Source organism: Giraffa tippelskirchi, chromosome 10 (assembly GCF_054371585.1).
Source record: "Giraffa tippelskirchi isolate mGirTip1 chromosome 10, T2T-mGirTip1v1.2.pri, whole genome shotgun sequence".
NCBI lineage: Eukaryota > Metazoa > Chordata > Mammalia > Artiodactyla > Giraffidae > Giraffa > Giraffa tippelskirchi.
This window is the reverse complement of record NC_137284.1, coordinates 130,389,220-131,467,862: the sequence shown is the minus strand read 5'-3', so window position 1 is coordinate 131,467,862 and position 1,078,643 is coordinate 130,389,220. Positions and strand designations below refer to the sequence as shown.

Below are 1,078,643 nucleotides of genomic sequence, written 5' to 3'. Positions count from 1 at the left end.
GAGTTTTGTGGAGTAGCTGTAAATATTTCTTACAGTGTTCTAAAGCCTCTCTCTAATAAGAGTAAATTATGGTTAAAAAAAACAAATGTGGAGATGGAGGTTGGGATGGCAGATGCTGTTGACAGATTTGTTCTAGAGGTACAGGCATCACTTTCCATCTACACCTGAGCTTTGGTGAACTGAAGAGATGCAAGCAGTGCTCTGCAAATGCAAGAGTGATACTGAGCCTCATTTTTCTCTTCCTGTTTTTATTTTTTACAATCCATCTGTTTTTCACTTCTACCATCTGAATGGCTGATGGAGTACCTTTTTAAAGCACTCAGAATGTCAGCTTGTGACTTGAAAGATGCATCACACTATAATTGCATGTTCTCAAGGAATTTTCATATTGTTAACTTTTATTAGAGTCTGATTAAGTGCCCCCTAAGAGACAGAGCCACAATATCAGAATTATCAAAGCAATCATCACCAGTATATCTTCTAACTCTTCACTATGAAGAAATGTCAGCTTGTGAGTTAGGAGATTCAATACTTTCTTGTTGACAATTTATAATCCCTTTTCAGCTCTCTTAAAAAAATATATAACAAATGACAATTTAATCATGTCCTCTGTCTCTCCAAGTATTGTTCTGAATTCCTGTAAAGGTAAGTATGAAAATTCTCAGAAGAGTTGGAAAACCAGCTATTTTCCTTTTGTTGTTGTTTAGTCACTCAGTCATGTCTGACTCTTTTCGATCTCATGGACTGCAGCATGCCAGGCTTCCCTGTCCTTCACTGTCTCCTAGAGTTTGCTCAAACTTATGTCCATTGAGTTGGTGATGTCATCCAACCATCTCATCCTCTGTTGCCCCCTTCTCCTCCTACTCTCAATCTTTCTCAGTATCAGAGTCTTTTCCAATGAGCCAGCTCCTCGCATCAGGTGGCCAAACTATTGGAGCTTCAATTTCAGCATCAGTCTTTCCAATGAACATTCAGGGTTGATTTCTTATAGAATTGACTGGTTTGATCTCACTGCTGTCCGAGGGACTCTCAAGAGTCTTCTCAAACACCACACTTCAAAAGCATCAATTCTTCAATGCACAGACTTCTTTATGGTCCAACTCTCACATCCGGACATGACTACTGGAAAAACCATAGCTTTGACTATGTGGACCTTTACTCAGTTGTTTCCTGTTTCCCAAAGGTTAGAATTAGCTTTGGGATGATTTAACCCATTGAACAAAACATAAATCCAAAGAAAGACCTTGTGATGGGTTCTAGGATTTCTTCATGAAAATGCATCACTGTAATATATATTACTGTCTTTCTTAGGGAAAAATGTTAAAAATCAACAATGATATTCTGGAAAAGACCATAGAGAACAGACTTATGGACATGGAGGTGGGGAGAAGGAGAGAGTGGGATGAAAGGAGAGAGTAATATGGAAACATATGCACTACCATATGCAAAATAGATAGCCAAATGGGAATTTGCTGTTATGACCCAGGGAACTAAAACTGGGGCTCTGTAACAACCTAGACAAGGCTGTGGTCCCTGTGATCAGGCTGGCTAGTTTTCTGTGATTATGGTTTCAGTGTGTCTGCCCTCGGATACCCTCTTGCAACACCTACTGTCTTACTTGGATTTCTCTTATCTTGGACGTGGGGTAAGTAATGCTCAAAATTCTCCAGGCAAGTCTTCAGCAATATGTGAACCGTGAATTTCCAGATGTTCAAGCTTGTTTCAGAAAAGGCAGAAGAACCAGAAATCAAATTGCCAAAATCCGCTGGATCATCGAAAAAGCAAGAGTTCCAGAAAAACATCTACCTCTGCTTTATTGACTATGCCAAAGCCTTTGACTGTGTGGATCACAATAAACTGTGGAAAATTCTTAAAGAGATGGGAATACCAGACTACCTGACCTGCCTCTTGGGAATCCTGGTATTACCATCTCTTTCAGAATTTTCCAGTTTATTGTGATCCACACAGTCAAAAGCTTTGGCATAGTCAATAAAGCAGAGGTAGATGTTTTTCTGGAACTCTCTTGCTTTTTTGATGATCCAGCAGATTTTGGCAATTTGATTTCTGGTTCTTCTGCCTTTTCTAAAATCAGCTTGAACATCTGGAATTTCATGGTTCACGTATTGCTGAAGCCTGGCTTGGAGAATTTTGAGCATTACTTTACTAGCGTGTGAGATTAGTGCTATTGTGCGGTAGTTCGAGCATTCTTTGGCATTGCCTTTCTTTGGGATTGGAATGAAAACTGACCTTTTCCAGTCCTGTGGCCACTGCTGAGTTTTCCAGATTTGCTGGCATATTGACACCAACACTTTCACAGCATCATCTTTGAGGATTTGAAATAGCTCAACTGGAATTCCATCACCTCCACTAGCTTTGCTCGTAGTGATGCTTTCTAAGGCCCACTTGACTTCACATTCCAGGATGTCTGGTTCTAAGTGAATGATCACCTAGATCACCAGATTATTAGGTTGTATTATTCTTATTACATGAGTTGAGTATCTTTTTTACTTTTTCTATTCTCTGGAATCATTTATATTAGACATAGATTGTCATTCTTCTAAGAATGAGAAAAATTTACTACATATTTAGAATTTTCTTCCAAAATTTTTATTATGAAAATTGTCAAATAAACAACAAAGCTGAAGGAATTTTAGTGAACATCCCTGTACCTATCACCTAGATTCTACCATTAACATTTTAGCCCACTTGCTTTACCACATGGAGAAGGCAATGGCACCCCACTCCAGTACTCTTGCCTGGAAAATCCCATGGATGGAGGAGCCTGGTAGGCTACAGTCCATGGGGTGGCTAAGAGTCAGACACGACTGAGCGACTTCACTTTCACTTTTCCCTTTCATGCACTGGAGAAGGAACTGGCAACGCACTCCAGTATTCTTGCCTGGAGAATCCCAGGGACGGCGGGGCCTGGTGGGCTGCCGTCTATGGGGTCGCACAGAGTCGGACACGACTGAAGCGACTTCGCTGCAGCAGCAGCAGCTTTACCACATATGTCTGTTCACCCTTCTATCCAATAAGCTTTCCAGTTAGTAAATTGATTTTAAATGTTGATTCTGCTTTAATGTTATAAATCAAATCAAATTTTTAAAAAATTTGTTATGACTAACTTTTGCTTTAGCTTTCAAAATTGTTGGAATAAAGTTTTTAACATTATCCTTGTTATTTTGTCTACGGTATTTGTACCTATGCCCTATCTCTCTTTTTTGTTTTTATGAATTGATTGATCATAAGCTAGTTCACAAAACAAGTTTCAACAAATTACAAAAAATTAATTTTAGACAATGTATTCTAACCAGAAGGTCACAAAATAAGTAGCTAATAACAAAGAGGTTATTCAAAATAACTCCATATTTAGAAATTTAAAAAACACTTCTAATTTTAATGCAACTTGAATTGCATATTATGTGGTTGTGTGTGTTATATATATTCTATATGTTATTTGCCAGAAACAGGTTTGTGCTCCCAGCATTTATTTCTCCCATCTGATCTGCAATTATATTCAATATGCATTTTCCTCTGTACTGCATTTGTTCAGATCTCATTTTATGCACTTTAGTCAGCCTCTATAGTTTTATTCTTATAGGTTCCATGCTGGTTTTATGTTATTGATGTCATTATCAGCAGAACAAATACTTCTTAGCTGAGCTACTCTTTCTGTGGAATTCCATACAATATTCCACCGATTCACCATAATCAGCACACACCTCCCTTTGCTCATCTCAACATGGCTAAAAACTGTCATTCCATCTGTTCTTGCTGGGAGATGGCATGTATCGTTGATTTTTCTTACTCAGATTTCTGTTCATATTCAGATTGCCTATGCTTTTTCTGACTGAAAAGAGGTTGGTTGAAGAGCATTTGCTGGACATGAAGAATAACTGTTGTGTATTGCTCTTACTGGTATCTCGGAAAAATATAGTCCTCTTATAAGTAAATAGGTTTTCCCCCAGGTATTTTCCCCTAATGTTTAGAATCAACAACATGAATATTTCTGGACTGAGAAGACTGCACTTATGCTTTTTTTATTTGGTTAGTCACAAAATACTTATTAGCTTTAAAGCCGGATTGGGACTTAGCATTAATAAAAACAGTATCTCACATTTACTGAGTGTTTATTGTGCAGCAGGCATGGTTCTAGGGGATATACATGTACTCATACTTGCTCATATATATGAGATGTGGATATTTTATTTCACAGTAAATCATAACACTTCACTTTCTCCCTACAGTGAGATACATCTGATGTTTGTCGTCCCAATTTGTTAAAAGTGGAAAATGTAATTTAGTTCAGATTCAATGTCCACAGGGCTAGTTATAAAAAAGTTTTCATCATTTTCCTCTTGCCCTTTTGGTTAAGATTAAGTTAAGATCGCCACAGTGTATTAGATTAACATAATTTCAGTTATTATTTGCATAGACTATGAAAAAATTTAAAGTCAATAAAGCATAATTTAATTATTTGGACTTTAATATACTTAAAGTCTTGTCCCATTGACTATAGAAGATTATAAATAGTCCTCATGATGTTTTTTATTATTTTCTTCTGTATTCATTTGATGCTGTTTACTAATGCTATATTCACTGCCTTTGTGTGCTCACTTAATGGCTTTTGTTCACATTCAAATAGATGAGGGCAAATTACGTATATAGTCCTCACGCATTCTGTGGAGACAGGATCTGGCTTTATTGTGCTTTACTGAAAACTGAGATCTCCATTAGGGGATTGTTTCCTGATGTTGGTAACCGTGTACTTGCCTTTCCTTTTTAAACTACATGATGTATCCATTGGTTGCAGAACCACCAAGTCCAGGGTTTTAACCTTTTTTTTTTCAAGTGGGCCATTTTTAAAGTCTTTATTAAATTTGTTACAATATTGCTTCTGATTTACTGTTTCACGTTTTGCTTTTTTTGGCCATGAGACTTGTGAGATCTTAGCTCGCCAACCAGAGACGGAACCCACATCCCCTACATGAGAAGGCAAAGCCTTAACCACTGTACCACCAGGGAAGTCCCTTAACTCTCTTTTGAGTCAAATTCGCTTCTTTTTTAGTTCTTTTGAATTTTTAATTCTGTTTTGGGGTATAGCTTTTCAACAACGTTGAGAAAGTTTCATGTGAACAGCAAAGGGTGAGTCAAATTCTTCCAGCTAATTCTTTGTCTTCTCTATCGTGGGCAAGAGCTCCTTTTTTAAATCACTGGAAAGGTAAATGTTTGCTTTCAGCCAGGATTTGTCTGACATCCGGTCTTGTACAGCTTAGTGAAGAGGCAGGGGCCTCTCCACCAACCATTATGAAGAGAAGAAGTAAAACAAAACATGCAGCCAGTGACATGCTTTAGAATTTCTTCTTTGAGGAGACCCTGTTCTCTGTTACACATCTGCTCTCTTTGAAGAATTAGTTTACCAAATCATCTTTGAATGGCTTTCCTCTCCCTTCAGTATAATTCAGTTCAGTTCAGTTCAGTCGCTCGGTTGTGTCCTACTCTTTGCAACCAAATGGACTGCAGCATGACAGGCCTCCCTGTCCATCACCAACCCGCGGAGTTTATGCAAGCTCATGTCCATTGTGTTGCTGATGCCATCCAACTGTCTCATCCTCTGTCATCCCCTTCTCCTCCCACCTTCAATATATCCCAGTATCAGAGTCTTTTCTAATGAGTCAGTTCTTTGCATCAGGTGACCAAAGTATTGGAGTTTCAGCTTCAGCATCAGTCCTTCCAGTAAATATTCAGGATTGATTTCCTTCAGAATGGACTGGTAGGATCTCCTTGCAGTCCAAGGGACTCTCAAGAGTCTTCTCCAACACCACAGTACAAAACCATCAATTCTTTGGCATTCAGCTTTCTTTATATTCAAATCTCACACCCATACATGGTTAGTGGAAAAACCATATCTTTGACTAGATGGACCTTTGTTGGCAAAGTAATGTCTCTGCTTTTTAATATGCTGTCTAGGTTGGTCATAGCTTTTCTTCCAAGGAGCAAGCGTCTTTTAATTTCATGGTTGCAGTCACCATCTGCAGTGATTTTGGAGCCCCCCAGAATAAAGTTAGTCACTGTTTCCATTGTTTCCCCATCTATTTACTATGAAGTGATGGGTCTAGATGCCATGATCTCAGTTTTCTGAATGTTGAGCTTTAAGCCAACTTTTTCACTCTCCTGTTTCACTTTCATCAAGAGGCTCTTTAGTTCTTCTTTGCTTTCTGCCATAAGGGTGGTGTCACCTGCGTATCTGAGGTTATTGATATTTCTCCCGGCAATCTCGAATCCAGCTTGTGCTTCATCCAGCCCAGTATTTCTCATGATGTACTCTGCATAGAAGTTAAATAAGCAGGGTGACAATATACAGCCTTGACATACTCCTTTACCTATTTGGAACCAGTCTGTTGTTCCATGTCCAGTTTTAACTGTTGCTTCCTGACCTGCACACAGATTTCTCAAGAGGCAGGTCAGGTGGTCTGCTATTCCCATCTCTTTAAGAATTTTCCACAGCTGCTTGTGATCCACACAGTCAAAGGCTTTGGCATAGTCAATAAAGCAGAAGTCAGATGTTTTTCTGGAACTCTCTTTCATTTTCGATGATCCAGCGGATGTTGGCAATTTGGTCTCTGTTTCCTCTGCCTTTTCTAAATGCAGTTTGAACATCTGGAAGTTCATCGTTCATGTACTGTTGAAGCCTGGCTTGGAGAATTTTGAGGATTACTTTGCTAGCGTGTGAGATGAGTGCTATTGTGAGGTAATTTGAGCATTCTTTGTCATTGCCTTTCTTTGGGATTGGAATGAAAACTGACCTTTTCCAGTCCTGTGACCACTGCTGAGTTTTCCAGATTTGCTGGCATATTGATTGCATCACTTTCACAGCATCATCTTTTAGAATTTGAAATAGCTCCACTGGAATTCCATCACCTCCACTAGCTTTGTTCATAGTGATGCTTTCTAAGGCCCACTTGACTTCACATTCCAGGATGTCTGGCTCTAGGTGAGTGATCACACCATCGTGATTATCTGGGTCATGAAAATCTTTTTTGTACAGTTCTTCTGTGTATTCTTGCCAACTTTTCTTAATATCTTCTGCTTCTGTTAGGTCCATACCATTTCTGTCCTTTGTTGAGCCCATCTTTGCATGAAGTGTTCCCTTGGTATCTCTAATTTTCTTGGGGAGATCTCTAGTCTTTTCCATCCTATTGTTTTCCTCTGTTTCTTTGTATTGATCACTGAGGAAGGCTTTCTTATCTCTCCTTGCTATTCTTTGGAACTCTGCATTCAAATGGGTCTATCTTTCCTTTTTTCCTTTGCCTTTTGCTTCTCTTCTTTTCTTAGCTATTTGTAAGGCCTCCTCAGACAACCATTTTGCGTTTCTTTTTATTGGGGATGGTCTTGATCCCTGCCTCCTCCACAATGTCATGAACCTCCATCCATAGTTCTTCAGGCACTCTCTCCATCAGATCTAATCCCTTGAATCTATTTGTCACTTCCACTGTATAATTGTAAGGGATTTGATTTAAGTCATACCTGAATGATCTAGTGGTTTTTCCTACTTTCTTTAATTTAAGTCTGAATTTGGTAATAAGGAGTTCATGATCTGAGCCACAGTCAACTCCCAGTCATGTTTTTGCTGACTATATAGAGCTTCAAATCAAGGTTCTCAAAAACTACATGGTTGACATTTTAGTTCAGCTAAGTGTTTTGTGCATGTGAGTGAGGAGCTGTCCTGTGTGTTGGGGGTATGTCTGGCATACCGTCTAGATCTACCCTCTAGATCCCAGTAGCTAATGCCCTCCATTTGTGGCAACCAAAAATATATCTGAACTTTGTAAAATGCATCTACACAGGCAAAATTACCCCCAGCTAAGCACCACTGACATATATTTAATTATGTATACATGTAATTGCAATTATAGACAATATTCACCTGATTTTGTTGTTGTTGTTTAGTTGCTAAGTTGTGTCCAACTCTTTTGCAACCCCATGGGCTATAGCATAGAAGAAAAATAATTACAGAAATCAGAGTGGCTGTTATAACAAAATATGGCTTGAAATTTTATACTTAAAAGCAAATACAATATTTTTAATTGATCATATTGACAAAAATGTAAAATAATTTATGACCAAGAATATTGCATGATAGCCACATGAGTGTAACAGCTAGCTGCTAGGCATTTGTGTTCACTGGAAGGACTGATGCTGAAGCTGAAACTCCAGTACTTTGGCCACCTGATGCGATGAGCTGACTCATTGGAAAAGACCCTGATGCTGGGAAAGATTGAGGGCAGGAGGAGAAAGGGATGACAGAGGATGAGACGGCTGGATGGCATCACTGACTCGATGGACATAAGTTTGGGTGGACTCAGGAAGCTGGTGATGGACAGGGAGGCCTGGCGTGCTGCGGTTCATGGGGTCGCAAAGAGTCAGACACGACTGAGTGACTGAACTGAACTGAACTGAAATACACTGCTCATTCTTTTTTTTTTTTTTAATGATTTTATTTGTTTATTTATTGGTTGTGCTGGGTCTTCATTGCTGCAGGGGCTTTGCTCTAGTTGTGGAGAACAGGGGCTGCTCTCTAGTTGCAGTGCAGAGGATTCTCATCCCAGTGACTTCTCTTGTTGTAGAGCATGGGCTCTAGGGCCTGTGGGCTCAGGAGTTGTGGCTCCCAGCCTCTAGAGCACAGGCTCAGTAATTGTGGCATATGGCTTTGTTGCTCTGAGGCATGTGGGATCTTCCTGGATCAAGGATGGAACCCGTGTCTCCTGAACTGGCAATCGGATTCTTTGCCAGTGAGCCATCAAAGAAGCCCTACACTGCTCATTCTTTCCTGCAGCAATTGTGGAGTGATTCCCCTGTCCTAGAAACCGCAAAAGACAAAGATTCCAGTCATGAAAATGAAGCAAGACAGTCCTTTTTTTCAAGCAAAATGCTGCTCTCAAATGTAGTTTTTCTAAAGATATAATCTTCATAAATTTAAAGAATATAAGTGTAGTATTGAACAAAAGTTTAATTCTAAATTTTGTCAATTTCTCAGTTTTTGCCAAATTGCTATGTCCCTTGCAGGTATCCATAAACAGTAAAATTACACTAATTTTACTGGACAAAGGAAAAGCTGTTGTAAGTTTTCAAAAATTATTTAATAAGTCTTCTTTTCTCATTTCCTAGTGTTATTCAAACTAATAAAAATCTGCTACTTCAAAATTTTAGAAATCAATTTTAATGCCTAGAAAAACATGATTTGAAATTGGTTCATCATTTGTTCATGATTGTACATATTTCTTTAATTTACATATTTTCCTTAATATTGTATATATATATTCAAAACATAACCTGATATTACATGCATTTCATTCATTTTCATGAAACTAGGTTTCTTTGTATGAATATACCATGAAGTATTTGTATTTCCCACTGATCAACATAGAGAACATTTCCAGTGTTTGTGCACTTGTATGAAAATTTCTTTTCTGTAGATGTTTAGTGCTATATGACTAGCTTCATCTTTACTACATGTTGCCAAGGACCCTTGAAAGTAGTTACATCAATTTCAACTCCTACCAAAATTCCTGATAATTTCCTCTCATTTGAAACATTAATACAATTTTCCTATAAGCCTATAAGCAAAAAAGCCAATCTGGTGGGTGGATAACTAGTATGGGCTTCCATTTTGCAACCTTGTCTCAGGCCCCACAAGTGTTAGGGATGTTCTGCGTCCATGTGTGTTTCTATGCTTTCTATTCTGTTTCATTGGTCTATTTGTCTGCTCCTATCCTAATAGCACACTGGCTTAAGCAAAATGACAGCTAATCAAAAGAGCAATTTCTGCACCAATTTTGTTTGAAATTATCTCATTCTTGTCTCTCTTTTTTTGGAGGAAGCCAGTAAAATTAAGAAAAAAAAATCTTCAAACTATCACCTTAAAAATCAATGATTTTATTCTCCTTTAAATGTGAAAGTTTCCTTTTAGGCAAATTTATGAATTGTGTCATATTGAAACTTCTTCACTTTAGTTCTGTCTTGACCTCTAAGTCAGTGGTTCTAGATTAGAGGTGATTTTGCCCTCCAGGGGACATTTGGCAATGTCTGGAGATATTTTTGGTTGTCACAACTAGAGTAAAGAACGTCCCTGGCATCTATTGGATAGAATCTGGGATGCTGGTAAACTTTCCACAATGCACAGAGCAGCCTCCACAATACTCTGTTTGACCTAAAATGTCAATACTGCCAAGATTGTGAATCTTTACTCCCGATAACATAGGACATGTAGCACCCATTATGACACACACATTTATATCAGTGTTTGTATATGTTTGTGTGTATATGTGTGTGAATGTATTTTAATCAGTACTCAGCCAACTACTTTCTTATTCAATGCCCTTTACCTGAGATTCTGAAAGCAATTTACCAACATTATCTTGTTAATCCTGATCCAGTGCTCTAGAAACAGGTGACAACTTGATTATGCTTGTTTTATTAATTAAGTGTGCTTTGCCAGTATTCATTACAAAAGAAAAAGTATTGAAAAACTATATCTTATGAAGTTCTCTATGTGGTAGTTGATCTTTTCCTTTCTTCTGCTTATAAAAGTTGGATGACTGTTTTTCAGGCAAAAATATTCTTCCCACTTTTCAGCATGCTATTGAATTCTAAGACCCTAATTCTTAGCACAGAAAGGAATCTAGTTTTAACACACATTTAAAATTTTTATTTCGATGGGTAGAAATATTTTCATGCTTTAATGAAACTCTAAGGAAAACAATGGTTTAGTAATTAGAATCCTCTAGGAAAGCCAATATTGTAAAGGAATTTACTAAACTAATCAAGATAAAACAATGCCACTAGGTTTTAGATTTCATTAGACTTCATTTCAAAGCTTGATGTTTGAAAGCAAAACATTTTGCAGGAATTCTGAAAGGATTATTATGAAAGTGTTTGATGATTCTTAAGGAACCATATATTTGAATGTGGCTGTAAAAGAATATTTCATGCTGAGGTTATTGGTTGTAAAGGCAAGTTCATCATCCTTGTTCTCATAGCTGGTGGGTGGAGGTATACTTGAGAATGGGTCATAGTTAATTTTATATGTCAGCATGGCTGGGCTATGGTATCCCAATCTGCAGATAAATATTTTTCTGGGTATTTATATAAGAGTGTTTTTGGATAAGAGTAACATTTAAATTGGAATTTTGAATAAAGAAGATTGCCTTCCAATGTATGGGTGGGCCTCATCCAATCAGGTGATGTTCTAAATAGAACAAAAGACTGACCTCTTTTGAGCAAGAGGGAATTCTACAGCAGATGACCTGTGCATCTGAACTGCTGCATCAGCTCTTCTCTTGGTCTCTAGCCTGCCAGCCCACCTCAATAAACACATGAGCCAATTCCTTAAAATAAATTTCTTTCTAAGTTATATACACATCCTATTTATTTTGTTTCTCTGGAGAACTCTGAATAATACCATATATAAAGAAGTGATTTATGATGTATAAGCAATATGTAGAAAGATAGATGGATAAACATATACTTTGATCTAAGCAGACTTAGACACAGTGTTGAGTAGCCACTTGTGGTTTCTTTTATTCAAACTATTATTTTACATACTTTTTCCATCTTCTCTACTTTCAGATCCTATCATACGTGCTGTGAGTTTCACAAACATGATGAGATAAATACTACATACTCAACTCTCCTTCCTTCCTGGACACATGGGAAACTAAACTTCCTAGGAGTTCTTGCAGTTAGGGACATCAGAGTGACTAGTCTTGACCAAGAAATGTGCATGGAAAGGACTGTGTCATGTGCAGGATGAAGGAGTGAAAACCTCTCTGTGCAATTCTCCAGTCTCCCTCTTCCTCTCCTGCAACAAACTCTGAAACCTCATGTTGAAATGTCAATGCCCCTCCTACGAGAGACTTGTTGTGACTTTGTGGAGCAGAGCCTGCCTCTGTCCAGCTTTGAACATGTGACATGATACAGAAATAAACTTTTATTGTATTAAACCACCGGAATTCATGGCTAATGTTTTATCACAGTATAACCCGCCTTATCCTGACTAATACATATGCCAGTGCTTCCTTGCTCACACTATATAAATACTGCAAGGAAAGTCAATTGCAACTATATCCTAATGAAACATGATAAGATTCTCTAAAAGAACAAGTTGAATACATAATTAATATAATAAATAATTAACATAGTAAAGTTTTAATATTAATACTACCACTGTTATTTGTTGTTTTGACTGAATTCAAATGTATTTAAATCGTTTTCTGTGTACAGACACATCTCTTCTGTCTCACACTTTTTCTGACATTGTCCAAATAATTTTAATTCCCTGTGCCACTATTTTCACAGCATAATGGTACAAAAATTAGAAAATTAACTAGTTTTGGGGTAGTATAAGCTTCTCAGGAGAAAGCACTTAATAGATAACAGCATAAGTTTTAGCTGAAGCTGATCTTCCAAGGCACAAAGAGGTGGTGGTTACATCATTTTAGACACATATATGTATCATAAGGTGATACAAATTGACATTATATACCTGACTTAGTTCTTTCTTCTACTTCCTCTCCTCCTAGCAATGATAAAACACAGATATCACAATATTTCTCTAGTTCCTGAGCTAGGCTTCCCACCTACAAGACAGAGATTTATTTTTCAGGGGGAAAAAAGCCTCACACTTTATAGCTCACACTAAAAAAGGCCTTGGTCATTTGCACTGCTGGAATAAAGCACCTTTCCAAACCTAAAAGGAGTGAGAAGGGTGCTGGATTCATTTTACTCCCTGGGTTCAAGCCCTAGATCTAAAAATTCTTATTTTGTGATGTTGAACTGGTCATTTAGTCTCCCTTACTTTCAATTTCCTCAATCTAAAAATACATTGATAAGTATGTAGTTATATGGTTTCATCTGGCACTTAATAATTACACAAAATTATATGTTGATGGAATAAACACAAAAACATATGGGTGGGTAGTAGTTATGAAATAAGATTGAAGTAATGTTTATATAAAATATTTTCTAAATGATTAGGTACTATAGATTTATAAGGTATTATCAATAAATAGTTTTGAAAACAATATTTTTAATGTTTGTTAGATATGATTCTAAACACCAATAGGTTATCAACATAGAAGAATTCTTAGGGAGCATGTAAGCATTTAGTGAATTACTCAAAAGTTGGGGAATTCCCTTCTGTAGCAGCCTAAGCAACAGGGGCTCCCATGCCCCACCCCTGCCTATCCCTTGACATGCATGTTAACATCATATTTGAACTTCGAGATGGAGATGGAGTGTCTGCACTAGGAAGATGAAGGTTGGTCCTTAAAAGTAATGAATCAGAAGTAGTTTGAGAGAAGCCAGAGGAAGGATGCCTGTAGACCTCAACCTTGTATCATACTCACCTCTTAGAGAGGCTTCCCTGTTAGCTCAGTTGGTAAAGAACTCGTCTTTACCAATGCAGGAGACCTGGGTTCAATCCCTGGGTTGGGAAGATCCCCTGGAGAAAGGAAAGGCTACCCACTCCAGTATTCTGGCCTGGAGAATTCCATGGACTATATAGTCCACGGGGTTGCAAAGAGTCAAACTTGACTGAGCAATTTTCACTTTCACCTCTCAGAGAAGCTACATTGTCTTGAAAATGTCCATCCCAAGTTTCCCTTCACTCACCCTGTCCCCATCCTCCAGGAAAACACCTGTTAACCACACTAGTTCTATGAGGCAGCTGATAGGAACAACAGAGGATTTCATGCCCAAACAGTCATTCACATTTGGCCGTCAACGCAAAAATTCTGCCAGTCAAAGTTAAACATGTAAGGAAGATTTTATTCAAAGCTATTAAAACAGTTGCACAAGGCCAGACCTCAGTCTGAATTCATTGCTACTGAAACAAAAGGCAGGAGAGTTTTTAAGCGATGAGGTGAGATTATGGAAGAGTATTGGAGGACACATCGCAGGAAAGTTTGGTTAATGCAATGTCTGGAGCCATTGAGTTATTCCTCGGTTTGCAAATAAATATTTTTCTCTGTGATTATGCCATCTGTATTTGCTAATAGGCACCCATACCTGGTGGTTCAGACAGTAAAGAATCTGCCTGCAATGTGGGAGGCCTGGACTCGATCCCAGGGTTGGGGAGATTCTGTGGAGAAGGGAATGGCAACCCACTCCAGTATTCTTACCTGGAGAATTCCATGGACAGAGGAGTCTGGCAGGCTACAGTCCATGGGGCTACAAAGAATAAGACATGACTGAGCGACTAACACACCCATAGATGTTAAATGGAACTTCCTAGGTGGCTTTAGTGGTAAAGAACTGCCTGCCAATGCCAGAGATGTAAGAGACCATGGGTTTGATCCCTGGATTGGGAAGATCCCCTGAAGGAGGGCCTGCAACCCAGTCCAATATTCTTGCCTGGAGAATCCCATGGACAAAGGAGCCTGGTGAGTTTTTGTCCATAGGGTTGCAAAGAGTCGGACAGGACTGAAGCGGCTGAGCACCCAGGCCGTTTTAGGTACTACTGAACTAGAAAGTCTCCACCGTATAATTTTTGGCAAAACAAAATTTAGTGGATAATGGACTTTTTTAAACTCCACACAAGAAGGTTTGGTCAAAGAATGACCTCACTGGGAGAAGTTTCTCCTCTAAGTTGGATCTCCACCAAGCACATGTTGAAAACTACATGATGCCAGCATAATTTTCCAGTCTTCCCAACTACTGTGATTAAAGCATAATACTACTCACTTTCATAAAATTAAGTTACATACATGGTTTAAATGACTTGAGGAAACAGTAATTAGTTTCTGGGCACTTGCTTTATGCTAAGACATATGAAAGAATCCTTGGACCCTGTGCTTCTTTTTAATAATGTGCAATGATGAAGTTGTTAGCTTCTCTCCACTTTTATATATCACAGAATAAAGTTTGTTATAAAACATTAAGGACTTTGATTTTCATTCCCAGCTCACACCCTTGACATTTTTTAAGTTGAGGAGTTTATTTATTATCTTGCTCTTTAAACACAATTTGAGTTTCTTTAGGCACCCAGAAGCCAGAAAGCATCATATAATAAAATTAACTGCATTTTGAACCAGGCTCTAGGCTGCTTAATGGAAACTGAAATGAATTGCTTCCAAGTGGAAATCAACTCTCATCACTGTAACTGGGAACATCAGTCCCAACAAACAAAAGAACTGTCTTTCAAAGAACAGTTTTCTGTAGATAAATCTCCCTATGTATTTCTAATCATACTTATTGTCACACAAGCAAGTATGTTAGAAAGAAGCTCAGTTCCCCATAGGCGGATCTCGGTTTCCTAACACTCACCCTCAAGGCCGTTCTTTGGATTAATCACCCACACACACACAAATTGTGCTTTGTAGTATTTTTGCTACTATCAGCAGTCATCAAAAATGACCCAATCTCAAGATTAGAATATTGCTGTGATTGCTGCTTCTGTAGGAATGTTTCAGAGCCAAGCTTTCACTGAACTGCTTTCTTCTAAGAGGTGTGGTTTTTTAGAATTCCTATGTGTTTTCTCTTTTTCTTTTCTAAGCTTTATTGAGATACACTTGACATGTAAATTGTGTAAATTTAAGGTATCTAAGGTGATGATTTGATATATGTATATATTGTGATATGATTACCACATAGTACTAGTTAATGTCTCCATCATCTCAGATAGTTACCTTTGTGTGTGTGTCTGTGTATGTGTGTCTGTTGTGTGTGTGGTGGGAACATTTAAAATCTCCTCTTTTGAGTACACAATACAGTTTTGTTCACTCACTGTAGTCCTCAGGCTGCACCTTAAATCACAAGAACTTATTTATCTTACAACTGCAACTTTTAAAAAAAATTTTAATTGGAGGATAATTGCTTTACAATGCTGTATTGGTTTCTGCCATATAACAATGTGAATCACTCATAAGTATATATATGTATATATATATACACACACACAAACACACACATATATATATATATATGTATATTCTCCCCCTTGATCTTCCATCCCACCCCTCTAGGTCATCAACATTTTGAAAACTCTGATTTCCCACATTTATTCTTAATTGAAGTTTTAACATTTCTGGGATAGTTAAGATAATGGTCATCTCTTCTGAAGGAAGTGCTTCGACTGCCAGGCAGATGTTTGGGGCTGGCTGTTATAGATCATAAAGTCCAACTATTTTAAGTGTATGATGAAATAATTTTTAGTTAATTTACTGTACTGTACAACCATAATCACAATCTAGCTTGAGAACATTCCCATCATTTCCAAAAGATAACTTTTGCAGGTTTTCAGTCAATTTTCATCCTAAATGCCACTCCAGGCAGCCGTTCATCCGCTTTACACCTCTGGAGATTTGAATTTCCAGACACTTCATATAAATGGAATTATACCACAGATAGTATCTTGCCTCTGACGTCTTTCACTTCAGACAATGTTTTTGGCTTTCATCCATGTTGTGCTGTGTATCAGTTCAGTTCAGTTCAGTCGCTCAGTCGTGTCCAACTCTTTGCGACCCCATGAACTGCAGCACGCCAGGCCTCGCCGTCCATCACCAACTCCCGGAGTCTACCCAAACCCATGTCCATCGAGTCAGTGATGCCATCCAACCATCTCATCCTCCGTCGGCCCCTTCTCCTCCTGCCCCCAATCCTACCCAGCATTAAGGTCTTTTCCAACGAGTCAACTCTTTGCATGAGGTGGCCAAAGTATTGGAGTTTCAGCTTCAACATCAGACCTTCCAATGAACACCCAGGATTGATCTCTTTTATTATGGATTGATTGGATCTCCTTGCAGTCCAAGGGACTCTCAAGAGTCTTCTCCAACACCACAGTTCAAAAGCATCAATTCTGCGGTGCTCAGCTTTCTTCACTGTCCAACTCTCACATCCATACATGACCACTGGAAAAACCATAGCCTTGACTGGATGGACTTTTGTTGGCAAAGTAATGTCTCTGCTTTTAAATATGCTATCTAGGTTGGCCATAACCTTCCTTCCAAGGAGTAAGTGTCTTTTAATTTCATGGCTGCAATCACCATCAGCAGTGATTTTGGAGCCCCCCAAAATAAAGTCTGACACTGTTTTCACTGTTTCCCCATCTATTTGCCGTGAAGTGATGGGACCAGATGCCATGATCTTAGTTTTCTGAATGTTGAGCTTTAAGCCAACTTTTTCACTCTCTTTCACTTTCATCAAGAGGTTCTTTAGGTCTTCTTCACTTTCTGCCATAAGGGTGGTGTCATCTGCATATCTGAGGTTATTGATATTTCTCCTGGCAATCTTGATTCCAGTTTGTGTTTCTTCCAGCCCAGCGTTTCTCATGATATACTCTGCATATAAGTTAAATAAGCAGGGTGACAATATACAGCCTTGATGTACTCCTTTTCCTATTTGGAACCAGTCTGTTGTTCCATGTCTAGTTCTAACTGTTGCTTCCTGACCTGCATACAGGTTTCTCAAGAGTCCATCCTTTTTTGTTGCTGAATAATATTCCACTGTGCACATGTACAACAGGCTTTTTCTCCAGTTATTTAGCTCTTCCTTAGCCCATAGTTTCTGCTTGATGCTACCTATATTCAAACTGCCTCCTTGGTGTAATTAAACTTGGGCCTTTGGTGCTTTTGTTTTCAAATATGAGTGTTGAATACTGGCTGATTAGAGCCCATATTGGAGAAGAAAATGGCAACCCACTCCATTATTCTTGCCTGGAGAATCCCAGGGACAGAGAAGCCTGGTGGGCTGCCGTCTATGGGGTTGCACAGAGTCGGACACGACTGAAGCAACTTAGTATGCATGTATGCAGAGTCCATATAACGTCTGCTCCTCAGGAAGTGTGGGTGTTTTCTTAAAGTTTCCCCTTTATTTCCTTCCACTGATCTCATTGTTTCTCAGAATAACCAAATATATTTAGCATTTATATCCAGCAGAATTCCTTTGATGTTTCTGTCACATGATGACACTTCTTAGTTTCTAACCTATATGATTTTAATACTATTTTACATGTCCTTGGTCTATTTTGTTGAAAATTTAGGAGTGTAAGAGAAAGATGCCTTTGCTCATTTTTCCCACTCAGCTTTACATGGATGTCTTTTATGTAACACTTTGATTCTAGAGCAGCTCAATTTCTACTCCTGTTTAGATAGTCTCTTTATAGATTTCCCCCACCCTGTTCACCTTTTGGAACACTCTTCATAGCTCTGGGTACTACAGCAGCAGACTTGCAGTGCCCTTTATAAATATGTGTCTTCCTGGAAATAGACACTATTGGGACCAAAGTGTGCTGCAGAGATAGAAACCCAGTGCCTCTTTGAACAAATATTCTCAACAAAGTTATCTTAGTGAAAGTTTGACTTTGTTATCTTGCCAGGGGCAGTAAGATCTGCAGTGATGGTTTCCCGAATATCTCATAGTTTGGCAAGCTATGAACACCAGGAAATCTTAGTCATTATGCAAACCATCAGCATGAGCCTTTTTAGCCCTCACCACTTCTGATAGATTTCAAGAACCCTCCTTCTCTGAGCCATCTCACCACCTGCTAGCTTCTGCAGCCCCACTGCCTTTTGGGACTAACTTGTCAACCCACAGCTTCATCTGAGGATGGACATATCTGAGTCATATGACTTCATTTGAGTCATATCTGAGGAGGCAAAAGAGGAAGCTTCCAAACAAAGAACTTATTGCTCTGTAGTTTTTAAAAGTTGAAATCTACAAGATCAAAGACCAAACTTTGGCAGAGCATCTGGGGAGGAGAAAATCTAACCCTACAAAGAAAATAACCATACCCAGGACTATTAGTTCCTTTAGGGCAAGAATCACACAGATTGTGTCAACTGTGGTATCTAATGTACTATTCAGCATATAGCACATTCTCAAGTGAGTAAATCAGTCGCTTCACTATTTTCTCTTTAAGTTCCTCTTTAATTTGGTAGTGTAATAATGAATACCTATGAAACCTAACTCAATTAAAAATGTTTTATTAGACAGTTTTTAAAAGCTAGAGGCAAAATGCTTTCCCCTTAGGTTAATGGCTACCAAGTAAAAGTTAAAAAGGATGTTCAATGAGTAAAACATAAAGTCTACTCTATTTCAAACTGTACATAAGTACGTTCCATTGTACATGACCTATGAGTTTTTAAAATTTTTTAATGTTCCTTGTTGTATATTTGAAGGAACCATCTGAAATACATACTAAACAGACCAAATCATACCTTCTTTTACTAATGTGGCTCGTGAGATAAACAGCTGAAGTTGTCCAGACTGATAACCTTCAAACCCCAAGTGGTTTCTTATACTGAGTTCAGAATGATCTGTTGTTAATGATTGATGAGAGATATTTTCTATACCTACTATGTTTCTGCTTCCTCTCCAGAATCACAAATTAAACTTCAAAAGAAAGCAAAACTATAATAGTTAAAAATGATACTGAACAACTGTAAAATAAAAAATGCTAACAAAAATTATCTAGTCCCAATGCATCTAAGTTGAAACTTAAGCTACTTAGTGTATATATACATATGGACTCTATTTTTCATTTGTTGCTTAGTTGCTAAGTCGTCTCCGACTCATTGCGACCCCATGGGCTGTAGTCTGCCAGGCTCCTCTGTCCATGGGATTTCCCAGGCAAGAATAATGAAGTGGGCCACCATTTTCTTTCTCCAGGGGATCTTCCTGACCCAGGGTTTGAACCTACATCTCCTACATTGGCAGGCAAATTCTTTACCACTGAGTCACTTGGGAAGCCCCTGTGGACCCTATTTTAGCAACTAGATTATGATCACCTAGAACAGTTCTAATACATATATGGTGCAAGCTACATGTGTAATTTTAAATTTTCTACTAATATAGTTTAAGGAAATAGAAACAGGTGAGATGAATTTCTATAATATATTTTACTTAATCCAAAATATTGCCAACTTAATCATGCTATACTATCCATCCTCCTATCACATTTCAAGTATGTGCTTAATCGTCACAGGTGACTAGTGGTTTGGGAACTGGGTATTACAGATCTAGACTGTTACATATGGTGGAAACTGTGCCATATTTAGATGTATATTCCCTTTTGCCCAACGCAGAAAGTACTTGATAAATAGTAAGTGAATAAGCACTCAATCATATTGTTGAATCAGTAGCTGGAAGAATATCTTGCTCGACATCACTGGACTTCTTCCATTTTCAGGTTTTCATCAAGGTTGAGGATTTTGGGTCATTGAATTCAAGTATTTTCTCCTACCTAATCTCATTTTCTTTTCTTTTAACATTTATTTTTATTTATTTATTTATTTGGTTGCACTCAGTCTTCATTGCAGCATGCAGGTTCTTTTAGTTGCACCATGCAAACTCTCAATTGTGGTTCATGGGATCTAGTTTCCCCACCAGGCATCGAACTCAGGCCCCTTGCATTGGAAGCTCAGTGTCTCAGCCACTGGACCACTAGGGAAGTCCCTATTCTCATTTTCTTATCCTGATACTTCAGGAACGTGTATGTCAAATTATTGGCACAAATCCCTGAAGGACAATTTATTTTTCTCCAATCTTTTTCTCGGTATTCTTCTGACTGGAAAATGTTTATTGTAATACCTTCAAGGTCACTAATTCATCTTCCACCCCCCTAAATCTTCTGTTAATTCTAGCCAGTGAATTTTCCATTTTAGGTGGTATACTTTGCAGTGTTAGGATTTGTAATTTTTTTATAGATTCCATGTCCCTGCTGAGATTTCCTTTTTAAATTTTTTTTAATTGGAGAAAATTTGTTTTACAAAGTTGTGTTGGTTTCTATCATACAACAACACAAACCAGTCATAATTATACATATATCACCTCCCTCTTGAGCCTCCCTCCCCTCCCCCCACTCCACACCTCTAGGGCATCACAGAGCACCAGGCTGGGCTCCCTGTGTTTTATAACAAATTCTCACCAACTATCTATTTTACACTTGACAGTGTATATCTGTCAATGCTACTTTCTCCATTCATCCTCCTCTTTGTTCCCTTATGAATAAAATACTTCTCTTTAGTCATTTGAATACAGTTTCCATATTTTTTTTTGTAATCTTACTTTAAAATATGTGTCTGCTAAATCCAATGTGTGGTCTGTCTTAGAGGGGAGGAACATTAATGACTTTTTCCCCCTTTGAGTCATGTCTTTCTGCTTCTTTGCATGCTCAGTAATTTCTTATTGTGTACTGCAGTGCTTTTGAGGATGAATGCTGTAGAGACCTGGATTCTGTTAGCTTCCTGTGAATAGACAGTCCCATTATAGGATGATCACCTTGAACATGAAAAGGCTTGCTCTTACGTTTGTTTCTCATATATAATAGAATGCCCAAAATGTTTCCCAAGCCCCTCTAATTTGGTGGTTCTGAAACTCCAAAGGCTATCTCCCGGATTCCACTCTTTCTACCCTATCTGGGCAACACCTAGAAGGACTTACTCGTTAAAACATAAATAAGAACATATCACTCTCCTTCTTAAAACTCACCAGTAGCTTTTAATGTCTGTGAGAATAGAATCCTTTCTCCTTATAATTGTCTACAAAATGTGAGTGGCTTGACTTTTCCAACCTCTTTTACCTCAACTTTCTCACTAATTTCCTGCTCTCCAAAGCCTTCCCCCAGTTTCTGAAATATGCCAAGCTCAATGCTGCCTCAGACTTTTTGCACATCTTCTTGTCTCCTCTAGACATTTGTATGATTGGCCTCTGAATTCAATAAAAGTTTGTTGTGCAAAGTCTTATCTAACCTGCCCAGTTCACTCCAGACAGTCTCAGATATATTGCTCTGTTTTAATTTCTTCATATCAGTTATTATTACTCAGAATTAGTTGTACTGTTACTTGCTTACTTTGTGTCTCCACACTTGAAAAGTAGGTTCCAGGTGAGGAAGGAATTTATCTGACTTATATTCCTAGCACCCAAAACAGTATCTGAATCACCGTAAGTGTTTAGTGAATATTTGTTGAAAAACATGAATGAATAAATTCTCTTCTGTTACCTTGAAAACTATCCAGTTTCAATAAATATTAAATAACATGCTATTATATACAGCAACATATACAATCTGTATTACTGTACAGATGTACAGCACACATAGGTATGAATACAGGTATACATGGTCCATATTTGAGTGTGTATGTACATGTGTGTGTTTAGAACCAGCATGACATTAAGATGTAATTCTGGTAACTATCCAAAAACCAGCACAGCAACCTCAGAATTGAATTCTCTCTTTCAGCTGCCCCATGGGTCCAACTTCTTCCGAGAAGGATAACAGGTTATTTACCTTTTTTTATCCTCATGACTGCACTCTGCCATCAGTTTTCCTTTCTTACTGCAGCTTGGACAAATTGGGCATGGGATGAAGAGATATTTCCTCCACGGAGTCTCAGTGTTTCTGGATTTAATTCTGAATGTCTCAATCACACTGAGGTCTGTGAGTACCAAAGAGCTCTTGCTGAAGTGCTATCAATGATCTCATTTGGAAAACGTCCCTTTATTAAGAAAGCAAATCTAGGGGTACATGGTAGGACTCAGATGCTGGATAGTGAGGGGGTAGTCAACCAGGGGAAGAGCCTGCCTCTCTGCTCACCCAACACTTGCTTCAGTGTCTGGCTGAAGGGTCTGGCTTCAGTATCCCTCCTTCTGTCTGCCTCACCTCTCTGCCCTCAAGTTCACACCAAAGCTCTGGTCATAATGGCCGGTTTAGTCCGACGCCTTGCTTTTATGTTTATACTTAATTGGTAACTTTACTTGTAGCCAGAATTCAGAGGGTTTGAGGAATATCTAAGTTTGGTAGGAACTCTGGGTCATCTCTGCGACCCACACTGGCTTAATGCAGATATTTCGGTTTTACTAAACTGCACTTTACAATACCTGATTGACTGGATCCCTGTCAATTCCCCTTAAGCCTAGATAGAACACATTATGACCTTTCTGTAGACATGCAGGTATGATTGGAGAAGGCAATGGCACCCCACTCCACTACTCTTGCCTGGAAAATCCCATGGACGGAGGAGCCTGGCAGGCTTCAGTCCATAGGGTGGCTAAGAGTCGGACACGACTGAGCAACTTCACTTTCACTTTTCACTTTCATGCATTGGAGAAGGAAATGGCAACCCACTCCAGTGTTCTTGCCCAGAGAATCCCAGGGATGGGGGAGCCTGGTGGGCTGCCATCTATGGGGTCGCACAGAGTCGGACACCACTGAAGTGACTTAGCAGCAGCAACAGCAGCAGGTATGATTTCAACATGTGAACTCGGTAACTACACTTCTTGCTTTCTCCTCTGTGACTAAAGAGCATCCTGCTACAAGAATAAAAGTGGACATAATTATTTCTTAATGCTGGATCCCATGGACCACCCCATTAACCCAAGTCTCTGCTTAGCCCCCAAAATCTGCAGATATTATTACAATTCAGTACATTTTCTAAGCATGAAATAATGCCTTCTTGCCTCAGACCTGACACAGTGATGATACCTGTGAAATTCCTGGTAGTATACAACTTAGAGCAGTGTTAACCAAACCTTGGCAGCTGAGTCTCCACGGGATGATCTCAGCTACTGACAAGGTTCCAGTGTAATAATGAGTGTCAGAGACCTTGATTCAATTTCTGGGAGGAACTCCAATTCTTAAATAAATTGTGTGTGTGAGGGAGGAAAGATAAAAACGTGTTTCCAGCCTACAAGTCTGAAGTAAAACTTCTTACATCTTTCACTCTGGATATCTCACATAAAACTGCCTAAACCTAACTCAGCTGTGTGTGGGAAAATCGGACCAGAAAATTTGAAATACAACTTTTATGTGTATTTAGGAAAAAATGAGAAGATCATCAATCAGAGACCAGGGACTGCCAAATCTCATTTCTTGACATATCAGTATACAGTTCAACCCAAGTTTCCCCCACATACATCCTCAGGAATTGCTTTAGGATCCACAGTGGCAGCTGAGCCTTTAACAAAAAGAAAACAAACCTCATAAGGCCAATCTATTTCCAAAGAGACTCAAGTATATATGTGAGAAGAAAGGGAGCCAGAAACATTAAAGACCAAAGATGAGGTCTATGTAAAGGTTTTAATGATTATTCAAGGGAGTAAACCATTCAGAATATTTTCATTGCGTTTTTACATTTAGAAAGTGTGGCAAAGCTCTATTGATTACTAGAGGGTTGGTTTCCTCTTCAGTTCTTTAATACATCAAATTCCAGACATTGCATTATCACAATGGTTGTAATTCCTATTGTAGATATGCTTCCATAATCTTCCTCTTGTTCTAAGGTGGCTGCCTTCTATTCTTTCAAAACCGAAAATCAAGCAGCTACAAAATGTGATGTTAGAGGCTACCAATTTGATCAAAGTTGCAGAGAGGCAAAGCAATATGACCACAAAAAAACTGGGTCCCTTAGGGATGAGACATGGTGGTGATGTATCAGAAAAACACATAGATACACACCACAGAAAGAGTTAGTCATTCAGTCATCTCTTTGCGACCCCATGGGCTGTAGCCCACCAGGCTCCTCTATCCATGGAATTCTCTAGGCAAGAATAGTGGAGTGGATTGCCATTTCCTTCTGCAGGACATCTTCCCAACCCAGGGATCAAACCCAGGTCTCCTGCATTGCAGGCTGATTCTTTACTGTCTGAGCCACCAGGGAAGCCTGACACTCCACAGAGATCTATCTAAATATTTCTCCTTAAATTTCTACTTTTGGATGTGCTGTGTGCTTAGTCGCTCAGTTGTGTCTGACTCTTTGCAACCCCATGTACTGTAGCCCCCCAGGCTCCTCTGTTATGGGGATTCTCCAAGCAAGAATACTGGAGTGGGTTTCCATGCCCTCCTCCAGAGGATCTTACCAACCCAGGGATCAAACCAAGGTCTCTCACATTGCACGTGGATTCTTTACCATCTGAGCCACCAGGGAAGCCCAAGAATACTGGAGCAGGTAGCCTATCCCTTCTCCAGCTACTTTTGGATACAGGTAGTCAAAAATTGATCCATTTCTCTTCCCACATTATCCTTTTTAAGGCCTGATTTGCTTCTTCCATTTGCTTTCTTTCTTTTTAGGACTCCTCCTTAGAGCCCTAGCCAACCTGTAAGCCATCCTCCTGCAACAAGTTCTTGCCGTGGTAGGAGAAACTACCATCTGCTTGGGCTGGGTTTCATGGAAAGAAAGAAAAAAGGAAAGAAAGGAGGGAGGGAGGAAAGGAAAGAAGAAAGAAAGACAAAAGCAGCCTCTTTGGAATTCCCCAGCTTGAATGTGTGAAGCAGAGTTTAGATTTTGGCCATTTTGAGTCAAGTGTAAAGACTCTTCTTACTGACCTTTCAGGCAATATGGAGAAACCCAATTGCTCCTTCTGCCTTGAGGCCACCCAGATGGTCCTGATTGGGAATATTTTCTCCTCACTCAACTGTGGCTTATAACAGCATATTTGTAAAGTAACTACTTTCTCTCCTTTTTATTTACTGCAAAATAATGCTTTTGGGAAACTAGATAAGGGAAATACACAAAATAAGTGTAAAGATACAAAACTAAATTCTAAAGTTTCACAGTTGGTGTCCTGGCGCCCAAGTGGATTTCACAGTTCACTTCTAGACCTAGGCTTTCTTAGGCTCCCTGGGGGCTCTCCTGTTCTCTAATTCTGGTTCCCTGAGACTTGGTAGAGGCAGTGAAGTTCCATGGTTATGAAGGCACATTCTGCGGGTCCATGCTCCCTGGAAGTTAGTTAGCCAGGGCTCTGTGACTCATTTCTGTACCAGAAATGATGGTCGGCTGGATGCAGTGGCCTCAGGACAGCTGTTCGCCTGCCTGTGATGACATCCTGTGATGCCACCCTCCCCTATGTGTGTGTAGATAAAGCCTCATTGCTAGGTTAACCCGAGCACATCTCTTCCTTGCAGTTTTAAAGATTCTGAGACCCTATTGTTCACATGAAAAACTCTGGAATGCACTCAGGCTAAATTTTTCTTCAATGTATGAAACCACTTTAATTTTATCCAGAACAGTGCCAAAAAATTGATCAGAAAGTAAATAAATTATCGTAAAAAGAATTCTGATGCTTCATAATGTCATCTTTTTTTTTAATTTAAAGTTACATTACAGTTTTCCGTAAAGAACCAAGAAACTATCTCTTAATGTCAGTCATTTTGAAAGTGATTTTCTTTCAATTCAAATGGTTTGAAAATTTTATTCTCTAAGGAATTCAAGACACCCTGGAGGAGAAAGTTATAATGCTTTCATTTAAAGTTTCCATATTTGTCAAAAGGAACTAATGTAACTTTCTTATTTCCTGAGATTTTTTTTAAGTAAATCATCCTTTTATTACATGAAAACTTTGTAAAGAAAAAAAAGTCAAAATTGGTAGAAACTAGCTCACCTAGCTTCCTTTCCAAAGCATACATTTTTAGTGTCTTGCACAATATCTTCTCTGTTCCAGATTATTTTTAGTAAGAGCTTTTTCAATTTGGTGTTAATTCAAGATAGTCTATGAACTATTTTCACTTTTAGGTTACACATGGATAGACTTCCATAAATTATCATTAATAAATGGTATTTAAATGGAAATTTTAGTAGAAAAATATGACTATGATTAATAGCCATTGTTGAAATATCAAAGCATGACACATTCTTTTCACATCTTATGGCTGTGATTAGCCCATTTGGAGGAAACGTATGTCCCTGATATGTTGTCTTTGAACTACAAATTTTCCAAAGATTATTTTAAATCATGTTTGCTCCAACTTTCTGCTTAAGTGACATTGTCTCAGAAATCAGATTAGCTAGAATACCAGATGCCTGTGTGGAATGGGACTTTGCAAAAGCAATGTGCCTTTTAGATCAATCCAACTCAGTGCCATACATTAATTAGAGTCACCTGGGAAGGGTTTTTGTTTTCCTTTTAATAATAGTAGAGGAAACAAAAGATTTTAATTTAATTGGACAAGAGAGTTGGGCTTCCCTGGTGGCTCAAACAGTAAAGAATCGTCTTGCAATGCAGGAGACCTGAGTTCGATCCCTGGGTTGGGAAGATCTGCGGGAGGAGGGCATGACAACCCACTCCAGTATTCTTGCCTGGAAAATCCCCATGGACAGAGGAGCCTGGCAGGTTGCAGTCCATGGGCTTGCAAAGAGTAGGACATGACGAAAGCGAGTGAGCACGTGCTGATGCAGGGCTAAAGGGCTTCCCAGGTGGTGCTAGTGGTAAAGAACCCAATGCAGGAGACGTAACAGACTGAGGTTCAGTCCTTGGGTTGGGAAGATCCCCTGGAGGAGGGCATAGCAACCCGCTCCAGTGTTCTTGCCTGGAGAAGCTTATGGACAGGGGCTACAGTCCGTAATGTTCGCAAAGAGTCTGACATGACTAGAGCAACTTAGCATGCCTGCGTGCAGAGCTTTAAAATGAACCAAGATTTGACTGACTGACCACTGATTCTTTTCCTCAAAGGGAACATTGAAGAGTCAGGAAAAACTGTAAGACTAGGAGTCGGTTTGTACATTGCTTTATCTTTATTGATTTTGGGGACCACACTTGGACTCCTCTGTGTGTGTTCAGTTGTGCCTGACTCTTCGACCCCATGGACTGTAGCCCACCATGCTCCTCTGTCCATGGGATTAGTTTGTATCTTTTGAGTCCATAGAGGATTTAAGGCTAACGGATGGTACAAAAATCCCTTCTTTCTTCCCATATGTTTGCTATTCCTATACATTTTCTTAAATTTGGTCCACCCAAATTCATGCAGGGCCTTTATTTTTGACCAAGCATATGGGGACAGGAAACTTAACAAAGAAACTAAGAATGAGCCATCTTACTTTAGATGTGAAACTCACAGACAAGCTTCCTTAGATGGCGATCTGGACCAAAGCTCTTTATATGGTCAGCTTAGGACTTTAGCCTGTAGCATCTAAGGCCTTGTAAAAGGTGACAAGCCACAGAATACACTATGCTTCTGATTCCAAAATGGAAAGTCTGATCATCTGCTGGTGCAGAAGATAGACAATCTTAAGAAACAAGAGAGAAGAATCAGGCCTGGAGTTGTGGAAGGCCTGGGCAGAAATATCAAAACCCATATTACTCATACACCCTACTTTACAAAGTATTTGTGTTCAGTTGCATTTTGCTCATCCAAAGATCACATTTCTGGCAACCTACCCAACACCTGTCACATAATAGATGCTCTGTAAATATTGGGGGAATTGATTAGAAAAAATGGCAATAATAAAATCTTCAAACCCACAGGAAAAGTCCTCTTTTGAGCCTTAGGTAAAAGTCCATTGATTTACAATAATGAAGAAATATTTTTTTTTAAATTTAACAAACTTGGTCATCTGTGTCCCTAGACTACAGAGAAAACAATATTTTGGAAACAATGGCCAGACTGTTGTGCTAGAAGCTGATGATGAGAAAGAATAGCTCATATAAGACCCAGAGCTAGAAAAATAGGGTCTCACTGTGTTCACAATAAAACTGAAACAGTTAAAATTTATCACTGAGTTGCATAACAGAAGTTTATATTTTGTTTAAAATACTGCACTTAAGAAGACAGGAAAATATTAATGTGCATTAAAAGATGTGATTTAAATATTTAAATGGTTAACTATTACAGTGAATAAATTCTAAGCCTGAATTATTTAAAGCAATTTTAATTATGGGAAAACAGCTCATTTTCTGATAAAGTTAAATAGATGATAGTCTCTTTTTTTTCTTTCTATATGAAATTAAGACTCCTGGACACAGAGCAGATATATACTATCCATGTTCCCACTGAAACACAGTAATTGGCACACTTCTTCCTGTTACTGATCTAGCAATGAATTGAACGCCAGTCAATGTTAGCTACTGACTCCTGGGGGCTTCTGAAGCTTGCATGCTGACTCTGTAATTAAAAGCCTGTGCGAGGAAGCAACTGTCAGCTCAAGCTTTCCCTCCTACTGTTGGATGTCTGTCAACTCAAGGATTTATTTTTTTAATATGAGAAAATGTCAGTTGCTGTCCGAAATAAATTTTTCAATGATTCAAGCAAACTTTGAATGCCTGGTGGTTAAATAAGAAAAATACAACAACGCTTTGAAAGCGACTCCTTTCACATTGTAAAGAGGATTTTACCCAAGATCTCAGGATAAATCGTAAATGTTACATATTCCCAGGTTGTAAATGAAGGAATATACACACACTTTAAATAATGTGTGCATGCATAGTATTTCTTAAAGCTTTTGTCTGTATTGAGGAACTGATTAACTATCAACTATTATAAAATTACAAAAATGTGTGATGCTAATAAGGTCATTGTTGAAGTTTAAGTCAAGAATTCCATTGTCTTAACTGAAGCCCAAACTTTTGGCTTTCACCTTTTCCTAGGGTGTTAAGAACTTGGGTAGGGACTAGATGGACATGAGTTTGGGTAAACTCCGGGAGCTGGTGATGGACAGGGAGGCCTGGCGTGCTGCGATTCATGGGGTCGCAAAGAGTCGGTCGTGACTGAGCAACTGAACTGAACTGAGTATTTTTAATAGAAGAACCTAGAAGAAGTCAAGATCTCTTGTCACTGCATCTGTTCCTATGAACACAAAAACATTCTTACTAGGGAAACACTATGAAGTTTAGTTACAAAGATGATATTAATTCATCATGAGCTTTAACACTTGCAAACAATAGAAAGCTTATCCTGATCTCATGTCAAAATAACAGGCTAATATTTTTAGTCCAGGAAAAATAAAAACAGCTCCCATGTTATGAATATTTGCCCATAATGATATTTCCTTATCAAATTCAGTCATGTAAGTTTCAGTATCACTTATCTACATTAATTTATAAAAGCCAGACCTATGATTTCGATAGAGACAGAGTAATGGTAATAGCTCATTTCGCTCTTGTTGCCCCATCAACTCAAACTTCATCCATGCAGATTCCCAATGATTACTTTTGAGATTCCCATGAATCACATATATTCTCCATTCTAATTCTGTCAGACATCACTCCTACCCCACCACATTTCTTCCCCTTAAAGCCTTCCCTAAGAAGGACCAACAGGGCCACCGGACGCTAATATTCTCACCATGCTGTGGCTCAGCCAGTTCATATGTTCTTCCTGAAAATGAGTCATTCTTCACTGTGCATATCCTTTCTCCCACAGAACTTTTGGCTGGAGACACGTAGGACACTGTCTCCTCCTCCCCTCTTTTCTTTTCCTTCTACCTGAGTCCTTCCAGCACTTCTTCCACTGTCATCAACAGAAGGCTGCACACAAACAACCCACCCAGATCAGTCCCTTTAGACTCTACCCAAAAGACTTGCTGAACTTCTAAGTCACAGGTAGAATACCTGGTACGTATTCATTTCTTCAACAAGACTTTCCTGAGAGTTTTCAAATTCTTCAGTACATTGGCAAAAAAAACCTCTATAGGATGAAGAGTAGTGATAGGATGTCGGGAAAGATAAGCTCATTAAAGTAAGAGAAATATTTCTCTTCCTAAGCTAGCTTAGTAGCAGTAGGTGTCCAAGTGTGATTACACCCAATATCTGCTTTTATGAAGTGCCTCTAGATGACTTCTTTATAAACCTTAAGAGCAACAATTTCATCTTTATTTCATAGTTTTATGAATATATCTAGAGACCAATTTGAGGTGTACACTCCATAAACCCAGTTAATAGCTAATAACTCTCTAAGATCATTCAGTTGCTAAAAAAGTGGCACATGCTAAGTTTTTATTTGCAGGCACTGAAATAAATTATGACATTTTGATTTCACACAGCCTGAGGTAAGGATTACTAAAGATGCTAAGCCCTATTACTAATCTCTTTCCTGCACAATCAATACATACATTTTTGGCCTTCTGTCCTATATAAGAAACTCTTGTCGGGTATTTTGATGCATTAAAAAAAATAAAAATAAAGCCACTGACTTGAAGATAATATCTAGTTTGGGAAGAAAATCACATATATATGTATATATATAAAAGACCATATGCTATAATCCAAATTTGCAGAATTGATAAAGCTATGGAGATTTAGAACTTTCTTTAAAAATAGACACTGTGCTTATACAAGAGCACAGACTCTTGGTTAGTAACTGTTCAGAGATAACTTCTGTGGTCCTTATCTTTTGACATAAAATCTCTATGTTGAGACCTTGTAATTGATATATCATATACAAGAATAATATAGCATTGCCTTTGAACTGAAAACATGTTTTCTTTGAAATATATTCCTGATTTTTTTGATACATAATGTATTCACTTGGTAGGATATTCAAAAGGTAAAATATAAACAGTGAAGGATAAATCTCAATCTCTTTTCTCATCCATAGTTACAACCCACCCCCACCCGCCCCTGACTCCCAGCTAATACTTTAACCAGTTTCTCGTATATGTTTCTATAGAAGTGTTCTACTTTGAAAACTAAACATAAATACTCTGATTTTTTATGTAAATAGCAGCATACTCTACACACTCTTGTCCCTTGTTTATTCACTAAATATCATAACCTAGAGTTATTATGATATGCATCCTATTTTCATATTAGTCCATGTAAAAGTCGATATGCCATAATGTTCTTAATCAGCTCCCAGTGAAGGACATTTAGTTATTTTCCAATTCTTGCAAGCACAAGCAATGCTTTCATGAAGATCCTTGTATGTACATTTCACACACAAAGTGGAACTGCTGGGTACATTTTAAATTTTGATCGGTGCAGTCAATTGCCTTTCAACTATAAAATTCTTTAATGGCAAATCCACTTAGGAGAACAGCAAATCCATGGAAGGTATCTCTACCTTAACATAACGAACCCTCTTGTTCTTTAGGGATGTAAACATCCTTGTCTTAATGAGCGGGAGCACTTGGGGTATAGTAAATTTGTTGAAAACGTATTTTTCAAAAACTATGGAGGGGGAAGGGAAAAAGAAAATTACTGGTTCCCACTGATTGTATAAAAATTAATTAACATGTAGATGTTTCTGTGGATTATCAAATTCTCCTTGCTTTTTACTCTGATTATAGAGTCATCATCATTCTTGAGGTAGGCTTTAGATGTTCGAGCACTGCCAAATTATTTTTGCAAAGTGTCATTGGAAAAGTTCATAACGGTCAAGAAATACCAGGGACACATAGATCTTCAAGCAAGAAAAACATCTGTTTTCTTATGCAAGAGCCAGGTGGTTTGAAGTCTTAAGTTTACAGACTATATCTATAATCAGAGTGGTAAAGCCAAAATTATTCAAGACTTATTTTAAATGTAGCATCTGTCTTCAAAATTAGCCACAGTCCATAGAGTATAATTGTCAAGGAACAAATTTTGGGGACAAATTTTGGGGCTTTTATTTTTACTAGTACTAAAATCTTAAGCAGGGTAAATGGGAAATTTTTCTGTTGGTAGGATATATAAATATGGTCTAATAATTTTTCTGAACATTTTCTCAAGGTATTTATTTAAGTCAACAAACTACTTGATAAATATTTATTGACATGTATCTATCATGAGTCAGGCACTGTTGTAAATAGTTACTGGGTACAACAATGAATATTTCATGGCCTTTGACTTCTATTTTTCTATAGCCTTGTACAGGGAGAACAACATGTTAGCAAAAAGGCAGTGAAGTGTTACAGAAGTGTTAACAAGGATCAGTGGATACACACAAGAAAAGATCAATTACTTTGGAGAGAGAAGGGAAGACTTCACAAAGGGGACATCACTTGAATTGAGTCTGAATGGATGAGTTGATATTCAACATGCAGTTTTGGAGAGGGGATGACATGAGAAGGTAGAGGCCAGAAGGATGAAAACATCTGCGATATTCCATGAAAAAATTCAGAATAACCAGAGAGAAAAAGCTATAGAGACAGAGATAGAGATAGAAACACACATATATATTAGTATGTATGTATACACATATGTATGTATATTTACACAAATATAATATTAATACATCATATATCTATATTTGTGATATATGTGCAATACATCATATGTGTGTGTGTGTGTGTATAACCATATAACGGAGGGTAAGGGAAAGAGCAGAAAAGGAATGAAGCTTGGATAAGATTGGAAGGGAAAGCAAAGACTGGATGAGCTTTCTATGACATGTGTAGGTATTTTGACTTTGTATCTTCTAAACCAAAATTTCCCAAACAACATCCAATTCATAGGCTGACTCTATTCCAGGCACCCATTCCAAGAACAATTCAGCTCTGGGATGTCTGAGGGTGCAACAAAATCACCATGGACAAGTCATCTCATCCATTTACCCCAAGATAATTTTCTATGTGAGCCATGAAAAGGGAAAAATAGAGACATTCTTCTGTCTAGATAATAAGGAGCTATTTAAGACCTTCTTTCCAATGTTTTTTGTTGAAGTATAATTAATTTACCATGCTGTGTTAATTTCTGCTGTGCAGTAAAGTGATTCAATTATCCATATACATAATTCTTTTTTATATTTTTTCCATTATGGTTTGCTGCTGCTGCCGCTGCTGCTGCTGCTAAGTCGCTTCATTCTTGTCTGACTCTGTGCGACTCCATAGATGGCAGCCCACCAGGCTCCCCCGTCCCTGGGATTCTCCAGGCAAGAACACTGGAGTGGGTTGCCATTTCCTTCTCCAATGCATGAAAGTGAAAAGTGAAAGTGAAGTCGCTCAGTCGTGTCCGACTCTTCGCGACCCCATGGGCTGCAGCCCACCAGGCTCCTCTGTCCATGGGATTTTCCAGGCAAGAAAACTGGAGTGGGGTGCCACATTATGGTTTATCATAAGATACATTGAATATGGTTCTCTATGCTATACAGTAGGACTTTGTTGTTTATCTGGACTTTTAAACTAGCAAATTAAATGCAGTTTACAAGGCTCAGTAGCAGCTGCATAAAAGATAAAATAGTTTTAAAGACCAAGTGAAAAGTTGAAAATTGCTAACAAGAAAGTATCATTAATACATCCAAGGAAGTAAAAGGATACACCCACGTTTTGGCTTCATTGATGAAGAGAATAATGATGCCTTTCACTGTGTTGAAGAATAAAGGATAAGAAAAAGCTTTTTGTGAGAAGAATGAGTTGTACAGTAGAGTCCTCACATGTCAAATGCCAGTGGGACATGTAAGATACTGTGCAATGTCAATATAAATATCAAATATTGCTATTAGATATATGGGTACTTAAAATCAAATAATAGAAACTATAGATACAATTATCCAGCTCCTGTTAAAATCTACCCGGATTATGAATAACAAATACGTGAAAAATTGGATTCAACAAGATAGAGATTTCTTTCCCAGGAAGCACAACTGATCTGGAGCTGGGTATTCCAGGGCTCGATGACTCAGCTCCAGTATATAAGCAATGACTCAGGTATCCCAAGCTTTTCCACTGAACTATGTTTTCTGATGGTGTCCAGCCTTAAAGTCATAAAGCAAGGTCATAAAATGGCCACCATTTTTCTAGCTAAAATGTTCACAATCCACAAAGGAAGAACAAGAGGAGAGGACCAAGGGCACAAGCCAGCTGAGTTTAGTCACTCTTTTAGGATTTCCCCCGGATCCTAGCCATTAACTTCTATCCACACCTGGGTAATCAAAACTGTGACATGTTAAAAAACATAAATAAATAAAAAAATTGACTACATGTGGCTGCCCTTTTCTGCAAAAAAATTCCTGGGAATGTGGTTTTTCAGTTGTGCACATTACTATCCCAACTAAACCTTAGATCAGTCAGAAAGAAAATAGGGGGATTAAATACTGGCTGCTTTGCTATAGTAGTTCCTGGCACTCAACCTGCTAGATGAAAAAGAGGAAAAAAATCATTTGAACTCTTATTTTGAAACCATGCTACTCCACAATGACACAAAGGTGTTTTTTTTTGTTTTTGCACTTTTCAAAGTACTTTCTCAAAGCACATTATCTTACGTGATCCTCACAACCACCCAGTGAAGTAGGTGGGAAGTAATGTTTTGTCAGTTACTTTAAAGAAGCAACAGAAAAACCAGAGCTAGTAAGCAGTGAAAATAAAACAAGAAGTCAAATTTTATAAGATTAGGGTTTCTGCCATGGTAATAAGGAGCAAGACTGATCGGTTTGTAACTGAATTGACAGGATATCTTTAATATTAGGTAGGCCCAATGTTTCTCTCCATCCTTCAGAAGGTACGGGAAATTGCAGTAGTTTATTTTCAAGTTGATATCAACTTGGAAAAAAGCAGTCTACCATTTGCCTAAACAATTCCAGGTCAACATTAGGATGGCATCTCAAAGCCCCTTTAAATATGCATTGGGGTGAGGTGGGGGGCTTCCCTGGTGGTCCAGTGGTTAAGACTTCGCCTTCCAATGCAAGGTATGTCTTCAATCCCTGGTCAGGAAGCTAAGATCCCACATCCCTCATGGCCAAAAAACCAAAACATAAAACAGAAACAATGTAACAAATTCAATAAAAGACTTTAAAAATGGTCCACATTAAAAAAAAAAATTTTTTTTAAATAAAGTATGCATTGGGATAAGGAGATGTCAGGAAAATGAATGATTAGACCTGTTGTTCCATTTCTTGCCTTTATTCTCATATACTTCTTACTGTGATCAAGGGGCTTCAGTAATGCAGAGACTTTGTTCATTTAATAAAATATTACCATGAGACACAATTGAATGTGTATATTGTAGATAGTCCATTCTGAGAAGACTGGAAAGAAGAAGCTCTTTTTTTGAGAGATGAGAACCCATCATGATATAGCCGTAGGAACTGCCAGTCACCCTTACCCCAAAGATGTTGAAACTTGCCTCTAGGTTAAAGATGGACCCTGTAAGGGTGACAGAAGCCTAGAGAAGTCAGGGGGACACTCTGAAGGAAGAGGAGAGCAGGAGGCTGAAGAAAGAAAATATCTGCATAAGAAGCTGACTCAGTGTGTATGGCAAACAACTTGGTATGAAAAGTTAAGTTTTAGCTTTCAAGGAGTTTGAACCACTTGTCTCCTTGTGTGGCCCTGTAATAAACTTTTCTCTGTTTAACACACACACACACACACACACACACACACACACACACACATAAGTTTTACCCACCTATGCATCTTCATTTGCATCTGAATCAGCCTATAATGCATTTGTTTTCTAAGTATTTTGCTGTCTCTGAGATTAGAGGTCCTTCCCAGCTGACAGTGAATTTAAACATCTTGGTGTAGCTGGGAACAATATTCAAAGAAATTAGGACTTGAACACAGGACTACATAAAGAGATCACAAAATGAGAAATAAAATTAGAACAATCTCCACCTTCTTGGTCAGATTAGAGCTCAGATATTTTCTCTGGGACTTTTCAGAAGCTTGCCAACATTTATAGAAGACCAGAAAATTTAAGAGAAATAGAATAAAGAAGAGTTGCTTGGGAGTCTTTTAATTCCAGAAAGAAAAAAAAAGGTAGCTTCATTTAGGGGCAGTCTTTTTCCCAGTGGTACTTCCTTTGCTTTTGTCCATTTGGAATGTTTGTTTGCTGGTGAAATGTGTTAGTCGCCCAGTTATGTCCAGCTCTGTGATCCCACGGACTGTAGCCCTCCAGGCTCCTCTGTCCACAGAATTCTCCAGGCAAGAATACTGGCATGTATAGCCATTCCCTTCTTCAGGGGTCAGACCCATATCTCCTGCATTGCCAGTAGATTCTTTGCCACCTGAGCCACCAGGGAAGCCCTTGTTTGCTGGTAAACATGCCTTATAAATCAATTTTCTTAGTTTGTAATCCAGGGTCCTCAAGGCCAAATGTTATTAGTAGAATAACAAAATTTACTGAATATTGCATACCCTTCCAAAAAAACCTTTTGATATTCTTTGTCTAAACAATTGCCCATTAAATAAAAATCACTTATTATGGTCATGATTATAATAAAAACAGACAAACTCTTGACATTTCTGTTTTAAAAAATATATCCATCAATTACCCTACTCCTTTCAATATTTCTCCTTTGGTGACTCACATGTTTCCTTTTTAATTACTGTCCTGTTTACCTTAAAAAGTAAATTAATACTCTAGAAAAAAATGTAAGTGCTATGACAATCTCATGAAAATAATCCCACACAGAAGCTTTAATATTTTTTTTTCCATTTACCTCCATTGTGAGAGTTTTCATTTCTTGTGAAAGGGAAATTGATCATCCAAGAATTACAGTAGTTTAGGAAATGGAGCCATTCTTTATATCTGTGTGTATTCTCTCAGCTCAGAGACATGTCCAGACCTCTCTGAGTTGACCACATATTAATGATCGGTTGGGTGCTTCACATTCTGTAGTTCATTAATAATAATGACTGCATTTTTTTTTAAGTGGTAAATATTCCTAGCAGCTCAGGTAATCTTTCTGGGTTTTTTGTTTTGTTTTCAGGAGGGTTTTTTTGGTATGTGCTTTTGGAAGAACTTGTCTGATCTTTTTTTGGGTTTGTCTGTTCCTTCTGCCTTCTATTTTCTTCTTCTACTTCTGACAGCCAGGAAATAGAGTATGTGTCTTTTACTTTCATTCTTGAATTTTCAATCTTGCACAAAAAGTGGAGAGAAAAATATCTGAGGTTAATGAAAGGCAATTTTTCCTTTACCCACTGAAGAAATTGAAAATCTAACCTTTTGAGAGACAGCTTAAACTCTGATAAAATCTACATCAAATTAAGTGATACACCATCCCATAATTGCTCATCAAGTAGTTGAACTCACTCAGTATTACTCAGGAACCAGCTTATTTTGCATAATTTACAAATACTCTCTCCTTTTCCCCTGTGAATTTACCCCTTAGTTTCAGTCCCATTACTTCTCTGTCGTTTTTCAGCTTTCACCCATTTGCTGATCAAATTACACAGCAGCCATCAGTAATCTTGAACATCAATTTCCAGTACAGTAAGTTGAATAAAGAAGCTCATAGAAATGTCTCCTTTGCCTGAGAAGAGCATCTTAATTTTTATGCTGGGAAGAAGGTCTATATCCTATTCTGGGTTTAGATGTGACTAGTAATTTAACCTGCATCTAGTCCCATTTTTAAATTATGAAATAGGAATGAATAATCCTCTTAGGATTATTGTCACACACTAGCAAAGTAATGCTCAAAATTCTCCAAGCCAGCCTTCAACAGTACATGAACCGTGAACTTCCAGATGTTCAAGCTGGATTTAGAAAAGTCAGATGAACCAGAAATCAAATTGCCAGCATTCATTGGATCATCAAAAAAGCAAGAGAATACTAGAAAAACATCTACTTCTGCTTTATTGACTCCACCAAAACCTGTGGCTGTGTGGATCACAACAAACTGTGGAAAGTTCTTAAAGAGGTGGGAATACCAGACAACCTGACCTGCCTTCTGAGAAATCTGTATGCAGATCAAGAAGTAACAGTTAAAACTGGACATGGAACAACAGACTGGTTTGAAATTAGGAAAGGAGTACGTCAAGGCTGTATATTGTCTCCCTCCTTATTTAACTTATATGCAGAGTACATCATATGAAATGCCAGGCTGGATGAAGCACAAGCTGGAATCAAGGTTGCCAGGAGAAATGTCAATAACCTCAGATATGCAGATGACACCATCCTAATGGCAGAAAGCAAAGAAGAACTGAAGAGTCTCTTGATAAAAGTGAAAGAGGAGAGTGAAAAAGTTTTCAACATTGAGAAAACTAAGATCATGACATCCGGTCCCATCACTTCATGGCAAATAGATGGGGAAAAAATGGAAACAGTGAGAGACTTTATTCTTTTGGGCTCCAAAATCACTGCAGATGGTGACTGCAGTGATGAAATTAAAAGACACTTGTTTCTTGGAAGAAAACCTATGACCAACCTAGACTGCATATTAAAAAGCAGAGATATTGCTTTGTCAACAAAGATCGGTCTAATCAAAGCTATGATTTTTTTAGTAGTCGTGTATGGATGTGAGAGTTGGACTATAAAGAAAGCTCAGCGCAGAAAAATTGATGCTTTTGAACTGTGGTGTTGGAGAAGATGCTTGAGAGTCCCTTGGACTGCAAGGAGATCCACCAGTCCATCATAAAGAAAATCAGTCCTGAATATTCATTGGAAGGACTGATGCCGAAGCTGAAACTCCAGTCTTTGGCCACCTGATGCAAAGAGCTGACTCACTGTAAAAGACCCTGATGCTGGGAAAGATTGAAGGCAGGAGGAGAAGGGGACGACAGAGGATGAGACGGTTGAATGGCATCACCGACTCGATGGACATGAGTTTGAGTAAACTCTGGGAGTTGGCGATTGACAGGGAGGCCTGGCGTGATGCAGTCCATTGGGTTGCGAAGAGTCGGACAGGACTGAGCGACTGAACTGAACTGAACTGAAATCTTTTAGGGTGGTTGCGAGAGTAGAGGAAGGTCCTTTTACATGATCCATAAAAAATAATATATTACAAGAAGAGTAATAACAGGAAGTAAATGATAGTCTAGCAGTTTCAGCAGTGCAAAGGGGTTTCACATGTAGGTTTCATACATGTATACCATCTAACTTGACCTCACAAGGAATTCAAGAAGTACATAGCTAGAAGATATGACCAATGAGGAAATACAAGAGACTTCAAGTATCTTTATCAAGGCAAATCTTCTTCGTTAAGAAGAATCAAAACTTTGACTGAAGCAATCATTGATTTTTACTCTCCAAACTGTTTTTTTAAATTAAAATAAAATAATATGTAACTAAGTCTACTACTCTTCATTCTTAAAATACTACTGTTCTGATCATTGAAAAACAGCCTCTTAAAGTTAGAAAATTCTTATAGCCCAATCTGTGACTCTATCCATAAATCTTTTCCACAACATATCAGATTCTCTGGATTCTTCTTAAATACCAATGCCAGGAAACATTCCATCTTGTTTATGGCAGCTTGGTCCACTGTTAGAGTTTTCCTATCTTTTGTGGAGTCAGTATTTTCTTCCTCTCAGCTTCAAATTATATATGTCATTTACCCTCTCCATGTAGGACAGTCTGCCTGGCATTTGGCTATGTTCTTTGGGCTCTCTTACCTTAGCCCATTTTACATTCATGAACATATAAAATGCTTGACAGAAATCTGAGGTCATCTGTGGTTACTACTCAAGTGAATAAAATCATAGGTCTTCCATCGATAGAAGAGATAGATTTCACTCACATATTTGGAGACAAATAGACTCAAAGATCATTAGCTCTCCAGAGGAATTTAAGGTCTTGAAAGGTTGCTTGCTGAATCACGAAAAGACGTTGAGATTCTTGGCCTCCGGAGGAGAAGAATTCAATCCAGGGCCAGAGACGAGGCTTGATTGCTCAGAGCTTTTGTGTAATAAAGTTTTATTAAAGTATAAAGGAGATAGAGAAAGCTTCTGACATAGGCATCAGAAGGGGGCAGAAAGAGCACCCCCTTGCTAGTGTTAGCAGTGGAGTTATATACTCTAAGATAACAGTATTAGCCAGGTTTAATCCAGAGACTGTTCTCAGGCAGGATATATTATTGTTATATAATCTTTGTAAAGACAGACCTACTCCCATAATTTACATTTTAAGATAACAGAATTAGCCAAAAACTTTAATCTAGAGACTGTCTTCAGGCAGGATACATTGTTGTTATATAATCCCAAGGAATGTAGAGAGAGAAAAAAAAGTTTGTCCTTTCTTCCTCCTTGAGAATTCCAGACCCCTCTCTCCTTGGGGACCCCTAGACTTCTTATCAACCTGCCTAGGAAAGGACTCTCTCAGTCTCTATAGCCCCATGAAAATTAAATCCTTTTTTTTTTCATAAGGACTATTGTAATTCAAATCATAATGATGTTAAAATAGGTCTTAGCTATTAGCTAAGCAGAATCTTAACTAGGTCTCAGCTATTAGCTAAGCTCTTAGCTTAGCAGAATCGTACTTGCCTGCTATAATAGACATGAAAACAGAAAAATATTGTCAAAGCATCTCCCAACACTCAGACAGGTGGGAAAACTGGCCAGAACCTAGGATAGAGGCACACTAAATAACTGATTGGGAGAAGAAACAACCAGTACTTTTCAGGCTTTCCTCGTGAAACAGAAAGGACATGGAGACCATACACGCTACAGTGTCCAGCCTCTACTTCACAGACACTGAGTACAGCGTCCAGGCAGGTGCACCTGGACCAACTCCACTTGCAGAATACCGCTTTGGAATCACTCAGTACCTTGCAATGTGTACCTTGTAATGCTCTGTACCATCTTCTTTTAGGACTTGGCCAAAATGGGATGACACCTTATTTCAGGTAGATCTGATTGATTTGATTTTTGAATATAAACAATGAGATGGAAGCTTTTAAATACCAGGGAATGGAATTCTGTTAAAGGAATCTGTCAACTTACACTTTTCAGTACCTATCATTATCGTTGTTCAGTCTCTAAGTCCTGTCTGACTCTTTGCAACCCCATGGACTGTAACCCACTGGCTTCTCTGTCCACAGGATTTCCCAGACAAAAATACTGGAGTGGGTTGCCATTTCCTTCTCCAGGGGATCTTTCCAACCCAGGGCTTGAACCTCTGTCTTCTTCATTGCAGCGGATTCTTTACCACTGAGCCACCAACCCACCAGTACCTACTAAGCAATTCAAAATAACATTCCACTTTCTGCTTGTCTAGATTCTCTGAGAAGTCAATATCACAGCAGGATTACATATGCAAGGAATGTAATACAGGAAATGCCTATGTGAAAAAAAATAGAGAGTTGGGAAAAACAGAGAAACTAAGATTGAAGTCTGGCTTCAGGTGAAGGAGAGTACCCATGTTTCTCCATCCAGCCAGAGACCCCCTGCTCTGGAAATAGGAATATCTGGTTCTAGATCCTGCTAATCTGGAGAAGGAAATGGCAACCCACTCCAGTATTCTTGCCTGGAGAATCCCAGGGATGGCGGAGCCTGGTGGGCTGCCGTCTATGGGGTCGCACAGAGTCGGACACGACTGAAGCAACTTAGCAGCAATCTGGATCCCACTAACCTCACTCTGCTAACTAAAAGTTGCATGACTATGAATGAGTGAGCACTTCTCTAAAACCAGTTTCTTCAGCAGTTGAACAGGAATACTAATAGTGTTGCCCTGCTAGAGCTGTGCTAGTGAATGAAATAACAACTGTCACTCGGTGTCTAGCATAAGCTAAATTTTCAATAAATATAGTTATTGAAAAAAAAACTTGATTACCTCAATTTTCTTCTAGATAAAAAGAAAAGAGTTTCAACATAACTTCTTCTCTTTTGAGATGCAGCATAGGATAGTGAAGGGTGACAAAAAGATATTTTAAAAGCATAGACTGCAATCCCAGAGACCAGAGTTTGAATCACATTTCAGCCCCTCAAAGCTTACCAACCTATTGCAGATTAATCAAAATATCTGAGACCTTTCTCATCTGTCAAATAGGGGCAAGAATAATATCTATAGCACATAGTTGTATTAAGGATTAAATGAGATAATAAATGTATTACAAATGCCTAACCAGTGCCTAAAACTATAATAATAATATATAATATAATAATAAGAACTCAATAAATGTCAGTTATCAACAATTATTCAGCTCAGTTCAGTCACTCAGTCATGTCTGACTCTTTGCAACCCAATGGACTGCACTATGCCAGGATTCCCCATCCATCACCAACTCCCAGAGCTTACTGAAACTCTTTCTATTGAGTTGGTGATGCCATCCAACCATCTCTTTCTCTGTCATCCCCTTCTTCTCCCACTTTCAATATTTCCCAGCATCAGGGTCTTTTCTAATGAGTCAGCTTTTTGCATCAGGTGGCCAAAGGTCTGGAGTTTCAGCTTCAGCATCAGTCCTTCCAAAGAATATTCAGGACCGATTTCCTTTAGGATTGACAGATAGGATCTCCTTGCAGTCCAAGAGACTCTCAAGAGTCTTCTCCAACACCACAGTTCAAAACCACCAATTCTTTGGTGCTCAGCTTTCTTTATAGTCCAACTCTCACATCCATACATGACTACTGGAAAAACCATAGCTTTGATTAGACCAAACTTTGTTGACAAAGTAATGTCTCTGCTTTTTAATATGCTGTCTAGGTTGGTCATAACTTTTCTTCCAAGGAGCAATCGTCTTTTAATTTCATGGCTGCAGTCACCATCTGCAGTGATTTTGGAGCCCAAGAAAATAAAGTCTTTCAATGTTTTCATTGTTTCCCCATCGATTTGTCATGAAGTGATGGGATCAGATGCCATGATCTTAGTTTTCTGAATGTTGAGTTTTAAGCCAACTTTTTCACTCTCTTCTTTCACTTTTATCAAGAGACTCTTTAGTTCTTCTTTGCTTTCTGCCACAAGGATGATGTCATCTGCATGTCTGAGGTTATTGATATTTCTCCCGGCAATCTTGATTCCGGCTGTGCTTTATCCAGCCCAGTGTTTCTCATCACGTACTCTGCATATAAGTTAAATAAGCAGGCTGACAATACACAGCCCTGATATACTCCTTTCCCAATTTGGCACCAGTCTGTTGTTCCATGTCCAGTTCTAACTGTTGCTTCTTGACCTGCATACAGATTTCTCAGAAGGCAGGTCAGGTAGTCTGGTATTCCCATGTCTTTAAGAATTTTCCACAGTTTATTGTGATCCACACTGCCAAAGGCTTCCATATAGTCAATAAAGCAAAAGTAGATGTTTTTCTGGTATTCTTTTACTTTTTTGATGATCCAACGTATGTTGGAAATTTGATCTCTGGTTCCTCTGCTTTTTCTGAATTCAGCTTGAACATCTGGAATTTCATGGTTCACGTACTATTGAAGCCTAGCTTGGAGAATTTTGAGGATTACTTTGCTACTGTGTGAGAAGAGTGCAATTGTGCGGTAGTTTTAGCATTCTTTGACATTACCTTTCTTTGGGATTGGAATGAAAACTGACCTTTTCTTGTCCTGGGGCCACTGCTAAGTTTTTCAAATTTGCTGACATATTGATTGCAGCACATTCACAGGATCATCTTTTAGGATTTGAAATAACTCACCTGGAAGTCCATCATCTCCTCTAGCTTTGTTCATAATGATGCTTCCTAAGGACCACTTGACTCTGCATTTCAGGATGTCTGGCTCTAGGTGAGTGATCACACCATCGTGATTATCTGGGTCATGAAGTTATTTTTTGTATAGTTCTTCTGTGTATCTTGCCACCTCTTCTTAATACCTTCTGCTTCTCTTAGGTCCATACCATTTCTGCCCTTCACTGTGCCCATCTTTGCATGAAATATTCCCTTGGTATCACTAATTTTCTTGAAGAGATCTCTAGTCTTTCCCATTCTGTTGTTTTCCTCTATTTCTTTGCACTGATCACCGAGGAAGGCTTTCTTTTCTTTCCTTGCTATTCTTTGGAACTCTGCATTCAAATGGGTATATCTTTCCTTTTCTCCTTTGCCTGCTTCTCTTCTTTTCACAGCTATTTGCAAGGCCTTTTCAGACAACCATTTTGTCTTTTTGCATTTTTTTTTTCTTGGGGATGGTCTTGATCCTTGACTCCTGTACGATGTCACAAACCTCTGTCCATATCCATCTATCAGATCTAATCTCTTGAATCTATTTGTCACTTCCACTGTATAATCATTAAGGATTTGATTTAGGTCATATCTGATTGGTCTAGTGGTTTTCTCTACTTTCTTCGATTTAAGTCTGAATTTGGCAATAAGGGGTTCATGCTCTGAGCCACAGTCAGCGCCCAGTCTTGTTTTTGCTGATTGTATAGAGCTTCTCCATCTTTGGCTGCAAAGAATGTAATTTATCTGATTTCAGTGTTGACCATCTGGTGATGTCCATGTGTAGAGTCTTCTCATGTGTTGTCGGAAGAGGCTGTTGGCTATGACCAGTGTGTTCTCGTGGCAAAACTCTATTAGCCTTTGCCCTGCTTCATTCTGTACTCCAAGGCCAAATTTTCCTGTTATGCCAAGTGTTTCTTGACTTCCTCCTTTGCATTCCAATCCCCTATAATGAAAAGGACATCTTTTTTGAGTGTTAGTTCTAGAAAGTCTTGTAGGTCTTCATAGAGCCATTCAACTTCAGCTTCTTCAGCATTGCTGGTCGGGCCATAGACTTGGATTACCGTGATATTGAATGGTTTGCCTTGGAAATAAAGAGAGACCATTCTGTCATTTTTGAGATTGCATCCAAGTACTGCATTTTGGACTCTTTTGTTGACTATGAGGGCTACTCCATTTCTTCTAAGGAATTCTTGCCCACAGTAGTAGATATAATGGTCATGTGAGTTAAATTCACCCATTCCAGTCCATTTTAGTTCGCTGATTCCTAGAATGTCGACGTTCACTCTTGCCATCTTCTGTTTGACCACTTCCAATTTGCCTTGATTCATGGACCTAACATTCCAGGTTCCTGCGCAATATTGCTCTTTACAGCATCAGATTTTACTTCCATCACAAGTCACATCCACAACTGGATGTTGTTTTTGTTTTGACTCTATCTCTTCATTCTTCCTGGAGTTATTTCTCCACTGATCTCCAGTAACATATTAGGCACCTATGGACCCGGGGAGTTCATCTTTCAGCATCCTCTCTTTTTTCTTTTTCATACTCTTCATCGGGTTATCAAGGCAAGAATACTGAACTGGTTTGCCATTTTCTTCTCCAGTGGACCACGTTTTATCAGAACTCTCCACCATGACCTTGCCATCTTGGATGGCCCTACATGGCATGGCTCATACTTTCATCGATTTAGACAAGGCTGTGGTCTTTGTGATCAAATTGGTTAGTTTTCTGTGATTGTGGTTTTCGTTCTGTCTGCCCTCTGATAGATGAGGATAAAAGGCTTACGGAAGCTTCCTGATGGGAGAGACTGACTGAGGGGAAACCTGGGTCTTGTTCTGGTGGGCGGAGCCATATTCAGTAAATCTTTAATCCAATTTTCTGTTGATGGGCTGGGCTGTGTTCCCTTCCTGTTGTTTACCTGGGACCAAACTATGGTGGAGGTAATGAAGATAATGGTGATCTCCTTCAAAAGATCCCAGGCATGTACTGCTACACTCAGTGCCCCTAACCCTGCAGCAGGCCACCGCCCACCCATGCCTCCACCAGAGATTCCCAAACACTCACAGGCAAGTCTGGGTCAGTCTGTTGTGGGGTCACTGATCCTTTCTCCTGGGTCCTTGTGTGTACAAGGTTCTGTTTGTGCCCTCCAAGAGTCTGTTTCCCCAGACCTGTGTAAGTTCTGATGGCTTTATGGTGGGGTTAGTGGCAACATCCTCCAAGAAGGCTTATGCCATACCCAACACATTATTCTCTATTTTTTATATAATATTATTATATTATACTTTGATGGGTGATGAGTTAAATAGAGTCATCAAAACCTAAATTCAGACACTGCAATTTATACCCTCAAGATTTTCATTATCCCTTTTAAAAATGTTTTTCAGTCTCTTACTTTGTTGTTATTCAACACTCATGGACTCAAGAGTCATTCTTGTCATCCTTACCAGTGACAAGGTGACCATTGTAGGGATTTTGTTCCTTCTTAGATTTTACTTCTACTCTTCTAGGTGCCTGGTAACTAAAGATACAGATTTAACCCAATTGTGTATAAAATAAGGATAAATATATTATGATGAGAGTCTGGGAGATTTTCTTTACGCAATATCGAGCTTGCATCAATACCAAGACATCAATGAGAAGCATTTTATTTTCCAAAGGTCATCTTCACATGCCTCCTGACTTTGCGCTTTATCCCCATCACAACTCTCAAGCAGGTTGTGGTTGCTAACTGCAGTCCTGTGTACATACGAGATGCCAATAGATGGTTGTTAAGTGAATGAAAGGAATTACCTTGAAATTTAGTAACATTTATGGCCCTTTTTTCAGTGTAATAGTGTTACAGACTAAACAGTCTATAAATGTTCATATTGTTTTATTTCTATCAATCACTTCACATATCTGGCCATGTGCCTTTAGTAACTTTGATTCTCTACCATATTACTAACAAAAGAATGAAAACTGTGCTAGTCCTGGCACTTCTCTTGTGTCTGATTAGGCATGTATTGGCATATGAACCTGCCTTTAGTCATGGCAAATATTCAATAACTCTCTGCTTATTTGGCTTTAAAAAGGTTTGTGAAGTGTACGTCTGGGTATCCTCAGCACTTCATTTTCCTTCTTTTCCAAGTGGCATTTAATACTAAACAAAAACTGATCAGAGGTTTAGAATTATCCTTGGCCCATTGTGTTTCCATGGTTACAGGTCTGTGTTGTTCATCTTCCGAATTCAGCCTCAATGACTTACCCTGCCTTTGTGACCTGTGCTTATTAAATCTTGATTACTATGTTCTCTCTGTGTCAGCCTCTTATTTATACACTACAATCACTTCTAAAGGAGATAGTCTTCCCACATCGTGATTGAAGCACCTGAACACAAACACCCCTTTTTCAATATTTCTCACCTCTCATGGCAAAGTCCACACTAAAATAACTAGCCCATTTCCAAGTTACTCTTTGATGAAAGCAACATTTTTCTAAATCTCTCTTAGCAATGCTACTCTTTCCCTATTCTCTCCAATGGATGATTAACCACCCACTGGTCTACCTTTCCACTTAGCAAAACTATTATTTGCATGTTTGTTTCTTACCAAGGTAATGAATGGATTAATGTTAAATAGAAGATAATGAGATTGTACTACCAAATTAGTAGAAAGTTATAACACTAATTAAAAGAAATTTTTCTGAAAATAAATGTAACTCAATTCATTTGGAGTGCCTACTACACTTTGTGAGTATGTTTTAGAAAATCTTAGATAAGAAATGCAAGTAAAATAGAGAAACTTAAAGTAGATTATTAGAGGAAGGTAACTGAAAAGTAGTCTGTGTTAGCATGTAACAATCATAACAAAAATAACAAGAAAATAATCTCATCTTAAGGAAAATAAAAATTTATTTCTCTCACAAAAGAATCCTAAATGTTGGCTGTCACTGGAAACAATAGCAACTCCACAGCCATCAGGGATCCAAGGTTCTTGTACCTGATGCCTCTGAATCCTTAATGGTCTCATTTATGATTCAGTGTGGTTGCTGGAGCTCCAGCTCTCATATCCACAGTCCAGGCAACAAGATGGAAAAAGGGGAGGACTCCTTGATACTTCATACATCATGAGTACTTAACATCTCTTTGGCCAGAACTTGGTTATCTGATTACATGTAGTTGCAAAAGAGTTTGGAAAATGTAGTCTTTTAACCAGACTGCAATGTAACCAGCTAATTCTGTTACTACAGAGAAAGAGGGAAATCGATATTTCCCTGTTTTCTAATAGCAGTCTTTCCCACGAATTTTAAAATACATAGCTTTAAAAACATAAAGAATACAGTGGACAAAATGCACCACAGACATAAATGATATTCATATAAGCTTTGTAGCACCACACACATACATAATATTTCAAATTCTTTAAAACAAAAGAATATTTCAAAAATTAAATTTTAATCTTTTCCCCCTTCTCATCTCTGACAGTGTCACCTGTATCTTTGGTAGGCCATTTGATAGTAAAGATAATTGACATTTATTGAGCATTTATTAAGTTCTAGGCAATGAACTAAATTTTTTACATGGACTTTTTTTAAAAACCCTCAAGCCAAACTTTTGATGAGACTGTAAGTAATTTTCTTTCCATTTTATAGAAAACAAATTTAAGGAGGTATGCAATTTGGCCAAAGTCACAGAACTATTAAGTGGGGAAGCCAAAACTTTAACCCAGTTCATCTGACCAGGGAATTCTCTTCTCACTATACTGTGGCCTTCTTCATTAAATGTTAGCGTTTGTCTCTTGTGCTACTCCTATGCACAATTCTTATTTCCCTTACCTTCTGCTTTTTATGTCCAGTTACCTTTTCCTGCTCATTTTCTAACCAGCACTCAGTAAATAACCCAAGCTTTCTACTGAGATGCAGTCTTGAGTAAATTAGTGTGCTTATTGTCTAATCCAGCCTCCAAACTGCCTAACACAGACCCTTGCAGAAAGAAGGTGATGCTAAATAATTAGGGTCAGAATAATAGAAAGTAATGGATGACATACTTGTGACTGCTTTGGAGGCAAATTGTTCAGGAAGAAATAGATCATAACGTACGAGCAGAAATAGAAAACAGAAATTAGGCAAGTCTACACTCTGAAGTTTTGTATTAAAACATTACGGGTTGAAAAAAGGCTACAAGGACTAGCAGGATTTTCTGCAATTTTGATTCTGACCCTTTAGTTTTTGTTTGTTTTGATTTTGTCACCTGGGAATGTTGAGAATGTTTGAGTGTGTAAAAAGCCTGATGAGACAGAATGATAATATTGGTAAAAGAGAGGAAAAAATATGAAAATAACTCTGAAGGAAGTAGGACAGGATGAGATGAGGGGTAACATGAGGAGCAGAATCTCAGCAAGGAGAGAAAAATCCATTTTCCTGAGCTGCATAAAAGGATCAAGACATAGGATCAATGAATAATGTCCTTTACAAGGACTTTGTTAGGCTCTATTGTTAACTGAAGAATCAAGAGTAGGAGAGGGGCTTCCCTGGTGCCTCAATGTATGCCTTAGAGCAACTAAAGCGGTGTGCCACAACTGTTGAACCTGTGCTCAAGAGCCTGGGAGCCATAACTACTGAGCCCAGGTACCCTAGAGAAGCCACTGCAATCAGAAGCCCATGCACCACAAACTACAGAGCAACCCCCACTCACCACAACTAGAGAAGAGCCTGCAGAGCAACGAAGACCCAGCACAGTCCAAAATAAAAATAAATAAATGAAATTAAAAAAAAAGAGTAGGAAGGAAAATTGAATAAAATGTTGGTGTTGAGCCATGAAGTAACCTAAAACCTTGACATGGGAGCTTAGACACAGAAAAGTCATCAAAGAGCACTGCTACCGATGGACAAGTCAGGATGGTGGCAAAAGACATACTGAAAGGCTCATAAAGAAGTCACCAGGGAAAATGGAGCAGATGCAATGGATGAAAATAAAGGGTACTGAAAACCAACCCCAACTGGGTAAGGTTATCTGAAAGAAAAGACCGAGGTAAGCAGGGGAGGTGAGAGATGAGTGGACTTCTCCTCTGATAAACATTCTCTCATCAGGTCATTGCATTCCAAGGTAGTTTGAAAAAATCTGCTATTTTAGCACATGTCAACAAAAGAGGAAAAGAACATCTTGTACAGATCTAATCTTTGAGGATATTCAAAGCAGCAGCATATTGTTTATTATCGCATTTCATAATCACAGAGTTATTGTACCCAACTGACATTTTCGTCAAGTACTCCCTTTATTTTCCTCACCACCTCTCCTTTTGACTTCTGATACTGTTTAGAAATTTATCTCTTTGGTGAAATGAGATCTTGAACTATTGCTCCGTGAAATAACTCATCAAAGAGTACATTCTCCACACACAAGGCCAAACTGCCCCCAGTGGCAACTTTCAGCTGCATAAATGCCAATGCTGGTTATCTCCATGAAAAGATCCTTATGGTTTCAAATGGTAATTATAGCATTTGTGTTGAATTATTTCCCCAACATGAGATATATTTCCAATCCACATTCCTTCATATGGTCCTCTGTGATGAGAAAATATTTCTGAGGAGTTACGCTTAAACTAGCATTAGCAAAATTCAATAGATCATTCAAGAAAATATTCACAGGGCTTATTTTGATCCCACCACTGCTGCAGGCACTGGGAATACAGCAGTGCATAAAACAAAGTTTCTGTCATCATGACACTTTCATTCTGGTGCAGAGAGTAGACATGAAGCAAGTAATTTAGTATATAGAGTATCAGTTGGGAAGAAGTGCCATGAGAAAAAAGGGAGGAAGAGGAGATGAATGAAAGTTGCTCAGTCATGTCCAACTCTTTGCAACCCCATGAACTACACAGTCCATGGGATTCTCCAGGCCGGAATACTGGAGTGAGTAGCTGTTCCCATCTCCAGGGGATCTTCCCAACCCAGATCTCACCCTGCAGGCGGATTCTTTATCAGCTGAGCCACCAGGGAAGCCCGAAGGTAGGATAGGACTGGTGAAATAGGGCTTCAGTTCAGTTCAGTCACTGTGTTGTGTCTGACTCATTGCAACTCCATGGACTGCAGCACTCCAGGCTTCCCTGTCCATCACCAACTCCCGGAGCTGGCTTAAACTCATGTCCGTCAAGTCGGTAATGCCATCCAGCCACCTCATTCTCTGTCGCCCCCTTCTCCTCCTGCTTTCAATCTTTCACAGCATCAGGGTCTTTTCCAATGAGGCTAGGGAAGAAGAAATTGCAATCTTAAATAAAGGATAAATAAAGTCTCCTTGTTGAGGGGGATATATGAGCAAAGAGCAGAAGGAGTTCAGACAAAAAACTAGAAACCAGAAGAAGATGGGGAGAGTGAAGGAGGAGGAAGAGGAGAAGGAGAAGAAGTAATTAAGTGGGACTGGGAATAATGATGAAGAGACCCCAAGAGACTCTGAAGATGGAGCCTGCATGGTCAGAGAAATGATGGGGTTGGAAAAAGAAAAAATCTTGTAGAGTCTTTTTTTTTTTTTTTTGCAGTTTACATTTTAATGCCTTATTTAATCCTTTCTCTCCACTTTTCAGAGCTGTGGTCCACTCTAGATGATCTCTTTCCAGACAAATTTCCCTAGATTTGATGTTAATTGTTATCAACATTCCTATTAGATTTTTTAAATTTTCTTTTAAAAGCTCTTTTTATTGTGAAATATAAAACATGGATAGAGAAATATATAATATATATTATATACAATTATATATATATTGTAAATTACAGTCAATAGTTATGTAATCATAACTCAGGCAAAAAGCCTTGTAGGGTCTTGTAGACCATTATAATACAAGAGGCTATTGGAGGATTTTGTGCAGAGGAGTAACACAGTAGGACTTACACTTTTAACAGATCACTCTGGACACTGTGTTGAGAAGAAATAGTGGATGGCAACAGTAGAGTCAGAGATGGTAGAAAGGCTATTGCAGCATTCTTGAGGTGAGGAAGGATGGCAGCTTGCTCCAGGATATTAGTAGCAGAGGTAATAAGAAGTGATAAGCTTTGAATACCTGTATTTGCTAATGGATGGGATGTGAGATATGAAATAAAGGAATAAGCAGTGACTCCAATATTTTTGCCATGAACAAATGAAAAGCTGGCATTGCCATTCAGGGCCATGGAGGTAATTGCCCAAGGAGCAAGCTTGCAGCTTCTCTACTCATGGGAGGTTCAAAGACGATAAATTGAAATGTAAGAATTGCCACATAATTCTTCCAGATGGCTTGATTAACTAGAGGAATGAGGAAGGGGTTGAGGGTCATTTATTCCAATCCAGTCACACTGAATATTCATCAAACCAGACTTTTGAAGAAAAACCCAATTTTCATTTTGCTCCAAAGAATAAAGTAGGAGTGAGAGGCACCAGCCTGTATGACCTTATGGCTCTTATGATGCTACTGTCACTTGTGGCCTTAAGAGAGTCTCTTCTCTCAGCCAGGGTATCCCGTCCCTCAGGTTGGGGGTTGGGGAGCCATGGCTATAAGGCTAATTGCTCCTCTTGCTGTGTTGTTGTTGTTCTGTCACTAAGTCGTGTCTGACTCTTCTTTGCAACCCCATGGACTGCAGCATGCCAGGCTTCCTTGTCCTTCATTATCTCCCGGAGTTAGCTCAAACTCATGTCCATTGAGTCAATGATCTAACCACCTCATCCTTTGTCATCCCCTTCTCCTCCTGACCTCAATCTTTCCCAGCATCAGGGTCTTTTCCAACGAGCTGGCTCTTCACATCAGGTGGCCAAAGTGTTGGAGTTTCAGCTTCAACATCAGTCCTTCTGGTGAATATTCAGGGTTAATTTCCTTTAGAGTTACCTGGATTGATTTTCTTGCTGTCCAAGGAACTCTCACGAGTCTTCTCCAGGAACACATTTCAAAAGCATCAATGCTTTTGTGCTCAGCCTTCTTTACGGTCCAACTCTCACATCTGTACATGACTGCTGGAAAAACCATTGCTTTGACTTACGGATGTTTGTTGGCAAAGTGATGTCTCTTCTTTTGGGGGGCATCAGAGAATGAGATGGTTAGACAGCATCACCAACTCAATGGACATGAAGTTGAGCAAACTCCACGAGACAGTGAGGGACAGGGAAGACTGGAATGCTATAGCCCATGGGTTTGCAAAGAGTTGGACGTGACTTAGTGACTAAACAACAAACAACATGGTAGGTGTGTGCTTAACTTTGTAAAGAAACTGCCAAACTGTTTTCCAAGTGTTTGGAAAACATCATTTCACATTCCCACTAATAATACAGAAGAGCTCCAATTTCTCCATGTTATTGCCAGCACTAGATCTGGTCAGTCAGCTAATGACAAATTCTTTCAGCTTTCATATGTCTGAAAAAGTATTTATTTTATCTGAATTTTTGAAAGATTTTTTTTATGGTTATAGAATTTAAGCTTGAAAGTTTTTAATTTTCTTTCAGGGCATTAAAATTTTGCCCCACTACTTTCTGGATTTCATTGTTTCCTACAAGAAGTCTTCTATCACACTTAGTTTTATTCTCTATTTAATTCATCTTTTCCCCCTGGCTACTATGTTTTCTCATTAGCGCTGGTTTTAAGTAATTTCATTATTTTAAGCTTTGGCGTAATTATCTTCATGTTTCTTTTGTTCATCAAAATTCTTAGATCTGTAAGTTTACAGTTTTCATGAATTTGGAAAATTTTCTGACCATTATTTTTTTAATGGATTTTACTTTTTAGAGGAGTTTTAGGTTTCACAGCAAAATTGAACAGAAAGCACAAAGTTCCCGTATACCTTTTGTCACCCCACCATCCCAGACCCCAGACATGTACAGCCTCCCCTACTGTCAACAGCCTGCCCCAGAGTAGTAACATTTGTTACAATCAGTGAATCTACACCACCCAAAGTTCTTAACTTGCAAGGTTGACTTGGGGTGATACATATTCTGTGGGTTTTGCCAAATGTACAGTGACATGTACCTACCATTAGAGTATCATACAGAATAGTTTCATTGTCCTAAGAATTCTCCATACTCCCCCAACCTCTGATAATTGCCGATCTTCCATAATTTTGCCTTTTTCAGAATCTCATACAACTTGAATTACAGACTTTGTAGCTTTTTCAGGTTAATTTCTTTCACTTAGTAATATCCATTTCAGTTCTGTTCAGTTGCTCGGTCGTGTCTGACTCTTTGTGACCCCATGAACCACAACACGCCAGGCCTCCCTGTCCATCACTAACTCCTGCAGTTTACCCAAACTCACGTCCATTGAGTTGGTGATGCCATCCAATCATCTCATCCTCTGTCATCCTCTTCTCCTCCTGCCCCAATCCTTCCCAGCATCAGGGTCTTTTCAAATGAGTCAACTCTTCACATCAAGTGGCCAAAGTATTGGAGTTTCAGCTTCAACATCAGTCCTTCCAATGAACACTCAGGACTGATCTCCCTTTGGATGGACTGGTTGGATCTCCTTGCAGTTCAAGGGACTCTCAAGAGTCTTCTCCAACACCACAGTTCAAAAGCATCAATTCTTTGGTGCTCAGCTTTCTTTACAGTCCAGCTCTCACATCCATACATGACTACTGGAAAAACCATAGCTTTGACTAGATGGACCTTTGATGACAAAGTAATGTCTCTGCTTTTTAATATGCTGTCTAGGTTGGTCATAACTTTCCTTCCAAGGAGTAAGCATCTTTTAAGTTCATGGCTGCAATCACTATCTGCAGTGATTTTGGAGCCAAAAAAAATAAAGTCAGCCACTGTTTCCACTGTTTCCCCATCTATTTGCCATGAAGTGATGGGACCGGATGCCATGATCTTAGTTTTCTGAATGTTGAACTTTTAATATCCACATAGGGTTCCTCAATTTCTTTCCATGACTTAATAATGCATTTATTTTTAGCAGTGAATAATATTTCATTGTATGGATGTATTAGATTTTATTTTTCCATTTTTCTACAGAGACTATTATTGTTCTTTTCTCTTTTTAATACATCTCCAAATGCTTCTCTGTTCCTTCCCCTCTCCCCCACCTCATCTTCTTCAAGGACTCCAGGTACATGTATATTAGGTTACTGGAAATTGTTCTATAGCACTGTTCTCTCTCTCTCTCTCTCTCTTTGGCTAAGCTTTTATTCTCCCTGAGTTTGGTTTCAAGTATATTCTCTTGTTGTTTCTTTAAGTTCACTGATCTTTTCATCTGTGGAGTGAATCTATTATTTTTTCCAGCTTTGTTGAAATATTATAAACATATATCTAAGTTAAGGTGTACAGCATGATAATTTGATACAGGTATATATCATAAAATGATCACCACAATAAGGTTAATTAACCCTTTCATCCCCTCACACAATTACCATTCTTTTTCTGCTGATACATTTAAGATCTAGTCTCTTAACAACTTTCAAGTATATAATACAGTGTTGTTAATTATAGTCAGCATGCTGTATGTTAGATCGCCAGAACTTATCCATCTTAGAGTTGGACATTTATCTGCTTTGACCAACATAGCCCCATTTCCCTCACCCCTCAACCCCTAGCAACCACCATTCTATTCTTATTTCTATGAATTTGGCTTTTGTAGATTTCACATATGCTATATAATATTTGTCTTTCTCTGTCTGACTTATTTCACCACTAGAGAAATCTTTAGCATCCAGGCTACCATATTCTGCCAGGGACTCTGTGCCCTAATGTTTGTGCGAGTTTAGTCATGTCCGACTCTTTGCAACCCCATGGAGCCTGCCAGGCTCCTCTGTCCATGAAATTTTCCAGGCAAGAATACTGGAGTGGGTTGTCATTTCCTTCTCTAGGAGATCTCCCTGACCCAGGGATCTGTGCCCTAAATAACCCTCATATTGAGGTTGTTCGCCTGCTTGGATATGAGTGAGTCAGCCCAAACCCCAACTGATGACCTGTTTCTCATACCACTCCTGGTACCACTTGTATGTTAGTTCAGACTTCCAAAGAGCAGACTCCAGAATAGTATTAGATACGCAAGAGATTTATTGGAGAAATGGCTGTGAAACAAGAAGATGAAGCTGGAGTCTTGACCTCTGTGAAGGGGTAGAGGGAAGAAAGAGGTTTATGGAGTAAGCTTCTTAGACTGCAGCTCAGTTCTAAGAAAGTTCTGGCCTGAATAAAGAGTGTCCTTCAGCCAAAGTCACAGTTGAGGAGTCCTCCATCTCACAGGAATGAATCTGCATTATTCCACCTTTTACTTCTGCCACGCTCCATCACTAGGTGAGTGCAGCCCATGGGAAGCATGGCTCTTCTTGCAAACGTGATTGAGGATCTGGAGGTGGGGCCACCAGTCCATTACATTCTCAGCAGCAGGAAACCTGAGCAGCACATTTTCATAACCATGGATGCCACAGCTTCTCACTGACTACTCTATGTAAATACTGCCCTCTAGAGTTCTGAAAGGTGTCTCTGACTCCTAGTATCTACTGCACAAATTAGCCTCTGTCTTTAAATTCCAACCTTTAGGACTTCCCTGAGGGCTAAGTGGTTAAGGCCCTGGGCTTCCAATGCAGGGAGCAAGGCAAGTGCAATCCCTGGGTGGGGAACCAAGACCCCACATATGGCCAAAAAAATAACTAAATAAATAATAAGTAAATAAATTCCAACATTTTGGTCCCTTCTTCATTCTAAAATCAGGGAACCTTGCTTCCTACTTCACTGAAGAAAAAAAAAGGCATAATAAGAAAGGGACTTCTACATATTATCTCCACATGTATACTTCTTTTCCTCTTGCTCCTAGGGGAAAAAATATCCTTTCATAGAGCAAAGGCCAACTCTTCTACTTGAGCAAATCCTACCACCTCTTGCTTACTAAAGACAAAGCTCCAGAATTTTTAATTCTCTCTCTTTCTCTCTCTCCTGAAATCATCAACTTCCCTCCTCTACTAGGTCATTCACACCATACAAAATCTTGCTATTATTGATCTTTTTAAAATGTATGAATTTATGAGCATGAAGGTGTGTGTGAAAGTGGCTGGTCCCAGCGGGATAGTCACATGTGGTTGACATCTTTATCTTTGAGAGATGCTTGTTTTCAAACTCCAGGAACATAGTCCTTTCTTACCTCTACAAACAGGGCCTAGACAGCCTGTGAACAGCTCCTAATTCTAAAACGGAACAAAAACCAGTAGGTTTGAGAATGCATGTCCTCTTTCTCTTCAAGTCTCACTCCTTTTTTCTTTATCTTCCTGTCTTCCCGTCTTGCCAATTTCACTTTCCCTGTTCTGTTGTTTTTTTTCCTAATCAGATCCTTTGGTGGTCCAGACCATCCAAGCGATCCTTGAGGATGGCTCCTCTGTGTGTGCCTAGTGCTGGCTGGGTCACTGACCTTGTAGCTGTAGTTGAGAAAGATCCAGAAGGTAACCAAGTGAAGGGCTCTTACAGCTCTCCTGTAGCCAACCTACCTCTCACTTCCCATTACCACATATTTTTAGTGAAGATTTATTCCAGAACCTCTCTTTTCAACCTTTGAAAATGTTATGCTGCCCCAAAACTAGAACAAGGAAATTTTCACAGTGGGATAGCATTTATTAAAAACCAAATCAAAGACTTCACTTCTTTTATATGTTGAGAAAGTCTCAGCTTGGGGCAACGTGGTACCTTCCATTGAAGTTAAACAAATCTATTTAACTGGAGTTTGCAGAGGATTGGCCACGGGGTAGCCCATTCTTATAACCCTGTTACCCTGAGCACTCCCTAGGTTAGAAGAAACCAGGCATGACATGTTTATGTTTTCTCTATTCAATGTTATTTTTTTGGCTGTACCACACAGCACAGCATGTGGAACTTCCCTGAGCAGGGACTGAACCCTGCAGTACAAGTGCAGAGTCTTAACCACTGGGCCACCAGAGAAGTCCCAGACATGAAGTGTTTAAATCAATGATTCTCAAACTGCATGAAGCATCAAAATCACCTAGCAGGCTGGTTAAAATTCAGATTGCTGGGTCCTACTCCCAGAATCTCTGATTCAGTATGTATGGGTAGAGCTCACGAATTTGCATTTCTAACTCTTCTCCAGGAGATTCTAATACTGTTAACCCATAAGAATCTTGGCTTTAGACCCTGTAATAGAGCAGTGTCTCTGAGGGTAGTACTAAATCTTTCTACCTTAACCCCACCCAGTCTCATGGAGTTGTGCTATGTCCTAGGGAGAGGGACAAAATATAGCATCTCTGAGGCTCTGGAGCTGTGCTTGGCTTTTGTTCCCCTCTAATTGAATGTAACAGGAGCAGGAGAGAGTTATTCTCCTGCACATTATCTCAGATCACCAGAGGCTCTGCACCTTGACTCTTGAAGTGTTCTAAAGCATCAGGGCCAGTGCCTGGGAAGAGCGATGAAAGCAGAGGCAGGGGTGAGTGGAGTTATATCACCTGAATCACAGTTATTTTGCTATTGATGGTTGAGGATGGTCTTTAACTCCTTTTCGTCAGAATTTTGCCTAAGGCCTTTGGATGGGATCATTTTAGTATTAAATTAGAGTTCTTGTAGCTTCTATAATTTGCAATTTGCCAGTTGACTGGGTACATGCTCCCAGGGTTTCAGTAATGTGTATATTCAATAATTGGAGACTAAACAAATTAATGCTATGATTCTTATTTAAAGACTGTGATAAAAAGCAGAGAAAAAAAAAAGAACTTGCTTCAGGCTGCACAGGTTGGTGGCAGAATTCGAAATAGAACAGAGAATGAGTTTGGATCCTATGCTTGGACCATATTAGTTATTATTAGATATTCTTTTCAAATGCTGACACTTCGGGAGCCATCGCCACACCAAAAAAAAAAATCAATTCTGAGTTTTCCTGAATGCTAGTTATACAAGGAAGAAAATGTATTTGGCTAATTGGGAAACATCTGATTACACCTTTGGGGGATCTGATTTGGTATTGCTTTAACAAGGGTCAAAGGTGAAACTTTATGACAAGCCTATGAGGAAAGGCGTCCTATTTTTCAGGAAGGGGAAAAAGGGAGACAGGTAAACAAAAGTGTACTCTTCATTTTAAGATGAGAACAAAATCATGTTTCCCACAGCCTTCAAGGATGGATGCAATCTTCCTCCACAGAATAAATACATCCTGGGGAAAATGAGACTAAGTACAGACTGAAAAGAAGCTTCCCCTGGATTCCTTGACTCAGGACTCTGATTTCTCCCTTCTCATTGTCTCCTTCTCTGTCTCTCACCCTCCTGCTTCCTCTTATAAAGACCTTTGTAATTACATTGGGCCCATCCAGTTTTCCTGGGATATCTCCCCATTTTAGCACCCTTAACTTAATCGCATCTGCAGTCCCTTTTGCCACAGACTGTAACATATTCACAGGTTTGCGGCATTAGGATGTGAATATTCTGGGAGGAAGTCGTTAAAATGTAAATAAACTACCACATTGTATTCACATTGTTGAGTTTGTATTGTATTAACTTGAGGTCCGTTTGCCATTCCCACTGGTCCAAACACTGATCAATAAATGTGCATTCACAGAACTGCTGATCATGGGAACCACTCTCCACAATGTCACCTATGGAGAATTTATAATCACCTTTTGTCCCATTCAATTTCGATGCATTAGTTCAAATTAAATGTCCAAGCCACAAGTTTTTCCCTAAAAACTAGCTGTCAATTTAGCACCTGTGTCAATTTCAATAATTCGAATGACATGAGAGTGTAATCACATGTGTGCATTTCTCGATTATGCTAGGAGGTTTGTTTTATGATTTTCAAGGCCCTTGCTCCTGTGATACAGTAGGTCACATGCTCTGCTCTCCTTGTTCTCATCCTGCCTTCAACAGCTGTTTTCTAAGTACCTACTAGGGCCTGTCGTGTTCTAGTTGCTGATCCCAGAGTTTGCTCGGCAGGATTCACATACTTACACAAGAAAAGAGCCAGCCTTTGAACTGCTAACTCCAGGAAACATCAACCACCAGTTAGGATGGTTTATATGTCTCACATTCAAACTTGCACAAAGAGAATCTGGGTTACTCGAGTGGTCACTATCATTATAGAGAGTGCCCCTGTGGAGTACAGTAGTCTGGGTCCCCAGGGTTCTCAGAATAAGGCACTGTATACAGAAGGCAATGTGCCTGGTGTATCTAGTGAAGAAAACAGATAGTAATGCTTTTGTTGCATATTTCACTTACCATCATTCCTTCTCTCATCTTTCTCCCTTCTTATATCTGGATCCATGTCAACCAAAATTCACCTTTTAATTGCAAACTATTGTTTTGTCATCTCCCTTTTAAAATTTCCTGCTTCTTTCATTTTGTTGAGTATGTAGATCAGCTTTCTAATATTCTGTTTCCTAGTGTAATTTTTAAGTGCAGTTTACCTTTGCATCAGTGGTTTCTTGTCTTATGTTCAAGAATGCTAAGGTTCATATTGGATTACTTCTGCTTTTTTCTTCCTTGAATGACCAAAAGTGCATACAGATTTGATGCTTATCCCACACAGGGTCGATGACTTTCACATTGTCTCCTTTGTCAACTATAATTACCAGAATTATCCTCTCAATTTTGAAGGCATTAATTAAATATTTGGTGTCTACCTGGTGTAGTTTTCCAGAACTTATTTTCTGAATTCATTTTTTGGTCTGCCTACATAGCTATAGATTCCTAAATATTTAGATATTTAGAAGTAATGTGTAGTTTTGATGTCGCTGTGTTGTTTAGTCACTAAGTCGTTTCCAATTATTTTGCGACCTGATGGACTGTAGCCCACCAGGCTCCTCTGTCCATGAGATTTTCCAGGCAAGAATACTGGAGTGAGTTGTCATTTCCTTCTCCAGGGGATCTTCCTGACTCAGGGATTGAACCCACATCTCTTGCATTGGCAGGTGGATTCTTTACCCCTGAGCCACCAGGGAATCCCAATGTGTAGTTTATCGGTTGTCCAAAATAACATCGAAAGACTACAAATTCACAAGTTCCCTGCTTATAGGGCTCTTTTTGTCTCTGAGGTTTTTTTTTTTTTTTTTTTAAATTGTATTAGTGCATATTTATGTGTCCTCAGCCACTCACCCCATGGACTGTAGCCCAGCAGGCCCATGGGATTTTCCTTGCAAGAATACTAAAGTAAGTTGCCATTTCCTTCTCCAGGGGATCTTCCCAACCCAGGGATTGAACCCACATCTCCTGCAGTGCAGACAGATTCTTTACCGCTGAGCCACTGAGCAAGCCTGGTGAACATTTATACACACATAGATAAGTTGAAAAGACTAGAGACTCCATATAAACCAACATTTATATTTTTCAATAAAGGTGCTAAGGAAATTCAACAGGAAAAGGATAGATTTATCAACTAATGGCCTAGAAAAATTGGATTTTCTTCTTTTTTTTAGTTTATTTTTAATTGGAAGATAATTACTTTACAATATTGTGTTGATTTCTGCCATAATCAACATGAGTCTCTGAGGTTTTCTATTACCATCTTCATATTCCAAGGTGCCACCCCCCACCAGGCATTCACTTCCACAGTAGCAACACTGAATACTTGGAATGTGGGCCTAGAATCTTGATAGAAAAAGAGCTTGCCTCAAGTGGGTGCTACTGTAGTTGTTTGAAAGTGAAAGAGTTAGTCGCTCAGTTGTGTCCAACTCTTTGCGACCCAGTGGACTTTAGTTCACCAGGATCCGCTGTCCAAGGGACTTTCTAGGCAAGAATATTGGAGTGGGTTGCCATTCCCTTCTCCAGGGAATCATCCCTACCCAGGAATCTAACCCAGGTCTCCAGCCTAGCAGGCAGATTCTATACTGTCTGAGCCACCATTGTAGTTGTTTGGACAGCTGCAAATCAAATTTGCTTCCAGTGAGACTACAAAGATAGAAGGGCAAAGAGTTAAGCTTCCAAGTTTCCTCAAACAGCTCAGGGTGGATACTAGGCTGCTCCCCCACAGACAGCCGGCTAGTTCTCTCAGCCTCAGGGCCTTTAGGGGTGGAGATTTGAGCAGCAAGAGCACAAGTAAGAGATGGTGGAGCCCAAACTGGGTCCCGCAGCTGGACAGGAAGCAACTGCCACTTGACTATCCTCAGCGGGTGCCTGACAGAGCAGCCCATCCCGCATCCGCTGGGGTCAGACTCGCCTGCGAGCCCACAGGAGACACTTCCAGAAATATCTAGTGGGGACTTTACGGCGAGTTACAATTTCACAGAACCAGATTACACCGGAGTCAGGGACGTTTGAAGTTACGATCATCAGCAATTCTCTTTGTCTCCACAGGCTGGTCAGGGAAGGGGAAGCTCAATGACAATAACTACAGAAACAAATGAACAAAGAGGGCAAGTCCTTTAGGCTGCTCCCTTCAGTAGATGTCAAGTTTAAAAATTGTTTTACTAGTGGTAAGAGGGCCCTCTTTCAATTCATCTTGAGCAATGGGAGCAGTGATAAACATAGCCTCACCACATAAGAAAAAAAAACAGTAATGATAATGGAACAAATGGATATATATATGTAGCTTTTATATATCCTAAAAATATATTAAACATGAGCTCAAGGTACTGGAATCAGCAAAACAATAGCCAAGGAAGCCACCTCTCAATTTTAGGGAGTGAGTGAGAACTGTGAGGTGATTTCTCTGAATTAAGAAGTCCAATGGTCAGCGAAGAAAATGGCCCATCTTAGATGAGGAGACTTGACAATCTCAGCTTCCCACAATTTCTTGGGTGGACTCTCAGAGCAAAGACTTTCTTTATTGTTTCTTATACAGATTCAACGGAGAAGGCAATGGCACCCCACTCCAGTACTCTTGCCTGGAAAATCCCATGGATGGAGGAGCCTGGTAGGCTACAGTCCATGGGGTCGCTAAGAGTCGGACACGATTGAGCGACTTCACTTTCACTTTTCCCTTTCATGCACTGGAGAAGGAAATGGCAACCCACTCCAGTATTCTTGCCTGGAGAATCCCAGGGACGGCAGAGCCTGGTGGGCTGCCATCTATGGGGTCGCACGGAGTCGGACACGACTGAAGCGACTTAGCAGCAGCAGCAGCAGCAGCAGCACATAGATTCAAGGACTTCCCAGGTGGTGCAGTGATAAAGAATCTGCCTGCCAAGCAGGAGACCTAGATTCCATCCCTGGATTAGGAAGATACCCTGGAGAAGGAAATGGCAACCCACTCCAGTATTCTTGCCTGGGAAATCCCACAGAAAGAGGGGTCTGGCGGGCTACAGTCCATGGGGTCACAAAGACTCAGACATGACTGGGTGACTGAGTGCATACATTAGAGAGGTTCAAACTTTGATTGCGGCATCTGTGCCAGCAGCTGCAGAAGCTGAGGAAACAGGGTTTTTGAAGCTGACATTGTTACAGCACTCAGTGAGCAGACTAGAAATATTACCTAGGACATGAATGGACAGAGAAGGATTTATCTTTCCTGTAGTTAAAGTTTTAGGTATAAAGAGTGAGACTATCCTATTGAAATGATGGAGAAATAAACTAAAGACACCTCAGAAGATATAAACAGCATGTTTATGAAATAGGGATGTCTTATATTGGAATAATCAAATCACCTCAGAAGCAAGAGTCCACATTCCAACCACATTTCCCTGCATCCAGGCCTGATAACAAACCAGCAAGCAAAGCATAAGCAAATCGTGCAGCTAGGAAAATGGCAAAGTCAAAAATAAGCCAGGGAAAATTTGCATCAGGAGGGAGGTATTTTCTTGCATGAAACACTAATGGGGCCAGCAACCTGGTCCCAAACTGGAAACTGTGGCAGAGATTCTGAGTACATGCCCAGGGAGTTTCTTTGGAATAGAAGGATGATAACCAGCCAACTCTCTGTCTTCTTCATGATCATCTATATGCTCGAGTTCTTGACAATAACTGGGCAAAGCAGCCTGATTGTCATAGCGCTGGGCAGAGAGTGGGTGCAGGCTCAAAGGCTGCCACCTGTGGACATGATTCTCACCAGCCTGGGCATCTGTCGCTTCTGTCAACTGTGGTCATCGATGCTGTACAACTTTGGCTCCCACTTCCACCCTAATTACAATTTTTGGTATTTTGGGATCGTCTGGGAATTTACTAACATCCTTTCTTTCTGGTTGACCAGCTTGCTTGCTGTCTTCTACTGTGTCAAAGTCTCCTTCCTCAGCCACCCCGTCTTCCTCTGGCTGAAGTGGAGAATTGTGAGATTGGTTCCTCGGCTGTTGCTGGGCTCTCTGCTGGTTTCATGTGTGTCTACCATCTTTTCAGCTACTAATTATTACCTCAATATTCAATTAATCTCCATGAAGCATTTCTCTAGAAACAGCACCATGCTTGAGAGACTTGAGGCATTCCTGTGGGATTTTTCCACACTGCAGAAAGCAGCTGTGTTGGTTATACCTTTCCTCCTGTTCCTGGCCTCCACAGTCTTGCTCATGGCCTTATTATCCCGACATCTGAAGCAGATGAAAGACCTTCACACGGGCCCCTCCAACTTCAGCCTGGAAGCTCACTCTGCTGCCCTGAGATCTCTTGCCATCTTCCTCATCTTGTTCACCTTTTATTTTCTGATCGTGCTCCTCTCCATCTTGGATGTCCTATTTAATAAAGAGTCCTGGTTCTGGGCCTGGGAAGCTATCATCTATGCATTAGTCTCTATTCATTCTACTTTACTAATGCTGAGCAGTGCCAAACTGAAAAGAGCTTTAAAGGCAAGGTGCTGGAGCCTAGAAGCTGCCTGAGGCATAGGGGACAAGACCTCTGGGCAAATGAGCTTTTGCACTGATACAACTAATACCAATAACCAAACTGGCAGGATTTTGACAATCCCCTGTGTGACAATGAGAAACCATGAACGTCAGCCTCATTCTCTTTGCCCACAGCCATCTATCCCCAAACAACCAATCCCTTCTGTTCTATCCCACTGCTTCCTTCTGCCGTCCGCAGTCTCCAGGTTGGTGCGAACTCTCTCATGACTTCCTCCAGCTCTCTATCTCTGGGATCCTTCTCCCAGTATATTCAACACAAGAGACTTGAAATCATGGAGTCCCCATCTTGTTTTTATTTGACCTATTCTATGACTGCCAATTCTTCATATACTAATATGAGTCCCTTCCCTATACGAATTTATTGCCCATACCCTGAATGTTCTCCATACTAAGCCCTTAATTTGCTTTCCCTACTTTAGTCAAGAAGAGATCTTGAATATCTCTCTGCTGCTTCTGAACTTTTATCCTATAATATGATTTTCCTTATTTGTGTCTCTTCCAAATACAGTGCCTTTATGCTTTTAACACTCAAGTCAAATTTTAACCCTTTCATTTTCATTTGCTAAGACATTACACTTTCCTCAGAAAAGGAGATGACCAACACAACCTAGGTTCATCCCGGAATCTGTTCAAATATTGGCAATTTAATTTGACCAGCTGATTCCCTGGCATAGGAAACAGCAACCAATTCAAGTCTTCTTGCCTATAAAATTCTGTGGATAGAGGAGTCTGGCAGGCTACAGTCCATGGGGTCACAAAGAGTCAGACACGACTGAGCGACTAAGCACACACACACTTGCACACATACACACACACACACACACACACAGTTTCCATTGGCTGGATTCTTGCCTCTTCAGTGTACTACAAAATGGAATGAAATTTCTAGAAATATTCCCAGATTGAGGCTTAGCTGGTTTTCTTCCACGCATAACTCAGATGTCAGCTGGAACTCCTCTTCATAAAATCTGAGTGACATTGGCTTATGCCTTCTATAATCTTCTTTGCTCTCTGACAGTCTAAACTTCTTTCCAAATGGACAAGAATATAGGAACCACACAGGAATCTAGTTAAAATCACCTTTAGGACTTAAGTCCTTTTCAGCTTCCCCAATCCCACAGGTTTCTCTCATACTCTTATCTTTGTAGGACCAAGTCCTACCTTATCCTCATGGCATCTCTCTCCTTCTTTCTTTCCTCTCCACCCTTACCCACCAGCAACAAAATGTCTTAGTAACTGCCAGCTCACAGACCTTTGAGTCTCAGCTTCCATAAGCTCCAGCACTTATCCAGGTATTGTTCCTAAGGGCAACTTCATCTCTTAAAGCTTTCTGATGCCAAAGTTAAGAATACACTTTGTTCACCTCATATATATTAGGGACGTCTGGTGAACTGAACTTCTGGTTCTGCCATGAGAAGACTTAAGAAAGCAGGTATCTCAAGTTTGACTGCAAAAGAACGCTTAGTCCTGGAAGCAAATGGAAATTCTTATATGGTCTTGGGTCTATCACTCTGATTTGTCTCGTCATCTCTTGAATTCATATTTGAAACCAAGGGTGTGAAATATGAGTACAAATCGAAAGAACTTTTTCCAAAGACTCTGTTCCATCTAATATATCTCAGTGACATTTCTGCTGTTGCATTTGGCATTTCCCAAGGCCCAGTGGTTCAAGTAGTGGAAAGTGGGACAGAACCCAGTGAATGCAGTAATGTCAATTGAGCAGAGTCATAATTAGATGAAATGGCACTGGGTAGAAAAAAGAAAAGTAGAAGGTAGAAATCAACTTTGTGTTATCTGATCAGAGACCCCCAAGAATGCTTAGGAGACTGGTGGGCTGGTGTGTTGCTAGAGTTTGGGAGCCTGCCAGAACAAGTGGGACAAAAAAGCAACTAAAATTTGAGTGATTGCTATTGGCCATTTGTATCCACATATTGCATGTTCTAAAGTCTCAGAAAGTTGAAAGAAACAGAAACTGTATTCCTCACATATGTGTAAATAGAGAAAATGGACAAAATAAAAGCCTTTTCCCTCTGCTCCCAACTATCAAATACACAGATATTCTTCTAGAAGCTGTTAAATATCTGTAATACTTTCATTGTCTTCTTCGGAGGAAGGTGCAATGGAAAACGTATCCGGGAAAAGCATGAGGCAGGGATATAAGAGCCAGTGGAAGGGATCCAGAAATTAATAAAATAAAATGAAGACACAGAAATAACAACCTCCCCTTATCATTGCGGCACCTAATAGTTCACAAAGAGTTTCCACATGTATTTAATCATTTTCAACTGGATAAGGTAGGTCATGGAAAACAATCCTGGAAAACAAAACTACAAAAGTCATGTGAATTACCTAAGTTCATACTGCTGGCTAATACCAGACCTAAGAATTAAAGGAAAAGGGATGGAAACCAAGAGGTAAGTTTTAAAGGCTTGAAGAGTTTTAATTTGGAAAAAGATGGTTAGGATTTAAAAGGGAGATACTTTACAAAGAATAACAGAGGTGTTTGGAGGAAGAACAAGTATACCGTTGAGAGCTTGAGTTAGCTAGATATGAGATGAAGTCACCAGTGGGCTGTGTATCTGTATTATCCAACTTGTAAGCAGTCTATCCCATGTAACACTCATTATTCATAGCACCTTCTGAGGTGATCATTTGATTTTATCTTTCATTCTATTAATATCACATTTATTGATTTGTGCATGCTGAATCATCCTTGTATCCTGGGGATAAATTCCTCTTCATTGTGGTGTTTGATCCATTCAATGTACTGATGAACTTGATTTGCTTATATTTTGTTGAGGGTTTCAACATTTGTGTGCATCAGTGTCCTTGTCTAGCTTTGCTATCAGGGTAAGCTAGCTTCATAAAATTACTTGGAAAGTGTTTCCTCTTCTTTAATTTTTTGGAAGAGTTCAAGAAAGATTAGTGTTAATTCTTTAAACGTTTGATAAGCTTCACTAGTAAAATCATCTGGTCTTTGGTTTTTTTCTTGTTGAGAGGTTTTTAATTACTGATTTAATCTTGTTACTCATTATTGATCTATTCATATTTTCCTCTTTCTTCATGATTGAGTCTTGGATACTTTTATGTTTCTAGAAATTTATTCATTTCTTCTAGGTTACCTAATTTTTGGCAGGTAATTGTTCATAGTAATCTCTTATGACCCTGTGTGACTCTGCGGTGTCATTTGTAGTGTCTCCTCTTTCATTTCTGATTTCATTCGTGTCTTTTTTTCCCTTGGGTTTGTCAGTTTTATCTTTTAAAAAGCAGCTGATGGTTTTACTGATCTTTTCAATTATATTTCTAATCTCTACTTCATTTATTTCTGTGCTGATCATTGTTATTACTGTCTTTCTACTTACTTTGAACTCAGTTTGTTCTTCTCTTTCTAGCTCTCTGAGATGTAAAGTTAGTTTATTTATCTGGCATCACTCTTTTTCCTGAACATATACATTTGTCACTGTGAATTTCCCTTTAAGAACTGCTGTTGCAGCATCCCATAGATTTTGGTCACTGTGTTTTCATTTTCATTTGTTTCAATGTATTTTTTAATTTCCTTTTTGATTTCTTCTTGGATCCATGTGTTGTTCAGGAGTATGTTGTTTAGTTCCTGCAGGCTTCTAAAGTTTCCAGCTTTCTACTTGTTAATTTATAGTTTCATACTATAAATCAAAATAGAGCTATTTTTAGGAACCTGTGGAATCTATAATACCCAGAAGAGGTGAGAAATGAGGCTCTCTGGTACACGTTTGAAGGCAAGGTTGGAGAAAAACTTGTTTCTTCTGAGCTGTCTATTCAATAAAATTGTTATAGGAGACATAAAAGTCAATAAGATGTTAAATGCCCCTACGTTTTACGAGATTGTTTATCAGGTGCTGTGTATTACATTCTCCTTATAAATTGACCCTGAGATGAATTCCTTTCTCAGAAGGTACTAAACCAAAAGCCAAGATAAAGGTTTGCCTCTGATAGTCCTTTGTTTTACTGCCACCACAGCTTTCATGATTCCCTTTACTTGAATCCAGATAGAGTGGCCTTAAATTTTGGACTTGAGCACAACAAGTTTCAGTGTGTAGTAACTCATGAGTAGAACGCTGAGTTCTGCTCTTTTTTCCATTTTGGTGTTTGTGTTTATACTTTGTTAAACCTGTTACTGTTCTTGTGTTAATGGTCCTCATTGTTCTTGTGCATGTGCCAGCTCAGTTGTAGCTGACTCTGCGACCCCATGGACTGTAGCCCGCTAGACTCTCTCCATGGAATTTTCCAGGCAAGAATACTACAGTGGGTTACCATTTCATACTCCAGGAGATCTTCCTGACCCAGGGATCAAATCCTCATCTCCTGGTCTACTGCATTGGCAGGTAGATTCTTTACCACTAAGCCACCTGCGAAGCCTCCATTGTTCTCGTATTTCTATCATAAACTATGTCAAGTTCTTTCCAAAATTGTTCTTGATAAAGGTAAAGGTGCAGAAGAGAAAGAAAGACTATCAAAGACAATAGCATGAGAAGTATTGTAGTCAAAAACCAATCATAACATACCTGGACTTGTAAACCTTTTTAAAAAAATTATCCAGATTTACTTCAATTCCAGAAACACACATTAAGGGAGAGAGTTGGGAAACTTTCCCATAAAGCCCCCAGGAGTATCTACAATATATTTTACAATCAGTACAAGACAACTTATTCCTGTGACTATTCATAATGTCAAAATGCTTCCTAATAGGAGGGGGGGAAGCATCATCTTCGATTTATCTAGACAGAGCTTTTAATAGAATCCTTGAGGCTCATTCACCATCTTTCAGCCATATCTCAAACTCCCCAAACAACACTTGTTTAGGATGATGTTCTGTTTTTAATAAAAGTTACAAAATTGATACTAAGTGTGAATTGACTTTTTGCTAGTTTGGTGGCAAAGATATAATTGTATAAACTAAACTTTTTGCAGTGCCAAGTTTCTTCAAATATTTTTTTAGATAGAATATGTCAAAAATGACAGGTCACATTGGTTAGATAAAAGATAAATCCTATATCATGACTGAAGTTTTCCTTTAAATCTTAAACTAAGATTTAAATGTTAAATTTTTTAAGATTAACTTTTATTAAAATATGCTAATTTAATAACTGAAACACAGCCAAGATATAGTCAAAATGACTGAGGATAATCACTTGCATTTGTAGGAAAAAATAGATTCTAAAATTTAAGTTTAAAATTAGAGGGAAGATAAGTTTCACAAGCCTTCATTCTTAAAGTCTAAAGATAGGGTGTGTAGGTAGATATTTCTTGAGAATATTGGCAGATTGGTGTTGTCAGTAGTTGATAGTTTGAATGAGATCCACTCTAAGCACTTAGAAATAACACTGTCTTTGGAAGGATAAATCAAGAAATCAACTTTTCTCCCTATCTCTGCTCTAAATGTAGGAACCTAAGAATTAACCAGAAAAAGGGTGGGTAGAATGTGTTACCATCAAACCTCAAGATTAATGTCTAGACAAAGTCCAGATTGTAACATATTACTCAGCATGAGAAATAAAACATGTCTCAAAATAAACAAACAAACAAACAAACAAATAGGTAAGAGATTTGAACTTGATGATATTATTCCAGGTCTGCCCACAGTGGGACAGGGCATGTTTGGTCAACCAACTTGAAGCTTTCTAGCCCTATTGATAAGTCCTTCAAGCTATCATCTGAGAGATTTGTCACAAGGTCATACAAACCCTTCCAGTTTTTGCTCTATGTTCTCTTGCTCATTCATTATTATGATTTGGCATTTTATGTTATGATAGTCTCTGACTATGCCTCTAAGTGAACATAAACGGAAAATTCATAGATCCTAAAATGTGGGTACAAGTAAGGAGAGGATCCATGACATACATGAGTATAGCATGGCAAGACTTTCAGGAAAGGTCCTGGATATTAGGACAAGTGTCTGATATCCACACCAACTGCTCTGCCACCTTCTCTGCATTCTGAGAGCATCCCCTGAGACACAGAAGAGAGACTCTGCAAGGCTACTGTGCAGCTGAGGTTATCATCATGTTTTTGACACTTGATAAATATTAACATATTGGTTTCTGTGAGGTTCATTTCTGCCACCTTCTTTCTCAGTCCCAGTTGTCTCTACCCAGACTTAACATCATATAGTTTGAGTTTAGGGTGAAATTTCCCTGACATCTTGATCATTTAATTAACATGCACGCTTATGCTCACCTCAACCTCATTTGTCTTTGTGTCAGTTTCAGTAGTATGAGTCCATTTCTTTTTCTATTGAAGAATATGTATGTTCTTCAATAAAAGGAATTTTCCTTTTATGTCCACTTAGAGGCATGGTCAGAGACTATATATATATATATATATATATATATTCCTTTTCAGATTCTTTTCCCTTGTAGATTATTATAAAATACTGCATATAGTTCCCTGTGCTGCACAGTACATTTTTTATTGGTTATCTATTTTATAGACAGTAATGCTTATAAAGTTGAAAAGTGTTAGTTGACAATTTTAACACAATAGATCACTAGCTAACTTAATCTAGAAATAAAAGGAAAAAGCAAAATTATACAAAATTTTAAATGGCAAAAAAGAAATAATCACTAAAACATAAGAACTTTTTAATAAAACTTATGAGACCATTTGTAAAACTCTGAGTAAACAGTTTTAAAATAAAGATGAAATAAATTATTTTCTAGAAAAATACAATGGGGACTTCCAGTTTTCTCTTCCACATGTAAGGAGATTGAAAGGTGCCACTCTGTCCCAACAGCAAGTAAAAAGCTAACAACTGAGCCCTGGCAAATATTACGTAGGCCAAGTGATCGAGGCTAATCTCATCAATAAGGCATGTTGCTAGTATGGGCCCTTGTTATAAAAAAATAAGAACCACACTTAAACTTTGTGATGTTCCTCCTAAAACTCTAGTCTAACCATGAGAAAAACATCATAGACAAGCCCAAGTCCAGGGGCAGTCTACAAAATATTCAACCAGTACTCCTCAAAACTGTCCAGTTTGTCAGAAAGTTGGAGAAATTGTCACAGACCAGAGGAGAATGAGACTAATGAGTAAATTCAATGTGATTTTGTGGGTAAGATCCTGGAGCAGAAAAAAAATTAAGGAAAAACTAGTGAAATCTGAATAAGCTTCAGAAGTTAGTTAATAGTAGTGTATCGTTAGTGTTAGACCCTTAGTTCCAACAGATGTATACATGTTTCCTATATATCCTAACAAACAATCAAGGAAAACAGGTATTAACATTCTTTGTTCTATCTTTGCAACTCTTTTGTAATCTAAAAGTGTTTTTAAGTCAAAGTTTATTGTTAAACAGCAATTAAATTTCCCTGTCTAGTACTTCTAACATTTGGGTCATTTCTTTGTCTCTTGAAAATGATATCATTTTTCTCGTGTGTTTTGTAATTTTTTATTGAAGGCCAGACATCTTGCGTAGACTTGTAGAGGCTGAGGTAAATAATATTTGTGTCTAGAGACAGTTGTGCCATCTGTACTGTCAGGGTATAAGAATGGTGGCTGGCATCTCTTCCTGCCTTGCTCTACACAAGTGATCCATTCTACACATTCCTTCTCTCTTTGGAGGAAGTTCTCCCTCCATCAGTTTAGATTATTCAGTTCCTTGTATCGGTAGTTCTCTGATAGGTTCAGAGAAAGTTATAACTTTGTCATTTATCCAGCTGTTCTCATTGATAGATATGAGCATGGCTTTTTTTGTTTTATTTTTTTTTCCCCCTGCTTCCTACATACGTTCTAGGATCAAGCAGAACATCAGGGTTTTTTCCTCCTTAACTCTATGTATACTGCAGTCAAACATGCATGTAGGAGGAATGAAATGGAGGAAAAGGATTAGAATACTATTTGTTTTAAAAACAAGAGATTCTGAATGTTTGAAAAATCACATAACCTTAACATTGAAAGGAATGTATTAGAAACCATCTATCCTAGATTTAAAATCTTTTGAATCATGTCTTCTTTTGTTAAAATTATATTTTCACTCCTCATATTTCCTCTAGAAGGAGATTTCTTCTAGCTAAAAATCACTTTATCTTTTGCATATCTCCACCAGTCAAAAAGTATCTGCTGCACTTTTAGCTGATATGAAAAGCACAGAAATAATTTTTTATTTATAAAATAAATTTAAAAACTTTAGTTTTTACAAATAAAAAAGTATATTCTAATATTGAGAATGTTTTCAAACTGTGTACCCCTTTCCTGATTCTGGTACACCATATGGAGCACTTCCCTGGTGGTCCAGTGGTTAGGTATCTGCCTGCCAACTCAGGGAACACTATTCAAACCCTACTCTGGGAAGATTCCACATGCCCAGGGACGACTAAGCCCACACACTACAACTGCTGAGCCTGAGCTCTAAAGCCCTGGAGTCACAGCTACTGAGCCTGAGTGCTGCAACTACTGAAGGCTGCCTGCCCTAGAGTCTGCGCTCTGCAACGAGAAGCCACTGCAGTGAGAAGCCTGCATACCACAGCTAGAGAGCAGCCCCTGCTCACCACAGCTAGAGAAAGCCCATGTGCAGCAATAAAGACTGCAGCCAAAAATAAATAAATTTATTTTATTTTGCAGCCAAAAATAAATAAATAAAATAAAATTTTAAAAACAACCATATGGAATCTCCTTCACCTCAGTTTGAAAATAATCTACTGTACCAAACACTCATCAAAAAAATATTTCTCTTCTGTATATGTACCTATAGGCTTTCCTGGTGGCTCAGATGGTAAAGAATCTGCCTGCAATGCGGGAGACCTGGATTTGATCCCTGGGTTAGGAAGATCCCCTGGAGGAGGGCATGGCAACCCACTCCAGTATTCTAACCTGCAGAATCTCCAAGGACAGAGGAGCCTGACAGGCTATAGCCCATGGGGTCGCAAAGGGTAGGATACGACCAAAGTGACGGAGCATAGCACATGTGTCTGTAGAGAGAAGTGTATTATGCATCAAATTCTTTCTACTAACACATCAACTTATCACAAGGATGGGAATATATAAAATGGGCAGAGTGGGGGGGTCAGGAATATACTTTTTGCAAGGAGGTTAAAATATCGGCTGTATAAAGCCGAACCGACTCATCTAAGGATTCAGTGCATCTAAGCCAAAAGTGGTTAAACACCAAAGAACCAAGGTGATGGAACAGATTCAAATCAAGCATGTCTATCCTTTTACCAGAGGCAGGAATCTATGTGAAGAAGAAATCAGAAGCATCCACAATGTGAGGCCTGAAGAACACAGCCCCTCTTCCTTTTCTATAATTCCTAAATGCTAAAGAAAAAAAGCCTATAATGATGACCACTGATCAGGAAGATCTAATGTTGTAGCAATGTCCTCTCATCTTACTTGACCTAAAGAAGGTCAAGTAGCTAGTTTCTTGATTAGAAGAAGGTCGATGACCTAGCTTCTTCTTAAAAAGAAAGATTTCTGGGAACCATTCCAGACTAACAAATCAGAGTTTCCTGGAGAAGCTCCTAGAATGTGCACTTTTAACCAAATTTCATGGGATTTCTTGGATCAGAATTATTAGGGAAACAGTATTAGAATACATTCTCTTATAATTTCTCATCCTAATCAGTGTTTTCGTATTGCTAGCTAATCATTGCTGATGATCAAGGCATGATCAACGTGATGCTTAACAATAAAATATTAAATACCAGGAGCTGCCTGAGTGCTGGTTAAATTATAATTTCCTTTCTCAAAGTATAAATAGAAGAAACTTAATATTGAATTCACCTTATAGTAAATTTTAGTGAAAATCTTGGAGCAAACATGTATTTTCATTATTTTTTGCCTGGATAATTTTCTTTAGAAAATTATTCAAGGATAAGAGATAATCTTTTTAAAGGAATTATTTCAAGGCAGGTAAAATTATACGAGCAGGAACAAATCAAAATTTATTCATGAACACATGACTGACAGAGGGTAGAATCATCGCTGAAACCTCTGGAGAGTATGTCTCAGACTGACTCTGCTTCAAGAGCCTTTTTGTGAAATATCCAGTGCTATATACTTCAGTGGAAATGTATTTGCTTTACAGGAAAGCGAGAGTTTCTAATGAGGAGAACTTGGCCTTTTGTGGGAAAGACAAAAAGCATCGAGGCTTGATTTTAATTTGGGGGAAAGGGCTGATAAGACTGTAGAGAGCTCTCTGAATTTTCCTGCAAACTACTTCTTGAGTTTTCACTGTTGACCCTCAGGCAGTGTTTCTTAATGTTTGGCTCAAGACTATCTGAATCAGAACTATTTGATAGAAGTGTCTAAAATGCTAATTCCTAGGCCTCTACAGATTCACTGAATTAATATTTCAAGGATGGAACCCAGGAAGATACATTTTTTTAAAAGTATTCCAAATGATTTAGAAGAACATTGAGGTTGGAAAACGAGTGCCCTTAAGCAGAGATCAGCAAACCTTTTCCAGAAAAAAAGCATTTCTAAATGTTTTATTTTACTTCTAAACCACTTTTTTGAGGTGTGATTGACATGTAAAAAATAGTATGTATTTAAATATTTATATATATTATATATAGCTTGATGAGTTTTTTTTAATTAGTTTATTTTCTATTTTTCAACTTTACAGTATTGTATTTGTTTTGCCATACATTGACATGGTGAGTTTTAAGGTAAATGTATACCTCTGATATCATCATTAACAATAAGGCCATAAATAAAGCCATATTCATTCAACCTCCTAAAGTTTCCCCATGCCCCCCTTATTATTATTATTATCATTGTTTTTGCATGTGTGATAAGAACACAACATAAGATCTATCCCCACAGAAAATTTTGTGTATAAAACAATGTTGATAGTTTTAGGCCCTATGCTATATGACCAGAACTTACTTATCTTGCATAACTGAAACTTTGTATCCTTTGACCATCACCTCCTCCATTTTCCTCTCCTCCCAGATCCTGGTAATCACCTTTCTATTTCTTACTTCTGTCAGTTTGTTCATTTTAGATTCCATATATAGATGAAATCATACACTATTGATCTTTCTGTGTCTGATTTATTTCACTTAGCATTATGTCCTTCAGGCCAGGCCAATTCAGTTCAGTTCAGTTCAGTCGCTCAGTCGTGTCCAACTCTTTGCGACCCCGTGAATTGCAGCACGCCAGGCCTCTCTGTCCATCACCAACTCCCAGAGTTTACCCAAATCCATGTCCATCGAGTCGGTGATGTCATCCAACCATCTCATCCTCTGTAGTCCCCTTCTCCTCCTGCCCCCAATCCTACCCAGCATTAGGGTCTTTTCCAATGAGTCAACTCTTCGCATGAGGTGGCCAAAGTATTGGAATTTCAGCCTCAACATCAGACCTTCCAATGAACACCCAGGATTGATCTCCTTTAGGATGGATTGATTGGATCTCCTTGCAGTCCAAGGGACTCTCAAGAGTCTTCGCCAACACCACAGTTCAAAAGCATCAATTCTGCAGCGCTCAGCTTTCTTCACCGTCCAACTCTCACATCCATACATGACCACTGGAAAAACCATAGCCTTGACTAGACGGACTTTTGTTGGCAAAGTAATGTCTCTGCTTTTAAATATGCTATCTAGGTTGGCCATAACCTTCCTTCCAAGGAGTAAGCGTCTTTTAATTTCATGGCTGCAATCACCATCAGCAGTGATTTTGGAGCCCCAAAAAATAAAGTCTGACACTGTTTCCACTGTTTCCCCATCTATTTCCCTTGAAATAGGACAGTCCATGTTATCACAAATGGCAGATTTTCCTTCTTTTCCAGACTGAATACTATTTTATTGTTTGTATACACCACATTTCCTTTATATATTCATCTGTAGATGGAACATACATTGTTTCTATATTGTGGCCATTGTGAGTAATGAACATAGGAGTGCTGATATCTCTTCAAGATCCTAATTTCAATTCTTTTGGGAAAACATCCTGAAGTGGGATTGCTGAATCATATAGCAGTTCAATTTTTTAACTTTTTGGCATTTTATGGTATTTAACTGGTATTTATGGTAATAACCTGGTATTTAACTTTTATGGAGACGATACAGTTTTAGAATGCCTTTAGCTAGAGGGATAAACCAAATTATACTTTTATCCAGAATGTTTTGTGTTGTCTATTTTTTAAAAAAACTTAATAACCTAACTGCATTTTTAATAAGAAAACTCACTTAGATATGCTGCTGCTGCTAAGTTGCTTCAGTCGTGTCCGACTCTGTGCGACCCCATAGATGGCAGTCCACCAGGCTCCCCCATCCCTGGGATTCTCCAGGCAAGAACACTGGAGTGGGTTGCCATGTCCTTCTCCAATGCATGAAAGTGAAAAGTGAAAGTGAAGTCGCTCAGTCGTGTCTGACTCTTAGCGACCCACTAGTCATAATGAAGTGCTTATTCTTTTTAGCTTATTTTAGATTCCACCTATAAGTGATATCGTATGGTATTTGTCTTTCTCTTTCTGACTTATTTTACTGAGTATAATAATCTCTAGGTCCATTCATTGTGCTGCAAATGGCATTATTTCATTACTTTTTGTGGCTGAGTAGTATTCCATTCCACACATTCTTTATCCATTCATCAGTTGATGGATATATAGGTTTCTTACATAGCTTGTCTATTGTAAACAGTGCTGCTATGAGCATTGGGGTGCACGTATCTTTTAAAATTATAGTTTTCTCCAGATATATGCTTAAAAGTGGGATTCCTAGGTCATATGGTAGCTCTATTTTTAGTCTTTTAAAGAAACTCCATGCTGTTTTCCATAGCGGCTGCACCAATTTACATTTCCACCAAACCAACAGTGTAAGAGGGTTCCCTTTTCTCCACATCCTCTGCAGTATTTGTTATTTGCGGATTTTTTTAAACAATGGCCATTCTGAGAAGTGAGAAATGACCTATGAGAAGTGATATCTCATCATAGCTTTGATTTGCATTTCTCTCATAATTAGTGAGTTGAACAGTTTTTCATATACCTACTAGTAGTCATCTGTATATCTTCTTCTTCATAACGTTTTGTCTCTACCCTATCCTTCACCCTAAGATGACTGTCTTAACACCCTAAGATGTTCTGTCTATGTATGCTATCCTCCCCATCCCCCATCATGCGCGAAAAACTTTGATCCTCAAGTCAATGATTTGATTCACAGGTTAAACAGTAATACAACACATTGGATTACAATCCATTTTCCTAGCCTGTTCTCTTCATAGTCTGGTCTGGTGTTGGCCAGAGGAGTAACAGCAGTTTCATGCCCTCTGGTTCCATGCCCTGTGAGCTCTTTCCAAGGGGAACTGTGAAGCTGAATGTCTTCCCTTGCTCACCTTATAATAGCACAGCCCCGATGGCTGCACTGTTGCCCGGGTTACAGGTTGATTTGCATGAGACACATATAATCTCCAGGAACTGAAGGGTCCCGCAGAGCTGATCATTTCAGGAGACAAACCGTGTAAGAAGGGTTTTTGCAAAGTGATTGTTCTTTCATTCTTAAAACAGACACTAACTTCAAAGATAAAACATCTTGGAGACAGGGAAGGCCAGGAGGAAAGTACAGATAAGAACTTACCTTTCACTAAAACTTGAATATTTTACATGTGAAAACTGAGATTAACTTTTGCTCTGGTGCTTGGATTTTATTCTCCGGGTAGAATTTGCTTTTCTCAAAGTGTAGCAGGAAGATTATATAATACAGCAACATTTCCTAACAGTGTCCCTCCTGTGCTGCATTCAACTGTTGCTGCTCACCTGTTCAGACTGTGCTTCAGACTGCACATAGCAGTCATTATTAATATCTCAGATAGACGCTTTATGAATTATTGTCAATATTTGCATTCTTAGTGGAAAATGTCTCCCTAGTCTTCTTTCCCCATCTACGTAGAGAAGGGATGGGGCAGGAGAAAATGATTATAAACTAAAGGCAAGACTATGAGTAAAATATTCAGCCATCTAAAAATATACATTTCGGTCATTTTGAATAAACAGCTCTATGAGCATGTAAAGGTCCTTATGTTTATGTGGATTACAGCTTGTTTTTATATACAATGTGATGCATTGATCTGTAAACACTTGAAGTTGCTGCAGCCTCTCCCTCAGGAAATAATACCTATATCCTCGGTGCCAAGGGACTAGGAAGCTCTCTACCATGTCAGGAAGAAATCATCCAAGGGGAAGGAAGAAAGGTTGCAATAAGAATGGAACCCTACTTGTTTAAACTGGATTAACCGACTTGAAGTCACAACCAACATTAAGAAAAACAGTTTTTGCTTGCAATTAAGAGAGGGGGAAAAAGCAAGCTTAAGATGTCTTGTCAAACCAAAATGAGAATGTTAAATTCTGTCTTATGAAACTTTGAGCACTAATAATCTGTAATTGAGTCTTCTTTAAAGGTACTACAGATAATAAAAAGACTAAAAAGAAAATTATGAATAAGTTTATATTATATCTCCCTGATGCCGGGAAAGATTGGGGGCAGGAGGAGGAGGGGGCGACAGAGGATGAGATGATTGAATAGCATCATCGACCCAGTGAACATGAGTTTGAGCAAACTCCAGGAGACAGTGAAGGACAGGGAAGCCTGGCATGCTGCAGTCCATGGGGTTGTAAAGAGTCAGACATGACTTAGCAACAGAACAGCAATCTCCCTGAATCTGTGGATGCAGCCTGCTGTATACAGTGTAGTAGGAGTAAATAGGCACCAGTCACTGCATACATGGATTTAGAGAGCTTTTGAAGGGTGACAAACTGTTTTTATGTTTGTGGTGTGTGTTTGTGTGTGTTTTCTTAGGGTGTATTAAAGTTTGCTTCATTTTATAAAATAAAGAAAAAGAAGTCAGAGAGATAGAAAACTGAATGTGATAGAAATGAAAATACTAAAAATCTACAAAGATTGGACATGGGAAGGAGGAGTTGATGACCAGCTTCCATTCCACTTCTGCCTATATTTTATCAAAACAGTTGGATCTCCCTTTGAACACAAACTTGATCTTTTCCGGTAGCCCCTTTCCAAATTTGTTTCCCTTGCCTCCAACTTTCCATATCAGTCCCTCCACTCTTCTTGATTCTCTTCTTTTCCTCCTTGTCTTATCTTTCTTCCTCTAATTCTTACTTGTCTTCCCTTAATCATCAGAAATATGCAATGTGGAAGGACTGACGAACACAACAGAAGGACTGACGCACAGCAGCACATTTAGGGGATCTGCTCAGTTCTGCTCCCCTTCTCCTCTGCAAAAACAGAACAAAGAAGAAAGTGGGGAAGGAGATGAAGGAAGATAAGGAGGAAGAGGGAGACAAGGAAGAGTGGAGAGGGAAGTCTAGGAAGGGGGAGGGAGGAGGAGAAGAGAAGTTCCACAAAAAATATCCAGTGACATTTGGGGACAATCAGACCTAAGCTTGAAGCACTAAGAAGTGATGCAGTCAAAACGTGGGGGATCAACAGAGAAGAATAAGAAAGGGTGTCCATGAAGAGGGCAGAGATTAGGATTAGTCATGAATACAAGCAGGAAAATGTGTAAATTGGATTGTTAAAATTTATATTCAATGCTTTTAGTTATTAAAGCAAAATATGATAATTCATTATAAAGGCTTTCATTCTAATAGTATCAAATGGCATACCAATTAAGAAGTGAAATTGCAGCTAAGCACATTGTTTTAAAAATATATTAGTAACACTTAAATGTACAGCATATACAAATTCTTAAATACTGCCCACTCAAAACCATGAATAATTCAGTTTAATATGTAGCTGCTAGTTCAGACAAATGGCTTCAGCATACTTATTTAAATAATGAAAGACTTCATTAATTATGAAGGTTAGTAGTGGGATAGAAAGACGTTCAAATTGGTTTTATTCTATGATATGTTCTTACAGAGAATGTTAAAATCCTCTAGGTTTAAGCAAAGATGAGATTTGCAGTCTGTTAAAACATCAAAAACTAAGGACTGAAATACTGCCAAATATCTACTTGTATTCAATATAATGCCATAGTAGAGGACTTTATTTTTTTTTAAATTTGAAGGTTATACCCAACAGATTGTATGATTGCTATACATCCAATTATCTTGTGAAATTTCTAAAGAATAAATTTTCAGATAAGTGGGAATATAACCAGGTAAATTTTTTTCATTAAGTAAATCATACATTAGGATACCTAGAGAGGCTAGCAGTAAATTTAAATTTTATTAATAGGACAACTGTGTTAGAGAGAACTAATTCAATAATCTGTAAAGGGACCTAAATGTGTTTTAAATATATGTTATATAATTCAGTCAAAATTGCTGACCATCTACTCTTTATTTAAGACTCTGTATTAGGCATTGTGTGTGCCTGCTCAGAAGTGTTTGATTCTTTGCAACCCCATAGGCTGTAGCCCACCAGGCTCCTCTATCCATGCAATTTTCCAGGCAAAAATACTGGAATGGGTTACCATCTCCTACTCCAGGGGATTTTCCTGACCCAGGGATCAAACCCACATCTCCTGCACCTCCTGTATTGCAGACAGATTCTTTCTTACCAGTGAGCCACCTGGGAAGCCTGAATTAGGCACTAAGGTGGACAAAATATTTTATCCAAGAAACAAAAATGCAAATAATTGCAAAACTACGTTTGCTTTTATGTACACTTTAATAGTTCAACAATACAGTGGGAGAACAGATATAGGAGAGATTAAAATAATAATAGGAGGATCTGGAAAATCCCTATGGATTGATGAGAAGAATGCAGTGCCTCCAACAGATATAACAGGATTAGGAAGTTTCAAGAAAGTGAAAAACAAGAGCTAAGACCCAGAGGTAGTCATGCTTTTATTTTTGAAGTTTCTGCACTGTATCAATTTGAAATCAGTTCCCCCGTGATTTCAACCCACTGATACCTCTCCTGTCTCTGGGGTCACACACACTAAAACTATTCATTGCACTAAAAGAAAGCTTTTAATAATGACTGATTGTGTCTGAGTCTTCTGTAAGAAAAGACCTTCTGTTCCTTTTTAAATGACATTTTTAAAGTGTTTCTTAGCTGTCAAAGTTTTGAATCACTTTATTATCTCCATTGTTTTCCTCTAAATCAGTTCCTGATTGATAATACTGTTTCAAAAGTGTTGTCACAAGTCTTTTTCACGGTGACAAAGCAAAACTGGATTATAAGATCTCTTGCTCCCAAATGCAAATTAAACAACAATCAAAAATGACAAACCCATTACAATTAAAGAAAAAAACAGAAAATTCTAGGGGTTTTGTATGTTCCTCTGAACCCCAAGAAATATTACTGAATTTGTTCTTGAAAAAGTAAATTTGATGAAATTGTAAGAATTCTCACTAATATGATCAATATAGAGAGAAATGTACTATAAAGTTGGTGGAGCAGAGGAAAGCTTTGAGAGTAGAAGAAACCATGATTGACATCAGGCTCTTAGAACCTCAGAAGAGGCAGAAAAAATTATTATGGATCACACTGTCTAGGGGTTAATTTCAAAACAAGGGAACAATCTAAAGCCTGAAACCATTGCCTCTTGAAAATATAACAAACCTTGAGCTAGATAGTGTAGACTCTACAAAGACAGGAGTGGGTTATGAACAAAATATTAAATGAGAACTCAGCTCTCAAGTCCTGTGAAGAAGGCTCCAGCTCACACATATTATTTCAAGTTTCACAAAGGAGGTAAAATACATCCCCCGTCTTCAAGCAGAAGATAAATGAATCTTAGGCAAAGTGCTAAGGCTGCCAAAGAAGAACCCAACCACTTTATATCAAAACATTGAGAATCTGGATACAACTGCCCATATTAAATATCAGTAAGCTGAGGGAAAAGAGCAAAAAACAACCACAAAGAAAAAACAAGCAAAGATATTAGAGAGAGAATGAGAGGAAAAGAGGGATGAGGACAAAGCATGCAAAGACAGATGAAGAACCTTACATGGAAGAAAACATTATCCAAGGTAAAGAAAAGCCCCCCAAAGTGTTTTGAACCATAGAAAAATAACATGAACAGCAATACAATAAAAAATAAACTAAAAAAGATGATAAAGCAATTATACAAATGGCTTAAGAAATAGCATTACTTCAGAGCTAATTACTAACTTGAAATTAGCAAGGAACAAAATTGACATGGCTGAAAATCTATTAATTATACAGAAGAAAGGCTTGAGATAATCCCAATAAATGCAAAAGATGAAAAAGGAATTAAAATAATTAGCTAAAACATAATACATATATTGCATTGCTAAAAGTAGAGGTCTGAAGAATAATTTCCCTGAAAGGAAAATACAGGTATATAGATCAAATGGGTACATTGTAATCCAAGAAAAAAATGAATGTAAGATTATCTATACAAATATGTTCTAGTTAAATTGTGTACTTCAAAAATAGAGTTCCTTTATGCATGCATGGGGGCAGGAAATATATGGAAGATCTCTCTACCTTATTTTTAATTTTGATACAAACCTAAAACTGCTCTAAAAAAATAAAGTCTTAAAAAGAAAGTTCTTCACTTCAGGAACAGGATACTGCCCAGATCTCTCTCTCCCCTCTTGATTCCTCCCTTTCTACTCATGCTCACCTCTATTACCTTCCTCCCCCCCTCTCTATGTATCTCTGTGAACCACTCTGAGGGTTCCAAACTGTGGAAAGCACAGAGAGAAGTGCTTACTGGCTAGATTGCTCTCTCCACATTTGAATTCCCCTCTTCCCCTCCTGGTCACCTCAAACCACCCCCCACCTCATCTCTCCATGTAACTCAGTGAACCTTTCTGGGTATCCCTCACTGTGGAGAATCTTTTCACCATTAACCTAAAAGTTTTATTATTGATGCTGTATGGAAGGAGAAGTCTTGAGGCTACTGCAAGAATAAGACTGAAAGCCAGGGGAAACATTAATTAATAAGAGACCATCCAATAGCTTCCATATATACACTGAAACCAAGCTCCACCCAAGAGCCAATAAGTTCCAGAGCAAGACATACCACGCAAATTCTCCAGCAACGCAGGAACATAGACCTGAGCATCAATATACAGGCTGCCCAGAGGCACATCAAATCCATAGACATCTCAAAAATTAATACTGGTCACTCCATTGCACTCTAGAGAGCAGAAATCCAGCTCCACCCACCAGAACACCGACACAAGCTCCCCCAACCAGGAAGCCTTGACAAGCCACCTGTCCAACCCCAACCGCAGTGAGGAACCTCCACAATAAAGAGGAACTTCATACTACCAGAATACAGAAGGGCCACGCCTAACACAGCAATCTAAACAAGATGAAAAGACAGAGAAATACTCAGCAAGTAAAGGAAAATGAGAAATGCCCACAAAGCCAAACAAAAGAGGAGGAGATAGGGAATCTATCTGAAAAAGAATTTAGAATAATGATAATAAAAATGATCCAAAATCTTGAAAGCAAAATGGAGTTACAGATAAATAGCCTGGAGACAAAGATTGAGAAGATGCAAGAAATGTTTATCAAGGACTTAGAAGAAATAAAAAGGAGTCAATATAGAATGAATAATGAAATAAAGGAGATAAAAGACACTCTGGAGGGAACCAACAGTAGAATAACGGAGGCAGAAGATAGGATAAGTGAGGTAGAAGATAGAATGATGGAAATAAACGAAGCAGAGAGGAAAAAAGAAAAAAGAATCAAAAGAAATGAGGAAAACCTCCGGGACCTCTGGGACAATATGAAACGCCCCAACATTCGAATCATAGGAGTCCCAGAAGAAGAAGATAAAAGGAAAGGCCGTGAAAAAATACTCGAGGAGATAATAGTTGAAAATTTCCCTAAAATGAGGAAAGAAATAGTCACAGAAGTCCAAGAAACCCAGAGAGTCCCAAACAGGATAAACCCAAGGCGAAACACCCCAAGACACATATTAATCAAATTAACAAAGATCAAACACAAAGAACAAATATTAAAAGCAGCAAGGGAAAAACAACAAATAACACACAAGGGGATCCCCATAAGGATAACAGCTGATCTTTCAATAGAAACCCTTCAGGCTAGAAGGGAATGGCAGGACATACTTAAAGTAATGAAAGAGAATAATCTACAACCCAGATTACTGTACCCAGCAAGGGTCTCATTCAGATATGAAGGAGAATTCAAAAGCTTTACAGACAAGCAAGAGCTGAGGGAATTCAGCACCACCAAACCAGCTCTCCAACAAATGCTAAAGAATCTTCTCTAAACAGGAAACACAGAAAGGATGTTTCAACACGAACTCAAAACAACAAAGTAAATGGCAACGGGATCATACTTATCAATAATTACCTTAAATGTAAATGGGTTGAATGCCCCAACCAAAAGACAAAGGCTTGCTGAATGGATACAAAAACAAGACCCCTATATATGCTGTCTGCAAGAGACCCACCTCAAAACTAGGGACACACACAGGCTGAAAGTGAAGGGATGGAAAAACATATTTCATGCAAACGGAGACCAAAAGAAAGCAGGAGTCGCAATACTCATTTCAGATAAAATAGACTTTAAAATAAAGGATGTGAAAAGGGACAAAGAAGGACACTACATAAAGATCAAAGGATCAATCCAAGAAGACGTAACAATCATAAATATATATGCACCCAACATAGGAGCACCACAATATATAAGGCAAATACTAACAAGTATGAAAGGGGAAATTAACAATAACACAATAATAGTGGGAGACTTTAATACTCCACTCACGCATATGGATAGATCAACTAAACAGAAAATTAACAAGGAAACACAAACTTTAAATGATACAATAGACAAATTAGATTTACTTGATATTTACAGGACTTTCCACCCCAAAACAATCAATTTTACCTTTTTCTCAAGTGCACATGGAACTTTCTCCAGGATAGATCACATCCTGGGCCATAAATCTAGCCTTGGTAAATTCAAAAAAATTGAAATCATCCCAGCCATCTTCTCTGACCACAATGCAGTAAGATTAGACCTCAATTACAGGAAAAAAACTATTAAAAATTCCAACATATGGAGGCTAAACAACATGCTTCTGAATAACCAACAAATCACAGAAGAAATCAAAAAAGAAATCAAATTATGCATAGAAACGAATGAAAATGAAAACACAACAACCCAAAACCTATGGGACACTGTAAAAGCAATACTAAGGGGAAGGTTCATAGCAATACAGGCGTACCTCAAGAAACAAGAAAAAAATCAAATAAATCAACTAACTCTACACCTAAAGCAACTAGAGAAGGAAGAAATGAAAAACCCCAGGGTCAGTAGAAGGAAAGAAATCTTAAAAATTAGGGCAGAAATAAATGCAAAAGAAACAAAAGAGACCATAGCAAAAATCAACAAAACTAAAAGCTGGTTTTTCGAGAAGATAAACAAAATTGACAAGCCATTAGCCAGACTCATCAAGAAACAAAGGGAGAAGAATCAGATCAACAAAATTAGAAATGAAAATGGAGAGATCACAACAGACTCCACAGAAATACAAAGGATCATAAGAGACTACTACCAACAGCTATATGCCAATAAAATGGACAACTTGGAAGAAATGGACAAATTCTTAGAAAAGTATAACTTTCCAAAACTGAACCAGGAAGAAATAGAAGATCTTAACAGACCCATCACAAGCACGGAAATCGAAACTGTAATCAGAAATCTTCCAGCAAACAAAAGCCCAGGACCAGACGGCTTCACAGTGGAATTCTACCAAAAATTTAGAGAAGAGTTAACACCTATCCTACTCAAACTCTTCCAGAAAATTGCAGAAGATGGTAAACTTCCAAACTCATTCTATGAGGCCACCATCACCCTAATTCCAAAACCCGACAAAGATGTCACAAAAAAGGAAAACTACAGGCCAATATCACTGATGAACATAGATGCAAAAATCCTTAATAAAATTCTAGCAAACAGAATCCAACATCATATTAAAAAGATCATACATCATGACCAAGTGGGCTTTATCCCAGGAATGCAAGGTTTTTTTAACATCCGCAAATCAATCAATGTAATACACCACATTAACAAATTGAAAGAAAAAAACCATATGGTTATCTCAATAGATGCAGAAAAAGCCTTTGACAAAATTCAGCATCCATTTATGATAAAAACCCTCCAGAAAGCAGGAATAGAAGGAACATATCTCAACATAATAAAAGCTATATATGACAAACCCACAGCAAACATTATCCTCAATGGTGAAAAATTGAAAGCATTTCCCCTAAAGTCAGGAACAAGGCAAGGATGCCCACTTTCACCACTACTATTCAACATAGTTTTGGAAGTTTTGGCCACAGCAATCAGAGCTGAAAAAGAAATAAAAGGAATACAGATAGGAAAAGAAGAAGTAAAACTCTCACTGTTTGCAGATGACATGATCCTCTACATAGAAAACCCTAAAGACTCTACTAGAAAATTACTAGAGTTGATCAATGAATATAGTAAAGTTGCAGGATATAAAATTAACACACAGAAATCCCTTGCATTCCTATACTCCAATAATGAGAAAACAGAAAGAGAAATTAAGGAAACAATACCATTCACCATTGCAACAAAAAGAATAAAATACTTAGGAATATATCTACCTAAAGAAACAAAAGACTTATATATAGAAAACTATAAAACACTGATGAAAGAAATCAAAGAGGACACAAACAGATGGAGAAATATACCGTGTTCATGGATTGGAAGAATTAATATAGTGAAAATGAGTATACTACCCAAAGCAATCTATAGATTCAATGCAATCCCTATCAAGCTACCAATGGTATTTTTCACAGAACTAGAACAAATCATCTCACAATTTGTATGGAAATATAAGAAACCTCGAATAGCCAAAGCAATCTTGAGGAAGAAGAATGGAACTGGAGGAATCAACCTGCCTGACTTCAGGCTCTACTACAAAGCCACAGTCATCAAGACAGTATGGTACTGGCACAAAGATAGAAATATAGATCAATGGAACAAAATAGAAAGCCCAGAGATAAACCCATGCACATATGGACACCTTATCTTCGACAAAGGAGGCAAGAATATACAATGGAGAAAAGACAATCTCTTTAACAAGTGGTGCCGGGAAAACTGGTCAACCACTTGTAAAAGAATGAAACTAGAACACTTCCTAACACCGTACACAAAAATAAACTCAAAATGGATTAAAGATCTAAACGTAAGACTAGAAACTATAAAACTCCTAGAGGAAAACATAGGCAAAACACTCTCCGACATAAATCACAGCAGGATCCTCCATGACCCACCTCCCAGAATATTGGAAATAAAAGCAAAAATAAACAAATGGGACCTAATTAAAATTAAAAGCTTTTGCACAACAAAGGAAACTATAAGCAAGGTGAAAAGACAGCCTTCAGAATGGGAGAAAATAATAGCAAATGAAGCAACAGACAAACAATTAATCTCAAAAATATACAAGCAACTTCTGCAGCTGAGTTCCAGAAAAATAAACGACTCAATCAAAAAATGGGCCAAAGAACTAAACAGACATTTCTCCAAAGAAGACATACAGATGGCTAACAAACACATGAAAAGATGCTCAACATCACTCATTATTAGAGAAATGCAAATCAAAACCACAATGAGGTATCATTTCACACCAGTCAGAATGGCTGCTATCCAAAAGTCTACAAGCAATAAATGCTGGAGAGGGTGTGGAGAAAAGGGAACCCTCTTACACTGTTGGTGGGAATGCAAACTAGTACAGCCACTATGGAGAACAGTGTGGAGATTCCTTAAAAAACTGGGAATAGAACTGCCATATGACCCAGCAATCCCCCTGCTGGGCATACACACCGAGGAAACCAGAATTGAAAGAGACGCGTGTACCCCAACGTTCATCGCAGCACTGTTTACAATAGCCAGGACATGGAAGCAACCTAGATGTCCATCAGCAGACGAATGGATAAGGAAGCTGTGGTACATATACACAATGGAATATTACTCAGCCATTAAAAAAAAAATACATTTGAATCGGTTCTACTGAGATGGATGAAACTGGAGCCCATTATACAGAGTGAAGTAAGCCAGAAAGAAAAACAACAATACAGTATACTAATGCATATATATGGAATTTGAAAGATGGTAACGATAACCCTATATGCGAGACAGAATAAGAGACACAGATGCATAGAACAATTTTATGGACTCTGAGGGAGAAGGTGAGGGTGGGACGTTCTGGGAGAATAGCATTGAAACATGTATATTATCATATGTGAAACAGAACACCATTCCATGTTCGATACATGAGACAAGGGCTCAGGGCCGGGGCAATGGGATGACCCAGAGGGATGGGATGGGGAGGGGGGTGGGTGGGGGGTCCAGGAAGGGGAACACATGTAAACCCATGGCTGATTCATGTCAATGTATGGCAAAAACTATTACAATATTGTAAAGTAATTAGCCCCCAACTAAAATAAATAAATTTATTAAAAAAAAAAAAAAAAGAAAGTTCTTCAGTTGCTCCAAACACACACACACACACACATGTCACCATAAGGGGAAGAAAATTGTTCAATAACAAAAGGAGTCAGTGAAGTTCTACAAAGTTCTGATATTAAAAAAATACATAACTTCAAATATTATCCTCAGCTTAATTGCTTGCCTTAGGGTATATAAAATTTTTTCCATATACCTATCTATGAATCTACCCTTTCATAAATATTTTAAGCCTTTAAATCACCTTTTTTCCCCCCAGTTACCTGTGTATTGTTTGGAGTGATATTCACCTAAAGTTAAAATAGTGATTTCCAAGTTGTGAATAAAGATGATCTTTTGCTTTTTTCCCTTGTACTTCTCTGTATTACTTGAATATTTTAAAAAAAGTATTCAAGAAAAGATAGCACCTGAGAGTCTTCCAAGAGAACCTAGTAAAACTTTAAGGATTTTTATATCCTAATCTCAGAAATTCCTTCTTCTATATTCTCCTGGTCAAACAACTTGAAAAGGCCAGCCCGATTCAATGGGAGGAGATTTAGACTCTACTTCTCAATAGAAGAACAGCTAAAAATTTGAGACCATTCTTCATCTACTTTTAATCTACAGATACTGACATGCCTAAAATCATGAACTAGTTCCTTGAACTTTATAGCTCGTAATTATCTTCATGCATTTCAGAACAGAACTGCTTTTAATGACCTATAAATATGAATTACCTTGATGACAAGTTAGGGGACCTAGTTTACAGTCCTCACTTAATAATTAAGTGAGGTGAAGTGAAAGTCAGTCAATCGTGTCTGACTCTTTACAACCCCATGGACTATACAGTCCATGGAATTCTCCAGGCCAGAATACTGGAATTCTCCAGGCCAGAATATTGGAATTGGTAGCTTTTCCCTTCTCTAGGGGATCTTCCCAACCCAGGGATTAAACCGAGGTCTCTCTCATTGCAGGCAGATTCTTTACCTGCTGAGCCACAAGGGAAGCCCAAAAATACTAGAATAGATAGCCTATCCCTTCTCCAGTGGATCTTCCAGACCCAGGAATCGAACCAGGGTCTCCTGCATTGCAGGCAGATTCTTTACCAACTGAGCTTTCAGGGAAGCCCTAATGATTAAGTAATTTTGAACAAATCATTTAAATATTCTAGTCTCAACTTTTTTCACCTATAAAAGAAGAATGTTGGGTTATGTTAACCAAGACTTTACTCTGGAAATCTTGAGCTGATGCCTGGAGAGATGCTGATACTGAAGTCCTAGAGCAGTGTTAGGAGAGGGCAGTGCTCTCCTTCCTGCCCACCTGGAGCAGCAATGGGGCTGTGTGTTGGCAGAACCACAAGAGCATCTGTCAAGTGGGTACCTGGCTTTAAATGGTTACTCTCTCCACTTCAGCTTTAGAATTATCATCTGTTATTGAAGAGGAAAAGTTAAAATTTTACATAACCTCCTGCTTGTTCTGCCTCTGTAACTCAACTTGCTCCTTGCAAAGTCTGGATCACGTAGGTCACATAGTCTCAGAAAGTGGGGACTTATAATACTAGGAACTGGAGCTTATCTCACTCACCCTTGTCCTGCTGTTTGCAATTGCCCAGCCCCTGAAAACCTGCTTAATCATGCCTGTCCATGTAAAGGTCAGGCATTCACCGCCCCATCTTGACTGCTGTTCCTGTGCACGTAAAACCCCTTAGTTTAAACCAGCCAATTAACAGCTAGTGTTGCCCACTATAGTCTGTCTATAAAAACTCTGTAACCCCTTTGTTCCGGGGCTCAGGGCTTAGAGTGCTAATTCCTCTGGGCCCGCCAGCATAATAAACCAGAGTTCTTCAACTTTCCGAGTATGGTGCTTGGTTTCTTGATTACTGGTTTCTGCAAATTATCGGTAGTAGGTCAGATCAACCTGTATTCATTTGTGGATAACATCAGTGGGTTAACACAATAAAAGTGTATTTCTTACTCATAGGGAGTCCAAACAGCAGGTGCTGGGGATGGGAACCGATTTGCTCCATGAAGTCGTTCAGGGACAAAGGCTTTATACATTCTGTAGTCCCACCATCTGTTAGAAACTCATAGACTTCCACTGAATTCTCCAAAGCCATTTGGCTGACAGAAGGAAAGAGAGAAAACAGGGAAAATCACACAGCTGCCCCTTCTGCACCAGTCTGAAAATGACATATAACCCTTCTGCCTTCCATTTGGCTGGAACTCGGTTGTATCTGCTACACTTAAGAGTGGGAAAAAAGGTCTATCTGTGACGCCGAAAGAAAAAGGAGATCGATTGTGGTGAAGATTCTGCTGTCTGACACACTGCCTAATCTTTGAAGCAGGGAAGCACCATGGTGTTGTGCAAATCCAGATGAATTCATCCAGTTGTCTTTTAGAATGAGAAGAGAGAGGAATTTTTTTCAAGATCTCTGCCTAAGGGATACCAAATATTGAATGCTACAAGGAGAACTAAACAAATGAAACTCCTACTTGTTCTTTTCTGTGTTACAAAGTTTTCAGTTACAACTAGAAATGTTCATAAGATGTACTATGGATGTTGAAAATGCTTCAGAACATGCTCAAGTTCCTGTTAATGGCAAATGAATACCAGTAAAATTATCAACCCTTTCTTGATGACCTGGGGCATAAGAGAATTCCTGTTGGGAAGCTCCCATGACATCTGTCCACACTGTGCTTGCTTTCATAGGCAGCACTTTTAAGCTGCCACTTTGTTAGGCAGGACATTTACACACCATTCATCAGAAATGCATCATTGTGTGCCTGCAGTTCCCAAACAAGAACCTCAAAGCTTTGGAAAGATTACTCTGTAATCAGAAACCATTCAAATTAAGCAAATCTGTATTTGCTTGTAAAATGACCCCCTCTCTTTTCATCGTGTTCTTTAATGAGGCTTATTATTTTCATGCCCAAGGTTAAATGTCCATTCAGGCTTAACCAGTTTTCTCTTGATGTTCATTTCAGACTTGTACCCCAAGGAGGTCATGATGTCAACTCTTGGGAGTTGGAAGAGTTACTGAAGTTATTTTTTAAAGTATTTAATGCCTAGCTTTAAAGCAAAAATATGAGGAGATATGACAGGTAGCAAAGACTTCAAGTCTTAAAGCAGTTGGCTATCTTCATATCTATTTTCAAAGCAAGAAATTGACACAGAAAGAGAACTATACTACAAGCTAGAATACATCTGGTACCCCACCATTCAACATCTTTTTCTGATCATTGCTATCTTTTATTTATTGATAAGAAACAACATCAGAGTCTATAATTTTTTTTAGTATTTTAGTGCTGTTATTTTTATAATTGCCCTCTTCTTACTCCAAGTCATATTAATTTTCTATTTATATACGTTATAAGAAGTCAATTTAAACAAAATATTACATGTTAAATAAGTAATATTAAAAGTGGACGTGGGTATGGCAAGTATTCTGAGGGTGGTACAAGAATGAAAAACTTTGGGAAACAAGGAATGGGGAAATTATGCAACACACATTCAGCTATATCTAGAGCTGTCATTGCTGTAAGTAACATGCAAAAAGAGGCAATAATGTAAGAGGTCATTTTCTTTGTACTAAACTGCAAACTATTATATTTACAGTTTGTATTGTTCTTCACAGGGGACTTTTCATGCTAAGGAATCGTTATTTACACATGTAAAAGCAGATAGAATTGGCTATTAGACAAGTGCTTCCCGGGTAGCTCAGTCTGTAAAGAATCCACGGGTAAGGTTTACTTTCTTCTCCTCTAAAAGTCCTATTACAAGTGATCCAGGAGATTCTCATGTTTGTTTTTCCTCTTCTATCCCTGGAGCAGCTACAGCTTCAAAGATGCCTCACCACCCTGTCCACATCCCATATAGCAGGATAAAGGAAGAGACCAAAAGAACGAAAGCTCCTTTTCTTTAAGCGCTACATCTCTGTAAAGACTAACTCAGAATGGCCACATATACATATAAAGGAGGCTGATTGGTTGGCCATATGGTCCACTGAAAACTCCATTCATATAGAAGAAGAAGAGGATGTTGATGAACAAATAGCAGTCTGTCTAAAGATTTGAGTGATTTCTGAGAACAGAAAAGATGAAATTATATTTAGTATTATTTTATCAATGCAGCACTTGAGATTATCTTACTGTTCCATTCCATACCAAGTTACATACAAACCCCTTGGCCTAAAGCTGAAGAACCTTCACAGTTGTCCACAGTGTAAAAATGTGGCACTAAGCTGAAAAATCTGTTTGAAAAGGCAAGAAGTTAGAGCAGCTTTTTTTTTCAAAAACTTTACAATGAGACTGACTTTATCTGGGTGAACCTGATAGTTAAGCAAGATGGGAATTTGAGCATTAAAGAGCATGCATATAGGGTTTATTTAGTAAAGATGTTAACTGACACTAAAGCCTAGAAAGGTATTTTTATATTTTTAGCTCTGCTAAATGACCAGCAGGTCACAGAAGGTAAACTTAAGACTCCCACGGAAGAGGCTGACACTGACAAATGAAAATGAGGTTAAACAGAAGCATTATAAAAATCCCTCTGGTAGAATTTCAGAAAAACAGAAGTTAAAGCCAGATGCTTCTATTACCCAGCTCATCCAATTTAAGTCTACATAAGAATCCAAAATGCTTGATTCTGAGTCTTCATAGAAAATGCTTAGGGTTTGGGGAGTGTCAGGAGGCTTGGTTAGCATTTGCCAACACTGGGACATTTTGTAGGAGGCCCCAAAATTACATAACTAAATTTATAGAAGTCCCTGAAATCTGTTCTAGAGATAATAATTAAATAATATTCATCATCATGATACCACCATTGGGAAAATAACTCCCAAACTTTCAGTATCCTGGAAATAATTGTGACACATGATAAATAGAAAGTTTTGCCATATTCTCCAAAGAGTAACATAGCTTTCAGTCCAGTATAAAAATGAAAATAGTGTGGAAACAATGATTAATTAATAGAACAGAGTTGCAGTATTACTCATTGTTCAAATGCTATCTGAATATAAGAACACACTTAAAATTGGTGTAGTCACTATGAAAAACAGTAAGGAATTTCCTCAAAAGATTAAAAATAGAACCAGCATATGACCCAATGGCTTCCCAGGTGGCACTAGTGGTAAAAAACCCACCTGCCAAAGCAGGAGATGTAAGAACACAGGTTCAATCCCTTTATTGGGAAGATCCCTAGGAGAAGGGCGTGGCAACCCACTTTAGTATTCTTCCCTGGAGAATCCCATGGACAGAGGAGCCCAGCAGGCTAAAATCCATAGGGTTACAAAGAGTTGGACATGACTGAAGCACCTTAACACACACCATATGTCCCAGCAATTTCACTTGAGTATTTTTCCAAAGAAAACAAGAACACTAATTCAAAAAGATAAATGCAACCCTATGTTCATTGAGCATTATTTACAACAGCCAAGATACAGAAGCAACCCAAGTGCACATCAATAAACCAATGGATAAAGAAGATGCAGTATATATATTTCAATGGAAAATTGCTCAGCCATAAAAAGGGTGATATCTTGCCATTTGTGACAACATGAATCGATCTAGAGGGTATTATGCTAAGTGAAATGAGTCAAACCGAGAAAGACAAATAATACTTCACTAATGCGTAGAATCTACAAACAAAACAAATGAACAAACATAACAAAACAGAAATAGACTCATAGATACAAATAACAAACTATTGATTTCCATAGGAGTGAGGGATGGAAGAACACGAGAAATAGGTGAGGGAGACTAAGAGGTACAAACTTCAAGTTATAAGGTGAATACCACCTCCCAGTGACATTTGTAATATACAAAATAGGAAACATAGTCAATAATATTGTAATAACTTTGTGTAATGAGAGACAGTAATCAGACTTATCATGAGGATCATTTTAAAAAACTATAAAAATTTCAAATCACTGTGTTGTGTACCTGAAACTAAAATAATATTGTAAGTAAATTATACTTTTTGAAAAAAGAATAGGGATGCAATGTACAGCTTGATGATTATACCTGTAGTCAACTTACATGCAGAATCTAAAATATGACACAAATGAACTTATTTACAAAATGGAAACAGACTCACAGATTTTGTAAACAAATTTATGGTTACCAAAGGGGAAAACTGGGCCGTGGGAGGGAGATAAATTAGGCGTTTGGGATTAACATACACAGCACACGTATATAAAATAGATAACCAACAAGTACTTGCTATATGATACAGGAAACTATACTCAATATCCTGTAATAACCTATATGGGAAAAGAATCTGACAATGAATGAATATATGTAAATGTATAACTGAATCACTTTGAGGCACACCTGAAACTAACACAACATTGTAAATCAACTGTGCTTCAATAAAGTTTTTTAAAAGGTAATGCTGAGAAAATTAGCTTAACTGGGTATTAGGTATAGCTTCACACATAATTGCAGAATAAGTAGAGCCTCTGTCCTTACTTAGAGCCTAGCTGTTCTGCATAGAGCTTTAAATTCGCAGCTCAAGATCAAAAGAATGAACCAGAATGTTTCCTTAGGTCATATAGCCAAATGGTTGATATTAACATTTCTAAAAACAAACCTAAAGTCCAATCCAGCAGGCAGCTAAAAGATAATGTGTGTGGAATTCACAGCCATATATCTTCTTACATTAAAGTTGAAGCATTGATTGGAAAAGAATGAGAACCATGAAAATCTGAACGAGAGCAACTGGTTAATTCTAGAGAAGCTGGGGAGCTTGAACTTCCAAATTCTGCTTTGCTACCTTTGCCAGTGGAAGCAGCCCATTCTTGCTTTCTAAAGAGGTTAGACTCTTCTCACCTAAAGAACCAGTAATGATCTTTCCAAGAGAGTTTTCTAGCAGGAAAATGTTAATCTTCCTCTTCTTGTTACTCCTGATGTATAATTTTATTAAGATCCAAGATGTTATGCACAAAGGAAGAGGAAGTAGTACACACAATGTTGTAAGACTTTGCCAATATTCACTAACTGAAACCTGAGGAATACTTATCATAATGCATCCTAAGGGGCTAGAATCACGTAGAAGGAAGGCAATATTGGATGAAGCTAAATTTATTGATACAAGAGAAATTACTAGAAAATTTGAATTTAAGGTGTTAAACAAAGTACCCTGGATTGGCTGGTTTGATTGCTTGCCTAAGATTTAGAATCAAATATGGTTTGTGCTAATTGGGGCTGAAAAATCAGAACTAACCTACTATTTTTTAGTGAAAGGTATCAAATATTTAAGGTAATTAGAATGCTTTGGTGATGTTTTAATCACCCAGCTTCTAATTATGTCCCTAGGGAAGGTCTGGAGGGTATCTCTTTCATAAAGGCTTTGAGAAGCACAGTAAGGGCAGGGAGCACAAGCATCCAGAAGTCCTCTGGAGTCCAGGATTTAACAGAGAGGGAAATGCTGCTATTAAAATAGATTCTCTGCATTCAGTGTGGTACACAGGTGTTGAATTGCTGAATGTCTTTTCTCTATACTTCTTAGAAACCATCAAGAGTAGCTTGCTGTCAATTCTCCATCCCCATTATATTTAGTCTTCAGGGACTTTGAAAACCTATCTATCCCATAGTATATAATGCTGATTTAAAGCAATGCTATCACACTGATTGGACCCTCCTGGTAAGCAGGAAGTAGAAACCTTAGTATTTCACATGAGGATCAGAGAATAGGAAATATCCCCCAGGAAAATTCAGGGGTTTGACAATTCAGTGAAATTTCTGGGAGCCCAATAATCTGGGACATGTTGATTGAGGCTTCCATGGTGAAAAGTCCTCTTTAGCTACTAAGAAAGAGGCTAATTAGATTCTCTGGGTCTCTTGGTGGTATTGTATGTTTTATTGGGGTGTAATGTTCCAAATCATCTCCTGAGAAACCAGAAAGGCTGCACATTTTTTTTTTGTTTTGTTTAATTTTATGCATTTATTTATGGCTATGCTGGGTCTTTGTTACTACGTGGACTTTTCTCTAGTTGCAACAAGTGGAGGCTACTCTCTAGTTGTGGTGCACAGGCTTCTCATTGCAGTGATTTCTTTTGTTGCAGAGTGTGGGCTCTAGGACGTGCAAGCTTCAGTAGTTGTGGCTCCTGAGCTCTGGAGCACAGGCTCAATAGTTGTGGTGCATGGGTTTTGTTGCTCTGCAGCACGTGGGATCTTCCCAGATCAGAGACTGAATTCATGTCTCCTGCATTGGCAGATGGATTCTTTACCACTGAGCCACCAGGGAAGCCCCCAGCTGCAAGTTTAAGTGGGTCCAGAGAAAAAGATAGCTTAGCAATAGTTTCAGGCTGCTGTGCAAATTATTCTGCCACTTGATCATACAACTCAGCAGATCCATCTGTGTTTCAAATGTTTGTAGCAGATAGGAATGCTATATGGAGTCTTTGGCCAGACCCTGTAAGTAAAATGCATCACAGACATTTCAGATTTTAGGGCAACCAGTCAATCCTAAAGGAAATCAACCCTGAATGTTCATAGGCAGGACTGTTGCTGAAGCTGAAGCTCCAGTACTTTGGCCATCTGATGCAGAGAGCTGACTCATTGGGAAGGACCCTGATTCTGGGAAAGATTGAAGGCAACAGGAGAAGGGGGCTACAGAGGATGAGATGGTTAGATAACATCACCGACTCAATGAACATGAATTTGAGCAAACTCTGGGAGAGAGTGGAAAACAAGGGAGCCTGGCGTGCTACAGTCCATGGGGTCACAAACAGTCAGACACAACTTAGCGACTGAACAGCAACAAATGTTATCATCTGCAGATAACTATTTTCCTTAAAAAAAATCTTATGACTTGCCAGTGAGGGTAAATAGAGACTGAATGCTTGATCATTCGCCCTCAGGTTGCCGTATTTTCTAAGCTGCCCATGCTGAATGGGGAGTTGTCTGACCCTTGAGTCAGAAAGTTGAATGTTCACAGAAACAATCCTCATCAGGAAAAAATAGTATAAAGGAGATGAGAATTAGATAGGTCCCAAAATACAAATAACAGCAAATGACTCAGATTCCTGTAACTCCTACTAGAGCCACATCTTCTTTATCTCAGCCTCATGGGAAGTTCCTAACAACCAAATGATGAAGAAAATATTCAGACAGTTTTGCTCACTACACTGGAACCTCCCAAATGGAAGAGTTGCAGGACTGCAGCTCCATTCCAGCGGTAGCCCTGAAGCACAAGAGTGAAAGGAAATTCTCCCAGTGGGCAGGATTTAGAACAGTACTTTTTATTTTTAATTTTGCCTGGAAAGAGAGATAGTCTGATCCATGTATCGACATTGATTTATAGGCAATGGTAATGGTTTGGCTAGCTGTCACAAATTTGGAAGAAATACAGTTAGAAAATTGATGGCAAGAAGGCCTGGGGATGAGATAGTGACCTCTCTGAATGAGCATGGGGTGTAAGAATATTTATATTGATGTTTAGTCTCTATGTCGTGTCTACCTCTTTGTGACCCCATGGACTGTGGCCCGCTAGTCTCCTCTGTCTATGGGATTCTCCAGGCAAGAATACTGGAGTAGGGTTGCCATTTCCTCCTTCAGGAGACCTTCCTGACCTTGGGATCAAACCCATGTCTTCTGTATTTGCAGGAGGGTTCTTTACCACTGAGCCACCAGGTAAGGCTAAAGGATATTTATATCATATGTAAAATCACGTGAATGAATAACTTCAGCAGAAAAGAAATTTAATGATCAAATGGAGCAGTTAAATCACTCTGTAGATGTCAGTCAGACTCTTGAAAACCACTCTATCCTTGCCAATAAAGGGGTCATGACAGCAGGAATGGAGGTTATGTTTTCACTCAGTTTTATGAATTTTAATCCCCAAAGCCAATATGTCTCTACTACTTTTGGGTTCCCAGCCTGCCAGTAGCAGCAACCAAGACTGATTCCCTGAAATAGCATAATTCCCTAGGAAATATGGCACCTGTGGAAAAGGAAGCATTTTGTTATCATTTGGACAGACACCTATTATGAAAATGTATTTTCCTTTCCGGAATGCACTATTTTGACAGAAACACCATCCAAAGATTTACAAAAATCCTATTCATCACTGTGGTGTTCCACACAGCATTGCTCCTGACCAAGGAACTCATTGTAAAGCAAACAAATTTCATCAATGGCTTATGCTAATGGAATCCACAGAGTTGGCCTCATACTATAGTGCAATGGACTTTGGAAGACTCAGTTACAGTACCAGCCAGGTGACAAAGCATCGTGGACATAGCTAATATCTTCCGGCATGAGGTAATGCTCTAAACAGTGACCAGTATATGGTGGTGATTTCCTTACAGCAAGCATTCTTAGGTCCAGAAATCATTAGGTAAAAATGAGAGTGGTTCCTCTCACTATTACCCCAATGACCCTCCAGAAAAAGTTATGCTTTTCATCACCACAACTTTGTAGTCTGACAGTTTAATAATCTTAATTCTCAAGATATGAGTGCTTCCACAAGGGAACACAACAATTGTTCCATTAAATTGGAAGCTGAGAGTGCCACCTGGCCATGTTGTAGTACTTATACAGCTGAACCAACAGGCAACACATGTTACTGCTCCATCCGGGGTTATTAATCCTACTTGTCAAGGACAATTAGGGGGAGGGGGTTGTTTGATTTTTATACAGTGGACTAGGTAAGGATTCAGGAGATCTCTAGAGTATGGATCAGTTTCAGTCATTCAGAAAGCATACACTAATACACAGTTAGAAACACAAAAGAATTAATGAGGCTATTCCTTGAGAAAACTTAAGGAGAAAGGAAATAGGAATAGACAAGGAAAGCTTCAGACCATAATTCAGATCTGACATCTGTGAGCAGAGACTGGTAGGTCAAGCCTCCTACTGTGAGTCAGTTTGAGAAAGTCCTGGTTAGCCCCATAGGGAAGTTTAGCCAAAGGTTTCCTATAGAGTCCCTTATTTGGCCAAATAGTCAGGCCCTTCTACCCCAGGATGCTCAGTTATGGGCTAGGAGCTCCCTGGAAGAGCATGGCCTGAGTCTGAACGCTGTAGCAGATCCTGAAGGTGCTACAGCTGGAGGCTGTCAGCTCACTGAACTCCTTCTGGCAGGTTGTCTCTTGAGCAGACCAGAGTGTTTCATCTCCATGACTGAAACAGTCCACCCACCACACTGTGCAGACACGTTTCTTCATATACATTCAAGAGAAGATCTTCTATGGGTCTGGTGAGCCTCTCCCCTTGAGAGAAAATTTATTAGTGGGAACAACTTTAGCCCTCATCACTGAAGCTGGTCTTCGGTCTGAAGCTGGTACTCAATATCTTTTCCCCCCACTGCTGCTGCTGCCGCTGCTAGGTCGCATCAGTCGTGCCCAACTCTGTGTGACCCCATAGACGGCAGCCCACCAGGCTCCGCTGTCCCTGGGATTCTCTAGGCAAGAACGCTGGAGTGGGTTGCCATTTCCTTCTCCAATGCATGAAAGTGAAAATTGAAAGTGAAATCGCTCAGTCGTGTCTGACTCTTAGCGACCCCATGGACTGCAGCCTACCAGGCTCCTCCGTCCATGGGATTTTCCAGGCAAGAGCACTGGAGTGGGTCACCAGTGCCTTCTCCGTCTTTCCCCACTATTTAGTCTAAATTTTTTTCACCCTTACCCATCATCTTGACAGTTCTTCTTATCTAGTAGTGTGACATATACCTTCTTCCTAAGAGTTCTGGTCCTTCACATATACTTTTAGGCATAGATTGTGTCCTTTGTCCATTTATAATCCAAAAGTCAGGAGGTATCTAAGTGGACCAACAAAGTCCCATAATTATTCCTCCCTGCCTGTACTGTGTAACTGCATTTCCCCTTCCTCCTGATCAGAGTCAATTATCCCTGCTAAGATGTTACCTACCCTTCTCTGCTTGAACAAAAATACAAGGAATCCAAAGTACTCAAATGGTAGCCATGGTTATAGCTCAGTGAGTCCTTTGTTGTGTCTTGGAGAAACAGTAACCATCCCTTGGGGACCAGGACTTATTACTTTCTAGAGACTAGAGTTGAGATGGGAGGCAGAACATCTTCCAGCAGGTCATTGGAGTCGGTGCAGCCCATACTGCTTCTATCCCTTGGTTTCTAGACCGGTTCAGTTCAGTTGCTCAGTCATGTCCAACTATTTGCGACCCCATGAATCGCAGCACGCCAGGCCTCTCTGTCCATCACCAACTCCCGGAGTCCACCCAAACCCATGTCCATCGAGTCGATGATGCCATCCAGACATCTCATCCTCTGTTGCCCCCTTCTCCTCCTGCCCTCAATCTTTCCGAGCATCAGGGTCTTTTCCAATGAATCAGCTCTTCATATGAGGTGGCCAAAGTATTGGAGTTTCAGCTTCAACATCAGTCCTTCCAATGAACACCCAGGACTGATCTCCCTTAGGATGTACTGTTTGGATCTCCTCTCAGTCCAGGGGACTCTCAAGAGTCTTCTCCAACACCACAGTTCAAAAGCATCAATTCTTCGGTGCTCAGCTTTCTTTACAGTCCAATTCTCACATCCATACATGACCACTGGAAAAACCATAGCCTTGACTAGATGGCCCTTTGTTGGCAAAGTAATGTCTCTGCTTTTTAATATGCTGTCTAGGTTGGTCATAACTTTCTTTCCAAGGAGTAAGCATCTTTTAATTTCATGGCTGCAATCACCATCTGCAGTGATTTTGGAGCCCAGAAAAATGAAGTCAGCCACTGTTTCCACTCTTTGCCCATCTATCTGCCATGACGTGATGGGACCGGATGCCATGATCTTAGTTTTCTGAACATTGAGCTTTAAGCCAACTTTTTCACTCTCCTCTTTCACTTTCATCAAGAGGCTCTTTAGTTCTTCTTCACTTTCTGCCATAACGGTGGGGTCATCTGCATATCTGAGTTTGTTGGTATTTCTCCCAGCAATCTTGATTCCAGCTTGTGCTTCTTCCAGCCCAGCATTTCTCATGATGTACTCTGCATTTAAGTTAAATAAGCAGGGTGACAATACACAGCCTTGACATACTCCTTTTCCTATTTGGAACCAGTCTGTTGTTCTGTGTCCAGTTCTAACTGTTGCTTCCTGACCTGCATATAGGTTTCTCAAGAGGCAGGTCAGGTGGTCTGGTATTCCCATCTCATTCAGAATTTTCCACGGTTTATTGCGATCCACACAGTCAAAGGCTTTAGTCAATAAAGCAGAAATGTATGTTTTTCTGGAACTCTCTTGCTTTTTCGATGATCCAGTGGATATTGGCAATTTGATCTCTGGTTCCTCTGCCTTTTCTAAAACCAGCTTGAGCATCTGGAAGTTCACGGTTCACGTATTGCTGAAGCCTGGCATGGAGAATTTTAAGCATTACTTTACTAGCGTGTGAGATGAGTGCAATTGTGCAGTAGTTTGAGCGTTATTTGGCATTGCCTTTCTTTGGGACTGGGATGGAAACTGACCTTTTCCAGTCCTGTGGCCACTGCTGAGTTTTCCAAATTTGCTGGCATATCGAGTGCAGCACTTTCACAGCATCACCTTTGAGGATTTGAAATAGCTCCACTGGAATTCCATCACCTCCACTAGCTTTGTTCGTAGTGATGCTTCCTAAGGCCCACTTGACTTCACATTCCAGGATGTCTGGCTCTAGGTGAGTGATCACACCATCGTGATTATCTGGGTCATGAAGATCTTTTTTGTACAGTTCTTCTGTGTATTCTTGCCACCTCTTCTTAACATCTTCTGCTTATGTGCATCCATATTATTCAACTCCTATGCCAACAGGCGGCAACTGGGCCCCTAAAAACTTTATGATATATCAAGTTTCTTAATCTTCATTGGATTTATCTCCTATACTCTGGAGGGTATGTGCCTTATTAATGCTTCCAGCAAGCTAGCCTCTTGCTCATTCTGTCCAATCAGCATGATGTCGTCAATGTAGCAGATCAATGTGCTATTATATACGATGTTCATATGGTCCACATCTCTGCCTGGGAGTGGTAGGAGCCTCCCACATGGCTTCTGCCGATACCGTGGAAGGGGCAACCTCAATACCAACAGACAGGAGTGAAAGTCATTACTGTCTAGCAGGGAGTATCCCAGCAGGGAAAGGAACGGATGCCTCTTTATTGCTGGGGGTTGTGGAATCTATTTTACCTGTGAAGTCTCCACTGACGCTTTGGGGTGGGATGTCTCATTCTCATTACTCCTGGAAATGAAAGTCCTCACTCCCTGCTTAGACTTCTCTGACACTACCCCAGCAAGGGAACTGAAACGCCTCCTTACAGCATGACAATAGCAGAACTCTAGGCTTTTGCTGTTGTGAGAGGAGGGAGGATAAAACCATAGCTTTGTTCCCATGATGTTTAGTGGAGTAGAACAGTTATTATCCACAAGTTTTCTGTCTTGCTGGCATACCTCTTTCCTGGTACTCTGACTAGCTGAAACAGGTTTCGTGGGAGTTATCATTATCTGTGCCTGTTGGCATTTCCAGGTCACCGATTCTTTAAGTTTGGGATCCATAAGACAAATATAAAACCCAGAGAATTCACCACTATGTTATTCCTTGAGTACCAAGGTCCCTAGACAGCCATCTTCCCACTTTTGAGGGATTTCTTTTTTTTTTTTTTTTTTTATTTTTTATAAATTTATTTATTTTACTTGGGGGCTAATTACTTTACAATATTGTAATAGTTTTTGCCATACATTGACAAGAATCAGCCATGGGTTTACATGTGTTCCCCTTCCCGAACCTCCCGCCCACCTCCCTCCCCCTCCCATCCCTCTGGATCATCCCACTGCCCCGGCCCCGAGCCCTTGTCACATGCATCGAACATGGAATGGTGCTCTGTTTCACATATGACAATACACATGTCTCAATGCCATTCTCCCAGAACGTCCCACCCTCACCTTCTCCCTCAGAGTCCATAAAATTGTTCCATGCATCTGTGTCTCTCATTCTGTCCCGCATATAGGGTTATCGTTACCATCTTTCAGATTCCATATATATGCATTAGTATACTGTATTGTTGTTTTTCTTTCTGGCTTACTTCACTCTGTATAATGGGCTCCAGTTTCATCCATCTCAGTAGAACCGGTTCAAATGTATTTTTTTTAATGGCTGAGTAATATTCCATTGTGTATATGTACCACAGCTTCCTTATCCATTCATCTGCTGATGGACATCTAGGTTGCTTCCATGTCCTGGCTATTGTAAACAGTGCTGCGATGAAGATTGGGGTACACGCGTCTCTTTCAATTCTGGTTTCCTCGGTGTATATGCCCAGCAGTGGGATTGCTGGGTCATATGGCAGTTCTATTCCCAGTTTTTTAAGGAATCTCCACACTGTTCTCCATAGTGGCTGTACTAGTTTGCATTCCCACCAACAGTGTAAGAGGGTTCCCTTTTCTCCACACCCTCTCCAGCATTTATTGCTTGTAGACTTTTGGATAGCAGCCATTCTGACTGGTGTGAAATGATACCTCATTGTGGTTTTGATTTGCATTTCTCTAATAATGAGTGATGTTGAGCATCTTTTCATGTGTTTGTTAGCCATCTGTATGTCTTCTTTGGAGAAATGTCTGTTTAGTTCTTTGGCCCATTTTTTGATTGGGTCATTTATTTTTCGGGAATTCAGCTGCAGAAGTTGCTTGTATATTTTTGAGATTAATTGTTTGTCTGTTGCTTCATTTGCTATTATTTTCTCCCATTCTGAAGGCTGTCTTTTCACCTTGTTTATAGTTTCCTTTGTTGTGCAAAAGCTTTTAATTTTAATTAGGTCCCATTTGTTTATTTTTGCTTTTATTTCCAATATTCTGGGAGGTGGGTCATGGAGGATCCTGCTGTGATTTATGTCGGAGAGTGTTTTGCCTATGTTTTCCTCTAGGAGTTTTATAGTTTCTAGTCTTACGTTTAGATCTTTAATCCATTTTGAGTTTATTTTTGTGTACGGTGTTAGGAAGTGTTCTAGTTTCATTCTTTTACAAGTGGTTGACCAGTTTTCCCAGCACCACTTGTTAAAGAGGTTGTCTTTTCTCCATTGTATATTCTTGCCTCCTTTGTCGAAGATAAGGTGTCCATATGTGCGTGGGTTTATCTCTGGGCTTTCTATTTTGTTCCATTGATCTATATTTCTATCTTTGTGCCAGTACCATACTGTCTTGATGACTGTGGCTTTGTAGTAGGGATTTCTTATATTTACTTTATATATAAAGTTTAGGATTTTTCATTTGTACTTTGTAGGAGGAATCGAGGGAAAAAAATCACATAAGCTTCATCTTCCTGGAAGGGGAAATCTAGCTTGTGTCTTTTAAATTTTAAGTCTGATTGTAACACTCAGTGCATTAAACTCTCCAATAATCTGCCTTAATAGCTAGAGTAAAACTCAAAGTCCTGATAACACCCAACTAGGTCTTATTCTAATAGATATCTGTTTGCCTGACATTATCCCCATGACTCAGTCTCTGGTACCTAGAAGAGGCCTGGCCCCAAATAGGTAATCAATAAATACTTTTGAATTAATGAATTGAGTAAGTGATCTCTTTTTAATATTGAAGACAATCACTTGAGCAGCCACATTCCCAGAGGGACAAGTCTCTCATATCTCTCTTTGGACCTGCATTCCCTGAATTATCCAAGAACCCCAGAGGCTTGATTATCCCAAAGGGTCTCTAGTAGAAAGAATTCTAAAAATATTCCCCCAACATTTCTTTCCCTAACACCAGGGACTGCGAATATGATAAAATATCATGCTTATAAATACATCATGTTGCGTGTCAAAAGGGCTGTGCAATGAAATTAAAGTTACTAATTACTTGACCTTAGGTTATTAATTAGTTGACTGACCTTAAGATACAGTGTTCTGGATTATCCAGTTGAGTCTAACATCAGTCCTTTAAAAGCAGAAGAGGAAGGCAAAGTGGAAAGCGTGAGAAAGACCTGACATGCCATTACTGGTACAAAGATAGAGGGTCCATGTGAGAAAGAGAGTGAATTAAAAAGTTGAACGAGGCCCTCTGGTCAATTACTGGCAAGGCAACAGGAAATCAGTCCTATAGATGAAAGGCACTGAATTCTGCCAACAGCTCAAATAAGGTCAGAAGAAGATTCTTCCCCAGAGCGTCCAGGTGAGAGTCCAGCCTGATCAATGCCTGGATTCCAGTCTCTGCGACCCTGCGCAGAGAATCCAGCCATGCTGCAGTCAGACTTCTGATCTATAGAACTGTGGCTAATAAATGAGTATGGCTTACATCTCTTCGTTTGTGGTGATTTGTTACGCAGATATAGGAAAAAGAAAAAAAATATATATATATATATAGGGACCATTCATGAGTCCAAATGCCAGAGAAAGTGCTAGAGGAGTTAATTGTTTCCTTATTTCCTTTGTACATAGTAGTTTTCTTCTGTCATTGCTTCTGTTAACATGTGTACACTATTGTTATTGAAAAAAACTCATCTTGCACTGTTAACACGTCCTTACCCACCAGTGTGGTGAAGCATATCTTATCCAGTTCTCACAGCAGCATTATTATTCTTAAGGAAAGCTCAAGCTCACAAGCTAACAACTAAAGAATTACAACTGAAGATTGTACTTACTGACTCAGTCATTGTTTTTCGAAGAACGCTACTACTCCAAGGTGGCTTAGTCCAGAAGTCCAACTGCAGCCATGACTGTGCTGGAATCTCAGTCCTCAACTGGTCTAGGCCAGTGGCAAGAAAATGTTAGTCACACAAGATGAAGAATGGTTTTGATTTGCCATCACACTTAAATATTGTTTATTATGAATGGCAGGTATTGAATTCTGTTCCCCCAAGTCCATCGGTTGAAGTCCTAATCATTGGTACCTCAGAATGTGACCTCATTTGGATATATCATCTTTTTATTTTTAATTTATTTATTTTTAATTGAAGGATAATTACTTTGCTATACTGTGTTTGTTTCTGTCATACATCAACATAAATTAGCCATAGGTATACATATGTCCCCTCCTCTTGAATCTCCCTCCCACCTCTCACCCGACCCCACCCCACACCTCTAGGTTGTCACAGAGTACTGGTTTGAGCTCTGGAGTGATACAGCAAATTTCCACTGGCTATATATTTTACACATGGTTCAGTTCAGTTCAGTCACTCAGTCGTGTCTGACTCTTTACGACCCCATGAACCGCAGTACACCAGGCTTCCCTGTCCATCACCAACTCCCAGAGCTTACTCAAACTCATGTCCATTGAGTCGGTGATGCCATCCAACCATCTCATCCTCTGTCATCCCTTTCTTCCACCTTCAGTCATTCCCAGCATCGGGGTCTTTTCCAATGAGTCAGTTCTTTGCATCAGGTGGCCAAAGTATTGGAGTTTCAACTTCAGCACCAGTCCTTCCAACGAATATTCAGGACTGATTTCCTTTAGGTAGTGTATATGTTTCCATGCTTCTCTCTCCATTCGTCCTACCCTCTCCTTCCCCTCTTCCCCCGTGTTCATATGTCTGCATCTCCATCACTTCCCTGCAAATAAATAGGTTCATCAGTACCATCTTTCTAGATTCCATATATATTCGTTAACATATAATATTTGTTTTGAAGATACAGTCTTTAGAGAATTAATCAAGTTAATCAAGAAGTAATCAAGACCTAAGTTAGGGTCATTAGGTTGGGCACCCAGACAATGTGACTGGTTTCCCTTATTGCAAAGGGGCAGGTCAGGCCTGCAGCCTTTAGTCCTTGGCTGTTATCCTGAGATCATTATCTCATGACAGCACAAGACTGGGAGACTGCAAGACTGAGAGACTGCAAGACCTTGAGACCATTAGCCAACAGTAGGCCAGCAATGGTCCTCGGGGGGCGGAGAGTGCGGTAAGAGATGGATTGCCGCCTTCTCCCAGGGGCCCTTCGAGCCCTCTAGTCTTCAGCTGGCAGGTAAGCTGGGAGGCCTGGGGGCAGGCTGAGGGCTGTGCCCCACAGAACTCCAGAGCCCTGGCCATGGCTGGCTGTGCTTGAATCAGTGGTAAACCTCTCTCCCATTCCCACCTCTGTGCTTTAATGGTGGTGTTGGTCTCCATGGATTGTGATCAGAGGGACTCAGCCCATTTTGGGCAGTCTGAGAAGCTTGGCTGGGTCCTGGGGACATGTTTCCCTCAGTGATGATGGTTGGGCAGGGTCTGGAGGTCTGTCCCTGAAGGCCCTGAAATCTGCCTCTTTCGCTTGGCCTTGGCACTGGCAGAAAGACTCAGACTGGGTGCTGGACAAACACTCTTGGGCATGAGCAAATCTCCTCCTCTCAGCCAGGACCTGGACCTTGGAGGGTAAAATTCAAGCCTTGGGATCTTGCCCTTTCTTATTAGACCAGAGAATAACAGTAACATTGGTTTTGGTGGAGGTTTACAGGAACATCATGAAACCTTTCTTTACTCTAGACTCCAACATTTTAGTATCATTTGGCCTCACTTGCATTCGATAACAAAGTGAAGAAACATAGGAAAGATGGCCACTTACAAGTCAGGGTTCAGTTTAGTTCAGTTGCGCAGTCGTGTCTGACTCTGCAACCCCATGGACTGTGGCACACCAGGCTTCCCTGTCCATCACCAACTTCCGGAGCTTGCTCAAACTCATGTCCATCGAGCTGGTGATGCCATCCAACCATCCCAGAGAGAGAGGCCTAGAACAGACCCTTCCCTCACAGCCCTCAGAAGGAATCAACCCACCTAACACCTTGATTCTGAACTCCTAGCCTCCAGAATGTTGAGACAGTAAAAGTATGCTATTTATGCCACCCAGTCTGGGGCATAAGGCAGTTCTAGCAAGCTAACATAGCAGGTATGTACACTCTACAAGCAACCTCCAGTTGGGCTTCACTGGTGACTCAGATAGTAAAGAATCTGCCTGCAGTGCAGGAAACTTGAGTTTGATCCATGAGCCAGGAAGATCCCCTGGAGGAGAGCATGGCAACCCACTCCAGTACTCTTGCCTAGAGAATTCCATGGACAGAGGAGGGCTACATGGATGGTTACTGTCCATGGGGTCGCAGAGTCATACATGACTGAGCAATTAACACCTTCACCCTCTCTACAAATTACACATTGCCTTGAATCTTATAAGCCACGGCTGTACGTATTTACTTTACCTGCCTAGACCCCTGAGGAGGCTTGCATTTGATGGCCCTAGCAGTGAAATTGGATGAACAATCCAGACCTACCCTTCCCTTTGATGAGCACCCCATGATACCTTCATTCTAGTTTGCCCTGGACTTTCTCAGTTTTAGCACTAACCATCCTGTGTCCCGAGAACCTCTCAGTCCCAGGCAAACTGAAATGGCTAGTCTATGTCCTTTCCTGCCAGAAAGTCTTAATTGGAATTATACCAATCAGAGAAGTTCTAAGAATGTTGAACACCCCAAATGCAGGGTTGATATCTTGATCTCCTTGCTCCCAGGAGACACATGGGCTCTTAACCAAATTTCCCAGCCTCCTCTTTAATGTTCTCTTCTCTGAAATCACAGTAATAGAAAAGAGTGACTACTTTAAGCTGCTTTACCACGTATTCCCAGAGCAATGTGTAGTGCCTTGTGTTAAATCAATGCAAACAAGGCAGACTGTTGAAATTATTCTTTTAGAGCAAGTAAATGTTGCTCCAAGTCAGCTTACTACCTCCAATTAAGTCAATATGTTGCTGGCAATTTGAAATGGAATCTTTCTCACAAAGAAAATTTTGAAGTTCTGTTACCATTCCCCACTATGTTGAGAACTCTGAGAGCAGAGACTGTGACATGTTCATTCCTTTGGCTCTATAATGCCCAGAACCATTCCTGGCAAATGTCAATAAGGTTTTATGGAATGAGTCCAAGCATGAAATAACTAGGGCCTAGACAGGGGATTTGGGAATAGAACACAAATGAATTGGTGGATTAAGTTAAATTAGCAGGAAAGTGTTGTGACAAGGGCACAAAGCTGAATAAAAGATCAAAGTTTTAGATTTGGGGAACACGCAGGCAGCAGTGGAACCATGGACAAGAAGGGTGAGAGCTCTTCTTCTCCAACTGAATTTAAGGTTGAAAACTAAAATTTTCCTAGAGGATGGTAAGAGAAATTTCAGAAATAGAGAAGTCAGAGGGATGTAATGCAGTTTGAGAGGTGCCTATGAATATAAGACAGATATATATTTGAAACATGAGCTCTTAGAGGTACTTAGGATCCCAAGGAAATAGTTAGTCCTCCAGAAAGGATCATAATCAAATTAAAGGGGATTATGCAAAACGAGCCAACAAAGAAGAAACTTCAAGAGCAAATAAAGAGATAAATGGAGAAACAAGAAAAAGGTTATTGTGTCAAACCAGGCAGTGTACAGTATTGTCAAATAGGGAGAAAGAAGGATAAGAATAGACACTGATTTAGGTATCTCTGGTCACTTTTTAATTTAAATGTTTTCTGTAAAATGGAAACAGTGGAAATCACAATAAAGAACCACAAAATTTGAAAAAAGTAGGAAGTGACTGCAGGAATATTTTGTTTGATCAAGATGAAATGGACAGAGAAAGTACTGGATTGGCCAGAAAATTCGTTCAGACTTTTCTGTATGACATTGTGGAAAAACCCAACTGAACAACCCAATAAAAGCATACAATTTGGGTACATAAGGGACAGAAGCCATACCTCCACGTGTTTGCATATAGCAGGACAGGAAGTTATGGAGGATGGATACAACAACAAAAGAGAAAGCAGGAAGCACAGCATAGGGACAAAGTTGAGGACAGGCGGGTGCGTGAATAATAGGTATGTCGCTGGAGAACAGCTGGCTTATCATTATGGTGTTGGGAGATTGGGGAGAGTGAAAAAAGATTAGGAGCCACTATCAATGATGTTTGCCCTGAAGGCCACCTCAGGAATAGAAAGAAAGCTGAAGATGTTAGAAAATTATGTATTCCTTCACCTTGATTGGCCTTGTCATTCTTTTAAGCTTTTGTTTTAACTGTATTCTGAGTATTGCACTAGATCACAGTCATGCATTTTGGATTACTGAATATTTAACAATAAATATCATGACTTTGGTACTAAATTATGCTGTATACTTAATCTCAATTATGAAACGTAATTTTCCAGACTATAGCAATTTTCCAGTTCAATAACAAGCTACATTCACATTACCAAAGTCTTAACAGCCTACACATATAAATCCCAAATTTGAAAATCACTGATACCATGCAATCTTGGATTTGGAAGAAATGGAAAGATTTAAAAAGTGCTCCTTTCTCTTGCTAGTTCACACTATGAGATTAAGTAAAGTTACAGAGACTTCCAACTGCAAGGAAGCTTTTCTTTCTTGGACATTTTTCTTCCACATTTGTTATTCCTACTTTCAATCTAAAAACTCAATATAGCCTTGACATAGCTTAAGTTTGTTTATTATTTTCACTTATTTTCCTCATCTTAAGAATTCTAAGAGAGAGGAGGCAAGGAGGAGTACTCTTCAAACTTCTACACTAACGCTGCTTTCATTGAGTAACTTTCAATTAACTGGCATCTGAGCCCCAGAGCTATACACATCTCCTGGAAAAAAAATCAAAATTTCAAATAAATGCCCAGTAAGCATGCTCAATAAAAGATGTCCAGGTGTTTATTATCAAGATTTTGTTTTCACACAAATTAGGTTTCTGGTTTCATAGTTTTTCTCTTTTACTATTAGAAGAGAGCAGACATAAATATAACAAGTTAGTAGAAAGTAGAATATTTCTAATAAAATGAATTTTGCCTTGTTTCTGTTATTGATGATCTCTCTCCTTTTGTTGGTACTGAATGGCAACTATTAAAAGATTTTTTATACTAATTCTTTGCTAAGCTCTCTGAGGTTGCAAGGAAAAGATAAGCCAAATTATATATTAGGTTATTATAAAGATACCCTAGAAAATAAAAAAAAAGCATGGAAATCCGTCATAGCAGCTATATTTATTCAGAAGTGCATCGTGACTTTGAGGTCCATGAAGAACCAGAACAAAGGCCCATTTTCACTCAGGATATTTCAGACTGAGGCCTAGAAACCCACCTCTTATTGAGGCAGCCTCCCATTAATGAGATTATCCAATATGGAACACCCCAATTGGGCTGAATTTTGCACCAAGCTATCTCAGTAGCAGATGGCATACCGTATGTCCATACCATATAAATTTACTTTATGCAGAGCATCTATCCGTGGCTGAATCCCTGGGTGCTGTATCTATTTAATTTTATGCACCTGGCATAAACCATGGTCTCTTAAACAGAAGCTCATGTCCTTAGAAAGGGTCTGAAAGGGATACTTACCCACCATTCCTCTCTGATTTTATATCTTCTGGAGGTAGGTGCTGTCTAAATAACAAAACATCAGTTCTCAAATATGAATATGTAAGATTAACCTCTAATGTTTATTTAAAACGTGGATGTCAATCCACAGTGCCTGGATGTTTTCATTGAATAGATCTAGAGGGAAACAAGGATGTCCATTTTTAAAAAGCACCTCCAGTGCTTTGATGAAGCTGATGAAGATAGTAGAGGGCCATACTTTGAGGAATTCCTAATAGAGAAGACTCAGGAATTGATGTTTTCTTGGTGTGCTTTGCTTTGTCCAGAATTCAATTGAAGTTATTCAGAATTTAATTTGGTCATATAATCTTGCCCTGAGATTCTTTAAACACTTCAGAATAGGAATCAGAAACACTTTAGATATCCACAGAAAGAGAAGAGAGCTCCTGAGAGAAATAAGGGGGGGAGGGGTGTTAGACGTTACCTATCACATCAAGATTAGAAAAAAAATGTATATCAGAAATGATTCTGTGCAAAGTGGCCATAATTCACCATCCTCAGCACTTCTAAACTGTTAGATGCTGTTAGAATGGGGGCCGTTAGAAGACTCCATCCAGCTGGACTTGGAAACTTGATGAGATCATAACCCAGTGACAGATGGTAGCAGGGAAAATAATGCAAAGCACAACTAAATGATAGCTGGAAATGAGGGTTCATACTGGGAGGTAACACACCATGATCTTTAACTAACTAATGAGAAATTAAGTTCACTTAACTAAACTTGTCTAAGCCTTCAGTATTAGGTTGTGGCAAGTGTTAGGAAAAAAAAAAACTTTGCCTAACAACAATAGGCCATTTCTTTTATAAAGAACTTAAACATAATGATTTGTCTTCTTATGTGGATGGTTAGATATTTTCATTACCAAGCTTTCCTTGTAATACTTTTTAATCGATTACTTCTGTTTAATAGGTAAGTGTTTATAAAGCATCAGAGGGAAATTTTGCTGCTAGGTAGTCATATAAAACTTATGAATCATTTGTTAGGAAGCAGTAGAGGTGATCTCTCCTCTACGTGTAACTCGAGCTAGAAGATTAAATGGGTAATACTCCTAAAATATTATGGAAGATTTAATTAAAACTAGGTGATTCAGCATATAGGATTTGCAGAAGCAATGTTTGTCAGCAAGAATGGGAAGACGGGCACTGGAGAAAAGATCAGAAAGCTAAGCATGAAAGAAACTAGAGTCGATTAAGAACTAAGACAGCACAGGAGCCCAATGACAGGGTGGTTGAGAGCGTAGATATTTTTTTCTCTCTTCCCCCCGCCCTCCCAGGTTCCCTATCTCTAAAGCAGGGATAATAACAGTATCTGTTTCACAGAACCGCTGCAAATAGTCAATGAGCCAACATTGGTGAAGAGTTTAAGCCAGAGCCTGACACACAGTAAGTTTCAAGTAGCTCTTGGCTCTTATTATTAACAGGAGACTCCTGCTACTCTACAACAGGGGGGTTAAATAATAAAACCTTCCGCATAGGCAAGCCAAAACCCTTCTTCTCTTTCAATTTAAACTCATATTCTCTTATTCTGTCATTTATGGCAATAGGGATTAGCTGGACACTTTTTTCTGCATGATGACCCTTTACACTCTGAATAGTTTCCTGCAATGGGAAACATTTGTGGATGTAGAGCTCTTCAGGGGAAAATGTGTCCCAATCTAATTTCACAAAGTAATGTCAGGAAGGAAACAATCAATGAGGTTACTCCAAATCAAAGTGGTTTAGGGAAACTCTTTTAATCCATCTTTAGGCCAGTAAAGCATAGAGACTCACTGATGTACAAGAGATGTATAAGAAAGGTGTTCTTGCATCTATGTTTCTTACTATATATTGAGGTAAAATGAAAGGCTGAGGAAAGGTCTAATGTACTAAATCAGAGTAATTTACAGTCTGCTTCTGTATTAGGCTATCAGAATATTAGTTTTGAACCCTGGGTTTTATAATCCATGATTTTACCTTAGTCTAATTTTGGTTTTAGTTTCCTATTTTAAATAACAACTTAAAGGCAGAGGACAATACTTACACATATTTGGATTCTCACAAACCCAGCAAATCTTCTACCCACTTTAAGTGTTCACTAAACATTAGTGCTCAATGAGTCCATAGTGGCCAAGCCAGAAATTTAGGAACTAACTTATGATTTCTGAGCTGTTTATTGAAAATAATGGCAACTGGTGAACATCACGCAGTGGTGTACATTCCATATATACACTGTTTTTTTCAACCAGTGCAGGCATATAGTAAACACAATGGAAACCACATTGTCTTTAATGAGCCCTGAGGGTGCTCATGGGCCAGTTGGGGAACTGTGGGTGAGGTATTCCGGGGCCTCGTGTGTGGGGCTCTTGGTGGAGTCAGTAGGACCCAAGCCTCCTTACCGCCCTCTGAGAATCCTCTCTCTTCTTCTCCCTCCCTCTTTTTCTCCCTCCTGTCCTGCAGCTTCTGACTCGGTGCTCTATGAAGCTTGTGTCTCGCTCATGCATCGACATTCCCCCATTGGAGAAATCACGGGTCAGGAAGTCCCCACTTGGCCCTAATCTGTGCCATTTTTGGCAGGGTTTGGCATGGGGTCTAGGGAGTGACCCAGGTAAATTTCCTCTTATCCTCTATAATGCTTCCGGACTTCCATTGTTTTTCTCCAGTGGTGTGTTGAACTTCTCCACTGGAAACCTAGGAAACAAAAACTCTCTCATCCACCGGTGACTGGTCCAAGACACTGTTCTCCAGGAACTCCCAAACTGCAGTAAAGAGGGGCTGGAGCCAGTTCACAGGCCACTGCTGGAGTGCACAGACAAAGGCACTTTGATCTGTGGATTGATACCAAGTTGTGGTTGTTGAGGGCGAGGGAACTAACAAGAGTCTTAGCCAGCCACACCGCTGACATCATCCTCAAACATATACTTAACTCATGCAGGTTCCTCCCTAATGGAGCAATATGTTTTGTTCCCTATGTTATATCATCAAGTCACCAGTCTCCATGGAATCAACACTGGCTTCAGGCCTTCCCTGACTTCATTCTCACTCAGTTCTGAGGTTGTTTCTCAGATTACTCAAATCCCTATAAGAAATAAATCAGAGCCTTTGGCACTATAGACCCAGAGTTCTTCCTTTCAAGTAGCATCAGGATATGTTTTACATGTTAAACATAAATATATACAATTCTTCTCCTGTTTCCCATAACAAAAAATTGAAAGATATGTAACAAAATAGAACTAGAATGCTTCTGGGTGATTTTCCCCTAAGAAGTCTAGAAAGTTTTAAAAAATTTTATTATCAATCATGTCATCTCTCCCATATGTACTTGGGAAATGGTAAAAGAGCTGCAAATTACTGGAGATCATGTGATATGAATCTAAATATTAAAATCTAATGACTACAACCCATGTGAATTACAACTGTGCAATAATCTTCCAGTAATTGCAAGAGCGTAAGTGTTTCCCTTGCATATTGAATCCTTTTAACTGTAAGTTTAATCTGTTATTTTATGTTCTACAGAATTTTACTTTGCTTTTATTTATGTTTGTTTTCATCTTCTATGTTTATGGCTTAGGCAGTTCCTTACTGAATTGTCATCTGCAGGTAAGGTTGGTGAATAACTGCTACTGATATTTGAACTGTAAAGAATATACAAGTGCCCCAAATATTCCTCAACTGCATGAACTTTCTACTCTTTTAAAATTAAAACATTTCATGTCAATGTATGGCAAAAACTATTACAATATTGTAAAGTAATTAGCCCCCAACTAAAATAAATAAATTTATAAAATAAAAAAAAAAAAACACACACATAAAAAAAAAAAATTAAAACATTTCATATCCATTAAACTCCTATTGAAGTTCAAATATGATGCTTGGAATAAATGATGTTTTAAGTTGTTATCACTTAGTCACTACCTCATCTTGTAATCAACTTAGTAAATATGCATAGTTCATTGAATCTTAAGTAGGTAAGTTTTATAACCTATTCAGTTCATCTTTTCATGAATTTATTATTTTTAGTGCTATTTATTTAGAAAACTGTGTTTTAGCTTTTGACTAAATTAAAACAGATTTATGTGCAATTCCTGATAGGTTAATGAACACTTATTTCAGTTATAGACTTTTAAAAAATAAAATAGGAGGTTGAGGGGAGGAGGCAGAAAAATTAACTGAAACTTCAATGGTACTTACAAAATAAATATAATATTAACTTAAATTGATAGGTCCAAGAATCAAACACTAAAACCTAAAATGGAAATTTAATAAACTCTTTTCAACTGTTACAAGTTACTCAAGTAAGGAACAACTCTATAGAAAAGAAGCAACGCATGCACACAGGACCAGCCAATGTTAAAAATTTTCCACTAAGTTTTTACAAATAAAATGTAGTTTAAAACAGCAATGTGAAGTTTCTACCTCAATTTGTCATATTTTAAAAGTTGAAACAACAATTGCACTGAGAAAAAATGGGTAGTCCCTTACATTGATGGAGGGAATGTTAATTGATGTAGCCTTCTTGGCAATTGGATGATAGATATGTACACAAACTTACTGGCAATTCAAAAATACATACCAAATAACTTGAAATACATGTTTATTAAGTCAGAAATACCTCTCCTAAAAAAGCTGTTCTGAGGAAATAATGTATCTGCAAAAATGTAGCTGTGTTAAAGTCTGACAATGTCCAATAATATGGGTGAAGTAACTATGTCATAAATTATTGGATAGCCTTTTAAAGGCTCAGATGGTAAAGAATCTGCCTGCAATGCATGAGACCCAGGTCCAATCCCTGGGTTGGGAAGATCCTCTGGAGACAGAAATGGCAATTCAGTCCAGTATTCCTGCCTGGAGAATTCCATGGACAGAGGAGCCTGATGGGCTACAGTCCATGGGGTTGCAAAGGATCAGACACAACTGTGACTAACACTTTCACTTTCAGCTTTTTAAAATAATGTTTACATATTTGCTGATGAAACGTATTTGTTGGCATGTAAAATTATTTACAATTATTGTTAATGTGAAAAAATCATTTTTAAAAGAATATAACTATCTATGCATATAAACATAAATAGATGTAGTTTGGGGAATACATACCTGTGTGGTGGGACTTTGCATAACATCTTTTTTCTTTTTACTTTGGTTCATCTATATTTATAATTTTGTTCAGTGAACATGTACTTAAATTTTTTAAGTAATCTAATAATTATTATATACAAATGGAATATACCTTAAATACATCATCCCCCCCAAAAAATCTCAAGTTGTGATCCTTTTTAATGAAAGAAAATTAGAAAATGTATTAGAAACTCTTTAAGCCATATACTCAGTGTAGTGTCCTCATCTCTGACAACTATTCTTCACCCAGGTGGTAGAGCCCAACAGCTGTATTTATAATGGCTAATGCTGGTGGTATCAAGTGTAGACATTTGTGCAAACAAATCCACTCAGGATTTCCTCCTCTTCTGAAAACTAGAATTCATATTGACCCCAAAGCAGGTGTGTTATATAGAAAGGTAGAGAAAATAAATTTACTGAGAGAGAAAGAAGGTGAAGAAAGAGTAGAGAAGATGGGAGACCATAGAGTACCAGGAAGAAAAAAAGGACTAATCTTAGTTTCAGGCTGTTTTCTAAAGCTGATCAGGCCTGATTGTACTTCCTGTTCCAGGATTCCAGGAGAAAAACTATATTCCACCATAGTCTATTTTGTTCTTCACCTAGTTTAAGTGAGTTTTTGTTACTTGCAAAGAAAAACCATAGGTTAAGAAATGATCTATCACTTAAGAAAATAGGAATCACACCAACTATTTTAACAAGAGAATGTAACAGAAGGAATTGACTTAATAGATGGTGGAGAGCTGAAAGACAAATAAAGGAACACTGGAGTATGGTAGAGGAAGCTACCACCCCTAGAGCTGAGATGATAGAAAGAAGAGAGTGGGAATCCTAGAAAAACTAGTAGTTTGAGGACAGATTGCCTGGCTGGGGCTTATAACTCACAATCCTAGAGGATAGATGTCAAGGAGCTGAGATTCAAATATGCAAGGATAGGATGCCAGCCAGCTGGTGCTGGTCTCCTGGAGAAGGCAAAATGAGGCAGATTGCTTAAATTTGGGGAGATGTAGAAACTAGAACCAGCTGCTGCCGTACCTACTGCCAAGGTGAAAAATCATTGCTCAGGTGATTTTGACAGTCGCAGGAAGCAAGACAGGAAAGAACATGCCCCCTTTTCCTGCTCCAGTCTCCGAAGACAAGGAGACAATTGTCAAAACAGAGAAGTGATTTGCAGAGCCCCGGCCCTAGTAAGACAAGACAGGGTATAAAAGAGTCAGTTTAAAACAGAAACAAGATGACTTAATAACAAATAACTATGGTAAAAGTACATTTTATTTTGCTTCTTAATTTTATGTTGATGCCAAATACACAGTCTAAAAAATACTTTCAAAAATGAATGAATAACTCTGTATAGAAATCATAGGAACTACTCAATAGATAAATGAAAAAATTCAGGGAAAATTTCCTCTTTTGGCAGCCTATGTCCTACTAAAAGACTTTCAATTAGCTTTATTTAGCCCTAAATATAATCAAGTTTGTGAATTTAGAAGCAATTTAGTATGTTTCAGTTGAATAAAAATGAAAAAATAAGTTGATAACTTTTTTGTTCACATTGAATTCCAGTAGTACCAAAATGAGTGTAAGACCAGAAAGTCAAAAATTAAATGGTAACTATGTGAGATGATGGATGTATTAATGATGGATATGATGTTAATTGGTTTGATTATGGCAATCATTTCACAATGTATGCATATATCAAAACATCCGTTGTGTTCCTTAAATATTTACAATTATTTGTAAAAAAACAATTAAAAACTAAATACTTCTAAATATATTGAAGAAATTGAATCAACTACTTTAATAAAACAAAGAAAATCACATTCTTCAAAAACTTCACTAGTGAAAATTCCCAAGTATTTAGGCAAGAAATAATATCAATCAATTTTAGATGAACTCTTTAAAAGAGCAGAAGAGTAAATATTTTCCATATACTTTATACCAACATAGATATTATAAAAAATTAAAATTATAGACCACTCTCTTGCAAATGTAGATGAAAAAATCCTTTTAAAAGTTGTTAAATCAAATATAGGCTTACATGAGATGAATAATGCATCCTAACTAACTGGAGTTTATCCCAGGAATGCATTAAAAATTAATTAATGTATATTCTACCTTAACAGGGTGAAGGAGAAAAAAAATGATAATTTTAAGACATGTGAAAAAGGTATTTGATAAAGTTCAACACCTATCTGTGATTTTTAAAATCTTAGCATGCTGGGACTAGAAAGGAATGTTCTTAAACTTATAATGGTTGTCTATGAAAACCCTATAACTAATATTGCAAATTTATTGCAAATATTGCAAAAAATATTAGAAAAAGTAAATGCTTCACTCTGAAGTCAGGGATAAGATTCAAATGCTAGTCTCACCACTCTTATTCAGCACTGTACTAGAGGTCCTGGCATGTATAATAAGAAAAGCAAAAGAAATAAAAAATACAGAGATCAAAAAAGAGGAAGCAAAACTGTTTATTTGCACGTGACATATGTGTGTATATTTTTTAAACCAGATAAAATATATACAAAAACTATTAGAACTAATAAATGAGTTTGGCAAAGTTGCAGGATTAACAAGGTTAATAAACAAACATCAATTTTATCTTCTGTGCTGGCAATGAATCAGTAGAAAGTAAAATATTAAATCAACATCATTTACAACAATGTCAAATACCTAAAATTAAATCTAACAGAAACTGTGAAAGACCTTTATGATGAAAATTTAAAAACTTTATTAAGAAAAAATTAATTAAGCATGGCATTCACCATATTTATAGTTTGGCAGGCAGACAATATTTTTAGAATGTCAGTCCTCCCCAAATCAACCATGATTTCAAGGCAATACCATCCAAAAGTGCAGAAAGGTGTGTGAGTGTTTGTCAGGGTGGAAACTGGCAAGATGTTTCTAAGAGTCACATAAAAACTCAAAGAAACTTGAATAGACAAGGCAAACTTGAAGCAAATGAACTTGGAGGACTTTGACTATAGTATTTCAAGATTTATTATCATGCCACAATAATTAAAAATGTGGCATTGTACAAGGGAAAATAAATGGAACAAGGGAATCAAATAGCCATGGCACAACAGCAAGTCAGTGGGAAATGAATAGTTTTTCAATACATTGTTCTGAATAATTGGATATCTATATAAATGTTTTAAAAGACCTTAACTCCCTGCTTCATAAACTATATAAAAATTCAATAGATGTATCAAAGGCAAATGTGAAAGGTAAATAAATAAAGCAAACAGAAAAAAATAGTGGACTGTATCTTTAGTATTTGGGATAGACAAATACCTCTTAATATAGCACTCAAAGAGCAGTAGCAATTAAAAAATGGATTTGTTGGACTGCCTCAAAATTAAGAACTTGTAATCATCAAAAGATACCATTACATGATATGAAAGCGTTACTGGTGAATGATGTTTTCAGTGTGTCTAACTGTCAAGGGCTTGTATCTAAGATATTTAGCAACTCAAAGACAGATAACCCAAGAGAAAATCAAGCCATAAACTAAAACAGGCATTACAAAAAGAGGCAATTGAAATGACTAATAAATGTGTAAAAATATGTTCAATTTTATTTCACTGCGACCTCCATGAAAATGTCAACATGAAAAGAACAGACAAAGATGACAAGGATGTGGAACAATTGAAACTGTCATACACTGCAGTAGTGATGTTATCACTTGGCAAAACTGTTTGGCAATACCTACTAATGTGAAATTTACACACACGTTATCAAGCTTCTATTCCTAGGTATGTAGCCACCATGTTATGAATGTTAATATGAAGAACATATATAAGAATTATTCATAGCAGTGCTGTTTTAATAGCTCTAAATTGAACAAATATAAATGTTTATTTTCAATAAAACTGATAAATAAATTGTGGTATTTTTTTAAAGGAACACTACAGAAAAATGACAATGATCAAATTACAATTTCATGCAACAGTCTAAATGTATTGTTATATTGTTAAAAGAGAATATATGCTAAGATTCCATTCATAAAAAGTCAAAAAGAAAAAGTAAAAAACAGACAAAACTAACCAGTTCTATTAAGTCAGCATATTGATTGTTCCTGTAGTGGGAAGAGAGGCTGGGTGGGGCATAAAGAGGCCTCCTGAGATCCTGGTAAAGTCCAGGGTATGTGAGTGTGTTCATTGTGTGAAAACACGTTAAGCTACTCTTAATAGCTTAAGATGTGTTGATTTGTGTATTTTTAAAATGTCTATTATAATCCAATCATATTTGCATTAGCAAACCTGAATGGAAGTACTAAGCAGTTAGTTAAAGAGAAATGAGGAATAATGAGGTAACTGGAAGACAGATCCAAAGAAACTTGATAAAATCAGAAGAAAAATAGAAGCAATTAAAAGATGCAGAAAGTAAGATAACATGTGCTAATGTACAGAAAATGGGGGCTTCCCTGGTAGCTCAGATGGTAAAGAATCTGCCTGCAATGCTGGAGACCCAGGTCCAATCCTTGGATCAGGAAGACTCCCTGGAGAAGAGAATGGCTACTCACTCCAGTATTCTTGCCTGGAGAATCCCATGGACAGAGGAGCCTTGGCAGCCTACAGTCCATGGTGTTGCAAAGCATTGGACATGACTGAGTGACTAACACACACATACAATGTATATAAAATAGTATTCCAGAAGGATACAACAGAGAGATTCACTGGAGAACTCATATTGGAAAAGGTAACAGTTCATCATTTACTAAAGCTAATGAAAAATTAGAATGTTCAGTTTGAAGAACCACAAGAAATCCAAATGAGGATAAATAAAAACCAACACACACTTCAAGTGTAATGAAATACAAAACACCAACAGACACCTATATACATACACTTAAAATTCAAGCAGCAAAAGGTAGAAAAATTATCTTTAAAAGGAATGACAATTATCCTGGAAGCCAGAAAACTGTGGAAAAATATCTTCAATCTAGACATGTATAACACGTGCCTGTACCCTAGAAGAAAGTAAATCTGGGAACGTGAATGTACTTGCTTCTTGGGAAGGCATAATTTACAATGTAGAAAATGACCAAAAAGTAAGAAGAATGTTCAGAGATGTGGGACAGCTCCATCTGATGAATATCTTCTAAATCTCATCCCTTGGTTGCCCATCCTCAGCGTGCTAGACATCCAAATATTCATTCTCTCACCCCAGCAGAATACTGCTTCTGCAAAAGCAAAGCGAAATAAAAATATGCTCATTTCCTCCCTAAACAGGTTCAGAATAAGCCTCCCCCTAAAGTGCCACTTTGGCATGTGCAATCATGATTGCCATGAGCTAACGACAATCAAGACCCTGTGGGCTCAAGAGAAACTTCTGTTTTTCCCGTAACTACCGAGAGGAATTTAAATTGGACCGTCTTTCACAGAATAAGAATTATTACCAGAGACAAATTGTATCTGAGTGACCTATCTGTATTTCAGGGCAAACATCAAATTATTATGCATTTGATCTTCTTTTTATTGTCCTGTGAACTGCCTTCCTCCTCTTTGAAACCCCAGGCCCTATTCCCATTCCTTGGTTCAGGATGGCATACCTATCTCATTTTACACTTCTGTCTTGACATAATTTTTTTTCCAGTTAATCTGTCTCATGCCCATCTTTTCATGAAATGTTCCCTTGGTATCTCTAACTTTCTTGAAAAGATCTCTAGTCTTTCGCATTCTATTGTTTTCCTCTATTTCTTTGCATTGATCTCTGAGGAAGGCTTTCTTATCTCTCCTTGCTATTCTTTGGAACTCTGCATTCAAATAGGTATATCTTTCCTTTTCTCTTTTGCTTTTTGCTTCCCTTCTTTTCACAGCTATTTGTAAGGCCTCCTCAGACAGCCATTTTGCTCTTTTGCATTTCTTTTCCTTGGGGATGGTCTTGATTCCTGTCTCCTGTACAATGTCATGAACCTCCATCCATAGTTCATCAGGCATTCTGTCTTCAGATCTAGTCCTTTAAATCTATTTCTCACTTCTACTGTATAGTCAAAAGGGATTTGATTTAGGTCATACCTGAATGGTCTAGTGGTTTTCTCCACTTTCTTCAATTTAAGTCTGAATTTGGCAATAAGGAGTTCATGATCTGATCCACAGTCAGCTCCATGTCCAGTTCTAACTGTTGCTTCCTGACCTGCATACAGGTTTCTCAAGAGACAGGTCAGGTGGTCTTGTATGCCCATCTCTTTCAGAATTTTCCACAGTTTATTGTGATCCACACAGTCAAAGGCTTTGGCATAGTCAATAAAGCAGAAATAGATGTTTTTCTTGTACTCTCTTGCTTTTTCGATGATCCATTGGATGTTGGCAATTTGATCCCTGGTTCCTCTGCCTTTTCTAAAACCAGCTTGACCATCTGGAAGTTCACGGTTCACGTATTGCTGAAGCCTGGCTTGGAGAATTTTAAGCATTACTTTACTAGCGTGTGAGATGAGTGCAATTGTGCGGTAGTTTGAGCATTCTTTGGCATTGCCTTTCTTTGGGATTGGAATGAAAACTGACCTTTTCCAGTCCTGTGGCCACTGCTGAGTTTTCCAGATTTGCTGGCATATTGAGTGCAGCACTTTCACAGCATCATCTTTGAGGATTTGAAATAGCTCCACTGGAATTCCATCACCTCCACTAGCTTTGTTCATACTGATGCTTCCTAAGGCCCACTTGACTTCACATTCCAGGATGTCTGGCTCTAGGTGAGTGATCACACCATCGTGATTGTCTGGGTTGTGAAGAACTTTTTTGTACAATTCTTCTGTGTATCCTTGCCACCTTTTCTTAATATCTTCTGCTTCTGTTAGGTCACTACAATTTCTGTCCTTTATTGAGCCCATCTTTGTATGAAGAAGACTCTTGAGAGTCCCTTGGACTGCAAGGAGATCCAACCAGTCCATCCTAGAGGAGATCAGTCCTGGGTGTTCATTGGAAGGACTGATGTTGAAGCTGAAACTCCATTACTTTGGCCACCTCATGTGAAGAGCTGACTCATTGGAAAAGACCCTGATGCTGAGAAAGATTGAGGGCAGGAGGAGAAGCGGATGACAGAGGATGAGATGGCTGGATGGCATTGCTGACTCGATGGACATGGGTTTGGGTGGACTCAGGGAGTTGGTGATGGACAGGGAGGCCTGATGTGCTGTGGTTCATGGGGTCGCAAAGAGTCAGACACGACTGAGCGACTGAATTGAACTGAACTGTCTCATGCCAATTGATTATTAGACCAGCTGAAAGAACCTTGTAAGGACTGAGGAAAATTTTTTCTCCCACACTTCCTAAAAAGGCACAATACATAAATTTCATTAGTTATTGCCTCCAACTCCAATTTCTGATTCCTAGGTCGTGTGCTCTCCTCCTTGGGATTATTCACAATGATGATTTTGTTGTTTTTTAAATTAAGATATGATTAACATAAAACATTATATTAGTTGCAGGCATACAACATAATAATTTGATATTTGTATATATTGCATAATGAACAACATAATAAGTCTAGCGGGTATTCATCACCATGCAATTACAGTGCTATTTTGATATTTTATAGTTTATCAACTAAATTCTAAAAATAATTACCAGCCACAAACCCTATATAAAATACTAGATGAAATGGGGGAAATAAAACTTAATTAATACTCTAAGTACCATTTTCATTTCTACAAATAATCACTAGAACTTAGTTGGTGTACATGACTTCCTTCCACACTATTCAATCTGTATTGCCTTTGTCCTCAGCCACCACCTCAGCTCATTAAGACTTTCTGACTGACAAAGAGAACCAACTTCATTCATTACAGAAGTGAACAACTGATGATCCTGCCTGGGTGAAAATGCTATAATGTTCCATTAATTCTAGTGAACACGATAGTACAGGAGGACACTAGGGGATCCCAAGTTTCCATCTGTGCTCCTTCCAGTCCTTATTGTTTACTTTGTACAAAACGCTCTGCAAAATACCTTCTGCTGCTTTTCAGTATCTTGAAAATACCATTTGTTTGGCACTACAGCTGAGAATCTTTGGAAAACTTGAGGCCAAAAACACATATACACACTCAAAATTATCTTTAGAACAGCATAAACAATATGTCTTCTCCATCTATGTACTGCTGTTTTTAAAATGTGTAGATGCTCTGCTGATTAATAAAACACAGCTTATTTCATTATTTTACTCATTCCTTTGTTAAGGGGATTCAGTCCATCTCATCAAGTGAAACAAATATAGGGGTGGAATGATGACCTCAGGAACGATTGTTCTCTTATCAGAAGAAAGGTAATACCTTTTGAGGCAAAAGCAGCAAATAGTCATCCCACTATTTTCAAAATCTGTATAAGCACGTAAAAGTGGGAATCAAGATTTAAGTTTTGAAAATCTGCCAATTATTATCTCTTCTACTTGAAATTCTGTATGCAAATACAAAAAAGAGAATGACCACTGTGATATAATAAAGCGTGAGGAATATTAGCTTTGGTCTTAGCAATATCAAAACAGAATTATTTAGTATCTATGTAAACAAGTTTTCTCGTTCTAAAAATGGAGGGGAAGGTCAAGGAGAGAAAGAATTGAATAAGCTAAGATCTATAGTATCGAAAACTCTATCACTATCAAAATTCTATGCTTCTTGATCTTTCAAGATTTTTAATTACAAAAACTCATTTTCCTTTTTCTTTTTAAATGGATATCTTTAATATGGCAGGCTTCCCAATCATTCGTCACATATATGCCATGGGAATAATTTTATTGTCTGGTATTAGGGTTTGAGTAAAATCAGAGCTGTACTATCTAATGACAAATATATAAAGAAAATTTTTTATGGAAGTCTAGATTCATATTTTGATGGGATTATTTCTCTGACCTGACTAACACGTGACTTGGATGCTTTTACTAGAAAAGGATGATGTGTTAGGAATAGATTAGAGCTCAGTATGAAAACATGTTGCACTAACATAAAGTACAGTATTCATGCATTAGAGTCCAGGAGAATAGAATCAAGCAAATGATAATTGTCATTTTTCTCAGTGAACTCTAAAAAGGATGCTTTAGAGCCCTGGATAGAAAGATAATAATAATTACCCTTTATTAAACATATGGTATGTGACACTATTTTGTATGTTCTCTGTAACACTCTATTATAAACCATATGGCAGTATTGTATGTAGTGACCACCAGCTAAAATTTATGTATGAGGAAATGATGAGATTAGGGCTCAAATAGATAAATTACACAACTCACATATCTGGTAATTGGCAGACATAGATCCATTCTCAGGTCTCTTTGATATGAGATCCCTGTCATTTCCACTTTGAAACCATGACCTTTTGTGATCTCCAAAAAGGGAGTGCTATGTTCCCTGTGAAACACCTCTGCCACATTTAAGTCTCAGATTTTACTTAATAAAAATCAAGTAAACCAAATGAGGGAAAGTCTATAAAAAATGCAGAAAGAATATTGAGGAGTTGCAGCTTTTGTTATTTAGTATGTGGTGGAGCGTATGAAATCTTGACATAAAAAGCAAACTGGCTTTCATTTCTAAATCCATAAGTGCAGTTGGTAGTGGTCTTGTAAAAATTGTCTTACTAGAATATCTAGCAGAAATAGAACATTTGGTTACTAATTTAGGAGCTGTTTAAAGCTAGCAGTTTAATTTCTCTTTGTTTTCCATGATAGCCAGAATAAACGATCTTATTTGGAGGAGGATGCCTCAAAAGCAAGAAGCACAACTAACTTAGCAGCCGAAAGTTTCTTACTCTTAAAGAATGGTGATTGTTCCTTATTAAATCAGTGGACACGGATCAGCAGAGCTGCCTCCAAAGGTAATTTTGGTCGAATGAAGCCCTCAGGGAACTGAGGCAAAGGTTTCATGTTAATTTGAGTATGCCTCACAGTGCCAAAGGCAATAACAGAACCCACAGCAAGGAACACGCTAATAAATTAGCTGGATGTACATATTGGAAAAGAGAAGTCGAATAGGTCGCTAGTCCTAGTTAAACCTGGGGATTTTTTTCTATTCTCGATTTTCACAACAAAGTGATTATACAAATGCAGATAAATCTCAAGAGGTTGAATAAATGATTCACAAGCCAGTTGGAATGTCTCTGTTTTAGATATAGTCATTGTTTTGGTAATGACATTGATTGCTTAATTCTGCCAGTTTCCTTAACAACAAAGGGAAACGGAAACCATTCCTGTAATTGCCAGTCCCCAGCTTAAAACAGAATCCAGTTGAACTGGAATGAAAGCCATGCCAGCTTTTCAGTTAATGAGGCTTCTCCATCAATCAGCAATAGTTGCTGAGTGACAGCTCCAGGGATACTCCTCCAGGTAAACTCTGGTTGGTAGATTTTCTATGGAGAGCTACAACAGTACCTCTCAAAAACTTGGAGGGAGGGGAAATGAGTTTGCTTTAAAAGCTAAACTTTGAAATCAACCTATTAAGCAGCAATGAGCAAATTTGCCTCCAAGAGATTGAATGGTTCCCCTGGCTAATTGTAACCTGATTGAATGAAAAAGCAAGTTATTTAAAGGAAGAACCTATTAATGAATGGAGAAATGAGTTTGCTGGGAGGGAGGTGGGGGAAACAAAGGAAGGAAGTGAAAATCCAAACATCTAGAGGAAAAGGAATCTGGTCAAAGCAAGTCTGAGCCAAATTTAACAATGGAATATTGTACCTTTGAGGACCAACACAAATCAAAAATAGGAGGCTTAATTCTTCCTATTGTAAATAAGAGAACTTTCCTCTTTCTTCCCTTTTCCTAGGGTAATTACACTAAAGTTTATAAGTTCTTTCTCTCCTTTTCAAAATGCATGTCTTTTCATTTTTGTAAATTTTTCAAAATTAGATATATTTGACCTATACCCTTGTGAAATGAAATATTTTCCACTCTACTCTGTACCAGTAAACTAGTCTTTTCCAAACACAAATTTCTGAGCCCAGGTGAAACAAAGCCAGACATTTGGAAGCCATCAACTACTTCCTCCCCAGTAAGTGCTGAGGAGCTGGGGGATATGAGAGGTGGCCAACCACCACATTTGCCTTCTCTCATGGTAAACAAGGAATTAGTATGTGAACAACAAAGAGAGCAGGATTGGCCCCAGATAACTAGATGCAGACGAAAGGTATGATTTCAGCAAGTGCAGATGCTTGCCTCTTCCCATACATAGAAGATGGCTAAATCTCTTCATGTGAGAGATTTAGTTTTCTCTTAATTAACAGTAATCTTTTAATATTCCGATTACCTGCTCCTTGCTGCAAACTTGTATGTAGCCTGGCTCCTCTTCTGCTTCCTCAGAGTCAGCTCTCTTGGGGTCACCCAGGATACTGTCTCCCAGGCTGGAGTCCTAACATTCCCAATGAATAAAACCTAACTCTCAACTTTTAGGTTTTTTTTAGTCAACAGCATCATATTAGTTTCAGGTGGTTTGCTATTTGTATGTATAGTCTACCCTCCATATCCATGGGTTGCACATTTCTGAGGCTCAAAAATATTTGAAAAAAACATTCCAGAAAGTTGCCAAAAGCACTTGAATTTGCCATGTTCTGTGAACGACTTATGTATTTATGGCTACTTACGTAGCATTTACAATTGTATTAGGTATTATAAGTAATCTGTAGGTGATTTAAAGTATACAAGAAGATGTGTAGGTTATATGCAAATACTGTGCCATTTTCTACAAGGAACTTGAATATCCCTGGAGTTTGCAATTCGTTGGAACCAATCCCCAGGATACCCAAGGATGACTGTATTGAAAAATTATCACCACAATAAGTCTAGGTAATATCCATCACTGTTCATGGATACAAATACAGTATATATCTTCTTTTCCCAATATGTTTTTTCTCAATATGTTTTATTGAGATATAATTACATATAGCACTGTGTAAATTTAAAGTATACAGCCTAATGGTTTGACTTACATACATTATGGAATAGTTACCACAATAGGTTTAGTAAACATCCATCATCTTGTTAGGCAGAATAGGAAAAAAGAGTCCAGAATGGCGGTGGCTAAAAGACAGAAGGGAAAAGCCTGTGAAAATAGAACAAAGGAAGGTCTGAGGACCAGAGTGAGGACCTCAGGTAAAACAAACAGCACTCCTGGCTAGTCCAATTTACATAGGGCAGGCCCGGGGGAGGAGAAAAAAACATATAAAAAGAGGAGCCAAAATTGGGCCAGGGGGCTTCTCTTCAGGTCTTTTGGGTCAACCCACCCTCACATATAGTGGATGTATTTGCCTCTGCTTGCCAATAAAACTGAGCTGTAACAGCTGTAACACTGATCCATCCGAGGAAATTACGCAGGGCTGTAACACTGGTCTGTCCATCAGTTCAAATTTTTGTTGCGATGAGACAGAACCGAGGAAATTACACACTCCCCCGACAAGCTCATATAGATACATTAAAGCAGTTCAAAATTTTTATTTTTCTTGTGATGAGAACTCTTAGAATTTACTCTCTTAATAATTTTCATTTACAGTGTCCAGCACTGTTAATTACCTTTATCATATTATATGTTACATCCTTAGTACTCATTTATCTTTTAACTGGAAGTTTGTACCTTTTGATTTCTGTTAGGTGGGATCAGAGCCCAACAGTGGCCAGGAGTCCTGGAGTGGTTCCCACCTGTCAGTGTATGGGCCCAGGTCCTGGGGCTAGTGCCAGTCCACTGACGGGCAGGCCAGATCCTGGGGTTTCAGGCTGCAAGAGGAAGAGTCCTGGAGCTGGTTCCAGCCCACCTGCCAGTAGTTCTGAAGCCCAGGGAGACCCAGGGCTATTGTCAGCCCACTGATGGGCCCTGATGGACCCAGGGTCCTTGGCTAAGGGGCACTGGGGGTCTCAGTTTTGATGTCAACTGGTAGGTGGGCAGAGCCAAGATTCAGGCGACCCCAGGGCTAGTGCTGGCCCTCTGTTGGGTAGGACTGGGTCCAATGGCTAGCTGCAGGCCGCTCCAGGGGCCCTGGGGTTAGTGCCAGCCCACTGTTGAATGTTCCTGCCCTCTGGGTTCCTCTGGTGGTGGGACTAAGTCTGCAGACAGCTATGGGCTAAGGGGGCCCTAGGGCAGCTGGCCTACTGGTGGGTGAGGCTGTGTCCCTGCCTAGTTATCTGCCCCGCCTGTCTTACGGCATCCCAGGACTGGTGCCCACAGGCTGGTAGGCAGGGCCAATCCTGGCACTAATAAATCAGAGAGAGGATTTCAAAACGGTGCTCACCAGCTCCACTGTTCTTGTGGTGGGATGAGCTCTCCCAGCTAGCTGCTGCCAGACTCTACATTCCCAGATTGAGTTCCAATTGCCTCCTACCACTCCAGGAGGTTCTCCAAGATCAGCAAGTGGGTCTGATCCATGTTCTTTTCAAAGTACTGTTTCTGCCGAGGGTCTCAGAGTGCGTGAGATTTTTGTGTGCCTTTTATGAGTCAGATCTCCATTTCCCACAGCCCTCTTTCTTCCCTGAAAATATGTTTCACTGGCTTTTAAAGCCAGACATTCTGGGGGCTCACCTTCCTGCTATGGGACCCAATTTGAGCTTGGATCTCTCACTCCTTGGGAGAAACTCTACAATTATAATCATTCTCTTGCTTATAGATCACCTACCTGGTGGTATGGGTCTTGACAGTACTATGTCTTCACCTGTCTTACCCCATCTAACTGTGGTTCTATCTTTATATCTTTAGCTGTAGAAGATCTTTTCTGCTAGTCTTCAGAGTGCTATTGTGGATAGTTGCCCAGCAAATAGTTGCAACTTTAGTGTACCCGTGGGAAGAGGTGAGGTCAGTCTTCTGGTTTTGCTATCTTAACCTGTCTTCCCACCACTCCCTCATAAGTCTTTTCAAAAGCTAAATTAGCTTCTTGCCAGCTTAAAGACCCAAGGATGTTTTTCTCAAGGACCTGGGGACCATCTCTTGGAATAGTACTAATCAAGGAAGGTAGCACCCCTATCTCCTAGCTTCTGTGGGAGAATCAGGGCCTAACTTCAGTGGGAGCTTCATTTCAAGTTGCAAAACTACCTCCTGTCATAAACATGAGAAGTTTATTTTTCTTTTGGATAAGGCCAATTAGCTGCCATTGCTGGTCACTGCAATTACCAAGTGAATTGAGGGTGAACTCTGTGAGACATGTGGTGCTAAGTTTTTTACTGAAGAGCTTACTGTACACCTTGAGAACAAGTGTGTAATGCATCGTACCCACTTGGCTGCACAAAATTTTTTTTTGTCTTTGCAATCTCATTAGCACATTGCTTGTGATGTGCACCACACTGTTGAATGCTTATTCAATAATAAAATGGTTTTCTTTCTTTTCTACCTTTGTGGTGAAGTTCTCTGAGTCAGGAGGATTTTGTTTCTCATTAGATTTTTCTGATACAACTCTCTTTGCTTTGATTTCATGCTTGGTACAATTTCTTGATTATAAATGGTTTTCCCCAAAAAGTCTGAGTTTAATGCATTAAATAGGTGCAGGAGTTTTGATTTGCAAGATTATTCTTCTCAGTATAAAATAACAAACATTTGATTACACACATCAGTCTCTATGAGTTTGATTATTGTCATCACTCTCTCAAACAAGAGTCCATTGTTAATATGCTATCAAGATTTTAGGTTTGTAAATCTGAGACCCAACCTTCAATTCCTGATGAATTGCTAAGATTAATGCTATTCTTTGAGGACACAACAAACAGCCAACAACCTTCCCTAGTGAATTCCTTTATACATGCAAAGTTTCTTCAGAAATAAGAATATATTAGATTGCAAAAAGTTGACTCCCTAGCAAGAGTTGCTAAATGTTAAAATAAATGTTGTCTGTTCAGGTCTTGCTCTAGGCTTTGGACTAAAACGAGGTACCTATTAGGAAGGTTTCAACTCTGTTTCTGTGAATTCTTCAAGGTAGAAAGGAACAAGTATTCTGTTAAGGAATTAAGAAAACAACTACAACATTATGTTGTAGTGTCCCTGTTCTAACATCTCTCAGACACAGAGCTTGGTAGACAGCAGATGGAAGGCACCAAAAATCCTCTTTATTTTGACCTTAGCATTAGGGTTAACTGCTCCCCATCTACAACAGTGTAGAGCTTTCGTTTTTGTTCTTTAAGTCAACAACTTCACCGTTTGGGGAGCCTGATACTCTGTGATTTATAGAGGTTTTATTGTATGTATCTCTGACAATTTTAGTCCTTGAAAATTATTGTTAAATATTCATATGCTTCACTGACTCAATGGACATGAGTTTGAGCAAACTCTGGGAGATGGTGAAGGACAGGGAAGTCTGGCGTGTTGCAGTCCATGGAGTGGCAGAGAGTCAGACACAGCTTAGTGGCTGAACAACAACAGTTCCTAGGTAGCATTGAAATTGAAAGAAACAGTTTTCTGGGAAATTTCAAGATACCATTGATTATCTGGAGCTAGATAACCTTTAAACTAGATAACATACTTGGGTCCCTTTGCTTGAAGTTCTAATAACAAGCTCTCATTTCTATTTACTCTTCCCATGCTCATTTTGTCATATAGCCTCTAAATATGCTGGCACATTTTCTCAGAGCAGCTCATCTTCAGTATATCATCCTTTCTCTGGACTATGTACAACCTAACACTATGATATATTTCACCAGGCTAGACAGTATAAATTCCTTAAGATATAAAATCACTGAGATTTACGTTCACATGAAATTTGAGGTACTTAATTTTGATTCTAGATAAACTTAATCTCCTGTTTTTTAATCACTGTTTACTAGGAAACTTTTTAGTTTTCGAATCCCTGATTTTTAGACTACCTTAAATTTTGAATATGACACATTAGGGAGGTGTGCCCATAACTAAATTTTATTATTCAAAATATGAATATTCAATTATTCACCTCAATCTCATCCAAACACTAAAAATATTTATGAAAATAGCAGCTAGTTACATTTTAATCTCATCCCTAGTTTCCGTGTTTTGTAAGAAAAAGGGTATTAGATGAATAGTCTATTAATTTCAAAGCCTTATCCCAACTTTAGTCTTGAAGTGTATAAAATATATAATCATTGTTAGTCATACTCATCAAAGGTAGAAAACAACAAATGTACAAAAAATGGGCATTTGAAAATGGCAAGCATAATCGGTTCATAGACTTTCTTCAAAATCTTCTATAAATGTTTTAATGGAAATTAAGCAGAGTGAAAAAGTATCAATATTAAAAAAAACACTTATATATTTAAACATACAACTTAACCTGTACTTCTGAACCTAACTCCATATATCACTTGCACCCATATACACACACACACATACACACAACATGATTTATCCTTTATTTTCTGAAATCCCCCATAATAGTTTGTATCCTTCTTAGGATTGAAATCAATGTCTGAGTTTTTCTACCTAAAGGTTTTAAAAAATTCTTATGAATATTGTTTTTCACTTGCTTAAAAATGTTCTGTTCCATCCTATATTATGCATAGTTTGTTACGAAGCTGGCTTTTTGCTTCACTATGCGTGCATGTGTTGCAAATTTGCATCAGTCATGTCTAACTCTTCGCTACCCTGTGGACCATAGCCCACCAGGTTCCTCTGTCCATGGGATTCTCCAGGCAAGATGTTAGAGTGGGTTGCCATTCCCTTCTCCAGGGGTTCTTCCTGATCGAGGGATCAAACCTGGGTCTCCCACATTGCAGGCAGATTCTTTGCCATCTGAGCCACCAGGGAAGCTCCTTGCTTCACCATAAAAGTTCATAAATCTCACTTAAAAATAAAGCACTTAAAATAAAATCCCCATCTCTACCTCCAAACAAACCCATCTGATTTTTAGTTATTCTTCAAGTGGAAGAACTTGTAATTAAGGTCTTATCATCTATTTTGTCTTATTCTTTCCAGTGTTAATCAGCAATTATATACAGAGAACATGATTCTTTCCATTAAATTATTTACATGATCACATCACAAAAAATGTGATTTCATAAAAAAAAAAACTTACAATAAAATTTCGTGATTTAAGTAGCTAAATTATATTTAGCAGTTAAAATGTAATTTCATTTCATGTTGTCTTAGAGGGTGTTGAAACGCTACATTCAAACATCGAGGCAGGAGGAGAAATTTGGGTTTAAATTGATAAACAGCAAGACTCTGACAAATAGGAAGATTCACTGGCACTCAGTAGAAATTGACATGCCCTGAACACTAAAATATCAAATTATTTTATCTTGCTTTAGTAAACCTGGTTCTCAGTTGCAAAAATTTCAAATAACCATATCTGATTACTTCAGTTCTTTTCCAGACTGGCCAGGTGCAGTCAGAAAAAGTTCACTGAAATTAACAGAAGCAGTGATGGGGTCTCTCTCCGGGCCAAGGTCTCTGGTTGGTCATGCACAGCTCCAGGGAGTGTCATTCACCTTCACAGTTGTCCTGGACTTGTGTGTTTACCGCTACAGTTGTCTGTACTTGTCTCAAGGAAGAGACGATTTTTTCCTAATAGGAGGAAAAGCACCATTCAGGCTGTGGGACAATAAACCAGAATCTCTATCTGATTAATTTACAGCTTCGACCAAACCTGTATCCTTTGTGAAAATATGTGGAAATTCAAATGTATTATTTCCACTAGAAAACTAGTAACTTTACTGCGGATACTCTATTCTGAAATCAAATAACAAAAAATGATTAGCTTTTATGGTAAAAATATAAATAGAAGTCTAGGGAACACATTATTGGTTCCCCTCTGTTGCAGTCAATAGTTCTAGTTGGTTTCAGTTGAAAAATAGCCAAGAATTTTGGACATCATAATTTGAAATGGAATAAAACTAGAAAATAAATTGAAAAAAATTTTAACAATCTCTATATTTAAAAAATAACCTAAGAAAGAAAATGAAAACAAAATTGCAGTGAACAAAATAATGGTACATTAAAATACTTGAGACTATTACAGAGAAGGAAGTAGTTGCTTATTAAATGTTATTAAAAACAATAATGTAGCAAATAGCGTGACGTTGTAAAAAAACATGTTAATATAAAGCTAAGAGGGAAGGTAAGTACTTGCCTTTACTCTTTTGTTCTCTTCATACCTCTGTTTTAGCATTGTATTTACAACATTTTTCTTTTAACTTTTTATATAGCTGCCTCCTTCACTAGTCTGTGCAATCTTCAATAATAGATTCCCAATATTATAGAATTTTGGATTTTAGAGCCTGCTATAACACCTGACACACATGCAATCAATATGTTTCTTGTATCCCTGGTTATTAACATCTTCTAAGGAAAGTGCCTAGTTTCTGCCATTCTGCTTAAAGATTAGGAATAGTTACCTTTCACTCCTCTATATACTTCAAATATTTGCAAGTCATGGTATTAAGACACTGCATTCTGCAGGTAGACTATCTATATTCAAATTCCAGCTCAGCTGTGTACTAACTGAACAACCTTGAGAGAGAATGAGAACGAAGGCATTTGTTCCCCAACCCTGGGTCTTGTTCAGATGTGTGTCTGTGAGTTCAGTTGCTTGGTCGTGTCAGACTCTGAGATTCCATGAACTGCAGCCTATGAGAGGCCATGAATCGTAGCTCGCCAGGCTTTTCTTGTCCATGGAATTTTTCAGGCAAGAATACTTATTCCGCCTCCATTTTTCTCTTCCAGAGGATCTTCTTAACTGAAGGATTAAACCTGCTTTTCTGTTGTCTCCTGCATTGGTAGGCAGATTCTTTACAGTTAGCATTACCTTGAAGAAGTTACCTAACATCTCCAAGTCTCGATTTCTTTAGCTGCAAAGTTGACATAATAATAGGAACTACTTCATGGGAGTGTGTACAAACCCAGTAAGAAAATTTATATTAAGGTCTTAGTAAAATGATGGCTTATAATGCACATTTTCACGTTTATGTAGATGGCAATGCTTCTGGGTGTAACTTTAGTTGTTATTATTACTACTGTTATTATTAGCCCCTTAAATTTTTTACTTCCAGTATGATTAGATATCACATTTCAAATAATAATGGCATTTTGTTGCTGAAGGGAGAGCTATGGACTTAACATTGGAAAAATTCCAGGTCATTTTACAGCTGAAAATTAACAGTATCAACAAGATGCATTCATGCCAGGATTGTACTCTATTGTTCATAGGCCGTCTGTTTGCAAGAAAGCAAGTTTTATATTTCTAGTCAGTCTTCAACTCATCATTTGAATTCACTGATGACTATCTTCAGGGTATTAGCAAGTGTCTATATTATTATACAAACTCTAAAATTCAAATAAAGGGCTGGCAGTGACAGGGAAAAATGTTAATAATATTTTGCTGTACATTCAAAATGCTGCAAAATTTCCCATATTTTCATGCATGATATATCATTGTGGATAGGTCAGGATTATGAAAGATTTGGAAAACTGCCCTTTAACTAAAAATGCTGGTTATTTGGTATTGTCCTACTAACTCTTTAATTTTTTCTTCCTAGTTTCAGCTCTTGAAAGTTTACAAATGTGGTGGAAATATGTGTAGGTATATATTTGCCATAGGAAATTTAACTATATAAATGCCAATGCTTCTAAGTGAAAAAAGAAATCCCCAAATATACAGATTCCTTTAGAATTTCAAAGAATCTCACTTGACTACGTTATAGCTCTTTAGTATTAGCCCTCTGAAATAAAATTGAAAAAATTAAATTAGTTGGAGCTTATAGAGACCATCCTGTTAAAAAGTTTAGCTGTGATTTTTGTTAGACTACAGAAAAACTGAGTTTATTTTGGAAACAGACTCATAAACCCTACTCTGTTCTTTGTAAATGTCATATGTAGGAAAGAAAAAACAAAATGTAAGATCAATTTGCAGATTCAAGTGTGCCAATTGTGAGAGGATAGTAACTAAAAATCAGCGAGTCTCCTCAGAAATAAACTCAATTAGGTCTGAATTTCATGAGCTTTTGTAAGCACTTATACTCTGCCATGACTTGGGAGTATTTTCCCTGAATTCTCATGACTGCATGTGAAATATTCAATCCTTTTTTTTTTTTTTTTTGGCCAGTACTTCCAATTGCTTTAATGGGATTACATGCACTACTGTTAGTATTATATTTTATTTTTACACCTGAAAAATTCTTCCTCCTCCCTCAAATTAATCCTTTTGTGTAATCAGCATTGCCTAAAATAAAAGATCTTTTTTCAACATAGGAAGAAGAGAGGAATAAAGAGAGAGAAGAAGGGAAACAATATCCATCTGCTCAGCTAAGGAAGTAGGGGGAGTAGAGTAGAGATGAGGCAGGAGGAAGAATTCATAGACTCAGAAAGCAGGATAAAAATAATGTATATTTGATTATGTGACCCTTCAAGATCTGTGCAGTGTTGATTTTTTAAGCACTAAAGAATTTTTTTCAGATATTCAGCAGTATTACTTTTTTTTTCTATTTTGTAATAAATTATCTGCCAATAAAATGGTAATTCTCTATAGGTCATTCCATCCCATGCCTTTTGGAAGACTTTTATCTTTAAAATCAACTTTATAGAGCTATAATTTATAAATAATGAACTGCATATTAACGATGAAATTGTTGAGTTTTGACATATATATGTATCTGATAAACTATTGCTACAAATCAAGATATGGAATGCTTTCATAATCCCCCAAATATTCCCCATGGCCCCATGCAATTTATTTCTCTCTCTGCTCCTGGCTCCAGGCAACCATTGATCTGCCTTCTGTACTGATAGATTAGTTTGCAATTTCTAAAAGTTTAATTAAATAGATACATATGCACTTTTTGTGTTTGGCTTCTTTCACTCATAATAATATTTTTGAGATTGATCCATGTTGCATGTATTAGGAATTTATTCCTTTTTATTACTGAGGAATATTCAACTATATCAATTCACCACTTAAAAAAAATCCATTCACCTGCCAATAAACATTTGGATAGCTTCCAGGTTTTGACTATTGTGAATAAAGCTGATCTGACCATTCATATACTAGTCTTTGTGTGGACACGAGTTCTCATTCTTCTAGGGTAACTTAGGAATGGTCACATGGTAACCTTATGGGCTTTCCAGGTGGCACTAGTGGTAAAGAAACTTCCTATCAATGCAAGAGACATTTAAGGCACTTGGGTTCAATCCCTAGGTCAAGAAGATCCCCTGGAGAAGGGAATGGCAACCCACTCCAGTATTCTTGCCTGGAGAATCCCATGTAGAGAGGTGCTTGGCTGGCTACAGTCCATGGGGTCACAAAGAGTCGGATACGACTGAAGCAACTTAGTAGCAGCAGAAGCAGCAGTATTAGAAACTGCCAAATAATTTTTCAAAGTGGTTGCACCATTTCACACTCCCATCAGTGAAATGTAAGTTTCATGAGTTCCACATCCTCACCAAGCATTGGTGTTGTTATTCTTTGTAACTTTAATTCAAACAGGTATATCAGTTTAGTTCAGTTCAGTCACTTAGTTGTGTCTGACTCTTGGTGATCGCATGAACCACAGCACACCAGGCTTCCCTGTCCATCAACAACTCCTGGAGTCTACCCAAACTCACGTCCATAGAGTTGGTGATGCCATCCAACCATCTCATCCTCTGTTGTCCCCTTCTCCTCTTGCCTTCAATCTTTCCCAGCATCAGTGTCTTCTCAAATGAGTCAGCTCTTCACATCAGGTGGCCAAAGTATTGGAGTTTCAGCTTCAACATCAGTCCTTCCAATGAACACCCAGAACTGATCTGCTTTAGGGTACACTGGCTGGATCTGCTTGCAGTCCAAGGGACTCTCAGCAGTCTTCTCCTACGCCACAGTTCGAAGCATCAATTCTTTGTTGCTCAGCTTTCTTTATAGTCCAACTCTCACATCCATACATGACTACTGGAAAAACCATAGCCTTGACTAGATGGACCTTTGTTGGCAAAGTAATGTCTCTGCTTTTTAATATGCTGTCTAGTTTGGTCATAACTTTCCTTCCAAGGAGTAAGCGTCTTTTAATTTTGTGGTTGCAGTCACTATCTGCAGTGATTTGGGAGCCCCCCAAAATAAAGTCAGCCACTGTTGCCAGTGTTTCTCCATCTATTTGCCATGAAGTGATGGGACCAGATGCCACGATCTTAGTTTTCTAAATGTTGAGCTTTAAGCCAACTTTTTCACTCTCCTCTTTCACTTTCATCAAAAGGCTCTTTAGTTCTTCTTCACTTTCTACCATAAGGGTGGTGTCATCTGCATATCTGAGGTTATTGAAATTTCTCCCAGCAATCTTGATTCCAGCTTGTGCTTCTTCCAGCCCAGTGTTTCTCATGATGTACTCTGCATAAAAGTTAAATAAGCAGAGTGACAATGTACAGCCTAGACATACTCCTTTCCTGATTTGTAACCTGTCTGTTGTTCCATGTCTAGTTCTAACTGTTGCTTCTTGACCTGCATACGGGCTTCTCAAGAGGCAGGTCAGGTGGTCTGGTATTCCTGTATCTTTAAGAATTTTCCGCAGTTTGTCATGATCCACACAGTCAAAGGCTTTGGCATAGTCAATAAAGCAGAAGTAGATGTTTTTCTGGAACTCTCTTGCTTTTTCAATGGTCCAGTGGATGTTGGCAATTTGATCTCTGGTTCCTCTGCCTCTTCTAAAACCAGTTTGAACATCTGGAAGTTCATGGTTTACATACTGTTTAAGCCTGTCTTGGAAAATTTTGAGCATTACTTTGCTAACCTGTGAGATGAGAGCAATTGTCTGGTAGTTTGAGCATTCTTTAGCATTTTCTTTCTTTGGGATTGGAAAGAAAACTGACCTTTTCCAGTCCTGTGGCCACTGCTGAGTTTTCCAAACTTGCTGACATATTGAGTGCAGCACTTTCACAGCATCATCTTTTAGGATTTGAAATAGGTCAACTGGAATCCCATCACCTCCACTAGCTTTGTTCGCAGTGATGCTTCGTAAGGCCCACTTTACTTTGCATTCCAGGATGTCTGGCTCTAGGTGAGTGACCACACCCTCGTGATTATCTGGGTCATGCAGATATTTTTTATATAGTTCTTCTGTGTATTCTTGCCACCTCTTCTTAATATCTTCTGCTTCTCTTAGGTCCATACCATTTCTGTCCTTTGTTGAGCCCATCTTTGCATGAAATGTTCCCTTGGTATCTCTAATTTTCTTGAAGAGATCTCTAGTCTTTCCCATTCTGTTGTTTTCCTCTATTTCTTTGCATTGATCACTGAGGAAGGCTTTCTTATCTCTCCTTTCTATTCTTTGGAACTCTGCATTCAAATGGGTATATGTTTCCTTTTCTCCTTTGCCTGCTTCTCTTCTTTTCACAGCTATTTTAAGGCCTCCTCAGACAGCCATTTTGCTTTTTTGCATTTCTTTTTCTTGGGGATGGTCTTGATCCCTGTCTCCTGTACAATGTCACAAACTTCTGTCCATAGTTCACCAGGCACTCTGTCTATCAGATCTGATCCCTCGAATCTATTTGTCATTTCTACTCTATAATCATAAGGGATTTGATTTAGGTCATACTTGAATGGTCTAGTGGTTTTCCCTACTTTCTTCAATTTAAGTCTGAATTTGGCAATAAGGAGTTCATGATCTGAGCCACAGTCAGCTCCTGGTCTTGTTTTTGCTGACTGTATAGAGCTTCTCCATCTTTGGCTGCAAAGAATATAATCAATCTGATTTTGGTATTGACCATCTGGTGATGTCTATGTGTAGAGTCTTCTCATGTGTTGTTGGAAGAGGGTGTTTGCCAAGAGAACAAACTGGTCATAGCAAGCACCCTCTTCCAACAACACAGGAGAGCTGACTGTTGTTTTCTCCAGTGGGTTTTACGGTGGTTTGTTATTCAGCCACCTAAGTGAGTGGCAGAAAGAATTTGAACACTGACAATACGGGTACAGAATCTCTATCATACTTCTACCTCTACAAGAAATAATGAATTCTTTTCAAATGTTCAGGTAAAGATAATTAGTTGGAGGACGAAGCAAAGGTCCATAACTCAGGAGAAAGTAAAATAGATCAGGAATTAAGAGAATATTTCATCAATTAAATAACTAAATCTTGGTAAATCGTTTAATCTCTCTGTACTTTCCTTGAAAGGCTATTGTGAAAAATAAAGTAATAACTGTCAAAGCTCTTTGAAAATGTTTATAGTGTTATGGAAATTGTAGCATTTCCTTTAAGTCTATTTTGTTTCCTGCAGAATCTCAGTGCCTGATGTCATAAATGTAAGTACATTTGTTAAAATAAATTGAAGTAAATTCTTTTCAAACAGTATTCTTCATTCATAAATAACAAAAACATAAAGCATATTTATTATAAGGGGAGTAATTAATTTCTATTTTTGACAAGAGCAGGAAAAAATGTCAAGGAAGTCCCTTCCTCTTGTAGCAGTTGACCCATATAGAATATACAGAAGATGTCGTTTCTGACCTCTACTACCCAACTAATGGTACCCAGACTGACATTGTATAAATCCTAACACTAATGAGAATGTTGCTGCAGTCTTCTAACAGGATGCCTTCTGCCCCAAAGAGAGTTTTATTAAAGGGAAAATATTTGAATTTAATATATTTTTTGCAGTTTAAAAAGTGAGTTTTATTTTAAAATACAGATAATTCAGAAAACAAGCAAAGGCGCTAGTGAATTCCAAAGCTAGGTCACTATGATAGGAAGAAAATGTTCATATATCCTTTTTCCTTCTCTGTTTACCATAAAGCAAGATATAGCCAAATGAGATGTCTCCTTTTTAATACATTTCACATTTTATTCACTTAGTATTCAGGCCAAGATAATGGTTAGTTTGGGTTCAGGTTAGGAGGAAGTTTGTTCCTCATACCAAATCACAGAGAAATTCCAGGTTTAGAGGTGCCATTTAGGTTTTTCTACTTTCTAACATAGGCTGCCTTTTTGTCCCAAAACTTCTCCCATGATTTCCTGAAAAAATTTTTGCTGATGTAGATAAAGAGTTACATCAGCTCCAAACTTTTCTGTTAAAATATTTTTTTTTTCGATTTTTTTTCTTCTTCTTCTTCTTTTTTTTTATAAATTTATTTATTTTAGTTGGGGGCTAAATATTTAACAGGAACATTTGAACAGTATTGCATCACCAACATGAAACTGACTGATAGTTTGGAAGCAATAAATTTCACTTAAATACCCTTCACTGTAGTGAGTGTTTCATCCTGTGACAGATATTCTCCAGTGAGGATTTTGGATGAAACTTTCTGTCTGAGCTAAAATCTTTTAATAGCCAATCCCGAACCATTTCTGGCCTCCTGTCCATATGAATTAGGAATGTAATTAAATCTATTGTTGTCATTATTATGAGTATTGAAAGAAAGGAAGGAAAAGATCAATCTTCTCATTTTTGCTGTAAATTTTCATCATAATGATTTCTTTGTTTTATTTATAGAAAATTTATTGTATCTGTGCAAAGGCCATATATTTACAATTGTTTGAAATGCTGGAAGATGACAGGAGGGATATAAACATCAGAAATACAAATATAACTGATATCCTGGATTCCTTGACAGGATCCAAAGTATTAAAGTTGGTTTTATTCCTTCCCTGGTATAGAGACACAGACATGGGGAACGGACATGTGATCACAGGGCAGGAAGGGGATGGTGGGACAGACTGGGAGATTAGGATTGCATATATACACTACCATGCGTAAAATAGATAGCTAGTGGGAAGTTGCTGTATAGCACAGGGAACTTAGCTCAGTGCTCTCTGGGGACCTAGAGCTGTGGGATGGAGCCGTGCGGGGCAGTTTGAGAGGGACAGGAAATATGTATACATATGACTGACTGATTTGGAGACGGCAATGGCAACCCACTCCAGTATTCTTGCCTGGAAAAGCCCATGGATGGAGGAGCCTGGTAGGCTGCAGGGGTCGCTACGAGTCGGACACGACTGAAGCGACTTAGCAGCAGCAGCAGCAGCAGCTGCCCCAGCAAAAAAGCTGGTTTTATTCTATTCACAAAAGTTTACCTAATTTTAGAGTCTCCACACTCTAGATGAAATTGAAACTAAATAGAAAGAATTTAGCACTTTCGTAGAGACTGTGGTAGTTGTTTAGTCGCCAAGTCATGTCCGACTGTTGCGGCCCCATGGACTGTAGCCTACCAGGTTCCTCTGTCCATGGGATTCTCCAGGCAAGAATACTGGAGTGGATTGCCATTTCCTTTTCCAAGGGATCTTCCAGACCCAGGAATTGAACCCAGGTCTCCTGAACTGCAGGCAGATTCTTTACCAACTGAGCCAAGAGGGAAGCCCATTGCAGGCAGATTTTTTACCAACTAAGCTACAAGGGAAGCTCGTATCAATATTGATTGTGCGTAGTCACTAAGTTGTGTCCGACTCTTTGCGACCCCATGGACCATGCGGATTCTCCAGACAAGCATACTGGAGTGGGTTGCCAGGCCCTCCTCCAGGGGTCTTCTTAACCTAGGGATTGAACCAGGGTCTCCTGCATTGCAGGCGGATTCTTTACCAACTAAGCTACCAGGGAAGTCCCTTGCAGTGACTTCAGTCTTTTAAAAGAGACAAAAGGGATCGAACTGCTCAAGATTCTGTGGTATGAAAACAAAAGCAAGTCAAAAATGTTAGTTCTGAAATCTGATAAAAACAAAAAATTTTCAATTAAAAGAATTTCTTAAGCTGAGTGCTGCACAAACTACAAAATTTGGGAGAGTTTCTTAACACTTTTTTCTCATCTTTGCCTAATATCTGCAAGATGTTCAAGCTATTTCAGTTGTACTTCCTCTATTTCTTTCCAGTCACTTCTTTTCCTTCATTTCCATCACCCTCGCCTACTCTTGCCATCTTCTAATCTCTGTAGTACAACCTGGGTGAATTTTATTGTAAAAAATAAAATATGTGAATATAACTCTGGTGCCTGACGCCCTACATTGCTCTTTGGATAAAGGTCAACACCTTTAGGATGGTCTACAGCACTCTATTCTGTCTGGCTTCACTTCTATGCATTGCAGCCACCCTAGCCTTCTTTCTGGCATTTGGAACAAACCAAACTCCTTCTTGCCTCAAGGTCTTCAAATATGTTCCACCTTCTGCCTGAAATACTATATAATAACTACATATATACATATACTTATTACATGTAAACACATAATGTGCTTCTTATTGAAATTGTCTAACATTCATATTAATATTACATGTCTCATCTTATTTTATCTATGGCACCACTCACCCTACCTTCTGGGTCGGGAAAATCCTCTGGATAAGGGATAGGCTACCCACTTCAGTATTCTTCGGCTTCCCTGGTGGCTCAGCTGGTAAAGAATCTGCCTGCAATGCAGGAGACCTGGGTTTGATCCCTGGGTTGGGAAGATCCCCTGGAGAAGGGAAGGGTTACCCACTCCAGTATCCTGGCCTGGAGAATTCTGTGGACGGTATAGTCCACGGGGTCGAAAAGAGTCGGACACGACTGAGTGACTTTCACTTTCACTTTCACCCTACCTCCACCCCCGATAATTTTGAAGCAAATCCCAGACATGTAATAAAGACTTTCTAACTCACACTTACCCTGAAGATCTCTGCTCAAGCACCAGCTGCTTCCCCCATCCCTCTGTCTTCTAGGTCGTACCTTCTAGTCATATGGTCTCATTTTACCCAGTGCGTCTACTTTAATGCTATTATTTCAGTATGTAATTATATATTTATGTGTATGGTTTTTTAATGTTTATCTTCACCCTATACTTCAGGTTCCATGAGAAAGAAATTTTGTATTTTTTGCTCATTATTCTACCTTCTCCACATTCACAATGCGTTTCTCAGAGTGAATTCTTAACAAATATACATTAATTAAGCTGTGGGGATTGTCATAATAGAACTCTGTCCATTGTTGCTTTCTTAGCATTCTTCATGGTCTTTTATTTTTTTAAATATATTTATTTATTGGACGGTGCCAGGTCTCAACTGCAGCCCACGGGATCTTCAATCTTCATCATGGCATGTGGAATCTTTAGTTGTGGTCCGTGGGATCTAGTTCCCTGACCAGGGATCAAACCTGGGCCCCCTGCCTTAGGAGCCCACAGTCTTAGACACTGGACAACCAAGGAAGTTCCCTTTTATGGTCTTTTAACATCAGAAGATTTCCTGCACATAGCTCCTGCTGTGTGGTACCTTTAGTTTCTCCCTATAGAGAATTTTATTCTCTCTTTGATTTCTTTTGAAGCACTTGACCAGGTATTATTTTACCAACAGATGCAGTCAGTCCAATTTTCAAAATGAATGTGCAAACAAAACTATAAGTAATATTTATTTTCTCTATCTTTTTAATGCTCACTAGCTTTAACATGGGGTCGCGAAGAGTCGGACACCACTGAGCGACTTCACTTTCACTTTTCACTTTCATGCATTGGAGAAGGAAATGTCAACCCACTCCAGTGTTTTTGCCTGGAGAATCCTAGGGACAGGGGAGCCCGGTGGACTGCCGTCTATGGGGTCGCACAGAGTCGGACACGACTGAAGCGACTTAGCATTATAATACTATTTCTCCCCACTTAATAATATTGTCAAAGAAAGCACTCTGGGAAGATGCCATCTACATAAATGTTTATTATGTATCATTGTATAACCAACACTATGTCAACTGAGAGGAAAAATATTTCATTGAAAGGCTGATAGATTATCTTAATGAAAATGATTGTTGACAACATTACTTGATCTTAGTTTCTTAATTTTTTAAATTTTAGACCATACAAATATAAGTTTTATTGTATTAGTTTATTTACATAAATGCCAATATTATTTGGATTCTCTATTTTAGTATAAGAAAAACTACATATCAAGAAAAATTAAGAAAGTGAAATTCTGGGAAATTTTTGAGAAGGTAAAAATGCCCCTACAGGTCTGGTATTACATATTTCTAAGAAATTCATAATTTCTTAGAATTATTTTATAGCTCTTTAAGACAATAGCATATTTTGATATTTTGTTGACAGAAAATTTTAGCCTAAAGGTATAATTCTTAATAATAATTGGTCACTATCTTGCAATATAATGCTATAGGGGATTCTCTGTTTATCAGTACTTCATAATGACTAGTTAAAAGTTTTCTGCAAAACTACTGCATCAGCTTGAATTAAGAGATGTAATAATGGTGTAATACAGAAGATGACACTATTCAAAGGAAGAGAAAATTTTAAGCAGTTGCTAGAAAAAACAAATCTATAAAATTAAATACGCCCCCAAATCATAGCAGTAAACATTTTATTAGAGATTTTCATGTAATTATGTGATGAAGACTTGGTTCTTGTCTTGGATTCACCCATATCAACCTTCATGACTCCAAATATTTCCTTTCCACATTTTCCCTTGTTACCTTGTCACCTCCACTGCATGGTTTCTATTCCTTTGGCATAAGATTGTTCATCTTAAAAATAAAATATCCTACAACCAATTTTGAATACTGTTTATTAAATCTGTTTATAAGTGATAATTAAATGGGATGTGAAATATTACCTCTCCTGACTGCATCAGCCTGAATCAGAAATCCATTCTATAATTAGCATATCTTAAATTACTTTTCCCTCTCTAGGTATATAATCTTACTAGGTAGAGAAAATGATTGAGTTAATTCCCCTACAGTTTTTTAACATTTGAAAGGAAGTGCTTGCATGCAATGTCATTTTTAATTTCCATCAAATTGGATGTTTCAAAGGACTTTTAAAGACTCTTATTGACCTTGGTAGAAATTGAAACTGTATATAATTCAACTGCTTCATTTGTCATATGTAGTATGTGCAAAGTGGCTGTTCAGAAAATGTCAGTTGAAATGAGAATTTCAGTTATTTTTTTCACATATAGTTGGCAACTAAATCTGGGCAAAGACGCTTTAACATTCTGTGACATATGAAAAATAATTATGTAAAGATTCTGATTATACTTATACTGACATTTTTACAGCAAAAGACTCTTTAAAGATCAAATTCTATAACCTAATCTTTTAACTGCATATGTAATAGATATATTTTAGCATTCAAGTATCTGACCAAATTAAAGATACAGCACCATCTTATGGATATATCTATATTTTTAAAATTTGGAAATATAAAAAGCTTTTGAGTTTGAGAATGCAAAAGCTTTATCAGTAAAATAATTGTAGGAGGAGAATATTTTACTGCAACAAGGAAAAAGGATGCAATATCGAATAACTTGAATGTGTATGTGGGCATGCAGGTATGAATGTGTGTGTTTATGATGGCATGGTAAATAAAGAGATTTGAAATTCTTTTTTCCTGTCAGAATTCAGAATTTGGAGCAGAAAAATAAACCGTTATCACAATACAAATTCATAGCTTTGTGAAATAACACATGCAGCTCAGAATACTGTCAGTCTCTAAATGACACTGGGACATCACCGATTATCACCTTGCAAAAATGTATTCTTAGAAAGACATGAACCACACTTTTTAGAGAGTGATAAGAAATTTAGGTATGATAATAAACCTATTTAACTACCTGCTAATACTACAGAACTGGTAATAAAGTCTCCTTATATTTATCTAGGATTTAAATGTTTTCATAAGTAATTTTTGTCCATTATTTTGTTCCAATTTTAGGTACAGATATTTTTGAATAAACACTTCCTAATTATCATTATTATTTTAATATAAAACACATTGCCATTTTAAGGAGATTATAGAAAAATTGATGAACAAAGCTCTGCTATTAATTATTAAGGTGGAGTCATAAGTATACGATTCATATCTTTAATACTTAGCTCACTTTAGCTATCATAAAGACTTAAGGCTCTACATGATTTACCCAGTTCATATCATGTAGAATTAGTCTATGCTGACCAAAACACAGATCCCATGGTTCTTGACATTTTGGTGTCTTGACCTTCATGATAAAAGCTTTGAAATCTCTCTTTTTCAAAAAGTTCATAGATAAACCACATTTTGCACACAATTTTAGGGACTTCTGGACTCCCTGGAGCTCATCCATGCTCTCTGATTTTAAATATTATTCTCCTTATTTTAACATTTGTTTCCTTAAGATGTAATACTGACAAGTAAAGCTGAGGAGCTTTATCACAAAAATGCAGTTTTATTGTGGTAGAAACACATAACTTTTACACACACACACACACTCCTATTGGGCTTTAACTCATTTTCTCCCACAACTAAACTATACTAAAAGGCCAGTATAAATAAAGAAGTTCTTGTTAGTTTATTTTTATACACACTTTATTTTCATGATATTTACTTGAGAGTGAGATGTAAAATATGACACTGACAACAAACAATAAAGAATTTTTGGTTTTATCCTCACAGAGTACTACAAGTTCCGATAATGTCCTGTTATGAATAGTTTTCTGTCATTTAGACTCGACTCTAAATTTCTAAATTGTGTTTCAAATGTAAACTTGGAACTGATTTGACAAATTAAGTTATTCCTGGATGCCCATATTAATAGAAAAGTGCAACATAAAGTTAAAAAATTCTAACTACACCATATATATATTTTTTATGTTCACTTCTGAGATGTGGATAAGTAGTTTATAGCTTAATAAGAAAACCAGAGAGAATGAATAGATTTATAATAGTAGTATTATATTTAAATTCAGATCTAAGACTCTACATTAGATGTTAAATTAATTTTTCATGTTATCAACTGCAGAATTATCATAATATAAAAGTTATTTTATTGGTATCCTAAAACCATCTTGCTAATTTAATACAATGCTTTAATTTTTAAGGGCAGATTTCATAAAAATTCATGAAAAATTTACATATCTGATAATTTAAAATAGAAATAAATATTTGCTCAACCTATACCTTTAACTGTAATAAGATCCATGGGATGGATCTATCTGCTCTACATAGTGTAATACTTACTTTGTCCTTAACTTGGGAGGCAAGAAGAATATTTGAGAGTTAAGTAATTGCTGAGTAAAAGAATGAGTTAGCTGCAATAGTAAAATTGGAGACCTAACCTTGAAAACTAAGGATTCTCAATGTAATGTCAAAACAGTTAAAAAAATAAAAAGAAGATCTATCATGCAGTAGAAACAGTGGATTCCTGCTGGAGCTTTAGCACCAAAATCAACTAGTAATCATTGTGTTCACTGTCATACACTCAACAGAAAAAAAAAAAAAAAAGCCAGATTCACTTATGAATATTTGAATTCACTTATGAATTCACTTATCAATATTTCACTTGATTAACCAGTAAAAAATATTGATTTTAAGAAATCTCAATCCTTGGGTACACATTTAAAAAGTAATGTGAGATGGAATGAAAAGTATACATAAAACACTTTTGCTGTATAATGAATGGCTTCCCTGGTGGCTCAGCTGGTAAAGAATCCGCCTGCCATGTGGGAAACCTGCGTTTGATCCCTGGGTTGGAAAGATCCCCTGCAGAAGGGAGAGGCTACCCACTCCAGTATTCTGGCCTGGAGAATTCCATGGACTGTATAGTCCATGGGGTCACAAACAGTCGGACACAACTGAGTGACATTCACTTTCATATAATGAAGTATGATGGTGTCTAGAGAACTGTTTGAGTTGCAAGCCGAACTATCCAGTTTTTCACAGAACACTGTTTTTACTTGTGAGAACAACTCAACAAACAAATTATAAATACTTCGCTATTTGGCAGACATTTTCTCAAATGAGTGTAATTAGTTTTTCACTTCGAGGAAAACAGCTGACAACTTTTGTTGTGCAAGTGATAAATTCAAGCTTTCAGGTGAAAACTAGAATTTTGTAAAAGGTTATCTGCCAAAGAAACAGGTAGTTTTCCAGTAGTTAATGACTTTTTAGATGAGATTATTGACAAATGTAATAGTTTTCCAGTAGTTAATGACTTTTTAGATAAGATTATTGACAAATGTAATTTGTTGAATACTATATAATAAAATTAAATGTGTCAACTTTTTGACAGTCTACATTGCCCGATGAACCAGTGTTTTCCAAATGACCAAAGACAGTATGAAATTATGTATCAGTAAAAGATCCATTCAAAGTTCAAGACAGACTAATGGATTTTTTAAAACCACAGAGTAAGAAAAATTTATAGATGTGGTTGTACATTCCACATTGCAACTAATCTTAAAGAAACTACCACTCATTTAGTTTTGGTTTAATATCAAAGAAGAATATCCACCATTGTGTGAAAAGACTATTTAAATACTCAACTCCTTCCTTTTCAATCACATATCTATGGTTATTTTTCATCTATTAGAAACAAAGCAATACATTGCAACAGATTGAGTATAGAAGCAGATATGAGATTGTAGAAGCACATGTAAACCAGACATTAAAGAGATTTCTGTAGTGTAAAATAACACAATTCTTCCCACCTTTTTATTTTATAAATATGGTGTTTTTTTCATAAAATATGTAACATGTTATATAACAGATTATTAAGTTAATTAATAGTCATTTCTAAATTTCCTTAGTTTTATCTTTCTAATATTAGAAATACTAATAAATTTAACCTATATACCAAGAGATTTTTGGGGACCTTAATAACATTTAAGAGGGTAAATTGTTCTTATACCTGAAAACAAGTGTGTTAATCACTGTTAGTTCAGTTCAGTTCAGTCTCTCAGACATGTCCAACACTTTGCAACTCCATGGACTGCAGCATGCCAGACCTCCCTGTCCATAACCAGCTCCTGGAATTTACCCAAACTCATGTCCATTGAGTTGGTAATGCCATCCGACCATCTCATCCTCCACCGTCCCCTTCTTCTCCTGCCCTCAATCTTTCCCAGCATCAGGGTCTTCTCAAATGAGTCAGCTCTTTGCATCAGGTGGCCAAAGTAGTGGAGTTTCAGCTTCAGCATCAGTCCTTCCAAGGAACACTCAGGACTGATCTCCCTTAGGATGGACTGGTTGGATCTCCTTGAAGTCCAAGGGACTCGCAAGAGTCTTCTCCAACACCACAGTTCAAAAGCATCAATTCTTTGGTGCTCAGCTTTCTTTATAATCCAACTCTCACATCCATACATGACCACTGGAAAAACCAGAGCCTTGACGAGATGGACCTTTGTTGGCAAAGTAATGTCTCTGCTTTTTAATATGCTGTCTAGGATGGTCATAACTTTCCTTCCAAGGAGTAAGCATCTTTCAATTTCATGGCTGCAGTCACCATCTGCAGTGATTTTGGAGCCCAAAAAATAAACTCAGCCACTGTTGCCACAGTTTCCCCATCTAATTGCCATGAAGTGATGGGACCAGATGCCATGATCTTAGTTTTCTAAATGTTGAGCTTTAAGCCAACTTTTTCACTCTCCTCTTTAACCTTCATCAAGAGTCTCTTTAGTTCTTCTTCACTTTCTGCCATAAGGGTGGTATCATCCACATATCTGAGGTTATTGAAATTTCTCCCAGCAATCTTGATTCCAGCTTGTGCTTCTTCCAACCCAGCGTTTCTCATGATGTACTTTGCATATAAGTTAAATAAGCACGGTGACAATATACAGCCTTGACGTACTCCTTTTCCTATTTGGAACCAGTCTGTTGTATGCCCAGTTCTAGCTGTAGCTTCTTGACCTGCATACAGATTTCTCAAGAGGCAGGTCAGGTGGTCTGGTATTCCCATCTCTTTAAGAATTTTCCACAGTTTATTGTGATCCACACAGTCAAAAGCTTTGGCATAGTCAACAGAGTAGAAACAGATGTTTATCTGGTACTGTCTTGCTTTTTCGATGATCCATCGGATGTTGGCAATTTGATCTCTGGTTCCTCTGCCTTTTCTGAAACCAGCTTGAACATCTGGTTACTGTTAGAGACCATGGTAATAGTAAATAGTTAATAAAGATATATTCTTACCCTCCCTGCTCAATATCATTAGACTATCTCTTATAATTTTCTCTGGTAAAAACTCAATTTCAATTTAATTTTCTTGAGCATTATTGTTGAAACGGTCTAAGGTATTTTTTTTTTTGGTAGGACTAGAATCTTCATCTCTTGAGACATTGGTTGAATTCCTGGCCAATCAACACAATGCTTTCTGTACAGTGTCCTAGTACAGTGCTTAATATAGTCTAGGCACTCAATAAATTGCATTGACTAGCAGAAAATGTGTTTAACAACAAAGTCAATAAAAGTGAAAAAAAAACTGTGAAAGTAGAGGGAAAAAATTTTCATTTATTGCTTCATCCATTTATGAGCATAATTACTAAATTTTATCCGTTCCCACAAAAATAGTTTGTATCTCTATTAACATTTAAAACACAAACACATTTTTGTAGGATAAGTACCTGCTTCTCTAGGAGATCTTAATTATCATCACATATATTATACATCTTGAATTAATGTAAGACTTTTCTCATGACATTTTGGGCCCATAGGTCACAATATGCTTTTACCTTTCTTTATTCCCTGTACTTTACAACAAGCTCATTTCTGTTACCTCCTCCAAATTTCTTACAAAATGGAAATTAAAAAATGGAACTGTAATCAATCATTGTTGAATGCTGACAGATTGAATAGGAACAGAAAGAAAGTAACTCCTTATTGTGGGCTCAAACCTTCTTATAAAATTATGAAATCTTTAAGATTTTAATAAAATCCCTTACCATATTTGGAAGTTCTTTTAGTTCAGTTGTTTCAAGGCAAATAACTTAGACATACAAACTATAAGCTATGTAAAAAAAAAAATCGATAAATAAATGCATTGAACCATTGACTAATTTATCTGCAATTTATTTCTATGGTTCTACAGTTTAAAGTGAGCTACATAATAAAGTAATTACAGTAACAATAAAGTACTTGGCATTTACTCTATGCTGCTGCTTAGGCACTCAGTTGTGTCTGACTCTTTGTGACCCCATGAGCTGTAGCCTACCAGGCTCCTCTGTCCATGAGGATTCTCCAGGCAGGAATACTGGAGTGGGTTGCCATTTCCTCCCCCAGGGTATCTTCCCAACCCAGGGATCGAACCCAGGTCTCTAGCATTGCAGGCGAACTCTTTACCATCTGAGTCACAGGGAAGCCCATTTACTCTATACTGGATAATCTTTAGTACTTTGGATATATTATCTTATTTAATCTTCACAACAAATTTTAACTGTAACTTGCACGTATAACAGTGTGGACTACTAATTTTTCTGAAATTTGTGTTGATCATCTGCATATATTTTTACCTGTTATTTGTAAAAAGTGGGAGGAGGGGTTTCACAGAACAATCTTTGCTAGGATTCAAATTCTAACCTGAAAGGTGAAAAAGAAAAAGCTGAAAAAGGTGAAAAAAAGAAAAAGGAAAAGCAAAGTAAGTAGAGGGATTTCAATGAAGTTGCCAGAAGGATTATTGCCTCATAAGATATACTCATCTTAAAAGTTTAAAAAAATGTGTTGTTTTTATCTTACTTTTACAAATGTATACCTTTTTATTAGCTAGGTTTGTGAGTTGACATTTTTCTCATACATATTTATGAAACTGGTCCTTCCATTTGACATGAAAAAGATTCCTCTATCTGTTGTAATATAATTTTAGCTATAACTACAAAAAATAATAGACTTCCAAAACACTTAAGGAATATTTTGTGAATTTTTTCTCTATTACCACAGGAGCATATATTACCATAACTTCTTATTTTGTTCATGTCTGTTTCACATGCACCCCCTCAGGGACTAAATTTTACTGTTTCTATCTACTCAGAATAGTGCATAGCCTAGAGTGGGTGCCCTCAAAATGTCTGTTCAGTGAAATTATGATTTCATCTGTGACTTGAAAGAGTTAATACCTTTCTTTCAGGTCAAATGCACAAATCAATTCTCAACTAGAAAACAGACCACCTATAGCTATTCAGGTCACACACCTGTTTCCTTAAATATCGTTGCCAAAACGCATTTGATATTCTATTTTATTATTGTGCATCCATCTTACCCTATCATTAGAGGTGTTTCGTTAAAAAGCAGTATAACTTCCATTTGTTTTTATGCTCACCTTGACAAAAATAAAAATGAATCATTGACTAAAGTATATTTTGTGTATTTATGAAATGGCATAAAGCAATCATAGTCTTATGTTAGGCATCATTTATTCAATTATCCCAGAGCATCAACTGATGTTATAATTACCTGAAAAGGTAATATTTAAGGAAGAAATTTGGCAAGAACATTAGTGTAAGCACAACATTGAAAATGTTAATTAAAAATTATTAGGGCTCTGTTTATCCTTAATGATCAGGTTTTCTCTTCAGATTCCTTTTCTTCAAACCATTTCTATTTTGGAGGAGAGGTAGTGAGGGTTCCTCATAGATGCATCATTGGCCATCTTCTCAGCTTGAACGCGTTTTCAGGACCTCATCATCTATACCTGCAGCTTCAACTACCACCACCATGCTGATGATTTCTTTGCCCAGGTGTCAGTAACAGGTTTGCATTTCCAAAATGGGTCTAGGAGCGCTCTGATAAGCTCTTCAAAACCTGATGTTTCTCTATACCTACATGTCCCCTAGAAGTTAATATTTTATCTATTTTCAGGTTGTCATCATATCCTGGGAATCATAGTCTACCCTTGACCCTCTTCCTCAGCATCTCATACATGTTCCATTAATTCCTTTGTCCATCTCTTTAGCTTTCCTCCCTTGCTCATTTCCATCTTAAATTCAAGCCCTCATTGTATCTGTCCCAGATTTCTTTAGTAGCTAATCTCAATGGTATCCTGCATCTTGTTTTACTGCCCCCGTATGGCTCCAGACTGACTCTTAAGAGTTACAGATAACCTTATGTTGTACCTTACTGTTTACTTTGTGTATATTCCCATTTTCTTCAGGACATAGTTTAAATTCCAAAGCATGACATACAGGGGCATGGACACCTGCCCCCTGTCTTTCTGCTCAAGGCTGAATTTGCCTCTGTCTGCTCTCTAGCCCCATCTTTCCCATCTTCATATGTAGCCTTTATTTGGGGCATGCTATTTTGTTTGCAGTTCTCCAGATGCGGAAAACAATTTCATAACTTTGCAAATGTGGTTGCATGGTCTATAGTGCCCTCACTCCAATAGCTATAAACCACTCTTCAAAACATCTATCAAGCATATGGGAAGCCTTCCCTTACTCAAACTTGAATAAGGTTTTTTTTCTCTATATTACCATTATCTCTCAGGTTATCAGATCTATCACTGGGTTGCAGTTCTAATATTTATTTTCTGTTTTTTTCAATGAATGTTTTTCTCTTCTGTCATTCTCTAACCTGTAATATTCTAAAGGTCAGAGACTATCTCTGGTAATTCTCAATATACCCTGCATAGTTTTAACAATGTTAGTTTCTTAACCAATATAAGTTTCATTAATTAAATTCTAAAACATTTTCTTTGTTGTTTTGGATATTTCTTTAATTTATGCCCTTTAAGCCATTTTCATCTTTATAGACACTATATGTTATTCTATAAATTATTAGGTATTTTCCAGTGGGATTTCCAAGGCTTGGAGAATCTTTAATTCAATAACCATTTTTTAATAAGAAGAGAATAATAAGCTATCACATCAAGCAATTTTAACTAATTAATAAAGGAAACAAAAAATACCTTTCCTTGGCAAGAAAAGGAAGGGAAATACAGCTGCTCTATATAAATTACACTTTTGTGTGCCTAGGAATTAAATTCTTAAGTTATCCATTTAATAAACATCATACATTTAATATACTGATTTATAATTAGACAAATTGTAATAAAAGCTACTATTTGGAACTAGAAAAAGATTCAGTATGTTGTGTCCTTGTTTTATTAGTTGTTGGTTCTGCATGAAAGGGTTGTCTAAGTCTCAGGATCCTTACCTATACAATGGAACTAAAAATAAATGGGATCAGGTTTATAAAGGGCTTAGAGCAGTACCTGGTACAAAGCACTGTAAATAGTAATCCTCATCACCTACCTCAAAAGGCTAGTTTGGTGACATTATGTACAAAACGTTGCCAAATGTAAGGTATACAGCATTAGACACTGTAACTTAAATGAATAAGCTTGTTATTTATGATTTACTCTGTCAAAAATGAAACATTGTCTTTAAATACATCAGTTTTTGAGATTTGTATTTCTTGGCAGTTGGAGCTCAGCCAGCTGAGCTCCTGAGGTGTCACACCCTCAGGAAACACCTTTAAATCACTGTCGGCGTCATCAAGGATTGATAAGTAGGCAACTTTCCCCAAGAGTAAATGCCTCTTTGTTTTTCTAAGTCTAAGGAGACTATGAGTAAATGCTGAAGGAAAGGCTCTCTCATGGGTAACTGTGGAAGTGGCTGCAAAACCAAAAGCTCCTATTTGGCCACGGGGTAGACAAGCTCAGAGCCGGAAGTTTTACCTGCCCGGTGATAACTGCAGTGAGCTTCAATTGCTTCCCCGCCAATTTGGCCACTGCACACGGCACCTTGAGTTGAAGGCACTGTTTTCCCTATTTCCTTCTTTGTCCGGATTAAGAACACCGGAAAAATCACAGAAAGAAATTCCTAGGTGGTTCTAACACCGGGACTGAGAAATCTGCGCAGATAAGACAGGCTTCGGGTGCTGCAACCAGACGCCCACTTGAGGCCGGAACCAACAGTGACCAAGTGTGTACTCCAATGCGCTGCGGGCTCCTCCAAACGCTAACAGCGCTGGAAACCCGGCTTGCGCTCAAATATTTACTAAATAAATGTCTGCACTGCACAACCTGTCTTGAGTCAAATGCATCCCAACCCAGAAAATAATCAAGCTATGTGATTATTATAGAGCTGAATCAGACTGCCATTTCGCAAATACAAAACCGATCTTGCTCATGCATCTACAGGAATAAAGACGGTTTAAAAAGAAAGCCTCTCGCCTTTTGTTTTTGCTTTTCTTTCCAAGAACATTCCTCTGACTTTTACAATATGGACTTCACCAGAGCGTCGGACAGCAGCAGAGCAAGAGACTTTTTAGAGTCTCTTCCCAACGCTGTTTGGAGGTAAACGGCTCCGGCCGCACTTTTCCGCGCTGGGGTTCAATCCTAGGTATCAATTTCAGGTCGGAGACGCCCGTTCTGACTGTTCCCCTCACCTGGGGCGGGGGGGGGGGTGGTGGTGGAAGGGGCAGCTCACTTGGGCCCCTGTCCGCCTGTGCCTCAGAAAGCTTGCGGAAGAAAAGAAAGGTGGTGTGATGAGGTCACGGCCATCTAAGCATCCCAGGTGGGAGCACGCAGAACCACCAAGCTGAGCGCCTCCGTATCTCTGCGAACCGCGCGCCTGGCACCCAGGCACTCGGCCCGGGTCGCGGCGGCGGCGCGCGCACGCGCACTCGGCCGCCCCGCGCCCGCTCCTCAACGTTCCATTCCACGTGTTGCTTGTTGTAGGCGCCACAGGTTCCCCACCTGCGCCAGGGCGCTCAGGCGGCCCCGCCTCAGCCGGCGGAGGTTGGAGAACTAAGAGGGCGGCGGGGCCCCGGCCCGCCGAGCAGTTCACGAGGCGCTCGGGCTCACTCCCGACGCTAACTCCGCCTATTTAATCCCGGCGGCCCCCGCCCACTCCTTTCGCCCTGGTGGTAGGAAACACTCCTGGGTCCAACCCGACGTGTCCGGAAAGCCTCGGTCAGTTTCCCTTTCGTTCTGCGGCCGCAGCTGCCAGCCGCTCAGCTCGTGCAGACCCGCGGGCGCAGCCGGCGAGAGTGAGGCGCCTGGGGGGCCGCGGATCGCGCGGCGGGGCGCCCCGAGCACCATGCTGGACCCGTCTTCCAGCGAAGAGGAGTCGGACGAGGGGCTGGAAGAGGAGAGCCGCGATGTGCTGGTGGCGGCCGGCGGCTCGCAGCGAGCGCCGCCGGCCCCGGCTCGGGAAGGGCGGCGGGACGCGGCGGGGCGCGCGGGTGGCGGCGCGGCCAGACCCGTAAGCCCGAGCCCTTCGATGCTGAGCGAGGGACGAGACGAACCTGAACGGCAGCTGGACGAGGAGCAGGAGCGGAGGATCCGTCTGCAGCTGTACGTTTTCGTCGTGAGGTGCATTGCGTACCCCTTCAATGCCAAGCAGCCCACCGATATGGCCCGGAGACAGCAGAAGGTGAGTTGCTTGCAGGACCCGGCGTTTCCAACCTCCACTTCTTCCCTGGGCTTTTGTCCTGGTAGGACTCTGGGGCCCCTGCCCGCTGTCCTTCTGCAGGACACTGTATTTTTGTTACTCTTGGAGGGCAAGGGAATCTTTGGTGTGTGTGTGGGGGGGGGGGACAGTTCTTTAGCCCGCCGGGTATCGGGTTGCCGCGGATGCGCCTTCTCCCCCACGGTTGGCAGAAGCGGTCAGTTTGGCATCCGTGGGACCGAGACCGACCCGACAGCCCGGCGGTGCGGCTGCTGCACCCGGCGGGCTCGGATCAGGACGCAACTCCTGTCAACTTTAATTTCAAAACAGCGGTGGTGCATTCCTGTCCACTTAGTTCGGCTAGAGCAGGGCTTTATCTTGGATCTGAATGAGTGTGGGATCTGAGCAAGAGGGAAGACTAGAGAGAAGGTGTAGAAATGTTCCCCAAAACAAAGCTAACCTGACAAGTTTTCCCGTACTGCTGTACAACTAGGACATCAAATCCTAAGGCAGAATAGTGTGCAGCTTGGAGAGTGGCTGTGGGATAGTAATTACTTGTCCCGGCAGGCCTTAATGAAACACGCTATTGATGAAAAATAGGGGAAAAAAAAGAAAAATAGGATTGGTTCATGGCCACTTCAAAACAACCCACTACACACCCCCGCCATTCCCAAAGAGGTAAGGCGTTTGTTTCAGGTGAAATGCATGCCAACTGTAGTTTTGAAACAAGACCCCCAGGAGTCTAATTCTGTAGCAGACAAAAGTAATGACTCAAATTGCCCTAATTGGGTATATGTTTTCAATAGAAACTAAGAAACCCTCTTAATAGAATGTGAACCTAGAAGGTTTGCTGGAAATCTGCACCAGTCACCTTAGCTTGGGACAGGATATGAAGACCCAGAGAGACTGTAATTTGCCCAAAGCATGCCTCGTTGCACAGAGATTTGTTTTCTGAAGCATTAACCTCAGAATGTGAGGCATTTCTTAGAAATTTGGCGCACTTCTGAATTGACTTGTGAAAAGCTGTATTTCAGAGTAAATGCGGTCCACCCATTACCCTTCACCCGCATTTACCCAGCTTCTCTAAAACAAGCCTAAACCAAGCAGCTGTCTTGAATCACTCTCTGGGCATGCTTATGGGATGATTCTGTACACCTGGAGGCTAATTACCCAGACCCTTCAGGTACCTAACCCTCTAGTTAACTCCGTCACAGAATGCTAGAGCTGGAAAAGAAACCTTGGGAGCCAGACAGGCCTCTCATTTTGGAGACGTATTTGAGTAACATTTCCTATTCCCTAAACAATTGGCATGATCAGAGCCACCATTCCTGAGGTCAGTTTGGAGGGAGTGTCCTGTGGAGTTCTTGGAGCCTTCCATTCTGCTCTCAGGTGAGTACCACACTGTTCTCCTTTGCTTGCATTGGGTTGCATTGCAGTCACTCAGTGCCTCTCAACTCGGTAGGTCAAGTGACTTTCAACTTCAGTAACTACTGTAAAATTACAACTAAATTTTGATGTGTGTTGTTTAGTCATATTAAGTTTATGATGATTATCCAGTCTCCAGTACCATTCATATTGCATTTAACCTTATTTTTGGTATTCAAGTATAAAAATAATGTGTAATGAAACTAAGAAACTATTCCTATCTGGAATATTGTCACTAAAGATGCTTTTGCAAAAAGTCACTTACTGGTAGCTGATTCTTACTGTGCATACTTGTTGCATTTTGTTAGTAAAACAAACACTCCTTTGCGTGTTCAAATAGTACTGATTTCTCTGACTCCTCTTGTTTAAATAGAATGTTTTTCCAGAAATTATTTGAATTGGCAAACAGGTGCAGTCACAATACCGCTGAGGAAATAATTTTTTATAACATCATTCAGACGTCATCAAAAATAATTATAAATAGCAAAAAAAGAAGCAGAACTCTGTGTTCTGTGCAAGAACACTTGGAAATTTGTTTCCAGATATTGAGCATTGAATGCTGTCACATGAAGTTTTGTGAAGAATGCTTATTTTTAAGGGGGGAGGCCCCCAAACAACTTAAGTGTTTTCCCTTGTTCAAAAAGCCCCACACTTTTTCTTTAAGCATGTTGCTTGCTGACGGGAGCTGGAGTAATTCTTGGCAGTCAGGTTCCCTCCTAGGACAAAATGAAATGGGAATTTAACTATATTCCTGTGAATTTGATGCTCAAGCCAATAATTAATGCCCAAAACTTTGTCTTGAATTATATAGTTGGATTATATAAAAGAAGTAACAGGATAATTGCAAAATCACTAATCCATTGTATATTTTTATTCTGTATCTTGAAGTAGTCAGACATATAGTAAAGGACTTAGTAGCTTAAATTGTCGGTCATTGAAGTGCATATTGCTGCTTACTCACTCCTCCTAACTTAAGAATTTAGAAACAGAGAAATTGAGATCTGAAAGGGTCATCATCTTTAAAAGAAGAAAACTAATCACAGGACGGTAGAAGCCTTATTCTGGCGGTCAAAGCTCTCTTGCTATTAGGTTGAGTGAGTTGGTTGAGTTTCTGTGAACCAACTGAGCTGCAGTGATTTTTGTTTTCCCACTTGGCTAAAATGGCCCACAAAGCTACCAAGAGGTTGTATCCATGAATTGAAAAATCGTAGTGGCATTAAACTCAGTTGACTCAAACATGTCTGTCTTTGCTTTTGGCTGGGAAGTTTCAGCTTTGAATAATAATGGTGGTTGGCTTATGCCAGTCTAACTTAGGACTTTACAGAAAATTCTGGAAGTGAATGTAGAGGAGACACTGACAAAGCTTTCACGAGGTGGTCACACCGCCTAAATGGTTCGCACGTGATACGAATGTGAAGTAACAAGCAGCCAGTGACAGAATGACTTCAGTTGTGGCTAATGCTTCAGCCTCTGCTTATTTACGTAGATTATCTTTGCTCTGTCAGTTAACAGATAATGATGAACCTTGGATGATTCCAGATCATTGGTTAAAGATGGAATCAGTGTTGAACTCGGAAGCAATAACAGCTAAAGCTAATCAGTTATTACTTAATAAAGGCAATTTGTCTTTGGACATCAGTTTTTACTTCATAAAGGCAGGTTGTCTTGGGAAAACATTGAGACCCTAAAGGAAAAATACAGTTCATAGTGGTTAGAAGGTAGGGGAGAATCTGACGAACGTAATGACCGCCATAGAAGAGGTTAAGTATATTCCATAGCTGTGGGCTTACAGATTGCAGGTCTCAATTTATAACAAATTTCAGGTGTGTATGCGAAGTTTTGGTTGGCCACTCCTTAGGTTTCCAGTCAGTAAGTTGCTTTTCTTTATTAAATTTAGTGACAGTCAGATATTAAAGCCAACTATCTTAAGCTAGAAATAATGAAGAGGGAATTTAAAAGATGGTACCTGATAACTCTCCATGGGATTCATATACCCATGTTCTTTGCATTTTTATGTGTCCCTGTAATCTTACTAAACTCCTTAAACCTCCTTATGTAATCACTCCCACCACTGTGCATAATTTTCCACACTAATTAAGTTTGAGAAATGTATACAAATAGTGTGAAATCGCAGATGGTGGGGAAGTAATCTCCTTTGGTAAAACTGATCAAGGAGAGAGCATCATGGGGAAATAGTATTAGGTGGAGTGACACGCAGTGGGTTCTTGCCTACATGTCTCACATGTGTCAGGCTACAATAAGTGGCTGCTTTTAGCCCTCTTTGGAAATGGGAGTATTTTCTGTGGCTTTAAAAAACAAAAAAAAACACTGCTTCTCACTGCTTAGGTGATATCCAAGCTCAGGGAAAGAGCCAATTTTACGGAGGAAAAACAAAAAACCAACTAGATTTATAAACTCCAGGAATAACATACCTTATGCTAGAGGTCATTGTGCCTTAGTGCTGTGCTGTGCTGTGCCATCTTCAGGACCTAAGATACGACTGAGGCCTGGTGTATAAGAACCTAGTAAATGCTTGTTGGATACATGAAATGTCAGATTTAGTCCATGTTTCAAAGACTTAGTGAGGTGTGTGGGCTTAGTCATTGCCGACTCTTTCTGACCCCATGGACTATAGCCTGCCTGGCTCCTCTGTCCTTGGAAATTTCCAAGCAAGAATACTGGACTGGGTTTCCATTTTCTTCCTCTAGTGGATCCTCCTGATCCAGGAATCAAACTCCAGTTGCTTGCATCTCTTGCTTTGGCAGACAGATTCTTTATCACTGAGGCCACTGGGAAGCCCCTCAGTGAGGTCAGGGTGGCAGAAAGAATATAGGAGGAAAGAGTCGACTTCTCTTCTTGGAAATTAATCTTCCTAAACATGTTTTGAGACCTCTTGGACTCATCCCACCCTCCATAGTTCTATGACCAGGGATTGGGAGCATGGAGTCTTTAGCCACTGGACCACCAGGAGGGTTACCCCACCCTCTCTAAAGAAAGCCATGAAAATGATAATACTTGCTGCTGTATAACTAATGACTTCACAGGGGTTTTCCCAATGCCACTACCAAATCCAGGGGGACAGGCAGTGTGGAAGCCTCATGATGTGCCTTTCTTGCTTGCAGGGTTCCAGGAGATATGGTGATAGTCTAAAAAGCCCAGCCTCTCAGGGAGTTGGGATAATTCATGCTTTACTACTCAGGCTTTGGTTCTTTATGGAGCAAACACAGAAGGGATGGGTTGTGTTGTTTTTGCTGGTTTTAATAATAGGGAGTACATTGTCCTGTGAGGAGTAAGTAGGAAACCACACATTAAAGTGAAACCTCGGACTGGACTTACACAGTATCTCAGAGAAAAAAAGTGCTGCTTGTTTGAACTGATTCATCTATCCCTCCAGAGGGTGTCTTGGGACCAAAGCACTTAATTTGGTGGAATGAGTTGTGCTAATGAGAACTCAAATGGATTAAGTGATGTTGGAGTTTGCTTCTTTCAAAAATGAAATCAGCAGTAATTTCTAATATACATTGACTGCTTATAAAGTGAAATATTGTGTGTGTTCCCTCTTCAGTTTTAAATGGAAGCAGTTCCCTCCATTTCTACACTCACAAGATAAATAGCATAGTTTGTAAAGTCATTAAAGGCCTTCAAAACAGAATTAAAGCCAGTTGCCAGGTTATTAAATATGGGAATTATGAATGGAAAATCCCATCAGTTATAATTTTCTATGATGCAGGCCTCTTGAGTTATTGTGCTGCTTTTTATGCATTTCAAATTAGACCTTTTTTGGGAAAGAGGGTGGGTCTCATTGTCATGTGTTACTGCCATTTCAGTTTTTAGCCTAGGGAAAAAAAAAACTAATGATATCATTACAACAGATGATATAGTCCCATGGTTTTAAGAGTATTCAAAAATCAAATCATGAAACTGTCCCAAATCGATAACATTTTTTTTAGCACCAGTGTTTAAGTGACTTACGTATTTTGATATTTCCTTTTTGTTGTTGTTCAGTCATGTCTGACTCTTTGCAGCCCCGTGGACTGCAGCATGCCAGCCTTCCACGTCCTTCACCATTGCCTCGAGCTTGCTCAAACCCATGTCCATTGAGTCAGTGATAACATCCAACCATCTTGTCTTCTGTCGTCCCCTTCTCCTGTCTTCAATCTTTCCCAGCATCAGGGTCTTTTCCAATGAGTTGGCTCTTTGGGTCAGGTGGCCAAAGTATCGAAGCTTCAGCATCAGTCCTTCTAATGAATATTTGGGATTGATTTCCTTTAGGATTGACTGGTTTGATCTCCTTGTGGTCCAAGGGACTCTAAAGAGTCTTCTTCAACACCACAGCTCAAAAGCATCAATTCTTTGGCGTTCAGCCTTCTTTATGGAAAGGCAGAAAGATACAATTTCCTTTCTTTACAAAAACAAAAAGGCAAAACTTGGGATTCTTCTCCTTAGCTGCACACTAGAATCATCTAGAGAGCTTTTTAAAAAAATTCTGTTATCCAGATTGTACTGCAGACTGATTGAACCAGTCTCTGGGGTTATAGTCTTAAAGCTTTCCAGGTGATTCCAATGTATCATCAGACATGAGATGCCCTGTTTTAAAGGGAAACTACAGGGAAATGACTGACAGCTTGTGTCTTTGTCACCTGGGCAAGGTGAAAATATTTGCAATAATGAGTTAGATTGCTCAGTAATGAAACCCATATTACACACGAAGGAAAAGGTAATAGGGATGCTCTAAGCAAGGAACAAAAAACATGTCAGTATTTTAGACTTTATTGAATCAATAGTGGGAGGGCAGTGCACATTTGGACTTTTAAAAGATCTTTAATTTGGTGAAATGCCGTAGACCATTAAACTGCATTAACAGTTATAATTTATATATTACAAAACTATGGATAGATTGCCAGGCTCACAACAGAAAATACAGCAGGGTAAACCTGAGTGTCTTTCATTAAAAAATGAACTGGAAAACCGAATATAGTGAAACCTCAAGTTGGAGTTGACACTGAGCAATGCCTAACTGCTTCCCAGTTGGCTGACTGGGATAGAATCCGTCTTCCAACGCAGGAGACATAAGAGACACAGGTAAGATCCCTGAGTCAGGAAGATCCCTGGAGTGGGAAATGGCAACCCATGCCAATATTCTTGCCTGGAAAATTCTATGGACAGAGGAAGGCTATAGTCCATGTGGTTGTAAAGAGTCAGACACAACTGAGCATGAATGCCTGAGTGAATTTCACAATGATTTGCTCCTAGGAGATCATTAGTGGGTGGCATTTTTCTTCACTGTGTGTGCTAAGAATGTATATGGGTTTTTCAAAAAGTAAACTTTAGAAGACATTCTTAAGTAATTGTTTTAAGTGAAGTAATTACAAACTAAGGACTTATCTGAGAGTGTCTTTATTTTTGTTCTCTTTCCAAGATTCTAACATTAGGTGGACAGGTAAGGAAAGCCTCCATTTTCCTCAAACTGTGTAACTTAAGTCTTTGGTTTGCATTTGGGAGCCTTCAACTTTGTAGAGCATCATTGATGCTTTGCTTTGCTTCTTGAGATTTTATCACATCACTTTTTAAACTTTATGGGTTGAATATTTTCATTTTATAACCTCCAAGTTAGTAATGAATTTTTATGAAGAAAATGTTACTGGGGCAAAGGGTATGAATAATTAAAAGGCTATCTTTCTCAATCTGATAGTTGAGATGATACTTAATTTGCTCATTTCTGATTGCTTGGGAGGATGAATGTATATGATCTATCCTTTTCCCTGCTTTTCTCTTGAGATCATGGTTTTACTTATTAACGTGTCCCCTTCATCAGTATGTTGAAGATAGTGTTCCTCTGGGGAGACTGTTTATACAGTCTGCCTTTCATTTTGTTTTTAGATATAGTTCAATTGGTCTTTAAGTTTCTTAAAAACTTATTTCTCATTTATGTTCTTAGATAATCAATTTACTATTTTGAGTTAAAGTTTGAATCAAGGAGTTGACTTGGCTTTTTTCCCCCAAATAGCTCAGCTCTTCTTGAAGCCTTTTGATTAAGCTTTATTTTTATTACTAAGGTGTTCAGTTCAGTCACTCAGTTTGTGCCCAACTCTTTGTGACCTCATGGACTGCAGCACGCCAGGCTTCCCTGTCCATCACCAACTCCCAGAGCTTGCTCAAACTCATGTCCATCGAGTTGGTGATGCCATCCAACCATCTCATCCTCGGTTGTCCCCTTCTCCTCCTGCCTTCAGTCTTTCTCAGCATCTCAGGGTCTTTTCAAATAAGTCAGTTCTTCGCATTAGGTGGCCACAGTATTGGACTTTCAGCTTCAGCATCAGTCCTTCCAATGAATATTCAAGACTGATTTCCTTTAGGATGGTCTGGTTGGATCTCCTTGCAGTCCAAGGGACTCTCAAGAGTCTTCTCCAACACCACAGTTCAAAAGCATCATTCTTCAGCATTCAGCTTTCTTTATAGTCCAACTCACACATCCATACATGACTACTGGAAAAACCAAAGCTTTGACTAGACAGACCTTTGTTGGCAAAGTAATGTCTCTGCTTTTTCATATGCTGTCTAGGTTGGTCATAACTTTTCCAAGGAGCCAGCGTCTTTTAATTTCATGGCTGAAGTCACCATCTGCAGTGATTTTGGAGCTCCCCCAAAATAAAGTCTGTCACTGTTTCCATTATTTCCCCATCTGTTTGCCATGAAGTGATGAGACCAGATGCCATGATCTTAGTTTTCTGAATGTTGAGTTTTAAGCCAACTTTTTCACTCCTCTTTCACTTTCATCAAGAGGATCATTACTATTTCGTTTTCTGCCATAAGGGTGGTGTCATCTGCATATATGAGGTTACTGATATTCCTCCTGGCAACCTTGATTCCAGCTTGTCCATCATCCAGCCCGGCATTTCGCATGATGTACTTTGCATGTAAGTTAAATAAACAGGGTGACAATATATAGCCTTGACCTACTCCTTTCCAGTCTATTGTTCCATGTCCAGTTCTAACTGTTGCTTCTTACAGATTTCTGCATACAGATTTCTCAGGAGACAGGTAAGGTTGTCTGGTATTCCCATCTCTTTAAGAATTTTCCACAGTTTGTTGTGATCCACACAATCAAAGACTTTGGCATAGTCTATAAAGCAGAAGTAGATGTTTTTATGGAACTCTCTTGCTTTTTTGATAATCCAGCAGATGTTGGCAATTTGATCTCTGGTCCCTCTGCCTTTTCTGATAATCCTTCATTATCAGAGTTTGCTCAAACTCATGTCCATTAAGTCAGTGATGCCATGCAAGCATCTCATCTTCTGTTGTCCCCTTCTCCTCCTGCCTTCAATCTTTTCCAGCATCAAAGTCTTTTCCAATGAGTTGGCTCTTCACATCAGGTGGCCGAAGTATTGGAGCTTTCTGCATCAGTCCTTCCAATGAATATTCAGGGTTGATTTCCTTTAGGACTGACTGGTTCATTAATCTACTTTTTCCTATTGCTAATGCCATAATATTTATAACTTTACCATAATTTAATATCTGATGGAAATCACTCTTGGCTTCAGAAGGCCTAGGTGTCATTCTTTCCTATTCATTCATCGTGTGAGCAAGGCATTTCATGTCTCTGGGCCCTTTTTCATTTGTAAAATGAGAATAATGACCTCATAGAATTCCTGTTATAATTAAATGAAATGATGTATATAGTAAGTGCTTAGTATAGTGCCTACTGGGTAGATTAGATGCTATCATTTTTAATTAATCCTGTTTGAGAAACTTTTTTATTCCATTCAGTCTTTTAGGAACATAGCATATCTCTTTAGTTAAGCCTCTTATGTCTTTATGATTATTTTGTAGGTTTCATTATATAGACACTTTGCATTTATAATCAAGGTTATTCTTAAGCATTTATAATTTTTGTTTTTATTGTGATGGCCTTCTGTATTTTATTATGGATAAATGCAGAACTCCTTTTTGGGTACAACTGGTTACATTATAGTACACTTCTGATTGATTTAGTAGCCAGTACCTAATTCTTCTAGATTCATCTAGGTGAATGAATCATCAGCTGGTAGTGATAAGTTCTGTCTGGTTCTCTCCTGTAACTGTACTTCTTGTGTTTCACAGGACACTGTCTTGATAGTGTCCAGAACAGTATATGTACTTGTTAATCAGTACTTTTGTCTTGGTCCAGGCTTTCCTGGGAATTCTTTTTGATAGTATTCTTCCAGTGAATGCAGTGAATACTTATCCTTATTTTAGGATAATTATTTGTATTACATTAAGAGGATAAAATATCAGAAATTAATTTTGAATATTATCACATTTCTTTTCTGCATCAGTTGAAGTGACTGCCTAGTTTTACTTTACTGATATGACACATTTCTAGGTTTCCTATTAAACCATACTTGGATTTCTAGGGTATCCTCTATGATCTGATACTTGGGCTTTGAAAGAATTCATTCATGAACTACATCCAGAACCTATTTTTTATTTTTTCATTTCCTTAGCTTATTAGCTTTTTTTTCTTATTTCAGGTTGAATTGTGATGATGCATAATTTCAGAAAATCGGCGATTTCTACATTTTCATGTATACTGACAGAGTTGGACATAATTCTCTCATTTGCTTGCTTATTTTTGTCAATATTCAATATGTTAAGTCTTCAGCTTTTAGCCTCCCTTAAATTCATTAGATATCCCAAATACCATAGTTTTTACAAATATACATGTTAACTTCATAAATTCAAAATAGAGTTTAATATAAATCATATAAACAAAATAAAAACATAAGTCATAGGTCTTAAGGGGGTTGGGAGACATAAGGGAGTAGTTCTTTCGTTTGACTTCTTAGTTAGGATTACTTCCTTCTTTGTAGTAAGAATGAAAGTATACACAGCTATGAATTTACCTCTAGATGTAGTTTGAGACCAGTTTGTTACATAAAGGAGTTTTATTTGTTGCTAAATCTGTTATTTCAGACCTTAGTTTTTCCTTGAGCCAGTATTTAATCAGACTATCTGAAAATTTCAAGTGTTTTAAGTTTTGTTTTCTTTTTAGTTCAGTCGCTCAGTCATGTCCAACTCTTTATGACCCCATGGACTGAAGCATGCCAGGCTTCCCTGTCCGTCACCAACTTCCAGAGCTTACTCAAACTCCTATCCATCGAGTCGGTGATGCCATCCAACCATCTCGTCCTCTGTCATCCTCTTCTCCTCCTGCCTTCAATCTTTCCCAGCATCAGGGTCTTTCCTAGTGAGTCAGTTCTTCACATCAGGTGGCCAAAGGATTGGAGTTTCAGCTTCAGCATCAGTCCTTCCAATGAATATTCAGGACTGATTTCCTTAGGCTGGTTTGATCTCCTTGCGGTCCAAGGGACTCTCAAAAGTCTTCTCCAACACCACAGTTCAAAAGCATCAGTTCTTCAGCTCTCAGCTTTCTTTATAGTCCAACTCTCACATCCTTACATGACTACTGAAAAAACCATAGCTTTGACTAGACGGATCTTGGTTGGGAAAGTAATGTCTCTGCTTTTTAATATGCTGTCTAGATTGATCATAGCTTTTTTCCCAAGGATATTTCTAATTTTATTATGCTGTCAGTGTGGCTCGCTGAGCTATTTCACTGTATATAATTAGTATTTTTACAAATTAGTATATATATATAGTCTGACTTTAAGATGTAAAGTTTTATATCTAAATCAGCATTATTGTAGTAACCCCTCCTATCTGGTCATCTTTGCAATAACTAAATTATCTTATAATTATGTGGACGGCTGACCCTTGAACAACATGGGTTTGAACTGCACAGGGCCCATCTGTACACAGTTTTTTCAGTAGTAAATACTACTGTACTACCTGATTTACCATTGGCCTATGCAGAATCTCAGATATGGAGGAATGGAGAGCTGGAGTGTTGGGTATAATAATGTGCTGATTTTCAACTGTGCCAAGGTTCAGTGCCCCTAAGCCCAGCATTGTTCCAGGGTTGACTGTATTTTCAATTTATCTTGCATTTCTAGAAGTATTCATGAATCTTAATGCTGGATTCTTTATATACTTAGGAATCTTTATACTATTACCAGTGAAAAGTAACTCCCTTTGATTCATAGTGTGTTGAGTAGAGATTCTGTTCAATATTTTTTCCAATTTTAGCATTGAAACAACTTTCTTTTGAAGAGTTTATCAGATATATCGTAGGTATCCCTAATTCATATACGTCTATACTCATACGTTCACCTATATATACTTACAAGCATTTGTATACAAATTATCTGCATATGTATGTATGTATGTGGGCTTCCCTGGTGGCTAAGTTGATAAAGAACCTGCCTGCCATTAGGGAGACCTGGGTTCGATTCCTGGGTTGGGAAGATCCCCTGGAGGAGGGCATGGCAACTCACTCCAGTATTTTTTTTTTTATTTTTATAAATTTATTTATTTTAGTTGGGGGCTAATTACTTTACAATATTGTAATAGTTTTTGCCATACATTGACATGAATCAGCCATGGGTTTACATGTGTTCCCCTTCCTGGACCCCCCACCCACCTCCCTCCCCATCCCATCCTTCTGGATCATCCCATTGCCCCGGCCCTGAGCCCTTGTCTGCTATCCAAAAGTCTACAAGCAATAAATGCTGGAGAGGGTGTGGAGAAAAGGGAACCCTCTTACGCTGTTGGTGGGAATGCAAACTAGTACAGCCACTATGGAGAACAGTGTGGAGATTCCTTAAAAAACTGGGAATAGAACTGCCATATGACCCAGCAATCCCACTGCTGGGCATATACACCGAGGAAACCAGAATTGAAAGAGACGTGTGTACCCCAATGTTCATCGCAGCACTGTTTACAATAGCTAGGACATGGAAGCAACCTAGATGTCCATCAGCAGACGAATGGATAAGGAAGCTGTGGTACATATACACAATGGAATATTACTCAGCCATTAAAAAAAATACATTTGAATCGTTTCTACTGAGATGGATGAAACTGGAGCCCATTATACAGAGTGAAGTAAGCCAGAAAGAAAAACAACAATACAGTATACTAATGCATATATATGGAATTTGAAAGATGGTAACGATAACCCTATATGCGAGACAGAATAAGAGACACAGATGCATGGAACAATTTTATGGACTCTGAGGGAGAAGGTGAGGGTGGGACGTTCTGGGAGAATATCACTCCAGTATTTTTGCCTGAAGAATCGCCATGGACAGAGGAGCCTGGTGCGGTACAGTCAGTGGGGTCACAAAGAGTCGGACACGACTGAGCGACTAAACACATAGACACACACCTGTATGTATGTACACATTTTGAGGTTATTTTGTATTAAAAATTATTACAGTTTTTACCTAGTCTTTACTTTTTATAAAAATGTTTTAAACATTTTTAGTCATTGCCATTATGATGTATTTAATCTTCTTTTCTATTTTCAGTGTTTTGTTTCCTTTGCTTTTTGTTTTGTCTTTGCTGTGTGGCATTTCAGCTCTCCCATTCTGGAGCTAGTAACAGGTAGAGTGACATGATATAAATCTTCCTTTGTCTTCCTCATGGGCTTCCCTGGTGGCTCAGCTGGTAAAGAATCCGGCTGCAATGGGGGAGACCTGGGTTCGATCCCTGGATTGGGAAGATCCCCCGGAGAAGGGAAAGGCTACCCACTCCAGTATTCTGGCCTGGAGAATTCCATAGACTGTATAGTCCATGGGGTTGTAAAGAGTTGGACACGACTGAGCGACTTTGACTTTGCCTTCCTCGTGGTTGTGCTTAATGTTTTGATTCACTGAGCAGAGCACACTTGTTTTAAGAGGACGTGTCTCCAATTTTCTTCATGGATTTTGAAGTTAGTGGACATTCCTCTGGAAAGTAGGCTTTCATTTTATATTTAGTCTGCAGTGTTTTTAAAAATTTTATGGATCTGTATGAGTATATTTTATTGGAAGATGGGAAAAATTAAATTCTGCCATGAAACCTGTATTCTTACTATTTTAACAAATTTAGGGAAATATATTCCAAATCTTATTTAAGGAGATGAGAATGTTGTTTTGGTTCTCTAGAAACATGCCTAAGACTAAAATGCTACTGTAGTCAAAAGGCTTACAAAATACTGAATATCATCAAGAGCAGTTCTGAAACATAACAGGATGAATCTAACCTACATTTGTGAGCTCTGGTTTCCTTAACCAGAAGGATTGCTTATATTGTTGAGCAGTGGTTAAGTAGGGAGAATGAGATAAAGCACATTTTTGTTCTTCCATCTCTGCTTCAATTAAGGTCACACTGCTTTCACATATTGGAACAATATACCTAAAATGACAAAGGGGAGGATGAACTGTCAATTATGAAAAATTTGTGATTTGAGTGTAAAATCCCATAAGAATTTCGAGAGTTTGATCACTACGTCCTAGAATCCTAGGCTTTCAATTTTATTTTCCCCTTTTATATCCTCATACATATTTGAAACAAGTGATGGAGAATGTATGGTTTAATCCAGCACAAATCTAATAGGTGAGGTATGGAATCTGTGGTCCTTCAAATAAGTAGAGATCAAAGGACAGTTGTTTGGAGCTCAGGGGAAAGATTGGTTTCAAAAGGTAAACTTGAAAATTGTCCTGTGAATAGTAATCGAAGTCATGGGCATGACTGTGGCCAAAATAGAATCCAGTAAAGAGGTTTTAATGACTTAGTCTTAAAGAACTTCAGGATTTAAAAGACAAGAGGGAAGATTGAGTTGGCAAAGGAAATGAGGAAGGAACAGCCAGGTCTATAAGAAAGTTAGGTTGACCTTTGTCACAGAAACTAAGAAGAGCTGTTTCAATAGAAAGAGGTAGAAAACGATGTCGGATGTTCAGAGGTCAAGTGTAACAAGATAGGGATTGAAAATGTTAATTGAATTTAGCAGTATGGAGATGACCTCAGTATTGCAACTCAGAAGCTGAAATTCACAGCCCAGTTTCTAAAATGTTGATTTCTAAACTATATTTGGTATGCTGAATTCACATCTGATGAACACCTTGGGTTGTAACACAGTGACTTTGCCACACAAAAGGTTGTGTTTGGATAGACTCTTTTATGAGGGACATTGTACAAATATAAATGTGTACATACATATGTATTTGTGCTTTTGTTTTATAGAAATGAAATGAAAATTATTAGTGATAAACCTATATTTCAAATATGGAACAGTTGAGACAGATCACGAAATGTGCTGCAACTAGCAAATCTTCGACATTAGTTGGGTACTTAAGTTTAGCTGTTCATCTGTTTTGAATTAAATGATCTCAGAATTTGTTCAAAGGCTGGAATGTGTAGAAAGTGGGATAAAGGACTTCCATGGTGGTCCATTGGTTAGGATTTTGAACTCCAATTGCAGGAGGCCCAGGTTTGAACCCTGTTCAGTGGACTGGATCCCACATGACACAGCTAAGACCTGGCACAGCCAAATAAATATGTAAAAAGGAGGATGAAATCTGGCTGGTAATATTTTTTAGCCTGATGGTAATTTATCTCTTCCCTGTTGTCCCCTTCCTCTTTGTTTTACTTTCCCACTTCCGGTGTCTATCATGTTTATGGGAATCTTGTCTGAGAAGACAAGCCCTTCCTTGTCCTCTAAATTGCTGTCTCCTTATCTGTAAAATGAGGCTTTCCAGGTGGCTCAGTCGGTAAAGTCTGCCTGCAATGCTGGAGACCTGCTTTCAATCCCTGGGTGGGGAAGATCCCCTGGAGAAGGAAATGGCAACCCACTGCAGTATTCTTGCCTGAAGAATTCCATGGACAGAGGAGCCTGGCGGGCTACAGTCCATGGGGTCACAAAGAGTTGGACACGACTGAGTGACTAACACTATCTGTAAAATGACTCATACTTGCTCAGTAAGATGCTGTGAAGATTACATAAAATTTCTGAAAAGTCCTTAGCACATTACCTGGCATGGAGTAGATCTTGCAGAGTTTTCTCTCGTAATTTTCATTCAGTAAGGAATTTTCATTCTGTAAAGTGTATTTCATTTAGCTGTCAAATACTGAGGCTATGTTTGAACAGATAGTGTATGCTAGGCCCAAATTTAGGCATTGAGAGTACAGGCGTAGACAGGACAGCCCCCATGAGACTTGTATTCTAGTAGAGGAGATGGATCATTAACATATGTGTATATGTATTAAGGGATATTGACTGTGGGGAGGGATGGAGGCATCAGCATCTATTTTGGGCAGGGTGGGCAGGGAGTGCTTCTAAGGAGCCAATGGTGGTTGAGCAGCACTTGAATGAAGTGAAGGACTGAGCCACTTTATGATGGGGGGTGGTGGGAAGAAGGACATTCCAGATGGCATTCACAGCAAGTACAAAGAACCTTGAAGGGGAATAAACAAACTTGTCTTATGAAGAACAGCTTGAGGTCTAGGGTGGCTAGGGTGGAGCTGAGAGAGGGCAAGTAGGAAGTGATGAGTCTAAAGTTGGCATGGGTTAGCTTGTGTAAGTTCTTTAGGCCAGTGGTCCCCAACCTCTTTGGCACCAGAAACTGATTTCGTGGAAGACAGATTTTCGGTAGGGGGTGGGGGAAATGGTTTCGGGATGATTCAGGTGCCTTGCATTTATTCTGCACTTTAGAATGCTGTTGCTGATCTGACAAGAGGTACTCTTCAATGGCCTAGAGGTTGGGGAGCCCTGCTTAGGCCATGGTAAGGTCAGAATTTAAGTGAGGTGTGAAGCTGTTGAGTACTGAGCAGGTTCAACAAGTGATCTGATTTACATTCTAAAACAGTCTGTATCTGAGAATAGCCAGTGCCACTGCATTGCACAGTTCTGGGGACCATCATTTATGCAGAATTTAAGACCACACTTCCAGGTTGTCCAGCCTTGAGAACAGACTGTCAAGGCAAGAGTGAGGGTCTGGCAGTGGTTCTGGTTTGAAGAAGGTGGTGGCCTAAAGGGGAGTAGAAGATATGGGTAGTATTTGCTCACCGTTTTTAAATTTCATGATTATATTCAAATGGACAATGTGGAAGTAGTGTTACTTTATATCTGTTTAAGTAAATTTGTTTCTGTGGTTAAAAATCTAAGCCTTTCAAAACTTGCAATAAAAAGCAGTCTCCTTTCCCACTCTTCCCCAACCCCAGTTACAGCCCCCGTGGGAACCCTTTGACTCTTCCCTCTGATGATTTTAATTCTTCTGGTGCATCCTTTATACATTGGAATAAGATGCACAAACCACGTTTCCTCCTCCGGCGCCCTAACATGTCAGCCATCACTTTCTGTAGAAGGGAGGGGAGGAAGTCGGAGAGGGCAAGCTCACCTGCAAGCACCTGGGTCACTTGCTTCTAGTTGGAATGTGGTTATTTACCATTATTGGTTTCTGATAGTTGACCCCAATAAGTCCAGAGTTCTAAGCTGGGAGCATGGCTACCTTTTCTCATTTTGTTCTTTTTTTTTTTTGGTGAACCATGGGATTGGGCATGATTATCTGCACAGAGTGTTGGACAAGAACACAGGCCAGGGGAATGTTGACTTTATTTCTCACACATGAGAATGGGGCTGGGTCCCATGAGACCATAGGTCTTTAGGAGAAATTACACAGGCAGTGTCTTTGTCCTTACAGAATTCAGAAAGTCAGGCCATGAGTGGCTGAGATTTGCTGAGAAGAGCAGACAGTGAGTCTTGGCAGACTGGAAGCAAGTATGTGGCAGACAGATTGTTGCCCCGAATAGTTAGGGCTGTCAATGGCCATCAGGAGAACAAGCGGGGACTCCCCCGGTGGTCCAGTTGTTAGGATGCGATGTGCCACTTTGATTGCTGTGCCAGGGTTCCATTCCTGGTTGGGAAACTAAGATCCCACAAGCTGAGAGATGCAGCCAAATGGTTAAAAAAAAAAAAAAAAAAGTCAGGGTCTGTTCTCTGTTCTGGCTTCTGGTGGCTGGATAGAGCCAGAAGACTAAGTTCAGGCAAGTGAGGTAAGAATAGAAGTGATCTGTGCCACCTTCTGGGCCTTTCCCAAAAGAGGGGCACATCCTCCCTTTTTCCCACAGGCTGGAATCCCCAAGTCAGCCACTCGATCAGCCATGTGGATGAGGACATGGTTGCTACTTGTTGAGGATCACAGCGCATCATGTTTGGGGAACCTGGGGCCCTCATAACTTTGCAAGGAAGAGCTGCCACATGCTCAGATCTCAGAGAAACAAACTTCTGTCATGTTTGTGCTAATTTTAGGTGATTTGGTTTTGGTTATAGTCTCTGCAGCAGAGGATGAGATAGTTAGATAGCATCATGGATCCAATGGACATGACTTTGAGCAAACTCTGGAGGTAGTGGAGGACAGAGAAGCCTGGCAGGCCACAGGCCCTGGGGTCACAAAGAGTCAGACATGACTTGGCAATTGAACAGCAGCAACAAATAATCTTCGTCGTATCCACATCATATCTACAATTAGTCTTTTTAATTTATGTAATATACTCATCCCTTTATTTCTCAGTTTTTCATCTATAGACATTATAGGTGTACTGTTCCTGCTGTTAGTGTTCATTACTGGCTGTTCATTTCCTCCTCTTTGCTACATTTCTAGCCTAGCTTCCCTGGCAGCCTTTGGTGGCCATGTCACAAGGTTCTGGGGTAGGAGACAGGAGACGATGCTCTTGTGGCTGAGGAAAACACTAAGGGAATTTGAGATGTGGGGTCAGAGACACTTGATTCTGAAACTGTTGCCAGCAGCCCCAGCATCCGGACTTTTTCTGTAAGGAAAATACCCTCCCCAGGTTGCTAATCTTATTTCACATTTTGTAAAAATCATTAAGTTGTCTGCTCTTTGAGTAGTTGCTTCTAGAAATTCAAGGCTGCTTAATGGAGTTGACATCATCAAGACTGTTTTTCACTGCGAAACCCCATAATACACTTGATTGCATTTCTTATAAAGTTATTTTTTTTGGAGTCTTTTTCTTCTCTACCCATCTCGTCTCCCTTCAGTGCTTCCTTAAGTTGTTCCAAATTATAAACCGGAGCTTATCAGCAGGGATGGTAATAATGCGTGGCAGACATTTAAGGAAAATGGAGTGTTTTGGGGTTTTCTCAGTGATTAGGGGATTGTCACTGCTGTTTAGTGGGTGGGCTCCAGGGATCCTAGAAATCCTGGAATGCATGCTGTGTTGTCTATCATACATGACATTTGAATGCCCAGTTGGACATTTCTGTAGGTAAAGCTGGTTTATAATTATTTGAGCCTAGAGCATAACTCTGTTTCAAAATGCAAAGTATTTTTTGCATGGGTTTAATAAGTTATTTTCCTAGAACTACAAGTTCTGGGTAAATTGAAGGAAGATTGGACTCCAGTAGGAACTTTCCTGAGTTCCTACCATTTTGAAAAATGTCACCAACAGCAGTGATGCTTCTGATACTATGTTAGCAATACACAATGCTTGTGTCAGCCTTCATTTTCAGTTGTCACATTCTCTTTGATATTATGGGTTGTATATGCAAACTATTTAGCCCTCATTTCAAAATGTCAACACTGTTCTTTGTTTTTGGACATCTTTCAGTTAAATATTGCCTAACTTCCCTTAAATTCTGACTTCTTCATTATATAAGGCTAGATGCATACATTCACTGTCTTGCAGACCAGCTCTGCCTAAACATTTACATACTAATAGCCATGTTATTTCAGTTATTGATACTTTATTGTTTCTGTTCCAGTTAGGATGTTTATATTTTTTAAAACATCTCTGCAGATAATATAACCTAAGTATAAATTTCATTGCTGCGGAGCAAAAGGATTATTGTTCTGTTGTCATTTGCAATTATAGGAGTCTATCAGTTAGTGCCCAGCAGGAAAGAGCGGTTGCACTCCAAGGGGCAGTTCACAAATGAGAGAGTTTGACAGGTTTAAGGGAGCCAGTGAAAGGAACGATGAAGCCCTTACTGCCCCTGGGCCTCCAGGGGCAGGAGGAAGGCTGCCTAACTGAGGCTGTGGGTGGTGTCTAGTCACTGAGACTATGCCTGGCAGGGAGAGAGCTAGACGTGTGACTCTCCCTTGTCTTTGTCTTCCATCCTTCCGATTCCTCTGATGCTGGTCCTTCACCAGAAAGAAAACCCAAAGACAAGGTGGGGAGCACAAGTGCTTGCTGGTGTGAGTCACTGGTGCCCCAAGGCACCAAGCAGAGTAGACAGTAAGGGTAAATAGGCCTGGAGGGTGAAGGGGAACAGCTAGCACAGGGAATGTTGTGTCTGATTAGCTTTGAGAGTCAGGATTCCGCAGAACATGCATCTCTCTCTCTCCAGTTCCCCCTAGATCTGTCCCTCGTGTGGTCTTCCTCTGGGGTTCTCTAATCTGAACTGGTGTTTGGACAGCAGGCTGCATTGTCATTCTCCTTTCATTGTTCTTTTGATTTGGTGACACTTTTTGTTTGAACCTTTTCCAGTTGTACCTTTGTAAGAACGTGATAAATTTTTCAAATCCATACAAGTCTGTAGTTACCTTTATTTTGATGGAGAAATGGGCTGGCCATAGAAGTCTGGGATGAAATCATTTTCCCTCAGACCTTTGAAGGCATTGCTTCACAGGTGTTGCTAATGAAAACTTTGCAGTCTGGCTTCATTTTTACCTGACCCATTTTTTTCCCTGTCTCATATGCTTCTACTGTTCTTTATTTTGAGGGGATTCTAAAATGTTACAACAGTCTTTTTAGTTTTTAAAGAATTTATTGTGCTGGGTACTTATTTACTCTCAATATGGCTGTAGGAGTGTATCTTTCAACTCTTGGACATTCTTGTATTTTGTGAACTTGAAAGGGAGGGAGGCTAGGTGGTAAAAGGTGGTGTTTGTTTACCTTTAGGTTGAGACAGCTTCTTAATCTTCCTGCTGTCCTTATTAGAACATTTAAAGTATTCTATTTCGATGAATTTTCTAATCATAATCTTGGGATTGTGATTAACAAACACGTGACTTTCTTTTCATCTGCCTCTTGGCTTTACTTCAGGAACACAGTAATATAAAATTCAAGAGAATCAAAGAACATAACAGTATTTATATTATGTGCATATTCCTTATTATATAATTTTCTATGACTTCATTTTATGTTTGACTCTCCTGTGCATTAATGAAGCTGTTAATGGGAATAAGACCCAGAGATCCTAAAATGACCTTGATATGATGAAATATAAACATCTGGCTGTAGAAAGGAATTTTCAAAAGAAATGTTCTCGTTCAGCATTTTTGCCTATAGGCATTAACGTAATGGTAAAGATAAGAATAAAATAAAAGGTTCTCACCTAATTAGTTATCCAGCTCATTTTAACCTGTGTGTGTGTATGTGTATGACTTCAGTCGCTCAGTTGTGTCTGACTTTTTGTGACCCCATGGACTGCAGCACGCTAGGCTTCCCTGTCCATCACCAACTCTCGGAGCCTGCTCGAACTCATGTCCATCCAGTCAGTGATGTCATCCAACCATCTCCTCTGTTGTCCCCTTCTCCTCCTGCCTTCAATCTTTCCCAGCATCAGGGTCTTTTTCTAGTGAGTCAGTTCTTCCCATCAGGTGGCCAAAGTATTGGAGTTTCAGCTTCAGCATCAGTCCTTCCAATGAATGTTTAGGACTGAATGTTTAGGACTGATTTCCTTTAGGGTTGACTGGTTTGATCTCCTTGCAGTCCAAGAGTTTGGGATATTTTCTTTAATGTAAAATAGTATAAATTTTCAGTTAAAACTAGGTTAAGTTGAGTATTTTAAGCAGCTTTAGGACATAACCAATAAGGGACTAATGAAGAGAATTAACTTATGAGGTAAGTGTTAAGGTCAGAGAGAGGCCTGAATTTCATTAGTAACTTTTTGGCAGAAGTTGGTTCTCTTTTTAGTGCAAGGCCCCCAGGCCCTGCTCCCTGACCATATCAATATATAATGGTTTCAGTAGGTAGTACCATCTGCGTTTTTCCCCCCACCAAGGGCCAGGTGACGGACAATGAGAACATTTACACTTTTTACAAACCAGCTTCTTGTATTCTCATTAAAGATGGCTGCTCTTCAGTGTGTTTGCTTAAGTACTGCACTTTTGACTTGGGTTTTTTCCCTCACCAGGGACTTTACCAGGCCCCCAGTGTTTTCATTAATTCCCGAATTATATATTGCTGTTCGGAGTCCTCACAGCAGAATAATCTCAATCTTCACAAAAATATATAGTCTAAAATGTCAACTCTACATAATGTGCCTGAAATATTAATGTTTACCAGGTGCTGAGATATTGTTCTTCAGAGCATGAAGGTTAAAAAGGGATAACACTCATGATGGTTTTTGAAAGAAATGAGAAGGATTAAATGGCATTTTTAAGTGTTTGAAGTTTGAGCTCATCTTCTTTTTCTGTATTTGCTCAGAGAATGTAAGCAATCTGCTTAAGGTCATTCAGTTTGTAAATGACGGTGTTTGAGTTCTAACTCAGATCTCTGTCTGCAAACCCTTGGATCTTTACTCAGGCACTTCCTAAGGTGTCTTTTTTTTTTCTTGCAAGATCAGAACGGCTGTTTCTGATATAAGAGCTCTTATTTAAAACTCGCTTATTAGGTTATACTGAAGTCAGGAGTACATGGGTCAAATCACGTGCCCCTGGAACTTTACTGTCTAGAGTAAAAACCTGGCATAAGATAACTTGGAGCATTTTTGTGATCTTCAGCAGTGGCTTTAAAGGGAAGTTTGTGGGGATCGTGTGAGAAACTGAGTAGGAAATCTAAAAATGTCAAGACCTCATAATTGGAATTCTGAATTCACATAAACTGTAACAGAGTCTGTCAGACTGCAAAGGAGGTTCTTGATCTCGATTCCAAGTGCCTGCTCTGGGGGCACCTGTGCCCAGGGCTTCTCATTCTGAATCTGGCTAGGGAAAGTTGTCATTTAAAATAGCTCAACCTAGGTTTCTCTTTTACAGTTTCAACTTTTACTGTCTTTTTCTCTATTACTTTTCAATTTTCAGAATTCTTTATATTCTGAATATAGAAATGTGTGCTTATAATAAAGTCCAGAAACATAAACTGGGCTGAAGTACTTATGCTTTATCCAGAGGGTAATGGCAATGAGTCCTGAGCAATTCATCCTTCTCCTTTCCACTTCTATTTTCCCCTGTTGATAATGCTATAAACTCAGTTTGGTACCTTGCCTTTTTCCGGAAAAAGCAGCACAATATCCTGAATACTTTCCAATTCAAAACACTTCTCTTAATACTTTTGAACAGTTGTGTACTCTTTCCTTAAATACATATCATAACTTAACATTTATGCTATGATGAGCATCTGTGTGTATCTTATGGGATGAGGGAAGGATTTCACAATTGTTTCTAGACTGAGAATAAAGAATGCACATATTGAGATTTGTAATGTGTTGAATGATCCTTGAACAAATGTACACACATATTCCTATGAATAGTTTATAACAAATACTTATCTCACTGTGTCCTTGCTAACTTTGAACATTGTCTTTATTTTTTATTTTTTAACAGACATCTGGTCCTTACTATTGCTCCAAAGTTAGAGAGCTTTGTATATTTGACACACATGGTGTCTTGTTTTATTTATTTTTTAAATGTTAAGATGCTCGCTTTTCACGTGTTTTGCAGGCATCATGTGAAGGCCCTTGAGGCAAGCTAAGAGCCAGGAGCTCGTGTTGGTGTGTCTGCCAAGTCTAAGGTTTGTATTTGTAAGAAGATTGGCAGCTTGGTGATAGGGAGAGGAGTTTGGTAGTGTCTCATTAGGAGAGCATGAAAGTGGTGAAGGTAAAGATGGATGATGGAGAAACAGGAGGATTGTACAAGATGTGTAAGAAGTAGAAGGAGAAGCAAACAGGGACTGATTGGATGAGGAGGATTTAAAGATTCTTAGGATCTTGCTGGTGCCGCTTGTGGGATGAGGAACCATTACCAAAATGAGAAACAGAAGAAAGGTTTGGGTGTAGTCCAGTGAGGATTATCTTGGCCCTGAACAGAACCCCTAATAGCTTAAACCACTGGACTGACTTAGCTCACTTTACAAGACACATTGGCTGGGTTGGTGGCTCAGATGCCATCACTATGCAGCCTCCTTTTGCTTGCTGCTCTTCCCTCCTTTGTTGTTCAGTTGCTCAGTCCTTTCTGACTCTTGGTGACCCCATGGGCTGCAGCATACCAGGCTTTCCTGTCCTTCACCCTCTCTGAGTTTGCTCTAACTCCTGTCTGTTGAGTTAGTAATACCATCCAACCATTTCATCCTCTGTCGCCTTCTTCCACTCCTGCTTTCAATCTTTCCCAGCATCAGGGTCTTTTCCAGTAAGTTGGCTCTTTGCACCAGGTGGCCAAAGTATTGGAGCTTCGGCTTCAGCATCAGTCCTTCCAGTGAATATTCAGGGTTAATCTGCTTTAGGATTGACTGGTTTGCTCTCCTTGCTGTCCAAAGGACTCCATCCCTGGCATGAGGCTTTTGCCTTCATGGTTGCAGCTACCTGCAGGTTTGGTATTTATTCCAGGAAAGGAAGAGCAGCTGTGGAGAGACTTTATTCAGGAAAGGAGTATCCCTCTCCATCTTGACTTCTTTCTATACCTTATTGGTAAACTGTAGCTATAAATAAGGCTGGGATAGTAGTTTTTTTTCTTACTGATCTCTCTGCTGGAGAAAAGGGGGGGGAGAGGGGTTTGGAGTGGGAGTTAAGCCACTGACAGTCTGCCAACAAGAGAGCAGAATACAAATATACATTTTAGTCATGTTTGTAAAAGAGGCTTTTATGGAATGGAAAATAGCATGTAGATTTCAGAAGTTCTCAGGACTTATGGACAAAGGTAGATGCAGTCTGTATTTGCTTCATATTCAATCTTGTAACTAAAGGACTTCAAATTCCTGTTTCAAGGTTTTTCTTCCCAAGGACCCCCACCCCGTACCTTCCAACTATAAGGCCAAACTTTCATGACATCCCATCATTCTGGTTCAGTTTACTGTTCTTAATTGCCCTCAGAATTCTCTTTGCTGTGCTTATCTTGTTTAGTGGTAGGGTCCTTTGTACACTTTTGGAATTGGAATTCCAGTCTATGATTTATCAGATATGACAATAACCACATTTTCCAATCACCCTCTATATACCTTTTCGTATCCGATGAAATAGATTGTTAGGACTAAATAAAATGTGTCTAGTAACTCACTTCCAATGATGGCTCGCTTCCTATCTCCCTCTCCACGATTTTGAGAAGCGAGCTAGCATCCAGGCAGAATACTGCTAGGGAATACTACTTATACCAATAAGGAAGTGATCCCCTCCATGAAATTTGCAACCTCTTTCTCTAGCATCATGCTTGTTTTCCCATCAGTCTTCCTCTCCTGCCCTGACTTCAAGCAGATGGGGATCAAAGTCACACTTGAAAAAGCTTTCAGACTCTACCACCAACTACTTCCTCTCTAGGGAGAAAGGCTTTTAAGTCATTCAGAGCTTTTATAGGTTATATTTATATGAGTTATATTTTCATATATAACAAGTCAGTAAACATTATCTAATTTTTTTAGACCTTGTATAAATATAGTGATGTCTCTTTTGTACTATGATTTTCAAGGACATGATTCCTTTTTGAATTAAACAAAGTGGTGACTAACAGGTGGAGTGCTAATGCCAGAGTTCTCTGTTCAGTACTCTCTTCAGAGGGTACCTGTCTTCCCCAGGGTCAATTCAGCATTCCCTTCATACCAAACACTTATGCAACACAGTATAATCTTAAGTGTTCTGCTGTGGGACTTGTCACTCTCTGCACATTCAGCTAAATTTTTTTGCCGTTGTTGATGTGTACTCTTTTATCTGCAGTGATAATAAGCATTAGCCCCAAGGTTGCTCATGGAAGTTCTGGGCCCTTGAGTGTGTGGAGCATGCCTGTGCCAGCATGGCTGAGCAGTGTGGTGGTGTGGGGTGCTTGTTTGATGTTCTGTAGCAAACGTGGGTGGTGGCTTTGTTTTGACACCTTAATGGCTCGAGTTTCTCTCCCTTTTCTATGCATATGCATCCTCTTCTGACTTGCCAGTTATTATATGTTGCATGCGAAGCATGGACCTGGTGAAAGTAAGCAAGCCCCTCATTTCTGGCAGCTCCTAGGACATTGCTTCAGAGCGCCTGGAGCTCAGTTACCTTGACTGATAGCGGCAGGCTCTCCCGAAGGACTAGGGTGGAGTGTTCTACCAGAGTTGTGTGCCAGGAGGCTCCTCTGGGGTTTCTACCTTAAGCTACAGGAAAACACTTACAAAGCATGAAACCTGATGCCCAGTGCCTGCCCTCCACCTCTTCTTCTCCCCACCTTCCCCCATCGTCCCCCCACCGCAAGTCCTCTTGTCTCCTGTCTCCCCATTTCTTCTTCCCCGCCATCCCTCCAGCCTGATTTCCCTAGGACAGATTTGGTATGAACGGTGTGGATCATGCAGGATGATACATGATACTGTTAAGATATTAACACAGTAGGAACATTTGTGTATCTTTTGATGTAGAAGTTCATTGGTCAGGATCCAGTTAGGAAAACAGAGACCCCAACTCAGTTTAACAGTGAGAATTGAACAGAGGGAACCTTGAAGGTATGGGAAGGCCAGAAGAGCACATGTGGATCTGTCATGCAGTGCAGCGGTCACGCACTTCAGGAAGCTGCTCCTGTCCCTTGGGCTAAAGGGACACAGGAAGGAATCGGTAGTGTCGGAGCTGGGGAGGGGAGCTGCCTGGTGGGGGCTGGACTGTAGCAGAGGAGCTGCCTGGTGAGAGCAGAGCCCAGGATCTCGGGTGGCCTGCAGCAGCTGGAACAATTAAGGAGATGGGGTTTTCTAAAATATATATATTATACATATTATTTATCTGTATGTATACAAAAGCTTTTCTGCTACATTTGATAAAGGCTTATTTTAGAAAGCTTGTGAATTTTTGCCTAACGAAAAAATTTATGACATTTTGATTCCACTTATTTGGCATGAATAGAATGCTAGATTTCTAATTAAATGAGGTATGCAACAAGCGGCAAAGGTTTACTGTATAACATAGGGAACTATAGTCACTATCTTGCAATAACCTATAATGGAAAACAATTTCAATACTATACGTATATGTAAAGCTGAATCACCTTACTCTGCACCTGAAGCATTGTAAGTCCACTATACTTCAATAAAATATATATATATTCAATTCAGAAAACAAAGGAAATGTGACTGCTGGAGGCGCTACCTGCAGGAGAGGAGATGGGGGAAGAAATACCCTGAACTTCCCCTCCTTAGGGTATTCATTCTCCCGCTCAGCTCCCACCAGCTGCCAGTCTGTCAAGGAGGACTACCTGTGAAAGGGGCAGGTAGAGGGGAGGGCAGGCAGAGTTTGAAGAGCTCTGGAATCTGAAATTTTACCAGGAAACTTCGTTGGAAATCTATAGCAATGGCATTTCTGCTGTCCTGAATACAAATAGTCAAGCTGTAAGAATTCATCTGTGCTGTAAGTGTACTTTTAAAGAGGCTTAGTAAATGAAGACCAAACCTGTTTTAGATATTCTTTGACGAAGCAGATTAAACGTAATGAAAATAAGTTTTCCCCCAGATATTTTACAGATGAAGAGAACCTCAGAATGCACTAACATACTTTGTAAACAGAGCTTTTCCAAAATTTGATAAACACAAGCTAGATTTGTGCTTATGAAAAAAGTGGACAATTAACACACTTCTTAATCACTGATAGAAATAGGAATTTCTGCATTGTCTCTAGATAGCTTAGTAAGGAGATGGAGTTCAGACTGAATTTCTTTCTTAGCCTTCAAATGAAAACAGTAGATGCAGAAGGTTGTGAAAGATGTAATAATCATCTATTAACCTGACTGGGACTTTGGAAAGCAGATTCCATGCTCTTGCATTGAAACTCTTAATAGAACATGAAAAGCTGTTGTAAGAGACTTCAGAGGAAGCATGTTTTTCCCCTGTGAATTCTTCAGAAACACAGTGTAGGGGAGGGAAAATAATTTTCCTTCTATCCTTCTAGGTTCTTGGCTGAGACAGTCCATGTAATAAAAGACAGGTTAACAGGAGAAAAGCAAACAGAAGTTTTAATATCACATATACTTCCTATGGACATGGACAGAGGAGCCTGGCGGGCTACAGTCCATCGGGTTGTAAAGAGTCAGACACGACTGAGCGATTAACACTTTCATTTTTTCATGCTTCCTATATACATGGAAAAGGCTCCAGAAAACTCCCCGTCACTCCCTTAAATGACTCAAGCTGCTGTCTTAAATATCATTTCCATCTAAAGACAAAACACATTTGGGGGAGGGAAGCCAGTTATGGGAGATTTTCAGGCAAAGCACAGTAAACAAGGGGATGGTTATTACTTAGATTTAAGTTAGTTGCCTTATCCATTGATAACTCGATGATGAACTCATTGGTAAGAGTTTCTAGAAACCTGATCCCCTCATTTCCTGGAATAGAGAGGGAGACACTCTTTTGCAATTGGAAATTTCCCTTATAAATGTCTTTCACAAGGGTAACTTCTATTTGGTTTTCAGAGATTCTGCTATTTCTTAAAAAATCAGCTCAAGATAATCCTTATGCCAAAGCAGCATATTTTTGGGGTGATATATTCTCCCCCTCAGTAACTTCTGGGTATAAATATCCAGATTTCCTAGATGTAGTTTCTCTTTTCCACCATCCACTGCTTCTGAGTTTGTCTAGTGTGGCTTGCTTGAAGCTACTGGTTGCCTTGGTGTGTCAAACTCTTGAAGGAAAAGTAAGAGCATCACATTTTAGACACTGATGCAGAGTATATGGCCTGTTAACTTTGGAAATATTTTAACTTGCAGCGATCTCAGAGTAAAACAAAATGCTGTGGAGGGCAGAGAGAACGAAGGGCACTCGGGACTTGGCCTCTGTGAGACGTGGTAGAGCTGGGTTTCTGCATTTGATCTTGAAGACCTTTGAGCCTTGGTTCCCTGGTGGCTCAGACGGTAAAGAATCCACCTGCGATGCAGGAGACCCGGATTCAATCCCTGAGTCGGGAAGATCCCCTGGAGAAGGGAATGGTTACCCACTGCAGTATTCTTGCCTGGAGAATTTCCTGGACAGAGGAGCCTTGTGGGCTACAGTCCAAGGGGTCCCAAAGAGTTGGACACAACTGAGCGACCAACATTTGCACTTTTTCACTTGAGCCTCGGGGAGCCCTTGCTCCCCTCGGAGGAAGGCAGCACATAGACTGGGTGCACGATAGCCTGTAGACACAGGGTCTCTGTTCTCTGAGGTTGCACAGGCCTTTGCCAGCTTGAGAGGAAACTTTCTGTCCTTTCCTCTCTTTCTGTGTAAACTGAGGAGACGTTCAGACTCCCTTGTCCTCTTTGACCCAACAGTGACTCAACGTCTGTGTTCTGTCTGAGGAAGGGCTTGTCCTGGCACACAGCCTCAGCGGGTACTTCTGTCTTAGTCATGCTAGCTGCTGGGTGGAGAGTAGAGGCATTGCTCTTCTGGGATATCTGTAAAACCAGAGCTTAGCTTTAGGCAAATATTGAGGTATGCTGATGGCGATTTAAAAAATCCACAAGTTATGAGTGAAGTTTTATTTGAGGCAAAATGAGAACTGCAGCCTGGGAGACAGCATCTTAGATAGCTGTGAGAAACTGCTCCGAAGAGTAGGGGGGAAGGTCAGTATATACACGGTTTTGGTGACGGGAGAGTACATGCCATCAAGCATATATTTTTCCAGAAGGTTTCTGCCTAATCACGAGGGACAGTCATCACCATGAAGGATTTTAGTGCTTTTCTAGATAGGAGGAGATGCAAGAATTGGGCTCGTGAAATTGACACCTGAAAATACTTCAGTATCTGAAGACCTTGACAGTTTCCCCTGCTAGCCCCGAGCATAGAGTGCCTCATTTCTGCTCTCTACTCTGCACTCATTTCAGGGGGTGCTGAAGGTCAGCAGCTGCAGAAACACATGAGTTAATCTTTGTAGAGGTAGATGGAAAGTGCCAATTTGTAGTTGGTACTGAGATCATCTCATGGCAAATTACCCTGGAGCTGCCGGATCACAGTAGTTACCTTCTGTTCCCAGCTATACTTCTGTTCTCTAGGCACCTCTTAGTTATTGGCCTTAACCAGCATTTAATGCCTTTACCACTCACTGCAGCTACTCCTGTTCCATGCCATGAACGTGTTGTTTGCTTCCTTTCTATATTGGGAAGCAAAACTTGCTTCAAGGAGGTTAAGTAAATAATACTTAGAGCAATAACTGATAATGCTGTCTGGGTTTGAATAGTAACTTTACTCATTTCTGGCAGTGTGAGTTGAAGCAAAATTATTTTTGAAAGTGTTTTTCCGTGTGTTAAATTGGCATAATCAGAGTGTCTTTCCTGTAGGGGTGGTGTTAATGATTCAATGAAGAAAAAAAATCTAAGTAGATCTGAGTATGTGTTGGCCATTTTTCAAGTAAGTAGAATGATGTAAAAACAGTAAGTGCAATAAAATGGGAAAAGATAGAGTTGTGCACATAATTATTGAAGAAAGTAAAAGATCCATCAGAGTTTGAAAGGAGTTTATCATAGACACCTTCTGGTAGGAGGTAAGTGAACTAGAAGAGGTGAATATGTGGAATACTGGAGAAGAGAGACTTAAGTTCTGGTCTTTAGAATAGTGGTTCTCAAACTGCAGCATGCCGGTCACCTGGGCATCAGGCAGAGTTGGAGATGTGCTTCTGTTTGAGTCTGAAAGCCTGAGAATTGAGGGGCTGATGGGCCTTCAGACTCTGACACACACCAAGAACCAAGAGCTCTGATGTCCAAAGGCAGGAAAACGATGGATATCACAGCACAGGCACAGAGAGCAAATTTGTTTTTCACCTCCTTTATTCTCCTTGGATCCTCAGTGGATTGGGATCCAATGCCCAGCAGCAGTGGTGAGGACAGTCTTTACCCAGTCTCCTGGTTCAAATGCTGATGTCCTTGGGAAACGCCCTCACAGACACACCCGGATACATTTTATTAGCCGTTCCTGAGCCCAGTCAAGTCAACATGTAAAATTAATCATCACATCACCTTTAGTGTTTTTTTGTGTTCTGTGTCTTGGGACCTCATTTTTGACTGCATTCAGCCTATTTGATCTTGCTTGTTCCTTATCAAAACGTAAGTCACTGGTCTGCCTCTTGCTTTACATTTTTGGCTATATATTTGAAGGGCTACCAGCAGAGTCTATTTCACAACTTATATCACAATTCCCTTCTATAATGATTCTCAGGCTGAATTTCTGAATATACATAGCTCATTTAAAAACTTGATGTGGCATTTCAAACCCCTCCTGATAGGTTTCCTGTTTCCTTTTACGTCTAACTTGGGCTTCCCAGGTGGCTCAGTAGTAATGAATCTGCCTGCAGTGCAGGAGACATGAGTTTGATCCCTGGGTCAGGCAGATCCCTTGGAGAAGGAAATGTCAACCCACTCCAGTATTCTTGCCTGAAAATCCCAAGGACAGAGGAGCCTGGCAGGCTGCAGTCCATGGAGTTGCCAAAGAGTCGGATACGACTGAGTGACTGAACAACAAACTCAGTTTACTTTTGAGATTTACAAAGCACACCTATCAAGATTCTCAACATTTATAAAATATTTACTATTTTCATTGGTATTTGAGAGATTTATACCTTTTGCTTTAGGCTAAATTCAGTATACTATCTTTTTAGCGTATGAAGCAATTTTTCTTCCACGACGTTGTTAAATCAATTTTATATCTTTTTATTCCTTTATAACTTTTATTCCTTAGAGTAGGGATGAATAAACTTTGCTTACTAGATTTTATGGTACCTTTATCACTTAATATTTGAACATCCTCAGCACTTTAATATGACTAAATGGAATATGTAAGATGCAGTGCTGGCCATTTATTACCTTGCATTACAGTAAATGTTCCAGAAACTTAATCGTGAAATTCCTGCAGATACATAAAGTCGCTCAGTCCTGTCTGACTCTTTGTGACCCCACGAACTATAGCCCACCAGGCTCCTCTGTCCATGGGAATTCTCCAGGCAGGAATACTGGAGTGTGTAGCCTTTCCCTTCTCCGGGGATCTTCCCAACCCAAGGATCAAACCCAGGTCTGCATTGCAGGAGGATTCTTTACCATCTGAGCCACTAGGGAAGCCCAATATGGGAACTCACCATATTTCCTTACTCCTGAGTTTTTCGAGTACATATGTACTCTAGTTGTCTCCTTCGATATTTTAACTACTGTGATGTACAATACTTTGTTTCCTTCTGTCTCTTTAAACATCTGGGTACCATGACTTTTCCTGGATAATAACTTATATATCAGATCCTCCTGTTGGCTCTAGTTCCATAAAGTTCATTTCAGCCATTAATGCTTAGTCCTGAGTCATAGACAAAACCCTAAGCTTCATTTAAAGTTGAGGATTGTCTCATCTCTGTGAAGGCCACTTCATACTGACGCCTGGACTGTGATGGGTGGTACAGTCGGCTGCTTCTCTCCCGACCAGCTGGCCTGATATCTGACTCTTAAAGGGGAGACTAACTTCTAAAACATGTGGCCTCTTCTATTGCTTGATAACGAAGAAAGGTGGTGGATGGAGAAATGAAGCATGGGACACTTTTGTTAGAGGGCTAATTTTAATTGGGGTGATGAGAAAAGGCTTTATGGAGATAGTGGCATTTGAACTAATTCATAGATAAAGCTTCTACAAATGGGACAGGTTCAGAGGAGGAGAAGTCTTGGCAGGTAGGTTGGGAGGACTTTGTAATATGGTGAGATTCGCAGCATGATGGGCATTGGAGGGGGTGAATGATGAAGTATAGTTGGAAAGGTCAAATTGTAGATGTCCCTGTGTCTGTGTGCACTTAATTGCACAGTCACGTCCAGCTCTTTGTGACCCCATGGACTCATGTCCTTTGAGTCGGTGATAGTATCTAATGATCTTATCCTCTGTTGTCCCCTCCTCCTCCTCTCAATCTTTCTCAGCCTCAGCGTCTTTCCCAATGAGTTGACTCTTTGCATCAGGTGGCCAAAATGTTGGAGCTTCAGCATCAGTCCTTCCAATGAATATTGAGGACTGATTTCCTTTAGAATGGACTGGGTTGATCCTCTTGCAGTCCAAGGGACTCTCAAGAGTCTTCTTCAGCACCATAGTTTGAAGGCATCAATTCTTCAGTGCTCAGCCTTCTTTCTGGTCCAACTCTCACATCCATTCATAACTCCTGGAAAAACCATAGCTTTGACTACTTGGATTTTTGTTGACAAAGTGATGTCTCTGCTTTTTAATATACTATCTAGGTTTGTCATAGCTATAATTTATACAAAATAGGTATGTTTTACTTAATTTATTACTTTCCATCCTAGTGTGTGAGTACCAGTCTTCTAAAATGCTTCCTATGCATTAATACAGGATATCCAAGGATATTTTAAAATTCGTCTTTTCATATTGAGCATGCTTTTGTTGCAGGAAAGAGATGTGGTACAGGAGAGGATGGTCACATCTCAGGTGAGTCCCTGGGACTCCCACCAAGTGTGTGGGTTCTTGGCTTTGTGCAGGAAAGAATTCAAGAGGGAGCCATAGTAAAGTGAAGAAGATTTATTTGGGGAGATACACACTTGGTAGAGTGTGGGCCATCTCAGAAAGCAAGAGGCCCCAGGGTATGGGGTGGTCAGTTTTTATAGGAGTGGGTAATTTCATAGGCTAATGAGTAGGAGGAATATTCTAGCTGTTTTGGGGAAGGGGTGGGGATTTCTAGGAATTGGGCCGCTGCTCACTTTTTGACCTTTATGGTTGGCCTTGAAATCACTGGCTCTTGAGGCCTAGGCTGATTCAGACTAAGCCCTTTGGAAGGGTTGGAAGCTAATAGTGTTATAAGCAGAGGTGTGGTTTTTTTTATTTTATATTGGTGTATAGTTGCAACAGTGTGTCAGTTTAAGGGGTACAGCAATGTAATTCAGTTATACAAATACACATCTATTCCTTTTCAGATTCTTTTCCCATTTAGGCTCTTATAGAATATTGAGTAGAGTTCCTTGTGCTATACAGTAGGTCTTTGATAATCTGTTTTATATATAGTAATGTGTATATGTTAACCCCAACCTCCTAATTTATCCCCCCCTTTCCTCTTTATTAACCATAGGACGTGCCTGTGAGTGTGTCATTTAGCTTACTGATGTGTTACAGTGAGTGCATACTGAAGCTGAAAGTCTAGTGGAAATCAGCTTGTCTGCCATCTTGGACCTGCTGGTTCTAATCAGTTTATATCGTGTCCTCGGGCTATGTCATTCTTTTAAAGGTTGTGTCTTGCTCCCTTCCTGTCTCACTTTGGTTGCATCTGCATTGTTATGGCATGCTTTTTTGAAATGGGAACTCTTAGAAATAAATCTTCCAAAGATGTTTCTTCACTTTATCTATTAGAAATCAGTGATTTGTTCGGTTGAAATTGATATTCTTTAAGGATCCCTTTTAGAGGAAAGGACAAGAAGGGTATTTGTTTTAACTTTAAAATTATGAAAGCTTACACTGATTTTAGAAGATGAATTTAATGTGAATGTGAAACCCAGGTATGTCTGGATTGTGTTTCTACTCAACTAGTTCTCTTGTATTCGTGATACTTGACCCCAACTTGAAGGTGTTGGTTCTCTTCAGGCAGGGATGTTCTCTTCCTATTGGGCCCTCTGTATAAGGAACTGGAAGCAGAAAGCCACAGAGTCAGCTTTGGGTTGGGTTTGTGTTCAGTCCTGTCCTCATCTTGGTGTCCCAGTTGCTTAGAAACTGGATTCCTGCCTTACTAATCTAGGATCATGTATCTGCTGGGTATCCCAGTTTCCTTTCAGATGCAACATACTCATCTTGAATTCCTTGTTCTTCTTTTTGCCAGACCTCTTGGCTCATAATACCTTCCAGCTTGCCTTCCACCTGGATCCTGTTTTCACTTTCAACTTTTGGCTTTTGAATGCTCCATCTTCTCCACACTTGCCCTTTGATGTTGTAGATTCATCTTCCCCAGTTAGATCTGCTGTGAGACCTAGGTCTCTTTTCTTGCTTTTGTATTCTGATCTATGTGGAATTTCAAGTCAAGCCTTTAATTGTCTGTCATGTCAGATGGCTTAATTTTATGGTTGAAATTACTTTTCCTTTGTTAGGTGTCATAACCTGGCATGATAGCATAATTCCTCAAGGAAGTTAACTCTTTGTTAGGCATATCACACGTGCCTTATATGTTGTGTATTTTCAGATATTATACATTGTATCAGACTGTAGCCCATGGTGACTCAGATAGTAAAGAAAGTGAAAGTCACTCAGTCATGTCTGACTCTTTGCGGCCCCATGGACTGTACAGTTCGTGGAATTCTCTAGGCTAGAATACTGGAGTGGGTAGCCTTTCTTTTCTCCAGGGGATCTTCCCAACCCAGGGATCGAACCCAGGTCTTCTGCATTGCAGGCAGATTATTTACCAGCTGAGCCACAAGGGAAGCCCAAGAATACTGGAGTGGGTAGCCTATCCCTTCTCCAGCAAAACTTCCCTAACTAGGAATTGAACCAGGGTCTCCTGCATTGCAGGAGGATTCTTTACCAACTGCCTGGATAGTAAAGAATCAGTTTGCAATGCAGAAGACCTGGGTTTGATCCCTGGGTTGGGAAGATCCTTTGGAGAAGGAAATGGCAACCCACTCCAATATTCTTGCTTGGACAATTCCATGGAGAGAGGAGCCTGGCAGGCTACAGTACATGAGGTCTCAAAGAGTTGGACACAACTGAGCAACTAACATACACACAGACACATCCTTTGTATCAAGTACTAGCTTTGTCTCCTTCGTTGTTTCCCTCTCCAAAGGATATCACTTTATTATCTGGACACAACTTGTCTCATGATTTCAGACCAAGTTATGTACATATGCGTGTATATGCCAGGTCTGTAGCTGAATAACTTAAAGCTCTTCTAGATCCCTTGGAGTAGGAAATGGCAACCCACTCCAGTCTTTCTTGCCTGGAAAATTCCACAGACAGAGAAGCCCGGCAGGCCACAGTCCATGGAGTTGCAAAGAGTCAGACGCAACTGAACACACACACAAGGGTTTAACTAAGGACGCATTCGAGAATCAGAGATGAAACTTAAGATGACATGTCCTAGCCCCTGCTAGTGTTTGATTCATGTACCTTTTTTTAAGAAGAATCTAAAAAACCAATTTTTTTGGAAATTATTTTTGGTTTTTTGATGCTAATGCAAAACCCATTAATGTGGGGCAGTGAGAGTAAGCTGATGATCTTCATCCCTGTTCTCTTGTCTTCTGTCCCCTGGGAAGTACCTCTGTACTGCATAAGCTAAGCCTGATTCTCATGATAGCTTTCTGCTTTCTATGGTTGAATAGTGGCTTTATTTGCCATGGGGCTATTGTAGTTGATGTCTGGAGGTTTAGGGACCTTGGAATATAGGGAAATAATGAGAATTCTTCTTGAGCCATGAGGGCAGAAGGAAATACCTTCCAAATATGTGAATGATTAAAACCTAAATTTCTAAAGAAAAGAGCTAAAAAGTAATATTGACGAACTAGTATGTAGACTTTTTTTTTTAAAGCAGGCACTTAAAATCAAAAGTGAGAACATTGAATCACTTACTAAGTCTACTAGTAGGACTAGTGCTCCCTTTTTAAAAAAACAATTTACAATAACACCATTTCTATCCTGAAATAGAATTCATGGATAATATATCTATAATATTTAATTATTTAAGCATATTTAAATAAATGTAAAATATAATTATACAATATAAATCAATGTAATACCATATCTATTGCATAGAGAAGTACAAATGACTTTAGAAAGTAATGGGTAAATCAGTATTCAGTTAACTTGGGCATAACTACCCTGAAGACAACATTTAAAATGGATGCACTCATGTTCAAACTGAAGGACTATGTTTGGCAATCATCAGTGCAGACTGCTATAACTATGTGCTATTGTTGATTCCAGTATTGTGGCCAGTAACACGATTTTCAAAGCCAGCAGATAACCACTGATAAATTTTCTTGTAAAACAGAACACTGCCTTTCATGGATTTGCATAGTGGTTGTGTTTCTGAAAAACTATATATTAAAACCATGCAGAAATACTTCATTTATACAAACTTGGCTTAGTGTTAGGCTCAAACAGTAGGTGAATTTTCTGTTAACAAGAATGTCCTGGAAGATGCCTGAAGCCCCAGAGTGTCCTTCATGTGGCAAATCATCTAGTAACTCTAAGTGCCACTTACCTAATGCCAGCTGTACCCCTAGTCATTGGGACAACCACAGATAACCCCACAGATTTCCAAACTATCTCTCAATGAAGGTGGGATATGGCCACCTTAGAGACCCTCTGGTTCCGTCTTTTGGCTGGTGCTTACCTGTGGGGGAGCTGCCTTGGGGCAGAAGCAGGTGGGTGAGGACCCCTGTGACCCTCAGTGTGAGAACTTCCCTCAAACCAGGTGAGTCTAAGGACCTGTCATTCATACACCTCAATGTCTCAAGTACGCATCATGTTCTTGATAATAGTGTTTACTTTTCTCTCCAGTAGAGAGTTCTGCTATAGAAACTTAAGCTTTGACATTAGAGCTACAATCTGGGTAAGGTAGGTTCTATGTTACAGTAGAAGCACTTCTAGGGTTCAAGGTTTGTGTGGTGAGGCAGTGACTTCTAGAAAGGAGCAGAGATAGTGGTTCCAGGATAGGGTGGGTGGGTGTGTATATTTACATTTTTTCCTTTTTTAGGTTTTTAAAATTTATACATTTTGGCCACACCGTGTGGCATGTGGGATCTTAGTTCCCTAACCAGGGATTGAACCCCAGCCCCCTGCAGTGGAAGTACAGAGCCTTAACCACTGGACTGCCAGACAAGTCCCTTAACTCTTAGGTATGGATTGACTTATACTTAAGTGTCCAGTGTAGACTGAGGTTTTTTTCTTAAAACACACGCAGTCATACTCCCAGTGAATGGGCAATGGGAGGAAGTTCCTTCTGCTAGCGCATGATGGCCTTGTGCATGTGACTTGCTTTGCCCAGTAGGATTTTACCAAACAATCCAGTCACAGCTGGGTTGATATAGAAAAGAAAGACTGTACATTTGGTTCATAGGGTTGTGAGGAATAATATTTCTTGTTTATATCCCTTAAGTTTTAGAGCAGTGTATAACACAGCTCAAGCTGACTAGCATAAGAATCAGTTTCCAGATAGGAACAGTGGAACCATTCAGCTGCCCAAATTGTTAGTACACAGAATTGTGAGCTATTACAGGATTGTTCCTTAGCTACTGTTTTGAGATGACTTGTTACACAGTCAAAGCTAATCAATAAATATTTGTGTGCAAGAGAAGCTTAGTTCTTGTTTTCTCTCTATACCCACTCTTCTTGGTTGCCAAAACTATGCTGCTGCTGCTAAGTCGCTTCAGTCATGTCCAACTCGGTGTGACCCCATAGACGGCAGCCCACCAGGCTCCCCCGTCCCTGGGATTCTCCAGACAAGAACACTGGAGTGGGTTGCTATTTCCTTCTCCACCAAAACTATGGCCATCTCCCTGATCCCTCTCCCTTGAGGTGTAAAATCTTACAGTTCCTTCCCTTCTCTTGCCTCTCTGTGATGCTTCTAGTAACATCTTTATAGTCTGTTGCTTCTTTCAGTTCCCGAAAACAATAGGCCCTTTTTAGAACCATCTGGCCAAGCATGACAGCTGTGCTGTAGACTTTGTTACAACTCAATCTCCAGATCTCCATAATCACATGTGTAACTTCCCAATGGGGCTTTACCACGAGAAAGATGTCATATAGCGGAACAAATATTAAATTTGAAGTCAGAATAGTCGAGTATAACCTGGCTAACTGTTAGTTGTGACCGTGAGAATTTTCTCTAACCTCCTCAAAATCTGAGTCTTCAGCTCTTTTCACCCATCACTTATTTTCTGTTTCAAACTTTGGCTTTGTTCTCTTCACTTCCAAAATGTTAATGGCATTTAACAACCCAGGCCTTTTCTGCTTCTGTCTCCTGTTAACTTGCAACCCCCAATTCACTGATAGAATTCGTATTTTAGAGTAGGGTCCTCCCTGATTTATGCTGGGGCTTGTGGTCATTCATAATCTTTGATTCTGCCAAGTACTGCATTCAGCAGATTAAGCTGGACTAAACGTGTCCTGGTCAAGATTTTTTTAGCTGCAAGTAATAAAATCTACTTGAAAGAGCCAAGAAACAAAAGGGGTAGTGATATTATTATAAGGAAAACATCTCATGGTGCTCAAGGGCAGGGTAATCAGCCAGGCCTCTTGAAAGCCTTGACTTGGGAACTGGAAACTCTTAGGAACAAAGACAGCCAGATTTGTTGTTCTGTCTGGGGCTGTATGACCTCTCCCATTTGTCTCTGGTCTCATTCTTAGTACTGCAGTCTGGTACGCTCAGTTTCTTCATGCCTAAGACTATGATACAGCCTTGGACTTGACATGTTATTAAACTAACTACCAACAGACTGCCTAGAAGAGGTGGTTCTGGATCCCTGGGAGAGGGAAGCTGACCTAGCTTAGGGCAGGTGTGCTGAGAAGTGTGATAAAAGTGTGAAAGGTTCACATGGGGTTGCCTCTGGCCAGGACAAAGAAATTCTCACAAGGACCTGCTATGAATAGGGCAGACAGACCATGTGTGTTTTCTTTTTTTCTGAATAAACTGATTTTTGCCTCTTTTGCCCTTAATTTATGAAGTCAGAATTCGCAGTGGAATCTATAGGGCTTGTGGGTGAAAAAAAAACCCGTTTTTTCAGTGTCTTCCCTTAACCTTTGTTCATACCTGATGATAAACAATAGAACTATCCTTGGGTACCTACACTGTTTGAAACTCTCTTGTTGGTCCTATAGAACACCAATGACTGAGGGTGGCAAGATAATGTCCATCTGGAGCCAGAAGAATGGTACTGTAGTACTTCTGGCAAGAAAAGTGGAAGTGGTTCAGTTGTGTCCAACTCTTTGTGACCCCATGAACTGTAGCCCACCAGGCTGTCTGTCCATGGAATTCTCCAGGCGAGAATACCAGAGTGGGTGGCAGTTGCCTTCTCCAGGGGAATCTTCCTGACCCAGAGATCAAACCCGAGTCTCCTGCATTACAGGCAGATTCTTTACTGTCTGAGCCAATCTGGCAAGAAGGGATACAAAATACTGTTCTGTTTAGTAGCTCTCAGCTCTTCAGTGGAAGTAAGAAGATGTGGCTCAAGTACTAGGATGTAGTCAGTGTGAGAAATCGATGCGGCTTCCTTCATTTCTCACTCAAGGCAGGGCTGGAGAAGGAGACAAACTTTTATGCTGCCCCATAGTTCACAGCCATGGTTTCACATTAGTGTCATTTGATAAGCCTTTAAGAAAAGCCTCATCCATACCAAGTGAATCAGAACTCTGGAGCTTGGCCCTTTCCTAAGCTCTGTAGATGATTCTAATATCAGTCACAATGAGAGATGACTTCTCTATCCTTTCTTGTTCCCCTTCTAGGCTGGCGCATTGTTCTGTCTAAGGCTTTTATGTTCTGGTAAGATTTCTGGGTAATCGATGTATCTAAAATGTGCTGGCTGTATGGATAAAAGGTTTTATTCGCTTGTTAAGCAAATATAAGAGATGAAACTTGACAGATGGGAACTAGACATGCAGAGCCTTTTGCAGGCCTTTGGGCTTTATTCTGTAAAATGAGATCTAGTGAAGAGTTTTAAAGAGAGAAGTATAGCAAGATCAGGTGAGTGCTTTTAGAAAGATTCTTGTGTGCAAAAAAAGGAAGATAGATTAGAGGAAGGCAAGGTGAGTATCTGGGGAAGTCCTGGCAAAAACATGACCACCTGAACTAAACTAGTTGCTGAGTAGGTGGATTAGAGATCCTGTGTTGACAGGATGAATAGGATTTGATCATGGATTGGATGAGTGTAAGAAAAAGATAGGGATTTATGGTGACTGCCATGTTTTGGATTGACTGATGGTGAATGGTGGTCGATTTCCTCGAGTTTGGGAATGCAGACGTAGCAGAGTTGAATCTGAGACTACTGTAATCTGGGCACTTTGATGGGACTCACTGGCTCTTGAGGCCTAGGCTGATACAGACTAAGCCCCTTGGAAGGGTCGGAAGCTAATAGTGTTATAAGCAGAGGTGTGGTTTTTTAATTTTATATTGGTGTATAGTTGCAACAGTGTGTCAGTTTAAGGGGTACAGCAATGTAATTCAGTTATACAAATACACATCTATTCCTTTTCAGATTCTTTTCCCATTTAGGCTCTTATAGAATATTGAGTAGAGTTCCTTGTGCTATACAGTAGGTCTTTGATAATCTGTTTTATATATAGTAATGTGTATATGTTAACCCCAACCTCCTAATTTATCCCCCCCTTTCCTCTTTATTAACCATAGGTTTCTTTCCTAAGTCTCTGAGTCTAATTACTGTTCTGTAAATAAGTTCATTTGTATCATTTTTTTTTTTTTAAGATTCAATATATAAGTGCTATCATGATATTTGTCTTTCTCTGACTCACTTCACTTAGTGTAATAATCTTTAGGCCTCTTCATGTTGCTGCCAATGGCATTATTTCATTCTTTTTAATGGCTGAGTAGTATTCCACTGTATACATGTACCACACCTTCTTCATCCATTCCTCTGTCCATGGACATATAGGTTGCTTCATGTCTTTGCTGTTGTAAATAGTACTGCAGTGAACATTGAGATGCATCAGTTCAGTTCAGTCGCTCAGTCGTGTCCGACTCTTTGCGACCCCATGAATTGCAGCACACCAGGCCTCTCTGTCCATCACCAAATCCCAGAGTCTACTCAAACCCATGTCCATCAGGTCAGTGATGCCATCCAGCCATCTCATCCTCTGTCGTCCCCTTCTCCTCCTGCCCCCAGTCCTACCCAGCATTAGGGTCTTTTCCAATGAGTCAACTCTTCGCATGAGGTGGCCAAAGTATTGGAGTTTCAGCTTCAACATCAGTCCTTCCAATGAACACCCAGGACTGACACCCAGGACTGATTTCCTTTAGGATGGACTGGTTGGATCTCCTTGCAGTCTTAGGGACTGTCAAGAGTCTTCTCCAACACCACAGTTCAAAAGCATCAAATCTTCGGCGCTCAGCTTTCTTCACTGTCCAACTCTCATATCCATACATGACCACTGGAAAAACCATAGCCTTGACTAGAGAGACCTTTGCTGATAAAGTAATGTCTCTGCTTTTAAATATGCTATCTAGGTTGGTCATAACTTTCCTTCCAAGGAGTAAGCGTCTTTTAATTTCATGGCTGCAGTCACCATCTGCAGTGATTTTGGAGCCCAGAAAAATAAAGTCAGCCACTGTTTCCCCATCTATTTCCCATGAAGTGATGGGACCGGATGCCATGATCTTAGTTTTCTGAATGTTGAGCTTTAAGCCAACTTTTTCACTCTCCTCTTTCACTTTCATCAAGAGGCTCTTTAAAAGAACTTCTGTGATTTATGTCAGAGCATCCTGCCTGTGTTTTCTTCCAGAAGTTCTATATTCTGGTCTTATATTTAGGTCTTCAATCCATTTGAATGTGGTGGTAGAGAATGTTCTAATTTCATTATTTTACAAGTAGCTGTCCTTTTTTCCCAGCACCACTTATTGAAGAGATTGTCTTTTCTCCATTATATGTTCTTGTCTCCCTTATTGATCGTAGGTATGTGGACTTATTTCTGGGCTTTTTTTTTTTTATCCTGTTCCATTGATCTATAAGTCTTTGTGCCAAAACAGTAGTGTTTTGATCACTGTAGTTTTGTAGTATAGTCTGAAGTCAGGGATGAGATGGTTGGATGACATCACATGCTGCAGTCCATGGGGTCACAAGCAGTCTGACACGACTGAGCGACTGAATTGAAGTCAGGGAGCCAGATTCTTCTAGCTCTGTTTTCCTTTCTCAAGATAGATAAAGATTCCAAAGGGAGTTGATATCCTGTTCCTTTTGAAACAGGATCATATCTGGTTAGAGGAGGTAGTTCCCTAGATCTGAGTCAATTTACCTGGCAACCAAAGGTCTTTGGAGGCCTTCACCTGGAGCTGCCAGATACTGTTGTTAATCAGTAGTACATCTCAAGTTTATCATCTCTTTGTGTTGTAACTTTTTGACAGTAGAGAGTGACATTTCATAGGTCAAAACCTTATAACCATACTATCAGACTATTTATATTGCTTCTAAACTTAATGTTTTTTTTTTTTAATAGCTCTTTCCATTATGGCAAATACATGTATATAAGTGGGTGGCTTTCATCCTCTCTCCTTATGTATTGAGGATAAGTTTCTTCTGTGTGTTTTGGTACTGAAGAAAAATATCTTGTTTACTGAATGAGTACAGTATTTTGCCTAGCGAAATTCATTCAGAAATGAGAGTCATCTGGTATTCACAGAAAGCATCATTCCTTTAATGAAGCCTTTTGTTTTTCCAACTACAGTACCCTTAGCCAGTTCTAAAAATCAACATAATCTCTTAAGTGCCTTAGTCATACGAAATGAAGGCATTGTTTTCCTTTGTGCCTTTTTCCACACTCAGATGTGATAGCTGTGTTTTTGATTTCTGCCCCTGATTGTGGTTCCCTTTTAAAAACACTTCCCTGGTGTTGTGGTTACTAAAAAGCTTAGCAGTCTCTAGCTTATTTCCTCTTAATTGTCCTTAGAGCAAAATTATGATTTTTTTCAAACTAAGCATTCCCCAGGCCCTTATTGGATAATGTAGGCAAGTGTCTCCTTTCATCGTTTTCTTTCTCCCCTTTATGCCTCTATCTGTATTTGTTTGTAGAATGGCCTTTGAACCTCTAGAGAGTATGTTGACATAACACTATCAACATATCAGCTTTCTTACTTTTCATTTTAATGTATATATTCACATGTTTATAACCTTAACATATAAAGGATGTGCTTTATTTTTCATATGCCACATTATTAGCATTGTTTACATTGGACTTAGTAATGAGCTTAATTAACTTTCCCACGTTGTCATATTTCTAGTTGTTACGATTATTTTGATGTTAAGCATCAAAGTCTCTAAGATGGCTAAAGAGAACAAGAGAAAGGCTTCATGTTATCAGGGGCCTTTCGCTGGGTTTCAAGGCAAAGCCTGAAACTGGCAAGAACAAAGCTGCAAAGCAGAGCTTTAAGCAGAAGAGAGATCATGAGGGTGGGCTTACCCTGTTGCACCAGATTTCCTTCCTTTGTTCCCCTAGACCCACCTTCTACTCGTCTCCAGTCTGCTCTCTGCCCCAGGGACTGACCTGTGTGGACGTGCGCTCTCCAGCTTCTGGTTGGAGTCTGGCCCATGTGAACCTGGCAGAAGGTAGAGGGAGGAAAGACGTCTAAGCATTCATTCTGTTTCCCCATGAAGGTCATCTGGAGGAAATTGTATGCCTTAGCTGAAATTCACTGCTCTGCACAAAATAACCAAGTGTGTGATGATCCCGTGGGTTGCAGCAACTGCTCCTTCCCAGCTACCTTTTCAGCTTGGGGGAGATAAGAGCTCTGCTGCTGCTGGTACAGGCCAGGGTACCATCCCTTGGTTCCCTTATACCCCCTCCTTGTCAATCACCCTTTTGTAAATAAACCCTCCTCATATTATCTCATTCTGAGTGTTGCATCTCTTGCGTGTGTGGCCCTGACTGATGTATTGGTTATACTGGATAGTTTGCTTAGAAGAACATTCTGGGTACCATGTGTGCGTACTACGTCACTTCAGTTGTGTCTGACTCTGTGCAACCCTATGGACTGCAGCCTGCCAAGCTCGTTTGTCCATGGGATTTTCTAGGCAAGAACACTGGAGTGGGTTGCCATCCCCTCCTCCAGGGGATCTTCCCAACCCAGGGAGCAAACCTGGTTCTTTTGAACTAGGAGACCAGTCCTTTAGATCTGATGTATTAGCAGGTGAGTTCTTTACCACGAGCACCACTTGGGAAGCCTCTGGGTACCACTTAATAGGAATTACACTCTTTAAATTTGAGTTTAGTTGACTCTGGCTGTGCTTATTCAGTTCTTTCTTATTATGATGGCTTTAGAAGGGATAGACAGGAATCCAGGTCAGTTTTTTGGGCTATTTTTTGGTGTGCAGAGAGGAGAGTTGGTTTTTTTTTTTTTTTTTTTGTGCAGTCAGATCTTTGGATCTTCTCTCTTTTGATTATTTTCGCCAGCTGCTTGCAGCAAAGCTTGAAGGAAATTAATATTCGTCCAAAAACCTAATAAATACTCAGTTTTCATTTCTATCTCTACTTTGATAAATCGGTTTAAAAGAAAATGTGTTTTTCTATGAGGTGTAGATTTAAATGGAAAGTTTTCTATGGTGATATCTACATAATCATGTAATTCTTCCCAATCCTTTAGTTTAATATGAAATGTATCATATTAAATTTTATATGATTAGGTTTGCTTTTCTAATTTTATGGTAGTGAGCTTGGGTTTTAATGATTGTTAATTTGTAATAAGGCTTTGCTCGGAGCTCAGTTGATAAAGGATCTGCCTGCAATGCTGCAATTTGTAATAAATGTATCAAGTAGGGCTATATTGGCTTATCTCTTTCATTTTTATTGTAGAGTATTAGACAACATTGATTCTTTAAAATTATTAATGAAATGCATCAAAATATAAATTTTTATTGATAGTTGATTAATATTCCAGAAAATATAGAATTAACTGAAGTAATTGACATTTTGAATATTCAGGTTGTTTTATAAAGGGACATTCACTTGCATTATTTCTTACACTTTCATAATGTTGCATAATTTTGTTTATGGCAAACTCTTACTCAGTATTTTATCATTTTTCTTGGTCTTGTGTGTTTTGTGTGATGTCTGCCTTGTTTAGTTGCTTAGTTGTGTCCAACTCTTTGTGACCCCATGGACTGTAGCCTGCCAGGCTCCTCTGTCCATGGGATTTCTCAGGCAAGAATAGTGTTGCAGTTTCCTTCTCCAGGGGATCTTCCCAACCCAGCGATGAAACCTGCGTTTCCTGCTTAGCAGGCAGGTTCTTTGCCATTGAGCCACCAGTGATGTCTACCTACTTGCTGGTATACAAGAATGCATTTTTTACTGTGTACATGGCTTCACTAAATACTGTTAGTTTTGCCATTATTCTGTAGATATTATGTCTGCAAATAATAGTCACTTATGTTATTTCTTACTCTGGTACATCTTTCATATCATAGTAATGAGAATTTTAAAAGGAGTATTAATGATGGTAGTAGACTTCTTTTTGAAGCTGATGTATTTGAAGAGAAGTTCTGCAGTTTTCCCTGATGAAGTATGTTTTAACTTTGGTATAATACATTTAACCATGTTTATCGACTTCCATTTTTAAAATATATTAATTTTAAAAATAATGGAAAAATTGTTTTATAATTTTTTCCCCTAGATATTTTGTACAGTAGCAAAACCCCACTTAAGTTGGAGGCTGGCTCTGTCTATGGAATGTGGCTTTTTGGGGGTAACTTTTATTAGTTTTATGTGTGCTATTGTTGGCTTCCCAGGTGGCGCTAGTGGTAAAGAACCCACCTGCCAATGCAGGAGACATAAGAGACACAGGTTTGTTCCCTGGGTTGGGAAGATACCCTGGAGGAGGGCATGACAACCCACTCCACTATTCTTGCCTGGAGAATCCCACAGATAGAGGAGCCTGGTGGGCTACGGTCCATAGGGTCACAAAGGTCAGACAGAACTGAAGCGATTCAGCATGCCCTCTAGTGTTACATTCTCAGATAGGCTAGTCCAGGGAATCTCTGCTGTTTACGTCTCTCCCTTGAGGAATTTTGGTATCACTTCGGCTGCCTTGAACCTACTCTCTACTCTGATACAGAGTAGAACAGAACAGAATGAAGCAAAGAAAACCAAAGGAATCTGGAAGATGGTGACTATGGATTTTTCTTTTCAGTGCTATTTTTGTAGAATGCCATGCTAGATTATATATGCCATTTTATGTCTTTTATCCAGAATTAAGAATAAATTCCTCTTAATGCTTGTACTGGTGTTATTTTTAAATATTTTATTTAGTGATGGTTGGAGATGATATGGGGTGGTGGTGAAGATGGTCAATATTACAACTGGAAAGTGGATCTACAGTTATCAGAGTAAATGTGTTATACAAATAAGAGAAGCCTGGCACATATGTAAACATGTGATAAATAATCTCTTGGCTGACAAAACAGTGTTATAATCTTTATTGTAAATAAAATCAAATTGATTAAATTTTTATTGGTACTTTTATAAACTGGATGCTGTTAATTATCTTTCCTACAACTGAATTGTTTATCCTTGAAAAATGGTCTGTGCAGAAAGTGAATAATATAAGATGTAAGATAATCTGTTTTATATCAAATCTAATATTATGTATAAATTCATTTTCACATGCAGTATTGCTGTTGAACAAGAAACGGAGGGATTAGGTAATTTTCATTTCTTATCACTACAAGTAGATGTGACTGAAGAGTCTAAGTCTTCCATTTGTTGTCTTTATTTTGTATCTTGCCGAAATGTAAAATCAAAGTTAACTTGCATTCTAACACTTACGGTATTCGTTTTCCCATAATGTAAAATTTATAAAAATATAGTTCTATTTCTTGGTTCTTTTTTTCTTTAAAATTGGATTTGCTTACACTGATAATTAATGCTTGCCTATCTTGTAGAAAAGTGCTTCATAATTTTTTCCATGTTATGTTATACTTGGAGATATGGTATTTGTGTACTTCCAGGTAACCAGAAAGGCTGCCCTTATTTGAGCTGATAGAACCAAGTGATTCTTGCTACCCTGGGCCTAGCCTTGTTCTGGTTCATGGCACATATGCTGTGGGGTCTCAGTGTAGACCTCACTACAAATTTAGCCAGCATAGTGAACGCAAGTTCAAGACTGTTAAACACAGAAAGCACTATAGGAGTGGGTCCAGTCACTGAATTGTTCTTCCTTGGCTGAGGACTCTGACTCAGATGGTTTTTCACTCTTCTCCAAACTCTCCAGTGGCTCCCTAATGCTCCCAGCAGAAAAACTGAAGTGCTTAAAGTGACCTCTGAGATGTTGGCCCTTTGACTTTGTGCCTTAGGGATCTCTGCCTCCCCTTCTTTTTCACTCACCATTGGCCTCTTTGTACTGCCTCACGTGCCCAGTGCCCTGAGAGGCTCCTCCCCAGATACCTGCATGTCTCATTCCTTTACTGCCTCGAGGTCTGGCTCAGATGTAACCTTTTGTCTGAGACCAACCTGACCCTTCTTTCAAAAATGGATATGTTGATTTTTTTGTTTTCCTTCACTTCCCTATATATTTTCACGTTAGCTAACACGGGACTTCGGTGTGCGCTCATCTTTTTTGGAAAAAGGTGAAGTGCAAAATCTGCAAGATATCTCAGCTTGCCCTTCCTATGGACATTGAGTTCTTGAATGTTTTTACCACTGAATCCATTGGTGTCTTCTCAGTTGATGTTCTCCTGCCCTTTTGTAGCAGGAGAAACTTAAAACTGGTTCCTCACTTGCTGCTTGTTTAGTCGCTAATTTGTGTCCAACTCTTTGCCACCCCATGGGCTGTAGCCTGCCAGACTCCTCTGTCCATGGGATTTCCCAGGCCAGAATACTGGAGTGGGTTGCCATTTCCTTCTCCAGGGGATCTTCCTGATCCAGGGATCGAACCTGCATCTCCTGCATTGGCAGGCGGATTCTTTACCACTTCCCCTTAAGGGAAGCCCTTAATTCCACCCTATTTGGAGTTCCATTTGTGAAGCTTTGATGGCTCTTCTGTTTTTATTTTCTTTCTTTCTTTTTTTTTTTTTTTGGCACTTTGGATTCAACTCTTTAAGGTAATTTCCCAAGGGTTAGACCTTCATTTTTCAGTTACTGTCTGTTTAGTTTTTCTACCTCAAGTATGTCACCTATGTCTATCATATTGCTATCACCTCTCTGTTCTTCTAGGCCTATCTTGGCTGTTATCTTCAAGGGCACACTTCCCTGAATAGTTTATAAGTATTGTTTTCAGCCAAACCTGTTTGTCAAGTTATTCTCTGCTTCCTGGTTGTCTTTTTTTCCCCCCACACACAGGTCCAAACCTTTTTTGTTCTTTAAGAACCATCTAAAAGCTGTTTGCCATCTGAAATCTTCCCAGAGCACTCTAATCTGATATTTCTTGAATTTTTACAGCACTTCTTAAGTCATGTAATTTTAGGGCCATGAATGGATCAAGGACTTATTGTTAACTCGAACTACTCTTAAAAAAATCCTTTTAGCTCTTGAAGCAAAATATTTAAGGGAAATGTCTTTGGATACCAGTTAAATACTAAGAAGTGGAAAATACTTTTAATGTTTTGTTCCTTAAAATTGTTCATTTTAGTGCTTAAACTTAAAGCATGATACATATCAATAATTGTTCCTTGAATTCCCAATTTAATTTTAGTATAGTGGAAAATGGTCAATTTCAGTCGGAATTAACACATTGAAAAAGAACTAGATACATTTTCATCTATTAGCAAAGATTTTGGATCCTGTAGTGGCCTGTCATGTTGCTAATAAAGTGGATCTCATGAGTACAGTTAGATAAAATAAAAGTGTTATGGGCAGAACAAAAATTGGAAGGAAATAAATGAAAATGTTACTAGGAATTGTACATAGACAACTCTCTGGACTGTTTACCCCATTTTTTGATAGGAAATAGTACCCTACCGCCATTCTGTAATACCATACTGTCATCATAAGCTGAGAAGGAAAATGCATTATTTCAGTTCACTAAACTGTTTTTTTTTTTTTTTAATTAAGACTTTTTTTTTTTGAGTAGTGTTAGGTTCACAGCAAAATGGAGGTGAGGGGAAGTTTCAGAGATTTTCTGAATACCCTCTGCTCATACACATGCCTCACCATTAGGGTGGTACATTTGTTAACTGTGAGCCTACACTGACACGTAGTCATTCTGAAGTCCATAGTTTACCATAGGGTTCCTTCTCGGTGTTTTGCATTCTCTGGATTTGGACAAATGTGAAATGACGTATATCCACTATTATGATATCATAGTATTTTTATTGCCCAAAGTGAAATGAGAGTGAAGGTCTCTCAGTTGTGTCCGACTCTTTGCGAACCCATGGACTATACAGTCCGTGGAATTCTCTAGTCCACAATAGTGAAATGGGTAGCTTATCCCTTCTCCAGCGGATCTTCCCAACCCAGGAATCGAACTGGGGTCTCCTGCATTGCAGGTGGATTCTTTACCAACTGAACTATCAGGGAAGCCCAAATTGTCTTTAAAATTCAACTGTCATTCTCATTATCAAAATTGCTTAGTTTCATGGAAAAGGGGACTTTGGGTGGTGATTTATGGTCTCAGCTATGTTTACGTTTATGGTCTCAGCTACAATGTGGTGGTTTCCATATTGTACTGTGATTTCTTCTACAGTTTAGCCAGCTGTGGTTTTGGATATATAGCAGCGTTTTAACATCTGTTCTTTTACATATGTGGTGATTACTTCACTGGTCTTTAAGTGGCAGCTGAGACCAGACAATAATACTGCTGTTCACCCCCCCATGGCTATGCTGGTAGATTTCTAGTAACACAGGAAGAGGTCGATTTATGTTCCATCTCCCCTTAATGCAGGTGGAAGATTAGACTCAGGGAAGCATGTCCTTACATCTCCAAATGACTTCTGGTCATTTGTGGTAGAATAAGATTAACTTATGGGTAAATAGGTTTTCACAACCTGTGTGTCACATTTGCTTTGGCGAGTGGTGCAGGCAGCGGGCCCACATGCAAGACCAGATTTCTAAATGCCAGTGATTCAGGATTCTTTTGTAAGTTTACCCTTTTATTTAGTAATTGCATGTATGCAAACATAGGTGATTTTTTACTTTTTTTATTAGTCTATGTAACTCTGTTTTATTTAAGACCATGATCTTGCAAACAATAGCTTTGCCAAAGCATTTTTCAGAAAGTGACTTGCAGATGTTTTCGAGGGAATGATATTATTTACCTGTCATCCTCCTCTGGCCCTGACTAGAATTCCATGAAGGATAGAACCAATATTTCATGTATATATTTTAACTATGCTTAACTACTTACATAGTAAGTAGTTTTACTGGTGGCTCAGACGGTAAAGAATCCGCCTGCAGTGCGGGAGACCTGGGTTTGATACCGGGGTTGGGAAAATCCCCTGGAGGAGGGCATGGCAACCCACTCCAGTATTCTTGTGTGGAGAGTCCCCATGGTCAGGGGAGCCTGGCAGGCTACAGTCCATGGTGTTGCAAAGAGTTGGAGTCGACTGAAGCAAATAAGCACACAGCAGTTAGTTTTGAATGACTTCAGAATGAAGGAAATATATGCATGTACATAAACAATCCTATACACTACAGTGAGTATTTTATAGCATAGTTTGTTACATTCATGATCTCTAGCCAGAAAGGAACCATCCTGTTATCTTTGCAATGAGTAAATATAGCTTTCTTTGTATTCTGTTAGCATTTCCCTTTGCCTAGACAGATTTTCATTAGTTTTTAAAGGGAAAGGTTATCATTTATTACAAGCTTCAGTCTCTTAATATTTGAAAACTACAGTGGTAATCCCAGCGTATGCTTTTCTGTATGGTGCCCTCTTACCAACCTCTTCATCCAGCACTTTGTCAGGTAAAAAGGGATCTTTGATCTTCGGCGGGATCTTTGATTGTTCAGTGTGAGAGCGGGTTTTCTTAGAAGTTCAGACTTTGCCCGGTGCTGAGGTGGAAAATTAGTGGTTTGTGACTAACATTTTATTGGCAGCAATCCCAGGGACTTAATGTAAATCAACAGCCACCCCATCCTCATTCCAGCAGGAATTGTAGAAGTACTTCCCCACTTGGGCATGTAACTCCCAGATCTTAAGTCTTTTTCACTTTAAAAAATGAGCTTTATCTGTCTATATTCCTTTGAAATTCAAATTTGATATTAAGTTCTGATGAAAATCTGTGATTGAAGATACCTAGGATTTGGAGACAGGAATATTTGTTTTTCAGGTATGAATGGTAGAGTTACATGTCTATTTTATTGCTGGGGGAAACCCCAAGTAACACCAATAAGATATCATATTTTGTTGCTTGAGGTGATGATGTAATACGTGTCTGAGTTGCTTGTTGTTGATTAGTCACTAAGGTGTGTCTGACTCTTCTTGTGACCATGTGGACTGTAGCCTCCCAGGCTCCAAACCTTTCTTAATTGTGTAATATTGAATTTGGTTTCCCTTTTACAGTCAGAGGAGCCAAATGACAGCTCCAATTGATCCTACTGGAGGCGAGGGATGAGGCCTGCTTTCTACTTCTTATTAGAACATTCAGTTTTGCCTGGTATTTCTTCCAGCTTCTGAATTTCTTGTGGAGTAGCTTAATAGAATGGCCCTTAAATGTTAATTTCTCCATTAAAAAAAAAAACCCACATAAACAAACAAAACCTTTCTGATGTTGTATTTTTCTATATTCACTTAAATCTTCTGGTTCTTTATTATTATAAGTTCTGTCCAGTGAAAGTCCAGATTGCTTTCTTTTACTGATGACACTTTAGAACTACCTTCTTTTGAGCTTCATGGTGTTACAGCTGAAACTTATAAACAGAAAACATCAAATGACTTTTTAAATAAATGAAGTTATTTTATAACTAAAGGATATTTATTGAACTTGGAAATATCTTTAACTTTTCTTTTACTTTTGCTATCTACAAATTGTTTGCCTTGTGATCTTTAGCTTTTCTTGTTTTTTTTCTGAACAACCTATTAGGTAAAAATTGAAGATACCCCAGTGTCCAGATGCAGATTTTTTGCAGGTATTACAAATGAAAAAAATGGAAATTATTGAAAAAATTTATTAAGCCTGTTTGGTTTTTTGTTTGTCCTCTGCTAATGCACTGTATATGGGAGCGATTAAATTTCTTTTTAGTTTATTTTGGTGTTTAGTGCTTGCTTACTTTTAAATGGCTGTGTATTATCCTGAATTGTTTGTCATCTTTGCAGACCTTTTGAAATCAGTGTGAGTGTTTACTTCCATTGATTTTAGCAGTATCAGAATAAGAAAGTTTTGATTTTGTGCTGTTTCTATAGCAGTGTCAGTGAATGAATGCTATTTATTTGTCCTTATTTCACTTAGAATCTTACAGATTTTATATTTACTTTACCTTTGTAGTCTTGCAGTAGACAATCTTGTGAATTCTTTTATTGCCCAGGACTGGAGTGTTTCTGCAGTGTAGTGTTAGGTTAGGAGCCAGGGACTCTGAAAACCGCCTGCCTGAATTTAAATAGTGATTCTGCTTCTTACTATGGTGTGACCTTGAGCAAGCTAATTAACATTTCTGTGTTGAAAGTATTCTTACTTTGAAATAGTACCGATAGGAACTATTATCCCTATTTTATACTAGTATGTTTACTGCTGTGAAGTGTAATGGATTGTTGTATAGAATGCCTTGTTTCACAGATTCATGTGTTCTTGCTGCATGTCACAGTTTTTACATAGTTGAGAAAGCTATTCTTGAGCTGTAATGAAGATAGCTTTATCTACCAGTTTAACCATCATTCTTCATTCTACAGAATAGTTTAAAAGATAGTTTTCAGTTTCAGTTTTGCATGCAAGGGCAGGAATCTGGGAGGCTGGTTTTATAATGTTCAGAAGATTTCTTTTGCTTTGAAAAACATTTGTTAACAAATTTGATCTAGTATCTCTTTAGCATGTGAAGGGAAGAAAACTTAAGTTTTGCTTTGAATTTCTCTGGGTGGAAGAAAAATAAAACATGTTAAAATTGATGAATACAAGTAATATGAATTGCATACATAACCTTAAAATGTGGGTGAAATCAATCAGGTTAGAGAGAGTGGAGGACAGAGCTCTCTGACCAAGGGAATACCTAGGTGTTACTGCACCTGACCTTGGGCTGAACCCTCAAGGTTGTAATGGCTCTGTTACTTCTTGAAGAAGGACGCAATACACCATTATATTCTTTTGCTGTTAAAATGGTGGTTTGGAAATGGACACTTTAGAACTATTTAAAATTTTTGTACACTTTAGTTCTAGAAAAGATGGTGTAGGAGACAACCCAGGGGAAACGCTAAAATGTGGTTAGGTGAGCAAAATTGGAACAGCACAGTGGCAAGTGTCTTGTGTCCCCTGCACCCAACAGAAAACCACCCACTCTTAGCATATCTTACCTGCAGCCTGGAATATTTTCAAGTGCTAGTAAAAACAGAACTATCTACTACAAGTTTTATCGTTCTGGAAAGATAAAGGGAAATAAGAACCTTCTCAGATGAAGAAAAACAAAGAACTAGTTGTTTAACTGACTTTTGCTCAAAGACTGGCTTAAGTTCTTCAGATAAAAAGTAAGTAATGTAAGCAGAAATCTTGGTGCATCAGGAAGGAAGACGAAACGGCATGGTGAGTGTATGCGAGAAACTAAACATTTCCTCATGACTTAAACACTTGATGATTGAAACAAATGATCACATCTGTATGCAAAACAATGATACTTAAAAGTAGGGGAGGCCAAAGGACCTAAGTGAAAGGGAGATTTCCACGCTGGAGGTGACAAAATTTTGGAATCAGTAAATTGTTCCGATTCATATATATAATACCCAGAGCACCCATTACAAACCTATACATAGAGACCCTGAAACAGTGAAGAAATCAAGAAATTCTAAAAAAAAAAAAAAAAGTTCAAGTAGCCTGAAGGAAGGCAAAAGAGAAACAGCTTGAGATCAGAGGAATGAAGAAAACAAGTACGAAACAAATAACAGGACAGACTTAAGCACTGACATATCAATTACTTTAAATTCTTATACCAGTCATTTACAGAGTTTGGCATAGTGGAGAAAAAAATTATACTCTGCTTACAAGAAGCTCACTTCAAATTCTGTGCTAGTGGGTAAGTTGAAAGTAAAAGGATGGAAAAATTATACCATGCTATTATTAATAAAAAGAAAATAATAGAAATGACATATCAGTACCTGGAGAGTTAGATTCCAAAATGAAAAAAAGTTGTTAGTGGGATGTTAACTCATGATAAAAGGGGTAAATCCGTGAGAAATACGTGCGTGTGTGCTCAGTCACTTAGTTGTGTCCAACTCTTTGCAACTTCATGGACTGTACTCCACCAGGCTCCTCTGTCCATGGAATTTTCCAGGCAAGAATACTGGAGTGGGTTGCCATTTCCTTCTCCAGGGGATCTTCCCGACCCAGGGATTGAACCTGCATCTCTTTCATTGGCAAGCAGATTCTTTCCCACTGAGCCACCAGGGAACCCCTGATTTTGTTTTTTTAATTTATTTATCTATTTTTTTTACTTTGCAATATTGTATTGGTTTTGCCATACATTGACATGAATCCCCCATGGATGTACATGTGTTCCCCTTCCAGAACCCCCCTCCCTCTTCCCTCCCCATTCCATCCCTCTGGGTCATCCCAGTGCACCAGCCCCAAGCACCCTGTATCATGCATTGAACCTGGACTGGTGATTCGTTTCACATATGATAATTTACATGCTTCAATGCCATTCTCCCATATCATCCCGCCCTCGCCCTCTCTCATAGAGTCCAAAAGACTGTTTTATACATCTGTGTCTCTTTTGCTGTCTTGCATATAGGGTTATCTTTACTGATTTACTAAATTCCATATATATGCGTTAGTATACTGTATTGGTGTTTTTCTTTCTGGCTTACTTCACTCTGTATAATAGGCTCCAGTTTCATCCACTTCATTAGAACTGATACGAATGTATTCTTTTTAATGGCTGAGTAATATTCCATTGTGTATATGTACCACAGCTTCCTTATCCATTCGTCTGCTGATGGACATCTAGGTTGCTTCCATGTCCTGGCTATTATAAACAGCACTGCGATGAACATTGGGGTACACGCGTCTCTTTCAATTCTGGTTTCCTCGGTGTGTATGCCCAGCAGTGGGATTGCTGGGTCATATGGTAGTTCTATTTCCAGTTTTTTGAGGAATCTCCACACTGTTCTCCATAGTGGCTGTACTGGTTTGCATTCCCACCAACAGTAAGAGGGTTCCCTTTTCTCCACACCCTCTTCAGCATTTATTGCTTGTAGTCTTTTGGATAGCAGCCATTCTGACTGGTGTGAAATGGTACCTCATTGTGGTTTTGATTTGCATTTCTCTGATAATGAGTGATGTTGAGCATCTTTTCATGTGTTTGTTAGCCATCTGTATGTCTTCTTTGGAGAAATGTCTGTTTAGTTCTTTGGCCTATTTTTTGATTGGGTCATTTATTTTTCTGGAATTGAGCTGCAGGAGTTGCTTGTATATTTTTGAGATTAATTGTTTGTCTGTTGCTTCGTTTGCTATTATTTTCTCCCATTCTGGAGGCTGTCTTTTCACCTTGCTTATAGTTTCCTTTGTTGTGCAGAAGCTTTTAATTTTAATTGGGTCCCATTTGTTTATTTTTGTTTTCATTTCCAATATTCTGGGAGGTGAGTCATAGAGGATCCTGCTGTGGTTTATGTTGAAGAGTATCTTGCCTATGTTTTCCTCTAGGAATTTTATAGTTTCTGGTCTAACGTTTAGATCTTTAATCCATTTTGAGTTTATTTTTGTGTATGGTGTTAGAAAGTGTTCCAGTTTCATTCTTTTACAAGCGGTTGACCAGTTTTCCCAGCACCACGTCTTTATTTTCTGAGGATATTGTGTTGTAAGATTGTAGGTTGACAGTTTTTGTTTCAGCACTTGTATAACATTGTGCCACTTCTGACCTCCTTATTTTCTGATGAGAAATCATTTTTTCCCCTATAGGTAAGGCATCATTTTTCTCAGCTGCTTTAATTTTTTTGTTTACTGTTAGATTTCAGAATTTTAATTATGTTGTGCCTTGGCATGGATTTCTCTGGGGTTCTTCGACTTAGGGTCTTCTCAGCTTCTTGAATTTGTAACTTTGTCTCATGGAAAATTCAAAATTTTTAGCCATTATTTCTTTTAGTACTTTTTCAGACTCACTCTTGTTTCTCCTCTGCTTCTGTGATTCCAATGAAAGTTAGATTGTTACAGTTCCACAGGTCACTACATTTTTCTTCCAGTGTTTTCTTTGTTATTTTCTTTTGTCTTCCAGTTCACTGATTCTTTCCCCTGTCCCCTCCATTCTGCCTTTGAGTTCATCTGTTGAGTTTTAAATTCTGGTTATTATATATTTCATTGCTAAAATTTCTATTTGTTTTTTGTCTTTCCTTTCTAGACTTCCCACGTCTTTGAGGTTTTCTATGTTTATCCCCATGGGTTTTCTTCCTTCATAGACTTCCCATGTCTTTCAGGCTTTCTGTTTTTTCCCATGGATTTTACATGTATTCACAAATGTTCCTTGAAGTACTTTTATGTTGGCTGCCCTAAAAATCTTTGTTAGGTAAGTCTAACATGTTATTTCAGTATTGGTATCTGTGAGATCTTCCTGTTTTTTTTTTTTTTTCTATTGAAACTTAGATATTTTTGTATCATGTTAAAAGAGACTCTGGATGTTATTTAACCTTTGTTTTAACTGTTTCTAATGGGGCTGTGGTTGGGGGAGAGGGATACTGCCTCATTACTGCCGGTGGAGATATAAGTCCAGGTTCCTCAGTTGACAAGGAGGGTGGGGACTCTTATTTACTGCTGGGATTTCTGACTCAGTTTCTCTCTCACCATGGATGGCATAGTGGTTCCCACTGGTTGATGGTAAAAGTCCTTAGTCTCCACTAGGCCTTTTCTGCCCCGACCTAGGAGGAGGGGAGGGGCCCACCCTATCGTGTGTGGGCTGAAATGCAAGTTCTCCATATTGCCTCGACTGACACAGAAGGTGCCTGTTACTGCCTAGTGGGCATGATAATCTTGACTCTCTACTTGGCCTTCTTTGGCATCACCCAGGCAAGGGCACAGGGAACATTGTTCATCTCAGGAGGGTAGAATTCTAGGTTTGCACTTGTCCTTTGCTGGCATGAAGGGGTAGGGCTAAAGGTTTTCTGTGGTGATTGGCAGAATAGAGAGGCTGTTACCTAAGTGTTTTCATTTTTGTTATGGTGCATATTTCCTGGTCCTTAGGCTGCATAGAGAAGCCTTCTTTACTAATTTTTTGACTAGGGGATGTAGGTCTCCTACATCTTCATCTCCAAGTCAGGGATATATGAGGTGGCAGATACAACCCCCATGTCCTTCCTTGGTTCGCATAGCTTCTATCCTGTCTGCTGTTTTCTCTTTACCAGTCTTATGCTTGTTTTATATATGATAGCAGATATTTTCAGTTGTATTTAGTGGTGGGAAAAGTATGTCTACTCAATCTTCCCAGGAGGAAAAGTACTGTATAGCATTCTGAAATGATACAATCTTGGAAATCATGGACAAATTAGTTTGCAAGGGGATTAGGGACCAGGTGAGGGGTGGCAGAAAGGATATGAAAGTGAAAGTCGCTCGGTCGTGTCCGACTCTTTGTGACCCCATGGATATACAGTCTGTGGCATTCTCCAGGGCACAATACTGGAGTGGGTAGCATTTCTCTTCTCCCGGGGATCGTCCCCACCCTGGGATTGAACCCAGGTCTCCTGCATTGCAGGTGGATTCTTTACCAGCTGAGCCACAAGGGAAGTCCAAGAATACTGGAATGGGTAGCTAATACCTTCTCCAGGGGATCTTCCCAACCCAGGAAGCGAACCATGTCTCCTGCATTTCAGGCAGATTCTTTACCAACTGAGCTATCAGGGAAGCCCAGAAAGGATATGGGTGGTACGTAAACTGGTGACATAACAAATCCTTATGTGTTTTGTGTCTGTAGGGTGGATATAGGAACCTTCACAGGTGATAAAATCATGTACAACTTAACTATGCACACATAAAAGCTGACAAAACTAAATAAGATAGATGGATTATCTGTTAAAACACTGGTTGTGATACCATAGGATAGTTTTGCAAAATATTACCATTGGAGCAAACTGGCAAAGTGGACATTAGATCTCTTTGTATTATTTCTTGTAACTGTGATTTTGTGTTTAACTCAGTAAAAATTTTAATTAAAAATAAGTTAATGTTTTAAAATAGAAAGTTTGTTTCCAAAGCTGAAAGTGTATAGTAAGGTAATATTCATAGAAATCTTGTTTCCAACCCTGGGCCCTCTCTCTTTCTGTAGGTAACCATGTTAATAGTTTTTGTTTTATCCTTGTGTTGTTCCTTTAGAGGAACATATTTTCCATTAATTTTGTATCCCCCATGCCCACTCATGAAGAATCATGAAAATGTTATTCTGCAGTATGCTTTTCGCTTAGCAGCCTTTGTCGATCACTGTATATAAACTGGTCTCTGTAGCGAGCTCAGACCTTCATCAATGGGTTGCGTGGATGAACCATATTTGTTTGCTCTTACAAGTAATGACGCAATATCTTTGTGCTTGGGTTGTTTTGTATTCTTGCCAGTGTGTTTTAGAATATACTAAAGACAAGATTTCTGGATCAAGTGTGAACATATTTGTATTATTTCCAGAATTCTAAAGATGTTATAAAATATTTAATATCTGCTATGGCTGGACCACCTTCCTGTTTGTGAAATTACTGTGCTTTTCCTGGCTATTCTTGCTATTTATTTTTCCACCTTGAACTTTTAAATCTATCTTGAAAGGGCATCTCGACTGTTTAGTTTTTGGCTATTGTATTGCACCTACATTATATGGTTTTATTAGTCAAAATTTAGTGTCTGAAAAAGATGGCATATCAAATCAGTGTGGAAAGATAGACTTTAATAAATGGTGTTGGAACAATTGGGTAGCCATATGGAAATATAAAATTAGATTTGTTCCTCACATAATACACAAGAATAAATTCCAAATTCAGAATAAATTGTAAATGCTGAAAATGAAATAATATAAACACTTAGGAGTGGAGAAAATCATTCCAGTGCCAGATTCGAACCCCAGAAGCTGGTACATGACTGAAGACATCAGGAACAAAGTCAAAATACCCAGACAGGTTAAGAAATTTTGTTATGCGTCAGAATAAGGGCTAATCTTGATTTGTAAGAGCTACTAACTGAAAAGTGAATGAAGCTCATTAGACCAAAAGCAAAAGAAAAAAGTGCAAATGGTCCTTAAACTTATTCAAGTATATGTAATCTGTAATTTAAAAGGGCATTTCTAAGACTCCATGTTCCCACTGCAGGGGACCTGAGTTTGATCCCTGGTCAGGGAACTAGATCCTTCGTGCCACAACTAACTCTGAGAGAAGCCAAATAAAGAAGTAAATGTAAAAAAAAAAAAGTCATTTCATCACTGTCAGTGGCAAAATTCCAAGTTTTATATTTCTCGTCTGACAAAGCTTTGAGGAAAATGGTACTCAGACATTGCCTGTGAGTTCAGATTCACCATTCCTGGGCAAGAGCTGTTTCAGGGTGTTGTAAAGAGCATGGGTATCATAACCAGGCAGGCCTCTGCACCTGTTAGCTCTGTGACCTTGCACAAACTTCTTAACCTCTCTTAGTTTGTCGTCTTGGCAATGAAGTGAGAATGGTAAAAATATTTACCTTGGGTTGGTTGCTGTGAGAGTTGAATGATACATAGACACACTCAGTTTTCATCACTGCCTTTATTATTATCACTGTTTCCTAATGTTTATGTTAAACAATGGGTACTAATCCTTAAGGGACCAGGAAAGTTCAGAGTAATTCATTTAGCTGAAGAGTAAGGAGCAGGAGGTTTGTTACTCCATGGACTGTAGCCTGCTAGGCTTCTCTGTCCATGGAATTCTCCTGGCCAGGATACTGGAGTGGTTAGCCATTTCCTTCTCCAGGAGGTCTTCCCAACCCAGGGATAGAACCCAGGTCTCCTGCATTACAGGCAGATTCCTTACCAGCTGAGCTACCGGGGAAGCCCACCTGGAGGTTGAGATTGGGTAATTGCACGCTGGTGCCTTTTGCTTGAGCTTGTTACCTGCCCTGCTGAGGCAGGTCCAGCAGAACCCTCAGAGAACTTTTTAAAAATATAGATCTACCACCTGCACCCCCAGTGTGATACCTACTGGAGCAGGTGGTGAGTAGGGATCTGGGGAGAAAGAGGAGAATGAAACTAGGTACAGGTGGGAAAGAGATTATCTCAGAGGCCCAGCTCCAGTTAGGTCTATTCCAGGTTATGCTTTAAGTTTCTGGAACAGACTCAGTGGAGTCTCTGTTCCTTGCAGCCAAAATAGCCCTTCTAATTGCAGCCAGTCTCCATCCATACTCAGTTACAGACCCTGTTACTTAAAGATCATAGACAGGCAAGGAGGATCAAAGCTTGTTAGAAATTTGGAATTTCTAGCTCCACCACAAGCCTACTGAATTAGAATCAGCGTTTTAGCAAGATCCTCAGAAGATTTATATGCATATCAGTCAGAAGCACTCTATTGGGTTCAGTTCAGTTCAGTGGTGTCCGACTCTTTGCAATCCCATGGACCACAGCACACCAGGCCTCCTTGTCCATCAGCAACTCAAACTAATGTCCATTGAGTCGGTGATGCCATCCAACCATCTTATCCTCTGTCATCCCCTTCTCCTCATCTCAACCTTTCCCAGCATCAGGGTCTTTTCAAATGAGTCAGCTCTTCACATGAGGTGGCCAAAGTATTGGAGTTTCAGCTTCAACATCAGTCCTTCCAGTGAACACCCAAGACTGATCTCCTTTAGGATGGACTGGTTGGATCTCCCTTCAGCCCGAGGGACTCTCCAGAGTCTTCTCCAACTGCACAGCTCAAAAGCGTCAATTCTTTTGCACTCAGCTTTCTTTATCGTCCAACTCTCACATCCATACACGATGACTGGAAAAAACATAGCTAGATGGACCTTTGTTGGCAAAGTAATGTCTCTGCTTTTTAATATGCTGTCTAGGTTGGTCATAACTTTGCTTCCAAGGAGCAAGCATCTTTTAATTTCATGGCTGCAGTCACCATCTGCAGTGATTTTGGATAAGAAATTGTTAATAGCAGTGACTTCCACAAGATTGTATATGTATGAGCTGTTTCCATTGGTTCCCCATCTCTTTGCCATGAAGTGATGGGACTGGATGCCATGATATTCGTTTTCTGAATTTTGAGCTTTAAGCCAACTTTTTCACTCTCCTTTTTCACTTTCATCAAGAGGCTCTTTAGTTCTTCTTCACTTTCTGCCATAAGGGTGGGATCATCTGCATATCTGAGGTTATTGATATTTCTCCTGGCAATCTTGATTCCAGCTTGTGGGTGATTCATCTAGCCCAGCATTTTGCATGATATAATCTGCATATAAGTTAAATAAGCAGGGTGACAATATACAACCTTGGCGTACTCCTGTCCTGATTTGGAACCAGTCTGTTGTTCCATGTCCAGTTCTAACGGTTGTTTCTTGACCTGCATACAGATTTCTCAGAAGGCAGGCAAGGTGGTCTGGTATTCCCATCTCTTGAAGAATTTTCTACAGTTTGTTGTGACCTACACAGTCAAAGGCTTTGTTGTAGTCAATAAATTAGAAGTAGATGTTTTTCTGGAACTCTCTTGCTTTTTTAATCCAACAGATGTTGGCAGTTGATTCTCTGCTTCCTCTGACTTTTCTAAATTCAGCCTGAACATCTGGAAGTTCACAGTTCACCTACTGTTGAAGCCTGATTTGGAGAATTTTGAGCATTACTTTGCTAGCATGTGAGATAAGTGCAATTGTGCAGTAGTTTGAGCATTCTTTGGCATTGCCTTTCTTTGGGATTGGAATGAAAACTGACCTTTTCCAGTCCTGTGGCCACTGCTAAGTTTTCCAAATTTGCTGGCATATTGCATGCAGCTCTTTCACAGCATCATCTTTTAGGATTTGAAATAGCCCGGCTGGAATTTCATCACCTCCACTAGCTTTGTTCATAGTGATGCTTTCTAAGGCCCATTTGACTTCACATTCCAGGATGTCTGGCTCTAGGTGAGTGATTACACCACTGTGGTTATCTGGGTCATGAAGATCTTTTTTGTATAGTTCTTCTGTATATTCTTGCCACGTATTCTTAATATCTTCTGCTTCTGTCAGGTCCCTACCATTTCTGTCCTGTATTGTTCCCATCTTTACATGAAATGTTCCCTAATTTTCTTGAAGAGATCTCTAGTCTTTTGCATTTTATTGTTTTCCTCTGTCCTTTTGCATTGATCGCTGAGGGAGGTTTTCTTCTCTCTGCTTGCTGTTCTTTGGAACTCTGCGTTCATATGGGTATATCTTTCCTTTTCTCCTTTGCCCTTCACTCCTCTTTTTTTCTCAACTATTTTTAAGGCTTCCTCAGACAACTCTTTTGCCCTTTTGCATTTCTTTTTCTTGGGGATGGTCTTGATCCTTGTCTCCTGTACAATGTCATGAACCTCTGTCCATAATTCTTCAGGCTCTCTATCAGATCTAATCCCTTGAATCTATTTGTCACTTTCACTGTATAATCGTAAGGGATTTGATTTAGGTCATACCTGAATGGTCCAGTGGTTTTCCCTACTTTCTTCAATTTAAGTTTGAATTTGTCAATAAGGAGTTCATAATCTGAGCCACATTCAGCTCCCAGTCTTGTTTTTGCTGACTGTATAAAGCTTCTCCATCTTTGGCTGCAAAGAATATAATCAATATGATTTCGGTGTTAGCTGTGCCTTTTTAATAGATACCCCTTATCTGTTTGAGGAAACTCTTTTCTACTCCTAGTTTGATTGTATTCCTAAAATGTCAATATTCACGCTTGCCATTTCCTGTTTGACCACTTCTAATTTACCTTGATCCATGGACCTAACATTCCAGGTTCCTATGCAATATTGTTCTTTACAACATCAGACTTTACTTCCATCACCAGTCACATCCACAGCTGGGCATTGTTTTTGCTTTCTCCGTGTTTTCCTTCTTTATGGTGTTATTTCTCCACTCTTCTCCAGTAGCATATTGGGCACATATGGACCTGGGGAGTTCATCTTTCAGTGTCCTGTCATTTTTCCCCTTCAAGCTGTTCATGGGGTTCTTAAGGCAAGAATACTGAAGTGGCTTGCCATTGCCTTCTCCAGTGGACCACTGTTTGTCAGAACTCTCCACCATAACCCGTCTGTCTTGGGTGGCCCTACATGGCGTGGCTCATAGTTTCATTGAGTTAGACAAGACTGTGGCTCATTTTACATATATGTTTTAGTACATATATGTAGAGAAAATATTTTCAGCTTCATGGGCCCGTGGTGTCTTGGTATCAACTACTCTTGTATCATAGTACGTACTACATAGCATTCATATTACATGAATGAATGAGTTTGGCAGTATTCCAATAAAACTGTCTACACTAATTTTATGTTATGCAAACCTTATAGGGCCATGAACAGGCCAACTCAAGTGAAGTTGCTCAGTCATGTCCGACTCTTTGCAACCCCTTGGACTGTAGCCCACCAGGCTCCTCTGTCCATGGGATTTTCCAGGCAAGAATACTGGAGTGGGTTGCCCTTTCTTTCTCTAGGAGATCTTCCCAATCCAGGAACTGAACCCGGGTCTCCCGCATTGTAGGCAGACACTTTACCTTCTGAGCCACCAGGGAAGTCACACTAATTTTAATTCTAAATAATTCTGACATGTCATGAGTAATATACTTCCAATTTTTAAACATTTCTATATTAGAATATCTTTCTTAATGCACAGGTCATGGAAAATATTTGCCAACCCCCATATTGTAGATTTTATAATTTTTACTGTTATATTTATGCAATTAAGATGGCTATTAGAGTATTTGTTTCAAAAGTCTGCATTCATTTTGGGCTTCTCTGAGAAGGTTTCATGTCATCATTTTGCTTATACACTCTGCCTAATATAGATCTCCTTCCTAGTGGGAATGTGAAGGGTATAGCCCACTTTGGATGATAGTTCGGCGATTTCTTACAAAACTAAGCATTCTCTTATCATACAGTCCAGCAATCGTTTTCCTTGGTATTGACCCAGAAACTTTCGTTCACGCAGAAATCTGCTTGTGGGTATTTGTAACAGCTTTATCATAATTTGCAAAATTTGGAAGCAACCAAGATGGCCTTAGCAAGTGAAGAGATAAATTGTGGTACATCGAGACAATGGAATATTATTCATTGGTTTAAAAAAAAGTGAACTATCAAGCCATGACTAAAGATGGAAATTTAAATGCATATTATTAAGTAAAAGAGGCCTTTAAATGCATTACTAAGTAAATCTGAAAAGGCTTCTGTATGATTCCAACTATGACATTCTGTTAAAGGCAAAACTATAGAGAAAGTAAAATGAGCAGTGGTTGTCAGGGATTAGGAGAAGGGAGAATAATGAATGGGCAGAGATTTTTAGGGTAGTGAAAATCTGTGTGATATTAATACCATCATTATAGATACATGTTATTCATTTGTCCAGACCCAGAGACAACACCAAGACTGAACCCTAAAGTAAACTGAGATTTGGCTGATTTTGATGTGGCAGTGTAGGCTTAACGATTGTAACAAACGTTACCATTCTGAAGGATGTTGAAACTGATGCTGTGTATGTTGGGACCAGCGTGTATGGGAGATCTGTTCCTTCCACTCAATCCTGTTGTGAACCTAAAAAACATTAATTGAAAGTTCTCATGGATGAGAAATACTACTTTTAAAACTGAGTCAGATCTCACTTCTCCCTAGCTATCGTTAATTTAAGGAAGTGCTTAAAAAAAAAAAAAAAAAAAAGCTAGGGAAGCTGTAACTTGAAAAGAAAGACTATTCCTTAAGTAATGGGTTGACCAAAATGTTAGTTTCCCCAAATCCAAATGAACATATTGGCCAACCCAGTAATTCCCAATACCCATTGTGCTTTTTGTGCTATACTAAAAATGGTGTTACCAATTAAAGCACTAAAAAGTAGTCGAGATGAGGCTGTTCTTCAGAACCGTATGGTATTAAAAAGCAAAGACATCACTTTGTTGGCAAAGGTCCATATAGTCAAAGCTATGGTTTTTCCAGTAGTCATGTATGGATGTGAGAGTTGGACTATAAAGAAGGCTGAGCACCGAAGAACTGATTCTTTCAAACTGTCGTGCTAGAGAAGTCTCTTGAGAGTCCCCTGCATAGTATGGAAATCAAAGCAGTCAATCCTAAAGGAAATCAACCCTGAACATATTCATTGGAAGGACTGATGCTGAAACTCCAATACTTTGGCTAGCTGATAGGAAGAGCTGACTCTTGCGAAAAGACCCTGATGCTGGCAAAGATTGAAGGCAGAAGGAGGAGCAGAGGATGAGATGATTAGATATCATTGATTCAGTAGATGTGAATTGGAGCAAACTTGGGGACGTGAGACAGGGACAGGGAAGGACAGGGAAGCCTAGCATGCTACAGTCCATGGGGGTTGCAGAGAGTTGGACCGGAGTTAGAGACTAAGCAACAACAACAATGTAGTGACATTGTCAGACTGTGGCTTTGAGGCCACCATGCATTCCCAGGCATTTACTTATGTTCAACATTTTATGTTAAAATTCAGTTACTAAGACAATTTCTGCACTTTGATAAGGCATAAGCAAGCAAGGTGATTTACAAATGAAGGTGGTTCTGAGTGTTTTTTGACTAGAGAACTATAAGAACTCCATTTTTTGGTTAATAAATAATTTGAAATGATGAGTTTTGATTTCACAATAACACTAGCAAAAAGACTTAAATGTAATCATTACAAATTAGCATAATTAAGCATTATAATTACAGAATTTTAATATAATTCTAAAATACTTATATAGAAAATGAAAGTGTTTCTTGATTTTGCTTTAAGTATGTCTTAAGTTGGAAGTGGGAAGAATAGAAAATAAATGTAAATGCAGGTTATTGATTTACATCTTGCAGGAAGGGTCAAAAGGCACGTGGTGGTATAAAGACATAATCAGCTTGCTTGTTTCTCTAAGATAATGAATAACATTGACTTTTAAAGTTTTTTCTGGGATATGTTGCTTTGAAAGCTGTGGGCAAAGAAGAATGGGCAATGATAGGCCCTTGCCCATTGGTCCTTTTATCATAGCTTTTCCTGTTGCATTCTACATGGATATAATCCCCCAAAGTATGTGAATTCTAACTTTATGACAAACAGTACATTGAGAGCCAACTGAAAATAAGTTTCCAGTGTACATCAAACAATAGCATTGGCTCTGTAACTTCATTGCAGGGCACTGTACTTTAAAAAAAACTATAGTAATGTTGATAGAATTAGGTTTTATTTTTAGTTTTGAATTTACTGTAATACCTGGACGCGAGTAAGTACTGAAATACGGACTGTGTAAATGCTATGCACTAGGTGCTGTAGAGAGATTATGAAGATAGGGCCAATGCCTTGTCATAAGTGTTTTAACTTATGTTATAGTATTAAACTTGTTAAAGTGTTTCAACACTTTATGTTAAATAAAGCATTTTATGTTACAGTGTTTTAACTTGTAATTCCCATGTTAGAAAGTTCTTTTTACACTAGTTTTCTTTTTTGTTTTCTAGAACATTTATCATCTCATAGACTTTGAGCTTTTAGCATCTATTCTAAGTTTTGCATCTGTAGCTAACTAGAAGTAAATGCTCTTTACATGTTTTGAAGTTCTATTTTATATCAGTGCCATGAAAATCCTTTAGAATAATGCTTTTCAACATGTAGCCTCCATGTAAGCATCATTTCCATCTTATACATGAGGAATTGATTTGCTTAAGAAGCCACTGAGTAAGCTACGGTTATAAATAGAATATGTAGTCTTTCGGGACTTCAGTTTACTGAGTTCCTTGAGAGGAAATACACAGGAGGGAAAGCAATCAGTGAAATCTCCAATTAACTGGTGACCAAGAATACTGGAATCTTAGAAAAGGAAAAAGTACCAGCAAATGATTTAAATGACTGAGTAGATAAATAAAAGATGAGTTTAGCAAATTTTCTCCCCAATCAGTAGTTAGTCCTGCTTATTAGCACAGTGCAATGTAATAAAATGTTCTTAGGAAAAAATTATCTTGCTATTTAAAAAACCACTTAGCGATAAGATTTTTCCATGTCTTTTCATGGCTTGATAGTTCTTATTGTGGATACTTTAAAATACCATATTAAAAAGCTGTTTTATACTAGGATGTGAGGCAGCATATTTTTATCTTAAGACGTTGCCATCTTTTTAATGTTGCAATTGTAGTTAAACATTTTTCATGATGTGAAATAGCATATATTTAGTATACATTCAGAAAACCACATGAAATAAATATAGAGATTAATTAGTTATTAAAGGCAAGTGCCCTTGTCTTGGTGACAAGGCTATAAGGCCTTGCCAGGTACCCAGAAACCTGCCAGTGTCCTCTCCTATTAAGATAAGCAACCATAGTCCTAAACTTAAATTGGAATTATCAGAATGAATTGGCCTGCATATGTACATATACATACACACACACACACACACATATATATATAAAATATCTATCTACATGAAACTAAAGGTAGATAAGCCCCTAGTTTTTACTCTTTCCTCTTTCTACTGAACAAGCATAGAAACAATAACCAAATGAGTGTAGTGAGTATCCCTAGTGCCAAGACTGAGGTCTTAAAATGCTGCTTTCCATAAACTTGTCCAGTATCTTATAATTTGTTGACCTGTAGAACATTATTGTGGCAAATGCTGGAGCATCAGAAGATGTCAGGTGGATAGTTTTCCTCTCTTCAGAGCTATCTGAATTTGATTTGCTTTATGCTTCTGTTGTGGCTCAGATGGTAAAGAATCTGCCTGCAATGCAGGAGACCCAGGTTCAATCCCTGGGTTGGGAAAATCCCCTGGAAGGAAGGCATGGCAACCCATTCTGGTATTCTGGCCAGGAGAATTCCATGGACAGAGGAGCCTAGCAGGCTACACTCCATGGGGTCACAAAGAGTGGGCCACAACTGTGCAGCTAACAGTTTCACACACCCAAATATTATGGGCTGCATTGTCTCTGAACTTCTCCAGATTCATGCGTTGAACTTCTAACCTGCAGTACCTAAGAATGTGACTATCTGGGTACCTTTTAAAGAGGTGATTAAATTAAAATGAGGCTGTTACGATGTGCTCAAATCCAATTTGGTCAGTGTCCTTACAGTGCGAGATGAGTACATAGAGCCAGTAACGTGTACACACAGGAAAGACACGGTATGAGGGTGGCCTTCTATAAGGCAAGGAGGGAGGTCTGAGAAGAAACTGAACTGCTAGCTACTAAAACTGAGAAAATGAGTTTGCTGTTGAAGCCACATAGTCTATGTATGTTTTGGCAGCCCTTGCAAGCTAATAAACCAGGGCAGGAGTGAACTTAGAAAGGGAGCCTCCTTTCTAAGCCTTGGATTCAGACCTCCTTGTAGAAGGTATGGATGCAGCCCATTGGGTGTTAGAAGTTGACAGAGTTGTCCAGGCCAGAGCTGGTTCACTATTGCCAGGCGAACAGGAAACCCCTCCAGGTGAAAGGCAACTTGAGACTGGCAGACAGGCAACACCTCTCAGGAGTTCAGGTGGACCCAGACTTGCGGGTGGATGCACAGAGGGATTCAGGCAATGGGAACTTGATCATGGGCTGAGTAGGGCAAAGCACTGGAGTGTGCGGTGTCAGAGCCATGGTGCTGTGCTTACTGGGCCAGGGTGGATCTGTGGTCTCACTGAGGTTCTATGGCTTTGGGTATGGGCTGGAGTGCTGTGTGCCTCCCATATGCTTGCTGTTTATTGCTCAGAGGTAGTACCTGGAAGGAGCTTTTGTTGTTCACTCGCTAAGTCGTGTCCAATTCTTTGCCACCCCATGGACTGCAGCATGCCATGCTTCCCTGTCCTTGTCTATCTCCTGGAGCTTGCTCAAACTCATGTCCACTGAGTTTACGATGCCATCCAACTATCTCCTCTTCTGTCGCCCCCTTCTCCTCTTGCTCTCAATGTTTCCCAGCCTCAGGGTCTTTTCAGCTAAGGCAGGCATGTTTGAATCAGGGAGAGAAAGCTCCTTCGTTCTGTAGTGCTCCCCTGGCCTTCACCACAGACAGAGCTTAACATCACCTTTAATGCAAAGGAGGAAGGCTTACCAGTGTTCAACTGTCTTTAAGGACAGGCAAAGAAGGGTGAATTTGGAGCCAACGGGTGATAGATTGACAGGTGGTTAAATTCTCCCTCTCCTAGAAACTAATACCGTCTGTAAATTTTTGGAGGAAATCATTAAAAAAAACTTTCAGCTGACTTCTTTGGTTCTAATATTCCCCATCTTCAGATCATAGGCTAAACTAACATATTTCTAGACTTGAATACACTTATGAATACCACAGAGGGAAGGGTTATGTAAGGGAGTAGGTTTGGCAAAAATTCTTTGTGCTAATCTAAGTAACTCAGGGTTTGATCTTTATTATGTGTACTGAGATTACCATATTAGACTATTTCAGGCTACTTCATGGTAAGCTGTGAAAGAGAAAATGATTAGGGTGGTTAATAGATGACAGGACTCTGGATGATCAAGCTGTATATCTAGGCACATTAGGTTATTTAAGTCAGTGTTAAAGTAGCATTTACAAATCCATTAACTGTCCTTGCCAGTAGAGTGAAGTTACTAGAGGAGGAATTAACTGGGCAATAAATCCTAGATTCTGGCCTTTATTTCCCAATCAGAACATTGTTAGATGTGTCCTTTTTTAGTTTGGGTGCAGGAGCAGGGGAAAAAAAAAAAAACAGGTCAAACTTTTATTGTTTTAAGCAATTTTGTTTCAGCATAAAACTGAGATCATCACAGAAGTGATTTATTCACTCAAAAGAGAACACTAATCTTCTACAGCCGCAGAAATAAGAAAACACTGATGTAGAATCAGTTTTTATAACTTCAATATAATTTTATAAGTGACCTTCATTATGAATAGCTTCTGACAACCCAAGTCTCATATCTGGTGGGTTGACCACAGCAGGAATATCCCAAAACCTGAAGATGCTACAGTTAGTAGCTCTTCTTACTACTTTCAGAAGCGATCATGCAGCCAAGGTTTGCATATCCAGAGTGCTAATACAAATATTAATATAGTTTAAAAGGCATGACTCCTACTTAAATGAGAAACTACTGTTTTGTTGGAGAAGACACTTTAAAAACTGCATAAAACATCCATAAAGCACTAATGTCATAGGTCAGTGTGCCTCCTTTTATCATGCTATTGAAGTTTAAGCACTGGTAGGAAATTAGTAGTATCTTTGCATATTTTCCTTTTCCTCTGTTGTTGGGGGTTGGGATTCTTTGAGTTACAGGGCACACATTTTCCTGGTGATTGCTATGTTGTAAGGTCGTCGCTGTTGGACTTTCACTAGTCCTTCAGAGTTCTGAGAACCTCAGTTGTGACTTCTCATACTTGTCCCGGGTACAAGTCGGATGGCTTGACTCATAATTGGGAAAGGTGTTTAAGTGACATGGCAGGGTTAAAGATTTAGAAGCGCTACAATTTAGCTTGGAAGCTCACAAGTGGTGGAGGATTTTGATCTTTGTTTCTACGAAGATCAAATGAGTCTTAACCCATCTGGACCTAAACTATGTAAAGTATAAAGGAAGTAAACAATAAGTGTAGGAGAATTCTTTCATTGTTAGTCACAGCACTCTGCTGAGTGGTAGCTTTGGGAGCACAAGGAGATACCCTGTGGATTTTGCCCTTGAGGAACTTGTAGTTAATAATGGAAGATAAGACCCACAGCACTAATATTAACTGGATAACCTATTGCTAGTCCATAGCATCACTGACTCAATGGACATGACCTTGAGCAAATTTCAGGAGATAGAGAGGAGGGGGGAAGCCTGGCGTGCTGCCGTTCATGGGATCACAAAGAGTCAGACACGACTTAGTGGCTGGAAACCAACAACCCGTTCCTAATAACTGGTATAATGAAGTCCTCCCACTGAAGTACAGAGCTTGTGATTGATAAGAATGCTCCTTTCTAATCCCCAAAGGTTATTTGTTGTTTCGCATGTGATTCTAACAAAGTCGGTGGCCTAGCTTTTTGTTTTAAGTGTTTGATGTTAATAATAGCAAATAGGTGAGAATAAGAGGTTCTACAGACAGCATAGTGATTAGAATGAAAACTGGTGGTTGACTTCAAGGCAGGAGCTAGAGAATGTAAAAAATGTGTCAATCTAGAAAATCTGGAGAACAATCCAGGAAATCTAGAGAAACAGACCTTTTATGGTATATTATGTCCTGAGGGCCTTTCTCTCTATAATGATTGAGAGTAATAATTGCCGTTCATGATAATAAGGAGTTTAAGAAAGGCTTAAATATTTTCTGTTCCATTGTCTTGGTACCACATACTCTGGTTATACCAAAATCCTTGGCATTTCCTTAGAATGCCATCAGACAAAATATTCTTTGAAAATGGTAAACTGGGTAATCTTTTGTCTTTAAACACAACGCATCATGATTCTAAAATTGTCATTCATTTGCATAGTATTTCAGAGATGCTGGATGTTTATCAAAACTATTTTCCTAAAAGAATAAAAGTATAACTAGTACATAATTTATACCTGTGGTTGTGAAAATGCAACATGATAGTCTTTGTGGTTGTGAAGTCTTCCATACTTATATCCAAATCACAATTTACAGATAGGCCTTGTTTGGCTTATAAGAAGTCATTTAAAAACAAGGTCACCAGTTTTCTCTTCTTAGAAGAACATCACTTATGCTGACATCCTGTTTCCTATCTTTACTCATTGGCCAGGGGGGATTCCTGACTTGAATATTTTAGTTGACTAACTTATGGCAGAAAGCAAAGAGGAACTAAAGAGTTTCTTGGTGAGGGTGAAAGAGGACAGTGAAAGAGCTGGCTTAAAACTCCACATTCGAAAAACTAAGATCATGGCATTTGGTCCTATCACTTCATGGCAAATAGATGGGGAAAAGTGGAAACAGTGACGGACTTTATTTTCTTGGGCTCCAAAATCACTGCAGATGGTGACTGCAACCATAGAATGAAAAGACGCTTGCTCCTTGGAAGAAAAGTTATGGCAAAACTAGACAGTGTATTAAAAAGCAGAGACATTAATTTGCCACAGTGGTTCATCTAGTCAAAGCTATGGTTTTTCCAGTGGTCATGTATGGATGTGAGAGTTGGACCATAAAGAAAGCTGAGCACCGCAGAATTGATGCTTTTGAACTGTGGTGTTGGAGAAGACTCTTGAGAGTCCCTTGGACTGCAAGGAGATCCAACCAGTCCATCCTAAAGGAAATCAGTCCTGAATATTCATTGGAAGGACTGATGCTCAAGCTGAAACCTCAATACTTTGGCCACCTGATGTGAAGAAATGACTCATTTGAAAAGACCCTGTTGCTGGGAAAGATTGACGGCAGGAGGAGAAGGGGACAACAGAGGTTGAGATGGTTGGATGGCATCACCGAGTTGATGGACATAAGTTTGAGTAAACTCTGGGAGTTGGTGATGGCCAGGGAAACCTGGAATGCTACAGTGCATGGGGTTGCAAAGAGTTGGACACAACTGAGCGACTGAACTGAGACTTTCAGATGGCTGAGAGTAGTGAAAAATGAGACTGTTTTCAAGAAACTTGTTCAGGGTTTTTTTTTTTTTTTTTTTTTTCCAAAGAACAGCAAGCCTGACTGTCAGGTATCATGCCAGTCCCTGGAGACTTAAAGAGACGGGATTCCTGCACTGGTGAAGCTCATGTTCTGGAGAGGGTGCCAGGCAGTGGGCAGGTGGACAGGCTGACATGGTTATGGTTTGAGATACACAGTGAGACGGACCTGCACCTCGGGTGCATCTGGGCACATGTGAATACTTGCATTAGACAAAATAAGAAGGCATTTTTGAGCTGAGATTCAGTGAGTGAGAGGACTTGATTACAACATTTGAGACAAAGAGTGGGATGTGCAAAGACCCTGAGGCAGGAATGTATTCAACATATTGGAAAGTTAAAGATCTTTTATCATCTGTTTCATTTTTTCTTGTTGAACGTGAACTGTAGATACAGTGTCAGTTTTAAAAAGCCAGGGTTTTTCGGTTTTTGTTTTTGTTTTTTGCATTTATAGGGTAATTTGGGAGATATTTTACTTATTCACAGTATAGATTCTTCCATAATAGAAACACAAATTTTTACTCCATTTATTCAGTTTATTTTTTTGTCCTTCAAGGATTTCTTTAAAAGGTGGATTTTTTTTTCATACTGTGATAATTTTTAGACTTTTAAACATTTTTTTTTTTTTCTGGAGACTTTTAGTTAATTGTATGTTTTACATTTTAATTCTTACTGGAGTCTTATTATTATAGTTACTAAGTTGATTCTTTTGGTGTTTACATGTAAACAGCTCTACAATTTTTTAGTTAAAACTTTTCTTCCTTTCCTGTGTATATATTTGATTAACATTTTCACTTTATTGCATTTAAAGCATCCAGTATGTGTCTTATAAGCAGCAGTGATAATAGTTGTCCTTGTCTTTTTCCTGATCAGATGGGAACATATCTAATATTTTACTATCAACTATTATATGTGGGATTTTGTGCTAGATATACTTTGATACTTTGTACTAAATGAAGCACCTATCTTGAACACTGTTCCTTGCTTGTTAGTATTTTGTTAGCAGAGGGTAGATGGAATCTTTTCAATCGTTAATATGATGACATGATTTTTGCCCTTTCATCTGCTGATGTAACAGATAATTCAGACATTTTTTCCATGTTAGACCACCTATGCATTCCTGGCATAAACCTTAGTGGATTTAGGCAGCATTGTTATCATCTGGGAGCTTACTAAAAACTCGGACTCTCAGGCCCCATCTGTGTCTCCCAATTCAGAACCTGAATTTTATTTTATTTTATTTTATTTTTTGGTTTTTTTTTTTTTTTTAATTTTTTTTTTTATAAATTTATTTATTTTAGTTGGGGGCCAATCACTTCACAACATTGCAATAGTTTTTGCCATACATTGACATGAATCAGCCATGGGTTTACATGTGTTCCCCCTCCTGGACCCCCCACCCACCTCCCTCCCCATCCCATCCTTCTGGATCATCCCATTGCCCCGGCCCTGAGCCCTTGTCTCATGCATCGAACATGGATTGGTGTTCTGTTTCACATATAATATACATGTTTCAATGCTATTCTCCCAGAACGTCCCACCCTCACCTTCTCCCTCAGAGTCCATAAAATTGTTCCATGCATCTGTGTCTCTTATTCTGTCTCGCATATAGGGTTATCGTTACCATCTTTCAAATTCCATATATATGCATTAGTATACTGTATTGTTGTTTTTCTTTCTGGCTTACTTCACTCTGTATAATGGGCTCCAGTTTCATCCATCTCAGTAGAACCGATTCAAATGTATTTTTTTAATGGCTGAGTAATATTCCATTGTGTATATGTACCACAGCTTCCTTATCCATTCGTCTGCTGATGGACATCTAGGTTGCTTCCATGTCCTGGCTATTGTAAACAGTGCTGCGATGAACATTGGGGTACACGCGTCTCTTTCAATTCTGGTTTCCTCGGTGTATATGCCCAGCAGTGGGATTGCTGGGTCATATGGCAGTTCTATTCCCAGTTTTTTAAGGAATCTCCACACTGTTCTCCATAGTGGCTGTACTAGTTTGCATTCCCACCAACAGTGTAAGAGGGTTCCCTTTTCTCCACACCCTCTCCAGCATTTATTGCTTGTAGACTTTTGGATAGCAGCCATTCTGACTGGTGTGAAATGATACCTCATTGTGGTTTTGATTTGCATTTCTCTAATAATGAGTGATGTTGAGCATCTTTTCATGTGTTTGTTAGCCATCTGTATGTCTTCTTTGGAGAAATGTCTGTTTAGTTCTTTGGCCCATTTTTTGATTGGGTCGTTTATTTTTTGGGAATTCAGCTGCAGAAGTTGCTTGTATATTTTTGAGATTAATTGTTTGTCTGTTGCTTCATTTGCTATTATTTTCTCCCATTCTGAAGGCTGTCTTTTCACCTTGTTTATAGTTTCCTTTGTTGTGCAAAAGCTTTTAATTTTAATTAGGTCCCATTTGTTTATTTTTGCTTTTATTTCCAATATTCTAGGAGGTGGGTCATGGAGGATCCTGCTGTGATTTATGTCGGAGAGTGTTTTGCCTATGTTTTCCTCTAGGAGTTTTATTGTTTCTGGTCTTACATTTAGATCTTTAATCCATTTTGAGTTTATTTTTGTGTACGGTGTTAGGAAATGTTCTAGTTTCATTCTTTTACAAGTGGTTGACCAGTTTTCCCAGCACCACTTGTTAAAGAGATTGTCTTTTCTCCATTGAATATTCTTGCCTCCTTTGTCGAAGATAAGGTGTCCATAGGTGCGTGGGTTTATCTCTGGGCTTTCTATTTTGTTCCATTGATCTATATTTCTATCTTTGTGCCAGTACCATACTGTCTTGATGACTGTGGCTTTGTAGTAGAGCCTGAAGTCAGGCAGGTTGATTCCTCCAGTTCCATTCTTCTTCCTCAAGATTGCTTTGGCTATTCGAGGTTTCTTATATTTCCATACAAATTGTGAGATGATTTGTTCTAGTTCTGTGAAAAATACCATTGGTAGCTTGATAGGGATTGCATTGAATCTATAGATTGCTTTGGGTAGTATACTCATTTTCACTATATTAATTCTTCCAATCCATGAACACGGTATATTTCTCCATCTGTTTGTGTCCTCTTTGATTTCTTTCATCAGTGTTTTATAGTTTTCTATATATAAGTCTTTTGTTTCTTTAGGTAGATATATTCCTAAGTATTTTATTCTTTTTGATGCAATGGTGAATGGTATTGTTTCCTTAATTTCTCTTTCTGTTTTCTCATTATTGGAGTATAGGAATGCAAGGGATTTCTGTGTGTTAATTTTATATCCTGCAACTTTACTATATTCATTGATCAACTCTAGTAATTTTCTAGTAGAGTCTTTAGGGTTTTCTATGTAGAGAATCATGTCGTCTGCAAACAGTGAGAGTTTTACTTCTTCTTTTCCTATCTGTATTCCTGAGAACCTGAATTTTAAAAAGACTCCAGGATGACTCCTATGAATGGTAAAGTTCAAGAATCACTGCTTTGAAACTCGATCAGTGTTTGTAAAGGTTACATGGGTAAAGGTTTTGGGGAAGAAAGCATATTATCTGTGAGGTAAAAACTTTTCTCTAATTTGGTTTGACAAGTTGTTAGGTTTAACACTCTGTGTTCTTTATTTTGAAAATCTTGAGATGTGTTAAATTTCCATCATTACTACGTTTATCAGAATATTTCTCATAAATAATATTTACATTGTGAGTGAAATTTCTGGTAGGAATAAAACTAGTATTATGACTCGATGTATTCACTTATTTATTGAGTGCATAATATTTTCCAGGTATTGGCCTCAACAGCAAATAATAATGTTCTGTGTATATGCCATTTATGGAGCACGATTTGCATATAGTATTGTGTACCTCCGGGGATAACTGACTGAGAGGGGTTATACCTCTGATGAGGATCTAGAAACATCCGTTCTAAAGTCTTCCTGGAGCTTCTAAAGGACACAACCAAGATGTCATTTCACCTCTTGATTTTGTGGTTCAGTAACTTTTTTCTCCTATCATCAGTAAATGTGTTGACTGAAAGAGCTATGAACCAAATCCTCCATAAAACAAAGCAAACAACTACCTAGTCAAGATTCAGTTGGTAGTATATATTCACTACTAGGAACGTGCAATGTTAATATTTTAATCTCCTTGTCCAGACTCCTTTTTGGCTCTTACATAGATTTTCGGCTTGCGTTTGGTTCTCTTTTTAATCCTTTAGGTTTAATTATATATTGTATCTTAATGAGCTATACTTATTTAAAATGCAAGTCTCTCTTAATCAAGGGAAAAAAAGAAAAAAATGTGTCTTGTGTTCGATTTCTTACACTATTTAGTCACCACATTTTGTAGATAATAATCTTAGATAAATTGGCAATATCTCAAAGCTGGCATTTAAAGAGAAAGTTCAGTATTCTTGGATGGTAGGAGGTTAACAAACTTGAATCTGTTTAAGATTTTGTTCGTAAAGCCATTTGTGATTTACGTACCCTGTGATTGCTGCTGCTGCTAAGTTGCTTCAGTCGTGTCCGACTCTGCGCAACCCCATAGACGGGAGCCCACTAGGCTCCCCCGTCCCTGGGATTCTCGACGCAAGAACACTGGAGTGGGTTGCCATTTCCTTCTCCAATGCATGAAAGTGAAAAGTGAAAGTGAAGTCACTCAGTCTTGTCCGACTCTTAGCGACCCCATGGACTGCAGCCTACCAGGCTCCTCCGTCCATGGGATTTTCCGGGCAAGAGTACTGGAGTGGCGTGCCATTGCCTTCTCCAACCCTGTGACTGAGTGAACGTGAAATAGTATTTTCACAATGGAAGACCATTTTCTAAATGTGAGGTACACCTGGGCAGGTGATGTCTTCCTTGCCATGGGTAGAGGGGTCTTCGTTGGGTCACACCTAGCCATCCATAGTAACTGTTAACTCCCTTTGCAGAAGGCACTTGTTTTCTCCCCTTCCCCACGCCTGGTCTTGGAACAATTGAGCAAATTAGGCAAATTTGCATAAATAATCTACAAACTTGGGAAGCCTCAAACATTCTACCCATAGTATCATTCTTTTATTTTCCTCCTGGGGCCAAGCACTTCATGAAGTACAGTTTATAATAAAACAGAGGTCTCTACAATCAAGTCAAAAAAAAATCTGTGATGAAAGCAATGGTAGAGTTTCCTGTGAAAGTGTTAGTCACTCAGCTGTGTCCAACTCTTTGCAAACCTATGCACTGTAGCTCACCAGGCTCCTCTGTCCATGGAATTCTCCAGGCAAGAATACAGGAGTGGATAACCATTTCCTTCTCCAGGGGAATCTTCTCGACCCAGGGATTGAAGTTGGGTCTCCTGCACTGCAGGCAGGTTCTTTACTCGCTGAGCCACCAGGGAAGCCCAGTTTCCTGTAGTGATTTTAATAAGATCTTCATTAAGTTGTTAGTTAGATTCTTCTGTTACATATTGAAACTATAATAAAAGTAGGCTTTGTGAAGGCTAGTCTTTGGTTGGCTTTGCAGTATTTGAGATAATAGAGAACATATATACAGGTTGATGTAGACAAGTGGTAAATATCCTCTTGCTAGGTGTGTTTCCAGGTTAAAGAATTGCATTGTTTCAACTAGTATGTCACACCTTAAATAATCTGGTTAGTCTAAGAGAAAGTGTATATGCTTATTTTGACTTTTTATCAAGGAGGGCGTTTTTACCTTGACCCAGACCTGGGTGAGCTACAGCCCTGGGCAGGCAGGGATGGTGGTATCAAGAAACAAGATGATGTGCTTGAGGAGTTTCATAGTATCTTTTTATGTTTTTCTTTTTCCCTTGGTAATTAAATAATTAGGGAAGGAAAGAGAACTCTGGTTGGAGCTACCCTGTAGTGTTAGAGTGCTTTTGTAGACATACTTGAAGGGATTGTAAGAATAAGAATTCTGTGTTTGAACTTCAAAGCATAATGTTCAAAGGTCACGGATAGGTGGGATGGAGTGGAGTTTTAATCAGTGGAAGTACAGATGGGGGAAAACTTGTAGAATCATAAAGAGCTGGAGAACTTTTTTTTTAAGGGAGAATTTTAGCACATGTAATGGTATGACTGAAAGGTACAGTTGTTTACATTTCTTACTCTGCACTCAGTACTTGTTGAAAAACAATCCGATAGGAATATTCTAGTTTGCACATGAATCACATTAGAATTGCCCAGATCCTATCCATGGCATATTGGGCTAGAAGCTAACAGAGGCAGGGTGCTATTAGGTAAACAGTTGATCTTGAGAGACCAGATGCTTTGCAGTTAGTTGTTTCCTGGCGTGGGGTGAGCCATCTACCTTTTTTTGTTCACTTTGTTCCTATTAAGACAGAACATCATGTAATTGGTTCACTTTCTTTGCTTTTTAAAGAAAATAGACTGTTTGAAAGATCATCATATCTAATTTACTTAAGATTCAAAATGCTGTGCCATTAAATACTTTTGAGAATCGTAAGAGTGCTTCTTTTAAAGACTGTTGCATTTTTAATAGTTAAAGTTAGTTTAAAATTGTTTGTTTTTCTACACTAGCTTTTATGTTCCGACAAGGGTCCGTCTAGTCAAAGCTATGGTTTTTCCAGTAGTCATGTGTGGATGTGAGAGTTGGACCATGAAGAAAGCTGAGCAGCGAAGAATTGATGCTTTTGAACTGTGGTGTTGGAGAAGACTCTTGAGAGTCCCTTGGACTGCAAGGAGATCCAACCAGTCCATCCTAAAGGAAATCAGTCCTGAATATTCATTGAAAGGACTGATACTGAAGCTCCAATATTTTGGCCACCTGATAAGAAGAACTGACTGATTGTAAAAGACACTGTTGCTGGGAAAGATTGAAGGCAGGAGGAGAAGGGGACAACAGAGGATGAGGTGGTTGGATGGCATCACTAACGTGATGGACATGAATTTGAGTAACTCTGGGAGTTTGTGATGGACAGGGAAGCCTGGAGTGCTGCAGTCCATGGGATTGCAAAGAGTCAGACACGACTGAGCAACTGAACTGGTGTTATCAGAATAATCACGTCTGTTCACCAAAAGATGTGTTTGAAAATTATATCTTGCTTGGTATAGTGTGTTCGTTTGATTGGCAGACACTGAGGCTGCCTTTTGTTTTAGGTTCCTGCCTTTTTAGCATTCAACACAGAAAGCAAATGTGATACGTGGGAATTGGTCTGTTTACAGACTGACTGACTTATTTGATTTAGTTACCTTTAAGGCATCAACATTAATATAAAATGTATTTTATTTACCAGTGATGATTTTGGGACACAATTAGATGCATATAAATCATTTATTTTTGCATTTATGATTTAATCAATGTATTCGGTAATTAATACTCATGTCTTTAACTTTGCACAAACGTTTTAGATTATGGATTATAATTAAATTGAGTACACTTAAAAAAATTTAAAATTTACTCTGAAATTGAAAAACTTCCAAGACAGACTGTTCTTGTTAAAAAAAAAAAAAGTTTTCCATTCTGTCTTGCTGTGCTTAGAATAATTAAATAGCAATGGAATACTGTTTAAGTTGGTAAATCACATTTACTTGTTAATGGCATCCTGTGTAGTCTGTCTTCAGGTAGTTTGAAAAGCTGCTGTTAACCTGGCAGCTGCTATCAGTTGCTCTGCTGCTGTAGATCCCTATGTGTTCAGTTTGTCCTTCTCCCACTTCATAACAAACTCACGTTTTATTTCACATTGAGAGTCAAATAATAAAATGACTCAAGGAAGATTAGAACGTTTGAAAGAAGAACCAAGAATAGTTAAGGTTGAAGAATTTATTGTTGTATGTTTGTGTGAATGTCTAAAAAGAACCCCGTCTTTTTTCATCTCTGATTTCCTCAGTGTTTCCTTCTGTAGTATAAAGTCAAGAAGTTACACACTATTTACTGCCTAAGAGAATTTCTTGTATAAAACAAGTTCAGGTAAGAACTTCAGCATCTGAACCTTATACATACATTACAGATTGGTCATCTGTATTCTTTCTTTCCCTATCAGCATTGTCTCCTCTAACTTATTTTGCTTGGTCCATCGTGGTCTGCAGTGCGTAAGAAAATGTAACTCAGACATCTGGGAGAATGGCATCTGTATAGACACTGGGGGCAAACTACATATTGAACTCTGGATTAAAATGCTTGCTTTTTGATTTTAGGTGCTGCCATTTCCTTATGTACTTTCTCATAGTAATTATTCCTGGCTTTTAGTGTTAAGACTTGGTGGCTAGGAAATGTTACAAAGATGGACTGGGAGAGCTTGGTTCCACTACAGCTTGGATTATATGCCAGTGAACTTTCAGGTATTGACTCAATTAGGCAGAACTAGTCATGCATTGGGAAATCTTTAAGAGCCATCTTGAAACAAATTTCAGACCCGAATGGTGTTCATGAGCTATAATTTGAAGAGTGACTGAGGGATGTGAGTACTTGATTTAGATACTTATTTTAAAAAACAATTTCCTGTGGATTAAGATGGATGTTTTATTCATAAGTGCTAGTTTGATCTTTATATGCCTTGATATTTTAAAGTCTTTACAGTTCCTGTTTTGAATTCATTTCTATATAAAGTCTTCATTTTCAAAAGTTAAATTGGACAAGGAACGATTAGTATTGTCTTGGGTTATAAGAACTTTAATAAAATTCCATTTGAGGAAAAATTCATCCACAGTGACAGGTTTTTCTCTTTTTAATCCACAGCTTTATCATTTGCAAACTTAGATAATGGGACCTGTGTTTCTCTCCTCAAACCTTCCCACTATGTGAACATGTAGAATTTGTCTTCCTTTAGCATTCTACCTTCAACTGTAGTTTATTTTTGTAGGAAAATGGGTAAGTGCCATTTCTATTTCCTTTCCTGTGAACTGATTATTCTTTGTTAAGGAAGATCCTTCTTTACCTCCTAGCACTGCAGATACTTCTCTGCACATTTTTGCCTTTCTAAATGGTGTTTTTATTTTTTGTCCTCACACATTTTAAAGTTTCATATAGTCAAATTATCAGTGTTTTCCTTTTGGCCGCTAGGTTTTATGTGCAAATAACCTTTGAAGGCAGTTGTTGAATGTACATACTTATCTTTAGATATCTTAAGCTGTAAGTTCTTAGAGCATACTGTTATGACTATTTGGTTGCCGTGGGAGGGGGATGGGTTAGTATTGATGTCCTCTGGGCTGGAAGACTAGAGACATTTTGAGGTTAGGATGTCATACTTCTAGTAAGTGGCTGAGGTTTTTGTATTCCTTAGCAGTTATCCCCTGCAAGACCTTTTTCCTCTTGAGTGTTTTCCAAAGTCAAGATAAAGTGGTTGAGGCAATTAAATAGGTGCTCTCACTTCTAATTACTGGGCCTTTGGAGTCAACGAACCAATTAGAGGCTAAACCTTCCTTGAAATGTTTGGGCCTTGGGGAAGTTGGGTAGTAGAGCCGTATGCCTTCCTTTCTGACAGATAAGGAAGAAGTTATAAAAACACTTAAGCCCTGAATATTATCTGGCTGCCATCGTTGGCATTCCTTCCAGTATGAATGATACCCTAATAGTGAAATCTACTCCTACTTCACGTCCTTACCGTCCTTACTCACATGGAAACCAGTGTGGCCAAGCCGAGGTCCAAGGGAACCATTATCATTGTCTCTGCCATCTGAGACTTCCCTCTCTGAGAACTCATGGATGCTGAGCTGCTGGGACCAAGAGTTGGAGAGGGAAAAGTATTGTCTCCTTCATGGTCAGTGTCCGATAAGAGCCAAGGTGTTCTGAGTGTTGGAAATGGTAAGGGTTAGTAAAAGGGAAGTAATGAACTGCTTCTACTGCTGGGGCAGGCATTTGCATAACCCTGGCGAGTGATTGAGGACTTAGGTCCTCTGGCGAGGACAAGTCCACTTAAGCCTGACTGAACACAGGTGACATCTCAGTAAACTAGTTTCATTGCACAAGGCTTTGCTTGAGTCTAAAGTCCTCTTAAATCATGGAAAGGGTGGTTACCACAAGACTTCATAAAAATCTTGCCTTAGCCCTCTTAGCCTAAGATCATCTGGGACATAGCTGCAGTCCAACGAGATCACTGACTCGCGGTAGTGAGGGTGACCACACGCCAGAGGAACCACTCATGGACTTCCTCCCAATGAAAGGAAAATAGAGTTGTTACAGAATTTTGGAGGAGGAGGGAATTCAGGTGAAATTTAAGTGAAGCAACATTTTGGTAGGTTCAAAGCAGAACAGGACTGTGTCTAAAATGGGTCAACATCCCTGCAAAGTGGACCATGGTCCTGTTTCCTAGGAAACTACACAGTTGAGAGCAGTGTGGAACGTTGTATCCAGAAGCCTTTTTCAGAAGCTCTGCACCTGGGCTGTAAAGCAAGGTGACTTCTGTGTCAAGAACAACTTATGTCTTCCAGGCAAGAAGGAAAGGCTTCATTCTGACTAGAATTTCAAACAGCAAAGTTTCTGATAGTTTGATTTTAGAGAATGAGGTTTCTCCGTGAGGAAGAAAACAGTAGACATTCTAAGAGAGGAGTTATTAGGCTACCTCAGACTAGCAGACTGTCCTTGACAAAAGTATAGCCTCCTGTCTGTTACTCCAACCTGATGAATGGCTGGGCAGATTTTTCCTTTCTTTGAGTGAATGTTTGCTTCTCAGTCTCCTGTAGCTTGCTGTGCCATGTGTAGAGCATCTATGCCATCCAGTCTTTGAGTGTGTGTGTTCAGTCAGTTCGATCACTAAGTCATATCCAGCACTTTGCGACCCCATGGACTGCAGCACACCAGGGTTTCCTGTCCTCCAGTATCTCCCAGAGTTTGCTCCAATTCATGTTCATTGAGTTGGTGGTGCTATCTAAACCGTCTCATCCTCTGCCACCCTTTTCTTCCTTTGCCTTCTATCTTCCCAGCATCAGGGTCTTTTCCAGTGAGTTGACTCTCTGCATCAGGTGGCCAAAGTATTAGAACTTCCACTTCAGCATCACTTCTTCCAATGAATATTCAGAGTTGATGTCCTTTAGGATTGATTGGTTTAATCTTCTTGAGTCAAGGGACTCTCAAGAGTCTTCTCCAGTCCCACAATTCGAAAGCATCAATTCTTTGGCCCTCAACCTTCTTTATGGTCTAGCTCTCACATCTGTATGTGACGACTGGAAAAACCATAGCTTGGACTAGATGGACCTTTGTCAGGAAGCGATGTTTCTGCTCTTCAATATGCTTTCCATATTTGCCATAGCTTTCCTTACAGGGAGCAAATGTCCTTTAATGTCATGGCTGCAGTCACCATCCACAGTGATTTTGGAGCCCAGGAAAATAAAATCAGCCAAATGATTTAAGATATTCCAGAAAGTTGTCCTACCTGCTGGGGCCAGATTTCCTGGAATGCAGTTACTTCTCTTGGCTTGCATTTCCTCCCTTTTCCCTGTCTCAGACAAGTAAGTGGAAGCCTGTAACGAGCTGTGCAATGTACTAGGTGCTTCAATTAGTTACTAACATGAACACAACATTATTTTCTTTGTAGAGCCAGTCTCTATTGGGGGAGATAGATACAGAAGCAAATTGTTACAGTGTGCTATAGTCAGCATTGAAGAACTGAACCACCTGTCTTGGGGACACACAGCTGGTGATGATTAATTGCCTGTTTCCAAATGTCTGTTCAAACTGTAATAAATCTTGAGTCATCTTGAATTTGGGCCTCATGTTGGGCTCAAAGTCTGGGCTCAAAGATGCAAGTTCAACTGTCAATTTTCAGAGTGTGTACATGATTCAGAAAGTTTTGTAATAAGGAGTAAATAGCTGATAGGCCTGTGGTTCTTATAGTCCTTTCTGCAGTGCCCCAAGGAAGTGTGGCTTCCCTGGTGGCACTAGTGATAAAGAACCTGCTTGCCAATGCAGGAGACTTAAGAGACATGAGTTCTATCCCTGGATCAGGAAAATCCCCTGGAGGAGGACATGGCAACCCACTCCAGTATTCTTGCATGGAGAATTCCATGGACAGAGGAGCCTGGTGGGCTATAAATCCATGGGTTTGCAAAGAGTCAGAAACAACTGAAGTGATTTGGCATGCAAGGAAGTGTATGCACAAGTTCCCAATACTTTGCTGTCAAATGGGCTGAAACACAGGTGACCAGACTTTCAGATTTTTTTTTTTTTGAGGGGAGGCATCTTGTAAAACCCTCATGAAATGCAGGAAGGTGAGAGATTTTGTCTCAAATCACTCAACTCCTGGAAGAGCATGGCCTATTCTTGTGCTCAAAGTTTTATTCTTTCTGGAATGACTTACCCAGAGACTATTTATGCAAAAGAGTCAAGAATGATGGTTTCTAAATAGTCCTTCATATTCTTAGGGGGTTTAATTCTTAAATATTAAACTAGACCTGCTTTCTCTAGCAATGGGGATATAGCTTTGAGAAAAATAAAGGCTTCATTCCCAAGGAACTCAGTTTCAGTTGGGGAGAATGGTTGGGGCTGGGAGCACTGGGTCACAAACAGGCTTCTGTTTTCCAGTGTGAACTTTTATTTAAACCTTTTTGGGGAAAAAATGTGGCCAAAACATGTTGGAAAACCACTTTTGTAGATGGGAAAAAAATTGAGTTTGGTGATGCTTCATTGTCCTTTGCTTTTTTCATGTAATGGCCAGAGCTCTGAAAGTAGCAGTTGGAATCCTGTCTTGAATATAACATTATATTGTTGACTATCACCCTTAGTGGAAACACTTACATCTCAAATTGGAAGGGAAAACTATTCACAAAAGTTGTGCTATGTGTTTCTTACCTAGACAGTACCATACACTCACTGTTGAATCTATCAAAAGTTCTTGATAAATCCTTACAGTCAAAATCTCCCAAATTGGCAAATAATAGAGATAGAATCACTTCAGATGGTGATTGCAGCCATGAAATTAAAAGACACTTACTCCTTGGAAGGAAAGTTATTACCAACCTAGACAGCATATAAAAAGCAGAGACATTACTTTGTCAACAAAGGTCCATCTAGTCGAGGCTATGGTTTTTCCAGTAGTCATGAATGGATGTGAGAGTTGAACTATAAAGAAAGCTGAGTGCTGAAGAATTGATGCATTTGAACTGTGGTGTTGGAGAAGACTCTTGAGAGTCCCTTGGACTGCAAGGAGATCCAACCAGTCCATCCTAAAGGAAATTGGTCCTGGGTGTTCACTGGAAGGACTGATGTTGAAGCTGAAATTCCAATCCTTTGGCCACCTGATGTGAAGAGCTAACTCATTTGAAAAGACCCTGATACTGGGGAAGATTGAGGGCAGGAGGAGAAGGAGACGACAGAGATGAGATGGTTGGATGGCATCACCGACTCAGTGGACACAGGTTTGTGTAGACTCTGGGAGTTGGTGATGGACAGGGAGGCCTGGTGTGCTATAGTTCATGGGGTCACAAAGAGTCAGACACGACTGAGCAACTGAACTGAATGTCAGTCCTTGTTCAGTCACCTCCAGATGAACATCCTTGTGTAAACCTAATCTATAAATGTATTGCTTATCGATTTGTCTGTGTCTGTAAATAATGTTGACTTTAGGCACTATCAGTCCTTTCTTGCAGTCTCTTGACTGCTTGATCCTCTGCCTTCCCCTTTGAAATTTACTCTTGGCATTCTTATGCTCATTATTAGCAGACTTGCAGTTCTTCCTCTCACCTGTCACCCCAGTGATGCTAATTTACAACATACAGGAATAAAAACTGTAGTTAGATGTTGACTATAGAGATGGAAACATAAAAGATCAAAGTGATATGATCCCTTCTAAAAGATAAGGTTTATTTCTTCTGGAGCCTTGTTACCTGACTCTTCTGACCCAGGAGGACTTAGATACAACTGGGTTAAAGGGGGCCTTGTGCCAGGTGGGGCTTCAAGGAAGGGAAATAGTTCATGTGTTTGGGGATGGAGGGCTTGCTGGGAGAACAGTGTTGGAACCCCAGGATAAAGAGCTCCAAAGAGGCAGATCTTGGGAAGAAAACCTTGTCTTCAGAAATCTTGGAAGTAGGGGTATGAAATTGTGTTGGATTTATTATTTGTAGACTTTTTGATGACCATTCTGACTGGTGTGAAGTGATACTTTATTGTAGTTTTTATTTACGTCTCGCTAGTAACTTAGTGATTTTGAACATCTTTACCTGTGTCTTTGGCCGTCTGTATGTCATCTACAAAGAAATATCTGTGTAGATCTTCTGCTCTCATTTGGATTGTTTTTTTTTTTTCTAAATATTGTGCTGTATGAGTTGTTGATTGTGAAGATTAGTATCTTGTCTCTTGCATCCTTTGCAATTATTTTCTCCCATTCTGTAGGTTGTCGTTTCATTTTGTTTGTGTCTTACTTTGCTGTGTAAAACCTTTTAAATTTAATTAGGTTCAATTTGTGTGTTTTTGTTTTTATTCTCATTATGTGATGGGTCAAAAGAGATCTTGCTGTGATTTATGTCAGTGTCCTGCCTAGGTTTTCCTCTAGGAGTTTTATAGTATCTGGTCTTATTTAGGTCTTTAATCCATTTTGAGCTTATTTTTTTGTATGGTATTAGAGAATGCTCTAATTTCTTTCTTTGACTTGTAGCTGTCCAGCTTTCTCAGCACCACTTATTGAAGAGACTGTCTTTGCTCCACTGTATTGTGTATTATTACCTCCTTTGACATAGATTAATTGACCAGAGCTGCATGTATTTATTTCTGTATGTTGTATCCTGTAGAGGATATGGAGAGGAGGGAACCCTCCTACACTGTTGGTAGGAATGTAAATTGGTACAGTCACTATGGAGGTCAGTATGGAGGTTTCCTTAAATTAAAAATTGAGCTAACATATGATCCTGTAGTCCCACTTCTGGGCATATATCCAGAGAATACCATAATTTGAAAGGATACATAGTCTCCAGTGTTCATTGCAGAACTGTTTACAATAGCCGAGATATGGAGGCAACCTTAATGTCCATCAACAGATGAATGGATAAGGAGGGTGTGTGTGTGTGTCTATAAAATGGAGTACTACTCAGGCATAAAAAAGAATTAAATCCATTTGTAGCAACATGGGTGGGCCTAGAAATGATTATACTAAGTGAAGTAAGTCAGACAAAGACAAATATCATATGCTATCACTTATTTGTGAAATCTAAAAAAGATACAAATGAACTTATGTACAACACAGAAATAGTAAACTAATGCTTACCGAAGGGGAAACATAAGGGTGAGAGAGAGAAATTAGGAATTTGGGAGTAGCATATACACACTACTATGTGTAATAGATAAACAACAAGGAGCTACTATATAGCGAAGAGAACTATACACAAGATTTTGTACTCACCTATATGGGAAAAGAATTTGAAAAAGTGTTATACATATATAACATATATATAAAATGTATAACTGAATCACTTTGCTGTGCACCTGAAACTAACAGTGTTGTAAATCAACTTAACTTCAATTGAAAAATAGCTGCTGGATATTTGACTCCCCAAATATCCAAGAAGAAGCTAAATGTCTAGATTGAGTCACCCAAGCTCCTGAGCCCAAGAGAGGACAAGTAGACCTGAGAACAAAGAGGCTTCCCTTTGCTGTTTATGCAGGAGCTGGAATGAGTGAGATTCAGAATAGCATTAGGGTTTTAGTCTCTTAGCTGGATTTTTACCTGGGGAATTTACATAAGTACTGATGCCTAAGTACTTCCATCAGTTCTCATTTAAATTAGGCATAGGTCACTAGGAGTCTTAAACTTCCCACCACCTAGGTGAATCTAATGTGCAGATTAGAGACCTTACATCAGACTGGAGCCGAAAGAGCGATCTGCAGAAGACCTGTAGGTGGAGAGAGGAAAATCTAAACAAATGAAGTGAGGTAGATTTAACTGTGGCATCTAAAAATCTTAATCATGAATTCCCGATTAAACGGTTTCCAGATAAAGGAGAGGGAGGTTGGTTGGTCACTGTTGAGACCTGATTCAGTATCTAGGAAGATTCAGTGCAAAAAAATCTCAAAACATAAAGCAAAGATATGAAAAGCTAAAATAGAAATCATGAAGAGAAAAATGAGAGTTGGAGAGTAGATTTGAGACTGTAAATGAAACAAATTGGAGTTAGCAATGTGAGTAGGGGACATAAATAGGAAAAGTGATAATTACATAATAGGAGACAATCTTCCTGACCTGAGCTAAAGGGAGAACTGGGCCTAAAAATTGAAAGGGCTCAGTAAGATCTAGGCTCACCTGATGAGAAAGGTTTACATATATTCTGACAAAATTCCCATTTTCTCTGTCCATATGTACTCTGCTGTATTTAGTCCCTCAGTCATGTCTGACTCTCTGTGACCCCATGGACTGTAGCCCACCAGGTTCCTCTGTCCATGGGATTCTCCAGGCAAGAATACTGGAGTGGGTTGCCATGCCCTCCTCCAGGGGATCTACCCAACCTAGGATTCAAATCCAGGTCTCCCGCACTGCAGGTGGATTCTTGACCATCTAAGCCACTGTGTGTATACTAAGTCACTTCAGTTGTGTCTGACTCTCTTGTGACCCTATGGGCTGTTGCCCTCCAGGCTCTTCTGTCCATGGGATTCTCCAGGCAAGACCACTGGAGTGGGTTGCCATGGCTTCTTCCAGTGGATCTTCCCAACCCAGAGATCGGACCCATGTCTCATTATGTCTCCTGCATTGGCAGATGGATTCTTTACCACTAATGCCACCTGGGAAGTCCCAGCCATACAGATCCAAGAAAAAAAAATCAACTTTAAGATAATAGTGGAAGGTAGCCTCAGCTGGCCATGGTTTTCTCATCTGCCAGGGAGTTAGAAAGAGATGAGATAGGGGTATCCATACATTATTGAGAGAAACACACCACAATCCAAGAATTTTACTTCCAGCCTACATCATTTATCTGCCTAGGTTGAAAGAAAGATACTTGAGTCTATGCAGGAATTCAGAGTATCACCCACCTGCCCCATCTGCTAACCAAATAGTAAATGAACTAGAATAGTTTTCAAGATGGGAAAAGGAAGGAAGTAGTCACAGTAAACCTTAACATTATAAGTACTCAGATACCAAGAAATTAAACCTCAATGGATGGAGATAGCTGTCTGGGGATTTGTAATCTAGTGCAAAATAAGGACACAGTGTTAATTGCTCAGTCGTGCCAAACTCTTTGTGATCCTATGGACTACAGCCCACCAGGCTCCTCTGTCCATGAGATTTTCAGGCAAGGATACTGGAGTGGTTTGCCATTTTCTTCTGTAGGGGATCTTCCTGACTTGGAGATTGAACCCAGGTCTACCCGCTTTGCAGGTGGATTCTTTACCCACTGAGCCACCAGGGAAGCCCATGCATACTGGAGTGGGTAGCCTATCCCTCCTCCAGAGACTCTTCCCATCCCAGGAATCCAACCAGGGTTTCCTACATTTCAGGCAGATTCTTTACCAACTGAGCTACCACAGAAGCCCCAAGGACACAGTAAGCCTCTCCAAAAATGTAAAAATAAACTTGATCAGACAACCTAAGTGGTGGAAGTGGTGGGCAGAGGAGAAGCTTTCTGAAAAGATTTTAGGAGAATGAGGAGAAAAATAAGAGTGAGCTTACTAGGGGATGAAAGAGGGTAAATAGAGGGTTATAGTTGGCAAACTCAGTTTCTTAAGCAGAGTATTTGTAATCTTGTTTCCAAAGAATAGTCATCTGATTTGAGAACAGGAAAAAGGAAGATGACTACTCACCAGATGGAAGAGTGTAGCAGAATTTCTAAACCAATGAGGGAGAAAATAACTTGACCAGCCCCTCAAAAATAAGGAGATGGAACAAAAATAGCAATATAAAATGACTGAAATACAAAGTAAATTGAAGGAATAAAATAACTAAAATGCCAGTCGTTATATTAAGAATGAACAAATTCAGTTATAAAGTCAAAAGACAGGTATGAAACTGGCTTAGAAAAGCAAACCCAGCTAGGTGCTGTTTATTGCTTTGTCGTTAATATGTCTACAAGAATGTTTGAAATACAGAGATGGATTAAAATGATACAAGGAAATGCAAAATATATTAAGAGAGCAGTATTAATATTAGAGAAAGAGACTAGGACAAAGAGTGAAAATGCAAGTTTATTTTGAGGGTAGATTAAAAACAATAGATGCACCAAGAAACATCAGTTAAAATATAAAACAACAAATGAAGAAATGACTTGAACAGAAAATCCTTGCATATAATTGATTATATCAGCACATTTGGTGTGGATGGCCCAAGACAAAAGGTATAAGAAAAGCAGCTATTGATATGCAATGACTTCTTCAGTCATTTCCAATGAAAATTAAAATAGGAATAGAAAGAAACAAACTTGAAGCCAGTCCTCAAAGTTTAGAACAAATATCACCAACTCGATAGACATGAGTTTGAGCAGGCTCTGGGAGTTGATGATGGGCTGGCGTGCTGCAGTCCGTGGAGCCGCAAAGAGTCGGACACGACTGAGTGACTGAACTGAGTGTTGTTTTAGTATCAGTCAAGTTATTTAGTCATATTATATTGAACATATCCTGGAAGATTTTATTAAATTTTAGTAGCAAAATATCCTGCAAAGGCATTGAAAGAGAAGATTATCTTTATACTAATAGATGTTATTTTTTATCTAGGAAACTCGAGAGTGTAGTTAAAGAATTTGATAAGGTTGCTGGAATTAAGTTAAATGTACCAAAATTAATAGCTTTTCTTTGCACTAAACATCTAGAAATGCAGATAATTTGGAAGAATGACAAAACTCGAGTTAGTGATAAAGTCAACAAGATAAACCTAAGACGTGAGAAGAAAACAATAATTCTGACATAAAATCAAATCTGAACAAATAGATTGACATTTCTTGTCCTTAGATGAAAGGTTCAGTGGCTTCAGTATGTAAATATCAAGTCATTCAAAATATACTGACTTAAAAGCCTTTTCATTTCAGATCCTATCCTTTTTTTTTTTTTTGATTAGAAGAAATAATTATACAGTTTATATAGAAGAATAAGTGCTTGAGAATAGAAAACTTACTGAGGAGGAAACTGGCTACTCAAGTTGGAATATGTCTAAATCCAGTACTATAAATTATCAATATAGTATTAAGAATAGTTAAGTCAGTGGAACAAAGTGAAATCTAGAAATATATTTTTATAGAATTTCACATAGGATAGTGATAATTCATTATGAAAGTAGGAGAGAATAGATTATTGAATGGTACTGGCATAGTCAAAGGAGATGTGAATTCTCTTGTGTATTAGAATAAAATAAGGCACAAAGGGGATAAGACATAAAAAATAGAAGCCTAGAAGTAGAGGAGACCTCCTTAACCAAGACTAGAAATACAGAAACGAACATTTGAGTTCATGAAATCTCTTCTGAGTAGCAGTGGATACCATAAACAATGTCAAAAGTCACCCCTGTCTGCAAATATGGTAAAGTATCTGTAACAATCCTATGGAAAATCCTTTCACTAAAAGACAAAGACAACAGGATAATGGATAAAGAAATAAATGCAGTTCAGAGAAGACCAAGTTGAAATGAACACATTTATGAAAAGGTGAAAATCAAAGTGGTAAAAATACTGCTTTCTACTGATGCTTTGTCTTTGTTTCACTGATGTGGCCAGAAGGGTTAGTCTTGGATGTAAAACTTTCTAGAGTGATCTGTCAAAATCTATTAAAATTAAATGTACCTTTTAACTCAGCATTCACACACATGGGAGTCTACTTGGTAGAGTAAAAACAGTGTTAAGTAAGGATACATGCATAAGAATGGTTTTTGGTATATTGTTTGTAATGTCATAAAGCTGAAAACAGTGTAAATGCTATCAGAGAGGGGAAAGTGAAAGTGAAGTTGCTCAGTCGTGTCCGACTCTTTTCGACCCCTTGGACTGTAGTCTACCAGGCTTCTCCATCCATGGGATTTTCCAGGCAAGAATACTGGGGTAGGTTGCCATTTCCTTCTCCAGGAGATCTTCCCAATCCAGGAACTGAACCCAGGTCTCCCACATTGTAGGCAGACGCTTTACCATCTGAGCCATCAGAGAAGTCGATGGCCATGTAAATTACAGTGAAGCCCTGTATCGTGGGCTGTTGTTCAGCCCCTAAAAGAATGGCTCAGAGCTTCAGCCAGATTTCTTGGAGGAGGGGAGGTTTCCCTGGAGGTACAGTTAAGTGAGAAATACAGCCTAACAAAAGCTATACAATTGCCCGTTTTTGTAAAACCAAAAACAACCATGGTTTAAAATACCTTCATGTGCAGTTGATGTAGTTGTGTGCGTATTTGCATCTGAGGCATAATGAGTATAGGGAAAACTAGTGAAAGTGTTATCAGTTCTCACTCAGGGGCAGGGTAGCATGGAGGTGGTGCTCAGAGGTTGGTTATAAGATTTGGTATGTAAAGAGAATGCTGATGAGGCAGTAGTGTGAAATCAAACAGAAAAGAAAAACAAATGGTTGTGATATTCATGTATTTATGTAACATAATGTATAGAGAAATGAATTAAAATTATCATAGTCTCTTTTGGACTTCCAATGTCAAGATAAGTTGAGCCTACACACTTTTTTCTCCTAAAAATGTTTAAAGGACCAACAAATATCTAAAAATTTAAAAACTTGGCAGTAGTGCTAGAAAACATGGAAGGATGCCACCAAGTAGCCTGAGACATTGAGGAATTTGTAGCAGTTCCACAGCAGATAGGATCAGATAAAGGGGGGATGCTGACTGGCCCTTTAGTCAACATGTGCACTGGATGGGACTCTCAAGCGAGTAACCACTCAGTGGATGCATTTCACCCCAAAGACTTAAGTCTTTAGTTTGAGTAGCCGGATATTGGAGCATCATAGGAAGGTGTGAGGCGGGTGGTAAAATGAAGGCTTTGGTCATGTATCAACAAATTCTGCACGTATGACTCCTCACTGAAGACTGCTGATACAATAAACAGGAGATTTGCCACAGTGGGCTTTGCTTTCCTTGAGCCTTGGATCTTGAAGACCTGGAAGGAATTGTTACTGGGGCCAGGAGAGGGGGAAGGGAACCAAGGAGTCTTTACTCAGTTGCATATTGTAGATGAGTATTACGATTTAGGTTGTTGCCTAGCAAATGCTCACTCTCCTCTATGCTCACTCTGGGCAGAGTGTAGTCCTGCTTTTTCACTTAAGCTTGGCCTTTTGACTTGGTTTAGCCAATGGCATGTTAGTGGGTGTAACATAAGCAGAGGTTTGACATGTGCTGTCGAACTGGGGTTGGCCCACTGAGAGCTACGGACTCCAACATGAGAAGAATTGGTCTTAGTAGCTCTGCCCGTTGAGCCTGGCCACAGCATGAGACCAGTAGAACAGTCACCACCCTGGTCCACCCCAACCTGAGCAGAGCTGTTCCAGTTGAAGACCAGTGAGCATGAAAATTAATGCTGCTTCCCTGCATGGAGAGTCTGTGGTTGTCACACAGTAGTAGCTGAATGAGACCATTTCAGTAGGAGGGAAATTGTTTTACAGGCCTTGCAACTATATGTTCCTCTACAGTTACAAACTGTAGGAAAAAAATTTTTGAACTTGGAAAAAGTGCAAGTTAAAAAAAAAAAAAAAGAATCCTAATGAGGAAAGAAGTGGAATGGAAGAAACAATAATGAACACTGAGGCTAGTAAAAAATTTACAGTTAAGTTTAATAACTGTTCATAAGAAGGTTGTGAATCTTAATGCAGCTAGGAAAGGATTTTGAAAATGCACAAGCTATCCCCTTGGGAAGAACATCAGGAATCTACTGTCAGTAAAGTTTATGTTGATCTGGAAGGGAAATGAAAACCTTGTTTACCGTTGTGTTTTATTAGGGGAAAAGATCATATATAGTATTAATCCTTGATGGTGATAAGCAAACATGGGTTCAGATATGCTAAAAAAGGATAACCACTAGTAAGAAAGACACACTGCGTCTTTTTCTTTAAATACTCTATCTCCTTCTGACACAGGGGGCAGATTTATTTTCTAACCAGGGTAATAAATTGCCTCCCTCTGGGATAAAGTTTGGGTAGATGTTCTGGTAGCACATTTAAAAACAAAGAGAAAATGACGTTCCTTAAACTACAGGATTCTTCAGCTGTAGTACAAACCCGCTGTGTGTGCAGCATCCTGTTCAGCCACCTTGCGTTACCCCTTTGGGGTTTGAGGGCAAGGAGGGCCCATGAGAACATGAAGCTAATGCCGCCTTCTGTGTTGTGAATAATAACATCCTTTATCTTTGATCCAGGAGTCTCATGTCTTGCGCCAGTATCTGTAAAGCAGTGGCAGGCTAATTTGTTAGCTTGCAGATAGAGTGAAATCTCAGACTCTTCACAGACGTTGTGCTGTACTGTTTAATTTTTTTATATCATACCTAGGTAAGAGGTACAGTATAATGAGACTGAGTTTAATTGTCATCAAACTTTTATAATGCAAAACAACACATCAACTGAATATATAAAATGGAAACCCCTAGAATACTATATATTTTTAGTATTTTAAGTCATAGTTGAGAGACTTTAACCAGTTCTTTCAAAATTTAACAACTGGTCAAATCTCCCAAAATTTATATTTGCCTATCTCCCTCTAAAAGCTGGAGTCAGTATATATATTGAATATGTATAGAGGTACATGTACCATATTTAAAAAGTAATGTAAATTAAGTGCCCATGAAACAGTTTAAAGCATTAAATATAGTAGACTTCAAAGGACATTTCAATACATATTAGAGTAGAAACAGTTCAGTCTTTATTTGCTTGCTTAAATCCACTTAAATTAGAAGTTTGGGACAAAAAAAAAATTCTAACAGAAATTAACATTCTTCTAACTTGGAGATCAAAGAAAATATCAAACAGGAAATTAGACTATGGGAATGATGAGAGACATGCTCTGCGGTGAAGGTTATGGTAAGTGGATAGACCATAGTTGATAGAAAATTTTTAGCCTGTGCTTTTATCAAACAAAATTACCTGAAAATAAATTAATTTAGGCCTGGAAACTAGGGAGTCTAAACTAAACCATTTTCCTTGGAAATAGTTCTGGTTCTTATTGCTAAATATAAGCCTGTGCTCACACATTGTTCCATTTTTAGAAAAGAAAATATAGCTCTTTCACTTTGAAGGAAATAAATTGGCTTGATGAATTTTTTGTCAGTATGTTTCCACTGTGTGTTTTTTGAATTTTACAGAAAGACAAAAAAATTTAGCAAGTTAAATTTTTATCTTCAGAAAACAACTTTCAGTAACTCAAACCTACTCTTAGAGAGATGAATACTTACTATCAATATGCAGTGGTTGAAATTAAGTGAAACTGAAAAGCTTTCTCTCTTTTAAAATCTCAAAATGCTTACGTGACTTTAATTCAGTATCTGTGAACTATATTGATTTTTTTTTTCTGGCTGTCTCTTTTCTACACCTTTAACTAAAAAAAACCTGACCTGTAATATTCAGAGTTTACACCAAACAAAACAAAGCAACCAAAAGTTCAATCTATATAGCATGCACAGCAAACAGGATTTCACAAAATGTGAACCCTAGACATCAGAGCAAAACTAGTGAGATCTGTCTTCATTCCTCTAAAATGTATAAAGTAATTTAAGGAAACTTCCTAAGAAAAGTGGGATGAGAGTTGGAAGTACAGTCATAGAAAGTTTTGTTTACTACAAGTAGAAAAAAAAACTTGTGTGTGCTAACCTTTTGCAGATACTAAAGCAATGCTAGTAAAAGTAATACTTGTTCATTGTGTAGCATTTAGCATGTGTGTAAACATGTAGAAATGTTGTGCCAGCAGAATCCTTTCCCAAACTTTTGGTCTGGATTCTGTTTGTTCATCTTGTGTCCAAGGTACCTTCTTCAGTCTTCTTTCATGGTTTAATGTACAGTAATAAAGTTATGTGTTTATCTTTATTTTCCTCTTAAAATAGATGGCCTTGAAGTTCAGCCTTCATTTTTTTTTAATATCAACAATTTAGTGCTGTCACTAATAGCACTCAGTAAATGAGCAGTGATTTTTGAATTATTGGGTCTGATTTATTTTAGAAGAGGAGCTGCATAAATAGAATAAATAATGAGCGAGGCTTAGGCCAACTAGCTTTTCAGAAATGCTCTGCCTATTTTCACACTCATCACAAATGTTTGAAAGCTTCCACACCACCAGGTCCTTTCCAGCATCAAACATCACAATTTTGAAATTGTTAATCTAATAAAAACTTACTATTTAGTGTTCTTTTTTATTAATAGAGCAGTTGAGCACTTAAAAGTATTAATTTATATGAATTGTTCGTATCTTCTCTATTTCAGTTCTAATTCTAGAAGTTAACTTTTGCCCATTTCGTGTGATGCAGTTTTCTTCCAGTTTGTTTGCTTTTTAATTTTCCTTGGGATCTGTTTTGACATATATCTTGTACATTTAAAATCATTGATTATTATTTCCGTTGCCTGGAAAGTTCTCTGTCAAGAGCCTCGATTTTTACCTTTGTTTTCTTATACCTTTATACGGTTTAAGTATCTTGTCTGTACTGGATTTTTATTAATTTTGCATGTAGATTTGTGAAGAACTGGCATTCACCTTCCCATCCAGAAACAAATGGTATGTTTTTCCAATTATTTAGACTTTCCTAAAAATCTGTTAGTAAAAGCTTGTGGTCCCTATGTAGGTCTTTGATCCTTATATTTTTTTTTTCCTGTTTTAGTTTGTGATTATATTTACCAGAAGAATTTTATATTACACTGAAAATTATTTTTGTTATTTAGGAAATCTTGATTTTTTTTGGAGAGGAACATTTTGATTCTATCCATTGGATTTCCTGAACTCCCTTATTTATCATTTAATTTAGTTATTCAATTAGCTCAGGTTTCCCAGATGGAAAGTAATATCAAAGTAAAGTGATATTCTTATGAGTGCTTCTTTTGTTGTATGACTTTTAATGGGATATTCTCTATTTTTCACCAAAGGAATACTTACTGTTTTGAGAGAAAGGTTGTAATGTGACTCTTAAGATTTATTTAATTAAGAAAATCAGGAGTCCATATTGAATTTGTCAAAAGCCTTTTTTAGCATCTGTTAAGCATGCGTTAAGATCATTATAGGGGGCTTCTCAGATGGCCCAGTGGTGAAGAATCCACTTACAATGCAGGAGACCAAGGTTTGATCCCTGGTTTCAGAAGATCCCCTGAAGTAGGAAATGGCAACCCACTTCAGTATTCTTGCCTGGAAAATCCCATGCACAGAGTGGCTGGCAGCTCAGATGGTAGAGAATTCCCTGGTGGGTGAGACGGTAAAGAATCTGCCTGCAGTGCAGGAGACCTGGGTTCAGTCCCTGGGTCAGGAAAATCCCCTGGAGAAGGGAACGGCTATCCACTCCAGTATTCTTGCCTGGAGAGTTCCATGGACAGAGGAGCCTGGCAGGCTATAGTCCATGGGGTCGTAAAGAGTTGAACATGACTGTGCAACTTTCACTTCACTTTCTTTCAGAGGAGCCTAGTGGGCTACATCCATGGGTTGCAAAGAGTTAGATACCACTGAGTGACTGAACACACACACATCAAGATCATTATATGGTTTCCAAAAGTTTGACCTGTTGAAGTGACATAATAATCAAATTTGTATCTTAAACTATTCTTGAAGAAATATGACCTAAACTTCATCGAAAACTATTTCGCTATACTACTAAAGTTGGTTCACTGATTTTCCAAAACGTGGTGGTGTTCAGTTTCTAAGTCCTGTCCGACTCTTTGTGACCCCATGGACTGCAGCACAACAGGTTTCCCTGTCCTTTACCATCTCTCAGAGTTTGCTCAAACTCATGTCCATCGAGTTGATGCCATCCAACCATCTCATCCTCTGTCTCCCCCTTCTCCTGCCTTCAATCTTTCCCACCATCAGGGTCTTTTCTAATGAGTGGGCTCTTCACACTAGATGGCCAAAATATTGGAGCTTCAGCGTCAGTCCTTCCTATGAATATTCACGAGTGATTTCCTTTAGGATTTTCTGGATTTGATCTCTTTGCAGTTCCAAGGGACTCTGAAGAGTCTTCTCCAACACTACAGTTCAAAAGTATCAGTTCTTCTGCCTTCTTTATGCTCAGCCTTCTTTATGGTCCAACTCTCATGTCCTGACTCCTGGAAAAACAACAGTTTTGACTAGGTGGAAGTTTGTCAGCCAAGTAATGTCTCTGCTTTTAAAATACACTGTCTGGGTTTGTCATAGCTTTTCTTCCAAGGAGCAAGTGTCTTTTAATTTCACAGCTGCAGTCACCATCTGCAGTGATTTTGGAGCCGAAGAAAATAAAATTTGCCATGCAATGATGGGACTGGATGCCATGATCTTCTTTTTCTGAATGTTGAGTTTTAAGTCACTCTTCTCTTTCATTTTCATCAAGAGACCGTTTAGTTTCTCTTCGCTTTCTACCATAAGGGTGGTGTCATCTGCATATCTGAGGTTATTGATATTTCTCCCCAGTCTTGATTCCAGCTTGTGCTTCATCCAACCTGGCATTTCACATGATGTACTCTGCACAGAAGTTAAATAAGCAGGGGGACAACATGCAGTCTTGAAATACTCGTTTCCCAATTTGGAACCAGTCCATTGTTCCATGTCCTGTTCTAACTGTTGCATGCAAGACAAGCAGGTTTCTCAGGAGACAGGAAAGGTGGTCTGGTATTCCCATCTCCTTAAATTAAAAAGGCTTTAGTATAGTCAGTGAAGCAGAAATAGATGTTTTATTTTGGAATCCCCTTGCCTTTTCTAGGATCCAGTGGTTGTTGACAGTTTCATCTCTGGTTTCTCGGCCATTTCTAAATCCAGCTTGTACATCTGAAAGTTTTTGGTTCACGTACTACTGAAGCCTAGCTTGATGAATTTTGAGCATTACCTTGCTAATGTGTGAAAGGAGCGCAGCATTCTTTGACATTGCTTTTCTTTGGGATTGGAATGAAAGCTGACCGTTTCCAGTTCTGTGGCCACTGCTGAGTTTTCTAAGTTTGCTGACATATTGAGTGCACACTGGAGCAGCAGCATCTTTTAGGATTGGGCTCTGCCCCAGACCAGTTACATTAATCCCTGGGGTTGGGCCTCAGTATGAATACTTGCAAAAACTCCCTAGTTCAAATGTGCATAAAGTGAAAATTTGCCTTGCCCACAAGTTCAGAATTTCCAGGGGCTGCCACATTCAGTCCATAGTGTGGGACCAGTGGCCCGTGGATTGGATACTGTGTGTGTGCGTATTTGCCTTGGAGTAGGTTGCTTTGTCATTTGCCAAAATGTTCCGCCTAATTCTCTTTTGTTATTGTTTAGTTGCTAAGTTATGTCCAACTCTTCTGCGACTCCAAGAACTGTAACTCACCTGGCTCCTCTGTCCATGAGATTTCCCAGGCAAGAATACTGGAGTGGGTTGCCATTTCTTTCTCCAGGGGATCTTCCTGACCCAGGGGTTGAATACTGTATTGGTAGGTTAATTCTTTATCACTGAGCCACTAAGGAAGCCTTCTCTTCCTTTAGGGTGAGTGTTTCTTTTTTTTCCCTAGAGGACTCTTTTAGTCTCTCATATTTTAAGTAAACCATCTATAACAGTGTTTTCTTTTCACATTTAAATTATTAAATTCATTTCACCATCTCCATGATGTAGGGTGATTTAAAGGTGGATAGGAAAGAAGGAAAAGAAATGAGCATCTCCTTGTGTGGCTGGCACTGTATGCAGAGTTGTTACACATGGTGTTCTCACTAAGTGAGGCAAGGCGCCTCTCTGAGGGTTCAGAGTTCTGCAGACAACCCTGAGTTCCACTTCTTGTCTCATCAGTTCTGTGCTTCAATTTCCCGATTTGTAAAATGGATACTAGTTCCCATTTCCTGGTTAGCCTTGCAGATTAAGTGAGTTAATTATGCAAGTGCTTAGAAAAATATCTGACATATAAAGGTGCTTAATAGATCTTCCCGGGTGGTGCTAGTGGTAAAGGACCCACCTGCCAATGCAGTAGACATAAGAGACACAGGTTCAATCTCTCAGTGGGGAAGATCCCTGAAGGAGAAAATGGAAACCCACTCCATTATCCTTGCCTGGAGAATTCCATGGACAGAGGAGCCTGGTGGGCTACAGTCCATAGGATTGCAAAGAGTCAGACACAACTGAAGCGACTTAGCACAGCGAGTGACAATTATAATAATTTTACCCTTAAAAGAGCCAATTGAGATTTGTATTACTGTCCTCATTTTAGAGGAGGAAAAAATGATTTAACAGCCTACGGTGTTAAATCACTTGTTCCAGGTTACCTAGTTAACAACTGTCAAGTTTAGACCCACATGTGTCTTACTGTGAAGCTCATACCATTTGTTTTATTCCGTCGAGTCCCTGAACGAGGTGAGGGTATTGAAACCATTAGTATTTTGAGGTCTGTGATTAGGAAGTTTTTAGTTTTTGTTTTATCTTAGAGACCATTAGGATATTGACTTCTGACAGAGGGACTGATAGTATTTCAAGAAAATTAGACTTCATGTATAAAAGATTTAGAGGAGAAAGGGGCTTTTGTAGGGCAGAGAATTGTCACTGTAAGGTATGATGGGTTTTGAATGAACAAAGTGATAGAGTTGGGGAATAGCACTGACACTGTGGCCTGGAGATGTCAAGGAGTCCTCAGAATTGTGCCATTGGGAGCTGTGGATCGAAGGGCTACTTCCCCAAGGTATAGGGAGCTCTGCCGTGTTACAGGTGGAAACAGATGCTGCCAAAGCCTCATCAAAAGGGAAAGGGGGAGATTTGGACTCTAGTTTTTGACCTCTGAATTTTAAAACCATTTGTTGGCAGAAGAACAGAGCTAAGTGTCATCTATCCAGGAATCATAAAACTAAGCTGAATTGTCTGAAGGGCAGTGCTAATCAGAAAGCAGAAAGTCACATTAGATGTCTCACTCAGTTACCTACTGAGGTCTCCAGTAAGTATGCAGTATGTATCTCATATTAAAAGTAGATTCAATTTGACAGTACAGTTTGAATGACAGCCTTGCTGTAATCTGGAAATATGTACTTATGGCAGCTGTGACTTTTTTTTTGATAGTGGTACTTAGCAGCATATGCTGTCTTTGAGGTTATCTACGTTTTTCCATCATAAGCTCTGTGCTTTGCAGCTTGGTTGTCATTCCTCATTTGGGTTTTCTTTTTAGAATAAAGTACATCTTCTGTGCTCTTGTGACTTTATATGCATGAGATCTTTGGGCTATTCAGTACTGAAATACAACACATAAAAGGCAAAATATTTGCTTATAAGTCTAAACATATGGCTTCCAAAGGAACTGTTATTACTTATATAATTATCCACAATATGATTTTCTTCACATCTAAGCAGAAATCTTAAAAATAGCATGCAGTTTCTTTTTGCAAAACCAGGAACATTATTTTGTCCTTTTTTTTCAGCATTTTGTTTTCAATTGAAGAACAAGCACAATTCTCTGTGACTGATACTGTTTTCAAGATCAGTAGTCAAAGACCAGTGGGTTAGCTACTTCAGAAACCTCTCAGGTTCCTCTTTTGTTTGACCTTAGGATTAAGTAGCCGTCTATTTGGATCCTATATTTGGTTTTAAAATATTTTAAATAGTTATAAGATCAAAGTGCATGTGTGCTCTTGTCCTTATGTCGTGTCTGACTCTTTGTGACCCCATGGACTGTAGCCTGCTAGGCTCCTCTGTCCATGGGATTTTCCAGGCAAGAATAGTGGAGTGGGTTGCCATTTCATCCTCCAGGGGATCTTTCCAGCGACCCAGGGATCGAATCTGTGACTCCTGCATTGGCAGGTGGATTCTTTACCACTGAGCCACCTGGGAAGCCCATGGGAACAAAGGAGGAATTTTAAAAATTTCTGTTTTCCTTAGACTTATAATGACTTGTTACATATTTCCGATATGGGTAACTCAATCCTCGTGTTATACCTTCACCCTCACTACTCAAGCATGCTAGAACATTAACTAGCAAATGAAGGTCATAGCTCTAGATTTGGGCTTGCCAGTATCACCTGTTTTCTGTGACTAATCTGTCAGGTGCTTGTCTCACTGAGCCAGGTCGGCAATATAGACTCTTGAAGGTGCCTGCTTTAAGCCATCCTTTATTAAGAGACAAGTTTGACTTTAATTATCACATTTCCTTCATTGATTTGTGATTGACAGCTGGCTACAGACTTTAATAAAAGCTGTATATAGTAAAAGCTATATATAAAAGCTTTCTCTGCCCCCCCAAGTCTTTAGCTATTTTCTAGATTTGTGAGCAAAAAGCAATGCAAGCTTATGTCTCCCCAGTGAAATAAGAAAACAAGAGGCAACAGGTTAGTTCTAGTAAGGGTATCAGAACACCAGCAGCTTTGCAGTACAGGTTATTGAAGTTCTATTAGGAAATGCTTCCTTCACCCCTTTTAACTATCATCACATGAATAGCCTGAAAATCTGGAAGTTCTTCCAATCAATAATATCTTCCACCATCATATTTTCCTAAAGGTAGTGGGAGTTAGATGATTCGGAATGTCCATGACTAATTTACAGTTAACTAAAATTATTTACACACCACACTGTCTAGAGGTAAGGCAGAGGGAATTTAAAAAAAAGGCACAATGGATGTGCCAGCTGTGTAGAATTGAAGCCTAGGTTGGTCTAACTGCACACTTTTGAATGTCTGTCTCAGCTATCGACTTTTCCTTTTAGAAATAACCACACAGTAATCCCTCTCCAACTGGGAAGTTAAACTTTCCTGAAAAGCACTGTGGTTGGCACAGCCATGGTCTCCAAGGAGAGAGAGGGTTAGGGTAACATAATGTTTAAAAGCATAAACTCTAGAATCAAACAGACTTTCAAGTTTGGAAACCCGGCTATATCATTTGTTGGCACGGGCAGTGTCTTAACTTCTGAGTTCACAGTTTGCTGTCTGTGAAATGGGGATAATATCTTTGTCACAAGAGTCTTGAAGAGGAAAGCACTGTTTAGCGTGGAAACCTGGGAAACATTCAATACAGGAAGATGTCTTTACTACATAAGAAAAAAGTTAAAGTGACATCAAAGGCGTGTTTAAAAACTCATTAAATCAAACTTCTAAAAGTTCTTCTTGAAAACAGTATATGTTTGACAAGCATTGAAAACCTACTGTGGCAGGTAGCCTTTTCCTGAACCTTTTCTTACGTTGTCTAGGGGCTAATTACTATTTTTTCAATTAGGTAGTTAATAAATGCCAGACATTTGTCTTTTGTACTTTATATGTATTAGTTCACTTCATTCTTATGTCAGTCTATTATCTCCACTTTCCAGATAAGAAAGGGAGCTGTAGAGAAAAGAGAGGAGTTCCTTTTCCAATAGCGAGCAAATGGGGGAGCGGGGTTTTAACTTCAGCTCCATCAATAGGACCTGAGTTTACCTGTCACCCCCTATCGTGTTAGCTGGGATATATCATCTGCTGAAGAACTTTCTGCCACATCTCAATGTTCTGAATAGCCCTTTTAAAAGCTTTTGAAATAACCCTTTCTTGCTTGAGATTTATTGTCTTGCACTGGCACATACTCTTGCTAACACCTAAGAAAAGATGTTAGCAGGATGGCTTTTCAAAATTACTTTGGTGTCAAAGAGCATGTTTTTTCTTAGCTGAATCTGTCTGTATATTGAAAGGGAAAGGAATGAACAGTCTGCCTTATTTCCCTACCGCGTGGTCCAGTGAGCATGGTCTATGGGACACGTAACAGAAATTACTGGGTGTGTTTGAGAAGAGTGAGCTGACTGACATGCTAGTTAAAATGATGAGATATAAGAATACTCTGAAATCTTTATAAAATATTTCTAAATTACAGCTGGATAACAAAGACTCTTTTGCATTTACATGACAGTGTTTCAGATCATTTCAAAAACTTCATATTGTTGGTTTACCTTCGTAAGAGATACACAAAATGAGCCCAGAAGACAAACACCTAGGATTAGCTCCACACCCATCCAGCTCTGTGGTTACCCTTGGAAACATCAGCTAGCTGGAGTATGCCTTCTCAGCTGTAAGTTGGAGATAATAAGGGTTACCCTGTAGGTTCATTTGCGTGAGAAAGTGGGTTTACGTTTCAGGTAGCAGAGCACGTTCTGGGCTTTCAATTGATAGCTGTTGCTTCAACTATCGGAGAAGGCAATGGCATCCCACTCCAGTACTCTTGCCTGGAAAATCCCATGGATGGAGGAGCCTGGTAGGCTTCAGTCCATGGGCTCGCGAAGAGTCAGACACGACTGAGCGACTTCACTTTCACACTTCACTTAAATGTATTGGAGAAGGAAATGCCAACCCACTCCAGTGTTCTTGCCTAGAGAATCCCAGGGACGGAGGAGCCTGGTGGGCTGCCGTCTCTGGGGTCGCATAGAGTTGGACATGACTAAAGTGATTTAGCAGCAGCAGCAGCTTCAACTATGATAGTTTTTATTGTTATTTGATACCTTTCTTTACATAGAGGGCACTTTATATCTCTAACAGAGAGTATTTGTGTTTAGTTTTAGAAATATCCAAGACAGCTTTGTTTTAAAAAGACATTGAAGTGGATGCTGTAGGAAGAGAGTTTGGGTACTTCTGATCCGTGGGTTCCTCACTGCTCCTGCCTCCCGGCCCCTCTCCCCCAACCAGGGGGTAGCTGGCAGTCACTTATCTAGGTGCTAATTGAATATTTAGATTCTTACATCTTCTGGGCGCTCTTCTGGGTACTGGCTCTCCATCCTTAGCTTCCTGGGTTTATTATTATTTTTAACACAGGTCAGAAGTAAGCCATGTAAGGTGACTAGAATTCTTTGGCCACTGTAATCAGTTGTCATCCGTAAGGAGGGAGAATTATATATACTATTGGGCTTGAACTAAAAATCCTTGATTTAGAGAGATTGAGGTCCTACTTGATATAATTTTAATTTGAGCCCTGACTTTTTGCTGGAGTAAAATCTAACTGTGAGCCTTCTAAATCCTGAGCTGGCCAATGTACTGTTTGGAGCACATGAACTCTGTTACATGCCAGAACATGTAGCCTTCAATTGGTATTATCCATCAGTGTCAGATGAGCCCCTCTGTTTGGATTAGATTCATGAGAGACAGAGTCAGTGAGGGACTCTGTACGTCTCAGAAAGCCAGCACGATTGGCCAGCTGTCTTCCCCAGGCTGAGTTGTGGTAGGAGGTGCAGAAGCCATGAAACCAGATAGCAGGATGAAGTCTAGGCGGCAAGTGTTGCTTTTAGTTTAATAGACGCCAGATTGTGTCGATGGGGAAAATAAGGCTTCGATGGGGTGAAATTATTTCATGCACGCTGTTTAACCAGTGAGTGACATGCCTATGCCTGCCTTGAATGTATCCAGTACATTGTCTTTTCTGGGCCATGCTGTTTGGTTATTTCTCCTTCCTGGAATAGTCTTCCCATTGATTTAAATGACTTTTCCATTTAGATCTCTACTCTTAATCCTTCCTTCTGTCATCATTCTAAATAGTACTCTGTCCTGTCTCTCTTTATCTCTTGACCCTGCTTAATAACACTGATCAGCATCCTTCCACTGTGTGTTATACAAATACATATATACAGCCAGCCCTCTGAATCCAGGAATATGGAGGGCTAACTGTACTCTTGTTGATATGTGCTCAGTCATGTCCAGTTCTTTGTAGCCCCATGGATTGTAGCCCTCTAGGCTCCTCTGTCCATGGAATTTTCCAGGCAAGAATACTGGAGTGGGTTGCCATTCCCTACTCCAGAGGATCTTCATAACCCAGGGATTAACCCCTTGTCTCCAGTGTCTCCTGCATTGGCAGGGGGATTCTCTACCACTGCGCCACCTAGGAAGCCTTGAGTGTACTACACCATTTAATATAAGGAACTTGACCTTCTGCAGATTCTGATATCTGGAGGGTTCCTGGAACCAATCCTCCATAGATACTGAGGAGCCCTTTTTTTTTTCACATCTTTCTGTTTCTCTATGTAAAATGTAAGCTTCACAATGGTAGACTATTTTTTCTTTTTACAATTTTATTTCCAATGCCTACAAAGTGCCTGGCACATAGTAGGTGCTAAATAAGTATTACTTAAATTAATGAACAAATGTATTTGTTAATCAAAATATATGTGCTTATGATTACCGTTTTGGTTGCTGAGGATACAATTATAAATAGGATAGAGTTACTGTAATCAAGATCTAATTGTCTAGTGGAAGAGAGTAAAAACCAGGAAATTGGTGTATTTTATGTTGTGATAGAAATATAAATACTTCATGGCAAATAGATGGGGAAACAATGGAAACAGTGATGGACTTTATTTTGGGGGGCTCCAAAATCGCTGCAGATGGTGACTGCAGCCATAAAATTAAAAGACGCTTGCTCCTTGGAAGAAAAGTTACAACCAACCTAGACAGCATACTAAAAAGCAGAGATGTTGCTTTGGCAACAAAAGTCTGTCTAGTCAAAGCTATGGTTTTTACAGTAGTCATGTATGGATGTGAGACTTGGACTATAAAGAAAGCTGAGTGCCAAAGAATTGATGCTTTTAACTGTGGTGTTGGAGAAGACTCGTGACAGTCCCTTGGACTACAAGGAGATCCAACTAGTCCGTCCTAAAGGAGATCAGTCCCGTGTGTTCATTGGAAGACTGATGCTGAAGCTGAAACTCCAGTCCTTTGGCCACCTGATGTGAAGCACTGACTCCTTGGAAAAGACCCTGATGCTGGGAAAGACTGTAGGCAGGAGGAGAAGGGGATGACAGAGGATGAGATGGTTGGATGGCATCACCGACTCAATGGACATGAGTTTGAGTAAACTCCAGGGGTTGGTGTTGGACAGGGAGGCCTGGTGTGCTGCAGTCCATGGGGTTGCGAAGAGTTGGACATGACTGAGCGACTGAACCGAACTGAGGAATATGAATAGGCTTCTGTAGGAACACCTAGGATAAGATTTCCAGCCTTGGGAATCAGAGAAGGTATCCTGGGAAATGTGTTATCTTAGCTGAGCTATCTTAGAAGCAGCTTGAATGAAGCAAAGTGTGGGAGGGGTCGTGAGGGGGTGCACCAGGCAGAGGGAACTCTGAATGGAAGCGTCTGAAGAAGCAGCAGCGCTTAGGGCATTTTAGAAGTTACGTGCCTGAGTGAGTGGATCTTAAAGTGTTCTGGCCAAATTGAATATATACATTTTTAGATATACTGATGAAATAAATATATATTCATAATATTTGGCTACACTAAATCTCATTTCATATAAAGTAATATTTTGAAAACCTTGCTTTTCCTGCTTTAGTTACTGTTTATACTTTTAGTGTGTATTTTCCATGTCAGTATTGAATAGAACCCTTTTGGTGTTTTCAGAGTTCTCCAGAGCTCATCATAGTTCCCTTGCTAGGGCCATCATATACCAGGCACAGTGAATAAAAATGGACAAAACCCTTTTCCTCTCATGGAAGGAGTTTACAGTTTGGATCTTGGTGATAAGGTGCTTTTTGAATATAGATGTGGTGTTGCACAGAGTGTTATCTCTGTCTATCTTCATCACCTTCAGAACCATTTTTGTTCTTCCCTCTTCTGACAGTTAATCATGCCTGTATTTCTAAATAATGTTGTTGTTGTCAATTCTAGTGTATTGATGAGTTTGGGCCCTTATCTGCTGGTTTCCTATCATCAAGGTGTAGGGTTTAGTGCTGGTACTAGTCCATCTCCTAAGTTTCCCTTCCCTCTTTTCACTCTTCCCATAGAGTTGTGTGAAACTTTATTCTCAAATCACTATATAATATGTATATGCCAATACTGTTCACCACTGGGAGTTACGTAGTACAAGTATATTTCCTTTTCTTTCTCCTGAAGCCAGTGGTGACTTGTTTGTTTCTTAGTTTTCACTTTACCAATTGCACATTTTCCCCCATGACCCAAAAGCCCCTCAACACTGCCTTCTACAAGGTTGGTCCATGCTCAGGAACATATCTTTTACTTTTCATGGTTTAATCTCTGGAGACCTCCATCTTACTAACTGGCCTGGTTGCTGTGCCTAAGACCTAGGCAGAGTCCTAGGTCTTCCTTCCTAGAACGTTCCTTTGCTGCTGTTCTAGTTATTCAGTTTGCCTCTTCTGAGTCATTTTTCCTGCAACCTAGATTTCCTGTCTTTTTCTTTGTCTTTCTTTTGTTAGGTCAGGACATATTCTCTCACAGCATCATCAGATTTAAAAGAAGGTATGAGAGCAAAGTGCGTTGTGATGACAACCCTTAACAAATCTGCCTTTTGAGTCACGGTGCTCCAATCTGGGCAGGGATGCTTTCTATGGCTCATGCACCTCTAATATCCTAAGTTTTTTCCATCTTCCTAGTTGAAGCTTCTGTTTTCTATGACCTTGTCCTTCCCTTTCTCAGGACAGAAGCTCCTTGTGATGAAACACATCTTCTGAAAGCTTCCTGAGAGATGGTGGTACATGGGAGGAATATTTTTGAAATTCTTGAACACTGAAAAATGTCCTTTTTACTCACCCACTCAGTTGATAGGATGACTGGATAAAGAATTTTAAATAATCAGTTTCCTGGAAAGTTTTGAAGCCCTGGCTCAGTTGTCGAAGTTGCTAGTGAAGAGTCTGAAGCTGTTCTAATTCCTCCTCTATTTATTACAGTGATGTGTTTGTTTCATGTTTGTTTCACCTTTGTGCTGGAAACTCAGCCTTAATCTGGAAATTCACAAATTTCCTTCCTGGGAGATTTTCTTGAATTAAAAATTATCTGTTGATTTGCTTTTCAGCTCTCCCTGCTCTTTGTCTGGATTTCCAATTAGCCTGGTTGTTTAGCGAGTCCTCCAGCTGTCACTTCTGTGTTCTGTATCTCTTTCTCTGCTTTCTCAGGGAGTTCTTGAATTTTTTTTTCCCCAGCCTCCCTGTGGAGTACTTCATCTCTGCAATTGTATTTTTCAAGAACATTTTTTGCTGAATTTTTTTTTTTATAGCTTTATGTTCTTTCATGTATCTTTTATTTTGCAGATAGTATTAGGGATAGATTTGTTGTCTTTCTTCCATAGTCTGTTTCTTCCAAATTACCTTTTTCTGTTTGTTTTTATTTTGTTTTATGTTAGAGACCCTTCTCACCTCTCTGGGAATCCTTGGTTGAGTGTATGTAATTATATATTATCCAAATATCTATGTATTTACAGGTACAACTGAGAATGATGACTTGTTTGCTTAATAATACATTTATATATACTGCTGATTAATTAATTATACAAGTTCATAATTACACAGCATGTATATACAGCTGTGAAAGTGAAAGGTGTTAGTTGCTCAGTGGTATCCAACTCTTTGCCACTCCAGGGACTGTAGCCCACCAGGCTCCCTGTCCATGGAATTTTCCAGGTAAGAATATTGGTGTGGGTTTCCATTCCTTTCTTCAGGGGATCTTCCCAAATATATCTGTAGATACTTAAATACACAATATGCATATACATACTGATTCTGTTATGTTCTATGAATTTATTCACTGTACATATCTACCTATATTCATATATTTGCCAGTGTATATCTATACACACACAAATCAATCTTGTGATAAATTCTGAATTAGTTGGAGAAAGATTCATATGTGTTATCTTCTCTTTTATAAGCTCACTTTAGGCATTAATCCAGTTTAGATTTTGATTTTTTCATTTGCTTACTAGACTTAAATGTTTGCCATATAATTTGAATATAATTAGGCAAAATAATACTAATATCAAATTACAAAGATAAGTAGCTTTCTTCAGAAATGGTGACAATTGGATTAATGGCAAAGGTCTAGGCAGGAAGGAATTCTGCATTTCTACAGTCTCATTTCTGAATAATCAGTTATCCATTAAAATCATTAAAGTCCTCTATAAATCAGTGTAATGGTTGTGTACTCTAATGAAATTAAGCTCTTCTACAGAATCTAGGCATTTCAATAGCCTTTTTGCAGTGATACCCCAACTTTCTAAGATTTGAAGAGCAATATCCCTATCATTTTCCTTTAATTTGCAATGTGATTTGTTTAATGAAATGTACCAAGCTAGTAATTCTTTTCTATTTGTACTTTTGAAAAATGAGAAATGTAACTTTGTTAAAATGGTATTTCATTTTGTTTGCTAACCTTTGCATTTCAATCCATACTTTGTCTTTTGTTTTAATCCTGCTTTTTTGTCCACTGACACATGCGTTATAACTTGTAAGAATGTACGCCTTTTCAATAAAATAACTGTTCATTACTCTGCATGTGTGCTCAGGCATATATGTCTGACTCTTCGCAACCCCATAAATTGTAGCCCACTAGGCTCTGTCCCGGAGAAGGCAATGGCACCCCACTCCAGTACTCTTGCCTGGAAAATCCCATGGATGGAGGAGCCTGGTAGGCTACAGTCCATGGGGTCGCTGAGAGTCGGACACGACTGAGCGACTTCACTTTCACTTTTCCCTTTCATGCACTGGAGAAGGAAATGGCAACCCACTCCAATATTCTTGCCTGGAGAATCCCAGGGTTGGCGGAGCCTGGTGGGCTGCCGTCTATGGGGTCGCACAGAGTCGGACACGACTGAAGCGACTTAGCAGCAGCAGCAGCAGCAGCAGCAGCAGGCTCTGTCCATGGGATTTCCCAGGCATGAAAACTGGAGTGGGTTGCCATTTCCTTTTCCAGAGGATCTTCCTAAACCAGTGCTTGAACCCACGTCTTCTCCATCTCTTAAATTGACAAGCGGATTCTTTACCACTGAGCCACTTGGGAAACCTGTTACTCAGTAAGAACCCTAACTTACTATGTCACTAGATCTTCATTTTCAGACAGTAATCAAACCTAAGTGAGACAAGCTCCACATTGGTTTTGGCAGTGCCTTGTAAGACTGTATAGACTGTGATAATCCATAATCAAATTTGTGACATTTGTCACAAATTTCATGGATTTTCCATAATCCATGAAAAAATAGTGAATTTTTTGTCTTCATGGAAATATGGTTTCCTCCTCTAAAAGTATCTGAATTCCTTAGCCTGTTATTTCTCTTTTAAAATCTCCTGGATTTTTCTCCCTGAAATAGAGAAGTTCTTAGAAACTGTTGTTAGTTTGTTAAAAGTAAAAATTTTCTTTCCAACAAAAGCACTCTTTAAATGTGGTAACTTTAGTGCCTTTTTATTTTTCTGGCCGTCCCACTGTCCCAACTCTGTTGATAAAGATTGATTTAAAAAACACTGGTGGTTTGTAGCTATCACTTTTTTTTTTAATCCCAAAGGCTTTCATGGTATAAAAAAGAAATAATTGAACTCCTTTCTCACTCTGAAGGGTGGCTTAGCATTAGCTCTGAAGATTGCTTAGCAAAAGGTCAGTAAACATGCAAATCCCACCTGCTATTGAATTTAAGAAGCTTTTGCCCCATGTCCCTGCATGTCTGATTTCATATACTATTTTAAGAGCCAGCTTAAAACTCAACATTCAAAAAACTAAGATCATGGCTTCCAGTCCCATCAGTTCATGACAAATAGAAGGGAAAAAAGTGGAAACTGTGACAGATTTTATTTTCTTGAGCTCCAAAATTACTGCAGATAGTGACTATAGCCATGAAATTAAGATGCTCCTTGGAAGGAAATGGAGAAGGGAATGGCAACCCACTCCAATATTCTTGCCTGGAGAATCCCATGGACAGAGAAGCCTGGCAGGCTTCAGTCCATGGGGTCACAAAGAGTCGGACATGACTGTGTGACTACCACTTGGAAGGAAAGCTCTGACAAACCTAGACAGCATATTAAAGAGCAGAGACCTCACTTTGATGAGAAAGGTTCCATACAGTCACAGCTATGGTTTTTTCCAGTAGTCATGTACAGATGTGAGAGCTGGACCATGAAGAAAACTGAGCACTGAAGAATTGATGCTTTTGAACTGTGTTGTTGGAAACTCTTGAGAGTCACTTGGACTGCAAGGAGATCAAACCAGTCAATCCTAAAGGAAATCAATCCTGAATATTCATTGGAAAGACTGATGCTGAAGCTGAAGCTCCGATACGTTGGCCACCTGATGCAAAGAACTGTCTCATTTGAAAAGACCCTGATGCTGGGAAGATTGAGGGCAGGAGAAGAAGGGGGTGACAGAGGATGAGATGATAGGATAGCGTCATTAACTCAGTGGACATGAGTTTGAGCGAACTCTGGGAAACGGTGAAGGACAGGGGAGGCTGGTGTGCAGCAGTGCATGGGTTACAAAGAGTAGGACATTACTTAACAACTGAACAACAACAAAAGAGATGATTTGATGTGATGTCCCTTTTTAAAAGGTCTTCCCAGGTGATGCTAGTGGTGAAAAATTCACATGCCAGTGCGTGAGACATAAGAGACGTGGATTCAGTCCCTGGGTCGGTAAGATCCCCTGGACAAGGAAATAACTTAGCATGTTTTGAGTAGGAAATCCTTTTAAGAGACATAGGTACTAAAATTCATGTCGTTGGTACTCAGATTAGGCTGTTGATTTCACCCCTTGGGATACATCACAAAAATATTATTTTTACAATCCTTGTATTTTACTCCAGTAGAAGAGGCTTTCAAAATCAAATGTGAAATTGCAATTACTGTCTCACCTCTGTGGTCACTGAAATACGTATGAACACATTTACAAACCTTAATGTGAATGCTCCAAAAGCATTTTTTAATTATATTTTACTTCATCGTCTAAAAAGTTTGCTTTATTTGCAACCTGACCCTTTTGTTCTAAGGTTGGTTACTTAACTGCAAAATGAGTGAGAAATTCATTTATTTGAGAGGTGACACACCCTATTAATGGAGAAAGAAACAGCAACCCACTCCAGTATTCTTGCCTGGAGAATCCAGTGGACAGAGGAGTCAGACAGGTTACAGTCCATGGGGTTGCAAAGAGTCAGACACAACTTAGTGATCAAACCACCACCACCACCACCACACAGTATAAAAATGAATAAGCCCTGGCCTTTTTTTACCAAAAGCAACTCCTAATTTCATGGACTTAGGGTGCTTTTGCTGCTGCTAAGTCGCTTCAGCCGTGTCCGACTCTGTGCGACGCTATAGACAGCAGCCCACCAGGCTCCTCCATCCATAGGATTCTCCAGGCAAGAGTACTGGAGTGGGTTGCCATTGCCTTATCCTAGGGTGCTTTTACATGTACCTAAACGACTGAGATTATAATCCAAGTGTATAAACATTACAAGGAAGTTATTAACAAAGTATAAAGGGAAACAGGTTTATCTTTTTTGGGTTCCATTTGCTTTTAAGAACAGATTTTATGCTTCTCCATTGGGAAAATATTCGGTTTTAAGTGTCATGTTGTCATGTGATTTTTTTTTTAACTTTAGCATTTTAAGTAGGAAAAGCAATCATTTGGGGAAATCATGACTATACTTGTACCTCATACTTCTGTCAATCTTTTTCTCTCTGACCTGTGTCAATATACTCTGGAAGATGGGCAGGCTAATAGAATCTGGCCTAGATAACCTTTTATAAAAACTTTTAAAAGGGATTTCTATTCTGTGTCAACAGTATGATGTGAGCAATAGCTACCTGTGGGGTTTTCATTTTTACTTCAATTATAATTTATTTCTCCTAATCTGCAAGTACTTCATGGGGTTTTCCAGGTGGCACTAATAGTAAAGTACCCACCTGCCAATGCAGGAGACTTAAGAGACTTGGCTTTGATTCCTGGGACAGGAAGATCCCCTGGAGGAGGGCATGGCAACCCACTCCAGTATTCTTGCCTGGAGAATCCCATGGATAGTGGAGCCTGGCAGGCTACGTACGGTCCTTAGGGTCACAGAGAATTGGACACGGCTGAAGCCACTTAGCACATACATGTCCAAGTACTTAGTAGTTGTTAGTTACTTTTAAAACATTCAACTAGAGATTGAATGTCCAAAAAAGAGTGTTATATAAGAGAACTGTTGAATCCTTTGAAATTTCAGCCAATTTCTCGGGGCATGTATATCAGGATTATCTAGAATTATAAATTACTACAAACCATCTAGACCAGGAACTGGAATTCTGAATTTGGCCAAGTGAGCCTGAATTTGGCCAAGTGAGCCTCAACCAGGGCATTCCTATCCCCTTCCTGTGCTGCCACAGAAAGCACTTTCAAAAGTAACTGTTTAACTTATGTTAACAGAAGCTGAACAGCAGGGTTTCAAAACATTGCCCCTTGGCCATGTTTCAGAGCTTTCCCACCAGTGTGCTGAAACACACTAAAAGAGGACATTTATAATACATACATACATACAAATATTGGAGAAGGAAATAGCAACCCACTCCAGTATACTTGCCTGGAAAATCCCACAGACAGTGTACCCTGGTGGGCTACAGTTCATGGGGTTGGAAAGGGTTGGACATGATTAAGAAATGGAGCACACATAGGAATATATGGAAAGAGGAGGAAAGGAGGCAGAGGGCAGCGCTGCTTTGCAGCACAATTCCAGGAAGTACTACTCACGTTTATTCAACACAAAGGGTATTCCCTGGAGGTGTGCAGGCCGACAGGACTGTGGATGCTGCACTATGAGGCACCACCTGGAGGGGATTGGGATACCTGAATGGGGTTTGAGGAAAGAACCCATGACTTGATCATATATCATTCTGTTATGAGACTATACTCAAGTGTTTGGAAACTCATGCATGCATGCTAAGTCGCTTCAGTCGTGTCCGACTCGGTGCGACCCTATAGGCAGCAGCCCACCAGGCTCCTCTGTCCACGGGATTCTCCAGGCAAGAATACTGGAGTGGGTTGCCATTTCCTTCTATATATTAAATGTATAAATATTTAAAAAACGAATCTTTTATTAACAAATGTACATGTTTCTTTTGTAATGTAAATAAGCTTCCTTATATCAAGAATTTCAAAATTATTCCTTAAGCATACTTGGAGAAGGAAATTGCACCCCACTCCAGTACCCTTGCCTGGAAAATTTCATGGATGGAGGAGCCTGGCATGCTACAGTCCATGGGGTAACAAAGAGTCGGACACGACTGAGCGACTTCACTTTCCTAAGTATACTTGGATGCTGTTTTGCAATGTTCAGATACAAATGATAACAGCTGAACAGGGCTTCAGTTCAGTTCAGTTGCTCAGTCATGTCCGACTCTTTGCCACCCCATGAACTGCAGCATGCCAGGCCTCCCTGTCCATCACCAACTCCTGGAGTTTACCCAAACTCATGTCCATTGAGTCGGTGATGCCTTCCAACTATCTCATTTTCTGTCGTCCCCTTCTCCTGCCTTAAATCTTTCCTAGCATCAGTGTCTTTTCAAATGAGACAGCTCTTTGCATCAGGTGGCCAAAGTATTGGAGTTTCAGCTTCAGCATCAGTCCTTCCAATGAATATTCAGGACTGATCTCCTTTAGAATGGACTGGTTAGATCTCCTTGCAGTCCAAGGGACTCTCAAGAGTCTTCTCCAACACCACAGTTCAAAAGCATCAATTCTTTGGTGCTCAGCTTTCTTTATAGTCCAACTCTCACATCCATACATGACTACTGGAAAAACCATAGCCTTGGTTAGATGGACCTTTGTTGGCAAAGTAATAGGGATTAGTTTTAAACTCACTTTCTGACTTGGATTTTTTATTTTGAAACCACCAACCTTGTCAGTATGCATTGAGGTATATTTATAGACTCCTTATAATTTTCAGTTAGTTCATTCTGGTTCTGTAGTGCCCATTAAGTTAGCCATCTTTTAAATCTATTCACATCCAGCAACAAATCTGCAAATGGAAGATAAAGCGTTAACAATTTTCTTAAAGAGAAAAATACTTTTTGCTTAAAACTCTTTACTAACCCTTTTGTACCATTAGTAAACTATGGTAGGAAACAATAAATAATGCACTAGTCCTGTTTCTTCACATAAAAGCTGAAAACAGATGGGACAGTGCAGCTTGGATTATATTCACTCTTTTGCTAACATAATTTCGTGTAGAATCCAGGCAAACTTCTATAGGAAGCCTTCTTTGGAAGAAAACGATGTGTTAATTGAAATGTTTTCAGAATAAACTCTTGGTGTCAAAGCCTTTGCATAGTCCTGTCAGTGTAGAACATAAACATAGGCCTTGTTTGTGTAATGTCTTATTGATTTCATGGTTTTCTTCTACCACACAGAATATTTTATACCCAGTATCTTGGATATTTCTCTACAGAGCAAGTAGTGTTATTACAAGCATCATGTCTCAGTGATTTAATTTTTTAATAAAATATTTTTAGTAACTGGGTATTCATTAATATGTAATGGGAGTCCTTTTGATAAAATAATTTGAATTTATGTTGTCTGTGTCATCTGACATCTTTGTTTCTACTAAGAGTTTTGACAACTGACACCTGCTTCACTCATCCCTTATACAATACAGTGTCCATATAGTACCATATTTATGACATGGTATTGATCATACGTGTAAGCTGATGAAATGTGTTTTGGTGAGAGATTTGGTTTTAGCTCTTATTTTCATGACCTTGAGTCCATGAGTTCAGTATGATACTCCTGTAACCCAGATCGTGAAACTGTTGCTAAGCTATTAAAATTCATAGATTTTTAGTATTTAAGATGGATGTGTTATGGGAAGGTATCAGCATGATTTGCTTGGTATTTTTGCTTAACTTGATAATGTTTACATGAAATGAAACTTTTTGTTTGCAGAAAATTGTTAGAGTACACAAATCTAGCTTTTGTATTGTTCTCATCATATTGCCTAATTAGTGGCAAAACTATTTGCAACTATCATCAGAGGACATTCTTTATTTAAAAAGTACTTTTTAGTGGAAAGAGATCCATAAAAAATCTATTTAAATACAAACTTTTGAAGGAGACTGAGCTGTGAGGAATTTAGAAAATTGATTTACAAAAATGAAACGTTTCCTGAAGAATGTGTAAAAATAGCCTATTCAAAAAATTTAAAATAGCATTAGGAAATACTGAGGTATGAATTTTATCTAATTCAGTAGTTAAAGTTTAGAAATTCACATGATACAGATATTATAAGCATAAGATTAAAATTTTTAAATATGTATTTCAAAACTCTCAAGATTCTTTTGCTTAGTCCTTTTAAGTAAATTGCATTAATTGTTTTAGAAGCAAACATTTTTTCAAGTGGTCCAGTTCATTTGAGTCAGTTTGTTTTCATTTTATTACCAGTTGTAGATAATAAAGTTGATAAAATTCACACAAATTCAACTTAGAAGTACTAAAATAAGAAGGAAATAATGATGAAGACAATATTAAACAATAATAATGATGTAGCGATGGTAACATCTTTATTTGTTAGAAGGAAAAATTGTGAAAAAGAAGCAAATTAAGTGAGAACTAAGCACTTTACATGTGTATGCTAAACACTTTTTGATTATGAAGGGATTGTGACTAAAAGAGGTCAGGGAGTCCACTGGAGAAGAAAATGGCAACCCACTCCAGTATTCTTTCCTAGAGAATCCAGTGGACAGAGGAGCCTGGTGGGCTGCTGTCCATAGGGTCACATAGAGTCAGACACGACTGAAGCGACTTAGCATGCATGCATGCGTTGGAAGAGGAAATGGCAACCCACTCCAGTATTTTTGCCTGGAGAATCCCAGGGACGGAGGAGCCTGGTGGGCTGCCGTCTATGGGGTCACACAGAGTCGGACATGACTCCTAGCAGCAGCAGGGAGTCCATGGGGTCATAGAGTCGGACACACGCAGAGAGAGAGATTTGTGTATGAATGTCCAGCACTTGATGGGGACTGCTCTGCATCCAGTTTTCTCTGCTAAAATGACAGTTACTTCATTAAGAAAGTTTACGGAGGGAGCTATTGAAATAATATTTAAATATGATCCAGCGGTTTAAATAGTGGTTTGAATAGTGCTTAAGAATAAAAAAAAGGGCCACCTGCAGTACATTGTTTGGAATGCTACACTGTGTAAAATATGACCCCCAGTAGATGGGTAGGGGTGTATATATGTCCACAAATTCATGCAAGCATATGTGTTTGTATATACTCAACTGAGTGTATTTTAACTTATTCATCATTTTTGACGGCCATTGCTATTGGCTAACGTGCTGTATTATAATCCAAGACCATAGGAAGAAAAAATTCTGCTTTCTTCAACCATAACTGTATTCGAACATTTCATTCAAAGTATTAGGTTATTTTACAAAGTATTGGAAAATGAGGATCCCCCCTCCAAAAAAATATCTCTATTGTTTGAGGGTAGGCATTTCTTTCTTGTCTTCCCTATCACTGTTGCAGTACTTGGAATATAGAAGGTTCTCAACTTGCTGAATTGCTCATTTGCTGAGTATATGAAGAAATGTTAAAAAGTTGAGACAATTAATGCTCTAAAGTTTAGAGTTTCCTGTTTGCATGCATTTAGAGAATTGTAGGGTGACACAATAATAGAGAAGCAAGCATCATTTAAGGCTTTAGGCCCCACTGAGTTCAAAAGTCTTTTCTTTACATCTCTGTCTCTTTTGCTGCCCTGCATGTAGAAACATTGGTACTGTCTTTCTAAATTCCATATTTATGCATTAATATACAGTATTTGTCTTTCTCTTTCTGACATACTTCACTCTGTATAATAGGCTCCAGATTCATCTACCTCATTAGAACTGACTCAGATGCATTCCTTTTTATAGCTGAGTAATGTTCCGTTGTGTATATGTACAACAACTGCCTTATCCATTCGTCTGCCAATGGACATCTATGTTGTTTCCATGTCCTAGCTATTGTAAATAGTGTTGCAGTAAACATTGGGATACATGTGTCTCTTTCAATTCTGGTTTCCTCAGGGTGTATGCCCAGGAGAGGGATTGCTGGGTCATATGGCACTTCTATTCCCAGTTTTTTAAGGAGTCGCTACACTGTTCTTCATAGTGGCTATACCAGTTTGCATTCCCCCCAACAGGGTAAGAGGGTTCCCTTTGTTCCACATCCTCTCCAGCATTTAAGCTGCTTTTGTGTTGTAAGGGACTGATGGGTTTACATACTAATATATTGCAGGAATATTTACAAGAGAGGAGTCCTACAAACAGTACTATACTCCAAAGCATTTGCCTACCAAAATGTCTGCATTCTGTAATGACAAATAATAGGGCATGTGACTAATATTTGGAAGATGTGATGAACCACAAAACGGTCTCATGGAAGCTTTTAAATTGTTTAAAAGTTACCCACTGATTTTTCACTTTAAAAACCTCATGTAATTCCTTGAGATATACTAATGATTTTGATGCTAAATTATATTTGTAATTGTTAATATATTGATCTCATTTTGATGTTATATTTATTCACCTCCCCTTGTAGCTAAATTTCACTGTGATATTCAGATGCATTTCAGGAATTTGTCATACTCAGGACTTCAGAAAGTTCTTCCGGAAAGTGTGGAATGTGCTGTTCTTTGCTACAAAAACAAATTTGCGTGGTTCTGTAACTTAGCAATGTAAATAGATATGTTGCTGCTACTGCTGCTAAGTCGCTTCAGTTGTGTCCGACTCTGCGCGACCCCATAGACAGCAGCCCACCAAGCTCCGCCGTCCCTGGGATTCTCCAGGCAAGAACACTGGAGTGGGTTGCCATTTCCCTCTCCATTGCATGAAAGTGAAAAGTGAAAGTGAAGTCGCTCAGTTGTGTCCGACTCTTCACGACCCCAAGGTCTGCAGCCTATCAGGCTCCTCCGTCCATGGGATTTTCTAGGCAAGAGTACTGGAGTGGGGTGCCATTGCCTTCTCCGAAATAGATATAGGATCAGTGGTATTTATTAACAGGATTTTCATGAGAGAAATTAACTGAAAAGAAACTAACCCTAGAATAATGTCTTCAGTATGAAAAAAAAAAAAATTCAGATCCACTGTAGCACAAAATATTTAAGTTTTCTGTTCTATATATGCACATCCTAGAATATCTTTTAGTTTTTGGCATCTTGAATTCCATTTGAGTTTTCTTGGACATCTGTTTTGTGATTTTAAGTTTTCTCCTATAAAATGGAACTGATAGTATTTCTAAATATTAATGAAGTGAATAAGGACTCTCCTTTCAAGCTGGCTTGGCTCTGTGTCTCCCAGTAGGTGGGCAGCAGATGGAGTTGAACCAAAGGCCACTGTACCAGGTGTCAGGGTTTCAGGACCAAAATGCATATGCTGTGACCAGAATGACACAGCATTTCACTGTTTACAAGTCTTTATTTATGTGTGTTTAGTATAGTTTTAGATTTTCTCTTTAAACCAGTGCATTGTGTGGTGATGCATGGGACATCTGGTCACTGGTGAGCAGCACTGTGCGGTAATCCAGCTCCACCTCTGTGGTTTTTGTTGTATTTGGAGGTTGGTTCTGTTTGTGTAGCCAGGGCCTTTCCATGTTTGTTCAAATTGCTTTAATTTCTCAACATTATAGCCAGTTTTCTATTCTTTTTTTTTTTTTTTTAAGCTTATAGGTTTAGTGTAAACTCACCAGTTTCTGTAAGATCCAGACAAGTTAAAGGTGAGGTTGTCCTAAATGAGAAGTTTGCTTCAGATGTCATCATTTCTAAGTTTTTCTAGCAGGCAGGATGTAACCCTAAGGAACGCTTATATCTTAAAATACAATTTATCATCACACTAACCAGAGGATGAATCTGCTCTTGTTTTTTTTGACATGGGTAAAAGCCTCATTTAAAAATTGATTTCAGTCCTGTCCTGTGTATCATGTGTATGTATCATTCCAGCTTAGGTGGGTCAAAAATTAAAATTCTGAAGTTTGTAGCCGAGTATTATGCCATGGACATCTTAATTCATTGATACCTTCCTACCATTTGATTTAGTTGAGTAGATTTGTTTAACTAATGAATACCAGGTTCAGCAAATATCTAACCTAGCTGAACATCAGCCCCTTCAGAGCTTAAAAACTGAATAGCTTTCCAGGAGGCTCCTCTATTCAGAATTCAGAAATAGTCAGTGTAGGTTAGATATTCAGTATGTACATTTTTGAAAAAGCTTCTCAAAGTTTGTGATTAGCCAGATCTGGGAAACTTGTTGGTTTTTTATTATAGAAAAATGACCAGACTTGCCTCTTTGTGGCATCTCATCTGTTTGCCTCGATTTAGTCTCGCACAGCAGGTTGAGCTCTGCTGTGGAAATTTCCTCTGAGTTTCCTTTGCAGGCAGCACTGAAAAGATTAAGAAGTTGGATGTGACTGGGACTATGAGACATTATCAAGTCCAAAGAGGCAAAGATAACTAGACAGAAACAGACAACCCGATGACTGAAAGAAAGATGTTATCAAAGACTTCGAGTTAAGATCAAAAGCTATACTACAAATGAAATATAGGATGATTAGTTACATTTTAATTTTAGGTAAATAGTGGATAATTTTTAGCTGCAAGTATGTTCCAAATGTTTCATGATATACTTATAGTAAAAACTATCTGAAATTTTTAAATGTTTAATCATTACCTGTTTATCTGAAACTGAAATTTAATGGGACATCCTATGTTTAGTTTGGCAGCCCTACCTTGGAAACCTAGGGCTTCCCAGGTGACTCAGTGGATAAAAGAATCCACCTGCAATGCATGAGACTCAGGAGACAAAGGTTCGGTCCTGGGGTCGAGAGGATCCCCTAGTGAAGGAAATGGCTATCCTCTCTAGTATTCTTGCTCAAGATTATCTTATGGAGAGAGGAGCCTAGCAGGGTACAGTCCCTAGTGTTGCAAACAGTCTGACACAGGTGAAGCGGCTGAGCATGCACAAGCCCACACACACCTTGGAAGCCCACGGTTTAGAAGGAGGACAAGGCACGCTGCTCAGATGAAGTGCAACACAGACCAGCTAGCTGTCCAGCTTAGCTAGCCCCAAGAGCAGGCTTTATTTTAAAATACCTGCTTTTGATCTAAAATGAAGACATTAAATTTTTATTGAGATATATTTATAGTATATTCAAGTGTGTAATGTAGTGATGCTAAATTTTTAGACTTTATACTGCAGATATTGGTGATAAGTCCCTGTGCGGGCCAATATAGCCTTTTAGCTTATTTTACAAATAGTAGTTTGTACTTCTTAATCTTGTATCTGTCCTGCCCTTCTCCACTTCCCTGTCCCGCAAGTAATCACTAATTTTTTTATCCTCTACATCTGTACTGTTTCTTTTTTATTATATTCATTAGTTTTTTTAGATTCTACATGTAGGTGGTAATGTATAGTATTTGTCTTTCTCAGACTTATTTTGCTAAGCATGATACTCTCTAGGTCTGTCCACGTTGTTGCAGATGGCAGAGTTTCATTTTTATGGCTGAGTAGGATTCCATTGTATATATACTACATCTCCTTTCTCCATCCATCCGTTAATGGGCAGGTTGCTTCCATATCTTGGTTATTGTTAATAATACTGCTGTGCATATTGGGGTGCATGTATCCTTTTGAATTCACGGTTTCTTTTTTTTTTTTTTTACTAGATGTATACCCAGGAGTGGAATTGCTGGTTCATATGGTAGTTCAGTTTTTAGTTTTCTGAGGAACCTTTATACTGTTTTTCATAGTGCTTGCACCAGTTTACATTCTCACCAACAGGGTACAAAGGTTTACTCTTCTCTGTGTCTTCACTAACATTTATTAATGATGTTCTTTTTGATGATAACCATTCTGACAGGTGTGAGGTGATACCTCATTGTGGTTTTCCTTTGCATTTCTCCGATTAGTGATATTGAGCAAATTTGCATATGCCTGTTGGCCATTTGTGTGTCTTCTTTGGAAAAATGTCTTTTCAGATCTTTTCATTTTTAAAGAAAAAGAAAACATTAAAAATAGCAAGGGAAAATAACAAGTTGCAAACAAGGTAACTACCATAAGGATATTAGCTGACTTTTCAGCAGAAATTCTGCAGGCCAGAAGGGAGTGACACTGTATGTTTAAAGTTATGAGAAGGAAAACCTACATTAAGATTACTCTACCCAGCAAGGCCCTCACTGAGGTTTGATTGAGATATCAAAAGCATATAGTCAAGCAAAAGCTGAAAGAGTTCAGCTCCACCCAGTCAGCTTTACAAGAAATGTTAGTATTTGTTGTGTTAATCACAGTGTGTCTTGGTATAGCCCTCTTTGGCTAATCTCTTTGGGAATCAGTGCTTTCTGGACTTGGATGTCTATTTTCTTTTCCAAGTTAAGGAGATTTCCAACTATTACGTCTTTAAATATGTTCTCTACCCCTTTCTTTCTTTTCCATTTAGAACCCCTGTAACATGAATATTGGTACATTTGGTGTTGTCCCTGCAGTCTCAAACAGCCCTCATTTGCTTTTATTTTCCTTTTTTTTAATTTTATTCTGTTCAGCTTCAGTGATTTCCTTCACTGTCTTCCAGCTCACTGATCTATTCCTTTGTCATTTAGTTTATTGCTGATTCCTTCTAGTGTATTTTCCACTTCATTTATTGTATTTTTCATCTGGTTGTCCTTTGTATTTTCTCTTTGTTAAAAAAATTTTTTTTCCCTAACTTTCATGCCTTGCTCATCCATTCTTCTTCTCCTGTGTTCTTCAGTCGTCTTTACAACCATTACCTTGAACTCTTACTTGGGTAGATTGCCTATGTCTACCTCATTTAGTTCTTGTTACTTCATTTGGGACCTGGACATCTGTTGCTTCGTTTTGCCTAACTTGTTTTTTTTATTTCTGTGTATCTGGGAAGTTGGTTACATTTCCTGGTCTTGGAGAAGCACTGTTTTGTAGGAAACATCCTATGAGTCCCAGCAGCGCATTCCCCTCTAATTCCTAGAGCCATATGCTCCAGGGTTGCCTTCGAAGTGGGCTGTGTGGGTCCTTCTGTTATGACAGGTTGACCACTGTTGGTTGTCTGGTAGGATATGGCTAGCTCCTGGTTTGGTTGGCTGTTAGATCCTGCCTTGTTCTAAGGCTGCCAACTGATGGGTGGACTAGTTCATGAGATGGCTGGTTGGGGAACCCTGGGGGTTCCTGGGACAAGTGCTGGCTCACTGGTGGGCAGAGTTGGAGTACAGGAGATTCTGAGGTTGGTGCCCACCCACTAGTGAACAGAGCCATGTGCTGACATCTGACTGCAGGGCACAGATGTCCCAGAGTGGCTGTTGGGCCACTGGTGGGTGAGGCCTGTCCCCAGTTGTTCTATAAATAGTTATAATTTTGATGTGCCTATGAGAGGAGATGAGCTCAGGATCTTTCCACTCTCTGCCGTTGTTGAAACTCCCTCTGTGTGTGTGTGTTAATTACTTGAAAGCTAACTTTGTGATAGAATGGACACTCATTTTGTTGTTCCCTCTTAAGCAGAAATGAACTTCGCTGGTGGCTGTGGTAAAGTGTCTGCCTGCAATGCGGGAGACTCAGGTTCAATCCCTGGATCGGGAAGATCTCCTGGAGAAGGAAATGGCAACCCACTCCAGTATTTAGCCTGGAAAATCCCATGGATGAAGAAGCCTGGTAGGCTACAGGGCATGAGGTTGCAAAGAGTCGGACATGACTGAGCGACTTCACTTTCTTAACCAGAAAATGACTATGTTCTCTTTTTTTGACCTCACTTGGTGAACAGATGTGCTAAGCATTTGCCTTTACCTAGGAGCAGTCTTTTGTATTTGAATTCAGAGTTGCTTTTAGAATCCAAAAATCTAAAGCAAATATTTATATCCTGTTAGTCTAGGTGGTTCAGCTCTTTTAATGTTAATCTTGAAGGGGATTTTTATCTGTTTAATCTTCACAGATCCTTGAGTTTGCTGATATGTATGATGGCTTAGAGGTAGTATGGAATTTTTTTGCTGGCTAAATTTTGTAAAGTTAAAGAAGGAAATGTGAAATAATCTTCATTGTTAAGGGAGTAATGTAACCCTTGCATTTTTGTCCCTAAGTATGTAGTATAAATGCAATAATCAATATGACTTAGTTTATTTGACATTTTTAAAGTTGTTGCAGTTAAGATTTCTGCTCTAGGTAGAGACAGAATTTTGTTATTTCTTAGGGAAATTGTGTTAGGCATTAGGAGATGTTAGTCGATTATTCTTTATGTGTATTTTGATTCATGTCTCCTTACTGGAAAGGTCAGGACAGAACAGCAGAGCTAGCTGACCACATGGTAGCTGTCCTCTATCTACTCTTCTTCCTTAACAGCCTTGGGGTTTTATTCAGATACATGGTTCCTGTTTTTTAAACAGGAGCGACTGATTTCTTCTTGTCTCTGGGTGACTTTTCATTGGTCAGCCATAATATTTCCTTTTACTTTCCTTTAGTGAGTTCTTTAGGAATGGATGCATGAATCGTTTCTGGCCTGTGACCTGTGGGGGAAAATCTTTTCTCCTCCCTCTGTTTCTTTTTCAGAATGGAAATATTTTCTTCCATCCTTCCTTATTGTTGTATGAGGATGCCTTGCATAGATTTGACATGGATTTCTTTGGAGACAATAAATCTGTGAACAAGCATACAGACTTACTGATAAGGCTTGGGTCCTCTATGACTTTATTGAGTCACCAAGTTAACTGACTCTGGAACCCTCTCACCTTTGGACTTGTTGAGATATGTGATAATAATCCTTCTTATTATTTAACAGGCTGTTTTGACTTGGGGCTTCTTCAGCTTTCAGTCAAAATTAATAGAGTAGACTTAATATTTTTCTTAATAGATTCTACCATGTGTACGTATGTCAGAAGGATAGGTTCACCAAGATGAGAAGCTGAAAATCCCTTACCTTCCTTGCTAGTCTTTCTTTTGTTCTTTACAGAGAGCCATTTCTCATCCATGATACCCCTCCGTTAGAAAGAAAGTAAAACTGCAAACATTTCTGTGGAATGCAAATTTATATCATGTTTTCTTCTTTCAAAAGAAACTATCTCAGACTACTTACTATCTACTGGAAAAGGCCATTCTGTGGCTTGGAGCTGGTCAATGTGTCTGAGCTTTTAGGCTAGCCTGTGTCTACTGCTGAGCCTGTCTGAATTCTTTATAATGAGTGTAAAATCACTGTTTCTTGCAAAGATGTCTCCAGCATACAGAACTTTGCCATGAAGTACCAGATGGTTCTCAGGCACAGAGTTCTTTCTGCCTGAGAACAATATCCTCTGCAAAACCGAACCACTCACACTGCAGCTCGACAAAGAAACCCTTTGCCTTCTCTTCAGGCCTCACTGAGTCTGGCCACGAACTTATTGGACACAGAAACTTTCTTGGAATTCTTTTCTAAGACTGTTTGTTCCCTCTTCCTCACTCAGTTTTATCTCCACCAGTGTCTGCTGTCATGGTTGGGATGGGATACAGTCCCAGAAAAGCAGTAGTGAATGGTGATACTCACTTCTTCCACTCTGGATTTTCTTCCCCTCTAGATAAATTCATAATCAACAAACATTTTCCTTAGTGGGGAAAGGGGACATATAGAGGCAACTGCCATTGCTGTTTAAGGAGTCTGCCCGTTAGCAAGGAGAAAGGCGTGTGAAGCAGATGATACATGTATGTGTGAGGTGCAGAAGGGACAGAGAGGATGGGTTGACTTAATATGGGGGGAGCAGAAGGAAGATGATTTCTGGGAGATTTCGTCTGAGTTATATTTGTAAAGGATGAGAGGATATTCCGGGCAGAAGGAAGTGTTTTCAAAGGCTCAGTGATGTGGAGGCGAATGATGAGATATTTTGGAGGTAAAGGGGAAGACGGAGAGCTTTCCCTTGCCTCTTCAGTCTGATCAAATCACATGTTTGGCTTTCCTAGACTCTGGTAGCCCTGTCTTGACCTGAGTATGAAGAATGGGATTTGGGGAGTTCCAGAAGAAACCCCAAGGGTTGCCAGTGGCTAAGAGCATGCCAGTGGATGTACCTGTCTCTGCCCCCAAATTGTATGAATTGGACCACTTGATTCACTTCTCTGTTTACTCCAATTTTAAATAAGGAACCCACCTTGATAGAAAGTTTAAAGTAATCCTTGTAATAGGTTAGAATCCTTCTAATGTGCTTGTTATGTACCTTCTAATGTGCTTGTTATGTATATGTAGTCAGCTAGTATAAGGTACTGGGTATTAAATTACACAATAGTGTTGGTCAGGGGGAAATTAAATTGTCTCAGAATGGCAGTTCCTTCATGATGTGTCTTGACATAATTCACTAGTGTTATTTGTAGGAAACCATTGGCTAGAGTTTGAAAGATGGCTCATGGCAGAGTCTTCAAACTTTGTAGGACTATAAGGTAGCAAAACTTGTCCTGAACTATTTCCTGTTCCTACCATTTTTCCATAGTAAACCTCCAAAATTACGTGTTTGAGGAAGCCTTGTTGAGTTTGTCAGACCTTAATTGGGGAGGGAGAGACTTTAATTAGAGTAAGAACATCTCAGAATGGCTCCTAAGGTTTGTTTCTCTTTGAACTTTCTACCCCGCCCCCTACCTCCAGCCCCCAGTTATCTCTAAATTGCTTGATTGCACCAGATTACTAAAGTTGTTATTATTTATGGTGATTGGTATATTAGTTTTCTAGAGAAACAGGCCCAATAGGAGATTATATGTGTAAATATAATACAGGAATTGGTTCAAGCAGTATGAAGGCCAGAATGTCCCACAGTCTGGCCTCTGCAAGCTGGAAAAGTGAGGAAAGCATGTGGTATCTTTAATCTTGAGTCCAAAGACCCCAAGAACCGGGAGCTGCAAAGTCCATGGGCCAGAAAAGATGGACCTATCAGCTCAAGGAAAGAGATTTGCCTTTCCTCAGCCTATTTCATTGTATTCAGGCTTCAATGAATTACATGATTCCTGCCCACATTAGTGAGGGTGGATCTCCTTATCTGGTGTACTGAATCAAATGCTAATCTCTTCTAGAAACAGTGATATACATTCAGAAATAACTAGCAGCCATCTGGGCATCCCCTAATCCAGTCAAGCTGACACTTAAAATTAATCATTGCCATTGGTTTTGCTTTTGATGAGCTTATGTTATAAATGTGGACCATTAGAAGTGATGTGGAAGACCCTACAGACTGTGGAGTATCCTGAATACAGACAGCAGTCTTAAGCTAGAGCTTGTGCTCTTAATTACTCACTCTAGTGGCCCATTATATATTGTTGTTGTTAAGTTGCTAAGTTGTGTCCAACTCTTTATGTGACGCCATGGACTGCAGCACACCAGGCTTCCATGTCCTTCACCATCTCTTGGAATTCATTCAAACTCATGTCCATTGAATTGATGATGTCATTCATCCATCTCATCCTCTGTCACCCCCTTTCTCCTCCTGCCCTCAGTCTTTCCCAGCATCAGGGTCTTTTCCAATGAGTTGGCTCTTTACATCAGGTGGCCAGTGTATTGAAGCTTCAACATCAGTCCTTCCAATGAATATTCACAGTTGACTTCCTTTAGGATTGACTGCTGTCCAAGGGACTCTCAAGAGTCTTCTCCAGCCCCACAGTTTGAAAGCATTAATTCTTCTTCAGCACTCAGCCTTCTTTATGGTCCAACTCGCACATCTGTACATGACTACAGGAAAAACCATAGCTTTGACTATATGGACCTTTGTCAGCAGTCATGTCTCTTCTTTTTAATATGCTGTCTAGGTTTGTCATAGTTCCAAGTCATATGTAACCTTGTTAATAAAGTGAGTGAAGATAACTATGATAGACTGTTTTCTCACCCATTGTGGTGGTTTAAGGCACTATTTTAGTAAGCGATTAGTGCTGTTCTCATCCTCAAATTACTTTTAGTGTAGAGGGGACTTTTAATAAGTGAATATATACAGGAATGACATACTTCTTATTGGGGAAAAAAGTGTGGTTATGAGGGAAACAGGATAATATGGAGGTTGGAAAGAATGTCCCCTTTAGATCAGGATAATGGTTGAGATTTTGTTCCATCGCTTCCTAGATGTGCAATTAGGCAAGATGCTTAACTTCCTCATTTGTGAAATGAGGATGAACTTCCTAGAAGATTTAGGGGGATTCAATGAGACATGTGAAATGTGCTCAGTACAATGCAGCAAGGAAATTCATAAAATCATGGATTTAACTTTCCTAGTTTCTGTGTTCACTAGAAGCTCCCCTCCAAGATCATCCCCCATAATGACTTGTAATCTTGCCAAGGCTTGAATTCAACTAGGAGGTCAGTGAGAGTGTGGGTAGAAGTCATATTTAGCAGCTTGGTAAGCCTTGCCTGGGGCCCATTATCCATGATGCAATGGGATTTTTCTGCTCTGTACTCATCACTTAGTATACGTGTTATTATAAAGTATGTTAAAGCAGTATTTGCAAACCTGAGGCTTTTAAAAGTTCCCCTTTTCAATAACTGGGGGACCAGTAAAACGCAGTCTGTCCAAATAACTTTATTTCTAGGCTGCCTCAGGCACTTGGAGTCTGGTATTCACTGTTCATTGGTGAAGTTCACTGAATGAGGAGTTTTTCATATAATATAGCATATGGAAAGAATATTTTGGTCTACTCATTGGAAAAGACCCTAATGCTGGGAAGGATTGGGGGCAGGAGGAGAAGGGGACGACAGAGGATGAGATGGTTGGATGGCATCACCGACTCGATGGACATGCTGCTGCTGCTGCTAAGTTGTTTCAGTCGTGTCCGACTCTGTGCGACCCCATAGACGGCAGCCCATCAGGCTCCGCCGTCCCTGGGATTCTCCAGGCAAGAACATGGGAGTGGGTTGCCATTTCCTTCTCCAATGCGTAAAAGTGAAAGTAAAGTCGCTCAGTCATGTCTGACTCTTCGCGACACCATGGACTGCAGCCTACCAGTCTCCTCCGTCCATGGGATTTTCCAGGCAAGAGTACTGGAGTGGGGTGCCATTGCCTTCTCCGTCGATGGACATGGGTTTGGGTAAACTCCGGGAGTTGGTGATGGACAGGGAGGCCTGGCGTGCTGCGATTCATGGGGTCGCAAAGAGTCAGACAGGACTGAGTGACTGAACTGAACTGAAATCAAGACAAGCTTTACTAGCCAGGCATGATAGTGCTAGAGTATTGTCTCCTTGATGGGGTATCTCATTGAGATTTCTAGCAGTTAGGACTTGGTTCAGCCACATGACCAGTGAGCCTGCCCCCACTCCCCCACAAGAGTGATCTGTTTGTGTGTGTGTGCTAAGTTACTTCAGTCGTGTCCAGCTCTTTGCAACCCTGTGGACTGTGGCCTGCTAGGCTCCTCTGTCCATGAGGTTCTCCAGCCAAGAATACTAGAATGGGTTGCATTCACTCTTCGAAGGGATCTTCCTGACCCAGCGATCGAACTCGCATCTCTTACATCTCCTGCATTGGCAGGTAGGTTTTTCACCCCTGGTGCCACCTGGGAATCCCAATCTATTCATAGAGATGTTTATTTCTTTCTCATATAAAAGGAAGTTGGGAGGTGGCCGTTCTTGTTTGTAGTGACTGCTCCACATTTGGGAGGGTCTTAGGCTCTTTTTATCTTATTGCTTCACCATCATCTTGGGCTAAGTGACAGTTCTAGTTAGCAGGTCAAATTTCAGCCAGTGGAAGCAGGAAAGAGAGGCGAGGAAGGGCTTGCTTCAGCTGTTCTTTATGGTTTCTTGGGAGTCACACACACACTTGCCTACATCTCTCGGGCTTTCATTTAGTCACTTGACTATGTCCGTTGTCAGGTGAGGATGCTATTTGTAGTCTTAGTTGGGCATATTCACATGTCCAAAATACGTGCAGCGATAGAACGGAGTGAGAAGTTATTTGGTTCAGTTCAGTTTATTCACTCAGTCGTGTCCGACTCTTTGTGACCTCATGGACTGCAGCACACCAGGCCTCCCTGTCCATCACCAACAGAGCTTACTCAAACTCATGTCCATTGAGTTGGTGATGCCATCCAACCACCTCATCCTCTGTCGTCTCCCTCTCCTCCCGCCTTCAACCTTTCCCAGCATCAGGGTCTTTTCCAATGAGTCATTTCTTCACATCAGGTGGCCAAAGGATTGGAGTTTCAGCTTTAACATCAGTCCTTCCAATGAATATTCAGGACTGATCTCCTTTAGGATGGACTGGTTGGATCTCCTTGCAGTCCAAGGGACTCTCAAGAGTCTTCTCCAACACCACAGTTCAAAAGCATCAATTCTTAGGTGCTCAGCTTTCTTCACCGTCCAACTCTCACATCCATACATGACTACTGGAAAAACCATAGCCTTGACTAGATGGACCTTTGTTGGCAAAGTAATGTCTCTGCTTTTTAATGTGCTGCCTAGGTTGGTCATAACTTTCCTTCCAAGGAGTAAGCGTCTTTTAATTTCATGGATGCAGTCACCCTCTGCAGTGATTTTGGATAGGAAATTGTTAATAGCAGTGACTCCCACAAGATTGTATAATGTATGAGATGGGCTGGAACTCCTTTGTTACTCTGTTCTGACAGGCAGTTTGGGGAAGTCTGTTTCAGAAAGGTAGAAGGCTCTGATAATTTTTCCAGTGATTTTATGCAAATCTTTTTGGCAGAGTGTCCATAGCAAAGGAAAAAGCAAAACCTGTCCCATAATCTTCTCCTGCTAATATCTTTTCCTTTGTCTTATTAACGGGAGTTAAAGCTATGCCTTTGTGCAATTCCGAGACCATCTTTGCCTGGAATAAACCCTTTTACCTCCTTGAAGAGTGTCTGTTTTTCTACTTTATTTAAGGTTTGTGTGCACACCAACCACCCCCCCCGCCCCCCCCCCACACTGGTCACCTGCCACTCTGCTGTAGAGTCTCTCAGTGGTCTCCTTCACTCACCAGGAGGTCATGCAGTGCCTGCCATGAGTGTTAACACTCATGATGAGGACTGCAGGTCAAGGCAGGCTCACCCAGTGGTGGCTGTCCAGTTCCTGAGTAGCATAATGGTTGGGCTCCAGCTTTAGTCAGGATTCAGGCTAATGCTTCAGTTGGTCATGACTTAGAATGAAAAGAGTAGGATATAATTTGAACAGGGAGAAAAATAAAACCCAAAGAACAAACCAGAAAAACCCCAGCACTCTAAGGAACATAAGCCATCTCTGAACTCTACAAGTATTTTTTCTGAGGCCACTATTATTATGAATAAATTATCACTGCCAGCTCAGATCTATAAAACTTAGCTTTTACTGTCAGTATTTGAAGTGTTCTTTATATAAGGCTGATTTCTAGCAAGGATATTTATGTTCTAGTTTAGTTTCATATAAAAAGCTCTTCTAAATTCCTATTAAATAATTTCAGGTGGTCAATCTTTTTTTTCTATTTTTAGAAAAATATTCATTTTTTAGTAAATAGACTAGTGTGAAGACACAACATGGGCGAAACTAAAATATAGGCTGACAAATAGAACTGGCTGCCCTCCAAAATATTAATCGGTTATGTCAAATAGGAGGTATGTATATGACAGGTTTCCCCCTTTGCTTAATTCTGAATTGATTTTTATAATGATCTGAAGACTGCAGATAGCACCTTACTATGTTAGTGTTATAACAACTGGGAGGGTTCTTTGGTCATGGAGTGAAGGAATCAATTCTAAAGAAAAAAAATCAACTGGAACAATGGATCAAGTAAGTGGAGTTAAGATGAAACATGGCTTAATGAAGCACACGTAAGAATATTTTAGAATTTTTGTTGCTTATAAGCACGATATGAGTCAGTTGATGTGACTGCCAGGAAGAGTTCATTTGTTTTAGTTTGAACTAATAGACACAAAGTGCTTAGAATGTGGGAAGTGTTCCTCCCCCTCACCTCTGTGTTGGCCACACGACCCTGGGATAATCGTGATCAGTCTATTGAGTATATTTGAGGAGGGACGTTGCTGTTCTAATGAGTGTCATGATGTTGTAGTTTTCAGAGTGCTTTCTTATATTTAGTAAGTTTTGCTTAACTAGGTAATGCTTAATTTACAGACAAACTGAAGAGTACTCTTAGGATGTTGGGGGAACTGGGAAAGTTTATTCTAGAGTTTAATTCTAGAATAGAAGTTTATTCTAAAGTTTATTCTAAGGTTTACTCTAGTACCTGTTTCCAAGTTCCTGAATGCCTGTGTTGAAGAAGAAGAGTAACATTTAGTTTGTTTGGTCTTAGATAGTATAGAACTAGGATTTATGGAAGGCATAGGGAAGCAGGTTTTTTTCCTTCATCAGTTCAGTAACTCAGTCATATCCTACTCTTTGCGACCCCATGGACTGCAGCATGCCAGGCTTCCCTGTCCACCACCAGCTCCCAGAGCTTGCTCAAACTCATGTCCATTGAGTCGGTGATGCCATCCAACCATCTCATCCTCTGTTGTCCCCTTCTCCTCCCACCTACAATCTTTCCCAGCATCAAATGAGTCAGCTCTTTGCATCAGGTGGCCAAAGTATTACAGTTTCAGCTTCAACATCAGTCCTTCCAATGAATATTCAGGACAGATTTCCTTTAGGATGGACTGGTTGGATCTCCTTGCAGTCCAAGGGACTCTCAAGAGCCTTCTTCAACACCACAGTTTTTCCTTCATAGCTGTCTAAAATTAAAATGAGCTTCATTGTGAGGTATAAAGGTAGCATGTGTATGTGTGTGTCTATTTTAGTTTTAATTGGCTCAAATGGAAACTGAGCGACTACTTGATATGGTAATGCATTGAGTAGAATGTTGAGTACCATGATTGTTACGTTTTTTTCTGTTTCTTTGAAGTCCTCAACCTTGAAATTAAAAAAAAAAAAAAAGTGTGGGGGATATACAGTCAAGTTCAAATCTTATAACTGAAAGGAGAAATGAAAAAAGTCAACTGGTTTGTTCAGCCTTTCTGCAGGATGATCTGATTTAAACTATGTGCAGGGGGTTATAATTGTTCTGAGTTTAAAAATGTGTAAAGTGGCTATTAAAACTTAATTTAAAAGGAAAATTAATTAAAATGTGAGTATATAAAAAGTAGCCTGTGATTTAAAACTTAAAATGAATAAAATGATAGCGATTGATAATTTTTTTCATCCTTGTTCTCCATGGTGAGACTTCCCTGGTGGCTCAGATGGTAAAGCGTCTGCCTACAATGCGGGAGACCCGGGTTCTGTCCCTGAGTCGGGAAGATCTTCTGGAGAAGGAAATGGCAACCCACTCCGGTATTTATGCCTGGAAAATCCCATGGACGGAGGAACCTGGTAGACTACAGTCCATGGGGTCGCAAAGAGTCGGACACGACTGAGCGACGTCACTTTATTCTCCATATGTCCAGTGTCCAAGGCCATCCTTCTTTCATAGTTTCTGTGTATGGAAGCAAATACATGTTCTGATTTTTCAGAATAAAAATGGGTGTGGTGGTTTATTTTATGTACTTTTCTATATTGTTTCCTTTCCCAAGATATTTTGAAGATCTTTTCATATCAGTACATAGGAGAACTTGGTCATATTTTTTTCATAAAAATAATAGTATTACCACTGTTTGCATGTAGTGTTATTTACATGGCAGAAAGTGAAGAGGAACTAAAGAGCTTTTTGATAAGCATGAAAGAGGAAAGTGAAAAAGCTGGCTTGAAACTCACATTCAAAAAACTAAGATCATGGCATCCAGTCCCATCCCTTCATGGCAAACAGAGGAGAAAAAAGTGGAAACAGGGACAGATTTTATTTTTTTGGACTCCAAAATCACTATGGATGGTGACTGCAGCCATGAAATTAAAAGACACTTGCTCCTTGGAAGGAATGCTATGACAGATTGAGGCAGAGCGTTAAAAACAGAGACATCAGATTGCTGACAAAGGTCTGTATAGTCAGAGCTGTGGTTTTTCCAGTAGTCAGGTACACATGTGAGGGCTGGACCATAAAGAAGGCTGAGCACTGCAGAATTGTTGCTTTCGAACTGTGGTGCTTGAGAAGAGTCTTGAGAGTCCCTTGGATTGCAAGGAGATCAAACCAGTCTATCCTGAAGGAAATCAATCCTGATTATTCATTGCAAGGACTGATGCTGAAGCTCCAATAATTTGGTTACCTGATGTGAAGAGCCGACTCATTGGGAAAGACCTTGATGATCAGAGAGATTGAGGCAAATGGAGAAAGGGGCAACAGAGGATGAGATGGCTAAATAGCATCACCGACTCAATGGACACGAATTTGAGCAAACTCCAGGAGATAGTGGAGGACAGAGGAGCCCGGCGTGCTGCAGTCTATGGGGTTGCAAAGAGTCAAACATGACTTAGTGACTGAACAACAGTAATTTGTGAAAAGTTGTTGGCTTTTTTTTATTATTATTATTTTAAGATACTATGGGTCTTGAGGTGTGGGAAGTGCTACTGTGCAGAGCTGAAATTGGTTAAAATTAACTACAGTTTCAACTCAAGCCTTCCTTGTCATGTTGAAAGCCTTAAAGGGATTCTAGAGTTCCAAAATACTGACATCAGACACATACTGCCAATGCAGTTGTTGTTTAGGTGGGAGACAGAATTCTGGTGCTTCCTATTCCATCATCTTCCCGAATCCTTCTGCTCTCATGTAGACTTCAGTTGGAAAAAGAAAAATGTAAATTGTTAGGCATGCTTTCATGACTTGATTCATTTCTCTGAGTGTATCCATTTAGTATCTGTTGGCTTATAGGTTAGACTCTTGTCAGTTTTTAGGATATGTGTGTTTGAAAATTAGTTCTTTAGGATATGAGTTGCAAATATTTTTTTTTTTAACCTGGCCTTTTTTTCCCTCAGTGATTTTGTTAATGCTAAATTTATTTATTTTAAAAAAGATATAATTGACCTATAATATTTTGTAAGTTTAAGCATATAATGTAATTATTTGACACATATCTATGTGGAAAAATGATTACCACAATACTGAATTTATTTTTAATGTTTATGCAGTTAAATTTAGGACCTGTAGATTTTGATTCATGGTTAAAAAAACAGACTTTCTCAGTGTTTAAAGGAATTCTCCCATTTCTTTATACCTTTATGGTATAAGAAATTACAGGTAATTCATTTGGGCTGTAACCTTGTGTTATGGTTCAATTTAATTTTTTCTGCATGGCTACCTAGTTATTCTAACACCATTGACTGAAGAAACCATCTTTTACTACTGATTTGTGGTGCCATAAAGGTATTTTATAGTACACTTCTGGTTGTATTTGAATCTATTTTTTGGGTCTATTACATTGGTCTCTATCTATTGATGTATAATACAGTTTATTTTGATAATGCAAATAGCTTTTTGGAAACTCTGCTTTCTGCTTTCCCACTGGTAGATTTTAAATTGCCTTTTTTCCTCCCTATCTCTTTTATATAGAATTGTAGACCTTTTCTCTGTACTAACAAAGTATCCTCTGATTGTATATCGTTATAATATAACTATCATTTTATGTCTTAAATGTAACTGCAGTAACTTTTATCCATAAAAAAGTTGAAGCCTCATGCTCTGGCATGTTTGTGAAGGACATGAGCATTGGTAAGAGTTTCTAAGAAGATGGTTTGTGCAAATCTCCTTCTCTCCATTCATATTCAGGAATGTTCCATGTCATAATCACCAGAGCATAACTCATCACAACAATGGCTAAACCTAAACACTGGCAAACTAGAAATTGCAGAGATTTAAAGGAGTTCCTGAAAAACAAATGCCTCTGATAGAAGAAAACTGAATGAAGATACCCCAGTTTCTAGGTTTTGAATAATATTTCTTTCTCAAACGAGGGAGTTGGGACAAATAATCATTGAAGTCCTCTCCAGGTCATTGTCACCCCCCTGAATCCCTTTCCACTGTTTTCTGAATACCTGGACACTTGGTTTGCAAATTGAAGCCCTCCTTGGCGGTTCCCAGTCCTGGCAGCTAGAGTGCTGTCAGCGGTCTCACTCTCAGCAGTTGCTATCCTCCTTCCATCTGGTCCCTTTGGTGAACTGTGTTTAGAGAGGGAAAGGCATGGGCTTAATTTGCCTTGCTAGTACACACACACACACACACACACAAGGTACCTGCTTTCCTTCTCTGTACATTATATAGAAATGGAGAATGTAATATGATGATGATGCTCCTGCTTTCCAGCTTGGTTTAGCTTTCCCTAAAATGGAGAAGATAACCTGACTGAAAAATGGAATGCTCTTCTCTCTCCACTGCTCAGGGCAAGAGGTTTTTTACACTGGTGCACAGTAGGACACTTCTTTACCAATTTGTTACTACCAGCAGTGGTTTTTTTCATAGGCTGTCTTGTTTGTTAGACTGCTAAATAAAACCCACATTTTTTTTTTTTTATAAATTTATTTATTTTAGTTGGGGGCTAATTACTTTACAATATTGTAATAGTTTTTGCCATACATTGACATGACTCAGCCATGGGTTTACATGTGTTCCCCTTCCTGGACCCCCCACCTACCTCCCTCCCCATCCCATCCCTCTGGGTCTTCCCATTGCCCTGGCCCTGAGCCCTTGTCTCATGCATCGAACATGGAATGGTGTTCTGTTTCACATATGATAATATACATGTTTCAATGCTATTCTCCCAGAACGTCCCACCCTCACCTTCTCCCTCAGAGTCCATAAAATTGTTCCATGCCTCTGTGTCTCTTATTCTGTCTCGCATATAGGGTTATCATTACCATCTTTCAAATTCCATATATATGCATTAGTATACTGTATTGTTGTTTTTCTTTCTGGCTTACTTCACTCTGTATAATGGGCTCCAGTTTCATCCATCTCAGTAGAACCGATTCAAATGTATTTTTTTTAATGGCTGAGTAATATTCCATTGTGTATATGTACCACAGCTTCCTTATCCATTCGTCTGCTGATGGACATCTAGGTTGCTTCCATGTCCTGGCTATTGTAAACAGTGCTGCGATGAACATTGGGGTACACGCGTCTCTTTCAATTCTGGTTTCCTCGGTGTGTATGCCCAGCAGGGGGATTGCTGGGTCATATGGCAGTTCTATTCCCAGTTTTTTAAGGAATCTCCACACTGTTCTCCATAGTGGCTGTACTAGTTTGCATTCCCACCAACAGTGTAAGAGGGTTCCCTTTTCTCCACACCCTCTCCAGCATTTATTGCTTGTAGACTTTTGGATAGCAGCCATTCTGACTGGTGTGAAATGATACCTCATTGTGGTTTTGATTTGCATTTCTCTAATAATGAGTGATGTTGAGCATCTTTTCATGTGTTTGTTAGCCATCTGTATGTCTTCTTTGGAGAAATGTCTGTTTAGTTCTTTGGCCCATTTTTTGATTGGGTCGTTTATTTTTCGGGAATTCAGCTGCAGAAGTTGCTTGTATATTTTTGAGATTAATTGTTTGTCTGTTGCTTCATTTGCTATTATTTTCTCCCATTCTGAAGGCTGTCTTTTCACCTTGCTTATAGTTTCCTTTGTTGTGCAAAAGCTTTTAATTTTAATTAGGTCCCATTTGTTTATTTTTGCTTTTATTTCCAATATTCTGGGAGGGTGGGTCATGGAGGATCCTGCTGTGATTTATGTCGGAGAGCATAGGTAAAACCCACATTTTGAAAGAGCATGTCTCTCCGATTTGAATGGCATTTTAACAAGCCTTTTGAACAGTTTTAAACTTACTTCATATCAGCCTTCTTTTCGAAGCCAAATCATCCCAGTTTGTTTAGTCTTTCTAATCCTTTAATCATTTTGTCTTCGGCATGTTTCCAAGTGCCTCACAGCTCTCTGTAGAATCCAGAACTGGGCTGAATTCTTTGAACAGTTTGATGAGGATGACTGAAATGGAGAGATCACTCCCTTCCTGGTCCCTATATATCTCAGGATTTGTTGTTTTCTCTGCAAGACTATGTTCTGTCTCCAGTTAAGCTTTAAATATATATATATGTATACATATATATATATATATATGTTTTGTGTGTGTGTGAGCAGTTTAGAGCAGCCACACGTGCTTCTGCTTAGAAGGGTCCCCTGCCTGGTTGAATGCTTTTTTGCTGCTGTCTTGAAATTCATTTTTTCAATAAGGGGCTCCTCGCTCTCGTTCTGCAGTGAGCTGTAGAAATGAAGTAGCTGCTTCTGCTTGTAGTTGATGACTAGAAGACGTAGTTAGTAAGTCATGGTCTGTGTCTAACCTACCCTCTGTAACCGTGGTAGATAGCCCCAGGTGAGCAAACGTGGTTGTAAACTTAACACTCCTCTCCCTGAGTCACAGCCTTCCCCTAGCCTGCCTGGAGATGCACTCACTGCCCCCATTGCCTCTCTGTTCCCCTCCTCCTCATTCCTTTATCTCAGCTCAGGCACTGAGGTGTGTTTTTTCATGATAATCCAAGCTTTTGGCATCCAACAGATGTCCTTTCCAGAGAATTCTTTCTCTGAGTCTCTCTGTCTTTCCTATCGTCTTGTGTTCAGAGCTGTTGGTTGCCCACTCACCTCCAAGAATGCTTATCCCTTCTCTGTTCAGGAGAGCTGGCAGTTAACTTCTCATTTGAATTTTAGATTTTTTCCCCATCTCTGCAAAGAGATTGGAGTGTAGTAATCACAAGAATGCTGTTTGGGGCAGAAATTTGGATTACGTTTTCAGTATCAGGTATTCCGAAGTCCGTGGAGCAGTAACTTAGAAGCTTTTAAAAACTGACCCATAAGTTAATTCTGGGTATCAAGTCTGAGACACAACGTGGCAAATATAACTCTAAAAAACCATTATGTGTCATGGATTAGCTAGTTTTTTTGATCTGACTCCCCCCCCCCCCTTTTTTTTCTTACAGCTTAACAAGCAACAGTTGCAGTTACTGAAAGAACGGTTCCAGGCTTTCCTCAATGGGGAAACCCAGATTGTAGCCGACGAAGCATTTTGCAATGCAGTTCGGAGTTACTATGAGGTGAGTTTGAAGAGCTTTGTTTCTGGCATTCTGATGCCTTTTAAAAGATGTTTTTAATGGCTTCGCGTTTTAAGAAGCTCACACGTATAATAGGAAGGCTGTGAGTTTGCAGCCTTCCTTGAAAGCATTGTCGATTCTCTTTTGCAATTTAAAAATTAATTCCACAGCCTGGTTTTGAGAGATAAACAGAATTGGAAATTATTCAGATCTTTTGTGGAGAACTAAGCTGTTTAGAAAAATCTTCTGCCACTGATTGATAGAGCTGAGCTTAGCTATCTGTGGGTCCGCATGCCTGATTTATCCCTTTTAATCAGGATCTCAATAGTAAATTCCTATCTTAAATAGCAGTTAATAAGCCCTTAAATATTAGTTGCTAATAGTGCATGAGCCATTCTGTTCACTAAACTTTTTATAATAACTAAAGCCAGTAACTAATTTTATGAGGATGAAGGGAACTCTTTTCTTGATAGAGAAATAATGCTACAATCCCAACTTTCTCTTTCTTCTGATTTTAGTTTGTGACTCATCAGGAATTCTCTGTGGACTTCCTGTGGGCATCAGTTTTCACACAGGGTCATTAATTACTTCAGTGAATGGCCAGTAGTTTTTAAGAGAGTTTCCTTTTTTTCCCTAAAGATTTCAGAGTCATTTTGGACGTGGATACCTTCCACTGTACACATATCTACACCTCTCAACTGAAGAACAACATGCAAAGGCGTATTAGGCTAGTACAGATGAAAAATGTAGAGGTGCAATGTGTCTGAACTTTTCTGAGGTAGGGAAATATCTTTGCAAGAATAACAGAGTAACTGGATGTGCAGATAATTTGGGGGGTTAGTAATTAATTGATGGTGTGTGTGCATCAGAAGTTGCTTAATGCAACTCTAGGGAGGTTTATGTTACCCAAGCCCAAACCTGTCGCACAAGATAAAAGTATAGAAGTCTTGCTTACCAGATCACTGTGTGGCATGAATCTAGAGGCAACAGTGGATGCTGTCTATCTGGACCTTGACTCAGAATATCTTAACAAATATAAGACATTACATTCCATCTGGTAAAACTCAAGGTTTGAGTCTTTGAGTTAAAGTCTTGCAAGATGAAATCATGGCTATGAGTCTCAGTAGAGGAAATGTAAGTGCCTATACTTGCATCATGTAATGAAACAAAAGAAAAGCCAAAGTCTGTTTAGGATGAAAGAAATGTGTTGGGGAAAGTAATTTCTGGAAAAAGATGTAATTAAGAAAACTCATTTTTGGTTCAGGTAGATGTACTGTGGTACTGTATGCGTTAACATTTGGAAAACAAGCTGGGTAAGGGGGCCATGGGGGCTCTTTGTACTACATGTGCAACTTTTATGTAAACCTAAAATTGCTCCAAAATAAATATATTCCAAAGTAAGTATTTTTAGTAAGGGTATTACAAAGAAGTAAGCATAATATGTTGTTAGTTTAGTAAAAGGCACGCTTAAGCTGTGTTAATGAGAATGTTGTTCCTGTAATGAAGGAGTATCACCATTGGTTTCTTTTTTTTTTTAATATTTTATTTTGGCTGTGGTGGGTCTGCATTGCTGTGTAGGCTTTCTGTGGTTGCGGTGCGAGGTCTTATTGCAGTGGTGTCTCTTGTTGCAGAGAATGGCCTCTAAGCTGTTTGGGCTTCAGTAGTTGTGGCACGAGGGCTCTAGAGCACAGGCTCAATCATTGTGGTGCACAGGTTTAGTAGCCCCATGGCACATGGGATCGTCCCAGACCAGAGATTGAGCCCATGTCTCTTGCATTGCAAGGCAGATTCTTAACCACTGTACCACCAGGGAAGCCCACCATTGGTTTCTAAATGAGAATGGTGTTCTCTTCTGGGTACTAAATATAAATGAAAAGATGTGGTAAATTTAGGGTTATCAAATTTGAAACATAGTATAGGTCACTTGAAGGGCCTAGAGACAGATTAGGCTTGTGTTGTGTGTGGCCCCAAGAGTAAAACTAGGCCTAACATGGAAACTGAAGTGGGCAAGATTTTAGCCTAACATCATTGAAGTTTGGTTGCACAGCCCACATATGGAGTGGACTGGAGAGTGCAGCATCACTGGTGACCAGATTCTGGCTCATGTCACAGCTTCTTGGGAGGCATTTTGCATAGATGGGTCCTAGGGCCCACTCCTGGGCTAACTGAATCAGAATTTCAGGATCTATACCTTTTAAAAGCTTTCCAGGCAATTTGCTTTCAACTGGTAGACTGCTGACCAATGGAATTAGATGACTGCTTGGCTGCGATTGTTGCAGAAAGAGATGTAAATGCTGAAGAGGTGTTTTCGGAATGGCTGCTGGGAAACAACTGGCCTACTAGAAAGTCACAAAATGTAGCTTCATATTAGACTCTTATGTTTACTAAATATGTAACACCACACAAGTCATTGACCCTCTGTGAGCTTCAGTGTTTCTGTTTATGTAATTGGGCTTCCCTGGTGGCTCATACAGTAGTGATGTTTAAGTAGTGAACTAAGTAATGAAGAGTCTTCTGTTCTTTGTGTAGTATTTCCAGCAACTGTTGGCTTGTGAAACTATATCCAACTTGGCTTTGTGGAGTTCTCATAGGAGTTAAGACTTCTATTATTAATGTCTATGGAGTCTATATTCCTGGTTTACATTTGGAGGGTTACCATTTCCCAGATGGTACACATTCCGTACTCAAACTCTTGATTGGATTAAGTACATTTTGTTGGGAAAGTGAAAGTCACTCAGTCATGTCCGACTCTTTGTGACCCCATAGACTGTAGCCCACCAGGCTCTTCTGTCCATGGAATTTTCAAGGCCAGAATACTGGAGTGGGTAGCTGTTCCCCTCTCCAGGGGTCTTCGCAACCCAGGGATCGAACCCAGGTCTCCCACATTGCAGGCGGAATCTTTACCATCTGAAGCAGCAGGGAAGCCCAAGAATAATGGAATGGGTAGCCTATCCTATTTCCAGTGGATCTTCCTGACCCAGGAATAGAACTGGGGTCTCCTGCATTGCAGGTGGATTCTTTACCAGCTGAGCTACCAGGGAAGCCCTTTGTTGGGAAAATAAGGTTAAAAAGAAACAAACAAACCTGTTTCTCAATTTTTCTCACATAAGACTTTCCCCTCTTTTTCAAGGATTGTATTTTCGTAATACTTTGCTATGACTAAGAATGCCGGTAGTCTCAAGTGAAGTCAGAAAGAAAAAAACAAAAACCATGTGCTACCACTTATATGTGGAATCCAAAATACAACACAAATGAACATATCTAGGAAACAAAAACAGATTCAGACATAAAGTACAAGGGGGGAGATCAGGTGTGGAGGGTAAGGAATGAAAGTGAGATTAGCAGATATAAACTAGTATATAAAAACAACAAGATTGTACTGTATAGCACAGGAAACTGTATTCATTATCCTGTGGTAAACTGCAATGGGAAAGAATATATATACATGTAACTGAGTCACTTTACTGTATAGGAGAAATGAAATACAACATTGTCAATCAACTATATATACATTAGTAAAGTTTAAAAAAAAAACTGCTGGTAGCCTCTACTATAATTACCTCTATGTAGTATTTCTTATAACTTACCAAAATGTTATTTTTTTATTCTAGTAACTTTGTGTTAATCAGTGACATTTATTACCCACAAATCACATAGAAACTGAAGCTCACAGAGGTTCAGTGCCTTTTCCAGTGTTATATATTTGGTAAGCTTCTGAGTTCAGTGTGAATCCAGATTTTCTGACTTTCATGGGGCCATTTTGAAAACACTTGTGCCAGGTACTTCAAAAACTTCAAAAATGTTTTTATTCTTCAGAGTAAACCTTTTAAGCAGAATTATTCCAATCTTGGGCTTCACTGATAGCTCAGTTGGTAAAGAATTCACCTGCAAGGCAGGAGACCCTGGTTCTATTCCTGGGTCAGAAAGATCTGCTGGAGAAGGGATAGGCTACCCACTCCAGTATTTTTGGGCTTCCCTTGTGGCTCAGCTGGTAAAGAATATGCCTACAATGTGGGAGACCTGGGCTTAATCCCTGAGTTGGGAAGATCCCCTGGAGAAAGGAAAGGCTACCCACTCCAGTATTCTGGCCTGGAAAATTCCATGGACTAGTCATGGGGTCGCAAAGAGTCAGACACGACTGAGAGACGTTGACTTCACTTCACCTCATTCCCATCTTAGAAACAGGGATAAGTGACCAGTGCCAAAGCTGCTACCTAACCAGTAGCAGAGCTAAAACATCACTCTTTCCATTAAAGCTTATTAAAAACAGATCTTGAGTTCTGTTCAATACCTATTGAATCAGAATTTCTGGGGATGGACATCAGAATTTTGAACTTGCACCTGGATAATTTTGATTTACTCTATATTTTGAGAAACATGTTGACCTAGATCCTAATGACTTCTAGAATATATGTTCCATGAAGGAACCATGTCTGCCCTGGTTTTCATCTTATTCCACAAATATAGCACGTATTTTATGGCACACAAATGTTTTTAACAGATTGACTTGTTGACTAAGTGGATGAGTATCATAGCACTTACTGCTCTGTGTAAAAATTATGTATTTTGTTTTTTCTTTATAATATTTTAAAGTATCACTTCGGTACTGCCATGGAATTTCTTCCTATTGAGATTTCAGTTTCATGGTTTTGTGCTTTGTCAAAGATGGCCGATGCCTCAGAAGCATGGTTGGGCTTTATGTTATTTCTAACTTAGTATTCTTTGATTTTATTGTCTTTTTTGGCTTCTATACTTCAAAATCTGTCTTTTCAGAGATGGTACATGTTTGCTGTGTGGAGCTCTGTTCAACAGTCTATCAGTGGTGTTTTTCTAATATATTAGATTTTTGTTAGTTGTGATGGCCATCTTTAACCGTGAAGATATATATGTGTGGGAATATATCCATATGTGTGAAAACCCTAGTAAATGTGTGTTACCAATCAAATTGAAAATATTTCTTAATACTGAGGGCTTACAAGTTCCCCAAAGTCTGTTTGTTATTAATTTTTTTAGCTTCATAAATGTTATTGCTTCAGTGATTTTATGTATAGTCTTTTCCATTTTGGTTGTATGTCTATATTTTATACAGACAATAAAGAATTATCTGTCTCTTCTTGAATTGGTTGTACCTTTGAATATTTGATTTAATTTACCACTCTTTAATATGTGGGATCTTGCTGGGCGACTCAAGATATTTCTTTTTCTCCACATTATTTGACCAAAGAAATTTCAACTAGATCATGACAGGATTCAATCTTTCTAGGTTTTCAATATGTGGTGCCTTCTGGGTGTGTGTTCCAATGTTTTTGTATATCTGTGTCAGTATTAAATATTTATCATGAATATTATTAAATACAGCATTTACTGTGAAGATAATTTTTATATGACAGTGCTATTTCTATCTCACCCATTTTTATCAGACATCTTAACTTCAATTTGAATCAGTTCAGTTGCACAGTTGTATCCAACTCTCTGTGACCCCATGGACTGCAGCATGCCAGGCTTCCCTGTCCATCACCAACTCTCAGAGGTTACTCAAGCTCACATCCATTGAGTCGGTGATGCCATCCATCCATCTCATCCTTTGTCATCCCCTTCTCCTTGCCTTCAATCTTTCCCAGCATCAGGATCTTTTCAAGTGAGTCAGTTCTTATTAGGTGGCCAGAGTATTGGCATTTCAGCTTCAGCATCAGTCCTTCCAATGAATATTCAGGACTGATTTCCTTTAGGATGGGCTTGTTGGATCTCCTTGCAGTCCAAGGGACTCTCAAGAGTCTTCTCCAACACCACAGTTTAAAAGCAAATTCTTCAGTACTCAGCTTTCTTTATAGGTCAACTCTCACATCCATACATGACTATTGGAAAAAACATAGCTGTGACTAGACGGACCTTTGTTGGCAAAGTAATGGCTCTGCTTTTTAATATGCTGTCTTGGTTGGTCATAGGTTTTCTTCCAAGGAGTAAGCATCTTTTAATTTCATGGATGCAGTCACCATCTGCAGTGATTTGGGAGCCCCAAAAAATAAAGTCTGTCACTGTTTCCACCTTTTCCCCATCTACTTGCCATGAAGTGATGGGACCAGATGACATCTTAGTTTTCTGAATGTTGAGCTTTAAGCCAACTTTATCACTCTCCTTTTTCACTTTCAACAAGAGGCTCTTTAGTTCCTCTTCACTTTCTGCCATAAGGGTGGTGTCATCTGCATATCTGAGGTTATTGATATTTCTCCTGGCAATCTTGATTCCAGCTTGTGCTTCCTCCAGCCCAGCGTTTCTCATGATGTACTCTACATATAAGTTAAATAAGCTGGGTGACAATATACAGCCTTGACGTACTCCTTTTCCTATTTGGAACCAGTGTGTTATTCCATGTCCAGTTCTAACTTTTGCTACTTGACCTGCATACAGATTTCTCAGGAGGCAGGTCAGGTCTCTGATGTTCCCATCTCTTTAAAAATTTTCCATAGTTTGTTGTGATCCACACAGTCAAAGGCTTTGGCATAGTCAGTAAAGCAGAAATAGATGTTTTTCTGGAACTCTTGTGCTTTTTCGATGATCCAGCAGATATTGGCAATTTGATCTCTGGTTCCTCTGCCTTTTCTAAATCCAGCCTGAACATCTGGAATTTCACGGTTCACGTACTGTTGAAGCCTAGCTTGGAGAATTTTGAGCATCACTTTGCTAGCGTGTGAGATGAGTGCAATTGTGCGGTAGTTTGAGCATTCTTTGGCATTGTCTTTCTTTGGGATTGAAATGAAAACTCACCTTTTCCAGTCCAGTGGCCACTGCTGAGTTTTCCAAATTTGCTGGCTTATTGAATGCAACACTTTCACAGCATCATCTTTGAGGATTTGAAATAGCTCAACTGGAATTCCATCACCTCCACTAGCTTTGTTCGTAGTGATGCTTTCTAAGGCCCACTTGACTTCACATTCCAGGATGTCTGGCTCTAGGTGAGTGATCACACCGTTGTGATTATCTGGGTCATTAAGATCTTTTTTGTATAGTTCTGTGTTTTCTTGCCACCTCTTCTTAATGTCTTCTAATTCTGCTAGGTCCATCCATTCCTGTCCTTTATTGTGCCCACCTTTGCATGAAATGCTCTGGTTTGAATATCAGCCTATAATATAATAAGAATAATAAAGCAATTTGATTTTGAAATTACTTCAGTGTTTTTCTTCTAAGTTAGTAGCATTGCTGGGGAAAAAAGTGGACCCAAGTGTCTAAACCACCTAAGTGGGCAGACTTAGTGATAGAGAGGAACCACAATAGGAAAAGAAGAAATGGCAGGTAACATACTCAGTTGCTTAATAAAAGTTAGCAGTAACAATCTTGATAATTTTATGGCTGCTAATTACTATTAGATTCTGTAGTACCTTCATCTTCTTTTCTTTAATAGATGTTTTCTTTTTTTTCTTCAAGCTTCCCTGACCCCCAAAGTAACTCACTGTCTGGAGGAAGACATACAGTGGACAGTAGTTCTATAAGTATGTTTTTTTTTTTTTTTCCTAGCCATATCTTTTCCCCTTGTTCTGTTTTTCCATTTAGGAGACTTCAGCTGATTCTGTGGATGGATAAACATAGGTCTATTGTAGTATGTTACTTTCCAAGTTGTTTTTCCCATCAGATATTGGCTTCTGTTTACAAAATTCAGGTGGACTTCATCCAAATGTAACCAATGACAGTATGATTTATAACAGATAGATGGAAAAGAAAATGGCCTTCCCTTTTTGGATTTCCGAAAGACAGTATATAATTGCTTACTAGCTGCTTTCAATGTAACAAATATTCAAGTTCTATTACTGTGCCAAAAATGAACATTGTAGTCTTCTCCCCCACCTTTTTGGTGGGTTAGCTTTGTTTACAACTTTTCAGAAGTGAGTGAAAGTCGCTCAGTCATGTCTGACTCTTTGCAACCCCATGGACTATACAGTCCATGGAATTTTCCAGGCCAGAAAACTGGAGTGGATAGCCTTTCCTTTCTGCAGGGGGTCTTCCCAACCCAGGGAATGAACCCAGGTCTCCCACATCGTAGGTGGAGTCTTTACCAGCTGAGCCACAAGGGAAGCCCAAGAATACTGGAGTGGGTAGCCTATCCTTTCTCCAGCAGATCCTCCCTACCCAGGAATCGAACCTGGGTCTCCTGCATTGCAGGTGAGTTCTTCACCAACTGAGCTATCAGGGAAGCTCTTCAAGAACTTTTTGGAAAGGATGCATATTTTTCTGATTACTTCCATTAATTTATGTTCTCTTCTGGTTCCTGAGAATGGATGAGAGTTAGAAGTTTTTAATGTTTAAAAATTACCAAAGTAGTATTAAAAGAAGTCTTGCCCCCATCATCACCAGGACAACCACTTGCTTTTCAGATTTTCTACTTTTATAATGATGCAAATGAGAATTCCTTCTGTAAGGAAAAAAAAAACACTCTAAGTGTGAATTTACAAATCTTGTATTAAAGGAAAAATTACTCATTTTCATCCCAAAATATTAAGCTCTATTTTTGGCATTTTTATTGTATACTTTCATTTTGAAACACTTTATTCTGGGATTCAAATGTTTTCTACATTAATAATACTTTAAGAACACTTTAATAGAAGTATTGTGTAATATGATTGTTAAGAGAATTTTTAAAACATTAAAGAGGAAAAGTTTCTGTAATTCTAAAACTGCTCTAAAAATAATCACTATTAAGGAAAGTGTTAGGTGCTCAGTTTTGTCCAACTCTTCTGCAACTGTATGGAATGTAGCCCACCAGGCTCCTCTATCCATGGAATTCTCCAGGGAAGTATACTGGAGTGGGTAGACACTCCTTTCTCCAGGGGATCTCCCCAACCAGGCAATTAAACCCAGGTCTCCTGCATTGCAGGCAGATTCTTTACTGTCTGAACAACCGGAGAAGCCCTAAAATATTAAAGAGGACATTAAATAATCCCCTATTATTCCAAAGCCTATAGACCACTCAAACAGTTTGTTGTTTCTCTTTTGTATATATGAAACTGGAATTACTTCAGTTTTGTTTTACGTACATCATGAACATTCTTTAAATATTCTCCATGAGTATGGTTTTAAGTAGCTGTGTAGTAGCCCATTGTCTGCCTGTGTCTCAATTTTATTTTTAGACACTCTAGTTTTCTTAAAGTGTTAAAATAAGTGCTGAGATGGTCATTTGTAATCTTACATAAATTCATCTTTGTTAAATTTCTGCATGTGGTATTCCTGGACGATAGAAGATAAATATTGCTTAAACTCTTATACAGATTACCAAATTGTTCTCAAAAGTGTTAACAATTTTTGCTACCATAACAGTATATTAGAGTGCCGTTGTCTTCCCCTCTTTCATACTTGGTATTATCATAAAATAAATGCCAACTGATTTTTCTTTTATTGTTAGCAAAGTTCAGCATTTCCATACCAGTCATTTGTATTTATTTCTTTCTGAATTATCTATTCTTGTCCTTTTTGTCCATTTGGATGTTCATCTTTCAAATACTGATTTACAAGTGTTCTTCATACATTAAGATGACTGTTATTCCCTTTTTATACTGCAGTTATTTTCAGAGCCTAGCCCCCCACCCATCACCCCCCCATTTTGCAGTTTTGTTAAGTTACCTTTCCTCTGATACTCATTTGTTTCCTGTTCTGGTAGAATGAAAGACATATTCATATTTCAAGTAGAGACTGCACCACATTTCGTTTCAATTTTATTTTCTTCATAAATTATTCATGACTGGTTTGCATCATGCTTTTCCATCCTCTCCTCATTCCATCTACAACCCTTCTTGGATTTGTAACTCTCAGAGTAGAATCAGTCAGTCAGTTCAGTCACTCAGTCATGTCCAACTCTTTGCGACCCCATGGACTGCAGCACGCCAGGCTTCCCTATCCGTCACCAATTCCCAGAGCTTGCTGAAATTCACGTCCATCGAGTTGGTGATGCCGTCCAACTATCACATCCTCTGTTGTCCCCTCCTCCTTGCTTTCAATCTTTTCCAGCATCAGAATCTTTTCTAATGAGTCAGTTCTTCGCATCAGGTGGCCAGAGTTATTGGAGCTTCATCTTCAGCATCAGTCCTTCCAATGAATATTCAGGGCTGATTTCCTTTAGGATTGACTGGTTGGATCTCCTTGCAGTCCAAGAGACTATCAAGAGTCTTCTCCAGCACCACAGTTCAAAAGCATAGATTCTTCAGTGCTCAGCTTTCTTTATGGTCCAGTGCTCACATCCATACATGACTGCTGGAAAAACCATAGCTTTGTCTAGATGGACCTTTTTCAGTAAAGTAATGTCTCTGTTTTTTAGTATGCTGTCTAGGTTGGTCATAGCTTTTCTTCCAAGGAGCAAGCATCTTTTAATTTAATGGCAACAGTCACCATCTACAGTGATTTTGGAGCCCAAGAAAATAGTCTCTCACTGTTTCCATTGTTTCCCTATCTGTTTTCAGAGTAGAGTATGTTGGTGAAACTCAGGTCTTGACTACTGGTCTGGTTCCCCACCTGTTGAAGAGGGAAGATAATTTCTGAAGCTCCTTTCCTCTCTGCAAGCCTCCAAGTGTTAATTTGTTTCTTTATTTCTTCTGTTTCTTGCCCCACACGCTTTCACATCTCCAAAATGTAAAGAACAACAACAAAAAGAGCAAGGCCTGATACTATAGCTCCAGGACTAAGCTCCAGGCCATGGTGGTTGAATTTTTATACACATTTATGTTGGGAAAAATCTGTATATACTACTTCCTAGTCTAGAGCATCAGGGAGCTTGACTCTCGCTGTTAGTTTCTTCCAAAGAAATTGGGAATGGCTGCCTCAGCTTCACATTTGCTGCTGCTGCTGCTTAGTCACTTCAATCGTGTCCGACTGTGTGTGACACTATGGACTGCAGCTTGCCAGGCTCCTCTGTCCATGAGATTCTCTAGGCAAGAATACTGGAGTGGGTTGCCATGCCCTCCTTGAGGGGATCTTCCCGACCCAGGGACTGAACCCGGTCTCCTGCACTGTAGGCAGATTCCTCACCACTGAGCCACCAGGGAAGCCCTACCAGCTTCTCATTACCAGCAGTCAATTTCATATCATTCCTTTTCTTCTACCTACTTTCTTTCCCCGACATTATGCCCTGTCCTTTAATATCTATTTAAAAAATAGATACAGTTGCTTAACAGTTGATTTGTGAAAACTGAGAGTCTTTTAAGTCTCTCTTGCTTTGTTTTTTTGTAATTACCTTTTTTAAATTAAAAAGTACCACCCAAAGGTCTTAGATTTTTATGTATGCCAAAATAGAGGGAGAAGGGCTGGTAGGTTTGCATTTAAATATTTTGGTGTCAGTTTTTTGTTAGCCCTTTACTTTGGGATGGAAAGATTTACTGTTCATATTCCAAGGGCTGTTTGACCTGTCAAAATTTCTTTTAAACTTTGGAAAAAAGATACCATGAAAAAGGCTATTTTTTCAGAGTGAATTGATGATCGCTAAGTAAACCAGGATTGGCATCCTGTGTCAGGAGGGTATGAAGAAAGGTCAGTGTGTTCACACATGAAATCCAGTAACCAGTAATGAGAAGTGAGGGTTTAAATTTTCGTGCAGCTCTGCAGATCACATTCTGTTTGTTATTTTTGATATTAGCCGTCTTGTTTCACATCACATTTTCTTAAATTCTAAGGATGGCATTTCAAATTAAGTATTTGAAAATGTCTGAGATTCATTTCTATTTAGGGTAGCTTGCTTTTTCGCTGCCTGTCTGTGTTCTGTAGACTTGCCTGCATTCTTGATGCTGTCCATTTTGTGAAGACCTGATCTATAGATTGCAGAAATTTGTGATGTGAGATAGCTAAGGAAATCTTGTTGGAGCATTTTTGTTTTCTCCTTTCTTCACGTATTTTCAGGAGAAATTGAGATTTTTTTCCCAAGCCCGTGGAGTGAATTTCTGTGGCTCTGGACGTGTTTTAGTCCTTTGTTAACTAAATCTTTTCTTCTGCATCTATGTTTTTATATAAAGGTATTGTATCTTTACAGTGGATCACAGGTTAGTCGACCTAGTACAGATTTCAAGTTTGGCTGACGATATGAACGTTTAATCCAAGCCAGGTCACCACAAAGGGCAGAAGCACTTCATTGTCTCATTCTGTAATCCTCGAATCCAGTGGGCAGATGCTCAAGTGTGGGTCTCCATATAGCCAAGGTAGGGTTTACCATATCTGTGGTGCATATTTCAGTGCTATGCTACAAGCCTTTTTGACACCATGATTCAGGAAGTTTCAACATACCTGCCCCTTCATAGACTCTTGGTTCTTTGAATAAATTCAGAGCAGCGGTATCCTCCTTCAGGGAAAGTGCGAGGTTGGTGTTTCCAGGATCTCTTCTGAGCAGTCACGCTTCTGCTTCCTGAGTAAGCTGTTTGGTCACAGATTACATTTTATAAGATTTCTTTCATTAGAAGGGGAAATGCTCTTTAACTTTGAATGTCTTCAAGAAGTTGCTTAGTTTCATTTATTTTAAATTTCCTTGTAACCATAAGGTTAAGTAAAATTTCTTTGAAGAACTGTATTAGGCAAATGATATTTTATATGGATTTTTTTTTGGTATCAAAAGTTCTTTCTAATTTTAGAATTAAATTTTTCGTTTGTTACTTTGAGCCTTGTTCAGTTTATAAAAGTTTTCAGGGTAAATATTCCTTTTCCCTGGCTTTATGACCCTGAAAGAATTATGAACTTTTTTGCTCATTTAAATGTCACTGTTAAGTATCTGGTGGCTCAGACAGTAAAGAATCTGCCTGCAATGCAGCAGAGGTAGGTGCCTACTATTTTTAGCTGAAAGTATAATGTCATATTTGTATGCATGTGTACCATAAACTTTCAACCATCCCTTCTGCAGGAGATGCTTGTGGTGCCCTCCAGGTACAAGGGTTATCCCTTGCTCCTAAGGAAGGTGCTAGTCTCTTAAGGATTAAGGCACATTACCAACATTCTAGTCGTGGTGTGAGGAGGGACCAAGAGGAGTGCTACAAGAGGCTGGTTTCAGAGAGAAAGTGATGACTTGCAGTATACTGATGTCCTTAATCTGGGTGGAATTCAGAAAATCTGTGAACTCAGATGAGAAAACATGACAGCTTTAATTTTCAGTAGCCTCTCACTGAAATTTAGCATTATCTTAGAATTAGGAATATAGGCAGTAAACCAGACTAGTTCTAGCAGTATCTGTTGGCTTTATCACCAATCAAAATATGTATATTTTGGTATCACAAATTTTATTGCAGCTGTCTTGAAATACTGTTTATGTTCATGAACTCCACTGAAACTGGTACTCTTAAATCCCTCATTACATCTTGCTAATGACTTCTGAAAGATGCACATAAATTGCTACAGCACAAATTTGTTTTTAAAAGTATTTTTATAACTGCAGTAAAACTGCTTTCCTTCATAATCCTATGAATTACTTTTATGCTGTTAAAAGCATTATTCTGAGAAGGTAATCATAGACTTTACCAAAATGCTAAAAAGTTCATGCTACAGAAATGGTTAGCTATCTCTGACTTAAAGGACCTGTGAAGGCTTCATCATAGAGAAGATGAGTTTAAATACAGGGGGAAACAAGTGGAACAAAATTGTTTCTATCTGTGTTGGAATTTCAACTCTAACACTTTGCTTCTATCTGTGTTGGAATTTCAACTCTAACACTTTGCATCTGTGAGACTCTGGAACTTGATCTTGTTGTTAGTCGCTAAGTTGTGTCCTACTCTTTGTGACCCCATGGATTGTAGCCTGCTAGGCTCCTCTGTCTATGGGATTCTCCAGGCAAGAATACTGGAGTGGGTTGCCATTTTCTTCTCCAGGGTATCTTCCCGACCCAGGGATTGAACCTGCATCTCCTGCATTGCAGGGAGATTCTTCACCACTGAGTGACCAGGGAACTTGATATTGGTGCTCTTCATTTTCTTCATCTTGAGTACAGATGATAATGTACCTACTTCTCAGGATTGTTGATTAAACCAATTATTGAATTTAGGTTGCTAAGCACAATGCTTAATGTGAACTGCTATTATTATGTGGCTTCTCCAATGGCCTTTAATCTCTACATGTTTTGATGAAGCAGTAAGTGATGATTTTTCTGCTTTTGTGATGTATTTGTCACACTGGAGTATATTTAATCCTCTATAAATTGCTGAGATTAAGATTTTAGCTTGACCACTTAGTTCTCTGTTCTAAAAGTTTCTGTCATATAGAGGAATTGAACTTCCTTCCTAGGTTACCTTTGTTTCTCATAAAATTACGTGCAGGTCTGATAGTGTAGCATGGACAGAAGGTATTAAGCTAGTGGCGATTACAAATGAATATGTAGGGGCATTCAAAGGGAAAGAGATTAAATATACTTAACCTTTGTTCCAGGCGTACTGGGAAGGGAGAAGGGAGACCAGCCTTCCTCTTTCTCCCTGGGCCCAGTAGCCTTTGATTTTTAAAATTGGCTCCTTTTCATGGTTTGGTGCACTCACATGTGATAGCTAGGTGTGAACCTGGCCTTTCTTCTTTGGATAGCCAGAGAAGGATGATGATTCTAGCAAGTGAGAGAGCAGAGAAGAAGGGCTGTGTTAGGGGGCTTGCAACTTGCTCCCCTCCATGCAGAGTTCCGCACGCCCATCAGGCTGGCGCCTTCTCTCCCCGACTCCTTTGTCCCTTCTGTTCCTTCTGCCTCCCTTTCTTTTCCCTACCTCTTCCTCCCCTGCTTTGCAGAGCTCTCAGCATACAGACTGGCCCCTTGGGGCCCCATAAAGTGGCAAGTTGTGAAGGTTGCTTCCTCCTGCACTTGAATCCCAACTTGCTCATGACCAGCAGGAGTACAAAGAGAGCCGAGAGTCTGCATAACAGGGAGAGATTGATATTTTGATTTGTCCTTTTCATGGCTCTTCAAAGTTGTGTACATTTGTAATGGCATAAGGTAACCATTCCTGAAAGGTTTATTATTGAAATAATAATTGGCAAGTGATCATACATGAATGTTGCAGGCTTGGAGAAAGCAGGAGAGTCTACATGACCATGACCTTAGATTGTTGTCCTCTGGTTAAGAAACAGGCTCGTTTCATTGTCTCTCTTCCCTGTTACACCAGAGCAGCTGGCAGAGTTCCTGGTCCCTGCATTGTTTCTGAGAAGTCGTCCATGGTCACTGCATCAGCCTCTCTGCTCTGCAGGGTTTTCTCCCTAAGCGTTGTGTTGTGATGCTCAGATTATACACGGACGGTAAGTTCCTTGTGAACACTTAGACCTTTGTGTCTTAGTCCATTCAGGCTGCTTTAAGAAATCATCAAATTGGGTGACTTACGAAAAAAAACAGATTTCTTAGTTCTGGATTCTGGGAGGTCCAAGATCATGGTTCTGGTGGATGCAGTGTGGTGTCTGGTGAGGACCTGTTTCCTGGCTCACAGATGGCACCTGCCCACTGTGTCCTGGCATGGCTGCAGGGCTAGGGAGCCGCATGGAGGCTTTTTGATAAGACTCTGATACTGTTTGTGAGGGCTCTACTCTCATGACTTAAGCACCTCCAAATACCCTACCTTCTAATACTCTCACATTGTGGGTGTTTAGGATGTCAACCTTTGAATCCTGGAAGTACCCAATTATATTACAGCACCTTGTTTCATTCAACCTCCTCATATATACTTGACTGGTAAGTGATGGTGGGGGGAAATGTGGTTACCTGAATATACTATACACATCTATAGTATATACTATACTATATACACTATACTATACATATCTTTTCATTATTCTGTGACTTTTTTCAACGGTTCCTGCCTTACTTCACTGTGTGTGACAATTTCTAGGTCCATCCATGTCTCTACGAAAGGCACAGTTTAGTTCTTTTTATGGCTGAATAATATTCCACTGTATATATGTGCCACAGAGAAAAATACATATTGTATATTAATGTATATATATAGAGAGAGAATCTAAAAAAAATTACTCAGATGAACCTGTTTGCAAAGTAGAAATAGAGGCACAGACATAGAGAACAAATGTATGGACACACAGGGGGAAGGGGGATGGAATTAATTGGGAGGTTAGGATTGACATGTATACACTACTACCATGTATAAAATAGACGACTAATGAGAACCTACTGTATAACACAAGGAACTCTACTCAGTGCTCCGTGGTGACCTAAATGGGAAGGACATCCAAAAAGGGGATATATGTATATGCATGGCTTCCCTGGTGACTCAGTCGGTAAAGAATCGGCCTGCAGTGTAAGTGACCCAGGTTCGATCCCTGGGTCGGGAAGATCCCCTGGAGAAGGAAATAGCAACCCACCCCAGTATTCTTGCCTGGAGAATTCCACAGACAGAGGAGCCTGATGGGCTGCAGTCCATGGAGTCTTAAAGAGTTGGGCACAACTAAGCAACTAACACTAACTAACTATGTATACGTATAATTGATTCACTCTGCTGTACAACCGAAACTAATACAACATTTTAAAGAAACTACACTACAACAGAAGTTAAAAATAAATGTTCCTGCCCTCTACTCTGTCTGTCCTGTAAGACTGAGCTCGCTGGCTGCATTCCTCCAGGTAACTCGCCCTCGTCCCCCATCCCTCCTCTCTCCACCTCTCCCTCATTCTTCCCCATCCTTCTCTCTCCTTCCACACCCCTTCCTTCCTCCTCCCTTTTTGCTTCCTTCTTTTCACCTTCCTCCCCTCTTTTCCTTCTCTCCTTACTCCCCCCTCACCATGATTTTTCCATGTCAAAAAATGTCTAGCTATGTAGAAATGTAATGGAGAGTGTTGATAGGAAGTGCTTTGAGTAGTCAGATTTAAAGGTAATGGTAGGACTTCTCTGTGGTGTAATAGATCAAAGTAATTGCTGAGATTTTTTTTTATTGTTATTATTTATTTTTATTGAAGTGTAGTTGATGTGCAGTTGAGATTTTCTTTTAAACAGCATTTAGCCATCGGAATATAATTGTTTTATGTGTGGGAGGGGAGAGAAGGAAAAAGCTCTCAAGTTAGTAGTGTCTAAGTATCAATATACAGCCAAACTTGTTAGGAATGCTATCAGTAAAACATAGCAGAATTAAAATTCTGTTCCACTGAATGCCTACCAAAAAAGGAGTAATGGTTGAATTGCTTAATGACAGTCACATCAGATGCACATACAAAGTTTCTATTTAGCAAACACTAAATATTATCTTTTTTTTTTAAGTAAAAAATGTGGGGTATACTGCCCTGGTGAGATAACGAAGTGGTATTTTAGTATTTTCTGCCCAGTAATTTTACTTCATGGGGAAAACGATTATGCCCTCTCCAGGGCATTCTTAAATTTAAGGCCTGTTCGGCTAAGAGATGGAAGGCTTGGAAAGATTGCAGTTGCCAAATGTTGTGTAAGATTTTCTACAGTAGACAGTCATTTCCTCTCCCCAATCTTAAACCACTTCATTATTACTATTAACTTTTGGGTATGAGAGTTATTACCTTTTCATTTCCAGGATAAATTTCTGGTGGAAAATCTGAGCAGTGTTATCTGTAAAGTGTTTGTGTGTGTTAGTTGCTTTGTCGTGTCCAACTATTTGCAACCCCATAGATTGTAGCCCACCAGGCCCTTCCATCCATGGGATTCTCCAGGCAAGAACACTGGAGTGGGTGGCCATTTCATGTTTGTAGCTAATATCTATTGGGAGAAAAAAGTTCTGCTTTTTAAATGTTAATGTGACTTATTTTTGTAAAATTTTATGTGGTCTAACCCATTTAATATTTTTTATTCAAAATTTAAATCTTGTTGGTGAGACCTATTTATGGGCTGTTTTTATGCCTTTGTACCTTCAATTTACACATTTCTGAAGCTGCCAGACTACTCAGGCATTGCTACTAGATATCTGTCATTCTCGCTTGCTTGGAGGGACAAAACTGAGTAAAGGAGAAAAGTGTTTAATTGGGTTCTGACAGGCCTGTTTGGGAAATTGATGCAAAATGGTAAAAAGTGATAGGTTATGCCAAATCTTGGCTTCCCAGGTGGCACAGTGGTACAGAACCTTCCTGCCAATACAGAAGACGTGAGTTCAGTCCCTGCATCAGGAAGATCCCCTGGGGTAGGAAATGGCAATGCACTCCAGTATTCTTACCTGGAAATTCCACGGACAGAGGAGCCTGGTGTGCTACAGTTCATGGGGTTGCAGAGAGTCGGACACGACTGAGCACTCATGCACGATGTAATGCCAGATATGAGAATAAGGTTGGGATCAGTCATATTCTGAATTCAAAAGTGCGAATGTCGATAATATTGGGAAAGATTATTTGTACTATGTAATGGGTCTTTGTTTTGCCAGTTAGCTACAAAGTTTTCTTAAGTGGCAAATTTTGTTGCTATATTGAAGGTAAGGTCCAATACATATGTTACAGAGATTGTCAACATTTGAACCATTATTTTCTGTTCTGGTGTAGTGAAGGCATGTGCATATTCCAAGTAAAGACTAAACTCCATTTTACTTCCTTTGGGCACTTAAATGATTATAAATAGACTGACACTGTTACAGGTCAGGTTTTTGACCTCAAATGAGTTTGCTGCAAACTTTTGGGGAAAAAAACAATTCTTAGGGTTTCTCATGTTGAATTGTGTGTAAAAGACTATGGCCCTTTGTAAACTCTGGGAGAGCCCAATCATATGTTTTTGTTGAAGTTTCTGTTAGGACCAGGGCAGACTTTAAGCTTCAATGGTAACTTACTAAGAGCAGAGCCATGTGGGACTTTTATTTTAGAACTTTGTAGTGTGGTTGGTTTTTACAGTTATACAGCCTGCTTGATTTCTCTCACAGATTGTGTTCATTTTTAAGCCTTAGATGCTGGAGAATTTGACCACAGCAGATGATTATAGCTGGTTTTGTCCTTGGGAAAGCAACTCTTTTTTTTTAGATGCAGGACCAACACTAGACTCCAGATCTTCAAAGGAGCATGAACTCTTTGAATTGCAGCTGGGCCGTGCAGTTAGCCTTGGTCTACAGGTTTGGAAGGACACTGGCATTTTCCTTGGAATAGGTGTGTGGAAAAGATGCTGGTGCTGGAAAAGATTGAGAGCCAGAGGAGAAGGGAATGACAGAGGATGAGGTAGTTAGATGGCATCACCAGCTCAAGGTGATGCGTTTGAACAACTCAAGGTTTGTTCAAGCATGAGTTTGAACAAACTCCAGGAGATAGTGAAGAACAGGGAGGCCTGCCGTGCTCCAGTCCATGAATTCTCAAAGAGTTGGACATGACTTAGCGACAGAACAACAAGGTATGTGGAAGAGAATCCTTTCATATCTTCTAGGTGTCAGCAGAACAATATCTGCTGCTTTGAAATCGCCCCCTACCAGTTTGGCTCAGGAGAGAGAAACTTCCAGCAGGAAGGGTTATGAGGCCTGACCAGTCCTAAGTAGCAGTCAAGCGTAGTGCAGTAATGTTCCCTCACTTAAGAGTGGTGTCCAGTCACTAGAGAGAACTCCTAGGCTGGCTCTTGAGAAACCTGTTTGCATGTCAGGAAGCAACAGTTAGAACTGGACATGGAACAACAGACTGGTTCCAAATAGGAAAAGGAGTACGTCAAGGCTGTATATTGTCACCCTGCTTATTTAACTTCTATGCAGAGTACATCATGAGAAATGCTGGGTTGGAAGAAGCACAAGCTGGAATCAAGATTGCCAGGAGAAATATCAATAACCTCAGATATGCAGATGACACCACCCTTATGGCAGAAAGTGAAGAAGAACTAAGGAGCCTCTTGATGAAAGTGAAAGAGGAGAGTGAAAAAGTTGGCTTAAAGCTCAACGTTCAGAAAACTAAGATCATGGCATCTGGTCCCATCGCTTCATGGGAAATAGATGGGGAAACAGTGGAAACAGGATCAGACTTTGTTTTTTTTGGGCTCCAAAATCACTGCTGATGGTGATTGCAGCCATGAAATTAAAAGACGCTTACTCCTTGGAAGGAAGGTTATGACCAACCTAGATAGCATATTTAAAAGCAGAGACATTTCTTTGCCAACAAAGGTCCGTCTAGTCAAGGCTATGGTTTTTCCAGTGGTCATGTATGGATGTGAGAGTTGGATGGTGAAGAAAGCTGAGTGCCTCAGAATTGATGCTTTTGAACTGTGGTGTTGGAGAAGACTCTTGAGAGTCCCTTAGACTGCAATGAGATCCAACCAGTCCATTCTAAAGGAGATCAGTCCTGGGTGTTGATTGAAAGGACTGATGTTGAAGCTGAAACTCCAATACTTTGGTCACCTGATGCAAAGAGTTGACTCGTTGGAAAAGACCCTAATGCTGGGAAGGATTGGGGGCAGGAGGAGAAGGGGACGACAGAGGATGAGATGGTTGGATGGCATCACCGACTCGATGGACATGGGTTTGGGTAAACTCCGCGAGTTGGTGATGGACAGGGAGGCCTGGCGTGCTGCGATCCATGGGGTCGCAAAGAGTCGGACACGACTGAGCGACTGAACTGAACGTTGAGACCTGTTTCTCAGAAAATTCCTTTCAAGATGCTAACTGCTCACTGACAGTGCACCTGATCGCCCAGGAGCTTTAATGTTTTCACGCTGACACAGCATCCATTCTTCAGTCCATGGATAAGAGAGATGGAGAAAAATCAAGTTAAAAACTTAAGTCATCTAGCAACAACTCAAGAGTTATAGAGAAGAAAGGAATGGTGAATTCCATCTCTCATTTATATACTTATAAGTTAAGAGGTTGTCACATGTATTTTTGGATAGACTGTATGACTTTTCCTCTTCAGTTATATGAAATCAGTCATATAGTTTTCCCACCTGTATAATCTGTTAGTATAATCTGTATCCAAGGAAAAAATCATGCCAGGAGAGCTAATCAAATTCTTGTTTTGATCTTGTTTTTATGGGAGGTTTGTGGGTGTGAAGGAACAAAAGCTGTTTTTCTGAAATTGGCATATACATTAAGATGATAATATTCACAATCCAGCTATATTTGCATGCATCCTTTATGAGTCATGAAATACCTTCTGTAATGGACAATCACTTATTAATCGTTTAGCTGGAGATATTAACAGGCACAAAAAGAGATCAGTAGTTATATATGGAAAAAATGATACTGAATGTTTTACGTCAATAGAGACTTCATTAGAATTAAAGGATTGTGAAAATCCTTTAAAGACCCTATTATCATTCTTATCTCATAAAATAAATGAATTAAGATTATAATGTAAAGATGGTGATAGTGGTGGTAACACATATCGGACTGTATATTGAACTGAACAGTGTTCTAAATGCTTTAGATACTGTACATTTGTTCATTTAATCCTCATAAGAGTTCTAAAAGGTGGGTGGTGCTTCTTTCCCTATTTGACAGGTAAAGAAGCCAGGGCATATAAGTTCAAGTAATCTGTTCAAGGTTGCAGAACGAGCATAAGCACAGGATTCAAACCCGGGAAGCTTGGCTTCAGAATTAACTAAACCTGAAGCTTCCCGCATAGCTCAGTCGGTAAAGAATTGGCCTGCAATGCAGGAGACTCGGGTTGGATTCCTGGGTCGGGAAGTTCCCCTAGAGAAGGAAATGGCAACCCACTCCAGTATTCTTGCCTGGAGAATCCCATGGACTGAGGAGCCTGGCAGGCTACAGTCCATGGGATCAGAAGAGTTGGACACGAGTTTAGTGACTAAACCACCACATGTAAAATGTAACAATTCCTATTCATGTTAAAACTGAGACCTATTTAATACTATGAAATGTGATATGAAACAAAGACTTGTTTTTAAATATAAAAATGTCACAGCTCCATGAGCTTCATGAACCTGAGTCAAAGAAGCTTTGTGTTGTGATCAGATGTGCCATTTGGGCTGCTCTGTCATCAGCGTCATGAAATACACTAGGGCATGTGGTGCCTTAGTGTAGGGTATCTGGGCAGTGTGTGAATACACTGCTCCATCTGTGGGCAGGATTTTTCCTTTCATACCTCTCTGCCACTTAGTTTACATTACTTATTTGTCACGTCAGAGTTCTTGGGTGAGGTACAACCTTGACTTCATCTTTGAATTCCTGGATACACAGGAACAATTGATTCATGAATATATTAAAAAAAAAAAAAGTTGTTTTTTTCCCTCCAAACTGCGAAGCATGTGGGATCTGGGTTCCCTAACATCCTGCAGTGGAAGGTGCTGAGTCCTAACCACTGGACCGCCAGGGAATTCCCCAAAACTGGGTTTTTTTGATCACTGCTCTAGTACCCAGAACTGTGCACATAAGCCAGTTCTTGATAAATATTTGCATGAATGAATGAAAGAATAACGTAGATATTGAGTAGGTGGTTTTTGGATTGTCCTCCTGGAGCATATGTGAAGAACAGGCGATGCCAAGCTCTTATGTCAGAGAATCACTTTTACTATGAAAAATCAGATCAGTAATTGATTTTATACAACAGTGTGCTAGGCTCTGAAGGAAGACAAACAAATATAATAAAATCCTACCCTCAAAGAACTTAGAATTGAGAATCAAAAAAGCCTTTATTAGAGGTAAGAGTAAATTAATGTTTTCAACACCTGCATAAAAATATACCCAGACAGTATATAATTTCCTACGAAAGGATGTAGAATAATGAAGAAAATACTGTTTATTTCTTTAAAATGCAGCTAGCACTTATTTTTACTTTAAAATGTACATATGTTGTATATACTGGTAAGCATAAATGCAAAACTTTTTAATGATAAAAAGCCAGAGGCAGTTCAGAGTAGAAAGAATATAATTTGTATTGGGTTGGGTGGTTTCTGGGTTTGCAGGATCTGAGTGTGTCTTGAGCTGGGAATAGAAGGTCTTGGGTTGTTGAGATAGTTAGTTGCACTTAGAAACTTTTTGCTTTAACTGTTACTGCTGATATGATAATAGGGCCTTCTTTGAAGTGCCAAAATGAACAAAATCTGGTACTTTTCTTTGGATAGTATCTATTTGGCTTACGACCTGATGCGTATTTATATAATTGTGTGTATATATATATGTGTGTGTGTGTGTATCTTGATATACAAAAGATAATTAAAGGAGCATTTAAAAATTTTTAGGGTCCAGTTGCTTGTATATTAGAAATAGTTGTTACTTATGGCTGTATATTACTCCCTTTTTGTATCATTTTTTCGGATTCAGAGATGTGGATGGAATTTATTCTTGACTTTTGGAGAGAAAATGTGAGACAGATGGCCTCTGATCCTGTGATATTAAATAAGCCTTTTTCTGGACAACTGTTGTCAAAGTAATTCCTAGGGGAGGGAAGACATGTCAAATCATTGCCTGTTCTATTTTTTTTTTTTAATGGATGACTGTATAATACAGAGGTTACCAAAAGCTCCTGATACCCCTTAATATTTTGAAGAATAAGTGCTTGAAAAGTCAAAGATTTGTTGGGTATCTTGAGCAAATTGCACTGTGCTGGTGTTGGGACAAGGGGGGGGAAACAGTTTACAGAAATCAGAGGACACTGCCCCTCTTGAGACATTCTACATCCAAAGTATAGCCATACATAAAGCATCTAGCTACACGATGTAACATATAGCAAAATTAAATGATTGTCAAGTAGGTGCAGAAAGAATATGCTTTAGTCTCTTAGTCATGTCCGACTCTTTGTGACCCCACGGACTGTAGCCCACCAGGTTCCTCTGTCCGTGAGGACTCTCCAGGCAAGAATACTGGAGTGGGTCGCCATGCCCTCCTCCAGGAGATCTTCCCAACCCAGGCATAGAACCCAGGTCTCCTACATTGCAGGTGGATGCTTTACTGTCTGAGCCACCAGGGAAGCCCAAGAATAGTGGAGTGGGTAGCCTATCCCTTCTCTAGGGGAACTTCCAGACCCAGGAATTGAACCGGGGTCTCCTGCATTGCAGGCAGATTCTTTACCAGCTGAGCTACCTGGGAAGCCCACAGAAAGAATAGGAGCAGGGTATTTCAACTGGGGTGACAGCAAAAAAGATGAGGATCATCTGGTTTTGTTTTAACATTGATTCATTCATTTTGGCTGTGTTGGGTCTTAGATGCGGCATGTGGGATCTTTTTTTACAGTGCAAGGACACTCTAGTTGTGGCATGCAGACTTTAGAGCACCGGCTTAGTAGTTGTAGCTCATGGGCTTAGTTGCTCCGAAGCTCATGGGATCTTAGTTCCCTGACCAGGGATCAAACCTACGTTCCCTGCATTGCAAGGAGGATTCTTAACCTCTGGACCACCAGGGAAGTCCCTGGGGTCAGTCTTGAAGGATGAGAAAACGTTCTTACGGTAGAAAACAGGAAAGAGCCTTCATCAAACTGGGAATAGGGACAGGACCCTTTTATTGAACTCCCACCATGCTAGCAGTGTGCTTGGTGAATTACAGAGATGTGAAATGGATCCTCTGATACTCAGCACAGCCAGGAGAGGCAGGCATTACTCCCCCATCTTACTTACACCCCCATGAGACAGCCGAGTCTCAGGGTGACTTAGCTTACACAACTAACACATGGCAAAGACAGAGTTTCGTGGCAGATCTATTACACACAGCCTTCTGCTTTAGTACAGTTTCTGCTAGTGTGATGGCTCTATTGCTGTTTTTATCCTTCTCTGCTGCCTCCCAGGAGGGATTAAATTCCCTAATAAATAAGTAAGGGTTTGTGACCTGTGAATTGGAAAAACTTAAGGGATCTAAGGGGGAAAATCCTCTTAATTACCACTGCCTTGCTGTTTCTGACTGCTGAGAGCTCACTCTGAGTTAACCACACTCTGGGGGACTGGTCTTAGGAAGACAAAGCTTATACAGACCTTTGATGACCGATTGCAGCCTAAGAAGGTCTCTAGTCTTCTTCATGGTTTTCGGGCAACTTTGAAACGACAGAGCTCCAAAAGCAGGCTTCTCATCCTCAGTGATTCTTAACTATAGGAGCAAAATCATCTGTTAATAGAACAGGGCAATTTCTTGTGGTTATTCAAAAGATTCTGTACCCGCCCCTCACCCTGCCTTGAGTATATTGCCTCTTATCCACCCCTTTGAACAAAAATCCAGTCTAAATGATTGAGTTAATATTAAAATTTTTTTTTTTCCCCCTTAGGCTCAGAGAAAGATAACAATACCACAATTACTGTCCTTAATCCTTAATCTTGTTCTTAAGGATGTTCAGCTCCTTTTTCTGCCCTCTTAATACACAGGCTGTGGTGTGAGGCTTTTCCCCCAATTATTTTCCAAACTACCAGTAATGTGTTTCTCTCTGTTGATTGTCATTCTGTCTTCTAAGATTGATTGAGAAGGAAAAGTTGTTCTCAATTTGATGTTCAAATGTTTTAATTCAGAATGTGGAAGAAAGTATAATTTGTGTAGGTTGATTTCTGCCTGTTAAAGTATAAAGGAATTTGGTTATATTCCAAATGCTCATTTATCTTAGCATTCAGATATGGCTATAAGAAATTCTGTTTTATGAGTGTTCAATCTGTAGAAGAATTAAAGGTTAACCACATTGTGCGTATTTAACTATTCTGTTGCTTGAACTAAATGATCACCCTTAAATGAAGATAAAATTAACTGGATCAGCCTTATTGTGTGAGTAATATTACAGGTTAGAATTTGGAAGATAAGACACTGGCAATTTAATTAACCTTCATTGAGAACCTATGATGTGCCAGAAGCTGAGTATTGAAAGAATGAGAGTAAGATTTAGTCCCATACCATGAGATTAATAAAGCAGAGCATTTTGTAGAGGGAACTGTATCAGTTGCTATCTAGAAACTCAATGTAAGGGTGGTGATTTTTTCATTTTTAATTGGAGAATTGCTGCTTTACAATTTTTGTTTCTGCCATACAACAATGTGAATCAGTATACATGTGTCCCCTCCTTCTTGAACCTCCCTCCCCTCCCAACCCACCCTCTCCTCATCACAGAGCGCCAGATTAGCTCCCTGTGTTATACGTCAGATTCCCACTAGCTATCTGTTTTACACACGGTAGTTTTTTGTCAGTGCTACTGTCTCAATTCATCCCACCCTCTCCTTCTCCCGGTGTGCCCACAAATCGGTTCTCTATGTCTGCATCTCTATTCAAGGGCAGTATTTTTTTTTTATAAACTACTTTTTAAAAGGTCAGTATCTGTCACTGCTCAGGAGTCTCGATGGGCTCAGCAATTGGTCTCAGCTGGATTCAGTCACATTTGTGCTGTCACCTCAGCATTAGGGAGACATGTCTGCTCATCTTGGGTGTCCGCACATATTTGTCCATCTGTGGGGTGACCTAGGCCGCCTTCGCTGCTACACTTGTGCCCTCCTCTATCAGGCTAGCCTTCTGTGCTGGAGGACAGCAGGATTTCAAGAGGGAAGGGAGGGAGCACAAAGCCTTCTGAGGCTTAGGCTTGGAACTGGCTCATCATCACATCCGTGCCAGTCTGTTCGCCAACTTGAGTTGCCAGTCTATCTGGCTTCAAGAGGTGTAGAAATAAATTCCACCTCCTGGTGAAGGGCCTGGCAAGTCACATTGCAAAGGACATCATCAGGAGGGAAGTACTTAGGCCCATTTTGTAATTAGTGCTCCTACTGTAAGTACAGTTTCATAAAAGGAACAAAAAGTCTAAGGTCTTTGTATAATGAGTGCCGCAATAGGAGCCCAGGAAGCTATAAGCCGTTTGAGTTGAAGAAGCATACATTTCAGGACTGATAATAGTGGAAAATGAGGTTGAATTGAAGGAGAGAGGACCAGGCTGGAGAAGTGTCTGTTGGCGTTTCTAGAAGCTTGGATGTTATCCTTTGGATAGAGGGAGCCATCTAAGGTTTTAGACAAACAGGAATGCCATCGTGAACTTCATTACTATTTTTTGTAGGTTGCTCTGGCAACAGAATGAATTCAAGGTGAGCAAAATATTGCTGGAGATTAGATGCTGTTGCCAAATTCTAGATTGTGGAATGACGATGATGAAGGCAGTGAAAAGTATTCACTCACATGTGGTAAAGCTGACCATGTTGATCATTCTTTCGAACAAACTCCTTTGAGGCAAGTGCTGTGCTTGGTGTTTGAGAAACGCTAGTGAGAATCCCCTTTCTTTAATGTTATAAATATTTCTTGGAGCTTTGGGCTTCTAGGAGCTCTTAGACAAGTTACCCTTTTCTCATGCATCTCACTGTTAGGGGTGCAGATAATAGAGGAGAATAGCGATCTTGGCTTACATAGCGAAGAAGTGATGGCCAGTGAGATGGTAATTTAAAATGTCTGTTTTGGCTGTTCTTTCTTTCTGATATATTTAGTTACCAGAGCTCTCAGTGATATTGAAAGTTATTATATTGTTTATTATAAAGAATAATGAATGAGGTGTTTTTGTTGTTCAGTCACCAAGTTGTGTCCTATTCTTTGTGACTCCATGGACTGCAGCACGCCAGGCCTCTGTCCCTCACCATCTCCCAGAGTTTGCCCAAGTTTTCAGTGAATGAGGAGCAGGAGTAGTAGTAAATTTTTTAATTTTCATGCATCTGTATCTGCCCCCTAGTATATATAGTGTGTGACTGTCAAGGTAATTCAAAAGCTCATATATTAGTTTTTAAATTTACTGTATTCCATTTAAGCATATTCAGAGCTCTTTCCTGGGTTCAGAAATAAATGGAAAATGCATTTGTATGTGAAAAACTTTTTATTGCATGTGTCTGAGAGAATATGTGACAGTAGTGATTAATTTATGGGAGAAATTTTGAAAAAAAGTAAGGAATTACCCATTGGCAATCAAATGTAATAACATCTTAAAATAATTTTTACCATTAGAATTCTTTAGAAATAGATACCTCTTTCAGAAAGTATTTATTCCCAGCCTTACTTGCTTTTTCTTGTTCTCAGTCTAGAGTCAGCATTCTGTTCCTGCTAAATCCCATTATGATGCATTTAATTACTCACAGAAACCCTATCCCGTTGTTATTCTCAAGATTAAAAGCAAATCCAGTGTGTTTTGTGGATTCCTAGAGATCTCTAATAATACTTGGATAAAGCAACTTCTGAGGTAGTTTATTGAAGCTTCTTCAGTATCCTCTGCATTTAGAGATACATTCACACAGTATTGCCCAGATAGTATTTAGCTATTTTTCTTATCAAAGTCGAGATTTCTGGATGTTTGAGCATTCTTGAGAAGTTGATGAATAGCGGAGGGATAGAGATCAGGTGATTTCTCTCCACCGGATTAATGAAAATTATAACCTTCTTGAACGTAATTGGAACCTAGAAATTAGGATATATATATGCATGTACCTAATTGGTGTATAACTCTCTTCTTCACCTAGATGATGACCCCCTGAGAACAGCACGGTGCTGTGTCCCTGGTAACATAGGCTCTGGCTCATATCAGTACCTTGTGTATAGTGAATATTACGTTTATCATGGTTAGTGGTTATATAGGTATAATTCCATTGGGTAAATCTCAGGAACTTTGTTTACCTACTCACCTTCCAGTTTGTACCCATTCCCTTTGGTGGCAGGACACTGACAAACTTCATGTTCCCTCCTGCCATGTGCTCAATCAGGGAAGGGGTTTTCCATAGCAGGATAAATCATGGTTAACCTGAGCCAAACATGATAATTATACCCTGATTACCAGTGGGTCCATTCAGTGTGGGTTTTCTAAAGCACTGCTACCCAAGGAGACGTTGAAAGAAATCTAGTTAGGTTTCTGGAAAATAAAATTGCCTTGCTCTTCTATGGAGAGATGTGAAAACAGTCTCTTTGTGCCTCTGAATGTGATCATCATTCTTCCCATTGAAACCTGGAACAACAGTAGCTGGCCTGGGGGATAATAAAATGAACCTGTAGATGAGAAAAATCAACTTGCTATACTTAGAGGTAGAGTGGCAAGGTGGAAGGGCAGGCAGGGATATTTGGAGCATGGGATGACCCAACCTTTGTATATTTCAGTCTCCTTTGGTTGAACTTTGCAGGCAGGCTAATGAAAGCCTCTTTAATTCTTGGATGTTAAAAAGATGGAAAGGTTAGATATTGAATAAATGGTCTGATAGAGAGTAACGTTAGTCATCTGTTTTCCACTCCTCCCCCCACCCCCACTGCCCAACTTCCCTTCTTTCCTGTTCAGACATCCTGGCCCCAGGATAGAAGACCCCTGGATCTGGTCCTGATAAAATGGATGCAGCTTTGAATCAGGCTTCATGGGATCATAGGCACTTGTGCAAGCGTCCGCTGTTTCTATCTCAAAGAGATCAGGAAACGGAGACAGGTTGGGGACTCCTCCTTATTGGATGTATTGCCAATTATAAACTTCACGATAAGAGCTCAGACCTGATTTCTCAGGGACAAGTGAATCTGGGGATGAGTCCTCCCTCCCAAGGCTGTTATCGACATTTTGGGTCAGGTAATTACTTCCTGCTCAGGGCTGTTTTGTGCGTTGTAGAAGATCCAGCAGTATCCCCAGCCTCTACACACTGGATGCCAGTAGTACTCTCCCACTGTGACAATCAGGAGTGTCTCCGGAAACAGCCAAATATTTCTTGGGAGACAAAATTACCCCCCACTTGAGAACTGCTATGTTGGGGGTAAAAAATTGTTTCTTACAGGTGCGTTTGTCCTAAGAGAGGGTGGAAGTTCTGGCTGCCATTGCCTAAGCAGTTCATTGTACAATGAGAAAGAGACAATGAATTATTAATATTAAGTTTTTCAAATGGATCTCTTCAACCAGATGAAGAGCCTTTAGATCTGAGATATTTTGAGCTAAAATATAGTTACTGCTTAAATTCCTTCAGCTTTCAAGATCAGCAACTGATCTTTAGCAAGCTAAATTGCATTGTTTTTAAAATCCTGTCTTCAGTTGTTAAATAATTGCATGTTTAACAACAGCCTCTGATAAGATGATAACTGTCTTCTTGGTAAGGCTTCATTTTGTCAGTGTTAATAAATGTCAGTTTACATTCCGCTCATGTTGAATCTTTAGGCCTGGGATGAGCATTTAATGTTGGAAGACAGAAGGAATGATTCATTTCTGCTTCCCGTGGACTGACTGGCATGTTGGGTAGCATAAAACCATACCTGAGAACTGATGACTGCCCAGAAACATGCACTCATATATGAATGATTTCTGTTTTGCCTCACAGATGGGAAAACAATGAGCAAAAAGTATTTAGGCAGCTTTTCAGTCTCTCCAGAACTAGGAAAGAAACTCAGGTATGTAAAGAATTATCTGTTTTTTGCTTTAGAGTTTATTCACATTAGCAAATGTCATGAGTCATGGCTGCCTAGCTTTTTGGCCAATAGGATTTCAGTATGCAGTGCATTCATATAAACTCTCGGATTGGCTTAACTGGCTCCGATGTCACAATTTCCCCCATTAGGAAGTCACAGTTTTCTTGAAATCACATTGTGCTAATAACAAATCCTGTTATTCTGTTTCATTATGAGGAAGATAATCTACCAAAAATAAAAATGCTGGAAGGAGCAAGATATCTTTGATCCATGCAGACCTTTTCCATTCCTGTGCTTTAATTATCTCCTACCAACCCTTGAAGCTAACTTCCTTACTTTCCTCTACAACGGATGCTGTTGTATTTTTCACGTTTGTCTGTTAATAGGCAAATGAAGGAATGAGCTTACTTAGAATTACTTCTTCAGCTCACAGTTCTGCTTCATCTCGACTGTGGAGGCTCGGCATCTTTCTACTACTAAGCCTTCCTGACTCAAAAGGAAAAGCCATTTGGACAGCCCACCTGAATATAACATTTCAGGTAGGGAATCGCCTCATATCAGAATTGGGAGAGAGTGGAGTGTTCGGGAATCATTCTCCTCTGGAAAGGGTGTCTGGTGTGGTGGTACTTCCCGAAGGATGGCATCAGAATGCTTGTAACCCTATGACCAACTTCAGCAGACCTGGGCAAGCAGACCCTTGGCTGGCCCTCATTGAACGGGGTGGCTGTACCTTCACACACAAAATCAACGTGGCCGCAGAGAAGGGAGCAAACGGGGTGATCATCTATAACTACCCAGGTACAGGCAACAAGGTATTCCCCATGTCTCACCAGGGAACGGAAAATATAGTTGCTGTGATGATAGGCAACCTGAAAGGCATGGAACTGTTGCACTTGATTCAGAAAGGAGTCTATGTGAAGATCATCATTGAAGTGGGGAGAATGCACATGCCCTGGCTGAGCCATTATGTCATGTCTCTGTTCACCTTCCTGACTGCCACCGTGGCCTACCTGTTCCTGTACTGTGCCTGGAGACCTCGAGGGCCCAATTCTTCCACCAGGAGGCGAAGGCAGCTAAAGGCAGATGTGAGGAAAGCCATTGGGAAGCTTCAACTGAGAGTGCTCCAAGAAGGGGACAAGGAGCTAGAGCCAGAGGAAGACAATTGTGTTGTTTGCTTTGACATTTACAAGCCTCAAGATGTAGTACGTATCTTAACTTGCAAACATATTTTCCACAAGGCGTGCATCGACCCTTGGCTTTTAGCCCATAGGACATGCCCCATGTGCAAGAGTGACATTCTGCAAACTTAAGAAGCCCAGAAGATCTCCTGAAGATGTAACTGAGTCTTTCCAGTGATTAAAGTTAAGATGAATTCTCTTTTAGCACTTTATGTAGAGAGAAAATTCAACTGCAGCTTCCCTACACAAGTACTAAAGAGGGTGAAATTTGTGTGTTTTAAAAATAAAACTTCGTATCATGTCCAGCTATTTGAACTGATTGTTTTTCTAGTGTTTTGCTATACATTTTTGTCCTTATCTAAGTAAGGACTTTAGTACATATTAAGCCTTGATTTTCAACTAACAATAATTGTGATATAGTTGTCACGGAGAATTAGTGATAATATTTTAAACTTTCTTTATACTAATTTTTATAGTTTGCTTCCATATGTTTAATTTTTGGTATCTAATAACACTTCTGTTCAGTAAACTTAATTATAGGCCAAGAACTTGATTTAATTTTCCACGGTTAATTTTATTAATACCCAGGAAATCTGGTTGCCAAATCTACTGACTGAGAAGGAAATGTGTTCTGAATAATTATTTTAGATGCTAGCAGTTTTGGTTATATGTCTAAAAATATTTTAAATTATTATAGGCCTCATTTAGGGCAGCATTATATATTAAAAAAAATTAACCTTTGTTTGCCAGAGCCCTTTAAATCCTAGCATAATGTATCAACTATGGTTCTAGGTTTTCCTTCTAGAACTGACTCTGGGAAATACTAAATGGTAGTATATCTTTATTTGGGACATTTTAAAAATATAGACCTACAGCAGAAGTAAAATTTTGTTCAGTTGCTTTTCAAAATTGTATATCTTACCTTTTTTTTTTCTGGTAGGTATCTGTATAACAATAAGAGGCCTAAAGATGTGGGTTTTGTTGCTTTGATGAAAATCTCTGGACAATATGCAAAAGCATTGATGTCCAACTCAAGTGGCACTTTGTGAGTCAACACACTGTGTACCTCACTGTCTGTTTTGAAGAGTGGGTGTGTGGAAATCAGATTAACAGCCTTTGGGAAAGAACATGGACCACTGTGAGCTGAAGGTGTCACATCAGTGTTTTTCTTTTAATGCTACTTTTTGATGGGCCCATAGAAATCTTTTCTCCTTTGTCTTTCCTACTTCACGTTGTCATGTTGCTAAATGATATTTCATTAGGATACAGTATCTTCTGTAGTTCTGGCAATATGGAACCTGAAGTATCTCTTAGTACCCTATGCGTAGTGGTCAGAGACATTTATGTACAAGGTCGAAATTCTTGGCTTTGGCTTCCTAGCTGGTGAATAAGAACCACTGAGCAATTCTCCCAAGAAAGTGTATGGCAGTACCAGTGAGTGCCCATGCATGTTAGTTCACATGTCATTCTTTTTGGCTTTGAAGTTATATTGTGCTCTTCGCCTAAGTGTAGCAGAAATAACAGGTAGAACTAACAGTGTATACGGGGCCTTCCACCAAGGATGTTTGCTGATTTAGGCAAACATTTTGTTAAAAGATTCTATGACCTTTAACAGTCGCTGATGTCAGTGGTTAAATTTAAGTGAGGACCTCGAAGTTTGTCTTTCTAAAATCTATAGCTACATTTTTGTTCAGAGTAAATTGTGGTAAACCAATATTGCTATAATCTTTTCCCCTACACTTGTCCTCCTCTTTCCTCAAAATATTGTTAAGCTACTAACAGATGTCAAGGTCTGCAGAGAAATGACATTGGTCTTTTCTGTCTTCAGTGCTGCCAAAAGTGAGGGTAGTGAGGCTGAAGAAATTGAATGGGATACCCTGCTTTTAAAAATTAAAACCAAACGGATCCAACAAACTTCTGAGCAAGCTTTGTTAAGTAAAGTTCAAAAATTTACATGCTTGATTAAAAAAATATATTGTATGGTGAAAATGTGAGTTAAAAACAGTGTTATTCACCACTTCTACCCCATACCTGGTCATAGTGCTAATTTTTAATTATTCATGGTTAAAACTTGGCATTTTGTAGCAGACATGTACTTCACTGATTGTGAAGGTCAGTGTTAATTGTATGGCTTTTCTTGCATATGTATTCAGGTTTTAAAATACGTGCATTATATAATTTTTGTATTTTTTAGTTTAATGTGATACCTGGTAACATAACATGTAATTCAGGGGCTGAATCTATCCTGTAATGTTGAAATTACCCATAGCAACGTTGAAAGCATTCAACCAATAAATATATAGCATGCTCTAAGCCCTTACCTAATTGGCTGTGTTGTCTTTTATGTCATAATCATATCACCCAACAGTAAACAGTATCTAGAGTTAGAGTAGTGAGACTGGGATTTTTTTTTTTTTTCAATCTAAAGTTTTCCTCTTTCTCTCTCTCAAAAAAAAAAATCTGAAACTCATAAGACTTCCTTAAGAATTTCTTACAAAAACATGCTGGAAGACAGTGGAACTTGTTTTCACCCAGAAGATATTTTTCATTTTAATAGTTTACATTGATCGTCAACAGATGTGGAAGCCACATCTTTTGGTTGGGTTGGTTCTTCAGTCACTTAGCGGAGAGAGAGATGCATCTACTCAGGGTTGGCACTCAGAGAAACAATGCTGCCTCTTCCTGGCTCATGAAATTCAGCTTCCTTTGGCTGCTTAGCCAGCATGGTTGCAGAACCAGCGCTGTTTGGACTGCTTACATGAACATATCGTTTCATGTTGGGAATCGCATGTTGTCAGAGTTGGGGGAGACTGGCGTGTTTGGAAGAAGCTCCACTTTGAAGAGAGTGGCGGGAGTCATCGTGCCTCCAGAGGGAAAAACACAAAATGCCTGCAGCCCCAGTACCAGTTTCAGGAAATTGAAGAACTCGCAGACATGGCTCGCCCTTGTTGAACGGGGAGGCTGTACCTTCACCCAGAAGATCAAGGTGGCAGTGGAGAATGGAGCCAGTGGAGTGATCATCTATAACTTCCCAGGAACTGGCAATCAGGTCTTTCCCATGTCTCATCAGGTATTTGAAGACATCGTTGTGGTGATGATCGGTAACTTAAAAGGCATGGAGATTTTGCATTTAATTCAGAAGGGTGTTCACGTGACCGTCATGATCGAGGTGGGAAGAAAACACATCATCTGGATGAATCACTATTTTGTCTCTTTTGTGATCGTCACAACCGCTACGTTAGTGTATTTCATCTTTTATCATATTCGAAGACTTTGGGTAGCAAGGATTCAGAACCGGAGGTGGCAGCGGTTAACAAATGATCTCAAGAAAGCATTTGGCCAGCTTCAGGTTCGTGTACTGAAAGAGGGGGACAAGGAAGTAAGCGCCAATGGAGATAGCTGCGTAGTTTGCTTTGAACTCTATAAGCCTAACGATACAATTCGTATTCTGACCTGTAAACATTTTTTCCACAAGAATTGCATTGACCCCTGGATCTTAGCCCATGGGACATGCCCCATGTGCAAATGTGACATTCTTAAAGCTTTGGGGATTCAGGTGGATGTTGAAGATGGAACAGAGTCCTTGCAAGTTCTAATGTCCAACGAATTGGCCGATATCCTGTCATCTAATGAAGAGGGCACAAATAATGAGCTTCCTCCTGCAGAAAGGTCAGATAAAGTGACCCATGTGGAGGAGGAGGAGCCCCTTCCTTCTCAGGACGTCGGCCAGTCTAATTCAGTAGCAGCGGACATCCATCCTCCGCCTTGACAGCATGGCCTTCGAGGAAGTGAATTAAACCTGTTTGTGAAATCACGTCCTAAATACTGACAAGCAGTTTGTCCAAAGTGTGATTTTCGTGTCTTTTTTGTTGGTGGTGGTGTTACTTTGGTAATTTTCTGCATTTGTCAAGTCTCAGAAAAAAGAAAAAAAAGGCCAGGTAGGGTTTTTCTGTTTTTGTTTTTCCCGTTTCTCACCTTTACTAAATGTAATTTTTTTGTCAGTGTATGTTGCTCCTGTGAGTATTTATCTATGTGCACATGAATTTTTTTTTTTTTTGGTCATCCCACGTGGCTTGCAGGATCTTAGTTCCCTGACCAGAGATTGAACTCGGGCCACCACAGTGAAAGTACTAAGTCCTAACCTCTGGACTGCCAGGGAATTCCCAACCAAGGACACAAGTTATTCCTGAATTTTTTTGCATATATATTGGGCTTTATTTTGGTAGGAAAATTGTTAATATATTTACATGTTCCTTATAATACAGAAACTATCAATGAAATCTGAAAAACATAAATGGACTTTTATAAACTAGGGAGAATAAAATTTATCTTTTGATATTTTTAGTACAATATGCTAACTTGAAAGTCATTGTGCTGTGTTCTCTTCATTCTTGGCGTGAAAATTTTGCTGTATGGAATTGTACTGTTTTGCCACATAATTCTGTTCAAGCCATTAGTACGTTTTATGTGATCTGTGTATATACAGTGATAGGAATTTTAGAGTTAAAATACCAGCATTCTTTAAGGGAATAGCAGATATTTCAGCACTGAGTATTGCTAATCATAATTGTTACATGTTCATAATGTATCAGTTCAGTTCAGTCACTCAGTCGTGTCCGACTCTCTGCGACCCCATGAACCGCAGCACGCCAGGCCTCCCTGTCCATCACCAACCCCCGGAGTCTACCCAAACCCGTGTTCATCGAGTTGGTGATGCCATCCAACCATCTCATCCTCCGTCGTCCTCTTCTCCTCCCGCCCCCAATCCTACCCAGCATTAGGGTCTTTTCCAATGAGTCAACCCTTCGCATGAGGTGCCCAAAGTACTGGAGTTTCAGCTTCAACATCAGACCTTCCAATGAACACCCAGGATTGATCTCTTTTAGGATGGATTGATTGGATATCCTTGTACTCCAAGGGACTCTCAAGAGTCTTCTCCAACACCACAGTTCAAAAGCATCAATTCTTCGGCGCTCAGCTTTCTTCACCGTCCAACTCTCACATCCATACATGACCACTGGAAAAACCATAGCCTTGACTAGACGTACTTTTGTTGGCCAAGTAATGTCTCTGCTTTTAAATATGCTATCTAGGTTGGCCATAACCTTCCTGCCAAGGAGTAAGCATCTTTTAATTTCATGGCTGCAGTCACCATCAGCAGTGATTCTGGAGCCCAAAAAAATAAAGTCTGACACTGTTTCCACTGTTTCCCCATCTATTTCTCATGGAGTGATGGGACCAGATGCCATGATCTTGGTTTTCTGAATGTTGAGCTTTAAGCCAACTTTTTCACCCTCCTCCTTCACCTTCATCAAGAGGCTCTTTAGTTCTTCTTCACTCTCTGCCATAAGGGTGGTGTCATCCGCATATCTGAGGTTATTGATATTTCTCCTGGCAATCTTGATTCCAGCTTGTGTTTCTTCCAGCCCAGCGTTTCTCATGATGTACTCTGCGTATAAGTTAAATAAGCAGGGTGACAATATACAGCCTTGACGGACTCCTTTTCCTGTTTGGAACCAGTCTGTTGTTCCATGTATAGAAAGACTTAAATAAAGAATTCCTGTGGTTAGTCATAGTGTATTTGTTTCACTTATGCCCTACCCCACTCCCTAGTTAATTTTTTGCAATTAAATAAAACACTGTAACTATATCATTATTTTGTAGATAATTACTAGAATGTAGAAGTCGTTATGACTTGCTGGGATTGTTAGTTTTGTTCAATCTATATTCCCAGGATCCAGCACAATGCCTGACTCAAAAATTTGAGTAAATGAATAATAATTATTTTTTTAATAATGTAATTATTATGTGTTAATCTGAAAAACTGAACTGTTTATCCAAATCACACAAAATAATGGGAACTTAATCCTGAAATTTTTCATTCCAAATCACTTTGATAAAACAAAAATTTAATTTTTAGCCCAGGCAGGATTCAGTATCACAGTTTAGCATGGATAATTTTACTGAAGAGCCTTGAACTCTCCAAGGCTGACACAGGGATTTGAATTCTTGTACAGCCCTAGAGAGAGCTGTATTAAGAGGAATTTTGTGAGCTGCTGTGTGCTATCAATATTGGAATGCACAGCCAGGCAGGGAGGCAGTAGTTGATTCTAACTGCAATGCCAAGGAAGATTGTTTAAAGGAAGAAGTATGCTCCTCTAAGACCAGAGAGACCTGAGACACAGAAAAAACTAAGCATGTGGCCAGGTGCTGGCAGTCCCCAAACCCAGGGTTCTCAGGTTATTATCGTTCTGTGTACTCTTGGCAAATTCACGTGGAGTCTGTGTTCCGTGTTAGACCTAACACTTGAGGAATTTGTTGTTTGCTCTTCACACTGATACTGACAATTGTCCTGTGCATCTTTCCACTACACACATTTTCTCCTTTCTCTCCCTTGCCTCCACTTTATTCATTATTGTCCATCTTAGATCTGACTTACCTTCATGTGTGAGAAATTGGCATGAATATGCTTTTATAATCAAACATCTCTTTGTTAATATGGTCATCAAACATTGAACACTGTGCTTATGATCTTGATTTGAGAATTTTCAACGGATGTTCTTTAGAGGATAGTTAGAGTCTGTTTGAAACAGAAGGAAAAGGTCCCATCAGGGAACTCAGGAGCTATGATTGCTTTAGTGCCTACCGGGTGGCAAGCAGCGGCCTGAGTTCTTTGCCTAGCTGTTTCATATGTCAGAACAAAACAGCAGTTTTAATCCTTGTCTTTAGAATGCTGTAAACAGATCAATAAACCACTTTTACTCTGGGTTTAATAACCAGAACCTGGAAATAGCACTGCTGTGTCAAATATCAGGTGGTTTTCATTGTAATAGTTTTTTTATACCTATTCTTTGGGCTACACTGTTTTCTCTTATACCTAGTGATGCAAATGTATTTTACCATAATGGCATGGGACCATAATATGAATTATTTTGCCCCTAATACCAGTGTCATATGAATTTCCCTTGCATTTCTCCGTTGTATGTATTTTTGCATTTCTCTGGTAATTGATTCCCCGTGCTCGCCTCACTAAGTAGGGGTTTGACACTCCTTATAAGAATGACACTTGTTTGTTTATTATGAGGATGAACTGGACTTAATGTTTACTGACATGAAAATGATTCTAAAGCACTTAACCCCTGATTGAGTGAAGCTACAGGTGAGTTTACCTATACAGTAAATCATAAGTGTTGCCTCATAGTAAAAGGCACAGTATGTTTATTGTATGTATCCCTGTTTCTTGGCTATAGAGTTACTCTAGTCATCCTATAGAGAGATGTTGGTCAGCCATAATATTTATAGTAATGTATTTCAAAGGATTTAGTGAGCCGGAATCTGGCATTTCTGATGGTATTTAAGCCTAGTATATACATTAAAGTGTTTTCTACTATCACACAACTCACTGGTTTTTGAAGCAGCTTGCATGAACAAGTGGGAGAAAGGATCAGAGTTTGAAGAAGCATTAAAGAGGAAGCCTTCACACATTGATACTGTGAAGTCCATTTAATGGCAGCTTCATGTTCCTGCTCCATCATTTACCGTGAGCACTAGTTTCTGTAGTTTAGAATTTGTTTATTTGGTTTTTGTACTTTTTTTTTTAATGTTTAGTACTTAGTAATGAAAAATAAGGATTATGGGTTACTATAATTATTAATACAGAAATGTGCATACCTAGTTTTCTAAACTGTAAGAATTTTGGGGGGAGAAGAGGGGTTGAATAATGTACTTTAAGTTAGAGACATGGTCTGGTCCCTGGGCACAGGTGTTGGAGTTGTATGTACACTTTACACTCTACAACACTTGTTGTACACTTTATTACACTTCAGTGTATATTTGTTGTTGTTGTTTAGTTGCTCAGCTGTGTCCAACTCTTTGTGACCCAGTGGACTGAGGCACACCAGACTTCCCTGTTCTTCACCATCTCTCACAGCTTGTTCATAACCAGTGTCCACTGAGTTGGTGATGCCATCCAACCATCTCATCCTCTGTCATCCCCTTCTCCTCCCGCCTTCAGTCTTTCCCAGCATCAGGGTCTTTTCTAATGAGACAGCTCTTTGCATCAGGTAGCTGAAGTATTGGAGCTTCAGCATCAGTCCTTCCAATGAATATTCAGGACTGATTGTCTTTAGGATTGACTGGTTTGATCTCCTTAATGTATATACTGAGCTCAAATATCATCATAACCTCACAACCAAAATCCCCCCCCCTTTTTTAATGGCGACACCACAGCTTATAACATCTGTCTTTACAATTATGCTGTCATTTTTGTCAGGCCTCTAAGATGTTTTCTTTGATTGCAACTGCTGGTAGGAATTTTTCTCCTCATTGTTGATGACCAGGGTAACTGATTTGGGAACATTCCTACATGAGTAACATTTATCTCCTAATTCAGCAGCACTATTGCTACTTCTTTGGTAGCTCAGATGGTAAAGACTTTGCCTGCAATGCAGGAGACCCAGGTTTCTATCCCTGGATTGGGAAGATCCACTGGAGAAGGCAATGGCTACCCACTCCAGTATTCTTGCCTGGAGAATTCCATAAATAAGGAGCCTGGCGAGCTACAGTCCATGAGGTCACAAAGAGTCAGATAAGACTGAGCGACTGACACTTCCACTTTCATTGCTGCCACACAAGTTCTGTCATTTCTAAAAACTTGCCAACTTAACGGCGACTTCTTCCGCATTCCTTCTCTGAATCCACTTGACCTTACTTCCTACCACTTGCTCTTTGTTCTCATCCCAAGCTGAGTTGCCCCTAACCATCCTTTCCCGTCCCATCTCATCTTCTCCAGCTTTAGCCTAGAACCAGTTGTAAGACATTTCAGTTTTTTTCTCTGTATCCCAGTGCTACCGAATTCCTTGTTTTCCACACTTTTTTTTCTATAGTATCATTCGCCTACTCTGAGTTGTCTCTATTGATATCCACCTGATCTTTACTTCTGTTTAAAAATTCTTATATTAATCTCAGCTATTTCTATTTCTCCATAGACCAGTACTTCTCAGCCTTGGATACACATCAGAACCTCCTGGAGAGTTTTTAAAATGCTCGGTACCCTGGCTGTACCCAAGACCTCTGGGATGGGGCCCAGGTACTGGGTACCCAGTTGTTTCCAACGTGCAGACAAATTTGAGCCAAAAATAAGGCTGTTCCAAAAGGCCTTTATATTAGTTGGGTTCCCAATTTCATCCTCTGATTCCTTCAGATTTACTTATTGTCACTTTCCTGAAAATATGTAGATAAACATCTAAATATCAAGTTATAAAGTGTTACATTTCATGGAGAGAAATTGATAAAGATTTCTGGGAGTATGAAGGAGTGGATTTCAACTAGAGAAGCAAGGAACTCTTAAATAAGGAAATAACATTTGAAATGGAACTGCTTGGTGGGGAAAAGGGCATTCTCATGGAAGAAACAGTGAACAACAGTGTATTTTAAAGAAGTTTGAGTGTCATGTAGAATCTTGGTTAAGGAAAATGAAGAACGGGAATTTTGGAGGTGGTTGCAATAACCTAGGAGTTGATAAGGTGAAAATATGAATGAAAACAGTAGTTGAATTAGGTGAGATGAATTGAAGGTGAGTCATGTCCCAGATAATATTCTTTGATTTTATTTGCTGATAGGAATTTTCTACTTCCTTTCTCACTAACCAAAGTAGCAGTGATTTCAAAATTTACCTCTACCCATAATTTTCATCTACAGTTTAGCAACACAGAGCGAATGCAGAAGAGAAGGGGGTGGGCCAGAAGGAGTTGAGGAGAAGTGAAGAGTTAAGGATGACTCCTTGGTTTCTGACCTGGGCCGATAGGAGGTGATGATATCATTCACTAAGGTAGAAAATATAGTTAGATGAAGCAAGTTTAAGGTAGAAGGGGAGTTCCAATTTTTAGTATGCTGAATTTGAGGAACCCAAAGAACTTACAGATGCTTTACTACATGTCTCAAAGTATAGGTCTCTGCTAATTAAGTAAGGTAAAATACAGCAAAAGACATGATATATGCTAAGTGCTTAATTGTAGTAATTTATTAATGACACAATTCACTTGTTGTTTACTTTCACATGAATTTTAATTTACTATTAAATGAAATTTAATGTTACTACTTTGAACCCATATCTCCATTTGCAAAGTTGTAGTAATAGGACTTTTTCTCTCTAAAATGTGTGGCAGTCTGAGTAAAGCTGATGATTGTCAAAATGATGATGAGGGTGGCAGTGATAGCAGGAGCTGCAGTACACTTACCGTTATATAAGCTTCACAGGTAGAAACCCACTAATCCTAACAGTAACTCTGAGGTAGGTGTTATCAGTACCCCCATTCTTTAGATGAGGAAACTGAGGCCCAGCCAGGCTAAGTAACTTGCCCAAAGTTAAACAGTCAGTATGTGGCAGAGCCTGTATTTGAACTCAGTTCCACAGCTCCTGATCTTTACCACTACACTACAGGTAGCTTGAAAAGCTGGTTTTTAAGTAATGGATAACATGTTTAGGTGAGTCTAATGTTGAGAACTTAAAGGATTGGGCCTTAGAAGAAAAATCCTAGCTATAGGCTCTGAAAGTGCTAACAGGAGGGGGTTAAAGTAGTAACTCATGAGATCTCAGTGTAATTAGGAAAGAGGCGTGTGGATAGACGAGGGTGTAGAAGGGGTATATCTGATAGAGTGAAAAAGGAAAATTAAGCTCTAGGAATGGCCCCCCAATTAGAGGTACTGATGCGGAAAACTAGTCATTCCCTCATGTAAAAACTTTAGTCAGAGGGGTTTTCTATACCCTTCCTTTCCTCTGAAGTTGGAAAGGGGCAAAAAAGGAATTTTTTATAATTCTCCTAATAAATCAGTTTGTTTTAGAGGTTCAGGCCTTGGAAGCACACTTGCCCTATTGAAAAGAACACCATGCTTTTCCATCCGATGACCTGCACACTCATATCCTTGCCCCAGGGCAGAACATCTCGGAACAGTGGTCCTCAGACCAGCAGCGTGAGCTTCACCTGAACTCATATAGTTGTTGGAACTACACAGTCTCGGGCCCCACTGCAGACCTAAACTCTGAGGGGCCCAGAATCTATTTTAGCAAGTCTTCTATTTGCTTCTGATGGACGTTCAAGTTTAAGAACCTCTCCTGTCTCAGAGGGTCAGTTCGTTCTCGGAAATGGATGCATCACACAGTTTTAATCAGGTAAAAATAATGTAAATGAAAATAATTGTAAATTTTAAAACCCTGCACAAATAAAGAGTTGTTAAATTTTCCAAGACACACGTTTAGGTGTATTTCAGATGCCACTGCTCTCAGAATTTATGAATAGCTTGTGCATTAATGCTTGCTCCTTCCTTCTTCCAGTTCTGATTTCTTTACCACCACTATCACATTGCCAAGAGAGTTGTAAGGAAATGAATAGATTGTAGATAGCTTATGAATTTCACAGTAGAAGGTTAGGAAAAAACTGAGAAGCTGAAACAGCTTGGGCAGTCCATGCACTGAACTAGGCAGCCCACACTGGAAAGGATAGTATTTCACACCACCTATCCACTAAATCCTGGACTTCCCTGGTGGCTCAGACGGTAAAGTGTCTGCCTACAATACAGAAGACCAGGGATCAATCCCTGGGTTGGGAAGATCCCCCTGGAGAAGGAAATGGCAACCCACTCCAGTACCCTTGCCTGGAAAATCCCATGGACGGATGGAGGAGCTCACTTTTCACTTTCTTTCATTCACTAAAGGTCTGAAAATAACTCAACATACAAAAACAGTGGGAAGTACATGAAGTTCAGAAAAGAAACATAAATTCTTAGGTTTGGGACCATAAAACCAGCTTCACAAACACTGGAGGGAGAGTCAGTGTCTTCCAAATTGTAGCTGAAAGTAAGTACAAGATGCGTCATTGAGGATCTAAGCAGTTCATCTCAAGGTGTTTGGCCTTTCCTAGTGCATTAATGGACCTCCCTGGTGACTCAGACAGTAAAGAATGTCCCTACAATGCAGGAGACCAGGGAGCAATCCCTGGATCAGGAAGGGAATGGCTACCACTCCGGTATTCTTGCCTGGAGAATTCCCTGGACAGAGGAGCCTGATGAGGTGCAGTCCATGGGGTTACAAAGAGTTGGACACAACTGAATGACTAACATATAACACACTGCGTTAATAGAAGCATTGCTTCTGTAACTAGAATTGCTGTTCTTTTCGCTTTAATAGATTTTACTCATATGGCATATTCATTGGTGAAGCATTTCATGCTTGCATTCATTAAATATTGATTTGCCCTGGAAGCGCAGGGGCAAGTAAACTCAGTGCCCTCAGATCTTTCTTTCTACTGGAAAGAAATTATAATAAATATAATTTATTGAATAGTTGTAAGTGCTGTGTAGGAAAACAAAACAGGATGGAATTGTCAGAGGCAGAGTTGGCAGTTTTAAGTAGAGGAGGTTTTGTCAAGAAGATGAATACTTGGGCAGAGGGCTGAAAGGAACAAGGGTCCTGTGCTAGAACAGAGAAAAAGTGGAGTGTGTGCCAGGAGAGCCCCCGTCACCTGAGGAGAGTTTAACCTAGAAGGCTGAAGACAGTGTTAGCTGCTGTTAAAACCTGAAGAATGGCCTTGGGGAGAATTTAGTCTCTGCTATTACAGAGGTAAGAAGTAGGTGAGAAAGTGACAGCTACCTGTGGAAACAAAGGACTTTCCAGTAGTTGGTCCTGTCCATAGACAGGTTGAGCTTCCCAGGTGGCACTAGTGGTAAAGAACCTGCCTGCCAATGCAGGAGACATGAGACATGGGTTTGGTCCCTGGGTCGGGAAGATCCTCTGGAGGAGGAAATGGCAACCCACTCCAGTATTCTTGCCTGGAGAATCCCGTGGACAGAGGAGGCTGGCAGGCTAAAGACCAGGGGGTCTCACAGAGTGACACAACTGGATTGGCTTAGCAAGCATGCACACACAGACAGTTTATTGTCCCCCCATGAACTGAGGGTTTCTCTTCCCTAAAGGAGTTTGGTGGTTTGGATGTCGTTTTAATGGTGGTGGCCACGGTGGTAAGAGAATTCAGGCTCTGAAAGGGTGATTAGATTTATATCTTTGAAGTCTTGTACAATCCTGAAAATCATATTCTGAGATTAAAAAGTATCATTATTCCACCCATAGTTGCCATCTGGTGGAAAAACAAATAATTACACAGTACAAACTGCAGAACTCACCCAACCCATTTTGATTGAGAGTCATTACTTGCCAGGGAGATGTGGTTCAAAAGGTATGGGGTTCATTTTTCTTTGACTTAAAGAATGTTTGCTTTTAAGATTGATTTACTTTCCAGAAATTCTTTCTTAGTTTTGGAACTTCGTCTGCTTGTAGGCTCTTGGCTCGTCAAGAGTAAATGACTTGCAGTCCTCAAGATTCATGTTTTCTTAGCTGCTGTCTGAAAGGGCAGTAGCTTATTCTCCAGTGCACTGATAGTCTTGTGGAAAATATAATTTGATTCTTAGAAATATCTTCTCCCAATTTCTGTGTCAACGTCTCAGAAAACTTTCTTGATGATGTATCTGCAGCAAAGGACTCATATTATTTTCAATCCATTGTGGATTATTTTGTTAAAACACAAGATCGTGTATTTCACTAACTCTGAAGTATATAATGAAAATAATTTGAGTCAATGGAGAAGACAGATAGTTACGTGAAAGAAAATCTGATTCTTGTTGAGGTTTGACAGAAAACAGCAAAATTCTGTAAAGCAATTATCCTTCAACAAATAATAGATTAATTTAAAAAAATGTTATTTGTGAAAACAGGGCAGGAAGTAAATTTCAGAACAAAAGAGATTGTTTGCTGTTGATTTTAACTTATGGTTTCTTCACATTTGATAATAGGATTGGTTAAATCAGTGATTTCCAAACCGCTACAGACTTTTTCAGTTTTTCTGTATGTTTGCACATTTTCATAACATGATGTTGGTATAAAATAGGGTACAGGAATGTCAGGGCAATGTATCATCACTGTAGGTTTCTAAAGATATACTGTCTGTACTTGTTAAGGGACAGGTAATGATTCGGGTGCTGGCATAGGTCCACAGATTCACAGTTTGCATAACTGATTAAGAGCATATTTTACTGTATTATTTCATGTAATACTCAAAAAACTGTGTGAGAAAAGTGATATTTATTCCTATTCCACCAGGGAGGAAACTGACCCAGCACGGCTCAGTCTCTCAGCTTGTCACACCTTGGACGCTCAGGTCTGATTTCCTTCTGGGTTTTGGTACATTCTTTCATGGCCAAGAGCAGTGCAGCAGACATGAGGGTGAGATAAGAAGCACTACACAAGATTGGAATATTGTAAACCTGGAAACCACATTTTCTTCCATACAATGAAGATAAATGATTTTAAGGATTTACTGAATATTAGCTAGTAAGACTGTAAAGTAATACACATTTTAAAATTTTATTTTCTATATCATTATAATGGCAAAAAAAAAAAAAATCCAAAAACAAGCAAACCTCTCCATAATTCAGGCAGAAGAAAGCAGCTCAACCTGTGAACTTTCCACTGTTGTTGAGTTGCTCAGTCATATCCAACCCTTTGTGACCCCATGGACTGCAGCACTCCAGGCTTCCCTGTCTTTCACGGTCTCCTGGAGTTTGCTCAAACTCATGTCCATCGAGTCAGTGATGCCATCCAACCATCTCATATTCTGTCGTCCTCTTCTCCTGCCTTCAATCTTCCCCAGCACCAGGGTCTTTTCCAATGAGTCAGTTGTTTGCATCAGGTGGCCAAAGTATTGGAGCTTCAGAATTAGTCCTTCCAATGAATATTCAGGACTGATTTCCTTTAGGATTGAGTGATTGGATCTCCTTGTTGTCCAAGGGACTCGCAAGAATTTTCTCTAGCACTACAATTCAAAAGCATCAGTTTTCAGTGCTCAACCTTCTTTAAGGAACTTTCAAAGTTTTCTTTAATTTTCTATAAAACTATGAAACATTGAATGAAATGGGGAAAGAGTGAGGGAATGGGTTGGAAAGTGGGAGGGTGATGCCTTTCTTTCACTGTATATATGCATATAGAAATTAACCTTTTTTGCCCTTAAGACTTTCAGTCTGTACAGATCAGAAGCCCCGCTAGTAGTCAGTCGTCATGCTTCTCTGTTTTTATTTGTGCTTGGATTGAGTAACTTGGTAGACTTCATTTCCTGCCCTGTAGTTACAGAGTTAAGGAGATTTTCTTCATCAGCTTAGGGAGATTTAAACTAGTCATTGAGCTGGAAAGTACCTATAAAGAAATACTAAAGGATCTCCTATTAGCTGATATTAGAAGAAAAAAGCTTTATAAAAATTTGTAATATTGATGATGGGAATAGCATGCATATTTTTTTCAAAAAAAAGGAGTTTTTTTATACTTTTCAAATCACATTTAAGTTCATCTGAATGTAAAGTCATCTCAATTCCTACGCAGACGAAGTGAGAAGCCTTTGGTAGTTTAAGGGGTTTAGATCTGCTTTAAGGGCTTTAGAGTTGATATAAGAAGTTTAGATAAGTTATAAGGCAGAATCTTTTGAGAGCATCTGCTTCCTTGTTTATCAAGGTCTAGGCATATCACTTATATATATATGTGTGTGTGTGTGTGTGTATATTTTAAGTTTGCTGTCAGTTTTAAGTTACAGTTTCTTAACATCTGTGAAGGGAATAGGATTGGTTAAAGCAGTAATTTCTAAACCTTGAAAATTCATGGATCCGAAAGGAAGAAAGGAAAAACCACCAAGGTTAAATATTTTTTGCCAAGAAAGGTCATGAACCACTACAAAACAAACAAAACTAACCCACCATCTACTGTTAACAGCATTGTATTACAGAGAAGTGACTTGTATCTATGATTTCTACAAATAATATATGGAATAAATTTAGCTTTATTAAAATTACTTTCAGTGTTCATTTCTTTACATTGAATCAGTGAAAACTTCATCCCACACTGGTGAAAACACCCCCATTTGGATTTAATAACTTTCCAAAATCCATTAGGACTACAGGGACCTCATTATTTTCTTCAAAATTTGCCTATCAAATGGTACCATACCGTACAGAGGCTTTTTAAAGGTGCGGTTCTAATGAAGTTCATAGTCTAAGCAGGAGAGAGATACAATGATGCTGTACGGAATTTGCTCACTAGAGGACAGGTATGTTTCCTACCTTCAGAGAGAATGGACAGCGCTAAGAAGGCCCAGAATGAACATGTGGCATAAACTGTGGACAGCATCACAGAGGAGGAGAGAAGGACAGGAGTATATTCTGCCTGATTCTCTTCATTCTGTCTGTTCCTTACTTTCTCCCCTTCAGTTTAATGAGCCATAAGTTGATAAATCATCACATTTGATTGCATGGTCTAGGCTTAAATTTTCACTCCTCTGTAGTTTGGCTGTGTGACCTCAGACAATTGTCTTTACCTCTCTGTGCTTTAGTTTCTTACCTTTAAAATAGATATCACCACCTACTTTATGTTTGAAAGTTAATATAGGAATAAGTTTCAGCTGTTTTCAAATGCAGTCTTTCTCATGTGACTCCCTGACTTAACCATTTGGATGGCATTCCATGCTCTGGGGATAAAGACTAGACACCTTTTGAGGACTTATAAAGCCGGTCCCTTCTCTCGTCACTGTAGATTCATTCCCTTCACCAAAGCCCACTGAGACCAGCTGTGTCCCACTCACCCCACTGTCCCTTGGTCTTCATCCCTCATTCACCTCCTCAGCGAAGCTCTGTGACTTCGTCAGACAGATTCACAGGCTTGCTACAAACTCGCATCGTGCCAAAAATATTCAGTTCCCAGTAACATTCATCAGCCCACAGTCATTTTAGTTTCTGTAGTTTGTTTCTTCCACTATAAGTTCTGTGAAGGCAGCAAACCTATACCATTTTGCTCACCAGTAAATCCCCAGCACTGAGCACATTGCCCAGCATGGAGTATGTTTTGTTAAATATTTATGGAACAGATGGATGTACTATTAGGGTGGAGACTGTTAGACGTTAAACAAGTATTTTTCTTTATTGGAACAGAAAGTATGTTCTTGGGAGCAGTGGAAGAGAATGCTGGAAAGATAGGTTGAGGGACACTTGGATGGATGGTACTCCTGAAATTATATAGTGCCAACAGGGAATAATCTGTCAACTAGCTTTAAGCATGAGAAGTGACCTGATAAGAAATAATGGAATTAATGCTGGAAAACTGGGAATTATTTGATATCTAGTAAAATCAAATTCATCCCTGTTACAAAACAAATTGATCATGTATTTGATAACACCTGAAAAATAGTTTAAGAAAGGGTTTATCCATGGGCCACATAGGTTATTGAAATTATTAGACAATGTGTTCTTTGTCATCATTAAGGAGAAAAAGGCATCTCTTGTAAGTGGGGCTCTTGTTCTTTCTCAGTGTTTTCCTGGCGGAACACATGTTGGCAGCCTTCCCAGGAACCATCTCATAGATAGCCACAGTGATTTGGCAAGCAGATAATGTTTTTTTCATCATTATACAATCCTTTTGAATCAAGAAGCAATGCATGTTTCAGATCAAAAGCAATATGTGAACAATAAGTACTTTTGTAAAAAAAAAAAAAAAGTGTATTTGAAGTTTTATTTGGACAGCTGAGCAGACTTAGCCTTTGCAGACATAGCTGCTTATTGCAGTCACCACACTTCAATTTTGTTGTTGGTTCCCCATGACTTGAAGATAGTAACTTCTGTGGTCTATAAACTTAGCAGGTGAGTGGGAAGGGTGGCAGTTGGTGGTAATCAGAGGACCCACGTACAAGTTAAAAGTCCCTAAGATGTGGAGAAAGGTAGCATGCGTACTATGTTAGTTTTCTGATGTCAGGACTGTCACACCTCCACCCCCACCCCACCGTGCTGAACTGGTGTGTTCAGTGGCTTTTTCAGAAGGAGGTCAGTGGTTGGTAATTCCATAAGTGTTGGCCAGCACCCAGCATACTATATGGCTCTTGGGGTGAACCCTTGGTGGGAGGAGAAGGGGTACAGTGGGGTGGAAGAGTGGGAAAGAAGACAAAGCAAAGGGATATTGCTTTTAAATTCCAAAGGTGGGATTCAATCTCTAGGCTCCCAGTAACTTTGCGATCTTCTGCTAGTCACTTCTCTGCCTACCCACTTGATCTGTCAAAGAGACTGATAATGAAATAAGGCACAGGGATGATGAGGATGAAAGGAGATAATATACGAAGAGTTCCGGGGAGATACAATCTGCTTATCAATGGGTGTGTTGGTAAACTAAATTCCTGAAGCCACTTCTGTGCCAGGATAGCCCCCGGTTACATGTTCTTCAGACAGAATTTCCTTAGAGACGAAGGCATCCTAGACACAGAGACGAGCATCTGGGACTAGCCTTGGCACAGGGTCACACTTTACCTGCCTTTTACTTGATAAGTGTTATTATGAAAGGATGCAGGAATCAAGATAGTTGCAACCTAATGAGACTAAACCTATCATTGTTACAGTTTCATAACTTACAACATCTGGAAAATTTAAAACGGTCATTTCTGCAAAAACTGCACAGGTTGAGAATTAGACAATAGTATGGTTTTTAGACAGCATACATCTTATTTTTCTCACTGAACTGGTTCTCTGTGACACCGCTTATTGTGCCTCTTTCCCTGAGATGTCTTTCCTTCTCCCATCATATGGACAGAGTCCATTTCCTATACTTCTTTCTTCTGTAAACATAACTGAAACTCAGTAAACCATACTGGTTAATTATTTAAATTATACAGTTGCATGGAGGGGAAAGATTGAATTATTAGTTTAACCATCCAAACTGTTTATTCCCCCTCATTCTCTGATTTGGTGGATACTCTCTAAGTGCTTGCCCTGGTGTTGGGTTGGCCAAAAAGTAAGAGTTTATGGGAAAACCTGAATTAACTTTTTGGCCAACCCAGTACTAAGTGCCACAAATACAATGGTGAGTGAAACTGTATTTGGTTTCATGGAACTCAGCCTCATGTGAGTAAAACGTAATAGAATTTACAATTAAATATTACAATTACAAAGTGACTTTGAAGGAAAAGGAAAGGGCGCTAGGATTGCATACAAACAATATAGGCTATGGATGATTCAAGGCATTAGTGGGGATCTGGAGAGCTCCTCAGAGGTAACTTGGGGGTTGTGAGATGGATAGTGTGAGGAGTTTGAAGGAAAGATGGTGGAGGCAGGGTATGGAGACTGAGTGACAGCCATTTGCAGTGAAGCCAGAGTGGTAGGTAGTTTGGGACCAGTTGAAGTGTAGGACCTCAAAGGCCTTGCTGATGAGTTTTGGTAGAAAGTCAGAGAAGAATTTTTAAGCTGGAGAAGAATTTAAATGATCAGACTAAAAATATATATATTTTTAAATGTAACAGTGAAGAGCACAACTTGGGGAAAATCAGAGTAGAGTGGCTGTCGGGAAAATTTCCAAGGCAGGAAGGCCAATTAAAAGGCAGCTATTCTTAGTCTCAGTGAGAGGCATGAGGAGGTGAGGAGGGATTTTAGAGGGATTTGGGGGTGGGTAGGATCAGCAGGGTTCAGTGAGAAGGTGTATGTTGGGAAATAAACATGGAGGAGATGTGGAGTTAAGAATGGTTTCCAGGTCTCTCCAGAAGGGAGGGAGCTATTGATACTCACTGAATCAGACGGGCAGAAGGCTGAGCAAATAATGGGAAAAGTCATGAATCCCATTCAAAGTTTGTTAGGGGTGTCAGTGGGATGTGTTGGGAGAGCTCATGAGTCTCTCGTGAAGTTGCCATCAAGCTGTCCACTGAGACCACACTTACCCTGTGGCTCAACTGGGCTAAAGAATCTGTTTTCCAGCCCACCCCCTTGGTTCTGGGCTGCCTGCAGAGGACTACTAGATGGAGAGCCGAAGAGCAGCTTACATCCACCCCGAAGCCCCGCCCTGGGCAAGGATGGGGGCGCGCACGGCAGGCCTCCATACGCTAGTCTCGCAAGTGGCGCCCTTCACTGTCCCCTCACCCAGACCTCACACCGCCCGTGTTTCCTGACGGGTCTCCCTCACCGCCTGCATGTCATTGCCCAGTTTCAGCTTTTTCCCTTCCTCGCATTTTCCTTTTTACCCACGTTTTCTAGAAAGACAGCTTACATTTGCTGTCTTAACTTGGTTACAAGGTGTCGTCTCCTGCTGCAGATCACTCCCTACTCTCGACCTGCCTTCTCTGCCACAGGTGACTTGACGGTGGTAGAGACAAACTTCTGCCGGTCCTGTGGTACTTGATTCTCTCTCTCTCAGAACTGTCTCCTCTCCTGGCTGCTAATGTGTCATATTTTTTTTTTTCCCGTCTTTTTCTGTGACACTACCCACCTCCCCCTGGATCCCATTCTTCTGTCAACTTACTAAATGTAGGTATTTCAGAGAGTTTTGTTCCATACTCTGGTACTGTTTTATTTGGCTTTCAAAGCTGGACGTTATCAAAACTGAACTAATAATCGATGACCGCGCCCCCCCATCTACCCACCACCATTTGCAACCCCTCCCCTCCACATGTTCTGTATTCTTCAATTATCTGTGGCTAGTGGAATCCAGAAACCCCAGTAAAAACTGAATCGTCCTGTTCTCCATGCCTTTCCGCGTCCTAGAACTCATCACGATGTGTTAATTGTCTCCCTTCAGCCTCTCTCTCTAGCCCATGATGCTTGCCCTAGATCAAGGCCTTAGTGCTTTTTGCCTCGTCTCCTGTGCTCTCTGGTAGCTGATCCCAGTCTCTGTTCTGGCTGATTGTCACCACCAGTTGTTTGTCTAAACCGTGCTTCTCAGTGTTTCAGCAACGAGGTTACCCAGCCATCATCCTGACCCTCCAGCAGAGCTCAGATTCCTGGCTTGGCACAAACTGCATTCGGCCATCTGGTCTCTGTTGGTCTGATTGGCACAACTTTTGCTCCCTTCACCCTTATATTTAACGTTCCTGAAGTATAAAAATTCTTATATTTCCCTCAAAAGGTCCTGTGGTTTTATACTTCTTTGCTTTTTCTGAAATGTATTTTCTTCTCCCTTTTCTCCTTACATTCAGATCACAGGCCCTTTGTCTCTGTCCTGTTTTTCCCTCCTAACTCCCTTTTCTTTCTCTCCCTCTGCATCACTCTAGTCCTCTAGGTTTCTGCGTGTCCTCTCTCTCTCAGGTGGTTTGAGCTATTTGAGAGCAAGGTCTTTGGTTCAACTTGTCTTTGTGTCCCCAACTCTTAGCAAAATGCCTGACACATTGTTACCACTAAGGAAATGTTGATTCAGTAACATGAAATTGGATTGAGTCAGTGTGAGTGTAGGTATGGTTTTATAGGGGAAATTAAGACTCTATAAACCTACGTTCGTCAGTGCCCTTGCTTCAGAAACACTGTTTGGTGACTTGGTAGAATTTAGTACTAACTGTTAAGCAGAAGAGATTGGAAAAAAAAAAAAACAACTGAAACCCCTGCCAGCTAAAAGCATTAGATATCAAAGTAATTAAATGTTTTTCTGAGGCCAGTCATAAGGTATTTATGTTGTACTTTAAAAATATCTTGCCATTCCAGCTTTATATGATTACTACATTTTTAAAAATTGTTTCGATTTCAAATGTCTTCCCCTTAGAAGTAGTCTTCCATGTAACATTTCAGTATTTCTGTATCATGGTGCAATCTGGAAACAAAAACCACACAATAATTGAACAGGAAAATGTATTATAGACAATGAGAGATTTGCTACAGTGGGTAAAGAAAATGCAAGAATATAGGAGTAGCAGACACAGGGAGGAGGGCCCCCAAGAAAGCAACAGATCTGGAGGAGGGTCCCATTCCCTTCATCCTAAAGGCTGGGGGCCACATCTCACTGGAGAAGATGTGGTGTGTCCTACACAGACATTCACCGCCGTGTTGTACAGTGGGACCCACGGAAGTCTGCCTTCTGCAGTGCCACACCGCGCAGCTGCCCAGGAGCTTGCCAGTGGGAGGAGTGCCTCTCTAAGCCAGCCTTGGGGTCTGCAGAGAAGCTGCCCCAGGGATGGTACCGTGTGCCTGTAAGTAGATGAAAAGAATTAAGAACTAGAGCCCTCTTCCTCCAGTGTCCCTCCAGCATCCTCTAAAATTGTGCCAGCTGCCAGAGGCAGGGCCATGGAAGGCCAGACTGGAAAGCAGTGGGTTGACACTAGCGGTGCAGTTAGATGAGGAGGAGAAAAGAGATGGAGACACCTCGGTGTATTTAGATGTATAATAGTTAAAGGCATTTTTAGGTAAAATATACTATTATGTATCTTAATTTCATTTTCCTTGATCTAAATAAATGCACTCGTCTTATACCTGTGGCTTAAGAATGAACTGTAATTGAGCCACAGCTGGTTAAAAAACAAAAGGAAACATTGTGTATATGTGTCATATGTTTGCCTGCTATAAAATTCACAACCCTTATAAGCTGTTGTTCAGTTGCTCAGTCATGTCCGACTCTTTGCGACTCTGTGGACTGCAGCATGCCAGGCTTCCCTGTCCTTCATCATCTCCCAGAGTTTGCTCAAACTCATGTCCATTGAGTCGGTGATTCCGTCCAACCATCTCGTCCTCTGTTGTCCGCTTCTTCTCCTACCTTCAATCTTTCCCAGCATCAGGGTCTTTCCTAAAGAGTTGGCTCTGCACATCACGTGGCCAAAGTATTGGGAGTTTCAGCTTCAGTATCAGTCTTTCCAATGAATATTCAGGATTGTTTTCCTTTAGGATGGACTGGTTTGATCTTGAAGTCCAAGGGACTCACAAGAGTCTTCTCCAACACCACAGTTCAAAAGCATCAGTTCTTTGGCACTCAGCCTTCTTTATAGTCCAACTCTCACATCCATACATGACTACTGGAAAAACCATAGCTTTGACTAGACAGATCTTTGTTGGCAAAGTAATGTCTCTGCTTTTTAATATGCTGTCTAGTTTTGTCATAGCTTTACTTCCAAGGAGCAAGCTACTTTTAATTTCATGGCTGCAGTCACTGTCTGCAGTGATTTTGGAGCCCAAGAAAATAAAACCTGTCATTGTTTCTACTTTTTCCCCATCTATTTGCCATGAAGTGATGGGACCAGCTGCCATGATCTTAGTGTTTTGAATATTGAGTTTTAAGCAAGCTTTTTCACTCTTCTCTTTCACCCTTACCAAGAGGCTCTTTAGTTCCTCTTCACTTTCTGCCATAAGTTAGTAAGTTAGTCAACCAAAATATTCAAGTCAGGAATCTCCCCTGGCCAATGAATAAATATAGAAGACAGCCTTTTGTACGAATGGTCTGAAAAAGGGAGAAATCAAGTGCGGACAAGGTTTAGGACATGGTAGCTCAGATGGCAGTCATTGGGGCTGCTTTGCATGGACAGTGTGTGCTGTTGGCCCGTATGCAGACAGACATGGTAGTAGCAGAGAACGGAGTGGGGTCTTGATTTAGGAGCACCTCGGTATCCTGAGTCAGTTCTTAGGAAAATGATTGATATTAACTTGTGTTCCAGAAGTCTTAGCAATAGATGGAACTCATGGGGGCTATGTTAAATAGTCCTGCAGGCTCTTTGGAATAATTTTTTGTTATTATGGGAAGAAAACAGGAATAAAATCAGTCTCATGTGACCTATAGAGGATTCATAGGAATATTAATGACAGAATTAATGTTTCGTGAATCCTGACTGATGTTTGTTGATAGTTGGGTCTTTGACTTAGAAGAAAGGAGAGATTTGAGACCAAGTCTGATGTCTCCCACACAGGATGACCTTACTGCTTGTCACCCATCTCCTCCTACCCATTTCACCAGTGTCTCTCTCCCTAGTTGTCATTGTGTATATTTTATTTCTTACCTGGCATTCGTGGACAGCTAGAATTTTCTTAGATTTTGCTTTTCCATCGTGGATTCTTCACAGCTGTGAGAAGTGTATGAGAAGTTGGGGAGCTGTGAAGTCATGGATGGGAACAGGTGTACCCCACCCCAAGCTGTGCAGGAGATGTGATTAGTACCTGGAGGATATTGACTTAGATACTAGACTTACCACACTGTTGGCTTTCAGTTTCTCAAACCTTCTCCTTACTGAAGAACTACTCAGAACTCCCAAGTACAGATAGAGAAGCTGGGTCATCTCTCCAATTACCTTCTCAATCAACCCTTAAGGGTATCAGTTGCAGAGATCCCCCCACATGACCTTCATGTGGGGAGTATGTCGGTCAAGGATGGATCATCTTAGGAGGTCCTCAAAACTCATTGTTTTTTCTCCTAAACATTTCAGCATTTTAAGAGAGATGATTTGGATCCTCCATTTTGTCGCTAGTTAGCATGTTTTACAAAACATTTGAACCACTGAAGAATGTTCAGTGGCATAACTCTTGGATTGCTAAAAGCAGTTGGTGTTAGTGGCCCTACCTAATTGTAAGTGGGTTTTTATTTTTTATTTATTTTTTGTTTTGTTTTCAGGTTTTTCTGAAGAGTGATCGAGTGGCCAGAATGGTTCAGAGTGGAGGATGTTCTGCCAATGACTTCAGAGAGGTATTTAAGAAAAACATAGAAAAACGTGTGCGGAGTTTGCCAGAAATTGACGGCTTGAGCAAAGAGACAGTGCTGAGTTCCTGGATAGCCAAGTATGATGCCATTTACAGGGGCGAAGAGGACTTGTGTAAACCGCCAAACAGAATGGCCCTGAGCGCTGTGTCTGAACTTATTCTGAGCAAGGAACAACTCTATGAAATGTTTCAGCAGATTTTGGGGATTAAAAAACTAGAACACCAGCTTCTTTATAATGCATGTCAGGTAAGTGATTATGCTATTTCCTATTCGGCTGTCTGACTCAGAAAATGAATACCAAGTGTTTGCAAGCTTATAAAGAGATAATTTACGTTCTCTCATCACTTTGTTTGAAAATTTGAGTGAAACTGAATTTTAATAAGTCAGACAATGACATTTGGAAGAAGCTTTACAGAATTATTTGATAAGAGAAGAAGAATATCTGTGCATTTTATTCAACAAGTACTTGTTCGCATGTGCCCTATCTTAGACCATCAGATTTGTACTTATTGGGTATAGATGGGGCATGCCCTGAATAGTAAAGTGAAAATCATTTGTTATCTGAAGAAGCTTGGCAATTTATAATAAATAGGTATTCCTCACTGCAAAATAATTTTTCATAAAGATATGATACTCATCTTCAGAGTTTTATGGCAGTGACTGAAATTTCAAAATTTTCCTTCCTTAACCCAGCCAGATAGAATGAATTGAAGAAGGTTACGAAATTTCATAATTTAGTAGTGACAGAGTAAATAATATATTTCCTTTTCAGTTGTTATTTTAATCATGCATATCAAAAATTTAATAAAATGTCAGGTTCCATGTCTTTCATCTTTAGAGTCTATGATTTGTCTAAATGTATGCCTTCCATAGTTGTATTTTGTTAGTGTTCTTGCCTGGAGAATCCTAGGGACGGCGGAGCCTGGTGAGCTGCCGTCTATGGGGTCGCACAGAGTTGGACACGACTGAAGCGACTTAGCATAGCATAGCATAGCACAAATGATTGAACTGTGCCCTAATAAACAATGTAAATTGATAAAATTCTGGCATTTTAAAATTTGTGTGTTCATTAACAGTGATACTTCTATAATGTACATCTGTTTACATTTATTTTAAATCTTTTTGCAAATCTACTTCTCAATTTCTGTATTCTATATGTATCATTTACTTTGCATTACTAATTTGTGAATCATTTCCAGTGAATAAATTAGCAGAGTTAATTAATAGCCAAGCAATGTGGAACCTTAACCCTGTGAACAATTCATGCATTCACTATAATTGTTTTCACTGTGTTATTAAACCAGGTGGTGGTTTTGATAATATTGGAGGATGCCTGTAAAGCTAAAATCTTCCATTGTAAAAGAAACACAACTGGGACTTTGTATTTTTAATGAGATAGTAACTCACTTGTATAGTTAAATATTGATGAACATCATTTATTAGTAAGATTCAGCTTTAGACATTCAGTAGATGTTTACCAACTATTCGTCAAAAACTTTGTTAGGTGTTGGGGAAACCAACCTAAACCAAATAAAATATTTGTTCTCTATATACTGAAGTCTTAATAGAGCAGATAGGCCTCTAAAATCCATTATTTCAAATTCTTTTACATTTATCCTGAACTTTACAGGGTCATTACATAAATTCCTGTGGACCTGTGAGTTTAAATTAATTCAAGATGTGTTAAATTTAATCTTTTGCTTACTTTTAAAGATGACTTCTACAGTAAGGGTTTTTTTGACTTTTGACCCCCTGGTTTCTGTCCTCTATGGTTTGGAACATACTTCTAGTTTAAATCTCCATCTATAATAATGCATTTATTTTTTACCTTCAGTTCTATCTGTATTTAACCTCTTGTATCTTGATGCTTTTTAGGTTCATACACATTTAGCATTTTATGTCTTTTTGTGGAATTAACCTCTTCATATAAACTCTAGTTTTGTCCTTGATAATCTTTTTTCTTTTTTCCAAAGTCTGCTTTGTCTCAAACTCATATGGCTTCTTCAGCTTTCTTTTTTAAAAACTTTTATTGGAGTATAGTTGCTTTACAGTGTTGTGTTAGTTTCTGCTATACAGCAAAGTGAATCAGTTATATGTGTACATATCCCTTCTTTTTTAATTTCCTTCCCGTTTAAGTCACCACAGAGCACTGACTAGAGTTCTCTGTGCTCTACAGTAGGTTCTCATTAGTTGTATATTTTATGCATAGTAGTGTACACTTGTCAGTCCCAATCTCCCAGTTCATCCCACCCCCCAACTTCCCCCTTTGGTATCCATAAGTTTGTTTTCTACATCTGTGAATCTTCCTTCTATTTTACAAGAAACTTCATGTGTACCATTTTTCTAGATTCCACATATAAACAATATTATACAATTTTTTTTTTTCCTGACACTTCACTCTTTTTGACAGTCTCTAGGTCCATCCACGTCTCTGCAGCTGGCACAGTTTCATTCCTTCTCATGGCTGAGTATACTTTACCTTTCTTTTGATTAAGGTTAGCATGATGTATCTTTTTCCACCTGTTTACTTTTGACCTATCTGATCCTTTGTTTAAAGTGAATTTCTTGTAAACAGCACATGTTACTTCTTGTTTTTGTTTTAATTGGGTCTGACAATCTGTCTTATAATGGGTGTGTTTCGACCATTGTATTTAAAGTGATGGAATTGGATCAAATTCCAGTCTTTGTAAGTGTTGGCACTTTTTTATGTTTGTTCTTTGTCTCCACTCCTTTTTGTTGCCTTCTCTAATTTTAACTGGATTTTTGTGTTGTTCCATTTTATAGCCTATTTTGATGTACTGCCTATCTTTTAAAAGTGTCTTTTAGTGATTGCCCTTGGTCTTACAATATGCATTTTAACGTAATGTAAGCTCATCTTCAAAGAACACTATAGGGCTTCCAGTGCAGTAGAGCTCTCGCATAGTAGAGAATTTTCAGTTCCTCACTCCCATCCCTTGTGAAATTTCTGTCATTTATTTCACTTATAATATGTTCTATTCACCCAGCATATGATTACTACTATTGCTTTTAACAGGTAACTTTTAGATCAACTAAGAATAATAAAAATAAAAGATACACACATATATAATTTCACCTTCATTTATTCCTCCTCTGACACTTTGCTTTCTTCATGTATAAGTTTCTGACCTGCATCATTTTCCTTATCTGAAAAACTTAACATTTCTTGAAAGGCATGACTACTGATAATGAATTCACCCAGTTTTTGTTTTTTTGATGAAGTCTCTTCCTCCTTTATGTTTAAAGGCTAATTTCCCTAGATATAGACTTATCAGCTTTTTTTTTTTCTTTTAACACTCAAGATTATACTCCATTGTCTTGCTTGTGTGGTTTCTGAGAAATTTGATCAAGCTCTTATACTTGATTCTAAGTAAGATGTTTTGTTTTTGTGTTTCTGTTTGTTTTTGTCCTCTGGCTTCCTTTAATATTTTCTCCCTGTCTTAGTTTTTTGTAGTTTGAATATGATATGCCTGCCTAGGTATGAGTTTTTTGATATTTTTCTTGCTTGGTGTCTTTTTCAGCTTTCTGAATGTGAGGGTTGGTGTCTGTCATTAAATTTGGAAACTTCTCATCCATTATTACTTCAGATATTCCTTATATCCTATCTTTACCTTATCTTGCTAGTATTTTAGGTATCTTTTTCTATGTCTAGTTATGTTACTCTTCATAGTTCTGAAATGTTCTGTTTTGTGTGTGTGTGTGTGTGTTTTCATTTTTTGTTTGCTTTTTAGTTCTTTTTCTCTTTACATTTCAGAGAGGAAAGTTTCAGCTGACCTTCAGGTTTGCTGATTGTTCCTTCAGAAGTCTGATTCTAAAGAAGGAATCAGCAGGTTTACTGATAAGCCCATGGAAGGCATTCTGTCAGTGATTTTGTTTTCTAGCATTTCCTTTTGACTCTTTTCTTAGAGTTTCCATCTCCCTACTTATATTACTCAGCTGTTCTTGGCATGGTTTCAACTTTTTCCATTAGAGCCTTTAATATATCAACAGTTACTTAAATTCCTTGTTTGTTAACTACATCTGTGTCACACCTTAATCTGGTTTGGAGGCACGATTTATCTCCACAGACTGTTCTTTTTTCTTTTTTGTCTTTTGACATGCTTTGTAACATTTTGTTGAAAGCCAGAAAATGATGTATCAGGTAATAAAAGCTGCGATATATTTGCCTTTATGTCAGCACTTATGTTAGTCTGACTGGGAGGTTGGTTGAGTTTAATGTTTGTTGTAGCCACAAGTACAAGAAGCTTTAAATTCTTCTAGTGTCCTTGTCTTTGTCTCTTGTCTTGACTTGGTCTTCCCTGAGTATTCCTCTTCAGCGTGTACCTTGAAGCTCTTTTAGCCATGGTCAGCTGTTATTCTGTAGCCACTGGTGGTGTGGTAAGGTGTTGGGGAGAAGGGAGTGTGTTCGTTCTACAATTTGATAAATTCTCAGTCTTTCAGAGGACCTATGTCACAAGAAAAGACCTTGATTCTGGGAAAGATTGAAGGCAAAAAAAGGAAGGGGGCAACAGAGGATGAGATAGTTGGATAGCATCACCGACTCAACGGATATGAATTTGAGGCAACTCCGGGGAATAGAGGAGGATAGAGGAGCCTGGTGGGCTGCAGTACGTGGGGTCTCAAAGAGTTAGACCCAACTTAGGGACTGAACAACAGCAACAGTATCTCAGGCAGTAACCTTCGCAGATGTTTCTATCCTTTGTCCATGAATATTGCTTTTCCTCTTTATCTACATCTCTTTATCTCCTTCCCTAGCTAAAGCATCCCTATGTATTTCCTTGATATCTTGACCCTGTTCACACTGGGTTTTTTGTTATTATTATTTCCTATAGACATGACAGAAAGACTGCAGTGGACTACAGAGGGCAGCCTCCTCCTCCTCTAGCTGGGATTTGTTTTTCCATGTTTTCTTCTAGCCAAGTCTTTCCCCCTTTGTTAGGGAGAAGAATCAGGGAGGTATAACAATGGCTTTTCTTCCCCTCTCCCTGCCAGGTCCACCTGAGAAAACTTCTTGGATCCTTACCATGAGAATTTGATGAGGTTACTGGAAAAAAGCCCAGGAAAGCGTAGAAGCTCCCTTTTGGTTACAACCCCAGGAGTTTCTCACTCTAGGCCCTCAGCTTCTAGTAATTTGCCCCAAATTACTAGTCAGATAAATGATTCTATATTTCTGGCATCCACTGACTTCTGCTCCAAATGTAGTATCTCTCTGTTTTGCCTGTGTTTCCAGATTTTGGGTTAGTGGTTTGCCCTGAAACCTCAGTTCTCTGATAAGTGAAGAAAAGTCATTGATTTTCAGCTTGTCCAACTCTTATTGTAAGGACAAGAGGGATGACTTCTTCCAAGCTCTTTACATGTCTGAACTGAAACTGGAGTTCTCTTCGGTTCTAAGATTTGAAAGAAAAGCTTAAAGATTTTTTGATTGACTTAAATTACAAAAATACTCATACATAAGCAAAGAGCTTTCCTTTGGAATAACAATCACTTTTCAGAAATGAGGAAAATGGATTGTTGAGAAAAACAGCTGAGATTCTTTTTTTTCCTCTCAAGAACCAATCTATCTTATCTGTTCCTTTGTTGTCTTTCAACAGAATTTAAAAAAGAAAAGATTATAGAAACCACAGAAAATAACCTGCCCAGTATAGGAAAGGAATGATGTGAGGAGAGAAATCCAAAGAGCAGGGCTTGGAGGAGCAGAGAGGGTCTAAAGCTAGCAGAGTGGCCAGCACCTGGCTCCAGGTATACGTTGGTGGAATTTTCTCCACTTTCCCTGGGTCTTAAGAAAGGCTCTGAGGCTCTTGCTAAGTGTAACACTCTTGCTTCTGTATTTATTTACCCTTGTCTGACCCCTTGTGTTTGCCAACAACATCCTCCTCGTTGTTGTTGTTCAGTCTCTCAGTCATGTCCAATTCTTTGTGACCCCATGGACTGCAGCATGCCAGGCTTCCCTGACCTTCACCATCTCCCCGAGTTTGCTCAAGTTCATGTCCATTAGGTCAGTAATGCTCCTAGGAGTGCCCTCCTAGGAGATCTCAAAGATGTGTTGTTGCTTCAGGGTGTGAAGCTCAGGATAGGAAGCTGTTCTGCTAGGACATGCAGGAAGTCTACAGCCAGACAGCCCCTGGGGACTTGGGAAGGAAGCGATATGAATGAGGAGACAGCAGCTGGCAAGAACCTCATGTGGTTTTGTAACCCTTGTCCCAGAGCCCTGGGAATCGCATCTAGAATGGAAAAACAGGAAGTCATCTTCTGAAAAAGCATAGGTGTTTCTATGACTTCCAGTCAAAGCCAAGAACTTAATAAATTCAGAATGAAGGCATCAAAGAAACTCTTAAAGCACTAATTTAGAAGATAGCACATATCACAATTAAGTTATGAAACCAGGGATAATCAAAAGAAAAAGTATTTACATGGTATCAGAAATAAAACATAAGAACAACCCACGTATGACATAGATGAGTGATTGTGCTATTAAAACTGTCAGATTTTGGATTCTTTGGTTTGAGAATATCGTGTTTGCATTGGAGCACAAAATGCTAAGGAAAAAAGATGGAAAAGAGCACAAAGTGTGCATTCAGCAATGAGCAGCATTACAATACCACAGTCGGACACCATTAGCCTTCATTTACTTGAATCAGGGTATTAAAGTAACAAGGGTGAAAGAAGCTCAATCTGTCAGTAGAAGGTTTAATTTCAGGGTAACTCTAAGCAAATGCAGTGGACTTCAAGTAAATACAGTTACACTTTTGGGAAAATGAAGCTAGTTGATATTAAAGCTATGTTTTATAGTCTTGGGTATAATTTTTATCTTTTTAATCACCTATTTTTGAATTAAAATACTGTTGCCTAAGTGGTACCAGTAATGAATCAGCTGCCTTTCTTTGAACGGAAATGAAATGCTTTTTAAAGATTATATAAAAATATGACAAAGGATGGTACGGTTTGTTCAGATCAATTAGTTAACCCATTCCGTGTAATCCTGTAGGGAATAGAGATGGGAGCATAGATGTGAGATCTGGTTATTTGCTAGCTTTGATTTAAAAAAAAGAAAAGCACTGCTGTACATGCCTCAGTGATGTGGTAAGTCCCTGATACACCTCCTCGAGGTTGAAGATGCCACTTTGGGGTGGACTGTGTAATCTTCAGGTGTGTCATGAAAGAGGGTCAGGAGGTCAAGAAGATGCTATGTAATCTGGGGGAGGGAGGAACATGTGCAGGTATGGAGATATAAGCAGACCCTGGCACCACGGGGAGCTGCTAGTATAAGGAGGGGTTGGGGCTGTGGTTTAAGGTGATATTAACACTTGTGGGTAAGGCAGTTGTAGATTGCAGAGACACACTCCTGAATGAAAATGAGCAGAGTCTGAGCAGTGGAATACACAGTCCCTGATACAGGCTGTCATTCTCCCTCCTCTGTATTTTAAGAGGATTAATTAACTGAATTTTACAGCCATCTAAATCCTGATCTCTTCTGCCAAAGGCAATCTTCATTAATCTTTCATAATCTCATTCCATTCACTGGAGAATGTCTCACCCATGTTTACCCAAGAGTCAAAGCAAAGTTAACTGAAATCTTCCTCTTTAAATACAATCCCCCACTCCTCCTCCAAATTCCTTATATCCTGCAGACTCTTAAGAACTGTGTTAAGTAATACTCCTGAATTGTTTGGATGTTTGTAAGGAATAAGCAGGAATATTTATGAATAATTAAAAAGTATTGTGTTCAGTCTTATGATTTCCTTTTGCTAAAAATTCTCAGCTTTGGAGATTAAGTGCTCCAGGTCTAGAAATTAAAAAATAAAATAATCAACAGAGGCAGTTGCAATGCCTCTTGCGTCTCCATTGTGAGAGTCTTCTTTTGAAAGTGCAGGAACCATGAGGCATTCTGTTCTGAAGACCCCCTATCAAAGTTGTAAAGGGAAAATAGGGAGAGATGTGCATTCTCAGAGGAAATTGATATCTGCCTTTCACCACTTTCATCTTTTTTCTCCACTAGTAGCACGTGGCTGATAATACATTTTAACATAATTTGTCTACTTTGGCAAAAATAGAAAAGCACATTCTATAGAGACAATTACATTTGATAACAAAAATCATTTGCTAGATAGGAAAATAAAGTTGAGAAAATGACTGTTAGCAAGGTATATCTTTCCTTGTGAGTATAATTTTAAGTCTCAAAATGCTTGAGGGAAATATTCAAGTGAATGCCATTAAATGACAATTGTCATGTTTTAGGAAACAGCAAGAAGCAACTGAAGATCTTGAGACTGATAGGATCTTATAATACCTGACTTTTGAAATCCTGAATTTAATCATTGGAATAGCTATAAAGTTTATATACATATTCACTTTTAAAAGTGAAGGTATCATAATATAAGTTGATGAATCTGATTTCAGTTAAATGAATTGGAGTTTGGTTAATAATATTGAATCAATTTATTCTCTAAAAGTTAAGGTTTAAAAATTGTGAATACCGCTGTGTTATATTCTTAAATCAATTTGTAGCTTTTACCAGTGTTGCTTCATTTGACTTTGTACTATTTTTTTTCTAATCTTTGGCCTCTGTGTAATTGTATACAGTGGCTCAGATGGTAAAGAATCTGCCTGCAATGAGGCAGCTTCAATCCCTGGGTTGGGAAGATCCCCTGGAGAAGGGAACAGCAACCCACTCCATTATTCTTGCCTGCAGAATCCCCATGGACACAGGAGCCTGGCAGGCTATAGTCCACGGAGTCACAAAGAGTCGGGACATGATTGAGTGACTATCACTTTCACTCATGTGTAGAGGAGCTACATAAAAATTTCTAAGTAAGATTTCTCCTAAAATGTTTTAATTTGTTTTTGCTTTGTCCCAAATCTCATCAGATAAAAATATAGGCTGCTATCAGACATTCTGTGCATTATTTTTAGGCTTTTCTTCTTTACCTTGATCTAGCCTATTGAAACTAGGATTTTATTCCAATATTTCCACATTATTTTAAATGATAAGACAACAGAAATCTACAGAGATAAGGCATTTTTATAATAGTAATAGAGAAAAGTGTATTTGCCAGTGCACTCTGACCTGTTTTCATCTATTTATGAATAAAAAATTATATGAATCTACTGTTCCAGGTATAATAATATGAGTGCTATTCTCAGTTTTTCATGGTTAATGAAAATATCCTATCAAAATTAAAATGAAATATATGTGATAAACATATTTCTTTTATACACTCAAAAATGCTTGTTGAATTCCTTCTAAAAATACCAGTTAACAATGAAGATACAAAAATGACAAGATTTTATACTTTCACTCAAGATAAAATGACAAGATTTGATTCTTTTCCTCACAGTGTTAGGTGTGGTCAGGAGACAGGTATGTGAACAAATCATGGTGAATGGTATAATTAATCAGTGTATCTCTGAGGTTATTTATGAGGCAGAATGTGAGCACATGGATGGCAGTATCTTAATTTGCTACTGGACAGTCTGCGTGGATTTCTTTAGTGCTCCTCCCCTCCACATTAGAATGACCTGAGGAGCTTTAAAAACCACTGGATTCCTGGGCCCCACTTCAGACTAAGTGAAACAGCCTGTGGATGTGGGGCCTAGAGTCTGTTTTGTAACAGCTTCCCGTGGGATGGCTGAGACTCAAGGACCCCTGACCTGACAGTTCATTTGAGGACGTCATGCCATGGCCATATCTAACTGTAGAGAAGGCTGGGATACAGTCTAGCTGTGTGCCCAGAAGAAGAAATGATTTGGAAGAATGGAAACTCAGTCATCTTTTGGAGCTTCAGTGAAGGTTCCGAGGAGGACAGTTCCTGAATTTTGGAAGCTGCACAGAAATTTAGCGAGCTGGAGGAAAACGACGTGTACAGAGGCACAAGGAGAATGGAATGGCTTGGTATCTGTGGGGTTTGTGTTTTGCTGAACTAACAGATGGGGCTACAGAATTAGGAAAGGATGTGAATATTAAGGACTTTGTATATGCTAGTTGGAAGAGCTTGGGATTATCACATAATAGGGAACACTGTTGGTCTGTGAGCGAAGAAAATGACAGGAGCGAGTTGGGGTTCTGGAAAGATCGATCACTCTCGTGGTCTAAAGAATGGATTGCCTGTAGCCCATCCCCTGTCTCACCTGACCTGTGGGCATGGCCAGCATTGCTAGAGACAAAAATGGAACACGACCTACATGTTAATCATTCAAGTAGATTTGAGGCTCTCCTTCTTGCCCTACTGTGCTCCTGTTTTCCTCGGTTGGCTTATGAAGTTCCTAGACAACTGGATTTCACTTGGGCATCTCCCTTCATGTTCTCTTGGATCCATACCCTGTATTATGGCTCAGAATCCTACTCTCTTCCCTCACTCGGAGCTTTAACCTGAGTCAGAGCACTCAACCACCTGCTCACCTTAAAAAGAAGGCACGTGTGGATGCTCAATTGTGTCCATCTCTTTGCAACCCCATGGACTGTAGCCTTCCAAGCTCCTCTGTCATGCAATTTTCCAGGCAAGAATACCAGAGAGGGGTGCCATTTCCTCCTCCAGGAGATCTTTCCAACCCAGGAATCAAACACACATTTCCTGCATTGGCAGGCAGATTCTTTACCACTGCACCACCTGAGAAGCCCTTGTCTTAAAAGGGATATGATGAAAGCCCAGGAATTCAAGCAGAAAATGGGACCAACTTGAGTCTATAGTTTAAGACATACTGTTCTCTAGAACTATGGATACCATCTACCTATTCCTCTCCCTCACATTTTATAGAAAAAATAGTATGCTTTAAGGGCTCTCTTCCATTTACTTTGCTAATATTTATCTGATACAGCATTTATATCAACCCTGGTCTAATAGGGGCATCGCTGATTCGGGTTTCTTTCAACATAGTACCCATTCTGTTCAGATACTGATCCAGGCTATCTGTATATGGTGGTCCTTCTTCCTATGGAGCAATGTTGTGGGGTAAAGGCATATGTGGGGAAAAATCAAGCATTCCATTGTGTACCTGATGAAATCAGAATGTTAGTTGTCCACGAAGGTAGGTGGTAGTTGAAGTCTGAAATTTCAACAAGAGATCAGAGCTGGAGATAAAGATTTGTAAATCATTTTGATAAAGGTAGTATTTTAAGTCATGAGACATGATGAAATCATGTTGGTAGAGTTTGGACCTCAAAAAAAAAAGGGGGCCCAGGACAGAGGCCTGCGGACACTAGGATTTAGAGGCTGCACAAAGGGGAAAGAGCCAGCGATGGAGGAGGAAACCAGAAAGGGTGGTGTCAGGAAAAGTCACGGGAAGACATTTCAAGGAGAGTGGTTACCCGTGCCACATGACAGCAAAGTGACCCCTGAGTTTGTCAAGTGGAAGACACTGTTGACAGGGGAAGCTTTTCTAGAGTGTTTGGGAGCAAACCTGATTGGAGTGGATTAAGAGAAGAACCAGGAAGGTAAAAAAGAAGTGTTAACAGGAAAACTTCAGGGAATCAGCTAGCAGTGAAGAATATTAGATAGTCAAGAAATTCCCGCTATCTAGTATATTGAATCATTTTATTAAAAAAAAATTTACTGAGTGCTTGGTATGTGTCAGGCTCATAGCATCAGACTTGACTCTTAGTTGTCTATTGCTTTCAGATTTTTAGAAATATATGGCCCACAGAACCTTGATTTCTTCTGGTAGGTGGTCAGGAAAACTTGTTCTTACAAAGCACTTTTTAAAAAAAAGAAACTTGAAAAAGCTAAAGAAAAGGGATTGATGCATGCTTACAAAGAGTATTCTGTGAATTTAACACTTTTAGCTGATTATTGGGGTCATGATATCCTGAATCCTCTGCTTAAGACCAGAAAGAGATGAAATACCTCCATTTTCCCTAATCACTTTAGATAGAGCAGGACCAGTGGATCATTATCTTAGTAATATTTTCCTTGTGTAATGGGTAACAGTGATTTTTCTAGCTATTAATATTTGTTACAGACTGGTAGAAAGGCCTCTTGTTAAATGTGTAAAAATGATGTCATATCCTATTTGCAGAGTGTTTTCATGATTCTGATGTGAATGTCTCCAGACGAATGGCCTTTATATCTTGTTTTATGAAGCCTCATCAGACATTTGTGAACTTACTATGTACATGGTATGGTACCTAGAGGAACAGTGTTTGAAAAATATAAATAGACTTGCTACCTTGTTTGTTGTTTGAGAAATCAGATGCTGTTAGGACTGTTGCAGTGAAAAGTATTGCAGATTTTTTTTTTTTTTTAATTTCACTATGCTTATTTTGAGTATCACTTTCTTTCACCCTGTTCACATGGATCAGCTCTTCTTTCCACTCTTTCTGTGACAGACTTCTGTATCTGAAACTTCTCAAAATCGGTAGGTTCAAAATGCTGTTTTTTTCTCATCTCAAACCTGGTTCTACTTATGTATATTCATCTTTCCCACTCATAACCAGGAGCCGTTCCTTTTTTACTGCCTTCAGTCCAGACAATAGCCTGGCAGTATTACTTTCTCTCTCGGTTGTATTGTCTGTTCCTGTCTTAATTCCACATCCATCCCCATAGCTGGAAGCTTCAGTACCTCTCTTATGTATCATGATGGTAACCTTTCACTTGCTTCCCTCTTCCGATCCTATGTATCTTTTTGCCAGATTAATATTATTGAAGTGTCATCCTGTTTTCATCATAACCCATGGCTCAGACAGTAAAGAATCTGCCTGCAATGCAGGAGACCCAAGTTCAATCCCCGGATCAGGAAAAACCCCTGGAGAAAGAAATGGCAACCCACTCCAGTATTCTTGCCTGGAGAATCCCATGGACAGAGGACTCTGGTGAACTACAGTCCATGGTGTAACAAAGAGTCGGACATGACTGAGCGACTTTCATTTTTCACCATCCTGTTCTCTTCATGACCCAGCTTTGAATAGGGAAAAAATATGATGGCTGTTAGCAGAATGAGATTCACCCCTTGGCTAACCGTTCAACATCTGTGGTGTTCAGTCTGGCCCCCACCTGGCTTTCTTATAGTCCTTCCCAGGGTCTCCCCCTGTAACTATTCTTTACATACCTCCTGTGCAACGTAAGTCAAGTCACTCCCTGTTCCTTATTAACACCCTGTATTGTCTTGACTTTTCATTTTGTCTCACTTTACTCTTTTCACTAGGAATCCTTCTCCATTCTTGAAAATGCAAGACAAATTCCACTTCCACAAATCCTGCCCTCACTCATTTTTCTTAAATATCACAAGAGATGGGGGAATTCCATGAGGAATATACAGTTCCCTGTCATACTCATGTGTATTAGTGTTAGTTGCTTAGTCCTATCCGACTCTTCGCGACCTCATGGATTGTAGCCTGCCAATCTCCTCAGTCCATGGAATTTTCCAGGCAAGACTACTGGAGTGGGTAGCCATTCCTTTTTCCAGGGGATCTTCCTGACCCAGGGATCAAACCCCGGTCTCCTGCATTATTGGCAGATTCTTTACCGTCTGAGCCACCAGTTTTTGTTCAGTCATTGTTGTGTCTGACTCTTTGCACCCGGTGGACTGCAGCATACCAGGCTTCCCTGTCCTTCACTATCTCCCAGAATTTGTTCAAGCTCGTGTGCATTAAGTTGTGATGCCATCCAACCATCTCATCCTCCGTCTCCCCCTTCTCCTCCTGCCCTCAATCATTCCTAGCATCAGGGTTGTTTCCAATGAATTAGCTTTTCCCGCCAAGTTACCAAAGTATTGGAGTTTCAGCTTCAGCACCATTCCTTCCAGTGAGAATTCAGGTTTGATTTCCTTGCAGTCCAAGGGACTCTCAAGAGTCTTCTCCAACACCACAGTTCAAAAGCATCAGTTCTTCGGTGCTCAGCCTTCTTTATGGTCCAACTCTCACATCCATACATAACTACTGGAAAAACTATAGTTTTGACTAGACAAACTTTGTTGGCAAAGTAATGTTTCTGCTTTTTAAATACACTGTCTAGGTTTATCATATCTTTCTTCCAAGGGGCACATGTCTTTTAATTTCATGGCTACAGTCACCATGTGCAGTGATTTTGGAGCCCAAGAAAATAAAGGCTGTCGCTGTTTCCACTTTTGCCCCATCTATTTGCCATGAAGTGATAGGACTGGATGCCATGATCTTAGTTTTCAAATGCTGAGTTTTAAGCTAGCTTTTCACTGTCAACTTTCAGCCTCATCAAGAGGCTCTTTAGTTCCTCTTTGCTTTCTGCCATTAAAGTGGTGTCATCTGCCTATCTGCTGCCACTGCTGCTGCTAAGTCACTTCAGTCATGTCCGACTCTGTGCGACCCCATAGACAGCAGCCTACCAGGCTCCTCCATCCATGGGATTTTCCATTCAAGAGTACTGGAGTGGGTTGCCATTGCCTTCTCCACTGCCTATCTGAGGTTGTTGATATTTCTCCCTGCAGTCTTGATTCCAGCTTGTGATTCACCCAGCCCAGCATTTTGCATGATAAACTCGGCATATAAGTTAAATGACAGGGTGACAATATACAGTCTTGATGTACTCCTTTCCCAATTTTGAACCAGTCCGTTGTTCCAAGTCCAGTTCTAACTGTTGCCTCTTGACCTGCATACAGGTTTTTCAGTGGCAAGTAAGGTGGTCTGGTATTCCCATCTCTTTAAGAATTTTCCACAGTTTGTTGTGATACACACAATCAAAGGATTTAGCATAGTCAATGAAGCAGAAGTAGATGTTTTTCTGGAATCACGCCCTTTCGATGATCCAATGGATGTTGGCAGTTTGATCTCTGGTTCCTCTGCCTTTTCTAAATCCAGCTTGTACATATGGAAATACTTGGTTTACATACTGTTGAAGCCTGGTTTACAGGATTTTGAGCATGACCTTGCTAGTGTGTGAAATGAGTGCAATCATGTGGTAGTTTGAATATTCTTTGGCATTGTCCTTCTTTGGGATTGGAATGAAAACTGACTTTTTCCAGTCCTGTGAGTTTTCCAGATTTGCTGGCACATGGAGTGAAGCACTTTAACAGCATCATCTTTTAGAATTTGAAATAGCTCAGCTAGAATTCCATCACCTCCACTAGCTTTGTTTGTAGTAATGCTTCCTAAAGTTCACTTGACATCCCACTCCAGGATGACTGGCTCTAGGTGAGTGATCACACCACAGTGGTTATCTGGGGTATTAAGAACTTTTATGTAGTTGGCATTTCTTTTTAATCTCTTCTGCTTCTGTTAGATCCTTGCTGTTTCTGTCCTTTATTGTGGCCATCTGTGCATGAAATGTTCCCTTGGTATCTAATTTTCTTGAAAAGATCTCTTGTCTTTACCATTCTGTTGTTTTCCTGCATTTCTTTGCATTGCTCACTTAAGAATGTTTCCTTATCTCTGAGCCACCAAGGAAGCTGACATAGCCATGCACACCTCTTTTATTGCATTGTAACAACTTGAACATATTAAAATATTTGAATCTTTGTACTGTTAATTTTACTGTAATATTTCATGTATTTCCTGTTGGGGGACTCATGGCAAGTGACCAACAGAGTGTAAGCTGGGGGTGAGGTGTTGGTGAAGGTGTAAGTAGTGCTTATGTTGAACCCTCAGGTCAAACTACAAGAGTCAGACCCTGGCCTTTCCAAGTATTAACTGTGTGACCTTTACCCTAGAAAACTGCTTAAACCTATCTGTGCTTCAGATTTTTCATCATTAAACTGGGATAATGATAAGAACTCTTCCATATGGTTGCTCTGAGGTTTAAATGCAGTAATGTTTACAAATGCTTAGAATAGTTTCTGACATATAGTGCTGTATAAATTTACTCTTATTAGTCCTGATGAGACTAAAGTTATAAACTGCCCTGCAGAGTTCTCTATAATTGCTAATAGTGTCTGTGTTATTTTACTTTGTGCTGAAATCTATTTCATTGTTATTTCATTAATGTGAATGTATATTTACTTATTCTATTGAGGGAAGTGTAGTTAGTAAATAATTGCTTGAAAATGTGAGCTCATGACTTCTGTCTAGAAGATAAAATGTTAATACCAAATGGAATACTAAAGAAAATTTCATGATGTGTAAAAATTTGCAAAGTTATACCTACCATTTTAGAGAATATATATGACTATTCTCTAGGCTATCAAAGTCCTCTAGTTTTTATGTTTGAGGTTAAATTTCTTATGTTCTTACTTTTGAACTTTTTGATCCATTATTTAATATAGTTTAGTTCAGATCACATAGGGCAATTTTATATCTAATTAACTCATTCATCTTTCTCCTACTTTTAAGTAGTAATGACAAGGAAGCGTAGTTTGGGGAAATTCATTTTTAAGACTCTCAGGAACTGTGCTACAAGAATCTGTGGCAGAACTGCTATTTCTGAGTCAGGTTCCTTATACATAATTTAGAAACTAGATATAAGAGTGTTCTCTAAAAGCTTTCCCTCCAGCAAGAGAGTGGTACCTGATTCATACATAACATCATACAGGCAATGTATTGCTCTCCAAAGTATGGGAATAACTTCATTTCCTTATGTTCTTTTTGTTGTATGAAATTGCACAAAGAGTTTTAGTTACCTTGTAGTTGCTGGCTAATTGTCAATGATCAGAATATCAGGGAGGAAGATTTTTGTTTGTTTCTTTTTTTGAGGGAGGGTGCTTCATGGAAGATGAGTCAGTCTGGAGGGATGTTAGGGTCCAAAAACCTTTCAAATACAGGTGGTATTATTTTCTGTATTTATTGTACGTTAAAACTGGGAGTAGTTATGTGAATCCCACCATTGGAGATGGATTGGTTTAGGCCTCTTGTCAGTGTGGTAGGATGAGCTAACAAGGGTCATATGTTGCAGTGTGAGGTAGAGGTCATAAATATCTGAGAAGCTGAACAATTAGAAGACAACTATGAGAGAGAGGTAGGTAGGTAGGTCATCTTTGCAGAAGATCTGGAGATTGATCTGGGCAGCGAAGGTAAGAAGAGCATCCCAGGCAGGAGAAACACAAGCAAAATACATGATTGGGAAAATGTAATATGTTTTGTGTATAATGGGCAAACTAATTTGTATAGATCATGTAACTGTCTGAGAGGTTAAAAAGTGACATTGGTACAAAATAGGGTGGACTTGAAAACTAAGCCAAACTCTCTGGGTATCAATGTTTCATTCACATCCATTTGTCCCTGTTCACTTACTCCCATCCTTCCATCACCTGCCCTTTACTCCTCCTCCTCTTCTAAGATGTTAGCCTGATCAACGGTAGTGAGAGTCATGTGCGGAAGTAGGGGAGCCGTGATAAAGAGTAGACTGTAAACAAGGGCAATTCAGTCTTAGTCGAGGCCATTGTTGGATGCCTGTAAGTAAAGACCTTGCCATCAATGGAAGATGAAGAGCTGGGACTTGGGAGAGAGTGCAGAGCTGTGTGCTAACTTGCAAGAGTGTATTGAGAAACAACTACAGACAATAGCTAAGAACCAACTGTGTGTGTGTTGAAGCTGAAACTCCAATACTTTGGCCACCTCATGCGAAGAGTTGACTCATTGGAAAAGACCCTAATGCTGGGCAGGATTGGGGGCAGGAGGAGAAGGGAATGACAGAGGATGAGATGGTTGGATGGCATCACCAACTCAGTGGACATGGGTTTGGATGGACTCCAGAAGTTGGTGATGGACAGGGAGGCCTGGCGTGCTGCAATTCATGGGGTCGCAAAGAGTCGGACACGACTGAGCGACTGAACTGAACTGAACTGTGTGTGCTTCAGGGCTGAGAGAATGAAGGGGTGAAGAGAATGAAAGAAAACAGAGCAGGAGTAATCAGTGAGGTGGAGTCGCACACCATCTTCATGATAAATAATTTGATCCAAGTAGTGGTAGAAAATTAACAGATCTGTTGATAAAGTAAATGGACTTGCTAATACTTGAGCTTTTTATCAGGGTTTTTCAGCTGTGTTACAAAATCTATGCATATTTGGCACTGTCAAATAAATCACTGGGCTATTAGAAAATTATATGCAAAAACAAATAAAAAGGAAAATCATATAATAAATTGTTGGGTAGAGTATTCTTTTGGAATCAGTGTTAGGATTGTGCCAATTACTTCTCTATATCTCCAGATATATAGGTAATATAAATATAATAACCAGCAAAAGAATTAATCTCAGAAAAAACATTAGGTGTATATAACAGTGCAAATCCTAGTCTACTTGTATTTTTCATACTAAAAGATGAAGATGAATATTATAAGAAAATAACAGAATATAATTTGTTTGAAAAGAGATGTGCCATAATTGGACTGAGGACTCAGAAAAAACTAATTTTTTTTCCAGTGGGAGAAAGAGGGGCACGATTGACTAGGGTTAGCATGTACAAAGACATCATTATGGAAAAACACAGCTATTAATCCTTCTTTTTAGTGATTGACAATATTAATGTGAAGACAATTATCCTGACTCTCAAAAATAGATTAATCATAGAGGGCAATGATGCTAAACAGTGCTACGGAAAGTACTTTTTATAAAAGGCTTTTTTTTCCTTGAAGATATGAGCAAATTTAATGAATTCAAGTGTTTGATGTTTGCAGCTTTTAAAGCATTAGAATGATATCACATATTAATACTATAAAATGAAGCTGTTGGGTGAAACTTTGTAAGATTATTCTCATGCTGTTTAAACTTTTCTTACCTATAAAATCGTTGTCTTCCAGTGAACTATTTGGGTCTTCATGAGGACTTCTACAAAGGGAGATTTGTTGGTTTGTAGGACCTCTTCTCAAACTGCTTCAATGGAACTTGAGAGGACTGGGCCCCAGTGAGCCCAGGATTTGAGAGTTGCAAGTCAAGACTAATCCATGTTTTCTATTCCTCAAAGTTCATTTTTCAATATTTCCATTGTAGCAATCCTTTCTGATATTATCAACCAGGAAAGACATATCTTCCATCACTGAATTCCCACAGTCCTTGATCAGTAGTTTCTTATGGCAGTTCTATTCTGTTTTAAATACTCTTTTTTTTTTTTTAACTGTTTTCTATATGAAGTGTGAACTCATAGAAAGCCACTACTTCTGTAGCTACTGAAGAGCCTTCAGTAGTACTTGCTGTATAGTAGGTGTAGAAGAAACAACAGTTGGTAAAGTAATCCGTGGATCATTCAGTCAGCATTTTTCAGAGCTTATGTCATTTCCAGAGCCAGTGTCCTTTCACAAAGAATTTAACACATCTCTGAAAGGGTAAGATTGGTAATGTGTAGGTATGAGGTGACCATTTTCTATTGCTTATGTTTGAAAAGTCATGCAGCCTCTTCTAGAATAAATGAATAGAGACTTCTATGAAGAAGATTCTCCTAGAGCCATGGCTGTTTATGTCTTTTGAGTTAACTACCCCTTTGAGTAAGTTATGAAATTCAGACAATTCCTCAAGGAAAAAAAATGCATACCTCTCCAAATTTTGTTCCCAACTTGAATGGTTCAGACTCCTGATAGTCCAGGTTAGGAACATCTTAGCCAAGAGAATTCTGAATGTAGAAATAGTAATTCCCATGTAATGAATAGAAAGAAAATAAAAGTACTAAATATTTGTCAAGACAGTGAAATATTTTGAATATTGAAGTGGTAAAATGTTCTGTATAATAGACACTGGAGGCGTTGCACAGAGTCAAGATATGTATGGGAATCTGTTATGGTCGGGGTTAAATGACCCTTGGTAAAGACCTGAAGAATATTCTGTACCAGGAAAAGACATCTGTGAGGTATAAGTAGTCAATTGTCATATAAACAATTGAAAGCTGTGTTAAAGTAAAAGAAAATGAAATTAAAAGATGTCTTTGTGAAGTGAAGACTTGTCTTTGGCCCCAGCCACCAACTCCGCACTTCACAAATTATCCTCATTGTCTTGATTTGAGAGCCCAAATCAGACTCTAGAGATGGATGTGTCACCAGCATTTAAAAGTATGATGTTCCACATTTATTAAAGCATCTGTTTGGGCTTTTTTTCTGCTTTTTTGTTTGAAGAGAAAGAGGAGAGGAGATAGTGTGTAAAACCAAGTTTTCAGAAAAGAAAAATAATTTTTCTCATCATAATGATGTATACAACTGTATTGGCCAACTGAAACGGACTTGAAGTGGCTAAGGGTGTACTCCATCATATACAGGGAGAGTCCTGGCCAAGGGCTAAGAATACCTAGATTTGGTCTGCTTTCCACTATGTGATTCTAGGTTTCACTACATGACTCTAGTTGGATTGATTGTGGGTTGTGAAGGAAAGAGAGGTCACAAATGACATGTCGACTTTGAGCTTGAACACATGGTAATTAGGCATGCCAATTATATGACATGGCATTATTCATGAAAGGAGTGATTGGGGTGGGAAGCTGGAAAGCAAGATTGTGTTTGGGGTATGTTAAATGCAATGTGTCTTGTCTTCATGCAAGTTGATATGGTAGGTGGTTGTTCGGTTGCTCAGTCATGTCCCACTCTTTATGATCCCATGGACTGCAGCACACCAGGCCTCCCTGTCCTTCACTATCTCCCGGAGTTTCCTCAATTTCATGTATATTGAGTCAATGATGCCATCCAACCATCTCATCTCTCTCGCCGCCTTCTCCTCCTGCCCTCTATCTTTCCCAGCATCAGTGTCTTTTCCAGTGAGCTAGCTGGTTGGATCTCCTTGCAGTCCAAGGGACTCTCTAGAGTCTTCTCCAACACCACAGTTCAAGAGCATCAGTTCTTCGGAACTCAGCCTTCTTTATGGTCCAATTCTCATGTCTGTACACGACTACTGGAAAAACCATAGCTTTTACTATATGGACCTTTGTCGGCAAAGTGACGTCTCTGCTTTTTAATACACTGTCTAGCTTTTTTTAATATACTGTCTAGCTTTTTTTAATACACTGTCTAGCTTTTTTCCCAAGGAGCAAGCGTCTTTTAATTTTATGGCTGCAGTCACCATCTTCAGTGATTTTGGAGTCCAAGAAAATAAAGTCTGGTAGGCAGTTGAAAATAAAAGACTGGGACTCTGGTGAGAGGTTGAAGTTACAGATACATACTTGAGGGTTATCAGTGAATAGATGGCTATTTATGGCTATAAGCTTTGACGAAAGGACCACAGAAGTGAACATGTAGATTAAAGAGATCTACAGTGTTAATAAATGTTAATTTCTCATGGGAGCACATCTCCAATGTAATAATGGAAATTAAAAGGAAATTTGTTGCCTTATTAAATTTAGTTTTGAAAATTCTGAAAATGAGGTACATTGTTGAAGTTAAACAGTCCAGGATTGGGTGAGGGGAGGTGGATGTGTTTATAAAAGGGCAAAATATGGTGATAAAGCTGATCAGTGTCTTGGCGGTGATGGTGACTATACAAACCTAGACACATGATAAATTGCACAGAAGTCAATACACACAGATACGTGTGCATGAAACTAAGGAAACTGGAATAAGCTGGATGACAGTGTCAGTATTCTGGTTGTATATGATGGTCTGGTTTTATAAGATGCTACCATGGGGAAAACTGGGCAGTACAGTGGATATCTCTCAATTATTTCTTATAACTGCATGTGAAACTGCAGTTATCTCAACTAAGAAATCAACCTTTAAAAAAGCATTCATAAAAATTATATAAGCTTTCATGTTATGAAAAACAAAGGTAATACTCAAAAGAAGACAAACCATATGGGACATGGAATGGTAAACTAAAATTCTTATTTAAAAAAGTCAATCAGCTGATTTATTAATACCTCCTTGAATTCTAACGTGTTGTCTTTATTGTATTAGCTTTTCCTTTATGTTTTTTTTTTAAACATGTTTTGGAAATATGTTTTTCTAGTTTCACAAAGTAACACTGTAGTCATCAAAGTTAATATCCTTTCTGTCTCTGAGAGACTGCTCTTAACAGACAGGTTAGTATAGCAGTGCTCTGCTTTTCTTTGTCTGTGTTTATTTCAGACACATGCAGTTAAGGCATTAATATTTTTTTGATTGTATTTATTTGGCTGCATCGGGTCTTAGTTGCAGCACGTGTGACCTTCATTGCGTTACATAGGGTCTTTCACTGGGGTGCAGGGACCCTCTCAGTAGTTGCGGCATGCAGGATCTTAGTTTCCCAACCAGGGATTGAACCAGTGTCCCTGCATTGCAGGGTGTACTCTTAACCACTGGACCACCAAGGAAGTCCCAAGTCATTAATATTTCTTAAAAATAATGGAAAACTCTCAGAAAGCACTGATAAACCCCAGAAGTGACTCAAACAACTCCATTTAAAATTAGGTAAGAGCTGTTAATATAAAGATAGAAATAAAGATGTTAAATAATATTTTGTGGTGAAATTTGAAGAATTTCTAAGATTTTAAAATGTTAAATGCTATTTCTTGGTAGAACTCTTTACTTTTTACATGCGAGTAACCATTTTGTTTCTTTGTGGAAAAATGTTTATCAGCGTTTAAGCAAAGATGAGATGATATCTCATATTATGTTTACTGTATTTGACCTACTGTAGTTAAACAAAATTTTGTTTTTAATTTTAATTTTGTTCTTAAACAAAATTTTTGTTTTTAGGACCATGATTTTGGTTACCTGGAATAGACATTTATCACATTTTATTTTCCTTAATAATTATATTAGTTTTTAATGTAAATCATTTTGACTTTAGACACAGTGAGGAGAAACTTGTTTAATTATGAATCTTAATTAAAATAAAAAGTATATTCATTTTTGAGATGACATAGAAACTCCTTTGTAGCAAGGATTTAGTTTAGGAAAATCCTATTATTAATCTCGTTTTTAAATGAACTTAGTTTTTTAAAATCAACTTAGAAACATTTTTCAGAAATTTAACCCCAGATCTGTCTGTTAAATAAACAAATTAGATAGATGAATGGACAGACAGAAATCTTTGTGTCCCTCTCGCCTGTTGTTTTTGATGGAGACAGACACAGTGACCATTATGAAGTTCTGCTTAAAATCTCTTGGTGAACTTCCAGTGCTTTAAGAACCAATTCCAAACTCCTTCATTTGGCTTAAAGCAGCCCTACCTCTCTCTCCAACCCCACCTCTCATTACCCTTCCCTCTTCCTCCCTGCCCCAGTCCATTCCCCACACCAGTGTCTGAGCTCATCTCCAGATGTTTGGTGCCCTCTTACTAGAGCATCTTTCCTTCTTCTTGACTTTTCATATAGTGCCTTCAGACAGGACCATCCTACTGACCTACTCATTTTTTTTCAGAATTTTTCTTTTTAAGGCCTTTTTTTTTTTAATGTAGCATGGTTTATATGTAGTTCTTCAGCAAATGGACAAGTTAGTCTGTATTATTTCGGGTGTCTAATGTTGTACTCAGTACTAATCCAATTTTTAGGTGGACTTTTACTAAAGTATAGTTGTATTGTGAGGTCTAGGCTTCTTGATGTTGGAAGTGAGAGAGGGGAAGGAATTAAAATGGAGCGAAACATCAGTCTGATCTATGTCTGTCATCTACCCAGTGCCTCCCACACTGTGCATGGCTCACAGGAAGAGGTTTCATAATGAACCAATAAAGAGATAGATGGAATCATGAGGAAAAGTTAAAGGAAGTTATAGAAAAATCATGAGGAAAAGTTGAAGTTATAGAAAAAAAGTTAAGGATTATTTCAGTGGAGAAGTTTAAGTAATTTTCCATGTAGATGGAAATATCTTTAAAAATGAGGCTAACATGCTAAGCTTTCAATCAAATTTAGAACAAGAGAGTGGAATTCTAATGTGGTGCCAGCCTGTAAAAGGATTTCTTGGCAGTATAAGCCTGTTGGTACTAGAATGAGGAGCATATGAAGATTTAAATGGTAGAAAGTGATAGCAGTCAATCAAATAGTACTTTGATAGTTTAGCACTAACAGAAATTTATTATACAAACAAAGGAGATATTTTTTGAAAGAGCAAGGAAAATAGTGAAACATTAGTATCTCTGTCTCCAGAAGTGCGTTCTGGGAATTTGAAAGAACAAGAGATTTATCTGTTTGGAACTACTTAACGACTGACATTAATGGAGGCGGAAGAATGAACTGAATCTTTTCTTAATGGTGGCGGAAGAATGAACTGAACTGAATAAACTTAATGACAACTTCATGCATCCTCAAGGAAACAAGGACTTCTTGGCTGAGATTTGTTGGGGATATATTTGGCAAAGGATTATTACATTTAGAGTTTTTGGTAAACTGAACTATTAACCTTAGAGATTTACTACCTTTTTTTGTGAGCAAATCACAGTGAAAAGTGTCCAAGAAATTTAATTATACTGTCAATCTAATTAAACAATTTTCTGTGTTCCCAATAGGTAACGGAGAAGACTTATTAAGTTTTTTCGGAGTCATTTTAGTGTTGCTTTAATCTGTAGGTCACTGCCATTAAGTAATCATGTATGTGTGATTTTCTGTTTTATTTTTAAGTTGGATAATGCAGATGAACAAGCAGCCCAGATCAGAAGGGAACTTGATGGCCGTTTGCAGTTGGCTGAGAAAATGGCAAAGGTAAATTGTTAACTTTGATATACTGTACCACATTTCTTTCTGTACTTAGATTTCTGTAAGCTGAAAGTTTTGTACAGATAAAGCCAGTGTAATTTTATCATTTTCTTGTTTCCATGCATACCTCTTAAGCTCAGATACCTGAATGCATATTATCTAAATGGAGCATACTATCTATTTTACATATCCATCTTTATATGATGTTTAAATTCAATGATAACTTTTGTAGATTATTCTTAAAGCAATGCCCAAATTTCTCAAACTGCCAGACTTAAAAGTTTAATATTGCACTAAGCATAATATAATCATAGAGAAGACTGTCCTCCCTGAAAAATCATGTAATATATCCCAAAGTATCTGGCACAGTCCTTGGCCCACAGTGGTGTCAACTAATATTTGAATGGCTGAAAAATATAATTTGAGGTTTGTAGTACAGAATCTCAGAGGATATATCAAATACAATATTTTATTTACTTTTATTTATACAGTCACTGTGTTTCTGTGAACAGAAATAGATTTTAAACAAAAGCTGTGCTTGTTTTTAATACTGAGGATTCTTTGTCTAAATCATTCACTAATAAATTGATGTATTAATTTACTTCAGTGGTTAAAGTAAAATTTTAGTCCCTTAAAAGAGACTTGAGGTTATAATGCTGTGGGTCTGAGAATGAGGTTTTGTTTTTCCTTTTCTCTTCTGCTAAATGAAATCTTTGAATATATGATAGACTCTTACTCTCCTTTCTCCCCTCTTCCCTCTGATTCTGTCTGTCTCTCTCTGAAGAGTCCTCTCTATTGGGGATTTTTTTTTCATTTTAAAAATTAAGGCACAGCGTGTGTATAGTAAAGTACATAGTTCTTTAGTTGACAGCTTGATAAATGTGTGTACACCCTATGTAACCACCTCCCAAATCAAGACAGGGAACTTTACCAGCAGTTAAGGAGATCTGTCCCACACTGCATTTGACAATTGAAGTTTTGTGTTTTTCAAAGAAAAATACATTTATTAATATGTAAGTTTTAAAACTGCTAATGTTGTATTTACTTTTTAATTGAATAGACATTTAGATAGAGAAATCATTGAAAAATTGGAGATAAATAGAAAAACATAGAAAAGAGAAGTTGGGTAACAGAGATGGCAATATGTTTTGACAGCCAAGCCAAGAGATGGCATGAGAAGGATTCTCCAGATGAAGACATGGGATGATGATATGAATTAGGGGCTAAAGAGTTAAATTCATACAAAAGGCAGAGGTTGAAAGGACAACACACCTTGTTACTACCCTCTGCATATCTGGAGAGTCACTGCATGATTCCAGAGATTCAAATGTGGAATTTATTGGCTAGAAATCAAGTAGCTTGAGGGTTTGGGATGCTTTAGGAAGAAAAATTGTTGTTTAGTCACAAAGTCATGTCCAACTCTTTTTGCGACCCCGTGGACTGTAGCCCACCAGGTTCCTCTGTCCATGAGATTCTCCAGGCAAGAATACTGGAGTGGATTGCCATTTCCTTCTCCAGGGGCTCTTGCAGACCCAGAGATTGAACTTGAATCTCCTTCATTTCAGACAGATTCTTGACCACTGAGCCATCGGGAAAACCTCGGGAGAAAAATGCTTTCCCCCAAATCCTAACCTGTGTTGAAAGCTGTCTAGAAGGGCATTGCTTTTCTTGAAGAACTGAGGCTAAGAGAGAATCCGGTGATGTGCCTGACACTGTGGGCAGGACTCTGGACCTGTGATCTGCATTTCTGAGTTGTCTCCTTGTATTTAGATTGTACCTAAGCTGTTCACACTGTCCCAAGTTCTTCTCCAAGGGTCTGGCTGGATATGTGATAATTTAGATGAATTTCCAGAGGGGTCCAGAGTAGGATGGAGAGCCTGGAGTGTCTTCTCAAGTTCAAGTCTGTGGAGAAGAATGTGTTTGTACAACCTCTGGGCTGAGTCAGAGGAGCGAGGTCAGTGATGCACACCAGCAGCTTCTCTTTGAGGGGACCCTGCTGATTCCATCAGAAATGTTGATAAAGTAGAAAAAGCATGAAGAAGGAAGGAGTTGAAGCCAATGGGATTGGAATGAAAAAAACCTCAAAATATAATGTCTTTTGGTAAATAGATGTTTGGTTGCTTTCTACTTCGTTTCACCAAATTGAAGCCACCTTCCTAAAATATAACGCTAGTTGTAATTTACTGACCTTGTTGTCTTAGATCTCTACCATACTCCTTTGAACTCACACGGGCAGGTGATATAATGAATTTATTTTATAGACAAGGAAATTGAGGTTTAGCCAAGATTACTTAATAAAAGACCTCAGACATTGGTCTTTGGACTCCAGAGCTTGGGTTTGTTTTTCTAGGCCCTGATGCCTCTTCAATCTCATAAATCCAGAAACGTGGTTTATTCATACTTTAGAGTTGGCAATCAACTATTAGGAACACCTATCACACTTGGTACCTATTATTACAGGAAATCCACATGGAACAATGAGAACTAGTGTTTTAAAGGTCTGAGTGGAGGTTTGAATCTGTTCTTCCTGTACAGTCCTGGGCACACTGTAGCAAGGATATCAAGTCAGTCAATCATAAAGGAAATCAACCCTGAATATTCATTGGAAGCACTGATGCTGAAGCTGAAGTTCCAATTCTTTGGCCACCTTATACAAAGAGCCAACTCCCTGGAAAAGACCCTGATGTCGGGAAAGTTGAGGGCAGGAGGAGAAGGGGGTGACAGAACATGAGATGGTTGGATGGCATCACTGGACATAGTCCAATGGACATGAGTTTGAGCAAACTCCAGGAGATAATGAAGGACAGGGAAGCCTGGTGTGCTGCAGTCCATGGGGTCACAAAGAGTTAGCAATAGAACAGCAGCAACTATTACACTTCACAACACAATACAATAACATTGAATTCACAGGGCAGAAATCTGTCTCAAGGGATGTAAATATTTTTTTCTTGTTTCTTTTTTCTTATCATTTTTTATTGGAATATAATTGCTTTACAATGTTGTATTTGTACCGTACAACAACATGAATCAGCCATATATATACATTGACTTCGGCTAAAATTATGCCTTTTAGCCAAGGCATAATTAGGAAGTAGTGATAGAAAAAATGTGGTGGACTGGCAGAAAATCCATGTTTGCTGTCTCCTGGATATATAACATGAGCAACTTATCTAACCTTTTAGAGCCTGAATTTCTCTGTTCATAAATTCAGTGAATAAATATTGAACACCTTATTAAAATAATCAGGTGCTGTTTTAGGCATTTGGGATACGTCCAGACAGATGTAGTTGTCTTAGGATAACATCAGACAAAAGTATCCCTGCCATGTCCTCAGAGAGCTTACATTTTATTTGGGAGAGACTTGGAATAAGCAGCAAACATGCTGTGTAACAAAATTATGGAAGGTGATCATTTGCAATTTAGAAAGTAAAGCAGAGAAGATAGAGTCAGGAATGTGGGAGTGAAGGAAGGTGTTGACAATTTCCAGTCAAGTGATCAGGGTAGGCCAGTTCTTGGCAGCACTATCTTTGTAGTACATCAGGCGTAAAAACTTGAAATCATATCTGACCCTTTTTTTGCTCATGCCGCGTTTGTCAGGAAATCCATTTGTGCCTCTCTTCAGAGTATTTCCACAGTCTGGCAGTTGTCACCGTCTTCATCCTATCACTCTGATCCATGCTTCATCTACTGGAGAGGGAAGAGCCCTTAAAGAGTGACTAAATTTGAATAATGGAAATTTTATGGAGCAGATTTTTTTTATGTACATAATGTGTTAGGGCTGGTAATGAGCTAAGCTGTACAGAAGACCAAATTAGAACACTAAAATGGTTTATAGGAACAACTCACAGTTAAGCTACAGAATAGTGCTATTTCTGATGATGTTCTAATTTAAAAGATCAAATTTAATGTGTACATTTGGTTTTGTTTCCAAGAAAGAGGCAACATAAGCAGGCTAAATAAAGTTTTAAGAAATACTATCAACAAACCTCAAAGCTTTAAAACAGAGTTGTTGTTTTTATTCCCCCAGAGAGAGAAAGAAAATTTAGTATAGTCTGTTTCCTGTAAAGTTTGAAAATGCTGATACAGTCGGGGTGATTTCTGCCAGTTTTCTTGAAGTATTTTTAATGAAAGCTAAATAAGAATAGATTTTTTTCATGTGCTGATATTACATTTTCCATGAAATAACACCTTGAAAATTTAGGGAAAATAACCAGTACACTGAAACTGTCAAACACATGTTGTAACTGCCTTTTGCTTTCCTAAAATATTTCTAGAAGGCAAAACTCTGATGGTCATACAAAAATAAAATGAATAAACAATTATTGTACTCAGTGGATAATTAATGAGCAAACTAGTTAGATATTAGAACCTAGTCTGAAGAGCATTTGAAAAGTAGGTGTTTTTAGGCAAAGTTAAGATCCAAGTAAAACCCAATAAAAGTGATTAATTTCTAACCAGGATTTAAACTATAATCATTGGATTGTCTTACTCACCAGACACACATTTCTTATATCATCAGCAGGCAAAATTCTACAAAGTAAAATGTAGCTTCAGCCATCTGGTGTCGGGACCGGCCGACGAGTCAACGTAGGCACAAACGCGGGATTCCTCGGCTGAGAAATAAGTAGATAGAGACGCAGCGGGGTTGAGAGGATCACTGCAGTCAGTGATGACTGTTTATTTTTACGCACAGATTTTATACCCTTCTACCAGGAAATTCTTATACAATACATTCTTTGCACCAAAGATCACATAAGGAACATAAAGCAATCAATCAAGATCTTAAGACTTTGTTTCTCAGGACTTAGGTCGTAAAAGCCATTTGTCCTGCGTCAGATGCGCTCCAGGGGCTGCAAGATGTTTCCTTAAGGTTAATGAATAATAAGGGGTGGCGGGACAGAGAGCTATGTCTGGAATTAGACCCTTGAGTCAACAAGGCAGCTCCCAAAGCAGATCCTGTTTGTTCTCAGGCTGCCCCCCACAATCTGGGATTTTATATCAATAGTAAACAGTAAGTTGGGGGCTTCCTTGGTGGCTCAGGTGATAAAGAATCCACCTGCAATGCGGGAGACCTGGGTTCCGTCCCTGGGTTCCGTCCCTGGGTTGGGAAGATCCCCTGGAGAAGGGAACAGCTACCCACTCCAGTATTCTGGTCTGGAGAATTCCATGGACAGAGGAGCCTGGCAGGCTACAAACAGTAAATTAAACTAGGGACATTTACCCTGCATGAGCCTTGGATGGTCTTTGCTCACATATGGTATTGAAAGGACCTATTCTCTCACCTTTTTGCCTAATATCCAAGTTTTGGCTGTTTTTTATGATAGCTTTTAAAATTAATTCGCAAATGTAAAAATGCTTTTATGCTTTATTTTTTTTCCTCTTTTGCCTGTATTGAAGAACTATCCAAATACTATCCCCCACCCTCATCCCCAAAAGAAACCAAGTTATTATGTAACTGATTAGGCGTGTGTTTTTTTCTAAGGATGCAAACTTACTACGTGGGAATGTTGCTTCAAACTATAGAGGAATATTAAAAGGCCACTTAAGCTTCCTTGGGAAAATTAATAATGAATGTAGATATTTAATAACTATGATAATAATTTGCAGTTTTAATATTGATTATATGTAAATTATTTTAAAAGAAATATGTCAAGGTTAGGTTGGGAGGAAAGGAAAACAGGTGGTTTGAGGCTCTGGGACTGACTCATGAGGTGGTGCCAGATGTTCCTTTCCAGCCCATGAACAAACTGGGGCGAGAGAGTCAGATGAGGTACAGGTTGATGAACACGCTCTGGACGTGTTCCATTCACCCTGGAGATGAGGATGTCTTAGGTTGCGGTTTAAATGATGCCAAAGAAAGCAGTAGTAAAGGCATTGATTTTCTGGAGCATTAGGCAGTCATCTGAATGACAGCTGCTTTAGGCCATCATTCCCCAGCCCATTTTGTACAGCTGTCATCCCATCCCTGGTGGCTCAGACGGTAAAGAATCCACCTGCAATGCGAGATTTGTGGGTTCGTGCCCTGGAATGGGAAGATCCCCTGAAGGGGAGGGCATGACAACCCACTCCAGTATTCTTGCCTGGAGAATCCCCATGGACAGAGGAGCCTGGCGGGCTACAGTTCATGGAGTCACAAAGAGTCAGACATGACTGAGCAACTATGCACACAGCACAAGGCTTTTAAAGCCTGGAGACTAAAGGATCGGGTAAATACATTATATTTAGTGTCACAGTTTCTAAGACAGTCAAGTATATGTACATAATATAGTGTTTTATGATGAAATTGAGAGCTGACTGGTGTAACATTGTTATTTTAATAATTATTTTCAAGGAAAGACGATTCCCCAAGTTTATAGCAAAAGAAATGGAGAGCGTGTATATAGAAGAGTTGCGGTCTTCCGTGAATTTACTAATGGCCAATTTGGAGAGTCTTCCGGTTTCAAAAGGCGGTCCAGAATTTAAATTGCAAAAATTAAAACGTTCCCAGAACTCTGCCTTTTTGGACATAGGGGATGAGAATGAGATTCAGCTGTCAAAGTCCGACGTGGTGCTGTCATTCACCTTGGAGGTAAGTGCCTTTATCCCATGTTCACTTCTGACAGCGTAAATGAGGCTGCAGGATAATTTCTGCTGACCTTTGTGATAACATTTCAAATTTAAAGCACAATAATATATTTTAAAGAGGTTGAATTATTCTTCATTGGCTAGACAATCAGATTGTGAATGCAAATTAATGCAAATTGTCCTTTAAACTTAACAGTTGTGTTAGAGTTAAATAATAAAACAATACAAGCTTTGAGGCAAGTCACTTGGTGCCAGCGAGGCCAGTGTAAGTTTATTGGTAGAAAAAGTACTGAAACACACTTGAGTAGAAATAGGATTTAAAACATATAATTGAATTCTCTATAATTTGAAAACTCCTTTCAAGCTTTTGGTTATTCTTGTTGTTAATCTACTTTGACTATGAGAATCAGATCACGTAAACCAGCTGTAATGTGTAATATTACAAAGACATTTACTCCCTGGAAGAAAAGTTATGACCAACCTAGACAGCATATTAAAAAGCAGAGACATTACTTTGCCAACAAAGGTCCGTCTAGTCAAGGCTATGGTTTTTCCAGTAGTCATGTATGGATGTGAGAGTTGGACTATAAAGAAAGCTGAGCACTGAAGAACTGATGCTTTTGAACTTTGGTGTTGGAGAAGACTCTTAAGAGTCCCTTGGACTGCAAGGAGATCCAACCAGTCCATCCTAAAGGAGATCAGTCCTGAACATTCATTGGAAGGACTGATGTTGAAGCTGAAACTCCAATACTTTGGCCACCTGATGCCAGGAGCTGAATCATTTGAAAAGACCCTAATGCTGGGAAAGATTGAAGGTGGGAGGAGAAGGGGATGACAGAGGATGAGATGGTTGGATGGCATCACTGACTCAATGGACATGAGTTTGAATAAACTCCAGGAGTTGATGATGGACAGGGAGGCCTGGCATGCTGCAGCCCATAGGGTCACAAAGAGTCAGACATGACTGAGCAACTGAACTGAATGTATACTATTGAGTACTGTAGATGATGAGAAGTAAAGACTTCTTCCTTTCTGGGACTTACAGTTTCCTTATAGGTACAGTAAAATTCTTTTTTTAAAAAGCGAGTATAAATGTTATACGTTTAAAATTGTGTTCCCCAAGACTTCACAATTTCATCCCTTGCATACAAAGCACTGGAAACCAAAGATAACTGATCACTGACTGCTGCTGCCGCTCCCTGTGGATATTTTTCATGATGCATTTCCTCACTGCTCATCTCTGTATATAGCTTTTTACACAACATCCACACATACGCTGGAAATATCTGGCTTAAATTTATAGCCTCTCAAAAATTAAAGCTTGAAGCTCTCTTCTTGCATTGTTCTATTCTCTCTGTGCTCGGGCCCACTATTGCTATTTGAGTCTGCTAATTAACAAAGCAAAGCATGTAGTCTTAGGAGGTACAGGTTTAGATTTATTTGTTTATAGTTCTTACACTTGGCTCGTTACCTTTATGGCAGAAAAAGCAAATGTCTGCTTCTGTTCCTTCCTCCACTTATTCAACTTGAAATTCAAGTTTGAGGAGAAGACAAGTGCATCTCTCTTTTCACCTCCAGCCTAACCTTTCCTTTGTAAGTTAATAGGTTAAATTTAGCGTTAGAGTAGAAATGGGAGATTTTCTTCTGACTCCAAACTCAGTTCCGGGATTAGCTAATAACTTTGCCAAGTAGCTTTGCTCCTGGGTTTCTTCTCAATCTCTTTAACCTCATAATCTAAGAATGTTTAATTTGAACCTAAGTAGTATCTCAGGTATAAAATTTCCCATTCATTCCTGAGTCAGGTTTCCTATGAACTTAAATGAAAAGTGCCAACTCCTTTTTTCTTAAGCTTTTGTACAAAACAAAATCAGGTATTTAATGGCAGTCTAACTTTTCCTACCAAGAGTTTGGCATTTAAATTTGTTAATGATAAAAATAATTTGAAGAGCAAATTATTTTTGTAATGTTTAAGCGTACCATTATTTCTGTAAGCACGCACAACAGAAAACGGTTCATAACACGTTCCCTTTTCTCTATTGTTTAAAAATCTTACACCATTGTAAATAATTAGCTTTTATGAATTCTGTCTCCCTTTTGAAAACAAAATTATACTCATGAGTTCATTTTTCTATGAATTGTTAGTCTGTGCTTTATTGCCAGTGTGTTCAACAGGGCTGTTCAGTTAACAATAAAAGGTGTTAGGAAGATAATATGAGTTAAAACTTCATTTAGCCATGGTCTAAGAAGCTTCCATATTTTTATAATTATTTTGAGATGCTCTGTTACTATGTCTATGTAAGACAGATATTTTCCTGTCATAGCGTAGTACAGATATGTTCCATAGTGCCTACAGTATTTTACATAGTTGTGTCTCAGAACAAATTGAAGTCACTTTCAAGAGCAGACTACACCATGCTTGTCTGTGGAACTCTGGAGGGAATGGACTAGGTACCTCCTCCAGCCCCAGGGGCTCTGACCTTTGCCTAGATAAACTGAATAATTATCCCTCACCCATTATCCAGGCTTCCCTCATCAGACACCAGATTTCAGCCTGAGAAAACTCCAAAAGGCAAGCAGTTAATCCATTTTAAGGGCTTCACATTTCATCCATCAGGTTGAATCTATGCAGCGGAGAAGGAATTTTTTCCTCCTAGAAACAGAAGTCCCAGTCTAAAGTATAAGTGCAGATTTGAAACACGACTCAAATTTTATCATCTCTGTAAAATTTCTACCCACTCATCCCGTCTCCCACCACAGCACCTAACATAAAATTCAGTTATTATAGTATTTGTTATCTGGTTTTCTTTACTAGAATGTAAACTTTAGGAAGTTAAGGTCTTTTTTTCTTCCGTTTTTGTTTACTGAGGTATTCTAAGAGCCTGGAAGAATACCTGGTCACTGTTTTTTGAGTTAGGGACTTTAATGGTATCAAAAATCGACCATTGGCCTCGCAAGATTACTTTAAGGTCTCCTCATTCATGAAACTTTCCGAGAGAATTATAAAGCAAAAGACAAGCTAACGCACAAAACACTAAGCTACACAATGGTATGTCAAAATTAAATAGTCAAGTGAAGTTAGGAAAGTACTCATCCAGGAAGTTATGAGTCTGTATGTTGTAAGGGAAATGGTGTCAGTGGCATGAATATAGTTGATTTTCACACTGTTTTTGTTGGTAATAGTGCGGCAGACCCCGTGACCTCCTCTGTATCTGGAGGTACGTTTATGGTCCCCTGTTCACCAGACTGCTCAGCTTCCTCTTACTACAACCTGAACATGCCTAAGTTGCCACGTAACTCTGTGGATGGACAATGTCTTATTCAGAAACATGCTATTTCATATTTTGTACATGCTTCCCTTCTTTATGCTTCTAGAATAACTTTGTTTTATCCTTATTACATCGTTCATCTAGAGAAATGGGAAGAGAAGACAGAACACAGATCAGTTTTATTTTCTGCAGTTTCATTATCAAGTTTTGCTGGGAATTGATTGAAACAGTTACCTAAAATTATAGGAGGTGATGGTCCATGGAATTCTTAGCTGCTTTTATCCTTCATAATTGAAGCTAGCTGTGCTTTTCAAATTCCTTTTGGAAGTCAGATCTGCAGAATATTGTTGTTTTATTTGTTTATATGTGTCAGCTTCCCCAGTGTCTCAGCAGGTAAAGAATCTGCCTGCAGGGCAGGAGACACAGGAGATGCAGGTTCTATCCCTGGGTAGGGAATATTCCCTGGAGGAGGGCATGGGAACCCATTCTCCATTCTTGCCTCGAGAATCCCATGGGCAGAGGAGCCTGGCAGACTACATGAGGTCACAAAGAGTTGGACCCAATGGAGAGACTAAGCAAGCACGCATGCATGGATTCACAATAGAAGTTACATCTTTTGAAAGTGGCAGTCCTGCAGGATAGAACATTCCCAACACAGACGGGAGCGTTGTTTTGAGGGGCAGAAGACTGTTTTACAAGTTGTCTGTTTTAGGTTGTCCTGTTTATAGAGGTAATGGAAATAATGGATAGCAGATGCTTCCTTTGTTCTCTCTTGCACTGTGGCTATTAAACACACAACGGAAAGAGATGCAGGACAGATATAATGTGAACTCGTGCCATCAAGATTTCTAGATTTATCTAGTGTACTCAATCAATTCTGTTTCATGTTTAGTACTTCACCTCAACTTCCTTGAGTGTTAGAGCTAATGTGAACGCTGTTACTATTATCTATTAATTCTCATAGTCTGTTTTCTTTGTGTTTATTTTTATTCATGTGTTGGTATGCATTTCAGTGTGACAAAATGATACAACCCCTGGCTGAGGGAAGAAAATGCTTCTGAATTTGACTTGTATTTTTGGTGATCAGTTTCCCATATGTTTTTTGTGGAAAAACAAAACAGTAGGCATTTGTATTTACAAAAAAGTCTTGTACCAGAACTAAAAGGAATAAAAGTTTTGTTAAGATGATTTGTTTCTTTGAGACTTTTTGCCTCAAGGTTCATATCATAACTCTACAAAAGGTATAATGATTTAGTGATGTATTAAAAAATCAATAAATGATACATACGTTCTTAGTGGATATTTTGGTAGCTACATGGCATGAATGCTATTAATCTTATTTGTACATATACAACAGGAGATCAATAAAATATACATATGTATTATATATATATATATGAATGCCATTGAATATATTTTATGGATGTTGAGAATTTAGGAAAATTCATGATGCAAATTTTTTTTAAAAGGCTATAGTAAATAATATTCAGCACTATTCATATTTTATGTGTATATCTAGTGAGAATGTTAGGTTACAATATTTTAAGATTGGCAGCCTTTTATACAAAGATAAAAAGCACACTTGAAAAGTATGTTTCCCTTCTTCCCAGGAGTTACGAATATATAAGCTAGTATCAGTCTTTCTACTCTTTTCCAGTAGACTTTATCAAATTAATGGACTGGGAAAATATTTTTCCTTGTCTGGTTAATAGTAAGATATTCTTGGCAAGTTATATTTTTTATATCGTCATAAGATATACATTGGCCATAAAGAAAATTCTTTTGTAAATGCTGATAATCATATAAATAAGTGAGTATAGACATTTTCTGATGCCATGTGTTGATTATCTGTGAATTGGTATCATGGTGACAATGTCTACCAATCACCTTATATGGAATTCAGCCTGTATTCTTGTAACACATTCATTGAATTTTCATCATTCTGCTTTACCTCATGCAGACCTGCCAAAATTGTTTTGTAGAATCTGAGTGTATATCTCACTTCATTGTGGCTCATATCTAGAGACTTTAACCTAATTGCTGGCAGGAGATGAATCTTCAGATACCAGACTTTTTCAAATTGTTATGTACTATACCTTCCGTGAATAAAGATGGGTTATAAAGAAGATAAAATACCATCGAGATTGTCAGATAATTACATAAATTGGTCTCCCTAATTGTAGTTCATGCTGCTGTCTCTGTTGCTAAATGTTGTCAATTTGACAAATCTGTGAAACATTTTTCTTGTCTTTAGATTGTCATAATGGAAGTGCAAGGTTTGAGGTCAGTCGCTCCCAATCGAGTTGTTTACTGTACAATGGAAGTGGAAGGAGGAGAGAAACTGCAGACAGACCAGGCGGAAGCCTCAAGGCCACAGTAAGCCCGCTGGGAAAAAATATTTTCCTTCCCTCCCAAAGAAACGTGCCTTATCGATTTTCAGAATTGTATGGTTTTACACTCTGAAACTGTTACTTGGCTACATTTGTCTCAACTGTGTTACAATCAGTGTGTGCCTTTCTGAATAATGAGGCTGTAATTAGAGCTATAGCAGAATCCCCTGTGTAGTGCAAACAGAAAATCCAGCATGCATATGTGAAACTAATTATTAGGCAATTAAATGTTTGTCAGTCATTCGTAAGGAAAGCATGTGTTACCATGTGTTATTTAAAAGGTAGTGCTCGATTCTATTTCAGTTACTAGTGATATAATCTATAGCTTTTCCATTTCAGTGGCGGTGCTGAGGTAGATGTTGTGGCTGATGTCTTGGGATGCTCCAGTGAGTAGGCTTGAGTTAGAGAACCAGTTCATGACTACCGAGCAGTCACTGGAGATGCTAACTCTGTTCATTGCTGGCAGTTGGGAATGAGAGATGCTGGGAATGAGTATAATTAAGTTTGGAAGATGTTCTGTTTAACTGATTTCAAACTTGCAAACCATCACAACCTCTGGTAGAAATAACCTTACGTTGGCCAGAAGAATTCAAATGAAGATCCCCTGGCCTTAATCTGCACACTGCCTTTCAATAACATTTTTTGTTCTATTTAAATTTCATTCAGAATTTCTTTACAGGACTTGGCATTTTTGCCTTATTACGGTGTCCATATGTGAAGTCTTCATTCAGGAAACCTCAACCTCTGAGCTTCTGGCTAATCGCTGGCTAGGCACTAGATAGACAGAGATGAACAGGAAACTTTGATTTTTCTTAGACGGAGTCAAAGAGGTATGCAGAGGATCACGTGTAACAGGGCAGATGTGCACAGAGTGTTACAGGGTTGAGAAGAAGCAAGCTGAAACTTCTCATCTTGCCTTACAAAACCCTACAGGTCTACCCCTGACCAGTCTCTCTTTAACTCTGGGACCTCACCTTAACCCTCTGTTCCTTTGGTCAGTCACTGTTCCTCCTCCCTGGACCTCATCAAGCTCCTCACACCTCTCAACCTTCTCTCATCATGGCACTTGCTTTTTCCTCTGCCTCCAGTGACTTTGCCTCTTATATTTTTAAAGCTGGATCCTTAGTATTGAGAAATAATCACTTGCTGAGCACAATTTATTCCTTTAAATAACCTATAGCTAAGCTGATATTTTCTGACTCATCACTTTATAATTTTTAAATTAATGGTTTTTCATCTGTGTATTTTGTATTGTTTCCCTTCCTCTGTCCTTTTTGGAAAAAAAAGAAAAAACTTATTTAGCTGCACCAGGCCTTAGTTGAGGCACATAAGGATCTTCAATCTTCATTGCAGCATGCAGGATATATATATATATATATATATATATTTATTTTAGTTGCAGCATGCAAACTATTAGTTGTTGCATGTGGAATGTAGTTCCCCAAGCAGGGATAGAATCCGAGCCCCCTGCACTGGGAGTGTGGAGCCTTAGCCACTGGACCACCAGGAAAGTCCCTCCTCTCTCCTTTTGAACAGAGCTCTTGTCCTATCAATCTTATATCCTAGTACCTAGTAGACACTCAGTCAGAATTTGCTAATTTGCGTGCCTGAGCTTCCTTTTATGCTTCATCATAGTAAATATTAAAAGATGTTGTATTTATTCGTGCAGCCAAATAGAATTGACTTATAATGTGACAATGATGTGAAAATAAGGAGGATAAACAGCTTTTTAAGAGGTTAAAACCTCTCAAGAGGAGGCTATGTGAGATGGAAAGGGAGATTGGAACCATTTCTAGGAGGGCATACGGAGTCAAGAGAGAGGTTTGGTATTTGTTTTAAAATATTAGCTGTTTTACTATATTCACAGTGTTATGCAACCACTATCAATTTTAAAGCATACTCATCACCTTGAAAAGAAACTCTCTTTTTAAAATGCTTTATTTATTTTTTTATTACTTGGCGTAGCATGTGGCCTGTTGGATCTTAGTTCCCTTTCAGTTCAGTCGTTCAGTTCTGTCCAACTCTTTGCAACCCCATGGACTGCAGCATGCCAGGCTTCCCTGTCCATCAGCAACTCCAGGAGCACACTCAAGCTCATGTCCATCGAGTCGGTGATGCCATCCAAGAATCTCATCCTCTGTCGTCCCCTTCTCCTCCCGCCTTCAATCTTTCCCAGCATCAGGGTCTTTTCCAATGAGTCAGTTCTTTGCATCAGGTGTCCAAAGGATTGCAGTTTCAGCTTCAGAATCAGTCCTTTCAATGAATACTCAGGACTGATCTCCTTTAGGATGGACTTCTTGGATCTCCTTGCAGTCCAAGGGACTCTCGAGAGTCTTCTCCAACACCACAGCTCAAAAGCACCAATTCTTCCTACTCAGCTTTCTGTGTGATCCAACTCTCACATCCATTTTTTTGATCTCCAAAATCATTGCAGATGGTGATTGCAGCCATGAAATTAAAAGACGCTTACTCCTTGGCAGGAGAGTTATGACCAGCCTAGACAGCATATTAAAAAGCAGAGACATTACTTTGCCAACAGAAGTCCTTCCAGTCAAGGCTATGGTTTTTCCAGTAGTCATGTAAGGATGTGAGAATTGAATTATAAAGGAGAAGGGGATGACAGAGGATGAGATGCCTGGATGGCATCACCGACTCAATGGACATGAGTTTTAGTAAACTCCAGGGGTTGCTGATGGACAGGGAGGCCTGTCGTGCTGCAGTCCATGGGGTCGCAAAAGTTGGACACGACTGAGTGACTGAACTGAACTGAACTCACATCATACATGACGACTGATAAAACCTTAGCTTTCAATGGACAGTCTCTTGTTGGCAAAATAGTGTCTCTGCTTTTTAATATGCTGTCTAGGTTGGTCATAGTTTTTCTTCCAAGGAGCAAGTGTCTTTTAATTACATGGCTGCTGTCACCACCTGCAGTGATTTTGGAGACCAAAAAAACAAAGTCTCACTGTTTCCACTGTTTCCTCATCTATTTGCCATGAAGTGATGGGACTGGATGCCATGATCTTAGTTTTCTGAATGTTGAGTTTTAAGCCAGCTTTTTCACTCTCCTCTTTCACTTTCATCAAGAGGCTCTTTAGTTCTTCTTCACTCTCTGCCATAAGGGTGGTGTCATCTGTGTATCTGAGGTTATTGATATTTCTCCCGGCAATCTTGATTCCAGCTTGTGCTTCAGCCAGCCTGGCATTTTGCATGATGTACTCTGCATATAAGTTAAAAAAGCAGGGTGACAATATACAGCCTTCAAGTAATCCTTTCCCAATTGGGAACCGGTCTGTTGTTCCATGTCCAGTTCTAACTGTTGCTTCTTGACCTGCATACAGATTTCTCAGGAGGCAGATCAGGTGGTCTGGTATTCCCATCTCCTTCAGAATTTTCCACAGTTTGTTGTGATCCACACAGTCAAAGGCTTTGGCATAGTCAATAAAGCAGAAGTAGATGTTTTTCTGGAACTCTTGTGCTTTTTCGATGATCCAACGGATGTTGGCAATTTAATCTCTGGCTCCTCTGCCTTTTCTAAATCCAGCTTGAACATCTGGAACATCACAGTTCACATACTGTTGAAGCCTGGCTTGGAGAATATTGAGCATTACTTTGCTAGCATGTGGGATTAGTGCAATTGTGCAGTAGTTTGAACATTCTTTGGCATTGCCTCTCTTTGGGATTGGAATGAAAACTGACCTTTTCCAGTTCCCCTACTAGGGATTGAACCCATGCCTCCTGCAGTGGAGACTTGAGGTCTTAACCATTGGATCACCAGGGTAGTCCCAAGAAACCCTTTACCTTTTACATATCAACCTCAAATCACCTCAGCCCTAAGCAACTACTTACTGACTTTCTTTCTCTATAGATTTGCCTGTTCAGGACATTTCATGTAAATGGAGTCATATAATATGTGCTCTTTTGTGACTGGCTTCTTTTACTTAGCATGTTTTTCAGTGTTCATCCATCTTGTGGCATGTGTCAGGACTTCATTCCTTTTTATGGATGAATGGTATTCCATTGTATGTATTCCATTCCATTTGAAAATCATGTGACCATAGATGCATGGGTTTATTTATATACTCTCAAATTTAGAAATTATTCCAATGATACATCTATATGTTTATTCTTATGCTGGTACCATGTCATCTTGTTTACTGTTGCTTTGTATTAAGTTTTAAAATCAGGTGTGGGTGTCTTCCAAATACATTCTTTTTCAAGATTATTTTGGCTATTCTGATTCTCTGTGTTAGTTTTAGGATCACTGTCAATTTCTGCAAAAACTTTGTAAATATCACCAGCTAAGATTCAGATAGGAATTGAATTGAACCTGGGGTCAATTTGGAGAGTATTGCCATCTTAACAATATTAAGTCTTCCTACTGAGGAACATGGGATGTTTTTGCATATCTGAATCTATAATTTCTTTCAACAGTGTTTTGTAGTTTTCAAGATATGTTTTTTACTTCTTTGGTTAAGTTTATTTCTAGTATTTTATTCTTTTTGGTGTTATTATTAATGGAATTGTTCATTTAAATTCATTTTTGGATTGTTTATTTCAAGTGTATAGAAATACAGTTGATTTTTATATATTACTTCCATATGATGCACCCTTATTGAACTTGTTTAGTCTAATAATTTTTACTGGATTACTTAGACTTTTCTCTATTTAACATGACATTTGCAAATAATGATTCTTTTACTTCTTACTGTCCAATCTCAATACTTTTTATTTAATTTTTTGCCTAATTGCCCTAGCTCCTTCAGTACAATGTTAAATAGAACTGGGAAGAATGGACATTCTTGTATTCTTGATTTTAGGGGAAAAGCATTGTCTTTTTCATCATTAAATATGATGTTAGCTGTGCCTTTTTATTAGATACCCCTTATCTGTTTGAGGAAACTCTTTTCTATTCCTAGTTTGAGTGGATTTTCTTTTCCATGAAAGAGTGTTGGACTTTGTCACTTGTCTTCTTTGCTTCTATTGAGATGATCATGTGGTATTTGCCTTTTATTCTATCAATATGGTACATTGCATTATATGGTATTGGGGGTGTTAAACCAACCTTGCATTTCTGATGTAATTGCCACTTGGTCATGATATGTAATTCTTTTTGTAACTGGATTAAGTGTTCTAGTATCTTGTTGAGAATTTTTAAAATCTATGTTCATAAGAGATTGGTCTGTAGTACCCCTTCTTTGGTGACTTCTGTCTGATTTTATATTGGCCTCATAAAAACTTCTTGGAAGGGTATGAAGAATTGGTATTAATTATTGTGTATGTGTTTGGTAGAATTACCAGTGGGACCATCAGGGGTTGGATTTTTGTTTGTAGGTCTTTTGTGACTACTAATTCTGATTACATAATGAACCATGATAGCCCTGCTAAGTTAGGTTCTTGGTGAAAACCTTCTTGCTGTGTATTCACATAGTGAAGAGAACCATCTCATTTCTCTTCATCCTCTTATAAGGACAACCATATTTTCATGGGTCTCTCCCCACATGACCTCATCGGAGCCCAATTACCTCCCAGAGGCCCTGTCTCCAAGTACAATCACATTGGGGATTAGGGTGCTGCTGCTGCTGCTGCTAAGTCGCTTCAGTCGTGTCCGACTCTGTGCAACCCCATAGACGGCAGCCCACCAGGCTCTCCCATCCCTGGGATTCTCCAGGCAAGAACAATGGAGTGGGTTGCCATTTCCTTCTGCAATGCATGAAAGTGAAAAGTAGAAGTGAAGTCGCTCAGTCATGTCCGACTCTTTGCGAACCCATGGACTGCAGCCTACCAGGCTCTTCTGTCCATGGGATTTTCCAGGCAAGAGTACTGGAGTGGGATGCCATTGCCTTCTCCGGGGGATTAGGGTATCAACATATTAATTTGGAGGGTTCATAAACACTACCCTACTCTAGCACTCCATGAGTTCTTAAGGGAGGGCAAAGGCCCTTAGAAGCTCAATACCATGATGTTTTTAAAGAATCTTTTCTTTTTTCAAGTTTTACTTATGTATAATTTATATAGCATAAAATTCTTTTATTGAAATTTAGGTGATTTTTAATAAATTTATATACTTGTGCTATCATCACAATTCAGTTTCAGGCCACATTATTTCACAAAATTGCTTAATTCCCATTTGCAGTCTTACTCAGTTCCAGGAAACCACTCATATGCTTTCTAGCTCTGTAACTTTTTTCTGAACATTTCGTATAAATGATATGCAAAATTTAGTCTTTTGTATCTGGCTTTTTTTTCACTTGGCATGATCTCTGCAAAGTGTATTTAATTGATATTTAAATATTTGTTCAATGAAATGAGTTAATTTTTACAAAGTTATTTTAACAATAACTTTTTCCATAAATAGTAAAACTTTCAAAAAATGCTTCCTATTTAATTTCTAGTAAATTCAGAATGTATCCATAAAGAGATGCTATACTAGGAAAATTACACATGGACAATTTAAATGAATTAAACTATTTTGTGTTAGAAAATATTACAGTAAGCCTCCAAATACTATTTTCTTGGGGGCTTCCCAGGTGGCACTAGTGGTAAACATCCAACCTGCCAATGCAGAAGATTTAAGAGACCCAGATTTGGTCCCTGGGTCAGGAAGATCTCCTGGAGGAGGAAATAGCAACCTACTCCAGTATTCCTACCTGGAGAATCCCATGGACAGAGGAGCCTGGTGGGCTACAGTCCACAGGGTTGCAGAGAGTTAGACATGACTAAAGCGACTTAATGCACAGACAGTCCCTTTTGTTACTCTTACCACAGGGAAATTTGGCTGAAATATCTTACGTGCGTTTCCTCATGAATTCTGAGTTAATTTTTAAGAAGAACTAAAGGATGTGTTTATTATTGTTCCCAGCACAGATTTCCTTAAAAATGTGTCTCCGAAATGTTGACTAACTGCAGCTTTTCAGCAATGTGATTACTTTTATCTTGAATTCATCTTACACAACAGGAAAGGGATTTATCTCCTCCATCATCATAGTGAATTATGCCTCGGACATGTTTTCTTAATTTTATTGTTTCAACAGTTTGTGCTTTGTTGGAGATCGGTTATCCTTCTGTCTGATATTAAAGTGCCTTAAGATTTCTAGCCATTGCCTATTTCATTCCTGTAATTCAGATTTCCTGCCAGCAATTAGGTAGAAAACAGCGTGTGAGGTTGGTACATAACTTAGAATATAGAACCTGGGATCTAATAAACATGATGTTTATAGACAAGTTTGATTCATGAAGAGTGGTAGTCATCTATTGAAGCTTTATTTTTACTTTTGTTTTCTTTTTAATAGAGGTGAGGGAATGTAGACAAATGGTATCGTCAGTGGAGAAAATTCGTTTCATAATCTCTCAGTGAACCTGGGAAAGTTGAGTTCTCTATAACAACACACAGAAGCATTGTTGCTCCACTTTTATAGCTTTTTGCCATTTTGAGACATTTCATTATTTCAGTTTTAGCCCATACCCTTAATGATACCGCCTGAACGGAAGTAGACGGGTAGTCAGACAACAGGCTGAAGCTGGAAGGGGCAAGGAGTGACTTGTTCTGGTCGTGTAGTGGTCACCAATCTCTTGATATGTGGTGATCTTAACACACACACTTTCCCTACAGACAATGAGCATTCTTCGAGTGCCTAAAACATAAGAGCTAATGATACCTTATGGAAGGCCAAGGTAGATCTTGGTTCTGGGGAAATAAATGCAAGGGAATTCATTTTTAAAAACAAATCAGGAACTGCTGGGAGCTGGGAATGGGAAGTTGCTTTTCAAAGAGTGCATGCTAAGTCACTTCAGTCGTGTCCATCTCTTTACAACCCCATGGACTGTAGCCCACCAGGCTCCTCTGTCTATGGGATTCCCCAGGCAAGAGTACTGGAGTGGATTGCCATTTCCTTCTCCAATGCAAGCAGTATAATGTTTCAAATATGCAAGGTGACTAAAATTCTAGAGATTTGCTGTCCAACATTGTGCCCATAGCTAACAATACTGTATTATTCTCCTAAAAGTTCTATAAGAGGGTAGATCTCATGTTAAATGTTCTTGCCACACACACAAAAGATCCTGGGAAGCAGCACTGTTTTTTGCAATACCCTCTCTCTCTCTCATCCAGAGGTGCTGTCTTATTAAAGACATTTGAAGGTTAATAGGTCTCTGTCCCCGACCCCCATCAAAGCAAATAATAAAATAGAAAGGCAAGGAACAGTAAGAAAAGCTACTGAGTTGCGTCATTAGACAAATATGCTTATTGGGACAGAACATTCTTCTACCTCATGGAAATGATGGGAAATGCAGACTTCAGTACTTGCTTCTGGAAACTTTCAATTCTGAACCAGAATTATAATAATCTGTCAAACTATTGAAAGATTATTGCCACTTACAGGAAGTTTAACAGAATGACAAGCTACTGGGACACATGTTTAAGAGAGATTAAATAAAAATAAACCAAGAGAAAGGTAACCATATTTTTCAAAAAAACATAGTTTTCGTTTTAATATCTACTAAGGCCAAAATTAGTTTTGAAGTGTAATTCACTCTCCAGCTGCTCTTGCTGACGAGAGATAGAATATACTACATTTTAAAATCATCTGTCAAAAGTATGCCTATTCTTAATGCATCAAAAGGAAAACATTCGAACCACACACATTTCATTTTTCTCATTTTCATCTTTAAAAATATGATATTCCTTCCTCATATAAATTTGCCAGAAATAACATTTTTCTAAAACTCATGCTACTGGTGCAGAAGAAAATGAAGCCTAAAGAGACAGACATTGGCCAAATACAGAAATTACATTCATTGAGAGTTTATTTGGAAGTAAAAGAAGCTGATGTGTGGATCCTGATAATTGGTGGCATCTGAATTAGAGGGAAAGCGTGATGGATTAAGATTCCAGATGCTTGCTGAAAAGCACTAATGGAAAACAGCATTGAGAGAGCTCAGGAGAAAGTACGTATCTGTGAGTCTCAACATCTTGAGGGATTTACAGTTTGTAAGTAAAAGTAAAAAGAAAGTAAAAGTTTCCCAGTCATGTCCAACTCTTTGCAACCCCATGGACTACAAAGTCCATGGAATTCTCTTGGCCAGAATACTGGAGTGGGTAGTCTTTCCCTTCTCCAGGGGATCTTCCCAACCCAGGGATCAAACCCAGGTCTCCTGCATTGCAGGTGGATTTTTTACCAGCTAAGCCACAAGGAAAGCCTAAGAATACTGGACTGGGTAGCCTATCTCTTCTCCAGCAGATCTTCCTGACCCAGGAATCAAACTGGGGTCTCCTGCATTGCAGGCAGATTCTTTACCAACTGAGCTATCAGGGAAGCCCCTGACTTCCCCTTATAATCCTTGACTTTTTTCCAGAGCAATGTTTTGGAGCTGTTTTCATCATTATTTGATCTATGTAGCCAATTTATTGAGTGGAAGACATTTCACAGAGTGTAAGTAGCAAACAACTTCTCTCATGGTACTGCTCTCAGACGTGCTCCAGAAATACCCTCCTGTTCTAGTGCGAGAGACCTTAGCAGAAACCAGAGCTTTGCTGCCCATTTTCAGGTGTCCAGTAACATGTCGGAAAGTGAAAGTGTTAGTCCCTTGATTGTGTCCAGCTTTTTGTGATCCCATGGGCTGTAGCCCACCAGGCTCCTCTGTCCATAGAATTCTCCAGGCAAGAATACTGGGGTGGGTTGCCATTTCCTTCTCCAGGGGATCTTGCCAACCCAGAGATGAAACCTGGGTCTCCTGCATTGCAAGCAGATGCTTTACCCTCTGAACCACTTTTCAGGTGTCAAATAACATGTTTAGGTATTCAAATTTTCCTATCACTTTAAATCAAAACCTACTCATTTCGAAAGGGTAAGATTTCCCTTGTTGGCTTCCCTGGTGGCTCAGATGGTACAGCATCTGCCTGCAATGCAGGGACCCAGGTTCGATCCCTGGGTCGGAAAGATCCCCTGAAGAAGTAAATGGCTACCCACTCCAGTATTCTTGCCTGGAGAGTTCCATGCACAGAGGAACCTGGTGGGCTACAGCACATGAGGTCGCAAAGAGTCAGACATGACTGAACAACTAATGCTTTCACTTTCACATTCTTTTCCTTTCTTTCCTCCCAGCATGCCCAGAAACCTGTCCTGGGGAAAGGGTACTATTGTTTGTTCCTCACTTGCATTTTGTTTTTGCCTGCTTGTATGTTCTTTTCTACCAATTTTGGGTAGGCTGGAGGAGGGAAGAAGTGAAGGGGCAAAATGCCATTGTATTAATATATAAGTGCTCTCTGTGGTCCTCTCTTGGTCTGCAGATGCCTTCTATCATGGAAAATGTCCACATTTAACTTTTCTCTGGTGCAGTTCTTTGGAGACACACCCTTTGCTGCCCAGAACTTCTGACCTCACCCTCTTCCTTTCTAGAATAATGCATCCTGTAGCCACCTTCCTTCCTCTTCCCCTGAGCCACTGCTTTAATAATGTTACCCACAAATCCTCTTCCTGCTTGAATCTAGTTTTCTCGACAGATGGCTCACATATTGGGTTGGCCTGAAGGGAGAAGAGGGTGGCAGTGGATGAGATGGTTAGATAGCATCACCAACTCAACGGACATGAATCTGAGCAAACTCTGGGAGTGAGTAGAGGATAGAGGAGCCTGGCATGCTGCAGTTCATGGGATCAAGAGTCAGACACAACTTAGTGACTGGACAACAATAAAAGTTCATTCAGGTTTCTCCATAAGATATTAATGAAAAATCCCAAAGGAACTTTTAGGCCAACACAGTAAATTGGAGACCTAGGTTTGATCCCTGGGTCAGGAAGATCCCCTGGAGAAGGGAATGGCTACCCACTCCAGTATTCTTGCATGGAGAATCCCATGGACAGAGGAGCCTGCGGGGTGCTGTAGTCCATGGGGTCACAAAGAGCTGGACACGACTGAGCGACTTCCACTTTACCTTTAATAAAATGGAAGTTCCTGAATACAAAGGCTGTATATAATACCTCCTGGTTCTCGTCTAGCACCAGCCACAAATAATATGGCCCATTTGTGGTCTGTAATCTAATTAAAATGTTTCCTCTACTACTTAGATTATTTTTAAAAAATACAGTCTCTCAGTAGATATCAGAGTATGACTCTTGAGCCAGCGCCTACCCAGATTAACAGGATATCCAGTCCTCATTCTCACACCCCAAGCTCCCATTTATCTAGAAGTTCCTTGGGAAATATATTCCCTTTAAAGGACCAGTTCTTCTGCTCCTGTGTGCTATCTTGAGGCTGGAATTCAAAAGCACTTTCAGATCTTTGTTACCCTGGCTACCCTGAGATGCGGGACCACTTGGGTAAACAAGAGGACTTGCCAAGGTATACAGAGGCACAAGTTTAGCTTTAATAGAATTGGTATGTGATTCTTCTAGTTCATAAATACTGTTCCCTGAAGCCCTTCTTTCTAAGGAAGAGCCTGCTAAGTGCAAGTTCTCTCTCAACCCGCTTTTCAGACTCCTTTCTTTGACTTTACAAAAGAAAGCTTCACCTCTCATCCAACTGGAATCTTACCATGACGTTTTTCCTCGAGTGGAAAACCTCCACGTCGCCATTCAAAAAGAAAAAAAAAATAATGCTCCTGGTAGTTTTGAGAAAACAATTGACCAATGATATAATAAATCCTCCTGCAAATTAGATGTCTTCTATTTCTCTGCTTTCAACAAAGTTGATGAATTTGTTCAAGTTTTAAACTGCTGGGTGATTGAAAAATAGTTTTTGCTTATCAATCACTGTATTTTTGTACATTCAAATATGAAGGGAACAAATTGATAGTGCTTTAATAATGCCCCATCTACTTATTTTCGTAGAGTTTGTAGGAAAGAAGGAAAACTTGGGTTAAAATTGATGTTGAACTGTCTCAGTGTAGAATTAAGCTACTATCATTTGTATATACATGAAATAATAGGAAAAATAGCTCTATCCATTTCATTAAGACATGCATTTCTAATGAATATTTTTACTTTTCATATTTATTAATATTCATTTATCATACTTTTGGATCACTTGAATAGTAAATTGTAATAAATTAAATTTAGAAGGAGTTTTACTTTGATTTTTATTTTGGACAAATTTTGTATGTACTTAAGGTGTCCAATGTGATGCTTGTTTTATGTGCAGATATTTTAAATTGACCTGACTATAGTAATCATTTCACATATTCATCAGCTCCCATGGTCACCTTTGTGTGTTTGTGTGGTGAGAACCCTTGATCTAGTCTTAAGAAATTTCAAGTATACACATTATTATTTGTCACTGTGCTGTACTTGAACCTTTCATAACTCAAAATTCATACCCTTTGATCAGTATATTTCCTTTTCCTCCACCTTCCAGGCTCTGGTAACCAACATTGTACTCCGTCATTATGAGTTAGATTTTTTGTTTAAGATTCCACATACAAGTGAGATCATACAGTATTTGTCTTTCTGTGTCTGGCTTATTTCACTTAATATAATGTCTTCCAAGCATTCAATATTTCCATGCTGTTGCAAATGACCGGACTTCCTTCTTTTGTAAGGCTGTGTAATATTCTGTTGTATGAATAACACATTTTCTTTCTATAGATGGATAGTTGTTTCCCTATGTTGGCTACTGTGAATAATACTGCAATGAACATGTGTTAGGTCAGTAACTAAGTCATGTCTGACTCTTTGCGACCCCATGGACTGCAGCATGCCAGGCTTCCCTTTCCTTCACTATCTCCTGGAGTTTTCTGAGGCTTACGTCCTTTGAGTTATGTCCTTCTCCTCCTGTCCTCAGTCTTTCCCAGCATCAGGGTCTTTTTCAATGAGTCAGCTCTTTGCCTCAGGTGTCCAAAAGTACTGGAGCTTCAGCATCAGTCCTTCCAATGCAGTGAACATAGGAGTACAGAAATCTCTTCAAGATGGGGATTTTATATCCCTGATTATATACTCAGAACTGGGATTGCTGGATCATTTGGTAGATCTACTGTTAATTTTTGACAAACCTCAGTAATGTTCTCCATAGCAACTACATCATTTTTATACATACGAACAGTGTTAGGAGGGTTCCAACTTTTTCAGATCCTTACAGTCACTTGTTTTCTTTTGTTATTTAGATAATAGCCATCCTTACACATGTGATGTGACATCCCATCGTGCTTTTGATGTGCATTTTTCTGATTACCGATGTTGAGCATCTTTTCATGTATCTGTTAGCCATTTGTATATCTTCTTTGGAGAAATGTCTGTTTCTGTTCTTTGCCTATTTTCTGATCAGGTTTTTTCCTTTTGTCATTGAGTTATACAAGTTCTTTATATTTTGGATATGGCCTTGTTATCAGAGATACCATTTGCAAATATTTCCTCCCATTGCATAGGTTACCTTTTCACTCTGTTGATTGTTTCCTTTGCTGTGCAGACACTTTTAGTTTGATGTAGTCCTGCTTGTCTATTTTTGCTTTTTTGCAGCTTGTGCTTTTAGTGTCATCTCTAAGAAGTCATTGTGTAGACTAATGTCAAGGAGACTTTCCCTTATGTTTTCTTTTAGGAGTTTTATGATCTTAAGTCTTGTTTATAAGTCTTTCATCCATTTTTAGTTGAGTTTTGTGTGTGGTATAAGATGTACCATCTGCACATGGATATCTAGGTTTCTCAGCACATTTATTGAAGAGATTATGTCATATGCCAACAGTTTTACTTTTTCCTTTCTGGCTTTCATACTTTTCACTTTTCTTGCCTTTTTCATTTTTATTATGGATAGGACTTCTAGTATTATGTTGATTAAAAGTGGTGGATGCCTTTACTTTCTCCCCATTCTTGGAGGAAAAGCTTTCAGTTTTTTGCTGCTAACTATGAATCTATGGGCTTTTATAATGTTGAGTGATATTCCAGAAGGAAATACATTCATTCATTCCCTCCTTCCTCTCTCTCCCCACACACTATGTAAAGCCTTATAATCAAAGAAAATTAAAATTTATATATATATTTATATATATGTAGGTACAGATAATTTTAAAGAGTTGGGTGTGACTGAGTGACTGCACAGCAGCTAGTTACGTTGCTGTTCAATCACTAAGTCATGCTTGACTCTTTGTGATCCCGTGGACTGCAACACACCAGGCTTTGCTGTCACTCATCATTTCCCAGAGTTTGCCCAAGTTCATGTCCATTGAATCAGTGAGGCCATCCAACCATCTTCTGCACTATTGCCCTCTTCTCCAGCCTTCCATCTTTTCCAGCATCAAGGACTTTTCCAATGAGTCAGCTGTTTGCATCAGATAATTATAAGAGCATCAATAAAATATTCAGTTCACTTCTGTCTGACTGTTTGTGACCCCATGGACTGCAGCATGCCAGGCGTTCCTATCCATCACCAACTCCTGGAGCTTACTCAAACTCATGTCCATCGAGTCAGTGATGCCATCAAACCGTCTCATCGTCTGTTGTCCCCTTCTCTTCCCACCTTCAATCTTTCCTAGCATCATGGTTTTTTCCAATGAGTCAGTTCTTTGCCTCAGGTAGCCAAAGGATTGGAGTTTCAGCTTCAGCATCAGTCCTTCCAATGAATATTCAGGACTGATTTCCTTTAGGATAGACAGGTTGGATCTCCTTGCAGTCCAAGAGACTCTCGAGTCTTTTCCAATACCACAGTTCAAAAGCAGCTTCGGTGCTTAGCTTTCTTCATGGTCCAACTCTCACATCCATACGTGACGACATAGCTTTGACTAGACGGACCTTTATCAGCAAATTAATGTCTCTGCTTTTTAATATGCTGTCTAGGTTGGTCATAGCTTTTCTTCTAAGGAGCGAGCGTCTTCTAATTTCATGGCTGCAGTCACTGTCTGCAGTGATTTTGGAGCCAAAAAAAAATAGTCTTGCACTGTTTCCATTGTTTCCCCATCTATTTGCCATGAAGTGATGGAACCAGATGCTATGATCTTAGTTGTCTGAATGCTGAGTTTTAGGCCAACTTTTCTATTCTCCTTTTTCACTTTCATCAAGAGACTCTTTAGTTCTTCGTCACTTTCTGCCATAAGGGTGGTGTCATCTACATATCTGAAGTTATTGATATTTCTCTTGGCAGTCTTGATTCCAGCTTGTGCTTCATCCAGCCCAGCATTTTGCATGATATATTCTGCATATAAGTTAAATAAGCAGGGTGACAATATACAGCCTTGAAGTACTCATTTTCTGATTTGGAACCAGTCTGTTGTTCCATGTCCAGTTCTAACTGTTGCTTCCTGACCTGTATATAGATTTCTCAGGAGGCAGGTCAGGTGGTCTGGTATTCCCATCTCTTTCAGAATTTTCCACAGTTTATTGTGATCCCCATAGTCAGGCTTTGGCGTAGTCACTAAAGCAGAAGTAGATGTTTTTCTGGAACTCTCTTGCTTTTTCGATGATCCAGCGGATGTTGGCAATTTAATCTCTGGTTCCTCTGCCTTTTCTAAATCCACCTTGAATGTCTGTAATTTCATGGTTCACGTACTGTTGAAGGGTGGCTTGGAGAATTTTAAACATTACTTTGCTAGCATATGAGATGAGTGCGCTTGTGCACTAGTTTGTTGTCAAGCATTAAAATATAGTAGGGTAAAATTCTGAATTTATGAGGAGTAAATAGAATCAAAGTAGAAATTCAAAGCAAAAAGAAATATCAAATTTTTTGTTGAAGAATTATAGAAGTGTTTTTTAATGGATGGTGATGAAATCATTTTTTGTGATAAATTCCCTTGAATCCACTTAAAAATAATATCACTGCTTCATGTTAAATGTCAGTGTTTCCAACACACCAGAAATCATACCCTTTGCAACTCTTTAAATTTATATTTAAAATTTCTAGATGTCAATTTAAAAATGTGTGAAGAGGGTACATAATTTTTCAAAATTATTTTAGGGCATACATGAGACAGCACAAACTTTGAAGGCTGCTTTTCTAGAACATGCAGTGTTTTGGAGCCAGGCTGAGTCCTGAGGTTAGAAGACTTTACTGTAGGCTGCTGAGCCCAGACAGTCAGAAGAGATGCCTTTATTCTTAACTATTCCTATACTTAAATCTGTAGTACTTACCAGCAGCCAAGGAGATATCTCTGGGGCTCACTTCCACTGATACACATCTTCATGGAAACCAGATGAGCATTTTAAGACCACACAAGTTAAGACTGTGTGCTCAGTAGCTCAGTGGTGTAGAACTCTTTGCAACTCCATGGACTGTAGCCCACCAGACTCCTCTGTCCATGGGCATTCTCCAGGCAAGAATACTGGAGTGGGTTGCCATGCCCTCCTCCAGGGGATCTTCCCAACCCAGGGATTGAACCCATGTCTCCTGCATTAGCTGAGGGGATTCTTTACCACTGAGCCACGAGGAAAGCCTCAAAATGGGAACGGTGGTGCCTGTGTGAAGGATTATATTATAAATAATTGACCTACTGTGCGTAGGAACACTTGACCCTGTTCTTCTGCTTTTATCTCACCCCATATACTCACTATTCTCTGTTTTAGCCTTTGTTCTGTTCATTTTCAATTTCTTTAACCTTGAGTTCATTTTCTACTTTCTTTAAACCTTTTCTCTTAGCACCCTGTTTTAAAGCAAAGAATCTCAAGGAGGGGGCTCATAGTTGAAAAAAGATTCAATGCTCTCGACAACACGAACAAACATATTATAAAACCAAATATACTTTGGTCTCCTGAGTTCCATCTGATTTTTGGCTTGGTTGTTTTCTTTGTTGTGTAAAATTTATTTGATACGAATCCCATGACCATTTTCTTTGGTAAGATGTAAGACTTAATTTCCATCAAAAGGAGGTAGTTTTCAACATGAATAATGCCCCAGTGTCAATCACGAATGGACAGCATTCTTCAGTTGTCACATATTTGCTATCAGCATTGGATTTGTTTCACAGTTGATGCCATCGAAGATTTATATCTGCTCTGGTAAAGCACAGCTGTCAAAGGATCACCAGCTCTGTGCAGCTGAACATCCCACTGCTGTTGACGGTGATTTTGCAACCGTGTCTTCCATGTTGGCACCATGTTAATACATTATGTGCGGGGCACTCAGCTGTGATGTGTACTAGAGCTGTGAAATAGAAATTCAGCTGGCGACTCCCACTACAATTGACATGTGGGGCCATAAAAGAAAGGGTAATCCTAAAATCAGTGCAACTTATATTACCTGGATTGTTTCAGATACAGGGAAATCTAAAACAGACGGTAAAAATGTCCTGGTGAGAAGGGAATACAGATGACTGTTTCTGCAAATTAGAGCATTCAAATGGCCTTGGTGACAGGGGGCCCCTTGGGGAGTCAGGGTCAGAAATGCAGTACTGGCGCGCCTCTGTGTGAGAACAGAGTGCTTCCCCCTGCCTTTCTCTGCTCAAAGAAATGTGGATAATGTTCAAAGATCAGTAGAACTTGGTGCAGGTTTTGCCCCAGGCTGATCTCAGCACGCTCTCTTCTTTATTAGCATTTTTTACTTAAACATAGTATAATTAAATATAGTATAAATACATAAACACAATTCAACATATTATAATCTATTTAATTTTTTATGTTCACCCTAATGACTGGTTATATATTCCTTCATAGAAAAACTCATTTTGGGGTTTGGGAGTAATATCCATAATGTGTATGTTTATGTATTGATATGCTGCTGCTGGTAAGTTGCATCAGTCGAGTCCGACCCTGTGCGACCCCATAGACAGCAGCCCACCAGGCTCCTCCGTCCCTGGGATTCTACAGGCAAAAATACTGGAGTGGGTTGCCATTTCCTTCAATGCATGAAAGTGAAAAGTGAAAGTGAAGTCACTCAGTCGTGTCCGACTCTTAGCGACCCCATGGACTGCAGCCTACCAGGCTCCTGCATCCATCGGATTTTCCAGGCAAGAGTACTGGAAAATATATATACCTATATACACACATTATCATGTGGAGATTTTTTACGTTGAGTAATGTATAAAATGTCATTGCATTAGTTGCAATGAGATCAAGACTGAGATTCTTTGCAGGTAAAAATTAGTTTTTATTCTAAAAATACACACACACAAAATATGGGATCTGCCCTCTTAATGAATTTTGAGTGCCCAATACAGCACTATTGACTATAGGCAAAATGTCATTCAGCTGATCTGTAGAATTTATTCTGAACTGAAAATCTGTAGCTGTTGAACAGCAACTCCATCTTCATTTCACTCCAGACCTGACAGTTACCATTCTACTCCCTATTTCTATGAATTTGACTGTTAGATACCTCATGTAAGTGGGATCATGCACTATTTGTCCTTCTGTGACTGACTAATTTCACTTAACATAATGCCTTCGAGGTTCATCCTTGTTGTCGCATATGGCCAGATTTCATTTTTTTTCAGGAGGGGGGGTGATTTTATTTTTTACTTTTTTAATTGGCAGAAAATTGCTTTACAGTATTGTGTTAGTTTCTGCCATACAGCAATGCAAATCAGCCATAATTCTATATATATCTCCTCCCTTTTGAGGGAAGTGTATATACTTCCCTCCTCTCCCTCTATCCCACCCCTCTGGATTATCACAGAGTGCCATCCTGGGCTCTCTGGGTTATATAGCAACTTCCCACTAACTATATTTGTTTTACACATGATAGTGTGTATATGTCAGCACTACTTTCTCAATTTGTCCCACTCTCTCCTTCCCCCTCACTTGGTGTCCACAAGTCCATTCTCTACTAGGTTCATCAGTACCCTTTTTCTAGATTTCATATATATATATATATATATATGCATTAATATACAGGACTTGTTATTCTCTTTCTGATTTACCTCACTCTGAATAAGAGGCTCTAGGTTCATCTACCTCACTAGAGCTGACTCAAATTCATTCCTTTTTATGGCTGAGGAATATTCCATTGTATATATGTACCACAATTTATTTATCCATTCATCTGTTGATGAATATCTAGGTTATTTCTATGTCCTGGCTATTGTAAATATTGCTACAGTGAACATTGGGGTACATGTGTCTTTTAGAATTGTGGTTTTCTCAGGTTATATGGCCGGTAGTCGGATTTCTGGGTCGTATGGTAGATTTAGTCCTAGTTGTTTAAGACATCTCCATACTGGTTTCCATAATGGCTGTATTAGTTTACATTCCCACCAGTAGTACAGGAGGATTCCTTTTTCTCCACATCCTCTCCAGCATTTATTGTTTGTATATTTTTTGATGGCCATTCTTAACTGATGTGAGGTGATACCTCATTGTAGTTTTGATTTGCATTTCTCTAACAATGAGTGATGTTGAGTATCTTTTTATGTGTTTGTTGTGTATCTGTATGTCTTCTTTGGAAAAATGTCTGTTTAGGTCTTCTGCCCATTTTTTGATTGGGTTGTTTGTTTTTCTGATGTTGAGCTGTATGAGCTGCTTATTATTTTGGAGATTAATCCTTTGTCAGTTGCTTCATTTGCAGTTATTTTCTCTCATTCTGAGGGCTGTCTTTACATTTTGTTTATAGTTTCCTTTGCTGTGCAAAAGCTGTTAAATTTTATTAGGTCCCATTTATTTTTGTTTCCATTAATCTAGGAGATGGGTCAGAGAGAATCATGCTGCAATTCATGTCAAAGAGTGTACTGCCTGTGTTTTCCTCTGTAATATCTTTATCCATCCTTCCATTGATATTCATTTAGGTTCTTCCATATTTTACATGTTGTGAATAATGCTGCAGTGAACATGGGAGTATAATGTCACTTTCAAATTCTGATTTATACACACACACACGTATATATATACACCCAGAAGTGGGATGGTATTGGGTCATATACTAACTCTGTTTTTAATTTTTTTGAGAAACCTCCATACTGTTTTCTATAGCAACTGTATCATTTTTTATTCCCACCATCAGTGTTCCATGGGTTCCAACTTCTCCACATCCTCACCAGCACTTGTTTTGTGTGTGTATATATATATATATATATATTTTTTTTTTTTTAAGATAATAGCCTTCCTAATAGGTGTGGCGTGATGTCTCATTGGGTTTTGATTTGTTTTTCCCTAAAGATGACTGATGTTGAGCAGACTTTAATATACCTTTTGGCCATTTGTATAATTTCCTAGAAGAAATGGCTATTTATGTCCTTTGTCCATTTTCTAGTCAAGCTACTTGTTTTTCTTCCTTCTGAGTTGTATGAGATTCTTCTATGTTTTAGATATTAACACATTATCACATTATCAGACGCAGTTTGTAAATATATTCTCCCATTCCATAGGTTGCCTTTTCACTCTGTTGATTGTTTTGTTTTGCAGCAGTTTTTTTTTTCCAGTTTGATGTAGTCCTAGTTGGCTATTTTTGCTTATATTAATACTTTTAGTCTCATATCTAATAAATCATTACCTAGGTCAATGTCATGAAACTTCTTCCTTATGTTTTCTTCCAGGAGTTGTTTAAATTCAGACTTTATATTTAAGTCCTTAATCCATATTCATTTGATTTTTGTGTATATGGTGTAAGAGACAGTTCCAGTTTTATTCTGTTGCATGTGAATATCCAGTTTCCCCAGCACTACTTGTTGAAGAGACTACCTTTTCTACATTATGTATATTTGATTCCTTTTTGAAATGTCAGTAGATTATATATGTAGGAGTTTATTTGGGGGCTTTTTTCATACCGTTCATGGGATTCTCAAGGCAAGAATACTGAAGTGGCTTGCCATTTCCTTCTCCAGTGGACCAAGTCTTGTCAGAACACTCCACCATGACCCATCCATCTTCGGTGGCCCTGCACAGCATGGCTCATAGTTCATTGAGTTAGACAAGGCTGTGGTCCATGTGATCAGTTTGATTAGTTTTCTGTGATTGTGATATTCATTCCACAAGCTGAATTTAGAAAAGGCAGAGGAACCAGAGATCAAATTGCCAATATCCATTGGATCATCCAAAAAGCAAGAGAGTTCCAGAAAAACATCTACTTCTGCTTTATTAACTATGCCAAAGCCTTTGACTGTGTGGCTCACAATAAACTGTGGAAAATTCTGAAAGAGGTGGGAATACCAGACCACCTGACCTGCCTCCTGAGAAATCTGTATGCAGCTCAAGAAGCAACAGTTAGAACCGGACATGGAGCAACAGACTGGTTCCAAATCGAGAAACAAATACATCAAGGCTGTATATTGTCACCCTGCTTGTTTAACTTATATGCAGAATATACCATGCAAAATGCTGGGCTGGATGAAGCACAAGCTGGAATGAAGATTGCCGGGAGAAATATCAGTAACCTCAGATACTCAGATGAAAGAAAGCACCCTTATGGAAGAAAGCAAAGAAGAACTAAAGAGCCTCTTGATGAAAGTGAAAGAGGAGAGAGAAAAACCTGGCTTAAAACCCAACGGTCAGAAAACTAAGATCATGGCTTCATGGCAAATAGATGGGGAAACAATGGAAACAGTGAGAGAGTTTATGTTTTTGAGGTTCCAAATCACTGCAGATGGTGACTGCAGCCATGAAATTAAAAGATGCTTGCTCCTTGGAAGAAAAGCTATGACCAACTTCGACAGCATACTAAAAAGCAGAGACATTACTTTGCCTACAAAGGTCTATCTAGCTATAGTTTTTCCAGTAGTCATGTATGGATGTGAGAGTTGGACTATAAAGAAAGCTGAGTGCCAAAGAAGCCATGCTTTTGAACTGTGGTGTTGGAGAAGACTCTTGAGAGTCCCTTGGACTGCAAGGAGATCCAACCAGTCCATCCTAAAAGAAATCAGTTCTGAATATTCATTGCAAGGACAGATGCTGAAGCTGAAACTCCAATACTTTGACCACCTAATGTGAAGAACCGACTCGTTGGAAAAGACCCTGATGCTGGGAAAGATTGAAGGGAGGAGGTGAAGGGGACAACAGAGGTTGAGATGCTTGGATGGCATCACCAACTCGATGGACATGAGTTTGAGCAAGCTCCAGGAGTTAGTGATGGACAGAGAAGCCTTGTGTGCTGCAGTCCATGGGGTCACAAAGAGTTGGACACGACTGAGCAACTGAACTGAGCTGATTTTGGGGTTCTCTGTTCTGTTCCAGTGGTGTATATTTCTGTTTTTATGTCAGTACCATACTGTTTTGATTACTGTAACTTTGTTATGTGTTTTGAAATCAAGAGGTGTTATGCCTCCAGCTTTTTTCTTTTTTACTCAAATTTGCTTTGGCTATTTAAAGCCTTTTATGGTTCCACTTGAATTTTAGAATTTTTTTTCTGTTTCTGTTCAAAACATTACCACTGGAATTTTGATAGAATTTGTAGATTGATTTGGTTAGTATGAACATTTTAATAATGTTGATTCTTCCAACCCATGAACATGGAGTCTATTCCAATTTATTTTTTGTCATCTTTAAATTCTTTCATCAGTTTCATATCATTTTCCTTCTATAAGTCTTTCATAGCCTTAGTTTATTCCTAAATATTTTGTTCTTTTTGGCACTATTCTTAGTGGGATTATTTTCTTAACTTCTTTGGATAGTTCATTATTTATTGTACAGAAATGCAGTTGGTTTTTTTGTATGTTGATTATGTATACCGCAGATTTATTGAATTTATTAGTTACAACAGTTTTTGTGTACTCTTTAGTGTTTTCTACATATAAGATAATGTCATCTGGATAATTTTACTTCTTCCTTTCCAACTTGTATGCTTTTAAAATTCTTTTTTTCTGTAATTGCTCTGGGTAGAATTTTTGTTGCTATGTTGAATAAAAGTGGTAAAAATGGACAGCCTTGCCTTGCTCCTGATCTTAGAGGAAAAGTTTTCTGTTTTTCACCATTGGGTATGATGTTACCTGTGAGCTTGTCATAAATGGTCTTTATCATATTGAATAAATTCCTTTTATTCTTAGTTTGTCAGTCTTTTATCATAAAAGGATGCTGAATTTTGTCAAGCTTTTTTTCTGCCTCTGGTTTGATGATCAGGTGATTTTTAGCCTTCATTCAGTTAATATGATATGTCACATTGATTTGTGTATGTCAGGCCCAGGAATAAACCTCACTTTGTCTTGGTGCATATTATGACCTTTTCACATCCTGTTGAATTTGTGTTACTGGTAAGCTGTGAGGACTTTTGTATCAGTATGCACAGGTGATATTTACCTGTAGTTTCTTTTATTGTGGGCTTCCCAGGTGGCACTAGTGGTGAAAATCTGCCTGCCAATCAGGAGATGTAGGAGATGTAAGAGACATGGCTTTGTTCCCTGGGTTAGGAAGATTGGGAAGGTACCCCGGAGAAGAAAATGGTAACCCACTTGAGTGCTTTTGCCTGGGAAATCCCATAGACAGGATCCTGGCATTCTACAGTCCATGGAGTTGCAAAGAGTCAGAACCCACTGAGCATACACCATCTTTTCTTGGGCTGTCTTGTGTGGCTTTGGCATCTGCATAATACTGGCCTTTTAAAATGAGCTTTGGTGTGTTCTCTTCTAATTTTTGGAAGAGTTTGAAAAATAATTATAATTCTTCTTAAAATTGTGGTATAATTCACCAGTGAATCTATCTGATTCTGGGCTTTTTTGAGGGAAGTTTTTGATTACTGATTCAATCTCCTTGCCAGTTACAAGTCTGATCAGATTTTCTGTTTCTTCATGAATTGGTCTTAGTAGGCTATATGTTTCTAGGAATTTTGTCCATCTCTTCTAGGTTATCCAGTTTGTTAGTGTATAATTGTTCCTAGTGGTCTCATATGACTCTTTTTAATCCCTGTGACATCAGTGGTAATGTCCTTTTTTCATTTCTAATTTTGAGTCTCTCTTTATAGTACATAGTCTAACTAAAGGTCTGTCAATTTAAGAAATTCCTGCTCATACCACCTAAGTGACATTCTTTTTCCCCTACTAAGGTAAGTTTTATTCATGACTGGCTTTCCTCATTAAATGTTACTTATAAGATACTTTGTCACTAATTATTTAATAAAATTAATTATAAGTTGATTATTTTTAATTTCATGTATTTTTTATTGCAATTCTAAGGCTTTCTGTATAGAAGAAAGTAGACACTTAAATCTTCTAAAGTATTGATAATTATCAGGTAATTTTTACTGAATGAGACCTATTGTTCATGGTATTTTTGCTTCTTTCTGAAATTTAAAGAGAACTCTTTATGTATGGAAGCTCTGTTATCTGGAAGATGTGGCAGTGTTTTTCCTTAAGTTTTCTTTTACTTTATAGAAAGAATAAATCTTATGTAAACTTTTGGGGGGTGTTGTTTGTTTTGTACTTTCCATCTTCTCAAAAGTATCAGCTCTGGAAATACTGCATCAAAGATACTGACATAATATCATTTAAAGAGAGTTTTGAAAGATGAAGAAAGAAGTCTATTCTAAAATTTCTCTTGTTCTCAGAGCAAGATCTCATTGACTTAAGATGACCAAAGAAACCAGTAAGTTTGGCAAAAGAAAAATGAAGAATTAGCCAATTTTTAAATTTTAGTTAGTTCATTAGTAAATTTTTAATTTTAATGCTATTATTATCCTGGCACAAATTTCCTTGTTACACAAAATGCACGATGAATTTGGTTGGCAAAGATTTGATACTTTGGCTTATAAAATAGCAAATTTTTACCTGAAGCAACTTTGTGAAACTCTCACTGTGTTCTAATGTTTAATTTTCCTCTCCTTGCCATAATATAGCTTTGCTGGCAGATGGCAACATTTGGATCATATTTAAATTGGCAAATTCCCATAGAAATCTTCAAAAATTTTAATATTTGAATGTGGGGGGGGAATCACAAATTTTACATAACTGCAAGAGTGGTAGAGACAAATTCTTAAGCATTTTTCTTCTGTTCATACACTGTATTACTTCATGTTTAAATAGGATAGATATCTAGAAAAAAAGTTAAACTATTTACTATGATTATAATCTTGAAAGTAAAAAGTGAAAGTGTTTGTTGCTTAGTCCTATCTGACTCTTTGCTACCCCATGGAATGTAGCCCACCAGGCTCCTCTGTCCATGGGATTCTCTGGACAAGAATACTGGAGTGGGTTGCCATTCCCTTCTCCAAGGCATCTTCCCAACCAGGGATCAAACCTGGGTCTCCTGCGTTGCAGGCAGATTCTTTACTGTCTGAGCCACCAGGGAAGCCCATGAATATATAATCTTAAAGTTGTGAAAACTTAACCGTTTGTCTTCCACATTTGAAAACCATGTTCTAAAATAACAGCTTAAGTTTTTGTTAACATAATATCAGTAGCTAAAAGTTAACATTTCTGTCAACGTCAAACAACTTTTCGTGTGGATTCCACCTAAAAATTCAAAACATTTTCATCCAATTACTTACTTTGCTAAGGATCAGCGTTTCAGGTTACCTCCTTCTCATGTTATTTCTTTGCAAATACTCCATTCTAGGAGAAAGCTCCAGAATGAACTTCTAGGGGAAAGACTCATTAGTTCTTCAGTATATAAAACCCTCGGCAAGTTGGGACGAGGACAGACACGTGCTTTTTCTAAGTTTGACTTCAAGTGAATTCATATCATAGCAGGAACTTGGTGGACTTCAGTATTTATTTGAGCTTCTTGCTTAAGCACACATCCTACTTGTAGTAGGACTAGAATGGTTAATGGCTTAAAGTAAGGGTCTTGATTTCAAATGCAAACTCATTAAAATTGCAGAAGTAACTATTTCTGGAAGGCTCAGAGCAGGTTTGTGGACTTAATGTGATGAGTCACTTTTGTGATGAGACATACTGACAGATGGACCTGTTTCTCTCATCATCAGAGAGATGAGTGATTACATTAAATTTTCATTGTTAATATCCTTGGGCATATCTGTGAATGTTTCATGGTTTGGTTTTTCAGAGAAGGTCCCCAACCAAGCCAGTGACCTTTGCTGTTTTTCCTCAGTTGGTGGCATCTTTAGAAAGAGAAAGCTTATTTACACCAAGCTGAGCTTGGCTTTGTTAGTTTGACTCCACAGGGCTGCTCTTTCTGTTCACAAAGAGGTTAATTCCTTTACTTAGCTACTGCATGTGTTATTTTGTTTTCTTTCTATCATGTAGCTTCTGATGGCCTGGGCAAAAAGTTTACATCCATTTTATACTCATCCTTTTCTTTAAAGCAATTCAAAGATGTAATACTTCACAGCACATTCTTCTAAATTGATCAAAATTGTTCACAGTTTTATAGCATCACTTATGTAAATTAAGACGTATTACAAGGAGGATAATTAATCTGATCTAGAAATATTTATCCATATGGCATGAATGAACAAGAATTTCACAGTAGAAAATATCATCACTCTCTTTTATTAGATAGGAGACAGATTCGTTGCTCACAAAAGAAGGCTTTCTTATCTCTCCTTGCAATTGCTCTGGAACTCTGCATTCACATGGGTGTATCTTTCCTTTTCTCGTTTGCCTTTCACTTCTCTTCTTTTCTCAGCTATTTTAAGGCCTCCTCAGACAACCTTCGTGCACTCTGTCTACCAGATCTGATCCCTGGAATCTATTCATCACCAACACTGTATAATCATAAGGGATTTGATTTAGGTCCTACCTGAATGGCCTAGTGGTTTTCCCTACTTTCTTCAATGTAAACCTGAATTTTGCAATAAGAAGCTGATGATCTGATGATCTGAGCCACACTCAGCTCCAGCTCTTGTTTTTGCTGACTGTATAGAGCATTTCCATCTTCTGCTTCACAGAATATAACCAATCTGATTTTTGTATTGACCATCTGGTGATGTCCATGTATAGTCTCTTGTATTGTTGGAAGAGGGTGTTTGCTATGACCAGTGTGTTCTCTTGATGGAACTGTGTTAGCTTTTTGCTCTGCTTCATTTTGTATCCCAAGGCCAAACTTGCCTGTTACTCGAGGTATGTCTTGACTTCCTACTTTTGCATTCCAATCCCTTAGGATGAAAAGGACATCTTTTTTTGGTGTTAGTTCTAGGCCTTGTAGATCTTCATAGAATGGTTTGACTTTATCTTCTTCAGCATTAGTGGTTGGGGCATAGACTTGGAAAATTATGATATAGAATAGTTTTCCTAGAAACAAACCAAGATCATTCTGTCATTTTTGATATTTCACCCAAGTACTGCATTTCAGAGTTTTGTTGACTCTGAGGGCTACTCCATCACTTCATGGCAAATAGATGGGGAAAAAGTGGAAACAGTGACATTTAATTTTTTGTGCTCCAAAACCACTGTGGACTGAAATTAAAAGACGCTTGCTCCTTGGAAGAAAAGCTAGACACACCCAGACAGCATTTTAAAAAACAGAGAAGTCACTTTGCTGACAAAGGTCCATATAGTCAAAGCTGTCGTTTTTCCAATAGTCATGTACAGATGTGAAAGTTGGGCCATAAGGAAAGCTGAGTGCCAAAGAATTAATGCTTTCGAATTATGGTGCTGGAGAAGACTCTTGAGAGTCCCTTGGACTGCAAGGAGATCCAACCAGTCCATCCTAAAGGAAATCGGTCCTGAATATTCATTGGAAGGACTGATACTGAAGCTCCATTATTTTGGCCACCTGATACAAGGAGCCAACTCATTGGAAATGTCCCTGATACTGGGAAAGATTGAAGGCAAAAGGAGAAAGGAGTAGCAGAGGATAAGATGGCTAGATAGCATCACCGACTCAGTGGACATGAATTTGAGCCAACTCTGGGAGATAGAGGAGGGCAGAGGAACCTGGTGTGGTGCAGTCCATGGGGTCCCAAAGAGTCGGACATGACTTAGCAACTGAACAACAACGACATAGTCTGGAACTCTCATTCTGGGTTGTAGTCTCCTCTGTCTGCTACCACCTAACTATGAGTTCCCTAAAGGCAGAGGTCAGGTCTTATTCAGCTTTGCGTTTCCAGTGTCTGGCTCAGTGCTTGACCTGTAGCTGATGAAGCATTTGACCTCAAATGATTAGCAACAAAATTCTGTTGAATCATGAGAGTAATCTATAAGGAGAATACTGAGTAACAAAAATTAGATATGCGTATACAACTGACAACCATCTAGTATTCGTGCTTGAGAATGTTGAACCAGAGTCTGAACAGACTTAAAAGCAGCTAGGAGCCAGTTGTCACCCTAATTTCCACCTACTGTACAAGGAAATACAATCTGCTAAGTGACGTTGTCCAATGGCCTTCTGTGGCCCAGATCTTCACAAATTGCAAATAGCACAACACTGACATCCTATCTTGCATATCCAGAATATTTGTGCAGCAACAGAAGCGTTATATATAATTAAAATCTCCTCTAAAAATTAAATGAAGTTTCTTGAAGAAAATGCTCCTTAAATTTAAGCTGGAATGGTAAAGTTCTTTAAAGCTATTATAATATTGTAATTTTTTTAAAGCACATAGGCACTTTTCAGAAAGACATTTTTGTAACAAGGTAGAATATTTTTATTTAACCAGATACACAACTGTGCTTGTTTTCACTTAAAAGTTTTCCACCCATATTGTTTACTTCTAATTTTGCATATGTAAAAAAGGATTAGTGAAGCAACTGCTAAATTTACATACATATTGTTAATTAAGAAGAAGGAAGTTGCAATTTCAAAATAATGAAATATCCAACCAGGCAACTGAATTCCACCTGTTTTGTAAATATATGATTTTGGTGGTCAGAGGACCCAGATCATATTTTATTTTCTAAAACCATATTATTCCCTTGAAAATATGTGAAATATGTCTTTACACAAGTTCTTTATGTGGGCATACTAAGTTGCTTCAGTCATGTCTGACTCTGTGCAACCCTATGGAGCATAGCCTGCCAGGCTCCTCTATCCATGGGATTCTCCAGGCAAGAATAATGGAGTGGGTTGCCATGCCCTCATCCAGAGGATCTTCCTGACGCAGGGCTTGAACCCACGTCAATCTTATGTCTCCTGCACCCGCAGGCAGGTTCTTTATCAGCTGAGCCACTGGGGAAGCCCCAGGTTCTGTATGCTTCCATTGAAAAAACATGACAAATGTGTCTTTAGCTGGTTGAATTGAAATATAATCCACAGTTAAATTTTGTGATTCTTCTGAAGTCATAAACATATCAGACACATGGTTTGATTGGTTAATGTTTGTGAGGTCTTCAAAGGGAAACTGGAAACAAAGTGTTTTCTGATTTTAAATTAGTGTTTGGTTTTATAATATGTACAAAATAGACCCAGGTGGCACAGTGGTGAAGAATCCACCTGTCAGTGCAGGAGACACAGGGGGTGGGGTTTTGATCCCCAAGTCAGGAAGATCCCCTGGAGTAGGAAATGGCAACCCACTCCAGTCTTCTTGCCTGGAAAGTCCCATAGACAGAGGAGCCTGGGGGACTACAGGCCATCAGGTCACAAAGAGTCTGGACACCACTGAGCACACACACAAATAGACTTTGCCTCAGTATTTCATTTTTATTTCAGGAGAAGCCCTTAGTAAATACTGTATCAGATTCACCTCATAGAGAAAATTGTGATTACTGCTTAGCCAGTCAGGTAACTTTTAATTCTTACGATGTATTCTATAATAATTCTCTCCTTAAGGAGGGCACAGGAGCAATGATGACAGGATAAGAAATGTGTGCCCAAAAAGACAAGTGGTAAAATACTACAAAATTGTTTTGTTCAAGCTCCAAAAAGAGCTTAAATAAATTTCAGCTCTCAAAAATTAAATGAAATGTTTATTGAATAAATTGCTAAAACACACCTGTCACTGATTAAAAATTTTTGGCCAAAGAAAGTTCCATAGCTTCACAGTTTACTGAGACAGAGATTAAGAAATGGACAGTAATCTTAGGTAAATACTTTAAAAATGTACATGTGTTGTTTATAAGTCTCAACAGTTCTGATATTTAGACATCCACTTGTTTGAGAATTTCTCTGAAGCGCTATAAATATATTAAAATTGCTGATGATATTATTTTAGTTAAATGTAATGTTATGCTTTAAATACAAAAATGGCTTTCAGATTCAACAACACCCCCTTCCACTTCGCATTGGCTGCATTATCCGTAGAACTGTCTGTCTGTAAACATGAAATATTTTCCATGTTTTTGTTGATATCAATGGAAGTCTGGTCTAGGCTCTGGTACATGCAACTTGTCCAGTTGTCCGACGTGGGAGTAATTAAAGAAGCACGGCTCCCGATCTTAATTCTCTCATCTATGTAAGTCGTTCCCTCGCACCCACGGGTTCCACGTCCACAGCTTCAGCCAATTGCACTAGATCCTCAGTTGGTAGAATCAGCAGATGTGGAACCCGCCAGATACCAAGGGTGTCCACTCTACCTGCACAATTTTATATGAGGGGCTTGAGCATCCACGGATTCTGGTATCTGAGGGACACAGAAGAACCCAATGTGTCACAGACACCAAGAGACAACAGTATAGCCCAGCAAAATATACTGTAAACCAAACTTGGTTATTCAACTGCTGACTCACTTCCTGGTTCTTTGAAGACTGGTTAGAATAAAGCATATGGTATCGTTCATGCAACAAAGAGTTACTGAGCTGAGCTCTACACTAAGTGTCACACAGGTACTGGATTTGAAATGGTTAAAATCAGAAATAGTAAATCAACTATACATAAACAGAAAATAAAAATTAATTTTAAACATGGCTATAGCAATGGCACTTGAAGTCTAAAGCAGAGATATACCTTAACAAGGAAACATCCAGGAACATATAATGACAAAGTAAGTAACTGCTTTGTAGAAAAGGAATATGATCCTAGGCAAAATAAATGGCACAGTAATCTTACTTCTTTGGGAGATTGTCCTGTGCTGCAGATGGAGATGGTTAGGGAAGTCTTTTTGAGAAAATAACTCTTGAGTTCTCAGCAGAAAGACAAGTAAATAGATCAAACCAGTCAATCCTAAAGGAAATCAACCCTGAATATTTGAATCCGAAGCTCCAATACTTTGGTCACCTGATGTGAAGAGCCAACTCATTGGAAAAAGACTCTGATGTTGGGAAGAACTGAAGGTAAAAGAAGGTGGCGACAGACAATGAGAATGAGATAGATAACATTGCCAACTCAATGAACATGAATTTGAGCAAACTCTGGGAGATAGAGAAGGATAGGAAAGCCTGGCATGCTGCAGTCCATGGGGTCGCAAAGAGTCGGACATGACTTAGCAACTGAAAAACAATAATTACCTCCACCATATGAAAAGAAGACTCTTGATAACCATAGTAGCTCAAGGGCAGAGTGAATGAAGGAAAAAAAGTGAAAACAAACAAAAAAGTCCCAATCCTCCTTCTGCACGTTCCAACCAAAAGCGAGGAGAGACCTGCCAGGTAGTTTTGAATCTTAAGAAATTCTTCTCTAGATCAGATTTCCCACTGGTATATTGATGACAAAAGCTATATACCTAGACTATAAGATTCTTAGTTTGACCGACATAAGCCATCTGCAAAGTACTGTAAGGACTAGAATTTTATTTTGTTTCAGAATTTCTTCCAAACAGAACCTGTAAAGATTCAGTAAAGATTTTAGGAATTCAAATTGTCTTACATCTCAGGCTTGGATGAGACATTCTGCAAAGTGCTTCCTACCTCAAGATTGGGTACTATGTGAAAATAACTATACCTTACTCTCACTAATGAAGGAGCATAGAAAGCAAAACATGCATCAGCCGTGTTTTTTGGAGCTAGTTCAACACAGATGGACTTCCCAGAAGTCAAAGAGCTATTAGCAAAACCCATGTTGTTACCACCTAATATGGATAAAATCTATAGGGTTTCAGGACCTGTCTTGTTTTGTACTTGATGTATTTGCTGCTGCTTTCCCCAAAAAAGAGAATGTGAGATCACTGTCTGGCTACTTGCCCACTAATATGAGAAATCAATCAGGAATTGGTCATTTGGACCTCTGTTCTATCAGGAGAATAGAGTGCTCGGGTGAATTGGGAACAATCATTTATTTCATATGCCCTTTTAATTTTCCAGACATTATGATAGATGTTTTCTTATTATCTTCATTCACTCTTCTGAACCCTTGTCAAGGAAGACTCATTCCTACTTTCTAGAGAAGAGAATGGATCCTCACAAGTTTGACATACCTGATTTAACTCAGCTATTGACACCCAGTCCTCTTAGGTTACAAAGTCTGTATTTTTTTTTTTTTAATGGATCATCATCTTCTCTCTTGGATGTGTAATGTGTGCTTGTTATGTCCAGAGCCCAGTGGTGGGTGTGGTAAGGGGTCCAGCTGTGGTTGCTCAGACAAATTGTAAACATAGAAGGGTAATGACATAGGTGGGAGACGATGGTCTTAATGTGAAAGCCAATGGGCACCTTTAATCAAAAGAATACTATCTGTCTCATGCTTCTCTTTTCCTCACAAGCTAAGTCCCTGAGGCCGTAGTCTGTTTTGTTTTATCTTTGTACTTTTAACATTCATCCCTATAATGGGCATATTCTAGGTGCTTATTAAATATCATTCTTGAGGTTGCACAAGTGAAACAAGAATTAGTGTCATTATTAAAATGTCTCATCAAGGGCCAACTCTGCAAGTTACAGGGAAAAACATAAATCACTTTAACTCTTTTGAAACCTTAACGGAGTTTCCACTATCGCATACGTATCCCACATTTCTTTAAAAAATCAATTTAAATGTCCTTAATTTTTAAAAGCATGTCTGTTTTTCATTTAAGTTGCAGAGTATCACAAAATTGAGTAATCACGGGCCATCAGAAGTCAACAAATTAGGGTTTCTCTTGCTGCATGACACAGGGTAGTTCTCATAGGATGTAGAAGCATCAAGTGCCAGCGGCAACTGTGGTCTGTGAAAATTACCAGATCCAGCTGCTTGCCAGGTGCCTCCTGAATCGGCCTGTGATGTCGCCTCTGGGCTGCGGACTGGAGCACAAGTCCTCATCTGATGCTCCTGGGGCTGGTTTGGATCCTCCCATGTTTTGCTTACTTTATTTAAATCCACTTTGTTTCTGCAACATACATTGTGCCCTTGTTGAGCACTTGGTGCTTTTGGCTGTCTTTTCAGTCCCCGTCAAAAATGGTTCCAGCTGACTGCAGTCCTCTCTGGAATCTGAGATGTTGGTGTAATTCAGAGACCTCTCCCTTGGCTCCCCAACTACTCTGCACTTGGAAAATATTTTCATTTCACCTAAAAGAGTCATTTAGGAATGAAAAAAAAAGTAATTTTATCTGCAAAGAGAGACCCCAAGAGGACTTTTTCTAGAACTAAAACAGACCTTTGTAGATGATTCAGTCTGATGTTTCTCTTTTAACCCGCTGCTCAGAGACACAGCCAAGAGTCTTTTACCTTTGGAGCAGCTAGGAACAGCTGAGGAGCTTTTGCTTTCAAACGTAAGTCACTAAGAATGGGATGCGCTAACATGGTATTACCCTAGCAATTCCAGGGCTTTCACATTAAAAATACATATAAATTTTCAAAACATTTTCATGCCGATATATTTAGCCCCAAAGAACATTAACCCCTGCTTGAAGTTGTAGCAAATTAGAGATTAATCATGGGAAGATCTGGTAAAGTGAGTTCCAGCTGACCCTTGAACAACGTGGGTCTGAACAGTGCAGGTCCACTTACATGTGAATTTGTTTTCAGTAGTAAACATGATTTGAGTTGGTTGAATCCACAGATGTGAGAGTTGGACCATAAAGAAGGCTGAGCACTGAAGAGCTGATGCTGTCGAACTGTGGTGCTGGAGAAGACTTGAGAGTCCCTTGGACAGCAAGGAGATCAAACCAGTCAATCTTAGAGGAAATCAACCCTGAATATTCTTTGGAAAGACTGATGCTGATGCTGAAGCTCCAATATTTTGACCACCTGGTTTGAAGAGCTGGCTCATTAGAAAAGGCCTGATGCTGGGAAAGATTAAGTGCAGGAGAAGAAGAGGGTGACAAAGGATGAGATGGTTGGATGACATCACCAACTCAATGGGCATGAGTTTGAACCAACTTTAGGAGATAGTGAAGAACAGAGAAGCCTGGTATGCTGCAGTTCATGGGGTCGCAAAGAATCGAGCATGACTTAGCAACTGAACAACAGAAACAGATGCCTGTATAAGAAGGGCTGACTATAAATTGTACTTGGATTTGGAACTTTACAGAGGGTCAGCATCCCTATCCCCTCTGTTGTTCAAGGATCAGTTGTACCAGTAACTGACGGACATTCCAACTTACTAATAACAATATACTGTACTGATTGGTGATAACTATAACCTAACAGTTGGAAGCAGTATAAATAGTTTAAATTTCCTTTTATTTTTAAAGGACAATACATTAATCCTGTGGCATTTTAAAGAGTTTTTTTCTGATTCCAGTTTATATAACACATTCACCTTTTATTTTCATGTCCAAAAACAGGACAAAATCAGATGGATGGTCTCACAAGTTTCAAAGGTGCAAGTATGAAAGCAGTATGAACATACATTGATAAATATCTGTAGGTGACTAGTGGTTTATGCAGTATGTTCTCATTTATACACCATTGCATTTTATTATTTAAACCTCTTAGGATTTGTGTGTATATAGCAGATTTTATGCTTTAATTTATCTTCTATATCAATTATTTAGTTTGTCTTTCTCTATGTAGGCTCTTAAAAATCTTGATTTCTATTTTATAAAAACTTATTTTTTGTACTGTCTTCACCAAGTAAAATTGTAATGCATGATGTGACAAATGGTTCCCTTTAAAATTAGATGCTTTAAGCTAATGTCTCTGAACTATCCTGCTTTGAGGGAGAAAACGAAAAATGCTTATGAGAGATTATATTTTCTTTCTTTTCTGAAACCTGATTTTGTGCTAACATGCTTGTTTGACTTGTTTAGAAGAAAATGTACAAATATAATGATTCTCTATACTCTGGATATGGAAGTTTAATGGCATTGAATACTTCATAAATGAAATGCAGACTTTTGAGATCCTGTTTTCCTTGAGGCTTTAGCAATCTTGAGAGCACTAAAATGGAGCTGTCCTTTGAAAGGAAAAATCCTACAGATGGTAAAAGTGAGAATGAAGGTGAAGACTGTAGCATTTTTCTTTCTTTATGAAAGTGATCATTACCCACCCAAAACCATCACCAAATATTGTTCTACCTTAAATTGCAACATACACCCCAAGATTTCTTCTTCGTCATGTTGAAGAAACACATAATTTTGTATTGTCTTTTTATCATTATAAAAAGTTTTAATGTGATGTTTTTGAAAGAGCCTCTCAAAACTTAGAGTGATAAAACTTAGTTACTTTAAAGGATGCTTTTCATTTCTGTTAAGATTTGCAGCGTGTCAGCTTCCCTGGTAGCTCCGCTGGTAAAGAATCTGCCTGCAAATGCAGGAGACCCTGGTTCAATTCCTGAGTTGAGAAGATCCCCTGGAGAAGGGATAGGTTACCCACTCCAGTATTCTTGCCTGGAGAATCCCCATGGACAGAGGAGCCTGGCGGGCGACAGTCCATGGGGTCCCAAAGAGTTGGACACAACTGAGCAACTAAGCACAGCATGGCACAGGATTTTAGACTGTAAATGGTCTTTAAAAGAACGATTAAAGATCATGTGCCAAAGTGGGTTAAGATTCAATGTACTCTAACGCTCTCCTGTCCAGATTGGTCTTTTGTTAATCCTCCTTCCTTTTCTCCCCCCTCTACTCTTTTTCTCCATCACTGTTCACTTCTTTACCCCTAATTTCTTTCCCCCTGTCTCTTTCTTTGCATCCCATTCTCAAGCATCTTTATTCCTTTTTGATCCTTGGAGCTTGTGAGGAGTGATACCTACCTTATCACCAAATATGAGTAATTGAAAATAAAATAATCCAAATCCAGTTTCTTGGGCAAATTCCCTGTAGGACAGCAGAAAGAGACCTCAGACCTATTTGAAGTCAAATGCAGAAAACTTGGAAACATTTTCTACTTTACAAGAGAGTGTTTAAGTCAGTGCTACCAAATATCTGATGCTTTGATGCTTAAGTTATGAACAGAAACTTTTATGTAGGCAAAGATTGTTGGGTAAATATTACATTATTTTAATCGTAAAATGCCAAAATTATGAGAATGCTAATTTATCTATAGTTTGACTCTTTTGTAAAGTAATTTCAGCATAAAACAGCTTAAGAATTAAGTATAATTCTTTAAGACTCACCTTTACCTCTGTAATTGGACCCTTATTTAATGTTTCTATTATAAAGTTAGCAATGTGTAGTGTAGAATTGTGTCATTTTTAATTGTTTTAATAACTCAATTTCTGTAATAGAATTAATGTTAATTTGGTGAAGACATCACTTGAAAAAACAGTCACTAGATTGAAAATAAAGCAAAACTATTTGAAAAAGGAGTTTATAACTTTCTTATATGACACCAATAGACAATATAAAGGAAAAAGATTCTTTAGAATCACAAAATAAGAAATACAGTTGACCCTTGAATAGCATGAATTTGAACTGTATGGGTCCACTTACATGTGGATATTTTTCAATAGTAAATCCTACGGTGCTTCGCAGCCAGTGGTTGGTTGGATCCACAGATGGCGAGGAACTAGATACAAAGGCCAACTATAAATTATATGGGGATTAACCCTCATGCTGTTCAAGGATCAGCTGTACTGTGAGATGAGTTCAATAAGCAATGTGTAAGACCTATGTGGAAGATGAAAAATATTTGTCTTTACCAAGAAATATTGGAATAGATTTAATTAATGGAGACTTTCCTTTTTCTTGATTCAAATATAATTTCAATTTCAAAGTTCAAATATAATTTGAAAATGTCTATTTTCTTTTTGTTCTAACAGATATCTTGTGAAGCTGTAATGAAACTGTTGTTTTATTAGCACAGTTCAAGAGAGAGATTTTTAGGACAGAAACTTTAAAACCAAACTCAAGCTTATATAATAATAAATATATTTGATTTCTAAACCAAATGAGATTGGGATAAAAAGAAAAGTGAAACTGCCATTTTAATATTACTACTGAATTTCAGACAACTTGAAGATTTAAACAGTGGAAATGTATGAAAGAAATATAGGTTAAATTTCATATAATCTTTAAGAAGAAAATTTTTAAGTAGGGTGTTAATGTCAAAAACTATGAATCAGATCAACAGAATTGGCTACCTAATATTTTTAAACCATGCATTTTAAAAAGCCATACATGAGTTAAGTAGAAAATAACCAAGTATGAAAATATTTGCCATATGTATGGCAACAGTTAATGTCTATTATACAAAGAGTTTTTAAAAATTGCCAATTGATAGAAAGCCTAGGAGAGAAACAGACAATGGTAATAAAAAGGCAAGCCAGAAATGCAGGTGACCAGTAAAAAGAAAGTGCTTGACCTCAGAAGTAATTTAAAAGTGTACTTTATAGAGCCCTGTTCAGTTCTATATGATTTGGTTTATTATTTACATTTGAGTTTGTATATTTGTCTCCCCTACTAGTCTGAGTTCATTTAATACGAGATCTGTCATCTAGATTTTTTTTTTTTTAATACCCTCTACCTTTCCCAATTCCAGTCACATAGTTGGATAGATGAAAGGATGAAAAGATAGTTGATGGATGAAGTAATTTTGGGGTTACATATATCTTTAATTCATTACTGCTGGTTATAGATTGAGACTGCTTTCAAGTTCTTAGCTTCTGTAACACAGTGCATTATGTATTCACAATGAATACGAATTTTGAGTTAAGGGATCTGAGTACTTTTTGATATAACTGCTTCACTGCTTATGGTTTTCAACATACTTTAAAACAAATACACTATTAACTTTTGAGAATTCTTTCAGATCACAATATAAATCTAGTTTTCTGGCTACTTTAAGAGACCGTGAGAGGTATCTAGCTGTTACGAATGCAGAGCAAGAGTGGAAAGAGACATATACTACAAAGAGAATATAATAATAAAATTATTTATGTCTATCATCTTCTATTAGAATGTATTTTTCAAGAGGTTAGACTTTGGTTACTGACACTAGAATATGTCTGGTACACAAGAGTTACTCAGTTTTTTGAATGAATGAAAGGCTCTGATTCTGTTTCTAAAATGGATTTATTTTAACTGTAGGATAATTACTTTGCAGTATTGTGATAGTTTGTGCCATACGTCAACACCTGATTCAGTTTTGTGTCCCCTCTTTTTTAGTACATCGTGCATGGTTTTACATCACCTTGATAACTGTCGTAGGTAGCAGCAAAAATTTCCATTGTATGTCACATAATTTACATAATCTTTCCCCTAATATTAGATATTTAGGTTGCTTGCTTTTGTTATTTATGCATAATGCTATGGTAGAATACATTCCTGCTTATACTTTTTTTAATTACACATGGTTATTTTTTAGGATAAATTCCTAGAAATAGCCTTACTGGGTGAATAGACTGAACATATTTTTTGGCTCCTGATACAAATTTCCAGCATACTTTATTAGCAAATACATAATAATGTCAGTTATTTCAGTTTGTATATGACCTGCCCAGTTTTCATTGCCGCAAAACTCTGCAGTCCTCATAAAGGTACTTTGTAGATATTTTATTCATTTGAATATTTACATTGGAAGTTTGAGTCCTCATAAATAATACATTCATAGAAGCAGAAAAAGGCAATGCATTTTTAGTCAAAGCAAATTGACAGCAAGGGTAGTGTATTCTTTCATCACATAATACAGAGAAAATAGCAAGAAGATAATAACTGGTATTAATTCCTGAAAGTGTTTAAACATGCCAATTAAGTAGAAAGCAAGGAAGTATCATGGTGAATATTGAAAATAGGCCTGTTATCTTTTTCCTTTCTTCCGTGCTGCCTTTTTTGTTGGAAAGGGATGGAGACTTTGTAGTTTTTAATTAACTCGTTATAGAACTCATGAGCATTTTTAAACTACATAACTTTCTAACTTTTTTTCCAGTGGAGAAATTATCAAGGTGGTGCCAGTTTGCTTATATCCTGGAATGTTGAAATTTATGAGAACTATCGTCGCAGTATTTTTATTTATGCACTCTTTTAAAACTGCACGTTTTTGTTGTTGTTGAATGCCTCTAAAAATTTAGACATCTGGCTGTTACAGTTAGGATCTGCTGATACCTTTGTGCCTTGGCATCTCTCTTCCTGAAAGCATTATTTAAGCTTTCCTCATTTCACAGGAGTTGACCATTAGCATTCGATACTCTGGACTCAGAGTTCCTATACCTTGTTTGTAGGGAGATGTACTCTCATGGATTGCCTCCATGCCTATGATATTCATCTATTTCCTATCTTTATTGGCATTATTGATTTTGAGACTGGATATCCTGGATTCCCTTCCAAGTTATATATTATCAGTAATTTCCCATTAAACTTTAGCTCTTTGTTTTCTAATTACTGTCTCTACTTGCAATATATTGATTTCCTTATTCGACTTCTCTAAGTTGGTTTTACCTTATCACTATTCCTAGCATAGTGTTAGTTCTCTATTTTTACACAAGTCTAGTGATTGAGAAGTAACATGACCATTGCATTTTGAAAAATAATAAACTATTCATACTTAAAGGATATGGTTACTATTGAAGACTTTCAGTTCAGTTCAGGCTCTCAGTCATGTCCAACTCTTTGTGACCCCGTGGACTGCAGCATGCCAGGCTTCCCTGTCCATCACCAACTCTCAGAGCTTGCTCAAACTTCTGTCCATTGAGTCATTGATGCCTCACTGAACACTTTACATCACCAAATAGGACACCGGAAGTTGACAAAAATATAAAAGGAAGTGTCAAAATTTCAGTCTTGGTAGGAGATCTGAATACCTATATGCTACTATTTAAGGGATACCAAAGCTCATCAAGGATAAAATAGATTTAAATAGCACAGTAGCAACCTTGACCTTATATCCATATATATCACACTGTACCCACAATGCAGAATAGTTTTCAAGTACTCATGGAAAAGTTAGACACACAGATAAGTATTTTATAATATGAAGCTGATTTTAATTATTTCAAAAGATTACTGTCATACAAATTTTATTCTCCAATATGATGCACAAACATAGAACTTAAAAAGGTGAACTTCACTTAGAAAGTTAGTTTTCCAAATTTGACCACATGATACTCGATAAAGGAAGGGGTATGTCATGGAAATCGACTCTGGAGTTACCATTCAGATTGCCTGACTGTATTAAGGCTTAAGATAGATCCCTCACTCTAAACTGAAAATCATTCTGTCCTTCCTTATTTTGATTCTGAATCTATTTTCATTTTTATTCCTGTTTTAGCTCTACTTTATCTCAGACCTTCTCAATTCTATGAAATGGCAAAAAGATTCTTTGCTAATCCCTTTCTAGAAATCGAAGACAGAAACTAAGTTGCTTTCCATCCTAAATGGATCTCCTCCTTCCCTCTGAAGTATTATGTTAATTTCAAAAGAACAAAATAACATCTTGATACTAGTTTCTTTAGTCATTAAAACGGCCTCTGCTTTTACTGAACATATATCACTGTGTTAAAAATTAAAATTGCTATCATAGGAGAAGATGTCGTGAGAATTCAATTTTGGTATATGTTTCTCATTTTTTTTATTTCTGTATTTAAGCTTTCTGAATAAGTTTTATAAAGTAAACTTTAGACAGTGCCACTACTTGTTTTTTTTTTTTTTAAGAAATTGGTGTTTTTATTTGGTGATTTATTTTTAATAGAATGACTTGGTATATGGTAATGCTGCTGCTGCTGCTGCTAAGTCGCTTCAGTCATGTCCGACTCTGTGCGACCCCATAGACGGCAGCCTTCCAGGCTCCACTGTCCCTGAGGTTCTCCAGGCAAGAACACTGGAGTGGGTTGCCATTTCCTTCTCCAGTGCATGAAAGAGAAAAGTGAAAGTGAAGTCGCTCAGTCATGTCCGACTCTTAGCAACCCCGTGGACTGCAGCCTACCAGGCTCCTCTGTCCATGGGATTTTCCAGGCAAGAGTACTGGAGTAGGGTGCCATTGCCGTGGTAATGATGATAATGCTGTTAATTAAAAGGTAAACCAAGGAAACATGTTATTTTGTTATGATGATTTGAAAAGTCAGATATAGACAGATTTGCTCTATTCTTTGGAGAGTGTACTAGGAAATCAATGGCAAAACACTCTTATTTTTTATGATGCTTATTTCTTTCCTTTTGACATGAGCTTTAAAAAAATCATATAAAGGACATGACAAGATAATTACCTCCACTTGAAAAAATATAAATAAAATGTCTAGTAAAGACTTTACAAGAAGAGATGGGGTGAAATTTTCAGCATGAACAAATGGTTTCTGAGACACTGCCTCTTATACTCAAACCCCTGGCAGTGTTACCCAGCCATCCGTAAAAATGGTATTGTAATTTGTATTCAAATTAATAAAATAGGTACCAATAGCTATATCTACAATGCTTTGCTTTTTTATGGAAGTATAATTGATTTATAATGTTGTATTCGTTTCAGGTGTACAATAGTGACTCAGTTACATATATATTCTTTAATGCTTACCTTCACCTAGATTCTTACGTTTTATAGTCTAATGTGCTAATTTTTTGACCAGCTGAATAATTATTACAAGCTGGAAAGCTTATTGTTATTTTCTTTCTTGACTGTGTCATCTGTCAGAAACAAAAGGGAAGATAAAAATTTCACCGAGCCACGAAAGATTCTGTATTGCTTGATGTGCCTCCTAAGGAGACACATCTATATGGAAGACAAAAATTAATGCTGCATTTTAAAGAGAATCTTTGTTACTTCACTGCAGGTGGGGAACCCAAGGAGACTTCACCACTACTCATCCACGGCCTGTGGTCAAAGTAAAACTCTTCACAGAAAGCACTGGCGTCCTGGCTCTTGAAGATAAAGAACTGGGAAAGGTGAGTTATGGTCAGCGCCACGTGTCCCAGGCAGCACGATTTTAACTTCTCTTGATTTAGGGTTGAAGTGGACCAGCAAGCAGTGTGTGAACTACATTAGTAATTTATTTGTAATTTCCTGTGAGCCCAGCTTACATCTGTGATTTAGTAAACACAATTGCTGTAATTAGACTGTATTGTGATAGGTCTTAGGTGTGTAAGGGGAACACATAAGGTCATAGTCACTGACGGAGTCATTCCTGTCACACGTACTTCACTGGCCAGCAAGGGAGTGATATGGACCGATTCATCCTTCTCGGTGAAAGGTAACCCTAATTTAAACGTTTCTGTCCATGGACTAAAAGCATCCTCTTTATATTTGAAGTCATCTGTTCCTTATATTGTGATTAGACTGATTACAGAGTATCTCTTAAGTGTATTTCTCTCTCATACCTATTTTTCTCTGTGCAAAGATTTTTGTCACATGCCTTTTAACACAGAATTATTTTTTCCCCGCTGTGGTCACCTCCTCATACCTAGGATGTGAGTGCTGAGTCACTTTAGTCGTGTCTGACTGTTTGTGACCCCATGGAGTGTAGCCTGCCAGACTTCTCTGTCCGTGGGATTTTCCAGGCAAAGACACGGGAGTAGGTTGTCATTTCCCCCTCCAGGGGATCTTCCCGGCCCCCTCTAATTCCTGTGTCTTTCGCCTGTTCTCAGCATCTTCTGACTGTAAAAGCACTAACGTTGACATGTTGTGCTCTCCACACCTCTCTGTGTGAAAGATTTTCTGCAGCCTTGTTTCTGAAGTAGATGTGTTCCGATGAGTCGTCTATAAAATTATCTTCTGTAATGTGGCCCTATTTTACTCAGACCTGAGCACTGCTTTCATAGGTATTTCCCAGAGGATAAAGCCTCGAGAAATCTCTCTCAGGAATTTCTCGTGATGGTGGATTGCTGCTGTGATGCTCCATGTTGAAGGACACTAGGATTAGTGTGTATATTGGATTTTTTCTCCCTAAAGTTAGGATTTCTATTGATTTCAAATCTTCCTCTTTTTCTGTCTACTTTACACCTTTGAAGTTTCTTTTCATTCCTAGAGATTTTGTGAATCTCTACTCGCAGTCCAGAGATTGTGAGTCTGCACTTACATTCTATATTTCCTCTTCCGTTTCCCTGTTCCATCTATTTCTTAATTACCTAAGAGAGCTAGACCGTAGTGTTCATTCATTCTTGTGCTTGTATGTTTCTGCATTTATTCATTCAACAAAGGTGTACAGGTGGCATAATCTAAGAGAATAACCCTGGAGATTCCATATGATCTGATGGATTTCTGAGTCCAAATTTTTCATTTAAATTATTGTTACATTCATTTTACCTTATTTCCTTATTGTGTTTTTCACTGTCTAATAGCAGCAGCCATTTAAGTCTAATGCTATAATGTAACTTGAGGTATATTTATTCTTCAGCGCTCTCTCTCTCTCTCCATATATATATATATATATATATATATATATATATAAAATTGCATATACATATCCCAAAGAAAGGCAATGCCAAAGAATGTTTAAACTACCACACAATTGCACTCATCTCACACGCTAGCAAAGTAATGCTCAAAATTCTCCAAGCCAGCCTTCAACAGTACGTCAGCTGTGAACTTCCAGATGTTAAAGCTGCACTTAGAAAAAGCAAAGGAACCAGAGATCAAATTGCCAACATCTGTTGGATCATCGAAAAGGCAAGCAAGTTCAAGAAAAACATCTACTTCTGCTTTATTGACTATGCCAAAGCCTTTGACTGTGTGGATCACAATAAACTGTGGAAAATTCTGAAAGAGATGGGAATACCAGACCACCTGACTTGCCTCCTGAGAATTCTGTGTGCAGGTCAAGAAGCAACAGTTAGAACTAGACATGTAACAACAGACTGGTTCCCAATTGGGAAAGGATTACTTCAAGGCTATATATTGTCACCCTGCTTATTTAACTCATATGCAGAGTACATCATGCGAAACGCTGGGCTGGAAGAAACACAAGCTGGAATCAAGATTGCCTGGTGAAATATCAGTAACCTCAGATATACAGGTCACACCACCCTTATAGCAGAAAGCGAAGATGAACTAAAGAGCCTCTTGATGAAAGTGAAAGAGGAGAGTGAAAAAGTTGGCTTAAAACTCAACATTATGAAAACTAAGATCTTGGCATCCGGTCCCATCACTTCATGGCAAATAGATGTGGAAACAATGGAAACAGTGAGAGACTTGATTTTTTGGTCTCCAAAATCACTGCAGATGGTAACTGCAGCCATCAAATTAAAACACACTTGCTCCTTGGAAGAAAACCTATGACCAACCTCGATAGCATACTAAAAAGCAGAGACGTTACTTTGCTGACAAAGGTCCATCTGGTCAAAGCTATGTTTTTTCCAATAGTCATGTATGGATGTGAGAGTTGGCCTATAAAGAAAGCTGAGCACTAAGGAATTGATGCTTTTAAACTGTGGTGTTCAGGAAGTCTCTTGAGAGTCCCTTGAACTGCAAGGAGATCCAACCAGTCAATTCTAAAGAAATCAGTCTTGAATTTTCATTGGAAGGACAGATGCTGAAATTCCAATACTCTGGCCACCTGATGTGAAGAACTGACTCATTTGAAAAGACCTTGATGCTGGAAAAGATGGAAGGTGGGAAGAGAAGGGGATGACAGAGGATGAGATGGTTGGATGGCATCACCAACTCGATGGACATGAGTTTGAATAAGCTCTGGGAGTTGGTGATGGACAGGGAGGCCTGGCATGCTGCAGTCCATAGGGTCACAAAGAATCAGACACGATTGAGTGACTGAACTGAACTGATGCAACTTTTAAATAATGTGCATGATTGGTATATTTTCCAGTCGTTTGCATATCTGAGAAAGGCCTTGTGCTCCTGTGTTCCCATCATACACGAAAGACAATTTTTCTATCTGTATAAGAGTTTCTCAACCTCAGCACTATTGATGTTCTGAGGAGGATAATTCTTTGCTGTTAGGAGCGCTCCCATGCATTTTATAATATTCAGTAGCATTCCTGACCTCCAGTCAATATATGCCAGTAGTCTCATCCCCTCTTAATTAAAGACGATAAGAAATGTCTCCAGACATTGCCAAGTGTCCCCTGGGAGTAGACCTGCTTGCAAGCCATATATCTATACTAATGACCTCAGTAGGTTCCGTGATTATAAATGTGTTCATGGGTTAATGACTTCCCATTTTTAAATTATTTGTCTTCCTTGGAGCTTTAGATTTGTATATCCAACTTGCATACTTGGTATTTCTAGTGTATTAATGGATATCACACACTAAATATTTTTGAAATAAGAACTTTTGATTAGCAACCCCATCTAGTCTTCCATAGAGGTTGTTGTCAAGTCAGTGACCTCAGCTTGCCCTTTTTTTCTTTTTTGACTAATATCCAGTCTATTTGCAAGTTCTGTCAGCCTTTTCCTAAATTTATACTGAGTTGGTTCACACTTCAACATTTTCTCTACCCTGATTCAAGACAGTTTCTCAGTAGTAGTAGTCCACTTACTGCTTCCTCATTTGTCATCCTGTCCCCTCTGATTCAGCTTTCACACCTCAGCCACTATTATCTATGTAAAATTCAACACAGAAGCACATCATTCTGTGTTTAAAACCTTACATTGTCTTCTCATCTATTTGGAATTAAAAAATCAGACTCTTCATCATAGTATGGTATGCCCAGGAAGGGTTCTCAAAGTGGGACCCTATACCAGCAGCATCAGCAACACCAGGAAGATGGTTGCAAATTCAGATTCTCAGGCCAAATCTCTCTCTGCTGGGTCAGAAACTTGGTGGGTAGGGTGCCACAGTCTCTTTTAACAAGGTCTCATAATTGGACACAACCAACATTGAAGAACTCCACTCCACCTGAACAGGTCTCTCTAAATTTATCTCCTATCACACCCACCTTGTTTACTGTCATTCTTCCTTCACGCTTGGCTTTCTTTCCTCAAACATAATCAAATTTTAAATTTGGGGTCAGGACTTCCCTGGTGGTCCAGTGGTTACGAATCCACCTGCCAATCTAGATGCTTGTATTTATTTTGACTGTTTTATTGCATCTATTGGGCTTCCCTGATGACTCAGATGGTGAAGAATCTGCTTGTGATGCAGGAGACCTGGGTTTGATCCGTGGGTTGGGAAGATCCTCTGGAGAAGGGAATGGCAATCCACTCTAGTGTTCTTGCCTGGAGAATCCCATGTACAAAGGATTCTGGCAGGCTACAGAACCTGGGGTCGCAAAGAGTCAGACATGACTGAGCAGCTAACAACAACAATTGCGTCTGTAAGATTCTCCACTACAGTGAATAGATATAGTGAAAGTGGACATTCTAGTCTTATTCTTGATCTTAGGGAAGAAACATTCAGTCTTTGAATATTAAATATAGAATTAATTGGGACATCCCTGGTGGTCCAGTGGTTTAAGAGTCTGCCTGCCAATTCAGGGGACATGGGTTTTATCCCTGATCCAGGAGGATTCCACATGCCATGGACAGCTAAGCCCATGCACCACAACTATTGAAGCCTGCTCTAGAGCCCATGTTTTGCAACAAGAGAAGCAGCTGCAATAAGAAGCCTGCATGCAGCAGCAAAGACCCAGTGCAGCCAAAAGTATATTTATTAATTAATTAAAAAAAAACTGATTCTTTAGACATGACCACATGTGACCACATATATATGACCACATGTGCACTCACACACAATTAGAAGAAAACGGTGGTCGTGTCTACATGGTAGAGCTGTTGGTAATGTTTTCTGTATATTTATCTACTTTTACATGTGGGGTTGCAAGAGTTGGACACAGCTTAGCAACTGAACCACTATCACCACACTTAGAAACAGCATAGAGTTTAATTTGAAGAAAAAGGCCTTACATCATCTGAAGTCTGTAGTCTAAAATTATATAATTCTGTATCTGGGGATCTTGGCTGAATGATGTTTTTAAATTAAAATTTAGTGTGGTGTTTGAAAGATGAGTAAACAGCCCTTAAAATAGATTGATACCACAAGGTGATACCATTAAATAACTGTAATATAAGAAACTGACAATAACAAATGCTGACAAGGATGCAGATCAAAAAACTTAAACTTACAGCATATTGTATGATTTATTCTAAAAGAGGCAATACTGTAGAAACAGGAAATAGATGAATTGACCCAGGTATTGACCCAAGGGGGGACGTGGTTGTCTGTAAATGGTATTCAGGGATCTTTTAAGGTGAAGGAGTATTTATGTGTGATACTGTGTATTGGGTATATGGATGTATGCATTTACCTAAACACATAGCACTGTGCATCACAGGAGATCAGTCAAGGTGGAGATGTAAGAGAATATGGAGCTCACATGTGTTTGAACGCATCAAAAATATACCTCCATGTCTAACAGTTCTCACTGAAAACTAACTGGAACCTGGCAGAAGGACTCCTGTACAGCCAAGGCGATAGAAAAGATACAAGTACCAGGTATAAAGAGAAGAAAAGCAATCTGGTTGAGCCTTGTGACCCTGGATGGGAACTTAGGAAAAAGCGAAAATACAGTTAGACCACTGCCTTAGGGAATGAGCAGTGAGAGCCGCAGATTACGTACCCTAGTCCTGGGGTCCTAAACAGGGGAGGTGATCCCCCTTGGCTGGCTGGAGAACTGCTGGGACAAACATGTAGACTCTGGGAACCCTAAACTCAGCTTGTGAGCAGCAGGAGTGCACTGGCTTCTCCCCCAAATCAGAGTGGAGGGAGGTCTGTCCTGGACACTGGACCTGAGGCAGCCACGATCGGGGAGAAGACTCAAGTGTGGGATGCAGAGGCTACCAAGTTCTGGGCGGGGCCTGGGTGAGGTGGTGGTGGCCATTGTTGAGCATTTACTTAAACAGCCTAGATCTCTGGGACAGCCAGTCCACCACCACTCACCACCCCATACGTGCTGAGAGTCCAGGTGGGTTCCCCCTCCCCACAGTGTTGCTCTACCACAGGACAAGGGTGGCGGAGGCTGGGGGCAGTGATCAGCTGTGAGCAACAAAGGGATTTGCACCCAAGGCTGTGTCTGAGCAGAGTGAGGGAAACAATTGTGGGTGCACACTCCGCACAGCCGAGAAAGCTTGGGCCTCGGTCTGAAGCAGACGGGAGCATAGAGCCCCCCTGTGTGTTCCATTTGCTTCAGCACTGCCCACTCTGGGGCATGGGTTTCCAGTACAGAGAAAGGGAAAAAGCCATCTTTAAAGGGAATAGAGCCAGCTCAGGCTCACCCTCAGGGATTCTGCTGCTTGGGATCAGACCCCTCTTCCCGTAGGCTGCCGAGGGTCACTGACAGAGGGGAGGAGTGGCCACACACCTGGCTCTACCCTGCCGTCTCCAGTCCCACCTCCTACCAAGGCCATAGCTGCCAGCACACCCTGAGCAGAGATGTGACTTGTGTTCACATCAAATCCAGCTCTCCTGCCAAAGGCATTGGGCACATCTGCATAGGGACTCTGCCACATAAGAATACTCCTTCAAGACCACAATAGGTAATTTTCACCTAAATTCATAGAGGCAGAGAAAATGAACCAAAAAGAGGTAGAGGGATTGCTGTCATTGAAACAGCAAGAGAAAACCTCTGAGCAAATAATGAAACACCTTGCCAGATAAAGAATTCAAAGCACTGGTAATAAAAGTGTTAACTAAATTAGGGAAAAACATAGGCACAGTCCATGAAAATGTTAATAGGGAACTAGAAAATAGAAAAAAGATACAATCAGAAATGAATGCAAGAGCTGATGTTAAAAAACAATCACACATGAAAGTATGAAGAGCACACTAAGTGATACAGAAAAACACATAAGTCACCTGGAAGATAGAATAATGGATATCACCCAATCAGAACAGCAAAAAATGAAAACAGTTTGAGATCTCTGGGATAACATTAAGCCTGCCAATACTTGCAGTGTAGAGGTCCCAGAAAGGGAAGGAGAAAAGGAGTTCGAAAATGTATTTGAGGAAACTGTAGCTGTAAACTTTCCAAACTTGAGGAAGGAAATACATATCCAGATACGAAAGCAGAGCAGATTTCAAACTTGGTGACCTCAAACAGACCCACACCAAGACATATCATAATTAAAATGACAAAAGATAAAGAATTATAAATCCAGAAAGACAAAAACCGTCAAATACAAGGGAATCACTACAAGGCTATCTTCTCTACAGAAACTTTGCAAGCCAAAAGGGACTGACATGATATGTTCAAAGTGATGAAAGGGAAAAACCTGTAACCTAGGATATCTTCCCAGCAAGATTATCATTTAGAATAGAAAAGATAAAGAGCTTCTCAGGCAAGCAAAAACCGAGAGTTCATTAGTACTAAACCTATTCTAACAAATATTAAAGGGTCTTTAAGATAGGAATCTATCAGTTCAGTCGCTCAGTTGTGTCTGACTCTTTGTGACCCCATGGTCTGCAGCATGCCAGGCTTCCCTGTCCATCACCCAACTCCCAGAGCTTGCTCAAACTCATGTCCAAAAGTCTGTGATGCCATCTAAGCATCTCATCCTCTGTCATCCCCTTCTCCTCCTGCCTTCAGTCTTTCCCAGCATCAGGGTCTTTTCAAATGAGTCAGTTCTTCACAGCACGTGGTCAAAGATTGGAATTTCAGCTTCAGCATCAGTCCTTCCAATGGATATTCAGGACTGGTTTCCTTTAGGATAGACTGATTGGATCTCCTTGGAGTCCAAGGGACTCTCAAGAGTCTTCTCCAACACCACAGTTCAAAAGCCTCAATTCATCAGCACTCAGCTTTCTTTATGGTCCAACTCACATCCACACATGACTACTGGAAAAGCCATAGCTTTGACTAGATGGATCTTTGTTGGCAAAGTTATGTCTCTGCTTTGTAATATGCTGTCTAGGTTGGTCATAACTTTTCTTCCAAGGAGCAAACATCTTTTAATTTCATGGCTGCAGTCAAAATCTGCAGTGATTTTGAAGCCCAAGAAAGTAAAGTCTGTCACTTTTCCTATCCTTTGCCACGAAGTGATGGGACTGGATGCTGTATGATCTTAGTCTTTTGAATGTTGAGTTTTAAGCCAACTTTTTCATTCTCCTCTTGCACTTTCATCAAGAGGCTCTTTAGTTCCTCTTCACTTTCTGCTGTCAATAGGAGAAGGAAAATCCCACTAGGAAAGGCAAATATATAGTAAGGACTGAGGTTCAACCACTTACATGAAGCCAGTATGGAGATTAAAAGACAAAAATTATAAAAGCAAGTATAGCTATAATAAACTGTAAAGGGATAAGTGTGAAAATTAAAATATGACATCAAAGCACTATGTGGAGGAAGGAAGTAAAAAATGTGGCTCTTTTAGAGTGTGTTTAAACTTAAGTGACTACTAGTTTAAAACAAGCAAATATGTGAACCTCATGTTGTTCACAAATTTAAAACCCACAATAGATACACAAAAACTAAGAAGAAAGAAATACAACCATACTACTAAGAAAAATCATCAAACCACAACGGAAGAAACAAGAAATGAACAGGTTAAGGGATAAATATTTTTTTAAATCATGACTTTACAGGTTCTCTGCAGCATCAATATAAATTTAATATTTTCTGTTTTATAATACATATAAATTTGTTCCAGAAATACTGTACCAGTACCACAACCAACAAAAAACTTACAAGTAATGGTCAGTATTTCTTTGCAGTTCCTTTTGTCCTTAGAATGTATCTCAATAAAGATGTATGTCTGATTACTTTATTTAAAATTGTGCCAAGTCGCTTCAATCATGTCTGACTCTTTGTGACCGTATGGACGGTAGCCCACCAGGCTCCTCTACCCGTGGGATTCTCCAGGCAAGAATACTGTAGTGGGTTGCTGTGCCCTCTTCCAGGGAATCTTCTTGACTCAGGGATCAAACCTCCATCTCTTAACTCTTCTGCATTGGCAGGTAGGCTCTTTCCTACTAGCGCCTCCTGGGAGGCCCTTATTTAAAAGTAGCCAGTGCAATAGAAAGGGAAAATGTCTTATTTATATTCTAAATGGTAAAAATCACTGAAAATATCTGTAAGTCCAGTCATTATAGAGATTTTCTTCAACAGATCTATCAGATAATAGTTCTCACCCAAACAACTCACTTAAGGATTTATTAGATCAATTTCGCCATACTAAGTAAGGTTGACTTTTTATTAGGCATGATCTGGGAGGCATTGACTCTCTGGATCTCTGACCCCTTGTCTGTAAACTGAGCTAGGTGAAATACAAATACTGTTGTCATTTCTAGTTCTCCTTCTCTATTATTATATTGCTTTACTGGTTGCTGTGACTACTTACTATTCACATATCCCATTTAATCCTCTTTGAAGAAGAGAGTAACAGTCCATGTTTAGTTAAAGAATGATAATCAGAGGTTAAGACCACTCAGCAATTGTAAGAATCTGGATTTGAACTTGAGCTTTCTGACTCCAAAGTCTGTTTCCTAAAATAATCATTAAATACTATGTTTGATAGGATGAGGAAATGTAACTATTTTACAAATCATGGTGTCAGTATGGGCCAATTTAATTTCATGACTTAAAGCAGGACTGAATATTATTTAAGCTAAAGCCGTTTCATGCATAGTGATTTTCTATCATTTTTATAGAGTGATTTGAAACATATTAGGGTACTCTCTGGCTGCTTTTATTACTTTCATTTATGATGGTGCATCTCAACTTGATGTTCACACACGGAGTGGTTCAGGGAGTGTTTGAAAAGATTCAAGTTCTGGGCTCCCAGTTTTAGTTGGTTTAGAATGAATCCAGAAAGGAGCATTTAAGCACTTCTCAGGAGCTAGTAATGTGCATATATGGTTGACAAACATTGGCACAGAGAGTTATCACTGATACTAATGTGCAGCCAGTGTTGAGAACTAGTAGCTCATTAAAAAACAAACCAAAAAAACCCCACAAACTATTGTACCACATAGTTTTGTGAAATGATACTGAAATTTAAATAGGCATTAGGCAGTTGAATGTTATGTTCTTTGGCAAATGCTTGGCATGTAGATTTTGTTAGCAGATGACAGATGAGAATACCTATTTATGGAAACTAGGTGGCATAAGGAGATTTTTCATCCGAATTGGTGGCCAGTCCCCCACCGGGTGCTGAGGGACTACCTAGAAGCAGAACAGGGTATTTTTCTTATTATGGGTATGTCCAAGCAGGTAAATAGTGGACCAGTGAAGCACCCAAAAATATACAGTTTATCATAATCTATTGTGCCCCCAAACTTGAAAAACAAGGCTTAGATAACATAACCGTATAAAAATCTAAATAATCCCACAAGGCATCTATTTGTGGGCAATGCAGTTTCCATTGAGTCTTTCAGGATGAATTATTGTTTTCTTTGGTACTGTTTAACTTGTCAAATGGTGTTCTTGAGTCCAAGATGGATTTTTGAAGTTTCTACCCAGACAACTTTTTAGTTTTAGAAGTGTTACTATGAACACATTCTTTGCGACAGTTGTTAGAAAAAGAACCTATTACCTGTACAAACTCTGGGAGTTCATGGTCTCGGTACCCCATCATCGTATACACAGGAGAGCACTGGTTCTTCTTCCTCCCTGAGGATAGAGAAGCATATAAATCAGAATCTATTTTCTTTATGGTACAGCGGAGCAAGAACGATGTCCTTTTTTCTTATTTGATTAAATGATATTTCAACATTCCTTAATATGGAGATGATCATAACCTAACAGTTCAAAGTGACAATCATTATGCATGTTTTACAAATGTAAATACTATATGGAACTTTCAGGTACATTTAAAATATTAAGATAAATCAGCCTTGCTCAATTGATTATTCCATTAAAATGAGCTATTATCTTTAAAACATCTTGTTACATATTAATGTAGCAGGTACAAATTAGCTTATATATGTGCTTTTTTCATCAAGTTGTTTCTTATGTGGCTTTCTGTTGCATCAAAGGAGATCCATCTGAAGAATTATCAGAATATGCACAATTTCTGTTTAAGATAGAGGCAATACAGTGTGTTCAAACATCTGTTTTCTTGGGGGATAATTACTGTTTCAGGAGCTCTAATTCATTGGTCAGTCTAATTTTCTTTTTTGCCCCTCTTGTTTTCTTGGAGTATATCCTTTTCAGTTTTTCTGATTTATATAGTTCTCTCCAAGCTGAATTCTAAGCTTTTCATTTATGTTAAAATGTTCGAGAGCTAACATATTTTTAGCCAAATCAGGATATTTAACTACACCCCATATATAGAACTGGTTAAGACCTATAGAGTTTAAATCATGTCTCTACATGCCTGGTTTATAGGCAGTCATACAAAGCAACAGATCAGGAATAGACTACAGATGTTTTATTGACTAACAATCCTAGTTTTCACAAATAATTATAAAGTCTTAAAAATCATTTTAGGCCTTCCCTTCACTCAAAGTTTATATTTGAGGATTAAACTTTCCATCATTATACAAATTTGATTCATCTACATATGCATCAAAACAGCTTTAGAGAAACTGCTCATGAAATTATAATCATAGGCATTTCACTATTTGAAAGCGAAATTTAATATCCAATTTTATTGAAATAGCTGGTACTAGATGACAGCTATTTTAGCCAGCAAATTAATATCATTTGCTGCAAAATGGAATGGAAATTTGTTTGCATTTCACATATATCTAACTCACATCACCACACAAAGTAAACTTTTATTTTTGTTGTTTTAACAAGTGGTACGGGGCTTCCTTGGTGGCTCAGCAGTTAAGAATCTGCCTGCAGTGCAGGAGATGTGAGTTCGATCCCTGGGTTAGCAAGATCCCCTGAAGAAGAAAATGGCAACCCACTCCAGTATTCTTGCTGGGAAATCCCATGAACAACAAGTCCTGTACCTTTTCTGTAGCCATTTGTCACAAGACTTTGATGTCATATCGCAGAAGCCATTCTAGTGACAGGAAAGGGAGCACAGACAGGTGATAGGCCAGAGATCAGGCATATATAGTGCAAAGTCTTTCTAAATATTTTTCTTTGCAGCTTACATCTGGCTCGTTAATCACAATCTGTAAAGTGTTAAAGAAGACTTAATCATCCTTGGCCAGACTTGGAAAGGAGACTGATAATGTGCATCACTTGTTCCTTAGTGAGTCTCCCTGAGACCTCCTCTGAGGACTTGGCCATCGTCTTCGCTGTAAAGTGAGAGGAAAGGATTTTCTTTCCTTCTCTGTGCTAAAAGAGCAAGTTATAAATAGACATTCTCCACAGTGGGTCCATGTGGGTAATTATAGTTGACATTTCAGTCTCCTCAGAAAAATAGAGGCCTACCTCGAACCTACTCAGGTTTCCCCTTAGCTTTCATATCACTTCCCCTAGGTTTTCCTCAGTGAACATTTTATGGGTGAAATGCACTAACTTCTTTTTTTTAACTACTTAGTCTTCCCTTAATCCATTGCTAACTCATCCATCCTTACTATTAAACTAAAATCACCCCTTTAAATTGATAATGGATTTTATTGTCCAATCCAATCTTTAATATTTTTTCTGCTGTGTTTTTTGGCTACTCTGTCCCCTTGAAATAGCACACTACTCTATTGTATGGGTTCTATTTGTTTTTTCTACATCATTCTCATTTCATTTTTTCTCATTCTCCTATCTTTTGATATCTTTAATTAGGGTCCAGACCCTCTTCTGCCTCAAAATTTCTACTCCTGTATCTTCAGCAATCACCTCCATTAGGGCTTCCAGATCTCTTTCTGCATCCCTGACCAGTAACCTGTTTAGTTTCTCATTTAGCTAATGAGTTAGACTTCCCCAGTGGCTCAAACGGTAAAGAATCTGCCTGCAATGCAGAAGATCCAGGTTTGTTGCCTAAGTCAGGAAGATCCTCTGGAGAAAGGAATGGCTACCCACTCTAATATTCTTGCCTGGAGAATTCCATGGACAGAGGAGCCTTGTGAGCCACAGCCCATGGACTCGCAAAGAGTTGGACACGACTGAACAGCTAACAACAGCAACCTTGATCCCAGATAGAATAAGTATTCAACCTATACACTATACCAAATCCTTATTTCTAATAGGTGTAGTGTCATATTGTGGTTTTAATTTATACTTCTGTAAAAACTAGTACTAATCATGTTATCTTTTTTGCATGCTTACGTGTCATTTGTGATGACTTAAGTAATAATGATTTACTTTGTCATTCTTTGAATCCGTTCAGACATTTTTCCAGTTTTTAGTTGGGTTGCTTGTTTTCTTATTCTTAAGTTTGGAAAGACCATAATAATCTATTGTTTGTGCATCTTTTACCAGAATTATGATTTGTAAATATTTTTCTCCCAGAATTCAGCTCATCTTTTCATTTTGTTAACAGTGTGTATCAAAGAGTGACGGTCTTAATTTTGAAGAAGTCCATTTTTTTTTTCTTTTATGGTTTGTACTTTTGTTGCCATTTGCTTGACCCTGGGTCAGAATTTTCCTATGCTTTCTTCTAGAAGTTTTATAGTTTCACATTTTTAGATTTAGCTCTTTGATCTTTTTATTTAATTTTTATTTCTAGAGCGACTAATAAATCAGAGTTGTGTAGAAGTGTCAAGTAGTTCTAGTACCATTTATTGTAAAGACTTTCTTCTCTTAGTACTTGTCGAAAATCAGTTGTCCACAGGTTTCTTGGGTCTACTTCTGGACTCTGTATTCCGTTCCACTTATCTAGTTTCCTATCTCAATGCCAGTAGCACACTGCCATGATTACCTTGACTTTATCGTAAGTCTTTTATATTAAGTAGTGATAGTTCTCCAGTTCTGTTTCTTTCTTTTTTTCTCTCCAACTCCTGCAATGTTTTGGCTATTATAGGTCCTTTGTTTTGCCCTGTGAATTTTAAAATCATCTGGGGGATTTCTACAAATCCACTGTGATTTCTACTGTGATCATATTGAATCTGTATATCAATTTGGTAATTGATTAACAAAGTTGAGTTTTCTGACCCAGGAACACAGTATACCCCTCTATTTATTTAGGTCTTATTTTGTTCTCCATAGCGATGTCTTAATAGTTTTCAGTGTACAGATCTTCTTGCATTTCTTTTGCCAGATCTGTCACTGAGTATTTCATATTTTTGTTGCTATTTTAAATGACATTATTTTGTTAGGTTTAATTTTTCAATTTAGATATTGTTATTATGCTGAAATGTAATTGACTTTTCTGTATTGATCTTGCATCCTGTAAGCTTGATAAACTCACTTAACTAGTTCTGCTGGTATCTTGGTAGATAATTTTTCCATAGACAATTTTGTTGTCTACTAATAGAGGTAATTTTACTTCTTTGCAATCTAGATGCTTTTATTTATGTATTTTGGTTGTCTTATTGTACTTATTTGAACCTCTAATACAATAGAAATGGTGAAAGTGGACATCCTAGTCTAATTCTTGATCTTAGGGGGAAAAAAATGAATCTTTGAACATTAACTATAACATTAGTTGTAGGTTTTTGGTAGATCCCCTTCCTCAAATTGATAAAATTCCTTCTGCTATTTTTTATTTAACCTATTTTGGCTCTAATATTTATTGTTTCTTCTGTATACTTTGAGTTTAATTCATGATACATTTTATTAAAGCTGAATCCAATGAGTTAAGAAAAATTTTTTTTCTGTTGGGTTGACCAGAAAGTTCTTTTTGATTTTTCTGCCATATTTTAAGATGCAAATGAACTTTCTGGCCAACCCAATAATATAGACATTTAATGCTCTAAGTCCCCATTCCCTAAATACTAGTTTAGTAGCAGCCCAGAATATTTTTTAAATATTTTTTTCTCATTTTCATCCTCTTCAAAATATTCTGTTTTAATTTGATTCCTTTGACCCATGGGTTATTTGAAATGTGTTAGTTTCCACATATGTGAGAGCTTTTTGGAGTTCTCTATGTTATAGGTTTCTAACTGATATCTAATTGAAGTCTATTGGCCTTAGAGAATATACTTTATATGACTTGGATCCTTTTTAAATTTATTGAATCTTATTTTATAGCTTATAATATGGTCTATCCTGTGAATGTTCCACATTCAGAGGTTTTTTTTTAAAAAAACCTGCATATTCTTCTGTTCAGTAGAATTTTATAAATGTCAAATAGTTCAAGTTGTTTAAATTTCTGTATCTTTACTAATTTGGGGATCTATTTTCTGAAAAGCAATTATTGATAGATTGATATTAACCTGAGTATAATTATGGACCTATTATTATTATTTTTTGATGCTTGTATTTTGAAGACATATTATATGCATAAATATTTAGGATAAATATTATGTACATAAATACTTAGTATTTCTATTTCCTCTTCTTTAATTGGCCACTTTGTCACTCTGGAATAACTTTGTATTATATTTCATTTATACCTTGTAATACCTTGTAATACACTTCACTTTAAAATCTTCCTTAATTTAGTTATCCAAGCTTTCTTCTTAACTAATATTAGTATATTATATATTTTTACATCCTTTAATCTGTTTGTTTCTTTGAATTTAAAAGCCACATATGGTTGGATCTTTATTTTTTGTGCAATCTGACCATCTCTGCCTTTCAATCAGTATTTAAAATGTATTTTAATATGATTATGGATATGATTAAGTTTAAATATGTCATTTAGGTTTTTTTTCTGTGTTCCATGTTCTTTATATCTCCTTTTTTTCTCTTTTAGACTAATTTAATATTTTTTGGTCCCATTTTTCTTCTTTGTTTGCTTATTATTGATTACTATTAAGTGTTGCTTTAAGTTTAGTCTAACTTCAAATGATAATATAACAAACACTTCATGTGTAGTTTATGAGCTGTGCAATATTATATCTCCATTTTTCATTGAAGGTAAGGCCTAGGACATATTATTTCAGCAATAGCATCTGTCTAACAATTTCTGACACACAATGCATGTCCAGTTATTGCTGAAAGGATGAATGAACAAATGAACCATCTCCCGAAATTTCAGTTTCATTTCTCCTTTGCATAGTTAGACAGTAGAGTGAGTCAGTTTTGTTTGAACACCTGGACTCCCTAACCAAGTGATAAACCTAAACAGCAATAACTGAATGATATATGATTTGGATTCTATTGGTTCTAGGATGTTCAGCCCATCTCCTAGTTATAATACACTGAAGAAGCAGGTTGAAACATCCTCACATTCATTCCTAACCTCTTCTTTTAGTTACTGTATCTGGGAACTAGCCAAAGCCTCTTGTTCAGTTGCTCAGTCACGTCTGACTCTTTTGCGACCCCATGGACTATAGCCTGCCAGGCTCTTCTGTCCATCAGATTTCCCTGGCAAGAATACTGGAGTTAGTTGCCTTCTCCAGGTGATCTTCCCAACCCAGGGACTGAACCCATGTCTCCTATATTGGCAGGTGGATTCTTTACCACTGAGCCACCAGTGAACCCCCCAAAGCTTCTTTGGAACATCCTATTTTATTGTCTCTAGCACCAATACCAAAAAGCTGAGTACTTTTATCTCCTGCTAGTTTTTATTACATGTATTTTGAGTCAAAAATAAAGTCTTTAGGTCAAAGGTCCAGCATTCAGATTGGTTGTTGAACATCACAGACTGAAAAGTTTGCAACCAGAAGATGTAAATTGTGGTTTTAGCTCTGCCTTAATACACAGTAGGGCATGAACAAATCACGGAAGCTCTCTCCCTTGACATTTATTCCTTGCCACTTCCATCTTATATTTCTCTGAATTTATGAAGTTCTTTGGAACAAGTGAAAATGTAACCTCACCAAGAGTTCTTAACCTCCTACTGGCCTATCTTCTTCTTTTCCATTCTTTAAAGGACTTCTTTCTAGTTTGCATACATATAGAATGACAAATTAGGAAGGTTTTCATGAATCTTATCATCTTGGCAGATTGTGAGGTTGTAATTATCAGCCCTTGCTTTGACATCTTATTCAAATGAAGAATAATAATTCACCTTCATTCTTCAGGGTGGCAGTTGGTTTTTAATATAAATACCAACACTTATCTGTAAATTAGTTCCCAAATACTTAGCTATAATTGTTTTCAGTTTAAGGATGCAGCTGAAGTAATCCAAGCCTACGTAGACATTATCATAACTTCCTCCTTCCTATCCCACCATCATATGTATGGATTGACAGAAATAAAATTGGTTTGACTCTAAGAATTCTTAGAGTACTTAATAACCAAAGAGTGAGAACAAAGCTAAATTAGTTATTATACTGTTTGTGAAATTATGAAGGGAATGTGTTGGGGAGGGGAAGTAAAATTGAAAGTGCCTATCGTTATCTTGAAGTAATTTTCCTTGGATATTTATTTAACTTCAGTGTCAAGTTATTTACATAACAAGAACAATGCCTATCTTTTAAGGGTGATGTGAGAATTAATTTAAATTCCACAAAGCGTTTTGAGGCAATGAGTTGAAAGGTTCTTTATAAATGCCAGGCATTATTATAACCAGACTAGTAAAAAGAAACACTCGTGATAAGGCTACTCATGCAGGGTCCTCTAATAGAAACTGTATTGGTAAGGAAATATAAAGGTTACTGCTATTCATAATTTATGGCTGAGGGGAATAGATCAAGACTAATAATAATGCTTTGCTGTCTAGTTAAGTCTTAAAGACACAGATGTAGCTGTGATGGAATACATTGCTCCACTCAAGGAGAAGTTTGAAATTGAGACTCTACAAGCAATAACAGTGATATATGAACATTATTTAAAGCCAGTGTCTTTAATTGAGCCAGGGAAAATACCATGACAAATTTGACTATGTCTTTCAAAGTCTTCAAGACAGACTTTGAAATGGAAGATGTAATCCTTTTTCATTTGGGTGTGTGCAACTTGACATTTGCTAGAAATACAGGCATGATGGTCTTCATTTTAGTAACCACCAAAATCTGTCTCAGTGTGAATCCTTTTTAAGTTTTTCTTTTGATTTATGATAAGAAAAGTGAAAATTTAAACACAAAGGGAGAAACATTTTTTTCAAAAGATTTCATACAAGCAGAATACTTCAGGAAAGTGAGAGAGACAATTACATACATAAAACCATCTTGTTAAAGTAATCACAGATAATGGTAGAAAACTATATGTAAAAATCTTTGAGTCACACAATTAGCTGAAGAAGTCTGGGAGGTAAATTTAATGTTGTTATGATCAAATCACAGCTTTTTTACCTGTGTATTGGTTTCCTATTGCCACTTCAACAAATTATGGAAAGCTTCGTGGCTTAAAACAACACAAAATTATTATCTTAGAGTTGTATTGGTCCAAAGCAAATCTTGGTGGGCTCAAATTAAGCTGTTGGCAGGGTTGTGTTCCTATCCGGAAGACCTAAGGGAGAATGTAGTTTTTTTGTTTTTTAACCTCTTCCAGCTTTTAGAGTGGAGAAGGCAATGGCAACCCACTCCGGTACTCTTGCCTGGAGAATCCCAGGGACAGGGGAGCCTGGTGGGCTGCCGTCTATGGGGTTGCACAGAGTCGGACATGGCTGAAGTGACTTAGCAGCAGCAGCGGCAGTAGCTTTTAGAGGCTGCCTGTATTGGGCTCATACATGGCCCTCTTCCATTTCCAAAACCAGCAATGGCTGATTGTTTCACACGTCACGTTGCTCCATCACTCCTTTGTCTTCTTCTTCCACCTCTGAGAACCCTTGTAATTGCATTAGGCCCACTTGTATAATATCCCTTTCTTAAGGCCTGCTAAATTATTAGTGACCTTAATCCCATCTGTTACCAAAACTCCCCTTTGCCAGGGAAGTAACATTGTCACAGGTTCTGGGGATTAGGACTCGGCATTTCTCAGAGATCAATGCAAAGAAATAGAGGAAAAAACAGAATGGGAAAGACTAGAGATCTCTTCAAGAAAATTAGAGATACCAAGGGAACATTTCATGCAAAGATGGACTCGATAAAGGACAAAAATGGTATAGACCTACAGAAGCAGAAGATATTAAGAAGAGGTGGCAGGAATACACAGAAGATCTGTACAGAAAAGATCTTCATGACCCAGATAATCATGATAGTGTGATCACTCACCTAGAGCCAGACATCCTGGAATGTGAAGTCAAGTGGGCCTTACAAAGCATCACTACAAACAAAGCTGGTGGAGGTGATCGAATTCCAGTTGAGCTGTTTCAAATCCTAAAAAATGATGCTGTGAAAGTGCTGCACTCAATATGCCAGCAAATTTGGAAAACTCAGCAGTGGCCACAGGACTGGAAAAGGTAAGTTTTCATTCCAATCCCAAAGAAAGGCAGTGCCAAAGAATGCTCAAACTACCGCACAGTTGTACTCATCTCACACGCTAGTAGAGTAATGCTCAAAATTCTCCAAGCCAGGCTTCAGCAATACGTGAACCGTGAACTTCCAGATGTTCTAGCTGGTTTTAGAAAAGGCAGAGGAACCAGAGATCAAATTGCCAACATCCACTGGATCATCAAAAAAGCAAGAGAGTTCCAGAAAAACATCTATTTCTGCTTTATTGATGATGCCGAAGCCTTTGACTGTGTGGATCACAATAAACTGTGGAAAATTCTTAAAGAGATGGGAATACCAGACCACCTGACCTGCCTCTTGAGAAACCTGTATGCAGGTCAGGAAGCAACAGTTAGAGCTGGACATGGAACAACAGACTGGTTCCAAATAGGAAAGGGAGTACGTCAAGCCTGTATATTGTCACCCTGCTTATTTAACTTCTATGCAGAGTACATCATGAGAAACGCTGGGCTGGAAGAAACACAAGCTGGAATCAAGATTGCCGGGAGTAATACCAATAACCTCAGATATGCAGATGACACCACCCTGATGGCAGAAAGTGAAGAGGAACTAAAAAGCCTCTTGAAAGTGAAAGAGGAGAGTGAAAAAGTTGGCTTAAAGCTCAACATTCAGAAAACTAAGATCATGGCATCTTGTCCAACCACTTTATGGGAAATGGATGGGGAAACAGTGGAAACAGTGTCAGACTTTATTTTGGGGGGCTCCAAAATCACTGCAGATGGTGATTGCAGCCATGAAATTAGAAGACGCTTACTCCTTGGAAGGAAAGTTATGACCAACCTAGACAGCATATTAAAAAGCAGAGACATCACTTTGCTGACAAAGGTCTATATAGTCAAAGCTATGGTTTTTCCACTAGTCATGTATGGATGTAGAGTTGGACCGTAAAGAAAGCTGAGCGCCAAAGAAGATTCTTTTTAACTGTGGTGTTGGAGAAGACTCTTGAGAGTTCCTTGGACAGCAAGGAGATCAAAACAGTCAACCCTAAAGGAAATCAAGCCTGAATATTCATTGGAAGGGCTGATGCTGAAGCTCTAGTACTTTGGCCCCCTGATGCGAAGAGCAGGCTTCTAGGAAAAGACCCCGATGCTGGGAAAGATTCAGGGCAGGAGGAAAAGAGGTAACAGAGAATGACATGATTGAATGGCATCGTTGACTCAGTGGAGAGGAGTTTGAGCAAACTCTGGAAATAGTGAAGGACAGGGAAGGCTGGGGTGCTGCAGTCCATAAAGTTGCAAAGAGTCAGACGTGACTGAACAACAACAACAAATTATTCTACCTGTTACAGTCCAAAAGTGAAAGATGAGAGTTTCAAGATATTTAAAGACTGGTAAGTAAGTGGCATGCAAGTTCTGGCATTTGCTACTGTCATTTTCTGTTATAAAGCTTTGGCAATGATTTAGTTGGCAAGCCTTTTTCTCTTTTCACCGCAGTGAGGTATCAGTTTGCAGTGTGCATCTTTATTTCTAATTTCTCTCAGCATCCACCCATCTATCCAACAAATACTTGATAAGTGTCTAGGATGTGAAACAATATGGATAGACCCAGACAATATAATGGTTAGTGAAATAAGTCAGACAGAAAAAGACAAATGCTATATGATATCACTTGTATGTGGAATCTAAAAAAAAAAAGTACAAATTAGTGTATATACAAAACAGAAACAGACTCACAGATGTAGAAAACAAACCAGTGGTTAGCAAGGGGAAGCGGGGCGGGGGGGAGACAAATTAGGGATATTGGAATTAAGATACAAGCTATTATATATAACATAAGTAAGCAACAAGGCTATACCATAGGACACAAGGAATTTATAGCCATTATCTTATAATAACTTAAAATAGAAAAGAATCTGCAAAAATACCAAATCACTATGCTGTACATCTGAAGTTAACACTATATTGTAAATCAACTACACTTGTCAAAAACAAAATAATGCCTTACTTGAATACATTGGCTTAAATTACCCTAGAAACCACTCTATCATTATGAGATCTTGCCCTCAAGGAGCATACTCTGCTAAATGCATTACTTGAGCCCCTTCATATAATCGTTCATTAAGTAGTGATGCCAGAAAAGATTTAAAAATAATTTACACACCTTGATGTTTGTTTTCCATGCTGTCTCCCCAATCCTCGTTATTCAAATATCAAAGCTTATATATCTCTCTTTAAAAAAGAAAAACTAAAGCTAATGCCAAGAAAAAAATACATAGTTCAGATAGTCCATGCTTATTCGCTAAATTGTGTCTGTCTCTTTGAGACCCCATGGGATTCTCCAGGCAACAATACTGGAGTAGGTAGCCATGTCTTCCTCCAGGGGATCTTCCCGACCCAGGGATCAAACCCTGGTCTCCTGAATTGCAGGTGGGTTCTTTACTATCTGAGCCACCAGGGAAGCCCCTAGTTTGGATAGTACTTTCTTTTTTTCTTGTTTAACTCATTTTTTGAAATGGCTTTTCTTATTTAAAAAAAGTACTACATAGAAGGAAGGAAATGTGTAATTTCCTGTCAGGCGAATAGCACACTTCTTTAAGAGGTTGCAAGTTTGACCAATTCTATATTGTAAATTCCAGGATTCTTTCCAGCTTTGAAAATACAAGGAACTGGGTTTAGCCTATAGACCATAAGTTGACAGATGACTTAATGCAAATCTTTCAATATGCAAAAAAAAAAACAAAAAAAAAACCCTTGTGAAAGTGACTAGGTTGCTCTTTGTTTCAACTAAGTAGAATAGGAAGCAATGATATTAAATCAAAGGAGAAATAATTTAGACTAAGCAACCTCAAGTGTATTAAAACACTGGAAAATGTCACTTAAGGATGTAGATTCCTCTCAAGAAAAATCATTCAGTTCAACTTCTTCACGCACTGAAAATATAGGACTTGAATATTGGAGAAAATATGCTAAAAATTTATTGAAATGAAGTCAATTAGTTAGTCCTTTCACAGTACATACTTTTTCAAGGTTCTAAGCGCTCAACAAGGTACTTGAAAGGTTCACCAGGAATAGTCATCATGAGTCTTTGCGAAACAGTAAAATTATTGTCAGTTGAAGGAGAAAGAAAGATGTCAACTGAACCCCCAAAGTCAAGGTTTCCCATAGAGAGAGCTCTACTTGTCTGGAGTGATGTCCCCTTGAACACTTCCTTAAAACACCCTGTGTCTCAAGGACATCTGATTGTCAGAAAAGAAAAAAAAAAAAATCACAAATTGAAACATTCTAGCTGAAACCATTTTTGGTCCCTTCTTACTGTTTTAAAGATACATTTTTAAAGGCCATTTCATTTCTTAACTGGATGTTAGACACTTGACTCCACATGACTCCTCTCCAGGAATTATACAGCTAGATAGGTGGAAATTTTTCTTTACACAGGAGTACGACATTTTGATTGTTATTCTCTGGTTTAGAAGCATCTTTTGACTACGTGTTATGGGATAATATACAAACTCTTTAGCAAAACTTACGCTTTTACAGTCTATCCCCAGTCTTCCTTTCCAACCTCACCTATCAGTACAACCTTCCTATTTCCTTACCCTCTTCAGTCTACATGGCCATATCCTCACCCCCTTTCCTGTGCACACAACGTCCCTTCCATCCAAAGTGATCTTGCTCATCTTGCCCCATCTTGTTCACGAAATAGTTAAGTGATGTCTTCCCCCATCCCTCAAACTGTTACACTCTGCCTCACCTAAAATTTCTCTTGCTGATATCTCTAGTGACTTCTCCATTTTTAAACCAAACAGTAATGGCCTTTCCATCCTCACTGTGCTGGCATCGATGGCCACTTTCTATTTCCCAAAACACTCACTGCCTTAAAGGTAGTAAATCCCACCCTTCTGGTGTTTCTTCTGCCTCCTTGACTTCTGGTTTTACTTACAGAGTTCTCTCTTTTCTTCACCCTTAAAAGTTAACGTTCCACAGGGTCTTCTCCTTCCCTTTGGATAAGGTAGAATATTGACATGGCAGAAAAATGTAATGAACATCTGTGTCAGTTGACGTTTTGTTGGTGGCCAACAGTGTAAACTGATTAAGCATAGGTCCCAGAGAACAAGGAGGTGACCAGTCAAGCTTGGGGAAGGGCTTAATAACCAAAGCTGGTGGTATGAATGTCAGTATCAAGATGGGACTGTGTGCCTGTTTCAGGGTGCCACTCTAAGGGTGGTTCAGTTCCAACAGCCTCATATCTTTAGCAGTCCTTCCCCTGTGTTTTTCTCTTGCAAATCATATCTGTTATTTTAGACTCCAAAATGAAGCAGTGATTCTTCTGTGAAGTCTGTCCTGATTCCTTCAAGAATTTGTTGATTGCACCTGCCTTTGAGCTAGATTCATATCAAATATGTAACTATTATTTTACTCAAAGACTGCAATGCAGTTGTTATGGTCGTGTGGTCCTTTTTTCTTCCTCTGGACTGAGAGATCTATGGGCAAAGGTGGTGAGTTCTTCATCTCACTCAGATCCTACTTAGCTCCCTCTCAGTTATTCTAGATTCCCCCCTTCCCAAGTTTTTAGTTTTTCAGGTTTTGAAACAGTTTAGGGACATATTAAGTTGTGAATTCATAGATCACAAAGTTCAACTAATGTGTATATGTACAGATGCACATGGCTTGGCTTTAATTAATGTACCTTAATAGAAGGAGATAATGTAGAGGTGTCACCTTGTACGAGTATATTTTAACAGAAAAATCCTTTTGAACTCCATATACTCTAAATATTATGTTTATATGCTTTTACACTTCTTCTTCCTTACTATTAAATTTGACAGAATTTTAAACAAAGCCTGAATAAAACTCTTTTTTGTTTTCCATAACACTTTAGCAAAGATGGAAAGTAATGTTTCCATTTTATTATGAAGAAGATACATTGGCTTTATATTTCAGATAAATGATAAAATATGTTGTGTTATGCTAAATGACAAGTCATTTCATGTGTTGGTGATAAAAATAAACTAGAAGACTAGAAACAGAAATGTGTGTAGAAAAGCTAAGAGAAATGAATAGCAAAGAACAAGCTATTTTGCTAAATAATATGAGAAGCCAACTATTTTGTACAGAGCTACGATTTAACTAAAATATGAGAAAAATTGTTGGGCTTTCCTGATGGCTCAGTGGTAAAGAATCCGCCTGCCAATGCAGGAGACACAAGAGACACAGGTTCAAGCCCTGAGTTGGGATGATCCACTGGAGAAGGAAGTGACAACACACTCCAGTTTTCTTGCCTGGAAAATCCCATGGACAGAGGAGCCTGTTGGGCTATAGCCCTTGGGGTCACAAAGAGTCGGACACAACTGAGCAAGTGAGCACATGATTTAACTAAAATACGACAAGAATCATTAGTAAAATATTATGTATGCTAAATATTTTAATTGTTGTACATAATTATTTATGTACATCAACATCAGATATCCATCTCTGAACATGAACTAAGTCCTCTTGAAGAAGAACTGCTTATCTACTTATGAAATAAAAATCTTGAAGCACTCAACTACCTGTGCAAGTCTCATGCAACAAAGCTCTGCTAATGTAATCTTAGTATACTACTATATGCTATAACAAACAAATGACAACATTTCAATATTTTAAAACAATTGTTGTTGTTTAGTCACTACGTTGTGTCTGACCCTTTGTGACTTCATGGACTGCTGCATACCAGGCCCCTCTGTCTTCCACTGTCTCCCAGAGTTTGCTCAAATTCATGTCCATTGAGTCGGTGATGTCATCCAACCATCTCATCCTCTGTCATCCCCTTCTCCTCCTGCCCTCAATCTTTCCCAGCATCACAGTCTTTTCCAGTGAGTTGGCTCATCACATCAGGTGGCCAAAGTATTGGAGCTTCAACATCAGTCCTTCCAGTGACTATTCAGGCATTTATCTTGGGTGTTCCCGATAGGTAGATTTCCTCCATGTGATGATTCAGGACTCTGGTTTCCTCCCACTTACAACTGTCTCATTTCCTAGAACATTGTAGCCCTCTGCTTCTGGCTAGCAAATAAGTGAAGAAGGCATCAGTTCAGTTCAGTTCAGTCACTCAGTCGTATCCGACTCTTTGCGACCCCATGAATTGCAGCACGCCAGGCCTCCCTATCCATCACCGTCTCCCGAAGTCTACCCAAACCCATGTCCATCGAGTCGGTGATGCCATTCAGCCATCTCATCCTCTGTCGTCTCCTTCTCCCCCTGCCCCCAATTCTTCCCAGCATTAGGGTCTTTTCCAACGAGTTAACTCTTTGCATGAGGTGGCCAAGGTATTGGAGTTTCAGCTTCAACATCAGTCCTTCAATGAACACCCAGGACTGATTTCCTTTAGGATGGACTGGTTGGATCTCCTTGCAGTCCAAGGGACCCTGAAGAGTCTTCTCCAACACCACAGTTCAAAAGCATCAATTCTTCGGCGCTCAGCTTTCTTCACCGTCCAACTCTCACATCCATTCATGACCACTGGAAAAACCATAGCCTTGACTAGACGGACCTTTGTTGGCAAAGTAATGTCTCTGCTTTTTAATATGCTATCTAGGTTGGTCATAACGTTCCTTCCAAGGAGTAAGCGTCTTTTAATTTCATGGCTGCAATCACCATCTGCAGTGATTTTGGAGCCCCAAAAAATAAAGTCAGCCACTGTTTCCACTGTTTCCCCATCTATTTCCCATGAAGTAATGGGACCAGATGCCATGATCTTAGTTTTCTGAATGTTGAGCTTTAAGCCAACTTTTTCACTCTCCTCTTTAACTTTGATCAAGAGGCTCTTTAGTTCTTCACTTTCTGCCATAAGGGTGGGATCATCTGCATATCTGAGGTTATTGATATTTCTCCCAGCGATCTTTATTCTAGCTTGTGCTTCTTCCAGCCCAGTGTTTCTCATGATGTACTCTGCATAGAAGTTAAATAAGCAGGGTGACAATATACAGCCTTGATGTACTCCTTTTCCTATTTGGAACCAGTCTGTTGTTCTATGTCCAGTTCTAACTGTTGCTTCCTGACCTGCATACAGGTTTCTCAAGAGACAGGTCAGATGGTCGGGTATTCCCATCTCTTTCAGAAGTTTCCACAGTTTATTGTGATCCACACAGTCAAAGGCTTTGGCATAGTCAATAAAGAAGAAATAGATGTTTTTCTGGAACTCTCTTGCTTTTTTGATGATCCGTTGGATGTTGGCAATTTGATCTCTGGTTCCTCTGCGTTTTCTAAAACCAGAAGGCATACTTATATCTTAATCATTATTACCCCAAAAGACTTACCACTTGTCTTCATATTCCTTTAGCTGGAACTTTCATGTGTTCCTACTTAGATGCAGGGGGCTGGCTAGCTGCTTCCTGGCACCAGTTCTGTACTAGTGAAAGCATGAATCCTGGTGGACAGTTAGATGATCTGTCATAGCTCACCCCTCTAGCCAAGGCAACAACAATTGTTACCGTTTCTCCCACCCATAGAACACTTTCAGTTCAACTCAAGGGAAACCGCCAAAAATTTCATCATGTCCTTACTTCCAGTCCAAAGTCCAGCATCTCAATCAGGTCTGGCTGTGGCTCTTTGGAGCCTGGTGACCAGTAAACTAGGGTTTATGTTAACTGCCTACTGTTCCCCCTCCCCTCCTCACTTTGCTCAAGCACAAATCCAATATATAGCAGCTTATCAGGGGGCAGGAAAGCTACAATCAAGTTTCTCATTGAAAAAAAGGTGAAGTGGGAAATACAGAGCAATACGTGTCCAATGAGAACAGTGAGATGCTGCCATGGCCAACCCTGTGAAGGCTCCATGCCTCGCAGTATTCAGGAGTTCTTGATTATTATGCATTTGAAATTATTGCATTATTATGTGTTTAAAAAGAATTTTTTCATCCTTTATTCTCCCTGGCACTTTGATCTCTGCACATTTGGAAACTTCTTCTTTGTCTTGTTGTCATCCATGGCTGAATCATGTAAAGGAGTATGATCGCTTTCTACTCAGAAACCTGGTAACCATTTCACAGAGTTTCTTTTTTAAAAAATTAGTTTATTTTCTATTTTTTAACTTTACAATATTGTATTTGTTTTGCCATACATTGACATGAATCCACCATGGCTGTACATGTTCACCAGTGCCATTTTTAGAAGCAGTAGATTTCATATCTGTGGGCCTTCATTTGTTTCACATGCAAGTATTTGCACCTTTAGTACAATGTGCCCAGAAAAACAGAAAATCCCAGGTTATTTCAATGGAGGAAATTTAACACTGGAAATTAGCTACATGTGTAATAGAGCAGAGACACCAAACAAATGATGTTGAATAAACTTAGAGGCTAACAGAATCAGTAAAGTGCTGCACCCCAAGGGATAGAAAGGTGGTAGAAGGAAGTGATATTACCATATATTATCAGAGTTTTTAGCTCCAATAGGAGGAAACCATCAGCTCCTTGCTTATTCTTTCATCTTTGTGTCCCCACATAGTAAACCTTTAAATGTTTAATTGAACAGAGATAAGCAATAAATCTTTCCAGAAGTCAGTTAGAGATATTCATCAGAAAATTAAAATGTGGCAGAGATGATGGTGCTCAGTACTGAGATGATCCTTAATTTGGGAATCAACTGCAAATAGTTATTTTTGGACCTTTTTAGTAACCTGTTATTGGCATTTAAAGAATAAGAAATTGTCAAAAGTTTTAAATATTCTCTTCCTGTATAAGACGTTTGGAGTTTGGAACAATACCAATTTTCATATCAACATAGAAGAATTTAAAAGGAATAAAGTCTGTAGGTGTTTCGTGCCAAATTCATTTTTTAAAGACGGGATAGGGAAAAATAGAAAAAGCTTTCCAGACTTGCCAGGAAAATAGCAGTTATAACTACAGAGGATGTATAGTTCTGTCTTAGTCTTGGCTTCTTCTTTGGAATCATCTCCTGAGTTAAAAATGACTTTCCTTTGCCGGCTGGTTTGAGCCAGAAATTTTCAACTCGTTTTCCTTTACCATTTGTTTAATAAAGTATCTGTAAAATATCCCATTGGATATTCCAGCAGTCAAAAAGGATTCATTCTAGAATCTGATCATAATTTTTGAAAACATCAAAAACACCATTTAATCTGCTGTTGGCTGAGCCTTCATATGCTTAAGTGTAGAAATGCTGGACTGAACCTGGTTATGGCTTCTAGGATGGGCTAGAGAAGAGTCTCCAAGTAGTAGATACATTTAACAACTTGGAGGTCGAGACAAGTTTGAGAAACTTTTATGATCTGACTGTGTGGTCTCTCTTAGAGAAAGAGCTTTGCCTGAAGATATCTTCGTGAATATTTTCACTTCCATGTGGAAACAAAGATTTTTTTCTATTTTCTGCAGAGTACAGCAAATTCAGTTGCCATGTTGTGCTTTGAAAGCATTTTATCATACCTCAGCATGCTTATAGGTCTCCCATTTGCTTAGAAACTTCAAGTTTATTCACTTTTTCACGTTAGTTTAAAATAAGGATAGCTGAAAATATAATGTCCTGAGTTCCATATGTTTTTTCCATTTAAAAATAATCATTAAGACTTGAATATAGGCTGTGTCTAAATGGTGTCATGACTGACTAAAAAGAGGACAATACTTTTTCTTTTATTGACTTGATACCTAGCATCTGAAGAGTATTTCTTGCCCATGTTGACTCTGTGGAACTGTGGGATTGTGAAATAATGACAATAGTTTGGCAGTTTTATGAAAAATAATTGTTTTGTTAGAGTCCTCATGATATCATTTTTATAGTTTTGAAAACATATAGTCAGGAAGCAGCTTCCTGGGTATTGACAGATGTGCGGTCATCCATCTTTCCCATCTCTAATTGAGTTGATTTCCTTTAATCCTGCTTTGCAATGAAAATATTATAACATGAGGTATACTTTTGCTGCTTCCAATAATTGGTTTTGCTTTTTGAGCATGCTATCTGTAATTTCAGAGAACATTTCTTTCTGAACTTCTTTGCCCTGAGGAGTTTAGAGTGGTCTTGAAATTATAGGTGTCTATTAAGTATTTTTCAACTGTCAAGTCAACTGTAGCTGCTGTGGTATTAATTCATTATGAAGTGACACAGGAAGAAAACTCATTATGTGATAATATGAAAACACATATTTGTCCAAAAAAAAATAAATGAGTCTTTATTGAAAACCCATTTTCTGTGTTGGGAGTGAAATAGTTTATCAGACACATTCAGGTGCGACACCGACTTTTCAGACAGGAAAATGTATAGAAAAGATTGCAGTTCTGCTCCTTAAAGATTCTGTATTATACACCTAAATATGTTCTTTTTTGTCCCTTACAGGTGATATTATACCCAACTTCCAGTAGCTCCAAGTCAGCTGAGTTGCACCGAATGATAGTTCCAAAAAATAGCCAGGACTCTGACTTAAAAATCAAATTGGCAGTGCGAATGGATAAACCGCCACATATGAAACATAGTGGGTGAGTGTGTGCTTGAAGGTGATTTTCTTCTGAATTACTCAATTTCATGGTATCACTTTTGTCATTTTCCTCAGAGAAAGTATCAGGCATTCACATGGAGTTCCCCCCCACCAAAATTACACTCATGAAAAGGGTAAAAGTGGAAGTATTAGTTGCTCACTAATGTCCAACTCCTTGCACCCCCATGGACTATAACCCACCAGGCTCCTCTGTCCATGGAATTCTCCAGACAAGAATACTAGAATGGGTAGCCATTCCCTTCTCCAGGGGATCTTCCCGATTCAGGGATTGAACCCTGGTGTCCTGCGTTGGAGGCAAATTTTTTACCATCTGAGCCATCAGGGAAGCCTCAAATTTCATTCTAGGTTAACTTAATTTTTTAAATGTATAGACATTTTTATAGCTAAATACATGAGTATTTAGTTAGTGTAACTGCATGCTAACACATTATTGGTACTTGATTACACTGGTATTACACATCATTTACATGGATAAAGAACAATGTATGGAGGTAACATGGAAGACATATTTTTCAAAATACAGTAATAGTTGAAACAAGCCTAGCTTTCAGATCACGAGAAATAAACTTACATAGACTACTTTAAAGTTAAATGCTTGTTCAGATATAACCCACAAGACTGTGTAAGATTTAATGGGAAGGGCATGAGTACTCATCCAATATGTGAGTGAGAAACCAGATCGATATGGGAGGAAGCTGATGCTGTGGATAACCAGAAGTGCAGGGACTGGCCCCTGGGGATTGCCATGGGTCAATGTCAGCTTTTATCTCTGAGGTTCTTTTTTACCTCGTAGCTGATGAGGAAATAGGCCTAAACTCATGAATACAATTCAGTGAGCTTTTTTTTAAACCCAGATCTTTCTTAGATTAATGCTTTATGACTGGCTATGGCCAAATTCTAGCCCAGGGTGCTAGCCATTAGAAAAGAATGGAATGATTTTCGTTACTAAAGTTTAGCTGCAGAGTACATCATGAGAAATGCTGGGCTGGATGAAGCACAAGCTGGAATCAACATTGCTGAGGGAAATATCAATAACCTCCGTTTATTGACTACGCCAAAGCCTTTGACTGTGTGGATCACAATAAACTGTGGAAAATTCTGAAAGAGATGGGAATACCAGACCATCTGACCTGTCTCTTGAGAAACCTGTATGCAGGTCAGGAAGCAACAGTTAGAACTGGACATGGAACAACAGACTGGTTCCAAATAGGACAAGGAGTACGTCAAGGCTGTATATTGTCACCCTGCTTATTTAACTTACATGCAGAGTTGTCAAATTAAACAGTAAATTGGAGGGTTAGGGATTTTTGTGCTTGGAGAGCTTTTCAGAGCTAGACATCTTTGGGACGTTCATCATAAAAACCTTTTCTCTCTTTTAATAGTCTGGGCAACAATTATCAATTTATCTTTCTTATATGAACTATTTTAACATAAATTCTCCTTTATTAATATATGTATATGGCCCTTTATTATCACTATGTACATATTTTTATTAATGTTATCTATATTTTATGTGTTTCTGACTACATAAGTTTCTTAGACCCATTTGAACACCTAGTACTTCCCACCGTGTGTAAACTAGCAAAGATATTAATAGGAATAGTGATGAAAGTGATAATAGTGTACTCCTTAGTGTCTTAAGAAAAAAGTAATGAATACATTCCCAAGTTAAAGAACTTGAAAGGTTTAGAAGTGATTTAGAGGATAGTGTATAATTTAATGTAAAAGAATACCTAAAATAAATTAAGTAAATGGTGTTCAGACCTCAACTGTTGTGTTTTAAAATGATCTTTTTTGAACCAAAAAGAAAAATAAAACCATTCTAAAACTCATGTTTCTGGCAATTAATCAGCCCATGTCTATACATTATAGTTTTTTTTTTAACAGGACTGACTATATGCAAATGAAAATGGATATTTAATTTGGGTAACATACTAAACATTACTATATGACACCTGATAAAATTTGGGTACATTTATTCTTTGGAGGTATGTCATATAAACTAATTACATAAACCCTTATATAAATCTGTTAAATGAATTTCAGTCTCGGTTTCGAGTGGTTAAATAATTTACATTCAGCTTTAGAATTTACTTTTCTGCTTTTTTTGGGTGGCTGTAAGATAGAAGTGCTCTTGAACAAATGGATTGTCCTTTAGCATAGCCTAGTGGCTGAGTGACAGTATTAACTTAAATTTGAGAACTGCTATCCTCATTTTTATTAAATCATGTTTTCCTAATTAAAACGTTATTTTTTCAGCCACAAGAAAGGCAAAATAAAGAGGAACTAATAAAGCAATGATTATTATGACAAATCTGCAACTGAAAAGGAAAAAGAAGAAACTTAAATTGTCAGAAATAGGTAGAAGCATTTTGATTAGAATCTACCAAATGTCTGCATGATGCTGATTTTTTTTTTACTATAAAAATAAAGAAAACTTTATAAGTATATAACTGTAGAATAATTATTTCACAGTTAAAATTGATAAGATAAACTGTCAGCCAAATCACTGCCATATAGCTCTCATCATCTTTTGTGTGTAGAGTCATGCTTGACAGTTTGAACATTTATTAAATGAATAGACATTTTGAAATACTTTGAGATTGTCATATGTAACACTCCTTAATTTGCATCATAAAGGTATAAAAGGCCCTGTCCATCGCTTGCTTCAGGGGCAAGACAGCGGGTAAGCTTCCAACGGGAAGAACAGGATAAGCCCGAAGCTGGCTGTGTTGCTGTTTTCCTGTGCTTCCCTTTATAGAGGAGCAGCCAGGCATGCAGGGCTGTGGTGTGGTGCTTAGGGAACCTTTCAGTCATAATCTTAATGTTCAAGTGTGGCCTTTGCTCCTAAAGTATAATGACTGTACTCTAATAAAGTTGCATTATTTTTTTATTTAAGGTTTATGATCTTCGAGTAATTTAGGGGACAGTCGAAGACCAAAAGGAGGAAAATCTTATCTTTGTCAAAGTGACCTTTACTTGGAGGGTACCTTATAAAAAAGACAAGTCTGTTTTTTTTTCCAGGGAAAATTGGTTCATTTTAATTGACCTTTTAGCATGACTTTTCTATATGCTTCTATATGACCTTGTCTAAAATTTTGACATCTGACCTTCATTCATCTGAATACACACACACACACGCACACGCACACGCACACACGTCTATTTGCTTTCCCAGTTCCCAATTTACTACATCATTCTGGCTTACCCCATTTTCATCGAAGTCTTACTCCTTATAGCCTTGCCAAAACTTCTGACAAAGCGTTTGCTAGATTCTTAATACATGATTGACTCTTTTTGTAAATATGATCTTTATAAGAGAAGAGGAAGCTTTAAGCACTGTTGTCTTGCTATAAAATCCTATTCACTTTTTTTCCTCTCTTCTGTTATATATTAGATACACGAACTTGGATTAGTCTTAATTCTTGGCCTGTCCCATATACCACAGTAATTATTATATGTAGCATGCAAGCTCAGTTGTGTCTCACTCTTTGCAGCCCCATGGACTGTAGCCCACCAGACTCCTCTGTCCATGGGATTTCCTAGGCAAGAGTACTAGACTGGGTTGCCATTTCGTCCTTCAGGAGATCTTCCCCACCCAGGGATCAAACCCCCATCTCTTGTGTCTCCTGCATTAGCAGGTGGATTCTTTAGCCCTGTTCCACCTGAGAAGCCCTTATATTTAATTATATGTATGCTATTTCCTGAATATGCTGATCTATAAACATAATTTATCCATTTTATCAAAATAGACATTTGAGTGATTTCCAAATTTGTCCTATTTCAGGCAGTGCTTATTATATCTCCTGTTGCACATATGTAGTTTCTCTTGAGTGTGTACCTAAGAGTGAAATTGCTGAATTGATGAGAATATACAGGTTATCTTTACAAGACAATACTACAATTTTTACCAATAGTTGTACCAGCATATATCTTCTCCAGCTATATATGTGAGGTCCTTTTCTTTTTTCCGGCTTTTATTACTTATACTTACATTTTTATTTGTCTTAAATCTATAGCTTTTTTGTTGTCTCCTGAGGCAGGGATCCTGGCTCTTCATTACTTTGCCCACAGGATTTAAATTCTGATAATTGGTTGATTTTATGTACTTTCAGATGAAGATCAAATGCAAAATTCCTTCATACTCCTCATCTTTTCACTTCAGTCTCCCAAATTTGTGTTCCGGGTACACTGAAGATTCTCTGTTACAGAATTACAGTTGTCCACAGTTTTGTTTGTCCCTCCAGCTAAAATAAACTCCTTGTAGAATGGAGTTTATTATTTACCATTGTTTGATCAGCCAATGAATACATACTTGGTTTTATCAAATTAGTAGATTTATTGATTACCATGTGCCAAACTCTTTGAATGAAAGAATGAATGGAAGGGTTAAATTTGCCATAAAATTATTGATGCTTAAAAAGAGGTATTAACCAGCACAGAAAGATACATTACATATAGTAGAAGTAATTACTTCTCCCACTGAAATAGAATAGCTATTAAGCTAATTGCATAAGCTAGAAAATGAAACTGTAAAATGGAAAACTATTTAAACTGGTAAAGTATAGTCATATATACAGAATGTAATGGACTACCAGGTATCAACTGCTTCTTCCATGACTTTACAACCTAATTAAAAGTATATCATAAATAAGTGGTTTGCAGAATCCCTTTAACTGGTGGTTTGCAACTGTTTCCAAAACCCTTATATCATAATTCAAAACAGTTTTAAAAATTAGCTCTTTTTATTACTGTTTTTCGAAGGTATTGCCCAAATTGGGCGAGTGTAGTTTTCATTGGTCAGTTCTGTCAGTGAAAGAATGGGGATATAATGATTACTTGAGAACAATGTATTGACTGAACAATATTGTCCATGTAGGTAGTAATTGTGAGGACTGTGTGTTTATGAGTGTTGAGTAAACTAAACAAACTTGACATATTTAAGAAGGGTGAGAATGGCTCAATCCCTCTTATGAAATGTGAAAATCTATAGCAGAAAAGTTAACCAAACCTGAGTGATCAGATTTCTAGACTGATGCAGCCTGTGATGACCAAGGCAGAAGAAATCACTGAAATGAATAAGGATTGGAAATGAGTAAAACTGCTGTTTTCAAAAATTGGAAAGTCATGTTACAATTGCAAATACTAGGGCAGAGAATATGGATAGCTTATCAGGCCCTATGTTGCCTCTTTTTGCATTGGACACAAATATACCTTTTTTAGTCAAAGGAAAACACGCTTGCTTGTGTTTAGTCTTTTGCCTTGACCTTAAGCAAGACACAGTTATGGACATTTGACAGGACCTGCTTACATTTAACAACACTTGTACTTAGTTATAGACAACCATATGTTGTTCACTCAGAGGTGTAACCATTAGATTTTCTAAGCATATCTGAAAGAGTGACAGTGTTAGGTGTGCTTATAGTGAAATGTATGAATAATTGAAACATTTTAAGGCAGTAAGAAGACCTCTAAAGGACAATGTAATGCCATAGCAATACTGCTTTGTTGGAGTGGCTGGAGTGTGCAGCCTGGCTCTAGCCCCATCACAGGGTACTCTTGGTGTAAATTTCTTAACCTCCTTGTGCCTCAGTTCTTCACTTGTAAAGTGAAATAGCAATTGCCTATTTCACAGGGTTGGTGCGAGGGTTAAATGAGTTAATATCAGTAAAGTGCCAGGCACACAATTGACATTCAGTACAGTTTAGCTGTTAACAATAAACAGCTAATTCACACTAATTTGCAATTAAATGTCATGGTTTTTTCTCACTGAATGAAAGGTTCTTTAAATTTGATAGTGCTTTACCGTTTTCAGAAGTTTCACCCACATGTGAATACCATATTTTAATTTTGTGAACTAGTATTACATAATATGAAATTTAATTTATGTAACTATTTTCCTATTACTGCAATAGTACATATTTAATATAAAAACTGGAATTAGAAGAGAATCAAGGACATAAAAGTTACCTCATGAAACCACTTTAAAAAAAAATCTTAGGTATAAACACAACATTATAAATCAAACTGTACTTCAATAATTTTTTTTAAAACAGTAAAGGAACTGGGTAGAGAAAAAAAATCTTAGGTATTTAAAAGTTAAAAGTAAAAGTGTTTATTCTCTGACCCAACCAGCCATATCAATAATTTTGTGCATGTATCTTTGTTATATTAATATATCCAATTTACAGTCATTTTAGATGTCTCATATTCCACCACTAATATTTTCTGCCAGCATCAATCACTCTGTGTATTTAATGTTCTGACTGTTAGAGTCATATCGTGAATAAATGGGTTAAAAATTATTTCTTAATTAAAAGTATCCATATGCTTGCATTCCAACAAAATCAATTGGTTATAATAAGTTATGTAAAATGAAAAATTGAAAGTTGTAAGACAGAGCACAAATTGCATTAATGATTGCTGGGTAATGAGTGAAATGAAAAATTATTAGACAAGGAGGAGAAAGTGTTTACCTTGCTACCAAATATTCAGTGAATGGATTATAGCTGAGATCTTGCCTTTAATGTTTCTTATGGTAATTGTCAGAAAGAGGTATGAAGAATCATGGGTCCTTAATAATATGCCTTGCCATTTTAATTGCCAAGAGAAGCAAAAGAATCTTAATTGCCAGGAGATGCATTACTAATTAAAGTGTCATTCTACATCCATTCTGAAATAATTAGTTTGAGTATTTATAAGAGCTGAGATATAAATTTAGTTCCAAATTCAAGAGCATACCCACGGCAGACTTTGTTAGAGTGATCTGTGGTTAGGAAAGGTTAACAATCATAAAATTTGAAATATTTCTTTAATTTGGCACAAGTTCATTTTTTATTGGATTCATTATTGAACTTTAACACAGTTTATAACATTTTAAAGCTTAGCATGTTTTGTGAATTGCTATAACGCTAAGTTGAGCTCCTAAATTGCTTTCAGATTTCTTCATGTTTTTATTTTTTTGTTTGTTTGTTTCGGCATTTATCGCCTTTTGGGGAAAATCTTCTTCAGTAAATAGTGATGTCAGTATTATATGAATTACCTGATCTGCTAACACTTCATTCAGTTCAGTTCAGTCGCTCAGTCGTGTCGGACTCTTTGCAACCCTATGGACTGTAGTACACCAAGCGTCCCTGTCCCATCACCAACTCCAGGAGTTTACTCAAAATCATTTCCATTGAGTCGATGATGCCATCCAACCATCTCATCCTCTGTCATCCCCTTCTTCTCCTGCCTTCAATCTTTCCCAGCACCAGGGTCTTTTTCCAGTGAGTCAGCTCTTCACATCAGGTGGCCAAAGTATCAATTATAAATGTCATGTTCAGTGGACTCTTAAAATTCTAGATTACATCTAAAAATTTTCTGGTTAAAATAAATTCACCTAAAAGGACATGTACTTGATAAGAGTTTAAACAATTATTTATCTCTCTAGAATTTGAGGTACAGAAATTTGCATACTCATATTCCTCATTTCATTGCACACCATCAGCAGCTGTTTTACTTTTTAGCCCTTTTTTCTCTGATGTCTTCTTCTGTGCCTACCTGCATAGGTGTCCATTCTATATTGGATAGTGTACCTTTGAATGTTAGGTAATTTTATAAAATACATTTTGTATTATGTATGTGTTTTAAATTTATATATTTTGTGCTAAAGATATTCAACTTCTTATGTTTTCATTAAACATTAAGTATTTTAATACCTAGACACATGGTTATGTTTATATTCTCCTAACTCACTGCTTCTTGATATTATGTACATTCCATAGTATTTATTACATTTTACTTATGCAGTTCTCCTATGATGACCACCCAAAACTGTCTCCAGTCCATCACCATACACAATGCCCCACTGATTGTCCTTGTTCATGTCCACTAGTAGGCCTGTGTCAGAATTTCTCCACCATATATGTAATGAAGAATCAGACATACACATACTTAATTTTGTTAAGTATTCCAGGATTGCTTTCTAGATTATTTGTCTGTGTTTACAATTCTACTTGCCCTTATGCTTATCCCGTAAACTTAACCTTTCAGATTTTTGCTTTTTCTGATTAGCGGGTGGGGCTGATTCATTTGATTAATAAGTCTGAGTATCTTTTCCCACCCTTTTTGCTAGTTAGGCTCCTGCTTTTGTGATTCATATGTTCATCTCCTTTGCCAAGTTGAATTTCTAACTTGCTTTCAGATTTCTGGAGTATTCACGTCTTCTTTATTTTTGTTTCAGCATTTATCACAATTTGGGGACCACATGTGACTTTTGAACACTTAAAAAATGCAGCCAGTGAGATTGAAGAACAAACATTTTTATTCCATATAATTTTTATCAATTCAAGTAGCCACATTTATCTTCTGTAGATAACTTATAGATAATCTTCTGATGGTTTTTGCTATTCCAGATATCATCTCCATCTCTTACCTGCTGAATAACCTTGTTGAAGAGAATTGCCTGATATTTAAATCCATCCATTTTCTTCCTATATGTGTGCTTTGTGTGTGTACATGTGTGTTAGTCACTTATGTTAGTTGCTTAGTTAGTCATGTCCAACTCTTTGTGACACCATGGACTGTAGCCCACCAGGCTCCTCTGTCCAGGAAATTCTCCAGGCAAGAATATTGGAGTGGGTTGCCATTTCCTTCTCTGGGAATCTTCCCAACCCAGGGATCAAACCTGGGTCTCTGGCATGGCAGGTAGATTCTTTACCATCTGAGCCACCAGGGAAGTCCATATCTGTGCTTTGGAGTCATTTAAAAGGTATCCTTTACCCCTAAATCATAGAAATAATCTCCTTTATTTTCTTCCTTTAGACTTATAGATTTATCTTATACCTTTAGGTCTTTAACCCACATAGAGCTCCCATTTAGATAGGTTGTAATAAGGAAAGCCTCCAACTTTGTTTTTTCAACAAATAAGATTTTTCACAATATTGTGTGGAAAGCAGTCCATCATTCTACCTTCACTTTTGTGGTATAGAAGTAAAGTACTGATTATAACTAGCTGACTTGATCAGTTCTTTTTCTAACAGTTTATTGTTTGTGTTTTTTTTTTTGGTAGGTGATTATGTCATCTGCAAATAATGGCAGTTTTTCCTCTTAATTTGCTATCTTTGCTCTCTCCTTTTCTTGTCTTATACAGTGGGCCTAGGCCTTGAATGCTGTTATTTAGGAATGACAGGCTTGCCTTTTCTCAGTGTTAGAAGAACTAAATCTGTATTAGCATTCTCCAGAGAAAAATAACCAGTAGATTTGTCATAAAAAGTTGGCACATGTGATTATGGAAACTAGAAATCCCAAAGTCTGCAGAATCAATGTCCCAAAAGCTAGAAGCTGCTGTACAACCAGAAAGAGCCAGTGTCCCAGTCTGAAAGGTGTCAGGCAGGAATTGCCAGTGTTCTAGTGTGAACGCTGTCAGAGAGGAGAATTCTCTCTACTCAGAGGAGGGTTAGCATTTTGTTCTAACCAGGTCTTCAACTAATTGGATGAAGTCCACCCACATTAGGGAGGGCAATCTAGTCAGTCTACTGATTTAAATGTTACTCTTATCCAAAAATATCCTCACAGAAACACCTAAAATAATGTTTGACCAAATATCTAGGCACCCCATGGCCCAAAGTGTGAAACATGAAACAAAACATGAAGTGATTAAGCCAAACAGAAGGGTGAAATGATTAAGCATAAGGTCACGAAGAGTGAAACAGTCAGGATTAGTGGAGTCAAGGTAGCATGCCCTACAGAAAGAAATTCAGAATCGTTTTTTTTGTGATGCTGAGCTCTCAGAGCGTATCTGCAGGCCTGATTTGGCTCATCAGGCCACAGTTGTTGTGTATCTTGGTTACAGAAATGATCCCTCACTGTTCTTAATTGTTGAGGCTTTGCTGGTTGCTGCATACTTGGAAATAGCATTTTTTTATTTTCTTAATGAGTTAGGGACCTTACACAGTCACATATTTTGAAACTGATTTTAAGAGAATGAAGGGAATTAAAAATTAATGCACTTTTCTTTTTATAAACCTCCTCCATATATTCTTTTAAAATAATGAAGTCTCCAATGAAGTACACTGCTATTCTGCCATCTAATCAGATATCTTTTTCATTGTCTCCTCTGATTATCTGACATTAAAGTTTTAGAGGTATATGGCCTTGCTAGTTCTTGAATAACCACTTTGCAAATTCTCAATATTAGGGGTCTTGATTTAGGGCTTAATTCAGCATCAGCCTGGTATTTATTCATCCTTTCAGGATTGTGTCAGTCTGTGAGCTTGGCATGGTGAATATCTTAATAAGTAAACTTTAAGTCTGTGTCTTTTTTATAAATTATATTTAAAAAGCAAATCGTTTAGCCAAGTGAATCTATTTGGCCCCTCTGTGTGGTCACTTTGCTAAAATAAGTTTAGATAGCATGTTGAGAGGGCTTTGTTGAAACAGGCTTTACATATTAAAAGCTTTGAATATTCTTGGTTCAAGGAATTCACCTTAGTACAAAAGCAAATGGTTTTGATTGTTTAAAATGTAATATGAGGAAACAAAATTGCTCATGTTAAAGTGCTCTAGAGTTTAGATAAAAATCAAAAACATCCTCTTTAAAGAATTCAAGTACCATAAATAGAATTTGGATCACCAAATATTCACACTCCTAAATCAGTGCCAAATTAGATAACACACAGGGCTGGAGATGTGAATATTATATAATGAAGATAATAAAGGAGTTGAATGTGATGTGCCTTGGGTGCATGTTAGTAGCTAATTCCAGTGTGAATGGTCGGCAATCATTTGCTGGTTGAGATGCATGTGTTCAGCTAAATGGAAGTCTTGGGCGTTCTCTCATACACCCCATTATTTGTAATTGAACACCTGATTTCTATCATGCAACAAATTAACATCTGCACTGGATCTGTCTTTTATGCATATGGATACACTGATTAGAATTTTGCAGATAGTTAGATACTTGAAAACAAAAAGACAACGTTGTGAAACACTTCCAGCCATAATTTTTGATTACACATTGAGAATCGTTTAATTATCTTATTCCATTTAATTAGCCCTTCTACTTAGGTCAATTGCTTTTTTTATTAACATGACATGTTAGCAATTTGTTAATTGTCATGAAATAACATGAGACTTTAGGGGTATTTCATATGAGAAATACATGTACTTAAGGAAGCCAGGGGAAATGCGAAGAGGTAAATCTGTGCATTAGCCCCTTTAGAGCATGTACCAATGTCACCATACCTCTATTCCTCCTCCTTTGGGTTTCTGTCCTTCTATTAGGCAGAATGAATTTACATGAACAGTTTATAAAAATATGAGACTGTGGGTATACATTTGAAATAGAAGACGCTTTTCTGAAATCAAGACTTACCTGATGGCTCAGGCAGTAAAGCTTCTGCCTACAATCCAGGAGACCCGGGTTCAATCCTTGGGTCGGGAAGATCTCCTGGAGAAGGAAATGGCAACCCACTCCAGTATTCTTGCCTGGGAAATCCCATGGGTGGAGGAGCCTGGTAGGCTACAGTCCGTGGGGTCGCAAAGAGTCGGACACGACTGAGCAACTTCACTTTCACTTGCACTTTCCTGAAATCAAGAGAATGATGAAAAGTGAAGAGACAGAGTTACACACGTGTATAAATAAATGCGAATAAATGAGAGGAAGATAGGCAGAAAGATACATGCATGTAAGAAAATTATTAAGATTTAGTATCAATCCTTTAAGCCATCACACCCCAGCCTTTTTGACACCAGGGACCAGTTTTCATGGAAGACAGTTTTTCCTCAGACCGGGCTCACGGGAGTGGTTTCAGGATGATACAAACACATTCAATTTATTGGGCACTTTATTATTATTGTATCAGCTCCACCTCAGACTATCAGCCATTAGATCCCAGAGGTTGGGGACCCCTGCTTTAAGCCACAAGTAATTTTAACCTATCAGCAGTATCCTTTTCATGCCATTGACTAAGGCCTCTTTACTTACTGATTTCATATGTGCCCACTGAAGTAAAAAAAAAATACAATCCTGTTGATTTTTAAATGAATTATAGTGCTACAAATTTCTATGGAGTGTCTGTAAAGATACTGCCAATTATACATAGGAAGAAAGCTGCATTTTCTTCCAAAGAATTTCTCCAAGATGTGCTACACATAGCCGTGTTGGGGAGGCAGGTGGTTAGCCAGAGCCCCTTTAACCACCTAGCGTTATATTCAATCATTTAAATACATGTATTTTCTTTTTAAACCTTAAGTGAATGCTTATTGCCTTCCATCACAAGTTCAAGGAGCTATATGATAATGAGAATGCAGAGCAGAGAATAATGCTGGTATTTCTGTTATTTCTCTACATTCTACTTGATTCTAAATAGGTTTTTGTGGTTACTTCCTGCCAGCATAGAATTTAAGAACTAAGGTTTGGGGCTTACTTGACCAATATTAGCATTTTATAAATAAAACACTGAAAGCATGAGTGGTAAGCCTTTTTAAAGTGCATGTGGGTATTCATTCCATTAACCTGTACTGAGTGTATCCTAGGAAAAACACTAGGTTGGGCCTTCTGGACAATATAAAGGTAAATTTAGGTAATTCCCTCCCTGGTGGCTTGGACAGTAAAGAATCTGCCTGCAATGCAGGAAACCTGGGTTTGATCCGTGGTTTGGGAAGATCACCTGGAGGAGGGCATGGCGACCTATTCCAGTATTCTTGCCTGGAGAATCCTTGTGGACTGAGGAGCCTGGTGGGCTACAGTCCATGGGGTCTCCAAGAGTCAGACACAGCTGAGCGACTAAGCGAACACAGCACAACTACCTCCCAGGCAAGAATTGTTTTCCTTTCCTGTTGGTAACATTTTTATCCACTGGGGGGCACTGTGATCCAATTTAAGAGGAAAAGGGGACCATGTTATTTCGTTAGATTTATTTCAGTTAGAAAATGTGTTCCTAGTGCTACTATAAGGAAACCGTAACTCATTATATACTTTTAGGTAAAGTACCTTTTTAAATCTACAACTGGAGGTGGCTGCAGTGTTTGTTCAAGTTTCAGAATAGGTGTGGATTAACCAGTGGTTAATGTGTGTTGTCTGTATGAGAACCGTCAGCCTCACCTGAGAACTTGTAGAAATAGATTTTCAGGCCAACTGCACTGGGTCAGAAACTTGGAGTGTGGGATCCAGCCGTGTGTGTTTTCACAAGCTCTCTATGCTGATTTTGTTGCTTGCTAATAACATTCGAGAAGCACTGAATTAGAGTAAGTGATTTTTAATATACTTGAAAATTTTCTGTTAAAAATTGTTATGTTGAAAATTAGCTTATCAGATCTGTTTGAAATGTTGTGAAAATGTATTTCTTACGAAAGTTTTCTCTCCTATATTAGCAAGCAGTTCAGTTCAGTCACTCAGTCATGTCCGACTCTTTGCGACCCCATGAATTGCAGCACGCCAGGCCTCCCTGTCCATCACCAACTCCCAGAGTTTACCCAAACTCATGTCCATCGAGTCAGTAATGCCATCCAGCCATCTCATCCTCTGTTGTCCCCTTCTCCTCCTGCCCCCAATCCTTCCCAGCATCCAGGGTCTTTTCCATTGAGTCAACTCTTCGCGTGAGGTGGCCAAAGGATTGGAGTTTCAGCTTCAACATCAGTCTTTCCAATGAACACCCAGGACTGATTTCCTTTAGGATGGACTGGTTGGATCTCCTTGCAGTCCAAGGGACTCTCAAGAGTCTTCTCCAACACCACAGTTCCAAAACATCAGTTCTTCGGTGCTCAGCTTTCTTCACAGTCCAACTCTCACATCCATACATGACTACTGGAAAAAACCATAACCTTGACTAGATGGACCTTTGTTGGCAAAGTAACATCTCTGCTTTTTAATATGCTATCTAGGTTGGTCATACTTTCCTTCCAAAGAGCAAGCGTCTTTTAATTTCATGGCTGCGGTCACCATCTGCAGTGATTTTGGAGCCCAAAATCATGAAGTCAGCCACTGTTTCCACTGTTTCCCCATCTATTTGCCATAAAGTCATGGGACCAGATGCCATGATCTTAGTATTCTGAACATTGAGCCTTAAGCCAACTTTTCACTCTCCTCTTTCACTTTTATCAAGAGGCTTTTGAGTTCCTCTTCACTTTCTGCCATAAGGGTGGTGTCATCTGCATATCTGAGGTTATTGATATTTCTCCGGGCAACCTTGATTACAGCTTGTGCTTCTTCCAACCCAGCGTTTCTCATGATGTACTCTGCGTATAAGTTAAATAAGCAGGGTGACAATATACAGCCTTGACGTACTCCTTTTCCTATTTGGAACCAGTCTGTTGTTCCATGTCCAGTTCTAACTGTTGCTTCCTGACCTGCATACAGGTTTCTCAAGAGGCAGGTCAAGTGGTCTGGTATTCCCTTCTCTTTAAGAATTTTCCACAGTTTATTGTGATCCACACAGTCAAAGGCTTTGGCATAGTCAAAAGCAGAAATAGATGTTTTTCTGGAACTCTCTTCCTTTTTCGATGATCCAGTGGATGTTGGCAGTTTGATCTCTGGTTCCTCTGCCTTTTCTAAAACCAGTTTGAACATCTGGAAGTTCACGGTTCACATATTGCTGAAGCCTGGCTTGGAGAATTTTGAGCATTACTTTACTAGCTTGTGAGATGAGTGCAATTGTGCGGTAGTTTGAGCATTCTTTGGCATTGCCTTTCTTTGGGATTGGAATGAAAACTGACCTTTTCCAGTCCTGTGGCCACTGCTGAGTTTTCCAGATTTGCTGGCATATCGAGTGCAGCACTTCCACAGCATCATCTTTGAGGATTTGAAATAGCTCAACTGGAATTCCATCACCTCCACTAGCTTTGTTCGTAGTGATGCTTTGTAAGGTCCACTTGACTTCACATTCCAGGATGTCTGGCTCTAGGTGAGTGATCACACCATCGTGATTATCTGGGTCGTGAAGATGTTTTTTGTACAATTCTTCTGTGTATTCTTGCCATCTCTTCTTAATATCTTCTGCTTCTGTTAGGTCCATACAATTTCTGTCCTTTATTGAGCCTGTCTTTGCATGAAATGTTCCCTTGGTATCTCTAATTTTCTTGAAGAGTTTTCTAGTCTTTCCCATTTTGTTGTTTTCCTCTATTTCTTTGCATTGATCACTGAGGAAGGCTTTCTTATCTCCTTGTTGTTCTTCGGAACTCTGCATTCAAATGGGAATATCTTTCCTTTTCTCCTTTGCCTTTCACTTCTCTTTTCACAGCTATTTGTACGGCCTCACACAGCCATTTTGCTTTTTTGCATTTCTTTTCCATGGGGATGGTCTTGATCCCTGTCTCCTGTATGATGTCATGAACCTCCGTCCATAGTTCATCAGGCACTCTGCCTATCAGATCTAGTCCCTTAAATCTATTTCTCACTTCCACTCTATAATGATAAGGGATTTGATTTAGGTCATACCTGAATGGTCTAGTGGTTTTCCCTACTTTCTTCAATTTAAGTCTGAATTAGGCAATAAGGAGTTCATGATCTGAGCCACAGTCATCTCCTGGTCTTGTTTTTGCGGACTCTATAGAGCTTCATTATTAACAATAAATGATTCTAAAGAATTAAATTTGTTTTTCATTCATTTTTATACAGCTGGATCCATATGAATGAGAACAGTTAGTAGATTAGCCACTTTCATCTGCCCCCAAAAAAGAAACCAATTTTAATCAATCGCTTTATATTATGTAGAGAAATAGGGCAATTAATGGAATTTCTCAAATTTAGCTCCTAGGTCATTTAACATGACCTAGATTTTAACATGATACTGCTAATAGTATTTCTTTACATCTTTATAGCATCTTTGTCTTTATTGTAAGAACTATTATATCTCTTGGGTTTGGTTGGGTCATTTGATCCTCAAGTAACGGTTTAAGGCAATCAAGAAGCCAATCATTAACTCTGTTTATAGTTAGGAAGAACTGAGGCTCAAGACCAGTTTCAGAATTCTTATCTAAGTGTTATATTAGTGTAGGGATACTATGCTAATTCTGTTTGTAAAAAGCTAATTTTGTTCCTCTGTCTCTGAGAGTTAGTGGAAACTGCCTGGAGAGAACGCCTGTGCCCTTAAAAGAACAACTCCAAACCTCCAGTGGTTTAGGAAGGAAGGAGAACCTTCTGGAGATACGGTGACTGGACTGTGAGGTCAGAACCAAGTTTTTCCCTCCTGGAGGGATTCCCTTACATCCTCCCTCCATGCTGCGCTAGACCTCAGACATGCCCTGCCTGCATCTCATTCTCTTTCTCTTCTGTAATAGGCTTTTCTTCCTAATTTCTCTTTGGTCAGCTAGAGGAGGGCAGAAGCCCTACTTGATGCTAAGGGAGAACAAATAAGAAAGTAATCACAGAAAATATAAGAAAGTACAAGTAAAGCTTGCTATGATTCTGTGGATTCTGACCTGTTTATCTGCTGTCCTGGGGTACCAGGGGGTCTCTCCAGAAACCTGGCTTGAGTTAGATGGAGTCTCATCATGGTCTCCTGCTCATCTGCCCTTAGTCTTTTCTCCAAATCAAAGTAATATATGTAAAATACAAAGCCTCCTGTTCATACCCGGTAAACCCCTCCCATTCATACCCAGTCCAACAATTCAGACAGAATGTACTTCACCCCATGTACAAGGACTGGCCTTGAGATTACTCTTTGGGGCTTAAGACCACCTTCTCCATATATGAGAGGTTAAATCTTAAGTGAAGAGAAGCGTTTCACGTATATAGAAGCTGGGGCCTGTTCTCTCACAATTCATTACAACTGTGAAGTGAATCTTGTAACAAAGTCAGAAAGTATATTCAGTGAATGTGGCTAATTGAAACTTAAAGGTGGTCCTTAATATATAGTTTCTATAGTATTGAAAGAATCAGAAGTTGGTTATAAACTGTTTCCTGTAGTTCATAGCAATAACTCTACCTACCTAATAGGATCATTAATGAGTATTAATCAAAGTAATATATATAAAATGCAAAGCATGGTGACTGGGATTTAGTAAATCCCCTAAAATAAAATATAACCTGTTATAAACAAAACAATCATGAAATGCGATGGGAGTAGTTACTTGATTCGAAGGATCTCAGTGGAGGATGTGGGCTATGACAGGATATATTCTGATGTAGTAGTATAATCTGTTATTTTACTTTTTTCTGGTTTTTGGTTTTGATTTTTTTTTTAATTTCAGCTTGATTGAAAAGGTTAACCTGAATGCTAGCAAAATTAACTTATTTAAGCCTTTTAAAATTTCAGACTTTATTAAATTGCCTTAGTGTTTACTAGAATTCTATATTTCTCTTTAGAGTTTCATAAATACATTTAAATTTTATTTGATGATCAAGGATCATGTATTTACCTGTGGTCATCTATCTGAGACTCTCTGAGTTATAGGAACTCCCATGGTAGTTCATGTTCACTTTTCATTGTATTTTCTACCTTTTGTTAATGTTTATGGTAAGCATATCCTCTGTCCTAAAATGCGCAAAAATATTAAATCAGTTATTCCTAAGGAGTAGCAGCTCCAGTATATGTCTTCAGTCTTTGCAGTGAGGGGCTATTTTTTTGTCTATTGCCTCTAATTACAGAGAGAGGGAGAGAGAAGGGCTTCTCATAAATCAAAAATTGTTTGGATTCTAATCAATTACAGTTACAGAGTAATTTATGTTAACTTTTTAATAATCAATGCATCCCACTAAAAAGCAGATATATATGTGCCTGCAGCTGAATCATATCCCACATCCAGAGATGTAATTATGATACAGATCTTCAAACAAGATTCTCATTTCTTTTACTAGGAAAAAAAAATAGCCTGCCTTCTTAATTGAAAATGAACAGATCTTAAATTCTTCTACTTTAGGTGGTGCCATCATAGAGAGAATGGGGGGAAAAGCTACTTAGAGATCATGGTCTTCTGTGTAGTGATTTTTTTTTTACGCTCCATTTTATCATGATTGTGGTTATGTATTAAGAAAAACCCAGAGATACCTTTAGAATGGTTTCAATTCTTTAAAATAATCTTGACATTCTACAAATTCATTTGTCAATTCTAGTCTTTATTCCATAGCTGTATGGCTAAATGAGAGAGAAACTCTGCTTATATTCATTTTAAAGTTAGATGTTTGTATACTTTTTAAATAAATAGTTAAAAGGGTTATATAATCTCCTTTCTCCATCTGTTTCTCTCTCCCACATCCACTTTTGCCTGTGGATGAATAACGGTCAAAATAAGATGGGAATATTGAATTACTTGAACTAATGTGTATTTGTGTTGTTTTGTGGGAAAAAGTACTGATTTCCTGTACTGACACGTACAAGACAGAAAAGGACCAGGTTGTGTTCCAGTGTTGCATTTTAGAGCGAAGTACTTCACACAGTACCTTTGGAAATGGTGTTCAAGTTGTGATTTGACAAAAATAGTAATATATTTCTCCAGTAGATGGCGCAAGCATCTAAAAAAGAACTATTTTTATCTGTTGAATAAAAAACTTGATAATAAAGGTAGCATTATTTAAGTAATATTAAGTAATCTTCAAGACATTTTTTTAAATTGTAAGAAAATTTTAGAAGGTGAAGTGGTAGTTCATTTTGGACATGTCAAACTTGTCAAGACATTTTATCAGATTAGCATAGAAAAACTTTAATGTTTAGCACTATATGAATAAGCAAAGATGTCACTAAGGTCAGTTTGAAGCAAAAATATCTGGGACTTTCAATTCTGAATATGTTTTGTAAATGTCAAAGGTGTTTTTTTTTTTTCTCCTGTTGACTATCTCGATTTCATTTCTCTTTGTTTCCTGCATTCACAGGCAAAAACATTGCCTATGAATAAGCAAGGAAAGAAATAATTGGAATTATTAGGCTTTAAGTTAAAAGAGAAGGAGAAACATTTTACAAGAGTAGCCCAATGAATCCCAACCTGATTGTACATGGCCCTCTTATTACTGTTGCCTTTCTTTTGTTATTCATGCTCCTCCAAATAGATGCAAGTGAGAAACTGAACATCAAAGTGTACTTTTTCATATAGTCCAGGGTTTTTTAGTAGATGGATAAGTGGCAATTTCTTAATAACCTAAGGAATTAAGTATCTGGGAAACATAATACATGTACTCTATAGAAATATTGCTTTTATCTCACAAATAAGAACTAGGTGTTCTGTCGCAACTTGTGTGGTATCATAGTTATCCTTCATTGTAGGAAAATGTATACTTAAATTTTTGTGCCACTCTTTCAGTTTTTTTCTTGAAGTGGAAAAAACTGAAAAATTCATAGCCACTTTCCCAAAGCTTTCCAAAGAGTCCTTTAAAAAGTTAAATTGAAATATTTTCCAGTCTGTACTACTACTCCTATAATAATGATGGTGATGATAATGATGATGCCCTGATTTCCACTGTGCTTTGTAATTTCCAAAAGCCCCTTTGCATACATCATTTAACTAGATTTTTGTAATGACACCACCTGTTTTAATCAGGGAAAATATTGCATTTCTGTTTTACAGGTGAAAAAATAGTGAAGGCCACACCAGACACATAACATTTAAAAGTTAAAGAGACTTAAGGAGAATCATTCATTCGTTTTCCCTCTCACGCTCTTTCTCTGGTGGTCTTCTGTCTCTCATTATTTTAACTCTTTCATCTCTATTTTGTAAAAGCTCTTATTCTGTACCCCTAATATTTCCTTCCATGCGGAGGAATATCCATGACAGTAAAACTCCTGGCTTCTCTCTACCCCCTTTTTTTTTTGATACATCTAAGTAATTAGTTTGAGAGCAGAGCCTGGGCGGGCATAGTTCAGCTCTTTCCATTTGGGTCTGTCGGGGGCAAGATCTCCATGTGAACATATTTGGCCTGACCAGCACTGCCTGTGACAGAAGTGGGGAAAGTGTGTCTGATATAATACCGAACCTCATAAGGGAGCCCACTCTTACAGAAATAAGCCAGATTCTTCAGTATTTATCAGTGAGAAGGTGCTCTCTTAGCCTCTTCTTAACAACTCTTTTGTCTTTAGCCAGTTTGTTCAAAACTCAGGCAAAGGAAAGAGCTACTAAATTACTGAGCCTTCTCAAAGAGCCCACCCATGTTTATATATCAGAAAGTTAAAATCTGTGTATATTAGTGGTAGTTAGAAATCTGGTGACATTTTGAGATCTTTGGACAGAATGTATTTTATTGAGTTTTAACTAAAAGTTTCCTGTGATGCTGTGACCTCGAAGCCATTTTCAGCCGGAAGCCCTAGGAGTCCCTTTCAGGAATGATGGGCTTTTTGGACGAGCTGGGACTCCTGCACCTCTGTGCCTGCTTCTCCAACAGCCACTCCACCTTCCTTTATGGTCTGAGCTCCTATGTTAAGTTAAATATCAGGATGAAATCCTGCTGCTAAAATGCTGAATACTCTTGATTAAATAAATATAAAACCACCCACTTTCTGGAAGATCCAAAGTCTACCTAAGACTTTTTCTTTTACCTCGGTATATATTATATACATTTTTGCTGGAGATTTACTTTCTTTATTAGGTTCTTATCATCATTCCTAATGGCAAAACTAGAAGTAGCTGTTTAGTCATTTCAGAACCATTTTTGAAGTATTTATGGTATAAAGTCATGGTGCTGTGACAGGGTGGTGAGTGGTAACGGATGTGGTCCTTACCTTCACGGAGCTTACTGTGTTGTGCCAGAATTAGACTTTCATCCACGGTGCTGTATGCTGTGGCAGAGCCATGGAAGGAATGTCTGCTGCTGTTGCCCCTAAATCGCTTCAGTCGTGTCCGACTCTGTGTAACCTCATAGATGGCAGCCCACCAGGCTCCCCCATCCCTGGGATACTCCAGGCAAGAACAATGGAGTGAGTTGCCATTTCCTTCTCCAGGAAGGAAGGTCTACATCTCACCTAATCCATGTAAGAAAGCATCTGACAGGGACATCAGGGAGAGCTTCTCTGAGAAAGTAATAGTTGAACTCTGAGGAATGAGAAGAAATTGGAAACCTGAGACACAAGAATGAAATGAATTTAAATTGCTGGAAATGGATGAGATTGTAAGGTGTGTGGGACTGATGGGGTAAGACAGCCAAGACACAGACAAGCAGAGGAGCAGTGAGAAGTCAGAATTGGTACAAAGCAGTAGGTGGTATTCCCAGAAAAGCCAAGAAAAGTATGAGAGGATCTCAGCACAGGAATGTTCCAGATGTGAGTGATCATGGAAATGTCTGCACACAGCTAATCAGTCCAGAATTCAAGAGCAAGGTATCAGAGAAAGATGAGCTAGAACAAGAGCAAAGCTGGACTCCTCAGCCTGAAGTATTGGGTGACATCAACACGATCATGTAAGCTCCAGGGAACAGGGCAGGACAGCAATACTGAGGCCAAAGTACAAGGTTGAGCTGTCAGGACAGCGAAGGGATCTCACTGGTCAGTCCAAGTCTTGACCCAGAACTCACAGTTCTCCTTGATGGCAGGTGAGACTGGTCCCAAAACACAGACGCGAAGCTTAAAGTGATACAGTTTAGGTAGAACAAGGCTGTTGAGGTATGTGAGTGTCAAGGAGGCATTCAGGTACCTTTGCAAATAACTGACATGAAGATAAGTTACTTTAAAGATATAGACAGTGTGTCTTCTAAATTTTTAGAGCCCTCCAAAAATGTCCTCATTAACTAAGACCAGAGAATAATGTTATAGAAACAGAGACCTTTCAGGAATCAAACAGAGCATGGTGATTATGACCCAAATTTTACAGACAACTTTTTGTTTTCAAATACAAATGTTTATAGATTCTAAGTAAGGCAATATTAGAAGTGAAGAGGATATTTTTAGTCATGATTCAGATATTAGTTGATTCCAAACAGAGTGCAGAAATTGAGTTATAAGATTGTAGTGTTTAAAGACACGTGAGTAGTCATCTAGTCTAATTTCCCAAAGTGTGCGCTGGAGCACAGGACTCCTCCGTGGTCGTCTGTGAGAGAGTAATTTTGAAGACACTAGTTACACTGTTCTCCCCAGCCTGTCCCCACTTTTCAGCATCTCATCTCCCAGGTCTGTAACAGCCTTTTACTAGTCCTCACACACACAACAGTTAGCTTTGCTTAACTCAGTTTTTCTAGCATTTATTTGCTCGCCAAATCCATTCTCGTCTCCACGTACTACTTCCTTCTATCCAGATGTCCCAAGACACACACAGGGAAAACACTGAATCCCGTATTATCTTCTCAATGATTTTCTTTTCAGAGTGTGTATGGTTTATAAAAATTGTCATTTTATGTTTGTATTTCATTGAATTTATGCTGAATATGAAGTAGGTAGAACAGATATATCCGCTTACAAGAGAGGGTACTGAGAGCTACAATATCCATGTTAACTCAGGATTACCCATAATGAGTATAATGTTTAAAAGTGTTGGAGCATTTTGCATTGCTTTAGGAGTATTTTGCCCCCAACGGAAAAGTATTTCCCCTAGTAAATAAGATGTAGTATGATACATGCATAAAAGCCTTTGCTAAAACTTTGGTTTCATTATTACCAAAGCATTTACATTTTCAGGGAGAGGAAAGTTGAATGAATTGTATCACAAAAATATCTTAAGAGTGCCTAAGTGATTTATTTCATTTTCATCATTAAGTGCACCAGAAGTTTTTTGCTAAGTGGTGCAGAGTATCGTTCCCTTTGGAATGTGTCATAGTGTGACCCCTAGAGAGTCACATCCTCACAGCCTGTATCCCTCCTCCAAGGGGATGGAGGCATAGGCTTGACTCTGAGCAAGTTTGCCTGATTGGAATAGATTACTCAGTACATTCTTGTAGCATTCGTTTTCCTCTTACCCTCTTCTGAGACATTTTATAATCAGCTTGGTAAGGTCACTAATTTTCTTCAGCTTTTAACAAGGCAGTGAAGTTTCCACACATGCAGAAAAGCGTTGTAATTTGAAATACATTCAAACCGAGGAAAAGCATGAAAGCATCCCTACAAAATATGCCCTCTGTGATAGAGTATATTAGAATAAGAGCCTAACATATTTGTATAGCTTTCTAAATATCAGCATTGGTGAGATAATGAGCCATTAAAGCATATGTATTGGGGCACTTTTTCTGCTAATTGAGATATAAGAGTATTGATGGTCAGTTATCAAAAAATATAGGAAACACTGTCTTTATAAGAAAAGATTTCTCTGCACAGCTAGAATGGTTTGGCTTGTGCTTAGCTGTTTAAAACTACTTTTTGTCGAACTGCTTGGGTAAATTTCCCCAGGTCGTTTTTGTTTCTAGGTGACAGTGCATTATCATTTATTCCACAGCACCTCCTTCCAGAGTGGCCACTTGTAGATCTTGGTGTCTTGTCTAAGGGTGGGACATGATTATAAGGTCTTCTCATCTTGAAAGTTTGCCTGTATTCAATTTCCAGTTTGTACAATAGTGGTGTAGATGGTAAAGAATCCTCCTGCAGTGCAGCAAACCCAGGTTCGATCCCTGAGTTGGGAAGATCCCTGGAGAAGGGAATGGCTGCCCACTCCAGTATTCTTGCCTGGAGAATCCCATGGACAGAGGAGCCTGGTGTCCCACGGTCCATGGAGTCGCAAAGAGTCAGACACAAATCAGTGACTAACCATAAGCCAGTTTTTAAAGAATAGCTTTTATATCTTAGACTGTTAGACTTAATCTGATAATGCTGATATGAGCTCAGATTTAACTGAAGTTAGCAGGAGGTGAGACTTCTCAGGGAGAAGAAGAGGCAGTTTTTATGTTACTGATTCTATAAAACGTGATACAGAAAATGAACTGCATTTTACTCCTCTGCTGTTACAAGTTTCCTGTTGACATAGCACACACATTTTAACTTCTTACTTAACAATAGGAGGGTTTTTTTTTTTTATCATTCATCATTTTTTTCAAAATGTTCTGGGATTTTGTTTGGTGATGATCCTTCCCTGGCCTCCTCACCTCTTTTTCTCCTTCCCAGAAGAATTCAAGAAGTTTTATAAAAGCCAACTGGCAAGTATTTACTTCTAGGTGTCTTAATGTCCAGGTCACACTGTTGTTTTGAATAAGTTTCCTTTTCTCATGCTTAGCTGAAAACAAAACTAAAAAAAAAAAAATACACTTAATCTTGTGGGGTTAAATAAAGGAAAGAATGTAGTGAAAGAAGGAAGATTCCTTTTATTCTGGGGCAGAGTAGGAGCGGCAAGCAAAGACCATGTGGGGAATGACTGAAAGTGCCTGAGGGCATTTGGTCCCTATTGGTTTTCACATCAAATGCAGTGGTGCCCATGGATAGCCTGTATTGTTGTCAGTTAAATGGGATCATGAGTGTCTGAAAGGTGTTTGAGAATGAACCGAAAATCATTTTCACAAGTGGATGATTACTTCTGCCACATGTTAACCGAACTCTATCAGAATGGCCCAGATTTTTGAGCCTGCATTAATTGCTCTTTCAACCTTGACTGAGGTTTCTCTTTAAGAAAGGCCTTTCCAGGACTAAACTACTCTATATATTGATTTTTTTTCTTTCCTTATTTTTCCTTGAAAAATGAAGGCTCATAGAAGAATAGGCTTTATCATTCCACATGTAGATTGATTGTTCCATTTCTTTGAATAAAAAGCTAGACTCATAAGTCATCTGCCCAAAGTAACAGTCTTTTTTTTTAAGTGCCAAATAATTCCCAGATTCTGTATACAATTATGTTTTTCAAATATTCATTAGTGATGATTTTTCATCATAGAGTAAAATCATGAACTCCCATAACATGGACTCAGTGCAAATAAATCGTCATATTCACCTTTCTATTAGAACTATCTGCCACTGCTCTAATTGAAACTAAACTACAATATTTAGTAATACATCTGGAGAATTTGTGTGTTAAAGTGTTCTTTGAACAACTTTCTAGTTAGAAAGATTTTATAAAGTGATTTTAAAGTGTTTGGATAAATGAATTCTTGATTTCATGTTACCATTTTCTTTTTCAAATATGGCATGGTTAGAGAATATTGGCTATTTCTTTACTAGAATAATATAGGGTATATTGTAGTTCAGACATATTGTGTTATGAAGATAAGTTAAATCTCAATTTTTAAAACTAATCAGAAAATGAGCTCTTGAAATTTCATTAACTTTTCCGATTACATATATATTAGCAGATGATATATAGCATTTGTAGAAAGTGGCTTAATTTATTAGTAAAACTAATTTCAGAGGTTTTTTGGCTTAAAGGAAGGCAAGTCATAGAATGTTATATAGGAACCTGTTTTATTAAATACTCACGGGGGTACTGTGTTAAAAAACAAGTATTTAAAATAATTTTATTTTTATAGGCATTGCAGTGTGAGCATGTGATGAAATATGAATGTCTATTTGAAAATTCAGCAGAAATAAACTTCTTAGTTATGTGGATTTTTGTTTTGCTTGAAGATGATTTTTACCAAACTTCATTTGATTCAACAAATATGTTGAGATAATTTTATTGGTAATACATGCTGTTAAGAGTAATACATGCTATTAAGATCAACATACCTCTACAGAAAAGTTTTTATTCCTGTTGTCAGAGAGCATTCTGATGGATCCCATTAAGACTCTGTTTTTCTTTACTCACAAATGAAAACTTTAAGGAGCAACTGTGGTGTGTGTCCCAGCTGGCTTCTTAACAGACAATGCTTTTAAGGATCACATTGAGACTATAGAGGTTGTATGATTTTTAATGTTAAATATTGAGATTCTCATATATACCTGTGCTGTAATGGATGAAAAATGATGACTGGTTTGCCTTGTTGATAATAACTATATTGACTTAAAGATTTGACTATACCAAAACTCTTTTTATTTTCTTTCTTCTTGACATTTTTTCCCTAACAACATGGTTATCATGGTACGTAATCTTCATGTCCATACCATATTTTAAATATACTAGCAACAGAGTTGAAGTTCATTGTCTCCTAGCTTTGATATTTGAGGATAGAGCATGACCTAAGAATAGTTAGAAATACAAAAAAAAAAAAAAAAATCATAGGTGAATGAAGCATTGATACACATTTAGTTCATTTTGTACCTGATTTCCTAGCTGGTTCCTATGTTTCTTGGAAGCCAATAGTACTCTTCATGAGAAATAGTCCTAGAAGAGGGATTAATACTTTAAGATTATTGCTGTATTTATACTGATTTATAAAGCCAAATGCTTCAAGGCTTTACTCTTCTGTGTTAAATCTGAGCTTTGTGTCAGTGCTGCTAATTCCTTTGTTACCTAAGCCCATGTAAGCAGAGAAGATTTTAAAGTTAAGCAGGCAATCTTTTTGTTCAAAGGGAACAGCTTCTTAATATCTTACTTAAGTTGGGTTTATTGATGAAAGCAAACACTTTACAATAGTATCTGAGCAGTTATTTTTAAATAATCCAAAATACTCTAGTTTACATGAGTAATGTGACACATTGGACATACTTCAATGGAAGAAGTATTATTTTTAGTATAAATTAGCATTGGAAATACATGCTTTTCAAATATATTACACACAGTAGAATATATCTCTTATCCTCATTTAATAATAATCTTGAATCAAATTTAACTTTGATTAGGGAATTTTTTCCCTAGCACCATACTCTAATGTAGAATACTAGAGAATGCAGTATGACTGTGATTGTGAAAACTGCTGATATGTGTGCCTCTTCTATCCATTTATTTTTTTGGGGGGGCTGCACACTATGCGATTTGTGGGGTCTTAGTTCCCCAACCAGAGATCCAACCTGAATCCCCTGCAGTAGACTCTCAGAGCCCTAACCACTGGACCACCAAGGAAGTCCCTCCATCCATTTCTTACTAACTGAGATTATTTAACAAGGATGAGAAAACATGGTTTTGTTTAAAACCAAGTTCTGTAGGTAGATGAAAATGAATGTTTAAAGCCCAACCAAAACTAAAACAAAAGACTTGCTTTTGCTTTGCTCTTTAAAGCCTCTTTAAATAAGGTGAAAAAAAAATCATTCGTTAAAGAATGTTGCTCTCCCGCTGTGTGATACTTATTTTATTGGGTAACATTATAAATTGTCACATAGAACCCGGTTAAATGTCTGTTCCCAGTTTGCCTAGTGTTTGGCAGGTTTGATGTACATACTCTTAATTTTTTTTTTATTTAGAGGAAGCTAATAATGACTCAACAGGCTACAGAATATTTGGGGAGAATACAACTGCAGAGCAGATCCACTCCCCCCACCCCAGCCCATCTATAGTCTACCAGCCAGGGTACTCTCTCTCTCTTGGATGACAAATACACTTCTTGGATAATGTTCTCTATACCTTTATGGGATAGAATCAGATTTCATAAAGCATGAAAACAATGAATCTTTCCAGAGTTCAGATTCACATAGGAATAGAATATTAATAATAGACTTTTGATAGTTCTAAACTATTTTTATGAAGCAGAAATAAGTGACAAGTAAATAACTCTCACGGATTTAATTAACACTATTACCACTGTATGTTGAATAGATTTAGTCCTATCAGGCATACCTTCTCCTTTTACAGAACTATGCAGTTATAATTAATGTTCATGGTAATGACCCTGAGATACTTATAGGGTCCTATTCGAAATCATTAAGGAATGATCAAATTATATTTTATGACTATTTGAAGTCAAGTCAACCTATTGTATATAAATTCTTTAAAAATTCATTATAGATGTATATACAGTCTCCATAGAATAACTCATTTTTCAGTAATTAAGCATTTCTATATGTGTAATGAAATTAATTTATTGCCTAATATAACATGTTAAATGTAACTTTAGTATATTTTTCTGAAAATAAAAGAAATTACTGCATTTTTATCCATAAAAGAGATAGTTTATAGCCTAACATTCAACATTAAAAACAAAACACCATACTCTGAATTCAGCAGTAGTGCTCAGCATAAAGATGAGTATGGAGAGAATGCATTTTGACTTTTATAGATGCTTTCTAATAAATGGACTACCTGATTATAACAAATATTCAAATGATTTGGGCTCCTTTTTCCTTACTCTCTCTACACTTCAGTCATCCCCGGATAAGACCACCCACCTTCAAAGAATTTAGACTGCTCTAAATACCAGATTTGAGAATAGCTTTGAAAACTAGAAAACCCATTTAACCATTAAAGCTTATAGGAGTCCACCATAGTACTCAAGATAAAGTGACAAGACATCCTCATCTTTGATCTACAAGAATTCAGCTTAATCATGCCAGAAATATTATTTATGGAGCTGTAATGTCCACATCCTTCAAATCCTTAATTTGTTGTTTTGTTGTTTTAGTCGCTAAGTCTTGTCCGACTCTTGTGATCCCATGGACTGTGCCTGCCAGGCTCCTCTGTCCATGGGATTCTCCAGGCAAGAATACTGGAGTGGGTTGCCATTTCTTTCTCCAGGGGATCTTCCCGACCCAGGAATCGAACCCCGGTCTCCTGCATTGCAGGCAGATGATTTACCAACTGAGCTATGAGGGAAGCCCATCAAATCCTTAATAAAAGTCATTTTTTTTTCTAATTATAAAAGTAAGATGAGACTTGCCCGGTGGTGAAGTAGTTAAGATGCCATGCTTCCAGTTCAGGGGGCACAGGTTTGATCCCTGGTCCAGAAAGTAAGATCCCACATGCTGCATGCCAGGGGCAGGTTAGTAGGATGAGTTCTCATACATTGTTAATGGTAATGCAAAATTGTACAGCCACTTTGGAAAGCAATTTGGCAGTTTCTATAGTTAAACACACTTTCACTATAACTCAATAATCCCAATCCTAGATATTTACTCTGGAGAAATGAAAACATGTGCCCACACAAGGACTTGAATGTGAATGGTTATGCAAGCATACTAAGTCACTTCAGTCATGTCCAACTCTTTGCGACTCCATGGCCTATAAGCCCACCAGGCTCCTCTGTCCATAGAATTCTCCAGGCAAGAATACTGAGTGGGTTGCCATGCTATCCTCCAAGAGGTCTTCCCAACCCAGGGATCAAACCCGCATCTCCTGCGGCTCCTGCATTGCAGGTGGATTCTTTACTGCGGAGCCACTGGGAAAGTCCAAATGTGACTTATTATAGCAGCCTTTATTTATGATGGCCAAACAGGTGGAAACAAATGTCTACCAACTGGTGAAAGATAAACACATTGAATTCATCCATTGAAATAAGAAGGAATAAACTCCTAATACAGACAAAAGCTGAATCTCAAAAACTTTATACTAAGTAAAAGATGCTAGACACAAAAGGCTGCATAGAGTACAATTCCACTTACATGACCTCCTGGAAAACTGAACTCTAAGGTCAGATCAGTGGTTGCAGAGCTGGGGGTGTGAGGAAAAGACTAATTGTAAAAAGGTATAAAGAGATCTTTGGGTAAGGAGTGGAGATGTTCTATAAATTCATTGTGGTGGTTACATTCCTCCTATGTCAACTTTCATCAAATTGTATATCTAAAATGGGTGAATTTTACTTTAAGTACACTAACAATAAACCTTTCTTAAATGGCAACCAAAAAAAAAAAAGACATGCTCAATGTAGAAATTGTGGAAATGCAGGAAGACATTAAGAAGAAAATGAAATGCATCCTTAATCTCATCAGCCAGGTATTTTCAGGTGTAACATTTTGAAATATCTTTCTGGATTTTTTTTTGCCATACACACACTATGAGTTCATGTGACAGCTTTTTAAAAACTTAGCGTTATTATAATTTCCATGTCATTCTTTTTGGCATCACTCTTAATGACAACCTAATCATTTTGACACCTCGATTCTTAGTTGGGTTGTGACTTTTTGCTCTTGACTGACATTGGTGAACATCTTTTTCCTTCTTTCTCCCTTGAATTTTGCATGTGTCTCTTATACTAAGAATATGACTTTATGCCAGTAAAACAGCAGCTAGATGATATTGATACCTAATTCTAGAATGCATGATTATAGTGAAAAAAGTTAGATTTGAAATTAAGTTTAATGTTTTCTTATTTAGTATTAGTTATTGCTTCTGATATCTTTTATTTCTGTTCATTTCTTAGGTAAAATTTTTGTCTGGCTACTAGGAAAACTAAAGGAAAAAACTGTCATATTTTTCCCTCATAGCACTGGTAATATTTATATTATGCAGAAATGTTTACTTCTGTTTAATTTTTTTTGAGACGAAAACTCTTATGAGGAATTCCTCTCTAGAAATGTTTGATCAGTGGTGACTTCTTCCATGTGTGTTCTATTGAATTCTTACAGTACAGTAGTCCATAATGCCTCAAGGCCCAACATTCAAATGCTTACCTTGGTTCCAATCTTGAATTGTCTTTTATTCTATTCTTCACAACATCTTTCAATATACCCGCATGCATCCACCCACCCCTCTGCTTTCTCTCTTCACAGAGACCATACCTTTTCATTCCAAATGTGTCAAGGCATCATTTTGAATGAAGTTGCTGCTGACAGTATTATCCCTTATGCAGAACCTTTGCTGTCAGCCAGGCTTACACTTGCTTGTGGTGTTGATGGTTTGTGTATCACTATTCACTTTCGCTTATGTCTGACCAGCATGCTAAGTGAGACACGTTGAAGAAGCAGCCTGCGGTCACAGGCAGAGGTTATTCCAAATGCCCTCTTGACTCCTTGGCAGCTATTTGCTGCACATCTTGCTAGTGAATTTGTACAGAGAGCATCTGTCATGTCCACAGTATATATAGCTCTTGAGGTCATTGCTGTTAACCCTGTAATAGGCACAGGGTATGCGCCTTTCAGAAGAGGAAAATTACATAGGGAAGACAGGAAGAGAGCAACTAAACACCTATCACTGGAACCACAGAAGAGAAATTAGAGGCTGGAGCAAAGGTGGGGCAAAGGGTTTCCAGGGGCCCTCAGGAGGAGAGACTGAACAGGTGAGAATAGTACTGACGGACGTTTCTGATAGTCTCTAACCGCATCAATATTACATTCAGAAGCGCAGACGATAGGATATCAAGAGTATTATAAGAACTAAATAGAAGTTCGCAAAATATTCCCACTAACGAATCTGTCTGAGAGAATGAAAATACATCACTGATTTTGGCAGTACTGGCAATGTTTTCTAGGCAGGAGCCTAGGATTTATGTAAACATTTAGGCACTCCATTTCTGTTTGTGTGTTGTATTTTTTTTTTTGCTGAAAATTTAGAAATACAGGGAATAAAGATGGAAAATTAAATCCTCCGTAATCCCACCATTCAAAGGCACAATTACTAAAAATTTTGAAATATCTATTTCATATATTTCTTTTACAAATTTTAAATCTCTCAAGTATTTGTATGGTTTTGAATCTGTTTTTTCATAAAACATTATATCATGAGATATTCTTTGTTATTAATTTTATCAAAAATAGTTTTTCAGTGGAAGCATGGTATTTCTTTCTGTGTGTTTTCCAGCATTTATTAAACAATTCACCTACTGTTGGACATTGTTACTTTTTTTCATAATATGAATAATACTGTTCTATATACCCATGTAACATATGTATTCGTGTGTGTGTCTGTTTCCCTATATCCATGATGAAGAAGTGGGGGACTATTTCTATATCAGTTTGATTCAGGTCAGTCGCTCAGTCTTGTCCGACTCTTTGAGACCCCAGGGACTGCAGCACACCAGGCCTCCCTGTCCCATCACCAACTCCAGGAGTTCACTCAAACTCATGCCCGTTAAGTCGGTGATGCCATCCAACCAACTCATCCTCTGTTGTCCCCTTCTCCTCCCGCCTTCATTCTTTCCCAGCATCAGGGTCTTTTCAAATGGGTCAGCTCTTCACATCAGGTGGCCAAAGGATTGGAGTTTCAGCTTCAACATCAGTCCTCCTAATGAATATTCAGGACTGATTTCCTTTAGGATGGACTGGTTGGATCCCCTTGCAGTCCAAGGGACTCTCAAGAGTCTTCTCCAACACCACAGTTCAAAAGCATCAATTCTTCTGTGCTTAGCTTTCTTTATGGTCCAGCTCTCACATCCATGCATGACTACTGGAAAAACCATAGCTTTGTCTAGATGGACCTTTGTTGGCAAAGTAATTTCTCTGCTTTTGAATATGCTGTCTAGGTTGTTCATAACTTTTCTTCTAAAGAGCAAGCATCTTTTAATTTCATGGCTGCAATCACCATCTGCAGTGATTTTGGAGCCGCAAAAAATAAAGTCTGACACTGTTTCCCCATCTATTTGCCATGAAGTGATGGGACTGGATGCCATGATCTTTGTTTTCTGAATGTTGAGCTTTAAGCCAACTTTTTCACTCTCCTCGCTCACTTTCATCTAGAGGCTCTTTAGTTCTTTTTCACTTTCTGCCATAAGGGTGGTGTCATCTGCATATCTGAGGTTACTGATATTTCTCCTGGCAATCTTGATTCCAGCGTGTGCTTCTTCCAGCCCAGCATTTCTCATGATGTACTCTGCATATAAGTTAAATAAGCAGGGTGACAATATACAGGCTTGACGTACTCCTTTTCCTATTTGGAACCAGTCTGTTGTTCCATGTCCAGTTCTAACTGTTGCTTCCTGACCTGCATACAGATTTCTCAAGAAGCAAGTCAGGTGGTCTGGTATTCGCATCTCTTTCAGAATTTTCCACAGTTTATTGTGATCCACACAGTCAAAAGCTTTGGCAGTCCATAAGGCAGTTTGATTTCTGGTTCCTCTGCCTTTTCTAAAACCAGCTTGTACATCTGGAAGTTCAGGGGTCATGTATTGCCAAAGCCTGGCTTGGAGAATTTTGAGCATTACTTTACTAGGGTGTGAGATGAGTGCAATTGTGTGGTAGTTTGAGCATTCTTTGGCATTGCCTTTGTTTGGGATTGGAATGAAAACTGACCTTTTCCAGTCCTGTGGCCACTGCTGAGTTTCCCACATTTACTGGCATATTGAGTGCAGCACTTTCACAGCATCACCTTTTAGGATTTGAGATAGCTGAACTAGAGTTCCATCACCTGCACTAGCTTTGTTCATAGTGATGTTTCCTAATGCCCACTTGACTTCGCGTTCCAGCATGTCTGACTCTAGGTGAAGTGATCACACCATCCTGATTATCTGGGTCGTGAAGATCTTTTTTGTACAGTTCTTCTGTGTATTCTTGCCACTTCTTCTTAATATCTTCTGCTTCTGTTAGGTCCATACCATTTCTGTCCTTTATTGAGCCCATCTTTGCATGTCATGTTATTCTTCAAGGAGGTGGTCTTATTGTACACTCCATGAGCACTGAATAAGAAAGCCCATAATTTCAGCACCCCTTAGCCAATATCCCATATCTTTTTTAAAAGGGGGCAAAAAATATGTTTGCTTTTTTTTGCAAAGGAGAATTATTTTCATAAAACAGAAGCTAAAATTTCAAGCTACGATTTCGATTTGAAAAGTTGAGAGACAGTCTAAAGACTTTAAGGCCATCAACAAACTATTAGCTAAAGGGCTTTTTGTAATCATTCAGAATTGTATATAATTTCAATTAGTTTGAATACCCTCTATAATGTTAAATCTTGACTACAGAAAAAGGAATTGTGATAAAATATTGAAAAATCATACTTTAATTTAAAAACCAGGTCTCGGTTTGTCATACTTTTTAACTTCTAAAATGTTTTCCACTTTTGTGGGGGCTATTTAAAATTATGTGGTATAATTTTAAATAGCTCTCCATGATATGCTCATACCTGATTAATATTTAATTTTTTCCCTTTCCTCCTCAATCCTTAAGCCCACATCTGTGTATTCAGTAAGAACAAAAGTTCTGTTGTCTAGTGATTAACTACTTGACTCATTTCAATTCAGGTTACTAACAGCAATGCGCAGTTAAACAGAATTCTCGGTTGAAACCATTGTTAAATTATACAATGTCACTTTCATTAGTATCTGAGTTTCATAGTTAGGAAAATTTGTGTTAAGAAGCTCGCATAAGTCAGATAAATCTCCACGTTACAGGGCTTGGACCTTAGAAATCATCACATAGAGTTCTTTGATTTGATAGTTGAAAAATTGGAAACTGAGATTGGTACAGGCACATTTTGGGGACACTCAGCTGGATAGAGACTCTTCATCCTGGGTTCTGGACTCTGCAGCCGGCTCCCTGCCAGGCCACATTCCTCAGCCTCTGTCACCTGAGAGCTGAAACATCTGGTACCCTAGCCTCAATTCATAGCATACGTCTCTCCTGAGAAATATGTGTAAGAATACAATTCCTACTGCTTCTTTGATTATCCTTTCTAACTCCAACTTTGCTCAATTTGTGGAGAGAACTGACAAATTGATAAGCCACGTACATCAATTCCCTTTCAAGAGCCTTAGAACAGACTCAAGTCATTTTGTAACACAGAAGTCGCGTGCTGTCACAGGTTCCAATTGAACTAAACTTTGCAGGCTGCTCTCAAGAATAAATACCTATGGAGTAAATATGATTATGTGGCACCACACCATTATTCATATAAGGTATTTTTGTTTTTCTTACCAGATATCTGTATGCCCTTGGACAGAAGGTTTGGAAAAGATGGAAAAAACGTTACTTTGTTCTTGTTCAGGTAAGTATACTTTTTTCCTGTCATATAATCACTATAAGCCAATCAAACTTTTATTTGGGTTATATCTGTCAGTATCTACTGTATTAGAAATTAAAACTGAGAAATTTAGGAAATGTTTAATTCATTTTAAAATGAAAGTAGTAAGGCCATTCCAATACAACTAACCTTTTTATTTAAAATAACTATTTTTCAAGCCAAACATTTCAGTGAACTAAATGGCATTATTTTATACTTTTGTGCACCTCTTCAGTGTCTGGCTTAATAAAAATAGAATGCAGCTGTATTTTCAAATCAGCTTCTGCCTTTAATCTGTTGCAGTCTCAGGTGAAATTTAGCCTCTGGAAAACTCCACTATATGCTCTTGAGAGATTAAGTGTGAAATGAGCAAAGATATTTAAACATAATTTTAAAAATGGTTTTGACCTCACAAGTCCCCTGAAAGGATCTTGAAGATCCCCAGGATCCCAAGACCATACCTTGAGAACCACTGAGTTATTCTGATGTTTTATAGATAAAACTTAATTCATAGAAACATGCCTTTTTAAAAAAAATGTATCATATATATCACTTATTCAGAGGTACAGGTTTTTTAATTGCCTTGACTGGTGGATTTGTTTGTGATAGGATTCTGAATATAGGCAGATTGCTACAATGTACAGTTCAATAGACTCTTGGTGTTTAAATCATGAATGACCTTTGCTCATAGAATATGCTCATTTAGTTAAAGTTACTTTAAAGAATAATTTTGAGTAATAGTCACTCCAGTTCATGATAAATTCAAGCTGTCTTATTCCCAATGAATATATATGAAAAAAGAAGCTCTCTTGGTACCCTTAACACAAAACAGTCTGTAAAATCTTATCGATTCCTATCCACACATTATTGTTGTCATTCAGTTGCTAAGTCGTGTCTGAACTATTTTGCAAGCCCATGTACAGTAACATCCCTCCAGGCTCCGTCTGTCCATGGGATTTCCCCAGGCAAGAATGCTGGAGTGGGTTGCCATATCCTCCTCCAAGGGTTTTTTCCCCACCTGCCTAAAGTGTAACTTTTTCTTTAATCCCCTGGCAGTCCAGAGGTTAAGACTCCAGGCTTCCATTGCAAGGGCCCTTGGTTCAACCCCTGGTTAGAGAACCAAGATACCGCATGCCATGCAATGCAGTCAAAAATAAATAATAACAAAATTTATAAATAAGTAAATAGAACCAATATTTGGCAACCAGATTAATAAAAGATGCACATACATTTGCACACACACAGACAATCTTTTTGATATAAAACCCACACATTTGCTTTGAGTAAGGGCTCCCTGTTGGGAGTTCTCAATGGTCTGTCCTCCAAAAGTCACACCCATAAAGCATCTTCTTTGGTTTCTAGGCTTAATTTGTTTACACTGGCACAAAAATTTAAATGCAGTTCAGTTCAGTTCAGTCACTCAGTCATGTCCGACTCTTTGTGACCCCGTGAACCGCAGCACGCCAGGCCTCCCTGTCCCATCACCAACTCCAGGAGTTTACTCAAACTCATGCCCGTTAAGTCGGTGATGCCATCCAACCAACTCATCCTCTGTTGCTCCTCTCCTCCCACCTTCAGTCTTTCCCAGCATCAGGGTCTTTTCCAGTGAGTCAGCTCTTTGCATCAGGTGGCCAAAGTAGTGGAGTTTCAGCTTCAACATCAGTCCTTCCAATGAACACCTAGGACTGATCTCCTTTAGGATGGACTGGTTGGATTTCCTTGCAATCCAAGGGACTCTCAAGAGTCTTCTCCAACACCACAGTTCAAAAGCATCAATTCTTCAGTGCTCAGCTTTCTCTATAGTCCAATTCTCACATCCATACATGACCACTGGAAAAACCATGGCCTTGACTAGACGGACCTTTGTTGACAAAGTAATGTCTCTGCTTTTTAATATGCTGTCTAGGTTGGTCATAACTTTCCTTCCACTAGGCAGTTTGAGCGCATATCTTTCTGTACATTTTTATTTTATTTCCACTTATAGATTTTCTCACCTACATCTAATTTAGCAAGTTTGTGTTAGTGACATGTCTTGGTCACATCTTTCCAAAGCATTCAAATGATTTTTCATAAAAACTGCAGCTTCTTTTTCATGGTCGTATATCATGCATTTACACAGAATATCATAAGTTCTCATCCCATAAGTTCAGTAGCTGATGTTATTGGCCTAATCACATGCTACTGATTCTTAGTAAGCATAGAGCTAAACTGGTGGAGATAAGTGAAAGAACACATGAGAATGTCAGTAACCACAGATTTCAACATGTCATACCTATTAGTCAGTATGGTTTTTTAAGAGCAGTTTTAGGTTCACAACAAAATTTAAGGGAAAGTACAGAGATTTCCTATCTATCCTCTGTCCCCACATAACTTCCTCCACTATCAACATCACTCATCAGAATGGTACATTTGTTACCAAGGGTGAACTACACTTGACGCATCATCTTCATCAAAAGTGCATACTTTTTATTAGATTTCACTTTTGTTGTTGTACATCTGTATATTTGAACAAACATACTATTTATCACTGTAATATCATACAAAGCATTTCACTCCCTTGAAAATCGTCTCTATTCTGCCTATTCATCTTTACCCTCCCACCTTTGGCAACCCTTGATCTTTTTACCACGGGTTTGCCTTTTCCAGAATGTCATAGTTGGAATCTTGCAGCATGTAGCCTTTACTCATTAGCTTCTTTCACTTAGGAATTTGCATTTAAGGTTTTTCCATGTTTTTTCCATGGTTTAAAAGCTCATTTCTTTTTAGTACTGAATAATTGTCCATTTTCCAATTGAAGCACACTTTATTCACCTACTGAATGACATCTTGGTTGCTTCCAAATTTTGACGATTATGAATCGAGCTGTTATACACATTTGTGTGTGGGTTTTTGTGTAGACATAACTTTCCAGCTTCTTTGGGTAAATACCAAGGAGCATGATTGCTGGATCATATTCATTATTTTTAAAGAACGAATCCTAGAGTGTTCTTTGTGTAGAGATCCAGTAAAGTAACAGTAGGCTAAAAGAGTTTCTAATATACATTGTTTTAATATGAAAATTAGGCCTTAGTAGATCAGTTTTGAGAGTTCAGATGGACACTTTATGCTCCTAGCCAGGTAAAGTTCAGGATAATCCTTTGCTCCTTACCTTATTTTTTGATATATGATCACAAGAATCAAGGTACAGAGCAACTATGTATATGTTCATTATCACCCCAAAAGAGACTTTAGAAATAAAAGAATTTTTTCTCTTATTCAAAAAATTCAAAAAAAAAGAATTTGAATGCTTTGAGATCATTAATTGTTCTTTACGGAACACTAACCATGTCTTTGGAGAGCTGGAAAGTTTTCCATGTAACAAAAATATGTTTAACATTTTAAAGGCAGCATTCAGTTTAAACCAAAGGAGGTAAACCTTTATACTCCATAATTAAAATTTAGGATAAACACCACCAAATTGTCATGAATTCAGATGTATTCAACCTGACATATCATCTTAAAATTTGTAGTCATATTTAAGTATTGTGAAAGTGTTAGTCTCTCAGTTATGTCTGACTCTTTGCAACCCCATAGACATAGCTCGCCAGGCTTTTCTTTCCATGGGATTCTCGAGGGAAGAATACTGCAGAGGGTTGCCATTCCCTTCTTTAGGGGATCTTCCCGACCCAGGAATTGAACCCAGGTCTCCTGCATTGCAGACAGATTCTTTACTGTCTGAGCCACCAGGGAAGCATTCTATCTTTATACAAATATATGCATATACACATATTCACACAGAGAGTCCCAATCCCAAGTGTATTGAGATTTACATGCCAGTACTCTGACAATTTTTTTAAGTGTTAAATATAATTGAATCATCCTTTCAATTCCAAATGTAATGGGAAGATGGATGTACACACTTCAAAATCAAGATGGGTATGTATGGAGATTCAGCAAGAAGGACTCATTGGGAAGAAGTGGGTCATTCTGTTAGTATCTTTAAAGACAGCTCTCATTCTATTGGCACGTGGCTTGTGGATCCATACCTGCAGGCTGCACTATTGAAAGGTGAGGGAGGGTTTCCAGGAGGACAGGGTACCCCTGCTGTGTCTGCTGCCGCCATCGGCAGAATGGTGCTCTGGTGATAATGTGAATCTCATCACCACTCGTGAGTGTGTATTATCTGAGTGATGGAGCTGGAGGTCTAGCCATCAGCCCAAGAATTTGTGCTCATAAAAATTGATTGAGAGTCTCGTTTGCTCAGCTGCAAAGTCGTTGTTCAAAGTGAACACTTGCAGAGATGCTGAGGTGAAGAGACTTTTCAGAGACTCTTGTATCAACATTTAAATCAGAGTTGAAAATGGGAAAATAAATTACTTATTGTGGGGTGTTAACTGAGCTAAGTAAGATTAGTTTTGGACCCCATTTACATTCTAAAGCCGGTATGCTTACAGTATTAAAAAGATTTTTCGTGCTTTTTTTAAGAGGCTGCATTTGTTTCTGATGAAGGTAAATTTGGGTCCAAGCCAAACTGAAAGAACAGTGATTTTGAGGAATATGTTGGAAGTCTTCCCAAAACTTACATATGTTTTTATTAAACTTATATGTGTTTCTTATTAATTTTTCTTTAGCATATTCAGTGTTTTAGTGTTACATTTGGAGAATATCATTGATGTAAAGTACTTATGACACTAGTATGTTTTATTTCATTGTAATAAACCATTTAATGACTTTACAATTCCATATTTATATCTACAATTTAAGCAAACTGAATTATTTCATAATTCTGTATTCAGGTAATACCTCTGCAAATAACTGTATACCCTCAGATGCTGCATATTTTGTGGTGATATAAAAGTTCCTGAAGCACTCACCTATTAATACAACTATTGCTATCTTTAATCTAATATTTATTATGCAAATATGGCAGGCATTTATGCAAAGCACTTTTTTACCACCACACTATCTCTTTTAGTCTTCAGAATAAGATTTGAGGATGGGTATTATTATCCCCATTGTACAGATTAACTTGATGTACAAAGAGGTTATATATTAATAATTTGACCAGAATTATACAGTTAGTATGCGGTAGGTAGTGTCTGGTGATCACATCCAGTTCTGTCAATCTCTAGAGGCTAAGCTCCCATATTCTCTGTCACCGTGCCACGATCAAATAAATGCACACAACTACAGTTGATCTGAAGACAAACAGATATGTGCATAATCATTGTGGAACATTCATTTCATAAGGTACACAACAGTGTCACTTCGTTAAAGAAATAGCCAGTGAGTGATGGCATAAAGAGACCCGCACTCATGAAGCCCACTTACCGCGGGACATTACTGGAAACTGAAGTAGGTAGACATCTATGTTGTTTTGGCCCCGTATCAAAGTGTTCACTGCTTACTGTCAATGTGTCAGAATCATGACTTGAAGTTGCTGCAAACAACAGCAGGCTATCAAGGCATAATGTTAATTGCATATCAGCTGAGCTGGCGTAGGATGTAAACAGTCAACCATGCCACTAAGTGATCTGTACCTGCTGCAAACATACGAGAGCCACTCTCTTAGTGAGACGCCATCAAAATCTGCTCTCAGCCTAAAGAAGTGGCTGCACCAGCCTATTGATACCTGAAATATCCTGCACACCCTGCAGCACACTGCTGTCATGTTATCTGAGAATGCCACTACTGCAGGAAATTAGATGATCTAGGTTTAGCCTTAGAACATAAGCTGATGTTTGCTAATAGTAACGCAAAGTGAATAGATATACTGCCATCAAATCAAGAAAGTCATGGGGTAGCGTCTCTCTGGCTTTACGTTTTAAACTGATTTAAGATGTACAAACCCAAGACATGCTCAGTATAGGATATACTCAAACCACACACAAGTCTTTGTGGCCCTCATCAGAACCCCTACCAGCATGGCCCCCTGATTTCAGTCTTTTCCCCCAATGGCCAAGTAGCCATCGCTAGTAGTTTGAACTTTTAAACTTATTTCAGTATAATCCAATCCTAATGGAATCATCCACATATATATTTGTTTTCTGAATTGTTTTGACCTGCTTTTTTTTTTTTTCTTTTTTTTTTTTTTAGACTTGGAACTGTGACAATTTTTTTAAAGTTTTTTTTTTTTTATAGTGGTTCATTTTTTTTTTTTTTTATTTTAGTTGGGGGCTAATTACTTTACAATATTGTAATAGTTTTTGCCATACATTGACATGAATCAGCCATGGGTCTACATGTGTTCCCCTTCCTGGACCCCCCACCCACCTCCCTCCCCATCCCATCCCACATCTTTTAAAATGTGTTATGGGATTTCCCTGGTGGTCCAGTTGACTAAGACTTTGTTTCCAGTGCAAGGGGCCGGTTCAATCCCTGGTCAGGGAACTGGGTCCTGCATGCTGCAATGAAGACTGAAGATCCCACATGCCACCAAGACTGACACAGCTAAATAAAGTAATTAATTAAAATAAATATTTAAGATAAATAAAAATAAAACATCAAGTTACCATGTCAGTATCTAAAAATTCACTTTATTTCTTTTAATGGATGATTGGATTCCATAATTTAGTTTAAAATAATTTACTAACAGTTCCGTGTTTTTAGAAATTTAAATTCCTTTCTTTAATCAACAAATAATGCTGGAATATATATGCTTGATCTTTGGGCTCATGCATGTGTGTTAGAGTATTCCTATAGAAATGAAATTGCTGAGCCAGGGCATAGATACCTATAATATGAAGTAAGATTTATAAAAGTTGATGACTCATGAATGTTTAAATATACACTGAAACTTAGTTGTTTTTTTTTTTAATTTGTCTTTTTTTTTTAATAGTTAATGGTCATTATGAGTCAAGTTGCATGTATTATTTTATCTTTCAAAATGCACGTAGGAAAGAAATTGAAAATTCATTTGGGCTGTGGGAAAAAAAGTCTCAGAAGAAAAGAATTTAAGTTTCCTTTTTATGATAGCCTTTTTAATAATCAAGTTTTCTGTAAATAATGCATTTACTCTTTAAAATAGTTATAAAATATATTGAAATGATCATTTACCTATGTCTCACGAGTTAAAATTATAAAAGAAAGTGGAATGAGAGTAGAGCTGAATTTGGTAAGGAATATCTCATAAGGATCAGGAGACGATCCCCACGCCAAAATTCCTCTTTTACATGTACTTTGTATTCCTTTAAAATTTGTGTTGGTATTTTCATGTAGAAAAATATCTGTTTCTCTTCTTTTCTAGCTCACACCTACAGGAAAGAGTAAAGGCCTATGAATGAGGAATGTGCACTATTGTAACCATATTATTTATCTGAATTGAATGTTAATGGGCTTGATTGTTTTATAAGACTCAACTTTAAAATGCTGTATGTGTATATGTTTATATGTATATGTGCATTCATATGCATATATATCTTTACACATACATGTGTAGTGTTCCTGATGCATAATAAAGACTTGTAAATGTAAGATAAGTAAATATTATCTCACCTTTAATTTGGGTTCCTTCTCAAACCTATATAAAACATAAAATTGATTTATATTTGAGTATCTGTGCATGTGTGCTCAGGTGTATCCAACTTTTTACAACCCTATGGACTGTCCTCGTCCAGGGGATCTTCCTGACCCAGGGATCATACCTGCGTCTCCTGCATTGCAGGCAGATTCTCTACCACTGAGCCATCGAGGAAGCCCATATTTGAGCATACTTGAACCAAAACCTTGGTGTCGTTTTCGTTGCCTTTTTTTCATTACCCCATGTCAATCAGAAAATCCTGTTTTATCTACAGCCAGAACAGTATCCTGCTTACATTCAGTTCTTTCCATCTTCTCTGCTATCATTCTAGTAGAAATCATTACTATCTTCACATGGATTTTCACAATAGAATCCCAGTTGTTCTCTCTGGCTCTGCTTTCCACCATTCTCCTGACAATCCATCTTCACATTGCCAGGATAATCTATTTGAAGCATAACTCAGATTTTGCCAATTTTCTGTCTAAATTCCTCCATGACTGCCTATTACACTTAGAAAACCTCTGACCATACCTGAGGGAAAGTTCTCTATATTGTCCCTATTGTGGCCTCTAGCTTCCTCTCAGATGAGTCCTCGCCTGTCCCTGAGCAGCAGCTTGACTTGTAATGCTCTGCATCCAGGTTAACTGCAGTACCAAGAACTGGGGTTTAGCACCTCCAGGTCACCAGCCCCCTTGCTCAAATATATAATAATATGAGTTTATTTTTAAAGTGTGATTTCTGTGCAAATATGCCTTTGAATTAAATCTCCCTACCTTTCTTCCTAGGACTGGGAAGCCTGGTTTTCCTGCAGTTCATGGGGACAGACGTGACTTAGTGACTAAACATACACCACACACCTTTCTTCCACTCGGTTGTTGCTTAGCTTCTAAGCATCTAAAGAAATTCAGAACATTTATTCTACCTTTTACATTTTCCCCATGACTAGCTTGTTCTACCTACCCACTTAGGTATCAGGTCAAATGTTACCTTAAATGGGTCTTTTTTTGACCACCCAATCTGAAGTGACTCCCTGTCACATTACCCAATTTTATATTTCTCAGAACATCTTTCTCTGATCAGAGTTATCCATCCTTATATATTTATTTGTTAATTATCTCTTTATCCCTTCTAGAATATGTGCTCCATGAAAATAAAGACCTTGTCTGTCTTATAATTTACTGTGAGTAGAAACTGGCTAAATATTTGTTCAATAGATGAATATATGTGAGTCACTCTGAGCACTGTTTTTAAAAAGACTGCCTTTCCTCTTTCTAATTTATACACTGATTGCTAAATCTTTTTTATGCAATTTGGTCAAGACAGTAAATATATATTCCCTTCAAATCCATCATGATCTTGAAGAATATATTCATTTTCCTTGATTAAATTAAGCTCTGGGATTTTTTTTTTTTTTTAATAACTCTAGCAGCACCTTTGGCCTCTGCCAAGAACATTTCCAGCTAAGGATTTTTAAGCCTTAATCTTTACTGAAATTAGACGGTGGCAGTTGCTAAGCTGCCAGCTGTTAACATGATCCCTGCAGTAGGAACCCAACATACAAACCAGAATGCAGTGGTCTCTAAGAACTCATCGTTAGCACTTACATGTGTGGACACGGACAGGTGTTGAACAGGTTGGCAATTGAAAATAAAATGGGAGGTTTCCTAGATCAGATGCTGGTAGCTTGTGGGACCCCAGAAAATTAAGGCACCCTGTGATGCCAAAACAGCCTGATTTAACTCTGTCCTCGGATTAAAGTACATTTATATCCCCCAGTTCTCAACAAATCCATTCTTGATGGAGTTATTAAGAATGGATTGGGTTAAGGATATTGAATGTTTATCATGGCTCTGTCTTTCCGCTGAATGGATTTTCAGTCACAATATAGTATATTATATAAGCTTATAAGTCAGCTTATCCCTGAAAACAAATACCAGATCAGAATAGGTCCGACCACCTGTTTCTTTCTAATTCCCTGGCATGTGGAGATGGGCCAGACTGCCTTCAGCTGGAAGCACAGGGAGCATGGGCAACCCCTGGCCCCTACCGTTTAGCTTTCAGCAGCATGTATTAGGGCTTCCCAGGTGGCACTAGTGGTAAAGAACCCGCCTACAAATGCAGAAGACATAAGACACGCAGCTTCAATCCCTGGGTCAGAAAGATCCCTTGGAGAAGGAAATGGCAACCCACTCCAGAATTTTTGCCTGGAGAATCCATCCCATGGACAGAGGAGCCTGGCAGGCTGCAGTCCGTAGAGTCACAAAGAGTCAGACACAACTGAAACGACTTAGCACCCATGCACAGCATACCTTAAAGACTAGTGCCAACTGATAAATGAGTTCTCTCCAAGTGGGACTTCTCCAGTGCACCCTCACCCTGGATGCTGGCTGCCAAACCAGTAGCTACAAGGCGTTGACACTGTTCAGAAGGATTCACTTGATCTTATGCTGCGGCTTCACTGTAGGGTTTGCCTCAGTAGGGTGGTTTAGCATGACCTTACAAAAGAAATGGGCAAAGTGGAAGGCTCTTGGGGATATTAGAGGAATAAAATGCAGTGTCATTTTATGGAAGCAGAACCAGGCGCTAGTGAGTCGAAGGATGTTGTTCATACTTTCTTGCTTCTTGAACCAAAGCATTGAAAAGCCAAACTGCACTTTTTTCCGTTGTCTCCTGGGTCAAATTCCCTAATTGTCAGTGACAGCTTTGTTGGTCGTTGGTATTTTATTTCTCATCCATCTGTGCTCTTCGTTAAACCTCAGGGCCCAATCATCTGTGGTAAACTCCAGGACTGTTAGGTGACTTTTGAGATATTGGAGTAAACAATATTAAAAAAAGTAAAAAATAAAACACATGTTCAATACTTATCATTTAAATCACCATGGTTGTCAAAAGGAGGTGATTTTTCTGAAGCTGGCGGCTTTTTTGCTTGGATTTTTTTTCTTGGTATCTCTAAAGATTTTGAAATTGGTGCTTAAACATATCCATCATGTTAAGAAATAATTGTGTTATTTAAAGCTAGCTAGAAATACAGTACTTAAAGCATAAAACAGCAACCGAACCTGTACTTCAAGTTATATAAAGAAAAAAGTAACATAGACATAAGCATTTTACACCACATATGAAAAACAAGTAGCCTTTTGACAGGTAGTTTTTAAAGCTAGATCTTAAATAGCAAGCACATTTTTAGCACTTTAGGTATGCTATGCATATCAAGCCTGGACTCTTTAATGCATGACAGCATGAACATGACTCGTATAAAGACCTTTAGAGAGTAATCTTTTTTTGTTTTAAGAGAATCATTTTTAAAATATATACATTGAAATATATATTCATTCATGATAATATCCATTAGAAATAGAGGGAATAATAACTAAACTACATTTAGAGGCATCTCTGATTTTTCTTCTCATCCTCAATTTCTTGTCCATTTAGGTATTCAGATATTCAACAGGTATTTTCAATATCATGATTGCTATCTTTTTAATGGAAAGAAGCAACCCATCAGCCTGGGGCAAAGTAGACATATAGGTTGGGGATAACCCAGTGAGGCTGGAAAGCAGAAGCCTGAGGCATGAAGGCCAACAGTCCTTAGTCATTCCCAGCTTGGAAACATACAGCCTCGAAATGGGGTCAAGCCTGACATCACACTTTCATACCTATTACGAAACAAAATGTATCTCTAACCCACAATAAAATGACTCTAGGAAGACACGTAAGAAGAGAGGGATGATGGATCCCTGACAGCTGGGTTTGACTTATTGGGAGACGACTACGTATCAGGCAGGCATGGTGCTAGGTGTTCTGCATTAGGATCTCCAGTGCTCACAAGGGCTTCCCAGGTGGCGCTAGTGGTAAGGAACCCATCTGCCAATGCAGGAGACATGAGAGATGTGGGTTTGATCCCTAGGACAGGAAGATCCCCTGGAGGAAGGAATAGCAGCCCACTCCAGTATTCTTGCCTGGAGAATCCCATGGATAGGAGCCTGGTGGGCTACAGTCCATGGGGCTGCAAAGAGTTGGACACAACTGAACCATCTTAGCACACAATGCTCTCAAAGACCTGTAAAACACATGTTATTATTGTCTCTGTTTTACAGAAAATCAAGCTGAGCAATACAAGGGTTAGAGTGATACGTCCAAGGCCTTGTCAAACAGAAGCTGAAAAGAATAAGGAGAAGTAATTGAGGGAGAAATGAAAGTGGGACCTAGATTTGAAATAGCAGACTCATTTGTTAAACATGGTTCATCCCCGTTCACTTCCAATTAAAATACTTCCAATATTGAAATATGATTGTCTTCAGAGAGACCTTTTCTGGATGCTTTATCAAAAATAGACTCCCTTCCCTGTCATATTCTTTACTCTGTTTTATTTTTCTTCAAAACAATTCATTCAAAACAACCCCAAATTGTTGTAGGTATTGTTTATCTGTAATCCAGTCTTCTCCATATCTCTGTGTGAGAGTTGATATTATTTTTCTATTTTTTTCTTATTCTGATGCTGAGGGTATTATTGTATCCTCAAGGCTTAGAAAAAATGCACTGTAGATATTCAATAAATATTCATTGAATGAATGAATAACAGGGAAAACTACTCATGGAAGAAGATAATAAAACTTGAAAGTGGACATAAAACTACAGTTATTTGCCATTCTCACTAGTAAGACATGAAATACTAGTTATCACATCTCTAAAAGGTATCAAGGAAGAACCAGAGCATCTTCCTAAAAAAGACCAGAGAGAAATAGCACTCATATCAGTCTTCAAACTGTTTTGCTAATTTGCTAGATTTTACAACTATAGGTCACTGTAAACTTTTCATCATAAATTTAAATAGTTACAATGGAGGTAGTTTCTAAAATAAAGCCATTAAATCAATCATTAACATTCTCAATCGAATTTGAATATTGTGGTGATTTTATGTACATCACTAACCATTGCAAATTGTGTATTATTAGCTTTTTCTCCTTGAATTCTTATTTCCATGACTGATTCCCAACAGAATTTTATTCTTAGGACATAAGTATTATGCTTCAATGGGCTTCCCTGATGGCTTAGCTTATCTGCCTGTAATATAGGAGACAACAGGTTCGATCCCTGGGTTAGGAAGATCACCTGGAGGAGAAAATGGCAACCCACTCCAGTATTCTTGCCTGAGAAGTCCCATGGACAGAGGAGCCTGGCAGTCTACAGTCCATGGGGTCACAAAGGGACATGACTGAGCAACTAAGCACACATTATGCATCAGAATCTTTTTGATCACTCTATCGTGCTTTTCTGCAATTAAAAATGTCTGCAAAATTGGAATAAAAAACTCTTCTATGTTGGAGTCCTAAACCCTAGTACCTTAGAATATGACCTTATTTGAAAATAGCATTGTGTGCATAATTGAGATGAGGTCATACCAGAGAAGGGTGTGCCCCTAATCCAGTGTGACCAGTGCCCATATTAAAAAAGAGGGAGCTTTGGAAGCAGATACACACACAGGAGAATGCCAAGTGAAGATGAAGGCAGAGATGGATATGATGCCTCCACAAGCCAAGGAGTGTCAAAACTTGCCAGCAACCCACTACAAGTGAGAGAGACAAGGAGCAGATTACCCTCACAGCCCTTAGAAGGAACCAACCTGCTGACCCCTTAAGATTCAACTTCTAGCCTCTAGCACTTCAAGACAATACATTTCTGTTGTTTAAGCCAAATAAAGATCCAGAGAACAGAGAGAGCAAACAAAGAATAACACAGGAAGGTCAAAAAGCCCCTTTCCCTAAAAAATCTTTGTTATTAGGAGTTTTTCTCCTAAACTCCCAGATTTATTTCCCCTTATCCCTCTGTTTGAAAAAACCAAGTCAGTCAAACTGCCTCACCTGAAGAAAAATAAAAGTCAAGGTCTTCCCTGGTGGCGCAGTGGTGAAGAATCTGCTTGCCAGTGCAGGAGACACAGGTCCGATCCCTTGTCCTGGAAGGTCCCACATGCTGTGGGGTGGCTAAGCCCCTGTGCCACAACTACTGAGTCTATTCCAGAGCCCAGGATCCACAGCTTCTGAAGCCAGAGTGCTGCGATTACTGAAGCTCACATGTCCTAGGGCCCATACTCCATGAGAGAATCCACTGTGATGAGAAGCCTGCACACCACAACTAGAGAGTAGTCCCTGCTTGCTACAACTCGAAAAAATCTTGAGCAGCAACAGAGACTCAGCATGGCCAAAAATAATTTTTTTTAATTACAAAAAATGAAACAAGAGGAAGAATAAATAAAAATTCCTGTGACCAGAAGGCTTTAAGTATTAAAAATGTATTTTGTGTTGAGGTATAATTGCACTTATCAGTAGCACACAGCTAATGAAAACATATAAGTAATTGAAGAATAATTATTAAGGTAAAATTTGACTGAACATGCCTATGTCAATGAGCTGGATATAGCTTCCCTTCCCAGTTTACCTGTGAATGACTTATTTATTCTATAATGAGAAAGGGTTTCACAGTAATTCCTTTTTTGATTTCCAAGATATGAGCATTTCCAAGATGTTTTCTTATAACTTTTCCAAGATGTGAACATGGGGAAGCCTGTCTTACCTAAATAAGTAGATGGGAACAGAACCTTTGTCACAGTGGTATCTCTCACTGTCTCAAAAAACTTTTCTAATTCCGGAGTTAGATGCCCTATAAAGTGGTATATCTTATTATTTTTAATATTTGGTCATTTTATAACAAGAAGGCTAATTCTAGAAGGCTTTAGAATTAGAGCCTTCCACAGTTGTGCTGAAAACAAAAAATTATGGAAACCATGTTACTTTCAAAATATGTTGTTTTGCCTCTGATTGTAAGGAACAATACAGTTGCAACAGGAAGAATATCTATCTGTCAAAACCTCACCATCATGCGTAAAACAGATAGCTAGTGGAAATCCGCTGTATAGCACCGGGAGCTCAGCTCAGTCACTGGATGGGTAGGATTGGGGAGGAAAGTCCTAAAGGGAGGCAATATATGTATGTATCGGAGAAGGCAATGGCACCCCACTCCAGTACTCTTGCCTGGAAAATCCCATGGATGGAGGAGCCTGGTAGGCTACAGTCCATGGGGTCGCTAAGAGTCGGATACGACTGAGCGACTTCACTTTCATTTTCCCTTTCATGCACTGGAGAAGGAAATGGCAACCCACTCCAGTATTCTTGCATGGAGAATCCCAGGGACGGCAGAGCCTGGTGGGCTGCCGTCTATGGGGTCGCACAGAGTCGGACACGACTGAAGCGACTTAGCAGCAGCAGCAGCAGCAGCAGCAGCAGCAGCATATGTATGTATTGGCTACATGTATATACTTCATTGTACGGAAGAAACCAACACAACATTGTAGAGAACCGTACCCCAATAAAAAAAATTGCTACATAAATGCCTGCTAAAGGATGAAAATTGGGTTAGAGAGAGCTGTTAGTTTCTACTTGCTTTCAAGCTTGAGGGTGAAGAGGTGAATTCTGTCACTACTTCAGTGGGAAACTACAAGGAATCAATGAGGCTCTCCTATCATATGGCAAATACCAGACTTCGAAAATCTGTTCAAGGATAGATTTAAAAAGTGGTGGAGGAGGGACTAAGGGAGATCTATGAAGAGATTCTAGAATATTGAAATCAAATATATTGATTTTATTTTTTAAATTTATGAGGAACACCATCTCTATTGAAAAGTTTGTAAAAAATGAGGAGTTGTCTGAGATTAATGAAAGAGTCCTGGAAGAAATCAGAAGGATTAAAACTAAAAACAGCAGCTAATTGATGCCCACATTTTAGGTAGTGATGTACAGAATGAGAGGCTTCCCAACTGGTTCAGTGATCAAGAACCCGCCTGCCAATGCAGGAGACATAAGAGACTCAGGTTTGATCCCTGGGTCAAGAAGATGCTCTGGAGAAGGAAATGGCAACCTACTCCAGAATTCTAGCTTGGGAAATCCCAAGGACAGAGGAGCCTGGCATGAGTCAGATACAGCTGAGCAACTGAGCATGCACATACATACAGAATGACCACTGCTTCAAAGTCAGTTCTATAGAAGAAAAGTTACTGAAAGACAAATCTTTTTTTTTTTTTTTTACTGAATATAACTTGCATACAGTATATAACTTCCTTATATAACATTCACAAAATCTGAAGTTTAGGTTTTACATATTGTTATAATTACTTAATTATTTCATACACCTGTAACATTTTAGGAATCATTTTTCATGTTTTTCTTTGAGTCAAGTGTGAACTGAAAGCTGCTCACAATGGCAGATACTAAGGAAAGAAAGCAAATATCCGATAAAACAAAAAGCTGCTTTTCTAAGCGTGAAGTTCAGTTCAGTTCAGTTCAGTCGCTCAGTCGTGTCCGACTCTTTGCGACCCCATGAATTGCTGCACGCCAGGCCTCTCTGTCCATCACCAACTCCCAGAGTCCACCCAAACCCATGTCCATCAAGTCGGTGATGCCATCCAACCATCTCATCCTCTGTCGTCCCCTTCTCCTCCTGCCCCCAATCCTACCCAGCATTAGGGTCTTTTCCAATGAGTCAACCCTTCGCATGAGGTGGCCAAAGTATTGGAGCTTCAGCTTCAACATCAGACCTTCCAATGAACACCCAGGATTGATCTCTTTTAGGATGGATTGATTGGATCTCCTTGCAGTGCAAGGGACTCTCAAGAGTCTTCTCCAACACCACAGTTAAAAAGCATCAATTCTTCGGCGCTCAGCTTTCTTCACCATCCAACTCTCACATCCATACATGACCACTGGAAAAACCATAGCCTTGACTAGATGGACTTTTGTTGGCAAAATAATGTCTCTGCTTTTAAATATGCTATCTAGGTTGGCCATAACCTTCCTTCCAAGGAGTAAGCGTCTTTTAATTTCATGGCTGCAATCACCATCAGCAGTGATTTTGGAGCCCAAAAAAAATAAAGTCTGACACTGTTTCCACTGTTTCCCCATCTATTTCCCATGAAGTGATGGGACCAGATGCCATGATCTTAGTTTTCTGAACGTTGAGCTTTAAGCCAACTTTTTCACTCTCCTCTTTTACCTTCATCAAGAGGCTCTTTAGTTCTTCTTCATTTTCTGCCATAAGGGTGGTGTCATCTGCATATCTGAGGTTATTTATATTTCTCCCGGCAATCTTGATTCCAGCTTGTGTTTCCTCCAGCCCAGCGTTTCTCATGATGTACTCTGCATAGAAGTTAAATAAGCAGGGTGACAATATACAGCCTTGACGTACTCCTTTTCCTATTTGGAACCAGTCTGTTGTTCCATGCCTAGTTCTAACTGTTGCTTCCTGACCTGCATACAGGTTTCTCAAGAGACAGGTCAGATGGTCTGGTATTCCCATCTCTTTCAGAATTTTCCACAGTTTATTGTGATCCACACAGTCAAAGGCTTTGCCATTGTCAATAAAGCAGAAATAGATGTTTTTCTGGAACTCTCTCGCTTTTTCGATGATCCAGCAGATATTGGCAATTTGATCTCTGGTTCCTCTGCCTTTTCTAAAACCAGCTTGAACATCTGGAAGTTCACGGTTCATGTATTGCTGAAGCCTGGCTTGGAGAATTTTGAGCATTACTTTATTAGCATGTGAGATGAGTGCAATTGTGCGGTAGTTTGAGCATTCTTTGGCATTGCCTTTCTTTGGGATTGAAACGAAGACTGACCTCTTCCAGTCCTGTGGCCACTGCTGAGTTTTCCAGATTTGCTGGCATATCGAGTGCAGCACTTTCACAGCATCACCTTTGAGGATTTGAAATAGCTCAACTGGAATTCCATCACCTCCACTAGCTTTGTTCGTAGTGATGCTTTCTAAGGCCCACTTGACTTCACATTCCAGGGTGTCTGGCTCTAGGTGAGTGATCACACCATCATGATTATCTGGGTCGTGAAGATCTTTTTTGTACAGTTCTTCTGTGTATTCTTGCCACTTCTTCTTAATATCTTCTGCTTCTGTTAGGTCCATACCATTTCTGTCCTTTATCGAGCCCATCTTTGCATGAAATGTTCCTTTGGTATCTCTAATTTTCTTGAAGAGATCTCTAGTCTTTCCCAATCTGTTGTTTTCCTCTATTTCTTTGCACTGATCGCTGAGGAAGGCTTTCTTATCTCTCCTTGCTATTCTTTGGAACTCTGCATTCAGATGGGAATATCTTCCCTTTTCTCCTTTGCTCTTGGCTTCTCTTCTCTTCCCAGCTATCTGTAAGGCCTCCTCAGACAGCCATTTTGCTTTTTTGCATTTCTTTTCCATGGGGATTTTCTTGATCCCTGTCTCCTGTACAATGTCTTGAACCTCTGTCCATAGTTCATCAGGCACTCTGTCTATCAGGTCTAGACCCTTAAATCTATTTGTCACTTCCACGGTATACTCATAAGGGATTTGATCTAGGTCATACCTAAATGGTCTAGTGGTTAGGGTTAGGGTTAGCATAGGAACCTGGAATGTTAGGTCCATGAATCAAGGCAAATTGGAAGTGGTCAAACAGGCGATGGCAAGAGTGAACGTCGACATTCTAGGAATCAGCGAACTAAGATGGACTGGAATGGGTGAATTTAACTCAGATGACCATTATATCTACTACTGTGGGCAAGAATCCCTTAGAAGAAATGGAGTAGCCATCATGGTCAACAGGAGAGTCCCAAATGCAGTACTTGGATGCAATCTCAAAAATGATAGAATGATCTCTGTTCGTTTCCAAGGCAAACCATTCAGTATCACAGTAATCCAAGTCTATGCTCCAACCAGTAATGCCGAAGAAGCTGAAGTTGAACGATTCTATGAAGACCTACAAGACCTTTTAGAACTAACACCCAAAAAAGATGTCCTTTTCATTATAGGGGACTGGAATGCAAAAGTAGGAAGTCAAGAAACACCTGGCGTAACAGGCAAGTTTGGCCTTGGAGTACAGAATGAAGCAGGGCAAAGGCTAATAGAGTTTTGCCACGAGAACGCACTGGTAATAGCAAACACCCTATTCCAACAACACAAGAGAAGGCTCTACACGTGGATATCACCAGATGGTCAACACCAAAATCAGATTGATTATATTCTTTGCAGCCAAAGATGGAGAAGCTCTATACAGTCAGCAAAAACAAGGCCAGGAGCAGACTGTGGCTCAGATCATGAACTGCTTATTGCCAAATTCAGACTTAAATTGAAGAAAGTAGGGAAAACCACTAGACCATTTAGGTATGACCTAAGTGTGAAGAGACAAGGACAAAACAGATGAACAGAGCAGAAACAAGATAAAAGTAAAAAATACAACAGAAGAAACATTTTGTGAAATTTGAAAGATATTAGTCTGCAGATACACATTTCAGGAAGTTTAGTGAAAACAGATTTTCATCTAAACATTTCTTTCAAAATATTTTTTCAATTAAGGTTGTGTATGTTGCTTCAGATATCTCCTTACCACCGAACTGTAGAAGCCAGTAGAGTTACAGCTACAGAGAATTGATGGGAAATTTTACGACTTGAGAATTCAATATACCTCCAAGAAGTTGTTCATGAATAAAAGCACTGGAAAAAAATATTGGGTTGCCCAAACTGTTCAGGTTTTTCTGTAACAACATCTTACCAGAAAAAACTAAACCAACCTTTTGGCCAAACCCAGTATTATAATATGGGTGAGATTCAGAAAATACACAATTCACTTTCCTAAAAATATTTAAAGGGAATTTCTGATATTTAAAATGTAAATGAGTGTGCAGTGCTGTGCTTAGTTGCTCGGTTGTGTCCAACTCTTTGCAACCCCGTGGACTGTAGTCCGTCCAGGCTCCTCTGTCCATGGGATTCTCCAGGCAAAAATACTGGAGTGGGTTGCCATGCCCTCCTCCAGGGAATCTTCCCATCCCAGGGATCGAACCCAGGTCTCCCACATTCTTTACTGTCTAAGCTACCAGGGAAGCCCAAGAATACTGGAGTGGGTAGCCTATCCCTTCTGCAGGGAATCTTCCTGACCAGGAATCGAGTAAATGAGTGTAGTATCTCGGAAATATCAAACTTAAAATATAGAAGAATTAAAGAGCATAATTTTAAGAAACAAAGATAGCTACATCTAAATTACTGTTACCAAATATTTTCACGCAAAGAAAAACTTGAAAAATGATCCCTATAATAGGTTACAGGCTTATGAAGTAATTAAGTAATTATAACAGTATGTGAAACGTAAACTCCAGATTTTGTGAAAGTTATATAAGGAAGTTATATACTGTATGTAAGTTATATAAAGTAAAAAAAATAATTTGTCTTACAGTAGGTAAAGAAAATATGGGGTCAATGATGCCTTTGAAAACTTGTAAAGTAACTAGTATAGATTAAAAATAGGATGCCAAGAAATTTTTAGTAACCATATAGCAGAAGACAGAAATATATATGTAAAATTCATATGTATATATGAATTTTTAGTTTAACTGAGTTAAATGGACCCAGTGACAGATTCTTGGAATGGAATAAAAACCCAAATCCTCATGTGAGGCATACCACAGACAAAAGGCTAAAACAGAGAGAAAGTAGGATGACAGTGTTAAATTCAGACCACGTTAAATTCAGGAGGAGGATTAAATATATGAAAGGATTATACTTTTGTATCAATTACAGATATAAACATTACTATAAAACAAATGAGGGTGATTTATCAAATATGTACCTGAGAGAAGATAAATAATAAACAGATAATACCTCAACTTGTTTGCTGCTCAGCTCGCTTTCCTCTCTCTCCCATACCGTTAGTAGTCTTTGATTATAGATTCTTAGAGATATCTAAGTAAATGTCTTACACCTATCTTAAATGGTATCTTTGCCAGAATTTGAGGCAATTAGCTTGTTATTTGGGCTTCCATGATGGCTCACATGGTAAAGAATCTACCTGCAATGCGGGAGACCTGGGTTCAGTCCCTGGATTGGGAAAATCCCCTGGAGGAGGGCATGGCAACCCACTGCAGTATTCTTGCCTGGAGAATCCCATGAACAGAGGAGCCTGGTGGGCTGTAGTCCGTGGGGTCGCAAAGATTCGGACAGGACTGAGCAACTCAGCACACAGAGCACAGCTTGTTATTTGGGAATACGGTTGTTTTTAAGTTCCAGAATGTGAATTTTAATGTGATGTGTTGGAAAGACTACTTACTAGACTGTAGAGACTTGTGTTCTCCACTCCAGATAGCGTTCTCTTTCTGGGTCACCTTAGGAAAGTCAGTTTCCACACCTGTGGACTTTGTAGTTAAAATTGCAATCTCAAGGGCTCATACATAACCCTCATCCCTCAATAGCAGTATGTTTCAGAGAACAATCTTATGTTTCCTTTTCATTGAAGCTTAGCTCTGGGAGTAGCTACTTGATTTAGTAAGAAATCATAGTCTCTAGTTTCCAATGTATTATTTTAAAATCCTCACCACATAATTGAAACCTGTAATTAAAGCAAATGTAACAATATTTTGTTCCCTTGGTCAATTTTTACTGATTAAATAAATGCCTTGTAGAATGTTGTGACAGTACTCTCAAAAAGTAAACCTGTAATGTTGAAAAATACAACAATCCTATATGTTATTATATAATATGTATCTGATATATATGTAAATAATATTTGGAATTAAATTATACATTTTATTATGTTCCTTTACAGTTTTGAAGCTGCTTACTGTTTTTTGTCCGATCAGCTTTCAGTTTGCAGTACATTTTATGATATTGGTTTCTTTTCTCTAAGTAGAAATGGATGAATTATAGAAAGATACCATTACTTTTATGAACCAGGTGTTTTTGAGAAAGTTAAGAATTTCTTTTAAAATGTGAATAATCACTCCCTAAATAGTTGTTCCCCAAATTATTTTTTGCTTTATTATTTGTTGTTTCATTTTATTTTTCCTGAATTTTCTTAGCATTTTGATGACCTTATGGTGAGAAAGTAAATTCAGTGATCTATAAGATATGGAAAGAAAAAGAAAATCCAAGAGTGGCAAGAACCATAAGTGTCTCAAATTATTAGATTCACTGTTCCCAAACCTAGCTTTGGGTGTTTTTCCAAATTAGAAAAAGTCTCCTTATAAAGTAATTCATATTCTTTGGGAAAAACTATAAACACTGAAAAAAAAACTTTAAATGACCTATAATTGTACTCTGCAATAATAGCTACTGTTCTGTTCTTATGTATGAATACAGTTTACCCAAAAAAGTGCACTCTACATTTTCTTAAATCCTCTCTTTATGTTCCGATACACCTTAGACATAGTAAAGAATTATGCTGCTAGGGACATCAGGGCGCATGTATCCTTTTGAATTAGTGGGGGGTTTTTATTTTTCAGATATATACCCAAGAGTGGAATTTCTGGGTCACATGGTAGTTCTATCTTTAGTTTTTTGTGAACCCTCCATGCTGTTTTCCGTGGTGACTACACCAATTTACACTCCCAGCAACAGTAGAAGTGTTCCTCTTCTTCATATCCTCTGTAACATTCGTTGTTTGTGATCTTTTTGATACTAGCCATTCTGACAAGTGTGAAGTGATACCTCATTGTGGTTTTGATTTGCAGTTCCCTGTTAACTAGAGGTATTGAGCATCTTTTCATGTGCCCATGGATCATCTGTATGTCTTCTCTAGAAAAACGTCTATTAAAGTCTTCTGCCCATGTTTTTAATAGGGTGACTTGGTTTTTTGACATTCAGTTGTATGAGCTATTTATATATGTTGGATATAAATCCCTTATTGGTCATTTGCAAATATCTTCTTCTATTCAGTAGGTTGTCTTCATTTCATATTGATAGATGGTTTCCTTTGCTGTGCAAAACCTTGTAAGTTTAATTAAGTCCCATTTGCTTATTTTTACTTTCATTTCTTTTGCTTTAGGAGATAAATCTGGAAAATATATTGCTATAGTTTATATCAAAGGGTGCTCTGCCTGTGTTTTCCTCTAAAAGTTTTATGGTCCCAAATTTATATTTAATATGACTATTTTTTAATGACTCTTGTTAATAGTTCATGGACTTTTGGCCAGAAGGTCATCAATTTGGGAAATGCTGGATCATAGGCATAAAAGACATAATTGTAAATGGATAAACAAAAAGTGCTTTAATCTCTGAGCAAGGCTTTAAAAAATGCTAACATTTAATAACTTATATGCAAATTATATGTTATGGTTTTAAACTTGGGCAAACAGTCTTCTGATAAAGAAAAAACTAAAAGATAAGTTTAATGCAACCAATATGTAAACTTTTTTCTCATGCAGGTTAGCCAATACACCTTTGCTATGTGCAGTTATAGAGAAAAAAAGTCTGAGCCACAAGAATTAATGCAGCTTGAAGGATACACTGTGGATTACACAGATCCCCACCCAGGTAATTCCTAGTTGAATCACTGCTGTGCCTCTCCTTTATTCATGAAATTCTCATAAATATCCTATGTCTATTTTCCATTCAAACTCCATTCAGTAAATGAAACATATTTCGTTCATATGCCTAGATAAGACTTGATGGGATTTAAATTATATCTTTATGAGGCTACTTAGTTTTAGCCATAACTCACCATCTCTGTTAACTTAGTGAGAGGATGAAATATCTGACAGATACTGTAATATGGAAATTATAGGAGAAGTATCAGCAGCGCTTTCAGAAACTTCTTTACTAAAAAGCAAAAAGGTACAAGAGACAAAAATAGGGAAAGAAATGGCTAATGAATTACTACCATATATTATATTCTACTGATTTTCTCCCCAACAATGGATACATATATTTCTCTCCCTCCCTCCTAATGTATTAATGCTGGGTATAGTACTGGATACTCAGTGTCTGAGATTAGTAAGTGAGTAAATGAATGATTATGTGGAGATTAATAAAATTAATCAGCAAGGTAAAGAAATATATGATTTCCCTGGTGTCTTAGTGATAAAGAATCCACCTGCCAATGCAGGAGACGCAGGTTTGATCTCTGGGTCAGGAAGATCACCTGGAGAAGAAATCAAAACCCACTCCAGTATTTTTGCCTGGGAAATCCCATGGACAGAGGAGCGGGCTACAGTCATGGGGTCACAAGTCGGACATGACTTCACAACTGAACAACAAAAAAGAAATATATGTATCTGCTAATAAATAGAATAAGAAATTAGTAGAGAGAGATGAAAAAAGAGTCAGTGATTATATCTGCTAATAAATCACTTAAAATCCAAAATATCTTCCCTGTGAAAGAGTTTTGCAAAAGTAAAATACTGTACAATGTAAATATCATTTTAGTCTTACCTATATTGTTTTCTGCTAAACTGGTCATATCTGTCTCCTACATATAGAATGAGAAATGTGCTAACAGATAAGGAGTGTCTTCTCTGGCATGAAATACCAGACTTTGCTATGCATTCTTGTGTGTGTTACAGAACTCTGCTGTGTGATGAACTGTTTCCTAGGCTATTTTTAATTTCCAAAGTGATGTGGAAGTATAAATCTTTCTCATATCATTTACCTTCAATTCTTCAATTGTGGATGTGATTCAAAGGCATTGAGCTACAAATAGCAGATCAGTTCTTTCCCATGAGACCATTTAATGAATGAGGCTAAAGTCTGCCAACTGTGTGAATTTTTAACAACGTTGGTTTTTTTTTTCCCTCCACAGGCCTTCAGGGTGGGCATGTGTTCTTCAATGCTGTTAAAGAAGGAGACACTGTAATATTTGCCAGTGATGATGAACAGGATAGAATACTGTGGGTTCAAGCCATGTACAGGGCCACTGGACAGTCATATAAACCTATTCCTGCAATTCAAGCCCAGAAGCTGAATCCTAAAGGAGGAAGTCTCCATGCAGATGCTCAACTTTGTAAGTTTTGTTGAAAAATAATTTGATTATCAATTAATAACCTTAATAAGATATAAAATTGTCTGAGTCAAATTTGCTCAGTATTGTAGTTTACATCATTACCTGATTCCTAATTGAATAAAAATAGTTCATTTTAGTAGTCATAAAATAAGTTATCTAGTTTTTCACACAAACCTGGAGTAAATGGTGCGTGTGGTTTTCAGTCATGAATTTGCCAGGTCTTGGGGTGTCTCTAGGAATCTCAAAAGCATAAGAGAAAGTTTATTTAAACTTAATGTAATTTACTTATATGTTCTATTGAAATGGGAAGCATAATGCAAAATCAAATTGGCATTGATAAGATTCCAGGACACCGAAACGATGAACTGTCGCTTTTTAGAGTTCTTAACAAACCAAGAGAATACTAGGCCTATTTTCTGTTGTAAGTCAGGAAAACAAAAGTCATCAAGGCAACTTTCTTTTTCTAAATACCTTTATATTCATGTCATTTCTGTATGCTAATTTAAATCATTAAGAACTAAATTATTCATTTTAATTTGCAAGTAATTAATTGCAAATTATGTAATAATGATAGAAACATTTTCAAACATAGCTTTAGTAATCATTAAGCCAAATGTTTTAACTTGTTATACTCCTTTCCAAAACTTCTCTGTTTTCTCCTGTAATGTAATAAATCAGTTTGTCTTTAATTGTAAGCTTAAATCGTGACTTTTCATTCAACACCCTTCATTCTCAAGCTTCATCTCCAGGGGAGCATCATTCTGACTTCTCTTACTTTTCACGCATCAAATAACTACTTCCAGTTCTGTTTAGACACCCATTAGTATTACATTTAGACATCTTAAACAAAGGCATTTTAGGCCAAATAAAAATGGGATATAAGCTCAACTCCAGTCTCCTGAATGCTTTAGGCTTCTTAGTATACACCTTTAAACTTACCTGGTCCATCTTCAAGTGATTATGGTACTTCATACATAGTACATGCACCTCACAGTTGTAGACTTCTGCATCTCCCTTCCTGGTTCCTGTACAATTCTGGTCATGCATCTTACTTCTACAAATGGTATAAATCCCACAATACATTGATATTATTATTATGCCTGGAACAGTCAATTACCTTTTAAAGAAATGTAAATAATAAGAGAAATATTATATACTCAAACACGTAGTTACCATTCCTAGCACTCTTTATTCACTTATAGAGAGATTTCACCTCCTAAAGGATGTCCTTTGACTTTTCTTGTAGTACGTGCGCAGCTTTTAGCTTTTTTCATGTATGAAAAATGTCTTCATTTTACCTTCATTTTGAAAGATGCTTTTCTTTCAGTACTTTAAAGACTTTTCTCTGCTAACTTGCTTTTTCTCTTCCCTGATGAAAAATTCTGCTATTATTTTTGTTTCTTCCTCTGTACATAATGTGTGTTGTGGTTCCCCCCACCCACCCCAAGCTGCTTTAAAACTTTTCTCTTAAACACTGGTTTTGAGCAATTTAATTATGATGTGCTTTGGTGTAGTTTTCTTCACAAAAATATTCTTGAGTTTCATTCTAAGACATAGTTAAATTACTCAAAAGAAATTTAATCCTTTCAGGTTTAGCTTTTAGGTGGAGCCAAATAGCCTCTAGTCTGGGCTCCCCTGGTGGCTCAGATGGTAAAGAAAGCTACCTGCAATGCAGGGGACCCAGGTTTGATCCCTGGGTTGGGAAGATCCCCTGGAGAAGGAAATGGCAACCCATTCCAGTATTCTTGTCTGGGAAATCCTATGAACAGAGGAGCCTGATGGGCTGCAGCCCATGGGGTCACAAGTGTCGGACATGACTTAGCAACTAAACCACCACTGCCTGGATGCCAACTGATGAGCAGTGAAAATTGAAGTTTTGCCTTCGGGCTGTTGGAAACAAGCACTGTTCTAGTCTGTGTGCATGTGGGCACTGTCCCCTCTAATCCTTTGTGGTGGTTCTTCCCCATCCTCATATCATTGCCTCCATTGAGTGAAGTGGTCAGTATTCATTTGAATACGGAGTCGGGTAGGGGGAGGAAACAGTAATCCTTCCTGCAAATTTTAGCAGCCTTGACCTTCCTGAATTGTCAACTCCCATCTTCTCAGCCCAGAGAGACCCTTAGCTCTCCCTGAGTTCTTCTTCCCAGAGCCACCACTTTGAAAGTTTCTCCCAGCATTAACCTGAGGCAGCTAAAAGGCTCATCTCTTAGGTTTCCCCACCTCTCAGGAATCACTCTGCTATGTTGCCAGATGTCCAAAATTTTGAAAACTTTCTTGAAAGTATTTTTAAATGATTTTTTTAGTTGTTTCAGGTAGGAGGGTTAATCTGCTTTTAATTACACTGTCTTGACCAGAAGCAGAGTGATTGTTTTCTTTGTTAGAGCAGTATTTCTCAGCAAGACTGTCATTTGGGGCTAGATAATTCTGTTTCAGTGGTCGGAGGGTAAGGCTGTCCGGTGTATTATGGGATGGTTAGTATCCTCCCTGTCTCCTACCCACTAGATCCCTGTAACAATTGACTCCACTGTCCCAGGTCTAATGGCCAAAATTTTCTCTGGATGTCAAATGTTCCAGGGGACAGAGACAAAGGTGGAGAAGGTTACCGCCGTTTAAGAACTGCCAGGTTGCATTGACTTGGAAATTATTTTTATGAAAATGTCTCCCTCATTTGCTTGTGTTCCAGTATTTTTTTCTTCACATCTTGAGTATAAGGAATACCCAAGACATGTGCTGGCGTTATAAAGGATGTTGTTGTTCAGTGGTGAAGTCGTGTCTAACTATTTTGCAACCCCATGGACTGTAGCCCGCCAGACTCCTCTATTCATGGGATTTCCCAGGCAAGAATCCTGGAGTGGTTTGCCCTTTCATTCTCCAGAGGATCTTCCCCACCCAGGGATCAAATCTATGTCTCCTGCATTGGCAGGCGAATTCTTTACCACTGAGCTACCAGGGAAGCCCGTATTCATCCATCTTACACAAAGTGGGAAGAGAAGTGGCTGGGAAGCACTGGGTCAAGAACATTAAAATCATGACTTCCTGATATGGAATTAATAAAAGATGTGATAATCAGTTTAGTAAGAGAGCCATATAATGTCTTCCCAGAAAAATCTTTCTATTAGATAGCAATGTATTGTCAAGGCAGTGCTGATCAGGCTAACAGGAACTGAATTTTTTAGCCCCTTGATTAACTTGCTTTAAAAAAGCTAAATTTGTTCTAAAAATCCAAACTGTTCCAGTCGTGTTAAGAGGTTTTTTGTATTTACTCACAGACCCTGATGTTTTATCTTTAAAAGGAAAGGAAAGAAGAAAGAAAAATGTATTTCTGTCTCATCTAAATGAGATACTGACCATGACCTTTATCAGAGATGCCATTGAACTGATCCAGAGAGTAATTTTGCCTTAATTTTCCTCTTCCTTGACTTCCGTATTATTCCTTTCTCTCTTTCTTGATCATGTCTTGGAAAAACAACTTCTAGACTCATTAGTGGAAACTGAGAAAATAATATAAAATTAAAATGACTAGAAATAAATGTTTCTAACCCATTTAAATATGTTTTTCATTTCTTTGCTGGCCTATAGCTGGTAAGGGTAAGTATTTTTTATGACGTCTTTTTGCTTTACCATATTAAAATTTTTATAATGATAAAATTTTTTCAAGTAATATCATGATCTTATTTACAGTATCATGATACTACTTTCTAGGCAGAACTGGAATATTTACATTAACCTTGTCATTTAGGAAACAGAAATGCTTATTTTTGCCACAATAGGGAAGTAAAAACAACCTAGTATCTCTCATTCATGTGAGCATAAAGGAAATTGCTATGAAATTGTTACTATAGCTTGCAAAACTGCTCTGTAACGTTAAGTGAGAAAATGCGAAATTATATATGTGATATTATTGCTACTGTGTTAAAATTTTTTTAATATGGGTAGAATTATACCTAAAATATTTACAGTGGATAAGTTTAATTAGAGGGATTGGTTGCTAATTCATTGCCTCTGTTTCCTGAATTTTCTTTGAAGTATCTATGTTATAACTTTAAAAAGAAAAGCTCATTTTTAAATCCAACCATACCGAATGGTTAGGAATAGTCAGAAGAAAATAATAATTATAAAATCTAACTTATTAGGAACAACCTTATTATCTTTTTTAAAATATAAGTAATGGTGTGTATTCATAGATTTATCTGATAAGTGGATCTATTCTACTTTCCTGTTTCACACATGAAAAGATGCTCAACATCACTCATTATTAGAGAAATGCAGATCAAAACCACAATGAGGTACCATTTCACACCAGTCAGAATGGCTGCTATCCAAAAGACTACAAGCAATAAATGCTGGAGAGGGTGTGGAGAAAAGGGAACCCTCTTACACTGTTGGTGGGAATGCAAACTAGTACAGCCACTATGGAGAACAGTGTGGAGATTCCTTAAAAAACTGGGAATAGAACTGCCATATGACCCAGCAGTCCCACTGCTGGGCATACACACCGAGGAAACCAGAATTGAAAGAGACGCGTGTACCCCAATGTTCATCGCAGCACTGTTTACAATAGCCAGGACATGGAAGCAACCTAGATGTCCATCAGCAGACAATGGGTAAGGAAGCTGTGGTACATATACACAATGGAATATTACTTAGCCATTAAAAAGAATACATTTGAATCAGTTCTATTGAGATGGATGAAACTGGAGCCCATTATACAGAGTGAAGTAAGCCAGAAAGAAAAACACCAATACAGTATACTAATGCATATATATGGAATTTGAAAGATGGTAATGATAACCCTATATGCGAGACAGAATAAGAGACACAGATGCATAGAACAGTCTTATGGACTCTGAGGGAGAAGGTGAGGGTGGGACGTTCTGGGAGAATAGCATTGAAACATGTATATTATCATATGTGAAACAGAACACCATTCCACGTTCGATGCATGAGACAAATGCTCAGGACTGGGGCAATGGGATGACCCAGAGGGATGGGATAGGGAGGGAGGTGGGAGGGGGGTTCAGGATGGGGAACACATGTAAACCCATGGCTGATTCATGTCAATGTATGGCAAAAACCACTACAATATTGTAAAGTAATTAGCCCTCAACTGAAATAAATAAATTTATTAAAATAAAAATAAAATACTTCCCTGTTTCATTGACTTTTAAGATACATTGAAATTCTAAGGAAAAAACTGAATTGAAGCAAGGCTGAAGGAATGCTATCCAGTTTTTCTGCTTCAAACTGTGCACTGCCTTTTGCCAAACTGACAGACATTGTTTGGTTAAACTATCCTTCATTGTTATCCCCAAACAAAAGATTATGCAAGCACCTTTTAAAAAAATTTTCCTTTCACTTAGGCACAAATATAATATATTGTGTTTGTTACCTAATACAATACAGTAATGGCTGACTTTCAGTAATAAATCAGTGTCAAAAATGAACCTGAGTACTTCTCTTCAATGTTAAGCCAAATTTTTTAAAAATTCTTTAGTCAGATTGTAAACTTACATTTAATTTTTTAAGCTAATTCTCCTCACTGACCTAGTAAGTTAAATTTCACCCTTCATTGGTAAAATATGATGAATATATTATTTAAAATAAATGTTTACTATGATTATAGGTCTGTATGTGTTGATTAAAGTTGTCATCATGTAAAAGTATTATTTGTTATCTGCTGCAGAAAGTAAGACGTATAAATCCGTACATTCATTTTTAATGTATTTACCAAAATAGGCCAAAAAATTATATAAGTTAATAATAGAGGTGTGAACAGACTCCTCAAGAAAAAGTATCTACCAACTTTTTCTCTTAGGTCTTCAGCATAAAACGTATGGGAACATACCAACCAGATAATCTACATAAAATTTTAAAACATTAGCTCTTCCTCTTAAAGGCTATATGTGTGCCATAAAAAGAGAAGTGGTAGTTCTTTGTGTCACTTGTAACTTGCTGTGACTCTTCAAGCTAATGAAGGTTGGAAGCTAAAAGGAAAGTTTAATCGGAGTGGGAGGTGGTAAATGGAGCTACAGGCAAACCCCTAAACACGGGGTAATTCTAAAACAAGTTGTTGTATTTCCAAAGGTTCATTTGCTACTTCGTTTAGGTCAAGATTTTGCAGAAGAGACAAGCTCTCAGCTAGCAGCACCCTCTTATTAGTGCTTTTGGCACCTGGGTCCCAAGCTTGGACCCCTGGGCACATGAGTGGTCTTAGGAGGCGAATGAATGGCTTCCTCTTTTTCTTCTTGCCCTTTCCCCCAACTCTCTTCTCCCTTCTCTTTGCTCTGTTAATCCCTTCTCTTTGCTGTTAATCCCTAATCTCTCTCACACCAGGAATAGCAAAAAAAAAAAAAAAGAAAGAGGAAAAACATTCAGCATCCTTAAAATTAGTTGCAAAGGAAAGAGAAACATTTCAATTAATTTTTTCCTTTCTCACATTCTGAACTCTGACTTAGGTGCCCTTCCTAGGATTTGGGTTCACTGTGGTCAGCTCCCACCAAATAGCCCTCCCAGCATAGTGGGACCTGCCAGCTTGCTAATAGACCTCACATGGTTCTCTATGCTAGCTATTTTCAAGTCAATGTTAACTGTTTAGATTGATACTGTGAGCCTACTTATTAATCTTTTCTCTTGACTTCCAACAGCTATTAATGAAAAGCTTACATTTTTCAGATCCTATTTGAATAAAGCCTCTATGATTTCTTAAATCTATTGCAACTAGTAATCTTTCTCAATTTGAGTTTTATTCCATCCACTTTTACCACACCTGGTGACAGTATACCTAAAGAAGCTAGAGCTTGTATCCAACTGTTACCATAGAAACTCCCCACCAGTATGCTCATTTACCATGTCTGACATCTGTACTTAGTCCATAGGTTAATCATCACAATTTATGACAGTTTTACAGTACATTATTTCATCTCATATCTCATTGGTTTCTTTTGATAATTTCCTTATATTATTTCAGAAGACAAACTAAACTACCTTTGAAGATTTGATTAGTGCCATGAATAACTTTCTGTTTAAGACTAGTTACCATCATTTTGTGTTATGATGAACATTAATTGAAGATAATCAAGTATAACTCAGTTTTAAAGCAAGCCTCTCAAGCCTTGGATTTGGTTACATAATTGATTGAAAGCATGATTTCCATTTAATCCAATTGATAATTCTGTGTTACCCTCACAGTTAATTGAAGATATGTTATGCCAAGAGAAAACTATATGGAAAATATCATTTTATAAAAATAAGAAACTAGATATTCAATACTAGCTATTTTCCTTTTTTCCTTTGGCTCATGAGAGAATTTTAAAATGAAATGTTTCCTACAGAGAGAGCAAAACTGTCTGCTTTATAATTTGTTTTTATTCATAAATTCATAGAAATATAGTAAAGTATGTTTGCATAAAATATTTTGAATTGTGCTAATCAGACATATAGAAGAAGTAAATACTCAGGGTCTTTACAGCCTGTGTTTGAAAATGGGATAATCCCTAAGAGAACATTTCCCTTTCATCGAATTTATAGCCCTGGAGGGATTGTAGGCATTTTTTTCTTTTTTTAATAAAAATTTTAGCAGGTTTGCCTGTATGTTTTTTCACGGTCAATGTATAGTCTGTTTGTGGCTTAAATTGTTATTGTAAATATTATTTTTATTGGTAATAGTATTTGCTAGAAAAGTACTTATCCATTTATGTGTGTAATTTGGAAAAACTTATTAAATAATATATGAGTTATATTTCATGAAAAAGATACTTCATAAATTCATTTTTGAAAATATGATTTAATTACAGAAATGAACTATTGACTCAAGTCTTTCATGAACTTGTATATTTTATTTGAAGACTGTACACCTATTATTTTAAAATAAGAATTTCCTTCTACAAACCTTTAGAGTAAAAGGGGAATTATGGATTTTTTTCCTCTGAAGTCTCTTGCATATCATGTTCTCAACAGATAAACCATTAATGGGCATTATTTTTAACGCCCATTGTTATGACCTTCTCTGGTGAAAGAAATAATGAATAAAATTCAGCAGATGTTTTTTAAAACTATAATTTCCTAAAAGTGATACTAAAAGCTTTTTTTTTAACTCAGATAAATGGAGAGATGAAGATTCTAAAATAAATTCTTTAAAATACAAAATATGATTTTATAATATATGCCTTGCAGTTTTCAATATTCTGCCTCCACATTTGGTATAATTTCACATTATCATATATTTAACTTTATATTAAAAGGCAATCAGACATAAGAATAAATACAGGAGAAGTTGGATTGTCTCATTTCTCAGTTCAGGAAAAGCAGTTTAGTTCAGTGTTAAATGCAACTAATACTAATTTACCACAAGTAATGTATTTAATCATTCAGATAAGCAATTATTAAATGCAAAAGAATATATATGCCACGTCCTCCATGGACAGAACCTCATACCTCACATCGTTGATGAGTGGCCATTCATTGCTTCCTTGCTGCATTCACCTTTTGATATCCTTCGTTGATGTGAGATATAAATTAGTTTGTGTATCTTTTTTTTTTAACATGTGATTCTGAAGACCCTTCAGCTTGAATTATATACTTCTTCCATCCACAGATATGGCTGAAAGTTGAACTTGACATGGATCAATATGATCTGGGCTAAATATCTAAATGTGACTGATTATGTTAGCATCATGTCCACAGATCAATATTGAGTTTTATTATGAGCTGGACTCTATAATTGGGTGTAATCAATAAACTTTTGTCTCCTTTCCTATTGCAGTTTTAGGGTTGGACCATCTAGGTTTTTAAAAACTACATTTAGCTTACATTTAGGACTGTGCTGCTTGTGATGACCAGAAATGAGATCTCTCTGTGAATTTTAAGGAACAATGGAGCCTTAGCTCAACCATTGTGAGGAGAGCCCACTTTTATCTTGATAGCTGGTTGCTTGCCCAATATGTGCAACATCTCTTATGGAGCTAATGTAGTAACACCCCAGCACTCCTTTGGGGTGGTGTGTGGCTCGCTGTCTCTATCGTTAGTAAAGAACTCACATTGAAGACTTTGACAAAACATACCATTAATGAAGGCAATCATAAAAGCTTGCCTTTTGATAAACCCGCAGGGTCTACAGGCGTTGAAAGATGCAATCTGTGAAGAACAATAAATTTGGGCCTTTGACTGAAGTGCCATTTGGAACGTTGTGCTTTGTCTGCATATTTGCACAAGCATGATGTTCCCTTTTTCATGTCTCTTAAACTTGAAGCCTGGAAGCATTCATTGCCATTTCTACATTAAAGTTGGTCCCATTAAAAGCTCCCTACAAAAAAAAGGCTGGAAGTGATCCAGCTGAAGCAAGTGTGTTCATTTCTGCCCTAGTTTGCCATTTGGAAAGCAGGCTTCTAGCCGTCGTTGTCATTTTTTTTTATGAATAGACCTGGGCTGTTTTCCAGCTCAGTAAATATATACTTAAAATGTATCAACTTTTCTTATTAGGGTGGGGTGAGATTATTTCTGTGGTAGATATCTGAAGTAGCTTTGAATGAAAATAGAATTTCCTCCTTCCAACTGATTGGCAGGTTTTTCCCTGTCATTTTTATTTAGGCTACAAAAAATATTGTATTTTATGGTTTTTGCTGAATTCGTGGCCTCATACTTTATGTAGTGCAAAGCATTTATCTGTTATCATGAGACATTCATTTTGTGTTGTTCAAAAACCTCATTTGCTATTATTATTAAACCAGAAAAATGAAAGTACATGCTTTTCTGAATTCACAGACGCAGACCGTTTTCAGAAACATGGTATGGATGAATTTATTTCTGCGAATCCCTGCAAGCTGGACCACGCCTTCCTGTTTAGACTACTCCAGAGGCAGACTTTGGATCATAGACTGAACGATTCCTATTCTTGCTTGGTTAGTACAAATCTATCTCATAAGTGAGAGATTTTTTTAAGTGAGAAATACTTGTTATGAAGCAGCCTTTTATCCCTGGCCGATTTAATAACTATAGTTGAAGTTAGGGATAAAGGATTCCAATCGATTGCTTCCCAATTTGAAAATTATACACTTGAAGATCACTGCTATGCCACTCAATATCCAGGAGAAAGGACTCAAACAGACGCTGAACTGTGGTTTCTTGGTCGCTCTGGAGAAGGTGGAATGAAAATAGAAGGCTTTACTAAAGACTAAAAAAATAACCTCTGTGATAGGATTTACTAACACCTATACAGACATTTTAAGGTTTAAATTCTGCTCACCAAATGGTGATACCATTCGTGTCTCTCTCTCATTCCTACAAAGACTACCTAAGTGACAGGGGAGAGAAACCATGTAATAAACAATATTGTGATGGCTGTGTGTAACAGAGGAAAGCTTTAGTTTCATCTAACTCTCCAAAAATAATTGGAATTACTTTATAAAAAAAAGCAATAAATTGAGTAGCTAAACGCTACTTCATGTTTAAACCAGCCAAAATTTGGGATGCAAGGTATAATTTACAATTAGAAGGGAAGGAATCCTTGACTCCTTAGAATGTGTGCATTGAACTGTAGCCTAAAAATCTCTTGTGCGTTTAAATCCAAGGATTTATTTTGTTGGTGGCAATTCCTCTGGAATTCCTCTGGCCAAAATCTCCCTGTTTCTATCACCACTTGGTCTCTTGCCTACTGAACATGGTAGCTGCCTGCAATAAAGTTACACTCTCTTTAAGATTTTAGACAGGACATACTCTAAGCTCATCAGAGATGTTTCAACAGACAGGAAGAAATGGAACAACTTACTGCCATGATCATGCTGATGTTCATTAATTCATTTATAGACTTACTATTAAGTACCTGTTATTCAACATGCAGTTGTGTAGCATAAACCCAGTACAGCCCAAACTTTATAATTAGACGTAGAGTAAAACAAGTCATCACAAAACCCTCATCTATGTTTCCGGGGACAAGCACACATAGATTGATCATCAACAGGAACGCTTTCCTCTTGGATTCCACTCCATGGGGTTAGTTCTTGAAATGTCTGAAATTCATTTTGATCATGTGGATGACCCCACAGGCCATATGGAGTGTGAGGAGAACACTACAGTGTGTTCAACTGTACCTCAAGGGCAGGTGTGATTAGAAAGAGCATTTGAGCCCTGGATGTTGACATGGCTCAGCAGCTGATTTGCACTGTGGTCTTGAGCAAGTCGCTGGACACCTCTCAACTTTAGCTTCTGTGTCTATAACACGGAATCATAATAACTACTATGCATGATAGTTCTAAATATTAAAGATACACAGAGAATGTCTAGGACAGTGCCTTCACCGTCACCACAGTATTTTTCTAGTGTTTTTTTCTCCTCTTCCTTCTTTTAAAATTTTTTATTGAATTTTAGTGCATTTTGTTTTTATCTTATCTTGCTGCATTTCACACTCCTCTTTTCCTTCTCTTACGTGATTAACTGCCCCTTTTGAAAACTCTCCATCCCCCTCTTCTTTCTCTTTTTTTAATCTTGAATTCATATAATCCACTGAAATATTTTGTAAACAGACTCTCCCTAACCTGGCCCTCTCTTGTTAACCAACCTCATATACCCACCCTAACATCTCTTTTCAAGAGAACCAGAAACTACTGCTGTAAGACATTAACTTTGTCATATTTGTCATTGAACGACAGTAGAGTGAGAACAATATCCCGACTATTTAAATACCCAAATAATAATTTAAATACCACTGCTAAAACTTACTGAATTCTCTCAGTTCACTTTATACAGTGCTTTTGGAAACTAGGTGATTTCAGTTATCGGGTCTGCTTTACCATTTTCGTTTTAATTGATTCATATAGAGATTGAAGTTTATTGGAAGGTTATTCTTTGCAACCCACATTTTAGATGCCGTGAACAAATCTGACTAATTGTGAGTGACAGCAGAGAAGAGAAGGTTGCCCCTGCCTCGCTATGGCAATAAAGAGATGATGGTGTTAAGCTGTCAGTGGCCCAAACCAGTTCTAAAATTGATGACATTTGCTGTTTTTAAAACAGTATGAAACATACTGCTAATAGGAAAAAAATTGTCAAAAGACACCATAATGCATTTTCTGCTTACAATACCTAACAGTGCCTACATAAAAGTGAATTCTGGTACAGAAAAAATAATAATCTTTTTCTGTTGTTGTTCTTCCTTTTGCAGGGGTGGTTTAGCCCTGGCCAGGTCTTTGTGTTGGATGAGTACTGTGCCCGTTATGGCGTGAGGGGCTGTCACAGACATCTCTGCTACCTTACAGAACTGATGGAACATTCAGAAAACGGTGCTGTCATTGACCCAACCCTGCTCCATTACAGCTTTGCATTCTGTGCCTCTCATGTGCACGGCAACAGGTATTTTTACTTGCAAACACACAGTGAAATGTGGAGGGTTGAACTTGGGAAGAGAGAAAACCGTGCCTTGCCACCATCACCTAGTAACGGATTTTAAATAGCAAGCACTTCTTGCAAGAGAAAAAAAACAACCCACAAAGGAAAAATGTACATCAGTATGCTGTTGATTTAGGTGGGCTGCACTTTATGTTTCTTTTTGCCATTAAAACCACTTGAAACAGAGAGCGAGTATCTGTGAGATTAGAAGTTGCCTTTTAGTTCTTATGTACCACCTACTACTAGGCTCTGCCTAGCTTGAGTGTCCTCTGGATTTCTATTGTAATGCATATGTATGTCTGGGTAGGGTTTGTGGGCAGGTTTGTGAATACCTAATGATTCTTGCTTTTCCATGGTGGAATGTGTTCATTGATAAAGCAAGACAAATAATGGGTTGGTGTAGGTCTCTTCCCAGCCCCTTTCCTGATCCGCACCTGAAGAACAGGTATCCCCTTTTAGCACTCTGAGCCAGTGACCTCACCTCTTGTTTTACCAAAATAGCAAAATATCATGTAATACAGGCCCCCACAACTATGTATCTCTGAACTTGAGTCTTTCTTTTATATTATTTCCTCTCTTCTCCCAGTCTCTTTCCAGGGAAACTTTGCTAGCGGGGGCTCCTCCCATAAAGGAGATGGCTCCCATCATTGTACCTTGCCTCATTATTCTTTCATCGTCACCACTTTATTTTCTTTATATATATATATATATATACACACACAGATATATATGTGTGTGTGTATGTGTGTATGTATTTTGGCTGTGTCAGGTCTTAGTTGCAAGCTCAGTAGTTTTGACACACTTGGGCTTGGTTGCCACCAGACATGTGGGATCTCAGTTCTCCACCCAGGTATCAAATCCACATCCACTGCATTGGAAGGTGGATTCTTAACCAACTAGACCACCAGGGAAGTTCCTATCTCCCTCTGTTTTATTTCCTTTCTTCCCACAACATAACGGAACAATAATGCTAGCTAGGTGAGGGAGGGCAAGCTACTTGATCTAGTTGTGTCTCCACTTACCTGTCTCTAAGAAAGATAGGATAGTATCTCTCTCAGAAATCATCAGTTGTGATAGAGATTCATCAAGCACTTAGAACAGTGCCTGGCTTGGGAGTGGTCAAAAGAATGTTCAGTTCAGTTCAGTTGCTCAGTCATGTCCGACTCTTTGCAACCCCATGGACTGCAGCACGCCAGGCCTCCCTGTCCATCGCCAACTCCCGGAGTTTACCCAAACTCATGTCCATTGAGTCGGTGATGCCTCCAACCATCTCATCCTCTGTCATCCCCTTCTCCTCCTGCCCCCAATCCTTCCCAGCATCAGGGTCTTTTCCAATGAGTCAGTTTTTTGCATCAGGTGGCCAAAATATTGGAGTTTCCGCTTCAGCATCCGTCCTTCCAATGAATATTCAGGACTGATCTCCTTTAGAATGGACTGGTTTGATCTCCTTGCAGTCCAAGGGACTCTCAAGAGTCTTCTCCAAGTTCAAAAGCATCAATTCTTCAGCGCTCAGCTTTCCTCACCATCCAACTCTCACATCCATACATGACCACTGGAAAAACCATAGCCTTGACTAGACAGACCTTTGTTGGCAAAGTAATGTCTCTGCTTTTAAATATGCTATCTAGGCTGGTCATAACCTTCCTTCCAAGGAGTAAGCATTTTTTTTAATTTCATGGCTGCAGTCACCATCAGCAGTGATTTTGGAGCCCAAAAAAATAAAGTCTGACACTGTTTCCACTGTTTCCCCATCTATTTCCCATGAAGTGATGGGACCAGATACCATGATCTTAGTTTTCTGAACGTTGAGCTTTAAGCCAACTTTTTCACTCTCCTCTTTCACTTTCATCAAGAGGCTCTTTAGTTCTTCTTCACTCTCTGCCATAGGGGTGGTGTCATCTGCATATCTGAGCTTATTGATATTTCTCCTGGCAGTCTTGATTCCAGCTTGTGTTGGGAGTGGTCAAAAGAATGTTCAGTTCAGTTCAGTTGCTCAGTCATGTCCGACTCTTTGCGACCCCATGGACTGCAGCACGCCAGGCCTCCCTGTCCATCACCAACTCCTGGAGTTTACCCAAACTCATGTCCATTGAGTTGGTGATGACATCCAACCATCTCATCCTCTGTCGTCCCCTTCTCCTGCTGCCTTCCATCTTTCCCAGCATCAGGGGCTTTTCCAATGAGTCAGTTCTTCGCATCAGGTGGCCAAAGTATTGGAGTTTCCGCTTCAGCATCAGTCCTTCCAATGAATATTCAGGACTGATCTCCTTTAGAATGGACTGTTTGGATCTCCTGGCAGTCCAAGGGACTCTTAAGAGTCTTCTCCAACACCACAGTTCAAAAGCATCAGTTCTTTGGTGCTCAGCTTTCTGTATCGTCCAACTCTCACAACCATACATTACTACTGGAAAAACCATAGCTTTGACTAGACAGACCTTTGTTGGCAAAGTAATATCTCTGCTTTTTAATATGCTGTCTAGGTTGGTCATAACTTTTCTTCCAAGGAGCAAGCATCTTTTAATTTCATGGCTGTAGTCACCATCTGCAGTGATTTGGAGCCCCCCAAGGAAAAGGAGGTTAAGGGATAGTTTACATTGTCTAAGTATGATTATCCTGTCAAGCTACCTTTCCATTGTTCTCTTCATCTTCCCCACAAAATTCCTCTCACCATTTCCCCCACTTGGCTCCCAGCTCCTCACTTTGCTGGTAGGCTTACTTGAAATGGATCTCCTTCTCCAGCTCCACCATCTTTACTCTCATGGGAAGGTCAGTGCTATGGAATTCATAAGTCCCTGTGCTTCTGGTAAAGGCTGCTCATTTCCTCCAATGTAGCTATTTCAGCTCTCCTCTTTTTATCTTATCGTTATTTTTTCTGCCACTTCTTTTGTTAACAATTTCTGTTTCTCTAGAGCCCAACTGTGACATGGTGTTTTGTTTTTATATCTGTTCTTGAACTTGCTCTCTTGTCCTGAGAAGTTATTTTCTACTTCAGTGAAAAATTCTACCTTGGTGGTCTTGCCACTTTCCACAGTTTTAGTGATGACCTCTCTTTATACAGATAATTCCAACTCAGTTATTCTCCTAAGCTATAGGTCTCTATCTACAACTTGCAGCTTGACTATTCTGCTGATGCTTTAAAGTCTCCATGTTTAAAATTAACTCCATCATCTCATGAAGCCAGCTCCTATACCTCTCGGAGCTCTTAGCAGAGTGCCTGACAAAAAGTAACATCCGAGCGCAAAATATAAGTGTTCAGTAAACATTTGATGAATGAATGAATGACTTTAATATTTGTGTTAATGTCACTTCCAGTAACGGCCTATCCATCTTCCATTTGCCTTTTCCTTTTACTTCCCTGGTGGCTCTGCCTTCAATGCGAGAGACCTCAGTTTGATCCCTGGGTGGGGAAGATCCCCTCAAGAACGGAATGGCTACCCTACTCCAGTATTCTTTCCTGGGAAATCCCATGGACAGAGGAACCTGGCAGGCTACAGTTCATGGGGTCGCACGACTGAGCAACTAACACTATCTACAGAGTTTAATCACTTTTCCTATTACCCCAGATTAAACCCTCTGCACTCAGCAAACTTTGAGGGATTGGGTGAGATGCCAGGGCAAGCATGAGACAGTTGGGATAACCGGATGGCTAATCTTTGATAAGCAAAGTAAGGGGCTGTTGTAGTAAAAACGTCTCTTCTCTCTCCAGGCGCTATCTTAATTCCTCCTGACCAATGGGTATCAAAAGCTAGGCCTCCAAATTTAGGCAGCAGTCTGAAATGTAAGAGAATGAGAAGGTTGCAGTGAATAGACAAACCCAGAGAGCACAATAGGATCAGCATGTTTTAGTCATTAACACAGAAAAGTGAAATTAAAGTGAGAACATTAAGTGGAAAATTTAGCTAATGTGCCCCCTAAAATGTATGTGTTTGAGACACATGTTAATGGAAAGTTACTGAGGTAACTGGGAGCTCCTGCCACCACATGGGAGGCAGCGTGATTTGAATCTGTAGGTTGCCATAGTTACTTCTATTCTATAAACTATTGTTTTTCTTATGATGGTATACTGTAAAGTGCAATGTAAGGTTTGTTTATATGTTCACACATATATTATACTTACTACTACACATTAAGGGCTTCCCTGGTGGCCCAGACTGTGAGGAATCTGCCTGAAATGCCAAAGACCCAGGTTCAGTTCTTGGGTCAGGAAGATCCCCTGGAGAAGGGCATGGCTACCCACTCCAGTATTCTTGCCTGGAGAATTCCATGGACAGAAGAGTCTTGCAGGCTGCAGTCCATGGAGTCACAGAGAGTCAGACACCACTGAATAACTAACACTTTTACTTTTCATTACACATTAAATCCATTTTCCATGTTAAAACGTGTACATATGCAGGTGTCCCTGGGTGGCATTTTAGAATAGTCAGTTTCAATAGTCAATAGTCAGTTTCTGATTCAACATTTAGGTCAGATATATCTTAAGGAAAAAGAAAGGAGGGAGTATAGGTTTTAGGGAAATTTGAACCTCAGCTTAGGGTAAAAAATGTTCCAAGATAACCTTAAAGGTATAATACTTACTATAATGTTTAGAGTCTAACAAATGTCACTCAGAAATGTCATGCTGTCACAATGAAAGAATTAAAAGAGGCAGAAGATCTCTACTTGAAACTTGGCTCTGAAACTTGCAAACTGAGACATGTTGCACAAATCATCTAACCTTTCTGAAACTGGGCATTCTCATATGGAAAAAGGAAAATACTAAGGTGAAGATCCTGGACAATTATAAAGTACAATACCAATATTGATTGGACATCATTCCAATATGTTTCCCTTTGTCAGCCAGCCAGAAGCATGTGAATTGTGAGAGGAAAAAAAATGTGAAAAATAAGTAGTTCTGTAGAGCTTCCCTGGTAGCTCAGCTGGTAAAGAATCCGCCTGCAATGCAGGAGACCCTCGTTCGATTCCTGGGTCGGGAAGATCCCCTGGAGGAGGAAATGGCAACCCACTCTAGTACTCTTGCCTGGAAAATTCCACAGACAGAGGACCTGGAGGGCTGCAGTACATGGGGTCACAAAGAGTCATACGCAACTGAGTGACTGAGTACGTACACACACACAGAGTAGTTAATAAGCTTTGGGGAATTTCTCTCTAAAAGACTGACAGTGCAAAGCTGGACTTGATACTGATATCAAGTAGCTCACTCTACACAAGTCTCAAGCAGGAAGATGAGACTGGGAAAGCCTTAAATAGGTGCCCCACTTCATCTACTGTCCATGATCATTAGAAGGAGCCACAGGGAGGTTCTGGGATCTCCTCCCCCACATTCCATCCCAGCCCCTCCCGTTGCTGGAAAGCACTGGAGGTCTAACAGGACAACCACAAAGACACAGCCAAAGCAGGAACCAGGTACCCCATCACCCAGGGTAAGTAAGTTACCAGACTGCACCTTGCAGCAATAATTACCAAGGTCACCTAATCTAATCTAATCTATTTTCTTTCTTGTCACTCCACACCATTCATGCACAGCAAACAACTCCTTTTTTTTTTTCTAAAGCAATGCATTATTAGCCTACTGAACGTAAATCATTGCAGAAGAAATAAGGCAAAGGGATTTTTCAGTATGCCTTAGAATAGCAGTCCCCAAATTTTTTGGCACCAGGGACTGGTTTCGTGAAAGATAATTTTTCCACGGACTGAGGGGCTATGAGCCATGAGGAGCGGCTGTAAATACAGATGAAACTTCACTCACTTGCCTGCTGCTCACCTCCTGCTGTGCAGCCCAATTCCTAACAGGCTATGGACCGACGTCATGGGTTGGGGACCCCTGTGTTAGAATATAGATCAAGTTAACAATGAAAAGAAGCAAGAGCTGCTTTTCTGGTGTAGCTTTTCATAAGTTTAGGACCTTTGAAGCCTTTTAGCATTTAAAATGTGGAAGAGAGTTTGAGGTCTCTAGTTGGATCCCAGTGTAGTTTTCTAACATACTGAGGCTTTTAAAGAATGTAGTATGTGATGCTATTGCGTGAAAAACAATCCAGTGAAACAAAAAATATATATATCCATCTGAACCATTTGCTATTACTATTGCATGTCAGTTTGGTACTTTAACCCTGTGTTGTATAGGTATGCTAACCCATGAGTTCATACTGATGCCCCTGCCTCCAATCCAGTACACCAGAGTTCATATTAGCCATCCGTTCTTGCTTATTCATAGCTTTTCTCTTCAGCAGTGAGAAACTTGGCTTCCACCGTCCCATCCATTTCCTTGTTTGTTCAGTCCCAGTATATGTGTAAAGCAGTTTCAAACTTCAGCAACTAGAGTACTTTGGGTACAGGTCCTTCAGCCACTGAGCTTAGATTTTCCAACCAAAACTGTCTTCCAAGGTTCAATATGACACTTCCTTCCCTCCCTCACTCTCTCTAGTGAGAGTCTATCATACAGTACACACTTGTGCAATCCGCATTTCATCCTAGGGTCTCTCAGCCTCCTAGTTTATATAGAATTTTTTTTTCTTTACATTTATATACAGTAAAGTTCACTCTTTTGCTGTATGGTTCTTACAGTTCTGTCAGTTGCAACAGATACATTGAGTCATATATTCACTACCCTAGTGCCAGTTCCGTCACCCTAAAAGTTCCGCTGTGTGCTCCCTTCTATAGTCAACCATTTCATTAAATTTTGTCTTCAAGTTTATTATTCCTTCCTTCTACTTTCTTGGATTATTTTTTTCTACCTTCCTAAATTAACTCATTAAATTCCTAAATTTAACTCATTACTAGTCTTTTCTTCTTTTTCTAAAATAAGTATTTAAGGTTCAATTTCCACTAAGTACTGCTTTTATTACATATATGCATTTTGATAATGTATCTGATTAAAATTCATTGTAAGTAATTCTAATCTTCCATTATTTCTTCTTAGACACAGAATTATTTATAAATATATTTTAGAATTTCTACAAAAGTGAATCTCTTGGTTAGATTCTTGAAAACTGATTTCTAACTTAATTTCTTTGTGTTCAGAGAATGTAATCCATGCAATATTGATTCTTCATAACTAGAGACTCCTTTATGGCCAATTATGTGTTAAATATTATAAATGTTTCATCTTGCTTGAAAAAATATGTAAATTGTGTAGCTTGATGGGGCAAGCAGGAGTTGTGTGGTTCAAATCTTCCAAACTCTTACTGATTTTTTGCCTACTTGATCTGTGAGGTTATAACCAAGGTGAATGGAAAGCTGCCACTGTAGTCGTGGTTTCTTCCTCTGCTTCTACCAATTTTTGCTTTGTATTTTGAGGCTGTTATTAGGTACATTCGGGTTTAAAAATTATTAAATCTTCCTGGCAAATGGCAATTATTCTCATGATTTAGTGACCCTTTTCATAATTAATAATGCATTTTACGTTAAAGTCTCTTTAGATGGTTATTAGCGTAGCCTTCTTTTGGCATTTGTCCGATATATGTTTATTCTTACTTTTAGTCTTTCTGTACTCTTATGTCTTATAAATAGCAAACTAGATTCTGATTTAATTACCCAGTATAACAATTTCTATTTTTAATCATTTTAGTTCGTTTACAATTATCAGATGCATTTCTGCCATTTTATTTGAGACTCTTTTTGGCTCACATTTCTAAGCTTTCTGTTTCCTTATTGCCTCTTTTGTTTCTTACAGGTTCTTTTTTTTTCTCCTCGTTTACAGTTTTCACCATATGAGATTTTACCTTGCATATTGCTAAAATTTTAAATCTTACACTAATCAGCAAATTTCCTCTCATTCTGGAGAGTGGAGAATGCAGAGGCCTTAGAATATTTGTGTGTAACTTAACACACTTATGCTGTCTAGTAGTTTAATTGTATCCTTACTTGATTTCTAATCTTAAGCATTAGACATTGTTTTTATTATTTTATACTCAATACTTGCTTCAATTCAGAAATTACATTTTTCCCAAAGTATATTCTTAAAATGGAATACCTATAGTTCACGAATTTTTATTTGGAGTTATCTTTGTTTTATTACATTTTTGAAAGAAAAGTTTGCTTGTTATACATTCTACTTGGTTATTTTCTCTCCAAACTTTGAAGGTAGCACTCCATTTTCTTCTGGCTTCCTTTGTTAAGAAGGCTTCATTACCATTCTTTTAAGGGGAATTGAACTTAAGACTTTTAAGATTTTTTTGTTTTTTTTATGTTTTGTGAATTAACTGTTGTATGTCTGCATGTGGATTTCTTTTTAAAGAATTCTGTTTGGGATTTTTGTGGATTTCTAATCCACATGCCCTGATATTGGGTAGGGGTAAATTTCTTGTGGAATTTTACCTTGATTGGGATATGAAGATCCATGCTTGTCATCAGTTCTGGAATATTGTAATCTCTTTAAGTATTGCCTCCCCTCTAAACTTGCTCTCTCCTAAATGCCAATTTACCATATATTAGGCATTTTATCTTCTATATCTCTAAATATGTCTAATATATATTCTATTTACTTATTTCTCTAGCTTCATTCTGTGTAATACTTTTAGTTCTATCTTCTAGCTCAGAACTCAGCAAATTTTTTCTATAAAGGGCCAGATAGTAAACATAGGAAATATTTTGGACTTTATGGGCAATATGGTGTCTGTCACAGTTACTTTACTCTTCCTGTGGAGCAAAAGGAGTCAATGGACAGTATGTAAATGAATGAGTGTGGCTTTTGTTTGCTGACCCTTACTCGACCTCCACGTTTCTCAATAAGCTGTGACATCTGCCTTTTGATCTACTCATTAAGTGTTAACTTCCATTTTCTAAGTGTGTTTGTCTATTGTTCCTGCTGACATTTTTGCCATGGTCACTGTTTGCTTATTCTGCAAACAGTTTCTGTAGTAAGCACATATTCTTGGATTAATCTGAGGAAATTCTAATTTAAGGCCCAGGTTGAGAATGCTTTCTTCCCAAAAGGACTTGCTCTTGTTTTCACTTAGTGATAGGAGGTGCCACGGGAGCCCTCTTATTTTCCATCTTAGAGATTCCTCGATTGCACGGGTGGTACCCAGTTTATAAAGTCAGGCATGTGGTGCATATTCTCAGGAATGACTCTTTTTATTCAGTCTATAGATGTGGTAGAAACAGACTGATTTCCTTGTTTGCTCTCCTTTGCAAGGATATTTATTTTCTAGCCCATTCTTTCACTGATGGTACAGCCCATTCAAGCATCCCATTTTTTGCAGGCATCTCAGGTTCAGCAGCCCCTAAAGATGGTCTCTGACTCATGGTGCATCCATCCCCTTGAACATAGCCATGAAAGTAAAAGTCACTCAGTTGTGTCCGACTCTTTGCGACCCCTTGGACTATATAGTTGATGGAATTCTCCAAGCCAGAATACTGGAGTTGGTAGCCTTTCCCTTCTTCAGGGGAACTTCCCAACCCAGGGATCGAACCCAGGTCTCCCACATTGCAGGCAGATTCTTTACCAGCTGAGCCACAAGGGAAGCCCAAAAATACTGGAGTGGGTAGTTTGTCCCTTCTCCAGCAGATATTCCCAATCCAGGAATCAAATGGGAATCTCCTGTGTTTCAGGCAGATTCTTTTCCATCTGAGCTATCAGGGAAGCCCCGAACATAGCCGTAGACCTCCTTAAAATTGACATTTGCCTCTAAGGCAGCTCTGGTGTTCACATTACACTTCAGTTTCAGCTCCTGGTTCACTTTTTATTTTCCTGCCCTTAGAAGAATTTTTTACTTTCTTGTAAGTATAACATAACACTTAACAGTATACCTGTTGTAATTTATTCAGTGTTTAGGTGCTTTGCAATGAAGAGGGGTTTTTGGAGTATCGTGTCAGCCTACTAGGAGCAAAAATTATGTGATAAAACTTGCATTTTGAGAAAAATATTTGGATATCTCTAAGGAGAACCTCCTGAGACCCTCTCCCTAATCCTTCTCTTTCAAGCAGCACCTGATTAACTGCTGCTCATCCATTGCATCTCTGCTTTAATATCATTCCCAAACTACATCCTTACCTAAAATTCAAATTACAACAGAGCTTTGTATTTATGTCCTTCTTAATGTAAGGTACACTTACTGTCTGATTTTTCTGTTTTATGCCTTTTCCCTATTATGAACTCTACTAAGGCAAGAGACATTTTTGTTAGGTTTATATTTTGTCCCTAGGACCTGGCCAGTACTCAGTAAACATTCATTGAGTAAGTTAAATGAATGACATTGGACCATCTGTTTACAGATTTTATAGGTGACATGTTGGGACACTTCATAAATACAGCTCACAATGAAGTGTTCTTAATGAATCAGTTGCAGTGAATTTTTTGGCCCTTGGAAAGACCCCATATAACCAGCAAGATTGTGTCATTTTGCTGCATAGAAATCAATGACTTAAAATAATGAAATACCCTTTTGTATATAAAATTGAAAGTGATTATAACAAATGATAAAAGACCACAGTTGATAAGGTTAGAGGAAAATTAATAATTTCATGTGCTATGGGTCAGAATGTAAGCTGATAAGTGCTTCTTAAGAAGCAGTTTTGCAATATATATCAAATGCCTGCAAATGTCATCTTATTTGTCCTAACTCAGGCTACCGTGACAAAATATCATAGACTACGTGGCTTAAAGAACAGAAATTTATTTTCTAACAGTTCCAGAGACTAGAAGTCTGAGTTCTGGATGCCAGTGTGCTTGGGTTTTGAGGAGGACCCTCTTCCTAATTTGCAGATGACTGCCTTCTCTCTGTGTTCTTACAGAAGAGAGAGAGAGAAAAAGTCGCACTCTTCCTCTTTAACAAAGCCACCAATCCAGACAGATTTGTGTCCCAGCCCTAAGACCTCATTCCACCTTAAGTACTACCTAAAAGACCTGTCTCCAAATACAGTAATATTGAGGGTTGGGATGACAGCTTACGAATTTTTAGGGAAATGCATTTTGATCCATAGCACCATTTAACCCAAAAATATACTTTCAGGAATTTATCCCAAGGAAACAATCAGAGGTTAAAAATATGTAGTGTAAGATTGGTTATTACAGCAGTATTTATGGTCATAAAAAAATGGAAAAAGTCTAAATTTCTACTAATGGAATATTGGATAAATAGATTGTGGTATATCCATATAATGAAATACCATACTTCCATTAAAAAGTATGTATTAGGATATTTAAATGATGTGAGAAAATGTTTATACTTCATTAAGAGAATCAATTTATACATCAGAATGTGCAGTATATGTATAGATTTATAGAAAGAAGACTGTGTTATATTTACAAAATGGCATTACCAGTTGTTTCTGATTGGGGCATTTACAAAAATTTTTGTCTTTGTGTTTTTCTGAATTCTCCTCCCAGATTATGATGTATATATAGTTCTTTAATTTTTTAAAATTTATTTTTGAAAAAAATATTAGGATTGATCAGATATAATAGTTAAATCAGAGAACACTGTTAACCTTAGTTCTCTTTATTTTTATTTTAAAATCCTCTCAATATTTTATTTTTATTTAACTCAAAAATTGTGTGCAATAATGATTTTAGTTTGGTTCTAGGAGAGGCCAGTTATGAAATACTTGATAGCTATCCTTTACCTGTCTATCACTACTTTACCACAAAAACTAAGTCACAAAATTGCATGTCTTCATAGTGTCAAATTCCTGCTCTTTTTGTAGAAGTATCTAAAACCTCCAAAGGTAATAGCATACAGTTGGAAGTTCAAATATGGAAAGGATTAGGGTGGAGGAGGGTTTGGAAAAAGAGAATATGATTTTTAAATTTCATTTCCAAGATATTTGCACCTAGAAGATCGGTTTCTTCTATTTCAGTGAACGTATAGGTGTAGAATTAATATCTGCTTCTAGATATTTAAAATTTCAGGGGAAGTGAAAGAACACTGATTATGTATTGTATGACCATCTAAATGATATATCCTTTTGTTTGAAACAATAGGAGGTATTATAGGTTAGAGAACAAAAATGAGAGATTACTGTTTTCTCCCTCAGCTTCCACCATTTCTCATTCTCGCACTGTGTCGTTCTCTTTTTTTTCATTCTGTTCACAAATGGATATTGGTGGGAAATACTCGAAGTACAAAGTGACTTGTACCTGCTGTGCTGCAGGCAGAATTGACAATTCAGAAAGACCACCCTCCAGGTGTCTCTCCTTCTCACTTCTCTGGTGGAAGCCAGGATGTCATATATCCCTCATCAGAGAGGCCAGGGGAAAAGCAGCCAGTAAGAAACTCAGAAGCACCATGAACTTTATCATTTGCCTACTTGTTACTTGTAAAATATCTTTTACCACAAACCACCAAACTGCCAGGATAAGCAAACTTCCCCGAGGAGTTGGGGAAGGAAGGGGTGTGTGAGGAGGGGAAAGGAAATCTCATCAATTTACCAGACTTTTCTATGCAGTATTAATTCCCGGTGTATTTATTCAGCCCACAGATTTCCCAAGCACTCTGTTGCAGGTGGTATGCCCACTGCTAGAGATTATAAAGCAAAGGGCACATTTATCCTTTAAGTATCTAAACACTGTCCTGATGATGAAAGTGCTTAAGGAAATAACCATAGGCCTGACCTTGTGGCTCAGTAATAAAGAATCCATCTGCCAGTGCAGGAGACCTGGGTTCAATCCCTGGTCTGGGAAGATCCCACATGCCTTGGAGCAGCTAAGCCCATGTGCCTCAGCTGTTGAGTCTGTGCTCTAGAGCCAGGGAGCTGCAACTATTGAGGCCACATGCCACAACTACTGAAGCCCATATGCCGTAGAGCCCTTACTCTGCAACAAGAGGAGCCACTGCAATGAGAAGCCGAGCGCCACAACCAGAGAGTGGCCCCCACTCATTGCAACTAGAAAAAGCCCGAGTGCAGCATCTAAGAGCCAGCACAGCCAAAAATAAATTTTAAAAAAATTATAAAAATAAAGAAAATAATGATAGAAATGTTATGGTGTTCACTGAGTAATAGCACAAATGATCCTCATCTCCAAATGGTGTTTTTTAGGTGGTAAATCTGACACGACTGAGCAACATCACTTTCACTTTTCACTTTCATGCATTGGCGAAGGAACTGGCAACCCACTCCAGTGTTCTTCTCTGGAGAGTCCCAGAGCCTGGTGGGCCACGTCTATGGGGTCGCACAGAGTCGGACACGACTGAAGCGACTTAGCAGCAGCAGCAGCAACCCATGATTAAATAATTCTAGGATGCACCATTACAGCAAATTAAACCAATTCCTTTACTGTCAGACCTCACTATTGCACTCAGAACCTCCAACAAGTTCTCATGATTTGTGGTATTCAAAAATAAAATACGTGGGCTGTTTCACCCTTTTTGTTGGAGTTTGTCACAGAACTGTTGCTCCTTAAAATATGGTTGTGGCCGGTAAATCATCTTTACTCAAATTTGTGCAGATAAAATGGATATTAAAATGCCAGAATTTGTATTGGTCTTACAGACCTCTGAAATGTTGTATAATACTGAGAAAAGGGCTACAAAACACATAAACTGTCTGCTGTCCTGTCGAGGGAAGGGAAGCTACCAGATTAGTCCATGTCTGAACATTTAGGCAGGTCCCCCCTGTTATATTTTCTCTTCTGTTCAAATACCCAACTCTGCAACCCAATTCTGTACTCTTTTCCTCTCAGATCTTTCTTGAAATACAGTGGAATCATCCTTTCCCTTCATGGAAACTAATTTATTACCTGAACTACCCCAAAAGCCATCAGAGATTATAGAAAATGGATGTGTAATACTGTGCATCCCTCTTGTTCTGCAGTTGTCTTTTCAGAGCATCTGCCTCACTTTAGACCTTGGCTCAGTCAGTTAAGAATCCACCTGCAATGCAGGAGACTGCCTGTAATTCAGGAGACCCGGGTTCAATCCCTGGATTGGGAAGATTCCCTGGTGAACAAAATGTCCGTTCACTCCAATATTCTTGCCTGGGAAATCCCATGGACAGAGGAGCCTGACGGGCTGCAGTCCATGGGGTTGCAGGAGTCAGACAGGACTTAATGACTAAATCACCACCTCACTTAGAGTTTATGTTGTGCTCATTATGGAAGGAATTGGTAATCATGACAAGATGTCACATAAACAGAAAGGGTTCTGTTTGCTTTAAAATGCTTAATGTGCCAGATTGATTAATAGTACAAATTATAAAATCCCTTAGTTCATGAAGGAATTGAGTGAAATTAATTTTACAGGCCTTAATATGTATAGGATCTATTTTTTGGATGAATCTGCCCTTCAAAGGAAGTATTCTGTGTGTGCACACAGGCATGCACATGTGCACACATAATGGCTTCTGTGAAAACAGAATATGACCCATAAACAGGTGTAAGATCAGTCTACTAAGCATGAATGAATGGCAGAAAGTTCTGTTATACAATTGTTTTTTAAGAATCTTTCAGGTAAAAATTAACATAGACACAACTGCTTGTGGCGTTCAATTGCTTTTTATGTAATACCAGAAGGAAGTTCTGTGTCATAACTCATTTGACAGTATCTTTTATTTTAAAAAGTATATCTACTATTGAATTATGCTTTATAATTTATTCGTATCTTAAACTTATTTCTCCTAACACTCTATTTTTATTAAAATCATGTAACTTCAAAAACTACAGGCCTCAGGAAAAAATGAAAATATGTATTAACTCTTGGTACATAAGCATACCCTTCCTTCTCATTGGAACCACTTTAATATATTAACCAAAGAGTTAAACCCCAGTTAACATTCGAATTAGAAAACTGGTCTTCTTTGTTAGAATTTTTAAATAACCGCATTTTAACATCATTATTATCAATGTCAAAGAGGCAATGTTATTTTTACTTTTATTATCTCAGGAAAAAAAAATCTCTTCTTAAGATTTAAAGCACTTCATTTCACTAATAGTAGTATTTAGGTAAACACTAAAAATTTTCTGCTTGGTATAAATGCACAATAACTTTTGTTAAAGATCTTTTTGCCCAGAATTCTTGACTATAATTCCTGCTACTGTTTGCTTTTCAAAAATTTCCTATTTTACCTACTGTTATATAATGAAGACATTCCAAATAGTGCATGCCATATTAATACTAAAAATTGATAATAATAATATATGTGATATTATTCGTGAATTCTTATAATCCTGGATAACTGATATTTTCTATTTTCTATTCTACATCGCACTCATTCATATTTTTAGCATTTGTATATTGAATGTTAAACATATGCCAGCTACTGTTCAGGGCACTAGTAGTAGAGCACAGAGGAGACAAATGTGTAACATGTTAGATGACAAAAGTCATCTAATATACAGTAAATATACAGTAAAGAGGCCTGTGGAAATGGGAGATGACACTCTTACATCGGGTGGTCAGAGATGACCTCGTTAATCCTGAGTCATGTCACTAGAGATGAGAATGCAGGAAGTGAGAAAGCCATGTGTGTGCCTAGGGAAAGGCTCCTGGGAGGTGGAAGCTTCATGTGAAATGCCATGAGGCACAGCGCCCTTCCTGTGTTTGAAAACTGGTAGGGAGGCCAGCATGGCTGCAGTGAAGGGAGTTGCCTTGGGCAGGCAGAGAAGAGCAGAATGGGCTTTTGGCTTTTACAGTGAGTGTTACCTCTGCAGGGATACGACTCCTGCTTGAAAATGGCTCACACTAGTGTGCAGCCAATACTCTGATAAAGAAAAGACTGAAAGAGAGAGACCATGTTCGCTATAGTCATACTCGGGGGAGAAAGTGAAAGTGAAGTCGCTCAGTCATGTCCGACTCTTTGCGACCTCATGGACGGCAGCCTACCAGGCTCTTCCGTCCATGGGATTTTCCAGGCGAGAATACTGGAGTGGGCTGCCATTTCCTTCTCCAGGGGATCTTCCCAACCCAGGGATCGAACCCGGGTCTCCTGCATTGCAGACAGACGCTTTACTGTCTGAGCCACCAGGGAAGCCGGTGATGAAGGACCGCGACAAGGGGAGCCGCAGAAGTGGTCGGGGTAGTCAGTTCTGAATATGTTTTGAACATGTAGCTGACAAATTAATTTATAAACTGAGCTGGTAAAACTATTGTATTTTAAATCTCCCCTTACCCTGAATCTACTAGGTAACTGTTCATAAATATGACTGGTTTGAATCTCTCTCAAGGCTTCTGTGAGTACCTATGTTGTAATGTATGACAGAGCAAATTTTAGGATTTCCTTTGTTAAGGTCTGTTTTAACTGAATTACTGATGTGATCGTAGGTATTTTAAATTGTATTGATATTTAAGCTCTCTGCCTTATAGGAGTAACAGAAAATGTGTGATGTAAATAAGCGTGTTTAAAGAAGTTCCACCATTGTTGCTTCTCAAATATAGCTTCCATGTTTTATTAGGGGTTTCTTTTATTGCTCTGTATTTTGTTTTTAAACATAGAGGGAAGACTGCCCTGGAAGTCCAGTGGTTAAGACTCCATGCTTCCACTGCAGGAGGCACAAGTTTGATCCCTGGGTGTGGAACTGAGATCCCACATGCCTCATGATGCAGCAGAAAAAAAAAAAAAGGAAAGACAATAATGCATGGGCACTAAAAGCCCTGAATTTGGAATGCAAGAGACCTAGTAGATTCAAGTCCAGGCTCCTGTCCTTATAAGCTATGTGACCTTAAGGAAGTCACCTAACCTCCCTGAGCCTCAATAGCCTCCTCTCTTGGGGACTAGAGAAAAGATTAGTGTGTTCAGCCTATGTTACTATATATATAAAACAGCACAGTACCCAGTGCATTGATAATTACTGTGTTTGTTTTAATAACAATCATGACAAGAAGATATTAATGACACAGAAGTATTTTCATTTCCTAGGAAGAATAATTTTAGAAGGAGTTGTTACTTTGAGGCTTGACTACAGCAAAGTTGCCATTTAGCCTCAATGTTTTAGATATAGAAGGCCACTTCATACACCTGGTATTTGGTACACAGAATGGTATATTGGTCTATACATAGTCTGGTATATTGGGTCTTCACTTGTAGCACAGATGGTAAAGAATCCACTTGCAGTGCAGGAGACCCCAGTTTGATCCCTGGTTTGGGAAGATCCCCTGGAGAAGGGATAGGTTACCCACTCCAGCATTCTTGGGCTTCCCTGGTGGCTCAGATGGTAAAGAATCCGCTTGCAATGTGGGAGACCTGGGTCTAATCCCTGGGTTGGGAAGATTCCCCTGGAGAAGGGAATGGCTACCCAGTCCAGTATTCTTGCCTGGAGAATTCCATGGACAGAGGATTCTGGCAGGCTACAATCCATGGGATCGCAAAGAGTCGGACACGACTGAGTGACTTTCACTCACTGACATATACACTAAAATAAGGACATGTGAATAAGAGCAGGTCCAAAATATATAAAATGTTTTCAACCTGTCAGATGTGTACCTACTTTAGTAATAAGCTCAGTAAAATGACAGCCCTTCAGTATGAATAACAGTCTGTATCTCAGTGAAGGTGACACAAGTGATGACCCCCTGACTAACCTTTCTCACTCTTTACCAACTGAACCCCTGGCTCCATTCAGTCAGGTAGGCAATGTGCCCCAGTGAAGCTTCATATCACCTGATGGCAAGTACTATCACTGTGGATTAGTCTCCTTGGATAGTTGAAACAAACAGTAAAACTCACTCAAATATAATCACATGGCATCGTCAGAGAGCCAGATCAAGGGCTGTGTCAGTCATCAGAACAAAAAAGATAAGGGCTTTGCTCTTTTTCATCAAGTTTGCATAGGTGTATTTAGTGAAATAACCACCTACAACTTGGTGGTATGAGTTTTTATGCTATGTATTAATAATAACAGAATGTAGTTAACAGTTTTCGTCTACCCAAATTCCCAAATTAATGAATTATATAGATAAAACTCTCCAGTTCAACTTCTGTGATCATTGGTAATAGTCATTCTTGGGTTATAGTCTGGGTTTTGTGCTGTTATTTGCTCGATAGGTAATAACTCCAAAGTAACATGTGAAAAAATCCATTGTTAAATTATTATAAACCATTGGGGTTAGCTCATAGTTTGTTACTCTAGAATTTAAAATCAGACTTTCTTTTTTCTTAAAAATTTTGAAAGACCAATATTTTGCCATTAGTTGTTTTTTTTTTTTTTGCAGTTAACTTTCAAACTGCATTTTGATGGATCAGAATGAAATATAATTGTAGGTAATATTTTCAAAGCATAAATTCAAGCAGGATACAACTTTCTGAAATAATAAATTATTTACTTTGTTTTAGAAAAAAATTCTCCAGACTTTAATGATAGCTGTTTTCTCTGATATGAATAGAAGGTCTTTAACCCAGTGTGATTCAGGTATAATCTTAGAATTAATTGCTTTTATCCTACTTGACTAGTTCATAAGTATCAAAAATGCACACACACATATGTATAGATCTTTTTGTAAAAAACAGTTGGAACAGCAAATACAAATCTTGTTGGGAAAGTTATTTTTAATATCCATTTTTTTCATAATCCTCACTTCTACCTGTTTTATACATAAACATTAAAAATTAGTAAGTTCAAATGATAAGTCTTTGGGAATTAAAATATAATCTTAAAAAAAATAAGTTAATTAGACAAGGAATGATTGGTGCTAAGGAATGCAGAAGATTCATTTTGTTGAACTGTATAAATATGTAAAGTTAATGCAAAAGTCCTGTATCTTTTTCTCTGTTTTTAACAAAGACAGTTAAATTCACATATTGAAAATTTTAGATGAGTGCTATACTACCAGATGCTTAAATTGATGCAGAGTAAATTCTGAATCCATGCTATTAGATATATTTTATATTTTCAAGTCTAATCTCTTAGTAAAAGAATACTTCTGTTCAGTCATCACCTTTATTTCATAAGCATATTTGGTAAAGCACAAAAATCTTGAAACACAGGTAGACTTTCTTCTCTGTGTGTTTTCATTCAAATGTTTATATTCAATTTATATTTAAACAAAAAAAAATAGAGCAGTAAACCACTACACGTATCCAAAATGTCTTTTCCTTACAGAAATTAAAATTAAATCTCTAATTTCACATTAGCTCAAATTTTATTTGGAAGAGAAACAGTTAAGACATTTTAGCTTATGTTCAGTATATTCTTTATAATAATTCCATTCAAGATATTTAATTGGTCAACTGTTTGGTATCACTATAAAACACTTTTCATTGCCATTCTCAAGGACTAGTTATTGTTTTCTGGATCTGAAAACTATTTATTGTTATCCTTTGCCTTGAAGGCTCTCTAAAAGAGAATAAATCCCTTCCATTCATTCCAGGTCAAAATATGGAGCAAATGACTACAAACACCTCCAATAAAATTTCACTGTAGACATAAGCTTTATGTATACTGTGAACTGATGTGCATTTTCCTTTATTATTTGGATTTTTCAGGGAAATAGAAAAATATAAAATATATTCATTTTCTATCACTATAAATTACTGATTCTACTTTTTTTTCAGGCCTGATGGAATCGGAACTGTTTCAGTGGAAGAAAAAGAGAGATTTGAGGAGATAAAGGAAAGACTCTCTTCCCTCTTAGAGAATCAGATAAGCCATTTCAGGTATATACTCCATTAGTACAAGTGTTTGCTTGCTTAATTCACTCAATCTTCTAATCTCCTACAAATGTGGATTATGTTGTTCTACTGCTGCTCAAGAACTACCAGTTAGCTTCTCCTCCATTGCTTGCAAGGTATGATCTACACAGTCCTCCATCTGTGGTCTCCTTCTCAGCCTGCCTGTCAGTCTCCACAACTCATTAGGTAGACCCCACCCCCTGCAATATCCATGCTGCTCACATTGTCTTCTCAGCCTTGCATAAGCTGTTCCCCAGCTCTGGGCACGTTTACCCCCTCCTCCAGCATCACCAGGCAAGGAGACTTTCTCATTTATTCCAACAGAGAGTGGAAAACCTGAAGTCTTTTATTGTTCATCATCTGTACTATGCCCTAGTCTCCCATAACCTAGTAAGGACATACGTTTCTTAAGTCCTTAGTTATCCTTTTATTTACATTCTGTAAGAATAAGGACCACAGTGCACCTGGCACAGTTTCTCAGTGAAAAAAATGAAGTACTGACACTAAGAAACATTTGCAGGATGAAGGATAAATATCTTGATGATATTCCTTTTTTCCCCTGATTATAGAGGGCTTAGTAGAACTTAACGTCAAAAACAGAATTATGCCTTTTTCTATTACTCTCATCATTAGATCCTATAAAATGCTGCCATGTCAATGTATTGAATCTTATAGCCCATCTGTCATGTTGTGGGTATGTGATATGGAATCATTTCATATGAACTTATTGAAAAATAAATATTATTTATTGCCCTCAACAGTTTGAAAACACTGTTAATATTGCCCTCAACAGTTTGAAAACACTGTGATTTAACCATGTGAACAGTGTATAGCTGCTCTGAGTCTCAGTTTCCTTATTTGTAGTATGAAAAGCTTAGACTCTGTGATTTTTTAAAATGATCCTTAAGGAAAAAATTATCATAGGATACACTATTCATCTGTTTACCCGTATTAGTGATTTCAGCTGGAGCTGGTACCACCAACTTAAGATGAGTGAGTGAGGGAGGAATTACTTTGTCATGATCGTTGGGCCTGGGGCAGTCATTCAGTGCTGTATTTAGAAATGCCATGCATGGGACAGAATTATTGGAGAATTATGAGAATTATTCTGTCCAAAAGGCCAATAAATTCGCATTAGCAAACACATTTGCAGAGGATATTTATGCATTTGCTGCCAAACTTAGTACCTTTCAGGTTGTATAGACACCATTATATTCATTGTGTATGTCATTTAATGAAAATATATAGTTTTTCTGTTGTTGGCATTATTGAGACACAGCTCATCATTCGGTTGAATATCTGTATCAGGAACTATATAAGTATCCATGGTTATTTGTAGTAGTGCTTTCATGTGCAAGTAACAGATCCCACCTCATATTGGTTTAAACAAAGAGATGCATATGTTCACTTACACGCAGGTCTCAGATAAGATGAACTTCGATACAGGCTGAATTTAGTAGCCAGAGCTCCATTTCTTTGTGTTTCTCACATGGCTGTCTTTTTTCATGGGGTAGCTTTAGCCCTAGATGGGTAGCAAGACCAGGAATTCCTTGGCCTCACATTCATACATGGAGGTTTAAAAGGAAGCTAGTAGAGGCTCTCTCTCTCTGTGATTCTCTCTTAAGATGGAAAGTTGCCTTAGAAGATCCTGGCAAACCACCTCTCATATCTCATTTGCCCCAGAGAGGTCACAGGCCTGGTCCTTAACCCACCCAGGGGCCGGAGGAAGCCCAGGCACTAGGTGCTTACTCACTGACAAGCCATGGGACCATCATGATTGAGTAGCCTGGTCAGAACCAGCCCACCAGGGGCCTGCCACCACACTAGGAGTTGTGAAGTGTGAAAGTGTTAGTTGCTCAGTTGTGTCCGACTCTTTGTGACCCCATGGACTATAGCCCACCAGGCTCCTCTGTCCATGGGGTTTTTTCCAGACAAGAATACTGGAGTGGGTTGCCATTTCCTTTTCCGGAGGCTCTTCCTGACCCAAGGATCGAACCCAAGACTCCTGCATTGCAGGCAGATTCTTTACCATCTGAACCAGCAGAATGACTATTGTCCACATCATTTATTGTATTCATTTCCTCTGTCTTACGGTTTTATTTCTCTACTTTTCTGTGTAAAGTCTATAAAGATGTACTCGAATTCTTTTTCATTTTTATTTCTTTGATGTACTAAAGATAAGAGCTAAACCAAACTGCTCTAGATATTTTGGGCTAACTTTTATATTTTCTTTTGATATAGGTAGAGTTTGTATAAATTTTATGAGTTTTGTTTTTCCTGAGTCCATAGAAAACTGGATAAGAGGAAATGAAGTTAAAATAAAACAGGAAATTTTAGGAATCCATATAGACAAATATAGAAGCATATTTAAATTATCCATGAAGAATTTCCTAAGGATTCTATCAAATGATCTTCCTTAGCCTCTTATCAATACATTAAAATTTAGAGAGAACATAAATTACTTATCAACTCACACTAAAGAAGTAACCAGAGTACTATTAATAACTCTCGATAAAAATTTTATTCAGGCCCAACTGTGTTTCAGAAATGAATTTCAAAGACACAGATAAAGTAAGCCAAATTAAATTAAACATAAATGAGGGACTTCTGGTTAAAGACAGCAGGTTAAATGCATGTCTGGCTTAGCTTCCTAACAGAACCTAACCAAAACAACAGAATGGTATTTTTCAGAAGATAGAAACCTACAAAGACAAGAGTAAGAGAGGAAAAAATGGGAAAAAGTTTTAAAATGTGGAAGTCGGATGAATGGATGGTGTCTAATTTAGCCACCCAGGAAAAACTGGATCATAAACTGGAAGTAGGGAAAAAGAGAGAAGCAATCTAATTTATGTCATACAATCGCCAAAACGTTTGGAACTGCCAGTTGTAAGCCCTCCTGGAAATTAAGAGTAGGACGATTTGCTGTAAATCTGCTTAAGACACACTTAGATCCCCAGATCGCTTTTCTAACTCATCAGCTAGGCTGCTGCCCCTCCCCTCCCCTCGCAGAGCACTGCAGGGTTTTCCCTAGAGAGGGTAAAATTAGAGGGTACCTGGGCTGAGGTGGAGGAGGGGAGGAAACAGGCGCAGTTGGAGCTCGGGATTATATAGAAACATGGGCATTAAGTAGATGTTTATTCTGAAATCCGAGAATCACAGCCTTCTCCTTCCACCTCACGCACTTGGCTCCCAAAATGCTGGCAGGCAGGCAAGCAGGCTTACACCTTCCATACATAAGTGTCTTCCTCTGGGACTCTGACTAGCCCAAGAGAAAAGACCTAAAGCTGTGAAAAATAAAGACTCCCACAAAACAGCTCAGCTCTAGGCCCTGTCAGCAAAGACCAGTCTTCACATACCCAGCTAGGTGCATATCGCTTCTGTTCAGTTATTTAATAATGCATTTTTGAAAATGATCAAACAGCCAAGGTAAGGCTTCAGTAAGGCTTTCCTCAAATATTTGAGGGAAGTATTTACTAGAGGACTCAAAGCCCAAACAAGTAATACAAAACAGTAACTTGGGGGAAAAAAAAGTATACTATATGGGAAAAAGAAAATGGTGGAGGAGGTGGTGGGAATCTATTATTAATATATTTGGAGAGATTTGAGAATATAGAGCATTTATGAAACAAAAACAAGATTTAAAAAAAAAATCTTAGGGAAAAATAAGAGCTCTTAGAAATTGACGCAGATGACACAAATAATGCATACACACTATTGAGAAATTAAGTTAATGAAACCTTCCAAAAAGTAGGAGAGTGACAAGGATAGGAAAATAGGAATACAGTTGGCCCTTCCTGTCTTCAGGTTTCACATCCCTGGCTGGATCAATTTGGATTAGTTGAATCTGCACATATAACAGGGCCGATTGTACTGCACCATTTTATATAAGGGCATTGAGTATCTGTGGATTTTAGCATCCATGGGAGTCCTGGAATCAATCCCCCACAGATACTGAGAGGCAGCCCTACGAAGACAGGAAAAATGAAGGATCTGCTTAGGCGTTTCATTATCATAAATAATAGGAATTCCAGAAACAGTTAAGGCTGAAGGTAGGACATTATCAATAAAGTTATTCAAAACAATTGTCCAGAATTAAGAGACGTAAGTGTTCAGGTTAAAAGAGTTCGTTGAGTACCAAGCACAATGAATTAAAAGACACTCATTAAAGTATGTTCTTATGAATTTTCACAACCTTGGACATAAAAGTGGGGATCCCAAAGCACAAAAAAAAACAAGAATCAAAATTACTTCTCAACACTGATTTATTCTACAACAGTTTTTTGTTTTTGTACATTTATTTCATATTTTATTTTGAAATTATATTTACAGAAATGTTGCAGAGAGAGGACAGAAAGTTCCTGTATATGCATCTCCCAGGTTCACCTAAAATTAACATCTTATGTGATAACTTAAAAATTACACTGACACATACAATAACTTATTAAAGCCTACTATGTGCCAGGCAGTGAACAAATTTTTTTAGATGATCCTTTTCTTCAGCTTTCATTTTGATGAGAGGAGCAGTACTGATATTCAGAAAGCAATGCATCAGTGACTTCACAATTTTGAGAAAAAATTATTTCCAGCCTAGATTTCTATACTAGTAAATGTCTCCATTAAGGGTAGAAAGAAAAGAAGAAAGTGAAGTCGCTCAGTCGTGTTCGACTAGAGCCATTAAGGGTAATGGTAGGATGAGGATATTTTCAGGATATCATAAAATAATGATACTTTCAACACATGTGCTTCCCATATTCCCTTTCTGGAGAATGAAATTTACCAAGACAAAGAAGAAGACAAAGAGGGAGAATTAAGATGCCTGCAACAGGAAATCAGTGTGACAGAGGAAGGAATCTTCATAGTGGTAGCTAGTAGAGACTCCCAAAGTGGAGTTAGGCCTAGAAAGGAAATAGTTCTGACCAGAGCAGGTCATAAAATTCTTCAAGTAGGTCAAAGTGACAGACCACTGAGATATTTTAACATGTCGAGAGAAGTTGTATTAAACTAAGTATATAAAAAAGAAATTAAAACAGAGACAAATTTAGCAAAGTATTAATTATAAACAAAATAGTGGCACATAGAAAGTAATCATATTAAATACATCTCAGTTATCTAGGACATTTATATAATTAATGTAGATAGTGAATTTAGATCTGACCCACAGAAATGATGTAACTGCATCAGAAGGGTAGGAGGAACTGAAATTATGTTTAGGGTGGTACAAAGTGGGCTTTAAAAAAAGCAACTGTACATCCAAGATGGAATAATGGGGTGATATTTACCTTCCATCTGAAACGATTTTTTAAAGACAAAATATGTGGGAAAAAATGCTTTTCAAGCTAGTAAATGTAAGACAATGTATAACAATGATTCCTAAGAGATGGGAGACAATGAAGAGGCCCTTTAATTGCCCTAGCTGGATGGACTTCCCTTGCAGCTCAGCTGGTGAAGAATCCGCCTGCAGTGCAGGAGACCTGGGTTCAATCCCTGGGTTGGGAAGATCCCCTGGAGAAGGGAAAGGCTACCTTCTCCAGTATTCTGGCCTGGGTCACAAAGAGTAGGACATGACTGAGTGACTTTTGCTTTCACCTGGGCTTCCCTTGTGGCTCAGCTGGTAAAGAATCCGCCTGCAATGTGGGAGACTGGGTTCGATCCCTTGGTTGGAAAGATCCCCTGGAGAAGGGAGAGGCTACCCACGCTAGTATTCTGGCCTGGAGAATTCCATGGACTGTATAGTCCATGGGTTCACAAAGAGTCGGACACCACTCAGAGACTTTCAGTTCACTATCAGGACAGTGTTTCTAGATTATGATCCAGGAAGGAGAAATCTGGGCAGATCCCAGTGACACCCTGACTTGAGAAGACAGAGCTGAGAGTCCAGGAAGTGTAAGGCAGCCAGAGTTTTCAACTCAAAGTTCTAAAGGAGAGAGTAGACAGACCAGCAACTATTTGCTGAGGGTCCCCCTGAAGTCTTCAGCTAAGCAATGATCTGTGCATGAATGTGAAGAAGCTGTTCGAAGTTGGGCAAAGAATTATGTGAAAGGATTATAAGGGATTTCTTTACACAGGGCTAGGGCTAGTTTCAGTGTTCAGTATCTAAAATAGAAGCCTAAATCATGATCATCAGGTAGAATACAGTTTTGCCTCAGTAGTGGGAGAAAAATTAGCCCTAGAATAAACACTGTTGTGATCTTTCCTAAGGAGGTTTAAAACCAAGATTCATATAATAAAACTATTTTCAAGTAATTTAACTGCCTTCCAGAACAAAATTCGAGAATATTTAAAGGAATACAAAAGTTTTCAGCCACCAATATGGTAAAGCAACAGTGTCTAACATCCAGTCGGAAATTTCTCAGCATACAAAGAAATAGTAAAATACAACCAATAAAGAGAATAAATACAAGCAAAAGTGAAAATGACACTGCAGATAGAATTACTGAACAACAGTATTAAAATAATTCTTGTTACCGCATGCCATATGTTTAAGCTGTTAAAAGGCATCATGGGAAACCTACAACTAACATCATACTTAATGTTAGAAAAGGAAGAAAGAATGAATGTTTTCCACCTTTGATCAAAAGCAAGGCAAGACTGTGTATTCAAAAATCAATAATTAATGTAGTGTAGAGTCCAGTAATAGACTCACATACATATGGTCAGTTGATTTTCAACAAATGTATGAATAATTTGCAAAGTATACTTTATTCAACACATGAAACTGACTAGTGGATATCCAAATGTAAAATAATAACCTGGATCCATACCTCACACTTGGTCCAAAATTTAATTCAAGATGGATAGACACAGAAAATAAAATCTGTGTCATTGGACTAAGCACAGATGCTTAAATGAAACACCAAAATCATGATTCATAAATGGCAAGAATTACCTTGAATTTTATCAAAATTAAGAACTTTTGATCTTCCAAAGATGCTGTAAGAGAATCTCAGAATGGGACGAAATATTTATACAATACATATTCCTCAAAAGACTTCTATCAACAATATATAACACTTTTTTTTTTTTTTAGCTACTCCACATTACTTGCAGAATTTCAGTTCTCTGACCAGGGATTGAACCTGGGCCACAGCAGTAAAGGCCTAGACTCCTAAGTCAGCAGGGAACTCCTTATAAATAACTCTTAAAACAATAAGAAATAAAACAACCCAATAGAAAGTTGTTTTGACCGACTTCACTGAAGATGTATGATGGTGAAAAGGCACATAAAAATATGCTCAACATCATTACTCTTAAGGGAACTCTAACCTAAAGCCACACTGATTGACAGAAATGTAAAATGATACAACTCACTTTGTAAAATAGTTTATGATTTTTAAAAAATGAAACACCTAAGGTATGACCCAGCTATTCTACTTTTAGGTATTTCCCCAAGAGAAATGATGGCATATACCCTCAAAAAGACTTTGATATGAACATTTATACCAGCATTTTCATAATAGCCAAAATATGAAAACAAGTCAGGTGACCATCAACAAAGAATGGATAAAAAAACTATTAGAATACTTCTGAGAGATGAAAAGGAACGAAATGTTGATGCGTTGCAATAGCATGAAAGGATATCAAAACAGCTGAGAGAAATCAGACCTAAAAAAGTTCATACTGTATGATTTCTCTTAACGTGGAATTACAGAAAATATAAACTAAATGACAGTAAATGAGCAGTTGCCTGGGCCCCAGGAGTTGTAAGGAAACATTGGGGGTCATGAATATGAATACTGCATTGATTGTCGTGATGGGATCACACATGTATGCCATGCATACATATTGTCAAAATTTATCAAATTGAATACTTTATAAATATGTGTAGTTCATTCTATATCACTTACACCGCTAAATCTATTTTTTTTTAAGTTAAGTACTTCTCTTTCATAGTGGGAAGTTAGTAGGATAATATCTAAAACTGGAAAATTAAAAATTTGAAATGTTATCATGTAGGTTAGGGATATGACATTTAAATACCAAAAGAATCAGCTAAAAGTTTAGAACATGTTTTCCTAGAGAAATTACTTGAAAAGTGGGATGGAACTGACAAAAATGGACTTAGGATTTTCATAAAAATCCCCTTAGAAGAAGTTTCCTTTTAGGCTATGTGCATATATAACTTTGATAAAAATAGATACTATATTTAAAATTTTAATTTAAAATTCAAAGAAAAGAAATAGTTTAATCATTGGGCAGATCTATGCAGGCTCATTTATCTGTGTAATTAATTGACTAAAGTGAAAATCAGGATGACTTTAATTTATTCAGATTAGGTATTAAACTTGGTTGAATTTTATTTGATAATTGAGTGTTTTTCACTTAGCTATGAGTGCTATCAAAGTGGTAAAAACCCAAAATATTTATCCTGAAAAGCAGAACAAAGCGATTCCCTTCTTTTCAAACTTGTTTTGTGAAGATTAATTAAGCTTCTGTATAGTTATTTTCTGTATTTTATTGATTCAGGATTACTTGTACTCTGTAAATGTGTTAAATTATTTACACATCACGGGCAGCTAATGCTAATTCAGAACATACCCAGTGGGACCTCAGAGCCCTGAAATGCTAAATGTAATCTGGGAGTCAGTAACATTCCATTCATAAAATGTGTCACCCACAGGTTAATGGAAATAAACAATAAGAAAGACAATGGGTGGATTATGCAAATACTCTGAAAAGATTTAAGCAGGAGGAGGGGACTACAAGAACCCAATTTGTGTTTTATTTAAACATGGATTAAGGTTTATGGTATACAAAATGACTAAAGCTACTTTGCTAATTTGCTAGTAGGCTAAAGAAAAGCACCAGTGGGGTGGGGGTGGGGGGCAGGGAACTCCATCAAAATAAATTGGTGATATTTTTTATGTATGTGTCGGGGCAGAGGGTTAAGAGGGTGCAGAGAGGCAAGATTAAATGAAGGAAAATTTTAACAGTAAGTGAAATGATGCACAGTATTCTAAAGAGAAATGTGAGTGGCTAGCTTTATATGACACTTATTTGCACTTATCTGACACCAATGAAAGTTTCACAAAACTAAAACCTAATCTGAATATAAATTCAACTACTGCTTTGTGAGGAATCAGTCTTTCTGTGTAAAATTTGGGTCCGGTAAAAGAACTTGAGCTTAAACTGTGTGTGCTTTGGAGGGAAACCTCTTCAAATTACAGTGCGAAAAATAATCATTTCCATGATAATTATGTCTTAGAAAATACGTCCTGAGTCCTTGGGTAATGGCAAAAGACATGGAAATGAGTAAACTTTCCAAGTTATTAGTTTGAAGGTGTCTAAGTCAGAGCAAAATGGCACCACGATAGCCCATCTGCCTCAAGCACTTGATCTTGGGGGCGGGGGTGGGGTGAGTGGAAGAAATCAGGGAGGGAGGCTTTGCTAAACCTAGCTGAACAAGGGAGGCGCTCCTGCAGGATGAAATGGCTGACATTCTGTGCTAAGTGGAAAGTGACCCTAAGAGGGACCCCTTGTAAAAAGCAGTAAACCTGCCCCTACCATGTGGCAGCTGACTTATGAGGAGCCCACTGCACCCTCCCAGCTCCAACCCTGATGTCAGAATATCCACGTGGCCTGCCCTCCAGTTACCCTGTGTATGAGGATTACACGGGACTAGAAATACTTTGGATAAATGAGTTCTGGCAAAAGAGCTGCAGAAGGTGGGAGGGGTAGGGTGGAGGCGGGGGCGTGCAGTGACGCCAGCGGAGACTGGCAAATATGAGGAAAGGTGGGGAGCTGGGATCTTGTTTCCCACAGAAGTTAGATATGTGGTGTGGATTTCCATCTTAAAATCACACATAAATACACGAGGATGTGGGGGAAATCATTTTATTTTATCACAGTGTTTGAATAACAAAACTTAAACAAGAAATTAGAAGGAAATGCATTTTAAGTTTCCCTTATAGGACCTTAGGGATTCCGCTTTGATTACCATATTTTTCGATGTACCTGATATCAGAACTTGTGAATCTTTTTCATCGCAGTTTATACCTTTAATGTTTTAAGACATTTAAATCATGGGACTATATAAATTTCAGCAGTTAAAAATTTCCTGCATGGGTCAGTGCCTTTAACCACTTTTTACTGTTGTCCAATAATGCCAAGTAATCGAAAAGGGAATTATTTAGCAGTCTTGGATATTACATGTTTGACTCTTTTGTTCCTCCTTTTTTTTAAAGATACTGTTTTCCCTTTGGACGACCTGAGGGTGCGCTGAAAGCTACACTTTCATTACTTGAAAGGGTATGTTTGAACATTACTTTGTAAGTCCTATTTGCATTCTCAGTGGCTGTGTATTATTGAACTAGGCCGACAGTCCCATTCCTTAGGAGTGTGATAGCCTCTAGGTTTGTTGCATTTCATCAGTTTCTCTCTTTTTCTTACTACATTCAAATTCTTCTATATTCTCCTTTTCCTCTCCAAAACCTTTCTGAAGCCTACACCACTGCCATTCTGAGTTCAGAGCATCCTTTTGGTAAATATCCATTTTTCCCACCTCTTTTTTCCCCCTCAGGAAATAGTCATTTTTTATTTCAGTTTAATATAATCATCTGTTCTCAGACTTTACAGTTGTCTTTTATTATCCCCCGTTATTTGTACTTCTACCTGTCTTTTGGTAAATATCCATTTTTCCCACCTCTTTTTTCCCCCTCAGGAAATAGTCATTTTTTATTTCAGTTTAATATAATCATCTGTTCTCAGACTTTACAGTTGTCTTTTATTATCCCCCGTTATTTGTACTTCTACCTGTCATATTCCTCATATCTGTAAGAGTTTTCGGCATGTAATAGTCACACACATATCATTTCTTTCATTCTCAATTTGTCTCAAAATTTATTTCAATTCGTGTGTTGCTTTGAGTGAATTCACAAATGACAGAAATTGATGATCATAGAAGTCATGAAATTATATAAGTATATGAAAAGTAAACAGCAAATAAGACTTTATGTCCATGTTAAAAATTATTTATTAATGAAAGTATATTCTCCACTGCTGTTTCTGTGGTAGATTAGGTGAGAAAGGGAAATATCATTTCATCTACCTATAAAACTATTCATATGCTAGTTGGAAACTAGCAGTTGAGTAATGTGGACAAGTTTTATTCCTTATCCATATTAAAAAGTATATCTAGCGATCATCTCTGTCTCATGATTTGTTTATTCTGGTCTTGATTTGTTGACTTCAGAGCACTTGTTCTTACTGATTTTTCTGCTCAAGGAATTCCAGGTAATGCATTATTTGTTCGCACCTCTCTGAAAAGCAAAAAGGGGAGACAGTGTTCAGTGATTTAAGGATTTAGGAGAGGAGAGCTAGAACTGATGACTGAAGTGAGATCTTTGGAATACAGATTAGTGTTATCTATCTATCTCTGTCTTATCCTTGATCACTGTGAACTATGTGATAGAAATATTATTGTCACAATTATTTTACTAGAATTTTTATAATATTAAAAGCTGCATGTATCTCGGACTTTTCATAGTTTTCATTTCATCCTATGCATTAAGGTATTGTTGGTGAGACAAAAGTCTTTAAAGGCAGCTTTGGTTTTTGGAACGGCATTCCATCCTGGGTACCCAGCGCAGCCTGGCTGTGTGCTGGTTTCCATGGCAGAGCTTCTCTCCTTCCCCCAGCAGGGAAGAGTTAGTAATAGCAGAGATGCCCTCATGCCCTACACTGACAGGTGGCAGAATGAACAGTGACCTTTATTCCAATTATAGTAACTGATCATGTCTCTTACTGAATTGAGGAAATGGTAAGGGCTATTTCTTCATTTTCATGTCTATATTTACTGACATCTTAGAAAAATAAAATCTGCATGTGAATTGTTGATACTGACGATGCCTTGAATAAACATGGAGAGGAAGCATGAAACAGGTTGTGCCTCCCTTTTGCACTTGCCAGTCCTTTATCTGTACTTCTCCAGGAAAGGGGATTCAGTTTCCCCACACACACTTGAGTCAGTGTCCAGCTTCCAGATACTATGAAATACTGCCTGATTTTAACCCTAGATACAGACGTTCTAATTTTAAAGCTGTTACCGTTATTTGAAAGCTTGGCGCCATGGGGAAAGTCTAATAGTAAAATTACTCTTAAATTTTAGTAGTAATCACATTAAAAATAATAGTGCCTGTTAATGCTTTAACTGTAGGCAAAAGGATTTTTTGTGTGTGACAATGAAGAGTCTAACGTGCAGTTCTAGTTAAAGTGCCAAATATATGTCAGTGTGTTAAAGATTTTTAATATGAGAATATGAAGAAATTTTAATTTGATAGGAGAGGAAAGTTTTAAGTGATAAAGTTTGCTGTTTTCAGAAGGAAACCTTGCCTGGCAAGATGAAAACATGTTGTCAAGGATCACCAGTGCTAGAATAATTGAATGAATTTGAGATTATAAAAGCCTTAGTGCCGAGGCTAGTCAAAATAGAATGAAATAATGAAGCATGAAATGAATGTCTTATTAATATAGTTTTCAAAGTGAAAGACTGATAGAGTAGTAAGAACACTTATAAAAGTATTGTCTTCTTTATGTTAAGATTTTGCTATACCTATATTTTGTAGAATTTTAATGGAAGCAAAGCAAGAAAAATCACATTACTTATAGGGAAAATAGAGTTTGACTAATTGTATAATTAAAACTTACTGTAAGCAGTTTTTTTATCACTAGGAGAGTTTTAAGGAAAACTGTCAATGAGTCATTATAAAAGTACTTAACTCAGTTATATTTTGAATTCTGGATATAATTGCATTTTCCATTTGCCAACAGTAATACTTGTAAATGGAAAATCCAAAAATATAATTTCAGAACCCATGATAATTTAGGAAAGTAATCAGCTTTTGTTGTTGTTTTTTTTTAAATTTCAGAAAGCTTCCTTTTTATTTTGACATTTGATAGTCCTTTCATTTCACTAAGACAAAGAAGTCCCCCCCGCCCCCCAGCAGATCAAAATAAAATACAATTAGTTGAGAGTAAAGGTCATGATTTTTGTAGTCTGTAAATAATGCTTATTTTAATGGAATTTGTGTTTTCATATATATTGCTCCAAATATTTAAGGCTTTTAAATTAAGAATGTACAAGGTAAACTTTGTACAAGGACAAAAGTTTCGTCCCAAGGACGGTAACCCTCATCTGAGACAGCTGCTCTAGTGGCTTTGTGTTTCCCTGGAGGAAAAGGGACAGTCACACTGAATGGTAGCTTGGCCTATGGGAGTTTTTGATGTCCTTACATGAGGCTTAGACAGGAGGAGCCAAGACTCAGAGATTACTTCCCAGTTGTGAAGTGCCTACTCATTGCCTCTCCCAAGGTTACCTCGGTAGGACCCCTTCCTACCAATAGGTTTAGGACAATTTGTGTACTTGCTTTTCATATTCTATGCAGTCTCTGTCTTTCTCTTTCTCTCTCTAGGTTTTAATGAAAGATATTGCTACTCCCATACCAGCAGAAGAGGTGAAAAAAGTGGTCAGAAAATGTCTTGAGAAAGCTGCCTTGATCAATTACACGAGACTCACAGAATACGCCAAAATAGAAGGTCAGTGCAGTGAGCAATTGCTGAAGTGGCCGTGAGAGCCAACAATGCCTATTAACTGCATTTTCTGTGAGAAGTCCTTTCCTTCCCTGAACAAACCTGTGCCATGGCAAAGGGAAATGTCTCATTAAAATCTCAGCTGGTGAACTGAAGAGCTTTTTCCTATTCATTGCTTTAATATGCCTCCTGGGACTCTGCTTGAATGAAAGACCCGGGATTCGTGCTTAAGTTGTCCTTTGTTCTTATTTTGAGTTTTGAAGAAACCAAAACGTGTTTTCATGGGTTGTATTTTTTGACATTACAGTGAGTATGTCTAACATTTAAAGGATGGGCAGTGTATTCATTCTTGATACGTAACAGTGTAGTGTTACATAATTTCATTTTCGGTTCTGCAGCATCTCTGAGAAAAGAGGAAACTTGATTATGGTGAGGGCTGAAACAAACTGATAGAATGTCCTTGCAACTTTTAATTGCTTACAATATATTGATGCATTTGAAAGATTAGATCTCTTGAGAGGATTGTGCATTTTTTTCTCTTTCTTCGGGTTTTATTCATTAAGGATAATTATTCATTTTCTTCATTAAGGTTTAAGATGCTTAGAAATACATAGATTGAAATTTGTGGTGAAGTCACACAATCAGCTCTTATCTAACTGTCCTTTGACTGATGTAATTAAAAGCAATAGAAATGACCTCAGATTCTCTAATTATCATAAAACCAGCTTGTGCAATACATGTAGCTTTAACTTAGGGAAGAAAAAGTTTATGGTGTTAAATAGTTATCTCTAAAAATAAAAAATAATTGTCCATTAGAAAAAATTAATAACTTCTAATATAAAAGTGTACTTAATGAATTATAAGTTTATTAATTAGTTGATATTACGATAGATTCATCAAAATTGGGACGGTGAAATAGATGATTATAATTGGCTGTGTTATATCCTTTTTTCTTTCCGAACCTGATCAGGCTTTCTAACGAGCACGTGATAACCAACCTCCCGAGTGATTAACAAAAAAGCCATCCCATCACTATAGCAACCAATATTATATCACGAGAATAACAACATGAGACCTCCTTAGTTACCAGTTTAACATCATTAATTATGATATCATGTTGTGTTAAAGCAAAAACGATGAATATTAGATCATTTGGGGAAAGTAGAAACAGATTGGTCTTCACATTTTGAATACTCATCCAAACAATTTTCATGTTTTGGGAGTGGGCTTTTGTGAACATGGATTGAAAGAATTTACATAAAAATAGAGATATTAAAACTTTCAAGTTTGGCAAAGAGAAAAAACTTGTGGATAACCTGAGTAAACACAATATTGTTTATCCAAATATTATGAACCCTGTACAAAAAACTTTGAGAATCATTTTGGTCTTTACTATTTTAGTTAATATTCTTGACCATTAGCTTATCCAACAATATTGAAAAAATATGCCATATATTTTTTATTTTATTTCTGTATTTATTTTCTAGTTGTAGAGTCCATTTTAATATGGACAAATGAAAAACTTTCTTTTATTTATACAGAGCCATGGGCTTCTTTCATTAATCAGCTAAATAAACACATTAACAATGTGATCAGAAAGAAATGGTTATTCTTCTGGATCACACACAAAAACAAGTCTGTGTTAGAGAAAAGCCTAAAATAGGATCCAGTGGGGTGGGAGCAGGGAATTCTCCCACCTGTTCCTTTCTGGAGTCATCCCTCTCAGAACATTCTAGAAAAGGGATCTTAGAAACATCATCAGGTAGGACTGATGAGAAGTCTCTTTTCAAAAAAAAAAAAATGCATGCTTATTAGATAAGGAAAACTTTTATGCTTTTCATTTTCTCCCTTTCCCCCCTTTTTTTGTATCAAAAAAATAAAGTTTTGTTTCATACTTAGGGTCAGACCAAGAACAAACTCAACTTTAAGTTAGAAACAGGAAGTGGGCTAATTTCTTTGCTTTTACGTTATGCAAGTGAGCGACATGGATAGAGTTTGCTTTTCTCCTAAATTTTCTTCTCTTATGTTTTAGGCCCAGCAGAAAAGGAAACAGGTAATAAATGTTTGTGCATGTATGTGCCGTATTATTTCTATGTAGTGGTGTTGTGTTTTGATATGGATGAATAGCTCTTTCCCTTTCAGGGGTCTTGTTTGATCACTTTGACTAAGATACTGAAAAGATTTTGACTTTTGTTGGAGCTATCGCTAACGCGTTGTAGGGAAAATACAGGCCATTTATCTCTGCAAAAGTTCAGTAACATTTTTTGATATGCGTTCAAAGCAATACATGTTAGGCTGTATTAATGTTATGCATCAGGTTTTAAGCATGTACACTAATCTTATTTGGAGCTGTCACCAATATTTGAAGGACTCTTGCAACTGGAAAAGAGGACCATCTTCCTTTCATCATTCCCAGAAGATAACCTGAGAGTAAAAATGAATAATGCTGTTAAATAAAAAGTAAGCTGCTGTTACCTTTGCAAGTTGTTCATCATAGCAGAGGTTATGAAACTCCATTCTCAAGAAATTGCTGGGAAAGAGTTCTTCTCCAGGTCTCTAAGGTTTTTTAAAGGTTTTGTTACTTTTGTAGGTGTGCATACCACTTTTTCCTGTTGTAATTAATTTAATTACAGGGGCCATTGTGTGTTCATCCCATCGATCTCTGCTTCAGATTTTTGCAGGCAAGGTCTCTACTGAAATTGTTCACTGTCTTGTCTCCTACACCCAGCACTATGCCCATGACACAAAGTCGATACTCACTACTTGGAGATAGACAAGAGGGCCATTAGTTAGTTCCACCTGAAAACAAAGGTGCTAGAGACAAGTGATGAACCTTTCTAATACAAGTTTTCTCATCTTAGTCAAATTTTACATGCAGTCTATAGACAAGTTTACCTGGGTTGTTTTTAACTGAAGTTTTCCATTAAGGGCACTGTTTCATTTTTGTTTTCTCCTACCTTCAATTCTCTTCCAGTATTTGACCTCAGAAAGCGTCAGGAACAAAACACTCAGAGCGAGGAAAAGGAGAAAGAACACACCTACAGTGATCGCTGAAGTGCACTTTGGCAAAAATGAACTCGCAAAAGAAAATGAGACTCCCCTCCCCTCATGACAGCCCATTGTGAGAGCCACAGTCCCATGCTCTTTAACAAACTTTTTCAAAACCTTTTAGAGCATTTTATCCCCCGCATTTCTGTTGAAAATAGTTTTTACGTAGTTTGCAGACAAGAGGTCCAGGGTTGTCAGGGGTTTCCCCATTTGCCGTAGAGTAAACAAGTCAGCCAGCTGGGATTAGAGTCGGATGTCCTGGTCCCCAGCCTACAGTGGCTGTGCTTCCGCCCCTGTGAAAGGAGAAGGGGTCACAGTCTGCCTTGGTAAGGATGGAGCAGAGGCAGTTGCCCTGGTTGTGAAACTTGCTGTCCCCTGTGTCCTCGCTTCCACCAGATAAAAGTCAGGCTTCCCTTCGCTTGTGTTGAACATCCCTGCCATTTCTCAGCTGTCTAGGCAGCAGACTCTGGGAAAAAGACTTTTTAAAAATTAAATGCTTACATAGAAAAGAGAAAAAAAATCAGTATGGCCTCAGTAGTTTAAGTGAATGGAAGAGAAAGATACCCTCCACTGAAGACTGTTCTGAAGTAACAGAAGAGAGGTTTTTAAGAAATGTAGTTATATTCTTCTAGTTGCATTGGGTTGCAGGTTAACAGGGTTGCTTAGTAAATGTTCTTGGAGATACTTTTAACAGTGAGTAAAAATGAGAGTATCGGTTGCATGTGGAGAAGCTTAAAGGCTTGATAAAACTTTGAAATAGTACTCTCATGAGCATTATAATCATTATCCTCAGTTAGTTTGTAAGACGCAGAGAATAAAATTCATCCAAGGTTTGTCATCATTTTGTTGTCTATTGACCTGCCTGTTGCCCCAGGGGTTTTACATTTATACTGCTTCAGTAGTTTCTTAAACTGCTTTTCAAAATAAATATTTTACAGATGAGGCAACTGAGACTTTAGAAAAAGTCAGCAACTTGCATGAGGTCATGCTGCGATTAAAATTCAGCAGATCTGAGATTTGCACCCACGTTCCTCAGTCACCATAGCCCTCTCCACACTCTTCCTCTGGCTTCCCTGCCTCCAGGGCTGTCTGATCCAAAGTCATGATATTTTCTGATAAACCACTCACATGCATCACAAAAGCCAAGGGTTATTTGTAGAATCACTTTTTCCAAAAATAATATTTAATAAGAGGAAACAGTTACATGCTAGGCACTATTCTAAGCACTTTACATGGATCCATTTATCCTTTACAACCTCTCTTTACAGTAAATATTACTTTTATTATTACCTTTTAGAAAACAGAAGCAGAGGGGTAATTATCTATGAGCTGGTCTCTGGTCACATAGCTAGTAAGTGGAAGGTTAGAACCCACTGTCTACCTATTAAGCTGTCTTCATATTTTCCCTGTATTCCTTCCTCTCCATTCTGCACTCAGTTAAAATGGACATTTGAAATGGAACAGTGCTGCCCATAGAGATAAAATGAAAGCCATATTTTTAACTTAAAATTCTTTGGTAGTTGTATTTTAAGAGGTATTTTAAAAAGCAGTGAAATTAATTTTAAGATTATAGGTTATTAACCCAATATATCCAAATATTACCATATAAAAATGTATTCAGTATACACAGTTATTACAATATTTTACATTCTTTTTTTCCTACGATGTTTTTGAAATCCAGTGGGCATTTTCCTCTGCCAACACACCTCCATGAGAAGTAGCTACTCATCCATATCACAGTGACCAGTGGCTGCTGAACTAGACAGCACAGATCTCTGGTGGAAGGCTAAAAGGACTCCAGAAACTAAATCTTTATTTTCCCTGACACTTCTTAAGTGTCGAATGTTGACTGTAATTAAAATATGCCACCTCTCTACAACCCTGAGTGATTCTCCCTTATTTTTCTTTATAACCCATATGGTCTAACACGTTAAGAGAGTTATTTCATCCAGCTATTGTCCTAGAATGTTAGCCCCTCCCCACCAAGGGCAGGACTTGTGTATTTCAAAACTGCTGTATCTCTAGTGCTGAAAAAAGTGTCTGGTTTGTTGTTACTCGATATAAACTTTATTGAGTAAATGATTGAGTTTATGGCACAGTGATCAGACTCTACAGTAGAGAGAATATCTGTAAACTGGCAAGCTGGCTTACAAAAGGTCATTCAAACCAACCCCTGAATGGTTAACAGTATAGAGCAAAAACGAACCACTAATTAAAAATAACAGGATTGGAAAAATTAAACCAGAATTTCATGCCCTTTATTGAGGCGGGGGTTGGGGGCGGGGCATGGTAAAGAGGCTTTGGATCACACAAGCCAGAAGTTATAGACGCAATTGTATTAATTACAGCTAGTAATCTAACCTGCTTCAGTAGTTGTTTCTGTAGTTTAGAATGATGTTCAGGTTTGACTCATAGTTCTCATCCTTGGGAATTCTTCAAAGTTTCCATTGGCAGCACAGATTTGAAGAGAAAAAGGGATTTTACAACTCTGTATTAGATAAAATAAAACAGATGACCCCTCTCTAAATGCCTTCTTTCCTTCTTGGAAATTATTTACATGACTTTTATGAGAACACATTTGTAGTTCATTTGAAGGATTCATTTGAAGAACCTGAAATTTCTAGAAAGCAATTTTTAAAAAAAAATTTTAAGAAATGTTTGAGATTTACACTGTTGCAAAATCAGCTAGTTTTCTCTTTGGTTTAATTTTACCCCTAACTTTTTATATAACAGGAGGATCACTTTCATTGATAATCTGAGGTTCAAAATGATACTGAAACTAGGTTTCTAATTGTGTGTGTGTTTTTTTAATCACATGCCTTATGGGTGCAAATTAGTTATTTTTAAAGAAGAATCCATTTGTTCTTTAATTCAAGGAATTTTTTAATGGACAGGAACAACTATAAAATGTCTAATAACCATCTCTGCTTTCTTCTAAAAACTACATAACATTTTGTGACTTACAATGAAAGAGGAGGGAGACCTCTCCTTAGAGCTTGCCTTGACCTGAGATGTTTTACATCAGTTTGGTACCCAAGCTCCTTGTGAATCTCAATACGTGGAGGTGCCCTGAACAGAAGGTAGCATGGAATGAACACGCAGAGGCTTTATGCAGTGGGGATCTGTCTGGGCCCTTGTTGCCAGGTTCCCGGCTCTAACCCCCTAGTGCTCTCATTTTCAAGGTCTCAGCTGAACAGGAGAGACATGCTTTCCCAGAAGGCTGCACTGCTTGCTTTCTTTGAGTGGGGAAGTTGCACTGCAGCCCTCCTTACGTCATTAGGATGTGTTTGCCATCTGGGTGGCATTTTAATTGTCAAAGTGGAGCGGTAAATAATAAATATATGAAATCAGTAAAGAATCCTCCTGCAGTGCAGGAGCCCCAGGAGATGCAGGTTTGATCCCTGGTTGTAGAAGATCCCCTGGAGGAGGGCATGGCAACCCACTCCAGTATTCTTGCCTGGAGAATCCCATGGACAGAGAATCTCCTGGACAGAGGAGTCCATGGTGTCACAAAGAGACACAACTGAAGCAACTTAGGACGCACACACATTCTACTTAAAGACATGTGTGTACAGAAGTAAGTATATTAACTGTAGAGTTGATGAAAAATTTTTTGTTAATGAATAATTTCTTTCTAATATTTCCAGGACAACATAACAGTTTACTCTCATCAAAGTTTTTTTGAGTTTCCTTACAAATTTCACTTTTAAATTTTGGAAGGATTACGTGTTACCATGAACTCAGGCTACAATGTCTAAGTAATAGACCTGAAATCTTGCATTCCCATAAAGCCTGACAACACTTTTCAAGAGGTAATTTGTGTACTAAAAGAAACAAGTGGAAATGGAATTGTTAGTTGCTCAGCTATGTCTGACTCTTTGCAACCCCATGGACTGTAGCCTGCCAGTCTCCTCTGTCCATGAAATTCTACAGGCAAGAATACTGGAGTGTGTTGCTATTCCCTTCTCCAGGGGATCTTCCTGACCCAGGGATTGAATCTGGGTTTCCTGCATGCAGGCAGATTTTTTACCATCTGAGCCACCAGGGACGCCCAAAGTCCTTACCTTGAAAATAATAAAATTAAAGAATTGAAGAATTTCTCTCTAGCCTATTAGAACAATATGACTTGGACTCTGGGATCTTAGACTGAAAATAAAAACCTCAGTGACCATTTCTGCTTCTGATGATTTCACCTGATGGTTTAGGAACAAATTGATTGATACAATTTCTTACTCTAAAACAGAGAGAATGACCTGTTGTCATTTTCTTTAAGATATTTGAGAAAATCATATAAATCTGTAAAGCTTTTCTTTTTGAGCTACCCTGAGTTAGTATCTCTGATTATCTAGATAGTGATCAAATTAAAATTCATTTTTGCACTATATATAAGGAAAAGCTGTGAGTATTTTTCAGGGGGTCAATAAAATATTTAAATTACCTAAGAAGATAATTGTTTTCTGATAGCTATAAATTACTTTGATTCTATCAGCTAGGGTGATACTATTGAAATGTTAATTTTAAACTATTTTTATCAGCATGTTCTTGTCAATATATTGATGTCTTTCACACCTCCTTGCCACACCATTGGCTTTATTCTATATGGTGCATGTACAGAAAGTATTAAGACCATATTCTTTTTAAGTATTATGCAAGGAATATAAATTTTGACTATTTCCTCATCCAATCTGGAATAAATGAGGATTGCTAGTATGTTTATCGGAGAAGGCAATGGCACCCCACTCCAGTACTCTTGCCTGGAAAATTCCATGGATGGAGGAGCCTGGTAGGCTACAGTCCGTGGAGTCGCTAAGAGTCGGACACGACTGAGCGACTTCACTTTCACTTTTCCCTTTCATGCACTGGAGAAGGAAATGGCAACCCACTCCAGTATTCTTGCCTGGAGAATCCTAGGGACGGCGGAGCCTGGTGAGCTGCCGTCCATGGGGTCGCACAGAGTCGGACACGACTGAAGCGACTTAGCAGCAGCAGCAGCAGTATGTTTATTTGCCTCAACTTTTCTCTCCCACCAACTCACTAAACACTCAAGATAAGCACCATCACTATAAAATTTGTGTTCATGTCAATTAGCCAACTGATGACAGTGTTGGCAGATTCATTCCCATATATCCAAAGCCAGTTTGGGAACATAACAGGCAGGAGTTGCAGGGATTATTGACTAGAAGAGGCAAGTGAAGGCATGATTTGCTTACGTCTGACAGAGCTTTAATGTTCTGTGTGTATCTTCCATCAGCTTAGGACAGAGTACAAGTGTGTGGTACAGTTGCTCATTAGCTCTCTGTACACTCAGGTCACTAACCAACTAAGTGAAAAGTCAAATGAAGACATGAGGTGCACCCTTGTATGCCAGTGGCAGCATGGTGCCAGTGCTTTCAACCCTCCTAGGACCTCTGCACCCACTGTTGATCCACAGCTTTAGTTACCAAAGGACAAGCATTCTGACAAAGCATGGAGACATGTCTTTTCAACTTTTTATTTTATATTGGAGTACTGAAGCTGAAACTCCAATACTTTGGCCACCTGATGCAAAGAACTGACTCATTTGAAAAGACCCTAATGCTGGGAATGATTGAAGGCAGGAGGAGGAGGGGACGACAGAGGATGAGATGGTTGGATGGCATCACCGACTCAATGGACATGAGTTTGAGTAAGCTCTGGGAGTTGATGATGGACAGGGAAGCCTGGTGTGCTGCAATCCATGAGGTTGCAAAGAGTCGGACACAACTGAGCGACTGAACTGAACAGCTAGTTAACAATGTTGTGATAGTTTCAGGAGGATAGCAAAGGGTCTCAGCCGTACATATACATGTGTCCATTCTCCCCCAAACTCCCCTCCCATTCAGGCTGCCACGTAACATTGAGCAGCGTTCTCTGTGCTGTACACTAGGTCCTTGTTGGTTATCCTTTTTGAATATAGCAGTGTGGACATTTCCATCCCAAACTCCCCAACTATCTCTTTTCCCCATTCTTCCCCCCTGGCAACCATAAGTTTGTTTTCTAAGTCTGTGAGTCTGTTTTTGTTTTGTAAATAAGTTCATTGTATCATTTCTTTTTGGATTCCGAACATAAGGGATGTCATATGACATTTCTCTTTCTCTGTCTGACTTCCTTCACTCGGCATGACAATCTCTAGGTCCAGCATGGAGACATTTCAGGACACTTAGCCCTGTCTCCTCTAAAATTAGTTCTGGGTCTGCATTCCTCTAATGTCCTTCCTAATTGACCTTCGTTTAATTCTGGGAAAGCATTAGTATGTACTGCTCCATCTAAAGCAACTGTTGGCTGTGCTGTCATACTACCTTCTGCTTTTGGCTTCTGTCCTTTATATTGGGGTTAATATTGCCAGTGCTGAATGACTTGTCATGCCATGAAGTCTCTTGTGACCTAAGTGAGCAGAACTTTTCCTTGAACATCAGTCTCTCTGTCAGTGAGTCATCCTTCTTTTTCTCAGTTATTATTTTATTCTGTTTTGAGTGTGAATTGCAATAGATAAGGACAGTTTCAGAGACAATCATAGCGTATTCCATATATAAAAGAATGAAAACCTGATTCAATCATGAACAATGTTCCCTTTCCAGGTTAGACTATCATAGGAACATGACCCTAAGTTTCAGTGACACCTAAGTTTAAGATTTTTTAAGGGAAGTCAGTCCCTTTTAGACTTGTAAAGGGCACTGTAAGCCTCAGCTTTCTAGCTCTGTAGCTGTAAACTTCCTGTTACTCACACCCGCTTGTCTCTTCTCTTCTGCATCATCAGGGGATGAGTTATCTTCTCTTCAAGGCCAACTCATCCACCTGTGATGTCGACCCCAATTCTACCTACCCCTTTCCGGAGGTATTTTGTTCCATCATATATCCCTTCTTTCTCCTGTGGCTTGTACCTCTGTCTTCCTTTACATTATTTACCTTCCATTTATAACATTGGTATCTCCCTACAAAACACCTTATCTTGAGCTCTGCCTCCTTTCAGCTGTCATCCAAAGAGTAGGGTATAATCTCACCTTCGTTTCACTCACTTTCATTCCACTTTGCCCAAAGAAGTTTCACTGTGCTTTGCCAAAGAAGATTGCCTTCCAGTCTCACCAGTCTGTCTGCTGGGGAGTTAGTTACCCTAGTCTGATGTATGGCTGGTCAGGAGGAGAAGGGGAGGGAGGGAAACTTTTAAATTCTGCTCCTGCCTCCCCCCACGTTGCCTTGAGACATCCATTTCCTTACCTCTTGTCATTGGGATTGGTAGCAGTAGGTCAGGTGGCCAAGATCTGCGATATTATCAGGACAGGGGCTCAGCTGTGCTGCAGTGAGAGCCTGATGAAAGCAGGAAAGAGCTGAGCCACCCCAACTCATCCCTTCACTCTTCTGCACCCCAGCCCTCTAGCCTATTGAACTAAAGCTAAGGAGACTATTAACCAAGTGCTGTTGCTTTAAATCTAACAAATCAATGGTGAAGCCCTATCCATAGGAGTTGCCTGATGGATTAGTATGAAAAGGGAATTTATCAGTATTGGTTCTGTGTTGTCTGGGACTCTCTACTCCAAAGAGTAAGATTCTCTCCTTTCAAAGTCCCTGCAAAGGGCCTAGGCCCACCCATCACCCTATTCTCTGTACTTCCAAATGATCTTGAGCTCTCAATCCAAAATTACTAGACTCCTAAGGAGTGCAGCTCTTAGTAAAGACAATAAGTAATATGTATTACCTGGAACTGGTGGAGGAAAAATTTAAACTGAGCATAATATTCTCAAACAATACAGGAAGATGCTTAGCAATATGATGCAGCGACTAGCAGTAGTGAAAAACTGAGTAGAAATATTGGGTATGAAAATAATATGCTTGTAAGAAAAACAGGATATAGGATGAATACAGCTGAAAAACTTGCTAGTGACCTAGGCAATTAGAAGGAGGGCAACAAGAAAGGAGAAATAAGTAGACAATACAAAAGAAAAATATAAGTGTTATAAAGAATAGAAATAGAGTAAGATAGACTTCTATCAGACTACTTAGGAAAAAATGCAGATAAATACAGTATGAAAACAAAAATGAACTAGAGACACATGACAGAAAATACTCAAAACGTATTGTGAACAAATACAAAAATTAAAAGTCAGAAATTGATACATTTCTCAAAAAGCTGTATATTGGTAAAATCAGCCCAAGAAACAAAACTTAAATGGCCATTAATTTTAAAGAAAATGAAGTAGTTGTCAAAAACCTCCCATCCCCAAATCTCTAAGAACAGTTGTTTGGGGAGGTAAATTCTACCAAACTTTTAAGGAACAAATAATTCCTCTCCAAAATAAGTTCAGTAAAATGGGAAATGAGGGAAGTTCAGTTCATATAACAAGCATAATCTTGATTCCAAAACCTGACAAAGACAATAGAACAAGAGAGAATTATTATAGGTCCTTTTCATTATAAGCATATATATAAATTTCCTAGATATATTAGCTCACAAATCCAGCAGTGTATTTGGAAAATAACATATCATAATCAGTTAGATTTGTTTCAAATATGTAAAAGTGGTTCAACACCAAAAACTAAAAAACTTAAAGATCATATGATCTCAATAGATATTTTTAAAAGGGTGAAACAGTTCAACACTTTGGCATCAAAAAGATTAGACCATTAGCTTAGAAAGAGTTCCTTAGCTTGGTAAAATTCATATAGAAAAATACCTACAGTGGATATTTAATGAAGAAAATTTAAAGTCATTTTCTAGGAGTAGGAATAAGACAAATACCTACATTATCATTTTTCTTAATACTGAGTCTCAGACTCTCTACCTAAGAGGAATGAAAAAAAAAGTGAATCAAAAGAATGGAAAGAGAGGAGATAAAACCACTGTTGTTTGCAAATGATCATCTTCCCTGGAGTATTCTGCAGGATCTAAATAGAACCTATTATATACTAGAATTCATCAAGGTTGTAAAGTCAGCCTGTTAAAATCAGTTGCCTTTCTCTACACCAGTGGTCCTCAAACTTTATAATTTGGGGACCTATTATACTCTTAAAAATTAATGCAGATCCCAAAGAGCTTTTGTTTATCGAGGTTGTATCTACCAATATTTACCATACTAGAAGCAAAACAAATGTATAAAATGTTGTTTAAAAATAAACACAAACCCATTACTTGTTAACATAAAATATTTTTATGAAAAGAAAAAATGTCCAAAAAACAAACAAAAAACTATGTTGTGAGAAGTATAACAGTGTTTTACCTTTTTGTACATGTCTTTTAATTGCTTCCCTAATTGAAAACATCTAGATTCTCATACATGCTTCTGCATTCAGTCTAATGCAATGTGTTATTTTTGGTTAAGACAGGAAAAATATCCAGGTTCAAACTTATTGTAGCTGAAAAGTGTTAGTAAACTTTTCATATAATCATGAGCTTTCTTCTCAGCAAGTGGAAGTTTGTTATAGGTTAATTGAAATGTGGAATCTGAAGCCAAATCAGTAAACTCTTCATGATGTTTCATTAAGTTCCATTGATTTATCATGTATTTTGAATACATCTTTCACCTTGTATAATTTTTAACACCAAGTATTGACCATTTGAAAAATATACAGTGACTTGTGATCTTTTTAATATTAACAAATATTATGTAATACTGAAAAAATCACCCTTGTTAGTATCACCCCTGACTCATCAAAAGAGCCTTAAAGTATTGGGAAGCTATCAAGCTCATGACAGATATGTTTTCTAAAATTCTACCTTTGCTTGAAAGCTTCCATTTTGTCACTGGCAACAAATACTATCTGTTGTTTCCTTAAAGTGACAAGTTTACTTCATTTTTCAGAAAACATCTACCACATTTCCAAGTCTGAATAACCATACTTTGTCAGTAGTTCTCAACTAAAAATGGTTCTCTGTGAAAGAATAAAATGCAATTAGCTCAGCCTTGGACTGAAACAGTCATACAAACACTTTTCCCTGAGGTAGTCACTGTGCTTCAGTATTCAAAAGCACTTGACACAAATTTCTCATTTTGTCACAGATGGTATTTTTTTAAATGTATACTCAAGGGTAGAAATTCAATAAAATTAATAATTTTTACTCTTCCATCAGACATTCCTATGTAAAACCAGCATTTTTTTCTTGAGTACACGGTGATAAAGAATACATGAGAAGTATAATTTAGCACCTTAAGCCTTGATTCATGGTGAGGTAACAACAGTTTTACCTACTAAAACTGTTTTTGCTTTTGCACCATTAGTGTAAATGTCAACAGAATTTAAAGGCAAAACATCTTATTATGAAAGTACTTTTGACTATGCAGGCCCCCCAAAAGGTGTTGGGGATCCACAGTGGTTCATAGACCACACTCAGAAATACTACTTTGCACCATCATTCTACTAGGTAGAGAGATGGATAGACAAGGTACCTTTCACAGTAGCCACCAAACTCTAAGGTATCCAGCCAGACTATACAGAACTTGCTAGACTTCTATAAAGAAAACTTTGAAATTTAAATAAAGGTCACAGCGAGTAATCTAAATAGATATAGAGACAGTTCATGTCCTTAAGAGAGATGACTTAATAATATATAAACTCTCCCCCCCAAGTTAATCTATAATTTCACTGCAACGTCCATTAGAATTCCAGGATTTTAGGAAAGACTGATAAAGTTACTTCAAAATTTAAATAAAAGAATAAAGGGTACAGGAAAACTGTATTAACTTAAGGAAAAAGCAAAACAGTGTAGAGCCTTGCCTTGCCACATACTGAGACAAATTATAAAACAATCCCCAAAGCCCAGGATCAACCAGATACTCAGAACAGGAACGTAGAGACAGAGGGGTGTGTAAATGGGAGATTGATGTGCTTCATCCGGAATACAGTGGGACCACAAATCACTCTGGAAAGATAGGCTGTTCCAGGAATGTTAAAAAGACAGCAGCAGCAGCAGCTAAATGGATTAAGAGAAACTGAATCTGTCTCTAAGAACAAACACGGTCTCCAGACAGATTTAAGACATCAGAGTATTACAGAAAACGTCTACTACTGTAAATGTTTCATTTCTTTTTATTGTTAACTATAATCAAGCAACATTTTTACCTTTTCACTTCCTCAGTTTTCCAAATTTCCAATTTAGTAACTTTATTTTCTATGCAGAATTGTTAACCAACCATTTATGCTTGAAAAAAAAAAAATACTTCACATACTCTGAAATGCTACCTTGAGAGCTCCATGAATCATATTGACTCTCAACATTTCAAAGGAAGATTTGTAAAATAATATGTGGTAAATACCCAAGATAAAGCATCAGGAGTACTTAATTAAATATACCCCAGATTCCTCAGGATCTGGAAAAGTTACAGCCTTCCAAAAGCTTCTCTTGGGTGAATATTTGCCTTCTGTAAATTTCTTAGTGAGAACATAAGCATCTGCTGAGAAAACAAAACATTTATGTAATGTCTCCTTCAGAGCATTCCTCCATGAGAACTATTCCCTTGGCCGTGCTCCGTAATACTCTGAACAGCTCTTGCTAAAATCTTATCTCCTTCCTCTGAAGATGCATGGAAATCTCATTACAAGTGTTCAACACCTGTTACCTAAAAGGTCTCAGAAAGGATGTCAGTTTATTCAGCGCACTTGACAGTGTGTCATGTATTTTTTTGTGTTTTATTTTTATTTTTGTATAGAATGTGGCTCACAGATAAATGTAGTCTTGAAATAACTAGCTTTCCTGAGCGATTCTGTCGAATTTATCATTCTCTAAATCCAGGTTTTGCAACCAACTGATTGATGACCCTCTTATTTATTTACTAACACATGTCAACAGGCAAACCAAGTGACAGGCAGCAGTGTGGCTCCTGTAGCACCTTGTTAATCCGAGTAGTTTAGATGTATTAAAAAGTCTTTTCACTTGGACAAAACCAGAGTAATGCAAACTGACAGATTTCACCTCTTTATTTCTCAACAGAGTGTGTAAGTGCTCAAAGCCTTAGACAGATAACTAGTTTGGGAAATTAGGGAGACATCTTGTAGCCCATAGCAAAGTGGCCATATAGCTTCAAGCACTCAATTTAAAAGACCTAATCAAAGAATATGTATTGCTGGATTGTGTTTTTTCAAAAGGGAAACCTATAAAATATCCCTAAGGCATGTGTGTGTACGCACACACATTCATGGTGGCAGGCAGACCCAGGAGGTTACTAGCAACCGTAGATGTACTCAGGAGGTCACCAAGCCCAACCCTACTGTCTTCAGTTGGTCTGTATACTTGCCCAACTAGGAGACTTTTTCCAAATCATGGCTTCAAATACATTATCACCACTAATGCATGGGCTGGCTGCCCTAACAGATCTTGATTATGTGTCAAGGGAAACAAAGACAGACACACATCAAAATCTTTTGACTAGGGACTTCATTGGTGGTCCAATGGTTAAGACTTTGCCTTCCAAAGTAGGGTGTACAGGTTCAATCCCTGATTAAGGAGCTAAGATTTCACATGGCTTATGGCCAGAAACCCAAAACATAAAACACAGCAATCTTGTAACACATTCAATAAAGACTTTTTTTAAAATGGTGAACGTCAAAACAAAAAATTTCTTAAAGATCTTTTGACTAATTTCTTAGTATCCAAGGCTACAAATCTTCAATTGTGGTTGCTGTGTCTAGAAAACTTCTCATTTCTTCTCCTTCAGCTTGTCTTCCAGCTGGCAAGCCTCTGCGATGCCTTTCTCATTGACCATTGCTCATTACTGAACAAACCATCTTCACCCCCATTGCCTCACTGGATCCTGCTTACTTAACCCACATTCTTCACAGGCAGACTTTCTCCAATGGAAAGAAGAGTATAGGGCCAGGAGAAGGATGAATATGGAGGTATGAAGTTCCTCCCTTTATGTAGGAATGTAATGAATGACCATGGAAAGGCTGTTTGTTTTAGGTAAATGTCTTCTGATTACCTCTATTCTTGGGACTTCCCTGGTAGTGCAGATGGTAAAGAATCTGCCTTCAATGCAGGAGACCCTGGTTCGATCCCTGGGTCAGGAAGAGCCCCTGGAGAAGGAAAGGCTACCCACTCCAATATTCTGGCCTGGAGAATTCTATGGACAGAGGAGCCTGGTGTGATACAGTCCATGGGGTCTCAGAGTCTGACACAACTGAGTGACTTAACACTTTCACTTTCACTTTCAATTAGAAGACTGGAAGGACTAGGCATGAAATTTAAAATGCTATAGGCCTTAATTATATGATAATTTAGTATTGATGTGACAGTTACTATAATTGAGATTATTCTGATGGTTTTCAATTTCTGAATCTGAGTTATATTGAGGAGAAATAAATATGATATATACATGTGTGTGCTTGCTTGCTCAGTCATGTACAACTCTTTGTGACCCTTTAGACCGTAGCCCGCATGGCTCCTCTGTCCATGGGATTTTTCCAGGCAAGAATACTGGAGTGGGTTAACATTTTCCTCTTCCAGGGGATCTTCCCAACCCAGGGATCAAATCCACATCTCCTTTGTCTCCTGCATTGCAGGTGGATTCTTTACCTGGTGAACCATCAGGGAAGGGAAGTCCATGGTGTGTGTGTGTGTGTGAGAGAGAGAGAGAGCAGTAAAACCAGGAAAGGAACCATTTCTCAGTTTCAGCTGCTGAATGTATTGATATGTCTGTGCGTGTAAGATACAGATAGATTTCATGGCTGAAGACTTGTCTTTAGAAAAGCACCAGTTGTACAGTTATTAGCTGTCAGAACTGCCAATGGAAAAAAATTCTGCTGTCATTAGAATCCTTCCACATAGTTCTAGCGAGAGCTAACCAGGCCAAAGTAAATATGCACATAAAAAAGTTTTCTTCTCTTTCAAGCCTTCATAACCTTTGCAGTCAGCAACACTGCAGATTTTCATTTCGGGTGAGATCTTGGATCTTCTAGTTTCACAGATTTGAAGAAAGTCAGAGTCTCAATAGCTGAAAGGACTAAGTTAAACTTGAATAAAACTCAAATCAGGGAATCTGTTTCTCCATGCCTTTTTTTTTTTTTTGGCCACTTTGCAGCTTGTGGGATCTCAGTTCCTGACCTAGGGATGGAATCAGGGCCACAGCAGTGAAACCCCCGAAACCTTGACCAGTAGCCCACCAGGCAACTCCCCTGTTTCTCCACTCTCAGAAGTCACATATTAGAAGCCTGTGACAAATGTTAAACCAAATAATACTCAACTGGTTATATATGGATCTTAATAGTCCTCTCTCTGTAATTCCATCACAATCATTCCTCACTTTAAAATCTTAAGAGAAGGGACTTCCCTGGCAGTTCAGTGACTAAGACTCCACTCTTCCAGGGCAGGGGGCCAGGGTTCGATCCCTGGTCCAGGAACTACATCCCACATGCAGCAACTCAGAGTTCACATGTCACAACTAAAGATTCTGCATGCTGCAACCAAGATCAAAGACTTGGCGTGCCACAGCTAAGACCCAGAGCAGCCAAGTAAATGAATAATAAATAAGATAAAATTTTAAAAAAAAAAGATCTTAAGAGGAGACGATTCCTCCATATTCCTCAAGAAAGTTTCACCAAGTGTCACTGACATTTACCTTCAAATCTATCTGACTTTTTCTGGCCTGTCACTCATAGATCACTGGCTGTGGCTTATGGAGGTTGCTCAGTTGGATTCAATTTGGCTGCCATTGTCTATAATCCAGTGTCCAATTCTCCTGTGCTCTATAGCCAACCATTTCCTTAAAAATGGATTTATTGATGCGAGAGACAATCCAGGTAAAGTATTTAATATATCTGTGACCACAGGACTGTTATTTGAAAGCACTGTATCATTAGCATGGTTAATTCCAAGGAGCTATTAACTGCAACTGTTGCTTTAAATGACAGGGTCATTAAACAAGTTGGCCCCAAAGGGAGTCTTGGAATTAGGAAGCCACAGGCCTATTGTTTTCAAACATCTGTGGCATTGGTATTCTCATGGATTGTAAATGGCTATAGGGAGGCATTCCAGATTATTTTCATCCACCTAAGGATTATCCAAAATTATACCTCATCCTATCTGGAATAATATTACAGAAAGGGATAGTGTGTTCTGATCCTACAGAATAAAGTCACCTTTTTTCTAAAATGAAACTTATGTAAACATGTAGCTTGACTGCAGGTAAAGGAAGAAATAATTTGAAGTTTCAACAGGTCATCCTTGTTTTTCATAAACACTAATAGTTGTCAAAGTGCATTCCCCAGACCAGCACCTCCTGGGACCTGTGAATTGTTTGACCCCCACATGAGAGCTACTGAATCTAAAACTCTGGGGGTGGTGTTATCAATCTGTGTTTCAAGAAGCCCTCCAGGTGATTCTGGTGCATGATGAAGTTGTGAATCACAGACCTATACTGAAGACACTCAATTCATTGATTAGAGCTATGTATTACGTCTAGCACTCAGGGTGTGTGAGTACATGCTCAGTAGCTAGGTCTTGTCTGACTTGTGACCCCCCATGGATGGTAGCCCACCAGGCCCCTCTGTCCATGGAATTCTCCAGGCAAGAATACTGGAGTGTAACCGTTTCCTGTTCCAGGGGATCTTGCAGGGACTGAACCCGTATCTCCTATATTGGCAGGCAGGTTCTTTACTACTAAGCCACCAGGGAAGCCCATCTGGAACTCATAGAACCATAATAGGTTGCATTAAGACAGTTCAAGAGAGAGTCAGTGATAAGCCATCCTTTTGCAACAGTTAACAGTGCCAGGTTTGGGGGAGACATATCCTAAGCAGATATAGATCAGGTTGGGGATATGGGATTCAGATTTGGGCAACACCTTTCCCCTAGATTCTAGGATGGTCTTTTTAGCCAGCAGGTTGTATTCTCTTCCCTCTAGGGGACTAAGTTGAGAGCATTTCCCCCAAAATCATCTCATCTAGTCATAAGCTCTAAAGTGGCAGACAGGTGGGAGGAGGAGTGGTTGTTTTATTTAATGGGAAAGTATTTGATCTCCTGCCCTCCTTCCCTCTTGGGATATAAAGACCCATGAGTATTGAGGTCTGACCAGGGGTAGGACCCCCCCAAGGGCCTAGCTGTACTAGACTCTGGCACTGTATCTCTTATCAGGTTGCCATGCCTGGAGCTAGAGGGTAGGTCAGAAAATCTCAATAAAATTTACATTTTCCAGTTGTGTTCTCCATCTAAATCACATGCACAGAGAGAACATTGACCCCAGACAATAGTTAAGATTCAAATTAAGACAGGCTGGGGAGCCAGTAGAAATTCCCTGAGCCAGCTGGGCTGGCCTAAAGGATGTATGAATGGAAAAAGGCATTTAACAGAGGCGGTAGCTCAGATGGAGCAATTTCTGATCTCTCTAATTGGTATAAACCATGTATGTGTACATAGCAGTGTGCAGCATATGTCCGTAATATGATACTGCCCTGTATTTTCATAAGAGGGTGAGGAGGGTGACAAGAGCAGTCACCATCTATTGGGTTGGCCAATAGGTGGCCAAGAAGTTCATTTGGGTTTTTCCATGAAATGTTACGGAAACGCATATGAACTTTTTGGCCAGCCCAATACTTTGGTGGAGGAGGGGCACAAGGAAATTTCTTAGCAGAGTCTGTGGGTAGATAAGTTTTCTGATCAGCAGTCCACAGAGAGAGTGCCTACAGTCCTTGCTACTGAATGACCTTTGGGGTTTCAGGTAGAAGAACTCGGTTGTTGTACCCTTGGGCCAGCCTCCTTGTTTAGTTGAACCTCACAAGGCACAGGCTCCCTGTCTCGGTCTCCACAGTGTCCCATGTAGATGCTTCCATGTTGCCCATCTCCTTACTTGGAACAAGCTGTACACCTTCCTTTAACGCCTTTCTCTAGATGATGGTCATTTCTCTATTTCCTCCCCCTCTTTCCTCTTTCTTTTTTTATTTCTTTATTTGTCCTTTTCTCCCCAGGACCTGCATTTCTCCCCAGCATCTCTTCTTCAGGTGTACAAGCTTCTCTCCTCAGTTACCTCCTGAATGTCAGGGCTTTCTCCTCATTCATCTGATTTTTGTCGTTTAGAGGGAGGGAGAAACAGCAGAAGAGTAAGTGAGTTCTTTTTCTTTGGATGGGAGGAGGGGAAAGATGGGCGACTTCGGTGTCAGCCTGCAGCTAACTTTCTCTGATCTAAAGTATCTGAACTCAAACACACACCCACCAAGAGGATAATTTGATTCTGAAGAACTCCATGTATTATACACAAGCAATTAAATGCCTTTTTTTTTTTGGTATATCTTTGATCCTATTTCTTTCCATGCATAGTGAATACATTTAATTCACTCTCTGTCAGAGCTTTTTTTGTAGAACTTCCTCTTATTGACCAAAAAGGGATGGGATGCAGCTCTGTCCTCTACCTTATAAGCTGATTAGGGAAAGAGATACATAAATTCACTGAAGGCAAAAGTTCTGTTCATCATTCTATACCCTCAGTTATTAATACAATATCTTACATGCAATATATGTTTGTTGAATCAAATTCAGGGTCAAAAAATCTGGGGATGGTGAAGAACCAGCAAGAAATCTTAGCACATATATGGTAACTATTGTTGGTGCACTCTGGCTAGTTGTCATGATCTAGACACGAAGGAGAAAGACAAGGCAGTACTATGATGGGATTATCACCATAGCCCTCAATCCAATACTATCTTGAGTTCTATTTCTTCTTTAGCTGCAAGTACAGATATAGTCATTCTGTTAAAAGTTAAGGTCAAATACGTTTCAAATCTCTGTATATCTTATATGGAGAAAAATGGACTAAATGACCTTTAGACTAGTCTTCTTCCTATGTTCCCTTACAAGCTTAACCATGCGCATCAATGTGTATCCACAAGGAACTTTGACAGGCAGTGGCAGGGAGGGAGGCAGCCAAGGAAAGGATGCTGAGAATGTGCACCCTATTTGAAGCAGGGGAGCAAAGTTAAAGCATACTAATGCACGGTAGTCAAGCTGTGTTTTTAAATGACATGCTCAGTTGTGTCTGCATGCACGCCCAATTGTGTCTGTCTTTGGTCTGTAGCCCACCAGGCTCCTTTTGCATCGGATTTTCCAGGCAAAAATATTGGAGTGGGTTGCCATTTCCTCCTCTAGGGGATCTTCCTGAGCCAGGGATAGAACCCGTGTCTCCTGCATTGGCAGGAGCTGCTTTACCAGTGAGCCACCTGGGAAGCCCCTCTTAAATGTACAGAGGTACATAATTAAAGGGCTTCCTTGGTGACTCAGGAGTAAAGAATCTGCCTGCCAATGCAGGAGACACGGGTTCAATCCCTGGCTGAGGAAGATCCTCTGGAGAAGGACATGGCAATCTACTCCAGTTTTCTTGCTTGGGAAATCCTGTGGATAGAGGAGCCTGGTGAGCTACCATCCATGGGGTCGCAATAGAGTCAGACATGACTCAGTGACTAAACAACACATAATTAAAAGGAATTGCTTTGAGGAGCCAAGAAGTGTTATCACAGAAAAGTAAAAGTGTTCCAGAATGAAAAACTATCTTAGCCAAGAGCAATACTTTGAAATTCATCAAGAAATCTTGCTACTTTAGGTATCCATTTTTTTTAAATATCACTGTTTGAAACGTATTACAACTATCAGCAACTTGATGTTGAAGCTTGAAGAATACTGACGCATCTGTAATGCTGTAGAAATGTTACAAAAAGAGGGAAGTGGACATTTTAAGGGTGATTTCTCAAATATTCACAGCATTCAGAATTTTAATGGCGCTATTGATAACCTTGTTATCTAATAGACTTCTGACTACAAAATGCATTAAACTTCTTGGCAGTAGTCAAATGAGTGGCAGCCAGAGATGGCATACATAGTGTGCTTGATAAAAATGCTATTTATTTAAAGTGTTAGAGTGGCCATTATGTTCAAGTACGAAGTTTTGAGACTCTCAGTAAATTTAATCTAGAAGAAAATGTTTCAGACTGTTTTTAAGTTTCAGTAGAACACAAGGTACTCTGAGTTATTCCTTAAGAGAATGTCAAATGTAAAAGCTGGTTTTGACATATGCACACGTAAACATATTCACATGTGATAAGTTTTCAGGTAGCTTCCTTGGTTCTTTTCTATTATTGCCTACTTGTGGCTAAGGATATGGTGACTTTATAAGCTCAAACTTTCAGCTATTTCAGAAGTTTATGTTAAATAAAAGTGGACGAGTTTATGTTAAATAAACTTCTGAGTTTATTTAGAAGTTTATTTATATTGAATAAATATAGTTTATTTATATTGAATAAACTGAGTTTATTTATATATATATATTTAGTTGAGTGTGTATATGTGTATGTTAATCCTATTCAGAGAATTGAGTGGAAAAGAATTCAAGTTATTGTATTACTACTGTTTTAACCTCTCTAAGACTCTTTTTCCTAATCTGGAGATGGGGGTCCTGATTCCCTAACTGGCAGAGTGGTTTTAGGGGTTCAGTAAATAATGTTCTAAAGTATGTAGGAGAAATAAATTTCCCTTCTGTGATCAAAACAATTACATTTTGTTGCCTTTCCCTTTCCTCATGAAGTTGAAATAATATAACCCAATATAGGTAAAGCCCAAAATCGATAGGAAGCGTAGACTCTCTTAGATGGAAGCAATCTTAGAAAGTATATGGTTCAGTGATTCTTATCATTTGTGTGGCTCATGGACTACTTTGAGAATCTGAGAGTCGTGACTCTTCACTACCGAAAAAATGCCTCTAGACACAAAAATTAGCATATAACTTTAAGGGGTTCAAGGATTCCCTCAAACCTAAGGTTAGGAATCCTCAATTTCATGCAGCACCCTCAGTCTAAAGATGGAAAAATTAAGGAATATAACTGATATGATCTTGAGAATTAAAAATTATTTTGAAAACTCTTCCCCCCAAAATCTCTAAGAACACAGCTTTCATTTATTTTTGAGCGGTGTCCTCAGACCACAGCTTCATTTTATCGGTGGACTTCCTGTCTCATCCACCTTTGGTGTGTGAGTGACTAAAAGCTATTTGCAAGCCCACACAAAGTGAAATGAAATAATTTGGGTATTGATTCTGTTTTTAACATGCATATTCCCCAAAATTATACTACTGCATTCTCGTGAACATTCATTAAGTACCCATCATGGTCCAAAGTCTGTTCAAGACAGTGAGAGCACAAGATCTTGAGACCTGGTTTCTCACTGATCTGAGCCCAGTCTAATAACAGGCTCATGAGCCTGTAATAGGAGAGCTCAGAGAGAAGAATAAGTCACTCAGCCTCAAAACTTTGAGGATGTCCCACACTTAAGGTAACATTAAAGTTATGACTTGAATGAGCAATAGTTTTCTGCTCAAAGCATCCATATGACCTAATTCCTTGTGGATGCAAATTTTAATACAGTGCACAACTTTCCTTTCAGTTTAGAATAATTTGCTTACTTTATATGTACACGGTAATTACTCCCAATATATGTGGGGTGACCCACCAAAGACCTGTTTGGTAGTCTCATCAACCATGTGTCTTCATTCTCTGAGCCGCGCAGTTTGCAGACCTCAGGGTCGTTGTCCTCTCTGGCTTGCAATTTCCAGTCACAAATGCTTGCAAATCCTCTCCTCAAAGTGTCCCTCTGCCTTCCTCTTTCTTTTCTGTTCCCATTACCATCTTCCAATCATTTTCCATACACTAGACCTGGCCCCCACCAGTCCTTCCTTGTTCTGCACAGTCACAAATGCATTTCCCCCAAAATTAACTTATTCTAAATCCACTGGTTGGTGCTCCTGCTCTTTTCGCTGCTGGCGTTTGCGCAGGGCCTGGTCTAGAACACCTGGGGCCCCATCCAGAACTCGGCGTGCCAGGCCTATGGCTCCTCCAGCTGGTACATCGCACTCCTTGTGCTGTGGGGGCCCATCGGCTTCCTACCCTGCTTCGCATTCATGTGGCTTCTGGGCAAGAGAGGTCTTCGGATAACTTCTGACATCCTTCCTTATGGTTTTGGGAACTGGTCTAAGGTGCATACCTGTATCAGACCTAATGCTTAAAAGAAGTCCACAGGAAGGACAAGTGACCAGGAAGCTGTATGTATCAATTCTAATCACACCCCACTGGTAGAGACTTAGTCATATGGCCACACCTATCTGCAAGAGGAGCTGGACATGTAGCCCACCAACCATGCCCCCAGTTAAAATGCAAGGATGCTAGAGAAAAAAAAAAAAAAATAGCTATCTCAGGACTGGAAAAGGTCAGTTTTCATTCCAGTCCCTAAGAAAGGCAATGCCAAAGAATGCTCAAACTACCGCACAGTTGCACTCATCTCACATGCTAGTTGAAGAAAGAAATGGCAACCCACTCCAGTACTCTTGCCTGGGAAATCCCATGGACGGAGGAGCCTGGTAGCCTGCAATCCATGGAGTCGCTAAGAGTCAGACATGACTGAGCGACTTCACTTCACTAAAGCCCAGCGAAGAAACATTCGCTCCAAGTTACCTATAGCATATAGTTGCGTGATATGTGTGTGTGTGTGTGTGTGTGTGTGTGTGTGGTCAGTCACATCTGACTCTTTTGTGACCCCACGGACAGTAGCCCACCAGGCCCCTCTATCCATGGGATTTCCTAGGCATGAATATTGGAGTGGGTTGCCATTGCTCCTCCAGGAGATCTTCCTGACCCAGGAATCGAACCCATGTCTCCTGCATTGCAGGTAGATTCTTTACCACTGCGCCACCTGGGAAGTCCCATAGGATATAGTTACTAAATCTGTTTATTTTCTTACTTAAAGCCTGGCATGATCCAGTCTCAGGCTCCTCAGCCATCATTCCCCAGCATGTTTCTGCTCCATCCTGGCATGTGTAAGGCAGAGATGGTAAGAGCTCATGCTAAGTCAGGTCTTACCTTTACCATGTATTAGCTGTTTCATCTCATCTCTCCATGCTCGTTTCCTCATCTATGACTTATATGAATAAATAGCCAAATGGCTTAAAGTTTTTAGGAAAATTAGTGTGATGACACATGGGAAGGGTCTGGTACTGGACCTTACACATCCTTGGCTCTCAATAAATGGTAGCATTTGTAGCCAGCTGCATCCTCACCTTCCACTGAAATGCACCACATCTCTGTCATTTCTAGAAATGCTTTTTTCTCTTACCAAGGTCATTGGTTTCTCCTTTAGGACTTGCCTCAGTTTCTGATTATCTTCCCACTGATTCCCCCACATGTACCTGCTCTCAGTTTCTGATTATCTTCCCACTGATTCCCCCACATGTACCTGCTCTCAACTGTCTCTTCTCACATCCCCTCCATCACCTCTGTTGTCTTTACCCTGTTTCCAAAATTCTTATGTTTCCTCACCATCACAGCTAGAACTGTTCCCACGTGGAGTAGACTGATGTGCAAAGTCATGAGCCTCCTTGACTTCACCCTTATGTGAAGACGTTGAAGTGATCATGAAACAGAGGGAAGATTGGATAATGGATGCCTAAGGATCCTAGCAGGAGTGATTTTTGGAGTCTGAGCTGTTTCAAAGCAGGGACATGTCTTATATTTCCTCCCACTTCCCACAGCCGAGATCCTTGTAGGCACACTCCACTCTGTGGTGTTTGGCTCACTGTTTTCCTGAAGAATCATCCTACTCTTTGATCCCTGTCAAGAGGGCTAGTGGCTTTCATCCTGCAGGGGAATTTAGGAGGATGTGTACCAGGGTTGGAGGATGGGAACCCCCATGTGCATCACACTGTAATCTATAGTGAGTATATAATAAATGTTTAATGAACAAGCACCAACTGCAAGCTATGTTTCACTGCATCTTTGTATGTCAGTTGGAGACAAATTAAGAGCAAATGAAAGTCTCCTCCACATTTAAGGCTGAAGTTATAGGGAGATGCTGAGGGACTAGATCTGTTGCCAAAAAAAAAAGACTCCTTAGGTTCCACAGAAAAAGCTCTTTATCTGAATATTTTCTTTTTCTTCCCTACAATCTATATATAGGCAAAGAGAGAGTACAGAAATGTAAGACAACATTTATCTTTAACATCCTTATTGAAAGCTCTATTTTTAAATGATCTCATTACACAGGGCACCTCTAATTTTGCCAGTTCATTTTCTGTCTGAAATCAACTTCTTTGCCTTCTCTGTTGCTGAATTCCAGGTAGCTGCTCTTAATCTCTTTGTGGCCTGGCCTTTTCATACCAGTTTGCTATAATACGAAAAGAACCTTCAGGTTTAAAGAACAGCTCCCCACCCTTCCCCAGTTGGAAGGGAGGAAATCAGTTAATTGCAGCCTGTCAGAGTTGTTTTAGGTGACTTTGTACTTCTTCAGTTTAAGATCAACATGAACCTTAGACGTTTCAGGCTGGAAATTTAAATAGCATCAAAAAAGCCTGGGTTTTGCTAATGCCAGGAATGACTCATCTGGTGAGAATGGTATTGTATTGGTAATACAATACCGAAAGAAGGAAAAGACTGTGGTATCTGCTTTTCTTTATATCTCTGACCTTGAGGAGAATTATAACTTGTTTGTTGCAGAAGTTGAGCATCTAATGTGCTGATGCACCTGTTAGTTCTAATATGTTAAATGGCAAAGCACTTGTCGTTTGCTGTGATTGCTTTGTGAGTAAAGTATTTTCTGCAATCTGGTGAACTGATTTTGTTTTGTTTTAAAGAATGTATTCATTTGTATTTCTTGTCTCTCTTATTTCTCAAAAATGTGCTTTCTCAATTCTGTTTCAACACCCTGGCCTCATCATTACATCTTTTAGAATCCGCTTGGCTTTTTATTTTCAAGGTAACATAAAGATTATGATTTGTTTTTAACATAGAAACCATGAACCAGGAGACTCCTGCGAGGAAGCTGGAAGAGGTGCTTCATCTAGCGGAGCTCTGCATCGAAGTCTTACAGCAGAATGAAGAGCATCATGCAGAGGTGATGACTTGTTTTAACTGTCACATAAAGCCACGCATAATGCTTTGCGATAGTGGGAATGGCACTGAAGATGTGGCCTGTCCATAGCCTTTTATACACACCTGGCCACTTATCTATAGTAAACGGAGAATGTGTGCTTTTCCTGGAAATATAACTCCTATATGTTACAAAGGAATTGTGTATGTCTATAATTTAGTATCTGTACCTGACAACTGTCTTTCTGTGTGCAACATGGAAGAGCTTATAAGATCTGCCAAAGGTGTACAACTAGCAAGAAGCAAAGCTGGGACATGACCCCCATCTAATGATGCCAGACCACTCACTAGCTTTTCTCCCTGTATCCTGATGGCTTTAGTTTAGAAATGTAAGTTAGTCGATGTGCACAAGGAAAAGTAATGGTAAACAATAACAAAATCACACAGAAGACATTCATAACTGCATCATTGGTAACTCTAGTGTTTCACTTTTACCATCAAGCTTTTCTTTCAGTTTTCACTAACCCTGCATTTTTAATAGTTTCAAAAGTTCTGGTTGTAATTATGTATTGACATTCAGTAGAAATATAAAATGGTATTTCATCAGGCAAGCTGCTTATTCTGAGATTTAAAAGTATCATTCTTTCTAATAGTCATGAGTTTATTTTTTTGAAAAAACAGTAGTTTTCTGACTTTCTGAATTAGAGAAAATGTATAAAATTAAATAAATGTAATAAATTTCAGTGCCCTAGCAATCCTTTTATTCTTGAGAAAGTATGTGAAATGAGCAAGAAGGGAAAAGAACAGATACAGAAGAATTTATAGAATATTTATATTTAATGAAGCCTAGTCCTCAAAAATATAAGAAACTATAGGAAGTACATTTTAAGCAAATTCTCAGAAAAGAATATTCATGAAGCCCTGTATAGATAACTAAGATGTATTGTATCTGCTTATAAATATGGTCATTCAAAACATCTGCTTTTAGCTCACACTATGGAGTCTAGTTTTTACCTTGCATCTGTCATGTGTGAACTTGTTATGGATATTTTATTTTAAACTGAAGAAACAGCTGCTTCAATAATTTGAAATGAATTCCCAGGAGGAGCTTTTCTAAGCTAGTACTACTGCTGTGTTACAATGGAAATGATTATATGATAAAAATGTATGTATGTGTTGTCTTTGTCTTTTGTTAAAAGGCATTATCATCAGAGTATTAGGCCATTTTGAATTCAAAAAAAAATTCTGATTGGCTATCCAATTTCACCTAAACAGGTACATCTAATTTACATTTCTCAAAAATTACGTTTAATCTTCCTACACTAATAAGGAAAATAAAAACTCTTCTGTCTTTTAAGTATAAATAACATTAAATACTCGCTGCAACCACTACATGCTTGTTAAAGTACAATATATCCAAACACAATTAAAATGTAAGTATTACTTATTTTCTAAGCTACAAAAATACAGTTGATTTTATTGAACAGAGATAATCAAAACTTATAAATATCACTGAACTAGATGCCAAAATACAGAAGTATTATAATGACCTCTGTTTAAAATGCTTTGTGACACTATGGCATGTCTTCATTCCACAATGCTTCCAAATTCTTGGGATTCCTCAGGGAAGAGAGGTGAGTAGAATTGTTTTCATCATTTTTCTAGCATGGAATAACTCTTTTATATGAAGATAAGATAGAACCCACTCTGGTTATAGTTTTAAAACCACCTTAGTCCCTCTCCTTGGAATTAGCCATTCCCTTCTCCAGGGGACCGATCGAACCCAGGTCTCCTAAATTGCAGGTAGGTTCTTTACCAGCTGAGCCACCAGGGAAGCCCAAGAATACTGGAGTGGGTACCCTGTCCCTTTCCCAGCAGATCTTTCTGACCCAGGAATTGAACCTGGGTCTCCTGCCTTGCAGGCAGATTCTTTACCAGCTGAGCTACCAGGGAAGCCGAAATTAAAGACTGTAAGTATTTAAATGGACCAATCTTGGTTGTACTGTTTCCATGAATGTGTCTTATTACCAACTGCCTGCATAATTACTGCTGGCCATCTTAAGTAAAGGCCAGCTTTACCTAAAGGATTTTGTCATTTGGGGTTTGGTTATATCTTTTACTGTTTGTTCTTTTTTCCACCATTTTCAACCAGGAGATCCATGTTTTTCTCTATTGAGGGGAGGGGTGAATTAGTCTGATTCCAAAGTCATTTCCAGAGTGAATGGATGGATGGCACTGTACAGTAATGTTGATTTTGCTGGATGTCCAGGCTAGACTGTCTTCACTGCACGAAAGAGAACCCAGCCCAGTTCCCTGGGTGGAGGTTAACGCATCTGTCTCAGACGCCTTCAAGTGGCCGTGCATCAGCTCCTCTCTCTTTCCCTCCTCCTTCCCTCCTCAGGTGGTTCACTTCACGGGGCCAAGAGGTTGTTTCTGTCCTTCAGCAGTTTCTCAGTTAAGCAGGTTTCATATCCTTCAGATCTTTCACAATAACTTGCTTCTAAGACAGTCCTCCCTTCTCTCTGAGGGCCTCTCAACCTCTCCCCTCAGGCTTTTCTTCCTAATTTCTGTGTTTTCTCTTGAGAAAGATAGTTTAAGCTCCTTTCCAGAAAATCTTTAAAGCCATCTTTCACATTCCTGGGATGAGACTGTGTCTGACCAGAAATTTAGACAAACTGATCCGACCACTGTCCATCTGAGGCCTCTCACTCTGACAAAGGCGGCGAGTTCCAGATGCCTTCTGGAAAGCCTTGGGCTCTCACCCCAGCACATGCCTCCACACACAGGCACCATGTTCCTGGTGAGAAAACTTACCGGAGGTACACAGTCAGGCCGACTCCAGACTCCACACCTTCCAGGGAGAGAGAGACAACGTGATGGCTATGAGCACAGCTCAGGTTATTACTCTGTGACTTATTGTTGCAGCAGAATCTTAATTGAAGGTCCCTAAAATATTTTAAATATGATATCGTCCACCATATTGGTGACACTGTAGGCCAGACGAATGTCAAGCAGTAATTCGGTGTTTGCCACTTGGCTCACTGTGAATGGTGGATGTATCCTGCTCTCCAGCTGACTGGGTCCCAGGCTGTTCCAGCAGCAGAGGAGTGCAGGGAGAGGAGTTCAGTGCGGACGCACACACGTGTGATTATAGTCATTCACGTAAACATCAGTGTCTGAACCAGATTATGTGTCTGGATGTGAGTGAGTGAGTGAAAATCATTCAGTCATGTCTGACTCTTTGCAGCCCCATGGACTATAGCCTGCCAGGCTCCTCTGTCCATGGGATTCTCCAAGCAAGAATACTGGAGTCAGTAGCTTATCCCTTCTTCAGGGGATCTTCCCATCCCAGGGATCAAACCTTGGTCTCCTGCATTGCAGGCAGATTCTTTACTGTCTGAGCCACCAGGGAAACCCATGCATCTGGACAGATTCTAACAAAAAGAGAAAAGATGTTTGATTTTTTAAAATGAAATGTTTTTCATTTTTAACAATGTTTCCCATTGTTTTCAGTTATTCCTTATCCTTGTTGTTGTTCAGTCACTAGATCGTGTCCAACTCTGTGACTCCATGAACTGCAGTGCACCAGGCTTCCCTGTCCTTCACTATCTCCTAGAGTTTGCTTAAACTCATTTCCATTGAGTTGGTGATGCCATCCAACCATCCCATCCTCTGTGGCCCCCTTCTCCTCTCACCCTCAGTCTTTCCCAGCATCAGGGTCTTTTCCAATGAGTTGGCTGTTCACATCAGGTAGCCAAAGTATTCAAGCTTCAGCTTCAGAATCAGTCTTTCCAGTGACTTATTCATAAACAAGATCTGTTTACTACCCACTACTAAGTAACTGCAGTCATCTCAACAGTTGAGTTCATCTTAATTACACAGCATTTATATCTGGATAGCCAGTGAGATAAATCAACTTTCATTTTTCGGATGGGTTTAGGTTTAGGATTAGATTAGCCTGTGGTACAACAAATGTTCCTCTTTTTGGAGAAGATGACCAGCAAGTGAGTTTCATATGGCTGAGCTAGAGAGGAAGAATTCCACTTGCAGCAGGACTCTCAGACAAAACTGCATGGTCACAAATACCCTACCGAAAATATTTCTTAGTCACTAACTTACAAATATATAATAATAAGAGTAGCACTTTACCTTGACATACCTTTTGAAGTATTTTCAGCTCCTCATTTCACTGGATTATTTCAATATTTATATTCATCTAGGAACCCAATTAGGGAGATGTTTTCATGAATTGAGTTGCAGAAAACTTATGATTCCTTTGACATAAGTTTAGGTGTCACCCTGAAGGTTCAAATCCATTCTACTGACTCCTCGAGAGAGCTTCAATATTTCTAGAATATGACCTCTCAGCATTACAGTATGTGTATGGTGGGGGGTGTAATGATATCCTAGATACTGAACTGTGTCCAGAGCGTTTAGGATCATCCGCAAAATACAAGATTACAAGCTGATCTTTTTGGGGTGTGGAGGAAGCATATAATACATTCCAAAATCAGATGCACTGTTTTTGCTCATTTATGAAGTCCTCATTTTTTTGTTGTTGTGAAATATGGAATGTTTACTGCATTTTGAGGGTAAAAGTAATAAAAAGACTAAGACCTCAAAGAAATATGAAAAGATATTTTTAAAAATAAGACTATAATAGATGTTCTGGCAAGAACATCCTCAGAGGACAAAAACATTGATCTGATCTGCAAAACTAGATAGACAAACAGATGAGCAGAAAGGCAGTATGATATATATATATATATATATATATATACAGTTGATTAAGAAACTAGATAGACAGTTTCTAAATATGTAGTTGATTCAGTTCAGTTCAGTCACTCAGTCGTGTCCAACTCTTTGTGACCCCATAAACTGCAGCACAGAATATGGCCTCTCAGCATCATGTTACTGTATGTGTATGTTGGGGTGAGTAGTTGATTAAGAAACTAGACAGACAGACAGAAAGACAGTGTGCTATATATAGAGTTGATTAAGAAGAGGCCATATATGTAAGAGCTTGGTCTCTACACTCCAGCTGACCTGAATTCAAATTATTGCTCTGTTACTAATTTTATGACTTCAGGCAAGTTCTTTAATCTTTCTGACCTTGCTAACCTGTAAAACCCCTGGGTTAGGAAGATCCCCTGGAGAAGGGCATGGCAACCCAGTCCAGTATTCTTGCCTGGAGAACCAGGTGGACAGAGGAACCTGGTGGGCTACAGTCCATAGGGTTTTAAAGAGTCAGACAGAACTGAAGTGACTTAGCATACAACCTGTAAAATAAGGATAATAGTACCATCTACCTGAAAGGATTAAGTAAGATAATGTGCAAAAAACCTTTAGAACAGTGCTTGCACATAGAAACTATTCCACTCATGTTGGACATCACTATTCTTAAAACATCTAAAACTCACATTATAAGATTTGTGTGAATTTTGGCTCATTTTTGTGTTGCTGATAGTGATTCATTTTTTACTTTTGTACAGCAAGAGATTTTCATATCCCTTGACTTTTCCACACAACCGTGGAGGAGGCTAGGACAAGTATTGTTACTGCCAATTTGCAGAGGAGGAAATGGAAATCCATCCAGGAACTGATTTGCCCATGAGCACTTAAGTCTCACCAAGTTCAAAAGCTCAGCACTCTTCCAGTTTCAGAGATAGTCTTACCTGCCACTGTTTCCAACTTCACTGAGTAAACAAACATGGCTTTCAGAGTATTGTCAGCCACAAATATCGTTCTCACCATACAAGATTTATTTATTGTTAGAATTTTGATAGAAATAGTATGGCTAAAGGACTGCAATCAAGTTTTGTTTTACTTCCCTCTTCATCAAGTTAAACGTTGCTTTCTGTCCCTGCTGTCTCGTTTACACTAATTAGTGGCTTAGCTCTGGGGCCAAGACTTCTGATTGGTGCCCTACGGATGAACGCGTTTCTGAGAAGAGTTTTCCCCTCCCTGGTGGGGCCCCTCATGCTGACGGGCCTCGGCCACCCCCAGGAAATAGGTGTGTAGGTAGGAAACTATACAGCCTCTCTTCTTACTACCAACCCAGGGTGGGAGGACTGCCACCCAGAGGGGTGGCAAAAAGCAGAAGGGGACAGACAGGTGGTAGAACTGACCCTGTGTTCTCAAGGTAAAGCCTGCAGCCCTTGCTTTTCATTTCCAAAGACTACTAGTAGCTGCTTAAAGCTTTCTCAGCTGATCATTAGAACAATGAGTATCCATCACAGATTGTCTTACATTCAGCAGAAATAACATTATCAGAAATACAATTTGAAGCATAAATATATTCATCCGCAAAACATAGTGAAAATTTCAAGTTGATAGCAAAGTCTTGCCAACCTGAAGTTGTTTTATTTGTTTGTTTGTTTTTTAAGAAAATTATATTCCATTGAGTTCCATTCTCCATCATGGCTCTGTCTTCCAAGTTAACTTTAAAAAGAGCTTTGGAAATTTTTCTCAGAGTCTTGAGACAATCGTGACCTAACATGACTGTTATTTTCTTAATTTGAACCTTTCTCAAAGCTATTGGTTGTGAACTGGAAGTGAGACTTTGAAAATGTTTCTCTTTGCAGTACTGCATTTTTCCTAGCATTTCTATCCTGCTGTACTCAGAGGAAAGAATCCAGTTCTTCTTATCTGTGTCACTAACACAGCCCTAAAAGACAGGAGAGAGATATGTGCAATGAAATTGTGTCTGCTACTTTTTTTTTTTTTTGCATTTATATTATCTTTATAAAGTCATTCCAAGAGAAATTTAAATTTTAAAAATTCAAATATAATGTTTTCAAAGAGCAATAGCTTGCTGCTGCTGCTGCTAAGTCACTTTAGTCGTGTCCGACTCTGTGAGACCCCATAGACGGCAGCCCACCAGGCTCCTCTGTCCCTGGGATTCTCCAGGCAAGAATACTGGAGTGGGTTGCCATTTCCTTCTCCAATGCATGCATGCAAGCTAAGACGCTTCAGGTGTGTCCAACTCTGTGCGACCCTATGGACAGCAGCCCTCCAGGCTCCTCTGTCCACAGGATTCTCCAAGCAAGAATACTGGAGTGGGTTGCCATTTCCTTCTCCCAATAGCTTGATGTACGTAGAATCTACCGCTTCCAACAGATTTTCACATTCATATATTCGTAACAGCAAAGTCAAAGTTACATGCATGGAGTCAACTATTAAAATGTCCCTAACACTACAGTCTGTTATTTGTACTGCCTGCCACCCTTTTTCTTTACCTACTGTTTCCTTCCGTTTCCAACTTCTAATTAGTTACACAATAATATTTTTTATAAATATATTGAACATTATTATTGTGGCAAAGTTTTTAAGAAAATACTCAATATATCAATATCTTATAATCCACTTTATTTTGGTTTGTGGTTTGGCTCTTTTTGTTATAATCAAATTTATATTGGAAGAAATTAATGGAGTTTTGCAACCACAAATCTCACATGTTCTTAGAAAGTTCTTCAAAATAAATATGCACTTCTCTGAGTATAGTATGATGAAACTTTTTCTAAGGTTATTTTTAATTGAAAGAATAACAAAAATATCTGTATCACACAAATGCGTGTGATAATTTTATAGTTACTTGGTTAAAAAGTTATAGTGCTATCAAAAGCTACATTTATAAAGGGGAGAGGGGAAGACCTGAGAGACAGTTCACTAAAAACAGTATAAAGAGAGCCCTAAAACATGAGAAAAGTTAAATTCATCCAAATTTAGAAAAATTCAGATTAAAACAAAACTGAGATAATGTAGCCAGAGAAGCTCACATTATTTTGTGTGTGAGTATTCTCTGGTGACTCAAACAGTAAAGAATCTACCTGCAATGCAGGAGACCTGGGTTTGATCCCTGGGTTGGGAAGAACCCCTGGAGAAGGGAATGGCAGCCCACTCTAGTATTCTTGCCTGGAAAATTCCATGGACAGAGGATCCTGGTGGGCTACAGTCCAGGGGTCACAAAGAGCCAGACACAACTGAGTGACTAATGCACACACATGATGAGAATACTAAAAATAAGATACACCTTCTAAGCAAAATGTCAGGTATACAGTACAGTGTTGTAGGTACTGTAGGTACTGTGCTGTTAGTAGACCTCTAGGATGTGTTCACCTTATATAACTGAATCTTTGTACCACCACCCCCACACTGTCATGAATACCCTCCTTTTACATCCTTTCCCCAGTCAATCTACTCTCTGAAATGACTACTCCACTCTCTGCTTCTACGAAATTGACTATTTTAGATTCCTCATATAAATCATAAAGTATGATTATGTAAAGTATTTGTCCTTCTGTGTCTGGCTTATTTTACTTAATATAATGTCCTCCAGGTTCAATCATGTTGCTACAAATGGCATGATTGACTTCTTTTTTCAGGTGAAAATTATTTTATCGTGTGTACATAATCATATTTTGTTTTCCAGTCATTCATTTGTGGGCTTTTGTTATTGTTGTTCAGTCACTAAGTCATATCCAACTTTCTGTGACCCTGTGGACTACAGCACCCCAGGCTTCCCTGTCCTTCACCATCTCCTGGAGTTTGCTCAAACTCATGTCCGTTGAGTCGATGATGCCATCCAACCATCTCATCCTCTGTCGCCCTCTTCTGCTCCTGACTTCAATCTTTCCCAGCATCAGGGGCTTTTCTAATGAGTCAGCTCTTTGAATCAGGTGGCTGAAGCTATTGGAGCTTCAGCTTCAGCGTCTGTCCTTCCAATGGATACTCAGGGTTGATTTCTTTTAGAATTGACTGGTTTCATCTCCCTGCAGTCCAGTGAACTCTCAAGAGTCTTCTCCAGCACCGCAATTTGAAAGCAAAATTCTTCAGCACTCATCTTTCTTTATGGTCCAACTCTCACATCCATACATGACTACTGGAAAAAACATAGCTTTGACTACACAGTCCTTTGTCAACAAAGTGATGGCTTGCTTCTGTGTCTTGCATGCATGTTCAATCACTTCGGTTGTGTCCAACTCTTTTCAACCCTAAGGACTGTAGCCCACCAGGCTGCCCTGTCCATTGGGGATTCTCCAGGCAAGAATACTGGGTGAGTTGCCATGCCCTCTGTGTCTTAGCCACTGTGAATAGTACTGCATTGACTGTGGCAGTGTAAATATCTCTTTGAGATTCTTATTTCAATTCCTTTAGAAATATAGCCAGGGGTGGGGTTGATGGGTCATATGAGAGTTCTCTTTTTAATTTTTGAAGGAACCTTCATACTGTTTTCCATAGTGGCTGCACCAATTTACATTTCTATCAACAGTGTACAAGGGTTCTCTTTCCTCTACAACCTCAACAAAACTTATCTTTTGCTTTTGTAAATAATAGCTGTTCTAACAGGTGTGAGGTAATATCTCATTGTGGTTTTGATTTGCATTTGAAAATCAAATGATGATTAGTGATGTTGAGAACCTTTTCATATACCTGTTGACCATTTGTTGGTCTTCTTTGGAAAAATGTCTGTTCGTTCCCATGTCCATCTTTTAGTCATGTTATTTATTTTTTGTTTTGTTTTTGCTTTGAGTTGTAGGAGTGTAGTATATATTTTGGATATTAGCCCTTTATCCTTTATATGGCCTACAAATATTTTCTCTCATTCCTTTGTTGATTGTTTTCTTTGCTGTTCATTAAGTTTTTAGTTTGATATTTGCTTGTTTTTGCTTATGTTGTCTGTGGTTTTGGTGTCATATCTGAGAAACCATTGCCAAGGCAAAGTTAAGAAGCTTTTTCTCTGTATTTTCTCCGAGGAGTTTCATAGCTTCATGTCTTAAGTTTAAGTATTTAATGCTTTTTGAGTTGATTTTTGTATATGGTGCAAAACAATAGTCCAGTTTGATTATTTTGCTTGTGGATATCCAGTTTTCCCAGCACTGTTTATTGAAGGGACTGTCATTTCCTCATTTTATATTCCTCAAGAATATAACCTTTTTGAAGGTTAGTTGATCATATATGTGTGGGTTTATTTCTGGGATCAGTATTCTGTGTCATTGGTCTAGGTATCTGTATTGATGTCAGTGCAAGATTGATTTAATTACCATAGCTTAGTAATATATGATATCAGAAAGTGTGGTGTCTTCAGCTTTGTTCTTAAGATTATTTTAGCTGTCTGAGGTCATTTGTGATTCTATATGAGTTTTAGGATTTTTTTTTATTCCTGTAAAAAAAAAAAAGTTCAATGGAATTTTGATAGGGTTTCTGTTAAACTGTAGATTGTTTGGGGTAATATGGGCATTTTAACAATATAAATTCTTCCAATCCATGACACTGGATAGTTTTCATTTATTTGGGACTACTTTAGTTTCTTTCATCAGTGTTTTATAATTTGTAGTTTACAAATCTTTCACCTGTTTGGTTAGGTTTATTTCTAGGAATTTTTACTCTCTTGTTTCTTAATTTCTAACCTCTTTTTCAGATTGTTATTAGTGTGTATAGAAATACACATGATTTTTGCATGTTGATTTTATATCCCACGTGCGTGCATGCATCCTCATTCGCTCAGTCATGTTTGAGTCTTTGCAACCCTATGGACTATAGCACGCCAGGCTTTTCAGTCCACAGAATTTTTCAGGCAAGAATATTAGAGTGGGTTGCCATGCCCTCCTCCAGGGCATCTTTCCAACCATTTGCATGCTTATATATTCATAATTATCCTAGTTTTCTGGTGAATTGACCCTTTCCCATTATGTAATGACCTTTTTTGTTTCTTGTGGTAATTGTTAACATATGTAAGTATAGCCACTCCAGGTCATTTTTGGTTATCATTTGCATGGAATATTTTTTCTACCCCTTCAATTTCAGCCTATGTGTGTCCTTAAATTTAAAGTGAGTTTCTCATAGGCAGCAACCTTATTGTTGTATCTTGTGGTTTTACCCATTCAGCCACTCTGTGTATTTTGATTGAAGAGTTTAATCCATTTACATTTAAAATCATTGGAAACGGCCCTAATGCTGGGTAGGATTGGAGGCGGGAGGAGAAGGGGATGACAGAGGATGAGATGGTTGGATGGCATCACCGACTCGATGGACATGGGTTTGGGTAGACTCCGGGAGTTGGTGATGGACAGAAAGGCCTGGCGTGCTGCAATTCATGGGGTCGCAGAGAGTCGGACACGACTGAGCAACTGAACTGAACTGAACTGAACTGATAGATAAGATTTACCTTTCAGCTGGACTTCAGATCTTTTCACCATCTATTTTAAACTTTTAACTCCAATAACATACAAAACCCTGCAATTTTACTTCCTGAACACACTTTATAGTATTGGTGTCAAATTGTACCTCTTCTGTACTAATATATATCCATTAACAAATTTTTGTGGTTATAGTTATTATTAATACTTTCCTCTTCTGGATTTTATAGTACAGTTTAAAGTTATTTATGCACAGTATTATTTGTCTATATATTTACCTTTACCGGTGATATTTATACTTTCATACATATTTATGTTAGATTTAGCATCCTTTTGTTTCAACTTGGAGAATTTTCTTTCACACTTTTCTATAAGGCAGGTTTAGTGGTGATGAACTTGCTAAGTCTGGGAAAGTCTTTATCTTGCCTTCAATGTTAAAGGACAGTTTTGCTGTGTATGGTATTCTTGGTTAACAGGTTTTTTTCTTTAGCATTTTGCATATATCTTACCACTCCCTCCAAACCTCTAGGGTTTCTGCTGAGAAATCTGATAATATTAGTCTTATTTTTTTATATGATGAGTCATTTTTCTCTTGCTGCTTTCAAAATGCTCTCTTTGTCTTTAATTTTTGATATTTTATAATTACAATATGTCTCACTATAAGTCAACCCATCTTAGATCTTTTGGGCTTTATCAATTTGTATGTCCATTTCATTCCCCAGATTTGGAAAGTTTTTTCAGTCATTATTTCCTTAAATAAGCTTTCTGTCTCTTTGTTTCTGAGACTCTAATAATACATATCAGATTGGTTCACTTGAAGATATACCATAAATATCATAGGCTTTCTTCAGTCTTTTTCATTCTTTTTTGTTTCATTCTTCTGAGTAGATAATTTCAAATTATTTGTTTTCAAGTTCATTGCTTCACTCTTCTACTTGATCAAGTCTGTTGTTGAAGCTACCCTTTAAACTTTTTGGTTATTGTATTCTTCAGCTCCAGAAAAATAATTGGTTCTTTTTTATTGTTCTCTTTGTTGAACTTCTCGTTTTTTCTTATATTATTTTCCTGATTTCATTTAGTTATCTTTTTTCTCTTATAACCCACTGAAGTGCTTTAAAACAGTTTTTGAACTTTTTTAGGAACTTTATAGGTCTCCATTTCTTTGAAATCGGCTATGAGAGCTTTATTTTGTTCTTTTATTTGATGTCCTGTTTTTAGATTATTCATATTTGTTGTAGTCTTGCTTATTGTTACACAATTGAAGAAACTGTCACTTCCTCCTTTCTTTACAGACTGACTTCAGCAAGGAAAGTCCTTCACCAGTCAGCTCAGCCAAATATTTTAGGCAGTCTAGTTAGTCAGATCCATAGATGGGCTGGCTGGTGGGCCTGCTTCCACTTTCCATGGGCAGTTTACATTATTTTTGAGAACTTCCTAAAAAGTAAATATTCTTTTCACCCATCTAAACAGCAGAGAGTTTTTAGGTCCTATCTAGTGAGACCTAATTTACACTGGAGGGTCAGGAAATCCCTCTCTGAATGTGTGTTTTAGTTTTAGACTTTTGATGCATAAAAAAGTACTACAAGTAAAATGTAATTTTTTAAATGAGAAATGGTTTTATGGATATATATTTAAATAGTAAGCAAATTTTGTATTGATAAATATGAAATCCAATATAGAGTTAAAATATAAAATGGCATTTTATTTCTAAAAATGCATCAATTTAAAACATTTGAAAAATATGTAAAACAAAAATTCCTTGTATGTCTTAATTTATTCATTACTACTATGAATGTTTTGGTGTATTTATTTCAATTCTTTTTCTCTATGACTAGAAATATTAAACCATTTGGTATCATATTCTCCAATAATGTTCTACAATTTCACTTTTAATCACATTTTCACTGTATTTGTGTATGTTTCTAACAAGGAATCTATGTTTGCATTATTTCTTTATTTGTTTACAGGCATTTGCCTGGTGGCCTGATTTATTGGCAGAACATGCAGAGAAATTTTGGGCTTTATTCACAGTAGATATGGATACAGCTCTTGAAGCACAGCCACAAGACTCCTGGGACAGTTTTCCTCTCTTCCAACTGCTTAATAATTTCCTCAGAAATGACGGTAAGCATTCGCATTTTCTTTTAGTGCGTTAAATGGGGAAGAGGAGAGAACATCGAGTGTGTGAGTGTGTGTTTAGAGTTCTAGCTCTCGCACAACAAGGATCGACACAGGTAACATGTTTGCTCATTCCCCAGGTATATCTGGCTAGGGTCCGCGGGAGACCAGGAACATGCTCACATTGTTCCACTGGCCCCCGACATTGCTCTTATGCCTACCCTCCTGCCTTCAGGAGTACTGATAACACAGGGACCTTCTCATTGTACCTTGTGAATCAGAAAATCTTCAAAGATCAGTATTTCTGAAGTACCTGAGAATGCTAACATCCCTGAAATACATCCTAGAAACTTATTCTTCTAGATGTCCTGCCATATCAAGGCTTCTGCTAATCCACAATGTGCTAATGTTCGCGGAACAGATTCGGTTCTACAGATGATAGTAATGTTGCCCTGTGGTATGGCTTGCTGTCTCTCATTCAGAAATTAAAGAGAATATAAAGGTTGAATACTGAGACATTTTTTTCCAATGCAATAATAACTTTTATCATGATTCTGGTCCATGGTCTTCTAGTAGATTGTATAGACACAGGTTTTCATCAGAATTTTTGGAGATGTTTCTTAGCATATAGTTTCCTGTGGGCCTTTCCTATGATGATTTTTTTTAGATGCAGACACAGAGAACAGACTTGTGGACACAGTAGGACAAGGAGAGAGTAGGAAGAATTGAGAGAGTAGCATTGACATATATACACTACCAGGTGTAAAATAGATAGCTAGTGGGAAGCTGCTCTATAGCACAGGGCACTCAGCTTGGTGCTCTGTGATGACCTACTGGGGTAGGAGGGAGGCTCAGCAGTCAGGTTGTATACGTATACATATTATCTAATTCACTTTTCTGTACAGCAGAAACTAGTCCTGCTGCTGCTGCTAAGTCGCTTCAGTCGTGTCCGACTCTGTGCGACCCCATAGACAGCAGCCCATCAGGCTCCGCCGTCCCTAGGATTCTCCAGGCAAGAACACTGGAGTGGGTTGCCATTTCCTTCTCCAGTGCATGAAAGGGAAAAGGGAAAGTGAAGTCGTTCAGTCGTGTCCGACTCTTAACGACCCCATGGACTGTAGCCTACCAGGCTCCTCCATCCATGAGATTTTCCAGGCAAGAGTACTGGAGTGGGGTGCCATTGCCTTCTCCAGCAGAAACTTTACAATGTTACAAAACAATTATACTCCAATTAGAAAATTTAAAAAAAAATTTTTTTTAATTTCCCTTCAACTTAAGTTTGGTTTCTACTGACAGCCTTTGCTTCAACATTTATAGTGGTCTTGGAGTCGCTAATTCCCTATTCTAGAACATTCCTCTCACTATAAGCCAGGTTAACTCTGTGTCCTCCTAACCTCTGGTTCTGACTTATTCTGTTAGGTCAGTGAAATGTCCTTCTTTTGTGGCATATATTCTTTTTCCAGCCATTATCCCCAGTCATTTAACTCAGCATTTTCATGCCAATTACCATTCTTAAAAGCTTCCTCTAAAAAGATCTCAGTCCATTTTTCAGTATTGCTCTGGAGTGTGGTGCTAAGTAGAATACAGTGCCCACAATATGACTTGAGTAACCCAGGCCCCAGGAAGAGCTGCCCATCTTCTGCCTTGTCTTCCTGCAGCCCATGACTGCCCTGTCTCTCCCAGGAGCTTAGTCACACTGATGACTAAGTTTGCACTTGGCTGTCTTTGAAAACTCCAGATCTTTTTGCTCCTCTCTTTCCAAGATATCACTACTCTGTATTTCTAGGTTTAAACTTATATCATTTTTGGACTTTTTTTTTTAATTACTCTATTGATTTTGTTCATCACTCTAGTCCATCATTTCTTACCTTCCTTTGGTTATTCATCCCTTTGAGTCTGTGCTAAAACTACAACTCTTTTATTGGGAAAAAAATCTCCATAGATATGAAATTGTGTGTAATATTAGACTCCCCATGGACATCTGTATTTTGGATATCAGGGTAAGAACCTTTGTTTTAGTAACAGGGGCGTCATGTGGTAGTAATTAATAATATGGGCTTTAGTGTCCAGCCGATTCACATCTGTCTCTGCTAGTTGCTACCTGACCTTTGACAATCACTTAATCTTGGTAAACTTTAAGTTCTTTATCTATAAAATAAAGAAATAATAGTACTTACAGTGTCATTGGTGGTGAGGATTAAAGAAGGCAATAGCTCATGTAAAATGAATGCTAAATAAATATTTTAGATATTAATCAGTTAAAATTTCAATCATGATTCCTTTAGCCATCTTATTCATTCTCTTATTCAATTTAATTTCCAAAAACATCTTATTAATAAGTCAAAGAACTAAGCTACAATTGCTACTTCAGTTTCAGCAACAATGTCTACTCTTAGGAGTTGCTACACCCACGGTTATCCATATGTGAATCATTTATTCTGCAAATTGTCTTCAGCCAGTTTTTAAGATCTAGTTTAGTCCCTCCTGCCAGCTAGCAGGCTTCAGATGACCTTCTTCTTTCCCGGCCTCTTATCATCATTTTTTTCTGCTAAGAAATTACAAATCAGGTTTAATATTGTCTTATGACAAATATATAGCAATAAACCTGCTGCCAAAAATGATGAATGTGTTATACATTAAGTCCCTAAATGAAAATAAATAAGCATAGGATTATTTCTAACATTGCTTTTCTCCACTTGCGTGAAAATTCAAGAATCAACCATATTTAGATTTATTAGAGGGTTATTTTAAGATGAAAGTATTTATTAATGCTCACAGTTAGTAAAGATGGTTTAACTTATTCAATATATTGCAATTTATTTATAGAGAAAACAAAATATGTTGTAGATTTCTTAGAAATTTTCTTGGGGAACCTCTGCTGTAATGCCAATAAATTAACATCTTTTAAATTTGATTGTTAAGATCCCTTAAAATGTCCAAAAAAACACTAAAAAGAGAAAAATTGATTTTTAAAAGAGAAATTTGATTTTTAACCAAACGTTTATTTCAAAAGAATGTCATATTCCTCTCCTGTTTTAAACCACCTATATAATATTGGCTACTATCAAATGCATAACATACTGTGTTTTATCATTTTTATACACGTTACTTAATCACACAGAAGCATTTATTAATGACCTCTTTTGAGTATTGTCCATTTGGGGGGCAAGTCTAGGTCTAGGTTTGATTTTGCAGTGATTAACATATTTTAGAAAGCATCAATTATTTCAGAGAAAAACAGCTCCTCTGTGTAGTCAGGTAAATAGAAAAGTTCCCCTGTGCCATAATTTCCTTTTGGTATTGGGAAAACGACGTGGTCTGGGGAATCGAAATAGAACACAGTAACTTTCAACTCAAACTCACAAGTTACCATCCAAAGCCAAGACCACTTAGTATTAATAATATCTCACTAGCTGCTAAGACATAAATTTTTTTGCTTGTAGTATAATAATGAAGAATATTATAATAATGAAGATTATTATTAATAATTATGTGTTTGTTTTATTAAATTCCTGAAATGTTCAGATGGTCGTTTAGTGAATTCCGTTCAAATGTTAAATGTCAGCCTATAGCTGCCCCCAGATTGTCCTTTTGGAAAGCTTATGGGAAAACATAAAATTTCTACCCTTTTACCACTGTGCCCCCAAAGAAAAATTCTTGTATCACTGCCATGGTATGACAGTTTTTACCATATTGACCTAATTAGAGTTATAGTCCAAATTCTAATTAATTTCAACCTTAACTAGCCCAGGGTAAAATAGGAACAGATTGCTCTGAACTGTCCAATCTTGTTAGGTTAGATAATTTGTTGAATAGCAGTGCTTGCTGTTACCCTACATGTGGCATACCACTAATTATACAGAAATTTTTTTTTTTTGATATTTGAAATACAACTTTATTCTGTTTCTAAATGAAAAGGAATGGGAATGACAGTAACAAACAAGATTGCACCTCTCAATATTGTCGTGTGACTATAGCAGTCTTATATTTGAAACTCAAGGAGGAAGCACCTAAATATGCAGGTCCAAAAAATGAAAGTTTTTTTTTTTTTTTTAAACTGCCACATTCGCTCCAAAGCCCGTCCGTCTCCTTCAGCATCCAAAGATCAAGCACATGTTCTGCTTAGCTATATAATAAAGTGGCAAACACGCTGCACCACTAACATCACAGGACAGTTGCTTATAAAACTAGACTTCTGACGGTGGGCCCCGGCTTCACTCTCTCACAGGTCATCATCTTCATCCGGGAGAGCAGTTGTCTCAGCAACCTCTAAATCGTGCTCGTACTATGCTGCCAAGGCTGGGTCCATGACCACCTCTGGCGGGGCAAGAGCAGGCATGGTGACAAACTCCAAGTTAGGGTCTCCAATCAGTTTTCTAGCAAGCCAGAGGAAGGGCTTTTCAAAGTTGTAGTTACTTTTGGCAGAAATGTCATAGTACTGAAGATTCTTCTTTCGGTGGAAGACAATTGACTTTGCCTTAACCTTTCTGTCCTTAATATCCACTTTGTTGCCACACAACACAATTGGGATGTTCTCACACACTCGTACCAGACCTCTATGCCGGTTAGGCACATTCTTGTAAGTAACTCTCGATGTTACGTCAAACATTATAATGGCACACTGAGTTTGTATATAATAGCCATCTCTCAGTCCACCAAATTTCTCCTGACCAGCTGTACCCCATACGTTGAACTTAATAGGTCCTCTGTTGGTATGGAACACAAGAAGATGGACCTCAACACCTAAGGTAGCTACATACTTCTCAAATTCACCAGTCAGATGATGCTTCATGAATGTAGTTTTTCCAGTGCCACCACCACCAACCAAAACAAGTTTGAACCAAACTTGGGGTTCTCCTTGGGCAGCCATCACAATGTTACTTCCAGAAGCATCTCTGTGCCCATCTGAGTGAGGGCTGGAAAGATGGCGGAAGCCTTATACAGAAATTTTAAACGGTTGTGATTTATTACTAATAATGTCACAAACTTATGTCTGCTTTTCCAAAATAAAAATTACTAATGTGTCTCTAACAGAGACATTAGTTAGAATTTGTGCTTTATTTGTGCTTGAAAGCTTTATAGCTGAGTTGTCTTTGTTAATGAATAATTTAGCTGTTCACACTGGATATTTACTATCTTTATTTTGTAAAAACATTTATGCTTTGATATTTAAAAATAAGTGTTTATCTTTAGGGGAGTGGAGAGGATCTTAGACAAACATCTTCATTTTCCACCTAGGAGACGAGGTACCAGGGAGGTGAGGTACCTCGGCTGGGGCTTGCTGGCAGGAAACCAGTACAGGAGTGAGTTGGAGCCTGACCACTTGGTCTGCCGCCTGCCTCGGTCTGCAATAACAAATGCAATTCTGGGGACATTAGAAAATAAGATAATATTTTTAAAGATAGTAGATTCTTTAAGCTTTTGAAAGTGAAAGTGTTAGTTGCTCAGTCACGGCTGACTCTTTGTGACCCCATGGATTATAGCCCACCAGGTTCATCTGTCCATGGAATTCTCCAGGCAAGAATACCAGAGTAGGTTGCCATTTCCTTCTCCAGGGTATCTTCCTGATCCAGGGATCGAACCAGGGTGTCCTGAATCACAGGCACATTCTTTACCATTCGTGCCACCAGGGAAGCCCATTTAAACTTATATTCCTGCCTAATAAAGTGTTTATCAGGACCTTGAGTTATAGAGGTAGAAGGAGTAGGTTGGTTAAAGCATGCAGAAAGGACCAGATAAAGTATTGTCTTAGCATGTACACTGTAAAACATCCATGACAAGAATTCCAGGGACTGAACAAATTAGAGGGGAAACAGATTCAAGACGGCGAATTTGGTTGCTGTTTTAAGGAGGGGAAGCAAAGAATTGTGTCTGGAGTAGGTGTGTTTCCTTCCAGTTGTGCATGATTAGGGAAAGTCTTAGACTTGAGAATCCTTGGAGATGCAACATGATTTTCCTCAAGGGAAGATTACCAGCTGCACCACAATTTTAGCTACTGTCCCCAATCTCCTGCCCCTCACAGGCTCATCCGCTGCTTCCCAGAGCAGAACTGATGAAGAAAACAGACTTGGGCTCCTTCATTTCTGTCCAAAAAAGACTGAACTCCCGCTTGCCTCTCCACCCCGCCTCCATCCATCCTGATGCACTCTCCCCAACTAAAGCCTTAATTAGATGGATAATCACTTTAAATGGTATCTAAGGAAACAGTTTTGAAAAAGAGATGCATTAAAATTAGGGAAAATAAATGTTTTCGTAATGAAGCAATTAGCATGATAGTTGAATGATCCTGAATGACTGTGAAGCTGGTACAAATAGACTCTACCCTTACGTGCTATTTTCCACAATTGTCCTGTGGATAATAGGTAGGGCTAGTGACTGCTTCTGACAAATGAAAGCCATCTGCAAATAGCACAAATCATTCCTCTCAGGACTACCGAAAGGCAAACCCTTGGAGCTAGTCACCTTTTAATCTGTGGATATGCTAGCAAGTGGCAAATGACCATTCTATTGGGAACTGATTCCCGGGTGAAAAATACCATGACGCTTCTTCTTTAATTAACAGCCTTTTTTACATTGCTAGCACATTAAAGCCATCCCAAAGAACACCCGTGCTTATAAAATCAGTGTCACAGCATCTCTGACTAAACGAATAATAAATGCTCAGGTTCTACACTAAGTGAAAACCTATTCTCCAATACTTTCACCTTCATAAAGATGGGCTCATAAAAATCGAAAAAAGAAAAATTGGAATGTGGTCTCGTGAGGATAAAAAGGCTAGTGTTAATAATTAACAAGGAGAGTGAAGTGGAGTCAAATTAGCCATAATAGAGCCCAGAGTGACTGGCAAAGTCACCTCTCATTATCAAAAAACTCATTAAGAAATGAAGAGGTGGAAATCCCGCTGGGTTATTCTCACACTTTGGCTGTATCAGAGATTATTTTTCAGATTTCTTTCAAATGAAGAACTGTTAGGTCACCATATTGTATATTAGGTTAATCTTCAAGCTTTGAAATATGGAGGGCTGGCACCTGCACGTCATTCTTCCTTCAGTGCTTAAATGAGCTGTACATCTGACATTCACAAATTAGTGTTTACAGATAGATCTATGCATGCATCTACTAGGAACAGTTGAATGTAACTTCTAGATATAGCAGGGCTGTGTGCCCGCTTAGATTTATAACGCTCTTACAAACGATGAAATGACCACTAAAATGCAAAAATGACTCCGATCCCAAAGTTGATTAAATTCAAAATTGTGTGTCACAACTTGTTTTACCCACCAGTACAGTACAAGGAAGGTAAATGCAATGAGTCACTAGCTTTCTTTATATTGAATTCTTCTCTAGTATCTTTACTACATGTAGACATTAAATTTTAATCTGTTTGTATATTTTCTTAGAAGTTAGTGTTACAGCCATACTCAGTTGTTTCCATTACCAGGATGGTATTGAGAGACATAACCCCAAAGATCAGAAGGCTGTGTGTAACTCGAGTAAAACTCCAGACTTTCCCATTTGGCTTTAATACTAATCTCATGAAAGGCAGCATGAGAAATGCTAGACCACAAGACTTTGTTTATTTTTGCCTTAAGTCTTGCCGAATGTACCCAGGTGGTTCTATGGTAAAGAATCTGCCTGCCAATCAGGAGGCACCAGTTCAATCCCTGGGTCAGGAAGAGAAGGAGATGGCAACCCACTCCAGTATTCTTTCCTGGAAAGTCCCTTGGACAGAGGAGCCTGGCAGGCTACAGTCCATGGGGTCCCAAAAGAGTTGGACATGACTGAGGACTAAAACAGAAGTTGCTGAATGATTATATTGGTTTGTTTTTCCCAAATTCTTCAAGAAACAGGAGCTGAATGCCTATAATTTACCAACTCTCAGTCACCTTACTGGTACATGAATAAAAAACAATTCCTGCCCTTGAAAAGGATATAATCTAATGCTGCTGCTGCTGCTAAGTCGCTTCAGTCGTGTCCGACTCTGTGTGACCCCATAGACGGCAGCCCACCAGGCTCTCCCATCCCTGGGATTCTCCAGGCAAGAACACTGGAGTGGGTTGCCATTTCCTTCTCCAATGCATGAAAGCAAAAAGTGAAAGTGAAGTTGCTCAGTCATGTCCGACTCTTAGTGACCCCGTGGACTGCAGCCCACCAGGCTCCTTCTGTCTATGGGATTTTCCAGGCAAGAGTACTGGAGTGGGGTGCCATTGCCTTCTCCTATAATCTAATGGAGATGGGCATATACTACTGTGCCCATCCATGGGCGCTACTATGGGCACTACTAACTAGAATGCAACAGATTATAAAGCTGCAATTCAATTATATGTACTACGTACTATGACATTTTTAATTATAGTTTTAAACTTGGATTTGTTGCTCCCCAAATTATAAACATTATAACATCTGTGCTCTCGCTCCTTCTAACCTCCTATCTCTAGGGAGAGAGAGACTTTTTAACAAGTGCCCTGGACTGCTCTGGTGGTCTAGTAGTGGCTAAGACTGCACGCCTAATGCAGAGGACCCAGGTTCCCATCCCTGGTCAGGGAACTAGATCCCATGTGCCGTAACTAAAAGATACTGCCTGCCACAACTAAGACCTGGTGCAGCCAAATAGACAAATAAATTTTTTTTTGAAGTGCGCTGAGAGGAAAGGGAGGGTTGGATGTGGTTTTAGGAGGTTCTCATTCCAATATAGTATAAATTAAATATTACCAAGCTATATAAAATTGCTGATCATATTTTTAATTAATGGAGAATAAAACCTGAAGAGTTTTCTATTTTACTTAAACTTCAGTGGGATGCTCTCAGAGTTTCCTTGAGGGGTTGGATTTTTATTGATACTTATTCAGTAAACACGTATTTACTGAGTGGCTGCTTAATGTCCCAGACTCTTGGTTGGGTACTGTTCCTATATCGGAGTGGGGAATACGTTTGGTTTGCTTGTGTGTGTGTGTGTGTTTTCTTTTTACATAATGCTGTTTTAGGCTACAGTCCTCCTGGCTTTTCTCCTGAACTTCATACTTCCTGTGATGGGGATCCCATTATATGCATCTGTCAACTGGGAGAAAGTGAAAGTTCCTCAGTCGAGTCCGACTCTTTGCGACCCCCTGGACTCCATGGACTTCTCCAGGCCAGCACACTGGAGTGGGTAGTCTTTCCCCTCTCCCTAAAGGAGATACATGAACCCTAAACACAATACATGAACTCTTTTATCTGCTTATTCTTAATTTTTCCAGTGATTTTTGTCTTAGTAATTGTTACTAAAAGGATCAAGTTTAAATTATCTGTTGAAATCTGACTGTTAAAAGCCTATGACAAGTACTTTTGTAAATGTAAGACTCACTGGGGTATGTAAATAACACTAATTTATTATTGGGTATAGTTAATTAATTAACGCTCAAAATAATTGGGCACATCTGCACCCCCATTTACCTTTTATTTAAGCCTTTTACTTTTTTTTTTTTTTTTTGCCATTTCTAATTGTACCGTTGGGCTTGATATCATGGATGCTTCCTTATTTTCGACAAGGTGGTATTTGAAAAACATGGACTCTTTTGGGAAAAACATACTTTTATCAACAAAGTAGTTGCTGACCCTCCACTTATGTTCTCTTAACGGCTATGTGAGAATCCTTCTGAGCAGTTCTTTCTACTTCCACACCTCTGGTATAAGGTCACAACATTCTTGGATGATGCCATGTTGAGAACCTGCCTCTTCCAATGAGCTGTTGCAGTGGATGCCTTGTAAAGGCTTGATTTGGACAGGTGGCAGTCCCAAATCCTAACCCATCCTTATTACACCATATGGGGAAGATAGAAGCACTCATTCTGATGCCTGGGGCTACGTATTAAGAGGGCTTTTGACAGTGTCTGATAGAAGTGGGATGCAAACTGGCATATGGGCAACTGAGAAAAGGAGCATACATTTACATACACAAGTATAGTGTCATCTGTAGCCAAGGAGTCTTGCTTTTTGAAACTGAGTCCTCTCTCTCTCTTTACCTTTCTATGTGTATTTTCTCTTCATTTCTTCTCATATTTCCTCTTCCTTTCTCTCCTCCGTCCCATCTCTCCCTTCATCCTTCCTTGCCTTTTACCAAAGAAGAAGTACTACCAGTTGCCAATTTTCTAAAACTTTGGAACTTGGGTTTAAAATTTGATATTTTTAATAAAAAAGGAAAGCTCCGCTAAAACGTGAGCAAACTTTTGGCCAGAATTCAACACTTGTGACCGTACTTAGGAAATAAGGGAAATCTCCATTTTCTCCTAATTCTGCAGGATGTAATAGTCTGCTGTCAAGTCATAACTGAACAGAAGAAATACTTCCTTTGGTAAATTCACTAAAATAAGAGACATAGAATTCCCTGGAGGTCCAGTGGTTAGGATTCCAGGCTTCGATTACTGGGACCCTGAGTTTGATCACTGGTCAGGGAATTAAGATCCCACAAGTGTGCCCAAAGGAATAATAATAATGAAATGAGAGGCAAAAATTGACATTTATATCCAGTAGAGGAGCTTGCCCAAGTGGCTTAGTGGTAAAGAATCCACCTGCCAAGCAGGAAACACATGTTCGATCCCTGAGTTGGGAGTATCCCCTGGAGAAGGAAATGGTACCCACTCCAGTATTCTTGCCTGGAGAATCCTATGGATGGAGGAGCCTGGTGAGCTACAGTCCATGTGTGTGTGCATGCTAAGTCGCTTCAGTCTGTGGGATCACAAAAGAATTGGACACAACTTAGTGACTAAACAACAATGAATATCCAGTAGAATCCTTTGCGGTCTGATATTGGACATATTGGTCTAAAAATAGGATTTCTCATAAAAGTATTTACTACTGTATATTTTACATAAAATATGAAAAGATACACAGGCCTTGATACATTCTTATACAGAATAATAATGTAGTAACTATATAGTAATCTTCATAGAGTACTCAAGTCATTCATTCAACAAAGATGTGAACACTTGCTCTGAGACAGGGATTTTGTTGAGTACTAAGAATACAGACATGGTCCCTTCTTCATGGACCTTGTACCCTCACTGGAAGAAAGAGATACGTCATCAAATACAGAAGTATAGCATGGACCACAGAAGAGGCCTGTGCAGGGTGAAGAATAGACAGAGGAAACCAGTAATTTGGCAAAAGGACAGCTGAATGAACATTTCAAGAGAGAGTTAGATGGGAAAGTGTCTACTTGAACTAAACCATCAGAATCATTATGGCTGGACCACAGGAAGTAAGGGAGTCAGGTAACGACAATGAGCCAGAGAGGTCATATTAAGACACCTCATAGATGGCTTTCATTTCATGCTAAGGCTTTTGAAGTTTGTCTTGAGGATCCATTAAAAAATTATGATCTTTAAGAGATACATTATTTGTTTCATATTTTAGCAAACCCATCTGCTTGAGATTTTAAGAAGATGAATTGGCAGAAGGAAAATTAGGTGCCTAAGATCAGTTAGGAAATTATTGCATTAGCCAAGACAGGAGGTGAGAGGGTTGGAACTAGGACAACAGCAGTGTTGATGAACAGACGGATAAGATGTGCTAGAAAGATAGTAAGGATATAACATATGCAGGTTCTCACTCCTAACTGGAGGTAGGAACTAAAGGAAAGACCTCTGGTACAACTTCCAGGTTGCTGGTATATTGATCAGGTGGACAATCTCTGTTTTTATTCCTAGGATCAGAATAAGAGAAGAGAAGCAAGCTTGTTTAACAAGATAATGAATCCAGTGCTTATCAAGTATATCAAAAAAAAAGAGAGCTCTTACTAGAAATAATCTAAGTCAACTGCTACTTAATCTTAGAATCATTATAACTTGTAATAATAACATAATAACTGTGTGTGGTTCTCCTTATGTGCTTCATTCTAACAAACTAAGCATGACTTAATAGCCAACATATCTAATCTCTAAATGTACAATAAAGTAGCATTTGAATTAATGAGGTAGAGTGCTCATTTGTAGATGTAAAATTTGTTTCATAAAAGAGAGCTCTTGCCAGAAATAAGTTTGAGTCAACTGCTACTTAATCTTAGAATCATTGTAACATTTAATAGTAACAGTGTGATTTTCCTTATGTGCATTTTCATATTAACAAAGTATGACTGAATAGCCAACTTACCTAATCTCTAAATGTGTATTAAAGTAGCATTTGAAATGATTTGTTAACATTAGGCTGTATTTTGGCTTTGGTATAGTTCAAAATAATGACGATATTTAATAGTACCTGTCAAGATGCAACTGCTGAAGAAGCGATCAGCTACCCACTCCAATATTCTTGGGCCTTCCTTGTGTCTCAGCTGGTAAAGAATCCACCTGCAATGTGGGAGACCTGGGTTAGATCCCTGGCTTGGGGAGATCCCCTGGAGAAGGGAAAGGCTACCCACTCCAGTATTCTGACCTAGAGAATTCCATAGACTGTATAGTCCATAGGGTGGCAAAGAGTCGGACATGACTGAGCGACTTTCACTTTCATCAAGATGCAAAGCCTAAGGTTCTTTATACTTTTTATTCATAGGCCATATAAATGAAGGCTTAGGCACACAATCTAGCTGTACAGCCATGTAAAACTGTCCATGAAATTGTCCTTTCAGTGTGTACTATAAGCACATTGAATATTTTCACAGTGTTAGTTCATTTTTATTTATTGAAATATAGTTGGTATAAAATATTATATATTACAGGTGTACAGGGCTTCCCAGGTGGTGCTAGTGATAAAGAATTCACCTGCCACTGCAGGAGATGCAAGACACATGGGTTTGATCCCTGGGTCAGGAAGATCCCCTGGAGTAGAAAATGACAACTCACTCCAGTATTCTTGCTTGGAAAAATTCCATAGACAGAGGAGCCTGGCAGGCTGTGGTCCATGGGGTCACAAAGAGTCAGACATAACTGAGTGACTGAATATGCATACATATACATAGGTGTACAGCGTAGTGATTGACAATTTTTAAATGTTACACTCCATTTATCTTTACTGTGAAATGTGGGCTATATTTCCTGTGTTTTGCAAGGTATCGTTGGAGCATACTCTTGTATTTTTTATTGAAGGGTAATTGTTTTACAGTGTTGCGTTGTTTTCTATCCTACGACAGCAGGAACCAGCCATAAGTGTACACATACCCTTTCCCTCCTAAGCCTCCCTTCCAACCCCCCATCCTACCCCTCTAGGTCATCACAGAGCATCAGGCTGAGCTCCCCTTGCTATACAACAACTTCCTACTAGCTATCTGTTTTATACATTGAAATGTATATATTTCAGCGCTGCGCTCTCTCAGTTCATCCCACCCTTCTCTTCCCGCACTGTATCCACAAGTCTGTTATCTACATCAGTGTCTCTGTTCCCTTGGAGCTTATTTTATACCTGGTAATTTATACCTCTTCCCTGGAGAAGAGCATGGCAACCCGCTCCAGTATTCTTGCCTGGAGAATCCCACGGACAGAGGAGCCTGGTGGGCTGCAGTCCATGGGGTCGCCAAGAGTGGGACACGACTGAAGCAACTTAGCAGGCACACACCTCTTAGTCCTCTTCCCCCTTCCTACTGGTAACTACTATTTTTTCCTCTATATCTGTGAGTCTGTGTCCTTTTTATCTACTAGATAATTACACTTTTAAGATTCCACATGTAACTGATACTATACGCTATTTGTCTTTCTCTGTCTGGCTTATTTCCCTTAGGATAGTGCCTTCCAAGTCCATCAGTGTTGCTGCAGATGGGGTAATTTCTTTTTTAATGCCTGAGTAGTATTCCATTGTCTATATATGGACATTTGTTGATAGACACTTCTTTCTCCATTCATTTGTTGATAGACACCTAGGTTGCTTCCATATCTTAACAATTGTAAGTAATGCTGCTATGAACATTGGGGTGCATATAGCCTTTCAAATTAGTGTTCTTGTTTTTTTCGGACATATACACAGGAGTAGAATTCCTGAAAGATCACAAAGAACCAAAACAACCTTGAGAAAGAAGAACAGAGCTGGATAAATCATGCTCCCCAATTTAGTTCACTTTTCAATTCATTGAATATAATGGTTTTGCTAACCTTTTCACTTTTTCATGTTGTAACTGAGTTTTTAAAAATTCTAATTCTGCATACATGTAAGTCATCTAAGATATGGTGTAGTGTGTTTGTCATTTGCAGGGTGTTGTTGTTTTTTTTTTTTTTTTAACCCAGAAGAGTTTACTACATTTCTAGATCTTAAAAGATGCTAATATGATGATAGTAAGTTGAACAGATGTGTAAATTAATAGAATGATAATAGTTTATGGTAACTAAAATTGAGAAAAAATAGTATTATAATCTGGGCTTCCCAGGTGGTTCAGTGGTAAAGAATCCACCTGCCAGTGCAGGAGATGCAAGTTTGATCCCTGGGTCGGGAATAATCTCTGGAGAAGGAAATGGCAACCCACTCCAGTATTCTTACCTGGTGAAATCCCATGGACAGAGGAGCCTGGCAGGCTACCATTCATGGGGTCACAAAAGAGTTGGACACAACTTGGTGACTAAACAACAAGTATTATAATCTGAAAGTTAAGAAGGGGCTGTGATATCAAACCCTTGTTGTACTTTCTAATGACTAAGTGACTTGGCCAAGTGTCCTAAATGATTTGTGCTTCAATCTCCTATATTGAAGAGATTGAAAAACACCAACAACACTCCCCTCATAGAGCATTTGTGATGATTAAATGAAAGAATACCTAGAAAGGAACTTAATATAGTACTGACAGTTCAGAAATGCTAATGATAATGAAGAGAAGAAGGTAGAGGAGGAACATAAGGAGATTTCTGAAGCAGAGAGCCAATAAATTCAGGTTAGTGTATATACTTTTAAATTTTCTTCCTACAGTGATTTATTGAGTAAGCATCCTTACTTAGGTGTGCCTAGTCGCTCGGTCGTGCCTGACTCTTTGTGACCCCATGGACTGTAGCCCCCCAGGCTCCTCTGTCCATGGGGATTCTCCAGGCAAGAATACTGGAGTGGGTCGCCGTGCCTCCTCCAGTGGATCTTCCCAATCCAGGGATCGAACCCAGGTCTCCCACACTGCAGGCCAATTCTTTACCTTCTAAGCCACCAGGGAAGCCATTTGGTAAAAGGAACTGAATTACATGATCTATAGTACCTTCTACCTTTCTAGGAATAAATAAAGCTCCTTTCAGTGTGTTAATAAAAACATCATTCAGATAACATGAGTCTCCTCCATAAGACATTTATTGTTAAATATGATTATCATTCTCACTTTAGTGGGAAATCTTTTAGCATATAGATAAGCCAGTAAAGATTATTACACCAGAAAAAAAAAAAAAAGCTAAACTATGTTAATTCGAGATTCAAAAAAACCCACAGTGTTGTATTTCCTTCTATACTTGGGAATAACTTCCTATTCCATGTTCATATGTCTGTAGTTTTCAGCCTCTGACCAATTTTAGAATCACTAAATTAAAGTGATTATGAGCATTTTCTTATTAGTGCTACCATGGTAAACATCACATACTTTGCCCAAGTTTTAAAACACTGTTTAGATTTTAGAAGTATTTTTGCCCTGAGAAAGATTATGAGGAAATTGGTATATTTAGCTGAATATTTTATGAAGATAATGCTGTTGGGTTGGTTAAAAAGTTTATTCTGGTTTTTCCATAAGACGTTATAGAAAAAAACAAACAAACAAACTTTTTGGCCAAGCCAAAAACATAGTAATATGTTCTAGTAATTAGATTAGTAACTCTAAGCATATACAGCTGTTCAAATTCATATAAATAAGAGTGTTGAGATAGTTGACATTTAACACTGTGTAAGTTTAAGGTGTGCAATGTAGTAATTTGATATACTTTTATATTGGTATGATTAATGCATTAAGATGAGTTGTCACACCCTTCACCTCACATGGCTACAGTTTTTTTCGCAGGGGGCTTGGTAAGAACATTTGAGATCTACTGTCTTGGCAACTTTCAAGTATATAGTACAGTATTGTAAACCACATTCATCCTCCTGGGAAAGAAAAGGAATGGGATTACTGATGAGCCTTTTCCGCATGTCCTCCTACCTCTGCCACCACCATCATCATCAACTTTTCATCTGGTCTGTTGTAGAAAAGGACTGAGTATTAACCTTCTTCTCTGCTTCCACCCTTTGGCATCTACTCCATCTCCACACAGAAGCCAGAGAGACCATGTCACGTCACTCCTCTCTTAGTAAAAATAAGAATGCATCCCATTCCCCAATAAAATTCATCCTTTTCACAATGTCCTACCATCTAGACATTACCTGGGAATACTCTTCACCCTCCCTAACTCTGCTTCTGCCATACTGGCTTTTTTGTTTTACTAGGAGCACACCAACTCATTCCTTCCTAGAAACTTTCCCTCTAAATCTTCCATGCAAGGCTCCCCTATCATTTAGGCTCAGTTAAAATACCATCTCTTAAGAAATACCTTTGCTAACCACAGAGTTTATTTTTAAATGAATACATTTTCACTTTGAAGGTTATTTAAAGAAATCACAACTGAGTTTAGGATGTCCCCTTGAGAAATATGTACTATCATCTAAAAAATGACAAATTCTTTGTTGACAATTGCTTAGCATTACTTAATATTTTCCTACAGAATTTCTCTTCTTTCATGGGGCAACTTGGGCACACACTGTGTTAGTTCCACCTACCACAACAGAATACCTCACACTGGGTGGCTTATAAGTCACAGAAATTTCTTCCTTACAGTTCTGGAGGCTGGGAAGTCTGAGATCAAAGCACCAGCAGATTCAATGTCTAGGGAGGGCTAGATTTCCTGGTTCTCCACCATCCATCTTCTCACTGTAACTTTACATGGTGAAAGGGTTGAGGGATTGTCTCTAGGGTCTCTAAGAAGGGTCCTGATCCTATTGTTGAGGGCTCTGCCCTCGATCTGATCACTTCCCAAAGACCCCATCTCCTAATACCATCATATTAATGTGCCTACTGTGCTCAGTCACTCAGTTCTGTCTAACTCTTTGCAACCCCAAGGATTGTAGCCCACTACGCTCCTCTGTCCATGGGATTTTTCAGGCAAGACTACTGGAGTGGGTTGCCATTTCTTTCTCCAGGGGATTTTCCAGACCCAGGAATTGAACCCACGTCTCCTGTGTCTCCTGCTTTGTGGGCAGATTTTTTACATGCTGAGCCATTGGGGAATGGGAGTTAGGATTTCAACATACGAATTTGGGAGAGACATGGACATTCCATCCACAGCACTGACTATTCTATTACAGTTATGACCTGTGCGTAGAAAGCAGCCATCTCTTAGTGGAGGTAAAGTACATCTTGTCCAGCAGTCCTGTCCTAGTAGTATCAATTCTTAGACTCCTGCAATGGCATTAGGTAGGATGTTTGTTCTATTACTACATCACAATTCACTAAAGACTAATGGACAACTAAAAAATGCATGTGATATGCTGACTCTTTTTACATACACACATGGAGAAGTGAGTGATTAAGAAAAATTTCACAAAGAACTAAAAAGCTCATAAAGTGGAATAGACATTCCCAAGTCCACAGTCACCCTTCTGGTGAGTTAAACTAGTACATCTCTTAGAAGCAAGCGGACTTATCTTTTAGAATTGAATAGGTTTAGTTCTGTGATACAGCATACCACAGGGATTATGTATGCGTGCTAAATCTTTTCAGTTGTGTCTGACTCCTGTCACCTCGTAGACTCTAGCCCGCCAGACTCTTCCGTCCGTGGGACTCTCCAGGCAAGAACGTGTGTTAGTTGCACAGTCATGTCTGACTCTCTGTGACCCCATGGACTGCAGCCCACCAGGCTCCTCAGTCCATGGAATTCCCCAGGCAAGAATACTGTAGTGTGTTGCCATTTCCTTCTCTAAGGGATCTTCCTGACCAAGGGATCAAACCTAGGTCTCCTGCATTTCAGGCAGATGCTTTACCATCTGAACTACAGGGAAGTCCCAAGAATTGGGACTTGCCCGGTATTCCCAGGCAAGAATACTGAAGTGGATTGCCATGCCCTCCTGGATCTTCCTGACTCAGGGATCTAATCCACGTCTCTTATGTCTCTTGGACTGGCAGGCGGGTTCTTTACCACTAGAGCCACCTGGGAAGTCCATGAGGATTATAACTCTGGTTAATTGCTGTATTTACATGTGTCAAGATCTTTAGGGCACTCCACAGTTCACTTGAATCTCCAACAAGTGGCCAAATGCCTCGTGAGCTAAGCCTTTTAGAAAATAAAACTATACCACCTGCCAGGAAGATTTTATAGAGATACATTTATGGTTTTGACAGCCGTGTGGAGAAGGTGACTGTACTTCTTGGTTAGTTTTCATTGTATGATATCCAGTATGAGGAACAAAGCCCGTTATTCTCTGTATTTTATTTGTTTTGTGTCATACTCTTTCCAGAAAAGTTTTTCATCCATATTTTCCAGATGCCTGCTATAAGCCCTCTGACAAACTCTGTTTCTGCTTGACTATTTCAGCACTTTTATGTAATGGAAAATTTCATAAACACTTGCAAGAAATCTTTGTGCCCTTGGTTGTCCGCTACGTGGATCTCATGGAATCCTCCATCGCTCAGTCAATTCACAGAGGTTTTGAGCAAGAGACATGGCAGCCTGTCAAGTAGGTATCTTGCGTTAGTGTCCACAGAGCCCCTGTCTCTTCTATCCTGCCCTTATGACTTTACACATGGCCATCTGTAGTTATTGCTTATGGTGGTCCCTTCCCACGTTGTTTGTTTCTTTACAGGAATATCGCCAACAGTCTTCCCAATGTAGCTCTTCCAAAAGTTCCAAGTCTGCCTCTTAATCTTCCACAGATTCCTAGCTTTTCTACTCCTTCGTGGATGGCTTCTTTATATGAGTCCACGTGTGTATCCCTCACTTCTTTCCTGGTGGTGTGTTAGCTGGTGCATGGCCTGGGCTGTGTTCTGTGCAAATGTGTTTAGATTGCATGGCATTTATCATCATTGGTTGAGGAATACTATGTTTTGGTTTTATTTGTTTGAGTTTTTGAAGCTATGAAGCTAAGCTTAGCATATCGATGATATATAATATAGATTTTTTTAAAAAAAAACACTCCAAGCTTTGATGTTCATATGTGATCTGTGGGCCAGGGATCATTTTGTGACCTAGGTTGTGACTCTAGTCTGAGTGATATAACCGGAGTTTTCCATATTCAGGCAAGCAGTGTGGTTAGCGCTGTGTATGTCCAGGATCCTTTGTTGGCTCCAGTTGTGTGATTTATCTTGTCTATGTAGAAAAACCTTTGTAAGAACAGTTTTAAGAACACAATCTTTCCCTGCTTTTATCTTAGTCTCACCTTTAAAGAAACAATAATGCAGGTTGCAGAGAAGGGTTTGTCCTTTGTTTCTCAGTACCAGCAAGTCTTCTTTTGTCCTTTCATGTACCATTTGTTGCATCTTGTTATTTTTAAATAATCTTTATATCATTACAAACCATATTTATTAACTCCAGATTGTCACAAGCCTCCCTGTTGCAGATTTGGTAAATGAGAGTCATTAAAGTGAAAAGGCTTTAAAATCGATCAGCCTTACTTTTAGATCCTTATTCATCATTAGCTTAGCTTATTCATCGTTGAGTCTTCCTTAACCTCAGTTTCCTCAACTCTAAAGTGGTTATGACATCTAATTTAAAGATGTTTTGGGGAGGATTTAAAAAAAAAACTGTGAAAAGAGCCTGGCATAGCCTAGGGTCTCCATAAATGATAACTACTGTATAACTACAATCTACGTTATGTTTGTTGTTACCGTAATTATTAGTACATTATCACCAATCATCATTACCCATAACTGAATGGTTTCCAAAAGTTTGAGCCTCACAGAAATGAAATGAACTCAGTAATAGCCCATGCTTTGCACAAGATCTCACATGAAGTCAGCTAGAAAAAATAATAATTCGAAGAAGAAAATTAGCTACCATTAATTGAGATAGAGGGCCAAATTCTTTATCTTGGTTAAGCCTTGTGACAACCCTGTGAGGTAAATATCACTTTCCCCTTTTTCCAGTTAAGGAAACTAAGTCACCAAGAAGTTAAAAGGCAGAACTTGCCAGTGTCTCACAGTCAGCAAATTACAGGCTTTGAATGCACATTTGTATAAATCATCTTAACAGATGCTCCTCCAAATCTCTCCCTGTCTATAAAATTCTGGCTTTTTTAGCTCTAGAAGTGAATGCCAGTAAGGTAAGTTTACTGCTGGCATTTTCAGGCAGTTATCTCAGACTCCATTTTTCACATTTGGATTCTTTAACCTGTGATTAATACTTGTAGGGGTAGGTCACTAATCAGAAGTAATTTTAAAATGAAAAAGTTATGAATAAATTGCAGGTTATACATGCCAGCTTGAAAGAAAACCTATTTACATTTGTCATCTACTTAATTGTAACAAACACTTGTTACCTTAATTACATTGCCAATTAAGTGTATGTATCATTTAGAATCATTCTGTAACAGAATCAAAGAACAAAAAACATATATCCATATTCTCTATAAAGATTTATTTGTCACATATTATGAGAAAGTCCATTTTTATTAGAGTTCTACCTTTACTATTTGGGGTTTTATCTTAATGGTGGGTTTTGTTGCTGTTGTTTTGTGGTGCTCTTACTTACATTTTTCCAAAGTGAAAAATTATAAGAAATAAATTTGCTTCTTTGCCAAATACATTCAATTACTCTTAAAACATAGTTCTTCTAATCTACCAAACTGCACACTGTAAATGTATCAGAGGATTTTGCTTCATGATTTTTTTCACTTATTTTTATTATATAAGTGGCAAAATGAGAATTAAATATAGTGTTTTCTCAAACTTTTTTTTTACAGCAGCAGCAGTATGGTTCTCTGGTTCTTTTGTTTAATGATACTTTTGGGGCACTGAATATTAAGGTTTGGAGACAGTAAGTGAAGAAAGTGCTGTGGGTGATGTTCACTGCTTTGCTGTGATTGCTCCCTTGAGAATTTAACTCTGAGGACATCTTGGCTGGATGAGGAGATCATGAGGAACTACTGGCGGAATGGGAGGAGGAGAACAGAGCAGATTGGTGATGGAGCTGAGATGCTGAGGCGGTGGGGGAGCAAGGGCATAGAATTAGCCAGAGCAGGAGGTGATTGTTTTTAAGCTGACTAATTAAGATATGTTTAGCTAAACAATGTAACCACATTTTTAACACAATTTTTAAACAATGTAACCACATATTTAAAAGAGTTTTTCTTTATAAAGATTTTCCACCATGCCCTTGTGATAAATTAGTTTATCTTAAAATTTTTCTTTTTCAAACCTGAAATATAAATTTCAGGTTAGTATATGTTGAATGTTGGAAAGCTAAGCAGAAATGAACCATACAGCAGTTTTTGTTTCTTTTTCTTTTGTTCTCTTTTATAATTAAGTTGCAGTATACATAAGACTGTTATTTTCAAATCATCTCTTTCCCTCTTAGGTTGTACACTAGCTTAATGGAAAGTAAATAATACTATCCTGGGCCCAAATATTATATACTCTGACACAAATTACCTCCTTGCATGGTGTGAAAACATGGTCCCTAGAGTAACCTCACCATAGTAGTGAAGGCATAGCAGACCTTAGCTTCTTGGTTAGATAGATGGAAGGACCTGAAATATATGATGTTGCTCCAACTTGAGAGTACCTTGCATATCTTGTCTCTGTTAGACCATACCTTGTACTAAGTAAGGTTTAATTATGAGCGAGAAAAGGCCCAAAGAATTTCAAAATAGAGGCAAGATTTGCTTCCCTACCCAATCTATTATTTCATTCCTGGTAGGTGTTTCACTTTTACCTGTAACTGAGAAATTTAAAGCCCTGAGGGCAACATGCGTGAAGACAAACAGAAGCCATCATGATGACAGAAGCATATATGCATGAGTTGAGTAAAGCTTATAGTTGCCATCATATGGATTTTCTTGCGTAAAACATACTTCCCTGAATTCCTAGGAGAAAATATGTATTTTATGTTTATCGTAGAGGTTGGTAAAGAACATTTTCTGTTCCTATGAATATAATTTTATTTTTTTCTTTAGTAAAGATCATTACCCACTATTTTACCCCTTTTTATGAAACTTGACTGCTCTATTTCTATTTTGTTCTCCTTGCTTTGCCTCATTCATTAAGAAGAAGTAAAAAGGGAAAATTAGGAGGTTGAGCAAAGGAAATATTGATCATTAGAGGTTTTACGTAGCATTTTTTCACTGACAACAATTGATACAGAAAAAAAAAAAGCAATGTGTGGGTGATCCATGCAGCTAATAGTGGAAGTTCACAACGTCATTCTTCCTTTTTCTTCTAGCAATGGCTCAGCAACATCAGAAGACCTTTTTTGGAAACTTGATGCACTGCAAATGTTTGTCTTTGATCTTCACTGGCCAGAACAAGAATTTGCCCATCACTTAGAGCAAAGACTTAAACTAATGGCCAGTGACATGATAGAGGCCTGTGTCAAAAGGTAGATATATATTTTCAAGTTGCTGCTTACTCTGCCAAGCACCCAAAATACCACATTTCACCAAGTACCTTTTACATAACTGTCACAAGAAAGGTTTCAATATGTATAGCTTTTCCAAAATTTAAAGGACATTATGTACTTCGACCTAAACTCTGAGGATGGATGTACTTGATACAGTTGGCCCACTACTTTTTTTCAGGCCTCCTAACCATTGCCACTGGGGCTTCCCAGGTGGCACTGGTGGTAAAGAACCCGCCTGCTAATGCAGGAGACATCAGAGAAGCGGGTTCAATCCCTGGGTTGGGAAGATACCCTGGAGGAGGGGCATGGCAACTCACTCCAGTATTCTTGCCTGGAAAATCCCATAAACAGAGGAACCTGGTGGGCTACAGTCCGTGGAGTCGCAAGGAGTTGGACACAACTTGGCGACTAAACAATAAACCATTGCTCTCAGCCATAGCACCCATACCCGTATTAATCCTTTCTGTTGTGCTTATTGTTATCTCTGGGAATGCTGTGCTTTAAATCCCCAAGGCAATGCTTCCTGAGACATAATGGAAGAGATCTGTTAAGTACTTTATGCATTACGTACTGTGTTCACGTGCTGTGAAATGGCATGGCAAACTTCAATGATGATCATTGCCATCAATTGTTCTGTTTTCTGGTATTCTCTATCCACATCAGATGAGTTCCAAGTGTCCATTTACATTCTTCAGAACTTAACCAGAAATAAGTTATGAGGCTTTGAATTCTTCCACATGCGCTTTCATTTTAGTTAATACTTTTTACAAAATCAGCATTTCATCCTATTAGCATTATTTTCCCCATTGCCTTTGTTCATGAGATATACAAGAGCAATGCAGGCAGCATATTGGAATAACAAATTCTGGTTGGAACATCTGGATAATACTGAATTCTTCAAAGCAAGAAAAATTCTCTCTTTAGAATAATGTTTAATGGCTTTTTTTTTTTATATAAATTTATTTATTTTAGTTGGGGGCTAATTACTTTACAATATTGTAATAGTTTTTGCCATACATTGACATGAATCAGCCATGGGTTTACATGTGTTCCCCTTCCTGGACCCCCCACCCACCTCCCTCCCCATCCCATCCTTCTGGATCATCCCATTGCTCCAGCCCTGAGCCCTTGTCACATGCATCGAACATGGAATGGTGTTCTGTTTCACATATGATAATATACATGTTTCAATGCTATTCTCCCAGAACGTCCCACCCTCACCTTCTCCCTCAGAGTCCATAAAATTGTTCCATGCATCTGTGTCTCTTATTCTGTCTCGCATATAGGGTTATCGTTACCATCTTTCAAATTCCATATATATGCATTAGTATACTGTATTGTTGTTTTTCTTTCTGGCTTACTTCACTCTGTATAATGGGCTCCAGTTTCATCCATCTCAGTAGAACCGATTCAAATGTATTTTTTTAATGGCTGAGTAATATTCCATTTTAATTCCATTCCAATGTTTAATGGCTTTTTAAAGCAAGGCCATGAATTAGATTATTTAGTGTTTAAAAAACATCAAGTTTGGATCTGTGATTCTAATGTATCAAATCTATGGATATTCCTTGGACATTTTAGCAAAACCATTTCCAAATCATCTATTATGCAGTTTCTTAAAAAAAAAAAAAAAAACACTCTAAATGCAAACTTGTCCTTTTTTTATTTTTTTAATTTGGTAAACCCTCACACAGAGGATTTGTTCTGCTTTAATATACTACTTGGATACTCACTCAGACATCTAGTGTGTACTTTGAATGGAAAAACTTCACAGTTTCACTTAACTGTCTTGGAGTGAGTATCCAAGTAGTATCACAGTCTGATCTTTCATATAAGACACCTGAAAAGAAGAGCATCCCACCTCCCAGCTCCCAGGCAATGCCACACTCTGTATTTGCATGTTTTAAATTAGCATCTTATAGTGTTGATTTCACTTTTACAAATCAGGGGGGACAGGTCAGATTTCTTACTCTGAATTCATGTTTTAATGAACAGAACAAGAACCGCATTCGAACTCAAGCTGCAAAAGGCAAGCAAAACCACTGACTTGCGCATCCCAGCTTCTGTGTGTACGATGTTTAATGTGCTAGTTGATGCCAAAAAGCAAAGCACCAAGCTCTGTGCCCTGGATGGAGGACAGGAGGTAAGTGGATTGAATGTCGCATGTGAGAATGCAGGGTGCCCTGGCAGAGAAGGATATGCTGTTTCCAGAAGTTTCTCACTTGACTAGATGAAAAAGACCTAGTTTCCCATACAAGTGTTTGATCTTTTCTGTACTATAATAATGGAATGCCCCTTTATCCTTTGCTCTTATCAGTTGCTTCTTTTTAATACAAAGACTGCCCCAGATTTTACAAGTGGCCATTGAATTTCAGATATACCTTTTAATGGCTTAGGTGTTGTGTATTTACATAAACCTTGCTTTTCACAAGCAAATGAGAAAGCTAGAAAGCTACTTGCTTTGTTTATACAAATATAGAGTATCCACAGTTTGCATCCAAAAAATAGGCCACAGAAAATAGCCCATGACATATTTTATTTACACAAAAATTTCCTTTTTTTTTTTTTAAAGATCAAGTAGAAATATACTGGAAAATTGGTCTTTGCTTTTTTCAATGAATACCCCATTGTTTCAATTTGATTTCTATTTTGTTTGGTTCTGTATTCAGTAATAGAGTTTATTTTACCCCATGATTTTATTTTTGTTGAGAGTGGTGATTGGGTGAAATGGATCTCTTTTTCTTAGATTATCTCTTTAAGTTAATATTTTGTTGCATCTTTGCCATTGTAATTACTTTTTCATCATTTCTTTATTTTTCCCTTATGTTCTCCTTCATCGTCTTTTATTTTCCCTCATGGCATGATCCAGTTTGATAGTCAGTGGGTAAGTTTCATTTAAAAAAAAATACACACACATTTTCATTTGAATTATTATTGTTGTAAGTGTACCTTTTTTATGTTCATCTTTTCAAATTAAAATAATATAATTCCATTTTCAGATTTTTGGTTGGTGTGTATGTGTATAGTACTATATAGCAATACCCAAAGATGCATTAAAACACATATAAATACTTTCACCTTAAATAATGTCAAAAGGAATGTTTCTTCCCTGTTGAGCTGCAGAATCAACAGACTCCTGTACAATTTTTTTAAGATAAAATTATTTAAAACCAAGTGAATTCACCCTTCTTTAAATTCTGAATAAATTCAGAAGCAGAGTGATTGTTAACATTTTTATTTTTTAAATTAGTTTATTTTCTATTTTTTAACTTTACAATATTGTATTTGTTTTGCCATACATTGACATGATTGTTAACATTTTTAAAATGCATATATATGTAGTGTATACTTTCACTAATAGTATTAAAAGGATTTAGAGTTAGGGGCTATAGATGACATATAGCATATATACAGGGTAACCTATAAATTTGAGGATCAGGAGGCCACTCTTAAGGTCACTCCATACAGAAGAACCCAGTTGTGAATTTCAGTGAGGGATATGCCCACTGTGATAACACAGCCTTTTCTCCTACTCATGGTCTGGGATAGCACCATCATCAGATTCAGGGAAGGGCAGGCCTGTGTCAGGAGCCTTTCTCCTTCCGCACACAGGTTTTCTTGAGGAACCACCCAGAACCTTGGAGGAACATTGTTTGAAAACCCTTTATACCTTACAGGATTGACTAGATTAAATAAATATTTTTTCATAAGTCAAATGCTTCTGTGCTCTACGGATATGTTCAGTCTTACAAGTCTTAGAGTTGACACGTGGGAGTCAAGCTCAGAACCGGTTTTTCACTGGACTAACAACTCTAATCCAAGCAGAAGGGCTTAGGTAACCACTAAGAGGACAAGAGGTTTCCCAGGTGACGAGTGGTAAAGAATCCGCCTGCCAGTACAGGAGAGTGCAAGAGGCATGTGTTCAGTCCCTGGGTTAGGAAGATCCCCTGAAGGAGGAAATGGCAACCTGCTCCAGTATTCTTTCCTGGGAAATTCCACGGACAGAGGAGCCTGGGTACAGTCCATGAGTCGGACACACAGTACTACACAAAGAGGATAAGAAGATCCACTATTTTGAATGTTGTGCTTATTTAACCAAGAGACAGACATTAGCTATTTGGCCATAATTTGTGCACATATCCATGTATTTCATTCTTTGAGCAATTCAGGGGGAAAAAGTGTATTTCTAATACCACAGCATACAACCTCACAGACACAGTAAGGAGCTGATACGTGTTATCGAGTGTTCAGTTTTATCATTCTCTAATCTCTTGAAACATGATTTATTATTTCTAATTATCCGAATGAGTAGGCAGCTGGCTTGGCTATCAATGGCTCATAACCACCTTCTTGGTTTTCTATAGCCAGATGTAAACCTTTTATTATCTGCTTGAGAACATTGTCTGTCTCTTTATACACACATCCATTTCTCATCAGGTTTATGGAATCATCTTGCCTCTCCCATTAATACTGCATTTATCCATTTGTTCTTGTTTTCACATATACTGCAGTACCTGACTATTTGTTGAATGAGGAGACTGATTTTTTTTGTCACTGCTTTAAAAATCTTACCCCAATTTAAAAAAATCCTCCCCTGTAAGAAACAACTCACTCCAGTACTCTGAAAGAAAAGCAGGCACCCACACAAATGATGAAACATTGTTGCATTGTCAAATGATTCTTTACATTAATAGGTGGATGATTTTGAAGAGTAATCTGCTGTTGTTCATTATGTCTGCACCTGTACCTTCTCACCAGAGACAATTAGTTCCCCACAACTTTCACACAATTAATATACTTCAAAATGTGCAGGTGTAAAACCCATTAGCAACCCTGAAAAGTGGTAAACAAGAGTTTTCATGCACAAGAAGTATTTTATACTTTGCTTTTAATCTCCAGGAAATATATACATGTAATTGCACAGGGTTTTCCTCTCTGTACATGTTTAAGACAAGTTTGGGGATGATTGCAAAGTGATGGATACATTACATGCATAGGTAAGCCCATGCATAGGACCCCATTGTATAGCAAGCAACAAATTAAAGTTGTTGAAAAAACTAGATTATTACACAGTTTGTAAACTCATAAAGATATATAGTATACTATGTAGGTAAACCTAGCAGATTTTATTTTTTCTAGATTTAAGGGAATTACCTCTCCACAATCTCTAGTAAATTTATTATATCATCATTGCTGGGACAAAAGCTTACCAACTCCTTACCCACAGTGAAGCCCCTTCTGGACTCCTGAATTATGATTCTGTTTTCTTACGTGGCATACGATGATGCAGACACTCTCAGCCACAGCCCGGAACAGCATTTAATGGAGTAATTAGTGAGCGAATGATCTGCTCTTGTGACAGCTGTGTGTAATGAGTCAGCAATCTCAGGCCAGGCCCTCAGGGACACATGTGGAGATCCGAAAACTACCAGTGCTTAGAAATCCTCGTTATCCATCCCTGCAAAAGAGCAGATGACTGCATGGGCCTTCAGCAGTCATATGCTGTCATACCCACTGTATCTCATGGTCCATCCATTGAAAGTGAAAACACATTAATGGAGCAACTCAGGGACCCCTACTTACATGGGATTTGTTTTCAGTTGCAGTAAAATACTTCCATTTCCAGAACTAACAATCCAATACCTTTAAAATCATCCCAGCAGAAGGACCAAAATTTTTAAGAATGCTGGATTGCACTGGCATTTGGCTAGTCTTCATTTCTTACATGTCTGCATGAGAACAGTCAGGTGAGATGAGGATATTTACCCACGTGTAAGGGGGCCAGGACTTCAGACTCGTGCCTGATCTGAATTCCCTGGGCTCCATGAAGTAAAAATTCCTCAGTCAGTCAGTCAGTTCAGTCGATCAGTCGTGTCCGACTCTTTGCAACCCCAGAGACTGCAGCACACTAGGCTTCCCAGTCTATCACCAACTCCCGGAGCTTACTGAAACTCATGTCCATCTAGTTGGTGATGCCATCCAACCATCTCATCCTCTGTCGTCCCTCTCTCTGCCCACCTTCAATCTTTCCCAGCATCAGAGTCTTTTCCATTGAGCCAGTTCTTCGCATCAGATGGCCAAAGTATTGGAGCTTCAGCATCAGTCCTTCCAATGAATATTCAGAACTGATTTAATTTAGGATTGACTGGTTTAATCTTGCAGTCCAAGGGGCTCTCAAGAGTCTTCTCCAACACCACAGTTCAGAAGCATCAATTTTTCGACACTCAGCTTTCTTTATGCTCCAACTATCACATCCATCCATGACTACTAGAAAAACCATAGCTTTGACTAGATGGACCTTTGTCAGCAAAGTAATGGCTGTGCTTCTTAATATGCTGTCTACGTTGGTCATAGCTTTTCTTCCAAGGAGCAAGCTTCTTTTAATTTCATGGCTGCAGTCACCATCAAAGTTCATCTTAATCTAAGTGCAGAGTCATCTAATGGAGAAGCAGGGCACTGACAGTTTACTTTTGAGGTCAGTTGTGGAAAGAATTAGTCTAAGAATGATCTGGAAAGTACCAGTTTGTAGAATCATTGATCCAATTTGAAATATTCTGATAGAAATTTTATAGCCTTTTAATGTTGCAGACAAAAACTTGGCAGGTTTTGAATAAAAATTTGGACTGCTAATCTAAATGAAAACCTATCAACTTTAGCTTAGGAAATGTCCATGTTTCCAGATAAATTCTGTTCATACCTGTTTTGATTTCTTTGCATGTTTATATTTGCCTTTGGAAACATCTGTATCCCCTAGTGAATAACTTTTTTCTAGCTAACTTTCTGTTACATATATGTGGAATTTCTGGGTTATTCTCTTTGCAGAGTATGTTTGTAAAATGTGAATTCTGAAGCCACCTCCACATTTCCACTCACAGTGCTCCTAGACCACATCTGCTACCTGTACAGCTGGAGCAGACTCTGGAAGTTCCCAGCTGCTTTCAGATTTAGTATTAGTGGAAGTCAGAGCTGATCAGATAAACTGACAGTAGCAAACTACTGCTCAGTCACTGGGTCATGGCCAACTCTTTGCAGCCCCATTGACTGTAGCCTGCCAGGCTCTTCTGCCCATGGACTTTTCCAAGCAAGAATATTAGAGTGAGTTGCCATCTCCTACTCCAGGGGATCTTCCCAACCCAGGGATTGAACCCACGTCTCTTGTGTCTCATGCATCAGCAGGCAGGTTCTTTACCATTAGCACCACCAAAATCTCATATTAAAAAAAACAACCTAGCAACCATTATATTATTTAGGTTTGCCCCCTGGGTAACACATTTAAAATGTATATTTTTCTTTTTTTCCCCTCTTTTTAAATTATATACTTTTTAAATCAGAGTATAATTGCCTTACAATATTATGTTAATTTTTGCTGTACAGCAATGCAAATCAGCTGTAAGTATACATATGTATTCCTTCCTCTTAAGCCTCCCTCCCACCCCGTTTCTTCCTTTTTAACTTGCTCTCTTTCCCTCCCTCTGCTTTTGGCTAGATTAAACATGAAAGAAAATAGCACTCTAAAGGTGTGTATTATAGGAGAATTGGATGGCTCCTAGAGCCTGCTTTTCCCTGCCTTTCAATAAAAAGAATATAAAAGACCTCCTTAGTGGCCCATCTCTTGATTTGAAGAAATTGCCAAAAATCAGTGCAACCCCAAAATGTCAACTGTGTAGAAGCTCTGCTGTCCTATATCCAATAGCTTTCTGATGCCACTTCATTCTTTTTTTAGTTAAAAATGAAATTTCTGGCAAAGAGAGATAAACATTGAGGATAAGGCATACGCAAGAAGGTGAAACTTTGCAGCTCCAGGTGACTCTGAAGGCTGTGTAGCACTTTCCATGTAGAGGAAGGAGAGAAGCTTGAAGCCCATCTCCTGTATCCCTTTCCTCTTCTACCCCAAAGAGAAGCCTCAGTTTGCTATTTTTATTTCCTCCTGCTGCACAGCTGCAAATCTGGAGAGAGAGAAGGATATGAAAAGACAGTGCATGGAGGGGGAGCCGGGCAGAGCTCATTTGCATAAGCTCCTGCAAGGCCTTGTCAGTTAGGAGGAGGGGGCTAACGGGGAGAGGGAAGTGATGTTTTTGTACCAGTGCCTCTGGGGTCGTCTTGGTCATCTCAACTACCAACCAGGTTTTTCGGCCAGGTTTTTTAAGCTCTTCCTCGTCTACCTTGCTTTTCTTTGTTTTGTTGTTTTGTTTTTCCTTTTCTTTCTCTTCAAGCTGTCCTGAAAGCAAAAAAAAAGAAAACTACAGCAGGAGGAATCCACCCTCTAGGTTTCCATTTTGTTTGTCCTTTGGGGAGTACAAATCTGGGGATCAGTAAGGCTTTAGGTGAGACAGACACTTAGTATTTTGTTTCCCTGAGTGAAAAATACATGCCTAGAAAGTTCCCTGTTCATATATGTGTGCTTAATTTAAGACCTCTTGTCAACACACACACATACGCACAGGCATACACACACACACACAAGCAGGAAAAGAAAATAATTCCCGTGCTCCAAAATTCTGCCTCCTCTCTTCATTATTTATGCAGGTAGATGATGGCTTGTCACTTTGAAAGCCTGTGGGGGGACCTCATTCCTGCGTGTTCCAGAACAGACCTAAGTTAATGTTTTGTTCTGTGTGGAAACTTTGAGACATGTTTTCAGAAGGAAAAATAGCTTTCAAAAACTCGCATCTTTGGAAACCATTCAACCAGCAGCTGTTAAGTTGGTCTAATGTTTATACTGACCTGAGTACTTTTACTCCATGCATTATGTTAGCTGTTCCAAGAAGCCTTGAACCATCAGGATAGGGTTAGTCTTTACAAGTCACATTTTCTGTGAAGTGGCTATTGCGGACAATCAGCCGTCAGATAAATGCTTCTAACGGAAGAATTACTGTTTCAATGAATGTGCCTTCACACGCTGCCGAAGCCGAAGCTCCTGCTAATTTAAGAAGAGAACTCTCTAGTAGTCTCTAAAGAAAGCAAAAAATAAAGAGTCTTTCAGGTTTATTTTAAATACATCTTTTTTTTGCATTTACTTAAAGGCATCATTTTCATGAGGAAGCAGTAAAAAAAAAACTATGGGGAGTGAGTGCCGTTTCATTGTACCTTTTATGGCCTATTAATTTGTTACCATCTATCACCTTTGTTGATGAAATTTTAATTTTGCCCTTGCTTGAACATATTGTAAGAATTGTATAAACTGCGCTCCCCATGCTGACAAAAAGGTCCTTTCAGGGAGAACAATTGGGAGCTCATTTTATTTCTAGAGCACGTTTAAAATAACTTATGAATGAGAGTTGTCAGACATGAAATGCTGTATTAATTAAATCTCTTTCCAGTCTTTTTGCTTCTCCGGCTAAACCAACGCTTTAGAAAAATACTCGGCCACCTTAATTATAGAGGAGAAGACAAAAAGTATCCTTCACATTCCTCTGTCTGAATAAGAATAAGAACTCAATTCATCTGTATAATAACCCCATTAGCTGCTTAACTCAACAGAGCACATGGGAAAATTTTCAAACCCCACAATGTAAAAAGTGTTGATTGGGTGGATCATTTTCAAGGTTTTGTTCTTCTAAGGTGCAAAATGGTCATTTTGTGTAAATCTGATATGTCATAACTAGTAGCTTTAAAGCGTTTATGCCTAATGACATAAATAAGTTTTGTGTCCACTTCAACTAATGCATCTTTGTCTTTTAATATCTAGCAGCAGTACCATTCCAAAATAGATGATTTGATTGACAACACCGTAAAAGAAATCATTTCACTCCTAGTTTCTAAGGTAAGGTATTCTTTATATAATTTTCAACTGCGAATTTTTAGAAATGTATGTCTTAGGTTTCAAAATACCTGATAGAGAAATAATAACTTTAAGGTAAATGTGAAAAAGTTCGTATTTTAAGAAAAGTTAGGATCAAATTATGAACACTCTTCATCAGTAACTTTTGGGGTTTTGTTTATGATTAATTTTGGCTTTTTTTTTTTCAGTTGCCCTTCTCAAAATAACTCTCTTGTCCAGTAACACCTTACCCTTTCACACTCACGTTCTGTTACTGTTTGTCTCTAGGGATGAGTTGAGTGGCCATCAGTTCTTGGAATTAGCTTGTTGGTTGTGGTGGCAACACTGGGACTCTAGAACTGGTCTCACAGGTGGACAGAGAAGGTTGACAGGGTGATGTCTGAGGTTCTCCCAGAGGCCTCCCATGATTTCTTGTATGAGGTTTCAGGTATCTTTGACAAAAGCTGTGACCTTGAGTTGTATAAGTAGAGATGAAGTATCAATGAGTGTTCCATTTAAAATTCCACTAAGGGCTTCCCTGGTGGCTCAGGTGGTAAAGAATCTGCCTGCAATGCAGGAGACCTGGGCTCAAACCCTGGGTCAGGAAGATCCCGTGGAGAAGTGAATGGCAACCCACTCCAATATTCTTGCCTGGAGAATCCTCATGGACAGAGGAGCCTGGTGGGCTGCAGTCCATAGGGTGGCAAAGAGTCCGACAAAACTGAGTGACTAACACTAGCACTAAGGTGGAGTAGACTGCCATAGGTGACATTTGAGATCAGGGTCTGATAGGAAAAGAGATGGACAACCTGAGAGCCTGGGAAGCTGAAAGAGTGAGGAAAGAGGATGGATGTGTCCCTGAGAGCCACTTTCGTAAGAACAGATGCATGACTGAAGAACCCCAGATCAGGCTTCATAAAACAATTAGAAGTATATACAGAATGCAAAAGAATAAAAAAATACAAAGGAAAAGCCACCTTCAATTCAGTAAACAGACATAGGACATGTTGTTTATTTTTTTCAAAGCCTTTATTGAATTTACTACAGTATTGCTTTTGTTCTATGTTTCGGTTTTTTAGCCACAAGGCATGTGGGTTCTTAGTTCCCCAACCAGGGATCGAATTCACACTTCCTGCATTGGAAGGCAAACTCTGCACCACTGGACCACCAGGGAAGTCCGCAAGTCTGTGTTGCTTAGAAAAGAAAAGATAGAGATGCCCAATAAGCATGAAAAATGTTAAGCCTCATTAATTTAAGCAGTACCAAAAAACTACAATTTACATAACATTTTCTTCTAGAAAATAGCACAGATGTTTTTAAGCTATCACTCAATTTTAGAAGAGGTCAAATGGGACACTCACATTTTCTGTATATGGAGGTATAAATGGCTACAACCTTTCTAGAAGATAGTTTAGAACTCTATTGAGTACACTGATACCCATTCACCTAAAATCCTTTTTGTGGTTTTTTCTTACTACCCAGAGAGATGCACAAAATTTATATACATTAATAGTTGTCAGAAATATTAATAGTTAACTATTAATAACTATATTAATAATTAACTATTAATTAATAGTTGTCAGTTGTTAGAAATATATACATTATTTCTAATTAAAAATTGGCATCAGCTTTAATCTCTAACATGAGATCAGTGGTAAATTATAGGACATCCATATTAAGAAAATTTGCTTTCAAAAACTATAATATTAAAGTTTCATAATATAGTGTTAAATGGGAAAAAAGCTGAATATTTATAAGTGGAAACTATGATCTGAATGGTTATCACATACAGAAAGACAGATAAACATGAGGATGTCAACAGAGCTTTTATCTGGATGGTGGGATTATAGTTAATTTGAGGGTAGGGAGGATTTCTTAGAATTTATTCTGTGTTTTCCAAATTCTCTGGTAGCAGGTCTTCAGGTGGAAAAAAGTCACCAAGAAAAATGATTTTAGACTAACACCACCTCCCATCTGTTCTTGCTCTGGTGGCTTCCACCCCAGAACTGAACACCTACACTTACAACACACACTCACCAACAAGGGCAAAGGAGGATTAACAGGAAAACCTTCTGGCAGGTGGGGGAGGAGGTGAACCGCAGGAGAATGGAGCTTCTAGAAGAAGAACCAGGAGGTTCCTGCCCTCCCTGGAGACTAGCCAGCCCGTCGCTTTTAGCAGCAGTGTACTACCAGCCCGCCAAAGGGACATAGTTAACAGAGCACCTTCATTGTCTGTGAGCCATCCAGGGAAATTTTATACAGATGGAGCCTCACTATCAGCACAGTCCTTCTATGGAAGTTGTCTTTCGTGAGAATGATGCATAAAGGGAGCTACTGAATTGCAAGGGCTTCCATGGTGGCTCAGAAGATAAAGAATCTGCCAGATCCCCTGGGGAAGGAAATGTCTACCTACTCCAGTATTCTTGCCTGGAGAATTCCATAGACAAAGGAGCCTGGCGGGCTATAGTCCACAGGGTTGCAGAGAGTCAGACACGACTGAGTGACTAACGCTTTGACTTTACTTTTTTTTCATGCAGTTCATAGGGCTTACCAGGTGGTGCAGTGGTAAAGAATCTGCCTGCTAGTGTAGGAGACATGGGTTCAATCCCTGGGTCAGGAAGATCCCCTGGAGGAGGAAATGGCAACCCACTCCAGTATTCTTGCCTGGAGAATACCATGGACAGAGGAGCTTGGCAGGCTGCAGCCCATGGGGTCACAAAGAGTCAGGCATGACTGAGCATGCACTCACACACATGCAGTTCATAAAGGTTTAAATAGGCAACAAGGCAAGAAGACTGTAATTAGTTTTGGTTGGGGGGGAGAAGAGATGGGGGTGCAGAAAAGGCAGGCAGGGCTGCACATCATCTCTGCATTTGTTTCTGGCAAAGTAAGAAACCTAAATTTTTCTATATCAAATGCATTTGGATAATCACAAAACTAGTATATTTGAGTCAGGAAATGGTGTTCCAGACATTAGCACCACGCACTAGAACTATCTGTGATGATACAAATGTTTATCCTGCACCATCCAGTATGGTAACATGTGGCTGAGGAGCACTTGAGACGTGGCTAGTGCAACTGAGGAATTGAAATTTTCATTTTAATTCATTTTAAATAGCCTATTGAAACTAGCCATTAATATTATATTTAGAAATCAGGTCTAGATTGTAGTTATTCTCTATGGATCCTTTCTCCTACAGTCAAATAGCACTTTTAAATAATCTTTAGTTTAAAAGTATAAAATAAATTCATTTGGTAGTTTGGGCAACCATCTTATTTAAAAATGCTATTTGCACGAAGATGACAATAAATAGTAAATTTTGTATCATTAAGCAAAGATAAATTATTACAATTCTGTTATACAATCCTTAAATGCTAGCATGCCAAAAAAATTGCCTGAGAGCTTTTTAAAATACAGATGCCCAAGCCCTTCTTTCCAGAAGTTTTGGAAGCAGGACAGGAATGTGCATGTTTAACCACTCATCATGGTGATTTTGATATAGGGGTTCCTGAGTCAGACTTTGAGAACAACTGCTCTGATGACCTTGCACCTAGATGGCTATATAAACTACCTTAAGACTAAAGTATATTTAACAATAAGACAACCCCTAAGATAGTGTGTTCCCATTTGTTTTCACCAAAGAAGAAATGATTTTTTTAAGAGAGATATTTATGAAGTACCTACTGAGAAAGAGTGACTATACATGTGTTATTTAATTCAAACTGCATACATAGCACCTAGGAAATAGGTGGGCTTACCCTATTTCACAGATAGAAGTCTATTCTGAAAACCAGCAGAGTAAACTAACCAGAGTCACACACCCAATCAGTGCAAGTGTCGCGATTCAAAGCTTTGAGTTTCAGATTCCCAATCCAATGCACTTGCTGACTTCAGATCTCCAGGAAATCAGTAAAAAGCAAAAGACTGTGAAAATTAAAATATGTAACTTCTATATTGATGATCATTATGAACGGCAAATTCTAAGAGATTTGTCCTAGACTTTTTATACCATATTAATTATTTCAATATTATATTAATTCAGCATAAAGTAGATTAATAAAATGGTGAATTCCTTGTATCCCAAATGTTTCTTTCCATACTTTTAAGTTGTCTGTGCATATTGAGAAATATGTTTATTACATATGGATGAATAAGAAATAACACATCCTTCTTTTTATCTCTTCTCTTCAATTCTACTTCTGCATCCTCTTTTTATCATATATCTTCACAAATATTTTAAGATGATCCAGGGCTGTTAATCACATGTAACACTCAGCAGCATATGTCCTACGTACACACCCATTTTTCATGCCTGGAAAAGATCTCAGCTTTCCATCCTGTGTTCTCTCCACCTAGCTGCTAAATGGTGGTATTCTTGACTGTCCATCTATGCTATTCTCTTGAACTCATTCCATACATTTCTGTGACTTTCACACTTTCAGTTTAACTATATGCTGATGGTTCCCTCAGCATATTGGGAAACTCCTCTCCCTGAGAGGTAGTATGGAATCTTGCTGCAAAGCCCAGCTACAGGCCTAAGGAGTTTGATGTCTTCATCCTAAGAGCAATGAGAAGTCATTGAAGGGTTGGAGTGGCAGAGAGCAGCAGTAGGGAATTAATCATATTTATTTGCATTATAAGATGATTCATTTGATTGTGCACAGCAAACAGATTGAGAAGAAGTAGGATGGAGGCTGTAACATTGGTCTCTGTTGGACTAATCCAAAGACATTTAAGATATACAATGGGCAGGATGCTAAAGACAATGTTTGTGTCCTCCCACAATTCATATATTAAAACCTAATCCTCAGTGTGGTGGTATTTGGAGGGGGTAACTTGGGAGGTAATAAGGTCATGAGGTTAAAGCCCTCATAAATGGGATTAGTGTGCTTATATAAAACACCCCACAAAGCTCCCTAGTCCCTTCTGCCAGGTGAAAACACAGCCAAAAGACATCATTGGTGAACGATGAAGTGGGTCCTCATCAGGCATTGAATCTGCCACCACCTTGATTGCTGCCTTCTCAGCCTCCAGTTCAGTCGCTCAGTCATGTCCGACTCTTTGCAACCCCATGGACTGCAGCATGCCAGGCTTTCCTGTCCTTCACCATCTCCTGGAGCTTGCTCAAACTCATGACCATCGAGTCAGTAATGCTATCCGACCATCTCATCCTCTGTCATTCCCTTTTTCTGCCTTCAATCTTTTCCAGTATCAGGGTCTTTTCCAATGAGTCAGTTCTTTGCATCAGGTGGCCGAAGGAATGGAGTTTAAGGATCAGCATCAGTCTTTCCAATAAATATTCAGGACTGATTTCCTTTAGGATGGACTGGTTGGATCTCCTTGCAGTCCAAGGGACTCTCAAGAGTCTTCTCCAACACCACATTTCAAAAGCATCAATTCTTCGGTGCTCAGCTTTCTTTATAGTCCAACTCTGACATCCATACATGACTACTGGAAATACCTTTGACTGAGAGACTTTCCTGGAGCTAGAGTTCTGCCTTGCTCCCAAACGTGCTGTTGTAACTTGTAACTCCTAGCAAGGCTAGGCACTTCCCTGACTGCCAAGCTTGGGGTCTAAGTAAACATACATAGTAATGGCATGAATCACAAGTCCATTGAAAGTCTATGATCCAACAGATTATGTTAGTAGTTCTAATTCCCCATGCAATTACAGAATAGTCAAAGAGCCCAGGAAAAGGTGACCAAGAAAAGAAAGTTCAGTCCACATGCTTTGCCTACCTCTGGTCACTCCCCAAGCAGGGACCTTGGGTATCTCTTGGCATTGGCAGGTCAGTGTAAACCCCTGACCAGGCTCCCCTTTTTGGGGCTGCCTTCAGTCATTACAAGGTACCACGAAGCCACAGAGCAAGACCTAACAGAAGCAGAGATATTAAGAGGTGGCAAGAATACACAGAAGAACTATACAAAAAAGATCTTCACGACCCAGATAATCATGATGTTGTGATCACTCACCTAGAGCAAGACATGCTGAATTGTGAAGTCAAGTGGGCCTTAGGAAGTATCACTACCAACAAAGCTAGTGGAGGTGATGGAATTCCAGTTAAGCTATTTTAAATCCTAAAAGATGATGCTGTGAAAATGCTGCACTCAATATGTCAGTAAATTTGGAAACTCAGCAGTGGCCACAGGACTGGAAAAGATCAGTTTTCATTCCAATCCCAAAGAAAGGCAACGCCAAAGAATGCTCAAACTACTTGACCCAGGGATCGAACCCTGGTCTCTTGCGTTGGCAGGCAGATTCTTTACCACTAGTGCCACCTGGGAAGCCCATAAATACATATGCATACACTTACACACGAAGACCTATTCTTCTTGATAACCTAGAATATTTTCCCCTGAATTTCTCTTAAAAGGGACAGGGGACAGATCTGACCTGTCTGGCCGATGTAATTAAAATATTTTCTCCCCGACCCTAACTCAACCTGATTAAGTCAACTATTTTTTTTTTTTTTAGATTTGTTTATTTATGTATGTTTGGCTGTGGCGTGTCTTCATAGCTTTACATACATATAGGAAAATGACTCTTAAACCCTGTTAAAACCCAGCAGGAAATTTAAACCCATACGCCGTGTGGCACACTGCAAGTTTCATTCTACCGATCACTTCAGTGTGCCCTTCATCTTTAATTTCCCTGAGGGTGTATGTGATGAGGCAAAGCTGGTAATCACATAGACAGACTTTAGGTGCTCAGTATTATTCCAACAAACCCAGTAAATGACATCCACAATAAAGAGCAGGGAAACAAAGAGATTACAGGGTTTCATTCCCGCCCGCCATTCTCAGGAGAACAGGGCTCAAGTCAATCTGTGAGTATTTATATACTCCCTGAGCTGTACAGAGAGAGTTCACAGGAAGCAGTTAAAGACACAGCAACTAAATCCAGCATTTAACTGGATTTTTTTGGATTCTTACAGCTTTACACAGTTAAAAGCCAGGTGGAAACTACATCGCTGTTATTCAACGTTGATGTTAATAGATGTGGGGTTTTAAGGTAACTCTTCCACCACGTGTGCCTGGACAAAGAAAACCTTCCTGTTGGAACCATATGGCTCACCTGGTTGGTCCCGGGGGGGGCAATCACTGCTCACTGCCATGTAAGCACTTAGAGTCCCTGCTGTATTGGGGCTCCCTCAGGATCATTTGGAGTAGGAAGGTTCCCAGGGAGAGACTGCCCTGTTGTTAAAATGGAGGCCAAGAATTCTGTGCCATGCGTGCAGCAGAACCACCCATCCACACATTGGACTTAGTGGGGTATAACCTGGGGCTGCTTCATACTCTAAAGAAAGGACAAGCTAGACAGGCTGCCATCTGCCACAGTGGGGAAACTTCTGCCTGCGGGTCATCTGCTGATGGACTTCCCCCAATGTTGTTTGAGCCGCTCCATTTCAGCTATCCTGCTCAGGTCCCATGCTACCGTGTGAATGAAGCCTACCACTAGCCTCCAATGGAGGTCAGTTTCAGTTATACTGTTTGTCCCTCATCACTTCCTGCCTTGCCTCATGACCAACTGTATACATCTTTTTCTCTCTTGCTAGTTTGTATGTTCCTGGAGGGAAGGTTCTAAGATTCGTACTTTTTGTATTTCCCATATTAGGTGCTCAATAATAATAACCAAACAGTATTTATTGAACACTTATTATATACCAGGCACATTACTGTCATATCATTTAATTATTACAACTTTGTAGTGTGATGATAAAAAACAGAGCTTTGGAGCCAGACCACCTGCATCCAAAGCCTCCCTCCTCTACCATCAGCCCCAAGACCTTGAAACAGAAAAGATTCCGACCTGGGTCTTCTGACTTATGGTGTCAACTCTATCCTGCCTACATAGATATCATTTCATTGAATAAGACCCATTCTCTCATAACCAAATTTATTATTACTCCTTACCACTGAACAACACCAAGGTTACCCCCACTAACTTGTAACTTAATATGTGTAGGTTTTTAGACATAAAATCCCTAGTGATTTAGCTAATCATACCAATAATATTCATTCTTTACATCTCTTTACATCTCTTAGTGTGTTGCCATTTTCACAGCCCCTTCATCTGAATCATCTCTGTTGATCTTCACACCATCCTTATGTTGATCTTCACCCCATCCTTGTGTGGCAGAGCACTGTCATCCTCCTCGTTTTATTGATGAGTACACTGAGGCTAGAGAAGCTGAATGTCCAGCCTCTTAACTCACAGCCAAAGGGTAGGCAGAGCTACAACTCGACCTCAGACCTTCTAAATCCATCCAAGGTCAGCCTCAACCTTGTCTCGCCCCTCAGCATCACTCACCTGGGTAAACAAATACTTGCTTGCAGGCACCAGGAACCAGGTGCTGTGCTAGAGCCTTCAGTGGTTCAGGTTGTCTGGTAACCATAGCAATGGTCGCTCTCGTGGCAAATGAGATCACCCAGCTCACACTAGCGCTCAGGATTTGAGTTACTAGAGACGAGGCATTTTCCACAGAGGGCCATTAAGTTTGGAATTCCCTTCCCCTGTTCTGACACAGCCCTAGAGTATTGGCCTTCTGGGTCTTTGCCAACCACATCAAGTTGACTTAGCCAGCTATGAGAGGTAAGAAATCTGAACGAGCAGGAGAAAAGTGGCTTTTGCTGCTGCTGCTGCTAAGTCGCTTAAGTCGTGTCCGACTCTGTGCGACCCCATAGACGGCAGCCCACCAGGCTCCATCGTCCCTGGGATTCTCCAGGCAAGAATACTGGAGTGGGTTGCCATTTCCTTCTCCAGTGCATGAAAGGGAAAAGTGAAAGTGAAGTCGCTCTGTCGTGTCCGACTCTTAGCGACCCCGTGGACTGTAGCCTACCAGGCTCCTCCGTCCATGGGATTTTCCAGGCAAGAGTACTGGAGTGGGATGCCATTGCCTTCTCCGAAAGTGGCTTTTAGTTGTGAGCAATTTGGAATTTTGTGGGTTTTGCTGTTTGTGTGCCCTAGGATAACTAACCAACCATACATAATTCTTGTTCTTTAAAAACAAAATTTTAGTCAGCGGTTTGCATGAATTTGTTTCTGTGTTCTTACATCATGTCGCAAATGATGTGATGGAGAAACCTATAGTGAAGTTTTTGTTTCTTTTGCATAAACTATTTTGCAGTAATTGACCAGCCATAGAGAAAAGATTATCTCCTGTGCACTCTCAGCGAGTTCCCTGGTCACCAGAGACCAATAAGCTGTGTCCCTGGAACTATTATCACTTTGTTGAAGAAGCTGCTATGTGAACAAAAACCAGCCTTCATTAATTTCCCTTTTCGTATTTAAAAAACCTTGTCAGTATTTTCCCTTTGGGAAAGTATAATTTTTCAACAGTGCATATTATTTTAGTTCTAAAAAGGAAAGATGTAGGGTAGTAGATCCTTATTAACATCTCTTCTTTATCTTCATGCCAGATCTTAATGTTCCCACTCAATGAAATAAAATGCTCCACATTTTTAATTACATTGCAGTATATATATATCTTAATTTTCATTTCATAGAAACTGAAAGTTTTAGAAAGGTAAAATTCTTAAGACAATTTAAATTCCATACCACTCCCCCAACACAAACACACTGTTTGACTGATGGGGGAACTGGTGCACTGGTTGTCTGGGGCCCATGTAGCAGTCAGTAACAGAATCAGGATATATTTTCTCAGTCTGGTGCTCTTCCCATTGTACCCTGACGTGTGTGTCTCTGTTTGAGCTCCTGATTGCTTTGTAAGCTTCTGAAAGCAGAGGTGATCCTTTCGTGTCCCAGTTGGAGCTGCTTGGTGAATACTCACAAGCTAATGTATCAGACTTCATTTTAGTGTTACAAGAGCCTCAGATGTTACACCTCCTTTTCATGATCTGTTCTCTTTTTCATTCAACCTCTTCTGTGGTTAGAAAAAGTTGGGGAATGGTCAAGTGATATATGATAGAATGGGATTTGAATGCTTGACCATTGTTGCTTCTAAGCATCTGTATTTTTTTCTTGAGGTGTTATTGACATGCAACATTATATTAGTTACAGGTGTACAACATAGTGATTCGATACCTGTATGAATTTCAAAATGGTCACCAAAATAAGTCTACTTAACATCATCCATCCCCATTCATAGTTATAATATTTTTCCTTGTGATGAGAACTTATCTATCCTGGAGTTGAAAGTTATTTTAAGAAATAGTCTCAGGGGTTTAAAGTTATTTACTAAGTGGTTTAAATTATCTCACACATAGTAACCAGGCTCCTATTATACATTGTTCTTTTATCTTTAAAAATGTACATATTATTTCCTGAAAAGTGAAAGGACCTTAGCGTTCATCTTCAAAATAAGATAATAAACATCACAAGTCAACCTCTTAGGTGTCTGTTTGTGCATTTTGGGTTTTTGTGCCATGGGAGAAGTCGGTCCAAGAATTGTTTGCCTTGTTATGTGTTTGTGTGTACAGTCCTGTCCTAAATATTCAACCATAAACTGTATTCTAGTTTGTTTCAGTGCTGGAAGGGGTGTTGTCTAAGCTCTCAAGATATGATGAAGGCACTTTCTTTTCATCCATTCTGTCATTCACTGTGAGTATTTTGAATGAGTTCTTCTCTGCTGTCTTTTGACTGCTGTCATAGTACTTATCAGTTAAGAAAATAATTCTCATAATTATCTCTTTTCCACTTAAGGTGAAAGCAGCTGCAAAATATGTTGATGTTCCTGTAAGTATTTTTTATTTGCTTTTAAAAATTATATATAATTCTTCTAAAAAAAGTATTTATGGTTCACCATGGGTTTATTTCAAGTCTTTAAACCAGTGTGATTCCCTCAGGGAGCAGTTTATTTTTCTTGAGCAAGGACTAGCCCTCATAGCAAAACGTGGCAAGGTTATTTCAGTGTACTTTTTCTGTTGTCACTGGGGGACTCTTATGGAGGTCAGTTCATCATGAGAACATACCAGCTCATGGGTAGCTCCAGGATTAGGGAGAAAATGCCTCACATTATTTATAGAAAAAAGTTCACTCTCCTTCCCTTTCCGTGAAGGCTCTAACAGATGTCTTATAGAAGTTTAAGTAACAAACAAGAGGAATCAGTTAAATCAGAGGACTAGTTTTCTAAATACAGAAGTGTTATAAATAGATCAATGTTGACTTACTTACCATTTGGTTTTTCACAGAATTCTTGGGAAATAACGCATAACCTGTACATTTGTTCAAAAATTAAGAGAGGAAACTATGCAACTTACTTAGCTACAATGAAAAAAAAATTTACATGGTAAATATAATCGACAAGTTAGTACAGCATTTGTAAGTTGACAATCAGTAACAAAGTTTTTGCCTTAAATTCTGTTATCACGTATACCTGGTCAAGGCCTCTGATATTCTGTTGAATCATGTGTCTTGGCATGTATACCAAAGAGTTAGAGCACAATGGGAAAAAAACATAAAATTTAAAACTAAGTGGAATATAAGTCATCTCATCTTTAATTCAGGCTGTGCTTGAATAGCATTACCATCTCTAGGTCATTATTATAAAAGTTAGCACTTCTAGTGCTGGCAAGCTTTGTATATCCGTTGTAGGTGGCTCTTATTTTTAAATTGCATGACTTCATTTTATACTATGGATTAGACAGTCTGCAGATTTATTGATGCTATAGTTATTAAAAATGAACATTTGAAATGAAAAGGCCATGGACTTTCCTATCTTTGCCTAGGGTTTCTTGGGAGTAGGTTTTGTTTGTTTTTAGTTTTACAAATAATTCCCAAAGAAGTTTTGGCATACTCTGTATCTTGTATTAGAATCAGAAAATCAGTACTTGGCAATAAGCAGAAATAATCACATGTGTGTGGTCCTGCAAAAGAGAAGCTTGAAAGAGAGAGGAAGCAGTAAGGGGGAATAGTTTATATTTGCTGTCTGAAGAAGAAAAGCACAAGTCATCATGGGAACATATGGACTTTATTGTTCTTAACGAGTACTTTATAATATAGATTTTATTTCTAATTTTGAATTATTAAATACAAATGAAATGGAATACTGTAATTATTTCTGTTCTTAGGGCTTTTGCGATTCTTAATTTGACTCTGTACTAAATCTGTTCAAGCCCATAGAGCTTCATCATTGAAAGACACGGAAAGTGGTTCATCCATGCTCCTTCTCAATGCAGAAGCCCCCTCTCCTAATAGGCCTCAAAAAGATTCAGTCAAGCTGTTTTAATTTTTTCAGTGATTGTAGACTCACTGTAAGGCAGCTTCCTCTTATGTGTAATGTGTTGAAATTCTGTACCTCTGTGAATTCTATCTTGGTTCTAATTCCTTTTATGCATGATAGCCCTTCAGATATTTGGTGATAATTATCATGCATCCTCTTCCCATGAAATATGATGGCTATTCAAAAGGACTTGTTGTCTAAGGAATTCTTATTTTCTACATTAAACATCCTCAACTTCTTTACTAAATTTGTTGATTAAATCTTATTTAACACTCACTAAATGCTAGACTCTGGGCTACAATGAAAATATATATGTCCTGCCTGCAAGCTGTTCAGTGTCTAGGAATAAAAGAGATAGAGAAATAGCTCAGTTCAGTTGCTCAGTCATGTCTGACTCTTTGCAACCCCATGATCTGCAGCACGCCAGGCTTCCCTGTCCATTACCAACTCCCAGAGCTTTCTCAGACTCATGTCCATCAAGTCAGTGATACCATCCAACCATCTCATCCTCTGTCATCCCTGTCTCCTCCTGCCTTCAGTCTTACCCAGCATCAGGGTCTTTTGCAATAAGTCAGTTCTCACATCAGGGAAATAGACATATCGTGAAGACAGCCATAGCAATTGTACTCAGACTCTTTATCATACCAGTCACTCTCTAATGAATTCCAACTTACTAATGTCACTATTATATCAAGTTGCCACACACAGCAAAGCATACTAAACCACAGATGTGGTGTGGCCATGGTAGATTGCTAAAGAGAGTTTCTCCCTTAGATCTGGAAGTAAACTTTAATTTCAAAAATGATGAGATGCTGTTGGCTGTTAATATTTTTTTATGCTAAAACTCCAGCAAGATACCTCTCTGAAGCAGTCTTTTACAGAGAACTTTATGAGAAAAAAGAACAGTGGCTTACCTTTCACAAAAATTAACTCACAACTGATTTAAAAACCTACTTGTGAAATGCAAACTATAAAACTTCTAGAAGAAAACATAAGAGAAAATACTACCTTAAGTTTAGATACAAACCGCAAAACATCCATGAAAAAAAAACATTGTAAGTTGGACTTAATAAGTGGTTCAGATGGTAAAGAATCTGCCTGCAATGCGAGAGACCTGGGTTGGGAAGATCCCCTGGAGGAGGGCGTGCCAGCACACTCCAGTATTCTTGCCTGGAGAATCCCCATCGACAGAGGAGCCTGGCAGGCTACAGTCCATGGGGGTCACAAAGAATCAGGTGCAACTAAGCGACTAAGCACACACAGCACACTGCACTTTTAAGGAAGTAAAAAGACCAGCTACAGACATATATTTGCTCAGGACTTTATATAAAATGTACAAACAACTTTTAACACTGAAGAAAACAAACAGCACAAATAAAAAATGGGCAAAAGATCAGAACAGATACTACAGTGAAGACATATAGGTATCAAATAGGCAAATGAAAAGGTGCTCAATATCATTTGTCATTGGAGAAATAAAAATTAAAACAATGAGATACTATTACACACCTATTGGTATGGCTAAAATTTAACACTGTTAATAGCGAAATGTTGACAAAGATCCAGTGCAAGAGGGATTCTCATTCATTGCTGGTGGAAATGCAAAATTGTACAGCCACTTTGGGAGACTATTTGGCAGTTTCTTACAAACCTAAATATAGGCTTTAGCAACCCACTGATTACACTCTTAGGTATTTATTCAACTGATCTGAAAACATATGTCCACAGTGAAACCTGCAAAAATGTTCGTAGCAACTTTATTCATAATCACCAAAAATTGAAAGCAACCAAAATATCTTTCAATCCAGCATATGGATAAACAAGAAGTGGTATATCCATACAATTAAGTGGTATTCCTAACACAAAAGAGAAGGAGGAATTCATGTTCCTGGAACATACTTGATTATCAGGTATACCTTATAGCACAGGCTAAAGGTGTATAAGTGTCAGTAACAGAAAATGATTCAAATCTAGTCATTTAAATATAGCATGTTATGAACATAGTCTTATACATCTTTGTACTTTCATGAAACTTCTTTATAAAAGAAAACATACATAATCGAAAAATCATCAATATATTCCTGAACAAAAAGAAACTTTGTTATCTCCTGCTTCTTAGCAAAGAAGCTAGTGGGGCCTCCCATGATGTTTTCCTAGTCAAGGTGATAAATAGTGACCTTCAGATGGTTTGATAGATTTTTTTCTTGATTAAATAGCCCTAATCTGGAGACAAGGGGCTTCCCTCATAGCTTAGTCAGTAAAGAATCTGCCTTCAGTGCTCACTTCGGCAGCACATATACTAAAAAAAAAATTGGAACGATACAGAGAAGATTAGCATGGCCCCTGCGCAAGGATGACACGCAAATTCGTGAAGCGTTCCATAAAAAAAAAAAAAAAATCTGCCTTCAATGCAGGATACCCGGGTTCAATGCCTGGGTGGGGAAGATCCTCTAGAGAAGGAAATGGCAACCCACTCCAGTGTTCTCGCCTGGAGAATCCCATAGACAAAGGAGCCTGGCAGGCTACAGTCCATGGGATCGCAAGAGTTGGACATGACTTAGCAACTAAACCACCAATCTGGAGACAAGTTCCTGTCATAGTTACACAATTCAAGACTCCATCATAGAACCTTGGTGTGTTCATGGTGGCAAAAACCTCAGACATTGAAGAAAAGCAAGACCTGGAGAGAATGAGTCTGTTCATCCTGTCCAACAGTAACTTAAAGGAAGGGAACTCAGTCCTGAGAGATGGGGAGGGAAAACAGCTGTAGTAGATGTAGGGCCAGCATGAAAGCATTCACCTTAGCTTTACAGATGGGAACACCAGGCCCAAACCAAAAATTCAGTAGAGTTAAAGTAGTATGTTAACGTTGTGTTCGTTTCTTGCTGTACAGCAAAGTGAATCAGCTATATGTATACCTATCTCCCCTCTTTTTTATATTTCCTACCCATTTAGGTCTTCTCCCATAGGAGAAGGAAATGGCAACCCACTCCAGTACTCTTGCTTGGAAAATCTCATGGATAGAGGAGCCTGGTAGGCTACAGTCCACTGGGTCACAAAGAGTCAGATATGACTGAGCAACTTCACTTTAGGTCACCGCAGAGCATTGGGTACAGTTCTCTGTGTTATACAGTAGGTTATCATTAGTTGGGCTTTCCTGATAGCTCAGTTGGTAAAGAATCCGCCTGCAAGGCAGGCGACCCCTTTTCAATTCCTGGGTCAGGAAGATCCCCTGGAGAAGGGATAGGCTAGCCACTCCAGTATTCTTGAGCATCCCTCATGGCTCAGCTGGTAAAGAATCCACCTGCAGTGGGGAGACCTGGGTTCGATCCCTGGATTGGGAAGATCCCCTGGAGGAGTTAGCTCTTTTATACATAATAGTGTAAATATGTCAATCCCACTCTCCCAATTCATCCCACCGCTCCTACCCCCCACCCTTGGTGTCTATAACATTTATTCTCTACATCTTTGTCTCTATTATGCCAATAAAAATTTTTTTAATTAAAAAAAATTTAGGTAGTATATTAAAACTACCCCTCCCAAAAAAGACATATTGGCTCCCTGTAAGATTGGAAAGATGTAGCTGATAGCAATGTGTGTTAGAAAGTGGGATGAAAAATTGTATGAGACCATAATGTGAGGTAGCTACTAAAAACAAAACCACAAGGTAGTGTGGACCTTTGGAGGGAACACAACAGAGAAGGTACAAACCAAACTCAGAAGCTAGACTGCCTTGGTTTCAACCTTTGCTCCATCACTGCTCGGTATCTGTATAATCTTGAGCATCAGTTTCTCTTTTTTTTACAGCTTTATTGAGGCATAACTGATATATTAAAAACTGCACATATTTAGTGTTTATAATTAGATGAGTTTGGAAATAGGCATATACCTGTGTGTAGGCTTCCCAGATGGTGGTAAAGAATCCACTTGCCAATGCAGGAGACACAAAGACCTAGTTCGATCCCTGTGTCGGGAAGATCCTCTGGAGGAGGAAATGGCAACCCACTCCAGTATTCTTGCCTGAAAAATTCCATAGACTGAAGAGCCTGGCGGATTACAGTCCATGGGGTCGCAATAGAATCAAACATGACCGAGTGACTAAACATGTAGCACACAATATACCTGTGTGAACACCAATTACTTTATCAAATGGAAATAGAATTATACCACTTCTAGGCTTGTTGCAAATATGTTAAGCACTTTTCAAGATTCCTAGAATGAAATTAGTGATCAGTAAATGTTAGTTGTCATTATACAACATTATTATTGATTATAGTAAATTTAGTGTCCAGATTCTAAAAAAAAAGAAAAAAATCATTCGGTTCTATACTATCTTGTTCACATCTATTAATGTGGCAAATCTATCAATAGTCTTTTAAAACCAACATATACTTTTTAGTTTACCTCCTATTGTAGAGAGCAGCCAGCATAGTTAATGCAATCTGGAAATAATGGCTTCCCGCATTGCGGGCAAACGCTTTACCATCTGATCCACCAGGGAATCCCTATAAAGAGAAAAAAAAAAAGTCAAATCAGGATTATCACTCTTGAGGGAGGAAAAACCTAAGAGACAAGAGAGTGCTGTTTAATGTATAGAGTTCCCATTTTGCAGAAGAAGAAGCCTCAATATTTATCAGTCAAGAGGACAGAACAAGGATCAGTAACTAAAACCCAGTGGGAGGCAGAACTGAAATCAGTGTATTAAGAACAAAAAAAGAAACTAAAATTGTTTACAAGGGTGATATAGTATAGTAGAAGTTACTCCACTCTTTGCCAGATGTGGTAGTGCAGATTGCTGAATTATGTGGGGAAAACAACCAGATGACATTTAACATTTAAAAGGACATTTAAAAGCCCTTTCTGGGGCTTCTTTAATGGTCCAGAGGCTGAGAATCTGCCTGGCAATGCAAAGGACACAGGTTCGATTCCAGGTTAGGAAACTAAGATCCCACAAGCCTCACAGCAAGTGAGCCCACGCATCACAACTAGAGAGTCCACGCACCGCAATGAAGACCCCACCTGCCACAGCAGAGACTGGATGGAACCAAATAAATTTTTTATAAAAGCCCTTTCCAACTCCAATTCTGAAATTTTGTTTATAGGTCGTTAAGTTATAGGGCATTTTGGTGTGGGTGTATATGTGAACAATGCCTATCACAGGTTACCCTGCTGCCATTATTACACACATCACGTATGATCTCTGTGCTGGTCAGTGAGGTGACACAGCTAAAGAGACCTGGAGGGCAAGATGAGGTTGACGGTGACCAAGGACAAGGAAACTTCCCCTGGATCGGCTGCTGAGCGCTGCTGCCTGATCCTGGTGGTCCTCCCTGAGAAGGTAGAGATGGCTTATCTTTTTCCTGTCTTCATTAACAATTTTCTCAAACGTTCTCTCTCTGTTATAACACTTGCTAAAGATTTCCAACCTTCCAATTCTCCACAGTGTGACTGGAGTTCTGCTCTATACTGTGTGGGCTTCCCAGGTGGTGCTAGTGGTAAAGAACCTGCCTGTCAATGCAGGAAACGGAAGAGACGGGTTCAATCCCTGGGTTGGGATGATTCCCTGGAGAAGGAAATGGCAACCCACTCCAGTGTTCTTGCCTGGGAAGTCCCATGGACAGAGGAGCCTGGTGGGCTACAGTCCGTGGAGTTGCAAAGAGTCGCACATGACTGAGCGACAAGCACACAGCATACTATACTGTACAGGCTTGGTGTGGAGTCCAGGATCTCAGTTCAAGTCCCACCTTTGCCCCTCACTGGCAGTCTGAGCCCTGGGCTTCCCACCTGGGCAGTGACGATAATGGTGTCATTCCTGTGCTGTCTCCTTCACTAGGTTCTTTTGAGCATTTGATGCACGTATTAATGTGGATAATATTAAATAATAATAAAAGTATGTATTTGTTTATAAAAATAACAAATATAAATATATATTATAAAAATAATAAAAGCATATATTATGTGCTTTATAAATGTCACACACTATTGATATAAACAGGATTGTCTTCGCTTCTACCTGAAATGATGCTCCCTGCACCATACGTTGCCCTGCACCCTCTGCTTCAGAACATGACCATTTTCCAAAAGAAAAACCATTTGTTTTCCACAGGGTGAAAAACATTAGATTGCTTTTCATTTATTTTCCTTTTATTTTAGACTCTCAAGCACCTTGCATGTGCCAGTGATGACTTTTAAAAGTACAGCTATTCAGTTCAGTGACAAGAAGTGTTTTACCTCCTTGCTTTGTTCAGACATTGTTTGTTACTGAGATGAGGCCGCTGGAACACTCAGTGCTTTACGTCAGAGTGAGAGCCAGGCAGAACATGGGGAATGGTGCGCGTGCCCGCTGGGACGTGTTCACGTACAGAGGCAGATCACAGCAGGACCAGGCTGAGAGTCTCGCCGTTATAGGAGCAGGGGAGGTTGCCTTCTGTGTTTTCTAGAAGAGTGCTTTGCTGCTTTCATCTTTCTTTGGTTTTCTTGTCTGTCTCATTCTTACAGAAGGTAAATCCATGAACTGCCTCCAGACCCCGACATTCTAGCATCCTTATGTGTCCTTTAGGCCAAAATCTGAAAGGTTCCAAATTGGTGCCAAATAACACAACCCCAAGCAATCTGAATTTTAAAGGCGAAATGAAATAATACCTACAGCATTTAAATTTCACTTCTTCAAGTCCTCAGTGTAGTTTCTATAGTTGACATCATAGCAACTATAGATAGACAGGGGAAGGGTTATAAATGGGAGATTTAATATCTTCATAATCACCCTAATTATTACTCATAATAATGAAATATTATAATATTAAGTATATAATAATAATGAAAATAACAGTATAAAGCTAGTGTGTGACATACATGTTAGCACTTTCCTCTCTGTATCAGCAGCTAATCCTCAAAACTCTTGAGACGCTAGTGATCTTATAGATCAGGAATAGCAAGAGAGATACTATATGCTCATGGCCTCAAGTGGGAAAGTCACAGTAAGATGAAAATTAAGCCCATAATTCTCAGTTGAAAATCAACCTGTGTCTTTTCCTTGAGTACTTTAGGCTATTATTTTAAACTACTATTCAATATTCCTTTTAATATTTAAAATAAATTCCTCTTTGGAAGGTTTTCTGCCACGATGCAACAAAAATGTTTGAACGTGCTAGCGCTTAAATCAATGAACACATAAAATACGTCACTATTTAGAAGGAATAGTGTGAAGCTTTCGGGTAAATTTTAAGAATTTGAACAATATGACTGCACAAACTATAGGAGCGTTAATTGTAGCCGATTCTGATGTAAGATATTCTCACAGCATTGTGGTAGGAATCTGCTTTTTTTACTGACTGTGCTTACAGGCAGCAAACAGAAGACCCTTATCCAGAGCAAGAATTCTGGAGTAATGGAACCCTCTCCCTTAGAATGTGGGACTGAACGAAATTACATACTGAAAACATACGTGTTACATGCTCCAAGTCAGAGAGATGTTTTCAAATGGATGTGCATGCCATTATCTAATTCAGAATTTTCTACTTCCTAATTTGGATTCAAAATGCATTATAGTGTGAATTAATAGAATTTTGAATAGCTCAACATTTAACAAAGGGAAAGGTGTCTGTGGCCTCTGCTGGAAATAATTTGTTTTAAAAAAAACTAGACAAACTGTTATTAGAAAATCTTGAAAATTTTATATCCTTATGGCTTTTCCATTATTTACATTTCTTCTCCCCCTTTTTATGAATTAGTCCTCATCCTGGGCTTATATTAAGTTGGAATAAATCTAATTTGAAGGCCTTAGTTCAGTTTCTTTCCTTTTGATTTTCTATGTGAATACAATATAATTATTCTAGTTTTTAGAAAATTTGGTTAAAAAAAGTGTATATATGTTTTACATATAATCATCACACCTATACTCAAAACTTTTTTTTTCATTTTAAGTATTTGAGTGTATGTAACTTCTTCTTCTTTTTTTTTTTTTTTAATATTTATTTGGCTGCACCGGGTCTTAGTTGCAGCATGAGGACTCGTAGTCATGGCATGTGGGATCTAGTTCCCCGACCAGGGAATGAACTTGGGCCCCCTGCATTGGGAGTGCAGAGTGTCAGCCACTGGACCACCAGGGAAGTCCCTGTATGTAACTTCTTAAACTACTTCAAATGCTTTTGAGAAGCTTAATTTTAAGAACATTTTCACTCAAATATAAAACATAGAAATTGCTGCATAAATTCCAAACTAATAAGGAACATATTAAACAATAAAAGAAAAAAATATGTTGTTAAAGGTACCTCAGGTAAATTGTGTGTTTGTACAATTAGGTCCTATGTTCTCTGATGATCAATCATAGACTTTTCCTGAATCTGAAATGCCAGAGTGGAAATGTAAATTTTCCCTACCACAACTTCAAATTGAAAAGACATGCTGAAGCGACTTAGCAGCAGCAGCAGCTATTGTTTTAAATCTCAAAAGATCCATTTTTCTTGCAAATAAAATTAATGACCAGGTGCAGGTTTTTCATTTATGAAGCATGCAGATTATCATAAATCAAGATATCAGAGTTCTACTCTTGATTGTTTCTTCAAGGCAGGCTTTTCTAGGTTATGAGACGTGCACTTTCAAATTAAGTCAATTAGACTGTAGCTTCTATTAATCTTTGAGATGGGAATAGTATTTTTAAAAATTTGTCTCCTTGTTAAATAGACACCATGACAGTGTTTGCATAGTGTATTGTTAACCTTCTGTGGAAGGTTAAGCGGCTTCTTCTGTATCTAAATCTGTAGCTGTGAAAAATGTCTGCAGCACTGCACCCACCTCCCCATTAATGAGGAAAGTAAAGACGTGCACCTGTGGAGTTAGGTGCAGCAGCAGGAAGTAAGAGCATTTGTAGCATATAATTAACGAGGAATTTTTTTCTTTCTTTTTTTGAACGGCGTGTTCATCTCACTAAGTTAACTAGTGATTAACGCTGGAGGAAAATTTGCTGGAGTCTGCACCCTTACTTACACTCATTCACTCGCTGGTGTATTCTGTTTCTTACGCGGCCCAAGTCAGAGGAACTCACCTTTCCATCCTCTATTCCCTTCCATATGTATTGATTTCTTTATGCCCCTGGGGGAATTTTTTAGATGTTTTAACTTTTACTGTCGTTTCATTAGCCACATTCTGTTCTTTTCTGAATCAACTTACAAGTAATCCAGGAAGTCTTATTTTGATTTAGAGAATACTACCCTAAAAAGCAAGGTGGAGAAGTTAGTGCTTAGTGAACTGAGGGTTTCAAAGGTTTAAATGGAGAATGGAAAACAGCATTGACTCTCTTTTAGGGGTATTTAGGGCTTTCCTGGTGCCTCAGATGGTAAACAATCTGCCTGCAATGCAAGAGACCCAGTATTTTATACATAATGTGCTTGCTATAGGGCTTCCCAGATGGCACTAGTGATAACCCTCCTGCAAATGCAAGAGACATAAGAGACACGAGTTCGATCCCTGAGTCAGGAAGATCCTCTGGAGGAGGGTATGGCAACCCACCCAGTATTCTTGCCTGAAGAATCCCATGGACAAAAGAGCCTGGTGGGCTATAGTCCATAGAGTCACAAAGAGTTGGAACCAACTGAAGCAACTTAACACTCACGTACTTACTATGTGGTCTTTAATCGTTATTTTCTCCTTTGTTAAGAAAACTATAATTACAAATTACTTTGCCAACAAAGGTCCATCTAGTCAAAGCTATGATTTTTCCAGTGGTCATGTATGGATGTGAGAGTTGGACTATAAAGAAAGCTGAGCACCAAAGAATTAATGCTTTTGAACTGTGGTATTGGAGAAGACTCTTGAGAGTCCCTTGGACTGCAAGGAGATCCAACCAGTCCATCCTAAAGGAAATCAGAAATCAGTCTTGAATATTTATTGGAAGGATTGATGCCGAAGCTGAAACTCCAATACGTTGGCCACCTGATGTGAAGAACTGACTCATTTGAAAAGACCCTGCTGCTGGAAAAGATTGAAAGCAGGAGGAGAAGGGGATGACAGAGGATGAGATGGTTGGATGGCATCACTGACTCAAGAGTTTGAGCAAGCTCCAGGAGTTGGTGATGGACAGGGAAGCCTGGTGTGCTGCAGTCCATGGGGTTGCAAAGAGTCAGACACAACTGAGCAACTGAACTGATAATTACAGATATAGAAAAAATTTCTAAGTGTACCTCTCTAGAACGTAATATTCTTGATAAAAACTCATCCAAATCTGCAGTTGTTGAAGTTGAAGCGGCTGTTCCTTTGATAAGGTTGAGGACACCCACTTGCACCAAAATGCGTAGCAATATTCTGTCTGGCTAATGCAGTCACACGCATGCCTTTGATTTATGCACCAGAAAATGAAAACTGAACCAAGTGTGCTCAGTTTTTGTTTTCTGACTAAACTTTATTTCCTAGTAAGATAACGTGTATTAATGGGATGAGACACAGTGACTTCCAAAGTATGTAAATTTTACTGCATAATACAAGAGCCTTAGCACAAAGGAGCACTGAACCAGCGATAATGTCTTCTATCCAAACACATTTGTACTGTAAGTAGAAACTGTTTAAAAGGAAATTATATCTTTTTCAGCAATTTATCAGAGATAATTACCCTTCATACACCAAAGGAACGATAAAGTGTTTTAAAGAACTATGATTCTAATTGGTAAATGTCACCAGCTGTTGCAGTTATTCTTACTTGTGTATATTCTTTTAATGATTATAGTCTCATGCCACAAGCTACATGAAAATATATTCACTAGGTGTGAAATTCCCGTATGTCACAGTTTCAAGAATAGGTAAACAGCTCAAAGATAAAGGAAAAAATAATGCTAATGAGGAATGTAAAAATGATAGGTTTTGTTTACTAGGCAAGCGGAGCTTCATTTGCCAAAGGGGAGAAAATGTAATTTCAAAAAGAAAAAGACGACACTTAATTTGTTGAAATAAACTTAAATGAGACTTACTTCACACCCCCGACCAGGGATTCTAATTTTCTTAGCTGTAGAACTGTCTCAGCTTACACATTTCAGTATTACAGCCCTTGGGTCTGCCAAAGGAAACAACACAGAGTTTTCTTTTAGGCTTAAATTGTAAACTGTTTGTTAGTTTCAGGTGGTAAAAGATAACGTTTTTCCTGGACAATGTTTCATGATGTCAAATCAAGGAAACAGAAAATTACCTTCCGAGTCTGTGGCAGGTGTATAAAGGCATCATTCTCCATTTCACCTGGCTATAACTCAGTTTCCAGTGAGTCTGATGGGTCCAGTGATTAGCTAGTGTAAACTTATAAGCATACTCCTCTTTTGAAAGGCAGAAATAAAAATGGGGTGGGGTGAGGAGAAATGGTGGAAGAGGCAAGCCTCTCGTGTTTATTCTTTAACTATCAGTCCGTCTGGGCAAAACCCAGCTGCCTTGGTATTACACATATCATAGCATTTTCTTTCCAAACAGTTGACTGAAACTCACAGGTGGAGCTGACTTGTTATCATACGTAGAAAATTATTCTGTCATTTTCATTCTGCAGCAGTATGCTTTCTGAATGTACTCATTTTTAGCGTTTTGACAAAGTTTGAGAGACGTGGAGAGAAATCCTTATCTTACGGGCTTCAACTGTTAATAGTAGCTAATAATCTTGTACAAATTACCCTGCCTGTTCACTGGAAATCTCAGTATAACACCACTTGCCCCCAAAGAAGAAAATCGCCTAGGTTTCTCTTGAGTATCCTTGTAATTATTTAAACTTTCAAACATTGCTGAAGAGAATTATGTAGAAAAACAGCAAAATGAGTTTGGTAAGTTTGGAATATATTTTCTGCATTGTGTAGGAATGCTCTTGAAGGAAAGATCAATAAAGACATTTATATAAATAGTTGTTTCCGGTTAAAACTAGTCATGAATTTTGTTATATCAAGGTTATATTTGAAAGTATCCTTCAGTGTATGTGATATAAATTTCCCTTTAGGCTAAGTATAAGAACAGTAAGAACTTCCTGGGATTTTCATTGTCCAGAAATAATTTTGTTAGCAAAAAGTCAAATTTTTATTAATGAGATATGCCAATGCCTGCACTGTGCACTGGTTAAGAGATGGGCAGTTTTATCATTATATATAAACTATTATCACTCCCCCCAAAAAAAGAAGTGGTAAGAACTTTCCATCTTTCACTTAAGGAAAAGGCATGACCACTGTCCTAATATCACTCAGTTATATCTTGTCTTTCCTTCAGTGTGTTAGTCACTCAGTCATGCCCAGCTCTTTGCAACCCCATAAACTGCAGCCCACCAGGTACCTCTGTCCATGGGATTTTCCAGGCAAGGATACTGGAGTGATTTGCCATTTCCTTCTCCAGGGGATCTTCCTGAATAGTTAAATGATTCACATCCTCTTTCACCTGATTTCCTTGTTATTTACTTTTGTGAAGAGTCCATTGATGGCTTATATAAGTGCATCCTACAGATATGAAATGATGCACGACTGACTGACTTATTTGGGCATCAGTTTTACCATTTCATCATATTATTGCCCTATTCTAATTAAATGAATAACTCAGTACAGATTATGAATCAACTCCAGGTATAGAGTATACAAATCATCTAGTCAAGCTATGTGAAACTCAATAAAGAACTAAAGATAAGTTTAGAAGGAAGACTCTTTAGGAACCATTCAGAGTTTTGTCCCTTCCTTGTGCAGATTTTGTAGATTCCATAGCAAGGGGGACTTTTATTAACTGCCTTGTCTCATCTAACATTAGAAGATGTGAAATGCTGAATAACTTTGGAAAGTTAGCTAGTCCACACCTTGGCTCTTCATAGGAAACTAGTTCATCCATAGTCTTATCCCATTTCTAAAATAATATACGTGCTTGAGGTAGTATTGATAAATATGGATGAGCAGAAGCAATGGATAACCCACAAAATTTTGATTTGCATCTCATTTTGTAATGCATTAAATGTTTTTTGTTCAATATCTTCCTAATAAAACTTATTTTGTATTCCTTGAACACCCATAGTAGTTGAGGAAGGCAACCCAAGGAAAGCTAACATTTTTTAAATATATATATGGATAAACCAGCCAGAAATGATGAAAAAGAAATTGTAGTTGCAATTAAGAAATGATTATTGTATATGGGAATTTTTTGAAAAATTTATTCATTTATACTAAGCATATTGGCTTTGCAAGGTAGCCATTTTTTAAAAAAGGTATCTACTATCTTACAACCACATATTTCTAATCATTTAAATGATGAACAATAACTGTGACCTCAGGTTATAGACCTCAATAATAAACTTTTATTTACTTTAATTATGGAATTTGAAGGTGTCCATTGTTGATTTTTTTTTTTATTAGTAATGCAATAGGCATGAACTTGGGCAAAATTCAGGAGATGGTGAGGGACAGAGAGGCCTGGCGTGCTGCAGTCCATAGGGTCGCAAAGAGTCAGACACGACTAGGCAACTGAACAACGACAATTGTTGCTCTTAAGCATATTTTTCTAGTGTAAATTTTGAAATGATATAATGAATGATTTTCTAGGGTGGTGATTAAATAAATTTTCACAATCAAAACTTAATATTGTTCTATTCCCTGTGCTTTTTCCTCACAACAGAAACCAGGAATGGATCTGGCAGATACCTATATTATGTTTGTTCGGCAAAATCAAGACATTCTTCGAGAGAAGGTCAATGAGGAAATGTACATAGAAAAGTTGTTCGATGTAAGTAGCTACTCTTCCAGAGCCAGCTGGCATTGTAGATGTACTGTGAAGGGAAAAGTTGCATTTTGAGGGTGTCTGCAAATCATTCTTTCCTTTTTTTTTCTTCTACACAGCTAATAAATAGTTTATTGTTTTGTTTCTTTGACTGCTGCCAGAAGTCTTAATGGGTTTTTTTTCCTATACTTGAAAACTGTCACTATTAGAATGAGAGTCTCAAAATCATTTGAAGGTTCATTTTAGCAAGCAAGATGATATCTAGTTTACCATTGTGTACAGCTTACATCAGTTGCCTTTGCAGCAATCCGTAAACAGAATCATACTGTAATGTATTTGGCCCCTACTATAAAAGTTTTTCTTAAGTCAATATGATATTCTTCATGTAAACAAAGAAATAAGTCACAGTAAAGCCAGATATCTGCCACTGTACTGTTAGTGTGCCTTTTCATCTTGCTTTCCAGTACTAAAGTTTGCTAACAGATAGAATGCTGCTCTGGTCTCATGGAGGTCTTCACAGAGGCGTGGCAGCTCCTAGGAAGGGGAGGTTGTAGTTTTAGATGCCTTGATCCACAAGTTTCATCCACTGAGTATCTGTAAAAGAGACTAAGAGAGCAGTCCATTTCAATAACAATGTTGTCACTTATTTGTAATTAGGCAGCAGTCAGTTCAAAGGAAATGGTACTTTGCTGATGACATAACTTTGCATAATCCATCCCACTGCTGATTCTGACGTGTAATACTTGCTCTGAACTGTATTTATTTATGTACATCTTCTCTGCATTTTAGAAAAGCTTTTCTGGCAGTTTCATTTAATTATGCAAGTTACCGCAAATGTTTTCACAACAGCAATTCACGGGCTTCATGGTGACACTTCAGCTGTGGCAGTTACAGAAGGTCTTGCTATGTCATCCTCTCCACCATGGTCTGTCATGTCAGTGTTTGCTGTTTGTCAGGTTGGGTGGTCAAAATGAGCCTTCTCTTTCGTATTTTATGTTTCTAGCCTCTACCCAGGCTGTTTTACAATAAAAGTATCATCTGTTTTAATAAGCTAAGTGTTAATATGTGTGAAGAGAATGATTTCCGAAAAGCTTTGATGCCCTGCAGGGGTAGAAAAATTATCATCCATCCAGCTGGCTCTTTTACAAAATACTGAAACCGTATTAGCAACTTCTGCTTCCATTTGGTATTGCTCTGAATTTATGAGCATATGTTTGACTTCCAAGTTCTCTTTTACTTTTTTTTGCTTATGTGGTAATTTTCAAAAATGTTGAACAGAAAAGAAGAGTTGATGTTATTCCCATTATGTTTCTTCTTGGTATAGTGGAAGCACATTTTCTATGTTGAGAAAATGGTAGAGTCATTCTACAAATAGGCCACTACGCATGTCTGTGTGTGTATCTCTGTGTGTTACATATTTCTTAACATCTTCAATTTTTTGTCTTGGTGACCTTTTTACTACAGAACTCATCCTCAGTTTGTAACAGAGGTAGAATTTCTTTCTTCATAAAAATATTTCCCACTTCAACTCCCTTCCATTCACCAAACTTCTTTTGAGACTTTTGTATGGCAGCAATAACAAAGGGAGCTAACTAAAGTAGATGTCAGGAGGCCAACATTAAAATGATGTGCTCATTCTATTGTCATGGCTATAGGTGTATATTGCACTTTCCTTCCAATGCCTAACCATCAGACATGGCTGTGGGTTTGCTTCTAAAAGGAACCCTTAACAAAAAACCATTCTGTTTTGGTTGTGAAGGTTTTGTCATTTTGAATATCCCCCATAGGACATTGGACTTATTATTTGTAAAATAGTTACAATGTCCTTAAACATTCTAATATTTTTGAGATGCACACTTTTATCACTGTAATTAAAAACAAAAAGTAGACTCTAATTCTATTGATATGTCATCAAGAATAACATAGATGAGGGGGTACTAAGAGCCCCTAATTAGCCAAGACGGAATTTGCCTCAATTACAGTTAGTAAATGAGAGGTTATCAAGTATGTGTTGAAAGGTAAAGTAGAATGTGTATCTTAAGCAACAAATCATTACCGAGAGACATTATATAATTATTGGAAATCCACTTGGCTGGAGCTTAAAATAATATTGTTAGGTGTCAAGAAGCAGTTGAAAATAACGACCCTATAAATACTGTTAGCAACCTGAGTCTATTACAGATAAAAGATTGAAGGGAACAATTTTATTCAGGCATCAATGACAAACTTTTGCTATTCCAATTAAAGTGTTTCCTGAGTAAGTAAGGAAATGGAGCCTCCCACCTTCAGATGCAAAGAAAAATGTGTACACACACACACGCACACAGCAGTGAATCATTACGCAGTGGTTTTAACCAACCCGGATAAGAGTGTAGGGGCTACAGTATGAGAGCTTAATTCCTTACAAAGGATATGCTTTTTATTCAAAAGAAATTTGCTTCATTTTAGAATATATACTAACATTTCTATATACATCAATTATTCTACAAGGCACTGATCCTGCCTCCAATACCAACACTTTAAAAAAGAGATCAGGTGTCTTACTAAAGTATCTTTTTCTGCGTGATACCCCATGCATGGAAAAGACTGCTGAAAATTCTGTGAAACTTGCCCTAAGAGTAATAATAAATTACTCATGGTGTTCCTGGCCTTAAAAACTTTTTGATTAATGAAGCATCTTAATAGTTCCTAGTTCGAAGGGAGATGTTCTCAATCGTGTCTGACTCTTTGCAACCCTGTGGACTGTAGCCCACCAGGCTCCCCTGTCCATGGGATTTCACAGGCAGGAATACTGGAGTGGGTGACCAGTCTCTTCTCCGGGAGAATCTTCCTGACTAGGGGCTCGAACCTCTTGTGTCTCCTGCATTGACCGGCAGGTTCTTTACCACTAGTGCCACCTGGGAAGCCTGATAATAGTTCCTAATATTTCTGACCAAATACCTTAGGGTTCTGTTTAAATAATTGTACCAGTGACTAAGGTCCAAAAAGATGAGCACTGCCCTAGATCTGTGTCCATTGTTTTGGGGCTGTACCCGTGAAGGAGAATGGTACCTCCTATCATTGTCCATGAGCAACCCACACAGCCATACGCCATGACCCTGCTTTCTGAGCATCCTGCATTGCTGTGATTATTGTTTTAGCCTCTATGGAAGTTTTTTGGTTTCTTCAGTATGTTAAAGAGGGAGATAACTAAAATATATATTATCGGAAAGGCCATAAATAGGATGATCTTAGACTTTTAGGTCAAATCTTGAAGTATTAAAACTAAGGTATCATTTGAAGATCATGGTTAATATCAGAACAGATATCAAGACATTCTACTTTCCTCCATAAGTTAAACTTATAAAACACTTTCTATTTTAAGCAGAAATAACTTAAGAAAAGTGTTCAGTAAATGATGGCAGATACCCTATTTAATAGAAGGTACTGGGTTTGACCAAGGTATTGGGTTGGCCAAAGAGTTGTTCAGTTAGTGAATACATTGTTCAGTTAAGTTCATTGTGAAAATGAAAAAATATGACTTTTATTGTTACTTAAAACCGAACAAGCTTTTTGGCCAACCCAATACATCCCTAATTTTTTCAAAGTGTCAAAATTATAATTGTGGCCTTACCTGTCATCATTGCTATTCCCAGACCTCCATGTACCAGGAAATGTGCGAGGTTCTTGACCTGTATCATTTCTAACCTGGATAGATGCTTGCATGTGTGCCAAGTCACTTCAGTCATGTTCGACTCTTTGTGACCCTATGTACTGTAGCCCACCAGGCTCCTCTGTCCATGGAATTCTTCTGACAAGAATACTGGAGTGGGTTGCCGTTTCCTTCTCCATGGGATCTTCCCAACCCAGGGATTGAACCTTTGTCTCTTTTGTCTCCTGCATTGCAAGTGAGTTTTTTACCACTAGCGCCACCTGGGAAGCCATGTAGGTAGATGCTGTCACCCCCATTTTAGCCTTATTTTCAGGTTAAGAAGTGTCCCATCCAGAGATGATAAAAGACTTGTTACATACTAAATCAGACTTTGAAATTGTGTCACTCTAGTTTCAAAGTCCATATTACGCCTACCATACTTCCAACTCAATGGACATGAGTTTGAGCAAGCTCTGGGAGATGGTGAAAGACAGGGAAGCCTGGCATGCTGCAGTCTATGGGGTGCAAATAGTCAGACATGACTGAGTAACTGAACAACAACTTCAGATTTACAGAATTTGAAATGATAAAACAGTGTTTGGAGGAAGAGGACTGGACCAGGAATCCAGAAACCTGAGTTCCAGCCACAGTTCTGCCATTGACTGGATAAGTGCATTTCAAGAAGTTCTGTCACCTGTCTGAAACTCAGTGTAGATAGCACATGTAAACCAAAGAAGTTGGTCTAGAACTCCAGATGGTTTCTGAAATCCCTTCCAGATTTTAAATAAATTAGTTTTAATTTTAGCAGTGGCGACAAAAGTTACTGGGTTGCTTGCATGCCAAGTCTTGCACCCCAGAGTAGCAGACAGTTCTAAAGTGTTTTTGTGATGGCCAGGTGAAAGCAAGAAGCAGTAGCAGTTATAGTAGATAAGTAAAAAAGAGATTCTACATAAGGAATGTCATTTGATATTCTATACAGCTGCTACCATGGTTCTGAACCCTACAGGCAGAAAAATAGTTGGAACCCGTATATTCTATATTCATGTTAAGTCTTTCAGAATGACCAGAATATCTTAAATGGAGGTTGTCTTTGCTTGTCAAGTGGTGCACATACTGAAATCTATATGTGAATATAATATTCCCGGAATTGCACAATAGATTCTTGTAGCTTATATTGTACAACATGGGAAATAAAGCCAATATTTTATAGCAACTGTTGTTGTTCAGTTGTTATTTCTGACTCTTTGTAACCCCATAGACACCAGCAGGCCAGGCTTCCCTGAATGTAGTATAACCTTTAAAAATTGTAAGTTACTACATTGTACACCTGTAACATACAATATTGTGTGTGTGTTAAGTTGCTTCAGTCATGTCTGACTCTTTTCGACCCTGTGGTGTGTAGCCTGCCAGGCTATTCTGTCAATGGGATTCTCTAGGCAAGGATACTAGAGTGGATTGCCATGTTCTCCTCCAAGGGATCTTCCCAACCCAAGCACTGAACCCACATTTCTTATGTCTCCTCCATTGGCAGGAGAGTTCTTTGCCACTAGCGCCACCTGGGAAGCCTTAATATAATATTATATAGCAACTGTTTTGTTGTTGTTGTTCAGTCACTAAGTCATGTCCAACTCTTTGCGACCCCATGGACTGCACCATGCCAGGCTTCCCTGTCCTTTGCTATCTCCTAGAGTTTGCTCAAATTCATGTCCAGTGAGTCAAGATGCTGTCTATCCATCTCATCCTCTGCCACCCCTGTCTCCTTTTGCCCTCAATCTTTCCCAGAATCAGGATCTTTTCCAATGACATCCATACATGAATACTGGAAAAACCATAGCTTTGACTATACTTTTAAAAAGGAAAAGAATTAAACTTAGTGATTATCATTGTATTTTGAATTTAGCCAGTGGGAAAAAAATCTCACATGTTAGATTTACCTTAAGGCACATTTAAAAAATGTGTCTTATCTGGGTCAGAGAAATTTAAAGGAAGTTCTCTAGCAGAGGAGAACATGGATTTACCAGAAGAAGTTCTGCTTTATAGGTAATGTCTCTTATCCCAACTTATAAAACGTCATTGTCAGTAGCTGTTTAAAAAATGCTGGCAAATCAAAACCATTTACAACTTGTCTGATCCCAATGTAAAACCACGGCAATGCTTTTCTAATTCTTAAGTTCCATTTTTGGAGAAGGGAATGGCGACCCACTCCAGTATTCTTGCCTTTAAAATCCCATGGACGGAGGAGCCTGGCAGGCTATAGTCCATAGGGTTGCAGAGAGTCAGATGCAGCTGAGCGTGCAGCACAAGTCCCATTTTTAATGCCTACTATGAGGTTTCTTCTCACACTGTCAGGTTTCAGGAAACACAGAGTGAGCCCCAGGTACCTATGGGTCAGCAGAGAGGCTGGACACTTTCCCAGAGAGCTTTGAGTCTCTGGGTTGAAAAGTAGTGATGTTTCAAAAATCAAAACTGACACTCAGAGTAATTGTCACAAGAGCACCCTCTGGGGTCACTTACTAATGTCCAAGAATATCCCAAATGCTGAGGCTGGTAGGGGTCAACATAAGTGCATCCTGTTGTCTGGGAGAGACACTAAACCTACCTAACTCTCTAAACGTTTGTGCCTTTACAAGGCATTGCCCATCTTGAGACCCTCTGAGACAATTTTGTTTTAGCTCTCATGTTGCTGGAGACACATCAGGGAGCAGTCTTTAATTGGTAAATCATGCAGATTAAACATTCTCTTGTGTTATAAACTGATTAAATACTTAATTGTTAAGGAGTTTCATCTCAACGAGATTTTTTTTTAAAATTGTGCTGTGATGTCTTCTAAAATTAAAAGTAATCCTTTAAATGATAGTTAATCAGTGATATTCATCCACATAGTGCTTTGTAAAGGATTAATTTTCAGGACTTTCCTTGAAAAGGATTCTTTTTGGTAAAGAATTAAGCGTTTTAAGTAAAACTGACCTCAACAATGTCAGTGAGTTTAGTGGCCATTTTAAGATACGGTAAGGGGGGAAAAAAAGTGAAACTCTTGCAAGTGAATATGCTTTTCAAAATAAAACTAATTTTGCACTTCTACCTGTTGTTTATCTCTGGACTCCCAAATAAGAAAGAGAGGAAATGCTCAGAATTTTCGAGTTCAGTGTTTCACACCCATGCCCAGACTTTTTGATTCAAGAATTTATTCATCCTCAGTAAGATTGATGCTGCTATTCTTATTTAAAAATTAAATTTATTTAGTTGGTTTTCCAGGAATACTTGAAATCCACAGAACATGAGTAAGAATGGCTGCTATTAATAGATAGTAGAATATATTTAGAACTGACCGTCTACTTTTTCAATCATATTCCTTGAACGAATTTCTTTGTGTGTGTAATCAGCCTCATTAAAAACAAAGACTGGAACCCAGTAAGACCCACTCAGAGGGCTTCTTTGCCTTCTTGCATTTCTTATAATTCCATAATATTATAGATACATTCGCTTATATATGATGGTTGATTTTAAAATAACAGTTTCCCTCTTTTCAAATTTCTTTCACTTTCAAATGACAAACAAGTTGTTATATCCAAGGGTCTCCAACCTCAGGGATCTAATGCCTACTGATCTGAGATGGAGCTGATGTGATAATAATGGAAATACAGGGTACAATAAATGTAATCTTCTTGAATCATTCCAAAACCGTACCCCTCGCCCCAGTCCATAGAAAAATTGTCTTCCACGAAACCAGTCCCTGGTGCCAAAAAGGCTGCTGCTAAGTCACTTCAGTTGTGTCCGACTCTGTGCGACCCCATAGACAGCAGCCCACTAGGCTCCTCTGTCCCTGGGATTCTCCAGGCAAGAATACTGGAGTGGGTTGCCATTGCCTTCTCCAGCCAAAAAGGCTGGGAGCCACTAAATCAGTATAGATTCTGATTACAGAGTATTTTCTCTTCAATGTTGTCTCTATGTAAAAAGAACTCAAATATAAAACATTAACTTGGACCCATCCATGATTTTCCTATCAACAATCAAAATCAAATGTTACTATCACTCTCATGTCCTAACCATTATTTTGCTTTTCCATTGCTAGAAAAGATGAATGATATAAACTCAGTGATGTACTTGAGACTAAGATCATTTCTTTCTACCCACTGTTATGTCATGTACCCTGGGGTCACCTTGTACACTAAAGGTAGATCAGAAGCTTGACTGTTTCTTATCCATGTTCATAGGACTGACATGTCGCCTCTCCTACATTTTAACAATTTCTTATTTAGCAGCTTTAATATACTGTTTTCCAGAGGGTGTTTTTTAATGTAATTATATGTATTTATTCCCACTTTATTTTATCCACAGTATTTGTACTCACAGAGAAGTTGTTTGACCTCTTTTAAGACAGTTGTAGTCAAGACTTGTTCTGTACATGGTCACGTCTGCTTTAGTAAATGGCATACAAACCTTGCTCCTTAGCTGCTTCTCCCCCCCTCAAAGTTTATTTCTCTTCAAAACCTCTGCTCTCGAATTACAGCTGTCTCATTCATTTTAGTTAATCATCTTTATTTTAATGTTGAGTTATCATTTGTAAGTGTAAGAATTTACGAAAGAATCTACTTTAGATGTACGGTGTGCACCAGAATAACTTTGGCAAGTCCAGACGCTGCTCCTCACGGCCAAAGGCCCTCATTTGAATCTAAGCTGTTGGTGAATGAAGACCGAAGAAACCTGAGCTAAGCGTGCCTAATTGCCTAAAAGAAACTCCACGAGAAATAATGTATTGTAGCCGGTTGATCTTATTTCTTTGATAATTCAAAAGAATCTTCAAGAAATAACGTGGACTTCTCCCTTAGATTCTTGAAATGTGATCACGGGGCACAATTGTCATTTGGCACATGCCCAGAAATACACATCTTTGCATGAGGCACCTGGACATATGTGGCAGGTCTGGTAGAATCAGGCTAATTAACAACACAGGCTTAAACAGGCACCTCATCTGGCAGTGCAGTTAGTTGCCTGATGGTGCTCAGCGGGATCGGGTAGTGCTTTTTATTTTTCTATCCTAATGGTCTGCTGCCCACCTAATTTTGCCTTATTGTCAGTCACTACTTACCGCAGCTTGGGGCCCTCCCAGGAGGCTAAATTATTATCAAAGGATTAGGGAGATGTAGCCTTGCAGCTCTGACATTTCTGATTACTTGTCTATGCCAGAACACTAATTAGCTGTGACTAATTAAGAAAAATGTTCCTGCCATAGAAAACCATTTAAAAGAACTAAGAAGTAGAAAAGCAATTCAAAAGCTGAGCAGTGCTCAGATTTGCTGATGCTCTTTAGATTTCCACCAGAGCCTTAACTCACCTTTAATTATGCTCAGAATTAAAAAAAAAAAAAAAAAATCTCACTTGTGAACTGATCTGAGGTTTTTGCTTGAATAGGAGAAAAAAAAAATTGGGGTTGATCACTTAAAATCACTTCACCATGGTAAAACTCTCTCTGATGAATGGAAGATGTCAAAACTTGCATTTTCCTCAAGAAATTTTTCTAAACATCAAATGCATAAATGTGTATTTGCTTTCATTCACCCGAGCCAGTGACAGTAGCTTAATAGTCATGGAAGAAATCAGAATATTCCCCCTCCTGATTTTTTCAAAGATAGTTGAAATAATTACAAGCAACATGTTGAGCGGCTCAAAAGTTATTTAGTATTGATTGCTTGCTGCTTTCACATGGATGATGGTCTAGAAACTCGGGCTTCTACACACTGAGCCTGCCTTTTCCTCGGTGGCTTTGCATGCTTACACTGCAGCTGGCTACCAGTGACTTATTAATGAAACTACCCAGGGCTCCCCTGAGACCAGCATCTCCATCAGTTGGCCAGTGTGATGTTTTCATAGAAATGGTAGCTACCATTCTCCTTCTCATCAAACCCGACTTCGTAAGCAAATGACACATGGCTTTAAAATGGCTTTAAAGCCATTTTCTGTAGTGGCTTTTTGATCTCCTCCTCCATCAAACACGCCCTCTGCAAGCCTCCCCTGCAGCCTCATCTACATGGTTGGTGCCATTCACAAGTGAGCACAGGAGTGGCAGCCAGAATGCCACTGTTGACTAAGCCCAACTAGAAGCAAAGTCTGTGTCAGGAAGCAGCTGTTGTAGTGAACCAACATCATTGTGGCAAAACGGGGTGTTTGTTAAATGCATTGAAAGGAAACTCCATAAACAATTTTCACAGGTACTTACCTAGACTCAAAAGCCCTCAATTTCTTGATCTCAGCCCAGCCCTAAGTAAGACACCGTCTAAATTTCACTCTCTTAAAATGGGCAGAATGTTTTATTTGAAATAAAGCAAGTTCTAATCCTTACCTCACCTAAATTATTCATGCTGTTTTTTGAGCCCATTTCCCCTTTTCCTATCAGTGGAGAACAAAAAGCAGGTAGCCAGCATCTCTAGGGAATAATCCTTCCTATATATGAAGACTGTTAGTAAGACACCTGTCATCCTTGTCTACTCCAGGATAAATAACCCCTATTTGCTCAACTTCTCATCATAGGCCCCTTTTCTAGCCCTTTAATCTTTTGAGGGGTGTCCTTTGAAGCTTCTCAAAATGCTCTATGTCATGCTTAGGCTTTAGAGTCAGGAATTTGTTGTTGTTTAGTCACTAAGTCGTGTCTGACTCTTTGCGACCCCATGGACTGTAGCACACCAGGCTTCCCTGTCCTTCACCGTCCCCCAGAAGCTTACTCAAACTCATGTCTATCAAGTCAGTGATGCCATCCAACCATCATGTCTTCTGCCACCCCCTTCTCCTCCTGCCTTCAACCTTTCCTAGCAGCAGGGTCTTTTCAGATGAGTCAGTTCTTCTCATCAAGTGGCCAAAGTATTGGAGCTTCAGCTTCAGCATCAGTCCTTCCAATGAATACTCAGAACTGATTTCCTTTAGAAATGACTGGTTTGATCTCCTTTCAGTCCAGGGGACTCTCAAGAGTCTTCTTCAACACACAGTTCAAAAGCATCTGTTCTTTGGCGCTCAGCCTTCTTTATGATCCAACTCTCACATCCATACAAGACTACTGGAAAAACCATAGCTTCTTTGTCAGCAAAGTGATATCTCTGCTTTTTAATATGCTGTCTGTTTGTCATAGCTTTTCTCCCAAGGAGCAAGTGTCTTTTAATTTCATGGCTACAGTCACCATCTGCAGTAATTTTGGAGCCCAAAAAATAAAGTCTGTTACTTTTCATTGTTTCCATTGTTTCCCCTTCTATTTGCCAGGAATAGGATGTAGTATTTGAATGTGGCTGTACACATTCCCATGTATACATTCTCATGGAAAACTTTCCCATACTTTTGTTCTACTGATCCTCATAAATTTGGTTCCATATACTCCCCACATTTCTTGTTGACTTTCCCCTTAGTTCTGGCTTTCCTGGTGGCTCAGACGGTAAATTGTCTGCCTGCAATGTGGGAGACCTGGGTTCGATCCTTGGGAAGATCCCCTGGAGAAGGAAATGGCAACCCACTCCAGTACTCTTGCCTGGAGAATCCCAGGGACAGAGGAGCCTCGTAGGCTATGGTCCATGGGATCGCAAAGAGTCGGACACAACTGAGCAACTTCATTTTCCTTTCCTTTCCCCTTAGTTACTGCCTATATTATACACATAAAATGTATGTTTATTAACATCAATCATTCATTTGATGTTTTGGGTGCATAAGATCTAGAAAACAAATCCAATTATCTTTCAATTAGGATGTGCAAGAAATGGTGGTAAATATTGAGACTGAAAGGTTAAGCATAGAGACTTCCCTGGTGGTCCAGTGGTTAAGACTCCACACTTGCAATGCAGATGGCACAGGTTCAGCCCTTGGTTGCTGCTAAGTCGCTTCAATTGTGTCCGACTCTGTGCGACCCCATAGACGGCAGCCCACCAGGCTCCTCTGTCCCTGGGATTCTCCAGGCAAGAATATTGGAGTGGGTTGCCATTTCCTTCTCCTTGGTTCAGTTCAGTTCAATTCAGTCGCTCAGTCGTGTCCGACTCTTTGCAACCCATGAATTGCAGCACGCCAGGCCTCTCTGTCCATCACCAACTCCCGGAGTCTACCCAAACCCATGTCCATCGAGTCGGTGATGCCATCCAACCATCTCATCCTCTGTCGTCCCCTTCTCCTCCCGCCCCCAATCCTACCCAGCATTAGGGTCTTTTCCAATGAGTCAACCCTTCGCATGAGGTGGCCAAAGTATTGGAGTTTCAGCTTCAACATCAGACCTTCCAATGAACACCCAGGATTGATCTCTTTTAGGATGGATTGATTGGATCTCCTTGCAGTCCAAGGGACTCTCAAGAGTCTTCTCCAACACCACAGTTCAAAAGCATCAATTCTTCGGCACTCAGCTTTCTTCACCATCCAACTCTCACATCCATACATGACCACTGGAAAAACCATAGCCTTGACTAGATGGACTTTTGTTGGCAGAGTAATGTCTCTGCTTTCAAATATGCTATCTAGGTTGGCCATAACCTTTCTTCACTATTAATAAGATCCCACGTGCTCCATAACCAGAATAATAAAAAAGGTTTGTCCAACATCGTTGAGTATCTCTGTCACAATGACTTGGTAGGATTCTAATTAAAATAGAAAATCAAAACCCCTTTTATTATTTAGTCATACAACTGGTATTTACTTTCTTGAAGCCACACATGGCCTGAGGCTGAGAATACAATGTTAGGTAAGATAGACCAAGTTCCTGCTCTAATACATCCTTATGGTCAAATGGGTCTTTTGAAAAAGTTAACTTCTACATTAAAATGTTTCACATTTTCATCTACTGAGTAGACATTGTTGTAATCGTATACTGCGGAGAATTAAAATTTAGGAAGCTTTCAAATAGGAGATAGTGATTATCTTTGACTTGTTTTTATTTCTCTCTGTTGCAAGTGGATGATTGGAAAGCTGCCAGGATGTAGAGCTGATTCAACAGTTGTACCTAGCTCTAGTGCTTGTGATATCAAATGCCATGACGGTGCAACAAGGGCACGCTCTCCCTCTCTGCCCTTCAGAGGTTCTCTGCTGAAAAACCAGGCTTATGCCACCTCCCAGGAGGGCTCTCATGTTCACGCAGACTCAAGTCTGAGTCACAGTGCCACAGCATGGTGTTTCTCTGCCTTTTTTATACACCTCTCACAAGACCAGCAAGCCCTGGAGGCACCCAGGACATGTCATTTAGTGGCGGAAACGCACAAGGCAGCCCTGACAGTTCCACACTAGGTAGCCCCACAGCCTTTGATACCCTCCAGGAACAGCTACTGATACCCCTGAGCATATGCCAGCGAGGTGGTTCACTGCATGCATGACAGACTCTGAAAAACCAGTCTGGAGCTGAGCACATCAACCTCTGAGCACATATAATGTTATCATATCTTTGTGTGTAAGAATGTATATGTTGTGTTGTTCAGTTGCTAAGTTGTGTCTGACTCTGCGATCCCATGAATTGCAGCATGCCAGACTTCCCTGTCCTTCACTATCTCCTGGAGTTTTCTCAAACTCATGTCTGTTGAGTCAGTGATGCCATCCAACCATCTCATCCTCTTTTGTCTCCTCCTCCTCCTGCCTTCAATCTTTCCCAGCAGCAGGGTCTTTTCCAATGAGTTGGCTCTTCATATCAAGTGGCCAAATTATTGGAGCTTCAGCATCAGTTCTTTCGGTGAATATTCAGGGTTGATTTCCTATATGTAGATACTCTTATATGTACCTAGGCATGGGGGTCCATTAGTTTACAGTACTTTGTCCTTTACTTAGTTCATCACCTACAATGAAATTAGACTGTCACATTTTTAGTTCTGTTTTAGTCGTGTGCTAGTTTCATTAGCTAGTTGCAGTTGTTTACTTTTTGGTGATGCCTGCAACTTTAGCATTCATTAAATTATTTTGCTATTAATGAAATGTTTCATTCAAGTCAACAGTTCCTCTGGCTCTGATATTATCCTTTGTCTATTGAAAAGCTGCCCTGCCACTATTATCTGTGTAACAGTTTATATCTCCAAATATTTTAAAAGCATTCAGTCCCTCAAAAAATGTGTAACACATGTTATGTGCTGGACATTCTGCTAAGGGCTGGAGATGCTAATAAAAAGACTTGGTTTCTGCCTTATGGATACTCAGATCCGTTGAGGCAGATATAGAGCACATTGTGCAGTATTTCTACAGACACATGTACAGAGATTTAGGGGCAGAAAATATGGGAGCTTCTAATTCTACCTGGTAAGAGATAGTGTTGGCTTCATAGGAGAAATGATGGTTGAACAGAGTCTTCAATGTCATGAATCTGGCCAATGAAACGTACATGAGGATAAAAGTCCCGAGAGAGGGATTGACTTACCCAAGACTTGTAGATATAGAGAAACCCGGTGTCTACCAGACCAGCAGATCACTCATTTCCTGTGAGAGTGCACCATGAGTCAGAGACAGGGGAGTAACTGTTTACTTCAGTCCCTGCAACAGTCTGGAAAAGGAACTTTGGAATAATTGTTCCCTATTTTTTATAAGGAAACTGAAGCAGAAAGACTGGCTAACCATTCATTCTTAGACTGAGGTTTTATCTCAAACTTGTACCATTCAATAGAAATTGCAGGAGTCTAATTAATTTTTATCCAGATCCTACATTATTGATTTAAATGCAATATTGACCAAACTTTTATATATAGTACTCAAAATGAATCACTGAACCAAATGAACAGGTCTTATGCCCAAATAAATCATTCACAGTCTACATCTGCATCCCAAACTAGTACATATACCATTATAACTGGGTTGACCACTGCGTTCGGCCAAACCATTGATTAGTCAAAAGATTAGCCCAACCAGTATGTATTCCATCATTTGTCATTAAGTAGGGAAGAGGGAAACAACTGATGATCTGAAATTTTCACTTTGTAATCCCTGGTCATTTTAGCACCAGGAAGAGAACTGCAGAATAAATTTACAAAGGTACTTGCCTGCTTGATGATAATGAATAATGAAGAATAGTGTTGATTTTAATGCTCTTTGTGTAGTGTGAGGATAGATAGGCTAGTTTAGTAATATTACTTTCAGGATATTTTGGGAGAAAGGAAATTGGAGTTAATAGAAGTGAGAGGAAAAAAGCTTGTGAAACCCCCAGTTTCTGGAACTTACCCTATTATATAACTTACCCTGTTTTATGATTAAAGAGGATTGAATGCATCTGGAAGCATCTTAATTATTACATTCATGCATTTTAAAAAAGAATGGAAAAAGGTACTGAACTTCAAGAGTAGGAAAAATGTTTCATCATTCAACAAGCATTTATTAGGTACCCACTGTATGCCAAACCTCCCACGTTAGCACTTCTTACACTTTCTCCTTCTTAACAGACACCATAGTGCTCATAAACTCTGCTTTGCAGTCTTCCTCATAGAAATAAAAAATGAAAATCACCCTAAATGTGAGTTTATTGAACATGGAAGAAAAAAAATCATGAATCAAGTTCTTCTATGTTCTGTATTTAAAAAATAAGAAAACTGTACATAGAGATCAAATCCCTTCATCAATGAACTAGGATCTTCTTTCCACATTGCTTTGTTTTGTTGCAGTGAAAAAAGATTTTCTCAGTAATCCTAAGTTTTAGAGTATATGGCACTTTATTTTTTTTTTTTTTTAGTATATGGCACTTTAAAAGCATTAGAGTATGCAGCACTTAAGAAGAAAACATGTGGGAAATACACAGCACAAGAACCAGTTGGTTAGTTATCCTAACAAAGTATGGTTCTTCAAAAACTTTATTATGTAATTACATTATCAGGTGTACAAATACCTTTGGAAATGTAGATTACATTAACTTGTAAGAAAATGTGATGGACTTCTTTGGAACAATAAGCTTCTCCTATATTATTTCATAATCCTGCATTATAACCATGAGGGAGCACCAGGAATGGCAGAGCTATTTTCTTAGTTGTCTGCTACAAATACCAAACTGTTCTTAAAAAATCAGAGACTTCATTGATGAAACAGACTGTTTCATAGAAGGAAATGGAATAACCTAGTAGTCATGAGCACAGACTTTGGAGCATAGATATAAGATGAATCTTAACCCTGCCACTTATATAAACTTAAATAAGTAAATTATTTAATCTAAACTCAGTTTTCTACCTCTGTGAGCTCAGTTTCCATGCAAAATGAAAATAAGAACCATCTCATCACGGTTAGTATAAGAATCAAATGAAAATTGAACTGATGCACTTGAACTTCCCATGGAGTTATTTTTTAAAAAACACCAGATATTTTATAGTCAGATTATTATTATATAACATATAATATATTGTAGGTAGCATTATTAATATAAAATCATAGTAATAATGCTTCACAGTTCTTAATAAATTCCATTTATTCTTCTTTATACTTTATTGTTTCATTTTTGTAGTGTATCTATTCTTCATTAAAAGGCCAAAATGAATAAATTTAAAACAAAATAACATCTAATAGAAACTTCTGTAATTCTAGACTTGCATATTTGGATGAATAAAGCTATATTTAAGCAGCATTAAAAAAAGACAATTTGGCTTTTCTCTTCAGTTCATTTTTAGGAGACTCACAAGCCGTATTGTTTCTAATCACACCCTTTCCTTTGATAGTCAAATCTAATCTCAAAGTATTTCTGGAGAGTATAAGAATCTTACTGTAAAGCTAGATTCGTCTCAGCTGCCCTTCATATCCCAGATGAGAAAACTGAGGCATAGAGAAAGCAAGAGGCTCAGTCAAGTGAATGGTAGCCTCACAGGGCTTCCGGGTACTCAGCCCCAGAAGCTTCTGTGTTGATGATGTCCTTCTCTGGTGTTTTCACCACCAGCACTCAGCTGCTAAATCCAGAGCAAGTCTTTATCACACTCCTCCTGCATGCCTCTGGGTCGAGCTGGTTGATAGATGTAGATTGGGCTGAACACTTCCTGTATTCTAATAGACTGATTTCAGTTTTCCTTACATATAGCCCTTAATCCTATTCCAAACCAACAAAAAATCCACACTTTAGAACTTTCAAAATGCTTGTGTTTTGAGGATCTGTTTTGTGGAACCAAATATAATTGTTTCTGGGGGATGCCTTGAATAGAGGGGGGAAGGATGGAATTATTACATCAAATGTACATTTTAGTGTTAAGAAATGCGAAGTGAGTGACCACGAATTTAATTATGTCAAACAGATGTACTGTGGACCAAAGGAGCACTCCATGTATAAAGAAGCATTTATATTTACTTTTTAACGTACTGGTGAAACTGTAAGGTATTCACTTTTCTAAATATTTTGTAGCCCTCTAAAGCCACAACATGATGTTAAAGGATGTTTTATGTTTATCAAATTTTTCAAAACCTTTACCTTTTCAAAACTATTATTTGTTCTTTTATTCAATTCATCTTAACATTTAAGAGGTACATACTTCCTCAGATGAGATTTTCTAGATGGTATTTCATTTCAACACAGTGACTTGACTCTGATAAAAACAGACAGCTTCTCTTGAAATAAATGAAGAAATACATACATACTGTGGAAATTTAGCCATTCCATATCTGGGGGCACTAAAAAGTATTGGTTGTGTTTTGTTTTTTGTTTTTTTTCTGTTATTCACCTATTGAGACGAGACTAGCTAGAGAAGAATGAAAATATATCAACTAGTTGTACCAATTCATAATCAATGAAAAAGCTAAACACTTAAGCAAAAAATAGATCACAGATTTGTTCCCCAGCAAAGCAGTTATTTTTACCCAGCCATCATCATCAGAAGCTGCATTATGACAAATGATTTGCTCGAAGCCGCTGTAATACATGGACCCTATGGGGTCCTGTGATTCAGATTTAGGAATATCAGCCCCAGAGGGTCTGAAGACATTGTGTATTAGTATGTATTGAGACCTCATTCCAGGTGGCAAGCGGCTGGACTTTCTTAAAAAGAAAAATATATAAAACTTTCAAAATAAGGATAGAGTGCCTGTTTCCAGGCAAGAAGTGTTATATTGCATTGAATCCTCTTGCCTCCAAATGTTATAAATTAGGCAGAAAAGGGAGCCGCGCATATTTAATATATTTGTTTTGTATTTCCACTAGTCAAGGGAATAATGAAATTCCTTAACTACTTCTCTTTAACTTGCATGAAGAAAGCACGGTGTGTTGCTAAATCTCTTTTCAACCAGCACTGCCGAGAAACAACTTTAATCCTTGTTAGAAAATTGCCGAGTCTGGGACTGACAAAGAGCTCATGCTTGTTCCATTGTTAGTGCTCCCCGGCCCCAAGAGCAGCGCCCTTTACAGCTGCGTGGATCCCGCCCGGCTCAGCTGCACTATTTAGAAGACGAGGTTTGTCAATTTCTATTGACAATGGAGAGAGTTTTTCAGGGCCTGTAGCAGTGCTGACACAGTTGGGGATCAATGCCAGCCATTCAGAATGCACCCTCTTTCATTGCTTTGGTTTGTTAATTCAAGACTAAAGGTCCACTGAGGGGGTTCAGGGTGTTTAAGAAAGCTGATGAACTGTTTAAGAAAGCTGATGAACTGCAAGCGTTTATAGCCCTGGTGTGGCAATTTCCATAGTCAGTGGCAACTCCTGGCACTAAGGGAGCTGTGTCCTTGTTGACCCTCTTGTTATTAAAAATGCACAAGTGCTGCGCTTCTCAATATTTCAACACTCTTTCATTGTCAATACCACCTTCTGAGCCCTTCAGCTTGTTGCTTGCTCTAAAGATCTTCTTAGATTGGGTTTGAAAACTTCACCTTAAACACTAGATTAGACTGATGTTCTGTTTTCCGTGCTCCTGTTGATTTGTTGAACCTTCCCAGGGCTGGAAAGCAAGTAGCAGCTTGATGGGGAGACGGGCCGCTAATATGATTTACCAGTCTACAGTCATGCACAATAAGTGTGAATAAATACAGGGGTCTCACAGAGTCAACCCTAGCCTTTCCTTTTCTTTTATTTTTGCTTTAAAAGAGATATCTCAAGAAAATGAAGTGAGTAATGCATGCCCTTACAGGAGTTGAATGAACCACAAAAAGAAAAAATACCCCACATATTTTTTGTTAAAGTGGTAGGCTGCTGGCATGGATTGATGGAGGGAAAAAAAAGAGTGCAGAATATACACTTACTGCTTTATTCCTAAGTAGACCAAGCAGAGAATAAAGCAGTAATGCCATACTCATGACTTGAGTGCAAGCTCCAGCGCCCCTTCGTTGTCATCCCCTGAAGGGAAAAGTGAATAGTCAACCAAGTTGCTTTATAAAATTAACTTTTCCAAACTGAAAGCACATTTTCTAACAGTCACACTTCACTGCACATTCACCCCTTTCAAATTTGTTTTCTTTGTTTTGGGGGATTGGTTTGCTTCGGTAGAGCAGGTGGGTGGGTGAGGGGAATGAAGCTAACTTACCTTTAAATTTTTTCTCAAAATGAAAAAAATGGAAAAAAAATGGGACCTACCATTCTCCACCCAAAAGAAGAATATTTCTCTTCCAGCTCCAGAAATAGGGAAATGCTACTGACATCTGTTTTGTTTGGTGGTTTTATTTTTTTGGTGTGTGTGTGTATGTTTCACCGTATACAAGAAAGAAGCTGTCCTAGTGAGGTTTTTGTTGGTTTGTTAGCTTATTCTTCATAACACCATAAACTCTAAGTTAAGCTCCTTATTTCTCTTCATTTGTTTGCTTTCGCTGAAATTCTTCAAAATGCTTTGACTTGGGAATTAAAATTATGCATGATTAATGGATGAAATAGTTTCTCTTATCGAATGTTCCTTGTAGAATAATTTGTTTGCCTTTAAAGCAAGATGATGATGAAGTGGCTTAAGCATTTTATTAACATTAATTCTTTTTCTCTGTTTTTATAGTTAACTTTAGATATTTGATTCCCAAATTATTCTTCTTTAAAATTACAGTTTTGGCATTGTGTTACAGAAGTTATATTAATAATAAGTTTCTGTGTTATATTAGATGTCCTTTCAATTATCACTTAATCATAAGTATCATTTACATGTAATAGAAAAATGAAGTTATATTAATTTTAAATTATCTGTGGATTTTTTAAGAATATAAGATGCATAAGGAGTAATTTTAAGAACGAATTTTCATTTATCTCAAATTCATACAGCTTATCACATATATAGTAACTTTACAATCTGACAGCCAGATTATTCCGTATATTATAAACTTAGTACAATATATCATATTTTGTCCCCCAACTAAATTACCCCTTGAAGAAGTGCTATAATTTAAGAGTCATAACCATTACGGCTACATTTTAGCTTTCAAGTTACTTGGAGAGTGGAGTAGAGGTAAGGGTGTTATGTTAGTTCAGTATACTCATATTCAGTATCACCAATACCTCTGAGTGTTTGCTTGCATTAAAATAGAACTCAAGAAGTTGAGGCTATCATTTAAAATAAGAAAGTAGAGGATTTAAATATCAGATACTAATCTATTAAGATTTAATATGTCAGCTGAAGTACTGAATTTATTAGTTTATTTTTTAAGAATTTAGTATAATCTTGTTTTATAAAACTTATATCTGATACCTTTACACGTTCTGAAAGTTAGGAAAGTAATCATTAGGAAAAAGCAAAATTGGGTACATGAATAAAGTTTTTTAAAAAAACCGTAGCCCATCTCACATTTTAAAAACTGGAATGTTCATTCATCCGTTTGATATCATAGTATTCAATAGACCAATTATTCATTTTCAAATAGCTTATCTCATTTTATGCATGTGTGGCCAGTATGTCTACCAATTAATAGAAATAAGTCTGATGAAATCTTAAACCAATTCATTTTTACATTATGCTTAAACTACCATTCCTTACACTAAGTTTTGTTAGAACATGTTATAAAATACAAGCCCAGGTGAATTTCAGACTTACATCACTTAAGATTTCTTTTAGAAATTTGAGTTTACTGCTTTAATGGAAGAAATATGAAGATTTTTTTCTGTTGAATACCTAACAACATATGCACGTGCATATGTGATCTGTGGTCTGTCACTGTTTTTGTATATACAAGCAAGGCACAAAACCCCTTCTCTTTCAAAAACTCTTGTCATTTCCTAAATGCTGCATGGACATTGATATTTCTTGCAGTTATCTGAATGAATAGCATTATTTTCGTACAGTATTACCTAAACCTGGCTCTGGCATATGAGTACCAATTCCCTTAAAATGTCATCACTAATGGCAGATTGCCTTTTCTTGAAAATGAGAACAAAATTTCTTCTTTTACAGTACTCACAGACATTATATAGGAGCAAGAAAGTATATTAGAGGAGAATTTCAGTTTTCCCCTCAAGAGAGTTTTCATAAACAGAAAACATGAACCCTCCGAAAACACTTGCAAAATGAAACAGATTTTCTTTTATAATTTGGTCAACTGACATGTGTTTTTGTAATTCTTATAAGACACAAGAATTCCATCCTGATAATGTTCCTTTCTAAGATCTGAAATCTTTATTTTAGGTGGTTTTAAGCCATCTTGGCAAATACTTAACAACCAGTAATAGATAAAGGTGTTTTGGGGGATTAGAGGTTAGTAAACTGTGGAAGTTTTTTTGCCATCCCTCGTTTAAAATGCTGTTTCTAGGTATTGCCTACATGCATTATGGCATCTACTGATTTTTACATAACCTACAGATTAATGGGAAATTTCCCTTTGAAAATAATTTACCCATTTTTGGCCTGCTGCTTGGCAGTCCATTCAGTCCCATATCATGTATTTAGTACCCATTGTTACCTATAAATTACAAAGCAGGCTGCTAGGCTGCAAATGCAAAAACACTGTTTCCCATGAATATGTTGCAGCTGAAAGACTGTAATGTTAATTCATATAAAGAACAGCCCGGGTCAACTTAGCAGATTTTCTAGCAAAACATACAATTCTGTTAACAGGAAATTATAGCATTATTGACTTCAAGTGCTGATCTGCGGCCATTTCAGAGGGTTCCATTACCCCCTCATTACTGAATCTGTTAAATGAACACTGCAGAGGTGGTTTTCTTATTTTGTTCTCCTGCCTTCTGCCCCCATCCTTCTTTGCAGCAATGGTACAGCAGCTCCATGAAAGTCATCTGTGTGTGGCTGGCTGATAGATTAGACCTTCAGCTTCATATTTACCAACTGAAGACGCTCATCAAGATTGTGAAGGTAAACAAAATGTGTTGAGACGTGAATTGCCCACCAAGCTATAAAGAATAATGGCAAGATATTGACATATAAGAAAATCATGTTTAATAGAACCGAGTGGATGTAAGTACTTTAAAAACATCACTGTTGGCAATGATGCATTGCTGTTTGTTGCATTTTCAGTGAGACTATGAAATAAACACAGATTTATCATGTTTCCACTAATAAAAAGTATTTTGTTACCAAGGAATCACATTTTAAGATAATATACATAAAGCCCCTACCATATTTACCTAAATGTAGTAGGTCCATAATAATTTTGTAGTAATTATCTTAGTTACAGCAATGTTTTTTCCTCATACATTTCCTTCATATTTGTTAATATATCATTAGAAGGATTTTGAATTATATTTGCCCCTAGGACAAGGAGAATCTCCATTATTTTTGTTATATTTTATATATATATATATATTTTCATATATTTTGATATGAAAGTAAAACATTGTCACTGCCTGAATTCTTTTGGAAGCATACCCCAATATGTGAGAGATGATCAGTGTGAATGTTGGGGACCATCCATAACCACCAACAGATGTAATCTCAGTTCACCAAGGCTGTCTTGACTTATCCTTTTCAAGAGTATTCTTAGTGAGGAGGGACTTTAAGATAATATCTTATTCACACCTTTAAAATTCACATGATTTTTCACACCTTATAGATTCTAGTAGAAATGCAGAATGTACCACAGGTATAACTTTTTCTTAAAACTGAGACAAATTCTACATTTTGGCCAAAAATAGAACTCTAAGCTATTGCAAATCAGCAGTTCTGGGCTACAGTCCTTGGGGTCACAAAGAGTCAGGCACAGCTGAACGGCTAACACTTTCACTTCACTTTCATGTATTTATATATGTTTGTGTGCCTATATATTTGTATGTATCTTTATGCACATATATACATATGTATATATATTCGTGTGTGTATGTGTACACACACACATATATGCAGTGGTTCTGACAATGTCATTCCTGATATAACATTACCAGCATCACCTGAGAACTTAGACATGCAAATTCTTGGGCTCCAGCCCAGACCAATTGAATCAGTGTCTGAGAGCAGTGCCCGGCCATCTGCACATGTACAAGCCCTCCAGAGGATTCTGATAGATGATAAAGTTTGAGAAGAACCATTGTATCACATCGTTAAAAGTTTTATTCACATTAAAATATTTTCGACCATTCTCTTGGTTCCTGCAGTCTCATTAGAATGCAGATTCTTTTGTGCCATAGACACAGAGGTTATCATAGATTAAAGTACCCACCAAGAGGAAAGTTCTAAAGTCAGAAATTGGCAAATCTGCTAGAACAGAACCAGACCTATGATGTCACAGTGATAACAATCATGTAGTCATAAACCGCAAGCAAAATTATAGCCATCCAGTAACTTTGATACACTAAACACATTCTGTTTCAATCAACAAACTACCTTTGACCTAGAACACTCTTTACTAGGTGTTATTTATTTTACAAAAAATCTGAAAACACACCACGATATGTTCATATTTGCTTTAGCTCCTCTATGATTTCCTTGTTTCCATGAACGTGACTTGGAGAGCTTTCAAATGAAGTTTGTTTTTCACAAAAGAGAATCAGAATAATCTGTGTTTATGTTCTACATATATGTACATGTTAAGACTGCAGTCAATAGTGTGACTAATATTTGGATTAGCTTAGGATCAGCTAATATCCCTTAGGATCAGCCGTATTTTCAAGCTAATATCTACTGTGTTCAGGATGTCAGAAATTACATACTCAGGTGACTGGTATTAGTTGACAAGTTGGTAAGCTCTTGTTTTTAGAATAAGAATCTGCATGTTTTATTAACCCATCATTTTTTCTTTCAAAGTCGTTCCTTTTCTAATGTTCACTAGTCATTCACATAGTTAGCAGGAGAAATGATTAATAATTTTGTTAATTATAGCGTGACATTTCCATTTTATTCTAAGTCAGTCTATTTATCTTGGTTTTTAATCTTATTTTAATATAGAGTTCACTATGGCTACCAGCAATCAAGACTGATAAATATGAAATTAAATTTCATGTATATATGTTTGACTTTCCAGGTTTTATTTTTCACAAGCAGGCCCCCAAACTCAGTCAATACTTTCTTGGGCTGATGCATTTAATCAAGTCCTAGTGCTTTATTTAATAATTAAAAGTGATTATTTTTACAATGAAAATTAGGATTAATTAATTTAGTGTCCTAATTTTTTTTCTACTTTGAATATAAGCAGACACTAGCCAATTTCATACATAGATTCATCACTCTTTGGAGCCTATATAGTTATAATGTTCATTTTCCAGTGAATTTAAGCAGCTATTGAACAGCACATGTATAGAGTTGTGCAGGCTCTGAGTAGGCTGTCTTTCCATCCACATCACTTAGACTGGACCTGCCTGTTATAGCAGAGTAGTGCGTTCTACTCAGGAGCCCAGCTACTAGACTCTAGAAACCTGGTCCTTGCAAGCATCGTCATTCTTCTGTGCCCATGGAGACCCTGATGCCATCAAAACGTATATGATAACCAACTCTGCCCCACAAAGACACTTAGACAGTTACTGGTTCATTCATGTTGCTCACTAAGAAAAAACAAATTGCAATAAGATTTTCACAGAAGATGTAGGACTAAGAAATAAACAAAGTTGTAATATCAGAATGATTTATTTGGGGAAGGGTAAAATAGAATCCTCAAATAAAATGGCTGATAGATTGCTGTTCTCCCTAGAGGCTATTTGACATTTTGAAGCAGTTAACATAAATGAGCTGCCTCTTTTACCAGGAGAAAAGACAAGTGAGCAGCACCCCGCGGCAGGCACTTGTCTTAAGTAAGAGCCAAGCAGACCTTCTTGGCAGCCACAGAGGATCTCTAAGTGTCAATAACATTTTATGAATTCTAAAAAGAGAGAAAGAGAGAGATTGCAAGGGTTCCTGCCCTGCAGTTCCCCTAACGGCTTATCACTTCCTAATAAAATAAGGAAGCCGAGTCCGATTTTATACAAACTACAAAGCCTTTAATATGGCAAATCCATACTACAGCTCTGTCCTAGCCAACTTATTGATAATTAGAATAAATGTAGAGAAAGCCATTCCAATAAAATAAGAACGTGGGACTCACAAACTCAGTATATAATTGTCAGTGGAACAGTAATACTTTATTTCAGATGCTTTATCTGTAGATGAATATTTTGTATACTTGATATATTTTTAAACTGTTAGACTGTTAGAGGCTTGAACACAAATCTCTTATGTAGCAATACCATGCAAACTAGTTACCAGATTTTCTAAACAATATTGACCTAACAGAGTTACTTTGTGGGTTCTGGAGCAAATTACATAAGTTTTGGTGTGAAATATCACCTTAGTAATAATAAAGTTTAATGGTTTAGAGGGCTTCCCTAGTGGCTCAGAATGGTTTAGAAAGAGACGATGAGGATGGTAGGTTTAATGTGTCTTAATATAAAGTATTAAAATCAAATTAGAATAGTTTTGGTCATCTAAGGAAAAAAAAAAAAACACTAAACTCTTCTTGCTGTTGAGATGCTGACCTCAGATACAGTCCGTGTTCCTCACAGTTCAGTTTACTTTTTGGACATGTGGTAGACTTTTCAAATATGCGTTTTATTTATGACAAGAGAATATCACTTTTGAAACGTGAATGATACCATAAGGCATAAATCAAATCCTAGATGACAAGAAGATAAAATGTGAAAATACCAATGACCCCACTACCTTGTAATGGTTCTGCTCCTTCCCAGAAGTCTGTTCATAGACCAGGTGTGTATATCCAGGGGCTTAAGATGCCATCCGTCAGCACTTCCGCCCTCAAGTGGATAAGCACCTTCAGCTCAACTGTCTGAATATTATGATACTTTCCTTCTAATTGTGTTGAGTGAAATCAAGCATCCGGTAATGTTTCAGCTATTGGAGTTGTTACATTGGACCAGAAAGTGCAACATTCCTTCTTCTTCTCTGACTTTTTTCTTCTCCTAAGTGCAACCTCCAAAAAAGTGACTTTTAGCAATCATTTAGAACAAAAAACTGGCACATGGATATGTACTGATACTCCGGGACAATCCATTGAAACCTGGCTGTTTAGTATTCTAAATCTAACATAGGAGAGAAAAAAAAAAAACTTTAAACATATTTAGCATTTTAATGGCCTTGGAAGTGTTTCTATAGAATAAGCTATCTTTATTTATGCTTTATTTTCCCCCATTCAACTAACTCTACAACTGTAAAAATCAATAATAAAATGCCAGCCTTGTTTAGTCATAAAACAGTCACATGTGAAGAAAGTCTCACTTAAGGGGAAAAGTAAAATGAGGAAAATTCTATAGTTTACATATCTTAAGAGCCACAGAAATCAGAGTTGTGTAGTTATTTCTGTTGTTAAGAAGCACTGTATAAACAATGAAATGGTATTTGTTCTATTTTTGACACATAATACACCAAATAATGTACTGTTTCACAAAAGTGTAAATAGGTCTTTCATTAGCCCACCAACAGAAACTCAGTGCTGGAATTTAGCACTTCACCTTCCAAGGCAGTTTCAGAAGGGCAAAATTCATACGGACATTTAGGTGCTCACAGATTTTTACCCAGTATACATATAAATAAACTTTATAATTCACAAATGCTAAAAATGCAGACTTATTTTAGTGATAATAGGATTAATCCTCTTCACACACACCCCAAAACCTAATGCAGTTTATAAAATGTATTTTTCAATCCTCAGTTGAAAAACTAAGAATTCCTTCAGATTGAAAATGTACATAAGTATTTATCATTTTACTTTTGTTACAGGTTATTCAAATAGTAAATGTTGTGCAGTTAGTCATATTTTGGTTAAAAAAGCTCATTTGTCATCTGACAGTCACATTTTGATCTACTCAGAGTGATTCTAGTTTGAGTAGCATTACCAGAAGTCTCTCATTTCATTTTCTCCCCGGAACTACACCTACAGGATGACTGGCATGGGTAGCTGCAATCTGAATCCATTAGTGAATCGTGCCAGATCATTTTTAAAATGCCAACTGAGTATATATACATTTAAACATACACATATACATCCACAGGGGCTTCCCAGGTGGCGCTAGTGGTAAAGAACCCGTCTACCAATGCAAGAGACATAAGAGACGCAGGTTCAATCCCTGAGTCGGGAAAATCCCTGGAGGAGGACATGGCAACCCACTCCAGTATTCTTACCTGGAGAATCCCTTGGATAGAGGAGCCTTGCAGGCTACGGCCCATCGGGTCACAAAGAGTCAGACACAACTCAAGCAACTTAGCACACATGCACGCATATACATCCATGCGTATAATCCGTAAGGGATCTAAGCAGTTTCTCTCTCCTTCATCCAGAAAACCTATAGGGACTTCCGACTGCAGGGTGTGCTGGAAGGCACCCTGAACAGCAAGACCTATGACACCCTGCACAGACGTTTAACGGTAGAGGAGGCTACAGCTTCTGTTTCAGAAGGAGGAGGACTTCAGGGCATCACGATGAAAGACAGTGATGAAGAAGAAGAAGGCTGATGACACGCGGCTCTGCAGAAGGAAGGAGGACCTTGACTTTATTTTGTACCTGTTCTTGTAATTACACTGATTGTTTGGACCAAATATAAATGCTTGTATTTCACACTACATTTAAAAAGTTAATGTGGAATTATAGTTAAAGGGAAAAATGCAAGTATTTTTTTAAAAAACAGCCTTTTTTTGTGTAGCTTGATCTAAAACGATGATCTTTGGCTGGCTCTGTGATTGGAATATGAACCTTTTTTTGAAGAAGATTTGACTTTTGTTTTCTGTAATAACATCAAAGTCATGTCCTGTGTTGTGAAGTGAGATAATGTATTTCTCATGATACAACATTGTGAGAATAAGCCACTTCTAGTCACTGTGCCAGTCCTATCTTACGTGCCCTTGTTAAAATGGTGTGTACTTGACAGTTTATCATTTATGTGCAAGATTTGTCTCCTAGTTAATTTATCGTTGTTGTGATGTTTAACCTTGGTTCTTAGCACTCCAAATTGGTCTACAGGTGTATTCCTGGGCTTAAAGGATCGCCAAACCCAAATATAGACTAGATTATCCAATGGACTTCTGTCTTGTTCCATTCTGAACATGTCTTCTTTCAAGTATAAAAAAATCCCAAAGTATGGGTAATAAGTGTGCTGCCTTCAACATACCATGTTCTACTTCTCAGTGTAACAGCTTGCAGGCAATAGAAGTCTGCTTGGTCCTAACCACCTCTGTATTTATTAGAATTGTATAAATTAAATGCAGTAAAAAATGTTAGCAGTATTACAAACATCTCAACAGTTTGGCTCTGTGTTTTTATTTTGTTTATTTATAATCAAATGAGTATGAGATATTAACACTGCTTTCCACCTAGTAGGCACACACTTGTTCAAAGAACTAGTTACTATAACAGCACATTTCCATAACAAAGGTAATGTTGACTACATACTCATATATTATGTATTACTAGTTAACATTATCAATTAGTGTTAATAATGAGTAATACTAGAAATGTAAGTAATATTAACTAGCAGTTGACATTTAACATTTTTTCTTCCTCCAAAATATTTTCTGGCTATGATTTTGAATTACTATTTATCTTTAAATAGTAATTATCTTTATTTTTATTTTATTATCTTTAAATTATCTTTATTTTTATTATTATCTTTATTTTTTTGTTTTTTTTAAATATGTCAGCATTCATTCATAAGTAATTTCTAAATTTTTTTAAATTGTTATTTATTTATTTGGGCTGCATGGTATCCACATGGGATCTCAGTTCCCCAACCAGGGATCGAACCTACATCCCTTGCAGTGGAAAGCACAGTCTTAGCCAGTGTACCGCCAGGGAAGTGCCCATAAATAATTTTTAAATGAAGTAAGTTAATGCAGAATAAGTGAAGGTACCCCTGAACTTGTATAAACATAATTTCTGAAGCATTGGAAGTGAAACAACTTCTTGGCTCTCCACGTTTATTCTGGTGCCTGACCTAGACTAGCCCATAATTAAAATACTGTAAAATACTGTATTCGTTCAGTGCTGGGTCCTAGGGGTAGGAGACCCTGTACTACAAGATAAACAGGACAGGAAATTTCTTCTCCTTTCCTGGATTAGAGACCCACTCTATGTTGACAGGCAGTCTGTCTTGGAATGCTGTCCTTTGCTTTCTTGTCCACCATCACGCCAATACTATCCTTTTTTCAAGTCCTCGACTGTCCAGTCATGCTACACTCAAATTCCCAGTGGTACCCTCCCCAAGGTGGCTCTGCACAGCTCAAATTGCTCTCTACTTGGAAATTACTCGCACTTCTTTCCCTTTATGTCAAATGCCTGTTTCTTTGACACAGCTTGTTTGTTGTTTAGTCGCTAAGTCTGGTAAAGAATCTACCTGTGAAGCAAGAGATGCAAGAGATGGGGATTTGATCGCTGGGTCAGGAACATCCCCTGATAGGTTATAGTCCTAAGGGGTGCAAGGAGTCAAACATGACTGAGCATACACAGTTGCTAAGCCTTGTCCAACTGTTTGTGACCCGGTTGACTGTAGCCCACCAGGCTCCTCTGTCCATGGGATTTCCTAGGCAAGAATACTGGAGTGGGTTGCCATTTCCTTCTCCAGGGGATCTTCCTGACCCAGGGATCAAACCCACATCTCTGGCATTGGCAGACAGGTTCTTTACCACTGAGCCACCAGGCAAATCCTTGACATATCATAACTAAGAGTAATTGGTCCATTTTGTCCTAAAATGAATAATTGATGACCCCACTCTCTTAGCCATATATATATTCAAGGGACTGTCTAGCTGATAGAATTCAGAAATAAAGGGGAAAGCATATGTTGTCGGGGAAAGAAATTACTTGGGACCAGGAGGATCTCACTGCTGACCTGACCTATGTCACCCACCCACTAGCCTTCTTTGCTGGTCAGCCTCTTGTAGCTTCTCTCCAGTTTGGGTATTCTTCCCTTGTACACCCAGGAGATTTCTGAAAGTTTCCTTCCCCGCTCCAGTCTCCATTGGCTTGCACAGAGAGGACAGCAGTCAAGGGCAGGTAGTGGAGATGCACACAGTTTTATGAGGACTGTGTGGACTCATCTTTGAGCCACAGAAAGGTATGTGGAAAGAAATTTATAAAGTTACCCTGAAAAAGAATGAAAAGTTATTTTGATGTTTTTGCCCAGAAATACTCTTCAATATAACTGCAAATTGCTTGAAATAACTTATTATTGTTCATTGGTGTGTGTAACCATGAGGGTGAATGCCAAAGCATCTGTCTATTAAAAGGAAGCCAAGTGTTTTTTTTTAACTAAGAATTTAATTGAAAATCTAACAAATGTAGCACAATTTTTTAAATGAAAATAATTTTTAACTTAAAGGGAATCTCTCTACCCTCCTAAACGTCTTGAGAAAGGGCGGGGAAAAAAACAAAACCTTCTTTGGACAGTTTGGTGACTGTTACAGGAGAAAATAACTAATACAGTCTAATATCCAGCCGGAATGGGTTTGTTATTTAACACATCTAGGGGGAAAGTTTCTCCAAGCACTTGTTGGAGAAAAAATAATAATAATAAATGCCCTTTTCCTGGAAAGGGAAAGAACCACACAGAGCTTAATGGAAACCTCGAAGCTCCAGCTGTGGGTCGTTCTTGTATTCACGGATTTTTCCACTTGAATTCCCTTTAGTTCTTTTTCATTGTCCCTCGCTCTGGAGAAAGGATTTCCTGCTACTTTTGCAAATAAGCGCGCGGGCAAAGCGACTCGGGGCTCCCGCCGCGCCCCCAGGGGTACAGCCGGTCTGGCTCCGCGGCGACTGAGGGTGAGGGGGTTCCTGAGCTCCAGGAAGGTGCCCTTAGTGAGAAAGCGGCCACTCAGCCATCGCCACTCCTGGACCCTGAAACCCTTTCCCTCTGCCGCGAGAGGGGCGCGCCCGCAGCCACCCCGCGAAGGCCCGCGGAGACCGGAGACCCGGCACCCCGCGCACACCCGGCCTCCCAGAGACCCTCCCGCCACGCCTTTGGTAAAAGGGCAGATGGAAGAAATTAGAGCAAGCGCTCGATCGCTTTTATTTCTTCCTCCCGACACAGAAGATGGAAATTTCCCTGTCCGGATCCCTAAAGGGAGGTGACAGATCGATGTTCCCGAGAGCTGTTTACGCGCCGCTAGCAGGGCGGCGACTCGCCCGGAGACCGCGTAGTCAGTCGGCCCCCGAGCCTCTGTGCTCGCCCTTCCCCGCGTCCCCCGCCCGGCCGACCACCCTCCACCCATCCCACCGCCGCGGGCTCAGCCCGGAGCTCCGAGGTCTAGTGTGTGGGGGTTCGGAAGGGTGGGGCTGAGTCCCCACGTCGCCCCCTCCCTGGTGCTGTGCAGGGAGACGCCGTGGGCGGGGGTCTCCTTTTCCCTTCAAGTACGACTCTCTGAACCCGCAAGAACCTTCCGGAAAGGCCGACGGCTCACTTGGCCCCGGTATTTCACTGCAGATGGAGTCAAGCCTGGGGCCTGGCAGACGCAAAGAGGAGCGGGGGTAGCCCCCAGCAGCAGGGACAGCTCCGAAGTGCCCCACCCCCAAACTGGGAGCCCACCCCCACCCCACAGCATCCCGGTTTGGGCTGGAAGATGCTGCGGAGCGCACCTGCCTTCCTCTCTGTGAGGCTGAAGTAAGATACTTTAAGGGAACAGAGGCGCTGGGAGCGCAAAGCTCTGAGAACTGGGTTATCCAGAAGTCACAGGGACGGTCAACCACAGCCTCTATCCGGGTGCAATACGTGACCGTTTTAAGGGAGAAGGAGACCCTGGAGTGTGCGTATGTACCTAGAGAAAGGAAGCTAGGCAACAATGCGATGTGTTTCCCCAGGTGAAAAAGACCCCGATGTAAAGAACTACCCAGAAGCAAATGCACGTGACACAGCTTTACGGGGGAACCGTAAAGCCATGACCTTAGAGCTAGAAAAACCTGGGTTTGAGTCCCAACAGCCTACACGTTGTCCCATCCTCCGAGGTCTTGTCCTTAGGCAAGTTACTTAAACTCTCTGTAAAGAAGGTGATTGTGAGAATTAGAGGCATGTAAGAAGTTGTGGCCATTGTTAATTTTTTTTTTAATGTATTTCTTCTTTGGCCATACCACGGGGCATGTGGGATCTTATTTCCCTGACCGGGGATTGAACCCGGGGCCCACTGCAGGGAAATGCATAGTCTCAACGGATGGACTGCCAGGCAAGTCCCCTGTTAACTCTTTCTGAATGTAGGGGTGGATTCAGAAGAAATTGTGAGAGGTCAGCCTCTGCCAATATACATGACCTCTCCCACAGCCCAGTTCCTCCGGGTTGGCTCAGGGTCGTTCTAGATCACAGTCGTCTCCGCAGACCTTTAGCCCTGTCCCTGGCATGTCCGTGGACTGGCTAGAACTGTCCAGCTCCAGGGTTATTTATATGGCCAGCCTGGTGGAAGGGGAGGAGACAGGGAGGGTCAAGTCGATTCTCTCCAAAGAGCGCCAGCATTCCTCGGCCTTGCGGTTGGGAGGGGAGGCCGCTGGAGACTTGTCTTGGGGTCCACGTGGGTATATTGTTGGCCAAGGCCTCCGAAACTGGACGGTTCCGATCTGGGGGTGTCAAACCACAAGCGAGGAATCCCAGGCCTCGGCCTGTGCCCAATAGGTTGAGTTCAAGAGACTTTCAAGGACAAATCGCTGTTCATTAATGTTTTCCAAAGTTTAAGGAGGCTAGAATGACGTCATGAGTCAGCCCAGAGATGCTCTCACAGAAAGCGCTTGGAAAATGCGAAGTGGCACCAAGAGAGAGGCAGAGGAGGTCAAAGGCCGCCCCGACCTCGGCCTTTGTGACCTCAGCCTTTGTGACCTCAGCCTTGGCAGCCAAGTATAACCAGTAGCGTTGAGGATGACCGCCAGCAGGGAGTCTTGCCCCGAGCGTTGAACTGACAGCTCTTGTAGGCTGTTGGAAAAACGCCAATAGCGTGAAGACCCTGCGTGGAGCGAGGGCGCCCCCAGGGTCACAAACCAGGATGCCCGCGGTGGGGGAGACGCGAGCCCCCGGTGGTGCCGGGGCCAGGCACGCGGTGGCCTTGGGGAGGTAGAAACCGATCACTCACCAAAGAGAAAGATTCCGAGCCCTGCTTTGTGCCGGGACTAGAGCTGCTTTATATATATATATATACTGGAGGGATGTTCCTCGGCCCCGTCAGTCCTTTAAGATATCCTGCTTGCAGCTTTCTGAGTTACAGACCTAGGGAACACGGTTTCATGGCCCCACCCCCAGCTTCCCACTCCGGAATGCCACTGTGACTTTTATCTCCCCTACTTTGCAATTTTATATTAAAGTTAGCTTTATTTGTGTGCTTATTTGCAGTGCGATTAAAAAATAAATCAGCCAATAATCATATTCTAGATTTGTCTGAAATCTCCTTTTGTGTTGTCCATCCCTTGGATCAGCGGTTCTCTGGTCCGAGAGGAAGTGAAGAGTTGATTTAAACTCAAGCACCATCAGGCAGAGTAGACACTCTTTCCTGGGCCCTGGCACAGGCTTGTTTATGGAGCCTCTACACGGTATGCACCTTTGCAAAAACTGAAAGTGGTGTGTCAAGTTCTTTTTCTACTTTGTCAATTCCAGTTTGCCTTTTTTTTTTCCTTTTGTTAAAATAATTATTTGTTTGTCTATTCAGCTGCATCGGGTCTTAGTTGCATCATGCAAGATCTTCTGTTGCTGCCCATGGACTCTCCAGTTATAGCACCTGGGCTCAGTAGTTGAGGCATGTGGGCTTAGTTGCTTCCTGGCCTGTGGGATCTTCTTTCTCCCACCAGGGAATGGAACTCCTGCATTGTTGCAAGGCAGATTCCTAACCATTGGACCACTAGGAAAGTCCCTGGTTTGCCTTTTAACACAACCTCCTTTCTGTCATCCAACTGGTAACACCTCTTTTGGGTATGATTGACAGAAAGAAAACTTTAAACGCTGAAGTTTGTTGTTAAGGGTATTTTCTTAAAATGCCAAGGAAGCAAAATTAATTGTAACTTCGGAAGGAGATTTTGGTAGGGAGGTAGAAAAAAATTCATTAAAAGGGGTTATATTAGTACAAGGTCAGGACTCAATTTCAGAAAGTCAAAAATTAAAACACAGAAATGCCAGGGTAGCAGCAGATTGTATGGGGGGGGGCTTTTGTTAAGCCCCCCTCCCCAACCCCCACATACACACCCAGAGCTGGGTAATAATTTTTTTAAACATATGTCAAAGTTGCTATATTGAAGAAGCTTACTTATAGTCATTTATTCAAACTCCACAGTTTGGTTACATTGGGTGATTGCTAGGTGTGTTCTTTCATATCATTAGGACAGTCTATCAGAAATGTGTTTAATTTTAGAAATGCATAACAGCTTCTAAAGGGATGAAATCTGCTTTAATCAAATTGGGGTTTTTGAAAAGCTTTTGTGAAAGGTTAATTCGCACATCTACAGAAGAAATTGTCCTCTGGGGAACTCAAGGCTGGATGTGGGAGAGCTGGCCCCCAAGGATACGGAAAGTCCTCAAGGTTGTGAAAAAATAATTTAGCAAATGGGATTCTTCAAGTGTATTTTAGCATTTCCATGTCTATAACCAGAAAGCAAATCATTGAGCAGGACAGTTGTTTTAAAATACAGTTGTCTGAAAAACATTTGGGAAAAGTTTATAGCTTAACTTTTTAACAAGGTGATGGATAGCTTTTCATATGCAAAGCAGTTTTATTTTGAAATCTCTTTTCAATCTCAAAGCCTCCCAACAATAAAGTGGGCTTTGATTTAGTCCCATTTTACAGAAAAACAATTCAAGGCAAAGAGGAACTGCCACCATCCATTCTGGTTAACAAGGAGTCCACTAGCTGTGTGGCCCTCCCCATGCTGGCACTCCCGGGCTAGGAGGCCAAAGCAGGATGCCAAACTGGCATCATTTATTTCAGCCCTGAAAATGTCGGGGACACATCGGTAGGAGTACTTACAAAGAAGAAGTTTCTTAGAGGGGAGGAAAGTTTCTCAATTTCAATGGCTAATTGAAGAAACTAGTTATAAAAGGATAGAAAGAAACAAAAAGGAGGAAAGAGGATTATTATTTACTCTTTTGGGGGCAGCAATGGGGTGGGGGCGCTTAGTGGAGGCAGAATTCACTGCATACTTGAAAAAGTAGATGTTTTCTTCTCTTAAGTTCCTGCCTATACAGGTTTAACTAAAAGCTCTAGAAATTAAAATAACTGTAAACTGCTAAGGGGTTGGACTGAATGTTAAAGAATGTGGCCAAATTTGCACACAGGTTTTGCAGAGAAAGGAGAGGCTGGAATAACAGTCAGATGCAGAAAGGCAGAGATGGGAGGAAAAAGGCCTTTCCTCTTTCCAATTTCCAATGACAACCACCTCGGCAATTGGGCAAGAGGGGAGCATGCCACTGCTCACCTGCAGACGGACTAGACCTGCCAGGTGGAAGCACTGGGCGGAGGCATAGACCATCCCAAAGAGCACCTGCACCAATGCGCTCTTGTGCTAAAATAAGGGGACATTGGGATCCCACAAATCTTGTCCTTAGGTTTTCCCTTGCCCCGTGTTGCACAGGGAATCATTAAGAAAATGCCTCCAGCAGGGCTCCAGAACTTGGGTGAACTCCAGCAACGGTGAGGGACAGGGAGGCCTGGCATGCTGCAGTCCATGGGGTCACCAAGAGTCATACATGACTTAGAGACTGAACAGCAACAACAATCCCCAGTGGTAAAGAATCCACCTTCCAATGAAGGAGACGCTGGAGGCAGGGGTTCGATCCCTGGGTCAGGAAGATCCCCTGGAAAAAGGAATGACTACCCACTCCAGTATTCTTGCCTGGAGAATCTGATGGACAGAGGAGCCTGGTGGGCTGCAGTCCATGGGCTCCCAAGGAGTTGGATACCACTGAGCCACTGAACACACACAGCTGAGTTCAAATGCAGAAAGAAAATAACCTAATCCAGAAGGTAAGACAGCAATTACATATATTTTGTAGCTACTGTATTTTACATTTGAATCTTACATTTATGTTGGTCAGTTGGAGCCAGGTTGACCGTGGGGCCTTCACTTATCTAGGGTAATGATAAATTGGAATTTCCTATTAATATTAATATTAAAGGGTAATGAATTTGCTTTACGAATAAAAGGTCCACGTTAGCCAAATAAGAGAGGAACAGGTCCTTTGAAAAGTGAGGGACCCCAATTACTATCACGTCCACTGCCTTTTGAACACAGCATATGCTCTCAATTTTTAGAACTCTTTTGCCATCAATGAGAAATCTAAATCAGCATCACTAAAGCCAATCTCTATTTCTCTCCCGTTTTTTTTTTTTTTCTCCCTCTCTGCCTTTCCTTTCAACACTGTTGTGAAACTTCAGTTACTCTCCCGCGTGAGCAAAAAGCTCAGGGAATCAGCGACTGTGCCAACACCGGGAACATATCCAGGCCCATGGTGCGAAAAACGGAATATGTGCTGTCGAATTCTTATTTTTGTCCTTTAGGTTTACATCGACGCCCTTGTATTATGTAAATTTCTGAGAAGCTGTGAATCACAGGGTTAGACAGAAGAGGGTCCCCCCTCCACCCCCGCCTCCACTTGCAGGAGGAACCCGACCCCATTCAGCCTTTGAATGGTTCACAGCCTTGGTTCTTCCTCCCGCTTTTTACCCGGGCCCAGCTTGCCTCCTCGCCCTCCACCTCGCGGGTCTGCAGAGAATCAGAGCCGCCCACCCGGCCCAGGAGCCGCGGCTGGCCGCGTTCCGGACGTCAGCCGGACGTCAGCCGGCCTTCGAGGTCACCGCGGTTCGCGGAATGCTGTTTCTCTGCGGCCAAGGCCCTCATGGACGCGGGCGACTTAGCTTCGCGGGGTTTCCGGCACCCTCTTCCTCTGTGAGACCGAGGGGAAACTCTGAGGGCAGCAGCCCCACTATTCGTGAAATTCAAAGGCTCAACTGAACTTAAAGAAGAGACGGTGGGAAGAGAAAAGGAAAAATGACTTCCAAATTACTTCAAACTAAGAAGGCAATGATTTAACCTAACATGGTAAAAGTTGTCAGATTCCTTAATGACCGACCAAGCCTCATCTTGGGATCTTCCCGGCGTGGGTGTTACAGCTCAACTCTTGGAAAAGGGTCAACAGCTGTGGGATCTGGTCCGAGAGAGGCCTTAGGGAGGGAGGTGGCAGGGATCGCAGAAGAGCGTCCGCCCCCACTGAGAAAAAGGGGCCGGCCAGTGGCTGAGCGATTCCTCAGCTTCAGGACCGGAGAAGCCACCTGCCGGTGGCCGCAGGGGCATTGTGCTCTGTGGACCGCCGTCCCATCTCCTCCTTTGAAGAGGGGAGGAAAAAAGAGGGGCTTGACAGGGAGAGTTCAGGACCCGGAATAAAAGGACAAATTGGAGGGTGGGGGCAAGAGGGGAAGGTAGAAGGAAATTGTCTTAAAACAGGAGAATCTAGTTGGAAAATTCCCTCGCATTCCCCAGGACCGTCAGAAGACACGATCTAATTCTAAGCTCAAGCAAAAGAGCCCGAAGGGACTCTTCGTGGGGGCGGGGGGGGGGCTACAAAAATACAGTACAGGACAATGGCCTGAAAGGTTTTAGGGGGAGAACTCTGAGGTACCCCCGCCCCACCGTCTCTATATAAAATTGGCTTAAGAAAGCGTTGTCCGGGAAACTCAGAAATGACGGGCAAAACTAATGAAAAGATGCTCTAGTTCCTTCTTGGGCGTGTCACCGCGTCAGGGCTGCTTTCTTTCACCTGACAACTAGATTCAATGACCCTTCAGTTACACTCTGAGTCATCAAAGCAAGTCTATTAGCAAATGTTCTGTTCAAAAACTTTACAAACACGATTTCTCTGCCATCTGTTAACGTGGTCTTTAAACCCGATCCAGCACCCCCTCCCCTCCTGAAACTCTTTGGAGGTTTTGGAGACACCCCCCCCCACTCTTATCGCAGCCTTGGGGGCCGGAGGGAGGGCAGCCGCTGCAGGATCCGCTGGGGTGCGCGGGGAGAGGGAGGAGCGTGATCGCGCCCGGGAGGGGCCTCGGGGCCCCTGGGGCTGGTGGTGGTCCCCGGGGCCCGAGGTCAGAGGGATCAGGTCGGCGAGCGCGCGGCGCTGGCTGACCCGGCACCTGGGAGGCCGAGCCGGGGCCGCGGAGTCGGCTGGACTGGCATCGGCACCGCGCGGCGGGCGGGGAGGGAGGGTCGAGAGGTCGGAGCGGCGCCCCAGCTCCCGGCCCCCTCCCGGAGGCCGGAGCCACCGCCCCCAAGCCTCTCCAAGGCCACCGCGCGGAGCCCGGTCGCCCTCGGTCTCGCTAATGTCATTTGAACTGTTTGGGACTCCTGAGCAAGAGCCAATGAGTGGAGAGAGTCCGGCCGGGGAGAGTGGGTCAGCTTTTGTGTTTCACTTCGGGCATCTATCATCTGGCTCAGCTCCGGCCCGTATATCAGGAGTGAGGCGGGCGCCCGAGCTCCCACGCCCGCACCGGGAGGCAGTCCCCTTCGGAGGCCGGGGCTGGGGGCGCCAAGGCCGCCGCGGTGATAGAGGCCCAGGCGCCCGAGCGCTGAAGGTCGGCGCGGGGCGCTCGGACGGCCGGAGTCCGGAGAGGTAACTGAATTTATAAACGACTCTCAGCGATTTCTTTCTCGGCCAAAGATTTTGATTTACCTCGATTGCTTCTCCGTTTTTCTAAGCTCGTTCCCTGCTCTGTGTTATTTGAATGGTCACTGTCGACTTTTATTTCGTGAGAGATAAGGAAGAAACTTGGAAAATAAAACTGCTCTAAACCTCGTGCGTAATATCAAGGAAAGAGTCACGTTGTGTGTTAGTTTTTATTTTGACCAGAAAAGCACCTTCAAAAAAATATCCCGACTGCGGCAAAACGCTAAGCGGCCAATTGCATAACTGTGCTGTCAGTGTAGGACAAGTGAGCCTACTTGAGGTATCCTTCTTCTCATTGTTCATTTGCTGGGTTTCAGTAACATCGTTGTAAATCACCAGCAAAACTTTGCTAGTTTTTTTGTTGCTTAACTTCTAGGCAGCTCCTCGAATACGTTGAAGAAATTGGTTTGCTTGTTTATAAACTTCATTTTCCATCAAGTCCAACCCTGAATCGCAGCCTGGCAGTCTGGAGGGAAAACACCTCACAGGCCTGTGGGAACGGGTGAGAAAAAGCCCAGCGTTAGTGGAAGGGCAGAAACAAAACCAGGGCAGGTGTCCTGCCAGCTCATTACCAGCTCTCACCTTTGGGCCTCTTCATTTACTCTGACAAACTGACCTAATATGCAAACGCTGTTTTGAGGGGAATAATTTCATTTGGTTTAAGGGAAACCCTAATATGAAAAAAAGAGTAACAACAAAGACCTAGGGATAAAAAAGCCATATCTCCACCCCTCCTCCCTCAAAAGAAAGGAGGGGTCTTCCAGTTAACTAACCTCCTATACTCCCCTGTGATACTTACTGCCTTTCAAGTGCTATATGAAATTAGCAAGAATTCCTTATTTGCTACCAAACTAACCAAAAGCAAAAGTAGAAGCCTTAAATCTGAATTCTTGGCCTGTGTATTTGTTAATGTCCTGGAAAGTTAGTTCTCACAGTATATTCCTGAACTAATCAGAGGAACACAACAGACTTTCCTTGAACTCTGCAGACCCCTCCTATTTGTGTCCTATTCCATCACCTGCCTTCATCACACACAAGAAATAACAAAAGACCAGTCAGAGCAAAGACTGAGCAGAATTGTAGAAGAATTTATGAATGTTTTTCCTCCTCTAGAAGGAAGTACCTTACCCTTGGTACTATTTATTAAATAGGAAAAAAGTGGGGATGAATCTAAATGCCTGGGAAAGTGTAAGAGATCATCATCATAATCTCTTCTCTGTTTTAGCTTTCAGTAACTAATAAGAAGCAACAAGAAAGCCGGATAGTTGCTTTTGATGAAGAGGTGAGGGTGGTAGATGTTGGAAAGCCCTGAAAACCTTAAAAATGTGACTGGGGATGAAATAGTGCACTTGGTAGGAGGATGAATACGTTATAACATTTTCCAGTCTACTTTTTATTTTTTAAATATTCAGCAGTATTTTGTGACATCAAAGAAGAAGAGGTTAAAGATTGTGGATTATTTGGTAACTGATGGCTCTATTATATTGTCTTTATTGCAGATTGCACTAATCATGACCCATAATGGCATTTCCTTGTGACAGGTACATAAAGGAAAAGCCTGTGAAAATTATGCAAGTTCTTGAAAAATATGAAGAACACAGGTTAGGAAGCATTGAGATGAAAATCAGATTCTCTAGAAAAAAGAGAACTTTAAATTACTTTTGCAAAACAGAGCTTCTTTCTTCTTTTCTCAGAAAGTCTTAAGTTAGAGTTTGTTGTCTGGTTTCTTCCTATCAAAGGTTTTTCTGCTTCCCTTACACATCTCATGCAAGATAAACCACCCATTTGAAATTCACCTTCCATAAGGATTTAAAGTGTAGTGCAAATGAATACTGCCTTTCTGTGGCTGGGAAGGGGAGGGATACTTAATCGTCAGTTCTAGTGAGAAAAGGGGGATTATAGGATTCTCCAAGAAAATCCAAAGAAACCAAGTTTCTATTTTGCCATTAACAAAACAAACAAGTCTCCTCTGCATTCTTCTAACAAACAATTTTAAAGTGTTGAACCATTTTAGAAGCCTCTAAATTTGTCAAATAAGCTCTGCTTTCACTGGTGGTGTTTTTGTTGTTGGTATTTTCCAATGTGCTTGGAAAAAACCCAACGTATTGGATAGATTTCTTAATAAAATGGAAGAATTTGCTGAATGTTGTGCATTTTATTTCAGAGAGTCCTAATAGAGATTTTTTAAAAATTAACATATAGGTTAATTTTTTTAATTGAAAATATTCAAGGAGTGTTAGAATCACAAGACCTGGATTTATAAAGCATCTTCTCAGTCTTTAGGGTAAGGAAAATCCAGTCTAGTAAAGGACGGGTATAATTGCTACTTTGCGATATTTGTGTTACTCAAATGACACTATACTTTCAGACAACACTTGTCAAAAAGGCAAATCCGCAAGAGACCAGTGAAGAGCAAACCATTGAAATATTAATCCTACCAAGCACATATACTTTAGCCAATAATTTTCCTTTATAGTTCAGTGTCCGATGAAGGAGAAATTTACCGGGGTCAAATCAAGGCTCTTTGCCGTTAAGGAGGAGGGAGTGGGGGAGGGGGAGAAGAGGGAGGGACACGCGACAAATGTAAAACAAACTGGTGGCATTCAGGCAAGGAGACAGGTAAGTTCCGGAAGCGGGTGAGTTGTACATGTCAGCTAGGCGCTCCAAAGCTTTCTAGAGTCGGGCAGTTTCCTGCTTCTTTGCTTTTTCCTTTAAACCTGGCACTGCATCGGAGGAGTGCAGTAGGAAGGGGATTTTTCGACGTTGAGAAGCGGCAGGTAGGAGAGGAAACCTGATCCGCCTCCAAAAGGCAGCAATTAAAGTCTTAACCGCGATCCATCTGTCGTGGGACCCCCACCCCCACTTTCCCTTAGCAAACCCGTCCGGCGCTCTTTGTCTGAGCAAGGGAGAAGAAGACACAGTTTCGGCGGCCCCAACAGCAAACTGAAAGACAGTTTCCAGCCTGGGCACACCCTGGGTGACTGCGCTTGGGCCGAGGACCGCTCCAAAGTGCCCCCGGAGGCGTGGTGCCTCTTCCCGGACCCCGGCCCGCGCTCTGCGCTCGCCCCATTCTGCACTTCTCTACCGCTGCATCTGTCCTCTCAGCCCGGCGCCACCTCGAGATCTGAAACCGGGCACTTGCAGGCCTAGTGGCTAAGGCCGGTCGCATCTGGACCTTCCCGCCACCTGGCCCTTCGGCTACCTTCAACTTCCAATAGGACTCACGCCTCCTCCCCCCATTTCCTTAGCAATTGGCTTTCCCCCACCCACTCCCATCTCCATCCATCCAGCTGCTCTGTTTCGCGGTTGGGCATCTCTCCGGCTCTCCCAGCCCAGACTCTCTCTCGGTTTCCACTTTCCTTGGCCCGCAAGGCAGAGGCGGGATAGATCCCCCCCCAAAAGACAGGGGGAGTGGCCGCTAGTATTTTGAGGTCAATTTCCTCCGCTTGGGGTCCAACTTTGCATTCGGTGTGTAATTGATCAGCGGCTCAACAATTCCAGGGTTTCTAGTCTACTCGCATCAAGCTTCCCACCGCCGATCCTTTCCATCGCTCCTGCTGGAAGAGGACGCCCACACCCGCTTGGCCCGATGTCTGGCACCCGCCACCACCCGTTCTACACGCAGCCATTCGGGGTAACTCACCAGGTAGATAGCCCCCTGGGCTGCTGCGGGTGGCCACTCACAAGGGCTTGCAGGCCGCGAAACCCGGGAGCTGGCATCTCTGAGCTGTTCCTCTGCCTCCCGGCGCGGGCTCCCGCCTCCCGGCGCGGGCTCCCGGTTCCCACGTCCTTCCGGCGCAGCGGCTAGTGCGTGACCGGTACTAGCACATCTGGCCGCAAGGCTAAGCTCTGCACGATCGCAGCCTGGCCAAGGGGTGCGACCAGGACCGGGCGCACCGCTGCGCCCAGAGCGCTCCTGGCCTCGCCCGCCAGAGCGGTGAGAACCCGCGCTGCGGGAGTCGCTGGCCTCGGAGTCTTCCCGGAACACTCCTTACGCTCTGCAACAACTCCCGGGGAGTTTTGGCCCAGGCGCCACACCCAGAGGGCGCTTGGAAGAGGGGCATTGCAAGACCTAGTCTCCAAGCGCTCTCTCCGAGGTGGAAGCGCGGCTAAGGCCACTCCCGGAGCGCAGGCAGGGCGCTGTGTTCATCGCCCCCATTTGCCCCCCTGCACACTCACCCTGGCTGTCGCCCGCGCTTCTTTGGGGAGGCGTGCGGACACCAGCAATCAGAAGATTGGAGGAGGGAATCAGTAGGATTGCTTCCCTTCTCTGCCCAACAGTTATTTAAAATGCTCCGAGAGAGCTCTGGCTCAGCGCAGGTACTTAAAGACTCGTTCCGGGAAAGCGCGCGCGTATATTTGTGTGTGAGGGGGGCGGGGGTGGGCTCGGTCCTAGTCGAGGTTTCTTTTGATGCAACTCCCGCTTATTCCCTGCAACTCCTCCTTGACTTTGTGGATGGAGTGTGTCTTTCTCAAGCTTTTGTCGTGGCATCGCACTTACAAAACCACAAACACAAAACAAGCCTCCGAAGGCCTTTAACTCTCAGGGGCATTTAGGGAGGCCAGTTACCTGCTGGCGTCTTCCAAATGGTCCAGAGTCGGTTCGGGCCGCGGAGACTTCGGGATTCCGGGAGCCCTCGGTCCCAGGCCCCAGAGGAAGAGAGAGACTGCGGAGGAGGAGGCGCGGCTCCCACCCGGGTCCAGCACCGGCCCGGAGGAACCACGCAGGAAAGGCTAGGATTTCGCTGCCGGAGGCTTCCTGGCCGTGGCTTTCTAGAGCCTGGCGTTTGATAAATATAGCCTGGCGTTTGCCCCTGAATTAGAGTCTGTTTCCTTATTTAGCCCTTGCACAATGATTTTAGATGATGTCATTTAGAGCTAAACGAGAAAATTGATCTCAGATTTGCTTGGCCTCTAAAGCCTGGTTAAGCAGATTGAGAATCAAAAAGACAGAGGAAAAAGCAAAGGGGGGGTGGGGGTGGAGGAGACCGAAGTGTGCGCGGGAGAGTGTGTGCGCGGAGGGGAGGGCTTGCCGCGCGGAGGAGAGCGCCCCCGCCTCTTCTGGGCGGGGGAACCTCACTCACCAATGAAAAGTAGTCACTGACTGCCGAGGGGGAAAAAAAAGTTTTCCTGTTGACTGTAGGAAGCGAATTGAGCAATTATCTAGTTTACCTTCTCCTCTTGGAAGTTAACGATTGGCGAGATCTTGGCTGCGTTATTGACACAACACTTTCTATTGATAGAAATAAGTAGTGATTGTCCCCGAGTCATTGGTGCGCCAAGAACTCTGCGATGGGCTGGCAGGAGTCCACTGGGCTGGGCAGGCTGGTGATGCTGGTGATGCTGGGGAGGAGGAGGAAGAGGCTGCTGGTGGTGATGGTGCCCGTCCCCCTCTCCGCAGGTCTGTGACAAGCAGGGAACAAGGCAACGACGGCGCAACCCGGCCCCGGCTGACGACGGACGCTGGCGACTCCGACATGGACAGTAGCTGCCACAACGCGACTGCCAAAATGTTAGCGACTGCTCCGGCCCGGGGCAACGTGATGAACACCTCCAAACCCTTGGCTTTCTCCATCGAAAGAATCATGGCACGCACCCCCGAGCCCAAAGCCCTGCCCGTCCCCCACTTCCTGCAGGGAGCCGTGCCCAAAGGGGACCCCAAGCACTCGCTGCATCTTAACTCGTCGATCCCCTGCATGATCCCCTTCGTGCCTGTGGCGTACGACACGAACCCCAAGGCGGGGATGACGGGCTCGGAGCCCCGGAAGGCGAGTCTGGAGGCTCCGGGGGCCCCGGCCTCAGCACCCGCGGCGCCCGCGTTCAGCTGCAGCGACCTGCTCAACTGCGCGCTGAGTCTCAAGAGTGACCTGGCCCGCGACGCGCTGCCGCTGCAGCAGTACAAGCTGGTAAGGCCGCGGGTGGTCAACCATTCCTCCTTCCACGCCATGGGCGCCCTGTGCTACCTGAACCGAGGTGACGGCCCGTGCCACCCGGCGGCCGGCGTCAACATCCACCCGGTGGCCTCCTACTTCCTCAGTTCCCCTTTGCACCCGCAGCCAAAAACGTATTTAGCCGAAAGGAATAAACTGGTGGTCCCGGCGGTGGAGAAGTACCCCTCGGGAGTAGCTTTCAAAGACTTGTCTCAGGCTCAGCTGCAGCACTACATGAAAGAAAGCGCCCAGCTTCTGTCGGAAAAAATAGCATTCAAAACTTCTGACTTCAGCCGAGGCTCTCCTAACACCAAGCCCAAAGTTTTCACTTGCGAAGTGTGTGGAAAGGCAAGTACTGTGTGTGTTGGGGGGAGGGGGGGCGGTAAGTCTTCCTTCCTTCCTTCTAAATTTAAGTTTATTTTGTAGCTATTTGTATACACTTGTTAGAATGTTATCACCTCTTTCCCTATCCTCTACCCGGGGGTGATCTCCGAGGGCTGTTGGGGCTAACCTGTTGTACTTGTGTTTAATTTTAAGGTCTTTAACGCGCACTATAACTTAACCCGTCACATGCCGGTGCACACAGGAGCCAGACCCTTCGTTTGCAAAGTGTGTGGAAAGGGCTTCCGGCAAGCCAGCACCCTGTGCAGACACAAGATCATTCACACCCAGGTGTGTTCGGCTGTGTCAGTTTCACCTGGTTTGTTTCCGAACGGTTTTGTTTCTGTTTTAATGGCCGGGAAACCCTTAGTCCTTACGGTTTGTTTGAAATGTGCCGGCTGGACGAGGGGAAAATGCCGGTATTGTTTGCCTTTGTTCTGCTTAAAAGCATGAGGGAGAGCATGTCGGTGTTCTGAGTTTTTCAGACTCCACTCAGTAACAAAGTACCTTCACTTCTCTGCTTGGTTCTTCTTTCCGCTTAGGAAAAACCCCATAAATGTAACCAGTGTGGCAAAGCGTTTAATAGAAGTTCTACTTTAAACACGCATACCCGAATACACGCAGGCTACAAACCGTTTGTGTGTGAATTCTGTGGCAAAGGATTTCATCAAAAAGGTATGGAACCCAGGAGGCGTTGTCTTTCGCGGTGATCTTACCGAAAGCCCTCAGTTCTGGGGGCTCTTTTAGAAGACGGGTTTTAAGTGCACCTAGTTACCGGCGCGTGCGTTGCCTTTCCAACCTCCTACCCGTAAGTGGGATTAGACAAAGGCATGGCTCGTACACAGAGAGGGTATTCTTGTTCTCGTTTTATAGAATTGGATTAATAACTATAGTATTAAAATGTGACGGGAACGACCCCATTGTCGATATTTCAAAATAACTTCGGGGAGCCAAGTGCAGGTGGGCAGCTAAGTCCTGCCCGGGGCTGTCGCATCTGTGGCCCCTCTTCTCCCGCCTCCTGGTCCTTCCATCGTCTGCTCCTCCCTTTTCAAGCTCTCTTTTCAGGTCCACGTCCCTGTCGTTTGTCTGTTGCAGGGAATTACAAAAACCACAAGCTGACCCACAGCGGGGAGAAGCAGTTCAAGTGCAATATTTGCAACAAGGCTTTCCACCAGGTGTACAACCTCACGTTCCACATGCACACCCACAACGACAAGAAGCCCTTCACCTGTCCCACGTGCGGCAAGGGCTTCTGCCGGAACTTTGACCTCAAGAAGCACGTCCGGAAGCTACACGACAGCGGCCTGGGGCTGCCGCGCCCTTCGGCTGGGGAACCAGGTGCGGACCCGTCGCCCCCTCTCCAGCCGCCGCCGCCGCCCGCGACGCTGCAGCCTCTGCCGCCGCCGCTGCCGCCCCCGGGGCCCCTGCAGCCTGGGCTTCATCCGGGCCACCCGTGATCAAGGCCAAAGTCTCTTCCCTGCCCCAGCCGGGGTCCCCACTCCCGAGGCAGCTGGCGGAATAGAGCTGGACCTCTCTACCCAAATTCGTCTGTAGAACCCAGGGCATGTTGAGCCCCACGCGTTAGCGCCAACCAGAAGCCTCTGAATCCCCCGGTCTTTTCGCCTCTTGCATGCACCTGCTACATGGTTTCCTGTATTATATGCTATATAGGCACTAACAATTATGAGAAAACTTGGGGATTTGTTTGTATTCTGATTTTTTTTTAATTTGGAAAGACTTTCATCTCGGGTGGAGAGATGGTGTTTCTTTTGTTTTTTAAAACAAATTTTCTGCTGTATTTATTGAGATCTGTATTATCCTAAGCGGGGATGCTGCAACCGTTTTAATTTTATTATTGTATATATTCCCATTGTGTTGATTCTGCAATCTTGAGATGCCTGCCGATTGTTTATTACCATTTCCTCTTTCCCTGAGGTCAAAAACCAACTCTGTGTGTATGTTATATATACACACATAGATGTGTGTGTCTGTTAAGACACATGCCGCATTCATGAGCGCACATGCACAGATGCACACATACACGTTAGATAAGGGTGGCTCATTATGGATGAATTTGAAGTTGAAATTTTGGTTTTGATTCTTGCACGTGAAAACTGATTCATTGACTGTTGGAAATAAATCCTGGAACATGCTTATTTAATCAACAACCTTCAGGGCTGTGTTCCTGTTTTTCAGCCAGAGATCACTGATTCTGACCCCCTCAGCCTTCTTTTTTAAAATAGTCAACCATGGATTAGTACTGCCCAATGTTCTGAAAAATTCACCAAGAGCAAATAATAGCCTCTCCAAATAACAGCAAAATGTTACAACTTTGGTAAAGTAACGAAATTTGATTCAGTTCAAAGGAAGAAGATGTGGCGCTTTCTAATAGGAGCATATCTTTGTCCTGGACCATCGGATGTGTTTGTGGTGCAAAGTTAAGTGGGAACAACATATCTAGAAGGTGCATGTAATATGCATCTTCACACAGGATTACAAGGATGCCTTGTAGACGGGGGATCTATTGTTCATATCCTGAAGGCACATACTGACTTGTACACAGCTGGCAAAGGGAGCCTGCATGTTTTTATGTGTCTATGTATGTTTGTAGACGAATATACCTCCATTCAAGGAGGAAACGTGGATGAAAACCAAACTGTGGCGGATGCCAGGTCCTTGAAATGCTTCAAGTGTTAATCAGTAGCTCCGCTGTGAGCTTGGGCTCTGGTGTTTTCTAACTGCAAGTCTCTCCTGTTTTCTTGCCAAAACAGTGAAACAACTGCTAAAGACTTTAATTAAGAGGGGTAATTAGTTCAGATTTATCAAAGCCGGGTTGTTATACTATTAGCTGCTCAGTAGAAGCTGCCAGACAAGCTTCCAGCCCAGCCCAGCCCAGCCGTCCCGCTGCAGTGGGGCCACATCCAGGGACAGAGGCTGGGGGCGGGGGGAGTGGGCAGCGGGGGGAGTCGGCAGCAGGGGTCCCCGTAGCCCCGGGAGCCTCGGGGTGCGTCTCGGCCCCTCCCTCGGCCTGGCGCTCCGGCCAGGCCAGGCTACGTTGCAGAATCCACCGCGAATCCTCACCAAGAGCTTAGGATCCCTTCCAGCACCGGGGCAGGGCGGTCTTCCCGGCTCTCCTAGTGCCTCGACGGTCGCAAGAGAGGTGCGAGGAAGGAGTTTAAATTTTTGATCTGGCCTCTCTTTTGTAAGTCTTGGGGGGCGCTGAAGGAAATGCGGCGAGAGACAACAGGCGGGAGGAAGGGAAGATCGGCAGGGGGCACCTCCCGGCGAGGCGGCGATTTCCTTGGCAACTAGAGCCCCGCATTTCCAGGTAGTGGAAGGATTGACGGCTTCCAGGATCCGAGAGCCGACGACCCGATGGGCTCCTCGGCGGCCCAAGAGTAAGAGAGGTGGTAGACACTCTGGGTGAGGCGACCACCGACGGGTGGGTGAGCGGGTCACACAGGACACACTAGCCAAGTTCCGCTGGAACCCGTCTCGGGTTGAGGAGCCCAAGATTCCGGGCACGGAGTGGACAGCAGAGCTTCTGAGAGCAAGGAATTCCTGGTTCCGCGTGCAGAGGTCGGGTCTAGACTTCCCAGCCCTTGAGCTGAGACGCACGCCCTTCGTCACCCCATCACCTCCGGGGCACTGGGACTCTGAAGTCCCAATCTGGCAATCTGGAAATCGAACCCCAAACTTTCTCTTTTCTTGACCTCCCCACACCTCACCTTATCCTTTGCTGAGACTAGATCCCTGTTAGATTTAACTTCAGAAAAAGATGGAGAGTTTTGAAATTCCATAGGTAAATTCTGAATCTGCGAGGCTGACAGAACGGCCATTCCCGTTGAATATCGCAGCCAAGTGGAAAATCTTGTCCGAGGTGCTGGCCACATTCCCTCAGAGCTGCCTGAGCCCCAGGGAGCTTGGGGGAAATGTCTCCTAGCTTATGGGCATCCACTTTTTCCCGAAGTGGCTTAGTCGAATCTTGAAAGCGTTTGTTCTCTTTAGGTACAGAGAATAAAGTCAGAGGTCATTATAAAGGGCAGGAAATGGCCTTTGCCTCTTGAATTTATTCTCAATAAGTATTTGAACTTATTCTCAAAACCAGGATGTGATTCTCCCAGATATTCAAGGTTACACAATTTTACTGGTGGAAAAGAAAATGAGCATATTTGAGGAAAATTACTAACTCATAAAACACTTATAGTTAGGAAGTACTTATAAGTGGTCCTCCCATCTTTTAGACCCTGCCAGTGTACCTTGACTTGTGTTGAAAAAGAAGTTTTCTAGGGAAGGATAGAATTGGTCTGTTGAGGGGGACCGAGATATAGAGGATCTGTTATTGTAATCTGGAATGAATGACCTTTTGTAGGTCTGATTTGGGATGGGGCAGCCATTCCAGAGAAGACAGGCAATAGAACCGTTGTCTGTCTGGTCACAGGTTTCAGTAACCTGAAGTAGTGATGATTAAGTATGAGAAGCCAAAAGGAAATTCTCAAAACTAAGCATTCAGGAGAACTACTTGTCAGGAGGTGAATTATCGATGAACTTTGATTTATGACAAAGCTGTTAGAACTCACTGAACATCAAGGAGAATCTCTTTAAAGACAGGATGAGCTTAGAGATTAGTTGGAGTGGTGGCGGCTAGGGGAGGGGGTGTTAAAAATTGATGAAAAGGGCTACTTAGCTAACAGTCAATAGAAGACCTTACAGTTCTCCCACTTCCAACAGATATTAAAAGGTGCCCTTTCACTATATTTGTGTGTGCTTATATAAATATTTGTGTTCATTCATGAGATCGGCACCCCAATGGTATGCATCGCAAATTGACTCATATCCCAATCCACTTTCTTTAACCAGCAAATTCTCTTCTTTAGGAAGGAAGAATGGCCAGTGTTCAGATGATCTGAAGAGGGAAATGGTTTATCTTCAACTCTCAGGGGAAGGCGGCCCATCAGACTGCAGGAATCAGTTTTAGAAAGTTACTGATCTGAGGCCTTATGTTTTGTTCAGTTTGGGAAATCAGAATGTAGAATGGAATTAATAACATAAGTAGTTAACATCTACCAATTTTATTTTAACCCAGATCCCAAATTCTGATTTCTAATAATCTCTTCTCAAAGGATATAAAATGTTCCAACTTTAAAAAAAATTTAGTTTGAGAACAAGTTGTTATTGTGCAAGATTAGGACTGAAGCATCAATTTTTCAATAGTAAATGAAAGCATTTTTAAGGGCTCATCAGAGCAGTTATTTGTTTCTGAAGTTTGCAGCTTAGTGAGTTTCCTGTAGAACTTTGCTCCTTTCTAAATGTGAAAGGAATGAATCCACAAGGTGTAATGGAATCTAATTCCCAGAAGTGTGAACATTGTTTAATAATTGCCCCTTAGTTAGTGGCAGATAAGTTAGAAATCATAATTTTGTTAGATGTGATGACAAATCAAAGCATTGACTAAATTATAACTGTAATGGAACATTTTGTCTCTGCAAAATATTTATCCCCAAATATATAGTATAAAATACAAGTGATCTCAAATTCAAAATTGGGTTTATTTCTTATAGAAACATTTTTCTGTCACTTTATAAACCCTTATAATAGGTAAAACCTTTATGATGCATAAAGTTTTTGATTTTAAGGGATCATGACTTGCTCTGTTACAAACGGTATATTTTCAAAAGCATGAAAATTAAACACAAACCTAAATCTCAGTGGGTAAGAATATACAGTTGTTGTCTGGTCCCAGAAAACATTGCCTTTTTCTATATTTTTGCCAAAAACACGTTACTTTCACATAAGAAATTGTTTCCATTAGGTTAATTAAAAACCAAAAAATAAGTCATATTTGCAATTATAAGATACCTTATTATAGATTTTATTGTTTCTAGAAATCTATTCATATGTCCATTCCAGCTCTAGGAAAACTAAAAACAAAGATACATTCACCAACACACTGGTCATTTATATTCTCTTGGTTTTGAAGCAATTGCCAGTTCAAGCCAGGATAGGTTACTTACTCCAGGCAATAAAGAAGAGGAAGCTTTTAAATGACCTTGATAGGAAAATCTACCTCTGCTATTATATTTTTTCTGTTTGTGTTGTGACATGTTGCCCATAATGAACTTTGAAGAAAAGTCAAAATCCATCATGCATCTGACCATTCAAATATCACAAATAACCATTTACATTTTCTGTTCAAGTTCAAGGTGATTTTGGTTGTTAAATGAAATCATATTGCTATTGGTCTTATGAAGATCAAGTTACTAAATAAAGATGAAATAAAATTCTGTCAATACAAGTCTCCAGGGCTAATATTTTGCTGTCAAACAAACAAATGGTGTTCATGGGTACAAAGCTATGGGAGTAGGGAGAGAAAGCATCATGTACCACTTCCTCACTCAAGCTACAAATCTATTCCCATATACACTTTTTTGTGTGAGATATAAAAATGTTCAGACCAACCCAGAACCCTTGAAGCATAGTAGCAAATATAGAGATGTCTTTTGATAGCCCACATAGAAATGTAGCTGGAGGAGAAACTGGCAACCCGCTCCAGTATTCTTGCCTGGGAAATCCCATGGACAGAGGAGCCCGGTGGGCTACAGTCCATGGGGTTGCAAAGAGTTGGATGTGGCTGGGCATGCACGCATGCATAGAAATGTAATTTGTCAGTTAAATGTGAACAAAACCTGGAGTTGGTGAAACATTCCACACATGTAAATTGTTTACACAATTTCTGAATAAGATTTGCATTTTAAAAAATTTCAGCTAGAACTAAAGTTTGGAAGAAACCTCTATAGAACCAATGGCCTAGTTTCTTCAACAAACAGTAACAAGAGAGAGTGGGGAGGGAGAACTGGAAAAAGAGAAGCAAGTGGTACGGGGACCTGTAGAAAGGCTGAGGGCAAGGAGGAAAAGGCTGAGGACAAGGAGGAAAAAACCCATCACTTAAAAGGGATTAAAAAAAAAATTTTTTTTTAATGTGGACCATTTTTTTTAAAAGTCTTTATCGAATTTGTTACAATATTACTTCTGTTTCATGTTTTAGCTCTTTGGCCCAAAGGCAAGAAGGATCTTATCTCCCCGACCAGGGATTGAACCTGTGAGTTGCAAGGGGAAGTCTTAACCATTGGACCACCAGGTAAGTCCCAAAAGCGATTTTAAAGATGGTTGCTTTGTTTTTAACCTAGCTATTTAACAGTTGCTAAAACAGTTGCTATTAATAATCAATTGCTACGTGTAAATCTCATTTCAACCCCAAATTAATGAAATAAACTGTAAGAATGAAAGTCATTCGTAACATCTGAGACAACTGGAAATTTGAACACTGTTTAATAAAATTAACAAATCATGTTTACTTTTTGAGATATGCAAAAAGAATAATGATTTTGTTAAAAAAAAATGGTTCTCTTAGAACTGTATTCAATGATTTAAGGGTGAAGCGATATCTGGAATTTGCTTTAAAATAATGCAGGAGAAAGGAAGGGGTATAAGTACAGATGAATAACGTTGGTCATGAATTAATCCTTGTTGAAGCTGGATAATGTGGTCATGAATTAATCCTTGTTGAAGCTGGATAATGGTAAACCATACTATATTATACAACCTGAATACTTTGATTAAGTTTAAATTTACACTTAAAAATATTTTACAGTAACTTGTATCATAAAACATTTTCTCCCTAAACATTCCTATTCCTATCATCTGAAAGCATTAATTGTGTATACTGAATAAAGCATTAATTGTTTGCCGCTGCTGCTGCTGCTAAGTCGCTTCAGTCGTATCTGACTCTGTGCGACCCCATAGACGGCAGCCCATCAGGCTCCGCCGTCCCTGGGATTCTCGAGGCAAGAATACTGGAGTGGGTTGCCATTTCCTTCTCCAATGCATGAAAGTGAAAAATTGAAAGTGAGGTCACTCAGTCGTGTCCGATCTTAGCGACCCCATGAACTGCAGCCTACCAGGCTCCTCTATCCATGGGATTTTCCAGGCAAGAGTACTGGAGTGGGGTGCCATTGCCTTCTCCATTAATTGTTTATGCTGTTCTTTTTAGTCTGATTCTAGCACTAATACCACTACAATATAAAACCTTAAACATTTTGTAGAATTAAATAATTCTACAATAAAGCAATTAAATAACTGTCAGTTTATGGAAGAGAATGTAAAGGAAGAGAATCACTGAATCTCTTACTCTCTTGAGAAGCAAAATGTGAGAGTAAATGACAATTGAAAGATTATACTGGTTAGGATATTTGAGATAGTCAGAAGAAATATACATATGCAAGGATTAAATGAAAAGCAGTACAGAAAAGGGAAACCTCATTGTGTAGCCACTCAGTTCCAAGAAAACCAAAACTAAAACTCACTGTTCATTCATTATTTCATTGATTCATTCAAAGTGCTTAGGTCTGGGTAGCCAATAAGAATTAACACTCATATTATTTTATCTTCCTGGAATTCACATTTTAGCTTGGAAAACAGAAAATTGTGTATAGACTCAACAGACTTCCCTTTCACTAAGACTGATGTGATCTTCATGGATGAAAGACCTCCTTGATAATATAGGACCTAATGTAGTAGAGCCTCTGGTATGGTGCTATGGGACCAGATGACTAGTTGCTGGTATGTTGATTACACTGGATTCCTTACTCTTGGAGGACAGCTTGTTGTTTTTTGCTGGAAGAGATACATATTCTGTACATAGATTTGTCTTTCTTGTGCATAATGTTTTTGCCAGCACTTTCATTTATGGATTCTCTAAATTCCTCATCTACTTTTGTATTGCATGAAATTTTCAGGCTAAGAAATTTCACAGCAAGAAAATGGGGCTAGTAAGTACCCATTGAGTACAAAGAAATTTGGAATGCCTAAAATGCCTAAGAAACCCAATGCATATAATTGGTGTTATCCATCATATATACCTTACAAATAGCTGAGAAAAGAAGAGATGCTAAAGGCAACGGAGAAAAGGAAAGATATACCCATTTGAATGCAGAGTTCCAAAGAATAGCAAGGAGAGATAAAGAAGCCTTACTCAGTGATCAATGCAAAGAAATAGAGGAAAACGATAGAATGGGCAAGACTAGAGAGCTCTTCAAGAAAATTAGAGATACCAAGGGAACATTTCATGCAAAGATGGGCACAATAAAGGACAGAAATGGTATGGACCTAATAGAAGCAGAAAATATTAAGGAGAGGTGGCAACAATACAGTGAAAAACTATACAAAAAAGATCTTCATGACCCAAACAACCATGATGGAATGATCACTTACCTAGAGCTAGACATCCTGGAATGGGAAGTCAAGTGGGCCTTAGGGAGCATCACTATGAACAAGCTAGTGGAGGTGATGGGATTCCAGTGGAGCTATTTCAAACCCTCAAAAAAATGATTCTGTGAAAGTGCTGCAATCAATATGCCAGCACATTTGAAAAACTCGGAAGTGGCCACAGGACTGGAAAAAGTCAGTTTTCATTCCAGTCCCCAAGAAAGGCAATGCCAAAGAATGCTCAAACTACCGCACAATTGCACTCATCTCACACACTAGTAAAGTAATGCTCAAAATTCTCCAAGCCAGGCTTCAACAGTATGTGAACCATGAACTTCCAGATGTTCAAGCTGGTTTTAGAAAAGGCAGAGGAACCAGAGATCAAATTGCCAACATCTCTTGGATCATCAACAAAGCAAGAGAATACCAGAAAAACACCTACTTCTTTATTAAATATGCCAAAGCCTTTGACTGTGTAGATCACAGCAAACTGGAATTTTCTTGCTGCTGTTGCTGCTAAGTCGCTTCACTCGTGTCTGACTCTGTGCTACCCCATAGACGGCAGCCCAACAGGCTCCTCTGTCCATGGGATTCTCCAGGCAAGAATACTGGAGTGGATTGCCATTTCCTTCTCCAGGGAATATTCTTAAAGAGATGGAAATACCAGGCCTCCTGACCTGCCTCCTGAGAAATCTATATTCAGGTCAAGAAGCAACAGTTAGATCCGGACATGGAACAAATGACTGGTTCCAGATCGGGAAAGGAGTATATCAAGGCTGTTTATTGCCACCCTGCTTATTTAACTTATATGCAGAGTACATCATGTGTAATGATGGGCTGGATGAAGCACAAGCTGGAATCAAGATTGCCAGGAGAAATATCAATAACCTCAGATATGCAGATGACACCATCGTTATGGCAGAAAGTGAAGAAGAGCTAAAGAGCCTCTTGATGAAAGTGAAAGAGGAGAGTGAAAAAGCTGTCTTAAAACTCAATATTCAAAAAAACTAAGATCATGGCATCCAGTCCAATCATTTTATGGCAAATAGATGGGGAAACAATGGAAACAGTGAAAGACTTTCTTTCCTTGGCCACCAAAATCACTGCAGATGGTGACTGCAGCCATGAAATTAAAAGATGCTTGCTCCTTGAAAGAAAAGCTATGACTAACCTAGACAGCATATTAAAAAGCAGAGACATTACTTTGTCCGTCCAGTCAAAGCTATGGTTTTTCCAGTAGTCGTGTATGGATGTGACCGTTGGAGTACAAAGAAAGCTGGGTGCTGAAGAATTGATGCTTTTGAACTGTGGTGTTGGAGAAGACTCTTGAGAGTCCCTTGGACTCAAAGGAGATCCAACCAGTTCATCCTAAAGGAAATCAGTCCTGAATATTCCTTGGACAGATTGATGCTGAAGCTGAAACTGCAATCCTTTGGCCACCTGATGCAAAGAACTGACTCACTGGAAAAGACCCTGATGCTGGGAAAGATTGAAGGTGGGAAGAGAATGGGATGACAGAGGATGAGATGGTTGGATGGCATCACCGACTCGATGGACATGAGCTTGAGAAAGCTCTGGGAGTTGGTGATGGACAGGGAAGCCTGGGGTGCTGCAGTTCATGGGGTCGCAAAGAGTCGGACATGACTGAGTGACTGAACAGATCGGTCATATGAAAAGAAACCGATAAAACAAAAAGAAATGACAAAAAAATAAAAATCTAACAGAAAAACAGGCAAAAACTTAACAAGGAATTACAGACAAGGAAGTTAAACTGCCCATATACATGTGAAAAGATGCTTAACTTTCTTAGTAGTCATCAAAATGCAAAGTACCACCACAGTGGGATACATTTCATACTCAACCAATTGGACAAATTAAAATTCTTACAATAGCAATGGTGTTGTGCTGTGCTTAGTCTCTCAGTTGTGTCTGACTCTTTGCAACTCCATGGACTATAGCCTGCCAGGCTCCTCTGTCCAAGGTGATTCTCCAGGCATGAATACTGGAATGGATTCCCATGCCCTCCTCAGGGAATCTTCCCAACCCTGGTCGAACCCAGGTCTCCTGCATTCCAGGCAGATTCTTTACCATCTGAGTCATCTGAGCCACTGCTCTCTGCTTTTTAATGTGCTGTCTAGGTTGGTCATAGCTTTTCTTTCAAGGAGCAAGTGTCTTTTAATTTCATGGCTGCAGTCCCCATCTGCAGTGATTTTGGTGGCCAAGGAAAGAAAGTCTTTCACTGTTTCCATTGTTTCCCCATCTATTTGCCATAAAATGATTGGAGTGGATGCCATGATCTTAGTTTTCTGAATGTTGAGTTTTAAGCCAGGTTTTCACTCTCCTCTTTCACTTTCATCAAGAGGCTCTTTAGTTCTTCTTCATTTTCTGACATAAGGGTGGTGTCATCTGCATATCTGAGGTTATTGATATTTCTCCCGGCAATCTTGATTCCAGCTTGTGCTCCATCATTACACATGATGTACTCTGCATATAAGTTAAATAAGCAGGGTGAGAAGATATAGCCTTGATGTACTCCTTTCCCAATTTGGAACTAGTCTGTTATTTCATGTCTGGTTCTAACTGTTGCTTCTTGACCTGCATACAGATTTCTCAGGAGGTAGGTCAGGTGGTTTGGTATTCCCAACTTTTGAAGAATTTTCCACTCTCTGATATTCCCATCTCTTGAAGAATTTCACTCCCCAGAAGAGAGTGAAAAAGTTGGCTTAAAACTCAACATTCAGAAAACTAAGATAACAGCATCTTGTTCCATCACTTCATGGCAAATAGATGGGGAAATAGTGGAAACAGTAGAAACAGTGACAGACTTTATTTGCCGGGGGGTTGGGGGGGCTCCAAAATCACTACAAATGGTGACTGCAGCCATGAAATTAAAAAACACTTACTCCTTGAAAGAAAAGCTATGACCAACCTAGACCGCATATTAAAAAGCAGAGACATTACTTTGTCCGTCTAGTCAAAGCTATAGTTTTTCCAGTAGTCGTGTATGGATGTGACCGTTGGAGTGTAAAGAAAGCTGAGTGCTGAAGAATTGATGCTTTTGAACTGTGTGTTGGAGAAGGCTCTTGTGAGTCCTTTGGACTGCATGGAGATCCAACAAGTCCATCCTAAAGGAAATCAGCCCTGAATATTCCTTGGAGGGAATGATGCTGAAGCTGAAACTGCAATCCTTTGGCCACCTGATGCGAAGAACAGACTCATTGGAAAAGACCCTGATGCTGGGAAAGATTGAAGGCAGGAGGAGAAGAGGACAACAGAGGATGAGATGGCTGGATGGCATCACCAACTCAATGGACTTGAGTTTGAGTAAACTCCGGGAGGTGGTGATAGACAGGGAGGCCTGGTGTGCTGCAGTCTATGGGGTTGCAAAGAGTCAGACATGACCAAGCGACTGAACTGAACTGAACAATTTTCCACAGTTTTTTGTGGTTTACACAGGCAGCTAAGTAGTCATGGAAAAAAATACATATGGTTCATACCTCCTGCCTTAACCAAGGGAAATTGCAAAAGGACAAATATTTAGATGAAAAGTATGTAACCATAAAAGAAATAGAAGAAATTATGGAATATTTTTTAATACTCCCATAGTAAGGATAGCTTTCTAAGTATGGCAACAAATTCAAAATACATTAAAGAAATGTTGATAAACTAACCTCATAAATATTAAAAAAAAATGCACATCTAAAAAAAATTAAGCAAAGTTGAAAGAAAATCACAAACTGGGAGAATGTTTGCAACTTAAAAACCAAACATAGAACAAATATCTTTGCTGTATGAAGGAGAGTTCCTGACACATTTGTTATAAAAAGGATGTATCAAACAAATGTTTATAGAAATAGTTCTTTAAAAAGAACATACAAATGTTTGGTAAACATCAGAAGATGTTCAACCTCACTGTATTAAGAGAATTGTAGATTAAAACTTCAATGAAGCAATTTTCACCTATCTGATTAGCAAAGATTTAGCTCACTTTGTTGGTAAGGTTTGTGGAAACAGGCACTCAGGCATTACTGGTAGTAGTTTAAACTGATACAATATGGGTGGAGGGCAATTTGACAATATCATTCCAATTATGGGTTACACATCCCCTTTGACACCACAATTCTACTTCTATGACTTTATCTCATATCGGAAAATTCTTATTATATAATTTATTTCAGCATAATTTATCAGAGGAAAGACTGAAAACAACTTGTATATCTATGTCTGCTGCTGCTGCTAAGTTTCTTCAGTCGTGTCCGACTCTGTGCTACCCCGTAGATGGCAGCCCACAAGGCTCCCCCATCCCTGGGATTCTCCAGGCAAGAACACTGGAGTGGGTTGCCATTTCCTTCTCCAATGGATGAAAGTGAAAATTGAAAGTGAAGTCGCTCAGTCGTGTCCGACTCTTAGCGACCCCATGGACTGCAGCCTATCAGGCTCCTCCATCCGTGGGATTTTCCAGGCAAGAGTACTGGAGATATCTATGCCTAGACCTAGGTTAAATTTACTGTATTTTATTCATATAATAAAAACCATGAAATCACCAAAAAATGAGACAGGATGGTAGAATATGGTTGGAATTTTACAAAGTTAAGTTTAAAAAAGCAGGTTTTACAAATATCACATATTGAAGCATATATATGGAATCTAGAAAAATAGCACTGATAAACCTGTTTGCAGGGATGGAGTGGAGATGACGCAGACCTAGAGAACAGACTTGTGGACACAGTGGAGGAAGAAGAAGGTAGGACAAATTGAGACAGTAGCATTGACATATATACACTATCATGTGAAAAATAGCTAGCTAGTGGGAAGCTGCTGTATAACATAGGGAGTCCCACCTGGTGCTCTGTTACGACCTAGAGGGCTGGGATAGGAGTCCGGGAGAAAGGCTCAAGAGGGAGTGGTATATATATACCTATATATCAGTTTAGCTCGGTTGCTTAGTTGTGTCTGATTCTTTGCGACCCCATGGACCACAGCACACCAGGCCTCCCTGTCCATCACCAACTCCCAGAGTACACCCAAAGCCATGTTCATTGAGTCGGTGATACCATCCAACCATCTCATCCTCTGTCATCCCCTTCTCCTCCTGCCTTCAATCTTTCCCAGCATCAGGATCTTCTCCAGTGAGTCAGTTCTTCGCATGAGGTGGCCAAAGGATTGCAGTTTCAGCTTCAACATCAGTCCTTCCAATGAACACTCAGGACTGATCTTTAGGATGGACTGGTTGGATCTCCTTACAGTCCAAGGGACTCTCAAGAGTCTTCTCCAAAACCACAGTTCAAAAGCATCAATTCTTCAGCACTCAGCTTTCTTCACAGTCCAACTCTCACATCCATACATGACCACTGGAAAAACCACAGCTTTGACTAGAAGACCTTTCTTGGCAAAGTAATGTCTCTGCTTTTTAATATGCTGTCTAGGTTGGTCAGTGGTCAACAGAGAAGGCAATGGCACCCCACTCCAGTACTCTTGCCTGGAAAATCCCATGGACGGAGGAGCCTGGTAGGCTACAGTCCATGGGGTCACTAAGAGTCGGACACGACTGAGCGACTTCACTTTCACTTTTCCCTTTCATGCACTGGAGAAAGAAATGGCAACCCACTCCAGTATTCTTGCCTGGAGAATCCTAGGGACGGCGGAGCCTGGTGAGCTGCCGTCTATGGGGTCGCACAGAGTCGGACACGACTGAAGCAACTTAGCATAGCATAGCATAGGTTGGTCATAACTTTCCTGCCAAGGAGTAAACATCTTTTAATTTCATGGCTACAGTCATCATCTGCAGTGATTTTGGAGCCCCCCAAAAATAAAGTCAGCCACTGTTTCCACTGTTTCCCCATCTATTTGCCATAAAGTGATTGGAGCAGATGCCATGATCTTAGTTTTCTGAATGTTGAGTTTTAAGCCAACTTTTTCACTCTCCTCTTTCACTTTCATCAAGAGGCTCTTTAGTTCTTCTTCACTTTCTGCCATAAAGGTGGTGTCATCTGCATTTCTGAGGTTATTGACATTTCTCCTGGCAATCTTGATTCCAGCCTGTGCTTCTTCCAGCCAACCATTTCTCATGATGTACTCTGCATACAAGTTAAATAAGCAGGGTGACAATATACAGTCTTGACGTACTCCTTTTCCTATTTGGAACCAGTCTGTTGTTCCATGTCCAGTTCTAACTGTTGCTCCTGACCTGCATACAGGTTTCTCAAGAGGCAGGTCAGGTGGTCTGGTATTCCCATCTCTTTCAGAATTTTCCACAGTTTATAGTGATCCACACAGTCAAAGGCTTTGGCATAGTCAATAAAGCAGAAATAGATGTCTTCCTGGAACTTTCTTGCTTTTTCGATGATCCAACGGATGTTGGCAATTTGATCTCTGGTTCCTCTGCCTTTTCTAAACCCAGCTTGAACATCTAGAAGTTCATGGTTCACGTATTGCTGAAGCCTGGCTTGGAGAATTTTGAGCATTCCACTACTAGTGTGTGAGATGAGTGCAACTGTGCAATAGTTTGAACATTCTTTGGCATTGCCTTTCTTTGAGCAATACCTATATATATATGTAGATATATAATTATGTCTGCTTTGCATTGTACAGCAGAAACCAACACAACATTGTAAAGCAAGTATCTTCCAATAAAAAAATTCTTTTTCATGTTTTAGATTCTTGTAGCAATATACACTCATTGTGAGAAGAAAAGTGTCTCTGCTTGTATATGCACATAATCTTCCTGAAAAGATGTACAAGAAATAGGTAATTCTGGTTACCCAATCAGAAAAAATAACAGGGAAGGGTGTGAAAATAGAGGGAGGTGCAAGGAGAGATTCTACTGCATATCCTTTTGAAACAAAATGGTACTCTATACTATTTTGAATGATGAGTCAGTGTATATGTGTGCCAAACTCTATACCTAGTCTAGCCATTAGTCATTTTCCTTTCTTTCTGCTGGAAGAGATCTGATTTCATTCAAGTATTCACATTCTGACATGTAACTCAGATGTATTTTCCTTAATTTATGCCTATCGTGTTTTTTTTAAAGAATGAGATCTATATTTGTTGAACTGGAGGGATACAAATAATATGTTATTTTTTAAATTGAGATATAGTTGCTTTACAATGTTAGTTTTGGCTGTACAATGAAGTGAATCGGCTATATTATATATGTATTATACATTATATATAGATATATAAAACCCCTCCCTCTTGGAGCTCCCTTCCCACCCTTCCCTCCTCTCTCTGTGTCCACATGTCCATACCCCACATCTGCACCTTTATTCCTGCCCTGCAAATAGGTTCATCTGTGCCATTTTTCTAGATTCCAGATACATGTGTTAATATGTGATATTTGTTTTTCTCTTTCTGACTTACTTCACTCTGTATGACAGACTCTAGGTCCATCCACATCTCTACAAATAACCAAGTTTTGTTCCTTTTTATAACTGAGTAATATTCCACTGCATATATGTACCACATCTTCTTTATCTATTTGTCTGCTGATGGACATCTAGGTTGCTCCCATTATCATTGTATTTTGTTTTCTATGTCAGAGGTTTGCTGAGAGTGGGCAATATTATATTGGTAAATATTTAGCAACTGCCTCTTTTGTTTAAATGGAGAAGGCAATGGCACCCCACTCCAGTACTCTTGCCTGGAAAATCCCATGGATGGAGGAGCCTGGTAGGCTGTAAACAATGGGGTCACTCCTTTGTCCATGGGAATTTTCCAGACAAGAAGACTGGAGTGGGTAGCTATGCTCTCCTCCAGGGGATCAAACCCAGGTCTCCCACATTGCAGATGGATTCTTTACTATCTGAATCACCAGGAAAGCCCATGAATACTGGAGTGGGTAGCCTGTACCTTCTCCAGGGGAATTTCCCTAACCATGAATCGAACCAGGGTCTCCTACATTGCAGACGAATTCTTTACCAGCTGAGCTACCAGGGACGCCCTATTTACATGCTCCTATATATAAAATAGATAACTAATAAGGACATACTATATAACACAGGAACTCTACTCAATACTCTGTAACGGCCTAAATGGGAAAGGAATCTAAAAAAGAGTGGATATAGGTATATGGATAACATTCACTTTGCTATATACTTGAAACTGACCATGCATTGTAAGTTAGTTCAGTCCAGTCGCTCAGTCATGTCCGACTTTTTGTGAACCCATGGACTGCAGCACACCAGGCCTCCTTGTCCATCACTAACTACCAGAGTTTACTCAGACTCATGTCCATTGAGTTGGCGATGCCATCCAGCCATTTCATCCTCTGTCGTGCCCTTCTCCTTTCTCTTTCAATCTTTCCCAGCATCAGGGTCTTTTCAAATGAGTCAGTTCTTCATATCAGGTGGCCAAAGTATTGGAGTTTCAGCTTCAACATCCATCCTTCCAATGAATATTCAGGACTGATTTCCTTTAGGATAGACTGGCTGGATCTCCTAGCTGTCCAAGAGACTATCGAGAGTCTTCTCCAACACCACAGTTCAAAAGCATAAATTCTTTAGCACTCAGCTTTCTTTACAGTCCAGCTCTCACATCCATACATGACTACTGGAAAAAACATAGCTAGATGGACCTTTGTTGGCAAAGTAATGTCTCTGCTCTTTAATATGCTGTCTAGGTTGGTCATAACTTTTCTTCCAAGGAGCAAATGTCTTTTAATTTCATGGTTACAGTCACCATCTGCAGTGATTTTGGAGCCCCCAAAAATGAAGTCTCTCACTGCTTCCATTGTTTCCTCATCTATTTGCCATGAAGTGATGGGACTGGATGCCATGATCTTAGTTTTCTGAATGTTGAGTTTAAGCCAACTTTTTCACTCTCCTCTTTCACTTTCATCAAGAGGCTCTTTTGTTCTTCTTCACTTTCTGCCATAAGGGTGGTGTCATCTGCATATCTGAGGTTATTAATATTTCTCTCTGCAAACTTTATTCCAGCTTGTGCTTCATCCAGCCCAGCATTTCTCATGATGTACTCTGCATATAAGATAAATAAGCAGGGTAACAATATACAGCTTTGACATACTCCTGTCCTGATTTGCAACCAGTCTAATTTTCCATGTCCAGTTCTAACTATAGCTTCCTGACCTGCATACAGATTTCTCAGGAGGCAGGTCAGATGGTCTGGTATTTCCATCTCTTTATGTATTTTCCATAGTTTGTGGTGATCCACGCAGAAAAGTCTTTGACATCATCAATAAAGCAGAAGTAGATGTTTTTTCTGGGACTCTCTTGCTTTTTTGATGATCCAACTGATGTAAGTCAAGTATTCCAATAAAAATTGATTAAAAAAAAAAAGAGAAAATGAGAGTGGCCCTGTTTACTTATCAGGATTTCTGAGAAGAACCCACAAACATGGATCTGTAGTTGTGAAAAGAAAAGGAATTTATTGAGTAGGAGTCATTTGGCTTTCAGATCCTATTGCTCACAGTTTGGGTTACAGAGTTTTTACTGAACTCAGGCAGAAACAATGGGAGGCAAGGCATAGCCAGGGTTTTGTCTAGGATGCTGCCAGTGGCACCATTGTCCTGGACACTTAACTCCATCACAGCCATGGGTCCTTGTGCTAATATCTCAGAACAATGAATCTCAGCCAGAAATACCAGGTTGGCCTCTCAGAGAATGGCGTTTTGGTGTTTACTCCACTCATCTGCCTAAGCTTCCCCAGATTAGAGATTCAAGGCTCATCAAAAAGCCTTCAAAAATGAGTTACAAAAGTTCTTTCTTTCTTTCCCCACAGCAACAGTCTATGCAGGCTGGTAGAGTAGGTTGAAGAGCAGCATTTAAAGGAGAACCCTGGTGATGAAACACATTTTTCTCCTACTTGGCCACCTGAATTACCCTCAGAATTTTCATTTGACTTAGCAGGAAACACATTCCAAGAAAGGTTTCCTTAGGGGTATTGGGAACTATTTTTTTGTTGTTGTTGTTCCAGGAGCAATTAAAAATAGGTTATTAAAATACATACATAAGATAAGAAAATAAAGTTTAAAGTTAACAGATGAGAAAATGAAGGCAGGAAACATAAAATCAAGCCTGGGTTAGGTTTAGTACCTGGAACTTATAGCCAGATCTTATTGGTTTCCTGGCACAGAGACACTAATTTTGTTTTATGCATTCAAAAAGCAAACATGAAAAGACAGAACTCATCGGTGTTGTGATTGACTGGATCTATAGGAAGATAGACACGGTAGGAATTTCCACAGGTAGGTCTTCCTAGAGAGAAGACACTGAGAGGATGCAGTGATTTCATCCTCAAAAATGTCTGAGTAAACACTCAACTCTTAAAAATTGTTTTGCGTCGTTTTGCTCAGCCTGGGCCATTGGCAAAATGTCAAGGTACAGCTGAGGGGCCTAGCAGTTTGACTTCTTAAACAGCTGTATTGAAGTATAATTTATATATTATATAAAATACTCATCTAAAGCATATGCTCTAATTTTTAAAAGTGAATCCATAGGGTTATATAATAGTTACTAAAACTGCTGAGAACAATTTTGTCCCCACAAAAATAAACCCCACCCCTACAGGTGGTCACTCACTTTCTCCCCCACCTCCCGATCCCTGGCATTCTCTGCCCTGCTGCACCTGGGGAAGCTCTTCTACCCTGTGGATGGGGGCTTCGTGGTGGAGGGTCCATACTCTGGGGCCTGGAATCCCCAGTTTCTGCAGCCTGGGCCTGGGAGAAGGGGATGAGAAGCACAGGCAGCTTGCACCTTCCAGGGGGAAACCAATACTTTAGACTGGGAGCTGGGGGTGGGGATGGGAGAGAGGGTAACACTTACCTTCTTCACTGTATCTGCCTGCAGTAGAGCACCCAGGGACCCAGGATTGAGCTTCTGTATTGTGGAGCTAAGGGTGGGGTGATAAGGAACTGGGCCATGGTTTAACCGCCCCTGACTCTCCCTATTATTACAGGATTTGGTTCATTTTCTTAAATGAATGTTTTTGCACTTATCATGTACCCTTCAGAATAATTTCCAGAGATTTTAAGTGATTATTTTGTAACTACATCTATATATGTATGTGTAATACATATATAACTTCATGCATTTGTTGTTGCTTAGTCATGTCATACTCTTTGTAACCCTATGGACTGTGGCCCATCAGGCTCCTTCTGTCCATGGAATTCTCCAGACAAAAATACTGAAGTGGGTTGCCGTGTCCTTCTCCAGGGGATCTTCCCCAATCAGGGATCAAACCCATATCTCCTGCATTGGCAGGAGGATTCTTTACCGAGTCACATGGGAAGCCCAATTTAATATATACAATATAATAATTTAATAATATGTTACATGAGCATATATAAAATATATAGTTTTTACCAGTTAGATTGTTGTTTTGCTAGAGAACAGGACTTCTGAACTCTTTATTCCCACATTCTGAAAGTTCTAAACAGCTTTTTTTTTCTTTCTTAAGATATTTCTCCAGTACGTCAAAGGTGAAATGATTGTGCCTAAATCGTCAGCCACATCCTCTCTCATTTGCTCCATAACCGCCACACTGGTGTTCTCTTAGCCTCTTCAACACGAAGACAAACATGATAACTCCTCAGTATGGGAGGGTCCTCAAAAAATTAAAAACAGAACTGCTTTATGATCCAGCAAGTCCACTTCTGGGTATATGTCTAAATGGAAACTACTATCACACACAAAAAATTGCACTCCTATGTCCATTGCAACATTATTCACAACAGCCAAGATATAGAAACAACCTAAGTGTCCATCAATAGATGAATGAATAAAGAAGATACTATATATATATATATATATATATGTATATATATATATATATATGAATGAATATTACTCAGCCCTAAAAGAAGGAAACTCTGTCATTTGCAATGCCATGAATGAAGCCAGAGGACAATATGCTAAATGAAATAATCCAGTCAAGGAAAGATGAATACTGTATGATATCATTTATCTGTGGAATCTAGAAAAATAATTGAACTCATAGTAACAGAGAGGAGAATGGTGATTGCCAAGTCTATAACGCGGGTGGAAAATGGAAACGCTGGTCCAAGGGTACAAATTTTCAGTTATAAGATACAATAAGTTCTGGAGACATAACATACAACGTGATGATTATAGTTAGTGTATTACGTCCTTGAAACTTACTAAGTGAGTTGATCTCACGTGTTCTCACCACACACAAAAAGAATTACTATATCAGGTGATGGACATGTGAGTTAGTTTGATTGCAGAGATCATTTCACAATGTATATGTTTATCAAAACATGATATTGTACAACATAAATGTGTATGATTTTATTTGTTAATCATACCTCTATAAAGTGGAAGGAAAAAAGTCTCAGACTCATAGTCAATGATGGACATCGCCACTGCTTTCGAGAAATATCCAGTCTCTCAGAAGTGGATGAAAATAGGAAGTTCTCAATTGCAACCTTTCAAAAGCAGCCAAGTAGTTTCTCACTATCCTTATATTTGTGACACTAAACTACAGACATATTGATAACTTCCTTGGTGGGGATCCAGCATAGGGAGAGCTCAGTGGCTGACACACCTCAAGCTTGCATCCAGCCTGCTTAAAATCTTAGCCTTAAGACCATTCAATCCTGCTGTTCTCTCACCCTTCATCCCCTGCCATAGTCAAAATACAAGTCTACCTGGTCAACTTGCTCTTACACAAAGTCATCCTCATCCTTCAGGCCATTCATCAATTCCAGCGATCTTCTTCATCCAGATCCTCAGCATTCTCACAGCTAGCATGACTTCAGCCACGTGCTTGTCAGCATTTTCAACATCCTAGTCTCCTTCTATTTCATTGTACCCCCACTTCAAGGCTCAATCTTGAATCAATTCGTATTCCTGTTTTCTCTCTTACTACACAGTTTGCTAAAGTGCTGCTGAAGAAAACCACAAAACTGAGTGGATTAATGCCATGGTACACACCTGGTTTCAATCTCAGCTGGGGAGTTCCACCTCCCTGAAGGCAAAGTAGCTACATAAATTATTGGGAAATTTTCTGCATGAGAGATTTATTTTTCCCCATTTGTTTATTTATTTAATCATATATATATATGTATATACATATATATATGTATCAGTATAGGCTGATGGATGTTTATTTTATAGTTTGGGTTATAATAAAACACCACTTTATTTTTTGCTCAGGTTGTCTCAGCTTTGGCCATTGGAAGTTCTTTTAGTTGGCTCCTGGGTCCTTTTGATACATAATCCCATTATTGTCAGTGTGTGTATGTGTGTGTATGCCTGTGTGTGTGTGTATTTGAGTACTTTCTTACAGTGGCACTGCAAGATGTTCCAGGCATTAGCTAGGACTTCTAGAACATTATTGAAGAAGAATGGTAAAACAGAACATCCTTGTCTTGTTCCCAGTTTTAGGGGTAAAGCATCCAGTTGCTCATCAGTAGATTTGATGTTAGCTGTAGCTTTATTAAAGATAGTACTTATCAGGTTAAGTTCTTCTCCGTTCCTAGTTTGCTGAGAGTTATTACTAACGGGTGTTGGATACTGCCAAATGCTCCTTCTGCATTAACTGGTATGATAACATAATTTTTCTCTTTTAGGCTATTGACATGGTGGATTGCAGGGGCTTCTGAGGTGGCTCAGTGGTAAAGAATCCACCTGCCAATACAGGAGATGCAAGAGACATGGGTTTGATCCCTGGGTCAGGAAGATCTGCTGGAGGAGGACATGGCAACTCACTCCAGTATTCTTGCCTGGGAAATCCCATGGACAGAGGAGCCTTGCGGACTACAGTCCATGGGGTCGCAAAGAGTCAGACCCCACTGAACACACACACATGCATGGGCATGGTGGATTACATTAATTGATTTTTTAATGTTGGATCAGCCTTACATACTTGGACTAAGTCCCACTTGGCTGTGGTGTATAATTCTTTCTACATATTATTGGGTTTATGCAAATATCAATAAAGATATCTCTTCCATTAAGGGATTTATAGTCAGTTAGGGAGAAATAAGCAGGTACACCCTTAAATATAATGCAAGCTGGAGCAGAGCAAGTATTCTGAAAGAAGGGGAAATTCTCCAGGTTGCTAATGGAGGGAAAGGTCACATCTAGTTTGGAGGAGTTCGGAGCCCCTGCTGTGTAAAATATGGCTAATGTAGAATCAGAAATTGAGACCTGGGAGAAACTTTTGGATCATCTAATTCAAACCCTTTCCTTCTCTTACACATGAAGTTGTGCATTGTCTCTCGGTCTCTCCCTAAATAAACAGATGGAATCTGATCTCACTTACTCCATCTCTATGTCAGTAAGTTTTCCTCTGCCTCACACAGCCACCCACTTAAATAGGTAACATAAATCTTGACTTTTAAGTAGCCTATTTAGAAAATAAGCATGGCTGTTCCTTTGCATTTCCTCATTCCTTTAATAAAAAAGAAAACTGGAGGCACTAGGTGGGTATGGAATTGCCTAATTCTGCAATTGAGTAACTCAGTGGTGTTCTTGGGCCTCAGACCCATAAAACCAAACAAAGAAAACATAATCCCTTTCTGCTACAATCTGTAGCTCCCCTGCTCCTCCCTGAGGGAGGGAGGTGATGCCCCGGCTGACGCAGCCATTACCGCATGTTCTCTGCACCAACTTGCCTTTAACATGTAAGTTAGCTCTTTTTTTTCTAGACTTGGGCCAACTGTTTCCCCACAAAAAAATTCACAGAGAAACTTAAGTTGAATTTCACCTGTGTTTAATGTTTGCAATTTAAAGAGGTAAAGTTCACTTTGCCCTAAGGACATTTTAAATAAGGAATTTCTTTATTCTGAGAAGTGTATGTTTAAAGGCTGTTCAAAATGAAAATAGCCTGTATCTTACTTGCTGTATCATATTGCCAAAAATGGGGTTCTTCCTATCAGAGCTGTGTGCAGTAGTAGATGGATATTTCTCATCTTGGTAGTTTTGATAAATATCATCTTGATGATGTTTTTCATCTCATCCCATCTCTCATAGACAATTAATTTTCCTGAAATAGCAATGATAATACTGAAGATGATGACAATGATCGTGTCTAATATTTATATTTATACTTAACCTTACAATGTGTCCAGTATTTTATGGAGATGATTTTATGAATTCTCTCAACCACCCCATGAATTAGGAATTGTTAATATCATCCCCATTTTGGAGAGGGGGTAATTTTGCCTTAGATAAGTAATTTGCCCAAGGTGGCAGAGTTAGGGAGAGGCTAAGCCAATATTTTAGTTGCGGTATATCAGACACAAAGCCTTCAGTTTTTGCTATAGTGCTCTAATAGTCTATTGCCACTTATGGTTATCCCTTATCAGCCCAAGTCCTTGGACAGCACCCATTTCCCCTCCCCAACACACTCACTCACCCACCTACATGGCCTCTGTGTCTTCCATCGATGATTATCGATTAGCGACATTCAAATTCCTCCACAAAGTGCCTCCTCTATAACTGCTTCTGCACGTGAACCCTTCAATCCCACCAAAGAAGTCACTTCCTGCCCCCCATGAAGTTTCACCTTTGTTCAAACAGCTCCCTTCAGCCTCCATTCTCCCCCCTCTTCCCCCACCCTTGCCTCCTCACCGCCTGTCTACATTCTAGCTGGGTCAGTGCAAAAGAAAAATTTCCAAGGATGGAGAGAAGCTAGGCAGTGGGTGGCTGAGCCCAAGGTGAAATAAAATAATGTTTTCTTTTATTGATTTACCAATGTTTGTATTTTTAATTTCTGGAGAGCCTCAACTGCATGCAAAAATGTTAATAGGAGTTGAAGGTCTGTTATTCATACAGTTCCAATCTATTCTGCAAATAAAAAGCAGTGAAAATGATTCGGTTGTGAATAATCCCCCCAAACCTTTACTTATTGAAATGGAGCAGAGCTAATTACCAGGTTGGAGAATCTGCATCCACACAATTTACTAGTCTCACAAACATAATTTTCTTTAGAATGAATAGAAAATATTTGCTCTTTTAAAAGCTGTTGTGAATGGTGGAACTGTGTTCTTTCTGTCTGAAGAAATGTGGCTGCACCATTCGCTGCTATTACTCCTCAGAGGGAGGGATTTCTCTCCCTACCCTGGCCTGTCCAGCGTGGGGCTCAGCATATGTTAAACTCCTGTCTGTATTCATCTCAGCATAGTGATCCGTGGGTTCTGTTGGTCATCGTGTCCACTGGGGAACGTCAGTGTGATCATGGTAGTTTGGGTGTTTGTCATTTCTTCCTGCAAGATGACTTCACGTTCATATTCAAGTTGGGAGGATAAAGATAACCTGTCACAACTCAGGGGTTTATTTAACCACTTAACTTTTTTTATTTCGCTGAGAGTGGGAGGAAATTTTCACTGGAGCTGCTCTGAAAAGGGGGTGGAACGAACGTTTTTGTCTGTGAGCCTTAGGAACCATCTGGAATACACATGAGATTCGTTTTCTGTCATTGTCTCTCCCAACCATGAGGCTGTTGTTCCAGGTGTGTGAAGTGCCTGTAGGGCTTATGTTTAATACTTGATTTTCATTATGCCCAACAGCTTGGTCCTTTATTCTCTGAGGGATGTGTTTTCAATATCACAGGAGATTTCTTTATACCCAATCAAATGAATCTTTACAAACAGCTCAACTGGTGTAAGGTCTCAGGTGGGCTTAAGGGACCTACAAGAACAAGGTTGATGTGTAGGCCCAGGGGGTATTCAAATGTGGCTTTATACTAAAGGCATTTTGAATTTCTCTGTTCTGCTTTTCTACGAAAGCAAGCACTCCTCCTCCTGAAACTAAACAAGCCATGCCAGGGTTCCTTGAAACTTATGTTGGAAAAAGAAGCAGCAGGGAACATATGACATACACAGTAAAGTGAATGAGGGTGTTGTGGGAGACAAGAAATACAGAAAAAAATTTAATGTCTTTAAAGGAAAAGATAAAAAAAGATGATGTCTGTAGATGAATTTCTACAAACGGTTGAGATTTTTGTGTTGTTCAGAATTAACACATTATCTAAGATTTTTTTTTTTTTTGATGTGCACCATTTTTAAAGTCTGTATGGAATGTGTTACAATATTGTTTCTGTGTTATGCTGTGCTTTTTTGGCTTCAAGGCATGTGAGATCTTAGCACCCCGACCAGAGATGGAACATGCACCCCCCCCGTTGGAAGGCAAAGTCTTAACTACTGGACTGTCAGGGAGGTTCTTACATTATCTTTAAGATAGAAAAAAATCAGTAAGCAAAATAAATGAACATGGCTACATATGACGATAGCCACATATGACAATTCACCCATAGGTGAATTTTTGGAGTATAATTTTAAGTGAAAAGTACCCAGGGATTACATATTGCATGACACCTTTAAATAATCCTTTTCATTGTGACATATAATACAGTAAAAATGAATAAAGAGATCCTTTTATAAATTTTAAGACAAGCAAACAAAACTATATGCTATTAATAAATACACTTGAGTTTAATATAATTATACCAAAAAGAAACAACAATGAATTCAAGTTTCAAAGTGAGAGGCAAGGACACAGGATGGGTGAGGATCTCATGTGGCTGAGTTGTCATCGTTTAAATTTTCTCTTAGATGGTGATTTCACAACTATTTATTACATTATTGAAACCAATAAAGTGACAAATGAACAATAAACAAATAAGAGCTTTTTACATATCACTGGTAGAAGCCTGTTATGAATTTAGGATTATGGTTAGTGCAGTTATCTGCACTTGATGTCAAGAAAATAATTCTGATAAAGGAAGAGGAAAGAAATATATATTTGCCCTTTGAGTAATATACTCTAAGCATGGCTGCTCCTATCCTGCACTATATGTCTTTCCCCCCAATACTGGACATTAACTATTCACCTTGCCTTTAGATAGATAGATAGATCACTAGAGAACTCTCAATTCCATCAGCAAGCCTTTGGGAAACTACCCTCCTCTTGCAGCAGAAAAGTAGTGAGAAAAGAATTTGTTCTCACATGTTCCAGGCAAAAGCGCCCTCTACTTTCAGGCAGTGGAGTGACAGTCCTGCTGGGACCCTCACGCCTATATTCTAGAATAGCTCTAGTGGAGGTGTATGTCTCCACCATCAGAAATAAGAGAACTTAAAAAACAAGTTGAAAGTCTTCCCTGGTGGTTCAGTGGTAAAGAGTCCGCGTGCCAGTGCAGGGGGATACAGGGTTGACTCCTGATCTGGGAAGATTCCACATGTCATGGGGCAGCTAAGCCTGTGCGCCACAGCTACTGAGACAGCGCTCTAGAGCCCACGAGCTGCAACTACTGATGCCGAGTGTCCTAGAGCCAGTACTCCACAAAAGAAGCCACCACAATGAGAAGCCTGCGAACCACAGCTAGAGAGTGGCCCCCACTTGCCTCAACTAGAGAAAGCCTGCATAGCAACAAAGACCTAGCACAGTCATAAATAGATAAATACTTTTAAAAAAAAGTTTCAAAATTGATAACTTGAGTTTCCAAAGAGAACAAACAATCCTCCTTGCCTCCCACAAACTTTCTAAATGTAGAACTTTTAATCATGACTTCTTTCACTGAGTTTTTAAATCCACTGTTTGCAAGTTGGGTTTCCTGGGAAACCGGCTGACTTGGAGATAATTGAGATGTGTTCTTGGGCATAACCTCTATAAAGATGTGAGGGAAGCGGGACTGGGCAGAGGAGAGGTTCGACTGTTAACACAGTCTAAGAGAAGCCTCACCCAACCCCACTGTGTGCTGTGAAGCTGGGATCAGTCTTCAGAGATGTCCTGAATGGAGGTGAGGGGGCTGAGCCTTCCAACACCCCTCCCCCAGGAGCAGCCCACATCCAAGACTGCTTTGCAGGAGGATTTTCCTGTCGCCACTTCCTTTCAGGCACCTCTTCTCCCTGCAAGTGAGGAGAGAGTGACACTGCAGCCAAGTTTTGTCCTGCGTGTATATACTGAGCCAACTCATCTGTGACTGCAGCTTGACCTTTTGTCACCTCTGTCCTCAGGGCCTAAGCTAGCATTCGCTACACATGTGAGCTGAGCAGGAAGCATCATTGCACTAGTAACGGATGTCACAAGAGTCTGGGCTGTCGGCTGGTTCTGCTGACTGTGCCTCTGGCCTTGCACAGACCCCATCTCTAATGTACCACTTCCATCTAGTTACCGCTCATTCTCTCCTGCGGATGCTATGGCCTTACTCCAGAACCGTACATGTCTCACGTTTCGATTCTTCCACAGCAGCTTGCCATAAATCCACACAACATCTTTTCCATCACGGATTCCTCTAGGACCATAGGGTCTGCTGGGTTATACAGCCCAGTGACAGGGCTGCTTGTCCCACAGCCTAATCCTGCCCCGGGGCCCCTTACTTCTCTGGATCTCATTAAAAGCTGTCAACCTTCCGTGTCACTCAGTAAATAGTTTGGAGCAATATTTGCAAGTGTGAAAAGTGCTGTCTCCAGAACCTAACATATGATAATCCTGGCATACCTCAGACCACTAAAATCTTAAACAACTTTTACTGATGTGGTTGACTTCTGAGTCTTCTTAAGGTTTATTTATTTCTTGAAATTTATTTAATTTTGGCTATGCTGGATCTTCATTGCTGTGTGAGCAACCCTCTAGCTGAAGCGAGAGGGAGTTACTCTTTAGTTGTGGTGTTCGGGCTGCTCGTTATGGTGGCTTCTCTCGCTGGGGAGCTCACAGGCTCCAGGGTGAGCAGGCTTCAGTAGTTGCGGCTCGGCTCCCAGGCTGTAGAGCTCAGGCTCAATTGTTGTGTAACTTGGGCTTAGTTGCCCCGAGGCATGTGGGGTCTTCCCAGATCAGGGATGGAACCTGTGTTTCCTGCATTGGCAGGCAGATTCTTTACCACTGAGCCACCAGGGAAGTCCCATAACGTCTATTTTAAATCTTCTGGAATACAGGTGCTTTACCCAAACTTTCAATATACTGGCTACTTTTGCTCCTCTGTTTCAATTATCATGATAACGTTGGTGGAGTGGCCAATGGCATGTCACAAGGGATGTCCAGACCTAGAGCTCTTTTAGAAAACTTTGCAAACAATTCCCCAATTACTAATTTTTCACTCTCACTTGGTGCTACTTGGGAGGATCAGTTTGTCCACATTCTCATTAGAATTTGATATGGGCATGCTCTTTGACGTTAGTCATTCTAACAAGTGGGATATGGTACCTCATTGTGATTTTAATTTGGACTTTCCTAATGATTAGTGATTTTTTTTCTGGCCATGCCACACAGCTTGTGGGGAATCTCAGTTCACCACCAGGAATTGAACCTGGGTGCTGAGTGAAAGCCCTGAGTTCTAACCACTGGACCACCAGGGAATTCCCCTAATAATTAATGATTTTGAACACCTTTTCTTGTAATACAGGCTATACGTATATTTTCTATTATCAACTGTCTGTTCAAGCCTTTTGCACACTTAAAAAAAGGGGAGGATTTCTTTTTCTTTTTATTGTTGGTTTGTAGTAGTTGCTAAAAATATATCAAGGCCATAATTTCTTTTTTAAAGCATATCCCCAGAATACCATGGCCTGACTATTCATTTTTAAACATGCCTTTGATGAGCAGAACTTTTTTTAAAACAAAATCTAAACTATTATTTTTTCTTTTATGATGAATGTTTTTTGTGATTTGAGAAAAATTTTCCTACTACAAATTTATGAGGATATATGCCTATATTTTTTGCTAAAAGCTTTATGGGTCTAGCTTTTACATTTAGGTCTATGATCTATCTAAAGTTAATTTTTGTGTGTGGTTGCACAGGGGTAGAGGTCCATTTTTTTACATATGTTTATCCCCTTCCAGAATCATTTGTTAAAAAGACTTCCTTTTCCCACTGAATTGACCATCAGTTCAGTTCAGTCGCTCAGTCGTGTCCGACTCTTTGCAACCCCATGAATTGCAGCACACCAGGCCTTCCTGTCCATCACCGACTCCCGGAGTTTACCCAAACTCATGTCCATCGAGTCGGTGATGCCATCCAGCCATCTCATCCTCTGTCGTCCCCTTCTCCTCCTGCCCCCAATCCTTCCCAGCATCAGGGTCTTTTCCAATGAGTCAACTCTTCGCATCAGGTGGCCAAAGTACTGGAGTTTCAGCTTCAACATCAGTCCTTCCAATGAACACCCAGGACTGATCTCCTTTAGGATGGACTGGTTGGGTCTCCATGTAGTCCAAGAGACTCTCAAGAGTCTTCAACACCACAGTTCAAAAGCATCAATTCTTCAGCGCTCAGCTTTCTTTATAGGCCAGCTCTCACATCCATCCATGACCAATGGAAAAACCATAGCCTTGACTAGATGGATCTTTGTTGGCAAAGTAATGTCTCTGCTTTTTAATATGCTATCTAGGTTGGTCATAACTTTCCTTCCAAGGAGTAAGCGTCTTTTAATTTCAGAATTGACCATACGTGTGTTTATCTGTTTCTGGACTCTCTATTTTGTTTCATTGATATATTCATTGATGCTTAGGCCAATTAAATGTTTAATAAATGTCTTATTTTTGTAACTATAAAGCCAGTGAGTCAGGCAGAATAAGTTCTTTACTTTGTCCATCTTTTAAAATATGGCTTTGGATATTCTAGGTCCTTTGCATTTTTGTATACATTTTAGAATCAGTATATACATTTCTGTAAAATTCCTTCCTGGAATTTTGACTGGGATTGCATTACATTTGGAGAGAGAGGAAATATTATGATATTGAATCCTTCAATCCATAAATGGGTTATGTCTTTTCATTTGTATATGTCTTCTTTAACTTCTTTCAGCAATGCTGTCTATCAATAGTTTCCAATGTTGGTATATTTTGTATTGTTTGTTGGATTTATTCCTAGTTATATGGTGTTTTTGATGGACTTGCAAATTATACTTTTAAAAAGTAATTTTAAAATGTTTTGGATTACAATCTATTTTTGCATCCTGACCTTTTATTCAACCAAATTAATAAATTCCTTAGTGCTAGTAATTTTTAGTAGCATTATTTATTAGCATTTTATTTTATTAGTGGTTTTATTAGTACTTTGGGAAGATACAACTGGGTTTTCTATGTGTATTTGCACATTATTTGAGAGTAATGGGCTTCTCTGATAGCTCAGTTGGTAAAGAATCCACCTGCAATGCGAGTGACCTGGATTCGATCCCTGGGTTGGGAAGATCCCCTGGAGAAGGGAAAGGCTACCCACTCCAGTATTCTGGCCTAGAGAATTCCATGGACAGTCTATGGGGTCGGAAAGAGTCGGACACAACTGAGCAACTTTCACTCACCGAGAGTAGTGATGATTATGCTTCCTCCTTTCTAATATTTGTGCCCTTCGTGTTTTTTTTTTTTTTTTTTTTTGCTTTGTAGCTTTGGCTAGAATTTGCATTACAACATTGAATGCAAGAAGTGAGACCAGACATCCTGCAATATTCCCAGTATTAGTGAAAAAGAGGCTAGTGTTTCACATTATGTACAGCATTAGCGATAGTATTTTATGGCTGCCCTTTATCAAAAGGAAATGCCCTTATCTTTTTAAAATTTCAAGTATTATTGGAGTCATAATTTCTTTACAAGGTTGTGTTAGTTTTTACTGTACAGCAAAGTGAATCAGTTATACATATACATATATCCCCTCATCTTTGGATTTCCTTCCTGTTTAGGTTACTACAGAGCACTGAGCAGAGCTCCCTGTACTACAGTAGATTCTCATTAGTATCTATGTTGTACATAGTAGCCTATATATGTCAATCCCGGGATCTCCCAATTCACCCTACTCCTCCTTCCGCTCCTTGGTGTCCATACATTTGTTCTCTACTTCTGTGTCTCCAGGAAATTTCCTTCTCTTTCTAGCATGGTTAAGAGTTTTTAATCATTAATATATTTATTTTCCATCTATTAAGATGTCAAATACTTTCTCACCATCTATTAATATGACAATACGTTTTATCACCTCACAGTGTGCCTTCAAATAGTATTGTATTACCTCGTGAAAAAGTGTAATAATACAAGTGCTTCTATTCCTTCTCCTGACACGTGTTCTCTTATGCTTTTATATTTTATTTTTGTATGCTCTATAGCCCTTGCATTATCAGTTATTATTTTTCATAGCCAGGTCTTTTCAGTAAATTATATGTACACCTATACATTTTACTTTTTCTTTCCTATCCTCATATTCAGTGCTCCATTGGACAGTATTTTCCTTTAGCCTGAGAAACTTCTCTCAGTGTTTCTTGTAAAGATCTACTGGAGACAAAATTCCTCAGGTGGTCACTAATGCGAATGACTTTATTTCATCTACATTTTTGAAGGATAATTCTGCTGGAAATGGAATTTTAGGCTAGGAATTTTTTTCTTGCAGCATTTTGAAGTTTTTTTTTTTTCATTCTCTTTTGGTCCTTTTCACTAGATTTTTTATTGTTTCTGACAAGAAGTAAGTCATAATCCACACCAGTTTGTTTTTTTTTTCTTTTGGCTGATTTTTCAGATCCTCTCTTTATCTCTATTTTTTTCAGCAGTTTAACTTATACGTGTGTGTGTGTGTGTGTGTGTTTTGTACTCGACTTGTGGTCACTAAACTGCTTGGATCCATAATTTGATGTATTTTATGATTTGAGAGAAAAATTGTCATTATTTCTTTGAATATTTCTTCTGTTCCTTTTCTTACTCTTTTATTTTTGGTGCTCCATTTATATGTATATTTGACTACATTCATATGTTTATTGTCCCAGATGTTTAAGATGTTCTGTTTTATTTTTTACCTTTTTTCTCTTCGAAGTTCAATACGAATAATTTTTATTGATTTATCTTCAAGTTTGGGGTTTCCCTAGTGGCTCAGTGGTAAAGAATCTGCCTGCAGTGTAGGGTCAGGAAGATCCCCTGGAGAAGAAAATGGCAACCTACCCCAGTATTCTTGCCTGGAAAACCCCATGGACAGAGGAGCTTGGCAGGCTACAGTCCATGGAGTCATAAGAGTTGGACTTGATTTAGCTGCTAAACCACCACCACCATATTCAAGCTTACTTATTTTTCCTCTGTAGTACGCAGTATGCTGTTAAGACTATTTATTCAATTCTTTTTTAAAAATTAAATTAAATTAATTTACTTTTATTGAAGCTTAGTTGACCAATATTGCTTGAATTCTTAATTTTGATTCATATTTTTCATTTCTAGTGATTTTATTTAATTTTTGTTTACAGTTCCATCTCTCTTCTAAAATTCTCCATCTATATATGTATACATAATGTCTTTTACACCACATCTTTTGAACATTTATCATAGTTACTTTAAAATCACTATGTTATAATTATGAGATATTTTACAACCTGAGATATCTTTTAATCTGCTTCTATTCACTGTTTTCCTCTCTTGGCCATGGATGGCATTTTTTTGTTTCTTCTTGTGTCTTACATAGTTTGATTGTATGATCAGATGTTACATACGTGTAAGAGAATAGTAGATATTGAAGTAAATGATCTGATGATCCCATCTTTTCTGGCAGGCTACTGGTATAGAACACTAAGGTAATCTCATCTGTAACTGAACTGAATCTCAACTTTGTTGCAACTTTACATTCAATTCACCTCTGGTTTAAATATTTTAGGGGGCAACATCAGGACTTTTCTTCAGCAGTGCTTCGTTTCTGAAAGAAAAGTGAAAGTGTTAATCACTCAGTCGTGTCCGACTCTTTGTGGCTCCACGGGCTGTAGCCCACCAGGCTCTTCTGTCCACGGGGATTCTCCAGGTAAGAATACTGGAATCCATAACCATTCCCTTCTCCAGGGGATCTTCCCAACCCAGGGATCAAATGTGGGTCTCCTGCATTGCAGGCAGATTCTCTACGTCTGAGTCACCAAGGTAGCCCCTTTACCAAATATCTGGAGTTCTTTGTGCTCCAAAGCCTAGTTGCCAGCTTTTCGGGTTGTTGAAGAGCACTTCAGGGGATATTTCTCTTGGCTCCCCTGCATGTAACCAATCATTTTGTGTATCATCCCTCTGTACTGGATGAAAACCTGCAGGAAAATTGGGGTAGGCACAGACTTACTCTTGGCTTGGGATCCTCAGAGTTCCAATCCACACATGCTGCCACCAGAAGCTTGTTGAAACTTCAATTGGTCACTCTTTACCACTGCCAAGGGTGCCTTCCACCTCTTCCCTCTGCTCTGCAAGAGATAGAAGAAACTCATTACCATGTTTTTTAGTTTACTTTGGTTTTTTTTGTGTCGTCAGCTCTCTGGTTGTTAAATAAAGCCATGATTTAGTGTCATGATAAATAAGACCTGATTTAGGGTCATGGTTTTTTCTCATTGTTGTTTTTTTGCAGAAGGTTAGCTTTTTCAGCTGGTTAACAATAGGGTTGAAACAATGGTCTCTTGTTACTTTCTGTATTCTAACTGCAAGTGGAAGTCTCTTGCTTTTTGTCCACTATGTCAGCGAGAAAAAGGGAAGATTCAGAAGCTTCTACTTTGTGTTCTTCTCTGCAATCATTTTTATCCTGCATGTCAAAGAATTACTGTGTTAGTTCTGTGTGTGCTGTGCTAAGTCGCTTCAGTTGTGTCTAACTCTTTGTGACCCCACGGACTGTAGCCCACCAGGTTCCTATGTCCATGGACTTTGTCCAGGCAAGAATAATGGAGTGGGTAGCCATTCCCTCCTCCAGGAGATCTTCCTGGACCAGGGATCAAACGCATGTCTTGTGAGTGTCCTGCATTGGCAGGCTTGTTCTTTACCACTCCGCCACTCTAGCAATTGGGGTCTAATAGCACTTCAGGTCTCTGAAGATCAACTTCAACCCAGACCATTTGTCCAAGAGTCCTAGAAAAAAATAAAACAACAAACAAACTTCGCATTCTCTCTCCTCAGTAAACAATTACCTAAATAACTGGCTATAGGACCCTCTGGGGAAGGATTGGAGGAATTATTACCATGTATACTTGCCAGCTGAGCCATTTCAAATCCTGAAAGATGACGCTGTGAAAGTGCTGCACTCAATATGCCAGCAATTATGGAAAACTCAGCAGTGGCCACAGGACTGGAAAAGGTCAGTTTTCATTCCAACCCCAAAGAAAGGCAATGCCAAAGAATGCTCAAACTACTGCACAATTGCACTCATCTCACATGCTAGTAAAGTAATGTCTAAAATTATCCAAGCCAGGCTTCAGCAATACGTGAACCGTGAACTTCCAGATATGAAGCTGGTTTTAAAAAAGGCAGAGGAACCAGAGATCAAATTGCCAACATCCAACGGATCATCGAAAAAGCAAGACAGTACCAGAAAAACATCTGTTTCTGCTTTATTGACTGTGCCAAAGCCTTTGACTGTGTGCATCACAATGAACTGTGGAAATTCTGAAAGAGATGGAAATACCAGACCACCTGGCCTGCCTCTTGAGAAAACTGTATGCAGGTCAGGAAGCAACAGTTAGAACTGGACATGGAACAACAGACTGGTTCCAAATAGGAAAAGGAGTATATCAAGGCTGTATATTGTCACCCTACTTATTTAACTTATATGCAGAGTACATCATGAGAAACGCTGGGCTGGAGGAAGCACAAGCTGGAATCAAGATTGCCAGGAGAAATATCAATAACCTCAGATAAGCAGATGACACCACCCTTATGGCAGAAAGTGAAGAAGTACTAAAGAGCCTCTTGATGAAAGTGAAAGAGGAGAGTGAAAAAGTTGGCTTAAAGCTCAACATTCAGAAAGCAAAGATCATGGCATCCAGTCCCATCACTTCATGGCAAATAGATGGGGAAACAGTGGAAACAGTGGCTGACTTTATTTTTTGGAGCTCCAAAATCACTGCAGATGGTGACTGTAGCTATGAAACTAAAAGACTTGGAAGGAAAGTTATGACCAACTTAGATAGCATATTGAAAAGCCGAGACATTATTTTGCCAACAAAGTCCGTCTAGTCAAGGCTATGGTTTTTCCAGTGGTCATGTATGGATGTGAGAGTTGAACTATAAAGAAAGCTGAGTGCTGAAAAATTGATGCTTTTAAACTATGGTGTTGGAGAAGACTCTTGAGAGTCCCTTGGACTGCAAGGAGATCTAACCAGTCCATCCTAAAGGAGATCAGCCCTGGGTATTCAGTGGAAGGACTGATGTTGAAGCTGAAACTCCAATACTTTGGCCACCTGATGGGAAGAGCTCACTCATTGGAAAAAACCCTGATGCTGGGAAAGATTGAGGGCAGGAAGAGAAGGAGACGACAGAGGATGAGATGGCTGGATGGCATCACCGAGTCGATGGACATGGGTTTAGTGGACTCAGGGAGTTGGTGATGGGCAGGGAGGCCTGGCATGCTGTGTTTCATGGGGTCGCAAAGAGTCAGACACGACTGAGTGACTGAACTGAACTGAACTAATGCTTGCCTGAATTTTGCAAGGCTCTTTCTCACAGCACTTCTCTCTGTCAGTCTCTGGACTATATTATTTTCTCACTGTTTCAAATGACAATAAAATGGAAAATTGCAGGGCACCAAGAGTTTTTCAATCCATTTCTTTCCTGTCAAATAGAATACTAAGCAATGCTGGGATGTTTAACTGCTGCTTCCATTCTTTTGCCTAAAGGTGGGATTCTGCAATTATTGAAGGATTCTGGGCCATGAGATGACATTATCACCTCAGAATTGGAGATGAACTACAAGCAGAGGTTCTTGAAACTTACAATTGAGTCTCTGATGTGTTGAAGTATTGTCTCCCAAAGGAGTGATTATGATCTGTTTTTGTTAACTTTCTCTGGGATGCCAAATTCCAGCAAATGTTTTATGTAATCCAGAATCTAGTCATCAGTCATTATTTTTGATACTTTCTATTAAACTAAATGCTAAAGGGAAAGTTTCTCCGTATTATCCAGAAGAAACACCAAGATTAGGCTTGCATAATTTCTAAACAAATAGGGACTTGTGATAGAAAATTTGCAAGTATTATATGTTCTCTTCCTTTACTGCAATATACAGCCTATCTTCTGGGAAGTGAAAGTGTTAGTCACTCAGTCATGTCCGACTCGTTGCGACCCCATGGACTGGGCTCCTCTGTCCATGGAATTCTCCAGGCAAGAATACTGGAGAGGGTAGCTACTTCCTTCTTCAGGGGATCTTCCTGACCCAGGGATTGAACCCAGGTCTCCTGCATTGCAGGCAGATTCTTTACCATCTGAGCTGCCAGAGAAGCCGATCTTCTGGGAAAAGAGCCACAAAGAGCAATGGATCCTAGTTCCAGTCCCAATCTGTTAATTCCATCTCCTCCTCTTGAGTGAGATTTAGTTATTTACTGCTTACTGACAAATATTCATTGAATGCCTACAATCACTCATGCATTGTCCCAAATATTGGAAATACAATGGTTAAAGGAGATGAAAGCCCCTGATTTCATGGAGACTCCATTCTAGTGAGGGGAGGTAGTAAAAAATAATATGTGAAATGCAGTTAAATGTTACAGAGAAAAAGAAAGGAAGGACGAAGGGAAATGCTTCTGGATTGGAGTTGGTAGTGGTTTTCATTTTTTTTAATTAATTAATTTATCTGATTGCACTAGGTCCTAGCCCCCACATGCTGGGTCTTCACTGTGGTGCTGGACTCTCTAGTAGTAGCACTGCAGTATGTGCGATCTTAGTTCCCCACCCAGGGACTGAGCCCATGTCTGCTGCATTGCAAGGCAGACTCTTAACCATGGGACCACCAGGGATGGCCGTGGTGTTAATTTTAACTAAGCTAGTTAGGAGAGGCCTCTTTTTAAAAGGTTACATTAAAGGTGCTTGTGGGAGGATACCAAAAAATCTGAAAGCCCCATGAATGGGCATTTTTTCCGAGCATCTCCCACAACACCTAAGTTAGCAGCGGACTGGGACCAAAATCCAGGTATTAGAATTCTCTGTTCCCTGCTTTATTCCATTATGTGACACTGTTACAAGGACTCATAAGGGATTCATTGAAGCACTGTTTCAAGCAATGTGAAGTAGCTGTGAGCTGTTGGCAAACAGGAGTGGCAAACAAATTAGCCTAACAAGTCCTGATTGATTACCTACTGTTCAGAGAAGATCACCACTTCCCTAGGGATCTCAGAGGAATGCACACTGGATTTTCTGCCTCCAAGAAGCTGACAACATGGTGTGGGGGTGGGGCCAAAGCGCAAACAAATAAAGCAGATGTTCTGAGGATACAATCTGAATAGTGCAGACGCCAAATGACAACTAAGGATGCTCTTAGGACAGTGTCTTCTGCCAAAATTCAAATGACTTTCTTCGCAGGCTTGCTGTGAATAAAGAAAATTCTGCTCCTTCACGGTCCTTTCAGCCTCGCTCATGCACATGGATTATCATACTGTCAACAGCATAATCTAATAAGAAAGATGGCACTCTATTGTCTTTTGTTAGCTGGCTGAAACCCAAGGACTGTGGTTATTGAATACAGAAGGGCAGACAGATGGAAGCTTCAAGCTGTCCTGTAATTGCAGAGTAGCCTTATCTTTGAGAATCCTTTCCAGAATAGTACTATTACCTGCAGTTTAGGTTGGATGGTACCTTCTAAAGTAATGCGGAATAGACCTACTGATGAAGTTTAATTGTTACCAATTAGATTAGCAGGAAAACTTATATCAGACAGCATGACTTATCTAATTGGATTACAGAAGTGAAGCTGTCATATTCAGGATAAAAAATAGTTGTTTTAAATGCCAGTTTTTACACTGCATGAAAAAATAGTGGCTGGAAACTGGCATTATATTGCCTCCTTATGCTGTGTACAATCGTGTGGAAAGTAAACAAGCAACTGGAAAGGGTGTTAAAAAGTAGTTTTGATGAAAAGTAGAAAAATTCAGAAAGTCTAAGATGTATCTGCTTTGTAGGAAACCTAGCTGTTTACTTGATCAAGCAAGTCCATTAAGGCACAATTCAGCCAAACCAGTTGTTTGTCCTTGAATTGTCATAAAAGCTTATAATTAAAATCTTCTGGCATTTATTTGTCTTGATACCTTGAAAAGGACTCAGTTTAAAAAAATATTGCTTGACTTTATTTTTACCCTCATTTTAAATATATACATAAATATGTACATACAACATACATATCTATTTACAACAGTTCAAGTTTTATTGCATATTTAAACTTTTCCCATTTCATCCTATTTAACAAGAATTATCAAAAGAAAGAGCATGAGTTGCATTTTAGGTTATATGAAGCATTTGCTGGAAGGTGATAAGAACCTAATTTGGGGGGTTTTATGCTTCATTCCATCACTGACTTTGTGTTATTTTCCCAAACATTATTGACTGGAGACATTTCAGTATTCACTTACATAACAAATCACTGACCACAGGCATTCGTTTCTGCAAAAATCCCCTAGTCCATAATGTGTTAACATAAAATGAACTCTGCTACTAAGTATATATATATGTAATAGATATATTATTATATCTATTATTTTCCCATATTATACATTTCTTAATTGGGAGATTTGTGGTCTACCAGGTTTTCTTGTTATTAAAGTGTTATTAAGGGTCTGCCTTTAGCAGTTCGAATTAATTAACTCCTCAATATTTGAAAGTCTTTTAAACACTTAGAAGTGTCAATTAAAGTTAGGAACAGTATTGTTGGATTTTTATTGGGAACTTCATTAAAATTGTTTCAAGATAATCTACAATAGGTCCCAGAAAAAGCATTTTCTAATTGAATTCATATCAGAATCCCCTGTGAAAAAGGACTGTCTATGCTTCATGGAATCAGATACCATCAAAGACCTGGTTTACTTTAATTCTCTACAGGCCTAGAATTTACAAGCAAGCAGAAAGGTCAATCCCATCCCTCCTAAGGTTGTCTTAAAGAACCCGGTGAACTGGAATAGCAAGTTCTTTCAGGGACTTCCCTGGTGAACCAGTGGCTAAGATTCCCTGCTCCCAGTGCAGGAGGCCTGGCTCTGATCCCTGGATGGAAGATCCTGTGTGCTACCACTGAGACCTGGCTCAGTCAAATAACTAAATATAAATAAATAAATATTTTTTTAAAAAAAGTTCTTTCAGCGTCTCCCCTTGAGTCTCTCTCTCTACTGAGGGAGTTGAGGGAGATAGCCTGGGCACTAAGCCAGGGGCAGGTTAGAAGTAGAACTAAGCTGTGTTGTAATTAACAAGTTGTAACCAACAAGTTCATCTGTGGCAGGTCACCATTAGAGAATATGGTATGAATTGGAAACAAAAACAAAAAACCTGTTGAATATGGTGGTGCGCAATCTGTGATTGATTGGAAGAAGACAACAAAATTATTGCCAAAAATGGTTGGCAATTACCTAGCAACCCTCTCTGGCCTTTATCTCTCCCTCATCCAGATACCTAGAATAGGTGGTATTGTGGGCATCAGACAGGATGGCACTACAGTGATGAAGGACACTTTACAGGCTGTGGAGAATAAGTGGTGAGTTTAAAGTAATCCAAAGCACCCAACACCTAGCTGAGGCTTGAAAGAAGCAGAACTGTAATTGTCTGAGGAAGTGCAGGTGGACCCAGAGAAGGACGGAGAAACTGAGTCGGGGCCAGGATGGATATAAAGGAACACCCATGAGAGGGATCTTCTGGAGTAGGGGTAGATTTTGTTTCTGAATGCAATAACTGAGTGCTGTTATTTGTGTTTTCTCTGAAAGAAACAAACAAAAAAAATGTTCTTGGCTCTGCTGGGTCTTCATTGCTGTGTGTGGGCTTTCTCTAGTTGCTCTGAGCAGGGTCTACTATCTAGTTTGGTGCATGGGTTTCTCATTGTGGTGGTTTCTCTTGATGAGGAGCAAGGGTTCTAGGGTGCACAGGCTTCAGGAGTTGTGGCTCACAGCATGCGGAATCTTCCCAGACCAGGGTTCCAATCTCTGTCCTCTGCATTGGCAGGTGGATTCTTAACTACTGGGCCACCAGAGAAGTCCAAAGAAATTTGTTTTCTTCCTAATAAACTTGTGATCATGATGATAGCAGGAAAATCGGGCAAGATTTTCCTATTGCATATCTTAGATTTTTCTGGGATGGCAGGGTAAAGGTGGGAGAAGGGCATGGCAACCCATTCCAGTATTCTTGCCTGGAGAATACCATGGAAAAGGAGCCCGGTGGGCTGCAGTCCATAGGGTCACACAGAATCAGACACTACTTAAGCAAGTTAGCACGCACACAGGGTAAAGGTGGAGATGGAAAAGGGCTTATAAAGGCTAGCAGAGTAATTATCCCATAAAATTGATTACTTTGGGGACTTGTGGATCACATTTGTGTTGTTGTTATAGGTTCTGGGTCCTATAAGCCATGGGAAAAGTGCCATCACCAGGAACATGAGTAAAAGTTGACTTTGGCAGATAGACCTGCATGATTTTTTTTTTCATTTCTGTTGATTCTTATTTATTTTTTAAAATTTTATTATTGGATGATAATTTTTTATAGTATTGTGTGAGTTTCTGCTGTACAATGAAGTGAATCAGCTATATGTATGCATATATCCCCTCCCTCTTGAGACTCCCTTCCATCTTCCTATTCCACCTCTATAGGTCATCAAAAAGTGCCGAGCTGAACTCCCTGTGCTATACAGCAGCTTGTATTTTTCATCACTAATTCTGTTTACAGAATCTGCTATTTTGCCAGCATCATTGTATGGTTTAGTTCAAGAAATAGGTCTTTGGAAATTTTTTTTTTTAATTGAAGTACAGTTGCGTTACAGTGTTGTGTTAGTTTCTGCTACACAGCAAAGTGAATCAGCCACATGTATACATATATCCCCTCTTCCTTGGATTTCCTTCCCATTTAGGTCACCACAGAGCACTGAGTACAGTTTCCTGTGCTATACAATCAGTTCTCATTCGTTATTGGAGACTGTTTTTAATTTTATTACTTATAAGATGCACCAGGGTAAATTGTCCAGATGAAAGAATAAAAGGCATCAATCTTAATTATAGTGTGGGTCACCTTTCCATACTCAAAGCAGTACTTTTGGTTAACGTCACAAGTGGATATGTCATTACGGGAGAGACAGGAGTGACCTGTATGCAGGTCAAAAAGCAACAGTTAGAACTGGACATGGAACAACAGAATGGTTCCAAACTGGGAAAGGAGTACTTCAAGACTGTATATTGCCGCTCTGTTTATTTAACTTCTATGTAGAGTACATCATGTGAAATGCCCGGCTGGATGAAGCACAGACTAGGATAAAAATTGCTGGGAGAAATACCAATAACCTCAGATATGCGTATGACACCACCCTTATAGAAGAAAGTGAAGAAGAACAAAAGGGCCTCTTGATGAAAGTAAAAGAGGAGAGTGAAAAAGTTGGCTTAAAGCTCAGCATTCAGAAAACTAAGATCATGGCATCTGGTCCCATCACTTCATGGCAAATAGATGGAGTTATATTGGAAACAGTGGCAGACTTTAATTTTTTGGGCTCCAAAATCACTGTAGATGGTGATTGCAGCCATGAAATTAAAAGACGGTTACTCCTTGGAAGGAAAGTTATGACCAACTTAGACAGCATATTAAAAAGCAGAGACATTACTTTGCCAACAAAAGTCCATCTAGTCAAAGCTATGAATTTTCCAGTGGTCATGTATGGATGTGAGAGCTGGACCATAAAGAAAGCTGAGCGCTGAAGAATTGATGCTTTTGAACTGTGGTGTTGGAGAAGACTCTTGAGAGTCCCTTAGACTACAAGGAGATCCAACCAGTCAATCCTAAAGAAAATCAGCCCTGAAAATTCATTGGAAGGACTGATGTTGAAGCTGAAGCTCCAATCCTTTGGCCACCCAATGTGAAGAACTGACTCATTGGAAAAGACTCTGATGCTGGGAAAGATTGAAAGCAGGAGGAAAAGGGGATGACAGAGGATGAGATGGTTGGATGGCATCACCGACTCAATGGATGTGAGTCTGGGTAAGCTCCAAGAGTTGGAGATAACAGGGAGGCCTAGCGTGCTGCAGTCCATAGGGTCGCAAAGAGTCAGACATGACTGAGCGACTGAACTGAACTGAGGAGTGAAAAAGCAGGTAGGAGTTATGGAAAAGATTCGAGGCCTAGGATAGAGAAGAGTGTGTGTGAGGTAATAATTGTCAAAATAAAAAAAAAAAGAATGGAGAGATGTGATCTTACTGAAGTTCCAGGCAAGCTGTGGGTGGGGCTGCTTTTAGGTAGGGGGAAGGGCTGGTTTCTTGCTGGGGTTTGTGCAGGCACAGGCATGCTGCTCCTGGTTCCAGTTATTAATATCTGGCAAGTGCTATTCTAAGTATTTTACATATAGTAACCTTTAATCACCGACTCGATGGACATGAGTTTCAGCAAGCTCCAAGAGTTGGTGAGGGACAGTGATGCCAGGCATGCTGCAGTCCATGGGGTCACAAAGAGTCAGACATGACTAAGTGACTGAACTGAACAGAACCTTTAATATTTGTAATAATACGATCATCTCTGTTTTCCATATGACAAAACAGGCACAGAGAGGTTATATAACTCATCCATCATCATAGAGCTAAGGGTGGTAAATTGCAGAGTCAGAATTAGATGCCAAAAAGTCTGCTTTCAAAGTCCAAGCTCTTTGCCACTATATTACCCTGCTACAAAGCAGCAAGCAGCAGATGTGGCGTGAGAAGGTGAAGGCACTGGATATATGCTAAGAGGAGGGCAATAGGGGATGTGTCAGATTATCTATCTAATGTATAGATTATTCTAGAAACATGGCTTACATTGGCTCATACTTTTCAGATCCTTCTGCTCAAGTCATACCTGTGCCAGCAGTGCTAAGAGTCTGTTAAAGAATAGGTTTGTATGTGTGTGTGTGTGTGTGTGGTGTTTCGGATAGCATCTTCACATCCAATTTCCTGGGCTGTCCCTTCAACAGTTCACAATGAAAGAAGTAAACTATCACTTGAAAAGGATGTATTATATAAAATGTATTTCTAAGAAACCTTAATTTATTTAAAAATTTTTGTTGGTACTCAATTTATTAATGAAAAAAACATTATTTCATGTAACTAGTATTCTCAAGAATTGAAATTTGTCCATTAAGTGCTAAGGATTTCATATGCTACCAGGTTTTAAACGTTTCTGAAAGAACACCTAAAAGCACCAACGACACGATTTATTCTGCTGTGTATTCAGAATTAGAATAAAGCTTTTGACAAAATCCTCTATGTGCTGACATTGTTATTAAAGGTCCTTAACCTTTTCATGGAGCAGTTGAACAATACTTGTTTGTTTGTCCCAGAATCATGTGGGAATGATTGTTGGGTTTCAAGGTTTTCAGGTGCTTTTTCCTTTTCTTTTCTTTTTATTTTTTTTAAGTCAAAAGTGATGCTGGCAGAGACAAAGAATGCAGTGACAAAAGCTGCTGGTAACAGCAGAGATGAGTTCTCATGCTATCCTGAATAGTGATAAGAGTCTCTAGCCATGGGTAGCTTTTTTCATACACTTATTATTTTTAAGCAAAGTACTTGCATAAAATCACTTTTTTTCCCCTTTGGAATTCACTTCCCTTTCAGAGGTTGTAAAATAACCTGTTACATAAACTTACAATGGGTATTTCAACAGTGTTTCACATTGCCTCAATTGAGGTATATATGGGTTTAATCAAGGGCATTGAGAGGCTTCATGTGCTGTCACATCTCTGGATGGGACTGGAACTCAAAGCTACTACATTTTTGAAAATGTGACATTCTGATTCACCTGCCCACTTTACTCTCTGGTTCCTTAAAAAATATTTAGAAACGTATAAAGAAGACAAAAGTGTTCCTGACCCTCCCAAGGCAGTACCTAACAAGAGTTCTTCTGCCTGGTGTTGCTCTCTCCATTAGAAGGAGACCCAGGCTGGTTCAGAAGCAAAGAAAAGCTTAATTCTTTGGTTAAAGATTGGAGAGAGGGGTTTCCCTGGTGGCTCAATGGTAAAAAATCTGCCTGCCAATGAAGGAGACACAGGTTTGATCCCTGATCTGGGAGGATCCCGCACATCACGGAACAACTGGGCCTCTGTGATATAACTCCTGAACGTGCACAGCCTAGAGCCCTTGCTCCACAAGAGAAGCCACCACAATGAGAAGGCTGTGCACCACAGCCCTCCCCTGCTGCAGCTAGAGCAAAGCCCATGTGGCAAAGGAGACCCAGGGCAGCCAAAAATAAATAAATAAATAAATAAAATTATTTAAAAATAAAAAAAAAGGAGGAGAGAACAAGATGATGGAGGAGTAGGTGGATGTGGAGTACATCTCTCTCCACGGATACATCAGGAATACACCTTCGAGACACAGAAGTGCATGCAGAACACCAGCTGAGAGTGGACAGGAGTACCTGACCAGCAGAAAAGAATATAGAGAACCACACAAAACTTGGTAGGATGAAGGAACTAAGGGGAAAAACAGGAGTGTTAGTAGGACTGGACCTGCCCTCAGCAGGTGGGGGAACTGAAGCAGGGGTCTGATTCCCACATCGGGGCAATTGTCGGAGTCAGAGGAGAAACATTTAAGGCTGAGAGTGAAAGAGGTGATCTGCGGCAACCTAAATGGAATGAGAATCAGGCAGTCCTTGCCACAGCCATATGTACTCTGGAGAGGGACACAGGGCCCCTGGAAGGCGCAGTGACTGGGACCTGGAGTTTAGGGATTGTGGAGCAATCCCAGGGCGAGGGCTGCCATTGAATGCGGAGAGACAGATAGAGGGGATGAGAGGGAGGAGATTGTGGTGAGAAATTCCTGTGGAGGAAAGCCAGGCAGCCATGGAAGCAAGGCGATACTGCTGAGTCACGCGTAGAGGATAGAGCCATCACCATAGCTTCTCTCTCCCCACAGGCCAGCATCAGCAGCTGAACAATAGAGAAGCTGGCCCATCAAACACCTGACACACTGAACTACAAAGTAAAATCCCACCCAGGGTGCCCCTTTAAGTATCTGACATGCCAATCTACAGAGTAGGACCCCAGTCAGAGGGGCCCCTCTATGTGCTTGGCACCGAACAGTAGAGAAGGACCCCAGGGAAGGGAGACCTCTACGTGCCTGGACAGACGGAGATACAGAGAAAGACTGGCCAAAGAGGCCTTTTGATCACCAGCTGCAAGAGGTTCGAAAAAAGACTCTGATAAGGCCATAACTCCTGTGGTTGGAGACAGTCCATGTCTCTGCACATTTAGCACCGCCAGGGTCCCTGAAAGCCAAGCAGCTACACCACCTTCATGCTCAGCCCTCACTGGGGCAGGGCTGCCACAGGTAAAAAAGTCTTGTATCTATGCCCATGGGGTCACTTCAGTTGTGTCCAACACTTTGCGATCCTGTGGGCTGTGGCGTGTCAGGCTTCTCTGTCAGGGGAGTTCTCCAGGCAAGAATCATGGAGCATATTGGCCGATACTGGTTGCCATACCCTTCTAGAGCACTACATTTCCTGCTGCCCTAGCCGCCAACTCCCCTGAGTACCTGGTGCTGCCAGAACCCCTATGACCCAAGCAGCTGCACCACCTCCACAGCTGGCCCTCACTGGGGCAGACCCAAGTCCTCCAGGGCAACCTCAGGAGCAAACCCTAGTAGACAACCCACATGCAGAGGTGAAAATAAAACCACAATTGAAACCCAGGGGCAGTGTGGCTAAGGAAGAAGGCCCAAAACCTTCCCACCAGCTGTACAAGCTGCAGATTAAATCCATACAATCAACTAGGCAGACTCTGTGTCTATGGAATATATAAAAGGACATTGGGAGCTCCCACAATACAAAACGCACTAGTTCTGGTAGCTGTGGACATTGGAGGCAAGAACACACAGGAGTAGGACCAGATTAGAATCTGAGCTGCCCCAACAGCAGGTCCAGAGACCAGCACAGTGTTGGAGGGCATCCTAGGGAGGTGAGATGGACTGTGACTCCCAATGAGGAAAAGAACTCTGACAGCAGTTACTCAAGAAAAATATTTATTATTCTTACGTTTTGACTTGTTCTGTAGATTCTTTTGTATTTTTTTTACTTTTTTCTTTTCTTTTTCCTTCGCTCTGTGCCCCCCATTGTAGTTGTTGATTTTATTGGCACTATGAAATCCAGTTAAGGTTTTGAGCTTTTTTTTCTCATTTTTTATTGTTGTTATAAACCTCCGCCTCTACATTGTGCTTTTGCAGTTCTGTGGAGTTTTCCTTTTTTTTTTTTTCCTTTCTTCTTCCTATTTTTCTTCGTTTCTCTTTTTTTAATTTCAATTTTCAAGTTTTTTAAACCTATTATTATTTTTTTCTACATTTGTTCCTTTGTTAGCTTTTCCTACTGTTCTTTTCCCTTTGCAGTTAATCATTAATGTATATAAATCTTCTTTAACTCTAACTTTGCATACCTATTCTTTCTTTCTTTTTTTTCCTTTCCTTTCTTCTCAATATATTTGTTAGTTTTGTTTTCATTGCTTTATTCCCACTTGGCACCTTGCTTTAGTTTTGTTTTTCAGTTTGTACTTTAGTTAGTTTTGTTCTTAACTAGTAGATATAATTTTTGATTTCCTTTGTTCCCTGGGTCAATCTACTGTACTTTATTTTTGTTGGACTGTTTTGATTTTGCTTATGGGTGTATATGTACATATTCCATTATTTTAATTATTATTTGCCTGATTTTGTAACTGCCATTTGTCTGGAGTTCCTCTTTGGTTTCTCATTTTTGGGTATTTGTTTTAATCTCACTTAATGCCATAACAAAGCACTGGTGGAATCTTCATTCCTGACCAGAGATCAAGCCCTGAGCCTTTGGAGTGGGAACACTGACTTCAAGACCCCAGATCACTGGAGAACTAGCCCTTGGGAGTATCAAATAGTGAGAACTCACACAAAGGAAACCACTTGAATACAAGACCCGGCATCACCCAAACACCAGAAGTGCCCTGTGGAGGACACCTCATCTAAATAGCAAATGAAACAAAAATACAAACCCAATTATCAGCAGACAGGATAACCACCTCACTCAGCCTTGCCCATCAGAGGAAAAACAAACAAAAATACTCAGCACAAATCTCACTCTATACAAAACTTACACATACCACTGGACCAACCTTAGGAGGGCAGAAACCAAAAGGAAGAAAGAATTCAACCTAGAAGCCTGGGAAAAGGAAATCTCAATCACAATAAAAATAATGAAAAGGCAGAGAAATACTACACAAATGAAGAAACAAACTAGAAACACAGAAGTCCAAATAAATGAAGAGGAAATAGGCAAACTACCTGAAAAACAATTCATAACAATAATAGTAAATATGATCAAAAACCTTGAAAACAGAATGGAAAAAATGTAAGAATCAGTTAACAAAGACCTAGAAGAATTAAAGAATAAACACACAGAGACAAGCAACACAATTACTGAAATTAAAAATATTGTAGAAGGAATAAATAGAAGAATATCTGAAGCAGAAGAATGAATCAGTGAGCTGGAAGATAAAATGATGGAAATAAATTCTGAAGAGCAGAATAAAGTAAAAAAAATGAAAAGAACTGAGGATAATCTCAGAGACCTCTGGGACAATATTAAATGTACCAATATTCAAATTATAGGGGTCCCAGATGAAGAAGTTTATGAGAAGAAGATGGGTATGAGAAAATTTTTGAAGAGATTATAGTTGAAAATTTCCCCAACATGAAAAAGGAAATAGTCAATCAAGTCCAAGAGGTGCAGAGTCCCATACAGGATAAGCCCAAGGAGAAACATGTCAAGACACATACTAATCAAACTAACGAAGACTAAGGCACATACTAATCAAACTAACAAAGACTAAACACAAAGAAAGAATATTAAAAGTAGCAAGGGAAAAGCAACAAGCAACTTACAAGGGAAACCTCATACGTTTATCAGCTGATTTTTCGGCAGAAACTCTGTAGGCCAGAAGGGAATGGCAAGATATATTTAAAGTACTGAAAGGGAAAAATCTATAACCAAGATTACTGTACCACAAGGATCTCATTCAAAAATTGATGGGAAAATAAAAAGCTTTTCAGACAAGCAAAAGTTAAGAGAATTCAATACCACCAAACCAGCTTTACAACAAATGTTAAGGAGACTTATACAGTCAAGAAATACAAGAGAAGAAAAAGATCTACAAAATCAACCACAAACAGTTAAGAAAATGGCGATAGGAACATATATATCAATAATTACTTTAAACGTAAAAGGATTAAATGCTCCAACCAAAAGACACAGACTGGCTGAATGGATACAAAAACAAGACCCATATATATGCTGTCTACAAGAAACCCACTTCAGATCTAAAGACACATATAGACTGAAAATGAGAGGATGGAAAAATATATTCCATGCAAATGGGAAGCAAAAGAAAGCTGGAGAAGCAATCCTCATATCAGACAAAATAGACCTTAAAATAAAGAATATTACAAGAGATAAGAAAGGGCACTATATAATGATCAAGGGATCAATCCAAGAGGAAGACATAATAATTGTAAATATCTATGCACCCAACATAGGAGCACCTCAATTCATGAGACAGACACTAACAGACATAAAAGGAGAAATTGACAGTAACACAATAATAGTAGGAGACTTTAATACCCCACTCACACCAATGGACAGATCATCAAAACAGAAAATTAATAAGGAAACACAAGTCTTAAATGATACATTAGATGAGATGGATCTCATTGATATCTTCAGGACATTTCATCCAAATGCAGAAGAATACACCTTCTTCTCAAGTGCACGTGGAACATTCTCCAGGATAGACCACATCTTGGGTCACAAATCAAACCTCAGTAAATTTAAGAAAATTTAGTGACTAAAGAACAACAACATCACTGGAGCTTCCAAGGGTTTTAGGAGCTCTATGCTCAGAATGGGGATAAAGACCAAATATTTATTTCTTTTAAAAGATGTTTATTTTATTTATTTATTTGGCTGCACCAGGTCTTAGTTGCAGCATGAAGGATCTTTTTTAGTTGGGTCATGCAAACCCTTTGTTGAGGCCTGTAAGATCTAGTTCCCTGACCAGGTATCAAACTTAGGCCGCCTGCATTGGGAGCACTGGACCACCAGGGAAGTCCCAAGACCAAATATATATTTCTTATAAATCATGTTATATCATGTTGTTGCAAATAAACATTTTTCTTTTTTATGACTGAATATACTCCATTGTAAATACACACCACGTTTTCTTGATTCATTCATTCATTAACAGACACTTAGATTGTTTCCATTCCTTGACTATTGTGAATAATGCTACCAAGGAACACGGCCACACAGAGATCTCTTTGGGAAAGTGGTTGTGTTCCCTGTGAATACGTGCTCAGAAGTAGGATTGCTGGATCATATGGTGGGTTGAAGATGACCTGGAGAAGGGAAAGGCTAACCACTCCAGTATTCTGGCCTGGGAATTCCATGGACTGTATAGTCCATGGGGTCACAAAGAGTTGGACACGACTGAGCAACTTTCACTTCACACTTATGGATGTTCTGTTTTTAATTTCTTGGGGAACCTCTATAGCAATTTGTCTTCCTACCAGTGTACAAGGGTTTCCTTTTCTCCACCGTGCTTGAGAGCATTTGTTATCTCCTATGTTTTGTAGTGGTCATCCTAACAGATGAGAAGTGATAATCATTATGGTTTTGATTTGTAGTTCCCTGATGATTAGTGATGTTGAAACCTTTTCATGTATCTGTTGTCCATTTGTATGTCCTCTTTGGAAAAAATGTCTAGTCAGGTCTTCTGCCCATTTTTTAATTGCATTATTTTTTTTTTCAGCTGAAGGAGTTCCTTTGTCTATTTTGGATATTAACCATTATCAGATATGTGGCTTGCAAATATTTTCTCCCATCCAAAATTTACCTTTTCACTTTCTTGATGTTTTCCTTTGCTGAACAGATGCTTTTTAGTAGATACAGTCTCACTTGTTTATTTTTGCTTTGATTGCTTTGCTTTTGGTGTCAAATCCAAAAAATTATCACCAAGACCAATATCAAGAAGTTTACCCCTTATGTTTTCTCCCAAGAATTTTGTAGTTTCAAGTCTTAACATTCAAGTCTTTAATCCATTTTGAGTTAATTTTTGTGTATGATGTAAGATAGGTGTCCAATTTCATTCTTTTGCTTGTGGCTGTCTGGGTTTCCCAACATCATTTATAAAGGAAGAAACTATCCTTTCCTCATTGTATATCCTTTGTTCCTTTGTTGAAAATTAACTGACCATACGTGCATGGGTTTATCTCTGGGCTCTCTATTCTGTTTCATTGATCTATATATCTATCTTCATGCCAATACCATATTGTTTTAATTACTGTGAAGAAAGGGACAGTGTTAGTTGCTCAGTCATGTCTGACTCTTTGCGACTCCATGGACTGTAGCCCACCAGGCTCCTCTGCTCATGGAATTCTCCAGGCAAGAATACTGGAGTGGGTTGCACTTCCTTCTCCAGGGGATCTTCCCGACCCAGGGATCAAACCCAGATCTCTGGCATTGGCAGACAGGTTCTTTACTATCTGAACCACCAGGGAAGTCCATAACTTTGTAATATAGTTTGAAATCAAGAGGTGTGATGCCTCCAGTTTTGTTCTTATTTCTCAAAATTACTTTCTGGTTCTATTTAAATTTAGGATTTTTTTTTTTTTTTTTTTTTAACTATTTCTGTGAAAAATGCCATTAGAATTTTTATTGGGACTGAATTAATTCTGTAGCTCACTTTGGGTAGAATTTGGATCACAAGCAAAGAATATCTTTCCACCCATTTGCATCTTCTTCAATTTCTTTTATCAATACCTTATAGTTCTCAGTATACAAATTGTTCGTCTCCTTGGTTTATTCCCAACTATTTTATTCTTTTTGATGCTATTGTAAATTGTATTGTTTTCTTAATTTCTCTTTCTGATAGTTCACTGAAAAAAATTATACTTCAACTCTTGCCTTTGAATCACACTGTTTTAGATGTGTCTCTTACATACAATATATAATTTTAAAAATTTACCAAATATACATTTTTTTCTTTTAGCAGATGAATTTACAGTTTATATTTATTATAACAAATATATTTAGTTTTATTTGTTTTTGTCATGCTAAGTGTTAATACTTCATAATTTTTCTTTTGCTACATGAATTTCTTGATGTGTGCAAGTTATTTTTTTATAATTTGGACAATTTTTGGTTTATTTTGATACTTCTTCTTACCCTTATAACTTTATATTTTATGTCTAATATTCCAAATTTTTAATTTGGCAAATTTAAGGTATACTATTCCTTTTGGAAAGAAATAGAAAATTTGCATTTTACACTTTCCCTTAGCTCTTGCCTTATCTTTCATCTTCCAAATGTTGTTAGTTACACTCTTATTTTCAGTCACTTTTGGTAGTTTTTTATATGTGGCCTGAACAATGCCAATTCTTTAAGTTTCTTGAGTTTTGCCTATGGTTTGTGTTAGTTTCAGGTGTACAGCAAAGTGATTCACTTATATATGTATATTTTTTCAGATTCTTTTTCCTTATAGATTATTACAGGGTATTGAGTTATACAGTAGGTCCTTGGCATTATGGTAATTTCTAAGCTCTCTTTTTTTGGTCCTTCAATTTGTTTTCAATCATGTTTAACATACTGTTAACTACTAGTAGTAGTAAATGTAAGTTACTATTAATATTCCAGTTCTTGCATTAGGTGGTGAAATTACAAATGTTCATTATGTTTTTGAGATAAAATAAAGTAAAAAAGGCAAGCTTGTTATGATTAAATCAATTCTGTGCTTCAAATTTCTAATAAAAATTTTCAAATAATCTCAGAAGCTTTAAATAGCTTTTTATCATTTTAACACTATCCTTTACTATCACTAGTGACTTCCCTGGTGGCTCAGATGGTAAAGCATCTGCCTGCAATGCAGGAGACCTGGGTTCGATCCCTGGGTCGGGAAGATCCCCTGGAGAAGGCAATGGCACCCCACTCCAGTACTCTTGCCTGGAAAATCCCATGGTTGGAGGAGCCTGGTAGGCTTCAGTCCATGGGGTCGCTAGGAGTCGGACACGACTGAGCCACTTCACTTTCACTTTTCACTTTCATGCATTGGAGAAGGAAATGGCAACCCACTCCAGTGTTCCTGCCTGGAGAATCCCGGGGGCAGGGGAGCTTGGTGGGCTGCCGTCTATGGGGTCACACAGAGTCAGACACGACTGAAGCGACTTAGCAGCAGCAGCCAGTATGCTTGCCTGAAAAATCCCATGGACAGAGGAGCCTGGTAGGCTACAGTCCACGGGGTCGCAAAGAGTCTGACATGACTAAGCGACTTTACTTTCATTATACTATCACTATGTTAGGAATCTTCATAATAGCATTATTTCATAATATAATAGTTCCACGAATCCATCAACATTAGAATGGAAAAGTAAATTGTGGTATATGCATATAACAGAGCAGTGAAAATGAAGTACTTTGATATACACAACAACATGAATTAATCTCAACAATGTTGAAAGGCAATAAGCCAGACACAAGAGTACATATCGTGTATTCCATTTGTATAAAGTTGAAGAATGGACAAAACCAATCTAGAGTGTCAGAAGTCAGAATACTGATTAACCTTGAAAGTGGGGTAGAGACTGGGAGAAATCACACAGGAATAGGCTTTTGAAATACTGGTAACGTTCTATTTCTTGATTTGGTTACTTGGTGTGTTTATATTTTTAAATTTATTGAGCAATATACTTATTACTTGTGGACTTTACTTATGTGTTCATTCATCTTCAGTGAGAAATTTACTTGTAAAAACAATCTGCATATTCTCTATTCCAGAATTAGATACTAATTTATATAATTTTTTCAATTTTTTAAATGGTTCAAATTGCCCTTAATAGACTATGTTCCATATGACATCAACTGTTTGCTAGGAAGTGTACTAAATGTTTTGCATTTGCTATCTTATTAAGTCTTCACAGTAATCCTGTAAGCTAGAAAGGTCCTTTATGCATGAGAACTAAATTCAGAGAAACAAAGTTTTTTGCCCAAGATCATACAACTAGTAGTATAGCTATACTCTCCTACTCTGGTAATTTAAAGCTACCAGTTAATTTTAGAGCAGAAAGTTTTCCAATTGGAGTCTTAGGTATGGAGGACATAGCTAAGTCGCTTAACCTAGGTGTTTTTAGTTGTAATAGAAATTGCCTTTGACAAGTAGAGCAGTGCCAGTATTGTTTTTCCTGAGTTTTCCTGAGTTTCCTGAGTTCCTAAGTGAATAGAGGGAAAAGTCATAAGCAACCACTAATAATAGTAAGTACTTTCTTTGGACATGGTCACCTGAATTGGTTTCTAAATAAAATGCTTGGAAAATTAACATTTATCTCTCCGTATTTGTTGTGGAACAAAGAATTCCAACCAATCACTGGATTTCTGAGGCTGTGATAAATACTTCTTTCTGTCCTTTGATGCTTTATACAGGGAGGCAGATTGCCTAACACTCCAAAGGGATTCTACTATGAAACATATTGTCTGACATTACATTAAATAGCTTGAAAATACTGTAACCATTGATGCCCAGTTGTTGTTAAAGTATCTTAGAATCAATGAAAGAAATTAATAAATAGAAAACCCAGTCCTAAGAGAGATCTTCTTATGGTTTTCTAGTTAAGAAAAAATAAATTAACACTCTCAGCAGGGGGAAAGCAGTAGATTGTGTGGGATTCTCTTGAAAATGAAGACTTCACTCCCAATGTTAATTTAATTTGGATGCACTTCTGAGGAAGTCATTTATCACCTTACTATGCATATACCTTGAATAATATTTATAGTTCTACACAAGCATTTAGTAAAATATACTTCTATCTCTGGAAGGCCAATTCAGAATTGGCTAATAGAAGCAACAAGTGAAGGAAAATTTTGATAAGAGAATAACCCCTTCACATATCTTATGAGCATCAGTGTTATGATCAAAGACTGAGAACAGGGAAGCTCAGGTTGAACTTATCCACTCCTTGTGCTATTTATGATGCCCTGGGCATCAATTCTTTGATTCACAAGATGCAAATGATCAGTATGCTGACTCCATTTTCAGTAGTCATGAGTTTGGGAAGCTTAGGTAACAAAAGGACTAGAGCTGTTTTGCTTACAGAATCTGAGCTATATTATTGATGTCAGTGTGAACTAGGGTACAAGGATGGACAGCCTAGTTCAAGAATGGATGTGCTGGGCAAATAATTGTATCAGAAAGCAAGACCTACTCCACCATGTTACCATTGACTGTTACACCCCTAACCCAGACTTGCTGTTGGGAGGCCCTTTCTATCACAACCTCTTCATGCCTCTGTGAGCTCTCAGCTCTGTGTTGTTCCTTGCTGAGAGGACAAAAGAGTCCAGTCTTTACTAGACATCTTAGTGTTTTGGTTTCCTCATTCCTGTAATTGAAGGCCTTCTCTCCTTGCCATGATATCCTGAATAATGATAGATCTGACTACTAAAATGAATTCAGTCTTTCATTAAGAAAAGGGGAAAACCAAATATTTGAAGATCAGAGGGTTGCAGATGTTTACCAGATATAGAAGTATCAGGAAAAAAAGGCTGTGACTCTGTTGCCAACAGCACAGTGTAACAGTTGAGAGGGACTTGGACTGCATGGGTTCAAGCCTGCACACCTCCACTCACCAGCACTGAGACTGGGAAACCACTTAACCTCTTGAATCCTCAGTGTTATTTTCTATAAAGTAAGAATAATACCTAATTCTTGAGGGGTGAGGTAAGGGATAGAAGTAATCTTATATCTACAATGCTTATTAATTATAATTATAGTATTCATATAAGTATATATGTATAATTTGTTATATATTATAATATAAAATATAGGGATGATAGAATAATTATAAATATGTTTAATACTTGGTATATATTTTATATGATGTATTTATTATATTTTATATAAATATATCTAAGTATAATTATAGTAATTATTTTAATTTTAGTTATAATGCCTAGCACAATTAAGATGGCCACGTTTAAAGTTGAACACTTTTAGGTCTGTTTTAGCGGCTCCCTCTCCATCTGGGAAGCACATGATTGGAACACATTATTTGAACACAGTCAATCAGAATGACTGGTCCCAACTCCAGTCACCGTGATTAGCCTAGGATGGGCAAGGGACTGAATTGAGTCAATTACTTGAGATCTTTTTTAATCCCCTCTTATCAGTTGCTTACTGTAGGGCTTTTACTATAGTTTTTATCATTATTAAGTTTACTGAATGTATGCCATAATGATAAGTAATTAATCCATATATTTATAGAAAATTCTGGTGAATAATAATGAAACAACTTTGACATTTTATATATTAAAGGGGGAAAGAATGAGGAAGTGGGTCAAGTAGTAAGTAAACATTAGTTCTAATGGTTGGATGATCCCATGTATTTCCTTTTATTTTATTCCTTAGGCTGGTTGGAGTAAGAGCCCTGTCACACACAATCAGAAGAGTCCTGACTAATATTAGGAAATAATAAGAGTCATCCATGTCCAGAGGCATTGTTCAGTGGGCTCTGGGGGCAGCGCCCAGGGCAGCTTAACCAGAAGGACCAGATTGGGTCTTTAATAAGACCATAACACTCCGGTCAGCTGGGGTAAATCAGATTTTAGGGGAACTCTAACAACTTTTGGAGAAGGAAATGGCAACCTACTCCAGTATTCTTGCCTGGAGAATCCCAGGGACAGAGAAGCCTGGTGGGCTGCCGTCTATGGGGTCGCACAGAGTCGGACACGACTGAAGCAACTTAGCAGCAGCAGCAGCTAACAACTTTTACATATCAGAGGTGGCAAATCTCAAACACCTGGATGACAGAATAATTGATAATAGAACTAAGACACTGCACGCCTGCTATTGCTGCAGGCCACCGGTCTCAAGGCAAATTGTCCTCTTTGATCGGAGAATTCATCACTTTGGTTAGAGTCTCCTGGTGTTCCAGACAGAAGCTTTAAAATTCTGCCTCAATTACCTAGAATGTACTATTTGACAGTTACTTAATTTTAAATCTCATCAATATTTTGCATTTATCTGAAGTTTTAAACAAAAATATAAATTCTAACTCGTTCTTTAAAATTTAGTCATAAAATGGTTTGGACTGATAAACTGATTGACTTACATGAAGAATTTTAAACCTCCTGAATTTTCTTTCCTCTGTCATTTTACCCAGTGGTGATCTTCTTCATCCAATCAGCTTTCAGTATTTGATTATGTAAATAATGCCTCCAGGAAATCTGATGTTCTGATGATAGTGAGACTGGTCGGTGACGTTTAATTGTGTCTTTATCCTTTACCTAGTTTTCTATCATACTTCCCTGACCCCTCACCACCATTGGTCATCCCAGTAGCTGGTCCATTTATGTCTTATCTCTAGGGCAGAAAATTGCCTGTATTAGAAAATGCTGTAAGTAGCCATGGGCTCTGGGCTCCCAGCTGCCATCTGAGTAAATAATGCCTTTTCTTTTTAACAAAAAGATCATGCAATTCAAAGGTCACATTTAGACTTACTTTAGACTTTTATATGATCAGCCATCAGAGATGGAGCTAGCAGTGAGATGTGGACAAGAAAGACTCGCAATTCTGATTTTCATCTTTGCTCCTTGGCAACACTTCCTGAGAACAGTGTGAAGGAAATTCCAAGACTAAACAGCCAATGGCATAATACACTTTCTGGCATGCTGAGAAATAGAGAATGAAGAAAATTAAAGCTCCGAAGGTTTCCCATGAAAGATTTCATAAATTACCTTCTAGCACAAAAATGAGGTTGAAAATAGCTCCCCATAACATTTTTTAAAATAATTGTACCAGGTTTAAAACTATGACAAAAATAAAAAATTATGTGGGCATAGATATATAATATACTTAACTATGAATGAATATAATTTTAACTGTAACTAAATGTATTGAATACTTACTGTTTGACAGGCACAGGGTAGTGTGCTTACAGGAATTGGCTCATTTAATTTTCATTGTATCCCTAGAGCAGTAGCTGTTATAAGGTCCATTTTCCAGATGAGAAACTGAGGGTTGTGGGTTAAGAAATTTGCTGAGAGAGCAGGAGCTGGGGCTTCAGGGCAGTTTTGTCAGTTTCAGATCCTGGACAGTGCTGACATTGCTGCTCCATGGAAAACTTAAGGAGAAGAGGGCGACAGAGGGTGAGACTGTTGGATGGCATCACTGATGCAATGCACATGAACTTGGGCAAACTCCAGGAGAAGGTGAGGGACAGGGAGGCCTGGCGTGCTGCAGTCCATGGTCACGAAGAGTCAGACACCACTGGGCGACTGAACAATAACAACACTTAAGCAAAAATAAACAAAAAACCCCCACCCAAACTTGCTCAGTATGCAAACATATATTTATTTTTATTTTAATGTATTATTTTGAAATAATGATAGTGTGTTAGGGTCCTCCAGAGAAACAGAACCAACTGGAGGAGTGTGTGTGTGTGTGTGTGTGTGTGTGTGTGTGCGCGTGTGTGTGTGTGAGCTCAGTCGTGTCTGACTCTTTGTGACTCCCCGGACTATAGCCCACCAGGCTCCTCTGTCCATGGAATTTTTCAAACAAAAATACTGGAGTGGGTTGCCGTTTCCTCCTCCAAAGGATCTTCCCAACCCAGGGATTGAAACTGTGTTTCCTGCGGCTCCTGCACTGGCAGGCTGATTCTTTAGCACTGAGCCATCTGGGAAGCCCTGTATGTATGTGCGTATGTATATATATCACCAGGATATATATATATATATCCTATATATAGGATATATATATATATATCAAACAATGTAGGGTTAGGGGCACCAACGCCCCTAGGCTGTAAAAATATCCATGTATAACTTTGTACATGGCCTTCTCTGGTGGTTCATATGGTTAAGAATCCGTCTGCAATGTGGGAGACCTCGGTTAGATCTCTGGGTTGGGAAGATCCCCTGTAGGAGGGCATGGCAACCCACCAGTATGCTGGCTTCCCCGATGGCTCAGTGGGTAAAATATCTGCCTGCAATTCAGGAGACACAGGAGACATGGGTTTGATCCCTGAGTTGGGAAGATCCCCTGGCGGAGGAAATGGCAACCTACTCCGGTATTCTGGCCTGGAAAATCTCCTGGACAGAGGAGCCTGACTGACTACAGTCCATGGGGTCACAAAGAGTTGGACACGACTGAGCAACCAACACATAATTTTATAGTCAGCCTTCCATATCTGTGGCTCTGCTTCTGATCATTCAGTTAAACCCAAATTATATAGTGCTATAGTTATATTTATTTTTTAAAAAAAATCTGCTTATGAGTGAACCTATGCAGTTCAAACCTGTGATGTTCAAGGGTCAACTGTATATGTATAAATTTATATATGTATCTCTGTCTCTGATTTATTATAAAAAACATGTTGCAATAAACATTGGAGTGCATGTATTTTTTTTAATTATGGTTTTCTCCAGGTATATGCCCAGGAGTGGGATTGCTGGGTTATATGGTAGTTCTATTTGTGGTTTTTTAAGGAACCTCCATACTGTTCTCCTTAGTGGCTGTATCAATTTACATTCCCACTAAGGTGCAACAGGGTTCCCTTTTCTCCATACCCTCTCCAGCATTTATTGTTTGTAGATTTTTTCTTGATGGCCATTCTCACTGGTATGAGTTGATACCTCATTGTGGTTTTGATTTGCATTTCTCTAATAATTAGTGTTGTTGAGTATCTTTTCAACTGCCTCTTGGCCATCCTTTTCATTGTTTTAATTTCATGGATTTGTTTGTTTTTGTTTATTTTGGGAACAGAAGGATATTACCATCTTTTGATAAAGGCACCTTTTAATCCATTGTATTCGGGCAGCTAGAGACTTGGTAAATAAAAATCTATTTATGAGCTCTCATGTATAGCACTGTTTTGAATTCTATCTGGGGAATACAAATAATCATAGGATGTAGTCATTGTTCGATAAGCTCATGGTCTGATTAAGACACAGACACTGAAGGTATAGGAAACTTTTTTTTCCCATCCGACGTCTTTTCTTACTCTTGGAGGACTTGACCACCTGACTCTCAATTCATGTGCTGGCTTGGGGTTTGCCTAGAAGTAGGAATATATGTCCCAGTCTTGGTCTTTTGAAGTGTTTCACTTTCCAAGTACTATGATGGCTTCAAACCTGGGCTTGGAACCCAAGTTAGTTAAGTGAATTTTGAGACTTTTGAAAAGTAATTTTATTTATTAATTAATTTATTTCAATTTTTATTTTTGGCTGTGTGGGGTCTTCATTGCTGCACAGGCTTTTCTCTAATTATGACGAGATGAGGCTACTCTCTAGCTTCAGTTTGTGGACTTTTCATTGCAGTGTCTTCTCTTGTCTCAGGCTCTTGGTGCCCATAGGCTTCAGTAGTTGATGTTTCTGGGCTCCATAGTTGTAGCTCATGGGCTGATCTTCCTGGACCACAGATCAAACCTGTGTCTCCTGCATTAGCAAGAGGATTCTTTACCACTGAGCCACCAAGGAAGGCTGAATTCTGAGACTTTTGCTAGAGCTATTGCAAAGGAAAACCTTTGAATGAATTTTATACTAGCAAAATTTAAACCTGAAGCTGCCAATGGGTCATCTCATAGAAAGCAAACAAAAAATGCCTGAGAAGAAAGCCAGGGTAGAAGGTAGCAAAACTGAGAGATGAAGGGAAGAGACCAAGGTTGATGCCATCAATGGAGCCTCTGAATTTAGTTTTGTCTGTGTGTTCATCACTTGAACTTCCTAGTTACCTTTTTGGCTTATGCTAGTTTGAGCTTTGTTTCTATTCATTTTAACTAAGATCTGTGACCATATAGGAATATAATACAGACATGCAAAACATGCAAGGATGCTTACCAAGTAAAATAAACTATCAGTCAATTTCTTGGGAAATCTGAAAGTCCATTCCTCTTTCTAGGCCTAACTGTTCCAGGTTTGATTCATGCAAACTAGGGAGGAGTTTGGGGAGGAAATGGTAGGCATTGGGATAAGTTTTTAAAGTATCCTTAGAAATTTAGGTTCCACTGTTGATAATGGAGCCCAAGATTCAATGTGAAGAAATTTTCTTTCTTATGACAAACTTGTATTGTGGATCCTACAGTTTCAGCATATTTCCTTGGGGAGAAGTCCTGAAAAGGACTTAACAAAAATAGGGAGAGAGAGAATTTGTTTGTTGGAAGGATTGAGGCTTAGTTGGATAATGTTTAGGCATGTCAGGCCCTGGAGTAGGAAATGGCAACCCACTCCAGTGTTCTTGCCTGGAAAATTCCATGGATAGAAGAGTCTGGAGGGCTAATGTCCATGGGGTTGCAAAGAATGGGACACGACTGAGCATGCAGGCACAGGCATGACAGGAAGTGTTCTGGAGTAGGATGGATCTACAGTGGGGGCTTCCTTCTGGTGCCCCCTGATGCTCCCTCCCTTTCACTGGGAGTATCTTTTGGGCAAATCTAGACATCTCTGCCTGCCCAACATCTCCTTCCAGAGAGCTCAGCAACTCTTGCTTCAAGAAATAGCATCTTTGAATTAAGGCAACTACATTAAGACATATTATTGTATTTATTTTGTATTTTTTTGTCATGTCATTTTGTATATTATGGTCATGACATTTTATTTTATTTTGCCGCACCACACAGCATGCGGAATCTTAGCTCCCTGACAAGGAATCAAAACTGTGCCCCCTGCAGTGGAAGTGTGGAGTCTTAACCACTGGACCATCAGAGAAGTCCCTATAATAGTGTTTAAAAGAGACACTAGAATCCATAAACCAAGGGCATTTTTGCCCTTGAGATTGGTTAATAAAATTTTCCAGCCAAGGTCTAAGGCACAGAACTGGCAAATTCTAATCCGAGTAAAGTAGAAGGGGTGATGGCATGTGGAATCCAGAGGAGGATTAGGTATGGTGGCCTCTCACTTGCTGCGATTACATAGGAGGCCTGTAAGAATAAGGGCATGAAGAACCTGTCTGATCAACGTATGAGTTGTGGCCCTATCGCTTCCCTTGGCAGTTCCTAGGAGCTTGGTGTCCTTTTCCTTAGGAGAGGGTAATAAAAATACCTACCTCCAATGACGTTAAGAACATTTGATAAAAACGGGCCATAGACCAATGGAGCCTGAGCGTGAGCATAGATGCTCAAGGTATGTTTTTTGTTATCATGTCATCTTCATCACCATTGCTGTTGATTCGTTTTATTACAACAGGAAAGACAGATGCTTTAAGGAAGGTAGCATGACTTAATTCCCAGGTTTGCTTCAGGCAGGTATGTTCTGTTAGAGCTACACTGTCCACTGGAGAACCTGATGGGGATCAGGTGAGGAAAGTAAAAGCTATGTATGCTCTGGACCTCAGTAACCCTAGAGAAGAGTAAGAAGAGAGAATTGTACCAAAGGGAAACAGACATCTGCTATCGAAACGTGAGCCATACAATTCAAGGAAACTATCCGCCTCATTCTTTTTTCCTTATCACTACAAGCATATACTGGATTATAAATATCAATAATATCTGAGTGCTTTATCAGGTCCAAATAAATGAACGCTTTTATTGATAGCAGTTTTCTTCATTCCTTGAATCAGAAATGCTGAAATTATCAGGACATCTTACTGTGAACACTGTGTGTGCTTGATTGGATTCTGTTGGTCTCTATAGCCCCTAAGAACCCAGACAAAATATAAAATATCCAGTTCATGTTGTAGTATTACCAAAACCCGTGTCCAGAGAGCCGGAAGCATGGACGTGTGGTCCTGGGGAGTCAGAACATTTTGATGCCACACAATGTTTGATGAGTGAGGATTTCCCTCTCTCTTGCTGCTCGGAAAACAACACAGATCCAACCACGGTCAAGATCCTGAGTCCCAGAAAATCCACTTAGCTTCCATATTCAGAATTCTTTGTATTTGTTTCAGGGTGGAGTATAGGAAAATGAACACAGCTTTGGAGTCATGCAGACTTAGGTTTGCTTTCATTTTATGTACTTACTAAACATGTGGAATCTTATCAAAGCTCTTTGAGACTCATTTCTCACATTTGCAAGGTGGAGATGATCATCTGTGCTGTGGCCAAGGGACATGAGGGTCATATCAAGGCACTGTGATCTCCATGTAGACCCCAAGAGAACTGGGGTTCTCCTAGGAGAAGCTCCTATGAGCTTTTCCTCCTAGGAAAAGGTATAGTAGGGAAGTAGCAACTATGAGAAACGAGCTCTGACACCAATTTATGTCTCTTATACCCTCAAAGTGTGAAAGTGTTAGTTGCTCAGTCATGTCTGACTCTTGGCAACCCCATGGACTGTAGCCCACCAGGTTCCTCTGTCCATGGAATTCTCCAAGGAAGAACACTGGAGTGGGTAGCCATTCCCTACTCCAGGGGATCTTCCCAACCCAGGGGTCAAACCCAGGTCTCTTGCATTGTAGTCTTTACCATTTGAACCACCAGGGAAGCCCCTCTTATACCCTATGACCCAGTAATTCCATTTCTAGGTCCTTTCTGGGTTGCACACTTCTCACTGTATCCTCACAGGGCAGAATGAGTTAGGGAGTTTTGTGAGTTTTGTTTGTTTTATTATATGTATTTATTTTTTAAATATTTATTTATTCATTTGACTGCATTGGGTCTCAGTTGAACAGTATGTAGGATCTAGTTTTCCTGACCAAGCAAAGAGACCAGGCCCCCTGCACTGAGAATCTTAGCTGCTGGACCACCAGAAAAGTCCTTGTCTGTTTGATTTATAAAAGCACCGATCCCATTCATAGGGGCTCTGCCCTCATGACTTAAGCACTTCTCTAAGACCCCACCTCCTAATATTATCACAATGGACATTTCAACATACAGATTTTAGAGAGATCCAAACATTCAGACCACAGCAGACTTGTATATGTTTTGAAGGTAGAGAAAATAGAGTTTGCTACTGAATCGAATCTGCAGTGAGAGAAAAAGAGAAGAGTCAGGGATAATTCCAAGTATTTCTGGTTTGAGCAACTGGAAGGAAGGAATTATCCCATAAGACTTTTTTCCCTGTCTTTCAAGCACCATCCTTTCCTGGCTTTTCTCTTTCTTCTGTGCATATTATTTTCTTGGTGGTATGTGGACATCTGCTTATGATGCCCAACCAGTCAGTAGATAAAGTACCTTTTCCTCCCTGGCTTTCTTGAAATATAATTGACATGTAATACTGTGGAATTTTAAGGCGTGATTTGATATTAATACATATTGCAAAGGGGCTTCCCAGGTGGCTCAGTGGGAAAGAATCTGCCTGCCAGTGCAGAAGACACAAGAGATGTGGATTTTATCTCTGAGTCAGGAAGAGCCCCTGAAGGAGGAAATGGCAACCCACTCCAGTATTCTTGCCTGGGAAATCTCATGAACAGAGGAGCCTGGCAGCTCCATGGGGTTGCAAAGAATAGGACGTCACTGAGCATTCACACACACACACGTGCATATATAGTAAAATAATTAAAGTACATTTGTGGATTAGATGTGTAAATTACCGTCAGAGGGAGGAGGAAATTGGAAACATGAGCCAAGAGCAACTTGAAGGTTCACTGCCTTTAAGAGAAGGTCACTTTGATGGGGACATCAAAGGATGACTTTATAGACCACAGCAAGATTGAGAAACTTCACCAAAGGAACAAAACACCGGAGTGAGCTCCCAGAACAGACTGTTGGGAAAAATAGGTGGTTTCCCTAAGCTATGGATATTTCCCAACCTGAATTCCTGTTGCTGGAGCACATTTGCATTACTTTCTGCGCCTTTGTATTATGAGTTTCTCCAAGTTTATTGTGACCTAGGTTATTTGAACAGTTTTCTTTGGATTAATGTAATATCAAGTTTAAATCCTCACTGGTGCTGTTACATACAATTTGCTTTGAGTCACCACGTTTAAATTATAATGTTCATTTGTACACATATTTTGTTTCTTCAGTTAGAAACATGTGGTGCAGAAATGTTAGTTTGTAGTGTTGACTTGAGGATTAGGGTATGATTTTACTTGATTGAAGTATTTAGTTTTTGATGAATATTTAAGTTCTACAACTTAAATATTTACTGCTTGTGCATCAATTTCAACGGAAAAAAAAAATCAACTTTAAAAGATAAAATTTGGTGCCATCCAGTGGCAAAATTGTGAATTGCCACATAAGAGCAACTGTGAGGAGAATTTCATGTTGAAACTAAATCAGTTCCTTAGTATATCCGGTAACCCACAGAGACACCAGCAACTGTAAAAGAAAAACATGGCATAAGTTTGGAAGTACATTTAACTGCAATATGGCATAATATAATATAGAAAAATATTGAATTAAGAGAAGGTAAACATGTTCTGGAGTTGCTTCATTTATAAAATGGGAATATGTTCCTACACTATGGCTAAGAGCTGGAAAGCTTGCATTTTTTTAAGATCTAACTTGCATATTATACTTTGGCATCAACTGTATTAGACAAATAAGATTTTTATATTGCACTATGGTAAATACAATCTTTATATTTATGAAGTTGAAAATCTTTTCTTAAATGTTTAGTTCAAGTTACAAGAGCCTTGCAGAAATCTGAAATTTTCGGTCATCCAGAGGAAAAATATGAAACCCCTCTCCCCAGGTGCCAAAAATAAGAGTGAAAGTCCTCACCGTGTAGGAGACTCTCTGCTTGCTGACACATGCATTCTGTTGAAGTACCAGGACTGGTTGAGTTATAGCCATATGTATTAAAAATCCTTTTTTTCAAGGGGACATTCATTTATAGCACAATGACCTGGTTAGGACTTGTATTATAGGCTCAGCTGTTGAAAAACATTAATAACTGGTTTAAACAAGACAGAGATACAGATCTCTCTCATGTTAAAGTCTGAGTAGGCAATTTAGAGCTGTTGTTCTACAATCATCCAGGATGCTGACTCCATCTATCTCTGGCCTTAAACATGGAGCTTCCATCTCATAATCTCTGATGGCTGCCCTTCTCCTCTTCTCATCCCTAGCTTTCTCTACACTTCACCTTTGAAACCAAATGAAGCGAACGAGGTAAATGGGTCTTACTCTGCTTCTGGCTCTCTTCTCTACTGAAAGTTCTGTTCCTGATGAAACATCCGGTGCAAAAATAATACCAATACCCTCTTCTATAAATGGAACATATACAATAAAATGAACTAGCATTTTATACCTTTGGTTTTACATATATCCTAACAGTTTTCATTGTTGGCTATCTTTCAATAACTTGATTACATTTAAATGCCAAAAACTTTGCTTTTGTCATTTGAAGATCTCAGGCAGAGACCATTTTATTGTTGGAAAGAAATCGTAACTTTCTCTACTGTGGTCAACACTTAGTATATTCTGGGCTGACTAGAAGTTCTATGTCCTCCCAAAGGGATTCTTTTCACCACTCACATTTGGAGGCAGCAGAAACAGATTTTATTTTCTTGGGCTTCAAAATCACTGTGGAGAGTGACTGCAGCCATGAAATTAAAAGACGCTTGCTCCTTGGAAGGAAGACTGTAACAAACCCAGACAGTGTATTAAAAAAGCAGAGACATTACTTTGCTGACAAAGTTCCATATAGACAAAGCTGTGGTTTTTCCAATAGTCACGTATGGATGTGAGAGTTGGACCACAAAGAAGGCAGAGCACTGAAGAATTGATGCTTTCAAACAGTGGTGCTGGAGAACACACACTCTTTAGAATCCCTTGGACAGCAAGGAGATCAAACCAGTCAATCCTAAAGGAAATCAACCCTGAATATTCATTGGAAAGACTGAGGCTGAAGCTAAAGCTCCAATACTTTAATGCGAAGAGCTGACTCATTGGAAAAGACCCTGATGCTGGGAAAGATTGAAAACAGGAGGAGAAGGGGATGATGGAGGATGAGATGGTTGGTTGGCATCACAGACTCAATGGGCATGGATTTGAGCAAACTCTGAAAGATAGTGGAGGACAGAGGAGGCTTGTGTGCTGCAGTCCATGGGTTCACAAAGAGTCAAGCATGACTTAGTGACTGAACAACAGCATTTCCTCTTTATGCATTCTTGTATACCAAGTAACTTGGACTGTTGCAAAGTCAGTTGTATCAGTTACCTCAGAAACTTTATATGATTTATTTGGCCATGAAGTTGTTGACCACTGCCACTTTGCCATTTTACTTATAGAGTCCTGCTTCCCAATTTTAAGAATGAACTGACTCATGGATTATTTAGAACATTTTCAACTTGGGGGTCTCAACCACAGGCCTGCTCACCTAAGTCCCCCTACCTCTAGCTCCAACCCTGGGTGATAACCTCACAGAGAGAAGCTGCTGCTGCTACTGCTGCTAAGTCGCTTCAGTCGTGTCCGACTCTGTGCGACCCCATAGACGGCAGCCCACCAGGCTCTGCTGTCCCCGGGATTCTCCAGTCAAGAATACTGGAGTGGGTTGCCATTTCCCTCTCCAGTGCATGAAAGTGAAAAGTGAAAGTGAAGTTGCTCCGTTGTGTCCGACTCCTAGCGACCCCATGGACTGAAGCCTACCAGGCTCCTCCAACCATGGGATTTTCCAGGCAAGAGTACTGGAGTGGGGTGCCATTGCCTTCTCCACACAGAGGGAAGAGTGACTGATAAAAGAGGTGAGGGCAGGGCTCTTCAAACTGAAGTGGGGCTTCTGAGGATTCACTGCTGGTGAACTAGGAGTCCTCTTAGTGAGTTAAAAAAATTAAGAATTCAGTAATAACTTTAGAAAATACCTGCTAGAGCCTATACTTTCTTTGTGCCTCAGATTTCCACTTTTGGGGCCCAAAGTGATTTTTTTCTGTTATGGTAATTAAAACGAATCCCAACAGGGAGAGCAATTGAATATTTACATAAAATTGAGCAAGTTCTTTAAGAAGTGTCACAGAGGAGTCCCTTAATACTGTGTGTAGAATGTAGATCTCCCTGGGGTACTAGAAAATGGATGCTGCACTTTAGGGGAATCCCTACCCCTACTTCTCATGTCCCATGTTTTCTTAGAAGGAAAGACATTTCCTTCCCATTCCCAAGGAGGAAAAGGCTCATGAGGGACCTTTGCTCTCTTCTCCCTCTGAAAAGAGGATTGACTTACCTGACTGATGGGTTTCAAAGAAGAATATGCTTCATCCCAATGGACAGGAACTTGAGCAAACTCCAGGAGATAGTGGAGAACAGAGAAGCCTGGTGTGCTGCAGTCCATGGGGTTGCAAAAAGTCAGACATGACTGAGCAACTGAACAAAATAGCAAAAATTCTTAATCCATTTTGGAATTGAATCTGCTTATCTCTGCCCTGTCACATTCTCTCTTTTTTTAGATCTGCTTGTGCCAAAGCCTTTGACTGTGTGGATCACAATAAACTGTGGAAAATTCTGAAAGAGATGAGAATACCAGACCATCTGACCTGTCTCTTGAGAAACCTGTATGCAGGTCAGGAAGCAGCAGTTAGAACTGGACATGGAACAACAGACTGGTTCCAAATAGGAAAAGGAGTAGGTCAAGGCCATATATCATCACCCTGCTAATTTAACTTATATGCAGAGTACATCATGAGAAATACTGGGCTGGAAGAAACACAAGCTGAAATCAAGATTGCTGGGAGAAATATCAATAACCTCAGATATGCAGAAGACACCACCCTTAGGACAGAAAGTGAAGAAGAGCTAAAGAGTCTCTTGATGAAAGTGAAAGAGGAGAGTGAAAAAGTTGGCTTAAAGCTCAACATTCAGAAAACTAAGATCATGGCATCTGGTCCCATCACTTCATGGGAAATAGAGAGTGAAAAAGTTGGCTTAAAGCTCAACATTCAGAAAACTAAGATCATGGCATCTGGTCCCATCACTTCATGGGAAATAGATGGGGAAACAGTGGAAACAGTGTCAGGCTTTATTTTTTTGGGCTCCAAAATCACTGCTGATGGTGATTTCAGCCATGAAATTAAAAGACATTTACTCCTTGGAAGGAAGGTTATGACCAACCTAGATAGCATATTGAAAAGAGGAGACATTACTCTGCCAACAAAGGTCCGTCTAGTCAAGGCTATGGTTTTTCCAGTGGTCATGTATGGATGTGAGAGTTGGACGATGAAGAAAGCTGAGCGCTGAAGAATTGATGCTTTTGAACTGTGGTGTTGGAGAAGACTCTTGAGAGTCCCTTGGACTGCAAGGAGATCCAACCAGTCCATCCTAAAGAAGATCAGTCCTGGGTGTTCACTGGAAGGACTGATGTTGAAGCTGAAACTCCAATACTTTGGCCACCTGATGCGAAGAGCTGACTCATTGGAAAAAATCCTGATGCTGGTAAGGATTGGGGGCAGGGGGAGAAGGGGACAACAGAGGATGAGATGGTTGGATGACATCACCGACTCAATGGACATGGGTTTGTGTAGACTCCGGGAGTTGGTGGTGGACAGGGAGGCCTGGTGTGCTGCAATTCATGGGGTCACAAAGAGTCGGACACGACTGAGCGACTGAACTGAACTGAACTGTGCAAAAAGGAGCTGTGTCTTGGTCTTCTATCCACAGGGTGGCACACTAAGATCAACACTATCCTTCACTTAGATCTGCTAAGCTCCAGCGCTTCCCACTGTGTAATCGTAAAGGATTTGATTTAGGGCATACCTGAATGGTCTAATGGTTCTCCCTACTGCTGCTGCTACCCCACTTTCTTCAATTTAAGTCTGAATTTGGCAATAAGGAGTTTATGATCTGAGCCACTCCCAGTCTTATTTTCGCTGACTGTATAAAGCTTCTCCATCTTTGGCTACAAAGAATATAATCAATCTGATTTCAGTATTGACCTCTGGTGATGTCCATGTATAGAGTCTTCTCTTGTGTTGTTGGAAGAGTGTGTTTGCTATGACCAGTGTGTTCTCTTGGCAAAAGTCTGTAAGTCTGTTAGCCTTTGATCTGCTTAATTTTGTACACCAAGGTCAAATTTGCCTGTTACTCCAGTTATCTCTTGACTTCCTACTTTTGCATTTCAGTCCCCTATAATGAAAAGGACATCTTTTTTGGGTGGTAGTTCTAGAAGGTCTTGTAGGTCTTCTTAGAACCGTTCAATTTTAGCTTCTTCAGCATTACTGGTCGAGGCATAGACTTGGATTACTGTGATATTGAATGGCTTGCCTCGGAAATAAACAGAGATCATTCTGTCATTTTTGAGCTTTTATCCAAGGGTTGCATTTTGGACTCTATTGTTGATTATGATGGCTACTCCATTTCTTCTAAGAGATTCTTGCTCATGGTTATATCAACAGTCATCTGAGTTAAATTCACCCTTTCCAGTTCATTTTAGTTCACTGACTCCTAAAATGTCTGTGTTCACTCTTGCCATCTCCTGTTTAATCGCTTCCAATTTCCCTTGATTCATGGGCCTAACATTCCAGGTTTTTATGCAATATTGCTCTTTACTGCATCGGACTTTATTTCCATCACCCGTTATATCCACAACTGGCTGTTGCTTTTGCTTTTGCTCCGTCTCTTCATTCTTTCTGGACTTATTTCTCCACTGATCTCCAGTAACATATTGGGCACCTACTGACCTGGGGAGTTCATTTTTCAGTGTCATATCTTTTTGTCTTCTCATACTGTTCATGGGGTTCTCAAGGCAAGAATACTGAAGTGGTTTGCCATTGCCTTCTCCAGCAGACCACATTTTGTCCGAATTCTCCACCATGATGTGTCTGTCTTGGGTGGCCCTACACAGCACGGCTCATAGTTTCACTGAGTTAGACAAGGATGTGGGCCATGTGATCAGTTTGGTTAGTTTTCTGTGATGGTGGTTTTCATTCTGTCTGCCCTCTGATGGATAAGGATAAAAGGCTTATGGACACTTTCTGATGGGAGAGACTGACTGAGGGGGAAACTGGTTCTTCTTCTGATGGGCAGGGCCATGCTCAGTAAATAATCCAATTTTCTGTTGATGGGTGAGGCTGTGTTCCCTTCCTGTTGTTTGACCTGAGACCAAACTATGGTGGAGGTAATGAAGATAATGGTGACCTCCTTCAAAAGGTCCTGTGCATGCACTGCTGCACTCAGTGCCCCCGACCCTGCAGCAGGCCACTGCTGACCCACACCTCTGCTGGAGACTCCTGGATACTCAAGGGCAAGTCTGGGTCAGTCTCTTGTGGGGTTACTGCTCCTTTCTCCTGGGTCCTGGTGTGCACAAGGTTTTTGTTTGCACCCTCCAAGAGTCTGTTTCCCCAGTCCTATGTAAGTTCTGGCAACTCTATGGTGGGGTTAACGGCAACTCCCTGCAAGAGGGCTCATGGCATACCCAGGTCTGCTGCAATTGAAGCAAGTAGGGGAAACCACAAGATCATTCAGGTATGACCTAAATCAGATCGCTTACTTTGCAGTGGAAGTGACAAATAGATTCAAGAGATTAGATGTGATAGAGTGCCTGAAGAACTATGGACAGAGGCTCATGACATTGTATAGTAGGCAGTGATCAAGACCATCCCCAAGAAAAAGAAATTCAAAAAGGCAAAATAGTTGCCTGAGGAGGCCTTACAAATAGCTGAGAAAAGAAGAGAAGCAAAAGGCAGAGGAGAAAAGGAAAGATATACCCATTTGAATGCAGAGTTCCAAAAAATAGCAAGGAGAGATAAGAAAGCCTTCCTCAGTGATCAGTGAAAAGAAATAGAGGAAAATAACAGAGTGGGAAAGACTAGAGATCTCTTCAAGAAAATTAGTGATAGCAAGAGAATATTTCATGCAAAGATGGGCACAGTGAAGGACAGAAATGGTATGGACCTAACAGAAGCGGAAGATATTAATTAAGAAGAGGTGGCAACAATACACAGAAGAACTATACAAAAAAGACCTTCATGACACAGACAATCACAATGGTATAATCACTCACCTAGAGCCAGACATCCTGGAATATGAAGTCAAGTGGGCCTTAGGAAGCATCACTAAGAACAAAGCTAGTGGAGGTGATGGAATTCCAGTTGAGCTATTTCAAATCCTAAAAGTTGATGCTGTGAAAGTGCTGCACTCAATATGCCAGAAAATTTGGAAAACTCAACAGTGGCCACGGCCTGAAAAGATCAGTTTTCATTCCAATTCCAAATAAAAGCAATGGCAAGTAATGTTCAAACTACCACACAATTGCACTCATCTCACACGCTAGTAAAGTAATGCTCAAAATTCTCCAAGCCAGGCTTCAACAGTACGTGAACCATGAACTTCCAGATGTTCAAGCTGGATTTAGAAAGGCAGAGGAACCAGAGATCAAATTGCCATTGAATCATCAAGAAAGCAAGAGAGTTCCAGAAAAATATCTACCAGAAAAACATCTACTTCTGCTTTATTGACTATGCCAAAGCCTTTGACTGTGTAGATCACAACAAACTGGAAACTTCTTAAAGAGACCTACCTCCTGAGAAATCTGTATTCAGGTAAAGAGGCAATAGTTGGAACTGGACATGGAAAGATAGACTGGCTCCAAATCGGGAAAGGAGTGCATCAGGGCTGAATATTGTCACCCTGCTTATTTAACTAATATGCAGAGCACATCATGTAAAATGCCAGGCTGGATGAAGCACAAACTGGAATCAAGATTGCTGGCAGAAATATCAATAACCTCAGATATGCAGATGACACTACCCTTATGGAAGAAAGCAAAGAAGAACTAAAGAGCCTCTTGATGAAAGTGAAAGAGGAGAGTGAAAACCTGGCTTAAAACTCAACATTCAGAAAACTAAGATCATGGTATCCTGTCCCATCTCTTCATGGCAAATAGATGGGGAAACAATGGAAACCGTGAGAGACTTTATTTTTTTGGGCTCCCAAATCACTGCAGATGGTGACTACAGCCATGAAACTAAAAGACGCTTGCTCCTTGGAAGAAAAGCTATGACCCACCTAGACAGCATAATAAAAAGCAGAGACATTACTTTTCCAACAAAGGTCTGTCTAGTCAAAGCTATGGTTTTTCCAGCAGTCATGTATGGATGTGAGAGTTGGCCAAACAGAAAGCTGAGTGCTGATGAGTTGATGCTTTTGAACTGTGGTGTTGGAGAAGACTCTTGAGAGTCCTTTGGACGGGAAGGAGATCCAACCAGTCCATCCTAAAGGAAATCAGTCCTGAATATTCATTGGAAGGACTGAGGCTGAAGCTGAAGTTCTAATCCTTTGGCCACCTGATGCGAAGAACTCATTGGACAAGACCCTGATGCTGGAAAAGATTGAAGGCAGGAGGAGAAGGGGACGACAGAGGATGAAATGGGTGGATGGCATCACCGACTCAATGGACATGAGTTTGAGTAAACTTTGGGAGTTAGTGATGGACAGGGAGGCCTGGCATGCTGTAGTCCATGGGATCGCAGAGAGTCGGACATGACTGAGTGACTGAACTGACTGAACTGAGTGCTTCCCAGTGATTCTACCATGTTTTCTAGTCCTGTCACACTTCTACTCTCATTGATGAACACTTCATTCTTCTGTTCTATTATCAAATTTCCAAACTTTCCCTCCCCAAACTACATGATCAGTTGATGACCCTGCTTTATTCCTTGCTGAGAAAAGAGAGATAATTAGCAAAGGATTTACACAAGGTCCCACTGTCTAATCTACTAAAACATAAATACCCAAATTCATTTCTTCTACCCCTTGAAGGAGATGAACAGTTTATGTTCCCATTTGAGTCCATCTCTCCTCTTGTGTCCTGAATTCCATTTCTTCTCACTTTCCCAAGGATATCACTATAGCAAGTCTCCCCCTCTCTTTTCATAATTATTGTTCACATCAGTATATAACATATGGTAATATTTCTCATCTAAAATAAATGTCTCTGGATCTCACATCTTCCACTGGCTTCTGCCATGTCTCTGCTCCTGTTGATAACAACATTTCTTGGAAAGGTAGTGAAACTGAGCAGGATGCTGTGGGTTCCTGAGTTCCAAAATCTTCCTGCTTCCCCCATTTCTTGTCTGCAGGAAAAGGTTTTAGCCTCCTAGACCTTCCCTGAGTTACAAAGGGCAGATTCAAACAGTTACTAGTTAGGGAAGGGCCCTCCCTAAACAGAAACAAAGGAGGAACAGTCAAGAGCAACAGTGCAGAAACAAAGGAGAGTCCTGGTTCCTCCTCAAGAGATATACCTTAACAATATATCATTGAGTTCCTTTGCAGAAACTATGGCCCCCACCTGGGTGGAGGATGGGAACTTCAGGCAGAGCACAAGATTTCTGGAGTGCCACCCTGTTACCTCACCACCAACCAATCAGAAAAAAATTACACATCTTGCAGCCCTCACCTCAAATTTGCCTATAAAAACAGTTCCCCTAAAAACATTTAAGAATTCGTGTTTCTTGAACATAAGATACCCATTCTCTTTGCATGGCCCTTCAATAAACTTTTCTCTGCTCCAAACTCTAATGTTTGGTTTGTTTGGCTTCACTGTGTATCAGGCATCTGAACTTGCGCTTAATAGGCTTTTCAGTTCTTACTTCCCCTCCTCCCATTCTCCCATGAATTTGCTCAAGGAGAAGACTCTTGAGAATCCCTTGGACAGCAAGGAGATTAAACCAGTCAATCTTAAAGGAAATCAATCCTGAAAATTCCCTGGAAGGACTGATGCTGAAGCTGAAGCTTCAATACTTAGGCCCCCTGATACAAAGAGCCGACTGACTAGAAAAGACTCTGATGCTAGGAAAGATTGAAGGCAGGAGGAGAAGGGGATGACAGATGAGATGGTTGGATGGCATCACAGACTCAATAGACATGAGTTTGAGCAATCTCCAGGAATTGGTGATGGACAGGGAAGCCTGATGTGCTGCAGTCCACGGGGTCACAAAGAGTCAGACATGACTGAGTGACTGAACAATAACAGACTTTCATTCCCATCACTGTACTCAGAGTTGTTCCACTCAAAGTCAGAAATGATCCCCCCATTCTTAAATCTTTGTGCTGTGCCTAGTCTCTCAGTTGTGTCTGACTCTTTGTGACCCCATGGATTGTAGCCCACCAGGCTCCTCTGTCCATGGGATTTCCCAGGCAAGAATGCTGGAGTAGGTTGCTATTTCCTTCTCCAGGGTGTCTTCCCAACCCAGGGATCAAACCCAGGTCTCCCGCATTGCAGGCAATTTCTTTACTGTCTGAGCGACCAGGGAAGCTCAGAAATACTGGAGTGGGTAGTCTATACCTTCTCCAGGGGATCTTCCTGATCCAGGAATTGAGCAGCAGTCTCCTGCCTTCTTTACCAGCTGAGCTACCAGGGAAGAAGCATTCCTAAATCCAGTGGTATATTTAAGTCCTCATTTATCTTGATCTATCAGAAGCATTTGCCATCACTTTCTCTGCCTCATTGGTTGCTCCTTCTTAATTTCCTTTGGTGGGTCCTCTTCATTTTTCCAACTATTTTTCCTCTGTCATTTTCCCATTCCCAGATCACCTTTCTTCTTTTAAATCCACTCCCTAGGTGTTTTTATCCATTTGCATGGGTTAAGTAATCTATGGTACTTAAAAACTGGATGACTTCGCAAAGATTTTTGTCTTCAGTGAAGCCCTCTTATCTCGGGGCTTCTCACCACTTCAGACTTGTAAATCCAGATGGTCACCTGACACTTCCATCTAGCTATCTAGAAGGCATTTCAAAATTAACATCACTAGAAACATAGTCTTGATTTTCTCGCTTGAGTCTGTTCAGTCTCAGCCTTCTCCTCCATAGTAACTGGCAGCTCCATTCTAAATTTCTGAGCCAAAACTTAGGAATCATTCTTGTTCCCTCTCTTCCTCTTGTAGTCTAAGCTCAGTATATTCAGAAAATTCTGTTGATTCCATTGTTGAAATGTATCAGGATTCAGTTAGAGAATCAGAACCCTACAACATCTGCCTTATAGAACAATTGTGAAGCTGGTTTAGCAGGGTATGCAAAATCATTGTCATCACATTTGATATGGAATCTGGAAGCCCACAGTTCAGGTAGTCAGGATGAGAAGATCTATATCTATATTTATATATGGATTTATTTATAATAAATAACTGTATACATATTTAAGGATATATTTATAGATATCCATATACAGATAGATATACACATATATCATTCTGCTCTCATATCTTTCACAAGACTCTATTGGTGCCCACCCTAATCAAAAACTTACACAAAAAAGAATTCTGGGATACATTGTTCAACCTAGCTAAATCAGCAAACCACCACAGTCCAATCCTTGCTTACTTGGCATGCAAATACATTTCTTAAACCAAAGTTTAACTCAAATTGCGACAATAAGAAAGTCATACTTCCACCTCACTTGCTGCAGCTCTATCACATGTAACTGAAAAACCATCTAACCCTTTTCTGAGGAGAGATTGCAAGTCTCTTTTTTGTCTTTGGATCTTTATCCTTTTCCTATCTGATTTACACTCCCTCTTTGATAACCTGTTAACTTAAACACTTAGTTTTCTACTATTCATACAACTTATGTTAGATAATAAAGGGTGAAAGAGATAAGAAAACAAAAATATTCATATGAAAACACTCATAACTATTGCAGTCCTCTTTTCTTCAACAGGTCACATGATTGCAGCTAATGTTTATAATGACATCCATGCACTACCCCTTCCATATTTCCCTTGCCCTGAGAATTTATCTCAACTTGTCACGATTCTTTGCCTGGTGAGGTGACCCCAAATTGCATTTCTGAGGGGTTTGAATCATTACAAGTTCTGCTTGAATTGATTGCTGCTATTTTCCATGGACTTTACTCACAGGGTGTGTGCATGCTCAGTGGCTCAGTCATGTTTGACTCTTTGTGACCCCATGGACTATAGCCCACCAGGCTCCTCTGCACATGGGATTCTCCAGGCAAGAATACTGGAGTGGGTTGCCATTTCTACTCCAGGGGATGTTCCCAACCCAGGGATTAAACTTGCGTCTTCCTCATTGGCAGGCAGATTCTTCACCACTGAGCCACCTGGGAAGCCCCTTATTCACAGGATATGACAGAATGAAGAGGTGTCCTAGAGGATGGTTTCTCTCATTATGTACTAACAATTTCAATTTCCCCCTCTTCTCTCAGGATGAACCAGCCTTTAGCACTACTTGCTAGAATACTTGCTAGTCATTTCTTGTTCTGCTTGTTGATTCAGTATCATGAGGCGCTCAAAGTGTCCAGGTGCAGTCTCACCTCTCAGTACAATGGATCCTTTGTTGTGCTCTAGAGAATACCTTAAAAAAAAAAAATTGGGGTAGAATTGGTTTAGAACATTCTATAAGTTTCATGTGTTCAACACTATATTTCTGCTTCTGTATACACTACAGTAGTCTCACCACCAAAAATTTAGTTTTGTGAAATGAAATTCACATTTTATGGCAAGACAAGAAAAATTTAAGCAAAACATTTTTTTCCTGCTCTTTGGCCTCCTCTCTCCCCTCTACCGTGCACTGTGTATCTGCATTATACATCAACCAAACCTCCCCATTGGCAGAAATACCTGCTCAACCATCAAGAGCAACATTCTCCAAGTATCAGCAAGGTAACTCCTTAGAAGATAACATTCCTTCTTGATCTTGTAAGGAGACACAGTGACCCAGCACTTCATATTTACAGATCTGGGATTATGTAAACTGTCAAAAACACATCATTTAAAGTATAGCTCTCTGTCTTAAAAAACTTATATAACTGTGCCTTGACTTCTAATGGGTGGGACAGTTCTCAGAACTTTCTGGGAGGCCGTTTCATGGTTATAACCCTCAGTTTGGCTTGAATAACATTTCTCATTTCTTTCTTAGGTTGACTGATTAATTTTTCCATTGACAGTTTCCATCCATCACCACAAAGGGTCTAAATTTAACATAATGACAAAGTGTAAGGAAATGCATTGAGGTTGAACATTTAAGCCATCTCTTCCTTCTATCTTTTATTGATAATAAAGATCATGGTTTGGTCTCTGTTAGATTGATGCATGTCTTGGGGTAGGGAAAAGTGGAGTGATATTTTTTGGCTCTCTTAAGCCACAATCACAAGGCCTAGAGCATTGAAATAAATGTAAGTATTCCATTTTCAAGATTATATCCAATCCAGCCAGTGTAGACGTTTAGGGAGCTGTCCTTTCAGGACTTATGCTGAGTTCACTGAAGCTCTGAGTTTACAGGAATTGATTTGCACATGCCCATGTTTTATATTGAGAGGGTAACAGGCAGGAAGGCCTGGGGTCTCCAAACGGAAGAAATAGGCTGCAATTGTCAGACTTTTTTTTATCTCTCTCTTAAGTGGTAGGAGGAAACAAACTACAAGTGTCAGATTTTTTTTCCCCTTCTTTATACAAGTTAAAAGGAGTTTTCTTTTAAAATTCTGTGTTGCCATGACAACACCTGGTTCCACCTGAACTTAACTTTTCTCAAACCTTGAGCTAACCAGTGCATTTTTCTTATGGAAATGTTTTTCTTAAGCTATGTTAATGAACTATATATTTACCTTAGACTCTGTCTTTCTTCAAGTGGGTTCACCTAAGACTCAGAACTGACTTGACAAACCGGTATGTTTTACTCAATAAACCAGTATGTTTTGCTCATCCAAATGTTGTCTTAAGCTATGTTAATGTATTTGCTTAGAAACCTGACTTTCTTCAAGATTCATGTCAATTGTTTTGTGGCCTGGGATGACTCACCTTGTGCCAATGTTATCTCAAAATGCATCTTGTGGGTGAGGGGCCTGGTGCCACTCTCTGAGTTTTGAGATATTTCCTTTCTCTAATTAGAAGCCTGCTAGTAGGTATATAACTTTCTGCTAAAGACTAGCAGGAGGGCACTCTTTCTGCCCCCTTCTGATGTTTATGTCAGAAGCTTTCTCTATCTCTTATACACTTTAATAAAACTTTATCACACAAAAGCTCTGAGCAATCGAGCCTCGTCACTGGCCCTGGATTGAATTCCTCTCCTCCAGAGGCCAAGAATCTCGGCATTGTTCAAGGCTCAGCAACAGCCTTTCAATATGAGGCATTCAGTTGGGCTCTTACAAAGATATCGCTGCTGAACCCTGGGAATCTCAGACCCTCAAAATTGCCAGAACTTAAGTTGCAATTGTTGTTCAGTTGTTAAGTTGTGTCTGACTTTTTGTGACTCAACGGATTACAGCATGCCAGCCTTCCCTGTCCTTCACCATCTCCTGCAGTTAGCTCAAATTCATGTCTATTGAGTCAATGATGCCATCCAACCATCTCATCCTCTGTTGTTCCCTTCTCCAGCCTTCAATCTTTCCCAACATTAGAGTCTTTTCCAATCAGTCAGCTCTTTGCATCAGGTGGCCAAAATATTGGAGCCTCAGCTTCAGCATCAGTCCTTCCAATGAGTATTCAGGGTTGATTTCCTTTAGGATTGACTGGTTTGATCTCCTTGCAGTCCAAGGGACTCTTAGGAGTCTCCTCCAACACCAAAGTTCAAAAACATCAATTCTTTGATGCTCAGCTTCTTTATGATCCAACACTCACATTGGTACATGACTACTGGAAAAACCGTATCTTTGACTGTATAGACCTTTGTCAGCAAAGTGATGTCTCGGCTTTTTAATACACTATTTGGATTTGTTATAGCTTTTCTTCCAAAGAAGAACAAACGTCTTGATTTCATCACTGCTGTCACTGTCAGAAGTGATTTTGGAGTCCAAGAAAATAAAATCTGTCACTGTTTCCATTTCCCCACATCTATTTGCCATGAAATGATGGGACCAGATGCCATGATCTTTGTTTTCTGAATATTGAATTTTAAGCCAACTTTTTCACTTTCCTTTTTCACCTTCATTAAGAGACTCTTTGGTTCCTCTTTGCTGTCTGCCCTACTCAATTTTCTCATGGTTGATAGGTATAGTCTTTTCAAATTTTAATAGTTTATTGTAAAGTGTTTTCTGGTTTCACACAGTGCAAGGGAGATTGTCCCTGAAATATGTTGTGCATAGAGAAAAGGGGATTGGTTTAAAAAAAAAAAAAAGTGCAGCAACAGTAGTCCTTTGAATTAAGCTTGTAAGACATTTATTATGTCTGAAATGTTTTGTGCTTTTTTTCCAGATATGCACATTCTTTCTGCTTTCAGAATACTTTGACAGTTGTAACCAGAGAAACAGAAAGGATGGAAGTTTTAAAGTGAAACTGCATTTATAAAGCATTTGTATCACAACATAATAAATCTCCTTCGAAGTCACTTATCACCTGCATTTTTCAAAAGTAACTGCATAGTTAACTGCTAATAACAAGCTATACAACTGAAAAAAAAAATCACCTAATCCAATCTAAATCCCTTTCCAAGAGAATCAGGCAGTGGTATTGTTTAGAAAATGGAATAAAAAACACTGTTCACCTTGTAACCATTATTGCATGTTCATTGCTGAGACTTCTGGTTTGGTTGCCATTGAGAGATTTTTCTTTGAAAAAGTGAAAATCAAGGTAACGGTTTATTTTCAGACTTTTGTTACTATGGAGGTATTCATTATCTTGGAACACTTAATGCAAAGGAAACAAATAGAATTATGGGAGGCATAAATGGCTGTGAACTTGTGACCGCCTCCTTTGAAGCTAGAGCAAGTCTTTTTCCTTACCTTTATCAATAGATGGTTTGAAACAGATCTGTGAGAATATGGGGAGGCAACTGAGGGAGTCCATTAAGCAAAGTCTGGGGGAGTTAACTAGGACACTACTACCAGTTAATGTTAATATAGGGTTTCACCTTAGGGAGTGGGGAGGCATAGAAACAAAACTGGTGAAAAGTTTGGGTGTTTGGCATGGCATGGTTGATATGACTAGAGCTCAGCCACTGTGTCTTTAGGACTTCAAATGGATGGCTAAGCCCCAGTTTTGGTCCTTTTCTAGGTCCTTTAAATGGATCAAGGCAACAAATGAGATGCATCATAAATGGAAGCCTGGTGGCTCTCTTGAGGGACTATCTCCTAAGTAATTCAGACAGCATCTCATTCTTGTCCTCTATCTAACCAGGTGTTATCTCATCAACAACTCCTGGTCCTTGGCTCTCAATACCAAACTCATTATATCTTAGGTCTTATCTTTACTCCATACTTAGACTTCCCAGGAAGTTTGAAGTGAGTCCTTCTGGCCTTCCTTTTTTTCCACCCCATACACATTCCTCTCCATAGTGGTGGTAGTGGTGCTGGTGCTGGGGTGGGTGGGAGGGGGTGGAAGGCTGATTTAGTGGAGCCTGAATCACTGTGCTAAATGCCCTTTGGTGGCACAGTCTCAGCTTTCTGCCACTCTGTTGAAAGAAAGTGAAAGTGTTAAGTCAATCGTGTCTGACTCTTTGTGACCCCATGGACTGTAGCCCACCAGGCTTCTCTGTCCATGGAATTCTTCAGGCAAGAATACTGGAGTGGGTAGCCACTCAGTTCTCCAGGGGATCTTTTTGACTCAGGGATGAAACCCGGGTCTCCTAAATTGCAGGCCAGTTCTTTACTGTCTGAGCTACCAGTTAAGCTTGATAAGCTGTTGGATTTAAACAAAAATTAAATAAATTGGACAGTGTCTTCACAACAAGCAGAAGACTAAGTAGATGAAGTAGGGTCACTTCTTCTCATCCATGCTGCCGGTTGGGTTAGTGATCAGATGTATGCTCTGCACAACCACCCACCTTCTATCTGCTTTTTCTTCCCTTAAGGTCCTCCCATGTAGAAGATCTCAAATCAACTTAAAACTAAACTGGACTTTCTTATCCATCTTTTACCATTGAGATACAGAATACTTACCCTCTGAGGGCAAGTGAGGCCAGAAGGACTCACTTCAGTGTTAATAAAACTGGCAATAAATTCTTGCTTAGCTATTTGATTTTCATAATATCATCTTTAACCAGGCAGCCCCAGAAGGAAGGAGGGGCAAGTTACAGGAACTAAAATGATGCTAAAACCCCTCCAGTTTAGTTTTCACCACATTGTCATCCTTATACAGTTCAGTTTAATTGTTCTTGTGCCTCCTTCTCAGGCCTGTATCTCCTTGAACTTCCCCCTGACAACAGCTCCTCTCTTCCTTTCAACTGATATTCTGTTGTCAACAAGCTCAGAAATACTCCAGACAATCTCTTTACCTCCCTTCTCAACAAAATCTTGACTTTTGTCTGATGAAAGCACAGTTATGTTTTACAATACCCCAAGTGGAGACCATTTTAACCCTTTGTTAATGGTTATTTAGTCACTTCAGTCATGTCCGACTCTTTGGTGACCCCATGCACTGCAGCCCATCAGGCTCCCCCATCCATGGGATTCTCCAGGCAAGAATACTGGAGTGGGTTGCCGTTTCAACCTGTACATCATGGTATATGGAAAAAAGAGTATTACATTGCTATTATTAATCCCTCTGAACACCTCTGGCAGCAGTTTGCAAACCCTCAGTCTTTAAGCAGCAATTCCAATTGCTAATGATTTTCAGACTGGGAAAAAAGGAGGATTCATGGGTGTAGCAGGTGGGTAAAAAGTGGATATTGTGGAATAATATTCTAAGTTAGGAAAAAAGGGGGACAAAGATATATAGGTGAACTACATTCTGCTTAACAGTGAAATTGGTCCAGGACCACAGAATCTCTTTCTGTTTATTTGTGACTTAAAAATTTCTTTTCAGCAGTACTTTGTAGTTTTCAGTATACAAGTCTTTTGCCTCATTTGTTAAGTATATTCTAAGTATTTTATCCTTTTTTAATGATAAGATTTCACTTTTATTTTTATTATTTTTAAAATATAAAAATTATTTAAAATTTTTTTTGATTTCACCTCACTGCTTTAAAATATTTTTATTTATTGAGATATAATTGACAAAACTTTATATTAGTTTCAGGTGTACAACATAATAATTTGATATTTGTATGTATTGAGAAATGATCACCCAATAGGTCCAATGTTTAACATCTGTCACCATTGTTGTTCAGTTACTCAGTCATGTCCGACTCTTTGCAACCCCATGGACTGTAGCACGCCAGGTTTCCCTGTCCTTCACCATCTCCCAGAGTTTGCTTAAACTCATGTCCATTGAGTCAGTGATGCCATCCAACCATCTCATCCTCTGTCACCCTCTTCTCCTCCTGCACTCAATCTTTCCCAGCATCAGGGTCTTTTCCAATGAGTTGGTTCTTTGCATCAGGTGCCCAAAGTATTGGAGCTAAAGCATCTGTCCTTTCAATGAATATTCAGGGTTGATTTCCTTTAGGATTGACTCATTTGGTCTTGCTGTTGAAGAGATTCTCAAGAGTCTGTCACCCTACCTAGTTACAAAAATTCTTTTTCTTGTGATGAGAACTTTTTAGATCTACTCTCTTAGCAACTTTTAAATATGTAATACAGTGCTATACTACATCTCCAACACTTACTTTTTAACTGGATGTTTCTATCTTTTGACTCTCTTCACTCTTTTCACCCATCCCCTACAATCTGCAATTCCAATCAAAATCATGACAGTATTTTTTTGATATATAAACACTTCTATGTGAAGGCCAAAGAACTAAGATAGCCAAAACAATTTGAAAAGGAAGAGTAAAATTAAAGGAATCACAATACTTGATTTTAAGTCTTATAATAAAGCTACAACAATCAGGATAGTGTGATACTGACAAAGTGATGGACACATAAATCAATGGAACATAATAGATAGTCTAGAAATAGAGCTGCTTAAACGTGGCTGATTTATTTTTGACAAAGATGCAAAGGCAATTTAATGTTGAAAAGGGGAGCCTTTCAACAAATCATGCTGGAGCAAGTGGATAACCACAAGCAAACAAATAAATGAACAAAAAATGATCCCTCACAAAACTTCACACCAATGCAAAAATTAATTTTAAATGAATCACAAAATGTAAAACATATATCCATACAAGTGTTTAGTAGTAAACCTAGGAAAAGTCTTCATGACTGGGGTTAAACAAAGAGTTCAGACAAGGTATCAAAAGCACAGTCCACAAAAGAAAAATATTAACACATTAGACTTCATAAAAATTAAAACCTTTTTCTCTGTGGTAGACATTTTTCAGGAAAAAAAAGAGAAGTTATAGATTGAAAGAAAATATTTGCACTCCAGATATTCTACAGAGGACTTATAACCAGAATACATAAAGTATCTCGAAAGTGAAGAGAAAGAAAACAAATAACCCAATTAAAAATGTGGAAATGCTTAAAAAGACACTTCGCTAAAGAGGTTATTTATGTAGAAAGCAAGTAAATAGCACATAAAAAGATATCCAACACCATTTGCCACTGCTACTGCTAAATTAATACCATAATTTTAACACTACTACAGTATCTCTATCAGAATATCTAAAATTAAGATGAGTAAATATACCAAGTCCTCATGCTGATGCAGAGTAACTGGAACTCTTCTGGACTCCTGGTGATAGTAAAACACAGTAGAGCCACTCTGGAAAACAGATTAGCAGTTTCTTTTTTTTTCTTATTAAATTAAAAATTTTTTTGTTTATTTTTCTTTGTTCCGGGTCTTTGTTGCTACATGCGGGCTTTCTCTAGTTGCGGTAAACGGTGGCTACTCTGTATCTGCAGTTGATAGTTTCTCTTTGCGGTGGCTTCTCTTGTTTCAGAGCACAGGCTCTAGGGCACGCAGGCTTCAGTAGTTGCAGCACTGGAGCTCCGTAGTTGCAGTGCATGCACTTAGTTGCCCCATGGTATGTAGAATCTTCCTGGCCCAGGAATCAAACACATATCCTGTGCATTAACTGGCAGATTCTTAATCATGAGACCACCAGGGAAGCCCTGGTAGTCTCTTAAAAAGTTAAATTTCCCTAAAACCTAGCAATCCCACTGCTAGGTAGCAAAATGAAAACATAAAAACCTCTACAGATATTTGCAGCTCTATTCAAAATTGCCAGGAGTCAAAACACTGAAGTGTTCTTTAGTGAGTGAATGAATAAACTGTAGTACATACATACCATGGAATATTATGCAACAATAAGAAGAAATGAACTATCGATACACTCTACAACTTAGATGTTTTCTGAATATATAATGCTGAGTAGAAGAAGGTAATCTCAAAATTGCATACAATATGATTCCATTTGTATGTCTTTTTTTCTTTTTGTTTTTTGCTACATTGCACAGCATATGGGATCTTAGTTCCCCAATCAGATATGGAACTCACACCCCCTGCATTGGAAGGGCAGAGTTTTAACTATTGGACCACCGGGGAAGTCATTCTTGCAAAGATAAAACTATAGCAACAGAGAGCAAATCAATGATTGCCTGGGGTTAGATATAGGAGCACAATGATACTACAAAGGATGTTATGAACATGGAGGGAGTTTTGAGGATGATATAACTGTTCTCTATCTTAATTGTGGTGGTGGTTACCTAATCTATGCAAGATGTATCCTCTCATTTTTGCTGTCTATACTTCAGTTCAGTTCAGTTCAGTCACTCAGTCCTGTCTGACTCTTTGCAACTTCATGAAATGCAGCATCCCAGGCCTCCCTGTCCATCACCAACTCCTGGAGTCTACCCAAACTCATATCCATTGAGTCAGTGATGCCATCCAACCATCTCATCCTCTGTCCTCCCCTTCTCCTCCTGCCCTCAATCTTTCCCAGCATCAGGGTCTTTCCCAATGAGTCAGCTCTTTGCATCAGCTGGCCAAAGTAGTGGAGTTTCAGCTTCAACATCAGTCCTTCCAATGAACACCCAGGACTGATCTCCTTTAGGATGGAATGGATGGATCTCCTTGCAGTCCAAGGGACTCTCAAGAGTCTTCTCCAACACCACAGTTCAAAAGCATCAGTTCTTCAGTGCTTGGCTTTCTTTATAGTCCAACTTTCACATCCATACATAACTACTGGAAAAACCATAGCTTTGACTAGACAGACCTTTGTTGGCAAAGTAATGTCTCTGCTTTTTAATATGCTGTCTAGGTTGGTCATAACTTCCCTTCCAAGGGGTAAGCGGCTTTTAATTTCATGGCTGAAATCACCATCAGCAGTGATTTTGGAGCCCAAAAAAATAAAGTCTGACACTGTTTCCAGAGTTTCCCCATCTATTTGACATGAAGTGAAGGGACCAGATGCCATGATCTGAATGTTGAGCTTTGAGCCAACTTTTTCACTCTCCTCTTTCACATTCATCAAGAGGCTCTTGAGTTCTTCTTTACTTTCTGTCATAAAGGTGGTGTCATCTGCATATCTGAGGTTATTGATGTTTCTCCCGGCAATCTTGATTCCACCTTGTGCTTCTTCCAGCCCAGCATTTCTCATGATGTTCTCTGCATATAAGTTAAATAAGCAGGGTGACAAGATACAGCCTTGACCTACTCCTTTTCCTATTTGGAACCAGTCTGTTGTTCCATGTCCAGTTCTAACTGTTGCTTCCTGACCTGCATACAGGTTTCTCAAGAGGTAGATCAGGTGGTCTGGTATTCCCATCTCTTTCAGAATTTTCCACAGTTTATTGTGATCCACACAGTCAAAGGCTTTGGCATAGTCAATAAAGCAGAAATAGATTTTTTTTCCTGAACTCTCTTGCATTTTCGATGATCCAATCGATGTTGGCAATTTGATCTCTGATTCCTCTGCCTTTTCTAAAACCAGCTTGAACATCTGGAAGTTCATGGTTCAAGTATTGCTGAAGCCTGGCTTGGAGAATTTTGAGCATTACTTTACTAGCATGTGAGATGAGTGCAATTGTGTGGTAGTTTGAGCATTCTTTGGCATTGCCTCTCTTTGGGATTGGGATGAAAACTGACCTTGTCCAGTCCTGTGGCCACTGCTGACTTTTCCAAATTTGCTAGCATATTGAGTGCAGTACTTTCACAGCATCATCTTTCAGGATTTGAAATAGCTCAATTGGCATTCCATCACCTCTACTAGCTTTGTTCATAGTGATGCTTCCTAAGGCCCGCTTGACTTCACATTCCAGGATGTCTGGCTCTAGGTGAGTGATCACACCATCGTGATTATCTGGGTCATGAAGATCTTTTTTGTACAGATCTTCTGTGTATTCTTGCCACCTCTTCTTAATATCTTCTGCTTCTGTTAGGTCCATACCATTTCTGTCCTTTATTGAGCCCATCTTTGCTTGAAATGTTCCTTTGGTATCTCTAATTTTCTTGAAGAGATCTCTAGTCTTTCCCATTCTATTGTTTTCCTCTATTTCTTTGCGTTGACTGCTAAAGAAGGCTTTCTTATCTCTCCTTGCTATTCTTTGGAACTCTGCATTCATATGGAAATATCTTTCCTTTTCTCCTTTGCTTTTCCCGTCTCTTCTTTTCCCAGCTATTTGTAAGGCCTCCTCAGACAGCCATTTTGCTGTTTTGCATTTCTTTTTCTTGGGGATGGTCTTGATCCCTGTCTCCTGTACAATGTCATGAACTTCCGTCCATATTTCTTTAGGCACTCTGTCTATCAGATCTAGTCCCTTAAATCTATTTCTCACTTCCACTGAATAATCATAAGGGATTTGATTTAGGTCCTACCTGAATGGTTTAGTGGTATTCCTGACTGTCTATACTTACTAATACCAAATCCTCTCTAGAGCCTTAACCGAGTCTTTAACAACTCTAGTCTCTAACAACTCTAGTCTTTAATTTCTAAGTTCCTACTATACATTGTCATTTAGGTATCTTGCTGGAATATTGCATTCAATTTATCTAACCCGACACTTCAACTCCACCTACTGTTGTATTAGTTACTATCATTCTCGTCTACTGTTTCCAGTTCTGCCATTTCTGGCTCCTCTGTTTTCCAGGCATTTTCAATGTTCTATTGATTCTACCTCTGTACTATCTTTCTCATCAATATAAGTCTTCCGTTTCATGTCTATGTACTTTTCTTCTGCTTCTGAAATGCCCCAGGCACATCCATGCTGGTGGTCATGAGAACTGAGAATACCTGTTCAGCTGCCTGTGTTTTGATTTGGGAACTTCTTCAGGCTCACTCTTATTTGTCTTACTTCAAGCCTCCTCTTGTATTGGCTCCTACTGGTTTCAGATCACACGCTGCCCCTTTTTTCTTCTCATGAACTCCCCCCAGGGTTCTCTACCATCCACCCAGTCATAGCCCAGTGCCAATAATTTTATGACTAGGTGATTTCTGATAGGTATCAACATATCCCAAGAGAGTTCAGAAAATTATATGTTGTCACTAGGTTACTTCATCACAAACTTTAACAATAAAAATTCTGTCAGTTAACTCTGAACATTTGCCAAGGAGGAGAAGGAAAGGAGATGTAACTATTGCCTGGCATTGAAACTGAGTTCCTCTGCCAACTTTATAATTAAACTCTCTGTCCAAAACATCATTTCCTTTCTTGCCTAATATCTGTTTCCCTCAAGACTGAGGATTATAAAAGAAAAGGAGAGGTTGAAACCAAGTCAGACCTTGTGAGACCCTCCCAGGTACAAAAACCTTCCGTGTCCACCATTTTTAGTTTGTAGGAAAAAAGCTTCAGCCTCCCAGATGTTCCTTGAGTTCTAAAGGGCAGATTCAAAAGTTACTAATTAGGGAAGGGAGGAAATGCAAAACGAAGGAGAAACGGTCAAGAAATAATAGTGTGGAAACAAACAACTCTCACCCCAAATTTTGTCTATAAAAACACTCCTTTGAAAACCAGTGTAGAGTTTGGATTCTGTTTTGAGCACAAGCTGCTCGTTGTCCTTGCTTGGTCCTGAGGTAAACCTTTCTCTGCTCCAAACTTGGATGTTTAGATTTGTTTGGCCTCACGGTGTTGGGCTCACCAACTTGCATTCTGTAACAACTGATGTTGCATTAAAAATATACCATCTGGTAGAGATTACTTTGTTCCCCCCTCAAAATTCATGTTGAAACCCAATACTTCAGATGTGACTAACTTTAAAGATAGGGTCTTCAAAAAGGTAATTAAGTTAAAATGAGCCTGTGAAGTGGACCCTAATCTGGTCTAACTGGTGTCCTTATAAAAAGACAAGATTAGACATACAGAAAGATAGCAGTGACTTGCATGTGTAGAGAAAAGGCCCTGTGAGGACATAGTGAGAAGCTGGCCATCTGGAAGCCAAGGAAAGAGGTCTCTGCTGCTGCTGCTGCTGCTGCTAAGTCGCTTCAGTCGTGTCTGACTCTGTGTGACCCCATAGACAGCAGCCCACCAGGCTCCGCCATCCCTGGGATTCTCCAGGTAAGAGTACTGGAGTGGGTTGCCATTGCCTTCTCCAATGCATGAAAGTGAGAAGTGAAAGTGAAGTTGCTCAGTCGTGTCCGACTCTTAGTGACTCCATGGTCTGCAGCCCACCAGGCTCCTCCGTCCATGGGATTCTCCAGGCAAGTGTACTAGAGTGGGTTGCATTGCCTTCTCCGGAAAGAGGCCTCAGAAGAAACCAAATGGGCTGACATTTTGATCTTGGATTTTCAGCCTCTAGAATTGTGAGAAAATTAATTTCTGGTTAAAATACTCAGTTTGTGGTATTTTGTTATGGAAGCCCTAGCAAACTAGTACATCATCCACAAAGGCAGTGGAATGCATTCATTGTGCAAGCTGGAAACTAGTATAAGAGCTTCCTTGGTAGCTCAGCTTGTAAAGAATCCACCTGCAATGCAGAAAACCCTGATTCGATCCCTGGGTTGGGAAGATCCCCTGAAAGAGGAAATGGCAACCTACTCCAGTATTCTTGTCTGGAGAATCCTCATGGACAGAGGTGCCTGGTGGGCTACAGTCCATGAGATCTCAGATTTGGGCACAACTGAGTGACTAAGCAGAGTACAGCACACACAAACTAGTATAAATACTAATAATCAGGCCTCAAGTGAAACACCAGACCCTGGACAAACTGGATAATCATAATAAAGCAGAGAAAAAAGGAAATTCCATTTCTCCACTTTCATCTCTGTTTTTCCCATCTTTTGAGCTAATAATACATGTAACAGTTAGGCCATGCTAATGTCATTTTAAATATACATATGTTGAAATGAATCTATCTATTTTTGTAGCAGCAGCAGTAGCCGGAACACAGGCCACCTCTTTCCTGCTTCCTCTCCTTGACTCAGAATGGACAGTTATGGGGAACCGAAGAATTGATGCTTTGGAACTGTGGTGCTGGAAAAGACTCTTGAGAGTCCCTTGGACAGCAAGGAGATCAAACCAGTCAATCCTAAAGGAAATCAACCCTGAATATTCATTGAAAGGACTGATGCTAAAGCTGAAGCTCCAATACTTTGGCCCCCTGATGTGAAGAGCTGACTCATTGGAAAAGACCCTGATGCTGGGAAAGATTGAGGGCAGGAGGAGAAGGGTAAGACAGAGAATGAGAGGGTTGGATGGCATCACAGACTCAATGAACATAAGTTTGAGCAAACTCTGGGAGAAAGTGAAGGACAGGGAAGCCTGGAATGCTGCAGTCCATGCAGTCGCAAAGAGTCAGACACGACTGACTGACTGAACAACAGCAATGGGAAACAGTAGAGATGCCAGAGAGGAAGCATTTGCCCACTATTCTTCAGATTCTTCCCTAACTCCATGAGATGGATATGAATGGCTGGGAAGAAAGCCATCCTTGCTGAGTGATGGGACTCCTCTGCAAATCCCTCAAAATGATTTTTCAAGCTTTCAGGTTAAATGTGTGAGAAGCTGGCAGCCAAGAGCTACAACGTACCTTGGGATGGCTTGTCCCATCCTTTATTTCTGAACTATCTCAATCAAACCTCTAAATTTGAATCTAGTGATGTTTCTTCTCCTTTTTCTTCTCCTCCTCCCCTCTTTCCCCCTTCTTCTATTTTGATAAGTGCAGCAGGCACTCCTTCTGATGGGGATGTTAGATTTGGTGGGGGTGAAGGGGTAGGGAGAAGTCCATGAGCAGTGAGCATCTTTATTCTATTTTACACACGTCTCGATTATGTTCATTTAGGCAAAATTAAACTGTTGGTTTGCTTTTACCTAACTTCTCCAACCACTTTGCTGGTCCCCAATCTCCTTCTTCTCAAGTATTTCATGTCTTCACCATGTCATATTTGATATGTCCAGTATGACCCAAACTGTTACTTGATCTGAGCTTTATCCATCCACCCCCCCCACCCCTTTTGCCTCTTAGAATTCTAATTTTACTTTCATTTGTGCACTACTGGCAATCTTCGAATCTCTTTCTCTCTCTCTCTTTTTCTTTTTAACCAACTTCATTCACTTCATTTTTCTCATAGAAAAGTTATGTGGTGGCTATAGTTGGAGCCTGGGTCCTCTGCATGGAAACTCTGGTGCAGGTCTCTGCAAGATGGTCAGTGAATTCCTGATACCGAGACTTGGTGAATGCTGTCTCTTTCCAGAGACCAGGAATAAGATAACTGTAGATTGGAAATGGCATCAAAAGTGGCCTTGACCAAGTTTCCCAGGATGCTGGAGCAGCCCCTGACAGAGGTGTAGCACTCCGTCAATTCCAGCCATCAGTAGGAGCTTCTTGGGCACAGGGGCTGAGATCAGGCCGGTGCCCCTGGAGGCAGGCAGGAAGGGGGTAATCCAGCACACAGCCCCAGTGACTAGTCACCTTGCAAGGGACAATATGGGGCTTGCAGATCTTGTTCCCCCAGTAACCTCATCACACACTGATGATGGAGAACTTGGCCAGAGTGCTGGCCCCACAGATATTAGTGGTTACCTCCTTAGAACACTTGACACCAAAACTGACGTGTCCGTTGTAATTCCTGTGGCAACAAATGCCTTGAACTTGGTCTGCTGGCTAGCACAGGGCTGCTTTTGCACAGGCATATTCTTCAAAACCTTCTCCTTGAGGGATGTCCTGGGGAAAAAAGTCAGTGATTTCAGATCCCTTGATGGGCAGAGAGAAGAGATAGATCTCTTCCAGGGACTTGATCTTCATGTCATGACCAGTTGGCCCAGCTTGGTGATGGTGGCAAGAGGAGGGGGTGGGTGTGGGAGTAGGGTGGAGTGGGGTGTGGGGGGTGGCGGGCCAGTCCATGTCCTTGACCTTGCCTCTGCCAGCTTTGCAGCGTTGGCCTCAGCTGTGACCCGGGCATGCACACAGGTGCCCAAGCCTCCCAGAAGCCACCACAGGAGGGCCCACACTGTGTAAAACACAGTGGAATGTATTCAGGGCCCTGGGGCTTCTGGGTACTGCAGCGGCATCAGGGCGTCATCCGCCATTTGCTGTTTTTACATAGAAGAAGCCAAACACCTCTGCTTTTTTCCCTACATTTTTCTCCAAAGATCCTTATTGACAGCATTGAATTTCTCTTTTGGTCCATCTATGAATAATTCCTTGAGGCTGTTGCAAACACAGCTCCTTCTTCACCCCTACCCTGGATCTATCCGTTTCTTTCCGTTCAGCCAGCATGACGTCTTACAGCCTTGGAAATAAATAGGTCATCTTGTATAGTCAGACTATATTTTCTATTGATTTTGAAGGTGAGAGAGGCTGCCACCCAGAGAAGATAAAAGGTTTCATGCTTCAGGACCTTATAGCAGGCAAGTTTTGGGATAGAAAATTGTATAGAAAGGCAGTCATCTTACTAAAATTAATCACCAATCTGGGCTCAAATTCACAAATTATTCTTTCTGAGAATAACAGCATCGTGGTTAAGAGCTTGAGCTTTGGAATCTGCCAGGAAATGGACCTAAGCTTAGTTCCTCAGCGGGGATCTGTGTGTCTTCATTTAACTTTTCTGAGTCTCAGTTTTCTCAAATTGATTGTGACTATTCACATCCACCTCATGGGATAGTGTATGGCTTGCATGGGCTATCATAGATTTAACACTTTTCACAATATCTGGCATATAGGTGTTCAAAGATGGTACTTTTCTGATTATTATTTTATTACCATACAATTACCACATTGTTTATATTTTACTCCTGTATACATTTGTATTTTAAATGTATTTCTTGTGTCAATAAAAATTTAATTGGTTGATCTAAGAAAGAAGAGGAAAATTTTATTCGAGTCAAATTGAGGATTATAACCCAGGAACAGTGAGAAGCCCCAGTGGTTCAAGAGGTAAAGAATCTGCCTGCAATGCAGGGAAAGTGGATTTGATCCCTGGGTCCAGAAGATCCCTGGAGAAGGAAATGTCAACTCAGACCGGTATTCTTACCTGGAAAACCCCATGGACAGCGGAGGCGGGTGGGCTATAGTTCATAGTGTTGCAAGGAGTTGGACAGGACAGAGCACACATCCAGGAATAGCATCTCAGAACACTCTGAGAACTGTCCTGTCCATTAGAGGTCAAAGCACAGTGATATAAGTTTTTTGAGAAAGAGAGCTGTACTTTAAATGGTATATTTTTTTTACAGCTGACACAATCCTAGATCTGTAAGTACATGGTGGTAGGTCATTGTGACCCTTTATAAGATGAAGAAGGAATGTTATCTTTTAAGGGATTATCTTACTGGTGCTAGGAGAATGTTGCTGTTTATGGTTGAGCAGGTATTTCTGCCTATGGGGAGGTTTTGCTGATGCATAATGGAGATACACAGTGCACAGTAGATGCAGGGAGAGGAGGCCAATGGACCAAGAAAAAAATTTTATGTTCAAATTTTTCTTGTCATAAAATATGAATTGTATTTCTCTTTTAAGACTTTCTAAAGTATATATTATATTCTTAGATTCTGACTTGTACATTCACCACTCTGTTGTTCATACTTGTTTTTTTTTTTTTCATGGAAACCTTTAAGGTTATGGTTTTCATGTACTTTAGGATCATTTGCTGCATATTTTTCATTGATCTCCTATGGAAAATATTTAGGAACTCATTGATTTCATGTAAGAATTAGCTATCTGTGTTTATGTAAATAATTTTCCTAGATTCCTGCTTTAAATACATCAGCACAGGAATCAGTCTTCTCCACGGAATGAAAGTAACATAAGCCAACCATCAAAATATTGTTAGGAATACTATGATAAGAACTAAAGTAAAAGAGCTCAAATCCCTAGAAGTTTATATTGGGGTATTTCTACAAATCTACATGTTTTCCATTATATCTAAGTCTGGAGATCTTAAGGTTAAACCAAGTTCACATTAGATTATACAGATAAAATCATTTAAATGGAAATGATGGTTCTTCAGCCAGGATGCTGAGACTTTTTTTTTTTTAATTCCTTATTTCAGTATTTATTTATTTCTGTCTGTGCTGGGTCTTTTTTTGCTGTGAGGGTTTTTCCGCTAGTTGCTGCAAATGGGGGCTACTTTCTTGCTGCAGTGTGGGGGCTTTTTATTGCTGTGGCTTCCCTTGTTGTAGAGCACAGGCTTTATGGTCTGTGGGCTTCAGTAGCTGCAAACTGTGGGCTCAGTAGTTACGGCTCTCGGGCTCTAGAGCTCAGGCTCAGTAGTCATGCATGGGCTTAGTTGCTCTGTAGAATGTGGGATCTTCCTGGACCAGGGATTGAGCTTGTGTATCCTGCATTGGCAGGCAGATCCTTTACCACTGAGCCACCAGGGGAGCCTGATGCTGAGTCTTAATAAGATTTTATTTTGGTGATTCTTTAGCTTTTCCAATTACATATCATTCTCCTTTCCCAATACTTCTTTTCCCAATCTCTCTACTTCCCCACTTCTCCGCTCCATTTCAAGGCTAAGTATAATCAATACTGTTAAACTGAATTTCCATCCATCAGTAGCAGAGCTCTATAAAATCTCTTCAGTGATCCATTTAAAAACAATTCCTACACCTTACCTGGTGGTCTTGTGGTTAAGAATCTACCTGTCAATGTAGGGGACATGGGTTTGATCCTGGTCCAGGAATAGTCTACATTCCCAGGAGCCACTAGGCCCAGCCGCCACAACTACTTAGCCAGAGAGCCTAGAGCATGTACTCCGCAACAGCAGCCACCTCAGTGAGAAGCCCATGTCCTGCTATGAAGACCTCCATTTTAGTGCTGGTCATCTGTTTCATTTGAGGGTGATACTTGTCTTTTTACTCACATTGTCGGCCTAGTGTGCCCAGTATACCATATGTAATAATAGCAACACTACCACTTTCAAGATAGTACTCACCCGTGAAAACTTTGATATGCTTTCTGTCAATCTACCTCATGAAGAAGCATGGGTTATAGGAGACTTGTCCAAGAAGAGTGATTAAAAATGTTTCTTTCCACCATTCTCTTTTCATATAGGCATTTTTGTAAGTGAAATACTCTTGCTAAATGAGTCTGTAGAAACTGGACGTTTCTTCAAAATCCATAGGCGTAGGTCTTTTAAAAGTAGAGTCAACCAGCCTCAGTGTACCTGTGTTTCAGGTTGATTTTAGAGCTCACAGTGAAGCTGTAGCTCAATTTCATTTTCTTTAGACATTTAGAGCAAACAACCTTTGAAAGATCAATCTAAAGAAGTGATCTTGATTTAAATTCCTGCCAATACAGTTACTGTATGTTTCTACCTTCTTTATTCACTGCATGATTTTATTTTGTGTGTGTGTGTCCTCAGTGATACATGAGCAATCACCATAATATTGGGGCCCAATCTGGCTGTTTGGTGAATTAAGTCTGTACTAGGTTCCCAAGGGCCTCTGTAACAAAGTGGCAATGAGTAGGGTTGTTGTTGTTCAGCCACTAAGTCGTGTCCAACTCTGTGACCCATGAACCGCAGCATGCCAGGCTTCCCTGTCCTTCACTATCTCCCTGAGTTTGCTCAAGCTCATGTCTATTGAGTCAGTGATGCCATCCAACCATCTAATCCTCTGTTGTCCCTTTCTCCTCTTGCCTTCGATCTTTCTCAGCATCAGGGTCTTTTCCAATGAGTCAGTTCTTCACATCAGGTGGCCAAAGGATTGGAGTTTCAGCTTCAGCATCAGTCCTTCCAATGAATACTCAGAGTTGATTTCCTTTAGGATTGACTGGTTTGATCTCCTTGCTGTCCAAAGGACTCTCAAGAGTCTTTTCCAACACCACAGTACAAAAGCATCAGTTCTTTGGTGTGCAGCCTTCTTTATGGTCCAACTCTCACATCTGTACATGACTATTGGAAAAACCATAACTTTGCCTGTACAGATCTTTGTTGGTAAAGCGATGTTTCTGCTTTTTAATATGTTGTCTAGATTTCTCATAGCTTTCCTTCCAAGGAGCAAGCGTCTTTTAATTTCATGGCTGCAGTCACTGTCCACAGTGATTTTGGAGCCCAAGAAAGTAAGATCTGCCACTGTTTCCACTTTTTCCCCCAACTATTTGCCATGAACTGATGGGACAAGGGGACTTAGAGCAACATAAATTTATTGCTTCACAGCTCTAGAGACTGGAAGTCTGCTATCAAGACGTTGACCAGGCTGTGATCCCTCCATAGGCACTATGAGAGAACCCTTCCTTGCTTCTTCAAGTTCCTGGTAGTTTCTGGGGTTCCTTGGCTTGCAGTACTAGAACTTCACCTCTGTTTCTGTCATGGCTTCTTCCCTTAGTGTGTCCATTTTTTTTTCTTTTTAATTTGTTTGGCTGTGCCAGGTCTTAGTTGTGGCACATGAGATCTTTTTCAAGTTGTGGCATGTGGGATGTGGGATCTAGTTTCCTGACCAGGGGTCAAACCTGTGCCCCCTTTCACTGGGAGCCAGAGTCTTAGCCACTAGACCACGAGGAAAGTCCCCCATGTCCTTTTCTTTTAAAGACACATTGCGATGGATTTAAGCCATCTGAATCAGGTACGATCTCGTTTTGATTCTCTCCTTCTTTTTATCTGTAAAGACTATATTTCCAGATAAGGTCACATTTCAAGGTTGTGGGTGGACATAAATTTTGGGGCAGGAGGGTGCCATTCAATCCAGTACAAATCCACTGAATTCTATTATGTGCTAGGAATAGTTCCCTCCCTGACAAGAGAGATGGTATTTCCCTGTTGCGGGCTCAGCAGGTGGCACAGCCAGGCATCTACTAGCCATGGAGCTTTCATGGCAGCCAAGAAGCTAAATGTGTAAGCAGGCCAGGTAGCCTGTGCCCAGAAAGAGGCAGGAAAGAAACAGAAGTGGTTTCTAGCAGTGAAAGTTTTCTTGAGCTTAATTCCTACTTAAAATTCAACAGAGGTGTTCTAAGATATGGGTATCGTCCCCCAGCCTTTGCTATCTTTGTCGTTTCTGAAACCCCTTTCTTTTCTGTTCTCTGTGGCAACTCATTCTCCAGTCTCCCTCACATTGGACTTGTGCCCAGTGAGTAAACTTTGCCTTAAGCCTTCTGCTCCTGGTCTCTCGCTTTCTACCCCCATCATTCTTTATCCTTGTTTTCTCCACTCTTCCTCATTTTGTTCCTGCTTCATCCTTGGTCTAAATCTATTTCTTTCACAAAACTGTACAGATCCCTCAGACCCAGGTGGGTGTAGAGCGGGCAGTGGACACCGGAAATTTCCGAAGATAGAGCACAGGTCTTGGACTTCTAAGAGTTTATTCATTGCTGTGGTGTTTGTCTTGACACAACTTTGACACTGTGGCCATTTAGCCTCTTAGGGTAGGGACTGTGTTTATTTAAACTATGTTTACAAAGTAGCTAAGAAATATTTGGAGTTAGCCCGCATATATGGGCCCAGGAAATAATCTCTTTATGGAGCAAATTCTTGTCTTTCACGCTTTTGCCTTTGTTTGTTTTAGGTCGTTCAATAATGATCAATGAGAATGATGGACAAGCCTGTGCCTGTCATGGAGAAGGTCCACATTACACCGTTCAATGAGAGCACCTTCCTTTCATGTTCTTTCTTCCTTTCAAATTCTATTATGTTTGTTTCTGGGGAGCTATACAGATGGCAATGATCATGAGAGTCAGTTCAATGTCCAGGATACATTCTCTACCTGACTTCCTGCTTCCTGATGTGACCTTGTCTATGCTGAGTTTATTTTTCCTACCTGCTGCTACTTACACTGCAGAAAACAATATGTATATTCTTTTCTTCTTCCTGTCTCTAGAGTGAGATGACTACAGTAAAGGATTGGTTTCATCTTTTCTCTAACCCAAACCAGAACTAGAATGAGAAAACCTTGACCCTCCTACCTCCTCATCTTGGCCTTCTGTTTGTCTCCAGCTCAATTACACTGATGATGACTCCAGAAAAACTGCACTTGTATTTTATTTTTGCTTTAAATACTTCCTCCTTTCTCCAATCTTTTCTCAGTCCTTTAAGACATCTCTTGAGATTTTCATTCAAACAAGGCTGAGAGGAGGAATACTGGTTTTTCTTCCTTGATTTGAATATGTTTTAGTTACATTTGAATATATTAGATTCATTATTTGCCAGGGAGATATATTCCAAAATATATTCCAAAATTTGCATTTTCCCGATTTGCTTGTATTACCATAGCATATAATTGTTACCCAATTTATAAAATGCAGAGATGTGGAACTGGAAATTAAGAGGTCCTGGTAGATTTAAAATAACAGTTACTAAGCGGGTGATGATGAGCAGCAAACCTGTCCAGTGAGTTAAGCCTGGAGGCATAACTCCTGAGGAATGTTGTGAACTCGGGGATTTTGTGAAACCAACAAATGTTGATCCTGGGCCTTGGAATTTTCTCAAAAATTTTTTTTTCAGGAAAGCTCCTTAAATAATGGTAATGGTAATGGCAGAGGAGGTGAAATAAAAAATAGTTTTCTCTGCTTCATTCATCTAAGGTGGGGGCAAATATAATCCCCCAGGACATCACTATCTCCACCCAGAACTTGTTTGCAGGAGTTGTGATTTTTCTGTGGATGGTTCCTGCTCTTATCTTACCTAATCAGACTTTTAAATTCCTTCGTGGTAAAGGAGGTACATTTCTTTCCCAAGATAACTTGGGAGTTAGGCAACAATAGTAATTGTCACTTAGAAATTTTTCTTTCCTAAACTACTTCTTATTTTAAACAACATAAGACTTCCTGTCAGTAAGAAATTTATTTATAATAAGTTGAATATCTTATTAGGGTGAGTGACATAGGTGATACTGTGAAATTTACCGTTCATGTGAGAAATACAGAGTCTTGAGAGAGCAATAGATCAAATGTCCACCTCTTTTCTTTTTATGGCAAAGTTCACATAAGATTGAGAATGGGTTCTGAATACAAAGAAAGGGGTGCATGAAACAGAGTAATATAGTAAACCCCAATAATAGTTCATGCATATTGAGTATGTCCATCACTTAATCTTCTTGAGAACATTATGATGTTTCCCAATGTCCTGGTGGGAAAATGACTTGCTAGAGAGTTGGTGAAGGAGGGATGAAGTCTAGGTCTGGCTCACTGCAATGCTCACATGCCTGACTACTACCCTCATGGCCTCTCAGGAAGAACAGAACCAAAGTAAGGAACAACAAGGGAAGAAAGTCAAAGAATGTGGAGACAGAGAGGCAACTTGAGTGGCTTAGACCCAACTTTCTAATTTCAAGAGTAATGACCTAGCACCCCACATGGGTGGAAGGGTTCTCCTCTACTGAAGGAGTCTGAAGGATTGATTGCAAAAGTTGTGTGGAAACACTTTAGGTGGATCCAAGCCTTGTTTTTCTTGCATCTATTGTCTCTCAATTGTGAAGAAATTTCTGATACCTGTCACACTTATTACAACAGTCACTATGACGAAAAACCTTTGAATTCTCCCATTTTAAGGATGAGTATTCTCATGTGCATCTTTTGCAAAATCCTTGAGCACCAGAAACATCTGAGTGATGGTTTGGAATTCAAAGGAAGGATTTTTTTTTTTTTTGGCCAGGTTAATATTTCATTACCAGGTCAGAAGTGCACAGGATTTCAAAATAAAGCAAAGAGAGAGCTAACGGAGCATCACAGGATCCAGAGCCACCACAATCCAAGAGCCTTTCCTGGCTGTGCCCATTCAGGGAGGCAGTTTTGATAGTTTTCCCGTAAGTGTTCCACCATTTGCAGGGTAATTCATGGTGACCAAACATTCATTTCAACAAGCATGTCTTGAATACCTTTTGTGTTGAATATGCTCCTTTGAGCCTTCTAGAACTCCTGTGTCCTCTGTACCTGCTCTGTCCCTGAAGGGTTGACCTTTATGGACTGTACCAGGCCTCTGGTTTTCCTTGTGTCCAATTTGTAGAAAGCACTAGCGGGAGGTGGGAGGGCAGGAGAAGGAAGCAGGGTTATTCATTCTATGGGCTGGGGTTCTGCAAACTATGACCCTGGGTCCAAATCTAGCCTGCAGTTAACTTTTACAATTAACGTTTAATTGGCACGCAGCCATGCTCATCCATTTAAGTATTGTCTGTGGCTGCTTTTAGTATCCAAATGTCAGAGTTGGTGAATTGTGACAGAGATTTAATGGCCTGCAAAGCCTAAAATATTAATTTTCTGGTCCTTTACAGAAAAAAAAAAGTTTATTGACCCCTGCCTCTCTGGGCAGGGTTATGGATTCCTTAGGCATCTCCATTCCTATCAAAAGTCACCACTGTCTGGTGGCTTTCCCTGTAGCTTCTGCGACAACTCAGCTAGAGCTCATTCTGTGTTCTGGTAACTGTCTCTTCCTCTGGACCTATTAAGGCCTACAGGTATTCTCACTGTTTCTAGTCCCGGGGAGCAAGTGGGCATCCCCATCTCTTATTTGTTGCCCTCCTTTATCCCTGCATACACTCCCTTCATGTCTCCTAATTTACCCAATTGAAATGACAGAGAACTGCAGATAAATAGACAGCAAGAAACTTTGGGAAAATAAATAATAATTGCCTGTTTCTTAGCTAGATGCTTGGCAGAGCACTTTGGACATCATCTCATTTTATCCCTGCAATAACCCCTGAAGTAGTCCCTATTATTTTCCTATTAATAGATAAGGAAACCGAGACTTTTTTGAAAACTAAGTAACTTGTCCATGATTTATACTTTGAGAAGGAAAAGTAAGGATTCTGATCCAGGCTCTTAATCCTTAGGAGAAAACAAAGGACAGACTGTGGTTCACTATTCTTTTCAGGCTGGTGTTGCTGTCGAAATAAAGCTGAGATGGCTGATTTTGGCCGTATCCTGAAGGAACTCAAACATTGTATGAAGGACCGTGGGTGAAAGAGTCTGGGCAGGACACACTAAACAGACGTGTGTATCTCCTGGAAAAAAGTTTTGAGCTCATGACTATCATATTTGTTTAGTGATATGCACTTTCCAAAGTATTTTCACAGCCTCATAACAAGCCTGTGAAGCCGGATGACAGTTCTTAGAACAGTTACAGAATTCAACAAACTGAGACTGAAAGATTAACTATAGCATATCCACACCCAATGAGTATTAAGGATCCATGCATATGTGACAAAGTCCAGTGTTCTTTAAAAGCCCTGACTAGGGCTTCCCTGGTGGTTCAATGGTGAAGAATCTGCCTGCCAATGTAGGAGACATGGGTTTGATCCCTAGCCTGGGAAGATCCCACATGCCGCAGAGCAATTAAGCCTGTATGCCACAGCTATTGAGCCTGTGCTCCAGAGTCCAGGAGCCACAACTACTGAGCCTTCGTGTCTCAACTACCAAAGTCTGAGAGGCCTAGGGCCCATGCTTGCAACAAGAGAAACTACTGCAGTGAGAAGCCCATGTACCTCAATGACAGAGTAGGCCCCACTCTCCTTAACTAGAGAAAAGCCTGTGCAGCATCAAAAACCCAGCACAGACAAAAAAAGAAAAGAAAAGAAAGTCCTGGATAATTAGCCCTGGAAGACAGGAGAATATGCATTTTGTGAAGACTAGCCACAGCTCTAGAAGATGAAAAACGAAGTTCATCTGTGGTCTTCCTAGGGTGTCAGTGGCCAGAGGGTAACATTTCCTTCTGTTTTAAAAATTTTCTCCAATATGTACTTTTCTCATATCTGCCACAGCTGTGTTTAAACTCTCATGTCAACAATATTGAACCTAGAACATTTTTATAAACTCCACTCATATCTCTAATTACAAAGAAAATTAGAGCCCTCTCTGGAAGTTGGGTTTTCCCTCTGTATCTTTAGCTTTACATAGCCAAGATCATATTCCTAATCATTCCTCTAAAGCCTTCCCTTCTTGCTATGTTTCTAGGTACTGTTCTCAGAATCACCTGCTTCCTAATCACCATTTAGCCAAGCCTGAAACACCAAATTTACTTCGGTTCTTCCTCTAACCTGTTAGCCTTAGCTGTGGTGTTGACTCTGTCCTTTTAAAGTTGTTACTATCACGTTTACTCAGATCCCTTCTATACACTACCTAGTTCATATTCCCTTAAGCACCCAACTCTGATCATCTCATTGATTTGAGCAAAAAGCCTCTGGGGCTACACACTATTTTATAAGAATAAAAGTTCATTAGTGAAATTATTAAATTCATTAATGAAAATTAATATTCATTGGAGGTGAACACACGACACTTAATTTTTCAGTCTCCGTTTGCTGGACTCTAAAACTGCTCTAAGAACTGTCATCAGGCTTCACAGTTTTGTTGTGGGGCTGTAAAAATGTTTTGAGAAGTGCATATTGCTGAACGAGCGTGATATACATGAGTTTGAAACTTTTTTTTTTCCAGGAGATACACCCATCTATTGAACGTGTAATGTTCGAACTATTTCTTTCACCGTCTCTGCCTGTCCCCTGCTGCGGACAGTTACAAACTTGGACAATAACCGTGCTGGAAGGACGTGAGGTCCCCGGCTACTGACGTAGGTCAGAGATCTAAAACTGCAGAAAGATTTTCGGGGTGGAGCTGGGACAGGGCATGACCTAGTACCTGGCAGCGCCGCCGATTGGCGGCGAAGAAGGTTGTTCCCTCAGGGCGGGCGCTGATTGGCTGCGGAGGATGACGTCCTAAGAAGTTGAGCAAACACCTCCTCCTCACCGCCTGCATCCCAATTTCGGCTGGGAATTTGGAGCCTCCCCTCCCCGGGCCGGGAGCTCAAAGGCGGCTGGACCGGACGAGGTGAGGGGAGGTGGGGTGCAAGGAGAAGCTGAGCTGATGGGCAGTTCAGCCTGTGAGATGAGTTTGGAGACCGCTGGCGGGGCTCTGCCTATCCGCCGGGAGGTGCGGGCGAGTATTCTGCCTACTCCTCCCTGCGGCGCTGGGGAGCCGGGAGCTCCGCGGACGCCGGCCGTTGCCGGGACAAGAGAAGGGGAAGAGCGTGAAGAGCGTTCGGGCCTCCTCTCCAGGCCTCCCTCTGAGCGTTTCCCTGCAGACTAGGGGTGGGAAGTCGGGGGCCGTGGGCGCAGCGCCGGAATTTCTGTATAGGTAGGAGAAGGGATGGCAATGTGGATTTCTTTTTTGGCCAGGGCTGAGGTGGGGGGCGGTTGCTGGGGAGTAAAGAATTGGTATTGAAGTTGTAGAACAAAGCTCTGTTAATTCTTGGACTGTGTGCTTATTTAGATAGGCGGCTGCCGGGGGCAGGGGGGGTGGCTGACAGATGGTGGCGGGCACCGCCCCTCCGGCCCAGCACGCTCGCACCCCCAAGCTTTCGTTCGGCGCAGTTACTGGTTGACCTTTTCAGCCTCTGGCCTGCTTGAACAAATTCGGATCACAAACTTATTGACACTGCCCATGTAGACCTGACCTTTCTCTGAGATGGAGGCCATCCCCCTCCATCCTCTGACAGTCAGGAAAAGTGCGGAAGTTGAATGTTTGGATATCAGCGTCTCCTGAATTTCTGATACCCCGCAGGCGCTGTGCGGGCCAGTTGGGAGAGTTCACCCGCGGAGGGGGCGCGGTTAGAAGCAGTTAAATACCCTGTTTAACTCAATGGGGCTAAATGCCCTGGCTACTTCTGGAAGAAACAGGCTTTCCAGGTACTGGTTTTAGGAGAGTGGAAGTGGGTTGTGGCGTGGGGAGAGGGAGACAGTGTGTTTAGTAACTCGAACGAAGACGAGCATTTTTTGATGTTGTGGGTCGTCAGTTATTCGGATGTGAAAATGTAATTGATTAGGGCGACATAGCTGTGCACAGAAGTCAACTCTCATTGACTGTAACATATGGCTTTCATATACTCTATATTGAAAAAACAAAACAAAACAACCAACCATGACACTTCGTTTGAACTGCTTCTATACGTGTATATGTGTTGTGAACTCCTCCCTCTTCCCCTCCCCCTTTTTTGCTATAAAGAGGAGTGAACCTATGGGCCACAGGAGGAGCTGTGTAACCTGGTGGCCCTTCTGCAAAATGAGCTAGGAGGACAAAGGTTTAAGTCAGTGTCCCAAAGTGACTTTCCCACTCTCCAGAAAATCCTATTTGTTATCAGCCTCACTTGTTATTGGTGACAGCATCATCAGGACTCTGATTTATTTGTAATTGAAAATTTATCCCATAACTAACCGGTCCTCTAAGCATTAGCAGGATTTTGGAAATGATCTTTGGTGAGAAACCAATCCCATTTAACACAAAATTTTCATTTTTTCCAAATACTCTTTTATTAATTTTCTCATAGAGATAACACTACAAACAGTGACAAGTTTCTTTGGTGAGGCCACAAAAAATTCTATGGAATTCATGGAATCACAGAAATGCTGTATATCTGGAATGGAAAGTAACCAACAATGTTATTACCATATTCACAGAATTAAGATACAGTCGATTGTAAGATGCACCCTCCTTTCAAGGATGCTAAAATGTGAAAAAAAGTAATTTAAATTTGATGAAATATAGTATTAAGAGGATAACTTATTATCTTGAACCCTCATGCCTGAAGGGTGAAGGTAAAGAGAAGGCTTACTGGGCTTTTTTTTTTTTCTAAAAAAGTAAGAAGAGGGAGGGATGAACATGGAATCATTGTGAAGCCCTCCCTACAGTGTGACCCAGAGGAAGGGAAAGTGATGTTCTACTGTCAAGGGTGATGGATGGCTGTGTTCACCTTTGAGGAGAGGGCAGCCTTGCAGCCTTTTGCTTAACATTTACTGAGTGTTTATGACATGCAAGGCAGTGCTCAGCACTTTATGCCTATTATTGCAAATAAACTTCTCAATAACCCTATGAAGTAGGTATAAATCCCATTTTGCAGATGAAGTACAGACAGATTAAGTTACTCACCAAGGTCCTGGAGTAAGTGGGAAGCTGAGGAGCCCAGGCCATTTATGGAGGAGAGTAGTCAGAATTTTTTGTGAGATATCCCCCTCCTATTTTTAGCTCTGGGCTCCTGGTCACTGTAGTTAATGTATGTAACTTAGGTGAATATCCTGACTTTCTCCATAGTGCTTTTGGTATTTTGTTTTCCTGTTTGTGTACTTCGGCTGGATCTTCATGAGTGAGAGTGCCTATTTATGTTCTAAAACTTGAATGCCTTTGTAATCCACAGTGTCCAGTCACTACTATAATTAATGTTGTTGTTGTTCAGCTGCTAAGTCGTGTCTGACTCTTTGAGACCCCATGGACTGTCCTTCACTGTCTCTGGGAGTTTGCTCAAATTCATGTCCACTGAATCAGTGATGCCATCTAACCATCTCATCCTCTATATACTCTACCTAATAGAATCAGCATATTAAAGCTGAAAAGGATGTTAGCATTATATTCCAGCCTGAATTATGAAATTAAAGTCAAGGAAGGAGTTCCATATCTAGTTATATGTCTCAGCAGCCAGATCTGGATTTTAATACCATTTTTATTTGTATTTCATAATATTCATTGGTCTATGAGATCTTGGCAAGAGATAGATCTTTTGTGAGCCTTGTTGGGCCAGTGGTAAATATGAATCCTTGTTCTTATTCATGAGTTTATTTTGTTGGCTTCAATGGTCTTTATGACATTTATTTAAATCTGCTCATTTATTTATTCATTCTTTTTGCCAAATATTTAAGTTCTCCTGTAGGGAAGTCACTGGAAATATAAAGATGAGGAAAACAATTCATTTCTTCAAAGAATTTATAGAGTTTAACAAAGAGACAAATTAAGCAAATAAACATTGTGGATAAGACTCCAGTTCAGAACTAACTTGGCATTCCATCTCAGTGAAGCTACATTTGTGGGCTAGAGACCAGGAGACTGGTAGGTCATGTTGTCTTTGGATGACTTTGAGTAGTTGATGGACTTGAGAACACATGATAATCTTAGATCAGGTTAATTAACACTAACAGATACTCCTCCCCCTCCAAGTCTACTTGTTTTTACTTCTAGTTAACTATTTTGTAACCGGATGTCCCTGTGGCTCAGACGGTAAAAGTGTCTGCTTACAATGTGGGAGACCGGGGTTCGATCCCTGGGTTGGGAAGATCCCCCTGGAGAAGGAAATGGCAACCCACTCCAGTACTCTTGCCTGGAAAATCCCACGGATGGATGGAGGAGCCTGGTAGGCTACAGTCCATGGGGTCCCAAAGAGTCGGACACAACTGAGAGACTTCGCTTTCACTTTCATTTTGTAACCAGTTTAACATTAAAAGAATATAGCTATGCAAATTGAAGTATGGAGGACAGTGTTGTTCAAGCCTCATGTTCATGCCTCGTTCAAGCCTCATTCATGTTCATGTTCAAGCCTCGTTCTAGCAAGCCTTGGGGTTGGGAGGTACTTGGAGGAGTTCTAGGCTATCACTAGGTGTTCTGTTAATTTGGAACACTTTTGAACCTCTTCAGGATCATTATGGTCTGGATGGCAAATATGTAGTGTGGGCCAAGACTCATGGTCATGCAATTGCTTGCCTTTATTGTATCAGGGCTTCCTGGGAAACTATGGCTTTTTTTTTTAATTTAAAAAATATATTTATATATTTGGCTGTGCCAGGTCTTAGTTGCAGCACACGGGATCTTCCATCTTCTTTGTGGCATGTGGGATCTTTAGTTGTGGCATGTGGGGTCTAGTTTCCTGACCAAGGATTAGACCTGGGCCCCCTGCCTTGGGAGCTTGGAGTCTTAGCCAATGAACCACCAGGGGAGTTCCATTGTGGCTTTTTAAAGACACTTGCATGTTTTGAATAAACTCAAAATGAGGGTATAAATCCTTTACATTTCTCACTGTCTATTTATTTTGGTCAACTGAAGGCTACTACATCCTTAGTCACTCTAAATTTAACCAAAATGTATGCCTGACTGTATGCAAATAACTTGACACTGAGAAATCTCCCCCTGTGATTTGGTGGTTTTAGTTTGAGTCACTGGATTGTATTCTAGTGGAATTATTTCAAAGATCTAAAATATATGGACAAAGAGCACATTTTTGATTTGGGGGCTAGAGATAGATGATATGGCCTTAAATTTTCTTTAATAAAGAATGTGTAATACTTTTTACATGTCCCAATGAAAGCATCAGAAATTAGAAGGGGCCAAGCCTAATTCTGTTTTGTATTTTATTGTTGGGTTGCTCAGTCCTGTCTGACTCTTTGCAACCCCATAAACTACATTGCAGGCTTCCTTGTCCTTTACTATCTCCCGGAGTTTGCTCAAACTCATGTCCATAGAGTCAGTGATGCCATCCAACCATCTCATCCTCTGTCGTCCCCTTCTCCTCCTGCCTTCAATCTTTCCCAGCATCAGGGTCTTTTCTAATGAGTCATAATACCCTCAGTTCAGTTCAGTTGCTCAGTCTTGTCCGACTCTGTGCATACTCTATCTTGGAGCAATTCAGAAATTCTCACTGTTACATATTTCTTGATGACCTGAGAATGAAATGAATGTTGGTCCCAGAAAGTTCTATACTTGAGACCAAGGTTAAAGGCTCAAGCAGTTACTAATATAATCAGACTCTCTACAATCATCTACTTACTAAGCATCCAGAAACTTAAAATTTACCTTGGCTGGGACTCAGCATGGATTTTTGGTGACATGTAGGAAAGGGGTTGATGGAGGCACCTCATGCTGTGGGAGAACTGGTCATATAGTCGATACCATATGGATCTGATTTCTTTCTGAATTGAGCTGGCAGGAATAACTTGTGTCAGATATAAGAGGCGTGGATTTGCAGGCTTTGGTGAAGAAGAATCCCTAGCGTTAACTGTTAACCTAGGGATTCTGCTCTGGCTTAAAAGCAACCATACTAGTCGGATTTCACTTCAGTTGCTTCATCCGTAAAATGACCAGAATAATAGTATCTGCTTAATTAGACAAGGAGGAAATGAAATACTGTCTATAAAGTGCTCAGCATAGTGCTTGACATATAATGTTAAATCAGTGGTAACTATTGTTCTGTTTCTTTAAAAACAAAGTGTTGGGTATTGGGATTAAAGAATTCCCTACAAAAAGTGAAAGTAGTTTCCTAAATAAAACAGAGAAGGTCAGCCTCTGCTACTTTCATTTCCTCTTCCCCAGGAAAGTCTGCCTCTGCAAACACGTATGTGTGTAATACGTGAGTGTATGTGCCTGTGTCTCTGCTCCCACACCATACGCTTGACTCCAAACAAAGGAGGTATGGAGGAAGAGGAGAAGGCAGAAGAGTGTTTCTGGGAAAGGGGAAGCTGTGGTTATAAATCAGACTTGGGCTGAGGAGAGAGACTGAATTATTTGGATAGGTTTCTGAATCTTTGTGCCAAGAACTGCTACTAAGTATAGAAGATTAGGGTCACTTAGTCACCCATGGTATGGGAGATATAACCCCTGCTGGGAAGATGGGACCATTTGTGGGCTTGTCGGTATGTTGAGAAGAATCACTTGTCTTTGGAACTGATTTCATTCGTAAACATACGCGTGCAAGTTCTATGAGATGTTGCAGATTTTCCTTTGGCTTGAGGGAGAATAACTGTTATGGGCTTGGACTTAACATGGTCTGTTTAAAAACAAAGCTATGTGTATAAACCAAAGCCTTAGCTAGAGTATGTAACAGTCTTTGACTGAAATGTCGATCATCTGTATTTGGCTTGAGTAAAAATTAGCCTGAACTCGTGATCAGACCGTTTACTTGCTGTGTTTTCTTTCCCTGCCCTTCTTCTTCTGAAGCCTTCTTAGCTGGACTCCTTGCTATTTGCTTTATTCTTTTACTCTGTGTTGTGAGTTATCCTACAAATTTTCTATCTAGGGTGATAAGTAGTTTGCCTCTAGGAAATGTACTTGTGTGTTCCATTGTTTGGACAAAGCTTCCCTCTCTTTCAGGTGGGTCTGATTTAGAGATTGCAGTCTGATGTAACAGAAATGTGTTCCATAAGAATTTTGCTATATGCTAGGGAATCTCTAGAAGATGTAAGATCATTTAGTATCTATATTTTGATGCCAACCTTAAACATAGAAAACTGAGGTTTAGCATCCAAATGATCTGAAATAACCTCTGACTACTAAGTTTAGGTTCCCATTTGAAGAGGGACAGAAAACTGTTTAGTATTTATGCTTTAAAATTTTTTGTACAATTTACTCTGTGCTGACACAGAGTAAGCCTCTTGTAAATATTTCTTAATTGAACAAATGAATACAGTTATATAATCTGGGACAGCAGTTAGAGAACTGATTAAGACAGGTCTGGGTTTAATGTAATAGCAGAGAGGGCTGGTAGGGTAGAGGACAGGTTGGAAAGGCAAAAAGCAACAACAGGCTCAGTGAAGTGAGGCTGAGGGGTGTCGGGTGGGGCAGGGTTTAGGGGTATGCTTTCCAGCTTCTAACACCTGTGGCGAAAACCTGTTTGTTCTGTTTTCTTAAGTTTCCAATCTGCCAGGACCAATGCTTTTATAAAACTCAGTACCAATGAATTACGAGAAAAAGTGATCCTGTCATATAAAGATTTCTAAGTGCTTACTTTCTATTTCTGCATACATATCATCCTGGACCAGTAAAAAGCAGTTCAGTGACTGACAACAGGCTGTAAAACACACTGAGTAGAACTAGGTTAGGAAACGATCAGAGATTAAACTGGAAAGAGGCTGGAGCTAGATTGTCAAGCATCTTGTACATTATGAAAGGATTCTAAATTTTTCCTCGTTAAAATTGATATAAATGATCTTCCTGTATTTTATTTTAGATTAACTTGCTTAAAACCTTTGTGCTGAATGTATGGTTTGATAAAACATGTTTTTAAAACATGATTTTGACACAGCAAATATTGGTTAGTGTCCTGTCAGTGCCTGGAACTTCTTGTTTTTTAATTTTGGATTTACCTTGTTTGTGAAAGTTCAGTTTTGGTTGGGTAAAGGAACACTGTAATGTCATCCAGGGTTTCCCTCTCCCTTCTCCACCTTGAATCTGTTACCACCTGGGTTGGTTGGATTTTACAGCAGATTTCTCAGGAGACCAGAACTGACCTGTGAGCCCTCCTGCCTTTCGTTGTCCTGCTCTTACAATGTCTTTACAGTCACTAGGTTTCAAGATGCTACGAGTGTCCAGAACCAAACTGGGCAGGCTGAGCCCCAGCCTCTCCAGAGGGCTTCACCACAAGGCGGTGATGGCCTTGAGGCGGGAGGATGTGAATGCCTGGGAAAGGCGGGCTCCTCTGGCTCCCCGGCACGTCAAAGGGATCACCAACCTGGGATACAAAGTCTTAATACAGCCTTCCAATCGGCGAGCCATTCACGATAAGGTAATATTTCCAATTTGTAAAGATATGTGAGAGTGAAATGACTCTATGTATGAAAATTACAGGGCACAGATTTAACTTTTATTTTTATTTTAGGGACACGCATGTGGTTTTTCTTCTGTGAGCCATTTGAAAATAGGCTGCAGACAATGACACTTTATCTCTAAATGCTTTAGTATGTATTTCCTAGGAATAAATCATCTTCCTACATAACTGTCATTTCATTTTCACAGCTAAGAAATTAATAATTCCACAAGATCATCACACATACCCATTTCAAATTCCCCATTGTCCCAAATGTCTTTTATGGTTTTTATTTTAAGCAAGGGTTAAATAAGGTTCATTGAATTTATTATTATGTATCTTTAGTTCTTTTAATCTAGAACAGTACTAGGTTTATTGTTAACTAGGCTTATTGTGGTGATCCTTTTGTAATGTATACACCTGAAACTAATATAATGTTCAGTTCAGTTCAGTACAGTCGTATCCGACTCTTTGCAACCCCATGGACTGCAGCATGCCGGGCTTCCCTGTCCATCACCAACTCAAATTCATGTCCATTGAGTCAGTGATGCCATCCAACCATCTCATCCTCTGTCCTCAATAAGAGGATACTGAATAGAGCTTAATATTTCTTAGAAGAACGTGTTTTTTTGCCTTTAGAATGCATCTCACAAAGAATATTCAGAGTGCTGTGTTCAAAACATATCTGAACTAGTTTTTCTATGTGGTTACATGTCAATGTGATATCCAATTGATTTTATTGGTTTTTGTTTCTATAAAATTTTAATATTTGCTTTTAAATTCTTTTTGATTTAGTTTTATTTTTTAAATAAGTTAAATATTTATAAGTTTTAAAGATTTTGTTGCTGTTTTTCAGTTGTTAAATCGTGTCTGACTTTTTGCGACCCCATGGACTGTAGCCCTCTAGCTCCTCTGTCTATGGGATTTCCAGGCAAGAATACTAGATTGAGTTGCCATTTCCTTCTCCAGGGGATCTTCCCCACCCAGGGATTGAGCTTGCATCTCCTGCATTGCAGGTGAATTCTTTAGTGCTGAGCTACCTAGTGAAAGTGAAAGTCACTCAGTCGTGTCCGACTCTTTGAGACCCCATGGGCTATACAGTCCATGGAATTCTCTAGGCCAGAGTACTGGAGTGGATAGCCTTTCCCTTATCCAGGGGATCTTCCCAACCCAGGGATCGAATCTAGGTCTTCCGCATTGCAGGGGGTTTCTTTACCAGCTGAGCCACAAGGGAAGCCCCTTTAAAGATTAAAGCCATATAAAAAGATACAACACAGAGAAGTCTTGCTCTTATATTAATTCCCTACATCCCATTCCTATCTACCTTGTAGGCTACTGTTTTCATTAGTTTCTGATCTATCATTCCTGTTTCTTCTTACAAAAATGTGTGTATGTGTTTTCTTATTTTCCTTTCAATCTTATACAGAACCTTGTATACAGTATATACTCTTTCACACCTTGCTTTGTTCTTTGGCATATCCCCTGATGCTGGGAAAGATTGAAGGCAGGAGGAGAAGGGGATGACAGAGGATGAGGTGGTTTGATGGCATCACCAACTCGATGGATGGAGTTTGAGCAAACTCTGGGAGATGGTGATGGACAGCGAAACCTGGTGTGCTGCAGTCCATGGGGTCACAAAGAGTTGGACATGACTGAGCGACTGAACTGAACTGAACTGAAGGCATGTCCTGGAAATCTGTCCATGTCAGTTCATAGAAATCAGCTTCATTCTATTTAATGTCTGTGTAGTAATGACTCTGTTATTATTGATCTCTGATTTATCATGATGTATTTAACCAGTCTACTATAAATGGACAGATTGTTTTCAGAGAAACCAGACATGAGAACATGTTTGTTACTTTTACTGTCTCTCCTCTAGATTTATGCTTTCCTTTCAAGTAGATTCCTAACTAGATTTATCTTCATTTTATTTAATTGCCACCTCTGATGCTTTAAAAATTCTTCCTGGATCATGCTATCCCTTTATTTAAAAATCTGAAATAATTCTTTATTGCCTCTATGTACTAGTTATGAAATCTAAGTTTAATGTGTAAGACTCTGGTTTCCCATTGATAAAATAGGGATAATAATAGCATCTACCTTATGGGAGTTTTAAGAATTAAATAATTCACCCAAAGAGCTTAGTAAAGCATATAGTAATTTATTAATAAATATCAATGATTATAATTTTTATTCAAGAAAGCTCATATTCACCATGATAATATTCAGTCTACTTTTCTAAATTGATTCACTTATTATGCCCTATACATCTCCTTACTTTCCCACTTCCATATTTGTATGTGTTTCTTCAATTCCTCTTGCTGGTATTAACACCCTGTATTTCCTATCTCTGTTCCTCCAGATCCTACTCAGCCTTTTAGATTAATTTAAATTTCTATATTTCTATGATCATCTCTCCTGGGAGTTATCTCAATGTCTGTTAAATTAATATATCATTTAGATTATTAATAATCATAGTAATTATCATTAAGTAATGATTATTCATATTAAGTAAGAATAATCATACTATTCTTTTGAATTCAACCTAATACATTGTGCCTCTGATTCTTTCTACAATATTTTGTGAGCTCCTTTACAGGAGTGACCTTGTCTGTCCATCTTTGGGTTTTATCTCATCTCTATCACAATCCACTGTACAGAGTAAGACAATAATAAATACTAATTGAACGCCACTCCCCAAAAAAAGAAAGAAAAGAAAATGTTGCAAATATATGTCTTTCTTTTAAAAATATACTCAAGTAATAAATTACTGGACTTCCCTGGTGGCTCAGTGATAAAGAATCCACCTGCAATGTAGGAGACATGGGTTCAATCCCTGGATCAAGAAGATCGTCTGGAGAAGAAAATGGCAACTCACTCCAGTATGCTTGCCTAGGAAATTCCACAGACAGAGGAGCCTGCCAGACTCCTGTCTGTGGGATTGCAAAGAGTCAGACACAACTTGGCGACTAAAAAACAATAAAAACAATAAATTACTATTTAGCACTTCATGTTTCACAGCCTTGTTGAAAAAAATATATTTTACAAGTATATTTAAATCACGTGTTCTAGTATGCTAGTGGCTATTGCTGCTGCTGCTGCTGCTGCTAAGTCGCTTCAGTCATGTCCGACTATGTGCAACCCCACAGACGGCAGCCCACCAGGCTCCCCCGTCCCTGGGATAATCCAGGCAAGAACACTGGAGTGGGTTGCCATTTCCTTCTCCAATGCTTGAAAGTGAAAAGTGAAAGTGAAGTCGCTCAGTTGTGTCCGACTCTTCACGACCCCATGGACTGCAGCCTACCATGCTCCTTTGTCCACGGGATTTTCCAGGCAAGAGTACTGGAGTGGGGTGCCATCACCTTCTCCGAGTGGCTATTAACTGTTCTCAAATAAAATTATGTGCTGAATTTTCTGATTTTTGTTTTTGCTGCAAAAGTCAAACATGTTAAATTCATCTTTAATCACCAAGTAAGAATTTTAATTTATAAGTATTTTAGAAGAATTTATTTTAGAAGTAGTTTTTCCATTATTTGTTCCTATGTTTTATTCTTTCAAAAGGTTGTGTCTTTAACTGCTAAATTTATTTAGTAAAGAAAATATGAATACAACAAATCAGGGGAATAACTTTCAATCAAAATTCATTCCCAGGAATATGTCAAAGCTGGTGGCATTCTCCAGGAGGATATTTCTGAAGCTTGTCTAATTTTGGGAGTTAAAAGACCACCAGAGGAAAAATTAATGCCCAAGAAGACTTACGCATTCTTCTCCCACACAATAAAGGCTCAGGAGGCCAATATGGGTTTGCTGGATGAGATCCTAAAACAGGTATTTAGTGGCCAATATTCATAAATATTAACACTGAAACTTTTTTTGTTTTTGCTTTTAACTGTCAAGTGGAGTTTTAGTTTTCTTTTAGCATCTAGGAAATACATCATGTTATTCACCTTAACAGGAAAGATGATCTGTAAGATAGTGCTTGAATAGTTCTGCTGCTGTTAGGGCTCCTCTGCAGGGCAGGTTCGTAATAAGAAGAGTCAAACATATTTCATTCCTTTGGTATTCTAAAATGGAAAGAATGATAGAAGCATTTGTCCCAAATGATTATTAATTTATAAGGTTAGTTGGTCAAATATTACCGAGCAGAATTTTAAAGCTGAAGAGAACCTTAGGGATCATACAACCCACCACCCTAATTTTTCAGATGGAGGCCAGAGAGGTGAAGCAATTTGACTGAGTCGCTCTGTAGTAGCAAAACTGGACTGGAGACTATTTTTACATTTATTTTTACATTATTCATAAGGGAAAAAAACTTTTTTTTGATATATTAATACTGTGGAAAAACTAGTATCTCTTTAAATTACAGAGTATTCACTCAGTAAGTGTTTGCCAAGTGCCTACACTGTATCTGACATTGATTACTGCAATGAACAGAGCTTATATTTGAGTGGAAGGAGACAGATGATAAATAAATGTAGAAAAAAAGGAGTGCTGGGCACTGGGGGAGGTGACAGTGCTAGTTTAAATAGGATGGCTAGAGAGAGCCTCATCGCTAAGTTGGAATTGAGCAAACCTTTGGAGATGAAGGATCAAGCCATACCCATCTGGGCAAAGTCTGCTAAGCTAAGAGAATAGTAATACAAAGCCCTGACAGTCTTTTTGAGTGGAGGGTTAGAGAAAATCATATTCCAAGATGCTTTTTCTGCCTGCTGCGTGAATAATAGTTGCAAGTGAGAGGAGGAGAACAAAATTAATGAGACTGTTAGTCTAGACTAGTCCAGATGCTAGGCTGCCAATGATGGTGGCAGAAGCAGAGGTTGTGACACATGGACAAATCCTGCATATATTTTAGAGGTCTGAGCCCACAGGAGCCACTGATGAAGTGTGTAGAATATGAGAGAAAGAGAGGAGTCAGAGCTGACTCTAAGATTTTGGTTTCAGTAACTTAAAGGAGTTTGCCTTAGATTGAGATGATGCCACTGCCAGAAGAATGGGCTTGTATGGAAGGATCAAAGGTTGGGTTTAGGGCCTGTTGAGTTTAATTTGTCCATTAGACATTGAAGAGGAGAAGCTGAGTGGGCCATTGAATGTGAATCTGTAGTTCAGGAAGCCAGCTCCTCCTGATACACAGTTGTCAGAGACTAGAAGGTATCTAAAGCCATGAGATTGGAAGAGGGTAAGGAGTAAGTGTGGATGGAGAAGTCCAAGGTCTAAGTCCTGGAGTAAATATATTAGACCGTTAGAAACTAGCATTTGACAGTAGGCAGAGGACAGGAGAATTTCATGAACAGTAAAAGCAGTAGAGGAAAATATATTTTATATAGGCATCCAGAATATATTCTTACTATTTTCAAATTCACTAAACAGAGACTACAGTTAATTTGCAGTGTTTCAAAAGAACAAATTAAAAAACTAATTAATGAAAATAATAAGAAGAATGTTTCACCTTAAGCAGATAAACTACTCAAAAAGTACTTCAGAAACTTTTTTTTGTTGTATGAACTTTTGTTCATTTCAAGAAAATTAATAAAAACAGACCCAGCAGGGCTGCTTTTGGGCAACATTTTTGTAAGAAATTACTTGGAGTTGGATGAATATTAAATATTCTTGAATACATGGACATGGTAAAAATTATAGTATCTTTGAGGAAATAAATAGATTATTTAAGCAATTCTATAATTACAATGTGTAAGTAGCTTTTAAGCATGAATTAATGGGAAATTTCCAAGAGAAAGGGAAGATTCCCAAGGAAAGGTGAAGGATATGATTTTAGTGACAATGAGGAAGTAAAAAACAGGCAGCTTTGTTGTTTTTTAAATAAAGCGTACTTGCGAAAGCCTGGAGAGAGAAAACAGAAAGAGAAAGAGATACTAAGAGAGTCAGAAAGAGAGAGAAGAAGAGAAAGAGAGAGGAAGAGAGAAAATGAGTTAGATTGGTGTGTATGGACCTGAGAGGGTGTTTTGTTGTCACTTTTAAGGTGGAAGGGAGACTTGGGCATATTTAGAACGGCTGAGGGGAAGAACACAGTAAACAGAGACAATGCAAGAATGAGAATAAGTTCAAGAGTGGTCTTGGAAGACACAGAAAAAAGTTGAGATCTAGCTCACAGGGATTAGTCTCAGGAAGGACTTGTTTTTGAGACTAGAGGGAAGGATGTGAGGATGAGTGGGGCATTATGTAGAAATATTGGTTGATGGTGCTGGGCTAAAAGTTAAAAGATGTCATGCCTTTGTTATTTTATTGCCTGCCATCAAGGGCCATTAGCATACTTCTAGGAGCATTCTTTCATTTCTTATCACAAACCTATCCTTGGTTTGTGACCCAGCATTTTCTAAATATTTCCTGGTGCACCTCACGGTGACTTCTGTTAACAAGTCAAGATATGTTTTACAAGAGGGAAAAATGTGAAATACTCACTTGCTCATATATGTGTTCTACCCATTGATATTAAGCTGGATGATTTAGAAGTTTTTTATCATTTCTTCAGGAAATCCGACTTATTGATTATGAGAAAATGGTGGATCATAGAGGAATACGGGTTGTGGCATTTGGACAGTGGGCAGGTGTGGCAGGTAGGTATCCAACGCTGTTACATCACTCACTTTCTAAATTTGCCTGGGAAGTACCTGTGTTTTCTCTTTTCTGTGGCAAGGGGATGGGAGTGTTCATTTCCACCAATAAAAATAAACATGGGAGGTGTGAGCAAGGATGATGAATATCAGGGGAATAAAATGAGACACTGCATTTATTACAAAGATAAAAGGAACAGAGAGAAGGACAAGAGCTATGGATAGGCTTGGAATTTTTCTGTATGGAAGCTGGAAAGAGAGGTCAGTTTGGTGATGAGAAATTTGAAGAATGGAAGAAAGGGTGAAATGGGAGAGGGAAGATGTGGAGACAGGAACCAATGGAGGAGCAGTCTAACAAGGATAAGAGGTAGAATTTGGGGGAAATTAACACTCGATTTTTGTCCAGGCTAGTACTTTGAACCATCTTTAGCTGAGAAACACTACATCTTATAACTTTGTATCAGGTTAGACTGCTTGAAGGTCTGTGGTTGTCAGAATAAGTAGACAGAAAATTTGTAAGGTACAGAATACAAAACACTGTCAACCACCGTGACACCAGTGACAGTTCTTGAGCACCCAGCATTCCACCTAGCAACTTGCAGAACAGAATAAACATTCCTTTCAGGTCATGTGGAACATCCACCTAGATGGGCCATGTGCTGGGTCACAAAACAATTCTCAATAAATTCAAAAGTTTAAAAATCATAGCGTATGTGCTCTGACTATAATAAAATTGACTTTGGTATTATAATGGGGTCGCAAAGAGACGGACATGACTGAGCGACTGAATTGAACTGAACTGATTATAATGCAAAGATATCTAGAAAATTTCCAATATTTGGAAGATAAACCATGTTTTTTAAAATAAGCCATGAGTACAGAAGACCTCACAGGAAAAACTAGGAAATATCTTTAATTGAATGAAAAATTAAAACAGCACACCAAAATTTGTTGAATGCAGGTAAAGTGGTGTTTAGAAGGAAATTTATAGCATTTAATGCTTTTATTAGAAAAGAAGAAAGCAGAAACTAAAAGCTGGCTATTTTTTTAAAAAATCAATAAATTTGATAAATTTCCAGTTAGATTAATTTTTAAGAAAAGAGACAGAGAAGCCACATTTTTTTTTAACTTTATTTATTTATATTTTGGCTGCATTGGGTCTTTGTTGCGATGCATGGGTATCTTTAGCTGAGGCTTGCAGGCTTAGCTGTTCTGAGGCATGTTACTCTCAGTTCCCAGGCCAGGAATTGAACTTGTGCCCCTTACATTCGAAGGCAGATAGTCAACCTCTGCACCACCAGGAAAGTCCCGAGAAGCCACATTTTTAAAAAAGCAATATTAGGAATATAACAGGAATTATCACTATATACATCACAGATATTAAAAGAATAAGGGAATATTATGGATAGACCAATAAATATGACAATGTTGACAAAATAGGCAAATCCTTGCAAGACACAACTCAAGAAGAAATAAAATTCTTGAATATCAATGTACAAAATAAATTATACTTATAGGCATTTGTCAAGAGAAGCAAATTATTATTTGTAAAGAATTATTTATAGTAGCTTCATTCGTAATAGCCCAGGCAATCAGCAGAGGAATGGATAAATAAATTGCAGTATAGCCATAGAATGGAACACTCCTCAGCAATAAAAAGAAGCAAACTTCTTATACACACAAAGTATGCATGAATCTCAAAAGCATTATTCTGAGTAAGAGCAGACAGACAAAGAATAAATATTTAAAATTTCATTTGTGTGCAACTATAGAAGAAACTATGCTACACAGACAGAAATAGAATCAGTTGTTTGGAACCAAAACTTGGGGAGGATTGACTCGGGTGATGGGAGTAGCCTCTGTCTTAATTATGTTGGTGGTAATATGGGTGTGTACATTTGTTAACAGTTACCAAAGTATAGACTTTAAATCGGTGTGATCTATAGTATGTAAATTATTCCTTAAAAGTAAACATCAGGAAAAAGATGAAAGAAAATTTGTCAGGGATATGGAGAGGGAAAGTTCCCTTCCAAGAAAGAAGAAGGGGAGAATGGATGCTGAGGTCCTCACTATGGGCATGCTGTTTTTGCTATATGAGGGACATCCAAAATGAGAAATCCATGAGGTAGTTGACTGGGTCTTGAAATAAAATATCTGTGTTAGAGATACAGACTTGCAGTCATCAGCATACAGAGAATACCTGAAATTTAGGAATGAATGAGTTTAGCTAAGGGAAAAAAAAATGTAGAGATTGAAGAGAAGAGAGCCTGGAACAGAATCCTGGGGGTGACAGTGTTAAGCAAAGGGCAGGGGACACTAGTATACAAAGAATAGGCATGCAAAGAGGAGCATGCAGAAATTTAGGGTGACGGTGTGTTCAAGCCAGGCATGCTGAGGGAAAAGAGTTCCAACAAAAAGAAGCCCTACAATCCGCCTGCAATACAAGAGACCCCAGTATGATTCCTCGGTCTGGAAGTTCCCCTGGAGAAGGGATAGGCTACACACTCCAGTATTCTTGGGCTTCCCTGGTGGCTCAGATGGTAAAGAATCCACCTGCAATGAGGGAGACCTGGGTTCAATCCCTGGGTTGGGAAGATCCCCTGGAGAAGGGAAAGGCTACCCACTCCAGTATTCTTGCCTGGAGAATCCCCATGGACAGAGGAGGCTGGCTGGGTACAGCCCATGGGGTCACAAAGAGTCAGACATGACTGAGTGACTAAGTACACATTGCCAAATGCCTCTTACAAGTAAGTCAAGGTCTGCAAAGTATCCACCGAATTTAGCTGTGTAGGTCACTGAAATAGCTGTGGGTGGGAGGAGGGGTCGTAAGGTCAAAGGTGACTTTGTTTTCACGTGTTCATTTGTTTTTGGTACCCGAGAAATGGAGGTGTGTTTAAATGTTAAGAATTAACCAATAGAGGGTTAGAAAGAGCACATAATTCCAGAGTAAATTCCTGAGTGAGACAGGAAGGATAGGATCTGGAGCAAAGGTGGAGAGATTAAGCTTAGAGAGAAAGAGGCACGCTCTTTCCATTTTAGCAGGATTGGAAATGGACGGGACAAGAGGGGGGTGCAGCTGGGTCAATACTTTTGATGGCAGAAATTTGAGGGAATGGATAGATAACTTCCAGGGCCCCTTCCAAACCCGAGATGCTGTGGTCCGTGCTTCCCCAGAGCATGGAGCAGGTTGGAGAACTGGCAGAAAGAAGAGTTTCCACTCCTCCTAACTAACAGTCTTTCTGTCGGTCTGATTCTGCAACAGGGATGATCAACATTCTTCATGGGATGGGTTTAAGGCTACTTGCTTTGGGACATCACACACCTTTTATGGTGAGATGTTTATTGTGTCTAATTTTTTTTTTTTAAACACGTCACATTTTAAACATAGAAACATGTCTTGGGTGGTCAACTAATGTGAACCGTGTATGCTTGCTTGCAGCACATTGGCATGGCTCATAACTACAGGAACAGCGGTCAGGCTGTGCAAGCTGTCCGTGATGCTGGCTATGAAATATCTCTGGGTTTGATGCCGAAGTCAATAGGGCCCTTAACATTTGTGTTCACAGGGACTGGTAACGTATCTAAGGTAAATTCCAACTGTCTTCTTTCCGTAAAGCAGTCTGGAACTCAGGCACTAACCTGAAGGATGTGGGCATTTTGTTGACCTTTCAGAGCCTTTCTTTTCCATGACTGGGCATTCTATTCTTGGTACTTTTCTTACCTATGAACTTTCCCATAGTAAAGAACAGCACTGGTCCAAACTTACTCTCTTTGCTTTTAGTTGATTCCAAGCTGTCAGACGCTGTGAATGCTTTTTCTTTTCTTTTTAGATGGATAACTCCTTGCAGTGAAAAGTTCTGTTCTTAGGGTGCTCTATTTTACCTCCATTACTTAGATGTCCCAAAATTTAGAAGTAACCCCAAGACGAGATGCTAAGAAGCTTAACTCAAGACTAGAATAAGTCTTATAGCTAAAATTATGTCATAATTAATAAGTCTTATAACCTATAACTATAGTTATAAGTCTTATAACTAATAAGACTGGAACTGTTATTTTCTTCCTTCTGGAGTAGTTTTGAGAATGCATTTGTGATCCTCTAGATAAACTTATAATTGTAAAATAGATCTTTCTTCCATGAGACTGTTTTACAAACAGGACATCACCATAGTATACTGTGAGATAATGTGATTTTTTTTTTTTGTAGGAAATGTAGTTTCCCCACTTCAAATGATTTCTGCAATGGACCAGAAGTTAAATAGAAATATTTTTATTGTACTCTCAATTCTAAACACTTTTGTGTCTGTGCTGAATAAATTAAAGTAAAAAATTACAGCCCTTTCCAATGTGCACTGTGCATGCTCAGTCGCTTCAGTTGTGTCCAACTCTTTGGGAGCCGATGGGCCGTAGCCTGCCAAGCTTCTCTGTCCTTGGGATTCTCCAGGCAAGAATACTGGAGTGAGTTGCCTCCAATTGCCTCCTTCAGACGCTCTGCCCGACCTGGGGAGTGAACCCACATCTCCTGTGTCTCCTGTATTGGAGATGTTTTCTTTTACCCAGTGAGCCACCTGGGAAGCCCGCTCTACAATGAGTGATATTTAAATAGTTTGCAGGCTGAATGCAAGAAGCTCATCTGTACTTTCATGGTGCCCTGCCCAGTTGCTGGGCAGGGCAGACAGAGCTATGTAGTTGTGGGGAAAATGAGTTGGGACCTTTTGAGGAAATGAGGAAAACATGTTGGCTCTATTCCGATTGATTTTTAAATTTTCAATTACACGTTATTTACAGGGAGCCCAAGAAATCTTCAATGAATTACCTTGTGAGTATGTGGAGCCACATGAATTAAAAGAAGTTTCCCAAAATGGAGGTAAGGAGTGGGGAGGGGAGAGTGATTGTATGTATCTTTTACTGTTTTTAACAGTTTGTGCATTATAATATTTTATCATCATAAACCTATATCACTTGTGACCCACTTTACTAATTTCTTTCTCCTCTGCAAGACCTGAGAAAAGTGTACGGGACAGTGTTAAGTCGCCATCATCATCTTGTCAGGAAAACAGATGGTGTATATGACCCTGTAGAGTATGACAAATACCCCGAGCTCTACATTAGCCGTTTTAATACTGATGTGAGTATCAGACCTAGCTTTTGAGTTACTTGCTCATGACACACTATAGTTAGGCTGTTTTTAAGGCGAGAAATTGTGAATGTGTACCTTGGTTTTCCCCGTGTTGATTTGTTGTGAGTCCTTTGGGTATTATGAGTTGTTCTCAGGAATTGTTGGCTTTTATTGATGTTTGGAGTGGCCTTTGCCTGGCAGCTTTGTGGCTTCTGTGGGTGTGCCCTTTGCTTCACTGACTGTTTCTACTTGAGGTCTGCACATGCCTAATAGCTCTAAACCATTTCCTGTGGGTTACTGTTTTCTATATTTATCGTGAGTTAGTATTTGGACAAAGCACAATGCGGATGAGTTTTGATTTCAACATTGGTCCATCATTTCTATGACCACAAGTTGCAATCATAATCTCGGCCAGCCATCTTGAAATACATGCCTTTGATTACAGGGGACCAGCATGAAATAGTATGGTCTCCACTGTACAAAAGTTACTTCCAATTCACATCCTTCTGATGGGGACACACTGGTCTCATCTTGTAAAAAGGGTAATATATGTGTGCTCTGTAGTCATTGGTCATGCAATCGTCCTCCTCAAAATCAGCCAACAAAAATGCCTGCACCTATTGTGGAAAGGCAGGTTTTAAATAATTTTAAATGTTTGAACAAATATAGCATTTTTAGATTTTGGTATGAAATTCAGTGTTATAACATGTAGAGGATGGTATAGGAGAAGGACCTTTACCTGTACCTTGAGAATGCTTGAGATGCTTGAGAAACAGGAATTATAAAAACTAGTTTCAAATTGAAAAATTTTGAATCTAGTAAATTTCCATCCCTTCTCTTTTCCCCAATCACAGAAGTAGTGGTGATTGGATGCATCCTAAATCTTATAATGACCTAGTTATCATGTATGCATGCATGTAGCACATTTGTCCATGGAGCTTACAGATGTTATCTGATTTAATCTTCACAGCATTCCTTTGAGGAATGGGGTACGTATTATCCCCATCTGGCAGGTAAGGAAAACAGAACCCAGGGAAGTTGAGGTAGCATGCTTTAGATCATACTCTACTAGAGGCTGAGCTGGAAATAGAACCCTTGGTCGCTTAAATTTCTATTTCTCTTTTATCGGCTATGCAGCATATTGTAGAACACCTATATTGATTATATTTATGTTCATATGTTTTTCTATAATGAGGTAGTTCTCTACCAAAATCTGGGTGGGTATTTATTGCCTTTGCTTCAAAATGTAGCCACTGACTTGGCAAATAACAAAGTCAGTTAGAGGTAATGTTAAATTGTTTCTTGTGAACTTTACTGATAATTCTCTTTCAACACACTGCACTGAAAAGGGCTATTTCCTATCTTGTTGAACTTGGAATTTCCTTTCCAGATTGCACCCTATACAACTTGTTTAATTAACGGGATCTACTGGGAACAAAACACCCCTCGTCTACTCACCCGCCAAGATGCTCAGAGTCTCCTGGCTCCAGGCAAGTCCCCAGTTGCTGGCGTTGAAGGCTGCCCTGCATTGCCACACAAGTAAGGACTTCAGCACTGATAGCAGGCCCTCTGGGAGAGTATCACACACAGGGATCCAAATAGCACAGGACTTGACTGTTAGTAACTGGTTGTCTGCCTTACCTTATTTAATATCCTGGCAATATTTGACAGTTAACCTTCTCTCTCTCTCTTTTTTTTTTTAATTGAAGTATAGTGATTTACAATGCTGTTAGTTTCAAGTGTATAGAAAAGTGATTCAGTTATACATATGTATAAAGCAACATCCCCAAAGTTAGAACAAGTGTTCTGGACTTAACTGTGTTAAGTGATCACTAGACTCTGTGATAACATGTTAGGGAGAATTGATATAACAAGATTTCTTTTTCCTTCTTTCTCTTTGCTCTAGGGAGGCAATTTATTTTTTATTGACGTTTAGTTGATTTACAATGCCATGTTAGTTTCAGGTGTAAGCACAGTAATTCAGTTATATATATATATATATATATATATATATATATTCTATTTCAGAATCTTTTCCATTATAGGTTATAATAAGATACTAAATATAGTTCCCTGTGCTATACAGTAGGTCCTTTTTTTAAAAGCTATTCTATATATATATATATATATAGTAGTGTGTATCTGTTAATCCCAAACTCCTAATTTATCCCTCCCTCACCTGCTGTGCCCAATGGTAACCCTAAATTTGTTTTCTATGTCTATGAGTCTATTTCCTTCCCTCCTTCTTGAAATTCTCTTCTCTTAACTTCTATGAATCCACATGCAGCACAAAATTAAACTCCTCAGAGAGATCTGTACTTGCTTCCCCATTCCCATCTCTCTTCAGTTTGTTACTGAAATTCTTTTGTTTATGATTTTAAATTTTCTTGTATTTATGATTTTTCCTGCCTTACTATAACTTAATCTCCTTAAGGATAAGGGCCCTATTTGTCTTGACCACAGATATCCAGTATGTTGTTTGATGTATAAAGTTCATTCAAATAATTACTAATGTTGAATAAATTAAGTAATCAATACATATTTGTGGAACACCTGGTCTTTCTGGCACTGTGCTTAGCTAAGTGATAAAGAAAAAATATGATTGTTACCCTCATGCATGTATCTGCTGCTGCTGCTGCTAAGTTGCTTCAGTCGTGTCCAACTCTGTGCGACCCCATAGACGGCAGCCCACCAGGCTCCGCCATCCCTGGGATTCTCCAGGCAAGAATACTGGAGTGGGTTGCTATTTCCTTCTCCAGTGCATGAAAGGGAAAAGTGAAAGTGAAGTCGCTCAGTCGCGTCCGACTCTTAGCGACCCCATGGACTGTAGCCTACCAGGCTCCTCCAACCATGGGATTTTCCAGGCAAGAGTACTGGAGTAGGGTGTCATTGCCTTCTGCATCTGGCATCAGGTAAATGCCACAGGAATGCTGGGAGCAATCAATATCAGAGGAGTTTAGAAGAAAGTGGGAGGGGGTGTGGGCTTGGCAAAGTCTTTAGAGAGGAGTAAGAACAAGGATTTCAAGTCACAGGGTTGGTGTTTGATAAATACAGAAACACCAAAGCACAATTTAAGACAGTGAGTGGGACAGTCTAGCCCTAGGATAGGGTTTATATGGGCAGTTGGAAACTGGAGATTGGGCAGGAAAATTGTGGTCAACCTCTAAAGGATTTCTAATCCTGGGCTGAAACTTTTGTTCATAATTTCAGAGATTTCCATATATTAACATGTAAAGTTATATACTACTAAGCAGGGTGGAGATAGTACAATTGAAAAATCTAAGTTATTTAAAGTTAACTAACTAGTTTAGCTTTAGGCTGTTGTCAGTGATTTTTCTAGGAAAGCTTTTTTAAAAAATCTGTTTATTGAGTATAGTTGATCCGCCTGCAATGCAGGAGACACAGGAGACATGGGTTCTATCCCTGGGTTGAGAAAATCCCCTGGAGGAGGAAATGGCAGCCCACTCCAGTATTCTTGCCTGGAAAAAAAATTGCATGGACAGAGGAGCCTGGCGGGCTACAGTCTATGGGGTTTCAAAGAGTCACGTATGACTGAGTGATTAAGCATAGCTGATTTACAGTGTTGTGTTAGCGTCAGGTGTACAGCAAGTGAACCAGTTATACAAAACATATGTGTGCATACGTGCTAAGTCACTTCAGTCCTGTCCAACTCTTTGTGCCTCTATAGCCCACCAGGCTCCTCTGTCCATGGGATTCTCCAGCCAAGAATACTGGAGTGGGCTGCCATGCCCTCCTCCAGGGGATCTTCCTGACCCAGGGATTGGACCTACGTCTCCTGTGGCTCCTGCATTGCAGGCAGGTTCTCTGTTGCTGAGCCACCAGGGAAGCCCACATATACCTATATCCACTCATTTTTAGATTCTTTTCCCTGTAGGCCATTACAGAGTAATAAGTAGAGTTCCTACAGTACAGTAGGTCCTTACTAGTTATCTGTTTTATATATAACAGTGTTTATAGAGAAGGGATTTTTCCTTTTTGTTTTGTCTCTTTTTGTTTCCTCTCTTCCTCTTCCTCTTTTTCTTTTTGCTTGTGGTGACTAAAACTCCTATCAGGAAGGTTCTCTGTATCCCAGAAGATCTGTTTCCTGAACAGTGAGCGATAGGAAAAAGAGCTAAGAGCCTAGGAAATAGTTGCCATCTACTTTAAAAAATTTCCAAGGACTTTTCATTTTTACTCATTTTTAATTCTGTTGGAAACTCCAGAGATCCATGCTCTCATCTAAGTATTGATGTTATTTACAGACTTGTGGCAATATGTGACATTTCAGCTGACACAGGAGGATCCATTGAGTTTATGACTGAGTATACGACCATAGAGCGTCCCTTTTGCATGTATGATGCAGATCAACATATTATTCATGACAGGTGAGTTTGCTAAAGCTGTTAGATGGGTAGAGATACATAGTAATATATCATTTACTTGCTTTGATATGCTACTCTAAAATACCCACACTGAGTGACTGAGCACAACAACAACAACGCAAATTTCCAGAGATATGCTCAAATATATTAAAAAATTTGGTAGAAAAACCACATACAAATTTGAGCGCTTAAATGCACACACACGTATATATGTACTGCATTTCAAAATGGGTTGCTGAAGAAGGGAAAGGTTTTATTTGAAAAGTCTTATTTATTTTCCTATGTACTATGGCACAAAACTACAAATATATAATAGAGCAGACATCTGGAAAAGTTAGAACTTACACATAAATTTTGTCCATCTGAATGAAACGCGTTGCTTCTCCTAGTGTGGAAGGCTCTGGGATTCTGATGTGTTCCATTGACAATTTGCCAGCACAGCTTCCAATTGAATCTACAGAATACTTTGGAGAGATGCTTTACCCTTACGTTGAAGAAATGGTAAGTGGACTGGTAGCATCAGCAACATCTTTGTGGCTTTAAGTAGAACTTTGGAGTGATCTGATGAACGTTCTGGTCTTCTGTATCTAAGAAATCTGTTGTAAAATGAAATGCCAGCCCTTCCCCAAAGCACTTACTGACACTCTTATTTCACCCATTCTGCTTACTTGTTTCATGGGAAATGTTATTTTGTAACTGCCTTCATGCTTCATTACAATTGCATTTGCCTCTCATTATGCACACTTTATTAAGAATGTTCCTGACACTGGAGACAAGGTTTACTTTATTTCCACTTTTCTTCTGCTTTCTAGATCAGTTCATATTGGGGCATTCTTACTGTACTGTGATTGGATGTGTATGTGTGTGTGTATGCTCAGTAGCTCAGTTGTGTCCGACTCTTTTTGACCCCATGGATTGTGGCCCACCAGGGTCTTCTGTCCATGGGATTTTCCCGGCAAGAATACTGGGATGGGTTGCCATTTCCTGCTCCAGGGGATCTTGCCGACCGAGGGATTGAAGCCATGTCTCCTGCATCTCCTGCATTGGCATGAGGATTCTTTACCACTGCGCCACGGATTTGAAAAATCAGAAATGGAAAATTTTGTTGGAGCTTAATCATTAATGCTTTGTTAAATGACAGCCTATGTTCTAGTCATGTATTATTCACTGTGACCAGTGATTGTTGAAATACTGGGTTTATCTAGTTTTTAAAAGGAATTTACCTTTATTATTTCTTTATTGGGCTCTGCCGGGTCTTAGCTGTGGCATGCAGGATCTTTAGCTGCAGGCATGTGGGATCCAGTTCTCTGAACAGGGATAGAATCCGTGGCCCCTGCATTGGGAGCACAGAGTCTTAGTCGTTGGACTACCAGGAAGTCCCAGTATTGTGTTACCTAAATTCCACTTTCTCTGTCAGAAAAAGGCTTTCTTGGTTCATTATTTATCCTAAACATTCACACCCATCATGCTTTATTTCCATTGCTAATGGTTGTCTGCCTCTGGCAAGGTTCCAAAGGTCTGAAGAGTGGCCCTTGTCCTTTTCATCCATAGTTTCACCCAGGAGCTCTCACACTAAGATGGGGCAGTAGGTAATGAGGCCTGAATAAGCACAGCTTTCAGTCTATCTTCTTTTCTTTCATTTACTATTCTATTTTGACTCTTTATTTTTCCTCCTGGAATATGTCAGCAGGGAGATATAACAGGCTTTGGAAAATGCAGGTAGCAGGCATTATTATGGTTGGAAACAATATTATACAGCACTTACTATGTTCTAGACAGTGTTCAGATTGTTTATTTGGCCGCGTCAGGTCTTGGTTGCATCATGGGGATCTTTTGTTGCGGCGTACCAGCCTTCTAGTTGCAGCACTCAGCTCTGGAGTGCCCAGGCTCAGCAGTTGCAGCACGCAAGCTGTCTAGCTGCAGCTCAAGGGCCTCGTTGCTGTGTGGCATGTGAGATCTTAGTTCCCCAGCTAAGGATCGAACCCGCATCCCCTGTATTGCGAGGTGGACTCTTAACCACTGGGCCACCAGGAAAGTCCCCAAATTACTTTATATATTTTAATTTTTAGATACTCATGATCACCCGCTCAGGTAGGTACCATTAACAACCTATTTTACTGATTAGAAAACTGAGGAACACGAAGAAGTGAAGGCTGAGAAGGGTTGCTGACGCATCTGGTGCTGAACCTGAGGTGTGTTTGGAATTGGCGCTGAGGAGTTAAAGTAGCCTGAGAAAGGACAGTACAAATGTCAAGTTTTACTGGAGACATCAACTTGTTTTGTGGTCTTGAGCCAGGCACTCTCTTGCTTTCTGCACCTCGGATATTTTACCTATAAAATGATAGGTAATCTTTAAAATTTTTTTAAAATTTATTTGCCGTTATTATTTTGATTTTTTGGCTCTTGTTGCTGCGTGCCAGCTTTCTCTAGTTGTAGTGAGCGGGGGATACTCTCTGGTTGCAGTGCTCAGGTTTGTCACTGTAGTGGCTTCTCTCATTGCAGAGCACAGGATCTAGGGCATGTGGGCTTTTCTAGTTGTGGTGCTTGGGCTTAGTTGCTCTTCCCTGACTAGGGATTAAACCCCTGTCTTCCTCATTGGCAGGTGGATTCTTAACCACTGGACCACTAGGGAAGTCCTGATAATACATAATCTTAATGTTCCCTCCAGTTCTAACATTCTGTAACTAAATGTCTAAGTGGCTGAAAGGCACATATATATTTAAAAAGTAATAATAAATGTACCCAGATGTTTACTATTTGCAGTGATGCTCATTCATTTCCCTCTGGGATCATTTCCCTGAAGAATCAATAACTTTCGTGAGCCCTTTACCTGAATTTTTTATTTCAGATTTTCTTTTTTTCAATTCTAAAATTTCTGTTTGGTTCTTTTTTTTTTTTCTCCTGAGAATTTCTTTTGATTTATTATGAGTGTAGTTTTCCTTATCACATGGAGCAGAGTTGTAAAAGCCACTCTACAGTCTACCTGTTATTTCCAAAATTCTGGGTAAACTTCAGCTTGAAATATAGTGATTGTCTTTTCCCCTGAGAATGGGTCGGGTCATAGTTTTCTGATTTTCTTAAGCTGAATAATTTTGAAGTACATTGTGGATACAGTGAAGGCTCATGCTGTGGAAATTCCAGATTGTTACATTTCTCTGTAAAGTGCTGATTTTTTTTGGTTTATTTGGCTTTTTTTTAAGCAGGCAATTAATGAGGCTAGACTTAAACTGAAAACTCTGTCTCACCTGAGACAGGTATCTCCAGTAAAAGTTCAGCTTTTTCATCCTTTCTGGGCTGCTTGTAGGCTGACCTGCACATGCTCAGTCCTTCCAGACTCTGACCAGAGCTTACCTGGAAGCTGGGCTTCACTTTTATCTGAGGCTGTCATTTTTGGCATTTCCTGCTCACACTCTGGAGCAGGCTGTGGTGCCCAGGGTTTTGTTCCTCTTCCCTGAGATCAGAAAGTCAGTAAGCTTGCTGCCTGGTTCTACTTCTTCACAGCACACGGCCCCTCCTCAGGGCAATACCAAAAGGACAGCACATTCAATTTCAGCTCTGATTATTTCTTCCGAGTTTTGACACTCTCCCCAAACCGCCTGCTTTTCTTCATTCTCTGAAACTGTTATGTAGTTAGTTTTGCTTGTATTTTGTCCCGAGTTTATAGCTGTGATGTATAGAAGGGATAGTTAGCACTTCATCCCCACCTGAAATAGAACCCCTCAGTCCTAATGCATTGATTAGATGAACTTGACTCCAGCAGAGTCTTGGAGTAGCTAGAAGAGCTGTTGCTGAGCCGTTGGCTTGCTTTCTTTCTTTTTTTTAAATATAATTTTATTTATTTATTCATTTTTGGCAGTGCTGGGTCTTTGTTGCTGTGAGGGCTTTTCTCTAGCTGCAGCGAGCAAGGGCTCCTCTTCATTGCAGTGTGAAGGCTTCTTATTACAGTGGCTTCTCTCGTGGAGCATGGGTTTGAGGGCACGTGGGTTCAATAGTTGCTGTTCCCTGGCTCTAGAGCACAGGCTCAATAAACGTGGTGCATGGGCCCAGTTGCTCCACGGCATGTGGGATCTTCCCAGACCAGTGATCAAACCCATGTCTTTTGTATTGGCAGACGGTTTCTCTACCCCTGAGCCACCAGGCAAGCCCTGAGCCTTTGACTTTAATTCATCTTTTTGAATCCTTCAAGTATGCATTTTAGTGCAATGCTTACCTTATAAGGCAAAATTATGGAAAATGTTGCATACTAATTTGCCTTTGTGAAAGGATTTGACTGTTATTTCTTGAAATGTCATTTTGTTTGGCTGCCCTGACACCATTTACCATCTAAGAAGTTGCTATTAGCCATTTTCAATTGACAAATGATCATGCTTCAAAATTTCAATTACAAGTTTATTTTTCTTGGACCTTAGGACACAGTTTTTCATTATCCTCAGTCAAAATTGCCTTTCATTGAGTACAGTTGATCTCATACAGATGTTAGGAGAAAAACAAGCCAATTCAATGAAATTCTTAGTAAAGTGTGTTTGAGAGTTAGCCCATGTAACTGATGAGAGCTAAGTAAAATTTGAATGACATTTTCTGTTTTTCTTTTGGCTGCACCCACAGCACATTCGATCCTAGTTTCCTGACTAGGGATCGAACTCAGACCCTTTTCATTGGGAACGTGGAGTCTTAGCCACTGGATCACCAGGGAAATCCTCAAATAAAAAAATTTTATTAAAGAACAAATACAATTTTTTTTACATTATATGATAGTATACAATATTAATGTGTCACAGATAAATGATGCTTAAGTATACAGCATGATAAATTATCACAAAGACATGCAGGTGAACACTGCAAGGTGAAAATTAGAACAAGGCTAACATCTCAGAAATCCCCTGTGCCTCTCCCAGCACTATCCCCACTCTCCTTCCTAAAGGGATCTACTGTCTTGATTTATAACTGTGGATTAGTTGTGCCTTTTAGGGGAAAATTTTATTTTATGAACATATTAATCAGAGTTTAAAAACACTTCTGATACTTCCAATGAACTTCTTGGGTCTGTTTAACGTTCTTTGTTTTACTTTTTCTTGGTTTTCATTCAGTTCTTATTACTTAATATACCTGTTTATTTTTGATTGAATGTTGGTTATAGTTTATATAAATCTTAGAGATGATTTGCTGGTCGGAATGTTGTGTGTGTGTGTGTGTTTCAGAGAAGATTTCCTTTGTTTTTGGCAAGGAGGCTAGGAGAAAATCACCTTCGTTCAGTTAAGAATGGAAGTGATTCCAAGCTGAGCCTTGGTCCTTTGGAGAACTACATTTTTCAGTTGACCTTTATTTAGAATATAGTCTTTCAGGATCCCATATGGAAATCTGGCCTTTATTAGGATCCCCTTCAGCTGAGCTTAAACTCCAGTGTTTTGGGTTTTTTTCACCCTGTTATTTAAGGTCAGCCACAAGTTCTTCTCAGTTTCTCTCTGCTCAGCATCCCAGCCACTGCTTCCACATTGGCAGCTACATCTAAGAAAAGTGCTTAGATTTGTTGACACAGCCAACTTCTCTAAATTTTAACACCTTCCTTTTATATGTCACTGCTGCTAAGTTGCTTCAATCAGGTCTAACTCTTTGCAACTCCATGGACTGTAGCCTGCTAGGCTACTCTGTCCATGGGATTCTCCAGGCAAGAATGCTGGAGTGGGTAGCCATTTCTTTCTCTGGGAGATCAGTCTTCCAAACAGGGTGGTGGGATTGTCTTGGAGGCATCAGTCTCAGCACCGGATGTATGTAAAAACTGATGACTATCTCTAGGTAGTTTTGATAATATGTGTACCTGCTTGCCACTAAAAAAATTAAGTATATTATCTATGTTCTTTTGATAACAGTATGAAGCTATATTTAAAGTACCTTGGATATATCTGGGGTTTAGTTTCAGACCACTGCAATAAAATGAATATCACAATAAAATGAGTAACACAAATTTTTTGGTTTCCCAGTGCATATATAAGTTATGTTTAAACTATACTGTAGTCTATTAAGTGTGCGATAACCTTAAGTCTAAAGATGATGTACATACCTTAATTAAGAACTATGGTATCATATATCAACTATGTGTGTGTATTACATTGCTTCAGTTGTATCCGACTCTTTGCGACCCCATGGACTGTAACCCACCAGGCTTCTCTGTCCATGGAATTCTCCAGGTAAGAATACTGAAGTGGGTTGCCATGCCCTCCTCCAGGAGATCTTCCTGACCCAGGGATCGAACATGCATCTCCTGCATTTTAGGCAGATTCTTTACCACTGAGCCACCAAGGAAGCCCGTATCAACTATACTTCAATTTTAAAAAAGAAAAACAATATTGCTAAAATATGTTAACCATCATCTGAGCCTTCAGTTGAGTCATAATCTTTTTGCAATACTAATGTCAAAGATTACTGATCACAAATCAGCATAACGAAAGTAAAAATAATGAAAAATTTTGAAATATTGTGAGAATTACCAAAATGTGAGACAGAGACACAGAATAAGCAAACCTGTTGGAAAAGGGGCACCAGTAGACTTGCTAAATACAGACTTGCCACAAATCTTCAACGAAGAAAAAAATCAGTATCTGTAAACCACAGTAAATTGAACCACAATAAAACAAGGTATACCTGTATATGCACTGTCCTGTTTCCCCCTGATTTTCTTTTTTGACATGACAGACCCTATAGCATTACAGGGCATAGGATGTCCTTTTGAACCCATATGGAAGTTTTGTTTCAGTTGAATGCAATAGATATTTATTGTCTGTTGGAACAAGGCAGTCACCTAAGTGAAGAGAATTAAAACACAGCTGCTGACCTATAGATGCATGAGGTCCAGGAAGAGGATAAGACATGTGTGCAATTCTACCAAAAGATGGAATGTGATAGTCACAGGAAGATGCTAATGATGTTGAGGAGGGAGAGGATCTCTCCAGTTGAGGAAGTTGGGAAAGGCGACAGTCCATCTGGCTCTTGATAGATGTTTAGGATCTGTTCATCTGCGTGGAAGTGGAAGGCATACTGTGCGATGTAGATGGGGGAGCAAAGGTGGGAGCCAATTTAACATAAGGTTTCTGTGTGTTGTCAGATCAAGACGGAATTAAGGTAAATATATTGGTTCCATGTTAAAAGGGATCTTAACACTGAGATAAATAGCTTGAAATTAATTTAGAAAAGAGTGATGAGCCTCAAAAGTGTTATATGTGAAAGTGACAAGACCTACCATATGCTTCAGGAGGCTGTGCTTGCAGTTTTGTATGGGATGAATTCTAACAAATTCTAGTTAAATGTGGTAATTTAGCAGCTTTTTAAAAAAAATTTATTTATTTGGCTGTCTCAGGTCTTATTTACGACACAAGAGATCTCGATCTTTGTTGCGGCATGCAGGATCTTTAGTTGTAGCAGGTGAACTGTTAGTTATGGCATGTGGGATCTAGTTCCCTGATCAAGGATCGAACCCAGTCCCCCTGCATTGGGAGAGGGGAGTCTTAGCCACTGGACCACCAGGGAAGTCCCTGAGGAAACTTTTGTCGTTGTCTTATATTTGCCTCTCTTTAGGTGGACTCATGACAATTATTAGTTTTCTTGGGGAAAAAATGCACTGAATTTTCAATAATGACTGCATGTATCCACTAATATATTTATTGAATATTTGCCATCTTACAATGTAGTAGCCTTACAGCAAGATGCCAAGTGCAGTTCCTACTTTCCAGGTCTGATTGGGGGCAGGTTTTGATAAGCTTCCCTTGTGGCTCAGCTGGTAAAAAAATCCACCTATAATGCAGGAGACCTGGGTTCAATCCCTAGGTTGGGAAGATCCCCTGGAGAAGGGAAAGGCTACCCACTCCAGTATTCTGGGCTGGAGAATTCCATGAACTGTATTGTCCATGGCGTCGCAAAGAGGTGGACACGACTGAGCGACTTTCACTTTGATAAAGGCTCCAAAGAAAAGGCAGTTCTTCAGCTGCAGCTCGGAGAACAAAGAGAAGGAGTTGGAAGCGGAGGAGTAACTTGTGAGGTAGCTACATGGTGTGGCCAAGAGGCAGGTGAGGATGTGATGTGGGTACCCAGCTCCAGGCTGTTCACAGGATTGAAGTGTTGGGTGTGAGGCCAGTGCGGGGGTTGAGGCAGGAGAGGCAGAGCCAGACGATAGAGGGAGCTTGAGACTAACTCGAAGGCAATGAAAATCTACTGAATTATTTTAAACAGGCACAGGAGCCTGTTTAAACACAAACAATCAGATTTGTGTTTCAGATTGGAGATAAATGGAGGGAAGAGATGTGGGAGGTAGTTCTCATGGTCCCAGTAAGGCCTACATAAGGCTATAGAATTAGAGGTAAAGAGCAGAGAGAGAGAGTGAAAAGATAACATAGGAGTTGAGTGATTTAACCATATACTGAGTGAGGTGTGAACTCATTTTATTATCTATTAATGGCTCTTGCCTTGTTGACAGGGTTGGTAGATGGAGGAGTCAGCTTGAGAAGGAAATACTCCAAAGGTATCTGGGAGAAAGAGGCAGTGGGAAGACCCCCATCTGTCAGTTTCATCAATTCCCCTAAGAATGCTTGGCTTATAAATATGTATACCTGTCTTTTTTTTTTTTTTAATGTTGTTATCCCAGGAATAGCGAGCCTAGGTATCTGATGTTTTAGATACATGAAAGTAGTTTTGCATTTCTTTTAATACAGTAAATAAATACTGTTTTGCCAGCATCTGGTAGGTACATTTAACAGTTTCTTAGTTGGGTGAGTGCTGTAGGGTCTTGATTGTCTCATTGGCCTTACGGCCCCACCCATCAGCAGCAACCACACTTATCTGATCTTTACCCTTTGGCGTCTATTCAAAGGTTGGATGCCTTGGAGGAAATGAGAAGGACTGGAATGCTGGGGTGTCAGTATGAGATGTGGCTTTTGTTGTTGGTCATTGACTCATTCTTGTGAGATAATGGAAAGGGTATGAAGGGTTTTTTGAGTCTACTGGGTCAAGTCATTTTCCTTGACACTTCTGAAATGCCGATGTGTCTATATATGGAACCAATGCTGATCTGAGGGAGACTCCCTATGGTAGCACACCCCATTTTTTACTGCTAATAGAACAGCCTGAACCTTTGGGATGGGATGGAGGTCCTCAGAGTGAGGACTGCGGTAATAAAGCTTGTGGTGATATTTGCCAGCATGCTCAACAGGACACAGGCTTCCCCGGTGTCTCAGGGGTTAAAGAATCTACCTGCAATGCAGGAGACACAGGAGATGTAGATTTGATCCCTGGGTCAGGAAGATTCCCTGGAGAATGAAATGGCAACCCACTCAGTATTCTTGCCTGAAAACTCCCATGGACAGAGGAGCCTGGCAGGTTACAGTTCAAAGGGTAGCAAAGAGTTGGGCCATGACTGAGTGACTAAACAACAACATAAACTCAACATGACACATCTAACTGGTGGGGAAGTCCAAGCTTTTTGTGTTTCCAGTAAGCAAACGTGATTAAGGTTTTGGAATTGGAAATTGTACTGAATTAACATGTTTTGGGGGGCAGAATTCATTGCTTGCAGAAGACTCCTTTTGCCAATTAATTTTACAATTCAGTGATTTTCAAAAAACTTTTCTAAACATTTTTTCCTTTGACTAATATTTTAATACAGATAAAATAGCAAGACGCCTTCTTTGCAACATCATTTATCTTTTTCCAATCTCATTTCCTTTTCAGATATTATCAGATGCGACACAGCCTCTTGAAAGTCAGAATTTTTCTCCTGTGGTGCGAGATGTAAGTTATGAAAAGTATTGCTTTTCATGAATGTATTTTTTCCACTACTTTCCTTGATCCTTTTTCCTCTTTCCCTCCCTGTCTTTCTCCATCTCTGTCACTCTCTCTTTTCTCTGTTAGTCATGAGCCCATGATTGTGGGACTAAATGTGCTGACTAAAGAATTGTCTTGTATCATATATATTCAGGCAGTGATTGCATCTAACGGCATGTTGTCTAACAAGTATAAATATATCCAGAAACTACGAGAGAACAGGTAAGCATCATTCACAACCTCTTGTTTAATACATTTATTCTTGGATCTCATGAGTATTTTTTAAATGCTTCCATATGAGTTCTTGATGCTAGGATTATGCAATATGTATTTTTTTTTAATGTCTGTAGATACTAGGAATTTAAAATGAAGTGACTGGCTGAAACCAATGTGAACTATTTTCCTTTGAACAGTATTATAGCATCATTTGGCTTTCTAATATACATGTAGACTTGTGTGTAAGTAAGCAAAACTTCAAAATCTCTGTCCCTGTTCTTTCTCTAGCATTTTGCATATTGTCATGTCTCAGCTATTCTCTCAAGGGAAAATGAGTGAGCTAATCCTTTCCTTGGCACTTTCAGATTGATTTCTAGTTGAGGATTTGGATTCTCTTGTGCTTAGGATAATATTTAGTAAAGTGGGTTCTTGGTTAGCAATTAAGAAAAGTACCAAAAAAAGAAAATGGTGAGAAGTCAATTTTCCCTGGGATTCTTATTAGGGGGAAAGTGTCAAAAAGTAATGAGATAAATCCACTGGAGAGAACAGTTCTCTTAGGAAGATACTTAGCTAAGGCCTTGGTTTCCGTGATTGGCTTTACGACTCAAAATTTGGAAACATAGACATTGACATTGGACTGTTCTGGTCTCCAGCTAGTTGTACTTGGTCTGTGTTTATACCTGCTCTATTGGTCTATTCACATTTAACAAAATAACCCATGCACTGAATTCTCAGGAGAAGCCAGAATGGGAAAATTAGAAACAAACTGCCTGATCTTCTCTCTGTTATTCCACCTCTAAGAAGTAAATAAGAGATCAAGTACTACTGTTATGCCTTTTCCATGTGTGTTTGTTAGCTTATACTTACTTTTGTGTGTTAGTGAAATATTCTGGCATGATACCGGGGGTATATAGTTTTTTTTTAATAAAAAAGCAACTAGTTTATAGAACTCCATAGGTGAGTGTCTTATAGGGGACACTTTATATATTTGTTTTTCATAGTTTTGTTTATCTTTGGATTTTCATTCTGATGATCTCTTTCTTATATGACTGATCTCAATGAGATGTCTAACATGACTACTCACTGTTTACACACCATATTCCATGTAGCAGCAGGTCTGACTGCTAGGACTTCCTGCCTTCCTACCCAGGTAGAATCTTGTGCCAAGAGACTGAAAATGAAGATTGCATTTTGGAAGGAAATTAGAGTTTCCTTGAATCCCTGCCTTATTGTTTTGTTCTCTTTATTCCTTGTCCTGTGCTTAGTCGCTCAGTTGTGTCCGACTCTTTGCAACCCCATGGACCGTACCTTGCCATGCTTCTCCATTCATGGGGATTCTCCAGGCAAGGATACTGGAATGGGTTGCCATGCACTCCTCCAGGGGATCTTCCCGACCCAGGTCTCCCACATTGCAGGCAATTCTTTTACCATCTGGGCCACCAGGGAAGCCCCTTGATTTAGCACAGTAATTATTAACCTGGAGTGTTTGGGGTTGCTGATGGGGCAGATAGTATTAATATCTAGAAGTAAGTTTTTAAAAATGTATTTTGAACATTTTCTTTTAGGAGATCAAAATAATGTTTTTCATATACCCAAACTACAGAAGGTGTAATTAGAAAGGATCTATAATAACCAATAATAATGCTTCCTTCTGGGAGGTGAAATGGGATAGAGGTGTAAATGAAAGCACCCATCATCAGTGATAGGAGTGTTGGGAGTGAAGAGGGGTGGGAATATTTAACATTTACATTTATTTTTATTCACTTATAATTAATGAAATTTAGCAAAATTAAATTAAGGTTAAAGCTTGAGAGACATCCTAGCCTAAAAGATTCCAGCAACAGAGCCTTCTGCTTAAGTCTCTGGCACCAAACCATTTCCGTGGTTTTATATTGATATCCGGGAATTTGATTCAGAAGACTTTTAATGAGTGAGTATCTTTAAGACAGAACGCAATGAGCAATGGTGGGCTTATAAAGATGGAGAAGACTTAGTCACTATCTTGGAGGTTAGAGTTTGTAGGAAAGACAAAGCGTTAACTGTCAAGCAAGTGCAAATTCCAACAACAGAGAAATTCAAGAAGTTCTGCCTGGTGACTCATCGTAGGTTTCTACATTTAACCCATAGCATTTGTGATTTTGGTTTTAGAAAGCCATAGATTATGGTTTTAGAAAGAGACTCACAGACTTAGAAAATGAACTTACAGTTTCTCAAGGGGAAGGGATAGTTAGGGAATTGGGGAAGGTCATTTACACATTGATATATTCAAAATGGATAACCAACAAGGACCCATTGTGTAGTACATGGAACTCTGCTCAATGTTATGTGCCAGCCTGGATGGGAGAAGGGTTTGGGGGAAAATGGATACATGTATATGTATAGCTGAGTTTCTTTATTGGTCACCTGAAACTATCACAACATTGTTAATTGGCTATACCCCAGTACAAAATAAAAAATTTAGAGTTTGAAAAAAAAAAAAAAGGAGAAACAAAATCATGGTTTTCACTGGTTTCAAGTGACCTGAAAGATAAATCACAAGACTGTGTCTAATAGGGATAATAACCTCCTGCTCAGATTGTAGTATCCTCAGATTGTTGTGAGGAGTAAATGGGTTTCTGATAAAAGGCTCCTACCATGATTTTGAATCAATGTCCTCCCCCAGAAGGATAAAGTGTGAGACCAAGTGACTCAGTTGTGAACAGCATTGGTCCAGCACCTGTACCTCACTAGTGGTACTGGGAATTCATACACATCAAAGATGTCTGGATCTATTGTTCATCATATGGGATATAAAATAATTAATGAAAAATGTTGGTATTGGGAACTCCTGATGAGGTTCTTATTGTAAGAAATGTGGGGGGAAAACGATTGCTTCACAATCTAAGTTTTAGTTTGGTTTGGGGACAGCGACGTTTTATTTAAAACTTTTTTTGTTAATATTTTCTCCCCTCCTTTTATTTATAGGGAACGTGCTCAGTCACTTTCAATGGACACCAAGAAAAAGGTCTTGGTTCTTGGATCTGGTTACGTATCTGAGCCTGTATTGGAATACCTGTCAAGAGATGACAGTATTGAAATAACAATAGGTAAATAAGCCCCGGTTTTTAAAGAAGAAGAAGTAAAACTGATTTCAAAACATGGTTACTCTGTGAATTTTAAATCACCGTCTTGTTTCTAAACTTCAAAAAATTATTTTTGGAGATGTTAAAGTGTGTTTTACTCTCTGATTAGTGAAAGGAAATCTAAAGCTTGGACCTTTTAATTCTTGAAACAGGTTCTGACATGAAGAATCAAATTGAACAATTAGGCAAGAAATATAATATTAATCCTGTTAGCCTGCACGTTGGTAAACAAGAAGAGAAGTTGAGCTCCTTGGTGGCCACACAGGATCTTGTCATCAGGTTAGTACGTAGCAAGAAATGATTGACATATGTTTCGTTATTATTTCTTAGTTTTCTCTCCTCTTCTGTCTTCTCTCCCTATCCTTCCCTCCCCTCTCCTCTCCTTTTCTCTTCTCTCAGTAAACTTTTAAATTGAAGTGTGCATCTGGGAAAGTGCATAAATCAGAGCTAGGTAGTTCAGTGAATTTTCACAAAGTGAACACAGCATGTAACCATCACTCACATCAGAAACAGAATATAATAGCAGCCAAGAAGCTCTCCTTGTGCCTCTATACATTACTAGTCCCATCCTTCAAGGGTAAGCACTGTCCTGGCTTCTAACATAGAGATTCATTTCTGCTAGTTTTCATTCTGTACAATCGAAATCTTTCAGTGTGTCCCCATTTGTGGCTGTCTTCTTTCATTCAGTTTTGTGATTGTGAGAGTCCTTTGTGTTGTTGTCTGTACCTGTAGTTTATTCTCTTTGCTGTGTAATGTTCCATTATGTGAATATACTATTATTATCCATTTGACTAGTGATGGATGTTTAGGTTGTTCCCAGAATTTGGCTATTGTGAAGTATGCTGCTATGAACAATTTAGTCCTTATCTTTTGGTTACCATATATACGCATTTCTGTTGGATATTTACCTAGAAGTGGAATTTCTGGGTCATGAGGCACTCATGACTCATATTTTGGTGGCTATTTTAACCTTTGGACTTATAAAGCTTAAAATGAGAGTGAGTAGATTCTTTAGCCCTATGACCATTTTTAGCCTTAATGGAGAAACAGACCTTGAAATATATAATTTATTACTATCTAATACAAATGCAGATCTAACTTCTAGATATAGGGCTACATGATACTAGATTCTTCATTTTGAAATTACCAAAGTGAGAAGAATAAGCTGTTTATTCCTAGAATATATTTTCTTCCTAGAAGACAGAAGGAACTTAAGTTGCTCTTTCATAATTATATCACTTTCATAGTTCCAACTCAAATAATATCTTTGGGAGAAGTTCTGTGATGTCCTCCTTAAAAATGATAGGGGGGCTTGGAAAACAGACACAATGAAAGGTAATTCTAAGTGGAACTTTCACATTATCCCTTCATATAGGATCACTTTGAACACTCAAAAACATTATTCAATTTATAAAAACTTAATGTGCATTAATTATTTTTGGGCAAAAATTTATTAATAACCAATAGACCTTGCCAGTCAGGATATGATTATGAAAGTAAGCCCTTATTCAAAACGGAATATCGTAGCCTACTGATAAAACAAAGAGAATTTGTTTTGCCACATGTAGGTACCTAAATATAAAATTGTTGTTTGATTAAGAAAAGAAAAGAACATAATAAAACACATTTTGAACAAAATTGGAAGCAAAATATGACAAAATCATGGACACAAACAATAAGCTAATAATAGGTATAAATTTTAAAATTCATTGAACTTGTGACCTTTAATAAGATCTAAGATTAGCAAAATCTGTTTTATATTTAATTTTTCTTAGTTGATTTGAGTTTCTTTGCTGAATAGTGGAAATGCTATTAAACATTGTTATCCTGTAGTGTTTCTTAAATACCTTTTTATTTCTTAATTTGGAGAAAAGATGTTTTGATGTAAACACAATGTTAGGGGCTATCAAAGTAAAATGAATGGAGAATGTTTCACAAGATTTTGTAATAATATGTCAAATTCTCATGGTCTTATTTTGCAATTTTAGTTTTTAATGAGCTAATGCAAAGTCGTAATTGAGTTTGATATATTGCTTTGAGAATTAGATTTATATTTTGTCTATGCACAAGAGGCATTTCCAACTATTTGGATTGAGTTATGTGCTGGTGACTAGATGCTCTCTTACCATACACAATGAATTACGAGCTCTAATCCCTTTGTCTAATATAGGCACCGTCAGTCAAAGTCCTATTGTTCTAGTTCTCAGCATATTATTAGATTAGTGCTGATAATGTCAACATTTAAAAAATATTATTAGATCTTGATAAAATTTTGGTCAGGCAAGTTTTCATTGTGAAAAATGTGACAAAAAAAATCTTCACTTAACCTTTAAGATGATGCCATGGAACATTTTCTGTTAATATTTTTCCAACAAAGAGTTTTGCAGATATTTGGTACATCGGCTTTTGAAGGGCTACTATATTCAGTAACAATTATTTTTGATTAAAAAAGCTGAAATACAGAGATAAAGAGTTTTCCTATTGTCATTGGCAAGATACCTACATAATTCTGTTCTGCATGGTAATAAATCTAAGTAACAGTACTCTGTTCTGTTAACCTGAGGAGAGATAACTGCCTGAGAGGTGATTTTATTGTTTGGTTTTATGTGAAATAGAGAAAATCAGAAGTAAACAGGATGAATGTAACAAGTACAGTGATACACTATAATAACGTTTATAAGTTTGTATTTATATTTTCATTATACTGTGTAGATAGCTTTACCAAATAGGTAATAAGCTGATAGAACTTTTTGTTATGTGATTGATAGGATGCTTATTAGTCCTTGGATAGAATATGAATATACTAATATATATCAATATTTGTGGAAATCCACTTTTTTATGATTGTGTAGTCCCAGCACCAAAGTAAAACATCTGAGTGAAATGCTTAGAAAACTTAAACTTGAGTTTTGAGTACAGTTTCAGTTTTTGCTCACCATATAGACTTTTAGAGCTTTTTAGGTGGTAAAGAACCCACCTGCCAATGCAGGAGACATAAGAGATGTGGGTTTGATCCCTGGGTGGGGAAGATCCCCTGGAGGAGGGCATGGCAACCCACTCCAGCATTCTTTTTTAAAAAAAATTTGTCAATTTTTTTAATTGAAGGATAATTGCTTTATAGAATTTTGTTGATTTCTGCCAAACATCATACTCCAGCATTCTTGCCTGGAGCATCCCAGGGATAGAGGAGCCTGGTGGACTACAGTCCGTAGCGTCGCAAGGAATTGGACATGACTGAAGCAATGTAGCACGCGTGCATAAACTTTTAGCTGTTTTGATAGCTTTTACAACAATCAATACCATTAAAACTCATTTCCTCCTCTGGCCTTGCCTAGACTCTCCTTTTTAATGTAACGTATGGATTACCTTGACTTAGTTTAATGACAGCCGTTTGGAAGACTTGGAGGTAAAAAGAATAGCCACCTTATCTTTTACTAGGGAACTCAAGACAGAAAATCGTAGAAATATAAGAATAAATAAAATAAATTCCATTAAATGTTACAAAGGGATAGCTGAGTGCATACAGAGAAAGATCTGGATTTGGGAAAATCTGGGAAAGTTTCCTGGAGGATGTACCTTTTCAGACTTTTTTTTAAGGAAGATATGACTTGGATGGGGGTGGGCAGGTGAGGGACAATTTTAAGTGGAAGATACAGTGAAACTAAAGTTTCAGAAATGGAAAAGTAAAGGCTGAGTGGAGAATTATAATAGCTTCTATAGTTTATAAAGGAGATACAGGGAGGAAAAATGGAAAGGTGAACTGAAGATCATATTGTGGAGAGTTTTAAATACAATAACAGGATGAATTTATTCCATAGTCTTCAAGGAGTAATTGATCATCTCTGAATTATCAGCGTGATGTCTTCACTTTAGTGCAGTTCAAGGTGCATTGGAAGGAGAGTTGGAAAAGAAAGTTTCTGATGAGTTTCTCCCTCTGTTTTTAAGCTTATTGCCTTATGTATTGCATCCTCTTGTGGCCAAGGCATGCATCGCAAGCAAAGTTAACATGATCACTGCAAGCTACATCACCCCAGGGCTAAAAGAATTAGAAAAGAGGTAAGTTTCAGTCAGTTTTCAGCAGCTCCATGGAATTTTTAAAATTTTCTATCCAAAGTTTCCTTCTTTCTCTTTCTACCTCTTTCAGTGTGGAAGATGCTGGCATCACAGTCATCGGTGAATTGGGATTGGATCCTGGTCTTGATCATATGTTGGCAATGGAAACAATAGATAAGGCCAAAGAAGTGGGAGCCACGGTGAGCCCAACTGACACCCAAAGGCCCATTTGGGAAATTATTAAGAGGTCTAGATTTTTGTGTACAGAAATAATTTTTCTACAATTTTGATGAAAGACACTGCTATATTTTTTAAAGGTTATATTCCACTTATAATTATTATAAAATGTTGGCTATGTTCCCTGTGTTGTACAATATTTCCTTATAGCTTTTTTTTTCAGGCACTTTCAAGATCATAGTTTATTTATTACTTTGGATAAAAAGATAGTATACATATTAGGTAATCCCTTAAAACTCAACTCTAGAGTTATACACCATCTAGTACTTTTGCACTGAATGTTAACCACAAAAATCTCTAAACCCCTGAAAGCCCTGCTAGTAACATGAACTATGGTAATAAAAAATTTGACATTTAATTTGTTCAATATATAGTAGTTACATTATGAAACCAATTGTGACCCAATAAACAGTGATATGTATTATTTATACATAATAGTTTGTACCTTTTAATACCCTGCCCCTCTATTGCACCTCCCCGCTTCCCTTTCCCCACTGGTAACCACTAGTTTGTTCTCTTTATCTGTGACTCTGCTTCTTTTTTGTTATATTTGCTAGTTTTTTTAGATTCCACATATAAGTGATATCATACAGTCTTTCTCTGTCTGCTTATTTCACTTAGCATAATACCCTACAAGTCCATCCATGTTGCTGCAAATGGCAAGATTTAATTATTTTTATGGCTGAGTAGTATTCCATTGTATACATATACCCCATCTTCTTTATCCATTCATCTGTTGATGGACACTTAGGTGCTTCCATATCTTGGCAACTATAAATAATGCTGTGATGAACATTGGGGTGCATGCATCTTTTTAAATTAGTTATGTATGGTATGTAATATGGTAACTCTATTTTTAGTTTTTTGAGAAACATCCGTGCTGTTTTCCATAGCAGCTGTACCAATATACTTTCCCACCAATAGTGTGTATACGGTTCCCTTTTCTTCACATTCTCTCCAACGTTTGTTATTTGTGTTCCTATTGATGATAGTTACTCTGACATGTGTGAGGTGATATTTCTCATTGTGATTTAATTTGCATTTCCCTGATGATCAGCAATGTTGAGCATCTTTCCATGTGCCTGTTGGCCGTGTGCATTTCCTCTCTAGAAAAATGTCTGTTTAGGCCTTCTGCCATTTTTAAATCAGGTTGTTTGTTTGTTTTTTGATGTTGGGTTGAATGAGCTGTTTATATACTTTAAGTATTAACCCATTGTTAGTCATATCATTTACAAATATTTTCTCCCATTCAGTAGGTTGTCATTTGTTTTGTCAATGGTTTTTTCTGCTGTGCAAAAGCTTTAAATTTTAATCAGGTCTCATTTGTTTATTTTTGCTTTTATTTCCTTTGCACTGGGAGACGGATCAAAAAAAAAATATTGCTCTAGTTTGTGTCAAAGAGTGTTCTGCCTGTGTTTCCTTTAGGAGTTTCATGGTTTCTGGTTTCATACTTTGGTCTTTAGTCTATTTTGAGAAAAAAAAACTGCTACATTCTAACTCATACTGTGAGTTAGAAATTTCAAGTATAATTTTGAAACTGCAGAAATATTTGTGTGGTTAAAAAGAGTCCAGGTCTTAGCATAAATTTTTAGAGAAATAGATGCTATTTTAATATTTTGGTTTGATAAAAGACTTAGACTGCTACTTCATCCAAAATAGACTAGAGACCTAAGTGTAAGACCAGAAACCATGAAACTTCTAAAGGAAAACATCGGCAGAATACTCTTTGACATAAATTGCAGCAAAAAATATTTTGTTTTTTGATCTTGAGACTGCTTTGTAAATTCTGTAGTATGGTTTGACTTTTAAAAGTGAGAAAAATTCTTTATAATATTATCAATCTGTTGGTATACAAAGTATCTTTTACACATAAGAAGGAGCTATTGGACATAAAGTGTGATGAATCAGATTATATATAACCTAAAATAGATTATATATGTATATAATCAAATATGTATTCTAATTAATTAAACTATATCATACAATTAACAATATTTTATATTAACATATTAATCAGTGTGAATAATTATGCACATATAATCAAATTATAAACAAATATATAATTTGAATTAAAAGGAGGCACTGATCAAGCAGAATTGAACTAACAGTTGGAGTTTTAATGGAGCAAAATGTTAGCCACAGTATCTAGAGTATTAAAAAAATATATATATATATATAAATATAATGGGCTTAAGGATGTACTTTTGAAAGCCTTTGTAACTTTAAGAAAGGAGAAACTCTAACAAGTTTACTTTATTTGTGCCATTGTACTTAATTATTTGGATAGATTATTCTATCTTATTGCTGATTCTTTATTTTACAGATTGAATCTTATGTTTCCTACTGCGGTGGCCTTCCAGCCCCTGAATATTCAGACAATCCTTTGAGATACAAATTTAGCTGGAGTCCAGTGGGGGTTCTGATGAACATAATGCAGCCCGCTACCTACCTGCTCAATGGAAAGGTGAAGGAGAGTCATCAAAGCTTTAGAGATACAAACCCAAAATAACTGCCTAAGAAAATCCAAAATGTTTTTCCCTGATTCCAAGGCCCTTTAATGCTGGCTGTGCTGCTTTCCTCCATTTCCTCCTCCTGCAGTGTTTCCCAGGGTGTATTTTCTGTTCTATTCGGTGTGCTCCCCCCACCATCCCCAGCAAAGCTCATTCTTTCCTCTTTGCCTTCTTGCAAGTTGTTTCTGCAGTTTAAACACTCATCTTCTCTGCATGTGTATCTGCTGGTCATCTTGCAATTTATTTCAGCATGACAAATGTTTACTGAGTCCCTATTATGTGCTAGACTTGGGCCAAGGCACTAAAGGTTATCATGCTGAATGAAGTTCCTGATCTCAGAGAACTCCTGACTGAAATGGGGTGGCTCTTGGGATGGAGAATTTGGTGGGTGAGGGAAAGAAACTAACATTTCTTGCCCAGCTGCTGTGTGGCAGAATGTAAGAGCTCTCTGAGTTTAGTATTGTTTTCATCATTTTACTATAAGGAAACTGTGGCTCAAAGAGAATGTTCACAGCCATTCAGCTGGGATTCAAATCCAGGTCTAAGCCTTTATACCCCCTCTTTTACCAGATGGCTTCATGGCAGGAAAGGCAGACACTGGAAAACTTGGTATAATTCAATGAGAGAAGTTCCAAAGTATGCTAACGTGTCACAGTGATGCAGATGAAAGAGTAATTGACTTGATTTTGGTGAGGAGGTTGGGGAGAGGAAAATTAGCAGGAAGAGATGTACTCAGCTTTGAGGGTTAAGAAGGTGTCAGACTGGCAGAGACACTGCCACTCATGACTATGCTGAGTGTCAACTTCATCTGATTCTTACAACAATGCCATAAGGTTTCCAAGAGAGAAACAGGCATAAGAAGCTGAGTTAACTCAGCCTCAGTTAGAGATGGCAATTGGCATTAGTGAAAGTTGCTCAGTTGTGTCCAACTCTTTGTGACTCCACGACTGTAGCCTGGCGTGGACTGTAGCCTCCCAGGATCCCCTGTCCATGGAGTTCTCCAGGCCAGAATACTGGAGTGGGTAGCCATTCCCTTCTCCAGAGGATCTTCCCAACCCAGGAATCAAACCCAGGTCTCCTGCATTGCAAGTGGATTCTTTACCGTCTGAGCCACCAGGGATTGCCAGTGTCCAAATCACATTGATCTGCTTTGATAGTTTATGCTCTTGACTGTAAGGAAAAACTCACACTTAGGAACAAATATAACTAGACCAAGGGTTGCTCTTTATGTTTTGTGCCCTAAGCACCTCACTCACCTCATGCTAGTCCTACCTCTACAGGGAGTGATAAATTATGTGATCAGACATGGATCTTAAAAAGATTATTCTGGCAGCAGTATTTTAAGTTCTCAGTGTATTTGTGATTTAAATGTATTTCATGTAAAAAGAGTAAATTGAAAGAATTTCTTAGGGTGAATGTTATTATCAGCCACTGGGTTCTGTACCTATGATGAGTGTGGCTCCCAGCCTTGCCTACACACTGGAATCGTCAAGGCACTTTAAAAAATACAGATGTCTGGGCTACATTCCCCAGAGATTCTGATTTTCCTGGGCTTGGGGATCTTTAAAAACCTCCCAAATGATTCTAATGTGCAGCTGAAATTGAGGTGAACTGATTTAATGACCAGCGGACCAGAGCTGAACTTGAAACATGACAGAGCAAGCAGGACACTTTCCCTTGATTCTGGAAAGACACAGTCACATGTTTCAGGATGTGAAACAGGACCCCTAGGTTCTGGTCCAAGTGCTGATATCCCTGAGTGTCACCAAAGACCACACAGTTGTAGAGGTCAACTGGGCATCAGTGTCTGGAAGGTGGGCACTAAGGTTCCATCTAGTTCTCCAGGTCTACAAATCAGAAGGTTTGGGCCCCAGTCTTAGGTTCTACCAGGCACACATCCTTTTCTACACCGCTGCTGATCTCCTGTTGTGTTTCAACAGCCCCTTCCACCTTCTGCTGTGTGGATCAGAGGCTGACCCATGCTTGGTATAAACTTACATATGAATGTAGGAAGAATTCTTGCTACAGTTGTGCAAAATGCTTATTATCAGGAGGCCATACAAAGATTATATGGCCAGATAAAGATTATAGCAAGGAGAAGGTAAGTGGAGAGCAATGTGTGCAACAGAAAGAGCAGGGAACCTTATGCCTGGGGGCCTGGCATGGTGCTCTAGCTCTGCCATTGCTGACTGGGCAGCACTTGAGCCATCATTTCATCTCTCTGAGCTTTGGGTTTCCTGCCTGAAGATAAGCATAATCATACCAGCCTTGCAGGGTTCTTGCAGTCGGGTTCTATGAGGTCATATAGATTATGCTCTGCTTAACAGCAGATTGTCAGGCGTGTCTTAAGTCCCCAGCAAATATTAGCTGCATAAAGAAATAAATGGTGATGAGTGCTCAGGGAAAGCAAGAGGTTGTTTTCAGGCAGTAGAAGTTGTATATGTTGAATTTGAAGTTTTTCCCTTTCATCCTGAACTCCTTTTGTAAAAGAGGAGTGCTTTTTGCATCTCCCTGACACTGTGGAGGACACCAAGAGAAAACACGATGCCTTTCTTTTCTTTGCTAAAATGATACTTTTCTCAAGGTCTCCTCTTGTGACTGCAGCTTGTCCTGACCACTCCAGCCCCTGTTCACTATTTTCTTGTCTGAACTCCCACACTTTGATTGTCTGTGTCTAAGAACTTTCCGGATGCTGTATTATTCACTCAGCGATTCAAGTGCATCAGTCTGTCTCCTAACCTGGATTGTTAGACTTCTCAAAGCCTCTTCTGTCCCTCCATCCTCTCTGTCACCATCACCTTCTGCCATGGAGCAGGCCTTACATAATTCACAGAATCATCATGGCAGAGCCAGGTGACTTCTCTGGCTTCTGCTTGAAATCAAAACCTTAAACTTTTCCGGCAACTCAGGCAGCAGCCTAGGATTTATGAGGTTTCTCACTGGAAATTACTGCAAGGATGTAGGACCACGAGCCCGATTACTGGTACTATTGCTCACTTCTAACTTCTAATCCTGTTTTCAACACACTTGATTTCCTTGTACATGTTTGGAGACAGTGATTGTGTCTTCTCTGAGTTGTCATCCCTCCCTGGGTGGTGGAACCTTGGTGGCATCTGGGGGTGACGTGGCAGAGCTTTGCCACCATCTCCTTCAGCATCCTCTCCCAAGTCACTCACGAGCAAAACACATACTATAAGTAAGGATTGTGTTTGTTCTGCAAACACAGCTTTGAGATGGGTTTTCTTCCCCTGTTTCTATTGCCTGCCACTCCCTTGACTTCAGCCCCCAGCCTGCCCTTTGTAGTTGCTGCTCTCCACTGCCTTCAGCCATTCTTAATGTAATTTTCAGGTGCATCACCGGTGGCATGATCGGGAATGCTGTACCTGGTTCATCAATATCCTTCTCAAAACATTGATCCACAAATGAGCACAATTAAGGGGACAGTACGGTATAGTAGGGGTACAGAATCCCTTTGGAATCCCTCAGTGGTAAAGCATCCATCTACCTATCCAGGAGACATGGGTTTAATCCCTGGGTCGGGAAGATGCCCTGGAGAAGGAAATGGAAACCTTTCCACTCCAGTTTCTTGTCTGGAGAATTCCATGGAGAGAGGAGCCTGGTGAGCCATAGTCCATGAGGTCACAAGAGAAATGGACACAATTTAATGACTAAACAACAGCAACAAATGGTATAGTAGAAAGAACACGGACGTTGGATTAAAATACTTCAGTTTAGTTCTTTCTCTCAGTCGTGTCCAACTCTTTGTGACCCCATGGACTGCAGGAAGCCAGGCTTCACTGTCCATCACCAACTTCTGGAGTTTACCCAAACTCATGTCCATTGAGCCGGTGATGCCATCCAAACATCTCATCCTTTGTCGTCCCCTTCTCCTCCTGCCCCCAATCCTTCCCAGCATCAGTCTTTTCCAATGAGTCAGTTCTTCACATCAGGTGGCCAAAGGATTGGAGTTTCAGCTTCAACGTTAGTCCTTCCAATGAACACCCAGGACTGATCTCCTTTAGGATGGACTGGCTGGATCTCCTTGCAGTCCAAGGGACTCTCAAGAATCTTATCCAACACCACAATTCAAAAGCATCAATTTTTCAGCACTTAGCTTTTTTTTATGGTCCATACGTGACCACTGGAAAAACCATAGCTTTGACTAGACTGACCTTTGTTGGCAAAGTAATGTCTCTGCTTTTTAATAATGCTATCTAAGTTGGTCATAGGTTTTCTTCCAAGCAGCAAGCATCTTTTAATTTAATGGCTGCAGTCACCATCTGCAGTGATTTTGGAGCCCAGAAAAATAAAATCTGTCACTTTTTTCCATTGTTTCCCCATCTATTTGCCATGAAGTGATGGGACTGGATGCCATGATCTTGGTTTCTTGAATGTTGAATTTTAAGCCAGCTTTTCACTCTCCTTTTTCACTTTCATCAAGAGACTCTTGGGTTCTTCTTTGCTTTCTGCCATAAGTGTAGTGTCATCTGCATATCTGAGGTTATTGATATTTCTCCCAGCAATCTTGATTCCAGTTTGTGCTTCATCCAGCCTGGCATTTCACATGATGTACTCTGCATATAAGTTAAATGCGCAGGGTGACAATATAAGCATTGATGTACTCCTTTCCTGATTTGGAAACAGTCTGTTGTTCCACAGTCAGTTCTAACTGTTGTTTTCTGACCTTCATACAGATTTCTCAGGAGGCAGATCAGGTGGTCTCGTTTGTATTCCCATCTCTTTAAAAATTTTCCACAGTTTGTTTTGACCCACACTGTCAAAGGCTTTGGCATAGTCAATAAAGCAGAAGTAGATGTTTTTCTGGAGTTCTCTCGCTTGTTCAATGATCCAACAGATGTTTGCAGTTTGATCTCTGGTTCCTCTGCCTTTTCTAAATCCGGCTTGAACAACTGGAAGTAACAGTTCAAATACTATTGAAGCCTAGCTTGGAGAATTTTGAGCGTCTCTTTGTTAGCATGTGAGATGAGTGCAATTGTGTGGTAGTTTGAGCATTCTTTGGCATTGCCTTTCTTTGGGATTAGAATGAAAACTGACCTTTTCCGGTCCTGTGGCCACTGCTGAATTTTCCAAATTTGCTGGCATGTTGAGTACAGCACTTTCACAACATCATCTTTTAGGATTTGAAATAGCTCAGCTGGAATTCCATCACCTCCACTAGCTTTGCTCATAGTGATGCTTCCTAAGGCCCACTTTACTTCGCATTCCAGGATGTCTGGCTCTAGGTGAGTGATCACACCATCGTGATTATCTGGGTCATGAAGATCTTTTTTGTGTAGTTCTTCTGTGTATTCTTGCCATCTCTTCTTAATATCTTCTGCTTCCATTAGGTCCCTACCATTTCTGTCCTTTATTGTGCCCATCTTTGCATGAAATGAAATTCAAATAGACCTGTGTTTAAATCTGCCTCTGAGTGACTGTCTCAGCCTCAGTTTTCACCTCTGAAAAACGGGTTATTGCATGGATTAAAGGTTATGTATATAAGGCACTTGGCACACAGTGGGCGCTGCATAAGTGCTTGTCTGTGTACTGCTTGTGTTAAATGTATTGTTGGTTTGGCTGTCAAGCTTATTGTCAGTGGGCCTCAGTGGCTGGGAGACATGTCAGTGTGGGTGACATGTGGGGCAGGGTTGCACTTAGAGCAGCCCACGCCAGCAGTGAGTAATGAGCCAGTGAATCTGCTGGAAGTGGATCTTGGATTTAATTGTTGTCAAGTCAGAAAAAAAATGCATATATTCTCTGCCAAATAGATAAGTATGTCTTTCTTTCTTGTCCAAGTCATACAGGGCAGGACTTCTGAATAAATCCCATGATAGGTCACTAGAAGTACAACTCTGAATTGATACCAAATTACCCAGTAATGTTGGGGTCCAGTTGCTTCCATTTCAATCACTAAATGGATCATTACCATTCAGCTTATATTTCCCTATTTTCCTTATAAGGATCTCATGACAGACTTAGGAACCAGCTGATTTATTTCTGACTAGTACAGTGCTGGAATATAGTGCTCTTTATTAACTTTTTCTTAAATATCCCTAACCTTCAAACATGTAAACGGAATTTTAGAATTGCTATAGGTTGTAGAAGAGAGATAGATGAGAAGAATCTAAAAGTTGATATTTGCCTATTTGTTAGACTTAAAAAAAAATTAGAATCCTAATGGAAGAACTTTGCTTTAAAGAAAAGTGCATTTGGGAAATGTTTACTGTGAAGTTCTGAAGAGATTCACAAGAAAATTAAAAGCATTCCTCACTTCCTTCAGATTCTCCCTCTTGGAATTTTTGATGGTGCTTGATGCTCTTTAAAGTGAGGCTATTATTATTTTTTTTTTTTTAACACCCGTGCCTCATGGCATGTGGAACCTTAGTTCCCCAACCAGGGATCAAACCCTTGCCCCCTGAACTGGCAGGGCAGAGTTTTAACTACAGGACCACCAGGGAAGTCCCTAAAGTGAGCCTTTGACTCCAGAGACCCCACCAGGCCTGACTCTGAGGTCAGCACTGCCCGTTTCTTCCTGGGACTTCAGTTCTATATGCAAATGTTTCCGTTTCCCCTTTCATACCAAGACACACGTCGAACCTCCCTATAAATAAACCCCATGAAGAACTAAGTTTAGCCAAAGGCTCCTTTGAGCAAATTCCTCAGACTCCATCTGAAGGTCCATCGCCAGCTCCCTTGAACAGTGTTGTTTTGTGAAGCTCTCAGACGTGGTCAGAGATTGTTTCCAGAGGTGTGAGTGGGACCGAGTCTAGTTCCACTAGGATGCTCAGCCCTGATTATATTACCCCAGAATGTTTTCCATGACCTCAGAGATGATCACCTGCCTCACAAGTTGAAAGAAGAATTTAGCCCCTTATTCAAAATGAAAGGGAAAAAAAAATACTTCACTGCATCTTGATTGTGTGTGATGCAGGGAGAGATGTAGGAAAGAGGATTCCTGAGACACCAGAAAAGCTTGGGATCAGTGTTGTAATTTCTCACCAGCAGTAAGATCAGGAGGTAGCATTTCTAGTTTTGGAGTTTCACTTTGTGTTCATTGCATTGTCCCTGTGAGAGGGCGTCTCCCCGCCTGCCTTTCCCAACATCCACAGGCTGGTTGACTGGTCTAGGCTGTGAGTGTCTTATTGCTCTAGTGCAGCTCCTGGGTCTTGGTGGGCATTAAGTGAAGGTTTGTTCAGTGAACAAAGAAGTGCATGGAGGCAGGAGCTGAGTCCTATTCACCACTGTCCTACTCCCAGGTGCCATCCTGGCACACACATAGCAGGTGCTCCGTAAATGCCAGGTGTGAATGGATGTGAATGGTACCTGATGTAGCATTCGAAAAGGGGGATGGGAGTGAAGAGAAAGAACAGAGTGAGAATAGGGCCATTTCTGTATTAACATAGAAGGCACCTCGAGTATCTGTCCTGATCGTGTGTTGCTTATTTAAAAACAAAACAGAACTCTAGGGGACAAGATTCAGTGTCGTCTTATCTAGGGGCAAGGAGAAATCAGAAACAGGATCTTGGTAAAAAACGAAATGCTTTAAGTCAGGTTTTAAAGCTTGGGAGAACAATGGCCTTGTGAATTAAGATATTAGTGGAACAGATTGAACATGGGATGTTGACCAGGGTGACTGTTAGTTCCTCAGTCGTGTCTGACTCTTTGTGACCCCATGAACTGTGTAACCCACTAGGCTCCTCTGTCCATGGGATTCTCCAGGCAAGAATACTGGAGTGGGTTGCATGCCCTCCTCCAGGGGATCTTCCCAATCCAGGGATTGAACCCAGGTCTCCTGCACTGCAGGTGGATTCCTTACCATCTGAACCACCAGGGAAGCCATTAAAATATTTTTTTAAAATCACCTATTGCTTTATTTTGGTAAAAGCTGATTTTTTTTTTATACAAAGGATGCAGTTATGTCCAAAGAGAGAATACACTGTTTTAACTCCACATGTGCCTTTTCAATGCTCCCCAGGTTGTGAATGCTGTAGGAGGTGTCTCATTTCTGGATTCAGTCACTCCCATGGATTATTTCCCTGGATTAAATTTGGAAGGTTATCCTAACAGAGACAGTACGAAATACGCTGAGATTTATGGCATTCCGTCTGCTCACACTTTATTACGAGGGACACTGAGGTACAAGGTAAGTGGCTCTATTTGAGATGAACAGGTTGCCTGTTTTGATGTAAGTAATGCAGATATGTAAATTTTCTTCATAATCAAAATATTTAAGATGATAAATCAGATTGGAGTCTGTTTTCTCAGAACTCTTTTGATTGATTGTTTCAGGACATAACACGGCTGGAGCAAAAACGGAGTTTTTGACTCATGAGAAGTGTGGGGGCAGGTGAAGGGCCAGCTTCAGGTGTACTCAGGTTTGGGGGTCCAGTGACCTCACGGGGACTTGGTTTCTCTTCACTTCTCAGCTCTTTCTTCAAGCGCTGGTTGTGTCCCCTGTCTCACAGAATGGCAGGATGGTAGCAGGATCTTAGGTTCAAATCCAGTGAGAATGAAAAACCACATCTTCATAGTCAAAAGTAGAGTTTTTATCTCATGGGCCCCTGAGATCAGTGTAAAAAAAAAGGTGCCAATCAGCTTTGGCCCCTGCTTTTCATCTGCAGAGCTGATAATGTAGTCAGTGTCACCTTCCCCAAAACAAATCTTCAATGTTTTTTTACCACAAAATGGAGTGTAGATACTAGGACCATAAATACGAATGTCCAGTACACTTTTTTGAATCACAGAATACTTACAAGTGTGATCAGATTAAGACAGTCAGTATAATGGTTTCCTAGGGCTGTTATAGCAAATTACTATGAAAGTTTTAACAACAGAAATGTATCCTCTCAACAGAGTGTGTGCAGGGTTTGTGTCTTCTGGAGGTTTTGAGGGAGAAACCTTCTCTTGCCACTCTCACCTCACTTCCGGTGATTGCAGGCAGTTCTTGATATTCTTTAACTTGTAGACGTATCAGTCCCATCTCTGCCTCCATCTTCATATCATCTTCTCTTGCTTATGTCACTGTGTCCTGTCCTCTTCTTGCCAGGACACCAGTCATTGTATTTAGGACCCACCCTAAATACTGAGATCCTTAATTAATTACATTTGCAAAGATTCACATGAAGTCTTTGAGGTCCTGAGTGGCCATGAATTACGAAGGGTACATATTCAACCCTCTATAAACAGCATACCTAAAATATATAGATCTCTAAAAATTAGGGATCTGATTTCAGATCTCACTGCCCTGTGAGATTTCCTGGTACCTGTGCTCTCATGAATGTGATTTCTTCACTGTCTGGGAACTAAATGAATTGTCAGTGATAACATATTAAGTAGATAGAAGAACTATGGATGTTTCATAAGCCTTTAGGCACAGCACAAATTCTAGTGGGAATTGAAGTCATACCCTCCCCAGATCTGACAGATTCTTGATTCTGTTTTCTTCTTGTTCTAAGATGGTAAGTACGGACTATTTTTTTCAGGGGATTCAGGAGTTAGGACTTTTTGATAACTTTAAGTATAATCTCTGGCCAAATGTATAGACCCCAAAATAGAGGATTTTAAGAGATTTAAGAATTAACTAAAGCTCTCAAGAATGTGTAGGGGTGAGAACCATCCCACCGAACCTGAGAGAATGGAAGATGTCACAGAGTTCATATCCATGAGGGCCACCACCCTGAGCAATGTCAGTAACCCTTCAAGTAGCCAGAATGTTCTTTCCAGTGTTAGAGATGAGACTCTGTCACCCAAGTATGACAGGGAGACTTTGACTTTTTCCCTGCACCTGCTTATCACATGAGTCCTTCTAAACCCAGTTTCATATCACCTTCATGGAATCCTCACTCCTCTCCTTGACTCCCCCCTGCCCACATCTATGTGAGTTCTCCTCCTTGGTGCTCCCCTAGCTATGATAGCCCACTGTAGGGCAGTCTTCAGTGGTCGTGGTTTTGCTGTCTATGGACCAGGCCTTATTTATTTGTCTTATATGACCCTTCTGCTGGATTGTAGTGTCTTCATGGGTGGGGCCTGCATATTTCATCTCTGTGGTCTCAGCCCTAAGCACAGCAATTTGCTAAGGACTTACTGCTAAGTGAATATACATAATAAATTCATCTCAAGAGGTCACCATAAAAATATATTTCTGAGATTGAGAAATAGCTCAGAAATGTCTCAGTATCTGAGATTTTGGAAGAAAAGCACTCCGGCGTTTATCAGATCCTAGAAGCAAGCTAGAGTTACTGCTTTTTTGTCTCTCCTCTTTGAACTATATTTACATTGGGTTAGAGCAAATGAATGTGAATTCTTTAATTAGTAACCTTTGAACAGTTTGAGTAGTACAGCTTTTCAGAAATGTGAAAATCCACACATTAAATGGTGAAATATCCAATGGCAACAGAAACTATATCTTAATAACTTTATTGCTTTCTGAAATAATTTCCTGCCTTTCTCTTCTTCCTTCTCTTCCTCCTCATCCTTCTATTCTCTCTAATTGCAGTGGATATAAAGCCCCTTATTTTGACTTTCTCGTTCCACCCTACCCCCACCATGATTTGCTCACAAGAGAACATACTTTATGATCTTCCTTCACTTTATTATCATTCAGAATCCATGCATCCTGTCATTTTTTTTTTTTTTTTTTAGCGTACTGGATGATGGATAATAGGGTGAGGGCATGGGGATGAAGGACACACATACTTTCTCTGCTTACAGTTCAGCAGCTGAATAGACAATGAATTACAGTTTGTGTTAAGTGCCATTGTAGAGGCATGCACAAAATACTGCAGGAATCCAGAGCAGAAGGGAGTGCCCACTTACCTAGTGGTAAGTTCCGATGTGCTGAACTGGGTCTTAAGAGTAAACATTTCATAGGTGAGAAAGAGGTGTTACCACATTCCAGGCACAGGCGCAGTGTACACCAAGGCCCATGTCTCTGGAAGAGCCCAGCAGCTTATTTAGGGAATGTGAGTGGTGGAGAAGATTATTAGTGAGTCAGGCTGGAGGGGTGTATTGGCATGGGTTTCGTGCCAAGAACTTTGGCCTGTCCTACAAGAACGAAGGACCCATGAGGAATTTTTATCAGTGGTGACATTTTAGAAATTTCAAATTCCTACCTTTTCCCCTGTTCCTTATTTGCATTAGAATAATGACTCAATGAGTGGAATGGATTTTCTGCTTTGGGGGATATTCTTACATGCTCCTTCTTCCATTATAAAAGAGAGAACAACTGTCCTGTTAAATATAATTCTGCTGACTTGAATGTGTAACACAAGAGGAAATTTGCTTTTATGCTGTCAGAAAAGCACCACTCACATGTTACCAAGAAAAAGTAAAGACCCTGTTTCGCAAGTTCTCTTCAGTAAACCTGTGGAATGGTTGTTACACTACTGATTTTGGTTTGAACCAAAGGGTGGCTGCATCAATGCTAGCAATACAAATGGCTATCTTCTGCTAGTTTTCTAAATGAATTATGAAGATAGAGTCTTCTTTTCAAAAGAATTAAAAAACAATTTTAAAGACATTTTCATGTCTTACCAACTCTTGTTACAGGGGTATGCCAAAGCTTTGAGTGGATTCGTGAAGTTGGGTCTTATAAACAGAGATGTGTTTCCTGCCCTTCGACCTGATGCCAATCCGCTCACCTGGGTGAGTGACTCTGGAATTACACATTGTCTGCTGCTCTTCAGAAATGCCTTCTGAAGTGGTCAGGTTTGAACCTGAGTTTTGACCAGCAAAGAACCCATCCTATGGTACATGTGCAGGAAGTTAAGTCCTAGTTCCAAAGCCCCCTTTCCCTTCACTGTTTTGGGAGATGGAGGGGACATGGAGGCTGACCCATGGGGCCTATTTCCTGTAGCAACTTGTACCACTTGATTGCCCCTCAGCCCTGAGCAGAGATGGGCTTGCCCTCTGCGTTGGGCTCTGGGCTCTGCCGCTTGTCTAAATGCTGGCCCATTGGCAAGAGTTAAACTAGGACCTCCTGAACCTGGGAAGGCAGGAGAGCTCCTGGTGGTATTCCAGAACTGATTCCCAATGCCCGAATTAGGTCTTTCATTTGACCATTTGTAACCATGAGGAATTTGAGTTTTTAAGTACTGAGTTTATGCACATATCTGTATTGTATTTAAATCCTAGAGTCTCAGGGTTAGAAGGGACTTTGGAGACTTGGAACTGAATGTGAAATAAAGCTTCCACTAACTGCCAAGAATTAATTTGTTACCAACCGGTCATCCAACTTAAATTAACATGCCCATATTTCAATAGAAATGCCAGAAATCTGTGCCAAGGAGATAAGAATCCATACTGCTAATCCCATAAGTTTCCCAGTGACACTTTGGTATTCTTATTAGCTGGTTGCTTTTAAATTCTCATTTTTTGTGTATATGAGTTTTTTCAATCTAAATTTGAGCTTTCATAAATTTACTTGTTGGACAGAAGTGAATAAATATCCATGGAATGAATCTGATATTGAGGCAGTTTGATTGGGAAGGTTGGTACAAGTATTCTTGGGGCTGGTCCCCTTAGTTTGGTAGCTACAGTCTAGAAACAGGGGCTGGCAAACTGTTTTTTGGTAAAAGACCAGATTGTAACTTTTTTAGGCTTTTATGGGTTACATGGTCTCTGTCAGACTACTCAGTTCAGACTGCTCATAAAAAAATGAGCACAACTATGTTTCAATAAAAGTTTTTATTTACAAAACCAGGTGGTGAGCCCAATTTGGTCTGTGAACTAGTTTTTTTTTCATCTTTGTGGGCAGGTTATTGATTTTTAATTGGAGGATAATTGCCTTACAGTGTTGTGTTAGTTTCTGCTGTACAACAAAGTAAATCAGTTACACGTATATGTATATCCTCTCCCTCTTGTCCCTTCCTACCAACCTGCATCCCCTGACCCAGGTCATCACAGAGCACCAAACTGAGCTCCCTGTGCTATATAGCAACTTCCTGCTAGGTATGTTTTACACATGGTAGTGTGTGTGTGTGTATATATATATATATATATCTCCATTCTCCCCACTCGTCCCACCTTCCTCTTCTTTGCCGAGCAAGCTTGTTGATCTTTAATCTAGAGCACAGCCTGGAGAAAGCCTTCTTTAGAAAGTGGAAAAAGCTATGACCACCATTTAACTGTTCTTCCTTTGAGATTTTATTATCTGCACAATCTCCCTCATTTCCTTAACTTACAAAAGAACCGTGGTTACTACTAGCAACCACAGCAAAGATCCTTCCACTCTATCCTGGCCAAAACAAGAATACCAAATCCTAGACTTCTGGAGGGTGAGAGATAATGGGTGAAAGGTGATGAAGAGGATCTGCAAAGGCAGGCAAAGGGATGGTAAATATGATATTACTCTTTTGGTGTTATGACTCATTTTTATCGCTGAAACGTCATTCTAAAATACCATGCATTTATTGATGTGTAGGTGTGCAGACATATGTATGCACATGTGTGTGCCACAATTTACTGTTTCTAATTATCTCTAATTTAAAATTTGAGGTCCAGCGTCTTCCTAGGATAAGCTCTAAACTTATTTTTTATTCTATTTGGAACTTAGAAGTTGTATCTTTGTTTTTCTAACCAGAAAGAACTCCTCTGTGATCTAGTTGGGATTTCATCCTCTTCCGAATGTGATGTGCTTAAGGAAGCTGTCTTTCAGAAACTAGGAGGAGACGCAACCCAGCTGGAGGCTCTCGAATGGTAGGCACGCACCAGGCAACCTAGAGCAAAATACTGGATCAATGATCACTTAGTTCTTTCTAGTCAAAGAAAGGTCAAGATAGAAACAGACATTTCACATTGTCTTTGATGAATCTGCTGCTCTAATGTTGGCCCATTGGAGAGAGATTACCACATACTATGTTCATAAGGGGATTAAAAAGTAGGTAGAGAGAGGAATTCAATGGCCATTATAACTTAGGAAATACTTAATTTTGAGAAACATCGCTACTCAGTTTTCAAGAAAGGTGGGGCATTTTTTCTCCTGTAGGAGATTCTCCCACTCTTCTTTAACTACTTTAAAATACTTATTCACCTGGCCGTGACACATTCTGCTGGTATCCTTCCCATGGGACAACCAACCTGTCAGTTAATCTCAGGAGAAGCTTGGCAACAGTGTGCACCGACAGTGTGTCAGGTCTGGCCCCAGGCAGCACTCGTGGGAGAGTCTGGGGATGATTTGAAATGTGAAAACATTACTGTTATTATTTTACAACAACTTAGGAGTCCTATAACTTGAGCTGTCATCTTATGATTCTGCCTTTTCAAGATGAAATCCAATAAGTGTTCCCTTCTGCTTCCCAAGTGAGCATATATGCAGGACTGGGAACTAACGCAGCCATCTCTTCTTCTTCTCAGGTTGGGCCTACTCGGGGATGAACAAGTCCCTCGGGCCGAGTCTCTCGTGGATGCCCTCTCCAAGCATCTGGCCGTGAGACTTTCCTATGGTAGGCCATGGGCTATGAGCTGAACATCCCAGAAGAAGGATCTTAAGAGCCCGTGAATTAGACTGGAGGGCAGGAGTCACACAGTGGGAATGGGCAAGCATGATGGGAGGGAAAGAGCACTGGGGCTGTTTCTCCAGAGGGAAGAATAAGAGAACTACTAAGTAAGAGTGAACTTGAAAATATGGCAAAGGAAACCATTATTAGTTTAACTTTTAATTTTTGACACATTAAAGGAGTGCTGAAGAACATTCTGGGGAGAAGAGAGGATGGCCTCTCCAGCAGTACTCTCATGTCTGTAACTGGGTTACAGTGAGACCAGTCTGAACAGAGCAATCTGGTCAGAGTTATCATTTCCTTGAATTTTTAATTTGTCCTTTGGGCTACAAAGCAGTATATCTAATTATTTAAGGATATACATAATGGGAAGGAAAACTTGAAAGCAGAAAGGGAGGAGCAGGGGGATGAAATATGGTATTGGAGTTGTAATGGTAATGACATTTTCAAATGTATATTTATTAATTTTAAGGTCCTGGAGAGAAAGATATGATTGTGATGAGAGACAGCTTTGGAATCAGACATCCTTCTGGACATTTAGAAAATAAAACTATTGATCTTGTGGTTTATGGGGATGTCAATGGTTTTTCAGCCATGGCCAAAACTGTGGGGTTACCCACTGCTATGGCAGCCAAGATGTTACTCGATGGTAAGTTCTTTCACTGAAGGACCAAGTCTGTCTCCATATTATCTCCAAGTCATTCAACACTTGGATGACACCAAGACTAATCAAATAATTAGTCTTCAGTATGATGCTGGCTTTCACTAAAAGTGAGCCAGTTAAGAAGATCCAAGTTCTGGCTGACTGGGAGATCACCTTGTGATGAGTAAAAAACATGGGCTTTGGAGTTAGACCTGATTTCTGTTCCAGGTAAGCCCCAAGATGGCTGAGTGATGGAATGCCAGTTATTTAGAATCTCTGCATCAGAGTTCCTTCATCTGTAAAGTGGGGATTGTCATCACTAATTCATAGGGTTGTATGACACCGAAGTGAAATAATACATAAACCTCCTACCACATAGAAGGGGTCCCCAAGGAATATTAACTGCCTTCTTTTCTTTCCTTTTTTTAAAAATTTTTTGTATTTTGGGAGTGGTAACACTGAAATAGCAGAGGGTAGTCACTTCCAGATCTTCAAAAATATAAGCCATGTATTATTAATCCTCATATCTCAAAATACTATCAATGCTCAATATATGTTTTGAACTAAAAGAATTCAAATTTCAACTTTCCACTCTCCCCTTTAGGTCATATATGCTTTCAGTAAGCATTATCTCTGAATATAACACCTCATTTTGTCCTTGTAAAGGTGTGAAGGGAATAAAAAACATCAAAGCATATAAGTGTGAAATAAAGAGAAGATATATCTGTAGTAGCATATTGTTGTTGTTTAGTTGCTAAGTTGTGTCCAACTCTTTGTGACCCTATGGACTGCAGCCCACCCCCCTCACCTGTCTGTAGAATTTTCCAGGCAAGATTCCTGGAGTGGGTTGCTATATCCTTCTCCAGGGGATCTTCCCGGGCCAGGGATCAAACCTGTGTCTCCTGCACCGGCAGGCAGATTCTCTACCACTGAGCCACCAGGGAATATTAGTCTATATCCAATTAAACTACCTACTAGTTATTGAGAAACTAGAGTGAAGTAGTGATGTGGGATGAGGTCATCATGGCCTCTAAGGAAAATGTCCAAACTTATTCTTTCAACCATCCTAACAGATGCCAGTGCCCAAGTTACCAGATTGGTTTCAGAGTTTTTTTTTTTTTTTTTTTTGCCACACTGTGTAGCATGTAGGATCTAAGTTCCCAGACTGGGAATTGAACCTATGCCCCCTGCAGTGGAAGTGTGGGGTCTTAACCACTAAACCACCAGGGAATTCCCTCAGATTGGTTTAATTTCATTGTGTTGGTGTTAAAAAATGACATCAGCAAATCAGACCAGTTAGGTTTACAAGTTTTCTTTCTTATACTTTTTTCTCTGATCTGGTAGTTAATGCAGTTAAGTGTATAAATTCAGACTCAGTCCCTAAGTTCAGCTGTGCTTTCCAGGAACCCCTTTTCCTTACAGTGTGTTGATTATGTAATAATTTAGTAGGAGCTATTTAAGCTGCTATTAAAAAAAAAAATCCCTAGGCTGCCAACAATTCATTAACTTGGAGTTTACTGCTATATGGTGATTCTTGCTGTAGAAATTAACTGTTCTTACCATCTTTAAAATGGTAACTTCAAACTTATTTTCTTCTAGGTGAAATTCAAGCTAAAGGCCTGATGGGACCCTTTTCAAAGGAGATCTATGGACCAATATTGGAGCGAATTAAAGCAGAAGGCATTATGTATACTACACAGAGCACAATCAAACTATAATTGAGAATTATATTTTGTTTTTATCTTCCCAGCCAACACAGCTCTGAACTTCTGTGCAGCAAACATGCTTGTTAATGTGATATTTTAAACCATAAACCATAATACGTTTTGATATGTCAATACAATGGTGTTTTTGAAATATAAACCTCTATTTTAATATGAAAACATTTGTTACAAGAGATGCCAGTAATTATCAAAGAACTTTAATAATTCTATCATGTATTTTTTTCATGTATATGTAAAAGTGATAATGCTTGTACTACTTGTTAACTTATTATGCAACTTTTTTTCTTACAAGAATATATTTTCCTATAATTAGCAGATGAAGTTTTACCTTTTTAGTAAGAAGAAAATTTCTTCACACAGCTTTATTTTTGTTTTGCTTTTGTTTTTCAGACTGATTCAGCTGGATGCTTTTAGATTACCTGTCTACAAGCTTTTGCAATAATGCTATTTTGTGCCTTTTTGTAAAATTATGATTTAAGAAAGTGACATTTCCGATAGTTTCCTCTTTAATGTTTAGAAAAGGAGTAGGTAAGATTAAATCAAAATCTACAAAATCAGCTCATTAGGCACAGGAAAAGAATCCAACAAATCCAACATACTTTTGTGATAAAAAAACACTCAACAAACTAGGAATAGAAGGGAATTCTTTAACATGACAAAGAGTATCTATGAAAAACCCAGAGCTAATATTATACTTAATGATGAAAGACTGACGGATTCTCCCCTGAAATCAGGGATAAGACAGAGATGTACACTCATGCCATTTCTATTCAGCTTGTACTAGAGGGTCTAGATGGGGCAATTAGGCAAGAAAATGAAATAAAAGACATCCAGATTAGAAAGAAAGATGTAAGACTATCTCTGTTTGCAGATGGTATAATCTTATACATAGAAAATGCAAAAGAATGATCTAAGAAAACATTAGATCTAATACATGAGTTCATCAGCTGCAGGATACAAGACTAACATTCAAAAATGGATTGTACTGGTACACAGTATCAATGAATAAAGCAAAAATGATATTAAGAGAACAATTCTAAAAAAAGTGTAGAATAGGAATAGAATGAGAGTTCAGAAATAATGCTTACTGACTTTTGAAAAAGGTGCTAAGACAATTCAGTTGAGAAAAATAGTCTTTTCATCAAATGGTGCTGAAACAACTGGATATCCACATGCAAAAGAATAAAGTTGGACTCCCTACCTCACAGCACATATAAAAATTATCTCAAAATGTACCAAATACCTAAATATAAGAGCTATAACACTCTTAGATGAAATCACAGGTGTAAATCTTCCTGATCTTGTATTAGGCAATGGTTTCTGAAATAAATGACACCAAAGCACAAGCAACAAAAGGAAGAAAATAGATCAACTGGATACCATCATGATTAAAAACTTCTGTGCTTTCAAGAATACCATCAAGAAGGCAAAAGACAACCCACAGAATGAGAAAATGTTTGCAAATTATATATCAGGTAAGAGAAGAACTTGAATAGATAGAGAACTATTGTATTCAATAAAAAGTCAAAGAGCCTAATTAAAAAAAAAAGGATAAAGGATCAGAATTGACAGTTCTCAAAAGGCCACTAAGCACATGAAAAGATGCTTAACACACACATTAGCTATCAGAGAAATAGAAATCAAATCTACAATGAGATAGCACTTAAACGTCACCTGGATAGCTATTGTGAAAAAATAGTAAGTGTTGGTGAAAATATGGAGAAATTGGAACCCTCATAAACTGCTGGTGGAAATATAAAATGGTATGGCTGCTTGGAGAAACAGTTTGGCAGTTCCTCAAATGTTAAACATAGAGTTACCATATTATCCCTGGTGAAGGGTGAGGCTTCCGTGGTGGCTCAGACAGTAAAGGGTCTGCGTGCAATGTGGGAGACCCGGGTTCGATCCCTGGGTTGGGAAGATCCTCTGGAGAAGGAAATGGCAACCCACTCCAGTACCTTTGCCTGGAAGATCCCATGGACGGAGGAGCCTGGTATGCTACAGTCCATGGGGTCATAAAGAGTCAGACATGACTGAGTGACTTCACTTTCACCATATTATCCAGTAATTCCACTCTTAGGTATAGGAAAAATGAAAATGCATCCACAAACAACTTGTAAACACATGTTTATAGTGGCATTATTCATAACAGCCAGAAATCAAAACAAGTCAAATACCAATCAAATAATAAATAAACAAAATGTGGCATATCCAGACAATGGAATATTATTCAGTAATTAAAAAGAAATTGGGTACTGATACATGCCATGACATGGATAAACTTCAACTGAAAGGAGCCAGGCAGGAAAAGCCACATATTGTGTGATTTCATTTGTATGAAATGTCCAGAATTGTCAAATCTCTATATGGAGAAAGTAGACTAGTGGTTGCCTAGGGCTGGGGAATGTTGGGGAGAAGTGGGAGTGACTGCTAATGAATTTGGGGTTTGGAGGAGGGAGATGATGAAAATGTTGTAGAATTGATTTTGTGGTAATGGAGGTACTACTCTGTGACTATATTAAAAACCACCAAATTGTGCACTTTGTGTGAATTGTATGGGGTGAGAATTATTTATCAAGTTGTACAAATAAAACTTTATTTTTCTCCTTGAAGGAAAAATGCTTATGTTGAGGGATGTAAATTAAACCTTCTGAGGGGCTGTGCTCATATTCTGGCATATGAAACTAATTCTGCTGTCAAAATAAGCAGGTGTGACACTTGGGACATATGGCAGTTGAGAAAATACCTATGCTATTTGAAAAGGATCAAAGTTGATTAAGGCCTGGTCCCACCTGTCAAAAATAATTATGTAGAGATCAATAATCTATAAGTAAGTAAAGACATATCTGTTATGGCAGTTTTTCAAAATCACAACATTGATTTTAACATGATCAGGAGATAATGCCTGTGTTGAATATTCATTGGAAGGACTGATGCTGAAGCTTCAGTTTCAATACTTTGGCCATGTGATGTGAAGAGCTGACTCATTGGAAAAGACCGTGATGCTGGGAAAGACAGAAGACAGGAAGAGAAAGAGACAACAGAGGACAAGATGATTGAATGGCATCACCAACTCAATGAGTTTGAGCAGGCTCCGGGAGATGGTGAAGGACAGGGAAGCCTGGCGTGCTGCAGTCCATGGGGTCACAGAGAGTCGGACATGACTGAGCAACTGAACATCAACAACGGTTGCGTTGCATTGATCCCGCTTGCAGTCTGGAAGAGCACTCAGATGACATGGGAACTAGAGACCAGCAACTTGGGTGGGAGGGGGAACCCACTAAGGTAATATACCAACTGGTTTGGGCTTTAAGTGATAAAGGGGTAGGATTGAAGAGGATCTAACATTACTGCTAGAAAAGGAAACGTCAGTAAGCTTGAGTAAAGGTAGATAGAAGCACTGCATTGGCTCTCAATAACAAGTCATATACGAAAGCATACAGATGGAATCTAGAAAAATGGTACTGATGAACCTATCTGCAAGACAGGAATAGAGACGCAAATGTAGAGAACAGTTGTGGGGACACAGCGGGGGAAGGAGAGGATGCGACAAATTGAGAGTAGTATTGACATATATATATGTGTGTGTAAAATAGATAGCTAGTGGGAAGTTGCTGTATAGCACAGGGAGCTCAGCTCAGTGCCCTGTCAGGTGGGATAGGGGGAGGTTCAAGAGGGAGGGGATATACATACATACATACATACATATATATATATATATATATACATATATATATATATATATATATATATATATAGTTATGACTGATCCGTGTTGTACAGCAGAAACCAACACAACATCATAAAGCAATTATCCTCCAATTAAAGCTGTCCAGCAAGGATTTCAGTAGTAAAGGTGGTGGTGGTGGGATCTGGGTATGGATGAATAGGTCACAATTACAAGCATTTAGCCCTTGAGCTACATTTATGAATCCCTGGTCTCAATCTTTTGATAGGCTTAATGCTCACATCTTCCAGATTTTTCTACCTTTTTTGGCCTCCTCCAGACAAAACTGGTATTTGTATTTCCACTTTTCCTTGTCCTAGACTCATGAGACACTAGAAGTTCCTCTGAGAAGCAGTGTGATTGTTTCTACCACATACTAGCTCTTTCCTTTTCCGCAAACTGAGGACAACAATAACCCACAGCACGGTTATAAAGGTTCTGAGAGAATGTAAAAGCCTGATGTCTAGTAGATGTTCAAAAACACTAGTTTTTCTTCTTTTTGCAATACTCTTTTCAGTAACAATTTGCTTGAAATTTACATCAAAGATAATGATATTTTAGCTCTGAGATATTTTTCAATCTTTTGGATACATTTGGAAGACTCCTCAAGGATCCATGCCCCTCAGGCAAGTCACAGATGTATCTGCTCCATAAGGAGAGTCGTAAAGTGGTTATAGAGAAGAGACCAAAATTATCATTAGGCCAGCTCTGACTTTACAGAAGAGAAAATATGTCTCACAAAGTTAAGTGACTTGCCTAAAGAGACAAGACGTACTACTGAAATTTGATCAGCATTCAAAAACCCAAGATACTTTATAAAATTTGGGAAGAACTCTGATTTATAAAACCTCCCTTACCATGGGTTGTTAGGGTCACCACTAGCCCAAATGAGGCCTTTTTGAGAATTAGAGAAAGGTACTCCTTCTAGGTACTTCTGTCAAAGAATTGTCATCAAATATGTAAATTAGAACACTATACTTATCGTCTACTGGAAAAAGTCATAATATTAATCATAATGTCATAATAAATATTAATCATATTAAATACATATCCTAATAAATATTCAATGTCTGTGCTGTGATTAGCTCCCCAGTAGATACAATGCACAATTTGCATAGCCATGCAGGTAGCTAGTCTTATCTTTTGTATAGATTAGTCTTCTTTACAATGGTTTACATTTGGTGATTGTATTGGAAATATATTGACCAGACTTGAATTTTACTGGAAAGGATCCAGTGAGAAAAGCTGCCTGTTCTGAAGAAATATTTGTTAGTCACTGGCAGTCAATCTAATAACTTCCTATTTCCAATTTTCTTTTAGTCCTAACGCTCATTCTTAATTTTACTTAGCAAGAAATACAAAACACAGAGTTAAGTCCTAACTTGAAGCTTCCTGGTAGCTCAAACAGTAAAGAATCTGCCTGCTATGCAGGAGGTCCAGGTTCGATCCCTGGGTGGGGAAGATCCCCTGGAGAAGTGAATGGCTACCCACCGCAGTATTCTTGCCTGGAGAATTTCATGGACAGAGGAGCCAGGTGGGCTACAGTCCATGGGGTCACCAAGAGTCAGACACGGCTGAGCAACTGAGTAACAAGAACCAAATAATTTAACATGAGTAATTGTGCTGTGTTAGTACACATTGCTCTGATGTCCTCAGATGTTCAATTCTGAGTTTCCTGTGTGCCTTACTGCACAGTTTGGGAGTCAACTCTATACACTGTCCCATCCCATCAACCTTTTTTTACGTCCATCATTTCAGAGGGAACATATCTGTAATTTTCTTCTACACCTCAGTACTCCACAAGCAAACACAAACTGATCGTGATATTTATATTTATTTTTGCAATGCCTTAGATAAAAACCATTTAAACAATGTCAGGTAAGGTGTTATCCTCATAAAAACATCTTCCTTCAAAACAAATGTATTTTTATTTTCCATAAAAGTTAAAATTACATGCTAAAACAGTTAATCACAACACAAAACAATATCAAGAAGACTCACAGAGTAAGACCAGATAATGAGCTGCATCATTAAACTAAACAATTACACAGAACTAGAAAACTCACTCAGTAGTAAAATATAAAAATCTACAATTATAAATATAAATTTGGTCCATGGAGACACTAGAGCAGTATTTACAGTATTAGATTATTTCTACATTAGGTGAATACTGCAGTTGTAAAATGTTGAATATCGTAGGGAACAGGGTGTTTTATTTACAGTATACTATATTAAAAGTTATACTTCTAGCAAACCTGATGATTGCTACAAATACAGCTAAAAATTTGACACTAAAAACAAACATGTTTTCTGTAGTTGGGAATTCCTAGTATCTGTAAATTGAAATTTTCTGTTAAAATCAATATGAAAAAAAGATACCATAATTCCATTCTTAGAAATACTGTAAATTTCAATCATTTTAGTTTAAACACAATAAGTGAATTACAAGAAGTTTTGCAAAAAAGGCACACATTGTTAATGATATAAATTTGGCAGCAGAATCCTATGTCATGGTAGTAACTGTCAGGTGATGTGAAGTAAACAGATAACAGAGCTGAACTGATTTTCCAGTCTAATTTTAGAAAGAGGAAAGCAATGCTCACATGTGGATGCTTCTCACCCCTTTCCATGTCAAACTAAAGACTCTAAACTCTCGGCTATATTTCCATCAGCCAATGCTGCGCCGTTACTGTCCAGAGAGGTGGATGGGTTCTCTTCCTGCCTTGTGCTCACAAGGCTGAGGACTGCTTTGTAGAGAAACTGATACTGCTCCTGGAGAACAGAAGTGGTAAGAAACAGGAAACTCAGTGAAGACATGCATTTGTAAAAAGAAGGAATGTTTGGAGTCATCCTTTGCCACTGTCCAAGGAAGGGCTCTGTTATAATTGGCAGAGGTACACCATCCATATTAATGTCTCTTTCTGATTAAATTTAAAGCAGCTCTACAATTAGCCAACCCTTACAGACCTAGAATAATTGGCCCATATACATTTGCCAATAGTAAGCACTCCATTCCTACTCAAACGTCGTGGAATCAATCAGAAAGTGATGTGATAAGGTTCTAATACTGATTTCTCAACTCATGTGTAAGCCCTTTGGCACCCGACTCCTATAACCCACTGAGTTATTCATTCTCCATTCTCCAGTTGTTACGAACCTCAGCACTGCACTGTCAGCACAGGAACTTACGGGGATGCAGGCTTTTCACAGGACCCACTGTTTACCCAGTGTTGTTCACTCTACCAGCCCGGCCAGTCCTACGTCCTGCTTTGTGCAAAGGAGAGCATGTGTCCTGCTCTGGTTTCAGAGACACATAGAAGAATAAACATTTGTTCTCTTTCAGATGCCAACTCGGGGATGGTGAGGTGGGGGCAAGGCAGTTGAAAAGACTGTGAGCCAGTGGCTGGCACCACAGTAGGAAATCATTAGGACCACATGTCTTAGTAAATGCATTTGTGAAACTTGGGTGTAGTTTAGTCTCCAGAAAGCAATTTCAAATGACAAGCTTGGTACAACTCACCTTGCCTGAATGAGACTTTTAACAAGGGCTCCTCTGAAGTGTGTGTGCACAAGGGTTTCCCTGCTCTCTGACCAGCTGGTGTGGGCTGGAGCTTTGAAGATGGACCCTTTGTAAGGCCCTTCCATATACAGAGCAGAAAGCTAGAAGGGAGCCTATGATTTCTGCATTCACCTACGCTTCTCCCACTAGGGCATGCACAAAGTTCCCTATTGTCTTTCTAGCTCTTGTTTCTATAATAAAAGCTTCCAAATTATTCTCAGAGTTGAGACTTATCTTTCCAGATATGCTATGTTCTTTCTTGATTGTATAAGTGTCTTTCTCTCTCTTTTTTAAAAAGTATCCTCAGAATTAGCTACTTCTTAACTTTAGAAAATGAATTTGGCTTGAGAAAAAAAGCAAACAATTGAGTTCTATCTTCTGACTGCTCTTTGAGGCTATGCAGAACTTGAACGCTGGAATAAAATGTTTATTTTGCTGGATAAATCAGATTACTTGGTGCTTCTACTGAAGATATTTTTTCAGAATTACACTAAGTCTCACAAAAAGATACACAATGAAGTTGAAAATTTTTGATCCATCAATTTTCTGGAAGATAAACTTTAAATGTTTATTGTTTATAGTCCCAATTCTATGGATTGCAAACGGAATATAATCAGCTTGAAAACTACATGCTAATGTTATCGATGTGTTCTTTTTGATACACAAAAAAATGATGTTGGTAGCCCCTAGAAAGTAACAGGTGATCTAACAGGAAAAGCTTGATTTGCTGTCTGGTTACTTACAATGTCGGCAAAGACTCCCGGCCTCATCAAATTGGTCATCTTGGCTACCTGGTACACATCCATGGAATTTTCTTTTTCGAGTTGGTGCATAAGGGTTGTCAGAGCACAGAAAGTTCCAGCTGTCACTCCTCCATGCCTGGAAGCAAATGGAAGGGACAAAGACTCCATTCAGATGCATCAAACATTCACATTTGGAACTCACAGAGCATGTGGCCTTGACAACTTGGCAGTAAGAACACTGAAATTTTTAATACACTGTCTCATCACTTTATTGTCCATGGAACTATGGTTTAATTTGAAACATTGTGGAGTGTTCACAATATTAGTAATGAGACACTTTATAGAAGTTAAGTATTTGGTTATACATTTCGTTTTGTTATACTATGGAATGGGTTGGCAATAAATCAAAATAATCTGATTGAGGTTAAATAATAATATATATTATAAAATAAGTATCTAAGTATCATATATAATATGCACATGCATTTTTGTTTACAACAGAAACCTGGAAAGATCAATTGGATACAGATTTCTATTTCTGGTAAATAAAAATGATATCATGATATCAATTTTACTCCAATCCCATGAAGTCAGTGGCTGAGGAATGTCTCACTGGTTAGAACCTGTAAAAATCCAGGTTCTAAAACACTGATTCATCACGCAAAGTGTTCTCAGCATAGAATGGAAAAGCAGATGCCTGTGACCCTGCACCCATCTTCTGCCTTCAACAGGAGCTCTAAGTGGGAAAAAAAACCCAAACTATTCTGTGTTAATCATGTCCACGAGAAGCAATAATCCACTCTGGCTCAATAATTCACCATGGGTCCAAAATATTAGGTTAGTACAAAGGTAACAGAAATATACACACACCCAGAGCATGTCAGGTGTGAAGAGATTTAAGGTGTGGCACTTACTCATCATGAACAATCATGGGCCCATCCCTGGTGGCAGCTTCTTCTTTGATAATACTTAAAAGTTCAAAAGTTTTACTAATGGGGCTGTCTGGATTTGGCCATTTGGGACACTGAAAGTGCCGCACTTCAAGTACATAATCATCCTACAGGAAGAAATAAGATCAGTGTTTTAAAAAGTGTCATACTGGGTGGTGAGTAGATGAATTGAGGAAAATCAGTAACTACAGGAATGCAATAAAACCAAATCACACGCTGAGTGCAGCAGTCGTTACAGCCCATTCATTGCATCACAGCGTGACGAACTAGGGTTTTTGTTGTTTTTTTTTTTACTAAACTCCTGACTATCTACAAGACACCAATTTGAATTCTTTGTCAATAATTATTTCTATGAAAATCAGGAATTGCAGGGAGGTGATGAAAGCAAGTCATACACTGAGTGTGGCAGTCGTTGTAGCCTGTCCATCATCATGGAAGGGAGAAATTGCCATCACACCACATGTGCCATGTACAGACATGGCCTCTTTTTATTCTAAAATAATCCTTGTTGGTGGACTTTATATTGCCAATCAAATCATGAGCAGAGATGTGGCTGTGTCCATAAAATTAAACTTACAAAGAGAAATCTTCTGTTTTAAAATTTGCTTTAAAAGTTGCATAGACATTCCTTTAAAAATTGTGAATCACTACATTGTATACCTGTAACATATAATACTGTAAATCATCTGTATTTGAAGTAAAAAAGAAAAAGATAGCATAGACTTCTTCAAATAGCATTACTCAGGTTCAACTAAGGGAAGAATATGATTGCGTGACACAGCGTGGGAAGTGCTGGCAAGGAGGATGGAGACATGGGTTCTACTCCAGCCCCAGTTCGGATCCTTGCTTAAGTGACCAAACCAGGTTGCATGACTTTAACTCTCTTAAACCTCTGATCCTCAGTTTCCTAAAGTGGCTTATACATATACAGGAATTTGATTTGTGACTGAACTGGTATTGTTGATCTATAAATGATGCTGGAACAATGGCTATTCACATGAAACAATAAAACTGGACTCTTGACACACAAAATATAATATGAAACATCAATTTCAGGCAGAACTATAAAACATTTAGAAAACAATGTATTTGCATCATCAATTGTGTAAGTTTTGGTCAACCAAATAGTCTAGCGAATACTGAATCTTCTTATATATCCCATATGTTTTACCAGTTTCAGAATTAAAGTGAAACATTTAAACCATCTAAAATATGATTTAATTTTTTTCTGATTGAGCAAGTACTCTGAATTTCACATGCCTTACTTATCATTATTAGCATCTTTTAGTCTTTTACAGGAGCCATACAATAATTTATGAACTATGCTGTAATTACAGAAAGAATTATTGGCAAAGAACTCAAACTGTAGATAATCAAGAGTTTAGTAAAACAACCCTAATTCATTGCACTGCATGTTTTCAAAGCAGTTCTTCACTGAACAACCCCCTGTACATCAGTAGAGGGCAGTAAACTTGTTTTTACTGCTAGGTAATATTTTTCCCATTTTACTTAGGAGAAGACAAGGCAAACACTGGCCTTAAAACATGAGAATTAAGATTAACAAAATTATTTGTTTTTACTCTGTTTATTTTCAGCTTAACTTCTATCAGCAACTGCTTTGGAGTAAAGGAGAAATTTTTGACTTCCTGTGTGTGTAGAAATCAGGGATGGTGGAGTTCAGTGATGGCTAATTGTTTAATGATTCTATAAGATTTCAAAAAATGAAAATAACATGTAAGTTAAAATTTATTATTTGGGTAATTTGCCTCAATTTGTAAGAAATTAGATTCCTTCTTTTAATTTATAGGAGAGATCTTTAAACTGGCATATATTTAAAAAGACGAAAAGTTTATCATTTAAACTATGTCCGTACCTGTGTAGCTTCTAGGATAAAATCTTGCATTATAAGTTTTTCCTCATTAGACAGACATTTGTGTTCTTCAGCCATAAGAGTGACCTTAAAACTCTCACAATTTATAGGCTCATCTTTATTTGGCCAGTAAACAAATTCATCTTCTGCCTGGAGGATTAAAAAACAAAGAAGATTCTACATTTTAATAAAATGCCAAAGTCAGACTGTGAAACAAAGTTAACAGGTTGCCATAGAAAATTCAACTCAAATTTTTCTTTTAATCTCAAAATTTACTCTTAAAATATTCTAATAAGTTTTATTAAAAAAAATGCAAGCAGAAGTATATGGACTGACTTCATTCATGATTGCAATTCTAATTCCCTAAGCAGTGTAATAAATACTTAAGTTAATTTCAACCTACTTTTATTTAAAACTGTCATTCAACAATTTCAGACCTGAGATATTGCATTCAAACCAGATCCAATAATAGACAAGGTGCAACTTCAATATTAGTTCATTAGTTGAAAAAAATACTTTGTGTACTGGACTTTTGGGTAGTTGTGCCTTGATAACTACCCCAAAAAGAAAGTGCCAAAAGTGACCTGAGGGACTTACCATGTTTTGACCATCTGGAAGCATAACAACCAGCTGGGCGTTATGGTCCCATATCATCCTCCAGAAATCACTGATGGTGTGGAGAAGGGGATGCTGGGTGATGATGAATTCATTGCTCTGATAATAACCCTACATAATCAAAGAGAGGATAGAAAGAGCCTCCGCATATGACGGTAAATATTCAAGAAACAGTTATAGGTTAATGGTCATGTTAGTCTTTTTATTTTTAGATTGTGTCTGTAAATAATAGCAATGGCACCCCACTCCAGTACTCTTGCCTGGAAAATCCCATGGACGGAGGAGCCTGGTGGGCTGCAGTCCATGGGGTCGCTAAGAGTCGGACACGACTGAGCGACTTCACTTTCATTTTTCACTTTCATGCATTGGAGAAGGAAATGGCAACCCACTCCGGTGTTCTTGCCTGGAGAATCCCAGGGACGGCGGAGCCTGGTGGGCTGCCATCTATGGGGTCGCACAGAGTCGGACACGACTGACGTGACTCAGCAGCAGCAGCAGTAAATAATAATGTGATTATTATAGCCAATGTTATGGACCCATCCTATATGCCAGGTACAGTGCTAAGCATTTTTTTCCTTTATTCCTCACAGCAGTACTATGAGAAAGGGAATGTGAGCTTCCCTTCATACATAATTACTGAAGCTGAAGAAGTTATCACCTTAAGTTATCACACAGTTACCACTTCTAGGAGGAGACTTAAGGAAATGGCTTGTGGACTATGTCTCCCACACTAGATAGAACAGAAATCTAAGAAATTCTGCATTTCTTAAATTTCATAAGTCCAAATGGTAGAGTGCTAAATTTCACACCTACTGGCAATAGGATACTTTACACCTTGACTTTCTCTACCGGAGAGGAACTAGGGGTGGCACCTTGCAAATGTTGCTGCAGAAACTTGAAAGCTGGTGCCATTGAATTAATCATGATTTCCATGTTGCTGCTTACCAAAACCATGGCTCCTTCTGCAATGGAATCTCCTAGATCCCATTCTTAGTCCCCACAGGCTCATTTTAAGTATGGAATGTTATTTACTTTTTTAAAGCTTTATCTTCATTTATTCATCAAGTAGAATTCTACTTAATTTACTTTCTTTTGATTACAGTCTTATTTGATTAGCAGAAAATTTTTAAGTTCATATATTCAGATTTGAATGAGTAGGTTGTACATAATTAAATGTTTTTCTGGTTAATTGTAGATGCTTTGGATCGGAAAAGATCTTTTTAAAAAATAATTTTATTTATTTCTGGCTGTGCTGGGTCTTTGCTGTTGTGAGGGCTTTTGTCTACCTGCAGTGAGTGGGGGCTACTCTCTAGTTATGGTGCACGGGCTTCTCATTTCAGTGGCCTCTCCTGTTGTGGAGCATGAGATCTAGGGCTTGCGGGCTTCAGTAGTTGTGGCACATGGGCTCAGTTGTTTGGGCTCCCAGGCTCTACAGCACACGCTCAACAGTTGTGGCATATGGGCTTAGCTGCCCCTCAGCACATGGAATCTTCCCAGATCAGGGATTGAACCTGTGTCCCCTGCACTGGCAGGTGGATTCTTTACCACTGAGCCACCAGGGATGCCCAGGAAAAGATCTTGAAAGGACTTCCAGTCTATCCTGCAACTTCAGTCAATATCCCACATCATTCCAAGTAGATTTGTAAATCTTCAGATGTACTGTGGCAAGCTTTGTAAGTAGCCAGCATTTAATTATTTTCTTGATAAGAACAGCCTTTTATCTAACCAACACACAGTGCAATATTTACATTCGTTCTCAATCCATTCTCGAATTTTGAGTAAAAACATCTGCTTCCTGTAGTATTAAGAAGCCCCTCTTTAAGTATGGCCTGCTTTTAGATGTCTCCTGCATCTCTTGCATTGGCAGTCAGATTCTTTACCACTGCACCACCTGGGAAGCCCTAAAAATGAAAGTGTTAGTCTCTCAGTCATGTCTGACTCTTTGCGACCCCAGGGACTGTAGCCCGCCAGACTCCTCTGTCCACGGAATTCTCCAGGCAAGAGTACTGGAGTCGGTAGCCATTTCATTCTCCAAAGGATCTTCCTGTTCCAGGGATTGAACCCATGTCTCCTGCATTGCAAGCAGACTCTTTACCATCTGAGCCACCAGGGAAGCCCTTTTAGATGCCACCAACATATATCTCCTTGTTTCCTGTATAGATATGCCTTAGTATTTTCTTTTCTAGTTAAATAGAACAGGAGAAGGCGATGGCACCCCAATCCAGTACTGTTGCCTGGAAAATCCCATGAACGGAGGAGCCTGGTAGGCTGCAGTCCATGGGGTCGCAAAGAGTCAGACATGACTAAGTGACTTCACTTTCACTTTTCACTTTCATGCATTGGAGAAGGAAATGGCAACCCACTCCAGTGTTCTTGCCTGGAGACTCCCAGGGACGGCGGAGCCTGGTAGGCTGCCGTATATGGGGTTGCACAGAGTCGGACATGACTGAAGCAACTTAGCAGCAGCAGCAGCAGTTAAATAGAACAGTGATTTGGGCATGGGAGTTAGGACCCTTTCATCTGAAGGCAAGCTCTGTGATGGATTGGCCTGAAATGGAAATGAAGGTCAAAAAACAGCTACTAAAGCACTCACTCCTCTCACAGTAGAGTAAATGCAGACAGAAAGCATTGAATCTTCAGAAATCTAAGTCGCCAAAGGAGCCCAGTTTGCAGGGTGAGAACTGTGCTGCAGACCTGGAGTGACTTCAGTGAGACTGGACTTGCTAATGCTGGTGTATCCTGGTTCTGCAGGAAATTTGCTTTGGTGAATAAAATGGAGCCATTTAGATGTGTGAGTGGAAGTTTTGTATCTACTCATCATGCTGAAGCTGAAACTCCAATCCTTTGGCCACCTGATGCGAAGAACTGACTCATTTGAAAAGATCCTGATGCTGGGAAAGATTGAAGGCAGGCGGGGAAGGGGACGACAGAGGATGAGATGGTTGGATGGCATCACCAACTTGATAGACCTGAGTTTGAGTGGACTCTGGGAGTTGGTGATGGATAGGGAGGCCTGCCATGCTGCAGTCCATGGGGTCTCAAAGAGTCGGACACGACTGAGCAACTGAACTGAACTGAACATCAGTTCTGAATGGTGAGTTTGGTTCCCGCATCTACTCAGTTGCGTTGACTGAGGGTTCTCCAGTCCCAGCACACATGAAAACACCAAGGAATGCTGTGATTCCATTGCTGCTGTGGGCTGTGAACCTGCAGTCATCAGATTTGACCCATGTCCACCCGTGATATCTGCCAGTCACTGATTCAGGGAGACCACTCTGTTTTGGTTCTGGCAACATAAGCTTGCAGTCAGTCTCCCCAGTAGCTCTCTGACTTACCATGATGTAGGAGGCATTGATGTAGTCTGCGCCTTCTCCACTCAGGGATGAAATGCCAACCCTGGATCTTTCCACTGGGAACACAGAACATTCATCATAAACAAGTAAGCTCTTAGCACAATACCTCCTTCCCACCCCTCAAATGGCAAAATATAGCTGCATTTTGCAAGTTCAGTGTCTTTGACTTTTTAGCTAATTTTTCTATGTATTTTGCACTCAAAGTTTGAGTCTTTGTTAAGTTACATTATCTGACATAATTAAATGAGCATATTGCTTTTGTTCCAAGATGGAAAAATATTGTTAAATTACCTACAAGGCTTCTATTAATATTATTTAAAAAGTTGGTTTTCCTTTTTCTTCCAAAATTCAACATAGCTTACCAGGGATGATGGAAGACGTTCTGTTCTTTTCTCTGTTGCATTGCTTTAGGGCTGTAGAATAGTCACTCTGCTGTATATTTGATTGACTCAAGAGCTGAGAAAGAATGTCAAGGAAAAATACAAATGATTTCATTTAAGCCAGTTAAATATTCAACCACACACACACACTCATACTCATATTTACACATGTGACTCAACAAAGATAAGACACTGAATATGAATATATTTGACTTATTTTCCAAGAATTCCTTGAATTAAAGTTGTTTAGGGGACTCTCTGATACATTTATGTTCTATATTCTATTCCAGGAGGGATGGAAGAAGCAGGGAATGCTTGATACCTAGTTTGACTTTGAGCATTGGGACCCTTCCTCTATGGTGTGTGCTCTCCATGTTCTCTATTTAAATCTCACACTGCAGCTGGAGATAAACTGCATTGTGTGTGTGTGTGTGTGTGTGTGTATACACACACATATGTTGTTGTTTAGTCGCTAAGTCGTGTCCAGCTCTTTGCGACCTCATGGACTGTAGCCTGCCAGGCTCCTTCTGTCCATGGGATTTTCCAGGTAACAATACTGGAGTGGTTGCCATTTCCTTCTCCAGGGGATCTTCCCGACCCAGGAATAAAAACCACATCTCCTGCATTGGCAGACAGATTCTGTACCACTGAGTCACCAGGGAAGCCCTTATATATGCATATAGTTCTTTATTTATTATTTTGGGCTTCTCTAGTGGCTTAGACTAAAGAGTCCGCCTGCAATGTGAGAGAGAATGGCAACCCACTTCAGGATTCTCACCTGGAGAACCACATGGACAGAGGAGCCTGGTGGGCTACAGTCCATGGGGTTGCAAAGACTCAGACATAACTGAGCAACTAAGCACAGCACATTCATTATTTTAATACTTCATCACATAAATAATCTACTTGCTATTTATCTATTCTGCAATTAGTGAATGTTTGCATTATTTTCAATGTTTTGCTATTTCAAACTTTGCAGCAATGAATAGCCCTTGTATATTTCTTAATATGCACATATGTGAGGGTTTTTATAAAGAATTTGCAGTCATTGGTGTTCAATTATTGACAGGCTAACAGATGAAAAGTAGTATACTATGGTTTTGATTAGCATTTTCTTAATTATAGTGCAATTGTGAATTTTAGTTATTTCTTCTTTGATGATTGCCTTTCCATATTTATATTTCATTTTCATTAATTTGCAGAGGGTATGATGCCTTAAATGTAAATCTACAGTCTACTAAGAAAATTGCAAATGTCTTTGTTCTCTTTAATCAAACAGACATTTATAACTGAATTACTGTTTTTCCTTAAGATTTTTGTAAATTACATTTTTATTTAAGAAGTTCTTCTCTACCTTCATGTCCTCAAAATACATTTTCCAATATTTTCTTATAGCAATTATAAAACTATTTCCATTTTAAGAATTTCATCCATCTTGAGTAATTTCAGTGTTTGAGGTATGGTAGGTATGTAATTGTACTTGTTTCCACATGGAAACTGTCCCAGTATCATTTACTGATCAGTCCACCTTTCTTCACCAATTTTTAATGTCATATCTATCATGTAACAATTTCCATATGCACATGGTTCCTCTGGCTGATTTGTCTGTTTTTCAATATTATCATTCCATAAAAGGTCTTGCACATATAGCTCAAGAAATTTCTATTCTTTATTGTTCAGTATTGCTTTGAATATTTTTGGTTCTTTACTTTTCAATGTAGATTTCAAAAGCAATATCAAATACAAAAGCCTGGCAGGAGGTACATTTGTGATAAATATTTGTTGAATACAGACATGCAATTTCATTTTAAGAATATTTTTCACTGGATAAATCTGAATAAATACCTTTTTTATAGGACAGTGTACACACACACACACACACACACACACACACACACACACAAGTACACACCCCTAAATTTCCCCAGTTAGGATGCTAACAGGAAATAGTCAAATGTCTCTCTTTTTAATTGGATTCTGTTTCATAATTGATATTTTCATTCTGACAATGAATTACCCAGTATAAGTGATATAAATTCTTTTAGGTAATTGTGTAAGGGATAAATCATATTTAAGTGAAAACTATGTTGGAAATGGCTAACACATATGTATTTTTTAACTTAGAGAAAAGCCATCTTAGCAACATCCTGTTAATGCTTTATATTTCTTTCTTATCTGTTTCTGGAAGCTGTACTGTGCACTTTTCTTCCTTGAATTGTTTCTTAACTACTCAGATAAGTTTGGCTGAATAAACATGTATGTCTCCCTCTCTGCAGGTTGTAAGTTCAGGTTCTAAACCTAACCTGTCCCTTACTCCTCCCAAAACCCAAAAGATGCTGAACGAGAAGGCAAAAAGTCAGGGAATTCATAATGACTACATCTTCTATGTTGTAAGCTGGAGAAAAGAAAGAGAAAGAACTGCAATCTTAAGGTTTGTTAACTTTCCTGGGTTTTTCCAAGGCCTCCTGAATTCTTCTGAGATACTCCTTCAGAAATTGGCCCTGCTTCTCTAGCAACCCGGGGAAGTAAGAGGTTGGTATAGGAATAAAAACTAAGATCATGGCACTGGTCCCATTACTTCATGGCAAATAGATGGGGAAACAGTGGAAACAGTAACAGACTTTATTTTCTTGGGCTCCAATATCACTGCAGATGGTGACTGAAGGCATGAAATTAAAAGATGCTTACTCCTTGGAAGAAAAGCTATGACAAATCTAGACAGTATATTAAAAGGCAGAAACACCACTTTGCTGACAATGATTTGATCAGTCAAAGCTATGGTTTTTCCAGAAGTCATGTACGAATGTGAGAGTTGGACCATAAAGAAGCCTGAGCGCCAAAGAAGTGATGCTTTCGAACTGTGGTGGTAGAGGAGACTTTTGAGAGTCCCTTGGGCAGCAAGGAGATCAAAACAGTCAACCCTAAAGGAAATCAACCCTGAATATTCATTGGAAGGACTGATGCTGATGCTGAAACTCCAATCCTTTGATTACCTGATGCGAAGAGCTGACTCATTTGAAAAGACCGTGATGCTGGGAAAGATTGAAGGCGAGAGGAGAAGGGGACGACAGATGGCATGGCATCACTGACTCAATGGACATGAGTTTGAGCAAACTTTGGGAGACAGTAAAGGACAGGGAAGACTAGCATGCCGCAGTCCATGGGGTAGCAAAGAGTTGGACACGATTAAGCGACTGAATAACAACAATAGGAATCAGTTCAGTTCAGTTCAGTTCAGTCGCTCAGTCGTGTCCGACCCCCTGCAACCCCATGAATTGCAGCACGCCAGGCCTCCCTGTCCATCACCAACTCCCGGAGTCCACCCAAACCCATGTCCATCGAGTCAGTGATGCCATCCAACCATCTCATCCTCTGTTGTCCCCTTCTCCTCCTGCCCCCAGTCATATCAGCATCAGGGTCTTCTCAAATGAGTCAGTTTTTTGCATGAGGTGGCCAAAGTACTGGAGTTTCAGCTTCAACATCAGTCCTTCCAATGAACACCCAGGACTGATCTTTAGGATGGACTTGTTGGATCTCCTTGCAGTACAAGGGACTCTCAAGAGTCTTCTCCAACACCACAGGTCAAAAGCATCAATTCTGTGGCGCTCAGCTTTCTAAAACAACATAGCCTTCATTCCTCTGGAAAACCACAACTCTTCAAATCTCCCTATCTCCACCAGCAGGTCTGATAACAACTGTTTTCTGAATTCTTTGCTCACTGGTTTCTGGAAGTCAGACAGCTAAGTTAAGTTGTGGGAGGTAGAATGTTGAACAAAGCACGCTGCCCTTGTGTAGCTGACTGCCTCGTGACAGGGTGGGAGGCAGGTACTGGGGTTGAAGAAGCTGTTCTTGTGGGGTGGCCTATTCTAGTCCAAGGCTTCATGGGAGACAGATTTTCCAGGGGGCAGCAAAGACAGCCAGAGCCGCAGCACTCATGGTTAAGTGGTCTGGTTTTCTCAAAGTGAGAAGAGCACTTACACTGGTCTGTGTTAGAAGTTCTGCCTGTTTATCCAGTTCTGCTCGGTGCCCTCCGTTTCCGGACCATGCCTGCATTTCTAGGGTTTTTGGGAACTTTCCCTCTTGCGACTCTGAGGTTCTCCTTGAAATTTACCAAGTGGCTTTGTGGCTGGTTGTAAAGAACACAGTGTAGCCACTGGACCAACAGAACACCCAGCCTGTCCACATGGCTTTGCCCATTCAAATGAGGAGATGTGGGAACATGCCAACCCATGGTGACAACCGAGAGAGGGACTTTGACGAGAACTCACCTTGAATTGTTTCTCTAGCTTTGTTTTGCCAGTTGGTCCAGGAATGAGGAGCCCGTTAACATAGGCATGGATGTGGCTGTCCGGGACCTCAGTTTCTTTACTGAGTATGGCCTCGACCAGTGCATCATGAATGAAGACATACTGTTCCTGGCAAAACAATGACAAACAGGAACTTCACTACAGGCTCTCCCTATACGTGAAAAGTTCTTGGAAGTGTTAGTTGTTCAGCTGTGTTTGACTCTTTGCAACCCCACGGACTATAGATCACCAACCTTCACTGTCCATGGGATTCTCTAAGCAAGAACGCTGGAGTGGGTAGCCATTCCCTTCTCCAGGAGATCTTCCTGACCCAGGGATCGAGCCCAATCTCCCGCACTGCAGGCAGATTCTTTACCATCTGAGCCACCAAGTGTCTCGGTACAAAAGTAGTATTTTCCAGGAACTTCCCTGGTGTTCCAGACCCACTGGGGTCTGCAGTCCCAGTGCAGGGGGCCTGGGTTCAATCCTTGATCAGGGAACTAGATCCCACATGTGGCAACTAAGAGTTTGAGTGCCATAACTGAAGATTCTCCATGCCACAATTAAAATCCAGTGCACACAAAACAAATTAAAATTTTTTTTGAAAGTAATATCTTTCATTGACAGACAAAGAGTTTTACAAAATGGAAGGGAGAACTCACAGAGGTTGTTTACCAGTCCTGGCAGGAAGTCAGATGGAGGAAAAGGAATAATATAGAAAGAACACAACTGTTTCCACTCTCATCTCTTTATTTCATGAGCTTGACTTTTAGAGGAGACCACTGGAAGATTCTGGGAGGCAAAGCAATGTCCTCTCTGGGCATCCTTCATACCTGAGACCCTCTTCCACATTTTGCACTGACTTCTCTACTTCTGATGGGTCTTTCCCTTCTGTCCATTCCAGTTCTCCTTTTAGCTGGTCAAATGTAATTCAGCACAATTATCTATACGTTTTTAATAGTTATCTTCTATTTCATGGATGGGACTCTTCCCTAGTCTTATCTAACTAGAATGTCATCTCCTTGATGGGTTGAAGTTTGATTGGTTTCAAAGCCATTCAGTCATAGGTTTCTTATTGTTTTCCAGCTGTCATCCATAGTTTTCAATTTAAATCTATTTTTATTTAGAAATAGTGAAAATAAAATACAGGTATGGAGACTTTGTCCTGTGTCACATACAGGCAAATGAAATGGGCTTAAAAAAGAATCTAATTTGAGCATGTGTGCATGCTAAGTTGCTTCAGTCATATCCAATTCTTTGCGACCCTACAGACTGTAGCCCACCTGGCTCCTCTGTCCATGGGATTCTCCAGGCAAGAATACCAGGGTGAGTTGCCATTTCCTCCTCCAGGGGATCTTCCCGACCCAGGGATCAAACCCGACTCTCTTATGTCTCCTGCATTAAAGCTCCAATTTGAGCATAATTCATACTATTTAAATAGGAGAATGAATCTATTTGCTCACTACACACAGGAAAAGCTTGAGGATTCTGGTGGAGGAGATGAGTGTTGACTGATCCACTTACTCTTCTTCTGAATCTTTTCTGTGAGCAGTGTTGTCTTAAAGATATTCCCCATTGGTTATAAGACAGACAGAATTTAGCTGGTCTATCAATGACACATATGCAATAATCTGGTGTTAAAGGTTGAACTGTGTCCTTCCCCAAAAAGATATGCTGAAACCCTGACCTCCTAGTACCTCAGAATGTGACCTTATTTGTAAACAGAGATGATGCAGATGTCATTAGTTAAATGAAGTAGGGCTGACATCCTTATAAGAGGAAATTTGGACACGGACATAGGGGGAAGACAGCTGTGTGAAGATACAGGCAGAGACTGGAGTTAGGCTGCTAAATCCAGGGAAATATGAGACTATCAGAAACTTGAAGTGACATGGAAGGATCCTTCCCTAGAGGATGTGGAGGGAGCATGGCCCTGCTGCCCACACCTTGATTTTGGACTTCTATCCTCCAGAACTAGGAGATGATACATTTCTGTTGTTTTAAGCCGCCCAGTTCATAGCACTTTATCAAGGGGTGCCCCGTGGGACTAATGAATCTGGTAATACAAACTCTGGTCTATCCAGCATTTAGGGACATTTGCAGTCCTTAGATAAATTAAATTATGCTTTTTATCATACCTCAGTTTGCACCAAGTAATTTCTTTGTGAACGAATGTGTTTTAAAAAGCCAAATACATTGACGGTTCCTTCATGCTGAATTTGCTGCAGCATACTGTCGAGCACAATGTATGTGCCCGTTCTTCCAACTCCAGCACTGAAGAGCACACAAAGAAAGAGCTAGTTCAATGTCAAGTATAAAGTACATTTGAGGATAGGTCACAACTGGCTGTCTTGTAAATTAATTTCCTTTTCCAAGCCATTTAGTAGGTAATTTAGCAGTCCAGAAACTTAGCAGCTTAAGAGTTAAGCAGAATGCTTCAAATAACAAAGTTTTCTCTTTTCTTTTTTGCCGACAGGTCAAACTCCAAAGCAATATGATCATTTCTGTTGGAGACTTTTTAGTTCAATAATTACAGTTATTATTCAGCTTATATGATACAATGAAAATATTATGTATCAGAGCCTAGCAAATAGACATTTAATTTGAGAAAAATGAAAACATCAGCTTCTCCAAACTCTGAAAAGACAAGGTCTCCAGGTCGGTACTGTCAGGTAAACAGGTTTGAAAAGGTTTCCGCATTAATGGGAAGAGAGAGTTTGCAAAGGCTTTCAGCTGAAAATATCATTTCCTTGAGATGGTGAGGAATAAAGCATAACTTCAGTCATTTCTAAAGGGCCATTATCTATCGACTTCTTCAAAGCCTCTAGCAGAGGGACAGAATTCAGAGACACGGATTCCTTTCAAACGCTCTGACGAGTAGGAAGTACTAGAGTGAAGAATTAGCAGCTGCTCTCAAAATGCTCTGGGCCTCCTCCATTCACCAGGAAACAATCTCTGACCTTCAGAGCTATTTTTCTTGCATCTTCCTGTTTCCCTCAACTTCCAGGCTCAGATAAAAAACCTCAAGATAGGTCTCTCAAACTTTGTCTGAGCCTAACTCCTGAGACAGGTAATTAGAATGTGTGAGATACACTGCATATCAAAGGAAAACACTTGTTTCTGTAAAAATATAGGTGCTGCTTTAACAGAAGCAAATTCGATTTTTGTGGTTAGCACTCAGTAAACATTAACTGCTATTTTTGTTTTAACTGAAAGATATTAAATTAAATCCTCTAACACATTTTTCTCTTTCTTTGAAATATCATTATTTCTATTAATCCATCCTGTCTTGGAAGTACCTGGGCTTTCAATAGGATGTATTAGAACTCAGGAATATAAGAAAGAGTTTTGACCCCAAACTGTTTAAAAACAAATTAAAAGTATTTTGCTGAATTCCTCACATTTTGTGGGCTTTGATTTTTCTAATATAAACCTGGCTTATGAAGTCTATAATAGACTATTAACTCCTAGAAACATGGGTTGCATCTCAAGGATTTTTATCTCACATTATATTGTAATAAATGTTTGTTTAATTACAAGACATTGTTCTGCCTGCTTCACACCTTTCATAAGTTGAAATCCAATCGAACAATCAAATAGAATAATATACATCATAGAAATAACTGCTGCTTTGAAATATTCAGGAATCCAGTTCTGAGTCTGGCATACTCACTTCCTAGGGACCAATATTTCATGCCCCTCCCTTCATGAAATCATTTCCATTTTGGCAAAACCTTTGTTCCACTGATTCCCTTTTTATTATCTTAAGCAATTTTATGGGTTTACAACCCGGTGCTGAAACTCACCTGCAGTGGACAACAACAGGCCCTACTGCATGGCGCTTGGCATGCGAGGCCTTTCTCACAAAGGTCAGCACTGGCAGCGAGTACTCAGGCACTCCCATGTCAGGCCACTGAGTGTAGTGGTACTGGGTAACCACGCGCCCACTGGGTCTTCCTTTCTGGGAGCCCTAAAAGACACCAGACAGCTAATCAGCTAATTACAGGAACATGCACAAATGGGGTCTTTAAACATCATCTTAGGATTCAGAGCTTGATGCTGGTGGTTCATAACAAAGCTAAAAAAGTACATTGTCATTTGTGATGGTTAATTTCGTATATCAACTTGGTTAAGCTATGGCAGTCAGTAGCTTGGTCAAACCAGTCACACCAAATGTTGCCATCAAGGTATTTTTTAAGATATGATTGACATCTAAATCAGTAAGACTTCCAGTAAAGTGGATGAGGCTCTGTAATATCAGTTGAAGAACTCAAGAGCAAAGACTGAGGTTTCCTGAAAAAGAAGGTATTCTCAAGACTGCAATGTAGAAATTTTGCCTAAATTTCTAGCTTGGAATCAATTCTTAAAAATAAAAAAAAACCTCTCTCTCTAAATATATATATATATATATATTTATATAAGCATACATATATACGTTTTTCTAAGGAACCCTGACTTATAACTTGCTCTTTTTCTTTTCTTCCTCCTTTTCAATTTCCACTATTTTAGTTGGATGTGCAGTTATCATATGGAACAAAGACTTTTGTTTGTGTATCACTGCAACTATTGGCACTACAAAGAATATGGTGCCAAAGCCACATCTGGGATTAAGAGGTTTGGAAGAAATCTTTGGGATTGAGATGTAGCTGTGATAAGAACAGTTATTTTCTTTTCTTTTTTGACTCTGCTGGGTCTTCTTGGTGGTGCACAGGCATCTCATTATGGTGGCTTCTCTTGTTGTGCAGCATGCACCCTAGGCTCATGGGCTCAGCAGCTGCAGTGCATGAGCTTAGTTGCCCCACGACATGTAGGATCTCAGTTCCCTGGCCAGGGTTCTTAGCCACATCCGTTATATTAGAAGATGAATTCTTAACCACTGGACCACCAGGGAAGTCCCAATTAAGAACTCTCACTGCCTTTACTTGCATGTATTTTTACTCTGTTTTGGTTATACCACTTGTTCCCTTTAAAAAGGACCAAGATGTATTATTCAATTGATGGTATCCATCATGTGTGGACTCACCTTTTTGATCTTTGTGTTTCTTAGAGTAAAATTCCTCACAGTATAATAAGCAAGCACCTGAATACTCTTTTGAGTGACCAGAAAGTTCCCATACTCTTCACTTCCATCCACAGGCCAGTACTGGTCACATTTTCTCTGTGAAAGAAAAATGCTATTTTCATATTTCAAATGCTTAGTGTAAGTCACCCCTGAAATCAGTAAAGATATGATACCATGACACCCTTATTCTTCTAAACAATTTCTTTCCTTTCTCAGTGACTATGAGTCAGTTGTAGAGAAGAGCAGGGAGAGAGCTCCAGGGCTGAAAGACCTGAGATGATGGATCCAAACTCCTCCCTCTTTAGGATGAGAAAAGTGAGGCCAGATGTCCTGAGTCACTGTGAAGCCAGGGCTAGAATCCAGCTCCTGTGAATTAAAACCTACTTCACTCTGCATTGCTTTTCAATGAACCTCATTTGCTTTTTCTCATAGAATGAAGAATGCATTTAAATAACCCATAGCTTGATATATAGTGAAGATTTTGACCTCTGTTTCCCTTTATTTTTATTTATTTTTTATTTTAAATGTATTTATTCTTCATTGGAGGATAACTGTTTTAAAAGATTTTGTTGGTTTCTGCCATGCATCAATGTGAATCAGCCATAGGCATACACATGTCCCCTCCCTTTTGAACCTCCCTCCCACCTCCCACCCCATCCCACCCTCCTAGGTAATCACAGAGCACCCAGTTGAGCTCCCTGCATCATACAGCAAATTCCCACTGTCTGTCAATTTTACATATGGTAGTGTATATGTTTCAATGCTACCATTTCTCTTTAGCTGTTTTATCTACTAGAAAGAAATCCGGATAAGCTTTCCTAACTTTTGCTGCTCCCTAACACTGACTCTATCACAAGCAACTTAAAGCACTTCCAATCACTATCTTGGGGAGGGCATAAGAGATAACCTACATACCCTTCCTTTCTCCACAAGGTTCGTTATCATGACAATAACTTCCACATTATGCTCCCATATCATTCTCCAGAAATCTTCTGCTGTGGATTTCAGTGGGCCTTGGGCAGCAATGTAAGCTTTTGGTCTGTTGTAGCCCTGAAGAGACAAATGACAAATGTTTCTCACTAACACATTTGTATGTCATTTTTAACCGTTCAGGTTCTAAGATCAGCACAGTTTTGCTATCAAAGAAAACCGTTAAAAAAACACTTCAAAGCCAGAAAAATGTACTAGCACAGCAAAGACAACAATTATTTTTCAACTATGAGATATACGTGTGTGTGTATATATATATCTATATATATTCTCTTTGCATTGACACAACCGCTGTTCTCTGCACCTCCAGTCTTAGTGCATTTAATCCAAGTCTGTTTACCTTAATTGTGCAGCTCTGAAATGTGTTTGAGGCATTAGGGCTCAGTTGTCTATAATTAGGAAAGCTTTGGTGTTTTCTCCTTATGATAGACCTGAGCAATGCTAATCATTCACAGCTATCTTCACTTACTACCTGCTGTTGCCCAAGTTTACAAACATTAACCCTAATCCATAAGTTACACGCAAAAATGGAAGAATCATTCTTGATTTGGAGATAAGCAAACTGAAGCTCAGAAGAGTTAAGTGGCTTTCCAAGCTCTCAGTTAGCAATGGCAGAGCTGCTATTCAGAGCCAGTCCCAACTCCAAAGCCCACATTCAGTCTGACGCACACACTCACAGATATGGAAGCCTGAAGTGACTGCCTACAACAAACCCACTGGATACTTATATTTGGTGCTCACTTCTTTGAATTAGGGAGCTTCCCTGGCTGGCTGGTGGCTCAGACGGTAAAAGGTAAAAGCTTCCCTGGCTGGCTGGTGGCTCAGACGGTAAAAGGGTCTGCTTGCAATGCGGGAGACCCAGGTTCGATCCCTGGGTAGGGAAGATTCCCTGGAAAAGAAAATGGCAACCCACTCCAGTACTCTTGCCTGGAAAATTCCATGGATGGAGGAGCCTCATAGGCTACAGTTCATGGGATCACAAAGACTGAGCAACTTCACTTTCACTTTCTTTCTTTGAATTAACCTGAAGGCAGCTAGACTGTAAGGTCAGTGTCAGGAAAATAACCGAGTTCCATTGGCATTCAACTGACCACAAGGAAACAGCAGGAAGTGAGTCAGTGGTCTACCGCCCCTGGAGATCGCCAGTAAGTTTCACAAAGCTGGGTATCCTGAGATGTACCCAAGGTTATAAAGGCTGGTTACTGGTTTAGTAATCATGTGTTTGCCTTTTAGCCAATTCTTCTGTGGGAACTTGGCAGTCAAAATTTATTGATCATCTGCTATCTAGATAATTTTGCACTAGGAACCATGGGATGGAAATGCCAAACAAGCATTGATCCTACACCTCTTATTTAAGGAGTGACAAACTTATCAGAATACATACACCCTACCTTGAATGTACATTCTCAGCCCAAATTCCCTCTCTCACCTAGGAAATAAACCTGAGCTTGAGTGCCATCCAATCTGAAAACCTTTAGCCATGGGATCTCTTACTGCTGATTTGTATTTTTCATTATCTTTCACATAATATATGTTAAGCACTATTATATGGACAATGCTCTGGTATAATATATTCACAATCTAATTTTCATAAAATTTTATTTTAAACATGCTTACATCAACATAATTGGCATTGATGTAGTCAGTCAGTTTGCCGTCCTTCTCAGCAAGTTGTGCGAGTTTAACCCTACTATGATCATCTGTAATAAAAAAAGAAAATATCTCACTATATCATGAACTGCTTTTCAGCATAAAGGTCATTTACATTTACATGATCATTTATCAAATACAAAATCAGTGCAAACATCATTTACTTTAGTTGGCTTTTGGAAGATACAGAGATGACAAAAATGTAGATAAATATAGATAACAACAAAAACAAAAACCATTTCTTTCAGGAAGGTGGGAATGGACATATACACAAAGAAGAATGTTTGGGTGTCAAGAGAGGAGTGCAGAGTCCGAGGGGAACACTGGTTTGGGATGAAAATAAACCTTTTCATAGAGGTTGACTCCTAAAATTGGCATTTTAGATGGGCTTCTAAAGGTAGATACTGGGGCTGTGAATGCTGCAGAGCCAATGAAGGGGAGAGAACAAGCTAAGGAAGGATGGTAGCACGCATGCTCTGAACAGGAGGCTGACAGAGGAAAAGAAAGTAGAGAAGGAAGCAGGAGGGCTCCAGGGAGTTTCTGTGAATAGTTAGAGCAGGCAGCTCTTTCAAGGGAAGACCTCAAAGAGGAACTACTGCAAAGGGAGGCAGGAGAACCAAAGGCCAAGAATGGAGGGCATGGATCCTGCACTGTCAGTGAAGAGGGCGTGAAGACCATGGTAACTTACACATAGTTCAGTTCAGTTCAGTTCAGTTGCTCAGTCGTGTCCGACTCTTTGCGACCCCATGAACCACAGTATGCCAGGCCTCCCTGTCCATCACCAACTCCCAGACCCTACCCAAACCCATGTCCATTGAGTCGGTGATGCCATCCAACCATCTCATCCTCTGTCGTCCCCTTCTCCTCCTGCCTTCAATCTTTCCCAGCATCAGGGTCTTTTCAAATGAGTCAACTCTTCGCATGAGGTGGCCAAAGTATTGGAGTTTCAGCTTCAACATCAGTCCTTCCAATGAACACCCAGGACTGATCTCCTTTAGGATGGACTGGTTGCATCTCCTTGCAGTCCAAGGGACTCTCAAGAGTATTCTCCAACACCACAGTTCAAAAGCATCAATTCTTCGGCGCTCAGCTTTTTTTATAGTCCAACTCTCATATCCATACATGACTGCTGGAAAAACCATAGCCTTGACTAGATGGACCTTTGTTGGCAAAGTAATGTCTCTGCTTTTTAATATGCTGTCTAGCTTGGTCATAACTTTCCTTCCAAGGGGTAAGCGTCTTTTAATTTCATGGCTGCAGTCACCATCTGCAGTGACTTTGGAGCCCAAAAAATAAAGTCTGTCACTGTTTCCATTGTTTCCCCATCTATTTCCCATGAAGTGATGGGACCAGATGCCATGATCTTAGTTTTCTGAATGTTGAGCTTTAAGTCAACTTTTTCACTCTCCTTTTTCACTTTCATCAAGGGGCTCTTTAGTTCTTCTTCACTTTCTGCCATAAGGGTGGTGTCATCTGCATATCTGAGGTTACTGATATTTCTCCCGGCAATCTTGATTCTGGCTTGTGCTTCATCCAGCCCAGCGTTTCTCATAGTTATACATAGTGCATGGTCATAATTAAATGTGTTGAAATGAGGAGTTCTGGAATAAGTTCAGTTCTACAGAGAAACTATATTTGGAGGAACTGCTTAATAAGAAAGGAAAGCATAACTAGAAGGACACTTCATGGTTTCCCTGGGCAGACTAGTTTTTTCAAGGATGAAGAAATGAATACAGACCAAACGAGATATTGTGGAATAGTAATACTTTGGTGCATCTAGTCAAGGCTATGGTTTTTCCAGTGGTCATGTATGGATGTGAGAGTTGGACGGTGAAGAAAGCTGAGTGCCGAAGAATTGATGCTTTTGAACTGTGGTGTTGGAGAAGACTCTTGAGAGTCCCTTGGACTGCAAGGAGATGCAACCAGTCCATCCTAAAGGAGATCAGTCCTGGGTGTTCATTGGAAGGACTGATGTTGAAGCTGAAACTCCAATACTTTGGCCACCTCATGCGAAAAGTTGACTCATTGGAAAAGACCCTAATGCTGGGAAGGATTGGGGGCAGGAGGAGACGGGGACGACAGAGGATGAGATGGTTGGATGGCATCACTGACTTGATGGACATGGGTTTGGGTAGACTCTGGGAGTTGGTGATGGACAGGGAGGCCTGGCATGCTGCGATTCATGGGGTCGCAAAGAGTCAGACATGACTGAGCGACTGAACTGAACTGAATACTTTGGTGAGATTGGCAGCTCTCAAAGATGCAGGAAATGTACATAGAAATAGATGTGTGGCCATGGAAAGATGGCTTCAATGCCAGGCTGACCTATTTTTGTATTTTGGTGCTGAAGGGTCTTACTGGGTAAAATTTCTGGGTTTTTTCTTCATCTGTAAAGTAGAAATGTTATTACCTATCTTGCCAGGTTCTTTCAGGGATGAAATGAAACAACAGACTTATTTATTTAATTCACTTAGAATATTTTTAAAATTAATTTTTATTGGAGTATGATTTACTGGAGTTGATTTACAGTGTTTTGTTAGTTTCTGCTATATAGCAAATTGAGTCAGTTGAAATAACAGATTTACAGTGCCAGGCATATAGTAGGTGTTCAACAAATGTTAATCTCTATCCCCTTCTTAATCACTGGTAGGGATTTTCTATTTGGGCTTCCCTGGGCCTCAGTGGTAAAGAATCTGCTTGCAATGAAGGAGCCATGGGTTCTATCCCTGGGTCGAGAAGATCCCCTGGAGGAGGGCATGGCAACCCACTCCAGTATTCTTGCCTGGAGAATCCCATGGACAGCGGAGCCTGGTGGACGACAGACTATAGGGTCACAAAGCGTCGGACACAACTGAAGCAACTTAGCATGACCCCATGCATTTTCTATTTAGCTTGTAGAGGGAATGGTCTAACAATCACTCCACTCTGTCTAAGAAGCAACTGAATACAATTGAGCTTTTACATGTAGTAAGACAGTTGCTTCCACTGAGAGGCCAAACGTGAAGCAGAATCTTCTATCAAAATTGAAAAATTGGTGTAAACCTTGTAGGGAAAAAAGCCAGCATCTATGCAAATTACTTAGCATTGTGATCACTAAAGTTCCCATTCCAGAAACTAGAATGGAACCAGAATTTAAACAACCATGCTATAATACCATGTTCATACAACTGAATATATAAGAAAGGAAGTAAGTTGAAGTTTTGGGGAAGAATGAAGATGGATTTCAAGAGATGAGGGGGATATAAAGGAAAATAAAAGGGAACAGATGTAAACAAGACATTCTGTAAGAAGATGGAAGAAACATGATAATTTCATAGGAAAATAAATAGGTATACTTGCCCTAAAGAAAAGAGCCAGACAGCTATTCATGGAGGAGAAAAAGACAATAAAAGGAGAGAAGAAATAAAAAGAAAGAATCCAACTAATCTTTTGTCAGACCCCAGGGAGAATGGCAAGAGAGGAACAGAAATGGTAGAAAGAAAAAAACAGAGTCTAAAGAAAATGCCTTTTGGTTTGTAAATTCACATAAAGTAGGCGGATCTCAAGTGAAAATAGAACTACAGAATATAAATAATGACAGAAACCATAAGAACAAATTTACAGGCAATGAGTTCTGAAGAAACAACTGGATTAAAACACAAGTTTATTTTGTTCAAAAGAAACAGATGTCATTAATTGCAAAATGTATTTAAGCTGGAGTAGTAAAACAACATGTATTATCTAACACAAGTCTCATCTCCTGATACAAAAAGGTTCTGAAACAGCTTCACTGAGGTTTGCTGTCAGAGAACTTCAGGACACTGAATTAAAAGCACCGCAATGATAAGGTCAGAGTTGAGTGAAGGATATACTTACAGGCAACAATATTTATGTATCGGTTCTTGTGCTTATTGTCGGGGTGATTGGAGCTGTCTGCTGTGATACCTAAATCAACAGTACAGCTCTGCACCTCCTGCAAAGAAATTGCATGGGTAACATTTTAATACACATCCTTTCAAACAAAGTGCCTTAAAATACACTAAGGAAGACAACAAACAAAACAATCTATCAAAAAAATTTTTTACATGTTACATCAACTATTTCTTGGCTATAAGAAAATGCAGTGAAATAATGCCTTACCTGGTAAAACTCTTTCAGTGTCTAATGAGGGAATGAATGCCAAAAAAGTAAAGAAATCAAATTCCACAGCACACGACAAATGAGAAAAAAAAGTGTTCATATTAGGTTTACAATGGAAAACCATGATCATGCAATAAATACATTTGTCAAATACTAACACAACAGAATGTTTCAAACAGTTGCATGCAAAGCAAAATTTCTAACAGTTTGGAACTTTAAAATCATGTAAAAGGAAAAAATAACACTTTTAAAAGGGGACAGTGGTATAATAATATGATGAATTTTTAAAATGTTGATGAGAAAAACCACATATTTGATGACACATTTTGACATATGAGTCAGATTTGCTAATATTCAAATATAATTGTATTTGATCATGATATAATTATTTGAAACTGAATTAGTGATACTTTTTTTGTTGTTGATTTTGAGTAATTTTAAGACTAAACAGTGTCCTTAATTAGGTGGTTTGTAACAGATTTAGAGTTGTCAACACATTAGACATATCCTAAAGTCTTTTTCATATATATTATGTCTTTTGAAATAAAATTTAAATAGTACAACTTTCTACATACTTAATTCGTAGACATCTTATTAATTAAAATAAAACCTCAATGAGTCGAGAAAAATTATTCCTGCCATTTCTCTTTTAAAATAAATTAAAATCCTTCTCAGGGATGTCTTCTATCTAAATATATTAGTTTGGAATTTTCAATTATTTAGTTCATATTAAGATAATAACATGCTGCTGCTGCTGCTGCTGCTAAGTCGCTTCAGTCGTGTCGGACTCTGTGTGACTCCTTGGACGGTAGCCCACCAGGCTCCCCCGTACCTGGGATTCTCCAGGCAAGAACACTGGAGTGGGTTGCCATTTCCTCCTCCAATGCATGAAAGTGAAAAGTGAAAGTGAAGTCGCTCAGTCGTGTCCGACTCTTCGCAACCCCATGGACTGCAGCCTACCAGGCTCCTCCATCCATGGGATTTTCCAGGCAAGAGTACTGGAGTGGGCTGCCATTGCCTTCTCCGATAATAACATGAAAGCCTTATAATTTTTGAGAAAACATATAATCTAAATAGAAATCCGATTCATTGGCAAAATGGCTCAGCCCTTTACTAAACAAGCATTCCAAGGGCTCTTTTGCAGCAAGTCATTCTGATTCTAGATTTAAAAACAATTTAATATATGACCCACTTAAAAGGTACAGAATTATTAATTATTAAGCTAATTATTAAGTTAATAAAAAGCATTCTTCAATCAGACTGTGCGTTAAGAGCAATGGAATTAAGAATATACTTTTTGAGTAGAAGTGTGAGGTTATTTTATTAATTTAATCATTATGAACTGCTTAATACTATTTAAAATGATTTTATAGTTATGAAAACTGTGTATCTGCTTTTGTATATATGCTATCAGCAACTTTTACAATAAATTCTCTATTTTTCCTTATGGTTTTTAACATCTGGAAAGTTAGACCCATCCTTAACATATTCTCTTTTTTGCAACTAGGATTATGTTTGATGAATGCCTGATAGTTTCTGTAAGTTCATACTGCACCACCCAGTAACCTCTGTTATGATAGGAAAAAATAATTTGATGTTTTAAAAATATAATTCTTCATATTATTCCACTTTATTTAGTAGTCACTTCATAGTACTTTCTTATTCAATATAGCTATGACTTAGATTTTTTTAAAGATTAAATTAGCTGGCTTCTAATGTTTTTAATTGAGTGAAAACATACATTTCATTTATCTTTCCTTTAGTTTTTTAAAGCTTTCTAATCTCTGGCATTTTCCTTCCATAACTATGCTCTTGGGGATCTGATTCATGGGAAGAAGTTGCAGAGTGTATTAGGAACTGTGGTATAGCCTCTGATCAGGGTCAGAGCTTGAAGGGCTTCAAAGAGGGAGGTCGATTGAGTACTTGGAGAGGCGGCGGTGGGGCTGGGAACCCCTGGTGTCTAGAATGGAAAGGACAGATTTGAATCCCAGCCTTGCTATTTGCTTGAATGCTCATTAGTATTTGACTCTTTGCAACCCCAAGGACTGTGGCCTGCCAGGCTCCTTTGTCCATGGTATTTCCCAGGCAAGAATACTGGAATGGCTTGCCATTTCTTTCTCCAGGGTATTTTCCTGACCTACGGATACAACCTGTATTTCCTGCATCTCCTTTATTTGCCTTTTCATACTGTTCAAGGGGTTCTCAAGGCAAAAAGATAGGACACTGAAAGACAAACTCCCCAGGTTGGTAGGTGCCCAGTATGCTACTGGAGATCAGTGGAGAAATAACTCCAGAAAGAAGGAAGAGATGGAGCCAAAGCAAAAACAACACCCAGATGTGGATGTGACTGGTGATGGAAGCAAGGTCCGATGCTGTAAAGAGCAATATTGCATAGGAACCTGGAATGTTAGGTCCCTGAATCAAGGCAAATTGGAAGTGATCAAACAGGAGATGGCAAGAGTAAATGTCGACATTCTAGGAATCAGCGAACTAAAATGGACTGCAATGGGTGAATTTAACTCAGATGACCATTATATCTACTACTGTGGGCAGGAATCCTTAGAAGAAATGGAGTAGCCATCATAGTCAACAAAAGAGTACAAAATACAGTACTTGGTTGCAATCTCAAAATCGACAGAATGATCTCTGTTCGTTTCCAAGGCAAACCATTCAATATCACGGTAATCCAAGTCTATGCCCCAACCAGTAATGCTGAAGAAGCTGAAGTTGAATGGTTCTATGAGACCTACAAGACCTTTTAGAACTAACACCCAAAAAAGATGTCCTTTTCATTATAGGGGACTGGAATGCAAAAGTAGGAAGTCAAGAAACACCCAGAGTAAAAGGCAAATTTGGCCTTGGAGTACAGAATGAAGCAGGGCAAAGGCTAATAGAGTTTTGCCAAGAGAATGCACTGGTCATAGCAAACACCCTCTTCCAACAACACAAGAGAAGACTCTACATGTGGAAATCACCAGATGGCCAATACCAAAATCATATTAATTATATTCTTTGCAGCCAAAGATGGGGAAGCTCTATACATTCAGCAAAAATAAGACCAGGAGCTGACTGTGGCTCAGGTCATGAACTCTTATTGCCAAATTCAGATTTAAATTGAAGAAAGTGGGGAAAACCACTAGACCATTCAGGTAGGACCTAAATCAAATCCCTTATGTTTATACAGTGGGAGTGAGAAATAGATTTAAGGGACTAGATCTGATAGACAGAATGCCTGATGAACTATGGACAGAGGTTTGTGACACTGTACAGGAGACAGGGATCAAGACTATACCCAAGAAAAAGAAATGCAAAAAGGCAAAACGACTGTCTAAAGAGGCCTTACAAATAGCTGTGAAAAGAAGAGAAGCAAAAAGCAAACGAGAAAAGGAAAGATATAAGCATCTGAATGCAGAGTTTCAAAGAATACCAGGAGAGATAAGAAAGCCTTCCTCAGCAATCAATGCAAAAAAATGGAGAAAAACAAAAGAATGGGAAAGACTAGAGATCTCTTTAAGAAAATTAGAGATACCAAGGGAACATTTCTGCAAGGATGGGCTCAATACAGGACAGAAACGGTAGGGATCTAACAGAAGCAGAAGATATTAAGAAGAGGTGGCAAGAATACACAGAAGAACTGTAAAAAAAAGATCTTCACGACCCAGATAATCACAATGGTGTGATCACTCACCTAGAGCCAGACATCCTGGGATGTGAAGTAAAGTGGGCCTTAGGAAGCATCACTACAAACAAAGCTAGTGGAGGTGATGGAATTCCAGTTGAGCTATTTCAAATTCTAAAAGATGATGCTGTGAAAGTGCTGCACTCGGTATGTCAGCAAACTTGGAAAACTCAGCAGTGGCCACGGGACTGGAAAAGGTCAGTTTTCATTCCAATCCCAAAGGCAATGCCAAAGAATGCTCAAACGACTGCACAATTGCACTCATCTCACATGCTAGTAAAGTAATGCTCAAAATTCTCCAAGCCAGGCTTCAGCAATACGTGAACTGTGAACTTCCAGATGTTCAAGGTGGTTTTAGAAAAGGCAGAGGAACCAGAGATCAAATTGCCAACATCCAATGGATCATCGAAAAAGCAAGAGAGTTCCAGAAAAACATCTATTTCTGCTTTATTGACTATGCCAAAGCCTTTGACTGTGTGGATCACAATAAACTGTAGAAAATTCTGAAAGAGATGGGAATACCAGACCACCTGACCTGCTTCTTGAGAAACCTGTATGCAGGTCAGGAAGCAACAGTTAGAACTGGACATGGAACAACAGACTGGTTCCAAATAGAAAAAGGAGTACGTCAAGGCTGTATATTGTCACCCTGCAGAGTACATCATGAGAAACGCTGGGCTGGAAGAAGCACAAACTGTAATCAAGATTGCTGAGAGAAATATCAATAACCTCAGATACGCAGATGACACCACCCTTACGGCAGAAAGTGAAGAAGAACTGAAGAGCCTTTTGATGAAAGCGAAAGAGGAGAGTGAAAAAGTTGGCTTAAAGCTCAACATTCAGAAAACTAAGATCATGGCATCTGGTCCCATCACTTCGTGGGAAATAGATGGGGAAACAATGGAAACAGTGGCTGACTTTACTTTTTTGGGCTCCAAAATCACTGCAGATGGTGACTGCAGCCATGAAATTAAAAGACGCTTATTCCTTGGAAGGAAAGTTATGACCAAGCTAGACAGCATATTAAAAAGCAGAGACGTTATTTTGCCAACAAAGGTCCGTCTAGTCAAGGCTATGGTTTTTCCAGTGGTCATGTATGGATGTGAGAGCTGGACTATAAGGAAAGCTGAGCGCTGAAGAATTGATGCTTTTGAAATGTGGTATTGCAGAAGACTCTTGAGAGTCCCTTGGACTGCAAGGAGATCCAACCAGTCCATCCTAAAGGAGATCAGTCCTGGGTGTTCATTGTAAGGACTGATGTTGAAGCTGAGATTCCAATACTTTGGCCACATGATGCGAAGAGCTGACTCATTGGAAAAGACCCTGATGCTGGGATAGATTGAGGGCAGGAGGAGAAGGGGACAACAGAGGATGAGATGGTTGGATGGCATCAGCAACTCAATGGACATGAGTTTGTGTGAATTCCGGGAGTTGGTGATGGACAGGGAGGCCTGGCGTGCTGTGGTTCATGGAGTTGCAAAGAGTAGAACACAACTGAGTGACTGAACTGAACTGAACTCCTGCATCTCCTGCAGGCAAGCAGATTCTTTACCACTGAGCCACCTGGGAAGCCCCACCCTGCTATGTTTTAAGATAAGAATCCTGAGATAGGGAGATTATACTGTATTATCCAGGTGAGCTCCAAATGCCTTCAACCCTAAATCCTCATAAGAGTGAGGTAGATGGAGATTACACATTCACAGGTGCTAAGTCCATTCAGTTGTGTCCAACTCTTTGCAACCCTATGGATTGTAGCCCTCCAGGCTCTTCTATCCATGGGATTCTCCTGGTAAGGATACAGGAGTGGGTTGCCATGTCCTACTGCAGAGGATCTTCCCAACGTCTCTTAGATGGGTTCTTTACTACTAGCACCACCTGGGAAGCCCATGCTGTTTATTAGTTGTTAATTAACTTTTGTTGAAGTTGATTTCATCAATATGAATAGAAATAAAAACAAATAACTTCCAGAGTTGGGTGAAGGTTGACTGTAGACACATCTAGTACAATGACTGACATATAGGGAGTGCTCAACGAAGGTAACTTTATGCTTGTGGTTATTACTGTTAACTGTTGGCTGAGGGCACCCTATTTTGAAAAAAATCTCCTTAACTGATAATTCAGTGGGCCATGCTAAATTTGCAGTAAATTTCCCTGTGCCTACCATCTAAGAGTGTTTTACAGAATACTACTAGAAAAATTTTCAGTGACTGTGAAGTTCCAGTGTTTTTTAGAAATGTGTATTTTCTTGAGAAGACAGGACTTTACCTTGTATAATATTTATTATGCCTTGTATAATAAGCGTTTTTGGATTTACACATTGTAATCCTTACAAGTAGGAGTTTGTATGAACTTTGACTGAAAATTATGAAATTTACTAGTTTATTATATCGTTTAGAAAATTAAAAGGAATCAGTGTTACCAATTCATATTAAAAAAAGAATACTATAGTTCTGATTTTATGGGAATTAACTATGGTTTTGTTTTTTCCACAAGTACAACTTGAATTTTAAAATGGAAAACCAATTTGCTAAATTATATCATAACTATCACACATATCCTAGACACATAAGTGATTATGGAAATAATAATTTCACTAGAATGGAAATGGTTTCAATTCAAGAAATAGCCTATTGGTAAATTTCAAAAAAAAAAAAAAAAATTACTATTTTCCATACTGTTTAAAAGAGACATATTAAAATCATACCTCAAATTCTTCAGTAAACCCACTACTTGCATGTAAGTCTGCAACATGCTTTGGAAAGTGCTTTATTGGAATTGCTCCAACATCATCTAAGTGAATAAAAAAAATTAAGTTGGAAAGGATAACTCAACAGAAATAAATGTGCCTCTCATTTGTGGGGATTTATAAAGAGCTTTCTTCTAAAACAACTTCAAAATTCAATTATTCCTATAAACTCAACTGAATCTATGTTCAGAGAAACAATAAACAACAATTACCAATTTTCTCTACATTTACTATTAATCATAAACTGCATTTTGGAATTCTGATTTGATCAGGAATCTTTTCCTTTCATACACTAAAGAGAAAATAATTAATTTTCAATGTTAAGTTATAAATAACACCACAGCCTCTCTTCTTATCAATGGACTGCATCGCTTTATGGATAATTTTCTTTAACATGAGTGGGAGTTGCCTGTCAATTCTGGGGGAAAAATGCAGAAATAATATATTTTCAATTTTACTACGGGTTTAACATAATATATAGCACAATTTCAGTCTTATACAATTGTACAGTTTAGTGTCTCTCCATTAAACTGTCAGATGTTTACATTTGAAAACATTTTCTCTTTTTCTCTATAAATAATAGAAAACATTTATATCCAGACTATTCATTAAGTATATTGTCAAAAACCTTTGAGACTTTTAATCTGTAAAATTTCAAGAATTCTAACTTGAAAAAATGCTATGTAAACAAAGTCACTGGATCTGTTAATTAATTGTGAAGGGGCCAATTTATTTTACCTGTGTCTGTTTTTTCTCTTTTTTCCCCCCTGGAAAGGCTTTCTTAGATTAAACATATTACTAGTTCACAGTGTGCAACTTCACAAGTGATATCTCTGACAAGGAAACATCAAACACATTTCACTAGAAACAGTTATTTACATCAACAGATGTCCAGCATCTAGGCCATTTAATATTTTTAAGCTTCAGTTACCAAGAATTTGTTGATTAAAAAAAAAATTGGAATCCATCTGTTCTCTTTCAGATAAGTGCACCTGAATACTAAAATTGAATTAGCGAGTTAGGCTTAAGAAACACCAGACAAAGGTGTAATTCCACCTTCACACCTACAGAAGCATCTTGCCTGGAAGTAGCTTTTATAATTAGATAAGAAAACAGAAATAACTTGTCACATCTAAATCATTAGTCCTAGTCAAGCTCCGTCAAACCCATGGATATTCCTCAGCAGAGCTAACCTCTTTCCATGAGCAAACTTATTACTTCTCATTTGCTATCACGTCTTCCAGTAATTTCTTTTACGAACTGGTCTGCAAGTAGGTGAGACTAGCTTATCTGTTTATTTCCCGATTTCACATGAACATATGCATATGTTGGGGGTGCTCAGGAGTGCATCTTTGAGAGCTGAGCAGATGAAAGGAGGAGATGCCCTTGATCACCATTCTTCTGAGAATTAGGACAGGGGTTTCTGGATTTCCTGGACAACCCAATTCTGGATTATTTTATTTATTGTTAATAATAAACTGTGTTGGACTTTGGATAATGTTAATTTGCTGTTACCCATAACAGCATGTTACCCATGCTGACAGGGTATGTAGGCGAGGTATGTTTGACAGTGAAGGGGACTAAACCCAACAGATAACTGAAAGCAATCGGTCTCAAAAATTCAAAGTATGTTACTAAGAAATGGTGCTGTACGAAAAGAAATGACAGAATTTTAATATAAACTGGAAAAGCCAATAAAGCAGTGGTGGTTAAAGATACAAAGCTGATAAAAGAGGTGAAAGAGCAAAACAGGTCTAACTCCTATGTCTGTTGAAAATTACAATGAAAATGCTTCTGTTTTATTTTTCTGTTTTTTAAATCTCATGAAACTTCAGAAGATAACATCCTGTAGAATGTGCGCCTCAAGCAGTAACATATGGCATATCAGACAATTTAAACATAGACTTCTGTACAAAGACATGGAGAGCAATGTTTCCTTTTGCTTTCCCTGGTCTCCTTGTCCTTGTATCATCCTCTGTCCTCCTGTTCTTCTTCCTTAATTCACACATTTCTAGACACCTTTTTATTGTTACCACTTTTCATTTTGAAATGTTATAAAATGTTAATTCAACAAGTGTCTGCGACCTTAGTGACAATGTGAATTCCAGAGTCAGTGAGAATCTCCTGTTAATTCTTGAATATTGTTAACTAGGTAAGTTCTGATAAAGCAGTTGATGCTTTCCCAGGTATTCAACGGTCTGACATTTTTACTTAAAATATTTCAGGCAACCACACATTCTTTGGGCTCATGTTTCTCTTCTACCCTCACCATTATATAGTTTCTTTATTTTCCCCTAATGTAGTTAAGAAAGCTTTTCTCACATTCACTCAGATAATCAGAAAGAAATTAAAGTTTATTCTTATTTTTGTGGGTTTTGTTCTGTCCATCCTTACTGCATTGATTTATTCTGACTTTTGGTGTTTATATCCACTAAAGTAACTGAAATGACTGAAAGTCAGCATTATTCCTTACTAATATTTTATTGTTATAAATATTTATGTTCTTTAACATATAACATCTGAAAAACTATAAATTATTTTGTCACATCACCTGTATGGTTAAGAATGTTCAAAATTAACAAGAAAAAGTTAAAAACCTGAATGCCTGATACATAATATTTTAGGCAACACAGATATTTACTAATCTATATTACAGCATTTGCAAAGTACTTCAATAAGGACAAACCTTCCAACATCATGCTTTTCATTTAACATCTACCAGCTACTCAGGGTCATACTTTAAGCTATTACCTGAAATTGGAAAGATAGGTGTTGGAGGTGTGGATATTACTCGAGGGGATGTGCTGTCCTCTAAATAAAAATGTGCAGTCTGGAAACATTTCCTGGAAAGAAAAGAAGGCAATTTATACTACTAGCTGGCATGGAAAAGAAGACAACTTCTGAGATGCTTAAACATTATGACAGAAATCTTCAGAATTAAAAAACATAAGTGGAAATTTATCACCTATTTTTACAAAACACAGGTATTAAAGAATTTTACAGCCTCCAAATTTATCTCAGTTTTGCCTGTACCAGATGCAGAAGAGCGAGCAGGTATCAGACATGCTATAAGCAAAGGTAACATCTGAACTTGCAGTTGCTGCCAAGGAGTAGGCTACCTCAATACCCTAGTTACTCTTCTACTGTTGCTGTATACCAGGATGTCCTGCCATTTTGGACAGGATCAGAGTGGAAAAAATAGCCTGTCCAAAGCTATTTTCCACTCAAAATTTAAAGGACCATGCTGTTCTGAGGCCATTCAGTGGCTAGCAAAAGGCAGCAAGTAATGACCAGATAGAAGCAAATTTCCACTGTGGTAACATTTTGATGAAAAAAGACAGCTTTATATTAGAAGTATGACAATGCTGTAATGACAAAACGAAGTGAAGAAATAATGAGCGTGTAACCAAAAACAGGGGTGATTTTCTCTCCAATAGATGTTAGCCTTGATGAGGGTTTTGAGAATGAATATATTCGGAATCAACCACAACTATGACCTACAAGGTCACCGGAATCTATTTTCATTTAGATAATAAGAGTAACATCTGGTAAGAGCTCATGCAAACTATTGAGAAGAGCAAAGAACCAACTGCTGCTGTAAACTAATGCAAATTATTGTTAATTAAAAAATGTAGATAATTAAAACTGCTAATGACACTCTTTGATATGGGTCATTTAATTTATTTGAAGCATTACTCATGAGTGGTTAAGTTTAAATGGAAAGATCTGTTTGAGTGAAAATGCCAATCTCATTTTTCATTTGAAAAATCCAAGCAACAAGGTATTTATCTTAATGAACTTTAACATTTGCTCTTATACGACACACTTCAATTGTGATATTTTCTTTCAATAATCAGTTCCCTGCATAAAATTCTTCAGTGGTTTCCCACTGGAATAAGAATGATATTCCGTTATTTCAGCAAGGGCGGTTAGACCCTCTGTGACCTGGTTCCCCCTCCATACCCCCACCAGCAGCCTCATCTCTTATTACTTCTTCTGCACCCACTAGGCTCTAGTGGTCCACTGGTCATCCTTTTCTCCTTCCAAGAAGCCCTGCAATATTATCCCAGGGTCGTGGGTCTTGGTGTTCCCTCTGGCCACTTGCTTCTTTCCCATCATTTACACATTGGCTCAAATGCCACTTCCTCTGAGAGTCCTTCTCTGACCACCTAAGCTATTAATAAAACTACCAGCCCCTCAGGCTAAGTCACTATTCTGCCCCTTTTTTGTTTGCTTGATGGCACTTATCACTCTCTGAAATACTTTATTTATGTATTTGTTTATTCATCTTTCATAAGTTTAGTTGGTCCTCCCTCACCAGAATGCAAGTCCCCACAAAGCAAATATGCATGTGCGTGCTCAGTCATGTCTGACTCTTTGCAGCCCAATGGCCTGTGGCCCATCAGGCTCCTCTGTTCATGGAATTTTCCAGGCAAGAATACTGGAGTGGTTTGCCATTTCCTTTTCCAGGGGATCTTACTGAGCCAAGGATTGAAGCCACATCTCCTGTGTCTCCTGCACTGATAGGCAGATTCTTTCCCACTGAGCAACCTGTGAAGCCCAACAAAAGGCAAGACACTTGGTCTTAATGTAGTGTTAGTCCTCATAACAATGTCTGGCATGTTATAGGCACCCTGGAAAATTTGTTCAATGAATTCACTGTCATAGGTATCAATAGTACAAAATTATATATTTTATTTATAACTCTAATGTCACAAGTTTAAAAACAAATCCAAAGGTAATGATATGCCTAGCAAAAAAATAGCTATCTGCTGTGATAGTATAATCAAACCTGTGAGAGTACAGACAGTTGACAGAACACATGAATGTCTTCAACAGAGAAGAGGTGATGTAGGAGGGAGACAAGTGCATGTACCATCAACTACGATGTGGGGCAAAGGGACCCCAAGCAAGGCTCATATCCTGGAAAGTGGAAAGAGCCTGGCAGAGCAATGAGAGATGGGAAAGAGGAGGGCCACAGGTCTCAAGATAAAGATTCTATTCTATTGAAAGTCCACATCTGAGCAGAACTGACACCAGTCTGGAGCAGAAACTTCAGGAAAGTGTGGGTCATCTGTGCAACCACAGATGTGGTATCTTCTGCCCCACTGGCAGGGAGACACTGGATTTGATACTTGCTTTTAAGATCACATAATAAAAAATCTCTTTGATTCCTTTAAAATATGGTTACAAAAGCCAGCTGAAAGGGCTTTTCTTTATTTTTCAATGCATATTAAAGTTGTAAAATATTTAATACCTTAAGGGACCTAGTGCAATATCACAGCTAATACCAGAGTCCTTCCCCCAGCATCTCTGACATATAAAAAAGATTCAGTTTGAATCCTTCAGTAACAAGGAGCTTACTTCTCTAAGAATCATCTTTAGCTACTACACATTTCTTGTACTAACCCGAAAATCAATCCCTTGTAAGTATCTCCAAATGGTACCCAAAGAGCAGATCCTCCTGTTCCAATGTAACGCCTCTTACTGCTGATATTTTTCTTACATTGAGCCTCAAAGCTATCTCCCTTTTACTTTGACATATTGGCTTTAGTTCTGTACCTTACAGAGTTTTTAGATTGTAGTATCCAAATCTTTAAGTACCTAAACCTTACCTATCTGTGGTCCAAACCTTTTTTGACTTTTCTCCTTGAAGTTTATGTCCAATAACACAAACATGTTGTAGATCACTGAACATGTCTTGCCTGCTCTAACTCAGTTATTTCTTCTCCCTGCTTTAAACATGGTTCTTCTGACCAAAATGCCTCGGTCACTAATGCGCCATGCAAATATCTCCTTTAAAAAGACAGCTCAGTGGCATCTTCTCTGTGAAACAGCCTCTCATTTCTTAAGCAGATTCTTGCACTCCAGTTTCCGTTTCTCTTATAATGAACACAAACTTTCATTCACACTCTTGTTTAAAAAGATTGCTTTGAAAATATGCTTAATTAATCCAAGAATGACCTTCAATTTATTTTAAATGTTTTAATTAATTGGTGGTAAAGGTAATCATTTTGCAGTATATTTGTTTTGGGCCTTTATCCTCATTATATATATATTTTAAAGATGGGGCCATGTCTTTTGATTTATGTAGACCCAATTTTAACTACAATGCCAGGAGTACAATAGGTATTAAATGTTGAGTGATTAGATGGATTTCCAGTAGAATTTCCAGTAGAATTCCACCAACTATAATGTATACAGCTGCATCCTAGACTCTCTCGCCTACCGGAGCCTCAAATGAGATTAATTTAAAATTTCAAAACATTTGGGAGGACGAGGTAGAATATACAGCTAGAGAAAGATGGATTTGATGGGTGGATGGATGGATGGATGGATAGATGCCTAGACGGAGGATGTGTCTGAGAGGATGGGAAGAAGGCAACATCTCTTAGAATGCTGCTGCTGCTGCTAAGTCGCTTCAGTCGTGTCCGACTCTGTGCGACTCCATAGACGGCAGCCCACCAGGCTCCACCATCCCTAGGATTCTCCAGGCAAGAATACTGGAGTGGGTTGCCATTTCCTTCTCCAGTGCATGAAAGGGAAAAGTGAAAGTGAAGTCGCTCAGTCGTGTCCGACTCTTAGCGACCCCATGGACTGTAGCCTACCAGGCTCCTCTGTCCATGGGATTTTCCAGGCAAGAGTACTGGAGTGGGGTGCCACTGCCTTCTCCATCTCTTAGAATAGGAAAAGGCAAATTAAGACATATCAGTACCAAGGTTTAAGATGTTGCCAATATTCCTTGTAGTAAATACCAGCTCTTCTTTTCAGCTATGTAATCAAATATTTGTTGGTTTTAGAAAATAAGTGCTCCAGTAATGTTACTTGCATTAACAAGTAACAAAAGAATCTTATAAATCACACCAATAAGCTTAAAAGTAGGAAACAATTAAAATTAAAATAGTATAGGATCCATTCTAGATGAAGAGCATCTGTATGTGGCTTAGGAACCCTTTCTGGTGCAGTCTTACCTAGGAAGTGACATTCTACATAAAAGGTAGCACGGCACTGGAAGTCCTCCATTCTGGATGGTAGCTACCAAAGACCCACAAATTTAAATTTAATATCAAGAGAAAAATTATATTGCTTATCTTCCCACTCTCCCCAGTCAGAACAAGGGTGCCTATGGAAAACTCTGTTCTATATTGCTTTTGATGGAATGCTGTTTATTTGAACACATTTTTGGTATTTTTCAGATTCTAGCTACTGAAAAAGCTCTCCAAAATTTCCTCTTTGTCATCTTTAAAAAGAACTTTTTGAAGCTATTCTTATGGAAATAATTTTGTGTCTTGGAAACTTATGATTTGGCTCATGTAAATCATACCTTAAAACATCTGGAAAATAATTTCAAGGCATATTATTTAATGTATGACAAGATTCGGTATCTATGGTCCATCTGTTCTGTATCAGCAGTGAGTGTCTTCACGTCTATGTGCTAAGTGTTGATAACTACGTCTCCTGCTAATTATCACTCAGCCATGAAGAAAAAAGTGATGACTGTTTTAAACTTGTAGACATAGGTCCTATCAATCAATGTTAACCTGATTATTTAATTTACACCCTTTCATCACAGTATTTGGAATTAAAAGCTAGAAATGTATAATTATTATTCCAGTTTTTGGATCCTTATACAAATATGAAACAATATTCATTGTGCTGTATTCATCACAGAAACCGTGAAAAAAGTCTGACTCCAATCTAAAAGATGATCTCTCCCCCAAATAGTAAAAAGAGGACACCAATTCCTAGATGGGTGAGTGACTCGCCCAAACCCATATAATAAGTGTTGGGCAGAACTGGAAAAGAGACCCAGATTTTTATCGTCTCTGATTTGTTCTTCTTCCTGCTATGGCATGCCTTCTGTTAAGGTTTATACTAAACATAAGAGACCACTTTGAGTTAGGTAAATTAGGCAAAAGAGAGGATTTATCGTACCATTTGTGATTATTTTTTCTCCTAAAGAATTAGGTTAGAAAAGTGTTTTAATATATAAACTAGAAAAACTTATAAGGACAATGTTACTATTAATATTAGGACTCTTGTTGGTATGTCATTAGATTTTTAAACCTTTCTACAAGCTATAGTTTGCACAAAGGTCTAAAATGTTTCCATATTGGTGAATGAAATCATATTGCTCAGAAATGCAGCTACCCTAGAATGTGAATAATTCAGACAAACAGTGAAGAATGCACTACCATTGTCATTTTGTAGCAAATAGTACTCCTAGTGTATTCATCTCACTATTTAAAAAGTTACATTTGGGAGTGAATTAACTTCAAATGGCTGTGAGTTGGACAGTTAAGTTAAATTTGTAAATGGATAAGTAAGAGTAACAAATTTTATCAGGACATTTGATTGTTAGATAGAAAATATATACATAAAACTCTAAGAGTGTTCATATTTTAAACTAACACTCTGTACTCAAATTATATAAGTGTGATTTGTAAGGAAAACAGGAACATTTCATGGATGAAGGTCAAATTAGTATTTTCCAACTTGTAATTTCATCTTTTTTTATCCATATAAGTATAGATGGAATGATCCACTAATAACAGAAGATATAAACCACTCCAGACTTGACTTTACCATGAAATCTCAAATCATATTAAATAAGGCACTGATTTTCAATTTTTTAGAAAATAAACTTGGAATATTAAGTAACAGATTAAAAAAAACTCATTCTAATTACTTCAACCTTTTAACTATAAACTATCTAACATTTTAATTGAAATTTATTCTAACACTATTTACTATGAAGTAGAATATGATCCCATCTTCCACCCTATTTTATATTTGTCTAACTTCAATTCCCATTAATTTCAAAAATTGACTTGGCAGGGAAAATTAGCTTATATATAAAACAGTAATCTGAACAAACATGACATCAGTGTTGGTAAGAAGTCTGGCCAACAAGTCCTGTGGGGAGTAGGAAGAGAAGCAATATGAATTCTTGCTGAACAAACATGTATGCATTAGGTACTGTGCTGGTGGTACTCCACTAAACATGAAATCTTCTGTCAAAAGAGGCATTGGTGATTACAGGAATCAGTAAAGAAAGCAGTTTTGTTTCCATGATGTTATGGACACAACAGACTCCTAACCCATTCATGATAACAAAAGCATGATCTGTTCTCTATAGTCTGCAGTCTACTCTGTTCTGTAAAAGAAGTCAGAGATGAAATACGGCTGCTCATGGAAACAGTCTACCTTAGTCAACCAATATACGACCACACGCAGCTAGATGATCCAATCCCAGTCTCAGACACACACAGCTCATTCCTCCTTTCCAGTCTTCCTGCCTGCGGGGACCGTGCAAGCTCCCTTGTTCTCTGACTACTGTTAGCATTAAGGGATTTCAGCTGCTGTGCATACAATTCTGTGTAATATTTTACACATTTTTCACGGAAAACTCTTTCTCTTCAATAAGCATAAACCATCTTGACAGTGGTGACTCTCCTTCATTCATTCCTTTTTTAATATGCTCCCACAGTATTTCACACAATACTGGGCACATGGGAAACAGTCAATAAACATACTAAATATTTTTTAATAAACTGAGAAAAGATACTTTGGAATAACACAAAGAGTGGTGATGATAAACTTATAGACAGATGTTGCTAAACAAAAGGAAATGGAGTATAAATCTTCTGAACAAAACTCTCTTTTAAAACAAAAGGATAAAGTACTAAGTTATGCCCTTTCTTGGTTTAGATAGGTTTCCTTATATCATCATAAAGTCCTTGCTTTCCAACATAGATGGTTATAGCAGTTATAGTGATTTATATTACGCCCCTAGTAAACATAAATTTGCACTGTGTTCTGTTTGCCGTAGGATCAGAAGCTTATGATAGGTGCAATGTTCCTTGCCTTTTAAAAGTTTCAATAGGTTATTGATAAGAATGAAGCTATATCTCATCCTCAAGGCAAACAATAATGAATTTAAAATCCCATTCCTCTTAATATAGTCATTTACTTTATCTTCAAATTGTATTTTGTGTGTTATCATTTTTTGTATTAGCATGCAGTTGATATGTATCTTACAAAATCCACTGCTATAAAAATATTTTTCACTATATCAAAAACCATGTTTTCCAAAAGAATAATTTTTAAAGTTATAAAAGCTCGAGCATTTAACTGAGAACCTTAGATGCTATGGTAACATCGGAATGTTCATTAGATTAATATGAAAGTAAAACTGTCAAAATACTGTATTAAATATTAACTGAAGTCAAAGTTCCTCCATTTCACCTTTAATTGTTTGACAGAAGTATGAAGAACAGTCAGATCTTTTATTATTATGTCTTTGGATTCACAAATTCATCTTACTCCGAGTTACCTGGATAAATTAGTGGTAGCTCTCAAGTAAAGTGAATTTTGAGTATGTTTTGAAGAACATTCAGGTAAAACAAAGGTAAAATCTGAGCTTTATGAAATACACATCCAAAACATTCAACTTACCTCCAGTAGATGAGAATACCCACAAGAACCACTAGACAGATAAAAGTCAGGGCCGACACGATCACAAGGGGTATAACTGCCTTCTTCTCGGATTCCAGCCCCTCAGCTAGACCAATACGAGACTCATGGCTACTATTACTGGCCTCTGTAGTCGGAGAAAATTGAGAAAGTTGATATTTAAGCTTGAGGAAAAAGCACAACGTTTTTCAACCGAATAACTGCAATCTTCATTGCTGTTGCTTACCTTTAAAATTTCTCTGACCCAAAGCTTAAAAAGTAAAGCAGTTGCAAAATAAATGAGTCATAGGTGTGAAATATACAGTGTGGGAAATTTAGTCAATAATTATGCAATATCTTTATGGTGACTATACTTATTGTGGTGATCAATTTGAAATGTTCAGAGGTATCAAATGACTATGTTGTGCAACAAGGACTAACATGCTGTTATAGATCAATTATACTTCAAAAACAAACTCATAGAAAAAGAGAAAAAAAGTAAGTGAGGCTATCAGAGCTGAGGAACTATAATATCCAACAAAGACTGGTAACCAGGAAGCATAATATTGCCTTGAAAAGCTTGTGAAAAGGGGAAACTAAAGTATTAAAATAAAAACTATTCAGTTTTTTAATAAAAATGATCCAGAAAATCAATGCTACTTATTGAATCACCATAGATAATCTTGATTTCCCAAAATGAATTGTAGTGGAAATATTTTTCATCCCACAGTTAGGTAAATAATTAGGAGCAATTAATAATTTCATAAAGAGAGACTCATAGGATAACTCTTCTTACATTAAGATAACCCTTCAATCCAGCAAACTATTTAAAATTTAGACATGTTATGTTGAATGCCCTTCTTGCCAACTGTTTTTCTCTATGAAAAATAAAAATACCTTTGCATGTGAATTGAAGGAATGCACAGATCTAAGACATTCTTCTTAAATACACAAGTGTAAATTATGAAAAACTCTAAATTCTGTCCTTGGGTTATTTCAGAAGATGGTAAATAACTACTTTTTTGTGACATATCAGGTACATTTTTGTTCTAGAACTTTCAAAATCACCGCAATCAAAGCTATCTTTCTAAGGTGTTAAAAACTGGTTCAGAACTTCAGTGTCAGTGACCAGTCACAATTCCTCCCTTCCACTTTGAGGTGTGTGCAGTGGGAAACCAAGATGATTGTACATCAGAACCCTAACAGGATGCTACAACAAGCTGACACTGCTACAGAGTAACAGTCCTTATCCTGTCCACCTGTAGGATCTCTGGAGTAACTAAGTTTAAATTCCTCTTCATAGTCTACCTTGCTTCCAACACATATGGTACATTTGGTATAAAAGTACCTTGGTATACTAAGTACCTTACTCTCAGTGATAGACAATGGGAATTAATTTAATTGAAAATACTATCAATTTAATGGAAAATACCTGAGGATAAATTTGACAGTCACAGATTCATAAATAGAGCACTGGAGAGAACCTGAGAGTTAAAACGATAAATTCCTTCTGTAAAGAGAGGTGATGCAGAAAGGGTCAAGAATTTAATCTACATATAGGAAATGCATCAAAGGATTATAAGTGGCAACCAAATATTCCAAGATGTATATTTTTATAATTACAGAAGCATTTGTGAGAAAAAAATGGAATTCAAAGTTATGACTGGAAATAATGAAGCTGTATAAAAAGTGGGAATATTGTAGGTCAACTGATCCTTGAGCTGTAGTCAATATTCTTTATGAAAGAAGGCTAAACTTCACCTTCTATTACATTAATCATACACTCTGGTCATTACCTACTGTGGGGAAGCCTATATCCCACAAGCCTAAATAATCTGAGTTTGAAGCCTAAATAATCAGAAGCCTAATTAATCAGAAGCCTAAATAATCTGAGTTTGAATGCACTGGTATTGCTTTATGAAATTTAGGAAAGCATTCTGTTTTATACACAATTGTCTTCCCATTTTTTTTCTATTGTTACAATAGAAAGTTTGTGGTTAATAAAGGAAATAATCCACTTAGCAAAGTCTCTGGTACCTAGAAATTACAAATGAAGGTTAGTATTATTATCTGTTTCAGTCACTCTTGAAGTGGGTCCCCCAGAATAGTGGCATCAGCATCACCTGAAACTTGTTGGAAATGTATATTTGGGGCCTTTCTCCAACCATCCCAAATCTACTGAAAAAGAAACTCTGTGGGTAAAACCCAGCAATCGATGTTTTAACAAGCCCTCTGGGTGATTTTGATCCACATTAAAGTTTAAGAACCAATGATTTACATTAACTTACAAACAAAGTGAGTTTATATAATTTCACTAGTCTTCAACGACCACAAATATGTGTATATATATATATGTATATATGTATATTTAGATGTATACAAATCTCATCTATATAGATGTATGTACATACATATGTATGAGATATGTCTGATCAAATATGTGATACATATGTCAGATATATAACACATAAAATATGTAACAAATTACAATATATATATATCATGCATACTATATACATGCATTATACACACACATGCACACACACAGAGTCTTGTATGTAGACTTTACTCATAAGTTCTCTGGGATGTCTGATTTTAAAACAAGCCTTTTAATTAGGGAATTAGAATGATAAATCGAAGATAATTTCATATAATGAAACCTAGATATTTTATATGAGATAACACGTGAAAGTAAAAACAATCAACTGGCTGCTTTGTATACTGTAATGAAGAGCAACTAGTTATACTGATTTTTTTATTCATTAGTTGACACTCAAATATGTTTGGATATGGCTCCATATTATATATGAGTTACCTAAATGATAAGGCAAGAATGTGCTAATGATTAGGAAATAAAGAAATAAGAACAATATTGGTTTACAAATTAAGCATTATATATGAGATGGTTGGATGGCATCACTGACTCGATGGACATGGGTTTGGGTAGACTCCGGGAGTTGGTGATGGACAGAGAAGCCTGGCGTGCTGCAATTCATGGGGTCGCAAAGAGTCGGACTCGACTGAGCAACTGAACTGAATTGATATTTATATATATTCTATTGTTCTCAATCATGAAAATGTAGTCTCTAAGAGACAGACACCAATGACACGTTTCCAGTCTTAGTTTTTTTATTAACTTCCTGTGTGACCTAGAGCAAGCAATCTAGTATCTTTAGGACTCAGTCTATGCATTTATAAGGTGCAGGTACTAATATCTGTCTTATCTATATTATTTTGAGGAGCATGTCTTATAAATTATTCTACGTTCTAGGAATAGGTAATAAAATGGTAAGTTTCAGAATTAGTCTATATGCATTTGATATAGAGGCATTTTCAATTATTGGATAAGACAAACTACATATGATTTTTTACAGATATGTTTTAAAAACAGGCAAGAATTTTCCCCTGTATGATCTTATTTATGTCATCAATTATATTACTTGATGCTGTTAGATGTTATATTGCTTTCTCCTCATCAGTAGGAAAACATCTTCAAATTAAATAAATCTAATTAGTGGATTGAAGAGAAAATGCTGTTTTAGTCAGTAATTCCAGGTTTGACATTTTACAATATATAGACTTTCCATAACAGAATAATCTAGCAATAACATATAGATGATGTCACTATATAATAAGATAGAAAAATGGATGCATTCCTGATGTTTTCTTTTTAAATTAATCTAATAAAAATGAAAAAAACCACAAGAACTATAATTGAAGCCAGATAACAATTCATATATAAGGCAATACTAATGAATATGGTGACCCATGAATTCATTACTTATTTTCACATAACAGAGTTTCAGTGTTGAAAACTGGAATGCAATGTTAAGTAGGTATCAAATCAGAATGTAGAAAAACTTCTCTATCAAAATGTACACGCTTTTAATTGCTGCTGCACTGAAGGAAAAGTACATAACTCATTCAAGGAAAGGAAGTAACAAAGAGGAAAACTATCCTAATAAGACTGGTATCTATATCCTGGATTTTAAATACCTACTTTTACACAGTAAGAGTGCAAATGTTACTTTATCTTTTGACTCACTGTTGAGATTTAAATATTTTTCATTGTTCATTTAAAAAATGCCTTAAAATGTAGTAAAAGCAAATTATAAAACTTAAGATCAAGGCAATGAAATTATCTAGTATTTCATATTCTTAATGGCATTGAATTTCCCCTCTCCGCGCACCCACCCCCTCCACTGGCATCTAAAGCAAACATCTGTAATATATACACTGCAAGCAATCTGCTGGAAGAAACATCTGGCTATAAATTAGTCTGCATAAAATACATTAACAAATGAAATGCATTTCTACAGAAAATGTTCTTGTGTTGTACACCTTGTCATACAATACCTATACATATTATGCATATTAATGGCCATTATCTAACTTCTTAGAAAGGTAGGTAACAGCAAGTAGAAAGTAGAAAGTGTTTTGTTAGTTCACACTGCCCTCTTTAGGCAACGTTAAGGTAATCAAAGAGATATTCTTAAAAAATTAAAATCTTAAAAAAAAAAATCTTACCATTAAACTTTCAAAACTTAGCAATAGAACTTTTTTCTAAAGCCCCCAATCTGATGTGGATGTCCAAAATATCTAATTCCTTTCCACTGGGTGGGTCAGAGAGAGGTGCATATGTCATATTATATCAGAGTTTGTAATTCGATAGATTTAGTTGGCAATGTAATTTAGAATATGCATAAATATTAAAACTAAAATCATCCAAACACACTCTAATTTATTATTTAAAAAGCAGTGTACTAAAAATGTATTATGTACACATGATTGCTCTCACATGTAACAGGCATCTTGCGGAATATGAAAAAATTGACAATAGAAATCACCTTATCTGTTTTGGAGAGAGTTAAATTAAGGATGAAAACACATTCAGTATTTCTTTGAAATAATGAAAAAAATCAAATTTTAAAAACTGTAAATTGATTTATCAATATCCTGACTTTTAAAAATGATGGCCATTTTACCAAATATCTCTTTCCAAGATTTTTCTTTTCTTTTTTGAGGCAGAAAGCCAGCACACCTCAATCTATCCCTTGGATCCATAACTAACCTGCCTCTGAAATGTTGAACACTTCTGAGTGCCCGCTAGTAATAGTCGGTGTTGAGGACTGTGGGGATCCAGGAGTTATTTCTGAGTCACCTGTTTCCAGTACCCCATCACCATCTTTTTCATTAATATCAGGAAAACTGAAATCTGTGGAAGTCTCGTTATCATTAAGGCTATCTGAAGCACCTTGCCCTGATCCACTCTCTTCATCACTTGTAAGAACTGCCCAAGCTTTAGATTCTGAGCTGAAAGGAAGCAGGGCATTGTGAGTCTGAATGTCATTTTCCTGTTTTCCATCATTGCGCTTCTGGGGTGGCACATTTGTTGGTGGTGATTTATCAGGACTTCTGTCCATATCAGTCTGATCATCTGATATGACACCTGTGATTTTATTTCCTTCTTCAGAATTCTCAAATAGTGCATATGAGATTGGGTTATTCAGATCCACAGAACTGTTCTGCTGGGTGTCTGAGTCATTCATTACCTTTTCCTGTGATTCTCTATAGGAGAAGCATGACAGACACCTATTGATGGATAAGCCATCTTTATCTCTGTCATCATAATCATCATCACCATAATCATCAATATCACCATCGTCACCACCACCCACCAAATTGGCATCAGATCGGGCACTTTGAATTGGCTCAGAAGTTGTTCTAGAAGGAAACAACAACTTGGTTGTGGTTACAGAACCATCCTTGTTGGGAGAAATGGCTGAAATGGAAACATACATATTTCCTAAAGGGACAGAAGGATCAGCAGTTACAACTGGATCAGAAACAACTGTAGGAATACCAGCCAATACCTCATCAGTGACAGGGCCCTTGGTGGAGGTGAAGACTTCATCAGAATAAATAAGCTTATTTATAAGTGTATCTGGTGGTGCAACTGATAAAACGGGAGTAGCAAATGCATGCCTTCCTTCTGGAGGAAAGGCCTGGTTAAGCTCCAAATTGGCAGTTTGGAACAACTCATCATTACTGTACAATGAAGGTACTGTTTGGTGGGAACTTTCGCTTTTATGCAAAAGTGGTTCAGAATATTTCTCACTTGCATAAGAAATGGTTAAAACTTGAAGTGAAGCAGCGTGCGTATTAGGAGTAGGTGATACATCAGAGATTGGTACAGATGGAGAGTGCAGTGTATTTTCCCTTGAAGTGGCATTGGATGCCATGAGATGTGATACTGTAGAACTAATGTGATCAACCTTGGGGGTTTCAACCACTATTGGGTCACTAGGCACAGCTGGCAGAGCCGTTTTAAGCACCAAGTCAACACCAGAAGCCTGAAAGGAAGGTTGCAGCAATACTTCAGTACTAAAAGAAGCTGAGGGCTCATAAACTAAGAGCTGAGTTGAAGGAGATAACATTTCACTAGAAGTAGGGTCAGAGGATGCTGGCTCTGAGTGTGCACTAAGCGCAGGTTTAAGCGAAGTGTCACCAAATGCTTGAGATACAGCGTGTGAAGACTGAACCGGAAAGTTATTTTCTGGAATTTGACTAATTTCATGATCATAAACCTTAGTGGCAGTAAAAGCAAGAAGCTCTGGAAGGATGCCCTCTGGGCTAGAAGTGGAAGCAGAGGATTCTTGTAAAGAGGCATTCAATGTATTTACGTGAGCATGCAGGTCAGGCATGACTGTGCTTTCAGAGGGGTCAACCAGGTCACTGAAAGAAGAACCGTGCCGTTCTGTCTCCTCTCCGTGTATTCTGTCACTTTTAGAAAGTAGCTTGTTATTGTCACCAGACATAGAGGTTGGATATGTAAATTCAGCTACAGAAACGGGTGAAGACATGTTAAGGGCTGTCAGACCGTCTGTGTCAGGCACAAAAAATTCACTATCAGAGGAGGCTCCAGACCACTCCCCGTCACCAGAGAGGCCCTGAGTGGGCTGCAGCAACGATGCGCTTGGGGTTACTAAGGGAGACTCGGGCATCGGTAGGTGGTGACTAGGGCTGCTAGATAAGGAACCCTGAACAGAATCACGCCCAGGTACCGCAGAACTGTCAGAAACCCTGAAGCGGTGTTGGGAGCCCTCCTCATTAGTTAAGGCATAAGAAGGTTCAGGCCCTGAAGAACGTGCATGCATCAGGACATCACTGCTGGATGCTTCAGCTGGAGAAAACATAAGCGTTTGATAAAGGACAGCAGGCTTGCTAGCACCAAATTCCAAGGTCTCCGAAGCAGCACGCGTAGTGATCTGATGCGACATGGCATCAGAGTACGGAGCAAGGCTGGGCTCTAATAGCAAATCACCCCCAGCCACCGGCAGAGAAACATGCAGGGACCCCTGATCGCTCTCAAGAGCTGCAGTAACTTGCGGAAGGATCTGAGAGATCGTATACACACGATGAAGCAATTCACTACTGGAGGAAGCGGAGGAAAATGGGAGCAAAGGCGCGCCATCATAGGAAGACAGGATGGATTCGAATGACACACCGACACTGGGAAATACAGGTGTAGCATGCAAGGCCCAATCACTACTTGAAGCAGCAGGGGTAGTGTTGAGGGTCTGGTTGTCAAGCAACAAGGGGGTGACTAGAGGAAAGACTTCACTACTGTAGGAAGGTTGGAGAGGTGCCTCACCATTGTACACTGGTTGAGTTGTCTGCGCGTGTACCACGTTGACGGTGGGGACCGAATGGTGTCCAGAGGACGGAGTAAAAGCGTGAGGTGTCACCTCAGTGGGGAAGTACGCAAAGGTAGAATACTGTGGCATTCGCCCATCTGAGACCGAGGGGCTCTGTGACAGCAGTGGGCCTGGAGGAGAGGATTCCGTTGTCTTCTCAGATTCGTCACTGTCTACGTCGGTGTAATTAGTCTGAAGAAAGCTCTCTCTACCTGACCCGATATCGGGCAGTGTCGTCACGTCTGTCGTACTAGGAAACCACACATTTCCATCAACGGAGGGATCCTTGAGAGATTCTTCCGAACCTGAGGAGGCTGAATCTTCTGAAGCATTTTTCGCAGATTCTGGTATGAAGATATCATCGTATCTGACGGCCTCTGGGTTTTCTGAAGGAAATACAGCGCCATGGGAGATGTTCTCGGAGACGAATGGCACAGCGGAAGTTGCGGGACTGGAGCCGGAAGAATCATCGGCTCCTGGATCGAGCTTGAAACTGGTCAATAAACTCTCTTCCCCACTGATATCAGTAGATAACTCTTGCGATTCCGTCGTAGAAACTGTACCTGAATATTCCACCGTCCCGGACAAGTTCATCTGTGGAAATGGGAGAATGGTTTTAGAGCCGTCACTTGAAGAGGCTGAAGTGCCTGCCAGAGTGAGAGGGGGAGGCTGGGTCACAGTCTGTGAAGTCGAAGGAATGTCTTTTTCTGGGTCTAATTCAGTGACTGGCTGGGAAGTGGAATCTAAAGATGTGTTGGGAATATCACTCTTTCCAGAGAACTCGCTTCCTCTTGCTGGGGAGCGGTTAGTCTTGGCCTCGTTGTATTTGGTCCCCACTCGGTTGTAATTTGTTGTGGTAGGAATCTGGGGTTCCTTTCTCCTGATCTGGTTTGTGGCACCGTCTCTACCAGGATTCACAACAGTGTCTCCTTCCATGTCCTTTCCCTCTTCTTCCTTTGAAAAGCAAGTAAGATTTAATGGGATATAAGGAAATTAAATAAAAATGAAATTTTTTTTTTTTTAGTTCTACCAGTTTATTGCTACAAACCCATTTCCCTCCACCCTCCTCATGCATGCGTGCTCAGTCATGTAACCCCATGGACTGCAGCCCTCCAGGCTCCTCTGTCCATGGACTTTTCCAGGCAAGAATACTGGAGTGAGTTGCCATTTCCTTCTCCATGAGATCTTAATAATATCTTAAACTGCATTATACTGTGATTCTTCACTTGTGGGATTTTGGAAACTTCTCATAAAGCACCATCCCCCTAGAAGACAAGCCTCTATCTTGTAACCAGTATTATCCACCCTTGAGGGAGAGTAATTCAACTCAATGAAAATATCTTATTTATGGCTGCTTTTTTCTATTTTACTTTATGGAAGTAATTAATAGATATCACAGCTTTGAAAAGAAGACATGGTGTAGTGGTATTTACTTATTGAGAGTGTTATTTAACATGGTATTTATTTTCTTGTGTTTATATTTCTCTGTTCAGTTCGTCTGGCAACAAGCTAAATAATTAGCTTCTTGTAATGTAAAATGGCAATGAAACAACTTATTTCAAAGATCAAAGTAGTTCAGACTATTTATATGTATTCAGAATACATCACAATTTTAAAGTTATCCTAACAGGAAAGTTTAAGACTGGAAGAGGTTTTGGTTTTGTTCCTTTTTGTTTTAAATACTTTTCCCTAGGAGTTCATCTTAAACCTAGGCAGACAATTTTAAGACAATTGGTCAAAGTATGGTCCTAGTTCTAGTTATTTAATTTTGTGTTTCTTTTAGAAATACCACTCAGGTGACCCAGTCTCTCATGAGCACTTAGTTACTATGATGGCTCAGGAGCGATCTGGCTAGAAGTTAACCAAAACCCATGGTTTCTTTTTATTTAAGCTATACATATTATAATACGTCTAATCATATGTTTAAAACACTGAATTGCCAAACATATTAAGATATGATATTTTTTGTTCACATGGGACATGAATTTGTCAGTTTGGTAGCACTGTCATCTATTAGATCTTTTAAGGTCACGCTCCTTGAAAAAAGAAAAAAATGACCAAGTACAAATTTGTCAGTGACAACCTGACCAATATCAGTAGGAAGAATCTGAATCTTAAGCCATATGTGCTCATGAGCTTTTGTCTCAGACACATGGAAAGCTATACGTATGAAACACAAGATTTCAAGCTTAATGACTGCACTGTTACCTAGAACTTAATTATTCAGTTGGTTTAAAGTTGTTGTTTTATTTTTTAAATCTTAAGGCATACGCAACAATCCTGAGAAGTGAGTCAGCGTTAATGCTCTGGGTTGTATTAATGCTAAAATGGATATTCTCTTAGATTCCCCAGATCCATTTCCTCCCTAGTGGTATTTCTTGATAAAATTTTGCATTCTGATTGATACCATGTTCACAAGGACAACTAGGAGATCTTACCATATAATTTCCTGAATAAATATTCCCCTCATCTTCAAGCCCCAAAACTTCACACAAAAGGAAATAAGAACAGTTTGCGTCGATTCACTCTTGGTGGAAAACACTCTTCTTTCCTTAGAAGTTCTTACAAACATTTGCTTTATAATCTGATCCAGTGTTTTGGTGAGGATCGGTGTTAACCTTAGCAATATGTAGTTTTTGAATTCTTTCTCACTTTTGTAAATCTGGATACTTGCCAGTTTTCTGGTATCACGCCACACTCTTACCCTCTACCAAGACTTTTAAACTTCGCTCTGCTCTATTCAAACCTCCATTTTCTTCTCTCCTCATTCTCAGCAGATGGTTTTCCTGATTACAGAGGCAGTAGAAGTCACCAGACAAAAACTCAACTCTTCCTAGCATTAAACATCAAAACCCACCAGGACCAACCAAATCCACCTCCACTCCTCTCATCCTGTTGTAACTGATAGTTGTTGTTCTACTTCCTTTCTAATTTCTGCATTTGTGTTCTAATCCATTCTCTATCATCCTCTCAGGAATTGAACACAACTATTTCCTTCCACTTTGTATTTTCAATTTTGCTTTCTTAAATGGATCATTCTTACCAGCTCAAACCCAGATCTCTCCTATTTAAAAGGAGCATAACAGAAAATCTCTAATTCAATGCCTAGTATTCATTTTACCTCTCCCGTTTTCTTTACAGTAAAGTTCCCAAAACACATGTCATCTATCTTCTCTATATCCTCTGACAATTTCTTTTCTTTAGAAACTTTATTTTTTGGTAAGTTTTTTTTTTTTTTTCTTCATTGTGCAGCATGTGGGATCTTAGTTTCCTGGCCAGGAATTGAATCCGTGCCCCCTGCATTGGAAGTGCAGAGTCTCAACCACTAGACCACCAGGGACTAGAAGCCCCTGCTCTGACAATTTCTCTCAAATTCCACATAACATTGCTTCTCTTCCTCTTTGCTTATTATCCCACACAAACCTCCTTTATCATCCTCCTACTATAAGCTATGCAGACTTCTATAACATCGTTCTTAAAACATAATGCCAGTCACCCTTTATTCTGTTACATTTTGGGGGAAGAAAAACTACACACGCATGAAACACAAATTTCTCTTTCATCACTGTGAGATTCTTAGAATCTGATGAAGGTGATGGACATTTCATTAATCCACCTAACTAAGTCTTCTACATCTCTATGGGGGTCATACTGTCTCATGTCAATGTTTCAAGAAGAACATAAGATTCGTGTTCTATGATTACTTTATACATATATGAAAATACAAATATTTTAATGGACACTGTTTCCCATAAAGTCTTATTAAGTTATTGTGAATCTTTCCTCCTCTATGGTTTTGATATGGATCACACCTGTTATCTTTTATGATATCTATTAAAATTTTTTATTGTAAAGCCTTGATGTGCCGGAGATACTTTGTCTTTCAAAGTCAGGCATTCCTATTGGAAGAAAACTTGAGGAACATTCCCCAAACTATTCATTTCCACATTGTTGTTGTTTAGTTGCTCAGTCATGTCTGACTCTTTTGTAACCCCATGGACTGTAACCTGCCAGGCTCCTCTGTCCATGGGATTGCCCAGGCAAGAATACTGGAGTGGGTTGCCATTTCCTACTCCAGGGGATCTTCCTGACCCAGGGACTGAACCTGCATCTCTTGCATTGGAAGGCATATTCTTTACCACTGAGCCACCAGGGAAACCCAAATTCAGGCTTAAAACCATTACTGATACATTCCAGGCGTTTGCCAATTTCTATCATTCATTTCTGCATGAATCGATGAAAGTGAAAAGTGTTATGAACTGTGTTTGTGTCCCCTCTAGATTCACATGCTGAAACCCTATCCTCCCAAAGTGACGGTCTTAGGAATTAGGGCCTTTGGGAGTCATTAGTATTAAATGAGATCATAGGTGGAAGCCTCATGAATGGGATTAATGCCTTTATATTGAGTCATGAAAGGTTGCTTCTTCTGCTCTTCTCCACCATTTGAGGACACAAGTCTGCAGTCTACAACTGGAAGGGTGTTTGACACACATCTCACACACACACACAGATATGCTTAGCTGAATTCTATTGTGAACTCTTGATGAAATGTGGACTGCTCATTTTGCTAAAATAGTCCTTTGTAAGAGAGAATTCCTATAAGATAAAAAATCACTGAGGTAATGGTTCATATGAAAACACAACCTAACCACTATTTACTGCTAGATAAGAATATTCATTTTCACAAGTTATCAGCACATACACATATAAGTACTAATGGACACATTCATACTACCATTAACAATAGAAAACCTGGATTTAACATATTATCTCAGTTCTGATGAATAGCATATTTGGGCTTAGAATGAAATATAAGATACAGTCATTTTCTATTTCAAAAATTAAGACAATGTTAAAATTTATAAATATCCTTTAAGGCCCATTTACTTAAAGGACCTTGTGCTGGCAACAGACTTTATATGTGTAGTCCAAACAAAAATAATCAAATTAAATGGGCAAAAGAATATATACACTTTATATTTTGGTTCACATTTACGATCAATCTATCACTGGTTAAGTTAGTCAAAAATAAGCTCTAGCAACATTATGAATTGCTTAAATATTACTTTAGTTTGTTAGAAACATTTAGAAAATGAAAAAGTTCCAATTTGCAACTACAGTTCATAGCTATCATTATTTTTAAAGTTCATCATTTTTCTAATTATCAACAAACCTTTCCTATCTCTTTTTAAAAACTATACCGATTAAAGTGTATTCCAACTTCTTCATAAAAATCATGTTATTAATTATACATTAATCTACAAAGCTCAACAACTAATCCTACAAACAATGAATTATGCAACATGAACTTTTTATTAATGCAACATCTGAAACCTAACTAATAATTCAAAATAGACTTTTTAATATTTAAGCACTTGAATAAAAAATAGCTATGATACCTTAATTATTTCTTCAGTTCCAATTAATTCGGGAAAGAGGTCAAGTTCTACAAAATTAAAAACAAAATTATTAACATTTTTATTCAACTATTTCAGCTTTATTGGTCTATCTTTGAATGGAAAGAGAGAAAAGGAAACAAAATAATACTGTTAGCTTGAAAAATACAGAATTGCTCAAAGAAAATTTCAAATTTCAGTTTTCAAGACTACTGAACATTACATAACACAGCACTATGTAAACGTGCAGGAAACTGCACTCAAAACCTTGATCTCTATCCTCCACTCCAACTCCTTTCCCTATTTCCACCCCAGCTGTGAATGAAACTAAGAAGGGAAAAGAAGACAGTGAGACTGATATTACTGGGTGCAAAGAAACCCAAGTAATTTTTCATCAGTGCAGACTTACTGCTGATAAAAGCATAGCTGGGAAAATGCCAAGGGATAAGTGACAGATATTCTTATTCAACTACTTAATTCTTTAAGGTCTTCTTCTGACTGAAGGTCAAATAGTTATTTTTTAAAAATTAATTGATTTTTGGCTGTGCAGGGTCTTCAGTTGCTGCATGAGGGGCTTTCCTTAGTTGTGGTGAGCAGAGACTACTCTATAGTTGTGCTGCATGGACTTCTCTTGTTGCAGAGCATGGGCTCTACAGCATGGACTTGGTAGTTATGACACATGGAGTTTGCTCAGCAGCACGTGGAATCTTCTCTGATCAGAGATCGAACCCATGTTCCCTGGATTGGCAGGAAAATTCTTAACTACTCCACCACCAGGGAAGTCCCCAATAGTTCTTTTTACTCTTCAGATTTGGGCTCATACATATTTGTACACAGGGTGCTGCCCCAGGTAAAAGCGAGAATGTTTTCTAGCAGGTCCAGCCTGTATTGGCAGCAGGAAGGACAGACCAGAGTGATTCTCATGACTTCTTCCCAGGGATACTCAACTAATACTGCTTAAGAAAAAAATGTAAGGATCAGGATCATTTAAGTCTGACTTTCCCAACTGGACAGAATCAGCATATTTCATGTTGCTGTGCCGTGCTTAGTCACTCAGTTGTGTCTGACTCTTTGCGACCCCATGGGCTGTAGCCTGTCTGTGGGGATTCTCCAGACAAGAATACTGGACTGGGTTGCCATGCCCTCCTCCAGGGGATCTTCCCAATCCAGGGATCAAACCGAGGTCTCCCACATTGCAGGCAGATTCTTTACCATCTGAGCCATCAGGGAAGCCCATGAATATTGGAGTGGGTAGCCTATCCCTTCTCCAGGGGATCTTCCAGATCCAGGAATCGAACGAGGGTCTCCTGCATTGCAGGAGATTCTTTAGCAGCTGAACTACCAGGAAGCCCAGTCTAAGGATAGCTCAATCCTGAAACAAGACCCATTAGTAAATGTTAGAAAAGATGAGGAGCTACTAATAGTTCTCTCTCTCCAACAAGGAATCTAGGCCCTCTGCCAAGTTACCGATGGGCTTGAGGACCACTTGTCCTCACTCTTCATCCAAGCTGCATCAGGGAGACAGAAGACAGGGTAACTACTAGGGCTTGAGCATTATTACAAAGATACCCTTCTTATTCCTATTATTTTAGAGAATCTATTCCATCTCCAAAGCTTATGCTTTTCACTATCCTAAAGCTGCTTATGTTCTATTTTTTTAATGCCTCTGTAGATCCTCAAAGGAAATGCATGTTCTACAGAATTTTCAAAGGCATAAATGAACTAACATTAAGTATTTATCAAATCCAGGCCTGCTTTATCATATAAACTGTCTTGGGTTTATTTTCATGATAAAACTTCTAGGTACTAAGAAATGTAAAACTATAAAATACAGTAATATGCTTGAATTTTATTTAGAAGAGAATTCAAGTAAAATATAGAAGCCCAGCTCCCATGAGGTTTTAGATAAAATTAACACTACTGACTAGTTAATTATTTTAAAGTTACTTACCCTGAACAATTTTTGGTGCTATAAAAATGAAAATAGTCACTGTAAACAGTCATATCTTAAATTTTAACTCTCAATTATTATTATTTTCTTGTTAAAACTAACCATGAAAGAATCCGACAACTTTCATTTAGATCTTTAGTGTTCTCCTTTTTCTATTTTTGTCACTGTGAAACCCTTTACTCACCCTGTTTTTCATGCTATTTAGTCTTTACTTTTTAAAATTAAAATGATTTCAATAGTCTGATAAACTGTGTCTCTATAACCTCCAAGAAAACCAATATAATGTGAATTTAAAAATGGAATTCAACTTAACTGTGAAAGAGAAATAAAAAGAACCTTTAATATGATTTTCTAAAAACTACAATTAGAGAAGTTAATGCATGTAAAAATCTCCAATTTCAGCATATGGGACAATACATAATTTTATTAAAAATATTTTTATATGGAGCTGCAGCTTTTCATGTACTTTTAAAATACTTTAATGTTAATAAGGGCAAATCATAGCCAAATACTTATTTTGAGATATATATATATATATATACATATACATATATATTATACAGTAGATTTTATTCTGTTAAGAAGCTACAGAAAAACATCTCAATGAGAGTTCATTCTCTTCAACATGATTACATGTTTTTAAAAAAACTTCATTTAACTTAACATACTTTTAATGACCAAAGGTGATTCTCTTATTAATTGTCAGGGTCAGGGTGGAGTATATATAATTATCACATTCAGGACAAATTTTTTCTTTCAGTACTCTGTGTACTGCATTTAATTAATTGTTATCCTTTAATCAGAGCATAACTTTAACTATATAGATTATAATTCCCATTAAGCTAAAATACATAATTCTACTTAATCATACTGTCTATGAGTACTGGGATCAGTGAGTTCTACTATAACTGGCTTTGCTGTTTACTGTAATAAGAAGTAAGAAGTTTCCTTTAGGCCTCCTCAGGCCCTAGGAGCAGAATCCACAGGTCCAAGAAGTCCTTTGCTCTCTTTTTATTTCATGGCACACTCATGGGTGAATTAGGTGTGAGTGTCTTCATGTTGGTATGTAAAAACCCACTTTGAAGGATCTTCATTGTGATTTCCTGCTAGACTCAGATCATTTGAATTGACTGAAATACTGGGGTTGTCCAGGAATACTTTAAGAGCCCTGCCCAAAATAACCCAGAAGTCTTCTGCTGAGACTCCTCAGAACAATTTTGAAATAAAATAATTTTAAAAGATTGCTTCTAACTCCCTGGAGAATCTGAGCCATACTCCTGGGTCTGAGAGTTCATAGAACTCAAGGTCTAACTCTGCTGACTGATGAAGGTCTCAGGATGGGTCCCCATTGGCCTGCTGTTGTTGTTATTGTTAAGTCACTAAGTCGTATCTGACTCTTTGCGACCTCACGGACTGCAGCCCGCCAGGCTCCTCTATCCATGGAATTCTCCAGGCAAGAATACTGGAGTGGGTTTCCATTTCCTTCTCCAAGGGAACTTCCTGATACAGAGATTGAATCCTTGTCTCCTGCCACTGCAGGTGGATTCTTTACCGCTGAGCTACCTGGGAAGTCCTTTGGCCTGCTGCTTCCTTGCAAATAATAACTAACGTTTTAGTGGTCACCAGTCTGACTCAGGCACTACTGGGGTTTACAGAATCTTCTCACTTCATCAAAACAGACTCCAAGAAGGCTGCAAAAACAGTCCAGTAGTGAAGATTGTCAATATATTTTTTTGACTGAACACTTAAAATTCACGTTTATGGGATAACAGAATAAAACCTATGGGTCATTCTGGTTTTGTTAGATTTTCTAAAAGAGCATGTTGCTCACACATGTTACTCAACATTCCACCAAACAAAAAAGCAACACTGATGTAGGTAGGCAAGCAAGGCTTATTTAATTGTTCAAAGATTTTAAGCCAAATTTCACAGTGCGAAAAGGCAAAAGCAATGTAAACTGCAATCTTTTTAAAGGGTGATTTTTAAATATCATTATATAACAGTACCTGTAGTGTAGTATGGTACAGGCTGAACAAGGACAATGTATAGTGATTTAACAGAGACAGTTGTTATACAAATGAAAAGGACATAAAACAGGAAAATGCATTGATCTAATTCACCATGTATTTAAATTGAATATATATGATTATCAAGACCCTAAGACATGTACTCAAATAATGTCTTCTATAACTACATAATAATTAGATCTGTATTATAGAAATAAGCATAATTATAGCTACAACCAAATAAAAATTTTTTAAAAAGAATATCCACTTTAGTTTAACCTTGAAAAGATTTAAATTCTTTTCTGAACATGAGTTTATGAATTTATTTTAAAATAGCAATTTATAATAATATCTAATGGACACTATCGTGATGCTGTTCTATACAAAAAATGTAATTAAAATGCACAAGCAATAAATTAATCAAATTAGCCAACTTTAAATGCAAGATTTGGAAGATTGAGTTTTACTTCACAGATATTGACTAGAATATTTAAAATCTGTGACTGAAAGGATGAGGGCAATTATACGTGACTTCTGTCATTCCTTTTTAACAGAAGCAACAAATAGTACAGTCTTTATAAAACAGCTTATCCAAAATTATAAAAGAATAAGTCAATAAGGTACATTACAAAATTAGGTAATGAAACAACATGATTAACAGGATGAAATTGTACTAGTGAAACCCATGAAATAAACAGCAAACTCAAAAGACACTTACATCTATATTAGCCACATAAATCGTAAAATTTACAAATCTTGTAGGAACCATCACACTGAACCACAGGACAGTACTGCTGTCAAGACTTTTACTGCTATGTATTTACTATAGAAACAATATTTAAGATAATGTAATTTCAATAATGAACTAAAAATATATGGACTGAAATGCCATTGTAGTCTTCTTGATCAGAAAGAATGAGTTCTGCAGAGAACCAATATTTTCCTTATAAAAATAGGAAAAGCTGAAACTTTGCATAAATTGGTCTTCAACGAAGAACTTTTTGGAGTAACTAAGAGATTAACTAAATTTTAACCCTTGATTTTTAAGAGTAATATCATACCAGAATATCAAATCAAATACCACCTTTTACTAAAACATATTAATATACAAAATGCTCTAAGGCACTGAGACATCCATGGAGATTAAGTGATGTGTCCAAGCTAGCATCTCATTAGTTCAATGGTGTCCCGATCCTTTGAATAAATAGAAATTAAGTTATAATACTTTCTATTTTGTACAAATGTGAAAGTGCTACAAATGATACAAGAACTTTGTACTTTGTGCCAATATAGACTCAGTCTAAAAGGATCACTCAGAAATTATGTCTATAGATAACAGACATTTGATCTGTTTTTCCATATGCAATAAGCTTCTTTCTTAAAAATGAGAAAAAAATATTCAAAAAGTCTAAACTTTTAGCATAGTGGCTAGAGTAAGAAGTGTTAGTTGCTCAGTCATGTCTGACTCTTTACAACCCCATGGACTGTAGTCCACCAGGCTGTTCTGTCCATGGGTTCTCTCCAGGCAAAAATGCTAGAGTGGGTTACCATGCCCTCCTCCAGGGGATCTTCCTAACCCAGGGATTGAACCCAGGTCTTCTACATTGCAGGAAGATTCTTTACCATCTGAGCTACCAGGGAAGCCCATCATGAGAGTAGTAAGATTCATTAGCTGTGAATGTTCTAAGTTGGGAAATACTTTGGCAAGTTTTATACCCCGTGGCTTGGAAGGATCCAGAATTTCACATCTAATGTTCTGATAAATTCTTTAACTTAAAAACTCAACTAGTTAAGAACAACTATGATGTTATGAACAAGCTTATAATAGATTAAAACCCTGCTATGGCACACAGACCACAAAGGAAAATCAACAAACATCAGTTTTCCTTCTATATGTAAAAGTGAAACATGCTCCAATTAATATCACTTGTAACCACTGCTATTAAAAACCTGTGAAAATTTCAGAAAGTAGCCTCGTAATAGGGATGTCCAAAGAATATTTACATTTATGTATGTGTGTGTGTTTGTATACATTTATGAACATGCATATGCATGATATGTATGTGTGTATATATGCATATACATGTATATGGACTATATAATTCCATTTATTACTTTAAAATTGCTTATACTAACCAAAGAAAGACTTCAGTTATGTACATTTGTAAATTGTCCAATTATGATGGGCAGCATTTCCTTCAATTATTGCATATGCTTTGAGATCAAAGATTTTCCTGTAATACTTAGAGAAGATGCATGCAAACAAAATACAACTAGAAACAACTTTTTTGCTTGCTTTTATGGAATAAAACTGGCAAACCTAAGAAGAAAGATCCCCCTCACCACCAATTTATAAAAGATAGATGAAACTATCTAAGATAAACTTCTGAGATGCTTTGTATAGGTATTTCAAAGTACCTCCCATGATCCTTGAATCATGTATATACTTACTACAAAATACTTTGGGGGCTGAAAGAAAGAGGAAATAAACACAAACGAAACAAACTCTTCATTATTCAAAATCAAAATCTTTATAATTTCTTAGCTATTTTCATTTGACGACCAGTAGAGATATTACAATAGGTTTGGCAGTTCTTATTTTACAAATGGAAAACTTCAGTATTAAGAATAAATTTACTTATTGTGCTATACCATATCTGCTGAATGAAAATGAAAAATGAGCTCTGTGCTTTACAAACTTACTTAATAATCCAGACTAAAAAAGAAATCACTTTGCCTTTTGGACATTATATTCATAAAGTCAGAGAGAAAGCACCAATGCATTCAGAAATTAAACTAGCCTCCTTTATTCAATAAGGTATATCAGGCGGGCACTTACCAGGGTCATCGGAAGGCATGTCTACAATCAGCTGGTCACTGTATTTTCCATATAAGCCATTGGTGCATATGGCTACTATTTGAAGAACATAACTCATATTGGGTAGTAAATTATTGAGAATAGCACCCTAAAAGAAAGATGGCAATAATTATACAAATTTGTCATTCTCAGAGGAGTGCTAACATACTAGACATCTCTTCTTAGAAAACATTTTCTCATTTGTCAATAAAAAAATTTGTATTTTATTAATCTGAGAAGAAATTTTACACAATGTTGTTAGGCTGAGCTTGTGATATTTGTGAGTTAGGAAGATACTGGTAAATTATGCTTTTATTTATTTATCTATTTTTGCTCTGTAAAAATCAGATTTAGTTTCAGAAAATTTCATTTTTCAACTCAAACTCATGAAATTCATAAATGAGTAGCCAAAAGCGTAGATTACTATTTTAGACAAACATGTAGCATTTATAAGAAGCAAAATGTGAAAAACTAATTTCTTTCTTTTTCTTAACAATATGTAAACCAGACAGTAATAGAATTATTGCCTTCTTCACATCATGAAATGAAAAATAGTATATTCTCATAAATTCCACTTACAAATTTCTCAATTCACAGTGTCTCTGTTCTAGACATCTGAATTAAAAAGTTGTTACAAATCTCATTTTGTTTATATGATATTCCACACCAGTTTTTGTTTAGATTCAGGTTCCTAGGGCTTGAGGGACTCCTGCTGCCTGTATTCAGAGTTCAGTGTCTTGGACCTGCATTGGGGGCTTCCCTAAGCCACACCCCGATGGGATTTTCTCAATTACATCACAACTACCAAGGAAAAGTTAATACTGAGATGCTCAGAATCTGTACTTTATTTTCTTTAATTCTTGTCATGGGTGGAGAGGAAGAAGACATGCACCGTTTCCTAAGGATTACCTGCCTCGTGTCCCAAAAGTTCTATCTCAATTGACTTCACATTTGTTACTTGGAAATCTGAATCAAAGAAAAGGACTTTCAAGATCTCTACACTATTTTCTACTCTATTTCCCTTGTGCTGATACAGTATGATGAGGAAACAATAGACAGCTGTATCAGAGCACTGATAATCTAGACCTAATTCTTTTCCTAACTGGAAGTTGTAGTTCTGTTGCTAAGTGGTGTTCGACTCTGTGACCCCGTGGACTGCAGCACACCAGGCTTTCCTATCCTTCACTATCTCCTAGGGCTTGCTCAAACTCATGTCCATTGGGTCAGTGATACTATCCAACCATCTCATCCTCTGTTGTCCCCTTCTCCTCCTGCCCTCAATCTTTCCCAGCATCAGGGTCTTTTCCAATGAGTTGGCTCTTCACATCAGGTGGCCAAGTTATTGGAGTTTCAGCTTCAGCATCAGTCCTTCCGATGAATATTCAGGATGGATTTCCTTGAGGATTGACTGGTTTGATCTCCTTGCTGTCCAAGAGGCTCTCAAGAGTCTTTTCCAGCACCACAATTTGGAAGCATTAATTCTTTGGCACTCAGCCTTCTTTATGGTCCAACTCTCACATCCAACTGTGAGAGTACAAAGTATTTGACTGTTCTTTGAGTCCTTTTCTTTGTAAAGAAAGGCTATACTAGATGATATCCAGTTCTAAGTCTTCTGTAAGTTATTATCGGCAAAGTTGTAGTCTCCATGTAATTAAAAATATTAGTAAGAACCTAGGGCTTGCCTGGTGGCTTGGATGGTAAAGAATTTGCCTGTAATGCAGGAGACGTACATTCGATCTTTGGGTTAAGAAGATCGCCTGGAGAAGCGAATGGCTACCCACTCCAGTATTCTTGCCTGGAGAATTCCATGGATAGAGGAGTCTGGCAGGCTATAGTCCATGGATTCGCAAAAAGTCAGACATGCCTGAGCGACTATATTTTCACTTCACTAGTATTAATCACTGTAAATTTTGAATAATTAAATATAGCTTCCGCGTCCCTATCTCTCCACTAGAGAGCTTCATGCAAAGCCTAAAGTCATCCAAGGCAACAATATACAATCATTTGTAAGTTCTTATCCTAGATATTAAACTACAATGACTACAATGCTATCAATACATGAAACAATTGATCTTATAGTTACCAAATCTTGATAGCCATCTGTCAAAAACTCATGCTTGGTTTGGTCTTCTCCCTCCAGCTGCTGGTACAGAACAGCAAACTTCTCGATCATGGTATCATAAACTACTCGAGGTCTCTCCCACGTAACAAGAAGGCTAGTATAATTCTCTGGGTCAGCCTGAACATTTTCTGGTTCTGAACTACAAACTTCAGAGGAAAAAAAAGTACAGTTATTGACACAACTGTCACCCTCTAGAATCTTAACAAGTGAAACACACTCTATGAACAGTTTTGTTGTATTTTAATAAAGGTTGAAAAGTTACAGTTTCCCACTGTGGCTCTTTTGTTCATGCCATTTCCTGTATTCGAAATACTTCTCCATTCCCCACTGTGAATGAGAAAGATTGCCTGCCTTGCTAGTAAACAAAGGATGTTACAACCATCAAGCCATCACATTAGAGCCTCCCTAATGGTGTACCCTGAGGAAACTCCGGATGAGAAAACACAGGAAATTGCTCCCAGGTAGCTGAGGTCTATACCCAAGGAGCAATTTCAGTGAGACCAGACTCTTGAACCTTCCCATACACAGAAAAGTGCTAACTTCCTTGAGAGTTCTAGTTTTCTTTAATTAACTGTAATCTTTTGGTGTTCCTACTGTGTGGTCTTTGATGCAAAAACTCCTACATATCCTGACTCCCCCTTGCTTCTTTAGAGCAGCCCATCAGTGTGATCTGAGAGTCCTGTCTCCCAGGGTTGAAGTCCTAAGAATGTCCACCAAAGAATCCATAACTCTCGACTTTCAGCTTGTGCATTTTTTTCAATCAACACCTCCTACCTCTGTTTAAGTCTGACCTTCAAAGAATGCCTTTACCAAGTGCAGTATCCTCTGTTATGCACACTCTGACCTCTGCTGGATTGATATCTGTCATTTTCAATTGTCTGTCTTGTTTTACCACAATTATTGCATTAATTGTATGTTCTCCCATATTTTTCTTTTCTGAACAAGTCTTTGCTCCTCTGTGTGTGCATGCTAAGTCGCTTCAGTCGTGTCCAACTCCTTGTGACCCTATGACTGTAGCCTGCTAGGCTCCTCTGTCCATGGGATTCTCCAGACAAGAATACTGGAGTGGGTCGCCATGCCTTTCTCCAGGGGGTCTTTCCAACCCAGGGATTGAACGCACATCTCTTACGACTCCTGTATTGGCAGGCAGGATTTTTACCACTAGAGCCACTTGGAAAGCCAATCCTTATTCTGCGAGTTGATTATAAGAACCAGAGCCTTTTTTTTTTTTAATTTCTATGTTGCATAGAAAACTGTCTTGAATGTATGGGGAATACAAATTCATTTTCAGAAATAAACAAAGGATATCTTCAAGTTTACGGTGTTTTTATTACTCTTGTTTGGCACCTGATAAATATGCTTAGCTCATATGAGGAGAATTTCAAAACTAAAAGATGGTCTTGTCTGTAAATCTTTGAAATAATTAAAAATTCTCTATCACAGAAAACCCTAGGAGAACAACTGAAACTATTATTTCAATATTTTTTCAGACCTGCTGACAAAAAAAGTCCCACTTTGGCCTCATAAATAGATAAAGCAATTAATTTCAGAGAATTATAAGATATGTCTGTCTCAGCTGAAAAAATATTTTGAAACTCATTTGGGGACTTCTTAAAATGAACTGAAGCCTGTGCTGGGACTCATGTCAAAAATGCAGTCCCATCAGAAAGAGCACTCTGATACTTTTTGAAATACATTCATAATGTGATCATCTGAACTAATTGTGAAGAAAAAAATTTAAAAATTCATGATATCATGCTAATGAAGCACAGTAATAAATATAATATCTTTCAGGCTGGAGAGATTTGGGGAAGAGAGGGAGAGAAAGGTCTCCAAGGTCAAATAGTAATCATTATGCTCACAGAATCCAGGCTTTGCTTTAAAGGTATACCTGAAGTTAACAAAGTCACCACAGGAGACCACACGGTCGATTGAAGTCAACCAATCATCACCACTATCAAAACTATTTCTAGGACTCAACGCAAACATGCAAGCAGCACCATGAGAATGTGACCAAAAAGCCTTTTTGTCTTTACTGGGCTGTAGTTTTCCCCATGAACACAGGAGGGCACCAAAAACTAACAACTGACCTTATAAACGGAAACATTTTATATACAGTATTCAATAATAGACATTTTAGCATATGTATGCTATGCTAGCAGTGGTATACGAATGATTCAGAGCAACATAAATACATATACACATATATGCTTTAAATCAATATAGGAAAAACTTTATATGAGTTAGAGACAGAACTTTTCACTGTTAAAATTATAATATTATTTGTCAAGGATATAGAGTGCAGTGTTCCTTTGGAAATAAGAGAACAATTCTTTCATTATCAAAAAACATGAATTCAGAATAAGAAAATGTATTCCTATTTAGGTCTAGACTGCATCATCATTACTCTATCTAGTGACACTTCTACAAGTGTCCCCCAGATGGCAGAAGACCATCACATCACCTCAAAAGTAAGGCGGTCACTTATCATTAGAGACACAAGATTGCCTTAGTCTTGCTTCTGATGAACCTCATGTCTGTTTTTAAAAGGCTGCAAATGATTTTGGACAATATCATTTGTAGATTTTGTTCAAAAGTCAACCCACTTTGCATAGAGTGAGAATGATTTAAAGTGAACTATCTTTTCCTCAAAGATGAAACTATTTTAAAATGCATGAAAGTTTTATGCATGCACACAAAACATAAAAATCTGAGAAAAATATAAAATTACTGACTTCAAAATACACAAAGGACTGCTTCCTAAATAGTGCAAGGAATTTTGATCAGGTGTCTGCGTTTATCTCCCCTTAGTATTAGAAATCAGCAGGTACTTCAAATTCTAAGAATCAGCATTAATATAAACTAGGACTCTAAAAAGAAATTCACATTTCTTTGCTGCCAGGTTTTAATTCATTTACTTTCTTCTTTATATATATGCAAAAGCTTATTAATAATTTAATAGTTCAAATGTATATTGTAATTAGAAGCTTATTTTTAAACACTCTTTTTGTTTATTGATAGTCATAGCTGTGTAACACATTATAAGCTATAGCTGAAGCTTACCTTTTAGATGCTGAAATACAGAATCTTATAGAAAAAAATACATACTTTAGAATGTATTCAAGAGAAAGACTAGTACTTCTATATAGTCTATGACCTTGCCAATGGGTTACTCTTCTAAGGTAGGACAGGCTCTCCTAAATAACAATCTTGCTAATTCACCACTTGGTATTCAGACATAAAACTGGGTAATGTTTCAGACATAAAACTGACTACGGACTAAGTTATTAATTTTCACTAATTTTTCCAAGCTTCCCTTGTTCTTCATATTAAAATTAGTTTATCTTATTAGAAGGGCCTACAGTTTATAAAGCATGTTGAAAAATCAAGAAGGGCTTTCCAGATCAACATATACTGACACCAATTACAAGCTACATAATAAGATAGTAACAAAAATATAACTTCCTTGATCATAGGGAGCTCAGTACTATGTTGTGGAGAAGGAAATGGCAACCCACTCCAGTATTCTTGCCTGGAGAATCCCATGGACAGAGGAGCCTGGTGGGCTACAGTCCATTGGGTCACAAGAGTCGGACACAACTGAGCAAATAAACCTACCTACCAGAACTACATTGAGGTCCCATTTCCTTCTTTAGGAATGAATCACATGCCCTGATTCCTTTCTACGAGCTACATGTGACCTGGATCATAGTCACTGATTCTTTAAGGAACACTGACCAAGGAGAATCTGGTTCCTGCAAGCTCGAGGCTATGAGCCAGGCTGTGACAAAGCTGGAGTCCTTGTCAAGTCGCACAGAATACAAGCAATACTTTAGTACAGTGCAACCCAGATGGCACTAGCAGTAAAGAATCTGCCTGCCAATACAGGAGACACAAGAGATGTGGGTTCAATCCCGGGCTCCAGAGCACTTCCTGGAGGAGGGCATGACAACCTACTCCAGTATTCTTGCCTGGAAAATCCAATGGACAGGGGAGTCTGGTAGGCTACAGTCCATGGGGCCTCAAAGAGCTGGACATGACTGAGCAATCAGCACAAGTGCAAAGGATCCTCGCATATAAAGAATGAGAGGTTCTTAATTAAAAACTTGTTGTTAACATTCACTTCTCATCTGCTTGGCTCCAGGCACTCTTGGACATACAAATAAAGGAGGTACCATCTCTGCCTTCAGGAAACTCATTTCTAGGATAGCCTCTCACCCTTAAATTTAGCAAGCCATTAAACGTTAATGGGTGCTTTTAGTTTCCAAATCCTAGATTCCATTTACAGAGGAATGCAAAATAAACTGTAAAAAGAATTCTGTCATTTAGCCAAATTAGGTTGTGCTTTTCAAAAGTATAGGTTTTTACCCACTAGAAATTGTAAAAACTTCACAAACATAGCTCACAAAGTCCTCCACCTTCTCATTACTTAAATGAGTGGATATGAAGAGTGAACACCTCCTACACAGGAATGTCCACGCCTTGTAAGTCCCATAAGATTAATAGGCAAGGCACTGAGTGTCACGAGGAAAACAAGAAAAAAAGGTAGGAAAAGAAATGGAAATAAGTGAAGAAAAGCACAAAGGAGGAGAACATGACAACTCTCACTGTGACAAGCCTCATGATTAGCTGATCATTAAAGCTAGTGCAGATGGTCCAGGGGAGACAGAAGTTCCTTCTGCCTCTGCTGCCCTACATGCCCACCTTAGGAAAGGGACACACGCCCTGGGGGAGAAGGTGCTGTCTTAACTTCATGGATCATGAATAAAAATGAAGAGGGAGGTGAAAACATCGAGTGATGATTCTTGGGGAGTGGCAGAGAAAATGTCACTAGGTTTTTACCCAGTATTTCCCATTGTCTTGAGGTTGGGTACAGGTGAACACAGCCCATGGCAAAGTACTTCCACGAATTCACGCTAGTAAATCCACCACCTTCTTGCTTGAGGTTTATGAGCCTCATTTTAAAAACTATTGAGACAGGTAATTTAATGACTACTCTGAGAAGAACCTGGCGAGTGACAGACTCAGAAGACAATCAATACTAAGGTTGTGATCTCCCTTTAGGGAGCAGCAGATGTTAACAAAACTAATATAAAGATGGCCACAAATGCTAAAAATAATAACTAAAAATGATCTGTTATTGCTTTGTACTTTTCAATGATTACATGCCATTCCCTTTAGATAAGTAACCAAAAAAAAAAAAAATCTTTCAAATTGTACCTCAATCAGTCAGTCTTCTCTAGGAATACACAGTTACTTTGTCAACTGTTCAATTCATAGCATATAATCTTCCAAGAAGCAAATAATCTTCCTATACTTTTCTCCATATAGTTAGAGCACAAAGTTAATGTACATGTGACCTTAATGAATGCTATTTACAATTACTGACCTTCTCAAGAAGGTGGGTCTCCTGATGCATAATTCATTGTGACATTTTCTCAGGAAATTACAGGAAATTTCTCATAGCTCAAATACAACATTCAGCTATGAAGACACTCTTTTCATGCTACTCTTCCTTGAAAATCATTCATATTTTAGAGTTTTTTTTAAAGTTTGCATTAAGTATATTACAATGCTAGCAAATGACATTTAAAGTGCATTTATAATTCCACTTAACAAATAGAAGCCTTAAACATGGAAAACTTGGATAGCACCCTATACTTGTGATAGCTTGCCCTCCGTCTCTATATACAAATATACAGCTGCACATACACACACACACACACACACACATATACAAGAGTACGTACACAAACATCCACACACTGTATTAATAGAAGCTATGGATCTGGAGTATATGATGTTCAGGAGACTGGACTGCCTTGCAAACTTTAACTTATTTAAACCTCACAACAACCCTACAAGGTGGCCATTTTAAAAAATTAAAAATATATATGTATTTTGGCCATGCCTTGTGGCCTGCTGGATTTTGGCTTCTTTATCAGCTACTGCACTTGTGCCCCCTGCAGTGGAAGCATGAAGTCTTAATCACAGGATGGCCAGGGAAGTCCCAAGGTGGGCATTTTAAACTCATTTTATCAGGGAAGAAAACCAGGCTTAAAAAAATTAAATAACTTGACAATATTTATGTAACTAACAAGTATTTGCACTGGGGTTTGAAATCAAAGGTTGACTGGGCTTTAAAGCCCCAGCTCCTTCCCACTGTACTTCAGGAGGCCCTGGCTTCTAGGGAGAGAGTCTTGCTAGTGGGAGGAGAGGGCAGCGGGGAGGTATTGGTTCCTGGGAGGCAGGGGACAAAGCTGGACATCACCTTCTCTACAGGCATGTTATGTTTGTGTGGTTACTGACATATATTTCTCATTAACTAAAAGACAATTTTAACTAATTCCTTCAAGATCAAATGGTTCTACTAAATTCTGGGATTCTTAGAAGAGCCAGCGCCCACTCCATGATGCCAAAAATGCATGCCCTTTAATAAATAGCAATGCTATGTAAAAATGCAAAAATAAAGGACTGAAGTTCTGATAAAATACTCATTCATTTACAAATGTTTATTGAGTTTTCCTATGAATGCAAAAAAACAAATAAGGCTTGATCTCTCCCCCTAAGAAGTTTACATGGATATGCAGACCTCACATGGCTTTTGCAATTACTTGCAATGTATTTTGCAAAATATATTTTTCTACGATGTATTTACCAAGAGTAGGATTCTAACAGTTTTCATGACATGTTTTCCTTCTCTCTTGGTCAAAATGAAGATATTAGATATTTAAAATAGCAAAATAAACAAGTATAATCTGAAAGTCCCAAGCTGGTGACAAATTTAATAAGTTGCTATGATGATACTGTACATAAAATTAAGAATGGTATTAATGATATACTTATATCATTCAGTAATGCAAAATCAAAAAACAGAGAAGTATGATACAGCCACATTTTTGTGAGACATAATAATATATTTTTAACTTAAGAGAAAGGCTAGAAAGACATTCCCCAAAATTCTCATAGCAGTTATCTCTGGGTAATAACATTATAGGGGATTTTTATTTTCTTCTGTGTGCTTATCTATTTTTTCCTTTTTTACAATGTTCATGTAATAAAAACATACTTTCAGATTAAATTTAATAAAGATTAAATTCTGAACATAAATGCAATCCTCAATTCTTATTTTCAAATTCAGTTCAAGAAAGTAAAAGGGCAATACTGTATTATTTAGGAAAAAAAAATCATAGGAATATGCACATGGAAAATAAGTACTTGTTGAATGAAAATACTCATGATGGAAAATTCAAGAATTCAACCATTGTTCTAGTTTTTGAAAAAAAGCCAATACTAAGTTTTTTAAAAGTTTTATGTTATTAAAGTCATCAGTTTTTATTATAAAATTATGCAAGGATAAATTATGTTCCCTTATAAATATAAAGCATAGCATAGAGAGTTTTGGAAGTCTTCAGAATCAGGAAGACCAGGGTACAAATATTGACCTTTTACAGTCCTGTGAACTTGGGTGAACCAGTTAATATCAGCTTCCCAAACTATAAAATGAGAAAAACAAGCCCCACGCCTGGTTGAACACACTGGTTCACGTGATATATGTTACCCATTACTGCTTTTGTTATGATTACTTTTAGCCATAATCACTTAACTATGAAAATGGGGACTTCCCTGGTGGTCCAGTGGTTAAGACTCTGAGCTTTCCAAGGAAGGGGATGCGGGTTTGATCCTTGGTCAGGGAAATAAGATCCCACATGCCATGTGGCATGGCCAAAATTTTTTTTAAAAATGCAAAAAAAAAGAAAAACCAATATTCTACATTAAATCCATTCATACGGGTTTACACATTAAATGATGCAAGAAGCACCCATCAAGCTATATCCTGCCATACTTTTATTATACACAAATCAATTCCTTCATTTTGTGCATATTTGATGAATGAGAGCTTTACTTTTGCCCAGCAGTGGAGGCAAAGTGATAAAAGACTTAGTTACTTCCTTCAGAGCTCAGAGGGTGGTGGTGGGGACAGATACGTAAACAGACAATATCATACCACGGCACCTGCTAGGAAGTCTGGATGCACAGAGTGTAGGAGCTCCTGGCACACTGTGAACCTCCAGTTCACATTCATCATTCATCTGGTACCCTATGGGCTCAGCACTTCCATAAACGCACAGTCCTTTCCTGGGACAGAGCCAGGCTTGGTAGGGCTGGGTGGAAGGTCAGACATGGCTCCTTAATGGAGGCAACTGTTTACGTACTTGAGTCTTGAGGACGAGGAGGAGATAACAAAGGAAGACTGCAGGGAAGAACATGCCATGGAAAGGAAAAAGCGTGTCTAGGTGCAACCTGGGAGAGTGTGGTCTGCCCTCTTCAGGGACCTCACTGAGTTCAGGATAAAGGAGGGAAGTTGGCCGGGGAAGCGTAAGTACTGAGGCCAGTAAGTACTAGACAGGACCTACCACGCAATGACAAACAATTTGGATTTTATCCTCAAAGCAGTGGGAGCCACTTTCGTGTGCTGTGCTTGCTCAGTCACTCAGTCGTGTCTGACTCTTTGTGACCCCATGGACTGTAGCTCTCCAGGCTACTCTGTCCATGGAATTTTTTAAGTAAGAATACTGGAGTGGGTTGCATTTCCTCCTGCAGGGGATCTTCCCAACCCAGGGATCAAACCCATGTCTCTTGATTCTCCTGCACTGGGGCAGGCAGGTTCTTTACCACTGAGCCACCTGGAAAGCACGTGGGAGCCACTGAAGAGTTTTAATACAAGATAACTAATAACTAGTACAACTAATACAGTATGACTAAGACATGGCCAAAACATTGTATATATTTTGTTATTTGGTCATTTATATTTCAGAAAAGGAGATAGTTAGATCTTTTTTTTTTTTTAATCAATTGGGTATTATTTACCAGACAGGAAGTTTTAGTATTTAGTATTGTTGGTAGAAATATAATTAAATTTCCTCACTTTGGAGCAATTTAATTTGAAACAATGTCACAGTAAACACAGCAATTCATCACTGTTGTACTTTGTTTTTGTTGTTGTTAAAGGGTAAACAATTCTCACAAATATTCCTTTGAAACAACAGAAACATGCTGTTTTAATGCCCAATCTTCAAAAGCCGACGATTATTGAATTAATATTATACACGGTCAAAAATTCATTACGGGGCTGGGATCAAAGAAGACCATGTTCTTGGAAAGGTTTTCAGTCCCAAAAGCAGAGGCCACTTCAACTCTTTCTTTCATGAACCAGTGCACCCTCACAGTGAACTGAAAAGAACAAGTCAGTAGATGCAATGATTGTGTCCTCTGGACACTTTCAAAGACTTCTGACTGCTGCGTCAGCTTCAAAAGACCCAGAGGGCACTTCACAGGCTTTCCCTCTGCCTCCTCTCCATTGCCTGGGCTTGACAAGGACAAACTTCTTTTCTTTCAAAGAAGGAAACTAGGGAAAGGACTCACTTTTTATTCATTAAAAATTCAGTGCCTTGGGTTTCTGTCCTTACTAGGCACTAGCCTCTCTGGGAGCTGCCAAAATACAGATGAGTACTTCTTTAAAACCCCAACACACGTCTAGACTCAGGTCAAATGTGCTTCTCCCACAGAGATTCCCAAGTCATCCCAACAAGAAGCAATCTTCCCAAGCTCTGAACACCTCACTCTTATTCTTTCCCCTCTTATAGCTGTTAACACAGGCAAATGCCATAAAGTGAATTTGGAGGTGTGTAGGTGGCTTTGCCACCTACTACTATATGTTTTAGCAAAAAACTTTCCTTCCTGAATCTCAGTGTTTCTTACTTGCAAAATGGTGTTATTCATGGAAGGAGGAACAGATTTTCTTTATAGTGTGTGCACATAATTCACAATCGTATTATTCATTTGGCTGTGTTGGGTCTCACTGTGGTACGCTGGATCTTCGTCACATTGTGTGGGGTCTTTCCTTGTGGCATGGCCTCTCTAGTTGTGCCTGGGTGTAGCTGCTCCCTGGTATGTGGGATCTTAGTTCTCCAACCAGGGATCGAACCCGTGTCCCGTGTGTTGCAGGGAAGGATCTTAACCACTGGACCACCAGGAAGTCCCAAGGACAGATATTTTTGATTGTCACTTTATAAATATGGCAACTGAGATTCAGAGAAGTTAAATAGCTTACCTAAAGCTACAAAGCTATAATCAAAATATTTCCAAAAATCGAAGTCTCGTATATTGTCCATGATACCACAATTACCTCCTACAACACTGAATTTAATAGGACTTATAGAAAAACTATATTTCAATACACACCTGCTTCATGAATCTCTTCCTTTCCAGTATATGAGGAAAACACCTGCCTGGAGAACTTGTACTGTTGTTCTCGAAAATTATTTTGTAAGTAGTCCATCAACATGACATAACCAGACTGTTGCATTGTAAGAACTTCACAGAAAACAGCCAACTGAAAAGAAGATAATTTAACTTATAATTTAACATACTTGCTTCAAAGGTATATCAGCAAAGGGTTTAAAACAGATATTCTGTAGAAAATAATTCTTTTTAAATTGCTTCAAATTACTCCATTTGTTTGAACTTCCAAGATTACCTGGCTTTCAGAAATGCTAACTGTATCTTTAAAAATAATCCAGTCAACGGTGTCCGTGCAGGGAGGAGATGTCAGGGAGCCATTGTAAGTGTAATACTTGTCAGTTGAGTTTGGCAGAAGGTTCAGCAATGTGAATGGATCCAACGCAGCCTGTTTCCCTACAGAGGAATCATATACATCTCAGCTGAAATCCTAACACTGTAACTTAGCTGTTCAAAGCCTCTATGAAACAGAGACATATATTTTGGTATGTATTTAATCAGAACTGAAATTTTAAGAACATTTTAGATACATATCTAAAATGGAGATAAAACTGGCATATTCCAAATTTTCTTGCACATGTCACAACATATAGTGTTAGATGCTCTATCTTTACATGGGCAAGATGCTGGAAAGATTATTTTTACATATGAAAGATTCAGAAATCATATGGCCATCTGAATAGATACCAGGAAATCATTCAATAAGATTGAATACCAACTCGTGGAAAACAAAATTTTAGGATGACTTACTGAAAGGTTTTACCCTAGTGATAAAGAATGAGACAAGGACATCTTCTTGCACCATTTCTTACACTTAACTGGAGGACCAGGACATTTTTTTTACTTATAATAAAGTAAGAAAAAGAAAAAAAAGGCAAAGATGGACAAAGAGAACAATGGAAGAGAATAAAGAGTCCAGACCCACACATATGTGATTATTTGACTTATAACAGGAAAAATTATTACGTAGTTGAAATGCATGGCCTTTTCAATAAACCATGCTGTATCAATCAGATATACTTATGCAAACCATGAATCTTTATTCCCTCCTTCACACCATAATCACAAATCAGTTCTAAGTAGGGTCTGGATCTAAATGTGAACAGAACAATAAAGCTTTTAGAATAAAACATAGAAAATTATCTTCATAATCTCAGGATAGGTTGAGATTTATGAAATAGCTTGCAAAAACTGTTATTCACAGAGGGAAAAATGATCTACCTGATACTCAAGATCTATTTGTCAACAGTAACCATTTAGAGAGTAAAAAAGCAAGACAAAGAGTAGGAAATGTATTTCAAATTTTATATATGTAATAAAAATATTGATTTTTTATTTATAACTTGAATTGAGAATTCCTAAAAAAAATTGGTAGAGCTTTCCTAAGTCTGAGAACCTTGAAACAACCCAATTATAGCTATCTCCTTGAAAAGTCCCATTTTTGACCTTGCATCTTTCCAATGGCTGTTACCAAAGGCACTGCCTTGGCCATTTAGCTCTCTGTATACCAGTTCTCACTCATATGGGCAGCAATATGCTTCCCAGGAGCTTCCCAGGTGGCTCAGTGGGTAAAGAATCCACCTGCAATGCAAGAGACGCAGGAGATGTGGGTTTGATCCCTGGGTGGGGAAGATCCCCCGGAAGAGGGCATGGCAACCCATTCCAGTATACTTGCCTAGAGAATCCCATGGACAGAGGAGCCTGGCTGGCTACAGTCCATAGTGCTGCAAAAAGTGGGACATAACTGAAGTGACCGAGCACACACACCCGGGCAAGCTTACCAGTATCTAACTTATTTTCCCATCCTCTTAACTCTTACCCAGCCAAGTGCATGTCCTCTTTTCTGTCTCGTACATTTCGGTCATTAAGAAATAGTCCCTGAAGCTAATTTCATCTAGTCTAAGTGAGGTGCCACAGTGCAGAGTAGTACCATATGAATTATCTGGGGAGCATTAAAAAAAATACCAGTATCCCAGACCCCATCTGCAGCAGTGGGACTTAGGTATGTACTTTTTTTTTTTTTAGGCTAGGTATGTCTACATGTTTTAAAAAGAATCCCCAGTTGATTCAAATACACAGCCAGGGTTGAAAACCTCAAGTAGAGTGAAGGCTTTGCAAGATTTTAGTCTTCCTGAATCCCACATTCCTCATTTTAAAATGAAATAATTGGATCAGATGACCTTAACAGTATATTACAGTTCTATACGATATGAAGACTGGACACATCCTCACGGAAAAAAATTATTTCTACTGGGTTTTCCAGGTGACTCAGTGGTAAAGAATCTGCCTTCCAATGCAGGAGATGCAAGAGACCTGGGTTTGATCCTTGGGTGGGGAAGATCCTCTGGAATAGGAAAAGGACAATCCGCCGTAGTATTCTTGCCTGGAAAATTCCATGGACAGAGAAGTCTAGTGGGCTACAGTCCATGGGGTTGCAAAGAGCTGGACACGACTGAGCACGCTAGCACACACAAAAGTTAAATTATTGAATATTAATTTTTCTGTAATACAGAAATTTTTTCATGAAGAGGGATAGTGCTAATAAAATTACAAATAACTTCTTCCAGTCTGAAGTTAAGACTAAATCTTAGAAGTAAAAACCTGTTGATTGAATTGATAGTGCTGTGTATGTACAACCTAAATCTAGTTTTAATCCCCTAGAAAATTCAGGTTACATTAGGTTTAAAGGATTAATCAGTAACTTCTAAAAGTATGTCTTCCTCTCCTCCAATGTTAAGACAAGATTAGAATTCAGACTCAGATTCAAGTTCTCAGAAACTAAGGAAACTATTTCAAACATGTGAATATTTAAACATTTTCAAATTTATGTTTTTGACATCTAGAAAATTTGTGATTAAATAATCTCCTTTTTAATCATCAATGGACTATAATTCTTCCTTTGATGAAGGAAAAACTTCTTTTACAAATATTCTGTGGAAATGTGGAGGTGGAGAATACTAATTAAGTAAGGAGCCAGAAATTGACTCCCTGCTAATTTAGGTTGGGAATGAAACTGACAACAGGAGACCTAGAGGCCAGAAAAAGAAAATCAGATTTGAACAGGGATGGTGAAGTAGATAATTTTTGTGAAATTGGGAAAGAAATAAAAGGGGGGAAAAGGAAGAAGCGAAAGAATCAGAAGAAAAGGTGATTTCTCCTTCCCTCATCTCTATACAAAATCCATTCTTCCTGCCTCGGAACCTCACACCACTCATCTAGTCTCTGTTATGAATATGTTGAGTATTTTCTACCTTATTTTTTTTATTATGTTCCTGCATGTCCTAAGTTTCTTTCCAATATTATAAGACTTTGCAATCACAGTAGTATTTTTTAATTGCACCATCACCTTACAAGAAAACTGGACTAAGGTGGTTTCCCGTGGCTTGAAAAAACATGTACTTCACCTGAGTAACCTCACTATTGCTAAACAAGAATCACACATAAGCCGGCGTTGCTCTATTTGTGATCAGTCATTCACTCTGTCATCCTCTTCTTTCTTAATCAGTGATAAACAGACCAATCAGATCTTCCTTCCGTGGGAGGCTGATGGGAGGAGGGGGAAAGATGAGGAGAGTGAGAGGGAGATAAAGGCAAAGACCATTTATAGGTCCAGGGCAAGGAAAGAGCCATTAAATACTTAAAACCAATTCATCACTTAAGACAATTAGACTTAGGATGGGGCCGCATCAACACTGCTGATGAAGATTTGTCAATATACAAATTTCTGGGCTGTATTTGTGATTAGGAATGCTTGCCTAATCACATGACTAATCAGATGGCTTTTGTACACAAGTCATCTGATGAGAATTCCCATTTAAGAATCACTGATGATGTTACCTGGGTGTGTCTCTTCCTTGCAACTTGAAAGATTTCAATTAACAATTTTTGTGTGCATGTGTGTGGGCTCTGTTTGGGGAAGATTAATGCGTTATCTCTATATTGTTTTCTTTGTATTGCTACATACCCTATTTCTCACCATTCCTTGTGAGAGCAGTGCCTAACATAGAGTAGGTGTGACGGAAGAAAGGGAAAGAAAAGAACGCAAGAAAGAGGGAAGGGAAAAGATGGGCTTGTCTCTTAGAGAAAAATACAGGAACTGAGCCACCAGCTCACACTGTGATAAGACTGATTTTATAATCAGAAGGATGTTTGGAAAATGTTGGTTTTTGTGTAACTCACGTTATATGAAGAATATGTGGCAGGATTTGGGAGTTTAGCTGCAGTTTCTGAGTCACTGTCTAAGGACCAGCATTGCCTTCAAATTCCCAGCAGCGATGGCTGGCAGCCAATGTTGGGAAGCCTTCTGCTTATTGGGCAGTGAGGGAATTTCTAGACTCTGAAATAGGACTAAATTTAATCCAAGAATTCTCAAAATGGAAACATTTAACTGTGGGAGGACTTAATTTACTTAGTTTAGACGGATCACATTTCACAACTATTTCAATCAAATTGACAGGCATTTCATATGTGTTCGGAAATATAGAACTAATATAAATCTCTACAATATATTGGAACAATCTTTTAGGACAGACAGGTTCTAAATCCTGGCTTTACCACTTGCCAGTTGTATGGGCTTAGGTGTCCTTGCTAAGTATATGGAAATATTACTACTTAATGAGTTGATTGGAGAAGGCAATGGCAACCCACTCCAGTCCTCTTGCCTGGAAAATCCCATGGATGGAGGAGCCTGGTAGGCTGCAGTCCATGGGGTCGCTGGGAGTCGGACACGACTGAGCGATTTCACTTTGACTTTGAATGAGTTGATAGGCATGGAGGATTTTATTTTTTGGTAAAAAAAAAAGGAGGGAAGAAGTTGGGGAACTGGTAGAGAGACAGAATACAGAGAGGGGAACAGAGGGCAGACAAGTATGTGTTCCCCGCCAGCCCAGGGGACCATTTGTTCTGCTTCTGAATTAACAATCAGGACAGAGGCAGGATGCTATTAGGAAACCCATATTCCCAGGGAGGGTATTATGTGACAGGTTCTGATGAAGTATCCCCCTTAATGGCTTACAGACAGTAGATATTAAAAAGGAAAGTTTAGTCCAAGAACATGAGCAAATTGATTTCCTAAGCTTGTACTATACCCTCCCATGTCCCCCAGAAACACTGAGGAGGCCTCAATTAAGTGGTCCAAGTGTCACAGTTACACAGATCAGGACTAATAACTAGTGTTAGCATCAGTTCTGTGGTCCCCACAGCCTGTTGCAAGGCCTGGGGACATTCATGTTCACATTTTAAATCATTTTAAGTGTAGGATTTCAAACTAGTTGCCTTCTTGCAGTCTGCCTGGACTCTACTTTCTGACTAAATGAGGGAAAAATTAAGTGTGGCTTATGGTATTCAGTGTTAAATTTTACAATCTGGGTAGATGCAAGGAGATAACTAACAGCTTGATGCTGTGTTTGACTACACCTTTCAAAAAAAAAAAGTGAAAGCTGCACTGTAGGAGCTCACATGTTGCCGACTTCTGAAAAGATTGGTTAATTCAGGTTCTCACATAAAATTGACAAAGATGAATTAATCCTAGGCCAGACTTCTGCTTTCAAGAAAAAGATCAGTTGTGAATTGTGTTTCTGATTTCAAATTTTGCAGCTTTCCCCAGAGGAATAATCCTCTTTTTATTGATAACTCAGGACAACATTAATACCCTGTTTGTGGGTGCTTAATAAAAATAAAATAACATGTTTGCTGTTTCCTACCAAGGTTGTCAAAAGCATGTGCTGTGACAAATTACAAGATCTATGAGATAGGAGGTAGAACAATATAAAAGCACAGCGTGTCTTGTTCTATGTAAGCATTCACCTTCCAAAAAATCTTATATTGGTGAAGCAAAGGACTTACCAAGGAAACCACCATGGAATACATTTGAACTTGAGTAACAATTTCCTTTTCACTTTAGAATATAATTTTTATAAAATTAACTGGTCTCAGATTGCACATTAGAGTCTTTTATAGATGAACCATGCAGAGATAGAGTAAATAAATACATTTAAATGCATAATGTGATTAAATTATTTTCAATAATAAGAAAACTTCAACTTCCTACTTACATTAACATTTTATGATTTTCTGTGACAAAAATTTCTGATAAATTGGTCTTCAGTGAGAAATGTGTAAATTGTCAAGGGTCAGACGTGAGAGATTTCTCCTCTCTACAAGTGTCTTCCCTTATTCCTTGGTACAAACAATTTTAATAACATTGCAAATTCATATGAATCCATAGTAAATCTGGAAGAAAGATTTCTCCAGATAGCTTACCAAAACGACTAACCCTCTCCACTCCATCTATAATCGCTTTGTAGTCCAAATTTTCTTCTATTCCAACCTGTGAAAGAATGACATTCTAAAAATGGTATAAAATATTTGACTAGGTATTCATGTATAGATTAGTGAATTCCATTTTAAGTATTCAAATGCAGTGTCCTCTAAAGGCACACTTTTTCTTCACAGCAAAGTAAGAATGAATAAAACAAACACCTGATAACTTCAATTTTTGATTAAAAAAGAACATTTAAAAATGTTACTATTCACAGTTGCTGCTGTATCACACTGATGCTTTGCAAATGGGCAAATCTCGTAGTGTACAAGTATAGAGATTGGAAGTGACATTCCTAACTAAGGAATACAAGAGCCCTTCTTTTTTTTTCAATAAAAAAACCCCAAAAACCTTTTTATTTTGTATTGGTGTATAGCCTATTAACAATGTTGTGACAGTTTCAGGTGAACAGTGAAGGGACTCAGCCATACACATACATGTATCCATTCTCCCCCAAACTCCCCTCCCACCCAGGCTGCCACATAACATAGAGCAGAGTTCCATGTGCAACACGGCAGGTTCTTGTTGGTTGTCCATTTTAAACGCAGCAGAATGTACATGTTCATTCCAAAATCCCTAACTATCCCTTCTCCCAACCCCTCCACTGGCAACTATAAGTTCGTTCTCTAAGTCTGTGAGTAAGAGTCCCCTTTTAAACATATCAGGCAAGAGGTTGGTCTCTTTGAAATGATGACCAGTTATTATTCCACTTGTGAGTCCTTCTATTTGTTAAAAAATGTGCTTTGATATTCCCCATGATTGAAAAGTTAGTGCTAAATCCCTAGGTGTATATATATATACATATGATTACCTCAAATAAAATGGATAAAGCTCTTAACTTCCCTTTTCCTTTAATTGCTTCTTCAAAACTTGAAAATCGGTCTGCATCAAAGCAGTAGATCTGCATCTATAAACATAACATTGATAGCTTTACTGCATACAAAGACTTCACAAAAACTTCAGCAAAAAGACAACAAAATAATTAAATAATTTATCAGTTCAATAAATTCAATTTGAGATATTTTATAAATGATATATTCTATATTTTGTGAATTTTCAAAATATTTTATTAATTACATGTATACAGAGCTACATTTACTATCAATCACACTTCAACAAAGAACAAAATACGAAGTTAGACAAATCTAGATCTAAAATTACCACTTTGAGATTGAGAAATTTTCAAATGTAACAAATTTATTTTACTTTAATTTTTTTGGCTGTACCTTGAGTGGTTTGCAGGATCTTAGTTCTCTGACCAGGGACTGAACCTTCATCCTTGACAGTGAAAGTACAAAGTCCTACTTCCTGGACTATCAGGGAATTTCCAAATGTAATAAATAATCACATGTTATTTTAACTATTTTGATGGAATTCTTTCAAATATGGTTTCAATCTTCCTTGAATGGACATGTCTTACTTGATGGTCTGAGTTACCAGTTTTGGATATTATTGTCTTGAGCTCTACTAAGAGTGAAACCCTCAAGGAATCTCTGCTTCTACCTAAAAAATACCAAAGGAGTCCTAAATTCCTTATTTCAAGTTTCTCCTCCTGTTGTGAGGTTATGTGTGTGTGTTAGTTGCTCAGTCGTGTCTGACCCTGTGATCCCATGGGCTCCCATGGGCTCACCAGGCTCCTCTGTCTGTGAAATTTCCCAGGCAAGAATACAGGAGTGGGTAGCCATTTCCTTCTCTAGGGATCTTTCTGACCCAAGGATCGAACCTAGGTCTCCCATACTGCAGGCAGAGTCTTTACTATTTGAGCCACCTTGTTAATTTCTACTTCAGTCCATACATCTGTGATAGTCTTCACTCTCTGATAGGTTGATGTTCTTTATGTCACGGGCTTGGAAATTAGATAACTCAGGTAGTTTAGAGATGGAACTAAGGGAAGAACAGAACCCTCAGAGATGATTAATGTGCAGTGAGGGCTGTGATCAGAGAAATAGTGAGTGTGAAGCAGAAGAAAGCAGTGTCTCCTGTCTTGGGTGGTCACCAAAACCTTTCAGCCACCCTGAAGCATGAATGATTTTAAAGCTGGCAAATGAGAAGGCAGAAGAGAAAAATGTGTGTTCAAGTCTACAGGCAAGAAAGTATGAGAAGTGTGGGAAACTGAAAGTGTGTTAGGATTTCAGCTAAGCGCATGTGAGAAGAAAAGAGAGATATGAGACTAGAGAAGTGGGCAGGGGTCACAGCAAGAAGGACTGTGAGGTAGTCCCAGCAGTTTGAGCTGGAGGGCAATAGAAAATCCTCGATGGGGGGGCAGGGCTAAGGGGTGGGAGGTGGGGCAGTGGAAGGGATTAAGACTGGAGGGAAACTAGCTTCAGGGACTTACACAACCAAGTAGGAGACTAAGACGGTTGGAACCTTTTTCTGACCTCCCACATCATTTAGGGGCAGAACTGAGGAGATGATTATAGGATGTGAGAGGCCAGAAAAAAGAGCAAATCAAGGATACCCTCTAGCTTCTCCGCTTGCACAATTTTTTTTTAATGTTTCAGTAAATTATTTTATTTGAGAACGACCTAGCTATTCAATAAACTTCCATCACTTAATTTAGCACAACTCAAGAAACCAAAATCTGGAGAGACTATTTATTCTTTTTTATTTTTTCTTGGAGTATAGTTACTCCTGTTTGCACAATTATACGGTGAGTGTTTTAAAAAATAAACAACAGGGAACTCCTCCCATCACTGATGGTCCAGTGATTAGGATTCAGGTCTTTCACTGTTGTGGGCTTCAGTTCAATCCCCGGTTGAAGAACCAAGATTCTCCAAAGCACATGATTTGGCCAAAAAAATAAAAATAAATAAGTAAATAAGTAAAATAAAACCCATTAATGTTTAAAAATTAAACAAAAAGAAACAACAAACAAATGACATCTCTGAGAGATGACTTGAAGGGCTTCTAAATAAGAAAAATATATGAAGTTTAGTACATAGATTCTGTACAATTTATTTTACTGAATCATGGCTTGTGTTATTTTTAGGGTTTTCTTAATTTTCACCTTTGTTCTACAGAGTACTGTGAGAGAGCTAAACTCATAGAATTGAGAATGTTACCTGTTTAATGAGTTGATTTTTGTATTTCTGACAAACAAAATTTGATAAAAATACTTTTCTTTAAGGATATTTAAGAAATTATAAGCCACATATTTGAATGTGCCTATCCACATTGATTTTTTTAATCCTTTATTAAATAACTAACTCATTTTATTTTTATTATCAATAACTGCTTTGAATTATAAAAGTAAAGATACAACTTTAACACAGGCGATCTAGAAAATATGGGAATTTTAAAGGAGAAAAGGAAATAATGTCATCACCCAGAGAAAATTAATGTTTTCTTGGTTTGCTTCAATTATTTTTACAATAGTAATGATTCAATCTTTTATTTAATCCTCCTAATAACTTTATAGAGAAGTGTTACTACTATTACATCAGTTTCACAGACGAGAAACAGAAGCTTAGGGAAATTAAATAATTCATACAATGTCATGTCACATAACTACTAACTAAATGTGAAGCCAATATTCAAGCCTCACTGGTTTGACTCAGACTCTGTAATCTCTGCCATTAATTAGTTTCATGCTTTACAAAATTTAGAATAATAATATTGTGTATACTATTTTACTTTCTGCTTTTTAAAAGCATTCATACCTTATGATGAACCTTTTCTGTTAAATAAATCATTCTAAATCAGGATTTTTACAGGATATAATAATCCATTGTAATGTAATCATTTCCTTTTGTTTCAGCTTTTATTATTGTAAATAATTCTTTGCCTCCAAATTTTTGAGTATGTCCTTAATTATTCTTTAGACTAAATTGCTAGAAACTGAAATGTAAGTATTGAGAATAAAACATCTAAAGTTATTGATAAGAACAAGTGAAATGCTTCCCAGAAAGTCTTACCAATTTATACCTTCTCCAGACATGTGTGAAAGTGTTCACATATTTCATTGCATATTACTACACATTATATTTATTTGCTGATTTTAAATTTGAAACATTTTCTCACTTTAATTTCTTGATTTTCTAGTATGTTGATGAAGTTTCCCCCTTTTTCCCTAATGGGCTATGGAAAGAATTTCATTCATTCATTCACTCATCAATATTTACTAATCATCTATAATATAATGTGACACTCAGCATTACTAGAAAGTGGAAAATCAACTATAGATCTTATACAGCTCAGTCCAGAGAGGAAAGCAGATATCAACCAAGTAAACAAAAGATAACTGTATAAATTACAAAGTTTCATTACAAAGGAATCAAATTATATGTTAAATGAAATCCCAGTGACTTAGAAAATGAAATAGTAACCAGTGGGACTACTGACTTACCTCTAGCGGAAACTTTTGCCCTTCTAAACTATGTTCTGATCCATCAGATGACATATTGCATTTTCCCCAGTGAAACGCTATCTTGCTTGCTTTGAACACTGTTTCTGAGACCCCTCCACTGAGACGGTAGTCATTAGTGAGATTAATTTCCACTTGAAAAAAAAAAAACAATAAAATTGCATCTAAGTTTCTGAAAATCAAAATTACACATTTAAATTTTCTTCTATTAAGGTACATTAAGAACATAATTTATTTGATAAACTTTAATAAAAGCTACAATTTTGAAAGCTGAACTTTGTAACTGCGTAATATACTCAATGTATCCTATTGCCACAAGTGTAAAATAAATCCAAGACCTTAACTGCCATGCAACACTTAAAGCAGGCGACAGGCAGTTCACCTGCTCTGTCTGTTTGGTATCCTATGTTTCGTTTGTTTGATGTCCAAAGCCCTGCTCGCCTAATGCCTCACATGGTGGTGAGGGGACAGTTCAAGGGAGAAGGGACAGAAGACTGGAAAGGAAAGGTCTTTTCTCCAACCTTCCCACGTTCCTGTTTCTATTCCTTATCAAGCTTCTGCTGCTTTTGTCCCATCTTCTTATGTTTCCAAGCATCACCTCAGGCTTCATCAAGCTTCAGAATTTCTGTCCTAGACTGTGGCAAGGAAGGCGGGAGACCTTTTCCTATTGAAGGGGTTTTAGCCCTCTCATGTTTGAACCTTCACTGGCAAGTCTCAGAATCTTAAACTCTATTTGAGATCCATAGCAGATCTGCTATCTGTATTTTGGGAGTCATCTGGGGATTAATGATTCTCTTGAGAGTTTAATGCATGATTTCAATGTCCCTCAATCAGATTTAAATAGTCTCTGTTTCATTAGGCAGAAATCACTTTTGGCATTTGGAACTGAGTCCAACATACTGCGTAGTGTAAAGACTTCTGAGTAAAACATAATTTCTGGGCTGCGTTTTTTTTTTTCAGCAGACATCAGCTAGTTAGAGATATACATTTTCATGAATAGTAACAATAGCAACAAACAATAACAATAATGGTCAACATTTATTTATCACTTAGGACATGACAGGCATTACATTACTTTACATGTATTAAATATTTGATCCTACACAATGGAAGATGATACCATTACAATCCCTATTTTACAAGATAAGGAAATTGGTCACAGCAAGGTTAAGGAACTTGCTCAAGATTCCACATTGTGCTTTAAATGGCCAGAATTGAACCTAGAAAGTGTGGCTCTAAAGAGCAAGTGCTTGACCACACTCCACTAAGAAAAATGAAGCAGAGATTACATGCTTTACTTCTTTGTAATATCCACTAAAACTGGTAATTAAAATGTCTAATATTTAGGACAATATACTATTATATATTTAATTAATAATACATTATAACATATAAAATTATTCATTCAAAAAATACTTATTGAGTGCTTATTATTTATCAAGCACTGATGCAGAAAAATTCCTACCTTTCTGGGATTTAAATTATATTCACAAAATTATATTAGCAAAATATGGAAAATAGAGAAAAATACCACTTACGATAAAATCAGCCCAACATGGCTATTACTACAGTGAATATTTTTTCTAATCTTTCTCCCATGAGTATATTTGCTTTTACATAACTTGTTGATATACATACAATTTCATTTAAAACATAACATCAGAAAAAAATGTTCCCTTTTGTAAACTTTTGTCTATATGTTTCTTACTGGAATTTTTATGACATTATCTTTTTCATACTAAGAAAAAACCTTTATTAGAGAGTGCTTCCTAAGTATAGTATATAATTTAAAACTTTCTATCTAGAAGGACCAATACTTTCTTAAAATTCAATTACAGTAGATTGCTTTTTTCACATCCAAATATTGAACATAACATACAACTGAGTAGAAAATATCAAATAAAATGCCCAAGAGAAAGAAATCCTGACTAAGTGGTTAACCAGTGATAGAGTTATTAAGTTAATTACCTATATATTATGTTATCTTTATCAGCTCTTTCTGTGGAGGCATCTTTGTTGCTATATTACTGGAGAACACTATGACTTTAGTTATTTAATTTTTTGTACACATTTCAAAAGGTCTAAACTTCCAATTTTATATTTGGTTTCTTGTACTTACAGTTTCTATCCAGTTCATACTACATACATCATTCAAAGGAAAATATAATGAAAATAATCTAGACACACTCTAAGTCTGATACACATATTAAAGTCAGAAATAAAATGCAAGTCTTTTACCTGTTTTGCCAGTGTTATGAATGAATGTGTTTTCCAAAGATGTTTTATCCCAATCCTGAAATTTAAGTTTCTTAAGATTCACATTTACTTGTGTAAGATCTTCATCAATATTGATAGGAGACTGTTTGGGGCTATTACATGTTGGATACTTCGTTCCCCAATTTTTTTGATTCAATGCTCCTAGGGGAAAAAATGGCAATAAGTTTGTTTTTTAAATAACGATGCAAAAGCTAAATTTTATATTTATAAAGCAGTTAATGTTACATAAAAATTGACGAAACCAATTCTTAAGAACAATTACAATTGGTCCTCTGCATTCACAGGTTTCACAACTGCAAACTCAACCAATCTCAGAGCAAAAATATTTGGGGAAAAAACTCCAGAATGTTCCAAGGAAACTTTAATTTGCCAAGTGCTGGCAACGATTTACATAGCATTTACATTGTATATGCAATTGTTTACACAGCATTTACATTGTATTCAATTCAGTTCAGTTCAGGTGCTCAGTCCTGTCCAACTCTTTGTGACCCCAGGGACTGCAGCACATCAGGCTTCCTTGCCCAACATCAACTCCCGGAGTTTACCCAAACTCATGTCCATTGAGTCAGTGATTCCATCCAGCCCTCTCATCCTCTGTTGTCCATTTCTCCTCCTGCCTTCAGTCTTTCCCAGCATCAGGGTCTTTTCAAATGAGTCAGTTCTTCGCATCAGGTGGCCCAAGTATTGGAGTTTTGGCTTCAGCATCTGTGCTTCCAATGAACACTCAGGACTGATCTCCTTTAGGAGGGACTGATTGGATCACCTTGCAGTCCAAGGGACTCTCAAGAGCCTTCTCCAACACCACACTTCAAAAGCATCAATTCTTCAGTGCTCAGCTTTCTTTATAATCCAACTCTCATATCCATACATGACTACTGGAAAAACCATAGGCTTGACTAGACGGACCTTTGTTGTCAAAGTAATGTCTCTGCCTTTTAATAGGCTGTCTGCTAAGTTGCTTCAGTCGTGTCCGACTCTGTGAGACCCCATAGACGGCAGCCCACCAGGCTCCGCGTCTCTGGGATTCTCCAGGCAAGAATACTGGAGTGGGTTGCCATTTCCTTCTCCAGTGCATGAAAGGGAAAAGTGAAAGTGAAGTCGCTCAGTCGTGTCTGACTCTTAGCGACCCCATGGACTGTAGCCTACCAGGTTCCTCAGTTCATGGGATTTTCCAGGGAAGAGTACTGGAGTGGGGTGCCATTGCCTTCTCCAAATATGCTGTCTAGGTTGGTCATAACTTTCCTTCCAAAGAGTAAGCATCTTTTAATTTCATGGCTGCAATCACCATCTGCAGTGATTTTGGAGCCCCCAAAAATAAAGTCTGCCACTGTTTCCACTGTTTCCCCAACTATTTCCCATGAAGTGATGGGAACGGATGCCATGATCTTAGTTTTATGAATGTTGACCTTTAAGACTTTTTCACTCTTCTCTTTCACATTCATCAAGAGGCTCTTTAGTTCTTCTTCACTTTCGGCCATAAGGGTGGTGTCATCTGCATATCTGAGGTTATTGATATTTCTCCCGGCAATCTCGAATCCAGCTTGTGCTTCTTCCAGCCCAGCATTTCTCATGATGTAATCTGCATGTAAGCTAAATAAACAGAGTGACAAGATACAGCCTTGACATACTCCTTTTCCTATTTGGAACCAGTCTGTTGTTCCATGTCCAGTTCGAACTGTTGCTTCTTGACCTGCATACAGGTTTCTCAAGAGGCAGGTCAGGTGGTCTGCTATTCCCATCTCTTTCAGAATTTTCCACAGTTTGCTGTGATCCACATAGTCAAAGGCTTTGGTATAGTCAATAAAGCAGAAATAGATGTTTTTCTGGAACTCTCTTGCTTTTTCAATGATCCAGCGGATGTTGGCAGTTTGATCTCTGGTTCCTCTGCCTTTTCTAAAACCAGCTTGAACATCTGGAAGTTCATGGTTCACGTATTGTTGAAGCCTGGCTTGGAGAATTTTGAGCATTACTTTACTAGTGTGTGAGATGAGTGCAATTGTGCAGTAGTTTGAACATCTTTTGGCATTGCCTTTCCTTGGGATTGGAATGAAAACTGACCTTCTCCAGTCCTGTGGCCACTGCTGAGTTTTCCAAATTTGCTGGCATATTGAGTGCAGCACTTTTACAGCATCATCTTTTAGGATTTGAAATAGCTCAACTGGAATTCCATCACCTCCACTAGCTTTGTTCATAGTGATGCTTCCTAAGGCCCACTTGACTTCACATTCCAGGATGTCTGGCTCTAGGTGAGTGATCACACCATCGTGATTATCTGGGTTGTGAAGATCTTTTTTGTACAGTTCTTCTGTGTATTCTTGCCACTTCTTCTTAATATCTTCTGCTTCTGTAGGTCCATACCATTTCTGTCCTTTATTGTGCCCATCTTTGCATGAACTGTTCCCTTGGTATCTCTAATTTTCTTGAAGAGATCTCTAGTCTTTCCCATTCTATTGTTTTCCTCTATTTCTTTGCATTGATCGCTGAGGAAGGCTTTCTTATCTCTCCTTGCTATTCTTTGGAACTTTGCATTCAAATGAGAATATCTTTCCTCTTCTCCTTTGCTTTTCGCTTCTCTTCTTTTCACAGCTATTTGTAAGGCCTCCTCAGTCAGCCATTTTGCTTTTTTGCATTTCTTTTCCATGGGGATGGTCTTGATCCCTGTCTCCTGTACAATGTGAGCCACATTGTGTTAGCTATTATGAATAATCTAGAGATGATTTGAAGACTATGGAAGGATGTATATAGGTGATATGAAAATACTACTCCATTTTATATAAGGGACTTACACATCCACAAATTTTGGTATCTAAAGGAATCCTGGAACAATCCCTCTCTGATACTGAGAAACAAGTATATGCCTAGATTTAGATTCTGGGTTTTAATATGGTACACCATAAGAACAAGAGAAGGTGTCAACAAGAGCCTTGTTTAGCCATCACACTCCTACAAATCAACAGAAAATCCATTTGTCTTATCGGATGGTAGTCCTAGCCCAGGGTTCCAGATTAAAACATGTCCAGTTGATAGGAGTTAGATTGTGACCTGACTTCCTTAGTACTCTCCCCGGGGGAAGGTGGGAGGCTGTAGGCTGTTTCTCATCACAGCCATTGAGTGATTTGGTTTAATTTCCATCTGTGTGTGTGTTGTGTGTTAGTCAGTCAGTTGTGTCCAGTTCCACAATCCCATGGACTGTAGCCCGCCAGGCACCTCTGTCCATGAAATTCTCCAGGCAAGAATACTGGAGTAGATAGTCATTCCCTTCTCCAGGGGATCTTCCTGACCCAGGGATCAAACCCCAGTCTCTGGCATTGCAGGCAGACTCTTTACCATCTGAGCCATCAGGAAAGCCCAAATTTCCATCTGCTCAGGGTCTTATTTATAGAAACGTAATCATCTGGGCTATCTTTGAAATATCTGTTTCTTTTCCCTCTCTCTCTTCTTTTTTTCTGTCATAAAATTTAACAGATTTTATTGTTTAACAAGAAGAAAAATAAAACAGGGCTTTCCAGAATTTTGTTTACCGTAAAGTGAATTTTCATCTGTTCCACAGAATGAAGAGTCTTCTCAACCCAAATTGCCCTGTAATGCCTTTATTTCAACACTACCTGAAGCCATAAACCATCTCTCATAACCTTACCTCACTGGATATTAACCGAACTAAGTACCTACGCAGTGCTAAGAATGCGTATGTCTTATTTAATGTTCATTTATTAAAGTACATGAAATGTTGCAGATCCAAGTCTCAACCTTTTCTCTGGGTAAACTCTAGTATTTCTGCAGCCATTCCATGAAAGAGCAGGTAGCAGCACCATTTTCAGCGTCTTCCTTTCAGATGCTTTTCTTTTTGAACATGAGTATGGGCAAGGCCAAGATTTTAAACAATTGATGTTCAGAGAAATTATAAGAAAACATACCCTTCATACAACTCTAGTCTATACCATCTTTTTGGGTAAAGGAATCAGTGAGGATGACTTTCATGCAAGCTGTCATAATGTGTTAAAGCTCATTTTGCATACTTTAACCCAGGAAAGAAATAATAATTAATCACACCATGGAATTGCTGCATAGCTTGGGAAAATCAGGCAATTCATCTCCTAGTGAGGCATCCACTAGAATCAATGATAGGTGCTGAAAACTTATTTTGTTTTAAAATCTTAGCTCTAAGCTTAGAGAGTGCTTGAATACAATATCCTTTAAATATGCACAGTGTAGCAGATTTTGGCTTCTAGGAACAGTTTTAAGGAATTGAGTAATAATACTATGTTAATTTCACCGTACAGAACATTGGCATGGAGACAAAAAAGCACTGCTTGTTTTACCCATGTCATTGCAAGAGAAACAAGAGAGAGAAACTGCGGTACGAATCAATAAAACCCTTCCTATTACTTAAATTTTTAAAAACAGTACAATAAATTCTGAGCACACTTAGGAAGAGTCTTATAGTTGTGATGCATAGAAACACAAAATTTTTAAGTCTCTAGCAACATTGAATATGATTTATGACCTGCTTTGTCCATAATATTCAGTGCTCATCTTTATGTGGATTCTAACTTAGCATATCCTTAACTGAATACTTGATTTCTGTCCTACAAGTGCCTCCTACAATCACTGTCATTCCTAAACATAGAAGTCATCCTAGTCCCTCTGTTTCCTCCTCAGCAAGCCCTTTGAGAACTACTTTCAAAATATTTCCTTAATTAGGTAATTTCTCATCTCCACTGTTAGCACCCTAGTCCAAGCTACCCTCATTCCTGGCCTGTAAGTCTTGCTGTTCCACAAGCAGCATCACCATCAACGAGGAGATCATTAAGAGAGTCAGGTCTCCACTGCAGCCTCACCAAGTCAGAATCTACATTTTACACAATCTGCAGGAGATTCATATACACATTAAATTTTGACAAACAATGACATAGACATATCCAGTAGTCATGTATGGATGTGAGAGCTGGACCATAAAGAAGGCTAAATACTGAAGAATTGATGTTTTCAAACTGTGGTGGTGAAGAATACTCTTCAGAGTCCCTTGGACAACAAGAAGATCAAATCAGTCAATCTCAAAGGAAATCAACCCTGAATAGTCACTGGAAGGATTGATGCTAAAGCTGAAGCTCCAATACTTTGGCCGCCTGATGAGAAGAGCCTGTTGCTGGGAAAGACTGAGAGCAGGAGGAGAAGGGGGGCAACAGAGGATGAGATGATTGGATGGCATCATAGACTCAATAGGCATGAGTTTGAGCAAACTCTGGGAGACAGTGAAGGACAAGGAAGCCTGGCATGCTGCAATCCATAGGGTCGCTAAGAGTCGGCCATGACTTAGCAACTAAACAACAATAAAGTGACCCATGTCTACTATGAGATGATACATACAGGTTAAGCTACTAAATTTGTAGTAATTTGCTGTGTGGCATAAGAAAACTAATGCAATCTGTAGTCATCTTTTAAAGCACATATTAGATTATGCATAACTCCTTGACTTAGGTCCTTCCAATGCCTTTTCATATTAGAATAAAATATACAGACTCTTTCTCAGTGCTGACAGACCCTGTATGATGTCACCAGTCACATCCACTCAGATCTCATTTTCTGCCACTCTGTGGTAATGACTCTCTATTCCAGCCATACTGACTGCTTTTCTGTTCCTTAAGCATGAGAAGCCTCAGGGCTTGCCACTTGCTGCCACTCACTCTTTCTGGAATCTTCTGCTCCATTTGTCTGCAAGGCTTCTTTTGATCAGGTCTCTGCCCAAATGCATCTCTTTAGAGAGAGGCCTTCCCTGAACAATCTGTATAAAATACACTTCCCTTCCTCAGCAATTCTCAATCACTTCTCCTTATTTTATTTTTCTTCTCCTAAGTTAGTAATTGGGGCTTCCTACATAGCGCTAGTGGTAAAGGAGACATAAGAGATGTGGGTTCAATCCCTGGGTGGGGAAGATCGCCTGGAGGAGGGCATGATAACCCACTCCAGTATTCTTGCCTGGAGAATCCCATAGACAGAGGAGCTTGGTGGGCTATAGTTCATGGGGTTGCAAAGAGTCAGGCATGACTGAAACAACAGCACAGCACAGCACAAGATACTAACTATGTTTATTTATTTGTTTCCACACTCTAGCATCTAGAGAAAAACCTGGCATATGGTAGGTATTCAATAAATGTTTGTTGAATGACTGAATCAGACAAAAAAATGTTAAATGTCTTTCATTTTATTAGTGTGAGCTCACAGGGGTCTAACATAGGATGACAATAAGAAAAAAGAAAGAAAACTGACCAAATAAAGAACATTTCTAAGTTCAACTGCAGGCCACATCTACGATCTACCTGTTTGTTATATGACAATTTTGTTGAGTAGTCCCCACTAAACTTCTGCTAAAAGATCTCAAGAAAGATATGATGTCCAAACTGTGCGTTGCCTGCCAGTCTATGATCCTGAGTCACTGGATTATGTTTGAAATGCATCAAATGACTACACTGAGTGTGGACTCAGTTTAAATCACCTACTAGCCTATCATACCAACTATAGCATAGGTTCAGGAAGCCTCCTTAATTTCTGTGATTAAAAGACAAAAGAGCTAGAATAAGGAAAAGAAAATTTTTTAGTGAAAAGGCTGTAAAACAGAAAAATTCCAAAAATATAAGACCTTGATGTTCTTTTTGCAGTGGACTCTGAAAAAAGGATATTTCAGATACTCATAAGAAGAAATCCAGGGAAAGAAAATTGTGTTAAAATTGTGCACAAGGATGAAATATAAATCAAAGAAGCATTAAATATACTTTAGCTGTTTTGATAATGAAGCAATATTTAACCCTATGCTTAAATATTATTTTTAAAAGCCCCAAATTAATGTTTTTAATTTTGCAGTTGGAGACCACAGTCCAAGTAGTAATTAAAGCCAGGATGATGTATCCAAGAAAGCAGGTGTACAGAATTCATTAGAACTATACTGTATCACTTGAGTGTTATTAACAAATGTTGTGAAGGAAGAAATTAGGATATGCATTGTCATTGCAGCAGAAGATTAGCAAGGTGATTTACCCATCAGGAGGACTGCAGACTACTAAATGACAGCTCTGGAGACTTAAAATAAATTATTCATTCACATAGTCATCCATTCTTTCATGCATTTATTGACTCACCTGAATTAGTACCACCCCTATGAATTTCCTGCGCTCACCTCTATTGGAGCACTTCACAGACTGTATGTTGTTTGTCAACTTATCTATCACATCTATATCTTATCACCAAACTCTGAGTCTGGCACACAGTAGACACAAATTAAGTGCTTGGGCAATAAGCTTTGAACACCAAGCAAATATATCCAGCATTTACATCCTGTGCACTCTTGATTCTAAGCAGAATGGAAAGCAATTGTAGGCTCTGTAGGAAATATGTGATCCTTGTTTATTCTTGCATTCCAGAAGGTTGGGCATGTGTTCAATAAAAAGTAAGACAAGTGCATAAAGGAGTAGATGGGATGAAAGAAGGTAAACATGGTTATCAAAGCACGCAATGCAGGTTTTGAGGGATGGACAGAATCCAGAAGGCAGAGGGCAACTGAGAGCATGTCTGGCTGGGTGATGAGCCTGAGCAAACTCACTGTGGGAGAAAAGTGCAGACAATGCTCAGAGAGAAGTGAGCAGGGAGTGAATGCCTCTCTTTCTACCAAGGGAGACGGAAAGGCAGGCTGTGATCAGATGTAGTTAGGGAGGCCAGTCGGAGGCACGGAGGTTTTGGAACGCTAAGGAGCTCACTGCTGCCTCATTAGACAGGTTGAACTGGCAGGAATGCACGATGAGCAGGAAGAGGGAGGCTGAATAAGGAGTGGACCCTTCTACTGGCATCTTCTACGTGTCTTCATCTGATTTGATAAAGTTAGTTGCTCAGTTGTGTCCAACTCTTTGCGACCCCATGGACTGTAGCCCGTCAGGCTCCCCCGTCCATGGAATTTTCCAGGCAAGAATACCAGAATGGATTGCCATTTCCTTTTCCAAGGGATCTTCCTGATTTAGGGATTGAACCCAGGTCTCCAGCATTGCAGGCAGACTCTTTTTCTGTCTGAGCCACCAGGGAAGCCCAATCCCAGTGCAATGGACTGAATGTTTAAGTCCCTCCAAAATTCATATGTTAGAATCCTAATCCCCATGTGATAGCATTTGGAGGTGGGGCCTTTAGAAGTTGATTAGGTCAGAAGGGCTCTGACTGACATCAAGGATTAGTGCCCTTATTAAAGAGACCCCAGAGAGACCCCTTGCCCCTTCTAAATGTGAGGTTACCGTGAAAAAAGCAGTGGTCTAAGAAGCAGCCCTCACTAGATACAAAGTCTGCTGGTGCCTCTTTTAGACTTCCAGTTCTTCAGAACTGTGACAAATAAACTTCTGTTGTTTATAAGCCACCAGTCTATGGTATTTTGTTGTAGAAGCCTGAATGGCTAAGATAGCCTGTATCTATCTGGAATACAGTATGCTTCTGTTTCCTGCTCATACTGTAATTTCACAGCACCTTGTTTAGAACCTGGCACTTAAGGCTTAAATAAATATTTCCTGAATGGACAAATAGTTCAATAAAATATATACAGCTACCTATACTTCAATATCTTTGTACTACATACCTTCTAAATAAGAATACATTCTAAAAAACATTCTGTGTCGTGAAGTATTTATTATCCCATGAGTCTCCAACATAAAAATATCAATGGGGAAAACTACAGTTTAAAATAAAGAAGGATGAGTAAAATACCAATGCAGATTTTTAATATTTGAAGAGAAAAGTGAGAAAATGATGAAAATGAAAATCAAAGAAAAAAATCATTGTTCCCCTCCTTTTTTTGCATGATTCTGGAGTCTAACTTTCCAGTATCAGAAAAATGGATAAAATAAATAAAATATAGTATAAGGCATTCAGCAGAGATCCACTGAATTCATATAAACATGATTTAAAATCCCAGTGTTTATTTCTTTTCAAGGTTACCATAGATTACTGATATTTAACAAGATTTGAATAACAGAAGACTTGGAACTGATTCTTTAAAAATCAAGATAATGTTAAGAAAAATATTTACTGCTTTTAATCTTAATGGATTTCTTGTCTAGTCCAGGTTTTGATGTCAGAAAACATTTGTGTCTGTACACATTTACATATAAAATATTATTAAGAGGCAAATATAAATGTAATATTAGAATGTAGACTATAGTAATGATTGTGGCATTAATGCAAGTAACTGCTTTGAATAAACTCCTCTCAAGATTCCATATGCCATAAATCAAAGCTTTATAAAGTACACTGGACTTGCTTCATAGGTACTAACAAATACACCAAAAACTAAATGTACAAGTCACTGAAATAGCACAAAGCTATCAGCAGTGAGACATCATGTATTCAAATTTCAGTTTATTTAAATAGAGAAATGAAGTAAATCAGTGTTACCTTCAATAAAAGTATAGCATATAACTGTACTCCAGCAAAATGGATAAATATATTTAAATATTTAAAGACTTTTCAGATGACATAATCAGCTGCTTTAGAAAGCGGGCTTCCTCAAAGATAAGAAAATAAACTCCTCAAGTACTGAGTAACAGTCATTGAGTGATTTCATGTCACACCAGTAAATGTCTTCACATAATTTGAAAGCAAAGGAAGAAAAAGATGTCTGAGATAACTTTCCACGTTGAGAACAAGAATGAGGATGAATTTTTATAAGGACAAATTGGCATGCCAGCTTATGGTTTTGGTTAAAGAGAGGTTTTTGGAGCTAGGGAGAACAAAGCAGTTGGCAAATATAAATTATGGTTGCTATTAAAAATGAGCTGAAAGCAGAGAAAATGCAAAAAATTTCAGCATGACACATTTAGTTTAGTCAAGATGGCATTTTCCATTATTATCTGCCCTAACAGGATGCCCACATAAGGGCAGCAGAGAAGCTTTGCAAGCCTGGCAGATACATGCAACTGACAGAGGGTTACAAGTGTCAGGGAAGGAGTTATCAATTTATTCATGGAAGGAACTATCAATTTATTCAGGAAAAGGCTAGCACAAGATTTCCTTAAGGAAATAGAGGGAATAATCAGAAATTTACTTCAAAGTTACTGTCTAAAACTTTAGGACTTTTTCTTCTTTAGAAGAGAAGTGAAAAGCAAAGGAAAAAAGGAAAGATATACCCATTTGAATGCGAAGTTCCAAAGAATAGCAAGGAGAGATAAGAAAGCCTTCTTCAGTGATCAATGCAAAGAAATAGAGAAAACAATGGAATGGCAAAGACTAGAGATTTTGTCAAGAAAATTAGAGATACAAAGCGAACATTTCATGCACAGATGGGCACAATAAAGGACAAAAATGCTATGGACATAACAGAAGCAGAAGATATTAAGAAATCTTCATGACCCAGATAACCATGATGGTATGATCACTCACCTAGAGCCAGATATCCTGGAATGTGAAGTCAAGTGGGGAAGTATCACTATGTCAAAGCCAGTGGAGGTGATGGAATTCCAGTTGAGCTATTTCAAATCCTAAAAGATGATGTTGTGAAAGTGCTGCACTCGATATGCCAGCAAATTTGGAAAACTCAGCAGAGGCCACAGGACTGGAAAAGGTCAGTTTTCATTTCAATCCCAAAGAAAAGCAATGCCAAAGAATGTTTAAACTACTGCACAATTGCAGTCATCTCACACGCTAGCAAAGTAATGCTCAAAATTCTCCAAGCCAGGCTTCAACAGTATGTGAACCGAGAACTTCCAGATGTCCAAGCTGGATTTTAAAAAAGGCAGAGGAAGCAGAGATCAAATTGCCAACATCTGATGGATCACAGAAAAAGCATGAGAGTTCCAGAAAACCACCTACTTTTGCTTTATTGACTATGCCAAAGCCTTTGACTGTGTGAGTCACAAAAACTGAAAAATTCTGAAAGAGATGGGAATATAAGACCACCTGACCTGCCTCTTGAGAAATCTGTATGCAGGTCAGGAAGCAACAGTTAAAACTGGACATGGAACAACAGACTGGTTCCAAATAAGAAAAGGAGTACGTCAAGGCTTTATCTTGTCACCCTGTTTATTTAACTTATATGCAGAGTACATCATGAGAAATGCTGGGCTGGAGGAAGCACAAGCTGGAATCAAGATTGCTGTGAGAAAATATCAATAACCTCAGATATGCAGATGACACCACCCTTATGGCAGAAAGTGAAGAAGAACTAAAGAGCTTCTTGATGAAAGTGAAAGAGGAGAGTGAAAAAGTTGGCTTAAAGCTCAAAATTCAGAAAACTAAGATCATGGCATCTGCTCCCATCACTTCATGGGAAATAGATGGGGAAATAGTGAAAACAGCGTCAGACTTTATTTTGGGGGGCTCCAAAATCACTGTAGATGGTGATTGTAGCCATGAAATTAAAAGATGCTTACTCCTTAGAAGGAAAGTTATGACCAACCTAGACAGCATATTAAAAAGCAGAGACATTACTTTGCCAACAACGGTCCGTGTAGTTCGCAGAAGGCAATGGCAACCCACTCCAGTACTCTTGCCTGGAAAATCCCATGGAAGGAGGAGCCTGGTAGGCTGCAGCCCATGGGGTCGCTAAGAGTCGGACACGACTGAGCGTGCTGGCTTTCACTTTTCACTTTCATGCATTGGAGAAGGAAATGGCAACCCACTCCAGTGTTCTTGCCTAGAGAATTCCAGGGACAAGGGAGCCTGATGGGCTGCCATCTATGGGGTTGCAAAGAGTCGGACAATACTGAAGCGACTTGGCAGCAGCAGCAGCAGTCCATCTAGTCAAAGCTATGGTTTTTCCAGTAGTCATGTATGGATGTGAGAGTTGGACTATAAAGAAAGCTGAGTGCTGAAGAATTGATACTTTTGAACTGTGGTGTTAGAGAAGACTATTGAGAGTCCCTTAGACTGCAAGGAGATCCAACTAGTCCATCCTAAAGGAGATCAAAAGCTATATATGACAAACCCACAGCAAACATTATCCTCAATGGTGAAAAATTAAAAGCATTTCCCCTAAAGTCAGGAACAAGGCAAGGATGCCCACTTTCACCACTACTATTCAACATAGTTTTGGAAGTTTTGGCCACAGCAATCAGAGCTGAAAAAGAAATAAAAGGAATACAGATAGGAAAAGAAGAAGTAAAACTCTCACTGTTTGCAGATGACATGATCCTCTACATAGAAAACCCTAAAGACTCTACTAGAAAATTACTAGAGTTGATCAGTGAATATAGTAAAGTTGCAGGATATAAAATTAACACACAGAAATCCCTTGCATTCCTATACTCCAATATTGAGAAAACAGAAAGAGAAATTAAGGAAACAATACCATTCACCATTGCATCAAAAAGAATAAAATACTTAGGAATATATCTACCTAAAGAAACAAAAGACTTATATATAGAAAACTATAAAACACTGATGAAAGAAATCAAAGAGGACACAAACAGATGGAGAAATATACCGTGTTCATGGATTGGAAGAATTAATATAGTGAAAATGAGTATACTACCCAAAGCAATCTATAGATTCAATGCAATCCCTATCAAGCTACCAATGGTATTTTTCACAGAACTAGAACAAATCATCTCACAATTTGTATGGAAATATAAGAAACCTCGAATAGCCAAAGCAATCTTGAGGAAGAAGAATGGAACTGGAGGAATCAACCTGCCTGACTTCAGGCTCTACTACAAAGCCACAGTCATCAAGACAGTATGGTACTGGCACAAAGATAGAAATATAGATCAATGGAACAAAATAGAAAGCCCAGAGATAAACCCACGCACATATGGACACCTTATCTTCGACAAAGGAGGCAAGAATATACAATGGAGAAAAGACAATCTCTTTAACAAGTGGTGCTGGGAAAACTGGTCAACCACTTGTAGAAGAATGAAACTAGAACACTTCCTAACACCGTACACAAAAATAAACTCAAAATGGATTAAAGATCTAAACGTAAGACCAGAAACAATAAAACTCCTAGAGGAAAACATAGGCAAAACACTCTCCGACATAAATCACAGCAGGATCCTCCATGACCCACCTCCCAGAATATTGGAAATAAAAGCAAAAATAAACAAATGGGACCTAATTAAAATTAAAAGCTTTTGCACAACAAAGGAAACTATAAGCAAGGTGAAAAGACAGCCTTCAGAATGGGAGAAAATAATAGCAAATGAAGCAACAGACAAACAATTAATCTCAAAAATATACAAGCAACTTCTGCAGCTGAATTCCAGAAAAATAAACGACCCAATCAAAATATGGGCCAAAGAACTAAACAGACATTTCTCCAAAGAGGACATGCAGATGGCTAACAAACACATGAAAAGATGCTCAACATCACTCATTATTAGAGAAATGCAAATCAAAACCACAATGAGGTATCATTTCACACCAGTCAGAATGGCTGCTATCCAAAAGTCTATAAGCAATAAATGCTGGAGAGGGTGTGGAGAAAAGGGAACCCTCTTACACTGTTGGTGGGAATGCAAACTAGTACAGCCACTATGGAGAACAGTGTGGAGATTCCTTAAAAAACTGGGAATAGAACTGCCATATGACCCAGCAATCCCACTGCTGGGTATATACACCAAGGAAACCAGAATTGAAAGAGACGCGTGTACCCCAATGTTCATCGCAGCACTGTTTACAATAGCCAGGACATGGAAGCAACCTAGATGTCCATCAGCAGACGAATGGATAAGGAAGCTGTGGTACATATACACAATGGAATATTACTCAGCCATTAAAAAAAATACATTTGAATCGGTTCTACTGAGATGGATGAAACTGGAGCCCATTATACAGAGTGAAGTAAGCCAGAAAGAAAAACAACAATACAGTATACTAATGCATATATATGGAATTTGAAAGATGGTAACGATAACCCTATATGCGAGACAGAATAAGAGACACAGATGCATGGAACAATTTTATGGACTCTGAGGGAGAAGGTGAGGGTGGGACTTTCTGGGAGAATAGCATTGAAACATGTATATTATCATATGTGAAACAGAACACCATTCCATGTTCGATGCATGTGACAAGGGCTCAGGGCCGGGGCAATGGGATGATCCAGAAGGATGGGATGGGGAGGGAGGTGGGTGGGGGGTCCAGGAAGGGGAACACATGTAAACCCATGGCTGATTCATGTCAATGTATGGCAAAAACTATTACAATATTGTAAAGTAATTAGCCCCCAACTAAAATAAATAAATTTATTAAAAAAAAAAAAAAAAAAGAGCAGTAATAAACTACTAAGAATCTAAAAAAAAAAAAAAATAAAGGAGATCAGTCCTGAATGTTCATTGGAAGGACTGATGTTGAAGCTGAAACTCCAATACTTTGGTCACTTGATGGGAAGAACGGACTCATTTGAAAAGACCCTGATGCTGGGAAAAATTGAAGGCGGGAGGAGAAGTGGACAACAGAGGGTAAGATGGTTGGATGGTATCACCGACTCAATGGACATGAGTTTCTGTAAATTCTGGGAGTTGGTGATGGACAGGGAGGCCTGGCATGCTGCAATCCATGGCGTTGCAAAGAGTCGGACACGACTGAGCAACTGAACTAAATTGAACTGAATAGCCAAATAACAATGTTGTGATAGTTTCAGGTGAGCAATGAAGGGATTCAGCCATATATAAACATGTATCCATTCTCCCCCAAACTCCCATCCCATCCAGGCTGTCACATAACATTGAGCAGAGTTCCCCATGCTATACAGTAGGACCTTGTTGGTTATCCATTTTAAATACAGCAGTGTATACACGTCAACTTTACCAACTTGGAAAAATCTGAGATAAACAAACAAAATCCTCAGATAATAATAACAATAAAAATTACTGCTATAAAATGTAATAATGGCTCAGTGGTAAAGAATCCACCTGCAATGCTGGAGACAAAGGAGTCGTAGGTTCAATCCCTTGGTCAGGAAGATCCCCTGGAGGAGGAAATGGCAACCTACTCTGGTATTCTTGCTTGGAAAATCCCACGGACAGGGGAGACTGGTGGGCTATAGTCCATAGCGTTGCGATGAGTAGGACACGACTGAGCACACACACCCATGCACAATGTAATAAACAACTTAAGTTTTTGCAGACCACAGAAAAACAATAAAAACACAAGATGAAGAAGATCTAAGGACAACAACACAGTAGAATATTATTACTCAGAAGATAAGTAATCACAACCTGATAATGTGTGGTGAGTATAAATAAAATTAAAGTGCAGAACAAGTAGAATGGTACTCACAATGAGTCACAATTACCTAGTGCTTTAATCTGAAAATGAAATGAAGCCTATAGAGAAGGAAAGAAGAATTGAATTAAGGCAGGAAATCATGCAGGGTACAAACCAACACAAGAGAGTTGAAGACTAAAAGTAGGATGTCATTTCAAGGATTTAGGAATGTTTAAATGATTTTTATTTGAAAGTGAGAAAGAACCGAGAGTGCAACTTAGTTGCTCAGTCATCCAACTTTGCGACCCCACGGACTGTAGCCTGCCAAGCTCCTCTCCATGGAATTCTCCAGGCTCTTAAGAATACTGGAGTGGGTAGCCGTTCCCTTCTCCAGGGGATCTCTCTGACCCAGGGATCAAACGCAGGTTTCCTGCACTGCAGGCAGATTCCTAACCATCTCAGCCACTGGGGAAATGAAAAAAGGGAGAGGCAAAGGATGACTCCCAAGATCCTGACTGGAGCACGCCTGCGTGTATCATGGTACCTGTTCCACTGATAGAAAGAATGGATGGAAAGAAAGACTTTGCACCTGGATTTGGATCCGCAGACTGAGATTTCCATGGAAGTTACTTAGGCAATCAAAAATATGAGTCTGAGAGCCATTAAGAAGTCTGGACTACAGATAGGTACTGGGGAATATCAGCATGAGGGGACAATTTAAAACCATGAACATGGATGAAATACTTCAAGATAACAAGCAAGAAGGTTAATGATAAGACAATGAAGAGTATTAACACTTAGGGAGCCTGAGGGAAGGAGGAAGTACCCAAAGAAATTAAGAATAAGTGGCCTGAAAGATAACTGCAAATTTAGAAGAAAACCTTATCCTGTAAGTCATAGAAGGATGGTTCCAGCAATGAGAGATTTTCCCAAAGTAAATATCACACACATTAGAAAGCCCACAGGGTCATGACTGAAGAACAACTAGGGGAGTGGGTTATTTCTTAACTCCAATTCCTGTATTCCTAGAATAAAACTATTTAAATGAAATGGTGGATCTGAAATTTAGACTATGGTAGGTAGAAGATTAAATTAGAAATGACAGAGTAGCATTAAAAAAGAGTTTTTTAAAGCTTGTTATGAAGTAAGAAGATAGGGTAGCATGCAAAGACTGATGCAAGCATGAGGAATGCTTTTTTGTAAAGACAAAAACTTAAGCATGCATATATAAAGAGGCCAAAGAGTTATTACAAGAAGGAGCTTGAATAATGTGAGGTCCATGATTGAGGTCTCCCTAAGGGAGGAAGATAAACTATGGATGGAGGATTTAGCCTATGAGAAGGAAAGAAACATTTAAAAAAAATCGAGGAAATATGGATTTGTAAACATTTAGAGATGGAGAAATAAGAAATATCATGGTTCAAACCACAGCACTTCAGGTGTGGAGTAGAATCTCATCCCACGGAAGGAAAAGAGGTTGGTAGTTGAGCTGACTACGGTTCAATCCCAGGGCCATCAAGTATAGGCACCGTTCACTTGAGCCTCAGTGGCCTTCTCTGTCACAGGAACAATAATCTCTATCTCTCACACTGTGCAAATTAAATGAAATAATACATGTAAATATGCTGGCAGACAGTATGAATTTCCTTAACCCTTCTATTTTCTCAGGAAAACTGGAAGCAGGATACATTGGCTGTGGGAGAGATACAAGAAAGAGAATGTGCTTGAGGAAACAGGTGGAAAATGAAACCGTGGACATTCAAGATTGATGGGCAACACCGAGGGCTCCACTGGTGTGGGCAACCACGCACTTGTCGAGGCAGCACTGTAAAGCGTGTCTGTGTGGGCTTTTGTTTTTGTAAATTTAGTATTCCTGGTGGACAAGTAGAGCAGGCAGAGAGTTGCAGTCCCACTATGGAGATCAGTAGGATGTGTGTGATGGAGTAACAGAAGGTCAGGGAACTGGAGACTCTGGATAAAGAGTATTGAAGCTCCCTTCCAACCCCCAGTCTCAAATCTGGTGGAGGGATAGATACATAATTTTTTAAAAAGCCATAAACAATTACAAAGTAGAGTCATCTGTCATCCTTCATTTTGGTATAAAATGATAAAGCTGATAATGGTGAAGCCCAGTATTGCAGTGCTTCCATTGCTATAGCCTGGTGTCAAATACTTAATCAAATCAGAAAAATCACCGCTGAAATTCAGCAATCCCCAGAAACCATGAGGGGTTTTTGTTGCTCTCTCATCACCTGCCAAAAAGCCATCACCTCTAAAAGAAAGAAAAGTTTCAGGCTTTAGGTAACTCTGTGATTAATGTTATGACCTTTATATTTGCCTGATTCTCTCCAAATGAGTCCACTGTGTTTAATATTCAGGATTGAGACTGAAGGTAGTGATGACTGATTAATGGCAGGACTTCAGTGTAGCATCTGCTGTTAACTATCTGACCTCAGTGAAAGGCAGGCAAACTATCTAGGGAATGATGAGAGAGATATGGAGCAAGGTCTCATTGTTGCTGCAGTCTAACTATTACCAGGGAGATAGCAAATACAGACTCCAAAACATCCTTGGAAGTTACTCCTTGATTTGAGAAAATACTCTTGTAGATTAGCTGTGAAAGTTGCTTTAAGAGTCACTGTAAACTCCTCTGTGGTCATTAAGTCTACCTCTTCTCTGACAACTGAAGAACCAAACTCTTTCAGCAAGGAAAGAGCAGCGCAACAGAGAACAGTGGTAGCAGTGGTAATAGCGACACCACCATCGTATGCGTACTCAAAGCTTATTGCCCACATACTTATTATCGGTATGGTGCATGACTGAGGCTCTGTTTCCTACATTTGCTAGGAGGATCAGAGATTCAGAGCTGAAGTCTGAGACACAGATATAACCTGAGATCTTTCTATCTGTAATTGCTATTCAGTTGCTAAGTAGAGTGCGACTCTTTGCAACCCCATGGACTGCAGCATGCCTGGCTCTCCCGTTCTCCACTATCTCCTAGAGTTTGCTCAAATTCATGTCCATTGAGTCAGCGATGCCATCCAACCATCTCATCCTCTTTCATTCTCTTCTTTTATCTTCAACCTTTCCCAGCATCAGGGTCTTTTCCAATGAGTCGGCTCTTTGCATCAGGTAGCCAAAGGATTGGAGCTTCAGCTTCAGCATCAGTCCTTCCAATGAATATTCAGGGTTGATTTCCTTTAGGATTGACTGGTTTGATCTCTTGGCAGTCCAAAAGACTCTCAAGAGTCTTCTCCAGCACCACAATTCAAAAACATCAATTATTTGGCACTCAGCCTTCTTTATGGTCCAACTCTCACATCCATACATGACTACTGGAAAAACCATAGCTTTAACTATATGGATCTTTGGTCCCAAAGTGATGTCTTTACATTTTAATACACTCTCTAGGGCTTCCCAGGTGGTGCTAGTGGTAAAGAACCCTCCTGCCAATGCAGGAGACATAAGAGACACAGGTCGATCCCTGGGTTAGGAACCCTGAAGAAGGGCAAGGTAACCCACTCCAGTACTCTTGCCTGGAGACAGAGGAGGTAACCCACTCCAGTACTCTTGCCCAAGGACAGAGGAGCCTGGCAGGCTGCAGTCTATAGGGTCGCACAGAGTTGGGCAAGACTGAAGCGACTTAGCATGCATGCACTAGGTTTGTTACAGCTTTCCTTCCAAGGAGCAAGCGAACACTCTATTTGTAATAGAACTTCTGATAATTTTCCTACAGTGTTGTTTCAATGTTTTGATTACAGAACATGCTGCCTATATGACCAAATTTTCTGATTCATTTCCTATATAGACCATCTCCTTTCTGTATATGTTTATTACAAAAGCTGCGGGAGAATATCACAAATACATTGCTCCAGCTAAGAATTCTGCTTTATATCATCTTCAGATCCTATCAAAACTTAATTTCATTAAATACAGCTTTTACTTGTTCATTTATTCACTCATCAAATATTTATGGAGTGCCTAGTGTGAGACAGAATAAATGTCTGGTACAAAAGATTCAAAGACAAATAAAACAGCATCCTTCATTAAAGAACTCATGTTCTAGTGAGAACCCAAGACATAGCAACTGTTAAATATAATATAGTCTACTAAGGATAATAGTAGAGATATACATAGACTATTCCAGGGACATAAAAGAGTTGTAGCTAACCCAGATGGGACGAGAGACAAAGAAGGCTTCCTGAATGACAAGTTGCCTGAGATAAGTCTTAAATGATGGGTCCTCTCAGTCGTGTCTGACTCTCTGCAACCCCATTGACTGTAGTCCACCTGGCTCCTCTGACCATGGAATTCTCCAGGTAAGAGTACTGGAGTGGGTAGCCATTCCCTTCTCTAGGAGATCTTCCCAATCCAGGGATCGAACCTAGGTCTCCCACATTTCAGGCAGACTCTTTACAATCTGAACCACCAGGAAAACCCAAATGATGGGCAATTATTATCAAATTAAAGGTGGGGAAGGAATTCAGGGCTGAAAGTATCCAAGAAGATAGAATGGCATGAGTTCAGAAGAGAGAGAGAAAGAATGGTTATCTGAGAAGACGACCCAGAAGTTTTATGCGCTGATACATAAAAGGCAAGGCAGAGGAGAAGGAAATGGCAACCCACTCCAGTATTCTTGCCTGAGAAATCCCATGGAGACAGGAGCCTGGCAGGCTACAGTGCATGGGGTTGCAAAAGGGTCAAACATAACTTAGCAACTAAACAACAACACAGCCACCATCTTATGAGCAAGTACACATCCACGTTGGAGCCTTATGTTTTGCAAGATTTATCTCTTGAGAAATGTACAAGTTAATCTTTAAAAAAAAAAAAAAAAAAGGCAAGGCAGAGAGGAGAGAGGACTGAGTACGGTGAGGAGACGCTGAAGATCTAAATGCCTCGATAAAGGCTTTGAACTTTTCCAGGAGGCTATTGAAGCGATTTCAGTTGTAGATGGCAAAGTTATCTGTAAGTTTCATGGAGGTAACTATGGTTACAGAGTTGAAGAGACAAAACTGATGGCAGATCAATTAAAAGTCTGAGCAACAGTTTAGGTGAAGAATAGTTAGGATCTAAACTGGGAGAGAGATAAAGAGGGAGAGGAATAAACTCAGGGCTGGGGAGTTGATTAGCAGTGGGGTAGTGAATGGTCACTTGAATGACTCTGGCTTGGGTGGTTGAGGATCGCAACGCCACCAGTCAAGAGGAAACAGTTTATATTCCCCCAAGGGACTTCTTGCCAGGTCATTCTCTCCCATGTCATTCGCCAGGGCCACCGTGCAACTAGGCATTAGTTTCAGGGGAGAGAGAGCCACAGTTTTCTATGGTCTACACTATAGACCCAATAGGGCTTCCCAGGTGGTGCTAGTGGTAAAGAGCCCGCCTACCAATGCAGGAGACATAGAGACATGGGTTCAATCCCTGCATCAGGAAGATCCCCGGGAGGAGGGCACGGCAACCCACTCCAGTATTCTTGCCTGGAGAATCCCATGGACAGAGGAGCCTGGCAGGTTACAGTCCAAAGGGTTGCAAAGAGTTGGACACAACTGAAGCGACTTAGCATGCACGCACAAATGCGCACAGACCCAATAACCCCAGGGGATAGAACGAAGGAGGCCTATCTGAATGCTTCTGCAAGTCAAAGCTCTGCCGTGGCTGTGGCTAAAGTGGCACCATTGATTCTATGTCTTTGCAGAGCATGGTGGCCAGTTTCAGGGAACTAATATTATATAAAAATTTTAGCCTGATGATTCCATACATGAGAAAATGGAAAATGCCAATAAAAACACAGGTCTCACCAAGAGCAACATAAAGAATAATTTAATGATACCAGACTCCTCAAACATTAGACTGCTGAATAATAATAAACTATGTGACTTCAGTAATCATTTTGATTGCTCTTAATAACAAAATAAAACCAGAAATATTTCTGAAAAGAACAGAAAGGGTTAGAGTTAAAAAAAAAAAAATCCCCCCAAAGAGTTGAAGGCCTGTTTGCCTTTTGCATAAATCTACCTTTCTCAGTCTTGCTATTATATCATGGCCCTTCCAAGCAAGGTAAATGTTATATAGACAGACATGGATTTTACTTGGAGAAAATAATGATAACTAAAATTGTTTTCTTCATTAACAATTTGAAATAAACTGTCCAATGAAAGCTAACAGAACTTATGAAATATAAAAGAAATAGATGATGAAACATTATTACTCCAATTAAAAACCTAAAATGAGAAAAAAGTGGTTAAGTGATAATAAAACTAAATTTCTATTTAAAGATAGCAAATTTAATTCTTGGCTTAAAAAAATCTTAAACTTGACTCATGAATTACAATAAATTGTTTTAACGTTGTAATAAACAGCTTGTGAGAAACACATAGTCTACTGCTGTGTTTCTGCTGCCTTTCTGTTTTTTGAATCTCTTATTTTTTAAATTAATCTCAAGTCAGGAAACTTCTGAAAACAGAGAAGTGTAAACACTGATTCTTTCTTTTTTTTTTCTAATTTATTTTTTAGTGATGCTTAAATAAGAGTTTTTGAAGATAAGTAATTCCAGTACATGGCAATTTATAATTCAGATAAAACGAAGTGGTAATCAATTTATACCACAAAGAGATTTATTGCAGCAGTCCATTAAACTTGCAAGTGCCCCTGCTCTTTAAGCATACACACAGAAGGCTAAAGTCTTTAAACTGAAATAGCTACAGGCTTTAAATTAAAATGATATGAGTCTCTGCCAATGGATTATCAATCTCCAATAAGAAAAAAATATTAAAACTGTCAAGCAAGTCAATTATATTTGATTTTTAATCAATTGATTCTTCAAGGTTCTATCTTGTATGTAAAATAAGGATGTATTTGCATGGAATCGAATATATCTTGTGTCCAGATCAGTGAAAGATTGTGTAACAGTGTTTTCAGTTACTATAGATTTAAGTAGATTCTCTTTTCGAATGAGCAGGTTCTCTTCCCCCTTCAAGATGAAACAAAGATGGTGTGACAGGAAGCTGGAGCAAAGGCAGTGATGCAGACAGAGAGAATCCCCTTGAGAAGTTACAAAACTCCTGGAGAGGGCTCAGGACTTACACAGGCATCAGAACCTGAGCGGATGAAGCAGCAGGGCTGGCCTTTAAGCCAATAGAAGCTAGATCTTTGAAAAGTTGGGGGGCCCCAGCTGACATCTGTTTTAGATATTTCCAACTAATTAAAACCGAGGAATGCCAAAATCAAGAAAGAGGTAAAAATCAACAATGCGTGTACAGAAGAGCAAATGTCTTTGTTTGCTCTGGTTTAATTAATGGGGTTTCCATGACTTTGCATACACTGTTAACAAATAACAAAGACCACATTTCTAACAAGTGCTCAAGCAGTCACATTAGGAAAACTCTTCAAATAAGTCCCTCTTTTCCACTCCTTCAAGACAAGACTTTAAAAAGTTATGCTAATAATACCAAATGGTATTGCAAATGTTTTCCTCAGTGGTAGACTGCTGAGGTTATAATCATCTCAATACCAAGGAGTCACTGTGATTTTTTAAGAAATCTATTTAAAATGTTGGGAGCTTCAAAGAAGCTGACCCTAGACAGTATCTCTATAAAGACTGACAAACTGGCTTAGCACAAAATATTTATTTTCAACTAGTTCGCATGACTCCATTTGGTAGATCTATAGAACACCAAATGGAGAAAATCTTTCAGATCAAAGATCTAATTCCATCACAACACATCATGACTTTCATTAAATCACTAAATCATTAATCTTCTAAATAAAAAACAGATTTAATGAATTAATCTTCTGATTTCATGTTTAAAAAGCAGAAGTCTATGACTTTGATGGGTAATTGGAAAGTGAATGCTGGCCACAAACGCTATGTTTCTAAATCCAACTTTGACTTTTTCTGATCTATTCTCTGGACTTGTAGGGGGTCTACTACTGATTGTCTCAGTTACTATTTTTTTTGGCAATACTTCTAGAGCTGAAAACACAAACATAAGTTTTTCTTCAGTCAGTCTAAGGTCTAGAAGGAGAAGACATATGGATAAACAAATCAGTGGAATGAGAATTAAAGGTAATTTAATAGAGACATATTTACATGGTCAATTTGCTAGGGTGATATGACTTTTTTTTAAATGTTTCATTTTATACTGGAATGTAGGCAGTTAACAACGAGACATATGGATAAATAAATCAGTGGAATGAGAATTAAAGGTAATTTAATAGAGATATTTACATGGTCAATTTGCTAGGGTGATATGACTTTTTTTTAAATGTTTCATTTTATACTGGAATGTAGGCAGTTAACAACGTTGTGATAATTGCAGGTAGACAGCAAAGGGACTCAGCCATACATATACACGTATTCATTCTCCCCTGGGGTGATATGATTGGTTCTGAAATGTAGAAAGCTGAGCACATGTTCACTAAGACAGGATTACTCCTGCTTTCTAGCCCAAGCCAGATCACCGGTTCCCTTTGAAACTAGAGAAAAAAATGGTGATTTGGTTTTTAATTACAGCCCTCCTGTTTGGGATCTTACTTTGCTCCTTCACCTATATCTGGCGTCTGGGTTCTACACCACGCTCTGTCAAGTCTTCTATCCTGATTTCTGATTATGGCTTGTCCACCATACAATATAAGGAATGGGAAAACCCACCCTGTTCAATTATCCCACCACTGCTTGAATCCTCTCCAGGGATCCCCAACCTCTGAGATCTAATGCCTGATGATCTGAGGTGGAGCTGATGTGATAAAGATAGAAATAAAGTGCATAATAAATAAATAAAGTGTACGGCAATGCACTTGAATCATCCAGAAACCATGTCCTTCACCATCCCTGAAAAAATTGTCTTCAAAGAAACCAGTCCCTGGTGCCAAAAAGTTTGGGGATGACTGCCACATCACCCTTAATAGATTTTTCTGCCTAGGCTTAAATATCTCTGATGTTAGGGTCACTTTATCTCCTCCAGCATAGCTTATTCCAATTTTTTATTTTTTCAATATTAGAAAGTCATTTCTTCTATCAAAATAAGTCCCTCTCCAAATGCAATTTCTCTCCAAATTACATCTACTTGGGGCCATATAAAACGTTTATTTTTCCACAAGATGACCCTCTAAATATACAGATACTGACCCCACAGTCTCCTGAGTCTTAACTTTTCAATGATAGGATCACACTTGTTTCATATCTATCAAGATTCTTAGCCAACTAGAGGGCTTTCTTCCAGTCTCTACTTTGTCTGCATTCTTTGTAAAGCCTGCCATCTACAAGAGGGCACAATGTTCTTTAAGAAATGAAATATGGAAATATAGATGAGTTTTCTAACTATAAGAGATAAGTAAAACTTTATCATAATTTAATAGTGATACTAATTAACACTGTATGTTAATTGTGTTTTCTTTGGGAAATAACATGGCATAATGTTTGAAGCGTGCGTTATGAAGCCAGATTTCCTTGGTGAAAATCATGTCCCCATCACTATTGGATGACTAATTTTATAGGCAGGACTCTTTTCCTCTCTATTCCTCAGTATTACTAGTTGGAAATATGCATCGTATTAGCATGAGCCTCCTAGAACTAAGTACTATGAGCTAGTACAGGGAAAACCATTAGCGTAGTATTTAACACAAAATAATGGGTTATGTACTCTCCATTTTATGATCACACTTCACTCTCTCTCAATCACACTACTCTTTTTTTTTTTTTGTCCCAGTTCCTTTGCACTCACCATGCTCCTGCTTGAAAGGCTGCCCTCTCTCCTCCTCACTGGCAGTCTCCTTCTCTTCCTTCATATCTCAGCTGAAACGTCCCCCTCTTAGAAAGGTCCTCCCACTTGTGCTAGGCTGTTGCCTATCATATCACTGCTTAGTCTTTTGAAAATACTTCTCACACTCTGTCATTATCTTGTTTAGTTATTTGTTTTTCTTTCCCTAATGCCAAGGAAGCCTAATCAGAGCAAGTACCTTATCTGTTCTGTTAATTGTTGTATCCATAGAGACTAGTTACTAAATAAATTAGTAAGTATCACCTATAATTATTCTTTTTATTATATTTGTTAGCATTTATCATTTCTCTTAGTTCTCATGAATGCTCTTTGAAGCAGGCAGATAGATCAATGAATTCACATTTTGGAATAACTAAAATGTATAGCAATATGTATTTCACAAATGTAAGGGGAAACAGGGTCACTAAGATTAATAAATCCACTACAACTCTCCAAACATTTCTAAGCAGCTGCAGAGAATTCAGTTCAGTGGAGCATGAAACTCCATTTCATGTGCCCCAGTTTGTCATAGTAAGAAATTTCAATATGTGCATTAAAAGAAAACACTTATTTAGAATCCAGAATGGTAGTGCTACCATGACAGATCAATTTATAGTTTTGTCTGGATTTGGCCTCACAAACAAGATTCTAATAGGGGCTAAGTAGCAGAATCTTAAAGAATTACACAATAGATTTTTACTGCAACATCCTACTTTCATTTATTTTAGTTAGAATTTCTGGCAGACATGAATAAAGGGTAGTTCAAATAAAATGATGTATTCATGAGGCCCCATGCATTATTTTCTAACCTAAATTACTTCTATAGAAAAAGTTTCTATAAATTCATTGTAGAATTACCAATTCAACTATCTTTGTTTTCAGTTAAAACTAGAGGTGATGCAGTAGTTGAAACTAGTGTAATCTCATTTCTGCTCTGATAGGCATATATTTGTGGGCTCTGTGATAGTGTCTTTCCTTTTTTTCTATTAAACAAGTAAAATTTGCATATATTCTCAATGTAAAGAGCAACCCATATGACTATAGAGGAAAATAGTAAAAGACTCCATATTAACCTTCTTCACCTTCTATTCCTTTTTTAAAAAAATGTAAGACTTGTTAACTAGTTGGTGTATAAAGTTATCCCCCAGTATCCACGGGGGACTGATTCCAGGACCCTCTCAGATACTGTAGTTGATGGATACTTAACTCCCTTACATAAAGTGACGTAATATTTGCATATAACCTACATACATCCTCGCATGCATTTAAAATCATATCTAGATGGCTCATGATGTTGAATACAATGTAAATGTCACATAAATATTTCAAAATACAATGTAAATGCTATGTAAATAGTTACCAGCACCTGGGCAAATCCAAGCTTTGCTTTTTGGAACTTTCTGGATTTTTTTCCCTGAATATTTTCAATCTATGGCTAGTTGAATCCAACATTCCTATATGACATTCTCTTTGAACCAACAGGTCTCTGATTCCCTGGGCCAAGCCATCATCTTGAGTGGATGCCCTCCTCATTGCACTTAATGCTGTCCTGGTTAGTCCACCTTTGGGTGATCATTCCACTGTCTCAAACTTTTATTTTGCTTGCCCTCTTCCAATGGATTTTTAAAAAACAGAAAACAAAAAACTTTTTATTTTATATTGGAGTATAGCTGATTAACAATGTTGTGATAGTTTCATGCCAACAGCAAAGGGACTCACCCATACATATACATGTAACCATTTTCCCCCAAACTCCCTTCCCTTCCAGGCTGCTACATAACATTGAGCAGAATTCCCAGTGATATATAGTGGGTCCCTATTGGTTATCCATTTTAGATACAGCAGTAAGTACACAATGCTACATCCTCATGGCTTTAAGACTGAAACAGTCAGGAAAAAATGCAACGAAAGGGAAATGAAGGGAAGAAGAAAAACAGAATAAGACCTCCAGTTCTTTGTTTATGTATTTACATTTGTATATATAAGCACATACCTGTAATCATTTATCTTCTTATTTTTCTACATAAATGAGAATCACGTTACATATGTCGATATGATCTGCTTGTTGCCTCTAAACAATAATGTGTTGGAGATCATTCAGTATCAGCCACATTTAAAAAAGTGACTGGATAATATCCCATAGCATGGATATACGACAGCTTATTTTACACACACACAGACACGTGTAGTTTATTTACCCCCCCTACTCTTGGACAATAAGGTTGATTACAATTTTCTTTATTACAACCAAAGCCTCAAACAATGTATACGTACACCCATGTTTTTAATCTCAGTATAGAATTCTCATCACATTAAAACAGAGCAACAAATTTTAGAGAAACTATAATGCAGTCATAACTTCCTTGATTTATGGCTTCTAGAAAGCTGCTGAAGCATGAGATAACAAGCAAAATATTCTATTCTAATGAAAATGAAACTATTCTTTTATCTGGTATGATTTGAAAGGCATAAAAAGGCTTGCTGAACAAAATTATCTCCCTTACAAACTGACACTGTGCCTGCAGTTCTTATGAAATTATTCTTTCAAGAATTCATCCTATGAAGACAGTGTGACATCTCCCCTGAGAGGGCTCCCGTGAACTCATTAGTTCCTATTACTGTCTCCAAGTGCAGCTCATTAGATCGGGAAAACAATATTTGAGAACAAGTACTTAGAGATGAAGTTGTCAAGGACAGATAGGCTTTAGATGAAAGACTGATAAATAGAAGAGCAGATTACTGGGAAATTCCTAAGAATGGGGTGTGACTGAAAGGCAGGTCCTGTTCAGAAAAAAAGACGGTGAAAAGACGGTGCTCAGGGTAGCGGTTGGAGTTGCATGAGGGGTGTCTGAGGTGGTTTCTTGGGAGAAATGGTGCCCAAAGAGCAGTTTCAGGGACTCACTTTGAGCCAAAGCACACTTGCTTCACAGTTTCTGAAGGAATGGAGAAATATGACAAATTTAAAAAGTTAGATGACCACAAAAGTTGCACTTTGCTTTCATTAGTTAGCCAAAAATGGCTTATTTTTGTTAAATGATAATTTTTCTATTTTAACAGTTTTGTTATATAAAAATAAGAAATTATGAAATCAAAGAGAACAAATAAGTTGATTAACCATGGATAAAATATAATAAATCTGTATTCCTCAGTAATGTTACTTGAATGAAAACTTCACATCATCAGTTTTCTTAGTGTAGTCGTAAGTCATTTTAGAAACACTAGGGTGTTACTATAAGAATATGTCGTATCATATATATTATATTGGAGGAGGAAATGGCAACCCACTTCAGTATTCTTGCTTGGGAGAATCCCATGGACAGGGGAGCCTGGCAGGCTACAGTCCATGATGTCGCAAAGAGTCAGACATGACTTAGCAACTACACATATATAATCTATAAGCAGTTAAGTAATATTTACATGTGTTGTGATATCATTCTGTTGAGATGTGAAAGTAATACAGGGTTTTTAATTAGATTAAATTACACCCTTGCCAAGGCAATTTTGTTAACTCTGAACATGTTTAAAAATAGAGACATCTCAACTCTTGAATTACAATTTTACTTAAATTTTATCTCTTCTTTTTACAAGAAAAATTGTGTAGAAAAATATCAGTTGTTATGCACTCTTATGAAATCCAACACCCTTCAAGAATAAATTAACCAAGGCAACCAGAGTATCATATTTGTAGGGCAAAAATAAGCTACTCTGAATTCCATGATGGTAGGGTGTGGGGATCAGTAAGTCACAAAGTTAGCAAGACATAGACAGGCAAGAGGCCTGGAAGAAACCAACCTGTGTGTCAGATTATAGGGATTGAGGCAGAATACAAAGAGACTAGGATTAGCCAGGATGAACATCTAAAACACTGAATGAAGTTGAAACAGGTTAGACTAGACTCTTCACAAAATGAGGAAATTATGTTTCTTGGCAGGCTGGCAACACGCAAGGGAGTGGAACTCAAACCACCCCCTTTCAGTAACTGCTTCCCCACCCCATCAATCCTACTATCTCAGGAAGGGCCAAGCCAGTCTGTGTATCCAGAGAGCTGGTGAGTGAGGTGTGCTCACTGGGTGTGCCGATGCTGAGGGTTGAGACTGCAGGCTGAAGTTTTGGGAACCCTTCAAGAATAGCATCGTCTGTCCCACGAGGCTCCCTTAGCCTTTCAGTGTCCCCCTTACTCTCAAACTTGATTTGGCTTGTAAAGATAAACCTGATTCTTCCATTTCTCAGAGGTCCTAAGGGTTCTCCTTTTTAATATTTATTTATTTTTGGCTGTGTTGGGTCTTCATTGCTGCATGCAGGATCTCTCGTTGCTGCACAGGGGTTTAAGTGCCCTGCTGCACGAGGGATCTTAGTTCCCTGACCAGGCATCAAACCCACGTCCTCTGCATTGGAAGGCAGATTCTTAACCACTGGACCACCAGGGAAGTTAGGGGGTTCTATATGGGAAACACTGAGTTATCTACTAGGATTTGGGGACTCTTATCTTGAATAACATGAATCCTATGGACCACTACTCAGGGTTGTTCCCCATTTCACTCTGCTGAGTTAAGGTGGTCTTTCAGTGTGTAACCATTTCACCATATCCTTACTCTACCAAGAGAATTTCTTTCAATCTTGAGGACGACACCATTTCTAAAGGAGGCTCTGTGCAACTTTTTCTGCTTCTTGTTATGTTCAGTCTCTTTTCCAAGAAATGATTAAGAGCCATGGCAACTGATTTTAGGGTTAGCGTAGGATAGAAACAACTCCAACATCCACAGGCTCCCAAGAGGGAGGCTTGAATTCCCTGACAGACTCACGTTCTCCCTCATCATGTAAGCCCCAAGGCCATCACTACATACAGGAATATGGAGATCCTCATATTGCTGAACAGTAGCTCTATATCGCTGAATAATTCCTTGGGTATCTATAGGTAATCACTAGGTCCTTTCCCCTTTGCTCTGACTAGGATGAAAATTCTCATTTCAAATTCAAGACCTCTAACAAGTATTTCCCACTCATAATCAGACTGGAGTCTGAGTGTTCCTCTGGCTTCTCTATCACTAATCACCTAGATTCCTGACCAACATCTAATAGTACATGCATGGTTGGTGGGGTGCAGAACGTTAAATGAGTAAAGGAGACTTCATAATCGGGACATGATCCCTACTGAACTCTATTCTGCAAGTACTTGGAATTTGACCAAAATGATAAGCTGCTTCTTCCAAACTTTTGAGAAAATGACCCTGTCACTAAGCCTAGCACTCCTCTCAGGGTTCTAGAGAAGCAGCTGTCTTTAACCCAGGAGGGATATCCCAAGGAACGAGGGAGAGGGAATGTCTTCCCCCTGCACTGACTTGGATAGAGACGTTATACTTGACCCACTGCAACCAGGGTGTGAATGAAGGGAGATTCAGAATGCAAAGCAGCAGTAGATAGCCTGGTCATAGATCTTAGTGAGAACTAAATTGTGTTCAGTAGTTTTTCAGGAATTGCCAACATTGACTAAGTTATTACTAAGCAGGGCTTAATTGGTACTTTTCATATCACCTGGGGTAATATTGTGAATCCTCCCAAGCCAAAGGGCAAAATTGAGTCAAAAGGAAATTTCAAAAACAATTTTCCCCAAACTTTCCATTCAAAAAATTTATCAAAACTAACATTTATTTAAATTAAAACAATGGCTTGGCCTTACAAATTTTGGTTGTTTATTTACTTGAATGCAATTCTCCGGTGGCTCAACAGTATAGAATCTGCCTGCAATATAGGATACTCGGGTTTGATCCCTGGCTTAGGAAGATCCTCTGGAGAAGGAAATATCAACCCGCTCCAGTATTCTTGACTGGAATATCCCATGGAAGAGGAGCCTGACAGGCTACAGTCAATGGGGTAGCAAATAGTTGGACATGACTGAACACGCACACACATTTACTTGAATAAAAGTTAATCTGTATAATTCTGGAGAGTGTCAAGGGTATAACAGACTAAAATGACTGTACACAATATTCATGAATGAGGTGGCATCTTTATGCAGCATTAAGTTTAAGTCACTAGGAGTCACTTCCTTTACCTAGAGATGCTTGTTTTCTGCTGCCAAATAAGCAGTGCTCGATTAAAATGTGGTGAATGAATGAATGAAGTGGATTATCTAACAAGTTAAGGCTCTGTCATCCACTGTAAGAGTTTCAAACAAGTTTTCTGCTGGGATAATGAGATCTGATAGATGTTTTTTTCCCCTCAATTTCTATGGACAAGTATTAAAACTTTCAAAAATATTGCCCCCTCCCAAGAATGAGAGACTAAATTCCAAACAAAATGCAGCCCAGTGATGGAAAATATAATTTGTATGAATAGCAGTAAAATCATTTATTCTGTGTGGTTGACATTGAAAGTGGAAGTCGCTCAGTCATGTCTGACTCTTTGTAATCCCATGGACTGTAGCCTGCCAGGCTCCTCTGTGCATGGAATTCTCCAGGCCAGAATACTGGAGTGGGTAGCTGTTCCCTTCTCCAGGGGGTCTTCCCAACCCAGGGATCAAACTCAGGTCTCCTGCATTGCAAGCGAATTCTTTACTGTCTGAGTCACCAGGGAAGCTCAAGAATATCAGAAGGGATATGTAGCCTATCCCTTCACCAACTGATCTTCCAGACCCAGGAATTGAATCAGGGTCTCCTACATTGCAGGCAGATTGTTTACCTGCTGAGCTACCACTAGTGACTCGAAAAGTGACAAGCATATGAGTTACTTACTTTGAAACAGCTACTGAAGAAAGAAATGGATAAGATTAACTAAAAAAAAAATCCAGAAGAATTTCAATCTTATTTGTCAAGTTGTGAAGGTAACATTAAATTACATTACCAACAGCCAAAATATTTAGGAGGAAATCACTATTAGAAGTATAGTTTAGGAGAATTTGGCTTCCCTGGTGGTTCAGACAGTAAAGAATTTGCCTGCAATGTGGGAGACCTGGGTTCGATCCCTGGGTTGGGAAGATTCCCTGGAGAAGGGAACAGCTACACACTCCAGTATTCTGGTCTGGAGAATTCCGTGGACAGACGAGCCTGGCAGGCTACAGTCCATGGGGACTCAAAGATTCGGACACGACAGAGCAACTTTCACTTTTCTTTAGGAGAACTAGTGCTTCACACGTGGTTCAGCGGTAAAGAATCAGCCTGAAAATGCAGGAGACGCAGGAGACGCAGGAGACACAGGAGACGTGGGTTTGATCCCTGGGTTGGGAAGATGCCCTGGAGTAAGAAATGGCAACCCACTCTAGTATTAGGAGAACTACAAGACTGGAATTTGGAAACTGAAAAGAACAGAAAAGAAAAAAGAATTCAGAAACTAATAATACCATTGGGATAGCATTAGAACACAGGCTCTTTTGGAACCAGGTCAATAGAAAATGATTTTTAAAAGGTTATGAAAAAGAACTTTCCTTGGCAATTACTAGAGATAAATGTGTCTAGAGTAATTCAAGGTAAAGATGGCCTGTAGCCAGACTCACTAGTGAGGGATTCTCACTGGACTCAGCCAGGCAGGTAAACATGCCCTGTCTAAATAAGCAAATCAATGGAAGTTGTGTTAACTGTACAAAAGCTTACCTTTTCTCTTTACTGATGCAGACAGCAGGTTTTGAAAATAACATTTAGAATGTTATCATATGTTAAATAGAAGCAACAATAATATTCTTCCAAGTCAATATACCACATCCAGAGAGCTAAAGCACTTCCACGTGGATAAATGTATTCAAATATGTGTTTTCTCTTTTTTACTCTATTATTCATTTATTCCCCAAATTAAGGCCACGAAAGGAGAGAATGATCTAGACTCTGGAAATGGCAGGAAGAGGTTTCCCAGAACAACAGCAGCAAAATCACCTGAGAATTGTTAGGTATTAAATTTATAGCCTCCACCTCAAATTTACTGAATCAGAAATTCTGGAATTCAGACCCAGCAATCCTATTTTAGATTAATTTCGCAATATTTAGGTAATTCTGATGCACACCAAAGTTTAAGAACCACTAATTTAAATTACAAAGCTATCTGTTTAATTTTTCTATTAAGCTTTATCATTATAATTGCTGCTTTGGGAATTTTATTTTCAAAAAAGGAGAAAAATGTAAAAGCTTAGTTAAAGCGTTAGTCGCTCAGTTGTGTCCAACTCTTTGTGACCCCAGGGACTATAGTTCACCAGGCTCCTCTATCCACGGAATTCTCCAGGCAAGAATACTGGAGTGGGTTGTCAAAAAAGCTTAGGAACAACCCAATTAAGAAAATGGAATCCCATACTAATCCAGCATTTTATTATTGTTAATGTTATTTAAATAGGGAGAACTTTCATTTAGTCACAAAAAGTTATTTTTAGTTGATGGATCTTCACATACTGTGAGCAACTATATGATAAACAACTATTTGTGATAATTTAGCAAAAATCTTAACATTATTAAACAGATAATTTTAGCAATAACCTAAAACATACAATCCTCCTAAGACGTGTGAATTTCAACATGTCTTGTAATCTATTCTAACACAGACCAAATATGGTGAGAAACTTGTGTGTGTGCATATATATATATATATATATATATAATTGGCAAAGTTTAATACTTATCTGACCAACAGCTGCTTGCTGTTTAATTGCTTGGCATTAGGAAACTGGAAGGTAATGAGACTATTTAATGTCAAATATTAATTAGGATCAGATAAATACGGTGCCTAAGATCTCTGCGGTATCTAATCTATATAAACATCTTGCAGTGATAACTCATAAATGATTAAACAAAGGTCAGACACATTAGAGGAATTTGCATCATGTGCCCAAACTTAATTTTCCACTCAATTTACTTTTTAAAAATGTTGATGGGATAAAAACATGTCAGTAGGACTTGGACTTTAAATCAAATCTTCTTTCTTGTGTTGAAGCATAAAAAAGCAACCTCAATCAACACAAATGAAAGCAGTAGAACAGTTATAATTTACCAAAACACGCACACATGCAGGGTAAAGGATAATAATTAAAAGTCACAGAATTTTCTCCCCAAATCTACTCCAAAGCCCCATACACATCTCCCACACTGGCTTTCCCCATACACATTTCCCACACTACATCCACAGAAATTAAAGATGTAATTATGCTTCTAAAGGAAACAATAGACACTGCACTCTAAAGAACTGTTCTCCTCGCAACAGAGAATGAACTCTTTCATGTCTATAGAAGCTCACTTAGAAAATGGGGAAGTGGAATGGGGGATCCTTTGATCTACAGGTCAGCAACACTGTCGATCAATCTGCAGAAGCATTTGAGCTCCAGGAGCGGGTGACTGCTCTGAAGCACATTCTGAGGGCAGAGTGAGGCTACAGGTTACCTGCATAAATTGTTCTGACGTTTTAAAAAACTATACTTTCTGGTAAATGATGTAGAAAATGTGACTGAGTTGGCAGTGATTCAGACAATCAACTATGAGAAATTGATTCTCACTGAGCTAGGATAATGATCCTGACTGTGAAACGAATGCAAAGTGAATATACTGCACTACAGCAAAGAAGAAAATTCAGTTGTGTGAGATTTTAAGTGCCCTCCCTGGAATCCTGGCTAGATTGAATTCAGGTAAAATGCAAGTGGACTGTGATATGCCTATCCTTCTAAGGATATTACCTGCTTTTTAAGGATATTACTGATTAACACAGTATTTCCGACTTTACTGATCAGTAAAGAAGTTCTGCTTCGGTCAAGTAGGAAGAGACCCAGATACAAGGCCCTCAGACACATAAACCATTAGATCATTATATGAAATGAGGATATACGATGAAGCAGAAGACTTTCTGTGAGGCAAAACAACTCATTCATCACACAGAATTAAAAAAAAATCAATTTAAATAAATTTATACTATACTATATTAATTAGATGTTTTAAGCCCCCTTTCCCCAACTCGGCTATAAAATAAATATATGTTTAGTGTAGACAGGCCGGAAGATATGGACAAGCAGAGATGAAAATAAAAGGCCCCCACAATTTCACTTTTCAGAAGAGACTGCTCTTAATACGTTATTTTAAAAGATGTATGCATAAAGCAAAAAAAAAAAGGACCATATCAAACACAATGGCTTTGGAATTAGCATTTTAAAAAATATTTACATGATAATTAAGAAATCTAACAGCTCTGTGTTGTTACCCACGTCACTGAAACACAAGACTCGGATGTGGCCACAAGGAGTCTCAAGAAGAGCACTGGAAGCCAAGCCAAGCCCCACGTTTTCAGTCTTCTGCTCAGCCTTTAAATCTGGGCAGGTGACTTCATCTTGTAAAATGAAAACACTGTCACATCCTAGCTTTATTCACTCATGCCAGAAATAAATTGCAGGGACATACCAGTGCCACTACCCCACGTCCAAGGTGAGGAGCGGCGGCTGTGCTTTGCTGGACCCGCCGGGTGGAGATACCCCACGTCCAAAGTCAGAAAAACCCCAGTAGGCACTGGAGCGGCTGTGAGGAGATAACCCACGTCCAAGGACAAAGGAGAAACCCCAGCAAGGTGGTAGGAGGGGCGAATTCGCGTTTAGAATCAAACCCCGTTCCCGCCAGAGAAGCTCAGAGGGCTCAAACAAACCTTGTGCACACCAGGACCCCGGGACCCCACAGAGACTGAGACAGAACTGTGTTTGAGCATCTCCTGTGGAGGTACGGGTCGGCAGTGGTCTGCCTTGGGGACAGGGGCTCTTGGTGTGGGTATGGCATAACTCTTCTTGGAGAAGGTCGCCATTAACCCCATTATAGAGCTGCCAGAACTTACATAGGACTGGGAAATAGACTCTTGGAAGACACAACAGAACCTTGTATACCAGGACCTAGGAGAAAGGAACAGTGACCCCACAGGAGACTTGCCTGTGGGTGTCCGGGAGTCTCCGGCAAAGGCATGGGTCAGTGGTGGCCTGCTGCAGGGTTGGGGGCACAGACTGTAGCAGTACATGCCTGGGATCTTTGGAGGGAGGTCACCATTATATTCATTACCTCTACTATAGTTTGGCCCCAGATAAATAGCAGGGAGGGAACACAGCTCCACCCATCAACAGAAAATTGGATTAAAGATTTACTGAGCATGGCCCCAGCATCAGAACAAGACCCAGTTTCCCCCTCAGTCAGTCTACCCCATCAGGAAGATTTCATAAGCCTCTTATCCTTCTCTATCAGAGGGCAGACAGACATGGACCACAGCCTTGTCTAACTCAATGAAACTATGAGCCATGCTGCGTAGGGCCACCCAAAATGGACGGGTCATGGTGGAGATTTCTGACAAAATGTGGTCCACTGGAGAAGGCAATGGCAAACCATTTCAGTATTCCTGCCTTGAGAACTCCATGAACAGTATGAAAAGGCAAAAAGATAGGACACTGAAAGATGAACTCCCCAGGTCAGTAGGTGCCCAATATGCTACTGGAGAGCAGTAGAGAAATAACTCCAGAAAGAATGAAGGGATGGAGCCAAGGCAAAAACAACACCCAGTTGTGGATGTGACCGGTGATGGAAGCAAGGTCCAATGCTGTAAAGAGCAATATTGCATAGGAACCTGGAATGACAGGTCCAAGAATCAAGGCAAACTGTAAGTGATCAAACAGGAGATGGCAAGAGTGAACATCGACATTTTAGGAATCAGCGAAATAAAATGAACTGGAATGGGTGAATTTAACTCAGATGACAATTATATCTACTACTGTGGGCAGGAATCCCTTGGAAGAAATGAAAGAGCCATCATAGTCAACAAAAGAGTCCGAAATGCAGTACTTGAATGCAGTCTCAAAAACAACAGAATGATCTCTGTTCGTCTCCAAGGCAAACCATTCAATATCACGGTAATTCAAGTCTATGCCCCGAACAGTAATACTGAAGAAGCTGAAGTTGAACGGTTCTATGAAGACCTATAAGACCTTCTAGAATTAACACCCAAAAAAGATGTCCTTTTCATTATAGGGGACTGGAATGAAAAAGTAGAAAGTCAGGAAACACCTGGAATAACAGGCAAATTTGGTCTTGGAGTACAGAATGAAGCAGGGCAAAGGCTAACAGAGTTCTGCCAAGAGAACGCACTGGTCATAGCAAACACCCTCTTCCAACAACACAAGAGAAGACTCTACACATGGACATCACCAGATGGTCAACAGCGAAATCAGATTGATTACATATTTTTGGCAGCCAAAGATGGAGAAGCTCTATACAGTCAGCAAACACAAGACTGGGAGCTGACTGTGGCTCAGATCACGAACCCCTTATTGCCAAATTCAGACTTAAATTGAAGAAAGTAGGGAAAACCACTAGACCATTCAAGTATGACTTAAATCAAATCCCTAACAATTATACAGTGGAAGTGGCAAATAGATTTAAGGGACTAAATCTGATAGACAGAGTGCCTGGTGAACTATAGACGGAGGTTCATGACATTGCACAAGAGACAGGGAGCAAGACCATCCCCAAGAAAAAGAAATGCAAAAAAGCAAAATGGCTGTCTGAGGAGGCCTTACAAATAGCTGTGAAAAGAGAAGCCAAAAGCAAAGGAGAAAAGGAAAGATATTCCCATTTGAATTCAGAGTTCCAAAGAATAGCAAGGAGAGATAAGAAAGCCTTCCTCAGTGATCAATGCAAAGAAATAGAGAAAAACAATAGAATGGGAAAGACTAGAGATCTCTTCAAGAAAATTAGAGATACCAAGGGAACATTTCATGCAAAGATGGGCACAATAAAGGACAGAAATGGTATGGACCTAACAGAAGCAGAAGATATTAAGAAGAGGTGGCAAGAATACACAGAAGAACTGCAAAAAAAAGATCTTCACAACCCAGACAATCAGGATGGTGTGATCACTCACCTAGAGCCAGACATCCTGGAATGTGAAGTCAAGTGGGCCTTAGGAAGCACCACTATGAACAAAGCTAGTGGAGGTGATGGAATTCCAGTTGAGCTATTTCAAATCCTAAAAGATGATGCTGTAAAAGTGCTGCACTCAATATGCCAGCAAATTTGGAAAACTCAGCAGTGGCCACAGGACTGGAAAAGGTCAGTTTTCATTTCAATCCCAAAGAAAGGCAATGCCAAAGAATGCTCAAACTACCGCACAATTGCACTCATCTCACACACAAGTAAAGTAATGCTCAAAATTCTCCAAGCCAGGCTTCAGCAATATGTGAACCGTGAACTTTCAGATGTTCAAACTGGTTTTAGAAAAGGCAGAGGAACGACAGATCAAATTGCCAACATTTGCTGGATCATCACAAAAGCAAGAGAGTTCCAGAAAAACATCTACTTCTGCTTTATTGACTATGCCAAAGCCTTTGACTGTGTGAATCACAACAAACTGTGGAAAATTCTGAAAGAGATGGAAATACCAGACCACCTGACCTGCCTTCTGAGAAATCTGTATGCAGGTCAAGAAGCAACAGTTAGAACTGGACATGGAACAACAGACTGGTTCCAAATGGGAAAAGGAGTATGTCAAGACTGTATATTGTCACCCTGCTTATTTAAATTATATGTAGACTGCATCATGAGAAATGCTGGACTGTATGAAGCACAAGGTGGAATCAAGATTGCCAGGAGAAATATCAATAATCTCAGATACGCAGATGACACCACCCTTATGGCAGAAAGTGAAGAAGAACTAAAGAGCCTCTTGATGGAAGTGAAAGAGGAGAGTGAAAAATTTGGCTTAAAACTCAACATTCATAAAACTAAGATCATGGCATCCGATCCCATCACTTCATGGCAAAAAAATGGTGAAACAATGGAAACAGTGGCAGAGTATTTTGGGGGGCTCCAAAATCACTGCAGATGGTGACTGCAGCCAAGAAATTAAAAGACGCTTATTCCTTGGAAGAAAAGCTATGACCAACCTAGACAGCATATTAAAAAGCAGAGACATTACTTTGCCAACAAAGGTCTGTCTAGTCAAAGCTACGGTTTTTCCAGTAATCATGTACGGATGTGAGAGTTGGACTATAAAGAAAGCTGAGCGCCGAAGAAGTGATGCTTTTGAACTGTGGTGTTGGAGAAGACTCTTGCGAGTCCCTTGGACTGTAAGGAGATCTAACCAGTTAATTCTAAAGGAAATCAGTCTTGAATACTCATTGGAAGTACTGATGCTGAAGCTGAAGTTTTGCCACCAGATGAGAAGAACTGACTCATTGGAAAAGACCCTGATGGTGGGAAATTGAAAGCAGGAGAAGAAGCGGATGACAGAGGATGAGATGGCTGGGTGGCAAGACAGACCTGACGAACATGATTTTGAGCAAGCTTCAGGAGTTGGTGATGGACAGGGAAGCCTGGCATGCTGAAGTCCATGGGGTCGTAAAGAATCGGGCACAACTGAGCCACTGAACTGAACTGGAGAATGTTCTCATCACATTCCTATTTTTCTATCCAGGGAAGAAGCATACTATAGAGGCTGGAAGCATAGCAATTTCTCTCTTGCCCATAGGTTTACACGGCCGCTCTCTTTGCATGCAATAATCTTTCACCTGTGTTGGTTTAGTTAGCTCCTACTTATGCTTTATTTCAATGTAAAGCCCCTTTCACTCAGGAGCTTCCTTTGAACCCCTTAAGGTATGTAGGAGCCACAGACCTGGGTCAGCGCAGTCTACTATTGGGGCGTTTGTCACACTTGGTAATCACCGTCATTAGCATGATTGTGACTGCTTCCATTTTTCAATACATCCCTGGAACATGACACAGTGTCTGGCTCATGTTATGCACCCAGTAAGTATGATTTCATTAAATGAATGATCTCAAAACTTTAAATTTCCCTTTGTCAAGGAATATATATGATAACATCCAGGTAGAAGGCAAGTCAAGGAATCAATAAGAAGTCAACTCCTTCATGTTTTAATACAGATTAACTGAACCTAAGAATCTCCTACAGGATATATGGGGCACTATAGGTATGGGTGCAAGTTTGGGGGTTTTAGAAAAGAAAAACTATATGTTTTTTATGAAAAAAAGTGCTGCAAGGAGCTCTTATTTCCTAGAAATGCTCATGAAATATGAAAGAAAATATCCATGTAAAAAAGCTAGACTAGCCATTAGTTGTTTAGAAATAATCCAGTTTGGCATGTGCCAAGGTTTGAAAGTGCTCTGATGCTGATTCTGGGTGGTTCTGCTATTGTTTTAATTTCCAAATGGCAAAGGGCTCTAAAATATAGCTTTCTTGTTTTCCAGTTAAGATTTATAGCCATTTTCTATAAATTTCAGCTATTATACATATACATTGTGAATAAATTTGTTTTATATATTTAATATATTTACATAAATATATCTGTAGGTAAATATTTATACATACATTCATATTATGCTTATAAATACATACATATATTCACAAACATAAATACATTTACGTATTTACACAAAACTAAATTTACAGCTACAAATAGTGAAGTGAAGTGAATGTCACTCAGTTGTGTCTGACTCTTTGAGACCCCATGGACTATATAGTGCATGGAATTCCCCAGGCCAGAACACTGGAGTGGGTAGCCTTTCCCTTCTCCAGGGGATCTTCCCAACCCAGAAATTGAACCCAGGTCTCCTGCATTGCAGGCAGATTCTTTACCAGCTGAGCCACAAGGGAAACCCACACCTACCACACCTATATATATATGATTTTTCTTAAATGAACACGTGTTATTTTTACAATGAGAAATAAATGAAGTGATTTTCATTTTTTGGGGGAAAACATACACCAGATCATTACTCTTGATAATCAAGATAATGGCTCAGAGCTCTACACTTCATTGATTTGGTCACTGGGAGAAATGACAGGAGCAGAGAAATGATCAGAAAGGTATCTATCATCTTATCACACTCAGTTTCCTCAGGCCAGGTATGGTCTCCTCTTTCTCAAAAGTTTGTTATCAAAATTCACTCTGTTAAATTAGAGAACTAGATAGTATCTTCTAAGGGAAAAACTTTAGCCCAGGTGGACAAGAATCTGATTTTAAGTCCAAGGTTGCTGCTCCTTCCTAGACAAGAGCCCATCAATTGCCTCCTGGGCTATGGGCAGCGGCTAGACTGGACTGGATGCCTGCACTTCAGCTGGCTTCATGTGAGTCTGTCTGGGAACTCCCATTTCGGGATCTTTGAGAAGGAGCCCATCATGGAGCTTGCTTGGGCTCTCTGTTTCCAGGACAGTGCTTGCAGGCATTTGAGAGGGAGGGGATCTCTAGGTGGGGAAAAGCCCTGCAAACAGCTGAGAGCATCATAGGGAAGCTGGGCCAGCTGATGCCAGGCTCTGCTCTGCACTCAGCCTCTGCTGCCAGGCTTCTTCCTCAGTCACGGTAATTATCTCCCAGGGCGCCAGACTACTTCTCTCAGTTCTGGCTTCCAACAAGTCCACCTCCCTAGATTATCAGCTACTACTCTGAATCTACCTGTAAAAATCGTTCAAGTTCGCTTCCCTCTCCATGGAACCTCAGCACATACTGTTTGAGGAAGGAATCTAGACAGCTTTCAAGTGTCCCAGAATATTCTATGACAGTTAAGAAGCTCCCTGCACAGTTTGGAAGCTGGTTTGCCAGAGGCCACAAAGAACCTCTACGATCCTCTGCACTCCAGCCAAGAAAAGTTCTACCGCTGGCCCAGTCAAGGCATCTCTTAGCTGAACAAAACATACCACATAGTTAAAAAAGAGACCTGGTATTAACAGCCAGCAGGATAGAGAGGTAGCCACATTGATATATGTATATACATTCACTGGATAAAGGGGAAAAAAACCAGTCTTAAACATATCTGAATATATTCAAAATAGCTTTTATAATTCTCTGCTTCACTTAATTAGAAAACTTTCTGAATGTAAAAAATGAGTCACGACTTCCTTGTTGGTACAGTGGATAAGAATCTGCCTGCCAACACAGACGGCATGAGTTCGATCCCTGGTCAGGGAAGATGAGACATGCAACGGACCAACTAAAGCCCCTGCTGCACAACTACTGAGACCTCACTCTAGAGCCTGCAAGCCACAACTACCGATTCTGTGTGCCACATATGCTGAAGCTTGCGTGCCTATCCCCTGCAACAAGAGAAGCCACCACAATGAGAAGCCTGAGCACTGCAACAAGAGAGTAGTCCCCTCTGGCCACAACTAGAGAAAGCCTACACACAGCAATGAAGACTCAGTGCAACCAAAACTAAATCAATAAAAGAATCTTGATGCTAAAAAAAATGAGTCATTTACATATATTTCTCTCTGCTCTTTGAAAATCCTTGATTTAAAGAATCATAGTTACCATACAGAAAACAGGAAACTACGCCTTGCACTCAGCCTTTATTGCTTCATAAAATAGGAAGGTGACAAAGGTCAACTTAAAATAATTGCAATTATATTTTGCCTAAAAGTTGAAAACATTTAAATGAAATTTGTGTGATAACAGAAACTGGGGACTGATCTTCAGTTCAGTTCAGTTGCTCAGTCGTGTCCGACTCTTTGCGACCCCATGAACCCCAGCACACCTGGCCTCCCTGTTCGTCACCAACTCCCTGAGTCCACCCAAACCCATGTCTATCGAGTTGGTGATGCCACCCAGCTATCTCATCCTCTGTTGTCCCCTTCTCCTCCTGCCCTCAATCTTTCCCAGCATCAGGGTCTTTTCAAATGAGTCAGCTCTTTGCATCAGGTGGCCAAAGGATTGGAGTTTCAGTTTCAACATCAGTCCTTCCAATGAACACCCAGGACTGATCTCCTTTAGGATGGACTGGTTGGATCTCCGTACAGTCCAAGGGACTCTCAAGAGTCTTCTCCAACACCACAGTTCAAAAGCATCATCAATTCTTCGGTGCTCAGCTTTCTTTATAGTCCAACTCTCACATCCATACATGACCACTGGAAAAACCATAGCCTTGACTAGACGGACCTTTGTTGGCAAAGTACTGTCTCTGCTTTTTAATATGCTGTCTAGGTTGGTCATAACTTTCCTTCCAAGGAGTAAGCGTCTTTTAATTTCATGGCTGCAGTCACCATCTGCAGTGATTTTGGAGCCCCAAAAAATAAAGTCAGCTACTGTTTCTACTGTTTCCCCATCTATCTGCCATGAAGTGATGGGACCAGATGCCATGATCTTAGTTTTCTGAATGTTGAGCTTTAAGCCAAATTTTTCACTCTCCTCTTTCACTTTCACCTAGAGGCTCTTTAGTTCTTCTTCACTTTTGCCATAAGGGTGGTGTCATCTGCATATCTGAGGTTATTGACTGATATTTCTCCCAGCAATCTTGAGGAAGCTTGTGCTTCCTCCAGCCCAGCATTTCTCATGATATACTCTGCATATAAGTTAAATAAGCAGGGCGACAATATATAGCCTTGACATACTCCTTTTCCTATTTGGAACCAGTCTGTTGTTCCATGTCCAGTTCTAACTGTTGCTTCCTGACCTGCACACAGGTTTCTCAAGAGGCAGGTCAGGTGGTCTGGTATTCCCATCTCTTTCAGGATTTTCCACAGTTTATTGTGATCCACACAAAGGCTTTGGCATAGTCAATAAAGCAGAAATAGATGTTTTTCTGGAACTCTCTTGCTTTCACGATGATCCAGCGGATGTTGGCAATTTGATCTGTCGTTCCTCTGCCTTTTCTAAAACCAGCTTGAACATCTGGAAGTTCACGGTTCACGTATTGCTGAAGCCTGGCTTGGAGAATTTTAAGCATTACTTTACTAGCATGTGAGACGAGCACAATTGTGCGGTAGTTTGAGCATTCTTTGGCATTGCCTTTCTTTGGGATTGAAATGAAAACTGACCTTTTCCAGTCCTGTGGCCACTGCTGAGTTTTCCAAATTTGCTGGCATATTGAGTGCAGCACTTTCACAGCGTCATCTTAGATTGTTTTAATTAACATGCAATATTCTTTTTTTTTTGCTGGAAGATGTATTTTATAAAAAAGGAAATTTCAGAGTAAAGAATACAGAAAATGACATAAAGGGTCAAGAAAAGGAAAGGGGAACAGCCAACCCAGACACTAAGCCCACACATTTAAGTGGAAACAGAAGGAGAAATAGCCAGATGTTCTCCTCTTGAGCTTCTAAGGGACTTGCCCAATCCATTCAAGACTCTACCAAATACAGTCAGCAGGGGTAGTTATGAGGCTGGCCTAGAGAATCTATGCAATTTTCATCTTACTCACAGGGGATTACTGCTGGCATATTGTTTTATTCTTAGATATATTTAACAGTGATTATTTAATTGTAATGCTATTCTGCAGCCACACCTTTATTTTTTCAATCCTAAAGTGATAATTTGCAGGTAAATAAATTCTGAGTTTTAGATCATTTAATGAACCCTATTCAGCCTCTCATGAGGCATGCTCTACTCTTCCCATTTAGCATAGGAAACATACATCTTAGCTAAACTTTTTAAAGGTGTATAGATGAGAGGAAATACCTGTCTATAATATGCCATTAAGCAAGTCAACTCCCTCTAATCCTCTTGTGAGATTACCAGATACACCCAAATTTGTTTAATCTGTTTGGGCTCAAGTTAAGACACTGCCAACTAATAACTACTTGAATCTGTAGTGTAATTGTTCAAAGAGATTTCACAAAGTGAAACACTGATTTGATTCATGCACAATTAGATAGAGTGTTATTAAAAATTATTTACTGAAAGAACATTGAAATACACAGCAAACAGCCAGGTCAGTCTGAATGTTAGGAATGACCAGGAAGTCCTCATGCTCTCATTAGATATCTGTGGCAGCCTCACACCACAGCTCAGCACAGTCCCTACGTCCTGAATGGTGAAAATGCAAAGCTGTGGTCCTTATCCAACTACCTTGCACTTCTTAGCTAAAACTAACAGAAGTGTGTTGAAAACCTTTTGCTAGAATACACGTGTTTAAAAAATGAGCATGATACAAATAGCATACAGTAAGAGGTGAAGGTCTCCTGCCTCCAGCGGCCCTCCACACTCCCATTCTTCAGGGGTAAACACTGCCAACGAACCACACCAGGGTGGTGTGTAACCTTCCACGTTTCTCTTCTATGCCCATATAAATATATAACATTTTACAAAAATGAGGCGACTCTATACACAGAGTTCTAGAACGTGCCTTTTCATTCTTAAGTTGGAAGTGAGAAATGAACAGTCTAAGATAAGGAGTGATGATTAAAAGATGTTTAAAGAATTTTCAGATTCCAGATGTAAAGAGATGACTGAATGAGTCAAAAATCAGTCATTATTCAATACAGATTTAAATTTTCTTTCTGAGTTACCTATTTCTCCTAGGTTAAGAGAAGTAAAATTACTAAACCAACTATGTCCAAAAATAAATGCCAAACACCAAACCACACAATACACAACCTTATATTATGGTTTCTTTGTTTTCCATAAGTAGTATCTTCTAGTCTATATATTTGTTGGAAATACTATTTAGACAGGATATTCTATTTGAGGAAGTAGAATCAATTTGGCATTCAGAACATCCCTCATTCTGAGGTGTTCAGTCAAGTGTCTAATAGTGACTCCTGCGTGGTCTAATGCAATCTTGTGCAGCCAATGCAACCCTTTAACTAAGACTTTAAAAGTCTCTGGGTTTAAGAACACTTGAAAATATATCAATATACAATTTTCAGTTTCAAGTTGTCTTAAAATATGGTGAAAAGAAACATCTGAATATATGTATTTTCAAATCCAGGAAATCTAGGAAATCATTTCAATAGTGATCACTTCTAAGAAATAAGCAGTGGAAGTCCATTCATTTCTGATGATCTTCTCATTGCTTAAGGTGATAAGGTCTAACAACTCAAACAGAGGGAAGATTTTAATCTCGTGATCATTGTGGGCTACATGTTCATGATATATATTTAAAAAAAGAAAGACCAGATGACTTAGTTTTTCTTTCTTCATTGAATTGTCTTTGTTTAGGCATTGTTAACAGAAAATTTATCGTTAATAGAAAGAAGGAAACTCATTTTCTGAAATCCTTACATGAAATGAAGTTAGTAAGGAAAGAACTGGATTTTAGTGCTGACGTTCTCAGATTTACTATTCGCTCTTTCATTGCAGAGTGACAAACTTTGCTCACCTTCTTGTAACAACTTTAAAAATGGGACTGTTCACTGTATTTACCAACCCTGCCATTTCTCAGCATAATTATAGGATACATCCTGAAGAGAAAAGTTGTTTATAGTCTATGCTAAAAAAAAACCACAACTGAAAGGGTAATATCTTCTCCTCCTCTTCCACTCTGTTTCTCTATCCATCTGATAGTCAGCATGGATTTTTATTATTTCTCCACATATTACAGTTGTATAATATTTCTGAAACAACCTTAGCTTAAGTGATTCTATTTAAATCATGTTTGATGTGCCATGCGACATCTTGAAATAGCTTATGGTAAAGCAATGAGCTCTCTTACAGGCAGATGTTATGATGCTCTTAGTAACTTTTATGAATAGAATTCTATATATACATTCAAGGGCAAGTCTTTTCTTCCAAGATTGAAGACAGTCTAACAGCTCAACAAGATAAGCTATTATGAACAAAACTAGGACTAAGTGTGGTCAAAACCAATTTATTGCAGCTGTTCATCAATTAAATTTAAGACTCTTAAAAACTAATTTATCTTGAAATTTTATAGTTATCACACACAGTTTTTCATTTTCCAGTTCAGATAATAAGCATAGAAATTGAAAATACTACCAACCTTTATTGTATTAAAAATAAAAAGAGATAATATACTTAATATTGAATAATCCATATTTAAAATTCTTGACTTGGGTGTGATTTGCTTGGGAGAGGAGTGTTCATTTGGATAAAGGCTTTTTTTCATTTGCTTTCATTTTGACATTCTGTGATTTCAGACAAAATAATCAATCTGCACTCAGCTTGAGCTAGGCAGCTGTTAAAATGTCCTCATGTGAAACTGTAAGCAGGACCTGGAATCAAATCCAGAGAAACTAAGACATAAATTTATTCAAAAAGAATATAACACATCCTTTTACTGAAACAAAAGTGAAACTAAGTTAAATAAATGGATTGTCTTTTTTTTTTTTTTAATACCAGTTACTCAGGTCTACCATTCTTATCAATTAACCATTACCCAAGGCAGTATTTATTTACCATATGTCCTCCCAAAACCCTAACCTAAACCCTGTTACTTGAGGTAATTTAAGAAATTAAGTAATTGACTGCTTTGATCTCCTTGTTGACCAAGGGATTCTCAAGAGTCTTCCTCAGCACCACAATCTGAAAGCATCAATTCCAGTTAATCCAAAAGGAAATCAACCCTGAATATTCATTGGAAGGACTGATGCTGAAGCTGAAGCTCCAATATTTTGGCCAGTGATGTGATGAACCAACTCATTGGAAAAGACCCTGACGCTGGGAAAGATTGAGGGCAAGAGGAGAAGGGGTTGACAGAGGATGGTTGGATGGTATCATTGACTCAATGGACGCAAGCTTAAGCAAATTCATGGAGATAGTGAAGGACAGGGAAGCCTGGTATGCTTCAGTCCATGGGTTCCAATGAGTCAGACACTTTAATTTCCTGTTGCTAGTTTCTGAACAACAAGAAATTAAATAATTAGAAAAAAGCAAATTAAAAATAGGATTTTACTTTTTGTCAATCAAGTTGACCAGATTTTTAAAACGAGTGTGAGTAAAAATGTGAGGAAATGGATAAAAATGTGGGGAAAAACAATTTTCTAAAATTTGACCATTATATGAATATTAAAAAAACTTGGCACTTTGATCCAACAACTCTCATTTTGTTAAAGTCTATTTTTTCTGAAAAAACAATTGTTCAAGGAAATAGAATTCGAGGATGTTCATTACCTTGGATATATAATAGCAAAACATAAGCAAAATTTTACAAAATGATAAATTTAAATAATTTAAAATGGCATAAAGTTATGGAGAATCTTAGTTTTTATGTATTTCTCAAGATTAAAAAGTTAATAATAAAAAGAATGTCCTTATATATATAGGTCATAATTATAAATGGGTAAATTAAAGGCAAATCTTTGTATACAATGTCATGTAGAACTACCACACACCCATCTGCACAGAAGTCACAAGCTAGACATGCCTTAATTTGTTCAATTTTTCCTGCTTTAATGTATATCTTGATTATTTAATGTTCTAATTTAACATGTTTCATCAAAAAGGTGATATAAATGGCTAATAAAAATTAAAATCCTGACTTCAAGAGTAATCAAACAGAACAAATTAAAATTAAAAGGTCATTTTTTTTAAGCATATCAGATTAGTGAAGATTTTCAAAATGACAGTCTTTAAATCCTGGTGTATTCAGTGGGGTGTTAACTAACTTATACGTAAGCATATACATGCTCTCTAGAAGACAACTAGGTCATGTGTATCTAGAATTCTGAAAGTATTTTTTTCTATTCAGTAATGGCATATCATGGATTCTTTAATAAAAATGATAAAAATATAAAGCCATTTCTATTCATTTATTTATCACTGTTTATAACAGCCTGCCAAAGAATGCTCAAACTACCACACAATTGCACTCATCTCACACACTAGTAAAGTAATGCTTAAAATTCTCCAAGCCAGGCTTCAGCAATACGTGAACCGTGAACTTCCAGATGTTCAAGCTGGTTTTAGAAAAGGCAGAGGAACCAGAGATCAAATTGCCAACATCCACTGGATCATCACAAAAGCAAGAGAGTTCCAGAAAAACATCTATTTCTGCTTTATTGACTATGCCAAAGCCTTTGACTGTGTGAATCACAATAAACTGGAAAATTCTGAAAGAGATCGGAATACAAGACCACCTGACCTGCCTCTTGAGAAACCTGTCAGGAAGGTCAGGAAGCAACAGTTAGAGCTGGACATGGAACAACAGAATGGTTCCAAATAGGAAAAGGAGTACATCAAGGCTGTATATTGTCACCCTACTTATTTAACTTATATGCAGAGTACATCATGAGAAATGCTGGGCTGGAGGAAGCACAAGCTGGAATCAAGATTGCTGGAAGAAATATCAATAACTTCAGATATGCAGGTGACACTACCCTTATGGCAGAAAGTGACGAAGAACTAAAGAGCCTCTTGATGAAAGTGAAAGAGGAGAGTGAAAGAGTTGGCTTAAAGTTCAACATTCAGAAAACTTAAGATCATGGCATCCGGTCCCATCACTTCATGGCAAATAGATGGGGAAACAGTGGCTGACTTTATTTTTTGGGGCTCCAAAATCACTGCAGATGGTGATTGCAGCCATGAAATTCAAAGACGCTTACTCCTTGGAAGGAAAGTTATGACCAACCTTGAAAGCACATTAAAAAGCAGAGACATTACTTTGTCAACAAAGGTCCGTCTAGTAAAGGCTATGGTTTTTCCAGTAGTCATGTATGAATGTGAGAGTTGGACTATAAAGAAAGCTGAGCGCCGAAGAAGAGATGCTTTTGAACTGTGGTGTTGGAGAAGACTCTTGCGAGTCCCTTGGACTGCAAGGAGATCCAACCAGTTCATCCTAAAGGAGATCAGTCCTGGGTGTTCATTGGAAGGACTGATGTTGAAGCTGAAACTCCAATACTTTGGCCACCTGATGCGAAGAGCTGCTGACTCATTTGAAAAGATCCTGATGCTGGTAAAGATTGAGGGCAGGAGGAGAAGGGGACGACAGAGGATGAGATGGTTGGATGGCATCCCGATTTAATGGACATGGGTTTGTGTGGACTCCGGGAGTTGGTGATGGACAGGGAGGCCTGGTGTGCTGCAGTTTATGGGGTCACAAAGAGTCAGACACGACTGAGTGACTGAACTGAACTGAACTGATAACAGCCTGAATATCCAAATATTAAAAACAAAACATTTATCCCATAGACTATTAGGCAGACACTAAGTACCAGGAGCAACAGGGATTATCTCTGAAATAAGGAAATGCTCAAAAATAATTATTAGAATAAATTGGATGCAAAACTCTATGTAAGAAATACGTAAACATAATATAATAAAAACTGTCCTGAGAATAATATACCAAGTTTTCTAGTGGATATACCTGGAGGGAGTAAACAGTGGTTTTATAGTCTTCTTTGTGTTTGAATGTTTTTTTTTTTTTAATTTCCACTTTTAAAGTAAGAATTAAAAAATGAAAATGCATGCCTCACTACAAAATTCATGGTGCTGGTATCATTCATCTATAAAACAGATTGGCTAGATTCATGTTAAATCCCTTTTAATTTGATTCCAATTTATTAACCCAATCTTATCTCTAATGAGTACCCAACTCTACCACTGAACTCTATCTCAGATGGTCATCAGGCATGTTATGTTCCCTCCAGAGTCCACCCAAGCTCATCCAATCAGGCCAAGAACTTTTCTTTCTTAAGGTTTTTGATCATCATTTCTGATGGAACTATTTTAAGCCAACATCAGCTATTCATGATGCTCTAAGTCAAGTCCGGTAATAACACAAAATCACATTTGACCCTGATTCCAATTAACTCAGCACAGTAATTCAGAAGGAAACTCCTTTTGAAGGCAACACTATCATCATTATTTGTTAATGTTAATCATAACAACAACTGTGATCACAACAAGCATAGCTGATAAAGTTTATTGAGAATTTTCTGTTTACAAGGAGGCACAGTGTCAACTCCATTTAATGTTCAGAAAAATCTTCCATTTCACAGATGAGAAAACTGAAACTCAATTAGGGTACATACTTTTCCCAAGGAGACGTAGCTAGTGTGGATCTGAGATTCAAATGTAGCTCTGTCTGAGATCAATATACTCTATTCTGCCAACTTGCTAATGGAAACTCACTAGAAATCATTTTGCATATGATATATTTTTAGTGATTAATTGCATTCCCATGTAGCTAAGTTAAAATGATGTGTGGAGCTACAAAATTTTCTTTTACATATAAGAGCAGATACAAAAACAATAATAATTTTCACTGAATTTCATTATATTCTAATATATTTACCTGTATAGGACCAGCCAATCTCTTCAACAAGTTTTCTCTGTTGTCTGTAGTATCCATAAATCCAATCTACAGCCAAGAAAAAAAAAACAATTGATCAGTGTGCAGAAAAATATATGTGTGCAAATTTTAAAAAGCCCAAAGCACCATTCATACAATGCTGCTAAGTCGCCTCAGTCGTGTCCGACTCTGTGCAACCCCATAGACGGCAGCCCACCAGGCTCCGCCGTCCCTGGGATTCTCCAGGCAAGAATACTGGAGTAGGTTGCCATTTCCTTCTCCAGTGCATGAAAGGGAAAAGTGAAAGTGAAGTCGCTCAGTCATGTCCGACTCTTAGCGACCCCATGGACTGTAGCCTACCAGGCTCCTCCATCCATGGGATTTTCCAGGCAAGAGTACTGGAGTGGGGTGCCATTGCCTTCTCCATTCATACAATAATGGTCCTCAATTATTCTTTTGTATGTCATCTTCACAATTCCAACTGCCACCATTATAGACTCTACCATCCCTATTCTAGTAATTACTGTAACTTTTAGCAGGGCACATTTTAAAACTGCTGAAGTTCAGGCAGAGACAAAAAAGGTATTCTGTGAAAAGCCTGACCAACCTAGAGGATTTCATCTCATAGAATGACTAGGGTCAGGAAGGATAGCTTATTCTATCTTTAGATTTTTCTTACCATTCCCTTGATTGACTACTTGAAATCCTACTGACTAGTGATACTTTTCAAGTTACAACCCAAGTTGTATCTGTAAATGCTTCTAGGAGATCCAGTGGTTACCACGTTTTCAAAATTTACTTCTCTTATAAGGCACAACAAAATTAATACTCTTGAAGAAATGGAAATTTCAGTGTGTGTGTGTGTGTGTGTGTGTGTGTTGGCTGGGAGAAAGCTTGTGTTAGACAGTGTAAGTGAATTTGTCTCTTAGAGGAACAGTGATGCCTGAGGGAGATAATCCAGTGGGAAGCTTGGGGCATCGTAAAATAGTGGACTCTTCATGACCTAGAGACAGAAGCTCTAGCTCTTGAACACGGGGCAAGGGCTACAGAAGGGAAAATGGATGGAAGCCAAAGGATCACTCTGTATAGTTCAGAATTTTGCCTGGAGTCATGCCTGTACCCAAGAAACGAGGACATTATGATTCATTCTCCTCCTTGTGCTATTGTCCCTTTATTCCAGTCTGTCTTAACACTAGTATGACATTTCAGCTAAAATGTGAGCAAAATACATCTTTGTAAGTGAGGTTTGGAAGCTGATCAGCGTTGACAAAACTGTTTCTGTAGAAAAGGCTACAGGAGTTTCCTGGTTGCCTGGTGGTTAGAATTTCAGGCTTTCACTGCCGTGGTCTGAGTTCAGTCCCTGGCTGGGGAACTGAGATCCTGTAAGTCACACGGCATGACCGGAAAAAGAGAAGGCTACACATAGCTAGTTTACAAATGAACATGTGCAACATTACATATTCATAAATTGGGGTTCTGTCCATATGGTTTTCATTTGAATACAAGGATTTATTTATACCATACTATAGACATACATACATATTATACATATTTCTCATCAGTTTTGAAGAGAGACTCTTATTTCCTCTTATTCTCTCTACACAGATGTTTTTTTCTTTTTTGACAGTTCCCAATTTAAGGGAGGCAAATATCTCAAGGACGTTTCAGAAATTATTTTTATTCTATTCCATGTTATACAAAAATTGATTAGCAGAACATGGTAATAATACATACTAAAATTTTACAAAAACTTAAAAGCAGGCTATCTTACAGAAATGCACATTCTGAATCCATAGATTATTGAACACCAAAACCTACCTTGGAGAAAGCAAAAAAATTGTTTTAAAAATTTCTCTACCCATAAATATAAGTAAATATTCTATTGGCCATGTAGCACACACATTTTAATAAACATTTGTTTTGATAACAGTTTTATTGAAATATGATTTACACACCTTACAATTCACCCGGGAAAGCGTACAACTTAATGGCACTTACTATATTCATAGAGTTATACAATCATCACTACAGAAAATTTTAAGACATCTTTATTATCCCCCAAAAGAAACCTCATACCTTTAGCTGCCATCCCAACCCCACCTCGACCTCCATTGATTTATAGATTTGGATATTCCAGATGTTTCTAAATACATAATCATGCAATACATGGCTTTTTATGGCTGGCTTCTTTAACTTAGCATAATTAATGTTTTCAAGGTTTATCCATGTTGTAGGATATAGGAGTACTTCATTCCTTTTTTTAAACTTTTTATTTCGTATTGGAGTATAGACGATTAACAATGTTGTGATAGTTTCAGGTGAATATCCCCTGGAGAAGGAAATGGCAACCCACTCCAGTATTCTTGGCTGAGAACTCCATGAACAGAAGAGCCTGGTGGGTGACAGTCCATGAAGTCTCAAAGAGTTGGACATGACTGAGTGACTAACACTTTCACTTTTCATACATGTATCTGGGTTTCTCTGGTGGGTCAGCTGATAAAGAAATCCAACTGCCAGTGCAAAAGACACAAGAGACTTGGGTTTGATCCCTGGGTCAGGAAGATCCCCTGGAGGAGGGCATGGCAACCCACTCCAGTATTTCTGGCCTGGAAAATTCCATGGACAGAGGAGCCTGGCGGGCCCCAGTCCATGGGGTCCAAAAAGCCAAACATGACTGAGCACATACGCAGGCACATACATGTATCCATTCTTCCCCAAACTTCCCTCCCATCCAGGCTGCCATATAACACTGAGCACAGCTGCATGTGCTATACAGTAGGCCATTGTTGGTTATCCACTTTAAATATTGCAATGTAATACTTCATTCCTTTTTATTGTCTAATAGTATTCCATTGTTCGGTGACCAAGATGCCTTTAACGCTCCGCTCAGCTTGACTAAACTTTGGACAGGCTACTTCCTAGCTCTACGTTTCTGACCTCCTATTTCTTCCAGAATTTCATTTAGAAAACTTATACATTCTTTCTTTGTTACTTTGAGAAGTAAATCTTTTTAAATAGCCATATGCCATTCTACAACTAGGACTGTACTTACCAAGACTAAGGAAAACATCTCTCTGAAAAGCAACTATCAAAGGAAATAAGCACCCTTATCTCCCACGTTCTGTGGGAGGGTAGGAGCCTAACTTCCATTGAGGTGTCTTGCTCCAAGTTGTAAAAACTATCTCTGTCATAATGATATAGGCTTATTTTTCTTTTGGGTGGAGCCAACTAGCAAATTCAGATGGCCGATGACTTTCTCTGATGTCCTGAATTACATTTACATTGGGATCAACCTAGCTCTCAAAACACCTTACCTGCTTGGCCTCATCAGAGTTGAGTTCAGATTCGGTTCTGCCTTCTCGCCCTACTGCAATTGCCTTGAATAAAGTTTTCTGTGCCTGTTTCATTTTGTATGCCGCAATTTTTGTTTTGATGTTGGCTATGCCACTTTCTATTTATCCATTCATCAATTGTTGTATACTTGGGTTGTATCCTCTTTGGGGCTATCATGAAAAATACTGCTTTGAATATTCATACATATATTTGCTTTTCTACTTAAAAATTAAACATTAGGCTCATAACACAGTTTTTAGCATTGTCCATAAAAGTGAAGTCATTTAAGGTTAAATTCTGGGGACAAGTGTTTTTTCATGATCAAGGAATACATACAACTAAATGTGAGGACCTCAAAGGTCATTTGATTCAGAATTTAACAGCCTACAAAAATTCCTATTTTAGAGATAAGACAATTTTTTCAATGGAAATTTAAGTGGTTTGTACAGGCAAAAAGTGACAAAAATGGAAACAATAATCCATGGCTCCTGCCTCCTACTCACTAAGTCTTCCCCAATGTCGAGGGTTCCTAACAATCTGGAGTTACTGGTTATTCTCTTAAGTTCTCTGCCTGAGTAGGAATCTCTTCAACAGAAACAAAATAAAACAGAAAAAAATTTACTAGGGTTGAATTTCCCCGCAGGAACTATTTGGGCAAATAAATTAAGGAGAATTGACCATATATCTGATCTGACCTGGCCATCACTTGGAATTTTCCTCTGAAATTCTGCCCTGCCCATAGGGAAAAGATTTATTCTCATCATTTATGTTTTGAATAAAAATATTTTTTAAATATAAAGACATTTTTGACATATAAATGCATTTTGGTGATTTCAGAAGACCAAATGCCATGTAGAACCTATAATTAACAAGTATTCCATTGAAAAAAATAAAACAGTAAGCTCTTGTTTTAATGATTCAGGCTAAAGGATGACAGCAAAATATCAGCAGATTTTAGCTTGCCTTGCAGGGCTTTATTGCTATACAATCAGCATTTGTCCTTGGTTTTTAATTACTTACGTTAAGAAAGCTTTTTTCAATACAAGATTCCCAGGTGTTGGTAGCTCTCTTCAGTTCCTCTATGTATTGTTCCGTTAATTGTTACTTCAAACAATCCGTTACACATTCATATGCTAATTACATGGTCCTTGGGCGTGAGAGAGTACCCCACTTTTAAAATTCTCCTCAGAGGTCTGATAGATGAGATGTGATAGCTCCAATGAACAAGAAAAAAAGAATCTAGGTTCACTTTTTTTGTTGTTGCATTGTAAACTTTGAAAACCAGTAAATCCTATATAAAGTAGAGTCTATCAAAGTGCTTACATATTTTAAAATCAATTAAAATGATGAAATACAGAATTTTTTTTTTTTGTTTCTGTGAGTTTTAGCTTCTTCAGCTTGTATATTTTGTTTCTTTCTGCTTAAAAGTATTTGCTCCATCTGCTTCGGTGTGACTGTTTTGTAGGGACAAAACTAAGAAATAAATTTCAAAAATGGTTGGTACACATGATGCAGAGTAAGAACATAAACATTAGTAAACCTTTTAAAAAAGTAACTCTAAAATTGTCCTGAAAAATTATTCTTCATGATGGGGCTACCAAAATTGAGAGAAATTTGTTTTATACTATTTTAGGTAACTTTAAATGTCACTGCTTCAATCTATTCAGTCTTATATTTACTGTGAGCATCTACTTATTTTGCAAACATTTATATGCCACATATTCCTTTACTTTTCTTTAGATCCACATAATGGAAATCAAAGTTTTGAAAACAACTACATGGAAGATGTATATAAATTCAGCATTTTTTGCTCATTTTTTTAAACAAAGAAAAACTCAAGGTTCTCATTTTGTACCAGAATATCGCTACAAATATTTTGAACTATATAAATGCCTCTGATTTTGCCCTGAATGGCTTAAGAAAGTCTCTGCTTTATGCTGATCAACAATTCATCACTTGCATTCTACCATATAATCTAGCAGCCATGCTCTGACAAAACACACACACACACACACACACACACACACACACACACACACACACACACACACACACACAATGCTATTAAGAGGCCAAATGTAGGACAGAGAAGAAATAGAGTGGTCCACAGAAAAAGACTTCCCAGGTGATGCTAGTGGTAAAGAACCCTCCTGCCGATGCAGGGGATGTTACAGACCTGGGGCCAATGCAGGGGATGTTAGAGACCCGGGTTCGATCCCTGGGTTGAGAAGGTCCCCTGGAGGAGGGCATGGCAACCCACTCCAGTATTCTCCCCTGGAGATTTCCATGGACGGGGAAGCCTGGCAGGCTAGAGTCCATAGAGTTTCAAAGAGTTGAACATGACTGAAGCGACTTAGTAACACATAAGCAGAAAAAGAAACTTCAAGTAGAGAACAGCCACAGATAAAAATCTGAAGACTGGGATTCTGAAACTGGATTTCTCAAAGTAGACTTTTCCAAGGTAAATGATACTTGTATATTTCACAGCCTTTAAAAATATCACTAAGGAACTTCAGAGGAGGGGGAAAAGGAAGTCAGTTGATGGGAGAAATTGGGAAAGGTAGAGAAGAAGGAATAGAATTAGAGATGAATCTTTAAAGCTTTTGAGTATAGACTTTGATGGAAAGAGCTGGGATAGGGATCAAAATGTTTCATATAAAGGAAGGGCATTGGGTACCAAGAAGTGGCAAACCAGGGATTTGGGCAGCCAGCTGGGCTCTCCTATGGGGTCTGTATAGGTCCCTAGGGACTTATTTTTGGTGATGGCTCACCATGATACAAAGGCCACATCAATTTTCACTTTTTGTTTTCATCCTATCCTCTCCTCTTATCTAGACTTCCTTTCAGAACAGGAAAGACACACGGGAAAGTGTTGAATATATTTTGTATACTGAGTATATTTAAAGAAAAATATTAAATAAACAAACACACAAACGAACAAATATTTCTAACTGAAGTGAAAGAGGTAGAGGGCACTAGAAGAAAATAGGTCAGTGGCTAGTGACCACTTGAAGAAGAACCTGGAAAAGCCCATAAACAGACTAGGATTATCAGAGTGATTGACAGATATGCACAAGGCTGAAGTGGCAGTGATAATAAAGATTGATGGTTACAGTAGTCATAACCATCAATTACTGAAAACAAAAGAAGAGCAGTCCCCTCTCAGAGAAGAAAAACAGTAAAATCAGAAATGAGTTCCTTTAAGGAGAAAATCAGCTGTGAACACATCATCTGGCTACAAAAGTCTTTTATTCCTTTAGATATTCTATTGCCAATATCTTTGTTTGTGAAGGAAGCTGAGTTTATGACTCAGGTGATCTAAACCAAAACCTTGATGAGTCAACCAAGGCAAACTTTCCAAGCAAAATTAAATCTGCTACATCGTGAGTATAGCACAGAGTCTATAACATCATAACACCATACATGGCAGGCTTGATCTGTGTATTTTCCTGTCATTCCATGTTGAGTATTAGTTTGCTTTCGAATTGTGTTAGCACATTTTTTTAGGGCTTCCCTGTGGCTCAGCTGGTAAAGAACCTACCTGCAATGCAGGAGACCTGGATTTGATCCCTGGGTTGGGAAGATCCCCTGGAGAAGGGAAAGGCTACCCACTCCAGGATTCTGGCCTGGAGAATAGTCCAGGGCATCTGTATAGTCCATGGGGTCTCAAAGAGTCGGACACAACTCAGCGACTTTCACATACCCCATTTTTACCTATCTGGAATATATACTTGTATCCAGTATATATGCAAAGACGTTTGTGAAACATAATTTAGTTAATTATGGTAATTCAGGTAACTTGTTTAGTGCATATTTATAAGTTCAAACATGGCACTTACTGTTAATCACTACAGATGTAACTTTAAAAAATACACATATATCATTTTCCCCCAAACCACCTGTCTTCCAATTCCAACTGTTTTCCAGGGTTAGAAAAAAGAATACCATTAGCTTTCTCCCCTCTGCAGAGGTTTAAAAATATAAGTACTTTTTACAGTTTCAAAACTTAAACTGCAACTTATCTCCAAATAGAAGGGCACATGAATTCATACTATTAAAGGTAGGAATTCTGGAAAAATATGAGTTATTAGAGTACAGGTGACTTCTTTATTTAATGATAAGGTTAAAGAGATGAAAAAGTAGATCCTTGAGGCACTGGTAAACTGTAAAAAGAGATGGAAAGATTGAACATAAAGGACAATGTAAAAAAACATTTCCTCCATATGTTTGTTTTGGTAGTCAGATGTCCAATTAAATACATATTTCTCATAGGACTAAGGAAGGGTTTGGAGGTGAGCAATTATATCTTAGTGCTCCTTAGACACTGAGCACTGTGTATACCTTCCAGAGAGGGTTCATATGTTGGCAATATGTCTACCAAACCTGTTCAACGAAAACTCAAAATATTCATAGGCTTGTCTTGGAAAGTCACCAGGATATCTTCTTATACTTAGATATGTTTTACCTAATGTGATTTATCTACATTCATAAAGTTGAGGCATTTTCTGTTGAAAACATGTTAATACTTTTATCTTGATCATATAGTAATACTTATCTCAGATAAATTTTAAAAATAAAGTTAAGCAAAACTAATTTAAAAGATCACCTGTAATCCCATCTCCAACAGAAACTAGTATTTACAATCTTGTACATTATATGTTTTTTAAATGTTATGCTATGCAATATAATAATTTTATACTTTACATTAACTGAATTACACTATTTCATTATTGGGCGACTTGCTTTTTCTACATAATAATCATTCACGTCTCAAGTTAATAAATATGGTTTTATAGCACCATAATAGTTCACTTCATGGGAAATAGATGGGGAAACAGTGGAAACAGTGTCAGACTTTATTTTTCGGGGCTCCAAAATCACTGCTGATGGTGATTGCAGCCATGAAATTAAAAGACGCTTACTCCTTGGAAGGAAAGTTATGACCAACCTAGATAGCATATTAAAAAGCAGAGACATTACTTTGCCAACAAAGGTCCATCTAGTCAAGGCTACGGTTTTTCCAGTGGTCATGTATGGATGTGAGAGTTGGACGGTGAAGAAAGCTGAGTGCCAAAGAATTGATGCTTTTGAACTGTGGTGTTGGAGAAGACTCTTGAGAGTCCCTTGGACTGCAAGGAGATCCAACCAGTCCATCCTAAAGGAGATCAGTCTTGGGTGTTCATTGGAAGGACTGATGTTGAAGCTGAAACTCCAATCCTTTGGCCACCTCATGTGAAGAGGTGACTCATTGGAAAAGACCCTGATGCTGGGAAGGATTGGGGGCAGGAGGAGAAGGGGATGACAGAGGATGAGATGGCTGGATAGCAATCATGGACTTGATGGACATGGGTGTGGGTAGACTCTGGGAGTTGGTGATGGACAGGGAGGCCTGGCATGCTGCGATTCATGGGGTCGCAAAGAGTTGGACACGACTGAGCGACTGAACTGAACTGAACTGAATAGTTTACTTGAAGCATTCACTACTTTTTTGATATTAAAATAAAAGGCTGATTTAGATTTGGAAAATGTATTCCTTAGGATTAAATGATATGAGTGATGAAATTTTCCATTGAGCTAGTTTGAATTTAAAGCTTTCGAGTATAGATTTTGATGAGGAAAGACCTGAGGAGAGGGACTGAAATATTTCAGATAGAGGAAGGGTGTTGAGCAGGAAATTAAGTGCCACTTTTTTTCCTATCAATCTTCTTCTACAACACCAAGAAAACAGTAAAATGGAACAAGCTCATTATTATTGTACAGTACTGCAATAATTATACTTACTTTGTTTTACCTCCATAACTAACAGTGAATTTATTCTAGTATAAGAGAAAAACACAGTTGTTGATGAAACAGTGATAACAGGAGCAGAGATAGAAATAACATGTGTAAAGATAACTATTGTGCTTAGTTGCTCAGTCATGTCCGAATCTTTGTGACCCCCATGGACTGTATATAGCCACCAGGCTCCTCTGTCCATGGGGATTCTCTGGGTAAGAATTCTGGAGTGGGTTGCCATGCCATTTCCTACTCCAAAAAATAATATTAATATTAAAAGTAAGAAAATAACACAATCTATATGTGAAATGTATATGAAAAATAAATTCATCACATTACAAAATATGTTATTATATCTGTGTTATGTATTATTATATTATTATGCCATTGTATACTATTATAAGGACTTCCCTGGTAGCTCAGCTGGTATAGAATCCCCCGGAATGCAGGAGATTTTGGTTTGATTCTGGGTCAGAAAGATCTTCTGGAGAAGGGATAGGCTACCCAGTCCAGTATTCATGGGCTTCCCTGGTGGCTCAGATGGTAAACAATCTGCCTGAAATGTGGGAGACCTGGGTTCGATCCCTGGGTTGGGAAGATCCTCTGGAGGGCATGGCAACCCACTCCAGTATTCTTGCCCAGAGAATCCCCATGGATAAGAAGAGCCTGGCGGGCTAGAGTCCATGGGGTTGCAAAGAGTTGGACATGACTGAACGACTAAGCACAGCACAGTATACTTTCATAATTTTATCTGTATGATACCAGTGTGTTATTATTCAACAATCTAAATAATGGTTCTGTCATGAAGTCTTATGCCCATGTGCTTTTACTGAAATTGGGGGCAGGGCAAGAATGTCTGCTGTGTTGCTCAAGGATCAGGATCGGTGGGAAATTCTGGACAACTGACATTCTAAAATAGCCAAATAGAGAACAAAATGGATTCCATTCACATCTACCATGAAAAGCATAAAACACCAAAAATTGCATAAAGAGATGAACTATTATTAATATAAAAATATGAATAAATAAAGAGGTCTACCACATCCTTAAATGGGAACACTGAACTTGGGAAAGTATCAGTTCTCTCCATATTAATGAACAGTTCAGGTCTCAATGGGGTGTTTTTAATAGGCAAAATGATTCTCATGTTCATTGTTGTTGTTTAGTTCCTAAGTCATGATCATGAGCCCACCAGGCTCCTCTGTCCATGGAATTCTCCAGGCGAGAATACTGGAATGGGTTGCCATTCTCTTCTCCAAAGGATCTTCCCAACCCAGGGATTGAACCTGGGTCTTCTGCATTGCAGGCAGATTCTTTACTTTCTGAGCCACTAGGGAAGCCCAAAACATTCCATGTTTGTCAATAAGTATAGATTGCGTGTGTAGATCCTAAGGCACTTCAGTCATGTCCGACTCTTCACGATCCTATGGACTGTAGCCTGCCAGGCTCCTCTGTCCATGGGATTCTCCAGGCAAGAATACTGGAGTGGGTTGCCATGCCCTCCTCCAGGGGATCTTCCTGATCCAGGTATCAAACGTGTGTCTCTTACTGTCTCCTAAATTGGCAGGACAGTTCTTTACCACTAGTGCTACCTGGGAAACCCCATTAAAACACATTCAACAAATATAATGATATATTTCAAACATATAGAATTCTTAAAAATCACTAAAGGCAAATATATGAGCAGAGAAAGTTTTAAAATGCAAAAATAATTATTAAAGCTATAAAGAACTATTAGACTATCAAAAAACACAATTTAAAATAACACTGAGACATCATTTTCCAGTTATCAAATAGCCAAAGGTTTATTATTTTAAAATATTTAATTATGCTCAAAATAATTCGAGATGTTCTTTTACATACAAGTGGAAGTATGAACTAGTATAAACTTTATGGAAAGTAAGCTGGCAAAAGTTAACAAGATTCTTAAAATAATTCATAGCCTTTGAGACAGTAATTCTATTCCAAGGAATATATTTTAAATGATGAGCAGAGATGAGAACAAAGTGCCATGTACCAAGATGTTCAAAGCACTGAAGGAAACAGTGAACAATAGGAAAGCATGTTAATGTTCAAAAAGTGGAAGAAATCTAAATAAATTATGTAATGTTCATAATATGAAATTATGTGATTCCATTACAATTAAGTTTCCCAAATACTTACTGATGGGAGGAAACGCACATGATATAAAACATTATCAAGTTATGTTGCCATTTTGAGACTATCACATATATTCAAAAATGTAAATCTCCTCATGTGGTGACACTGGGAGTGATTTTTACTTTTTTATAAGTTCTTATGCTTTGCATACATTTTATGAGTTTGTACAAATTAGTATTTTAAAAACTTAAAGTGTATATGCACTTCTGAAATAATATTTCTAATTCTATAGCCAAATTGCTTAAAGACAAATATATAACTATATTTTGAAGATGGGGTAAGGAAAAGCTTGAAACATTTTTTCATTGCTTATCTAGGATTTTACAATAAAATCTTCTCCTTATTCACAAGAGCCTGAATGCATTAGCTAGTGTTAATGCTAGTGTTAACCACATATTGAAGTTAAGTATAGCCAAATCTACACATGGTAGGCAATCTGAGCACTTCAGCTACCAAGAAAACTAAAAACAAGAGCCATAGTAAAATAGGCAGTACAGTAACTCATGGACCATCTTATTGGTCAAAACTATCAGATTGACTGGATCGTTTACTTTGGGTAGACCTTGAAGCAGCCTTATTTTAATTTGTGTCTTACTTCTAATAACTCCTTTTGCTTAGATAAAATTAAGCCCAAACATAAGACTCTATCCATTAAGTGGTAAAATCTGGCAACTTGGAATTGGCAACCTACTCTGAAAGAGGTGTGGTTCGTCTGTTAAAACTGCTGCCAGTGTGTTGACTGATTGACTATGTAGTTACATCTGGGCAAGACAGATTTTCTTGACTTCTTTCCAGATTACTGACTGAAAATTCATTTTCGTTTTTCATTTTGACTTCATTGGTTTAGAAAAAAGGAAAACTTTTTTCTTATACAAAGCACATTCACTGTATAAAATGTATTTTAAATTAGTGAAACTCCTCAAACCCTCCAGGCTCAGTGGGTTGGTACAGTACAGGGACACTCCATCTGGTTAGCAGATAAGTTTTATTTGATTTCCTCTGCCTGATACTTTCATGAACACCACCCCCAGCCCTATTCCCCCTACAAGGCCTCTACTTTTCATAGAACATCCCACCTGTACTCTTTATCTTTCTCCTGTAGATGTACACATTCTCCATGGAACTTGGTGGTTCCACGATATTCACTGAACCACCAACATCAATCGTCAATCACAACACATTTATCTTCAAATCTTGCATTGGTGACGGCTCCACACCAATGACAGCACTGGGTCTTACTGGCCCGCTGTTGCAAAAGCTTTTCCTAACTTCTGCCTGAAACTTGAAAGCTCGCTGCAGTAGCAGATGCTCAAAGATGCTCATTAGGTTGCCTAGATAACCCAGGTTTACTGCACTCAGAGGAACAATATCTAAAAAGCATTCCTGTTCAGTAGATAATTAACAAGCTTGGAGAATAGCGCTCATTAGTTACTTTTTACACACAATCACAAATGGTTAGCCAGCGGCTGGATATATTTATTTTGGAATAGTTAACTCAGTTGGAACAAATACGTTTTCTCTCCAGGTTTATCATTCTGCTTGTAAGGACGTTAAGAGACTGAACAAGTTAATGCAGTGTTTTCAACCTGGATTGCAACCAGGACTCAGCTGGCATTTTGCCTTAGAGTTACTGGGCCACTGGGCCACCTCAAGATAATTAACACCTTCCTGTAGTGTCTAATATGATAACAGTGATCGTTAAATTAAAAAAACACCTTATAACATATAAAGGGTAGCGTCTTTGCAATGTGAAAACAAAAGGTGCTTTCTATCAAAAGATTTAGGCCTCGGGATTCGTATATGCATATCATGAAGACATAGATATTGAGACTGAACTTACGTTTTCTTCAATACATTTTTAAACATCCAGCTGACTTCACACCTTCCTGAAGTTTATGCTTTTTGCCACTGATTTCATTAAAGGCTAATATTTTTGGTGGGAAATGTTTAACTGATAACCTACCATGTGCTCAGTCGCTTCAGTCGTGTCCGACTCTGTGCCACTCCATAGACGGCAGCCCACCAGGCTCCGCCGTCCCTGGGATTCTCCAGGCAAGAATACTGGAGTGGGTTGCCATTTCCTTCTCCAGTGCATGAAAAGGAAAAGTGAAAGTGAAGTCGCTCAGTCGTGTCCGACTCTTAGTGACCCCATGGACTGCAGCCTACCAGGCTCCTCCGTCCTGGGATTTTCCAGGCAAGAGTACTGGAGTGGGGTGCCATTGCCTTCTCTGATAACCTACCATATATCTAGCCAAAACATCGATTTAACCTTGGAAATAAAATATCATAATACCCATTTGGTGCTCAAGTAAATGCTATGGTATTGATGACTTGAGTTTTACAACAGGAGAACAAAGGAGTGACCGAACAGATCCACGATTAAAAGAAATGCTACAATCATTCCAAGTCTACTCTTATATACAAAAACAATGAATAATGCTCTTCTTTTGTCCCATTTTTATTCTTTAAATGGTCATACTGATTGAACAGAAATGATAAGATGAAAAGGCAAAGGCTAAATGTTTAGAGATCTTAGGCCTTTATATGTAACACCAACATTTCACTAAAAGGTTTTATATTCATGTTATATAGTTTACAGCTACTTGCCTCCTACAACAGCTCAGCTTCTCCAGTCAAGGGTGCTACTCACAAAAATGAAGAGCTGGTTTTCATTTGTGATAGACTTTGAAAGACTGTGTATCATAATAGGAAAAGATCAGAACTAGAGATGGAGACAGAAGAGCTAGGAATTTAAATCCTGGCTATTAAACTTCCCAGCTGCGGGCCTTTAGAAGAGTCATTTGCCCCCTCAGTGCTTCAGTTCCTCTACCTGAAAAATAACTCCCTCCTATACTAGTAATGGGGGGTGGGGGTCCAAGGAATTAATTCACTTGAATATATTTATAAACATAAGCAATTATGTTTTCATCTGGGAAGTAAACTGAAGCTGATTGACACATTATTTTATAGAATGAACAGTGGTTATTTAATGAACTGTGGAGGGCAAGAATTTTCTCTGTCCATTCTTTTATGTTCCATGTGAGAGACATCAGTCAATTAATATTGCTGAAAATGACTGTCGGATTGCTTATTAGCTCTTTGAGAAGTCAATGTTCCTAAGTCTCAACTCCCATATCTACAAAGTGGGTATAATAATCAGTATCAACATTTTGTTGTTCAGTCGCTAAGTCGTGTCTGACTCTTTGTGACCCCATGAACTGCAGCACACCAGATTTCCCTGTCCTTCACTATCTCCCGAAGTTTACTCAAACCCATGTGCATTGAGTTGGTGATGCCGTCCAACCTCTGTCGGCCAATTCTCCTCCTGCCTTCAATGTTTCCCAGGATCAGAGTCTTTTCCAACGAGTTGGTGCTTCACATCAGGTGGCCAAAGTATTGGAGCTTCAGCATCAGTCTTACCAATCAAATTATACACACACACACACACACACACATTTTTGCAAAACAACAAACCTAATTTGCCAACAAATGGGGAGTGGTAAGTCATTTTACATAAAGATACTTTCAGAAATATGTCCACTGAATTTCAAAACAGGGAAAAGAATACATTTTCTACCGATGTTTTATAGTCAGGTTTACTCAATAACATAACTAATATAACTGAAAAAGATTCAAAGGAGAACTAAGCTGTCAATAATAAACAAAATTTAATTTAACAGATATTGATTCACTTTAAAAGCAGAAAGTGTAATCTTCCTCATGGTCGAGTGGTTAAGGTTCTGTGCTTCCACTGCGGGGGGCACAGATTTGATCCCTGCCCAGGGAACTAGGATCCCGTGTGCTGCGTGGCACAGCCAAAGAAAGAAAAAGCTGAATGGTTACCGAAATAGCTTCAAAGCCAATGAGGACATATAATTCTTTTATATCACATTAGCAACACCCGAAGTTTATATTTTGGCATCTTCAACATACATGTAACTATCATGAGTCCAGATGAAAGTAAGTTGCAAAAACTATCCCACAGTAATGGATCTAATATAGGCAACTGTGTCTAATATAAAGAAGAAAATTTGGGGCAAGAAATTCAAATACCATCAAAAAGTAACAGTAGATAATTGAGGAAGTTGACCATACCACCATTAAAAATCAGAAAGACAAGCTCAAAAGTGGAAATGAATTACTTAATGATGGAAAAACTGGCTCTCATTCTTCAACAGCATTTTAAAAAATTACTACAGATAAGAATACTGGTATATCATTTAAAAAGTTAAATTATGTGAAAAATCTTTTCAAAAAGGTAGAAAAATCTATTTATATTTTTAAAGATTTTCATCAAAATACTGGAGAGATTTTAAAATAATTTGCACTTCAAAGGATATATTTTAATTACTTAAAAAATCCAATTCTGTGGAATGCCCCATTGCATCACAGTGGTGTCAAACGGAATGTGCATGCAGAATTCATTTAATAGTCAGTGGCTTCACATTAAACCCCATGTGCTAGGGATGCACAGCTTAAAACAGGGCCTCTTCAAAGAGGTTACAAACTAGCAGCATAATGTCTCAAGTGCTTGAACATGTCACTCAAGGTCACTGGTAAGCTAAGAAAACAGTAACTACTGAAGTATACATTATTTTACTTTTATTTTTTAATTGGAGTATAACTTCTTTTCAATGTTGTGGTAGTTTCTTATGTATAAAAATTTTGTACAGCCATATTTATGTATGTCCCCTCCCTTTTGAACCTTTCTCCCATCCCAACCCTCGACCCCCATCCCACCCCTCTAGGCCATCACAGGACACCAACCTGAGCTCCCTGTGCTAAACAGCAGCTTCTTACTAGCTATTTATTTTACACAAGGTAGTGTATATATGTCAATCGCAATCCCCAATTAGACCCACCTTCCCCTCCCCTCTGTGTCATATATTAACAAATATATATATGGAATCTAGAAAAATGGTACAGATGGACCTATTTTCAGGGCAGGAATAGAGATGCAGACATGGAAGATACATTATTTTAAACTACAATTTTTAACCCCAGAAAAAATATCTTACAGAAATTGACAACCCTTTTAACTGACATCTACGTACTTCCAACTAACTGAAATGTTTTGCTTCATATAATATTTAAATCAATGTTTCTTATAAGGGCAGAATTCCCAGAAGCCTCTCTGGAGTGAGAGCACGGAGCATTGCTTGGCTTTTCTCAAGAAGATCTGAGCTAGAAGCCTGAGGCTAAGCACTCACTTTCTGCCTGAAAACTCAATGTCTGGAGGATGTGCTGTCCCCGCACCACCGAGCAGGGAGCGCGTGCTGATCTGAAATAGTGTTTCAGGCCAGGGAAGTGGGTGGTAATGCCATGCCTTGACTCGGCTTCCCATCTCACACAGAGCCCCGTCAGTCAGCAGGAGCGAGATGCCATAGCAGGCCTTGGTGTCTCTCCCTACAGGGGAATAGCCCACCCCCATTTCCCTGGGACATCCAACAAAAATTAATGTAGTTTAATCAGCCCCTTGTACCACATTGCCCTTAATTCCCTGTCCACCAAATTATCTATGGGAAACCTAGCAAAAAACCCTGGGATGTTCTCATCTGTAAAACCAGCCTGGCACATAAGCAAATAAATGAATGAAAAATATCAATCTCACATTACATTCTGTTCCATGCTCAGAAGTATAGCAAGTGTCCACTAAAAACTTTTCAAGAAGAAAAAAACATTGAGAATTTCATTCCACAGTCTTCAACAATCTTTTGTGTTCTGGTTTTAATCATATTTTTCATTTTGCTCTTTATACCACTGACCACTGAGGACATTTCAGAAAAAAAAGATTCATAAATAGTTTACGATTTTAATGAACTTGATTCTTTGAATTCAAGGCACATCTTGAGGGTTTTTCACAAAAACAATTGATCCTTTTCATGGCTTAATACTGCTGTAACTTCCTGCACACAGCCAGCAGATTACCATGGACACACACACTCGATGCTTTTCACACTCTCTGCTCTCCAGAAGTTTGCATTTGGGTACAAGAAGAAAGAGCAGTGAGGTCTTTTCTATGCATGAAGCTTACTTAGGACCTGAAACAATATATACTTTTGTAAGTGATGATACAAACCACCATCAGAAATTTATAGAATGTTAAAAAATTTTTTTTGTACACAAATAAAAAAGTATGCTTTAAAAATTCCAATAAAATTAAGTAACCACAAACCAACAAGTTAAGACAGTGGTAAACACATATGCTTTCACAGAAGCATAACAAGCCACAGGTGACAAAAGCAATGCCAGGTTTTTGCTTCTCTCTAAATAGGTGTCATTTATAGAGGGAAAGTAGATAAATAAGCAATTTAAAAAGTAAATATAGTCAGTGGAGCTGGATAATTCCAGGCAACAGTTTTGGTTTTCCCCAGAAACTAAGTTGGTTTATTTTTGCCTGAACTTTATGAATGATTTTCTAAATTGTTTATTTAATCTGTCTCTCTGAATATTACACTGAGAATTCTTTTGCTTCAATATTAAATAATTTGAAATTACTCTCAGTCTTATTTTATTGTACTGACAGTACTCAATAAAAAAAAAGAAATGAGAGAAAACTTTCCCCCATGCTGGTAAGTCGTTTCAGTCGGGTCCGACTCTGTGCGACCCCATAGACGGCAGCCCACCAGGCTCCGCCGTCCCTGGGATTCTCCAGGCAAGAACACTGGAGTGGGTTGCCATTTCCTTACGAGCTGCCTAAAATAAGAGAATTGTCCTAATTTTTTGGTAAGCAACCCCAAGATAAACTTTCATTTCACACATCATCCGTGGGTTGGTTTATAATATTTATAAAATTAGCACAGGTCAAATGTAGCATCATTTTATCAAATACATATTTGCTAAATAAATTAATTCAATGACTGTAAACACACAAAATGTAAAAACATCTGGAGAAGAGGGTGTGACAAATTGAGAGAGTAGCACTGAAACCTACGTATCACCATATGCAAAATAGATAGCCAGTGGGAAGCTGCTATATAACACAGGGAGCTCAACCTGGTGCTTTGAGACAACCTAGCGGGATGGGATGGGGTGGGTGGTGGGAAGGAGATTCAAGAGGGAGGGCATATAGGTATATTTATGGCTGATTCACACTGTTGTATGGCAGAAACCAACAGAACACTGTAAAACAATTATCCTCCAGCTAAAAAGAAAAGAAAAATACAAAAGAAAAACATCTGGAGATGTGCCAAATTTGAGGTAACAACATAAGAGCCGAACAGATGACTATTCCACACACCTGTCGCCCACTACAGGCACCACACCACTGATGGGTGGGAAGCCCCGCCCCACACCACTGATGGGTGGGAAGCCCCGCCCACCACCCGCCAGCAACTCCTTCCCCAGGGCCTCTGCTCAATATTCCCCTGCCTGGGTATCTCCACCCATTCCCTTCTCTGCCTCCCTACCCATGCCCAGTCCTTCTCATCCTTCATGTGGTATCCTAACACCATTTCTTCAGAGAAGTCCTTTCTATTGTGACTCCTGCATAGTCTTTCTCACAATTATAATGAGTATTAAGTAGTGTAATAATTTTTTGATACTTGTTTACCATGCAAGACTCTGAACTCCTTGAGAATTGCAAATGTGTCTATCTTGTTCTGCTGTATACACAGCACATAACCTAGGCACACAGTAGGTATTCAATACATATTCACTAAATGAATCAACTACACGTTTAGGATTTAAAATCTCAGAGGACTGTTCCTGCCACATTTAATTTATTTATCCTTCTCTGGCCATCAACATTTTCCACACCAGTGATTGTGCTAAATCCCCTCATTTATATTGAGCTGATTCAATATTCTGTTATGGCCAGGAAAACAGAAGCCACTGTGCAGGAAGATTTGCAAGTCCCTTCCTCTCTACCTGTTAATTGCCCTTTATCTTCACTCATAGACCTCTTTTCCCTTGAATCTCATATAAAAAGTGTCTCCATAGTTTCCCCTCCCCTGACCTTCTCCAGGATTTCTTGGGCTTCAATCTCTCTCTCTTCCCTGAATTGTGTTCTTAGCCTCTTGTAACTCACTCAAGCCCAATACCCTAAAAATGCCCCTTCCCATGACCCCTTTACTAAATACACTAAGCACACCTTCTATGTATGGTGGCTGTCATTCCCCTTCAATGAATAGAGGCTCATTTGTCTCTCTTCTGTCCAGGTTCATTTTAAAAGCAGAAACTGCTGAATCCTTGTATACTCTCTAGTACTAGGCACAGAATAAGTGCTCGTACATACTTAACACAAAAATGAATAAAAAGGGTCAATGAATATAGGATGATGCAAAACAGTGCTAAACATATTATCAACTTTATAAAAATCTCTTATTTTGGTTTCCCACACTGGACTGCTCTCAAAGAACAGTGGATAAGAAAACAATATTGATAATGAAATGCATACTTTGCTTTGTCATTATTTTCATATTAGATGGTTACAGCTAACAATAAATATATGAAATTTATTTCAAAGTCCCTCTTGAATTGATTTTTTAGTCTAATTCTTTTAATACTAATACTTTAAAATCTAATTCTACTGGAATCTTTAATTATACATTAGCCCTTTACAGGTAAAAGAATCTGATTTTTCATACTGCCGGAAAATATTTCATCATAATTTTCTATTTCAAATACAAATACATGGAAGGTGATGGTTCCCTTTCCGTAACAGCTCATTTTATGAAATAGATCTTACAGTTCTCGAATAGAACTTTAAGAATTTTCCTTTGTTAAATTCTTTCTGTGTAAATTTAACACTGAGATAAATTTAAGACAGACCATCTACTTGTCTAGGTATTTAAAATGCTGAATAGCTTATTGAAATGTTGAATAGTTCATTAAAATGAAAAATATTTCATCTCTGTGTGTGTACAAAATTAAAGGCTCCTAATACATGATGCTTTTGCTTCTATATTATATAGCATATGATAAGATAGGTCTTATCCTCTGAAATGTGCACTGCTGAATGAGGCTACAGTCAACTGCTTGGGAAAATACAGACATTATCTTGGTGATGATGTGGGTTTGGTTCTGGACCATCACAATAAAGAAAATAATATTGAAATAAATTGAGATCCGAATTTTTTAGTTTCCCAGTGCACTTAAAAGCTATGTTTATACTACCTTGTAGTCTAATAAGAGTACAGTGGCATGATGTCTAAAAATACTATGTATAAACCTTACTTAAATAATTTCTTATTGAAAATTGCTAGCCATCATCTGATAACACAGGTTTGCTACAAACCTACAGTTTATAAAACACAGTATCTGCAGAGCACAACAAAATGAATCACAATAAAATGGGGTATGCTTGTGATTGGGTTGCCTTTGCAAACTACTTGAGAATGGAACTGCTTTCTCCACAACTTCTCTTAGTTTTGAAACTTTCTCTCAACAGCTCCAGCAGGGGAAAGGCCTTTAAAAGTCTGCAGTCTTTGTGTGTGTGTGTGCGCGCGTGCGTGTGTTTGCACGCGTGTGTGTGCGCGCGCGTGCGTGCACATCAGAGCTTTATTAAAGTATTAAAAAGGGACAGAGAAAGCTTCTGACAATCACAGTTTCCTACCATGCCCTGCCACCCATTCAGGTTTCAAAAAAAAGCGACAGGCTGTGGAAGAACAAGAAAAAGAAGTTAAAAAAAGAGTCATAAATAGTGAGAGAACCACTGTCCAGATCACTCAGGTGTACATCAGATTTTAGACATGAATTGTGACTTTAAATGTATTCAATATAGAAACATTTGTCCTTTACGGAAGAAAACTGCAATATATACTTACTAGCTATTACTATACCTGGGCAAAGAAAAAATAAAATTGATTTTATTACACTGGCTGACTACACTGTAATCAGATTAATCCATAATTGATGTTTTCAAATAAATAGTGAAAATGAGAACACAGAATCTTTTCCCAATTATCCCACAGCTTAAATCTATGTAGGTTATCATTGTGTATATAATTATTAAGAAAAGTACCTACTTTCTTTTCTAAGTCAAGCTGTTTAGATGTTAGGGAAATTGGGTTCTTTATGTTATCATTAAGAATCGAATGTAATTTTTTTAATAGAAGAAAGATTATTAATAAGTATAATACTGAACCTTTGGTTAGTCTTACTCTTTATACCCTGAAGCACAAAAACATCTTTGTAAACTGCACACAGGCTGAAAAGATTACAAAATGTTTTGGAAAAGTTTCTATAAAAGCTTTTCTGTAAGTTATTGTACCATTCTTTTTTTCATTCCAAATCGAGAATATCTATGGGTTTTTATGAAACAATTATCTTTAAATTTCATTTTTGCAAGACTATGAATGCTGTTAAGCTCTAATAATATCTATTGGAATCCCAGTTTTCTCTATTTTCAGGTATTTTCTGCTCACAAAATTGATGCAATGTTGGTTTTAGAGTCATATATTTCTTCCATTTTATCAAGTCAATGTTCAAAACCTATCTCAAATCACTTCTATTTAACTTACCTCCACCCAGACTCAAACCATCACCATCTTGTCTATAAAATAATGCACCTGCCTCCTAGCTGGTGCTCCTTGTTTCATCCATCCCTCCACTGTCTGCCTTTTTTCCTTTAAGCCTCCTCCCTTCATTCAGTTAATTGATTTATTCAACCAAAAAAAAAAAAAACCATCAAAAGCACCCAGATATACCATGAAAAAGCAACCAGCAGTCTGTCCTTGAAGGCTCTTATTTTACTAAGAGAAAACTGAAAGTAAACAAGGGAGATAAATAAGTCAATCATATGCAGGTAAGAAGGTGATAAATGCTCTGGAGAAACGCATTAGGACAGAATAAGGCAGATGAGTGAGCAGGCGCAATTTTACATGGGGTGGGCAAGGACAGCCTGGCTGAGAGGGTGCCGTTTCAGCGCAGACTTCAAGCTGAGTGAGTAAGCCTACAGATCCGTGAGGGAGAGCAGCAGCAGCAGCACCGGTGCGGCCCTCAGCACAGAATCACGCCTTTAAGGAACAGCAGGGAGGCCAGCATGGCTGAGGAACAGAAAGAGTGGGAAGACTGAAAGAAACGAGGTGGAAAAGACAAAGGCGGCCTCCTCCATTCTCCAACAGCCATCTGGGTATTTTTTCCTTTTAAAAATATTTATTTTGGTCAAATAATGCATATATAGAGTTTAATACTTCAAGTACTACTACAAGACTGAGAATAGGAAATCGCCATACCAGTCACATCTTACTCCACTTTTCTATCCTGGTTTCCCAAAGGGCACAATCTTCAATTCTTTAGCTATCTCTTATGTAACTTAACCTCATAATTTTAGGTAGCATAGTTTTACTATGCTTTTCTGACTTAGGAATTTTAGACACTATATATATATTGCCTTGTTATTTTAATGCATGTGTTATCCTCCAACTTAAATGGCCTCCTTCTCTCCTCTCCAAACTTACAACATGAAGATCAACTTTTAGAACTATTCAAAATTATAACGATGTCAGTACTGACTGCCAAGTAAAGCAGTACACTATGATTGTTGTTGTTTAGTCGCTAAGTTGTGTCCGACTCTTCGTGACCCCCTCGGACTGTAGCCCGCCAGGCTCCTCCTGTCCATGGGATTTCCCAGGCCAGAATACTGGAGTGGGTTGCTACTTCTTTCTCCAGGGGACCTTCTTGACCCAGGAATCGAACCCACGTCTCCTGCATTTACCACTAAGCCACCAGGGAAGACATATACTATGATTGGTGGTGGTTCAGTTGTTAAGTCGTGTCTGACTCTTGTGACTCCATGGACTGTAGCCTGCCAGGCTCCTCTATCCATGGGATTCTCCAGGCAAGAATAGTGGAGTGGGTTTCCATTCTCCAGGGGATCTTCCCAACCCAGGAATCGAACCCAGGTCTCCTGCACTGCAGGCATATTCTTTACCACCTGAGCTATGAGGGAAGCCTCAAAGTGAAAGTCACTCAGCCGTGTGTGACTCTTTGTGACCCCATGCACTATACAGTCCATGGAATTCTCCAGGGCAGAATACTGGAGTGGGTAGCCGTTCCCTTCTCCAGGGGATCTTCCCAACCCAGGGATCGAACCCAGGTCTCCCGCATTGCAGGTGGATTCTTTACCAGCTGAGCCACAAGAGAATCCCACTATGATTATGGCCCTTCTAATCAATATTTTCTTCTTCCTGCAGTTACTTAATGCTTTTAGTTTTTAATTTGATCATCTTCTGAGTACAAGTGTTTTGTTGTTGTTGTTCAGTCTCTAAGTCATGTCTGACTCTTTGTGACCCAATGGACTGCAGCACACCAGGCTCCTCTGTTGAGTTCATGATGCCATAATCATCAACATCAATCCAACCATCTCATCCTCTGTTGCCCCGTTCTCCTCCTGCCCTCAATCTTTCCCAGCATCAGGGTCTTTTCCAGTGAGTCGGCTCTTCCCATCAGGTGATCAAAGTATTGGAGCTTCAGCTTCAGCATCAGTCCTTCCAATGAATATTCAGGGTTGGTTTCCTTTAGGATTGACTGGTTTCATCTTCTTGCTGACATAGGGACTCTCAAGAGTCTTCTCCAGCACCACAGTTCGAAAGCATCAGTTCTTCGGTGCTCAGCCTTCTTTATGACAGTTAATAATGGCTTTATTTTTCAATTTGACTCATCTTAGTACCAAGTGCTGGTTTTCCCCAAATCTGTAAGACCTCTCTGGATCTCTAAAACACATCAGATTTCAAAACTGTTTTCTGTGGTAAATGAGTTAGGTCAAATAGCAATTCTATTTTTACCCCCCAAATCCTTCTGTTTTAATCAGCAGCACCACAGCCTGCTGCCTACCTGGCATCCTCAGGTTCTCCTTCATTCTGATTGCTGTTTCATTGGTTGCAACTCTGGTTTCCTGAATTCCATGAAACTCCCTAATGGGTTTATTCCCTTGCTTTTGGTGGAGCAGTGAAACCCATTTTCTAGCCTCTTCTAAGCAAAAGTATATGAGATGAAAGTCTTCAGACCGTCTAAGTCTGAGACCATCTAGTTCTCTTTATAATTTGAGGGTGAAATAACTTTGTCCCCTAATTCCTCAAAGTATGTAATGCTCTTCTAATTTCCAGTACTGATGCTGAGGAATTTGTTGTCTTTTTTAGTCTTTTGTAGATTGAATCTGTTTTTCCGTTTTCTCTTTAAATTTCAGAAGTTTTTCAATATCCAGTATTTTGAACTTTCATAATGATATGCCTTTGGTTTGAACCTTTTATCATTGACTATAACTGGGTCTATTTTGGCTCTTTCAACTTGGAGATCTATGTTCTTCAGTAATAGGACATTTTCCTGCTATTTTCTTTATAAATATCTCTTTTTCCCCCTTTCTTTTCAATTTCTGAAACTATTAGTTAGATATTTATCAGCTGGATTGATAATCTATTTTTAAGTATCTTCTCTCTCTTATTGTTCACATCTTCAGGTGTTTGTTTTAAAGAAAGTTTTCTACTTAAAATTTGATCATCTATTTCAACCAGTTTCATTATAAAAAAATTTTTGAAAGACTCTTATTTTCTTATTATGCCATTTTAGAGGAATCTTGTTTTCATGTTACAAGTGCAAAATCTTCTATTATTTCTCCAAATATGTTAATTCTATATTTTATAAAATTTAATTCAATTTTCTGCTTTCTCAGTATCTTCTGAGTTTCTTTTTTATGTCCATTTATTTCTCTGTTTTGACCACTTTCATGCTGGAGGCTTTGCTTTAATATCTGGTCATCCTCAATGAACCCTTCTTATTTATGAGAAAAACACAAAAATACAGAGCAGAGGTATCTGAGTGGAGTTTATCAAATGATGTGTTTCACTACAGGTTGATAATAAGATAAATTTTTCATTGTAGAGTTCCAAATACTCAGATCTATTTTCTACATGCTTTTAGCATTCTGGGACCAGGTCACAGAAATGCACTTGAAGGCTTCACATATGACACTCTTCCCTGGTGGCTCAGATGGTAAAGAATCCACCTGCAGTTTGGGAGACCTGGGTTCAATCCCTGGGTTGGGAAGATCCCTTGGAGGAGCTCATGACAACTCACTCCAATATTCTTGCCTGGAGAATCCCCATGGAGGAGGAGCCTGGTAGGCTACGTACGGCCCACGAGGTCACAAAGATTCAGACACGACGGAGCGACTAAGCACAGCACAGCATGTCACTCGGACTTTCAGTTAATTCCCACACTTTTACCTCCTATGCTTCACTCTTCTTATCTCTGCTATGTCTGGGTCTTCAAGGCAAGATTGCTTAGTTTAATTCTTCTCATGTGTTTCTTCCCTTCAATCTTATAAAGAGTAAGATGAAAGTTTAATTTGAAAACAGAAGAGCAAGCAAACTGATTCAAAAATAACCTTAGCACACATCCATGATACATATATAGAACAACCAGATATGTTACAACAATACTAAAGCCTAAACAGGTCTGCAGATATCCAGCACATCCTAAATAAATTTCTACAAAATCCTCAGCATTCTATGAAAAATTTAAGACTACAGATATTTTTCCATGTACAAAAACAATTCGCTCTATATTTGCAGTTTCCCAATTTTTACCCAAGATATCCGACATTTATTTTAAAAAGATGAGTAGCATTATCACTAGGGTGTCATACACAATGTTATTCTAGCCTGAACATTGCTTACTGGGAACATTTTTAGGATCTAAATGGTTATTTACTGAACTATTTTAAAACCTCAGTTCATTCAAGTTTCTAATGTTTAAGAGGTGCAAACCTAAAGTGTGGTTGCTTATAATTAAAGGATAGTAGAAATACAGAACAAATCATTACAGAAATATAAGATCCATTCCAGAACACAGCAACTGTAAGACAGAAGAGTATAACATCTGAAGCCCCACAGGAAGGCTGGCTAAAATAAAAATCTGATGCAGAAACTAAAATATAACGCAGACAAAAAGGAACATCCAACATTTATGTTGGATGCATCAGCATTCTTAAAAGGAAGAGAAAAAATAGAACACAAACTAAGAAATACAGATGCTGTGCAGTACACATTCTTTTCTAACACAACTGAACCACACATTTGATAAAATCAGCTATTGCAGATGCATAAATTCAGCTGCTAAAGAAGTTAGTTGACCCAGATAGACATGCAGTTTAATACCTGGTGCCCAAACATATAAGGTTTGATGCTGTGGTCCACAGCTAACTACCATCACCAACACATTTCGCTGAAATGCTGAAGAGAAATTACTCATAATTGCTCTACAGGCAAATGATTAGCCATTCCTTATTTAAAACATGGTGCCTGTCTTCTTCCTCTACTCTTACTTGACAACAGTTGACACATTTGATTAGAGTTTGACATGACCAAGACCAAAGTCATTGGTTTAATTCTCATATCAGCCATTAATGTCTCCTTGTGTTGTACTTGAATATTGAATAGCTAAATTTGGTTATCATTTCATGATTGGGCAGACACATGAGTAGATAAATCCATTTAGTAGGTTATATGAAAAGCATATAATCTTCAAATAATGACTCAGTTTTATTTCATTACATACTTGAAAAGAGTATGACATTTAATCTTGTGAAGTTTATAGGTGAGATATATATGAGATAAATTAGACTGTGACAATATGCTAATTTATGTATTTTTTAAAACACCTTGACCTCAGGCCTTTCTACTGCTTTTAATGTAATAGCACTCAAAATCATGAGAGAACTGAGGCTATTTTCTTATCACTTAAAATATTCTCCTAAATTTACTAGTAAAAAAATAAAAGGTGAAAAGTTAGACACATACTGAGATCACTCTTTAATGTATGATCCTGGTTCAACACCAGCAAAATGTAAAAACTTTCAGCATCTACATGCCTCCTAATAAAATAATGGGATACCTCAGGCTTTCATTCATAAAATATCTGTTCTTAGTTGTTCAGGCAGACACAAAATGGAAAATAAATGCCTTGGAGTTATTTTCCACATTTAATTCATTTTGAACACAAGAGAGTTGTTTATTCAGCTCAGTTCAGTCACTGTCATGTCCAACTCTTTGCGACCCCATGAACTGCAGCAAACCAGGCTTCCCTGTCCATTACCAACTCCCAGAGCTTACTCAAACTCATGTCCATCAAGTCGGTAATGCCATCCAACCATCTCATCCTCTCTCTTCCCCTTCAGCTCCTGCCTTGAATCTTTCACAGCATCAGGATCTTTTCAAATGAGTCAGTTCTTCGCATCAGGTGGCCAAAGTATTGGAGTTTCAGCTTCAGCATCAGTCCTTTCATGAATACTCAGGACTGATTTCCTTTAGGATGGACTGGTAGGGTCTCCTTGCAGTCCAAGGGACTCTCAAGAGTCTTCTTCAACACCATAGTTCAAAAGCATCAATTCTTTGGCACTCAACTTTCTTTATACTCCAAATCTCACATCCATACATGACTACTGGAAAAACCAAAGCTTTGACTAGACAGACCTTTGTCGGCAAAGTAACTCTCTGCTTTTAAATATGCTGTCTAGGTTGGTCATTGGAGAAGGCAATAGCACCCCACTCCAGTACTCTTGCCTGGAAAATCCCACGGACGGAGGAGCCTGGTAGGCTACAGTCCATGGGGTCGCTAAGAGTCGGACACGACTGAGCGACTTCACTTCCACTTTTCCCTTTCATGCACTGGAGAAGGAAACGGCAACCCACTCCAGTATTCTTGCCTGGAGAATCCCAGGGATGGCGGAGCCTGGTGGGCTGCCGTCTATGGGCTCGCACAGAGTCAGACGTGACTGAAGTGACTTAGCAGCAGCAGCAGCAGCAGGTTGGTCATAACCTTTCTTCCAAGGAGCAAGCGTCTTTTAATTTTATGGCTGCAGTCACCATCTGCAGTGATTTTGGAGCCTAAAAAAATAAAGACTCTCACTGTTTCCATTGTATCCCCGTCTATTTGCCATGAAGAGATGGGACCGGAAGCCATGATCTTAGTTTTCTGAATGTTGAGTTTTAAGCCAACTTTTTCACTCTCCTCTTTCACTTTCATCAAGAGGCTCTTTAGCTCTTCTTCACTCTGCCATAAGGGTGGTGTCATTTGAATATCTGAGATTATTGATATTTCTCCTGGCAATCTTGGTTTCAGCTTGTGCTTCATCCAGCCCAGCGTTTCTCATGATGTACTCTGCATATAAGTTAAATAAGCGGGGTGATAATAGACAGCCTTGACGTACTCCTTTTCCTATTTGGAACCAGTCTGTTGTTCCATGTCAGGTTCTAACTGTTGCTTCTTGACCTGCATACAGATTTCTCAGGAGGCAGGTCAGGTGATCTGGTTTTCCCATCTCTTTCAGAATTTTCCACAGTATGTTGTGATCCACACAGTCAAAGGCTTTGGCATAGTCAATAAAGCAGATGTTTTTCTGGAACTCTTGTTTTTTTGATGATCCAGAGGATTTTGGCAATTTGATCTCTCGCTCCTCTGCCTTTTCTAAATCCAGCTTGAACATCTGGAAGTTCACAGTTCTTGTACTATTGAAGCCTGGCTTGGAGAATTTTGATCATTACTTTGCTAGTGTGTGAGATGAGTGCAACTGTGTGGTAGTTTGAACATTCTTTGGCATTGCCCTTCTTTGGGATTGGAATGAAAACTGACCTTTTCCAGTCCTGTGGCCACTGCTGAGTTTTCCAAATTTGCTGGCTTATTGAATGCAACACTTTCACAGCATCATCTTTGAGGATTTGAAATAGCTCAACTGGAATTCCATCACCTCCACTAGCTTTGTTCGTAGTGATGCTTTCTAAGGCCCACTTGATTTCACATTCCAGGATGTCTGGCTCTAGGTGAGTGATCACACCACTGTGATTATCTGGGTCATGAAGATCTTTTCTGTACAGTTCTTCTGTGTATTCTTGCCACCTCTTCTTAATTTCTGCTTCTGTAGGTCCATACCATTTCTGTCCTTTACTGTGCCCATCTTTGCATGAAATGTTCCCTTGGCATCTCTAATTTTCTTGAAGAGATCTCTAGTCTTTTCCATTCTATTATTTTCCTCTGTTTCTTTGCACTGATCACTGAGGAAAGCTTTCTTATCTCTCCTTGATATTCTTTGGAATTTTGCATTCAAATGGGTATATCTTCCCTTTCCTCCTTCGCCTTTTGCTTCTCTTCTTTTCTCAGCTATCTGTAAGGCCTACTCAGACAACCATCTTGCCTTTTTGCATTTCTCTTTCTTGAGGATGGTATTGATCACTGCCTCCTATACAACATCATGAACCTCTGTCCATAGTTCTTCAGGCACTCTGTCTATCAGATCTAATCCCTTTAATCTATTTGTCACTTCCACTGTATAATCACAAGGGATTTGATTTAGGTCATACCTGAATGGTCTAGTGGTTTTCCCTAGTTTCTTCAATTTAAGTCATTTGTTATGATGTGCAGTTTTTAGTAAACTAACAAGATTTTTAACAAACATGTCATTCTGCTTAAGAATCACTTTTAGACTTGCTACTGCATACCTAATAATGGCAAAATAATATTCCATTATTTATGTATGTGATAGTTATAACTAAAATTATATAAGATCTCATTCTTGCTTTTATATTTTATTGCATAGTCCCATTATTATCAGTGAAACTGAACCCCTGTGAATAGTGTTTATTAAGGTAATGAGATATTTACATAAAATATTCACAAATAAGTGACTTATTTAAGCTTTAAATTCTAATACCTGCACTGAAGAGTTAAAACTGGGAAATCATTAACAAAGATTGAGTCACAGATGTAAAAACAAACTTTACAGTTACCAAGAGGGAAGTGTGGGGAGAGATAAACAAGGAAATTTGGATTGACATATACACACTAATATATATATATAATAGGTAATTAACAAGAACCTATCGCATAGCACAAAAAACTCTACTCAATACTCTGTAATAATCTATATGGGAAAAGAATCTAAAAAAGAGAGGATATATGTATATGTATAACTGATTAACTTTTCTATACAGCAAAACTAACCCAACATTGTGAATTAACTATACTTCAATAAAAGTTAATTTAAATAAATAAAATAAAATTGGGAGCTTATTTTGGGCTCAGGCTTCCCTGGTGTCTCAGATGGTAAAGAAACTGACTGCAGTGCAGGAGACCAAGGTTCAATCCCTGGGTTGAAAAGATCCCCTGGAGGAGGAAATGGCAACCCACTCCAGTATTCTTTCCTGGAGAATTCCATGGACAGAGGAGCCTGGTGAGCTACAATCCATGGGGTTGAAAAGAGTCACACATGACTGAGTGACTAACACTTCATGACATTACATCAAATTGTCACCTTACAAATGTGAAAACAAAATAATTAGGAGAACTACTCGTAAAATACTATAGATTTTCTTGTGGTAGGACCACATAGAAACAGTAATAAATTTTCAAAGCAGGTCTTAATAGGAATACTGAATACAACCCAAATTTAACTTCTAAAAATATGGATCATATACTTCATATTTTAACAATGAGTAAAAGCTGCAAATTCACTACTTTTATTAATATCGGGAAATGAAGAACAAGCAAGCTGCTCTCTCAATGATGTCCAGCCAGTGAATGTCTCTGATATGCTTTAAAAAGTGTAGTTAAGACCCTCTGCTATTTCCCAAACCCACTCCAGTGCTCTTGCCTGGAAAATCCCATGGATGGAGGAGCCTCGTAGGCTGCAGTCCATGGGGTCGCTAAGAGTCGGACACGACTGAGCGACTTCACTTTCACTTTTCATTTCATGCATTGGAGAAGGAAATAGCAACCCATTCTAGTGTTCTTGCCTGGAGAATCCCAGGGATGGCAGAGCCTGGTGGGCTGCCGTCTATGGGGTCGCACAGAGTCGGACACGACTGAAGCGACTTAGCAGCAGCAGCAGCAGCAGCAGCTATTTCCCATGCCTCACCCAGGACCTCCTCTTGAAATGGAGGGAAAAAGTCAACCACCTAAAACACCTTCAAACCTTCGAAAACTCGACTAGGTAAAGCATCCAATAAACAATAACAATGCTCAACTCAAGTATAATTCTTTATAAGCCAAAAAGCTTAATTTGAACTATGGAAGCCCGTCTTGTGACAATCTATCTAAAATACTAAATTGAATTTCAGACTGCTGGGTAGAGACTGGGTTGAACAAAATGGAAAGCATTTTAATAAAAAATAAATTTCCTTTTATTTAACCTCCAGTACATTAGTAAGAAGACAATCCACATAATTTTATAAATTCACTGCTATTAAATATAAAACTAAATAACCATGTTTCATATCAAGGAGTGATGAATACTTATCCATATGCTTCCTGAAATCCAAAATTTGTATTTTGAATCCAAAGGTTCACAAGACAGAAAATATTCTAGATATGACCTTTCAAATTCTGAAACAGTATTTAGTCAATCACAGACCCTGTGGTTTTAGAATAACTGCTTCCTTTAAATACAGGACGAACCCTTTTAAAACTACTATGACCAGGTTAACATCTAAGACCAGAAATTCGTCAACAGAAGTTTCCTAGAATAAAGTACCACTGAAACACTACAGTGAGAGTAAGAGTATTATTATACAGAGAACCAAAATTTTTTATTTGAAAAGTAGTCTTAGTAATCAAGGTCCTTGTGCCCTTTGTGTAATGGAGGCAATTGAAGAGTGGAGGCAATAAGAAGAAAATCACTTGTACTATCATCAGTACCTCTTGTAAATCTGGCTAAAAATCTAGGAGAGAGATATATCAGGGTGATGAAAAAAGAATAAAAGGGAGAGGTAGAAACTGAAGAGGAACTCAAGAGCCTCTTGATGAAAGTGAAAGAGGAGAGTGAAAAAGTTGGCTTAAAGCTCAACGTTCAGAAAACTAAGATCATGGCACCTGGTCCCATCACTTCATGGCAGATAGATGTGGAAACAATGGAAACAGTGGCAGACTTTCTTTTCTTGGGCTCCAAAATCACTGCAGATGGTGACTGCAGCCATGAAATTAAAAGATGCTTGCTCCTTGGAAGAAAAGTTATGACCAACTTAGCATATTAAAAAGCAGAGACATTACTTTGCTGACAAAGGTCCATCTAGTCAAAGTTATGGTTTTTCCAGTAGTCATGTATGGATGTGAGAGTTGGAGTATAAAGAAAGCTGAGCGCCGAAGAATTGATGCTTTTGAACTGTGGTGTTGGAGAAGACTCTTGAGAGTCCCTTGGACTGCAAGGAGATCCAACCAGTCAATCCTAAAAGAAATCAGTCCTGAATATTCATTGGAAGGACTGATGCTGAAGCTGAAATTCCAATACTTTGGCCACCTGATGCGAAGAACTGACTCATTGGAAAAGACCCTGATGCTGGGAAAAGATTCAAGGCAGGAGGAGAAGGGGATGACAGAGGATGAGATGGTTGGATGGCATCATTGACTCAATGGACTTGAGTATGAATAAGCTCCGGGAGTTAGTATGGACAGGAAAGCCTGGCGTCGCAGGCGGACATGGGGTCGCAAAGAGTCAGGCACAACTGAGTGACTGAACTGAATAATAATTTGCTATTTTATTTCTGTGTAGTACTCTATAGATCTACCACAGTTAAGGTGCGTCTCACAAATTTCAATAAGCTGTGTTTCAACATGTTTTTTAATTTCACTTCAGGCTTCTTTGACCTGTATTATTGATTCCATTGTGGCTGGAGACACATTTGATATGATTTCAATACTGCAGTCCATGGGTTGCAGAGAGTCAGACACGACTGAGGGACTGAACTGAACTGAACTGATCAGAATAATATTGCAAACTGACATGGGGCAAGACCACATAGAAAAGGCAATATATTTTCAAAGCAGGTCTTAATGTGAATTCATATCACAGATCCTTGTTTTTCTTCCCACTGTGTGTGTGTGTGTCTGTGTGTGTGTGTGTGACTATAAAGACTAGAGCAAAGAAATTGCTGCACACATTGCATGTACTTGCAAATCTTAGCAAAATCTTAGATTTCAATCTTATGGTTGTCAATTTCCACTTCTTGCAGAAAGCCCAGATCTTCCTGAATGATTCTCATGCCCTAATTCCACATTTGCATGGCTTTGTTGTAGGCTGAAGTCAGGAAGTGGGGAGAAGCACCCTCACCAGGAGCACTGTGTAGGGCAGCTGTCTTTGATAAGTCACCCTACATCTCGCTTGTCCAGGGTTCTTCCCACAAGGTTAGGAGAACTGAAAGGGATGCCGGACTATGGTAGGATTTGTTCTCTTCGTAAGTCCTGGGGAGAGTGCTGCCTCCAATTGTCGGTGGTTTCCACAGAACGTGGAACTCTTAGGTTCCTTGGTTTTCACCCCAGGACAACTATCAGCAATTCCAAGGCAAGAGGAAAAGTTCTCCTCAGTATCACATTGCAGAATTACATTATCTAAAGTTTGTTTCATTAAATTAACTTGAAAAGCATATCCTGAAGTTCAAATCAATAAAAGAACATTACGAGTTTTAAAGGTTGAGATAGACCTACATAAATATCTGTTGCTGTTGTTTACTTGCTAAGTTGTATCTGACTCCTTGCGATGCCATGGACTGTAGCCCGCCAGGCTCCTCTGTCTATGGGTTTTTCCAAGCAATAATACTGGAGTGGGTTGCTGTATTCTTCTCCAGAAGATCTTCCCAACCCAGGGATCAAATCTGCATCCTTTGATTTGGCAGACAGATGCTTTATCACTGAGCCACCAGGGAAGCACATAAATATAGTTAATTTAATTTAAAAAGATCTTTAAGTACATGATAATAATTAGGTTCATGTAAAAACCTAACTATGATAGATTATGTATCAATATATAGTTACTTTTCTAGGTGTATGCTAAGTCACTTCAGTCATGTCTGACTCTTGGACCCTACGGACTGTAGCCCGCCAAGTGCCTCTGTCCATGGGATTCACCAGGCAAGAATACTGCGATGAGTTGCCATTTCTTCCTCCAGGGGATCTTCCCGACCCAGAGATGGAAGTTAGCACGTGAAGAGAAATACAATACAGAGTAAATGTTCTCTAAATAGCAATTGAAAAAAATGAATGAATATTTGAATAAATGAAATAAGCAGAAGAAATTAAATTCAAGAATTTGCTAAAAAGTTAATCCTGATGGCTCAGATGGTAAAGAATCTGCCTGTATGCAGGAGACCTGGATTCAGTCCCTGGGTGGGGAAGATCCCTTGGAGGGCATAGCAACCCACTCCAGTATTCTCGCCTGGAGAATCCCATGGACAGAGGAGCCTGGCAGGCTATAGACCATAGCGTTGCAAATAGTTGGACACAACTGAGGCGACTGAGCATGCATGCACACAATCCAAATATATATAGGACTGTATCTAAATTACAAAAAATAGTAGGTGTTTGGACCTTAAGAGTTTGCAAGAAAAAAAATCAAGTGAGATTCACCTCCTCTGAATATAAATTATTTTTTTCTACATTATTCTGATAAATGAGTATGTCTCAGAGCTTTCACTGATATAGATCTCCAAAGAATTTCCCATTGTGTTGGGCAGCTGTTTAGCAAGAGTATATACTGATCTTCCACTTCCTTCGACAGTAGAGGACAAGGGGATTAAAGGCACCAAGCTGTTTTTCCAGTATCCCACTCAAGAGGATGGCTGCCAGTGGGGTGGATCACTGGTGGTGAGGTCTGAGATGGGAGGAGAATGACAGTCTGGAGCCAGGTCTCCTGTGGCAGGGATCTGTGCCTTGAGGATTCCTCTGTGCTTGTGTGCTAGGTCACTTCAGTCATGTCTGACTCTTTGGGACCCCATGGGCTGTAGTCCACCAGGCTCCACTGTCCATGGGATTCTCCAGGCAAGAATACTGGAGTGGATTGCCATTCCCTTTTCCAGAGGATCTTTCTGACCCAGGGATCGAACCCTGGTCTCCTGAATCACAGGCAGATTCTTTACCATTTGAGCTACAGGGAAGTTCTCAGCCAATGCCTGATACATAATAATTGCTGTGTATTGAATGGGCTTCCCAGGTGGTGCTAGCATTAAAGAACCCACCCGCTAATGCAGGAAACATAAAGAGACGCAGGTTTGATCCCTGAGTTGGGAACACGGCAACCCACTCCAGTATTCTTGCCTGGAGAAACCCATGGACAGCAAGCCTGGCAGGCTACAGTCCATAGGGTCAGAAACAGTTGGACACGACTGAAGACTTAGAACACACACACGAACGAATGTTAGAGCATTCAAAATAGGGAATCTGTGGTAGGCAGCTGTCGCCTCTACATTAATAAGCAAATCTACTCATTTTCTACATTTTCCTAAATAACAACAGAATCCTGAGGAAATATAGAAAGCAATATTCTAAGGTTTTTGCTTTACTATGGGCATGAAAGAAAGATATTACAAATACACCTTCAGAAATGAATAAGATAAAGAAATTAACCTTTTTATGACACTGGATTGTAATAGGTGAAAGAAAATTCTGGATAACAAATTATTGGAGCTAAAGAATCTTTTGTGTTCTGATATGCATTTATGAAATAACTCATAAAATCACTTCAGTAAATAAAAGCTAAGTAATCAAAATTTTCTAAATATATTCTCTTGAAAAAAATGTCAAAGGCTAATAAAAATAAATTCTTCTTTGACTTGTGAAATATTCCACCAAATTTCATCAAATTTTAGAATATACTAACCAATAAAACCATTTTAATAACTACATAATTCCATAATATTCACTGAATCATTTTTTAACTGATCTATGTTTTATATTATATCTTGGAACAAATAAACAGAAAAAAATTTTAAAGTCTCATTGTTGTGTTTCCCCAAATAATCATTTTAACAAAATACATATTTTTTGCAATAATATTTACCTAAATTTAGCTTTTATCACATTGCTTGGGAACTTTACATTTCCTTAGTCCTATTTTTAGTTTTGTTTTCTCACTTTGAGTAGGCTGTGAATATGAGAATGAAATTACTGGCACACATGACTTTGGCTGAATTATGGAGGGGACTTCTGAAAATATTGCTCTTTGTTACTACTTCCATTCTAAAGAAAGAGCCTCTATTACTCAGAACCTAAGGACATTCACAATGATAAATACCAAAAACAGACTGAGGCACACACACAGGGACAAATACTACCAAGAGCTTCTCTTTTCTTTGGGCTGAAACACTTCAATGTAAGTTCTCCTGCTCACCAACTACATGACATTGAGCACATTTTTTTGACCTCTCCATACTCCATTTCATTTGTAAAGTGGATGTAACAAACCTCTTCCGGTTGTTCTTACAGCTCAACTGAGTGGGGAAAAAAAGGAAGCATCATTGCTTGATACACAGATTGTGTACAAGAAACAGTGGTCTTCATGCTTCATAACAGACTTCACAGGTAGGAATTTCATCATCTTCATTTTATATCCAAGCACTAATCATGGTGCCTATCAAAATATATGTAAAACAACTTCTGGTTTCAGCTGTGGGGGGGTGTGTGTGCTCAGTTGGGTTTGACTCTTTGGGACCCCATGAACTGTAGCCCGCCAGGCTCCTCTGTCAAGGGAATTCTCCAAGCAGCAATACTGGAGTGGGTTGCCATTTTCTACTCTAGGGGATCTTCCAACCCAGGGATTGAACCCGTGTCTCCTACATTGGCAGGTGGATTCTTTACTACTGCACTACCTAGGGGTTTCAGGTATGTCCATATATTCCTGAGTCCTTTGACAAATGTAAAGATTTAAAGCAAGCAGGGAGAGGCATCCGAGTGAATTGGGGCAACAAGACTCACCTTAATTTATAACCCAAAATGAACCAATATAGCAAGGCTATTTGTTGGGCTTTTTTAAAAACAGATACAGGCCCCCAAGATCTTTTTACCAACTCAACAACACTTATATGCTCTAGGCGAGTTAGCCTTTGGCATCGAAGAGGTCACAGACTAGGTTGGGATGAGAAATGTATAAACAATTACCATACAATGGATGCAAGCAATGACAGAGACATCAGAACAATACGGCCTCAGAGAAGAGAGAGTGCCCCGCCTGGGTAGTAAGAAAAGTATCAGAGATAAGGTGATGCTTGTATTCTGTCCTGGAGGGTGAGAGGCCTTCACTGGGTTGACTGGTTTCCTGAGTTGCCAGGGCTTTGACCTTGACTCATAGTTGATGTCTGTGTCCTTGGCATCTAGTTTCAGTTGATCCTTTCTATTTAGCCTCTCTCCGATCATGTTTCTTCTTTTCAGGTCCCAAACTTGACCTCTTCACCCTGAAAACTAAATATGATTCTTGACACCTGTATCTCAGGTTGCAACATCTGCTCTTGTGTCCTGCTCTGCCTCAGTCAAAGGCTGACTCACCTCTGCTCAGATTTTGATCATGAGAGTATCTGCTGACTAGGTCAGAATATTCTTCGGGAAATGGATTTGGGTCTCTTCCAAGAGCAAGCAAGGCAAGCCCCAACACTTACTCACTGAGAAAACAGTTATCACTGCTACTACACAACTAGCACCCGAGCCACAAATGATAATTTAAAAACTCTCTTGTCCGAGCCTCCAAGCTTGGTCTTTAACAATCCATAAAGTACCCTCAACCCATAGACTCTATGTAACACTGCCTCCAGGGATCTGTGAAGCTCCACCTGAAAGCTCCTCCATCTATATAATTTTTCTAGATTCTAGATATGGGTGGTTTGGGATTGACACATATACACTATTGATACCATGATGTATAGGAGCCTGGTGGGTTACTGTCCATAGGGTCACAAAAAGTCGGACATGACTGAAGCAACTTCACACCCATAAAACTGTTAAATAACGAGAATATATTATACAACACAGGGAACTCTACTTCACGCATTGTGGTGACCTGAATGGTAAGGAAGTCCAAAAGGGAGGGACATATATGTATGTATGGCTGATTCATTTTGCTGTACAGTAGAAACTAACACGGAGAAGGCAATGGCACCCCATTCCAGTACTCTTGCCTGGAAAATCCCATGGACAGCGGAGCCTGGTAGGCTGCAGTCCATGGGGTCACTGAGAGTCGGACATGACTGAGCGGCTTCACTTTCACTTTTCACTTTCATGCATTGGAGAAGGAAATGGCAACCCACTCCAGTGTTCTTGCCTGGAGAATCCCAGGGATGGAGGACCTGGTGGGCTTCCGTCTATGGGGTCGCACAGAGTCGGCCACGACTGAAGCAAATTAGCAGCAGCAGCAGCAGAAACTAACAAAACATTGTAAAGCAACCCTACTCCAATAAGAATTAATTTTTAAAAACAAAGATATTATACCTAAAATAAGAAAAAGAAAGCTCCTCAAAGTGCCAACCTGGCCTGCACAGGATGTAGAACCTTCCAGTCAGATCTGATTCTGGAACAGGTCTGAGGTCTGGTCTCCTGCGGCCTCAGTCCACAGCCACCCACCCGCCCCCTGCCACCCCTCCACGGAGCTTCAGCTCTGACTCCCAAGAGCTCCAGGACGGAGAGACAGTCTGAAAGAAACAGAAAAAGTTCCTAAATGCTCATTCTGTTCAAATGAAACCTGAGCTTGCAGTAACTTTAAAAGATTAAAAAACTTTAAAAGATGTAAACTAAAAAACTTTACAAAAAAGATTTTAAAAAACTTTCAATGACACAAAAAACATGATATGAACTTGTACAGATGGTAGAATTTATCTTTCCTATATTCAGGGTTACACATAAAAATATTAAGAATAAAATGAAGGAAGAAAGATGCAGAAAATGAACTTGAGAGATCTGGAAATCATGTATAAATATATCTCCAAGGATTAGAAATTAGAGATATTTTGAGTCATGGCTGAAAATAAATTAACTGATTTGAATTGGGTCATGAATGGCAATGCCGTGTAGTACTGGCAAAGAAGAGAAAGAAAACAGAGTCAGGATCCCATAACTTTTGTTTCAATCCAATGAGAGTTGTCAGTACTTTTGGAGCTAAGAAAATTTTAATGTCCTGGGACTTTAATGTTAATATAAACTTAGAGCAAGAGAGAGAGTGGGGGAAGAAAAACAATGGTAGATTTTTAATTTAGGAAAGTTTTACATACAGCAATAATTTGAGACTTTATGATAATAAACAGGAGCATTAGAATTTTCTGGGTTCTCTAGTAGTGTCACCTTATACTAATTCCTCATGCTCGCCCATCATTAACTATTTTGCTTAATGCCTTCTTCTACTTCTCACAAATATACTCTGCATTCATTTTTCCCTTCAAGCTAATCAAGCTGAATTACTACAATGTAAGTAATTCACTCCGCACTTCGGTAGACTATAAGTGTATGAAAAACCTCGCTATTTAGCAAGAGGTACTTATTGTTGGAGTAGCATCGATCCTGGTCTGATGTCTAAATCAGCAATGCATTCAGCAGCACTTCTCAGGCAGAATTCTCAGTTTACTCAAACATGTTCACAATTATTTCTTCGTCTACTCAAAGGAAGTGTAGGAATACAAATGAATTTGCCACTATCTTTGCAGGAAAAAACAGCACTGCTTTTTTCTATATCAGTAGGGTTTGACAACAAACTTCATTCCCTCATCCTCTACAAAACACTATTTGAATATAGCAGAGATGATACCAAAGAGTCAGACACGACTGAAGCGATTTAGCATGAACATCTATTACATTTACACTATAGCTACCCAAAACAGTAGATGAAAGACTTCCAAGAAATTCGTTTAATACAAAGACACCTCCTGAACTGCATGCTACAATGGTATTTTTGGATTGGGGAAACATCTATTTCCTACTTCTTTTGGATGTTTTTATACTTACACTGCACATAGAACATGAGAAAGACCATCCAGTCCTTGCATGATTAGAAGAGATCTTCTCTGAAGAGAATTCAGTGAGTATGGTGAGATTTATGCAGTCTGCACATATTCTTGGATGTCTTCAAATGCTTACATGTTTAATTATTTCAACACTAGAATGGGTCATACTTCTCTCTATACATTTTCAGGTTATCACTTTCTGCTATGAAACACTGAACTATACCACCAATGGATGTGACATCCCTTCTTCACTGGGAAAAAATTCTTCTTCTCCTTCCACCTCTACTTATTCCTCCTCTTTGTCATCCTCTTCTTTACTTAAACTAGGACAACCAATAGACTACTATGATATCGTAATTTTTTAGGGAAAATAACCACTGCTCAAAAACCTGAGTTAAATTACTGAATGAGAATGAATTCAGAAAACGGATAATGGCATCATACACCATCACACTCCTTGCTATTTCTGGCTACCACAGTCCCTGAGGATCTCTTGATCACTTTCACTTTTTGCCCAGGAAGAGTAAATGTATCCACTGCAAGCTGCTTTGGGAAAGAGGCAGAGAAAGTTGCTCTGCTCAGAAAGATCATTTGCCCAGGTTTCCTTCTTAGTGGGGAAAGTGAAGATGACTTTCCAGCTGGTGAAATGGAGGGATCTTGGTGAAGCATGGGCATTAAGACAGGAGGCATAGGGGGCAGACAGAGAGCCCTGTGCCCCAGGTCTGGGGAGAGAGGCAGGCACAAAGGCGGGTAGAACAGTGACAAATGTCCACGCTTCAGAAAGCACCATTGGTGGTAGTAAGCCTGAAAGCAACAGTATCATGTAAAAATCTCAAAATTCAGGTTGCCAAATCATGTTAATTTTTTCCCCAAAGAGATTAGTTCTTTGAAATGTGTGTGCTAAGATGAAATTACGTTAAATCTTAACTCCAATGACGATTATGAATAAAGCTATTTTCACTGACAGGCACAGGGGTTAAAAGTAGAGTTTTTGGAAGCAACAGACCTGGGTTTCAATCTTCGCTCTGCCACTTTCCAGGTGTGACTTGAAGGAAAATAAAAGATGAACAAGAAGAGGCACAACAGTAATGTCTATCATAGCACTATAATGGTTACATGAGAACACAAAGTGTTTGGTACCACACATGTCTCAACAAACAGTTAAAATCTGGGAGTCACCCAGGTAGAGAATATACTTCCCAGGTGGCTCAGTGGGTAAAGAATCTGCCTGCAATGCAGGAGACACAGGCGATGTGGGTTCAATCCCTGAATGACGAAGTTCCCCTTGAGGAGGGCATGGCAACTCACTCCAGTATGCTTGCCTGGAGAATCCCATGGACAAAGGACCTGGCCAGCTACAATCCATAGCAAAGAGTCAGACATGATGGAAGCAACTGAGAACACAGGCACGGACATGCAAAGGTAAAGAATCTGCCTGCCAATGCAAGAGATGCAAGAGACTTGAGTTTGATCCCTGGGTTAGGAAGATTCCCTGGAGTAGGAAATAGCAACTCACTCCAGTATGCTTGCCTGGAAAATCCCATGGACAGAGGAGCCTGGTGGGCTACAGTCCATGGGGTCGCAAAGAGTTGGACACGACTGCACACACTAGGCAAATAGTGCAGCCAGAAAAAAGAAGCATCCAAAGAAATGAGTTTTGAAGACTTCAATATTTAAAGGTTTGGGACATGAAAAGAAACCATCAAAAGTGAGGTTGCCAGTGAAGTAGGTAATCAATGAGATATCAAGGTGTGGGATTCTAGAAGTCAAGTGACCAAAGCGTCACCAGAAAAACAAAGTGATACCTGTCAATAGCTGCTTGAAGATCAACAAAATGAGGACCAGGGACTTTGACTATTGGAGGTAGCCATGTTGAGGACACTGATGTAATTGATGAGGGCAGTTTTCTGAGTCGTGGATAAGGAATCCTGTTTATAGAGTGGTTCAGCAGTAAATGGGAGGGGAACAAAGGGAGATGGAAACACTTAACGAAAGTTTAACTGGAAGGAAGAAATAGGGCAGAAGTCAAGAGAGCTTTTTTTTAATGTTGGAGCTAATAGCATGCTAAGAAACACCCCTTATTTTAAACACATTTACTGATTAATTTGTATTATCATATGTTAAGCTAACAATGTGAAAGAAAAAGAACAATGATTTAATTATGAATGTATATAATGCCCCCCCTAAAGTCTGCTGCTAAAAATGTGACCTTTAGCTGTAAGCATTTGTACAGAGACTTGTTTCCGGATGGAAGTTCTTCCAAAACACTCAGAGAACTCTCATCTACATCTTCTAATATCAGATTGCCCCTTCTGCTTTTGCACAGAAGATAATTTCTTATCAAAAGCTTGCAAAGTCACAGTAAGCTTTTCCAAAAACATAGACCACTTATAACCTTAAGACTAGTATTGCCTCCAATGAACCATAACATTAATGGCTGAATTTTGTGCGAGGATTCTCATACAGAACTTGTAACTCAGGCCTCATTTTAAATAACTAAAATAATTAAAACCTCTTTAAACAACAGGATGGAAATATTAAAATTCATGTTAAATCCACACAATTCCTCTCTGTGCTCAGAATTTTAAAACTTCAAGAAATTAATTCACCCCTTATGTAATTGCATTTTAAAACCTTTCCCAGAGGAATCTCACAGAAGCCTTAGTCATTACTTATAGCTATTTGTCACTTCTTCATCAGATCAAATATTGCTGTTTCCAGCTATTATATAATAATAGCTTTTTAAACTTTAATAACCTAGTTAATATTCTATCAAGCATCACTATTTATTTAAATAAGCACTCTTTTTTAATGTCTTTTAATTAAACATCCAAATATTATAATTATTTTCCTCAGACATTCTGTTTTCTCTTAATTTTATATTTCTTCATTTTTAATGATTACATTTTGTCCTGGACATAGTAAAACATAAACTTTACAATAACTTCTTAAATCACCTGTTATTCAATATTAGTGCAATTCACCCTAAGTTAAAACTAATGACTATTTTTCAGTACAAGTGATTATGTATTTTAGTGGATCCTCTGTCCTACTCTAACCAGGATAAGTTTTCCTGAATTAGATTTTATCTTTGTTGTTCACAGAATTGGGAAGTTAAAGAATTTCTATGTGCAAATAATTTCTATGTGTCTGTTAGTCTCGTAAGTGCTTAAACCATTTTTATTGAACAGAACACCAACTTCTATAGTATTTCACTAAACATTTACCCCATCTCAATAGATTTTTTTTTTTTAGCAATCTGTTTCCATAATCTCTTTGTGTTTTGCATGTCTTCTTCTCCAGCTATGTTGTAAACAAGGTCAGCCGCCCAAAGAAAAGATACTCTGATTCTTGTCACAAAACGTAGTTTTACAACATCCTTCACAGCCTCTCAGACGTGGCAAGGCATAATTCTGCTATTTTCACATTTTTAGAGACTTTTAGGTATGAAGAACACTGGCTTTTTCTTTTCCAAGAAAAACAGCTTTAAGTCTACAAATCATAAACTTAGGCTGCTCAAAAAATATTTTAAAGCTTTGGGTCCAAGATAAAAGGCTGACAATACAGCTATTGACAGCAACAGGTAACCAGGGGCTGTAAAATATAGTGTTTTCTCCATGCTTGAATCAAACAGGATCTCACATATCTCAGATCTTGTTCTTGGTTTAAAAAAAAAGGGATAAAAAGAACTGAGAGGAATGCTTTTGGTTGGCACTGGCTGGGATGTTGGAGGGACGAGGAGGTGTTAACAAGAGGGATCCGGTATCTTTTTGTTTCATGAAAACCCTGGCTTGACAGGAAATACAGGGAAAACTTAGCCACAGAAATGGTGCATCCGCTGTACAGGCCAAAAAGTAGATTCTCCCACCGCTCCTTAGAATAAAGAAACTTATAGTTCTCTTTCTCTCCTGTTTCTGGCCAGTCATCTTTCTTCCCTTCTTCTGCATTCACTATTGTACTCTATTCCAATCACTTAATTTTCTTTCTTAAAAGTCTGAATGCCAAGAGGAAAAAAGCCCTTAGGAAGTCGTCCACGATGGTTTGCCAATTCAGTCCAAAATCTATATAGACTCTTGGACCTATTAAAGTGAGAATGTGATTTGATTGACCTACTTTTGGTTTGTTTTTGGTTTTGTTTTTAAATAAGAGGGACTCAGTGAATTTGAGGGTGAACTGAATTCTAATTCCTAATGCTAGGAATGTAATCCCAAGTTTCTTACCCTGCCGAGGAGTACGCTGAAAGAGTTGAGGTGGTGGTGATACTTTCATTTGACTAGAGAGATTCTGTTATATTTTCCATTTTTAGAGTGACTGCTTTGGAAAGAATTTCACTCACTGACTTATGCCACAAGTATTAACTGAGCACCTACTATATGGGCCAGGGGTTTCTAGAGTCTTGATATCAGGCTCCTTCATGTGAAGAGCTTCAAAAACAACTGAAATACAATGGGAGTGATGTGTACCCCCTCTCTGCCCAAGAACAGGGATATGTCAGAGAAGGCTTCACAGTGGAGGTGAAAAATAACCAGGGATGCAGACGGGCACAAGCCACCAAAGAAAAAGGAAAACCCTGAGCCAAAATGAAGGCTCACAGGTGAGAAAGTTCAGGACAATCTGGACAGGTAGCCTGAGTTTCAGGTCTTGAAGCAGCTTGTCTTCCTAAGGACATCATATGACATCAAGAGTTACATGAACCTACGAGTCTTTCCCCAAAATGAGTAGGAACAATATAAACAACACAAAATCTGTTCTATTACTTTCTCAATGGTTTCCAGGGATGGAAACCCTCATTCCTATATTGTGTTTCATTACTGAGGTCAGATGCAGGAGAATTTCTTCCTGAGAATTACAGAAACACAGTAGTAAGAGGAAAATCTTTCTCCCGTGATGTAAGTTCCTACACTTGCAAAAGGCTTTTTTAACACTGGCCTTCAACAAGTAATGATTTATGTCATATTAGTAATGACTACAGTGTGTTTATTGAACTGTATGCATTTTGGTGAGGATTTACTAAATTAATAAGAGATGTGTTTGTTGCTATTTTCATGGCCCATGTATATGTGTGTTTATGTGTGTGTAAGTATGCATGCCTGAGAGAGAGAGATTTAATATGGTGGAACTTTCCAGATATGTTTTGATCAACTAATATATGTGTCTGGAATTTATAGGTGGTGCTGCAAGAACATAGGCAATATGCAAAAACTTTTCATTCTTTGTTAACTGAGTATGGTATAAGAATCTTGAGAAGTTCAATCAGCGGCAACTTAAACGGCAGACTACAAATCCTAAGTGGGATGATGAGAACATATTTTCTCACTGGCACTGCATAGTCTAGCATACTAGAATATAGCAGAGTGCAATAAATAAGCATAATTACTTTCACACACAAAGTCTATATCAATCTTTTCTTGATGACCTACTTTCAGTGAGTTTTCTCCAGCAATGCAATCACCCAAACAAATCTCCAGCAGACTGTGTATGACAGTCTCAAAGCCTCATGTTTTAAAAAGTCAGCATTCCCCATGTATTGAAAATGGAAAACTCACTATGTGGAAGTACACATTCTCTGCCAGTATTCAGAAAAGACCCAACCCACCTGACAGTAAAAGGGTTTATATGCCATTATCAGAGAGATTATTTGGCTAAACATTTTCTTATCTTCACTTGCTTGAAAGCCATAGTGTTGAATATAACTTAATCTATCCCATCACGTTTGTAAAAACTAACAGTTGTTTTATTTTTTCAAATAGACGCTGTAAAATTCTAATTTTAAAATGTGGAGGAGAGAGGGGAGGAAAGGAGGAGAAGAGGAGAAAACAGCCACCCTGAAAAGTTCCCCCGAAGTATAGAACCAGAATACTTTCATATGGATGTTTAGTCATTTTGGAGGAGGGTGGAGGGGGTTGGGGTAAAATTCTGAATAAACTATTGAGGAACAAAGAAGCATCTTGTATGTTCTTGATCTCTTCTGCCAAGAATACTAAATGACTAAAATGTAATGAAAAGTTAGGAAGAAAATAAGTTGGAATCACAGGCAAGAGAGAAGCATTATGGGATATTCTCTTGTAGGATGGATGATGCCCAGGTTGTACTGTTTCATAAAGGAGTTCAGGACAACATGCACTAGCCATACTGGCTAATTAAAAATGATTTCATTCTTTGTGCTTCTTTCCAGGAGTCCATTTAGCAGACAGCATCGCCATCTATGTCCAAAATTCTTGTCCCATTCTGATAGACTTTTAACTAAGAATCATATGCATATCAATTCATTCTTTGAATTGTAGCACCAAGTGTTCACCTTTGTCACAGAATAGCAGTTGCCACCACCAAAAATTCAACCTCAAATCGGGACAGACTTAACTATGTAAATTATGTGACATTTTCTTAGCAGTAAGTAATGTTGGGGGTTCTGGAAGGGGAACACATGTACACCCATGGTGGATTCATGTCAATGTATGGCAAAACAAATACAATATTGTGAAGTTAAAAAACAGATAAATAAACCAATTTAAAATGAAAAAAATTAAAAAAAAAAAAAAGTAATGTTGAAGAGTACATACAAGAAGAGTGTTTTAACCCGCACATTTTGCCTATATATTTTGCTACTTATTTCAAGTGTGGTAGGGTAGAATATTGAAGGCGACACAAAAAAAGCTTAAAATTACTGAATAAAACAGTAAATGCTCCATGTTCAAAAAGAGGGACTGCTGCCCATATGCTCACAGAGACATTTTTTAAAATGAATTCACATCTTTATTTTGTATTTTCAAATGACTTTCACAGACCTAAAATCTGATTCATACAATCTAACTTGTATTTCATTATTCTCTATTCTAATATGCTCCCACTAGGTTACATTTTATATCTGTAATCAGATTAACTCCTCAAAGAGAAAAACTGCTGAAGTCAAGCACAGTGATAAGCACGCAGTGGTTGTTCAGCAAGGTTGGTGAAATGAGTTCCATTGATCACAACCGGACTCAACCACTTTGGAGAACAGCACTGTATTCAGGTCACAGGACCTTCTTCCTCTCCTTTCTTTACACAGGAGGAAGGAAAAGTCAGGCTTAAAATATCCTGGATAGTTCCTTTCATTATACTTAATGATTTTTCCCAAAGATGTAATCTTTGAATGCTGAATAATTCAGTATCAGTTTTGAGAAGCAAGAAAACATGCATGTGTATAGTATGTGTCAGTATTTATTTATCATGTATATATGCACATCTACACAATATATGGCTTCCCAGGTGGTGCAGTGGCAAAGAATCCACCTGCCAGTGCCAGAGACACAAGAGACCTGGGTTTGACTCCTGGGTAGGGAAGATCCCCTGGAGTAGGAAGTGGCAACTCACTCCAGTATTCTTGCCTGAAAAATTCCATGGACAGAGGAGCCTGGCGGGCTACAGTCCATGCAGTCACAAAGAGTCAGGCACGATTGAGCAACTGAGCATGCACACACACACAATATATAATATATCCATATATACTTATAAATGTATTTATATATATTAAAGTATTATATAAATATATATACTAAATGTCATTTCCCCACTCTGAAAGCCAAGGAAACTTGACCATACCCAAAAATTACTCATGATTTCATTTAGCCATACTTCTTAAATACAAAAGCCTGCATTCAACTCATACAACAAAATGTAGCTGTATTTTTTCATTACACAAGGAAAATATGCTTACATTTATATCCTTGATAGCTGCCCTTTTATCCTTTCCTGAAACTTAATGATTCATTAATTTACCACTTCATGCATTCTTAATACATCTTAAGAGATATACAATAGATAAAATCCTATTGCATCTTTCATGATTTGAAAAAAAAAATTGCTAAAATCAACTTTAAAACAAATTCTAGGAAGACTATTTTCTGGATCATTTTTCCATTGCACTGTTATTATGTAAAACACAAGCTGCCAGCAATATACAAAGGTATCAGCTTATGTGATAGGAATATGATAGCCTTCAAGTAATCTGAAATCATGGATATTAAGAAAGCCTACTTACTGGCAGACAGCTGACTGAAATGTCACAATGTACCTCTGCTCATTTTAAAAAGGACAAACACAAGGATTTTAAAGGTGAATGAAGTAGAGAGTTTTGATAAGACACTAAAGTTAACCTGACATTATGAATATACCCAAATCCCTCCTATCCTTAAAAAAAAAAGCTTTTTTAAGAGTTGTGACTAAAATCAATAAAAATAGATCATTTTTAGCAGCACTATTTCTTCTTATTACTTCTCAAGGCACTGAGTTAATCAGTTCTGAGGAAATGTTTACCATCAATTCCTCCATCTTGAGGTAACCAATTTGTTGCTCTACTAGTCAATAAATAAGTAGTCTTCACACTACCTTCCTCTATGTCTCTTCCTTCTAATTATCAAACTCTGTAGAACTGTATGTATTTGCTGCCTCCATTTTTCCTTCCCTGATATTTCTCTGATTTTAAATGGTCCTAGCTACATCTTCAGGAGAAGGCAATGGCACTCCACTCCAGTACTCTTGCCTGGAGAATCCCAGAGACGGCGGAGCCTGGTGGGCTGCTGTCTATGGGGTCACACAGAGTCGGACACGACTGAAGCAACTTAGCAGCAGCAGCAGCAGCAGCTACATCTTCACCTTTCCAGGGAGGACATTCCACCGAGGATCACCAAGGACTTGCTCTCCAGAGTAAGTAAGAATGACATCAAGTCCGAGCCATCATACCAATGACACATATCATAGGAGGCAATGTATTTGAAATACTTTTAAACATTAAGTTAGTATATAAAGAGGAGGGTATTATTATACCTCCAAATGATCTATCAAATTTCCTTTATTGCACAGGGTAACAGTCTTTTACCTGAGCTTCCTGATTCCCAGTCTCACTCTGCATCAATCCACCCTACACTGATGTACTGAAGTCATCTTCCTAAAGTAAAGAGATCTACTCGAGTCATTCCACTGCTCAAAATGCTTCAATAGCTCCCCCTCATATACAGGATAAATTCCAAAATCCTACCTACCATCTGAAACTATTCCACTAATATACACCCTTCCCAATTTTTTCCTCCCTCTAAAACACCACATTATCATTTTCATTCCATGCTTCTGTGCATGCCATCCTTTTTACCACTACTACCCTCCCAAACAGTGACCCTTGAAGACCTATCCTTCCACCCTTCAGGATCTCCATCCAACCCTATCTCCTCTTAGAAATGTTCCCAGAGGTGAGTTTAGCCTACACTCCCACACAACTCACACTTTCATATTCTACAAACTCTGCCAAGTATGAGAGCTACTTATGTATGGATCTTTCTCTCTTCCAAAGGTTTAACAGACACTAGAGGAATATTCTCTCTAGGAGAATATTTATCACAAACAGTGTGCTCAATAAAGATTCAATGAATTGATATGTGCTTGTGTTCCCACCATTTAGTCATTTAATGATTAAGAATATTAAAACAGTTATTTGGACCATCTAAAAATGTTCCTTGTTAACTTTAAAATGGGGCTATTAGTGCTTTTCAAATATGGTAAAAACAAACAGCCTAGACCTGGCAAATAATGAAAATGTAGTATAAAAAACACACCCACAAAATAAATTGCTGAAACGAAAAGATACAGCTAGATCTTGTATCTACTAGATAAGAGAAAACAATAACTCTGACTCTAACAAATTATGCATGGAGAAAGAAAATAAACAACTCAATTAAACAGTAAGAATACGTATTATTGACAAAACAAACAATATTATGTGTCCATGTCCTGATAAATGCACCCGAGTCTCCCATCTCCAAGTGGTTCAGTAATCCTCCCATCTGCTGATAGACTTGAATCTTTGGACCAACTCCAAGATTGTCTGGCCTCCTGAAGTTCCTCTGGACTTCAAAGACTATGAGGTCAACCACTATAGTCCATCCTCCTCCTCCTAGGGTTACTCTGAAACTGAAACTGCCTTAAGAAGAGGGAGGAGGGATGGGAAGTTTTCCAGGGCCTTTGTTCTGTGGCACTAGCTTTGTTTTAGGATGGCATGAAACTTGCCAACATATCTACCTTAAGAAAAATGAACTAAGATTTAGTAGTATGATGAGGTTGACCCAGATCTGTCATTTTAAACACCGGCCGTACTCTGTAATCTACCTGGGGAGTTTTAAGAAAATACTACTCATGTCTGGGGTCCACACTCACACATGTACTTGATCCAGGGTAGGGCCGAGACATCAGTATGTTTTCAAAGTTCCCCTGGTATACAGTCAGCTCAGGGTGCTATCAAAATATCATAGACTGGATGGTTTAAACATTTATTTCTCACAGTTTTGGAGACTGAGCAATCCAAGAGCCAGGGGCTAGAAGATTTGGTTCCTGGAAAAAGTGCTTTTCCTGGCTTACAGACAGCTGCCTTCTCTATGTGTTCTCACAAGGTAGAAAGAAAGAGCTCTGGTCTCTCTCTTCTTATGAAGGCATTAATCTCATCAAGGGGATTTCACTTTCATGATGTCATCTAAAACAAATGATCTCTCCAAGGTCCCACCTCCAAATACCATCACACTGAAGGGTTAGGCCTTCAACATAAGAAGAATGCTGGGGGAAAATAAACATTTGACCTGTTAACACCAGATAATTTCAAAGTGCAGCCATGACTGAGAACCACTGACCTAGACCAATGGTTATCAACCTTCTATCACACCAAAACACACATGATGAGGAGATCATGTGTGCAGTACACTCCGATGGGCAGACCAAGATTCTGCACATTTCTGTGTGCCAGGTGAGTTGCAACACTTAGGAATCCTAATCAAGAAGATGTAGTGTCAGAATGCAAGGGCAAAAACGTCATTACAGAAATGATTTTTAATTTGCTGACCAGGTGACTGAAAACCATGAGATAATCCAGAAAGTTCTTTATATCTGGCCAGCATTTTGTTATTCCAAGCACATAACTGGGACTCCAGTGGTGACCAGGATCTCTGCAAAAAGAGGGCATTCTAAACAGCAACATTTTCTTTTATTTCTACTCAAGGTACTAGGTTAATCAGCTCAAACAAAAGGTCTAGTATGAAGATCCATCTTTAAATAAATACGTTAGAGCTCTCAGCATCAAAAAACAAGCAGTTTGGTCAGTGACGGCTTGAAAGAACAGAAAAATTGTGAACTTAAGCGGGAAAAGCAGAGAAAAAGAAGGCTAGAACAATTCTCCAAGAATGGAAAGGTACCAGTGGACACTGTTTATCAATATTTTAACAGAAAATTCTTCTTCCTTACTAATTAATAAATCACTTTTTTCAAATATGTAAAGACAATATTTCCAAGGAAACTTGTAAAAAATTTATCTTTTGTCAATGTGTACATAAATTAATACTTGCTTATTGAATGAAACTAGAAAGTTCACATTAACCAGGACTCTGACTAATCACATTTATTCTAATATCTGTGTGGACGTATCAGAAACAATAAAAAAAAGACACTCTTCCCATGTTAACATATTAGAATTTTTAGGCAGAGAGAAATGTTAATACATAATTTTAAAATTATGTTAACTATCAAATTCCCCAAATTATATTAACACATCAAAAATATTTTTAAATGAGGGTATCAAATAGTATCAATTTTCTTCCTATCAAACTCTTCATCACAGTGCTGAGCAATGTTGAATTTCTTTTCACCTTAAATTCTTGCTCAAAGAAAGTAGGGTATAAACAAAATAGAAACCAATTTAAAAAAAAAAGGTGAGTGAGAAGAAAATGCAGCAAAGATCGTAATCAAAGAGCAAATCTCTTTTTCTGTTTTTGACTCTTGTGAAAATTTCTAACTCATCCCATGCCCTGTTCCACTTGAATTCAACTAAATTCAAATATTCGTGGAACATCTGCTCTGTGCAGGGCTGAACTAGGTGCAGTATATCACCTCTGGGATTAACGGCAAAACAGACAGATTGCTAAAGCACAAATATCTACACAAGATAACTGCAGTTCCTGTCATTGATCTGCTTTCCAGAACTGCTTTGGGCCACTACCTCTTAGCGCCAGCTTGACCAGAGAGGACTTCATCCAATATGATGGTTTCTGACTGACTAAGAATACTGTCTTCATGGGATCAAGATATTGCATTTTTCATTACTGACTACTGACCATCCCTCACCCCCACTGCACTGTCTCCCTAACAGGTAAGTATGTGTGTGCACCTGCACATACATAACATACACACACACACACACACACACACACACACACACATACTGGCTTGATGCCCTGTCCCCAGGACATATCCAAGCTTCATTGCTGCCAACTCACCTAGAATTAAATGCTCACTCAAAATTGCTTCTGCCACTACACCTGCAGCATCTATCATGGGGGCTATATTTCTCATTCACAGATGGTGTCAGGATCTAGGTGATGCTTAGGTGCATTTCTGGAAGAATCAAAGAAAGGGAAGGTCTGGTGCCAGGAATGGTGTTAAAGATGGATGGCTAAAGGTCAAGGCTGACCTAACTTCAAACTGAGATCAGAATCAAAAAGAAAGAAATGCCAGAGGAAACTGGCTGATCTCAACAGCAAAAAAGTTACTACTAAGAAGCCTCACAGTACTGTCTCTCTATGACCTTATGCATTAAAGATTTATTAAGCACCTATTACAGGTGCTAAGTCCAGAAAGCTAAGTCAAAGGGTGAATGAAATACAGTCTTTGCTCTCAAGAAGCTTGTCTAGCTTGTCTAGGGGAGACAGGCAGAGACATGCAAAGCAACACAGTGAATGTTAGAACAAATTTTAGAAAAGGTGTTGTGGGAGGTCTCACTCCTGGGCCACCAGCTCATCTCTTTCTCTCCCAGTAACCCCAGTCCCTAAAGGCCACAAAGTGGCCCTTTAACTTTCTTCATCTATGGCTGCTCTGTTTCCGGCCACCAGAATGTCTCTGTGATTTTTGTATGCCTGACACAACACAGGCCAAAAACAACCAATATGTCTACATTTCAAATAATTTTAATGACTCTAGGAGTCTTTTTAGCTGAGGTGACTTTTCATCAGTACTATCAATCAATACTTTATCAACTTTTGATTCTAAAGCAGCGCTGTTTAACAGACTTTCTGCAGCGACAGAATTATTCTCTGTGTGCAATGCCTCATGCAGCAGCCGCTAGTTACATATGCCAACTAAGCACTTGAAATGGGGCTGGCATGAATGAGGGACTGAATCAATGCATTTCAATAAATTTCAAATTAAACAGGCACATATGCCTAGTGGCCATGGCACTGTACCGCATAGCTCTAAAATAGAAGTGTTTTAGGACTGTGCCATATGATCAAATAATTTTCCCCTTAATACCTATATGGATGTTATACATGCCTCCAAAGAATTACAAACTCAGATAAAAACTGATTTCCTTTTGTAACCTGTGGCTGCTGCCAGGAATTACTCCCAAAAAGACATTAAAAGTTAAAGCACAATCGGAGGTACCTATGTCTCGTTAAAATTGGTTGTGACTTTTACCATTCTCACTTCGTGAAGTGGGAAACATTTAAAAATATTTTAAAGTTAAGATATTTAACACATTAAGAGAGATTTTGGTAAGACTTATTCTCAACTAGTTCTAAAAGAAGAAAATATCTTCAAAGTGAGACTTAAAGGAGGTGTTCAATGTGGGGACTCATTCAGATCAGCTGGACTGAAGGTAATGAGTATTAGGACTCTGGATGCTGATGCACTGCTTAAGTATCAGTGCCTACAAGACGCCGGGCACTTAGGAAACTTGCAATGGAGGAGTAGTTAAAATAGTATAGGGGGTTCCCTGGTGGTCCAGTGGTTAAGAATCCGCTGTCCAATGCAAGGGACACGGGTTCAATCCCTGGTTAGGGAACTAAAATACCACGTGCTGCAGGGCAACTCAGAGAAGGCAATAGCAACCCACTTCAGTACTCTTGCCTGGAAAATCCCATGGACGGAGGAGCCTGGTAGGCTGCAGTCCATGGGGTCTCAAAGAGTCGGATACGACTGAGCGGCTTCACTTTCACTTTTCACTTGCATGCATTGGAGAAGGAAATGGCAACCCACTCCAGTGTTCTTGCCTGGAGAATCCCAGGGACGGCGGAGCCTGGTGGGCTGCCGTCTATGGGGTCGCACGGAGTCAGACACCGCTGAAGTGACTCAGCAGCAGCAGCAGCAGGGCAACTAAGCGACTGCAACTAGGGAGAAGCCCACTTGCTGCAACTAAGACCTGATGCAAGCAAAAATAAATAAATATTAAAATAAATAGATAAAATAGTATGGATGGGAATTTCCATATTTGGATCATGGTGTTTGTTACCTGACTACATGCATTTGTCAAAACTCTCCAATGGTACATTAGAAATGATAAATTTTGCCTTCTTTAAAAAAAAAAAGAGAGAGAGAAAGTAATATGGGAGCACATGGAAAAAGTCATGAATGGAGATCCGCAAGAAAGCAAATGGGAACGTGAAATGTAGCATCACCTCTTATATGAAGCGAATTAGTAAATTCCAAACAGCAAACTGATCTCCTAGGAATGAAAGGAGGCTCACACTTGAGAGTCAGAACACACAGACTGAGACAGGCTGTGTGACATTTGGTAAGTCATCTGACTTCTCTGTGCTTCAGTTTCCTCAGTTGAAAGTTATGTAAAATGAAACACCTATCTGAAAAAGTTGGGGAAGAATGAAATGAGCAAATATACGTAACTTGTTCAGCACTGGGTCTGCGCCTGGCAAGCTCTGAGTACATGGTAAACACAAGCTCATCTTCTCAATCAAACTCTTCCTCTGAGGTCCTCTGGTCCTAAATGAGGGAGGTTCATTTCCATACAACAATCTAAACAGTTGGCAAGTCAGTGGTCAAGCAATGCTACCAGGTGAGACAAAACTCAAATCTCCTCAGAGTCAGTGGAATGAGGGAATGCACTTCATGCTTCCAGAAAAACCTGAATTTTTGCCGGAAGCAAAATTCCCACAACATAAAATTATCAGCAAGTTCCCAAATGTCTAGTGCAGACATGTGAGCATAAGCAAATTCATCAATGAAATGATTTATCCTGGCAAACTTCCCTGAGTGGAAGCAGCTATAGTCTACATAAAAAGGAGAGAGAGATGAAATAAAGAAAATTGCTACTCTGCAAATCAAAAGTAATTAATTTTTTGAATGGAGACTAGTTATTATTGGGAGAGGAAAGGCATGAATATTTTCTGTCCCTGGTTAACAATTTGTCTTCCGAAGATAAATAGACCAAGCTGAGAGCCACAACATACTAGATTGTACTGATTCCACGCTCAAGATAAATTAAGCAATTAATTCTTGCAGAGGAACTGGGTATAATTTGTAGTTAATGTGGCCCTTAAAGCAGTAATACATGATGTAAAAGTTCAGAATTTGATTCAAATTTAACAGTACTATTTAAACATTTTGTTCAGTGTACCTTGCATGGCTATAACCCATTTAATTCAAAGATTCTGAATTCTCATTAGTTGAAAGAAACTATTCCTCCTTAAAAAGCTCTTCACATACCTACTTCTCCTCCATGACTCATAGTTAAGCCTCCTTACAGGAAGTCACTGTAGATTTTCCCATTACCTGTTTGGTGGGTCACAATTAAATAATAGAGTTATATAATCATTACATTAGTTCTCCACCTTGTAGAAAATCTCTCAATTATTTCAGAGAAGGTCCAAATTCACTTAGGGAATTAACTTGGAGTCATCTTTATTTTCTGCCTCCTGGATAAAGAATCACCTTCAGTCGAATAACATTACATATTGTGTTCCTCATGTGATTTTTAAAAAATAATATTGTCAGGTATCAGAAATCAAGTCCACAGGAAAAAACTGTTAATAGTCCAGAAACTTTATGGATAGTTAAATGTCAAACTAGCTCGGTAGCTGTCAAAGTGTGGACCTGGACCGGTAGCATCTGTTTATCATGGGGATTTGTTAGACACTGAGATACTCGGCCCCACCCCAGACCTGCTGAACCAGAAACTCTTGGGGGTGGGCCCCCACAACGTGCGCTCCAACAAGCTCTCCTGGTGACTCCAAGGTACCCTAAAGTTTAAGAACTGTGATCTAACTAATTTTGGCAAAAACATTTGAGCCCTCAGGCCAGTCTTGATATGATTATCCAAATAGATGAACTCATAGATAGTTTTAACCCTCCACTTACTCCCCCTCCCCCCGAAACCTATGAAAAGTGAAAGTGTTGCTCAGTCATGTCCAGCTCTTTGTGATCCCATGGACTGACTGTAGCCCACCAGGCTCCTCTGTCTATAGGATTCTCCAGGCAAGAATACTGGAATCAGTAGCCATTTCCTTCTCCAGGGGATCTTCTCGACCCAGGGATCAAAACTGGGTCTCTTACATTGCAGGCAGATTCTTTACCATCTGAACTAAAATGATCTCTAGCAGTAATTTCAAAAGAAAGAATTCATTTCACTCTATAATCTGATGAAGATTCTTCTGTCTGCAGAGTTATTTAAAATAAGCAATTGGTCCCTATGTCCAATTCAAAATATCAGGACATTTTGGAGACAAAAAGTGATAAGGTCATTATGACATTCTAAATTGCTAACAATGAACACCTTAGTGAATTCTACATCTTGTTCTGGATAATGGTAAGGATTGGAGCCGTCAACCTGCACAGCAAATTTCAGTGGGTGGACCTTTCCTGAGCATATATTATATATGCCAGTCACCTCATTGGCTCCAAAGACCCGGAAGACGAGTAGTAAAAACATCCACAAATTCATTAGTGGATGCTGAGAGGAAAATAATTGAAGTGGAGACCAAACTTATCATTTGTAGGTGATGTGCTTCCGTTTTTCAAAATCTGCTATCCTGAGATCGAATATTCATTCCATCTGAGGTAGCCATGGCCCCAAGGCCATGTAAGCAACAATGTAAAAGGCCAACTTTGTTAAACTGGGAAGGGATACGAAAGTATTTACCTGCCACTCTCAAAAAACTCATTCTGAGTTCTAATGCAAGCTCACATTCAATATCATCACATAAACTTGTGATATTCTTAAATAATTCATTTAATTCTTTCCAGTTAAATTTTATATCATCAAAGCATTAAAGAAAATGTACAATAAGCTGAAATCTATAAACACCAAGCAACAGGCTACTAATAATGCTTTACTGAGAAAAGCCATTGCAAAACATGGTGTACTGAAATGGAATAGCATTCAGACACAAAAAGGAATGAAGTATTGATACATGCTACAACATGAATGAATCTTGAAAGCACTATGCTATGTGAATGAAGCCAGACACCAGAGGCCACATATCATATGGTCCTATTTATATAACTGCTCAGAATAGACACATCCATAGAGAAAGAAAGTAGATTAGTGATTGTCAGGGCTAGGGTCAGAGAGAATGAGGAATGACTGTTCATGGAAGTTTCTTTGGGGGCTGATTATAATGTTCTATAAGTAGATGAGGAAGGCTGCACAGCTTTGTGAATATACTAATACCCACTGAACTCAACAATTTAAAAAGATGAGTTATGCCATGCAAATTATATCTCAATTTTAAAACTTCACAATATACTCAGGGCATGCGGTTTAGGTGGCATACAAATAAATATTCTCTGGTTTATTTTTATATTACAGTGAGATTTTCTTTAAGTACCAAGAGGATCTGGCTTTATTGTTAACACAGATCTATAACAGAAACGTAAATTCAACAGGTGTGTATTCGATGACCACAGCACTTTCAAAAAATGTCTTCCCCTCACCAGAATCAACTGTATGGTTTTAGAGAAAACCAGGACCAGATTCCCTGCAAGTCTTGAAATGTCAACCATGTGCATCACATCATCCCTGAGCACTTTCCTAAAGCTTTTAGAATTTAGATCATGTCCATGTATCTGGCATGCTATTGGCAACTATCACCATATTTACAATGCAATTCCCATTAGTTAGAACATGGAAATTATTTCTTTTTGTAAAGATTACCATGGCATGAGCAGCACCATCTATTGGATTAGGTTAATATCTATTTTATTATGAGCAATCTAGAAAACAAATTAGGATCCTGTAACTGAACAAAGTCAAGTATGGGTACTCACAAACAGGTACATTTTCTACCTTTCAGGTTAATGCTTCCAAACCTATTATATTCCATTATAATAGAACATCTTCACAAAGGAAAAAAGACATTTCGTTAATAGAATACAAAAATCTATCCCAGGTAAATATTCTACCTGGCTATTTAAGAAGGCAGTTTCAATATTAAAGGTGTAACCCGGAAGGTGGTGGGTGAAAGATGAATCCCAATAACTGTATCAACCTACGCCTCTCCTCTGACTTTGGCAGCAGTGGCAGAACGTTGATGGAAATTTTGATTAAAACTTTTTTTTTTTTCTAAGTAATGCCCAGACTTGAATGTGACTAAATTAAAAGTACAGGAAAACACCGAAAAGTCAGGTTGGTGCCTGCTCCTGTTACTACCTTTCGGGTGTGTGTGTGTGTGTGTGTGTGTGTGTGTGTGTGTGTGTGTGTGTGTGTGTGTGTGTGTGTGTGTGTGTGTGTGTGTGTGTGTGTGTGTGTGTGTGTGTGTGTGTGTGTGTGTGTGTGTGTGTGTGTGTGTGTGTTTAATTCGCAACAGACACGTGTATTTCTCATTCAAGCCCCAAATATCCATAGCGTGAACTTAACAGCAAGAATGCCATACAGTACGTAGCCCCGCAGCACGGCTGTATTTATCTTTTTTTTTTTTTTTTTTTAATGTGTATCGAAGAGGCTCTTTCCACACTTTGCAAAGAGGAGAGAGGAGAGCTGCGAGGACAGGGAGTGCGATGGGCAAGCCCCCTTCTCGGCGGCAGGAGCACCATCCCTGCCCGCAGGTGGACCGCGGCGGAGGTGCGAGGTGGGAAGGGGGCGCATCCTCCCTCGCCACTGACACCCGCCGTGCCGCCGCGACCACCGCGGTGGGCGCCCCAGTCCGCCGTCCCTCGGTCCTCCCTGCTAGATGGCGGCGCGGCAGCAAGTACCGAAGGCTCTGAAAGCCCCCGACCCGTGTCCCAGACGATCCCGGAGGGGAAATGTTAATGTTATCACTCACCCAGGTGGCAAACACAGAGGAGCTGAATACAGGCGAGGAAGCGCTTTAGGATTAGCATTTCCAGACGATCTGGGGGATCCCACCGCGCGGCTCCTCGGCGGGTCTGAATGGAGAGGGACGGGGCGCCAAGGAAATGTTTGCTCCTCCAGGGGATGGACTGGTGCGAGGCTGTGCGTGTGAGCGCGCGCGCGTGTGTCTGTGTGTGTGTAAGAGAGAGAGAAGGAGAGAAATAACCGAGGGGAGGACGCGCGGTGCTCGCGGGCCAGGGAGTCGCTAGCCGAGGCGCATGTCGGGCGTGCAGGACTCGGTCTCGCTGGCCCGCGGCGGCCGCGGTCTGAGCGCACGGAGCGCGGCGGCGCCTGTGTGCCGGGTGCGCGCTCCTGCCGCGCTGTGCGCGCTCCTGCCGGGCTATGCGCGCGGCGGGGGCGGAGGCGCGGGCGCCGCGCCGCTGGAAGCGTGCGGCCGAGCGGGGTCGCGCGCGGGGGGCGGAGGGGCGCGGCTGCGGCTCTGGGGCCGGGTCCCAGAGTAGTGATTCGCAGAGCGACACCCCTCCCTCCCCCCCGCGCCAGAAGCTTCGCTGCCCCAGAGTTTGTGGAACCTGCTGGGGTTTAGAATCTTCGCCGGAGAAAATGCCTCTTCATTAAGACTCCTTCATCCCTTTGGAGGAGAAGAGGAGGCCCAACCCCCATTGTTCGGCACAGCCAGAGACTGACCTTTGGGGTTCACCCCTGGAAATGTTTTTCATTTGATTGTTGTCCTCTCTGCATATGCTAAGTGGGTACACTCAGAAAGGGGGGGGGGGCGGGCTGGGTAACTTGAGTTCCCATTTCTTTTCATTTTTCAAATCTCCAAAGTAGTTCCAGACCACGTTTCCTTCGGGGCGTTTGACTGCAAATAATCTCCGGCCGTGACAGTGAACAGTTAGACCCTGTCTCTGCCCCTGCCCCTGCCCCTGCCCCGGACTCCAGTCGAACTCTCCTGCTGTGCAGAGCTGCCTGGAGTAACTTTAAGCTCAGCCATGGTCCTTCCGGGCGCACGGAGCTCCCCAAGCGTCTCCTTGCAGAGTCGAAAGGGAAGATTTTTTTTTTTTTTTAATTGCTCTATTGCAGGATATACCAAAAAAAAAAAGTAACACATGCCTTGAACTGGAATGTCACATTGTATGTGCCTTCTGTGTTTCTACTTATATAAGACTCCATTTGTAGCCTTTCAGGAGTCCAGTCTAAGGCACGGAAAGTCAAGTTCTGGAATTATCCTTGTATTCTTAGTAATCATTTGATGTAGGTTATCTGTACAGTGTGTACTCCCGTGCCTTGTTCTTGCCTCAAAAATAGTATTTCAGCTTTAAATTTTTCAGGAAAGCTTGCCACACACAAAATTGGGTTCTGAATGTATTTTGGCTGTCACTGCTGGTTCTTACTAATATCCACAGCCTCTGAACACTAAGTTAAATACGCAGAGTTAATATAATGACATTTACTGTTGCTTCTGAAATTGGTTACAGTCATGCAATAAATTTCAAATCTCTGTGTTTATTATATGTGTTTATTCAGGAACACATAGAAATAGTAAGAAAGTGACCCTTGATCTTGTTTTTTCCCTGAATAAGAATAGAAATGCTGCAATTTTTATAAGAATTGTGATGGACATGGATGATTGCTCAGATGAGTTTCCACTTAAGAAGAAAACTTTGGCTTGCGTAGCAAGAAGTGTGTAACTAGAAATGCACTGAAAGTTTAGAGAAAGTGTTTCACATGGACTGGAGTAAGCAGAGAAGGTTTCCTAGAGATGTGTAGTTAATCCAGAATGACTGGCTGGAAAAAAATTGATGTCAAAGAGGGTGGAGACAAGAATGAAAGAAGCAGATGTTATGTGCTATAAAAACAACATGAATTAAATTTGAGCAGATTGAGTGGGGTGTGATCACAGGGAATGTTGATTGCCTAGTGGAGGAGCTTATACCTGAAATACTAAGCAAGAGGTAAAGCTACAAAAGAAACTTCTGAGAACATCTGTTGGAAACGTTTGCTCAGGGGTCTGTATGGTGTTCTATGTGATCTCAATTTTCAAATCTAGACTAGACTGCCAGAATAACCCAACAGTAGCAAAATTACTCTTAACTCTCCTCTTATGTGGCCCCAAAGCCGCATCACTAGTCACTTTTTTGAGTTAGATCACTAGGCACTGTTGAAATCAAAATTATCCTGATAAAAAGGATAGGTGGATCTTGTGGTCTCTGCTAGTTTTATTCTCACAGTTAAAAGCATTGTCATTTACCCAAGAAGTACAAAAACCACCTGGAGAGAGCAGTCAAGTTGCTGTTAAGGTTTGTATGGGTAACAGGATGGAAACCAATTCTATGTTACTGAGAGCAATGCAGAACTGATTTAGAGGACCAGCCTCTGTGGATCTGATAGTCTCGGGGAGAGCAATGGAATGAGAGGCTTCAGAGGTTCACTCCTTGGAAAATAGGTCTTTGCAGTCATTGCAACAGCCCAGGTGTGGAAGAGAAGCCGTCAGATGGGCGGGAACATCAAACACATTGTAACTCACATTTCACAACTTTATGGTGGTCACAGCCATT

The 1,078,643-nt window shown here is 39.0% G+C and overlaps 8 protein-coding genes, 2 long non-coding RNA genes and 2 pseudogenes across 37 annotated transcripts; 7 read left to right on the top strand and 5 right to left on the bottom strand.

Annotated features, from left to right (window-relative positions):
• The first annotated feature begins 63,679 nt into the window (after positions 1-63,679).
• Positions 63,680-64,585, top strand: TAS2R16 (taste 2 receptor member 16). Its single transcript, XM_081532903.1, has one exon. It carries the CDS (start codon positions 63,680-63,682, stop codon positions 64,583-64,585), a length of 906 nt encoding a protein of 301 aa, XP_081389029.1.
• Positions 64,586-157,075: 92,490 nt separating this feature from the next.
• On the top strand, positions 157,076-692,949 carry CADPS2 (calcium dependent secretion activator 2). Of its 21 annotated transcripts, none has more exons than XM_081534075.1 (32): positions 157,076-158,230; positions 298,393-298,506; positions 354,214-354,546; positions 378,656-378,736; positions 385,062-385,298; positions 390,815-390,936; positions 432,531-432,642; positions 462,175-462,314; positions 496,732-496,798; positions 519,527-519,635; positions 520,900-521,100; positions 524,680-524,688; positions 530,860-530,996; positions 533,255-533,442; positions 552,898-552,999; positions 563,196-563,259; positions 566,421-566,544; positions 568,571-568,591; positions 593,340-593,443; positions 595,044-595,052; positions 606,524-606,680; positions 625,151-625,292; positions 625,419-625,538; positions 628,991-629,146; positions 631,163-631,310; positions 632,037-632,051; positions 638,856-638,930; positions 649,406-649,489; positions 649,592-649,624; positions 664,710-664,817; positions 686,488-686,592; positions 691,993-692,949. In XM_081534075.1, the coding sequence occupies exons 1-32, from the start codon at positions 157,895-157,897 to the stop codon at positions 692,164-692,166; spliced, it is 3,927 nt and encodes a 1,308-aa protein (XP_081390201.1). In that variant the 5' UTR covers positions 157,076-157,894; the 3' UTR covers positions 692,167-692,949. The 21 variants fall into 21 exon arrangements, 19 of the variants coding, with proteins under 19 accessions (XP_081390201.1, XP_081390206.1, XP_081390207.1 ...); XM_081534080.1 differs by lacking the exons at positions 524,680-524,688; positions 568,571-568,591; positions 632,037-632,051 and adding exons at positions 585,771-585,776; positions 587,449-587,467; positions 588,729-588,741 and having other exon boundaries at positions 520,900-521,109; positions 593,357-593,443; XM_081534081.1 differs by lacking the exons at positions 568,571-568,591; positions 595,044-595,052; positions 632,037-632,051 and adding exons at positions 585,771-585,776; positions 587,449-587,467; positions 588,729-588,741 and having other exon boundaries at positions 520,900-521,109; positions 593,357-593,443.
• On the bottom strand, positions 293,932-325,723 carry LOC145523564 (uncharacterized). 3 transcript variants are annotated; one of them, XR_014066717.1, is made up of 4 exons: positions 325,408-325,723; positions 323,250-323,379; positions 295,469-295,591; positions 293,932-294,211 (listed from the first exon to the last, which is right to left on the bottom strand). XR_014066717.1 is itself a non-coding variant. In XM_081534100.1 (3 exons), the coding sequence occupies exons 1-3, from the start codon at positions 305,562-305,564 to the stop codon at positions 294,142-294,144; spliced, it is 489 nt and encodes a 162-aa protein (XP_081390226.1). In that variant the 5' UTR covers positions 305,565-305,617; the 3' UTR covers positions 293,932-294,141. The 3 variants fall into 3 exon arrangements, 1 of the variants encoding a protein (XP_081390226.1); XR_014066718.1 differs by lacking the exon at positions 325,408-325,723 and adding an exon at positions 306,809-306,907; XM_081534100.1 differs by lacking the exons at positions 323,250-323,379; positions 325,408-325,723 and adding an exon at positions 305,269-305,617.
• Positions 332,202-333,653, top strand: RNF133 (ring finger protein 133). Its single transcript, XM_081534098.1, has one exon. The coding sequence runs from the start codon at positions 332,443-332,445 to the stop codon at positions 333,574-333,576; it is 1,134 nt and encodes a 377-aa protein (XP_081390224.1). The 5' UTR covers positions 332,202-332,442; the 3' UTR covers positions 333,577-333,653.
• On the bottom strand, positions 610,960-611,544 carry LOC145523563 (GTP-binding nuclear protein Ran-like). Its single transcript, XM_081534099.1, has one exon. The coding sequence runs from the start codon at positions 611,542-611,544 to the stop codon at positions 610,960-610,962; it is 585 nt and encodes a 194-aa protein (XP_081390225.1).
• On the bottom strand, positions 634,327-639,260 carry LOC145523565 (uncharacterized). Its single transcript, XR_014066719.1, has 5 exons — positions 639,179-639,260; positions 637,892-638,118; positions 637,249-637,385; positions 636,943-637,113; positions 634,327-634,625 (listed from the first exon to the last, which is right to left on the bottom strand). It is a non-coding gene; the product is annotated as an uncharacterized LOC145523565 (long non-coding RNA).
• LOC145525007 (U6 spliceosomal RNA) lies at positions 653,386-653,498 on the top strand (annotated as a pseudogene).
• A 15,337-nt stretch (positions 692,950-708,286) lies between the features above and the next one.
• On the top strand, positions 708,287-711,514 carry FEZF1 (FEZ family zinc finger 1). The gene is made up of 5 exons (XM_081531736.1): positions 708,287-709,225; positions 709,376-709,597; positions 709,787-709,921; positions 710,173-710,305; positions 710,726-711,514. The coding sequence occupies exons 1-5, from the start codon at positions 708,797-708,799 to the stop codon at positions 711,085-711,087; spliced, it is 1,281 nt and encodes a 426-aa protein (XP_081387862.1). The 5' UTR covers positions 708,287-708,796; the 3' UTR covers positions 711,088-711,514.
• An 89,251-nt stretch (positions 711,515-800,765) lies between these two features.
• On the bottom strand, positions 800,766-801,434 carry LOC145524415 (small ribosomal subunit protein uS5 pseudogene; annotated as a pseudogene).
• Positions 801,435-811,960: 10,526 nt separating this feature from the next.
• AASS (aminoadipate-semialdehyde synthase) lies at positions 811,961-875,372 on the top strand. 5 transcript variants are annotated; one of them, XM_081535361.1, is made up of 25 exons: positions 812,316-812,375; positions 819,634-819,858; positions 821,377-821,583; positions 823,531-823,707; positions 826,367-826,451; positions 829,711-829,778; positions 829,888-830,034; positions 831,234-831,312; positions 831,446-831,573; positions 832,955-833,103; positions 835,827-835,949; positions 836,336-836,447; positions 845,661-845,720; positions 845,908-845,975; positions 848,934-849,055; positions 849,244-849,370; positions 853,037-853,147; positions 853,236-853,344; positions 855,705-855,845; positions 863,867-864,034; positions 867,439-867,534; positions 869,471-869,586; positions 870,244-870,332; positions 870,859-871,035; positions 872,629-875,372. In XM_081535361.1, the coding sequence occupies exons 3-25, from the start codon at positions 821,563-821,565 to the stop codon at positions 872,745-872,747; spliced, it is 2,592 nt and encodes an 863-aa protein (XP_081391487.1). In that variant the 5' UTR covers positions 812,316-812,375; positions 819,634-819,858; positions 821,377-821,562; the 3' UTR covers positions 872,748-875,372. The 5 variants fall into 5 exon arrangements, with proteins under 5 accessions (XP_081391482.1, XP_081391488.1, XP_081391487.1 ...); XM_081535356.1 differs by lacking the exon at positions 821,377-821,583 and having other exon boundaries at positions 811,961-812,375; XM_081535357.1 differs by lacking the exon at positions 821,377-821,583 and having other exon boundaries at positions 812,346-812,681.
• PTPRZ1 (protein tyrosine phosphatase receptor type Z1) lies at positions 869,524-1,076,828 on the bottom strand. Of its 2 annotated transcripts, XM_081535354.1 has the most exons (31): positions 1,076,060-1,076,828; positions 1,017,058-1,017,123; positions 966,189-966,368; positions 963,933-964,084; positions 960,399-960,494; positions 959,530-959,596; positions 953,507-953,664; positions 953,212-953,362; positions 942,928-943,112; positions 940,827-940,953; positions 934,034-934,080; positions 926,009-929,588; positions 920,941-921,085; positions 913,234-913,325; positions 910,441-910,526; positions 904,058-904,078; positions 903,794-903,890; positions 899,906-899,988; positions 898,214-898,348; positions 897,260-897,394; positions 896,043-896,206; positions 894,375-894,510; positions 892,219-892,365; positions 887,933-888,026; positions 887,553-887,626; positions 884,200-884,328; positions 883,606-883,752; positions 881,697-881,839; positions 880,783-880,918; positions 879,084-879,252; positions 869,524-869,606 (listed from the first exon to the last, which is right to left on the bottom strand). In XM_081535354.1, the coding sequence occupies exons 1-30, from the start codon at positions 1,076,115-1,076,117 to the stop codon at positions 879,112-879,114; spliced, it is 6,972 nt and encodes a 2,323-aa protein (XP_081391480.1). In that variant the 5' UTR covers positions 1,076,118-1,076,828; the 3' UTR covers positions 869,524-869,606; positions 879,084-879,111. The 2 variants fall into 2 exon arrangements, with proteins under 2 accessions (XP_081391480.1, XP_081391481.1); XM_081535355.1 differs by lacking the exon at positions 869,524-869,606 and having other exon boundaries at positions 878,296-879,252; positions 928,592-929,588.
• On the top strand, positions 1,032,760-1,033,932 carry LOC145523243 (uncharacterized). The gene is made up of 2 exons (XR_014066448.1): positions 1,032,760-1,032,878; positions 1,033,440-1,033,932. It is a non-coding gene; the product is annotated as an uncharacterized LOC145523243 (long non-coding RNA).
• Positions 1,076,829-1,078,643: the final 1,815 nt, after the last annotated feature.

Excerpts from the sequence above, each read along its gene's own strand:
- TAS2R16 (XM_081532903.1), top strand. The coding sequence starts at position 63,680 with ATGATAACCAGCCAACTCTCTGTCTTCTTCATGATCATCTATATGCTC.
- CADPS2 (XM_081534075.1), top strand. The coding sequence starts at position 157,895 with ATGCTGGACCCGTCTTCCAGCGAAGAGGAGTCGGACGAGGGGCTGGAA. Across the intron at positions 606,681-625,150 it reads TAATTTCCTCAGAAATGACG|CACTTTTATGTAATGGAAAA; the intron begins GTAAGCATTCGC and ends TGACTATTTCAG. Across the intron at positions 629,147-631,162 it reads ATAGAGGCCTGTGTCAAAAG|AACAAGAACCGCATTCGAAC; the intron begins GTAGATATATAT and ends TTTAATGAACAG.
- LOC145523564 (XM_081534100.1), bottom strand. The coding sequence starts at position 305,564 with ATGGACCTAGCAGAATTAGAAGACATTAAGAAGAGGTGGCAAGAAAAC. Across the intron at positions 295,592-305,268 it reads TGGCCACTGGACTGGAAAAG|TTCACCAAAGGGACCAGATG; the intron begins GTGAGTTTTCAT and ends CTCTAAACACAG. Across the intron at positions 294,212-295,468 it reads TTTGCAAACCAAGTGTCCAG|TCTACATGAGAGCAGAAGGA; the intron begins GTATTCAGAAAA and ends TTCCAACTGAAG.
- RNF133 (XM_081534098.1), top strand. The coding sequence starts at position 332,443 with ATGCATCTACTCAGGGTTGGCACTCAGAGAAACAATGCTGCCTCTTCC.
- LOC145523563 (XM_081534099.1), bottom strand. The coding sequence starts at position 611,544 with ATGGCTGCCCAAGGAGAACCCCAAGTTTGGTTCAAACTTGTTTTGGTT.
- FEZF1 (XM_081531736.1), top strand. The coding sequence starts at position 708,797 with ATGGACAGTAGCTGCCACAACGCGACTGCCAAAATGTTAGCGACTGCT. Across the intron at positions 709,226-709,375 it reads CGCTGCAGCAGTACAAGCTG|CCAAAAACGTATTTAGCCGA; the intron begins GTAAGGCCGCGG and ends TTGCACCCGCAG. Across the intron at positions 709,598-709,786 it reads CTTGCGAAGTGTGTGGAAAG|GTCTTTAACGCGCACTATAA; the intron begins GCAAGTACTGTG and ends TTTAATTTTAAG.
- AASS (XM_081535356.1), top strand. The coding sequence starts at position 819,649 with ATGCTACGAGTGTCCAGAACCAAACTGGGCAGGCTGAGCCCCAGCCTC. Across the intron at positions 831,313-831,445 it reads AGAAGTTTCCCAAAATGGAG|ACCTGAGAAAAGTGTACGGG; the intron begins GTAAGGAGTGGG and ends CTCCTCTGCAAG. Across the intron at positions 864,035-867,438 it reads GAGGGACACTGAGGTACAAG|GGGTATGCCAAAGCTTTGAG; the intron begins GTAAGTGGCTCT and ends CTCTTGTTACAG.
- PTPRZ1 (XM_081535354.1), bottom strand. The coding sequence starts at position 1,076,117 with ATGCTAATCCTAAAGCGCTTCCTCGCCTGTATTCAGCTCCTCTGTGTT. Across the intron at positions 910,527-913,233 it reads ACCTATCTTTCCAATTTCAG|ATGATGTTGGAGCAATTCCA; the intron begins GTAATAGCTTAA and ends TTATTCACTTAG. Across the intron at positions 899,989-903,793 it reads ATACATAAATATTGTTGCCT|ATGATCATAGTAGGGTTAAA; the intron begins GTAAGTATATCC and ends TTTTTATTACAG.